The 1,153,433-nt window shown below is 35.9% G+C and overlaps 1 protein-coding gene, 1 long non-coding RNA gene, 2 other non-coding genes and 1 pseudogene across 20 annotated transcripts; all 5 read right to left on the reverse strand.

Moving 5' to 3' along the window:
• Positions 1-35,799: 35,799 nt before the first annotated feature.
• On the reverse strand, positions 35,800-847,767 carry ADGRL3 (adhesion G protein-coupled receptor L3). Of its 17 annotated transcripts, XM_045993732.1 has the most exons (29): positions 847,212-847,767; positions 673,907-673,975; positions 547,163-547,393; positions 528,034-528,237; positions 458,513-458,726; positions 374,913-375,022; positions 321,974-321,988; positions 319,026-319,826; positions 270,530-270,610; positions 193,688-193,990; positions 191,514-191,617; positions 182,208-182,393; positions 179,165-179,203; positions 160,392-160,575; positions 159,344-159,466; positions 153,309-153,517; positions 152,422-152,598; positions 130,612-130,821; positions 127,107-127,327; positions 112,753-112,819; positions 110,937-111,028; positions 85,494-85,520; positions 82,762-82,930; positions 74,623-74,748; positions 68,553-68,649; positions 50,483-50,611; positions 45,856-45,907; positions 43,894-43,983; positions 35,800-40,279 (listed from the first exon to the last, which is right to left on the reverse strand). In XM_045993732.1, the coding sequence occupies exons 3-28, from the start codon at positions 547,215-547,217 to the stop codon at positions 43,923-43,925; spliced, it is 4,056 nt and encodes a 1,351-aa protein (XP_045849688.1). In that variant the 5' UTR covers positions 547,218-547,393; positions 673,907-673,975; positions 847,212-847,767; the 3' UTR covers positions 35,800-40,279; positions 43,894-43,922. The 17 variants fall into 17 exon arrangements, with proteins under 17 accessions (XP_045849688.1, XP_045849706.1, XP_045849714.1 ...); XM_045993750.1 differs by lacking the exon at positions 50,483-50,611 and having other exon boundaries at positions 45,890-45,907; XM_045993758.1 differs by lacking the exons at positions 45,856-45,907; positions 50,483-50,611 and having other exon boundaries at positions 847,212-847,766.
• On the reverse strand, positions 92,652-92,757 carry LOC123937776. Its single transcript, XR_006817571.1, has one exon. It is a non-coding gene; the product is annotated as a U6 spliceosomal RNA (small nuclear RNA).
• On the reverse strand, positions 380,036-395,892 carry LOC123933977. Its single transcript, XR_006816717.1, has 3 exons — positions 395,763-395,892; positions 390,782-390,786; positions 380,036-380,048 (listed from the first exon to the last, which is right to left on the reverse strand). It is a non-coding gene; the product is annotated as an uncharacterized LOC123933977 (long non-coding RNA).
• Positions 847,768-1,129,178: 281,411 nt separating the features above from the next.
• Positions 1,129,179-1,129,297, reverse strand: LOC123937719 (annotated as a pseudogene).
• A 3,649-nt stretch (positions 1,129,298-1,132,946) lies between these two features.
• On the reverse strand, positions 1,132,947-1,133,080 carry LOC123937728. The gene has a single exon (XR_006817530.1). It is a non-coding gene; the product is annotated as a U4 spliceosomal RNA (small nuclear RNA).
• Positions 1,133,081-1,153,433: the final 20,353 nt, after the last annotated feature.

Raw genomic sequence — 1,153,433 nt, forward strand, 5'->3', positions numbered from 1 at the left:
ATTTTTAACTTTTAGTTTCTGGACTGTTTCCCACAATAAAATAAGGGCTCTTTCTATTGTATTAAAGATTTTTAAAAACTATCCTAAGACCTAATACATATTAATTCATTAGTGATTATAATCACATTGTTGTTAGATTCTCATAAATAACATGCCCAATTATAACTAGTGTATGATTCTGTTTCAAAGAAGAGAAGTACAAAAATGTTCTGGATGTGCATAGTCGAGTACTAGAGACTTGAACTTAGAAGTTAGCAGACATGAATTTCAGCTGCAGATTTACTCCTTAGAGTTTAACCTTGAACAAGCAATTTAACCTCTCTTGATTCTCTTATCTATAAAATGTGGAGTTTGCCCTATCAGCCACCTTTCTTTTCTAAGATTCTATGAGTCTGTGATTCAATTTGCTCCTCAAGCTTGTTGGTGACACTGATTTTTTCCATATAAAAAGTTGTATTTTGCCCTGTCCTGAACATACTGCTTATAGTTTGATTCTAAACAGAAATCCATCCTTTGTCCTATTAACAATTGCTTTGGTCTGCTGGGAACTCTGATGTAGTAACAGGCAGAGACATTTTTAGTGACCCAGTAGAGCCAAAATTTGGTAGAGGCAGTGGTGAAGCATTTATTGGGTGCTTAGCATCTATCGGGTTCTTTTTCATATCATCTATTTAATGCTTGCAATAACCCTCCCAAAAAAGTATATCCTCCTAATTTAATAGGGATTTTTAAGTTAATAAGTGGCGAATATTGTTATCCCAAATCTTTGCCTTTTCCGCAATTCCATATTATACGATATAAAAGTAATAATAGCTTCTGTATGCCAAACACTGTAGAAGCTTTTATTTTCTAAAGATGGTTACTCAATATACCTACCCCATCCCATATGTTCTTGAAATGTGACTCAAGATCTTCCTACCAAAATGTGGGGTTCCATTGTATCTGGGCAGGGGATTGTGGATGCTTTAAATCTTTACGTAACAAAGTATGGTGGGATGATTTTATGTTACTTCTGAGGGTAGGTTTCCTAAGAGATGCAGCTGACCCTGGATACCCTCTCAGGACACCTGTTCTCGCAACCCACTCACCATGCTGTAAGGAAGCTCAAACTCATCCGCACACAAGGAGGCTCATGTTCAGGAGGTATTGTGGCCCCCTGGGAGCAGTTAGCATCAAATCTAGATGTATAAATTGATGATTTCCTCAATAATTTCAGTTTCCATCTTCAGCCGAGACTAAGGATATTCAGAACAGATACAAACCATCCCTAATGTGCTTCTGGACCCACAGAACCCACAAACATGACTGTTTTGCCCCATTAAGTTTTGGAATAATTTGTTCGGAAGCCCCAGCAACTGGCGTAAGTATGTTTCATACAGAAGAGCTTAAAACTTTTCCACTTTACAGAAGTGAAAACAGACCCAGAGATTGTATGACTCACTGTGAACCACACGGTTAGTATATAAAGATATTGAAATTAAAAATCAGGCTGTGCCCCCAGCCCAATACTCCTGCCCTAGTTGCTATCTTGTATTATCTCCTAACAGAATCCCAATTTGGAAGTTGTTGAACTTCATGAATATTCACCAGTGCATAGTATACGCCAGATTTTAATATGACATTACATTTGTGATATTTGATAAATTCAAGGCCGTTCTGTATATGTAATCTGGTACATCAAAAAACAAACAAAAGCAAATAATAAGATTTTAGGAAACCACATTATTTCTAGGTCATTTATATTCTGTATCCATTTTATCAGTTTCATTGACTTTAAGGTATATTTTTACTTTGGGAAGCATAGAATTTTGTTTCATTCTGTTTTTTGAGAGCTTTAGCTTTCACAAGCAATACAGCAATTAATACATTAAGGTAGCAATGCAATGTTATACTTCAAGTATGCTGAATAGTTTGACTACATCAAAATTGGTTTCAAATAAGACTTTGGAAGTGGTTGAGGTTGGTTGCTTATCCAAAAACCATTTTATCTTCAATTTGCTCTCAGAAATCTGATTTTATTTGACATTCACAGCCCCCTCCTTGCTGTTTTTAAAAGTAAGTAAAATGAACTTTGCTAAAAGTTTTTGTTTCCAGGAAAAAGATTCTTTAAAAGAAGTAATATGGCAGGAGGAAGAACGTCTCAAGTAACATTCTAAAGTAAAACTTAAAATTCACTGGTAGAAAAAATATATATAATGTCCTGTATTTATTTCATTCTAACCCAAAGAACTATTACAAAAAAGTCCTTAATCTTTTTTTATTGCTATGACTTGTTACTATCTTCCCTGTACTTTAAGGGTAGTTTATCATGAACAGTTTTCCTTTTTAAAATAGTCGTCGAAAAACTAAAAATTGTACTTTGTTCTGATTATTTCTTTTTAAATATTCACCCATAATATGTCTTTTGTATTTCCTCTCTGAAATCAGACAGTTTTTCAGTTTTTTTTTAACCATCAGTGGAAATAGGTCAATAATTTCACTGTGAAATTAAATGTTGACCTTCCTGTCTTTAAATGTAAAAAAATACAAATGCTGGCATATAGACTCTCTAAATCCTCTCTGTGTCTTTACAAGTATAATACACAGTTCTATTTTTTTTAAGAGGAGAATATTTTCAGAGTAAATCAAGTATTTTGATTGGTGTAAGATATTTGAGACAAGTTTTAAGAGGCTATGCCTTTTAGTAGTAATTGAATAAATTCAAGTGCCAGCTAACTTCCTGAGAAATTTTTTGTCACTGATAGAATCTGGCTCACAATGAATGAAATGGCAGGCGTTTTTAAACCAAACATATGTTTCTAATAACACTCTTGTGCAGTATTTTCAATGTAGATGAGATGCTCTGGTGACATCATCCTTTAAATTCTCTTTAGGTAAACCAGATGGTTGAATGTGTAGGCAGTAAGAATGCTGTTAAACTGTCCAGAGAGAATAGTTTAATAATCTCAAAGAATGTCACTAATACCCAACATGTGTATTTTTAAATGGGTATTTATATTGGAAAAAACTGATGTCCCAAATCTGTTTCAGACAATGCTCAGTTAAACTAAATGATAAACCTTGCAGGATTTTTTAAAGAAAAGAAACAAACAAAAAAAATCTTAAAATCCGTAAGATACAAGATTTCTGTATGGCAGCTAGCAATTTTGTTACCATACTATAAAACTAATAACATTAAAATTTATACCATACTACAAATAAATAGCTGTAATTTTTTCATGTCTAAAAATGGAAAGAGGGTTCCATGCGTGGCTCAGTGGGTTAAGCCTCTGCCTTCTGCTCAGGTCATGATCTCAGGGTCCTGGGATCAAGCCCCACATCGGGCTCTCTGCTTGGCAGGGAGTCTGCTTCCCCCCTCTCTCTGCTTGCCTCTCTGCCTACTTGTGATCTATCTCTCTCTGTCAAATAAATAAAAATCTTTAAAAAAATAAAAATGAAAAGAAAAGAGAATCCTGAAGAAGTTTGGAATTGAAACGAACAAGAAAAGAGAAAATGGGGAAGGAGAAGCAAAACTCAAGATTCTCTTTCCACAAGAAAGTTAGAGACTAGATATTTGACAAATAAATCTTGTCTCCATGGTTTTCTTATGCAGTCCACATACACAATGTCATGGGATGAGATTTGAGTCTTATGATGATAGAATAAGTCTAGTTGAGGTTGGAACTCAAGGAATCAACATAAAATGAGTTGATCCAATGAGAAAGAAAAGTAAAAGTAAATTCTAAATTTGATACTTGAGATTTTTATCAATGCAATTGCATTGTATTTAATGGTTTGCCCATACGACCCTACCCAATGAGCTTCCTCCTACCCTGAAACTTAAAATACTGAAAGGAATTTAAGCAGAGGGAAATAGATGAAGCTAGAAGAGTTTTGGTAAAGAAAGTGCATCCTTTCCTTGTAAATGGTAAAAGGAAATTAACAGCATTTTAATTACACAGTCAATGTTAAAATAAGTTTGAATTCATAATTCCAAAATTTGGGCTACACTTTACTTCCATGAGGATGTCATAAATCACTACTTAATCTTACATAAAATATATAATATGACAATTAAAATTTCAGGTGAACAGTATATGCTTAGATTCTGAAAACTACCCAGTATATTAGAATGCCATTATTTACCAGTCCTTAAGTGTCTTCAATTCCATAATAACATAAAGTTTTATGGCATCTCACTGCATTACCTTGAGGGAAGAAAAAAAAAATACAGTGCAGCTCAAATTACCTTGATCTTAGAAGGAGAAATGACTTTCCTGATGGCGATTCTGGAAGAAAACAACTGAGCATGTCTCTCGACAACTTCTGTGATTTTATTTTTGCTGTAGGAGGCACATATTCTTGTCTGTTTGCTGTCTTATTCATAAAGGCTGGGGAGGAGCTTTACTTTGTCCACTCTGTGATAGTGCAATTCTCCCATTAATGGGTGAGTTAGTTTAAAATAGCGATTAAATATTGACAAGACAAATTATGCTTATATCTAAATTTATCTTTTCCAATTAGTCATGAGAGAAATGAGGTTGACATTTTGCCCCTTGTCTGACCTCTATCTCCCAGTTGGTTCCAAACCTGAGAACAGAATAAAATTTGAGAAAAGAATAAAGAATTCAATGTGTTTTATGCAAGCTATACTCTACCTCTATTTTTCATCTTATGAAATATATGAAAAAAAAGAATCAAAATATTGAATCGGAATAATATTCCACCTAACTCCGTGTCTTATAGAGATATTAAAGGATATTTGCAAAGTTATTTAAAATCAATTTTTAAGAGATCAAGGATTGCCTTTATGATTATAGGAAGGCATCAATTTACCACAAAACTTCTAACCTGGATGTTCTGACTTCTAAAATGTTACATGAATTATCTGTGGCAAATCTAATATTGAATCAGGAAATCAGGAAGCTACAGTTCTATTTATGGAAGGAGTGTAGCAAAAAATATATAAACATCACCAAACAATGTCTTCCATGTTTTTCTCTTTTCTCTGCTTACCTGTTTCTGCCTAGTACAGAAGCAATGGTATATGATTACATGAAGTCAAACTAAACAAAGAATCAAGTTAAAACTCCCAGTGGAATTTATAATCAAATAGAAACAACATACACTATTCTGATGTTCCCATTCAAGAAAGAGACCTAATGGCAATAAATATCTAACCTAAACCAGCCATACTTGGCTCAGTAAAAACAGACTTACCAAAGAACACTTCTTTTTGTAAGATGATAGACACAGTAAAACTATTTCTAAAACTGACATGAGAAAATTTGCTGTCAGGAACGAAATAAATTTAAGTAAGGGTGAGCATATAATAGGGGAAATAATTTTGATAATAATTAATCCTCAAGATGTTAACCTCATGCCAGGATATGTACATTTTCTCTTTTAATCCCCAAAGCTCAATAAGGGTATTGTAATTATTATGTCCACTTTACAGACAGAGAAGTGAGGCTTAGGGAGTTGATGTAAGTAACCCAAACATATGCACCTCGTAAAACGTTGAATCCAAATTCAAATCCAAGGCAGTCCAACTCCATATCCCAACTCAAGTTAAAATGTATACCATGGTGATAAAAATAAAGAAGAAAGAAAAAGGGGAAGGAAGGAAAGAAGTAAGGCAGGCAGGCAAGCGTAACTAAAAACAATTACATTTGCAAAAGCTCTGTTATGGTAGGTCACAATTTTAGCATAGCCAAATACAAACCAGAAAATCTGTGTAAATTATTTAGAGAAGTTCCTGGCATGTAAAAAGCCTTAACAATGCCTGGCTACTAATGTTTTACTCTGTAAAATATGCTTACATAAAAATTTAGGTGTATTTTACCTAAAAGCTGAGGATTTCCATTATCAGACTTTCATCAGGATTACCTGGATTACTTGTTTCCATTTGAGTTGTCCAATCAGCTCTTATTTTTTGTTAGTAAATATAAATGTGTCATATTAATAAAATTTAGAAATACATTGTCAATGGATATATTATGCTATCGTTCATACATAAAATTGGAAATATTGACCCAAAGTATTAAGATCTGAACCTTAAATTGTTTGATTTTTCCACTAGTAGGAATGAATTTGTAGTGATCTACAATTCTCAAGATTCCCTTTATATCATAATTAAATAATATATAAAAATTATATACAAAAACAGTTCATAGGGATTCTGCTTGGATATAAAGGGTTAACTCAAGAAACTAAAAGATTATTTCTAGTTAGGAGTAAAGTGTACCTTGAAATAAAACCAATTTTCATGTACCTGGTCCTGACTTTTTAACAGACTAGAACCATGTTTTTAATTTTTAATGTGCAGACAAATCACCTGAGAATATATTAAATGCAAATCCTGATTCATAAAGGATAGGAGAGGTGTGAGATCCTAATTTCTAACAATTTCCCTGGTAATACCAGGGTTGTTGGTCTATTGACCCCATTTGAATGGCAAGGGATTAGAGAATGTAGCCACTGAACACATATGAGAAACCCTTAATAAATTGTCTTCCAGTATGTCTTTTCTGGGAATATTTCCCTTCGTTTCCCTCAATACTGGTACACTGGCAGTCATCATGATCTTACTCCGATTGTCATTCACACCTGGGGGGTATGCCCTGCACTTGACCAGTCAGCTGCTTTCAAACGGTGAAAGCTGACACCTGGAGAAAGTCAATTTAGTAATTCTCAATGACCTCGTGACTTGACATAAATTTCAGACCAAGTGCTTGTGGTCATTTTCTACCTAGGGGACAAGGAAAGAGAAAAACAGTTTTGTAATGAAGGAGAAAAATAAAGCACAATATACAGAGAGGAAAAAGACATGAGAGGCACCAAGAGAGTAATTTAATGGATTTTTTAGTGTGTTCACATTCAAATTCTATTCCCGAGGCCCAAGTATATTGCTGCCCTAATAAATTACCTTTTTGCTCAACCTGAGTGGGTTTCTATTTCATACAACCTAAGGAGTGCTAACTTTACACTCTGAAATGTAATGTACTTTATCTTTCTACATCTAAAAGCACATGAGCTTGGGATCCATAATCACAGTCTCATTGATGCAAAGTGCTAGGAAGCAGGCACAAGTATGTATATAATAATTTATATTATACACATGGACATTATTGTAATGAATTTTCGCATCAAATATTTTATTTCACTACATCTGTTACTTTAGAATTTGGTTCGAAATAAATAAACATAGCACTCATTAGACTTACAGATGTGCAATGATAGAAAAATCTATTAAATTATATATATGAGTGACTATTATATTCCATAAGCTAAACAAACTGCCTTTTAAAAATGTATGCGATTCTCCTTTCAAAAGCTCAATAGTTAATTACAAGGATGAAAAATCGTACATTAAATACATATGTTGATTGCTAACAAAGGCACCAGAGTGGTATTTTCCTTTAGATAAAGGTATTTTAAATTACTCTAGTGCTTACATATTATTCACAGTATCTATTCATATTTAACTGCTTAAAAGTTTAGCCTTATTAAGCAAAATGTTTACAAATAAGCAATTGCCATAAAAACATCTCCAGTTCGGGGCTTTGGCCAAATCAACTTCCTGTAAGCTTTTAATGATGAATTCTGTAACTGAATAGCCAATAAGCCCATCTAACCTTAGATCATACACTGAATCCACACATTTGTAGCAATCAGATCATTTCAGTAACACAGGTGTTATAAAGCTATCACAGAAACTAGGATCTAAAGGAAATATCAAACTTGCTTTTCCCCAAATATTTATATTCAATGCTATGTAAGCTCAAACTATGGTTGTTAATCCTAAGCATGACCAATTACATTGTTTGAATAAATCACCAACATGAAATTCCAGGAGCAAATCTATAGAATTGTCTTTGTGAAGTAGTAACTCAGACTTGTCCTCTGGTCAATTTACAGCCAAAATTCACACTGTACAGTTAACACATAAAAACTTGTCATAAATTTACAGTAAAGTTTTTGGAGATTGCTAGGACTTCCAGGGATCTGGAAGAGGCAAAGAAAATCTTCTCTAGAAGAGCAAAGCTTTATCCTGGACTCAAATAACCCCCATGAATAAATTCGCTTTAAAATATGAGCAGCACTAATAAAAATAAATCAAAAAGTACTCAAAATATTATGCATAAGAACAATATACAAATATATATACCTACATATATATGTAGCAGATATCAGACAGTGGATTTACATAATAGCTAACAGAAATAGATCATAAATTCATCATATATTCACATTATTAGAATAAAAAGTAATTATGCTGGCTATAATTAAGGAAACAAAACACTAGTTTGTATCCATCCTCAAGGAACTGGAAATAATAAAAACCAAGGAGTTCTGAAAGAAAACATATTTAAAAATTCATATTTTAATTTTTAAAAATATATGAAAATTGAAATTAAAATCTCAGTGAATGGTTAAACCATCAGATTAGACACAACAAAGAGAGTTAGTAGAATGAAAGATAGAAGAAGCTACACAGAGTGCAGGAGAGAGAAGAAACATGTAGAGTCTATGAGGAAGTTGAAGATGAAATTAACTGAGAAAGTCTAAAATAGTTCTATTTGGTGATCTAGCTAGACAGAAGGACATTAATTGGTAAAAATTTTCACAGCTGAAAATATTCTATAACTAACGTACAATGTCAAACAAAAGATTCAAGAAATATTAGGTCACGTTTGTAGAACAAATTTCATAAAAATCCATACACGGGAACAACTTAATGAAACCATGGAACATCAAATAAAAAGAATAATAAAATGAGATAGAGAAAAGGACAGGTTATTTTCTAAGGAATAAAAGATAGTTAACTTTTTAAAAAAGATTTTTATTTATAAATTTGATAGCGAGAGACACAGCGAGAGAGGGAACACAAGCATGGGGAGCAGGAGAGGGACATGCAGGTTCCTTGCTGAGCAGGGAGCCCAATGTGGGCCTTGATCCCAGGACTCTGGGATCATGACCTGAGCCAAAGGCAGATGCTTAACAACTGATCCAACCAGGGACCTGATAGTTAACTTTTTAACAATAAAAACTGAATCCAGAAGATAGGAGAATTCTCTCAAATTTTCAAGAAAAAAAAATCATGCCAAATATTACAGACAATTGAAAAGAGGAAATCCTCTAAACTCATTCTACTACTCCTGGATATATCTGACATTAAAATCAGAAAAAAATGCTGTAAGAAAGTAAAATTACAGAAGCTCTTCACTCAACGTAGATGCAATATCCTAAACAAAATAGCACATTGAATCTAAACGTATTTTTCAAAATAATGTATCTTGGCCAAAATGGTATCCCGGTTATAGGAGAATAGGTAATTATCTTTCACTTCATACATGTAATTTAACCCATTAACAGATTAAGAAGGGGGAAAACATAATCATCTATGTAAGGTTGAAAAAAAATGTTTAATAAAATCTGATACCCATATTAGGAAATAGGGATAGAATAGACTGTCTTTACTCTTATGAAGAGGTTAAACCTAAAGTAAATATCATCCTGAAAGGGGAAACATAGGAATTCTCTTATAATCTACTACTTTTTTTTTTATCTTTTAAACAAATTTTATGTGCACAGTACAGTATTATTTTATTTTTTAGTGTTCCAAAATTCATTGTTTATGCACCACACCCAGTGCTCCACAGTACAGTATTATTAACTAAATGTACATTTGTTTTTTTTAAAGTATAAGAACAGGAACATTATCTTTTTTAACATTAGATTCTCTGTATATTTGATGAAACATAGTAAGAACTTGATAGGTTATTTGATGAGTGAATAATAAATATTGCTTACATAGCTTATATTTATATAAATTATAAAGGATGGGTCACTGTCCATAATACATAGGAATGAAAGTCACTGAAATTATGAGAAGTATCCCTGAAATCAAACTTGTGATGACATTGAAAATCATAGAGAATCAGAAGACCTCATATTGATTAGAAATCACTAAAACTACTTTTATGCAACGTTGTATTAGTAATCTTTGCAAGTATAAGACAAGACAAAATTGAATATAAAGATGCAAAGTAGAAATTATATTATAATTTATATAGAAAATCAAAAAATTGATTGACAACATGTAAATTTAATATTTAATTAAATAGTAATATGAAATTTATATCAGTTGTATTTCTGATTACTAGTAACAAACAACCTTAAAATGTAGTTAAACAGTTTTTCACAATTTACAATATTATCAAAGACTATGAAGAATCTTTAAAAATGTTCAAGATTGCTTTGGGGAAATTTTTTAAGGTTTTATTAAAAGACACCTAAATATATGGAGTGGTGAACCATGCTCTTGGCTGGAAAAACTGATATTTAAAAATAGTATATTTTCTGATCATGATCATGCCCATTACAATTCCAATATGTAACACGGTAAGACGACTCAAATTTTATATGGAAGAGTAAAGGGCCAATAGTAGCCAGAGAACAGGGAGAAATGAATTGCCCACCAGGTCACCAGGAATTATTACAGTGTAAACTGGCACAAGGAAAAGAAAATGGCAACCGAAATAGAAAACTCAGAAACTTACTCACACGTGTTGATATATGACAGAGGTGACATTTCAGATCGGTTGGGAAAGAAGAATGTTTGGGGGGAAAAGTGTCTATCCATATGGAAAAAAGATTAAATTGAAGCCACTTCACCCCATATAGAAAGTGCAAAGAAATAAAGATGTAAATGTCAGAAATGCAATGTTTTAAATGTCTAGTAGAAAAACCTATCTGAAATGGTTTTTTTTTTTTTATTTAGGGATATGGAAAAGTTTCTTAAAATTATATTAAAAAAAAAAACTTGACCATAGATAAGAAGATGCAAAATTGGACTAGATCACAATTGAGAACTGTTATTAAAGCAAAAGCTGTATTAAAGTGAGAAATATAAGATGGAAAAATATTTACGACATACAGAAACAAAATATTGAGATGCCTAAAAAACCTTCCACAAATCAATATGAAAACCTTTTAATGATAAAAGAAATGATCAAAGGGGATAAAGAAACTTTTCCAAGAAAAATCCATATGACTAAATAAGAACATCAGTAGTGACCAGGGAAATGCAAAATAAGTCCATGGTGAAATACCATTTTATACACACTTAATAACAAAGATTGAAATGAATGACTCTTTCAAGAGGCAGAGATAGAAACAAATCCAGGTTTGGTAAAAGGCCAGATGTTTATTTAATTTCTCTAAGAAAAAGAAATAAAGAATAATACCAAAGTAGGTGCAAAATTTAATATTTATTTAGAATGAGAGAAGAAATCATAACAAATTACAAGTTTTAAAAATCTGATAAATACCATAAACACCAGAAACAAAAACAAATCTTTTAAAAAATTTCCTTTTGGACACACCTACATAATAGTATTTCCCTAAATCTTGAGGCTGCATACTTTTTTAGGGCCCCATAATAATAATTTTGGAAACTTTTCAGTAAAGAGAAAAGAAAGATATTTCCAATATTTTAAATGTGATTGAAATTTGTTTTTAATATCTGGAGTGTAGGAAATGTTTCAGCTTTATGAGTTATTGTTAATAATATGTCAATTTATTGAGGATTTCTATCAAAATTAGGAAAACTAAGTTTGGTTCATACGTGAGCTATAAAATTTCAGGGCATTTAAAATTTTTTTGTGCAGAGAAATATATTAAAGACTATTCATTAACCAAATTATTATTGGTAGACTCAATGTATGGTATATTTATCGGTGTTAGCATTGTGAGTGACATTAGCAGGGAAACCTTTTTTTTTTTTTTTTTAATAAACCGTGCCATTTGGAACTTACAGGACAAGATAGATCAGATATTCTAAGATGTGCTCCCTTATGTTGAGAAACATACAACAGGAGACTGAACACAACGAGGGGCTTCTTTGTAGCATGCCTGCAGATTTGTGCCCTACAAAACTCAGGAGGTCGAATCGATTCTACTGTGTAAGACAATATTTTTTAAAGTGCGTATTTATAATTGTACATGTGCGTTACAGAGTCTACACCTGACAAGAGAGAGCTTCTATTCCGACCGAGCATCAAGAAGAACAACAACAAAGACAAAAAAGTGGGAGAATCAAATCCTCGGCTGACAATTTTAAACCTCTTTGATTAGAAGAATTTTCCACAGACAAATTCCTGCATTCATACTTTTCAAAATTTCTTTCTCGTCCACTTCACACACGTCTGTGGTGCCAGGTGCCGTAGGGAAAGGTCATATGGCAGCTTAGCTTTAGGAGCTGAAGTTCTGTCCCCTGATGCCAGGCGAATCAGCGCTGCTCACGCTCGGAGGGCTTCTGGGAGGCATCCCTACACCGATGTGACAAACAAGAATTAAATATTCAGGAAAGTGACTCCATAAATCCTGTAAACATATCTCTCTACACCTGAAATGTTTATCCTCTCCTCCAAACCCCCAGTGTTCCATGATCATTCTATTGCCATTCATCGGGGGAGCAAACGCAATCCATAGTCAAAAGAGAGGGAACACAGCGATACATAACTTCCTTTCAATAGATGTTCACTTGATAAAGTAACTTGAATGACTAACTGAAGGGTCACAGTCACGGCACAGAAAACAGACTGACTTGGTGGTCAGGAAGTTCCCTTGGACCGGCAAAGAAGCCTGAGTATTGTGTTAAACTGTTTAGGATTTGTTTGTTGTTGTTTTTTTAAAAGATTTTAATTTTTTGATACCTTTATTTGAGAGAGAGAGTGAAAGAGAGAACATGAGAGCAGGGTGAGGGGCAGAGGGAGAAGCGGACCCCTCACAAAGCAGGGAGTCTGAGAGGGGACTCGATTCTGGGACTCCTGATCAGGAGCTGAGCCAAAGGCAGATGCTTTATCAACCGAGCAACCCAGGCACCCTGAACTCTTTAGCTTTATTAGGTAAATTTGTTTCCAATAAAACATTTTAAAGTTGTGTTTTTTTTTTCATCTCATTACTCAATGAATGCAAAAGTAACCTGCAACAACGATCTGCTTGTGGCAGGTTTTACTCCTCCTGCGAGTTCAAAAGACTGGGTTATCTAGGAGATGCCTGACAGAAATGGGAATTAGTACCAGAGTTGCACAGAGAGCTTCATTATGGAACTACTTTCCACCATCTAATCTCTTTTACCTGTCACTAGGCTGTGTGCACGAGATCATCTGAAACCATTTTTAAAAATTATTTTATTTTAATTAAGGCTGGTCCCTTAGTGAAGTGAGTATGTCCTTCATGCTGCAAAGTGACCTCCTGCCAAAAGCATTTCATTCAGCTGAGAGTAAGGACATCTGACAAGTCTTCCTCCTGAAGGTAGAGCTCATGTAGCCTGGCATGAGCACCACAAATTCAGTTCTGTTAAAAGTAATGAAGTAGGAATGTCAGTACAGTTCTTTGCAAATGGCTTGTGTCTGTTCGGGTGTTTTCACAGTTCAGGGTAATAGCTGCTGCAGGCTTATAAAATTCTTGTGCAGCAAAGCCTCACTGCATGATGCTTTGGCTTTTCTTTTCTTTTCTTTCTTTCCTTTTTTTTTAAACACCAAAAGTCTTACCCGGAAGATAATTTTCATCTCAAATTAGTCATTAGTAATGAAATAGAGAACATCCCGTTTACAAGATTGAAAAATAGACTTAAAAAAAATCAGAATGTTTTGTTTACAATGTAATGGTGACAGTCAGGGCGTTGGAGATAGGCCAGCTGGTTTTTACTAGTTGTATGACTTGGGGCAAGTTACTTAGATTCTCAAATACAACACAAGGGAAAAAGAATCACGTAACTCGTAAGATTCTGCTAGTACCCTTATGTGAATACTGAGCTAAAACACAGAAAACATTTAGTCTGGCATCAGCCCTATTGGTGTTTAGTAAATGTTAGCTATTATCAGTAATAATAAAAATATTACTAAAAATAGTAAAAAGAAAATGTTGGCAGAATTTTATTCCATGCATATCTAGATTTAATTTTATTGATAATGATTTACAAATGTTTCTTTTCATCTATGACTCTGTGCTATCTAGATGAGCCAAGGTTGCAGAATCAGTACAGAGAGTTGTGGGCAGACTTCTCAATGATCTATAATGATTCCTCCCTCCTGTTACTCATGTCCTTTTATGATCCCCTCTACCTGTGTGTGGGATGAACCTAATCTGTTTCTAATTGAGTGTAGCAAAGGGGACGGTACTACCATGACTAGATTAAAATCTGACTGCCATTGCTAACACACCTTCTACTTGTCTTCATCCTCGTTTGCTCTCATGAAGCAAGCTGCCGTGTTGTGAATTATACTAGAGAGAAGTCCAAGTGGCAAGGAATTGAGGACAGCCTTTGATCAACAGCCAGTGAAAAACTGAGCAACAACTTGGTGAGCAAACTTGGAAGTGGAGCCTTACTCAGTTGAACCTTACGATGACTATGGTCTTGGCTTGACATCTTCATTGACTGCAACTTGAAACGGAACACCTAGCCTAGCCTCACTTGGATAGCCGACCGACTGAAACAGCAAGATAATAAATATTGTTGTTTTAAGCCACTGAATTTCAGAGTCGTATTTTATGTAGCTATATATAACATAAGGAGAAAGGACTTAAAAACTGAGCCATGTTTTCCAATAATTCAAATAATCTTTAAAAGAGAATTGGGGAACATGAGTTAAGAGTTTTACATATAAACTCCAAAAACAACTGTTTTGTAAAAGAGATTACACCTACACTGTTTTTTTAATATATAAACCTTGTTTCTGTTCCTTGTTAAGTATTTTTCTTCCATAAAAATGAATCCAAACAAAAATTATTTCCGAAACTGTCTCTGTGCTCAGCTGATGTATTTATGATATTAAAAATGACTACTTCTATAGGTTTAAAAGGCTTTATAAAGATTTATATACGGTATTCTGTGGAAAATTGGCAATAAAAAAGGATAACCATAGGATGTAGGCAATAAGCTCTCAAGTCCAGAAACAAAGTAATTTATCCTTGTAGCCATAGCAGTAAGCACAGAATCTGGCACACACAACATAGCGCACATTTGTTTTTCTTGCTGAATGAAAACAACTGGATTTTTTTAAAGAACTATGTAAATAGAACATAAATTTTGGAGCCAGCAGATTTTATTCCAAATGCTGCCTCTGTTCACCCCATTATTTGACCTCAGAAGTCAGTTTTTTCCTTAGAAAGTGATAATTACACGTAAATTTCATCTGAGAGAAGGAAAAAGTTAAGAAAACGTGCCAAGAGAGACATAGTTCTTATAGATAGTAAAATGTATTGTAAAGATAATCTTATAAATGGATGTTAACAGAAAAAAGCAATCTCATTTCTTAACAGGTTAAAATAATAAATGAATACAAACAACCTGTTATAAAGATGTTTAAAGGATAGAAAGCATTATTTCATAGGAAAACATACATGATTTGCCTAATACAACCATGAAAAGAGCTTAAATTACCTCTTCCTTCTCAAATTCATCCGTGAAAAGCAACATAAAACAGTGTTGTACAACTGCTCATTCTTGGACTGCCAAAGAACAAAGCTAATGATGATATCTAATGTTAGCCATGTTGTCAGAAAGTGAACTTTCATATACTGTATGTAAGAAAACAGTGAAGTAGACTTTATTTTTTTAATATTTTATTTATTTGACAGAGAGAAATCACAACTAGGCAGAGAGGCAGGCAGAGAAAGGAGGAAGCAGGCTCCCCGCAGAGCAGAGAGTCCGATGCGGGGCTTGATCCCAGGACCCTGGGATCATACCCGAGCCAAAGGCAGAGGCTTAACCCACTGAGCCACCCAGGCGCCCCTGCGGTAGACTTTATTAAGGGAAATTTGCCACTGTCTATTGAAATTAAAATTCTACACACCCACTATTCTAGAAAATACTGAAAAGATGGTTGTGGTGCCATAATATTGGATCTTAAAAAGTAAGATGCAAAACCAAGACCTCACAAGACCTTTTACTCTAGGCAACTATAGTAAAAATAATGACAAAGTATCTCCATGAGCTCCAAAATACAAGAAGATGGAGATAAACCACCAACAACCATAAAACTGCATTGTATAGCATTTATAGGAGGAACAGGAATGAAGGAACTGGGCATCTGAGTGACCTAAAAGAAAAACCCCAAAATTCCAACACAGTCTCACCAGGAGGCTCAACAGTGGAATGTAGAAAAGCTTTTTGTACAACCCAGTTCCTGGTACATGAGTTTCCTGGCAAGGTCTCATAGGATGAACAGTCTGGTTCTGTGAGCACTCAAAACTAATCAGTGAAAACTTCCATCCTGGGCAAAGTTCCACAAGAGAAAGTTATTGGGAATAGGATCCCAGGTGAGCAAGACAGAGATAATTTAGGCAGAAAAAGAAGGTCCAGATAAAGACATGACCCGGAGAGTTAAGAAAGTATAAAATCATATATTTTAGCACTTCAGTAAAACAAGAAGGAGCCCCAGAACTATGAAGCTAGAAAAGATGTTATGGGGGTGCCTGGGTGACTCAATTGGTTAAGCTGCCAACTCTTGATTTCAGCTCAGGTTGTGATCTCAGGGTTCTAGGATCAAGGCTCACCTCTGACTCTGCACTCAGCAGGGAGTCTGCTTGAAGATTCTCTCTCTCCCTCTCCCTCGGCCCCTCCTCCTGCTTTCTCTCTCTTTAAGATAAATAAATAAATCTCTTTTTTAAAAAAAAAAGCTAGGAAAAGAAAAAAGAAAAGTTGCTCTGACCTACCTCTCCTTTCTAACAGTTTAGGAAAACCGAATTCACATAGGAAACAGACTACAGAAGGTCACTAATTTGAAACCCATACAAAGTTTTTGGAAGTAACAAAAGAATGTGGAGCAGAAACTCTCCTACAGATACGAAACCAGGCCAGAAATGGTCAAAAGAGATGAGAATTACTAACTAAAAGTTTCAAATGAATTAAGAAAATAATAAATAAAAGAAATTACAGAAGAACAATATAGATGAGAATTTTAAAAGTTCAAACAAGATGAGTGAACTCAGAAAAAATTACAAATAAAAGAAAAATAATAAATTCCATAATAAAAATAACTATAAAAAACAGGTAAGCTAATAAACTTGGACAATCTTAAAAGAAATATAAAGAAAAGGATAATTGTAAAAACAGGAAAAATGAGGAAAGCAATAAGAAACTTTGAGGGGAAGACAGATTTAAAAAATGTGAAAATAAGCTCCAGTATAATATATCTTTAACAGCAATCTCTGAAGGAAAAAAACCACTAAAATGAAATAGAGGGAAAATTAACTCCAATATATGTAAAATAGACGTCCCCAAACAAGAATACCAATGCCAAGAAACCGGAAAAGCATTAAAAATTATATTTCAGGAAAACCATCATTAAATGCAAACAATATTGAGAAGGTATGCATACTGGAAAACATGACCCAGAATTGCCAACATTGAGGACATATTTTAATAATTCTATAGATACTTGAAGAAAAAGAGGAAAAAAAATTAAGTCAAAAAATATGAAGTTATTTATGAGGAAAAGAAAATCAGAATGTCATCAGATTTTCAATAACAGCATTTTATACCAAAACACAAAAGGATAACGTAATTATCATATTTTACACATTCCAAAAGCATATGTGAGGGGCACCAGGGTGGCTCAGTGGTTTAAAGCCTCTGCTTTTGGCTCAGGTCCTGGTCCCAGGGTTCTGGGACTGAGCCCTGCTGTGCAGGGAGCCTGCTTCCCCCTCTCTCTCTCTGCCTGCCTCTCTGCCTACTTGTGATCTCTCTCTGTCAAATAAATAAAATCTTAAAAAAAAAAAAAAAGCATATGTGAGTCAATGATTTCTTTTAGCCAAACTCTTTCAAGAATTTCTGACTTTGGTCATAAACTTTTTTTTTCCCAGTGTTCCAAAATTCATTGTTTATGCACCATACGCAGTGCTCCATGCAATATGTGCCCTCCATAACACTCACCACGAGGCTCACCCAACCCCTCACAACCTTCAAAACCCTCAGTTTGTTTCTCAGAGTCCACAGTCTCTCATGGTTCATCTTCCCCTCCAATTTTGCCCAATTCACTTTTTCTTTCCTTTTCCTAACCCCATGTTATTCCTTATGCTTAATAAGTATTTTAATTTTAAGGAGTACAAATGGTATCCCAGTTATGTTTAAGTTAAAATAGTCATGATCTCTTAGAAATACATATTGAAATTTGTATGGACAAAATGACATGATTTTTTTCATAAAAAGGAATGCAAATCATAAAGATGATTTCCTCCAAAATGAAATTGGAAGGGAGGAGATGGATAATTATATAAATGAAACAACACCGACAATTTTCCATAATGTTTGCTTCAAGCATTATGTGGATGGTAAGTATATGGTGTGGTTATATTTATCTACTTCAGTATATGTTAAAAATGTTCTATAGTAACTTAAAAATGCATGTAATTTTGACTTGGTAATTATACTTCTAGAAGTTTATCTACAGATATGCTAACATAAGTGTAAAGAACATATGTAGCAAGGACATCAGAAAGCTAGAATTAACTTAAATTGGAGGTTGAACCTGGTTGAAAAGCCTACTGGTATTAAAATAATATATATATATATATATATGCATATACGTATACATATATACGTATATGCATATATATATATAACATAGGATATTAAAGATGTTAAAGATATATATATATATATACACATATATATATAGCATAGGAAGCTGTCTATGGACTACTTATGTTAAAAAAAGTTATTTGCACAAAATTATTCCTCATAAGTAACACATTAAATCTGTGTATATAAATGAATCAGTGAAAATATATAATTATAAAAAATGTGTATGTATGTGTGTGTATATATATATATATATGCATGAAAACATATGTGTACATGTCTGTGAATATACACAGGTTGGCATATTCCCAGAAGGTTTTTAGAATAGTACGTATCAAATTGATACCAGTGGCAAACTTTATAAAATGCTAGTTTTAAAATATTTTTTAAAGATTTTATTTATTTATTTGAGAGACAGAGATCACAAGTAGGCAGAAAGGTGGGCAGAGAGAGAGAGAGAGCCCGATGCGGGACTCAATTCCAGGACGCTGAGATCACAACCTGAGCCGAAGGCAGAGGAGTAACCCACTGAGCCACCCAGGCACCCCAGCAATTTTTTTTTTTTTAATTTGTTTATTTGACAGACAGAGATCACAGATAGGCAGAGAGGCAGCCAGAGAGAGAGGAAGGGAAGCAGGTTCCCTGCTGAGCAGAAAGCCTGATGCGGGGCTCGATCCCAGGACCTTGGAATCATGACCTGAGCCGAAGGCAGAGGCTTTGACCCACTGAGCCACCCAGGCGCCCCCGCCCCAGCAATTTTTAAAGTTGTTATTATTGCTTCTCTATTCATCCACGCATTCATTCAACATGTATTTATTCTGCGCTTGCTCTGTGGCAGGTGCTATTCCAGGTACTGGGAATAATGAATAACACAGACATCCACCACTATCCTCTTTAAAATAGAGCCCAGAGAGACAGAGAAGATGCCAGATAAATAAGAGAAAATATTATGTGATAAGAAAAATTAAACAAAGAGAGTGGGGAGGAGGGATTGCTGGATTTGTGGACTGGCTAGCACCAAGCCTCACTGAGGTAGAGTGAGAAGGGACTCCGGGGCTTTGCAGGGAAGGAGCATTGCAACAGAGGCAGCAGCCGTTGCAAGGTCCAGTGGCAGGAGCACAGAGAAGTGGGGCTAAAGGACAGGGTGAGGGAAAAGAAGTAGTAGCACAAAGAACACAGAGGGAACTGCATGCAGTTCATTATGTGGGGCCTTGTGGGTCTTTGCAGAGACTTACCTTTGGATGCTGAGTGAGATGGAAGAGGCCATCAGATGTCTTTCGTGTTTTTGCAACACTAGCTTTGGGGATTTTTCTTATGTGGTTACGTTGTGGTGATTTAAGCTTGTATTGTTTCCACATGAAAATATTTATAACAAAGACATCTGCAGCTGTCTTTATACAATTTGGAAGTCTAACCATTTTCTAGAAAAGGAAAGCATTAGCCTGCCTGCCAATTGGCAGTCATCTCTTTAAGAACCGATCAAATCAAACCTTAAGTCATTTTTTAAATATTATGTGTTTACCTTTAACAATCGTCACCATTTTTTCCTTGGAGCCACTTGCTAAAACTAGTTTCACCTGCCACAACATCTAATTATACTCTTCCTGTTTGCTCCTTTTAATTCTAAGTAACAGAGGTGTGCGCATGTGAACAAAATGATGGAGAATGTAGAGACATCAAAAATGTCTCTCTAAGCAATTTGGTAATTGGTAAAATTGTGATTTTACCAATTTTACCAAGTGAATTTACCAATCAATATTTATCATCTATGAGTGATATACCGTGTGTCCTGTGTTACTTGAAAAGAGAGTTATGCCTTACTAAAGTCTTAGGGCAAATGACATGGCCTTATCAAGAGAAATGTTAAATAACAAATGTGGCCATCCACCCCCTAATAGGATCCTACAGCACTTTTTTAAATATATTTTATTTATTCGACAGAGAGAAATCACAACTAGGCAGAGAGAGAGGAGGAAGCAGGCTCCCCGCGGAGCAGAGAGCCTGATGTGGGGCTCAATCCCAGGACCCTGAGATCATGACTTGAGCCTAAGTAAGAGGCTTTAACCCACTGAGCCACCCAGGCGCCCCTCCTACAGCATTTTTAAATGTGTGTCACCATTATGGCCTTTGCTAAGCCTTGTCTGGGGCTGGTTTCTAGCTGAGTTTGGTGAAGTGTGTGGTATAGACAGATTTTCTACACGAGTCAAGAAAGAAAAGAAAGATTTGTGTTGCTACCAGGTTTTAATTGAAGCACACTTTAGTATCTTTTGACTAACTACTTGATTGCTGTAAGGGCCTGGTTGGCCAGAGGGAGCCATTTTGCTGTGGGCTTGGGTTGACCCTGCCCCTCCCAGAGGAACTTGCTTGCACTCCCCAGATATAGGGGCGGGCCAGGCCGGATGGAGACATCCAATCAGTGGGGCGCACATATATTTACTGTGGTGAATTGGAATTCAATTGGCCGGCCGTAGTGCTGACCGAGCGTGACTGTGCAGCTTTCCCTGTGTGTTGCAGTTTCATTGGCCACCTGTGTGTGGGTGGGGTTCAACCACCTCTATAAAGGTTAGTCTGTGACGGAGAGGAGTAGTAGTGTAGGAATGATAGCGTTGGGGTCGTTGGGAGCGTCGGAGCTTCAGGATCCTGGGGAGCGGCATCGTGGGGAGCAGCATGGTAGGGGAAGCATAGTCATCGGGAACAGCCTCGCCGGGAGCATTGTGAGCGTTGCCGGGGAGCCGCCTCGCCAGCCAGGGAGCAGCGCTGCCGGAGCATCATCATCGGGAAGCAGCCTCGCCATCATCGGGAAGCAGCCTCGCCATCATCAGGAAGCAGCCTCGTTGGGGAGCAGTGCCGCCAGGAGTGTGTCGTTGGATGGGGGAGCCATGGGGTAGTGGGAGTCGTCGGGTAGGGGGAGTCATGGGGGAATCGTTGAGTAAGGGAAGTAGTCGGGTTGGTGTCCTGGTGGTCGTTGCCTCTTTGTAAGAAATGGCCCTGACCGGTCAGTTTGATTTTCGATGCTTGGCGCGAAATAAAGCTTTGCTTGACGTTCGCTTTGTGTCGGTCTTGTTCCTTTGATCATGGACCCTAACGATTGCCATTTTCCTAATGATTACAACCTTGAAAGCAAACTCTTCTGCTAACTGTGGGCTAGTAATGAAAAATCATGCTGTGCTCCTAAAATGATAGCTGAGACTTCCCCACAATAATACATAATCCATGAGGGGTTTGAAATTGTCCTATCTCTGGTAGTCTACGATGAGACCTTGATGTAAAGCTGCAGTTTAATGCTGAAACGTAAAGCCCTGTCGCTTTCATGTTTGGGGGGGGAAACAAATGGATGACTGGCTTGTACCTGGGGTGTCTGCCACTCTCTCGTTCATCATCTTCAGAAGTACCCCACTTTATTTCCAAATATTTCTTAGATGGGCAAGACCCAAAATGCCAAAACAAAAAACAAAAAAAGAACAAAAACAAAAACAAAACAACAGCAAATAAACAATCTCAGCTAATTTTATTAATCTGCCTGTTTTTGCCTTTTAAAAAATGACATTAATAACCTCTTCCCACTTGGGCCAAAATTTCAAGGGACTTACTGCCCTATCAGTTAGGAATTATGGCTAGCTACACGTACAGAGGAGTCTGTAATTATAATTTATTACAATAAGTTATAATTTATTACAGACTTACAGGAGTCTGTAAGATAATTTATTTTTGCTCAGGTTAAAAACATGGGTCTGAAGATAGGCAATTCAGGGTTGTACAGAAGTCCACAGAAGCAGGGACTTATCCTCCAGCAGCCTCTGTTTTGCCATTTGTAGCGTGTTGCTTTCTCTTTCAAGGTGACCCAACGGTCCAAGGTGCCTGCTAGAAGTCTAACCATTATAGTTAAATTCCAACAAGAATGAAGAGGTAAGGCAAGAAGGGTAAAATACTCACTGAGAAGCTAAGGCAGCCCCTTTAAAGAAATTTCCTAGAAGCAGTATCACTGATTTCTGCCTGTATCTTACTGATGACCTCTAGTTATTAGAATGGATGGGTAATGGAGACTTTTAGCTGGGCACATTGCAACTTTACTAGACTGTCAAGGTTTTGTGAGTAATAGTTACAGTACTTTAAATATAAACATTGCATGCATGTCAGGCACAAACATGTATCATGAGTCCTAAGTGCTTTTCATAGATGACCTTGTTTAGTTTTCATGACAACCCCATGAAGTAGATAAAGTTATTACTCAATGTGGCAGATGTGGAAACTGAGGCACTGAGGGATTAAGTAACTTGCTTACAGTCAGATGTGAGCCAAGATTTGAAGCTTGGCTTTCTGGTTCTGAAGTGTGTACTCCTAACCACAAAGGCAGAGGATGTTAATCTTTTTTTTTTTTTTTTAAAAGGGCCAGATGCTAAATATGTTAGGCTTGTCAGCCCTAAGGTCTTTCTGCAGCTAGTTAACTCCCCCTTGTAACTTAAAAACAGCCATGGCTTCCACAAAAGGAGTGGGTGTGGCTGTGTTTCAGTAAAAGCTGCTGGCCAGTGGCGCCTGGGTGGCTCAATGGGTTAAGCCTCTGCCCTCAGCTCAGGTCATGATCCAGGTCCTGGGACTGAGTCCCGCATCGGGCTCTCTGATAGGCAGGGAGCCTGCTTCCCCCTCTCTCTGCCTGCCTCTCTGCCTACTTGTGATCTTTCTTTCTCTCAAATAAATAAATAAAATTAAAAAAAAAAAAAAGAGCTGCTGGCCATACTCTGTGCATCCCCAGTAAATATCCATCCTGCCTCTCCAAGAAGGACAATGATGGGGTAGGTACCCTGCAATTGTTTGTTCACCAAAAAGCGAGTGTACTCTGTCTTCAATATCTGATGTATAAAATAGAGCATGATTGAAATCCTGCTGATCGAGAACTAAGTTCAGAAATCAATGGCTCATGGACTTGGTGATGGATGTCTAATATACATTCTAACTTGATTTCCTTCTTTATAGCCTATCATTTATCCTCCTAATAAATATTCAGTTTATGCTTTCTTTGAGGAGATCACAATGAAGGTTACCATATTAAAGCGTTTGTGAATTTTGTGGTTAAGAAACATGTTCAAATTTGTTGAATCTAGTCTTCCTGAATTTACCGGCCTACAGAGAGCCCCCTACCCACACCTGCTTCCCCTACACACACACACACACACACACAAATATAAAAATATAATGTCTCAAAAGGGAAGATTATCAGAATCTCATGGGAAACATTGACCTAAATCTTGGTAACTTCCTTATTTTTCGTTGCTGTGGAAATGTCATCATGATAGAGATCATTTTGAAGGCTCTGTGACTTCTTCTAAACTCTTTAAATAAGAGGTATAATATAAACATCAATTTACTGGGGAACCACTAACCTTTGACATCAAGAGATTATTTTTTTTTTCCTTTTCTTTTGAAGAACTACAAAATGGAAGTAGTTATCCGTAGGCTTTATCTCTAGTCCTTGGTGTCTCAGTTTTCAACACAGTAAACACTCTGCCAAGCTATGGTAGATTTGGGGAGAGAAAATAACCTTAGCAGGATGTGTTCAAAACAAAACAAAACAAAAAACACACCTATTATTTGCTAGCAACCCTCCACATTCTTCCATTTTTCTATGTTACTTTTCTTCCCCAAACCTGCTTATTGTAGCTTGGAGTTCAAGTTAAAGTGCTAAGTGGATCACTAACAGGTGTATTACAAAGGAGATCGGATGATAGCAGCTGAATTAAATGCAGGTCCGATTATCCATCCTCTCACTTGAAAACACAAAAAAACAAACACATACTGGATGCCTACTATGGGCAAGACATTGTTCTGGACATAAGGTTAAATGTTCGTGAAATAATTGGAAATAATTATTTGGCTAAGCTGTTTCCATCTAGCAGCAGTTATGTATTTATTAGTCCACTGACTCTAAGGGTAGACTGTAACTTAATATGGAGTAGTAAATAAATATCTAATGGGATAATTAAATCTCAATAGGGGCATAATTGCCAAATAGCATACGAAAACTGGAGCTTTCAGAGTTTCAGCTCGCTGAATCAAAAAGGTTTTATTATGTGGAGAGACAGCTTATATTCTCTCTCTAAAGAATGGTCTTTGTAGCACCTATTTTCTGGAACCATCACGTCAGGATTTATTTGTAGCACAACATGTTTAGTTACAATAGTCTTTCGAGAGTTATAATCCTTTTAAGTGCTCCCTTCTTTTTTATTAAAAGCGCTTTCAGACACTTTGGGCCTGAGACTATGTATATAAGCCCCAAATGTGATTGAATCCTCTGTATTTTGGGTTGTTCTTGAAGTTGATATTCCTCTAAGAAGAGTGAAAGTATATGTTGTATTTTGTATGTTGTTAGCATTTATGTAGGATGATGAGGAAGGGTTGATCATCCAATCGCCTTAAAAAACTTTAGTGTCCTTAAATTATGCAACTGTTCTAACATAAACCCTCTACACACAGACAAAAGAATAGCCCTTTTTTAGCAATCGAGTTTCACAATTCCAAAATCCAGGCTTTTAAATCTAGCAAACCTTCAACAAAGCATTACCATTCAACTGAATTTTGTTTTTAAGCTTGGAAAAATTTAATTGTATCTGTAATTAAATCACCATTAGTCTTTAATTATTCTAATTAAAGATTTGTATCATTTCCTTATGATGGTCTCCCCTGTAGCTTGTTTTAAGTTAAATCTACTGGAAATAATAAGTAATTTCTTCTGATGTATGTCCAAGTCTCTGCGTCTCAGATTTGGAACACTTCAAGCTACATTTTGAATGAGACCATTCAATTAGTTTTCATTTTTGTCTACGGAAATGTTGGAAATGCTTCAAAAGAAAATTCAAAATTTAATGCACTTCTACTTTGTTTATTCACAAAAATCTTAACCATTTCCTCTTAGAATAAAACTGAAGATACTAATAAATAAAACACAACTCTACATACATATGGCTTATTGAGCAAAAGAGGTAGAATTGTAATTAGTTTTCACTTCTGACATTCTTTGGGTAGAGCTGAAAACTCTATGGCATTACGTGAGAGGTTGGAGCTTCTCCTTGACTCACGAACGTGGAGGACCCCAGAATACATTGCACGCGTATTCCTCCTCAAATTTCTGTGAAATGGGGGAGATGAAATGCTTAGACTTGTTTTTGTTTGCTAGAAATATATATATACACACATATATACGTATATATATACACACATATATAATATATATACACATACATATATACATATATATATATAATTATCTATTTTTAAAATTTTTTATTAACATATAATGTATTATTTGCCCCAGGGGTATGTGTGTGTGTGTATTTTGGAAAATAAGATTAGCAATCCATATTCAAAAAAATGCTTGGGTACAAAGTGTACCTTTGGAAAAAATCCGCACATCGTTATCGGAAAGATAACTGGTGGCAGCAGTATTTTAAAGGAACTGTTCTTTGATTTAGATGTATGCATTGTGGTGGCATGTATCCCTCAGCTCTAAGCCTTCGGGCTTGGTGAGAATAACAGCTTTTCTGGCTATCTCTTGCTAATCCTGGATTAAACTTAATAGCATTTTCATTTCTACCCTTTTTTCAGGAAGAGTTTTCATCAAAACCAATTTAATTAGCTTTTCAAGGACACATAAGTATTTAGAAAAAATAGTATTTCTCTGCTTGAAATTTTCAAACTTACAGAGTAAAATTCAGGATGCCGGTAAAAGGGAAGAGTCCACAGAAAAACGAAACATTCAGTTCTGCTTTTCAGATGTTTATAGTTAAATCTTACTAAGGAGAAGATAGAAATTAATTGTAACTGATAGAAATGTATAGCTGTGTAAATATGACTGAATTGTGAGATTAATAGTTGATTTTGATTAACATGACACCGATGAGATAGGAATGGAATTGTGTAAAGGTAGATAGAGGTCATTTGGATGCGTAGCATGAAAGAGAGACGTTTACAAGGCTCACATCTCAGATGGACCGGCCAAGCTATAGCACTGTAAGGACTGATGCTAACACAGGTGTGCTTGTCCAGCTTCCCCCTCACGTCCACTTCTGGTCGACTTCGCTGCCCTCGCTGGAGATAGAAACAGCAACTTAGGCTGTGCAAATCATAGGTACTCAATCCCCCAGGCAAAAACAGGTCCAGAGTAAGAAACAAGAAATCAGTCATGGTGAATCTGAATCCTTCCTTGGATAATTCTACCCAGAGCTGTTTTATATGTCCAAGGAGCTATTTGATTGAAAATCCAAAGCTGCTACCAAACATGACTCTGTCCACAAGAGACTGGGCTGTCATTACAATAAGAACAGGGAATGATTCTTAAGCATTTACTCTATGTCGGGCACTGTTCTAAGCACTCTAGTAACTTGTGATTTTAACTCTATTATTCCAACAGCCCTATTCAGTAGACTTTATTATTATCCATATTTTGTAGAGAAGGGAATTGAGATACCGAGCGGAACTTGCCCCAGATCACAAGACTAGAAAATGGTGGAAGGAAGCTTTCAAGTCAGGCAGTCCACATTCAAAGTCTGGGCACTCAACCACCATAAAATACTAACTTTCCCTGGGGGAGAAAAAAAAAATCAAGTTGGCACATAAGGAAAACAAGGAAAAACAGAAAAATAAGAAATAGAAAGTCTTGTGTTTTGTTTAAAGATTTTATTTATTTGTCAGAGAGAGAGAAAGAAAGAGCACACAAGCAAGGGAAACTGCAGAGGGAGAGGGAGAAGTAGTCTCTCCACGGCACAGGGAGCTGGATGTGGGGCTCGATCCCCCTTATCTCAGGATGCTGGCATCAAGACCTGAGCGGAAGGCAGCTGATTAACTGACTGAGCCACCCAGATGCCCCAGAAAAAGTCTTTGTGTTCATTGTTCTGTCCAATTGTGTTTAGTGTCACTGTCCAATCAGCGCTTGCCTCACCTTTTCCCTCTCTGATTAGGTGAATCAGTAAATAGCATTAAAGGTATTTTTATTCTGTATTTTTATTTGGTTAGCTTAAGTAAATTTGAATTATATTTCTTTACTTAAAACCAAAGGATCTTAAAAAATACCCTAGTATTTTTTAGTAGTAAGAGGGACATCTGAGTGGCTCAATTGCTTGAGTGTCCAGCTCTTAGGTTCAGCTCAGGTCATGATCTCAGGGTCCTGAGATCCAGTGCAGTCAGGCCCCGCACTCAGTGGGGAGTCTGCTTGAGAGTCTCACTCTCTCCCTCTGTCACTCCTCCTTCTTGAGCTCTCTCTCTCTCTCTCTCAAATAAATAAATAAAGCTTTAAAAAAATATCTCGTAACAGAAGAGAAATGATGTCACATGTCAGGCAGATATATTGCAACAGGAGGACTCAGCCAGTACATTATGAAAAAAAAATGTAGTCAAATGAGCTCTCTGGGATATTCTAATCTAAGAATTAGCTCATAGTGTGAATGAGCTGTGATATCGAACAATCCAATCACATGTTCTCTTTTGTCCTCAGTTTACTTACCTGTGAAGTAAAGGGATTGAACTAAATGATTTCAAAGGATGTTTCAGATCCATAATTCCGTGTCTTTACACTGCACAGAAAGAAACAAACGGCTTAGAAAGAAGGGAAACCGAAGAGAGGACTGACTGATGAGTAAATCTCAAGGCTGAGTAGGAGACGATACTGATTGATGGAGCTGAGAAACGACCTTTGCAAAACACAGAAGCAAGAGGGGTTAGGTAAGGTTAAGATTCAATATACGAGGAAGACTAAGAATGATGTTGCTATGTAGGAAAGATTATAAAAGCGAAAAGAGATTCCATATTTCAATGAGACTGGATGGAATTTAGCCTGAATCTGAGGGAGACCAGTCAGGGATTGGTTGGCTGGAGGTGATGACCGGCCAGAGCTGAGGAGAGTTCAGGTATTGCTTTGTGATATGGGAAGGAAAGTCATTCTAAACTTGGCCCGGTAGGTTATACAAAGCAAACATGTGAAAGGAGTGGAATGAATGATATAATTTTTGTGCTTCCCTTGTAAACTGTTTTCTATCATTGCATTACTGAAACAGCTGTCTTTAAAAAGGAGGTGGGTGGGGCGCCTGGGTGGCTCAGCGGGTTAAAGCCTCTGCCTTCAGCTCAGGTCATGATCCCAGGGTCCTGGGATCGAGCCCCGCGTCGGGCTCTCTGCTTGGCTGGGAGCCTGCTTCCTCCTCTCTCTCTCTCTGCCTGCCTCTCTGCCTACTTGTAATCTCTATCTGTCAAATAAATAAATCTTTAAAAAAAAAAAAAATAAAAAAAAATAAAAAGGAGGTGGGTGGGAGATTGGCAAAATAGGTGAAAGGGTTTCAGAAGTACATACTTTCAGGGGCACCTGAGTGGCTCAGTGGGTTAAGCCTCTGCTTTCAGCTCAGGTCATGATCTTGGGGTCCTGGGATCGAGCCCCGCATCGGGCTCTCTGCTCAGTGGGGAGTCTGCTTCCCCCTCTCCCGCTGCCTGCCTCTCTGCTTACTCGTGATCTCTCTCTGTCAAATAAATAAATAAAATCTTAAGAAAAAAAAAGAAGTACAAACTTCGAGTTATAAAATAAATATATCATAGGGATGAAAAGTACACCATAGGGAATATAGTCAATAAGATTGTACCAGTGTTGTGTGGTGACAGCACTTACCCTGGTGAGCAGTGAGAAATGTATTGAATTGTCAAATCACTAGGTTGCAAACCTGAAACTAATGTAACATTGTATGCCAGCTATACTTCAATAATAACCTTTTTTTTTTTGAAGATTTTATTTATTTGACAGAGAGAGATCACAAGTAGGCGGAGAGGCAGGCAGGTGGGGGAGGGGTGGGAAGCAGGCTCCCCACTAAGCAGAGAGCCCTATGTGGGGCTCGATCCCAGGACTCTGAGATCATGACCTGAGCCGAAGGCAAAGGCTTAACCCACTGAGCCACCCAGGCGCCCCAATAATAACGTGTTTTTGTTTTTTTTTTTTAAAGGAGTTAGGGCTCTAGATTCTTCTAAAATATGAGTATCAGATATTTGTATTTACAACTTCTGAATCAGGGGTGACATATAAATTGCACATGAATTGATCAATCATTTCCTTCTGTGGTCTTTTTCGGTGATGGTAACAGACTTACATGATCCATCATGGAATTTTTTCTTACTGATTTTGGATAAAGCCTACTGAAGACCGCGCTCCAAACAGGCATTACCACTTGATATATTGTCACCAGAGTAAAAACTTGTACGGCACTCCATCTCTCTACACATGAAAGCTATGTGTTAAGTAGCTAGGTAATGAAGATATATTAATTCTGTGTAGGACTGCTAACCATTGAAGAAGACTAGAGGGTATGACAGCCCACCAGGGGTGCTTATTCTCTCTAATGAATTGTTACAAGTTTCTCTCTTACCTTTCATGGAGTCCTCTATGTTCTTCCTATTTAGAGAAACTTTCAGGTATCGAGGTTAATTGTTTATTAAAACTTGAAAAGAACAATGTGAATTGGGTAGCCTATAGAAGTTAAAGTTAAGTTGGGAATCAGATTGAAGAACTTGAGTTATTATTTATTACTCATGTTGAATAATAATTAAAAACGAATATCTTTCATCAACTTATAACTGCACTCTCTGGAATTATAGGCAATTCACTTTAACAAGAAGTAGACTTTCAGATAGCTGTGACATTGCCAAAAACCATGTAGATATATGGCCTGATGATAGTCAAATGCCCAGAGAAAGCATGAAGAAGATTTGTTCCCTGTAAACAATTCCTAATACATGTCTGTGAATTTTGGCTGATGTAAAATTAATAAGTGACATTTTAATACCATGATAATATTTATGGACTCTGAAATTGGTGATAGGAACCACAGATTTTGAATAATATTTTTCCATGAGTTAAGTAATGAAAAATATTGTTAATAATCTAGTTGAATAATATATGAACAGTATACTATCCATCTTTATAAATTGGGAGGAAAACCATAATTAGGTGATTAACTAGACTCAACCGAGGTAAAGAAGTTTTCTATTTTGGTCTCTCCCATACATCTCCTGCTGAAAAACAAAGTTGTATCATATTTAAACATGATTAATGCAAATACCTATCCAATATATTTTAAATGGTTAACTCTGCAATTTTTTGCTCAAACTGCACATTAAATCTCCTGTGGGTTTTTAAAATTAACTTATTCCTGGGCCCCATCCCCCAGGAGATTTTGATTTAACTGGTCTAGAGTGAGGCATGGGCTTTTTTTTTTTTTTTTTTTTTTAATATGCTCTAGGTGCTTCTAATTGAAGCCAAGGCTGGGAAATGCTGGACTGTTTTGTTGACTCTCATAGTAACACATAAAAACAGCAGGATAAGTTAATATTCTCTCTTTAAAATAAGTGGCTGGGCATTGGGGTGGCTCAACCGGTTGAGCGTCTGCCTCAGTTCAAGTCGTGATCCCAGGGTCCTGGTCAGTGATGGGGGCCTGCTTCTCTCTCTCCCTCTGACATTCTCCCGGCTTGTGCACATGTGAGTGTGTGTGCACACATGTACACACACTCATGCACACACGCATGCACGTTTTCTCTCTCTGTCAAATAAATAAATAAAACCTTTTAAAAATAAAAAGTGACTAAAATGTTACACTGAATTAGTGTGTAATTCAAATTAGTGTGTAATTCAAATGTTACATTGAATTAGTGTGCAATTCAAATCACAGGGATTTGAATTAGTTTTGACTCCTCAATTTAGCTACTACGGCAATTTAAATTTTTTTTTTGCAACTTGAATTTTTAAAACCAAACATTATTAGCTATTATTTTTAACCTTTTAAGCAATTTATAAACTACATAAACAATTACATTAGAAATTTTAGATAATAGAAAAATAGCATGTAATACTTAAAAATTTAAAACAAAAGAGCTTTAAAGGAAGGTTCATATTCTTTATTCAGTTTCTCTTCTTTTTTTTTTTAAGATTTTATTTATTATTTGACAGAGACATACAGTGAGAGAGGGAACACAAGCAGGGAGACCTGGAGAGGGAGAAGCAGGCTTCCTGTTGAGCGGGAAGCCGGATGCGGGGCTCGATCCTAGGACCCTGGGATCATGACCTGAGCTGAAGGCAGATGCTTAATGACTGAGCCACCCAAGTACCCCTAGTTAATGTATCTTCTTAGTGTTTTTTTCAGCATTAACAGAATCAATGGAACTGTTTTCCTCAGTTACAATGAAATGGTGGCAATTACCACAGTGCTAGAAAGTTCCTAAGAATGTGAGAAATTATTAGCTTTAAGACATATCAAGTGCAAGACAAGAAGCTTATAATTTAATTCACTGTACCTTTCTTCCCTCCGTATTTAAAAATAACTGTTAATTCTGGAATATGACTTCACTGGTAGGATTAACAGTATTTATATGAAACATAAAGTGCTTATTTTCATATCTTATATATGCAAAGTCATGAATATCAAAATAAAAGTAATAGGTTTAGTGAGATGATTTTACCATTTGGATATATAAAGAGAATTATCTTGGAGATTCAGACATAAGTCTTGTTTTTAGAGAATTCTGATTATCCAAAAGATCATGTTCATTGTAAGGATTTATCTAATAAAAGTATGCAGGCATTTGTGTTTAATACCATGGTGTGTTTTTACTTTAACACACAATCACCAGTATAGACAAGATCTTTTATTTCTATTTATATATAAAATCTTCGGAGCCTGTTAATATTCTTGATACTTTTGGATCAGATGTTAATATTTTCTGATGCTGTGACTGGGAATAAATCCTGGATGAAGCATTTTAGGTTTAAGTAGAGAAAAGTGAGCTGACTTCCGTCTCATTAAATAGTATACTGAGACAAGATTCTTTACTGTCAACAAACTTTTTAGTATTGCAATGAAACAAATAATTATAACAGTTATATTTAGAAATGGATCTATCTATAAAATTCAAAATAATACAACTTTCTGGGCATTCTTTAATTTTTCATTTTTTGTCATATCTACCCGTGTGATTATATCCCATTTTACATACAAATAGAAGATTGGCAAGTATCTCTAACTGCAATAATTAGATTTTTACATACTCAAAAATTATTTTAAATTTCTCTAATAAATATTTCTAGTGTGTTACATATAAATCTTAATGAGGAAAACTCACTTTCTTAAAATCTTTCATATAGGCAATTAATACACATATATATGTTTTTTACATACACAAGCAATTACACATAGACACCAATACAGAAACACAGTCTCCTGCTTTCCCATGTTTTAGACCTAAAATGATGGAGTAAAACAGTCACGCATCAGCTTCAGATCTACCCTTCCATCACCAAACTTGAGAATCCACTCTGTATATATTTTCCAAAATATTAATAGATTTATTTTTTGTAAAATCGAAGACTTTCTGGATTGTCCTGAGACAAAGAGAACTTCTGTTAATCCTTTCCTATAATATAGTCCCAATGTGCCCCAAAATAACCAGCTAGAGGCAAAAAAAACCGTAAGTAAGGCATAATGTGTTTCCAAAGAAGAGACAGAGGCAGTGTAAAAGTTTTGGTACTGGGAGTGGCCATGCAGACAGGTGTGAACTTGTTTGAAATTGAGACCCCAGACCTACTTCCAGGCTAACACAAATCAAACTTTGCCTCTTAATAAGATTCTTGTATTATTCATAGGCACTTGATAAATGAGAAACACAGTTGTTGAGAATAGATTCTTTGTCTCCGGTTGCTGAAGCCGAATGGACAGTTGAGATTAGAACATAGAAAGCTGGGGCGCCTGGGTGGCTCAGTGGTTTAAAGCCTCTGCCTTGGGCTCAGGTCATGATCTCAGGGTCCTGGGATCAAGCCCCGCATCGGGTTCTCTGCTCAGTGGGGAGCCTGTTTCTCCCTCTCTCTCTGCCTGCCTCTCTGCCTACTTGTGACCTCTCTCTCTGTCAAATAAATAAATAAAATATATATTAAAAAAAAAAAAGAAGAACATAGAAAGCTATACTAACATGAAGGGATTCAATGGTTTAACCTTAAAGCAGGATTCATTTCATTAATTGTTCTTCCTCCACCTACGGATTGGAAACAAATTTAGCGGAAATCCTGTTACAATTGTATTACTTTATCATGAGCTATAAAGTTTTAAATTAATATTGGAGGAGTCACACCTCCACCATTTCGCTGACATAAAATACTCAGGAAAAAAGCCCAAACTCAATTGTAAGAAAAATATTTTGGGTAGTGTTTCACAAACTGAGTTCCATGGGTTGGTAGTGCTCAATGTTTCCTCCTTATGTTCCTTGAGAATTTCAGGACCAGATACATTTTTTAAAAGATTTATCTATTTATTTTAGAGAGAGAGAAAGAGCACATGTGTGTACGAGCAGGGTAGTGGGGAGGGAGATGGAGAGAGAGAGAGAGAGATTGAGAATCAGACTGCCCACTGAGGAGCCCAACACAGGGCTGGATTCCACAACCAGGAAATTATGATCTGATCCAAAACCAAGAATTAGCCACTCAACCATATGAGCCACCCAAGCGCCCCAGAGCCAGATAATTTTAAGAAACAGTGCAATATATACTACTCTTGAAGTTTTGCAGTGTATTCTCTGAAATTCCACAATAAAAAAACAAAAACAAAACAAAAACCTATGGGACTTTGTTTAATCTGGCATCTCTCAGATATAATTAACCTTAGAACCATTTTTTTCCATCAAATGAGACCTGTTCAATGCTGATTATAAAATGCTGTACTTAATTGCTAGATGTTCAGTTGGTAAAACTGTTGTGTAAAGATTAAATATTGAGAAATTGCCTACATGAAGACCAAGAAACTTGCGGTTATTATGCTGCTTTGATAATGGGATGAAATAGCCCTAGAGATCAGAGAGGAACTTAAACTAGAATTTGATTTAGAAGTATACTACTATTCTCTATCCATTATATGTTTTGGTGGGGGTGGAGGAATAATAATACAAACAACAAGACACACACATGCACATAGTTTATTTAATACTAAGTCAGAATCTGTTTCAGAATTTTCTAAATAGGGGTTTCATGTGTGCCAAGTATATCATATATATATTATACATTTATATATAATATTTTTATATATATTTCACATACAAAATAGATACTATATTTACTTTAGAGATGAGGAACCTATTCTTAGAAAAATAATTTGTTCAAAGATTTAAATTGGCGAAACCTCAATCTCTCAACTGCCTTGTTAAAAGGATTTTAAATACTTTGAATGTCTTAAAAGTGGGCACCATATTTTTTCAAAATTCCCTTGGCTGTCTGTTACCCACCCCCCTTCTTATTTAAATGAAAAAGGGTGGGTTAATTTTTTTTTAACTAGTCATTTAGTTGATGCAATATAACATTGTTAGTAATAAAAATGGACTCTAGACTGTGAGATTTTAGTTCAAAATTCACCAGCTCTATGACTGTAAAATCCGAATTTAAATTTCCTCAGTGAAGTGAGCATGAAAAAAGTCCATTTCACCGTATTATTAGAAAGACTAAATGAGGCTATTCAAAGTGCCAGGTACATCCTGCGCACTCAGAATGTACGATTCCTCTTGATGTCCTTGACAAATAATTCCTATGAAAATGTGTTTTCAATATTACAAAGGAGAAGTGTCTGAACTGGATTTTTCCAGCTGATGTATGTGTTCGTTTTTGTGATGCGAAGAGTTAGTCAAAAAAATAATTGGAGTCTCTGACACTACGAAATGGTGATTCTATAGTGTCTATCATTGTGATCCCCACTGTATACTAGTATTGATTACGCCCTTTATTTAAAAGAAGAAAGACATTTCCCAGCACAGAACTCCATAATCTCCTTCGCAACAGAAGTTCACCAGTGACTGACTGTCCTTACCTCTATCCACCAGTCCCCCATTTCGAGATGGGGAAGAAATAAGATTAGGTGACAGATAAGACTACATTTGAGTATATCTCAGTATTAGCAAACTTTAAGAGAAAATGGTAAGTTCTTATTTTAACTTCTTATCCTTCTGGAAAGAGCAAATCACCTTCTGGTTACCTTGGATGGCAGCAGTTCTCTGAAGACATTAAAAAAATAAAAAGCCCTTGCATTTTACTTATAATGTGTGAAGAAAAGGGGGGTAGGGTATGGGGATAGCAAGGAACTCTATTAGGAGTGTATGTGTCAATAATCCTGTAGTACGAAAAACTGTCCCCAAACCAAAGTTCTAGCACTCCCATATAATAAAAGTAAGTACATCACTTATTGTTTACTGACATTTTTTATTGAGGTTTGTAGCTCATGATTTTACATGTGATTGTACAGAGCATTTAAGAAAAAAAAAAAAAAGGTTGGAAAGGTTGTACAAGGGAAAAAACCCAATAGATAGAAATCTGGGAGGTGTATATGATAAGATTAATTCCACGTGTAAATATAGGAGAATGGTAAGAGACCAGAGCCTGCAATAGCTATATTCTTGTTCCTAAAAGGAGAAATTGTTCCTATTGATGAGAAATAACTTAATCAGTTATTTTTAAAAATAAACTATCATTTTTAAAAAAGATAAATCTGGAATTAGATTTAATGCTTGGCAAGTGGGAAAACAGTATGGAAAAACTTCCCAGATTATCCTTCTACTTCCAATACATTCACAGAAGCCAAATGAAAGGACATCAAGCTGACTCTACCGCTGTTGATTCTGTAGTCATAGGCAAGGATTATTGTCAGAACATACAAAGACTTGTTTATCAATGAACACATTCTGATGGTCGACAGCTGTTTCAAGACATATCCTCTTTTATTACTTAGGATGGTAAAGGAAATCTTTATTCTGCAATGAGGCATGGAAACCAACTCTAAGTGTTTTTCCTCATCTCTCTTGATTCATGATGTTATCCAAAACATAAGACATTGTGACAGCTTGAAATTCAGGGCATTAAAAATGCTCTAGAAGACTAGGCAGTGATCAGCCTAAGAAGACACTGGGTTCTAGTCACTGTATCCTGAGTTCCATCCCCAAAGACCTCTGCCTACTGTTCAAGAGTTGATGACATTCATGAGTTTTGCCAAACGTTTTTCGAAGTCAACCGAGCCATTTCATTTCAAAGCCAGGATCATTTTGTCAGTTTTGCCTTCAGATGAATCAGGGAATTTTTAACCTTTAAAAAGCTATTTTAGGTAGGGAACTTAAATACATTTCCTTGCCAATGTAGAGTGAAATTCTGCATTCCTGGGCCATTGAGAAAAACTTAACTCTTTTAAAATTTAAAATCCTCCAATATTGGACCAACTGTAAATCTTTAATAACCTTAGATCACGGAGTGGAACATTCTCATTTCAAAATTATTCGTTCTGAATGGCAATGTTAATCTAAATTAGATTCTTAGAAGTCGGCTTTCCTTTCCTCTTCTTTCAAGCTCTTTCCTTTAGCATTCTAGAATGAAAGAAGCAGTGGGAATACTTTTAGACACATTTGGATTATGGAGTACTTTGATAACATGTCATACAACTGTCTGCAGAATTTTACGAATTGACTATAATAATTGAAGAGAGAGAGGACGTGAGAGTAATATTTTCAGCTGTGTAATTATTTGTTCAGTCTCAATGTAATATTCATAGATATAATAAATTATCCTGTAGTACGAATATTGCTTGGTTATGAATTATCTTGCACAATGTGCATAATTCCAATTTAATATTAATTTTATGTTTATTAGAAAGATTCATAATAAAGCTCTAAAAGGTACAAAGCTACTAGTAGCATTAACTGTGTCGGCATACAATAGAGAAAGCAGATTGGAGAGTGAAAGTGAATTGAGGCAAAAATACTTATATTTAAGAAACATTTATAAAATATTGATATTTCCTTGAGACAAGGTGTGGCTAGACAAGGAATACCTACAGAGTGTGAAAAGTGTTTAGAGTTTCCTGGGGAATCAGCAGGATAAAATTATAATATGGTACTTCAATTTTTGCTTTAATACATCAATTGCATTTGGTATACTGTGTAAGATTTTTGCCACTCTGAACGATTTCATTATTTTTTCCTGGAATTTTTTTCTCTGTAACTCTAATTTATGTCCTGCTACCTCACCGTAAGTCTGCCAACTTGGTTCTGCCCCTTTTCTATTCATACTGTGATTCAAAAGACTTGGTTATCCCAATAGGGTTTTTTTCCCATGCATAGTCATCCTTGACTTCTTCATATAAGTCAAAGTTCTCCTTTCACATGCCTTCTTAAAAAATCATAGTTTGCATTTACTTTGAAATGCTCTAATGGGACATAAATGAGAAAAATTTGTGCGTCATACTACTAAGAGAGAGGAAGAAAAATCAAAACATAGCTGAAATGAAGACATTAGAATAATAACTTAAGGGTCCTGGATGTTAAAGACATGTTGACTTGTCAGTTTTTTGAAAGAGGGTATAGCAATAACTTTATTGAAAATGAAATAGGCAAAACCATAATGACTACCTGTTTCATTGCAAAAATCACAAAGTTATTTCCTCTGCAAGCTGTAAATAAAAGGAACCAAAATATGTAAGTGTGTGTATAGGTGAAAGTTAAAGATTGATTTCACTTTCGAAGCAAAGGGTAAGTAGAAGTAATGAGGTTAATTAGCAAATCGGAGAGATTCTTCTGATGGCCTAAGCAGGAAAGAAGCAGCTGCCATCACTTGTAAATTAGAAATGAAAATTTAGGTATTTATCAAGATTTTTCAGATGGTTTAAAAAGGATATATTTGCTAATTCCAAAACTGAATTTATGGTAGGGCTTCACATCAAATCTATTTTATGATCTCCAGGAAGCTTTCCACGTAGAATATTCTTTTGCACCAAAAGGCTTCCATAAGCTAATTTGTAATGTTGCTGCTTCACTCTTGTGCTTCCACGTTCCTAATTTATTAATGTGCAGAAAGCTAACATAAGATACACTTAAAAGTATTTTTAGAAATGCATAGTAATTATTTATGCGGTTAAGTTATAATCGTGAATTAGTAAACATGAGCTAATTAAATCTTAATATGTTGGTACTACAGTATGCTAGGAAGATCATACACACTGTTATTTTATGTCACGTACTTCTGTTAGAGAAGAAAAGACATTAATGTCAACATTTTTAGAATTGCTCAAAAGCAAATTAGGGTTTGAGTTTGTATAGCTCTTTCTCTCTAATCAGAATTGACACAGTAGTTCTAGAGTGTTTTGTTTTGTTTATTTTTTTCTAAAAACGTCTCAAGCAGTAGCACCTTGGTACAGGACTAATGAACAGCTTCTCAAAACAAATTATTCTTTCACTAATAGATGATTACTGATTAGTCTGGAGTTGATCTTTAGACAACCCAGAAACTATTTTTCCATTCCCTTTTGGTCTCTATAATTCAGAAAGTAAATTTGTAAGTTTTTAATGTCATTTTTTTGAAGTGAGCAATCCAGTCACTTGATTTGAACATGTGTGGGGGAAAAAGCTGAAGATAGTGCCTAAAATTACATCTATGGGTTCTATATGAATATTACTAATTCTCATAGATGTTTATCTCCATTAGCATGAAAAGTTTCATCATACCAACTAAGTTAAAACAAATTTAAAAAAACACTTAATTTTAAAGAACCTTTATCAATATGTTGACATTTTTAGGTTCATGGGAATTTTAAAAATATAGATCATAAACTACACTTTTAATTTAGAGTCTTTTGTAAATTTGTTTGACAGGAAGTTAAGGGTATTTCCATTATCTGCACTTGATCAATACAGGTTCCCGATTATTTTCATTTCAATGTAATTGTTATCACGCAAATTCATTTTTGTCATTATAATTATTTTAGCATAGCAATTTATTATTCAATTTTAGTATTTTTAACTTTAGTAGAGTGGAACCAGAGGGACACTCAAAAAAACCCAAGGGAAATCAAATCTATTTCTCCTTCACAAAACTTAGATTTCCCCATAAATATCATCAGTTAAGAGCATGGGCTGTGCAACAACCCAATCGTCTGTGAATCAGCTAAACATGAGGTCTATTAGCTAGTGTCCTGATAAAGTAACAAGAAATAGACCTCAAAAAGAAAAGAAAAAAAAAAAGTTCAAGAGTAAAATATTATGAAAACATTATTTTACGAGGAAATAATTATTGGCGTGTTTCATTGGCATAACTTTTACTTGCAGCTATTGAAATAATGTGCTATGTATGTACAGTATGTCTGTTTGGTGAAAATTTACCTTACAGAAAATCAGATAAACTTCAGAAATAGTCAGATAAAGGGGGGCATGAATGGCACAGGGTATTAAAATAGAGTCAACCAAAGGTGCTAAAAAAAACAAGAAAAACTTTAAAATTATTAATTTATCAATAGCTACACAAAGGAATACATGGGGGAAAAGTCAAGTTCAGGAATTCAACCCTTGCTAGTGTAAGACGGACTAAATGAATACATGTTAGATATACACACATTTCTTTTGAAATGTATACATAATTAATTCCTTTACCATTTCGTTTTATTATAGTCACATAAAACTTGGGGGGAACAATCTCTTTCTGTAAAAGTCTTTGGGATCTTAAGTCTTTCTGAAAGCACATCAGTTATGATGGATTCAAATTCAAAAATCTCATCCTTTCTTCTCGATGCAAGAGCGTCAGTAGTTACTGACAGTAAGAAATGGCCTTCTGCACCCGTTTGTGTATTCAAGTGATCTTCTTCAGCTTGGTCTATGTAAAGCTGGGGAGGCTACCTGTTTCCAATTTCCCTGTAATGAAACATAAAAGATAATGCGCAGGGAGGTAGCGATATCTGAAAATCAGAATTGGCAGCATCAGCAAGCTGAGTTGAGGTAGTTTCCCCATTGTTCTGTGAAACTAGTTTCTTACTGACAGCTGCCTTCGCACAGATTTCTGCTGAACTGGCAAAACAAGCATAAATGCTCATAATCCACAGACCGACGTCTGTGTTTCTGAAGTGACCTTCAACTTGTCTAAACGGTTCTTTCATTACCAAACATATTCTATGCAACAGATAGGCTAACCACCGGTCAGGTGCTAATATTGCCAATAGTGTGGTATGAAGAAACCTAATTACCATTAAAGCTTGAGGTTCTCCTGCAACTTAGGAAAAATCTGGAGACTTAAAAAATACTATGTTAAGTGACCAGAAAAGTATGATGAATAAGATACTCTGAGGTGATATTAAGGTTAGGATGTACTCTGGCCCAGCACAGAATTTTTTTTTTTCATATATTTTTAAAACTGTATATAGATTACTGGCTACTTTGTAAACTACTTCTTCTCATCTTAATTTAAAAATTAATTTATACATGGGTGTTGTTTAGATTTGGGGGGAAAAAAGAAAAAAAAAGAAATCACCAAAACATACACCAGGAAATTATAATTTGGCAAATTCATTCTGGCTTTGCTCTAGAAGGGACTCCGTGCTTAGACACTGCTGGAAAAGGTTCTTCAGTAACTGAAGATCTAGAAAGTTTCTTTGAAAGGACTTTTTTCCATATATGGAACAAAAATTAGCATAAAAATAGCTTATCTTTATAAAATGGATAATCACTTTGCCATTATTCTGGCATTTTTTAGCCAATTGAGTGGCTTTGAATTTCAAACATCGAAATGGGACTTTCAAGGAAAGAAAATACATGGTGTGCCCTCTCCTCTAATTCAATACTTAAATCTCTGATTGAAGCTGGTTTTTATAGTAGGCATGGTGACTCCAGCCGGTTTATAAAATAAGCACATAGTAACATATATTAACCTGCTTTAAAGTAATTTATACATCTTATTTCATCCAACATAAACATGCCCATCCCATTTTTCTGATTTACTTTGTCTGAAAAAATGGTATAATTTTGTGCTTAGGTTATCCGTCTAGGCAGATTTGATTTCTTTTGCATGGCTCATTTGGGCCATAGAGGATTAGCAAAGTATATATAATGAAAACAGAAGGAAAGACGAGAAAAATGAAGAGTAGTTAATCATATAGTACATACAGCAAAACAATATCTTCTAAATCTCAATCAGTTGTTTATTGGTTGGCAAACAAGTTTCACTTTTACAACAAATATTAGTAATGAGGTCATCCAACTTTGAGACCATACAAAATGGATCATAAATTTAAAAAAAAATTATATGTGCTGCTAATTTACCTCTTGTATTCCTACATTACTTAAAATCCTGTCAAATAAATAAATTTTCCTGTTAATAAACAGAAGAGCTTTAAAAAAATCACTTCAAAATAACTTGACCTTTCGATTCTTACTACAAGGGAGTGAATTTCCTTTAAAAATTGATAGTGCAGGTGCCCACTTGGGGATCGGACTGAGCATTCAGCACTTAAACGCCTATGGGATACCGTTTTGTTTTTTGTTTTTTTTTTTTTCACATGCAGAAGCCCCACTAGTTCTATTGACACCTCTTGACTTCTAGAATCATAGCTACTGTCTCGGTGATGAACTGCTTGCCAAATATGCTTTGCATTACAACAAATGTGCACTGTAAACAGAAAAGTTCGTCCTGCTCTAATTTGCAAAAATGCTCTTGGAAATACTCTGACTGAATAAAGATATATAGTGAGGGAAGGAAGTCTAATTTTATTTATTTTATTTTTTTTTTGTAAAAAATAATTTGTTTGTATTACTAGAAAATGATTCTTATAAAGTGATAGTTTCATTTATTTATTTATTTATTTTTTTGCCAGGTGAAATTTTAAAGGAAAAAAAAGCAAAAAGCAATAAAAAAAAAAGAAAGAAAGAAAGAAAAAAATAAAGAAAGAGAAACAAGAAAAGAAAAAGAGAGAACAAGGAAAAGAAAATGAAGGAAGAAAGAAAAGAAAGAAGAAAGGAAGGAAACTTTGCTCTCTTACTGGTAGACAAACTTGCAAGACCAGCACGAAAGAAAAAGAAAATATCTCTTTTTTTCCACTACATTAACAGGACTCAAATTCTGGAGGAACAGAAAGCTGACTATATGTGCAATGCTAGTATCTGTACATTACATAGAAATTGTTCAATTTTTTTTCTGCCATTAGTTTTATCATCAGTTAATACAGCAAATCATAAAATATGCATTTAGCATATAATTCTAGAATTCCCCTCCATTTCATTATTTTGTTGTTTTATTTTGTATTCCACAGCTATTCCTGCTGTGGTGAATTCAGGTTGTGAGTGACTGAAAACCACTATGTGATACAGTTTTGCTTTGTTTTTATGTTTGTTTGTGCAGCACTCCAATCTAGATGCAGCATTGTTACTGATTTCAAACAACCATTCTGGCCTTTTAAAAATCAGGTCCTTGTTATTATAGTAACAGAGCATCAGAGATGTTAGAACAAACACAACAGAATTCAACAAGGCCACAATGAGCGCCATCTTCTTCGTATCTCGTTCATTAACATAATGAAGTCTCCATCCGAGGGGGAAAGACAGGAAAGGAGAGGGCACAGGGGAATTTCAGCAGTTATCTTTCTCCCCTGGGCTGACCTATAAATCCCAGTTAAAAAAAAAAAAAAAAAAAGTCTGAAAGTCTGTGTTTGTCTTTCAAGAACAGCATAAAGATTTAGGAGTACACACATTATTACCACTGCTTATATCAACTCAGAACAGTCAACCGGGTGTTAGCAGTTTCGTTGGTTTCAATTTCTGTGTCATCTTCTATAGACTAGTGACCAAATGAGCTGGTCCTTTTGAACTGCCCTCTGGAGGGGTCCCATCTTTGTTTGGAGGAACTATGAATCCATCACTGCTCCCGCGCCCCAGCTGGTAGTAGGTGTGCAGCTGATGGACGTGGTTTCTGGAGCCTAGGTTTGGCATGCTTTTGTAGTAAACGTCTTCGGCATCACCACATTTGGCCGGTGGGGGTTCGGTCTGGGTGCTGGTGGGAACGCTCTCTGCGGCGGGCACACCAGCCAGTGCTGGCATGCTGGTGTACAGAGAGTCCCTGTGGGGTGACTGGAGATCTTCTGTGTGCTCGTTGGTTAGCAAAGGGAAAAAGCTCTCACTGTGGTCTTGGGGGAGCCGCCTTCTGGTGTGATGGTGTGGCTGGTGGTTCTCTGCAGAGTAAACTCTTGGGGGGAGCAAAGGAGCATCAGATTCCTCGTGAATGAGTTCCAGGCCCAAACTCTCCTCATGGTTAAAGGAGGTGGCGTCATCCAGGACAATGGCATCATCTTCACTCCCGCTGCCAAGGTTATTCACCAGCTTGTTCATCAGATTCCTGTTCTGTTCGCTGGAGCGCTCGTGGTTGTTCAGGTAAGACGGGATATAGTTGGAAGTGAGTTCCTTCAGAATCTTTTTTTCTAGGGCGGTCTCGTTGTGGTTATAGCCACGGTCTATGATTTGCACACAGTTGCTCAGGTACTCACCACTGGCAATGCTGTAACTATTGCCATGGTTACCATTCAGTGGTAGAGTATCCATGACACTTGTATCCCTGGCATTGTTCAGAAGCCCCTCTGAAAAAGATTACAGAACACTATGACATTTACATCCAATGGGCCTCAGAACACACACACACAAACACAAAAGAAAAACATTCGACTATGAAGTATGTATAAATTGCTAGCATGTTTAAATAATGTTTGGAAGTAAACAAAAAATACTATTAAGTCTATATGTACATATTATATATACACTTGGACAATCGATAGAAACCTTAGAAATGGATAGGTATCTAAAAATAATCTTTAAAATAATAATTTTTAAAAACCTATCAATTTGCAATTTCCACACAAACATTGCCTGATATTATCTGAAGCATATCTGGTTATAACTTAGAAAAAAAAAAAAAAGCCCACAAAATTTTGGTGTAATCACTCGTTGCTTTCAATTTATACACATCAAAGTCAATTCAATAATTCATTACCTTTAATTTTACATGGCTTAACATTAAAATAGGTAGAATATTAACATAATTCATGTGTGGTGCTTTGAATATACTGGCCAAAAGTAAACGAATCAGGCACTTTCTAACAATTTGATATATAATTTTGTAAGATTCAAATTAATTCCTACACACAAAACCACAAAAGGATTATGTTAAATTTGTCAGTCTGATGTAGTCATGAAATAATGCTTAGTCAAATGAGTGGCACATCAAAATAATTTGCAATAGGAACTTTCAAAACAAAACTAGTCGGATTTACTTTCTAAATTTTTTTCTACCTATAAACCCATTAGTGATTGTTTAGGGTCAGTAGGTAAGACTACAAGAAAATGTGTAAAGACACAGGGATATGATTCCTAAAAACATAGTGTTGGTATTAAAGATTCCATGCCATAATGAATGATGACTTTGTGTGCATATACTAAACTTTGAATTTAAAGGAGATTAAACATTTTATTCTGGGAAGAAATAGTTGCAGTGAAATAAAATTTAACCACATGCTTCTTCAAGGTTTTTGCATTCTCTCGAATAAACAGAAATCCAAGAATCTATAATAGTTCCAAAGTCAGTTCAAATGCAACCACGAAAGAAAAGAAAACACAAACATTTAACCAATACTCGTAAATAAGAAAGGATATTTCTTTACAGAACAATTAATATAAGAATTCTATTAAACTTCTCAATACACTACTGACTTGTGAAAATACAGCATTCATTCTATATCTGTGATGCAGTTATGTTTATCAAAACTGAACTCGTTCATGGCTGGTTTAAATAAAGTGTGGACTTTATTTTATATGGACTTCTGATGCATACTCTGTACTCAAGTAACAGTTCCCCCAAACAGGAATGCATAAAATATTCATTAAAAAGCAGCCATCACAGACATAGGGTGAAGCGATTTATTTTCATGTTATAAGATATCTTGTAGACAAATCCACAATGTTAAGAAAAATAAAAGTAAATGCTCTTTAAAGGGCCATATGTGATGGGTGATTGCTGCTGTGGAGGGCGCTATGGTATGCTGGATGGTTATGGTTGAGTGACCGATGCATTGAAACGTGTGTATTATTTCTGTTGTCAATGCATTGGGTACAGGTGGGAAACAGCCACAGTAAAATAAAGTGGGTATGTTGCATGTGATATACATTTGTATGATGGAATGTACTAATAAAAATGAAAAGTTTATGCATTACTTAGCAAAAATAAATGCTTCATTTAAAAACAATTTAACTCACACAAACATTACATGAGACTTAAAAACTATGTTGATCATGTGACACAGTAAAAGAATCAGACAACAAAAGCGTCTAATCTCTATTAACATAAATTTATATAAGTCGATTCATAGGCTCTTTAGTTTTTAAATTGTGAGATGAACTGTTTTTAATAACTACATCATCTATATGTGATGCAATAAAAGTGAACTAAAAAAAATTACATTTGATATGCAATGTTTAGCTTTACTCCCATACTTGTCTCTCTGTAGGGCTCTAAACGACAGCATGAAGAAAAGGAAAGAAAAAACAACAAGTAAGCTTACAGCGACAGTAGAAGAAACATGAGTAAAAAGCAAATTGATGATATGCAGAAAAAAGAGTCAAAGGAAATAATTTCCACTGCCCCAAAATTCATGAGTCTGTGTTACATGGTTTATCATAATTAAAAATACTGAAATGTTAGTCAGAAAATAAGAAACCCCTCTTAACGCATGCTAATAAAATGAGTCTTTAATAAGCGTTCGTACAGTTTATAAATGCCAAACAAAAACACATTTATTTTAAAGTTAAGATTATTACACCAACCGAGGACAGTAAAGATTTGAGTGCAAGCCATGACAATTCCCATAACTATAGTTCAATAATCCGTATATTTATGTGTATGTTTATCTGAACATACCTGCTTCTAAGGAATGTTATTTAACTTTAAAATTTTTCAGTGAAATTGTATCAAATCTTTAGCTTGTATACAGAGGAAAAAAAAAACACAGTTGTAGGTTTCCATAATTGTGTGTTTTTCCTTTATATATCTTTTCTCTTCAGGTAAAAAGGTTATCTTCCCCCCATTGTACCTATACAAATGCTTCTTATCATTTGTGAATAATACTGATCAGAACTGTCATTTCTGGAACTCTTATTCAAAAGTTGTGTAACTATGGAGAAAGAAAAAGGTTAAATCCAACCATTATTCGACAACGTGAGGGGAAGAAAAATACCACCATCAACACCAGATTTTCTTCTGGATTGTTGCACAATCATTTGCAATCAAACAATTTTAGAGTTAATCCTTTAAAAAACAATCCTAGCAAAATTATTTTTAAAAAACACTCAGACTTTAATCAGGTCATAAAGGACAGCTCTTGCTGAATTTGTTTACAGGAAGGTTAAATCATCACAAACATAAAAACCAGGAAGCTCATTGGGCTAGCTCATTTCAGGAGATCCCCGCTGATTATTCATTAACCATTGCTTTAGAGATACGGTTTTTGGACTTAGAAGTTGATTTGTTTCTCATAAAGACCAACAATATTTCAAAATGGAGAGGAAAGTTCTTTTAAAGTTTCCAAATAACTTTAGAAAAATAACTTGAATTGAAGAGCCAAACCAGTATATTAACAGATGGAAATCGTTTGTAAGCTCATCACGGCTCCTTCCCTTAATGACAGAATTTTAGAACCGGAAAGCCCATGAGAGATGACTGAAGTTCAGCCCCTGCTTTTCAGGGATGAAGAAACTGCAGCCAAGACAGGCTGAGCCCCATCTAACCCCACCCTGCTAATAGTGGCAGAACTGAGATGGGAAAGGAAATCTCACAGATTTCCTCTGTGCGCCGCCATCTATGACCTCTTCATATCTGCCTTAGGCTTTGAAGCCATAACAGAATATTTATTTATATATTTTATAATATAATCTTGTAATCTTACCGACTATAATATATTCTTCATTATATCCTGTCCTAAGGGTATGTCTTTCTTTAAGTTGGAGGATAGAATTAAATTACTTTAAAATGTAAATTATTTTGTAAAATCATGACTTCCTCTCTATTTTATGTCTTGTTGACAGGTTAATCTATAGCGAGATTTATCTTACAAAAATTGAATTCTCTAGCACTGACAAGATGATAATGGTCCAGAAATACTATGCATGAAGTTTTAAATATTTCCACAGACAGACTCTGAATCCAATATAATAAAAGTATATTACTCATCTTTATTCCTAACTCTATATGCTTCAGTAACTCTATAAACACATCTCTACATATTTTAAGTAAAGGCATTACAAACAAATATGGATACTTTAAATCTGAATGCTTCTTTGCTTGCTTGGATGGCACTGTTGTAACTGAATTAAGAGAACCCACAGAACAGAACCAAGTGGTAATTCAACATAAACCACTCCAGTACATACCGAGCCACCTATATTTCATGTAAGATTTCCCCTTGCCAGTAAGAATATTAAGTGCATTCATCTGAAAGCATAAGATTAGTAGCAACATGACAATCACTAAGATATATTTTTGGTCAGTGGTAAAAAGAATTACTTTAAGCACTACTATAGTTTAACATCTTAAAAAATTTTAACAGATAAAACAGTTAAACAATTTCACTTCTGACTCTGAAAAACATGAATAAAGTTACTTACTTTTATTCTTAAGAACAAAGTCAGTAGACTTTATTTAATTTACTGACCAAACACAATAAATCCATTCCGAGGAATCCTTTGTGTATTTATCGATAATCTTAAGAGCAGTATTCAGTAATAAATTTCACAGGAATAAAACTTTTTATACCTATATGGTATTATTTTAAATGTGTGTTGAGAAAACTTCACTTTCATAGTGTTTATAGTAGTGTTCCATCCTTAGAAAAATCCCCTAATTTATGATATCGGTAAAAATAAAATACGAAGGCAGATATTGAATAGGGGAAAACATAGATTAATAATTATTAGTTGTTCATTACACAAGGCATTAGAAATTATGTCTGATAAAAAAACTGAAGAAAAGGTTATTTAAATTTTTATTTGTTTTTTAACAATATTAAATAAGTTAAACAATTATTATGGTTTTTTAACAACTCTTTGCATAAAGTGAATGTAGACTAGATTTAATATGCAGATACGATTGAAATCTTCACTTAACATTACTGAAAACTTACTGATACGTCAGTACATTGTAAAATGTTTATAATGACACAATTATCTGTCACTTAGCTTAATTAAAAAAAAAAAAAACACAAGCGTTCAAAAGTCTGCAAAATTGTTCTGTCGAGCCACATTTATTGTGTCGTGAAATGTACAGTTCATTGAGTGCCACAGTGAAACAGGGACATTGACAAAGGAGAGACGACTCCGAAGGGGAACCACGAAGAAGGACCCAGAAACTGTCTCATATTGATGGCACTAGGGAAATGGAGGACCAAAACAAGCCAGATGAGCTGCTTTCAAAGTATTTAAGAGGACTGACACAGAGAGCAGAAGAACACTTTGCTCGTCTTTGCTCTAGAGGGCAAATCAAAGCGTCCTGCCCAGAGGCAAATTTCAGCTCACTGGAAGGAAAAAATATATGTAACAAACAGAGCATTTCAACCACTGAAAGTCTGAAATCCTGAAGTGAGAAGGGTCCCATCAGGGCAAACGGGCTGACAGATTGTCAGCCCCGTGGTGAAGAGGGTCCGTGAGCTCTGTTCCTTCTTTTGATTCTAAGACAGGCAGGCCTTATGGAACTTGATAAATCAAAAGTGCCCTTAATTACCTCATCTTAGTGAAAAACAGTTTGACCAATTCCTGAAGTCATTTCTGGGTTACTGACTTCAGTACTTTTGAAATAATTTAGAATCATCCTACGTATCTGGCAAGGTGTCACGTGGGCAACTCAGAAGGTTTTAGACACCTGTGGCCGTGGTGTAACACACACACTTGCATGGAACGGCCATCCACTCCGACTTTTACTCACTCGCGACCCTCGTATTGCACCTCTGACTGAGAAGGAAGAGAAAGCACAAAGATGCCCACCGAGAATAACAGGGATTTTATTCAAAATTGCCTGGGAAAGCTAAATACGGCTAATCTATCACATCCAACTTCAAAGAACCACTTAAGCCTCTTTGTTACAGTGAGTTTTCTTTCAAATATAATATTACATAATTGGATCCCTAACTAGGGCTTTTCCTTTAGGAAACTTTTATTTGAATAGTTCTTTCCTTGTGGTCTCTTCCATAGGATATGGATATTTTTAATTTCTTGTGCTTCAATACATTTTTTTATTCTTAGAAAAGGTAGAGCCATGTCCAAACACTTATAATAGAAGTGGTTTTAAAGAGATTTGTGGTTATTTATTTGACATGCAATGAAATTTCTTTATCATTTAAAGCTGGAGGATATTCAGAAGAACCATATCCCAAAGCCTTGTTTTTCACACATAGCCACAGTAGGGGGAAAAAAAAATCACGACCTTCCTGAGCCAGCTCACTTTGGTAATGGCAAGTTAGTGTGGAACCTGACTTGCTATGGTTCAGTTCAGTAGCAAACTGAATGATTCTTTTCGCCACGGCTTAGTTCCATTGAATTTTCCATGGAGTTGGCCCAAGTGCTTTCAGCAATACCCATGCCTTGCGCCTAGAGTGTGCATCATGGATTAATAATGTAAGCTCATTTTCTTGGTCTTATAACACTGAGACTCTTGAATTGAGTCCTCCTTTATCTTACTTACCTTAAGCAAATGTCTCATTTCTCAAAATAAATACATAGGTATTTAATATAGAAATCAATCAACAACAAGAAAAGCACCGAAACACATCACAATACATTTTGTAACGTTACAGAGAAACAAACACAGATTGATGAATCAAGCATTTGTTTATCAGAAGGAAGGGATCCAGCTGTTACTAAGGAAAACCTAAGGAAAATGGAAAATAAAAGCACCAAGAGGGGTGGAAGACAAAAGGAGTCTGTGTGTCTGCTTCCAAAAGAAAGAAAGGCAGGTGGAAGGAAAGAAAAATAGAATGTGGCCATAAAAGCTACATAAAATGGGACTCTCACTTGAAAAAATTAAGATAAACTCCAGCACACCTTGTGCGTTGTACATGCTGACAGAAGGGTTGTTACAGACCGCCGGTTCCCCAAGCAATGTATTATAGGGATTGTTAGTACCATGCGGACGAAGCAGAGCATTGCTTATAAGATGATTAGCCATGGCTCCTGGAGCAGCCCCATAGAAAGACAGAGAAAAAAAAAAAGGTCAATCAGGCAAATGTGTTTGAAAAAAAGAAAGGAAACATTTAGAATGACAACAGTTGATACAGTCCTGATTACAGGCAGGCAGCTAATTAGACTCAAAAATATATGCCACTAAAGAACACATGTTTCCGATAATGCACATATCCGAGAGTCAGTGGGAAAGAAAATGGTTTACAATGTTGATTAAGCCACATTTAGGGTGTTCTCTTTCCCAAAGTGTAAGCAAGAATTTATTCCCATGCCTGCTAAAAATTTAAAAAAAAAATTAAAATTAAAAAAAGCAAAATACAGTCTTCCATACAAACAAAACAAAACAAAAGCTGGAAAAAAAATTAAAGCACAGAAAGAAAAGCCGAAATAAACAAAACATTCCCTCAGTCACAGAAACCACTGGGTTGTTCTCAATGAAAATAAAAAAAAGAATAAAAGGCAACATTTACGATAAAACACTTATTTGGAGAGCAGTTGTTGACACAACAGAAGAATTTGACATTCCTCAAAATTCTATGGAAAGGAATTCCTTAAGTTGAAATAAAATAATACATAATCACTCTTATTAGTACACCGTAGTAAGCATACTAATTAGGTGAATTTACAAATCTGATAAAATAATCATATGATATTATTTTAAAATATTTTTTAAAAATATGCACTCTGTAATATCCAGCACATATATAATTCCATTTTCCATTTTCCAACTGGTTGTTTGGACTTTGGCACAGCAAAGTGGCAGAGTAAAATTATTTCATCTCTTTGTGAATAGAGCTACTTAGTTCCAAACATATCATCAGTATGAGCCGCAACCTCCCACTTTCCAAAACTGCTTAACCAAAAAAACCCAAAAGATCACAGTCACAGTTTTATTAAATATAATTAGGTCATGTATAAAATGAAGGCAGAATGCATGTTTATGTTAGTTGATAAAGAAAATGTGACTGAGGACAGGAAAATGTACATATGTATGGAATGGATAGTCGGGTTGAACACAAATATAAGGTTACTTTAATATACACATTGAGAATGAAAATATAATCTATAGACCAGGAGAAAATATTTGCAAACAAATGGACACACATTTTGCAATTCAACAAAAGATTAGTATCTGGAATACTGAAAGAACTCTCAAAAGTCAACAGTAAAACAACAATAAAAAAAACTCCAAAACAGAAAACAAACAAACAAAAAACCCCAATCCAATTAGAGAATGGGCCAAAGACATAAACAGACTTTTCATAGCAGAGCATAAACAGATGACAAACAGGCCCATGAAAAGAATTGCTATTAGCTATAGGGGAAATACAGTTTAAAACAACAATATGATATCACTAGACACTGGAAATTTCAGTGGTGACAAAATTAAATGCTGGCAAGGATGAAAAGAAAGTGCATCATCCACACTTTGCTGGGGGAATGTAAGAGAGTACAGCTATTCTGGAAAATAGTTTGGCAGTTACTTATAGAACTAACCATGCAGTTATGGTACCACCCGGCAATTGTACTCTTGGACACTCATCCCAGATGAAATGGAAACTCATGTTCCCATAAAAACCTATGGGAATAGGTGGATGGGAACATCGTGGATGTTCATGCAGCTCTGTTTATAATAGTTGCAACAGGAAACAGCCCAAATAGCTTTCAGCTGGTGAATGGTTTAACAATCTGTGGCCTGTCCTTACGATGGAATACTACTCAGCCATAAAAAGGAACGAGTACTGATACGCATAACAAACTGGATGAATTGCTGGATAATGAGAGAGTAAAAAAGACAATCCAAAAGGTTATGTACTAAATGATTCTATATATATGGGAATTATTTATTTATAATATATATTTATAATTTATTTATATATAAATTTTATTAAACATTAAATATTAAGTATTTTTAATATAGATACCATTCTTGAAATGACAAAATTATAGAAACGGGGAAGAGATTAGTGGTTGACAGAGTTAAACATCAAGGGGGAGGGAAGGGGATGTGGCCATATGGTTATAAACAGGCAACATGAGGCTTCCTTGTGGTTATGGAGCGACTCTGTGTCTGGACTACGGTGCTGTAAACACCACCTACTCTGGTGATAGAATTGCATTGAACTAAACACACACACACACGCACACACAAATACAACTAAGTATAAGTAATATGAAGACATCTGAACAAGATTGCTAGATACTGATCAATATCTTTGCTGTGATTTTGTAGTATAGTTTTACGAAGATATTATTGAGTACAAGGTACACAATTGCTTCATTATTTCATATAACAGCAAACGGATCCAGGATTATCTCAAAATAATAAGTAATCTATATTGAGTGAATGAAACAAAAACGTTTAGTAACTTGTAGAAAATGTAAAGGGTGCCTGGGTGGCTCAGTGGGTTAAGCTTCTGCCTTCAGCTCAGGTCATGATCCCAGCATCCTGGGATCGAGCCCCGCATCGGGCTCTCTGCTCAGCGGGGAGCCTGCTTCCCCCTTTCTCTCTGCCTGCCTCTCTGTCTACTTGTGATCTCTCTCTCTCTCTCTCTGTGTTAAATAAATAAATAAAATCTTAAAAAAAAAATTTAAAAAATGGAGAAAAGTCTTGGCTATAATAGTTTTTATTTTTTTTTCAAAATCAAAGCTCTTGTGCAAAAAAAAAAAATCAAAGCTCTTTGTGATACAGTAAATTATAAATAATGCATACTTTATCTCATTTTTAATTTTTTAAAAATAAGTTCTATGCCCAACATGGGGCTTGAAATCATGACCCCAAGATCAAGAGCTGTATGCTTTACTGAGCCAGCCAGGTGGTCCAAATAACACATACTGTAACCTCAAAAATGGGTAAGTGAACACCTCTAGATTTACAGGACAATATAGCTTCTCAGATCTCTAGAGCTGGATTGATTCCTTTAGGAAATAAGCCATGTGCCTGTATTCTATATAACCTGCAAAGAATTAGCACAGAATTTTTCACTTATTAAATGAGAATTTGCTGAAATTGTACAATATATACATTCAAATGGTTTTAACACAGTTGAGATGGAAGATCTTTACTTTATCATACAGTGGGTCATTCAGACTATTACTTTCCACTGATAAATACATAGAATACTAGCAGAAAACCTACAAAGACTTGGCTACAGTGTCTTTCAGGTAAGAAATGAATACTGTAAATCTTAAGCATGTGTATCGTTGATGTTACACAAATTTAAAATTGTTAGAGAAAAAAGGAAAGTTCGTCTTCCAATACAAATAATTACTCTCTAAAATTATTCTAAGAGTTTCAATAGAAAATGAAACGTGCAAACAACTTAAAATGAACTAGGGTAAAAACCTTAGAAATATAAAATTGCTCAAAATCATTACATTCCTTCACAGATCAAGTAAGGGTTAGACCTTTATGGCTGGGCTTATATCTGTATTTCTATACATTTTCTTTCATGACTACATATGACTTAATTTGAACTAAATAAAAACCAAATAAGCTACAAAGATTGCCTCCTACTCCCCTCCTTGCTTCATATAGATTCCAAAAGAAAATATTCTTTTGTCCTGTCTGTATATGTATTCTTTTCTATACCAGTGTAAAAGAATACACTCTTTAGTGCTTTGGGATAAGGAAATAGGGGAGTTGGAAAGAACCAATCATAAGCAAAAAGCAGGTGAATCAATAATCTGTGTTTAGCATTGTTTATAAAAAAATAAAAAATATAAGGACATAAAAATGGAGTTCTGTAATTGAATTCTAATGAAGCTATCAAAATTGTGATAGAAAATCCATCTGGCTCTTGCTTTCCTAGCATAAAGTTCTCTTCCAGTTTTTTAAAGTATTTTATAGTTTTTGATTGTACATGAAGACACCTTTATTAATCAAACTACTAACGTAGGAAGACTGAGTTTTTTAATCAATTCCTGCTAATCTGGAAAGGCCAGCAACTATCAAAGAAATGCGATTGGTACACAGCCATGCTGTGACACAATCTTGATTAAATGGAACAACGCTCAGTCCCAGCCACATGGCTTTGGTTGGTGGCTTCCTCAAATCGGGGCACAATCCAGATCAGATAGTGATCTTACAGCCAAATGTGTGACATGCAGTTATAATTAGAGATCCACCTGCCTTTAAATCTACAACCACACAAACACTTATAAAAACAGTCTAAAACTTTCCAACAAAATACGCTTTTTTATCATTGGTATTAAGGGTCTTTTTCCTGATAGAAAGTGAATCAGTTATGCATCAGGTTTATGGACTTGCTAGTTTGAAAGAATAAGGGATATGTCTGAGTAACCAATCAGTTATCTATCATTTGATTCCCCTAGTGTAAGAAGGCGATCCTTTTTCCATGGACATTCAAAGCTTGCAAGAGGTCATTTTTCCTGTTGCCATTCCAATCAAGTGCAACAAGGCATTATCACATAGTTCCTACCGTCCCCACTGACAGTCACATCAATGGTACCACCTTTGAAAGGTGGCCCTTACCGTGTCAGAAACACTGGCTTTTGCCAATGCCTAGAACTCGGAAGTGAAAACTTGTATAGAACCTGTCTTCTTGGGTCTTTAGTGTGCGGAGTTACTTTTGTCCTTCCCTATAGCTGCACTGCGTTTCACTTGTCTGTGCTGAAGCCTATGCTGTTTGCTGCTGGCTGTTTCCTCAATTTACTCAGGTCACTTTGAATTCTGATACTGTTTTCCAAGGTTCTGTTCATCCTGTCTCTTCCTCTTCCCTCCGACTAACTCCTGATTTAACTTCCTTTCTAATAGCTGTGAAATGGCGGCAGGCGTCCAAGAAGATCAGTGTTTACAGACCATCTGTCACTGTTTCTCAGCTGAAAGTTAAGCTTACTGGTTAGTCAGGCTGAAGACACAAAAAGGCTGATGTGGCGGGGTTGAGGAAAAGATAGTTACAACACTGCGTATGGGAAAAGAACGTTTCTGTGCAAATTTCACTGGAATGTAAGCCCCAGGAAAGCAAGTAACATATGGGGTTTTATTACTATCCTTATACCAAGTGTCTAGAATAGTTCCTGGGGCTCAGGAATATTTGTTATTTAATGAAAAAAAAAAATGTGAACTAGGGGTGCCTGGGTGGCTCAGTGGGTTAAAGCCTCTGCCTTGGGATCGGGTCATGATCCCAGGGTCCTGGGATGGAGCCTCACATCGGGCTCTCTGCTCAGCAGGGAGCCTGCTTCCCCCTCTCTCTCTGCCTGCCTCTCTGCCTACTTGTGATCTCTCTCTGTCAAATAAATAAATAAAATCTTAAAAAAAAAATGTGAACTCTATGGCAACCTTCATGTATCAAACTAAAGCAAGTCATTTTATCAATTATGAGCAGTCTTATAATTTGAACAAATTTCTTAGGAGCATCAATCGTCCAATCCCTATGAGATTTCTTCCTTTCCTTCTAACACTGTACCAGGTCCTATACTATTGAAATTTTAAAGCAGAAATAGACACTCATATAATTATTTGGAAATTCAAAATGCTACCTGCTAACTGCAGATAATATGATAAGACGGGGAAAACAGCTTGGCACAGCCTGCTGAAAAGAGCTCAAAGTAAAAAATCTCTAAGTGACTATGTAAGAATAACTTCTCCTTAATTATCTGATTCACTAAATCCTGGCTACATTCAAAACTGCTCCTTTTCCATCCCAAACAAGGGTTCGCTCTTTAAGAAAACCATGGAAAAGGAATTAAATTGAATTTCAATATACGCGAATCATCGATAAAGCTGTCCACAGAAAGCCTAACACAAGATCTTTTCTGGTGAAAACAGGACACAAAGCATAAAGGGCTTTCATACTCCAGCCTGAAAAACTCTGGAAAGTTTTTCTGACGATTATTTGAAAGTCGGATCCTAAAGCCACTAAAAAACACTAAATGTAAAATCACAGATCTTTTAAGAAGAGTCTTTTTTCTTTTTTACTTAGTTTCTATCTGAAGATGGAAAAGTTTTTGAATGAGTGCAATTTGAATGGAATAATAACGAGTACACTCTTTTCAAATGCATAGTTTTACCACGAAACTGTTGTATTTCTTTCCTTATGAAAATAAAATAGGTGTTTTGACACGGGGAGGCCTTGAACGACAGGATTGTCTAGGTTGGTTCAGTGTGATACGTGTAATTGAGGCCTGGAAATTGAACGTAGAGCGGCAGGCTCTGAAACTGTGAAGTAAAAAATGGATCTGAAAAAGAGATGACGGTTGAATCCCACGTGAATCCATATTATATCATTCAGAAACCTAATTCAAACAACGTCTCTTCTTGACAGCGGGCTAACAAAAGTACACTGAAAAGCTCTTAAAATAACTTGAGTTGTGGGGCGCCTGCGTGGTTCAGTGGGTTAAAGCCTCTGCCTTCAGCTCAGGTCATGATCCCAGGGTCCTGGGATCGAGCCCCGCATCAGGCTCTCTGCTCAGCAGGGAGCTTGCTTCCTCCTCTCTCTCTGCCTGCCTCTCTGCCTACTTGTGATCTCTTGTCTGTCAAATAAATAAATAAAATCTTAAAAAAAAATTAAAAAAAATAACTTGAGTTGTCACTCTGCTCTGCCCCTCACACTTTTTAAAATTTTTTTAATGTGCTTTCATTCTTATTTGTTCTTATGGGGGAAGCCAAGTTGTCTAGTTCTAGACCTTGGTGTTCTAATGAACCAGCTGAATACACCATTCTTGAGAGTTGCATACCAACATTACTAATTTTTAAATTCTTGTTATTTATGAATATCTAGGATGGTAAATGTTCATTTCATTCCAATGGAACAGTTTTACCTGGAAAGGTCTTTCTTCTTTAATATACCTTGTCCTCCATTCTGTTCCCTCATGGTTCTCTCTCCCTTGAGATGACATATTTTGCTTTTAAGAAGTCGTTTCCAAGACATATATTGACTAATGCATATAAATCGGAGCTCTGTAGAAAGCAGAGTTACTACTGGATGAGACCACTCTGCTTCGGTCTTCAGAACTTGATTTGGCCCGTAATGGAGACTTTTCATACAAGTAAAGAATAGTTTCACTGAAGATGGCATTTTTCATGAAATTATAATACTAACTTTGGTATTAAGCAAGGGATCTTTTACCAAAAGATGGTATATATTGAGCTGTGAGACTCTTAAAATTGAATGTAAAACTGTATGTTTGTGTGGTTAGTTATGCGTGCACACATGACTGCATTTCTTTCTTGTGAAAGTGTCCCATGACTTTGATTTCCTTTACAAAGAGCTAAAAAAACTGGATAGAGAAAAAAAAAATAAGAAAACTGGAAAAAGTGAATCAGAAGTACCCCAAATACATCTTATGAATATAAGAATCACCTGATGGGCTGCTGTATAATGTAATAGAGAAAGGTTATAACTTAGAATTTAGAAGTAAGATTTTAATATTATTTAATCTATTACCATCATTTACTGCATAAAGAAACATTTATAGGCCCAGAGACATTGATAATTTATTCAAGGTCACACCTGACTCTGGTAGTTTTATTCAAACACATTTCAATCAGCGATTTTCAAACGTTGTTTAGCATCCTCTCCCGAAAATACGTTTCAGTGAAATTTTATCAGGAGCCTTATAGGAGTGCATTACTTCTCTCTCCTCCGCTTTTCTATAATGCTCAATTATTTAATTTCCATATTCATGTATTCACTAATATTACATAAACAAACAAAAATGAAAGTTAATCAACAAAGAGACTTCCAGAACTCTGGAGAACTGATTCAGTAGGTATTATCTATTGTAAGCATTTTTTCTTTGTCTGCGTAACAATACAATATCAACATCACACACAATCTACCAGAAACAGTGCAAAAATGATCAAGTTCAATTTTAAAGGGCTACTTTATAAAACAGCAACAGCCATTTGAATCAAGACTAAGTTGTTTATAATAATGAACAAAACTAAAAGAATCTACATGCTATCCTTAAAAATAATATAAAAATCACAGAAAATATAATTTTATAATTTGTACTTTTTTATTCAAATAATTAATGAAGTTATGAAGTGTCAAAGAATACTTTATTGAAAGGCAAGAACCCTTTCAACATTTTTTTCTAAAGTCATAAATTGAAGAGCTGACATCTTGATTTATCACACTGTGCACTTTTAATAGCCAACAAGTTTGCTATTAAATTTTAATCAACCTGCCCTATTAAATTTCTCTCAAATGGTTCAGAGATTCTTCAGCTTTTTTAATAGCAAATTCATTCACTGGGAATCTATTAATATGGACTTCAACGACATGTTTTCTTCAAAGTACAGATTGGGTTATTGTTAGTTCAAAATGAAATTAAATGTTTTGAATGCAGAGGTGTTGTCTCTGTTTCAATAGATAAGCTCAGAGTTTTAGATATGGGAACCCTATAAATTATCTCTATTCCCCTTTATTTTGCACTAATTGGCTTAATATCTGTCTTCTTGTTCAGACACATGAGTTTTTCTTCAATAAATACTTAGAAGTCAAATTACTGGGCCATACATTCTACATTTCAATTCAGAATATATTGCCAAAATTCTGTCAAATGTATTTGCACCAATTCACACTTCCATTAGCAGTATAAATCTCTCAGATTCTTACCAGGACTTAGTATTGTAAGCTTCACATTTTGCCAATCTGATCAGAGTATACAATGATATCTCATATTACTGTTAAACTTTGTATTTCCCTGGTTAACAAAAAGATGTGGTAATTTTTCATGTCTATTAGCCATAAGGGTTTCCTATTTTGTGAATTGCCTGTTCTTATCTTTTGCCGATATATATTGATTTGTAGACATTCTTTATACAACATGGCATAACATTTTCTTTGTGCTATACTGTTTACACCTTCCCCCAATATCTTACTGTTATGAGTACAGTTTACATTTTGAGGCAAGAAATTTACCTTTTTCTTATAATTTATAATCTGTGTTTTGTTTTTAAGAACTCCTCCTTTAACCTAAAGTCTAAAGTTTATATATATATATACATATATATATAAATAAAAGCTCTAAAGTTTTATTTTTTGTATTATATATTTTGTGTATTTTATATCATATATTACATTATATAGTGTAATTATATCTAATAATTTTACATAACTAACTGAAAGCAAAACCGCTTAGACATCTTTGGTTTTCTGACTGCTCAAGCCAATAGCGGCAAAATTAAAACTCAGAATTCTTGGTGAATCTTTACTGCACAATGGTGTAAGTGGTTAATCGGCAGTTGACATGATGAACATATACCATTCAGACATTCATCTCTAAAACTCATCCTTTGTGGCCAAAGGCATGTATTTCTGTTTGCTATTAACTTGGGACTTGTTGAATTCATCTGGACATTTTTGAATACATTTCGTAGTACTACAAACAAAAAATACTAAGCCTAAAGATAACGAGCCAAGTTTGCTTAACCACAGGCAAAACAGCAGTAAATTACAGTTCTTTTCAGTAAGTCAAAGGCATTTCGCAAAAGAATATTTGTCTTTGCCATTCACACTATAGCTACTTAATTAATTTTCTCTACGTTGGATTATCTCTTGATATGTTAATGGTATGTAGTCTGTCCCACAGCTATATGTGTTTGTAAATCACACATTCTGTGTGCATTTTCACTTAATAAAACACACCGCAGAAAAAAAGAAGGGAAGGAAAGCATAACATAATTACTTAAAAATATGAAATGCTTTACCATCGTGAAGGAAACATGACTTTTTGTATAACGCTCTGCCCTACATTGGCATACTTTCCTATATTGAGCAAATTATATAGCTTACGTGCAGAAGGCCTATCCTGGCTAAAACTTGAATATTAAATTTGGAACTGATATTTTAAAAGATACATCTGAGAAAAATAAAGTAAAACAAAGTATCTATGAATAAGAGATTCTTGATAACATTCAGAGAAGGCCTGTTTTATCATATAATCATGATCAGTTCTGCTTTTTCTGCTTAGCCTGAGTCTCTTTCAAGAAACTTACATTGTTTCTACTTTTCTACAACAAGATTAACTATCTTCCTTCAATCTGTGTATCCTCTCCAATCTTTCTTAATTCTCCAGTGGTTTTTCTGGGGTTGTAAATTATGTTCTATGAACGTGATGAGTTACTTGTCTTAGTTTTTGAAGCACCCGCATTCCTTATAATGATAAATTATGAAGAAAGTCTATTATGAAAATCATAGGAGAACCTATCACATAAACACTTTTAAATGGCATGCAGTATATAAGGTTGAGCTATATAAAGTGCATGCTTCTGTATGCAATGTAATTCAATAAACTAGAAGCTACTTTAATTGGATACTGCACAATTATTGGTAATGACAATTCAAGTATCTTTTTTTTCTAATGAGGACTCTTTTGCCTAACCATATATCCCTCTTCCATGATTTAATTTTTCATGTAATTGAATTAATTTCTATTTATTTTCAAAGTAGCAGATACAAATTAATACAATTTATTTCTTAGAAAAAAATAATTTGAACAAGTATTTGTTAGTTAACTTAGTATTTGTTAGTTAACAAGAATTTGTTAGTTAACTTTGGATGCTATGTACTTCATTTATATCATCACAAGCTTTAGGTTTACAGTACAGTAGGAACATTTTTCCAGATGAGAGGTACAGTCAGGCTTGTTTTTAAATTTTAATTATAAGACATTTGGTACTTTTTCTTAAAATTGGAATTAGCACATAAAAATAGTAAATTTAATTTATAGCATTCTCAGTGTCTATTTGAAGTTAATGCGAACAGATTTTCTACTGGTTCTAGGCACTTTTACATTGTTCTGACAGAGGACAATATCAAATTCAACAGTACAACTATCTGGGCAAAGTTTTACCTTTGGTTGGTGCTATGCTGAGTTATTATAGGCAGAAGCTATTTACCTGATTTTTAAACACAATCTTTGCTCTGACCAAAATGTTCATTCTTTCACTGAAACATAAGAAATTAAAGGTAAAAGATTCTAACAATAAAATACCTTGAGACCTTCCAGCAAAGAAAAGAAGAATGATTATAAAAATCTTGCAACCTAAGTCCTAAAATCGGGCAACAATGTATAGCAAATCAGCATATTCCGTATCAAATCATTCTGTAAAACATTACCAATCCATCTTTCTCTATGTTCACAGTGTTTTAAAGCTTTTCTTTCCCTAAATGAATAGGATGAATCCACACTAAAGAAAAAAGCACAAAATAAAGTAGAAGGAAATGAATAGTATGTGAAGGAAATTAAGAAATAAAGATGTTAATACTTGTGGTATTAAGTGTATCATATTTCCATGGGAAGGGAGAAAAATATCCTTATTCTAATCTTAGCCAGGTTCATGAAAAACTGTCCTCATAAGAAAAGAGTGAACATTTTTGTTTTCCTGAGTAGGGCTGTGCAGTCAGAAAGATCTTGTTTAGAATCTAGACTTCATCCTTTATTAGCCATTCCACTTGGACAAGTAACCCAAAAACCCAGCTTCTTCATGGATATAAGATAATGGATGAATAATGAATAGTGTACAATAGACAAAATCGTAAGTATACCCACTAAAGGAGAAATCCCAAAGCGTTCAAATACTTTAAAGAGCCACATTGTGTTCTAGTAGAGAAAAGAATAAGAGGGATTTCTGAAGACAAGTTGAGTATGTATATTTAGTTCTTAGAAATAGATATGTTTTTTAAAAAAGTACATCCCCAGCAACTTATATGAAATAATAGTAATATTTCAAAAATAAGTGGGAATGTTTTATATCACTATATTTAGAAATCAGTAAGGTAACTCACTGCAGCTTGTTTGATTTATAATAAGGAGATAAGAGATACCACTAACTATATATAAGGCAGTAAGATAATAAACTATAATAATAAGGAATCTACATAGAGAATTCTCTTTGTGAAGGTATCTATAAAAGCTATAATAATAGTAATAGTAGTAAAGTACAAACCATTTTTACTATTGTGTAGTTGGCTGTGAGAGGTTGGATGATTTAAAGGAGTCATATCAAAGAGACAAAGTTAAAAGCAAAGCATAAGAAGGACTCACTGGGCAAGCATTTTGGAAGTTTTATTTTTCAATTCCTGCCAGCAATTTATAGCAAGAACATTTGCCCCTGATTGCCTAGAAATCAATATTTAATATATTTCATTTTGTAATAGAGAATTCTTCTAAAAATTATTTGGTCTCCTTGAATTAGGAATCAAGATATTAATAGCATTGTTTAATTATCTATTTGGCATAGCATTTCACTTTTAAAATCTGTACCTATTTTGCTTTTGTGTTATTAAACTGATTTTCCTAACACAGAAGATATCCTTATCTCATTGTACATGCAAATTTCACAAATAGCTGTCAGATTATAGTAGGATTCGGTTAATATTTATAAACAACTTTATAACCCTTCAGAACAGTAAGACTTTTCAGAAATATGACATATTTTATGCATATAAAGCCATATTATATTTAATGAGATTAATAAAGTGCAGCGTATGAGTATGAAGGTTTCACCCTTTTAAGCTTTAATATATAGAAGTCATTAATTGCAGCAAAACATCCCTTACAATTTTTCATTTGCATTTTTCTTTAAAAACACAAAAGCAAAATATGTCGAGTAGCTTGAATATTAATGAGATGACAGGTGATTTATTGTGAAGTTTCTTCTGTCTTGGTGACCACCTTCTGGGAAAGACAGTACGGGCTCTGAGAAGACAGGAGTTTAAAATGGGCATGAGTCACATCCTTGCTCTGCTACGTAACTGGTTATTTAGCAGGGCTGTCTGAGTTGCACTAGTGTTCTCTGAGCTTCTGAAGGGCAGGATAGGGCTTGGAGGGAAGAGAAGGCAGTGTTTGCTTATATCATTATCTAAGGTAAGGAGAAGAAATATTTTACCTTTATTACTTCAATGCTAAAATACGGTTACAAATCAAAGGTGGAATGTACAACTAGGCAGATATAATGCGCATTTAATTTCTAATTTAGAAGAGACAATTCAGTTTTATTAGTTTATCTCTTTTTGTTAGCCTCAAGGGTAGCAGCATTTTAGGTAAATTATTTTTTCTTTTACTTGGCATTCAGGTAACTACTTTATTCCTCTCAACTATTAATAGAAAATAAAAAGGAAAGAAAACCTTCAGTAGTGAATGATGAATTTTAATATCTAATTATCTGAGAGCACTGGCAAGGATCAGTTTTCATTTGTTAGAAGATGTAAGTGAACTTTTGAACAAAATAATGATAAGAGGACGTATCATTTGCAGGCACTATAGTAAGGAACTAATGTATATAAACTCACTCAGTCCTCTCAAGGTCCCTGTGAAGTGCTCTCTGTATCCCCATTGCATAGACACTGAGCATATAGAAAACTTACCAAAAGTCACAGAGTTAAAATTCCATTCTCAAAACTACTATGAGTAAATCACCAATTTGCAAAGTTTATCTGGTGATGCCTTTCCCCTTTTTATCAACAATGTTCCTAATGGGGGAGGCCATCTTTCGGTACATTATTGTGCCAGTGAGAGCCAAGATTTACCCTTAAAATTATGAAAAGATTGCCGTAAGCCATCATAATTGTACTGATTACATAAATATACGGAGAATGCATGTGCAGACTAATACGAATGTGAACCTGGAAAGGAGAACACATCGACTTTAATGAATATGACTGCACATCTACAGAAGAGACAGTCTTCATGCACACAACACTTAGATTTGGCTTAAATAAATATAGCTTTACTGGTCAGACCCCCTTGTATAAAAATCTACATCACATTAACTTCTATGGGAGGTTGATGAAATGCAGAATGGGAGATAGGGGGAAATAAAAATCCACTGTGCTAGCCAAGCTATTGTTTCAGAAGAAGAAATGCTTTTTTGCTAATTCTGCTGCTAAGATGGGTCACATTTTTGTAATAACGCTACAGTTGGGGAGGAGGTTGGGTGGAACAATTTTCATAATTCATACATCGTATTGGTAGCAGCTACCTAGCAAAGCTTGATTTTAAACTGAAATTTCTGGTGTCAATTCAGTTAATTAAATAAAAAGAAAATGAGCAATGCATTTACATTAGTCACGATGAGATAAAACCTAATAAAATCCAATTTCAGAAAATATTCCAATTTCTATATAGATCTATAAAAGGAACAGAAATGTTTAACCATTAACAGAACTACCAGAGAAATTTCTCAGCAAATGCTTCACTTTGGGATCAAACTCAAGTTTCAGAGGCATTGATAATCTAAACTATTCAGGATGAGGTTTGGCCAGCAGAGGTTGTGAGATGGGGATAAAAGTGGGAAAGATTATGTTAGCTGCAAATTGTTCCTACCACTATTGGGAAGTTAGAGCTACTAGAAATTTGGGTAAGGGTTCTAAAAATCTGGGAGAAGCTTGGGGGAATTGGGGCCTGACTTCTAGTTATGTGCAAATAGTAAATATTTAAATGAGCCAATGAATAAACCTCCCTGTGGGGTTTGTAAAAACTTGAGTTTGGATAAGAGTTAATCCTCCTTATAACTTCCTATAATTGACTATCACATTAATGCTCTTGAAAATCTCCTTCTGGTTATGAAAGTGGCATCAGGGAAGTTAACGTGATCATAGTCCTTGGGTACTGGCCTCAAAGAAGTGTTAATTTACTTGGGTGAGTAGCGTTGTAGTAAATAAGTCAGAAGGGGAAAAATTATCTTACAATGTATAGGGAACATTTGGAAACACCTTCATGAATATAGATATTCAAAGGACAAATGGAATGGAATGTGTAATGGAACGTTTTAAAGAGATGAGGTGACCAAATAACAAAATCCCAAAGAGAATATGTAAGAATGATTACACGAATCAATAATTATCCATAAATCTTCTAAGGTTTTGCCTGATTCCAAGGAATAAAATCCCAACAGTAATCAAGTTTACCACACTGGGAAATCTAGATAGGTAATCTGATACATGGGTTGTAACAAGTTGGTTCTACGATAGAATATTAAAGATGGTTTGAAAAAATAAAAACCATTGAGAAGGAGTTCTGTACTGTATGGTAGATGCTTTCTTCTTAATGGATCCCAAAGATGAGAATGATGAATTTTTGTTTGGAAGAATAGATGTTAAGACATACAAAATTGTAAAATAATTATTCTTTTGATGAACTAAGCAGTGTTATGAATAGGAAAGAAAACCTAAAGTAGACTTAAGACTAATTTTTAGACAACTTCTTATAGTTTTTGAAGGCCAAAACTAAAGACAAAAATAAGAGATTTAATAGATCTTAGAGAGAAAGGAAAATGGGGTTTAAATGAACAAAAAATTGCTAGCTGTGAGAAACTGAGAATGAATGGGAAGTTAGAATATATGAAGATGCCAAGATGTAGTGCCTAGAATTTTTATTTTAATAATAGGGAATAGTCTTTTGACTAAACAGAGGTGAATAATTATGTTGCCGAGGTGACTGAAGTGTTTATCTGGAAAGGTGAATCTTGGATTTCACCTACCTAAATATGATACACACGCCTGAATGCAGGGAAGATAGGACCCTGGGAAATAAGACAAGATTAAAGAAGGAGGTTAAAGACTATCTTCAGAGATATAATATGAAGAAATAAAATTTTAAAGTACTCCACGCATCTGAGATAAAAAATAATGAGATGAGAATAAAATGAGGAGTTTCTGACTTGGGGGAACAGGGAATTAATATGGGAAATCAAGAAGATCACTGTGATGTCTACCACCATTAAAGTCACTGAGTGAAAGGAAGAATACCTATCCTAAAGGAAAAGATCACTGCCTGGACACACTTCAAATCATAAATTTAATTTAACCCCCTCCCCAAAGTTAACATTAGAGTAACTTATTGGATGTCAAGAAATTTTATACCCTCCTTCAAGAGTAACTTTAAGAAATGCTTTCAAAACTAAAGACTTGAAAACCAGATTTAAACAGGTGATCAGTCAATATAAATATTATTATTTTCTTTAAATATATTTCAAATGGACCAGTCATCCATATATCACATATTCCAAGCTGATGAAATTCTTGAGAAGGAACTAAAAAGGGCACTGCATGTTATATGTGATTGACCTCAAAATCAAGGTCACAAAATATGTCCATTTAAAACAATTTTTAGTAAAATCACATACCTTACAAATTTCACATAAATTTGCATCATAATGCTAGACAACATAATAATTTTACATGTTTATGTTTTAAGGAATAATAATTTTACATATTTTAACTATCTTCGCAGTAGGCTAATAAATAGTGCATCATTAAAATCACAAGATCTCATCTTTTCTTTAAGCAACAATTGTTCTATGGTTGCTGTGTTTATTAGATACGATATACTCCTAATAATAAATCCTATTCATAAGGGCAGTTTTCTATCTAGGAACATACTGTAAACTTTCCATCTGTGGAATTAGACAATAAACAAAATCTGTCACTATGAAAGCAATAAGTTCCTGAACTTTGGCGGCATTTTTAAGTAATTCGTTCTCAATGACTTGGAAAGTATGTCCGAAGTTAGAGTATTCATATTTAAAAAAATTTTCACAGACTAACCATTCAAACTAAACTTGAAAAAGAGAAGGATATTTCAATGGTAATATGAAAATAAAAAGACTGATACTGAAACAAAATATAAAAATGTGGGTGTTTTGAAGTATTTTCTTCGTATTTGGAGGAATATTTGCACTCACTGTTCCTATATTGGGCAAAAATGATATAGGAAATTTAATATTATCACTAGGTTATAATTATTACATCACTGTCCCAAATAACATATGAAAATCAATTAAGATTATATAACATGGGTCCCTATATCAAATTCAGCTTGGACACTATCTGTCCTAATTTGTTTTATGTAAATAAGATGCAAATCACTTGAGTAAAAGTAGTTAAGAGCACCAGCATCTGAATTTTTCTGAATCATAAGCTGTGATTGTTAAATTATTTGTTTTAAGTAGTATTTAATGTAATAAAAAGCTGACAGAAACAGGTTTAAGTTGAACTAATAATCTTGGTTTGGGGATAGGGAAAAAAACAATGTTGATCATAAAACTAACTACTGAATATATGCATCAAAAATATTTCTTGGGACAGTGTGATTGGAATAAGCTCATGCAAACACCATCTTTACAGATAAAACTATATCATAAGTATTCCTCAGTAACATCTGTAGGGTACCCTAACTCTATACAAATATAGCATCTACCCATTTTTATTGTAATCAACCTAATTCTAATCTCCCCACTCCCCCCTCAACACCCCACACACATACACTAAAAAAGAGGGAGGGAAGTGGAGGGTGGGAAGGAGAAAGACAAACGAAAGAATTAAAAAAAAAAAAAAGATCAACCACAAACCAAACAGTAGATTAAAGGAAATTCATTTTAAGAATCGAAATGATGCCCTGGGAACATGATAACCAGAAGCACATAAACACACAAAAATCATAACATATATGTATATATATTCTTTTTCCTCCTAGATCTTTAAATATGCTGGGTAAGTTTTGTAGATACTAAGATTAGATGTGATTTTTACCCCAAATTTTGTCTCAAGTACGTATTAGACAGTATATTTTTACTTCCACAAAGACTACAAAATCGCTCTATACCTGGGACAATGTGCGACTCTATGATGCTTAGCAGACTATATAGCCATGTAATTACCCATTTTCACTGCTTCCAATGAGGCCTGACAGCTCACCAGTTTATTACAGTGGCAGATGACTAGAAAAAGAAAGTTCTCGTTTTCTAAATTTTTTCAGAAAAGATTTCCTGAAAACTCAGGATTGAAAAAAAAAGGCTTATGAATAATGGAACACACTGCTACAGTCAACCAAGTTTTATAACCTTGCGATATTCCTATCACATGGAACAAGGTCCAGAAGTTGCAAAAAAAGCAATGCATTTAAGAACTTCTTAAAGTAATCACCAAAGTAATAAATATGAAAAATCATTTCTAATTACCTCTGTTGAGTGACGCTGAACTGTTTATATCTCCAGTAATGAAGGAAGACTCTGACTGCTTTCGGACCGTGTCATTCCACATTCTACGAATTCGGCTCTGGATGGGGAAAAGGGAAAAAGGGAAATGAACTCACCAGGCAGTAAATTTTCACACAAATCATTCTTTCTCTTTCTGTAATGGTTATATGAGACCTTTGTTTCTGGCATCTGGCAACTATATAACTTCTACATGCTTGCAGTACAGTAGCACGAGATCATCTGAAACTAAATTAGTGATAATAATTGGTTCTCATTAAGTGTATTCCTAAATGCTTATACCAAAAATAATTGTAACTATGAAAAGGCAATAAATGTAATGTACTATACCAATTTAAACATGTTGAAGATATACAGACGTGTACTCTAGATGGTTAGAATTTAATAATTTTAGTTTCCAAAGTGAAACAAATTATTTTCATTGTAACTTTTATGGGAATGGGGTATTTAAATATGTATTAAATTGTCAGTTTTATTAACAAAAGATTTACTTTAAGAATTCAAAAACTTGCAAGAAAGAAAAAGTTTGGTAAGAAAAGAACAGAGTATTATTAAAATGCTACTAAACTTAACATCTTCCATATATTTTGTGAGACCAGTGTAATTTTATAGGTTACATATGATTTTGACTTTTCTTTCTTTTGAAGGAAATAAAGGAAGACAATTCACCCTTATTCATTTCTTCACAGTAAGTAGTTTTATCAAGAACCAAAAATTCTTACATCATTATTTATATTCTCAGTTTCCTAAGTGTCAGATAACTGAAGAAAGCGGTGTAATATTTTTCCATTGGGGGGAGGAGATTTTTTTTTTCTGGCTTATTGTTCTGCCATTTTATTGCGTTAGGAATCAAAAAAGTATTAAGAATCCTGTGAGGAGGAAAACAACCTATCTTCAGCTTTTCCAAGGATGAGATAATTTTAAGAACTGTTACTATGGGTAATGGTACTGGTAAAACCAAGCTCACAAATAGATTATGTTCCAAATATATTTGAACTCCTTGAATAATAGGAGTATTTAATCTTAAAATACTAGACAATTTGTTTTGTAAATCTTGGGATATGTTTATTCTTCAGAAATATTGTCTATATTGTTTTTTTAGGTTAGCAACTACACACAGAGACACACTCCCTCAAACATACAGAACAAAACTAATAAAAGAATTAGAGGAGCTCCTGGCTGGGTGCCTTCTCAGTGAGGAGAACATGTGACTCTTGATCTCCTGGTCATAAATTCAAGCCCCACGTTGGGTGTGGAGCCTATTTAAAATACAGAAATAAAATAAAAGAGATTAAAATTTTTAAAAAATTAAAACAATAAGAAATTATAGATTCTGAACACTTTAGAAATGTTTCTCTCAAAAATACTTCAAAGCTTCAAACTGAAATACTGGAAACAATTCTCTCACATTTGTTTAATTAATTAATCAACTAGTTAATTAAAAATATTAAATGCTCTCTACTGCATGCCAGAAGCTACTCTAGGAGATACAAAAAGAAAAGACAAACAAAAAATATCTTTGTCTTCATGGAGTTACTAGATTAGTTAAGTGATAGATGCAACAAATTATCACAAAAACAAATGCCAAAGTAAACAATATGCCTACAAAGCTCCACAGAACCATTAATTATTATAACTGAAAACTATGAACGCAAATGATGTCAATGGTAGGATGGATATACAGAACAATATACAACAATAATAAAAAGCAACATAGCCCCCTGCAGCAACATAGATGCCTGAGGAAAGAAAGAAAATAGAAGAGAATAGGTACTGGGTGATTTCATGTGCATAAGTATCAAACACATGCCAAACAAAATGTACTGTTAAAACTTAAGATGGCGGTTAATTTAGAGGTGGATGATGGAGAAAGGTTCAAATCTTTCTTTCTTTTTTTTTTTTTTTAAGATTTTATTTATTTATTTGACAGACAGAGATCACAAGTAGGCAGAGAGGCAGGCAGAGAGAGAGAGGAGGAAGCAGGCTCCCTGCTGAGCAGAGAGCCCGATGCGGGGCTGGATCCCAGGATCCTGGGATCATGACCTGAGCCGAAGGCAGAGGCTTTAACCTACTGAGCCACTCAGGCGCCCCGCTTCAAAAAGATTCTAAGGTACTCCCAACATTCTATTATTTGACCCAGGGAGGGGTAATAAATCAATGTGCATATACCTGTATTTTGTGTACTTTTGTTAATGTTTGTTATATTACATAATTTAAAAAAAGTTTAAGTGCACATAAGGAGGGGAAATATCCTTGACTAGGAAGTCTGTGAGACTACCTTGAAGAAGTGACATCTTAACGGATTTGATGGAACTATGATTGTTGTTAGGTGACATTTCCATGAGCTTCCCCCTACCTCCTCTTCTATGAGTCTCCCCAACCTGGGCTAGCCACACTGGTTCTCTTGCCATTCCTTTCCAAGTCGATCACATTTCTGCCTCAGGCTTAGTTCAATTGTCTCTTCTGCCTGAAGTGTTCTTCCCCCAGATACATGTATGAATAACTCCATCTCTTTACATTTTTGCTGAAATATTTTCTCCTTAAAGAGACCTAACTTGTCCTGCTGTTCCACCCACCTAACCCTGCTGTTTTCCTCCCGTAGTCACTATTATCTTAAACAACCTGACTTATAATTATAATGCATTTATTTCTTGTATTTATATATAATATCCAGTATTTAATGTCTAATGTCTGTATGAAATTTGAGGTTCCGGAAAAACAGAAATTTTGTATTTTTTGTTTATTGATGTATCACACACTGAAATAATACTTGGTATAAGATAAATATGTATGTATACCAAAATATATATTTTATATGTAAAACATGCATGTTATATGTAAAATTTTTACACTTCAATTAATTCTTTCTAGGTTCTAGGCTCTATACTATGTAATTTTTCATGTATTCATTCACTGAAATCTCACAAGAACTCCTTGAGGCAAGTACTCTTATTCATTAGAAAACTGATGTTCAGAAGTTAATTATCATAGTCAATGTCACAGACTTAATAAGTGACAAAACCAACATTTGAATCCACTCAACTGGCTCCTGACATAGGAGCTTAACAACTCACTAAACTATCTCAAATAATAGTTGAATAGAAAAAGGAGAAAAGATAAAATATTGTAGCAGAGAAAAAGTATACATTATGCAGCTCAGAGTCAACCCTTTAATGTTCCTGGGATGAACTGGGATGATGTGGGGGTAAAAAAGGGAAGCCACAGAAGACTAAATACAGTAATATAACACTTCAAAAAAAGATTTAAAAAGTGACAGTAAACATCTTTTTTTGGAGGTGAGAAATTATTAGAACTTGTCAAAGAAATGAAGAATGGAAGTTTTCTGGTTGCACGCACAGGAAGTGATTAGGGAGAGGTTTCAAGAAGGAAAAATACATGGAAAATGTTCAGTTCCTGAGTTGGATGTTCACTTCACAGGTGTTCATTTTACTACTCTACTTCATAACTTAATGGATGTTACATATATTATTTTACGTTTCAAATATCATATGATAAATGTAAATACATCTACAGAGTCAATAAAACAAGTAAAAAATAAAGAAAGGTTGAAGTGGAAAGGGTAATACTTTAGTTCATAGTTTTTATAAACACGCATAAACACAAACGAATCCTACACATGTCTGTGAATATCTCTTTGTTGATTATGATTATGACCAAGCTTCAGTAAGTGATTATTAGCACCAGGAAGCAGGTATGGGGAAGCCACTGGTAGAGAGGATTTTCACGTGTTAGTCTTCCCAATCACGCTCGTCCACTATCTACATGGAAGCCACATGATCTTTATTAAATGTGGATGATCTGCGGACACTTCCTTTTCTAAATCATCCCAACTGGGTTTCTAAAGTAATCAAAATAAACTCTGAATTTGCATACTCTTACAAACCATTATTGGTCCATCTCTGGCCTTCTCCTGTGACTTCCTCTTCAATTGATTATCACCCAATTTAACCAATGACATTGTTTCCATTCCTGAGTTTGCAAGTCCTCCTCTACTAAGGGCTTTGCATTAGAGTTCTCTCACCTGGAATTCTCTTCTCCTGAATATCCTTCCTGTCATTCATTCCCAAAAGTCTTTTTCCAGCACTTAATCCAGGTAACCAGCTACCTTGGCTTTCTGTATCAAATCGCTACATTTGGATTTCTACCAACTTTCATAATTTGATATTTTCTGTTGGCTTGCTGATAAATTTTCTGTCTTCCACATTTAGAACGAAAGCTCCAGATCACAGGAGAAGTTGACTTTTTATAACTACCTCCAGAGTTTAGAAGCCTGCCTTTATAGAGAATATTCAATATTTCTTAGTAAAAAATAAAGAATATAGAGATTGTTATTTTACAAGTTCTCTGATGTGGAAAAGGCATTCATGATCCCAAAATTTTACCTTAATATCAGTGAGTATTTTAGACTATGTAAGGTCATAATTAATATGAAGTACATTGATTATTTTGACCTAAACAGACTGGATTTAAGTAACTATTAACTTTACGTAGGATAGGATTTTCATGGTTAATCAGAATTGGTATTATATTAAGCATAAGAAAACAATGTAAGGGTTTTTCTTTGGAAGGCTAGAATTGTAATATGAGAACTATAAAAGCGAAGAAAAAACATGATACAGCTTTAAAATATATATCTGAAATTATATTCGGTAATAATGACACTATGAAGTGATGGCTGCTTCAATTTACTTAATTTACTTATTTACAATTTACTTATAATTTGTCTTCAGTGTGAATATGTTATCTCAATCTTTCTAACGACATAAGAAATAAGTATCATTACCATCATTTTACAGATGAAAAAACTGAGGGTCAATAATATAGGTAAATTGTTTTGTTTCCCGGCTGGTACATGCCAAGGCTAGAATTCAAACCAAGAGCTATCCACACAGCAAGCTTGTGATTATTCTATTAACTTGCATTGCCCTATCTTTTAGCTTACCAGTATTGCTAAATATTACACAAGTTTGTTGTAACATAATACATAAACTTCCAAATAGTATAGTTTCATGAATGGCTTTTGTCAAATGACTATGGGATGGTGGTTGATGACCTCAGCTATGTGAAAGCATGAAGGAACTAATCAAGCTGGATGACACATAGGATCTCAGCAATTTCAATTTAAAAGCTGTGGAAAAGATTATAGGGGCACCTTGGTGGCTCAGTCAGTTAAGCCTCTGCCTGTGGCTCAGGTCACGATCCCAGAGTCCTGAGATGGAGCCCGCATCAGTCTCCCTGACCCGTGGGAAGCCTGCTTCTCCTTCTCCCACTCCCCACGCTTGTGTTCCCTCTCTCACTCTCTCTCTCTCTCTCTGTCACATAAATAAATAAAGTCTTTAAAAAAAAAAAAGCTGTGGAAAAGATTATTACAAAAAGGAAGTAAGGATGATCAGTCTGAAAATAAAGGTGTGGAATCTAAGGGCCTCACACTAGAAGCGTCATCTGGGCATACCCTACAATTAGGTGATACTTCAAATTTCTAATTGGCCAATTTAGTAGTCCTACACTCAGAAACCTCAGCCCACATACATTGGTACATCTGTTCCCCTCATTTGCAACTCTGTAACTCAGTAAGTTACAGAAATAACAAATAAAATTCAACTATTAATAGTTGTCCATTATATGTAGGTATAAGTTTCATTTTCAGTATGTGATAGTTACTACATTGGCTACAAGAGGTAATTTCCTTAAAAATCCTATATATGAAATACTACTTTCTTATAATTTTGGGGTAAAATGCCAAATTCCTTTTGTCACTTTCTGTATTCATTCAACTAGGAATAATCTGAAGTCATTAATTATTATGCAAACTGAGACCCCAGATTTCATAATTTTGTTACAAAGTGGCTTTTGAACTATTTGTCATAATCATTCCTATTTGAGACACTGAAAGAACAACAACAAATGTGGGGGGTTAAACACTTGGGATACAAACTACTTCCGATCAAGGAAGGACAGCAACTCATGACAGAATACAATAAGCGATATTTCATTTTAACGAACAAATATTTACCTGTGAGCCTGTGGAGTAGCGTCCAGGAGTTCGAGAACCAGATGTTTTCCCTGAGCCAATGGAACTCTCTGTACTTTTGCCACTACAACAATGTGTTCGCAGGCATTTCCCATACTCTTTTCGTACCTAGCCAATTAAATATTAACTTCTGTTAGCACGTAATTCATTTCCGCTGGGAACTATGGTATAAAAATGAATGTGAGTTTCATTTTTAGATCATTAATACAATTATTTCTTTGCCCTACAGATACAAGAAAGTCTGTTCAGCATATATTTTACAATATAAAAGAATATCCAAGCCACCAATCTTGAAATTTCACGTAAATGGAACCTTATAAAACAGGCACATATGCACACACACATGCAATTATGCTATAACGCTACTACCTCTTAGTTCAAAAACCAGAAAGTTAAGACTCTTTAAGACACTATTTTTAGCCTCATAAATTTGGTCTGATGTGGCCCCTTGGTGCAACTGTTCTTTGAATTGAGGTCTAGTGAGAAAGCCACAGAGAGAAGAGGGGTTGGAGAAAGGGAGGGGAAAGGGGGAGAGAGAGGAAGAGAAAAGAGAAAAAGAATGTTTAAACACAGAAAAAAAGGAATGTGTTGGGTTAAATTTCCTTTAAATCTATATTTCTCTGAAGTTTATTTCCCCTAAAAGAGGTCAAATTTATAACTTTAGAATATAAAATCCAAACTATTTTTAAATTTATTCAATCATAATAATTCTATTCAATAATCACAGATTGCTTTTCTTTATTAAATTCTTAATCCTGCTTGTAGTATAAAATCATGGGAAAAAAGGAGATAAACATTTTTTTTTTTTTTTTTTTTTTAGTCAACGTTTCCAAGCAGGATAACATATCAACAATGTCTGGGAAAAATTTTATCATGTTTAAAAATTTTGTTACTATCTCTTTAATCAAACAAGACATACAAAAATAAACAGTAACTGCTATTGGAAGTTACTGGAATCATACTTCCACTATGTACAACAACAAAAATAATCCCCAACTATGTCTTCCTCAACTATAAACACATTCTGGGACATTTTATTGGTTATGCATTCTAAATTTATGTTCATTATGAAATAACACTGTATATATAATTATTCTTGGGGCGCCTGGGTGGCTCAGTGGGTTAAGCCTCTGCCTTCCGCTCAGGTCACAGTCTCAGAGTCCTGGGATCGAGCCCTGCATCAGGCTCTCCGCTCAGCAGGAAGCCTGCTTCCCCCCCACCCCACCCTTCTCCCTGCCTCTCTGCCTACTTGGGATCTCTCTCTCTGTCAAATATATAAATAAAATCTTAAAAAAAAAGACTTTCTAATTACTTTTTAATTATTCTTCTCTCTTTACATATTGAATTCACATGAGTTCATCCTTTCCACAATTTGTGACAATGTAATATCCCAATGTAATTTTATTTATTTTTTAATAATTTTATTTAAAGCAAAGTTATAGATATATGCTTTTTTGAGAGACATATTTAGAATCAAAAGCAAAAACGTTAGTGTGAATGATACATTAATATTAGCATTCAAAACTAAACTACCATATCTTAATATTAGAGGGTTTGTTCTACCAAAGATATAGCAGAATTGGAGACAGAATACATTCAGGTTTGCTTGAAGAATTCACAGATATGAAATGCTTATTCTGCGATAGGAACAACAATCTACCAAAGCATGAAGGAGGCATGCCTGGTGGCAATAAGAAGGGGGAACCCGGAAGGCTTCCCAGAAGGTTGGAATCTGTCAGGTTAGAATATGAAGTTGAAAGTAAGGCTAGATGAGAGAGACAAAGGCATTCTCGGTATTGCACACACGGTGAGCAACTTTTGAGGACGTGCTCTGATCTGGAACTCCAGCATTACATTCGTTAATATATTTTAAATTAGAGTGATATGTTTTCCAACCAATCTCTTCTATGGCACGTTTATGAATAATTAGAAATATTAGTTTTATTCAGTGTTTAAAAGCCAATTCACATTTTGTTTATATTTTAGAAGATTTTATTTATTTGACAGAGATCACAAGTAGGCAGAGAGAGAGAGAGGAGGAAGCGGGTTCTCTGTTGAGCAGAGAGCCTGATGCGGGACTCGATCCCAGGACCCTGAGATCATGACCTGAGCTGAAGGCAGAGGCTTAACCACTGAGCCACCCAGGCACCCTTTTGTTTATATTTTAAAAGAAATAAGTTGATACCCGCTTGTGTGTGTGTCTAATAGATATGTGAGGCCGGAAGTATGGAGTGAAGAAGCTTCTCATTTTTATTTGCTATTTCCTAGGAATTATGCTAGGTCCCTCCCTCAAAATGACTCTAGGAAATAATCGTTAACTACATTTTACAGATAAGAACACTGAAAAGCTCAAGCAATGAAAATAAACTGAAAGATTGAAAAGATTAAGCACTATGTCCTATATGAAAAAAATCCACATCTTATAGGTGCTCTATGGTCAGAAAGCTCTTTATAAGAGGCTGCATTTCTAAAATTAATATGTTAACATTATTATTAAAGTAATCTATTAAATTATCCCTTTCTCTGTATCTGGAAAAAATAGGGACAAATGCTTTAATTAGAATTTGAGAAAGCTAAAAATTATCTCTACCCAAAGGTGAGCACTATCAATTACAGTTTAATATTAGTCCTGAATTGATGAAGTATTTCCAAGAACCAAAATGCTGATTATAACCTATGTCCCACTTTGTTTTTCCTAATGTCCCCAAGAGCATATTTTCTTCTTAGAAAAGAAAGTGTTTTTTAATGAAGTGATTTAAACCTAAACAAATATTTTAAAGGGAGAGATAGAGAAAAAGAAAAAGAGAACCACTCTCATTCCTGTTACAAAGGCAGCAATATTGTATAAGCCACAGGAATTCCTCATGGACTATTTTCATTTTCCAACAAAGGTTAAATGTTCTGAACTGGTTATATAAATGACCAGCAAACCAAGACATATAGTGATGCCAAGTTCCATATTCAGGTGTATTACTTTCTGAATCTTTACTGACTTTATTTTTCTTAAGAAAAAAAGGATATAACATGGACTGTATCTCTGAACATATCAAATAAAAGTTATTTGATCATTCAGTCATTTGCATATTCTAATACACTATTTCACATGATACTCCATCCTACCAAAACCAGATATGGTATCTTATTGTTTTAATATTGTTCTAGAATATAGAAGATGGGAAAAAAACTGTACCTTGTCAATGGAATATTTCTTTTATACTCTCAGATCAGAAATAATTATGATACCCTCTGAGGTTTATAATTGAGTGCATAACAAAAGAAAAAGTGATAAATTTAATGTCACCAGTAGAAATACTGGTATTGGTTATATCATGCAATCCACACTCAGAATAGGACTGATAACACAGAGTTGGATTTTTATTAATGAGTTGAATCAATCGACAAATACCCCTACAAGGCAAAATATCTCAAAATGGAGTATTTCATATTTCTCTAATCAAAACATATAAGCAACTACGTCAGCATGGGCACATTACAGAAATTCAATCAGATGGCTTAAGGAAAACTTCTTAAGAGAATTAAGATTGTTAAAATGTGCATACTCCCCAAAACCATCTATAGATTCAATGCAGTTTCTCAAATTTCAATGGTAGTTTTCACATATACAGAAAAAACAACCTTAGAATTTGTACAGAACTACACACACGCACACACACACACACACACACACACACACACACCCCAAAGGTCAAAGTAATCCTGAGAAAACAAAGCTGTAGGCATTATACTTTTTGCTTTCAAACTATACTATAAAGCCGCAGTAATTAAAACGGTACGGTATTGTTATACAAATAGACACATAGACCAAGAGAACAGAATTAGCCCCAACATAAATGCTTACATTTACTGTCAACTAATGTTTGACAAGGGAGCCAAGAATATTTGATAGGAAAAGGACAATCTCTCCAATAAATAGTTTTGGGAAAACCAGATAACTACATGCAAAAGGATGAAATTGAACTCTGTCTTTACACTACTCACAAAATTTAACTCAAAATGAATTAAGGACTGAAACATTTGACCAGAAGGCATAAAACTCCTAAAAGAAAACATAAGAGAAAAGTTCCTAGACAGGTCTTAGCAATGACTTTTGGACATAACATCAAAAACAAAAGCAACAGAAGCAAAAATTAGTAAGTCGGATTACATCAAAATAAAAAGCTTGTGCATAGCAAAATAAATAACAAAATGAAAAGGCAATCTACAGAATTGAAGAAAACATTTGCAAATCATATTTCTGTAAGGGGTTCACATCCAAAATATATAAAGAACTCATATAACTCAATAGCAAAAAAACCAAAACAATCTAATTACAAATGGACAGAGGAAATGAACAGACATTTTTCTTAAGAAAACATAAAAATGACCATCATAAAAAGATGCTCAACAGCACAGAGCAGGGAAATACAAACCAGTACCACGATGAGATACCACTTCACATCTGACAGAATGGCTATCATCAAGACGACGAGAAAAAAAGTAAAGAAAACAAGAGATAACAAATATTGGTGAGGATGTGGAGAGAAGAGAGCCCTTGTGCCCCGTTGATGGGAATGTAAATTGGTAGAGCTATTATGTGAAACAGTATGGGATTTCCTCATAAAATTAAAAACAGAACTACCATGTGATCCAGAAATCTCACTTCTAGGTATACAGCCCCAGGAAATGAAATCAAGAGGTATCTGCACTCCCATGTTGACTGAAGCATTACTCAATAGCCAAGACATAGAAACAACCCAAGTGTCCATCAATGGGTGGATACAATAAGAAAATGTGGTACATACATACAATGGAATATTGTTCAGCCATGAAAGGAGGAAATCCAGCCCTTTTCGACAACATGGATGAAACGAGGGCATTATGCTAAGTGAAATAAGTCAGATAGAAAAAGACAAATACTGTATGATATCACTCATTGGGCAAAGAGCTATACTCATAGAACCAGAATAGAATGGTGGTTACCCAAGACTGGGAGTAAAGGAAATGGGAGGATACTGGCTAAAGGGTACAAACTGCCAGCTATAAGAACAGCAAGTTCTGAGGTACTAATGTACAGGAGGATAATTGTAGTAAACAAAACCGTATTATATATTTGAAAGTTGCTAAGAGAGATCTTAAATGTTCTCACCACAAAAAAAGAAATGATAACCATGAGTTGATGGAAGTATTAGCTAATATTATGGTGGTAATCATTTTATAATAAATGTGTATCAAATTAACACACTGTAGGCCATAAACTTGTACAATATTATATATCACTTATATCTCAATTTTAATAAAGAAATAAAAGAAAAATCTCCTAAGACATTTCTGCAATGTTAAACAAAATTATCTCTTTGCATGTTTTGTAAGGATAAAGGTAAACAATTCCATGTTTTCTGTATTTTCAAATATTGGCCATGTTCTTGACATCCAATAAAAATGCCACTAAAATTAGAAAACTCTAAACATAAGATGAATGAAAGAATAATATGCTTATTATTCATTATTATAAATCATAAAAGTAAGCTTCTAAAGCAGGGATTGTTAAATTTTTTCATGAAGGGGCTGATAGTCAATATTCAGGCTGTGTCAGCCAAGAGGCAACTAAGGATGTTATTTATGTACTTAATTTTAAATTTTAAATGTAACCACTTGAAAATACAAAAACCATTCTTGGCTGGCTGACTGTAAAAATCAAAGGCAGCTAGACATATTTGACCCATGACCTGTTGTTTGCTGAAGTCTGTTCTAATGAATCACAAAATTGAGCTTGATGACATGTATTTAAAAAAAATTTTCACGTATGTTAAATATACTAAAAAGTCAAGACTTGGTTTTAGATCCTGAGGTTTAATATCTTTTCCTGTATACCAAAAGCAATCCCTAGTTATACCAGCCATGTATGTTTTTAAGATAAGAAAAATAAAAATAATTATTGGGAAAACCTAAAAGATATGGCTAATAGAAATACTCAAATCAAAATAATTAACACATAAAATACAAAAAATATTTTTTGCTTTAAAGAAAATTTCTATATAACATTAAAATTTTAAATTTTGTTAGCCCAAATTTCTAGCTAATGAATAAAATAAAGGCAATAGGTAAATCTGGTTCACTATACTTGAAGATGTTAAAATTGCTTAATGGCCCACTAGTCCCTTATTTATACAGACAAATGCTACTTTTTCCCTTAATCTCCAATTTCGCTCTCATCTTTTTATATAGATTTCTTGTGACAACCAGTTATGTCTTTCTTCTATCAAAATCTGGAAGATTTTTTCCCCAAATGCGTAGTCTCCGTGACTTCTCTGAAAAGTGTTACAATATTGGCTGCTGTCTAGTTTTGGACATTTTCTCCTATCTTTAATTCAGTATATTATCTTGATCCTGATTTTGTTCCTTGGACACTTCTTTTTCCATTTCTATTTCTAATCATTATTCACATGTCCTACTCTTGACATCCCTCAAGTGTGGTAGACTGCTAGCTGTTTATAACACCTAATTCCTCATCTTCCCGAGGTAAAAAAGCTAGACTATGTTTTCTAGTCTTCCTTGCAGTTTAGGTGGTACCATTGATAGTGTCCTATCTGATGGAAGGTGAGTAGAAGTGACGTAAGCTTCTTTCAGACCTTGTACACAAGATCCTCTCTTTCTTGGACTGCCTGCGTCAATACTCAAGGTGACTATGGAAATCATATACAGAGTTTGGCTGAGACCTCATCAGTCTGTATCCTTCCATGATATACCACCATCAGTTGGGCCATAAGTAAAAAAAAAAAAAAAAAAAAAAAGTATTTTGTGGTTAAGCAACTGCAGTTTTGGGGGGGGTGTGCACTAAATATTTGGGAAGGTCCATCCATTGTAAATATAACCTCTTTTCTAAACTAATTCTAATTCAATAGGTTAGAATCCATCCATTCCCTTATAACCTCTTTACTTTTCTGTAACCTACATTTATAGGCCTCAGTCACCATTACTATTCTGGCCTTATTTATGATTATGTCAACACATTTTTTATATCTACCACTATATACAACTGAAACGGAACACAACCGACTCATCTGGACAAGTGGATACCCGTCTCAAGTATTGTTTTAGGTCCTATGAGTCTCTCAAATCAAAACTCACAGACATAGATATTTTTACTCTTTATTTTTATTTATTTATTTATTTTGGTTTCCCAAAGAAAAATTTTAAGTGTTGTTTCTCTCTTAGAAGAAATTTTCACATTTTGACATTTCATTTTCAGAGCCACCTCTCAATATCTCATAATTATTTTTATTACCTCTATGTTACACATGAAGAAACTGGGGCATGAGCAGGTTAATTAACTTGCCCAAAGTCATATAAGCTTTTAAATAGAGAAACTAGTATTTAGACCCAGACAGTCTTGGTTCAGGGGTCTATGTGATTGGAACTCTAATGACCATATTTTTAATAGAGTTAAAAATTATAAGATGAGAAACTCAATCTTGAAATTTCTAAAAAAATGCAATGAAAGCATTTAGTGGCTAAAATTAGCTTTGAAAATGAATATTTAGGTCCTTGTAAATGTGAAAAATCACAAAAATAGACCAGCATGAAAAATTAAATATTGCATCCTAGTCATCGAACTCATAGATTTTATAAAAGATGCTTTTAAAGATAAGTACAGAGACCATTACTAAGTATGTCATCATTCATTTAAAAACCATAAATGTTATCATAAAATGATAAAAATTCATATTTTCCAGTACATATGAAGTGTTTTTTAAAGAAAAAGAGAAAAATATATATTTCCTATGCATATATATATACATATCTCCACCCCACAGCTCCATGTCTTAGAAATGCTATTTCTAATACATAAATTCCATGTGTCTGTCAATAAAAATATTAAAGACTATAAGGTCAAGCCTACAAGAGTATAATTTTTGTTTATCCAAATCAGAAAATACTCTGATTTTTTTTTTTTTGCTGTTAAACACATTCACCAACTATTTTCCTTCTGTTTTGTGTGTTTTGTCCCTATTGTAAAGATAAAATTAATGAAGTGATATATTTATTTCTTAGAGACTAAAACATCAAGAATGATTTATGTTATCGTTGCTTTCCTATTTGGAATAGAGAATTTTTGCTTACCTTCTTTTGTAGGACACAATGGAAAATGAATATAAACATTCCCTGTAGAGAATTGAATATAGTGAAGAGATACGCCATGATGACTGTGCTTTCATTAATATACATGAGTCCGAAGGCCCAGGTCAATCCTAATAGGCAGAGAAGAGCTATTGCACCTATAACCCATGACCTGTAGAGAGAAAAGAAAATTAAGGGTTATCAAATGATTGGTCTTTAATTAGCACAATCATATCATATCAACAATACTGACACTGAAAAAAATGTTACGGTAAGTTTTATTGACAGAAAATGTAGGACAGGTGGTATAAGTAACTTTAAGATTTTAATGGGGACTACAAGTTTTCAAACTTGAGGAGAGATACATGAATGAGAATGTTATGAACACAGAAATTCATTTAAGCAAAAGCAGATTTGTACTATTAAATTATTCATGTATTTGCAGCACATATGCAAATGATATGGAGATGTAATTATGGTGAATGGCAAGGGGGAAAAGTCTATAAAACTATGTTAGTTTCCACTGGCTTCATTGTTATGATAACATTTGTTTGATTGGACTCTCTCCATTAGTGCTTCATCTGATACACTTTTACCCCATTTTTCCAAATTTCCTCTTTTTCCATAAAAATTTTAGTGCTTGGCACTGACAAAAAAAAAAAGAGCTTGGATTCGAAGGAACAAGTATATGGAATATATGTATGAATTTTTAAAAGTTCTATTTGTCTGATTCTATAGTTATGTAAAACAAGTGTGATACAGTGGATGGAAAAAACTGTTCCACTCTAGATCACAATCCGTGTTGTCTCGGCCTTCGGATTGCTGTCTTCTAGGTTAAGTTGGACTAGACTTTTGAAAATCAGGCAACTGGCAGCTTTGCTGAAAAGAAGCTTAAAAGCTCAGGGCACCTTCATCACTTGGAAGGGTCTGTAAACTTGAGGGAGAAAATGAAGCTGAGAATGGGATGGAGTGGTATGAACAAAGGAGGCTAGAATGGAAGACGATTCTCACTCTCCATTCCCTTAGTTTCCTCCAGCTGCCATTCACAATAGTAATCAACGGGCGACAAAAGTCCATATATTTGTGGCCGTGTGTTCTGTATTGACTATCAACATAAAATGAATCTTTCCAATAAATGGGAATCCAACAAGTGAAAAAGGAATCTTTCTAAGTATATAGGAGAAGAGGACCAAACCAGGCTAGATCTCTATATATTCATGAACCCACCCTTTCCTTTCCCAGCACACCTTCCTTGAAAGAGTAAATATTTCTTTTCAGCAGACCATACTCCGCCACTTGCATTGTCTAAGGAAGAAATATTTATGGGGATTGAAACTTCGCAAAATGAAGGGGTTAAAAGAAACCACACACGTATTCACCAAATCCAAAGCTGGGTTGCGTAAAGTTTTCAGAGAGCACTATGTCTTAACAAACATATGGTCCCAAAGTAGTCAATTAGTATTAAATTCTTATTAAAATTCATCATGGCTATTCACTGTTTTTCTTCTACAACCATCAGCTATTATATTGCCTATTCAAATATCCCCTAAATTTAACATGTTCAATTTCAAAACATTAATGTTGTTGAACGAAGAATCCCTAAAGGAGGCTTGTCATTGTATGTGGCATGTTTGCTTATATGAATCAGAAAATATCTTAGATATTAATATTTTTCTATAACTTAACTGAAAAATATGGGAACTCTCAAGATAAAGCTCTCAGCTTCTTACAGGCATTGGAAAAAGGAAAAATGGAAAGAATACCATTAAATCAAGGCAAAATTGCTATTTGAATTTAGAAATAAAATGATAGAATAAAATACTCAAGTCAGCTAGCATCCACTGGAAAACACGTGATGGGCCCAAGAGTCAATGATATAAAAACTACAATGAGCCCAATTTCTAAAGAAAAAATATATAAGCAAGAGCATGAAGAAGTAAGTGAAATGTCATTGGAGAAAATGAAAACAAAGGACTCTTCACCAGAAGAACAAACTGAAAGTCTAGAGTAAGGTCACCTACAGGTTGCCCCAATCTTAAGTTTATTGTGGCAGGACACATAATTTTAAAACGTATAAAAGAAAAAAGCTCAAATATCAACATTTGAGTTTATTCTTATTAGATTCGTACAGACTTGTAGCTTTGTTTTAGAAATTTAAAAGATGTATTCATAAACAGGTCATTAATCAAGTGACGTGTCAAAATTGAAAGGTAATTTTCCATATATCAAATTGAATTTGTGAAGGAGACTTTTTTCCCCCCCTTTTTGAATATTTAAAATAGAAATTCATTAATATCCACTGCAATTGGGTAGCTTCGTACTCCTAGGGTCCTTTGGAAGATACACGGCTAAGTCACGAAATAATTTTGGATGAGCGATGTCCAAACAAACAACGGAAATGACCACATATGAAGCACAGAGGAACACATCACAATGAAAGGAGAGGGCTATTCAAAGCGAAGCAAGTCTGTACCACATGAGGTTGCTAGAGTGTGGCACTGATTTCAGGTGATACCCAATTAAAAGGGGTGAAGCAGAATTTGTTTTTGGCAATCCACCTGCAGCATATTTATTCTGCATACGAGTTGTATGCCTGATTATTTTCCTGCCCAGTTTGCTCTTCTGCCTCAATGTGAATGACTGAAGCTCTAATGATTTTTCAGTACTGATCTGACAGCTGGTTCATGGGACCACACTGATAAATGGAATTTATCAGCCATTCAGGTCATTCTTACTTGATGAAGGGTCTGTTATCCTCATAGCTAAAGAATGCATAGACATAAAGACAAGAACACCAACATTAGCATTTTATGACAAAGATTGCATATGAAAAATATTCTCCTGGTCCCCAAAGGCCTCTGTACCCCACCTCCCTAAAAGGCATCATAACCTTCCCTTTTTATTCAGAAGGTAAATCCTAAAATGACCATGAGAACTCACATAACAAGAAATAAAATCAATTTTACAATACTGCAATATCCCTTATGAGGCTAAAAAATTCCATTTTTTCATCACGTGCTCATATTACTTGTGACTTGACAGAGACATTTATTTCTTAGAGATCGCATTTCTCCAGAGAATGAGAAATCTTACGAGCAATCTGGAAAAGGCTTGGGGGCATACTTAAAATGACAGATTTCATGTCACCTAAAGGTATCCTTATTCTGTAATATTAGTAGGTAAGATTACTTAATTATGGACAGTACGTTTCTAAGTAATTTTAACTTGCAGATGATTGACCTGAGTTAAATCTGAACACTATAGCCCTCTGAAAATAATCGATCCTGACTACTTTAAAATTCTTTCTGTTAGTGTACTACGAAAAAAATCTGAATAATATTTTGTAGTAATAGAAGCAAACATAACAGCATCTGTTCATTATCACTTACATTAACTAATTTATTTTGTAGAACAGAAAGGAAGGGAAACTGTTCTTTTCTCTTCTCTCTTGCTAGGGGCAAAAGTTTCTAATATTACACATACACAAATAGAGCTCCTAGACCCCAAATGTGATGCATTTTTGAATAAAGAGAACTGCTGAAGAGAAACCTCACTCTACAAAATGATGAAAGAGTAAAGAATGGAGGGAGAGCCTGGGATTTAAAACAGTTGGCCTGGAATTCACATCCTAGATCAGCCACTTAACTAGCTAAAGGCAACAAGTTAGTTAACCCGTAGATACGTCAGCTCATACAACTATGAAGTGGTGATAATTATATGTAGGTTTCTTGTCATAATGAAATTATATATTATGTATAAAGTGCTTAGAACAGTGCCTGACATGTTTTATGTACAGTAAAGATTATATTGTTATTATTAGACTATTTAAAGCAAGAGTAAAGTTGCCCTGAAAAGACAGAATCTCTCACCCGAAGAATAAACCACTAAATAATAGATGTTGAGTAGTTAAATTCATTTGAGGACATTTCAGGAGCAATATTATGCAGCAAAATAAATGTGGCAGAAATAGGCTTGTAAATGGAGCAGGGAATGACTAACTGTGCTGTCTAATATGGTGGCTACTGGCCTGTGGATTTATTTAAATTTAAATTCTTTAAAATGAAATAAAGTTTAAAATTCAGTTCCTTAGTCACACCAGTCACATTGCAAGCACTCAAAAGCTTCAGTAGTTGCCATATTGGACAGTGTAGTTCTAGAACATTTCTGTGTTCACAGAAAGTTCTACTGGACATCGCTGGACTAGGACATTCAAAGAGGGTTTTAAGCCAGAAAATGGAATTTCAAGTGATATTTAAATAATGCCATGGATGTGTGAAAGGTAAACAGAGGAGAATTTCTAAGAATTGCTCATATATAACAGTTGCGAAGTGTTCCTAGAAAGAAAATCTTGTACTTACATCAATATTGAAAAGTTATAGAACATCAAAGAATGATATTTATTTCATCATATGCATTCCCATTGCATCAGTCTATTCCATCTGTTACTCCAAGTTCATGACTGGAAAACCATTTCTACCTTAATTTGTATATAGTAGGATATCAAGTAAAGAAAGTTCCAAAGGGTAGCCTATAGGAACATGTCCAAGCATGCTGTACAAAATTGTACCGAGCTATCTAAATGTTTTAAAAAAGAAAATACAAAACTTGTACTGTAATCGCTGGAATGAGATGTTTTGCCATTAATGTGAAATAGCAAGAAAAGGGCACAATTCAGCAGTTTTTGTGGGCAGTTGTGGGAAAACGCCAGTTGTTCCACTCAACGGCAAAGACTGTAATTCCAGCCTCACTTACAGTTAGCTATAGCCATGCGTTTAAGTAGTGTCCACTGGGACGTGAACAGAAGTGAATTGTGACATTTCTGGGTCTTGCCAATTAAAGGACTGGAATAGGGCTCCTCTTGACTATTTTTTTCCTTCCCCTTTGTTAGGAGAAAATGACAACAGAGCCTCAGACCCAGAAATGGAAGCTGCTTTTGATGTGGAGTCACGGTATTAGATTAAAACAAAGTTTATATAAGCAATTTAAGCTACTATATTTTAAAGTATTTTCTTTAACAGTGGCTTAGCCTGTGCAATAATTAGGAAAGCATGTAATATGTCTCTTAGCTATAAGAATTACCAGTTCATATTTAATACTGAAATCCATGACAAAGAACCACTCATTAATTTTGTTCCCAGAATATCATACATAATATATAATAATTCAGATTCTAAGGATCACTGAAGATTACCTATAATATGGCAGTGCCTTCCATCATTTTGTCAGATCTTCTGTTGGCTTAGAGAATCTAGTTTTATAAAGTCTCTCCACTAAATTCAAGTTAAATTGATAGTAATGTTGTCAGCAGTTATGGTGGCAAAGTGATTTGTTATTGATTCATTTAAAAAATATATCTATAGAACTAGTCTCAAAGCTGCATAATTTTCATTCTGATTTGCCAAAGAAAGTCTATTGAAACAAAATCTCATCCCAGGTTCTATGAGTAAAACGATTTCACTGCAGTTATTTTAAGATTTTATTAAAATATGGACACAAAGGTCTAAGATGCTCTGGGCAGATCTTAATGGGAAGTTTCAGGTTATCTTGTAAGTGGTGACTTTCTGAAAATGAAGTAAAATACCCTGTAAGTACAATTTTTAAGGAACAAATTAAAAACAGGAACCTTGTTTCTTTAGCAAATAGTTTCCTTTTGTCAAACATTTAATCTTATTTTATTCGACTAACATAAAATTCAAAGTTTTAAATATTAATATCAAAATTATCTTAAAAAGTGATCATTAGAATCAAGATTAAGAATTTTAGGAGTCTCTGCTTAGATTGATAATAATTATGCATATATTTATATATTCTATAACAGTTTCAAAGCACACAAAAGGACTATTAAAATCCAGTCCCATGGAAACTTAGCTCAAAATACATCTTCAAGAGGATAGGTTTGTTAGCCAAACCATTAACTTATACATACTAATAATACTGTGATATAAAGATTCATAATTCATAATAAGTATATCAGTATAACAGATGATGAATGGATAGAAACAACATGAATGAATCAAGTTAGCTATAGGATATTCTTTCTCTATTTCAAGAGTTCAAAATAGAATTGTTCTGGACATAATTTTTGATGGAAATATCTAAAATTCAAGATATAAAGAAGATAAGTTGAATAATATAAAACTTTCCCTTCTATTATATTTACACATAGAATTTTTTTAAAGCAGGGGGATAGGTAAGGTTTGGTGTGAAGGAAGATGGGGTGATGTAAGGCATATATATATAATATCCAAACCCAAAGATGTATTCATTAAGTCACAGCATGTTCAGGAAAATGAATGGCTTGAGCAGAAGTGTAGATCCCATCAACATTTATCCCATTCATCCTACCAATATGAATGTATTCTGCGATCCTCTGGAATTGTTGGGTAGTTAGCTAATTATTGTTGATAACTGAACCGTATGTCTAACAGTGAGAAAGAGCTATCACAGTGTACATAGATATACTGATTAGTACCCCGATATTTCCAGGTTCCGTATGTAGCTGAATTTACTTTCCCTGGTATAAAACTAATTCTAACAAAGGAATAAAGACATTTCCTCTTGAATTTGGTATAAAACTAATTCTATCAAAAGGAATAAAGACATTTCCCCTTGATTTGGTCTGGGCTACCATAGGAATGATAAGGTATTAATGTCAGTGAATTTCTGAAGGTAAAATGTATTCTTCGTTCTTCATAGAAGAAAAAAAACCAGTAATAATAAATACTTCAGCATCTGTAGCTAGGCTTTCCTTATTGTCGCTTAATCGGTTCTCAACTGAGGATGGACAGGTTGTAGTTCCTCAGGTTGTATAAGAAGCTGACGGCAACGCAAACTAACGGACTTCACCTAGAAGTGATCTTTGAGACGCTACTTTGCCAAACTCCCAATCCAGGGAGCCCAAAGCAAAAAAGCAGAATTGGAAGGACAAGGCCTTTTAAGACTACGATGTTCACAGAATAAATGAAATATGGAGAGAGGAAGAAAAGCAACACCTCTACTTGCGCTAATTCCCCAGCAGCAAATGTTAGCGGGCAGTGGGGGAAGAATGTTTTAAATGTCATATGTTATTCACATTTTTAAATTGGTCAGACACTTAAAAACCACAATAACCTGGCCATAGCAACACCTAAGACAACATTAAAAGATCTGCGACCCAATGGTTAAAGAATATTTAAGACAGCATAACTCGGAGTAGTGATCAGAGAAAGAGCTAAGTATTTCCTATCTATACCTCACTGTGTTAAAAATGCTTAATCAATTTGTAACACTCAGGATAAAAATCATGACTGTTTTCTGTTTCTTTCAAATGTATTTTGTATTAGTGGGACTATACTATCCTAGAATTGCATTCAATTCTCTCTCTTAACTGCTATAGGAAAATTAAAGAAAAGTCATCTAGAATATAATGCAACATTTCTGAGTAAAATATGAATAATGTTTCATTACGGTCATACGTTTAAGTCACTAAGTATTAAAGATATAAAAATTCTTACAAAAATATGAACGTCATATAACATAAATATAGAAATTATCAACAGTAGAGAAGATGATTATATTTCAACTGTGGATTTTATTGCTATTAAAGTATTACTACTAAAAGCTATATTGGTGCACTTTGTTCATATAATATTTATTAGGAAAATAATGAAATGAACCAAATAAATAAAATAAGTAGCTCAGAATATGTCATGAACATTTTCATTCCCATGCCTCAATGTCCCTATAATAATATTGCAGACTTGCGAGCATCCACCAATATTAAATTTTTTTTTTAAAGATTTTATTTTATTTATTTATTTATTTGACAGAGAGAGAGATCACAAGTAGGCAGAGAGGCAGGCAGAGAGAGAGGAGGAAGCAGGCTCCCTGCGGAGCAGAGAGCCCGATGCGGGGCTCGATCCCAGGACCCTGAGATCATGACCTGAGCCGAAGGCAGCGGCTTAATCCACTGAGCCACCCAGGCGCCCCCCAATATTAAATTTTTAACCACAGATTTCACATTGCTGATGAATTGGGTAAGTCTGAAATGAAATAGAACTGAGTATAATAAATCAGGATCAATAAATATGAAATCAATGACTGATAAAACTTTAATTATATTATCTTCACAACTCAATGTTATGCAAATTTTTGTAACTCAATATAATGTGGCCAAAAATTAATTTCTATATGAAAGAAATTAAGGATATCCATTATGAGAATGAAAAATGAACTATTATATTATACATAGACAGCTACAATCTTATTACAATTTAGTATCTCCAACTACCAGATTTATAAAAATGACTTGGTAGGTTTCGTGCAAATAAGATCTCAAATTCTGGAATCCTACGTTGAAAGCAAATAATATCACCCTATGATAATTTATTAATTTTAATGTATGAACGATAGTCTAGGTTTTCCCCACAATCCAAGAGCAGAGTATTCCTATGAATAGGTGTTAAGCAATAAAGCAGTTACATTAATTAATATGTTAAAATTTTTTAGCATTTCTGGACCCCTAAAGTAATCTCTCTTGGGCTATTTTTTTTTAGGTTTACTTATATTCTTTTAGCAATCTCGGCACCCAATGTGGGATCTGAACTCACAATCCTGAGATCAAGAGTTGCATTCTTTTCTAACTGAGCCAGCCACGCACCCCTCTCTTAGGCTCTTCTGATATCTTAGGACGCATCTTGCTAACAGATGCACAAAATAAATTGAGATAAAGCAAAGATGCTCACAGACACAAGAAAAACCTATGGTGACTTGATGCTGAGATGCTGAGTACAGTTCCCAAGGAAGGAGCCTGACAGCACTACTGCTGTTGCTCAGGATGTGCCCTGCTTCCACAACAGTTCCCTGCAAAACAAATGCTGAATGCTATTTTTGCTTTTTACCCTTTTTTTTTTTTCCCCATAAAGGCAAATATCCTCTTCAGGTTTTTTTTTTAGTTAACGAAAACAGCTACCAGCGTAGGCCTTTTGTAAAAGTCAAGTGGCTTAGTGAAAACTTCTGAAAAGTGAGGGATATCTATATATCATAGTAACTGAAAGCCTGGATTTGTGAATCAGCTTGCCTGCGTTTGAAGGCCAGCTGAGTCTTTTACTAACTTATCAACCTTCCACTAATTATTTAACCTCACTTATCCTCACATTCCTTAGCTGTGAAATGGGGATACACACAGAACTTCATTTCATAGGGCTGTTGTGTATATTAAATAAAAGGGCTTGGCACTAGTTAACACACACACAAAAATGCAAATATACAAATTTTTAATATACAAAAATACTACTATAAATAACTGCTGTTATAATTACTATTGTATACTGACCTTCTGCCCTCAAAAAATGGGCCAAAGGGAAAAAATTACAAACACAGTGCTACATTAGGGCTCCTTTTAAGTGTTTTGGAAGTTCATATTTGAGTAGAAATCCAAAGGGGATGAGGGCATCACTGGCTCTTTGGAACTGACCCTTAATTTTACCTTTAAAAAAGCCTCAGTTTATACAACGTTTTATTTAAATATTTCTTTGGGCTTAGTAAATACTATGAATTTTTATATTTTCAATTGAAATGGAGTGTATCTGGATTCCCAATGAACATTAATGTAGAAACCCAGAGTTCTCTGAATTACATAAGAAAGTTAAATTTAGTTTGTAAGTATGTTGTATCCTCAGTGTCAAAAAGTGCAGTAAGGAATGGCAGTCTCACTAAATGAAATCATTTGTATTAAAAGACATAAAATCATGTGTGAAGTGTTCATGAAAAGTCACTAAGAGATATATGTTCTAAAATTGGACTTCATTAATACTTTTTATGATTTTTTGAAAATTTTAAACCTTGAATAGGAAAGAGGAAATAAATGATAGTTATATAAAAAGAAATTTTTCTTTCATTTCTTTTTTCATTTTTTTAATATGGAATGTTTCATGAATTTGTATGTCATACTTGCGCAGGCATCCTGTTAATCTTCTCTGTATCTTTCCAATTTTAGGCTATGTGCGCTGAAGTGAGCACTGTATTTCTATTTAATACTTTTTTTCTTGTAATCAGTGAAAACTGTGACTCTCATCAGTAATATCTCAAGATCCGTAAAATATGAGCAACAAGTTGAAATCTGTTCTTTACTGATACTTATAATGAAAACCACAATGTTTCCTGCTTTACTATCTGAGGGCCAGTGTTTTTTAGATTCACACAGAGTCTTAGAATTTACTGTTTCTTTAGAACATGTGACTATGGGGCTGACCAAATTTGGTCATTGCAATGCAAGGAGATGAAATTCTTTAAAGAGTATACTACATACTTTCAGAATTTCTTTTCTTAACTTAGAAGATGCACAAACTTTTAAGTAAAATAACTTGGGGAATTAATAACTTTTCTGTATTCTTCCCAAATGTGTTTTGACAGGTTGAATTGCTGTTACACTCTTTCTCATACCATATGGTATCATCACCTCTTGTTTCAACAACTTGTAATAGAAACATTCATCATACCCCTTCTGTGAATAAACACCTTATTATAAACTGCTTGTAAGAACAACTAAAACATTAAAAAAAAAAAAAAAGCACAACCGAGAATTTAAAACATGTCTGTACTTACTAAAGATTCCAATAAATGGAACCAAGGGAGGCACTGAAATACAATAGAAAGCAGACAAGTTTCATTTAATTGTGGACAAGTAAGGTAACCTTCATAAGCTCTGGTTTGCTCACCACCACAATGAGTAAAATAACCTCACTAGGATCTTTACAGAGTGAAATGAAACCAAGTAAAGAATAGTCTATAGTTTCTATGTTATCAGTTAGAATTATTATTGAAAAACACGCTGAATTCTTGAATTTTTCATCCATATGGAACAGTAAAAGCCCATTGGTAAAGAATCTGAAGAAGTTGACCCAAAGTGCACAAGAGCAAGCTACTTCCACAGTGAGCAAGGCTAATTCATGATCCAAGATCTCTACCACTTTCTACTTTTAAAAAGATGTTATTGTTTCCAATTAAATTTGTTACTAGGAATCTAATCTTCTTAAAATTATGTGAATGAGAAAAATATTAAGCAATATAATAAATAAATCCAATTTTATAGATTTATAAAAAGCTCCAAATAGCAAAGTAAGAAATCTTAACTTGATCACATTTTAGGCCAAAGGGCAGCCTCAGTAAAGTACTAAAAATCAACATCAATCAGAATGTATTCTCTGATGATAATGAAATTAAGTTAGAAATCAATAACTAATGCAAAACCCATATATACAATTATCCATCTGTTGCTATATCCAAAATAGCTTCAAGCCCCCCAAAACATTTTACAAACAAGTTCTATCTAATAGTCAAGTAACAAATAATTTTTTTCTCATACAGGTTAGGCCTGAAGAGAAGAAAGGAAGGAAAACTTTGAGACTACTATAACTTAGCAGGTAAGGAGAGTTTAGGTGAGTAAAAAACAAATTGTAAGAACATTTTACTCAAGAACTTACATAAAAATCCTAAAGAAGCTATTAAATAGAAACATCTGATTTGTGCATCAACATCATGATCTACTAAGATTTCCTTCAGGATTGTAAGGAATCTATTAAAAGAATTTTAAGAAACAATTCTGAAAAAAATATGTGAAAGAGTAACAAAAGCTTGTGAGTCGCTCAGGCAATTTTGAAAGACACAATCAAAATGGGAAGACTCACTCTACCAGATATTACACAAGTTCTGGTAACAACATGGTACTGGTAGCGGAACAAAGTGTATGTCCTCGGAATAGAAGCGAGAGTACAGGAACAACATTTTGATACAGTTTAATGTGGCACCACAAATCTGGTGGAAAAAGATGGGATATTTAGCAACTGATGTTGGAAATCTGACTCATTAGGTAAAGAATTCAAAATGGTTTTTTTTAAAATTATTTATTTCTTATTTTTTTTATAAACATATAATGTATTTTTATCCCCAGGGGTACAGGTCTGTGAATCGCCAGGTTTACACACTTCACAGCACTCACCATAGCACATACCCTCCCCAATGTCCATAACCCCCTCCCCCTCTCCCAACCCCACCTCCCCCCCAGCAACCCTCAGTTTGTTTTGTGAGCAAAGACCTCAAATGTACACAATGTAGAGTAAAAATTAATGGTTTAAATATATGTATTTCCTTGTAACAAAGGCAAAATTAATAGAGAAATGATAGATTGGGTGTAGACATACAATGGCGGAAGCATTCAAATTGTATATCACCAAGTAAAGGATAAAGTGTACAGGAAACTAATTGGAAAAATAGGAAAACATTAAACATTTGTAAAAAATAGAAAATCTAGTAGGAACAAATGGGCATAAATAGTTTACTAATAGGGTTCCTCTGAATATTACTGAAGAGGTTGACTATGTGCTATTTCATTATATTAAACTAATGAAAGTTACTGAATGGAAGATCTGGCAATTTTAGAAGCCTTTGTATAGCTAATCGGACAGAATGTGGTAAATTCAAACACGGCAGAAAAATCAGAACTAGAAAGACAATGATGGTTACAAGGAAAATATGCCATGTTTTACTTACATTTTGGTATAAGTAGTATATTACGATCCAATAATGTCAATACTTTTGCTGATAAATTATTACCTTCTATGCTCATGGCTTGTTTTGTCAATCTCATAATTAAGCAGTTTTAAATTATAACCTTACACTATCCATCTCAGTTCTGGAATAGAGAGGACTTTTCTATTAGCACATTGAAGGATCTGATTGAAAATATCAACTTCCACAGAAAACATTCCATAGTATTCTAAAATGCATACTCAGTGCATGAAGAGCACATTTATAAACATTTCAGGGACTCTGATGACAGACCTTATTTAAAATACATAATTGTATGTAGTGGAAAAATCCAACAACAATTGGGACTCAGCCAAGAGAAAATTAGATTAGGAAATTTTCATGTGTGGACTGAGCAGCTCAAGACACAATATTCGACTATACTGTCTGCACATTTTAATTACAAATTCAATGATTTAATGCATAATCCTTTATTTAAAGTAACTACGACTTCTATGCTTTCGCCACTTTTTAAAATGAGCTAAAGGAAAAAAAAAAAAAGGTTTTAAAATACGGTAACACTCCTGTAAGAAAGCACTCCTGGAAAATAAGAAAATGAAAAAAGGTGAAGTCTGAAAGAGTGCTATCTTCTTCCCTCACTGTGTTTTTACTTGAATGAAAGATATACCCCTGGAATGAGGGGATACTGAAATGCATCCAGTGTATACTGATAAGATTTTCAGTCAAACTGTGTTGTGTATAACCCCTGTGGTGAGTAATTTGCCAATCAGTGGCCACCTATGTATTACCTTTAATCATAGAGCATTTTAGTCTCCTTTTATTAATTGGAATATATGTAAGTATATTTGTCTCAGTATTTTCTAGAATTTGTCTCAGTATTTTCTAGAATTTGTCTCAGCATTTTCTAGAATTTGGGAATGTGTCTCAGTATTTTCTAGAATTTGGGGAGAATATGAATTTATCTAGGGCAAGTGGAAGTAGTATTGTCACCCGTCAAGGGGACAATATTGCTTAAGATGGTAAGTGACGGCAAAAAGATATTAAGTAGTGAATTTGTACAACAAAAAATGGTTACAGGTTTATTCCTTCTGTTCATTTTGACTTTTGGGGGGGATATATCTCTTCATTCAATCCAACTTTCTACCATTTTCCTTCCTCCCCGCAAATTCCATATCCTGTCCCTTGAAAGTCACAGTCAAATAACCACAAATTCCCCTCTACAGTAAACTTCACCTCTGGGTGTTTCTTGTCATCTCCATGCTTTAAAAAGAAATTCTCCCCATTAGCAGTACTTTCCACACAAACTCAAATACTGGTTCTCTCACAACCCAGAGGCAGTAGAAGTGCTATGGCCAGACCATGACTTCTCCTGCCAAAATCCCCAGCGTCTTTGAGGTGCCTGCCATCAGCCGTTCACTATCACTCCAGACCTCCTATTTTTCTGTCTTCACAGTTTTACTATACATCACTCCATTCATGATCATTCTTCTCTGCTGCCAACCTGGATCCTATGACTTCTTATTTTCTTGTACCCCCTTTCACCTTTAATGATTCTAACAAAACAAACAAACAAACAAAAACCAATGCTTGATAGGTGGGCATTGCTAGAAAAAACAAAACGGAAAACAGAACACCAAACAAAAACCAATACAAAACCAGGATTACTTAAAACATGCTAAATTTGTGACAAATTTCTTTCTTTTCCTTTCTTTCTTCCCCCCTCCCTCCTTCCTTCCCTCCCTTTCTTTTTTTCCTTCCTTCCTTCTTCCATTCTTTTTTAGAAATAGAGAGCAAGCATGGGGTGGGGGTGGGGTGGGATGGGAGGGGTTTGGGGCAGAGGGAGAGAATCTCAAGCAGGCTCCATGCGCAGAGCCAACCAAGGCCTACTTGGAGCTTGATCTCAGGACCCTGAGATCACGACCTAAGCCAAAAGCAAGAGCCAGATGCTTAACCAACTGAGCCACCCTGGCGCCTCGACAATAAATTTCTAATGGCGCTTAACAATGTCTGACAAGCCATCGATACTTCCCTAGCACCTATCCGTTTTCATTCTCCAAAAGGAATAGTTCACATCTTCCTTCAACCTCAACGTTGCCTCTCATCCTAACCTCTTAGCTGCATGATGTCACCTATTTCCTTGGAAACATAGAAGTAATCTGACAGTTGCAAACACATGGGGCACTGTCCAGACCTCGCAATCTCTTGTACAGCTCCTGAATTCAACCTCCAGCTGCTGCATGCTTAGCTGCTAAAGGCTTACCCCCTGTGACCTACAGATGATTGTCCTTGGGCACTAGAGATATTATCCCCACGCAGCCAGCAGTGCCTGGGAGTTTGCATTCCATTCTCACCCCGCGGCAAGTCTGTGGTCAGTTACTAACAGGTGTGAAGTTATGCAATCCCAGCTCCTTTGCCTCAAGGTTGGAAATTTCCAAAGTGTAACTTACACTCTAGAGCTCCCTTTGGGATCAGAGTCGGTCAGACTTCACCCAAAATGACAACCTTGCATGCTTCTTCCTCTTACCTACACTGCTTCCCCTTACTTTCTTACTGATCTCTTCTGAAAGCACTTCCTTCATAAATTACTTGGGCTGAATCCTTGGCTTAGAATCCACCCCTGGGAGAACTCTACCAAGAATACCGACAGAAATGTTCTCATCTTTCCCAAACCAAATCTATCAGCTATCTTCAACAGTCTACACACATTTCTTCCCTCCTCTTATAATGAAAGAATTGCCTTTGCTCGTACAAAGCCAATGTATCTGCTCATCCTGATACTTCTCAAAAACTGTGTTCCTGTTCATTACTGTTCTCTCTGGTGCTTCATCAATGTCTCCTTCTCTATTGACTTATTTTCATCAGGAAACACCTTTTAGTGTTCCTTACTTTTACGAAATAAAAAAAAAATCTTCTTCCTAGATCTCAGAGATTCTCCAAGAATCTTGTGTTAACATTTACTGAAAAATTCATCAAGAATTTTCTATACTAGTAATCTACACTTGCTCACTTCTCATTTTCTTTTTCTTTTTTTTTTTTTTTAAGATTTTTTTACTCACTTGATAGAGAGATCACAAGTAGGCAGAGAGGCAGGCAGAGAGAGAGGGGGAAGCAGGCTCCCTGCTGAGCAGGGAGCCCAACAGGGGGGCTCGATCCCAGGTCCCTGAGATCATGACCTGAGCTGAAGGCAGAGCCTTAACCCACTGAGCCACCCAGGTGCCCCTCACTTCTCATTTTCTTAAAAGCTACTCTATTTAGTCATTCTTTCCCCATAACTCCACAATGTCCCTGTCATTGACAAATCCATTGTTAACTTTTTTGCCTCTTATCATACTTGACCACTCAGATTAACTACTCCCTTCTATTCTTGGTTTCCATGACATAATGTTATTACATTTACCCGGTTGACTAAACTTTCTGAGTCACCTTTACCAGAACAACATTCTTCTTGGGTGGTTTTATTCAGAAATTCACCTTAAATTCCAGGAACTCTGAAAACTCTATCCCTGATCCTGACAAGACTTCGGTGCCATTAAAACTTCTGACAAGTACATTTTGCTAGCATGATTTTATAGCTCATAGCTCATAATATGAAAATCACAGGTTTTTAAAGATGGGGCCCTTGGTGATCATGTAATCCAATCAATATCTAGATTTAAAAAGTTTCAAGAGTATGTACTCAACCAAAAAGTACGTTTACTGAAAAGAAAATCACCTCTTTTAAAATTAAACACCATTTATTTATAGATGTGTAATGTGATATGACAAAGGCTGTATGGTTAAGGAAAGGGACCCTCAAGTCAGACAGTCTGCTCAAATCCTAGTTTTGGCACTAACTAGCTGTGAGGTCTTGAGCTGAATTAATTACCTTCTGAGAAACTTAGAAGGTTTACTGCAAAGATTTAATTGATGCATGAAAAGGACTTAGAGTTGTGTTTACCATATACTAAATGTCAACAAAGTAACTATTTGTCTTATTATTTTGCACATAATTTCAAATAGACTCAACACATAAAATCTCAAAATGCTATGTAACCAAGTGTAACAATTACAGTGGATTTAGGAGCAGAACCAGGGGGTATTGGTTTTTATTTCAGAATCCATGACTGAGAGTATGTGACTCAAAATACAGTACAGTATTTAACTTAATATTACCCACAACATTTTAGTATAAACATTTCCAAGAAGACTTTGAAACTTGGGTTGATTCAGATTCGGAGGCTAAAAGTCTTTCAGCCCAATATTATTTATTCAGTTTCCCACAACAGATTTTCAAAATCAGTAAGTTTTGGTCAAGCTTCATACAAATTTATATCCATATATATAATCACTTTTTAAATAAAATTATAATTTAAAAGAATTTGTGTCATTTTAAAGAAATCTCTATTAGAAAAAAATGTATTTCCAGTTGGTCCTGATAACAGTAACCAGGCAAACTCTTAAAAGCCCGAAGATTATGATACCAGTGAGATTTCTTGTGTGCTTTGTTCAGGCTTTGGAAGTATTTGTATCTTCCATGTAATATCTCAAAGAATTATGACTTAAATAATCACTGGGTAAAATTGGCTTATGTATTGAAAAAAAAAGATCTACTTGGAAGTAATCAAAAAGTGATTCAAATGCTTTTATTTACATTTGGAATGTACAATTCCTTGTATAATTTTTATAATCTGAAACTACATTAAAATAAACATATTAAGAGTGAATGAACTCATGTTTGTGAGTTTTACCCATAACACATAAGAGTTAATTTTGCAACATAAAATTAAACAAGATACTGCTGAATGTATGTACTGGTTTTTAAACATTTATTCAGATGTTTAAAATTCAAGGAAAATAAATAGCAATTACACTTTTAAATGAACAAAAAATATAAAACAGAATAGGTTTAAAATTTTTTATCCCCAAATTTTAACTAGAGTCTCACATTAATTTTTAAATGATATATGTAAAACAATTTACAACACTAGAATGAGCTCTTCCTCACAATTTGGAGACAAATGAATTACAGTAATTAAAGGTTCTCATTTTCATAAGATTTGATTAAATTTTCATTTTGCATCTATATACACAGTAGCATATTAATAACAGAAAATTAGACTTGATTTTTTGAAACTTTTCCAGAGGTTAGAAATATAGGATGACTCTCAAAGATGACACTCTTAGACTGTTCTGTCACTAATATGTCTATGGACATAATGTAGGGCAAGCCACTTTCAAGTAAAATTTTTTATAAGGTACTATAATATTCGTCATAAACTCAAAGATAGCTGTGGCATCACAAAAAGCAAATATTTTTTCTTTGTTCCTGTGGCAGAGTTTCAGAAATCCTTCAAATCTCTTGAGTGATATCAGCGTCTTTGGGATGCTAATGAATGATGCTGGCAGGTAGAGGGCATAGAGAAGGGAAGAGAGATGGTGATCAGAATGGAGAAGTCTGAGAAAAAGCCATGATTATAGGGTTGGAACCTTCATCCCTTCTCCCACCTACAAGTCCACCCCCACTAAGGGGTAGGGACCCAAAGACTGACTTCTATCACTATTGGCCAATGATTTAATCAATCACACTTTTGAAAGGAAGCCTCCCCTAAAACCCTCACGAATGCTGCCCTTCAGGGAGCATCTGGGCTGGTGAACCCTTTGGAGGGCGGAGGGTAGAACTCAGAGAGGCCATGGAAGCTCTGCACCACTGCCTCCTCAGTCCCTCACCTTTCCCCATCTCTTCCATTTGGTTTTTCCCAAGTTGTATCCTGTACAGGAAAGCTACAACTTTAAGTAGGGCACTTCCCTGAGTTCTGTGAGTTGTTCTGGTGAATCACGGAATCTGAGGGGTGGTTGCAAGAACCCCTGAATTTGCAGTCAACCGGACAAAACTGTGGGTAGCCTGGCATCTGAGTAGGAAGCAGGGTTATGCAACTGAGCCCTCAACCTGCAGAGTTTATTCCGACTGGAGGACTTAGTGTCAAAATTGAATTTAATTGCTAGATACTTAGTTGGTGTTGGAGAATGGGTTGGGGCGTGGAAAAAAACATGTAACTAGTGTCAGAAGTGCTCTCTGAAAATAACATACGAGTGCACAAAAAAGAACATTTTCAATTATACATAATTTTGCCACTAAAAGGTGACCATTATTCATTTTTTAGTATATTTCCATTTAGTCTTTTTTCCTGCATACATAATCAGTTATTTCTGAGAAATAAGAATGTTCATTTTATATCCCAGGAGGTATATTAGCACGCAGCTCTCCTATAAAGTATGCTTAATAAATTTTATGATATATAGCTTTGTATTTTATTTCCAGGAAGAAATAGCTAAAGAGAGGATTGTTTCTAAGGTATCAAAATGCACACCTTGCTATTACTTAGAGGAATTTTTGCTTAGGTAATTTTTATTGATGATTAATTCTTCTCTAAACTATATAACCTATTTATTTTGCTTCTTAGATCCATGAAATTACACATAAAATTTACTAAATATGTATAAAATGTGAAATATTTTAACTTATTAATAAAGTATTGGGACATTTACATTTTATAGAAAGTATATATAATGTAAATCTTATACATACATGTAGGTATGGATAGATTTTATAATTAGAATATTAAGTTTATAACTAGTATATATAAATACATATATTAATTATATATCAATACATCGATGTATAAAGTATATATTTATAAATATAAATAAAATATGCAATCATATATTAATCTTCATATTATATATAAAGGGGGAAGTGGAGGATTAAAATAATCTTATAATAATGTTATATTTTTCGAAGTTATATAACTTTCTTTCCAGGTAGACAAATGCTTCTAAGCACAATGAATACTTGCTACTTATGAGTCATGATAATTTATCCCATTACTTTAAAAGAAAACATCTGCTGGTCAATATATTGACAGAACTCAGTCATAATTTCATCATATAAAGGAAAAAATTTTTTCTATGCTCCTTTTTTTTTTTTAAGATTTTGTTTATTTATTTCATAGGGAGAGACACAGCAAGAGAGGGAACACAAACAGGGGGAGCGGGAGAGGGAGAAGCAGGCTTCCTGCTGAGCAGGGAGCCCGATGCGGTGCTCAATGCAGGGCTTGATTCCAGGACCCTGGGAAAGGCAGACGCTTAACGGCTGAGCCACCCAGGTGCCCCTGTATACCTCTTCTTACATAAGACCAACCTTCACTTGTATACTAGATCCCATCCTCCCTTGCCTACTCAAATGTAGAAACCACCCAATTTTCCCCTCTTGCCAGCATCAACTACTTTTTCAATCTTACCAGATTAAAAAGAAGAGGTTATAACTTCTGTCATCCTTAAATTAACCAATCAATAAAATAAAACCCAAACTCCCACGCAGTCCAGTGGTCAAGTTTAAGTTCCCATCTAAACTGAAAGGCTCGATTCACCTAGTTTCCAGGATCTCTAGCCTTCTTGCTATCTCACTGGCTGCTCTTTCTAAATCTATTTTGTAGGTTCTGCATTTCCAATACGTCTAAATGTTCAAGCGACCCAGGGTTACAGCCAATGGTCTTCTTATTGTATGTTTTTACTCTCGATCTTTTTACTTTACACAGCATCACGGATTTAAACTATAACCCACCTTTAATTGACTTTCCTATGATTACAGCTAGTACCACACTCCTAGGTTCAAGGAGTGGCCAAGGGGCAGCTGTTTGTTGAAGGCGCAGATGGAACTTAAGTCTTTACGGATATCATGGAGCTACCAAACCAACTCTGGAACCACATACCCCTGGATTTTTTGTCTCTTGTGTCATGAGGCCATCATATTGGTTCAGTATTTGATCGTCACACCAGGAGCTATCCTAACAGAAACATATATTCTGGTGACTAGTGAGGGAAACCAGTCTGGCTGAAATATCACTATCTCATTTTTTTGTCCTCTCTATATACTACTTTTACATTTTACTATTGTTATTTTCCTTAATCATCTCACTCTGCTTAATATTTAAAGGAAATGTATCACTGTGACAAATAAAAAACAGGATTATTTGACATTATGGAAAGTAATAAATATACATAAGATGAAATTAATACTAAGAGCAAATAAAATATAGGGATGCCTGGGTGGCTCAGTTGGTTAAGTGTCTGCCTTGCCTCAGGTCACGATCTTGGGATCCTGGGATCGAGGCCCCTGGTCAGTGGGGAGTCTGCTTTTCCCTCTGCCTCTGCCCCCTTGTACTCTCTCTCTCAAGTGAATAAGTAAAATCTCTAAAAATATATATATTAAAAATAAAAATAAAATAAAATATAAAAAACATTGCATGCAAAAATAAAATAAAACAAATGTATACACTGATGACTCCAAATTCAAATCTCCAGAATTCATCATTCTAACTGCCTACTCAACATCTACATTAAGATGTTTACTAAGTCTCTCAAAATTATGTTGTCAAAAAAGTGCTTTTTATACAGTTTTCTACATCTTAGTAATAACAACTCACATTTCCAGTACCCTAAGCCAAAAACTTTGAAATCACAATCCACTCCTTCTTCTGATACTCTATATAAAACAAATTCGCAAATTCTATATAAGTTCTATCTTCAAAATAAATCCAAAATTTTAGTACTTCTCACTTATCAAATACATTAATGAATAATTAAAGAATAAAATCAAAGTTCATATATTAAAAATTAAATATGTGAATAATATGGAACATAAATATTATTTACTCATAATTATTCTCAGATTTCTACCAGTTTTTGAAAACCTGCACCTAAGCATTTTTAGGGAAGAATGAGTCTAGTGACTTCAGAAATGTTGGTTTCATAAAAAAAATAAATCCCACTTACCAAGCTTTCTTAAAGTCTGACTGCACATTACACATTGGATATAAAGGATATGTGAGTCCGAGTTATACATAAAAAACAAAGGAGCTGTTAACTTTTACGTTTTTATTATAAAGAAGAATTATTTTTCCCTTAGATAGTCTTTCAGGGTTTCTCATCCTTAGACTGCACTGCAATGGACTCTCCTAAATTTGATATAAAACTAATTATACCAGGGAAAAATGAAACTATTATTTAATCTCAAGGTAAAATGCAGAACAGTTCCAGTGCGCCTATGACAGTCATGCTCAAACTGTTTTTCTCAAATGTCAGCTCCCAGAGTATAAACTATGCCAAATACAGTGATGCATGAAACTCCTGGCTCCTGGAAAATCATACAGGGATTTAAATGCATTTTAATGAAAAACCTTAAAAAAAGGGGGGGGCCAACACTTACATTTCAGAAAACTTAAGAGTTTTCTAAGTTCTATAAGTGTATAAGAGTATAGCCTAAAATGCGTGATAAAATGAGACTGGCAACAACATTTGCAGAATGCACATCTTTGTGAATCCGTGGCTGAAATTAATTATCCAAATAAGTAACTGTTAAATGCTTTCACTGTTGAAATTAAGTTAATCAGTAAGGAACTACCTACTACCTGCTTCCGTAACTTGTCTGAAGCAAATCTAGTGATCTTATAGCATCACACGGAACTCAAAACAGTGTTGTTTGGTCTTCAAAGACACCTGGATCATTTATGATAATGTCACTGTACATTTCCAGTGATCTTTAAGTATACACCAAGGAAATGGAGGAAGACTGGGAGAAACTAAATAACAGACAGATGACATTCCTTTCAAAATTTTCTCGAACACTATTTTATTTTACTTCAGTGAATAAATAAATCAGTTACTAGTTCTACTCTTTCTACTGCTAGAGTGTTTCTGGTATATATGAGCATTAAGAAGTTTATCTGATAAAGAAAGGTTTAGTAAAACACATCTTTAGTATAGTATGTTGACCCAGTAATCTTTTCACAAGAGAGGTGACAGTTTTTAAATACAACATCACTAAATATTTAATATAATTAGAAATGTGTAAAATTTAAATTTGAACTTAGTAGTTTTGGTGGTGAAAGGTAAACTATGAGTGAAATCAATTGCTTGGAGATATAAGCTATTCTTTTTTAAGTCTGCATGGACTATTGTGCTATATTGACCTTTCATTTAAAAAACTTAAATCAATATTTCAAAAATTTTATAGTGCCAGCTAATATTTTGAGAAAAATGAGAAAGTATATTTTCCTAAAAACTCATCCAGAAACTCTGAAGTGGATCAATATTTTTACTATGCACAACTCAGAACTAGATTAACTATTCTCATAAAGGTTCAAACTCTTTTTAGGATATGGCTCTGACTACAGTAGAAAGACGATGCCATCTGAAAAGGAGGTTCTCTCCTGCTTGTGCCCTTTCTCCCTAGCTACATATACAGATATACATCCGTCTTAATATACTAATATAAAGAACAAAAATTGAAGGTTAAAGTATTCTTGTGATATTGCTGCATTTTTCAAGATTATTTCAATTTGGCCTTCTGCTTTCAATCTTTAGAACCTTACCACCTTTAATCCATAAATAATGTAATACTAGTAATAATGTAATAAGGTAACATCAAACTGATCATAATTTTGACTTATGTGTTTCTACCGATACCTAGAAACATAGTTCCCAAAGTAAAAGTTACCTTTAAGAACAGAGTGAGTTATTGTGGATGTTGGTAAAGTACAGCATTTTTCTATTCATCCCTAAACTTTCTTAGATTTCTTTATGTATGGCAGGTGTCCAAACTCACGAAGCATACTTCTTTTTCTTTTCTTCAGAACTAACTACAGAATTTGTTACTTATTAATTAAATAAGCATTTCCCTCCTAGAGCCAATTCTTTCATAACAGAATAAGCTTGGCTTAAAAATACATACATACATATTTATATATATATAATTTATATACTTATAAATATACATATATATATTCTTAATAACACCCCATGGTAAACAAAGCCAGTCAAATTCTAATGGGATTTTGATATGAGATTGAGCAAATTTCACCATGGGAAGCGCAAAGAACTAAAGGCAGCAGTGTATTTTCACACAGTAGCTCAAAATAATCAAACCGTCCTGTATGGGCACAATTTTTGTGATGTATGTATTACACATATATTTAATTATCTCAAAACTCTACAAAGTAGATACAATTATCCCAGTTCCGTGGAGACAGACTGAGAGCCATGATGAAACTTACAAGGTAATATAATAATTATTAGATGGAACAGAAATTCAAACCCAAGTGTCTGGCACTGAAATCATTACTCCTCTCTACTGCTATGCCTTCTTTTAGCAATTAGAGCACTGGGAAGAATGAAGCAAAGTGAAACTCTTTCTTTAAACCACCTGACAATACGTTTGCCATCAAACCGAAGTTAAAAGAGAGAGACCAGAAATCAGAAAACATGTCTAAGCCAAAATCAGAAGTCCAGATGCAGAGTTCTGTGCATGGGAAGGGAGCTAAAGGAGAGACACAGTCTGCCTAAGCAGACTCCCTGTCTCTCCCTATAGGCATCAATTTTCTTTCTTAGCCCTAAAAGCCTATACCATTACTTTTCACTCTTTTAAGTAACTGTGATGCTATTAAACCAGTAATAGAAGAAATAGTTGATAACTATGCAAGCAGTAGTACACTTTTATTGTGAAAGTAAGTCAAGAGTGCTTTAAATGTACCTCAAGAATTAAAGTTTTACATGTCAAAATACCTCAGCAATAATATAAGTTGATTCAATAACGGCTTTATTCCTATTTACCTATATATGTATATATTTAAAATTAGTTTTGATTTTTGTTATGATTACTGTAAGCTCTAATTTCAACTCGTCAGAAACTCAACCAGAAAATTCAAATGAGTGGAATTACTTTTTTCCCCACATAAAATTACATATTTTGATGAAAAAGAGACAAAGACAAGTAAGGAAAGAGCAAATAGAATTGTACTTTTAAAATTTAATTATGTTTTTGGGAATCTGAGAATGGCATACCTCATTTCCTTGGTAATCATGTTACCTATACTAATTCCCTCTATTACTATTTGTTCTGGAGTATATCATTAATATAGTAATGAGCCATAAAAATGAAAGTCCTAAACTAACACACACACACACACACACACACACACACAATGTGTTTATTTTAATGATCATGAAGCAAATTTTGAATTAAAACATAATTAAATTATTTTTAAAATAATAATTAATTAGGGTAAATTGGGAGCCAGCCAGGTGTAGTGTTTGGGAAAAGAAAGTCAGTAGAGAAACAAGAGAGATAAAAACTGAAGCAAGTGAGCCCATCTAGAATGGCCAGAGGAGTAAATGGCTTAACAAGAGGCCAAGGAAAGAAAGGGGCAACTAGGCCTGGAAGGCTTAGTAGGGTAGGGTAGGAGGTCTGGACTTCTGTGTGAGAGTAGCAGGAAGCCACTGAAGAGTTTTAGCCAAGGGAGTTGCACGATGGGATTTACGTGGTTTAAGAGAACACTCTAGCTGATGGAAGTAGGGGCAAGAATCAATAATGGGGAAAGAAGTTACAAGACCACTGCAGTGTTTCTGCAGAAGTTGATGGTGGCTTAAAAAAATGGTGGCAATGAATATGGGGAGAAGGAAACACATTTTAGATAAAGGAGAGATCTTTGTGTGAAAGAACCTGTATAATAGAGGCAGTAAATATTTGATAAATGAGAGAATGAATTGTTTTAGAAAGACACTGACTTCCAAAAGTCCTTGTATGCTGGGTTTTTTCCTCAATAAACCGAACAAGGTGGCCCATTTTATTCAGCATTTTACAAAAAATGGAAAAAACAAAAACAGGAAAACATTAACTTTTATGCCCTTTCCCATGTACTAAAAAAAGATTTTCCAGATAAATGATGCTTATGTCTTCAAATAAATACTCTCACACCGCCCGTAACATTTAAAAATACATATAAAAAGATCCTTATTTTTTTAGATAAAAAGGATGCCAGATTTTGTGTGTTTTCCCTAATATTCAAAATCATTATTATCTTTCTTAAATTCTTCTTTCCTCACCAATTAAGCCCTGCTGGTTTCTTTACAAGTACTTCCTAAATAGTTAATATGTTTTCCATAAAATGAAATGCCCTTCAGCCTCTAGGAAGTTTTAAGGAATATTTTCTTGAGATTTCTTTCTTATTTTCACTCCTCAACATGTCCCTATATCCTGCAGATGACCACCTTCGCACCTACTTCGCAGAGGACAGTAGGCAGAAATTCTTCATTTACTGCCCTGCCCTGGTTCCTCCAACATAACTTACATCACACCTATTGTTTATTTCACCCAGTCTCGGTGGAAAAGAGTCCTCCTACCCAGCTTCTCTTACCTTGGTAGGAAAGTGTCCTTCATGTAATTTAATAGAGTGGAATGGTTGACCACAGTTCTGGATCTCTACAATCTCCACCCTACAATTCCTCAGTTCACAGTTACAACAATCATTCCCTCTCCTGTGCTTCTAATCTCTCTACAACTGGTTCTTCCTCACCAGCATGTCCGTATTCAGGTTCCTTTCATTTCAAAACCACCCTTTCTAACAACTACTTAATTTCTCTTAAAAAAAAAAAATCGTCAAAGGCTGTATATATTCCTTTATGGGTATTTCATTATTATACCCATTTTATTTCATTGTTATTTTTTAAGAACAGTTAATACCTTTATTTATTTTTAAGTAAGCTCTGCGCCCAGTGTGGGACCTGAACTCACAACTCTGAGGTCAAGAGTCACATTCTACTGACTGAGCCAGCCAGGTACCCCATTATTGTACCCATTTTGAAGAGGACAGAAAGGCTCAGCAAGTTTAAATAAACTTCCCCACAGCTATATAAACTATAAAGCAGTTTGGACAGAATTTAAATCAAGATGTTCTCAAAGGCTTCACTTTGTTTTGTAATGTAAAGCTTAATTCCATCCATGTCATTACATGTAACTATTGCTTTTTATGTGTTTGTTTTTTTAAACAATAACAGTAAAGATTTGAACCATACCACTTAAAGAAATGTATATGAATAAATACAGAACAAACTGATCTTTTAAGATGTGACTGTACTAAGTACAAGAACTTTTATCCCCTGATTTTTAACATTATAAAATTATGCATTAATTTGTATTATTATGTATTATGTATTAACAATATACAATTAAATATCAAAGTGTTTACTTCCGATAGTACTTTAAAAACACAGCATAAATGGTAATAAAGTATAACTTGCATTTGGCTTTATACTATAATACAGTAGATACAAAGATGTAATTTACACCAAAGGGAGTAAAAGTATGATAACTTTTAGGCAAAATGTATTTTATAATGCCTATTTATTTATTTATTTATTTATCCAAATACAGTCCAAGGAACTAATACTACAGTTGAGAAGGGCAGTCTAATTGTACATGATTCAACAAAATAATGACTATCACCTCAACTAAGTAACATCGAGAACTACAGAAGTCTACGACTACTCACAGTAGATAATTTGTTTGCTCCCTTGCATTATTTTTTCTAATTTCTTAGCTACCCTTTTCAATTAAGTTAGATGATTCCTTCAACAAAATTAACTACTTCGTGTCAGTACACTTTTGTCACTAAAGTCTTTAATTGCCTTGCTTGATTCTATAAACATTCATCAAGGGCCTACTATCGGCAAGGAACTCTGTCAGGAGCTAAATGTAGAAGGATGGAAAATGGGTGACACAGCTGTTATCTGACGTAGTTCAGGAAGATGTTCAAAAGTCACAGGTGACCTCATGAACCTTCTGAAAGTACATTCGTTTAAATAAAAACCTTTAACCAAATTAATACATAGCACAGGCAAATTATATACACAGTACAATTCAATATATAATATATTAATGACTAATGTACATCCCCACAGGACTATCTTTCTCAAATGTCACAGCCTCTGAAGGAACATGATAAAATCTTTGGTTATACTGAGGAATGATTTTTCTTTTCAGAAAATGTAAATTAGCTTCTTTTTGTGTATATACAAAAGTGCCACTAGTGTGGAAAGGAATGTGAATATTTTCATATCTGTGTATGGCAAGGGCTTTCTGAACACAGAAAAACAGAAGTTGGGTTAAAGGACAAACCTTGGAAATTGAAAGATGGCTGAAAAGATAGTGAGAGACTTTTGGAGTGATTTACTTCCCAGGAGGGAAACGTTAACATTTCAAAGGGGGCTAAAGCCTGGAGCCATATATTTATATACCATAGGATTTTTCAACAGGGAGTTGTGTTTTCTCTTCCTCTCTCAGAAGGAGAGGAGGGCAGCTGTATAAGAGCTTCTCTACAAACGCCTCGATCAATAATCTCAGGGTTCCTCTGCTGTGGTGGAAAATCTCCCTTTTAGTACTTGCAGGTGCCACTATCTGTCTCTCTTCACAGCTCCTGGTGGGGAGGGGGATGGAGCGTTGGGAACAGGCATGGTTATTGCTCCAAGAAACAACAGTCTGCCCAGATACAGAAACTATGTATTTGCTTTCAGGGCAAAATACGTTAAGTGTACATACTAAAAACTTATCATGTTGCACATCAGAGTTTAGGGGAAAAAGTTTTTTTGAAGACACAGCTTCATTATACTGATTTTTCAGGCAGATCAAGTCATCTCAACAGTCAATAAATGATCTTATTCAGCAAAGACAACACATTGATCCTCTTCATTTTGTCACAAGATTTCAGTGGAATTAAAAGTCAGGATGATTTAGAGCACCAAAGTTAGGCTGGCTAAAGAAAACAAAAAGAAAAATCACTTACTTGATATTATCAAGGCAGCCCGATTCAGGTTTCAGAATGGCAGTATGATGAAACATTTTATATAGAGCAATCCCAAGGAAGATGACATTAAGCTGGAATGGAAAAAGTACTATTATGGAGCATAACCGGAATATAAGAAAAAAAGGAAGTCTATTCTCCGTAACAGATGAGTTGTTCTGGGAAATTAGCTCTCACTATACTTAAAAAGGAACTTGATCATAGATGATTGCCTGATATTTTAGTGAAGGCAAAAAGCCACTGTAGGGAATTGGGATACCAATGAATTACAAAGCACTATTATGCCAAAATACATATAAATACAAAATCAGCAGCAGTTGGAATGATGCTGTGGAAATCATAAAGCAACTCAAAGCCAAGTGTATGTTTAAAAAAATATATACAGGTGTGTTACTATTTCTACCATCTGACATGGCCCCCAATTTGTTGTTTAGGGATATGCTTTGAAATGCTATGTTACAAATCATAAATACTAAAGCAATATAGTTTTGAATAGCTAGATCAAAAGGATTATAAAATAGTGGTTAATTCTAATGCTACAACAAACTAGGATTAAAATCCAGGAAACCTTCAGTGATACTGTCTTATCACTAGAAGCAGAGAGGGCACAGGACTTAAAACAAAGAGGTCCAGCATGAATTCCATATATCACGTGTGTGTAAACTATATAGAAAACCACATATTCAATTGCACTTGTGACCTGGTTTGTTTTTATGTTCCAAAATTTAGGATTGGTAGAGACTAAGTATATCTAATTATAAGCCCTACTTAATAATACAGTTCTACAATCCTTTATCAAATTCCAAAAGTCTGAAAAGCAAAAGTTTTAAAAAATTCACCAAGTGGCCAAAAAAGCTAACTTTAACTAAAGCCATTTGATGGGAAAACCTGATTTGTACTGACATAAGACTTTTCTGTCTTTATTCTGCTTGCTCCTACTTTTCCAATTTTTTTTCTGTTGAATTATTACTGTGTTTGGTTTCAGAGTCCTACCTAGTTCCTACTGGGAGTATTGGTAGATGTGTTTGATTTTGGGCAACTGCTTATTCTCTATAAGGAATATTATATAATATGCAATACATGTACCATATTACTTTTCTAAAGTCTGAAAACTTTCTGAATTCTAAAATATACCTGCTTCAAGGGACTTCAGATAGTGAATTGTAGATCTATATTTTATTCAAATTCAAGAGGCCATTTTATTTTAAAAAATGGAGAACAATTTTGTATTGTAAAATCATGAGTACATAAGTAATAATACCAAAAATAGAATCTAAACTAGGATAAGTAATTCATATGTGAAATTGAGACATTATGCATCTAAAAATTCAGAAGAAAGTATGATTCCAGAATGCTTGCTTAACCATTTGTGCCATTCTCAAGTGAAATTCTTTTGGATGTTAAAGTTTTTGAGATGTTTATAAAAAACAAAACTGGAAGAAATAGTGAGGTATAGGACTGCATTTCCAATTTCCAATTCCATTCATAATTCAAATTATTCAAATTTAAAGAAAGGAAATAAATCATTGTGAAACTTGAAGTCATTGCTGTTCAAAAACCTACAAAACGAAATGGCTTTTGTGAGGTCGGGCTCTTTTCTTCTCCAACATTTTTGATTAAGTATTTTATAATATGAAAGTAGACTATACTGAGTGTCTAACTGCTTGAGTTATGGAAGGTCAGATAAGTAGATGATTTCCCCCCAGATAATCTATGTAAATCAAGCATAGTCCGTGCAAGCATCATGGAAGTTTTAGTTCTTGACCTGGGAAACACACAGTTAATGAGGAGTTCTCACCATTATTATCAAGGTCGCTGGTCCTATAAAGCTCCAAATGAAGTAGGTGTCAAGTCGGAGCCAACATCTGCAAGGAAACACAAGGGAGAGGAGGCATTCAAGGACTGGCTGTGGGACATACATCAAGAGTGAGCGAGTGACAGAGAAGAATGGGAACCGCAAAGCATTCCACTGGGAGACAGGAAATATTACATTGCTTGTTCATTTAAATGCTGAATTATGTGCCCAATTTCTGACAGCACTATTGATGGAGTAAGATAATTACCCCCAGAGGAAGCAGGGGGAAAATGGCACTAGGCCTATTTGCTAAGGCCTTTTGTGTCTGTCATAGAAACCTTAGGGAAAAAAAAGGAAAAGAAAGAGAGAAAAAGCCATACACATAGCCATTAAATCGAGTAGCTTTAAGCTATCCTTTTCTCTCCAATTATGGTGCTACATAACCTGTCTATCAGCTGTCAGGCAAAGTGACATTTTCCTGTCAAGAAGATCTGAGGAAATTCAGTCCGAAGAAGAAATAAATTTGGTATCAGAAGACTGAGGTTTAATTAGGTTGGGCAGCCAACCTTTGAGAGCTCTTGTCTTAAAAAAGCGCATTGTTACTAACAGTGCTCCCGGGGTTGCAAATGGTCCTTAGCATCCCGCGAAGTTGATTCATGACCCAAAAGTAAATTATTAATCACTTAATTTCAGTTACATTTAATACTCCCCCAATTCTTAAAGCCTCTGGGAAATTACATTTTCATTCTTCAGGATGACAGGAAGACAAAATGGAAGTGACTAGTTATGAGAAAGATTAATGTAAATTTTGAACAAATTACATTTGATGTTAAAAATCATATCTTGAATTATTTGCCATTTTGCTAGATTTGAGGGATAATTAAAAAAAGAAAAGAAAAAGAAAACATCTCCAGTGGAAAATATTCAAGAGTGGTTTGCTAAGTGCTACTGCTTGATTACTATGAAAATGTTATTCAAACCTCAGGATTAATGGAATACCAGAGAAACCACGAAGAAAGGCACTTATCAATGTCCATCAGTAGAGGAATGGGTCAATAAAGTGTTTTCTCTTCATATGATGAAATGTTGTAAAACAGTTAAAAGGGAAGAGGTGGGGGGCGTCTGGGTGGCTCAGTGGGTTAAAGCCTCTGCCTTCGGCTCAGGTCATGATCCCAGGGTCCTGGGATCGAACCCCGCATCGGGCTCTCTGCTTGGCAGGGAGCCTGCTTCCTCCTCTCTCTCTCTCTGCCTGCCTCTCTCCCTACTTGTGATCTCTATCTGTGAAATAAATAAATAAAATCGTTAAAAAAAAAAAAAAAGGGAAGAGGTGGATCTTTATGTTTCAATGAGTAGACCATGATAACGAATTTTAGTGAAAAAGTAACATGAAGAAGCTATGCCATATACCGTGTGCCATATTACCTTTGAACACATAGTTGACCCTTGAACCACATGGGTTTGAATGGTTCGGGCCCACTTGTATGTGAATTTTTTCCCCAATAAATACAGTCCAGTACTGTAAGTGTATTTTCTCTTCATTAGGATTTTCTTTTCTTTCCTTTTTTTTTTTTTTTTCTTAAGATTTGGGGCACCTGGGTGGCTCAGTCAGTTAAGCATTAGGACTCTTGATTTCAACTTAGGTCATGATCTCAGGGTCTTGGAATCGAGCCCCGCATCAGGCTCCCTGCTCAGTGGGAAGTCTTCTTCTCCCTCACCCACTTCAGCTCTGTTCCCTCTCTCGCTGTCTCTCTCTCTCCCTGTCAAATAAATAAAAATCTTAAAAAAAAAAAAAAGAAAGATTTGATTTTCTTATTTGAGAGAGAGAGCAGAGAGAAAGAGCGAGCACGAGAGGCTAGGCAGAGGAAGAGGGAGAAGCAGGGCTCCATCTCAAGACCCTGGGATTACTACCTAAGCCAAAGGCAAATGCTTAACGGGCTGAGCCACTTAGGCGCCCCAGGTTTCCTTAATAATAGTTTGTCTTCTCTAGCTTACTCTATTGTAAGGACATGGTATATATTACATATAATATACAAAATATATGCTAATCGACTGCTGATGTTATTGGTGAGGCTTCTGTCTGATCAATTGTAAGCTATTAGTAGTCAAGTTTTGGGGGGCATCAAAAGTTAAATGCAGATTGTGGACGGCATGGGGGTCAGGATTCACAGCTGTTCAAGCTGTATATTTAAAATAATACATTTTTAACAGATATACATATGTAATTTTTTTTAATTGAAAGGGAAAAAAAAATCAAACTCATGTTAGTGGTTCCCTCTCACATGAGAGTAGGACAATAAGCCGACCAAAGGGCTTAACCATATGTTTTATTTTAATAATTACTGAAAGCAACACGCCAAAATGGCAATAGCCTAACATCTGAGCGATAGAGGCAGTGATGTTTATTATGTTTTTTTTTTTTTTTACTTTCCCATGACTTAGGTTTTTTTTTTTTTTTAAGTTAAAACCTGGATTCCTAGGGGCGCCTGGGTGGCTCAGTGGGTTAAAGCCGCTGCCTTCGGCTCAGGTCATGATCTCAGGGTCCTGGGATCGAGTCCCGCATCGGGCTCTCTGCTCAGCGGAGAGCCTGCTTCCTCCTCTCTCTCTGCCTGCCTCTCTTGTGATTTCTCTCTGTCAAATAAATAAATAAAATCTTTAAAAACAAACAAACAAACAAACAAACAAAAAACCTGGATTCCTAGGCAAAACAAAAATAACCATATACCAAAGAAAACAATTTTAAAACAACAAAATCTTTCTTCTACTAAGGTAAGTAAATGTAAACTAATTTCAATAGAAATATAGTATTTGTACTCCAAAAAGTAACTGATTACTAGTCCACATTTTTTACATAGATAATTTCTCTCTATTCAAGATACATGTAATAATCCTATTTGAAGAAATCCATACTTAAACTATTAGCTATGAGTTCAAGGATTTATCTTCTTATTGGTCAGTTGTTCTAAAAATGTGGTCATGGAAAATGGAAGTATGGTACTGTCAATAAGGAGAAACAAATTAGAAAATTCAAGTTTGAAATAGGAACATTATGTTCATGCTGACCATAGGCTAGTTATCACCCTAGTAAAGTTGTAGGCATGTGTGGAGGGGGAAGACCAGAGCCGGGGAAATGTTTATACGTCTCTCTTATTCTCAACAAAGATGATATTTTCCCTCAAGATAAGAACAATAAAAGACAAAGCCTGGACATTTCACCAGATTAAACACACATGCACACATGTGCCGGCACACACATACACATTCACACACATTCCAAGAATGTTGCTGAAATTATAACATGATACAATAACAATAATAAATTTTAAAATGACTGTTACCAGTATAGCTCCTGTTCCTTGTAGGTCAAACGGGTTTTTGAGAGCTAATCTGAGACGTAAAACATATTTTCAGCAAATTCTTTTAAAAGGAAAATGTGCCTCAAGAATTTCTGAAAAATGTTATTCTACAGGTTAAGGGGTTCTTATACAAATAATTTAAATTATATTATTACAGAGTGCCTTAGACTAGGTAGGGGATTTTAAAAATGTTAAAAAATCTCACCAAATGTGTTGTTAAAATAAAATAACGTTATTAAATTTTAGCCTTACAAAGCTTTACTTTTTTGAGAACAGTTTCAGCAAAGGCTTAATTGGAAATAAACATGCTTTTGGCACCGTGATCTTTAAATGTGAAACTGAAATTACTTTAGAAGTTATTATTTTTTTATTTTTAAGAAAACACTTCAATATCTATTTGGTATAATAGATTTAAGTTCCCTTTGGGCCTGAACGGTGTAAGAGGCAATATGAAACACTTAAAATGTATTGAGTAAATCATCCCTTCATGAGAGCTGCCTGGGCTTGACTACCTTCTGGAAGGCAGTGTGGCAAAACTCCCTTTTCTAATTCGATTGCCATATGGCCATACCTGCTGTTGTTTTTGGCCACATGCTGGCTTTCTCAGAGCTTTCTACAGTTTCTCTCTTTCCCAGTAACTACCTTAAAAGTTTGTGTGATTCTTGCCCTGGGTTCCCTGTGCCAGTAAAGAAGAGAGTTATGTGGGGTATTTATCACATGCACAGGTCTATATATCCCACGACATGGTATTCTAGAAGTCTAGGCCGTTCAATGTCACTTGGATATAGTGAAAATGTGCTGGTTAAGAGGAGACAAATGTTAGAGGAACAACTTATCACACTAAGCCCAATAAAGTCCAGCTTGCAAATGGCCAAGTAGACTTGCTATTGCGAATATAATTTATCTGAAAATTGCCTTTTCCACTAAGCAACATTTAATTTGTGAAATCATTAATTTTAATAGACCATTCGTGTTAATTTTTAAGCTATGTCAATTTCTTTTTTTTTAAATGAAATTCAGTCATATGAATGTAAGTTATGAAGTATGTTTATAGCTGTACTGTAACAAAAGAGATGACTTGCTGTTGAAAACAAGTATATCCTAGGGTTACTACATGCTTATTTGAAGTAATACTGAAAAATCATAAAAGACCAGATATATTTTGGAGTCCAAAGGAGTACTTGTCACATATCATACACCTTGACCTTTTTTTTCCTCACTTGCCTAAACACAAAGATGTCACAAAAATTATTTCTGGAGCATTTTCTTTTTCAAATTGTAAAAGCAACATATATTGTTATATATTTGATGAAGCCTTATGACATTAATACAAGCTTATAGATTTAATATGCAAAAGAAATGGTGCTAATCCATAAGGATTCCAGAATTATTGTCTTCCAAAATCTAAGAAACATTATTGCAAATTAAATAATAACATGCTGATATCTGGATCAGTCTTCCTCAAAAATGTCTGTTACCAATCCAGCAAGTACCACTTTCATGTTTACTCAGAAAAGAGAAAAATAAAATAATGAAACAACTTAATTTCTCAAAACAGGACAAGTGAAAACCATACTTCCAAAGCTTATTCTTTCCTCCTCTTAAACTACTCACCACTTTATTTTCATCAGTCACTTTAAAAATGTATGATTCTGTATTTAGAAAAATGGTAAAGCCAGTTATCCAACATATATAAATGTCACCTAAAACCTATTTTTTTAAAAAATTATTATTTATTTATTTATTTGACAGAGAGATCACAAGTAGGCATAGAGGCAGGCAGAGAGAGAGGGGGAAGCAGGCTTCCCGCCGAGCAGAGAGCCCGATGCAGGACTCGATCCCAGGACCCTGAGATCATGACCTGAGCCGAATGCAGTGGCTTAACCCACTGAGCCACCCAGGCGCCCCTAAAACCTATGTTTTATAATGATTTTAGATAATAGTAACATTACCAGAGTGTAGTTTCTTATTCCAATTAGCATGTTAAACATAGTGCAATTAAAATGCTTCGGGACATTGTGTTTTTGTCGCCTGTTTAATTCACTCATCAAAGTAGACATCTGACTACTCACCAGTTTTGTGAAATAACATAAGCTAACAATGGTGTTTGCTTATTTTCTATAGGACCCTACACTGCAGGCTGAACCATCCGTGGTGAGTATTAAATGTAGTCAGTAAACAATCTTTGGCTACTATTAGACCATACAATTTACAAGGCTTACTTATATCAGGTTGTTTATGAGAATTTGCATAATACATAATTTTTTTCCTCTGTAACATATGCAGATCTCTTTATATTTCTACTATATATATCTGGGAAAATTGAGAGAGAAAAGAAGGAATAAAGAATTGGGGCAGGGGCACCTGGGTGGCTCAGTGGGTTAAGCCTCTGCCTTCAGCTCAGGTCATGATCTCAGGGTCCTGGGATCCAGCCCCCATCGGGCTCTCTGCTCAGCGGGGAGCCTGCTTCCTCCTCTCTCTCTGCCTGCCTCTCTGCTTACTCGTGATCTCTTTCTGTTAAATAAATCTTTAAAAAAAAAAGAAAAAGAAAAAAAAAGAATTGGGGCAAAAAAAAAAGGGGGGGGTAGTGGGGCACCTGGGTGGCTCAGTGGGTTAAAGCCCCTGCCTTTGGCTCAGGTCATGATCCCAGGGTCCTGGGATCGAGTCCCACATCGGGCTCTCTGCTCAGCGGGGAGCCTGCTTCCCTTCCCCTCTCTCTGCCTGCCTCTCTGCCTGCTTGTAATCTCTGTCTGTCAAATAAATAAATAAAATCTTAAAAAAAAAAAAAGGGAGAGAGGGGGAAAGGGGACAAATATATACTTCAAGCCTAGTAATTCCCGTTCTAAGCTTACTGCGTACATAATATGTCTGTTAGGCTCTTTTAGTGCCATTTTCATCACAGCATACTCATGCATCTAATCTTGAAATACTTTGCAAGCAAGTACATGAACTGGAAAAATACTGGCAGAGCAATGCAGGAATGGAGTGTGACCAGTGGTAGTTAAGACTAGCATTTGTGGTTTAGCTACGGTTTGGATCTTGGAATTCAAAACTAGATCTCATACATAAAATGCAGGTTATGTTGTCTTCATGTCCCTAACATGTTATTTTTTTAAAAAATAAGTTTTTCATTATTTCTTTAGCAAAATACATCTTACATTTTTATGGTGAACTACAAAGGTTAGAAAAGCACTATCTCTTTTAATTTATTAGCACTAAATGCTAGACTAAGTCCCACATTGCTTAAAGTAATAGGGGCAGCAGCATAAGAATTGTAATTACTACTCTATAAATGGATGCTTTTAATACAATTTATTTTACAACTAATGTTGCTAATCATAAAGTTTGTATTCCTTCATTTGGATCAGCCAAATAAGATTAACCCGTAATAATAATAGTTCTAATTTAACATGCATATATATGCCAGATACTTTACATATATGCTTACTTAAATATATATACACACAGATGCACACACAGACACATGTGGGTATGTATTTACTCATATATACAAAAACACATATTTTCAAACTTTGTAATAGTTTTGGAAGGTGTTTACATAATAACTGCCACATTATAGATTGGAAAATGAAACTCAGGAATACTAAGTGACTTGCCCATAGCCATACGACTAATAATTAGTTGAGCCAAATTTTATCCTAGTTTACCTGACTCCAAAGTCCCTGGCGCTATTATGTGTCTCTCAAAGAAAACAAAGATATGCGTTATAGAATAAATAAAAGTTCTATTTTTGTTGACACTCATAAATTCTCAATGAGTAGATGAGAAATTTACATGCTGTACAGAAAGCATGCATTGTTGAAATATGGCTCAAGTAAAAATAATTGATCTTTTAAATATAAAGTCATCTCTTCATAAGTTAGTAAAAATTTTAGTATTTTTAAGCAGCTTTATTGCAATTAACTTATATACTATAAGCCATCCATTTAAATATACAATTCAATGTTTTTTAGTCTATTTAAGCGTTGTAAAATTAATCACTGTAACTGAATTTTAGAATATTTTCATGGCGTCCAAACAAAACCTTGTACCCACCAAAAGTCACTCCTCACTGTCTCTATCAAATTCATTCCCAATGGCTTCCCTAACCCCTTCCCAGTCCTAGCGACAACTATAATTTTCTCTCTAAAGGTTTACCTGTTCTGGACGTTTTATATAAATGGGATCATACAATGTACAGCATTTTATGACTGGATTCTTTCATTTAACATGATGTTTTTATGATGTGATCATCTTGTAGCATGCATCAATACTTCATTTTCATTTCTAAATACTATTCTATCATACAGACAGACTGCATTTTGTTTATATCTTTTCATCAAATGTTGGACATAATAACATGCATATACAAGTTCTTGAATGAATCTGGATTTTCATTTTTCTTGGGTAAATACCTAGAAGTGGAATTACTGGGTCATGTAATAACTATGGCTAGCATTTTGAAGATCTGTCAAACTGTTTCCCAAAGTAGCTAGCTACACCATTTTACATTGCCAGTAGCAATATCTGCAGATTCTTTTTTTTTTTTTAAAAGATTTTTTTTTTTAATTTATTTGACAGAGAGAGATCACAAGTAGATAGAGAGGCAGAGAGAGAGAGAGGGAAGCAGGCTCCCTGTTGAGCAGAGAGCCCGATGTGGGACTCGATCCCAGGACCCCGAGATCATGACCTGAGCCGAAGGCAGCGGCTTAACCCACTGAGCCACCCAGGCGCCCCAATATCTGCGGATTCTAATTCATACACATCTTCATCAACATATGTTAGTATCTGTCTTTTTTTATCATAACATTCCAGTGGGTGGAGTTATGGTACAACTTGATACAACTCTATATGTGGAAGTTATCATATTTCTAAGAACTTAAGACCAACATCCGACTTCAGGGCCAAAATTTAATCACATTCTGTACATAACAGGACAGCAATCCAGATGTTCTCTTCAATAGTTCTGGAAGAGCCAACTCCTCAAAAGAAAAGATTATGCTCAACCCTCAATTCTTATGTATTATGATAATTTTATGCCCAGTCATACGGTTCCCAGGTGATGAAATGAAGACACAACAAGCCATCAATCTCTAATACACATGCCCATAAATCCTGCTCTTGGTCTTCAATAAAATAACATATAGACACACAGTATTCCCCACACACGTGGTGAATAATCTTCTTGATATATGTTAATGAAAAATACTTCTTCATCATCTATCCTATTTCCCATTGGCCAACCCAAAATCAAGATAATAATATGTTCAGTAAGGTGGATGCTTCATGTCAATGAAATGTTACAAGTGGGAATATTTTACAACATATAATAATATGCTTGGAGAACTACTCCAAATTAATATATAACCTCCTGTGAGTGGGTTGAAGTGTTTCGAAATGGTGAAACATATTAAGTAGACATGCTGTGCATATAACTTGCAGATACTACTAAGTTCAATGTGTTTTGTTTGTTTGTTTCAGTAAACTCTACCTCCGATGTGGGGCTGGAACTCCTGGCCCCAAAATCAAGAATCCCATGCTCTAGTGACTAAGCCAGCCCGGTGCCCCCATCAAGTTCAATGTTCTTTGGCTAGGTTCCTTCTTGAATAATACTAAAAACTGACATTTAAAAAAATCAATAATCACTTTCCTACTCAAATAATTACATTGGTTGAATAATGAAGTGAAAATAAGAAATTGGGGGGGGTGGCTTTTAACTAGCACAGGAGATACTACCTCTTTTAGAGTTGTTCTTAAACTAGTGAGCTAGGGAGACAAATATAAGACTTAATAGATGATTTATAATTATTTTCAGACCATAAAATTTGATTTCAATTATTTTTAAGACCTCGGTTATGCTTCTAGTACTCAAGGATGTTCTGATTCATTATAAATGTTTATGACCTAATTGACATCTTTTGGAAACCCCTTACAAAGTTTCAAGCCCGTATTTTAAGTCTTGGGCTATCCCTGGGCTTCATTCCTTTCCAAAGCCCTCCCTCCTCCTGGAACTGGCTCCTAATCTTTTCCAATTTACCCATCACATTAACCACTCCTTTTCCCATTGTATACTTGGATTATAAGGGAAGTGTTATAAACTATAAATGTGATTTTCTCTTTAAAAAAAAATTAACTGTTAAAATGGTTTGCACCTTTTTTTGGGAATAGTGAGGTAATTAAAGTTTACATGAACTAATTAGTTTCAGGTCATAAAATGAAAGTACCTAGCATAGAATTTCTAAATCAGCCATGTTTAAATTTTGTTAAGTCAATGCCAGCCTTTATCTTCTGACAGTATCATTTACTGAATGGCTTCACTGAATGTGCATGTGAATAAGAGTATAAGAGAGACTAAGGGAAGATACAAAACCAGAGGTAAAATTGAATAAATGCCCATTATTAACAGTGCAATTTAGAACTGTGGCCCACTAGCTGAAAGCTTTTTCTTTTTCTTTTATTAAATGATTGTACTGGTCTTCTGATCTAATTTTTTAAATGTCCAATTATTGTGACTAAATGTAATTCTAAATACATTCTCGAGATAATGTCAGTAAAGATGAAAAGATTTGATTAAACAACATCAGAAAATAATAATAAATTCTCTTATAAGCATTGCAAATTGATGGCAAACTAAGCAACTTCTCAAAATCAAATTATGTGTGCTTTGTGTGTATGTGTTTTGTACATAATAATCAGTTCAACAACCCTAAAACTTCACAGAAAAACACATCATAATCCATCAGCCAGATGGAATATGATAGTTACCACTATCTGCATCAAAGTAACAGTTATTTAACCTACAAAACTAATTTTATTTCTAATTTTATCTGATACTACCACTGATATGATTCTCTACTTTTTAGAATTGTAAGCTATTATTATCACTATTGTTAAAGTTTTCAGCAATAAGACCTCATTGTCCGTATAATAAAATATAATTAAATACATTAAGAGGAGAGAAAAGGGAAGAATGTTTATTATTATTTGGAGTACTATAATATATATTCAATGGCTTTATTCTAGATGTACTCTTACGTGGTTGAAACTGAAGTAAAAATTTAATAATAACAAAGTTCCAAATATAAATGAAATAGATTTCTAAGACATAAAAATTCATTGTATTGAGCTTAATACGAATTTACAGAAAAAAGCTGAAAGTATGTGTCTGCATTCTGGCTAATTCCAGTTTATTTAAGACTGTGGACTTTATATATTCGTATTTAAAACAATGAATATAGGGGCGCCTGGGTGGCTCAGTGGGTTAAATCCTCTGCCTTCGGCTAGGGTCATGATCCCAGGGTCCTGGGATCAAACCCCACATCGGGCTCCCTGCTGAGCCCGCTTCCCCCTCTCTCTCTGCCTGCCTCTCTGCCTACTTGTGATCTCTGTCTGTCAAATAAATAAATAAAATCTTAAAAAAAAAAAAGATAAACGTAGCACATAAGAAGGTAACATTGGCAAATAAAAAAACAATTTGAGATAGATTTACATGAGAAAAAGTCATGAGATGAACAGGGAGTCAGGAATGTCATCTGAAGTTCAAATAAAAGCAGTCGACAATACTAACAGAAACTGGACCAACAAAGATTTGATAATAAGGAACAAGATATATAATTCTATATGCAGAAATCCTTCGAGTTGTGGAAAAATTCACTGTTTATATTTTTCTTTGAGAAACTATCTTGATTAAACTCCTGATAGAAAACATGATCTGTTCATTTCAGCTTCTCAAGTAAATGCAAAAATGCCTGAGTAATGTTTCTTTCTCCACACCTGCTTCTTCAATGGGCAAAATAGACCCTGGATTGGATGCATTCCCAATTGGTAGAAGTTAAACATTTTTTCCATGTATTCTGGAAGGTTTCTCTGCAGACGATTTATTTAAAATGTACAAATGAGACACTAAACACTTTGTGCCTGCCTGAGATAGAATTTTAAAGCAATTTTCTGTTTTCTTTTCTCTCCCTCTTTCATCTATCCTCCCTTTTCTCTATATCGGCTTTGCTGCTCTTTGTGTTGGGAAAAATCATAATTGTGGAACTGAACTATTATGAAGGCTTATTTTAAATCAGTGCTTGGGAAGTAAATTAGCCTCTATTCCCACACAGTAATAATGTCAGTAAATTAGAGTTTCCAGTTATGGTGCAGGAAATTAAAGCAAGGATGGCCAAAGCTTGAACAGTCACAAGAGAGTTACGTATTATTGATTCTAAGGCAAGATAGATTCGTACTACCAAGAAAATGACATCTGTCTCAAAATAAATGGTTAAAACACAAAGCAAACAAGTTTGAGTCAGTTTAGTGACAGGAAAATTTGCAAATATCTAAAAAGAAATAAAACACGTAAAAGTAGAAGCAATTCAGGGGCTGCAAGAGAGCAAAATGAAATTACTTAAGAACAATATTTGAATACTAGTAGGTCACAAATAGCTGTATCACTCAATTTTAATATCTTAGAGGGGATATACATTAATTAAAACGTAAAATCCTATGACATAAGGAGAATGACGGCTAGTGGGTTTCTGTTTAAGGTATAAAAATGTTTTAAAATGAGACGGTGGTGATGCGTGCAGAATACTGTGCATGTACTAAAAACTACAGCAGCATACACTTTAAAAGAGTAAATTTTATGGTACGTGAATTACATCAATACAGGTGTTATTTAAAAAAAAAATCTGATCTACCCAATTTCCCTTCACCTAAGAGGTCTTTGGAGGCAAGCTCTTTTAATGCTTTTATCTAATCCTAATTTGTTCCGTAGTTGTCACTGGGATCCACACAATGAACTCAGATTTGACCACATTTCATAAAGGTTGGATTAAAAAACAATTACTATTAGTTATGTTTAGACAAATGGCCTTTTACAGCCTTGCACTCAAGAGAGAAAAATTCAACAGAAGTGAGATGGTTGGGGCGCCTGGGTGGCTCAGTGGGTTAAAGCCTCTGCCTTCGGCTCAGGTCATGATCCCAGGGTCCTGGGATTGAGCCCCACATCCAGCTCTCTTCTCAGCAGGGAGCCTGCTTCCCTTCCTCTCTCTCTGCCTGCCTCTCTGCCTACCTGTGATCTCTGTCTGTCAAAGAAATAAATAAAATCTTAAAAAAAGAAAAAGAAGTGAGATGGTCTTCTTTCAACTGTGTTGATGGTGCCTTTTAACCGACACATATTCTACTTTATGCTCCCAATAATGCTTCTGCTTGTCCTCCCTCCTCATGAATCCTCTCTTAGGGAAAGTGAGCTGCTTGATTGCCAGCATATTCAGGCTGCTGATGGCTGGTGGAAAGTCATGAAATTTGGCTTATTAACTTCTGTACAAATTGATCTTATCTAACCTCATCTGAGCCTTCAGTGCTGCTTGGAAATCTTTTTATTAATGTCTAATGGCTCCTTAGCACATTTTCCATAGTGCTCATTTCAAGACTTTTCAAATTTCCTGTCCTCTCAACGTGACCTCACCTGTTCACTTAGCAAGTCTGCTTCTTCGACCTGATGGGAAAGTTGTTCCACGTTGAAATTCATCTTATCTGTTTTTTCCTTCACACTCATCTTAGAAGAGAGGGGTCATTTTACTTTTCCAAAACATTCCTAGTGTAGGGGAAATAAATCTGGTCTTTTTTATCACACATCTGCCACTATCTAGCTCTATAACCATGGGCAAGGCAATTAATTTACCTGGTCCTTGATTATTTTCATTTGTAAAATTAATGTCTTGGATGAGGTGCATTGCAAAGCCAACTCCTGTATTAAATCAAGGTTTTCTTAATCTTATGTATAATCTTATGCCTTTCTAACCCTGTAGGACCTTCCCCTTTCATTTAGCCTCTCTATATATTAAATACAAATAAGGCACAGACATGTTCCCTCTATTAATCTCCTCCTACGAAATGCATTCTTGCCACCCCTAGACATTCTTTGGACTTCATTTTGAAAAATTCTTCTTCATTTCTGTAAACACAAGTTCATCTTTTCACTATTTTTCAAACATTTTCAGACTACAGGTAACACTCTAAGACTCTACTTTCTTGCTATTGACGTATCTCTTCAAACCTTCCAGTCTGGCTTCTGCGTCCAGCATTGTCAAAATAATTGTTGCAAAGGACAAATAATTTTTCCTCAGTGCTTATCCTCTTGAACTATCTTTGCTATGGAACACCACAGCTGGTGTTCTGAAACACCATCTTGAAACGATCTTCTCATTCTCTTTTAAGGCTTCTCACTCTCTTTAAGGTTCTTTTAAAGGCTCTCATTCTCTTTTAAGGCTTTTGTCTTTATTTTTATTTTCCCACCTCAAACTATGTCCTAAATGAGGGTATTCTTTGGAGCTCTCTCTTGGTCTTCTTTCTGATCTTTTTCTTTTGAAACTTTCATTCATTCTCAGGATGCCAACCGTTACACTGATGTGGATTACAAACATATTTTTCACTGAATTCCTTTCCAGGACATGTATGTCTCACCAATTTGAGTGGATACCGAAAATAACATTCATCACTACAACCCAATACCCACCTAGGGAAAAAAAAAAGGGGAAAAGTAACAAGCTGCTCCTGCTCCTATTGTTTCTCTTTCTGTTAATGATATAAATTTCTATCCGGTGACTAGAACTGACAGGTCAGGAAGAAGAGAAGCCATTAATATCGGGGACTGTGCTGTCCTCTGAATACACATCTTCTGACATAGCTAGTTCTTCATTTGACAAATGTCCCAGTGCTCTGAAAGATATTAAAGCGTCCATCTTCGTATAATTACTCAAGGCTCTGATGTAGCTGTGGGAAAATTAAGCTGTTTTAAACAGCATCCTACTGAATCTCGGGATTTTTTTTTTCTCTTTCTGTATCATAACAAAAGTACAACCTTGAATTGAATTATCCCCATTTGCTTCCCCAGTTCTATCATTTATTGCTGTGAGGTGACATAGAGACGTTGGCTTCCAAGAAAATCCAAAGCATGTATTTCAACTAGATTTCCAAAGAAGGGGGGGGGGGGGGGGGAAGAAATGATAAACTCACACTTTATCTGTTCCGTAACTCCTGTAGTCTACCGCTGCTGACACAGCCACGATGAGCGCGGGCATCCCGTAGCCGACCAGGTAGAAGTATTTCCTCCGTGAGTGCTCGCTCTCGAAAACCTCCACCAGCATGATGTAGAGCTGCACTCCCTCCAGGAACATCCAGGTGAAGGCGGCCAGGAAGAAGAAATGTAAGAGGGCAGCGAAAACGGCACAGGCAATCTAGGGAAGGGAACAAAGCGCTCGAGTAAGAACGGAACGAAATCTACCATAGTATCAACATAAACATTTAGCAATACTGCGGTAACACAAGAGGTCTGCAAAATAATCATCTAGGCAAGATTCTGAAAATTCCGATGTTAAAACGGAACCTTCCGTTTTAATAACTGATCCTTCATAACCACATTTAACATTTTTTGTAATAATGGCTTACAGACATTATGACAGCGTAGGATGATAATAAGGAAATGTTATTAAATAATTTAGGAAAAACTTCTAATAAGAGCCTATTATTGATAATTATTACTGAGATTAGTCTAAAGTTTTAAAAACATCTCATGCATTATTTTTCTTGACTATGATCATGTGTATTCTATCACTAAGTTCTCCAATTGTAAATGAAAAAGAAACATTAAAACCAAGGAGAATAAAAGCTCTTAAAGTTAAAAAGTATAATAATTACAGTATTTTGTGATGGGATCATTACTTTGCTATTATTATTTGCTGGTTTATTTCTTCTCTGCCTGGTTTCAGGAAGGATTTAAAGTGATATTGGGAAGTTCATGCTGCAAAGTGTAAAAGTAGGTGTGGTTAAAATAAAATAAAATGTTCCAGAGTGCTTTCTTTCTCTCATTTTCCTGTTATTATAAGAAATGTTGGGCTAGACAAGCTTGGTCAAAAAAGACAGCTGGTCCTTATTTTGGCATGTACTCTAAGGCACTACAAGTTTCATCTGAACATGTATTGTTTTTTTACGTCAGTTCTGAAACTTTCACTCCTTGGGGAAGTGGAGGTCTTTATTTTTTATTTAAGAAATCCTAAGGGTGCATGGGTGGAGCAGTCAGGTCTCTGACTCTTGGTTTCGGCTCAGGTCGTGGTCTTGGGGGTCATGGGATCAATCTGGTGAGGCTCCACGCTAACCATGGAGTCTGCTTGGGATTCTCTTTCCCTCTCCCTCTTCCTCTACCTGCCCCCCTCTTTCTCTTTCTCTCTCTCAAATAAATAAATACGTCTTAAGAAAGAAAGAAATTCTAACTAAAATCTGTATCTCCTACTAGAAAAGGGCAAAACATTTATAGACATTATCAGATTATAATGGATTCAATGATGAGTATATGATCTTTGAGAAAGAGACAAAGGGCAGGTCAGTTTCATTGAGTCAGAGAGATGACATTGAAGGGAGATGAGGATGTCTCGTATCAGCAGGCTAGAGAAAAAGACAGCCTAATCACCACCCAAGAGTCAGGAAGAGGACACCTATCCAGGAACAAGAAGACAAACTGAGCTAAGACGCACTCTACTCCGACTTTTCGCAACAATCTTTGCTTTCTATGCTACTTGTCAGAAGTTAGTTTTGTACAGTATACAACATGTGGTGAAGTTTATCATACCATATGTACATCAAAAAACAAAAGAATAAGGTTTCTAAATGAAAAGAAATCACACAACATTTGAATTGCAGGTTAACAAGAGAATGAAATGATTTCTTCTTGGAAAATAACATAGTTTTCCATTCCTTGCTTTTTAGAGTTAGAACCTCAACTATTAATTTTTGTTATCAGAAGACTTTACTTTTTTGGGAAAAGAAATGTACTCTTTGATTGCTTATTCATATGTATGCATTTATGGGAAAAGCTGTCACATTTGTATATGATAACCAATTAAAAGTATAATCACCATAATTGTACCCTTTACAGCCATTAATCATGAATGTGTAATCACCAACATGAATCCAACTGCATTTTTATTGTAAAGTACTCCATACTTATGGACACATACCAGAGAACAGCATTAAGTGAATGAATTATTTATTATGCCTACACATCTTCTAAAAACCATAAGTTTTCTTTCCAATTACAGTTTTGATCACGAGACCAAATGTACTGTGAATCATAAGTAAATAGAATGGGCCTCACAAAAAGTGTAAGTAGGCATAGAGTCTGTTGAATAATTAGATACTGTTATTTGTATTTTCTGTTTGGTTTTACCAAAAGTTGGCTAGTGCCACTCCTTTCCCCCTCCTTTCTTTCCCTACTTCCTTCCTTTCCTCCTCTTCCTTATTTTCTCACATGACTAAATATAGTTTGTAATAAAGTACATTATAATATATATATTATGTATATGGATGTATATATATGTATATATATATTATATATATTATGTAATAAAGTACATAATAAAGTAACAAAGACATTAAAGATGTCAATAGAACTTGTGCAAATACAATGTGTCAAACAAAATTTGGGAAGAGTTCATAAATTCTGAAATGTCCTATAGTCTGAACTATTTTCTAAATATGTCAATTAGAAAAACTCATTTTAGGGGCGCCTGGGTGGCTCAGTGGATTAAGCCTCTGCCTTCGGCTCAGGTCATGATCCCAGGGTCCTGGGATCGAGCCCCGCATCGGGCTCTCTGCTCCGCAGGGAGCCTGCTTCCTCCTCTCTCCCTGCCTGCCTCTCTGCCTACTTGTGATTTCTCTCTGTCAAATAAATAAAATATTAAAAAAAAAAAAAAGAAAAACTCATTTTAGACACGAAGTTTTAAATATGATATAAGCTTGTTTTGTTTTGTTTTAAAGTATATGATAGGGCCTCCTACCTTGCTAAGTCAGAAAAGCCTGCAACTCTTGATTTTGGGGTCGTGGGTTTGAGCCCCACTTTGGGTATAGAGGTTACTAAAAAAAATTAACTTTAAAAAAAGTTTGTGATAAACTTTGAAAAATAACAATTATATCTATTAGGAAAGATACTCTTCTATTCCCCAAATGATTTTACTGAAATTTCCCCCCATATTCTACTCTGATAAGAACAAAGCAAAACATGGGACACCTGGGTGGCTCAGTTGGTTAAGCATCTGCCTTTGGCTCAGTCATGATCCGCAGGCTTCTTCAATAGAGCCCTACATTGGGTTCCCTGCTCAGTGGGAAGCCTGCTACTCCCACTCCCTCTGCTGCTCTCTCTCTCAAATAAATAAATAAAATCTTAAAACATAAAGAAGTGAAACAAAACAAAAACACACACACACAAACTGATGAGGAGAAATAATTCTTGAGAAAGGCAAGGTTATGAACAGAATTTCTCGAGAAATGTACAGGCATACGTCCTAACATTTGTTGCTTCTTTACAACAATGGAGTAAAAAAAGGAGGGGGGGCACTGAACCAGATCTGAAAATTTGTAACTATTGTAGACAACTGGAAGAGAGGTTCCATTCAAACGAGAATATTTTGAGTACTAGAAAGCTGGAAAATGGAGACATTCTTTCCTAATATCAGTGTAGGTTGCTTACGGGTTGGTCAGTTCGGTTGATCCCGATCAGGAAGAGAAGTTCAGCTACAAAAAGGCTGATGCAGAGGTTCTTGTGGATGGTATTGCGGTCACTCTGGAGCCCGCGGAAAAAGCAAAATGTGAAGATGCAAATCAGGAGACAAACAAGAGACAGCAAAATTCCAACCCACGTGATCACATCCAGAAGAAGGTCATGGACCGCATCACTGTGCTGGAAAGACAACAGAAAAGCCGTAAGTTGCAATTATGCATAACAACTTAGGAAGTCTTGCGAGGACCTGGATTCACGATGCATGGTTTCATAATGTACTAAGCACACACAGTGAATAAGATAACTTAATTATTTGGGTTTTCTAGTCCACAGGTAAAGCATTTAATATTCTTTGTGAGGTGTTGATCGGTTTGATATTAGGGATGACAACAGCGTTTGCACTTCTCTTGGTTACATGTATTTTCAGGATACAAATAGTTGAAGCAAGTCAACATAATTCTGGCCTATGATTTCAGGGAAAAGCTGTATTTTTTCAACTCATATCACTTTTGTAAGGGTTTTTTTTTTTTTTTTTTTAACACCCCCACTAGGGAATAGCTATTTAAAAAACTAAGTTATACACTTAGGAAAGTGGTGTTTCAACTGAAATGCTTTCTAAATCACCAAGGGACTTTTTAATAAAAAAAGTACAATTCTTCTGTCATTTAAGCTCTTTATCAAGATTTCCAAGTTTGAGTTCATAAAAGTATGCATTTTTGTAAAGATTCCCAGTTAATTCTGCTGAACAGCCACATGCACATACCATTTATTGAGTGGAAGATCTAAAAGAATGAGGATATTCACTGGATTTATATTCATATTGAATGGCTTAAGGAGATCAAGAAGTTTGATCCTTAAAGGTTTTGCATGAAAAGAGCCTGTTATATACAGATGGAAAATAAGCATTCAGTATTACTATCCCCAATAGCAGCATAAAACAGGGCTAAGAAAAAGAAGAAATTCATAAAAAGCTTCTGTACTAAAACTACATTTTGAGGTGGCGGGGGGGGGTTCTATTAAAATAGTCCTGTGGGATCCATTCCTTTATTGTTCCTTGTTCTGTGTACTATCTCATTTCTGTCCTTCTTCTAAGATTCCAAGCTCTATTCCCTCTCCATGGTAGTTTGTCTCCCCAAACCCACTTCTGTGAAGCATTAGAATTTAGGGTGGCCTGACATATCAGTATGCCAAGATGTTGGAGCAGAGTTGAGAAACTGTCTATGACCATCAATGCTTCTTTTCTTTGTAGTTGCTTAAAAAGGCCTGAAGACCCAATTTCCATAAGTAGGGGAACAATTAAAGAGTTGATTTATAGACATGATATTTTGAAGAGTAATAGAAAATCAGCGTTCTGGACACAAACATGGATACTTCTCATAACCTAAGCCCTGCATTGGGCTCTCTGCCTGCCTCTTTCTGTCAAATAAATTAAAAAACTAAAATCCTTAAAAAATAAAAAAAATTAAAATGTAAGTGACAAAAGAATCTATCCGGTATAATGCTACTTATACAAAATTAAAAAAAAAAATTACATTGATATTTATGGATATATACTGAAGTAGTTAAAGTGTGGTATCAGCATGGGGAATTTTTTGTTGAAAACAAAACAATACGTTTCTAATTGACATCTTTTTCAACTGTGTAGATCATAACACCGATTTTTATTTTAAGATTGAAGTCATTACATGTAGTTGTCTTCCACACTGCTAGGTCCCTTCAAAACTACTAAATAACCAGGTTTTCTGGTGTTGTTTGTTTTTATTCAAACTTCATACTTTTCTGTTATATACAAACCTCATACAAAGATTACTTTGAATATGGAAATTCTCCCAAGCCAGGCACTAGGCTATAACCTAAATCACAGCTCTTCTCAGGTCACCAGATAAGACTTCACAGTTATTTGATAAAGAACTCTGCTAGAACACTGTCAGTGAAACAGTTCTGAAATATTCCTGCATAACTCTAGATATATTTCCCGGAAGGAGCTCAAATCATGAAAGAAAACTACATGAAATTTTGCTATAACTGCTTTGTTCTCCAGGGGACACTACTAAGTAGTGTTGGGTCTCAGATAGCTTAAATTACTTTTACTGTTTGAGAGTGGAGAGTGGTTAGTGCTACCTAGCTCCCTGAACAGAGGGCTATTTGCTCTTTTCTTTGACTCAAAGGAAAGATGCTGTGATTGAGTATCAAGCACCAATGTTCAGCACAGCAGTCTTCTGTAATGGGAAAAATGGCAGGTATAATACATTCTCAAATGTATCCTAAAGACCTAAAACACTAACAAAAAAAAAAAAAAAAAAGAGGGAGAGAGAGAGAGAAAAGAAAAGAATGAAGAAACCAAAAAACTCCTGCCTTTGTCTGGGTAGTTACATTATTAGAAATGTATTTACTTTTAGTCAGTACCTTCATAAGTCCTTCAAAAACCCCATGCAGAGTCATTAAGAGAAGAATACCAGATGTCAAAACATCAGTACATTACACTCAAAGACAGAACAAAAAAGTCTAGTGATTAATTCACTTTTCAGGTATTACTGTCTAGCTCAGAAAACATCAACACCAACCACCTTGTGTATACTATCCTGAGATAGCGGCACCCTTCAAATACAACTCACCACTTACATTTCATAAATAAGATGAAAGAAAAAGAACAACAAATATTAAATGCCAATAAGAGCTTTGAGAATAGCCCTCTTTATAACAGTGCGCCGTAACAGAACTTCCAGGAGTCCAAGCCATGAAAAAAACAAAAACAAAAGCAAAAAACAAAAAACAAAACCCAACCAAACAAACAAATGCCTTCAAGAGGATGGTCAGTTGAATAAAATGCTTAGGTATTATTGTACAATGTGATAAATATTCTTATTTCCATAGTTGTACATTTCTAAGTACTATATTACTCAATCAACTATAATATGTACTATATACCACTGTGTGCCTTATTAATTTTATATCTTATTAATGTTATATCCCAGCACCTAGTACTGGGCTTGACACAAAAAAATGCCTAGGAAATACTTGCTTTTGAGTGATGGTACTAATGCCCTCTGCCTAGAACTTAGTCTTAGAGCTGAATTCTCTATGTCAGTAGAGCTTTGCATCCATTTAATCTCCACTGGATGTTTAAAAAGTTATCAAATATTACATGTCCAAAATTGAGCCCCTCATCATACCCTGTTTCTCTCTCCACCACCCCCAAAAACTTCTCTTCCCTCTGTTTTCCCATTTCAGTAAACAAAGACTTCATTCTTTGAAGTATTCTTGCCCCAAACTTAGGAGTCATATTGATTCTTATGTTATACCAAAATCTATCAGGAAATCTTGGAGGCCCTGCCTTCTAAATCTGGCAGCTGCTCATCACCTCAACTACACCGAATTGGTTGGAGCCGCCCCTTTTTTAAATAGCCTCCTAACTGATCTTCCCACTTTGACCCTCGTCCCCTGTCCCTCTATGTTCAACAAGATAGAGAAATAAATTCTTTTTATATATGACTCATTGAGGAAAGACGTCCAATGTTTTCCACTTCAAAGAAAGTAAAAAAACACTCTTCCCCTATGATCCTCTGCCTTGTTTTTTAAATTCTACACATCACTGAGATAATATGGTAATTGTCTTTCTCTGATTGACTTAGGATCATAGAGGAAGACAGGAAAAAAGAAACAAGAGGAAACCAGAGAGGGAGACAAACCCTAAGAGACTATTAATCTTGGGAAACAAACTGAGGGTTGATTGAGGTGATGGGGGAGGGTGGATAGGGTTGCTGGGTGATGGACACTAAGGAGGGTATGTGTTTTAACTAGCACTGGGTATTACATAAGAGTGATGAATCACAGATCTGTAACCCTGAAACAAATAATATATTATATGTTAATAAAAAAAGAAAAAGAAAGTAAAAACCAAAATCTTTGAAGGGTCTACAAGGCATTATAACTTCTGCATATCTGTGACATCATTTCTTATTCTCCCCTTCATTCAGTTCATCCCACCTAGTTGGCCTGCTCCATTCTTTGAATATGCCAAAGATGTTCCAGTCTCAAAGGATTTGTCTTCGATGTTCCTTTGGCCTGGAATATTCTTCCAAAAGATAGCTGCATGGCTTACCTGCTACCTTCCTTCAGTCCCTCATTCAAATGTCACCTTTTCACAGAGGTAATTTAAAATTTCAAACACCTTTTCCCTATTCTTTTTTTTTTTCCTGTTACTTTCCCTGCATTATTTTTCTCATCAGTACTTGTCTACTCTATATATAATTTTGTTAATATTACTTGTTGATTGTCTGTATCCCCAACTAGGAAATACATTCCAAGAGAATGAGTTATTTTATCTCTTCTGATCGCCAATGTATCTGCAGGTCCTATAAAACTGTCTACCAGAGTGGATGCACAATTAACGTGTTGGCTAAATAAAGGAATCTCTCTTAAATTATCCCTACCTTCTCGAATGGATTTAAATTATAAACTAAAAGTTATAGCATGCTGTCCATTACACAATTTTGGGGACTCTTGGGTTCTTAAACTACCTGCTCTAAAATCTTAAGTAAAAGATAAAATTAGAGTTGGAGAATAAGAAGGTTGTAACATCATAATATCTTAAGATACGTTGAAATGTCAAGGTACTAAGCAACTACGACAATGGAGACCAAACTATGCTTGGAGGAAGACTGTAGGAGTCAATTACAGAGTCTGTTTTTTTTTTTTTTTTTTTTTTTTTAATATTTTATTTATTTGACAGAGAGAAACCACAACTAGGCAGAGAGGCAGGCAGAGAGAGAGGAGGAAGCAGGCTCCCTGCAGAGCAGAGAGCCCGACGGGGGGCTCGATCCCAGGACCCTGAGACCATGACCCGAGCCGAAGGCAGAGGCCTCAACCCACTGAGCCACCCAGGCGCCCTGAAGGCATGGATTTAACCTTATCAGTCCAATGTCACAATTGTTATCTTGCATAAGCTACTTAACCTTTTGAATATCAAAAGCCTCATACACACAGAGATAAAATAAGGCTTCAGATCTTGTGATAATTAAAATAATACATATGAAAGCAAAAAAAGAAAGATAACATATATGAAAGTGAGAAAGTCTATGCTCTTTTTTGTTTGTTTGAGAAATGTGGGATCTTTTACATAATTCTTACACAAGGTCAACGTTTCTTATAATCTGAAAACAGGGGTGCTTGGGTGGCTCAGTTGGTTAAACATCTGCCTTTGGTCAGGTCATGATCTCGGGGTCCTGGGATGGAGCCCCATGTTGGGTTCCTTGCTCAGCGAGTGGTCTGTTTCTACCTCTCCTTTGGCCCCTCCCCATTGTGCTCTCTCTCTCTGTCAAATAAATAAATAAAATCTTAAGGAAAAACCTGAAAACAGTCTTGATTATTTTCTTGTTTGGCAGCAACTTTCATATAAATAATCAAAAGTCTGTACGAATGATAAGGGATGGATCAGAAAAATAAGAACTGTAACAAAAATAAATGTTAATGTTATGTTAATTAAGGACACAAAACATTATTCCAACCAACTGATGAATTACCTAAATTCACTTTGTAACATTGTCAATTTAGTTTATGTTATTAATAATATGTGTGTTACTGATGAATTAAGGTCACAAAATTCCCACATCATTCAAAGGGAGAAGATTTTTTTTTTTTTAAAGATTTTATTTTATCTATTTATTTGACAGAGAGAGATCACAAGTAGACAGAGAGGCAGGTAGAGAGAGAGAGAGGGAAGCAGGCCTCCCACTGAGCAGAGAGCCCGATGTGGGACTCGATCCCAGGACCCTGAGACCATGACCCGAGCCGAAGGCAGCGGCCTACCCACTGAGCCACGCAGGCGCCCCCAAAGGGAGAAGATTTTTAACTTAGAATTTGAATTCTACATTCATTACTATACAAATGTGTTTATGACTTTCGAATGATAAAAGACAAAGGGGATCAATTTCACCTTTATATTCTTCTTCAAGTTATAACGAAAAGATAAAGTAGCAACATAAGATACACACCTAATATTTCCCCCAGAGTCTGTACCATTCATAGACGAGTATAATTTGTTGGAAAGAATGTTTACAAACTCATAAAAAAATTTTTTAAATACAAAAAATCAAAACCTTCAAGGAGATTAACTTCTAAAGAGAAGATGGTGAGGCAGGAGAGAAAATTTTCAGGCAGAAAGACAGAGTGATTCCCAGAATGATATTCCAGAAATAAGATATTTTTGGGAAATGGAATGATTCTATCCTCTCTACAAAGACATTTTTATTAAAACAATACTTGTTTTTCAGGCTTTCCAGGAGGTTTCTATTCATACTGGAAATGCCAAATGTTTTGTAAAACCTGTGGAAAATTTCTGATTTTCCCTTTTACATTTGTCTGTGTGAATTTGCTTTGTCCTATCACTATGGATAGCTTGCTGAGTAACTCAAATACCACAACAGGGTGAGTGTCACATTTGGGAAAGAAAAATGCCTTAGACAATGATGTTTTGTGAAAGCTACTCTGTCAATGTAAAATAACCAAATATACAAGTAGGTACATTTAATACCCAAATTTACAGAAAAGGGAAATGTGATTTTTGTCTTATGATTTTAAAATAATTCAATCTGAATACACTAAGACCTTCTGTGGAAATCCTGATGTTTCTAACATTATTGTCCAAAAGATAAATCAACAAACAAGATGGAGAAACAGATTTTGAAATGGTTTTCACTTTAACTGCATAAGTGTTTCCAGATGGACACAAACTATATGAATTAGTTTTGGAAGTTTTTAGAAATTTTAATTTAATTTCTAATTTTTAGAAAGTTGCATTTTCCAAACACTATTTGAAAATCACCCTACAGTACTTATTAACTGTGGGCCAGTAATTATCAATAACGTGTTTTACTTTCTGCATAATAATGTGTACATTTAAATGTTCAGATTTGTTAAAGCATAATAACATGATATTTAAATTGCCTCTTAAACATATCTCGCTCCGAAATATTTGTAACATAGCTAAAATAAGTTTTCTTTCTTTCTTTTTTGCAAAGATATGAGCACTTGTCTTCCTACTAATGTACCATATAAATCAATAGGATTACAAAAGACCATTTTCTGATAAAAGTTGCATAAACTCTGTAAATCAGTTCCTAGCACAGCTCTAACTCTTGGGAAACAAGTCATCAGACACAAAATTCACTCTGCAAATGCTTGAGAAAATAAAGGGCTCAATGGAGTCAGGAAATCAGGATTTCCGTTATAAAACGGGATGAAGGTCAAAGTTGAGTAACCCAGCGAGAAGAGCAATATAACTGCATTTCATAGAAATTTTACAGTAAATTAACGAAAAAACTCAGCAACAATATTCAAGTTTGTATTACATTGAACAAAATCAATCTAAACATTCTCAGCTCTCAATTGCTAAGAGAGAAACACTAGCAAGTAAGAGGACACAAAAGATCCATAACGAACTGTCCTTTGGATTTAATAGAACTTATTCAGCACATCTCCTTGGTTTCAAAAACATAGTATAGCACACTCTAAGTTATTTGAAAGTTTCTTGCTTTGAGTCAAAAAACAAAATACGGGGTGCCTGAGTGGCTCAGTCAGTTAAGTGTCTGACTCTTCATTTTGGCTCAGGTCATCATCTCAGGGCTATGGGATCAAACCCCCCTTCCCTGTAGGGCTGTGTGCTGGGCATGGATTAAGATTCTCTCTCTCCCTCTGTCCCTCTCCCTTTCTCTCTCCCTTTCTAAAAATAAAAATTAATAATAATAATAAATAAATAAAGTCTCACCATATTTAGTGAGCCAAACTTACAGCTATCATAAAGAAGGAAACAGAAAAGAAAATAGTAGAGAATATAGGAAATAAGTCGCTTACTGGAGCTGAGAGTTAAACAGAGTAACAGGTTATAAAGGGTAGATTAAAGCTGATAAACCAAAAATGTATTAGTGATCAGTTAGACTGTTTTAAAGGAAATTAAATGATTGCGCAGTAAGAAGATTTTAGAAGTGTCTGGGGTAACGGTACAGAATGAGGCCAGGCAGACAGAAAATTCCATCCTCAGTGTTTCTGTGTTAAGTAAGGTAATGATGATGATAATAGCTAAAATAGCACTTAAAGGTTTCGTATTCTGTTGAAAGGGCTTACTTACTTTATTAGGACACCGAATCATACAAAACATTATGATGTGACGTTATTATCATCTCTAGTTTATAGACGAAGAAACTGAAACACAGAAAATAAGTGATCGACCCCCACATGATTCACTAGTATGCAGTATGGATAAGCTTGGTGGGAGTGACTGTCTAGGTTTGCTCAGGACGACCCTAATTTTAGTCCTATGTTTTTGAATCCTTGGAAAGCCCTCCCCAAGACATAAAAGGGTTCCAGCCATCAGACATGCTTCAGAAGTTTGGAAGAAAAGCACAAATCTGTACGACAGCCTAAAAATCAGAGGTCAGAAGCTGTACTATCTGCAGTGTTGACTGGACGCAGTATTGATCACCTGCTTTCTTGAGTGACTCTTGCTGTTTTCACCCTGACTCGTGACGTTGGCATCCGTGGTTTGCACTTCCCACATTGCTGCGTCCCCCCGAGCGAGACAGTGGTAGTGCTTGCGATCGTGTCTTCCTCTATGACTTTAGGTTAACCTTGTCTTTGTATCAAGACAGCACTACTTCAATTTTGAACATTGTAAATATTGTGACCGTGTTTCTAACAATTCATTGGTGAAACTGAGAACGACCATAACATAACAGTATGCCAATACCCAAAAAGACAGCGTAATAAAGACACATGGAAGAATACATAAAGCCAGATTAGAGAGGTAACCAAGGCAGGGCATTCTGAACCATATGCAGCAATGGATTTGGGACCACACAGACACAGGAAAGAGAACATTTATGAATGTGCCTAAGGAGGCTGAATCTCACAAGTTTGGAAAGAGACAGGTAAGTTTTTATAAAATCAAAAGATTTTTTAAAAATCTCCCCCTCCCATTCCACCTGCCTCAGAAAAGACATCATTACTCAGTTGAAATTAACAGTCATTAAAGGCACTGACATATACCATAAGAATAAACATTCATTGTTGTTTTGTTTTCTTAATATCTCTATGTACCTAAGGAAAGTTACTTTCCTATATGCATATTCAACAAACAGTGCAAATGTAAATTTTGGGAAATTCCTTTCAGCCTATAAGATTTTAGAAAAGAAAAGAAAAAAAAAAAAAAAAAACAGTTCTTGCCTACTAAATGTCCTGTATACCTTGTACACAAGGCAGTTAAAAGGAGACGTAGTTTGCTCGCCTGTGATAATGAAGTTTTATAATGAAACTTTTGGGTCACTTTTCAGTTTCCTCAAAATGTGCATTTTTAAAATAAGTTTCTAAAGGTAAGGAGACAGTCTCCTGAGACATGTCTTACAAGATAGATATCACTGCTCCTGGCCATAGAGATGCTAGAATACAGGTCTTCTATAAAATTTTATTTTCAAAGTGTGGGATAAAAAGAATGTCTTTCCCTAATTTTGAAATATGTGACAGATGAGAATGAAGAAAAAACAAATTTTTATGTTATTTCTCCAAAACTGATGAACTCTGAAAAAGCTATAAGGAATCTAGAAAAGGTAAACTGATTTCATCTGAGTTGCATGAAGTTCTGTGTGGATTAGGCCAAAATCTCATACAGAAAAAAACCATGACTTATTCTGGGGGGATTTAAGACTATTTTCAGAGAAAATGTCACCACTGAAGGGCAATCAAGTTAAATAGGACTTTCTCACTCCTTGATTAAAACGGTAACTTATTTGGAATCCAATCTTGAAATCATAAAGTGAAATTACCTCAGTGCTTTAAAACCATTATCTTTGATAGTGTTTTACCTTATGCTAACAACCAGTGTGCTTGGAAATGTTTAAAAATGATGAATATTTTGGACACGGACAGCCTATATGATGAATTCACAGATGCGAAGGAGCTGACTAATGAACAGCTAGTCTACCTGTGAAGCCTCTAGATACCAAGTGGAGGGACATATTTGGAGAGATGGGAACTAATTCCTGCAAGTCTAAGAACCCATTAGGTGATGCCATTAAGTAAGATCCTTTGTATTCTATGCTCAACATTTTTTTAAGGTTTTATTTTTATGTAATCTCTACACCCAGCGTGGGGCTTGAACTCACAACCAAGAGATCAAGAGTTGCATGCTCTACCAATTCAGCCAGCCAGGCACCCCTCAGCTCAACATTTTTGTTGAGAAGATATTTCGTTTGAAGTCATTACATTGGATTAACACTAGGAATCTATGTAATGTGGGCTTTGTAAGAGCAGAACCAAAGGGCAAAGAGAATTTTACTTTTGATTACTTTTAATTCTCTACAAAAGATTAGAAAAAGACAGAAAGAAACATGTCATAGCTATTTCTATTAAATATGAATCATATTTGTTTAATTATTATACTTTTTGAGGTCTCACATTTATATATCTTAAAAATATGCAATGATATAGCTCCTAAATTAAATATCTAGTAAAAAATTTGCAGTATTAGAGGACAGAAAGACACATTTAGAAAATATTTTTAGAGTTTTCACACAATAGCCCTACTATTAATTAGTATTAAGCACTACTAATTGTCACAGTTAAGTAGTAATAATACATATGCATGTCATTACTTATTAAATATTAAGTATATTTTTGATCTGGTAGTGCTGTTTTTCAGTAAGCTCTCTAAAAAGTTGATCACTTTACTTGTAGCCAAATAGTCTATGTTCTTCACAACCTCCCCAACAGTAGAGAGAACCACACATTCTTCCTGTGTCTCCTTTTATGAATCAATTACACTAAGCTCCTTAGAAATGGACAGAACAAGGCTTGCCTGGGTAAAAATTTCTTAATATCCTTTGACTCTAATGATTACATCCAGCAGTTTTATTAAAACAAAGTTTGCCGGCAATTATTCAGAAAAATTCCTCAATCTCATACAAAATGGCTAACTTCTCCTAAGATTATTTCCGTTAAAACACACACACACACACACACACACACACACGCATATGCATACACTTTTTTTTTTTTTTAAAGATTTTATTTATTTATTTGACAGATAGAGATCACAAGTAGGGAGAGAGGCAGGCAGAGAGAGAGAGAGAGAGAAAGAGGAGGAAGCAGGCTCCCCGCCAAGCAGAGAGCCCGACGCGGGACTCGATCCCAGGACCCCGAGATCATGACCTGAGCTGAAGGCAGCAGCTTAAACCACTGAGCCACCCAGGCGCCCCTGCATACACTTTTTGAAAGTTCTTCTTAAAGGGGTTAGGTGATTTGGAAAGGTGTAGCAAAGCTGAAGTTTAGTGAAATGAAATATTGGAACTGCCAGGCTTGAATCACCCAGATATGTTTATATCTATCTCTCTCTCTATATATATATATCGATAGATATCATATATCATATACATATATATGTGTATATATATACAAGGAAATTACTCTATGAGAATAATATATATTATTCTCTTTCTATATATATATCATATATAGATATATGCCCAAATATTTAATATATATAATATATATTTTATATATATACACATATAAAAGGAAAATATATAACATATTATTCTCATAGAGTAATTTCCTTTGTCATGGAAGCAAAGATAAAATTTCCACAATAACGAAAGATTTAAAATAGGAACAAATTAACATAGATTGAAAAGAGAAAATAATTTTGTATAACTAGATCATCAAAACCATAAAACTAGAAATTGCACCTAGCCCAAAATATCTAGCAAAAGTCTGGTAGATTCATTCTAAGAATTTTCACTGGATGCCTATTCTGCTTCAGGTACTAAATAAAACAGAATGTAAATATAAACAGACACATACACACACACACATGCATACGCATATCTCATTTTCATTTCATTATTCCATTTCCTTTGATTTTCTTAACAAAAGCAATTTCAGGAAAAAGAAAAAGGGGATGGTTAGTGGGCTCTCTTTTTTCCATTTTCATGAATAAATTTATTGCATTTTAAACAGAATAGGGGTCTTCCAGATAATAACCGTGGGTACAATTACCTCACATGTCTAGAGAAAATAACTTGAGCTAACATTAAATTTTATAAAATTAACATCATATAAGCTCTATGAATTGGTTATTTAAATCAGCAAACAACCAACCAGAGAAAACTTTTAAATAGTGATGCTGACACTGTAAGGATACACACAGTAAACTGGCAATCCTTTGAATTGCAGAGACAGGAAAATGGTTTAGTTCAGCCATATTTCTGTTCAAATGCTTTTAAAATCTTATTTATACAAGTAGGCTTTGTGCGCTACCTTAGAAAGTTATATAAATAACTATTCGGAAAATCTAGCCTAATTCCTCAAGAATGCAGTAGCTCTTTAGGCTTATCAATTTACTACACAATGGAATAAAACAGTCTAGGAAAAAAAGAATCACTAAATAGCCTCGATGTTAAAACAAAAACAAAAACAAAAACAAAAACAAAAGCAAGAAAAAGCAAAAAACCACACACACTCAAATTTTGTGATCCGGAGTAAGTACAGTTAGTCAACATATCAACTAGCTCTTATTAAGAACAGTATGAGCAATTAAGGATATTTTTAGAACATTCAGATGGAAAAGGTTTCATGCTTGTTTTCTTTTGTTTAGTTGGTTGATAACACTTTCTGAAGCATGGGTAAATTGGGTAAGTAGAGCTATTATATTTAAATTAATGGAAAAAAAATCATTCCTTCAGTTAGTCAATGCTAAGAATGACTCTCACTAATGAAGAAGAAATGCAGTCAATAAAAAAGTTATGTATTGATTGTATTAGTGTTGATATATGATTGTACTTAAAATTGAATTGGGTAGTGCTGATATTGCAGGAATTTAATGTTCTCATAACCAACATTTTGAAGGGCTGTAAAACTACATGTAGGTATGATAACATCTTGCAGTCAATCTATTATTTTGGCAATTTCATTGTGGGAAAAATCTCTGTCACTTCAGAAAGTAAGACAAAGCTCTAACCTGAACTCTTCTCCTTTTTAGGGAAAACTTAGCTGTATAGAAGTAGATAAAAATCACTATACTTTATTAGAAACAAAATTAAATATTTGGGCCTTAATAGTTAACTACCCCCAGAACCAAGAGGTCAAGGGCTTTAAGGACAGGTAAGCAGACTGTGAATTTAAAAAATATATTTTCAGAAAACTTTATAATTCTCAAAATGATTTTAATACATTTTGTTATTCAATCCCTGAAGTAAGTCTGAGATGATGTTAGAAAAAAATTATTAGTCTTATTTTGCTGATTTAATAATAAGAACTGGGTATTCTAATGATTTGCCTGAGAACAAGAAGTAATTTTCTGAAGAACTGGAATCAGGACCCTAAGTATCCTGATTTTTAGTTCTTATTGCAACCTTTCTTCAGATTATAAATGGGCAAATAAGTTATGATAATAATATGTGTTGTGGTTGTGGATTAAATGAGATACTGTATGTACACATTAAAGACATGACATTCATTCTTACTATTACGGGACAAGCCAGGCCCTTCTGAGAGGTGAAGTTCTCACTTAATCTCCACTCCTTGGAATCTCTATATAAACTTGATTACTTATTCCTTACAAAATCATTCAAATAGAATTGTAGAGGAATCTCCAGCTGCTATTTTTAGCCAAGCTTATTTACTGAAGATGATAATGAACCTAAAAATTGTTAAGTGTAAGGACCCAAGCTGTGTATGAGAAGATCACAGGTTTCTTTTTGCTTGAAAATTCCACTACAACCCAGAAATAAAAACAATCAGAGGGTATTATTAATACTCTTCAAAACATAAAATTTACTGAAAAAGTGCACTGTAAAACCATAAAAACCCAGTCTTATTTCATGCTCCTTTAACCCTGTCACTTTCATTTTGCTTAAACTGTTATGTGCCTTCATCTAGAGCGTATTTCTTGACCCTGCAAGGTGAAGACTCGTTCCTGTGTGTTTCCACAGCATCCCCTACCACAACGGTAAGACAGTTCTCACAAAGTACTGATTTTGCTGACTACCTGTCTGTGCTACTAATTAGACCCTGAGATTTACCTATTACAAAGACAACAGTCAACTATTTGAGAAACAAAGGGTAGACTAAACAAATTTCAATTTTAAAAATGAGATGAATAAAAAAAAGTTTTCAAATATGTTTCCACAGATTCTTTTAATCACAAAAAGTTCAATGTCCTGTTCAATATTCCAATCAGGGGCCTCTTGATCCAGTGGGAAGGATACAGTATCTCCCACACAGATTTCTTGCCAAAAGTGTTTAATTTGAATCTAAATATGAGAAAACAATCAGAAAGGTTGAAACTGTGGAATATTCTAACAGGACAAATGGCCTGGACTATAACAAATGTCATTTTCATGAAAGACAGAAATGAGTAAGAAAACTTCCACATGAAAGAAGGCTAAAGAGATGCAGCAACTAAAGGCAATGTGTGGCTCTTGGCTGGGTACTGCATGGAAAATCAAAGACTATAAAGGACATTATTTGAATTATTGGAAAAATTTGTGTATGGATTCTGTACATTCTGTACATTTAATCCATGTTAAATCTCCTGTGTGTGCTAATAGTAGGGAGAGAATATCTGTGTTCTTAAAACATGTTTGCTGGAAGATTTAGGAATTAAATATTATAAAGTTAGCAATTTACTTTTGGAAAATCAAATAATACAGCTAAATACATATGCGCATACACAGAAAAGTGACAGTCAAATGTATCAAAAATTCAAATGTAAATTCAGAAAAATGGACATATGAGTGTTTACTATACTGTTCTTTCAATTTTTTGATAAAAGTTCTGTAAAAAGAGGGGCGCCTGGGTGGCTCAGTGGATTAAGCCGCTGCCTTCGGCTCAGGTCATGATCTCAGGGTCCTGGGATTGAGCCCCGCATCGGGCTCTCTGCTCCGCAGAGAGCCTGCTTCCTCCTCTCTCTCTGCCTGCCTCTCTGCCTCCCTCTCTGCCTACTTGTGATCTCTCTCTCTCTGTCAAATAAATAAATAAAATCTTTAAAAAAAAAAAGTTCTGTAAAAAGTAGACGAAATCAGTGCTAAAAATTTTTAATGGCTTATTTTTTCTTCAGATCCATAATTTCAGCTGTTTTCTCTCTATAAATAGCTAATTTGGGATATATCTTCCCCTTTCACAAACTTAAGAGCTCTGACCAGAACTAGCTGCCAATTCCTCTCAAATGCATATGAAAAAAGTATCCTCCTTGCTATCCCTAGGTAAGCTACCTTTCCTCTCTTCCTCCCTGTCCTGTACAGAGAGAGAGGGAAGATAGATAGAACTTTCTCTTTCTTCTTCTATAATAATTTCCCCATATTATAGCAACTTGATCAGAAGTCAAACATAAAACACTGTAGGCAACTGGTGATTCAATATAGATTAGGGGGAAGTGATATGGAGTCAGCATTCTTCATTTCTTGTTATTTATTCAAAAGAGCATTAGAGTTGAGGTCATGTGGTGCTCCAAGAGCCATGGTGTTGGGAAGAAAATTCTCCTTTCACACTCACTCATATTTTGAAATATCTCCTCAGCTTAGTGCTCACAAGTAATATGAAATAGGAAATATTCTCTCTGACTTAGGAAATTAAAAGTTGTGTGTTTGCAACCTTTTAATACAGGGGGAGGGGTGTGGATCAGTGAGGAAGGTAGTGTTATCATTCTTTTATTAACCAAAAGAGGTATGTTGCTTCTTGGTAGCCTGGACAAAAATGTAACCAACTCTAGAAAATCACAACTTGTTATAGGCTTAGATCTAGGTATGCTGAACTCCAGAATAAACACAGTAACTGATTTCAAATAACTTAGAATTCAGAGGAACTAAAAGAGACATAAAGATAAGCTATCTTGCAAAATATATATTTCTCAGTATAAAAACGGATCTACACTTAAAGAAGTATACATATCATTTAGGGCCTAGGCATGGCTGAAGTTTCCCTCTTAATAAATCTATTTCAAACTGGTAGATGTACAACACTTAATATATTACATATGTAGCACATGCTCAAAGCTCTGCTATGGCTTTCCACTGTACTTTGAGTAAAACCCACACCCAAAGTCATTCTGATGGCCTACGGTCCTTCCAATCTAGACCCCTTTGACTTTTCCACGAATGCACTTTCTCTCTAATGCTTTCCACTCCAACCATACTGTTCTTGAAGTTCCTCAGACACATCAGAATCCCCCTGGTTTTAACAAAATCTTACATGCTTGACCATTTTTGGAACCATTTTCTTTTTGTAAAATATTCCATATTAGGAGGGTATTCAATTTGCCAGTTTCTACTATCTTTCCCTAAATAAGTACTTAAAGTACTATACGCTAGTTACAATTTTTAATCTCTAGCTCTCCCTCAATCCCAACACGCTATATATGGTAAAATTTAAAAAATAATAAGCATAAAAATTTGACAATGGAAGTGTATAACCTTAGGCATCATACACTAAACATTTTATTTTTTATTAATAAAATCATTGCTTAAACTCAAAATGACTTTTTGGAATTTAAAGAATAAAAAATATTATTTTTCAAAAATAAGTACTTTCCTTCATGAGCAACTGCAGAATCTGGCAACATGAAACTACTTATTTTCGTCCAGCCTAGAAAAAGTTTAGCTATAAAATATTTGACACACAGAATCTATGGTATGACATTAAAATTTTCTAAATTGTCACTGTCTGGAATCAATACTAAATAAAGAAATAAACACAATGATTTCAAACAGCAAAATCAATGTTTATACCTGGACTGGAGTGAATTTGGGGTGGGGACAATAAGATAAATTAAATTAAGAAAAAAAAAACACAGAAAGGGAGAGATGCAAGCATCAAACTAAGGGAAGTGAAGCCATCTAAAAATAATAAAGGGGCACCTGGGTGAGTCAGTCAGAAAGGATAAGCCCTCAGCCTTCCCCTGCTCATGCTCTCTCAAATAAACAAATAAATCTTAAAAAAAAAAAAAAAAAATCAATGTCACGTTGAACTAACAGGAGAAAGTTATTATTATTATTTTTTAATTATCTCCCAAAGAATTACAATTTGAGTAGAGGAAAGAGATATAAACTGTCAACTCTTTTCTAAAGCATTTGTTATAATGCTTTACAAAATCACAGTAGAAATGTTAATCACTTGGTTTGAAACTTACACTCCTATAAACTAAAATACTCCTCCCACAAAGGATGTTCACAAAAACAATCACTAGTAAGAGAAGACATAGACAATTGAATTTGATGTATTTAATATTTTGCTGAACAACAGACAAATCAAACTGTAGGTGATTCACAATAATGGAAAGGTTTTAAAATACCATAAATACTATATCAGTTTAGTATAAATTACCTAAATTTCTGTAATGATTACTTGAAAAATATATGTTTTATTTGTTTATTTGTGAGACAGAGAGTGTAGGGTCCTGAGCAGGGGGAGGGGCAGAGGGAGATGGGGAGAGAGAGAAATCCCAAGCAGACTTCCTGCCCGGCGTGGAGTCCAAGGTGGGGCTCAATCCCAGGACTCTAGGTCATGACCTGAGCGGAAATCAAGAGTCCGATGCTTAATGGACTGAGCTACCCAGACACCCCTGGAATGATTACTTTTGTGTCTAAAAGAGAAGACAATCAGATGTCTCCTTAGACAACACAAGTACAGCAAAGTCAGAAATAGTTAACCAGCAAAATTGCCACTTCAGGTAGAAGCATCCCCTTTCTTCTTTAACCTCCCTAAGAGGACCTAGCTATTGTTGAAAAGTAAACCATAGGCCCAAAATGGCATTACTCAGGCCAAGTCACCAAAGGTATCAAGCCCCTATATTGGGCTTAATACCTAACCTAATTGTAGTTTCAACCTCCCTTAGAAATGTAAATCTTACCGAACCAGTCAGGAATCTTCTGATAAACACCAATGAGGTAATCTGTCACATGGGTCCTCTCCATTCCCCCAGAGATGAGGTAATTCCACCTAACAAGACCCCCTATATTTCCCACAAGGGAAGATGACCTTGACTGAAACAATCCTTTCCTCAGTTTTGCTAATACATTACTTCCTTGTCCTACCCTCTCCTATAAAAACCTTCCATATTTGTACAAATCGGCGGAGTTCCCCTCTACTTGTTAGATGGGACACTGCCTGATTCATGAATCCCTTAATAAAGCTAATTAGATCTTCAAACTTACTCAGTTGAATTTTTCTTCTTTAAAATTATGAAATCTCTCTTACCATCCCATTCAAAAATCAGTCTTCACCCTTCTCTCCCTTGATAAATTATGAATTCCCCAAGGTCAGGAAACGGTTTTGCCTTATTTATTCCTCACAGTATTTTGTGGGGGTGCGGTAATCTGAAATTTTAAATAAAGTGGACAGGGTGAGCCTCTTTGAGAAGGTGACAGTGAAGCTGAGACTTAAAGGGGATGAGGACGTAGGCTGTGGTGGCTATTCGGGGAGGGGGGTAGGAGGAGGGGCACTCTCAGGTCTAATACCGGATGTGTTTGTGGAAAGGCACGGTGGACTGTCATAGCTGAAGCCAAGTGTGCTAGAGGAAGAGTACTAGGGAAGGACATCGAAAGATGTGAAAAAGGCCAAGATATGGCCCGTTTCTTGTCTCTTATTGAGACAAGGAGTCAGTTCAAACTGGATCAAAGATATGAAGTACCCGATTTGCATTTTAAAGGGATTACAGAGCTGATTTTTGAGAAGGAATAAGACTGGTGAGAAGGTCTGACTCACAGTTGCAGAGCAGCCCTCTGGCAACTCTACTGAGTATAAACTTAGAAGGGGCACGGAGAGAAGCAGAGAGACCAACTAAGGGGCTGTAACTAGAAAGTGAAGGCCAGATAACAGGGGCCAGAACCTAGACGGTAGTGATGAAGATGCTGAGAATTTGTCAGATCCTGGGTCTTGCAGCATATGCTCCTGGGACTGGGTGTGCAGTACGAGCAAAAAGAAACAAATCAAAAATGGTGCGGGGCTTTGGGCGTGCTGGAAGGGCAGAGCAGCCCTTTAGGAAGAAGTGTCAGGTGGGAGCATACCAGAAGTGTAGTTCTAGAATTGAGGCACTTATTAGAAGTCTAAGAGGATATGACCAGTCAGCAGTTGAGTCTGTGATTCTGGAGTTAAAAAATGGAGAGAGGGGCACCTGGGTGGCTCAGTGGGTTAAAGCCTCTGCATTTGGCTCAGGTCATGATCCCAGGGTCCTGGGATCGAGCCCCGCATTGGGTTCTCTGCTCAGCGGGGAGCCCGCTTCCTCCTCTCTCTCTGCCTGCCTCTCTGCCTACTTGTGGTCTCTGTCAAATAAATAAAAATTTAAAAAAAAAAAAGGAGACAGAAAATCTGGGAATCATGAGATGCTAAGAGCCGCACGGCTATATGAGATCACGTAGGGACAAAGAACAGATAATGCCTATTGTAGATCTAATTACACTTGGGGCCAGAGCAACAATGAGAGGTCATGGTGATGAGGAGGAAGGGGAAGCTAAGAGGGATCAGGGGCCCAGGAAGGAAAGAAACAGGACGGAGGAGTATACCCAAGGCAAAGTGAAGAAAGTGTTGCAAGAATGCGGTCAGTTCTCGGGGCACCTGGGTGGCTCAGTGGGTTAAAGCCTCCGCCTTCAGCTCAGGTCATGATCCCAGGGTCCTGGGATCAAGCCCCGCATCGGGCTCTCTGATCAGCAGCGAGCCTGCTTCCTCCTCTCTCTCTGCCTGCCTCTCTGCCTACTTGTGATCTCTCTCTGTCAAATAAATAAATAAAATCTTAAAAAAAGAAAAGAATGCAGTCAGTGCAAATTCTCCACACATTGCCTTCCTAAATACATTCTGCATGTCCTTCAGAATGGGACATTCTTTTGATAAGCCCCTTCTGACCAACCCCACCTTATTAGATGATCCTCCCCTGTATTGCAGAATCACCGTGTAGGTCTCAATGTCAACACTCAAAAAGGCTGATGAAAGAACGAAGGAAGTGCTCAGTGAACGGCAGAGAAGCACAGATGACCGGTGAGGACGGCGCATACGGGGTACAGGCAGAGCCTAGAACAACGACCGACACATCAGGGTACCATGGCTAATTGGCAACAGCAGTGAGATTATTCAGCTAACTCCTCTCACTCTCCTTCCAGGCTCATCAAGCCCAACTATCCAATATTATCTCGTTTCCTTCATACATCTTCCTGTGCAGTTAGAAAGCGACAACTAGCAAACAATAAATATCTATTCCGACGGGTGGCTGGATTTCTCACTGTGCACAAATAGATTGGTGTTCTGTTTTAGGAATTAGTCTCATGCAAGTTTGGTTAGTGTGTTTCTTTCTGGACCAGTGGTGGTGTTCAGTCTGTTTGTTTTCTGTTTCTCAAGTGCCAAAACCATGCTGTGAGATCCAAATGCAGCTGACTGGCAACTGCGGACGTCTACGGTACAGAAAACCAGGACATCCATTCTGTGTGACTGACCGCTACAGGGAAATACTGATTTGCATTTATTTTGTCTCTTGTCGACATGTAATAATGGTCATAGCCGGAATTCTTATATAATGGATCGAGGAGAGGGTGCTATACCATGCCTGCAGCAAAAAAGGATATTTTGTTGTTTCAAATATGGTCCACTTTTCCAACTTTGAATTTATTCCCTAAATGGAAAAATAGAATCCTAGAAGCCACACTAACACATTCCAGGTTGAAACCTAACATTTGTTAGTATAGCTAGTCTTGCTAAACTACATCAATTTGTAATGCTCTGACCAAATAGGGTATGTGGTCCTTTAAAGACCAAAATGTAAACTATGCTAATACAGCTAAGGTAATTTACTTGTAAGGTGCTAACAGGGTTGGGATTGAGTCTCCCTCTGGGATGCCTATACCATATCCAAAGCCAAAAGTGTCAAGGAAAATTTTGGATGAAATTATTTGGAAAAATGACACCGAGTAGATAAAACCTGCGCCACAGTCTTCACTTTTGAAAACATGTTGGAGAGTAATCCTTCCTCTCTTTTTATTGACATCAGGGAGATGAGAACAGAATTTGCAAGTGTATAATTTCTTGTTACTAATCCATCAGTTTCTATAAACAAGCTAATAAGCTCTTTGTATTTTTTTTTATATCTTTTGTATTTTTATGTCCTAAATATATCTGAAATCTAAATCCCCTTCATGCCCTTCCCCACCCATGGCAGCCAGAGTCATGCCAGGAGGACACTGAGGCAGCCAAATTAGCTGTGTGTCTGACTTTGGAAACCCTATCGCCTGGATTTTTCCTTAGCATGAGTTTTCTTGAATGGAGAAAACCCATTACATTATATTAGCGTTTGCTATACCCTTTGCATTACAGGCATTGTTAATCGTGCTAATTAATAGCTACTTTCCAAGAGTCAGTTTGGCAGTATTTAATGTCAGACCTGGTTCTTGACCCCACTGCACTGGCCTTCAGTCCTGGTGTCCTACTTTGATTTGGTCACATGGTCTCCTTTAGTCATATGAACTAAGAACAGTGGAGACTAAGGGGAATTTTTATAAGTACAATTTTATTTTATAAGTGAACTGCAATTTTATAAACTATATTGCTAATAGAACAAAAAAACAAACAAACAAACAAAAAACCTTTCTTTGAATCATCCGGGAAGATACGGGTTGAACTCCAGAGAATTTCTGAACAAAATTAATAAGAAAGTGGAAAACCTTTGAAGTAAGACGGGACTGTGGGCTTAGGACTTCTTGCAGTGATATCCTGACCATATGCTTCGCTACCTTTACTTTATGGCATATATCTTACCTTAACTTCCACATGAGCCATCAGAACTGCAAAATTGGTCAGGTGATTACAAGAGCATGTAGTATGTGTCTTATTGGTTGTCAAAAGCCGGCAGCCTTGTGTTGACCAATAACCTGTCATTGTGCGCTTGGAATAGCTCCAAAAGGAACAGTTAGGGTTGAAATTCTCCTCGGACTGCTACAGAGGAGGAAAAAACAAAATCAATAAAGCCAATAACTCCTTTACGATCACGTACAATAGGCAGGCATTTTCTTTACATCTAACACACCTCATACTCTGGTCCAACTTTTGTGGAGATGTACACCACTGTTTTCAGATTAAGTAGGCTTCATTAAGCCTAGGCAAATTTGAATATATAGTGTTGTTTATTTCCTCCAATTAGAGGTAAGTTTGCCTTTTAAAAAATTAATATTATTGGAATACTAGTATCAATGTCTCAGAATGACTTTAACTAATTTCAAAGTAACATACATTATAAAGAATTTAATTACTCTAAACAATTTCTGAAAAGACGGCCTTTAGAAATCTTTGCTCACTTTATAATACAATCTTTGTACATACCTAAAAATATATCTAAGCACAAAGACATAATTACTTGTGACATCATATGTGAAGCCATGTCCAATTCCACTAAATATGTTAACTCTTTTTAATTATGGAGACACATTTAGAAATCCATCTTCAAATATTTTTATCAGAAGCTTTTATATATTCAAGAGTTATTCTCCTCCCTCATCTTAGGAAAGAAAAATCACCACTATCGTTTTATAGATAATGAATTGCTATCTGTCAAATAATAGGAAAAATTAAAGGAAAATTAGTTCACGTTCGTGCTGTAACAGATATAGACAATGTGGACAACTGAACTTATCATGGCATTTTCTTACCTTAATATGTTTAACAGTGAACACCACAGGATCAGCTAAATAAACCTTATTGCTGAACTCTTTGTTTATTGCTGCTGTAATAACAGGGGAATTGACGATAACAGAATGATTGGTGGACATAGCCTCTGTTCCCAACTTCATGCTGGCATTCTCCGTGGACAAATAAGGACCCAAGTTGTTGTATAGGACAAAGGCCACTCTGATCTCTCCTGAAAAAATGTAAATGTGAATTATAAATTGGGAAGAAACTCTGATTACTTTGTACATTCCACCAAATTTATATACTTCTAATTAAATTATAATCAAAGCCATACAGTATACATTCACAACAAAATTAAGCATTCATTTTAACCAAAGTGCCTAGATATTCATGAGAAAAGGAATGTCAAATGATACTGAAAAACAATCTATCAGTATTTTATTTTATTTTTTTAAAGATTTTATTTATTTAATTGACAGAGAGAGAGATCACAAGTAGGCAGAGAGGCAGACAGAGAGGGGGCAGCAGGCTCCCTGCTGAGCAGAGAGACCGATGTGGGGCTCGATCCCAGGACCCTGAGATCATGACCTGAGCTGAAGGCAGAGGCTCAACCCACTGAACCACTCAGGTGCCTCCAATCTATCAGTATTTTAAAAAGTGAATGAATCGCTCTACTCAAAACTTAAAGACTTAGGGGTGCCTGGGTGGCTCAGTGGGTTAGAGCCTGTCTTCAGCTCAGGTCATGATCCCAGGGTCCTGGGATCCAGCCTGGATCCGGCTCTCTGCTCAGCAGGGAACCTGCTCCCCACCCCACCCCACCTCTGCCTCTCTGGCTACTTGTGATCTCTGTCTGTCAAATAAATAAAATCTTAAAAAACAAAACAAAAAAACCCCACAAACTTAAGGACTTGAAGACAAATCATAGACCTAAACATAAAAACCAGAACCATAAAATTTCTAGAACAAAATAGAGGATCTTTGTGATCTTGAAGTAGGCAAGGATGACTTGGATAAGATCTGAAAGACATTAACCATAAAAGAAAGAAAGAAAGAAAGGTAAACTACACTTTATCAAAATTTAAAATGTGTCTATCAAAATATTATATCAACAATATTATTTATTGTTAATAATATATCATACTTTGTATAATATATTACATATATTTTGTATATTATATTTTGATATAAAATTATAATATAAATATTATATTAACAATAATATATATTAGACTCCTGACTATATATAGGGTTTCTGCTAATCAACAAAAAGTGAATAAATAAGACATGAAAATGGCAAAAGACATAAACATATACTTCAGAAAAAAATACATGAAAGGCTAATAGAAACATGAAAAATTATCACCATCATTAGTAATTATGGAAATAAAAATGAAAAATCACACCGAGATACCATCTCATAACCACCAGAATTTCTAAAATCAAAATGACTGGTCACGCTATTATTATAAAGATGAGGAACAGCTACAGCTCCTGCACACTGCAGGTGGAAATGAGAAGTAGTTCAACTATTTGGAGAAATGGTGATTTTTTTTCTGTGAATTTGAACATATCTACCCTTCCTAGATAACCTAAAATATAAATCTATAAAGGAAAAAAAAACTTGTATAAGATGAATAGCAACCTTATAATATCTGCCAAATGGAAACTACTAAAAAATCTATCAGCAGACAAATGAATTATGGCATACGATATAATGGAATCGACCATGCATCAATAAAGAACAACTGATAGAACAAAGAAGAAACTACTATTAGAGCGTGATGACAGAATGCCCAAAATACTGTGTTTGGTTAAAGAACACAGACAGAAAAGAGCACATACTATATGATTCCAGCTGAGTGAAGTCTAAGAACAGGTGAAATTTGTCTATACAGGTCATAATGAGAGTAGTTTCATCAGATGGGGAGAGGGGGTAAGAAGACTGGAAACGGGTAACAATTTCCGAGCAATAGAAGAGATTTATATCTTACTTTAGGTAATATTACAGAGGAATGTGTAACTGTCGGATTCATCAAGCTACGTTCTTAAGGGATATGCATTTTATTTTATGTGAATTATATTTCAATTGCAGTGAAAACAACCATAACAAGGACTCAAAATCCTTATCTGTTTTTGAACACAATTACCATGTTCTTCAAAAGTCACTTTCTCCATATATCCTTCCACCTTATTTTTTCTCTTATGACTATCTCCCACCTGCAATCTTCTGTAAAATTAACCTTCTTTTAACATGGGGAAGAAGGGCAGAGGGAGAGGGAGGAGCAGATCCCAGTGGAGCAGGAAGTCCAATGCGGGGCTCCATCCCAGGTCCTGGGATCATGACCTGAGCTGAAGGTACTTGTTTAAGTGACTGAGCCACGCAGGTGAGATGTTTTTGATTATATCATTTTCTTTCTTAAAATACATCAATCCCTATGTCTTACTTCCAGTGTGAATTCACATCGGCTCTGTCCTGATAGCTGCTGTCCAGATAGGCACTGTCCTGACTATCACAGAAGTCTCAATCCTTATCCCTGAATCTTAGAGGCAAGTGGGAATAAGAACAAGGAAATTTTAATAGATTTCTTTTGAGGAGGGAGGGGACGGTCCAACATCTAAACTTTGCTCCCATGTTTGGAAAATTCCCAATTATTGGGGATTTATAGACACAAGATGGATGCACATTGGCTTTCCCAGCCTGTTTTGCAAAGAAGTTGCTCTGGACACCAGAGCTCGATGCCTCCCATCATCTGCACTCGTCTCTGACTTCAGATGAGGAGCTAGTGACACAAGGAAGCGGGAGGTGATGCAGCAGCCGCCGCCTTCACCTACACCTCCCTCGTGGCAGCCGTGACATCGCAAGCAATGACGCTGTGTGATGCCACGGGCTGCTGCCAGCTCCTAGCTCTTGCTGGTTTTCTGGGCCCAGTTCTCCAGCCTTCTCATTGATCCTATGTATCTCAGATCCCGTATCCTTTCCGTAATTTAGCAACGAGATCATAAGAGCTACATAAAGGAAAGGGACATTCTGAAATTTCCAATCCACATCTGTTAACATGTACTCAGCAAAGAACAGTAATTCACTAAATATTTCTTATCTGTTACAACACAGCATTTAATTTTAGTGCTTTTCTCTAGATTTGGTATGAAAATACTAAGTTTTGGAAGGTTACACTTCAGAAGAACATCTCCCCCCCCTTGTTGACAGTAACAATTTTAACTGGTTGATAGCCAGTTGATAATTCCTACCAATTTCCACCTCCAGGACAGTGTCATGTTGATATCCCCCCTTGTTTTATCAATGCATTCAGTCATGTATAATTGTTACAGATTCTGCACTCCAAAATTAATGCTTAAATGTGATCTAACACACACACACACAACTTTAGAAAATAAAATAAATGAGTATAAAACAAAATATGATTAATATAACCATATTTTCATTGCCAATAGCTTTATATCTGAAAGTTCATACACTTATTTGAGAAATTCTTAAGAGAGTTTATCCATGTGCCAGGTACAAGTGTTACATACAACAGGGGACAAGTAAGAGATCCCTGCTCTCATGAGCTTACCACTTAGAGGGAAAGTTGGATAATAAGCAGCAACTTAAAAAAAAATAATAATAATATTTCATATGATGTTAAGTGAATAATCCCCATGAGGAAGCAACAGTATAAAATGGCTAATGGGAAAAGAGCAATTAGGAAAGAATGGTGTACCTTCAGGGAGACAGAGAAAAACTTCCCTTCCTGAAGCGGTAAGATTTATACTGAACAGTAAATGATAAGAGAAGCCTCTATGTAAAGAAATGTAAAAACTACATTCCAGGAAGAAAACAAAATGCAAAAATCTGACACAGAAACACTCTTGGTATATTCAAGACTAGATCAGAGAGAATCCTTGTGCATTGCTGGTAGGAATGTAAACTGGCACACCACTGTGGAGAACACTGGAGGTGCCCCCCAAAATTAAAAATAGAACTTCCATATCCTCCAGTAATTCCACTTCTGGGTTTTTATCTGAAGGAAATAAACACACTCACTCAAAAAGATCTCTGTACCCCATGTTCATTGTAGCATTATTCAAAAGAGTTAAGATATGTAAACAACCTTAGTGTCCCCTGATAAGGGAATGGATAAAGAAAATGGAATATTACTCAGCCATTAACAAAGAATGATATCTTATTCTTTATGAAAACATGAATGGACCTTGAGGGCATTATGCTAAGTGAAATATGTCAAACAGGGAAAGATAAGTATTGTATATTCTCACTTATATATGGAATCCTAAAAAAAAAAAATAAATAAGACAAATTAAATTCATAGATACAGAGAACAGACTGGTGGCTGCCCCTGGCAGGGGGCGGTGGATAGGCAAAATGGGTGACAAAGGTCAGTAAGTACAAACTTCCAGTTATAAAATAAATGTCATGGGGATGTAATATATGGCATAGTGACTGTAAGTTAATAATACTGTATTATATATTTTGAAAGTTGCTGAGGAGTTCACTCTTAAAAGGTCTCATCACATGAAAAAAATAAAACTGTATGTGGTGATCAGTGTGAACTAGACTTCCTGTGGTGATGATTTTACAATATATACAAATATCGAATCATTATATTGTACTCCTGAAACTAATATAAAGTCCTACGTCACTTCTAGCTCAATAAAAAAGAAAAAGGATCAAGACTGGACTGTCTGAATCATAGAAAGCAAGCTAAAGACAGACAGGAAGTGAGGCAGGTGAGGCAGCAAAGAAGTGGACAAGCACTTGGTGGCCTAGTAAAATCCTCTGATTTTGTTCTGAATGCAACCGGAAGCAAACTGGTCAGATTTACGTTTCCGGAAGATCCTTGTCAACTGGATATTCTGTCCGGAGGCAGGAAGAGTGGAGAGAGGGAAGGCAGCTGGAAAGCTAATGCAGAAATCTGATTTTGCTTCATAGAAAATCTTATTGTAGCCTCAAAATTCATATAGTCAAATTAGCAATATAATGACTTATAAGGTCACTTACACGATTTCCAACCTTAAAAGAATTCTGTTCTGTTGACAACAGCCATAATTTGTTTTGTCTTGGTATTATTCAACGGGTTTTTCTTTCTTTAAAACTATGCACCCTGCACGATGAAATGCCACCTCTGAGTTGGTTGCTACAGCCTGAGGCCATCTTCCCATCATCTAACAGGTCAAAGGTCTCCTTTAGTTGGCAAAAAGTAAAAATTTAATAAATTTAAAAATTTAATACTAGGGACACCTGGGTGGCTCAGTCAGCTAAGTGTTTGTCTTTAGTTCAGGTCATGATCCTAGGGTCCTGGGATGGAGTCCCACATCGGGCTCCTTACTCGACAGAGAACCTGGTTCTCCCTCTGCCTCCTGCCCCCCTGCTTGTGCTGTCTCTGTCTCTCTCTCTCTCTCTGACAAATAAATAAATAAAATCTTTAAAGAAAATTGATACAGTGACAACTTGAGACATATTTTCTCTATGATTTTATTTAATTCTCATTATATTCAGTGAATTTAAACTAGTATCAAACTGACCTATATTGACCAGTACCATTCCCCCAACTCATCTTCTCACATTTTAAATTTTCTGTATGCTTTTCAAAAGAAACTACAGAAACACTTTCAAAACTAGTGAATAAGGGAAAAAAACACAACTTTAAAATTAGAAGTAAAATTTCCATTAAAAATTTTAGAAACTAAATCTGTCAATGCAATAAGTTACTCCTTTCAAGAAAAAAAGTCAGATATCTGGATTTTGTTGTTCATTAATTCCTCTCAGATTCAAGTTTCTGATTGTATGGCAACTGAAAAGGAACAGAACAATTTCCAAATCTGACTGGGAATTTTATAGAACAAATATATTTTGTTCAAACAAACCAATGTTGTTGGTGCGTAAGATAGGAAAGAGGAGGAAGAAGAGAGATAGAATAGTTGAGTGAAAGAGAGCTTTTGGATAGCAGATCTAAACCCCCAAGCCAAGAAATGATGACGATGAGAAATTGATGACGAGTTCAATCTCACCACGTTTAACAAAAAAACTCTAACCTACCGTTTCGACCATTTTGTTTTAAAGTATTTGCGGAGAGCTGGATAGTGCTTCCGTGACCCATGTTTTCCGGAAATTTTAGGTCTTCTAAGTTTCCTTCCGTGCTCAGCCTTGCAACCTCCAATTCTGTTAATGGCAAAGAGTTATGAGCGCTCATTGAGAAATACACTAAAGCTAAGATGATTTCCCAAATTACTGAAATATATCTGAAATCAAAATACTGGAACTAATGTTCTAATAATTTATAGTAGTCAAAATGAATAGTAGTTCAATGTTTTATTTCAAAAGTATTTCTTTAGTACTTTATCTTTAAAATAAGACAAAAACTATTCAACAGGTAAATAAGAACACAAATATATCAATTATAAAGCCTAAAATTTAAAATCAGTTTCAAATCCTTATCCTTTGTCATTTACTATATCTTCAAAATATTAGCTTTCTTTTGTGAATTAAGTAAAAGTCTCTTTATGATCTAGAGCTGCACTACTGTATCAATATTGATCGATCTTTAAATCTAATAAGTTTGAAACAGCTTTATCAAATCTTCTGAAATAAAGCTGTCAGTTACATCCTTACGCACAACAAAAATAGATTTATACTCCTTATGAGCCAATAACACAATTACAAAAAAACACTGTCTTATCACCTTCACTTAAATGAGTGATTTTTTAATAATACATAATTCAGAGACATTCTTATTATAACTGACGTGACCCATAGGCACTGTTAGGAGGAGAAGTTTTAAACAGTGCAAGGCAGACATGGATACACACAGACATAAAAAACTAATTAGCTAACTAAAGGACCTGTGAGTGATCTCAGGCTAATATATCCAATATTGGGATATCCTAAGGAGGGTAACACACATGCTTACGGGGAATGACTCTTTTAAGCCAATGGCAGAAATATAAATATATAGAAAAAAAAAATCACTTATCTCCACTGAAGTAAATTCACTCATAATACCTGCACTACCACAGAATTTTTTTTTTCTTTCTCTCTTCTGCTGTCCAAGGGTCTCTGGTCCTTCTGTATAACAAAGGCCACTTACGAATATTGTCTGTGTTCTCCCTGACAATGTCAGTCTTCAAAAGGTTATCGGCCAGGACAAAAGCACTTTCCTCCACAGTGTCAAGCAACATGGTCGCTGCCCGTAGCTGATCGCTTGTAGTCAGGTCTCTCCACGCATTTGAGGCTTGTGGCTGGAGAAGGTTGTTAACTGTCTCGACCATCGCCTACAAGAGGATGAACAAAATGACAGAGGTCTCTAGTGAACTCACAGAGCTGTCAGAAATCCAGGTGTACATGTAGCTCAGCAAGCAAGGATCAGCGGTGTGCATGAGTTCAGTATTGTCCTAGCCTCCCCTGTGACTTGCTGCAGCAGAAGCATTCATTATTGTGTTCTTTTAAAGCCCTAGCTGAGACCGCAAGGCAAGAGAAAAACCAGCTTTTGTTTTGAAGGAGAACAAATAGATCCATGCTTGCTTCTTAGAATCAATAGCAAAGGCTTCAATAAGACTATAATCACATAATTAAATTATTTGGCTGTGGAACTGCTGGCAAGTAATTTAAGCCAACACTTTTATCATATCAACCACAAAAAATCATTTTTCCCCCCTACATATCACCATAAACCTAAATGCTGAATGTAGCAGAGGTTAAAGGGTTGACGACAGACAGGACAATACAAGAATTTGTCGCCTATAAGTTGAGGACTCACTGAGCAAACCAACTTTTTTTCTTAGCCAGCTGGTAAAATGTCAGAATGGGAGAAATATCAAAGCATACACACTCCCAGGGGCTTGGGCTATGTTATGTGTGAAGAAAAACCTTCTTCATGCTGTTTAGTATTAGGGAAGGGAATAAACAGTTGGAACTTGCTACCTGTGGCCCTCAGGTGTTTTCCTTTAAAAAAAATCAGCAGTAGGTACACAAAGAGATAAAAAGCCACAGTACTCATTGCTTCCTCCAAAAGAATCATCTCCCTAGTTACAATTTATATATTTCCTGTGGTTAGCTTTATGCTCTAGGTTACAAACAAAACAAAACAAAACAAAAAACGGTTCTCCCAATAAGATCTTCTTAAGGTTTCATTCAAACACAGAATTGCAAAATAGAAAAAATATAACACCTGCAGTTTGAAAGTGATCATCCCTGAATCTGTTGATTATGAGATATGCACCCAATCGAGAAAAAATTTGAATAAACAGCCAACACAGGCAATTTCTACGCAGTGCTTGGGTGTTTTAAAACAAGCCTCATCTTATTGACACGTTGGCAGAAGGATTAGGAGAGATTGAAGAAATACCCATTGCACTGCCGTGTTTTCTTCTGGCTGGTGTTTTCATAGTAACCGACTCATAACTGTTAAAAATTCAGCTTCATAATGAAACACCTTGGCTGCCAATTAACACCAGCTTCAAAAACTAATCTGCCTTTTGATAAGAGTTGTTTTTTCTGGATATTTTTCCCAGCTAATCCAAGTTCTGGCCCAAAATCAACATCACTGGACTTTCATGTAAACTAGTCCTACTTGCAACTTGAGTACTTTGCATCATTTAAAAACAAACAACAAACAAAAAAACACCAAAAAAAATTCTCATGGGTTTGATAACTGGGCGTTTTCACATAGCGTGCTAAGTTCTGCCATGTGTTCTGAGTTTAAAGCATGACCTAGAAGCCAGACAAAAGCATTGCCATTCACAACAAAATGACTTGCTTTCCAGGAAGTTCTCTATAGGGATAATGCCAAGAGGATATGCCAAAAAGGAGTTGCCACATAGGAAACAAATGAACAAAAACAAGTTTAGGTATTTTCAGAAGCCAGAGAACATCGACCTCCAGAGTGCAAAGAAGTATTCTTTCCGTGATTAGATGATGCTCTGAATTCATTAGAAATGCTCTGAAAATCCCACACACAACAGAAATTATGCCTGTTCTTTAAGGAGCAGCCATTGTAAGATTAGTGAAGAATCTTACACCGAGTAAGTCTTATCTCAGGAAAAATTTTATTGGGGATAATGCAACATTTCTGCTCTGCCCTTTATTGTTTTCATTTTTTTTAAAATTTAAGAAATGCAAAAGGAGGGAAAAAGGAAAAAGAAAAAGAAACAACTGGGGTGCCTGGGTGGCTCAGTTGGTTAAGCAACTGCCTTGGGCTCAGGTCATGATCCTGCAGTCCCGGGATAGAGTTCCGCATCAGGCTTCCTGCTTGGCAAGGAGCCTGCTTCTCCCTCTGACCCTCCCCCTTCTCATGCTCTCTCTTTCTCTCATTTTCTCTCTCTCTCTTTCAAATAAATAAAATAAAAAATAAAAAAGAAAGAAAGAAAAAGAAATAACTATGGTCAACTCTGAGAATGTTCTAAATAGCCACCTGTTTACAATAGACTGCATTAGGTAAAATACCGTGTTTGAATTGGTAACTAACGAATCAAAGGCACCCCTTATTAAATTATCTTAGTTTTGCCTACGAAAATGTATGTAGTACAATATTTTCATAGTTATAAATTTTAAGTACATTTATGACAATTCCATCTTCCCAAATAAATCAGGATCTTTATTTTTTTTAAATATTTTATTTATTTATTTGACAGAGAGAGAGAGGTCACAACTAGGCAGAGAGGCAGGCAGAGAGAGAGGGAGAAACAGGCTCCCCACTGAGCAGAGAGCCCGATGTGGGGCTCGATCCCAGGACCCTGAGATCATGACCTGAGTCGAAGGCAGAGGCTTAAACCACTGAACCACCCAGGCGCCCATAAATCAGATCCTTAAAGAAGTTTTCTATTAAAGCCCAAATGATTTCAAAGCTTATTATAGAAATGGCAGACATAATATTTGGTCCTAAAACTTTGGACGGGTTAGGCACAAATCTAATATTTATTTATTCTTCTTTAAAAAGCACGTATTGGGGCACCTGGGTGGCTCAGTGGGTTAAAGCCTCTGCCTTTGGCTCAGGTCACGATCCCAGGGTCCTGGGATCGAGCCCCACATTGGGCTCTCTGCTCAGCAGGGAGCCTGCTTCCTCCTCTCTCTCTGCCTGCCTCTCTGTCTGACTTGTGATCTCTGTCTGTGAAATAAATAAATAAAATCTTAAAAAAAAAATAGGTTTAAAAAGCACGTGTTGTGGGGTGCCTGGATGGCTCAGTATTTGAGCGTCTGCCTTCAGCTCAGGTCATAATCCCAGGGTCCCGGGATCAAGCCCCGCAACAAGCTCCCTGCTCTTTGGGGGAGGCTACTTCTCCCTCCCCCTCTGACTGCTGCTCCCCCTACTGTGTCAAATAACTAAATAAAATCTTAAAAAAAAAAAAAAAAAGGCATGTGCTGTGATTGCTTAAGTATCAACATAAGGAAATTTCAACACATGGAATTCTGTTGTGCGAAAACCAGAATATGGAATTGGGAATCCCATCTGCTGAGCTCGTACCTGGACTGTGCCACTTACTAGCTGTATGATGTTGTGCAAGTTACTAACTTGTCTGCAGTTTATCCACAAATCAGAGACGACAGGATAACCGTTTTGTACTGCATGGTGATACAAATGCATTTATGTTGGCTGGCTCATAACACATGTTCAAGGTGTAACCTTACATGGACTTTCATTGGATAGCTAAGTCCAGCTTGGGAGGAAGAGAGGTCTTCACTGACGGAAGCATAGGTTATACCTGATAATTACAAAATATCTGCTCTGAAGTGAGATCCCAAAGGATTAACTTCTACAATGTAACCTTCATGAATCAACCTGTTTTACAACTTAACTACTAAAGACTATATCACCTGAAGCTTTGAGGAATAGGCCAGGACAGGAACATGTGTATTAAATAATTCATAATGTGTATTTTAGAAGTTTGAACAGCATGGTTAAGTCAGTCTAATAGCTTTATAATTAATGCAGTTTGTTTAAACTTTCTAGTGTTTGTTGACATGTCCCTGTAACCAGCTTAATGAAGGCCAATTACTCACACCCTTCAATGACAAAAGACTGTATTTTGTTTTCCTTGTACATTTTTGCATTTGTAAGTTTTACCCACAAATGCTGACACTGTATCATCATATGTATGATATGTGTGGTTTTGTTTTTGTTTTGTCAAACTAGTTATTTGCATTGCTTTCATTAGTTCAACAACATCTCTTTAAAAACAGGTTGATTTTCATTTTATTTGGTTACAAGAACATGAGCTTAACTATGCTTGGAACCAAAGTTGAACAGGGAAGGTACAATGAATTTGATTAAAGTGAGGTGTGGAGACATCATTTAGTGTCCAAAAGCTCTCACTGACTTCTCTGTTTCTGCTATAAATAATTTTCCGATCTAAAATTTACATGATAAAGTTGAAAGAAAATACACTTGACCCAGCATTTGTCATAAAGACAAGACTTGATCCACGAGAACAAAAAAAAAGAAAAGAAATCATCTAATGGTTTTGATGTGTACAAAATGAAATAATCTAAAATTCTGAAAATAAATTTAATCAACAATGTCCTTGTCAGAAACTAAATGTTAACTCACTTTTTTTTCTTTTCCAAATCACTAGAAACTGAATAGGAGATGGCACTGGAAATTTGCATTCTCGTTGTCACTAAATTTCAGTGTGTCTTTGGACATATTTATGTTTTTTAACAAATCAACAAAGTGGGAGCTACATGAGAAAATAAGGTTCATTATGTTTCAAATTGAGACAGTTAGGGCTTTTCTGCTATTACGTGTCACTCTTCTCATTATATAGTTTATGGCTAGACTTTAAAGTGACTTCTGACTGTTTCTAAAAATCAAATATAAGTTAGAAAGTGTAAAATTCACTTAGATTCCTAGTAGGATCATGAGCATACTATATCCTTCGGGACATATATTTGCAGGACCCAACATTATTAGATCTTCTTATCATAAAACTCAGATCTTAGGCAAATTCATTTGACTAGTTTTACTTGTAGCATTTAATTATAGTATATTTGTTAAAGGATGTTATAAAATGTATTCTCATACTATTTCAAAAAGGAGGATTTACTTATTTGCTATGACTATTGTGAAAATTTGGGGGAGGGCAGCTATATATATCTCTCTAGGAACAACTTTTGTCATTATTCCAAGGGATGTTCTTGTGAAATATCCAGGATCAGCAATGAGAGTCCTATCAATGGCACTTCTTACCCAGGTGAGCAGTAAATCTTAAACTTAAGTAAGCAAAGTCATCTGGAGAACTTAGTTACCCCTCTTTCCTCATTTGAAAACCTCCCAACTAAAGCCTCAAATAGAATGAATGCTTGTGAAAAGATATGTAACGTTAAGGGGTGCAGGGGTGACTCAGTTGGTTAAGTGTCTGTCTTGGGCTGAGGTCGTGATATCAAGGTTTTGGGATTGAGTCCCGTTTGACAATGGGCTCGTTGCTCAGCAGGGAGCCTGCTTCTCCCATTCCCTCTGTCTGTTCCCCCTGCTTGTGCTCTCTGTCAAATAAATTAATTGATTTTAAAAAAAGATATGTAACTTTACCGCTGTTCCATTTTTCTGAAAATAGGCTAATCATAAGCTCATTCAGGTTTTAGCTCAGGTACAAAGAAGTCTTCAATTTTCAGTAAAGCTAGGGAGAATCCCTCCACCCTTAAATCTGTTAACTCTTCTGTTTTCTTTGTATCATGAGTCATTATCTAAAGTATCTGAAATATGTATTTATCTACATGGCTATTTCAGAACTCTCATTCAAGAAAAGGTATGCTTCATGAGGCCAGCAACTCTGTGTCATTTATAAGTGCCCAAAACTCTGCCCAACACATCATAAGTGTTCAATGAACGACTGCTTTCTAATGAAGATTCATACTTCAGTGAGTCTTCTCCATTTTCATACCAGTAGGGGAAAAAAAATCTCTGAAATTCTTGGTTTTATGAGAGCAAAGAATATGTAAGTACAAATGGGGGGAAAAAAACCTCCAAAAAACAAACAAACAAAAACCTAGTAACTGGTCAATATTAACTGAATCCTTATCATTTAGAGATTCAGCGCCATAACGGGTTCCCATTTTAGTACTTAGTCACCTTGAATAGAACTATCCATACTCATGGTCTGGCTTTCTAACGAGATTATGATGTTCTTAGGGGAAAGACCATGTTCACTGGTGTCTTCCAAGGGTAAATTTTAGTGCCTGTGAGACATTTTAGACACTCGAAATGCTCAGTAAGCAAAGATAACCTACTTTTACTAACAAATCATTAATGATCTTATATGTAATAAGAAAATGAAAACACCTTTTAGTTTTACAGCTTTTTGCCATGTCTCCCAAGAGGGGCTCTAAGAGAATGAAGTGCTCAGGTATCACAGGGTTTGGAGGGAAGACAGGCTGAATGAGAGGGAATTAAGAAGACAATCAGAGTTCAAAAGGAGAAAAGCAGAACCACAGGCTATTGTAGTAAATGCAAACCACAAGGCATAACAACAATATAGTCTACAAAAAGCTTTCCAAAATGTTTTTAAGTGTACCAAAGCTCACTTTCAATGTAATTCGATGAGGTCCTATTAAGTATGTATGATAATGCAAAAACTAGGGAAGTCAATGTTGGAGGAGGTGAGGAAAGAGAGGAAAACATAAAGTCAGCTTTCAATTTGTCTACACTCCAAAGCAGAAGGTAAAACAAAATGGAGCTAAGAGCTCACAGCATATGGGACAAAAAGTAATGAATTCTTATAGAGGAAGATCAAGAAAAGATCCCAGAAGGTGCATGATTTTGAGTTAGACACTAAAAGATGAATAAAGTTGCCTCACCTATAATGAAGAGACTTGAGGCTAAAGGGCATAGTAAGCAAGTTAATGACTACAACAAAACAAAGCCGGTACTAAGGCGAGGAATGTTCTGGGTTTGGGATGAGGAGAGTGTATGGTGCATGGAAAAAGAATGTTAAAGGATGGTATAGTGGGAGAAATGGTAAGGAGCAGTTAGATCTTCAGGATGATAGAAGTTCGGGCTTTACTGCATAGAAAATATTCAGCCAGTAAATATTTTAAAACAAAGCAGTTATATATTTAGATATGTTTAGAGTAAGAGTATGAAAATGCCCCCCCCCCAACAAAACAGAATGGAAAATGAATCCTATATTAAGCTCATTCAGTATTTTTTAAAAGTTCTTTTGTGTTACAATAAAGCAGACATTTATAAATACACAAATTATCATTAGGCAGCCCATTAGAAAGTTAAGAGCAATTATTTCCTCTCACTGGATGAATTCATGGTAATAAATTGCTGACATTCTTTTGGAAAACTCTCCAGTGATATAAAATTTTATTTTACTCTTTACTTCTACATCATTTTTTTGATGTGTTCTCCTGAATGCAATATTTCTTCATCAATACGTACTGTAATCATTATGCTGAACGTGGCTATTTAATTCTTACATATTATATATGTAATTATGTTTAAATATTCTTTCTTTATGTGTAAACCTCAAGATATGCAAAGAGAAATAAGTTTTCTGTTCTCTGCTCCCATCCCCTGCTTTCTGATTATATATATGTATATATATATGTATGTGTGTGTGTGTGCAATATTATATTACACATAATTACATATATAGTATAGCTTCTATTAGTTTATAATTTGAAAAAATAAAGCTTTAATTCTTCATTTTTGACTTCTTGATATGAAGATTATCAGTTGAAAATAAAAGAAAATGGAGTAAAAGTTTAAAATCATTACTGAATAGGGCACATTGTAGTCTAATCTACACTTATATATTGATTCAAATGAAAATTTTAAAGGTCGAACGTTAGAGAAGTCTTCAAAACAGTTTTGAACTTGCAGGTTTTTTATTAGAAGTCAAGTTGAGTGACTGATATTTACACATCTGATCAATAACCTAAGGTTCTTTCTATAATCACTGTCATTTAATATTACTAAACATATAAAAACTACTAATCTCTGAACTCCCTTTTCTATTGCAGTGAAGTGTTGGCATTTTCAAATCTTAATTAAAATTAGATTATATAACACAACTGACCTTAATATAGTGATAAGAGCCCTTAACAGTAGAACAAGATGAACCTTAAATTTCACAGAAAAGATTCTGCCTCTTTAAGAGATCCCTTGTTGCTTAAAAATGTCCTGCTTTTAGCAAACTGTAATTTATTGTAGAATTTAAAAAATCTCATTTAGAATTAACTGATTGAATGCTGTCAAATAAATCTATATTGTGTTACAGGAATTAAATAGAGCTATAAACTTGACTTAAACTTCTGGCTAACTCAGTATTTATTCAACAAATATTAATGAAGTACTTTCAACTGGGATGCTGCAAGAAAGACAGATGTTCCCCGTCCTTAAGAGTAATGACAATATAGTGACACCAGATTATTAAACAAGTAGAAACATGGCAAGCGTTCTAATAGTGGAAACACAGGGTTCAAGCACTGTATCGACGAGGCTCCATGAAGTAGAATTCCAAGCTTAAATTCAACTTTGGCCAAACAAGCAAAATACAGAGCATGTGCATATAGACATGGACGGGAAACAGAACAAACACCTCCCAGGAACTGAAAAGGATTCCTTCCTATGGCAGAGCAGTGTACAATGGGTTCAGTGGCAAGATAGTGAGTGAAGACTAGTTTCCAAAGAAGTTTGCAAACCATGTTTCATATGTACAATTCTTCTTAAAAACCGTAAGAAGTCACTGAAAAACTTAAAGTAGAGAAGTGATATACATTGCAATGGTTAATATGCATGGAATATTGGAGCCCCTGGGTGGTGCAGTCAGTTAAGCACCTGACTCCTGGTTCAGGCTCAGGTCATGACTTTAGGGTTGTGAGATCGAGCCCCACAGCAGGCTCTGCACTGAGATGGAGTCTGCTTAAGATTCTCTCTTCCTTTCCCTCTGCCCCTCCTGCTTGTGTGCGCTCTCTCTCTCAAATAAATAAACATTTAAAAATATATGTATTGAGTATGTACTCAACTCTCATCTGAATGCTTTATTCATCAAGTCCTTTAATTTTGACAGTAACTAAATGAGGTGGAAATGAATATCCTCATCTTGCAGGGAGAAAACTAAGAAAAAGTGAAGTAACTTGCTAAAGGTTAATTAACAGACTTAGGGCAGAACCAGGGTTCAAATCTGTACATTCTGACTCTGGGGATGAAGAAAAGTTGGGATTCCACAGGCAATTTAAAAAATTTGTTGATTAAAGTCAGTTGGTAAGGAAAACAAACGCAGTGCACAGAATTTGAGTGCAGGCAACAAGGTGCACTCATTTAAAGTGGAAATAAAGAGAAGCAAATTTTTGTTCATTAAAAGATAGAGGGGGACGCCTGGGTGGCTCAGTTGGTTAAGCGGCTGCCTTCGGCTCAGGTCATGATCCCAGCGTCCTGGGATCGAGTCCCACCTCGGGCTCCTTGCTCAGCAGGGAGCCTGCTTCTCCCTCTGCCTCTGCCTGCCACTCTGTCTGCCAGTGCTTGCTCGCTCGCTCTCTCTCCCTCTCTCTCTGACAAATAAATAAATAAAATCTTAAAAAAAAAAAAAGATAGAAGGTGCCTATTTTGAATGCAAGGTACTTGAATGGAATCAATTTAAAAGGTCTACAGAAGCCTGGTAAGGAAGGAAAAACCTTCCCTCTACTCCACCTGCTTAGGATATATACTGATTTAATTCCAGGACCTGAGAATTAAACCATCAGATAAACAGAAAAAAAGCATTAAACTTTTATTTAATATTTTTAGCCAAGTTTATAGCTCTATTTAATTCCTGCAACACAATATAGATTTATTTGACAGCATTCAATCATTTAATTCTAAATTTAATAAATTTAATATTATGTGCATATAGGAACTTATAGAGGAAAAACAAAGGCTTAAAGAAGCAGTTAGGACTGCAAGTTTATATAATTTTTTTTTTAAATTTTATTTATTTCTTTGACAGAGATCACAAGTAGGCAGAGAGGCAGGCAGAGAGAGAGAGGAGGAAGCAGGCTCCCCGCTGAGCAAAGAGCCCGATCCGGGGCTAGATCCCAGGACCCTGGGATCATGACCTGAGCCGAAGGCAGAGGCTTTAACCCACTGAGCCACCCAGGTGCCCCTATGTAATTTTTTAAACAAAAGAACAACACATTTGGGAAGAAGTGACAAGATAAAGGAAAAGGATTTAAGCTTTCAGGAACGGTAAACTATAGGAAAGTAACTGGGAAATATATAGGGGAAACTAATGGAAGATAATGTTAATTTCATATGTCTGTTGCTTTTAGCTTAAAATAATGAATATGGCAAAGTGGCATATTTGGAGCATGTTCCTACCCCCTCAGCAGCACCTTACTCAAACATCTGTTCTTGACATAGGTTTCGGCACAATGAGGTTAAATAAGATGCAAGCTATTGGCATGTCTGAAATTACCCAGAGAAACCTGTAGAAGAAGAACCCAGAAACACTAATGATCGGGGAGGAAATGTAGAAAGAATAACCAACATCTGAGATGAAGAAAACAGAGCCAGAAGAGTGTGGTATCACAGAGGGTTAGGGAGGAGGGTTACCACCGGTTTCGCAAAATGAACTCGAATGTAAAAATATCCAAAATACCCTTCTTCTTGAAATGATAATGACTCTAGATATTTTTTTCTGAGAACTGGCAGAATGGTTGTGAAACAAAGAGAGAGAAAAAAAAACCACACAGAGAAGCTGTTCTTGAGGGACGATCGTTACAGTTTTATGAATTTTTACTTTGAAGTAGGACATATAAATATATAAAATTATGTATATTAGTGAAAAAGAAAACCTAAAAAAGTATATGCTTGTAAACAGTATTGTTTAGAAGTATATAAACTAAAACCTGAGAGTCTGTTTATGGGACAACAGCAGCAACCTCACCCAAACAAGAAATCACTTCAAGAGTTTGTCGTGGATCCCTCCAGACATGGAAATATTCACATATACATGCCAACAAATGTGACCGTATATATAATCATATCATGATTATATGTGATATATCATCTTATCATGATATCACGTATAATCATGCTGTTATCTGTTGGTTTGTGCTTGCCTGTTTGCTTTCTCCTCTAACACAGCGCACCTGCCTTTCTAAACCAACTCAAGATCTACCTCGTTCCTTCTGCGGCTGAGGGAGTACTCCATTATTTGGTATGGCAGTTTATCCAGCCCATGTCCTACTAAAAGACTTAAGTTGTTTTGTTGATGTAAACCATGATACGAAGCTACCTTGCGATTCTTGCTTACTTAAACTTATTTATTCCTTTCTGAGGAGGAATGCTGCCCCACTCTGTGGTTCTACCACAAGCGACTCCCAAAGTCCTCATTGGAAGCAGAGAGAACCATAGAGAACAATACTGTTCTATGGTTTATAATAAGATCTATGAAAAAAATATTGTAAAAACATGGATAAAGATAAACATAGTCTTCTCTGGCAGTATATTTAAGAGGCTGATAATAGTGATTGCTTTGGAGGAAAGCTGAATGCCTGGGGAGAGAGAGTGACGGCGCTCTACAACTCCAGGAGGCACGTTCCAACTAGATCCCGCTGTGAGCGGCATGTCCCCGTTGCAAGGCACAGCCATGGCAAGTGGGCAAGACATTTTTATTATTCTTACTTTTTGAATTTTAAACGATGTGCCTATATTAGCTTTTAAAAAGCAACAACTACTACTACTTAAAAAGAAGAAAAATGCTATCTGAAAATAGTTTGAAATAACTTTTTTTTAAAAGATTTTATTTAATTTTTTGACAGACAGAGATCACAAGTAGGCAGAGAGAGAGAAGGCAACAGTCTCCCCGCTGAGCAGAAAGCCTGATGCAGGGATTGATTCCAGGACCCTGGGATCGTGACCTGAGCCGAAGGCAGGGGCTTTAACCCACTGAGCACCCCTTGAAATAACCTTTTTAACAAAACGATTGCCCAAGACCATAACTAACAGAATCATCAAAAGAAAATTTTAATTGGTAGGGTTCAAAAGTAACCCTATATGGTTTTAAATCTATGGTAGGTTATTATATCAAAACTAGATGAAGATATCAATATGTACCATCACATGAGGAAAAAGTAGTATTTTTGGTTGCCTCTAAAAATCCTAGCTGCCCAATAACACTCCTTGACTTAGACACAGAATCAATGGACACTGCCCACCTATGCATCTTCTGGAACATTCTAAAAAGAGATGAATCTTTTAGTTACTTGTCCTTCTCCTTCTTCAGTGTAGAGATTAGCATGAAGAGATGACTGGAGTCTAAGCCATCGTCTCATGCTGAGGATGGAAGTCCATGTGTTAAAGATAATAGAATAGAAAAACAGAGGAAGCCTTGGTTTCTGGAGTGGAATTTTCATGCTAATCCTGGACTAACTACATTGTCTGCATTTCTTTTTCATGCATGTGAATAAAGCCCTGGTTTGTTTAAGCTACCTAGTTAAGTTTTCATTACTACTAGCTGTATAAAATTCGTACATTAGATAAGGAAAATATGAAAATTATAACTCTGTTGGGAGCAGTACTAAAAAAATCATTTGTTTGGTTCCAAGTCATCAGGCAACTGCTTTGCTATAAATTACACCTTAAAACTTTCATTTCTTTTCTGACCTGCCCGAGAAAAGGTAATGATAATTTCAGAAAGTAGGATTTTAAATCTGCAATGCTATTTTTAATATCTTTTTCCTTCTGGTTTGCTTATGTGATCATGAAGATACTAAAGAAATAAAGTAAATTGATGTGTATTCTTTTTGTGTTTGCACAGATATAATATCCATTTATATTCCATGTACTCAAAAACCTTTCTGCAGGTAAACCCTTCAGAAAGCAAGGATGCATTAGAAATGGTTTTAAATGAACAATTTTAAAGTTAGGTAATGACCCAGGCTCTGATTAAAAAATTACAAGCGAGGATGCAGCTTGGTGAAGAGAAGTGGGAAAATATTTTTGTTTTAGATGAAAATATTTTATTTAAAAACAGAAGGGTTTTTTTTAACCCTCATAAGAATTACTCCCTGAAGCATTCATAAACCATGTATATACAAAGAGCAGCTGGAACATTTTGTTTATTAATGGGAAACGTGCAAAATGGAAGAGTCGGAAATGACTCTGGAAAGCAGCCCTCACCGCTTGACCTGACACGTTCACCACAGGAATTCTGAGAGATTCCCAGAATGATGTTCTTTGCACGTCAGAGTAGGAACTCCATCATCAACATCTGCCATCGTCCTGCAGAGGTTTTTTAATTATTTGGGTTCTAAAAGAGAACTGACCTGTCCAAGTTAAATAATGACCTGTATAAGTTACCCTGCATACGTGACATACGGTTTTACTGTCTTCTGATTCAATGATGGCTTTGTAACAGCATTTCAGGACTACAACTTACCGGACAGAATTCTTAGGACTTCTTTATCTAAAGAAAACTACTCTGGTTTTGTAGATGGAAGTCACTTTCTTTGATCTCAATGTCTTTTAGCAATAGGTTCAGGGCACCCGAAACACGCAGGGTGCAGATTTATATTTTCTCTCTTACTGACACAAATCAAGTGCAGATTTATCAAGCTGTGAAATATATTAAGTTCACAGGGTTTTAACAAAGGGTTACGAAACCTCAAGAACCTGCTGTGATTCAAACTACTTTCAGATGTCCTTTTAATTATATTAAATGAAAGTTTGGGTTGGCTTTGATGCTTATGGGCAAACATCGAAATCTCTTGAAAGATCTGCTAAAAGTACTCCCTGTTGCTGTAGTTAATATACTACATTGTATGCACACCACTACCCAATTTATTCTAGCCACTTTAACAAGGATATCCAGCCTGACAGGCCACACAGAATAGTATCACAAGTCAGGCAAAGCACAAATCATTAGAGGACTCCGAAAGTTGTTTGACAAGCACCACGGAGCTCTTTGTCATACAGCCAATTAAGTGACCAAACAAGGAACTTGAAAATACTCATTAATTTCTTCCTAGCAGTATAAATGGAGGTTAGAATCCTTCGTGTCTTATGCACCAAAGGCAGACAAGTAAAACAGGCATAATTCAATTTGCTCTTTGTCAAAGGTGCGAGTAGGAACTTGGGTTCACAGAAAGTCTGCATTAAAGGCCCAAAAATGAAAGGAAGAGGTAAAATGTTTAGACAGTCCATACCATAATATAGCTATATGGGCTCTGGGATTTTTCTTTTTTAATTAAGCAAAAGTTGACATTATGTTTCCTCATTGAAATGCTGCATCAGCATTTCTGAGCAGAGCCAGCTGCCCTGGGCACGACTTCCTCGTCTGTGAAACACGACCCTCGGCAGACTCCCGAATGCTTCCTTGTTCCTTCAGGCTGCTCTTTGGCTTTCATTGCTTTCTCTTCTCCCTGACTCCTTTGAGTTGGATCCTGTCCTGGGGCTCAGGCCTAGATTCTTCTCTCTCCTTTCCCTACACGCATTCCCCTGGCATCACGCACATCTGCTGCAAATGCCACTGGGAGTCCACGGTTGCCAAACGACTCTTTCTAGCCTGACCTCTGAGCTGAACTTCATGCTTGTACATCCGACTGCACACATAACACCTGCATTGCCCAGGGATAGGGATCGCAAAGCGGACAAGCCCCGGAGTTGAAGCCCTTGTTGTGCGTGTCCCAACTTGGTTGGAGACAGACCATCCCAATCGTGACTTCATCCTTCCGGTTGCTCCTGTAAAACGCTTTCTGTCATGTTTGACTCCCCTTCCTCTGACATTTCACATCCAACCTCTAGCAAGTCCTGTTTGTTACACTTACAAGAAAAAAAAAATCCTGAACCTGAGTAATTATGTCAGCATCTCACACTCCTATTCTGTTTGTCCGTTATTGTCCTTGGTCGCCCTGGGTTTCAGCCCTTCGTTTTCCTGCAATAACCTACGCTTCACTTTTTAAAACAGATTAGTTCATGTCATCACTCTGATCAGAAACCGAGTGGCTTACGGTGTCTCTGGGAATAAACGCCAGTGTCCTTGCAACGCTCTATCAGATCTGGGCCCTTGCCATCCCGCAGATGCACGCCCTGTGACCCTCTTCTCTTTTACACCACACCAGCTGCACTGGGCTTCTGGAACACCAGCACGGGCTTATTTCTACTTCAGGAACTGTCTCTCTGCTAGAGTGTTTTTTCCTGCATAGCTGCATACTTCACTATCACTCAGTGATGCATTTCTTGCTTTCTTTTTCTTAGTATTTATCATAATCTCATATGCCATATTTTTTGGATACTTATGGTATTATTTATATTCTGCCCCTGGAGCATTTACCTTAGGAGGGAGAGCAGGTTTTTGCCTATTATGTGCATTTGTTGTATTCCCAGTGTTGATAAGGCTATTGGGCCCCTGTGCTCAACTATTAATTCCTGAATGTGTCTGTTGTTAACTACTACGTGGTGTTTTTTCATAGGTGAAGAGAGATACTATTTTTTCAGGCTGATGCCTAGGATAGAGATCTCTAGTGGATAATTAAGGTAAAACAAACAAACTAAATTAGTAAATAAGCAGTGCAGAAATCACAGTTCCAAACTAAAATAAACAGATGGCTTGTTTCAATTACTTTGTAAGCTTTTTAAAAAAAATTTTTTTAAAGATTTTTAAAATTTATTTCCTGCTAATGAGAACTACTTAAAAAGTGAGGGAAAAAATGTAAATCTAAGTTCTGGTAACATTTATAGAACATGAAAGCAGTTGTTCTTCAGTGGTTTGAGGTCGTACTCTCCTCCCAGAGTCTCATGAAAACCATGCATCTCTTTTTGGAGCCACATGACTTTGCACTGGTTCCTGGACTTCCTGCCTTGTCCCCTGCCTTGTCCCCTGCCCGCTGCCCCCACTCCATGACTGGAGCTGAGGACTTCCCAATTCACCTGTACTAGAATGGCTATTATCGAAAAAGACAGAGCATAACAGTGTTACCGAGGATGCGAAGGAACTAAACCCTTCATGCACTGTTGGCTGGAAATGCAAAATGATGCAGTCACTCTGGAAACTATTTTGATAGATCTCCTTTAACAGAGAGTTACAGTATTTTCTAATTGCTTCCCCCCCCCCGTTAATAAGATAATTTTTTGATCACAGAGTTCTCTGAAAGGCCCTCAAAGCAAATTATGTGTGTATTTGCGCTTAATCAACGGTACAAAAATGATTACTGTATAGTCATTTGAACTCAATCTCAAACAAAAAGGAAAGGAAAAAAGCTAGTTTATACTATCCCTGAAATATAGTAAAATAAATCAATAAACGTAAACCAGAAGATATATCCCAACTCCTAACTCCAAATAATGAAGTCAGTTCTATAACAGCGATATCCTAGGGATTTGGAGCATGAGATTCTGAGTCAGGAAGTCCTAGCTTTGAATTCAGGACCCCCTCAATTACTGTTGTATGATCTTGTGAAAGTCTTTTAATTCCTCCAGACCCCTTTTTCTCTACTTTAAGTTAAAAATAGCCATAATTATATCATAGGATTGTTGTGGATATTAAATAATAATTTATGCAAACTGTCTCCCACAGTGATGGCTACATTATTACTGCCTAATAACTGCATTTATTCTTAATAATAAGTCATTGTTGATGGTGGGAAAGCACTGGAGGCACGTTAGAATAGCAGTATTAGTGCTATGGGTGCTAATGTGTGAACTTGGGCCAGTCATCTCATCTCTCCAGCTAACTCATGTTCATCCTTAAAGTACCTTCTATTTCTACGTGGTAGTTATTTAATATACCTGTAAAACACAAACCTTACTTGTCTTCTCTGGCATGCAGTGTAACACTCTCTTCTTAAATGAAGGTATTTGTTTTGCTTGACATGGTAATTTTTTTTTTACTATGACTCATATCAGTTTCTATCTTTTGATAGTAAACTAAGATTTTAGTGTAATCTAAATTAAAACTAAACGAAAAAAAATTGGACCCAATTGTTTGTTTTTCGTTAAAATTTTAGAGGTGCAGGCACAATGAGTAGTGTGTATCAGGGGATTCACATATCATTTAAAAAACGCAATCAACTCTTGTTCACCTACATAGATCAGTTAACAGTTATCATGGCTGGTAGATGATGGTCCAGATTTTACTATGCTTCTTTGGTGAAAGAAACAAATGTAGGAAGTACGAAATAAACAAATGTAGGAAAGATGGAGCGAGACACTTCATAGAATAGACAGTTCAATTAAAAGCTAAATGAATTCGATGGTCAAAAATCAAACCTCTATGAATCATTATGTGTACCAATGGAAAGGCCACATATTTTTTAGAATCTCATGATTCCTACATAATTATATTTTTTCAAATTTAATACATAAAGCACTTCCAGTATCTTTTAGACCAAGTTGATAAATAGCTCAGAATGTGCTCCAAACATAGAAAACATTAGGGACATTAAGGTAAGTCTTTAAAATTCTAATAGACTAAAGTTTAAAGTATTATTCACCCTAGAATTTCATAGAGTAATAAGCTACATTACAACGAATAGAAGTAATGCCATGTCTTAGTGAGCAGAGCATTTCTGCTTCACAAATACTCTGTTTGTATCTGGTCTTATCAGATGTTTAGTCAATAGCTGAAACATTTATTCACAGACAGTCAATTATAACACCAGGAAATCAGCCATTGAATAAACTGTGCTATTAATTTTCCATCAGAGATTCATGTTTGAATGACCATGCATTTCATAGATTTAAATACCGAAAGGCTAATTATCTTCAAGGCCCCATTAAGGGGACAGCATAGATTGTAATCAAAAACAACCCACATATTGCTCAAAAATGATCTTCAGCCTTCATTGTTGAAGAATACTTCAACATTTGTACCTACTGTACATACCAAGAGGATAGGTTTTCATTATATATACATATTTATGTATATACACAAATACGTAATTCCCAAAAGACTTAGGAGAAAACAAAACAAAAACAATGGAATATTTCCTATACACAAAGATTCATTAATTTATAGAGTAAAATGTATATTATCTAATATCTGATGTAAATTATTCTCCCTCTTCTTTTTTAAAACCCAAGGCCCCTCTCTCATTTCTTAGCTCAGGATGATATTTAAGCCTCAACTGCCTGACTGCCCTTGAGTCTCATATCTTTAGGGGACTCCTGTACATATGGAATTAAATTTGTTTCCCTCCTGTTAATCTGTCTTATGTCAATTTAAACACTAGACCAGCCAAAGAACCTAGTGAGGAAAAGGGAAAATTTTTTCCACCTTTACACTACCTTCCTGCATTTCTGCCTTATAAAAATAACCATAAAAGTTGTTTCTGGGATTCTTTTCACACAGAACCCATAAACATAGGAATGGTTTCTACCCTGCTTAGAAACAAATTGCAACATGTTAACTGGAGAAAAATTACATTTATTATCAGGACTAAAATGTAGACAGTGAGTGGGAAAGTAATAAGAGAGTCCCAGCATGGGTTGAACATTTTGGTACAGAAGCATGATATTCCAAGTATTCTGGACTATTCTTTGACTTACAGGATTTTGATTCAATGTCATTTCTGAATGATTTGCTATTCACTATTAACTGACCCAATGTATTAACAAAATGTTTTCCTACACACCTCTATGAAGAAATGAGAGATTTACATATTACACCCAACTCACCTTTTAGTTGTGATCAAAACTGTCACATACCAAGTCGCCCCTCCTTGTTGGTCTGTGTTCGTTTTGCATGACAGAGCATGCACGCTGCCAAATTTATTTTCAGCACATATCCTTGCAACACGTCTCTTTCTTCCCACCCTCCATGCCCTCCCTGAAATCCCTTTAGCTCAACAGGGTACATTATCATTGATCTATCTGATGCCCATACATGGTACCACCAACAGAGACAATTCAACAACTTAACACATTTATAAAAACGCAGAAAGTACCTGGACATAGGCTCTGCAAGAGCGCTCTCTTTTCTGAAGCTGAATCCATTAAGACAGCAGATTAAACACAGAATAGAAAAAATAAGTTAGTGACAGAAGAAAACAAGAAAAATAAAAAGAACACATCTACACAAAACACCTTATTTTGTTGTGCACTACTTTCTAGAAGAGAATGAAAGCTAAAGCAGCAGCAAAATGTGAGCAACGGCTTGAAAACTAGTTGCCAGCACCCTTTCAGAGCAACCCAAGTGAAAATGGATGGTATAAAGTTGTTAATGATGGGAGGAAATCGTGGAATAAATTTGGTAGACATTAGTAAATACCATTATCCTTCAGTTGTTTGAAATGATTCATTGCACATCGGGTTAGTTGTTACTTCATGAGCCACAAATGAAGACATAGGAAGTTAAGTACATTATATAAAAAATTTGGAACCCACATTGTTTGTGGTTTCAAGATTATATAGATGGTTAATATGCACCACAAACCATGTTCAAACACAAGAAATTTTGTTTATCGGAAAAAGAGAAGTGCCCATTCATTATGATTATTTGGTTCCAAGGGAAAAATACGAACAGATAAGTAACTTCTGATTAGAAGAATGTGATTAATCTTTTGATTTATCACTGCTTTTATGTCTTGAATAATTCCTTTTCACAGTTTTGACCAAAAAAACACAAAAAACAACAACAAAAAAAACCTTGTACATTTTAGAAATTTCTTTGGGATAAGAAGCCTGTTTCTGTTATTTGTTTGCAAACAGCGTGATGTTTTTGTGGGCAAAACAACTCATATTCAATCCCAAACATTTTTTTGTTTTTCTGGTGATAAAATAAATAAGTAATAAGTTTAATTGCCCTGTTTGAATAAATGACACAAAATTTCATGGGTTGTGATTTTCTTTCTCTTCCCCATTTTTTTTTTTCCTTCAGTAGCCTTGATTGTTGAAGGAGAAAATTACGCAGGTTTAAGAAGCAGTTACTCTGATGCCTTTTGTGCGGCTAATACTCTCCCAACTTTAATTCATGCAGTCTTCAACGAGCATAGAGCAGTTACTCCTCTAAAGAATTAAGTGAGGAATGAGTGCAAGTAAATTGCCAACGCTGTCATTTGGATCATTGACTCGCATCTTGGTTTTGCAGGACTCTAAACCCTTCGGAATTTCAATGTGGAGTTCAATTGATTTGTACCAAGTTGACTTCTGCAAATCTGATGGGTTATAACTGCTTTAGGAAACAGTGGGAACCGCAGGAAATGAGAGCAAGCCAGCGAGCATGTGAATAACCTTTGCCCTCCCATCTCCTTACCCCATCATGCAAATTAACATATGACAGACCACATTATATAAACAATTGAAAAGAGCCAAATGGGAAACAAAAGAAAGCATTAAAAAGCTTCACAAATGGAAATTTGCCCATTATGTAGTTATTTGATATTCAGAGTAGGCAAGCTGATTAGCTATAGCCAGTTAGAATGTGACATTAATCGCCAGCTTTACCTGATATTGTCAGACATCAACACCATTTTTAAATAAAGATACAAAGTATTGCTATAACAAGTTATGTTATGGATATGTAACATTAATAGAAATTATTACTTCCAGTACATTAGGATAACAATAGCTGGCAGCAATATTCGTTAATAGCATCCAGTCAGCCTGGGTAATAACACATTGAAATCACAGCATGTCCAGATTACATAGGCAGCTGTGGATTACATTTTATCAGGGACTTGGTTGTGATTCTATCAGGGGCGTAAGTGACAAAAATAACTCCTTTATGCTCAGCATGAAAAAAAAAAACTTTAATAATAATTTAGATCTACTAGATAAAACTGAATCTGTTTTCTGAGGATGAAATTGCAGGAAAAACTGTATTTGGCAGATAAAATGTCAGGCTTTCCTGTATCAAACCATCATTATTTGAAAAATTTCTTCCGTCTTGCTCAGTGAGACTCTTAGTCTAATGAGACACGAAAAAAACCTTAACATATTAAAAGACCACTCTCAAAAGTCATTTTTCATTCTAAAGGGGAACGTTCATTTAGTGAATTCCTTAGAGGACTTGTCTGTTACTGCCAAATTCTTGCTTTTTAAAGTAGAAGGACTATTATGACATTCAAGGCCTTAAAATTCAGTTTCAGAAACTGATCACTTCTGCTACACAAAAACCTTTCAGGGAACACATGTCATTTGATGTAGCAATCCTAGTATCTTTTCATCATGGAGTCGATTTGCCATGTGACCTTATAAGGAATAAATTATATTCCTTAAAAATATGAAAAATATTCTTTACATATTTATGTAAATAAATTGCTTATATAGTGGATAGGTTATATACGGTAAACACAAAATGGTTATATATGTTTATATCATATATAAGTATGTATTGTATACTTATAAGCATAGATAAGAATATAAAAATGTATCTTCTCTGAAATTTAAAAAAATGAATTATTTTCATTACTTACAATTCAAATTTGCTGCAATACAATTAAACCTATGTTAACATAGTGAAGTAAAATCTAAGTAACTTAAATATCAAAAGGAAATATAAATTAAAATCTAATTACTTGTCCTATGAGTTTTTAAGGGTAATATTAATTAGATTAAATTATTTCACTTTTAAACATCTTTAATGAATTGCTAATATTCTTTCTCTTTGTTGCCATTGTCTAAACTTCTACTTATTGGTTAGACATTTATTTTAATTATTTTGATATAAAAGTTCAAAAGGAAAAAAAAAGAAACAAAAAAAATCTAATTTACTCATATTGATCTTGCCAGAATTTAGCATTCAAAACAGTAAACACCAAAGAAAATAGAATTGTAAATTCAAAAACTATAAGGACAGAGATTATCACTTATTGTGTCTTTAGATTAGAGGCCAAATAGGGTCACCATTATAATAAAAGAATGAAGCCTTTGAATATAACTAGTGATGCTCTTTAGAATGATCTGATTTTATAGAAAGAGAAAAATGAACGAGAGCAGTTTCCCTGATTTTACTACAGCTTTAAAGATACATATATGCAATGTCCTTACCTTGTTCAAACTCCGCGCGGCACTGTCTTTTCCACCTGGGGTCAAGTTCCGGAGTTGTACATCTAGGAGGCCTACCAGCTGGTCCATGGCGCGGACTGAGTAGGTGATGTCTCCAGCATTCAAATGATTTCTTGTTTGTTCAGCCAGCTCTCTAGCAATGTTGGCAGCTGTCTCTCCAGATTTCAACTGCAGTTTTGAAAATGGAATAAAAAGGAAAGAGATCTTCATTAAGTGACTTCATTGGTCTCTGTGAACAATTGATTTTGCATATGAATTACAATCACCAAGCCAAGAAATAGTTATTAAACTCTATCTTCCCCTGGAGTATGTTCCCTGAGTTTTCCTATTAATCCATTTTTTTCCTACAGTACTGAAACTTACAGCTTTAAGAAGCTCCTCCCTGAGGAATCTTACTTCTAAAAATTGTTCTCACCTTAATTATCCATGTGAGTGGTCAAATCTAAGGTTTGCCCTATGATTTCTCTGTGAGTTTTTTTTTTTATGATTTTTTATTTATTTGACAGACAGAGATCACAAGTAGGCAGAAAGGCAGGCCAAGAGAGAGCAGGGGTGGGGGTGGGGGGAAGCAGGCACCCTGCTGAGCAGAGAGCCTGATGCAGGGCTCAATCCCAGGACCCTGGGATCAGGTCCTGAGCCGAAGGCAGAGGCTTTAACCCACTGAGCCACCCAGGCGCCCTCTGTGATTTTTAAATCCAATACTGGTGAATTTGTGTTGTGACTCCGCAGCCATATTCTAAGTTCTCAGAGGCAAGCACAGATTTTCCATTGTGCTTAAATTAGTATTTAGTATACAAAGGACACTAACTGGCTGCTAAGCTCTGTGAAAATTTTATCGTAAATACAATCCCTGGTTTTCAAAGGGTCTTCATTTCCTTATTAACCAAATAAGAGATTTTGATCCCATTGAACTAGGTAGCAAATAATTGCTGTTTCTAGCATCATCCTTTTTAGAAGCTACATGCTAATTTTTCAAGTATGTTCTATAAGAACATATCAAATTGGGGTGCCTGGGTGCCTCAGTCGTTAGGTGTCTGCCTTCTGCTCCGGCCAGGATCCCAGGGTTCTGAGATTGAGCCCCGCATTGGGCTGCCTCCTCCGCGGGAAGCCTGCTTCTCCCTCTCGCACTTCCCCTTTTCTGGCTATGTTTCTCTCTGTCAAATAAATAAATAAAATCTTAAAAAAAAAAAAAAAAGAACGTATCAAATTGTCAACACTCCAAAGATATTAAAAAAGACAAAGACTAACAGTCCATGCTCATAAATTTGATAGCTTTGGGTAATGAGAGGATAGGGATATTTTACCCTATAATAACGTAAATATATAACAGTGTTATCGTTAGGAAACTTTTTTTTTCTTCCTTTTTTTTTTCTTTTTTTACAGCACAGTCCAATATAAAATTTAGTGTCACACAGAGAAAAGTCCTTTCTGTGAGGCTATCTTCCTAATGTGTTCGAGCATGACTAAGACTCTTAGTCACGAAGGTTATCAGTATCTTCTAATGGATACTTAAGAAATGTTTTTAGCGGAATTGAATGCTAAAAAACAAATAAATTAGGGCTATCAGAAAGCTAAATCATTAATAATCTCATCCTCAAGTATACAGAAAATCCAAAATAAGAGAAAAAAAAAAACAGTAGTAAGAAAATGTTGGCAAGGATTTGTGGAAATGTCTATCACTGTCAGAAACTACTATTGGGCATATACCTGTATAACCCTCACGTGGAACAATTTACGAGTGTCCATTAAATTTTGAAATGTGAAGACTATAAAATTGAGCGATTTTTGTTATCAATTTCAACCATGAGAATAAAATAATCCCACAGATGTAAAAAAGAAACATTCAAACATGTTCATTCTAGCTTGGTTATAATAGAAAACAAAATGGATTATGAATTAAAGAAAACTGCTCATATATATACATACCATGGAATATTGTACAACAGCTTAAATGTATAAAGGAGATCAATATTGTTAACATCAATTTTCAACATGCTCTGTTGAGTTAAAATAAATGCAAGTATAAAAAGTATTTATATATGCTAATATCTATTGGCATGGTATTCATGAAATAAAAATGCAAAGCAATAGTAGCATATGAAAAAGAAGTACAATACATAAAGCATGATATTTTATGTGTTTATTTTATATATATTTAAGCACAAAGAACGAAGTTTGAAAGATGGGAATCAAAGGAAAAATCTTTTCTATAATGTTTAGATATTATAAGAAGAATATGTTAAAGTATTTACTATATAATCAGTACTTTTTAGAAATACTTAGAGTAGAAAACACCTGCACTAACTATAATAAATTTGTAAAATATGGTCAAAGACTATATACCTAAGATACCTAAAAACCAAATGGAATACATTACAGGGGTCAAGGGTAAGTACGTAACAAATTCAATGTAGATCAAAGGAGCATTCATGGTCCACTGACAGGTCATGAACACTTTTTTTTTTTTAAAGAGGTGCTATGGAAAAGCACACTTTTTTTTTTTTTAAGATTTTATTTATTTATTTGAGAAAGAGAGAATGACACAGAGAGAAAAAGCATGAGAAGGGGGAGGGTCGGAGGGATAAGCAGACTCCGTGCCAAGCAGGGGGCCTGTTTTGGGACTCAATCCTGGGACTCCAGGATCACGACCTGAACCGAAAGCAGTTGCTTAACCAACTGAGTCACCCAGGCGCCCTCATGAAAGTACTTTTAAGTGGTCACCAAGTGAGCGACACAAATGTGATTATAATCCATACATTTTAATTTTACATACAGTTTAAGGCTGCTTACTGGTCATCTAATAACCAATGAATGATTTATAAAATTTGGTATTCACTAATTAAATTAGTGAGATGCTAGTATTCATTAAGTATTTAAATTCAGCACTCCATTCAGTAAGTCTAAACACATGAAAGAAGCGCTTGGTAAGTTTGAAAAACTCTTCCTGTGTATATGAATATCCAGTAGCTAGAATGCCTATAATTTTCCAAGGGAATGTTCTTTTAATCAATTTATGATTTTAGCGTGCTGGCATCTGTTGTAGTTTCCAGCTATGCTTTTTTTTTTTTTAAGATTATTTATTTATTTTATAGAGAGAGACAGCAAGAGAGGGAACACAAGCAGGGTAAGTGGGATAGGGAGAAGCAGGCTTCCCAAGGAGCAGCGAACCCAAATGTGGGGCTCATCCCAGGACTCCAGGATCATGACCTGAGCCGAGGGCAGACGCTTAATGACTGAGCCACCCAGGTGCTCTCCATCTATGTTATTCTTATAATAATGAATATATTTATAGAATTTTATGGTTTTACTTTGTTAATCATTGTGTTGTATAATTGTTCTATAACCTTCATTTTGTTGTTATATTGTTTTCTTCTACGTCTTTATTACCATGTATTTTTTCCTTTACTTTTCTTTTTTAATTTTTTAAAAAGATTTTATTTATTTGACAGAGAGAAAGCAAGAGAGCACAAGCAGGGGGAGCAGCAGAGGGAGAGGGACAAGCAGGCTCCCTGCTGAGCAGGGCGCAGGATGGCTGGTGGGGCTCAATTCCAGGATCCTGGAGTTATGATCTGAGCCAAAGGCAGAAGTTTAACCAACTGAGCCACTCAGGCGCCCTTAACACGTGAATTTCTAATAGCACTGGGCTAAAGTCTGAGGCTCCAATACTGAATAAAAATGTACCCCTCCCCAAAAGGAGCTTACATTTTAGCAACAAAAAGGGTTTGCAATAAATTAACTAAAGTATTATTTAATTTTAATTTTGTTGATGCAATACAGAACCCAAGTTTAAGGGCATTTTCCCCTAGTGTCTGAAGTTAGGTAATAATTTGGGAAGTGCTTTTCCAGGGAATAATGTTGAATATGAGATGGAATGGAAAGGGAATTGGGTTGGGAGGTAGGGGGAGGCCCCCAGGCAGAGAGGACACTTTTAGGAGGGAGGGGCACGGGCCCTAGGGGAACTGCACAAAGCGGGCTTTAAGTCAGATTTAGGCAGCTGGAGAGGTGAGTATGGGGCAGATTAAGCAGTCCCCTTCAGAAGTCATGATGAAGATTTTGGGACCGCACTAAGAGCAAGGGAAGGTGCTAAGAGCCCAAACAGGAGTGGTCTCATCAGAGTTGTATTTGAAATCAACTCAGGAGAAGGGACTGGAAAGTTCTGGAGTGGATGAAAGGGACCTTGCTAAGAGGCTCCTGCAGCAGAAGCTGTGCTGGATTAGGATAGCAGCAGTGAAAAGGGGCCTGATTTGGGAGAGATTTATAAGTACAGCGACAGGCCTACTGTCTGATTGGCTGTGGGAGGGGAAGGACAGAGAGGGACTCAAAGGTGGTAGGTACCATTAACTGTTTCTCCAACAGCCATTGTGACCTCAACATTCCTAGCTCAAAGTCTGCCTTTCCAGACCAGGCTTTCTCTGACCGTTCCCCGCCCCCCCCGCCCCGTGGCATCCAGAGGCTACTCTATTGCCTTTCTAATTGCTCTTTTTCTCTCACCACAGCAGTCGGACCACAATGATCTTACTTCTCTACAACAGATACACTTGAATCTGTGTTGAAATAACGTTACTCTGCATATCCTGGCTTACAGACTTAATGAACATGTCTGTTCTCTAACATTTCTTGCACTAAATTCTACTAACCTTCTTTCTCAGAAATAAGCACATGCACACTGAGAAATCTTACAAGTTCTATGAGGATTAGTAAATTAATGCCTGTATTGAAATGGCAGGATTATTTCCAGGACTTGAAGAGGGGGGAGGGGAACCCTGCAGCTTTAAAGATAATAATTATGACAGAGATGGATACTATTTACATTTCAAATTTTGACACATGTGAAAACAATTTTCTTTGAAATGTTTTGACATTGTATGAGATTATTACATCAAACATTAATTGGGTGCCAAAACAATTCATGAAGGAGTTTTTCATAGTGTTTAAGTTCATAGCTATCATTTCTTTGAAAGATCTACTTATGTTATTTTGCTATAAATCAGAGTCAAGAAGGAATATAAACAATTAAACGGTTCTATCTCGCAACTGCAAGTCAGTTAAATAAGGCTGAAGTCCTAGAAAGCCTACCAATCTCTGAAAAATTAAGAAGCAATTTGCTTTCATTCCATATTAGCTCTGCGGAGATTAAAAGAAGGGAGAAATTAAAGTCTGGGTGATAGGATTCAACCTAGTCTTCCCCAGCAGAAAATGGGCTTATTTTATACTGTAAAATCCCAACAATTCTGGATCTTCACGTCTTTAGAAAATGCAGGAAGAACTCTACTTATCTCAAAATTGGTCAGTAGCTTGTGAACAAACAAAAGACAAGACTCTTCAGTTTGCTAGAAATAGAAAGACTGTTTTGCGGTGACAGTTCACGCATTTCTTTTCCATATAATAGTTGAACCAGGTAATGAAGTAGGAAGCATAACTCACTTATTCTTATGCAAAGAAACAGGGAAGCTATTCAAAACTGTAATTTCAAAGATCTTTAAATTGCAAAAGACTGGAGGGATTTTAAAGTGCAATAAGCTCTTTAAAGGTATGCAGCGTAGAAAATATAAACTCCTTTTTGAAAATCTGGTGTAATCTAGAGATCAAGCTAAAGCTGGAGACTATATTTTAGTAAGCAGTAATTAAGGTGAGAAAATAGGATATTTTGCTGTTTATGACTGAAGAGCCAAAGCTCTAAACTAAGTTCGCGGGCTTTTTCAAGAAGACCAATCTGTCTTTCTACCCATCCATTTATCTTTGAACCTGACTTTCCTTCTAACCATCCACCCATCCACCCATCCATCCATCCACCCATCCATCCATCCATCCATCCATCCATCCATCCATCTATCCACCCATCCAGCCATGCAACTACCTACCAATTTTTCTCTCTACCTCCTCCCTCTCTATTGTTACTGGGGCAAAGGCTCCTTTGTGTATAACTTTTGCTTTTTTCTTTCTGTACAAATTATGCTTTTTATTAAATCTCATCCTTATGAAACTATTCTGGCTAGTTTGTAATAAATCTCTTCGTGAAATTCTGACTTTAGAGGCTTACATTTTCTCTAATAAAATGTAACCTGCTCTTCATCACCACACAAAATTTAATCTATAATTTCACCAGTATGTAAGTGGCCTGAATTCATTTGTGAATCAGAAGCCATCAAGATTCTGTGCCTGTTTTCTTCCTCCCTCCTGGCCTGATGGCAGGGAGGGGAGTAGGGAGGCATTACTTGTTTCTTATTAACAAACATGAAAATGTAATTTGCTTCTTCAAACTAAAGTAAGCATCCCGATCCATTTATTTGTGTATACTTGCTGTCTACTGGTGCCAAACACACAGTGGGTGGACAGTATTACTCAAAATGAAAAGAATGACCCTCCCCATGGTATATTGATGCAGAGACTGTGATCAGGGATATGCTTTCCTCGAAAGCCCTCAGCAATGCCCCAGGAAAAACTATGAAGTCATAAAGGAGGCACCTCCCATTCCAGGATGCGTTCACGTTCACTCATCGAACTCTGGAGGAGGGGAAACTGAATACACTGTTTACAGAAAATCACTCCCTCCTTTCTTTTCTCACCTATGCTTTCAGAGGGCGTAAAAAGTGTTCTTTCATTTCAAAATTTTAAGTTCACAGGACAATGGAAGGAGTGAATCGTGAAAGATAGCCATTTTACTTTAATTTTTCAATGTGACCAAAAACAATCTACCAGAAAAAGAGGGGAAGTTCAGAGCAGAGCAGTGGGGATGGGGCATGGAGAAGGAAGAAGTGGGGGGCGGCAGTCCAAGGAGAAAGGAGAAGAGGATGGGAAAAGGAGGAGGAATAAGAGAAGGGGAGTGCAAAGCAGAGAATTACACTTTCTAATTCTTGATTCAAGGTCACTTTCCATCCTCCTCCATCCTGCTCTCTGCTTTACATGGTGAACTTGGAATGTTATTCAGAGCCTCCCCCCACCCTTCTCTGGCTTCCACTGGGTTTGTTCAATGGAAAGGGTGGGCAAGTGGATGGAAGGAGGAGGGAGAGTGAGGTCAGGGTATTTAATCCTTTACATTGCTCTGAAAAGTTGCCTGGGGCTAGGCTGAGTCTCTCCTCTGTAGGTCAACTTCCTTCTCAAAGACATTCACTTCCAATTTTTAGTCACTCCTTTGATCCAGTAACCACAGGCCTGGGCTTGGGAACAGTTTCACCTGTTAGTAGCGCTGGGTTCCTGCTCAATCCCTCCCAGCTCAGCTTTGCTCCCCCAAGAACATTGTAAACAAACCCTTTTCTGCGAATGTTCCATCCATTTATTGTTGGGACTCTGGTACTGACAGAGAAAATGAGCAAAGTTATGGATTCTATGAAAGATGCTTTGGAGAGAAGGGAGATAATTTGGACAAATCATTCTGTGAATACTGCATGCAAATTCTCTCTTGGAGGTTTACAATGTTACTATTTCAAGGTTTTAGAGTTTTGTGGTAAAGAAACCAACTCGACTAGCATTTCTATTCAATGAATAGCATAAATATTTGGAGGTATGGAGGACACACCTGGTGAAAGTGTGAACAAAAGTAAGAGAGACTACGGAAGTAAGTAAAAAGTCAGTCAGTCAGAAACTGGGCACAGTTTAACCAGTCTTGTGGCCACGCACGATGTCTTGATAAAGGTAGACCCAGCCAAAACCCCAGCTCCAACACTGACCTTGGGCTAGTTAAATAATCTGATTCAGGGTGCTCTAAAGCTTCCTGTTATAATTTTGAAGATTTTATAAACTTATAAGAAATGAAACTAAGGCATTCTTATACATTCCAACTGCCTAAATGCTATAATCTCAAAATAATTATAATATTACATAATTTTACAGACACTATAGGATTAAACAAAAATGCTCTGGAATAATGGAACATATTTGTTATATTAAAAAAAACAAAACCAGCCATCCATCAATCAAATGGGCAACAGCTGTCTGCTCTTTGCAAAGAATTATCTCTTTTGTCATAAGATTAGGAGGTCTGCAGAGGAAAGAAAAAGAATTAAGCATCATTATCAGTTAAAGTCACCCAGTAATTCCTGCAATAAAATAGCCTAACTATATTCAGGAATTATCATGAAAACACTCAGCTTTCTAGGTGAATTATTACTGAATTAATATTACCCCCTGGGCTAAGTATGCAGGGAGTATTTTTTTAAAAGTTGCTAATGTAAGAAGATACGCTACTGATCTCTTAATCTGATCACATCCAGTAAGAGTTATTTGCCCTGGGGTCTGAGCTACATTGTAATAAAATCAAAGGACATAAAAACTGTGGCAGGAACAGTGCTGAAATTGGAGAAGCATCATTATGAATAGCAACAAGTATGGAGATGCATATGTAAGAGGGTAACTAGAGTCAATATAACCACTGTTCTTCCATGATTTAGGGTAAATAGATAGTTATGGCTCATCTGCTAAATGATCTACTGGGTAGATATTTATGAATTATTATACAGTATATTATTGAGGATCAGTCTGGTTAAAAACAAATAGAGAAAAGAGCAAATGGCACAGACAGGCTTTTAGTAAGGCCATCAATTGTAATATTTCTCAGGAAAAATCTCTTTCAGAAATTCCTCAGCCTAGCTAATGTGCCATAGAAGGACTCTTCATTTTAGGAGTGCATAAATCCACACAAATTGCTATAATAAGGATTCATCCCATAGCCCTTTTGGCGTAAATGCACATCTGGTCTCTGTTTGTAATGAAATCAATTCAAAGCCCCACAGTGCATTAATAATAAAAATGCTCAACATATTGCAACCAAATAAGCCCTGAAAATTTGAGTCTGCAAGATTCTGTCACACATATGTATACTTTTAACACTGATAAATGATTAGGTTACAGAACATTCATCAAATAGCCTAAGATTCCCAGGTAGACTTTTTCTGCTAATTATTATTTCCAAAGGAAAACCCATGTCATGTATGCTGGAAGCTCTTGCCAGCTTGATTTATAATGGCTCTAGGACTTTTATATCTGGAGTTCACAATATCATAAAAATTTTATTAATAATAAAATTATTATAAGCAGTACTGCTTAGCTTGAGGAAGTTCACAGATTTGCCCTTTAAGAACAACAAAATTCTAAATTAGCGTATAGCATATCAAAGGTTATCACTAAATCTTAAAGAGAATTAAAAATTATCTTTATTAATTAAAAAAATTAGAATTATCTCTTTTGCATTAATTAAAAAAAAAATCTTAACTGTTTTATTTGCCAACAGCTATAATCCCTAACAGAAGATCTAGGTTTGGGAAAACCTTCCTGGTCAGTCACTTGATTTACCTTTTGTGTTATATGGTTGACCCAAGGAGAAGAACAGTTGCTAAGATCTGGTCCTTGGGGATCCCAGATTCCATCAGGAGCCAGGCAGAGATAAGTTGATACTCCTAAAATAATGAGAAAAAGAGGTCTGCTTTAAATATTCAAACCATCTTGCTGACAAAGACTTTATATCCTTGTTATGTTTAAATATGAACAAAGACAAAATTGAAATCATTAAACTATGATGATGTTTATTAAAACACCACACACAGCGTCTGGCAAACAACAGACATTGGAGAAATGCGACAGAACAAACAAAATCATTCAGTATTTTTAAAGCACTTGCTGGCAACTACACCAGGTACAGAAAACAACTGCATAAATTCCAGAGATGTGGCATCTGGCTCCATGTGTGAGTTTTCAGAGGCAAGGCAGCAGCTGAGTCTTAAAGGAACCAAGTTTGCAGGTTTTCCGGGAAAACAAGGTAGGAAAGGGCATTCTAGGTGCAGAAAAAAAATATGTTGTCCTTGGGAAACTTCAAATGTTTTAAATTGAGGTCTACTGTATAGGGGAGTTGTGTTTAATGGACTTGGAAAGGCAGGCAAAGTCAGATCATAACTCCCTTGTCTGCCACCTGTGGGTTCTGGAAAAAATCAATGAACATTAAGCAGAGGAGAGAAATGAGCTGATTAAGGTTTTAGAAAGATAACTGTGGCAACAGCATGGAGGATGAATCTGAGGGGAGATGTGAAGCTTTGGGGGAAGCTATTACAATAATTCAAGTGACAGCCTGTGTGTGTCTGAACAGGACTGCCACGAGGGGACAGAGAAAAGGTGGAAATAAGGTTGTAGTATAGGGACGTTCACCTGGGAGGGCTCCAGAAGGTTTGGTTTCCTTTAAAGCTCTCTCCCAACAATAACGACATATTTCTGTAGTGCTGCTCTGTACCTTTCAAATAAAGGATTTCATTCGCCTACACAACAAACATCTGAAGCGGGGGTGGGGTGTTATTATTTCTCTCTTAGAAATGAAGGAACTGAGGCCCAGAAGGAAGGGGACAGTGCTAAGAGACGAGGTTTCAAACTGTTGGAATCAAACTGACTTCAGCACCACAGAAAACTTTAGAACTAAACATTGCACCGTTTCATAAAGGGAAGAAAGACTTCGGAATATTTTTAAACACGTTGCTGAAAAAAGAAATTAAATGTGCACTTTTATAAAAGCCAATATTCTTTTTGGTCTTTCTACCACTTCACATACTACTGGATTCAGAATAGGTCCACATTGGAACTGTTCTAAGACAAACCTATTTAAAGTACCCAAATCAATAACACCCAAAGACATAATGCCGACTGCCTGTATAGTGACATCTATCGTACATTTGATTTACATATTTTATGGGATAAGGCAAATTTTATTTAGTGTACCAAATACTAGTTTTATGAAGGTAAGTATAGTAACAATAAGAAAACTAGGCTATTTCTGGCATAAAAATTGTAAATAGTAATGTGGTTAACACTTGGGGATATCATAAATCATCACATCAGTAAAAAAAAAAAAAGGGGGTGGGGAGAAGGAAGAACTATTTAGTTCTCAGCTATCTCCTAGAGAAAACAATGGATCTTGCTCATGCTGAGTAATGGGAGATTGGCTCCTTCCTATGTGAAGAGCCCTTGGCTATTAAAGGACAGCTACAACGGCTTATCAAAAGGATAGTCAAACTTTCTCTTTTGTGAAGTTTTAGGTAGTTTTGATGATCATCTTCGAATGGAGACGTCCTCCACCTCCTTTTCTGCTCTCAGCATTTGCCATTTGGTAACAAGCATGAGAATTGGCTCCCAGAAATCCAGTGATTTGCTTGGAGATACGGCAGAAACGGGCTGGCCTGCTGGAGCAGCTGGGACATCCACAGCCTCACTGTAACTTCCCCCGTGGCCCTCACACCAAGGGCAAAAACTACTGGCCTCATGTGTATATGCACCAGATCCTCCCTGGTGACTTCTCCAGACTGTATTTTCAAACTCTGAAAACACACTGCTTTAAACCGTAACTCGGCTGAGTTCAGAATTCAGTCAAGTGAAGTTGCAAAAATATGCAGTAACAAACAAACAAAAAACTAAAGGAAAAAAAACTGCAAGAAAAGCAAGCCAACCTAACAAAAGACCTTCAGCTTAGCTCTGCAAAACAGACGTACCAATCGTTCCTGCAGGGCAAGGCTGCTTGGCCATCTGTCCTTGACGGGTCTTAAACCACATGATTTCTCGAGCTTCCACAGCCTCACAGCTCTCTTCCAGAGCTGGGATTTGGGACGAGGCTGATGGCAGATGTGTGGTCATGTCATCCAGCACCTCCACAGCTGGAGACGGGGTGCTGGTACTCCGGTTTCGTCTTCCGGACACGGAGGGGGTGGTACTCCTGCCTGGGCTCCAAGTCGTCGTCCGCAGGGTGGTGCTGGTGGTGGTGCTTCCCATGCCAAGAGGTCCTGTAGTAGACATTTCTGAAATAAAATTCAAAAGAAAACACCTACATTGCTTGTCATCATCTCAAGGTGTCCTAACGCTTTAGGAACCATTTTTATTTGACAGTTCAAAGAGCCTTCAACATGGAAAAAAATAAGCAGGTACCAAGATACCCGACAGTGTCATGACAGCCACCTGACCAAGGCCAAACACTGGCTTGTTCATGCTTCTGTTCAACTCAAATCACAGAAAACACAACTACAGCACAGCCCAACTCTTCAGTAAGCTTCCTCATGCTGCACCCCTTCTTAACCTGGAGCACTCACTTTGAATATTCAAACTTACGTAGACTGGGAGAGAGCTAATGTAACAGTATTTTCACATTAAGTATCACACGAATTTCTAAAGATGAAGTAATTAGGGGAGAGGGATCAGGGGGAAAAAAGGGCATCAAGATTTAAAGTGCTCTCAAGCTAAAAAGTAAAGAACCATTCTGAGTATGGACTCTTTAACATAAATTAGAGTAGATTGATGATCTACCTGACGCTCTTAGAATTGACTCATTTTAACAACTTTCAAACGTGACATTTAGTAGTATAAAGTATAAGTGGTTGTCAATTTAGTTGTCTCATAAATTATTTTCTAACTAGATTTCTTAAAATGGGGAAATGTATTCCAAATCCCATATAAAACTGATAAGGTGACTTGACCAGATATTAATAGGTTATTAAGCCCAGAAGGTTCTGGAATGTTCTAACAATACCATGGAAATGACCACCACAGAGAAGCATCTTCCTGGGGAAAATATATTTATATTTCCATCATAGGAAGGCAAGAATATGCCAGTCCTCCACATACATACATTGCATTCCTAACTGTAAGTTTAGAAACTCCTCTTAACCTCATTTACTGGCAATAACCCCAGGGGCACTGGCTCTAGCCAGATTCGAAATAGCTTGGGTTTATGGAGCACGGGGAGTCCTGTGCTCAGCCTCCAGCTATCTGTCATTCATCGTCGGCTTTCTTTAACATGTCATCAACTTGATTCTGCTGCCCCAGAAGGGGTGCCACCTCCATCTTCTGTGGTGGGCATGTAAAAATCTTCCAAAACCAAGAGAGATGGCAGTAGGAAGGGGGTATGTATTTTCTGAACATTCAATCACTGAACTTGTAGCATTTTCTGAAGTAATGCTATTTTTCTAGCTGTGTCTTTACTTGTTCTCTTTCCTCTTCCTTTCTTCTAAGCTTTCCTCCTTTCTCTTGGGTTCTCTACGTGAATGTGAGGTTCATAACCTCATTGATGCCAAGTTCATGAAGGAAGAAATGGTATCTTTTTCTGCCCTTCTTCCATTGATACCACATCTCCCCAAATCTCACTGATTCTGCCTCATTTCTCTATTTATCTCTATTCCCTATCTTCACTAGACACACTCCCCCCCCCCCGACCAGCATCAATGGATGAGTATGGCAGCCTTTTAACATTTTTGCCAGGAAAAACAATACCAGAACAAAATGGTATTACTGGGATTTCAATAACAATGTTTGCAAAAATCAAAATTCAGAATTCATAAAAATTGACACTAACGTTTAACACAGCTCAAATATAAAATTTAGCAACAAAAGTAAAGTTGAATTTCTAAAATTATAAATAGAAATGCATCTAATATCATCATTTTTGCATTTGAATTTGCTGAAATCTCTCAAAAAGAAAAAACACAATGAATACTAATAACTTGAAATTAAATATTATTTAATATTAAATTAATTAAAAATAAGGTAATATTAAAATTAAACACTCTTGTTCTTATTAATATTAAGTATCAGCCTTAAAAACAGTGGTGTCATTGCTGGGGTTCAAGCACATTTTTTGTGCAAAGTTTTCTGGCCGATGGAAAAACTCTTCTCCACTGTATACCACTTGATAGACTAGTAAGGCAATAGTTAAAAGCTGACTCCAAGCATTTTCTCTGGCTCCTTCAATTTAAATAATCCCATCTCTCATTTGTAGTTTCTTCAGAATTATATAGATACTGAAGAATGCTTTCTAAATGAATGCACTTTTCTTCATTTAGATATTTTAATTAGCATACAATGCTCTGGGAGGGAAGAGACTTGTTTTGCAAACATTTTTGCTCTGATAAACTGCATAATCCCACATGCAGTGAGAAGACTGACTGGCCTATTGTCTCAATCACACAAATCATACACAAGGAGCAAAGACACACTGTCACAAGAGGCTTGTTTGCTGTGACTCTGGCCTTGCCAACTTTGAATAAATTTGTCTTTTAGCATAGATTTAATGTATTTATCTTTGTGCTCTATAATGATCCACATTTCAGATTTTTAAAGACTACAGTATTACACCAAAATGTATTTAACAATACTACCACATAATGGAAATCAATTTTCATTATTTTTCTCTAAAATTACCCTATTGAAACAATTCTCTACCTTTTGCCAGAAGCATCTTGTAGGGTATAAATTGGAATGTGTTACTCTACAGATTAAAATCCCTTAAATCACTTCTGTCTGCCTTCCAAACAAAGACTGGACTCCTTTTCTTTGACCTAAAGCCCTTCACAAGTTTATTTCTCTAGCTCATTTGTAATGCTTCATCTTTCAGCTCTACTATTAAACCATACAAAATTACCAGTAATTTCCTAACAGTACCCTGTTCTTTCTGCCCCAGGGCTTTTGCACATGCTTCAGTGTTCCTGATCCCATTTCCACCTGGCTAATTTCTGTTTAGCCTTTGGGAATTGCTTGGATGCCATCTCCACCAAGGAACCTTTTCAAATTTACCAAGAGGGGTTACATACTAATATGTTTTGTTCATGATTATTTCCTCAGCTTTTAGCCTTGTATCTGACCTACAGTAAATTAGCTCCCAGTCAAAATAGATGAACATCAGGGGTAGGTCAAGGGAGCAAGGGAGGGTCCAGTTGTGAAATATCACAAAAAAAAGAAAAAGAGAAATAGAGGGAAATAGCAAATGACATAGTTAAGGCTCCTTGTAGTTGATAGGCTAACAAAGTTATTTTAAAAATTCATTTTACACTATTTTTTAAAAAAAGATTTTATTTATCCATCTGACAGAGAGAGACACAGTGAGTTAGGGAACACAAGTGGGGGAGTGGGAGAGGGAGAAGCAGGCCTCCTGCAGAGTTGCCCAATACAGGGCTCGATCCCAGGACCCTGGGATTATGACCTGAGCTGAACGCAGACGTTTAACCAACTGAGCCACCCAGCCATTCCCATTTTACACTACCGTTAAGAAAACTACCAGATAACTCAAAACAAAAAGAAGCAGGGAGAACACAAAGTCTCCTCTTCCCCAAAATAATCTTATGGCAGAACATGCATGTTTAAATTGAATATGCTCTTCTGAGCAATGATACTGATAAAAGAGTTTTTTTTTAAAGTCTGCATTGTTATGTATTACATTGCAAGGACTTAGTTTAATACAGACATACTAATGTTAAGGATCAGAACTTATTTCTTTGGAATTGTGCTGTGGAGTGGCGTCTACAAGCAGGGCAATTTCATTCCATTTGACCTTTAGCAAAATAAAAAGTCAAATTTATCCTCCATCCCTTCTATGCCATATACCGCTATGTAAGACTCCCAAGAGTTCAGCTCAATGCCAGCTTTTGGCAGAATAAGTACTAGTGATATATACATTTTGTTGCCAGTGCCCAAGAAAGAACTTGCCTTATTGATAGATACTGGTAAAGAAGATGTAGATTCACTGAAGAGTCATAGCAACACACTTTGGCCAAATTCCAGCCCATATCACACGCCATAGGAGTTGGCTTTCTCTATCTTTCAGGAAGGGAGAAATGATATGACACTTTTTCCAGTGTATTCTCTTATTGAGTCTAACTAACCATGATACAGCTAGTTTAATAAAACTTATGTTATTAAGTGCCTCATGTGGTTGTGGTTGTATATTAGGGAAAGGTTAAAAGAATGTTAAAGAAAATACATTTGAGTGACTATTTACATAACACTTTATCAAAATTGTGTAATTTTCCTTACTATTCTGTCATTGTTACTATGATCACCGTGCTTAGTATTTTCATAAAAGCAACTAAACAAAACTCCATATTAATATTTTCCCTCATAATTAACTTATTTCTAGAGGAAAATTTCAATTCTCCTGTCCCCTGGCTTATTTCATCCTTGTATTTTGGTTTATTTTGTTGAATTTATTTTTCCTTCAATCTGCCTTGAAAAGAATAAATATTATTTTGAATATTATTACAAGTTATAGTTTGTGGACTATACTAATGGAAAACAGTGAAAATAACCAATATTTGTATAATGCTTTCCTTTTTTCCATGTCTTTATCTTTATTATTGAACTGAATTCACTGTCAAGTAATTGTAACTATGAATTTCTAATTTTACAAATGAGAAAACATAGGCTCAAATGGTAAGTGAATCATAATCATATATACAGAAAGTAAATCGGTGTCCCCCAATTCCATATTCCATGTTTCTATAATAAGCTATCAAAAATGACATTCTGAATTACCTCACGCATTCTACAACTGAGTCTTCCACATGCTTAAGAAGGGACTGAAGAATACAATTCTAATAAGACATTACTAGGCTTGATCACAAAACATATGTATTTTGGGGGAGGGACATTGTTAATTTTTTTCCCCCAAGGTCATATGTTGAAGCCCTAACCCACCTATAACTCTATTTGGAGTTGAAGCATTTATAAAGATAATTAAGGTTCAATGAGGTCCCAAGACAGGGTCCTGATCCAATAGCACTGTTGTCCTTAAATGAAGAGGGAGAGTTGGCAGGGATGCATGCTCAGACAGTGAAGGCCATGTGAGGACACAGCGAGAAGGCGGCCATCTCTACGCCACGGAGTGAGACCTGAGGAGGTCTCACCAACCTTACCAGCACCTTGGTCTTGGACTTTTAGTTGCCCAAACGGAGGAAATGAATTTCTGTTGTTTAAGTTACCTCGTCTGTGGTATTTTATTGTGGCAGCCCTAGCACACTAATACAGGCATCTTCTAAAAAACTGTGAAATTTAAAAACAGAATATAAAACTTCACAACAGAAGACCTGTTTACCTTCTACTCATAAACTGCATGGACTTTCTTCTTGATTCTCCTTCATTGTTTTCCTTTCTTCTCTAAAGTATGTATCTCCCCTCATGGTTTTCCCTTGACTAAACTTCTGTGTTAACTTCATTCCAACATATGATATTTGGGCTGACTACAGAAACATTTCCTTCTCCCTACTTGCTAAGTATTTATTTAAATCCAAGGTCAGTTACTGAAGAAATCTTCCCAAGGGCTTGATAGAGGAAATAAGAAACCTAAAACTGTACTAACTCTGCAAGTGACTTTTGGTATTTGCGCAGTGCTCCGGGTAGAAGACAGAAATTCTGCCTGATCCCCATGGATATCAGCTGGTCGCAGCAGATTTGATTTCGCCTACTTTTTAAAAAGAAACATTAATTTTACCTGTCAGGAAATTACCCAGTTCTTTCAGAATTCATTCATAATATTTGGCTTTATGGCTTCTTAAGATAGTCAAATTCCACAATCTGACTATCTTAAGAAGCCATGTGAAGGCATATTTATTTTTGTAACTTAATCCATTTATACTTTCTGATCTTCTCATAGCATATCATGCTTATTGCAAGTAGAGGAAAACATCTGTTCTAATTAAACATGAATTTGTAATGATCTTATTATATAAAATAATGAGCTAAAATGGAGAATTTGGGGACATCTTATTAAAATACCTGCTACATATTTAGTCCTATCATGCCAGGAACTGTGCTGCATGTTTCATATTTGCTCTAATTTAATGCTCCTAACAATCTTTAAGCAGATATATTTACCTTCACTTCAGAGATGAAAGAAGTCAAATCAAGTAATTCTCCGAAGCTCACGTAACTGCTGAGCGATAGAACCAGGATTTCCAACCAAGTCCATCAAAATCCCTCCCGTTCCATTAGGACTATGGGTAGCGGTAAAACTTTAGACAAAACTTAAGGATGGAAACACATACGTAAAAAGTCTTCATGCATTTGGAAATTAGTTTGTCCCAAACACAGCTCACATGTACCTTTATTGGTATTGCTGTGGTTTACTGAACACTTTTATGGATCCGACACTATTCTGAGCACTTTACAGGAATCGGCCTATTTAATTCTGACAACAAATCTGTTAGGAGGTACTATTAATTACTTTCATCTTATGGATGGTGAAGCTGAAGCACCAAGAGATTCAGTAATTCTACAAAGGTTAAATGTTTACAGGTACAAGAACAGAAAAATAACCGAGGCACGGTTACAGAGACCTCACTCTTAAGCATACTAACTGGAAGGGGACTCTGAGAACCTTATCTTGACCCACAAGAAAGCAGCCTGCCCACTGCTGTTAAGGACAGAAGAAGTCATTGCCTTTAAGCTAATTTTGCTTATGGCATTTCTAATTCTCCTAAAGTAAAAACTGTAGAATCCACAAACCTTAATACGTTGTTCAGCATCTAAGTGGACAATCAACCAGCAGCAAACAATACTGTGAGGTATTAGCTGGCTTGCTTTGAGCATATATCATAGACCAGGCAGTGTGGTAATGCTTTACCTGCATAACTGAGGTACAGAGAAGTTACATAAATTTCCTAGCTTCACACAGTCCATAAGTGGTAAAGTCAGCATTTAAATATAGATAGTCTGGGGTGCCTGGGTGGTTTAATCAGTTGAGCTTCTGCCTTCGACTCAGGTCATGATCCCAGAGTCCTGGGATCTTGCCCTGCGTCAGGGTCCCTGCTCCGTGGGGCATCTACTTCTCCCTCTGCCTGCTGCTCCCCCTACTTGTATGCTCTGTCAAATAAGTAAATAAAATCTTTTAAAAAAACAAATAAAAATAAATACAGAGAGTTTGACTCTAAAACCCATGTGTATCCATATCATCCCACAGAGGTCTGAAATCTTTTTGTTTTTTTAAACTATAAAGTATGGCATATATGTTGTGCCTATAAGAGCATTCGGTTCTAGGAATTACAAGATGAATTTGTTGTATCCATATTTATTAATCAACTATCATGTAACAGGAGTTGTATTGGGGAATAATATGTTGGGTATAGTTATCATGTTCCTTGTTGTCATGAAGCCCTCTCTAACAAGCTTTATAGAAAAACCTACTGAAGAAGATAGGAAATAGAAAGAAGAAAATACACTATATTTTTCATTCAGTATACGTTTACTGATGTTTGTCTTACACATTGTACTGGGTGTCAAGGATTCAGAGGTGAAGCAGAGAGTACTGACCTCAACAAGGTTTTAATACACTGTTTTGTTGAATGTACAATATCATCAATTATCCTTTGTGCTGCTAACAAAAAAAAAATGAAATACCTGCTAACTAAACTCTGACATGTCTTTAATTGTTAGGTGCATTCTAACTTATGAAATGTTAAAAGATGAAACAATAAGAATCTTAGAGTTGGTAAAACATTATAACAGCAGAAATGTCTTCTTATAACACAATGAGATAAATAATCACTCAAAAGGGATCTGACTTTGGGGCACTTTGGTGGCTCAGTGGGGTAAACACCTGACTCTTGATTTTTGGCTTAGGCCATGATCTCAGGGTCATGAGATCGAGCCCCATGTCTGGCTTCCTGCTGTGTAGAGCCTGCTTAAGATTCTCTCTCACCTGCGGGGCGCCTGGGTGGCTCAGTGGGTTAAATTCTCTGCCTTCAGCTCAGGTCATGATCCCAGAGTCCTGGGATTGAGCCCCGCATCGGGCTCTCTGTTGTGCAGGGAGCCTGCTTCCCCCTCTCTCTCTGCCTGCCTCTCTGCCTACTTGTGATCTCTGTCTGTTAAATAAATAAATAGAATCTTAAAAAAAAAAAGATTCTCTCTCACCCTCTCCCTTTGCCCCTCCCCCATTTATAAACAAACAAATAAATAAACTAATTAATTAAATAAGATGAAAGAGATGTGACTTTGAACAAATTATGATACCTCTCTGTGCCTTAGTTTTGTTTTTTTTTTTAAATACGTGGAGATAATAACATATATACTTATTTGAGGGAAAAAAAGGCAGTATGAATTTAAAGTACTTAGCAAAGCAAATGACAGAGAATAATACATTAATAAGTGTTTATTATCAGTGATAATATTGTTATTTATTTCTTGCTCCAACCAAAAATTACTGATTGCTTACTATGTGCCAATGGCTATTCTGAATGCTGGGATGCAGCAGTGAACAATAAAAATGACAAAAATTAAAAATCTCTGCCCTCATAAAGCTTTCATTTTAGTAAGAGAGATAAATAAGACAAAAATTAAAATATACAGAATATTAGATATTTAAAAGTGCTAAGGATACAAAGAACAAGGAAAGCAGAAGAAAGTAACAGAAAGTGCTGGGTGAGGGCCATTGAAGTGGGGGCGCCTGGGTGGCTCAGTGGGTTAAGCCTCTGCCTTTGGCTCAGGTCATGATCTCAGGGTCCTGGGATCGAGCCCCGCATCGGGCTCTCTGCTCAGCGGGGAGCCTGCTTCCCTCTCTCTCTGCCTGCCTCTCTGACTACTTGTGATCTCTCTCTCTGTCAAATAAATAAATAAAATCTTTAAAAAAAAAAAAAAAGAAAAAGGAAAAAAAAAAAGTGGCAGAGTGAGTGATGGGGCTACCTGGGCAGCCTCTCAGACCGAGGAGCCAGCATCCACAAAGGCCCGGGCACAGCGAGGTGGCCAGGGTAGCTGGAGCAATGTGTGTGAGGGAAAACCACTGTGAAATGAGATTAGAGAGACGGCAGAGACTGTAGCACACGGGACTTTACAGTTACGGTGAGACTTCGGTATCTATCTGGTGTGGGAAGTCACTGGAAGGTTCTGAGCAGAGCAGTGACATGATCTAATTCAGGTTTCCTTGGGTTGTTGTGGTTAACCGTGGCTGAATGGGGACGCCTGGGTGGCTCAGTCAGTGGAGCGTCTGCCTTTGGGTCAGATCATGATCCCGGACTCCCAAGATCCAGTCCTGCATTGGGCTCCCTGCTCAGTGGGGAGTCTGCTTCTCCCTCTCTCTCTCAAATAAATAAATAAAAACTTGGGAAAAAAAAGTGGCTGAACGGACAAAGAGCAGAATTAGAAAGAACAAATGCCTAATTGGCCAGACATCAGAGGTGTGTGGTATGGGTTTTGAGAGAGGAGGTGATGACTTTTCTCACTGACACAGAGTAGGTCTTCGATAATCGTCGACTGAATTGAACTGTTTGTCCCTTCACTTAAACAAAAGGAGACTTGGTCCTTCTCACATAAATTCTCATCCAACTCCATTCAATTATTATTATTTATTTAAATTTGAAACAACCACAGAAATATATTGATTTAAAACTGTATGAAAATATTCCTGAGGACTCCTGAGTTATAATCAACAGAAGCATATTGGTCTTCTCATTAGTGTTAACATTTCTAGAAGTTTTAATTTATGAGACTATTAAGTAAACTCTGGTCATGAGGAAACCATGCAAACAAACAAAGTAGGGAGGTAAGTTCAAGTGGATTTGAGTTTCCTGATTTCTCAACAACCAGTAAGACATTCAAGGAGGGGAAGGAGTTGAATTGGTGTTAGGAATCAGAATAATTCCTTACTTCTGGTCTCAATATTGTGTTTTATTCCCTTAGATTTGACATCATTGTTATCCAGTTACTGGAGTTATTGCCTAATATTTGCTGTGACATATGTTTTATTATTAACTTGTGAACTGTAGTTTACCTATGAAGATAAAGTGATACTGAAATATAAGGTTCCTACATGATTTATTTATAAGTAGAAAGCTAAAATAAATTCAAGAAAAATAAAATTATCCTCTGTTTGGAAATGAAACACTCAAGTGAAGAGTGAAGAATGAAGAAGAGCTCATCATTTAAGCTTCAAGTTCTTTTTTAAAGAAATGCAATTTTAGTAACTTTGATCTATTGCAGGTACTTGAAAAATATATATGTGCTTGTCCTTGTTATATCTGCACAAGTTTCTAAGAATCTGATAAAATGTAAGGCTCTATTTTAGGACAGCTACTGGTCTTGGTTATTTGCTTTGTTGTTTATGTTCAGAGTCTGGAAAAAAGGGTATTATATGACTTTTTAAGTACTTCAGAATATTTCTTTTAAACCAGCCCCCACCGCCCAAAATCTTTAGCATTGATTTTTCATCGAATAAATCTAAGAGTGACATGAACTGGAGCTCCAATTAGCTGCTAGAATGGGATGACTGGGTTGTACAAAACATGGTCCCTTTCTCCTCAAGGAGTTTATAGGATGGGCAGTCTAATTTTCCCATAGGTTGTAGAAAGTTAAAGAGTGGCTCTTCAGGGTGACTGGGTGGCTCAGTGGGTTAAGCCTCTGCCTTCAGCTCAGCTCATGATCCCAGGGTGCTGGGATGGAGCCCCAAAAGGGGCGCTCTGCTCAGCAGGGAGCCAGCTTCCCCCTCTCTGCCTGCCTCTCTGCTTACTTGTGATCTCTCTTTCTCCGTCAAATAAATAAATAAATAAATAAATCTTAAAAAAAAAAAAGAGTGGCTCTTTACTGTGCTCATCAACTCTCACACTGGTGAGTCACTAAGCAATTCATTTATTCAGGTAATTTAAATAATAAAAAGGAAAACAGCTGTAAAATTGACATATAAGTGATTCTTAATTTCAAACCCAACTACAACATATCGTATGGTCTTCTGAAGGACTTAACAATAAAGATTATAGACTTGAAACATAAATTAAGTCTGTCTGCCAAAATCACAAACTCTACCACTGTTCCCAAGTACAGGGAAATTTGACATTTCACTTTGTTTCCCTATAAATATACTTCTTGGGATACATTAAGTACTTAACCATGCATGTTGGGTGAGTGAGAATAAATATGCTTTATTCTGAAAAGTGTTTTCAGAAGATCTATGTATACTACTGTATCTCAATTAACATTGACATTTTGGATTAAATAATTTAATCACCTACTCCAGATTACATTTTGTAAGATTTGACATACAACAGTTTCAAATTTTTACTTACACAATATTCAGAAGTCAAAATACAAGTATCAGAAATTACAGACCTAGACTCTCAAGACACTTAAATATTTAAATAGATGCCATTAATTTATGATTACTTCCCTTTAAAATAATTTTTTAAAAAGGAAACAGACCCACAATAAAGTCACTTGGGGTTAAGCCCCCCCCCCATCAGCAAACCAACACATAATACTTAACTCAGTTGTAGTTTCAGCCTTTTCCAGGAATGTAAACTTTAACCAGTTACCTGGTCAACACTAGCGAGTAATCTGCCTGATGGACCTTTCTTTTCCCCATAAGAAGGTGACCTTGCCGAAAACAATCCACTCTTTGCTAGAAATTTCCTTTTCCTGCTCCCTTCTAGCTACAAAAATTTTCCATTTTCTATAGCTCCTAGCAGTCCCTTTCAACTTGCTAATAGGATGCTGCCCGACTCATGAATCATTGAATAAAGCCAGTTAGGTTTTCAAATTAACTCAGTAGAATTTTGGTTTTTTACAAAGGAAAGGGTTGAAATACCACACACAAAAAAAGGTTTACAAAGGAAATGTTGAACTGAGGATTAGGTGATTGAGTGATTAGGCCGAGGTATTTTCCGTTACAGACTCAGGAATAGAATTCAGGGCATCTAAGGCAAATGTTTTCAACTAGTCCTCATGTTGAGAATTTGGTAGCTTCTTCTCACTCATTTATGCACCGAACAACTTGCTTTCTTTGACCTATCATGCCAACCATGCCTACCCATCACATTCCAAATTAATGGAGTAATATAGAAAAACCTCCCCCATTTTGTTTTCTCCTGGCTATTATTATGATCATTTTTAAAAAACATTCTTTTCTTTTTTTTTTAAGATTTTATTTATTTGTCAGAGAGAGAGAGCGAGAGAGACAGCGTACAAGCCAGGTGAACAGCAGGCAGAGGGAGAAGCAGGCTCCTCGCTGAACAAGGAGTCCAATGTGGGGCTCTAACCCATGATCTCCAACCCTGCGATCATGACCTGAGCTGAAGGCAGCTGTTTAACTGACTGAGTCATCCAGGCTTCCATTATTATTAATTTTTAAGAGGATGAAGTCATGTACTCCATAGGTAGTGATAAGTACATGAGAGAAGCAAATTTCTTGGGGACAATCTGCCCAGAGTATAATGATTTCCAGGTTTCTCTACTAAAAACAAAAGAAAACATACACATATACACATCTATATGTACAAATACGTGCACATCACAATATATTCCAAACTGGGGAAAATAAGTAAATAAAATGGATACTGGTACCTGCTGGGCTTCTCTACTTCAAAAGAATTATGTTCATTTTCAGAGACTTATAAAGAAACCTCAAAAGCTTCATGGAAGTACATTTACTGTATTATTAATAAAATAAAAGGCAGTGAGGTATCCTGGGGAAAGTATTGATTTTAGTTTCAAATATTAGATTATCATCTACCAGCTATTTGGCTTTGGGCAAATTAATCTTCCAGAAATTCAAAATTTTCTTATCTTTAATAATGTGGATTCCTATTATTTACTTCAGTAATACTGACATACAATAGACATTCAGTAATAATATAACATTATTATAATCAAATTCAGGTTATTCCAAGATGCCCTCAACTTTCTTTCAGGAGAATTATAAACAGCCATCTAACTTACAAAGGTGAAGTAGTTTTTGCATTTCTATAACAAGAGCAGAAGGTAGGCCGGCCTGAAATAAAATTATAAAGTGTATCTTTTTCACCTCAATCTCTGGAGGACATTTAAAACTCCAGGAGTACTTTACCGCCCACTTTATCCAATCCAGCTTTGGAAAAGAAAGTGATATTGTTAGTTGCAGTCTCATGGGAAATAATATTTTTAAGGAAAAATAATGTGAATAAGGAAAAAAATATTTCTTCGAAATCATTTGCCTGCTCTGTGGTGGTATTTCAAATTTTGAGATGATAGGATTGAGAGCATACAGGATATTTCAAAACTTTTTTTCAAAAAAATATTCCATATTTAGCGTTGAAAGTAAAATGGGGGGACAGATAGGAAAGAAAAGGGCCATTTTAAATCAGTATTGAAATACGTAATATGAATAAAATCACGCTATTATGGATTGAAAATTGTAGATGGTCCACATAATTTAGGAGTCCATAAGTGATTCTGCCCGTAGCCTGATCTCTTGGAAGCACAACCTGATCTTCACGTAGAAAAGTGTCAAAAATTTGTATAACACTTGTAGGCCAAGCTTTAGACTCATTTTGGTAGCCCAAAGGCCCCTTGAAGACAAATTATTGCTGTTTTGCTCGGCAATAATCCTCAGTGACTTGAACAGCATGTGACACAGAGGAGGGGCTCAATTAATAGTTATTCAGCAAATGAACTCTCACATCAACTGCCTTGATTCACTGCAAAAATATTCATAATAGGACTTGCAAATTTGATCACTGATGCACTGAGAATATTGCTTTCCTTATTCTTCACCACTGTTCCCATTCTTTAAAAAGCCTGTTCTATTATCATAGCCTTAAAAAATAAACTTTTCATGTTAAAATAAGTATAGACTCACAGGAAGTTGCAAAAATAGTAGAAAGAGCCCCTCCCTCAGCTTCCCTCAATGGAGAGATCTTATATAACTCCAGTAGAATATCGAGCCAGGAAATGGGCATTGGTACATGACTGCATCCGTTTGACTACAAACTTTATTTTCTTTCCACTCGCATTCATTTACAGGTGTGTGCTTATGTTCTATGAGATTTTATCTCAGGTATAGATTTGTATAACCACTGCCACATTCAAGATGCAGGACTGTTCCATCACATGAAAGAACTGCCTTGTGCCATCTCTAGTGTTCATGCCCTCCCATCCGCCTATAGCTATCTTCTGGCAACCGCTTATCTATTCTCCGTCTCTAGAGTTTCATCCTTCCAAGAATGTTATATAAATAGAATCACAGGCATGACACCTTTTGAGATGGACTTTTTTCACTAAGCATAATGCTCTTTAGGACCACCCAGGTAGTTGTAGCCATCAGTAGTTAAGTCATCTCCCTGCATCATCAAATGAGTACCTATAATCTATCTTTCACTTTGTACCATCGGGATCTTTGAGAACTGCAGATCTGATGTTGTTGTTCTTTAAAAGCTCCCAACTGATTTACTATAAAGTCAAAATCCTTAAACATGGCATAAAAAAGCCCACTAATTCTCATCCTGCTTACCTCTCCAGTCACCACTTAAGCCTCCCTGCCTTTGCTTTCTATCTTCTCACCATCCTGGATTCTTTCCTGCGTGCCCAGAAAGGCCCCTTCTCATCTTCGAGGATGTGAGTGTGTCTTTCTGGAACATTCTTCTCAATCTCAACTATTCTTCCCCCTTGTGTCCCATTCCCTGTACTTGGCTAAATCCCTAATCCCTTTGATACCTGGGATTTATAGAGATTGTAAGCAGAAATGGGAACCAATTAATGAAAATTGTTATTTTGGATTACTGGTACTTGTGCTCAATATATGTTTATTACTTTTAGGATACAAATTCAGAAAAAGAACTTGGGCATCCATTCTTTCTGGGACTGGCCATTTATTACACCCCTAGTTAGACAGAGTCACATGAAGGGACATCTGCCTACGCGTATTAGCTCCTGCACATTCTAGTTGTGAAACTTTGGACAAATCTCTAAACCAGATGAACACTAGGTCTTTTTAAAAAAATTGGGTACAGCAGACTTATGAATGATAATGAAGTATTTCACATCCCATAAAGCTCCTGGCACATAATAGGTGCTTGATAAATACTTTGTGTATTTGTGAATATCCATATAAGATATGCAAATTGTGAAAACATACAAGGAAATTATATGAAGAAAACAAAAAATCTGTTTGACTGTATATTTTCCATGTCCTCTACAAGTCACGCATTATAAATACAAATGACATAAAATAGAAATTCTGAATTCTATGAAAGTGAAAAATTCACTTGGTATCTACCATAATGCAATTTTAACAGTCATCACATATGTATTAAACATCACAGACTATGTCTTGTAGTATATCTAATAGATCAAATGGTATCTGAAAAGAATTATAGTTATTTGCACTTTTTAAGAGGACACAAATGGAAAAAAAGATACAATGTGATCATAAAACCCTAATTCATTAATATTTTGCTTTACTGCTTAATAATGAATCTCTTTAATATTATAGCCTTTGTGGTACTGCACTCTCACTGCTAAAATTAATTTCCAACAATGTGGAAATTAATCTGGTTTATATTAAAGGCAAAGGGAAACATAGTTGCATATCAAAGAATATGGATTCAGCACATACTTAAAGTAAACAGAAGAAGTTCCCCAGAAGGTATCTAGTAAATAAAATTTATTATATAACAAGACGAATTTATTATAACAAACAAATTTAATTTATGGTAACAGATTCAATGCCTATTTTTGTGTTATATAATTCACAGTACTTTCAGTTATTAGTCATTCAATTTATCCTACTTACAATTATATGTATACATATATATATTTTTTAAAGATTTAATTTATTTATTTATTTGACAGACAGATCACAAATAGGCAGAGAGGCAGGCAGAGAGAGAGGAGGAAGCAGGCTCCCCGCTGAGCAGAGAGCCTGATGTGGGGCTCGATCCCAGGACCCTGAGATCATGACCTGAGCCAAAAGCAGGGGCTTTAACCCAATGAGTCACCCAGGCGCCCCACAATTATATATTTTAAATGTAGAAGAATCTTCACCTATCACTATCAGTGATGGACCCAAGACAGCCATTCTGCTCCCCAAGCCTCCTACCACCAACCACCAAATAATGTGAAAATTCTTAATACAGAGAAAGAAAATGAAAGAGAGGTGAGCAAGTTAACAGTGTCAAAATATAGCTCTTTGGAACGAGAGGACCAAATAAAGCTACCTAATTCTATGGGTTGACTATAGACAGAGCACTTTGACGTTACTGCAAATATTCTACACAAATGAAAAAGAAGTCACTAGATGATAGTCACTACGTGACAGTCATCTGCAGTCTCCCTTCTATTTCTCTAATGGGTATATTTTACCAGCAAGTATTTTATATTTAGCTAGTTAACTTTTAATGAATAGCAACATTTTTAAGATGCAAAAATAAATAGAAGATAACTTCCCTCTGGCAGACAGACTCCTAGGTGGCCCCCACGATCCCTAACCACTGGTGTTCACACGTTTGTGCAATTCCTTACTCTTGAGTGTGGGTGAGATCTGTACTTGGTTCTACCATGTAGAATATGGCAAAGGTGGCGGAACTATGTCATCAGGTGCATGATCTACATTACACATTTTGTCTGTCTTATGAAAAGCTTTACCATTCTGGCTCTGAAGAGGTAAGCCGCCATGTTGTGAGCTGACTACAGAGAGGTCACAGGCCAAGGAGCTGAGAACAAAAGTTAGCGAGAAATGGAGGCCCAAAGAATATAATGTTGCCCACAACCACGTGAGTTTGGAAATGGATTCCACCAGTCCAGAATTCAAATGAGAACGCATCCCTGGAGACACGATAATTGCAGTCTTATAGAAGAACCACCCAGGGTAGGCCTGGACTCCTGACCACAGAATATTTGAGATAATACATGTGTCTGTTTAGGTTACTAAGTTTATAGGAGCATTGTTATACACCAGTAGATAATACCAGTCCGAACTCTTTTCTCAGTGTTTGTGAATCAGAATGCAAACTTTAGGATATGATTTGGCTTTGTTTCTTTATTTAGAGCAGGAATTCCCAATCTTGGTACTATTGACATTTGAGGACACACAATTCTTTGTTGTGTGGCTTTATGGGGTGTCATCCTGTGTACTATAGAATACTTAGCAACACCTTTGGCCATTAGATGCACTAGATGCTGGTAATACTCACTACCCACAGTTGTGACAAGCAAAAATATCTCTAGAAGTTGCCAAATGTCCCTTTGGGACAAAGTTACCTCTGTTTGAGAACTCCTGGTGTAGAGGAGTTTCTTCAGTTACCTCTAAGCTGTGTTTATTCAATAAGAGGGCTACTGCATGCTGATAATGGCTTTAGGATAATTTAAATATATATTAATCTGAACATGAAATGGCTCCATGGTTGCTTTTCAACTTTAAAATGGCTCAAAGCCTGTAAATAAAAGAACATTGGATGACTTTCAAAAACACAGATTCTGCTTTTTCAACTTCTAGTAATTCCATGCTTCTAAGACACACTTCTACAAATCACACATTAATATTTTAAAAATTGCTTTTATTCTGTGCTTTTACTTAATGAGAACATGCACACAGCCACATAACAGGAATCCAACGAGAAACGCAAAACACGAAGCATCCCAACGGTGTGCTTGAATGTGGTCCAGAATGGGGGTAGTTAATGAGAGAAAGAGAAATCACGGCAGCTTCATGTTTTCTGATTTCAGAGAGGACGTGGCACAGACTGAATTCTGCCAGCCTCTTGTTTGTTACATTACACCTGCCTCCCAAAGATGTTCAAATGCCTCCAGAGTCCAGCGGCTTTCTGAGCGAGAAACCCGAGAATGGAACTTCTTGCTTCATTGCCACTCCAGTCAATGATCACAAATGAGTAGCTCTCACATAAGCATACCTCATAGATGTGTTCTCAAGTTAAACATTTAAGGAAGAAATCAAGAAAAACAAACAAACCTGCTCTCTGAAGCGAGTTTCTATCTTCCCCTTCCATTTAATATACAGTTGGATTCACATCATTAACATGCAAATCATACTGCACTACAGTGCATTTTAAACAAAGAACTGAAAGCAGGGCTTGTAATTTCCTTATGGGTTGATAAATAGATTTCGCTTTAAGAGCGTATAATAAACTGTGACCATTTGCTTATGTTTTTGGGGGCTGAATAATAATTTCAAAACTAAGCCAAGAGAATTACTACTTTTCTCACCTTGCTTAGGGTCACTGGTTAAGTAACCCCAATTTTAGTGTGAAAATCTAAAGACTGTGGTAACCAACTTAAATCGGAAAAATACTGTTTTTGTTGTCGTTTTTTTTTTTTGTTTGTTTTTTTTTTTTTTTTTTTTTCCGGGAGACAAAATGTTTTATCTTATCTGAATTTCTATTATTTTTTAAATAAAGTCAACTTTTTAAAAATAAAGTTAAAAGACTAGAAACCAACTTGCAAATGGATTAAATGAATGTCTGATTTAAGCCATAGGGAAAGAAGTCCAAATTAAAATAATAAATACACAAGTGTAAATCATGTTACACGTTATATGTCTTTAGTGTTACCTGTACTTTTAAGTACATGATAATATAAACTATTATGGATAGGGTAGGAGGGAATTTTCAGAGACACCCTCTTACTTGAAAGACAGGGATTGAGGGAGAGAAAGAGGAATGGTAGATGGGGGGTTGTGGGGTAGAGAGAGAGAGAGAGAAAGAAATTTTTAAAAAGCAGACCAGAGCACACTTAGTTAAAACTCCCACAAAAAAACTAGAACGAAACAAAACAAAACAAAACAAAACAAAAAAGGCCCACCACTGCCTGCCTCTGAGAACACGATACAACTAAAATGATAATCACATTCCCCTTCTCACCTTCCTTCCATGGTTCTCTCCTGTTTATAGCATGTAAGATTAAATTCCTTAATGTGTCTGTAATAGATCTTTTGTAGCAATGGCTTCTCCTTCCTTCTACAGCCTTATTTATCACCACACCCCATTAGCTATCCTCCAGTCCATCTATTTAAGAACTATTTGTCGTATCCAAACACACAGGCTGTCTGAGATGTGGGTATATCCGTCATTTCCTTTATGTGAACAAATATATACTGAATATCTAGTACGCATCAGGCATTTTCTAGGGACTAGAGATAAAGCAACAAAATCAACAAACAAAAATTCTTCCATTCATGAGGAGGCAAATAATAAACAAGATACGTAAGTAAAATATGTGTATGTTAGACAGTAATACACGCAAAGGAGAAAATTTTGAAATTGAGGTTGGTGATCAAAGCAGACCTAACTGAAAGGTGACATTGGAAGGCAATGAAGCAGTGAGTCACACAGAGAACAAGGAAAGAGCATTTGATACAGAGGGAGTAGCGAGTAAAAGGATTTGCCTCTCTGCATCCTTCTTTCTTTAAATTAAAAAAAAAAAATAGCTTTATTGAGATACCATCCATGTACCACATAACTCAGCCACTTAAACCATTCAACAACTGGTTTTTAGTGTATTCGTTGAAGTTCTCAATCTACTTGAGAATAATTTCATTGCTCGAAAAAGAAACCCCATACCCATTAGAAGTCACTCCCCATTTTCCCCCATGCCACAGCTTTAGAAACAACTCATCTGCATTCAGTCTATATAGATATGCCTGTTCCAGACATTTCATAGAAATGGAATCACACAATATATGTCCTTTTGCGATTGGCTTACTTCATTAGCATGTTTTCAAGGTCCATCCATGTTGAAGCATAAATCATTGTTCATTGTTTTCATTGGTTAGTGAATAATATTCTGTTTATGACTATATACCACATTTTATTCATCCACTCATCTGTTGGTGGACATTTGGGTTGTTTCTACTTTTTTCGATTACAAATAAATGCTGCCATGAACACTTCTGTACACTTTCTCATGGGGATATATGTAACAATTTTCTTGGTTATATACCTAAAAGTGGAATTGCTGGAGCATACGGTAGCTCTGTTTAATCATTTGAAGAACTGTCAGACTGTTTTCCAAAATGGATATACCATTTTATAATCCCACCAGAAGTGCATGAGTGCTCCAACTTCTCCATATCCTTGCCAACACTTAGAGTTATCTTTTTGAATATAGTCTATCAAATGGTTATAAATTGGTATTTCATTATAATTTTGATTTGTATTTCCTTGATGGCTAATGATGTTGACCATCTTTGTGTATTCTTGGACATCTGTATTTCATTTTTACAGAATGTCTCTTTAGATTCTATACCTAATTTTTAATTCGGTTAATTGTTTTTTATTATAGAGTGATACAGATTCTTTATAAATTCTGAATACAAATCTCTTACCAGTCATATAATTTGCAAATAATTTCTCCAATTCTGTGGGTTGTCTTTTCACTTTCTTGACAGTACCCTTTGAACGACAATTTTTTTTTCATTTTGGTGAAGCCCAGTTGATCTATTTTTCTGTGTTGTTTGTGCTTTTGTTGTCATAGCTAAGAAATCATTGCCTAATTCAAGTTTATGAAGACTTATTCTTTTTTTTTATGAAGAATTATTCTTATGTTTTCTTCTAACAGTTTTACAGGGTTAGCTCTTAAAAAAAATATTCTGCCAAATTCTTTTCTTTACATTTTGATTCTTCATTGCATACAGTTTGCTCCAAGTTAATGAGTTTGTGGTTGTCATACATGTTTTATCTAGACAGACTATAATGAAACTAATTTGGTTTATGTTTACTGGATTAAAACTGTGACTTACATAGGTCCTGGAAATTATTTCTAAATTATTTTAGTTGGAATTAAGAGTGATCCCACCTCTTAGTTTCTTTACAGAGAAAGTTAATTATTAAAAAAAATATGAATTTTACTAACTAATTTAAATTGGTCAGTTTATTTTATTTACCTACATGTTCCTCGGGGAATTTCACTGTTGTTCCCACATACTTTCAACAAAATGAATTGTTATGGGGACTAAATGTCATGGTATATATGAGAAACTATATCTAGCATACCAACTGACAGACAACCTTGCATACAGTAGACATTCAGTAAATGTGAGATATTACTATTATTTTATTTTAAAAAATAAGAATCACAACACCTATCTCTTGGTGTTATTATAATTAAAATGTGGGTCTTTTCTTCCTCCCTCCTTTCCTTCCTTTCTTCACTCCATCCTTTCTTCTTCTTCTTCTTTTTTTGTTCCCCCTTTCTTTTCAGACTGCGGAGCTACACAACGTTGCTCCAGTCATCAAAATAGCATGACATGTCAAGAGACAGTGGTGACTAAACTGGCTTGGACCAAAACCCAAGTGCCACCAACACACCAGACACAGTATCTCTGTACCTTGCAAAGCAAGACAATAGCTTGCTCCCAACAATAGCTGGGTGGAAGCTTCTGATTTGCCCTGTGCCCATTCCTTCTTCAGGTCATGTGTTATCTTAGTGAGGGCTTTTCTTGGCACATTATCTATAACTGTCACACGACCTGTCTCTCTTCCTTTCTGGCATTTCCCTATAGCTGTTATCATCACTTAATGTGTTTTAAGATCCATTTTGAGTTCATTTTTGTGATTCGTAAGGTACGAGTCCAACTTCATTCACTGGCATATGGATATCCGATTGTCCTTCCATGGTTTGTTGAGAAGACTATTATCTTTTTCCAGCTGAACTGCCTTATCCTTCAATTCTTATGTCTGGTGCACACCGATTCATCATTCAAAGCAACTCAAGTTCCATTCATGCTGTCAACAATTATAGAATTGTGCAATTTTAAATCTCAAATCAGTGCAATTAGTTTCCCAAGAACAGGAACTATGGAGTTTTTGGTTTGTTTTTCTTTCCTTTTTGAATGTCTCAGTGCCTGCTACATAACTGGCTCTTAGTAATGCTGGGTAAGTTAAAGAAGGACATTTCAGATGGATCCCAAATGTTGGTAGTATTCTGATGACTAATGGTACCAATGAAAGGCATTTAAATTTAGGTGCAAAGTTACAAAAAAGTGGGTTGAAGTGATACTTTCCAGTATCTTGAAGGATTTTAATTGCCTGCTAAATTAGAAAGATTCTGTTGAGGCTTATGAGCAGAGAATGAAGTTCTGTTTTAAGAAAATTACTTGGCTACAGAATGTAGGATATGAGGGGAAAAAAAAAAAAAGAAAGAAGAGGTAGAAACAAGAATAAGGTGATTATAATAAACAATAGAGTTAAAATGTAGACAGGTCACAATGGCACCGGTAATGAAAAAGGTAATTCACATTTTAAAATGCATTCCTATTATTAGTTCATTATTGAAACAAAGATATCAAACAGGGAATTGGAAATTCACAACTAGAGCTCAGAATAAGTTGTGTTAGATGTGCAGATCTGGTAATTCTCTATTCAAACATGCTAGCGCTACATGTGAGGACAGATGAAGCTAATGAGGAGAGAAGAAGAGAAGGAGGGAGGGAAAAAGAAATCTCTTGGTGTTTAAAAGAGAACTGGAATTTAAGATTTCCTGAAACCTGAAGGGAAAGAAAAAGCCAGAAGAAAGTGAGAAGAGCTAGAGAATCTTACTGAAAGTCTTAATCACTCAATTGCTTTCATATTTCTAGGACATTTAAAAATCAAAGACATATTTGATTTGTTGGTAAATAAAAGAAAATGTATACATGTTTCCCTGGGAAGATATATGGTTTTTTCTTTCTTTTTCCTTTTATAAGATTTTATTTATTTATTTTAGAGAAAGAGAGAGGAAGAATACAAGTGGAGGGGGGATGTGTGACGAGAGAGAGGGAGAGGGATAAGCAGACTCAGCAGGAGTGTGGAGCCTCATACAGGTCCTGAAACCCTCATCCTGAGATTATGGCCTGAGCTGAAACCAAGATTCAGATATTCCACCAACTGAGCCACCCAGGGGCTCCAACATACATGTTTCAATTCACAGTTTTTGTTACTTGTGCCTATTTCATACATTAGCTAAGATGGATTTTCTCTAAGTAAATAGGATTAAAATAGGATATTAAAATGAAGCAAAGAGGAATCAGGGCTATATAATAAACGACAACATACAAAGAATGGAAAAAAATTATAACCCTTTCTCTTTAGAGTTCCACTTACGGGAATATAAGAGAATTTTATGAAAGATATCCATAAATTTATATAAAGTGCTGTATATTTGTACTGCATATTATGGGGAGCAGATGAAAAGAATACAAATATGTAGTTTGAAAGTGGCTGAAGTGGCCTATTGATTATTGCCTCTTTCAAAAATGCAAAATATGCGGTGATAAATATAGAAGCTACACAGACATATCTGAGAGTTCATTTAAAATCTAAGAGGAAAAAGAAAAAACAGTACAAGACCCAACAGTATATGCCATAGTATTGTAAACATGTAAATACATGTTAAAAGGTATAATTTGCATTTCTGGATTGAATTATATAGATATGCTAAATAAGCAACAGACGAAAAACTCTGCATAGGCTATCTCATATTCTTTGATTTTATCTCAAACTCTTCTATTGGGAAAAAATATGTGGATATATTTATGGATATAACTTTATATAGCAATGTTATCAGGCATATTGCATTTGTCACACCGTTTCTATAACTTACTTATAGCATGTCAATTATCACTTAATATCCTATATAGTGAATCAGAAAACTATACAGCATCAAAAATGTCAATCTTACTCCTACATATTATGCTGACCTAAATAAAGGACTGTCAATTCATGTAAACCTACATTTTACCAAAGTCACTTAAGATGTAAAAATAATTTTACAAGGTTTTCTGCTGCATCCGCTTATAAAATATGTTCAATTACATTCTTTTTTGGTAATATGGTACATACGCATATGAATAAATAATTGTCGTTAAAAATGCACAATGGCAACATTTCAATTAAATGACATTTCCCATAGACAAGAAAAGGTATAAATTCACCTTTATCACAAAAGCAAAACTCATTACCTCTTATCACGTACTCCAAATGTATTTAGTAAAACTCTAACATAAGAGTTAAAGGACTTAAGAAAGAAAAAAAACAAAAAAATAAAAAACACTGCTCTTTGTCACTAGAACAACTTCAAGTAACAAACCCAAACTCTTTTCTCATCTGTTATTATAAACGTGTAGTAGTTCAATGTGCTGCTTGAAAGAGTGGGTACTAGGGAGCCTAGGTGGCTTAGTTAGGTCAAGGCTCTGACGCTTGATTTCAGCTCAGGTCTTGATCTCAGGGTCCTGAGATAACATTCAGCCCAGAATCTGCTGGAGATTCTCTCTCTCCCTCTCCTGCCACCAGTCCCATACGTGGTTGTGCACTCTCTCTCTCTCTAAATAAAATGTCTTTAAAAAAAAAAAGACTCTACATCATTAATGCATAAATCAAGTTGCATTTTATAGCACGTATTTTAAAGAATATATACACTGGGGCGCCTGGGTGGCTCAGTGGGTTGGGTCTCTGTCTTAGGCTCAGGTCATGATCCCAAGATCCTGGGATGGTGCTCCGCATCAGGCTCTCTGCTCAGCAGGGAGCCTGCTTCCCCCTCTTTCTCTGCCTGCCTCTCTGCCTACTTGTGATCTCTGTCTGTCAAATAAATAAATAAAATCTTAAAAAAAAAAGAACATATACACTATTTGATCTTAGACTCCACTATCTCCTCCTTAAAATCAACTTCACTTAAATTCATTTGTTTGATAATGTTTGGGGGAGGGGGAATAATTACGTATCCTTTCGAAAGGCAATGCTAGTAACTAGCAAAAACAATTACCTAGGAATATTGCAGGGAATGGAAGCAAAGCCTGTCTGAGTCCTAAGGTAGCTCTTCTCCACTCAACTGGGTGAAATTTGCTCTTGTTTTATCCCTTACTACCTTTCTAAATTCCTGCTCCAATTTTATCTGCCTGGATATCTTCTCGCAGGCTTACCTTCTCTAACTCCTGTCTCTCTGCTGCTCGTAAGTCCTTTTTTGGTAATATGGTACATAGTCATATGAATATATTTATTTGCTCCTCTTTCCCTTTTAAGGTTAATTCTTTAACTTGCTATTGAGTGGTAATGAGTAGCTCAAGACATTATTTCCATTTAGATGCAGGTTTCTGTTTGGTTTAATCTAACCAGTAATCATGCAAATATTCCTTAGCATATCTGTTAAAGGAAATAGATATGGGCTAATATATTATTCCCTTTTCTAGTTTTTTTTTTTTTTCCTCAGGGTCTCAGGACCCTTAGATCATGACCTGAGTTGAAGGCAGAGGCTTAACCCACTGAGCCACCCAGGCACCCCTAGTTTTTTTAATCTTAAAAAACAAAACAAAACAAAGTAAAAAAAGTTTTGAAGACCACCTGCATAAGAATGTTCAATGTTGTGATCAAAAGAAGCTTGTAACGAAGTCAGTGTAATCTCTGCAGTGCCTATAGCTGACTCTAAGAGCACAGACAGCTAAATGCCTTCAGCTACAAAAGAGCAGGAGTTTTTCTTTTGTTTAATTTTGTTATTTAACAACTACTCCGGAGGATTGACCAATGTGACACTACCTTTAATCCCTAAAATAGAATTACAACAGAACTGAGAAAATAATCTTCCCTCAAAGAGGGCTTGAGGGCACGCTCAGGGGAGACAGCAGGTTAGTTCAGGACAGAATGTAAAAGGAGTCTTCAGTGAAAGGACTGAGTATAGGGAGTTCCCGAATTAGGAAGCTTCAGAAGGCATTCTGAAACCTGAGTGCTTTCTTGACTCGCTGTTGATAAGAGAATGGAGTAGCTTTGAGCTGATACCAAAGGCCTCTGACTTTGTCCTTATGTGGAGCGCAGGCATGCTTGGTCAGGACAGGCTGCCCAGCCCCAGGGCAGACAAATGGGATGTCATTAAAGGCCGCAGGCAATCCTGAGAAGTTCAGCACACTGCTGGTAGCTTGTACCCATGGTGTGAACGTGAAGAACATAGTGCAACAGCGTGAAACACACCACCATCAAGACAAAGGAACCAGAGGGTTCTGACATTGGTTCCCCTGGTTTAAACCTAATGAGAGAGGGTTCATGGGAGATCTGTATATGTGCTCCAGAGTTCGGGGACAAAACAGAGAAAGAAAGGCCAAGACGCACCAAGAATCAGCCATAATTCTACGTTAAAGATGAAAACCAGGCTCCATGAGTTTCTCTGGGACCAAAAAGGGAAGGGGCTGTCCTGGAAGTGAAGTGTGACTTTTTTGGAGGTGGTAAGTGCTATCTAGATTCCCAGGCGCATAAAGAGGAAGTGTAAGTGGCCATCCAGTGGGAACAGGCATCATTCATTTTCCCAGGAAGTACAGTCAGGTATTTTCCACTGGGACCATTTGGCTTTCAAAAAATCTGCCCAAACCAGAGATTCACTTTATGTGTCTTCCTAAGAGAGACCTATTTTGGTAAGATCTTTCCTGGGCCTTAGCTCTCCTCTCCTCCTCCCCTCCCACACTTAAGCATTTAGGAACCGACAGTGGGGGTGGGGGAGATGAGTGGAAGCATTAAGTGAACAAAATGGAGAGAGAGCCTCTAAGCGCCATTTTACATGGCAAGCTGCCACCTGAGGCACCGAGGAAAGCGGCACATTCTGAAGAAATTTTTACTGCAAATGAAGTTCAGAAATGTTGCTACATATGAAATTATACATTAAAATTTTTAAAAACTGTATTATTCTTGGAGCTAAAAGTTATGATCAGGGAGCAAAGGTAGCTACAAGGAAAGGGAAAGCATATGGCAGGATTAAAATAAAGGTGTTGTACGACTGAACTTGGGATCCTGATTCAATGTGGTGATTACAGTCCATTTGATGATTCTGGTAGAATGAAATGCTGAGCCACAGCCTTTCAGACATCCATGGTGTTTTAAAAATCCTGTCCCGGGTACTATGAGTTGATAGGAGATGAAAGCCTGATAATTTTTTGAAGCTACTGAGACCTAATATTTAGTTGTTTCTTTCTTTCTCCTTCCTTCCTTCCTTCCTTCCTTCCTTCCTTCCTTCCTTCCTTCCCTCCCTCCCTCCCTTCCTTCTTTCCTTCCTTCCTTAACGTAGCTTTGATTGTAGGATGGGGATGGGAAGCAATTGTTAATTTCTTATATTTATTAGTCAACCAACATATCTCAGATACTCTGGTCCAGAGAAAACTAACTATAAAAATAAAGATCCATAGTATCAGTTATATGTCAAAAAGCAAAACAGAACAAAAATCACATCAAGAAATAATCACTATAAAAAGAAATGTTAATATTAGTGCCTTGACCAATCTTCCGCTACGTGAAATTTCTTTTAAATAGCTAAAATGTGTTAGCGAATTTATTATTTATTTTCTTTAAGAAAAAAAAAAGGGGGGGGAGAGAGAGGTTCTTTATATACAGTCTAGTTCAGCGGGTCTCAGTAGGAAGAATGGTGTCTCTTAAGGGATATTTGGCAATATTTAAAGATATTTTTGGTTCTAAGAACTGGGAGGGAGGGATGATATCCAGTGGATAGAGGGCAACGCTATCCCACAATATTCAAGATCGCCCCTTAGAACAAAGAATTATCCTGCCTCATGTTAAAATGCCCAGTGGGTGCCTACCTAGAGCACTGAGATTGAGAAATCCTGAAGTAGGCAAGAGGGAGGAAAAAATAGGCATATGCTTTTTGGACTAAGTTTTGCCATCAGATAAAATGTTTGTATGCGTACACATGTGTGTGTGTTCTTTCAAGGATATTTGACAAGTTGAAGTGGAAAATGTCCTTTCAGCAAAAAAACTACCCTACATTAGTACAACTAATAAAAACTAATAACTAATTCCCACTTTCCTCTCTGTATTGAGCATGTGTCATCTTTGCTTTCCTCTTCTGGGGTAAGTATCGCAATTTTGCTTTGAGAAACTATCCAGTCTCATGTGCGTACAAATGTACAGGGTGCCATAGAAGATGCCCTCTCCTTCCCTGGTCCAGAGGTGGGTCTGCGAGTCAAGCTAGACCCAACTAGATGTTCTGGAAATCTAAATCTTGGGTGAAGCAATATCAGAGTACAAGATACACTAAGGCCTTGAAGAAAAAAATAATAATAATTCAATTCTATTTTGTTTTGTTTTCCCTTGGATGGTTTCAAGTTTCTCATTTAAAATGTTCACTTAATTCTTTTTTTTTTTTTAAGATTTTATTTATTTGACAGACAGAGATCACAAGTAGGCAGAGAGGCAGGCAGAGAGAGAGGAAGAAGCAGGCTCCCGCTGAGCAGAGCGCCCAATGAAGGGCTTGATCCCAGGACCCTGAGATCATGACCTGAGCCAAAGGCAGAGGCTTTAACCCACTGAGCCACCCAGGTGCCCCTCACTTAATTCTTTAGACCAAAAATTGTTTTCATAGTTTCTGCCTTGTTTAAATCAACCCCATTCAGTGAAAAAAGGTAAAATGCTTAGCAAATTAGAAGCATTTATACATATTAGTATCTTCTATATTCTTTTTTTTCTTTTTAAATATCTTCTATATTCTATACTAACAATCTAAAAATCACTAATTTCTGCACCGTTTTTTAGATATTTGGGTCATTCTGGATCAAAGTAACAGTCACGGGACAGTGATGTCTGCTAAACAAAGCCACAAAAATCAATTAAATGACATATTATATTCTATGCTTCTGACTACTGCATTTTAGTTTGACATTTTCACAATTTAATGTTTTTCCAGTCGGTTGTTTTTATATGTCTTTGTGACACTATTCACAGAACCCTCTCAGTTCAGTAAATGGAACACACTTTTTTCCCAGTCAGTTCAACATCAGATTCAAAAGAATCTTACTTAAAGATTTTATTTTTTGTTCCAGGTTCTGCTGGTGACCTTAGCTTTATTTAGTGCCTCATCAGTATAACATTATTCTAACCACAAAGAAAGGGAATCGTAGATCAGAATTCCAACCTTCTAAAGCCAGGATTATTAGAGTTTCTGCATGTGTCTTGGGTAGGGACTGATGGTCACAACAACATCTAAAAGCTTGGCTTTCTGGTAAGCTCGGTTTAACATAAGAATCTGATACTCTGATTTGAAAATGTTCAAATCAGGCAAGGTAAAGAAGAACCAGGATTTTATGTTGGACATGCCAATATTTACTGAGACTCATGAAAGCCCTTTTGCACTGAAGAGAAAACTAGTTAGTTTGCCTTCTTGCTCCGATAGCTTGAATTTAGTGGGGAAATCATTATTGGCTTAAAGAAGTTATCTGTATAGATCAATTTCTTAATACCTCATGCCAATTTACTGATGAACTAGAATACATGACAATTATGAGTAAATTGATTTGAAAACAAGATCTAAACTTATTGTTAAGTTTTTAAAATTAAGGATTGAGACTTTTCAAGGTTTTAATGACAATCTATTATTTATATGAAATAGACTTTGTAATAAAGTATGTCTATATGCCAACACTCCTTTCGCTCTCTTGAGGAGCTAGAAGTTCAGAAAAATCTACGCTGACCAAACCTTCACACGGATAATTGCAATATAGTGTTTCATTCCTAACACCTGTTAGAGCATAATTAAAATAATTTAGAGGTAAAAACTAGTCTTTTCTAAAAGGATGCCACATAAAAATCAAATGTTTTTGAAAGGCTGCATGTATGATTTCAGTGGTTTCAAACTGTGTCCTCGTGCTGTCAGTGAAGTTTTGTGTCTTTGTTGCAAATAATAAATTACTGCCCTGAAGTTACAAAGTCTCTTCTTTCCTCCTACAACTAATGTGATATATTTGCAAGACTTGCATTAAGTAATGTTTGAAAACAAAGCAATTTTCTGTGTACTACTTATGTGTGTGTTTGTGTGTATGCTGCTACTGACATAAAATATCTACCTTACCTCACTTCCCTAAAAGGGGGGGCGGGTAGAATTACTAAGAATGATATATCCAGACACTGCGCAGTAGAATGGTTCCTTGTCAATAACGTATTGGTCTGTGTTAGTGAGTTCAGGATATGATGTATACTGCAGGATGCCAGAATGGGAAAGGGTCATAGTGTTCATCTGGTTCAACTTGCCCTTCTCAGAGAGGAGTTCACAATACTTAAGGGTCAAAGCTGGACTGAAAAATACCAGTTTCTGAAATCCAAGTCCTGTGTTGTTTGTTTTGTTTTGTTTTGATTTGCCAATGCCACCGTTTCCCCAATCTACTGAATCAGGATCATTTTGGTGGTAAGATCTAGGAAGCTGAAGAAGCCTGATATAAACCCACCCCCACCCCCACAAAGTGGCTTGGATACACTCCTGGGGTGAGGACTGCGAACCCAGTAGTTGTGTTGCAGCAATGCCTCTTAAACTTTAGCAAACATAAGGACTGCCTGGAGAGCTTGTTTAAACAGTTTCCTGGGTCACCAACCAATGCTTCTGATGTAGTCAGTCTGGCATCCAGTATGTGAGTTGGTAGTTCTAACAAGCTCCCAGGGGAGCCTACTGCAACTGGTCTGGGGGTCACACGCTGGAATCACACTGCTGTGAAGAGCAAGGCTCTTAGCAGGGGCAAAGACTTGAAGCCATGCTTTCTCCAAGGTAGTGTTGGCAGCGGTGATTCGCATGACACCAAGGGCCATGGGTGAGGGGACATCAGTAGGCTTTGTTTTTACCCACAGCCAGATTCCTCGACATCCTATCATAGGCCAGTCTCCTTTTTTAACCCACATCTGACAATGCCACCAACTGTAGTAAAAAGTGGGTCAGGCCAGCTGAAACATGCAAACGCCTGTGGGTTGGCCGGTCCAGACTCTGGCCTGACATCGTTACAGCTCTGCTCCATGGTTTCCAACTTCGGTGCAGACTGTATTTTGAGCAACAGTATTTTCTTCCCAGGACTCTTTTGAATATGATCTTGCCATAGAGAAGATAAAACTGGGGTTTCCCAGTTTTAAAACTGACAGGGTTTTATCACGGTAACTCCCCAGGTCCTGGGGAAACCAAGAGGGTTGGCCACTCTATTAGGCCATTTCCCCATCAAAAGTCTAATTCAGTTTAAGTCTAATTCAGTTCCCTTGAATCTTAGCTGTCTGTCCTTCTGCCTTGCACCAACAAAATGATCCTGAAGTCATGTTACACCACTTGCAAGCCAAGGTCAGGAAAGCGTATCTGGCTTCTATTTTCTCTCGGCACACCTGTTGTCTAGAGGCTTTATGTGGGGCACTCTCTTTCAGAAAGCAAAACCATGCTGGGAGAAATCAGTTCCACAAGGAAACACTACGTGTGAATAGATTCTCCAGCTGTCAGCTTTCAGTGGGTTTGGCCTGCAAGTAACCAAGTTCCAGCAGTAGACAAGTGACTGAGGAAGCTTCTAGATGGCTCCACCCCAGTCATTCAAGCCATCTCTAGGGTTCAAGTCTTCTCAGACAAGACCACAAATGCTATAGAGGCACATGCAAACCTATTCTACCATGCCCTGCGTGAGGTGCTGACCCCAGAATTCATGAGCAGAATAAAACAATAGTCTGTGCTACTATCTTTGGGGTAGTTTATTTTGTACCAATAGGTAACCACAATCCCATCCAGTCCAAAAGGTATCATCCTCGTTTCTATTTAGACTTGATTCTGTGAAGACTGTTGCCCAAGCCTGTAGCCTCTGTTGCATTTAATCTTCCATCCTTTTGATTCCTTGATTTAATGCAATTCAGTGCTCTAGTCTTTCAGAATTCTGTTCTAAACATTAAAAGCACTAACTATTCACTAGACGATACCCTAAATCAATAAAGTATATTATTTTCTGTCATCCCCCCAACACCTGTTGATGCCACTAGCCCCATGTCACAGACACCCAAGCGAAGATCTTACAGGCACTGGATTCTGAATTTAAATATATGCCTCATTCCAAAGTCTTTGATTTTAACAATCCTCTTAACAGTCACCTTTCCCCAGTTCTTTCCTAGTTACCCTGAAACTGATTTTCTTAATTGGACCTATGATTTTTTTTTAAATGAGCAGACATAATTGCCCTTCTACACTTCCTATTTCAAAACTGTGTTTTCTGGTACAAAGCGGCACCCCACATGCTCACTACACTAGGAAACAGATTTTAATATTTCAGATGTAGAAATGCTTTCCAATTGGATACAATGTGATGAGTGATTTAACACAGTAATATCTGGCAGATTGACTCAGGGAAGAAAGCAAAGGCTAGACCAAAGTTCTCATCTTGGCTCTGTCACTTCCTATTGTGGGATAAGTTACTTTATACCTGGTGAGACTCAGTTTTCTTCTATGTAACAGAAGGATGATGATGATGATGATGATGACGACGATGATGATAGTCATAACAACGACCTTGTGATTTTGTGATGATCATCAAATGAGAAGACACATAGTGGCCCAAAGAGTCATGTTGCCACATGTCATGGGCCCTCCTGGCAGTTATTATATTGCAAGAAGGAGCTCTGAGAGACCACTGCACTGGAATGGAGCACTGCAGTGGCAACTCTTAGCCCTGCACCCTGGGGAAGAACCGCAGATGGAGCAGAGAGGATGAGAAGACTTGTGTGATGCTGGCATCGACAAACGGGCCCAGATATTGGCATCCGCACACTCTATGGACGCCAGTGTCATAAAAGTCTCTGCTCCACCCAGATTCAGAGAGATAAAAGGATTAGTTGGCAGCTGCTGTTACCCTGTCTCTGCTTGTGGGCAAATTTGTTCCTTTTCCGATCAGTAAAGCAAATAATTCCACATTGCATTCCAACTCCGATAATTGGATTCTGGACAATGCCAGTAAGTAAAGGGGTCTAAGTGTATCTCCATATTGTTCAGGAGCAAGAAAAAAGAAAGGAGGATAGAATGGGACTGTTCTTCCGGTTAGCTGTCCCAAACTAGATGCAGAGAAGGAAGGGCGCGCGCACACACACACACACACACACACACACACACACACACACAAAATATGCACACATACCAGACCACATCACACACATACCACAACACACACACACCACATCCACTACACCAGCCCATCTACCCCACTTTCATGTTTCTTAACTTTGAGCCACATGTTAGAAGGTACCTAGTTTTACAAATTAAATGCCCTGCCAACCCCATCCTACTGATTCAAAACTCTCTGCAAGCAATTCTGAAGTATACCCAGTAGCTAGAAGCTTTGTTTCAAAAGCCAGGAACAGAGATATGCATCTGTATTTCTATTTTTTAAGATAATTATAAGGATTTCCACTTTGAAAAAATCCATTAGCTTTTAGGATAGTGTTATTAACATAAAAGCAAATGAGACCATATTTCTCTAATTCAGACAAGCATCAGAAAAAGATAATGTCATTTATTTCTTTAACATAAATAATCAGGCACTAACTTGCCTCCCTTAAAATTGGTTTCAGTGATAAGATAACTGGCTGTCTTTAGGGGATGCCTCTTTACTGAAAATAATGCCACTTTCATACTACATACTGTAGAAACAGATGATTATCATAGATCACTAGTCACAGTTACGTCCCAGCATTCAATCAGAACTAAATTATAATATTTTCTAATAGTGTTTTTAAGTTTTTTCACCTTTGAATTTCTTCTCTGCATTAGGTTACTGGTGTTTCTGTCATGCTTTTCAACAACTTAAACTTTGAAAAGAGAAAAATAGTATTGAGGAAATATAGAGTTTGGTTTACTAAGACTTTATGATTAGGGACTTAATAACTTTGAAACGTCAAAAAACTATGAAAAACAAAAACATTTAACACTATCACTGGTTTGATATGCACGTTATTGCCAAGATTATAAGAGTTTTATTTTGTTTCCTTTTTCCTGCTTATCTATTAGGTAGAAGAACAAAAACAAAACAAAATAGCTCACAACTTCAGGTATTAAATCCAACAATTCTAACTACTCACAATCCATCCCTTAGACATCTTTCAAATGTCTCTATAGCAGATGGTACACAAAGCACTGACAAATGCATGAAAGAATGAACCCAGAAGTGCTGGCAGTATATTTTATATAGTTAATATATAAATATATATTAATTTATATATAATATATTTATATATAACACATATAGTTATATATATATATAGTTAATATATTTATACAGTAATGATTGTGGGATTATCCATTACAAAATGGATTTTCTTTTACTTTGGAAATCTCTTGTATTGATTCTTACCCCTTAGAGGCTGGGGATTCCTTAGCCATATCGCAGAGAGACTCGTTTCCTCATCAATCCACGGTGAGATGGTATTCACAACCATCACTGGAGATGTGTCCTTAAATGCTGATAACAAAACTGTTCCTTTTTCTAGGCCATACTTCTTTGTTGTTTTTTAAGATTTTATTTATTTATTCGAGAGAGAGAGTGAGAGAGCATGAGTGGGGAGGAGAGGGGAAAGCAGGCTTCCGGATGAGCAGGGAGCCCGATGCGGGACTTGATCCCAGGACCCTGAGACTGTGACCTGAGCTGAAGACAGATGTTTAATGGACTGAGCCCCCCAGGTCTCCCTAGGCCATACTTCTTTGTTGCTCAATGGTCAGCCAATGAAGGACCCTGGGTCAAATCTGCCATTGCCTGTTTTTGTACAGTCCATGAGTGCAGAATACATTGTTTGGTTTTCATATTTTAATAACTGGGAAAAAAAGAATACTTCAAGACATGTGAAAATGATGTGAAATTCAAATTTTAGTGTTCATAAAGTTAGAGTGGAATGTGGCCCAACTCATTTGTTTACATATTTCCAGGGCTGCTTCCCAGCTACAAAAACAGAACTGAGTAACTGCGATAGAGACCTTATATATAGCCTACAATGACTAAAATATTTACCATCTGGTTCTTTACAGTAAAAGTTTGCCAACTGCTGCTCTAGATCATTTTATTTACTGCCCTTTGGGCATGTTACCCCTGCGTCCCATAGGAAGCTCAAATTCAATATGCTGAAGCGTTTTTTCTCTTTTCTTTTTTACTGTGTTGTGTTAGTCACCATCCAGTACAACATTAGTTTTTGATGTAGTACTGAAACTTAATTATCTTCCCTCACAAACCAAAGTCTGTGCCTTTCAATAATGAAGTCATTTATGACATCTATCCTCTTACCACTACCATGGACCAAGTTCCGAGTGATTCTGTCTCATCGAACTGTCTCACATTTGCCTTCCTCTCTATCATTATTTTAACACCTTAATTCAGACTTCTCAAGAGGATATTAAAACAGTCATTTAACACTTTCTCAGCTGTCTACAATCTTATCCCCCTCTAAGGTTTTCTTCAATCTTCCTGTCCCATCACACTTAAGGGCTGTTGTAACGATACTACTAGATATATTATTCCATCATAGTGGAGGAAATTAGTAGTGTTTGAGTGGTAGGGAAATAAAATATAGCCCCAAGACATTCTGATAGGCAAATGACCCTCATTGTCCTTGATAAACAGCTGCTAGGAAGACTTGATCACATTATTACTTTATTTAAAACTCTAGCCAGGTACATAATCTCCATTATGTTTGAGTATGTATTTCCAGGAATCATTCTCTCTCTCTCTCCTTTTTAAAGATTTCATTTATTTATTTGACACAGAGAGAAATCACAAGTAGGCAGAGAGGCGGGGGAGGGGGGAGCAGACTCCCTGCTGAGCAGAAAGCCAGATGCGGGGTCCATCCCAGGACCCTAGAATCATGACCTGAACTGAAGGCAGAGGCTTAACCCACTGAGCCACCCAGGCACCCCTCCAGGATTTTCTCTCATAGAACCTTTTCTCTTAGAGAATCTCTACTTTCAGCATGACTGAGAAATCTCAAACATTAACAGTTGCCTAAATTTGACATGCAGCTTTAAAACTCTGTCTACCCAACTCTATTGGCAAACATACCTACCCACTGGAAAAACCTGTTCACAAAGCCATTTCCAGTTTCCCTCTCCTCTGGAATTGATGACTCCCTTCAATGCTCTCAATGGATCTAGAAAGTATTTTACTTAATTGCCGTTATTGATTATATGCTCATTGTCCTTTACTAGATTCGAACCTTTTTTTTTTTGTTAGATTTTTATTTATTTATTTGACAGACAGAGATCATAAGCAGGCAGAGAGAGAGAGGGAAGCAGGCTCCCCGCTGAGCAGAGAGCCCGACGCGGGGCTTGATCCCAGGACCCTGAGATCATGACCTGAGCTGAAGGCAGAGGCTTTAACACACTGAGCCACCTAGGTGCCCCAGATTCGAACCTTCTTGACATCAGGGACTAACTCTGTATCCCCAGAACCTAGCAATTGGTAGGCATTTGAGAGATGTTGGCTGAGAAAATAAAGCAATTACATTTACCGTCTTTCAGATGACAACTTCTTCATTGAGAGCTCACAACCCTCATAGAAATTCTTCAAATTTCTTAAAATGGGTTATTCAATGTGGGCCAGTTATGCATTTTATTGGTAACAAGTTGCTGATATCTAAATCTGTCACGATATTTTCAGTAGTCTCAAGAAATTTTTTAAAAGTGAAAAATAATCTTTATCAATATTCCTTACTGATAGTTCTATATTCTTTATTCATGGACAGTTCACTCATGAACAGTGTCTTTTAAATCAGGACGCTTATTTATTGGAAGCAAGCAACTACCATATGCTTTTCAGTCTTTTTCTGGATTTGAATGGTTCCAGAAAATATTCTTCCATACAAAAATTGAGTCAGTTCTATAAATTTGAGACTTTGGTTTGGTAATTTTACTTATTTTCGTTTTAATTAACTTTTTACTTTACAATAAAAAAAAACGGGGATCTAGTTTATTACATAAATGTTGTAAAGATAACTTTGCAACTGGATTCCTTTATGCATAGCACTCAGTTTCCCTATTTTTAACATCTTATACTACTATTGTACACTTGTCCCAACCAATAAACCATGTATGCTGGAGACGTTAACTGGACTGTGGTATCAGTGGTATACAGATGTTTATCCTTATGTGGTGCACCTGAAACTGATATAATGTAATACATCAATTATACTTTAAAAAACTCCTACCAATATTAATAAATTATTATTAAATAAACTCCACTGTTCATTCAGATTTCATTAGCTTTTCTCTAATGTCTTTTTTGTATTTGAGGATCCCATCCAGGAAATCAAATTACATTACTTGTCCTATCTCCTTAGCTTCCTCTGGATTGTGACACTTTTTTACCCTTTCTTTGTTCTTAAAGATGTTAACAATGATCAATGTTAACATTATTGATAATCATTTCACAGTAAGTGTCTATACTATTCATGTGTACTATCGGTGATAATGTTAGGATTGATCATCTGACTGAGGTAGAGTTTCCCAAGCTTTTCCTCTGTAAACTTACTTTTTGGTTGTTTCTCCCCCCCTTCTTACATTTTGTGTTCTTTGGTAGCAAGTTATTAGGTGTAACCACACTAGAGATGTGACAAGCCCCATATCACTGAAGAGGTAGTATCCATCATTAATTTATTTCTTCAATGGTTTATCTGTATCAGTATGGATATACAGATATTTATTTTACACTATGATGTGATCTACTGTTACATTGTTACTGTTACATTGTTACTGTTACTGTTACATTACTTAATCTGTTGCACAAATTGTTTCCGTTTGGCCATGGAAGCTGTTTGGGGTTGGTTGCTCTCCTCTCTTTGACATATTCCCATTATTTTCTTTTTTGAGCACTCCCTTTCTTTCTGGTGTTACAAGATTCTCCAGGCTCATTTTCGTATTTCCTGCCGCAGCCCCAGACTCAGACATTTTTCCAAGGAGTCTTGTTCCCTTTTCTGGAGAATTCTATTAGAAACCAAGACTTGGGTGTTGGACGGTTTCTTTTGTTTTTGATTTTGGCTTCAATTTTGTGAGGAGGGTATTGGTCAGTCAAATTTCAGGATGCCCTCCGCTACAAGTCCATCACTTCTAATGAACAGGAATACAATGTTCACACCCATACGTATCTCTACAAATGAGGAGGCAGAAAGTGCCAGATGTGCTGGCTTATACCTATGCAGATGTAGAAGATTTCTCAGAAAATAGACCAAGCCATGTCTAAAAATGATAACTATATTGCATCAACATCCATAACTACTCAAAAAGTTAGATACCCTTTCGTTGTCAAGCAACAGATCTCTAAGTACAGGCTACAGAAGAGGCTACAAATAAAGCCAGTTATGTTCATTATAGGTCAGACTTTCCACATCTGGATCTACTTTGTTGAGCTTTACAAATAAACTTGCCCCTTATGACTATGACTGAGGATCCTGGAAAATAAGAATAAATCTCAAATATTAGGAAGTGTATATAAACATTAATTTAAGGAATGCAAATCATATGAAGAGAAACTGACCCAGTAGGCAGGTCAGAGGCAAGGGACACAAACATGGTTCTTTAGTGTTTCTAGGAGAGAAAAGTTTTCTAACATAATTAAAGTAATATCCTTATTCTGAGATTATGAATTTTATTATCCCCAAAGTGTCTAATATAGGGTTTAATAGATTCTTCTTATGAAATGATGCCAGTAATGGTTTTATATAAGTACATATATAATGATATAATATAATATAATATAATTAATATGATATAATGTATGTATTTCATGTCCTTATTTGGCAAAAGTAGAAAAGTCTCAATCTTGTGTTTCTCATCCATTTTTTAGGTATTCTTTTTTCTTTTTTTTAAGTAGGGGCATGGAGCCCAATGTGGAGCTCGAACGAATTAATAACCCTGAGATCAAGAGTAAGCATGCTTAACCAACTGAGCCACCCAGGTGTCCCCACATACTCATGTTTTTATTTGGTTAAGTTTTACTAGTACAAGAAGTCTCCTTTAGGGACCCTAGGGCAGCAATTGTTAGGATAGTTCGGGTGAGTTGTGCCAAGGATAAGAACAGATTAAGAAACAAGGCTGGAGCATAGAGCTGGATTAAAAAAAAATCTGGCAATATTTATCACTGAAAAGCAAAGCATTTATCCCATTTCTTGAAGTTAGTTAAAAACAGGCAAATCTCAGCGAGGACTATCAATGGGTGTGCTCTTCCCGGACGGTGAAGAACCGCTCCCCGCCACAAGAAGGGGCAGTTGTGACTTTAGTGAGGGTGGGGACCTAACAGAAAAGCTGTGAAGGTGGTTAAGAGTATTCTTGTTCAATTTTTGCATTAAAAATCATTGCCACTGGGGCACCTGGGTGGTTCAGTGGGTTAAAGCCTCTGCCTTCGGCTCAGGTCGTGATCTCAGGGTCCTGGGATCAAGCCCCGCATCGGGCTCTCTGCTCAGCAGGGAGCCTGCTTCCTCCTCTCTCTCTGCCTGCCTCTCTGTCTGCTTGTGATCTCTGTCTGTCAAGTAAATAAATAAAATCTTTAAAAAAAAAATAAAAATCATTGCCATTTTAATGAAAGAATAACTCATTGTTTCGTAGATATTAGACTGTACACATATGACATCTGTGTTAGTCCAACCTGGCTTATTGCTTTTGTTTGCTTCACTCATCTTGTGAAAACCTCTTGAGGGCATTAATATTTGTTAAATAAATATTAAAAACTTTAAGGCAAGGGATTCCCATAAATTCACTTATTAGCTTTGCAATTTGGGACAAGTTATTATACTCTCTGGGCTTCAGTTATGCTTTGCCTGTAAAACGGGGACAAAGAGTGCCTACCAGATAAAGCTGTTTTAAGAATATGAACACAGTACATTAAAAAAAAGTGCATACAGTGGTACCTGGCATCTGATGCATGTTTAATACATATTAGTAACACAAGTTGGCAATCCTAGCAGTAGTGTTAGGCTCAGGAACAGAGGAATAAATGGGTTATGATTATAAAAATTTCCTAAACTGTTAGTTAACAAAGCAAATTCTGTTTCACTATCACAAACCTAACGAGTCAGAATCTCTGAGATGGGAACTGGAATCTGTATACCTGGTAATTCTTCTGCACATTAAAACACGAAAACCACCAAGTCCTTAAATAGATACTGGTTACATTTATTCTACATGTTTACATTTCTTTAAAAAAATATTAATTGCGGGGCGCCTGGGTGGCTCAGTGGATTAAGCCGCTGCCTTCAGCTCGGGTCATGATCTCAGGGTCCTGGGATCGAGCCCCGCATCGGGCTCTCTGCTCCGCAGGGAGCCTGCTTCCCTTCCTCTCTCTCTGCCTGCCTCTCTGCCTACTTGTGATCTCTCTCTCTGTCAAATGAATAAAATAAAAAATCTTTAAAAAAAATATTAATTGCTTGAGGCAGTCTGCGAGAACTAGATTATCACAATTTGCCCCTGCGAACCCAGACTATAGACTATAGACACTGCGCTTGTTAAGTGCCGAGAAGGATAAGGTGCTGACAGGGACGTACTTCTCAGGCGCAAAGTAAAGTTTCTCCTACAGCCGATAGCCGGTGAGGATTATGAGAGGGGAGGGAGACATGTTTTTAAAAAAAGTAAGGAGTTGAGTTCTAAAACTAGATTCTTTTGTGGGAAAGAAAAAAAAATACCTACCTGGTAATTCCAAACATTTTGAGACTTGGCTCAAAGATTTTCCATATTTAATTTTACATATTCTAACTCAATGCACTAAACAGACTAAATAAACTATGACATCTGTATGCCAAAAAGAGGTTTTTTTTTTTTAATTTTTTATTTAATTTTTTATTTATTTGACAGACAGATCACAAGTAGTCAGAGAGGCAGGCAGAGAGAGAGAGGGAAGCAGGCTCCCCGCGGAGCAGAGAGCCCGATGCGGGGCTCGATCCCAGGACCCTGGGATCATGACCTGAGCCGAAAGCAGAGGGTTTAACCCACTGAGCCACCCAGGCGCCCCAAGAAGTTTTTGTAATGATACTAAGGGACACGTCAGTGCAGTATCTATGCTGACTAAGCACAGGGTAGAGAAGCAGAGTTTAGAAAGACAAACTTCCATTTCTTTTTCATCTCAAAAAACGAAAAAAAATGTTCTAACAAGTAAATGGAAACAATAACACGGCCACCCTCAAATTTGTTATTTTCCATCCTGGAAGCCTCCCAGTATGTAAACTTTAAGATCTAAACTCCAAATTGCTTTGGAAAACTTAAACGCTAACAACATATATTTTAGCTACGACCTTCTTTTCTACATAAACACATACATTACTCCATCGGTTCTGGGCCAACTAAAAGCTATACTCATCTTTTTTTTCTAGGTATATGGCAAAACAAATCTTTACTATATTGTATGTTGACAATGTTGCTGGAGATTTAAAAGGTAAATCTATCACATCCCTTATTTTCTGTCAAAAACACATAAATTGTTTCACATGTCATTGAAGAGATTTATTCTGTATCTCAAAAACAACAGCAAAAAATGTTTGAAATATAATTTCAGAGAACACCAGTCTAGAATGATATTCTTTTTTTTTAAGATGTCTCTCTCTAAGAGAGAGAGACCTAGCATGAGCAGGGATAGGGGTAGAGAGAGTGAAGACTCCCCAAGGAGCAGGAAGTCCTATGTGGGGCTTGATCTCAGAAACCTGAGATCATGACCTGAAAGCCAATATCAAGAGTCAGATGCTTAATCAACTGAGCCACCCAGGTGCCCCTAGAGTGATATTCTTATGACAATTTCTACCAGAGTTAATCTGTATAACCGTCCCCCAGAAATAACACTCAAATGCATTGAATCAAGAACCTGAGTTTGTTATTCACTTTATAAGTACTTAATAAATGCTCTTGAAATGAATATATATCCCCTTCTGAGTTATACATCTCACTTAAGTTACTACTAAAGATTTCCATAATTTCTCTGCATAATATGACTTTTAGATAAATCACCATATTTAAAAAGAAACAGATAAAAGACTTGGATATTAAAGTAATATATGTGATAAAAATAGCAGATAAAGAAGAGAGAGTTACATCTTTTGGAATAATAGATATGAAACATTTAATTCAAATTTCCTTTTTTGTGTTGAATGGTTAAAAGTATCATTGATTCACTTTTTAATTCACTTTCATTATTAAGAAATGTGCCTTTTCTTTTCAGTAAGGTAATGCCATTGGGGATGATGATTCCATTTGAGGATGGAATTTTCAATAGTACCATATCTTGATAGTAAGTGATTTACAATTTTGATTTATCTGAAGTTATTTTTTGTCTTTTCTGCTTTGTTGTACTATATTTAAATTTCTACTTAACTACAACCCTTTGTAACATGGAAGAATTTTAATGCTGCTATAAAGAAGTAAGAGTCCTGCCCAAACAGATTATCCATTTTAAGTATAATATGCTGAAAAAGAAAAACAATGTGTCTTGAGAGATTCCAGAGAAATAGTGTTGCTACATTGACATCTCCTCTGTCACTAACAATATGATCTTCCTTCATAGTATGAACATCTTTGGCCTTGAACAAAATTAAGCAAAAGGGATCTAACATGGATCAGGGCTCTTGACCTAGTTACTAAAGTTACTGAAGTTTAGGAAGCCTGATAACAACCCATTCTAGTCTTTTTATTTCACTGATGATAAGTATGTATGAAGTGCCATAATAGTATTCAAAACTAGAACAAGAAACTTAATTATTAAAATTTTCTAGGATTCAGTATCTATACAGGAAAAATGGAAGAAAAAAGGTAACTCCGAGCTATTGTGAGTATAAAAGGAGATAATGAACATAAGCGCCTGGCCGAGTGTTTGTCCTTCATAAATACTAGCAAATGTGAACTGACCGCCACAATGTTCTGAGTTGAAGAATTCCTCTACTCATCGTTTTCATCAAGGTCTGCATTAGATAACAGTACGTATATCTACTAGGAGTTACGGATTCTCACGCCCACAACAGGAGAAAGCAAGAAAACAAAATAATGCTGAAAATCTGCCCGAATATGCTATATTATGCCATACGACTCAAGTGAATATTTTTAAGTCAGTCTGTTTTGCAAAAGCATTGTTTACATGTGATGTGTTTATACTTAAAATACCCAAGGCAATGTTTACTGGAATATGAAAATATTTTAAGCTGTCCTCAAATTAGGAATAAACTAAATGTGTTTGGTTAAGTTGATTGCATTTTCTCTTTGTAAGAAACGAAGTCGCAGCTGGCATTTAGATATTAAATGAATGTAATATATATAAGACAGCATTGGAAATTTAACCTAAAGAGAATTAAAATCAGAGACAAGAAACAGAAAATACAGAACTATCTCTACAAGCTACATACAACTTCCATATAAAATGGATAAAAAGATCCTCCAAGAGTGTGGCAGAGAGACTGTTTCATGGGGTTAAAGAAGAGTTGATAAGCCAGCTTGTGCCCAGTGAATGAAGAGGGAGGCCGTTTGAACCGCGTCCCACGAAAATTATATAAAACATCACTATCATCACAGAAAAGGACAAAGCACATCGGAATCTATCTTAATGACACGGAGAGTTTCAGCACTCAGTGAAGCCGGGTAATAAAGGGAACAGACAGCATTTAGAAGTTTGTGCCCTAAGGAAGCAATTCATTGGTAATGAAATCCTTAAAAAAAAAAAAAAAATCATTAGATTTAAAGTGAAATCTGAGCATCTCTATGAACAGACTGGGCTTTTACAAATTGCAGCAAGGGCCCTAATAAAGAAACTGACATCCCACGATAGGTTATTATGAGAGATGAAAAAATATTAAAAAGAGAAAATAATCAATAGAATGTATAGCAGACCAAAAAAAAAAAAAAAAAAAAATCCAGACTGGTTTAAATTGAATAATTCTTTTAAAAACAGTGGATAAGACATTTCACTAGAAGAAAACCGGTTATTACTATCATTAACTTCACTGTGTATTGCCAAAAGCATAACTTATTAAAATGCTTATACTGTACTTCCTCTTTATGCAAGCTGATTCAGTAATTATGAACTCCTTAGTTCCGAAAGTTTGTTTCATTCCAAAGTTTTAGTTCCATAAAGCATGTCTTTAAATAGTGGTATGGACAGAGATGTAAATGCTGGCGGTCTCTTCACTGCCTTCTGCCATGATTCAGATACCTGTGATATCAGTAGCATGTCTCAGAAAATCCTCAGTGTATTTTAACTTTTATTATTTGTTTATAGGAGGATTGCTAGAACAGATAGTAGCCAAAGGATGCTAAATTAAGCCTTTCAGCAAGTTTGGTCATTTAATTAATTTCTCCTTGCTTGAGGTAATACTATTAAAATTATCAACTTAGAAGTAGGAACTACTATTATCTCATTACCAAAACTAGATTATAATTTACAGGTTTGAATTGAAGATATATGGTGCTGTGGGTTGAAATAAGTCTTCGAAAAAGAGTTTGGTTAAAGTCATAAAGCTGGTACCTATGAGTGTGGCCTTCCTTGAAAATAGCATCCTGTCACATCCAATCAAGTTAAGATGAGGTCAGGTCATACGGAGTTGCGTGGACTCTAAATCCAGTATGAGTAGGGTCCAGAGACAGACTCGCACAGAGGGAAGACAGCCATGTGAAGACAGAGGCAGAGGCTGGAATCATGCTGACACAAGTCATGGAACTCCTGAGGCTACCAGAAGCTTGAAGAAGCTAGGAGGGATCTCTCCCTAAAGACTCTGGAGAGATCATGGTCCAGCTGACATCTTGATTTTTTTTTAAAGATTTTTATTTATTTACTTGACATTTATTAGACAGATCACAAGTAGGCAGAGAGGTAGGCAGAGAGAGAGGAGGAAGCAGGATCCCTGCTGAGCAGAGAGCCCAATGCGGGGCTGCATCCCAGGACCCTGGGATCATGACCTGAGCTGAAGGCAGAGGCTGTAACCCACTGAGCCACCCAGGCGCCCTGACATCTTGATTTTGAACTTCTAGCCTCCAGAGCTTTGGAGAGAATAAATTTCTATTGTTTAAAGCCATTAAAATATGTACTGATTTGTGATAGCAGCTCTAGGAAACTAATACACATGGTTTCAGAATTTGAAGAGTCAGTATAACTCAATGCCAAAAGTAAGACTGTTTTATATGATAAAATTTTAGATACATGATTTAATGAAAACATTATGTTTTTCATTCATATATATATAGACATATATGCATATATCTATATATGTCTACATATAAATAGACATATACATATATATAGATAGATCTCTCTCTCTCTCTCTCTCTCTATATATATATATATCTTTTTCATTTAATGAAAATTCCCACCTGGGGACTTTTTTTTTTAAAGATTTTATTTTTAGTAATCTCTATATCTAATGTGGGACTTGAACCCACAACTCTGAAAGCAAGAGTTACATGCTTCACAGACTGAGCCAGCCAAGCACCTCCCGACTTGGGACTTTAAGCAACAGAGTTTGATGGTAAAAATTTAACGATTCTTCACAAAAAAAGTGTAATATCTACTTTCATGTCACACACATACACACAAGTTCCCCTTAAAGTGGCAAACATGTTCAAAAACTTTATTTATTTACTTATTTATTTCCTTTTTTAAAGATCTTTTATTTAAAGATTTTTATTTATTAGACAGAGAGAGGGAACAAGCAGGAGGAGTGGGAGAGGCAGAAGCAGGCTTCCTGCAGAGCAGGGAGCCGATGCGGGACTCGATCCTAGGACCCCAGGACCATGACCCGAGTTGAAGGCAGACACTTAACAACTGAGCCACTCAGGTGCCCCTCAAACATTTTTTTTTTTTTAAATGGCTCTACAGAGTTGGTAACAATTTGGGGAAAGCCCTGCTCTCCCATATACTGTTGCTTAGATTACACTGGTATAATATTGTCTGTGAATATTTAAAAAGATATTTAAACATTTTGTTATCTTTTAGATATTTCTTTATCCTTTAGATATTTAGATATTCTGTTATCCTTTAGATATTTACTTAAGATTTTAGTTTAAGGACACAATCGCAGATAGTCACAAAAAATATAGTCATGCAGTTTGCAAGAATATTCATGGCAGTACTGTTTAGAATAGGAACTAATTGCTGTTATCCCAAGTGTCTCCTAATATTAGATTGGTGGAATACATATCTTACACCCATACAAATGAAATATTACACCAGCATTAATAATACTATAGAAAAATATTTATTGATGTGGACAGTTTTTTCATGACCTATTTTGAAATTAATAAAATAGATTGCAAAACAAATTGTACACCAGTTTTCCTTGTATAAATAGAACAGGAAGTTAGGTGGCTATGAAATAAGATGATAATATCCGTAACCTCTGGGAAGTGGGTAGATTAGTAATTTTTAATTTTATTCTTTTTTTGTTTTTAAATATGCTCTACATGAGCGTGTATACATTTTTAATGAAACATTAAGACTTTATGTAAATCTAAAATTTCACAACTAAAGAAAAAAGGATTAAAAAATGTTAGGTCATTCAATCCTATGAAAACCTACTGAGCAGTGTACATAAACAGAATAGTTCTGGTAGAGGCAACTGCTGGCCAGAATTGGTCGAAAGGCCATGTTGTAGACATCTACATTGTTCCAGCTTAAATATGTTACTAGATCCCTCTAATCTCTTCTGATCTTCCCCCAAACTGTCACACTTCCCACAGAAGCCATTGATTTCTGTCACGAAGCGTTAATAATACTACTGAGCAAATTCTGGTACTACTAAATAGAGCACAGTGGAGAGATCATTGTTAATAGAAGAGAAAAAGTCAATGAGAGATCTGACCAATGGTCATGAAGAATCTCTATTTCCCGATACAAGAGACTGCCCGAAAAAGAAGAGCTTGCGAGGGGGCCTTCCAAGAGATTTTATGCCTCAAAGAAAATTAAAATGTAAGGAAATGAATGATCAAAATGCAAAATTAAAATAAAACATTTATCGTACATATGAGAATGTATTTGATAACTGCAACTACCCACATAAAACTTTAAAAATGAATATAAACAGGAAACCTGGCTTGCTTTTTTTTGAAACCTGGCCTGCTTAAGAAAAATGCCTTCCTTCATTGCTACTCTCATTCATTCCTTTTTTCCTCTCCTAATATTTAGTAGGTTGCTACTCTATGACCATCAGTCTAGACACACAAATGCCCTGCAGGAACAAACAGTTCAGTTGTTTTGGGCTGACTTGTAAACTACAACTGCTCAGTGTGTGGTTAAGTGTTAAAGAGAGATAAATACACGGTAGCATAGGAAGGGAAAGAGGAAGCTGGTCAGAGAAGAGAAAGAAAACCGTGCCAAAGCAGTGAATGCAGTTTGAGTCTGTCGGAAAAACACAAACAAGAGAAGGGGGGTTACAAAAAGGCAAAGACAGTTGGAATAGGAAGGAAGAGTACCCCGATGGCAATATTTACAACAGCAGCTGAAACTATGAAACAGTGAGTTTATTGCCAGCATTCACTTATAGTCAGTCTTTTCTAGTTTATCGAGGAAAAAAAATTAATGCACAGACTTAATTTTTTTTTCTCAAACATCTGTTGACTGCTAACTTTTGTTTTATCGACAGCGATTGCAATCAGTAAAACTAGCATAGGAAAATAAAGGAAACAAAGATGGAACAGAAAACACAAAATCTAATTCTCACATTTTGTATGCATTTTGAGAGTCAGAGAGCCTCATAAATATGACATAGGTACCACCCATTTGTGAAACTATTATTGTATCTTATGCTAGAATAGAAAAGATGAAGTTTAGCTGTTAGTAAAAGAAAATCCAGCTTAACAAATGGCTAATTCAAGAGGTCATTTTATTTCTCTCTCAACTGGAAACAGGTTTTTGGGCCCATATGGAAGCAGGCATCTTCTATCCTGTTCCGTGATTTCTTTGATACATAAGGGTCTACTTTGTGATCTATAATGGCTCCTCTAGTACACGGCAACCAGCCCGCAGGAAGAATAAAGAAGGGAAGGAGAATGACACTTTTATTCAAGAACACTTCCAGGAAGTTGCACACATCATCTCCATTTATGTATTATTGGTTCAGACATACTTTAGCTGCAAGAGAAAATCTCTTTATTCCCAGTAGTCAGTAGTCCAGCTACAAATGAAGTCTCCATTATCACAGAAGAAAGGGCAAATGGATACTGCGGGCATCAAGGTGTCTTAGCTACACAGATTTTGCATATCTATAACTTTATATCATCTATAAATTAAGAAATGACATCTACTTGACCCACTTTCTAAAACTGAAGGAAATTATACAATTTTATGGCATGAAAAGTGAATGGGTCTCTCTGTCTCTATCCTATCACACCCTCCCACCGAGACCCACACTTTGAAAGATTTACTCCCCTGGTTCTCTTTATTCCCCTTTTCCATTTAAACCACTCAATACTTGTAGAGAGGAGGTAATAATTATACGAATTATAAGCTGCTCTTTTTCTTTTCTTGCACATATTTCCTCAAAGCCTGCTACTGAAAGCTGTGTATAATAGTCCTTACAAAACCAGTGCCGGAACACCTGTTTCCAATTTCCAATGTATCAACTAAACGTGCAGGGCAGACTACATGCGTGCATGATGAGAAGCCTCCACTTAACTGATCTTCTCAAGAAAATTATACTGAAGTCATCAGCCACTGGAAACAACAAATGATGCATCCTCATACAAAACACAAGCTGCTTTCAAGTGGAGTTTATATGGATTCATCCTCTAGCCTCAGGATTATGATAAAATTGATGGATTTTATTCATCTGAAATCAATACATTAATAAGGTTTTGGTTTTCTAAATGATATGGTACATTTCTTTAAAACCACGAACACCTGAGAAGATGTCTCTTTGGCCAGATGCTTTTTTCTCCCACGGGAGGATGACTCACAGTCACAACTGTCTTTGTATGTAACCAAGCGCAAAAGAACACCCAGCTCACTGGCCATTTCCTTTTTTTTTTTTTTTTTTTTTGGTAAAGATTTTATTTATTTATTTGACAGAGAGAGAGATCACAAGTAGGCAGAGAGGCAGGCAGAGAGAGAGAGGAGGAAGCAGGTTCCCCATCGAGCACAGAGCCTGATGCAGGTCTTGATCCCAGGACCCTGGATCATGACCTGAGCTGAAGGCAGAGGCTTTAACCCACTGAACCACCCAGGCGCCCCATCACTGGCCATTTTGATAACCTAGTCACCTAAACCTAACCTCTGAATCCACCAGGGCAGAATGAAGGCTTTATAGCCTTTAAACATAGGCCTTTATTTTTCTAAACAGTAGATACCTGTAGGTCAAAAAAATCCGTTAGATAAGAACAGAATATAAACTTGATTACAGACTTAACTAGGTAGAAAAATCCACAGGAAACAAAAAAAGTGTGTGGGGTGGAGGAAATAACAAAAACTCAGCTAAAATATGGTTTTCTTAGCCATCTGCAAACATTTACCTCAGCTCTCTCCCATGAATAATACTTTAATGTATATAATTTATTTTCACATTTCTCTGTAAGATATTGCTTTTGGTATTTAAAGGTCTCAGCCGTACAGTGTTTTATTCACTAGTACCTTTTTTACATCTCTGTATTATGAAATTCTGTCATACATAGAAAAACAGATTTAAATTTGGCTTTGGGAGTTTGCCATTTCATAAAATTTTCCCTTGGGAGTTTCAGCTAATTAAACAAATGATTGCAAAATACCCACAGTGTCAACTTTGCTGGCTCTTACAATGGGCTAAAGCCAAATTCCAGTCATCTATCTCTACGCATGCTGGCCTCTGCCCACCACCGCAACCCCCACTCTAAATACTTACTATGGTAACAACATGTGCTAAGAGTAAAGTTTAGGCAACAAGGAATTCAAAAATTTTAAGAAAACACCAGACAGGTACACATGATTTCAGTATTCATATAGGCATTCAGCAATGGAAATCATTTTCTCTTCATGATAATTTATTTTACTCTGCACAAACATTTTTCTCCCATTCTACAATTTTGAAATTATCTCATGGGTTAAATTATTGCATGGACGTGTTCCTTCTCCTCAAAGACACTGTGTCCTTCTTGTATGGCATATTCTTTGAAACAGCTCTGTTTTGCCTTTAAAGGGAGGCAAAATATGCTACCCCAAAATGTGCCACTTTGGCATTTGGATTATTTTGAGCTTAAGTCAATCAAGACCTAGCAGACTCAAGAGAAAATTTGCCTCCCTTTAACTACCTAAAAGAATTTTTAATTTTTTTAAAGTTTATTTATTTATTTGAGAGAGAGCGAGCAAAAATCTGTGAGCACAAGTAGGGGTAGGGGAAGAGGCAGAGGGAGAAGCAGACTCCCTGCAGAGCAGGACCCTATGATCATGACCTGAGCCCAACGTAGATGCTTAACCACTGAAGCAACCAGGCACCCCTAAAAGAATTTAGATATGGGGTCTGCCCAGAAGGAAGGCTAATACCAGAGATAAGATCTTATCTGAAAGACCTTTCTGTTTGGCAAGACAAACATCTAATTACCAAACATCAGCTCTTCTCATCACCTTTGAATTACCCCCTGCCCTTTGAAGCCCCAGGTCCCTATCTTTTCCATAGCTCAAGATGGCATCTAAGCCTCAACTGACTGACCTGTCATTGAGTTACATATCTTTGGGGGTCTCTGTATATATAAAATTAGATTTATTTTTCTTTTGTCAATCTGCCTTACATCAAATTAATGATTAGACCATCCAATAAATACAGAAGGGAAGGGAAGAAAGGAAAATGTTTCTGCCCCTATACCTTCTTTAATTTCTTTTTCTCATTTCCATTCTCAAAATCTCAATCAACTCTGTGGTGCTGACATCAAGTTTTGGATCAATTATAATAAGCAGTTAGCTGAAAAGGTATGGAAAATAGACACTTCAAAAAGAAATTTCTTTAATGACACAGGCTCCTGTGATCTTGACTTGAAAATCACCTGAGTATATTTGTAAGGCCTAAGGATGTATATGGAAATTTAAGAAACTACATAATTTATATGCAAATACGTAAGCTTTCCAGCATACTGGAAAGCCCTGGTGGAGATGAACAATTTTTAGTTATGCCTAAGGATTTTCATACTTGAATTTTCAAACGTTTAAGGTTTGAACTGGTATTTTTATTGTTGTCATGGTTGCTTTTGTTTCGGCAAAATGAGAGAGAAAAAAAGAAAACTCCTAGAGGAGGCAAGGTAAGAGGTGAAGAGAGATGTGGGGTGGGGCAGGAGGCTGGCTAATGGCTTGCCTTTCAGGAGAGCGTGAGGTATTTGACTTCTAAAAACCTATCCAATGTAAATTTTTAGTTTACACTGATGAAGTACATCTGGAATTTAGTTATTACTCTCCCGAGAGAGTAGAGGAAGTTCAAGGAGGGAAATCTTTATTAGACTTGGAATAGAAAAAGGGAAGGAGAGAGGGAGGGAAGCAATTCTAAAAGACAAAATCTATCCAGAAGCAGCAGCAATTCTTTGAACGCTTTCCTTCCAAATTCAGATGCAAGTTCATGAACGTGGACTGTTTCCCAAATTAAATGACTCATTCTTTTAGGGAAAGATTCTCATTTCAGGAGGGGACAGCAGGTAACTTTAAGCAAACAACAGCAAACACCTTTAATATAACCTCCCAAAGGCTCTAGCACAGTAACTAGTAAGATAACACTAGAAAAGAGAGGAGTGAAAATACAGAAGTTCGGTCATATTTGGTCAGATAAAGGAAGGCCATACATAGAGATGTTGATTGATCTAGAAGAGTGAGCTCACACTTAGACTCCCAAAAGGGTACGCTCAAAATGTGTTATTACCAGTCACAACTGGTAGAGCTTCCTTTCCCTAATTTGTTAAAAAGCAAGACAACAGGCCCCCAATAAATTTGCTTTTGCTAAGCCCTCCATCACTAAACCAAGACTTAATTACGGTTTTGGCTCTCCCAGAAGTGAAATCTTAAACCAGTGAAGCAGGAATTGCCTGGTCAGTACTAGGTAGGTAATCGGTCTGATAGACCCTTGTCATACCCTGCAAGGAAAGTCACTTTGCGATAATCAACCCACTTTTTTGCCCAATAAAGTAGTACCCTCCCCTTATCTGTGGTTTCTGTTTGTGCAGGGTTGGATATTCGCCCCTCCCACACCGGTCAGCTGCGGGAAGCAGATGATCCTCCTTCTGACACAAGTATCTGAAAGTCAGCAGAAGCCAAACACTAAGTCATCATGCCCATGTCATTCACCTCACTTTACCTTATCACTTAGGTATTTTATTATCTCACACCGTCACAAGTTGGGTGCATAAAGTACAGTAAGATATTTTGAAAGAGAGACCACATATAAACAACTTATTACAGTATGTTGTGATTGTTCTATTTTATTATTAGTTGCTGTTAATCTCTTACTGTGTCTAATTTATAAATTAAAGTTTATCACAGGGATGTATAGATAGGAAAAAAATAGTGTATGTAGTGGTTAGCACCATCCACCATTTTAGGTACCTACTGGGAGAACTACAGTTTCATTTCCTTGTTCCTTCTCCCTTCTGTTTGTAGAAGTCCGTCATTTTGTACAGCCCCTTGACACTCCTTTCTATCTGCTAGATTAGATGCTGTCTGATTTAAACTGGATAAACTCGAATAAACTCCATTTTTTAAATAATGCCTCAGTTTATCTTTTAACATATGAAAACAGAATTTTATATCACTTCATGTGTATTTGTGAAAATTCAATGACATCAACTAGTGAAAGGTTAATTCCTTTCAATAAAAAAGGTAACAACATTCTATGGCATTACATGAAAACCTAGATTTGCTATTCTCTTGCAGATTGTAATTTTTCACATGTTTTATCTTCAGAACCTATACTGAATCAAAAGCAACCAACCAATTTAAAAAAACCTGACAAACTATGGCAATTAAAAAGAAAAAAAATTACGTGAATAATTTTTCTCATTATTTAACTCAATAATCACAATTTAACTACTAACTTTATAGTGATATAAAAACAAAGAATATTATGGATGCCAAGATACATTTTAAAGCTACCACCAAAAGTATGATAATTTTTAATACTCTAGCACACACTCTTCCTGCTCCGTTCCCCTACTACATCCTACCACCAAGTTTCTTTAACAGAAGATCACTCTCCCAATACAACTCCTTATGTTAAGTGATAGTGAAGGTTACTTTTGTGTTAGTCTCATTGGGATTCAACTCAGATATTTTAGAAGACTGTTACCATGTGCTTTAGGCACTTAGACATAGAAATGAACGCTAGTTAATTTATAGAGAGAGCCATTTATTATTCATTAGATTGAACCAACCCTCATCTCTTCTATAATAAAATATAACAAAGGGAAAAGTTAAATGCATCAGCATCTTCAGACTTATTCTTAAAGATGAAGGACAGAAACCTTTTTTCACTTTCAACCAGAGAAGTCATAGTTTTTCTTGTGAAAAAATTTCATTCCTTAATAGAGCTGATGATTCTTCAACTTTTATACTGTGAGATGTTAGATATGTATTTACATATTAGATATCTTTACCTATAGTTAACAAATTAAGTACGTTCTGCATGTTCAAATGCAGTTCTAATTTACTTCATATAAGCAAAAATCAAAGTTTCAACAAATAGAAGAATGGTCTTGAATTTACTTGCTTGACAATCTTACATTAAACAGAATCCTCAGTAAGACCTATGCTTAACTGCCATGAAAAAGCCTATAAAAATTTCCTGTTTATTTCTGTTTCCTTTTTTATAGAACTAGGTTCGTATTGCTCCTGGTAAGTAATTTTAAACCACTGTAAACACACACTTAAAATAGCTCTGCATTTTTCAGAAACTATTCACAAGGTTCCTTGATTTTAAATTTGATATTTATCTTTATATATAATCAGATGGTCAGAGTGGTTTATGAACACTTCTTTCCCCCTCTGATGAAATTCAGAAAGTGTAACTATTACTAAATATCATCGCAATGTGGTTCACATTTAGCTTCAGCTTGGGATCGGGTAATGTGACCCACAGTAATGAGAGCTTGATGGGAAAAAAACTTTATCAACAACAATAAACAACACATTCCTTAAGCTTACTCCAAAGTGCATATAAGAACATCATGACAAATCGAATTCAACTCACGTCATTTAACCTTGAATAACAATGCAATGCCATCCCCCCAAACCCCACCACTGAGAAACAAGGCCTATTGTGGGTGATCTTTGCTGTCTAGAAAACTACCATGATTTTTATTTTGTAAGTTGTTTCCTAAGAGATACTAGTATTTTCCTGCTTTTGTCCTATCTTTTACTCACTATAAAAACAGTATTACTGTTTAGAATCTTTTTCAGAATCCTAGATCTAGCACTTAATAGCTGCATAAACCTGGATGAGCGACCTCATCTTCTCTAAGACTCTGCTTCTTATTTCTATAATGAGGATAATGATACCTCCCGTCCCAAGTGTTCATGAGAATTAGAAATAACCAAATGAAGCACCAAACAGTGTACTAGACTTAAAATTGACATTCAGTCAGTGGTGACCTTTCTTGTTCTTATTTTATTCGCTAATGACATTTCTAATGATATTTCCTAAGTCCTGGATTTCAGTTTCTCTTTTATTATTCCGCATTACTCCTATAGTTACAGTTGGATAGGAGCTGAGTAAAAGTCACATTTTAAATTACATGTTTATAAAGGCAAAGATTTCACATGACAGAATAAATGGAAATCACTACCAATTTTTTATCTTAATCGAGAACATATTAAAAAGTTCCACAGAAGTAAATTTATTTCATGATAAATAGTCATTTAAAAATGAAATGTTAATAAGTGCTATAATAAGCATTCATGAATAACATTGTTATTCAAGGAAAAATATTAGCATAAGGAAGACATTTGGGTTTTCCATTTCTCTTGACTTGAATTATTGGTACTTCAGATTCATATAGTCTTAGAAATGATCAATGTTTTGAATATCACACATTCAGATCTGTTTGGTAAAAGGAACAAGAGACTAAGTTTCATTTAATCATGTAACACTGTCTACTCTAAATCACACAAGAAAAAAGAAAAACTCCAGTGGATTTTATAAAGGAAAGAATGCACTTGGATTGTTTCCACTTCTACTTGGCTCTATGATTTTGATGATGCTAAAGCCAAAATTATTTGTGTAGCAGATATAATTTGAACAGTACATACAACAATGAGTTTACATAGCTTGATAGGAATCCTACTACAGCACATTTTTCTCAGAGACCATAGGATTTTGAAACTTTAATGTAATGAATAGTTTTTCTACTGTAGAAAATGAACAGAGATTAAGTCATTTAATCTATATGAAACTTAAAAAAGGGAACAAATAGAAACAGTAAAAATTCTCAAAAAAATTACAACATTTTTCTTTAGATTAGATATTCTTCAATTTCTGCATATAAATGTATTATTCCCAAATTCCCAGCAGTTAAATGGATCTGATTTAATAATGGTTCTAATTACACCCAAGAGGAAAAGAAAGCTGCTTACATTTTGGAATTATTCCATTTCTTGCTGAAGTGAAAGCAATTCACATTTAGTTGCCTTATAGCTTAAAATAGATGGTATATCTCAAAGTTTTCTACTAAATTCATCAAACATCCTATTGGATGATTAGTGTTCAAGGTAAGATATCTAAATATCATTATTTATAGTCTTTTCATTGTGACCATACACACCCTAACTCAATTACAGTTGACTCTTGGACAGCACAATTCTGAAATGCATAGGTCTACTTCTTCACAGCTTTTTTTTTTTTTTTTTTTGATTCGGTACAGTAGTGTAAATGTATTTTCCTTATGATTTTCTTAGTCACATTTTCTTTTCTCTAGCTTACCTTATTGTAAGATGATATAAAATACATATAACAGAAAATGTAAGTGAACTGATTGTTTATATTATGGGTAAGGTTTCTAGTCAACAGTAAGTGATCAGTAGTGAAGTGTTAGGGGAGTCAAAAGTTATATTCTCAACTGTATGGAGGGCTGGTGGCCCTAACCCCCATGTTATTCAAGAGTCAACTGCATAATTAGACCACAGGCTTCCTCCATATTGCTACTGCAAATGATTGCTATGGTATTTTCCACTCTGTACTGTTTCATAAAAAACATTTTTTTTAAAAGATTTTATTTATTTATCTGACAGAAAGAGAGATCACAAGTAGGCAGAGAGGCAGGCAGAGAGAGAGGCAGAAGCAGGCTCCCTGTGGAGCAGAGAGCCCGATGCGGGGCTCGATCCCAGGACCCTGAGATCATGACCCGAGCCGAAGGCAGCTGCTTAATCCACTGAGCCACCCAGGCGCCCCCATAAAAAACATTTTTTAAAGATTTTTTTCTCTTATTGACATTTTCTATTCTCTTATTAAACAGTTAAAATATTAAAAAATATCTGTGCTTTGTCCCTTAGCAGGGGTGAAGCCCAGTTTCAGTTTCCTTGATAACTGATACTACTACATGGTTTTTTAATAACCAAAAATATAGGTAGAAAAAAAAGACAGTGTGCACCATTGCACATTTTTAGGATGAACCAAGTGCCCTTGCAAGAATTATGCTAGTTTTTAAACATAAAGTATTAGTGTAGCCCATAATTTCCCTACCACTTATTCAACATGATATATGCTTCTATTCTCAATTCAGCCTTGGCATAACCAGTAAAAATAAAATGAATTTGAGGATAAGGGTACAAATAAATGCATATTTTTTCTTTTAGTTTCTAGATGGTAATATTCCTTAATAGTTTTTACTTTGCACACCAGAATGCTCAAGATCTTGCCTATAGACACTGCAGAAACTACATGTGGCTCTGCATCAAGCTGATGATCAGCAAGGTCAGAAAAACAATGATTCTGGACCAGCCAAGTGACTTAAAAACAGGCTCTCCAATAAGGGTCCCGATGACCAAGCTAGATATTCGATGTGGAAGATCCAATGAAGCCATGAGATATAAATGGGAGAAAGGAGAGTAAATTACCAGAAATCCCTGCTTGCCGAGTATCAGACTGGTAGTTTAGTAAAGGCACTGAGGTCTAGTCAGTGTCTAGGGCTTGAATTGGCTCAGGGCTCTCCGACGTGAGGCTTGCTCTGCAGGTTTTAGAATATTTTGCTAGCCAAATGAGACTTGCTGCCAGCTCCCCTCTGATTCTGGTTACACTTGCCCAAGGTTTCAGATCTCTAAGAGGCAGTCTTGATCAGTTAATCTCGGGAGCTTGAATCTCTAAAGAGTCTCAGCCAGAGTCACTTGAAGTCACCTTAGTCTGACTTTTCACCAAATAAATCTGAACAATATTTTTGGGGTTGTCATTAAAAGATCATCTGCTCCAACCTGAGTATCTTAATGAGACCTCCAGTCATTCAAGTCAATGGGATAGTCTAGAGACTAATGTGTCTCTTGACCACTGGTTTCTATAGAGAAGAAATCTGAGGCCGTCAGGTCCATGCTAATTACAAATTTATTAGTGCAGTGAGACTTTGCAATTGAATTCTTCCACAGTACTAGAGCTTTCAAATTCTTTAGGATATTAGGAATATACTCACTGTTATCTATCTCACCTAGCATCTTTCCCTTATTTCTCCTTGATGACACTTTTGTCAGTTGTGTAAGACAAACATTCCAAAATGCTCAATGACTTCCTTAAGCTTCTAACTCCAAGAAAGAAGTCAGTCTTCTGACATGTTGTTTCCAGTGCAAGTGGCACCATTTACCACACTGAACACCAGAACTGAGTGACAGACAACCAGGTCAGTAATAGCATGATACGGGCACAACCTTCTTTTTCGTAGCTCTAGCCTTTCAGATGGTAAAAAACAATCCAACTATGGTGTTAGTAGTAATGTAGATTCACTTTCATGCCACCTAAATCTTTTATTAGTCCATTAATATTCCCCTGCCTGTAACATACAGTTTTTTTTTCCTAATCTGGCAGGTCCAATAGTTTTATTAATTATTTAAGAGTCTTTGAGAGTCCCCTCCCCCAAACTATAGTTGGTCTCGCCACCACTCTCATAGCACTTGAAACATCTCTAAATGGAACTTTTTCATAGATAATAATTTCAGTCAGAAATCTTCACAAGAACAGCTTTGAAACTCTAAGAGTGATCTTGAAAACAGACATAATGAAGTCCTGACTGTATGTTCTCAAGTTCAAAAAAAAGAACCAGAAGATTCTGAAGATGACAGCAGAGAACACTGGTTTTAAAATCCTACAAAGTAGTAGTTCCTTGGTTCTCTTTTTATTTCCCTCAGCTTCCCTCTCATAAATCTCAGCTTTTCTTTTCTTTTCACTTTCTCTCCTGTACATATCACCCCGTTGACTGTGCCACGGTTGAATATACACTTATTTATGCTCTCCAATGAAGAAGTATTTTTGAACTGTGGTAAAGAACATATATGAAATTTACTCTAAACCAAATTTTAAATATATAATACAAATTGCTCACTATATGTACATTGTTGTACAACAGATCTCTAGGGAGAAGTCTTGTTTTGTCCCCCCCCCCCCCCAAAAAGCATTGTCACTTTACCTCTATCAAACTAGAGTTCCTTGGTAAAGGAAACAAACAAAAAAAATGCACTGTTATTTTGGACAGATGTGTGCATTAACATGTGAAATTTTATGCCATATGTGGTTCACATTGACCCTTTTCCCAAATTTGATAAATATAAACAAAATGTTTTATATTTTAAAATCCCCAAAGGATATCAAATTATTTAAACGTGTTGGAAAAAGAGCCCAGTATTAAGAGAAGGAAATTTACAGTAAAAGTGACATGAATGGACCATTCATTTGTATGGCCACTAATTCCATAGGGCAACTGATCATAAATTAAGTGCCTGACATTCAGTAATAGATGATTATATCTGACATAATGAAGTTATAATGGAAGGTGTTCGCACACTGCTTGACTATTAAGTGCCCATTTATTGTCCCTGCACCAGGTGTGATACTGATAGGTTATACAAATCATCCAGAAGAAATGTCAAAATAGGCTCCTTTGCTGATAAAGCACCACACATGTTTATTAATATAGCAGCTTGTCTTAGAACTGGCCCATCTGCTCATTTAAAACAAATCTTTTTCCTATAAATATTTCAAAGTTAAGAGCATGACCACTCATAATAGTTTCAGAGTAGTAGGGATGGAAAGGGAAGGGAACAGAAAGGAAAACAGCCAGACCTTTAATAAAATATTGTGCTCTTCCTTTTACCTTAGGTACGTTGAACAGAAGAAGGGGTAGGGAGGTAGCTTTTAATGTGGCATTTGCTTTAGATTAGTGCTGCATGAGTGTAGGCCATTGAAAATGGTCCAGGCTCCAGCTGCTGCTGGTGCCAGGTGGGAAATGGCAAATTTCACCCATGTTTTCAAAGTACACATTTCAATAAAGTGCAAAATGAAGTACTCAATTAAGAAATTCTCCAGAGCAGTGGTTCATATGCATTAAACTCACCAGAAAATATTTTAGCTGGTAGATTTTATAAAGAAAAATAATACCACAAATTTTTCTTGGGGGCAGTGATTTTACAACACTGAAAATTCATTTCTAAACCCATTTTCTCGAAGATACCCTGTCACATTTTTATATAACAGGAAAAAAAAAAAAAGGAAGCAAAATTTCAATGTTTACCTCCCGTTCTCCTTTTTTAACTTTAAGAAATCACAAGTACAAGGCTACGATAATCTCCATCTGGTATTCCTGGTGTTATACGCTTGCCGAGCAGCCTGTATGTTCTGTGTTCTATCTTCAAGAATGGTTTTATCTAACCAACAACGAAGTATGCCCTGAGGCGCCCCTCTCAAATGAACACACACATTTGAAATGAAGAAGTACAATTGTTCAAAATAGTGAAACACAGGAAAGGCATGGACCATTTGGTAACCACAGGTGGTTTTCACTCTATAGCCTTGGCTTCATTTATTCATTCATTAAAGCCTAAATAAAGTCTGGCAGGCATGCCTTTCAGGTTCCAGGAAAGAACTTTATCAGACTCAGTATCACATAAATCCACTAGTCATACTTTTCTAAATAAATTACATCTTGTGATAACTAACCACCTGCTGACCAAAGGGCCAATTCAATTACTTGTAAAAGGCTAAAGGTCTCAGATACCCTTGAAATTATTATTTTTTTTCATCTCCCACAGACTGAAAGGAAACAATTTCCAATCATATTTCATGCGACACATATTTTCCAAAAATTAATAATAGGTGACCTTTAGTTCAGACATGAACTAAATCATGCTTACAAAACACTATCAACATCCATCCAGTTGTCCAAATTAGTAATCCAATAATTACCTCTCATTGCTCTCTCATATCCAGTCACCAATCTCATGGCTTTTTTGTTTTGTTTTGTTTTGTTTTTTATTTATTTGACAGAGAGAAATCAGAAGTAGGCAGAGAGGCAGGCAGAGAGAGAGAGAGAGGAGGAAGCAGGCTCCCTGCCGAGCAGAGAGCCTGATGCGGGACTCGATCCCAGGACCCTGAGATCATGACTTGAGCTGAAGGCAGAGGCTTTAACCCACTGAGCCACCCAGGCGCCCCACCAATCTCATGTTTTAACTACAATAGCTATGGATCCATCATATTTCTTTTACTTCCCTTGCTATTGTCTTTTAGTTTATACTTTCAAGAAACCTTTCTTGAAATAACCTACTAATTCTCTCTGCTCCTAATCCATTTCAATCCACATTTCGATGCAAAATAGTTGCATTAATGCCTTCTATGCCTGAAGTCCTTTGTAGTTCCCCGATGTCCATAGGTACGACACTTAGAATGGCTAGGTTTAGTCCACAGAGGTCTATTACAGTCTGAGCTACAAGCCCTTTTCTCAGTTTCTTTTTTCTCAATCCCTACCATATCAATGGTGGACAGACACTGAAGCCTTGTCCAGTTCCAAAGGCAGTACAGACTAACCTCACCAAAAGATGAACAGCCTCACAATCACCAGCCAAGAATCTCAAACAATGCCTATTTTAACAGAATCAATATTCTGCGTGTACCTTGAGAATCTGATCCTTAAAGGTTGAGCAAATGCAGTCCTTTCACTGGTTATGTGTCAGGAAATGCTCTTCCTCCCTGCAGGCACTGTCACCCCTCCCCTGGGCACTGAGTGGAGTCTAGGCTCATGTTCCCTCAGCGCCTGCTTCCAAAAGGCTCAGCACTCGTTCCCACAGCGGTCTGAATTTGCCTGTTTCCAAATCCGTCAGCTACTTCTGAATCAGAGATGAGAAATCACACATTACCCAGGAGCTAGTAATGTGGAAAATGGAAGAGACAGAGGGAAGAGAATTTACAGAGCATTTAAGTAGCAAGAGAGAATTCTGTAAATGAAATTTTAAGGAAAGGCCATACCTAGATGATTGGATTTACCTCTCTCTAAGCCATTCTCCACCTTGAGTCATCTTTTAAAAATCAAAATCAGATTAAGTAGTATTCTGCTGTAAAAACCCTTTAGGGGCTTTTAAACCTTCATATCTCTTAAATCCCAACTCCCTTCATGGCCTACTAGGATAACATAGACTCTTTGCTTGACCAAACTTTGATTAGGCTCCTGAAACTTCCCTTAGGACCATCTGTACACTTGTGTAAAAGCCAGTTATAGCAAGGAGCCCTACCTACTAAGTTATTTTATTTTTTTTAAATTTTATTTATTTATTTGACAGGCAGAGATCACAAGTAGGCAGAGAGGCAGGCAGAGAGAGAGGAAGGGAAGCAGGCTCCCCGCTGAGCAGAGAGCCCGATGTGGGGCTCGATCCCAGGACCCTGGGATCATGATTTGAGCCGAAGGCAGAGGCTTTAACCCACTGAGCCACCCAGGCGCCCCTACTAAGTTATTTTAGCCAGAACCCCCCACACTCCATATCTGATTGCCCTCTATAGCTGATCAGGTTTCTTATCCTCTACCACCCCCTCAGTGATGTCTGATCACTCTAGCTTGTCCTTAGCGAGAATCCCATCAAGTTAATTCTAGAATCCCCCTGACATTTTCTCTTTGTAACTTTCCATCCGGTGACCTTCCACCCTGTTCCTTGGCTATCCAGTCTCCCTTATCCATGCTATGCTTGGAGTTGATGCCCATTCTGTACTGAGGTCTCTTTTCCCCTATTGCAAAGGCTCTGGGGGAAAAAAAAATCTGTTTTACTGTTTCAACACTTGTCCATCTCTGTTTTTAACTTGAAAAAAAAAAAAAAAAGTAGGGTGCATGATCTGCATCTTATATAAGTACTCTGCCTATATCCTTAGTTCCTATCTCAGTTTGTTCCAGAAAGTATCATGTCCATTTATGTGATTTTAAAATCATTTTATCATTTTTTGTATTTTATTTTATTCATCATGATAAGTCTATCTTTCTTCCTCATCCCTTATTTCACTGATCCCCTCACCACCCTCCCATCTGGTGACTATCATTTTGTTTTCTATACTTAAGAGTCTGTTTCTTGGGGTGCCTGGGTGGCTCAGTCAGTTAAGTGGCTGCTTTCAGCTTAGGTCATGATCTCCAGATCCTAGAATGGAACCCAACATTGGGCTTCTCAGCAAGCAGTCAACCTCTCTCTCTCTCTTCCTTTGCCCTTCCCCATCACTCATTCTCTCTCTCTCTCTCACTCTCTCAAATAAACAAAATCTAAGAAAAAAATGTTTCTTGGCTTGTCTCTCTCTCCTTTTTCTCCTTTGCTCACTTGATTTGTTTCTTAAGTTCCATGAAGATTGAGATCATATGGTACTTGTCTTTTTCTGACTGACTTATTCCCTTAGGACTATACTCTAGTATCCATTTTACTGCAAATGGAAATTTTGTATTCTTTTTTATGGCTGAATAATATTCTCATAATATATATAAAAATATAATGGGAATGATAAAAGTAAAAAGGGAATACATATATATTCCCACAAAAGTGCAAGAGAGTTCCTTTTTCTCCACAACCTTGCCAATACTTGTTTCTGTGTCTTTTATTTTAGTCAGTCTGACAGGCGTGGGGTGATACATCATTGTAGTTTTAGTTTGCATTTCCCTGATGTTAAGTGATGTTGAGCATCTTTTCATGTGCCTGTTGGATATCTGCATGTCTTCTTTGGAGAAATGTCTATTCATGTCTTCTGCCAATTTTTTAATTGAATTATTTGAAAAGAGAGAGAAACAAAATAAACAAAATCACTAATGAAAGAGGAAAAATAACAACCAAGATCACAGAAATAGAAACAATTGTAACAGAATGCTATGAAAACCTACATGCCAACAAATTGTACAATAGAGATGAAATGGTTACATTTATAGAAACATAAACTACCAAAATAAAAGCAGGAAGAATAGAAAATATGCACAGACTGATTACCAACAATGAAATTGAAACAGTAATCCAAAAATTCCCAAAAAACAACGGTCTAGGAATGGACAGATTTACAGGCAAATGTTACCAAACATGTGAAGAAGAGTTAAAGATTTTATTTATTTATTTCTTTATTTATTTATTTGAGAGAGCATTAGCTTGGCAGAAAGGAGAAAATGGAGAGGGAGAAGCAGGCTCCTTGTTGAACAGGTAGCCTGATGTGGGGCTCAATCCTAGGACCCTGGGATCATGACCTGAGCCTAAGACAGATGCTTAACTGAACCACTCTTTTTGTTTTGTTTCTTTAAAGATTTTAAAAAAAAAATTTGTATTTAAAGAAGAGTTAATACTTATTTCCTCAAACTATTCCAAAAAAAAAATACAAGAGGAAGGAAAACTTCCAAATTCATTTGTTCTATGAAGTCACATCACCTTGATACAAAGCCAGATAAAGACAATACAAAAAAAGAGAACTACAGGCCAATATTTCTTGTGAACATGGACGCAAAAGTCTTCAACAAAATATTAGCAAACCGAATCCAACAATGCATTAAAAAAAAAAAAAAAAGATAAACCATGATCAATGGGGATTTATTCCGAGGATGCAAAGGTGGTTTAATATTCACAAAACGGTCAACATGATTATGTCACATCAGTAAGAAAAAGGACAAAAACCATATGATCATTGTCAAAAAACATTTGACAAAGTACATCTATTCATGATAAAAACCCTTTGCAAAGTAGGTCTAGAGGGAACATATCTCAACATAATAATGGCCTTATGTGAAAAACCCACAGCCAACATCATAGCCAATGGTAAAAAAACTGAGAGATTTTCCCCTATTATCAGAAGCAAAACAAGGATGTCCACTCTCACCACATTTAGTCAACATAGTACTAGAAGGCATAGCCAAAGCAATTAGATAATATAAAAAAATAAGAAGCATCCAAATTAATAAGGAAGAAGTAAAACTCTCACTATTTGCAGATAACATAATGCTATACATGGAAAATCCTGAGACGCCACCAAAAAAGTACTAGAACTGATAAATGAATTCACTAAAGTCATGGGATGTAAAATTACATACAGAAATCTGTTGGATTTCCTATATGCTAATAATGAAGCAGCATAAATTGAAATTAAGGAAAGAATCCCAGGGGTGCCTTGGTGGCTCAGTAGGTTAAGCATCCAACTCTTGCTTTCAGCTCATGTCACGATCTCAGGGTTGTGAGATTGAGCCCCACACCAGGTTCCATACTCTGCACTGCGTGTGTTTAGGATACTCTCTCCCTCTTCTTTTGTCCCTCCCCCACCTCAAAATAAATACATAAATTTTAAAAAGAAAAGAAAAAGAAAACAATCCCATTTACAATTGTACCAAATCAATAAAATAACTAGGAATGAACTTAACCAATGATGTAAAGGGCCTATAGTCTAAAAACTATAAAACATTGATGAAATGTCAAGACAGTACAAAGAAATGGAAAGACATTTCATGCTCATGGGATAGAAGAATGAATATTGTTAAAATGTATATACTACTCAAAGCAATCTACAGATTTATTATAATCCTTATCACAATACCAAAAGCATTTTTCACAGAACTAGAACAAATAATCCTAAAATTTGTATGGAACTACAGAAAACCTAGCCTAGAAAAAATAGCCAAAGCAATCTTGAAAATGAAAAACAAAACTGGAGGCATCACAATTCCAGATATTTAGTTATATTACAAGGTGGTAGTAATTAAAACAATATGATAATGACATGAAAACAAATGCACAGATCAATGAGGTAGAACAGAAAACCCAGAAATAAACCTATGAATATATGGTTGATTAATCTTTGACAAAGGAGGAATGAATGTACAATGGAAAAAAGACAGTCTCTTCAACAAATGATGTTGGGAGAACTGGACAGCTACATGTAAAACAATGAAATTGGACCAACTTCTTTCACCATACACAAAAATAAACTCAAAATGGATTAAAGACCTAAATATGAGACCTGAAACTGTAAAAATCCTTGAAGAGAGCATAGGCAGTAATCTTTTTGACATAGGCTGTAGCAACATTTTTCTAGATAGGTGTGCTGAGACAAAGACAACAAAAGCAAAAATAAACTCCTGGAACTATATCAAAATAAAAAGTTCCTGCACAGTGAAAGAAACAATCAATAAAACTAAAAGGCAACCTACTGAATGAAAGAAGATATTTTCAAATGGCATATCTGATAAAGGGTTAGTATCCAGAATATATAAAGAACAGATACAACTCAGTATGCAACTCACCTTCATTCTTCAGAGTTCAGCTCAATAATCATATTCCTAGAGTGGCTTTTCTTTCTCTCTCTTTTTTTTTTTAAGATTTTTATTTATTTGAAAGAGAGATAGCAAGAGAGAGCACAAGCAGGGAAGAGAGGGAGAAGTAGCTTTCCTGAAAGCAGGAAGCCCAGCATGGGGCTTGATCTCAGGACCCTGAGATCATCATCTGAGCCAAAAGGCACATGCTTACCCAGCTGAGCCATCAAGGTTCCCCTAGAGTGGTTATTTTTGACCATCCACCTTATATCTCTCCTTTACCTCAACCCACAACCCATTCATAATCTTATTTCTGTAATATATAATTGATCTATTGTTGACTTTCTCCAATACAAGGTAAAACCCATGAGGATAAACATCTTTCCTTTCTTGTGTATCACTGCATTACCAGTCCCCTGTAAAGTACATGGCAAATAGTTGGCATTCAGTATAGTACTGTCACAGCAAAATTAATTTTACTTAAATTCAACAATATACATTCAGAAAGCATTTGGGAAAAAATTTCATTTGGCATTTCAATCAATGAGCACATGGCCATGAGTGAAAGGAGGATAGGGACACTTTCTTCAGTTCTTCATTTCCCTATGCTGTTCATCAAATAGGTATCACCGCAGACAAGAGGGGTTTTAGGTATTAAACTCACTGTTGGTTATACTGTATTTTGTGGATAGTTTAGAGGATTTCTGAAGGTGGGCTTTGTTTTTGTTTTTGTTTTTTGACCTTGCTCACTAACTTCAGAATCTAACCCATGCATAAGATAAGATGCAATCACTTGGAAAATACATATTGAACACTGAACACTGACTGAACGTTAGTCTTTTAGAAGAGCACTGAAAACAAGTTGATCTATAGATTTTTGTTTGATATATGTTTGAAATTAAATGCATAGACACAGAAAAAAACTGGTTATTTTTAATGTAATACTGTATTACAATTAAGCTGGTAAGATTTAAGGAGGATAAGAACATTGTAAACTCTCTTGAGGACTTACTGATCTTAGCATGTACAAGCTACACTGAGTCTTAGACTGGAACAATAAAGATGGCTGCTATATTATACTAAGCAATATTTACATAGCATTTTATACGGTAAGAAAGCGCTTTCACATATAATATCATATTTAGTATTTGTTATTTAAACAAATTTGGGAAATAGGTTGTTGTTGTGGTGGCGATGAGATTTTTCCGTGATCATATAGTTAGTTACCTGGGGTGGAGTTAGCAGATTAAATGCAAGCATTAGTATTTAAACCCATACTTTCGTGTGATTCCATCTAGGAGAATGTGATGCCAAATTTAACAGGAGCACCTGCTTCAGTGAGGGAAATTGTTTTTCCTGGATTCTTAAGAACTGGAAGTAACTGGGGTGCCTGGATGGCTGTCAGTTAGAGAGGCTGTTTTCAGCACAGGTCATGGTCTCGGGATCCTGGGATCGAGTCCCGCATTGAGCTCCTTGTTCAATGGGGAGTCTGCATCCCCCTCTCCCACTAACCCTGGTTGTGTTCTCTCTGTCAAATAAATGGGTAAAATCTTAAAAAAAAAAAAAAAAGAAAGAAAGAAATAACGAACTAGAAGTAATTGCTAGACCCAGAGATACAGCTAACAAAGAAAAAAGTGCTTCTCATTACACACTGAGGGAGCTGAGTGCTTCTTAGTGTGAAGGTAATACCATTTGGGGTGTTACAGGATGAATAATTGCCAAAGTCAATGTTTCCCCTAGAGAAGAATACGCTTTTTAGCCACTGAGGAAACAAGATCCTCATTCACCAATAGTGATGTGTAAGGGAATGTTATGTTGGTAATAGTCCCAACCCTTTCTGTCCTTACTGTCAGGCATATAAACGTATCTTTAGAGAAAAGAGATGTTGGGCCCCTGGATGGCTCAGTGGGTTAAAGCCTCTGCCTTCGGTTCAGGTCATGATCCCAGGATCCTGGGATCGAGCCCCGCATTGGGCTCTCTGCTCAGCAGGGAGCCTGCTTCCTCCTCTCTCTCTCTGCCTGCCTCTCTGCCTACTTGTGATCTCTCTCTGTCAAATAAATAAATAAAATCTTAAAAAAAAAAAGAGAAATCTTTATCTAATCTTAGGCAATTGACTTTAAGAGTAAAATATACTCTAAAATTTAAGGATTTATTCTATATAAATTTTATCATGCTGTCTTTTAAAGCAATTATGAAGTAAGAATAATCACATTAAAGATACTCTTGAGAGGCATGGGTGTGTGCGTGAGCGCACATGTGTGTGAGTACAACGAAGAATTAGAACTTTCCAGCTGTGACTATTCAGTAGGTGGGGATAAGGGTGATTATTCCATTTGGAAGTCAAAACCTCCTCCGTCACCCCACCCCAGGCTTTGGTAGTCGCAGTCAACACATTTATCAGCATGAGCTGTCTCCTCCAGGCAACAAGTTAATTAATTTTTAGTATACTGGTACAAAATTATTTTCTGGTGATTACATAAATAATAACAATTTGTGGGAGAGAATATTGAAAACTACAGAAATGGGATATTTTATCACAATGCCTGACTTCTTTTTTTATGGTATGATTTTCCATACTTCTTTCGAGAGAAACAATAAGATATTTTATGAGAAGAGTAAAAAGTAATAGTGTAACAGTACAACGAAGGTATTCTATTTTATGGAAGAAGACAATGGACACACACAAAACTTATTGGTCACTGTGTAGTAAATAGTAAAGTGTTCACACTATTTGTGCCCTATTGTTTTCTAAGGTGACTAATAGAGATGGTGAGGAATTTTCTTTAAAATACTATACTATAGGGGCGCCTGGGTGGCTCAGTGGGTTGGGGCCTCTGCCTTCGGCTCGGGTCGTGGTCCCGTGGTACTGGGATCGAGCTCCGCAGCAGGCTCTCTGCTCAGCGGGGAGTCTGCTTCCTCCTCTCTCTCTCTGCCTGCCCCTCTACCTACTTATGATCTGTGAAATAAATAAAAATAAAATCTTTTAAAAAAAATAAATAAAATAAAATACTATACTATAAAAGAAATAAAATACTATACTATGGATAGTTAGATCTCCCAACCCCTTGTTGATAATATATTTCATTAATAATTACATGCTATAGTATATTTTTTAGAAATTAAATCATGATTCCTACTGTATAAATGAAAAAGTGACAAAGTAGAATTTTTTACAGATTTCTGGGTTTGAATCCTGGGTCCAATGTGTAATACTTAATCTGACCTTTATGAAGTTAAAGAAACTTTCTATGGCTCAATTTTTTCATTCACAAAATTATAATAATAATACCTACTTCATGGGATTCAGGAAATTAATTAAATTAATAATCCATATCATGTACTTCAAATAGAACCAGGCACAAATGTTAATTATAAATACTGAATGTTCATACCATGTCCACTCAAAAGTAAGGTGTTTACTGGAATATTCAGAAGAATATTATAATTGGTTTTCTACCATAATTGGGAGAAAGAGGATCATGTGGGTAAATTTCAGTTTGATTGTATGATTTAAAGATAAATATTAACTATTATAATTTTTATTACTATTATTATTAACCACCAATAGCTGGCCATAAAAATTTGTGGCATTCAAAAAATGCTAAATATTTTCTCTCTGAACAAGATAAAGCAGATACACTCCCATCTTTCCAAATACAAATCAAAGCCAAGAAAAACAAAGCGTAGTCAGCCCTGGAACTTAAAGGAACAATCTTAGGAGAGCTGGGCCAGTGAGCAGTCTCTGGAGGGCAGAGGTTGCTGGGTGGGGGATGGGTGGGGAGGTGTGAAGTTCAAAGAACTGAACCCTGGTCAGAGCTGCTTCCACCCATCCCACTTCCAGAGATTTTCCCTTGCCTTGAGCAACAGGCTCCACTGTGGAAATGTCATACTCATGTCAAGGATCATCTACCATTAGCCACCCTGAACCTGAAAGAGGTTGTTCAGATCACAACAGTATCAAGTCCCTATTTAATGTCCTCTAAGTACTAAGAATATAATTCCGTGAGCCAATGTGGAAGTAGAATTCAAACAAACTCTATCTTCCTTCTCATTCAGGTTCATTGAGAGGCTACCAGGACAAGATGACCAAGCACCTACTGTAAAAAACTACCGGGTCAAGCTACTTTCTGAAATAATTCTTCTCAACATATGAATTATATACCACAAGGGACCTGGAGGATTCTGCTGCATTGTTTCAAGTGCGAAATGTTGGCTTTTAAACAATGACTTTTATTTGTAAATTATAATATAATTTCATACTTATCCCTAACAATACTGAATAAAAAATATATTTTACCATTAAGTTTAGAACTTAATTCCAATTAAATCCAACCCAATTTCATGTCTTACTATAGTATGCCTGATGTTAGAAATACAATGATGATGACCAGTAAGTCTCAACGAAAAAGTGGTAGGATCCTTGTAAAATGAAATGAGATAATGCATATAAAATAGTTTTTCCTGTATCTGACACAAGATATGTACTTAATTAATGGGAATGATATTTACCATTAATATTAACAAGTTCTATCTTGCAGGTGTTCTCAGTATACTTTAAACACAGTAAAAAAATGTTTGGCATTTAAAAGTGTAGAAAAAGCATGTTTATTTAACATGGTCAAAGCAATCTGTTATATGCAAGTTTCATTTTTATTCCCTTGGGTTAAGGGTGGATAAAACTAGGAAATTATGTTCTACCATATAATGTCTGCTAATAAGATAAGTTAGAAAAATACTGCCATAGATTACTAAAAAATAGGCCTAGAGACTCCTCAATAACAATGCCAGATGTCTTGTTCTTATTTTATTTTAATCAATTTCAAATGTTTTTACATTCCACTCGATAGTGTCATGTGCTAATGTCTCTAATTTGTGATGCTAAATCTTTGGCTACAGCCTATTTTTAATATAGACACACCAGGCAGGACCATCTGTTTATTTTGAACTTTAAAAAATATTTTCAATGTGGATTTGCTGAATGTAATTCAATTTGCACATGAAACTTAATGCCTGGCATTATTCTAGTTCATTGATTATGTGCCAATGGAACCATATTTATATTACTCAGTTTATTATAGCAAATAAAAAAAGACCTAAAAAAATAGATGTAATTTTTCAAATGTGCCCCAATATTTTAGCTTTTTTTACACCTGAGTATAAATTGTAACTGTTAACAAATTAGCAAATGCATAAATTAGTATTTAGCATTAGACTTCTAATTAAATGTAAGATCTTACCTAAAGAAAGATTATACAAAATAAATACAAACTGTTTTCACCAGCGTTATTACTAGTGGTTTACTACATTGGAAGGTGAAGAGTATCAGTAACTGTTAAACTTTTTATACAGCGGAACATCATAAATATCATTTTTAGTAATATAAATGGAGGACAGTCTTCAGAAGAGAATTTTTTTTGTGGGTTATTGACAGGAATTTATTTAACTTGAATTACTAGTGATGTTATGAAGGATTCCTAGGTTGGGTTCTATAATTGCTAAGGCTGTCACAAAATTATACAGGAAAAGAATGAAGCAAAACAACTTCAGAAACAAAACTATAAAGTCTCAACTCAAGGATATGCCTCAACTGATACACTGGAGTCTCAAATAATATATACTTCTGCTTAGGATTCTGATTCAGCTCCCAACGCAAATTCCTACTCAAGCACCTTCACTGAGTCAGTCTTCCTGTGATATAGACATAACACTGGGGGAGGGGTTTTGCATTTGAGTAGTTCGGAGACAAAATAAAGGTCAGGGAGAAAATATAGTTGGTGAGAACACACGACCTGCTAAGAAGTCCAATGTGCTTACTTACATATCTGCTACAAAACTACCAAAAACTAGTTTTTCATTTCCCAATTATAATATATGTATATGTATATGTATATGTATATGGGAAATATGTCTCAAAAGCATGTAACATATTTGTATACAGAAATATATAATCAATCCCATTAAACTAACTAGAAAATTATAACAAACTTGTTTTCATAATGAAAGGTTTAAAAATACTGTTGGTTCTAGATGAGGGTATTTTTTTTTAAAGTTCTGATTAATGAGACATATGGCAAGAAAAATTACTATAATGGTGAATGCTGATTCAGGATCTTATTTTTATTAAGTAGTTTATAGTGAGGGCTGTGACTATTTTTCTATTTATAGTGGCAGCTCTGGTTAATTACCTTGTAATGTATTGTGACATTAATGCAGTAGTAAACTATTGGAATTTATACCCCTATTCAGTAATAAAATCTGTAAATTGAAGAATGCATATAAAGCTATCACAGGCATAAATTATGTAACCAAATGCCATGTATGATCACATTAGATTTAAAGAACAGAATCTCTCAAATTTACTCATCAGTGGGTAAGTTCCACAGAATTTGTAAACTGCTGCTACTTTGAAATGCAAATTACAAATTTTATTCAAGGCTATTTGGTAAACTGATACTACATTTTCTATATGGTTACTAAGAGCATGCTGGTCTAGAATTAAAATGCACAGTACTAAAGAAGAAACATGTTATGACAAACAAATGCATCAATGTCATATGTTTTCCCTGAAAAAAGGATAGAAAATGAAAGAAGTCAAGACAATTGAAAGGAGGGAGAATAGTGACATGTGGATTAAGATCAAAATGATTCACAGGTGATAAAGAATTTGAGGAGGCAAAAAAAAGAGAGCAAATGTGACAAAAAATGTGATTTTTTGGAAATATGCTTGCTTAATTGTTTTTCAGAATTGAGTTTTACAACACAATTCCAAAGTTACCAATAATTAGTTCACTATCTCAAATACTCAAAGGATAATCACTGTACATATATGTATGTATATATATGTGTGTGTATGTATGTTTAAATATATATAAAAGTACCAACTTTTAATCCAAAATATTTCAGATTAGAACAGAATAAAATGGTAAAACATCTGAAGCAATCTGATGTGTTGCTGTATGTTAGATAGTTAAATATTTTCTATTGATAAGTTCCCTGTGCTAATATTGGTAACTATATTGATTACATTTTAAATGTCGTTGTTTTGTATTGCTACTTGGAGGACTGTCAGAAAATTAAATATGATTTTCCCATTAAAGTACAGGTCTATAAAATGCATAAGGAATTAATGTGTAAAGCAATAATTCCTAAAACATTAACACGCATGGAGACTAGTAGAAATTAGTACAGAAAGAGAAAGTAAGAAAATACATATATAGAGACATAGTAATATCTAAACACATATTTCATATTCTCTATATATATATAATTACAAGAGAAAAAGAAAAAGGAAAGCTGAAATGGTTAGCTAATGTTAATTTTTAGGGAGTTCAAAGTATATTGTTCTATGTCTCACAAAAAACAATAATTGGAGCTAGAATTCCATTTTATTTAAAGAACCTGATGTATTATTTTATAAATTCATATAAAAATATAACATACATGAGAAATTCTCTCTCTGTTTATAGATATAGACATATGTGATGTTCGTTTATACAATTTGACTGCATGTAAGTATAAGCAGCAGTATTCAGTATAATTATAAATAGCAAATGAAGATCGAGGGAGACGGTTGAAAGGAAATACTCAGTGGTTGCAAAGTAATGCTATTATTATGCCAACTCTATCCCATTTCCAATATTTGTTTTTAATGAAATATTAAATTGTTATAAGAAAAAAAAGCAAAAGATTTTTTTTTTCAATGTTATGGTGGTTTATATAAACCTCTTTACCTTTATTTAACTGTTCCCTGAATATTTCAGAATTGTGGCACATGGGCTAGTAACTATAACTGTAATTGCATTAATCACAGAGCACTTAAGAAGAGCTCCGGGTCAATGTATGCAGAGGGATGCTATGAGAACTAGAAGCTACCAAGACAATCATTCTAAAGTAGAGAGTACTATCTGAAGCCGATATCAAGCAGAGATGACTGCTGGATTCTAGTAATTCATTCTTTATCAGGTCAATACCATCACTCTTTTGACCAAGATAATATCATTTTACAGTGGAGCTCTTAATAATGCCTATTTACCTTCTAACTCTTCAGGATCTTGTTATGTTACATATGTGCCAGGAACTTGGCATTTATTGTCTTAATTATCCTAATAAACTTATTGGGGTGACATTATTATCCTTGATCTATAGAGGACAGAGAGAAGCTGCCCAAGATCATACATGTCTGCCTGGCTTCAAAGTCCAATTTCCTTCCCTGTGGCACAAGAGTGAGTCCCAAAGTAGGGAGGGATAGCCACATTGTATATAGGGCCTACCAGATGTGGGATTCTACTCTGTATTACTCTTAATCCTCACAAAGATACTGTGAAGTTCTTATTTCTGATCTTCTGTGTACTGGTTGGGGAAACTCATGGTAAAATAGGTCTGGAACTCCCAGGTTTAAGTTAATTGGCTCTAAATTCCTTTATTATCAGCCAATTTTTGTCTCACTTCATTTTACCCTTTTTCTGACTTGCTATGGTAGTTCAAAATGACCCAATTCCTCTTTTTTCTGTATCCATAGTCCTTTGGATTGTGGTCCCTCAGTCTAGCATTAAGAATCGTTTTCTCCCTTTTTAAGACTTGCTTTGATCAATGAGACATAGCAAACAGGATATAAGCAGAGTCTTGAAAAATATTTGAACTCTGGGACTTGTCTACCTATTGTTGGGAATCCTGTCACAATAGGAATGAGCCTGTGCTAGACTGAAGATGTGCCTCAAACGACCATCATCCCAGATGACATTAAGGTGGCTACTAAGCATGTGGACTGAGTTTCCTCCACTGCAAAATCAACGGGCTTGCTAGCTACTGAACATCTAACTTCAGCCAAGTCAGCACACATAAACTCAACCAACTCTAAGAGTTATAATAAATGTTTTTTGTTATAAGCCACTAACATTCAAAGTATATTGTTACACTACCTTACTACCTGTGACCTGACAGCACTCTTCTCAAATCAGTCCAAGATGATGTCAGAAAAAATGAATTATATTAAAGTCACCTATGTGCATAAACAGACCTCCATCTTGGATAAGAACAATATTATACCAAGGATTAAATGTCTAAAAACCAAACCTCAATTTAAAATTCATCTATTCCTCATGATAAGGGTATGTCATAAGCATCTAAGCAGCTGATAGATACAGAAATCTTAGAGACATTTCTGTTCCTTCTCCCTATTATCGTTTCAGGCAAATGCCATGTCTCTTTAAATATTTCTTAGGCCTAGAGTCCTGGATGGCTCAGAGGGTTGGGAGCCAACCTTGATTTTGGCCAGGGTCATGATCTTGGGGTTGAGGGACTGAGCCCCAGGTCAGGCTCAATGAGCTCAGTGCATAGTCTGCTTGAGAGTCGCTCTCCCTCTCCTTCTGCCTGCCCCCATGCTCACACACAATCTCTAAATAAATAAATAAATAAATAAAATCTTTAAGAAAATATTTCTCAGATCCTGCCATTGTAGTAGACATACTTCAAACTAACTAAACAAATAAATTCTTAAAAAAAAAAAAATTTCTCAGACCTTGCCATTTTTAGTGGACATACTTTATGCTAATTTCCCAGTCATCATTTACCTAGATTATTGAAACAGCCTCCTTCTGTTAATCTTTCCTCATCTATACTGACATCAGAGATATTTTGTTCTTATATCAAGAACATAATGTTATAATGAAAAACCTCACTAACTTAGAAAAACATTTTTTTTTAAGATTTATTTATTTATTTGAGAGAGAGAGAGGTGGGGGAGGGGCAGCACGAGAGGAAGAGAGGAACTTAATCAGACTCCATGCTGACTGTAGAGCCCCACCTAGGGCTCCATTCTAAGGATGACCTTAGCCAAAACCAAAAGCTGGTCACTTAACCAACTGCGCCACCCATGTGCCCCTAGAAAAACAATTTTTAAAAAATTAAAATATTTCATGATCTTTTTTTCCCTCCTAGGGTAAAATACAAACTTCTTTCCATGTGATAGAGAATCCTTCCCAATCTGCCTCATTACGTCTTGTCAGTCTCATCCTCTAGAACTGCTCTCACTTTCCTGTGTACCCCGCACATTTCCTTAAAAATGTCACAACTTTCACAGATCCGTGTTTTGGGTCATTCTGCTTCCATTTCGTGGATTTCACTGTTATCCCTGTTTCCCTTGCATCTTGAAAAAGGAGGCTGCATCCTTCAGAACCTAGGTTGTCACCTTTACTTTGTGTTACTTAGAAACCACTGTATGAGTTCCTACTATGTGCCAAGCATAGACCAGTGGCTGGAGGAGAAAGGGAAATATGCAGTGTCTCAACCATAATACCTGAGGCAAGCACAGGGGCCATTTGGAGAACAGACACATATTCTCTCCTCCACAGTGCGTAGATAGGGAAGCCTTTACAGAAGAACTGAAGATAAAGCTGAGCCTTCAAACATTGGTAGAAACCCGCCGGAGGAGGAAATAGCATCTACAGAAAACATGCTTATAGGAGGCAGACTAATGACTTCTATTGTATCAAGGGATTAATACTCTTGAAGGTATTAGAAAATATCCTGCATCACTTAACTCTTTAAAAAATAGCCTTAGAATTATTTGGTATTTATAAAAATAAAAAAGAAAACATGTCTATGTCACATGAGCTTTGAACATTAAAATACATTTTGAAAATAATAAGTATTTCTTTAAAAGTGGAAAGACAGGGGCGCCTGGGTGGCTCAGTGGTTTAGGCCACTGCCTTCGGCTCAGGTCATGATCTCAGGGTCCTGGGATCGAGTCCCGCATCGGGCTCTCTGCTCGGTGGGGAGCCTGCTTCCCTCTCACTCTCTCTGCTTGCCTCTCTGCCTACTTGTGATCTCTCTCTGTCAAATAAATAAATAAAATCTTAAAAAAAAAAAGTGGAAAGACAAATTCTGTAGATTACAGAAAAATAAATGTTACTTTTAATTTTTGTTTTGTATGACTAGTTATTTTAAAAGAATCTTTAAACAGATGGCATCAATTTAAAGTAATTTTAATTTATATATTTTTTAAAACCAAATGATCATATTAATACTGAAAAGACTTTAAAAATGAAATATAAAATATCACTTTGAAAGGAAATAAATCTGTCAGTATGCCTTAGGTTAAGATATATTAATTTATTTTTAAAAAGATAGAAGAAAATTATAATTAAAAAGTAATGGTTACCTGCTAATCTCTGAATCTAAATTGGTTTTCAACTAGTTCTCTACTAGTCGAATCATTATCTATCCCTGTTTCTTATTTTGTTTACAAATACTTCTCAGAATAGTATTTCATATTTTAGGTTATAAATAAGATTTTCTCTTTCTGTTATCAGATTCCTTGTAATCTATGCCCCCTCCCCATTTTTAAATAGGAACTGCCCTATAAAATATATATTTATAACTATCTGTAATTGAATTGTCTCCATCAAAAAAAATGAATAGAGTTTCTTTTTCTTTAAGTAATAATGAGGTAACTGTAATAATAATCAACTCACCTCTAACAGGAGGTCTTTCTAGCTCCGAGTCAAGGTGAATTGGTGGAGAGATGTAGGACACCTGTCCGTGATGCGCCTGCCCTGTGGACCCAAAAATAAATGTTAAGCAGACATTATAATTATGTCTCTTTACACTTTTTTGTTTGTTTTTAATGATGCAATATTATCTTTCTTCACAGTGAATTAATTTTCATTATATCACGTCGACAGATCTATTCAAACACAGGAGTGTTATGCATCATCCAAACATCAAGCAATTAAATCAGTCCTTCTTAAACTATTCTTTTATTATTACATTACACATTTATTGTGGAATGACACTTTTCAAAGTGCAGTGAAAATGATTTACAAGAAAGATAAAATGGAAGGAAAAAAGACAGAAACAACACAAGTCCACATTTTTTTACTGTCAGATTAAATCGACAAGTACTCTCTCAATTTGTGGTGTTTCTAAACACTTATTCTCAATTTATACACTTATTTCATTGTCCCAGACCAGTAATATGCAGTGGGCAGACTGTCATCAATGTCAAATAAACACACAAGTAGCAGTTACTTAGATAACTTTATAACTCTGGTTAGTTTTTTTTTTAGTTTTTAGAATTTATTTCTATTATTTGAATAGAAAGCTACTCCTACCTGCTTAGTGAATTTTATGGAAGAACAATAACTAGCCAGGATATAAAAAGTAGGTAGATGAATTCATTTTCTATTCCTTGCAAGCCATGCTACCAGCTCACACACTATTTGTAACAGAATTTCTGTTTTATGAGTGAAGGTGTTGATTTGGAGGCCAAGACACTGCTTGGAAAAACTGCTAGGTTAAGAACAAACAAACAACTTTCTTATGTTCAAAGTAGCTATGCTTTGTATACTGATGATTCAGTAAGTCATTAGAATTTCGAGACAAGAAGGCATAGTCACAGAGTCAGTTCAATTTCTAAAACTACTTTTTAAAACTATTTCTTAAAAAAAGGTTTGGGTAGAAGCAGATGACTCAACCAATTTCTTTCTACAACGGGAATATGCAGTTCTATTTTACACATTTACTATAGCAATATACAGGGTTGTTAATCTCTTTTCCTAAACAAGGAAAGTTAATGATACATAGATTATGATAACAGCTAGAGTAACCTTCCCGTTTCAAGTAATATTCGACTTGTAATAAACTCTGCCGATTCCTCTTATGAGGCACATTTCAAATAATTAATATGGCTCCCTGTTGATCGTAGCTGCTGTTGCTCCCAGCATTTTTCTAGCTAACAGCAGACACAGTGGAGACGTTGTAATATAGAGAGCCCCTCATAATGGTAACTAAGAATATTGTGCATTCACTGGCCATGTTTCAGTGGAACACTAAAAGCACTATTATAAAAGAAGTAAGACAGTGAGTGTGCACTTGTAGCAGTCCATGTGTAATGCAGCTTATTAAAAACTTTAGATTATCTTAATTATGAAAACGCCTAATGTTTACCTATGTTACAGACTTGATTGCAAAGTCATTTTTTGTTTTCAAGGTCCTGCGTTATTACCAATGAACTGGTTTGAAACGCTACCGATTACGTAAATGAAAATAAAAATCTTCGACTTTATATTGGTTCAGAATAATCTCGGCATATGTAGTAATATCGAGCTCATGTCTAATCAAGGATCATGACTTTTACCACATATAATAATTAACATGCATTCAAAGCAACAAGCAGAGGAGACTGTAACTTGCTCAAGCACATGCAGCTGGTAAACAGCAAGGCCAGGGGCATTTTGACTCCAAATGTGAAGTGTTTTCAAGTATATCAGACTACTTTTCTCAAAGAAGATCTCCATATACTAACCCCAGGGGGGAAAAAAAAGTGTATGGATTTTAGTGATTAAACTCTGACAAGTAACTGCTTGTGGAACTTTCACCCCTACATCTGGCTTGAAGTAAAAAGTCCCTTTAAATGTCACATTTGCCTCTGTTCTTGGGATAAGCACGTAACTTCAAGAGCGTTCAGTAGAGATACTTCAGGGAGCATGAGATCACAGTGTGTATGTCCCTAAGGGGGACGGGAGATAATCAAAGAGGCAGCAGAATGGGATGAGGATACTGACAGTCGAGTCCTGAACTTGGTTTGTCAAAATGTCCATTCTCCCTCCAGCGAGAACTCCAGCAAACTGCAGGATGAGGGGTGGCCGGGAGAGATCCTGTAACAGGAGTTGGCAGACTCTCGGTCTTAGAGAATGTCAGAAATGCAGTGACAGATTTCAATTTGCTGAGATTTCCGATCCACAGAATAAAAACTAGAAATCATGGAGGCTGCTGTTGATTAACGACATTAATCAAATACATTAAAAAAAAAAGTCAGCTTCATTTTAGATCAGTGGTACTTACACATTTGTCTCCACAAAAACGCATAAGAGATAATAAAACCTATTCTAATCTGTGGTTAACTAAGGCAATGAATCTCAGGGAGATAATTGCTCTTCATCGGGGACAGCATTATAGAACATGGAGAGTTATAGTTTGAAGAAAACCCCAGTGACTATCAAATATCCACCCCCCTCATTAAGAATTACTGCAAGATAATAGTAATAATAACAAGCTGTGGCTAAAACCATAAATAACTTCCATGTATAATTCTTCTAGACTTTATGATGTATAATACGCATCCAAAAATGAGATCATTTCAAAAAGAGCTTAGGAAGATACGAAGTGTGGCAAATGCATACGTTTTTATTTTATTTTTAAATTTTTATATATTTTTAAAATTCATGAGAAAGAGAGTTGGTGGGGGGAGGGGCAGAGAGAGAAGGAGAGAAAGAATCTCCAGCAGACTCCTTGCTGAACGTGAAGCCTTAAGCAGGGCTCTTATCTTATCTCATGACCCTGAGATTGTTACATGAGCCAAAATACAAGAGACAAATGCTCAATGGACTGAGCCACCAAACACCGTCTGTTTTCAAAGATTTGACTAGAATACTTTTAGATAGGGAACATACCTGGTCTCTCATTTATCACTTCCTTTACCATGCTCTCCTGTCTTACACTAGCCTTTCCTAGTCCTTAACAGGACCAAGAAGAGAAGTTTTATACACCCAAGTGTGAAATGTGCTGCTCCATTTTTTTCCCTTACTTTTCCAAGTTAAAAAGATACAGATTTGTTTATTTATTTCTCCTGAATTTTATTTTATTTTTTACTGGATTTTCTTTTTCTTTTTTCTTTTTCTTTTTCAAGATTTTATTTATTTATTTGAGAGAGAGAGCAAGAAAGAGAACAGAATGAGAGAGAGAAGGTATGAGCTGGGGGGGAAGGACAGAGGGAGAAGCAGACTCTCCGCTGAGCAGGGAGCCTGATGTGGGGCTCAATCATGACCGAGCTAAAGGCAGGCACTTACCTGACTGAGCCACTCAGGTGCCCCTTTTCTCTGGATTTTTAAGCCAAAAAATCATACTGACATTTTGATTAGAATCACATTAATTCTTTAAATTAATTTGGAAGATAAGAATTTAAAATATTTTGTCTTCATTTTCTTTTAAATGGATCTCTATTGTTTGTTGTTAAATAAGTTGGAATAATTAATTTTTAAATTGTTTATATTTTGGTTATAAGAATATTTCATTATTTACGTATTCTATTTTCCTGATTTAAATGAAATTTTAACTCTCTTGATAACTTTCATTGAACTTTTTTGATGGTTATTATTGGAATTATTAGTTACCGACTTATCTCTCTTAGCACCTTAGAGCTAAATACAATGACTGATACTAAAGTTTAGTTATTTTCTGTGATCTTTTTTTTTTTAAAGATTTTATTTATTTATTACAGTGAGAGAGGGAACGCAAGCAGGAGGAGTGGAAGAGGGATAAGTGGGCTTCCCCGCAGAGCAGGGAGCCTGATGTGGGACTCGATCCTAGGGCTCTGGGATAATGACCTGGGCCGAAGGCAGATGCATAACAACTGAGCCACTCCAGTGTCCCTGTGATGTTTATTTCTTATATGAAATATATTCCCAAGTTAAGAATCATCTATATACTCTTTTATTTAATTATTTTGTGGTATAGAATTTAAATTTTAAAAATTAATTTTATAGGACATGAAATTTAGAGGACAGAGTTTCCTGCTGATGTTATTCACCTGTCATTTTACCTTAAGTTTCTACAAAGTATTTACCAGAGGAATAAACAACACTGAATGATGGGTTTCATTAAAGAATTAAAAGAGAGAAAAAAAATGCTTCATGGTTTATTGTTAAAGGTTTATTGTTAAGGAGTCAAGGAAAACAATGATAGTTGGGTAGCTTATAAGATTTCATTCATTTTAGTCTAGGGAAGATGATAACATTTGTGTGAAGATGTATTTAAGTGATAAATTTATGCAATAAATCTACATTGATATATAATTTGCACACCGAACAATTCATTCATTTAAAACATAGTGTTTTCAGTATATTCACAAAGTTATGCAACCTGCATCATAATCAATTTGAGACCATTTCATTGCTACAAAAAGAAAGCCCAAGCCCGTTATCAGTCTCTCTTCATTTCCTCCCAACTCATCCCTGTCTTAGACAACCACTCGTTTACTTTCCATCTCTCTATATCTGCCTATTCTGAATATTTCATATAAATGAATTACACAAATATGTGGTCTTTTGCGATCAGCATTGTTGATTCAATATAGGTTTTCAAGGTTCACCCATATGGTAGAATAAATCAGCACTTCATTCCTTTTTGTCGTCAAATAATATTCCATTGTATAGACATTCTACGTTTTATTTAATCATTCAGCAGGTCATGGACATTTGGGTCATTTCCACTTTTCCATTATGAATAATACTGTTATGAACCTATGTGCACGAATTTTTATGTGGACATGTTTGCATTTTTCTTGAATATATATATACCCAGGAGTGGAACTGGTAGGTCATATAGTAAATCTATATGTAAATTTTTGAAGTCTGATTTCTGAAGGGGCTGTACCCTTCTACTTCTCATTAGTAATGCATGAGGGTTCCAATATCATGGAAATGTTTTTCAGGTTTTTTTTTTCCCTATTTATTTATTTATATATTTATTTGTTTAGGGTGGTAGTGTAGTTAAGTCAGAGCTAATTGTACTTGATATTAAGATAATTGTAAAACCTGGGAAGTCACTAATCTCCCCAAGTGGATATAGAAAGATAAAACAGTATTTGAATCAGAAGTTGTACAGTACACCCACATTGTGAAAGTAAGGGAAAAAACGACCCAGCCTAAAGAAAAAAAAAAAAAAGAGTAGCTTACATCAAACATTGAAACATTGTAAAATGAAAATGTGGGGGGGTGCCTGGGTGGCTCAGTGTGTTAAAGCCTCTGTCTTCGGCTCAGGTCATGATCCCAGGATCCTTGGGATCGAGCCCCGCATTGGGCTCTTTGCCTGTCTCTCTGCCTACTTGTGATCTGTCAAATAAATAAATAAAATCTTAAAAAAAAAATGTGTGGACTATCCAGTGTCGGGTATGCCGAAGATATAGAAATTTTAAAGGTGGTGGTCAACAGAATTCAGCACTATAGCAAACACCCTAAGACTGTTAAGTATTCTGGAAAATACATTATGAAATGTATTATGTATTATATGTATTATAAATGTATTATGAAATGTATTATGAGATGAAAATACATTACTTTTTTTTTAATCTTCCATATCTTCTTCGACTTTCATCTAATTTCTATTTTATTGAAGAACCTGCACAGTTTCTATTAAAGGTAAAATACAGGAAAGACTTGACTAGCATTAGGTTCAAGAAAATTTTTTTTTTTCTTTCCAATGTCAATACTTTACCTGCACAACAGAGCACAGAAATACTTTAGAAACACAGAATTTGTAGGGAGAAAGGCATTTGATAGCATATAGTCCCCAATCCACGTTTTAGAATGAGGAAACACATCTTGAGAAATCTGTGACTTTCAAAAGTCAAATCAAGGTGATAGTTGTCAAGCTGGGTATCAGGGATGGTAAGAAAGGGGATGCTTTACAACTAGCCTGCAGAAAACTAACACTCCTCGTTCTCTCTTAACTCTGAAGCCTTCTTTCGTAGGCCATAATTTTCAAGGTGTGTGGGACCTAATCTTTCAGGTGTGTTGGGAGGTTAAAAAGCTTGAGAACTATTTATATATAAAATACATACCTTTTTCCCCCATAAGGTTATGCCTAAAAACTGAAGGCAGTTTGTCATAACAGATAATATCATGCCCTGGGAACAGAACTATATGTGTGGATATCTGGAGTCTGCCACTCTTTTTACCATACAACCATTAGTCATATAACTAATTAGCCAGCAGCCATCAAGTTGTTTAACTTCTATGTGCTTCAATTTCCTCATTTGTATAATGGAGATTATAATAACACTTACCTCATAGGGGTGTATTGAAGGTTAAATGAACTTACGCATATATAGTAATTAGAACTGTACTTGTTACACAGTAAAGTACTTAGAATTTTTAGTTATTATTATTATTATTACAAGTTCATTATTTAATTCATTGATTCATCAACCAGTAATAGTTGAGTACCTAATACAGGACAAGTACCTTTCAAGCTACTTGGCATATATCACACAACAAAATAAATAATAATGCGCAATCTTAGGTAAGGGGAGACAGACTGTAAGAAATTAACAAAGTCAATAGGTCAATAATATTGCATGTACAAGATGAGAAGGGCAATGGAAATAAATTAAAACAGGCTAAAAGGGATCGAGAGTGGAAGGGCAGGTTGCAATTTTAAACAGGATGATCATGGAAGCCTCATATCATTTCCATGAATAGCATTTGAAGATTCAAGAGAAAACAAGAGATAATATCTGACTTTGATAGGAAACTAAAAAGATTAAAGTACAGGTAAGAATGCAAATCTTTTAATAATTAAGAATGAAAGAACTGAATGTGCTGTATCAGATGCTTTTTCCTCATGCATTTATTTCACATTTTACACATATTCATAGACATATTAATGCCATTACCAATCACCAATGAGTAAAAGAAGACAGAAATAAAATGAGATAATCGGGAAATGAACACAAGTTTCCTCCTAAAGCAAAAACACATTTACTACTGTAAAGTCCCCATTGGTTTCTCCAGTTACACCATCTTTCAGTTCAAATTTCTCTCATTTTCTATATAGTGCTGTAAACAAGTTTAATAGTTTATGGCCCTCTAGGCAGATTTCATGCCTTTCTTTTGTTTGCTTGCTTTAAACTTTCAACTGTTGATCTTGATTATTTCCTCTGGAGGTTTGACATTTCTCTTCCTTAAAAACAATAAAATGGATTTCACATTTTTGCTCCTGGGGTTTTAAAGAATTTTATCATTTTCCTTTTACAACGTTTAGGATGATAGCAAGTTACATCTCTGAACCTCATTTTCCTACCTCAATAATGATTTCATGTAGCATGTGGGAACCTATACTAAACTACATTTAAGAATGGCGTATGGAATTTTTCTAAGTTTTTCAAATACTCTGAAAGCAGCTAAGCCTCCTTTCTCAGAGAAAAAAAATAAAGTTTAATTTCTTGTGGAAAATAATCTCAGCTACTGATAAAAAAATATCAGAGGTCAATATGTTGTTTGTGCTGTTGGAAAACTGGGTGTGCCTAGCATTATACCGTCTTTTTTTTTTGTCTTCAAATCCCAGTCTGGCTATAACCATCTGGCATTTATAAAGTCAGCTTTCAGGTAAAGATGTAAACACCAATTGAAAGTAATCATCAAAGAAAAGAGCTATAAAGTTGCCAATTTGATACATATCTTTTCACTCTGGCTTCCTTTTCCCCTTTCATAGTATTACTCATACTAATTTTCAGTGAATTTAGTCAAATACGAGGTAGCAAAGAAACAACTACATACTTGACTTATTGAAGATAAAAGTCACTGATGGTGGCACAAAGGTCACTGATGGCCTTTTCTCCGGTGGATATTACTAGCACGCAGAAAACGGAGTAATTTGAAGCAAAAGTAACTTTCCTGTTCGTGTGTATATGTGTGCCTTTCACTCAGCAAATAAGTTTTCAGTATTCACTCCCTTTAGTGGCCCATCTTCACAACACCACATAAACAAGATAAGATGCTCCCTCCACAAAGAGATTCCAGTTTAGATGCAAGATTAAACAGCCACAGTGAAGAATAATATGTATTTTGACAGTGATGAGAGAGAAGAGCATGACAGCAGCATCTAACTGAGGGAAGAAAAGTACCTAGAGAAAACAAGTGGTAGTCTAGGAAAAGCCAATGGCGGGGATAGGAAACAGAAGGAACATTACGAGTGGATGTTTATAGGTCATATGACTTAAAAGGATAGAAGACAGGGAACCACAGGTAGAAGGCAGACAAAGAAAAATATTATTACAAAAATAATAAAAACTTTCAGAAATGTACCCCCCAAAGGGCACCTCATTAGCCCAGTAGGTTAAGTGTGGACTCATGGTCTTTGGCTCAGTTCATGATCTCGGCCTCATGAGACTGAGTCCCATGTCAGGCTCTGAGCTCAGCATGGAGCCTGCTTGAGATTCTCTTTCCCTCCCAATTCTCCTCCCTTTCATTCTCTCCCGCTCTCAATAAATAAGTAAATAAAAAGAAAAGAAATGTACTCCCCCAACAGAATAAATAATTCATGCCTATTACCCAGCTTTAGCAACGGTCAAGTCAGAGCCTATACTATCTCATCTCTCTCCTTCAGTGTCCTCTAAATCTAAACCCAGAATGTTTTGAAGCAAATTCTAGACAATGTAATTTCACTTGTAATTATTAGAGTGTGTATTGATGAAATATAAGGGCTGTTAAAAAACCTGTAATATCATTATGATACCTAAATATTAAGAAGCTATATCATAAAAAAATCAATTTAATGTCAAATTCAGAAAAGCAATCATCTGCAAGAAATCAACAAGTCTTAAAGAAATGAATACTGTTAGCCTGCAAAACATCCCATTCGTTCTGGTGTGGAAATTGTGTGGGACTGAGGAATGCTTTATACTTATGATGAATTTCAGGTACTCACAGATATAAAGGGGAATGTATTTTATAAAACCAGACAAATACACTTCTCTCTTGCCCAAGCATGAAAAAATGATTTGGTATTTAAATGACAAACATTGAATTCTAGAGGCACCACTTCAAAAATTATTCCATGAAGTCTCAAAAACCTATTGTAACAAGCATTCCAACGACAAACTAAAAAAAAAAAAGAAAAAGAAATCAGGGCATTTATCTTCTCTTAATTTCTACTTTTTTATAATCCTCTAAAAATAAATAGGAAAGAACACACTAAAAAAAAAAAGGTCATGTTAATAAAAATAGTTATTTTCTAAGAGCCTAATACTAAGAAGCACTATGTGAGGTAAATATTGTTTCCCATTTTTAAAGTGTGAAATCTAAAGCTCAGTAAGGTTAAATGTATTTTCAAAGGTTACACAATAGTGTGTGTGGGAATCAGGTTTCAAAGCCGGAGACCATGTTCTTACTCTATAGCTCACTGCCTTCACATCCTATAAATATACCAACGGGGGTGGAGAGAGAAGGCAAATATACTATAATTTCTGAAACATTAGAAATTTTTAGTTCCCTATTTTCAGACTACCTAAAATTAAGTGTTTATATTACTAAAGGGCTAAATCATAGAACAGTCAGGATTATAAAATTACTTTTTTCAGACAATGAGTAAAACATTACATTCTACTTAACAGGAGGGACTTACATTCTACTTAACAAATGGCCTTCTCCTGGCTTTTTTTTTTTTTTTTAAATGGATGCCTTAAAAAAGGGCTGGGGTTCAGTAAAACAGATCTCTTTGAATCACTGTGACTTCCAGAACCTGAAAAAAAGATTTGAAGCAGACTTCAACCCCCTTCCCTCCAAAATACTCACACACAACTTTCCTAATTTTTATCACCATGTGAGCGCACGTTCACATATAGTAGAGTAAGAAGAAAACCTTTTCCTATCCAAGCACCTAATATTCAGGTCTACAAAATTAAGGATATGAGTGTTCAGGGTGGGGAGCTGTGACAAGCTGGATTAGAAAAGTCAGATTTTGAGTAATATAGGCAAACCTCATCAGCAGAACTGTGATGTTAGCGTGAACTAAGGGATCGATAATTCCAGCTGGTTGATTAATGAAGGACATACAAAAGGCTGTCTGTTCCTAAGCCTGCTTCACTGCCAGAACAATTCTCATTTAATTGAGTATCTGAATTAAAGTCACTTCCAATATGTTGCTTACAACCTGTATTGGGTAGCGTAAGGTCCCCCAAAGATGCCCACTTCCTAAATCTCAGAATCTGCGACTGCTCTATTATGTGGCAGAAGTGATTCTGCAGATGTGATTAAGGTTGAGATGGGAGATTACCCTAGCTAACTGTGTTAGTTCTTGAACGTGGCAAAGGGCGGCAGAGGATTAAGAGTTTTACAACGCAAGAAAGATAGGTCAAGCCATGGACGACTTAGAAGAAAGAGGATGTGGACCAGAAAAAAGGAATGATGGTTCCTTCTAGAAGCTTAAGCAGTCAAGGATGTTTCCCAGAGTCTACAGAAAGAACTGATTTAACCTGGTGAGACTCATGTTTAAATTTGTTCTAGAAAAATGTTAAGATAATAAATTTGGTAAAGATTCAAAGTTTGTAGTAATTTGTTCCAATGTACAACTTAAGAACTGGTATTTACTTTAACTCTAAAAAAATCCTATTATTCAATGTACTAATTATTTGAATAGATATTATATGTACATGATACATATTCAACAAAATGGTAGCATCTAACCTACCTAACGACTTCCCATAGGCGAAATCTCTTTACAGCACTTTGTATATCTTTCTGGAGTTATTCTCTACCTTTATCACACACACACACACACACACACACACACACACACAATGATTTTATATATATACTTATTTATTTGAATTGTTGCCCCTGTTAAAGCACACTGATGTTCTGCATTTTTGTCAAGCTTGATCTAAAAGGTATTTTAAAGATTCAATTGTTTAGACACAATTTGCTAATGCATATAGAGCCCTACACTGCATTAAGAATGCACCAATGGCATAGAGTACATGACATTTTTTAATAAGAAACAGAACATTTCATAAGCCAATTTAGTAACTTAATGACTGCAACTAAATGATAAGCGTAAAATACAACCGATAATGATGAGATGGTTAATCAGACAAAACAAAAAATCAAAGTGATGGAATGGCTTCTTTAGAAATTACCTAACCCAACTGCTGTAATTTACAGAGGAGGAAACAGGCCGTGATAAGATACAGGACACAACTAAGGTCACCCTCTATTTAAGAGCAGAGATTGATACAGGATAATAGCCATACAACTCAGCTATGGGCTCTGTCCTCTACACTATACTGTACTGTCTCTTTATCCTTTTATTTCTTTCATTTTTTTTTTAATTAAGACTTTTTTTTTTTAAACGCTACAGTTTCAAATTCACAGCAAAATTAAGAGGAAGGTACAGTGATTTGGCATATATCCCCAGCCTCCCTGTACACATAGCCATCATCAGCAACCCCCTTAAGATTGATAAATTTGTTACAACGATGAACCCACATTGACAGGTCATCATTGCCCAAAGTCCATAGCTTACATTGAGTTCATTTTTAGTGTGGGACATCCTATGGGTTTGCACGAAGGAGTAATGACATATGTCCATCATTATGGTCTCATTCGGAGTATTTTCACTGCCCTAAAAATGCTCTGTGCTACACCCGTTCATCCCTCCTCCTCCTCCTTCCTTCATCTTTTTGCTTTTACAATAGTAAAGAGGAAAAGTGTAGAAACTTGCTAGGCTAACAAAATGGGCCTAGACGTGTTGCAAATAGGAAAATAAAATTTTATATAAAATAAGTCAATCCACTATCTTGAAATTATCTAGGTCATAGATTTACTGTGAGAATCTTATAAATATCTGTGTGACTGAGACTAGATATTCGATAAATACTTATTATTTCTTTTTGGTCTCTAAGGAAGACAAAAGTAACCTTGATAACCAAGAAATAAAATCTTGGGTCACTCAGGAAAGGCTGGTGAAGGAATAAGCAGGAGGAGGATGTTGGCACTTGGTAAGACTGAAGTCGTTTGTTATGTTTACTCTCCTGATTCTCTTGTAATATTTAGAAATATGATTCACCATATTACAAAGTGTTACTGAAGAGAGAAAAAAAGATGAAGTGTTTCTGTGGTATTTTACATATGGCAAAATTTACATTAAAGGGCACAGTCTACGAATTTCTTGAACCTATATTTTTACTTATATTCAATTTACCTATCAAACCATTTCAAAAGAAGATACCAATTATTTTCTCTTTTTCAATATGCAGCCTAGATATCAAATTCCGGGAAAACAAAAAAAGTGAAATAGGTTTCAGATTCATTTTCTTTGTTATGAAAATTTATATGACGGTTAAAATGTGTGTTCTCCAGAAATTGTGTCCTACATGGAAAAATGTACATGGCAAGCATGTGTGTACACATATAATTATATTTATATTCATATACATATGCACAAATGCCTTGGCCACTATCAAATTATTCTAGGATTTCTTAAACTTGTTTTAACATCTGCTATAATTTTATAAGTTATGAAACTGAAACATCCTTTCAGTTTTCTTATTTGCTTTAATTGGAAGAGTCATCTAAATGTACACATTTAGTGAAGACTTTGAGAGGGCAATTCAGGTATACAGTTCTATGAGGGGGCCACCTGGGAGGCTCAGTCAGTTAAGCAACTGGCTCTTGATTTCAGCTCTGGTCATGATGTCTGGGTCCTGAGATTGAGCCCTGAGTTCAGATCTGCTCTCAGTGGAGACTGCTTAAGATTCTCTCCTTCCCTCTCCTTCCGCCCCTCCCCCTGCTCATGCTCTCTTTCTCTCTAAAAATAAATAAATAAGTACAATCTTAAAAGCAAACAAACAAAACAAAACAACAAAAAGCCTCTATGAGGATTGGAGGCATATGAGGTACAGTTTCTATGTCTTCTCTGTCACCCTGGGACCCACTCAAATGTTTTGGACATTGTAAGAATCCAGGGTATTCCTGGTGAAATGTCACATTAATGATATGAAAAAAATTAAGATGACTATTAAAGTTGCTATACTTCAAATCACACACAAAGCAAAGAGTAAATCTCTGGGAAGTTTTCTTTCAAAACTGGAGACAAATTCACAGTGCAACCAATTTTGTTTAATTGAGAAATGTTACAAATTTAATAAATACATTAACTCTCTCAGCCAGTTCATTTATTTTATTTCTTAAAGATTATTTATTTGTTTATTTGAGAGAAAGAGAGAGAGAGATCACAAGCAGGCAGAGAGGCACGCAGAGAGGGGGGAAGCAGGCTCCCCACCCAGCACAGAGCCCGACATGGGGCTTGATCCCAGGACCCTGAGTCCATAACCCAAGCCGAAAGCAGAGACTCAACCCACTGAGCCACCCAGGCACCCCAGCGGGTTTGTTTCTAACAGAAAACATTCATGGCAGTTTTTGAAAAGGTCTTTGCCAAAGGAGACACATACCAATTCCCCAAATATAAATTTTGGTTCAATGTATTTACGTAAAGTATCTCTTTTCGGAAATACTCTTTTATCAAGCATTTAAAGAAGAATTGATATCTATTCTACAAAATATCCACTAATGTACTTTCATTGATTTTATTTTCTCCAATAAAATTATTATGCAGATGGCAATGATGTCTTTATGATGAACTGGGAAAAACCTGGATAAACTGACACCATATTTCAATTATTTATCTGTATTTAAGAGAACTGAAAATAGTTGATGCTATTAAAGGAAAGACTGAATTTCTGTATTCAGGAGGAAGGTTATGGTGCCTGAAAAGTGATATTAAAATTACTTCAAAGGAAAACTAACAGGTGAAAATTTGCTTCTAGAACCACTGAAGCAAGCAGCAAGAGAAAAAATATAGACCAGGGTATTTACAACAAAGAAATTCATTCCCTAGAGTACAGAGCTGGGAATCTGGCCTGCTGTGTTTATGTTTTTAAAGTTCTGCTTCAAAGACTATCCCAGCATGCTAAGAAAAACAAAAAATGTTAAATTTTCCTGTCCTCCCTGCTGATAGATCAGAAAACATCAAGTAACACTAACTCAAAAAGAGGAATGGTAACACATGCTAAAGGTATGTGAAACAAGGCTTATAAGTGGATAGCAACAAAATGGTAACACTTCCTCTGTAGAACCGCCCCCCCTCCCCCCGCCCCGGTCCAAGGAAGGGTCGGAGATAGAAAGAGTAGCAGCAGCCTGGATTTGACGGAATAACTGTTATAAATGGAGAAGTATGATGATACAGATCTCAGATTAAAGCTGCTCACCAAAGGCTACTCTCAAATGATGCCCGTCAGGCATTTTTTCTCTTAGCTCCTAAATCAGTAAAGCTTAGAGAAGGCAAATTTAAAGGAGGATTACAATGAGTTGGGGGAAATGGGAGGGGGAGACAAACCATGAGAGACTGTGGACTCTGAGAAACAAACTGAGGGTTTTGGAGGGGAGGGGAGTGGGCGTTGGGTGAGCCTGGTGGTGGGTATTAAGGAGAACACGTATTGCATGGAGCACTGGGTGTGGCATATAAACAATGAATTTTGGAACACTAAAAAAAAATAAAACATTAAAAAAAATGATACCTGTGAATACCAGTCATAGCAAATTAAATGTGCCTCAACTTACTTCGGAGAAGACTAGAAAAATTCAAATATATTCATAGGTTCGGTGTTCAAATTTCTTTATATGTATAATGATATGATGAGGCAAGATAATGAAAGATCTGAGGAGGTTTTTACAAGAATATATGTAAGGTTTGTGAAATTAACTGTTCTTCTAAAGAAAAGAGACAGGGATACACTTACTTTCCCCCACAGTTAGGTCAGAATCTGTCCTTCCTTTTTATGAATCCATGATATCTGGGAGAAAAATCTCCCAAAAGGCAGCCCAGCAGGCCCTGCTAGCATGGTCAGTTAGTTGATTGAGATCAATATGGCCCCAAACACCTGAATTCAGAAAACTCTACACGGAAGTATTGCACGCACGGGCTCACAAACACGAGGTCAGAATGACCCAAGCATAATGAGACCAGATTAGCACACAGAGAAATAAAAGGATATGGATATTCTCTGAGGATGATGACAGTAAAATTTACCACCTAATTCTTTTTTTTTTTTTTATTTGTTTATTTGACAGACAGAGATCACAGATAGGCAGAGAGGCAGCCAGAGAGAGAGGAAGGGAAGCAGGCTCCCTGCTGAGCAGAAAGCCGGATGCGGGGCTCGATCCCAGGACCCTGGGATCATGACCCGAGCCGAAGGCAGAGGCTTTAACCCACTGAGCCACCCAGGCGCCCCACCACCTAATTCTTTTTAATAAACTCAAAAATACATCATTGTATAGAACGAAACTGCCTGTAGTGAAATTTTGACAACTCCCCTCTGTGTGCTAAAACGCTGTCAGCTGAAAAATCTGAACTCTTTGCAAAAATTGTTCATTTTTGACAGATTTATCCAACTTTTATGTTTGCAGTCTTAATCATAGGAATTTGAAAAATCAGAATTTAACTTTACACTCAAAGAACTGGAAGCGCTATTAGCGTAATTTAGAGGTGCTAAGTATTTATAGTAGAGTGATCTATAAAAGCCAAAAACTGGTGAAAATATTTATTAAGCAAAGTACTGAGTTTGATTGATTTTAAGATGCTGTATATGTATATTTATACACAGACACACAGGCTGTTTGTTTCATTCCTTGGCTCCCTGTTACTAAGTGGATAAGAAGGTTGGTCTTTCCTGGACCGGACAAGGTTTAGCTGAGATAGACACGTTTTGCTAACTGTAATCAAAGTCATATATGCCAGGACACATGGGTGTCAGTGGTGGAGCCGTGTCGTGTCATAGTTAAGAATACAGGTTTTAGGGGCGCCTGGATGGCTCAGTGGGTTAAAGCCTCTGCCATGGCTCAGGTCATGATCCCAGGGTCCTGGGATCGAGCCCCGCATTGGGCTCTCTGCTCAGCAGGGAGCCTGCCTCCTCCTTTCTCTCTCTCTGCCTGCCTCTCTGCCTACTTGTGATCTCTGTCTGTCAAATAAATAAATAAAATCTTAAAAAAAAAAATACAGGTTTTAGAGACACAAGACCTGTGCATCCTCATTGCAGCTGTTATATTGCTTACAGTGATGCCCTTCGTCATGTTCATCTAACATTGTTAGTTCCTTCGTCTCTAAAAAGCAAACAATAATAATCCTATTTCACAGCATTCTGGTGAGGGTTTTCAAAAAAATAAATAAATAAATAAAAGCCATACATATGAAGCAGACTGCCTGCCACATAAGCACCTAATTGTTGAAATATCATCATTGCCCTTGCTTATATCATCACTATCTCACACTTACTTCTTCCGACACAAACAAGACTACATCAACACAGCTAATCAAATCCCTCTCAACACAGGGTTCGTTGGGTTGGTGGTGGGGAGATGGTATTTGGAGACGATATTCTTAGCTGAGGATCAAAGCACTGTTTTTAACTGGAACCGGTTGGTTAACCTCTTGGAGGTTCCATTGCTCCATCCATAACCTAGGAACTGTAAAAGGGATTTCACAGAACAAAGGCACAGTCAGAGTATGGTCCATAGGCCAAATTTGGCTCCCGCCGGATTTTGGATGACCTATGTTCTAAAACTTTTTCTCAGTTTTTAAAAGATTAGAGGAAGAAACATGAGCAGAAGGAGGAGAAACAGAGGAGGGAGAGGAGAAGGAGGAGGAAGATCACCAGCCGTAGCAGCAGCACCAGAGAACAGGTGTAACCTACAAAATCTGAACTATTTACTATCTGGGCTTTTACAGAAAATGTTTGCTAATCCCGGTCCTTGAATTACTGTGAATGCTAAAGGAGCCAATATATGAAATATACCAAGTGGAGGCCTGGGTATCATTGTATGCTCTTGCCGGTAACATTCTAAAACTTCACCTGAGCAGTAAATGAAGCAGTGATCCTTCTTGTGCACCTTTCACTGCTACTGCGGAAATAGCTGATGTTCTAAACTCGTTAGAAGGAACCTCTCAACAGGATCCCTTCTCTGGTTAAAGAAGTACGCTAAATAAGGCAGAGGCAGATGCACCATATTATCTTTGGCAGGAATTATTTGGCAAAGATAGTTTAGACCATTTTGTTTCACGCAGCTGCATTTAATGGAAGTGAGTCCTACGTCAAAGACCTCCATTCTGAGGCGCGCACGGGCGCGCACACACACGCGCACACACACACACACACACAGAGTAAGTATTATGGGTGCTGCTTTGTGTGTACCATTGTTCACTCAGTGCTATCATAGGGGAAGGTCACATACTACAGGACTCCAAAATGAGAAAAATTTCCAATGTGATTTGGTATGATTTTAGCTCTGAGAAATTTTTAAACCTACTAATAGTTGACTGTCTCTGTTCTTATTTTATTATTGATAGTATAACATAACTAACAAGTGGGGGTTCGTTGCTTCAGAAAATGCATGCTCCAGATTTTGTCCATAAGATACAAGGGTAGAAATGAAACAGAGTGTGCAGAACAGAGATTGAGATATACTTTCTATTCATTGTTTGATCTTCTTAACCCTCAATTTGCCAAATGTAATAGAAGAATATGCCTCCCTGTATTAATACAGAGGGGGTGATCCACTGACTTCTCTAAAGTCATAAAGAAGTCCACAAGAGGTAGGCATAAAAATAAAAGAGCTAACAAGAATGACAACACATTCTTTACTTAACTAATGATGTCATGGCTCCTGATAATGCAAGATGAACATGAAAGAGAAATTTAATCTTGTTAAAGAATTGAGAATTCAAGTACACGGTAGTCAAAAGTCATCTAAAAAGGAATATGTATTCATGTTTTTTTAACTACATGGACATTTGGTTAAACATGGAGACTTTTTCTTGATTTATCAATTGGTTTATGTAAAGATAAAGCTGTTTTAAGATTATGTGAAAATGAGGAGAATGATAATGTTGAGGATATTTGTTGAATATTTAACTCTGCTAAATTCTGTTAAGTATTTTATAATCTCATCTTGATCCTCACAATAAATCAGAGGTAGTTGCTATTATTATCCCTGCTTAGCCAGTGAGGAAACAGTCTCAGTTGAAACCATGTTTGTTTGTTTGCCCCACATACTCTACCTCAAATCTGTGGCAATTTCAGAGAAGGTAAGACCCCTCAAATTAATACTAAGGACTTTGATTTAGAAATAGCCTTTGAAGGCTACTTAATTTCCATATTCATCTAAAATTAAATAATTATTTTGAAACATTAGTCATGTGTCATAAAGTCTGAATATCCTTCTTAGATGCCAGAGTTTTAACCCAAATTCTGATTTTCTTATGCTATAAATTTACATTGCTTAATTTCTCTGTGGATGCAAAGCTATCAGAGAACTGAAAGAAGGAAAGTATCACCAAATTTTGTTTGAATTGGTTATGTAAAGAAAAAAAACAAACAAAACATAAGGGCAGCTCAGTGGCTAAGTTGGTTGAGAGTCTGCCTTTGGCTCAGGTCATGGTCTTCGAGTCCCCGGATGGCACCTCCTATCAGCCCAGTGCTCAGCAAGTAGCCTGCTTCTTCCTCTGCCCCTCTCCCTGCTCATGCGCTCTCTCTCTCCCCACCGCCCAAATAATTAAATAAAAACTTAAAAAAAAAAAAAAAAAAAAGCAAAAGCTTCCGAGGTCTCTTTAATTCTTTGGAGAAGCAAAGAGGTGTTATGCTTGAGAAGCAAAGGTAGAACCAGCTTAAGAGAAGAAAAAACAAAAATGAAGGCTGTAAATAGTGAACTTGAAAAAGTCTAAAGAAAAGGGAAAACCAGCTCTACCACGAAATCATATTGTTTAATTACAAAACCTAAAACATAAAAGAGGCAAAAACTGCTCTTTTTTTTTTTTCTGTTTTGTGTTAGACATCTGTTCCTATTTGTTAGAATGAGACCCATTAATTTTAAACTATTCTAAGGAAAAATTTAAAATCATATGTGGCAAATAACTAATAATAAAACTAAACCACAACAAAACTACACTAACACAGCTAACTTAAACAACAATACTAAACACAACCACAAATACAAAAAAAGGAGAGACATTTAGATCTAGCATGAAAAAACTGAGGTAAAGGAAATCAGTACTGTTCCATGATTAATTTTATTATTAGAATCGGTAACTCTTATTAATTCATCAGCAAATATTTATTAAAGGCATATAATATGCTAAGCTAATGATTGTATAGCCTCATCTCCCTCAGAATCACCTTCAGGGCATTTTCGAATTTTATGAGCTCTGACTTCAGTTTCTAATTTGATCCCTTTATCTTTAATCCAGGGAGAGACAATCTTTCCATCTCTACCAAGAACTATTCTGATAACGAGGCACAGACAATGATGACAGGAGGAAGTCCCTCAAATACCTTGGGGTGGAAAAAAACTGTGAAGAAAGTCTGATGAGGATTCAGCATGATTATGGCATAAGACCCAGCCTTAAAAGATCCCTTCTGATGGGAGAAACAGGCAGGTATCCAGACAGTACATTTACAATGTGTTAAGTGCCGAAAGAGGTAAAACAGCAACAAAAATAGGAAACAAGCATCTCTGTTTTGGGAGAAATCATCACGGAAGAGATAAGGCTCCAGATGGCTGTGAAGAAATGTGACCATATGATTCTCCCAACACCTACATTCAGACTTCCTGCTTGATAGCTCCCCTTTTCCTTCTCAAGTGTCCCAACTTGGATGCTAAATCTTCACTGCAATTTTTTTTTTTTTTTTTTTTTTTTTTTTTTTGAGAGAGAGACCATGCAGGCTCACAGGATGCTTGGGTGGGGAGGGGGCAGAGGGAGAGTATCTTAAGCAAGCTCCATGCCCAGCAGAGTCGAATATGAGACTCGATCCCAGAACACTGAGATCATGACTTGAGCTGAAATCAAGAGTGAGGCTCTTTACCAACTGAACCACCTAGGTGCCCGTCGTCACTCCAATCTTTAAAGGTCCAGAGGAGGGGCACCTGGGTGGCTCAGTGGGTTAAAGCCTCGGCCTTTGGCTCTGGTCATGATCTCAGGGTCCAGGATCGAGCCCCGCATTTGGCTCTCTGCTCAGCAAGGAGCCTGCTTCCCCCCTCTCTCTCTGCCTGCCTCTGCCTACTTGTGATCTCTGTCTGTCAAATAAATAAATAAAATCTTTAAAAAAAAAAAAAAAAGGTCCAGAGGAGTTTGCTTCCTGAGTGAGGAGAGGCAGCATCAAGGTAGCATCCTGTGGGGAGGTTCATTTGCATGAAAAACCAGCGGGACCCAACAGTTGAATGTGTTGGGGTGCACACTGCTAGGAGTAAGGAGTGGGATAGGAGATAAGAGATGCAAGCAGGATAAGGTTATCTTTGTATTTTCCAACATAGTTGCAGAGTAATTGTTTGGGGGGTGTGAAATAAAATAAATAAATAAATAAATAAATAACCATTTTTCAAAAATGAGTAGTTCCTTTGGTTTGCTCTCTGAATCTTCCAAGAAACAACAGAAGCTCTCATGAATAGTTAAAAAAGTTCTCCTTTGAAGAGGGTAGTTGATAAATTGGACAGGTGACTTGTCCTGTTCTTTACATAGTTTGTTTTCAAAATTTGCATAATACATGTGCCCTCCAGCCATCATTAAACAGAGATGAGTTCAAATGAGTTCCTCAAGGTCACATATGAACCAAAGGGATGAAACTCAAGAATTCTAGTCAGTAGCCACTCCCTAATCATTCTTTTTTTTTTTAATATTTTATTTATTTAACAGAGAGAAATCACAACTAGGCAGAAAGGCAGGCAGAGAGAGAGGAGGAAGCAGGCTCCCTACAGAGCAGAGAGCCCGATGTGGGGCTCGATCCCAGGACCCTGAGATCATGACCTGAGCCGAAGGCAGAGGCTTTAACCCACTGAGCCACCCAGGCGCCCCTCCCTAATCATTCTTGATCTGTTCTTTTTAAAATCTAGGGTGAACTCTGATTTTTTTTTTCATTTTTTAAGAGAATAGTTATTATTGTTTCTATTTGATTCAGAGAAAAACCCAAGGAATAGCTCTTTGATTTCTCCTCAGTGTCCTGAGATAAAACTATTCATGTAAAATGCATTTATTGCACAGGAATTTTTTGAGCTGCTTAGTCATGTAAAGAGGTTAAGAGATAAGAAGTTATTTATGTGGAAGTAATTGTGAAAGCAACAGCAATAAGTGACTTGCTTAGAATAATTTGCAGTTAAGATCTATGCTCAAAATGGTCATTAGTTCACAAGCAAACATGACAGAAAATTGAAGGAGCCATCACCTCATGTTACCTCCTCTGGGCTCTGCGATTTACAAATGAGCAAGTGCCTCTTACAGCTCTGCTACCTTATTCTTTAAGTCAGTCAATCATTGCGAAGTATATTTGAGTTCCTCTTCACGAAGAATATCTCCACAGGCAAAGTGAACAACCACTTGTCATTCCTTTCCAGGAAGCTTTTATTTGTTGCAAATTGGGAGAAACAGACAACCAGAAATGAATCATGGCTACTCAGATGAGCATTATCTCCTAAACCGAATCCATGGGAAAACATCATAGTCATTATTTAAGAAGAGACAGGTGTTCTCTTTTTAGAATAATTGGTTTAAAAACCAACCAATTTAGTCTTTTCAGAAAGTATTACAAGCAGAAATTTCCTTCCTGTTTTGAATACGTTAGTAAAGGACATCACAAAGGTATAAATGCCTAAGTAGAAAAAATACTAAGGACGTAATAGTGCAATAATTCATCCACTTACTTCCTTATCTTGTGAAGGTACCCCCTTGTGAATTACCCCCTGACTCACGTTCAGGTTTCAGTGACCTCCCTTTCCCCCCAAATTTATAACTAAAGGGAACGGTGAAATGACATTTTGTGTGAGAATCGTCAACTAAACTAGGTCACATGTTCAAGACTCTTTTAACTACAAAAATCAATATGATCTTGCTGGTTCTCTTAAGGCAACATAACCTTATCAAGTATGACTGTATCTGTAAGTTACGACATCATGAAGATGACACCAAGCATCCGTTTTTGTAAAACAGATTTCCTATGATTCAGTATGCGGATCATAGAATATATTAGGAACTTATTCTACCTTCTCGAGCTCTTTAATGTATTTAAAATCTATTTTTAAATTTAAACTTAATGTTCTTTATAGACATTAGATAAATAGAATGCTTTCTCATTTATAGTATAAAACTAGGTGAAATTGTGACTGCACATGTTTATGCTGTAGACTTTGTGTTAAGGTCATATTTCTTATGATAGATTCTTAGAGTTTATCATAAAACAATAGTGAGGGGCACCTGGGTGGCTCAGTTGGTTAAGCAATTGCTTTTGGCTCAGGTCATGATCCCAGAGTCCTGAGATCGAGCCCCACATCGGGCTCCTTGATCAGCGGGGAGCCTGCTTCTCCCTCTCCCTCTCCTTGCTACTCTGCCTGCTTGTGCTTTCTCTGTCAAAAACAAACAAACAAACAAACAAACAATAGGGAGTCAAGAAAATAAACTATAGGATTTAAATTATTGTTCTGAGTTTAGGAACTATCTGGTAGCTGTAGGCAGGACAAACTGAGAGTGAAAAGGAAGGTGGAGAAGACTATCTGAGATTAGAAGGAGTTAAATAAATTGTTGCAAGAGGATAGGGAGTGATGTTGGGAGCCTCAAACAGCTCTCCTGCTTTTCATCCTCCAGATACTTAAAGGAAACACACTTCCATTGGAAACAGTGACACATAACAGTCATTCTCAACAAGTGAAACTTTGGATACGTATTCAGGATATTACAATAACTTAATCCCTCTCCCCACCCCACCTGAACAGAGAATCAGCCTGTGGAACTAATGGGAGTAGAAAAGGAGATTCCAAGATGAAGTCACTAAAAATAAATAAATCTTGCTTATTAGAATTTGAAGTGAATGGATCCAAGTGAGATGTTATGACTGTGTCAACACTGTTCTACTTTCTGTTTTCGATTATTTTAAATGATGTGACAAATGCATTATTTCAGAGTAATCAGAGTACTTTATGATCACATAAACAGATGTACAGCCAACTATTGTCACAGGAGCTGTGTGATAGTCCCAAAGTTTAATTTGAATTGTAGATGTTTATAACGAATACATGTTCTAAGTCATGGGTACTTAATTTTCCACAAAGTCATAGCAAAAAAAAGAAAGAAAGAAAAACCAATCTATTTGTTTTGAAATGGAGTATTTAAATATGAAAAATGTAGGACAGGTCCAAACCTACAATCATAATGACCTGGAGTGACTAAGAAAAAGTTAAAAGTTAAATTAAGTCACCTTTGCCAAAGAAAAAAGTGTCATGTAAAGATTTTAGAGAGGATCGTTCGAAAATGATTAAAATGTGTCTTAAATGTGTTAGTGTTTAAACATTCTCATTTAGATGGAAAATTCAGCTATTCAGGATGACTCATTTTCTGAGGGATTCAAATAGGAAAACTTTCATTCTATTTTTAATAATAGGTGCTGAGAAAAGGGCATGGTTCATTCATGCATTTGCAATTTACATTGTACATTCCGGTGTTAATTATGCAACACTTTTTCAGTATCTTTTTGAAACCTTTAGCAATTGAGTTACATAATGTATGTTCTAGTGTATGAACATACTTTGGAAAAATGAAACTAATTAAAAATTAATTACATCTTTCTGGTAGTGAAGACTTATTTCATTCCTTAGAGAATTCTTTGAAAGTGGACTATCAGTCATTTTTATTATGAAGTGCCAATTAAATACTTAAAGTTCAAACTTGTCAATTAAAAAAAAGCTTAGTATGCTATTATTTAACAACTATATCTCATGCATAATTAGAAAAGTTAAACAAACAATAATACATTTTAAATTATGAAGAAGTAAATAAAGTTTTAAATGAGTAAAATTCTTGTATATAATTGCCCACATATTTGATAAACCTTAGAAAAGAATCTGAGATCCTCCTTTAGCAAACCACAAAGCAATTGCTTTCCTCAGCAAATCTGAAAATTAATTGATCTGTTTTTAAGTATGTCATATAAAGCCCGCATAGGACACTTCTAATCTCTGAATTTCTTCTTTTGTTAATAAAGACCAACTTATATCTATATTTTACCTGTATTATTTAGCACAAATTGTGCCCAGAAAATATATACTTTTCATTCCAATAATAGATTTGTTTGAAGTTTAAGTTATAATTATTTTAACAAAAAATATTCTGAAAATAAGTGAAAAAGTGAACAGTACAAATAACATAGCTTCAATTCATGTGTTTATGCCATAAATGCATACATTTCTCTAATATCATGGCTCTTATATTGATTTATTCAAATGTTTCCTATTCTCTACTTAAATTTTCAAAGTGAAGAACTGAGTTCATCTAAGATCCCATATTTAGAATGAATTTAAGTTTTAAAATAAGGAACAAATATTATTTGTGTGTGTGTATATATGCACACACACTTATGTATGGAGGAAACATAGTTTGATATTTCATATAAAGAAGTCACAGTTTGGAAAATTCTAGTTGGTTTTCTTTTTTTTTTTTTTTTTAATTTATTTATTTTGAGAAGTGGGGGAGAGGGTGAGAAACTCAAGCAGACTCCATGCTGAGCATGGAACCCAATGTGGGGCTGGATCCCATGACCCTCAGATCATGATCTGAGCCAAAATCCAGAGTAAGATTCTCAAGTGACTGAGCCACCCAGGCATCTCTCTAGTTGGTTTTCTTAACCTTAAACTCATCATGACTCAATAGAAGGATACAGATGCTTAAACTTTAATTTATTCTTTTTCTATATTAAAATGGTTTCGTATTCTATTCAAAGTCAGATGTAGATTAAAATCTTGGCTCCTAGACTTATTAGCTATGTGATCATGGAGATATAGTTAAACCTTTGCAACTCCCATTTTATTTGTAAAATGAGAAAAATAAACAGTTTAATTGTAAAATGGGAAAAATAAAAACTCACAGTTAATTGAAAGGCTCAATAAATTTTACTGGTTACTGTGGATAATAGTCAAACCACCTTTATTATGATTGCATTATATCTCTATGTTCTGCCTAGTATGAGAATGGAAAGAAAAGAAAAAGAAGATAAGAAGTCTTGGGAACCACATCATAAAGATACATGGTTGAATAGGAAGGATGTTCAGACTGGAAAGGAAAAGACGAAAAAGGGACAATTATTAAATTTGTGATGGGCTATTATATATTTTTTAAACTGTTGATTTACTGCATCCGGGTCCAAAGGGAGGTGGGGTGGGAAGAACTTATTATGCTGGAACAGTAAAATCAATTCTCAACAGCAGAATCCAATCTCAAAAACAGAACCCATGTCATACAAAGAAGAAAGAGGATAACCACAGAAATTACACAGGTATTTCAGTATAGAGAGAAAAGATGGATACAATAACATCTCATTATTTTTTCAACTCAAGCATTTATTAATTAATTGATGTATATATATATATATACATATATATATAATTACATATAAATTTTATTTATGTTTATTTATAATAGTACACACACACACAATTTTTTTTTAAATCCTGTTCTCATTTATAGAAACAGATCCTTACTGTCACAATTATGACCAGATATCAGGTTATACAGTATATATTTTCAGGGTCATTACTTACTTCCCTTTATTTTCTTATTTTTCTTATTCTTTTTCAGTTTTAACTTAAGTGTTCTCATTCTATTTTATGTACCAATATAAGCCATCTTAATTTTTTCTGGATTTTTTTGAAACTATTCTATGTCTTGATTGTGGTGGTGAATTTATGACTGCATTTTCCAAAATTGGCAGAAACCTATGCTTTTTTTTTTTTTGCTATATATATTCTTCAATTAAAAAAAAGAAAATATTTTTGAAATAAGGTACAGTCCTAATAAAAGTAGAAAATAATATATCTCATTAGAAATTTTGGCAATTTATAATTTTAGAATTCTTGTAAACTGTAGGAAAAATAGAATTATTTTTAATGGGTTTGTTTTGGATATTAAATTCCACTGGATTGTTATTTCCCTTCACAGGCATAAACTAATACTGAGATTACCCCCAAACATTATTTATGGTGTTACTTCATAATATTATAAAGACCATACGATGAGATTTTCAAAAAACACAGTGTTAGATATGATCTGGTGAAGAATTATTTAATTCAAATTCAGTCACAGTCATTTTTTTTTAACCCATGAGTATACTTCTACATTTATTAAATGCTGGAATATTTGAAAAATAATGTAAGGGTAGCTGGAAATTTTGACAAAATTCTAGGATGTCCAATAATGCCTGGATAGCATATGTAATTAGTGGAAAACAATAATTTATCTTATATGACATATTAATTAAAGAGAAATGATACCTTCCATTGTGATGTTAAGAGTTATTCAGAAATTTTGTCATGTATGGCATATAACAGCAACTCCTCCTGTCTTTTTCCCTTGCTTCTCACAAGCTCCTAGGGCACAGCTAGTACAGGAAATTAAGAACTGTTAATAAATTTATTTTAATTAATGACTGTTCCAGATTGCTCTTTATCTTTTATATATTGGTGAATGCCATCAGTATTAGCATCACTCTCTGTAGCATTTTCTTTTTTTAATAATAAAGAATCTCTTAAGTAATCAGGATAAGATTTCATGAAAATATAATTTTTATTATTGTTACTGTAAAATGAGTTTTTGAATGTAAAATATTTGTTTTTATTAATAAATTAATCAGCCTATTTTGGATGGATATCTTATTAGAATTGTGATATAAGAATTATTTTGGGGTACCACATGAAGAATACCCTTGTATATTTTAAAAAAGGGGAATGGCTCTCAAAATCTAACCCATCAACTAAGAAATTATATTACAATAAATATGTGAAAGCATAGTGGGCAAACATTAGAATATTTCTTTTTTTTTTTTCCCCTGATCAAAAACTCATTTAGGGGGCACCTGGGTGGCTCAGTAGGTTAAGCCTTTGCCTTTGGCTCAGGTCATGATCCCAGGGTCCTGGGATTGAGCCCCGCATCACATCTGGCTCTCTGCTCAGCAGGGAGCCTGCTTCCCCCTCTCTCTCTGCCTACTTGTGATCTCTGTCAAATTAATAAATAAAATCTTAAAAAAAAAAAAACCAACCTCATTTAGGGTAAAAAAAAAAATCCTATTGGTTTATAAGGTCATCTGTGGGAAAACGAACAAACAAAAAAACTACAGTTTTTAAAATTCATTCTTTATACTATCCAATATGATGTCCTCTTCAGGTAGGCAATTGGTTAAAAAGTAAAAACAAACAAAAGCTATGGGTTATGTAGTACAGTGTTGGCTAATGGCAATAATAACTAAAGTAAGGGTGCCTTACCACATACCTTACATCTTTTTTGTTTTAAATTTCCCTTGGTCTCTCACACCTTTTTTTTTTTTTTTTTTTTGGTGTCTGAAGTCCACATTTATTTTCTCTTTGTCTACATGTGAATCACAGAAGAGTCTGCTGACCATGATGCTGGGCTACTGTTCCTTTTCTTTCTTTTTCCCTCTTTTTTCCACATGTACATTTGCAACCAATTCCCGACTGAGTCTCTTGGGAAGTGCTGATTTGAGATCCAGCTGATGAGTCCTGCCTGCATTATTAGAGTATGAAGATAGGTACTTGGTCAAGATGGTTCCCCGAAAATGAGCTTTGCTTAAAAGCTGCCCACAAAACTGTCTAGTTCAAGGATGACCCCAAGGTCATGTCAGGAATGTTAGTTAGATAAAATCTGCAACAGTCTTTTGGCCAAAAAATGCACTAAGACTCCCTCTGGTTAAGATTTCTCTGCAGCATGACCAGCGCTGCCCCCACAGCTGCATCCACATCCTGCCCAAAGGACACTGGGAAGGGGAAAGCCCTCTGTACCTCCTGCCTTAGCACCTCATTCCTGGACAGAGCATTCCCACTGCCAATCACCCGTTTCACCATTTTGAGTATTATTTCATCATTTTATGAATGCTTTTCCTATTCTTTCTCCATTTGGTTTATTCATTTAAAGTCTGTGCCCTGGGGCACCTGGATGGCTCAGTCATTTAAGCCCAGGTCAAGTATCTGTCTCAGGTCCTGATCCCAGGTCTGGGATTGAGCTCTAGGTGCATTTGGGCTCCCTGCTCAGAGGTAGCCTACAAGCCTGCTTCTCACTCTCCCTCTGCCCTTCCTCCCTGATTGTGCTCTCTCTCTTTCAAAACAAATAACAAAAAGCCAAAAAAAAAAAAAAAGTCTGTGTCCTGAAGCAGACTACATCCATTTTCGGTTAAGAATCGCACTTCTGTGTATGCCAAATCCAGACACAGCACCCACCAAATAACCTCACTCAAAACAGAATGACCTAATCCATGAATGAATGTTAGAACTTAGGAAAACGAATAAGAGAACTATTTACTGAATGCTAAAAACTGTTGACTGATCACATTCCAAACCTTACACATTTCTAATAAGGAGGAAGAGGTGTTTTTCGAAAACAGCAACCAAAACAAAAATGAATGACTTTCTACTAGCCTTAATGCAGATATGTATCAGCGGAGACACCAAACCAACAATGCTACAGATGAAGCTATAAATATTACCCAGCTAGTCTATCTAACTATGTAACTCGCCTAGGTATATAGCCTTCAAGTTTATGATGGAAAACTTCCATTGCCCAATTACATAACACTACACACTGAGCCACGGTGTCAGCAGATATTTCTGGATTATTTATGGATGTTCTAAGAATATTGTAGGTATAACACACTGGGGCAGGGTGGGGGAGGGGGTCAACTCCCTTTTAAGGAAGTATTTTTTTAAAATACCATTTCAAAATCTCCAGTGTTTCTTCAGGACCAGGTTTTATTCTGAAAATGCTACATTAAATTAATGTTAGCAAGAGAAATTTCACTAAAATCATTAAGAATAATCAAGCACTATGAGAAGGATGAAGTCACTGCAGTATGACAGTTACCATAAGAAACCTCTGATCGCGTTAGTAGTAGCGCTGCTACTACTGAGATTTTATTTGGTTGAGAGAAAGAGAGAAAAAGAGAGACCAGGAAAATTACTTGAATTTATTCTGAAAATCTCTGGCAGAAGAGTTCCTGGAACAGATGCCACGACTTCTGGTTCCCACTGTAAGTCAGCTCTATTATCAGTCAACAGGAAGTCATGACTCAATGTGGCATGAACTCAGATTTCAAAGCATTATTAAGAATATAATTTGTTTCCATGTTAGGAGTTGTTAATACTTCTGAAATGTACTTAGATCTTTAAAACACTGTCACTTACTTCATGTGAAATATGTCAAGCGGCGGAGTTTTTGAGGCTGTGAACATTCTGCATCATTCTAGAAATGACCAACATATAGGAAGGAGGAGAGCATCGTAGAACTAGAACTGGATGAATTATTTTTAAAAAATTAAATTATATTTTATAAAAGAATTTGATTTGTCCTCACCCTATGGTTTCTAACCACTTGCTAATGCTCCCTGTAGGAAGAATGAAGTAGGAATTTTTTCTCAACCACAGACTTCTCTTCAGATACTTGAAGATACCTCTTTCTTTTCCTCCTAAACCCTCTTATTCATCAATAATCTTACTCTCCATCTACTTAGCTCTCTAGCCAGTTGCAGTTAACACTTGTATGTCACCGTGTTCCATTCATTGTTTTAAGTATTTTAGAACCACTAACTAACTCTCCTTAACAAGGCTGAGATGAAGGCACTATTACTATTCCCATTTTATACATGAGGTTGCTGAGGCAAGACAGGCCAGGTAACTTGCCCAAAGTCCCACAATTAGTAAGTGAAGAAGCCATTTTCAAACCCAGCCAACCAGATTTCATAGACTTTAGCTAAATATCCTATTCCTTCTACCCTTCATCAAATGAATCATAGTCCCCAGAATACACAATAGTGTACTCTGTCAGACAAACTCCCACATGTTGGCATTGCTCTTAAAATCTGGCGCCCAAAAGTCCTAAAACAAATTCTTAGGAAACGGTCTGACCAAATGGGAAAAGCATGAAATTTTATCTTTTATTCTAGATGCATTATTATTATCATCCTCATCGTCATCCATATCATCAACACAGTTGAAGACTGCATTCATGTTCCCCACCTCGTAAACAAACTACTGATACAAATTTAATCTGTGATTCTCCAAATCCCACAAGCTTGTGACTGACTGACTGGCTGACTGACGGCGGGGCCTGACTATATGAGTCATTGCATCCCCAGTATATTGTGCAGTGACTGGCAAAGAGTGAGTCAACTAATATGGATTTACTGGCTGAAAATGACTAAAGTTCTTCCCCCCCTCATCGTCCCATGAACAACTATCTGGCAGAGTCTTCTTATTTTGGAATTATATAGTAAACAAACCTAAACAGAGGACTTTACATTTATCTGTGTTAGATTTCATCTTTTTCACCTTAGGTCCTTGGTAACATCTGCCCATACCCATTTGATTCCTGATTTTATAATCTGGTCTATTAGTATATTGTTCCCCTGTAACCTGTCATCCAGCAACACAAATTGTCACATCTCCTATATCTTCATCAACGTTATTGGTTTAAAACACTCAGCAGGAGAGGGTCAGTGACAAAGCTTGTCAACATGCCCAGAAGACCACCTTCTAGGCGGATTGATCAATCTTGTAAGATTTATTTTTATTGAGATTTAATTATATTAATTTGGCATGTTTTATTTAAAAAATAATATTGCACAATTTGGTTACATGCCGTGACTGGACTTTGTTCCAGAGTGTTGGCTCCCTAACTTAATTACAAGTTTCTCACCTATGGGGCTGGGGCTCTTGCTTTATCTCCCACAGCACTCAGGAAAGCATTTTGCACATTTAGACACTCACTGAATGATGAACAAATGAAATAAAATATGTTGAGCATGGTCATGACTCATCTAACAAGGAATCCTCATTGACAGGCTTTATATACAATTTCCTGGAACCATCGATTTTTAAAATATCACCTATAGCCAATTGAATTTCTCTTGGCGTTAATAACTTCTGGTACTTCTCATTCATATGAGACTCAAAGATATAAGACATTTATAAATAAGAAAAAAATGCCTTTCTCTGATTAAAAGTTCAGAACCTCTTCAGTCTATGGGAGTATTTAATCACCCATTCAGTTTGGCCTGGAGAGGAGACATGGTTGATGGTGGCAGAAAAAATAAATGAATGAAAGAATGAATGAATGAATGAATGAATAAAGTAAAGCAACATCACCTGCCTCGATCATAATGAATTCACAAAATAAGTCCATAGTGTCGGCTAAGTGACTAATGACAAGCAATATAAGTTTAACCTCTACTTGGCCCTCAGGCAAAATTGATGCTGTATTAACATACTCCAACATTAGCATTTTCATATCATTTATTATCAAATACTACATGACACAGTAATGCCTAACCAATGTCAGTGAATTTCTGATAATACCAGGTCTGGTCAATGGAGCCTGGGAATACTTCTCTTATCAAAATCCAGAATTCTTAAGTGGGCTTATGATGCATCAAAGTCACTTAGAGGAAAATATCAGCGGTAACTATGGGATTCTTTCCAATTATGGATTTCCTGGTGCTTGAATTAAGATTGTTTTGGCTCTAAAATGAAGCAGACTAACGCACTCAGACTATGTCTATCAATATTTCTGGACTGGAGAGCTCATACAATTCTAGGATTCTTGGTAAGCTGTCTGACTTCTTTACTGGCAGAGTGTTCGATCAGAGTGAATTTGTTATTAAAAGATAATTGCTTATTTTTTTGTTAAAGTAATCTTCCATTTTCCACCCATGTAGTAGCTTTGTGTTATGGGAAAAGTAAAACAACAGGGGAATTACAGTCACTGTCCTCATAGGTGAATGAGTATAGGTTTATCTGCACTATTCTTTGGAAACTGAAAGCAAAGGAGTCTAATGTGATTTTTCTTGTAATCTGACCATTTTTCTCATTTGTCTGGGGCTTATTATGTTTATCTGTGGATGACTACTGTAATATTTTTAGCACTACTTATTAAAACTCATCTCTTGAAGTCTTGCTCAATATTGCTAATTAACTTCTTCATTACCAGAAGCACACTGCTAAGCCACACTACTGTCATAAAATGTTTTAAATGAATAAACAAAATCATGTACTATAAACAATGATACAGCTGCTCATTGTTTATACAGCTCAGCAAATAATAGCCAAGTGCTACAGACTGAATCAGTGAGTATTATTCCTTCTCATTAATGGAAGAAGAAAGGAATTTAGTATAAGCTGTGCATGTCAAATAATGGGGCTCTTACAAATTTAGGAGGCAGTCAGCATTACATCTCTGCCTACAGTACTCATTTTCATCGGTACTCTGCCAAAGGGTAACTCTGCCCTCCTCTTCCAGTTCCAAGCAGTATATAATCAGTCCACTTGAAGGCTAAAAAGAATTGCTTCAGAATTTAAAAGGATCAATTCCATCGCATATTCACTCTAATTCATTTAAGATCTTGAGTACAGAGCTAGATAGACACAAAATTAAGAATTCGGTATTTGTTAACAGTGAATTATGTAAAATTTTTAGCCTTATTATGTAAATTAAGGAAATCTAAAAGGCCTCCAAATTATCTCAGAGAGAATATATTTAGAATCTCAAATAAGTAATCATGATCGTATTAGTAAAACAAGAAACCGATCCATCTTTTAGATTTTCCTTTTTCTGATAGTTTAGAAATGCCAAAAAAACTTGAAAGGTTTGTGTGAGGCTTTACATTGTTTTGTTACTTTTACTATTTCATACTCTCTTATCAGCAGGAATACCTTACACTGTAATCAGAATACAGTTTAAACCAATAAATCAAGCTTCATTCAATGAGAACGAATGACTGCATTTTCGGGTCTAAATGGGGGGCAAGAGTTGGTGTAAAATTAATAGAATTAAAGGAAATGAAAAAAATACCCTTACAAAAACAACTACTCACCACAGTTGCTAAGCCAAATATTTCTAGGTTAACTCTAGTGATACATACAAAAAATAGGTGAAGGAAAATTTAACATAAAGGAAGTTTCTCTTAAAAATGGTTACTTCAGGGTGCCTGGGTGGCTCAGTGTGTTAAAGCCTCTGCCTTCAGCTCAGGTCATGATTCCAGGGTCCTGGGATCAAGTCCCGCATTGGGCTCTCTGCTCAGTGGAGAGCCTGCTTCCTCCCTGCTCTCTCTGTCTGACTGCCTCTCTGCCTACTTGTGATCTCTGTCAAATAAATAAATAAAATCTTTTAAAAAAATAATGGTTACTTCACTTAGTGAGACAGCACCTCCATGCACAATTTCAATTTAAAAATGAAAAAAAGAGATATAAAATCTGAGTCTCCTTTAAGCATGTCAATGGATTTAATTTAATTCAATGGATTCACATTTGAAAACATGCTTTTGGGGCGCCTGGGAGGCTCAGTGGGTTGAAGCCTCTGCCTTCGGCTCAGGTCATGATCCCAGGGTCCTGGGATCGAGCCCTGCATCAGGCTCTCTGCTCGGCGGGAAATCTGCTTCCCCCTCTCTCTCTGCCTGCCTCTCTGCCTTCTTGTGATCTCTGTCTGTCAAATAAATAAATAAAATCTTTAAAAAAAAAAAAAGAAAAGAAAACGTGCTTTTGAATTTTATGATCCTATAGGGTCAAGGTTACCAGATGTTTCTGCCTTAAAGGACAACACAAAGAGCAGCAGGGGGCTGGACCAAACAAAGTTTACACATCAGCCTGATTTAGGATGGGAAGGTTCTCTGCACTCGCCCAGATCTCAGCTGGCAAAGCTGAGTGCTGTCCATATTTAGGAAAGCCAGTGGGAATGGACAGAAGAAACCATCATGTGCCACAGACTAAGTATTAGTACATGTGGCAACTTAGAAACATAAATGAAAGATTCAGAATTCTACCTGCCCCTACTTTTGAGTATGAAAGAAACCTTTGCCCTAAATTAAAATCTGAGGTTCTGTTCATGGCGAGGATGGGATTCTCCTGGTTATTGCATTCCTTCAAGTGTAGTGACAGGTCTCATTTGTTTTCCTACTCATTTTCCACCTTTTTTGTTTTGTTTTGTCTTCCCAACACGGGAACAGACCATGAGTGGTGGCAAAGCACAGCAAGATTGCCTAGTCTTATTTCTCTTCTCACTGTGCTAATTTATTCCAGCTTTTCAAGGTGAAGATGAATGGCACCTTGCTTTGCCAAGACAAGCTTGCGAGGGGACATGTCCATCCTGCGCCAGACTGCTGTTCTTTTCTGTCAACCACACAGGTAGTAATTCTATGAGGACACAAGACAGGGTCATTTAATATAACAAAGTGATACATTTTGCTTCCAGAGCAGCCTTAGCCCGGAGAGGGGACAGTTAGTATATACTACTCCCCAGATTCTTAATGCATTAAGACAATATTTGAGCTAAGATATAAATCTTATTTAAACATTAGAGAATCTAGAGTGGTGATTCTTTTCCAAACCCAAAATCAACTGTAAAAAATACTATCCCTGGGCCTCAACTAATATACTGAAAACATCTTAGGGATGACCAGATGGGAAACAGACAGGAAATCTGTATTTTAACATATTTCCTCAGTAGTGAGTTATAGAGCTTCTTTGCAGTAGCTGTTAAATAGGAGAGGGGAAACATTTATTTAAAGGTGGTCAACAAAATAGTCACAGAAATTCTAAAAACAAAACAAAGAAAAACAGTTTAAGGTTTTTATTATATTCTGTAGTACATATACTAGTGTTGTAGGGATTATGGTATACAGCAATTTTCAAATTTAGCAGGTTATTAAAAATGATTAGTAGTATCCATCCCCATCGTATCTGATTTAATCTGGGATGGAACCTGAGAATTTGCATCTGTACCAAGTTCCTTGGTACACTTTGACCACACTTTGAGCTCTATTATCCCATATAACTTAGGCATAAGTTATTTGCAGTCAATTTGCATACACTGAAGTTTTATTACATGAAGAAATATAAAAAGAGGCTTCCAAAATATTTAAACCCACTGATCACTAAAACAAAGTTATTTGCCTCCTAAAATAATTACACAAAATTGTGATAAAACATTCTAATACATCCTGCATGAATGATTTTTAATATTTACCATGAAAATGAACATTAGTGCTTCTCTCTCATCAAAAATATTCATCGAATATCTTATTTTAAAGGCTAATCATCAAAGTACAATGACCACACTTAACTACTTTTTCCTAAGAAATATAAACATGAACATAAAAAGGACCACACTTAACTACTTTTTCCTAAGAAATATAAACATGAACATAAAAAGGATATGTGTGTAAATAAAAAAAAATTAACTTTTATTGTCAAAGCTAAAAGTTTAATTTCTGATTAGAATAGTTGACGCTCTTTTCATTCATATTCAATGTTGTCATATTTAAGCTATTAAAAAGAAACAACAGACTCAAATTAGAGTTACTTGTGCTAAACCCACATCACCAAACCAAGGTTTAATACTTAACCTAATTCCAGTTTTAGTCTGGAATTTTCTAGCCAGCACCAATGAGGTAATCTACCACATAGACCCTCTCCAACTCCCAAAGAGGATGAGGTAATCTGTTCTTTCCTTAATGATCCCCCCTTCCTGCCTATAAAGTCTTACATTTTTTCTTAAAAATTTTATTGACTTATGTAATGGGGGGAGGGAAAGAATGGGAGGAAGAGGGACAAGCAGACTTTCACTAAGTGCAGAGTCCAATGTGGGGCTCGATTCCAGGACCCTGAGATCATGACCTAAACTGAAATCAAGAGTTGGAAGCTCAGTCCTCTAGGCCACCCAGGGGCCTCTACAGCCTTACACTTTGTACAGCTCCTTAGAGCTCCTTTCTACTTGTTAGGTGGCTTGCTGCCTGATTCATGAATTGTTTAATAAAACCGAATAAATCCTAAAATTTTACTTGAGTTATTCAACAAAACTTATGGTTTTCTTTTTATGTTTTTAGCTTTTCAATGTTCACCCTTATAGGCAACTGGTGAAAACTTATGGTTTGAACTGTTTTAAGTCAAAGTCGATAGAGTCCCACTAGACTAAATAATGTAATGAAACACTGGCACTATTTCTAAGTTCTCTGTAGTGAAAGATCAATCTATTCAGTTATTCCATATGTCTGTATGAGAGTAGATTCAATCTGTGTTACACACTTTTGTAGGGCTCTGTAACCAAGGAGTAGAAGCAAAGTCTCTAGGAATGCCCAATACTTTTAAGAACTACACATTTTTCTTTCCTAACAACAAAAAACACAAAAAAGCCAAAAAACTAAAAATAGAGTAAGTCTTCTCTCACAGTTTTATTCTGAGTAAGACTTTGGCATTTTCTTCTTTGTGGGTCCTAGTAACTAGTTAGTTACTGTCCTGACAGTTAGAAGGCCTTCTCATATTCCATCACAGAATTCTATCTAGATTATTCATATTCTATCCATGTGGAGTATTAGCTCAATTTTTAGAAATGTATTTCACTACTTCAAAGACCATACATACTCACTAAAGAAATTTGGTAAAATCACCCAAAACTCAAATCTGAACAATTAAGAGCTTAACTTCTATTAAAATTTTGAATTACCTGCCTGTTAAAATATACACTACTACTATCACTACTAAAATACTTATCCTCATAAATTTTTAAAAGCTTTTTATAGAAATCTTCAAATATAAATAAAAGTAGATAAAATGTATAAATTTTGTTTCATTTCATTTCAGGAAATTTCATTTCAACCTGCTTAAAAAAAAAACACAAAACTTTAGCAATACATAATGAACATTTCTCATATCATTAAATATTCTTATACCCTATAACTTTTTTTAGTTGTACTCTTGAAACATGTAATAAATGATCTAAAAGAATATATTTATTGTTGAGGGGAAAAGTTCTCACAGAAAGATTTATCCACACAGAAATAACTATGCAACTCTCTTCGTTAATACAGAAAAGTTGTATATCACAGATACATTTACTTGACATGAATTCAAATAGTTGTGTAATTAAAACACTATAAAATTATACTTTGTAAATGTACTTTTTGGGATATAGAATATACATTGCACATAATATATCCTACTATCTCAGCACTCTATAGGGATAAATATTTTAAAAACTCACTACATTTTATAAACTAGTAAAGGAGTTTCAAAAATCATTTGATTATGTTTTAATTTTTACTTTGATACTTGAGATTCTGACCCCAATATACAATACACTTCCACTAGATGAATATTTTTTATATTCCTTATGTGAAGTTTGTCCTGAAAGTCAACATTTTAAGGCATATATCTTTTCTGATTGGCTTATCTTTTTCATTAAATCTGAGAACTAAAACCCCCACCTTCATTCATATATAAATCTTCTTGTTCACCATTAGGTTTAGACAATTACAGCTTTCCCTGCTTACAAAACTGGGTACTTGAACTTTGTTGTGGTATGTTAAATTTCTAACTCTGGAACATGATCAGCCAAATCAGTAGTCCCATTCATCGACGGGCGTACTCTGCCATGTTCCCGAAAGCTTAAAAAGTATGAGTATACTAAAAACTATCATAAGAATCCAGAATACATGGCAACTTAGTAGATTCACATTCAGGAGAAAATTCAGTTAAGGTGGCATAAAAATAATTTTTGAGCAATTAAATTCTCAAGAATTGTTTAATATGTTCAATAGCTGAAACACATTGTAGTTAATATGGGTCACACTCAATTAAAATTCCAGAATAACATTTTAATTTTCTGACAAGAGAGGGCTTCTTTTACTAAAAACATAATGATTTCCTGGAAAGAGGTAAAGGTTGTTGGTGCTCTGGGAAGCTGTAGTCCTGGCTTCTGAGTTTTAAAGACACGTGGGGCTATATTCTTAGAAAGGGGGAATGCCACTTCAAGATTTTTTCTGATTTACCTTTTCACAGCTACCAATAGTTGATTTGATATATTACTTTCTTTCTTTTTTTTGTTTTTTAAAGATTTTATTTATTCATTTGAGAGAGAGACAAAGAGAGCACAAGCAGAAGGAGGGACAGAGGGAGAGGGAAAAGCAGACTCCCCACTGAGCTGGGAGCCTGATGTGGGGCTCGATCCCAGGACACTGAAGTCATGACCTGGCCTGAAGTCAGACGCTTAACCGCCTGAGCCATCCAGGCACCCCTGATATATTACTTTCTAAGGGATAGTGATCGTATACTGTTTTTCTCTACCATCCACACTGACTGGGGTTTTTAAAATCTCTGGCGCCAGCCAGGGGGTTGTCTCGTTCATATCTTCTCTTCCAGCTGCTTCTTATTCACGGGTGCAACTGTACACAAGCTGCTCCGTCTTCCTTTCCTACCACCCTGCAATCTTCCACCCACTGTGGAAGGGCACTCCACTTGCACGTTATCTTATATATAACTAATAATGCCCTTGTACAAGCCTCTCTTCATATAAACGTGAGTTTCTCTAGGGAGGAAACCTACAAGTAGATATGCTGGTTTACAAAATAGGTCTATCACGTAGATAAGGCTATTCTCAGATACTGCCAAGACGGTTATGTTAATTCGCATTCACACCATCAAGGTATAAGCCTTCCACACTGTGCCCTTAATTTTATCTTTACCCACTTAAGGCAATTAAACCAATCTTGGAAAATGACTTTTTAACATTTTTAAATACATGCTTTTTCATCACCTTCCCTTGAAAAAAGAGAACTCATTCATTTCTTGTCCGTTTATTTTTACGGAACAAAACATATTTATTTCCCTTTTCTCTTGTCCCTAACTCCTTTCTTCCTTCATTTTGCTATTCCAACATGTTGCCAATCTTGCCATTAGACTTTAATGTAGAAGTTGTGCGAGCAAAACATCTGAATTACCAAAAAAAAAATATATATATATAAACTAGAAGTAAATTTAATGACGAGCCCCACACCATATCCATGCGCCATAACATCATATTCTACTTTATGCTTGTGTGCATTATAATTTTTCCTATTGTAAATAGAAAATGCTGTGACTTCATGATTCAGTCAAATACAGTCAAACACACCTGAGTTTCTCTGAAACTCACATTGACATCACAGGTTTCTGTGGGCAAGCGACTCAGTTTCTTGGCCTTAGTTTCCTCATCTGTCTCCATAGCATTTTTTTAAGGGTGAAAGTGTGTGTGAAACCTGGTACCATTGGGAGGAGATGGGGGTGCTCTACAGTACCAGGTGCTGTTTGCTTGTCCTTACTCTAACTCAAGGTTGATGCGTCCTTGCTGCCTTTCATTTCTACTTCAGTTTAGGGCTTTCCTTATGTTCTAGTACATCTACATTGCCTTCCTGTCTTCCTTGCTCCTCGGCTGTGGTAACTGCATTCCTTTCATTCACGGATAAATGCCAACCAACGAATTCCTTTTAATCACTGACGAATCAGAAAGCCCGACAGACTAGGATTCTAAGTGTAACTCGTCTGGACTGTTTGCACTCTCGACCTTCTCTACTCTTGATTTCTTCACCTGGAGGATAACATTTTCTTTGCATGATATTTGTAAGGGTTAAATTTGATAATCCATGTAAATGGCAAGAAAAGAGAAAATTCAGTAAGTAGTAGGTGATACTACTATTTTTTGACAACTCCCTTTCTGTTTCTTTTATAGTTATTCTCACTATTTTTTTTTTAAGATTTATTTATTTATTTGAGAGAGAGAGAGACAGAGCGAGAGCATGTGCACCAGTAGGAAGGGCAGAGGGAGAAGGAGAGAGACTCTCAAGCAGACTATACACTAAGCATGGAGACCGGCTTGGGGCTCGATCTCATGACCCTGAGATCACGACCTGGGTGAAAACCTCGAGTCAGGACTAAACCAACTAGGCAATCCATGGTGCCCCGGTTTTCGCTGTTCTGTAAGCTCGGTGAGGATAGGGTCAATACCGGCCCTGCTCATAATTATAGCCATAGAGCATCCCACAGTGCCTGGCCTTAGCTGTACTTAAAAGACAAGGTTACAGGATGCCTGGGTGGTTCAGTCGGTTAAGCCTCTGCCTCTGGCTCAGTTCATGGTCACAGGGTCCTGGGATCGAGCCCCACATCAGGCTCCCTGCTCAGCGGGGAGTCTGTTTCTCCCCCTCTGTCCTGCTCCCCCTGCTTTGCTTGCTCTCCCCCCACCCCCATGTCAAATAAATAAATAAAATCTTAAAAAGTAAATAAATAAAAGACATGGTTACTGAGGGAAGGAAGGGAGGAAAAGGGAAGCAGAGAAGGGAGACGGGAGAAAAGGAAGGAAGAAAGGAGTGAGGGAAGGAAGGAAGAAGGGGGGGGAACCAGTCAATTACTGGGCTTCTGACTTAAAGCCAATTTGACTTTCTGCTTCTGCTTTCTACAGCAATTTTGATTATGTGCCTGAATGTCACTTTTAATCTTTGGCTTTTTCTTAGTATTTCCAATTCCACTTTCAAGCTTCCTCTCACTAAACCATCACTACTTACATCTCTTGGTGGACTCCTCTATAAAATATAAACGTCTAAATTTTTAGTTTAATATGTGAATTTGTAGCTATATAGCAATATTAGCATAGATTTTGGGAAAGTTTACTGTTTTTTAAAGATCACAGTCCATTTTATATTTCTTATTGAATAGGATATTTCTAAGTAAAATGCCATTTTCTTTTTTTTTCCCAAAGGCAGAAGTTTCTTCAAAGACATTTCTTATATTTAAAAAAATTATCATGAGAGATCATTCTAAATCACGAAATCAACAAATACCTATCAATTCACTCCTTTTTGTATATTTTTGGTAGAATCATTTTTTCTTACATCATTTTTAAAAATCTAAAAGCTAAAAAGCTAAAAGCTAAAATATTTCAGTCATTAGACGTTTCAGAAACAAAGGACTGGATAATTTTAATTTGTATCTTAACTGGGGTAAGCGGACGCAAAAAGTTTGACCATGAATTCTACTATTGAAGAGCATAAAGAGAAACAGGCAGAGTTCTTATTTAAGCAGATAAAAAGGAAATGTCCTCCACTTGTTTTTAAGGAAATCTGATAGGTCTCTCCCCAAAAACTGTCTAACACAGATTTTACCTGTCACTTATGTATCTGAAATTATTTGGTCATGAATCATTGCAATTTGAGAATTTAGCTTCCTGATGGAAAAGTACTTAAGAGGGAAATACCTTTGTCCTTAAAGTCATACTTTGGATTGCCAACCCTATTCTAAGCTACTTGACCACTATTTAAAACTTGAAGGGCAAAACAAAACAAAACACAAAGAAATAAAGCAAATGTCAGGTTTTGCTATATAATACAATCAATTCTCATTATCCGTGCTAATGTGGACAGACACAGAGTATTCCGAAGTGGAACCTTTTAGATAATCAGAAATCTCATTTTAGTCATTTTGGCCACTATTGCCAACCCTGAGGAGAGGTGCTAATAATGAGCAGCAAAACCATTTCAGTTCCACCTGCCTGCCCTCTGGTGGACGTGCTAATGAGCAGGGAAATGGCTATGGAAAGGACAGCTGGTGTGAGTGGGAAGCTTATTCACAAGTAAGTCATATTTTGTGACTCTGTGTTGCACGTAAAAATGATTTTGATTACATTTCTAATAATTACACATTTATCAGGGACATCACTCTGTAGGGAAAAAAAAACCAAAAAGTTAAATCATTTGTGAACCTCTTTATCCTTTGCATTTTGTCTCCTACATGTCAGATGAATGGCTAACACTGGGCTTGGCTCTAAAAAGGCAGGTCGATCTTTGCTCTGTCCAGACCTGTGATTTGATATTTAGAGCCTGAAGAGCAGAAGGTGTCATTCTGAAGAGGTTTAACCTTCAATTATGATGAAGGGAAAATATAAGAAAGGTAAAAACAAACAGAGGAGACATCAGCTGATGTTGAGCGGCCGTGCACTAGCGAGGCCGCATTTTGCAAGTTTTGGCTGGGCTCCCTGAAAAATCACCAGCAGCAACTCCCCTCTGGTGGCAGCTGGCACTCCAGGCAGTGAAGCCGCACCGGGAGGAAGACGGGGGCTCCTCTGCACATAGGGAAACAGCTGATGCACAAAAATACAGACCGGGATGAAATTAGCAACAAGTAGCTGACTATTTTTTTCTCTTTGTAAAGTTCACTCAGTTACTAGGACAGATGTAAATTCAACCCTAGAGACAATGTGGTCTCTCAAGTGGAACTGGGAAGCAATCCTCACCCATAGGCTCAGGGACAACCCTGATTTAAGATCCCGTTCCTTGCAGGCTCTATCCTGCGAGTAGGGTGCACCATCTTTAACTAAACCGCTCGGAAGCAGATTCAGCTACCTATAAAACACGTGACAGTTTCAAAATGTTCAGGATTCTCTGCCCAGCACTCACATTACTCAGCTGTCAAAGTAGAGGGCTCAGATATATGATGTGAAAATTACATTTTAACGAGGTGTCATGTGTGTTTAAAGTTCTTATTCATCACTACATAGTCACAGCCTGTACTGGAGACACAAATGCACTTAATTAGCATATTATAAGGACAGAAGGTTCACCTTATCTGCATTGTTAAACTGTGATGTGTAGGCTTTTTGTTGTAGTTTTTAGGTTCTGTTATCTTCAGCATATAAGGAAGGACACATTTACATAATCTCAAACGGCTTTCAAGAAAATATGGATTGTGTTCAGGAAGCAGAGGAACAGTTGTAAGAGACAGTAACTGCCTGTCTTCATTGTTTTGTTGTTCATCCTGATTGCTTGATGCGTTTCATTAAATCGCAACCCATAGATTTTTAGATCTGTTAGACATGTTAACTTTAAGAAATTTTTGGAAGTGGGCTTCTCTGACTATTCTTATCACCAACCTAAATCTACTTTCTCCTTCAGTAGCAGATCCTGGAAAACTGGGTATACTTGACAAGGAATGTTTAGATTGTTCTATAGACAGTTGAGAAGCAAACCAGAAGAGTCCAAGAAAATAGCTCACATACCAGTGCCATTTATTAATGAATAACAGACTCAGCATAAGGCAGTTTGAGACAAAGAACTGAAGGGTGAAAAGTCAGTCCGTAACCCGTAATAGCTAAGGGGACGTGAGGCAACTGACTGGTTAACACCAGATGTAGCGGATATAAAGTAGTTCTAGAATTACAATGCCAACCTAAGAATCACTCAAATAACATGTGAAAGAGCCAAGTATTATTTGGAGGGTTTTAACATCTATCTTACAAAAGCCAGCTAATGGCAATGATGAAAATATAGTTCATGGGGCACAGGGGTGGCTCAGTTGCTTAAGCATCTGCCGTTGGCTCAGGTTATGGTTCCAGAGTCCCGGGATCAAGCTCCGCGTTGGGCTCCCTGCTCAGTGGAGAACCTGCTTCTCCTTCTCCCTCTGCTGCTCCCCTTGCTGTTGCTCACCCTCTCTCCCACTATCTCTCTCTGTCGAATAAATGAATAAAATCTTTAAAAAAAAATACAGTTCATATCATATTTTATAAGATAGGATAAAGGCTCGGTTAAAAGTACATTTGAAAAAAAAATTCTAGATCTGGTAGTTCTAGGTATGGTTTTCTGGTCAGAAAAAAAGAGAAGTGCTTTTACATTTACTTTATACTAAGATGCTAACGCTTGCAAGCATTTTGGATACAGGTGTCTCAAACTGAATCCGCTGTTCTGCAGACAAAATGTGTTTTCAAAAGAATACGATTATTATTCATTTCTGAACATAAAATACATTCCGTTTTTTCAGACTTGAAGAAAATCCTAAAATTCGTCAACTGAAAAATTTGAGAATATGCTCTGAATGTAAAATTCATTGAACAGTTGCTCACTTTCTTCCCTATTATAAGACTACCCAGTCCAACGTCTTCTAATTACTTCTGAAAGAAAGCACATTGGGTGTTAATGTGCTTTGGCACGTCTCCCTAACACCTGCTAAACTTGTTTACGGTTACCAAAGCTCTTTACAATCTGGGTGAGGAAGAGAAGAAGCTGGATGTAGGGGTTGGGGTTGGGGAACAGCTTCCATGAATCCTAAAACTTCCAGAGTAGGAAGTGTGAGGTCAACAGTGACGGGGACTACCTGAGAGGCATACGTGTCATCTTCATAAAACAAAACTTAGGACTAATACTCTTATTCTCATAACATTCTGGATATCAATATATATAATCCATTCTTTGATGGATTAAATCGTCCAACAAATCTTGAAGAGCACCCACTATATATTAGCACCCCACAGGGACCTGTAAGCAAAAATGGCTGAAACAATATCAACAAGATTATTTCTATGTGAATCAAAATCTCATTTAGTTCTGGAGCAAAAGCTTTTTATAAACTGGAAATTCTTTGCATTTGTATGTTCTTTACCATGTGAGATAGAACTATATTATTAAAAACTGTTTTTGCACAATTTGCAAACATAAATTATTATGTGACTAGCAATACTGCATAAATACAGATTCATTTTCCATTACTTTCATGCTGGAAAACTACAGAAAACGCTGGCAAACTTCCACTTAATGTAATGCAAAGTATATGATGACAGTTCCGAAAATGTTTTTAGACAAAAATGAGAACAAATTTTAAGCTTTTTAAAACTGGGCCCAGAAGCGCAGGCCCATTAAAGCATGTCAAGGAGAAACTTCACTTAAAATTAACAATGAACATTTGGAAAACAAGTTTAAAAAATCATATTAATATTAATTGATTTATATGGCTATTGTTGAAAACAACCTGTTTCACAGACTGTACCATTCCCAGGACAATTTCCTTTGAAAAAGAATATTAACCAATGTCCTATAGCTGAGCCAACCCAACAAAGGCAGGGCAATTAGCAGTTTGAAAATGGGTGTTGGGAAAAGTAAGGGACTGAAGTTAAATGATTTCTGAAACTACTTTTAGGAGACACTGTTTTCCTTGTTATTCTTCTTAAAGTTCACCATTTCAAAAGTTAAAATGGATGCTTGTTAAGAAGAGAAAATATGTCTGATTTCATGGTTGAAGAACAGACACAACTTTTTAGAGCACAAATCTACGGTAATCTTATCGTGAGAACTGCAGATTAGATTTGCATCTAGAGAGTGCCTGGCGTATGGGGAGACTGAGATCACTTCCAGCAAATGAACGAATCTAGAGGCACAGCCTCCGTAAACACTTGCCGTGACCAATGCCATAGGAGGGAACGTGAATCTGGAGTTGGGATGCCCTTCAATAGCTGTGGGGTATTTGAGTCAGACGAGCTATGGTGTCTTAGGTTCCTCATCTAGAAACTGTGGATGAGAACAACTTTTGCTGGGTTGGTATGTGGCTATCTGGTTAAATTTGTTATCCCTTCCGCAAATATCATCTCATTAAAATTTAACATTTTCGGAGATCAGGGTTATTTTTTCCATTTTGTAGTTGAGAAAACCAAGACCAAGCAATGGAGGCAGAACTCAAACCCAAGCCCTACGGACTCCCAGGCTCACATTCAGAGCTGCATGCTACCTGTATGTACGCTTCCCCAAAGGATTTTTACGTGTGCAAGAGAAACAGACTTGCCCCCGAACTTCCAGCTCCCAGATCCTTTAATGGGTCGAAAAGTGATACTCAGTACAAATATGACACAGATACCCCTTTGCATGAGAACTTCAGAAGTGTCAGTTTTCATTGATGAGAACGTTAAAATCAGAGCCAAAGAGCTTGCTTCCAACAGGTGGCACAGCAAATACACTTTAGACCTACAGACTCAGAATTAGCCTTTTTGACCTTAACATATTTAGAGTAAGTTGTTTCTGTACATAAACACATGAGAAGACCCCTAATAAGAATTCACTAAAGGCAATTTCTTTGAAAAATGTCAACCTAATTTACTGAGGAAAAACATCCAGCTGAAACTGTTTGCGAGGAGTAAGATGAACGGCCTCTATTAACGCTAATTGAAATTCTCATATCCACACGTACAATGCAGAAAATTTACTTCTACACTTACTCTCCCTGCCTAGAAACTGCAGTAAGTCCACACCAAAATGCTGGCTTTTAAATCTGAGCACTAATGCATGAAAATCGATCATTTTTCTTATGATTATATTTACAAATTTACAAATTACAGATGGAATCTTACTCTTTACACAACAGACAAGGTCTTCCTTGTTATTTAAAGGAGGAAAATCTGAATCTCCTGGCAAAGTTAGGAATTTGTTTCAAAAGCTGAACTTTCCCATTTCTCAGTGTTTGCCACTTTAATAACATCCTTTCAACAAACACGAATGCTAGTATATTTAGGCAAGATGGTTTAATATTTTAACTCCCATAAATAAACAAATACATAAAATTAAATGAGTGGCATACTTTTCCTTATGTCCACAATGACCGGTCCTATAAATATATTCACATACGTAAGGTTACTAATATCTACTGGAAATATCTTTGTATCAAGTTTCTAAATACTTGGGACCATGGTATGGTCCTGTTCTCTCAGGATAATTTAAAAAACTAAACTCAGAATTTGCATCAATTCATCAAGTCAAGCCCTGGAATGTTAATTAACCTTAACTTATTTATTATTAGAGATAAAAATAATGTATAATATTTTCAATAAATAAAACTTGAAACATGTTACTCTCTCTTCTTCACCGATTAACAACAAAAGATGAGTTGTTACCTGCAGGCAATTAGAAATTATGTCCTATTGCAATTAAAAAATTCGAAGAAGTGTGGGGGGTTGGGAGGGCCTGGTGGTGGGTATTAAGGAGGGCATGTATTGCATGGAGCACTGGGTGTGGTACATAAACAATAAACAATGAATCTTGGAACACTGAAAAAATAAAATTAAATTAAAAAAAAAAGTCAGAAGAGGCTAAGAATCACACATAAACAGAGTTTTCATGGACAAAATATAAATTTTAGTTTAGGAATATCACAGTTATGGAAAAAAAAAGTCTTCCCAGAATACTCCAGGTAGTTGATTCTTGCTTAGGTTTTGAATTGATGGGTGTATCAAATTGAAAAAGCTTACCTGTAGAGTGGTGAGTCAGGTACTACACTTGAGCTAGGAGAGTTTTTGAGGATTTCATAAGGAGAAGTAGCTCTTGCTGCTGTTGCGGACTTAGGCATAATATTAGCATCGCTGGCCATAAAGAATTACTGACACTCTGACTAAGGCATCTTGGAGATTAGAGAAAATGCCAACTAATTTCTCATTCTATCAGAGTAAGAAGTGGAAAGCTATTCCCTCATTCATTCAACAAAAAGTTACTGAGCCTTTATTTTATATATGCCATATATTATACTGGTGTCCATATGGAACTTAGAATCTAGTTGTGTAAGAAGATGCGTGTGTAATGAACGAAGTTAGGAATCAGAACAGAATGGTAGTACACGCAGGGTAAGAACAGGGCAGAAAACAAGTTATATTAACATGTGAGTACTGAAAGACACACAGTGTCATCTCTGAATTGCTATATTACCATCAAAATTCAAACACCTGTATCTTAGTTTTCCATTACACTTTATCATGAAGAAAAGCATTACTGCTAGTTAAAATAATCGAACCTCTAAACTTAGAGAATTCTATTCAGTTATGTAAACAAAAATTTAAAATAATAAAGCAATTCATGACTATCTGTAAATAACATTAAAAGGAAATGGTATGTTCTAGAGAGGAAAAAGACAATTTTAACAAATTGAGGCGGGGGCACCTGAGTGGCTCAGTGGGTTAAGAGCCTGCCTTCAGCTGAGGCCATGATTCCAGGGTGCTGGGAATCAAGCCCCACATCAGGCTGGGAAGTCGGCTTCTCCCTCTGCTCCCCCTACCCCACTTGTGTGCTCTCTCTCTCTCAAATAAATAAATACAATATTTTTAAAAACAGAATTGGAATTAAAGATGATCTCTGGTTTACTTAAAGCACTGTTTTGCACTGTTTTTTCTTATAAAATTGAGGTCTATTTTTTTATTGTTGTTTATTGGTTATAAATATTTTTCTGTATGTATCAATTAGGTATACTCATATATACACTCAAACCGACAAGGTTCCCAATAGGGGTGATCGTATGTGACACTCTCTGCAAAGTGAACATATTGTCCCAGGGATCCTAAAGTATTATATCAAGGCAGCCCTTGACATTTTTCCAAGTGCAGAGCACTTCTGAGGGCATGTCACAATTAATTAGACAGGATGGCATTCTATTTTAGTAAAGGTTTTGTGTACTTCACTACACAAAGAACTAACCAGCTGATAATAAAAATGCCCTTCAAAGAAGGGCTTAAGATTGGAGACTAGCTGCACAAGGGAGAAAAAGTTTCTTACAGTTTTTTGTTCTTAGAGCTTAAAGTGCTTAATGACAACATTTTGTAGACGAAAAGATAATGAACAGTTTTCAGCTACACAGGCCAAAAGGAAGACAATGAAGGAAGTCTAATCATATAATAAAAGAACTTATCAAAAACAAACTGCAAACTTCTCCCCCTCCAGTATCATCAAAAAGCCAAACTTACCTGATCTACCATCCAGAGGTCCAAAATCCAAGGAGTATTTCACGACGTGATAGTTATTCCATACGTAAAGAAGGTTGTCCCTGGGGTTGTAATCCACAGCTGCTATGTACTGGTATGAATTGGGAAAGGGGACATCCACCAAACTATCCTTACTTTGGTCCGTGTTGTAAATGTAGTCAATCTTATTCCCTGTGGCCTCATTGTCATCATCCTCGTAGACAGATTTGACCACATACAGAATACCGCAAATCATAAACGCGTTGGAAGCGGATCTTTTATCGTACGCGGTATCCCATGTCCCTTCAATCCGTAGGGTATAAGGGTTCAATTGGCTAATGACAATTTTACCATTATTTTGTTCTGTTGCATAGATCACCCAGAGTCCATTTTCATCCACTGCCAGGTCTATGTCAGATTTGCCTCCCCATCGGTAAGGGGAGGTATCATGGTAATTGGCGTTTGCTATGATTGCCTCTCCACTCTTTATCCTAGTCCGCAAATCAAACTTTACTATGTTCCTGGTGCGCTCTTTGTTGAAAAACAGAGCTCCGTCATACACTACAAACCCTGTGCCATCCACCCTGTGAGGGAGCTTGTAGGTTGTAGTAGGTCTTCCGGCGATGAAGTCGTCCTTGGAGGAGTACTCAGTGAGGGTGTCGGTTCTGTAGGGCGTCCAGGGCATATAATAAATCTTGTCAGACGCCTGCAGAGGGTCTTTGCACCATGCCCCAGATTGGTGGTCTGATTCAAACAAGTGTTCACTCTGGTACACTCCTTTCAGTAGTCCAGGACAAAGAAAAACTGTTGGAAGGGAAAGAGTTAAAGTAATAAACATATTAATTTTAATATTTTGTTAGAGATTTTTCTTTTTCATCAAATGGAATGTAACTCTAACAAGATATACCCACCACCACTTAATTCTTTCGTTGCGTTCTTCTGAGTACACCTATTAATTCTGACTTTTGCTCAAAATCATTTTGATTTCATTTGCTGGAAAATGTGGCCTCTCTAGGAGTACTTGTGTTTTCCTTTGATTTTTACCTTTGTAAACATGTGATATTATATTTTTGGATATATATATATATATATATACAGGTGTGATATATATCTATGTATTCTATAGACATAAAATAAATACAAATGTTTTTACATAATATTTTATGTATCTTATTTGAAATTAAATATATATATATTGTTTTCACTCTGATGTTAGCCCCTCAATAACTTATCATTAAGAAATAAATAGAAATCCAATACTAATTAAGTATAATAATAAAGGAAAAGAAAAGCCCTATAATACGGGCCACTGAATCTTCTAGCAAAAAAATAAAACAAAACCAAAAACCTCTTAAAGCTACTATAGCACACACAGAGCATGCAACCCACACAATTAAAAATGGGTGATGGATGGATACTGGGAGGAAAAAGAGAAAGGAAGAAAAGAAAGGAAAGAAGGAATAAGGAAAGAAGAAAGGTGAAAGGTTACAGAGAAAAGAACCCAAGATCTAGATTTTAATCAGTTAAAAATGTCCTGTTAAATACAGTAGTATTGGAACTTAAAAACATGTACCTTTTACTGTTACATGAGAAGAACATTAAAAAACAAGATTACTTGCTACAATATTTTGCTGCTCATACTTCAGATTGAAAATGGGCAGGAATTATCTGATTCACTTCATTTTTAGTATGATTCAGTAGCGTACTGTGTGACTAGTGGTAAGCAACCCTGGCCAGCTTGTAATGCAGGGGCTATAAAGCAATGTTTCCCAAAGAGTGGTCCTTGAAGCACCTGTTTCAAGTGGTATAACTAGACTTACACAGAAAGAAAACAGGGATCGTCAGCCGTGTTTAAGAAATAGTATATTAAATAGAATTGTGGCAGAGATTCTAATAGCTTTGGTTGTATCAGTGAATTTCCTAGGCAGGAGTGAGGAAGATGAACAAATTTCACAATCTAATTTAATCATGGACCCTTTTCTACAGAGCCTGTTTAAAGTGTAGTGTTCCGTTGAACCTGCTATGGGAAACACCGCTCTAGTATTTTTGCAAAGCAAATACACTGAAAAATAATCATGCAGTCCAATGTTATATTTGAAATGATTAGAAGGGTACTGGGTGAAGAAATTAAGAAATCATAAGGAATTCGGATGTTGAACCATATTTTAATGATTAAAGTATTATTCTCTTAATATTAGTCATTAGTTCTTTAACAGCAACTATAAGCCTCGATCCAATGGAAAATGAGCTAAGATAAAACTCAGCTAGGATGTGCAGGTTATTAAAAAGGAGAGTGCATTATTAAAATGTCTGAAGTTTTACTTTTGTAGAAATGAAAAGTTCAAGGGCCAGGCTGACCACCAAAATCTTCCATAGCAAGGAGAGAGGGCTTTCATCAATTTGTACTCAATAATAAAATTGATGACTAGAAGAATTTCTAATATGATGGCTATAATTATAAAGAATGGAGAGGCATTGTTGTCAAAATTGTATATAAACATTAAGTTGGTTAATAATGAGCCCATGATTACTAAAGTAATTTATTAGAAGGTATTTCAGAAAACTGTCTCCTCTTTTCCCCCAACAGTTAAAAATTAATGGAATGGGGAGACCACACCAGAGCTATGGAAAATTATCTAGTATGGAAATAAAAACAAATTTAAAGCAGTCATATCCACCACCATTTACTGGATTTTCTAACTACTTATTTAAAAGTAAAGAGGAAGAAAATGCACAGTTGAAAATTTTACATGATTAAACTGTTTTAGGATAAAAGGATCAAACCAGCACTGGTCATCACAACAGATTAAAGTGAAGTTGAGCAGCAGAAGTAGTAAATAAATTTTCATAAAATAGATAAGAATTAATACAAAATTATTTTAACTACATGTTAAACTGTTAAATAACTTAGCCTATAAATAGCATATAATTTATGAAAGGTATTTAATTACCTTTTTGTTCCACTTCTATTGGAGAGAGAGAAGTACAGAGAGAAAGGAGAAAAGAGAATAGATTAATGGTACGGTATTGGCCAAGCACTTTTTATTCACCTCTTCCAAACTGAAAGTAAATAATTTATTTCACTCATACTTGCTTTTCGAACATAGGTTTTATTCTTAAACATTACCCTAGTAAAATATTTTTTTAAAAAAGCAATCATATTATAAACTTAAAAACACAGTACAGACTTAGCAAACATAAGGTAAAAGTTATTCAAGCTAAGATTGAAAAAAACATACAATTTCAAACTATAGGTATAGGACATACAATACTCAATAAGAACACCAATATTTCCCTTCTAAAGTTAGGAAGGTAATTATACACATATAGCTTTCAAATAGTTTGACTAGTCTCATTTACAAAATATTATAGTTTATAACACTATTTAACATAATAGTCTTGATTTTTACCCATCTCAAGGATTCAGAAGAAATTACTCTGAACTCGTTTCCTAAGGCCTAAGATTTCCCATGTCAGCCTTAATGAGAAGTAAACCTCATGAGGCTACACTTTAATAGGGAATGTGCTCATCCTGAGTAAATGGATTCAGAATCTTTATAGAAGAAACTTCTCTCCCTCCCACTTTCCGATATTTGATATTGTGGAAAAATATCTTTCTGAAAAATCCATTATCAGAAAGGTTGACATAAATAATGAGTCACCTATTCTGGCCTTTTCTGAAATTTTTAACAGAGTCAACATACCTTTGTAAGAATAAATTGAAATCCTCAGCCATGTTATGGCTATGCATGTCTCAAATTAGATTCCATTTTTATTTTTAAGATATGGATCAATACAAGTCAGGAAAAATTCTGGGAAATTGTAACATATCCATGTATCTCACCAAGCAGCATCTTGTTTCTCTTACAAGCATTTGTCTCATCAGAGACAATTTGCCTAAATCATAAAAAAGAACAGGGACCAACAAAAAACAAGGGGAAGAGCTGGAGGAAAATGGGTTCGTAACACAAACTTAAAAATTACAGATTGCAGTTGATATAAATCTAAAAAAAATTTCAATGGAGTAGATGAACTGAAATATTACTGCACAATAAATAAAACTCTAGGGAAGTTTCAAAATAAGGGAGAAATACTGTTGGTAATTATATTTGGGTGAGATTTTTTTTGTGCTTTGATCTAAGCTCTTGTGTCTTCTGTTGTCAAAATCACACTCATTTCTCTCCACCGACTTCTTGAAAGTCCACTATTACATGTGTTCAAAGATCAAACTAGCCTACATCAGACTTCATGCTTGGGGCACCTGGGGGGCTCAGTAGTTGAGCCACGACTCTTGATTTCAGCTAGGGTCATGATCCCAGCGTCCCAAGACTGAGGCCCATGTCCTCGGGCTCCATGCTCCATGGGAAGTCTGCTTGAGACTCTCTCGCTCTCCCCCTGCCCCTCCCTCTCACTCAATCTCTCTCTCTAAAATAAATAAATCTCAAAAAAAAAAAAAAAAAAAGAAGTTATGCTCAAGAAGTTGCAAATGGGTTATTTTTTAAAAGATGTCTCATCTCATTAATATACAAATCTTATTTTAATAGTATTTCTAGGATTCTTAACAACTCTATTTATACTGTTGTAATGGATCATCTTTTTCAGTCTTTATCGAGCAACTGCAGTATTCACTGGATTATATGCCTCATTGCAGGTCAGTTAAATGCTTTACTCAGGAGATGCACTTCATTTTGTGACTAGAATATCAAGATCTGAATACTCACAGTCTGAGTTCAGACTGACAACTAAAAGAAGCAGAAGAAACCACCTGAAGAAATTATTTAATTGGGGTACCTGGGTGGTTCGGTGGGTTAAAGCCTCTGCCTTCGGCTCAAGTCATGATCCCAGGGTCCTGGGATCAAGCCCCGCATCTGGCTCTCTGCTCAGCAGGGAGCCTGCCTCCCCGCAGCCACGCCTGCCTCTCTGCCTACTTGTGATCTGTCTGTCAAATAAATAAATAAAATCTTAAAATATATATATATATTTAATCAATGGTCTCGAAAGTTTGGACTCCAGACACATTACAGTGAAAGTGGAGATTGAGAGTGGGAAGTCACAGGGAAGGGAAGGGAAGCTGAGATTTTTCAGCAACTAGACTATAAAAATATAGATAGAACTAATTTTGTTCCTTGAAATACTTCTAAATATATATCCTTTTGAGAATTGTACACAGAGGATTTGTAGTCTTTTTTTTTTTTTTAAGATTATTTATTTGTTTGACAGAGAGAGAGAGAAAGCACAAGCAGGAGTAGTGGCAGGAAGAGGGAGAGGGAGAGGAAGAAGCAGGCTTTCTGCTGACTGGGTACCCTGAACCGGGACTCGATCTCAGGGCCCTGAGATCATGACCTGAGCCGAAGGCAGATGCTTAACTGAACTACCCAGGTGCCCCTTGTATTCTGAAGCATAAAGTACATACACACACCACTTAAGTTTTGTTTCACATAATACTCATTGTCTTATTTATTTTTTTTTAAGATTTTATTTATTTATTTGATAGAGAGAAATCACAGGTAGGCAGAAAGGCTGGCAGAGAGAGAGAGAGAAGTAGGCTCCCCACTGAGCAGAGAGCCCGATGCGGGGCTCGATCCCAGGACCCTGAGATCATGACCTGAGCCGAAGGCAGAGACTTAACCTACTGAACCACCCAGGAGCCCCTCATTGTCTTCTTCTAAAGCACAGTTATCCTAACTTCTTGGGGACTCGTATTTCTTCAACAAACACTTAATGAGGAAGACAGGATTGTGATACAAAGCATTGATAATGATATTTATTATTCTGTAGATACCGTCTTACTTTTTAATCGATATTGTTTTTTCAAAGAACTTTTCCATCCATTTTCTCAATCGTCATTAGGTAAGATTTTACTTTTAATTCTCTGGTCTTCGTTTAATTTGAGATAAACTGGCATCAGTCACAGCATAAGTAAAGCTTGCTTCTCTTACTTGTGGGTTATTCAAAATGAAGATTTATTAGGCAGTTTCACAATGGAGAAAATTATTATGTTCTTGCCTATGTCATGACTGGCTGTAGCTCATTTATCATTTATTTGCTATTTTCAAGACTCAAGTAAAACAATCCTATAATTTAAGTGGAAACAAGCACACACAAATCATATTCCCGTAACAAAAACTGGAAAGGCAAACATAATTTGTCACTGAAAAGCTTAGTAATATTTAGGATTAGCCAGTCACTGTCATCATCTAATTCTGATTCTAGAAGCTTCTTTCTCCTGGGGGGGGGGGGGAATACTCACACAAACAAATTGTATGGATACAAGTTAACACCATTGCCACTAAATGCTTCATAAACTCATAGTGCCCGGCACATAATACTCAGTGAACAGCTACTGAATTAATACATTATCCAAATCGAGGTGATTAATATTTTAAGCATGTAGCAAAAACAAAAGATGGTAAGAGAATCTGGATTTGCTGTACACAGTCATACATACATGATATTATCTGTATAATGTCTTCATCTATTTTAATGGATGTGGTGGAAAGTACAATTTATGAGCAGTATGTATCTCCCTATTAAGTGTAAAACTGGAGGGAAAAAAAGGAAAATAAGAGAAACTGTATGGATAGTCTTGAGGATTATATTGGCAAGAAAAAAGTGTTGCTATAAAACAGTCTGCCATGATCTAAAAACACAGACCAAAAAACTCCCTTTTCTCCTCTCTGTAATGAGATCATAAATAAATGAATTGTACGATGCCATGTGTGTGCTCAGCCTCCTTCAGTACCTCCTGTCTTTTGATCTGGTCCAACATCCTGAATTCTGGCATTAGAGCTGTCATTGTTCATTTCCAATTCTCTCTGGAACTAGTTACTCTCTTTTTCGCTCTTCACTTTTAATCCCCGAACTATTTTTATGGTCCATTCAGCCTCTGCAAATACGTTTATATATTTCCTTAAAGTGATTTCATTGTTGTCCTTTGTCAAACTTAATGTCATAAGCTATATCCTGTGGTTAGAGTAAATGACAAATTCAAAGTAAGGGTAATTTTATTCTGTATATAAGGCAGAAACAGGAAAAAAAAAAGACTAGTAAAATTTCCCTTCATTTCCCAACAGTTCATAAAAGAGATATAATATATAGCCAATAGCCATATTATTGTTTAGAAAAATAAGATGTTATTAGTTCTACCCATATCTGTACTATATGCAGCACTTTAGAATTGCATATTTTAATTAGAAAAGGTATGGATGAGAGAGCATATGCATGCATTGCCAGGCTCTTCCAAATTACGTTGCAAATTACAGAGAAATAAAATTGTTGTGTGCTAAAAACTGTTAGAACTAAATTGTCATAACTAAGAACTATAAAATTGTGTCGAATTCTAATGTAGCTTAAATTTTCTTTTCTCTTAAATTGTAAGTCATACCACACATTTTCCATGTTATATAATCCAATGATGCCTCTGTATTTCTGAAATATAAATAAAAGACACAGGGAACGTAAGATGCTTATAGAACATGAAATAATGTAAAAATAGCTATTTTTATCATTGAAATTTGGTAGTATTTTAAAGAGTATTATTTTCTTGGTTACATCTGGCTTGGACTATTAAAATACATTTGGACCACACTTGTCACTAGCCAGCCGGGCAGTGAAGGAGACAACAAAAAGGCGAACTAATTAAGTAATAAAAAAATCAGTCTTGGATGAAAATTTGCTGGTGTATCATCCATAAAAAAGGCATCTATAAGTGGATCATCAAAACTTTACAATAAGGGGCACCTGGGTGGCTCAGTGGGTTAAGCCGCTGCCTTCGGCTCGGGTCATGATCTCAGGGTCCTGGGATCGAGCCCCACATCAGGCTCTCTGTTCAGCGGGGAGTCTGCTTCACCCCTCTCTGTCTCTTCCTGCCTCTCTGCCTACTTGTGATCTCTCTCTTTGTCAAATAAATAAATAAAATCTTTAAAAAACAAAACAAAACAAAAAAAACTTTACAATAATACTGTCACTTGTGTAGCACTTGGTAACTTAACAAAATGTTCTCACTTGAATCACTCGATTTAATTCTTCAAACACTGTGATGTGGTATTTATTATTCCTGTATCAGAGATGAGTCAACCAACACCCAAGGTTAAGGGATTTGACCAAGCACAATACTGGTAGATGGCAGAGTCTGTCATTTATCTAACATACACCCGCTCTTACAACGTACACCCGCTCTTACAACATGCAAACTCCGTGAAACTGTTGCCTTCTTGCTCTCCATTTCCCTTCTGTCAACAAATCCAGTGCACTTTAGAGAGACAAAGAACACAAATGGAATCTTCCTGAGGGCAGCCACTCTGTTACAAGAATGAACATTCACTAAGCATGCACTAAGTAGGTACGGTGTGCTACAAAGTGCACTGAAGCTTTGCATACAATCTAACTTAATCATCTCACTGCAACCTTATGAAGTAGATATTCTCCTTGTCTTTTCAAGTGAGGAAATAGGTACAAAGAAGCATTGCTCTTTTGGTTAGTGAGTGGTAGAGTTGGAATTCAAAAACAAGTTTTGATCTTATTCATTATTGCATCTCTAATGCTCAGCACATAGAAAAAGCTCAATTAATATTTCTTATGCCTCCATGCAATGATGAACTGCACTATAGTATTTTCAGAGAATGAGCCTGGATGCCATATTCTTCAGTGCTATTAACCCTGAGACTAGAGATACAGAGCATCTCTCCAGAGAAGATAAAATACTAAAAAAAACAATGGTTCCTCATTTCTTGGCCAAGGAAACAAGGTATTTCTTATCACCAGAAACAAACCTGCGCTGCATTCCTCATATCCTGTTAATTCTCATTATTCTGATACAGAGAACATTCTCTTTTTCTACTTCACATACACCAAGAAAATACAGAAGCACTTGAGTAAATAGAAATGAAAAGATCTGTGAAGTTCATTAATTTTTTTGGTATACTGCATATCAAAAATTCTGACAGACATCTGTCTCTTTCTGTAAATAAGTTGCTAATCCTTTATTTAATGAAAGACAGGGGTAATCTCTGCAGCTCAGCTTCTGTATTATGTTTTTCAAATAATACCTGTGCATCAGTGAATAAAAGTGCTGCTCAAGCACCTTGTGTTACAATGGCTTTATATATTGTGCTTCCAAAATTATTGCCTTCTAATGAATTTCATTCTGGAGTGTGTAGATTGAAAATGTCAATAATTCAGAAGATGCTTTCACTGGCCACATTCTAATTTAAACATTTAAATACAGTGTCTATAGGTGATGCAGAAACTGAGGCTACCTTTCCATCCTTCTGATGGATCCGTAAAATCTTTAGGTTAGTTTAACCTTTAAAAGAAAATGGTATTATTAGTAGACTCTGGGGATATATGAAGTCATGATCCCAGGGTCCTGGGATGAAACCCAAAGTTAGGTTCCTTGCTCAGTGGGGAGCCTGCTTCTCCCTCTGCCTGCTGCTCTCCCTGTTTGTGCTCTCTCTCTCTTTCTCTCTGATAAATAAAAACTTAAAAAAAAGAGTTTTGAACAACAACAAAAAAACAAAACAAAAGGAGAGTTCCTTCAGAGTGTATAAGACTGTGCTATATACATAAAAATATACATATAGTATATTAGGCCCATGGAATGTATTTGTTACTTACAAGGCTCTTAGAGCTGTGAAAACAGTGAAAACAGAGAATAGTAACCATAATAACTAACAATTCTGGAACATGTACTCTGTGAATGGTTATGTGGATAATTTTATTTAATCCTCAAAGAAACTATGAATTTGGTGGTAGTATCATGAGCATGGGACAGAGGAGGAACTGAGTTCTGCCTTTGGGAAACTTACAGTCTAATAATTAGCAATTTTCAGTATAATTATTTACCAATAACAAGCTATTTTTAAATGCTTTCAGAGGAACCTATGTAAAGAGATTAAAAATAGACAAGAATAGAAGGGAATAGCAGAGAGAGGAAATCATTAAGAGAAGTCAAAGTTAAAAACACCAGCTACAGCACTTTGACTAAAATCAAATTCTTATGGAAAATGTAACCCATTTGTTCCTGAGAAATTAATTTTTGACTGATCCCAATTACCAGATTCTACACATCCACTGCTTATGCAATAAATAGGATAACTCAAAGTTAATCTAATCTAATCCTAGATTCAGTAAATATTTAATAATTACAGCAGTTTGGGACTGAATTTTATTTTAGATGTCATTTAGTCTCAGCCAATATTTTACAAATAAAAAAAAAGTGAAGGCAAAGCATTAGATATTAGTCCCAAATCACAATTTGCTTTTTAATTCTTAATAGTACTAAAACAAATTATGGAAAATATACTATTTTTGATTCATTTAACAAATTTATATATTGTGAGTACAGGAATGAATGTTCTCATTTTCTGATGAGAAACATCAAAAGCTACAAGAAATCAAGTCACTTTTTTTTTTTAAATTTTTACTTGATAGACAGAGATGACGAGTAGGCAGAGAGGCAAGCAGAGAGAGAGAGGGAAGCAGGCTCCTCGTCAAGCATGGAGCCCGATGTGGGTCCTGGGATCATGACCCAAGCGGAAGGCAGAGGCTTTAATCCACTGAGCCACCCAGGCGCCTCCAATTTTTTTTTTTTTTGACCAAACATTGTTCCTTCAGTCTTATAAGAGCTCTTACTTCTGAATTAATTAAACATGGAATTGGAAGTTTCTATCATCATATGGTGCAAGAGAATGAGATGACAAAACGCACAGAGTCATTCAATAAGGGGGAAAAAACCCAGTGCACACGAAAAACATCCTGAGTAAATAGAAATGAAAATATCTGTGAAGTGAGGGGTAATTTAAGAATATGGAGCTACCACATACTTCGGTACTTTGTAGAGGTACTCCAAATACCCCATCCAATTTGAGACTGGATTCACTAGCCAAAAAGCAGAAAAGATTTTGTATTACATAATATCATGGTTAATAAAAAAACAAGATAAATAATGCAAATAGGATTCCTAGAACTAAAAACAAAACAAAAAAACTTAATCTCGTAATTCATCAGCAAAAACGTACACACCCGTATGTCCTATACACGTTAACTGAACCTCTTGAAAGTAGATTTAAGATTCTTACCCATTTGTTTTATTGGTGTTTGATAAAATCAAGATGCTAATATTGATTCACCTGAATAAATTCCAAGTTTCCAGAATCGTTACTATAAATTTCCGTAAGTGTGTTTCTTATAATATTTTTCCAATTTTATGTCTTATTAATCCTATGGGCTAATCACGTTCTTCATAATGGTTTATTTATTTTTACTTCATATAGTCCACACTTATATTTAGTTTTCAACTTTTCTCACTCCGCTGCCCCTGTTAAGAATGTCTCATATCTCCTACTATTTTTAGTTAAGCCAAACTATCTCTCAGTTCTAAATTTTTCCATCATAAATCCCGCTTTACTTACCAGTCCCATATTGAATAAACATATAATTTCAACTTATTTGTGTGTGTGTGGGGGGGGGGGTTTCAGTAATGTTCTAGGGTGGGGACTGGCAAATTTTTCTAAAAAGGGCCAAAAAGTAAGTAAGTTAAGATTTGTGAGCCACATACAAGCTGCATTGCATAGCTGTTGTCCTCACACTCTTCTTCTTCTTTTTTTAACATCCCTGAAAACATGTAAAAGATACTCTTAACTCATGGGCTAGTAGAGAAACAACCCACTGGATGTCTATCCCATGGCCATTGTTTGCCAATTACCTATTCTAGTTTACCCCACTTATACTGTCTCACTATTCTGCTCGGCACTTGATATTTTTACCTTCTCTTTATCTTTCTTCTGAAGGTTTTTGATATATATGAAGGTTTTTGAAGGCAGAGAACCCAAGATCATTCGCCCAGGCATTACTGGGTTCTATCTCATTTTCTTGTTTTAACTGCTGGTCAGTAAATGTTGGTACTGACATGTTTTCAAAATCACAGGCAAATGTCTCCAAATATAAACTTGGTGTGGTTTGCTCAATGATATGAACAGAGGAGAAGAGGACAAACCTTACAGACAGTAAAGAATGTAGCTCATTTCTGCTAAGCAGGAACACAAAATCTTCCTGAGGGACTACATCTTATCTCTCGATAGTGGAGTCCATTATCTTTCTCACTATCTACTCCTGGAATGGCACATTGCAAAATATTTATTTTACAATCAATTGCTAATGAAGGTTCTGTCATCTCCGTGAAATTTCTCCTGAACACTGAAACAGGCTATTTTTAGTCTAGTTTACTTAACTTTGATAGTAGGTCAGGGTTTTTTTTGGCCAAATACTTAATCTATTTCATCTTATTTAATCCTCAGAACAACCCTTTTGAGATTATTGTCACCATTCTAACAGATGGGGAGAATGAATATAGAGGTCATTAGCACTGAGTAGAGCTGGTATTTGAACTTCTGAGCCTACAGTCTTATTAGCCCCTTGCTTTGCTCTCTGGCAAACAAGAAAAGTGATTATGACAAAAATAATGAGGATGACTAATAATAATTGAGTACTTGCTCATGACCAGTTTATGGTTTTAATAATTTATAGGTATTATCCACTTACCAATTATATTACCACTATAAAGTAGGTAGCATTATTAATTCAATATTAGAAAGAAAGAAGCTATGATACAGACAGGTTCGATAAACAGTAAGTGACAAACCAGGCTCCAATGACAGCACCAAGTGCTACCCCAATGTTTACAGCAGCCATGCCCACAACAGTCAAACTATGGAACGAGTCCGGACATCCATCGGCAGATGAATGGATAAAGGAGATGTGGTATGGACATACAGTAGAACATACAAAGTGAGGCAAACGTGATAACAACTACACTACGGAAACTGAACGTACAATGGTATACAATGGAACAGTACTCAGCCAACAAAAAATGAAATCTCACCATTGGCTACAACATGGATGGAAGTAGAGGGTATTATGCTACGCAAAATAAGTCACTCAGGGAAAGATAATTATCATATGATCTCTCTGATATGTGGAATTTAAGAAACAAAATAGAGGATCATAGGGGAAAGGAGGGAAAAATAAAAGAAAACGAAACCAGAGAGGGAGATAAACCATAAAAGACTCTTTAAAAAAAAAAAGTTATTTATTTATTTGACAGAGAGAGATCACAAGTAGGCAGAGAGGCAGGCAGGAGGCTCCCCGCTGAGCAGAGAGCCAGACACCGGTCTTGATCCCACGACCTTGGGATCATGAGCCGAAGGCAGAGGCTTAACCCACTGAGCCACCCAGGCGCCCCCATAAGAGACTCTTTATCAAAGGAAATAAACTGAGGGTTGCTGGAGGGGAAGGGGTGGTAGGGATGGAGTAACGGGATGATGGAATGAGCACTGGGTGTTATATAACACTGATGAATCACTGACCTCTACCTCTGAAACCAATAATATATTATATGTTAATTTAATTTAAATAAAAATAAACAACAAAAGAACCCAAGTGCCGAACCACTATCTTTCAAGTGCAAGTTACTTGTACTATTATCTCTGAGGACTTTCATTGACTGAGGGAGGAGGCAGTTCTCTGTGAGCTCTTTCTAAATGCCAGCCCCACTTTATCCTGTAAGTTACATTTAACGGGTACAGAAAATGATTTGATGGCCTGCTGTTAGTGACAATATCTGATTTTGATTTCAACAAAGATACAAAAAGTCTTTTAAAATTAGTGTTAATACCAATAATAACTCATATGGAAAAAACTTAATACACTGATTTTTTTGGCTAAAGAACCCCTTTTCAGAACCATCTACTTAAGATGTGTTTTCTGACAGGAGATTTTCTTGGGGACACCCTTCAGGGCAGGGTCAGATTCCAGACACACAAGGCACACGGTGGTCTCCTGTAAGACCAGGAGCCAGCATCTGACTGAAATCTGTAATGTCTGCAGAAGGGAAAGAAATGTAGGGGTAGAAGGATTAAATATGCCCCCAAAGGAAGGTGGTATACAGAAAACTATTTGCCACTTTTTTTTTCCCTAATGAAGGAAGAAAACATGTTTTATGAATTATGGAGTTTAGAGCAAACTTCAGAAGTAGCAGTTATTTTCCTGACAGTTTCCTGTTTTTTCTTTAACTCTCCAGGGTCCATTGCAGTGTGTCTGTGACCATCCTGTATCAAGATCCCCCTGGCCCAGCCAAATACAGTTTCTGCTTACTCCCCACTCCCAGCTGAAAGCGCTTATAACGGGGTCTAGTTCTGCAGCGTTATAATCTTTGACACAGGAACTGCGTGCTCCTAAGAAAGGGAGCAGACGCTCCGCTGTCATCTGTTTTTTTTTTTTTTAATATTTTATTTATTTGACAGAGAGAATTCACAACTAGGCAGAGAGGCAGGCAGAGAGAGAGGAGGAAGCAGGCTCCCCGCGGAGCAGAGAGCTCTATGCGGGGTTCGATCCCAGGACCCTGGGATCATGACCTGAGCCGAAGGCAGAGGCTTTAACCCACTGAGCCACCCAGGCGCCCCTGTCATCTGTTTTCCTGATGGATTTATGCTCTTCCTTGGAGAGACAGTGACAGAAGGAATAAATACTCAAGTGACCGTTGTGCATTAGCTAGGTCAAAGTTGAGAAAAGAAATGAGCAGAGAGCCCTTCAAATGTATGTAATGTGGTGTAACACCCAAAGCGCACACATTAAATCTAAAATTAAATTAAAACAAATAAACAACAAAGTATGCTTTCCCTCCTGTTCTTTATAACACTCAACCAACATCTGTTCAGTAATTCACTGAATGCACTTTTTGTTTATTTTAGTGAAATGTGTGAAATTAGAGGAAAAGCAAGTTTGAGGGAATGAAACAAGTGATTACATTATTCTTGTCTCGACTGCACTGTGGCAACATACCTTACTGCCTATTTAAATCTTTTTTTTTTTTTTAAAGATTTTATTTATGTATTTGACAGAGAGAGATCACAACTAGGCAGAGAGGTAGGCAGAGAGGCAGGCAGAGAGAGAGTGAGAGGAAAGCAGGCTCCCTGTGGAGCAGGGAGCAGAGAGCCCGATGCGGGACTCGATCCCAGGCCCCTGAGATCATGACCTGAGCCGAAGGCAGTGGCTTAAACCACTGAGCCACCCAGGCGCCCCCTTACTGCCTATTTAAACGAACCAGCCCCCAACGGTTTGTTTTCCCTTGAAAGCTTTCTGTAGAGGAACCATAAAAATGAACTTGCGGGGGTTAGAGCACCGAGGAAGGAAATATCATGGCATAATATTATTAGGTGTATTTTTCTTTTTTTTACTTTTTAATGAAATAAACTTCCTTGTAGACAAAGCAAAACAAAACAAAAAGTTGGTATCTACTCAAGTATAAGTTGGTATTCATTAAACTTTTGTTATGTATAGCTGCAACACTAATTATTATTATTTTTTAAGATTTTATTTATTTGACAGAGAGAGATCACCAGTAGGCAGAGAGGCAGGCAGAGAGAGGGGGAAGCAGGCTCCCTGCTGAGCAGAGAGCCCGATACAGGGCTCGATCCCAGGACCGTAAGATCATGACCTGAGCTGAAGGCAGAGGCTTAACCCACTGAGCCACCCAGGTGCCCCAACACCAATTATTATATAAGTATTATTATTACATCTACCACATGAGGTGATTATTTTTAAAAATACAACACTAAACACCAGATAAATTTCAAATGGAAACTCTATCTCCTCAGGAAACCTCATCCCGTGACACACTCTGTTCATCTATTAGAAAGTTAGGCATCTATATTCAAGCGCTCTCTCCATTTTATTCACTGCTGTGTCCCACCATTTGGGATAGTACCTGGAATAGAGAAACTACTCAATAAGTAGTTTAAATTTATTACATCAGGACAAGGGGCCTCTTCCCTTTGATGCTCTTGAATAACTGGTATAAGTTTACTCATATTACCAAAGGCAAAATAAAAGGAAACACAATTAAAAATAAAATGTAGATAAGGGTTGCATAATTGTTGGACTGCAGGAAATATTTTCTAAATATTTGGTTTAATTAATAAATCCATTTGAGTTTTGGCTTAATATCTAATTACTCAAACAAAACAAAACTACTCTGTTCCATCATGTTACATTGTACAATAATGAACACTGAAAACAAAATAGCTTGTAGTTTGGGGCATTTTCAGATATGACCGAATAAACGCATAATTTGAACCAAGAGCAGTTATAGCAACAACAGCCAACAGTTTTTGAATGTTTACTGTGTGGAAATACTATTAACTCGTTGAACTACCCAAACTTCTCCTTAAGGTAAGTATATCATCACCGTTTTACAGATGAAGAAAGTGTGGGGTAGAAAAATCCAGTTCACAAATCTTAAGGTCACAAGTCCAGTAAGAAACAGAACGAGGATTTGAAAAAAGACAATCTGGATGCAAGGTTTATGCTCACTGGATGGTCTCTGCATCATCCCCCAAGAAATTACGGACAATTTTTCTTATCCAGAAAATGAAGTAACACAACAGTCTGATGCCTGATTTCAAATGTCAATAAAGTGTGAAAAATATATTTGATGTATGATATCTTGAATGAAATCTCAACTTGTGAGTTTGGGCTGACTTGCCACTTCTCTACAAACTGTATGAGCTCAGAATCTGGTGTCTACTTTTAACAAGTGACACGCGCAGTTGGGCACCGAGTGGGGAGGAAAGTTTGACATTTCTTAGATTCCTTAGGTTGGTATTTTTAAATTCCAAACAACGGGATCGTAACCTCCAAGTCTTCTCACTCTTTACATGTGTAACAAGGATTCATCAGATCACGGTGAGGCTCTAGGCTCTACTGTGCCTACCAGTTTTAAAGAGGAGAGATGTGTGATAGAAAATTATAAACTCTACACAACGAAAGTAAGGATCAAATGCTTATACTGCCAAAGGAAGAACAGAGTACAAAATTCTGCTGTGTAGCATCCTGTGGGAATGTGTTTTCCTTTTTCTTGAAATCAAACGTAATTTCTTCTGCCCCTGAAGAACTGTTGTCTTCATCTCATGTCTCAGTTAAGTTTATGCATTTGGAGGAGCCAGCCGTCTAATGAATCTTCCCCCTCAGCTTGGTGAACTATGTATTGTCTACTTGAATCCAGGCCCATTAAATTCTTGCAAAGTGTTTGCTGCATTATACATATTATTGGTCCTGTCACTGAACAGGCCCTCTTTCTGTTTTATAGCTAATGTAGCATTTCTCTGTGGCATCAATAGATTAAAACATTTACTACCAGAAAAAGTATGTGGAAATGGAGCAAGCTCATTTTGCTACAAGCTAACTCAATAAATCTGTCTAGTTTACTGATGTTCACGTTCATTTAAAATTGGTACGTATTTATCTTGCAAACTTCAAGAAGGCAGAGAGATAAATTGTTTTTCTGTTTTCGCTTCTGGCAGTAGTGCTACTCGGTTAATGTTAATAAATGGCAGTTTAATAGGACCAGATCTCTATTTCTGATATGTATTTGGGAATATTTAGAAAAGGGCCAATCAAGGGTATATTAAGACTTCAAAAGCTATCTTCTATCGTTTTGACAGCCATATGACTGCTTCACTATAGAAAGAAGCAAGATAGCTTAATTGTTTTAATTTTATGATGTTAGTTTCATGCCTTTCTTAAAGTTACCCCCCAACATAAGTCATTAACAAACTTAGTTTATTTGCATTTGGACAAAAAAAAAAATTAAAGGAAATTTAGTCATCATTTTTAAACGGATAATGGAGGAATAAACAAAGTATTTGGAATAGTCAGTACTTCTCCGGGCAGTATTGTAGAGGGAAAGATTTTTTTATTTTCTTTTTATTTTACTTTAAGGACAAACTCACTCTTGCTTTTTCAGTCTCTTACCTCCCACGGAAAACAGTTACACATACGGCTTCTGTAATCGGTCCTCTACAGTCCTTTTGACCAATTAGTCAAGCATGCAACAGCTAGACTAGGTACATGGGATACGACAATCTGTCCTCTCCCATTTCTATGTGACAATCATTTTATCCCTGGTTATGAAAATACAATCAAAGGAACATACTGATATCTAGTAAGTCAGATCATGTACACAAATGTAAAATAGCTATTGTATATCTTTTACACACGTATGTCAAATCCAAAATATCTCAGTAAATATATGTCAGAATTTTTATTTATGACACATTTTATTTTCCCTCTGAAAAGCTGTGTGTGAATGAATGACTTGCTTTCCTTTTTATATATATATTTTTGCACATGAACATCTATTGTTACACAAGAAAAAGCATCTCTTTTGGATGAAACATGATGATTCTCTTCTATCTGTGCCCTCGTACATACCACTAATTTAATTCGAACTTTCCTAGGGTACCTGGGTGGCTCAGTTGGTTAAGCTTCTGCTTTTAGCTCAGGTAATAATCCCAGGGTCCTGGGATCAAGCCCTGCATGGGGCTGCCTGCTCAGCAGGGACTCTGCTTTGCTCTCTTCCCCTACTCCTCTCTGCCCCGATCATGGATCATGCTCTCTCTCTCTTTCTTTCTCAAATAAATAAATAAAATCTTACAAAAACTATTGACTTTCACAGTCTCCAATACATTCATCTAAAATCGGGTAAAATCCCTCCTCCTCTATGAAGTTTTTCACAACTTCCTATGTGAACCACAGCTTTCAGGAAAGTCTGCTTTTTTTTTTTTTTTTTTTTAAAGGTAAGTCTGCTTTTGAAAGATAAGATTTCGGAAGAAAGGTTTGCTGAAATTGATCACTTTGTGAGATCTGGAGTAAGACATCACTCTAATTAGTAAGCTAACAAGAAACGCAGTAATCAGTAAAATGCCAAAAAGGAGCAGATTCTTATAATATCGGCCAACTGTTTCAAACATGTAAATGTTACTTCACCAACAAGATGACAGTTGCTTTTCAAGAAGGTAGATGATATGTTAAATGTTAAAAGAGGTGGTAAGATGATTACCATTTTGTCAAATCAGATTTACAAAAGGCTGTGTGACATTTTCTTTTCTTTTTTTTTTTGGGTTGTGTGATATTTTCATAATAACACTAATAATTAAAGGATTGGTAAATACTCATTGATTTGTCTACATGTCTTGAGTTATTCAAACATAATAAATTCAAATGTTCCTATATGGTATAGAGTTCTAATTTGGGCTCCCCAGAAAGCAGAAGCCAAGATAAAGGACTTTGATGCAGGTAGTTTATTTGGGAGGTGATCCTAGAAAACAAGTGTTAATAATGGAACAGGGAGAGAGATACAGAAAAGGAAGAAAAGGTACAATATGTGTTATTATTGAAGTTGTCACTGATGGCAAGGAGGACCAAATTGTGCGAAGATCTCTGCGAAACGTAAAGCTAGGGTAATGATGCACAGACCTTTCTTTCCCAGTGGACTCCCCAGTACACAAGCAGATGGCTGGTTGCTAGCCGAGCAGACTACTGGCCTTGGGGAATTATGGGAGAATGCTAAAAGACAAATAGGAGGCATTTGAGATGAGAATTGGGTAGTGAAGGTATGCCTGAGTGCCAGCAAAATAGCTCAGTTTGGGTCTGGCTGAAATCAGAGTTGAGCCAAAGGTATACTATGCATGCCAGAGGCGTCCACTAATAGTGTGTGTGCACGCACGTGCGCATGTGCACAGGCATGCACTGATATGCAAACAAAACAGCACCTACCTTAATCTTGAACTTCTATTTTTTTCATAGTGCCCCGTTTTATATTTATTTAATATTGCTTCAATTTGGGATACCACAAAAATGTTATTTTTTCACAAAAATGTTATTAATCTCATTTTTTAACATAGCAGTTTTTCTTCACTTTTCCTCCCATTAAAAAAAAAAAATACTATTACAATACTACTACCTTATTTTTCTGACATCCTTTCCAGTTACCTGCAGTTCAGAAGGTAAAGTTCAGAAAAGGATTGTAGCTAAAGGTCTAAAATGTACACATCCCACAGAACTACTGTTGCAGGCAGAGAGAGAGGAAAACAGAACTTGTTGTGGCTGATTCTGTCTATTCTTACGTCAGACTTGGGAATGGAGAAAGAGGAAGATAAATCACTTGGGTCATGAGTCTTGAGTTCACAAGCAGCTATGGCTCCACTGACGAGTGGGCTTCAGCAGAAGTTATAATTCTTTCCTACTACTTTATGCTATGATAGCGGTCAGCTAAATTTAGCCCTGGGATAGCCCTTCTTATGTTGGTAAGAGAAAATGTGTTTAAATAGACCTCCATCATAAACCTCCATCATAAGAAATTATTAGAATACTTCCTACATAAAAACCATTGCTCTTTTTCTAGTCTTGCTTCTTGGCCTTTTAAAATACAGAACAGACCAGTTAGTTAACATACAGTGTAACACTAGCAGAATTCTTGAATAAAGAGTATGAAAGAGATAGGAATGTTTGCAATTTTAGCTCATATATTTTCATTTGCTAACTCATGTATGGAAAAAGGAGCCCTTGTAACTTTTAAGATTAAGAGAACATAATTTAAACCTAGAAGTAGATCAAGGTCAATTAATCTACACAGTAAATTAGCAAGCATCCTGAAATATCTATAAGCAATTTAAAGGCAACAGAATGCATGTTTTGGTGAACACTGGGTACACAAAAAATACTTGCTGATTTATTGACTTAATGAACATAATGATGACTTAATACAAACTAATTTTTAGATGGATGAAGAACATACCAAAAAAAAAAAAAACAGTATATTCAGTCCTCATCCTAGAAGCATAATTAACTCCAAAATATTTCCTCATTGGAGGGAATAACCAAAAATAACAATTAACTACTGATATAATTAATATAAAGTGACACTAGGTATATGAATGTAAAAGCAGTCTTCTGAATCAAGTTAGTGATATGATAAAATGCATTCATATTTACATACTTAAATAATAATAAAATCTTATCATTACATGTATACATAATTACTTTTTAATGTGGAGGGTACTTAGAAATAGTTGCAATATCAGTCCTCATAATTTTCCATGTAATCTGGGTGTTAGACAACTCAGATACCCAGGTTTAACTGATAGACAATCTTCAAAGCATATGACAGTCCTTTTTGTCACAAAGGACGATTTTAATTTTAAAACAACACATTTCAAAGCAGAAATATGAACAAACGTGTACACAGAGTGCTATACCAAGAGACAAAAAGAACTAAAAACACAGAAAAGAACGAGACATCATTTGCCTTCATGCAGATGGCAGCTGTCTCTTGAATTTAAATAGGAGACAAGTAAGCTCACATAATGTTATCAGCTACACAACAGTATGGACCATGAAGGAGATGAGAATATGCCTCCTTACATATGGCACCTTGATATAGTAAATATTTTAAGCTGAAGGATTGTGAGAAACAGTAGGTATAAGGACTCTCTAACCTTCCCTTTCTTACCTAAAGCAAGTCGGTCATAAGACCATTTTGCCAAGAGGGGTCCTCCCTGTACCCAGAAGAAAGGAACACCCTTATTTCTTCAGAAAGAGGGATGCTGAGAAGAATCCAAAACAAAAGGCCTAAATTTCCCCCAGTTTATTACCCTTCACTCATACCCTTTTATCCTATCCTTTTTTCCTACAACCTTCTGCTCTTTGTCAAAACTAGCATAAAAGCTCTCAGGTTTAATAGTTCATAGGGTCTTCATTTCCTTATAAAGATTCCTATGCCATATAGAACTTATATTAAGTTCACATCCTCTTTCTCTTTTTAATCTAACTTTTGCTAATGCAGCATGTAGGGCTTCAGACAGGAAAACTATGAGGATAGTAGGAAAAATAATTTCTTCCTCTCCCTAGATAACTACGAGTAAAAACTTGCGAGAATTCAGGTATACTGTAGTGAAATACACACTTTAATGTTTTTAAATTCCATTTACTTAAGTGATTGATTACTATATACTTGGCATTGTGTTAAACATTTTACATAGAGCTTCTCATTTATTCATTTTGCAGTTATCCTCATGTTAGCTAATGAGGGATCTGAGGCTCGTGAACAGAATGGTCTAAAGACACATAGCTCATAATTGACAGGCTTGGAATTCCAACCCAGATTTGTAAGGTTTTAAAACCTCTAACTAAAACGATATACTGCTATTTATGGATGTAACACAGTAAGGAATCAAATGAAAATGTTTAATACAATTTTATTTGCAATGATTCCTCAAACTGTCAAAAATGTTTTTCCCTGATACCGTTCAAAGCCAGTGGTAGTCTGATTGAGTTACTTAAACAGTGGTACCTATTAAAGATTTCATTTATTTATTTGACAGACAGAGATCACAAGCAGGAAGAGAGGCAGGCAGAGAGAGAGAGAGGAGGAAGCAGGCTCCCCGCCAAGTAGAGAGCCCGATGCGGGGCTCGATCCCAGGACCCTGGGATCATGACCTGAGCGAAAGGCAGAGGCTTTAACCCACTGAGCCACCCAGGTGCCCCAACAGTGGTATCTATTAGTTTTACAACTCTATCATTATAGCAAAATATCTGAAGCATATGTTTTGAGGCGGCACTGTTAAGCTCACAAGATGCCTTGTTGCCAAATGGATCCTGACTTTAGTAACACACAAAAAGAACTGAGAGAAGCACCAGCAAATGTTGCATACTCTTCACGCAGAAGGAACTCGACACTGCAAACAAAATATCCGTAACTGGTACAGTGAAATACCATCTCCCAATAAAATGACAACAGACAAGCAATATTTGGTTTCACTACGAATACAGACAATCATGCTGCAATATGTGTTTTAGGAAAAAGCAATCTGTGATCGATGAGGCTGTATTAAGAAAAGTATATGCCTAATTAGGTCATTAAAGTATTGAGATTGGGCTTTACCTAGGAATAATGTCCACCTTTTGGTAACATTTCTAGACAGTTTATAAAACTCTGTTTAATTCATGATATACCACAACTCCTTCATATATTGTGCTGTCGGATTTTGATCAATATGCAGAATTTATCATTAATACAACTGCAAAGCATAATGTCTCCTGCATGGAGTGTTAAATTAAGTGGAACCACATGGTAACATGTGGGGTACAACTTACTCAAAGGATAGCCACTGCCCAAACAAAACAAGATAAAATAAACAAAAACCCACATTAGTAATACTTACTTGAAATGTATGAACCTTGGCAATCATGTAAATGTCATAGGTCTGCAAATAGTTATGTTGAGAGGGCAACACACTAAGCGAGTTATACATACAGCCCTGTATTTGTGAATGATCTTTAATGTATTCAAGAGAACCACCAAGATTCTGGTATTTGGATGTGTTTTAAACGCACATGGGTACATACAAGTTCACAACCATTGATGTATAGTGTAAGCATAATCTACAACACCCTCACTCAGTATCTTCCTTTTGGAATTAGACCTCTTGGGTTTCCACCTGGGCAGACAAATCGATGGGTCAACCATCCAAGACAAAGGCAAGAGCTCCCGTGGCCAGGTACCTGGAATACTACAGGTTACAGTCTCCAGAAAAGTAAAGGGATGTTGTGAAGAGACCAAAGAAGGGTAGGGCAGACCCATCAATAAATTTAAGGTTGTTTTGAAGTTCAAGACTGGATCAATGGCCACTTCCCACCACTGACCCATGGCTTTCCTTTCTGTAAATATCACCTATTGCTTCTGAACGAAGTCATTAAAAATATTTCTTTTGTAAATACAGAATTTCACAAAGGCTTTAACTCCAAAGCCTAGGGAAACCTACCACCCAGCCACTTCAGAACTGCATTCATTCATTCATTCATTCATTCATTCACTGAGGAGGGAGAGAAAAAGAGACAGAATATGATGGAGGAGGGGCAGAGGGAGAGACAGAATCTCAAAGAGGTTCCACACTCAGTGTGGTTCCCAACAGGGGCTCAATCCCAGGACCAGGAGATCACGACCTGAGCTGGTATCAAGAGTCTGATGCTCAACCAACTGAGCCACCCAGCCGCCCCAGAACTGCTTTCAATGTCATTGCTTAGATACTTGGATAAGATGAAGAACCCATCTCATTTGTAAATATCTAGAAGAGTAGCCTCTACTAACCAAGGGCAGTTTAGGAAGCAATAAGCATGTTTTCTAGGTTAATTATTTCAAAGCTTCAACCACAGCAAAACCCACTTGGCTATCGTAAAATCTTATGCTTCTTTGAGTAATTGTTGCCTGGGAGATAGCAAGCCCACATCCTGATAAAAGTCACTGGGACTCAGAAGTCACTCTAGGAAGTTAGATGCATTCACCTACTTAAATTCTATAGTATCATGTGTAACCCTCTCTGCCCAAGTATTAGTAGCTCGAATAAAGCAGTAATTTGATTAAAATCATTAACAATGCCTATACTAATCATTACTGGCAGAATTAAAATTGATCTATGAAAAATAATTTATTCAACAAATAGTTCATTGGATGGTATATTTTACTTGGCAGAATAGTGTAGCAGTTGAGAGAACAGGTTTGAGTCACATCATTTCAAATGAGTTCAAATCCTGCTGCTACCATGGCACAGCTATATATACCTCTGTGAGTTTTCTGTGCTTGGTTTCCTTGTTGTTAAAAAAAGATAAAGTATAATAAATTTCTACCTGTCCAGCTTATTTTCGTAATAAACGGGGCCTAATACAGAGTAAACATTTGGTAACTACAAGTATTACTCTTACTATTATTGTTTTTTTTTTAAATAAAGATATGATTTCTAATCATTGCATATGGAGAAAATTAAATACATGGGCCAATTAGATAACATTTAAATATGAAATCAAGTACCATGTCAAAGATGAATTGGGCTAAAATGAGGTAAAAATAATAGGCTAAATTTAAGAATGTGCTACAAATGGTGAGAAGGATATAATATCAAGATCAATTATAATTCTTTGAAATGGTCTAGGGATAAAGTAGGGCTTAAAGTGAAGATTTAAGAATTGTTAAGAATGGAATAGTAATTCTTTAACTTTGATCAATTTTCATTTGTAACTGAAAAAATATAAGTAAAAAAATTCATCATGTATTTCTTTGACGCCTTACTGAATTTTCCTATTTCTACTTAAAAATACATCCAAGAAATTCTGAATTTTCAACTTGGAAACTTTGCATTAAAAAAATCTGAGATCTTGGGGCACCTGGGTGGCTCAGTGGGTTAAGCCGCTGCCTTCGGCTCAGGTCATGATCTCGGGGTCCTGGGTCAAGCCCCCCATTGGGCTCCCTTCTCAGCAGGGAGCCTGCTTCCCCCTCTCTCTCTCTGCCTGCCTCTCTGCCTACTTGTGATCTCTGTCTGTCAAATAAATAAATAAAATCTTAAAAAAAAAAATCTGAGATCTTAAGGGTTTAAATAAGCAGTAACTTAAAAACAAAACAAGACAAAACCAGTATCCTTAAAACTGTTTTAAGCCTCCTGTAAAAATAAGAATAATCAAAGCTTTCTTCCTAGTGATATAGAAAAAAACACAAAAACAACAAACGTCCAGCAGCTGCAATTAAAGAAAAGCATTTGAAAGGTATGATTTATGACTTTGATACATTACTTTACCTAGAATGAGACAATTTATTATAGCTCTAAATCCCTCTACATCCCAAATGACACTTATTGTTGGCAAAGAGGCCACCCTCTCCCAGTGCCAGCGTAAATTCACATGATATTTTTTATGAATAAACATGAAAATGTCAGCAATACTAAACAAAAGGGAAATGGCAAATTTGGAAATAAGCCAGTAACTGTGCCAAATGACCCATGAAACTGGAATTTCAGAAGGGAGTGTCTGAAATTTGGGTAAGCGGAAAGCCACATTCTGAAGAAATATTACACATTATGGCCGCAAAAGAAGGGAAAGAATAAAAGACAGGGTGACCGACCCACACCGAGTTTGAAACAGAGTAATACACGCAGTGACACTGTGAGTTAAGCCCTCCACAGTGCCTCCAACAGGGTTCTGGGAGGCTTGAAGCAGTTATGTGGGCACATATGGGCCTCACCTCAGGGGGTCTCAGAACAGTGGCTGATCCTACATACCACAGAGTACATGCCAGGCTACATAAGAAGAGAGAGAAACACGTGAAACTCTGGGGTTGTCATTTCCTTTCCATAATTATTTTCCATTTTCTTAAAAAGATTCTCACATGCTGCAAAGAATTTCGAAGATCTGATCAGACAACTAAAAACGTCCATGTGCTTGAGCAAAGTGAAACGAATATAGCCTGAAGAAAATTGTGGTCAAGCCAATACCTTTAAAATAAGTTGAAAAGATAGTAAAATTAATACCTTAAAAGAAATGAATAAACTGACACTTTTTTTTTAAAATCAAAATTCTCCCTTTGTATTTTATCTTTCTTTGCAAGTATGAGCACTCACAGAAGGGTACATCCTATGGAAATGTTTACTGAGTGGCAAGGAGAGAGGCTGATACTTTATTTTTTTCAATCAATCTTCGATTCGCTGTGATATCAAATAACAAAGCCTGGGCTAACTTGACCTTCTTTAGCAATTACAATTTTTATGTTCCCATTAAAATCCTTCAGCCAGTGATAGTGTTGTCCCGTGAAGCATTGTTAATTAGAATTTAAAGAGTCTTACACACTAGGTCTTCTACAGGGCATAGGAGCTCCCCCAGAGAAAGAGTATCCCACTCCGCACTTTCAAAGCAAGGGATTATGGGCCCGTGAGGTCAGCGGACCCTCTCCTAGGTCACAGATACTTGTCCTCATCTCTTCTCCGTCCTGGCTTCCAAACACACATTTCTTTGTATAAAGGAAAATGGTTAAAATAAACATCAAAGCAAACAATAGAAGAAATATACCATAAAGCAGCATCATATGGCATGGTGGAGGAAGGGGACAGAGATTCTCTGGTGACAGGGTTTGGTCTTTATTGACACCCATTTTTCTCTTTCGTCTGCCTCTCTGAGTCACTGCCCAGCAAGACCGTCCTAATTTGCTCTCCCTAACAATAGAAATAGCAGTCTTAATGCCTACCTCTTTAATAAGTCGATCCATTTTCCCTAATACTAGATGCTATACTTGGCACGTTAACTTCAAATTCATATTGTTTTTGTTTTCAGATGTTGGATGGACATATTTCATCTGGATTGGCGTCTCCCACACACTGGGTATACAGAAATAATTAAATACTAAGTTCCCAGCGTAACCCTTTCACTCCTTAAGCTTAGTAACTGAAAGGAACTTTTGTATTGTTTTTGCATTTATTCAACAATGTACAGTTCCCCAGAGCATTTTCACACTAGGGTTGTAAACGGATCATGTTTCTTAGTCAAGATTAGTGTACGGAAAAAAGAACACCAACATTTGTTAAAAATTTACTTCGTATAAGGTACATTCTGAGCATTTCTTTCTTTCTTCTTTTCTTTTTTAAAGATTTTTATTTATTTACTTGACAGAGAAAGAGAGAGCACAAGTGGGAAGAGAGGCAGGCAGAGAGAGAGGTGGAAAGAGGCTCCACACCCAACAGAGAGCCCGATGTGGGGCTTGATCCCCAGCACCCTGAGATGATGACCTGAGCTGAAGACAGAGACTTAACCCACTGAGCCACCCAGGCGCCCCTGAGCTTTTCAATTTATCTAGTTCTTCAACAATTATATAAGGTAGAAACTATCATTATCCCCAAGCTACAAATCAGGAAACTGAGGCGCAGGGGATTTGAGTAAATTACTCAAAATCTCTCAGCCACTAAGTAAAACTACTTCATGAAATAATAAAACACAAAGGAAAGTTGTGGGTAACAAGACAGACAAATGACTTTTGTACAAAGGGAGGAAATATATGTCTAGAGAAATATATTAGTGATGTTGAGTTAAGGCACAAGCAAGATTCTAGCATGAATGCAGAGATGGCTTCTAAGTACCTAAAAATGAAAATGGAATCATTTACAAAGCGCATCTAATTAGTACCACTTTCTTTATAGACAGAAAATCAGAAAACTAAGGAATAAATAGTTTACTGGATTCCAAACATCTTTGGCAAAGTTCACCCTGATATATAAGTGGAAAGAATGTAGGAATAAAAGCAAACAAACAACAGATGAACAGGGTGATTCATTTACGAGGACTCAAAGCTATCCCCAAAGATCTGGACACAATCACTGTAGTCAAACAGATTCCGGGGTAAGTTAAGGTTGCACAATGAGTTCTTGTGGCTTTCAGCAAACCTCTGTCCTTCATACTGATCACTTTATTATTAATATTCAGTTGATGAAATCAAAGTTATTAAAGTAAAATCTGTTCACACAAAACTAGGAGCACTAATAAAAAGGAATTCAGAATGAATATTTGAAAAAGTTCTTTAAATAACAGGCAAGAATAAAGGGCTGATAGTAATAAAATGTAAATGCAAATTTTACTTAAAAAATGTTTCGTTCATGTTTAAAAGTTGTATAATTACTGGGAGAATTTTAAAAATTCATATAAATTGGATACAATTGACTGAAATTCAAAGGGAACATGACCTCTGATCATGTTGTCAAAAGAGAGAAAACACACAGTGCCCTAGGAAAGGCAACTGAAGTACTATTTTCTGAGCAACATATCTTGAGAGCACTATCCATCAAGATGGACTAGTCCAAAGATTGAGAATGGAAAGGTGGGGTCCAGAAACCATGAACAAATAAACCAGCGCAATGAGCAGGAAAAATCAGTCAGGGCCTGGTCACCCTTTATACATCCCAAGTCCCCTCTACAGTGGGCTCTGTAAGTGACCTGGCTCAGAGCAATGGAACACACAGTCAATAAACTACTGGCCTCACCCTTTGGTTCTAAGACTACAATTCCTGCGTCATGAGTTTTCTTCATTTGTTTATCCCCAATCCTCATGCTCAGACTTAAACTATTCTTTTCTCTCCTATCACTCTCCTTTTAACATTCCTCACATCTTAATAACTCAAGGGCTTCTCTCTTTTACAATCCTTATCTTATCATAACTAATCACAATTCTTTTGTTAAAAATATGTTCAAATCCATATTCTCTAGGTTAATTTATTTTTTAAGCTCACTCTAAGTTACCATGAAGTTAATAATTTCCTTTAATTATTTCCCCATGCTAATTTGTGCTAAATGTACTAATTTGTATTGTGGTTCTAGAAGATGAGGGAAAAGAGGGTAGTGATAGCTTATTATTTTGTGTCTTACAAACGTATTTAATGATGGACACTCTTCTCCCAGGGCCGCTCAAATATATTGCAGAGATGTTCCGTAGAAAGTACTTTGAGAAAGGCTGCTCTACAGAATTCTGTAAGGTAATTTGCTTCTTTCTCTTTAAACTTCTTTCCCCTAGAATCTAGGTTCTTCCCTAGATTCTGGGTTAACTGCTTTAAACTCTGACATACCTTCTCCACATACATCTCCGTGTGTTTTCCTTCACCAGCCCTTAGTTCATTGTCTACCTTTTTTTCTTCTTTGGTTAGTTTCAGATATTTCTACCACTCTCAGTATTTCACTGGTACCTTTATACCAATGATTTCTGAATGTCCACTTCTTCCTGAGGGGCAGCATAGTGACGTGGTTCAGCATACGGACTCCGAAGGAGTTCAAATCTCAAGTCTACTTAGCAGCTGTATGACCTTGGGTTTTAGTAGTCTTTGTTCAACCAGTTTTGAAAATTAAATTAGGTTTCAGGTAAAAATGGATCAAATACTTATTATTAGCCATTATTTTTCTTTCTATTCTGACCCTTCAGGCTGTCATCCCTGTTGAGCCCTGCAGACTTCACTGGCACCTCAAACTTAAGGTATTTAAGACTTACTTTCAACCTCAAATCACTGAACTCTACAAATCAACATTTCTTGATTTGTCTATTGTAAATAATGGTATGTCCACTTCACAACGCAATCACCACAGCTCAAAACTCAGTTCTTGACTTTTACCACACTCGAGACTGTTAGTTTCTGCAAAATTTTCTTTTTTTTTTTTTTAAAGATTTTATTTATTTATTTGACAGACAGAGATCACAAGTAGGGAGAGAGGCAGGCAGAGAGAGAGAGAGAGAGGAGGAAGCAGGCTCCCTGCCAAGCAGAGAGCCCGATGCGGGGCTCAATCCCAGGACTCTGGGATCATGACCTGAGCGAAAGGCAGAGGCTTTAACCCACTGAGCCACCCAGGCGCCCCTCTGCAAAATTTTCTTTACCGCCTCACCCCAATCTCATTCCTTTTTGTGACTATCATTGGCACCCTGGTTCAGGTGGAATTATGCAGCAACTAGACTGTGGCATTCACGTAACTCAATTACTTACGATTCTTTCCTCAATCTAAGGCATCTGAATGCAACTGTCATTGTCTTCTCTAAAATTATTCCGGCAATACTTTTGTGTCCTTTAAACTGATATTTAAGGGAAGATTTGTCCTCTCTTCAATCAAAACTTGATATTTTATTTTAGACTATTCTGTAATGTAAAATCTACTTGGGTTCTCTAGTCAGATTAGGTTTCCTCTTTCATATTCCCATTTAGAGGCACTTGTGGCATTATGTGTAATATTCCAGTGTTTCATGCAATTATTTATTCTTCCCATAGACCACGAGCACTCTGAATATAGAAACCATGTCTTATTCATATCCATATGCTCTTTTTTCCCCTTGAATTCCAGTGTAGTTACCACAGAGTGATATATTAGTTTCTGGTGTACAATACAGTGATTCAACCACTCCATATATTAGTTAGTGCTCATCAAGATAATTTCATTTTTAATTTTTTTAAAAGATTTTATTTATTTATTTGTCTCTTGAGAGCGATAGACAGAGCACAAGCAAGGGAAGCAGCAGCAGAGGGAGAGGCAGGTTCCCTGCTGAGCAAGGAACCTGAGGATGGCAGGCTCCATCCCAGGGCCCTGGGATCATGACCTGAGCTGAAGGCAGAGGCTTAACTGACTGAGCCACTTAGGCGTCCCAAGATAAGTACTTCTACGCCTCATCACCTACTTCCCCTTTTACTTTTAAATATTTTTTTATTTATTTAAGAGAGAGAACGAGAACGAGCCAGGACAGGGGCCAATGGACGGGCAGAGAGAGAATCCTCAAGCCAGCTCTCCACTGAGTGTGGAGCCTGCTTCCGGACTTGATCTCATGACCTGAGCCAAAATCAAGAGTCAGTGCCTGACCAGCTGAGCAACTCAGGCACCCCACCTCGTTCCTCCTAAGTCACTTTCCACAGTGTTTGGGAAATACCTGACATAATATTTGTGAATTTATTTATGTACATTCCATGATTGGACTCATATATAACCCCTTTCTTTCTCAATGGCTGCTTCCCCCTCAAGTACTGGTTTTCTTTTCAGAACTCCTACAATTTCGTATCAAGCCATCATGCCATAATCTGAGCACTTTCCTATCAGATTGTAACTTCTTGTAAACATGATTTATTCATAATACTTTCAAATTAAGCAATTTTCAAGTAGCTCCTGAATGAAACAGCATATTTTATTAGAAAAGTCAATACATTCAACATTACTTATTCCTATATAATTGAGTTGCTTTCTAGAAGGGATTATTATCTGTTTAGGACCCATTTAGCATGAAAGCAAAAACAACCAATTTACAATGTTAAAAATAAAAGTCTTCATGGATTTTCCCTGTTCACACTCTTAAATCCTCTATTTCCCAATTCTACTGAGAATAATTTTTTTTAAACGCCAAACCATCCTTAAGCCCTTCAATAAACTGATACCAAGTCTAAAACCCATTCTCTGGCCCACAGGCCCTGTAAGGATCTGAATCAATCCTGTGTCTTCCTCTCTAACCTCACCTGGTTCTATTTTGTTTCCTGCTGCACCCCATGCATAGCATACCACAGGACATGGAGTAAGCAGTTAATAAATAATTCCTAAAAAATGACAAAGCAAATTAATTATTAGAGTTGATTAGGAAAAAAAAAATCTAAAAAACCATATATTCATTTGCACTGCGTCTGATACTCAACTTACTCAGTCCAGTTTTTTCCTCATATTTAAATGCTCATTACAGCGTATCAGAGTGCCCTTTTAAAATCACTTTTGGAAAACTCAGCTTTTGTCCTCTGGCCTATTTTTCCATCTGTAAAAGTGAAGGAATCCTTCTCAGCTCGTGGCTACCTCGTAAGGAGGTAATGCTGCAAACATTAACAAGCTCGCATTTGGAGTGCTCAAGACTTCCTCAGATAAAAGATGTTACCAAGTATAAAATATTATTACCATTTCTGATAGGATTACATTCTGATTGGGAAAGTATAAATGGGAGTCCCTGGAGGAAAAAGCACACTAATGGTTTAAGTGAGATGCTGAAGCCTCTAGATAAACTAATTTAAGTCAAAGCTCCAGAGTTAAAAAGAAAGTAATTTTTACTGGATTAAATAATGCCACCCATCGCACAAGAACACTCTGCCATTTACATAAAACATAATTTTAAAGTGGATTTTCTGGAAGTCTAGGCAATATGCAATTATCTCAGTTTATAAGCAGGGGCTGGAATCAAAGATCGAAATATACCGTGAGTGAATGAGGAATCACTCACGAGAATGATTCTGTCATACTCAATCATACATTTTTCCCAAGATAAACTCACACACTACAAAAACTTATATAAATGATGTATTTAATGTGTAATTAGTAAAAAGTTAAAAGTAAGTATTTGAGAATGTCACAAGTTCTCTTTTCCACTCAGTAAGGTCAGTGACCTACCGTTTTTTCCCTTTGGGCCTCAGCTTTTCACCCAATGCCTAGCATATAGCACTGGAGCTCAAAAAGTATTTTTTTTTAAATAAATCATACAGTTCACAATCATTAATACTATATAACAACATAGAGCAAGTCAGTTTGGTCCTAATGCATCAAAGGAAGAGTCAAAAACCCAACAGAGGAAGCTAAGGTGAGCAATATTCTTTTCTATGAATCCCAATTTTTTTTTAAGGATTTTATTTATTTGACAGAGATCACAAGTAGGCAGAGAGACAGGTAGAGAGAGAGAGGAAGAAGCAAGCTCCCCACTGAGCACAGAGCCCGATGCAGGGCTCGATCCCCGGACCCTGAGATCATGACATGAGCTGAAGGCAGAGGCTTAACCCACTGAGCCACCCAGGTGCCCCATGAATCCCAATTTTTAATTGTGGGAAGCATCTTGAACAGCAATTACTTATTTTAAGCATTTCTCTGTACCTGAGAGATCATGATACAGATCAGAATGATCTGCTACAGTCCAGTGACCTCTCCTGGGCAGCATGTGACAGAAATGCCTCTGTGGTTATGCAGTAAATGTAACAAGCTAATTTCAGATGAGTAAGTGGGATTCCATGCTAATAGCATAGGCCCTCTGAAGAAGAAGTGGTACAGAACTTTTGGACCTACCTTGTGGGTTTCCAAAGAGGGCACTGGCTCAAGTTCAAAGACACAACAAAGTCCTCTAAGGATAACCAAACTATGCTACAATTATTAAGCCAGCTCCTGGAGAACTGAGAAATGGACAGAAATCCAGGTGATACAGTTTCTTGCAAACACCTTTGCCTCTTCTACAGGTTCACTGAACTTTTGGATGTTACTCTTTATTCTTACTCATTTTCAAATAATGTCAAATATGTCTAATTTGTAACCTTATTGAGGCAGATTTTTAAAATCCACTTCATTATATTATTTCTATCTTAAATCTTCACTGATTTTCACTTTTGAAGATTTCTTTCTCCTTGTATAGAATCTGGAAATATATCTATATTTTATATAGATATAGATTTTATATATCAAACATTGTCATAGTTACTTGTAAATTTGCATTACCTCACCTATTTGATGATAAGTTTTTAAGGATATTGAAGTTTGTTTGTACTTAATCTTCAGTTGGTCATTTAATCAATAGTACTAAGTATCTACTATGGATTGAGCAATGTGATACATAATGGGATATGAACATGGACAAGAAATATGTAGTTCCTAGAAACATGGGACTTGGGGGATATATCACTTGTCACTCATATAGAAGGCATTTAATAAATATTTATAGGGACGCCTGGGTGGCTCAGTGGGTTAAGCCGCTGCCTTCGGCTCGGGTCATGATCCCAGGGTCCTGGGATCGAGTCCCGCATGGTCTCCTTGCTCGGCAGGGAGCCTGCTTCTCTCTCCACCTCTGCCTGCCTGTGTGCTCTCTCTCTCTCTCCTTCTCTCTGACAAATAAATAAAATAAAAAAAAAATTAAAAAAAAATAATAAATAAATAAATATTTATAGATGGTATAGAAGAAAACTTTTCTTCTGTCGTAGGTGGAATTTTAGAATATAGCATCAGTTACAATTATAATTAAAATATAACCTAACTGAAAAAAATATATATAAACTAACTGGACACATATCGTACATAATTAACTTAATAAGTCATCACTTGAATCCATCGTAATAACGGTTAAAAAGAAATAAAATAGATAATTAAAACCACAGTTAACCTACTATTTTCTTATGGAAGAAAATTACCATGAAGGTAAAGTATCACCTGTAGGTGACTGGTAAAATTCACAGATAGTCAAAACCTTGTGGTAGGAAGCAAACTGCTTTCTGGAATAGTGTATTCCCTCTGACTCTGTGGCTTCAAATCAGATGTTGATTAGAAATAATTTTAATCAAGAAATTCAACCCTCAGGGCGCCTGGGTGGCTCAGTTGTTAAGCGTCTGACTTGGGCTCAGGTCATGATCCCGGGGTCCTGGGATATAGCCCCGCATCGGGCTCCCTGCTTGGTGGAAAGCCTGCTTCTCCCTCTCCCACTCCCTCTGCTTGTGTTCCCTCTCTGTCAAACAAATAAATAAAATCTTAAAAAAAAAAAAAGAAAAGAAAAGAAAAAGAGAGAGATTCAACCCTCAAAAATTTATCACCAAACATTTTGCTAGGGTTTCCTCTATCATAGTTATTTGTTATAAATGTAGTTAATAACTGTATTCAGTGACTATTTGCTACACTAGAAAGAAAACAACTTAAGGACAAGACAAGAATCTCTTCCATCTTACTCATTTTTCCATGAAGATTCCTTTGCATGCTACTTATATTAATTTTATACAAGATTCAACTGTTGTGCAAATTTTGTAATTTTTGGAGTAAACAAAAAATATGCTTGTTGAGTAAATAAAATATTCACACCTCAAATGTGGCCAAGTTTTTCATAAATTAAATTTCTATTTGTTTCCTCTTTGTACATGTATTCAGCACCTTAAGAAAGCAATTGTAAATTTTTCAGGAAGGAAGGGCAGAAAAATGAGATGATTATACAATAGGTGCCTGGATTACAAATAAAATGCTGTTTTGAAGTCATTTTCATTTGCCTGCTTCAGAAATAATCTTGAGAATTATATTATATATATTGCTCCATATTAGAAGAAACAGAGTACTACAGATTTTCAAAAGCCAGTTAGAAAATGAATATCATATGCAAAGCCTGCAGATGTATTTCAAACTTTTAGCATTAGAAGATGACTAGAAATTATTAACTACCTTGACAAAGAACCTGGACTCCCTGATACTCTCCAAAATAGACTCACAGTATATCTGTTCCATATATCTTGACCAAATTTCACAAGATGCTATTTAATATCAAGCTGAAGAAAGCTGACACGACCAGTCTTTTCTTGCCAAATATTGGAAAATTTAATTAAATAGACATTTGACTTCAAGAAGGCAATGTTGAAAACTAAATAAACTTTATCCTTTTAACCTTATTGACTGGCCAGAGTAACATGAAAACATCAATACCTCATCTGCAATGAGAACTCATATTGGATGAACTTTGTCTCTGTCAGGGATGTGATTACTAATGGAGGTGGTGGAGCCGGACTTAAAATCAAATTACTCTGGTGTGACAGCTTAATCTCAGACTTAACATAATCTTTATTCCACCAATTCGAAATTTCTTGGTGATTTAATAATACTGAATTTAAGGGTCGAGCATCATAAGCTTTGGGTATGCCAGTTAGAATTCAAGCGTGCTGCCTTCGGCTCAGGTCATGATCTCAGGGTCCTGGGATCGAGCCCCACGTCGGGCTCTCTGCTCTGTAGGGAGCCTGCTTCCTCCTCTCTCTCTGCCTGCCTCTCTGCCTACTTGTGCTCTCTCTCTCTGTCAAATAAATAAAATAAAATCTTTAAAAAAAAAAAAAAAAGAATTCAAGCGTGCTAAATTTTGGTTTGTCTAAAACACACATTTAAAAAAATAGAATAAATTTTGGTTGGACCAAAGTTATCCCCATGCTTTGAAGCTTTAGAAGAGTGAACAGGACAGCTTAAAGTTTCGTCTGGTTACTTCACGTAGGAAACTTAAATAAATGGTGTTTAATAGTGAGTGAAAGCGCGACAACAGAATGGCATAAAACAAAAGGATACACTTTGTGTTATTAACAATTATTGCTTTTCTCTTCACAAAAGTGGAGATCCTACAAAGCCAGGAAGAAAACAACAACAAAAACTGTCCTTAACTTTGAGTACTTCAGGTCATGGATTTCGGCATTTTCCCCTGAGTTCTAAATTCCACACAGGGAAGCTTTATGAACAATGAAATTATATGATAGTTTATGGACATGAAGGGATTGCTATGAAGGAATAATGATTTTCAAGATAAAAATTCACATTTTTTCCATGACTAGTCAAGAACACACCAGAACTACCTACTGCATATTTACTGAAGGAGTAGAATCATTGGATTTGTCAAAGTATAAAAACTCAACAAAGTATAATAATTGCAATATGAGACTGAACTGGAGAATGGCTCTTCAAAATTTAAAGACATTTTGACACGATCAATGAGAGAGTCAGAAAGAAAGACTGAATGACTCATGGTCTGGTAGAAGGTATATAAAACTCCAACAACCAGGAGTGTGATTGTATAGCTGTTTATATGGAGTTTGAAAACTAGAGAGGAGTGAAAGAAAGTACAGAAAAGAGGGAAAGAAATTAGTGCCAAAAAGAAATAAAAAGAAAAATGAGAGAATGCAATTTGATTATTATGTAGAAGATAATTTCACGCAAGTCAGAGGAAGTGTTTAGTAAAGGAGGAGCGATAAATGGTCACAATTACTGCAGAGATATTAAGATGACTTCTGTGAAAATCAAGCTTGACTCAAAAGGAAGTTTCAGATGATTTTTTGAAAAAATATTATCAGTAAAATCATGGAGGAAAAAGATTGTGAAGAGGTGATCATTAAAGTAGATCATTAGGGTAAAAAGTAGAAGCAAAACTATCAGCTTTGCTGCCAGGACAGAAATTAGTGTAACAGTCCTTCCTTTTTGAGTAGTTCGATGTAGTAGATTCTGTATCATCCATTGCTTTTGTAGAAATAAATGTGCATTTCTTTCATTAGTTTTGGAATGTCCTCGTTGACACTTGTATAATAAATACTCTCTTGATATCATTTTCAGCTTTTATCACTAGATACTGAACGTGATTAGAATGTCTTTGAAGGTTTTTTTCATTTTTATTTGCCTTACATGATTATTTTGAGTGGTCATAGTCAGATCTTTGCAGCTTTCAGGGGGAACATAGTTCTCAAAATCATTCACTGTTTTTTTCTAATCTCCCTTGTGATTTTAATCTAAGCATCCCCCCTGTTTCTCCTACATAAATCCTTATTGGTAGATAAAACAGTATAATTTGGTTGGCATTTTCTTCATGATTATGGGAGCATCATTCTTTTGTCTCCATGGCTACTTGTGTGATACAGCATATACATCTATTGAAGAAAATAATCACTTTCTAGGGGAGGGAGGTAGAAAAGTATATTCTAAACTTGGTTGAGTTTGTGGTCTTGTCTTAACTTTTGTGTTGGCCCTAACTGAAGCATGCCAGTATGTGTTCTCAAGAGTTTTTTGTTAAGTATTGTATGAAAGTTTACAGAATGAAGGAAGTTCATCTACATTTGAATCTGTAAGCAAGGAATTTTCTTTTTTTTTTTTTTTCTCCTCTAATAGGGATTTCCATTAAGTTGCTGCACTGCCTGTGACAGATGTCATTCAAGATATTCCCACAGTTTACTGAATGAAAACTTTCCCAACCAACTGATTGTACAGATACATAAAACACGTCCCTCAAACATCAGCAAACGCTAAAAACAGTCAATGGTATTGGGTCAGTCACTTTGCTGGAAAGTGAAAGGTCACAGTCTCTATCCCTCTCAGATTTTCTCCAGAGCTTGTGCTGTGGTCAGCAGAAAAGTTCTCTTGTGTCAAGCTGCAAGTGCCTCACTGCTGAGGAAGATAAAGCAGATGATTCTAGCAGATCAAGCAAGATAATCTTACCAGTAAAGATAAAGATTTCAACATCATTCACCTTCTGACATAATGAAGCAAAAAAAAAAAAAAAATCCACCAGTAGGGGAATGACTGAATACATTGTCTCTACCTTAAACCATGAACTACTTAAAAGCCCTTAAAAAGAATTAAATAAAAGTATGCCATCTGACTTACGGGAAACTTCGTAAGACATTGTATAGCGTAGTCATACAGTGAGAAAAGCAAGATGTGTATAATACGATCCTGTTTTTGTAAATATGCACATATAGACATATTTAAATCAATATTCATATAAAAGTCTCCAAAGGACGTCTGAGTACAAAGAGGACTGTGAAGAATGCACACTACACACACACACACATACACACATGTATATATACATACATACACACAGGTATGTGTGTGTCTGTGTGTGTGTATATATATTTTTTTATTTATTTATTTTTCCACATAAAATTGTATGTGTGTATGTATACACACTTGAAGCAATACCTAAAACAATGGTCACGGCAATGTTAGTTGAATTTATCTCCAGTGGTAGAAACATAAGTATTTACTTTCATCTTCATTTTATTATTAGCTTACTTATTATCTATGTAACCAGAAAAAAAAAAAAAAACATTTTATTGTAGAGGAAAAAGGCAAGTGTTTTGGTTTCAATTTAATTTATAGTCTAAAATCAGCCATGGATGACCCATTTTCTCCTAGATACTATATGAGCATTCTGTGATCACTGATACTCAATAATCAGGTATACTTCATCATTAAGAAACAGAAAACAGACATTTCTGCAAACACAACATACAGATGGCCAAAAGACACAGGAAAAGATGTCCAACATCATTTACCATCAGAAAAATAGAAACCAAAACCACAAGGAGATATCACCTTACATCTATTACAGTGACTAAAATCAACAACACAAGAAACAACAAGTGTTGGCAAGGATGTGGAGAAAAAAGAACACTCATGCACTATCAATGAGAATGCAAACTCGTGCAGCCACCATAGAAAACCATATGGAGGGTCTTCAAAAAATCAAAAATCAAGCTACCCTACAAGGCAATGATCACACTACTGGGTATTTATCCACAGAATAAAAAAAAAACACTAATTCAAAGGGATACGTGCATCCCTATGTTGATAACAGCATAATTTGCAAGAGCCAAGATATGGAAGCAGCTCAAGTGTTCATTGATTAATGAATGAATGAATAAAAAGTGATATATCAAAAAAAATGAAATTGTGCCATTTACAACGAAATTGATGGAGCTAGAAAGTATTATGCTAAGTGAAACAAGCCAGTCGGAGAAAGACAAATACCATCTGATTTCACTCATATGTGGAATTTAAGAAACAAAACAAAGGAACAAAGTGAAAAGAGAGAGAAATCAAGAAACAGACTCTTAACTATAGAGAAAAAACAGATGTTATGGGGGGATAGGGATGGTGAAATAGAAAATGGGGATTAAGGAGGGCACCTGTTGTGATGAGCACCAGGAATTGCTGAATCACTATATTGTACACCTGAATCTAATAAAACACTGTACGTAAAAAATAAGTAGTTTCATATGTGTTCTGTACAGAATTGAACTTTTAAAAATAAACATCTGTACTTAATTAAGAAAAACCTGAAAAATGTCCTCCCCTGAGAGGTCCCTGCCCTAATCCTCAGAATCTGTTAATATTTTACCTTTCATGGCAAAAAACAAAACAAACAAACAAAAAAACCCAAAAAACAAACAAAAAACCCCAATAACAAAAACAAAAAAAACACACAAAAAAACAAACACACACACACACACAAAACACAAAACACCAAAAAAACACTTTTTTTTCCTCCAAATGTGATTAATTTAAGGATTTTGAGATGAGATGATCCTGAATCATCCAGGTGGACCCAATCTAATCCCAAGGGTCCTTATGAAAGGGAGACAAGAGTGTGGACATCAGAGATGTAAGGACAGAAGCAGAGGCAGAATGCTGTGCTTTGAGGTTGGAAGAGGCCACATGCCATAGAATGCCAGTGGCTTTTGAAGATGGAAAAGACAAAGCAACAGATTCTCCCCTGACATCTTCAAAAGGGAAGAAACCCTGTCAGTATCCTGGTTTTAGACTACTGGCCTCTGTACCTATAAGAGAACACACTCGTACAGTTTTAAGCCACCATGTTTGTGGGAATTCAGTACAGTAGCAGTAGAAAACTAATATAAAAGCTCAACTATTAACAGCAACAGAATATTATAAATAATACTCAATTCCGAACAATTACAGAATAAGCGATACGGATCATTCCACTCACCCACTGGAGTTTCTCTCCCTCCTTCTTTTAACACTAGGTTCCTCACAACGATTCCTACCTCTTAATGAAAAATCCTTTAAAGTCAGGCGAACTTCATGCCTGATTCTACTTTTGAGGCATCAGGATAAAGGGCAGTAAAATACTTTAAAAGAGATCTAGTTAGTCTTGTCAGTTCTCAGACGGGAAGTTATTTTTAATGCCTTCTTTTGTATAATGAGAAGAACACAAAAATATCAGAATCAAAGGGAAACCCTTGTTTTCAAATTCCTACTCTACCCCTTCCGGTCCACCTATCAGGCATGGGAACTTGAACAAGCTAAGCTACTTAATTTATATTCCTAGGTTCCCTGTTTTTAAAATGGGAATTGTATCATCTAAACAAATTGCTATGAGAATAAAATAATACTTAACACAAAGTAGTGAAGTACTGGCACTTGGTACTTGGTCAGTGAACAATACCTACACTCAGGAAAAAGCTCTTCTTTTTTTCTAGCAATTTTTCTTTCATTTTTGATTATGACAAAGAGGAAAAAAATCAAGTTGAGGAGTTACTGTCTATTTTTATTAAACACCTCAAGATTTTCTTTTTCAATCAGTTGTTTCCTGGGCCGTCAGCTTTGAAGTCACTCCTGTTTCCACTCCAATCAGAGAATGAGCTGCTAAATGTTTAATGATTAATTTGCATCAAAGAGTTACCTAGCAACTGCCACTAACATAAAATTAGATCAGAGTCTGTAAAAGTCTATAATCTACTAAAAGAATTCAAAGATAGATGAATTTGAGTCAATGCCAGAATTCTAACTCTTAAAAACACATCCAGATAGAATATCTCAAAAGCTTAAATGGGGAATATACAGTACGTTTTATATCTTGGTATTCACAGTTTTATGTTATAGTGTTTTCAACAATAAGCTAAATACTCTATCCATTAAAATAGAAGACATTAAAATAATAGCAAACTTATTAAGAACTAATTATGTGCTAGAAATTATTTTAATTCTGTTGTGTATATCATTCAAGTCAAAATAATCTTACATTGAAGGAATAAATCATATTTCAAAAGCATTAGATTAATTTGGAAATTTTTAATAAATAATTAGATTCTTCATTCCTAATATCCAACACAGAATTAAAAATAGGTCCTGACCTTCCACTATGTAGGTGAAATAAGATGGCGACCATGGTCTTCCTATGTTGTTATTTTTTTTTCTTTTTTTTCACTTATTTTTTGAGAGACAGAGAGACAGAGATAGGGGCAGAGATAGCGAGAGAGAGCAGGAGTGGGGAGCCCTGGCAAAGCTCTACCCTAGAACCCCAGGATTATGACCTAAGCCAAAGGCAGACACATAACCCACTGAGCCACCCATGTGCCCCTCTACCTTGGTTCTTATCAACTCTGGATCTTCAACATTTTTGGAACCTATGATAAATGGAGTTTTTAGTGAACAGCTCCTACTTGTGTTCAAGATACTGCCTGGGGATAAAAATAAGGTATTTCAACATTTTAGAAAATAGCATCTGATTCTCACAAGGAGCAGCAGCTGGTAAGATTCAATCAAGTAATATAACTCATCATAAACTCTTGAATTTTGTATTAGAATCAGTGCTAATCAAAAACTGAGGGGCAAGTATTAATAAATGACTGAGGATTGCTGAGCCCTAAAGAAAGTGAATAGCATATGTTTCTTGCTTTACTCTTATCACTCATTCCTAAAAAGAGTAACACACACCATTTGTTGCAGGCAGACAATCATAATTGATGAGACCTGACCATGTTGTTTGAACCCATTTAATAAGAGCATTAGAAAGTGCATGATAAAGTAGGAATGAGGAATTCTTAGAGGTTTGCCTATTAATATCCCCAATAATATTCCTTTACTCAGCAGGCTTTTGGTTTTGTTTTTCTTTCTGTTTTGGGTGGGGTTTTTTTTGTTGTTGTTGTTTTTTATTTTTTTGTTTTTTTTGAATTACACTTGATTAGTTATCTCTTGGCAAGCAATAGATCAGGACAGGACCAAAATACTGCCATAAAAAGTTTCTATTAGACTCTGATACACATAAGCAGCCAGTTATCAGTTCTCTTGGCACTTGAACAATCAGAATGAATCCAAAAGAAAAAAAAATAGAAGCTTTGTTGTAGGAATGAATGCATTTTTGTTTCCAACAAATTTGAATATGAACTTCCTTCTGAGCCTTTCCTCTTATCTTGATGAACTTAACATCAATGAGTTCTCTAAGAGGTCAAGAGAATAGGAAGGGAAACAAGTCAAGGAAAATCATAGTAACGGAAATTTTATGTTAGGCTTTTTGGGAGAGATTGATTTTTCTCTCTATAATTCCATTAGTTGTGTGTATGTGTGTGTCTTTTAACTACAGTTTTTGGCATCTATGAAATTTCAATGTTATTGAGCACTGAACTTATTTCAAGCTGTTCTCAAAATGGAGACAAGAAAAGATTTGTCACAGAAATTTGGATGTCTATTTGAAGGATTCCAAAAAGCGAAATTGTTAGCGTGTGGTGATTTACTATATAGTGAACATAAAAGCAAATTGCATAGCCCACTTTCTCTAAAAATGTTCACTTATGGAATTTCTTGAGGCAATTTTGAAATAAATTTATGAGAAAGGACTTACAGCTTGAAATCTAGCACTATGCACAAAAAGACTGATCTCTCATATACGGAGAAAGCTCAGTTTTTTGATATCTCAATATGCCATCATTAATTGTGTTAATTATGGGCCATACTGAAGGCAAACAAAGACAAAATAATAAAGCTGTCACCTTAGGACCATTTTGAATTCTAAAATTTTTCTGAAAGAATTTGAATTAAAATGAGGCACTGGGCTAGAATGCCAAATTTCAGTTAAAGAGTATATATTTAGATCTTTTATATTTTGGAGAGTACATTTTATTTTTTTTTTATTTATTTTTTTTTAAAGATTTTATTTATTTATTTGACAGATAGAGATCACAAGTAGAGAGGCAGGCAGAGAGAGAGAGAGGAGGAAGCAGGCTCCCCGCCAAGGAGCCCGATGCGGGGCTCGATCCCGGACCCTGGGATCATGACCTGAGCGAAAGGCAGAGGCTTTAACCCACTGAGCCACCCAGGCGCCCCTGGAGAGTACATTTTAATCACTCCTTACATCTCTAAGCTATAGAAAGAATACTCTGAAAATTTTAAAAAGAGATAGAGAAAGAGAGTAGCATGATGGAAAGAGAATTTGATTGACAATTACGAGTCAGTAAGTTCTAACTGCATAATCATTGACAATTTTACCTATTCTGAGTCTCAATTTCTTCACCTATTAAAAAATTAAAGATGGATTTAGGTTGCTTTAAATTTAAATTTCACTGTTATTTCCTAGAAACAGTGTGTGAAGACTCATAAAATAGAGGCTTAACCAATATTTGTTGAATGAAATAGAACATGGTCAGGGTCCACCTGGAGACACTTGAGTAATTGATCTCTCTTTTTTTTTTTTTAAGATTTTTATTTATTTATTTATTTGACAGAAAGAGATCACAAGTAGGCAGAGCGGCAGGAAGAGAGAGAGAGGAGGAAGCAGGCTCCCCGCTGAGCAGAGAGCCCGATGTGGGGCTTGATCCCAGGACCCTGAGATCTCGACCCGAGCCGAAGGCAGAGGCTTTAACCCACTGAGCCACCCAGGCGCCCCTAATTGATACCTCTTTACCTCTTGCTGTCTATGAGAAGAAATAGGACTGGAAATAAATTAATTGGTAGTAAAAAAAGCTAACACCAGTGAGAAAAGCATGAAAATAAAAGATACAATGCCCAACCTCCAAGGCAAGCTTGGTGTGATTCATACAATTTCCAGTACCAGCAGTAAAATCCAAAGGGGCGCAGAGCCTGAAATTCAGGTGACAAAAGAACTCACAGAAACCCAGTGGGCTGAGTGTGGACTCCGAAAAGAGTGTCTGACGTAGCTTAGTCATCACATTGGGATTAAGAAGAGTAACCCCATACGAGAGAATTAGTTTAAGAGCTAAATCACACAGCAGATGCCCTTGTATCTGAGAAGGACTCAAATTTCAGATGTAATCTGAAATGAAAGATGGAGAACTGAGATAGAAGTCTTGTAAAATTGCGCCAATATGGGGCGCCTGGGTGGCTCAGTGGTTTAAGCCTCTGCCTTCGGCTCAGGTCATGATCCCAGGGTCCTGGGATCGAGTCCCGCGTCGGGCTCTCTGCTTGGCGGGGAGCCTGCTTCCTCCTCTCTCTCTCTCTCTCTCTCTGCTTGCCTCTCTGCCTACTTGTGATCTCTCTCTGTCAAGTAAATAAATAAAATCTTAAAAAAAAAAATTGCACCAGTAGTCAAAAGAACTGGAGAAAGTTATAACTCTAGGATGTGAGGGGTCTCCCCAAATCCTGGGATAAGTTACCAGCATTACATAATTCCAAGCCCCGTGGATGATGGCCCTGAAAACAGGTGAGAGGCGATATGTAGATTCAGTCAAACAGCAATGATATACAGAGCATTTCCAAAGTGGTCATCACTGTACTAGACTTTTAGCATATATTTCTTTTTAATTTTCACAGAAAGTCTGTGAGTTGATTATCATCCCTATTTTCTACGTGCAGAGTCTCATTCACAGAGTTGTATACAACTTCTCGAGAACTTAGCTAGTAATTGGCAAAGTCAGAATGTCAATTTCCAGGCTCTCACTCTTAAGCACTGTTACATTCTCCAAAGCTTGAGAGAACCAGGAAACGTGAGGACAAGGAAAATGTGATCGAAACTGACAAAGAGCATAGGTAATAAGTCTTTGCCATAGAAGGTGTACGTAGGAACAGCCACTTCTTTCTCTGTATCATGTACTATTCTATGACTCATTGATTTCTGTTCTAATTGAAGTTGGAAAGCAATTAGCATAGAGAGAAGATAATACATTTATAAAATATATTAGTAAGAACTAAATGGTACTGAGTTTCCTTCTAGGCTTTGATTCTAACTTGATGTGATTACTTGAAGGATGATAAATGATGAGGAGATTATGGGTTCTTAGAAGTTAAGAGCTAGTCATATTTATGTTATTGGGGGTATCTGAACACTGCAATATTTTAAAGATAACTAGATATTCACTAAATGTTGGTAAAAGAAAATTAAATTAATACATACAGAGCAGATTGGGAAGTCCATATATATGGATTAAATTCAGGTATTACAAGTCAGTTATTGTGAGAAATTCCTGTATAAAAATATAAGAAAATTTATAGGGAAACTCAATACATTTATTCATGCTATTTATGTAGCTCATATATTCATAATCAGCTCCTTATTTACTCATTTTTTTTCTTTTGCTGCCTCACATAAATAGGTAAGTGTAATACAGTAAAATTAATTTTACTAAATCCTAACTTGCCTTGGGATTGCCTATGGTAGGATACATTTATAAAGAGAATTGACATGACTTCTATCTATAATGACATGCTGCACTTCCTACATCTCGCCTGTCTATTACAGAAGGTTTATATGTTTATTTTTAAAAATATGATAAAAAATATGATAACCTTTATTTAGAAATGTAGAGGTTTCAAACAACACTTAGGTCAGAAGTCCAAAATGGGTTTTAAGGGCTGAAGTTAAGAGTTGTGTTCATTCTGGAGGCTCTAGGGGGAAAAAAAAGAATTCCTTGTTCCCGAGGCGCGTGGGTGGCTCAGTGGGTTAAAAACTCTGCCTTTGGCTCAGGTCATGATCCCAGGGTCCTGGGATCGAGCCCCCATCGGGCTCTCTGCTCAGTGGGGAGCCTGCTTCCCCCCCTCTCTCTGCCTGCCTCTCTGCCTACTTGTGATCTCTGTCACATTAAAAAAAATAAATAAATAAATAAAAATAAATCTTTAAAAAAAAATCCCTTGTTTCCTCCAGCTTCATAGAGGCTGCCTGCATTCCTTGACTGATGGCCCTTTCCCGATCTTCGTCTGTCTCACTGTAGCCTCCCTTTCTGTTGTCATATATCCTATTTCCAACATTGGCCTGCTCTTAGAAGGACATTTGCAATTACCTTCCATTTACTTGGATAATCCAGTATGATCTCCTCAACTCCAGATCTTAAATGTAATCATATCTACAAAGTCCCTTTTGTCACTTAAGGTAAAAACTCACAGGTTCTAGATATGGATCTTTTGGGGAGCATCATTATGGAGTCTGCCAGATAAGAACTTAATTGTTTAAAAGTCTGTGGGATTTATAGAAGGGTTTTGAAAAAATTTTAAGCAAATAAAAAATTATCTAGCATTCACATGAACTGTGATATCCTTCCATTTGAGAAATTCCTCAACAATAAAATGAAAATATTAAAATTTACATATATTTACTCTTTATCCCTTACTCATTTTAATGAAATGTTAAATTATAACATTTGAATGGAGATCTTTCTAAGCCAATTGATTCAATTTTTCTAGTTTCATAAATTAATGATTAAGATACAAAAAATTAAGACTCATAGTATTTTGATTTTACATTTATTTAGGAAAATTCATCTGGACAATTAGCTCCATAGGTCTTATACATCACGTTTGCCATAAGATCTTTTTTAGCAATAAACACTTCGGAAAATAACCTCACTTTCAAATGTTTTCACTAGTTTGCTCCCCATATACAGTGTATTTTATTTTTTAATTTAAAAAAAAATTAACTTTTCCTTACTGAATGTGCACGCACAAGCCAGTAGTTGAGGGAGGGACAGAGAGGGATTAACTGTGTGCTGAGTGCGGAGCCCAATGTGCGGCTCAATTCCACAGCTCTGAGATCATGCCCTGAGCAGGAATCAGTCAGAAGGTCAAGCAACTGAGCCACCTAGGGGCCCCCTTATAGGCAATATATTTTAAAAACAAAACGTTATATTCTATGTCTTTTTTAATCCTGCATGTTTATGATGTTCAGTTAGAGCACATTGTAAACATTTCTTTGAATTAAGTTTAAGTGCCCAAACTCTATAGTTTTATTATTTCAAATAAAGCAAATGATCATAGTTAAGTTAGCCTCTCAAACTTTATTTATGTCTAAAACAACACTGTACTTCCTAAACCAAATCTTTTCCTAACACTGGTAATCCAATTAATTTGTTTAATACTCTCAATTCATCTTTTCCCCTTACAATTAGCATCTGTGCATACATTTACTTATTATTCATCTACCAGAAGTATATACAGAGCTTATCTAAATATTTTTTAAAAGATTTTACTTATTTATTTGACAGACAGAGATCACAAGTAGGCAGAGAGTCAGGCAGAGAGAGAGAGGGGAAGAAGGCTCCTTGCTGAGCAAAGAGCCCAATGCGGGGCTCGATCCCAGGACCCTGAGATCATGACCTGAGCGGAAGGCAGAGGCTTTAACCCACTGAGCCACCCAGGTGCCCCCAGAGTTTATCTAAATATTTATACCGCCTGATGTTTGACTTATTTGATGCAAGTTTACCTTTATATTACTATAGAATCATGCAGTATTTTTTACACTATATATTTTAAAGAGAACTCCAGTTTATTCAATTTCATTTTGCAAACATATTCTGATTTTTTTTTTTTTTTTTTTTTTGAGAGAGAGAGAGCACAAGCATGTGGAGCAGCAGACAGAGAGGGAGAAGCAGGCTCTCCAAGCAGTGAGCCCAATGTGGGGCTTGATCCCAGGACCCCGGGATTATGACCTGTGCTGAAGGCAGACGCTTAACCAATTAAGCCACCCAGGTGCCCCTGTGTTTTGATTCTTAATAAATCTTAGAACCTTCAGAGAATTCACTGCTTCATTAACAAGGGTATTAGCAGTACTCTTCGCTGGCTTGTTTCTCTCCAAGTCACTCCCCTCATCTTGACTTGTAGTCACATTAACTTTCAATCAGTCTGAGAACAGGCTGACCTCTTCCCCACCTTGGAGGGGGGGTACTTCTCTTTGCCTGGGAAGTTTTTTCCCTAGACTCTTTGCCTACTGTATTCTTCACGTTTTTCACAGCACCTTAGGCGAGCTGGACCTTTCACTGTTCGCTATCATGCAATTGTGCTTATTTTCTTCTTGCATTTTATTGCAATCTTTAATGATTATAAGTTTTGGTTCATGTGATATTGCCTTATCCTCCAAGTCTCCCAGCTTTATAGAGCCCATATCTATTTTTTCCCCAGCACCTAATATAGGGACTGACCCATATTAGGCACCAAAAACCTTCTATTGGTAGAATTTATTGTTAGTATACTAACTCTATCTTTTGAAAATTAGTAACAATTTAGGAGTGTTTTTTTTTCCATTTTATTTATTTTTTCAGTGTAACAGTATTCATTCTTTTTGCACAACACCCAGTGCTCCATGCAAAACGTGCCCTCCCCATTACCCACCACCTGTTCCCCCAACCTCCCAGCCCTGACCCTTCAAAACCCTCAGGTTGTTTTTCAGAGTCCATAGTCTCTTATGGTTCGCCTCCCCTTCCAAATTTTTTTTTTTTAATAAACATATAATGTATTTTTATCCCCAGGGGTACAGGTCTGTGAATCGCCAGGTTTACACACTTCACAGCACTCACGATAGCACTTTGTTTTTACATCTATTAGAATTGATTAGATCAAAAAAAAAAAAAGAATTGATTAGATCCAAACAAAGATCCAAACAAGAGTTGCAAAGTTAAGTATCTTCAGAAGCCATTTTAAATAATTATAGTGAACCAGGTACAATATGATAAGTCCTGGATAATATAGCTATTGGAGAAAAATATAGCTATTTAAAGGAGACACTCCCCACTCAGTTCTGGTCTATCATTGCCTAAGGAAATGTAGGCTCCAGATTTTATGTTAAATTTGTCTTTCCAGTTTTTTATTGTCTTTTCTGTGCTCTATACTGGGATAAAGGAATCACAGTCTACAGGGAGGTCACAATTTCTACCTGCCAATTGGCATGTTCATCTCCCCTGTCACTCTTATATTCTGTATTTTATGGAAACATCAGTCTGTTTGGTTTCACATTCACCGTACAGTTTCTTATCTTACACTGTCCCATCTGTTACAAATGATTGTCCTTCTCACTGGAATCTATTCATTCTTTAAGACTCCATTCAAGAGTCATTTCCTATAGAAAACAGTCCCTGAAGACACCCATCCTCAACCCCATACTAGCCACTAGGGATGGGTGTGCATTCTCTGTACACCGCTCATGTGAAATGCTCCATTGCTTTGCTGAACTAAAAACACTATAACTTCGGGGACCGAGCCCCACTTGATTAATTTCTTTGAGGGCAGAATCTTTTTGCATAGTTCTACATGCTAACGCGTGTAGCAGACTCTGGTACATAATAGATGTTGAGTGATGACAGGTAAATGGGATGTCTTGAAAGCAAATGGCATCATTTAGCTGAAAATAATTCCCATACAATTTTTTCCATAGGAAAAGGTATGAGAGAGTTTAGGATTATGACCTCCAAGAAAGTATGGTCAATCTATACTTCTCGTTTTCTAACAACTTTTATAAATATATAATACTTCGGGCATATTAGCAAACTTCATTAGGTAATCACTGATTCATTTACAAAGTATTTATGGATTATCTGTCACATATAAGGTACTGTGAAATAAAGAAAAAATGTTTGAGAGAGAAAAGAAAGAAACTGCAGTGGGAGAGCAAAAGGAGAAAAGAAAGGGGCACCTGGGTGGCTCAGTCGGTTAAGCACTGGACTCTCGGTCATGGCTGAGGACCCTGAGACCCTGAGACTGAGCTGATTCATGTCAGAGTCCACACCAAGTGTGGAACCTGCTAAAGATTCTCTCTCTCCCCTGCATTCTTTCTTTTAATAGAAAGGAAGGAAGAAAGAAAGAAAGAGGAAGAATTTGATTACTTTTGTGATAAATATTATTCTAAAAGAGAATTTTTTTTTTCTAAAAGAGAATTTAAATAACTGATCCTGCTCTTAGAAAAGGACCAGTATTTAAGGGCCAATACTCGCTATGTTACTTGGAGCCTCAGGGAAGAATACTAGGAAAAACTGGTTGCTGGTAGCATTCTTGAGGAATACAATCACCAAACAACTTGAAGGAACTAAAATTCATATACTCTGTATTTTTACCATAGATCTTCCATTTGAATTAATAAGGTCTTGTTTTAGACAAGTTTCTTGAGTTTAATCATTCTATCTAGGGACAGAATACTTTGGGAGGAGCCATTTTGACTAATATTTTTTTTTCTCTAACCATCTAATACATGTTTCTTGAATGTCTCCTATATGTCAGAAACTGAAAAATGTACTGAGGCAGTAGCAATCAACCTATATCTTAACATTTCTGTGCCATCTCAAAAATGAAACCTATGCGCTAATTTTGGCGCTTGTGTTTTAAAATATGTAAGTATTTTTTACATAATAAGAACCAAAGAATGCATATATTAAAATATGAACTCATTTGAACATTAGTAGCAAAAATATATTTAGTTATTTATAACTAACTAAATAAACACTTGTCTGTTTTAAATGTTGAAGTGTAATGCTTATTCTTAGAGTAAAAAAAAAGACAAAAGCTAACACATTATGTAATTGTTTATAAATATTAATTTTCCAGTAATACTCATTTTGCATGTTTTTCCATAGACAATCACACGTAACTTCAGTTGCCTGATGTGAAGGGTAAGAAAATCTGTAAGTGCTATAACCGAAGATCGGTTAAACCACTCATTTCTAGTAGCTCTCCAAACTGCGAGCTCCCTCTCTCCATTTCTTAAGAAAATCCACTGCAAGAAAAGGTTGCTAGAGTAAGTAATATGTGGTTTGTATTTCTAAAAGGAAGAAACAAAGAACTGAAGAGAAAAGCAGGGTTGTGAGAAAAGACAAGCACTTTCTGAGTGTAATGTGCGTGAAATTGTATGCCTTGGAAGAATGACAAATTGTCAGCAGGATACAAAGTAAAGATTCTTTGCTCAGAAATAATCTACATTGGTGGTTAGTTGTTTTATTGTTTTCCTCCTGACACAAATCTTCCATGTAAACCAGCTAAATGAAGGAAACTCTACCTGAGGATGCCACGATTTCAATCCCCAATCAGGCCAGAAGGAATGGAAATGTGGCACAAAGAAGCAAGGTAGAGAGCAAAACTGTGGCATTGATAAACGCTGAGGTTTAACCTCTGAATATCTGGGTCATCTCCCAGGAGGAAAAAAACAACAACAAAACACTCAGGAGGAGGAAAATCAAACTCAAAAGTAAATGCGAAGGCTATAAAAGTCACACTGGAACTAAGGTGTGACAGGAACAGAGAAACGTATTGATTCATCTGTCCCAAATTTGGTCACAAACAGGATATCTGTGAACCCAAACAAGAAAATACAGGCAGAAGAGAGAAGCTGAGATTTAGGAAAAAATAAATATAACTTCAGCAATTCAGAGAAGTTGACAAGACACTCAAAGAAAGTGGCTTCACTTTTTCTCACTTTTGTTTTTAATCACTATTTTTTAAAACTTTCTTTCCTATGAGCATCTTAAAAAAAAGAAAGAAAGAAAAAAGTCATACTGTTTGATTCAGGTTAAGGTTCTTCTAAAACTGTCATTGTTTAACCATGTACCTATTAACTGACGCCAAAACCTCTGCAAAAAATTATTGCAAGGTTAAAAAAAATATTGCAAGCTTATCTCAGATATTTTAACTCCACATTTCTGATGTGAAACAAAGAATTTTGCTGAATTTTTATGTCTATCACCTCTATTATGCTAACGTATTATTAGTATTAATATGTTTTCCCACATATTTTATCTATATTTTGATACTCTCATTTTTTCTATTATTTTTCCATGGGAAAGTATCACCTTAAAAATATTACCAAGGGAACACACACACAGAGTCCATATAAAGAAAAAATATTAATAATAGTATTTTTCCCACATTTCAATATTAAGAGGAAAACATTCATAAAGATCAAATATATCACTTATACATAATGAAGTTTCTTGTCTTAAATTAAAAATGAAAATGGGTATTACAGAACTGTGTAACAAATAGAACCTAACATAATTTGTTTATTGAGGTGTTCAATTAGAAAAATTTAAAATACTAACAATGAATCCTAAGTCTGAAGTTTACCTTCTAATAACACATTAGGGATATTTCAATAAATATATTACATACAAGGATTTCTCTTATAATATGCGTGATTTAAAGAACTTCTGAAGTTACTACTTAGCTAAGAGTCTCATTCCAAATTGTGGGCACAACTTTTATAGCTGAACTACTTTTTCTCATTATGCTTTCTTAGGTGATTGGGAAAATAAAAGTTTGCAGTGAACCAGCTGCTTTAAGAAAGGCATAAAAACCTCTTCAAAGTTAAGTAGCAAAAGAACTAACAAAAAGGGTCCAGCTGGAGGCCTGGCTGGCTCAGATGGTTACGTGTCTGCCTTAGGCTCAGGTCATGATCCCAAGGTCCTGGGATTGAGTCCTGCATCAGGCTCCTTGCTCAGCAGGGAGCCTGTTTCTCTCTCTCTTCCTCTCCCTCTGGCAAATAAATAAATAAAACCTTAAGAAAAAAGGGGGGGGCACCTGGGTGGCTCAGTGGGTTAAGCCTCTGCCTTCAGCTCAGGTCATGATCTCAGGGTCCTGGGATCGAGTCCCGCATCAGGCTTTCTGCTTGGCAGGAGCTACTTCCTCCTCTCTCTCTCTCTCTGCTTGTCTTTCTGCCTACTTGTGATCTCTGTCTGTTAAATAAATAAATAAAATCTTAAAAAAAAAAAAAAAAAGGATTCAGGCCCTTGAAGCATTTGCTTCCACCATGTGCCATAACTGCAGTGATGAAAATTTTAAGAGTTAAACAAGATTGGATAACTCATGAAAATACAGAGGGGAAAATCTCTGGGGAGAATTATCGCTGTGTCCTTTACAGGTATTAGAGACAGGCTCAAATCTTGGCTATGTCATTATCCAGCTACTCTGTATATTACACGAAACATTAACTTATCCCACTGAGCTTCAGTCAGAATAGTGATACTCATACCTAACAGGAAGGATATAATGAAAATTTAAAAAAATAATATATACAAATATTTAACCCATGTGGTAAATAAGATGTAGTAAGTGCCAATAAATGGAGGCCATTTTAAATAGGTGATTTTTTTTTTTTTAACAGCACTGGAAAAGTCTGCATTTTATGCTAGAGATAAGAAAAAGAACTTAGTGTTGATCTAAATCAATTTACTACAGATCAGGGAATGTCTATAAAGTGAGACCCAGAAAAATTTAATAGTTCACCTTTGCTTAAGGACCCATGCTTTTTTGTTAAGTAACCAGACCATATTCTGAACACAGGCTTCCTGATCTCTGGTGGTTTTTTCCCAGTAAACCAATCTACCTTTCAAAAAAGTCACTATACTTCACTTCATGGTTTATACTTCCTTTGTAATTTTTTTCTTTTAATGTTAAATTTGTTATTTAACATTAAAAGAAATCATGTTAAATTTACTAAATGAATTCCCAATTACACATTACACTTTCAACTGAAACATACTGAAGATATTCAAACAAGTGCAATCATGCTAACCCATATAATGTAAACCAGTACGTTAACAGGCAAGTGGCTGCATTTTAATTTAATATTTAATAAAATATCAGATGAATATTTTAACATAATGGATAGACATCTAAGGTGATCCATAGATTTTAAGGATTACCAGAAACCTATATATATAGGATATGCAGAAATCAAATAATTTGTCTCTGAAAATTTGTAAAAGAGAAAGGAAATAATGTGGTAAACCATACTCCTTTTATGCAAAAGGGTATGTACAAATTCTTATTTATATTGAAATTATTTAAGTAGATGATTTTTCAAAATAAGTTGGCTAGAGGATTTTGGAGTAGCTGTCCTCAAAGAAATTCTGAAGAAATACAGAAAATTGAAGAGACAGCTGTGAAATTCTTTAATATTTAAAAATTGTGAAAAAATCTAGCTTGACATTTTCTACTTCAGCCTTCATGTTTCAAAAATATGACTGAAACTTTCCTCAAACTGTCTTTAAAAATTAGATATTCCTTATGGTGAATTTTTATAAAATGCCTTTGGAAACAGCTATTCTAGAGAATTCACAAAGATCTTATTATATGATCTAAATATAATTGTCAAAGTTCCAAAAGGCAAATATTATTACCTTAAAATATCACTAATGAACAATAACTGGTCAGTAAGAGCTTTATCTTTCCATAGAAGGATCCCTAGAGATAACAGTGTACAAGAATCATAACTCCAGTTGAGATTTCAATAGAACCCATATGCTTGGGATTTCTGTTATAACAAGGAAAATTAGCTTCTAAGACTTCACCAGATAAACTTTCTCTAATGAATCACACAATAAATAAAACAGAAATGAAATTTTCTCTTGACTGCTTTCATTATTACTTTAAAATTTCAATTCATTTCTTGCTGGCCAAATTGCTCTCTATTATTAGATTATGAACACTTACAGTTTATGAGCAATGAGCTGCTTCTTAAATAAGCAGAAATGAGGCGAGCGTGGAACTATCTCTTGGCACAGCTACGCTGGCTGATCCCCAGATAGTTCACTTCAGAGATGTCAAAGGAAGTTGGAACCTGGGATTTATGGGTGATCCCCAGTGTTTTCTACTCTTGGGATGAACTGAATATGTCATGTGAGAATGTAGGATTTCCTGAGTGATCTTCACTAAGGAATCCCATGAATAATAAATAGATCAAAAATATTTCTATGAAATGGTGATTCTTCCTTTGGGTAGCAAAGTCAGAAAAATGCTCCAGTTTTGATTGTTTGATTCTTCATTATTCCTGAAGAAAAAAATATGTGGTGGGCATATGCCATATCTGACTGAAAAGTTGCAAAGAAAACTTCTTGAGGCTGTAAGAGATAAATTCTGAAGAATGCTTTAGTTCATGTAATTTTTGTGTTTTCTTTTCAGTTTGTTCCTTCCGGATGAAGATATTTCTCATCCTCAAAATGTTGACAGCACTTGTAGATTAGACATAACTGCTTCTATTAAACTTGAAGTGTATCAATTTCTATGCCACTAAAACTATATAACATTAACATCATATAATGTTATATATAGCATTGTATAATATAAATATTTACATGATATAATAATATGTAAGTATATTATTCATTTTCACTTTCTATTTGCTTGGACCTAGAAGGATACAGTATTGGCATGTCATTCATTTCAACTTTTTCCTAAAAATTTTATACTCTTTCATTAAGAAAACTTTTAGAATGAGTATTGATATTCAGAAATGTACAGTCAAAATGGATGCTGCCGCCTCCTGCGGGCCACATCTAATTATTCCAATGGTGGGCGGATATATGATCCTGAAAAATTCGAATTAGCCAGTCTTTAAAAAAAAAATGTAAAACAAATGTGATAATTCTTATGCTTTCATAGAGAATACTTTGTCAATGCATGCAAAACAAAGCTTAGCATCTTTTCCCAAGAACAGCACAGGAATATACATACTGTAAGGGACACATTCGTACTGCACTTCCAGGTACTTATAGGTTCCTGGACACGGGTCTGGAAACACATCGGGACCTGCCACCACCGCACACTGCGTTCTGTTATTGCACCTGAAGTCAAGAGAAGAGAAATAATCAATTTACGGGAAGTTACATCATTATGAACACCAGTACTAATTTTATTTCGGTCCTTGTTACAAAGATGTTACACAAGGTTTTGGTCAATTTAGAATTTTAGACCTTTGAAGGAAATATCTGTAGGACACTTAAAAAAACGAGAAATAAAAATCAGTTCATCCCGTTTACTCCTACTAACAAATTTAGTATTTCAGGGAAAATGGTATGATTTTGAGTTAGAAGTTAAATCCTGCTTAAGCAACACTAACTGGTCCGTAGGATATTGCCAATGTGAACACAGGTAAGGACTGTTTGGCAGGAATCACTAACTGCCATTATTTTTAAAAAATTGAGAAAATATGACTACAGAGTTTTATTAGAAATTATAAAATAAATACACCAATTATCACGATATCCATTTTAAAGGCAGTGAAAATACGATGTGGAAAAGCTTTTAGCCAAACTTAAAAAAAAAAATCAATAAAAATTTAATATTTAATATTAAAATACATGTAAATTTTATTTTATATAAATATATTACTAACACTGTAAGTAAAACTATTTTTAAGAATTGATGCTCATGTTCCTTTGTTCAGATAAATAATTACACTAACCTCACAGATTGCTGTCCACCAATGCCAATCTCCTATAATTTAAAATAATTTTAAATCTCCAAAGAGAATAATCAAAAACCACTGCTGAAGTAGAGATATACACTATGCATTTTTTTGTGGCAATTGGTTTAAACAAATCTGGGCTGTGCAGACTTAATCATGGGTAAATATACATATAATGAAACTGATTCTTATTTTGAAAAAGACACCCAAGTTCAGAATGGATTTGCTAAGGTCAATTTTACTCAGAAATTATCTAGATTTGATAATTTATTGATAGGTAGATATTTCTATAGAAAAATAATGTTTTTTTCCAACTATAATATTGGCACTAATTGTATAGGATGAGACATTCTATAGTTATCCTGTTTTATGTGCTTGTTTATTCATACGGTCCCTAATGGCTAGTATTTTCCATTATACCTTCTTGAAGCAATGCTTCACCCTCTGATATGACCATATACTTCTGTATCCTTCTTTGATACTGGCAGGATAAAGAGCATCGAGGGCAGACTTTAGTTTGATTTACTATGAAAAAGCTTTGTGTTTACTAGAGGCTACCATTTGTTGGCCTTAACGAAGATGTTATTTAGCCCCTAAATTAAAATTGATTCATTAGTGAATGTTGTAAGCTGAAAAATATATTCTGTACAATCAGTGGAAGATTAATAAAAGTCAATATTCCATACTTATCAGGCAATTTAGCATAACAGTTGATGTTGAGGATCAACATGTCCCCAAAGTTCTCTTGTGTGGATTTAACGTCTGAGGGTGATTATCAGACAGCCGTGTAATAACATCAGCGTCAACTTGGTGGTTCTCACGCATATGCTGTAAGGAGGCACCTTGCCATGTTAGTGTATTCAGACTTTGAAAAAATAGCAGGACTTCCTTTTTACAAAGAAAACTTTTTGAAGGTGATGTCTCGGGATAAAATACATGTTTCTTTGCAGTGAGGACATAAGATTTTCACATCATGCCTTGGAAAAAAAAACCCTCATAAATCAATCTCAGGTATTTATAAAATGAGAAGATATAAAAACCTAGAGTTATTTCTTCCTCATCTTTTCTTCATCAAAGAAAAATATCAGGAATACTTTTGAAGTAGAAAGAATTAACAAAAGAAGTATACATCACAAAATTTAGTAAAATGTACATATTTTGTAAAAGTAGTATTTCTGATCTGCAGTCATTAAGTCAGGGCAAATTTGAAATATATATATTACATATATATGTGTGTTTTGCTTTCTTTCTTCATCAACTTGTTTTCTACCCTATTATTAACATTTTATTCTAATTGCTACAGCTCAGATAATAAAATTCATTTAGAAGTTATGTGTATTCTTATAATATTCTGATATAGAAAAGCAACTAACACATCTTTTATTATTTAAACAGTCAATGTTTTATATCAACAGACAGATCACTAGCAATTTATGAGTTAAGTGTAAAGGTTAAAATTTACAATTATCAAAGTGTTTGCACAGAAAGTGGTCTTGAATCAGAGACATCAAATGGTTATGTCCACATAGACTAGATTAAAAAATAATATATGACCACTATACTAATTCACCTATCCACTTATCTAGATATGTGCACCAACCAGTTTACATATTACATATTATTTTTTACAAAAATATTGTTTTGCATATATAAGAAAATTAGCAGATCATTTGCTGTAAACATTAGACACCTTTGTGAGTCCCAAATATCTTACTCAATGTTAACCAAAAATAACTCAAAAAAGCCTTTCAGTTAAAGGCTTTAATTGAAAATTTAAATATATGGGATAATATATGTGAGAAGGTATATAAACCAAAACATGCTAATATATTTGCAGTCATTATCATCATTGTTCTGCATTGAACAGCAAGACTTTAAAACATTAACTTTTCAAAGTAATTCTATATTTTACAAATAATTATATTAAATGTTCTTTATAAGTTAAGATTCTTAAAAATCAGGGAGAAAGGTAGATGATCTCTAGAATATTATTCTTGTATATGATACATTCTAATATTGATTGTTTAAAGACTACATTCCAAAAACAGAAGTTTAATGGTTCTATCTTTTCTTTAACTTCAATCACTGTAAATAAAAATGAAATGAACTATACTTCTGATGAAAGTTTATTGAACAGTGAACAATATACACAAGTAAGAGTACTTTTATATACTTTTATAGTGATGTCAAAATAGTTAAATTCATTCTAAAATACTATAGATGATAAATGTGAAATAAAATAACCAAATGTTCTCAGGTGCCTTAAACTCAAAATTTTTCATTGTTTACTTTTAATATAAATATAAATTTAAAAATGATTTTCAGTATCCTTGATATTAAAGATACTTTTAAAACCCATAATAAAGGATGAGAAAAGACTGCAATAATATGGTCAAATGCATCGTAATCCACTAATATTCACAGAGAAAACCTCATAATCTTATGAAAGTGTTAAGGCTTATTTACAGTGATAGAAGTTTCAATATTCTTTCAACAGAAACTTGATTCAATAAAAAAGAAATCCACTCCAACAACAGACAATTCTGAGGAGAAATGGCTGATGGGGGTCAAAAGTTACCACTTTCAGTTATAAAATAATAAAGTCATGGGATGCAATGTACAGCTTGGTGATTATAGTCAATAATCTTTATTGTACATTTGAATGCTGCTAAGGGTAGACAGTAATGCATGTAGACAGGTGGCACTCACAAATACCAAACACTATTCTCAGTGAAATCTCTTGGAATTTGAATTTTCACTTATATAACGAGGGAACCAGTTATTTTATTCCTTTAAACCAGTTACTTTATCCCTTCACAAGGTTAATGTGCTTATAAAAATGCATTAGAAAAAATGTAAAATATCATATATATGCACAAAATACACTTTTGGTTGTCATAGTTAGCATGGTTACCAATATGAACATTTTTTTTCAGGATACGTTAAAAATACTTCATTTCAAAAGACTGTTCCTTTTAAGAGGAACTTTCAATACCAAAGAAGTAGCAGCCAGGAAGGCTCTCTTGGGGTTTAGGCTAGATAATAAAATAAATAATAATAAATTAAAGATAAATAAAATAATAAATAAAATAAATAATAATAAAAGAAAGGAGATTCACATTAAAAAAAAAAAAAAACTATAAGCCAAGTCATCAGCTATATGCAAACTACTTTACCTGGGGCACCCTAAGTCCAAAACTTATGGTTACAATGTCCTAAATCTGTGTAACCCTTCGCACTTAGAAAGCATATTCATATATATCCTACCTGTCACTTCTTTTATGAGATGAATATTACTACCTCCAATTTCACAGAAGAGGGAATAGGTGTGAAGATGTTAAATGACTTTTCAGACTCGCACAAATCAAATGGTAGTCACTGGATTCCAGAACAGTGACCTAAAAACCATTGTATTGCTATCTTCTGAAATGTATGAATGTCTAAATGTATGAATGTCTTCATACATTTCATGGTCATTCTGGAGAACTGATTTAATTCACTCTGCTAGGTGCTTAGGGGTACTATGATGATCTGATGAGGCAGAGATCAGGTATAAAATATCCAAGTGGCCCAGGATTCCTTCAGTCATGATGTGGATCAGCCATTCCAAGGAGACTCTGAATTTAAATTAATATTACACGACCGGGCACCCTCAATCCGAACGGGTATGTAACAACTGGAAAGATCAATCTCTGAGCATAAAGAAGGAAAGGAACAATGAATATTTATGCAGATGTTTCCAAAAGAAATAAACCAAAAACATGTCCTTTTAACTCAACCCATATATAAGCCTTCAACTCACATCTAATTGCCCTCCACTGATCAGGTTTATTTAATAAATGTTACTTAGTATGTTGAATGCTATTGATTATTATGAGCACTAATTTTAAAGCAAAATTATTTATTTTTTTAATGTCTTATGATGACTGCCAGGGAAGATATACGTAATCAGAGGATTAGTAATATGATACAGAATCATTTACTGCTTACTAATTCATTGCAATATGGTTCAGAGCAGCATAGGAACAAAGTTAGGTGTGATATTGAAAAAATCACCTTTGGACAAAAAAGCTCCACTATTTGCCACCACACAGAGCAACATATAGTGAAAATGATATTGCTACGTTTATGTGCGTATCAAGTATTCATTTAAGTTCTTCTTACATATAAAATAATCAGCCACTTTTCTGCTCAATACAATAAGGTGATCTTTGTTTTAACTTCCATTATCCAGATAAAAATCATCAGCTATTATCTCACGTTTGGTTACAAATATTTACAGGTTAGGCATATAAACATGACCCTCAACTACATTTTTAAAACTTCTCATATGATAGATATATAAGGATGGTATGAGTTTGCTTCCACGGTCTAGTAATTTAATAGGGTACCATTTAAGTTTACTATTGTTTTATTTATGTGCTGGGAGTCTAATCCACAGGGGTTCTCCATCAATAAAGGTTTCCACCTCATACTCTTATGACACTCTAAAATCAGTGTGTACAAACAAGCATTTCCAGGAATGTTAAGAAATTTTCACATGATGCTGCAGCCATGTAAGTGTTAAATGTGTAAAACTCCATTGAAAATCACCGCAATGACAAGATAGGAGAGTGTGAAAACAAAACAAAACAAAAATGCTCTATGAGTGTCTTTTTGTTAGCAAATTAGTCATTGCAGTATCGCTTTTCACATGGCATGTACGTGAAGAAACACATATACTTAGAGCCAAGTATTTCACAGCATTTAATGTATGAGAAATTAGTGTTTGAATCATATCAAACACTATTCTCTGAGAGGAAAATGTTTCAAAGGTATCTGTTTATGCAAAAACAAACAAACAAACCAAAAATGGCCATCATAATACTTTGCTGTTTAAAATCTAAAAGCAGTTTAGGTAATCAGAGTAACTGATTTTCATGATAAAATATAGCCACATTAAAAAGAAAAAAAAGCAGTGTTTTAGGACTCCTGGGTGTCTCAGTCAGATAAGCACCCAACTCCTAATTTGGGCTCAGACCATGATCTCAGGGTCCTGGAGCCTGCTTCAGATTCTCTCCTTCCCCCTCCTCTACCCTGCTCTCCTCCCCTCCCTCTCTCTATTGGGGAAAAAAAAAAAAAAAGGCAGTTATTTGTTCAGGGTCAATCAACAGAACTTTTTTATACTTTCCTTATTTTTCACTGCCTGTCACTCAGAGACCTGCTGCTCTGGAGTTCGTTTCAGACTTAGAAGCCTGAGAAGGAGAAGGCAACTCTGTCATGGCACATATATATGTGGAAGATGTTTCATGGCAAACACACACACACACACACACACAAAACATGTGTATATGTGTGTGTATAAATATATATAATACACACAACAAATATATAGTCATACATACATATATATGACATATATGTCATAAATCATCTACATCTTATTCAAGGGGTAAGGGAACTAAGTAATCAGAGAAAAAAAATCATGATCATTAAAAAAAAAATTCAGGGTGCCTGGGTGGCTTACTCTTAAGTTCCTGACTCTTAATTTCAGCTCAGGTTATAATCTTAGGGTTGTGTGATGGGCCCTGCACCAGGCTCCCCGCTGGATACGGAGCCTTCTTAAGATTCTGTCTCCCTCTGCCCCTCTTCTCCACTCTCTCTCCCTCTACAAAAAAGAAAAAAAAATCATTTTTATATTGTAGCTATACATCTAAGTATTCGCAAAGGATTTTGCCGATGTTGCCTACTTTTAATTTAAGTGGCAATTTAGTAAGAGGAACAAAAGTGATAAGGTGTTTTCACTTTTGAAAAAAATTACTGTATATCAAACTAAAATTAATGTGAGACTTTACAGAACACATTGTGACATGTATGAAAATTACATTCTATGTTTCACAAGGTAATTGTCTAACCTCAAGTCTCTTTTTCTACATTCTTTTTTTTTTTAAGATTTTATTTATTTATTTGTCAGTCAGAGAGAGAGAGAGCACACAACCAGGGAGAGTGGCAGGCAGGGGGGAGAAGCTCCCTGCTTAATGGGGAGCCCAATGTGGGATTCGATACCAGGACCCTGGGATGATGACCTGAGCTGAAGGTAGATGCTTAAGCGACTTAGCCACCCAGGCGTCCCTTTTCTACATTCTTTTACATGTAATTTCACAAACATTTCTTTATATTAGAAAAATGTAATTTGACAGAAGCAAGTAAAAACTTGACCAAAATGATTAGTGAGGAGTGCAGAAACTAAGATGCTGTTCTACTTTTCTTGCTGCTTCTGGGACAAATTTAGCAGCTTAAAATAATGCAAATCTATTCTCTTACAGGTCTGGACATCAGAAATCCAAAATGAATCTTACATGGCTACAACCGAGGTATTGGCAACGTTTGGTGCCATGTGGAGAGTCTGCAAAGAATCTGTTTCCTTGCATTTTTCCCATTTCTGGAGGTTGTCCCCTCATTCTTTGGCTTGGGTCCCACATCACAGTAACCATTTTTCACTTTGACATGACATCACTTTCTTCTTTGATCTGTTTGCTTCACTATAAAGACCCTTGTCATTATATTTAAGGCCACCTCAGTAATCCAGGATAATCTGCTCATCTCAGGAGCCTTAATTTCGGCACGTATGTAAAGTTCCTTTAACTATATAAAGTAACATTCTTAAATTATAAGGATTAGATGTGAGAAACTAAGCTATATTTACCCAACAAATAAAGGTAAACTTTTAAAGCATTTTACAGAAACTGGAATATAGTTTCACTTTGGACCTACATAAACCTTATAAAATATGAAATATCAAATATTAAGAAATTATTAATGAAATGCAGTGATACATATTAAATTGAATTTATGTTTCTGTGTTATTAATATCACTCTATAAATAAATTAAAAATGACTATTTCATGTTTATGGACTGAAATAATTTTATTTTGACAAAACCCAATTTAAAAGAGTAATTCTCTAATGCACTAAAAAGATATTACTTCCTTATGATTTAAACATTTCCAGTGGCAACTTAAAAACATTAGAAATCTTTTCAGATTCCCTTACTACAATATAAATTTACAAATTTTATGAAACTTTGAATTTTTCAAATCAATTGAATAATACTCTAAAATATAGAAATATATTCCAAAATGTGGTAATCTTGCAAGGAAGTCCAATTTCCCAACAGTCCAAATATCTCTGGGTAATATTTGATAGAACAAATTATCATAATCAGCAGTCAACATCCATAGAATATTTATGGAGCCCATTCCAAAAATAAAATGATTAGCTATGTCAGACACATGAATACAATTCATAGAAGCATACGTCCAAAATAAATGGAAATGTGGTTTTAAAATTAACATATTCATAAACACTGCTTGGAAAAACATTTCAGTCCTGAGTTCTGTACCAATGATTTCTAAGCTGCAATCTTCTAGTAGTTGAATGCTGTAACAATGGGAATGCTATAACAATGTAAAATTTTAAAGAAACTTCTCATTTAAAAATAACAAGCATTGCATCTATACTGGTTTATTACCTCCTACATATGGCAGCATTTCAGAGCTGAACATTCTTTACCTGCAATGTATGGTTAACAAAATAGATCAGTATGTGTCTGCATTAGTTACCTGAAAGTATAGCAAATAGAGGCATTGTTCGTTTTCTCCTAAATAAGAAGGAGCAATATTTTATATGCATATATATTATATGCATGCTTTTCTTAAATGAAAACAATGTCCACTTACTGAGAGCTAGTGAGGATATTGATATATCCATTTTCCAGGATGACTTGTGTTATTCTACTCTTTTTTTTTTTCCTTTTAAGTCAGAGACAGACTTACTTCATTATCCTCCCTCAAATTGTTGCAAGGCATTCTTTTCTTTCATGAGCTACAAAAATGTCTTGTCTGCATGACTGGGCTAAGATGAGGAATGTTACACTGAGCCATTTAGTTAAATCTTTTTTTTTTTCCCTTTTCAATATGTGGCATTTCCAAATCAACCTATTTATACATGAAAAATCAAAATAAAATAAAAGCTTCAGAAAGAACTCAAAGAAAAAGGAATTTTTCTAACACTGGATACTGAAGTCAGTTAACATGAAAGCCTGTAGAAGGAACAACAAGATGAGCAGGGAAAAATGCCTTTGGCTTCCTCACATGTGCTTTTAATAAAGTCCTAAACGAAAGCAGATGAAAACCTGTGTGTGTATAAGTATGCACACACACATGCATGCATACGTTATACACAACATTTATATATTAAAGATAAGGTTTCCAAAGCAGGAACACATAGCAGAGGTAAATGATGTTTTCCGTCTAACTGTGCCCTCATACATGTTTTTTTATATATTGCATAAAAATAATTTTAGTTGTCTTCATACATTGTAAGTATAGTGTAACAGACATGGTACACAATAACTAGGAAAGGAAGTCCACATATGCCAGTGACTAGTGACTAAAGACCAATCATTTTCATGTGTTCCTCTCCTCTTCTTTGATGTTTCATCTCTCATTCCTGGTACCAGGGCTTATTAGACTGACTCCGTTATATTAATTCCAGTTTTGACCTCAGATGAAGACACATGTCAAGCATATACCCTACTTGCTTTGATTTATAGTGTCACCAGAAAGCAATAAATATAAGAGAAAAGCTATGACATTTCTTTGTATCAGAATGCTTCATCTGGGAAAAAAAAAAAACAGCAAACATAAATAAAAGTGGTTTAAAAATAAGGATTGCAATGTCTCACATATTAAAAATTGGAAGGTTGGTTTGTTACAAGTTGATTAATTCAGAGATTTTTAAAAAGTCATGATCGTGGCTTCAATACTATGAAATTCTCTTGGATTTTGTCATACGGTCCTAAACTGTATCTGTTTAAGTATTACACAAAGATGATACAAACCAGAAAAAGCAAAGTCCTATCTTGTATATCATTTCAATAGTAAGGATGTTCTACATATAAGCCATTCAGCAGAAAATCCTTAGAGAACATTAGTCAAAAGAAGCCAATGTCTATGCCTATGTCAACATGCCTATGCTTAAAACAATTGTGCAAGGGGAATGGTACCCACATGACTAATTTTGCCCCGTGAAAGTTCACCACCATAGGTCCAGAGAGATACCTAGTCCTCTGAAGGACCTCACTCCTTACAGGAAAATGAACAAATTAGAGTTTTGTTGGTGAGAAAGAAGGGAAGGGTGGTTAGAGAATGGATCTGATAGGTGAACAATAGTATCCATCATATCATTCTCTTTAAGTTTCCTTCTCTAGTGCAAAACACCTCATATTTAAGACATTATAAAGTTCGTAGCACAGTTACTAAAAAAAGAGATATAAAAAAGTACTTTCTCTTTCAAATTTAAATACAGGATTTTACTTTGAAAGTATATAATATAAGCATTTTAATGTAGAGTCTGGTTAAATACATTAAAATGCATCCTTATTATGGGATGCTAGACAGTAATTAAAAATGATGAGGCCAGCATTACTCTGATACCAAAACCAGATAAAGACACCACAAAAAAAAAAAAAAAAAGAGAGAGAGAGAAAACTATAGGCCAATATTTCTAATGAGCATAGATGCAAAGATCCTCAACAATGTACTATCAAACCAAAACCTACAAAATATTTTAAAAAATTATTCAAGTGGGATTTATTACTGGGTTGCAAAGGCGGTTCAATATTCTCAAATCGATGTGATACCATATTAATAAAAGAAAGGATAAGAACCTTTTAATAGATGCAGAAAAAGCATCTGACAAAGTACAACATCCATGCATGATAAAAACCCTCCAAAAAAAAGGTTTTGAGGGAACATACAAGATAATAAAGGCCTTATATGAAAAACCCACAGCTAATATCATCCTCAATGAGGGAAAAACTGAGAGCTTTTCCTCTTTAGTCAAGAAAAAGATAAGGATGTCCACTCTCACCACATTTAACTGACATAGTACTAGAAGTCTTAGCCACAGCAATCAGAAAACAAAAAGAAATAAAAGACATCCAAATTGGCAAGGAAGATGTCAAACTTTCACTATTCACCGATAACACAATACTATATAGAGAAAACCTGAAACATTCCAACAAAAAGCTGTTAGAACTGATAAACAAATTCAGTAAAGTCATAAGATATAAAACCAATGTACAGAATTGTGTTGCATTTCTATACACCAATAATGAAGCAGCAGAAAGACAATTTAAGGAATCCATCCCATTTACAATCGCATCACAAACAAGGTACCTAGGAATCAACAAAACAAAAGAAGTGAAAAACTTGTACTCTGAAAACTATAAAATAATGGTGATAGAAATTAAAGATAACACAAAGAAATGGAAAGACATTCCATGCTAATGGATTGGAAGAAAAATACTGTTAAAATGTCTGTATTACCCAAAGCTATCTACATATATAATGTAACCAGTATCAAAATACTAATAGCATTTTTCACAGACCTAGAACAAACAATCTTGAAATGTGCATGGAACCAAAAAAGATCCCAAATAGCCAAAACAATCTTGAAAAAGAAAAGCAAAGCTTGACACATCACAATTTTGGACTTCAAGTTATATTACAAAGCTGTAGTAATCAAAACAGCATGGACCGGCAAAAACATAGACATAGATTAAAAAAATAGATAGACATAGATCAATGGACCAGAATAGAAAACCCAGAAATAAGTCCACAATTACATGGTCGATTAACCTTTGACAATGGAGGGGAAAATATCCAATATTTTTTGGGAAAAAGAATGTCTCTTCATCAAATGGTGTTGGGAAAACTGGACAACAACATGCAAAAGAATGGAACTGGACTACTTTTTACACAACTCACAAAAATAAATTCAAAATGGATTTAAGACCTAAATGTGAGAAATGAAACCATAAAAACCCTAGAAGAGAGTACAGGCAGAACTTCTTCGACATCGGCCATAGCGACTTCTTTCCAGATAGGTCTTCTGAGGGAAGGGGAAAAGCATAATAAACTATTGGGACTACATCAAAATAAAAAGCTCCTCAGAGAGAAGGAAATAATCAACAAAACTAAAAGGCAACCTATGGAATGGGAGAAGACAATTGCAAATGACATATCTGTTAAAGGATTAGTATGCGAAATATAAAAAGAACCTATAAAGCTCAACACCAAAAAACTAAATAATCCAATTAAAAAATGGGCAAAAGACATGAATAGATGTCTTTCCAAAGATACAAAGATGGCTAGCAGACCTATAAAAATATGCTCAACATCGCTCATCCTCACAGAAATGCAAATCAAAACCACAATAAGATATCAGATCATACCTATCAGAATGGCTAAAACCAACAACACAAGAAACAACAGGTGGAGAAGAAAGAACACTCTTGCACTGTTGGTGGGAATATAAACTGGTACAGCCACTCTGGAAAACAGTATGGTTTCCTCAAAAAGCTAAAAACAGAAATACCCTACATTCCAGGAATTGCACTATTAAGTATTTACCCAAAGAATACAAAAATACTAATCCAAAGGGTACATGCACCCTGATGTTTACAGTAGCATTATCTACAAAAGACAAGATATGGAAACAGCCCAAGCATCCATCAACCAATGAGTGAATAAAGGAGATGTGTGTGTGTATATATATATATATATATACACATACACATACATATACATACACACACACACACACATACATACATACATACATAATGGGACATTACTTAGCCAAATACCATATGATTTCACTCATATGTGGAATTTAAGAAACAAAATAAATGGGCAAAGGTAAAAAAAGAGAGAGAGGCAAACAAAGAAACAGACTCTTAATCACAGAGAACAAACTGATGGTTACCAGAGGGGAGGTGGGGTAGGATAGATTAAATAGGTGATAGGGATTAAAGAGTGCACTTGTGATGAGCACCAGGTGATGGATGGATGAATCACTATATTGTACATGTGAAACTAATATAATATTTTATCTTAACTAACTGGACTTCAAATACTTAAAAAAAATAAGAATTAACTCTTCCTTTATTAGCCTGAAAAAACCTCCACAGTAAAATTTAAAATGAAAAATATTTAAAAAACAGTTTTATAACTATATGCATGTATTAATGTATAGAATAGCTCTGAAGGATTTGTAGCAACAGTGATTATCACGGAAATATAGGATAATTGTGACTTTTCAGTCCTTAATATTTTTTCTCCTTTTTATTTTTATTTATTTATTTTTTAAATAGGCTCCACACCTAGCATGGAGCCCAACAGGGGCTCAAACTCATTACCCTGAGATCAAGACCTGAGCTGAGATCAAGAGTCAGACACAACAGGTGGTGGGTAATAGGGAGGGCACGTTTTGCATGGAGCACTGGGTGTTGTGCAAAAACAATGAATACTGTTACGCTGAAAAAAATAAATAAATGTATAAAAAAAAAAAAGAGTCAGACACAACCAATTAGGCGACCCAGGTGCCCCATTACCTTTTTAAAATAGAGTGAACATTTGTTGTTTCATGATCATTCCAAAGAATATTTAAAATTTAAAGAGAATGAAAACTCTTTCCGGATTATCCATATTGACTACTTAATATTCTTACAGCCTTTTAACTCTTCTAAAATTTTACAGAGTAACATCTACACAATGCAGCTTTCATAGAAGTTATTTTTTTTTTTGTAAGTTTCCCCCAAAGTTTCTCCTATATTTACTGCACATCTCTCTGTCTTCAAAACACTATAATTATTTTTGGTATTGAGGTGAGATATAGCCTTTTTCTAGAGAAAATGAACAGGTGTAAGCCCACCACACAACTCTGGCACAATGGAAACCAACCTGCCAAATATCCAGAGAGCTAGTACGTTTCACCCACAACTGGATAAACTCTGCTACAGTTTGCTAATGGCCTTAAAACGATCACAGTGTTGCTCCATCTTAGAATAACTGATGACAACTTATGACATTTTATCACGAAGATAGATAATGTCTTCAGGAGTGTTTTACATTTGTCTTTGTCAGAGTTGTAGACCTATTCCATAACTTAGAGAAATAAATTCAAGGGGGTTATCATATTCAACGCCACACAGTGAATTACCTGGGACATATGGCCCATAATTTATGCATGGTTGAGAAAGCCACCAACAATTTAAGGTTTGTGGTGAAAGAGAAAAGGGGGAAAAGTCTGTTATCACAACTATTTTTAAAGCGAATGAGCAACAGTTAGGTAAATTGTAATTGTACTTATTTTCTTGATTGCCATTTCCAATGATTGACAATTGGCAGCTGAAACAGATTCAGATGATATTATAAACTTGTTTTGGGAATTACCAATAGCAGAAATAATAAAATATAGAAGCAGATTTCTTATAGGCTGTCTATATTAAATGCAAAAAACGCAGATTTGCATATTGCTTAGAGATATGGACACAAATAGGATTGGGATCCCCCCAAGCAGAGATAGTAAGGAGAAGGAGCACACCACAGGTAGCCAGGCTCAAGACTACTAGAAGCCTTTGACTCCATAGATACATTTTATTTTATTTTATTTTTTAAGATTTTATTTATTTATTTGTCAGAGAAAGAGGCAGGCAGAGGGAGAAGCAGGCTTCCCACTGAGCAAGTAGCTTGATATAGGACTCCATCCCAGGACCCTCAGATCATGACCTGAACCAAAGGCAGACACTTAACTGACTGAGCCTCCCAGGCATCCCTGATATATTTTATTTTCAAGTTGGGTAACATGTACCCATCTGTTTATTACATTATTTATATTCTGTATTATCATTGATATTTTCAGTGTAGTTTGAAAAAATGAAAAAAAATAGAATAGGTATTTAATGAATATTTCATACGGTTTGAAATTTAAGTGAAAGAACTTTGCATTACTGAACCAAGACAAGATAAAACAATTTTATGTTTTATTAGTTTCCTTTATGGTTATGGAGCCACAAATATGAAATATAAATAAAATATGTAATGGAATGCCTAATGCCCCAGTCTAGAAGAGTTTATAATGAAATACACATAATCATTACTTTCTGCCTTAAACTTGAGAGCTAAAATCAATATCAATATTATTCAATAGTCATTACATTGTTCATTAAGGATTGTTTCCTTTAGAGAAAGAAGGTTTCATAAATATTTCTCATAACTAACAAACACACAATAAAAACTAAAGGGGTGCCTGGGTGGCTCAGTCGATTAACACGTGACTCTTGACTTGAGCTCAGGTCATGATCTCACGGTCTTGGGATCGAGCCTTGGATCCTGTGCTGGGTCTTGCTCTGTGCTCGGTGGGTAGTCTGCTTGGCACTCTCACTCTCTCTCTCTCTCTCCCTCTTGCTCTGCTCTTCCCCCCACCACTCACGTTGTCTCTCTAAAATAAGTAAATCTTTAAAAAAAGGAAAAAATGAAGTTTTGTTTTGTTTTTTTATAAATACGTACTATGTGCCTATTATGTACTAGATCCTTCCTTATTCATATTATTCTAGCACCTAAACTAGGAGAATGCTTGGCTAGAACCTATCTTTTCAAAAACACAGTACTTCTTTGTTTTTTTTTTTAAAGAAAATAGAGTCCCTCTTTTTTAAAGAAAAATACAATTCTACTACAGAATAGTAGTTGCAGTTTCACTTATTTATTTCTAATTTAAAAAGTCTGTAATGAGGGGTGCCTGGGTGGCTCAGTCTGTTGAGCAAACAACTCTTGGTTTCCGCTCAGGTCATGATGTGGGGACGGGGACGGGGTCGGGGACGGGGTGGGGGTGAGGGCTTATGAGACCTGGCTGGGTCAGGCTCCAGGCTCAGCAGGGAATCTCCTGGAGAGTCTCTCTCTCCCTCTCCATCTGCCTCTCCTACCACTGGAGCACTTGCTCTCTCTCTCTCAAAATAAATAAATAAATATTTAAAAAAGAAAAGAAAGAAAAAGTCTGTAAGGGAAGCGATCATTTTATTCTTACTATTGTTATATGGATTTATATTGTATTATCCACAACGGATTATATACACATTTTGGAAAAGATGCAAAATATACATAGTATCTAGGTGATTGACGATGCTTGAAATGTGAAATAATTTCAAGATCCTTAAAAAGGTAAGAAACCATTAGTGATATAGGAAGTACCTTAGAATTAAACTCAGAACCTACATTTGAACAAGACTATTATGAAAAACAACACAAGATACACAGTCTCTCAGGATCTCAATTTCTGTTTATCTGTAGGTATGATCTGTGATAATTTTGAAGCTTAAAAGCAATAACATATAGGACAATACAGCATAGAACCTGAGATGGTGTAGGTACTCAATAAATGTTGGGTTACTGAATTGAAGAGATATGACAATTAATAATTAAAAATAGTAAGAATTAAGTAATTTTAAAAAGTAAAATAAGTTTTCTGCAAAAAAAAGAAAGCCTCTCTTAGGTCATTCATTTGGAATTCCAAGTAAAATAAAACCTCACAGGAGTACGTAAAGCATACTACCTCCAAACTTCATGGTTTCACTTTTGACCAACTGGATTCAATTTAGAAATGTTAGTTCAGGAGAAAGAAGCCACTTTGCACTCGGCACCTCAGTTTTCTTCCTTCAAACCAGATGGCCATTAACTAAAATTATTAATATATGGCGGTCTGTACATCACTATGCTATTAGATTTCATTCATGAATGGCTTCATTAAAATACTCTTGATTAACAGAGACAAAAATAGAAAACCATTTAGTTTGGGAGAACTGTGCTCCACTTTAAAACCATGTTCATGGGGTGCCTGGGTGGCTCAGTGGGTTAAAGCCTCTGCCTTCGGCTCAGGTCATGATCCCAGGGTCCTGGGATCGAGCCCCGCATCGGGTTCTCTGCTCAGCAGGGAGCCTGCTTCCTCCTCTCTCTCTCTCTGCCTGCCTCTCTGCCTACTTGAAATCTGTCTGTCAAATAAATAAATAAAATCTTTATAAAAAAAATAAAAATAAAAAAAAAATAAAACCATGTTCATTTTAAAAAATACACAGTATTTTTTACTTCCCAGGACTGTAGATCTATCCTTGAAGACAGATAAGGATTAAGAAGTAGCTGTTGATTTTTAGTAGTTAAGGAATGGAATATATGCAGGTATAGTCAGAGAAAGTAAGATTAAAATTACACATAAATATGCTTTACTTTAAGATTCTGAATCAGAAGTCCATTTCTAATGTAATAAGTATGCACGCAAAGCACTTATCCTTTTGAGTTTTAGTTTACTCCTGTGTAAAACAGCTGTAACAGGACCTCATCTCCCTACATCAAAGGTACAATAGGTGGTCAACAGTGAGGGGAATGTAAATATTTTATAATTACAAAGTATAGTACCTTCAACAGAGGTTTCATTGATGCACACTTACACAGAGAAAGACATGTAAAGCCTCTTGTATTTATCAAGAATATCATTCTACTGGTCTGAAATTTTAGATGCCAGCATCTACAGCATAATCTCTGGCATTTGATAAGGTGTTTGACAGATTCATTCAACCACGCTTCCTGAATCTTTCTTCCTCCTCCGTCACAACATCCAATCAACCCTGAGCTCTGTGATGCCTCCCCACCTCATCTCCAGGCTCCCCTCCTAACCAGCTTCAATACTGCTTCTGTAGTTAGCCTTTTCTCATAATGAGAAATTTCACTTGATTTTCATGACCCTTCATTCATCTCCTCCAGGTTAAAATCCAAACATGACCTATCAGGCTTTCCATAAGTAGCCTCTACTTTCTGATTAAATTAAGTCTCTGGTGATTCTAGAATGGAAAATGCAAAACAGAAATACCTGAAAATGAATCCGTAAGCTATAACTTCTTTCATTTGTATTTTATAGATAAGCAATAAGAAATTAAGTAATTTCCCCAAGGCTGCATGAACAGTGAGGACCTGGGAGAAGAACTAAATTCTCTTTGTTCCTGAGTTAAGGTATTCCTGCTTCCTTTCTCCTTGTAGCTATGGGAATATAAAAATCAGATTGTTAAGCATCATGTGACATTATCAATCTTTGTAATCTTCTGTATTACAAGACTTGCTTTATTGAATAGTGAACAATGATTTGTTCATTTAACTGACATGTAGGAAAAGCCTACTATGTGCCGTGGGCTGGAGGAGACATGATACATGCTCTAAAGAGCTAGAAATCTATTAGAAGAGATACACGCCCCAACAGGTTATTAACCTATGATGAATTAAGTGCAATGACAGATATATGTATGCACAGGTATATCACAGTGACATAGGGTGACATAAAGTCACTGTTATGGGTTGATTTGTGTCCCCCAAAAGGACATATTTTGGGGTGCCTGGGTGGCTCAGCGAGTTAAGTGCCCAACTCTTGATTTCTACTCAGATCACGACCTCAGAGAGGATGAAACTCCACTCCACATTGGGAGTGGAGCCTGCATGGGATTCTCTTTCTCCCTTTCCCTCTGTGCCCGCCACCTCCCAGCACTCCCACACTCTACCTCTCTCTGAAAAAAAGAAGAGGTATATTTAAGCGCTCACCCCCAGTATCTCACAACATGACCTTATTTAGAATCAGCCTTGTCGCGGATGTAATTTGGGAAGGTGAGGTCAGGATGAAGCAGGTGGGTCTTGAATCCAATAGGATAGTGTCTTTCTGGGAAGAGGGAAATATGGAGACAGGTAGAGACATGCAGGGGAACACAAAATTACAACAGAGGCAGAGATTAGATAACGAACCTGCAAGCCCAGGAGAACCAAAGAATGATGGCCACCACCAGAAGCCAGGAAGAGACAAGCAATAATTCTATTGTCTCAATATTCTATGCTGTCTCAAAGGCAGCATATCCCAACTGCTCTCTCAGTATTCCTGGCTTTCAGAACTATGAGAGAATATATTGTCATTTTAAGCAGCCTGGTTTGTGGTTCTCTGTTTCAGCAGCCCTAGAAAACTAACACAGAGTCCACAGAGTCCTAATCTGGACAGAAGATAGGGTATTATGGCAGGTTTCAGGGAGGAGGAAACACCAGAACTGAGTGTTAAAAGATGAATAACAGTTGCCTTGGGGCAGTTAATAAGAGACTAGAAAAGGCACTTCAGATAAGTAAAGAGAAAGGGAATTGAAACAGCATGGCAGCGTAAAGATCTAGAAGATATTTGGTGCTCTTGGATTAGAAGGCACAGGCCAAGAAAAGAAATGTTAGAGAAGGGACCAGAGGCTCAAATACAGAGATCTTGTATAAGATGTTCGCAAACGAGAGTGGCTAACATGCATTGATGGCTTCCCTGCGCTCAGCACTGTGCAAAGTGTGTTAGCACGCTATTGCACGTAATATTTGCGATGCCTCTACATGTGTAAGTGAGAAAACTGAGGCTTTGAAACATTATGTAATGTTTTTGTATGTATTTATGTATGTATGTAATTGATGCAAAGGCTGTACATCTGGTTTTTCAGTGAGTCTAGACTTGATCTATTCAGTTAAGTGGAATCATGGAATGTGTTATACGCAAGAAAGTAATAAACTCTCATTGCTTTTGATATAGGTTCATCTGTCGTTTCTGTAGAAAACGAATCTGTGGACTGTAGGATCTATAGGGATCATCACCCACAAGGATCTCATAACAGAGGGAGAGGAAATGGGAGAATTAAAGAAATATTTAAGGTTAATGGAATCGGAAGGTCTTGATAATTGGTGGGCATGTCAGGAACTGAAAGGAGGCAGGAGCCAAGGAAAGCCCTGGAAATTGAACGGCTGGCGGGGTGACCCATAAAGACAGAGGATACACAAGGGGGCAGAAGGTACAGTAGATGTGCTTGAGGAAAATAACAAAGGCGATACTGGCTCCGTGTGGATATGTACACAACAGGGGCTCCCAAGGGCTGTGGATAAACTTCCAGGGTCCCTCAGCAAGAATTGCTCCTTGGCTAGACTGTGCTATAATGTGACGGAGTGGCAGATGGCAGCACTCCGTTCAACAGACTCCTGTCCCTTCCTCTACAATGTTCACTGTTGTCCGCACAGAGATTAAGAAAGAAACCCAAGTCTCAGATGTCAAAACAAATAACAGGTCTTTTGGTTTTCTAGTAGACAGACTGAAATACTTAGCGCTTTCCAATGCACCACACACACATTTATATAATCGGATTTTGTTGGTGGTGGTGTTTTCCCAAAGAAAGAAACATTTCCAAATTAGCCAGAAAGACTCAAATTTCTGAGAAAAGCAATTAGGAGAAATGGTTTAAGTAATCAACTACAGAATAAGGAAAAAAAAGAGAGAGAGAGAGAGAGCGATAACCTTGTTTCTTGAGTCTTGGTGCTAAATGGGAATTTTTATACTACATGTTAGAGAACTGAATCTCTAGGGAGAACAATACCTATGTGAATAAAATTCCCATACTGTCAGTTATTGATTGGAGTTAGCATCAGTTAGCAATATATTTTTGAACAAATGCAATTTTGAACATTTATTTACCTAAGGCGTATATAAATGTCTGTATATTTAGCTCTTGAGGGTTGTGAAGTTTGAGTGTTTTGCAGAGAGGATAGACAGTCCCTAAAGGCAGGGAAGAAGGTGGCTGTTTCTTCCTGCAGCACTCCCTACGGTCTAATTATAGAGCCACACGATACCTGCGTCAGCTTGAGGGAAAGCCACACTCTTGGTTTCTTAGCTGGAAGCAAGTTACATAAAAATGATGGAGAGAAAATGGAGAAGCCTAAAAGGAAAGTACAAGAATGGACAGGAGCAAAGGAGAAAAACAAAAACAAAAACAAAAACAAAAAACCACATATGCTTTTTATTGGTTACCACATTTCAAGCATTTTATTATTTTTTAAAAGATTTTATTTATTTATTTGACGGAGAGAGAACACAAGCAGAGGAAGCAGGAGAGGGAGAAGCAGAATCTCCACTGACCAGGGAGCCCCGTGTGGGGCTTGATCACAGAACCCTGGGATCCTGACCTGAGCCGGAGGCAGATGCTTACCGACTGAGCCACCCAGATGCCCTCATATCAAGCATTTTATTTATTTTTTATTTTTTTAATTTTATTTATTTATTTATTTATTTATTTATTTTTTCTCATTAAACTTTGTTTTAATGGGTCTCAAAATTCTGTGACAGATTTTTGGTCAAGTTGTCTCCATTAAAAAGTACTGATTTTAAAAACTAATAACTTAAAACTGCCACACACACACAAAAAACAAATGGTCCACAAAACATTCTCCTTTCCTTCTGAAGGTTTTATGATGCATTGTTATCATTAACCAGTCTTTTACTATTAAACTTAAAGGGCCAATTGACACAAACAGTTCTGAGACCGTTCTTTTAAAGATTTTTTTTTAAGATTTTTTTTTTAAGATTTTTTTTAAAGATTTGACAGGCAGAGATCACAAGTAGGCAGAGAGTCAGGCAAATAGAGAGGTGGAAGCAGGCTCCCTGCTGAGCAGAGAGCCCCATGCGGGGCTCCATCCCAGGACCCTGGGATCATAACCTGAGCTGAAAGCAGAGGCTTTAACCCACTGAGCCACCCAGGTGCCCCCATATCAAGCATTTTAAACCACTTGATACATAAACAAATTTTACAAATAAAAAGTATCAAAAGACATTTGGCAAGTGTATGCAAACTACAGGATTTGTTTTCTGTTTTTAGGAAGGGAAAAGAATACTGGAAGACTGCCATTAATAGTACGCCAACTTAGAAACCCAGTGGAAGTTTGGCAAAGACAGAAAAGAGATGGGGATAAAAATTTAGTAGCAGCAATGGCTAACTGGATCTGAAATGTCTGAATGCTCACGAACTAGCGGTCAGGCAGCAAGTGTGGCAGTTCACACTGGGTGAGAAGGTGAATAAAACTAGGAATTTTATTGTTTCAACTCTCTACATAGTACAGTGACTTTTCTTGACCTCATTGTAGAACTACTCTGGAAAAGTCGCATACAACTACTACATCTCAACTTGACAAAATCTACAAAATGGTAAGGCAAAACTGTGAAAAGCCTTTTCTCGACTTGCATTTTACCTGGCAGCTAAAGAACTCACTTATAAGTCATTTCTAACATGCAGATTACAAATTCAGATTCCAAAATTAAGGGATATAAGTTTCAGTGAATCTTTATCCTAGCTTTAAGGTCTTATTGAGTTGTTTTCATGCTCCAAATGAAAAAAAATGTACCAGAGTACATTTTTTATGTTTCATCCAATTCATACTATTGAAAGTTTTCTTTCCAGCTTGCAAATGGTCACAATATAAGTTTAATTTCATATAGAAAAGTAAACTAATGATGCATGCTAACCTTTTTCTTAAAGATTTTATTTATTTGACACAGAGAGATCGCAAGTAGGCAGAGAAGCAAGCAGAGACTGGGAAGCCGGCTCCCCACTGAGCAGAGAGCCCAATGGGGGGCTCAATCCTAAGACCCTGAGTTCATGACCTGAGCTGAAGGCAGTCTTAAACCACTGAGCCACACAGGTGCCCCCATATTAACCTTTTAAGAACATTTTAAGATGCTGTCTTACAGTTATATGTATGAGTGATGGCACCAAAGAAAGCATTAGGAACATCCATAAAATTTTATCATTGTCAGCCAAAAGATGAAAAGTGTGCTTCACTAAAATAATGAATGCCCCTATGGCAATAAAGTGACATTAAATGCTTTATTTCAACATCAAAAACGTGATTTTAAAAAATGCACTGGGGTGCATGGGTGGTACAGTCCATTAAACAAGTCAACGCTAGGTTTCAGCTCAGGTCCTGATCTCAGGGTAGTGAGATCAAGTACGACATCAGGCTCTGTGTTCAGCATGGAGTCTGCTTCAGATTCTCTTTCCCTCTGTCCCTCCCAGTTGCACGCACACATTCTATTTACCTATCTCTTTCTTCCTAAAATAAATAAATAAATAAATATTTTTTTAAAAAATGCATCATGGGCGCCTGGGTGGCTCAGTGGGTTAAAGCCTCTGCCTTCAGCTCAGATCATGATCTCAGGGTCCTGGGATCTAGTCCCACATCAGGCTCTCTGCTCAGCAGGGAGCCTGCTTCCCCCTCTCTCTCTGGCTGCCTCTCTGCCTACTTGTGATCTCTGTCAAATAAATAAATAAAATCTTTAAAAAAAAAATGCATCAAAGCCACTGAAGAAAACCAATCAGATGGGTCTAAGTGAAATACTGATCTTGAATTTCAACTTCAACAGGGAAGCAGGTAGCCTTTTTTTTCCCTTTAATATCGGTGTTCAAAATATATTCCAAATATATCTAGAATATCTAGTAAACCACAGGAAATACCTGTTTTTGCTAAAAGTCTAAAACTATGATAATGTTAATTGTTTTTTGTTTTTTTTTTTTAATTCAAATCAACTACATATTTAGATTTCCATAAGAAGTAAAGTAAATGTTATTTAGGAACTTGACTCATTTGGAGCTCTAATTTTCCATTTTATACCACAATTTACCTTAATAGTCAGCATATAGAAATCACTGATTAAGAAAGTTTTTGAGTGAATCTGTCAATCTAGAGAAAAATGAAGGTCTCAGTTGCTAACCACAACCACAATCTTGAGTCAAAAATGCTAATTAGGAAAGACAGACATTTGCATAAAAGCAACACAAACTTTATTTAATTTCTTCCTAATGTAAAGGCATTTTTACAGATGTTTTCCTATTTTTTTAATTTGATTTAATTTTATTTATCTTAGTTAATACTGACTTGATTCAAGAGTAAGCACAAGGAAACACATTACTATTACATGCAATTATAAAGGATTTGCTAATGAAGATTTTATGTATATACAATTGCTTTTTTAAAATTACATGACAGAGGAAAGAAGGTATCCCTGCATAAGTTAAAAACATCTGCTTAAAAGTTAGGCAAACCTGAAAAGAAATGCCAGGTCAACCAACATCAGCTTTTATAGTTTATACAAGTTACTTAATGTCTCTAAGCCTCAAACTCCTTATCCATGTTATGAAAATTGTACCCACACTTCAGAGGGTTCCTGTGTGAATTAAAAGAGGCAAGGCACTTTGTATGTATAAGTACAATACTGCTCACTTTTAAAAAGACACTTTCTTTTAGGTATCAATGGTGTTGGTGACAAGAGCCATACAACAAATAATAGTGAAAGCCAGCTCGTTTAGAAAGATCATGGTTTTTGAAGAACAACAACCTTAAAACACTGTTACCTTTCCATTTGTCTCTATATACTCATATATACAACAATAAAGAATAAAGTTTTCTTCAAAGTAGACTCAAGTCTTATTCTATATAATGCAAATTTTATAATCATTTCTATTTCAAGAAATAATAGAACATGACATGGAACAGAATTCTAAGTACAAAGGTGTTAAAATCATTTTTAATATTTAATTTGCAAGTCACTAATTTATCTTATAGCATATTAACAATTTTATATATTCATCTGAAAATATGTAAAACTCAGCTCATAGATAATAATAAGAGAATCAAACTGAATACACAAATCATGTAATATTTGTGTTTAGACAAATTTTATAGTGATTTTGAGAAATTTTTGTTGCTAAGAAACAGTTCAAATATAAGTTATTTTCTGATAAAAAAGTCACATTGGTTACAAAATTTTTTATTTTCAAGGATTTTTAAAAAAAGGTCTGTTGAATGTTTCAAATTTCTAAATTAACTAATTACCAAGATGTACTTAAGAGGAGAAATTCAAAAATTTACCATTGCTTCAGGAAATCCTAAGTGTATGGAATTAGCACATTACTGAAATTTCCCTGCACAACTTTCCATTGTAATTGAATGTAGGTGACATCTGTTTGTTCACCCAGCACCTATCCCTGCAAGAGCTTCTAGGTTTTGCTGTAGAATCACTTGCTCTTATTCTCCACCCATCTGGGCATGCCAACCACACCTAATTCAACTCCCTGGTCACAGTAATTGGTCAATTATGTCCAAACTTGGAATTTTTGCTGAAAAACTGGAAAAGAAGATTGCTAAGAACCTAAAACTCAGATTAAAAGGTTGAGCAACATCAGCTTAGTGCTGCTGCCTGCCAATATAATACACTAATGCTTTAAGATGATGCCCAGCACAAAGGACAAGAGAAGTGGAGAAAGACAGACTTCTGGTGCATCACCAGAGCACCTGGATGTAGACAGACCAGGGGTCAATTAAACCAGGGGCTTCTCAGTTAAAGGAGTATTGTCTTGGTGAGCCATTTTAAGTCAGGCTTGAGCATCCTGCAATCCAGTCTTCTACAGCTGAGTTTCCTTCAGGCCTGATTACATCTTATGATTGCACAAAGAAAGCCTTCACAGACAAACAAATAAATGTTGCATTACAGCAGGCCTAATTTGGAATGAGGGCTTTTTCTTGTTGTCCCCTGTTTTATTTAATCAGATAAAAATCCAAATCCAAGGGGCGCCTGGGTGGCTCAGTGGGTTAAAGCCGCTGCCTTCGGCTCAGGTCATGGTCCCAGGGTCCTGGGATCGAGTCCCGCATCGGGCTCTCTGCTCAGCATGGAGCCTGCTTTCTCCTCTCTCTCTCTGCCTGCCTCTCTGTCTACTTGTGATCTCTCTCTCTCTCTCTGTCAAATAAATAAATAATAAAATCTTTAAAAAAAAAAAATCCAAATCCAAAATCCAAAGAACCCTCTATTTTGATTTCAAGAACAATAGCTCTCTTTAACTTTCAGACTGGGTTAAAAAAATTAAATAAGGTGAAATTTGATCATTATTAAAATCTTCTGCATTCAATAGTTAAAAAACACAAAAAATCCCCAATTTAATTACATAGTTGTGCATTCCAAGCGTATGTTGGTGTCTAAAAGAAAAAAAAAAAAAAACAGAAACAAACAAAAACCAAACACACAAAAGAACAAAAAACAAGACAAAACAAACAAACAAACAAAAAACAGCTCCAAAATTTTGCAATATTCTGATAGGCCATCCCATAGATGCTTGGCAAAACATAGAAAATAAATTGTTTTCTCTTATAAATTTTCCAGTTTTGTTAGAGGATAGTAAAGAAATTATTAATTAATATGCATATACCAACTTTGTTAGAAAGATTGGTTAAAATAAATAAATATATACATAATCCAATTACCTCTTCTTTGGCTTAATAAACATTTCAAAAATTTTTTAAATAAAATTTTATTTTTAATACTCAAAAATCATCTTAAAAAGTAATTTACTTTAAAAAATATTATTCAGTGAATGCTTTAGCACTTCCCACAAGAAATACTAGTCTCTCTATGAAGAGTTTTCATTCCAAATCTTAAAAGCATTACCACTTGAAATGTATTTTCACAAGTGCCATTGTTGGATAAGGCTTTTATATAGAAGAAGTCCTCCCATAAAGCAACTAAAAACACAGAAATGTAAGTAATTTAGTGATTTCTTTTCTTTACTGATTTAGAAAAACACTATAAATATATTTAGTGATATTTTAGTGATTTAGGAAACAGTATAAAGGCTTTATATTCCCTACGCACATTTATTAGTTTTCATCACTCCATTTGCATTGTTTGGGGATTGCAATTACCCTTGTAATATGATCCAAAAAAGATCTGCTTTCTAATGGACCATTAATGATTTGCTAAGATTTCTAACCTCGTTCTCATATGGAAAGTGTCTCCATAAGCTAAACCCTTTCCTCCCAACATTTTAAAACTATCAAATTAGTAGAAAAAAAAAATTCACTCTGTCCAAGAATCACAATGATGTGTTGATCATATTATTTAAATCTCTTTGTCCTTCCATTGATCCCTGGCTGTATTTGTCTATTAGTCCTTTTTGTTTTTCTTAAGCAGGCAATCAAGAAGATATTCAAAAGATAACTTTTCTAAAGTTATTTATTATTCATTGTCCAAAATATGCATGGATTTTGCCAGCTCACTCTTACCTCATATGTAAATGTAGGAACCATATTAACTTTCATTATTTTAATAGTTTATTTTAATCATTTTATGCACTGTGATTAAGGTAAAAGATGATCTCTGTCGTGACCTTGTAGTCAAACAGTCAAGCTTTCTTTTTCAATTCATGATCACCTACGTCACAGTATTAAAAAACATGTAAAAAACAAAACAAAACAACAACAGAAAAATCTGAAAACATATTAAAAAGAAAATACAGGGGCGCCTGGGTGGCTCAGTGGGTTAAAGCCTCTGCCTTCGGCTCAGGTCATGATCTCAGGGTCCTGGGATCGAGCCCCGCATCGGGCTCTCTGCTCAGTGGGGAGCCTGCTTCCCCCTCTCTCTCTGCCTACTTGTAATCTCTCTCTGTCAAATAAATAAAATTCTAAAAAAAAAAAAAAAGAAAATACAAAAAAAATTACCAAAACATGAAGATTAGTATTCACAGCTTTTTAAACAAAAACTGTGGCAAAACATAAAATTGAAATTTAAGTTTTAGCAATATATCATTACAAAAAATATACAATGGGAATATGATTGCATACTGAACCAGACAAAACCCTTGAAAGCCTTATATATGCTTCTTTTTTCAAAATTACTTTTTAAAAGATTTTATTTATTTATTTGAAGGGGTGGGGAGAGAGAGAGAGAGTGAACTGATGGAGAGGGAGGGGCAGACTCCCTGCCAAGCAGGAAGCCCAATACAAGGCTTGATCCCAGGACTCTGGGATCATGACCTCCGCCCAAGGCAGACACTTAACCAACTGAGCCACCCAGGTGTCCCCTTACATATGCTTCTATTCGATCCATTTTTTTTTTCTAATGTCACAAAGTATGTACTGACAATAATTACAATCTACTTTAAACTTTGATTAATTCTCTCTCGAATACTTACTACTTTTTAAGAAGTAGATTGTAAAAGTAATAAGTATTCGAGAGAGAATTAAAGTTTAATTTTGATTATACTTTATATAATGGTATTTTATTTTATTGATTATCCTGCTTGATAAATCATTGTACATACTGACAACATAAGACATAAGACAACATTTACTATTGTGCAAGACTAAAATTAAAAGCCGATATCTCTCTTGGTAGTTAATTGTCCTACATTGCTTTTCTGCTTTCACTCTGTTAGCTGATTACAATATATACAAGTGTTAACTGGGTAACAATACTCTTACAATCAGACAATGGATTACAGTCCTAACTCCAAGTCCCCACTCGGGAAATGGTCACAGTGAAGGCTGGACAAGACTAGATCAGTAAATCTTTGTCACTTCCAGTGTAATGAGAATCACGATTCCCTCCTAAAATATGAAAGGCACTGTAACAGGAAAGCAAACTGAGTTATAAACTCATATCCATAAATACACACACACACATACAATCAATATTTTGCCACACTAATAATCTGCATAGAAGCTACAGCATGGGTGCTTGGTTCTGGTCCCGACATAGCTCCTCACGGGTTAAAGAATAGTATGATTGATAAAAAAATTTCTCTTCTACAAAAACAGGATTGGATTCTTTCTAAACCTTTCGTATTAAACAACCAAAGATATAAAATGTTAAGATAATCAATCTTTAGGATTACCCCCAAAAATGTTCTGTGTTTTTCTAAGTGTTAAAAAATATAAATTTAAAAAGCATAGATCTTTAAAATAGAGAGTTGTGACAAAAGGCTAAACCCTTCCACAAAGTATATAAATTAACTATAAATCTAGCAAAAGAAATAAAAGACCTCTAGAAAATAAAGGATAATATAAAAGGCAAAGCAAGTTTCAACCTATAAATTTACTGGGGACTGAAGGCATAAAAGTAAAAGATAAACATATTCTGAACATAAAGAGAAAACTACAGCCTTAAATTTTTTATTTGGCAAATTTAGATGTTGCTGCTACTAAGGATGAATTAATTATAGACTTGCATCTTATTAATAAAATACTGAATACTAGAGGGATACATATCTTGTTACTATATTATAAAAATTCATGAACTCATTTTTTTCATTAATAAATGATGGTGCAACCACATATAACTATTAAAAAGAATAAAATAGCACTATATTTATTAACATGCACTTCCAAAATATATTTTAACACCAAGTATTTAATTGCAGAGCAATATAATATATACAGTAAGAGCCCCTTTTCTTATATATAGTTAATATATGTAGCATTAAAATATGACTGTTAAAGTGGTTAGTTTTAAGAAGTAGGATCTGGCACTGGGGAACATTATTTCTATCATTTAAAGAAGAGCTTAAAAAAGGCAAAGACAACATGTAGAATACTGGAAAGGGAAGACTGAAGTCATAGATAACTGTTCTGAAGTCATAGATAACTGTTCTTATCACGTCCCTAGTATTTTAAGGTGTAAAACTATTTAAAAAATTACCAGATCCATTATGCCTCCATTTTCTCATCAGTAAAATTGGAACAATATCTAAACGACTGGATTAGATGAGAAGTAATTGAAATGATATATGTAAGGTGCTTAACAGTACCTGGCACTTCACAGCTATGAAATGAATGACAGTTTGCTCATTTCCCTCCCTTGTTCATTAGTGGAAGGCAATAATGTTTCATATTGTAGACTGGTCTTTCTACCCTAATTAGAGAATAGAAACACAGCTTATTAGACATTTAGATTCACAGACTTAGAAGATTATTCAGTACAGGAACATTTTTTTTTTTTAACTTTAAACAAAAAACAAAAAATTTCTAATACAAAACAATTACCTGTGACTGATAAGAATGACAATGGAGACAAATCCTTAGTTAATTTAGTGTGTGATTTCAACACAGCTGAACAGAAAAGCACTCATTAAGTGTTGTTTTCAACTGAAAAATATATTCAGATTTCATTCCTGAAGTATTAAAAGCCATTAATCCTAGATTAAATATAATAGATTTAAAACTTCTGCTCTGCAAAAGATGATGTCAAGAGAATGAGAAGAGTCTACAGACTTGAAGAAATTTGCAAACAGCACATCTGATAAAAACTATTATCCAAAATATACAAAGAACTATTAAAATGAAATGACAAGAAAACAACACAATTAAAGAAAGGATCAAAGACCTCTGGTGTGACACCTCAGCAGAGAAGATCTACAGATGGCAAATAAGCATATGAGAAGATGTTCTCCATCATATATTATGGAGGAATGCATATTAAAAGAAGATACTACTACATAGCTATTGGAATGCCCAAAATGTGGATGCTGACAACACTAAATGGTAACAGGGATTTGGAGCAATAGGAACTCTCGTACATTGCTGGTGGGAATGTAAAATAGTACAACTACTTTGGGAGACAGTTTGGTGGCTTCTTAAAAAAACTAAATATCCTCCCCCCAGCAACCCCCAGTGGGGTTGGGAGAGGGGGAGGGGTTATGGACATTGGGGAGGGTATGTGCTATCGTGAGTGCTGTGAAGTGTGTAAACCTGGCGAGTCACAGACCTGTACCCCTGGGGATAAAAATACATTATATGTTTATAAAAAAAAAAAATTGGAAGCGGAGGCGAACCATAAGAGACTATGGACTCTGAAAAACAACCTGAGGGTTTTGAAGGGTCAGGGGTGGGAGGTTGGGGGAACAGGTGGTGGGTAATAGGGAGGGCACGTTTTGCATGGAGCACTGGGTGTTGTGCAAAAACAATGAATACTGTTACGCTGAAAAAATAAATTAAAAAAAAACAAAAAACAAAAAACTAAATATCCTCTTACCATAAAATTAAGCAATTGTATTCCCTGGTATTTCCCCAAAGGAGATAAAAACTCATATCAACAGGAAAGTCTGTAAACAGATCTGTATAGCAGCTTTAATCATAACTGCTAAGGCTTAGAAGTAACCAAGGTGGTCTTCAATAGGTGAATGGCTAAATAAACCATGTACATCCAGACAACAGATGTTATTCAGCTCTTAAAAAAAAAAAAGCTATCAAGCAAGGAGAAGACATGGAAAAACTTCACATTTGAAAGAAGACAATCTAAAAAGATTATACACTGTATGATTCCAACTAGCTAGCATTTTGGGGAAGGTAAAACTATGGATATAATTTAGAAAAAAAAGATCAGTAATTGTGAAGGTGGGGGCATGTGGGGCAGCTGCAGGGCTGAACAGGCAGCACACAGTGGATTTTCAGGGAGGTGAAAATATTTGTATATGTCATTCCGATTTTAGTATGTGTGCTGTCAGTGCAAGCACCGTTCTGTACAATATTCTAATGAGGGACATATTTCATTATACTTCTTGTACAAATCCATGTAACACCAAAAGTGAACACTTAAGTACACGGTGGATTTGGGGTGATTGGGATGTGTCAAAGTTTTGTGGTAAAAAAAATATATGCTTCTGGTGAATAACCGGAAAGGCTATACATGTGTAGGGGCAGGGAGTAGAGGCAAATATGTATCTTCTCTTCAATTTCAGTATAAACCTAAAACTTTTAAAACATAATCTCAAAAATTTTGAAAGATGTATCATTTAATTCAAAACATTGAGTATTTGAAGAAAATTAAACAGAATCTCATTCTCTCAAATTCTACTTAATTCACAAACATAAATTTATCATAGAAAAACAAAACTTTTTTTTGTTTAAAAGAAAATAAAGAGCCCGTCCAAGAAAAACTCAAGAATAACAATTTATCCTATTGATTAGTATGTATAAAGAATGTTTAAAAATGGTCTTTTTTTTCTAAGTATTAAGTGGTAGAAACCAATAAAACTTTCTAAATAAAGTTTTCCACACAAATACCTGAGTGCTAAATATATAGCAAGTCCTGAGCCGGGACCACTATTACTGATAGACAGACAGACAGACAGATATATAGATACATCAATAGATAGCGGTTTTTACACTCAGAATTATTCCACGGAGAAAGGATGGATATGGACAAAAAAATCAAAAAGGATGATGGAAAAATGTCACAAATATAAGGTCACATGGAGAATAAACAGCTGTTTGCTCACAAATTCCCACACAATGCCCTAAAAAGGCTATTGGGGCTAACTATATATAGAGGAACCTTCTTGAGTGGGGGCAGGGCATATTAACCTCACTTCAGTCTACTGGAGGGAAAATTCGCCTCCACTGGAGGCTGTCAGTGGTAGGATCATCTGTTATATAACTTAATCTCAAAAGATCACATCTGCTAAAAACATCGTATTAGTATTTAACTAATTAACTATTTAACTAATTAAATAGTTAACTGTTTACCTTTTTTCTTGCTTTGTCCTATTAAAAATAAAGGTATATTCAATCATTTCCTCTTGCCATATTCTGCTGCTGAGCAGCTCTGGCTCCTAGCAGCATGATCTAATCTGATTATTTGATCACAGAGCTTTAAATGATTCTGAGTAGTTAGTCTGCTAAAAGCAAAAAGAGGTGTTAACTATTCTAACCCCTGTTGCTTGGGGAGGTAAGGATATTATACTCTGAACCACTCCCTAGATTCCATCTGTCAGCAGGAAAGTCAGAATTTCTTTCTTCAGACGAATGCCATTCTCCTTTAATGAGTCTGATTCCTGGTTAGACTGAGATACAGATGGTCTCCATTGTTTTTCCATGTAATCTGTAACATGAAGGACTAAGGAGAAATCTAGATAGACATGAAAATTATTTGAAAAAATGATCAATATTAATTAGAATTTAATACGGGCTATAGCACTGAAGTTTAAAAATTAGGGTTATGAATGCATAATTCTGAATGAAAAATATGTGTGGACTCATTCTCTTTAATTTTACCCACTACTGAGACTACAATTTTAAAATCCTTTTTAATGAGATTTTATGACCTCTCTGCTACTTCGGTTTATACTTGCTTCGGTAAAGTCTTCAGCCGGAGATTATATTATATTTTATTAATTGAGTAAAATAAATTCCCCTAATGAATCAGTCCTATTTTAGATGATAAACCTACTTTCCAGAGAGAGATTTTAATTTATATTCATCCTTTCCTATGTTGAGTTGCAAATGTAACTCTTGGATGTCCTTTTTGAAATCTCACCAGGATGTAAGTTTTGATAACCAATTACAGAACACAGCAGTAATGTTTAATTCTATTTTGGGAGATAGTTCTTCTAATTAAAAAAAAGTACGATCATTTTGTTATTAGGATATTAAATTATTCACATAATACATTAAAAACTTCATTCCAAAGTCTTATCCTTCTCTTAAGAATGTTGCAAAGACCTAAAAATTTCTTAATAATCATCACATCTATCTGATAGCCTTGTCTAGGGCAAGGGGGATGGCAAAAATACAGTTTAAACATGGGTTTTCTACTTTAGAGTATAAAGATACTTTGAGTTGGGATTCTGTCTACTTCTGAACCTAGTGCATATACACAGGAAAAAGGCTCAGCCTTGTCTTTGGTTTCTTGGTAGCTTTCATTGAAGGGCATGTAAGTGCAATGGGACCGGCTTAGGCCAAACGGTCAATTCAACAGGTCACTGAGCCTTATGCCCCGGATGCCTAAAGAGAACTACTTTAAATAAATGAGACAGAAGAGCAAGCAAATTGAGTGAAGATGAAGGGGAGGAAATAAATTTACATACTACTAAGCATTTAGTGGAAGAAATTTACTGAAGCGAGTCAGAGTCGAAATATTGTTACTTAAGATTTGTCTTGGCCACTGATCACCTCGCTGATTTTGGATAAAGGAACATATGAGTAGTTCCATTCCCTTTATAAATTAAAGATAATCATGCTGGGCCTTTCCTGTTTAACTCAGAGTAATTTTGAAGTCTGAATAAAATACTTTAATGTGTAGAATACTTTGTAAACTAAAACTCAGAGTATAAACATTAATACTATTTATAGGAGTTGGATACTACTAGATTAAAACATAGTACATCTCAGTCACTAATGATAAACAAACAAACAAACAAACAAAACCAAAAAGATTGTATTCCAGAATAAGGAATGTGAGTGTATTTTTTTAATTCCAATTTATTTTCCAAGTTGCATGAATAAAATGAAAAGATCTTAAATATATTTCAGTTGGTTTTACAGATGCCTAGATTCATCTAACCCAAACCACTACATCATTACACCAATTCCCTCACATGCCTTCCCACTGAATCTCCACTTGGCTGGCACCAAAATCAAAACAAAAAACAAAACAAAACAAACAAAAAAATCATCTGATTTCCATTATCAAGAAATCATAAAATACATACTTTGTGGTGTCTGGTTTATTTCACTCGACTATGATGATTTTGAGAGTGTTCATTTTGTGGCATGTATCAAAAGTTTGTTCTTTATTTGTGAGTAATCTCATATTGTAGGAACAGGCCACAGTTTATCCCTTCTCCAATAGATGAACATCTACAGGCTATTTCCTGTTTGGGGCTATTATCCGTAAAGCTAGTGTAAATATCTTGTGAAGTACTTTTGTGGATATCTGTTTTCATTTTTCATAAATATTGAAGATTGGAATTACTGGTCATTAAGTCAATGTATATTAATTTTTACAAGAAAACGGCAAAAGGCTTATCCAGTCTGACAATTTCTGTCTTTTAATAGGACCATTGGGTCCCTCTATTATTAATATATATTCCATGCATTCATCATAATATTTGGATTGAATACTATCTAGGTGTTTGAGTTCATTTCATCCAATCCATATTTTGCTTCCCTGTTCCTCTTTTCTGCCTTGTCATGGGCATGGGTAAATGTAGTATTTTCAGTATTCCCTGTTATCTTCTACTGACTTTTTATTTGCACCTGGGTTAGTTTGCTAGGACTGCGGTAACAAAATACTAAAACTGGGTGGCTTAAACAACAGAAATGAAAGGTCTTACAGATCTACAGGCTCTAAGTCCTAGAGGAAGGTGTCCATAAAATTGGTTTCTTCTGACTGTTGTGAAGGAGTTATCTGTTCTGCGCCTTTCGCCTGGCTTCTGGTGATTTGCTGACAATCACTGGTGTTCCCTGGCTTGGTGAAACATCATCCTGATCTCTGCCTTACCTACACATGGCATTTTCCCTGTGTTTGTGTTTCAATTTCTCCTTCACATAAGGCTACCAGTCACACAGAATTAGGGTCCCACTGTACCCCAGCATGACCTCGCCTTAATTAATCACATCTGCAATGATGCTATTTCCAAAGTCACCTCCTGAGGTGTTGGAGTTAGGACTTAAACATATGAATTCGGGGGAAAGGGACAGAATTCAACTTAGAATAATGCCTCTCAGGCACCTGGGTGGCTCAGTGGGTTAAGCCTCTGCCTTCAGCTCAGGTCATGGTCTCAGATTTTAAGATTTTAAAATCTTAAAAAAAAAAATGCCTCTCTGTGTTGACTATAGTTATTGCTTAAAATATTACTATATGCATTTTTAACTTATTGCATCCTACTTTCAAGAAATAATTAATGTCTTAAGAAACATAAAGATCTTACAATAGTATATTCCTAATTATCTCTTACCCATCCTTTGTGTTCTTATTAACATGTGTTTTTTTTTTAAAGATTTTATTTATTTATTTGACAGACAGAGATCACAAGCAGGCAGGGAGACGGAGAAGCAGGCTCCCTGCTGAGCAGAGAGCCCAATGAGGGACTCGATCCCAGGACCCTGGGATCATGACCTGAGCCTAAGACAGAGGCTTTAACCCACTGAGCCACCCAGGTGCCCTTATTAAATGTTTTACTTTTGTATGTGCTATAAATATATCATGGTGTTATTATTTTTCCTTAATCAGAGGATGCCTTTAAAAAGATTAATAATATGTATGTATTTTATTATGTAAACATATGAGTACACATTATATAGAAATATTCCTACATATGCTTCTCTATAATTTCATAGATATTCATCTATAAGTTCCTCTTTATATTTATTGACATATGAGTTTTTGAGGTGTTCTTCACCTGAAACATTACCAGATACATATACGGTGTTATTTGCTGAATACTGAAGAATCTTTTTTTTTTTCTTTTTTTAAGCATAGCTTGTAAGGGAGAACTGTTAGAGATAAATTTGGCTTTTTTTTTTTTTAATTTAGGAAAATGTCTTCATTTCACTTTCTTTTTTGAGAAATATTTTTTGCGGGATATTAATTGTAAGGTTGACGGACATATCTGTTCCATATTCTCATGGCTTCTACTGCATCTCATGAGAAACCAATGATCATTCATATCACTTGTTATATTTAATGTGTCCTTTTCCTCTGGTTGCACTCCCAAGTTTTCTTTATATTTGATTTTAGAGTTTCATTAAGACAGGCCAATGTATGTTTTTCTTTGTATTTATACTGTTTTAAGTTCTCTGGCTTTTTGATCTGTGGGTTAATGTTTTTCATGAATTTTGGAAAATTATTAGTTATTCAAGTTTTTTTTTTTTTTTTCCATTCTCTTTATCTACTCCTCTTGGGAGTCCAATTAAAAATAGTCCCACAAAAATCAGTTACTCTGTTATTTTTCTCCCTATGTTTCAAGTTAGAAAATTTCTACTGCCTATGTTTATCCAGATTCACTGACATTTCCTTTCAAGTGTTAGATTACTGGTAAGCCCATGAAAATAATTATTCATGTCCAATGCAGTATTTTTCATTTTTGGTATTTACATTTGATTCTTTTTCACAGTTTCTGTATCTCTGCTGAAGTTCCCCATCTTTTCATATACGCTATCCATCTTCCTAAAATAAGTCCTTAATACATATATTATAGGTATTTTAAAAATCCTATCTAGTAACAGCATCATCCTCACCATGTCTGGACCTGATTCTAAAGACTCTTTTTTCTGTTGGCCATGCATCACATTTTCTTGTGTTTGTGTGTGTGTTGCAATTTTCTTCTTATAACATTGTATGCTAAAGAACAATATGGACTGAAGTAAACAACATTTAGACGGAAAAGGGCACATCTCTTGTTTGGACTGGTTGTTAGTACAGCTGGTGGAGTCAACCTAGTGTATAGCTTAAATAGATGTTAGGAGTTCAACTTGTCACCTCAAAGTTCATATACTGAAGTCCTAAACCCTAGTATTGAAAATAGGGTCTTTACCTTTAAAGAGGTAATCAAGGTTATATGATATATTAGGGTGTGGACCTTAATCCAGTATGACTACTGTCCTTATGGAAAAGGAAATCTAAGGGGCGCCTGAGTGGCTCAGTGGGTTAAAGCCTCTGCCTTCGGCTCGGGTCATGATCCCAGGGTCCTGGGATCGAGCCCCGCATCGGGCTCTCTGCTCCACAGGGAGCCTGCTTCCTCCTCTCTCTCTGCCTGCCTCTCTGCCTAGTTGTGATTTCTCTCTGTCAAATAAACAAAATATTTAAAAAAAGAAAAAAAAAGAAAAGGAAATCTAAACACATAAACACACAAAAGGAAGACCATGTGAACACAGAGAGTGAACAGTGCCATCTACAAGCCAAGGCAAAAGACCTCAGAAGGAATCAGCTCTCAGGATGCCTGGGTGGCTCAGTTAGTTACACATCTGCCTTTGGCTCAGGTCATGATCCCAGGGTCCTGGGATCGAGCTCTGCCTGGGCTCCCCGCTCAGGGGGAGCCTGCTTCTCCCTCTCCTCCTCACTCCTGCTTGTGCTCTCTCTAATAAATAAATAAAATCTTTAAAAAAAGAAGAAGGAGGAGGAGGAGACGACAATTCAACTCTGCTGACATCCTGACCTATGACTTGTAGCATCTAAAATCATGAGAAATAAATTTCTGTTATTTAAGCCACTCCGTTTCTAGTTGCTTGTTATGGCATAGCTCAAACTAATACAATGGGATTGGGCTCTGTTATCATTTTAATTAAATTCAGTTCACCACTGGCTTAAAGGAGGAGAGCAAAATTAGCACATTTTCTTTGGCAGGACTTGGAGTCTAAGTGCCTATTTTCTTAGTTGTTGTACTTTGTCTTCAGAAGCCTCAGCGATGTATCTCAGCTCTGTATCTCTGATACAGAGATGTATCTCTGGCCCACCCTGGGAATCCAGGGCTATGTCTGATACTTGAACAAGGGCCCAGGGTGCCTGTGGGGGTTCTCACAGTTCTCCTCTCTGCCTTCAGTGCACGGGCAGGCACTTCTGCTCCATCTTCAGACTTCAACAGACTCTGTGCATCTGCGACTTCTTCTCTCACCACGTCTACACCCTCCCCTGATGGAAGACACACACGGACTCACACAGTGGAGAGCCCTGCCGGTCCTCTCCCAGCTTTCCCATTGCCCTCAGCCACTACCAGGCTGCGTGGGAAGTCTTAGCTCTTCTAGCCCTCCCCCACCACATGCCCCCACCACCGGAAGCTCCATCTCTGAGCCTCAGATGGGGGCCATCCCTCTGCTACTTGTTCAACGCAAAACCCAGGCTGCAGAGTGTTCATGCTCCGCACTCTGGCCACTTACTGTGCTGCTCCCCAGATGCACTTCTGGGTTTTCCTGCTCTCTCTGATCTCTTTCATGAGCTCTTGGTGACGACGACGGATGGAGAAGAGCAAGTCAAGATTCTCCTTGCATCTTCCACTTCTAGGAATTCTAAACTCCTAAACCATCCCACATTCAGCATTTAAAATGTTCAAGTTCAGCTGTGCTTTTTTTTTTTTAAATCTTTTTAAACTGCATCTATAGTGACTTTCCCCTCCCACATCTCAAAAATGAAAGCAGCCATGGGTACTGTATATCCTAGGAGAGGTTCGTCAAATCTTAGATTTTAATTTATTCCACTGCTTTGGGTCTGACTCTTTGATGAGCTAAAATAGATGATTTTGTTGTTTATTCAGCTTGTTTTTATGGCTAGGTTGGGAAGGGCATTCTCTTGCAACATTCTCCATCCTAAATAGAAACAGCAGCCTCACCACATTTATTTTTAATTACCCTTTCTCATTTCCCCATTTCTCTCCCTTTTCATTTTTCTCTGTGTGTTTTGATGTTCCATTGTCTCATGGTGTTTGGAATTTACATCCCATTATTTTTTTTTTCACAGCTCAAATGACCAAGTGTTCACTAAGTAAACATACTGTATTGAGGGCATTACACAGATTATGCCATTTAATTTTCAAAACAACTCTACAGGGAAAATACTTACTGCTGCCCCCTTTACAGGTAAGAAAAATGGGTTTTCAGTAACTTGGGCAAGGTTACAGAGCTTAAAAGGGGTGCATTTAAACCCAGGTGGTCGGACATTATAAGGAACTCTTGACCAGTACACCATTTTTACTTCTCAGAACACTAGGATCTGTTTCTTTTCTGTGTCGTTAGAAGATGTGAAATCCTATGCTAATAGAATATTGCAACTCAGACGTTATTTGCAATTAGCATTAATATTGAGATTTTGTTCATTTTATTTATTTTTTCCACTTTATTCATTATAAAGAGACACACAAAAGATAAACGTAGAAGTGTGCATGAAACAGATGTTAAGCCTGAGTGTGTATGTCAAACGATACCCACCCTATGAAACTCAAGACCGCAGTATCTATCCAGTTTTATTAAGTTACTACTTCAGGAATAGAGGAATAAGAACTTTGGAGTCCTAGCTCCAAAAATTACTATTTGTATGAGAACACAATATAATTGACTCTTCAATATGCAATTTGTTCCTACCTTACATGGAATAATAATGTCTATAATCTTACCGAGTTCCTGCAAGGACTAAATAAAATAATACATGTGAAGGTACATCTGAAAACCTGTAAGTCACTTATCAAATGTAAAATGTGAACATCACTGTTACTACTGGGAAGCTCCAAACTTTAAAAGTTATCAATGTTATTTCCTTAAAAAAAGTAATGAGCCTTTTAAAATTATCAATAACATGGACTCGTATATAGTACATCAAGGACACCCAATAAATGGTATGTCAACTAAGGTGAAAACATTCTGGAAAACCACAAAGGTCATTTACCTCAGCCAATAATAACAATGTATTGATAATTTATATTTACACCTTAAAGGAAAGTAATAAGAACTATGTGCAATTATCCTCGGCAAGAGAAATAAAATAAGCATGAGAACAGAGAAGTTGTTTGGGGGTAATGAGGCTCTGAAAAGGGAGACAATAATTAGCTTCCTGATATAAAACATCAAGGACCAGTATCTAGATCATTTTTATCATGGACTTAACAGGCATGACACCAGACTGTACATCTAAAGGCTGAACAAAGACTCTTTCTAAGCTTCTGGGCAAAGAGAAAAAAAAAATTAAAGTGGAAAGAGCAACGCAGAGGGCAGTTCCCTCATTGATTTTTAAACAATATATGCTTTGATGATGACTACTGCTTCCTTTCATTAACTTAAAAGAACAAGCAAATACTCATGGAGATTTAAAGACTCAATAACATAGTCTCACTCTTCATGTGACTTTCATAATATTTATGTAGACATTTTATTTAATGTATAAAAATTATTATAGCCTTAAAATTTCTAGTACACAAAAATAAATGTTTTTCTGGGCAGGAATTTAAAACTGGGAAACTTTCCTAGTGTTATCATTTTAAATAAAATAATATATAGATATAAGCAAATAAAAATTAAGGAATCCATGCCCAAAATTAATATGGTTTGACTTATCTTAACTATTAGCAATTATTATCTGTGACTTTATATGTGGTTTAAGAAGCTATCTAGATATTTTGCTTCAGAGTTCCCTCCTAGACACCTCTGTAGCACATGTATACATAAGAGGTTTTAGTTTATTCTTTTCACAATTAACTTAAGCTTATTTTAAAAGTAACTAGCAAATGTTCTGTTTTAGCAAATAATTTGATTTTAATTAAACTCAGTTTTTCTTCCTCCGGGTAGTTAGTCTAGTCCACAGAAGTTAAGTGGCCCTTTCTTTATGCCAACTTCATACTGCTACTTCATAATTATTATTTCAATGCAACATGCAGAATGTAGAAACTCAGACAGACAATAAACAAAGAGAAAGCAGTAAAAAATCCCTTCTAATGGTCTACCTCAGTGTTTTCCAAACATTGATTAACAGAATAAGAGTCTCATGAGATACTAATAGATATTCCATGATAAAAGGATTCATTGGTCAAATGCTTTTAAAAAATGCTGGAATAATCAACATTAAGCAGGTTTCTTTATTATAGAACTTCTCAAAGCACTAACGTACACCCTGAGTCTCCAAGGGGTGATATAGTATGTAGCATTATCAAATTTATTTGACCTTAGAAATCTTTATTTTTTTTTCCAGAACACTCATTAATATCTCAGTGGATATGACAATTCCACAAAGCCGAATTTAGAAAGTGCTGAGGCAGATGAAATCAGAATTAGGGAGAGACCAATGGAAATAGTGAGAAGAATGCAAATTCATTAAGCATGGTAAAGCAACAACAAGAAAAACCTCCGAGAATGTTGTAGAAAAGAAAAAAAAGAGAGAGAAAATGACTAGTCAAAGAAAACTGTCACACAATGTAGTTGGGAGTTGGAAAAAAAAATGGAATTATTCATTTAAACTGAGATTCTCATAGCTATGCCTGATATCCATTACTTCAACTATTTAATCATGCAATAAATATTTATTTAGTAATCAGAATTATGTAGACTAGGAAGGGGCCTCATGAAGGAAAAGACTGTCTGTCATCCTTTCTCAGTAACCTACAGTTTAATGATCAAACTACAATGCCCTCTAAACAATAATGTAATTAGACGTCTTTCAGGGTGTCTGCCTACAACATCTTTGAGAACTACTGTCTGCGTCCTGTTCATAAAAAGGCTCCATAATTAAATATGCACCTCACATGTATTCATGTATCCACTTTGTGGCTAAGATTTGCAATCTAACCCAAATGTTCTTTCCTGGGTATTTGGCTAGTTATCCTCGAATGGTTTCTTAAACTACAGACATGTAGACATGATTTCTATGTGACTTTTAGCTATGTACACGCAGTGGCTCTAAAAAACATGTAACAGTGAAAAAGTAGAGTGGAGAGAGAGAGAGAGAGAAAGTACAAGGAGAAAAGAGAAACAGAAAGTGGAGAGAATAGGAAAGACATGTAGCTCCTGGGTCCCTCATGTCTTTTATAAGTCTTTGTTATAGAACAAAGTGAAGTCTGTTGACAACACAGTATACACTTCAATTTTTTTTTCTTTTTTATCAATACATTCTTTACTGAGATCCTATTATCCGCAATAAAAAGACCTATGATTCAAACAGAATGTCATGCACAAGAGTACATTACTTTACATTTAGGCAACAATATATTAGGAAGGTTAAGGTATCCCTGAAATATTACATGTGTATAAACATATTATAAGAATTTAATAGTCAATTCAGTTCAGAAAACTGTTTCAATCTATATAGTACAGTGAAAACCATGAAAAGTACAATACCTTTGAAGTATTGATTTCACAGGAGTAGCATTTCACATTTAAACAAGGTAGGTATGCAAAATACACAGATGAAGATATCTGTCATGTTGCTCTCACTCTGGGGTGTTCAAATGGCAGTACTTACTGGGAGGCATACACCCAAAGATTGGCAGGAATTCTGTCAACAACTGAGTATAGTAATTGGTGGGAAATCCAGACTGTTTAGACGGGATTGATTAGAATGAGTGTCTACAGAATATCATGCCAACACATGGATACAATTAGGACACATGTTCAGTGCAAGTGACTCTGATTCTAGAAGTCTGTATTGTGATTTTTTTTTAATAAATCCAAATTATTTGGACTTTTTTAAAAAAACGGAAGGAAAACATGTAGTACAACTTCAGATACTAAAAATGGAAGGCTCTGAATAAAGATGAAACATGTGTGTGTTAAAATTCAGATACAAGTCCATAAAGTAAGAAGGGGGGGCAGAAATAACTAATCTCATTACATTGGCACGGAGACATACATTTATCCCTACCACTTTCTAATCATATCAGCATCCATTGTTTATGAATGTTACAAGTTGTCCCTTCAGAAAATGAAAATGAATCTTTTTGTTTTTTTTTCTCCATAGTAGTTTTAAGGCAAAAAGGTTCCTAAAGAGAGTCTCCACTGTATATGGTAAGTTGCACTCATTCTCACCCTGTTGATCTGCAAATCATATCATTCTCACCATAGTCTCACTCTTCTTCTCAGCATTGATTTGTTAGTTGAGTGAGGTCGCAAGATCTCACATTGCAGAGACTCAGAGGCTCTCAAGCAGGCAAGGCTGTATTTGCTTTGTAGGAAGAGGTGCTATGTAAACAGAAAGTATCACTACCATGCCATGGTGGCACTTGTTCTCCAGGGGTTTTATATACCATCCAAAAGAGCAACAACTAATTTTCTTTTCTTTAATACCAAGTTTCTTAAACAGAACTGTCCCTAAACTACATTTTGAAGTAGGAAACATTGAGTTTAGGCAAAACACTTCCCAAGTTTTCTATAGACATCTCTTTGAGAAATAAATACTGCCCCCCAAACTTCAACAACAATAAGAAGAACAACAAAATAGAAAGGATGCTCTGGGAGAGAAAAGAAACACCAGTCTCTAAGGCTTGGAGCCATATCCAAACTTTCCAATTAGGCAGGATAAGATGTCAAACTGTGATTTAAACTCTTACCCTTCATTTATAATTAAAGTTATCATCAGTGAGATGTACAATGTTAAATGAAATTGCTTAATGAACTCAGTTGTGAGTAAAACACATTATAGATACTCAATAGTCCCCCAAGAACTCCTCTACTTTTTCAAAGAATCTGAAACGTGCATTATCTCCATCCTACTACTCATTAAGTCATTGCCTTAGCAGCAGTAGTTTGGGACAGGAAGCCTCATCAGATTGGCATTGCAGGGTCCTAGCTAAGAGCAGACAGAGTGTGGGATCACCTCTGCTGAGATTGGTATTCAGAGGGCACCTGGGTGGCTCAGTGGGGTAAGCCTCTGCCTTCGGCTCAAGTCATGATCTAAGGGTCCTTGGATCGAGCCCCGCATCGGGCTCTCTGCTCGGCAGGGAGCAGTCTCTGCCTGCCTCTCTACCTGCTTGTCATCTCTCTCTGTGTCAAATAAATACATAAAATCTAAAGAAAAAAAAAAAAGATTTGTATTCAGATTTCAGCACTTGATGCGTGTGTGATTACTGAGTTTTTTAACCGCTCTGTGCTAGTGTTCTCATAATGTAATATGAGACAATAAGAGTACTCAAATTTAAGAACTGCTATAGAATTAAGTAAATTGATAGCAAGCCTCACACCAGCCATACTATGTGAGTATTAGCTGCAATTTTTGCCATTATTATATCATTATTATAACATATACCTCTTCCTACTATATCATCACGTTAACTACAAAAAGAGCTACGATGTAATATGCAGCAGTTTGGTCCAAGTCAGCGACTCAGGTTCGCTCCCAACATCATATCCTTGTTTCCACATTTCCTTTCTTCTCTTTAATCCTTATCCCACCCAATCACAAAATATATGACAGTGACTCAAAGATAATCATCAAAATAATGTGTTCATATTTAAAAACACACTTTAATGCAAAAAAGGTGTAAATGAGTGTGGCTGTCCATGGTACATATATACAATGGAGTACTACGCAGCCATCCAAAGAAATGAGATCTTGCCGTTTCCAATGACATGGATGGAACTAGAGGGTATTACGCTGAGTAAAATAAGTCAACTAGAGAAAGACAATTATCATATGATCTCCCTGATATGAAGAATTTGAGAGATAATGTGGAGGGCTTGGGGGTTAAGGAAGGAAAAAATGAAACAAGATGGGATCAGGAGGGAGAAAAACCATAAGAGACTCTTAATCTCACAAAACAAACTGAGGGGGTGGGGGGGTGGGGGGGTAGGGAGAGGGTGGCTGGGTGATGGACACTGGAGAGGCTAAGTGTTATGGTGAGTGCTGTGAAATGTGTAAGCCTGATGATTCACCGACCTGTACCCCTGGGGCTAATAATACTATACATTAATAAAAAATAAAAAAATAAATTTAAAAAAAAGCTCTGAAGGAAAATATGTGAACATTTCAGAAAAAGAGGGTTTTTATTTTTCACAAGCTGTAAGTAGAAAATAAGGCAGTAAGATCACATAAAGATGGAAAATTCTATGGTATAGCAGAATTGTAATACCTCTTGATATGTGAAGCAAAGGATGAAAAAATTATAAAAATTAATCAGAAGCAACACAGCGTAGAAGGTTTCTCTAATTTATTTGAGAAAGAACACTATCTGGATTAAAATCATGAACTGATGCAGCGTATTATAATTTTAGGTGGTCAACTATATTGTACACATTTACTTTAAGAAAGGACAAGATGTCAAAAGGAAATACGGTTGTGCACTATCTCTGCCAGATACATGGCAAGGTGGATAGGATATTTCATTTAACTTGTATTCCAATTACATATTTGATATTATTATTTCCATTTTAGAGATTAAGATAGTAAAAATCGGGAAGATTAGAATAAGGTAATTTCACTGATAAAAATTCTTATGTAACTTAGGTGTGTATCACTTTAAAACCTGGGTTCTTTCATCAGACCAAATTACTTCTAGCATTTTCTTTCACAGAAGTGTAATAGAAAGTGGATTTAAAAAGTAGGTGATTCATAAGCATAAATAATAAAACATGTCTTTAGCCATAAAATATAATTTTCAATTCATGATTAATTATATCGTTGTTACTCTTTTTTTTTTTTTAAGATTTTATTTATTTATTTGACAGTTAGAGATCACAAGTAGGGAGAGAGGCAGGCAGAGAGAGAGAGAGGAGGAAGCAGGCTCTCTGCCAAGCAGAGAGCCCGATGCAGGGCTCGATCCCAGGACCCTGGGATCATGACCTGAGCGAAAGGCAGAGGCTTTAACCCACTGAGCCACCCAGGCACCCCTTGTTGTTACTCTTGAGCCCTCCTGAGGAAGAAGAAATTTTACCACTTCAGCCTTGCCAGAGGGTAGAAAATACTAACAGGATAATACAACAGAGATCAAAAGAGGAAAAAAAACCTTAAAAGTTTGAAGAGAATGCAAGTAGCATATAGTCAATGACTCCAATCTGTTTCTTACCAAGCTTTTATGTTTGAAGTAATATGCTGAATTATGAATTATATATAAATACAAACCAAACTGACTGATAAGTGGTTTAATCCAAATACGTAGATATTTAGAGAAAAGAAAAGGGAGCTCAAGACACATAGAGAAGAATTTACTCTGCATAAAGCATTCATTTAATCACGCTCACAGTAATATTTCTGAATAAAATAAATCATTAAATCATATAAAAATAAATCAGTTCTTTGATTATAACAGACTTTAGGGTGAAAAATAACTATCTCTATCCATAGTTCTCTTATTAGATATAAAGCTCAAATAAAAGACCATGTAAACATATACTCTAAACTGTAAAATGCTGGGAAAATATAATTTAATGGAATTTAACTACAAATACTTGGATTTCTACTTAATAAATAATTAACACACTTTCAGAACCAATTGATCCTTGTTTGATGGTATATAGCAAAAATAATAGAGCATAGAGCCAAAGAAAATACTGTCAATCAAAGCAGTATCTTTCCTTTATTTGTTTAGTGTAAAAAAGAAATAATTTTAATGATATGCCTTAGGGTGCCCATAGCCACGCCCTTATTTAGCTTTATTCTGCTTTCTAGTAACTTGTACCTTTTCTGTGAAGTCTCCCTCACCACACCCACATTAAACCGCATGATTTACCAGTGTGCTCTCCTACAACCTGTGTTGATCCCACTCAAGTTCTCAGCTTTGTATTATGCATCTTTATATACCTGCCTGACTTCCCGCTGAGACTACAAGGTCTGTGAGAAAATCTATTCAAATTAAAGAGTAGAAAACATCTAGGTTAGGGTTGATATATATAGATAAAGCATTTTTTAATAAAAAATTTAAGTTAATATTGTAACTTAATATATAGACACCTATATATTAATTTATATACATAGAGACTTTATTCCATTTAGCACCTAAGATTACTATCCAAAAAGGGCAAAAAATTAGCATAAGAGTACATGAAGTTTGTAAACTAAGTCAATGTACTTTTTGTAACAAATACTATCAATCCTGCTTATGATTTTTTAACAAGGACTTTTCCAAACACCTTATATGTATAGCAACCTGGCTACCCCACCCAAAACATATTTTTTATAGTTTGTTTATTGATTTATCTCAGCACATGAACACTACTTGGCACATATCATGTACTAAATAAATACTTGTTAAATTAATGGATGAGAAACAATACTTTATATCTTAATGTAATTACATCCAAGTTCAAAATTCTGGTGGCACTGTTTCATTTTCTACATATCATTTTCAACATTTAAGTCTCTCTTGGGATCTTTATCAGCATCTAAGAAATTTTCCACGATAATTTCTACTTTTCTATTCAAAAATAATAAGCTGTGCATACTTCAAAAAGAATTCAAATATGTCCCATTTGCATTTTTTAGAAGACAAAAATTTATCTCTAAAGTATCTGAAAAGGGTTACATTAATGATACATATTATCTAATACTACAGTATAATTTTAAAAAGATGTCTTATAAGTTTTTAAAATGTATTTCTTAACTACATATAATAAAATATGTAAGCTGCTTTTGAGGTACCTTAACTATTAGATAAAATTAAGTTGTTCTAGTTAATCTTGTCATGATAATGATTTTTCTTCACATCAAATGCTTAAAGACATCTCATATCCATTATATTCAGAACATACGTAGAATGTTATCTGGCATGGATTAAGTCAGTCTTTCTCAACTAGAGTTTTGCAAGATAATTAAACCTTCTGTAAAATGACTTGACTGGCTATCTTCTCAAATTTTTCCAAGTAATTTACAAAATAAGTTTCAGTATAGATACACAGGAAAATAGTAATTCATTATACACAACAAATGCCTTAAGAGGCATTCAGGATTTAATTTCTCCAAGGAACCCAGGACGGGAAGAACTTGAGTAGGTACTCAATAAATATTTGCTGAATACATCTTCTGTCAGAACCTAATCTATTTTTTTTCTTCTTTACTATTATATATTGAGCAATATTAAGCCAAAATAAACAACAAACAACAACAACAAAACAGGAGTTACCCTGAACATATCTCATGGCCTCATATCCTATATCCTGTCCATTCCTACTTTCCAACTGCTTATCACCCTTCCCTCAGACTCTAATAATCAATAAGAGCTGTTTTCTAACTTTAATCTGGATATCCACTCTGGATAGCCTCCCATCAGACTCTGCTCTGAAGCCAGACCTTTCTAAAACGCAGCCACTCAACAGATTATTTTGCACCACTGCTTGGATCCAGTCAACAGATCTTTAAGATTTTAGGTTTATACCAAGATGCTATAATGTGGCCAGTAAGACCTTACATGATCTGATGCATTGCTGTATCCCTAATCTCACTGTGCATTCATTCACCACCATGCATTCTGAACTCCAATCACATACTGTAAAAGGAGTCTTTAAGTTCCTCCAAAGAGCCTTTGGTCTTACTGTTTCCTCTTCTTCAAACATTATTCCTATGTGACCTCCACACATCTCCTGATCCTTCTCCTGTAATTTCAGCTCATGACTCTTTAAGGGTGGTTTCCCATACATGACCCCATCCCCCAGACTAGCTACGATTCCTTTGTTAAACAGAACAGTGCTCATGTCCTTCAAAGCACTTATATCAGACTAATAATATACCTGTCAGGGTTATTATTTGCGGTTTGTCTTCTTCAATAAAGACCATGTTCTCTCTATCAGCAAGCGTAGTGCCTAACACATATCAGGAGCACAGTAAATCTCTGCTAAAAGGATTAAGATGAGGGACCAGATGAATAGCCATTAAGGGCAAACACAGGTAAGATGAGAGACTATCCGTTCCTGAAAGATGAATGTGTATTAGCTCTGAAGAACTCCCCTAAGTATTTCTAAAAGGATTACATCCTAAAGTTCAAATCTCATAAAAGAAGATAATACAGTACTTTGTATTGCTGATTCATTTAGACTAAAAATGTCTTTAAAATATGGGGTTATGACCACACAGATCTGCTTGAACACAATCCCTTTTCTTTTTTATTTCTTAAAGTTACCTTTTGTCTTCTGTTTGGTCCACTTTTGAAAGAGCCAAAGCACACTGATTGGAATGGTCTTTTGGAAAATCAGGACATCACTGCGTAAGGACTGGTTTTATCAAGAAGATGTGAATGGATGGATACACTGAGTCAGGGAAGAACAACTTAGGACCTTGGGTTGGAGAGGAAGATGTGTGGCAAAGACAAAATGGAACTGCAGATTAGGGTCCTAGGTTTGAAGAGGGTGAGACTAGGTCATTGTTTCAAACTGCAAATGCTACTCTAGGCCACGGTGTGGAAAAGAGCATTGTTTTGTTAAACAGGCAAAGAATTTCAAGTTAGTTTTTTAAAATGCTTACCTGTTTACCAGCCTATAAATATGACCATGGTAAGATCTAAACAATTTTTTTTCAATCTTTTTTTGTTGTTGTTGTTCTTCCAAGATAAAAGAACTAAACAATGGGTTTTCCCAAATTTTACTCAAGTCTTCTTGAGAAGAACGGCATCATCATAGCTACTTTATAAGACTAAACGTGCCATTGTGGAAGAGGAAAAAGAGTTCTACAATTAGAGTCGGCTCCTGCAAATGACCAGGTAGATTTCAGTGCACTGTTTCCAAGCTATATGACTCTGGGAAATGTTTTAAATTCTCTTTGGTCCAGTTTTTTTGTTTTTTAATGCAAGCAGAAATTTTATCTACCTAATTGTTCTGAGGATTAAATGAGATAACCCACGTAAAGTGCACACCAGAATGCCTAGTACACAAGAGACTTAACAAATGTTAACTATTCCTTTTCTTCTCCACCACTACCACCACGACCATCAGATCATCATCATCATCTAACACCATCAGATCATGATGATGATGATGTTATTTTCATTATCATTACCCCACAACATGTATAAAATGATACCTTAACAGATCAGCCTGAATTTGTGAAAAAAGCTTTGGGGAAATGGACGGCAACGGTGAGAATGTTAAGATAGGAGTTCTCTGTAATGCGAAAACATTAGATGGACTACTTTCTTTCTTTTTTAATCTAACAGCCATAATACCAGTATCAATTTCGGTTAGGATTAATATTAACTTATTTTAACAGTATATCTCCAATCTGAATATAGGAGGATGGACAGAATGTTTTCAAATGAAATGAAGACGTGGCTCGCTGATGTCAGGAAAACAATTGTATATAATTTTCCTTTAAAAACCATCTTTTTATTTTGCAAAGTCTAAAAGAGAGATACAGTCCCAAAATCGTCTTTATTTTGCAAACATGCCTCAACCTTGGTTCTCTAAACTCTCAGAAAACATAGAAAGCAACATCATTTTGATTTAAATTGTACCAACAGAGGCCACAGACATGTAGGGAGCCTCTTGATGAATAAGTACTGTGATCTAATTGTCTGACTAAATTTTGCTTACAATTATAGACATAGATGAAAACAGCAATTTCTTCTGCCCTTAGTCTTCACTTAATGAATTCTGGAGGTAAAGATTAATTGGCCTTTTCCCCCTTTTAAGATGAGAAAGGAAGGTCTAATTTTTTTTTTAATTTTAAACTTCACAGCAAAAATTAAAACCACAAACAAAACCCTAAAAACTGCCTTGTTGTACTCAGATTAATTAGTTCTGCTATCCTGGCTACAGTAAGTAAAAGGAAAATTAGCTGTTTCAAAGAAATAAGTAAGCACACTGAGCAAAAAGGGTAATAATGGTTATACTGGGAATGGTTAATACACTTACACAGATTTTTATTAATGTTAAGAGTGTAATATTTGTTAAACTTGAAGGAAGAGGAACAAAGTATTAATATAAATGATAAAATCCCAACATTAAAAAAATTCGATGAAAGATAAATCAAAATTAGTAATTTTTTTCCACTAAGATTTTACTAATTTATCATGAAAGTACTTTCAAAATTATAAACACTAACGTTTCTAGAGATCCTCCTGCATCTTGAGGTCCACAGGGGAAAAGGGGGAGGAGTGTAACATCTTTCTTAAGAAATTGTCAGTTATTATTCTGTGTTTATCAGCATTGCTATTGTTTAATTCCAGACAAGAATTTAATCTGTGATAATTTCATTATAACTTCCAGGTTTCAACTGATCCCTGTTATTAAAATAAGTTATATAATAGAGAAGGGATATAGGTAAAGATGAAGCTAAAACAAAGTAAGAAAACGTGGGAAAAGATAAAAAAACATTAATCAAAATTAAATCAAGCCTTAAGAGTATTCATTATACTACATTACACGATACACAACAGTAGGAAATAATTCAGCTAAACTCTTTCTTTGTCTACTACTGCAAAAAAGGATGAGAGAAAGAGAAGAAAAGGCATACAAGAGACATTTGTGTAGAATCAAGTACCTGGGCTTCTCTGAGAGTCTTTATTAAATAATTAAATTAATTATATTAAATAATTTTAATATAAATATTAAATAATTTTGTGTTAATATTATTGTCCTCCTTCAGAAGGACCTAGTACTAACAATCCCTTAGACCTTTAAATATAGTTGGTTTTAGGTTTTCTACGATGTCACTTTAGAACTGAAATTTCTCAGGGATGCTCAATTAGTTACTACTCACCCATCTACTTATCAGCTTCCCAAATTGACTATCGTTTCCTTTACCATTCTTCCCACTGCTGTAGAATTTATGTCTTAAAAAAAATCTCTTTACTCATTTTAGTATGGGTTTCAGAAGGTAGAAAAATTAGTTTTATGAGTTAAATATGTTAAATTTATTGGGAAATGTTCTTGTCCATGATTTTTTTATATTGTTTAAGAATCCCCAACTATTTTAAGAAAAAAGCTTAAAGCCAACATTATTTTATTTATATATATGTAAAATTGTTATTTATTAAATAAAGTTTATATATAAATACAAGTATTTATATAGATATTTGCATATAAAAAATCCTGAATCATATAAGAAAAACTTCTAAGTATTTTTCATTTATACCTTTACTCTGCTCTACTCTTCCTATTGGTAAAACTCCACCAAAAACTTGAGACAGACAAAATTTTAAGTATTTGTTCTTACTAGGATGGGTAGCAACATGTTTGCTTCATAAGCAGCAACCTCCAAAAATTAGATTTGCCTTCTTCCAAATGTAAAGTCCTTTGGTAGGATATGTTTCTACTGAGACAGTTGGTTTAGTCTGAGTAAAGAAAGAAAACTGTGAGCTAAGCTTCTGCCCCTGGAATTTCCAGCTGTGAACCATAGTGGCTACAGGCAGCTCTGTTCCCAAGGTCACCCTGGAGGCCATAAGCCAAGGTGAGCAACATTGTGAGTTTCAATCACTAGCTAGGAGTACCTCAGACACTAGGGAAAAACTGGATTAAAAATATTGTAAAGGCTGCTCTCAATCTAAAAGCATGACAAAAAAATAAATTGACAACGCATTCTACAAAAGCCTGGTTATAAAGCTATCAAACAAAAACAGAATATTTCCAAAACATGTGTGTGGAGTAGTACAGAAACGTAATTTAGTAGCACAGAAAAAATAATTTCCTGGGGTGCCTGGGTGGCTCAGTGGTTAAGCTTCTGTCTTTGGCTCAGGGCACCATCCCTGGGTCCTGGGAAGAAGCCCTGCATCAGGCTCCCTGGAGCCTGCTTCTCCCTCTCCAACTCCTCCTGCTTGTGTTCCCTCTCTCTCGCTGTGTCTCTCTCTGTCAAATAAATAAATAAAAAGTTTTTTAAAAAATGAATTCCAGGGGCACCTGGGTGGCTCAGTGGGTTAAAGTCTCTGCCTTTGGCTCGGGTCATGAACCCAGGGTCCTGGGATCGAGCCCCGCATCAGGCTCTCTGCTCAGTAGGGAGCCTGCTTCCTCCTCTCTCTCTCTGCCTGCTTCTCTGCCTGCTTGTCATCTCTGTCAAATAAATAAATAAAATCTTAAAAAAAAAAAAAGATTCCCAGATTTCCTTTCAAAGAAAATAATTATTTTCTTACCTGTAATTTTTTATTTTTTTTTAATGGAAAGAGTACTTGGGGTCATTTGTTTATGGAAGATTATAATAAGAAGGCTAAGTAGAAAGAATAAAGTGTATCTGAGAGGAAGTTAATGTATTCAATTAGTAGTAACAAAAACAAGTAGATAGACGGTCCCTTCTTATTGTAATTTATAACTAATAATTGGCTCCAAGGCAAACTGGCATGTGCCTTTCAAGGTGAAAGCAATACAATAAAGGAAGAAAAAAGAAGAAATATCATAAAACTTTATAAAGCCTACTGGGTTCCTGATAGATTATAGAGATGGCCAGAGACTTTTCCTATCCTTATTAAGTGATCTTTTTGCCAGTTGGATTGTAACTATTTACCTTAAGAAGGTGGAGTTTCTTTCTCCATAAATTGTCTCTGGAATTGGCAATACAAGTTGCTTTGGCTAATGATTCATTTAAAAAACAACAACGACATGTGACTCAGGCAGAAATTTGAAAAGCGCTTGTACATTGGGCTTTGCTCTGGCCCGTAGCTCTTTGGAGCTTTAAAACCACTGTATAAAGAAGAGATTAAGAAACCCTAAATGATCCCTCTAGTAACCAAACTAATCACTCTGCCAACCACTAGATACAAGAGTGAGGCCACTCTAGGCAATCAAGCCCCGGCCTACCAGCGCCAGATCAGACGAGAAGAGCCACACAGCTAATCAACAGAACTGCGAGTCTGGTAAATGTTCATTGTTTTAAGACCCCACATTTTGGGGTGATTTGTTAAGTAGGAACAACAGACATGGTAATTGTATCCACTATCGTAGTTTGAGAGTGTGTGGGAGCCTCATGCAGGGCTTGATCTCATGATCCAGAGATCATGACCTGCACCAAAATCCAGAGGTGATTGCTTGACCAACTGAGAGACCCAGGTGTCGCAAAAAATGCTCTACTGTTTAAATATAAAGTTATATAATTCAAAGTATTTTTTAAAAGCCCATCTTAATGAACAATAGGGACCATCTACTTTTTGTTGTCAAATCCCTTAGGAATCAAAATTAATTGATTCTATCTACATAAATGTGGCCCTACAAGTCTAGGTTTTCGTGAAATGTACATAAGAAATATTTCATGTGTCTTAATGATTTTATTTTAGGAAGGAATCAGAAACTATGGGATCATGTCTAAATATTAAAAATCCATCCAAATTAATATTTTATCTAATTTTAGATACCAACATAAATGAATACAATTTATTTACAATATAAAAGCTTATTCTTTACATCAGTCACATTGTATAGTATGGCGAACAGAATAGAAAATCACAAATTAGTATGAGAAATCCAGCCTTCCCTAATTCCAGGAATCAATTGAAATTATAAAGGAAATCTTGTCAGTGTGGGACATTGTAGTCAATAGTTGGAAAGAGACAATTTATCCAACTGGTAAAATAGCACTGTTTTTAAAAGAGAAAGAAATCTTCTACCAATCAAGCTGTTTCTGAAAAACAAGACCTCTCTTGTGGTTTCTGTATTGCTTATAATTCTACATGACATCTTTTAAGGACAGCAAAATTTAAATTCCTTTCTCTTGATTACTGAACTGAAAATCAATCTCCAGTAGTGATGAAATTGTTTTGCTCACTGCACTATTCAATAGCTTTCACTCTCAAAATAAAAATATAAATGGCCTCAAATTATACTTTAAAATGTTAATTGTGTAAGTTTTAGGCATCTACAAGGCCCATTTCGTATTTTCAGTAACATACTGCTTTTAAAAACTTTTATTTCTAATAATGTTTTAGTATTCAATGCATCCCTAAGTCACAATTATTATGTAACTACTAATCATTCTGATCAAATAACTTATTCAAGTCCACGTTTGCTTTTCCTACCATTTATATCGTCAACCTCTTGAAATAATTATCTTTTGGAGGGTTTTTCTCTCAGTATCTAATTCCCTCGTAATTTTCAATGTGATCTTTACTCTATTTCCAATGTCCTTCCTATGAGTCAATAAAATAGCCAGTTTTATTGAAACATATATCCTCAGACTCTCTGAGCTGCAAATTTCTCCCACCCATTATTTTCTATAGGAAAAAGTCAGTTCTGTATATTAAGGTGTCTCTAAAAAGTTTTGAATAAATTCTGCCTTGATTTCATGTAATTATGAAGAAGAAACAGTAGACTTATAAATTGAAATATGTATGTATTTGAGGTTCTTTTTAGTGTGTTTATGTATTTTCAATAAAGAAAACCTATGAAAACAGGAGTCATACATTCACAACAGCAACAAAGTGAGTCACTAAATTGTATGAGACTCTTTATTAATACCACCATTGCTCTTAGCTACAGCACTCATAATTTATTATCTCCCATCATTTCTCTCATGTTAGGGGCAGTCACTGTATATAAGTAATTAGCTTCTCTCCTGTGCATCTAGAATGGTATTCCTATGGGTTACACTCAGGAGAATTGCCAAGACGTACTCAAATAATTTTCTACAGGGTTTAATTTTCCCAGAGAAACCCAGTTGAGAAATTCAGCCTAAACATTAGTCCTACTAAAAATTCAAAAGAATGCCATATAAAATTTGGCAGGTGACAGTGGGCAGGAGGAGGGAATATAGATGGCCCATGGTCATGGTATTTGTAAAATACCATATAATATGTCTCCCATTTTCTAGATGCTCAATGCACATGAACATACTGAATTTGCTAGTAAGTTCTATGATAGTAATTACTATAAGAGTATAAGAATAACAATAGTACAACGATAAACCTGTTTATCTTTGCTAAACGTAGTATTTCCAAAACATGGCCGATCATGCATCCTTTTTCACACACTCTTCATGGACATCCCCTAAAACCAATGTTTGATTGAACAGACTTTGGAAACTACTGGAGGGCTAAAATATCAATCTTCTACCTTGCCACACTGTCTCTCTCCATCTTCTTGCCATAGGAATCATTTTTAAAAACCCAAGCCTATTCAAGTTATACTCCCTTGCTTAAAATTCTTTGGCAGCTTCTTATCATCTAGAGAATAAAATAAAAATGTATTCTCTAATCTGGAATTCAAAATGATAATTTGCTCCTTTTTCTTTTCCCATCATAGTCTTCTGCTATTCTGTCACATAACACATACACGACTCCAACCGGAATATACAAATTCTTTCTCACATCTTTGCTCCTTTTTCCTCTCTGTCTAACCAACCAGCACATCCCTATTCATATTTCGAAATTCAGTTTAAATAGTACCTCTTGCTCAGAGCTTTCCCTCGACATCGCAAGGCTGTCCCCTCTTTGTTCCCACAGAGCCTTCCACATTACTAATTTAAGTGTTTTTTAGTTGCTTTCAACTCCCTCTAGCTTGCATACCCCTGAAAGGCAGGACATAAGCTTTAATTAATCTTTTTATACCTGATATCTAGCACCATGTCAGACACATTAAAGATAATTTAATTATTATTACAAGCTTACAGCAGTCATAATTCAAGATAACAATAGATTTCTTAAAACTTTATGCATATGCATACATCATATTAATTTTTGTTTCCTTTAAAACTGCATCTTTTTTCTTATCATTCTCCTATAAATGAATAGCTTCCTTTTCATAATAAAACTTTTATAAAACTTTTTCTATATTCTGACATGGCTTATAGAAAGTTGCCTACTTTGGTTTCAGTGAGGAAAGAAGAGCAACATTGTACATTCCTTCTTATCCACATCATTCAAACTTTTTTTGGGGGTGGGGGGCAGAAAGACAGGTCCCTGCCCTCACAGAGCTGATATTCTAGATGAGTGAGATGAAATTAACAAAAAAAAATTATTTAAATAGATTATACTGACCGGTAGTCATGTCTAAATTAGACCAGGAGAAGGAAACGGAAGGAAAAGTGTGTCTGATGATGTATTTGGGGTGTACGGATTGCTATTTTATTTTATTTTTTTTAAAGATTTTATTTATTTATTTGACAGATCACAAGTAGACAGAGAGGCAGGCAGAGAGAGAGAGAGGGAAGCAGGCTCGCCACTGAGCAGAGAGCCCGATGCGGGACTCAATCCCAGGACCCTGAGATCATGACCTGAGCCAAAGGCAGCGGCTTAACCCACTGAGCCACCCAGGCGCCTGGGATTGCTATTTTAGAGAAGTTAAAGAAGAATTCTTTTATGAATTGAGTTTAAACAGAGACTAAGTTAAGTGAGCATTATGCCGTGTATGGTATATCCGTTCTTGGCACCCTGGATTTGCTTTCTCTATTAGACTTCACAGATTTACCTTAATTCTCTTAGCAACAGGGCAATTACTATGCCAAAAGGTGCTTCGAACCCAGTGTGGCTTGTTGAAACTATTACAAACTCGCCTTTCTAGTTTAGTCATCGGGATCCCAATTGATTGCTCACATCCTGCCGAGAAAGTTTCGCAGTAGGGAGATGAAGGGCACACAGAGAAGTAGTGACCTTAAGCATCAGCTGGCGCATAGCAGACAACAGCGGTTGCTTAATAAGATCAATCACTTTCTGAACTGCATGCTCCAAAGTTTGGAAAGAGATCCTCCTGAGGTTTGCCACTTGGGATAAATTCAATTTTTTCGAGATCACTCTCAGTGTAAGCATGCATAATGCTATTAGTGAGAGTCGTGTATTAGGTAGCACCCTGGCAGCCTCAGAGTTCTCTAGCGACAACTTTCAACTTCTGTGCTGGTTGGTGACTGAATATTGCAAATAGAGCCAGCAATAGTATCTTTTCACTTTGAAATATTGTCTTGAGCTCTAGGGATTTTATTTCCTTTGAAAAAATACTACTTTTTTTTTTTTCAACTCTATTACAGAGTAATCATTTTCCATATAACACCCTTAATAATTTCGGACGAATCTACACTGATGCTTTTGATACATACCACTTGGGAATTTAATGCACGCCTCCTTCACAGCTGGAATCTTGTACAGTACAATCTCAACAGTACCTATCACCTTCTTCATTTTATACGTGATATACTCCTACAACTGCATCTCAGTTTATCTATTTGATTTAACACCGTACTATTGTTATTGCCATTAGATCTATGACTGCAACTTGTAAATAGGAACTTCTCTTGACCAATTTTTAAAAACAATCAACAGTTCTTGGAAAACATCAGAGACAATTTTCAGATGAACACAGAATGTCCTTAAATATATCATTCTTTGTAGCAAAATAATCAAAACAAGAAACATAGAAAAATAAAAATTATGTTCTCATTTACATTTTCTTCAAACTTTCCTCCAACCAACATAAAGAACAAATAATGAAGGAACATATCTAGTGCCATAAACAACAAGTGGCTGTTATTTGGTGAAAATGGGGGGGAGCACAGTAAGAGATGACAGGGGTTGGGGGTTAACGTCATATTGAATCTTAAAGGCCATGCTAAGGCACAAAATATGATTATTTAAAATTTTTTAAAGATTTTGTTTATTTATTTGACAGAGATCACAAGTAGGCAGAGAGGCAGGCAAGGGGTGGGGGAAGCAGGTTCCCCCCTGAGCAGAGAGCCCGATGCAGGGGCTCGATCCCAGGACCCCAGGATCATGACCCCAGGGGAAGGCAGAGACTTTAACCCACTGAGCCACCCAGGCGCCCCTGATTATTTAATTTTAAGAGGGAATCTCCTTTAACATTTTTCGTTAAGTTACTTCAGCTCTATTATGATAGGGATCATCATAGCATATCATTTCATATCCATATCCTATACAGTGATTTAGAATGATTGAGGAAAAAAAAGAAAGAAAAGAAACAAATAAATACATCCTAAGATTTAAAGAAGCTTTAGACTTTCTTCTTCTCTTTCTCCCTTGAAGTAGGACAGCAGCTCCCAGTCGGGTCCTGGGGTTTACACCTACGAAAACCTAAGGTGAGGCCAATCTTACGTTCAGACTGCCTGACGTGACCAGCACACCACCTCACATTTCAGACATCCATGTAGAACAATAAATAATTTAGCAGAGCTCAGAGTAGTGACGTCTATAAACGGCCTGTTACTTTGCATACTAGGTTGCAAAAGCCTAAATCCGTAACCTTTTTGTAGACAGCAACATAATCCATTTCCCAATCATAAAAAAGAAACAGGTGCTTGTAGCTAAGGGCTTTTTAAAAGTACTGTTATTTTTTAATTCTCTCTCAAGGTGTACTGCAGTGTCTACCAAAGGTTATTGAAAATAAGGAGAAGATCACTGTCATAGGTGAACTCTTTAGAAACTGGTTAAAAAACTTCACATTTTATATATACCATATAAATAAAGGTATATATTTTCAGGACAAAACAAAAGAATGGCCATAATTCTTTTCACTACCAGAGACTGGGGTGACTTTGCCTATTGTTCCTGGTTAGCAATGACTCTTCTTGCAGGCTGAATCACTTGGAGAGTTCTCAGACGGGAAGAGAGAAAGATTCTTACCAGGAAATGCTTTATTTGATAAAATTCTCAATAACCACATGGCTAAAATACAAAACAATATGAAAGTCATGCCAAGCAATATGCTTTATTTGCTTTCGTTTCTGAAGTTTCTAAGTACTATTGTGTGCTTAAAATGGCCATATTTCAATCTGAAGAGAATAAAGGGACTTTTTTCTTTCCACTTATAAATTAGTATGAACATTTTCCAACAGAAAAATTAAGTAAACCTTTTTTCCTCTTTTCGACTTTTATTCTTTTTAAATGATCAACTTTCCATTCTGTAATATGCTAAGTGAATAGAAAATGTATATGTTTATACTAAAACACTAAGATAGATGAGATATTGGTTACTAAGACTCTATTCCATTAAATTTACACATACAAATTAAAAACTAGAATATCTAGGGGCTCCTGGGTGGCTCAGTGGGTTGAAGCCTCTGCCTTCAGCTCAGGTCATGATCCCAGGGTCCTGGGATCAAGCCCCGCATCAAGCTCTCTGCTCAGCGGGGAGCCTCCTTCCTCCTCTCTCTGTCTCTGCCTGCCTCTCTGCCTACTTGTCTGTCAAATAAATAAATAAAATCTTTTAAAAAAAATAGAATATCTAATCATGCATATATGGTATTAATTCTAAATGTAAAAAAAGGTATTCATTGAAGATATTTTTCCCTTCAGCAGCCCACCTCACCTCCCTAGAAGTACTACTCTGATGGCTTGTTAATACTCATCTTTTTTTTGTTGTTGTTAATACTCATCTTTTAAAAGGACTTTCACTATCAAATTAAATTTACCATAGTTACTATGATAGAAACACCAGTAGCTCAACAAAAGTTTGTATTCTTTGCTCCAGAGTGTGGGAAGTGGCCACCCAAAGAAGATGTAAACCTGTAGAGAACCTTTAGCAAGTGTGGCTACGTGACCAGTTCTTGCCAGACAACTGTGATTGGAAGGGATGGGTGACCTTTCCAAGGTCAGGGTTTGCAAGAGTTGTAAGTGATCCTCTGACTCTAGTCCATGTCCTCTGTCTCTCTGCCAATAGGCAGGGGACTCCCAGGGCTTGGGAAAATGGGAATCCCAAGTTAGAAGAATCTTAGTCACTCTGATAACCATATGAAAGAAAATGACCTGCCAAAGCATCAATGGGTAAGTCTTCTAGGGACAAGAAATATACTTCTGGGTGTTAAGCCACTAACACTCCAGGGTTTATTTATAAAAGTATCTTGTCTCTCCCTGATAAAGAATGGTTCTGCATATATTGGTATTTTAACATAACAAGCTTGAAGGGAACAAAAACAAAAAGAATAATTTCCCTATGCATACGAATATTAGAAGATTTTGATAAGTAGTTGTCGTTTTTTAGTCAAATTGTTAATGCCAATTATGTGCAGATAGTCTTTACCTCACTATCTTTTTAATATTTATTTATACTTTTTATTGATGTATAATTAATATACAGTGTTATTTAGTTTCAGGTGCACAACATAATGACCCAATAGTTCTATACATTACTCTATACATAATCATTGTTTTTTTGACCTCTAGGAAATGAATTTTTAATCTAGAAGAATTTCTAAAAAGACTTTCTCTTTCAATGTATTAACATAAACATAATCTTTGGTTTACCAGGTTAAAAATATTTTTCCCCCTTTTCTTGCCACCAACAAGCAGATAACATTGCTAGAAGAATAAACGGAACATGTGCATGTTTGCCTCTATCCTTGCTAAAAATCAATGAAAAGTATAATATGCTCTAGGAACCTGACCATCTCACTATAATCTCTGAGAAGTTATTTTGAAACGACTTCCCTTTAACAAATATTTAGACCAGGATTATTCTTTTAGTCTGCTAGATCATTTGTATTACCAAAAGATTAGGCTCTATGTATCCAAAGTTGGAAGTAATTTCTCTCTGTCCATCACGTCCTTTAGAGATGAGTCCTGATGTAAGAAGGTGACCTATCATGTCTAAATTTGAAATTACACATCTTCTAAACTGTAGTTTGCTGACTTACCCTTGGGCAATTTTTGGAAATAGGACCCATTAGATATGAAGAAACAATGCTATACTCACATAAGATTAGAATTAAGAATGGCTTTCAGGGGCGCCTGGGTGGCTCAGTGGGTTAAGCCTCTGCCTTCAGCTCAGGACATGATCTCAGGGTCCTGGGATGGAGTCCCGCATCGCATCGGGCTCTCTGCTCGGCAGGGAGCCTGCTTCCTCCTCTCTTTCTCTGCCTGCCTCTCTGCCTACTTGTGATTTCTGTCAATAAATAAATAAAATCTTTAAAAAAACAAAAAGAATGGCTTTGAGGAATATGCTGCCTGACTCAAAGAAAAGTACTAAATTAGTCAATAAATCTATATATTAAATGTTTGCGTCATAGATTCATTTGCATTAAAAATGGAATCGTTTTCCTTTATGACAGAGGCTTATGTATCACTTCCCTTATTTTAACATGAAATGCTCATAAAAATATAATGAGTTCTGGTAGCTAGAATTCATACAATGTTTTAGTTAGTCCAGTACTCTCCTGGGACACTGTGATCTTAACCTTACTGCTAACTAACACTGCCCACCCTCACTTTCAAAAGCACCTCTGTTTAGACAAAAATACATATCATCCTACATAGAACACATCTTTGGTAACTATTATATACTTGTTTCATTTCAATTTCTTTTTCAGGGGGAAAAGTTTATTGAAAGTAGCAAAAGAAATCATGGGTAATTTATGCCCATTTTATTCTGTATATGAAAACCAACTACTCACAGGCCATTTTTAAAATTCAGATCAGAAGCTGGAGGGTCCTAATTTGATAAATTTGTTATCACAGTGTTACACATTTGAAAATAACATGGGGCATGCCCAAGGGAAGAAAGGATTAAGACATAACAAATATTAGGCGAAGCTAGGTTGCATAATCAGGATTGTATATATAAATAGAGGAAAGAAATTCGGGAGAAAAATTCTAAAATATTCAAACACTTCTAGAGAAATTGAACTAAATGAAACAATTCTTTAAAACTGAATTACAAATATTTTGTCTTTTCCCCATGAACTAAGTTTACTTCTTTAATTTTAAGAGCTCAGCTATTAAATATTAATAACCATGAAAATTAATCAGGCACATTCTAACTCATAAATGACTTTATGAAACCTAATAAAGGCTTCAAAATCGTCTTTAGGGTGTAGTCCAAAATAGTATATACAGCATATTGTACCTTGCTTATTAATTATGTATTTGCACATGTCTGCAGAGCTAGAATTTATTATTTCAGAAGGTGAGGAATAAACGTGAGTCTAGATTTCTCTGGGAATACCGATGAGTAAATTTTAATTAATCTCAACATTAAACAATTTGGAACTCAGATATCTTTTTCCAAGTAAAATTGGCAAATGGACTAACCAATATGAAAATGTTGGCAATGATCTCCCTGCCTTATCCCTGCTGTGACTTCCTCTATGCAGTTAATAGCTTCACAGTTGATAAGGCTTATCTACATAAACACAAACAAATAAGCATCATCATACACTGCAAGAGAATGCTAAACTGTAAAATACCAAAAGAAACAATTTTAACACACACACACACACAAATGCATGCGTACACATACACACACACACACAATTATTTGTTTTACTTTACTCTTAAGCAAGAAATTCCAAATAAGTTTACAGATAGACAGTGAATAGTAATTTTCCCAAAAAGATAATAACCTTGTTTCAAGAACACTGCCACATGATTGAGCTGCCTGGATGCCACTCGCAATATCCTCACTTGTATTTCTAATCTAAGCCATACCTTTATGCTGTTGTATATATCAATCATTTAGACCGTTCTCAATTAATAGTACAAATAAAAGGCACAATAAATTCCCTACACCTATGACCTTATAGTGCTTCCTATAAAAGACTTACGCCCATAAAAATAAAGCAGACACATGTTTAAAAGATGAAACTAATGGTTGAAAAGTTCACCTCTTTCTCACTTATATAGTCTTCTTGTTCACAGGAGGTAAAGTATGTGAAAAAGCCAGCAAAAGAGTCCGATAAAGAAAAGAATAGCTAAGCAACAAATCTGAGGTGTTTGGTACCTGAGTAATTTCATTATATTTTGAAATTTGCAGTTATATTTCTATGTTTCTCAACTACGAAAATCAAAGATAATTTGTTTTGCTTCGTGTGATCTACTTAAGCAGCATCTTCTCAAATTACAAATAAGTGAGGGCATACCATTTCTAATGACATCATGTCTAAGCAAAACAATTCCTAATAGACCTATAATAATTTATTATTTTACTATCTGGCACCGACCGAATGGAATTATGAGAACCTCGTTTTGACCTGACTCCAGCATGTGTAGCACAGTTAACATCCAGATGCCCCTTAGTTCCCCCTTTCACAAACACGACCCCAAATGACCTTGGATCGGAACTGCATGCTATGATTTTCAAAGTCAACTGAAACAAACTCTGGATATTGTCTGTCAGACTTGAGAGATCATTTATACTAATTAAGATGCCTGAATGGTTGACCTACACTTTAAGTAAAAATTTAAGTAAAGCTCCATTCACTGACATCTTAAATAATCATTCAAACTAATTCATATTTTTTATCCTCAGATTCAGAGAGAGAACAATAAAATACAAGATCAATCTCGTCTTCAAATATAATTTGTTTGAACTAGAATGTATTTTTTTAATGATTCAAATTTGGGGAGCTCCGGGGGGGGGTGCAGTGGGATAAGCCTCCCACTCTTGCTTTTCGCTTAAGTCATGAATTCAGGGTCCTGAGATGGAGCCTCAGTGTTGGGCTCTGTGCTCTGCACAGAGTCAGCTTGAGATTCTCTCTCTCTCCGCCCCTCCTCTTACCCCACTCACATTCTCTCTCTAAAATAAATAAATAAATCTTTTTAAAAATAAATGATGCAAATTTAGAAATTTGGAAGATTTTCAAAAAACCCTATTTCTGGCTGCTTGTTAATAATAATAATAATAATAATTCTAACTGCATATAGGTTGCATCCCGACACAGCAAACATTCTAGATAGTGCACTTATCTTTAGTTTAACAGAGTTCTTATCATTATTCCCCCTAAACCATCAGAATTTGTCTTTATACCTCAATATGTAAATAAAAAAACATCAATTAAATGAGCTTCAAAATGCCTTTTTTTTTCACTTCTGCATTTCTAATATTTGCCTCAGCTTTTTTATTGTTTTGGGATTTTGGTGTTTTCTTTTTCAGTTTATTTATAATACGGTTTTTCTATTTCTCTCTACAACATTTCACATGAAGTTAACGGGAACAATGTGCTATTAAAAGGAACAACGAAAGAACTAATAGCGACTTTAAGTGGTTTGTGTTTGTCGTGCTCAAGAAAGCCATGACGACTGGATCAGAAGGAGCAAGATTCGGAGTACGAAGAGACAAGATCAAAAAGGCAAAGCTGAGGTGGAGCTGTGCCCACCTCCATTGTGGGAGGTGGGCAATAGAGGCAGACTGATCCAAATGTAGGCTATCTAGGTATTTAATCCCTTTCCAGGAAGGTTTAGTCTCCGGTGCTAGAACCACCATCTGTTCTCCTAAGACAGAAGCTTGGGATCGATCTTTTCCTTTATTCTTTCTCTCACCCCGTGCTTCCAATTAACGATGGATTTCTCTCGACTCAGTCTACCTTTCTCCATTCATTCCACAACTGTCCCAGGTGCATCTCTCATCTGGACAACTTGCTACATGTTCTAACTGGTCTTCAGGCCTCCATTCTTTTTCCCCTTCAAAACTATCCTCATTATACACTTGGACACAAATTTTCCTAACACAGGATTTTATTTTACTTCTTCACTTAAAATCCCTTCAGTGGGCCCTCTTCATGGTTATTGTTATGGATGGACCCGTATTCCTCCAAATTCATGCTGAGGCCCTAACCTCCAATGTATCTGGATTCGGATACAGAGTCTTTGAAGAAGAAATTAAGATCAAATGACGTCATAGAGTACAGCCCTAATCCAAGAGCACTAGTGTCCTTCTAAGAAAAGGAAGAGACACCCGGGATGCTTGTGCACAGTTATAAGGACATGTGAGGACACACAGAGGCCTTAGGAGAAAGCAAAACTCCCAACGATTTGATCTTGGACTTCTCACATCCAGAACCTTGAGAAAATAAATTTTTGTCCATTAAGCCACCTAGTCATAGTATTTTGCTATGGCAGCCCTACCCAGTGATTACAGTCATTATAAAATCCAATACTCTGAACAGGATAGTCAAAGCCATTATTCTGCCTCTACACTCCTCATCTTTTACTTTCCTCTGATTTCTCCTTTAACTTCCCATATCACTGATCTATATGTGCACAATCCCATACTTCTACCCATGTCCACTCTAACCCTTAGGCTCTGATGCCATTCTCCTATGCACTGTAAGACTTCATAGATTTCATCCCCTGTGTTTCCCAGTCTACCTCAGGCTACATTAGGACCCTTGCCTTTTAGGCCTTCAGCTATCCACCGCACTCTCACTGCACACCTGTTTATACAATTTCCCCATTAAGCATCCTTGTAGGGAGGAACTCTCAGTCATGTTCAAGTTCCTGGCCTTTAGCCTGATTCCTGGCCCAGCAGCACTCGTGGAAGCTTCTCCAGTAACAGCTTATCTCTGTGGTTAATTTGAGCCTGTCTGTGCTATCAACCTGGACTTGCTCGGCATCAGCTTTCAATGCTCATTTCACATACAAAAGCTTTTAATAAAAGCCTACTGCAATACAGAAATCCTGGATATTTGTGGGGTGTTTGACAAATGAAAACTGAACTTCTTTTATTGAAGTGATTTTATGGAAAAAGCAAAACAGAGAGGCTTTTGGGTTTTCTTTTACTTTTAGTTTGAAATCAAGGATCTTAAACTACTCATAATTTAATTGTACTTCTGGACTATAAGTAGAAGTACTTGTACATCATACTGTCTCCCTAGAATGTGGAATTATTAATGAGAGTGCACTTTCTTGCGCTTGTAATGACCGATTCAAGTGGAGTTGCCCAGTGCTTCTAAGAAGTATGCCACATAATGCAGTCATTATTATTGCAGACACTTACTTGCTACTGGAATTTCTTTCCTTTTTTTTTTTTTTAAGATTTTATTTATCTGTTTGACAGAGACAGAGATCACAAGTAGGCAGAGAGAGAGGAGGAAGCAGGCTTCCTGCTGAGCAGAGAGCCCAATGCAGGGCTTGATCCCAGGACCGTGAGATCATGACCTGAGCCAAAGGCAGAGGCTTAACCCACTGAGCCACCCAGGCGCCTCTTGCTATTGGTATTCCTGATGAAATGTCAAGTTCTCTCTCACAAAACATATCAATGGTCTTCTTTACTCAAATGCATATCCATAAAACGTTAAAAAAGATTTTTCAAAGATCCAAATTCTGCAAAAAATTACTTACTCTTTTTCTTGACTTTTCTTTTTTTTCCCCCCTCCACTTTGAAGGATACTTCATTCCTAATTATGTTTTACAATCAAAGCGAGTTGCCATAGAGAACAAAAGCAAGAGTTACAGGGGCACCTGGGTGGCTCAGTGGGTTAAGCCTCAGCCTTCAGCTCAGGTCATGATCTCAGGGTTCTGGGATCAAGCCCCACATTGGGCTCTCTGCTCGGTGGGGAGCCTACTCCCCCCCCCCCCACTGCCTTTCTGCCTACTTGTGATCTCTCTCTATCAAATAAATAAATAAAATCTTGTGGGGAAAAAAAAGAGCAAGAGTCACAAAGTTAAGGCACAAAAATAAGAGGAAAGTCAAGACAAAATTCTATTCAGGTGGTAGAAGGAACTGAATTCCCCCCCTCCCACCAAAACTGTAGTTTCTTGTCCCAATATTCTGTGAACATCTGATTACTCAAGTAACAGATGATCCAAGTAATGTGAGTTTGGTTTGGCATGCATCACTTTACCTTTTTGGTAACATATAAACTCTACAGGTTGTTTAGTTCAGCCTGACATCAAAGTGAATTAATATTTCTTACAGAGGAAATGGCAAATGGTGAAGGGTGACAAGGCACAAGCAAAAGACTAGCTCTTGTGAACACTCATTCCAGGCCAGCTGCACACAGGCAAAAGGAAGTTGCCCATCTGGCCTCACCCTATACACACCAACCTTTTCTATCCTCTCCTCAGGGTGAAGAAGACTCCACTACCTTTCTACCGCTCTAGCTTCTAAATAACAAGGCTAACAACTTGGGTCTACTATCTAACTCTCTCCTTCCTTGTCTTTTCATAGTAAGATAAGTTTAAAGTCTTCCCCCCAAAATGGAATAATTAATTTCCATTTTAGTGCATGGTAGTTACTTCTGACAATGAATATTTTCTAATTCTTTTGTAGATTAATAGACCTCATGTGTTTATAATATACTTTTTTTTATTCATACTGAAATGGAAAATAGTTTTAAAGTGTTTGGTTACTGCTAAAAGCAATATGTACATTTTTTTTTCTGTTAGAAATGAATCATACCATGTTCTGTGTGATAACTAACAATTGTTCATTTGCTATGTGTAAACAAACAAAAGATGTTAGGACTCTGTAAAATTGCAGCCATTACTTTTATAGTAGAACATATGGAATTGTTTTATCGAGTTTCAAAGTGCAATTTGAGCGAGAGGAAGGGGAAAAAAGGATCATTTGAGATTTTACATTGCTTTAAGACTTTTTTGTGTGCTCGCACATAATACACAATATTAAAAGAGCTGGAAAAAATCAGCATAGAATTCATGGTTATTTCCTTCCACGGGCAAACTGTGATGGTACTTCTCTTTTTACTTTTTTGAACATTTTATTCAAAGAGAAAATACCATTGATTAAAAAATTAAGTAATTTCAAAAGCCGTGATTGTTATAAAGGCTGGTCCAGGATCACAGATCCAACTTCTTTCATTACCTTGACCTCGACAACCTGGAATGGAGGGCAGGTGCAATGGCAGGGAGGCATCTGGGTCTGGGATCAGATGTGCCTGAGCACACTCACGGGGGAGCACTAGCCAACCCTTCCAGGTTAGTTTTCACAGCCCAGTTTTGGAAAGACAGGGAGAATTTGCAAAGGACTGAGACTCAAACCTAACAAAATTAAAATTTGAATTCAAATTTAAGTAGTGCCAAACACCACTTCTTTCATGCAGAATCTCTGTCAGATCATGTGGCATCAGGTGTTCTAGCTCTAATTGCCCAAAGATTGAAACTGAGGCACCGGTTTTCTTTCTTTCGAAATTGAAGCACCGCCATGTGGGAAAAATGTTTGTCTTCTCTGGTTTGGTTTGGTTTTGTCAGGGCTTTGGTACTACAGAGACTTCAAAAATTCTGAGATTCTGGAAAGAACCTAGATGTCCATCAACAGATGAATGGATAAAGAAGATGTGGTATATATACACAATGGAATATTATGCAGCCATCAAAAAACACAAAATCTTGCCATTTGCGACGATGTGGATGGAACAAGAGGGTATTATGCTTAGCGAAATAAGTCAATCGGAGAAAGACAACTGTCATATGATCTCCCTGATATGAGGAAGTGGAGAGGCAAAATGGGGGGTTTGGGGGGTAGGAAAAGAATAAATGAAACAAGATGGGATCAAGAGGGAGACAAACCATAAGAGACTCTTAATCTCACAAAACAAACTGAGGGTTGCTGGGGGGAGGGCGGTCGGGAGAGTGGGGTGGGGTTATGGACACTTGGGAGGGTATGTGCTATGGTGAGTGCTGTGAAGTGTGTAAACCTGGCGATTCACATACCTATACCCCTGGAGCTAACAATATATTATATGTTTATTAAAATATTAAAAAAAGGGGCGCCTGGGTGGCTCAGTGGATTAAGCCTCTGCCTTCGGCTCAGGTCATGATCTCAGGGTCCTGGGATCGAGCCCCGCATCAGGCTCTCTGCTCCATGGGGAGCCTGCTTCCTCCTCTCTCTCTGCCTGCCTCTCTGCCTACTTGTGATCTCTCTCTGTCAAATAAATAAATAAAATCTTTAAAAAAAAAATATTAAAAAAAATTACAAAAAAATTCTGAGACTGAGTCTTCAATTGGCATTGTTATTTGTAGTAAAAGGCAAACCATTCTGTGATATTCGGCATGAAGAGTAGGGGATGGAGAGATTTCACTATCTCCCCAGCATCTCTTTATCTCTTTTTCTGTCAGGAATATACAAATTTACTTTTGGTAAGCATTCCTCTCGCATTTGTAGGAATGTGCTTTACCTGGGATTAGAATCATCCTTAGCCATTAATGCCATTGAACTAACTGAATGCCAGAAGGGAAAAAAGGCGAAAACAAACAAACAAACAAATAAGCAAGAGGAAAGGGAGTTAGTAAGCTTAGAGTTCCAAAAAGCCGCTGTTCCTGCTATGTTGTTTTTTTCTTTCCGAAAATATTCTAAATGCTGACAGATGAGCACATTATTCCAAAATCTATGAGTACATGTAAAAGAACATTTAAATACTTTGTGTTCTAGTCTTACGGAGGAGGGTCTTCACAAGGCAAGAAAAATTCTGATCCTACTGAGGTTTTGTGGCTTCTTAGCCTACACAGTGTCCAGCTGTGCTAGAAAATGTGTGGTAATGTATACTTGGAAAGAATCCTGAAATTTTCTAAACTCCGAGATTGGATTGTCCAAGAAGCATTTCCTATTAAGAGTACTTCTTGTCATTTTCACTGGTGGCAAACTCTGTATTCAAACCCTTCTCCCTCTGACACTTAATAGTTTCTATTCCACAGTTTCCCCTGCTGGGTTTAAAAATGCAGCTGGTTTCCCACTGTGCTGGTTATTTCATTAAGAGGAAAACGTTGAAGTGGTGACATTGCCTATAATCTCTCTTAAAATTCTCTGTTAATTACGAATGTAAACAGCATGTGGGTGACTGTTCCTTATGTGGTCTATCAAGATGTCTTCAACATTGGCAGAATGAAACGATACTGGAGACAAAATTCACAAGGATAAGACCCTTTCCTCTAAAAATCTAGGAAGATTATCATTTGACCTTTCCTACTCAAAATCTTTTCTCCATAGAATAGAGAAAATCTACAAAATTTGATTATTCAATACCAAACCTAAAGGAATGATCTGTGGAAACATTCCTAAGCCACATCCTTAAGTGACATTTTCATAGCTCAAAATTCAGCCTTTTGCTTCGGTGTAGATGAACTCCTAAGCAGAAAGCAAACACTTTGAAGAAATGGTAATAGCACTGGTTATATGTGTAATATACAGTATTATGCCTAGCATGGTAATTTCTATTGATGGGTAAACCCTTTTGTGATCTTTCACATAAAATACCACATTATCTTTGGATGAGGGAATGGAGAGTTTTGATTATCTTCCCAGCAACTATTTCTCTCATTTTATCAAGAACATACAGCAGTACCTTTGGTGAGCATTCTTTCTTCATTTTTAGGCATGTGCTTTGCCTGAGATTGGAATCATTCTTAGGTCCAAAGATAATTTTAAAGTAAGAAAGTGATGGCATTCTTACTTAGGGCTATAAAGCCTAAGGAGCCGGGTAGAAAAAAGAGACTGTACATACTACAGAAATGAGACCTAAGGTTTCAGAAGTTAAAGAAATGAAAGCCTCCCCCACCCAGCCAAAAAAAAAAAAAAAAAAGAACCCAAAAACCAAAAAATACACTCCAAGTTTCAAAGGTAAACTTGATGTGTATTAAAGGTTTTCCCAGAACCAGAGCTCTTTACCCAGAAATAAAATCTCTCATATGGGGGAAGGGGCAGAAGGAGAAGGAGAGAAAACCTCAAGCAGAGTCCCTGCTGAACATGGAGTCTGACACAGGGCTCGATCCCATGACCCTGAGATCACATCCTGAGCTCAAGTCAAGAGTGGGACTCTTAAAAAATTAATTAATTAATTAATTAAAATAAAAAGAGTGGGACTCTTGTGGCACCTGGGTGGCTCAGTGGTTCTAGTCTCTGCCTTTGGCTCAGGTCATGATCCCAGGGTCCTGGGATCGAGCCCCACATCGGGCTCACTGCTCAGCAGGGAACCTGCTTCCTCCTCTCTCTCTGCCTGCCTCTCTGCCTACTTGTGATCTCTGTCAAATAAACAAAATCTTTAAAAAAAGGGGAAAAAAAAGTGGAAGCCTTACCTGACAGAGCCACCAAGGTACCCCACAAATAAAAATATTTTTAAATAAAAGAATAACATAAATGGATAATAAATATATCCTTTATTTCTTAATAAATGAGAGAAAAAGTAAAACTGAAAACTTGAACCATCAGGTAATATTTAATTAACTATCAGATCCCTGGGTAAATATATATAGTATTTTCCTTGAAATTAATCTGCATCCTAGAAATCACATCATAAATACCCTATACACTTATATCTCAGAAGTTAGGTTTCTTCTGTTTGTCTGTGTGTGCGCGTGTGTGTACACGTATGTCGGCAGTGCTGACATTCTACTTTCAGAGCTGCCCCTCTCAGGATATGTTGAGTTCATGCTATCACCATCAAAACAACATTTCCTTCATTCACTTTCTGTAAGAAATTGTGATGCAGCCGACTGAAAAATCTAGGAGTGAAGATTTATGGTGCAGCTTCTTTTTATCATTTGCTGCTGACATGCTTTTATAATGCAATTACAGCTATCCCATACGCATCCAGCTGCATCACTTCAAGAATGATCTTCTCCTTTGAGTGCACTAATGTGTAACATTGTAGATATGTGTTTCTACCTCACAACTTTCCCTGAGACACATTTTCTGCTAGTTTGCAAGAGGCTCATATCCCACTCTAATATCCATGTGGGCTTGCCATGCTTTTATTAATTTATTCCTTTCCACTTCCATAACTTTCAGTGAAATACTGTAATACACATAATGTTTGTTGTTATAGTTGTAGAATTTTTTTTTATTATGTCACAGCAGGGAAATGCTATTGGAGGAAATAATTAAATGTAAAGTCATTTGAAGGACTCTACAATTTCTTTAGAACTCAAGCTGGAAAGTAATTCAGAATTCTAACTCCTCAGGCAAGGATGATCTACTTGAATTCCTTGGAAAGGTGAAGGGCCTTTTATTATGATAAATTTTGCAGAGACTAATTTGTGAAAAAGAAGTACATTTTTTCTGACTCTAATTTCCAAAATACCTACAGAGAAATAAGTCTCACATTCTAGAAGGTTGTCAGTGATCAAACTGGTCATAGGTATTTTTATACCGTAATGAGAAGAAAAAAAAAATATTTCTGGTTTGTTTAGAGAAAAACAGAAAAATTTTGTATATAAGCTAAAAATGTATAGATATAAGATATATCAGAAACACATAGGTCATATATATCACATTCAATGATGTTGCCTATAGCCAGGCTTTGGTGGGCTTTATGGGTATAATTCTGAAAATAAAGCAAAAACACCTATTATCATGAAACAAGTCAATGTTACTAAATTAGGAGATAATATTGGAAGACTACTTTTCATAATAAGATGCTCATATTAGTAGAGGACTGTCATGAACCTTTTACATATCATGAGTATAGTATATTTGAGAAATGAATTCAAGTCTTCAGAAGTATATTAATTAAATGTAAAATGTCCTGAGTTGTTGAGGTGATCAGTGGTAAAGTTTGGGAACATCAAAGTGCTTCTGAATAAATCAACAATGTAAATAATTCTAGCTGAAAAGATTCTCTTCAGTTAAATATCGTCTCACATTCAAACCTATAGTCATCCAGTTTCCTCCTTTTGTAATACCCCTGTCTTTTTTACTGCTTCTAAAGTATGTGTTCTTCTTTTTATATTGCGGTATTCCTGCAGACTTCTTTTCTTTTCCAAGCATTTACTTTCTCAATACACTAATAAGTCTAAGAAACAGCTCCAAATGTTTATTTCCGTAAGGCTGATAGAACCAACAGTTATGGGTACAAGTATTTGGAAAGACTTCAAGTCTTTTCAAGCCAAAACACACATACGTGTATCTATCTATTGAAATCAGCCCATATGCATGAAAAACATATTTTGCTTCTGCTACTTAGTAAACCTAATTACAAATAAATATCATTTACGTATCTTTCTGATGTACATGTGATAAAGTAAATATCTAATTTTATGGAAACCAGCACCAATCAATGTTCTTTTTCATTTAACAAATATTAGGATAATAGTTATTCCCCAACAACTTGGGAAATAACATTTCTCACAGAATTAAAGTACTTTCATATCAGCAGATAATGGGAAGATTCAAAATGAATTACACAGAATGATTTTCTAACTATACTTGGTATACTTGGTAGCATTTTTTTTCATATTTGGCTGTATTTGGTAATATTTTTAATAACAAAGAAACAATGAATCAACTAAAGCTTATGGCTAGTAGAATATTCATGGAGAAAAATTTAGCAATGCTTTTAGCACAATTGAATTTTTATAAAATATGAAAAATTTAAAAACACCCAAACAAGAATAGACTCATACAATAAAACAAAGTTACTATAATGCAGTACAAATAAAGATCCACTTTCATCTATCTAACTTATTAGCAAAAGCTTTCTGAACATTTATGCCATCTAAAATCTCATTATATAAAACATTAGAAATCTTAAAGCATTCTTTACTTATATTCAAGTATAATGAAGAAAGGCTGGCATGATACATTTTCTCATTTACAATATTTCAAAGTACTCATGTGATGTATTTAGTTTCTAACTCATGAGTCTTCCCTGTTCCATAGTTTACATATTGACATCCATTTTATTTTATTTTCATATGCCATGTAAATTTCAACTTATTCCTCATCATAACAGATGTTTGTTTTTATTTTTACTGAAGTATTGCTATAGATAACTGTGTTGCCACAAAGTCCAAAATGTTAAAAGCAAAATCTTATTTCATAGGTTTTTTTTTGAACTAAATATTTCTTCACAAGTACTCAAGTGTTTTTGCCTGAAAATTTATCCTAAAGCAGAAAATAAATAAATGCCATGTCATTGAATAAGTTCCATGCCATGTTTTCATTATTTGTATGTGAAAAAGATAGGCAAACACTAATAGTGCATGTATGGGGGGATGAACCTGTACACGCACACAGACATATAGACACATGTAAATTTTCTTTTCAGTAACAGGGACTGGTTCATACTTGTTTTATAACTCAGTCTCTTTTATAAGAAAAAAAGTGCACATTTTAGACAGAGCACACAAGGCAATGGATTGCAATAGTTATCATGGATTTTAGAGCTGGACTGCGTAGGTTAACATTTCAGCTTTGGAGATACCATGTAACTTTTGGATGTTAATTAAACTCTGTGTGCCTTAATTCCACCACGACTGAAGAATGACAACAGCATCCATTACACAGGAGTAAGGGAAGAATTAAATGTGTTAATTCATATAAAGTGCTTAGAGCATTGTCTGGCTTATAGGAAGTTCTCAAAAAAATCTTGCTCATAAATAGTTAGAGCTGAAATATTTATTATTAGTTATACAATCAGCTCTATCCTAGCAATGCTTGTTTTTCCAAGAAGCATTAAATTACCTAAACCACTTTATAAACACAATTGATTCAAATAAAAAAGAAGCTGAGAGTCTCGAGACCTTCAGATTCACAATAATTAAATTATTTCTACCAAAAACTTCAATAATAAAAATTTGCATCTGGCTATAATTGGATATGGATAAAACCTGAGTCAAACCAATCCAATATTTGGTTGGATGTTTGCATGAGAAAAAATGAGTTTCTTTTCTCACCTTCATGATATGATCAAGAGCATAGTTCTTAAGCATTTTAAATACCTTATCATTTTATCACCCTTGCTATAATGAATAAAGTCTTAAATTTCTCAAATAAGAGAATGTACTGACTTAAAATAAATTCTTCAGCAAATAAATTCCTATGTGTTTTAACTACCGCATTTGTACAATGGGAGTGATAACAACAGGTATTGCTTAGTGTTATGGGGAGGAATTAATGAACTAATGAAAGGTGAATTCTTTACCAGAGTTTATGGCAAATAAGAAGCACACAACAAATGTAAATACGTATTATTATTACCAATAACAACAATATATTTCCTATTTATATAAGCATTATTATACCCTGAATATTAAAACTACAGCTAGAGGTAAAATGCCTAAATAATCAGCAGACAAGGAAAGGATATTTTCCTAAAAATGTAACTCAATGGCTATACTGATCAATTTTGTAAGGAATTACAAATTCCTTACAAATTAATTTTTTTTAATTTTTACAAAATTAATAATTTTGTAAAATTACTAAAACTTTACTCTTCTTTAACCAACAAATGATTAGTTGAATTATATATATATTACGTATGGATTTGAATCTTGCTTTTTCCGATGTAATAAGAAATGAAAAAATCTTTCTGATAACAAAAATTATTTTAAATATTTAAAAATTTTTTTTAAGTTTTAAATATTTTTAAAATGTGTCTGAGAAGGAAAAAAAAAAGGTTCAAAAAAAAAAAAATCATGGGCTTTGTACCCAAAAGGAGCAGTCACATTTACACCATCATATAGCAAGTAATTTTAGGTGAATTTCTTAAACACCATGTACCTCAGCCTCCTCATTAGTAAAATGAAACATAAAAGGCAGTAAAAATATTTTGAGATCCACACCCCAGTAGCCTTAGCAATCTTTAAAATCACTGTAATGACAGGGCAACTGAGGTATTACTTTGAATGTCTGTTAAATCTCATCAGAACTTACATTCTTCCAGAGTCCTATGGTATCCAATTAAAACAGTGACAGAATTGATGTTCATAACCTGCTTCATCCCTTTCCATATGAATTTAAGCTATACTGAAGTTGATTACTACAGTGTTTTTATCCTATATAGATAAAGAGAAAATTTTATCTCCCCTTTTCAGAAAATTCTCTCTTTCCTTGGTTTTATCTTTTAAACATTTTCCACAAGACGTCAAGTTCTACAGACTGACCACAAAGTGTAAAAGTACCTAAAAAACTGGAGATGGGGAAACAACTAATGTGATCATCCACTATAAATGAAAAAAAAAGTGATTCTTAGATTTTATAAATCAAATGAGCTTAAGGGATACAGTCAACAATACTGTAATGACTTCGTATGGTGACAGATGGTAAGTACACTTATTGTGGTGAGCATTTCATAACATATATACTTGTTGAAGCACCTTGTTGTATACCTGAAGCTAATATAATATTGTATGTCAACGATACTTGAAAGAAAATAATAATTCACTCATGAAAAAAACTCTAGACGATTTTAAAACAAACTCAGTATTATGCAACGTAAAAGAACAAAGACAAACATAACTAATGTTCAGCCATAAGCAGAAATGAAAAAAATATATTTGCTAAAACATCAATTCTCCTTCCCTTTTGTCTCATGACCTCTTTAACTCTTAATATAAATAAGATTCTCAAAGACTATCAGTTTATGTGAGTTATATTATTATGCACCATGTCAGAAATTAAAACTAAGAAATTTTTAAAAGTGCATTATTTCTACTGTCTTGATCTCTGCTAAGAAGGCATCAGATTTACCTACCATTGCTTTTGTACAATCAGTGGCTATATCTAATACAATAAAAAAGGCAAGCAATAAATTAGAATTATTATGAAAATAGTTTTGACCTTGTGGAATCCCTGGAAAAAACTCAGGAACTTCAAATTTCCATGAACCATACTTTGAGAACGGCTGCATGAAGAGTTAATATTCCCCAAGGTCTGGAAAAGACAGCCAACACGATTCCCTTTAGCTTTTATCCTAACCTATCCTGAAATATTTTAATCACTTACTAAATTCTTAAGTTTCAAAGCACACATACGTAACATAATTTCATTCAAACTTAAATGAATAGCAAGCAATACTGCAAGCATTTCAGTAAGACTTTATCAAATATGTTCTCAGAATTGAAATGGGCTGATATGTTAACAAAGAGGTAAATGTCTTCCAGACAGGAAATTCCCAGCTTCTCCATATTCTCTACATTTCAGATTTTGATAATGGGATTTATCTTCCTTCCTTCCTTCGTTTCGTTTCCTTTTCTCCTTAATAAACTTGCACACAAAGAGTAATTCTTAAGGCAAAGACTTATATATTATAGTTTCTATGCCCATCTGTTCTTTTTGCTGCATAGAACAAGCATTCAATGGAAAAATACCTGATATGAGAGATTATTTTTGATCTGTTATAATTCATAAGAGAAATGCAAAATATAACAATTCTGTTAAAGGAATGAAGGAGAATACTCAAATTGAAAAACTCATGTATATATACATATAAATATGTATATATATATGCACAGTTACTGCAGAACACTTATTCAGTTATGTACACACAGAAACTGCCACTGACATTTCTTCTTCGACAGCTATTGTAAGAATTCTTAACCTCACCGGGATTGAATACAACAAAAACCAAGATCTTTTTGTCAGCTGTAAAATCCCCTGTAGTGGTAGTGATATAAACTGAAATCTAACTTTTCAAGAAGGGTGAGAAACAACTTTCTTTCTGCTTTCTTCCCTTCCTCACTCCCTCCCCCACTCTCTTTTTTCCCATGTTCCCACTGTGACTAAGGACATATGACAATGTAACCTTGATAAAATGCTGGTAGAAGATTAAAAGTAAAACTCAGATCACTCATTTAAGTAGAAAAAAAATCATCTTACGTTACATATTTAACATCTCTACTCAACAGAAAACTCTAAAGAGAGTATTTGTTAAATGTCTAGATTATGATCTTTGATTCCAAAAGAATTCAAGACGCAAGAAACATATTTATATCCATGTTTCCAGAAATAACTGCTTTTTCTTTGATAGTGTACCCACTGAAATGCCCACTAAATCTAATCTGATTTTAAAAATTCACTTTTGGGTGCCTGGGTGGCTCAATGGGTTAAGCCTCTGCCTTCGGCTCAGGTCATGATCCCAGGGTCCTGGGATCGAGCCCCACATCGGGCTCCCTGCTCAGCAGGAAGCCTGATCCCTGCCCCCCCCACCTCTCTGCCTACTTGTGATCTCTGTCTGTCAAATAAATAAATAAAATCTTTTTTAAAAATTCAATTTTTAGCTTAAAACAATGCATTAGGAATAGGCTTATAGACAGAAAATGGATTTATTATTGTGTGGCGTGGGAAGGAGATGGGGATGTTATCAGTAATGGGCATCAGGATCTTAAAGTGGTGATGGAAATATTTTAAAACTGATTTATGGTGATGTTGCATCACTTGGTAAACTGGCAAATTTACTTAAAATATCATTATACTTCAAGTGAGTGGATTATACGATATATATGTCATATGATATATAAAATATGATATACGATACATGATATATAAAAATGTCTCAATAATATTATATATAAAAATGAATGTAATGAATGAGAGAAGCCAGACACCAAAAAACATACGCTATATGAATTCATATATTAAACTGTAAAATGGGCAAAACAAGGTATTAGAAGCTCAACAGCAGTAAAACTTGGGGCAGGGGTAAAGTATGGCTGGTGCAGAGTTTAAAGGAATACCTTTGAGATGCTGTTAACGTTCTAAGTCTTAACCTGAGCTTGGTTTGTGAAAATCCATTGAGTTATGTATATTTATGATATGTGCAATTTTCCATATGTATATTATACCTCAATAAATGTATACTATATACACAAATATTTTTCACAAATGCCTTTTCAATTTGAATAATAGAAGCAATTCTACATAAAGTAATACTGTTATACCACATATGTAAAATATATGTCCAAAAAGATGGCATGAGGAAGTCATATGATACTCAAACTTCCCACATTTTTTTTTATTTTCATTTTATTTATTTTTTTCAGTGTAACAGTATTCATTCTTTTTGCACAACACCCAGTGCTCCATGCAAAACATGCCCTCCCCATTACCCACCACCTGTTCCCCCAACCTCCCACCCCTGACCCTTCAAAACCCTCAGGTTGCCCCAACCTCCCACCCCTGACCCTTCAAAACCCTCAGGTTGTTTTTCAGAGTCCATAGTCTCTTATGGTTCGCCTCCCCTCCCCAATGTCCATAGCCCGCTCCCCCTCTCCCAATCCCACCTCCCCCCAGCAACCCCCAGTTTGTTTTGTAAGATTAAGAGTCATTTATGGTTTGTCTCCCTCCCAATCCCATCTTGTTTCATTTACTCTTCTCCTATCCCCCTACCCCCCCATGTTAGCAAACTCAACACCCAAAGAACAAACAATCCAATCAAGAAATGGGCAGAGGACATGAACAGACATTTCTGCAAAGAAGACATCCAGATGGCCAACAGACACATGAAAAAGTGCTCCACGTCACTCAGCATCAGGGAAATACAAATCAAAACCACAATGAGATATCACCTCACACCAGTCAGAATGGCTAAAATTAACAAGTCAGGAAATGACAGATGCTGGCGAGGATGTGGAGAAAGGGGAACCCTCCTCCACTGTTGGTGGGAATGCAAGCTGGTGCAACCACTCTGGAAAACAGCATGGAGGTTCCTCAAAATGTTGAAAATAGAACTACCCTATGACCCAGCAATTGCACTACTGGGTATTTACCCTAAAGATACAAACATAGTGATCCGAAGGGGCACGTGTACCCGAATGTTTATAGCAGCAATGTCTACAATAGCCAGACTATGGAAAGAACCTAGATGTCCATCAACAGATGAATGGATAAAGAAGATGTGGTATATATACACAATGGAATACTATGCAGCCATCAAAAGAAATGAAATCATGCCATTTGCGACGACGTGGATGGAACTAGAGCGTATCATGCTTAGTGAAATAAGTCAATCGGAGAAAGACAACTATCATATGATCTCCCTGATATGAGGACATGGAGAAACTTCCCACATTTTGATGGAGTTTTTGTCCAACTACTAAGAAGAACTCCAACAGGACTCTGTATTGACGATGGGGATAGCATGAAGCGAGTTTATCATCAATTTATCGAGGTTTCTTAACAGCATGTGAACTCGGTCTGTGGGGAGGTTGTTGGGGTGCTGGCCTCAGGAAGTGCCACCTTTCAAAGAGGAGTTGGAGAGACTAGATAGTGCAGAGAAGGCACCAATAAGCTTTGGAAGCCATGGCAGGATAGGTTGGGTGAGGAGTCACTGAAGGGAATCTGTCCCCTCATGCTCTTTTTGGTGCCTTCTATGCCTAATATATCTTATCTATCTAATATGCTATAAATCTAATATCACTTTGGTCTCTTCTGGTTCCACCAATGCTGCCATCCTTCAAGGACCAGCTGAACCTTCCCTCTCCAGTGAACACTCTTTAAAATAATCTGGCCAAAAAGAGCTTTCCTCCTTTTTTTCAACTCCTCAACAAACATAAATGATGTAAAAATAAAACACTGAACAAATAATCTAGCTGTTTGTGTATTATCTGCCAAAAAGCTATAGGTGTGTGGGCAGGAACCATGCCTGCCTTATTCATCCACCAAACTCCAAAGTTGTCATGGGCACTGCATGTTACAGAATTTCAAGTGTTGGTGGAGTTAAAAATGGAAATATTTCCATTAATAGCTGAAGAGAACGCGAAACCTCAGCTGCATTCAAAATGTAAAATTTTTGCACTTATCAGTTGCCAACAGTCATTTTTCGCATTTAGGTTCTAAAGCTATATGTACCATTTTTCAAATCTCTGAAACGTGTAAATGTAAAACAGAAAGAAACAAAAATCACTCAGATAATAGAATTAAGATTTTAAGTGGCATGACACCATCAGAGAGCACATTTAGTTACTTATTTACACACCGTTAAACATCAGAAGGTAGTTTTAGGTAAAATCAACAGAAGGTCTGCCCTCTAGAAGCCTGCAATTTACTTTAGACAAGGCATCTCTGGGGTGTGATAATACGGGTTCATTAATGTTTAGCTGCCATAAAGAAGGATGCAGACGGTAACAAGTGAGTGAGAACAGAAGTTCTGAGAAGGATAAGGAAATGTGTTCTGACATTTTAATAAGTCTTCTAGTAGGATAACGAAAGAAGAGGAAAAGCACAGAACTTCCGGAGGGGATGAGGGCAAAATGGCGACAGGACACACTTGGATTTGAGAAAACGAGGTGTCATCCACAAGACAGTGAAGAGTCTGGTTCCTCTAGAGAACATTTCAGTCGGCAAAGTTCTACTGGGGAAAAATATGGACATTACGTGCCATACCCTTTTGATGCGCGTCCCCAATTTCTTATACAAAACTAACTTTTTATTATACAGTTTTATTTATGTATTTGTTCAATGTGTATTCAAAGATCTACATGAAAACTATTTCATGTCTATCCTGGCCTATGACACATCTAATTTATGAGGCTGAAGTGAGTTACGAAGGTTGTTTAACAAGGTTATATAAGGATACACAAAAACATTTTGTATTTTGTAATATAATTTTCCGATCCAGAGACACACTTAAAAAAGTGTAGACCCTGATACAATGTATTTCTAGAACTTTAAATGAGTGAAAACAGTAACTATCTAAATACCTCTTAGAAAAGTTTCCCCGTTATAATCTAAATTCAAATGGGTCATTGAAGCTCTCCGTAGTTATTATTATGATACATCCACATCATAATTAGAAATTATTAGCATTATTTAACATGCTGTCACTGAAAACAGTGAAAGTTCATTAACTATAAAGCAGCTGAAGCAGACATGGCCATCTCATCTCTTGGGAACTTACAAGATGGAACCTGATTTCTTCTAAGAGTCAAAAGCATTTAATTAGGGCAAGTATAAATGTAGTATATTTAGCAGTCCAAATACAACCAAGGAATTCGCCTCCATGCAGAAGTAACCACAGTTATTTGAGCTGACAACTCTTACTTGAGAAACCACCAGGGGGCTTCCACAAATGATTCACTCAGGGTGCTTAAAGCAATTTTATTCTTCAGATTTGTCACTTTACAGACACATCCCATATAATTCAGCAGCTTGAGAGGATCCATTGTAACTATTTTCTGCAATAATTATAAGATTAAGGGCTTATTTTGGGAGACATTAATAATATCAATAAAAGGATTAAAACAATTTCAATGAAAATCATAAAGAGATTAAAGAGCCACTGAAGTTAATGCTTCTGCCACATTTAAAATGAAAAGCTAATCACAGAAAAGCAGAATTTCCTCCTCAACCCACATCTCAAATGGATTCAAAGAATCTATTTTTTTGTTTGTTGGGTCCGGCAGAAATAAATAAAATAAAATAACCATTTAATCTTACTGCTCATTCATACTCTGCGTGGAAAACCACTCAGGACAGACACCGTTATAACACCTACACATGATAAGTTAATTAGATTTCTTTTAGGCATAACATCAGAGAATTTAACCATAGTTGGAGGCATGTCAAATGTGTAACAGGAAGAGACACAAAATGAGATATAACAATGAAAGAGACACACAAGAAGAACCAAATGCAACCAAACTTCTATCACATGGAATCCCCAATTTAAAAACCCTATTTCTCATTAGTATTCACCTTAGCATAAGTTAGTGTTTCAGAAATAGACAAAAAAAGCCCTCAGATTTGCCCAGAGAGACCATTATCCTTCAAGTATACTACAGATGTTTTGATCATCAAAAACCAGGCATGTTATAATTTATAGTAATAATTTATACAATTATTTGTAAAAAATAAGATACTATCAATATATAAATCACACACAAAGATACATATCAGAATTTAAGGTATCAGAATTTTAGACGAAAAGCTAAAAATAATGCAGGCTTTCTCAAGCACAAGAAAGATAAGCCTTGAGAACAATTGTTTTTGTTTTATATACTTGAGTTTGTTTTTTACATATGCCATGATTTCCCCTATATTTTAAGAACTCTTTAAATAATAGAAGAAAATAATTGGCTAAATAAAAATCCTATTGAAAAAAACAATTCACTAAATAAGTAATTTATTCATTATTTTAACATTACTTTGTGAGCATATTTAGTCAGAAAGTATGAATGCTTATAGTAAATGAATGACTTTACTAATTTCTAAGAAATCATAGTAATACTGAACAAATATCTAAGATATATATATATATAATATTTAGCTAATTTATCAAGAAATCTTAGTATAATTTAAACCTTGCATAGTATGGATTCCCATCGACAAGTTTTGCTAGAATTGAAGACTTTCTTTTCCTTATCCAGTGATATTATATGATAACTTAATTTATATTATTTGAATATGGTAATATTTTGAATAGCTTAAATGAATTACACTATATACTAGATAACAAAATAATACTTTTTCATTGTTTTTCAAGGCCAAATAATCACTAATCAATAGCTCTTTATTACATTTTGATAAATGGTTATGAAAATTATCTATTAACTTTAATTTTTTTTCATACACTGACAGAAAATATTTATTAGCAGTAAAATAATTTTTCTGTAATTTCTGGAGAAAATTACAAAAGTCTGTTTTGGAAACTGTGAAAAATAAATTTCGTTTCTTAGCTATTGAGCCCAGTTCTAGGGAAGTCAGAGTATATCATGAAACTTAATAATAATCTAATAAATTTTAATAATTTCCAAATGCCATTTGCAATCTCTAATGCTAGCATTTTAGTGATATGGGAAACCGTTAACTTGAAAAAGTAGCTCAAATTATTTTAAAATATATAATGCTATTTGTGTTCTTACCTATGCTCAGTATGTCACACAGACTCATGGTTAAGAATTTATACTAAATGCACACACAAAAAAAGAATATTAGAAGTATCATACCTTTGAGACATAATCTTATAGGCATCTGGCAGATAGCATCGTATGTTCTCCATCTGAGCAGGGTCAGAGTCACAAATTTTGTCATCAGTCCTTCCATAGTTGGCACTTTCTATCATGATGACATCTGTTCCTGGACAGCGGAGCTCTATGGGGTAGCTCTCACAGGAGAGCTCTCGGCGGACCACAGCCATCGGAATTGGGGCACGGCTGAAAGCTACCGGAAGGAGGAGGAAGAAATATTAAGTCATCTTTATTACATACAAAGGAAAAGTACATGTGTTTGCTTTTCCAGTGTTTGGGATAAACTAATACCAAAAAATAAACCAGTGCAATTCACAATTTTAATTAAAATAGAATATTTTTCACTTTAGTAACTTTACAAGATTTTTTAAAATCTCAGAGTAATAGCTATTTCATAAAACCTTACCTAACACAGTTTTCTTATAAATAAAAGGAAAAGAACACTCAGATTTTCTAAAACTTTGGCTGGTATATGAGGCAAAGTCTATGTAGAAATATTATCAAGTGCATAGAGATTCTCGGGAAAACCTCAGGGGTTTTGTGTGTGCCTTGTTTCATTTTGTTTTATGGAAGCTATTACCAAAAATTGCATTTTTAAAAAAAGATTTTATTTATTTATTTGACAGAGAGAGAGGGAGACAGAGAGAAAGCACAAGCAGGTGAACACCAGAGGGATAGGGAGACGCAGCCTCCCCACTGAGCAGGGGGCCCCATGCAGGGTGCCATCCCAGGACACTGGGATCATGACAGGAGCCGAAGGTAGATGCTTAACCACTGAGTCATCCAACAAAATCACATTTTTGTTGAATTTATATAATCGTAAGGATTCTATTTCCATTTTAAAATATGGTTTCATTTTTCAGTAATAATTAACATAATCAGTATACTTTATAATGTAATTACACTGATAATAAGAGTTCTTTAGGAAAATAGAGATTTATATGGAGAAAAATTAAATTTTCCTTCAGCTCTCTCCACACACTCTCCCCCACTATCAAGAGATAACCAGTTAGCATTGTGGTGACCTTCTTATTAGAATTTTCTATAGAAAAATAAATAGAAATTATATATTTCTTCCTACACTTCTTTATAGTTTATTCAGGTAGTATTACACTACACATGTGGTTTGATACCTTGATTTATTTTATTTATTCCTTTAATGAACATGTCTTTTCATTTCTGTACTGTAGTCCTCATTTCTAATGGCTGCCTTTTATATACCTATAAACCTTATATAATATATCTTATGTTGATGAACATTTGGGAATGTCCATGTGTTTTTGTCATAGTACTGTAAGGAAGTATAAAAATATTTGTGTACCATAACTAAAATATTTTAGAAAACCAAACATATTTTATAGTGTATTTTTATAAATGAAACTGATGGACCAAAGGGAAAATATATTTCAAGCTTGGCAAAAATCAACAACTAGATATCTAAAAAACTTAATAAACAGGTATAGTTCTACCAAAGCACTTCTCATTTCAAAACAACATATTGCCAATTCCCTTAAATTTTGCCAATGTAGTAGACAAATAGTGGTACAATATCCTTCTTAAAAATTTTTCAGTATTCTGGGGCGCCTGGGTGGCTCAGTGGGTTAAGCCACTGCCTTCGGCTCAGGTCATGATCTCAGGGTCCTGGGATCGAGCCCCGCATCGGGCTCTCTGCTCAGCAGGGAGCCTGCTTCCCTCTCTCTCTCTCTGCCTGCCTCTCTGTCTGCTTGTGATCTCTGTCTGTCAAATAAATAAATTTAAAAAAAAATCTAAAAAAAAATTTTTTCAGTATTCTATTTGTACAATGGAATATACTTTCATGTTCATCAACCTTTCAAATTCCTTTTATTTATCAATTGCTTGCTTACATGGTTCACTATTGTAAAAGTTCTTTGTTTAACAAGAAATTTTTTAAAAAATTGGTACTTTATATTTGTGGCAAATATGCTCTTTTAGTTTGTTGATTTTAGATGTTTGCTGAACATATATATATATATATATATATATATATATATATATATCATTTTTACACAGGGAATTACCCATCATTTCATGTCAAATTTATGTTTCCCACTCCAAGACTGTGAACATAATCAGTAGGAAGAAAGTCAAATGTTTAATTGTAAAAACTCAAGTTTTCTTTTAAAGGTGTAAAATTGAAATTCTAACTTATGTTTTCCAATCATCTACTAAGAAGATTTCCATATACTAGGAATAGTTATAGAGATACATACATGAAAGCTATAAATATGTATTAATATTTGATTAGCTCACTAATGTGTATATATATAAAATATGTATTTAAATAAATATATGCAACTTTTCTTGTAACTTTTTTTACAAAGCATAAAATGTGAAAATAAAAGAAGGGAGGAGAGAAACAATGAAGTGAAAATAGAGTGGAGGTTGAAAGAAATTGTGTTGCTATAAATATTTTCACTTGAAACTTAACATAAATATTGATTTGGGGGGCGCCTGGGTGCCTCAGTTGGTTAAGCTCACCTTGGGCTCAGGTCACGATACGGGAGTCCTGGAATCGAGCCCCATCTTGGGTCCCTGCTCAGTGGGAGTCGGCTTCTCCCTCTCCCTCTACCCCTGCTCATGCTCTCTAGCTCACTTTCTTTCTCAAAAAATAAATAACCTTTAAAAAATAAATTGATTTGGTTTGTGAAACCATACGATTATTTCAAAATTGATAATGGTATTAGTTTTCACCTCATTTGTTCAATGTTTCGGAAAAGCTACAACTGTACCATACACTGCATGCATAACTTCTAAGCAGGTCCCTTAAGAGTTCAGGAATAGCACATTCAAGTAATTCCATTCTGGATGTTATTCAACATCTTGTTTGATCTGTCTCTCTCTCTCTCACATACACACATATATAGAAGAATTCATCGCATCCATATCATTCATCAGAGAGTTAACATAATTAGAGGTTGGTTGTAACATTATATTTAGTTTGCTCTTGAGTCAACATTTTGACAGGGTATTCCCACAATAGAGACACATCAAATTTCTGAAATATTCATTTATATTTTTGTTAAAATAAAATAAAATATCCTTATTTATCTATCATTTTGAAATTAGATGGTTGTTTAAACATGAAGTTATTTTTAATAATGAGGTTTCTAAAAAAAAGTGAGATTTCAGTTTTCAAGGATAAAGATATTTTCATTAATATATTTAGTATTTTAAGTAATGGAATCACTGAATAATAACAGTATTCCAATTTGGGGATCCAGTTTCATGACTTAGGTATGGAATTACAGAGGTTATTTATTTCATTTGGTTTTTATTTTTATTTTTTTTGTTTTTTATTTTTTTATTTTTTTTAATTTTTGGTTTTAATAAAAGGTTTTCAAAATCAGAATTTTCCAGGACATTTTTTAACATTTGCTAAAAGACAATTTGTTTCTTAACTTTGGTATAACTATTTTAAAAATAACATTGAAAGTGCTTCCAAACATTGAATTGATCTGGCTATATTTTAACTTAAACAATTAAGTTAAATTAAGTTAAAAAACGAGTTAATTTAAGAAAACAAAACAAGCAAATCATACACTTGCAGCATTTGTTTGACTAAGCGGACAATTTGCTTAATTAAATGCATCAGTCAAGTTTTGTCAAAACGTATACATAGGGAAAGCTTTATTCTGGTTCTTAACTGTCAAAAATATGATTTAGAACCAGACACTAGACAGTTGCAAAGCCAACTAAAATGTAGAGGCCAAAATTTTCCATGTATCTCTTTTGACCCTGTAAGAATTACATGAAAGTTATGTATCTGGCAATTTTTACAGAGAGCCTGAGTTGATTTGTAGATGCTTTCTTCCATTTAACATATAATTGCATTTGTATCAGTAAGCCAGTGATAAATTGCACTCCTAAATGATGGATGTTTTGTTTAAAGGAATGTATTACTGGAAACTGTAACATTATCTAATTAGCTATTTAAATTTTTTAATTATATTGCTAAATGCTTTAATCAGCGACCAAAATCCAATGGAAAAAATATGCTTAAGTTAAAAGTTTTTTTTTTGTTTTGTTCTTTTAACCATTCAGTTATGGTGCTAACAATGGAGAGATTTTGCTGAGTAGAGAAAAAATCCAAGACATGGGAAATGTTAGCAATACAAATGCAGGACAGTCCATAGAATTGTCTATTACATATTGTATTTGGGTAATACTGCCTTGGGCTTTGGGAAGCAGCTGTGAGAAAATAATTTGGGGCAAAGAAGGCATATTCTTGAACTCACTTATTTTTTTTTAAGATTTTATTTATTCATTTGACAGAGATCACAAACAGGCAGAGAGGCAGGCAAAGAGAGAGGAGGAAGCAGGCTCCCTGCCAAGCAGAGAGACCGATGTGGGGCTCGATCCCAGGACCCTGGGATAATGCCCTGAGCTGAAGGCAGAGGCTTTAACCCACTGAGCCACGCAGGGGCCCTTGAACTTACTTTTATACCATGAGTTAATCTGCTATAACAAGGAACAGAGTATTAACATTAGATGTATCATGGATATTAGCTGAATAAATTGGAAAAACCTTCTGATGTAAAATCTGATAACCGGGTAGGATGCCGCACTGGGGAACTATCCACTGTCCATGGGACCAAGGAGGCTTGGATGAAATGAAGCTTCTCTACGACGGACAGGCAGAACCTCACAAACACCCCAGTTCCACGGCAAGCACACATCTACCGAAGAGTCTCCTGACCAGGGATTAAATGACACTGCTCTTGCTCACCTGTGTCAGCACAAGTCACTTCCATGTTTTCTTTTCTGAGGCCTCAGCCAGTGGGCAGTGAAAACCTCTTCTCCACCTCCTTGGGGCTCTCTGCTCTACTGGTAAGCGGCTTGGTGACATTTGACTCAAAATGCCTGAAGTCCTTGGTGAATTGTGGATGATAACAACAAAGGCACGAGTCTCGGGAGGTGAGGTGTGGGTGGAGGCAGGGGTTAAATGCTGGTGACCAAGCCCAAGCCACATGCCCAAGGACAAGGCTCAGAGACTTGCTAGGATAACCCTAGGGCACTGGAGGGGAGCTTACAAAGAAGGGAGTGGCAGTTGGGATACTGATTTTAAGACAAAGGATATCAATAAGAATAACAGTAAACTCAGACACAGAGGCAAGGAGCTACACTCAGTGGGTTGAGAGCATAACACTGTAGAATGTATTCCATTTTAAACATGTTGAGTTTAAGGAGTCAGGATAAACACTGAACACTTAAAAATGTATAACTGTTGAGGCACCTGGGGGGCCCAGACGGTTAAGCTTGGGACTCTTGGTTTGGGCTCAGGTTGTGATCTCAGGGTGGTGACATGGAGCCCTGAGTGTGGCTCCCTGCTCTGCATAGAGTCGGCTTGAGTTTCTCTCTCCCTTTCCCTTTGCCCCTCCAGCAGAGTGCCTGTGCTCTCTTTCCATCCCTCCCCCACCCCATTCTCTCCCTCTCTCTCAAATAAATAAATAGATCTTCAACTCTCAGTTGGACTCAGGAGTAGAATACAGACTAAAGCCATGGGAAGGGCATGAAGTCGTGCAGGGAGCATCATTAGAGAGGAGAATGAATGCAGAAGTCGGAATATCAGTGGACACTGAAGAAATGTTGGAGAAGCGCGTTGCGGAGTCACACAGAGAGGGGCTCTGTGTATCTCTTCAAGGAAGAGATAAACTGAGTAAACTAACTAACCTGACTACCATTTACCACGGCTTTGAGGGTATGGAAACTTAACTACAGGACAGAGGAATCAAGCAGGTGTGTGCACACACGTGTACCTGTGCACCTATCTCCTTGGGCCAAGCCTTCAATGCCCTGTTCAAACCTCATTTTTCCATGAGTTACTCCACATATTCAAAAATATACTCACAAAATAAAGCCTGTAGCCTAATTTCCATTTAACAGAGACTGAAATCTTCAGCCTGCTCTATATGTTTATTTGTTGTGAATACAAAAATAATAGCAAAACAGATTATATTTGTGTTTATTTACCATTCCTTTACCTTCATACTTTAACCCAAAGCCTGTGTATTTAAGTAAAACTAAATTCACTAAAAGATTTTTTTTTTAAAGAATGTAAAATAGAAGACAAATTTAGCAGTAAGGACAAAATAATTGCTTTAAATGAACAGTGACAGGGAACATTTTTGATCTATATTTAGGAACAAAAAAAAATTGCACGACTTGGTGATTGGCTGAACATGAATGGTAAAAGGGAGGGTAGTAAAAATAAGCATAAGCAACTGGCTATAGTTTCATGAAAAAAAAATCTTGTAAGAAGTTGAATACAGGTTAATAACTCAGAAAAGAGATCTTTATAAATTTGGGAACTAGAGCAATAAATAAGATAGTAGATAAGTAGGTAAGATAACCTAGGGAGGGAGGATAGGTTTTATTAAAGAGCTTCCTATGGCAGTTTTCAAGTATGCTCACTCTTCTTTGTAAGTCCTCCATTTTGCTTTCCCCTTGAACGTGGGCTTTACTTAGGTACTCACTTCTAATGGACATACTGTGATAGTAATGAGTGTATGTGATTTCCAAGTGTTGTTCATTAACAAGATATTGGAGCTTCAGTGTCCCTCTTGATAACTCATTCTATGCAAAGCCAACCACCAGGGAACACTGGACCAGCCCAACGAAGAGATCCAGGTAAAGAACTGAGCCCTCTTCTGACAGACAAGTAAGGAACCTTGGCAGCTGATGCTCCAAACACCAGAAAGCCTTCCTTTCAGTAACCACAAAACTTTGAGATCCTGAGCCAGAATCAACTACTTAAACTACTCCCAAATTCTTAACCTAAAAGAAACCATGGGAGATAATAAACACTTACTGTTTCAAGCCACTGGAGAAATGTTCAAAGGGTGGACTGTGAAACTTGTACACGGATACTAAAGAATTACCAAATCAATAAAAGAAAAATATTATAAATGACCTACACAGAAAGTCTAATATTACCATCCCTTTGGTCAAATATCACTTAAGCCACCAGATTTTATACATATACACATATGTGTACATATATAATTTTATTTTATTACATATCATTTAATTTATATATAAATAGGTATAAATACAGTCTTCAGCACTGAAAAATGATTACTAATAGATGCTAAAAACATTTTTTTCTGCATGCAAATAATCATAAGAGGAGAAAAAAGGCTTTTTTGAAAACTTTAAAATGAAAAGGAAAGAGATCGAGTTTCCTATAAGAAAGAAGTAGAATTATTTGTGAATCAAAGCCAACGATTTTATTTTTTATTTTTTTAAATATTTTCAGTAGCCTTTTTTCTTTCTTTTTTTTTTTTTTTTTGGTTAAGATTTTTGTTTATTTATTTGACAGAGAGAGAGACAGTGAGAGAGCGAACACAAGCAGGGGTTCGGGGGTAGGAGAGGGAGAAGCAGGCTTCCCTCTGAACAAGGAGTCCCACACAAGGATCCATCCCAGGATCCTGGGATCATGACCTGAGCCGAAGGTAGACGCCTAATGACTGAGCCACCCAGGAGCCTCAAAGGCAATCATTTTAAGGGCATTTCTTAATTACAAAGAGGGACACACAATCAGGAAGTGGGCTAGTTTCTACTTATTGCTAATGACTTTAAAAAATACTTCATTACTGGGGCACCTGGGTGGCTCAGTGGGTTACAGCCTCTGCCTTCGGATCAGGTCATGATCCCAGGGTCATGTGATCGAGCCCCGCATCAGGCTCTCTGCTTGGCAGGGAGCGTGCTTCCTCCTCTCTTTCTGCCTGCCTCTCTGCCTGCTTGTGATCTCTCTGTCAAATAAATTTTAAAAATCTTAAAAAAAAAAAATACTTCATTACTTAAATGCTGCCAAAAAGCATATATTCCCAATTTTGAGTTTCAACAAAGCCTATGACATAATTTTCTTAAATGTTTTTTTTTTCTGTGTCATTTTACATGCCAGCACATTTATCCAAGTTTTAAAAAGTGTGCTCTGAAAATCAAGTCCAAAATATTTGGCAGGAAAAATAATATTTAAAACCTAATGAAATATCAACCTATCATCTACTTTCTTCAAAAGTACATCTGCTATCAGTAAACCTCTAATACACTGAATTTCAACATCTCTATTTCAGCAAAAAACATATATAATTTAAATATTATAGTATTGAATAAAGTGTAACACAGTGATAGATAAAACTGATACCCTAAATGAATAACCAAAGGCAATTATGTTCTGAGGGCAAAAAACAAAGCAAAATAAAATAAAACAAAAAAAAAATTTTAAAAACCTAAAAAACATGAAATTTAAAATTTCTGAAATTAGAGGGAAAAAAGTACTAATGAGTGGAATATTAAAAAACAATGCTGAGCTATACTTTTGACTTACAGAGCTTCAGCATGAAGGTAACATTAATCTTACTTTTTGAAGTTATCTATACAAAAATGGTGGCCTTCAAGAGAAATTCTCCACTCAGAGAATGTATAAAAAATGAGGCAAGTATTTGGATAAAAGAATTTCTGTCTCCTTGTTATCACTTTTCAACATTCATATGTCAATAAAATTATATTCCACAGTATCTTTCAATGATGTTTATGAGGGGTAAAATTTCTAAAACTGTGTCAATTTCCACTTTTCACAATTATCTGGTTTGTTTTCTATATGTCAAAAACTCAAACCTGGCTGTTCAAAATATTCTTAGAGATAAAGATGATCAAAAATTCAGTAAATACAATCATAAAATGCAAAGAAATGAGGAAGATATGCTAATACAATTTTCAATATATATTGATCATCTACAGTGTGGCCACTGGGAGTTATTAAACATAAGCCATGGGTGTTGTTTGAATTTTCCCACCACACTGGAGATTATCTCAGACCTAGGTGTTATTCTTTTCAGAATGAGATTTCAAAATCTGGCAGAAGGATCTTCAATGTTATCACATAAAATCAAGAAGATGTAAAAATTCATGCATGTGATGATCAATTTTATGTGTCAATTTGACTGGGCTAGCGGACGCCCAAGTAACTGGTAAAATATTTCTGGGTATGTCTGTGAGGGTGTTTCTGGAAAAGAGCATTTGATTCAGTACACTAAGAAAGAAGATCACCGGGGCACCTGGGTTGTCAGTGGGTTAAAGCCTCTGCCTTCCGCTCAGGTCATGATCCCAGGGTCCTTAGATAGAGCCCCACATAGGGCTCTCTGCTCAGCAGGGAGCATCCTTCCTCCTCTCTCTCTCTGCCTGCTTCTCTGCCTACTTGTGGTCTCTGTCTGTCAAATAAATAGTAAAATCTTTAAAAAAGAAAAGAAAGAAAGAAAGATCACCCTCCAATTTAGGTGGGTGTCATCCAATCTTCTGAGGGCTCGAAGAGAACAAAAAGGCAGAAGTATGAATTTTCTCTAAGCTTGAACTGGTATATCCACCTTCCGTAGCCCTCTGATGGTGCTTCTGTTTCTCAAGAAACTGGACATGGACTAGGACTGACAACAGTGGCTCTCCAGATCTCAGGCCTCTGAACTCAGACTGAGACTAATACAACTGCCTCCCCAGATTATCAGGCCTTCGAGTTTTGATTGGAACTATGCCATTGGCTTTTCTATGCTTCCAGCTTGCAAACAGCAAATCGTTGGACTTCTCAGCCTCCATAGTTACATGAGTCAATCCCTCATAATAAAATCTCTTTATATTAATATACAAATATAACTTTTTACATATACATATATATGTCTCTATATATGGATCCGTATGTATATCCAAAAAATAGATATTTGATACATAAAATTCATGGTTTTAGAAATTAAATTCCTCATCAATATAGTTCAGCACAATCTGGAGAACACTGATTAATAATGTGACTGTTGCTAAGGCCCCAAAAATCAAGAGATGGTATCCATCATTACTAAAAACAAATGGTTATAGGACATTGACAATAAGATAAGAAGAGTGAAAGTCTGGAGAAGGGTAGGGCAGATGGGATGATGATTCAGAGCAAAAGTACTGAGAATCTTCCTAAGTGTCTCCATGGGACTTCAGAAGCTTATAGTTAAGAGAATGTGCATGCTATGCAAGGCTTAAAACATTATGAAGCACAGTGAATTACACAGAACAGATTAAAAAATGATGGAGTGATAAACATGTGCTTGGGTGCTTAAAAAAGATTTTTTGAAGGCAGCAAACTTGAGCTGGCTATTAAGCATGAAACAAATGTGAATACGGGAGAAAAAAATGGTAAAATATTCCAGGTAAAAATTCTGAGCAAACAAAGATACATTTAGAGTTCTGAGGGAGGCTCCCAAAGACATATCTGCATTTCCATGTTCATTGCAGCATTAATCTTAATAACCAACACATGGAAACTATCTACACATTTATCGATGGGTAAATGGATAAAGAAGATGTGGCATATATATGTATACACACACACACATTTCATTATATATATTATATATTTCATTATATATAATGAAATATTATTCAGTCATGTGAAAGAAGGAAATTCTGCCATTTATGTACAACATGGGTGGATCTTGAATGTATTGTGCTAAGTGAAATGAGACAGGAAAGGAAAAAAATACTGTATGATATCACTTAGATGTGGGATCTAAAAGAGCCAAACTCAGGAGAATAGTGGTTGCTAGGAGATGGGGTGAAAAATGGCAGGATGTTGGTCAAAGGATATAAACATTCAATCATAAGATGAGTAACTTCTGGGGATCTGGGCATCTAGTGTATAAAAGAGTGATTATAGTTAACAATACTGTATTATATACTTAAAAGTTGCTAAGAGAGTAGATCTTAAATGCTCTCACCACAAAAATAAGTGGCAATTACGTGAGGTGATGGAGAGGTCAAACCCTATTGTAGTAATCATTTTACAATGCATGAATGCATCAAATCATCACACTGTACACCTTAAACTTACACAATATTATATGTCAATTAAATATCAATAAAGCTGGGGAAAAAAGATATATCCACAAGAGAATCAGGAGCAGATGGCAGACAGAACTAAGTATTAGTCAAATCAGAAATATCATTACAATCAGATTCAGCATATAGCCCAAATTATATAGGACAGTATAAGATTACAACATAATAACATAATAATATTAATAAAATTAATCTTAAAAAGCATTAGCCAATAGATTGTTTGAACAGTGAAAGATATTAGATAGTAGGAAGGAAGATAAAAGAGTCTGGAATTAATGAGCAAGATACTGTAATAAGCTGTTTAGGGTGAGATGATGATGATAATTGCTAACATTTATGGAATGCTTTCCATGTGCTGGTGCTTTAAAAGTACCATTTTCTTTCACACCCAAACAATAAAAGCTTGGCAATATTATCATTCCCATCTAGAATACCAGGAAACTGCAGCTGAGCCAAAAAAGAATGGGAGGCATGAACAAGAAAGTTATGTCGGTAAGAAATGCAACGACCCTTCTTGTGTGTCACACAGAGCAAACAAAGAAAGAGTGCTTGTCTTGGGAAATGCATAAGGTATTATTAGACTATCACACTAACAATAATATAATCTTATAGATTGTCATTCCATTGTGACATTAAATCTAATTCCTGATTATGAAATGTAAGTTAAATATTCCATTTCTTATGCCTTGCAAGGTCATTTTGCTTTGTTTTTAAATAGCATAAAATATTATTCCTATTCTGACAATTTTAAGAAGTTCTTTCCTAACACTTTGATATTATATCACAAAGCTTAATACGAGAATTTTCTTTGTGTAAAAATCTACTGCAATAAGAGGGAAAATCACTAATTTTAAAATGTGACATTAACATTCAAGTGTAGCAATTTTACTTATATTGCAGTGTATAAATATGTAATGTTCTTTGTTTCAAATCAACAAATTTAAAGTTTATGTTATTCTTATGGTACAACCAAGAAAACCTATAGTCCTACAGATACTTTTCTTCTCTCTCTCTCTTTTTTTTTTTTTTTTTTTTTTGGATTTTATTTTTACTTATTTGTCAGAGAGAGAGAGTACACAAGCAGGGGGAGGCAGGCAGAGGGCACAGCATCTCCCCACTAAGCAAGGAGCCAGATGTGGGTCTTGATCACAAAACCCTGGGATTATGACCTGAGCCAAAGGTAGAGACTTAAGTGACTTGAGCCACACAGTGGTCCCTACCGTCCTACAGATTCTAATAGAAGAAACACATGGGAAATCTAGTGAAGAATAAACATAAGTTTTGAATACACAGTGGTGTCACAGATTAAAACTAAACAAAATTTAATTTTAAAGGAACTAAATTGTTAAACAGTGAATAAATGCTCTACTGCACAGCACACACCACTCAGAAATACAGGAGCAGCCTCACCTACATCCCTTTCCTCCTCCCCACCCCACCACACCACACACAGTATTCACTGGAAAGGATAAAGAGCTTTCCGTAGCTTATCATTTTTGTTTGTTTGTTTTATCCTAAAGAGGAGTAATACTAAGACATTTCTTTCTAACTCAGTAGCACAAATCCTCTGCAGAAGAGACTTTTAATAACCTCTTCGGTAATCTTCAAATCTGAAGAAACATACAACAGTGTTTATAAATCCTTTATCCACAAGCTCTACAACAGCATTAACATATATACTAACCCGATCAGTGTGGGACTGATGTATTTTCGATGTATTTCACCGGCACGTAGAACAATACATGAAGCCATAAGGAGCCGGACCAAATCCATCATCTCCACACTGTTACATTTGCTAGGCAAAGTTCCCTCTCTGTTCAACATTCATTCCACTGGAATGTATTTGTTAGGAGTATTTGTAAATTGACTATGCTGCTTACAAAATGAAATGCTTATCCTTTATTTTATTCCAAGTGAAAACTTTTATTAGCCATGTTTTCAACCAAATACATTTTCAGTAAGAAGCTGACTAACACTAAATACTAACAGTAAATCCTGGCTTGAAGACTGGGGATCTTTAAATATTTAGTCATATAAGTAAATGAGGAAATGTACTAACCAACCAAATCCCTCAACCTATGAAAGCCCAGATCTTTGCCAAATACTTGAAATGTGGTATAGGAAGAGTAGCCTGCTAATATTTTTCTTTTTTCCCATAAAACACTGATGACAATTTTCCATCCAAAGCAGAAAAAAATAATGAGAATGAGAAAAAGTCTAGCCAAATGAAAATATAAATGCTAGGCAAAACAAACAAACAAAACAAAAACAAATCAAAAAACAGCACCCATTGGATAATTCTGGACACTAACAAGATCCACTGAGTCACAAAAAGTGAAATCTGTTGGGTTACTTCAAAAATGAACTCTCACCTACCACCCTTAGCTTTGAGATGAAGCCACCAGTAGAATTCTGAATACACAGATTTTTACCTTCTTTTTGACAACAATAAGAAACAATACTAATAGGGACACCTGGGTGGCTCAGTTGGTTAAGCGACTGAATTCAGCTCAGGTCATGATCCTGGAGTCCCAGGATGGAGTCCCACATCAGGCTCTCTGCTCGCCAGGGAGTCTGTTTCTCCCGCTGACCTCTCTCCTCTCATGCTCTCCCTCTCATTCTTTCTCTCTCTCTCAAATAAATAAATAAAATCTTTAAAAAAAACACACACAACAATACAAATATACTGAAAGGCAGAAAAGCAGCTCACACACTTAACATCCTAAAACCTTATAAACTGAATTCCAAACCACATTAAAAAAAAAAATAATCACAGGAAATAGGTGATAAAATCTAGACCAAGGATTTTTTGTATATGTTAGAAAACTGTCATGAAATGCCATAGGGCATATAGAGTACTCTAGTGTATTTGTCCATCTCAAGCACAAAATAAACCAGTGAGGTTTGTAAAACACATTGTCCCACTTCCAAAAAAAAATAATAGAAAGTATTTATAGAATTCATTTACAGGGACAGAAGGCAAGTTTCTTGAAATCGGTTAAAATCAAAGTTACAATCAATCATTTACCCCAATGCTTCCTCAAATACCTAAACAAATAAATTGTGAAATAAACAGGAATTTTCAAGGCTGTGGTTGAGAAACACATCTTTTGTCATGCTTCAATGGTCAATATCAATTCTCCACATCACTTCATTTATTCATTCAACAAATACATATTTACAAATAAAATTGAAGTGCCAGACATTGGTCCAGGTTGTGGGTATTCAATGGTCAATAAAATATTGATTCATGACCTTATGGAATTTACAGTACAGATGAGGGCAAGGGATAAACATTAAAAACAAATGAACACATCATTAAATAATCCCCAATAACCATGAGAAGTATGATGGGGGGGGAGAAAAACCAAAAGAGAATAGCAGTTTCACCATCTTGAGCAACATGTCTATCTCTGGTGTACCCAAGAAAGTTGAGATTGTCCAAAATGATATTAACAAGAGTATTTTTAAAATTACTAAAATATAAATTTAAAATCTCATAATGTTCTATGTTACTGAAAATAAATTATTTCAATAAGTCTTGTTCAAATTCTTCTCTTCTTTCCTTATTTTATGTTTGTTCATTGTGAGAAATATACTCTTGAATTCCCATCCCCTATTTCTTCCATCCCTCTACCCAGTTCCCCTCTGGTAACCACCACGTTGTTGTCTAGAGTTAAGAGTCTGTTTGGTGGTTTATTTCCCCCCCCCCCCTTCCTTGCTTGTTTGTTTTTAATTTCACATGAGTGAGATCATATAGTATTCGTTTTTGTCTTAGTTTGCTCAGCATTATACTCTCTAACTCTATCCATATTGATACAAATTATTAATGGCTAAATAATATTCCATCACATATATATTATATATATTATGTATATCATGTACCAAGAAGTGATATATATCATATACCAAGATACATATATAGATATCTATATCTATATATGTATATCATGTATCAAGAAGTGATATATATATATATATATCACTTCTTCTTTATCCATTCCATCTATAGATGGACACTTAGGCTACTTCCATAGTCTGGCTATTGTAAATAATGCTTCAATAAAAATAGGGGTGAATGTATAACTTTGAATTAGTGTTTTTATATAATCTGGGTAAATATCCAACAGTTTGATTCCTGGATTGTATTTTTCACAGTGGCTACCTGACTCTGCATTGTCTTTATTCCTTTCTCTTTATTCTTTGCATATCTATCATTGCTTTTTGATTTGTGGTTACCATTAGGTTTTTACAACATCTTTTGTATATAGCAATGTATGTGAAGTTAATGATTGCTTAATTTTTTTTTTAAAGATTTTATTTATTTATTTGACAGAGAGAGAGATCACAAGTAGGCAGAGAGGCAGGCAGAGAGAGAGGAGGAAGCAGGCTCCCCGCGGAGCAGAGAGCCCGACGCGGGGCTCGATCCCAGGACCCTGAGATCATGACCTGAGCCGAAGGCAGCGGCTTAATCCACTGAGCCACCCAGGCGCCCCATGATTGCTTAATTTTAAACCCATTCTTTCCTCCTCTCCCCTGCAACGTTTTAGGAATAAGGTGTTATATTTTACATCCTTTTGTTTTATGAATCCCTTGGCTGATTTTTGTAGAAATATTTATTTTTACTCGTGTTTTTTTTGTTTGTTTTTTACTTTTCATACTCTCTCTTATGGTCTTTCCTTTCCACGCAGGGAGTCCCCTTTAATATTTCTTGCAGGGCTTGTTTAAGGGTTATGAACTCCTTCTGTTTTTTTGTTTGTTTGAGAAACTCTTTCTCTCTCCTTCTATCCAGTCTTGCTGGATAGAGTATTCTTGGATGGAAGATTTTTTTCCCTTTCAGAACTTTGAATATATCATGCCACTGCCTTCTGGCATGCAAAGTTTCTCCTGAAAAATCTGTTGATAACCTTCTGTGGTTTCCCTTGTATGTTTCTTGCTGTTTTATTTTTTTTTCTTTATCACTACTTTTTGCCATTTTGTTTACCATGTACCTTGGTGTGGACCTCCTTAGGTAAATTTTTTTAGAGATCTCTGTGCTTCCTGGATGTGGATATCTATTTCCTCCCCCAGTTCAGCTATTATGACTTCAAATGAATATTCTGCCCACTTACCTCTCCTTCTGAGATCTCTGTGATGTGAATATTATTATGCTTGCTCAAACGCTAAGTAGAAGAAGCTGAAAATGTACTATCACCAACAGATATTGACTTGAATCAATACATAGTTGAAGGAGAGAGCAGAAAAGATGATTACATTAAAATGACTTTCTGCAAGTCATACCAAAAAAGGATGAATGAAGAGATAAATTTGCATTTATTTTCCTACTTCAAAGCATCACTTTTTAAGAACATTTAAGCAAACATGATGAAAAGAATATGCTCATTTGTAACCAGAAGATTTTCAGATATTTGATTTAATTGGCATAGAATATAATAAATATTCCTGGGAAAGTGGATATAAAAGATGTAATCTTTAATAAATAATATAGAAGTTTTCTAATATTAATAATAAATTTTACTGAGGTAGTCTAATACAAATTTGCTACTCTTTCTATTTCTAAAAGAGTTTATGTGAGCAAATATATTTTGTAGATGTTAATAAGTCTCCAAATTATTATTTCAGGATTGTAAGGTAAAATATAAGTTATACTTAATGAATCATTTTAATGCCTAAAAATCTGCCTAACTCCAAGAAATAAATCCATCATTAGAAATACATAATTCTAAAATTAAAATTTAAGTTGATACATCTTCCTGTCAACCATATTGGATTCACTAAACTTAATTTTAATTATATCCTCCTAATCAACTATTTTTGAATTCATTTATCACGTGGATATCCTCTACTATTACCAAAATCCTTGTTTCATGTTGACTGTTGTTGCTATATTTCCTTAATCTTTAAACAGGATACTGTTCTTAATATTTGTTCTTAATATATAATTATTAATTTTTATATTACATCTTTATACTATTTCTATATTATATCATATATACTATATATTATGTATTATATATGTAATACAATATATAATATATCCTATTTCTATTTATAATAAGAATTATATTAATTGACTTATATTAATTATAATTATATTAATTAAAAACATAATCCTGTTTAAAGAATAAGGAAATATATCAGTAATAGTATACATTAAACAAAGACTGTTATTTATTTATTGTGTAGGATTATTTTTTTCAAATGTGAGACCAGATTCTGATGGATCCCAATACCTACCACTATGCTTAGCATGCAGTTGGTGTTCAATTTTTATTGAATAAACATTTTTACATCTGTAATGTTTAGTACTAATAAATAACTGTAACATTGGTCCTATGAGTTCACTCAAAAGACCCATAAATCTTATTTCAGAGATACGCTAAGAATTTGACATACTAAAAAATCCTAATTTTTGCAAAAGATGATCATTTACATAAAGATGCTTGGAGATTCCATTTACCAAAAGCATTTCTTTATTTGGGTGGTCTTAAAGATGAGATCATATCACAGAATGGGACCTTGAAAACACATGGAAATTTCACACTGGTAATAATTATAAATCTTTGCTGTAATTGCCCATGATATAAATTAATGCTGTACCATTTATGGGGAAAATGGATTGTGACATAAGTAAGGTATTTATTAATCACAAGTTGCTGCTATATTACCCAATTTATAGTATTTTGAGATACCATGTTGTCATAAATACCACCAGTTAAATGGTTTAAATTTCCTAAGATTATATAATGTGTCTATCAAAATATGTATTAAAGATATGCTCATCTGTAGTCTCTAAGATAATTCATACTGTCCCATAAATTGCTCTTTTAAAAAATATATGCACATTTAAAATCATGTTTCCTTTCTTATATTACAACATCTGAATAAACAAAGAATTTTAACTTCTAAGCTTAAGGTCAGACTGAGCTATATAAATTGATTCACAAAACAAAATGAAGACCATGAGAGATGAATAAATTGTGATTTTCAGTGAAGCAAAAAGTGACTCAAGGAAGAACAACTGCACAGACAGGATTTACTAAGAACGGAAGTTTCTTCTGTACTTACGGTCCTACGAGCAGTTTTAGTAATACGAGCAGTTTTAGTATGGAAACTGTAAGCCCACTGGAATTATGTTTGCACATTTTAAAAAAAGTGATGAATTGCATGATTACAGTGTTTTGTATGGTTTATGGTCTTGTTTACCATAACATTAAATCTCTTAAAGCAAATTTTGCCAAGAAAAGGGATTTAAAAGAAGCCAATACAATTTCTGTAAACTCTAACAAATATTATTAAAATCATCAAAAACACTCAAACAGTTCATTTTGGGAAAAATCATCTGATGTGAACCTCTTATTATTTGTAAGTTAATACCATTTATTTATCTATCTACTCAACCATTCATTCAACAAACAGCTGTTGAGTTTTATTATATGCCAAGAAAGAAGCTTTATTCTCTGGGAGATGAATATGAATATAATGAATATAAATGTTATGGTTCTTATCCAAAAGCTATTTATTCATGAGCAACTTTCTCAAACTTTTTAACTAGTAGCTTTCTTCTGTATTAAATGAGGATAATAATTTGAAACTGCTTCACAGGAATTAAATCAATTGTCAAGCAGTGTCAGGTGCATAATAAGTGCTTGATCAAAGTTGCATATCCAGTGTGTTTAGATCCTGCTAGAGTTTTAAGTGTATATCAGAAATACATACAAAATCATTCCTAGTAGATGGAATGGAGCAAAGGCATGAAGAGACATCTGGGGTTCCTAACAGCATCTAATAAAACAACTCTCTACCTCCATGTTGCCCAAAACATCCAGGTTCCTTTGGTCAGAGCTCTCTAATTGCCTTGATGTCTGCAAATGGAGTTTCTTATCTCTGTGTTCTTCAGTTTAAAATCTGCAATGATAAAGACTAAAAATGACCACTAATTTTAGAGCTCTAGAGTGTATGTTTGTGTCCCCCCAAAATACTTGGGTTGAAATGTAATCCCCAATATGATGGCATTTGGAGCAACAGCCTCTGGAAGGTGATAGGTTATGAGGGCAGAACCTTCATGAATGGGATTAGTGTCCTAATAAAAAAGAGCCCAGAAAGATTCCTCCTCATTTCAGCATGTAAGAATATAGTAAAAAGATGACTATCTATGAACCAGAAAGCAGTCCTCTCATCATCAGTCAACAAATCTGTCAGCACCTTGAGCTTGGACTTGCCAGCTTACACATTGTGAGAAATAAATTTCTCTTGTTTATAAATCACCCAGTCTATGGCATATCTGTTATAGCAGCCCAAGGGGTCTAAGACATTTAATTAATGCCTTTGCTTTACATTATAGTGGGACTGATATAGACTATGAGAATTTCTTTGTTAGAATTTTGACTTCGTTTTTCAGTATATAATCATTGTATAATTTCTCTCTCTCTCTTTTTTTAAAAGATTTTATGTATTTATTTGACAGAGATCACAAGTAGACAGAGAGGCAAGCAGGCAGTGTGGGGGGTGGGGGGACAGACTCCCCACCAAGCAGATAGCCAGATGCAGGGCTCGATCCCAGGACCCCGAGATCATGACCCAAGCCGAAGGCAGAGGCTTAACCCACTGAGCCACCCAGGTGCCTCTCATTATGTAATTTCTTACTTCCTTATAGCCTCAGACATGAAGAGAAGCACTTATTTCACAATGCCTTTCATCTACTGATCAAGAACTGATTCTATACCACAAGGGTGAAAGAAAACGTGAATTTGGATCTGCTAAAGACAAAGAATACATTCAGTTACAAATTAACAGCATGATTTGAAGAAAATGTAGAAGGGATAGGTTAAAGAGTATATGGTGTATACTTTTAGAAATTAACACCATTATTATTTTACTTCATTTATTCGCCTGTTTGTTTGAGCATGTCTTGCTAGAGAAGTCTTAAATGTTTATAGGTATTGGGTGTGGGGCCATGCCAAAAGATTAAAAATGAAAGGAGATAAGATTATGCACTGAAAGAGAAGAAAGATCTCAAATAAAGTCAGATAATACACTGATGATATAATTGGGTAGATTAAAAGATAAGTGAATAAGGGAAAACATAAGATGCCATAATAAGTGGGGAAACCACAATAAAACAAATTGATAATTAGACTTAATTGACTTCCTGCCCTGACAAGAATGGTATACCGAAGACATCAATGTATTCCGTAGAAAGCTCAGGAAGGGGCTAAGGAGAAGCAATCTAGCTGGATATTTAGATGACGTTAGACAGAGGCCCCTATCCTTAAACTTTTTTTTTTTAAGATTTTATTTATTTATTTGACAGACAGAGATCACAGGTAGGCAGAGAGGCAGGCAGAGAGGAGGAAGCAGGCTCTCAGGAGAGCAGAGAGCCTGATAAGGGGCTCGATCCCAAGACCCTGAGATCATGACCTAAGCCGAAGGCAGAGGCTTTAACCCACTGAGCCACCCAGGTGCCCCCCCATCCTTAAACTTTAATATATTTTTTCTTCCTAATAACTAGCTACTTACTCCAGTAGTACTACAAATTAAATTATGACTTCAACAGTCTGAAAATTGTGGATACTGTTTATTTTTCCCACTTATGAATCTATTTGTTGAAATATGTTTGGCAGTTATATATATCTAGGGTTATTTGGGGGATGGGATGATGAAGATTAGGTTTTCTACGGCCCCTAAAACATCCCTTGACACTAAACTTGCTAAACTGATTTAGAAACAAGCTATACCAGTTACACTTGGATTTTAATATTTACTCTACCACTGAACTAACTGTATGACCTTGACAGATTATTTAACATCTCTAAGCTTTAGTTCCCTCATCTGGAAAATTACAGAGTGCATGAACTTAAGGTTCATTTAAAGTTGTAAAATTAGTTGAGTTTTTATTCTATAATTTTTGGGTTCTTGTCTTACATTTTTTACTAATTGCATAGCATTTGGCAAGCCCCTTCTCTGTTTCGGGCATCTATTTCCTTATCATTAAACATGGGAAATAAAGTAAATGATTAATAATGTTCTTTAAGCTTAGAGTCCAAGTTGAATAGGTGATTGATGATACCATATGGGCAGGTCCATGTTATATGAATTATGATGTTATATTTTTGTTGAGCAAGTAGATCAGCTTTCATTAGAGGAAAAAAAACCTTTTTCAAAAAAATTATAACAATCAAAGGAAATAAAATGGGCACAACTGCATTGCTAATGACACTAAAATTGTATAAATTTTACACTAAATTATCAAAAAAATCCTTTAAATAAAGTTAAATTTCCTTGCATAAACTATCAAAATTCCATGTTACATTTCACGCTTAATTTTATTTATTAATCCTACCTATCTTATCTTCACTAGACACATTAAAACTACTGAGACCTATGCCAAAGCATATCTTGTAAATCTCCTCTAATATACCACAGATACCAAGAAAAAAGTACCTTCAAATAGCAATCATAGCGCTACTAGAAAAAAAGAAAATCATATATACTTCTTTCCTCAAATTCAACTTTTCTCTTCTGTTATGTGCTGAATTGGGAGTCTGGATAAAATTCCGGTATTAATGTACTAAAACCCAGGATCTCAGAGTGTGACCTTTTATGGAGACAGAATCTTTACAAAGATAACCAAGTTGAAATGAGATTATTAGGAGGGGGCCTAATCCAATATGGCTGATGTCATTAGAAGAGGAAATCTGGACACAGAGACAAGCATAGAGGGAAGAGTACATAAAGAAACAGGGAGGGGTGCCAGGGTGGCTGAGTGGGTTAAGCCTCTGCCTTTGGCTCAGGTCATGATCTCAAGGTCCTGGGATCGAGCCCGCATTGGGCTCTCTACTCGGCAGGGAGGCTGCTCTCCCCCCTCTGCATTCCTCTCTGCCTACTTGTGATCTCTGTCTGTCAAATGAATAAGTAAAATATTTAAAAAGAAAAAAAAGAAACAGGGAGAAGAGAACCATCTATAAGCCAAGAAGAAAGGACTAGAGCAGCTCCAGGACTAGAGCAGCTCCTTTAGTAAAAGACATTAGAAGAAATCATCCCTGTGAACACCTTGATCTCAGCCTTGTGGCCTCTGGAACTGTGGGAAAATAAATTGGTGTTGTTTAAGCCACCATGCTGCCGCGCCTTGTTACAGCAGCCCTAACAAACTAATACAATGTTCTCTGGCAAATCCTCTCATCTTCCTTTTCCTAGAATCAATACACTTTTAGACTTCTTCCCTCAAAACTATGAATTGGAAATCATAAATCTCAAGAAAACAGTTTATAATTCCATATAAAATCAACAAATAGGGGAAAAGCAGTTTCATTCTAGCAGTATTACAGCTAATATTAAAAGACCTCCTATCAAAGTACACTGAAGAAATGACATGAATAAACTGATATATCCAATTTCCATTGATTTGGCTTTATGTTTTAGTTCCAACTTATTGTCAGTCAAGAAAGATTTATTATCCCCTATCATCATCAATAATGCCAAAATAATATGTGATTCAATATAAATTAAAAATAAACTTTAAGTCTACTTAAAATACTAATACAGAGCTAAAGTCACCTTATGAGTAATAAATTTACTCAGGCAAGCCTGAGTTTAGAATTAGGCAAACCACAGGAGAGATAGCATGATAAGAATTAACACTATGCCATATATATGGAATAGTGCATATATATTTATATATACACACATATACGTGTATATATGTATATATGCATATATAGATATATATCTCACTAAATGAGATCTTCCAGTTAAAAATAATTTCTAAAGTCAACCTCAGAATTAAAATAATAATTCATATATATGGAATTTTAATGAAATTTACAAGTTATAATTTATAAGTCTCCCTGAAATAGGACAACAGTGTGTTTCATAATAGAGAGAAACATGTGCAGAGAATATTTGCATTCTCTACAACAGCTTGATCAGTATTTATTTAGCCGAAGGCTATGGAAATTTCAGGTATTCAAAAATTCAGCTAGAGTTAAGTCAAATATACTGAAAAGACTTTTGTCTTTCCTTCATCCCCAGACTCCTTAATCACCTGGTTTTTGTTTGATTATTTGTTGGGGGTTTTGGTTTTGTTTTTTTTTTTTAATGTGTTAAGGGACCATTTTTTTTTTTTAAGGTCTATACTTTAAATTTATTTATTTTTTCAGCATAACAGTATTCATTGTTTTTGCACAACACCCAGTGCTCCATGCAAAACGTGCCCTCCCTATTACCCACCACCTGTTCCCCCAACATCCCACCCCCGACCCTTCAAAACCCTCAGGTTGTTTTTCAGAGTCCATAGTCTCTTATGGTTCGCCTCCCCTTCCAGTTTTTTTTTTTTTAATAAACATATAATGTATTTTTATCTCCAGGGGTACAGGTCTGTGAATCGCCAGGTTTACACACTTCACAGCACTCACGATAGCACATACCCTCCCCAATGCCCATAACCCCCTCCCCCTCTCCCAACCCCACCTCCCCCCAGCAACCCCCAGTTTGTTTTGTGAGATTAAAGATTTTATTTATTTGACATAGAGAGAGATCACACGTAGGCAGAGAGACAGCAGAGAGAGAGGGTGAAGCAGGCTCCCTGCGAAACAGCTTGATGTGAAGCTTGATCCCAGGACTCTGAGATCATGACCTGAGCCTAAGGCAGAGGCTTAAGTCTCTGAGCCACCCAGGCGCCCGCTGAACTGTCTGTTTTTTAAAAAGCAGTAAATTACTCATTTTTCTTCCTGGAGAAGAGGTGTTAGGAAACGCAATGTACCTAGAGTTAAATGAGATACATGTTGAAATAATTGCAACTCGATAATTAGAAGGCCTAACATCTTCCAAACATGCATTACTTTCTCAACAATTTTCCCAAACCAGACAATTGGAAATGGAATGGAATGTGTTCTTTCAAAGTTATGTTCAAATGGCATTGTTAAATAATGGAATATAAGCAGAATTAGTTTCTCTTTTATTTACTTCCATTGAAGTTATTCAACATACATCTTAATAGGAATGAGTCTTGAATGGCAGAACTAATTTTCCCTGGATGGGAAAAAATTTGATGTAAGAGCTCACAGTAAGTACTTACCAGTATTAATAATAAAGCACACTCATGCTCTTTAAGCACCTTGAGGGAAAGTTAAAATAAAAGGTACTGTGTTTATTTATCTTTATGAGAGTATATCTTTCTCCACAGTCCAGATACTTTTCTTAAGTTATCAGCAACCCAAGTTACCATGACATTTTACCTTGAAGAAAACTGCTCCAACCTTAAATACACCTTAATTAAATCTTGATTCTAGTGACAATGAAGATGAAGCTGTGACTTATCTCTTTCCCACTGTGTTATTACCACAGTAAGGAGATCCATATATAGTAGCCCCTATGCAGTGTGGGAGCTGGTATGGAATCAGCCAGATGGAGATAAAAAACATCTGTGGGTTGCTATATAGGGGCAGATTATTTCTCATGTCTTAACAACAACAAAAAATAATAATAAACAAATTCAATGGAATTTGGAGTACTGAGTAAATTCATCAGTACTGTGTTTCTCTAGTGATTTCCAAAGGCAGGTATTCACCAAAGTTCTGTTAGGTACTCAGACTATACCAATATTTCCCAAAAGACAAATCCAATCATCACAACAGTTTTAGGACAGAATAATCTGACTCTTGGAAATTTAGATTCTTTTGGTGATTTAGAGGTCAAATACAGTCAGTCCGATTACTGTTAGTTTTTACAATTTCTACCTTGAAATTTGGGGTAAGATGTTATATTCCAAGTGATTTCTAGAGAGACAAAAGATAATAACTATTATATTTATTATTCATGATCTCATAAAACAAACAAGTATTTACTGCAAATGACAAGCTAGTCACCATGCTCAGCACCTGATATTTGAAATGACAAGACAAAGACACATCCAGCATTTCTTCCCAGTTTGGAGTTCTATTTTGCTTCCAGACAAATAGGCTCAGTGCCATACTAGAACTGTGCTCCACAGTAGGCCATTAGCCAGGGGAAGGAGTCATAGCCCAGGAGGGCTTCTTTAGGAAGTAATGAGTCTTGAAGCTGAATCTTTAAAGATAATTAAAAATTTGTCATGTGAATCAGAGGGGGATGGTTAAGGATCAAAGAGAAAGAAGAAAATTCCATGTTGAGTGCGTAGGCATGAATGAATATGGCATGCCCAGGGAGCAGTAAGTGCACTAAGGATCATATTCTATTCCTTCAAAACTAATTTTTGTTCTATAAAACATGCATAACTCCAGACTAAAAAAAAAAAAAAAAAAACCACGATTGTGCTTGTGCATAAATACCTTATTATTTCCTCTTTAGGTCACCGAATTATGTCCACAAATGTGGACATAAGCAAATTGAGAAGAAAGGCACAAATATTTTACTCATGCTTTCCTTGTTTCCTACATTTTTAGTCACACTTTCATCCCCTTATGGTACTGCCAGAAAAAAAAGTAACACATAACAAATATGTCCACACACTAAGTACAAAATATTATAAAGCATGAACATTTGTGCTGGAAAAACCTACTGCCAATGTGTCAGACGTACGACTATTAGTGTACAAGTAAGAGCCAAATCCAGCCTAATCATACCGAATGCCATGGTGGTTGCGATCCAACCTTCTATGTTTAAACTTTTTTATTTTCTAATTTTTATTTAAGTATCTAGCCAGGCCATAAACAAAAGCAGCTTATATTGGCAAAGGGAGGGCAACTGACAGAGGACATTCAAGTCATCACGCAAAAATTGAGGGGGACTGAGAAAGATTTTATAGCCATTGACTCATGGACTACAAGTAGATTGCTTATTATTCAGGAATAACACCTGGAATTTTATGGAGTAACAAAGTGACAGTGGTTAGAGATGATGGTGGTCATGATGATGATCATGAAGGAGCTTCCTCTGCGCCAAACACAGCACAACGCACTGTGCAAAGTACCTCATTTATTCTTTAAATAGCACAATTATGAGATGATACTATTAATGGCTAACTACGATTAAGCCCTTATTTTTCACCAGCACCCGTACTAAGTACTGTTCTTGTTTAATCCTCAATGCAATCATCATGACACATAGTACGCTTCTTTCATTCTTATGATAACTTAAAGGGTATATTATAATCTACATTTACCAATGGGAAAAGAAGACCCAGAAAGTTTCAAGTCAGACACTACAAAACTTTAAAAGAGATTTGGATATGTCAAACACATTCCTTGTGGCCTAGAAAAAGGTACCCATTTCTGACAGAAGCTTAATAGGATCCCTCTTTAAAATAAAATGGTCCCATGATAGGAATCCTATAACATTTACTGAAAAACAGGGAGCTCGGGGCGCCTGGGTGGCTCAGTGGGTTAAAGCCTCTGCCTTCCGCTCAGGTCATGATATCAGGGTCCTGGGATTGAGCCCCGCATCGGGATCTCTGCTCAGCAGGGAGCCTGCTTCCTCCACTCTCTGCCTGCCTCTCTGCCTACTTGTGATCTCTGTCTGTCAAATAAATAAATAAAATCTTTAAAAAGAAAAAAAAAAAGAAAGAAAAACAGGGAGCTCTATCTTAGCTCCTTATTTATCATAATCACCACTATCACCATCCCTAAAAGACAGAACCAAGAGCAATCTTATGGGTTAAGGCCAACCAAAGGGCTAAATGTCAATTTCAAGGTACTATCTTATCTTACTTAACCTCAAAAATCAGCATCCAATGTACACTAGGAAAGTCCACAAGGAAAGGAACCAGAAACACATAAGAAAAATGATTAAAAAGTATTTCAATTCTCCCAAAACCTCCATTCAACTTTACTGTTCTCAGATTTTGTAACCAGAAAAGTCAAGATATTGTTATGGGACAGAATATAAATCAATAACCAAGAATTTTGAACTAACTCAAGAAGGGTACTAAAATGCATGATATACACTGACATTCCCAAAACTTGCAATAAAAAAAAATCATATTTCACAAGCCACCATATAAAGATTGCTGTTTTTAGAGGCACCTGGGTGGCTCAGAGGATTAAGCCTCTGCCTTCTGCTCAGGTCATGATCTCAGGGTCCTGGGATCTAGCCCCGCATTGGGCTCTCTGCTCAGCAGGGAGCCTGTCTCCCCCCCCCCCCCCCCCCCCCCCGCCTCCGCCTGCCTACTTCTGATCTCTCTCTCTGTATCAAATAAATAAAATCTTAAAAAAAAAAAAAGATTGCTGTTTTTAACCCATAAGGCCCACGTGAAGTTTTGAGATAAAGATCTCTATTATATCAATTGCTTTATAAATATTCCATCAAGGTAACCTGTAATTCCCCCTCATAAAAAAAACTGCTGGAATTCATCATAGTTCCTTAATAAATTTTGCATAATAATGGAAAAAAACACTAAACATTAAACAAACAAACCTGAAAAACTGATCAATCATTTAAGGTAAAACAGCCAAAGTATATACTTTTATATTAAATAAACCACACCCTTTGAGAAATTTCTAAGGTTAGATTTTGAGTGCTCTTATGAAATCCAACTCTAGCGACCTAAAGCACTTTAGCATTACAGAGTGAAAGTCAGACGGTCAGCTTACTGGAGAATTTTACATTAGTGATGACTTATAAAATGCCACTGTAAAGAAACTCCACCCATTGGAACAGTCATTGCCATCACTAAAATGCCCAGTTCTGTGGAGGGTACACATAGATAGTAAATGGATTATCGACTTTTACTGCCTTATTTTTAACAAAACCACATAGTGAGTCTATGGTCCCCAGCAATTCCTGGTGCCTGACATCTGTGACTCAATGACATTTTTGGAATAAAAACAACTGCACCATACATCCACTAAGGACGCATAATGGATATTTGTTTTATATTATATATGTGTATGAGTGTCTGGGCTATTTAAGAGTGAATATTCTAGAGTGTTTCTGTGTTAGGTATCATTTTAATCTGACAGCAAATTAAAAATCACTAAGGCAAAATGCTTTAATTTAGGTCATACTCACTATTGGATTATGACTAATAATTGATATTTATTTATTTAACACAGAGAGAGAGAGAGAGAGAACACAAGCAAGGGGAGGGGCAGAGGAAGAGGGAGAAGCAGACTCCCTGCTGATCAAGAAGGCCAACACAGGGCTGTGATCCCAGGATCCCCGGATCATGACCTGAGCCAAAGGCAGACACTTAACCAACTGAGCCATCCAGGAGCCCCATGACTAACGATTTTTAAGAACAAAATGTTGATAAGCCTTTCACCAGAAAAGACCTGAATTTAGGGACTGATCTCTTCTCTCCTCCTCCTTTTTTTTTTTTTTTAAGATTTTATTTATTTATTTGACAGACAGAGATCATAAGTAGGCAGAGAGGCAGGTGCGGTGGGGCTGCGGTGGTGGGGCTGCGGGTTGGCAGGTTCCCTGCTGAGCAGAGAATCTGATGCAGGGCTTGATCCCAGAACCCCAAGATCATGACCTGAGCTGAAGGCAGAAGCTTTAACCCACTGAGCCACCCAGATCCCTTAGAAATGCCTTAATCACCCCAACAGTAATGGACCATAGAGTGCTTTAAATACCAGTTATTGGACATACTTTTAAAACTCAAGGGATTCAACAAAAAAATTCCTATTTTGGCCACTCTTAAAAAAATATAAAGACCTAGCATTACTTGGGCCCAAGTTACTACACTGTAAAAACTGAAGGTGAGCAATGACTGCCCTCAAACCGGCATGGCAGGCCTTCACCTCAGCCTGAAATCCTCTGCACTGAGGTTCACCTACCTATTGCCCTTTATATCATCTTAACCTCCAGCCACTTTCAACACTTAGCTTTACTCCTCTATGTTATCTCCTAGGCTCGTTTAGCAAAATCTTCTATTTCAAAGTAAGGAAGGCCCTTCCCCACTACAGTAGATGCTCTATACAGAAGGCAGGGGGTTCCTTAAAATAGGAAAGTCAAATCCTGTTCTGGCTCTGCCCAAAGCCCTCCCATTGTCCTCAGACCCAAAGCCCTTACTTCACCTCAACTAATCCCCCAACACACAATCCCTCCTACGTCCAAAAATCTCCCACTCACTAGTGCCCAGCTCTTTGCTCAGTCTGTGTTAGTTACACCAATCTCCTTGTTGTTCCCCCAATACATTCCCATCTCACAGTCTTTTTGCACTTCCTGTTTCTTTTGCCTAGAATGTTCTTTCCTGAGATGTCATGACTCAGAAATCACTCTTTCACTGAGGTATCCTCTGAATATATGCTATATACTTAGCAACATCGCCACATACCAGCAATCCCTCTCTCCTTCCATATTTTTCTCCATAGTACTTAGGGAGATAGGATTACCATATTTTAAAACCATATTTTCAATTTCCCCGCCTCTCTCTGCTGAGCACTCCCCAAGAACACCTTCTCCTGTGAGCAGAATACTCACTCTGTTGCTCACCCCACCCCAACTCCAGTGTTCTCTGCATCTAGAACACGGCCTGGAGCACAGTGGTACTCAGTGTTTACTGAAAAAAAGGTAGAATGTATAGTCTTGAGTTTATTACCTTTTTAATCACTTCATATGTTGTTTGCATTCACCAAGAAAAAGATGCCTGCTACCTTTCAGCTGGGAAATAATGAGGTAAAATTTATTAAAATTAATACACATTGGTAGACACTTCTTGTACTGGACATTTAATGACATTCTAAAGTAAATGAAGGACATTGGACTATGTCACCCCAAAATATGCCTCACTGGCATAAGAATTATTTGGCGCTGAAGGTAATTAAGAAACAGCAAACACAGGAGGAGCTCTCTGCCCTCCTACTTTCTACATAAAAGCAGGGAATAAATTTCTCTTTTGTAAAGGAAATTTACATCTGTAAAGGAAATTTCCATTTGTAAAGCTGTCCTCCTCTTCCTTACCAGGAATAAGAGTACTCTGGAAACAACTCTTATCACCTGAGATGACAGGAATCTGCATAATAAACCATATAAAGGACCCTCCTTACCTACATTCCTAGTCACTTCTCCCAACTACTCCTGCCCCAGAAGACTGAAGGTCCTTTTTTTCTATCGAAGGTATCTTTCCATAGTTTTTCATGCTTTGTTAAAATGGTATATAGGCCCCCGGTCTAATTTATTCCTTGAGATTTTCACTTCATTTCTGTTATACACCCACGTGCATATGAAATCAACCTTTTATACCGCTAATCTATCTTTTGTCAGTTGAATTCAGAGGCTCCAACCTCTGAATCTAAGAGAGCAAAGTTTGTCTTCCCTATACTGACGGAAATTTAAATCAGCATGGCCACTAACACTTTTTTAAACATTTAGATACAAAATCAATTTTTATCTCTTTCCCTTTGTGTCTCCCCCTGGCCCTCTCCCTATCTCTCTCTCTCTCTCTCTTACACACACACACACACACACACACAATTGATGGTTAGGAAATAGGTTGTAGAAAATATCAACATAAATGAGAAAAACCAAACAGCTAAATTTAGGAGAGAGATTTTATAAATTGAAGTGAAGCATAATTTGTCCCCCCAATATACGTTTCTATGGCATAAGGATTATTTTAGGCTCATTATTTTTAAGAAACTACAGATTCAGAAAAAGCTCTTAACCTCCCCCTCAATTGCCTAAATTTACATTGGAAAGGGGGCCTGTACTAGAGAGCTATTACCAGAAATACCTTCCAACCTAAGACTCCAAAGGCATAACAGGGTAACCTTTGTTTCCAAACATCTTGTTCCCCTTTCCTGTTAATGACCTTCCACCCTTTGGTGTCCCCTAGACCCTTACCCTTTCCTTAGCTCAACATATTATTTAAGCTTCAATTACCTAGCTACACTTTGGGTCCCTTATGTGTATGGGGCTTCCGCACGTGTAAAATTTGTTTTTCCCTTGTTCACCTGTCTTATATCAAATTAATTAGACCAGCCAATGACCCTGAAAGGGAAGAAAGGAACATTTTTCAGCCTCTACAGTAGGTGACCATGAAGGGACTCTGAGGCTACTGCAGCTGTGACAGCCTTGGACGTGGGACACAAAGCTGACAGATGGTAAGAATTCTTACCAGAGCGATCTCCTGGATCTCTGCCTCCAGGGTCCAGTGGAAGTGAGAATCCTATACACCCGCCCCCTAACCTTTTTTCTTTTCTAACTGAAGTTAGTAGGAAAAAAAAAAAAAGGGAAGTAGTTTCTTTTTCATTTCTTTTTTTTTTTTTAAGATTTTAAAAAAGATTTTAGTTTTTTATTTGACAGAAAGACAGCAAAAGAAGGAACACAAGCAGGGGGAGTAGGACAGGGAGAGGCAGGCTCCCCACTGAACAGGGAGCCCAATGCAGGACTTGATCCCAGGACCCTGGGATCATGACCTGAGCCTCAGACAGACTCTTAAGGACCTGGCCACCCACGTGGCCTGGGAAGTAGTTTCTTGGGTACAGCAATTCTGATAAAAGATTTGTTTTGAAGACTCTTGTTTTTATTGATCCTTTTCATCCCTGAGATGGTCAGTGTTTGCTTTGTCTCTGTTTGTTGTTTTGTCTATCCTAAGAAGGAAAGTCATAGGGTAGACCTGAGGCAAAAGCATCCCTATATGCTTGTTGGGGGAGTTGGGTTCACCAGACCAGCACCAGTGTAGATAAACATGGCTGGGGGTTACTATGCAAATGACATAAAGGCTGTTGGTGAGGGACATCTTGAAAGCCAAAGGCACAGAACTGGTAGGCACAGGTTGAGCCCTTAGAAGCTATACGGCACTAGCCACCTAATTCAAAGACTCATGTTAAGATAAACTGGTCATGAAATGAGTTAGACTGACACTAGGTCATCCACCAGCCTCAAGAAAATGGTCCATGCAGTGAGGTACTCTGTAAGACACTGCATAATCCCCCAACCAGCAGAACTATTAGTTTGGCTCCAAGAGACCCAAACCCTAGCTAAAGCTCTTAATGTGCATAAATAAATAAATAAGAAAGAATGGGTGCGGTTTTCCTTTTTATCTTATTCTATAGAGAGAGAGCTTGGCCTTGTGCCCAGTAAGAATATTCTCTCTGGTCTCCACTAGCCTGAAGGTGCATGCCCTTTGCTTGTATCCTGGGGACCCCTTAAGTAGAAGGAGTTCCTGAGATAAGAAGTTGCAAGTAGCACCCTCTCTCTTTATCCAAAGGTGCCAGGTCTTAGGGGAATCTGTCATCAGGGATCCCAGTACATAAGGGCCTTCTGCCATTTCAACCTTTGTTGTTTGTTAGTGCTGGAATCCACTAGCACCTGCCTGGTCTTCCAGATCAGCAGGTCTGTGATTAGAGGCATCTCACATTCTCACGGGAGACCAAAGACATCATTTTCATTATACAATTCTTAACACCGAGGACAATGAACGTCTTTGGCTTCTTAAGCTAATTCTGAGAATGAACTTTCTGAATCTTGTTGTCAACTGGATCTTTTGCACTCTCCGTTAAGGATACATCTTACATGCAGGGTCAAGCCATAAAAAGGCTTATTGGTTTGAGTCACTACTCAGATTAGTGTAAGACCCTTCTCATCAATGTTCAGATAATGGATACTTTGAATTGACTCATTTAAAAGAAAACAATTTCTATTGGTACCTACATAAAGACCCAATTAAAAAGAAAACACAGGAATATAACGGCAAGCCTTTGGGACTCCCTTAACAAGATGAAAGAACAGAAATTAGACTTGAAACAAAAATTAATGTTGACATCCAATGTATAAAATCCCCTTTCTTAAAATCTAGCCTCAAATCCCTGTTCTAGCTTCCTTTATCTTACAAGATTTACAAAGAGCACTCCAGCCTGATATCCAAGCCTAGGATAAACAGGCTACTCAAACAAACGCTGACTGCCAGGAATTGAATTCGACAGACACACCTGGGATAGGCAGTAAAGTTCACCTTGCTATTTCTTAGGACTCCGGCTCTCCAGGACTCTATAATCATGCTCTACCAACTTCAGTCTTCCTTTCTATGTAATGTCTTTTGCAGATATACCCTAGATGCCCCACCCGAAAAACTCATGTCCCTTGGACAACAGCAAATTTTTTTAAATTATAAAGCCAGTTAACCTCGACATTCAGAAGATCCTACCAATTTAAAGAGGAATTAGCATCAGATGGAAAACTGAGTTAATAAAAAATCTTAATGTCTTCTCCAGAATCATTACTAAAAAATTTAGTTATCAAAATAGGTAACCTTAATTTATTCCATCTGCCAGAAACACAGTTTGGATCTAACTGTTCTTTTATAAAGTAGTGAGTTCTGCATTACTATAACTGTCTCTGCGCTAAAATTTTACAATAGAAGTTATAATATCTGTTGGTATCTCTTTGTAAGTTTATGTGTGTCTATGTATGTTACAGATCTGTGATATTTCTCTACCTCTGGATGGTATTGCCAAAATTAATTTCTAAAGAGCTCTATTTAATTGACTTAAAATTAAGCACTTAAAAATTCCTTATTTCTGGAGTTCTCAAAAATATAACAGAAATTAATCCAAATGTTTTTCAGGTTCATGTGGTCTGGAAAAGTATTTGGTATTAAAGCTAGTTTAAGTTCATTGGTATAATCAAAACAAGCCTCTAGAGTTATCAACATTGAACATAATACACACATACAACTTTTTTTCTGTTTGGGTTTATTAGTCAAATAAGTTCACGTTTTATCTCCTACAAAATTTGTCAGCAAGAAAAACAGCTTAGGATGATAGCTGACTTTGTCTAATGTCTCATGAAGGTTTTGTGAGTCATCGATACAGTTCTTGGGTGTAAGTAATTTAGGTAGATATAAGTGGGAGAAGAATTTTGTGAACTTTTTAGTACAATTATATTTTATGGGATGCATACTTAAAAAGAGCTTCCAAACTAGTTTTTGGTAACTTACAATGTTTGAGTTTTGCTAAATGAAATGAGAGAAATACATCAAATATGTAGATTATTTGTAAATAAGATAAAAGTGAAATATCAATTACTGAACATAAATATATCTACTTCAGGCTTTCTTTTCACAGAAAAATGAAAAACATTTGTGCATATTAGTAAACATACCTTATTCCACATTAAAAGATTATACTATGATGAAATACATGTTTCTAGAAATTGTGAAATATATTAATGAATTTGCCAGGCAAAAGAAGCTGGTATAATGGTCTATAATTGCTGACTTTTTAGTTTTGCTAAAAATTAAGGCTTCTAAGGGTTAATACTCTAATTAATGTAACTAATTAAAACTACTGGAAATAATAAGGGAAGCAACTCTGTATGCAAGGAAACTAGGATGCCTTTGGGTTAGAAAAAAAAGATATGGGATAAGGAAATGTCTTTTTGTTAAAAGAAAAGGAACTAAATTTGTCCTAAAGTAAAACTGGTTATTTCAAAATGGAAAAGGCAAGAATGAAGCACAAAATAAGATAGAAAGTCAGGAAGAGAAAAACAGGGAGAATCTTATCTTGTATAGTCAAGCTGGCTATAATTGAATGAGTTTATTATAAGAGTTATATAAAATTAAGCTTTAAAAATTAGAAGTATATTTATGTAAAACTAAAACAATTTTCTTTTAACTGCTAAAAGGACAAAGATTTCCTGTACTGTTGATCTGCTCTTGATATTAAGATATTGTGAGAGGTTTTCCTTTACTTCTTAAGTAATCTTTCTAGAAAGCAATGATTGTTTCTTATAAAAATAATTTCCTATTGTCTTAATCAGGTCTCTGATTATTTAAGAAAATTGAGTCTCCTCAGTATTAAAAGAGCGAAGAATTGCTTACAACTATGTAACTTTTTGTATTTGCTACTGAGATCGTTTATAATCACTTTGGTTAATTACATAATTAATCATGGTTTCATAATGATCTGTGAACTTTATTGAGACAAGAGCCCCAACTTTTTGATATTTTTGATGTGCTTCCCCCAAATTAAATTCTAAATAAAGTCTTTTGGACCTGAAACTAACATTAGGATTTTCCAGAGCATCCCTGAAATACCTCAAAAGATTTGTTCTCTCTGTTTATAAGAAGATATGGTACTCTAATCAGGCTTACTCGATATATTAAATTATGGGGGAGGCATTGTCAGATAAGTGATGCTCAACCTTTTTAGGTTATATTTGTATGACTATTTGTTACTAATGCAAGGCTTTTAAAAGATTTATGAAAGTCCTGGAAATCTGATGAGTCTTGGTTTAATGTTATGGTTGTAATTCAAGTTATTGCTTTAAAATGTTGTATGTCACAGAAATAAGCAAAGTTCATTGTCAAATGTATTAAAATGAACATTCATCAGATCTTTAATCAAGACAACTCTTAAGTTTTTTGTCATTTCCAGTTGTTGTTTTACTCTGATGCTTTTGCAATACTGTTTTATCTTTTCAAGGAAAGAAATCCGAGTACAGGTTTCTGATAAACTAAGATCATAGCATTGAACTGGGTAGGAATTTTAAAATTCACTAATGTAAAAACTGGTTTCATAAATCTGCTAACAATACATCAAGATCAGGAAGAATTAATTACATGGGACTGAATAAATTAATGATGATTATAATTTTTTATGACTTTCTATTTGAAACATTTTGCTGATTCTTTCATGTTTATTTTCCAGATTTAAGGAAACTTTCTCTCTTTAGCTACCTATAACTTCAGAGCAAATATTTGTGAACAAGAATGAAACAATTTGGGGTGCCTGGAGGATTGTCCAACTCTTGCTTCAGCTCAGATCCTGTTCTCAAAGGTCCTGGGATCAAGCCCAAAGTCAGGCTCTGAGTTCAGCGGGGAGTCTGCTTTAAAGGTTCTCACCCTCTGCCCCTTCTCCTACTCATGCTCTCTCTCTAAAATAAATGAATGAATCTGTAAAAAAAAAAAAAAAAAAAGGAAGAAAGAAAAAAGAAAAAGAAGAGAAACATTTTTTCTCCTTACTGGATCCCACCAGAATTTGAAAACCTATAGCTCAATAGCTCAAATGTGGGCAATCTCTGGGCCTTGGGCTGTGTGGTCACTGAGAAAGGTCACCAGCAGAATTCAAACTGCAAACCAGGAAAATCTATCACATTACCACTGCCTGCTGTCATTCCATCTTAAGATACTTTGAGCCTGACATTTATAAATATTCTTGACAGGCAACTCTCAGGATTCAGACGGTGGATTTATAATCGGCTCCCACCATTAAACCTTTGTTGTTCTTTTGTTTCTATTGAAATGTCTTATATTAACTGCTTGACTATATAAGCCTAATTTTGGAAGCCCACCTGCAAGGCCATCTCCCAAAATGAGAAACAAAATGTTTCATTGTACTGACCTATTCTCAAGACCAAAATTAGTTCAGTGGGATATGGAGCAATTTACCAATTTAGCTTCTGGCTTATGAAACTCCTTATTTGACGTTTCAAAGGTGGGACCAAAGGGAAGTGAATGTTTTCATCCCAATATATGTCTCTTTGGCATACAAATTATTTCAGACTCATTACTTTTAAGGAACTACAGATATAGAAAAAGCTCTTTACCACCCCCTCAACTGCCTAAATTTATATTGGAAAGGGGGACTGAACCAGGAAGAGAGCTATTTATTACCAGAGACTGCATGTCAACCTTTGTTTTCCAAACATCTCCTCTAGAAGGGAAGAAGGGAAATTTTTTCTGCCCCTTGGAAGCAAATAGGATCAAACTTTTAAAATGTAAAAAAAAAGGACGTCTAATTTAGAATTAAAATCTATAGCTAATAGGACTTTGAGATTCTTATTAAAGACCTATCGTTCCAAACTGGGAAGGCTAAAAGTATATCTTAATAATCTTATGAATTAATGAGGATTACAATGAATTCCTAAGATTGACGAAATCAACTTTTTCTTTCCTTTGAACGGCTTTCACTCAAGAACATTCTCCTCAGCCCTCCATCAAGTAGAGGCATTGCCCTAGCACTAATTTAAAGAAAATTCTGCATAGCATTGATATGCAAATTCTGATTGCTTCAGCTCAAATACCCTTCATTTGCATAAGCTAATTTAAAAATGGGCTGTTAACTCTACTTTGAGCTTGAAAATCTGAAAACCCAAAGATGTCAATTGTAAAAGTTAATTGAGAAGTTTAGAAAAATTTTCCCAAGTCTACAAAACATCCTGTTGCCTAGCCACTGATGAAGGAAGTACTTCCACTGGTGAGATGTTTAGAACAATAGGCTAAGCACTTGCAAGAAAAATGTCCAGTAAATTAGAATTATTGCAATTTCCTTTTATGCCCACAATTGTTCTTCATACCTAAATAATCATTCTTTTTATTATATTGTGAGGTCAGCCAATAACCAGTAAGTCCATATAGGGAGAAAAAAAGTTAAATAGTGGTTCAAAATCACAGTACCAATCAGTTGGTGCAATCAATTGGAGAGGATAAATCTATTTTAATGCTAAATAATTTACACTGTTTAGTTTACTTTATTTAGCATTCTGGGAAGTATTGTATGCTTATGGGAGCATAATTAACCTTTACTTTATCCAGCTAAAAAATCTCTCTTTTTCTTTCTCCTCTGCCTAAAAATCTGTTGCTCCATTTCTTCCTATTGCATTGAAAACTAAGTTATGCTTATTTTTATTATTCTTTTTGCCCTGGGTCATATATTTCAAGTAGAGAAATTCTTATGTTCATAGACATGCTTTCTCTGGGTACAGAATTTCAAAATAAAGGAGAATGGAAACACAGGACCAACAGCTGTTTTGCCTTTGTGGTAAAACATTAATGTAAATTTTGATTAAGAGAAACCTGTCCAGGCAACTTGATAACATATACAAATATGAAATATGCACCCATAACCTATGCCAATTTCTAAATGACTGGGTGCAGCCTATAATTTAAATAGCACAGGTGCAATAAGCCAAAGACCTTAAACAAGCATTATAATTGTCCCCAGCAAGACCCCACTAACCCTATTCCATCTCTAAAGGAAGGTTAACAATAGGAAGATCTCCCACTGGTTTAGACCAGTTTGAGCTTGACCACCAACTCACACCTCATAGATGGACCAAGGACTGTCCCATGGTTATCTCTATCTCATTATAATGTTAAAAATCTCCACCTATGTGGGAACACAAACCTCATTAACATAACACACTATGCATGTATAGATATGTTTCTTGAGTACACATAGGCGACCTTATGGCCACCTATATACTATGACCAAACTCCCCTTTCTGAATATTCATCCTAATACTAAACATAAGGAGCCCACTCACTTCTTTTCAGAGACTTATGACTTTGGAAATTATTCCCCATGATCTCCTTATTTGCTTCAAAGTTTCTTTTGTGTGACTACTTCACCTAGTATAGTCCCTACCTGTAACTCACCAAGGAGTGAACTCACCTTAGTTAAATAACAAAATTACTTAATAGCTTGTTTTCCCCTACTAGGCAAAGATTGATATAAATAGGTGATAGACAGACTGATCAATCGATCGATCTATCAATATAGATAGAGATAGAGATCTCTATCTATCTCTATCTTTGTTTCCCAGAGCTTGGCCTGGCTTTGGGCACCTTGCACGCTTCAAGGGTTCAGAATGAGCTCCTTCAAAATGTGCCAGTTTGGCATGTGGATGATTTTAAGCTGAAAATAAGTACCAAGAGACTCAGAAATTCTGAGTTTTTTACCTGCTGCTTAACTGTCTCTAAGGTTTAAGTAGAAGGCCTGATCCAGAAAGGGAGCTATCACCAGAGATAGCTACAGAGAGTTGGCTACATGTGTTGAACTGCAGGAAGCTGAGAAGCACATATTTATTCAAATTCCACTCTGTGTCCCATTGTGTCTGCATGGCATGACAAATATTTGTTAACCAAACATTTGTTCTTCCCATCTACCTGTGAATTGCCTTCTCTTCCTTTGAAACCCCAGACTCCTAACTAATTCCTTCTCCTTAGTGCAGGGTGGCATATAAGCCTCAATTGTCTGACTGTCTTAGTCTCTCATGTCTTTGTAGAATGTCTATATATAGACAATTAAATTTGCTTTTCTCCTCTTAATCTGTTTTAGGTCAAATTAATTAATAAACCCGACAAAAGAAACTAGAAGGGTAAAATGTTTTCCTTTCCCATAGACTCTTCATAAACATATATGGAAATAGATAGGGTTTGAAGATAGGACACAATATGAAGAAGAAATGAAAAAGTGGAAGAAGCTTGACAGAGAAGTAATCTAGGGAAGAATGAATACAAGATTTAATACGATATTTTCGGTCTTGATATAACAGAGGCACAGGCCTTTTACAGATAAAAAAGGAAAATATGATTCAGTTTGGTAGGACTACCCTGTGATGCAAAGTTTAGCAATCTTTTAAAGATTTCCTTTTTTTAAAATTTTCTTTGTTTTTGTTTTCTTCTCTTTTTTAATAAAGAATATTTTTAGATTAAAAAAGTCTGAAACAAATATTTATAACTGATTACCTAAACTACAGATTAGAAAGTTAAAAAAAAAAAGCAATATGTAATAACTCTGAGAGACAAGATTATAATGAATCTTTGTTACCATAGTAGCTGTTCAACCATTTTGACTGAATAGACTAACGAGTGAATGATGTTCATGTTACTAAGCTGCTGCTCCTGTCCTTATTCTGTCTATTGCCTAGATAATCACTTATCCCATATGTATAATCAATATGTATCTTAAACATTTAAATAATTACCTCCAAAATTCATGGTGTTAAATAAATTTAATCCATCTAACAAAGGTGGTGGTCACATTTCTCCCTTAGAGGACTGGTAACTTTCAGAATATTGTACCCCCAAATATGTCCCTTTGGCATAATGGTGGTTTGGGGTGGATTATTTTGAGAAATAGAAGATACAGAAGAAGCTCTTAGAGCAGAGAAGTTCTTCTTTTGTAAGGGGTATTTATATTTGTAAAGAATATCTTCATTTACCAGGATGAGATGGGTGATTAAATAACAAGAGAATCTTAATTCAAATCTTCGTTAACAAATTTTACTTTTGTTTATCTTATTTTTCTTGGTAAACTCTTACAACTTTCACACTTTATTTTGTATTTAGCAGAGAATGGTATTTTATTTATTTATTTTTTTTAAAGATATTATTTATTTATTTATTTGACAGAGAGAAAGAGATCACAAGTAGACAGAGAGGCAGGCAGAGAGAGAGGAGGAAGCAGGCTCCCTGCGGAGCTGGATCCCAGGACCCTGAGATCATGACCAGAGCCAAAGGCAGCGGCTTAATCCACTGAGCCACCCAGGCGCCCCGAGAATGGTATTTTAGGTGGTGGTTTAGGCCACCACAAAGAACTGCTCATGTTTCCCTGTGATCTCCCATGTGTATATGTGACAAACATGTTAATAAACTTCTTTTTGTCTTTCCCTTGTTCATGTCTTTTATTATTGTGGGGTGGTCTCAGCCTATCACTCAGAAGGGTAGAAGGAAAATTATTTTTTCAGTTGTACATCTATATGTATAATTAGATTAATTTCAAAGTTATATAATAATATATAATATGTGGGTGAATAAGTACGTATACCTATATAAATGTATATGCAATGTATTTATAGCATAGATGTAAAAGGTACAGACCACACATTTATAATATGTAGGTCCATGTAATATTTCTATAAATTCAGCATTTTCAGAATATTACAAACTATGTTCTTTCTGTGATGGCCAACACAGTTTTTAAAAAAAAACAAAACATGTCCTGAAATGTTACTTGCTCACTTACTCATTTAATTATATCATTGTTCCTCTCAGTGATTCCTTATAGTAATTCAGACATGAGCATATTTGTTTGAGATGAATACATACTATAAATTATACAATACATATCTGTACATATTCCCCTAAAATTAGAGATTACCAACTCCAAAGGGTGAGAAAAGACCTCGTTTATTTTAGCAAAAGGAGTCACATCCAATTCTTTATATAACAAATTTTATACAATGCACTCACCTCTTGTATAAATGCTAACCTCCCCTGAACACAATGCTATGGCTTTTCTCAGTTATCACAGTGTCTTCAGTCTCCTCTAGAACTATAACTCCTCATTTTGATATATGATGAAAGTAAAATAAAGAAAAGGGAAATGACCCAAACACTTAATATTAAGATATCCATAGTGTCCATATAAACACAAATTTTGAAGAATTATTGTATAGTTACAGTTACACTTGTCTCAAGGTCTGGCACTGGAGAAATACAGCCTCAGAATCCTGAGTTTAATGGAAAAGGATTATGCATAGTGGATCAGGTGTGTTAGCTGTAAACTAGTAACAGTTAAGTTCATATGAGAAAAGGACAGCATAGCTACAAAGTGATTACTATCTTCTAAGTAAAAATTTACAAGTGTCTTAGTCACTCACACACACACAAGCTGACAAGAGAACTGAAAATCCTGTGGCTAGCTCAATTTATAATGTAAATAGTGAAATATTTAGGAATTACCTGGATTTATAGTCTCATTATTTAACAGGGTAACTACTTAGTTGGCCAGCTCCCTAGATTAATGGCCTATAAATTAATAAATATATCATGGCTCTGAAACTAAGCATTAGCCAACCTCTCAAAATCAATTAGCCTCACAAGTAGGAATACATCTGGAAACACATTTATATTCCTTCCTTTGTTGTCCCTTGACTACTGAAAGTATCACTGATTTACCACTCACCATAACAAAGTATCTAAAAAATGTTGTCTGTTGTCCCATAAAATGAATCAATGAAGATTATAGGACAGTGAAGTAATCTGTATTCCCATAATATTTTATTGTTATATCCAAACAGAACTTAGACACATGCAAGCACACATCTGTGAATTACTGTACAATAAGGGCACAGCTCCTTGTAGGAAGCTACACAAATTTCAAAATTATCTTTTCTAAGAGAGGTGAATTAATTTATTATACTGACTCTGTCACTATTACGATAGTCTTTATCAGCACCCACCTGTTATGATCTCATCCTAGAAACCACAAAAGGAAAAAAAAATCTAATTCCATGAATCTACCTAACTTCTGGACCTCAACTGAATCCCATAGGAAATTATTCTGATCAAAAAATGTTGTTTGCAAAAATGAAGATACTGTGTAAATAAGAGAAAATATTCATATACTTAAAGTCCAGGAATAGTTTCTAGTGCAGTGGATTTCTCCCACAACAAATGCACTAGTTTCTGCAGACCAAGTCAGGATAAACCTTCAAATGGTTTATTTCATGGTCTTTCTGTATTTTGTCAGAAAGGTAAATGATTTTATTTCTTCCTCTGCTATTTTGATATGATGAAATTATACTCTAAAATTACTCTCAAGTCAAAACAATATTAGTTTTGACACAGATTGCCCTATTTGAGTATTTTAAATGTAATTTGTAAAGCAAACACCAATCTTTAAATGTAAACGTCTATGATAAAAAAAAAAGAAGGAAAAAAACACAGATAACTGCATTTAAATATAAAAATTTATTGCCAATTTTAAATTTTTATCACTATATTGCTGGAAGAAAATATAATTTAGCAACTTCTTAAATGGCCATATATGTATTAATAATCCAATTCAGAATATATCTAGTTTCAATTATATTAATAAGTTAGAAATATTCCTTAGTGTTTAACAAATGCTAAATATTATTTAAAGTCCTGTAAAACAGCAGTGATTAAGCCAGACAACACATAATCCCAAATCTCATAGTCTCTTAAATTTTAGAGGGACAGGGGTAAAATCTGAGAGCCAGATAACAAATAACAACAATAAATTATAATACTACTAATAAGTATATCTGGTCTCCTGTAGTGAATTAAAATAGAAGGATATGATAAAGAGCGACTAGTTTATTTTTTGTCAGTAAAGGTCTCTGAAAAGGTAACAAACTGAGGACTGCAGAGGAAATACTGTGAGATATGCCCTCTGCCCAGACTATTCTTCCTCATCACTTTTGCATGATACCCATGGGTATCTCATGAGGAAGAACAATCTGGGCAGATGGCATATCTCATGCAAAGGCCTTAAAGTGAGAATAAACTTTGCTAAAAACAGAAAAAAATAAAATAAAAACAGTGTGGCTGGAGCTTAAAAAGGGCAGGATAGTGGTGTGCTGATAAATGTTTAGCAGTTGCTTTCTAGTCATCTACATCTGTCTATATAAAAACATACATTAAGATTATTATATATTTTACTGATAAAAAGATGTCCAGCACACAATTTGCAAACAATAAAAAATATACAATACCCTTTGCTGTCAATTCTGAATCGCTAAATGGTTCTCACAGCATTGCTGCCATTGACTTCTACTGCACGCTTGTATCTGTAGCCAAACTAAAGTTGTAACTGATGAATGAGTATAGTTCCAGAGCAATATTGATTGATTTGTTTATTTTAATAAGAGAGATGAAAATAAAAAAACAAAGGCATATGTTAGAACTTCCCTAGTAGGTCAATGATGTAACTTCTTTTCTCTATTGCACAATGGTCTCCAAATACTAGAATATATCCTCAATTCTTACACTCTTCAAAATGTAACAGGCTACGGGGTGCCTGGGGGCTCAGTGGGTTAAAGCCTCTGCCTTCAGCTCAGGTAATGATTCCAGGGTCCTGGGATGGAGCCCCACATAGGGCTATCTGCCCAGCAGGGAGCCTGCTTCCTCCTCTCTCTCTGCTTGCCTCTCTGCCTACTTGTGATCTCTGTCTGTCAAATAAATAAATTAATTAAAATCTTAAAGAAAATATCCTTTTAAAAAAAAAACGTAACAGGCTAGACACAACACGCTATTAAGTTTACCCTGTATTGGTAAAGTTTTCTCCAGCACTGTCTTATATCTAGACAATTATCAGAACATGAAATAAACCCTGACTTATAATGTTTATCAATGTCCATGTCATAAATACTCTTGCAGAGTTAATTTCAAGCTGTCAATATGACTTCACTATATATAAAGTTGGAGGAAGATGTGCAAGAGCAAATCATTATATAATATTTCCATCACACACATATAATATACATGAAAAAAAAACAGAAGAGCACAGATAATAGAAAAATGTAGTGAAAAGATTAGAAAGTCATGTGCTTTGAGAATTTACTGCACTTGCTTGTAATGCAATTTATATAATTGTAGGATTACATACTTGCAGTACTAGGTTTTAACAACTGGCATGAAAAATATCCAAAAATTTAACAATTGGTTCTCACAAGTAATTGCAAGTTGACTCTTGCAAACGGGTTCAGCATGGATATAGTGATATAAATGAGGCTACATATGTAAACTGGGACATAGCTGGTAAGGGCTTTATAATCCAACATAGGGAGTTGTTGTTTTTTGTTTTTTTTTTAAAGATTTTATTTATTTATTTGACAGAGAGCAGAGAGCCCGATGTGGGGCTCGATCCCAGGACCCTGAGATCATGACCTAAGCCGAAGGCAGAGGCTTAATCCACTGAGCCACCCAGGCGCCCCAACATAGGGAGTTTTTATTTCATTGAAAGAATTTTAAAAAATCATTGGAAGGTTAAAAATCAAGGGAGATATAATGACTTAATTTGTGTTTTAAAATGTTTACTTTTGGGGTGCCTGGGTGGCTCAGTACATTAGGTACCAACTCTTGGTTTCAGCTCAAGTCATAATCTCAGGGTCCTGGGATCCTGCCCCACATGGGGCTCCACACTCAACATAGAATCTGCTCGTCCCTCCCCCTCCACCTTTTCCCCTCTTCCTCTGCACAACCCCCCCCCCCATCAAGCACATGTTCTCTCTCTCTCTCTCTTTCTCTCAAATAAATAAATGAATGAATATCTTTTTTTTTTTAAGATTTTATTCGTTTATTTGACAGACAGAGATCACAGAGGGCAGAGAGGCAGGCAGAGAGAGAGGGAGAAGCAGGCTCCCCACTGAGCAAAAAACCTGATGTGGGGCTTGATCCCAGCACCCTGGGATCATGACCTGATCTGAAGGCAGAGGCTTTAACCCACTGAGCCACCGAGGTGCCCCAATAAATGAATATCTTAAAATAAATGTTTGTATTCAGTGTTCTGGAGAATTGACTTCAGGAGTCTGAGAATACAGACGGAGAACAGAGAAAGATCAAAGTCAGTGTAAAAAGACTAAGTGAGAGATAAGAAGGGCTTCAAAAAGAATATACTCATCGCCATGATGTTCTGAAGGTAGATGGGCTGGCAACTGATGGACTGAGATGCAACCAGAACCAACTTTAGACTAGATTAAGAAGATCCACATATCACATTCATAGTTACTCTTTTACTCCTTTTTAGGTCATAAAAAAGTTTTTTGAAATCTCCATAACCAAGGATAATACAGAGACAGACACAGGCAGCAGTGAACTGTTCCACACAGCACAAGAAGAGAGTCTGAGAACCAGCTGTTGGGATAGGGTTGAGGGGTAGAAGGTGAAGATAGATTAAACATTCATAGACTCTACAGCAGAAAATCAGAGGACAGAGTGGCTGTTTTTGTTTAACATCATCTTTCTCCAGTCACCTGGAGTCAACATCTAAGCAGACTTCCCTCTCTCCCCAAACTGCTTGGAAAAGCCTAGAACTGCCTGGAAATCCTGATTTGGAAAAATGAGATATGGAGGAGAAGCACTAACCACCCTTTCTCCGAAGAGTTTGATTATTTCAGTCCTGCCTCAGGGTGAATCCTGAGCTGAACCCAGCCAGCTTCCTGTCTTTTCCTACCAACCCCAACAGCACTACCTTCAGGTTTACCATGGTTGGCCCTACAAGGAGGGGAAGTCCTTTAGCCTCTGGATTTCAGGTTAATGACCTCAGAAATCACAGTGGTAAGCCTGATATATAACTTTTCACTGTGACACATGATATGCAGGATTCCATTTAAACTACTATGCTAGGACCCACAAATGTTCAAGGCAACGTGAAAAGAAAAGGTAAAAGAAATAGAAAAATTCAAGATGACTTCTTGGTTTTTAAAGGAATATTAGTATGATTCCCTTATGAACTTCACACAAATCTATCTCAATTCAATAAATTTCCAGTCAATGTCCAATCATAAATTTTGGGAAGAATTTGACAATCAGCTTTAATTTTGTTGTTGTCGTTGTCAGAGAAAGACATCGCCCATGAGTTGGTGGAGAGGGGCAGAGGGAGAGCAACAGAATCTTAAGCAGGCTCCATGCCAAGTACGGAGTCCAAGGTAGGGCTCGATCTGGGAACCCTGAGATCCTGACCTGAGCAGAAATCAAGAGTTGGTCGCTTAAATGACTGAGCCACCCTGGTGCCCCTATTTTAAAATACTTTAAGCCAATTGTGAAAAAGAAGAATAAAAAGAACTTGTCCCTGCAGGTATGAAGCAATACTGCAGAGTCATAGTGGTATACTGGATTAGATACAGGCTAATGAACCAGTGAAGCAGAACAAAAAGTCTATTAGTATATGGGAATTTGTCATAGAAGAGTAACAGCACAAACCACTCGAGAGAGCTTACATTATTTGATAATGTGTATTCCAAAAAATGATTCACTTCATCTAAAGAGTGTTCTTTCTAACTTACATAAAAACCTTCAAGCAAATGTATTTGAATTCCAAGTATAATTCTAAGTGTGAAAGGTAAACTATTTATGTTACTAGGTGAGGAATGATTTCTGAAATGCCTACAAATCATAAACCAAAGGGGGAAAATGGAATATTTTGACCATACCTGATTGAAAGATTTCTGTCCAAATATATCTAAAGGCTCAAGAGAGAGGAAGAAAATAGTTGTACAATTGAAAAAAAGCAAAAGCTTACTACCAGCAGTTCTTACAACCTAGGGGGGAGAAAACAAGCTGAGAGAAAAGTAGGTAATGACTGTAAAGCATCATTTTATGGAAGAAACTATCCAAATTTTTAAATATACTCCTTCAGTATGTTTAAGGAGTATGTTCAATCTCACTAGCAATCAGAGAAATGCAAACTAAAACAATGAGATAGTGTTTAATATCTATCAGGGAGACAAAACCCAGAAAGCTGGCTTCTACTATCAGGCTTCAGAATACAAAAGGAAGCTCTCCTGACCTCTTTGTTTGGAGTGGAAATCGTTGTATCCACCCTGAATAGTAATCTCTCAGTGCTTAGTGAAGTTACCTATGTGTATAAACTTTTACCTCTCCCTTAACTGCCTAAAATAACTTAGATGGAGGGTCTGGCCCAGAAGGAAAGATATTACCAGAGATTTTTTTTTTTTTTTTAATCTGAAAGACTTATCTGCGTGTCACTGCAAACAACTGATTACCAAATATCTGCTCTTCTTATCTGTTGTGAATTTCCCTCCTCCCTTTGGAAGCCCAGGCCAATATCCTATCCCTAACCTCAGGATGGCATATAACCCTCAATTGCCTGAATGCCTTTGGGTCTCATATTTTTATTGGCCTCTCACAGATACAAAATTAAATTTGTTTTTTTTCTCTTATTAATCTTTTTACTCATTTAATTATTAGATGCCAAAGAACCTAGAAGGGGAAAAGGGAAAATTTTTTCAACCCTACCACCAGCATTATTGATAAGAGTTCAAGAATAGCACAGAGTAAAAGAATAAACAGAAGAGATGGAAAACACAATACTGTCAGAAAACATTTTGTTTTCTTTTCTTTGTAAGGATACATGCATATTTAAGTAAACTTTGAAAGTATGACTGGAAGGATACACATTAGATACACTAGAGTGGGGAAAGAAAAGATCCTTGGAACATATGTATTAGTTTTCTATTGCTGCATTAACAAATGACCATTTATTAAGTGGCTTACAACACCACAAATTGTATTATATTATGGTTCTGTGAATGAGAAGTCCAGTGTGATTCTCACTGGGCTTTTTTCTCCACTCTCTAGCGGTAAAATTCTAGCTTCTAGAGGCTCCCTTCCTTCATCTTCAAAGCCAGCAAAGGTTGCATCTCTTCGTGCTTCCTTCCCTATCCCTCTGACTCCTACCTTCTACTTCCACTTTTTTTAGTTGTTGAAATATAATGAATGTACACTGTTAAAGATTAGTTTCCGGTGTACAACATGATTCAACCCTTCTGTGCATTCCTCAGTGCTCCTCACGGTAAGCGTAGTCACTATGTGTCACCATACAGTGTAATTACAATCTTATTAACTATATTTCCTATGCTGTATTTTTCATCTCTGTGACTTATTTTATAACGGCAAGTTGGAACCCTTAATTCCCTTCATCTGTTTTACCCATCCCTCCCACCCACCTCCCCTCCAGCAACTACCAGTTTGTTCTCCACATGTATGAGTCTATTCATTTGCATCTTTCTTTGTTACATTTTTTTTTAGATTCCACATATAAGTGAAATCATATGGGATTTGTCTCTCTCTGTCTGACTTATTTCATTTAGCATTACACTCAACCAATCTACCCATGTTGTTGCAAATGGCAAGATCTCATTTTTTTTAAGGGCTGAGTAATAATCCACTGTGTGTGCATAATCCATTGTGTGTGCATATGTTCACGCACACACGTATGTCACTCTTGTATCCATCTATCAACTGAGGGACAGTTAGTTGTTTCCATATTTTGGTTATTACAAATAATGATGCAATAAACACAGGGATGCATCTCTCTTTTCAAATTTGGATTTTTTGGATTTTTTGTTTTGGGAAGCAAATATCCAGTAGTGAAATTATTAGATCATATGATAGTTCTATTTTTAATTTTTTGAGGAACTTCATACTGTTTTCCACAGTGGCTGCACAAATTCACAGTCCTACCAACACTGTACAGGGATTCCCATTTCTCTGCCTCCTTGCCAACACTTATTTATTATCTTTTAGATTCTATCCTTTCTGATAAATATAAAGTGATGTTTCATTGTGGTTTTGATTGCAGTTCCCTAATGATGAGTGATGTTGAGTATTGTTTCACATATCTATTGGCCACCCATGTATCTTCTTTGGAATAAATGCACATTTTAATTGCATTATTATTGAGTTTCTTTGCTGTTGAGTTATGTATTCTTTACCTATTTTGAATATTACCTTCTTCTTTGACATGTAATTGTAAATATCTTCTCCCATTCAGTAGGTTGCTTTTTATTTTGTTAATGATCTCCTTCACTGAGCAAGTTTTTTTTTGGTTGTTTTTTTTTTTTTTATTTTGGGGTAGTGCCAATAGTTAATTTTTGCTTTTGTTTCCCTTGCTGGAGGAGACATATCTAGAAAAACATAAATGTGCATCTCATTGGCCTTTCTTCCATTTACTTCTGACTCCTTTTGCCTCCTCCTACTTCACTTTTAAGGATCCTTGAGATTCCATTAAACCCACCTAAATTATAATTCAGAGTACTCTTTCTACCTTTGGGATCTTAACTTAATCAATACCTGCAAATTCCTTTTGTCATGTAAGGGAAAATATTGCACAGGTTCCAAAAGTGGAATATGGACATCTTTGGGTGGCCATTATCCTGCGTACCACAGGGAAAGATAAAAATAAGTAAAAATAAAGACTAAACAAGTTAGGAAGAGTGATGATAATAAATATGACACCCAATGAAGAAAGAGATAAACTGAATCCTGTGTGCTTGGGGTGCTAAAATAGAGGAAAGAGGAAAAAGGGGAGGGGGGATGGGGAGTTGTCAGCTGTGCTAAATGATGCTGAGAAGTCAATTAAGATAAGGACAGAGGAAACTATCACTGGATCCGGCAAAATGAAAACATTTGGTGAATTAATAAAAGCAGTCTTAGTGTAGTGGTAGCAAAGAATGCAGGATTAAAATGGATTGAGGGGAGAAGATGAAATGAGGAAATGATGAGAAAACAATGTCACTTCTATAATATGTGGTTTTATTACACAAAAATCTAGTAAAAATGAAATGCCACAAAATAAAACGCACATGAAAGTAAATTATTCTGTTCCTTAACGGAGTATCATGAAAGGCAACTACTGTAAGCACTTTCAAAGAGTATGTTTTTGAAATTTTAGTTGAAAAAAAGAAAGATAAACATTATAGTATAATCACAATTACATCAAAAGAAATAGATGCATAGAAAAAAGCCTAGAAAATAAGTAAAAAGTCTTCAGAGTGGTTCTCTTTAGCAGGATGATAGATGATGTTTCAATTTTTCCCTGTTTTTCCAGTATTCCATTATGAACATGATTTTTTTCACTTTCCAGAAATGATGTAAATTCTTAGACATACTAAGATTCTTCAAAATTGTTTTTGCTTGAACTAAAAAGAAACTGTAAATACTGCACTTCGAACTGTGTGTGTGTTCACAATAACCAAACTATAAAACTTGATTCGAAATGCAACTAGGATTCATAACTGGGGTCAGCCCGTTAACTATAGAGAAGTTAACTGAAACTTATGGGTCACAAGTTCCTCATTTGTAAGTAAGTGGATAGTAGATATCTCAAATGCTCCTACTAGCTTAAACATTTATGAGAATATTCAGATTCAAATGACAGTATTTTCATGTAGTCATCTTTTATATATATTTTTTATATATCATTCATATAAAAATATGTATAATTTACTTGTATCAAAAATTATCAGAAGATGGGGTGCCTGGGTGGCTCAGTTGGTTAATGCCTCTGCCTTCAGCTCAGGTCATGATCCCAGGGTTCTGGGATCGAGCCCCACATCGGGCTCTCTGCTCGGCAGGGAGCCTGTTTCTCCCTCTCCCTCTGCCTGCCTCTCTGCCTACTTGTGATCTCTGTCAAATAAATAAATAAAATCTTAAAAAAAAAAAAAACATATTCTTAAAAAATATATATCACAAGAAAAAGGTGAACTCTCTTGGACTGCTTCTAGTTATCAGAGTTGTCAAAGTTTGGATGACCATGTCAACAAATACAGTCACAGGTATGGCTAGACTAAAACATTTAATGTAATTTCAGAAACTGAACCACCTCTGCTACTGAACTACTGGTGTATATACATGAAGGCTCAACATATCCATGTGCCCAGTTGGTTGTCTTTCTTCAAAGACTGTCTGCTTTGATAAGAGAGAAAGGAAAGCCACACTTGTAGCCACAACGGAACTTGGATAATCACCTAGATCTGTTAGCAGAGTTCTCTCTGGAAATGTACAGAACTGCTCTCCAGATAATCCAGCTGAAGAGCACTCACATTTCATAACTTCTGGCTTCCCAATGACAGTTTTCCTGTCATGATGACTTTGGAGGTTAGCTATGAGATGGGAGCAAACCAACTTTAAGAACTGATCAATACTTCATTTCCAACCCTTTCTCTAATTATATTTCCTGAGACACATGAGCTTTGAAGGATATAAAAATGGCAGCCTTGTGGGCATGGGATTATAGAAAGAACCAGTAGAAACTCTGGCTAAAAGAGTAACTACATGTGACTTGCCAAGCTGTCAGGGGGGGAAAAAAAATAGCATCTACCAGAAAACAGCATCTGCTCTACCCCTGCCCTCACTAAGAGCCAGCTGTTTTCAACTTTTTTTTTGTTTTTTTTTTTGTTTTTTTTTTAAGAGTTTATTTATTTGACAGAGAGATCACAAGTAGGCAGAGAGGCAGGCAGAGAGAGAGGAGGAAGCAGGCTCCCTGCAGAGCAGAGAGCCCGATGAGGGGCTCGATCCCAGGACCCTGAGATCATGACCTGAGCCGAAGGCAGCGGCTTAATCCACTGAGCCACCCAGGCGCCCCGAGCCAGCTGTTTTCAGTTATTCTCACCTGCTGGCCAGGTTCTCTCAGGATGAACTCTTGCCAGGGGTGAAACAAATCCAGACAGTTGAGACTGAGCAATCAAGCTACATCAGTCCTTTCTGTGCTTCTGAGGTCATGAACTCCTTCTGCCCATCTTGCCCTGGACCTTTGGTTTCCTATGGCTCGCCAGGATGCCAGCAGTTTCTGTGAACTGTAGAATGCCCCTCTTACTCTGTCTCCAATAATAACATCCTCCTGGTTTCTGTTTATCAAGCCTTTGGGTCATTATCTCCCCAGCTCAGTCCATCTGATCCTAATTATATTATGACTAAAGGTATGTGGCAATTTTTATTTGTTTGTTTGTTTTCTTTTTGGAAACAATTCCTATATCAAATTTAGCCTTTGAAAGAAGTCTAGTGAAATTAACGTTGTATATTGTAACTTCTTTTCTACATCCACGGATGCCCCTTACTGTCAGTAATTAGCAATGGTAGATTTCCAGTATGCGCACATTTCATCTTTATCTAAAGTTTTCCTTGAAAATATCAAAGCATTAAGCTCTAATGAATCTTTAGACACAATGAATTCACCTTGACAAGTGTGCTGTATGCATCAATCTTTTCTCTTGAGAGTCTGCTATATTTAATCCAGCTTTAAGAATGTGTTTAATAATTCGAATGTCTGAAACATATGGAAATCTTAGATGCCTTGAAGAAAGTCTATTGTATTTCACTCAGTATTGGTGTTTTGTTTTTTTTTTAAAGATTTTATTTATTTACTTGGCAGAGAGAGAGATCACAAGTAGGCAGAGAGGCAGGCAGAGAGAGAGGAGGAAGCAGGCTCCCTGCAGAGCAGAGAGCCCGATGCGGGGCTCGATCCCAGGACCCCGAGATCATGACCTGAGCCGAAGGCAGTGGCTTAATCCACTGAGCCACCCAGGCGCCCCAGTATTGGTGTTTTAAAATGTGGTAGAGAAATAAAGATTTCAGACTTTGTGGTACATTTCCTGAGTTCAAATCTCAATTCTGCCATGAGTATGGACAAGTCATTTAATTTCTTTCTGCCTCAATTTCAACATAATTGTGCCTGCATTATAGGTTGGTTACAAAGATTAAATAAGTTAATACACGTACATGGTTTAGAAAAATACCTGGCACGCAGTATATTTTTAATAAATGAGCTACTACTATTGTTGTTGTTGATATTTATCTGTATCTTTATTTCTTTGATAAAAGTATCAACAATAGTTTCAAATTCATCATTAACTATTTTTTCAAGGAAACTTATTGGACATTTGAATGCAGAGCAATGCTTTAGAAATCATAGTATTAAAAAATTCATGCATATGGACATTGCAAAATATAGAAAATAGATAACCTAACCATGTAACATTAGACATGGCAAACAAATAAATACTAGCATTGTGGCAGAGATGGTAACCCCAGAGGCAAAGGAAGAGCCCTCCAAAATCTACTTAGATATTCAAGAGTTCTTTTGGTCCCTGAAGCTAGTAACAGTGAAACTAGCAAAGACAGATAAAATAAAGACAGAGGATACAGAAGCTCTTAGAGAGATTACAGTCCCAGTAATTATAGTTTCCCAAGAAATTTACATATCATCCAAGTCTAACCTAGTCCGGATGAGAACTCAGAAACACACAGGGCACAGGAGCTATTTGGATCATACGGTTTTAAAGAAAATAAGTTAGAACCAGGACTCTTGCCTTATCTAGAGATCGTATTTGGCATGTCACGATAACTGCTTATGTCTGAGATCTTAGATTGAAACTACTACGGCTGCATGTTTGAAAGCTTCGTCATATATGCATTTTACTGACAAGACTCCCCAAAGACTACTAAATTTAACTCTGAGTCTTAATTGGCCAGAAAAGTCCTTATCAATAATAACAAATTCTATCAACCTTCCTAGAGGTTTGCTTAGTCTTTGTTTTATGACAGATGGCTTTTCTCTAATTAAGACTCCTTTCAGAATACAGAGATTATGCACTACACCTTGAGAAAGCAAATCCCTTTTCTCCTAAGAGCCCCATTTTCTTAATATCCAAAGGAACTGAGGCAAAGAAGCTGAACATAATCCAGTCCTCCTTTTCCAGCTGAGCTTTCATTTCATACTTCACTACAGTTTCTCTAATCCCCACTTTCTCTTTGGGTTGCAGTGTATGGCGAGCCCACAGCATGTTTAAAATCCCTGCTGATCCGTTGAGACGCTACACAGTGCATGACAGGGCTTGGCAAGCATGTGCATTGAGATCTTTTTTTAAAATTTTTTTTTTAAACATCTAAATAAAACAGAGCCTGCGTTACCATCAGTTTTACTCTGTTCTGGAGGCCACTAAATCTTCTTGTTACTCCCAGGAGCGCCCCTTCATCGAACAGACAGGTCCTAATTGGGATGTGACCAAACAGCTGGATTACAGTGAAGCATTACCCAACCGGCAGAATTCCTTACCACACACATCCACATCCACAGCATCCTGTAGAAACAAGACTTACAAATGAATGCTTAAAGACTCATTTCTCACTCTGACCCCTGGGGTCAATGATGTCAGAGAAAGTCTTTCTGAAAAGAGCTCTAGAGTGGGAGTGAACAATCAGGACCAACAGTAATGAGCAGCTCTTGAAGGTCACAGCTGTTGAGCATCTAATTGTAACTTGAAAAGCTGAGTCCCAAGTTATTAATGATCTCGCTGATAAACTTTTTTTTCTTCCCCACTTCAAGTCACAGAAGCTCTTGCTCTAACTTGGAAGATAAAGCAAAGAGCTGCTCTAGCTATAAATGCAAGACTTTTCCTGTCCAGAGGCAGCTGCGCAGATTTGACTGCCTTCCTTCCTCACACACTCAGTGCACACCGGTGACCTTCATATAAATTGAGGCACGCCTCCTGATTCTAAGATCTCTCCTAAGGAAAGAGACCATCAACTCTGCCAAATATTTTGTTTTAGCTTGTTAGCTACTCAGTATTATAAAACAGACTGGATGAAATCAAATAAGTGATTTACTCAGAAAGCCAAAATGATCCTTTCCTTACTTTATATGCATGTGGCAGAAAACACAACACCTTCATTTGGAACACATACGCTATGTTTTTTTTTTTAAGTTGGGTTATGGGAGGTGGAAATAATACTTCCACAGACCAGTAAAAATTATATTGGAGGATAGAAAGAACTGTCTGCTTTTCTCAAAAAATCACTAAGGACAAAGTAATACAGACATGAGGACACAGAAGGTGTACCATTAAAAAATTAGGAAACACATCACACATGAGAATTCCATGCCAGAAAGCATCCCATATCCCTCAAGGATGATTTAAATCAGGTTTGCTCCCCTTCTAGCTTCATTTGGTCTACTGATTTATAATTTCATCCCAAGCAGGGGTTAAATCTTCACGTTTCTCCTATTCATCCAGACAGTCATTTATTTATACACTGTAGGTTCACAGTAAATGCTCGCTGAATGAAGGAAATGAAATGCTTTAATTATAATGTCCTTCCAACTGGAGGGCTGTTCACTGCTCTCACCACAGCAAGCCAAGAAGGTTCTTGAATGAACCCCTGAGGCTGTCACAGAATGATGCAAGGCACTCACCTTTCCTCCCTCACCTCCCCAAATCCCCCAGCAACCCTAAGGGAATTACTGAGCAGCTTCCACCAAGCCCAGAAGCAAACAACTGAAATCAGAACTGAACTCTGTTAGTAAGACCTAAGTTAGACTAGGAGAGAAACTTGGCTCCTGTAGGGTAGGGACCGGGGCAAAGCATCTCATGAGATTTTACTGAGATTCAGGTCTATGAAAGAACGTGGGTGCAAACACACATCCTCCTTGTCTATCCTTTTTCTTTCCTTGTATTGCTTAATAGGTTCCTCAGTGATATGCCATATAAGCATAATAATATCTTGTCAGCTGCCCCTGCTTTCATAGGTGGTGGTCTACAGATCACAAGTATTTTGCATTTGAATTTTAATTCATATATCATTAAAGAAACATTTATTGAGCAAATATCATGAGCCACAGATAATATTAAGAACCCTAGCAAGTACATGGTAAATAAAAAACAGTGCCCTATCTCAAGACTCTTATGATCAAGGAGGAAAGTTGTATATACACAAAACTATATATGATAGTGCAATAAGTCCCTTAATACATTTTATTATCAAATGTTGCCTTCTACACTTATACAAGAATGCACAGATCAATACATCTATCTCCATCATTCTTGCTTCTCCATTCACCTATAAAAATGAAGACGTTTCCACCAAGCCCAAGTCATTTAATCACTTATCAAATCTCTTGATATTTTCCCATTACCGCAGCAGGTTGATGGTACCTTTTCCCTCAGTAGTGTCCGATCACCTAAGCAGGGGTGTGGGAAGACTTGAATAATGAATGGAGAGATCCCCATTCCCTTCAAACTAGAATAACAACCTACATGCAAAATTCCAAAAGACAAAATCTGTATCTCCACGGTCTGTGTTCACCAAACTCAATGCCAAGGCATGGAATTTTCTAGCCATGACAAATACTGAAATAAATAGTGCCTCATTAAAATGAGGGGTGCCTGGGTGGCTCAGTGGGTTAAGCCTCTGCCTTCGGCTCAGGTCAGGATCCCAGAGTCCTGGGATGGAGCCTTGCATCTGGCTCTCTGCACAGCAGGGGGTCTGCCCCCCCCAACCCACCCCTCTTCTGCCTGCCTCTCTGCCTACTTGTGATCTCTGTCTGTCAAATAAATAAATAAAATCTTTAAAATGAAACAATTCATATATCCATATAATCTGAGAAGACTGTTTTGTTTTGTTTTGTTTTTATTTTTGTTTTGTTTTGTTTTGTTTTTGAGGATGGGGCAAAACTAGTTACTATATATATATTTTTTTACAGTTAATCTTGAAAGGCCCAGGGAACAACTAATCAGCAAAAACAGTCAGAAATGCTATCCAAATTCTCCTCACTTCCTTTCTACATTTACACTAACCCTTCTGGAACAATTCATACATTTATGTGATTTTTTTCTCTCTGTAGGTGATATCCAAATCTGCTGCTAAAGATCTAATCTACTTTAATTCCCATTATTTTCAAAATTCCTACAGAATGGGCTCATGAACACCTAGAAATTTATCATATTGAAAACTAAAATCATTACTTTCCTCAGAAACCAGTATTCCTTGCCAACTAGTTAATTCAATGTACAGATAAGGAATATAAGCATAGGTTGAACTCATAGCCATAAAATATTCTTAAAACCACATATAATGATTTCAAAGCCTTTTATTTAATATACTCCCTTTTTAAAGAAATAATGAAAGTGCTTTTAGTTTTTCAATTTTAAAGTCTATGGTCACAATGTCTCAAATATTTTGCCCCAAGTATAAATTAAAAGTGTAATTTTGCACATTTCAAAGTAGTTAATGCCTGCATTTATATTCAACTTGCATTTAGATCCATTTTTAAATGGAAAAATGCACTTGTCTTCAGGGTTGTAGTAGACTCAAGAAGGAAAAAGCTTCATACTTCTTTTCCATAATATCAAAGAATTTTTGATTTGGCAAGGGCTTTACATATAGTAGCCAACCCATTAATTTTATGGATGGGATATTATACAAATTACTTCAATTTACATAGTTCTACAAGTAGCAGATGGTAGATTAATACTAAGGTGACTATATACATTATCACCCAAATCGGGCCACTTTTGAGAATGAAAGAGGACACTATCAGGGATTCCTGCAGGATAACAGGTCTCTCTGGGAAAACCAGGACATATGGTCAGCCTAACTATAACACATGCACCATGTATTTGCCATTTTAATTGAGAACAGTCAATCTGCCATAGAGACAAGAAACAAACAGGACAGATAAAACTTATGTGTTACACATACATAATATATAGGCAGGTAATTTGGGAGGCAGAGGCAGAATCATAAAATGTATCAAGAATAGACAGTAAGTAACTCACAGACATAGAATTAATGGAACAGAAGTCTATTACACATCAGTAACAAGAAAAGAACAAATAAGAGTGTTACTTAGAATAGGAAGGGAAGACCGTAAGCCTTAAATATTCATAAATCCCAGATCACGTCACCTCCAGAGTAACAGTTACTCATCCCTAAATCCTCCTCCCTTAAGGACATCCATTATGGTCCCTCTCTGACCCATGGAGTCTCTGCTTAAAAAACAGATATAAGCCATAGCAGCACAATACATTAAACAGTGAACTACGGCTGTGATCAGGTACACACATACCTGTGTCTCTCCAACAAAGGAAGCCAGTGCTACCTTCAGACCCCTTCAGCTACTGAGCTTCCTTGCTTATCCGTCTTTGTAACCACACAATCTGGAAAGTCACTGATGAGGCAGAAAGTAAATTAGGATATTGCAACACTGTATAAAACAGAATTAATATGTGATCCTCCTCCAGTCCATCCCTTGGAGCTCTGTGCTAATTGTGTACATCTACACTATAGCTTTCTCCTTGGCTTCCCACTACAGAAAAAAACCACCTGATTCCAGAATCTTGTCATCTTGGTCTGTGAGCCTTTCACTCCCATGACCTTATTATAACTTCTCTAGGAGTTTATATAAGTTCCCACACAACAGAACATATCTCAAAAATCTCATTAATTCATTTACTCATTCAACAAACATGAATACCTTTCACAGAGCATGCTCAGTTTTGGGTACTTAGAATATAAAGATGAAAGGCACAGTGTCTACTATTAAACAGAGTCCAAAGAAGAAAACAGAGAAGTCAACAGACGAGGTATAATAGTGCTGTCATACCTTAGCTGCCAGGGATCAAGGAAGCCTTCCCACAGGAAGTGACACCAGACAATAAAGAACAGATTAAAAGAGAGAAGAGAAAAATACACTCACTGACACATTACCTACCGATGCTATAACATTTTTTAAGTAAATGATACAGATTAACTCATTTAATACCACAACTCTATGAATTATTATGGTTATTACTCCTATTCGAAAGATACAGAGAGGCTTGGAGAGGTCAGACATTTGGGAAGTAATGGAGTCTGGATTGAACACAGGACATTCTGGTCCAAGAAACAATCCTCTTTATCACTAAATTACACTGCCTCTTACCCCAAATACCAAGAACTAAAATATGACTGGGAGTCAGAAAGGCAAAAAAGGGAGAGAAGGGCATGGCCACAAGAGAACCCAAAGCAACAGAGTTAGACGTGGCATGGGTATAAGGAGTAACTGTAAGAGATGAAGCCATTAAATTGGGAAGGGCCCAGAAAATGAAATTACTACAGCTCTTACCAAAATACTTATAATGTCCCATGTCATATGGCCGCATAATTCAAAGTTTGTATCACAATCTTGTACGAGGAAAACAAGTAAATACCTTATGTAGCATGAAAAAAATCAAAACAAGTCTTATCGTTTTCGATTAATAATAACATTTTAGATTTATAGTTACATCTTATAAACATTTTACATTCTCTGAACTACAACACAACACAAATAAAGATTTTAACAGAGTATATATATAATCTAAAGTAGAGTTCTATCCATGGGCTACTTAACCATTTCTACTTTGTTTAAATTTCACACATGTAATTATTATCTACAACCCTATAGATAGGCACTTGTGTATATGTGTATGACAATACTATGTTGTAGTAGACATTTATTTTAAAATAGTAAACAGATTTGTTTAACAGGAGAAATAAAATATAGGTAAGAAATAAACCAGCAAAATACATATTTTCATAAGCTGTTCAAATAATTCTGCTAGACTCTCTTCCCATTATAAATAATCAAATTATTTTTCATTTTCTATAAGTAATTACATTATTTAATATGGGCAAACCAAATTTATAAATATCAGATGAACAAAATAGTATGTATATTTTTCCAGATGTGAAAGTGTGGGATTAAATTACTTTTACAAGATCAACAGTTTCGAAGAAAATTGAGAAGCCAATCTTTTTGAATTCCTAAGATTTTAAAAAGTAAAAGTCTAAGTGCATTTACTTTTTAACATAGAAATAAAGAAGGATATAAGTATTTTTGTGTCTAAGCAAATGCTTTGGAAATAATGTTAATTTTTTTTATATTTTAAGCCTAGTTTTGATAAACATGACAAATAATTTTAACAAATAATTTTAAATAATTTTAACGTATAATTCTTTTTTTTTTAAATTTTATTTATTTATTTGACAGAGAGAGATCACAAGTAGGCCAGAGAGGCAGAGAGAGAGGAGGAATCAGGCTCCCTGCTGAGCAGAGAGCCCAGATGCTAGGCTCCATCCCAGGACCCTGAGATCATGACCTGGGCTGAAGGCAGAGGCTTAACCCACTGAGCCACCCAGGCGCCCCCGTAGTATAATTTTTAAATTCTAAAATGATTTAAGTATTTCAACAAGTCTTCACCTTCTTTTTTTGACTACAGACTACATATAAATATATTTAAATTCATTCAGTTAAAACTCATTACAATATATAATATTTAGTTTAATTATTAATTTATAAGTCTGATCCAAAAAGATTTTAGTGTTTTTCTTTTAATCTCCAGCAGTATTAAACATCCCAGAAATAAAATGTTTTAAATTTGTACTACATACTTTTAAAATGTGTTCACTCCAGCACTTCTTTAGCCTGATGTATTATAATTAACTAATGATCAAAAAGGAACAGGGAAAAGCAATCCCTAAATAGGAGAAAATTACTAAACTTAGTCATACTTCCTTGATTCCATCGTATATACTCATAAACCTCATCCCCTATTATTTGCTCTATTTATACATAAGGCATTTAAGAAAGATCATGGCATCAATAATTTATCACTGAGAATCAAAAACACTTTCATTTTCTCATCCATTTAGCTCATGCTCTGTCATCATTTTGTATATATGAACTTTCTGTGGATTAGCATTAGCAAAGGCTGCCAGAGGGGCAAAGCATAAAAAAGGTTTGGGACTTCCTCTATCTTACCAATGTGTCGACCCATGATTTGATCACCTTCAACAACTTATAATTTTCTCTTCCCTAAATGTAGGTGTATCCCCAGGATCTCTCATTGCCTCTTATCTTCTCTGCTTTGGATAATCTCACCCACACGGCCTTCATTATCACTTTTATGTTGAAAACTCCTAACTTTATCACTAGCAATAACTTTTCCCTTGATATTTAGATTCATATCGTAGAGTTTGCCTGACCTTTACACTTCTAACCCAGTATTTTGAAGACCAAACTCACCATTTTTCCCTGAAAACCAAAGCTTCCTCTTGACATCCTAATTCTGTGAATGGTACCAACCCAGCCACCGAGGCATCTTTGATTCCCTATTCCTCACTTCCTACGTCCAATTACCCAGTAACCAAGCTCTGCAGATTCAGTCTCTGTGTGTCTCTCACACTGTTCATCTTCTCTCCCTCCCCATTGCTAGCTCCCCAGTTCAGACACTCATTACCTTCTGCCCTACGGCATCAACCTAACTGATCTACTTTCAAGTCCCACTCTACCCTCAAGTTCCCCACATCATCCTGATAGTTTCTACACTGCAACTCTGATCAAGAGCTTCTAAAGAATTCCAGCTGCAGACAAAATTATGTACAAAGTCTCACCTGGACATTTAAGACCCCCTACAAGACGGTTACAACCTACCCTTCAAACTTCCTGCCCCACTACTTCTTTCCTCATGCCTATATATTGCTGGTTAAACTAGACTCTTCACTATTTGATGAAAATGACAGAATTCTCTCCAACTAAAATTTTGTTCACATAATTCAAGACTCTGGAGGACCCCCAGCACCTCCCACCTATGCTTGCAAAGGATCCTAGGGATTTTCAGGAGTTAATTAAAATACCACATTATCTAAGAATGCTTTACCCATTCTCCCTTCTATCCCATCCCCATGGCACACCAGGAATGCCATCTCCTCCTTCTTTAAAACACGACAGCACTTGTGGGACACTGCGTTTCACCAAATGATAGTCAGACGCTTACTGGTATACTTCAGTCTCCGACAACAGACTACAAATCTGGGAGGAAAGGAAATGCCTTACAGAGTGTTCTATGTACATTACAGGCACAAAGTATGTGAATTAAACTAACTTGAGTTATTTTCTCTTTTAAACACTTATGTTTAGTTACCCAAGCTATCAACTCATAATGTGGCCAAAATATAAAGACAGTATTTTAGAATATTACTTTGTCTCTTCTTCAACCCAAACAGAAATATGAACAAGTACTAAATAAATTCACTGAAAATTCTCCATGGATCTTTCATTTCATATCTCTGGTATAATTATTACCAAAAAAAAGAGCCAGTAAAAAAAGGGGTAGGGGTAAATAGTGGTAGATAACACTTACTGGTCTCAAGGACTATATGTTTATCATATTTAATATATTTATATATGATACCTAATCATTACAACAACGCATGTACTTTTATCATCACACTATACAGAATAGATAATTTTTTTTTTCAAACATAAGTCCTTGAACTTGGTTAAAACCACTAACCAAAAGTGAAGGTGGGACTAGACCTAAATATTTCTGACCACAAAGCTCAGATAATAATGGTGATTCATAGTACTATTCTCTCTGAATCATTAAAAGCAAAATGGTGAAAATTTAATGATATGTCTAATAACCAAGAAAAAGAAATTGCTTCTCAGGTAGTCAATAGCGAGGGAAAGAAATCATAGTGAGGGGAAAGTCATCAATTTAATGAACTATATATATAAAAGAGAAAAAGAATAGAGTGCCTGACCAAGTTTCTGTATTTCTAGACTGGAGACTGTATGACAAATGCAGAATCTAAAAACATAGACATAAGCCAATCTATGAGAGTATAAAGTTTTATACACAGCACCTGTCCTGTCCTCACCTTTCATCTTAATTTAGGGTCAAGGCTTCTATAAATACAGTGGAAGTTTCCTTTGTATCTGGGATACACTGCAGATCTCTTTTGCTATATACATTAAGTTGAAAGGAAACAGAAGAAAAAGGAAAGGATTTACTAATAATTGACTAATTTATTCTGAGAAGTATCTGTCATGATAGTGTCAAATGTGCTCCTCTGGGACACATATACAATTATTAACGCATGGCAGATACTAAAGTAATGAGTTAATGAAATAACTTGCAATACATTCCTAATTAAATCAAAGGAACATTTTTTTTTGCCTAAATGTCAGTTTAGCTTCTAGTTCCCATTATTCATATTGTTTGTAATAAGAAAAATAAAATATATATAATTTATAATTTATAAAAATTATATAAAATATAATTTCCATAAGCCTTTTGAGAAGCTACTCATATCCTTCTCAGACGAAAAAGGGGAAATGATTTAATTTACAGTTTATGTCAAAAGAAACAAAAGAATTTATCATATTTCCCTATTAATTGTTTAAGGCCAAACTCACTAACACATTTATTTTCAACTGGATTCATCATTAAGGTATTAATACCATTTGGGAAAGAAACAAGCTCCTATAGAAATGCTTTGAAATCATGTTCAGGGCTGGAAGGTTTATTTTTTTTTAACCTTTGTGTTTTACCTATTTCTGTAGAGACCCATTACCCTTTTTCCCACATCAACGTATAATATGGCCCTAGATGTACATAAGAATTCTAAAGAGTAATGAGCAAATAATGTGTTTTGAATGTTAATTAGACCTAACTTTTTGTCTACCTTGGCAAACCTCACTGTAAGACAAAAGTGAACAGGGTCTCTTTTCTGAAATAATACTATAGTAATATAAGACAAGAAGCTAACACAGCACTTTGAAGACCACGTTATACTGTTCTCTTGCAGTAACAATTACATCCAGAAGACTGAGCTTGTAAAACAGAGGTTTTTCCATTGCTATAGCAATATTAATCTGTCCTTCTGTGACAAGTTCCTTCATGTCCATATCGCCCTATGAACGCCTTGTCTTTACCTACATGTGCCAGACTATAATGTAGTAACAAAATTAGAATGAGCCTTTCCAAAAAATATGGGAGTAGGGGGAATAAAAAGATGAGAACATGCCAGAAGGATAACTTATCAGAGTCAATATAAGTAACATTAATAAAAACAGTAAGAGTAACACAGTCTCAGATTTTCTAATGATCATCAGTTATAGCAAAGGCAAATATAAAAACCAGACAGAAGTGAAGAGAAATTGTTCACTATATGCCCATGCTTAAGAAAGGTAACTGCTCTTTCAAGAATAGGGCTTGGGGGCACCTGGGTGGCTCAGTGGGTTAAGCCTCTGCCTTTGGCTCAGGTCATGATCTCAGGGTCCTGGGATGGAGCCCCACATCTCTGCTCAGCAGGGAGCCTGCTTCCCCCTCTCTCTCTCTGCCTGCCTCTCTGCCTACTTGTAATCTCTGTCAAATAAATAAATAAATAAATAAAATCTTAAAAAAAAAAAAAAAAGAATAGGGCTTGGGATGGGTGAATACAAAGGAAAATCAATACAATTCAACCCTACATCGAATTTTTAGCTAAGCTGAAGAGGACTCAGGTAGCATAGGACATTCCAACTGGCAAAGATAATATCATTTGCAAAGATACAGAAAGGGGCACGGTTTGTTTGGTAAGCTGACAGAACTTCCATGAGGCTGAAGAGTAAGACATATGTGGCAATGTCGTCTGAGGAAAGGGAAAATGTGTTGCCTACTAATCGTATTTACCAGATGTATATGCTCTGGCCTGTAGGTTTTTAAGCATCTCACATTTACCACTCCCTGTTCCTCATTTATTCCAATGGCCACTGGTTTACCCTATCATGTTGGTTGAGTTCATGGTATATGAAAGAATTGACTCCATTCCCAAATCATTTTGTTCAACAAGTAACCCAGCGAAAGGGTTTTTGCCACCCTTTCCCTGCCTCTATCAGTTTGTTACAATACCGTTACCTCTACCGTTAGGTGAGCTCTTCAGCTATGGTCTTAGATTCGTGACGTTAAAAATGCTTATTTTTTTAGTACAGTTTTGATTTTCTAGACTCCTACCCACTCAGAATATTATACATCTCTTTAAGAAATAGTATCCCTTTACAATGTCATCAAAGGATAGGCGAGTCTCATAATCAGTTTTAATTAGGCAAGAGTATAAATCAAGATTCATTTCTGAGGTACTCTCAAAAGACACATGGAGATTATCTTTTGTTATTATTTTATTAAATGATGTGTCATGTTATGCTGTTAATAAGTACAAATATGAGCAAATTAGTGTCCGGTATTCTTCCAAATTTTGACATGGAACATTGTACTAAGAACTGAATGAATGTCAAATATATCTAAGCTGCAGATCAACTGTCCGAACTGTTCAACCTGTTTCCCTGCACAGTACTGAGAAGTACTTACTGCAAATGCACATCTATAATAAGAATTCTGTTTCCGTTGTCTCCCGGGAACACAAGAGAGCTCAAAGTCAGATCTAATCTTGGCTCCACTCTAACCCTGCTAGGCATCACTGGGAGGTAGAAGGATTGAATAAAAATCCTAGGAGATGCTCTTTTGTTACAGAGTATCTTATCATACCTAAGACAAAATAGAACGCCTCACAAAGAACGGTAATTTTTTTTTCTTTTTGATGAGAATAACTTATGATCAACAAATAGCTTTTTTAATTATCTTTTTTTCAGATTTGTATATTGTATTTAAGTTATGAGCTCTTAATTAGGGGCCAAAAAGTTATGTTTCTATTGAAAGGAATGTGTTGAAGAAGTTACTTATACGTGTTTGATTAATAACACCATCATTCCATACCAACATTCTCTCTTTCATCTTGTCTTTCTTACCTCAGTAAGTGGTACAGTCACTCATCATGCTTTCTTTTAAGCTAGAAACCTCTTTGTCCTCTGAGTTTTCTTTTGGCCTAGTCACATATCCCATGAATCTCTAACTCCTGCCAGTTGATCCTCATTATTACTAATGTCACTCACTCTTTGAGACGGGGCTAGCATCATTTCTTACTTGACTCAATAGAATAACCTGCCTATCTCCAGTCTTGAAGTCTCTAGTTCATTGTTAATACAGGCAGCAGGTCAGTCTTTGCTTAATGCCTGTAAAATTAATTTAATTGTTCCTTCACTCCCATCAGCAAAAGTCTCAACTTTACTAACATCGTATCGTGCCATCCTGATCAGATCGTTATTTAATCACTTCTCCATATAATTTCTGCTCCTACATTTAGAACTCCCTCTCGAACATACACAGACCATATCTTATGTTTATCATACTTTTACAAACAAGGTTTTGGCCTCTTTGGTTATAGGGTAGATATCCCCTAGCAAGCACCTGCCACACTGTACTCTCCTATTGTGTCCCAGTGCTCACTGAGAGATCAAAGTTTGAGTTTCCTGTCTGTGTCTTCCTAGGACTCAGTCCAGTGCATTGAGATTTATGCCCAATCCAGTGTTGTTGAAGAAATAACTAAGGGCAAGAGTGAACTATGGAACATCCGGTATTTTATAATTTAGATCAATTTTACTTTTGTTTAAAGTAACAAAACAAATCAAATAGTTTTCTTCTTATAATTATCATAAAAGCATTCCCATTTATATACAAAAAACCCAAGAATGGGAAAAAATGAGAAAAAACAATGATGGCAGAGTTTGATTTGATTCTCCCAAAGGATGGATAGAATACACAACTTCCTTGTAAAAGCATTTTGGCTCTTACAAAGGTAAGCTTTAAAATGAGCACAGGGTAGTGTATTTTATGACTTGCCAAGATTTAAAGCTTTCGCTGCATTCTGAGAGAACACCTCTATGAACTCTGCACACTCCATGTGTGGCCTGCAGGAGAGTTATTTGTAGATCATCTCAATGAACTTATGCATCTGCAGGAGAATCACAATTAAACCAAGGAAAATCCTGATCAAAAACACATTTACAGGGGCGCCTGGGTGGCTCAGTGGGTTAAAGCCTCTGCCTTCAGCTCAGGTCATGATCCCAGGGTTCTGGGATCGAGCCCCGCATTGGGCTCTCTGCTCTGCGGACAGCCTGCTTCCTCCTCTCTCTCTCTGCCTGCCTCTCTGCCTACTTGTGATCTCTGTCTGTTAAATAAATAAATAAATAAATAAGTAAATAAATAAATAAATACCACATTTACATTCCTTTGGCTTCAAGGGAAAGTCTTGAGATCTAGTCATTAACTGGGCAATCTGCCCTCAGACTTCCTTCTGCCTTAATGTGCGAAGGAGAAACATGTCTTCTGAGAACAATGTTTTTAAACTCTTTATGCTTTGCTGCTCTACTGTGAAGTCCTAATTCCTGTGAATCCAAACACTCATTAACTCTTAAGAACGGTTATTAGCTATCCTGAGTCAAATGAAGACAAAATTTAAAAAAGGACAAAGTTTAATTTCAAACCAATAAAAAGATTTTTTTTTTTTTAATGTTGTTAGGATTGCTTTTGTTGGGTTTCTCCTCAGTTGTCTGGCTATCTATAGGACAAATACAGAGGTTAACATTTTTAAAAGGAGCATCAATTTGATTTTTCAATTAAAATTACATTAATATGTCTTTATATTGATTTCTGAGTTTTCTGTATCTTAGATTATCTTGCTTCTGTAGCAAACAGTTGTTTTTATTTTAAGAAAGGTGGAGGAAAGAAGAAGGGGAGGGAGCCAGAGTTCACTGGACATCATCTTGTTTGCATTCTTTCCTGTCTTTTGAACTTGAAGAGCTCAAAGTAATGTGGTATTTTCCCTTTCACTTTCATTTTTAATACGTGTCCAAGCATTCCAGCTGTATGTATCATCTTCTGTATCAGGAAAGATAATGCCCCTGTAATATTTACTTTTTTTTCTTCTTTATTTTTTTCTTTAGGGAGTACTAGAAGATGACCTTCAGATGCTCTTTACCTCACTGGTAAAATTATTTTTGCACCAAAGCAACTTTCAAAAAATATTGTCTCCTTATAACAGATTAACAAGATTCTGCAGGCTCCTTTTAAAATCACATGACATTTACCTCAGTCTCCACTTAGGAGATCACATACCTATGCTTTCTTTTCTGTCTAAAGCAAAATATAATGAAATTTTCCTATTTGTAAGTTGAGAGAAAAGCATGATTTAGAACCCATTACTGTACTGAAAAGTTGTCACATACATGGCAAAAAGTAAAAGCTAGTGACATAGAAAAATCTTATTAAGCTATAAATGTTGGGGAGCATTTAAATTCAGCCAACTTCTTAGCAAAAGTTCTATAGGCAAAGTATTCTGACTGATATTCTGATTTTTTTTCCCCCTCAAAACTGAGTTGCCAGCAGATGTGCGTATGCGTGTGTGCGTGTGTGTGTGAATGTTAGCTGCTGGCTTGAATATTTATAACATTTACTCAAAAATTAAACTTCGTTTTTTAATTTCTTCCTCAGGAGTACTAGAAACTGCGATGCATGTACATGCATTGAAGGAAGTTATATAATATTAATTTTGTATTATTATTTTATAATATAAATCAAAAGCCAACATCATAAGGAAAATTTTCAACTGTTGAAGCACATGCTGTGAACAATATGACTGCATCCAATATAGACACTTCTGGTTTGAAATGATACTACAAAACAAAGAGCAGGAGGAAAAAAAAAAAAGAATTTCTTAAAGAATGTTTACTATACACTTTCCCTGAATTTGCTGAACACACTAGAAACAACTGCACACACTTCTGTGGAAGTATATGCACTCCCCATCACTAATCATCAACACCAAGGAAGGAATGCGAATCTGGATGGAAAGATTCTAGGCCATAGACTGAACTAAGTGACTGAGCAGACAGAGTCACCATGAGGGCCAAGTCACTCTCACACTTCCTCTTTTTATGTAGCTGCAGGAATTGAAAAGGTAGGTTTAACTCTTACATGTCAGAATTGAAAAATCCATTTCAGATGGGTTTACGATATTTTTCTCTTGGTCCCTGAACTGAAAACCAAGTTTTCCAGTTTATTTTACCAGGGAATACGGTTATGGGGTTAAGAAGATAAGCTCGGAGCTATTTCATGTTCCTTTGCCAGTATTTCTTGTATGAATATCCCCCTGAAGAAATTATGGAGTAGGAGAGGTGACGCTGTATTAGGAAAAGACTCAATAGTTATAGTTCCCCAAGTCAAATGCTTCCCAGCTGTTTTCATGTAGTTTACAAATAAAACTATTAATATGGTATATAATATAATATAAATGTATTTCATATATGTAATATATATGAAAAATATATATGAAATATATACATATTGTATTCATATAAACTTATCGATTTGTTTAAATATTATCAAAGAATATTAACATAAAAATATATCACATATATAAAGAAAATATATATTACATATCACATTATACTTATTATATTATATCCCTATAGGAAATAAGAGGGATAGGAGTGCTTGTATGGAGGTTAGTGAGAAAAATTATATTGCCTAAGTACTAGACAAATTATTGGGGAAAAGAATAGTATTGAATTTTTGCAAGTATTCTATTTCTCACTAGAGCTTCAAGAGATAGATGTCATTCACTGCATTTGCCAGGTGCAAAGACAATATTATAAAGCACTGTCAACATTTTCATAAGAAAATTATGTTGCTTCTCTATCACTTTTCTATCAGATTTTATGCTTTAAATGACTATACACAATTCCCAACCAAGATGTTTTCATCCTACGCTCCTCAAAAACTTGGTAGTTTCCATTGATGATATTTTTTTCTTCCCCAAACACGCAGATGATCAGAAATGTTAAAATTTCTGTTAAAATAGCATCGCATTTTACAATAGTTGAAATGGCCACTAAAAGTAATTTGAAATTTCCTGCGATACTGCAGAGATATTTCAAACCCATTCAGAAATTTGAAGTCAAACATTTTGGCATCATGAGGAGGCTCTAATGCAGAACAAGCATGCAGGGTTCAGCGACTTGCTGGGAGGCCGCTAAATGCAGACAGACATCAGCCTCAGTGAGCGGATGCTGAAGGCAACAAATGAGAAGACACATTTGGGGCACTGCCTGGGGCAGAGCCTTCCAGGAGTCCCTGCCCAGCCACCCCCAACCCCCTCTCCCCACCGCTGGCCGCACCTTGGGCTGCACTCTGGACTCCTTGGGCACCTGGACCACGACCTCCTCTGGTAGCTCCACGGGGCCCTTGTCCACGATGAGTCGTGGCCCGCTCTGCGGCTGGTTGCTGAAGGAGATGTCTGGGTGGGAGAGCGCCTCCAGGGCTGCGCTCAGCGTGTCGCAGTGGAGCAGGAAGGGCTGGATGTCGCTCACTGTGCTTGCCACCTGCGGGGACCGCAGGGCGCACCATCAGACTCCGCTCAGCTCAGGCCCGCTGCAGAGGAGCCCAGTTAGAGGCTATTCCCGAGGCTGCTCTCTGCCACAGGCCCTAGTCCCTGGACTCCAGCCACCCCAGGCCCCACTCAGATAACCCTGGAGCTGAGGAAAACACATCCCCTGTTCCCGAGTGTCGTGCGGATTGTGTATTTCTGTCCTAGCTAAACACTACCTCAACCTAATCCTTAGCAATAATTGGAAAATTAGACATAATTACTGAAAACAGAGAAAGTACTTGAAAAAATATAAATTTTATATTTTATAGATTCACAGCATTCTGCTATAAAATTATAGCCATTAAATTCTCTAAGTATAAATAAAAATGTTACTTAGTTCAGTAAGTATTTACGCACAAAAAGCTTGATAAGGTAATGGGTGCCAAAAGTTTCAGAGAGGTGCTTGTTTATTTACTTATTTATTTTATTAGTTTTGTTTTGTTTGTTATGTTGTTACATTTACATGGATTGTTTTATATTTATATGTTTCAGGTCATTTAACATTTTTGAAAGATACTGTATTAAGATCTGTGATGAACATTAGGGTGAAAAGGATATACATACATTTTTGCCATTTAAATACACAGTGATTTTACTGACAAATGGTACATATTACATAAATGAATAAATATGGAAGACCAAGACAATAATGAAAAAATAAAATTGTACACATATGATTTTTTTAATAATTCACAAAACAGTCATACATTATATGCTGTGAAAAACAGAGCTATTTAAGTACAGGTTTTTTTGTTTTTTTTAATTTTCTGGTGCATTGATACCCGAGATACACATTTTTCTACACTAACTGCAGCTAGTTTTATAAACAGGAATGGTAATGAAAATGTTCCTACTACCAGAAAGAAACAGACTTTACAAGGAAAAAGACTTTGCTTTACACAATTATTTTTAACATACTATAACATGCATAGTTAAAAACACATTAAAAATGCTATCTGACCACCATTCAGAACTCAGGAGAGAAACTAGGAAATTCAATAAAACAAGAGAATTTTATGATCATCTTTCTAACACTCTAAGTTTATACAGTGGTGCTATAATTTCTTACATGTAAAATTTGCAAATTAAGACTGAAATACATGTTCTCTCCCAAATCACAAGAAACTAACCCTTATAGAAAACAAAAATATTAAGAAATTTGTCCAACAATCCATCTTCAATGAAAAAAAAAAAAAGTTTAGAATAGAACTAGCCAGTCTACAACATAACTAAGTCTAACATTGTTCTGAAACATCATTTTTATTTCTACTCACGATAGTGACTGAATATTAAAATATCCGGGCAAAAAGTAATCTCTGCAGTTTTGCTAGATTGTGTAAATGAAAAAGGTGTCAAAGAAGGAAACAAGTTTTAAGACCAAAATGTTGTGAAAATCAAAGTATCTAAAAAAATCATCTCCTTTGTTTAACTCCAATGCTGTCTTTTCTGAACTTCTGACTTCTAAAATATCCCTCCCCTCATTGCCCAAAATATGACTACTTTTTAATTATTTTTATATGATACATACAGGTATGTTTCCCCTAACATCTTTACAAACTATACTATGGTAAGAAATTAGCAAAAGATGATAAAGCTGTATTTTCCTATAAGCTTCAGTTATAATAGAGTTGAAAGTTTTCACCCTCAGCCACGTCAATGTCTAAGGACACTTGGAGTGATGGAGCATGAACTTATTTGTTCATTCAACAAATATTTATTGAGTTAACATTGTGTGCTAATTCTTTTTCTTGGTGGTGGAGATTTTGTTGAGCAAAACAGACCACATGTCTACTTGAATGAATCATCTATTCTGTCTATAGGACAGAATACACTAACAGATAAGCAATTTTTTAAAAAGTTTAGAAATATAACTAATCTACAGAAAGTTTAAATAGGGTAATATGTAAGGGAACCCTGTTTCAGGTTTTATGGAAGACTTTTGTTTGGGAGTAAAAATTTAATGTGAGATCTCAATGAGATTGGAAGTTGCTAGCCGTTAAAAAAAAAGAAAGAAAGAAAGAAAGAAAGAAAAGAAAAGTCAAGTCAGGAGTAAAGGGCATTCCAGGCTGCTGCAATTTCTCAGGTTGGAACTACCTCAGGTCTAGTCAAGAAAAAGCCCAACGTTGGCACCTGGATGGCTGTCATCAAGAATCTGCCTTCGGCTCAAGTCAAGATCCCAAGGTCCTGGAATCAAGCCCTGCATCGGGCTTCCTGGCTCAGCAAGAAGCTTGCTTCTCCCTCTCTCCCTTGTGTTCCCTCTCTTGCTGTTTCTCTCCCTGTCAAATAAATAATAAACAAATCTTAAAAAAGAAAGAAAGGAAGGAAGGAAGGACGGAATGAAGGAAGGAACAGCACAATGGCCAATGAATCTATATGTAGTAGGCTGGGAGAATAATGTTCTGGAATGAGATCAAAGAGCTAAGCTACAGCCAGAGCATGAGCTCATACTGAATGAAGTTCCTGAGAAGGAAGCACAGGGCAGGACAGGGAAACAGACCTGGGAATAGTGACCTCTCCTAAACCAGAGATTATTTTGGGAAAGGTCAATTTCTAGAGTAAGTAAAGAATGACAAAGGATTTTAAGTGCATACAAGAAGGAATCACCATGAGCTGCAAAGTGTAATATTTTCTGTATTAAAAGAAAGAATCTATGCTTACACAAGAAGTAAGAACAAACTCACAAAAAAGCAAGATCCAGAGACCTAGAAGAAACAGGTTTGGATTGGAAAATAGAATGATTTCACAGCGCAAGATGGAGGAATACAAATATGTCAGAAAGTTTGGTAGACTTTGTTAAATTGAAGGAAATTAGACTTTCATTTGTTCTGTGAAACTGGAGACTCTTACACATCTACAGATTGGAGGCTCCTTTAACTTCTCTACAAAAGGAACCCAGTGTCGGCAATCCGTGGCAGCCGCAGTGGACTGGCTATTACACTGCCATATGGACAAGGGCCATCAGAACAGACCCTGAATCTGGACTTCTGTTTTTAAAATATTGGATATGCTACACTTAAAATACTGTATGACTTTGGGAGAAATATTTATTTGAGTTATAAATATAAATCTCATTTGTCTTCCTGAAGCTATTACAAAAATAAGTTTTCAAGATAAACATCACGGTTTTAAGTCTGGTATTCCATTAGAGGCTCAGAATCGGAGGTCTGGAAAGAATCATGAGACTCACACGCTAGCTAATAGCCCCGAGGGGCCCGAGGGCATACCCGCTAAAAAACTTGGAAACAAAATTTGCATGTAAGAGGCACTGATCAGAAGCTCAGTCTGTCCTTGGGCAGAAAATTCCATCTGAGGCAGTAAATTCTTCCTCATGTGAAGAAAGGTGGATCTATATAGATCTATGTCTATACCTCGGCATATCTTGTCTGAAATCTACACAAATAGGCTGAATAAATTCTGTTACCAGAAAGTACTTATCTTCCAGTATATTTGAGGAGAGCCTTCACGTCCTAAATGTCTCTTTTCCTCTCCAGATTAATAAGGAGAAAGATAATTTAGAAGCACAAACCCCCCCCCACCTTACTCCTCTCCCTTCTCCATTTGAGGTCACGTTCTCAAACTCTGTTGTATAGATTAGAAGATATCTCAGAGGTCATTCTGGTTTGGGGGCAAGAGGTAATGAATGATAAGGCCACCATATCTTGCCCTTCTTTCTTTCTAACCTTCAGAAAGAGAGACATTTTATCTTATTTCCTTTAAGAAGTACACATCTCATTAAGACTTTATATTTTTAAAAAAAGAGAGATTCACTAATAGTTTACAAGTTCAAATTGCTTTCATCATAAATAAATAATATTTAATACTCATCATTAGTAATATGAGTCATTGCCGTATCCAAATTGTCTACATAATCAGTGCATACTCGGGTTTTTCACTATGTAAACACTTTGATTCTGCTTTCCCTAGTGGGAAGCATGAAATATGAAAATTAATATTTCATAATTTACTGAAATGATCAAAATATTTCCCCATGTTTATGTTAGTCTCCAAACATCAAAAGCCATCATAGCACCAAAGTTCCTAAATAATAGTCTGGGGTGAACTTAAGGCAAGAATTAAGAAAAGGAAAAAATAATGAGCACATAAGATGTAAAGTCCATATGATGCCAGTACCAGAGTTTTCATCTTATCTGTGGAGCTTAAAATTGAAATAAATATCAAAAAAAATCATATTTTTAATGGTATATAGTTTGAGATCAAGATTTGTAAATAATAAAAATACTAAGTAAACATTATTTTTTTCATTTCAACTGTTACTCTTTTCTTATTCTCCTTTGATTAATAGCTATGTAATTTAGCCAATTATTCAGCTTCTTCCTCCAAATACCTATTGATCATAATATTAAGTATGGGATCTCGACAAAACCATGGGTTATAATGCTATTTATAAGGTGAGAGAAAGGCCAACAACAATACACCACCAAAGAGTATTTGTCAGAACTACAAGTGATTTAAGTTTCAAACACTAAGGATGCTCCTCACAAGTCATTTGTCTCTGTGTTTGGGAGCAATATTTTAACATATTTTTAAAACCAGTAGCTAATTATGAACATTTATTGAGTTTGAAAAGTACTACAATTACAATGATGTAGTTCACCTTTGTACTAACCCTAACCCACTATTCAATTTTACCTTTTACTATTACCTGTAGGTTAACATAAACACATAACTTTTTTTTTCCTTTAAATGAAACTTTAAAAATTTTACTTGTTTTGTCTTGTAATATTCTAGCACATTCTTCTATATGTTGTTTAGGTGGGTTTATTTATCATTTCAATCATAGGTCTGTGAAATAAGGCAGATAATCAGAAGTCATTAAAATGCCTTTGGAAGAAGCCACCATGAAATGTTTATGAGATTTTTGAGTTTCTCTTCTATGAACTATTTCAAATGTCACTGCATCATTAGATTGACAGCTCTAAATCTATTTTTTTTCACCTTAATATTCTGATATTATTATCTATGACTCACTGGATATGAGTATTCATAGAGCTATTGTGTTCAGCTAACTGTAAAGTGCTGTATAAATGCTAGAAATTATCCTGAAATACTTATATGGATGATTGATAAGGGATGTCTAATCCCACTTCAGCGTAATATACATACATCAGGAGAGAAAAAGGTAGAGAGAAGGAGAAATAAGAAAGTGGGGGAGGGAGGAATTAGCAAAGAAGAGAGGGAAGAGAGAGAGGTAGAGACAGACAAGCAGACTCTTGCTTCTGCTTCTTTTCTCGTCAGTAAAGGCATTTTTCCAACTCGACTTCCTTATGCGTACTGAAAGGCGCTACCTGTTCCCCACTACCCTCATTTTGGCCATATAAGCAGATTACTTCTTTCCTGATTTCTCCCTAAGGTGTATGTGGCAGGTGTATCATTTCTTTTTTTTTTTTTTTAAGATTTTATTTATTTATTTGACAGAGAGAGATCACAAGTAGGTAGAGACGCAGGCAGAGAGAGAAGAGGAAGCAGGCTCCCCGCGGAGCAGAGAGCCCGATGCGGGGCTCGATCCCAGGACCTTGAGATCATGACCTGAGCCGAAGGCAGCGGCTTAATCCACTGAGCCACCCAGGCGCCCCAGGTGTATCATTTCTTTGTCCGCTGGGTAGTAAGCTCTAACAATAGTCATAAAGTTTCAATGCAAGCACCTGACAAGGAATCCACCAGGTAGAGATTACAACATGGAAGTTCTAACACAGAAAAATCTGTTTCATTCTGGTTCTCAAAAGAAAATAGTTCCGTAGTGATAAATGACCCACTTGTGTCTGATGAATCAACCTTCATAGCATACATGGATATTACTCAATGTAACTCAAAGTACTTCTTCTCTAAACTGAATTGTTTCCTGAAGCACTGGTATGCTCTCTGAGGGTAAGCAATTTCCCTTCAAACTGGGTTCCGTACTCTTCTTCTCTACCACATAGCTTGTTACAGTAAAATAAAACATATTACGGCTAAACTGTTACCAGGTGACTGAACAATCAAGATATAAAAACTGTATGATATTCTGAGACTAATGGAAGAGTCAGAGATTGGTTATGAATAAAGCTAAAGGGGAACTTAATCCCTATTTGTTAAAAAATAAAAGAAAGAGCACTTAAAGAATGCTTTTTAATTGGCTTTCAAGTCTGGCATTTTTCGTGTCCTAAAAGTAGAGGGAAAAATTGTGGTTCATTCATTGTAATAGTTGCCTAGATAGTAATACTGTGATGTAAATATCTCGGACATTTGTTAAAATGAGTGAAGTTTCTGTTGTTATAAATTTATTTTTAAAAATTTAGAAGACATTATTTTCACTCAAATTCAATAAAATGTATATTATATATCTTATTCATCAGAATGTTTTTTTCTTTTCTAATCTAATCAAAAAATATCTGCTTTTGGGGCGCCTGGGTGGCTCAGCGGTTTAAGCCTCTGCCTTCGGCTCAAGTCATGATCTCGGGGTCCTGGGATCGAGCCCCGCATCGGGCTCTCTGCTCAGTGGGGAGCCTGTTTCTCCCTCTCTCTCTGCCTGCCTCTCTGCCTACTCGTGACCTCTCTCTCTGTCAAATAAATAAATAAAATATTTTTTAAAAAATATCTGCTTTCTTTTTTTTAAAGATTTTATTTATTTGACAGACAGAGATCACAAGCAGGCAGAGAGGCAGGCAGAGAGAGCGGAAGGGAAGTAGATCCCTGCTGAGCAGAGAGACCGATGCGGGGATCAATCCCTCGACCTTGCGATCATGACCTGAGACAAAGGCAGAGGCTTCAAACCACTGAGCCACCCACACGCCCCTCTGCTTTTATTTTTTAAAAAAATATAAAGTAAACAGATTTTTTTTTAAAAGATTTTATTTACTTGAGAGAGAGAGAGCATGAGGTGGGAGGGTCAGAGGGAAAAGCAGACTCTCTGCTGAGCAGGGAACCCGAAGCAAGACTCAAACCTGGGACTCCAGAATCATGACCTGAGCTGAAGTCAATCGCTTAACCAACTGAGCCACCCAGGTGCCCTAAATTAAACAGATTTAAATTCATGGTAACAAGAATAAACCTCTGGAATTTATTATTTGGAAAATACTGATTTTCTTTTAATTTCCTTCCCTCTACTTTCCTGTTAAAGTATACTAAAATGTTAATAGCATGGAAGCTATGCTTTTAGAGTGCTATAAAGTAAATAATTCTTTAAGAATCTTTACATTACAATAGTAATGTTGCCCTTTTCCTTAAGCCCTTTTCCTTAGGTGCCTTTTTCCTAATCCTAATCCTTAATCAATTATACCTGATATGTGGGAAAAAAACACTGAAAACCCTATATATTTTGACAGAAATCTATCTCGTTAGTTAGTTCTATCTTAAGTTAATCATAACTGGCATCTCTGAAGATGGTTGAGGAGAATGAAAAGTTTTTATCTACTTTTTTCTGGAAGGAAGGGATTTTACCTTCACCACCACCTCCTCAAAACACACACAAAATGAATGTCTAAATGCTGATTAAGAAGAAAGCAGATACATTAACAAGTGAACGTGTTAAAAGGATCTATTATATCATATTGGTTATGTGTACATAGAGTATGGTTATTACTGGACACCTACGTTTAAATATCGACATGGTGGTTTTTATCTGGGTGCACAGGCACGAGATCCAACCTGTCTCCTAACAGTAACCGGTAACCTATAAGACCTGAAGGCCATCACAGCTATTCCCACTGTCCTGAGCTACTGTAACTAATCTAAAAGGCTTCCTTTTAAGCAAATGTGCAGCATTTCCCGAAGAAAGAACATCATACCAGCCTATTGCTTTGAATTTTACATCCTATCTGTCTTGATTATTAAATATGGTGCCCTTAGGCTTGCATGGTTTCACCAACTTCTCAAAAGGAAGGATCATTGCTAAACAGTTGCCACCATTGTTGATTTGTAACAAGAGCTCCAGAATAGAATAGTCTTGATCTAATTCAGGTCCTGTCTATGATTACTACTTTGGTGTGATCTCCAACAGCTTGGAGAGAAGCAGTAATGTGTGAAAGCCAACTGTTCCTTCTTTTTATAAATACAGAGGGCTGTTTTTGTTTTTTGTTTGGGGGGATTTTGGGGGGCGGTCATCTACATGATCTAATCATATCTGGATCTTTTTCCTCATGTCGTCTGTTATTCTCTACTTCAACCATAAAAATAATGTGTAACGTCATCTGAGTGCAGGGGAGAAAAAAATGAATCACTGTGAAATGCTATTTTGGTTTTGCCTATTATTTTTACCTTTGCATTTAATCAAAATAATGATTTCTCTGATTTAGTTCAATATATTTATCCCTTTTAACTTAGTATTAAACCAATAATACCAAAGTGAGAGTATATCTGTCACTCACTATTCAATTTCTTTAAGCCTTGGATGAATAGTGAAGACAGGAAATTTTATTGGGCTGATAGTCTAATTAAAAGCAACAGGCCTTCCCTCTGAATAGCTTTTCAACACTCTTCAACATTTTTTTAAATGCTGATCTAAGCTTAAGATGTTCATTAGTAACTCGTTAAAGACTTAGTTACAGTCCAGTGGGTGAATTCTGAATATAATGATAGAATGTGTGTATAAATGTGCAGGCTCATAATTAGAGAAACTGTCACATTTGGGGATTAAGAACACACAATGCAGTCTTTGAAAAACACTATGGAAAGTAAGTGACCCCAAGATGGTGTTGTACTTCAAATTTTGCTTACTATCCAGGTTTTTTTTAGTTCTAATTCCAAAAGGTATGTTTTAATGACCACATTCTCTCAGAATTAAATGTGTGAGGCTTTGTGTTAAGGACTTTCTATACATTATTTTATTTGATCCTCATACTACAACAAAGTAGGCCTAATTAGCCCTTTAATGAGTAAGGAAACTGTGAATCAAATTAGTTAAGGTCATGTTCCTTGAAGTAACAGAAATGGAATAAGACTCTGAGGTCTGAAATATTCCACTTCATTCAATAGGGGCAGGCAAATTAGGATTCTCAAAGCAGCTTAGATTGGGGTATACTGTAAACTTCAGTTTCTGGTCTTCCTGTAAATATTACTTTCTAAATATTTGACATTTTCCTCCATTCATCGTTCCTTAAAGCTGTAGGAACTGTTTAATATCGGCATTTATGAATCATGAATTATCTTTATTTAGCATTCTGCTAGTCTTTTCTTCTCAAACAGTAAAACTTCAGATAAGCACAGTGTGCTGAAATAATTCAAAGTTTCTAGGATTCTTGCCATATGAAACCTCAGGTTTTCTTCTGTTTCTCGTCTTTGCTTGTTTGCTTGTTTGTTTGTTTGTTTGTTTGTTTAAAGCAATGAGTGGATCCAGGGAGTGCCATGCTGGCTCAATCAGTAGAGCATCTGACTCTTGATCTTGGGGTTGTGAGTTCCAGCCCACACTGCGTGTAAGACTGCTTTAAAAAAAAATAAAGCTTTAAAAAAATACTAAACCTGTGATGTGAGTCCAAAGGTCACTATTATATATTATATAGATTTAATAGACATAATGAATCATATAACTATCTTGAGATGAAGTAAAAGAGGCAACCAGTAGTTTGGAGAACATATTAGAGAAAACTAATATATGGAAACAAAATGAAAGACTCAGTATTTATAATATAATTTGAGCAAAACCACAAAAATATATAAATAAGAGGAGTTCCAAAATCTGCAAGGACAAGAATTTGGACTAGAACAAAAATAGAAATACTTTTGGTCATCATGATTAAAGCTTAATGTTCTTTATCATGTTCTTAGGGAAGAGTAATTGGATACAACCAGAAAAATCCAATTAATTACCGTGATGTTTTGTATATAAGTCACTACTATACGATTCACATATCAGAGGAAATTTCAATCACTTTCAATTACTAGTTTTTGTCATAATAAAAACCTGATTTAATGACCTACTGAAATTAAATATGGTAAGTAAAAGGGAAGGAGGCATGAGGCTAGATAAATGGCACAGGATTTCAAAGTGAATGTAAAGCAGATGGGATTTAAGTGAGTAAATCCAGGCAAAAAGCTTTTCTTAGAATATGCAGTTAAAAAAACTCTTAACTCTATTTATATCCTAACAATATTCTCTAGCCTTTTCTAATAAGAGATAGTTCTGTAAAGAACACTCAGAACTTAATAATAAGCAACTTTTAATTATTAAGAAATGATTGAATATTTATCCAGTAAGGTATACAAATGCCCAAGGAGCACATGAAAAGAAGCTCAATATCATTATGCATTAAGGAAATGCAAACCAAAACCACAATGAGATACTACTTCACCTCCACTAGGATGACAAAGTGAAAAAGACAAGCAATAATAAGTGTGGGTGAGGATGTGGAGAAATGAGAAGCTTCACATTGCTGTCTGGAATGTTTCACTGTGAAACCACTCTGGAAAACAGTTTAGCAGTTGTTAAAAATGCAAACCATACAATTATGTGACTCAACAATTTCATTTCTATGTGTACACCCAAGAGAAGTAAAATCCCATCCGTGCAAAAACTTGTACATGAATTTTCACAACCGCGTTATGCAGAATAGCCAAAAAGTAGGAATAATCCAAATTCCTACCAACGGATAAACACAACGTTGTATGTTCAGAAAAAGGAATATTATTTGGCAATAAAAAATACCAAGTACTATTACATGCTATGATGAGGTTAAATTTTCAAAATATTCTGTTAAGTGAAATAGAGTCACAAAAGATCAAAAATTATATGATGATTCTATGGATACAAAAGGTCCAGAATAGCAAATCCACAGAAACATAAAGTAGATTAGTGATTTTCAGGGACTGGGGAAGGGGGAAATGAGGTGTGACCACCAACTGGTATGAGGTTTCCTTTTGGAGGACTGATAATAGACTAAAGTTGGTTATGTTGATGGTTGCACAACTATACATACACTCAAATCCCATGAAATATGTACTTTAAATGAGTGACTTGTTGGTATGTTAAATGTATCGCAATAAAATTGTAAAAAAATCCCTCCATTTATATATTTAAAAATATATATTAGTGCTTTAAATCCCGTTTTATTTAAAAGCTACATGGTATCTTTTATAAATATCTTCCTTTATCACATGAGGACTACACCTTTCAGACCCCTTTATAAATATAGTTATGAGACACAGTTTTAATTAATGGAAATGGCAGCAGAAATGATTTTAATTACTTCCAAACATATCCATAGAAATTTCCCACTAGGGTCTCCACAGTGCTCCTTCTCCCTTCCTGAAGACTGAAATGGCAATGCCCCTCAAAAATGACTTTGGAAGTTTCATGCCATTACACTAGATCTATGTATAACCATGATAGCAAAAGGAAGACATCCATCACTATTTCCCACCGTACACAAATACCCTGATCAGAAGCACCCACCTGCCTTGGCATGCTTGGTGATCAAGGAAACGTTCTCTGGAAGCCATTATCAATTTAGGAATATACTATGATTGCAGCTTACTTTACACTTCATTTGATATACTGCTCAAAAATGGACATTAGAGGGGCACCTGGGTGGCTCAGTGGGTTAAAGCCTCTGCCTTCAGCCCAGGTCATGATCCCAGGGTCCTGGGATCAAGCCCCACATCGGGCTTTCTGCTCAGTGGGGAGCCTGCTTCTCCCTCTCTCTCTGCCTGCCTCTCTGCCCTCTGTGATCTCTGTCTGTCAAAGACATGGATAAAATCTTTAAAAAAAAAAAAAAAAAAAAAAGGACATTAGAGTAAATAACACAACGAGGTCTTCCTCCAGAATTTTTATAGTGTATAATTTGAAATACACACACACACACACACACACACACACACACACACTGTTGATGTGATCTCTACTTAACTACTTCTGAGGTATCATTCATATCACATTGTAACATAGACATATAACCTGCACTGCTACTTCACAGATCTCATTTTTACAGCTGCCCAATTTGCCTAATTTTGAGATTTTTATACTTAGTTAATTTATATGTATAATTTATGATTTATGATCAGTTGGATAAGTCACTTCCTAGTACTTCTTTCATTTATACTAGCTTTTTTATTTAATATCCAATACATATATTTAAAATAATTCTGTTGAATTTCTACAGAAAAAAGCTAATGTGGATACTCTGAATTCAGTTGTGTAAAAATCTATTAAAAATAATTTGGAAATATTTGTGCATGTTGCTGTACTCAGTCTTTTCATCTATGAACACAGTATATTGCATTGTCTTCTTTTAGAACACCCAGGAAAAAGTTTTAGACTTTTTCCTCATAAAAGTTCTATATATTTCCTCCCATATTTCTTAAGTAACTCATACATTTCATTGCTGTTTTGACTCAATCATGTATATGTGTGAATTGTACATCAGAACACAAAATATTCTTTTTTTAGAACACAAAATATTCTTAATTCTGAGAAAGTGTATCTGTCTTGAATTTTCTGAATACATCATTATGCCCTTGCAAATAATACCTCAATGTGAATAATTGTTCATTATTATAGTAGCCTAAACTTGCAGAATTTCAAACAATATATATGTATTAATAGCAAGCAAGCAAGGGTGCATCGATAATTTATTAATATTCATTTAAGATAGTTACTAATCTAAAAATTTTTTTTAACTTTCTATTTCTCAAGAGATTTTCATCTAGAGGTACAAAAATAAAGTGAAATTTTATATGTAACTGTGTTCCTTTATAGTTCTATTGGTAATGGCAATATATCAATGACTTTCTCTGTTGAGTTATCAATATATGGGTTAGGTAAACAATAGTTTCTTCATATGATCCAATGCTATAATTTTTAAAAAATTTAAATAGAGTACACAAATGTCTACACTTTAAGGTTAAGTCAAAATGAAAGACAAATTTTGTTTCTAACATTATTCCATTTTGTAAAAAAATATATACATATACATGACTGCAAGAAAAATGTAATAAGCATTAATATTAATTATGTCATTGGGTCATGGGATTATTGGATTTTTCCTTTCTGATTTAAATTTGTATGAGGAGAGTTACTTTGAGAATAAAGTGGGAACACTGATAATGACAAACAGATATATGCGGCTACGTACTTGTATTTTACCAGTAAGATACAACCTTGACCTTAGGACATCCAAATCACCACAAACTATGTGTAGGTTAAATAAACATAGAAAGTTTACCAAATGTCATCATGAGACCCTATTTTGTATAAGGATGTGTATCCCTTACTTGTGTAAGTAAAGCTAGCATGTTTTTCTGGCAAATCCCTAAGTAGTCTAGTTTATTTGATCAAATCCTTCATTTAAGACAGATTTTTTTGATAGGGACACAAATTTCTGTATTTAAAAAAACTAATTCTGCCAAGATGACAATAAAAGGGAAATATAGAAATAAAGCAAAAATGTAATTATTGATAAAATGTAAGGTATTTGTTTTCAATTTATCAATTAAAAACTCAAAAAAGTAGAGAATGAATGAACCTATTTTTCAACAGGGTCTTATTCTGAACTATCAAAATAGATCATAATACAATATATTGTCTCCTATTTATTACATAACAAATCAATGAGACTTTCAACTGTTGCATTTCAGTGTTTTGAGTGGTCATTTAAGAACCACTTAGCAATGAGAATGGAGGAAGTAAATGAACGAAAAACACATTATGGCAGCTTATATGAAATTAAACATGTGAGAACACTTATTCTTACATTGAGAATGAATGTAAATAGTGATGCAAAGAAGAGGAAAATAATTAGACGCTTCTATGTTACGTAATCCATTGTTTTTTCAATTCACTCTATATCAAGCATACAATTATCCTATTGCAGTCCTCGTCTATTCCAAGGCCAAGAAATATAAACAATAAGATAGGATCCTAAAATAGTCAGACATAAAATCCGAAAATAAGAAAAAGCTATTTTGCTCTCAAAGTATGTATAGGTTACTCATAAAGTATCAGTACAATAAAATTCACCTATAACACATTTTGCAAGTGCAAAGGCAAAAGAAAGTTCTTCTCCAATTGCTAACCTGCATACCGAGTGTGTAAGGGAAATTTTCTGAACATATTCTTACAAAGGAAAAGCTATCAGCCATGCATATTTATGGTTTATATTGTGATATTAGAGATTATGGTTAACTTACAAAATAATGTATTTTCAAATTCAGAACCAGGTGGGTAATACTGTTGGATGTGTTCACAGTAGCCTCAAATATCATGACCATGACAAAGATTTTTTTTGTATAACATATTTGACCATAAACATAGTGATATTACTGGGAGTATTACAAATTATCTAGGCTGACAAACATGAACATTCCAAAGATGATTAATTTCTAAAACTAACAAAGTTAAGCAGAGCTTAGAAGTCAAGCTGACTTTTTCACAATCAATAAAACATGACTTCATAAAGAGAATTATATAGTAAGATGCTATGCAGTGAAATGCACTTTTCTATTTTCTCAAGCTTCACATTTTATTAGAAGTTTAAAAAATGTGTATTATTTTAAATCACCGATACATTAAATGGTATTGGAACTGTGAAAATTAGATTAATAATAAAATGCAAATTACACAAAAACATATAATACTAAATATATATGGATATGATTAGCAGTTTTGTCCCTGCTAATGGCTGTTTATTATAATCAACTCTTAAACATAATAAAAAGCAGGTTAGCCTATAAAGTCCACAAATATATAAAAACACATGCAACTTTAAAAAATAAACTTGCAGGGAAAAAAAGTATGCATATGGTTTTATAGAAGAATTTTTAAAACCCCATTTTTTAATCCAAAAGTATAAAATATATTATTCCCCTTTACCCACAGTAAGTTCTAATTATCCTGTTTTCTATCTCTTCAACTGTGACACACTTTGTAAGTACAATTTAAATAAGAGGAGATATAGTTAAGATATCTGAGCACCCCAACCACCTTCGCAACCCCAACTCATTGTGGCTTGGGTACCAGATCTCCTAGCCCATATATCACACTGGACATTGGTATTCCTTTACTGACAATCACAATGAGCCCAAGTGCCTAGGTTATTATTGGATTATTGTTCTCCAATTCCCTTCTTTTCCCTTGGTCCCAACCATATCAATAGAACAAAAAAAAAATCCTTTATCTTCATGCAACACTACATTAGTTAACAGCAAAAAACCGGCCATCTGCTTTAGTGGTTTCTTTTTACTTCTGCCAGGTCTCGTTGCTTTATAGATAAGGGTTTTATGGCTGTACAGGAAGGGGGCACAGTCATGGAAAACAGAAAAAGAGAAATACGGAGGTACACAGAGACATAAAATATGGACAGATAAACATAGAACCAGAGACACTTCCAAACTTAAAAGTTGTGTATATATACATATATGGTGTGGATGTACTGATTTTGTTTTCCTAGATCAAACACTGGCCAGACTTTCTAGGAAAATATGGAGATTATTCAACTAATGTAAACGTGATTCAGGATTAATTCTTTTTTTTTTTTTTTTTTAAAGATTTTATTTATTTATTTGACAGAGAGAGATCACAAGTAGATAGAGAGGCAGACAGAGAGAGAGAGAGGGAAGCAGGCTTCCCGCTGAGCAGAGAGCCCGATGCGGGACTCGATCCCAGGACCCTGAGATCATGACCCGAGCCGAAGGCAGCGGCTCAACACACTGAGCCACCCAGGCGCCCCAGGATTAATTCTTTAGCTTAGTTTCTAATTTTGCCCATGTGAAAATCATGAACAAAATCCGTCTCTGACAAGTACATTAGCAGTCATATACTATGACCACTGTCAACTGTAAACTTGCATTGCCGACAGTTATAACTCTATTATTATATAGAGAGAATTATGCACTAAGCCTTCATACATACTGGCTTCATAATAATTTTGAACAGAAACTAGTATCAAGAATTTACTGGAAAAAAAAACTTCAATGCTGAGGTTCAAGTAGAAAAAAATTTATTTCAATTCTCACAGTAAGAATCCAGGGAAGTAGCCATTTTCCCTATCTAATGCTCAGAGGGTCAGCTCCATTTCCAGGTAATTAGGGGGTGGGCAAATAAAATACAAGGAAGATTTACAAAATGCCAAACACTGTGTTAGAAGTTATACATATATATTATTCTATCTACTTCTTCAAATAACTCTGCATGGAATAAATGTTCATTCTTACAGATAAAAAGTAGGTTTATAAAATTTTAAGTTACTGTTAGCTCCTTGAGGGATGAATTAAAATCTTTTGTTTACTACCATATCTTGAGCAGCTAGCACAGTTCTCTGGCTCACACTGGGTGATAATGGGTATCTGTTAACTAGTTTACCAAGTAACATGGTTACAGAACTAGTAAGGTGGCAGGGCTGAAATTTTATCTCAAGTCTGTAAGACATCAAAACCTCATCTGTCTGTGCTCAGAATACAGGAGAAAAGCAGGTGATCTGCATTTCTGTTTCACCTTCTCCCAAACAGCCAGCAGAGTTGAAATGGGATTCTCTGCAAGGAAGAATGGCTTTGATAGTCATTGCTTATCTATGGGCAGTAAGACCAGAGCTCAAGAAGCCAGGTCCTTCATTTAAATCTCCTCTGGGTCTCTGTGTTAACTTCAGTCAAGTTCCTTTACCGCTCATTATCTCAATGTTTTTATAATAAAAAGTGATAACCATAGTAATAGTAAATAATATTAAACCCATGAGAACGTTGTAGGATTAATTATACCAATACATCTGAAGTTTATGGCCACAAAAATCAGTGGTCATCATTATTATTTGCTCTGGAGAAAAGAGCAATTCAAGTCATCCCCAGATAAGTTAATTCTCTATGATCAGGGACGCAAATGAAGAGGGACATCTCAACAACAGAAGGCAAGGAGATACTACCGGGGATGTGTTTTGGAAAGAGCATGTCCTTCTGTAACCGTGACATCAGTTTAACTCAGTTGTCTATGAAGTTTCAAGTTATGTGGTATCCTTTAAGACAAGATTGTTAGGGACTCTTAAAAAAAAAAAAAAAAAAAGTCTATCATGTAAGATCAGCACTGATCAGGGGTACATACATTCCTTTAGTTATGAGCAAGCTGGGTCCCCAAAGGCTGTTCATATGAAGCGCTCTATTTATAAGTCCAAAGTGGTATCACAAAGGCAGTAGAGAAGGCCTTCTATAGAAGACAGGCAAAATGGACTTGTAATTTTTTGATGCGAAGTTTTAAAATTCCTACTCAATGTAACAAGGATAAAGTTTATAAATAGAAAGCTGCAATATGGTTCAAAGTCAAGATAAGGTAAAGTAGCTCACATACAACAGAAAAGATTACTCTAGCCCAAAATATTTTTTTATATGCCAGGCCAAATTTCATGTTTTTCTAAGAGGAGTTTTTAAACACTTCCCAGAATTCCTTGGAGAGAGAGAGAGAGGGGTGTGTGTGTGTGTGTGTGCGCGCGCGTGTGTGTGTGTATGGGGGTTTCTGATTATCAAAAACAAATGAAACAGCTCTCATGATTACCTAATTTCTGGCTGTTATAATTTATTAGAGTAAAGTAAACTAGAGAAGCAGATAGTACAATGAAGGAAATTAGCTTGTTCAAACACTGAATCTTTGTCATGCACTGTGCTAGATTCTCAACGTACGCTATTTATTTAATCCTCAAAATAACCTTATGAGTGAGGCATCTTTATAACATCAAAACCTAATTAGAATAATCTTTAGATATACAGATAATTAGAAAAACACTTGTTTAAAGGGACATAATTTTTTTTATTGTCGCTTACCACAAAATGTTATATGTACTCAAGTACATGAAAGTAAGTGCTCCATCACTATATGAATTAAGGAAACACTCTGAATTTTTTTTTTTTTTACAAATTTACATCATTTAAAACTGGATGGTTGAATTGCTTTACTTTAATTTCTTTAAAGAAGAAGTACCTTATATTGTAGTGAATACTTAGAAAAAATGTGTTAAATCAGGAAAACTTTAGAAGAAAACATCAAAAGACACAGAAGGTATTTTATCCAGTTTTTATAAAGACAGCAGAATGTAATTCACATTGAAATAAGAGTATGGGCCAAATTCGAAATTGTATCGGTGATAAACTACAATAGATTTTTGTAGTCAATTAAAAAACCAAAAGTGAGTTAAAGAGGCTAAAATCTGGTCTCAGGTACTTGCTACATCCTAATATTCTGAGACCTCCAAAGCAGTGCCAAAGAGAGCTGTGTCCCTTTCTTTGGCATCATTACCATTAATGTATGAGGTAGTGACTATATTATACCATTTTCATCTAAGTGCAAAACCAAAGATGATTAGTAGAAAACTTTAAATTGTCAGTAAGAAATATAAATGTAGACTTTGCCAGTTGTTAGAAAGATTCAGTGAATATTATACTAAGTTGTACATAATTTTATTTATAATTATTTTTTATAAAATTTGTAAAGATATATCATTTAACTATCATATTTGTGTTATCAATACTGCAATGTCTAAATGAACAAAGTATACGGTTTTTTATGAGTTGATTAGCATGTTTCAGTAAAATGACCTTTCAGCATATGTTCATATCACTTTGGCTTTTTTTTTTGCACTAAAATGTATATATATGAAAAAAAATTCTTATTTAAATGAGCAGTTTACTTTGTATTCTGTGTATTAAAGATGGAAAAGAGTAGCCAACCCTGAAAGCGCTTAAAAATAACAAAGAATTGGCTACGCTCACGTTTCAAAATCTACTTTCAGGAATCAAACTCAAGGTTGTATTTACTGCAGCTGATGGTACATATTACGGCCTTTTAAATTTAACTGACTTCTATGAATATATCATAGGCAAAAGCTGCTAAAGCACTGAGCAGATTTAGAAGAAAGGACCTAGTGCAAATAGTGACAACATAAAGCTTCACACAAAAATCTAATTAAAGGTCTTACCTTGAACGACTGGTGCGGCAAGCACCATGAAGACCAGTAGCTGTGATGGCCACATGGTTGTGGACCGGGGCGTGAGAGCGTCTCAAAAGTGAGTGTTCCCAACGTGAAATGAAACAAGTGTCTTTCCGGTTCCTCTTCTGTATTCCAAGACCGATGATTTAAAAAAAAAAAAAAAAAAAACCCACAAAAAAAATTTCTCAAAAACAAACACCAATATCCCAAATTTGAATCCTGCAAACAAGGAAAAAAGAATGGGTTATCAAATACAAGTTTTCTCATCTGAATTCCTTGATGATGATGATTGATTTGCTGACTAGCACATCTGTACAACCTTCCTCCCTTGTTCATATTAATTTACACAAGCATCATATAAAAAAATGATTAAGTAACCTGAAGGACAATATTTATGCATGTACCACATAGAGTTTATTTCTCAACCCACAAACGGAATGAAACAAATAATTCAGTCTCACTGAAAAAATTAATATAAATATGCTATATCAATTTGGATAATAATAAATTAGTAATTGATTTGTATAATTTGTAAATGTGTATAAATAGAGTTGGGCCTTCCTTTGTATACACACTTCTCACAAATACAATTTTTACTAACATTAGAACAGTAAAAATAAAAAATTCATTCATTACCATTATTCTAAGTTTAAAACAAACAAAAAGTTAAATTGTATGAGTCTTACTTTCATCCCAACCCCCAATATTCAATTCAGAAATTATTCTATGTTTTAACTATATTACTTTTCAAAGCATCTTTTAAGTTAATCTATGAAGATCCTAGATTTATGTTAATTAATTATGCTCAAACATAGCCAAATCATTCAAAAGGGGTTTATTGAGTGCCTAGTGAAATACAGAGCACTGGGCTAGGAACACAAATAAATACAATACTGAATAAAACAAGCAAACTGTTCTCCAAGATATTATAATTTACGTTGAGGAATGTTGCTCAAACGTTTAAAATATATATATAAGACATTTAAAAATTTAGCCTTAAGAAACTTTCTTTCCTGAACCTAGATGTCCAGCAACAGATAAACGGATAAAGAGGAGGTGGTGTATACACACACACACACACACAAACACACACACACACACACACACACACACACACACCCCACAATGGAATATTATACAGCCATCAAAAGAAATGAAATTTCGCCATTTGCAACAAAGTGGATGGAACTAGAGGGTATTATGCTGAGCAAAATAAGTCCATCAGAGAAAGACAAATATCATATGATCTCCCTGATATGAGGAACTTGAGAGGCAGAGTGGAGGGTTTGTGGGGTAGGGAAGGAAAAAATGAAACAAGATGGGATCAGGAGAGAGATAAACCATAAGAGACTCTTAATCTCAGAAAACAAACTGAGGGTTGCTGGGGGGAGGGAAGTAGGGGGCACAACGGGCAAAAGGGAGTGGGAGATACAGGCCTCCAGGGATGCAATGAGTAAGTCACAGGGATAAAAGGTACAGTACAGGGAATATAGTCAAGTGTACTGTAATAGTGTTGTATGGTGACGAATGGTGGCTGCACCAATGGTCAGCATAGCCTAACATAGAGACATTCAAGTCCAGGTCTAGGTATGCACACTGTCCTTGAGAATTCTACAGCTGAACAATGCACACTAAAATAATGTGAGGTTTCATAAAGAAGAATTTTCAGTGTTTCTCATGTTTCAAATATATTACTCATGACACTAATTTCCAATAATAAATCAACATACTAATGCTTTAAAAATTATTCTTCAAAGAGGGCATTTCTAATTTTTATCAAAGATTCCCACAATATGGCAAACGTTTTGCCAGTTACCCTGTTAAACTTGGAAGGAATATATTCTAGTGTAGTCCTTGATTGGGTACACGGGTTTATATGTCCTCAAACAAAACTACCAAACTTCGTTGCTCTTCAAATATTCAAATTTAAAAAGTGAAGTTGATTAAAGTATCCTAATTTACATTATTAATATTTAAGACTAATTATGAAAGTGTGTGATTTGACTGAAGATTCACTAGAAGTTAAAAAAAAATCACAACATGGAAAGATATTCTACAAGTATTTTACGTAACTAAAGCCTTTTCTCATAAACTACACAGAAAATCCCTTATTTGTTAGATTTAGACTAACCTGCACTCACATCTAATACATTATACTGTGAAAATATTTGAACTTTTTTTATTGCTGAAACAAAAGTTCTATTAAATTTAGGGGTACCTGGGTGGTTGTAGTTGGTTAAGCAACTGCCTTTGGCTCAGTCAATGATCCCAGGGTCCTGTGATCAAGCCCCACATCAAGCTCCATATGGAGCCCCATATGGGGCTCTAGGCTCAGCGGAGAGCCTGCTTCTCCCTCTCCCTCTACCTGCTGCTCGCCTTGTTTGTGCTCCCTCTCTCTTTCTCTATCTCTCAAAAAATAAATAAAATCTTAAAAAAAAATAAACTTAAAACACTGATTTTATTTTGGGGAAACTCTCACCTTAAATTTTAGTGTCATAATTTGTATTTCCAGTTTAAGTTTCTGATATACCCATTTTAAATCATATTTGAAAGATTTCACTTTTATTGTATATTTGCTTCCTTTCTACACTCCACATAGATATTAGTATTACAATCTGAATCCTATTCATCTTGAAATTATTACTTTCATTTGAGCTATTAATCACATTTCTGTAAAATAATTTACTCTCAATCTATTTCCAAGGAAAATGGCATTGTATCATTATACCTTTCCCCTCATAATAATCTAGACAAGATACTAAATCCTTTTTGTAATATTTGTACATTTCCCCAAGTAATATATGGTCACTTATTGCAAATTTTGTTAACTACAAACTTTACTCCATATGAACTTTATAAATTTCAATTAATCTATGTTTTCTTTTGCCTATTCACTTCTTTCTGTCATATAGGACTCTCTGAGAGGTTAATTTTTGTATGTGTTTGGCACATACCAGATGTATAAAATGCCATGTGACTATTAATGATTAATTGGTTTATGCTCCTACAACCCCATTGCTAAATATAATACAGGAGTTTCCTATTTAACATAATTTACTCCTTTCATTCCATGTAGGGAAATCATAGCTATTAAAACAAGGGGAAAAAATAAAAAAAGAAAAACGACCTTATATTAAAATGTTTATAAATATCACTGGAGTGTTATCTGTATTCTTCCACAGTTGGTACATGGATTTGGACATTTGAATTATTTGAAGTTATATTCATTAACAAATCAAATATTTATCACAATCATTCTTCAGAAATTATCTTTTTATTGATATAAAATTACATATGGAAACTTACAAAAAGTAATATAAATATAAAGAAGATTAATCTAGCTATTTTATCATCTGTCACTACCTCAACAAGTAACGATCTGTCACAGAGCATCTGGGTAATCTGATTTACATGCACATAGCTCACTATGTTTATAAATAAGAGCTATCCACTGTTGCGGAGAACGGGGGATCCTCCTACACTGCTGGTGGGAATACAAGCTGATGAAGCCACTCTGGAAATTAGTGTGGATGTTCCTCAACAAGTTGAAAACAGAGCTACCTATGACCCAGCAATTGCACTACTAGGTATTTACCCTAAAGATACAAATGCAGTGATCAGAAGGGGCACATGCACCCCCAATGTTTATAGCAGCAATGTCCACAATAGCCAAACTATGAAAAGAGCCTAGATGTCCATCGACAGATGAATGGATAAAGAAGGTTTATAAATACACAATGGAATATTATGCAGCCATCAAAAATTGCAATCTTGGGGCATTTGGGTGGCTCAGTCATTAAGTGTCTGCCTTTGGCTTGGGTCATGATCCCAGGATCCTGGGATCCAACCCTGCACTGGGCTCCCTGTTCAGAGGGAAGCCTGCTTCTCCCTCTCCCACTCCCACTGCTTGTGTTCCCTCTCTGCTATGTCTCTCTCTGTCAAATAAATAAATAAAATCTTTTAAAAAAATGAAATCTTGCCATTTAAAATGACATGGTTGGAACTAGAGGGTATTATGCTAAGTGAAATAAGTCAATCAGAGAAAGACAATTATCATATGATCTCTCTGATAGGTGGAATTTAAGAAATAAGGCAGAGGATCATAGAGGAAGAGAGGAATAAATGAAACAAGATGAAACCATCTGAGAGGGAGATAAACCATAAGAGACTCTAAATCTCAGGAAACAAACTGAGGGTTGCTGGAATGGAGCAGTGTGGGAGGAAGGGGTGGCTGAGTTACAGACACTGGGGAGGGTATGTGCTATGGTGAGTGCTGTGAATTGTGTGAGACTGATGAATGGCAGACCTGTACCCCTGAAACTAATAATACATTATATGTTAATAAAAAAAAAGAGCCATCCATTGTAACCAAAAAGAGCCAAGTGTTTTGGATAAATATTAATTTAATAAGACTGGAAATTATATTTCACCTAAAGTATTTAGTCATGCATAGATGCTTAGATGAGAGGCTTTAACACCCCTTATTCAAATTTGAAATCCCAAGATTTCAATGATTTACTAGTATTGCATAATCATAAGCAGATATACAGCAATGCTTCATAGTCTATGTCCTATGAAATGACAGATGACCTTTTCTCTCAAAAGTGCCTTTCCAAAAGCAGTTCTACATGGAAGACTTTCTGATATGGATGGAAACTCCATGAAACTGTTAACTCTTAAGGAAAAGAAGCAGGGTAGCAAGATGAGACGGCAGACTATGACACAGCTCCCCCCATCACAATCCTACAACATATTGAAATATTTGGTGTGATCATCACTGGATAGATGCAAAAAGAATTTTATAGGAGTTTAGACTGAGTATAATACATAATTTTAAAAAAAGTCAGGTGTAATTGACAGTTTCTGAAACCTCTATGCATTGTGTTTCTTTTAAAGTTTTCTTGGTGTTTGCTGAAAGGATTATCTATTATCTTTTAACGAAGAGGGTACATATGAGTATACTATTAGCTTTGGTCCTATTGATCATATTGTTATTTATTTATTTATTTATTTACTTATTTTTAAAGATTTTATTTATTTGGCAGATAGAGATCACAAGAGGCAGAGAGGCAGGCAGAGAGAGAGGACGGGAAGCAGGCCCCTGCTGAGCCACGCAGGAACCCCCATATTAGTTTTTTAAAAATTAAACACTTTGTCTTAACATTTTGACTCAGAAAACAAAAGCACTGCTATAAAGTTAAGGATTTTCTGTCTTTATTTATGAACTCAAAAGCCATTATACTACTACATTACTAATAAAAAAGTACTTAACCAGGAAGTGGGTCAGGTGGTTGGGTTAAATAGGATATGGGATTAAGGAACACACTGGTTGTGATGAGCACTGGGTGACATAGAGAAGTGTTACCTTAACTACACTGTACACTGAAACTAATGTAACACTGTAAACTAACTGGAATTTAAATACAAACTTAAAAAAACCTGAGGCACTTTGGTGGCTCAGTCAGTTAAGCGTCTTACTTTTAATTTAGGCTCGGGTCATGAACTCAGGGTCCTAGGATCCAACCCTGAGTTGGGCTTTCCACTCTGACCCTCCTCCTGCTCTTTCTCTCTCTCCTCCACTCAAACAAATTTCAAAAAAACTTTAAAAAAAAATTTAAAGGGGCGCCTGGGTGGCTCAGTCGTTAAGTGTCTGCCTTTAGCTCAGGTTGTGATCACAGGGTCCTGGGATCGAGTCCTACATCGGGTTCCCTGCTCAGTGGAGACTCTGCTTCTCCCTCTCCCACTCCCCCTGCTTGTTTTCCCTCTCTTGCTATCTTTCTTTCTGTGTCAAATAAATAAACAAAATCATTTTTTTTAATTTAAAAAGAAAAACAAAATTAAAAGTTTACATAGATTAAAACCAAAACAGAACAAAAGAAAAGACTCGGAAATACTCAAAACAAACAAACGAACAAACAAACAAACAATGATAGCTATGCAGGTGAATCACATACCCTACTGGTATTTGACTGGTCCTACTATGTTTCATAGAGGGCCCTGTGTTCTTAGCCACCCTACAGCACTTGCAGAATCTTGAATACGCTGTCTTTTCTCATCTTTGAGCCTCCTTTCTCTTTCATATAACTTTACTCATTCTTCAAACTGCAATTAAACATCTTTTCCTGGAAAACTTCCCTTTCTTCTTCCTTTATACTCTGACTGCCTAACACTGGGCCAAGCACTAGGTATCCAATAAATTTTAAAACAATCAATAAATGATATAGGGATCAATACTAGTGTTGACAAAATTCTCTTCCTTTCTGTTGGAGAAAGGCACTGGGAAGAGACATAGTTTCACAGACAAGGAACAAAGGGAAGACATGAGGAATTTTAAATTCTTATACATGAATTCACTTTTAGAATCACATAAAAAATGAGTTTCTAATAAAAAAAAACTGGAACAAGGTGAATATTCAACTACATATCTACAATTGTGTGTGAGGGACTAAATTAAGTATTTAGAGTAGCAATAAGGAGCAGAATAATTTAGTAATAATACTTTCTTAAATAGTGCTAGATCCCTTTGGAGACTCAGGAGACAGAATCATAATCATCTTATGCAATTTATTTTTTTTAAATATTGAATTCAATCTACTTACACATGTATTTCTTTGGCAATGTGTACCAAGAGATCTTCAGTGACTGCAAACAAGGTAAACTATTTTTGATCGTAGAAGATACGCCATATATATAACATACATATGTATATGTGTATGTTATACATATGGCATATTTTTGCATTGTAGAAAGGAGAAGAAGAAAAGAACAGGAAGAGAACAATGCAGAGGAAGGACAGAGAAGGAGAAGAGATAAAATGAGAAATACAAATAATAAAATATAAATCCAAATGTCATAAAGAAGAGAGTTTAAAAAAATAGAGGAAATAATCAAGCTTGGAAGATCTGGAAGACCTGCAAGAAGAGTATGGTCATTGTGCTAGAATGTGAAGAAATGAGAAAAATGAGTAAGATTTCACTAGTAGGGACTGAAGGATGAATGTTCTGGGTTAAGAGCTGATATGAAAAAAGTTAAATATGATTTTGTAATACTTAAAGGCAAAAATCCCGTAAATACATAAAATTCACTGCATGCACTGTCTTTTAAGAATGAGTAAATATTTGGGGGAGCCCGGGTGGTTCAGTTGGTTAATTATGGGGTCTTGCGATCAAGCCCCACATCAGGCTTCCTGCTCAGAAGTGAGTTTGTTTCTTCCTCTCCCTCTGCTTGTTTATGCTTCTCTCTCAAATAAATACAATCTTTAAAAAAAAGACAGAATCATATTTATAGTGAATATGTTCCAAAATTTTTTATAATCCTCTATATTGCTCCTAAACACTCGAACATTTTGTTCTGAATTTAATTTTTGTAAATGATCTCTGGTTTGAAATAAAGAGCCTGAGTTAATAGAGGTATTAACCGAAATAGATATTACATGAATCATTAAATTAATGAACTACTATTTAGAGAGTACCTATGATGATACCACACAAAGATAATGCAGTCTCCATTTTCAAACTTGCCTAGGACTGCTTAGTGGCTAACATGCTATTTGAGATCAAACGCTGATTCCAGAGGATCACAATGCTTTTAGATACAATGGTACTCTCATATATTTGGCGATGCATTACTACCAAATAACAAACTATAACTGTATTATTTATCTTTATAGATGTATATTTTATACCATTGAAGTCAAATACAACCTGGAAGAAAGTTCATGCACACTCTGTATGTATATGGCTTGACTTAGAACTGGATGTGGCCATATTTTTTAATCCTTTACGACTGCATTAAAAAAAAAAAAATCTAAGCTCCTGTCTTCAAATATTAAATACTACATAAGTCAGAGCCATAAGATGCAAAAAGAATAGAAGGTACAACTTCAACTTTGGAGTGAGAAAAAGTGCTAAGTCTTCCCTCTTCAAACTATGAGCTGTATGGCCACAGGCAGATTACTTCAATCTTCTATACCCTAATGTTCACATCTGAAATTAATCCATATTCCGCCAGGTGGTTACAAGGCTTAAATAAAGGAAATTTTATTTTATACACACACACATACACACACACACACACATATATAATCTATAAAGATTCTTGGCAAGAGTCAACATTCAACAAGGGGGAAACAATCTTTCTTTTCATTTAATAAAAGGTTTTAAATGCAAAAGCAGGGTTATAAATGGTAAATGAGATTACATTTGGAGGTGAATAGTACAGAACCTTTGATACAAGTTTGTGAGTGCTTAAGCAGGAAAGCGGATAGGATGAGAAAGTATACTAGAAACACTGCTTTTACATTAAATGGATAGGGTTATATAGAAGAAAATGGAGGGGACAGAAAAAATACCTTAGGCTAATGGTGTCAATGACAATATTTGCCAGAGTTAGTATGGTGGGAGTCTGCAGTGACCGACAAGTGAAGAATTGTGATTTAAAATATAGATTATTTGAAGAAAGTTAAGACAATGATTTTTCAAATTGTAGAAATACCACAGGTACGTGTTTTTCGAGGCAGGGAGGAAAACTAAATCAGGATGGGAAATAGAAGGAAAAAACAGAGAAGGGGCAGAGAAGATACAGGAAAAAAATTAATACAACTGGAAGTAGGAATTGCAGTTTAGAAATAAAACTTCATTTTCCTACTACTTTTAGTCAAGCCATTCCTCCCTCATTTCTTCCCCATCTCTTCCACAAGTTTCAAAGAGGTCAGAGCACAGAAAGACTTGCTTGTATTCAATTTTTTGTTTTAAATGTTACTTGCTATTACTACACTTTCCAAGCAAGGAAATGCTAAATCTCAAAACTCAAAAACGAGAAAATGACTTTTCTCACTGCTTAAGTAAAACACCTATCTCCTTATAATTATATTTCAAACATAGTTTGATGCTATGTTAGAAAACAAGTAATCTAGGAAGGTAATTTTAATAAGAAAGTTCTCCAGAGTAAAAGTCCCATGTAATTGTCTTTCAGATAATGTTATAATCTAGTAAGTGTCTATTAATGTTTAGGAACAAATTTGGATTTAATGAACATGGCTATTTTTGGCTTTAGGGCAGCATATCATTTAACCATGAAACAGATTGATGTTTTACACAGAATCATTTTCTTGAGAAGTGTCCTTGAGTTAACCTCTTCCATGAGATCCTACAAAGAATTTGACTGAAGTCTGTTACCAACAGGCTCCAAATAAGAGAATATTTGTTTCCACTGATGTGTGCAATTGGAAATAAAATAAGTTTGAAAATAAGGTAAGTTAAAATAAGACATTAAAGCAACTAGTTTGGAAAACAACTGCTTTAAGTGAGATCAAATCCAAAAGTAGATCTTATACTCTTTCCGTGTATCCGATTTGTAAAATAGATCCTTTACTTCACTTTTCAAGAATAAAATCACGGTTGACCCTTGCACAAAGCAGGGGTTGGGGGCAATGATTCTGTGCAAACAGAAATTCAGATATAACTTTGGATCCCTCAAAACTTCACTACTAGTAGCCTTACCAATAACATAGTTAACACATATTTTTGTATGCTGTATGTACCATACACTGTATTCTTACAAAAAAACTAGAAAAAAAGAAAATATTAAGAAAATCATAAGGAAGAGAAAATATATTTACAATATTACACCGTATTTATTGGAGAAAAAAATTCACACTTAAGTGGACCCAGGGTAGTTCAAGCTTATATTGTTAAAAAGTCATCTATACTCATACAAATCTCAACTTTTTATATTCAATATTAACTGTTAAAACATGTCTGAATGAAAAAAAGTATGAATGAACATGGCTATTATTTAAAAGAATATTCAAAAAATCAACAACCTTTACAATATGTCATTTATGATTAGAATCAAGAATTGATTTTTATGTTTCCAAGAGAAGCTGAAACCAGGAAGGGCAAACAAACTATACTTAAAATATTCAGAATATAAAAAGCACCTACTTCAAAGTAGATAATTCTATTTCTAATAGGAGCATGAGAATCTTTTCCAAAACCTACAGTGCAGCAGGCAAAACAGTCCTGCTCATAACAATAAACACATACTGAGCCCTTATGTATTAGGCACTGTCCTAAGAGCTCTCCACATATTAACTCATTTCACTGATTTTAAATATAAACACTATTGTTTTCCTATAGAAACTCTAAAGAAAGGGCCTATTATCATACCTACTTAACCAATGAGGAAACTCAGGGACCAAGAAGTTAAAGAGCTGGCTGAGGTCATATAGCTGAAAATGAACAAGCCCAGATTTACATCTGAACAGTCTAGAACTATGGCTTGGGCTTCATTCATGTGATCCTGCCATGTCTTATCATGTCTACTGATCACGGATTCTACAGTAGACCTACTATAAGCCCCGTGTTGGTGTCCTCTCAGACTCCACACGTTGAATCCTAATGCCCAAAGTGATAGTATTTGTAGGGGGAGACTCTGGTAAATAATTATGTCACAAAATGGAACCCTTAGGAATGGGATTAGTACCTTTATAAAAGAAACCCCAGAGAGGTTTCCAGCCCCCTCCATGATGTAAGGTTACGGAGAGGACCCAGATGTCAATAACCCAGAAGGTGAGCTATCACCATGCCGGCACCCTGATCTCGGGCTTCCACTCTCCAGAACTGTGAGAAATAAACTTCTGTCCTTTGTTAGACTATGGTATTTTTGCTATAGATTCCTGTGCTAACACAACCCTGTATGTAAATGTAAGGCGCTTTTAGTTATGCAAGATTAGTGTTTAATTTCATTCACCTCATTCATTTTATTCATCTCATTCATGAGATGGAGACCTAGGATACATTCAAACTTCAGATGGAGAGAATCATGCAAGCAACAGAAACTCTTCATTATCTTCACTGTTAAATAATTCCTACCTAGCACCACGTATGTCTTTGGTACATTTGAATAGATACCAATGACCATTTCATTCATGCCTTTGTGGATGAGTAAGGGGTTGAGACCACAGACTATATTAGGTGACTAACCCAGAAATGATGATCTGGGAGGTTCTTAGGTGCCAAGCAAGTGCTTCTTAAATTATATAAAAAGCTGAAAATAATCAGGGAAAAATAAATAAATATCTCCCAAATAAAATGTTGAAGATTTCAAAAACTGTCAATCTCATTCCAGTCAGCATGACTATTAAATTCATTTAATTATATTTTTCCCAAAAGGGAAACTGAGTGTTACTGGGGGGGAGGGTGGGAAACACCACCACCAACAAAACACCAGATGTATCTTCAAATCGTTTGTGACTTTGTTAGAATTATTTGTGACTATGTCATACTTACTTTAATGTCCAGAATCAAATCAACAGGGGCACCTGGGCTGTTGGTTAAGCTTCTGACTCTTGATTTTTGGCTCAGGTCATGATCTCAGTGTCCTGGGATCTAGCCCCATGTTGGGCTTCATGCTCAGTGGGGATTCAGCTTGGGATTCCCTTTCTATCTCACTTTGACCCACCCCCTCCTCAAATAAATAATAAATCGTAAAAATAAAGAATCAAATCAACAAGTGAACAATCAAGTTAATCTTAAATGTTTCTAATATTTGTTGGATTTTTATTATCTACAGAGGTTTTATGATTGAGCTAGATAAGTACTGTCTTACGTAGTTTTCTTTTTGGCAATTTTATAACTGAAATCACCTGAGTACTTAAAGATTGAAAACCATGATAATATACTCTATCTAGTGTAAATCTGTGTTATAATTAAAGTTCCAGGGTTTTTGTTTTTTTTTTAAGATTTTATTTATTTATTTGACAGAGAGAGATCACAAGTAGGCAGAGAGGCAGCCAGAGAGAGAGGAAGGGAAGCAAAGCAGGCTCCCGGCTGAGCAGAGAGCCAGATGTGGGGCTCGATCCCAGGACCCTGGGATCATGACCTGAGCTGAAAGCAGAGGCTTTAACCCACTGAGCCACCCAGGTGCCCCAAGTTCCAGGGTTTGATTTAAACCAACAAAATCACATTTTTTCCTGTAACAATCTAAAACATATCATCAGTGCAAATAGCACTAAAGTTGAGATTGGTTAAGAAGTTCTATCCATAGCTGAGAATAGTGAACTTTATTATTTATTATTTTATTATTTTTTATTTTTTTATTCATTTGACAGAAAGAAACAAAGCAAAAGAGGGAACACAAGCATTGGAGTGGTAGAGAGAGAAGCAGGCTTCCAGCCAAGCAGGGAGCCCGATGTGGGGTTCAATCCTAGGACCCTGGGATCATGACCTGAGCCGAAGGCAGATGCTTAACGACTGAGCCATCCAGGTGCCCAGAACAAAGAACTTTAAACATCATATTTGATGACCAGAATCATATCAAGCCACATCAAACAATTCAGGAGCCTGAACTAGAAAACATCTCATTTCTTAACACCATCTCTCTAAAAATAATGCCCTTTACAAAGAAACTGACTTTAAAAATAAAGCGAGGGGCGCCTGGGTGGCTCAGTGGGTTAAAGCCTCTGTCTTCAGCTCAGGTCATGATCCCAGGTCCTGGGATCGAGCCCCGCATCGGGCTCTCTGCTTGGAAGTGAGCCTGCTTCCTCCTCACTCTTTGCCTGCTTCTCTGTCTACTTGTGATCTCTGTCTGTCAAATAAAAAAATGAAAAAATAAAAAAATAAAGTCTAGAATAGAGAAGCTATAAGAAATGAGGTAGTAATGTCAAATTCATTCTGTTCCAATTCATTCAGACACATAAGGAAAAATACACATCTACTTACACTTTCTTTGAAGATTTTCCAAAACCAACAGGAATGTAGGGGGAGTTAAATCTCATTATGAGCTAAATGAATGTATCAGAGTCTCACCATGGCTTAGTTATCACAACTGGTCATTTCCATTCATCTCTTTCATATAAACATTTTGACTGTGAACCCGATATTCACACTGCTAAAAATTTCTGTATGTCTCAGGGTGCCTGGGTGGCTCAGTGAGTTAAACCTCAGCCTTCTGCTCGGGTCATTATCTCAGGGGCCTAAGATCCAGCCGCACATCCGGCTCTCTGCTCAGCAGGGAACCTGCTTCCCCCTCTCTGACGCCTCTCTACCTACTTGTGATCTCTCTCTCTCTGTCAAATAAATAAAATCTTTAAAACAAAGTTTTTTTTTTTGTTTTGTTTTTTTATTTATTTTTTCAGCGTAACAGTATTCATTCTTTTTGCACAACACCCAGTGCTCCATGCAAAACGTGCCCTCCCCATTACCCACCACCTGTTCCCCCAACCTCCCACCCCTGATCCTTCAAAACCCTCAGGTTGTTTTTCAGAGTCCATAGTCTCTTATGGTTCGCCTCCCCTCCCCAATGTCCATAGCCCGCTCCCCCTCTCCCAATCCCACCTCCCCCCAGCAACCCCCAGTTTGTTTTGTGAGATTAAGAGTCATTTATGGTTTGTCTCCCTCCCAATCCCATCTTGTTTCATTTATTCTTCTCCTATCCCCCTACCCCCCCCATGTTGCTTCTCCACGTCCTCATATCAGGGAGATCATATGATAGTTGTCTTTCTCCGATTGACTTATTTCACTAAGCATGATACGCTCTAGTTCCATCCACGTCGTCGCAAATGGCAAGATTTCATTTCTTTTGATGGCTGCATAGTATTCCATTGTGTATATATACCACATCTTCTGTATCCATTCATCTGTTGATGGACATCTAGGTTCTTTCCATAGTCTGGCTATTGTAGACATTGCTGCTATGAACATTCGGGTACACGTGCCCCTTCGGATCACTATGTTTGTATCTTTAGGGTAAATACCCAGTAGTGCAATTGCTGGGTCATAGGGTAGTTCTATTTTCAACATTTTGAGGAACCTCCATGCTGTTTTCCAGAGTGGTTGGACCAGCTTGCATTCCCACCAACAGTGGAGGAGGGTTCCCCTTTCTCCACATCCTCTCCAGCATCTGTCCAAAACTGCTAGAACTTGTACAGGAAATCAGTAAATTGTCAGGATATAAAATCAATGCACAGAAATCAGTTGCATTTCTGTACACCAACAACAAGACTGAAGAAAGAGAAATTAAGGAGTCAATCCCATTCACAATTGTACCCAAAACTATAAGATACCTAGGAATAAACCTAACCAAAGAGACTAAGAATCTATACACAGAAAATTATAAAGTACTCATGAAAGAAATTGAGGAAGACACAAAAAAAGGAAAAATGTTCCATGCTCCTGGATTGGAAGAATAAATATTGTGAAAATGTCTATGCTACCTAAAGCAATCTACACATTTAATGCAATCCCTATCAAAATACCATCCATTTTTTTCAAAGAAATGGAACAAATAATCCTAAAATTTATATGGAACCAGAAAAGACCTCGAATAGCCAAAGGAATATTGAAGAACAAAGCCAAAGTTGGTGGCATCACAATTCCGGACTTCAAGCTCTATTACAAAGCTGTCATCATCAAGACAGCATGGTACTGGCACAAAAACAGACACATAGATCAGTGGAACAGAATAGAGAGCCCAGAAATCGACCCTCAACTCTATGGCCAACTCATCTTCGACAAAGCAGGAAAGAATGTCCAATGGAAAAAAGACAGCCTCTTCAATAAATGGTGCTGGGAAAATTGGACAGCCACATGCAGAAAAATGAAATTGGACCACTTCCTTACACCACACACGAAAATAGACTCCAAATGGATGAAGGACCTCAATGTGAGAAAGGAATCCATCAAAATCCTTGAGGAGAATGCAGGCAGCAACCTCTTCGACCTCAGCCGCAGCAACATCTTCCTAGGAACAACGGCAAAGGCAAGGGAAGCAAGGGCAAAAATGAACTATTGGGATTTCATCAAGATCAAAAGCTTTTGCACAGCAAAGGAAACAGTTAACAAAACCAAAAGACAGCTGACAGAATGGGAGAAGATATTTGCAAACGACATATCAGATAAAGGGCTAGTATCCAAAATCTATAAGGAACTTAGCAAACTCAACACCCAAAGAACAAACAATCCAATCAAGAAATGGGCAGAGGACATGAACAGACATTTCTGCAAAGAAGACATCCAGATGGCCAACAGACACATGAAAAAGTGCTCCACGTCACTCGGCATCAGGGAAATACAAATCAAAACCACAATGAGATATCACCTCACACCAGTCAGAATGGCTAAAATTAACAAGTCAGGAAATAAAACAAAGTTTTTTAAAAATTTCCATAAGCCTCCTTTTCAAAAGCAATTTAAACAATATTAAAGGAAAAAATACAATACTGGAAAATTCTAAAAAATTGTTATCAGGGCACTTGGGTGGCTCAATTGGTTAAAGCCTCTGCCCTCAGCTCAGGTCATGATCTCAGGGTTCTGGGATTGAGCCCCAAATCGGGCTCTCTGCTTAGCGGTAAGCCTGCTTCCTTCTCTCTCCCTCTCTGCCAGCCTCCCTGCCTACTTGTGATCTCTGTCAGGTAAATAAATAAAATCTTTAAAAAAATAATGTGTATCTGATAAGGTCTAAAAAGAATTCTTTTAGAACCTTCTTAAATAAAAAAGATATATATGTTTTAAATAATTTTCTTGAGATTATGAAAGAATCTCCTTTGTGATCCATAAAGTATTCCAAAAAGCTTTTCCATATTTCATTCCTTGTAGTTACTATATCAGTAGCAACCAAGCAGGAGAAAAAATACAGATGTTTTGAAATTATCTCATCTCAGTAGGGTATACCTGGATAGGTCTCAAATTAAACATTTTCCATAATGACCCATTATGGAGTATCAGTGCCTAAAATACTCAAAAGGAGTCAGGGACCATTATTATCAAGGGAGAGCTTCTAAGGTTGTAGCATATGATGCAATATTTCTGCTGTAACTTTAGCCTGACTGGAAGTTTATTTAAACATGTATTTATTGTTTTAAAATCAGTAGATACCACAGTAAGATTCAGCACGACCCCAAGACACAGATTAAAAATATGACTGCATCAAATAGACTCTAAATGGATGAAGGACCTCAATGTGAGAAAGGAATCCATCAAAATCCTGGAGGAGAACGCAGGCAGCAACCTCTTCGACCTCAGCCGCAGCAACATCTTCCTAAGAACATCGCCAAAGGCAAGGGAAGCAAGGGCAAAAATGAACTATTGGGATTTCAGCAAGATCAAAAGCTTTTGCACAGCAAAGGAAACAGTTAACAAAAACAAAAGACAACTGACAGAATGGGAGAAGATATTTGCAAACGACATTTCAGATAATGGGCTAGTATCCAAAATCTATAAGGAACTTAGCAAACTCAACACCCAAAGAACAAACAATCCAATCAAGAAATGGGCAGAGGACATGAACAGACATTTCTGCAAAGAAGACATCCAGATGGCCAACAGACACATAAAAAAGTGCTCCACATCACTCGGCATAAGGGAAATACAAATCAAAACCACAATGAGATATCACCTCACACCAGTCAGAATGGCTAAAATTAACAAGTCAGGAAATGACAGATGCTGGCGAGGATGCGGAGAAAGGGGAACCCTCCTACACTGTTGGTGGGAATGCAAGCTGGTGCAACCACTCTGGAAAACAGCATGGACTTTCCTCAAAATGTTGAAAATAGAACTACCCTATGACCCAGCAATTGCACTACTGGGTATTTAAAGATACAAACGTAGTTATCCAAAGGGGCACGTGCACCCGAATGTTTATAGCAGCAATGTCTACAATAGCCAAACTATGGAAAGAATCTAGATGTCCATCAACAGATGAATGGATACAGAAGATGTGGTATAAATACACAATGGAATACTATGCAGCCATCAAAAGAAATGAAATCTTGCCATTTGCAATGACATGGATGGAACTAGAGGGTATCATGCTTAGTGAAATACGTCAATCGGAGAAAGACAACTATCATATGATCTCCCTGATATGAGGACGTGGAGATGCAACATGGGGGGTTAGGAGGATAGGAGAAGAATAAATGAAACAAGATGGGATTGGGAGGGAGACAAACCATAAGTGACTCTTAATCTCACAAAACAAACTGAGGGTTCCTGGGGGGAGGGGGGTGGTGAGAGGGGGATGGGGGTTATGGACATTGGGGAGGGTATGTGCTATGGTGAGTGCTGTGAAGTGTGTAAACCTGGCGATTCACAGACCTGTACCCCTGGGGATAAAAATACATTATATGTTTATAAAAAAATAAGAAATAAAAAATTAAAAAATAAATAAATAAAATAAAAAATTAAAAAATGACTGCATCAGTTCATTTTTATAGTAATGCTTTGATAATTAGCATTTATAGGTAGCTACCAGCTTGTGAAATAGGCCCTTTTACAAAAGTTAACATTAAGATTGCTACTTAAATCCCAAAATGTATTCTTTGTGGTAAAGAAAAAAAAAATACTAAAGTAAATATAATATTTAAAGTATAATGCATATAATTTAGTAGAAATAATCATAACAGCTGTTCTTTAGGGGTTCTTAGTAGTGTTAATCCACTTACATCATTTTACATGTATTATTTCATTCTAAGTATTTTATCCTAATTATGAGATGGAGATACTGGCAATCTAGCTTTCAGGAAAAAAAAAAAAAGCATATTTTCAAAAACAACAACAAAAAAGTCTATTTTCCCATTAAGAATACCCCTCCTCAACTTCCAGAGCTTTAATTGGCTGGCAAAATAGCAAACAGGGTGTAAAGAAATCAGAATGAAACTATCCTTTTTTCCATTCATCTTCTGTTTGTTCTATCACTGTAGAATTTGACATGGAATGGAATTAGGAAAAACTAAAAAGCATCAAATTAGGTGTGGGGAAAGTAAGTAAAAGATGCTGTGGAAAGAAAAAAAGAGAAAGAAAAAAGAGAAAGAGGTCTTATTTAGATTCTATAATTAAAGAATTTAATAACAGAATATGTATTTATTAATATACATATTTGCTCAATTGTATATATGAAATAGGTGTTACATAAACATATATGCAACTATATAAAATAGCATATACTTCTTATTATACCATTTATTCATATTTTTATCCAGTACATATTGCAACTCAAAATTATTGTGATTTTAATAAACTAGCAAAAGAGAATGCCTATGAATACATTAAAAGCTATCATGAGTCAACTGTTATACCTCAGTGAACCATCTGTTTATCTGCTATACTCAATAATGGTGAAAATAAATGGCACCTCAAATTAAATAATGTCCAGCACTTGTCATTTAGAAAATTACACTAACTCTTAAAAATATATACATAAATATTTTCTGATGTAGCAAGATAATAAAACTCATCAAATATAGTGACTTAACTAAGACAATTATTGTTATTCTTCCTTATATTTACTGTGCAAATAAAACTTGGTTCTTACTAGGTCATTTTAGTAAGAATGAAAAAAGCATGAAATTCTTTAATTTGATTAAATCACATCATTGAGTTTATCATTATGTATTATTTAGATCGCTGACAGTTTTATAACTTGAGACCCTAGGTGTCTAAAATAAATGACTGCTCATTACCATAGCCAGTATAATACTAGAGGCGTGTTAGGCACAATTTCATTCTATACGCAAATAAAAATTGGTATATGTAAAAAAATTTGGTAAAAAACAAAAAGCCTTGGTTAAACTGAAGACCAATACAGAAGAAACTGAAGAATGTGGAAGCAAATGAAGAGCTAACCACAAAAACTGGCATACTGGGGCGCCTGGGTGGCTCAGTGGGTTAAGCCTCTGCCTTCAGCTCAGGTCATGAACTCAGGGTCCTGGGATCAAGTCCCACATCAGGCTCTCTGCTCAGCGGGGAGCCTGCTTCCCTCTCACTCTCTCTGCCTGCCTCTCTGCCTATGTGATCTCTCTCTGTCAAATAAATACATAAAATCTTAAAAAAAAAAAAACACAACTGGCATACTTAGCATCCTTAGACTTCTTAATGCTGCATCCTCTGACTTTCTGCACTTGCCAAAGTGTTCAAAACCTAAGAACTTCAATGAAATCATCTCACTGATTTAAACAAGAGAGTGTTTTATAGGATGACTTTTTAAAAAATTTCCCATTAGGTAATAAGATATGTTATATAATTATCCCCAAGTTATATTTAAATAAATTTAGGCCACATAGCAACCCACACTAAATAAAGACTTTACACTAAAATGCAGAAGGAATGAAAACTTGAAAAAGAGATGCATAAAAGTGACTGTCCAGAATCATTTTAATAAAGACTGTTTCAGATAAAAGCCTGTGAGACACTTTTTTTCACAAAATTTTATTCTCTTAATTAAGATATCTAAAATGACTGAATGACTTCTATTTATTTAAAGATACCACTGTTTTGACCCCCACAAAAAGGCATTTTTTTTTTCCTCTTTGGTAAAAATATCTTTGAGTTATGCGATTTAAAATCACATTGAAGTTTCAGTACATGAATCAATTCTTTGTTCAGTCCTTTCTCTGCAGAATGGTGATTTCACAAGGACAATTCAGGAGCACCTAGGTTCTAAAGTAACAAACATTGGCAAATGGTACAAAAAAGATATATAGTGTCATTGTTTAACACTTGGATTTAGCTAGAAATAAAGTAGGGAACACAGATTGACTGTGCTGGAAAATCCATCAAAAACAGCAAAGCTGGAAGAATATTCTACGTATGATATCTAGATCATTTTTAACTAACATTTTATTTAAATATTCTCATCATTTATATCACAGTGATAGCAGATAAAGAGCCAAAATAGATAACTACCTATCATGAAAAATGCTGAAACATCCTTAGGTTAAAAACATTTCTTCATTGGATACTTGTGTTTTGTACAATTTTTTTAAGAATTAAAAATTATGTGAATTAGAATCATCAAAATTCTTTTTTTAACCTGCTTTAGAATCAGTGCATATCTGCTTTCTGGTTTTGTTTTTTCTACCATGTCTATGATTCTATTCTTTTTTTTTTTTTTTAAGATTCTATTTATTTATTTGACAGACAGAGATCACAAGTAGGCAGAGAGGCAGGCAGAGAGAGAGGGGGGAGCAGGCTCCCTGCTGAGCAGAGAGCCCAATGCAGGGCTCAATCCCAGGACCCTGAGATCATGACCTGAGCCGAAGGCAGAGGTTTTAACCCACTGAGCCACCCAGACGCCCTTCTATGATTCTATTCTTACTATGAACAAGACATAGTTAAAAGCGACCTTCAGATTATTTTCACGTTGCATTTTAGGCATTGATTTTTTAGCAACTTAAAGAAATAAGATGATCCCTGAAATATGCCAGAACAGGTGGCTCAGTGGATTAGGCCGCTGCCTTCGGCTCAGGTCATGATCTCAGGGTCCTGGGATTGAGCCCCGCATCGGGCTCTCTGCTCCGCGGGGAGCCTGCTTCCTCCTCTCTCTCTGCCTGCCTGTCTGTCTCCTTGTGATCTCTCTCTGTGTCAAATAAATAAATAAAATCTTTAAAAAAAAAAAAAAAAAAAAAAAAAGAAGAAAACACAGCCTTGTCTTAGCATAGAAATTTTTTTAATGCTATGCATGAGGATGACAGATTTTAAACACAGAGTGTAACTCCTATAGTTCTGATACTCTAAAAACGTTTGAAAAAAGGAAAGGCCATTACTTTTCTTTGTGAAAACATAAGACATTTAGTTACTAAAGTAGTGGTCTCCTGATAAGTGTCCTTCTTTCTCTTTCCTCTATATTTAGTTTTTCATCTTTAATAAAAATGTGTATTTCAATATGTGACATTCAAATAAAGCACGGATAAAAACAATGTGTTTCACACTTGCCCATGGTATTAATAAAAGTACCTAATTAATGTATAAAGTCCCAATATGGCTAACATAAAGTTTTCCATGAATTAATTTTATTTAATGGCCTTTCATTATCTTGTCATGACTTTTTATTTTTTTTAATCCTAACAAACTATATCAGTTTTGTCCACATGAAGAACATGTACATTTTTGGTGAGTCTTGTTGGATTTTTAAAGTTGGATCTTTTAAACTCATTTAAAGTTCCACATACCCAGGTGCCTGGGTGGCTCAGTCGATAAGTGTCTGCCTTCGGCTCAGGTTATGATCCCAGAGTCCTGGGATCAAGCCCCACATTAGGCTCCCTGCTCAGTGGGAAGCCTGCTTTCCCTCTCCTACTCTCCCTGCTTGTGTTCCTGCTCTCGCTGTCTCTCCCTCTCTCGCTCTTTCTCTCTCTTTCAAATAAATAAATAAAATCTTTTGAAAAATAAAAATGAAGTTCCAAGTTCCATCTTCCTCAAACTCTTCATTAGACCTACAGAGGCTGAGAAAACCAAGGTTTATATCCTAGCATCATTCATCAAGACATGACGCTATTATAGAGAGTCACCGTATCTTTCTCTTGCCTCCGTCTTGTTATATTTTTATTGTATTCATTGCACAAATAAAACCTTGTTACGACTATGTCATTTTAGTCAAAATGAAAAAATGCAAAAAATTATTTAATTTGATTAAGCACATCATTGAGCTTATCATTACATATTAATTAGGCCATTGACAATTCTATCATTTGAGACCTACGCGTCTAGAATAAATGAGTGCTCATTACCACAGCCAGGATAATACTAGAGGTGTGTTAGGCACATTTTCACTTTATAATTATATAAAAATATCAATATTCACCATTATAAACTGTTCACTAATTAAGTCAATGTGTTTCATTCATTATGATTTAAAATTAATAATTCTATATACCTCAAGGAACTAGAAAAAAGACCAAATGAAGCCCAAAGTTAACAGAAGGCAGAAAAGAGCAGAAATAAATAGAGACTAAAAACAAAGTAGAAAAGACCAATGAAACCAAGAGCTGGTTCTCTGAAAAGACAAACAAATTTGACAAACCTTTACCTAGACTCACCACAAAGAAAAGAAGGCTTGAGTAAATAAAATCAGAAATGAAAGTGGAGACATTATAACATACCACAGAAATACAAAGAATCATAAAAGACCTTAGGGACAATTATATGCAAACAAATCCGACAACCTAAGAAGAAATGAATAAATTTCTAGAAATATGCAACCTTCCAAGACTGAATCATGAAAAAATAGAAAATTAGAAAAGGCCAATTTCTACTAAAGAGACAGAATCAATAATTTTAAAAACTCCCTACAAATGAAAGTCCACAAGCAGTTTTCACTGATGAATCATACCACACAAAGAACATTGATACCAACACTTTTCAAACACTTTCAAATATCAGACAAGGAGGGAATACATGTAAACTCATTTTATGAGGCCAACATTACCCTGATACCAAAACTAGACATCACAAGAAAAGAAAATTGCAGGCCATTATCCCTGATGAACACAGATGCGAAAATTCTCAATGAAATATTAGGGAACCGAAGTCAACAATACATTAAAAGAATCATATGCCATGGTCAAGTGGAGTTTATCCCAGGAGTAAAACAGGGATAAAACAAGATGGCTCAACATATGCATATCAATCAGCACAATACACCACACTAATAAAATGATGATCATATTTTCATCTCATTAGATACAGAAAAAGCATTTGACAAAAATCAGCATCCATTTATGATAAAAAAAAATTCAATAAAGTGAGTTCACTGGGAATGTATACCAACATAATAAAGGCTGTACATGGCAAGCTCACAGTTAACATCATACTCAATGGTGAAAAGCTAAAAGCTTTTCTCCTAAGATCAGGAACAACACAAAGATGTCCATTCTCACTACTTTTTTTCAGCATAGTATTGGAAGCCCTAGCCAGAGCAATTAAGCAAGAAAAATAGAGACAGATGATAGACAGATAGATAGATGCCATCCAAATTAGAAAGGAAGAAGTAAAACTGTCACTATTTGCAAATGGTATCACACACTATATAGAAAACCCTAAACATTCCACCAAAAAAATGTTAGAACAAATGCATTCAGTAAAGTTGCAGAAAACAAAACTGATATACAAAAATATTTTGCATCTTGCAGTACTGTACACTAATAATGATCAGAAAGAGAAATTAGGAAAGCAATCCCATTTACAATTACATGAAAAGAAAAAATAATAATAAAAAAAACTCCTAGGAATAAATTTAACCAAGGAGGCAAAAGGCCTGTAAACTGAAAACTACAAGACAGTGATGAAAGAAATTAGAGAAGACACAAATAAATGTAAAGATATCTGTGCTCATGGATTAGGAGAATTAATTTTGTTAAAATGTCCATATTACCAAAACAATCTACATATTCAATGCAATTTCCGTAAACATCCCTATGGCATTTTTCACAGAGCTAGAATACACAATTCTAAAACTTATACGGAATCGTAAAAGATTTCAAATAGCCAAAACAATCTTGAGAAAGAGGACAAAGGCTGAAGTCATCACTCTCCCTGATAGCAACCTCTATTTCAAAGCTATAATGCTCAAAATAGTATAGTATTGGCATAAAAGGAACACATATATTAAAGGAACAAAGTAGACAGCCCATGCATATATGATAAGCCCATGCCCATTAATTTGTGACAAAGAAGCCCAAAATATAAAATGGAAAAGGGACAGTCTCTTTAATAAGTGGTACTGGGAAAACAGACGTCAACATGCAAATGAATGAAACAGGATCACTATCTTATAGTATATGCAGAAGTTAACTCAGAATGATTTAAATAAAGACTTGAATGAAAAAATTGTAACCATAAAAATCCTAGAAGAAACCAAAGGTGGTAAGCTCCTTGGCATCAATCTTCATGATGATTATTTGAGATCTGACACCAAAAGCAAAAATAAACAAGTAGGACTACATCATCCTAAAAACCTGCAAAACAAATTAAACTATCAAGAAACGAAAGGGCAACATACTGGGTGGGAAAACATATTTACAAATCATATATCTGATAAGGAGTATCCAAAATACAAAGGACTCATAACTCAACAGCAAGAAACCCAAAGGACCCAAATCAAAAACGCGCAGAAGATCTGAATAGACATTTCCCCCCTCCACAGGAAACTTACCAATGGTCAATAAGTACATGGAAAGATGTATGACATCACTAATCATCAGGGAAATGCAAATCAAAGCCACAATGAGATATCACCTCACACCTGTCAGAATGGCTATTACCACAGGACAAGAAATAAGTGTGGAGAATACAGAACCTTTGTGCACTACCGGTGGGAAAGTAAACAGGTATAAACACTATGGAAGTTCTTCAAAAAATTAAAAATAGAACTACCATATGATCCAGAAATTCCACTTCTAGGCATTTATTCAAAGAGAATTAAAACACTATCTCAAAAACATATACGTACCCCCATGTTCATTGTGTTATTTACAATATTCAAGGTATGGAAACAACTTAAGTATCCATGGATGGATGAATGGATAAAGAAAATTTGACATGTATAATAGACTACGATTCAGCCATAAAAAAAGAACAAATTTCTTGTTATTTCCAACAACATGGATAAACTTTGAGGCCATCATTGCTAAGTAAAATTAGTTAGACAGAGAAAGACAAATACTGTATGATCTAAATTATATATGGAATTAAAAAAAATTCAAAGACACAGTAAATAAATCAGTTGTTCCCAAAGGCAGGGGGAAGGGGTAGATAAAACAGACATAGCAAATCAAAAGGTACAAACTTCCAGTTATAAAATAAATAAGTCATGGGGATGTAATGTACAGCATGGCCACTACCGTTAGTAATAATTACGCTGTGTCTTTCATCATAAGAAAAAAATCTGTAACTACATACGGTAATGACTACTAACCAGAATGAACTGTGGTGAGCATTTCACAATATATGCAAATATCAAATCATTATGTTCTACACCTAAAACTCACACAATTATATGTCAATTATGTCAATTATAGCTCAATAAAAAAATTCTGTATCCTCGGAATGTAACAATGTTAATTTAAAAAACAGAAGGGTGACTGACTGGCTCAGTTGAAAGAGCATGCAACTCTTGATCTCAAGGTTTTAAGTTCAAGCCCTACATTGGTTATAGGAATTACATAAATAAATAAAGGGAAATTTAAAAAATAAATTTAAAAAGGAGAAATAATATCATTAAAATATGATTATGGATTACACATTTTAAAATATCATGTAAATACTGTATGTTCATTACAACTCTGGTGTACATATGTCCAGTGAATTTACAATATATTTTTACCCCTCAGCTGTCCTTTATCACCTGAATGTAGACTTGTGTCATGGTGTTAAACTTCTTTACATTTACTTAGAGTAAAAAATATTTTTAGAAATGTTTTCAAAGAACAGCTCCCTTTATGAAACACTCCTATCAGAGAGGGTGATACCCTACATTTTATATTGTTACAAATTCAAGAAATGTCTTATGGCCCAAGTATATTTGATTCCAAGGAACTCCATAGGAAGTTAGGTAGGTAATATAACTAAGTATTTTTTAGTATATGCCCTTCCACCTTGAAGTATGTATGCATGTGTTCCACATACATACATAAAGTTTATATACATCCAAATTTCTTACCATAAAATCCTCTCCAAATATGTTAATTTTCTACCATGGGTAGTTGCTTTATACTCAGGGATTATTTGCTTATTAATATTAATTTTCTTCTAACAGAAAGGAAAACTTGGATCTGGTTGGGAACTTAGTGTGAAAAAAAAGAACTGGGAAATAGAATGCCAAAAAGGCCCCTCTTGACAATTCTGTCTAGAGCTGACCAGCTAATAACCCAAATCTAAAGTAAAAGGAAGAGAAAAACAGGAAATCCATCAGTTCAGATGTCTATATATCAAACCACAAAAATATGTTAAAAACTTCTTGTATGACCTATGCTACATAAAGTTTTTTAGAGACTACCTACAAATTTTTTTTCACCATGGAAACATATTATTGGAAATAAAATGTGCTTTTATTTCACATAAACATAAATTAAACATGCACATACACATGCACATTTAAAATTTTGATAGTAAGGGATATATTATTACAAGTCAAAAGTTAAGGGCAAATTTGCTAAACACTGCCAGGAAATATCAAACTATAAAATATCTTCCTCATCTAGATCCAAGAAATAGATTTAACATAATAATCTTTACCTGAAACAGAAAGAGTCAAATCGTCCCATACTGGATTCCCAATTTTTAAATTCAGATATGAAAGCCTATAGCAGAGGCCAAAAAGAAATGTGCCTGACAGTCTGGAGAACATCATTGTTCCCAGCGATTAAAACAGTTAATGTAATGAAAAAGTTTCTTTAAATTCTAAGGAGCATTAAAAAATACATTTCAGACATCATTAAACTGAAAACATCCATTAGCTACTCTCAGACATGACCCCACTATGTTTCCTTTTCTTTTTCTTTTCTCTTTGCTTTGTTGACTCACAGTGTTCAGCCAAGAAAGCAAAGGTTCACTAACACTATTACCAGAATCACCCTGTTATCAATGCGGATGCTTTTATACAAACACATATCTCAAAGCGAGCTTGTGTATTTTAGAATTAAACAGAAGATACACAATCGCCTAAAAAGAAATGTTAGCATTCATCCTTGTAGCACAGAGTCCATAAAAATTACTCTGACATAGATCAACTTTTTATTAGCTTTGGGAGATTCTGTTCCAAATGAAGTGATTATTATTCTATGTTCTATTCTTCAAACAAATTTATAAGGAAATAAAAATGAAACATGTGACTCTTGAGATATTTTATGGAGAAATTAACTAAAATAGTTTAATATATATAAAAGTACAGAGTTCATATTTGTGTAATTACAGTATATTAGAACTTTAGGAAAACTGTTAAAATCATCCACTTTGGATGATTTCAGGTTTGTTTTTTTTTTAATGGAGAAATGTAACCCATTAAACTTCAAAAATTAATTTTTTTCATGAATTCTCTAGTAAAAATATATTTTATGCCAAAATAATTAAAGCTTCTTAAAATAATAAAGATGAAGAAGAATCATAATATTATGGCAGAATTCACTGACTCCAAACCCAAAAAACACTCCAAGACATATTTTCAATTATATACAGCCTCTCAAATTTTTAAAACAAGTAAGGAGGAGATAATGTTATATCCTACTTCCCTAAACTCTCTGTATCCTTTCCCTACACAAATTTCTTACTACTGGGATACACTGTCAAACGTCCTAAGCTGAAGAAGATGTAAACTACAGGTGGGAAGTAACTTTCTGTTTACAAGGAACTAAAGGGTTGAGTTCAAAATTCTTGATTCCACACATTGTTTTACCTAGCACTTTCACCCAGAGAATTTACTGTGTACAGCTTTACTAAAAAAAAAAAAAAAAACTCTTATAATTTGACTCTTCTTTTTTTATAATTTTTGATGTGAATCCTTGCTTTTTTAAGTGAAGTATCACTATTTTTAAAAAGTAAATATTACTAAGGCTTAATAATAAGACAGAAATAATCACTACCCTAAAGCTTGACCATATTGCCAGATAAAAAATGCTGGTCGTGAATATCTCATTAATTTCTTCAATGTAGTTGATTTTTGTGGTTTTACAGTATTTGTATGAGGCCCAAACTATAGTTGAAATTAGATATCCTGAACAAAAAACTAGTAAAAAGCAACAAAATATAGATGTTTAAAAGTTACGTATCAAGGGGCGCCTGGGTGGCTCAGTGGGTTAAAGGCTCTGCCTTCGGCTCAGGTCATGATCCCAGGGTCCTGGGATTGAGCCCCACATCGGGCTCTCTGCTCAGCGGGGAGCCTGCTTCCTCCTCTTTCTCTGCCTGCCTCTCTGCCTACTTGTGATCTCTGTCTCAAATAAATTAATAAAATCTTAAAAAAAAAAAAAAGTTACGTATCACACATAGTTGCGTCTGAATAATGCTTTTTCAAACCAGAAAGAGTAAGATTTGGTCAATATATTTTCATTTATTTCTGTATATGTCTTTAGAGTTTTTACGTGAAGTACGTTCAAGTTCTTTGTTTATGTGGGAAGTAGGAGGTGGGATAGAAAAGCCCTACCAGTAACAGTCACCCTTCTAAACTACTGATGTGCAAGAACAGTTACTGAATAATCAATTATGTTAACAAAGTGTAGAAAGAATACTTAATTTAGGAAGTTATTAGCCATAAGATAGAATAGACTGGCTACCGTGCAACAGAAAATTTTACTCATAAATACAATGATAAATATGACGAGTCTTATGAATCAAACTAAGCACAGCCCAAGAAAGGATTCAAGGGACAACATGGATTATAACACTTCTAATTCACACACATTTTTTACTAAAATACTTGTGTACTATCATGAACTTCTTGAAATTAAATGTCACCATTATTTTTTACCAGTATGTGATCTGTAGATTTGCTTCACAATGAATAAGATGATGTCTATAGATTTCAACACCAAATGCACATAGTCTATAAACCTACTCAATAGCATTTAGAAGTTTCATTTATCCCTGATTTAATATTCTTGAATTTGAAGTTTAAATCACTGAAATAATATCAAAGCTCCTGAGGAATCTCTACAGTTGTAGCATTTAACACAAGATCTTGGCAGGTATTTTGACAAAACAAAGAAAATGTAAGATATATTTTATGAATATTAATCAAGACCTATTCTTGGTAGTCATGATTCATCACCATTTCAAAAAATCAGAGTGGCTTTGCTAACATTTCCCAAATCTACCTTTACAATATACCTTTATAGAAAATATCTTACCACGAGCACCAACTGTTCCTTATATACTTCAAGAAAGATGTAGTACCACAGGGACTAAGTGGGACTGACAGAAAAGAAACTATAAATCTTTGTCACTTTCAGGAATGGGCTCTGAATTCAACCACAATGAAGCATTTTTGTTCTCTGTCAGCTGGAGTAACAGTAGTTTTGTCAATGGTATTCCAAACTGTTTCATCTTCTTCAGGTTCTAATCAAATATGCTTAAAATTTCATGACTGAAACAAATGCTTTTTTTTTTTACACAGAGAATGAAGGTATGCTATGACATGGGGCATTTAATAAAGACTACTACAGAACAGAACGTGATAAGCTAGAATTTCCAGAAAATTCCCTAGCTTGTGAAAACTCTGTTCAGAATGTTCATTTAGAGCACAGTGTGAAGATATTTATTTTACATTTTCCCTCCACATTCTAAAATAGTTTGTTACATTAGTCTAAAATAGTTTAATTGATTGTTATGAGGGGTACACGTTCCTTAGTGAGAGATTAATCATTTTAAATTAAAAACATAACTTTATGTAATTGGGCAATAGTGATTTAATGAGAGTTGGGCAGTAATTTATATTAATTTAAGCAGCAACCAAATCTTGTGGGAGAAAATGATTTATCTTTGGAAGAGATACAGTACATTTGGATAAATAGGTAAAATATAAAATAACACTAAGGTGAAATGCATTTATGCCTTTGATACTAAAGAGGTAATTCCTTAGGGCTAAAGCTTTGAGATACAGAGGTCTTTTCCTATTAATAAAGTCTATCATGGTACTGATGAAATTAGCATATTCATTCTTGTTCAGGGTGAAAAAAAATCATGAAAAGGAACACAACAAGGACACTTCTCATTGTGGGGGTGTATTTTGCTATTTGAACTATTCTCACTGTTCCTTCTTGTTAGACAAATGAGTATTTTAACAGTTCCCCCTCAAAAAAAAAAAAAAAACCAAGATTTTAAGGAAACAATAGTGTACCACTTTGGTTCAATGATTTTAGCAACTAATAATACTCTATAAATACCTGTATTCAACAAATAATGTAAATAAAGAAATTATCTCAGTGTTTTAAAAAGGCTATTTATCATAAAACCCAGTGAAACTTGTTTGTTTACACATACTTAACTCTGAGAAACTCATATGGTAGGGAGGCAGAAGAAAGCCTCCCTCACAAAAGACACAAACTGAGTTTGTTAACTATACTGAAATAAAAATTCTAAAAAAATTCAAACTGAATTTTTTCCACCATCCTTCACAAAAGGTGACAGGACCTTTTTCACTTCTTTTATTTTCCTTATTTAGAAGTCATTCATATAAGACACTTGTAACTAAATGCCAAGACATTTCAAGTATTTCTGTGTTCTTTTGTACACTACATTCTTATTATATACCAAAACTTCTTTTTGTAAAATATTCTGTCAGCTGACTCTTTGGTAAAAGTAGATTTGGCCATAAGCTCACTGATCATCTATATTAATCCATTTATTAAGCTCTTCTGATCAGAAAATAAACCCCAATCCATGAATTTTTTCACTACAAAGGTTTTTTCTTCAGAATTCCTCAAAATGCCCATTTAAAAGTCTATCACAGGCTCAAGAATACTTTATTACTCTCATTTGTTCACATGGGTATATCTCCTTCTGGACAATAAGGCCCAAAAGCACAAGGTTATGTTTTATTCATTTTTATGATCCCATCAAACAAGCACAAGGCTTCACATCTAATTGAAGGTCAATAAATATCTGCCTCACTAAACTGTAACAAAACAAGCCCATGATTAATGTTCCAGATAACAGAGAAATTAGAGATGGTTAGATCCAAGAGAAAATGCCTGAAAATCTTTTTTTCCTAAATAAAACCAGTTAATAATAAGGGTTCGTGGGTATTAAGCTCTAAGCATGTCTTAAGCCGTTATAATCAATAAATACGTTTTGGTTTGTCTTTGTTGTTCTTGTTTTTCTTCATTTATTTTTTGTGCAATCTGGAATTACACCACTTTACATATGGAAAGCTAAGCCATAAAAACTTTCAGAAACTTCAGCAGGTACATGCCACCAAAACAGATAAAAAGTGCTGGAGCTTAAGAGTCATTTATGGTTTGTCTCCCTCCCAATCCCATCTGGTTTCATTTATTCTTCTCCTATCCCCCTACCCCCCCATGTTGCTTCTCCATGTCCTCATATCAGGGAGATCATATGATAGTTGTCTTTCTCCGATTGACTTATTTCACTAAGCATGATACACTCTAGTTCCATCCACGTCGTCGCAAATGGCAAGATTTCATTTCTTTTGATGGCTGCATAGTATTCCATTGTGTATATATACCACATCTTCTTGATCCATTCATCTGTTGATGGACATCTAGGTTCTTTCCATAGTCTGGCTATTGTAGACATTGCTGCTATAAACATTCGGGTACACGTGGGGGTTGCTGGGGGGAGGTGGGATTGGGAGAGGGGGTGCGGGCTATGGACATTGGGGAGGGGAGGCGAACCATAAGAGACTATGGACTCTGAAAAACAACCTGAGGGTTTTGAAGGGTCAGGGGTGGGAGGTTGGGGGAACAGGTGGTGGGTGATGGGGAGGGCACGTTTTGCATGGAGCACTGGGTGTTGTGCAAAAAGAATGAATACTGTTACGCTGAAAAAGAAATAAATAAATAAAAAGGGGAAAAAAGAATAATGCAAAAAAAAAAAAAAAAAAGTGCTGGAGCCAGGGATTCAGTCAGGGCAGGCTCCATCTAAAGACGGCTGTGAACCTATATTCTCTGCCTCCATTGACAAAAGGAGCAAATCTGCTTCCACTGGCCAGAGCCTTGCCTTGTTTCCCTGGCTCTACGCACTATACAAAGCACCCAGGTACAAAGATGAATAAAACCGAGGCTTATTTAATATCCCTGCTCGCTCTCTTTCTCAGAAATATATGGAAGTCTCTCATGCTTTAAAAAATAAAAAATAAAACACACACACACCCTCAAACACACATGAAGTATCTTTTTCCTTTCACTACCCAAATTCTCACCTCAGCAACCAAAAATGTTGTCTCCGTTACCTCACAGCCACTTCCGTCTCTAATTACTTTCAGTCAAGGTTCTGTCTCCTTCACTCACTGAAAATTCTCTCAAAAAAATCCCCTATTGGCCTTGTTATAATTGTCAAATCCAATAGCCTCTAAATCGTTTTCAATCAACTTAATTCAATTATATCACTGATGACAGTTACACCCGATAAGGTTCCTTGGCTCTTAAAATATAACCAGATGCAAAGAATATAATGACATCAACATCAAATAATAAAGAAATCTAGGCATAATTGAGCCCAGTACCTCTATGGACAAATGGGAAACCTATGGCCAAAAGTACAAGAGAAATAATTTCTCTCAAGGTCTTATCTTGAGTTAGCCATGGTTAAAATTTAGAGAAATCTCCCCCAAATCTATCAATACTTACCTGAATATAGATTCTTCTTTCTACTTCTACCAAATCTACATCTGAGGCTTTTAATATCTGTAGTGAGGAGCCTGAAAGGGAGTCCCAGTGATGCTTGCCTGCAGGTGTTCACAAGCTTGTGTAATCCATTCCCCTTGAGGGTGGAATGGACGTATTCACTCACCTCTAACGAAAAGTATATGGCAGAAATGATAGGATGTCACTTCCAAGATTAGATGACAAAACGCTTGCGGCTTCCAATTGAGGTTCTATTTTGTAAGGCTCACTTTGGAGCTACTCAGCCGCCATGTCATGATGCAGCCCCAGACAGTGGCCCACAGAGGTAAGCCTAGAAATGGATTCTCCACCAGCTGAGCCTTCAGCTAAGATTACAGACCTGGCCAACAGCCTGACTGCAACCTCATTAGAAATACAGAATTAGAAAATGAAAGAAGATGGGATTGGGTGGGAGACAAACCATAAGTGACTCTTAATCTCACAAAACAAACTGAGGGTTGCTGGGGGGAGGCGGGTAGAGAGAGGGTGGTTGGGTTATGGACATTGGGGACGGTATGTGCTATGCTGAGTGCTGTGAAGTGTGTAAACCTGGTGGTTCACAGACCTGTACCCCTGGGGCTAAAAATACATTATTTGTTTATAAAAAATAAGAAGTAAATAAAAAAATTAAAAAAAAAGAAATACAGAATTAGAGGCACGCTGTTTAACACTTAACACTAAGATTCATGACTCAGATAAGTTATCAGATGACACTTGTTTTATGATGATAGTTTTAGGGGTGCTTGGTTGGCTTAGTCGGTTGGCATCTGCCCAATCAGTATCCCAGGGTCCTGAGATCGAGTCCCACATCAGGCTCGCTGCCCAGTGGAGTGTCTGCTTCTCCCTCTCTCTCTGCCTGCTTCTCCCCTTGCTTACACTCTCTCTGTCAAACAAATAAATAAAATCTTTAAGAAAAAGATGATAGTTTTAAGGATTTTTCCCTGCAATATTTTTTTTTCCATTTTATCCTGAAGCCAACTAATATATCTTATCCTGAAGTTACCGCGATTGTTTAAGGACCTTCCTCAGCCCAAAGCATTTTGCATTGTTCTACTCCTTCATCCTTCCAAAACCATCACAGGGACCATATGTTTCTATTAATCAGCATCCCATAAGCAATGTCTTAAATATTAACAGCAATCCAAGGATATGCTAAAAACACTGAAGTTAGTACTCAAAGTGAACCACAATTTTCCATTTTGTGCTAACAGGTTTACTGCTTCTCAAATAAATCTAGAGATTTCCTTTTGTTGTTTGTGATCATGACATTTGAAACCTTAAGGTAGGTATCGAAATCTTACAAAAATGTTCGGAATTAGCAAAAATGCTATCATTAATGCTTATATTCACTACTTCTGCAATTCCAAAAGTCACTGTTATCTAAATACTTTTGTCAATCAGATAAGAACGGCCCAGTTTTATTGGTTCTACTGTCATTTTCAATTATTTCTTAAGTGTTTTAATACGGTGCTATTTAAACTAAAGTGTGCCTATTCTGGAAACATAGAAAGACCCACTATAGGCATGGGATCCCAGACAATTTTAAGGTAATCAGTTTTAGGATCCAAAAATTCAACATATTCTCTTTAAAAATGAATCTGCCTAAGGAACTATCTGGTATCAAGATTTTCCTCCCCAGTCCCTTTTTAAAAATCACTTTTTTCCTAACTATATGAAAGACTTTCTTCTTAACTGTCTAGAATCTTACTATGATATATTGTCTAAAAAGCAAAAACCAAACAACATGACTAGAAGGGGAAAGCTGAATTTAAATTAGCCATATCTGATTAGTGTATGTAATCAATAATGAAAAATAAAGCATTCAGCTGTTAGAAAGCATACCCACTGCTACGGTTTTTGTGTATTTTTGTTTTGTTTTTGTCTTTTACAAAAAAGACAGAATAAAATTAAAGCTTATTAGGAGTACAATGAGGAAAAAACATACTGTCTCCTTTTCCTTGCTAGTCACACACAGTTAGGAGCATTGGAATTACACTTGACTTTCAAACAAATCATCCATAACTATACCTTAAATGAATTGCTATAATACAGATTCTCTTGACCCTTGAATTTTGTCTAATATTCTCATGCTGTAAACCATAAATGGTCGATAATGGATAACACACAGAACTTAGAAGATTCACACGGTCAAATCTATTTATCTCTTTTTTCTATCCCAGTCAACCTCAAAAGAGTCAGTAAGAATATTTTACAAGTGATAAAACATTACCACAAAGTTAAAACTGCAACTCCGACCTTGGTTCTAAAGAGAAATCCAAGAGGCTGTGAGAGCTTACAAACAGAAGTCATTACTGAGTCAGCAAAATCTTCCCCATACTAAACACCTACTATGTGCAAAGGTTAATTTATTTAATCCGCATAATAATGTTTACTATCATCTCTTTTACCGATACGGAAAGAGAAGTACAGAACAATTAAATAATTTCCCAAGAGGGCATCACTGTTCACAAAGTCACACAGAGGCAAAAAAAAGAGATTCAACCCAGGCAAGGTGACTCCAGGGTCTGAACACTAAACCACAAAGCAATACTGTCCTTCTAAGATCTGAAAGTTGAGTAGGAGTCCATTAGGTGTAATAGCGGCCAGACCTCCCATTAAGGACAGAAAAAATTCCAACGCTCTAATGCTTCCTAGAGTTAGTACAGAGTAATATGACATAGCCCAGCCAAGTTCAGCATATAGTCCAGAACTCTGAGTCTGGCTCAAGAGATACAAAGTAGAAAGAGCTTAATTAGCAACCTGCCTTTTTTTTTTTTTTTTTAATTTTACTTCTTACTTGAGAAATGGGAACAATATCAATACAAAAAGGTGGTTGGGTTGATAGTCAATGACTCAAGTAGGGAAGTTTGCCCTTTTTTTCACTGGTTGAGTCTGCAGTGTAGGCTGTGTTAAACAACATTCACTCTATGCCAGTAACAAAGCCTTTATTACTAAGTCCATTAACTAAGAAACAATGACTTCTCACAATGGCTAATCATGATCCTAGTCCCATTTCCAGCCTCTATTGCAAATTTCTCCCTGTTCTTTCCACTATTTCCAGCATGTAGATTCATAAGACACTATATTGTTTTGGACAAGGGGAAGGAATTTTAAACTCAGTTGAGGTTTAACGTTTTGATAAAGTGAAAATTTATCTAAAATGCTAATCATCTTGCAAATCACTGAATATTTAGGACACTTTGAAAAAGACTTAGAGAAAAATGGGTCCTTTCAGGGGGACTTGACAAAAGCAGACCTGTTGAAAAGCGATCCCTCACTAGCCACCCAGCGCTGGTTTCCCAGCTGCACCTCGTAATGATTCACCAGAGCCAAAAATTCAGAAAAACAACGCTGAAGCTGAGCTACCTGGTATTTATAAGGCTGGCAATAAAACACAAACATGGTTTCACAAAACGTTACCTGACCCTTGCTTAAGGGATGGTGGCAGCTACATGGGTAGGGGTTCAGGAGAAGTGATGGAAGAAATTATGCCAGTGGTAACTGTGTTTCAACAATGGTTTTTACTTTGTTTTACTTCCTTTTACATTTAATTCCTTTGCAGCACCTGTTGCAATAGGCACTGCAATGATTTAGAGAGCTCTTAGCCTGAAGTGATTTTTCTAACTGTAAAGACTTCAGAGGAAAGCCTGTTAGAGCCTGGCTATTTATTGCTTCCCTAGAACACAAGCAAAGGACAGCAATGCAGAACTTAAGTTCATATATGTCAAATTGCTTAAAATTAAATTCTTGTACATCACACATAGCAGAGGACTATTACATGTGGCCTTTTACAAAGAATTATTTTATAGGGATGACAAAAGATGTTCAAAGAAAAAAAGGCATAATTTGACAGAGGAGGGGCTTTTGCATCAATATTCAATGCTGTCACTTTAAAGTTTCCTCAAGACGTTAACCAATCATCATTAAAATCTGACAATATATTGAAGGGCATACAGAATTATAATGAAACTGTCAAAATATTTACAAGGAAAAATATCAGCTATTAATGAAAAACATCATTAATGAGGAGAAAAATCAATGTGATTATCATTTTAATCATTTGCCAAGAAAGAATCTGAGTCCCACTAAAACTCCTAAATCAGTTTCTCTAATAAGGAATTACAGTTGACCCCTGACAAAATATAGGTTTGAAATGCATAGGTCCACTCAAATACAATGTTCTTCAATAAACACTGTACAGTACTATAAATGTATTTTCTCTTCCTTTTGATTTTCTTAATATTTCTTTTCTCCAGCTTACTTTATTTTAAGAATATATAACATTATAAGAGTATTTCTTACAAAAAGTATTTCTTACTTTATTCTAGGAATATGTAATATATAATACACAGAACACAGCAAATATGTGTTATTCAACTCTTTGTTATCAGTATGGCTTTTGGTCAACAGTAGGCTATTTGTCATTTAGTTTCTGGGGAGTCAAAAGTTATACTTAGATTTTTGTGCAGGGGACTGGCTACATTAACCCTATATTGCTAAAGAGTCAACTGTACTTAGAAATATTTCCATCGTACCTAATATTTAATAGAAGCATAAAAAATCAAGGGCTTGCTATTCTTCAACAATAAAGGATTAAATTTTATTTTTTTTTATTTCAATTGTTTAAGTACTACATACCTGAAATAGGAAATCAAATGTCTTGGAAACTAATCTTTCCAAAGGACACATGTACAAGTTCTCGAACTATAATAAAACAGCAAACTTAGTTGTATCCATATCAAGACTTGTAAACTAGACAAAAGAATTAGAAATCAAGTGTTCACTAACATTTAGTACCACAAAAAGCTGGAAGATAAAAAAGTCAATACTTTCAGTAATATTACTTTAGTTCTTGATATCAGCAAGTCTTGATTCTCAGACAAAAATTTACACAAGATCATAAAATAGTATTTTGAAAACCAGAGGATATTTTTTATTTCATAAAAATATTCCCAAGTGATAATTTTTGAAATAATTAAATATGTCATCTTGAAACAAATATTCAATGGGATTCATTTTAGATATTTCAAAAATTAAAAAGATAGGTAATCAGATCAAGAGAAGTTAATGCCAAAAACTTTAATAAAACGGTTTTAAATATGTCACCAGGTCCCTAAACTTGGGTAATCTCAATGCCCTAAGAAGATCTACCTCATCACCCCCACCCTAAGAACTGTATAGAATTTCAACTTTTATATAAAAGTGCCATCTGTCAGATAAAAAAAATCAATAAATAAAAAGTGTATTTATATAGTTCATAACTTCACTTAGGAGACTGACACATAATATAAATGTAGAGTCTAATTTTTCCCAAACTCTAATATATTTAGAAGACCTATGGTTCAGTAAAACAAGAGGATATAGATTAACAATAAATATTACAGAATGTGTATTTTAGAGGAATATTTGTACTCCTTATTGTGATTATGACAAAAATTATGCTGTTTATCCTTTCAAAGAATTTAGAATGTGTCTTCACTGTTTACATTATGTTTAGCAACTATATTGAAGTAAATAATTACTGACGGCTAGAATTTAGAGGACAAAATGACACCAATCATGTCTGCACAATTGAATAGCTCTGTAATGGGTTTTTTGTTCCCTTGTTTCTAAAGCTCTAGCTTCCTCCCATAAAAGAGGTATTTTGACCACTTAAATTATTCCAAAGTTCTCTATTCCAAATATTATCATTTGCTTCATACTAGTTTATTGACTACTACTCGGTAAATCACATCTAAGGTAGCCACCTCTCCTTTCTCCAAATTATCCCCACGATGCAGAATAACAAGTAGTCTCTGCTCCGGACACCGGGGTCTTCTCCATGTCCCCTTTAAGCTATTATCTGAGATATCATGGTATACTTGCCTTAACCAGTGTCTAATCCATTCTTTCTCTGACAAAACACTATTAGGTAATAAGAAAAATTGTCTGCAATGATTAAAATATTCTTCCCTCATGTACATATCAACTAAGTGATTGAAAAGAAAAAACAGACATGCAGCCATAGTCATGAATGGAGAAGAGCATATATGTGGATGGAGATATATTTTTTTTTTCAAAGCTTTAAAAATTAAAAATATACATGAGAGAATAAGAATTAATCAGTGGGTTTTTTTGATGGAAAAGAGAAATCGTTGAAGGAAAACAGAATCTGCAAAGTGTACAAATGGGATAATGAAGTGTCAAATAATTAGGAAGTGATTTAGCTATATTAACACAAACTGTGATGAGGAAACTAGAGATCACTTCCACTCCAAAGTGTTTCAACTTTAAATAAGAGTTTCTTTCGGGGCGCCTGGGTGGCTCAGTGGTTTGGGCCACTGCCTTCGGCTCGGGTCGTGGTCTCGGGGTCCTGGGATCGAGTCCCGCGTCGGGCTCTCTGCTCGGCGGGGAGCCTGCTTCCCTCTCACTCTCTCTGCTTGCCTCTCTGCCTACTTGTGATCTCTCTCTGTCAAATAAATAAATAAAATCTTAAAAAAAAAAAAAAGTTTCTTTCATTGACACAGGTTTTAAAAGAAACTGCTCTCCACAGGGCCCCTGGGTGGCTCAGTGGGTTAAAGCCTCTGCCTTCGGCTCAGGTCATGATCCCAGAGTCCTGGGATCGAGCCCCGCATCGGGCTCTATGTTCGGCGGCAAGCCTGCTTCCTCCTCTCTCTCTCTGCCTACTTGTGATCTCTGTCTGTCAAATAAATAAATAAATAAATCTTTAAAAAAAAAGGAAAAGAAAAAAGAAACTGTTCTCCAACTATATCTGCTTCAATCCTCACTTTATAGCTATGTGTCCACACCTGAAATCAATCAAATATCTCATTAATTTGGTAACTCGTTCATTCAACAGGTATTTAAAGAGTAGCAAACACTGGATTTCTTTAACGATACGTATGTTAAGCACCAAAATGCTTTTTTTTAAATTAATTAATTTATTTATTTTTAAAGATTTTATTTTTAAGTAATCGCCAACATGGGGATTACTTAAGTAAGTCCCCAACATGGAACTCGAACTCACAACCCTGAGATCAAAAGTCACATGCTCTACTGACTGAGCCACAGAGATGCCTCTGAAATTCTTTAAATGTATAGTCTACAGTACTACAAAAATAATTTCAAGAGTAGAGAATGGAAGTGAAATCTCACAGTAATATATTCAAGGATTTGAGGCAGCTATGGAAGCTTTGACACTGATAGACGAGAGATTAAAACAAAATATACCTAAGATAAAATACATGGCCCCATTAACACTTTCATGTTTGCATCTCTATTATAAGCATTAAAAATTTACTATTATAATTATTTATTTTTATAACTTCCTTCTCCTTGACTTGGAACCCCTCCAGACTGTCTTTTTCATTTCTGCATCCCCAGGACCTAAACCAAAGCTCGGTATAGTGGGTAATTATCATAAGTTTCGATGAATAAATCAATTCATACGTACAGTTTTAAAATAGTTTCTTTTAATATGTGTGCTTTCTATTTTTTATGCATCGTGGTATGTTCCTTAAACATACTTTTTTTTCATTCCGTCATTACATTAGTTTTACAATTTAAATACTGGCACCCATTCTTTATTAAAGTGAACACCAAGGATCAGAAAGACACAAGGAGCTTGTCTCAAATCCCCAAAGCCGACACTCAAGCTGGGATATGGTTGATTTAAAATTTGTTTTCTTAAATAATAATAATTTTTTCCAAACTATTATTGGTTTAATCAGACTCTTATTGGTTTAATAAACCCAAGGAGCCATCATTCATTCCACAAATACCTATTCAATGTCTACTTTGTACAAGACACTCTAAGTCTGGGACAGAGCAGAAAACAAAACACATCTTATGAAACTCACCATCTCTTGAGGATATTTAATTCTCTAAGTAGTACTGAGTCCAATCTTTGGCAATTTAATAGCATGAATGATATAATGTAAAATGCACTCCTACATAATCTAATTTATGTATGCCCCTGCTCCACCAAATTATACCAACTATATAGACCAACTCTAACTTCTACAATGGAAATTTATACAGTAGACCTTTTGTCATTGATACCCATATGAAATACCAATGATGTAAGATGTTATGGGATTTTTAAAAACTATCTTTCAAATAAAAAATAATATGGTGAGTTGAAATACATTTTACATCAATTTTAGAGATGACAAATTTCCCCAAAGCTTTGTTTTCGGATACTGGTTAATGTATGAGATGACCTAGAAATAAGACTAAAATGAATCAGCTAATAGAAATTACTTCAACTTAAAAATCCTTCAGGTTTTCACATGAAAAATGATTTTGCATATTTTATTATATTTTGATTATATAACAAAAGCATGTATCTCATGTAAAATTCGTGTATATTCTTTTATCATTCTAGAGCCAGCCCAAGAAACTGAAATAAGGTACAGTGTTATTTTCCACAATCAGGTTGGACAAACTTACTAATAGAAAAAAAAATTTTGGGCAAAATCATTTAGAAGTTAGAAATAATTCATATTGAAATAATTACTGTTTTTTTTAACATTTAATTTTAAAATTATAGGAAATATAAATAGAGGGGTACCTGGCTAGCTCAGCTGATAGAATATGTGACTTTTGATCTCAAGATTGTGAATTCAAGCCCTACACTGGGCCTAGAGCTTACTTTAAAAAAAGAAAGAAAGAAAGAAATATACATAGAAAGCATAATATTTGCTTTTCTTTTAATAAAATACAATAAACATTTGTCTAGTTTTTTTTATAAAATGGGCAACCATATGTCTTTGCAATTGTATTTCAATTATATTTAAACATAATTCTATGTATTGTGTTAGATCCGAGTAGTTTGCTTGTGAGAAAAAGTGGCTATTTGTACATTGTATTTAGACTACTGAAGAACATCTCAAAATTATTTTTTTAAGCTTTTATTTATTTTATTTGAGCGAGAGAGAGGGCACAAGCAGGGAGGAAGGACAGAGGGAGAGGGAGAAGCAGGCTCCCCACTGAGCAGGGAGCCCATCATAGGGCTCAATCCCTGGCCTCTGAGATCCTGACCTAAGCCAAAGGCAGATGCTTAACCAACTGAGCCACCAAGGTGCCCCTTGAACATTTCAAAATTAAATCAGACAAATATTACTATTAAATAAAATATATCTGAAATCTTGGCAAATTCTTGTATTTTTTATTGGCATATGTCAATGCTTATAAAGTAGACATATTTACAGATAACTTTTTAATTGATATTTTATTGATATAAAAAACTTTAAAATGTAGCATTAAATTGTATAAAGTAATCCAAATATTTAAAATTTATTTAAATGTATTTTCCCAAATCAGTTGACCCCAACAATTTATAAAGGATATTTCTGAAGGACACCCCAGAGCCTTTTCATTTAGCTTAAGATTTAAAACATATGGATATCAGAAGAACAGTTACATTTTTCTGTAAACTAATATGCCGACGGTACTTCCTGAAACATTCACCAGTTATATACAAATAAACTGGTGTCTGCATTAGAGAAGATAGTAAAGCATGTATGTGCTTCAAACATGAAAGTTTTCTAGAGGACACATAAATAATAAATGTTCTATATAAAATGTAAGGCCATTTTAAATCAAGGAGTCAAAAAAGACTACCTTCCATATCAGTTACATGCAATACATATTCCTGGTCCTAATATTAAAATGTATATTCAATAATACAGACTCTTTAGGAATTATATTATCAGTTACATGTTACTATAAAGTAATAGAAATAGATTTTAAATGTTCTGATTTTACAACTTTAGTTAACATGTTTCCAAAAGTCTAAAATAAATGTAAAAAGCACTACAGAGATGTCTGAAATAAATGGATATTTTTAAATATCAAATAAAGAGTGAAAACCAAAGGTTAAATGTAAGGAATTAAATTTAAAAATGAGAATATGAAAGTGTCTTGGCAGAGAAAGTGAACCTGATTGAGCTTGTTCCAACTAACAGTTTTGCTTACTTATATTCCCTGGACACGCCTTAATGACTCATCTCAATTTTACCCTTTTGCTATATGTCCATGCACTCCTTATCCTAACATGCGAAACTTAAGCATAAACTATAAAACTTGTTTTGAAAACACACATTTGTTCCAATACAATGGATGTTTCTGGAAAACTATTAGAGCATAATGAAACTTCTGCATTTGCTTATATGAGATTTTGTAGGCAAGAAACATTAAGTAAGCCATGGGTCTGCACACCTATGCAGAATCGGCAGGTGGCCTGTTTTTATAAACAAAGCTTTATTGGAAGACAGCCATGCCATTTCTTCTATGTATTGTCCAAGACTGCATCATGGCTTCAAAATTAGAGGTAACTAAACCAGACCATCTCCTGGCCCTTTAGGAAAATGACTGTACTCAACTGACCCAAGCTGCAGAGGGATACACGAGGTGCCCACATATCTTCCAATGTCTAGTTGTGACTTCAGTTTACTAGGTATGAGTGAGGGCCATCTACAGCAGGTGCTGGGACTTTCCTTCCAATTTTAGAGAACCCTCAGACCCCCTCCTTCCTCACATAACTCACAAGCTGACACCCACCTCCACAATAAATTGGAAGTCTTTTTCAAGGTAAAGTCCTATATTTATTATATTTATCATGTTGCTATCTTTTTTCTTTTCAAAATGAAGTTTTTGACTGTTGTGCCCCTAAACTAGAATCTGTCAGATTAAATCAAAACATGCAGGATGCTGGTGAAATGTGAATTTCAGACGAACAATATACTCTTTTTCAGTATGTGTGTGTCCTGAATATTACAGGTCATTGTACACTCCCTTTTCTCCTCCCCTTTAAGCATACCTAGGAACAAGGGAAATTAAGAGGGGCTGTAACTATTCCTTTGTCATATGTTTTCTGCATTCACTTTACTTTTAAACCGTTTCACCTTTGTAAGAATATGAGCTCTATAATAACAAGCTTTTTTTTTTTCTACTGAACACCCCAAAAGAGGGAAAAAGCAAGCATTTGAGCAGTGGACCATTTAAACGGCTCTGATTAGACCCAAATGTGACTAATTTTTCAACCCTTGGGTGTAGGAATTGTGCCCTTGATCTTTGGTACAAGAAGCAAGTACTGTACAATGATTATTATACTCTGAAAAATGGCTGTTTCTTCTGGGTGCACACTGGCTAGGTTGACTGGCCCTATAAACTCAGCCAAGTCTAAAATAAAACTCAACATTATCTTCTCTTTTTTTTAGCCTTTTTTTTTTTCCTCTAAAATACTCAGCTCTCTTACTTCCTTCTGTTAAGTAGCATTTAAGGAATAGTTTATTAAGGGACAGTAACACTGTCCTCATATCCCTTGCTAATTATGTTTTAGCCCTATGAAAAGGGCTAAACAACCCAAAGCATGGAGGGGAATTGTTGCTCAGTCTCCTCTAGTTTGAGTTAGTGTTTCCACACTAACACTTTCTTTTCTTTTCACAGGCCCCCTTTTCTCAAAGCCTCAATCCTTCTTATACACCTTACTCAGGAAACATTGTGATAAGCTTCCTTACATAAAACATAAGTTCTGTAGGTTTCGTGTTATTATCCTTCCCATGAAATCTGTGTTGTAACAAAGCCAAGAAATGATCTTACTGAAGACTTTGCTCATCAGCAAAGAAAGTGGTTAGAGGATCCAAGGGCTTTCTGGTATCCTTAAGATCACAACAGGTAAACAGTAACTCACTGTCTTATTTTTAAGTTCAGCCCAAATTAGAAACACTTGATGACAGCATATTTCTTCCTATCTCCACGTATGCATTCAGTGGAGATAAACTGTTTCCTAAAAGAGCTATTAAAACAAAAGGTCAAGTATAAGTTTTACAAGAAGATGCCATTTAATCTATGAATACTATTTTTTTTAATGTATCTCAGTCAAAAAAAATACTTAGGCATTTATGGTGTTTTTGTTTGTTTGATTTTTTAATTACTTTTTTGATTTGCTTAAATTGGGAAAAGGCAGTTTTACTGAGAAGATGAGTAACAAAAAAATACAGGATGCAATTATGAGTTAACTCACAACGGAAAAAAGACATAGAGCTAGAACTGGTTGTAATTTTGAGGTTTATCATTGATCAAGCTGGGTCTCATTTACTACAGCACAGTGTTTATACACATCCATTCAATAAGGTAGCTACTAAAATTTGTGCTAGTGTTTTAGAAAAATGAAATATTTCAGGTTCTCATCACTTTTTAAACCATTACTGGCTCTTAAGATAAGTGCCTAAAAATTCAGTGTCGTGAATAACAATGGATTTAAAATTTAAGAATAAAATGAATACTTAACACTCTACATGACCAATTTATAAAGATAATTCATATATACTAGAACATGAGCTATGGTGAACTAAAATTCATTTTTGGCTGTGATTTATATAATTTCTAGAATGTGAAGAAAATAATCTACACTTTAAATTTTGGTGTTATTTTTAATATTCTACAGAACTCCTAAAAACATATCACCATCAATTATGTGATAAAACAGAAACATGTTTTTGAAAAAAAATGCTTTATTGGTAATATTTTAAATGTATTAAATCCCTTAAAATAAAATGTGATAAATAGGAATTAGAAAAATAAATAGATTTCAAATTATGAAATTCTAGTGTCATGTAAATCACATTGCAATTTCACTATTTCTTTTTTTATTTTTTTAACTTTTTTTTTTAAAGATTTTATTTATTTATTTGACAGAGAGAGACACAGCGAGAGAGGGAACACAAGCCGGGGGAGTGGGAGAGGGAGAAGCAGGCTTCTGGTTGAGCAGAGAGCCTGATATAGGGCTTGATCCCAGGACCCTGAGATCATGACCCCAGCCAAAGGCAAATGCTTAACGACTGAGCCACCCAGCCACTCCTCAATTTCACTATTTCAAAAACAAAATATCTAGAGAATGTTTGGGGATAACAAAGTTCTAAAAAGGAAATAAACATAAGCCCTCATAATTTAAAATATATTTCCAATATAATTTAAAAATAATTTCAGTCAGTAATATGCAGTAACCTAAACAATTTGTTCTGCATAATTTGATGAGGTAAAATCACTTTCCTAGCAAGATGGCACCGGACTGTCTTATTTAAAAGTTGGAATAAATTGGTATCCAAGATCAAATTTCAGGAATTCTCCTGTTTCTAGTCTTATTACATTCCCTAATTCATTTCTTTTTCTTTCTTTCTTTTTTTTTTTTATTTGACAGAGAGAGATCACAAGTAGGCAGAGAGGCAGGCAGAGAGAGAGAGGAGGAAGCAGGCTCCCTGCCGAGCAGAGAGCCCGATGCGGGACTCGATCCCAGGACCCTGAGATCATGACCAGAGCCGAAGGCAGAGGCTTAAACCACTAAGCCACCCAGGCGCCCCTCCCTAATTCATTTCTTTTAAGACAAATCACTATCTGGATTTGTTAGACAGGAGTATTATTAGATCGGGTTCTAATCTTAAACAGATTCATAAATCATGCATCTAGTACATATTTAGTATATAAAGAATTGTCGGGGCGCCTGGGTGGCTCAGTGGAGCCATGACCGGCTCCGGTCATGATCTCAGGGTCCTGGGATCGAGTCCCGCATCGGGCTCTCTGCTCAGCAGGGAGCCTGCTTCCCTCTCTCTCTCTCTCTCTCTCTGCCAGCCTCTCCATCTACTTGTGATCTCTCTCTGTCAAATAAATAAATAAAATCTTTAAAAACAAACAAAAAAAAAAGAATTGTCACTGGAAGTGGTATTTCTAGTCTTAAAATTATATTAATTCTTCTGAACAAAAATTACTAATAAAGGTTTTATTCATTACTTTATAAATAAATCTCCTTGATTATCAAGCAAAATAATTCTTTCAGCTCAGAAAAAAAACAAGGAAAAACTGAATTATTATAAGTAAACTAAATTGTTTCATCATATTTTTATGAATTAAACACTTTTATGTCTATGTACATATCTAGTTAGTTCTTTTCACTTCCAAAGAAGATGATACAAATCAAAAGGAAGTAGTCCAAAACTGTAGTGCAAAGTAGACTATTATGATAAAAATAAGACTACTCTCACATGCTCTCAATTTTTAGAGAATTACTGTCTACAAACATATTAATGACAAAGCCATCTTGACACATTTTTGACAAAAAAGTTCTTCATTATATCTTAAGACTTTGGAAGAGACTAAATTCTGTATTTGTAAGAGACCTTAAAAATCAGTGGTTGGGGGCGCCTGGGTGGCTCAGTGGGTTAAGCCTCTGCCTTTGGCTCGGGTCATGATCTCAGGGTCCTGGGATCGAGCCCCGCATCGGGCTCTCTGCTCAGTGGGGAGCCTTCTTCCCTCCCCCCTCTCTGCCTACTTGTGAGCTCTCTCTCTGTCAAATTATAAAAAAAAAAAAAAATCAGTGGTTGTAGGGTTATAGCACCTGGGTGGCTCATTGGGTTAAAGCCTCTGCCTTTGGTTCAGGTCATGATCCCAGAGTCCTGGGATCGAGCCCCACATAGGGCTCTTGGCTCAGCGGGAGCCTGCTTCCTCCTCTCTCTGCCTGTCTCTCTGCCTACTTGTGATCTCTGCCTGTCAAATAAATAAAATCTTAAAAAAAAAATCAGTAGTTGCTTATTTATTTTTGGAGATTAGAAATTAGAGGGAAAATATCTGCATGCACACACACACATTATATATATACATATAGGATTTGGGGGGTTTTTTGTGGGTTTTTTTTTACATTTTATTTATTTATTTGAGAGAGAAAGAGAGCACAGTGAGGTGGAAGGGAAGAGGAAGAGGGAGAAGCAGACCCCCCCCCCACCGCCCCCGCTGAGCAGGGAGCCCAGGACCCTGGACAAAATGACCTGAGCCAAACACAGACACTTAATTGACTGAGACACCCAGGCATCCGTATATACACATGATTTTATACAGAAACTCAAGGCCTTCAGGAGTAGCTAAGAAATTCCAACCTTGTCCAATCTAATCATTTTATAAGTCAGTAAAGTAAGAAATGTTAAATGACTTTGCTATAATTCACACACATAGTAGCAGACCTTAAAAGGGAACACACATGAATCTTAATAGTCAGTTCAGGACTTATTCTAGAATAATATACTGAATCTGATCAGTCACAAAGAACAAGAAACAAGTCAGAAGGGATTAAAAATGTAAATTAAAACCCCATTAATTTGATTAAATTCCCATTATGCAACACTATGTAATTTGCATTTTAACAGAGATTTTCAAACTAATCTACTGCAGAACATGACTGCTACATGATTTCAACTGAAAATTCTGCTACCAAAGTTGTATTCACAGGAAAGAACCTAATGGATATAATTTTCTGAATTTTAAAAAATCTGTCAAATATTTCCTTAATTTTGGAGATGATATGTGATTTAATAAAAATCAGTTTTTATTATTTCATGTTTAATGATCAATTTCCCATAATCTTCCAAGCTAAGCAGAGTAAATACCAAGAGACAAACATAAATATTTGAGAATGACTACACACAATCCTGTGAAGTAACTTTTTAAACTACTAAATTGCGACGCCTGGGTGGCTCAGTTGGTTAAGCGTCTGCCTTCAGCTCAGGTCATGATCCCAGGGTCCTGGGATGGGTCTCACATCAGGATTCCTGCTCAGCAGGGAGCCTGCTTCTCCCTCCACCTGCCACTCCCTCTGCTGCTTGTGCTCTGTCTCTCAATCTCTCTATGTCTCAAATAAAAATAAAATATTTAAAATAATAAACTACTAAATTACTCTAAATCTGGAAAAATATTAAGTTGGGAAATTTTATATTTTCAAACTGATTTAATCAAGGGGCATTATTTTTGCTTTTTTTTTTTTAAGCAATGGAAACAGTCACTGAATCACATTCTAAAAACAGTTAAGAGTAAGAAGAGGACTTCATAATACATTAATTTAAGTAAAAGACACAAACTGCACGTGTATTCCAGTCCATAAAGACTACAATCAGAAAGGAAACCATAGGTACATATTTTTTCAAAAGACTAAAAAGAAGTATATATCAAAATAGTAAATGATATTTACTGATAGGAAAACATCACAAAGAAATTTAGAAGAGAGACTGAGTTATAGAACACCCGAAATTTAATCATATAATTAATTTCTATGACTAAAGTTTAACCAATAACTGGAAAGTCATTTCCCATCTTCTCCTTCTGATCATTTCTTATGCATACTTCCAGACCTATCTCAACATACCTCATTACAAAACGCCAATTTACCTCTTCTAAAAACCAAAGATATCCCTACAAAATTTCATCTGAACCATATATCATTTAGATTGTCCTCACTTGTTCCCAAAACTTCAGGGGCTGAGTTTTACTTTACATGTGACCCACCTAAATTACACAGCCAAGACAGAGCAGGTAAGGAATAAAGCCTGTTTAAATAACTCAGTCATTAAGCACCATTCATGATTGTTTTATAATACTTTATTCAACTATCTCCTTTATTATTTAATAATGTAAATAATTAATAGACAATTTGGTAGAGATCAAATGAATGAAACATATATATCTCCTAGTACCCATATGACAATGGTTTTTTGTTGTTGTTGTTTTTGTGGAACAAATAACTAAACATATATCTCTACCTTGTTAGAGATCAATAGTATTTTATATCTAATTTTGAAGTAACAGGTTTATTTCACTTCAAATATCTCAATGATACAAAAGAATATGCTTCTTTAAATAGTGTAGGGTATTATCTGGAATTTTTTTTTTCTTAATTCAGAATCAAGTGAAGAACAGAATGAAGTAGGACGGAATAGAACACAGTAAAATGGGATGGGATGGGAAGGAAAAGGGTAGGGCAAAGCAGAATAGAATAGCTGTAGACTATTAACATATAAAAATGTGATTTATTATACTTATAAATACTTAATCATCTACTTCTCACCATTCAAATATAAATTCCAAGAGAACAATGTCATCTGTTTTGTTTTGTTTTCCACACCTACAATTTCAGGACCTGGCACATGGCTGATGATCAGGAAATGTGGTAATAAATGGATGAATTATTTAGAACTTATACCCTCAGGATCCAGCCTCAAGATATAGCTAAACTCTCACATATTCTAACTTTTTCTAGTTATAAGTTTCCAAATCAATAACCATTGTCATAGGAAAATATTTTCAACTATGGAAATATTCCAAAATTATGATTAATATTCTTTTTTCACATGTAGTAATGCTGCTTAGTTGCTTTCCCCACTGCTTTGTCTACTTCTCTGGCCTTCGTGAGATCTTCTTCCTGCTTCAGGAGTCATCATTAATTAGGAAATAATCTCTTTGAAGTGTTTCAAAGCTAAAAATCATCTTCCCCATGCCACCTCTATTTTTTATTATACTTAGGTATGCAAAAAGGAGAACCCACTAAAAATTTAGCATAAGATTATAGAGTGGGGAGCGTCTGGCTCGCTCAGTTTGTAGAGTATAAAACTCTTGATCTTGGGGTTGTGAGTTGGAGCCCCATGTAGGATATAGAGATGACTTAAAAATGAGTTCTTAGAACAAAATTATAAAGTGGTTTTTTGAGAGTTTGTTGTTTGGGGTTTTTGTTAGTTCTTTGCTTTTTCTTTAACAGGTAAAATATATTATTAGTCACATAATGAAATTTTTCATCTTTAATCTGTAATGCAACTGTTACTGAGAAAGGATTTCTAGTGTGAAAGGCATTCATGCATCCTGATAAAGTCAACACTAAACAAAAGAAATTCCAAAGACAAATACTCCTCTCATTTTAAGATTAAGAAAAAAATATCGTTCATCCTGTCATAGCTTGTATTTGTAGGATTGTCTAGTATGTGTTTTTGAAAAAAGTATCTGTTTATGAGTTATATACACAAGTTAAAGATTATGTATGCATATGTATATTCATATGTATACACAAACACACATATACTTGCCCAGAAGCAAAAAGCTACGACTCTGTTCAGCCAAATTGATTCTGACGACATGCAAAATAAGGTATTCTAAATCTCTGAATAAGCTCACTATTGTAATGTTTGATTTATTCATATTAACTATCTAGGGTTATAAATCAGTCTGTTCACACTCCAGTACACTATACTAATATATCATACTTTTCACCAAAAAAACTCATCCTGTTTGCATACAGTCTCACTGTTGTGTTTTAAAAATAAATCTTTATTTTGAAGTAAATTTAAAATGCACTTGTAAGTTATCTGAATATTATCCTAAAAAAAAAGGTACAAATGAAAAACAACTCAAGCAAAAAGGAAGGAAGGAAGGAAGGACAAAAGCACTTATTTTTGCTAAAGGTATCTTTTCTCTCTCTCTCTCTCTCTCTATCTCTCTCTCTCTGTGAAACTAGTATTCAGAAAGCATATAAGTACAGATTTTCTTAACTCCCTGTCCAAAGCTACTAAGTTAAGGTAAACCCTAGTCACGGCAGTTGTTTAATTAAAACGCCATGGTTTTCAGAGCTTCAGGAACAACTGTATTCAAGGACAGGCAACCGTGGTATCTGAAGCTTTCCTTTCTGGCAGGCCCTTTGTTAAGCACTTTACATACATGTTAACTGATTTAATATTCAAAACAACCTTACAGTGTAAGAACTCTTAGTATCCCTAATCTGGTTGTAATAAACTGAGGAATAGAGACTATAAATGACTTGCCCAAGACCACTCAGCAAACGGGTGGTAGAACAAGGATCTAAAACCTGCCTGGTCCATGTGCATTCTCTTTAATAACACGACCTTTTACTTCTCTATTATAAATGTTTCTTACAAATTGAATGCGCGTTTAAACTACATTGTCTTGCATATTCATCTCCTTCTCAGGAATACTTATTTCAATTGTTCTTTACAGCAAATTGCTATTTAAATTATTATGTCTAGACATGGATTTTGAGGTCTTTTCATGCCCAAGTACTTTCTTTTCCTGAAAAAAAATATTGTAATAATGGATTTTTCACTAATCCAAGCTTCAAAATGTTTTAGGTCTACATATGAGCTGCTATTCTAAAATTATCTATAAATTGCAAGAAGAAAGCTGTTATCATCTTAAGAGCATTTTTAAATCCCAGAAGGAACTTTCTCAAGAATTCTTTATTAATGCCAAATCACAGAATTGTTGATTAAAACATTCTACTAAAAACCGTGAGCATTAACAACTTTGCATTCCCCCATCAAAATGAGAGCTAGTGCGGCGCCTGGGTGGCTCAGTGGGTTAAGCTGCTGCCTTCTGCTCAGGTCATGATCTCAGGGTCCTGGGATCGAGTCCCGCATTGGGCTCTCTGCTCAGCAGGGGGCCTGCTTCCCTCTCTCTCTCTGCCTGCCTCTCTGCCTACTTGTGATCTCCTTCCGTCAAGTAAATAAATAAAAAATCTTTAAAAAAAAAAAAATGAGAGCTAGCGTGGTGTTATATATACAAAATTAAAGAAAATGGACAGCTCAGAAAAAACGCAGTAGCAAACGCATTCCTTTGTTTTCAGGTGAAGCAATGGACAAAAGCAAGCCTTTTGTGAGGTGACTGACAGTTGCCTCTCTGCCCACAGCACCAGCTCAAGAGGCTGCCATTCACAACCACAACTGGGTGAACGTGGAGAGCCCAAGTGGAATAAAGCCACCTAAATATGATCCTCCAAACAGGTCAGTTTATTTATGTTTCAGAATCAAATTTTAAAACATACTTTTTATTTTTCTATTTTATTAGAATGATCATTCTAGAAATTGGAATTTATGACCACTCAGAGAAAATAGCCTTTGTCTTTATCTAGTCTGAAACTCTCCTCCAAAAAAATCTGATAATACTACTACTCCAATCACAAATATTTTCTTTATATCTAGCAACATTTCTGCCCTGCAGGTGAAGAACAGAGGAAGAAAAGATTGAAGATCAAAATCTACAAGTAAACATCATTTATTTGGATTCACAGTAAAATATGTGGTACACACCTATTTTGTAATTTAAATGATAAGTATAAATGAATATTACATCCTGAATCTTAAAGAATTTTAGGGAAAGTTTATTTTGTAAAACAACACTAATAAATAAGCAATTAAACAGAAATCTAAATTACAGATTATAGAATAAAATGATTTAATTTTATCTGGTCTTGAAAATTTAGGAAATGTGCAAGGTCTTATCACTTACATTTAAAATATCTGGTTTGCATAACAAATTCACACTTGAAAATAATACAATGTTCATGTAAATATTTAAATATGTGGGTTTAATTGGGAAAAATTTAATTTAGGAGGAAGATGTTATATACAGAGACCTTACCCTACACATGTATATAAAGGTTACCTGTATACTATTAGTATATCACACACTCTTTAGATTTAAATTTACAATAATGAAAATTAACATTGTTCATTTTTTAAAAATTCATTAGCCAAACATATAGTGATAGCTTACCACACGTTCAGTACAGAGAAAATAAATATTCATATTGCAGAAAAGGCATCTATATAATTTTTAAAGATAAAAAACTACCATAAATTTGAAAATAAAAATAAATCCAAGATAAATAAAAACAAAAGTCTGTATATACAACAGTCACTACCTATCTGCAGAAAAAATTCTTGTACCTTGTTTTAGTTTTTCCTTTACAAGTTCTACATAAGAATCTTATTACTCATTAATAACTAATTTTATAGTAATTTCTACCAAGATCATCTAGGCAATTTTTCTTATCTAAAACTAAGAATACTGCAATGGCCCTAAAGAATATTGCCAGAAAAAAAGAATAAGAACATGAGAAAGGGTAGGAAAACTGAGGCAAGAAAAATATTTTAAAATGAGGATAATACAATTAAAGGGTATTGCAATTTACAATGTGGAGAGAACATGGAAAAGTCACTGGTATTAACAGAATGAATAGGAAAGTTTTAAAAACACATTTATTTATAATTATAGATACAGATATAAATGACACAGACATAGATCTTTCACAGTTTTGCTACACCTTTGGAAAAATCCTAAGCAGTATTCAATATAATAGAAGTCATTTCTCTGTAACAAATCTAAAAATAAAATAATATAAGGGCATCTGGGTGGCTCAGTTGGTTTAGCATCCAGATCTTGGTTTCTGCTCAGGTCATGATTTCAGGGTCATGGGGTCCAGTCCTGAGTCAGGCTCTGCACTCACCATGGAATCTGTCTGGTGTGCCTCTTCCTCTGTTCCTCCCTCTGCTTGCATTCTCTCCCTCCCTCTCTCTCTCTCTCAAATAAATAAGTAAAATCTTTAAAAAAATAAAATGGTACAATCAGCTTGACTGTATTTTTAGTTCTGTTAACTTTACTCTTCAAGTTTTTACTTTTTAGTTACCTCATAAGCCGCTATCAACATAAACTGATCTTCACTTACATAAATCACTTAGCTCTTAAAATTTTTCAATTTACAATTAAGTGAAATTGCTAGGAATGAGGAAGATACAAGTCTGGTTTGGAATCACACTTATCTTAGTATGAAAGGTGAAACTACTTACTTCATCAACCACATGGGAAATAGGGAACATTCTTAGCAAAACTCAATGAAGTTCACGGAGTCAAAAATGAGTAAAATATAAATGTAGACATCAAACAACTTATGTAATTTTGAAATACTGCCTATCTGGATTACCCACGCTATTTCAATTAAAACTAACAAATAAACAATGACAGCGATTTGAAAGCAATTTAAGTAAATATAGATACAAATATATAGATATTTTGATATATATATATAGACATCTATACATCCATATCTATTTTTACTCGTATCTATACTATATCTACATGTATATACAGTGTATATGTGCAGGTACTTATACAAATTTTAGATATAATTCCTAGTGTTACAATCTTTTACAATGTTTTTTTAAATAAAATGAAGCATTTAATGGAGGCTAACAGAAGTCCCTCAATCACTATGGTAGATGTAAAACTATGTCTTTATATAAAAGAAGTGGACAATAATCATAAAATAAAAATTGATGTGTACCTTTGAGTTCAAATCAATTTTCAATTATCTGCACAAACATGAAGTAGTAGATAAAACCAACATGGCTTTGTAAAGTATAAATACTTCAAATCAATTTAATTTCCCCTTGTGATAAACTTAGAGTCAATGTAGATAAGAAGAAAGGAACATATTTAATCTGCGCGTTTCAGCAATCTTTTAAGATTTTTGTCGATATGGCATCCAGTACGAACTAAAATGGTAATTCTGTGACTCAACAGGCCAATATTCAACTGTCTAAAAGTTGTATGACAATATGAAATAATCCAAGTCGATAGTTACCCATAGGAATCAATCTAAGGGCTATAAAACATAAACATATGTATAAACATCTTGAATAATGGGATTGAGAATACGATAATCTAGTAGACCTCTGTCCTACATTGAGACTCCCCAAATGGCCCTTCACCATTCTTTCTCTGTAAAAATTTATCTTACACATCGCTTTTTAACCTGCGATATATTTTCTTATAATCTACCCCTCCAATCCTTTTAAACTTCATACTACCTACAAAATCAATGTAGTTACCACCTACGATGTCCTCAGACTATTATTCAAAACCTTTCACAACCTACTTCCACCTTACCTGGCCTTACTCGGAAGGTTCTGACATTGCTCTTCCCAGATCGTTCACTATTGACCTAGTCTCTTCTTTTCTACAGATCCTTCTCATTCTTTGAACTACAACAGCACTATAGGCTTTATCACTTAGTTATAGCTTAGTATATAATTTCTAATGTACGCATGTCTCTCTGAGCTATCAAAAAATTAATAGGAAACTTATAATGAATATCTCCTGTCATCTATACAACAGAATTTTAAAACTAAGGAAAATGATAATAATAAACCCCTTATAAATTGCCATGCTATTTTATATGCTGACATTTTTGCTTCAGGTATTTTGTGAAATAAGAGTGGTCTCGCTTGCCTATTCCATTTCTAAAGACAGCGCATTATGAAATTTCACATGCCGCAAATGCTCCAAATCTCAAAATGGACTGTGGACATAGCACACTCATTAGACCCCTGCCTACAATGAGAATACAGGATTAGATTTACATGTTTTGTGCCTTAAAACCCTGTCAGTGGTTTATAAGATGTCAAGGATGTTCAAACACTAAGCAAGGTACAATTAAAAGAGTCTCAAACATTATCTGCACAAGTTCAAAAAGGAAAACAGTTTGTTTCCCTCTTCCAGAAAGCAACAAAAACTGAGATAATATCTGCAAAATTTGGAATATTGTCCTAACTGTGACCAATGTTGTAGGTCAGATTCCCTGGAAAGCAGACTCTGAGTCTGAGATATATTTGCATGAGGGTTCCTGGGAACAACACAAAAAAGGGAGTAAGGGAAGGAGCTGCAGGAAGGAAAGGCTGAACTATGATAAGTATACAGAGGCCTCAGCCTATTTCCCAGGAGACTGCAAGGAAAGATGGTTCTTTAGGGCTGTCATGCAGTGAAGCATTAAAGGGTCTGGGTACCATAGTATTGACCACTCGTTGGAGAAAAACTTCCCTAGGACAGAGATATATCCTTGAGCAAGGCACCTCCTTGCCTGAGAGAAATTCCTACAGAGAGATTCAACTATTAGCCTAAAGCAGCCACACCCCAGACAAATGGAGTGACCAGTACTGAGAGGGACATCTGGACAATGTATACAACATCCATTACTATTAGTGACTTCTTTTGTGTAGTGTAGGCAGAAGGCAAGGGATTTGAAAATAAAGTAATATAAAATCAGAGCTCAGTATATATTAACCTTAGTCTATTGGAGGTCTTTAGCGGGTGTGCTTGCTACCATAACTTCCCAGTGACTTCAGGGAAACTGAGCCCTATTCTTGTTTCACTGAGATCAGAAAAGACTGAGGAGGGCTGCTAACTAATTGATGTGGTGTCCAGAATATTTCCAGATTAGGCAATGTGTTGGGCTACCCCAAACACATAAACTATGGATACATACAGAGAGAGTCTGAAGATTACATTTGGGCTTCCAGAAGACGTAATGCAAGCCTCAATCAATCAGATGTTATTTTCTGAAACTTTCTCTCCTTTGGTGAGGAACTTGAGCTCAAAGTTTGAATGTCCATTTATACTAGAAAATATTGCTCATCCTTCCACCATGTAAGCAAACGGCTTTGAGTTTTTCTTTTAGGTTTTAATCTACTAGGTAAGTAAACTCTTTTATTTACCATGGTAGTATCTGAACTAGTCTATCTATCAATCTGGAAATTGTTGAATCTATTGACATTCAACAAAGTGTTTGTACATCTTTGGTGATATTTTTTTCATTATGTGTAAGCTTATAAAATCCTTCACCATTCAGAGGTAAGTAATATTTGGTCCATTTTTTTATTAAAATATACCTTTTATACTTAAATCTTTAAACCTTTTATAATTTATTAGTCATATGGTCTGAAAGAGGTTGAATACATTTTTATAGAAATACCTAACAAATTAACAGAGGAATAGTACTTAAATACTTCAATCTCCTTTTTATATAATTGAGTCAACTATTTTATCATATATTCATTCAGATCATGTAAAAATCTACTAGGGCCCCCTTCTGACCTATCTATTCTATTCTAACGATTTTCTTGTACTCAACTGGGTGGCTCAGTGGATTAAGCCGCTGCCTTCGGCTGCCTTCGGCTCAGGTCGTGATCTTAGGGTCCTGGGATCGAGCCCGCGTCGGGCTCTCTGCTCCGCAGGGAGCCTGCTTCCTCCTCTCTTTCTCTCTGCCTGCCTCTCTGCCTACTTGTGATCTCTCTCTCTGTCAAATAAATAAATAAAATCTTTAAAAAAAAAAAGACTGAAACAAATTAGATAATGAATGTGACAGTCAACAAACAATAAGTGCTCACTAAGTTTTGCACTAAATTTCTTTTCAAATATTTATATTTCCAGATAAAATTTTAAATAATCTTGTCAAACTTTTACACTATCATAATTGTATAGTTCTATAAGTATACCTGTGTAAGCTTGTTAACACTTTTTTTTTTTACCAGATCACTTTATTAACCTAGATTTCAATAACAAACAAATGCATTTGAAACAAGCTGAGAGAACAAAAACTAGTAAGGGAAAATAGAAATCATTGCCAAATAGCTTAAACCAAAATGTATACATAATTGTATTACATATAAATGGACTGTATGTCAATTACAAAACTTATTTATTCGAAGAATAAGTAGATCCAAAAAAGTCATATGCTTTGCCCCAAATCACACAACTTCTTAGATGCCCAGTATGGACAATGAACTCTGTTTTTTGTTTGATTGTTTATTTATTTTTCATAACACTCTGTTGGATGTAACATTATCTAATTTGACTTTAGTTCCTACTCACATTACAAATTATCATCATCTAAAGAATAGGACCATGTATTTCTTTGCTTAATTGGGGGAGAGGGTTACCTAATTTTTAGCTGACTAAATAAGGACTCCAGAAACCAACCAAAACTAAAATGTTCATATTCAACACCTTCACTGAATACAATTAATACCAGTCCATGGCAAACTTAGTAATTGTATTAGAAAATGTAAAGTCTTAGAAGAAAAAGGACACAATCGTGTTTTTCTAGGAAAGTCTGTTAGAAAAAGCAATGTGATATCTTACTAACCTGAAATAATTGACAATTATCTTATTTAGTTTTTTTTTTTATAGCTTTGGTCAGTAATAAAGTCTGCTGGGCTTAGGAAGAAAAGTCCAAAGGCTTAAATGTAAAACTAAACTAATACTTATGTAGTCTCACCTGTGGAATATGTGATATATATTTAATCAAAGGTTGCACTGAATAGAATATTTATGTTTTTAATAGGCTATAATTTTAAACAATCTTTAATTGATTAATTAAAATTAATTAGTTACTATATATATTTAAAAATATTCATTTTGATATAGCTTTACAAAATATCTGAAAATTTAAGACCACAAAATAGTCTTGCACTGATAAAATATACATCATTTTAAATTACTAATTGATGATGGTGAAGATAATGATAATGCAATAATTTCCTTTGAAAGAATGAATCCCTGGGGCAGTTTCTTGTCACACATTAATCCATTTGTTATCTAAAACTCTCAAAACTCCCAAATTAACATTAAATTGAATATAATATTATAATTGAAAAATGTACATATTGCTCTCATATTACTATGGGAAATGGAAATAAAATATTAAAATAAGCACTGATTTGAATTTGGAGATGAAAGACTAAATAGCTTATGAAAGAAATAATTAAAAATAATTATAAGAACAAATACAATATAATATATAATATATACAATATACAATGTATATCATATATAATATATACAATATACGATGTATACAAATATATACAATAAATATATATAATATACAATATATATAAAATATACAATAGTTCACATTTTGCCAGCAGCATTCTTATTTCTTTATGTGCTTTATGATATTTAAACCTCACAAAAATATATATGGTACCCACAATTATCACCCTTGTTTTGATTTAAAGAAACTAAGGCACAAAGTAAATACATGACCACCAAGTAGTGAGTCAGAATAAGAACTTCAGCAATGGTATATAAAAAGGCTGGAATATCAATATATTTACAACTAAGGTAAAGGAAGCTATGGGATTGCTACACCTTCTAGAAAGCTTGAACTTAAAAAAAACCATGTTTTCATATTTAACTAAATTCATTGCTTCTCTTATATATAAAGCAACCATATATGAATTATTTCTATTTTCTAACAAGTACAGTATCACTCATTAACCCCTTATAATCTGACTTTTTCCTTTAACACTCTGCCCAGAGCTTTATCATTATTTGTGTGAATATCTTATTAATCTAAAGCAATATAGAGAAATAGGTGATCTTAGCCTTAACTCTAGGTTTGAGTTACAACAATGAATTCTAGTCATGATTAAGAATGCACAGTCCATCTTTATTTGTTTAATAAAAAGAAAATAATGAAATGTATAGGAAGAGTTTGTTCTGAATAATTAAAAGATGAGTGTGAGGGTGGGCAGTACTCTTGTGAAAGTGTTTCTATAGAATAATTCTAACTACCACTGAATAACTAACTCTAGGACATAATACAACTGTGATAGAGAATTCGCTTATATTACCTAATGCTTATTGTCACTTTTACACTAGATGAATGTCAGACCCAGATATTTAGAGCTACTATTAGCCCATAGGTTAACTTTATGCAAATTTATTCAAAAAAGACTCCCTATCCGTGAACATTCATCCCCATATTACAGTACATGCCTTGGGAAGTGAAAGCAGAGTCTAGATCTCAGGTTTCATTGTCTCCTTGATTTGTACAGTAAACAACCTTTACATCTGTATATGACAATCTTCTAAATATTAGAAAGCAGTGCACATGAAAATGTCCAAAAATATCATGTCATTAAATATTTTGTTTCTAAGTTTTAAAATTATACTATTATGAGAAAAATCAAATAGAACACCAGTAGAGAAAAAGAGAAAAGCTCAAAAGTAATATTATTCTAAGGGTCCCTAGGTGGCTCAGTCAGTTAAGGATCTGTCTTTAGCCCAGGTCATGATGCCAGGGTCCTGGGATCAAGCTGCTCAGCAGTCTGCTTCTCCCTCTCCCTCTCCTGCTCCCCCTGCTTGTGCTCTCTCTCTCTCTCTGTCAAATAAATAAATGAAAATCTTTTTTAAAAAATAGTATTATTCCATAAACTTTCAAACTTTCCAATCTTTATTTTCTGTTTCATTTTAGGGAAAGTAGAGGCAACATATCCATCCATACTTCATCATTCTTAGCAAAATCTATACTCTATAGATTGTACATGCCTGTAGTCAAAACTCCGAAAGACTTAAAGCAGATTATTTTTTCCCTAATGTACATATAAATGTACATTATTTTCTGGTCTGAAATATTCAAACAATATCATCCCAAATTCTCAAAGTGATTTATTAAGATTTCTTACTACATATTTATCAAGATGAGCTAAAAATCTAACTCTAATAAAAAAAAACTAAGTGACAAAGTGAATACTTCAATTTATTATGTGATCAGTTAGCTCATAAACCCCAACTATGCTCAGCAATTAGCAAAAGAGAGTTACTGCCCAATTTCAACTTCCCTACATACAACCTCCACTGCCATTTTTGTCCTTTAAGACAGCTAATGATACATATTTGAATCAAATTTCAACCTAATTACTTAAAGCCCACAGGATGTACTGTGCAACACTGACCAAATGATTCATATGCTGAGAAGTGCACCAAGCACTTTAGATACATTTGTCATTCAAACCTCACAGGAATCTATGAAGTACTCTTAATGTCTTCATTCCACAAGTAAGGACAGAAATTGAGGCACTTAAGGGGGTAAAATAACTTGCCCTAAATTTCCCTGACAGGCTCACAGTTACCAATTGTCTACTTAGAATTTTCTATTTCACCAAGTATTTTATCTCTCATCATTGTTCCTATGTCTACTTCTCCTCAATAGTTATTTTAGTTCTTGAAATAGCAAATACTTTGCTAGCAAATACATTTTCTTGTTGTTGCTCTTCTAGCCTAGGCTTACAAGAAGTTAAATGCACACCTAGCTATTTACAACTGAGAAAGAAGCACGGGAAGGTTTTATCAGACGCCATTACTGATTTCAACCCCCATGTACTGCAGCTCCATGCACACCACTGAGCGAAATTCCGGGGATTTAACAAAAACAATACGGCCCCCACCTATACAGGCAATAAATCTCCGACTTTCAATGTGCTCATCTACATTTCTTTCAACTGTCCTAGACAGGACATGCAGAATACATCTCTGCCCATGGGCTGCTGTGCCGGCATCAAGCAATCAAGCATGGGAGGCCAGGGCCTAGGTTTCCTTGCAAGATGCAGAACCTAAAACATGAAAGGAAATCCCACATGGGAAGTATCATGTTTTAAAGATTTGTCAGTTCTCAATCCTCTCTCTCAGGTTCAAGAAACCTAATCAAAAATGTTTGTTGTAAAAATCCAGGGGCTACAAAGGAAAGAAAATGATAAGACCTGGTTCATGACTCGGTTATAACCACCATACATAGACTGTGACAATACAGGTCACACTGGGGTTGGTCGAAAGCGAATAATGGATTATAAAAAAAAAAAAGGTGCAGGTTGAGTGAATTGAGAAATAGTGACACAAAAGGATATCTATATTGTAAGATCAAATCATAAAAGTAAATGATAAAAAGAACGGAAGAATCCCCAGAAAGTAAGATCTTATGCCAAGAACAACCTCTCTAGAATTTATTAGAAGATTAGGGAAGAGATAAACATCAAAGATCCAGGCACAACGGAGTGACTGAACAAAATGCAAGTTGAAGCAAAGTGAATTCAGGTCACGTAACGAGACAAATACCGTTCATCGAATCTGGTGTCTTTTGAGGCTGGAAGAGGTACCATTGGCCAATCCAAGAGTCTGAACAAGGAGACAAAGCTAGAAACTCAAGAAGTGACAGGTTTGGAGGATGGTATCAAAGGCCTATGACCATAGACAAAGCTCCATTATTTCTAAAAGCTGCTCATCGGAAGGAATTAATCACATTAAGCTAATACATCAAGTAAGGAACAGTACAAATATACCCTCATAAATTGGATGACATTGCATGCCAAATGTTTTGATATTAAATGCATAAGAACTGATTTGATATTGTGAATAAGGACTGCTTTTTTATGTCAGCAATTTTGGTCTTTGCTGATACTACATAGTAAGAATTCCTGTCATTTTCATCTAATACCATACGCTGATTCAGGCATCAGAATCAAATATATTTGCAGTATATTTAAAGTGATAACCACTGAAAATGAAACCATCTAAATCCTGTGTTAGTGAATTAATGAGATTTTCATATAAATCTCACATAACTTACAGTGAAATTTGTCCCTGAACCCACCATCACTTTCACTGAATAACAATAAAAAGCTCTGATATTCGAAGTTAGTTATGGTTTATCTCCATCCTATTCTTCCTTTGAAAAACTGATATATGATTTTTCAGTGAGACGGAGAGAGAGTATAAGAGGAATAAAGAGAATATAGAGAGTCAAATTTGTTGTAAATTTGTCTATTACTCCCACACCACTGGTCTAGAGCAAAGGACAACCATGATCACAAGTGTATGTAACGTATGATCAGTGATATCTTCAAATTTAGAGAAACAGAAAGAAATTAAATGTTGGCTATTTTATTTACTAACTTTATTTGGATATTCATAAGGGTTTCTTATATAATAAACATTAAAAAATGAGCAGTGATAATAAATAATGTCTTTGTTAATAATAAAGTGACAGGGCTCCACTTGCTTTGAAAGAAAAAAAATCCATTAAATCTTAATAAGATTAAAAAACAAGTACTGAAATATTGTTTAGAGCATGAGTTCCTGTAAATCCTCATTTAACATTTAAAAATAGAGCATTTATAAAGAATGAAGCTATGTATGCTGCAATGGGATTTGGAAAATTACTTCATTTGCTGGTAAGCAGACTGTGTTGCAAAAAACAAAGACGAAGTGGCCTTTGGTTGAGGAAGCCATATGACTTCATGGATACAACACTGGGTGACTTTGGCAAGAAAAGGATCAGAACCAGTACACTAGCGTTAGAACAAAATGGTTTTGTATCTGAGTCTTTGAACTTCTTTTTAAAAATCCTATACAGTCAGTCCCTTTTATTTTTTATTTATTTATTTATTTTTTTTTTAATTTGACAGAGAGAAATCACAACTAGGCAGAGAGAGAGAGGAGGAAGCAGGATCCCTGCGGAGCAGAGCGCCCGATGTGGGGCTCGATCCCAGGACCCTGGGATCATGACCTGAGCCGAAGGCAGAGGCTTTAACTCACTGAGCCACCCAGGCGCCCCCCCTTTTACCTTTTCAAGACACATTATATTAAACATAACTTAGGACAAAAATGAATTCAAATAAAAAACTGTCCCACACCAGTGAGTGTCTTGAGCAAGAATCTTCTACATTTCCACTTTTTCTAGAAATTAAAGACACAAACAAACAAAAAAATTCCATGCTTGGGATTGGAGAGCTGAAATAGATGATTACGTTGTGTTTGTTAAGTATAAATTATCAAGATGCATAATCGTGTTTTGACTTCAAGGAACCTAGATATACCTAAGAATTTAATAAACTTGAGAACAATTCATTATGCTTGTTTCCTCTCCCCAATTCTCCTGCTTTCTTCATTTTTTTAAAGATTTATTTATGGGGCACTTGGGTGGCTGGGTCATTAAGCATCTGCCTTCAGCTCAGGTCATGATCTCGGGGTCCTGGGATCAAGTCCCACATCGGGCTCCCTACTCAGTGGAGAGCCTACTTCTCCCTCTCCCTCTGTTGCTCCCCCTGCTTGTGCTGTCTCTCTCTCTGTGTCAAATAAACAAACAAAATTTTTAAAACGACAACAAAAAAATTTAAAAAATTAAAATAAAAATAATAAAGATTTATTTACTTATTTGTTTTAGAGAGGCGATGGGGCAGGGGGAGACTGGGTCTTAAGTTCAGCACGGAGCCCGGCACGGGGCTCAATCTTATGACCCTAAGGATCAAGACCTGAGCCAAAACCCAAAAATCAGCCCCCTAACTGTCTGTGCCACCCAGGAGCCCCATACCCTGCTTTCTTTATTAAATTAGCACTCTCAGCCACCCAGTGTTTGAGACAAACGTCTAAGTCACTCTTACCTTTAGAACCACATTCGATTAAGTATGATTTTCTTTTCCTTCTCACACAGGCCTCCTTCCATTATTATTCCCTCCCTGACTCGAAGCTTGATATTCTCTCCTAGGTTACTGCATATAGTTCCTCAACGATTTTGCTGCCAGTTCTGCCTCTCCATTCTAAGATTTACAGTGCCATAAATATGATCATGTCATCTCTCTGCTTAAATGGCTCTCTTTTACCTATTCCAGACTACTTTTAAGCCTGACCTCTCATCATTTTCTCCCACACAACTGATACCCCAGCCTCCACCCACTCTTCCCCTAGCACAACAGAGTCATTTCTCCAAAAATCATCTAACACTCTGCCCTTTACCTGTAATATATTCCCTATACCCAGATTTATGCTTTAAAATTCAACTCAGATGTAACTTGCCCATGCAAATAACCAACTCTCCCATTTCCCAAATGTTGAATTGGAACTAACGTTTTAGTTACCATCAAAGTATTTTTACTTGCTAATGCCTGGGGTTCTATTTTAAATACAACCAGGGGCCTTATTTATCTCTCAGGCATGCAATATAATATACATACTAACGCTCCAAATATTGTCTCAAACTCAAAATAATTGAGTTAATATGTTTTCCTGAAATGAGTAATATTTGATAAGGAATAAAATAAAGTATTTGTAGTTTTAATGAAGACAGCTATATGATCCCTAGAATTCAAATTGTACCCTTAGTTGAATCTATTATTCATAATTTTCAATGGGTAACATAAAAATCTTCTCAATTTTTAAACAAGAGTATTACGAACAACAGTTTGAACCATACTATCTAGTCAAAAGTGATAACTATAGAAAAAGCATATTCAACCAGTATAATCAGAATCAGAATCACTACGATTCCAGCAAATATATAGTAAATAGTAACTAGTAAATAAATAAATAGTACTTCATGTGAACTAGGAACTTTAAGATTACAACTTAGTAGCCAAGATTCAAATTTAGATGAAGCTTGTTCAATTCAGTAAGTATTTAGTGAACATTTATAATGGGAAAGAGAAAGATGAATCAAGTATGGTCCACTCATTCATGGAAGAGATTATTTTCTACAGGGAAAAGCTATCTAAACAGAATGAGGGACAGGTTGAATTCAGAAAGGCAGTTAGAAAGACTGGTAGGAAGGATAGGACATTCGAGGAAGATAAAAGAACCATGAGCAAGGACTTGGACTTATTAAAAAGTAATGAAAAGTTGTCTAGCTGATTTAAGTTTATGATTTGTGAAGGAGATTTCCAGATGTAACCAATACTTGTTGGCATGCAATTATGGTGACAGTGAATGCGAAGATGGCAAGTGTGTCCTCTAATTCTTTTTGTAAAATGTGTAGGCAATGAAGATTGTTAGAGTATAAAAAAAATCTTTACAATAATTTCAGAAAGATTATTCAGCAGTAACATGTAAGAGTAATTTGTAGGGCTATTTGCAGGCCTTAGAATATGCTGAATAGTAATGCTATATAAAAGAAATTTATGTATCTGAGGGATGCTTTAGACATAGAAAAATGAAGGAAATCAGGAAACAGGATAAAAATCAACATCATGTGCCTCCTGTTTGTAGATAACAATTGAAAGAGAGAATAGGGATAAAAGGAATGTTGTAAATCCAGATATTTTAGAAGGATAATGAGAATATTAACTAAAAAGAATACGAGGTAAATATTGGTGGGAAGACACTGAAATTTCTAGGTATTTTAAGGCAGAGGCATTGATCCGGCACTTGGAGATATAGAATGGAAGTCGGAAGAAAGGGATGGGATCATAGATATCAATTTGAGAATTATCTGTAAAAAGAAAACAACAGGTATTGGCGAGGATATGGAGAAAAGGGAACCCTCTTGCACTGCTGATGGAAATGTAACCTAGTGTAGCCGCCCTGGAAAACAGTATGGAGATTCCTCAAAAAGTTAAAAATAGAGCTACCCTACAACCCAATAACTGCACTACTAGGTATTTATCCAAAGGATACAAACATAGTGATTGGAACGGACACATGAACCCCAATGTTTACAGCAGCAGTGTCCACAACAGCCAAATATGGAAAAAGTCCAAATTTCCATCAACACATGAATGGATAAAGAAGATATATACAACAGAATATTACTCAGCCATCAAAAATGAAATCTTATCATTTACTATAACACAGATGGAACTAGAAGGTATTATGCCAAGCAAAATAAGTCCATCAAATACCGGATTTCACTCACATGTGGAATTTAAGAAACAAAACAAAGGAACATAAGGGAAGGGAAAGAAAAATAAAATAAGACAAAAACAGAGAGGGAGGCAAATCATAAGAGACTCAACTCTAGGAAACAAACTGAAGGTTGCTGGAGGGGAGTTAGGTGGGGGGATGGGGTAACTGGTTGATAAGCATTAGAAGGGCATTAAAAGTAATGAGCACTGGGTATTGTATGCAAATGAAGTATTAAAAATAATTTAAGTTCAAGAACCATAGACTTTATATTAGAAAAAGTAAAGGACAGATACATCATGGATAAGAATAGCTGAAAAGACAATAATTCTAGTGCATATGACAGATAGACATGTTAAATATGTGTGTATGTCTATGTGTGTGTATCCACGTACGTTATGCAAGGGTAGAAGAGATGACAAAATAAGAAAGGGGTTAAGGGTAAAGGATGAGTGTAGGAGAAACGGTAAAGGCAGAATAATTTTCTGAAATTTTTACTTCTAAGGGTCATTTTTTCAAGATAAATAAGGAAGCTGTTTAAAATAAAAATTCATCCAACTTATTTATATCTGTTTCCTTAGCAAGAAAAACGTCACTCCGATTTGTAAGAGTCATTCTCAAGCGTTACTTGACACTAGAACTTGACAGAAGTAGAAGCTAAGAATACATTGTTGCTCTTACCAAACACTGTCTCTCAAGCTCCGGACTATTTTACTCTTTCAATAATTTCTAAGTATAGTGACGTCAGAGTTAATACATATCAGTCAGATTTACAGAGAAACTTCCTGATCACAGATGCAGTCCAGATCAGAAAATTTTAGTTGAACAGAATATTACAAAATTTTCGCAAGCACTTTGATTTTGCTATGTAATTTTTAGCTCAATACCATTCTTTTGATTTAAAATCCAGTGACTGAGAGTTACTAACTCTAACCCCATCTTGGGGTATTAACATTCCATGTGTTTGCTTCGTTGATTAATTCAACTAATATTTACTATGTTCCTGGTACTATGCTGAGGACATAGTTGTGAAGACAAAGAAGTAAGCTATGGAGCCTAGCCTACATATCAAATAGACAAAAATGAACATAATAGAGAGATAGACAGACAGATAATAGACTCCTTTCTAATAAGACTTAGTACTATGAAGGAAATTAAATAGATTAATGTGAAAGTGACAGAGTGATTCCAATACCTACAGACAGTTTTATATTTTCATATGCATTTTAGCATGCAAATTTCTAAAGAGGATATTAAAATATTCATAACTTCTTTCCACTCTGTGATATTCATATTTATCACCTCACTGGGAGCATATTAGCCTTATCATTCCATCAAAAAATGCCTGCAGAAAGACAATGGGCAACACAATGTTGGGTATAAGGACTTTTCAGAAGTACAAAATATGTTTGCCAGTCCCTGTGGAGTTTTCCAGGTAGCTAGGGAAAACAAGTTACATAGGCCTAAGAAGTCAATCTTGGAAATCTGTTAACAATTCCGTATATAAATGCATGTCACAGAAATTCCAAGAAAAGTGTCCTTAATGGCCAGCGGAGAAGAGTGGGATACGAGGTGGACCCTGAATGAGGGCAAGTGCTGGCAAGGGAGGGAGGAGGATGACGAAAGTCCCAGGCGTTATGCAGTTTAAAAGTGGAAGAGAGGGACACCTGGGTGGCTCAGTCACTTAAGCATCTGCCTTCAGCTCTGGTCATGATCCCAGGACCCTAGGATCGAGCACTGCATCGGGATTCTTGCTTGGCAGAGAGCCCACTGCTGCCCCTGCTTGTGCACTCTCCTCTCTCAGACAAATAAATAAATAAAATTATATTTTTTTAAAGTGGAAGAGAAAATTTACAAGAATTAGAAGGTAACAACTTTAACAGAAGCTCAAATGGCAGTGGCAATAGGAAAGCACACATATAAAACAGTTACCAACTTAATAGATAAGACAACATGTCTGATGAGAAGAGTAGGTTAGAGTACAGGAAAAAGGAGCTGTCAAATTTATTACCAGCAATAGGAAAACACTTATGGCTTTATTGCCAATAACACTTTGCGATATTAAAGACTACTATTGAGTAAACTAAACAATCACAAAGAGACAATGGATATTTTTTAGGATGTCTCTCACACTTTTAACTTGTCCCATTTTTTTTAAATATTTTATTTATTTGACAGAGAGAAATCACAACTAGGTAGAGAGGCAGGCAGAGAGAGAGGAGGAAGCAGGCTCCCCGCGAAGCAGAGAGCCCGGTGTGGGGCTCGATCCCAGAACCCTGGGATCATGACCAGAGCGGAAGGCAGAGGCTTTAACCCACTGAGCCATCCAGGCGCCCCTAACTTGTCCCATTTTTTAAAACATTCAATATGTTGCATGTTTTATATGAGAGTATACTCACCTTTTCAGATCCTTGGGAAAATATTAATTATAACGTACCGAAATTTTAGTCTGGGATCAGTGATGTACTGGCCATTACGTTCTTTACCTCTACCTTGATGTTTCTATATTTATATGTAACAGTATTTTTATAAAACCATCTGTTTTCGGATTTTTACGTTCCTATCAAAATTATTTGGTCCAGTATTACTTGTGATCTTCAGATATTTATAGGTTTAAAAGAAATGAACAGGAAGGGGCTTAAGAGGATGGTGAAATAAGAAATTTCAAGAATCATACATTTTTTTCTATTATTCTATATATGCTAATCAATTCCTGTCTCCAGCCTACATCTCTCTCTTCAGTGCCAAGTATTACATATTTAAATAATTTTTTTCTACAGTCTCTGTAGATGGGCAATGGCTATGGATCCCAACCTGTATTTCATAGACGGTATTAATTTTCTCATCTATAAATCTTACCACTAGAGTTTTCAAAAAAAAAAGAACCTAAACAGTTAGAGGGAAACTGCTCTATTTCTCTATTTTAACTTTGGGGAACATGATACTGTTTCACACCACTGGGTCTTTGAACATATTCTCTCTACCAGGAATGAACAGCCACCAAACCTAGGTCCCATCATCCCCTACAACTTGCTTCTTTGTGAACACTGGGACAGTTCATTGTTCTATATATTCAGCAACATCCCTTGTACATACCATGTTATAAGTATGTACTTAGGAAGTTTTAAGGAACTTAGCACATTTTCTCATAACTATCTATAAGTCACTCTTCCCAAATCAACCATGATCAGCTGAACCACACGCTCATTGAAAGAAGACCCTGCTCAGCTAGATGTGCATCTCCAGTATGAATACAGGAAACAGAGCAACATCAGTAATGGGTTCATGGACTGCATAAGCAAACAAACACACAAGAATCAGAATAGGTTTATCCATAGGAGAAGTGATCTTGACACACTGTAGTCCATTTAGGGTGGGCTGCTGATCAAATTCCATGTCTATCAACTTTTATTCCATAAATAAAATTTGGAAATACTTTAAAGAGAAGCAAAAAATGATTTAGAGTTGTCACCTTTAATTCTTCCAACAAACAAATTCTAAAGCTGCTAAGATCAAGAAGCTAAAGAAGATCTACTAACCAGTATTGACAAGAGTATTACACTATACTTGAGCAACTCACTTTTGAAATCATAAAATTAACGCAGTACCCATCAATGCTTACTCTTGATCACATGGCAAAATGAAACTAATTCTTTTTGTCCTTTCATATTAATGGAGTTATTCAGAGTACCCCAGGTCTCTAAACATTTAAATACTAATTAAGTTTTTAAAATAAATACCAAATTTATAAAAAAGTATTTATTATGCAAGCTTCAAATTTATGTATATTTTCTTTTCTTAATTTACATAAATCTTGTATCAGGAACTAATTTACTTTTTCTACATATTTTTAAATATGCTAGAATATATAAAATTGTTTTTGTATTTTAAGAAAAGTAAGATTAAAAATCACTCGAGAATAGAGACAGAAGAAAGGTGATTAGTAGAGACAAGAAAACAGACTAGAACTAGAAAGGGTGAAAATGGTCATAAAATGAGACACTCTCTCATTTTGTCTCAAACTGACAGACTGTATCTATTATAAGTTTCTAAAAAAATAACTGCAGCTCTCTCACCTGACTTACATCAACATGCAATTATTAAAACAGTATGTATATTCATCAACATATATGGAAAACCTTGGAATATAAGTTTACATATTACCAGAAAAGCAAATGCACATGAACAAATACACACATAACACATATATGTACATAACACTCAATTATCTTGTCCTTATTAAAACTGAGGCACTTGGGGATGCCTGAGTGGCTCAGTCAGTTAAGTGTCTGCCTTAAGCTCAGATCATAATCCCAGGTCCTAGGATCGAGCCCTGCATCAGGCTCCCTGATCAGCTGGGAGCCTGCTTCTCCCTCTCCCTCTTCCTGCCACTCCCCCTGCTGATGCTCTCTTTCACTCTGTGAACTAAATAAATCAAATCTTAAAAAAAAAATTGAGGCACTCATAAAGAAGAACAAATACTATGAAGCTGGTATAGATCCCTATCCATGTGTAAGCTGACACAAAGTGCATTTTTTAAATATGAGAATATCATAAATGCAAGTGAGAATATTTTCAAATACTTCTTGAACTTCTCTCCCATCTAATCTTGCCTAAGATTGAATTTTTTTGATCTAGCAAAGATATTTCCTATATTCTATGTAAGCAACAATGTTTTACAACCTCTTTAAAAAATAAATGATCCAAGAATAGACTCTTAACATTTTACAATATACAAACTGCTGACAGGCATATAAGACAACAGTTTAGACATCAGAATAGCCTGCAAAGGGAAATCTGTAATACACAGGCAATGCTCTTGGTTGGGTAAGCATGGACAGGAATATTAAAGGTCCCAGTGTTCCTAAGGATTTTAATATGAATCCTGAAATATTCCTAGAACTATTGGATGAAGTCAAATATTAAAAGTTACTATCTTGAGATCTTTAAGATTTTGTAATGATGACTAGTATAAAAGTGACAACTAATAAACAAAACCGACACAATGAAGATTAATATCCCAGTGATAACATTAATTTGGATGCCCCAAAATAACTAACTATTCTTCTTATTCCCCCCAGTTAGCTATTTCTAATTCAAAAGCTCCAAGCATGGAACTGATTAGATTTGTTTTAACTTGTGGGATGATTTCACAGGCTATTTTATAGAGAATGGACTCTAAGAAGACAACAGAAGAAGTGGAAGACCAGACAAGAGGCTGAAACAGCTGTCCAGGTGAGAGATAAACATTGTGGATTATACATTGATCAGAGGAGATGGTCAGAAGGAATTAGACTAATACATATTTTAGAATGAGACAGTATACAAACAATAGAATACGACAAAATAACTTGTCGAGTCTATATGTAGAAACCTGAACTAACCTATCTATTTTCACATTGAAAATGGGCACATTTGCATTCATCAAGAAATATACCAGTGTGGAAAACTTAAGATATTTATGAAGAATTCATAAATGTTGGAGTTGAAATTTAAGCAGAGGATTACAATGGGACCTCTACTTTTTACTCTCTATATTTACTATTATCTTTCCTTCTTACTAGTGAGCCTGAACTCCTTTTGAAATGATGAAAAATACTTCAATCATGAAAAAAAACTAAATAAATGGCAAAGTCAAAGATTCAATATTAATTTTATAGACTATAACCTCCATAAGAAAACAGTTCTATTTGTACAAAGGATATCAAATTTAAATGGTCAAATCCTAAAAATAAACCAAAATATGATAATAATCACATATAACTATAGTATTGCTGATAAAATATTTTCAAGATATATAGCAAAGCAAAATGGTTCAGACATTCAAAAATGTGGGTTAGCGGTAGCCAGGTGGCTCAATCGGTTGAGCCTCAGCCTCTTGATTTTGACTCAGGTTATAATCTCAGGGTCATAGGATCAAACCCTGTATTGTCAGGCTCCACAATCAATCCGCTTGAGATTCTTTCCCTCTGCCCCTCCCCCCTGCTTGTATATGCTCGCTCTCTCTCTCTCTCTCTCTCTCTCTCTCTCAAGTAAATAAAACAACTTTAAAATCAATTAAACAGGGCACCTGGGTGGCTCAGTGGGTTAAAGCCTCTGCCTTTGGCTCAGGTCATGATCCCAGGGTCCTGGGATCAAGCCCCATATAGGGCTCTCTGCTCAGCAGGGAACCTGCTTCCCTTCCTCTCTCTCTGCCTGCCTCTTTGCCTAATTGTGATCTCTGTCTGTCAAATAAATAAATAAAATCTTCTTAAAAATTAAAATTAAAATTAAATTAAAAAATAAAAATAAAAACAATGAAACAATTTTTAAAACAACTAAAAATAAAAATGTAGCCTACGTTTTTACTTCAAGATCATCGATAATAAATGGAATTATGAATTCTATGTTCTACAATTTAATGTTTGAAAACATCTCATAGAAACTAACTGATATTTTTAAAGCTCAGTGGCCATACTACCATATGAATCAGTCTTATAAAAGTGAATTATAATTCATTAATATTTGAAAATATTTTCAAAGCCCATTTGGTTTCAAAAATTAGTGTGATGATATGTATCTCTTTTATAAGTCTCAATTTTTACAATTTTTATCAGTTAAATCAAGCTGGATGTTTTAAAAATCAGCTCTAACCAAAAACTCTGAAACTGGCATAGCTGAAGAACTTTAATTTTGAACTTACTCAATGAATAAAAAGCATTACTGCATTCATTAAATGCAGTAGTATAAAGTACTCTTCTTGATTTGAAATTGTTATATCCCAAATTTGAAAACAGTTATAAATAGCAGGATTCAGGATAATCATTAAGGTTTTATTGACAGTTTTATAGAAAAAACTATGCTATATGTGTCCATTATCTATTCTGACTTCAGAAACAAAGAATTAAAAATCAAAATACCATTTCATTTTATTACTATTAGAATACATGTAATTTCATAGTTCGACAACATATTTGGAATTAAAGAAATATACACACATTGTACTTGCAACACTGCTTTAAGTCATGACTCTTTCTGTCAAAACTTATCATAGTGTCAAAGTTCCAGAAAGATTTCAATAAAAAATGTCATTTGAATTTACCACAAATAATCTTAGGGTCAATCAGTACAGGATTTGCCAGCAAATCTTCGAACCACTGCCGTGGCCGACATCATTATCAAGGTATCGTTTATCAGTGATTATAGAAGAAGCGCCTCCAGGACACTCCAATCAACCCATTCATTCCACAAATGTCTTCTGTTACCTACTGTGAGCCAGATACTGATCTATCACTTGAAAAATGACAAGAATCCAAACTTATCTAATCCCTGCCCTTAAGCAGCTGACATTCTAGTAAGGTGACTGAATCAGAAAACTAGGTGGCATGTACAAAGTCAATGGTATTTAGGAATAAAATGAGCATTGGATTCATCTGAGACATATGGGTGGGAGAATGATTAATAGGACCTAATGAAGGAGTGGCTTCTGGGGGAAGACAGAGATATCAAGAATAATTCAAAAGTTGTTGCCATGATGAAAGCCTTATTTAATGATATACGGCAGTCTGGTAAATAGAACAGCGATGGAAGGCAGAGACAGATTTTAAAAATTCTTTTTAAAATATTAACTTTGAGAAGCCTAGGAGATATCCAAGTTGAGACGTCAAGTAGGCAGCTGGATTTAGGAGTCTGGGGCTATGAAGAAAAGTCTGTGAATTTGTGAGTTAGTCGCATAACGTTGGTATTTACAGAACAAGAATGTTAAGAGGTGAAGTAGGATAGAAAACCGAAAAAGTGAGCTCAGTATTTACTAACGTAACAGGTAAAGGAGGAAAATCACATGGCTTTGCCTTCAACTGAAAAATAAATATAGGAGACATAATTTGGTTCATTATATTAAAAAAAGGAGGAGAATTCAATACTTTGGATACTACTGAGACTTAAGGAAGATGAGTCTGGAAATTACCCATCGTACTTGGCAACACAGAGAGAAGAGGTGACCTGACGGAGTAATTAAAAAATATGCACAGTCATGAAACTAGAAATTATCAAAAGCCATGCCTCTGTAAACATTTCACCACCTAATACAATATTGAAACATCTTATACAATGTGTATATATTGATATATTTAACAAACGTTTATTAAATTCCTCCTAAGTGATGAGAAATCTATTGTGGGCTGACAAATGAGAGGGGAATAATGCACGTAATGCAGTCTTTGTAAATAACAAGCCCAGATCAAAATGATACAAATACACAGGAGATACTGACTAGCAGTATAGATGGAATAGGGGAGTCATTAGAATGCAGAAAAATAATCATTTCACTTCTCTGTTCCATAGTTTGCTTGAGGACTTCTACTTCTAAATGTTAAAACAGACCTTATAAGACTACTGGTTTATAGTGTATCCTTATGCTGAACTTTAAGAAACTAGTAACTGTATGCCTACCCCAGAAACAACAAAAACACCTAATTTAAGTAAGAAAAGTATCATAATTAATGAGACACTTGCAACACTAATTTAGGATTAAGAAGAGTAACCTACTTGTTACTTATCAGGTTTCTCTTGCCTTTTAAAAGTTAAAGCCTCCCTTGCACTCTTATTTCCATAACAGATATGAAATCCATTAAAAATAATTGAGCACAGAAGAAATATTTCATGGCAAAACAGTCACGACCAAGTGTTAAATACTTAAAAGAGTCAAAGTTTTTGTCTTTAGAATTATGACAAATAAAAATGTATGATACTCACAGAATCATAAATGTGGCAGCACAATTTCAATTATATCTTGAAATAATCCAGTATCAAGAACTTAGTCTGACACTAATTCTTCAGGGGAAAAATCGATTGATTTACATACATCAAACAAAGCAACTGATTCTACAAAAGGCTCCAAGAAAGCCCAGTAGGTTCACTTTCCTATTACTAATGATTAAAAAATAATAGCAAATATTCAACTTACTCTGTGCTAGAACCTTTCTAAACACTCAACCTATATTTACTCAATCACCATAACAAAACTATGAAGTAATAACTTTTATCTTTTTTTTACTTACAAGGAAACTAAAGCAGAAACAAATTAACTTATCCATAGTCACTTAGACAGAAAGTATTATTGAGATTATTATATTTTATTAAGGGTTTAAGTTATTTTTTTAAACATTATAAGACTCTATTAGACAAGTATATTATAAGGTATTACTGACATCAATATTATGACTTCAAATGCCTTCTGGCCTGAAGAAGATTTAATATTACTCTGTCCTTTCAGATTTTCTTGCTTTCGTCTTATTCCAGTTATATTTTTTTTTTAAGATTTCATTTATTTATTTGGCAGAGAGAGATCACAAGTTCGTAGAGAGGCAGGCAGAGAGAGAGAGAGAGAGAGGGAAGCAGGCTCCCTGCTGAGCAGAGAGCCCGATGCGGGACTCAATCCCAGGACCCTGAGATCATGACCTGAGCCGAAAGCAGCGGCTTAACCCACTGAGCCACCCAGGCGCCCTATTCCAGTCATTTTGATACAATGATTTTACAACAGGAATCTGTCATATTCCAGCTCATTCTGTTGATATTTAGACTTGCTCTCTGTGTAATACACAAAACTCAAGAACAGTTTGATGTCGATGGAACTTGTTAGAACTGGTAGCAAACCAGTCCAGTTAGCTAAGACAAAGCACCATGAAAAACAGCTGTCCTCTATCTCAGTAGGCCATCTTCTGTTGAGTGTTTGGTCTCTGAGGAGACAACCACTTCCCCTAACAAAGGAAGGGACATCTACTATCCAGTGAGAGCAGCCAGTGTGGGGAAGGGGGACAGATGCTGATGCCAGATGGCCCTCACGTCTCTTGGTCTTGTTTCAGAGAGGGATTGTTTAAAGCACCTTAAAGATCCTATTTCACGGTCCATACAATTTACCTCAGATTCCTCACCAAGACAGACTGTTTAAAACTAAATGGACAGAAACTATGCAGAGGCTACATCCCATCCACCTCTTTTCTTTGGTTACTAGTGATGATGATAATGATTACAATGATAAGTAATTTAAAATTAGAGGGCCAGTTTATCTTACACAGACACTTCAAACTTTGGGAAAAGGCCAGGACTTATGGGAGGAGAATGGATACAAGCAATCAATGATTATTTGAACACGAAAGACACTGAGTTTGAAACAACTGTTTAAGACTCATTATTATTTTAACAGCACCTGGAGACTTTGCTGAGCTCCTGGTTTTAATGTTGTCCCTAAAGCTCTGCTATCCTTAGTATCAAAATCCTCAGTGAAATACGTTCTGATCCCAACATATCAGACATGGAGTGCATTCACAAGAAAAATCTTAATATGCAAAGTGAGTTAGTGTTAGGTACAATTTCTTAATTCTGTATTATCTACGGGACACTGAGAAATACCACCTTTATAAGGAATGAACAAAGAACGAAATTAAGTATATAAATTTCTCAAGTTGTATTTATTTTCATATCTTAGTTTTACGGACTGCGGGTTTTAAGTACAAGCAATGTTAAAATGTACATTTCAGTAGGAATAAAATAACTTGGCTAAAAGAATGAGAAATAGGAATAAATTTTCATTTGAATTCAATATTGTTAATGCAAGTTACATGTACAAAGTCTTAGTCTCCCTGCAGAGGTTGTACTCTAAATTGAAATGTCATTGGTATACTTTTATAAATCAGAAGTGCTAGTTCATGTATATTTTATTCTCTGTACCAATCCTTTTAGGACATAATTAAATGCAAACAAACAGAAAAGAACTAACCCGAATCAATGTGTCCTTCTGAATGACATATCCTTCATACCTATGAAGCCATCTCATCAACAATACTATTGCACTCATGCTCATAAATTTGAAAAGGTTGGTTGATTCCGTTCCAATCCCATTTACATTTAGAACTATGTAGCCATATAACTTATTTTTCTATTAATTTATAAAATGCTTCAGTTATGATGAAAGGCAAAATTACCTGTTTGTTTCCAAAGATAAGTTAATATTTTGATTATCTTTCTATCTCACTGCTGAGATAGCTTTTGAATATAAACTGACATGGCAGACAGATTTTGTTGTGTTTCAAAAGACAAAGTGTTCAGTTAGGATACTCCAAAGCTGTCGATGGGATCATCTTTCACTAAAGCCACTTAAGCCAATATATGGATAAAATGATTCATCACTTCAGCTCTACAAGCCATTATTTCTAATTAAAAACTGACCCATAAATACCTATTTTATTGTGACGTCCGTGTGGTAAATAAATTCAAGTGATCAGTAAAACACTCACCGAGGAAATTACCTTAAAAAAATATACTTCATTTCCAAGTGTATCTTCCTAATTAAAATGCATATTTCTAATTCATATTTTTGAACTGTAAATTATGATAACTTGAGTCTCTGAATATCCAATACTTAGGCAAGGTTATTGCCCTAATTTCTTAAATAATACTGCCTACAAAATAGTAGCTGTTTTTAACTATTTATTGGCCTTTTATAAGTGTGTGCATGAGAATTTACAGAGCAACCTCTTATGTTTAAAAATAAAAGCAATAACCTGATGAAACTTCAAAATCACTTTCCCCAACTTCAAACAGTAGTGGTGAGGATAAAATCCACCTAAATTACATTTATTGTAAAATTATCTGGGAATATACTACAAAATATATGATACATGAAACCACATAATGATTACCATTAGTCCCCAAGACCTTCTCTCCCCACCAGTTTACTTAACATATGCTTCATACATCTTCACCTTTAACTTTTCGGTTTGTTTTCTACCCATACTTCCTTTTTTTGGAGAGACAACACGACACAATGGAAAACAAAAAGAAGGATTATGTTTCTTTAGATACAGATGGGTCTTTACACCGCCATTTACTAGAAGTACCTCATGAGCAGCACAATTTCCTTCCTTAAGTCTCAATTTAAAATTGTCAAGGTCCAATTCCCTTTATTTCCTATGCTCCCAAATAAATTCCTACGCAATATGTTGTATATTACCACATCTCCATATGCAAATGGGAACCACATGTTCATAGAGCCGTGCCTTTTCAGATCTAACTTTTATAACTTATGGCATTAATGCCCCCCCTTTTTTTTTCTTAAAGATTTACTTATTTATTTGAGAGAGAGAGAGCAGGGTGAGAGGGAGGGGCAGTGGGAGAGAGAGAACCCTGAAGCAGACTCCTCATTAGGATGGAGCCTTACCCAGGGCTCCATCCCAGGATCCCAAAATCTTGACCTGAGTGGAAATCAAGAATTGGCTGCTTAACTGACAGAGTCACCCAGGTGCCCTTGTTGTTTCTCGAAAACTTCTCTTCAGTACTATTTTTCTGCACCATTGTCCTCCCCTTCCATGTCCGCTTCTTTTTGTTTGTTTTTAAGATTTTATTTATTTGACAGACAGAGATCACAAGTAGGCAGAGAGAGAGGAGGAAGCAGGCTCCTCACCAAGCAGAGAGCCCAATGCATGGCTCGATCCCAGGACCCTGGGATCATGACTTGAGCCAAAGGCAGAGGATTTAACCCACTGAGCCACCCAGGTGCCCCGTGCGTCCCTTTCTAAATCCCTATTTAATATTAATTCTTCTCAGCTTCCTTCACTGACACCTCATTCTCTATTACATCTTTAAATGGAAGTGTTCGTCAGAGTCCCATTTTTAAACATGTCCTTACTCTACCATCCTTTTTTGGCTTATGGCTACTGTATACATATTATGCCCAACTCTTATCTCAAGTTAACCTTGGCATTGCTTCGAAGTTCCAAAACAATGCATTATCAACTGCATCAGGAACAACAAACACAACCAAGATTTTCAGGAAAATTGAAACATCCTACAACCATTAATTGCCCCTTCCTAGTAACCTCAACTCTTACATCCCCTGTGATTTTAATCTATTAAAATTGTATCACTGGTCTTCCAGTCTGCCATGTTATAAATTCTGTTATAATGTTGGAGACCTCCTTCTACTACATTCTACATACTACATGAATACTTTTAAAGCAATTCCAAAATACCCCTTAATGCCATCCCCTTCCTTTTACTTCTATCATTCCACAAGTTGAAAGTTCTTGTGAATTCATTTGGCTCTTCTCTTCCACACCAATGCCAGACAGGACTATTTGAAATGGTCTCTCCCTATACATTTTTCAAGTCTCATATAACTTCACATTAGTATAGCATTCAGTAACTCCCAAAATTCAACCTCAATCTATCTTCCAGATAATCTCTCACTAATCTTCTCCAAACTGGATTCGCATTCCCTGAAATGTCATGAACATTCATGGCCTCCCACTTTGCCCACACTATTCCGAGTCTCATCCCCAATTCTTCTCTCTCTACCCAACAGAATTTAGCAATTTTGTTTCTTGACTGAAAAGATCACTGCCTTTCTGGTTATTGCTTCTCAACTCCAACATCCATCTCCTCAGAACACGCAACACCACAGAAATACTATGAAAGCCAAATAAGTAAAATTGTAAAATTTAGGGAGTAACCAATTCAGACAACCTACAGGTTGTGTCATCTCAAAACTCCAACCAGTTCTCAATTTTAAAAAGTTTTAACCCCTCATACCAAAATTAATGACAAAACTCATAAAATGTAGTCCCCTTAGAAATATCTCTTCATCATATTAAGGCTAAAAATTAATTTGTTTTACCTATATTTTTCTTAAAATTTTTGAAAAGAGTTAGTTTTTCTGCTATCTGCTAAACTTACATTTTATGGGCAAACTAAGATAGCAACCCATAATTTCTACTTATCTGTTCTTAGGTATACACACATACACACACACACACACACACACACACACACACTTATATGCATAATTCATATATTAAGAATATATAAACTCCTAAAACAATTCATGAAGAATATCACATGACCAAAAATTTTATGCAAGTGAAAAGTGTGTTGACATATTGCTATTAATTAATAAGACAGTAGGATATCCCCACCACACCTTATTAAGCTTAACAATAACAATGAATTAGATATTCTAAAGCATTTAAGTTGGCATCAAGTATTTATTTGCATATGCTACCTAAAAATAACTTGGACTAATTTTGTTTTCTTTTTTTCATGTTTACAGAAAATATCTAGGAAACCTTAGTATACACTATAACCAAATATAAAAGTAAGATGCTCCATAATACTTCCATTTTATCCTGTGTTTATGCATAAACATGATATGTTTGGGAATATGTTAGTATATATTGATAAGCATAGTAATGACATATGTTTGTCACAATCTTTGCTGAAAATACATGGTGAAGAATCAAATAAACTAGAAATTAAAAAAACTTTTTATTTAGAAAAAGCCAAATATCTAAAATGTTTTAAGGAAGACATTTTGAAGATTTTCTAGTATATCCTTGTACAAGTTATCAAAGTTATATAAATTAAGGGATGTGTGAATTAGGTGAAGGGCATTAAGAGTACATTTATCTTGATGAGCATTGAGTACTATATGATATTGTTGTATCACTGTATTAAACACCCAAAACTATTACAACATCGTAAGTTAACACTGTAAGTTAACTACACTGGAATTAAAATTTTTTAAAAGTTACACAAATTAAAAGAAAAGTCAGGAAAAGATTCTCAAACATGGTAGTACCTCATTGGGACTTTGAAGGATAAATAAATATTTTGAAGACCAAGACAGATGATGGAATGAAGTAATGATGATTTGAAAAAAATTCACATCTAATTATAAAACTGTGAATGGTATTGAGCCATGAATACACAAGAGATACTCACTCAGCAAAAAGTTATGCTTTTGTTTTCTGGAAAATAGACACTAAAGTTAGTACCATCAAGGTACTCTGACTCATGAGTATCAATCATATTTGTGGAACTATTTCGCATCAAATGACTTTACTAAAGCTCCTAATATTTAGTTATTTGATACTGCAGATAATAATATCTGTATAAATTAATTTTATTCAATTGGTAAAGTTAATAAAGGCATAAATTAAATCATGCTGAAATCGTAAGGTAAATTTTCCTACTTGTATTCAGCATCACGACGTACAGAAATGTTTTTCATGAGTTCTCTGCATACAAGATAGGAAGCATATGCAGGTCAAATGAGGAAAGCACTAGAGCAATAATAAAGTGCCATAGAAATATAATGATTCTTCTTGTTGATACTATTATTAGACTCTAGTGTTTTTCACATGCATTTTCATTTGATCCTCACAGCAATTGCGTTAATTTGTTAGTTACACGGCATTTGCCAGTTTTACAGAAAACTGATAACAGACAAGTATTTTGCCCCAGGTTACACAGTACTTAAGAGACAAAGCTAAAACTTGAATCTAGGTCTTCCTATAGCATTCTAAAATAACTAAAGTGGGATTTCTATCTGGTGTGCACATTTCTTTGAGACAGGGGATTAAAAAAAGGAACGATTTAAAGAATGAAGTTCTAATTCACCTTACCAACTAAGTGGCTATATTGACCTTGGATAAGATTAATCTGTGCTTTTGTTTTGTTTTCTATAAAAATGAGACTCTGAACTAATCACTAAACTTTTGTCCAGTGGAAATATTTTATTATTCTAGGATTTTCCATGATAGAAATATCTATGAAGAAACACTAACCAATGTTATTTAGGGAAGCCAAAATGTTTTAAGAGTACTAGTTAGTAAATCTAATGCACGTTCATATAGTAAAGCTCCCTAATGTAAAAGAGATCATGGAAGAAAAAAATGACGAGAATAGAAATGGGGTCCTTAAAGTTTTTGACTGTGAAGTCACACCAAACCAGATTAAAGTTGTAAAAAAAAGAAAATATTGTTTAAAATATTTAAATATATCTTACTTCTTCGAAAATACAAAAATACAGTCATAATGACTAAAAATCTACAAGCATTTATCATAAATGAATTGTACCTACACTTAACACAGTAATTATTATCTAAGCTATGAATTTTGAGAATATAAAGCCAAGGAAAAGCATAATATCACATCTTCAATCAAGGAAACTATTGCAATGTGTGACATAGGATTTCTATTCATAGTCACTAAAATGTAAGAATATCTGAATTAAATTAATATACTTTTGCCTCCTATAAATTATAGCACCTTTAAATCTTACTTTATACTACCTATATATCCAATTGAGTATCTGTGCCTAAACTCCCCTCAGAAGCAGGACTATTCACCACAGTTTTTAACAAAATTAAGGACTGAGCCATATTACTTTCATTAACAGAAATTAATGTGAATAGAACATTTTACTGGAAAAGGAACCAAACAAAGATTGGGCCTTATTAATTTTCTGAACAGAATGTTGTTTCTCTATTCAAATGATCTGTTTTAATTCAAAGTGTTTCTTTCACAGAATTTTTTCAATCTGTATCATTTTATCAAAGAATAAAGCACTTAGCAAGACCAAAAAAAAAAAAAAAAAAAAAGTGTCAATAAGAACACTGTCAGAAGAATAAAGCCCTGGAAGACCATAAGGATCAGACACAGATGACTCCAAACAAAATTTGATCTAAATTTGCTGCCTTTTTGGAAACAAAAGACGTTTCGACGTTCAGAGCTCCAAGCATGTTCAGCTGCAGAATATCAACAACCGCTATGGCAGAGACTGCTGGGTGATCACCCAATATCCGTTCTCTCTTTCCTCCCTACTGACATAACGCCACTTCTAGCACAGTCCTGTTCTCAACTTAAAAAGAAATTACACTGAGGTGCCTGGGTGGCTCAGTTGTTTGAGCCCCTGCCTTCCGCTCAGGTCCTGACCCCAGGGTCTCAGGATGGAGTTCTGCATGGGCTTCCCAGCTCCGCAGGGAGTGTGCTCCTCCCTTTGACCTTCTCCCCTCTCATGCTCTCTCTTACTCTCTCTCTCTAATAATAAATCAAATCTTTAAAAAAAATTACACTTCCATTATTTCAGATATGGAAGGATACAAAGCATTATTTTTTCTAATGAATTACAAGTTCTTGAGTGTAATTTCTCAATAATCTCCAAAAGGAATGGCAGTCCTCGATGAAAGGTGCCTTTTGCCTTTGTCCTTCCCCTTTTCCAGCCAGAAGTTGGGGACTGGCATTACAATGACCATTTGCAAATATGAGAATGAAGGTCACATATAAAGACAAAAGAAAAGCTCAGTCCTATGAAACCATACCAGCCTACATACCCTGTGTCTGATGACTCATTTTAGGAGAATAAAAAAATCTTATCTTTAAGCAATTTGGACCAAACTCCACAGCTAATTTAAACACGTGCCTAAAATGTGTCTCTTATTAAAAAAACAACTAATAAATGTTCTTGAAAGCCTTCACCGCACTACCATCAACATACAATCAACGTGATCCTGTTTGACCTGTTACTTCAGCAGTGAAGAATTTCCCCCAAAATGATCTCCCTCATCAAAGTTCATAATCCATATGCTTCATTTATGGAGTACACCCAACTTAAGCACAAAATTGGATGCTCCATTTTTTTTTTTAAGATTTTATTTATTTGACAGACAGATCGCAAGCAGGCAGAGAGGCAGGCAGAGAGTGAGGGGGAAAGCAGGCCCCCCGCTGAGCAGAGAACTCCATTCCAGGGCGCTGAAACCATGACCCAAGCCTAAGGCAGAGGCTTAACCCACTGAGCCACCCAGGTGCCCCTGGATGCTGCATTATATTTATATACACTTTCTCTAAAGTGGGGGGGGGGGGGGGAAAGGAATTTGTCTTAACTATTTTTTAAGGTTTTATTTATTTATTTGAGAGAGAGAGCATGAGCCAGGGTAGGGGGGAATGCTCCGCACTGAACAATGAGCCCAGTGTGGGGCCAATCCCAAAACCCTGGGATCATGACCTAAGTTGAAGACAGAATTTTAACCAAGACACCCAGGTGTCCCTGGCTTAACTATTTTTAAACATCTTTTATCGCTTTAATTAACATTAAAGGGCAATTTTCTAAACTTTCTTAAATATAACCATACAGAAAACAATTAAGCCAAACAAAAGGATTATTTTATTTCTTGTTTTTATAAAGATTTTATTTATTTATTTGAAAGAGAGCACGTGCATGTTAGAGGGAGAGGAGGGACTGAGCTATCCAGGTTCCTCAAGAGGATTATTTTTTAAAGTAGCACTTTACAGACTATCCATACTGAAAGACGTCTTTTAATGTCATCTATCATAAACCAATTATTTCATAAAATATACCCCTCTTAGCAAAACAAGTCTACTGATCATATAACTGGATGTTAAAACAAGAAAGTTGCTATAAAAGTTTTCCCAAGAAAGTTCACCTGGAAATCAGCAGTTAGCACATTGGTATAGATCCACAGCCTACACATTGTTAGCACTTTTCTAACTCATTTATATTAAGCTTCAAACACGTAGGTAAAAGTATTTTTCTAAATATTATCAGTACACCCTCTGACCCAATTTAGTGTCCAATCATCCTCTTTTCTTTACCACAAATTGGAATTGAATTTGATGAATTTGGTGAGTTTCTGATGTACTTATTTCTTATTTTTGGAAATAAGAAGGCTCAATGGCTTTTTGAAAGACATTTAAATGTTATTTAGTTTATCCTAATAGAAAAAGAAATACTAAAAACACTCAAAGTTTTAGCTTTTACTAAAAATCAACTCAATTTTAATTTCTTTTCATATATTTTCAACCAAGATTGATAGACACATCACTACGATGGTTGTAAAAATATACTAACAATAATTTCAAGTTAACACTTTATAATATTTCACATTTTTTTACCTATTCTAAAATTGAGCACACAGAAAAAAATGACTGAAAAATGTTCTTTTTAATAATCTCAAATCATAGTCTGTAGTAACCTAAACTTCTTAACAATGGGCTTTGATGAATTCTGATGGGTGTTTAAACCACAGGAAACAGCTGAAGGAAAGAAAGAGCTTTCACAGGCAAGACTACCAATAAATTCTACAGTGCTTTATTGGAAGAATAAATTGGTGTCAGAACCTGGCAAACATGTCCTCATCTAGATTCTCTACTTTAGGCAACATCATGCCATATTATTAAAATGTATTTCCCTGGCTCTCTTGGGGTTCCTGGGTTGCTCAATTGGTTAAACATCTGCCTTTGGCTAGGTCATGATCCCAGAGTCCCAGGATGGAACCCCATGTTGGGCTCCCTGCTCAGTTGGGAGTCTGCTTCTCCTTTAACCTTTGCCACTTCTCCCTGCTCCATTTCTCTCTCACTCACTTAACTCTTTCTCAAATAAATAAAAGCTTTAAAAAATAAAATAAACAAAATATATGTTCCCGGCTCTCTCAAGTGATTATCTGGAAAGCTAAAGATACATGTTATATTGAAAAGGAAACATGGCACTTTAGTTTACATAAACTGCTTTTTTTTTTCTTTTTTTATGAGAAGAAAGAAGAGGAGAAAAGAAGAGGAGTAAGTTGTTGTTGGTAAAAAGAAATAACGACAAAGAATATAAGAAAATGAGATAGACAAATAACGGTCAAATTTATTTGTTACTGTTATTTATTAGAAACTTATTATCTTTCTAAAACTAGCATCTCCACCTTAGGAAAACAATGATATGCATGATAATACAACCTTAACATTGTTGTGACATTCATGTAATAAATTTCTAAATTTGGAGCTTCCATGACTATTAAATGTTCTGCAAAAATTGTTAGGGATACACTACATTGGACAAAAATGTTGTCTATTCTCAATTACTCTCTAGCTCTTCTTTATCAAAATAAAGAACAACAAAATCCTCCTAAAATAAAAAAGATTCAAGGAAATAAGGCATTTATTTATAAATAAATAACATGTTCAATAATGAATTATCAATATATGAAAGGCAAGCTACTATGATTGTGAATTTCTTGGTATATGACTTTTAGCAAATCAATTTCTCCAGTTTTATTGAGATATAATTCACATAATTTTGTATTAGAGTGTACAATATAATGTTTTGATATATGAATGTACTGGAAAATGATTACAATAAGTTTAGTTTTAATAAGCCTAGTTTTAAAGTTTCTTGTCCTTTTTTTTAAAGATTTACTTTATTTATTTGAGAGAGAGAAGAGAACAGGCAGGAGGCACAGAGGGAGAGGGAGAAAGAAACACAAGCAGACTCTGTGTGGAGCACGGAGCCCAGCGTGGGGCTCAATCCCAGGACCCTGAGATCAGACTTGAGCAGAAACCAAGAGCTGAAAGCTTAATTGTACCATCCAGGTACCCCAGTTTCTTGTCTTAATTTATTCAACACCATTCCTATTAAAAATACATAAAATATTTTCTAACATCAAATCAAAAACTAGGAAATATCTGTAAATAAAAATATAGCACTTTTCCATTCAGATACAATTTAGAAGCAAGCTTAGAATATTGGTCCATAAATTTCAATTTTTAGAACAACCAGAAAGCTATAATATAAATTAAGTAATTATTGTCTTTACTTAGGATTGCCATAAAAGGTTGGAGGTTTTAAGCTGAGATTGTAATGTAAACATAAAAACTTTATTATCATTAATTTGATGACAAAAACTGGAAAATCTCATCAAATTTTTAATCATAATTTAACAAAATTTTGTGTTTTACAAAAAACTAAGTGAAAATTATTTTTATAATATATGACAAATATCAATTCCTTTCACAACCAGAGAAAAAACAGCCAAAAAAAAAAAAGAAATATAATCTTTCATTTAATGTGTCCTTGAAAGAGACAAGTAACTCCCATATTTTGTTTCCTCTCCTGTCTTTTCCTTCGTGTAACTGCAAAAATACTGGTTAATCGATGACCAAAGAATTAAGCAAAATAACAAGCATAATAATACAACAGTTGGAAATATTCATTTGGATCATGTAACTTTAAATAACTCTTACCTCTTTACCAGAGGAGAAAAGATTCAAGCAAATAAAATTCTTCTCTAGGAAGAAGAGTGGTATATACTTAAAATATAAAAGAATAAAGAAAACGGATGATCAGCTCCAATGCTCAAAATAATGAGCATGCATCGAATAGGAAAAAGAATATCCTTGACAGTTTCTGTTTAAATTACATGCAAGGGACAATGTATCTTATATTTGTGAAGCATTTTTTCACTGAAGAGTTTAGGAAACTTTACAGATTTTAACTAGGCCCAACCAGAGGCAGGTGGAAGCCTCTGTTATACTATTATTCCCCTTTCTCCAGGTCAGTTAACTCCTGGGCACCTGTTTCTATGCAACACTTTCTGCCCTTCAGAATGATCCATGATAGCTGAAGAGTGACATCTGATACAATTTCCTGACTCGTTTCCCACGGGGGTGATGCATTCAAGTCACAACAATAGGGTTTAACTTAATATTGAAAACAGGAATTCTGGACGTAACCATTCATAATAACTGCAGGAAAATCACACACAGCTATCAATTATGTAGAAATTATTTGAAAATGCGTAAGTTTAATAAATCGGTCCTAAATCAGTAAGATCCAGGATATACCCCGTCAATGTTTGACTCTTGTTTGGCTTGCTATTCTAGGGTACCAAAACCCAATACAAGGTAAAGAATAAAGTAGAAGAGGGAAAGGAAGGTTACATATAGTCTCATATTAAAAAAAGAAAAACCAAGTAATTACTCACCCTTCAACATACTCATCATTAATTAAGTTGTAAATAAATAAAGGGAGAATATGTTTTCTTTTCATTTGCCATTAACACTCTAAAGAGTTAACTCGTCAAATGAATTAATTAGTCTGGATCATTAAAGAAGAGAAAATACTCCCAATTCAGAAGAGGAATGAGATAATGAAATAAAATTAAAACCATATAAAGGTTATGTAAAAGTTAATGCAAAAATAATGGCAAAGTTATGGGTTGGTAATATGGAAGTATCTATTAAATATAAAATTCCATACTTATCTAGCTTTCATATATAAATGCTTCTTATCAATGGAGCATATAACTTTAATAATTTTTCTTTAATAGTAAGAATTAGTAATAACCCATTTTCTCTCCTTAATCCTGCATCTACATATATTAGTATACATATTCAAATTGATATTTTCTGAGGTCACAATGGTATTTGGAATTGCCCTTGTTAAAAACAAGATAAAGAGAACACTGATCTAAGAAAGAAGGTATATATGTATTTTTTTTTTTCTATTCTCTAGCTAAGTAAAACTAAAAATCCTGGACATTATACATAAAAACAAACGCAAGAAGACTATGAAGAGTGGAGAGAGTAAGTTAGACCGTCTAGAGACTTCAAGATTCAAGGAACAAAGAGGTGGTGAGTTCCCTGCGTTTTGTTTGTTTGCTTGCTTGTTTGGACTTCTATAACCCAGACTTGGAACACAAGAAGCTGACAACCTCAAAACACAAAGTATAGACCAAAAAATAGTCCAACTAAAGCTTGCTCTAGAAAAAGAGGCGGCACAGTAATTCAGAAACCACTCTACCACCGGCAAACAGCACAAAAAACACTGTAGCCTCACCCGCATCCCTGCCACCAAAGGTCAAAGAAAGCCTATAGCTGTACCTCCACTCGGTTATGACAACGCACCACAATGCCCCCCACCCAACAATGGTGGTATCAGAGAAGGCTCAGTGAAAAGTTGGACTTTCATCCCCTCTAAGCAATAAGAATTCTCCAACTAACTCCATGTTATTTGTAAGATTACATGGATAACCTGGATACACACCGAAACAACAGTAATGAAGCACCCCTTAACAGGGTAGTTTGAGCAGACGCCAAGACAGACAGACCTTTACCACTGCCCACAAGTAAAGAGACTCCCCTGCCCTGTGGTGTCACTATAGGCCACACAGAGGGTGGTCACAAAACATCATAAACCCTCCTACAATCAGGGAGTTATTGGTAGAGGACAAGTGAGAACTAGAAGTCCCAGCCACGTCCCAACAGTAACAAGGAGCTCCCTTTCAGGTTTTAAAGTAGTTAAATACGAAATCTGGACTTCTATTTCTACAGTAGCATGACAAGGCAGTACACAACTTCCCCAGTTGCGGCAGTGCCCCCCCCCCCAAAAAAAAAAACTCGGCTAAAACAGAAGTTTTAAATAAAATCCACAGGGTCACAACATAATACACAAAAAGTCCATGTTTCATAAAAATTCATCTATCACTTGAATAACCAGTAAGATCACAAACTGAATAAAAAAAAGAATAATGTCAATACTGAGATGACAGAGATGTTGGAATTATCTGATTTTAAAACAACTGTCATAAAAATGTTCCAATGAATAAAAGAAATAAGCAAGGATACAGAGAAACTCAACAATGTCATCAGTCGACATACTGACATTGTAGAACACTCCACTCCAAAACAGCAGAAAATACTTTCTAAAAGAAGACAATATCCTGGAATATAAAATAAATGCCAGCAAATTAAAACAACAGAAATCATGCACTGTGTGCTTTCTGACTTAATGGAATTACAGTAAAATATTTGAATACTTTGGAGACTAAACAACACACTTCTAAGTAATATAAAGGGAAAATAGGAAGTCTCAATTTTAAAAAAAAAAGAACATATCAAAATTTATAGAACACACCTAAAACAGTACTAAGAGGGAAATTTGGAATATTGAATGCATATTAGAAAAAAGGAAGAATGTCAAATGGGTAATCTAACCTCTGCCCTCAGCAACATAGGGGGGGAAAAAAAAGAACAAAGTAAACCCAAAATAAGCAGAGGAAGATGTAATATAAATAAGAGCAGCAACCAATGAAATTAAAGACAAAGAAGGAAAATACAGAAAAATCAATGAAAGGAAAAGCTTCTTCTTTGATAGAACCAATATAATTGAAACCTTTAACAAGACGGAAAAGGAAAAAACAAAGGCATAAATGACCAATATTAAGACTCAAACAGGGCATATCCTTAAAGACTCTACATACCTTCATAGGATAATAAAGATATGCTACAAATAACTCTTAACCACTTAGATGAAGTAGACCAATCCCTCAAAAAACAAATTAACACAACTCACCCAACACCCTTTGAATAGCTCTGTAACTACGAAATAAATTGAATTTGTAAGTTAAAACCTACCAAAATATGAATCTCCAATCCTGAATGGTTTTGTTGGAGATTAGAGAAGAATTAATGATTAGAGAAGAATTAACATTAATTCTATACAATCTCTTCCAAGAAATACAAGAGGAGGAAACACGTCCTAATTCATCTTATAAAGCAAATACTACCATGTTAGGAAAACCAAATACACATAACGCCACTCATGAACATGTACATGAAAATCCTCAACAAAATATTACTGAATACTAGAGAGGTAGATAGATATATAGATAAATAATACAGGGGGACCAGGAGGGTTTCATTCCATAGATACAATATGGGTTCAATATTCAAAAGCAATCAATCAACTAAGGCAGAATAAAGAAGGAAAATCACATGATCAGGTTGATCGAAGCTGAAAAATGATTTTCCACAGTCCTCCGCCCGTTCTTGATAAAAACTGACAGGAAAAAAATAGGCATTAAGAGATAGTCCCAACTGGATAAGAGGCATCTAAACGAAATGACAGTTAAAATACTTAGTTGTGAAAGAATAAATGATTTCCTCCCAAGGTCAGGAATGAGGCATGGATGCCCTCTCTCATTAGTCTTGTATTGTTATAATAATAAAGCCTGGGTGCTATTGGGACAGAAGCTCTTTATTATGATGTATTCCCAATAGCCAAGTTTTGCTTTTGTTTCCCTCGCCTCAGGAGACATATCTAGTAAGAAGTTGCTATGGCCAATGTCAAAGAGGTTATTGCCTGTGTTCTCCTCCAGGATCTTAGTGCTTACCTGTCTCATATTTAGGTCTTCCATATATTTTGAATCCACTATTGTGTATGGTGTAAGAAAGTGGTCCAGTTTCATTCTTTTGCATGTTGCTGTCCAGTTTTCCTGACACCATTTGTATTTCCTCCACTGGATATTCTTTCCTGTTTTGTTGAAGATTAATGGACCATAAAGGTGTCTTTTAAAAGACATCAAAACCAAAGTAAGATACCACCTTATACCAATCAGAATGGCAAGAATTAACAAGGCAAGAAACAACAAATGTTGGAGAGGATGTGGAGAAAGAGGAACCCTTTTACACTGGGTTTTCTATTCTATTCCATTGATCTATGTATCTATTTTTGTGCCAGTCCCATGATATCTTGATCACCACAGCTTTGGAATATCACTTGAAGACCAGAACTGTGACGTCTCCATCTTCACTTCCCCTTCTCAAAGTTTCTCTGTTATTCGGGGTCTTTAGTGGTTCTGTACAAATTTTAGGATTTTTAGTTCTAGCTTTGTGAGAAATGCTGGTGGCCTGTTGAAAGGGATCACATTAAATGTGTAGGTTGCTGTGGGTAGTACAGACATTTTAACAATATCTGTTCTTCCAACCCATGAGCATGGGATATTTTTCCATTTCTTTGTACCATCTTAGTCTCCATCCTAAGTGTTCTGTAGTATTCAGAGTACAGATCCTGTACCTCTTTGATTAGGTTTACTCGCAAGGATATTACAGTTTTGGGTGCAATTGTAAATGGGCACAATTCCTTGACTTCTCTTTCTCCTGCTTCTTTATTGGTGTATGGAAATGTAATAGATTTCGGTACACTGATTTTATCTCTGGAAATTGTACTAAATTCATCATCAGGGAAATACAAAAAAGAAGCTACAATGAGATATCACCTCAAACCTCTCAGAATGGCTAAAATGAACAACACAAGAAACAACAGGTGTTGGCAAGGATGTGGAGAAAGGGAAACCCTCTTAACACTACTGATGGGAATGCAAACTGGTGCACGAACTCTGAAAAACAGTATGGAGATTCCTTAAAAAGGTAAAAAGAGAACTACTCTATGATCCAGCAATTCTACCGCTAGGTATTTACCCAAAGAGTACAAAAGTACAAATTCAAAGGGATACACACACCCCAATGTTTGTAGCAGCATTATCTACAATAGCTGTATTACAGAAACAGCCCAAGCACCCATCAACTTGATAATTCAATCAAGAAATGGGCAGAAGACATGAAAAGACACTTCTCCAATGAAGACATACAAATAGGTAACAGACACATGAAAAAATGTTCATCATCATTAACCATCAGGGAAAATCAAATCAAAACCAAAGTAAGATACCACCTTACACCAATCAGAATGGCAAGAATTAACAAGGCCAGAAACAACAAGTGCTGGAGAGGATGTGGAGAAAGGGGAACCCTTTTACACTGTTGGGAATGCAAGCTGGTGCAGCCACTTTGGAAAACAGTATGGAGCTTCCTCAAAAAAATTAAAAATAGAGCTACACTATGACTTTGCAATTGCACTACTGGGTATTTACCCCAAATACTCAGATTTAGTGAAAAGAAGGGACACATGCACCTCAGTGTTCATAGGAGCAATGTCCACAACAGCCGAACTGTGGAAAGAACTGAGATGCCCTTCAACAGATTAATGGATAAAGAAGATGTGGCCATATATACAATGGAATATTACTCAGCCATCAGAAAGACGAATATCCAACTTTTGCATCAGCATGGATGGGACTGGAAAAGATTATGCTGAGTGAAATAAATCAAGCAGAGAAAGTCAATTATCATATGGTTTCACTTACTTGTAGAACATAAGTAATGGCATGGAGGACATTAGGAGAAGGAAGGGAAAAATGAAGGGGGACAGGAATCAGAGGGGGAGATGAACCATGAGAGACTGTGGACTCTGAGAAACAAACTGAGGCTTTTAGAGGGGAGGGGGTTGAGGGGATGGGTTGGCCTGGTAATGGGTATTAAGGAGGGCATATATTGCGTGAAGCACTGAGTGTTATACGTAAGCAATGAATCTTGGAACACTACATCAAAAACTAACAATGTACTGTATGGTGACTAACATAACAATAAAAATTAAATAATAATAATAATACATGAGAATATGTTACTTAGGAATACTATACGATATTTCATTGTTTTACTACTTTACAAAAGATTATCAGACCTCAGGCTCATATCAGAGTTTGCAATTTGTAACATAATTTAATAGAGTATTTTTCAAATGAATCTCTTTGATAAATATTTTATGTACCCCTTAAACTGTATAGACAGTTTTTCCCAAGATACTAAAGAAAATATGGTTCAAAATACCACAAAGCTGGTTATCAAAGCTTAGCTGCAACAATACATTAATAACTATACATAATAATATCATAAAATAAATATATATATATATATATATTTAGTTTTTGATGTAGTGTTCAATGATTCATTAGTTGTGTATAACACCCAGTGCTCATCAGATCAGGTTCCCTCCTTAATCCTTGTCGTCCAATTACCCCAGCCCCCCAGTCCCACCTTTCTGCAATCCTCAATTTATTTCCCCAGAGTCCTTTTAAATCATTTTCCTTAAAAATTCAAGACATTTGGAAGACTTCATTTGAGATTAACAAACAAATAAACAGACCACCTTAAAGAACATCTAACCTTTCACCTTAATATCTTTAGAATGAAAAGAATATAAAAGCCCACCAATCATCAGGGAAATGCAAATCAAAACAAAAATGAGGTCTCACTTCACTCTGGTCCAAAGGATTATTAAAAAAAGATAAGAAATAACTCGTGTTGGTGAGGATGCCGAGAAAAGAGAGTCTCCTGCTTGGTTAGTGGAAAAGTCAATTAATCCAGCCACTGTAAAAAGTAGAATGGAGTTTCCGCAAGAAAATTAAAAACAGAACTAGTATATGATCCAGCAATTCTACATCTGGGTATTAAGAAAATGAAAACGTCAATTCAAAAATCTGTATGTACCCCCATGTTCAAATGTAACATTATTTAGAGATTCAGTTTAGTTAAACAATTATTCATTCTGGCCTTATGTACTGGATTTGAATATCCCCTCCAGTTCATTCTACATTTAATGCTGTTTCAGTTCCTGTTTGAGGTCGGTGTAAAGCAAAGTACTTTCAGGGAGCATGCAACCTCTTTTGGGGAATCAACAAAAGTCAATCAAATTTACTAAGAAAGCATTATAAAATGAAAAATCACTAAAGATGATATAAGCACAAGCTCTCCAATTTATAAAGGTAATGAATTATTCCCTCTGTTTAAAATGTTATCACGGGACGCCTGGGTGGCTCAGTGGATTAAGAGTCTGCCTTTGACTCAGGTCATGATCCCAGAGTCCTGGGATCCCCGCTCAGCAGAGAGCCTACTTCTCCCTCTGCCTGCTGCTCTCCCTGCTTCTGCTCTCTCTGTCTGTCTCTCTCTCTCTGACAAGTAAATAAATAAAATCATAATAATAAAAAAGAATGTCATCCCTAGCCTTCAAGCACCTTTTAAAATTTATTCCATGGTAGGCAAGCTTTTCAAGAGATATAACACTTCACTAAATATCTAAGTTGAGTCAGATACCCACAATGGTGTTTCCAGAACACCCCTCTTTTCCTGGGCAGTACACCATGAACTAAAACTACTGGGCTACTTGTCTGGGTCTTTGACCAAACACTGAGCTTTTTGAGACAAGAGACCATAGTACCTAGTCTAGATTTGAGATTTGAAGGTGACATATTACCCAGATCTCAACTCATATTTACTAAAACGAATGAATAAGGCTTCCCACATGCGGAACATTTAATCTAAAAATAAGAAAAGTTTAAATGTCTTTATTACATTTAAATCCTTTTAAAAACTGATTTTCATCTTAGAAGAGAATTATCATTTCATTAGTTGATTTTTTTAAAATGATTTCATTGGTATTATCACTAATTTTGAAAGTGTTTAAGAAATCTCTCAAGTCTCCCAAGTATTTCCTGACATCTAGTAAGTAATATATAAGCAGTCATCCCAACAGCTCAGTTTAAGATGTGCTTGACATTTCTGACAGGTCACAGATACGCAGAAAACAAAATTTAACAATAAGGTAAAGAGAACTGATCATTTTTCCATCAAAAGATAAAGATGGAAATATTAGCCAAAATTCAATGTTAAAGTACAACAATATCATTAATGATTCGAACCTAGAAGTTAAATATTGCTCTAAGGTATTAGCACAGATCATATCACATTTGAAATAACCAGTTATCCATATAAAAGGCAACAAAAATTTGGCAGGCTAAGAGAAAACCCTGCTTATTCTGTTACAGCATAATCTCTACACAGAAAGGAGGGTTGGCAAATTATTGGTACTTGTCTCCTGATAGGATGTCCTGAGAAGACCACCACATCACTTCTGTAATCCTGCCAAAATAATGCATGACATAAATCCAATTATGAGAAAACAGAAAACTCAAATTGAGGGGCATTCTGTAAAATAACTATATAATTCACAAGTGTCAATGTGATGAGAGGCAAAGAAAGACTGAGAAATCATTTTTTAAAAAACCAAAGAGGCATGATTACTGAATGTAATGCATGCTTAGGGATTTTCTTTTGTATGATGGACATTAGTGGGACAATCGACAACATCAGAATATGCTTATTATTAACATAACCAGCTTAAAGGGCATGCAACCCGTGCAGCTACAGGAGTTCTATGCTCAAAAGAATCAACATTCACGGAGAAATGCTCTTCGGTCATCACCTTGAAATTCTTTTATTTGTTTGCTTGTTTGACACAGAGAGAGAGAGAGCACACCCTGAAGGAGCAGTGGGCAGAGGGAGAGGGAGAAGCAGGCTCCCCACCAGGCAGGAGCCCAGTTGCCATACTCGATCCCAGGACCCCTGGAATCATGACCTGAGCTGGAGGCAGACGCTGAACCACTGAGCCACCCAAGCGCCCCCATCTTGAAATTCTTAATAAATTATCTTTGCATTTTTGTTCTGTAAGTGAAGCATGATATAACAACACAGTATGCATATCCACTGTGCTAAAAAACTTTGGTCATTTTTTAGCAACTTTTTGCAACAGGTAAAATGTTAATATTTGGAGGAATATAACTTAAAAATATACAGGAATTCTTTGTATAATTCTTGCAATATGTCCAATAAAAAGAAGGAAAAATCCTATTCTATCTAGCCCACTTCTCAATACTGCTTGTTTTTTAACCTGTGCTTACAGAAGTACAAATACAAAGCTATGAAGGGACCTGGGTGGCTCCGTCCATTGAGCATCTGCTTTTGGCTCAAGTCATGATTCCAGAAGTCCCAGGATCAAGCCCCGAATTAGGCTCCCTTCTCAGCAGAGAGCCTGCTTCTCCCTCTGCCCCTCACCCAGTTCATGCTCTCTCTCCCTCTCTGAAATAAAATCTTTTAAGAAAAACAAATAAAGTTATGAAAAGATGTTATTTTGAAACTTCCAACACCAATTCTTTTAAAGTAATGAATAACTGGAAACAAAAAACTACAGACTTCCAATTTTTCTTCCCTTACATTTGCCAGAATGATGATTTAAGCAGTTTTATTTCACAAAAAGGACATTAACAATTATGTATATCTGTCCTCATGTACAAAAATGTAAGTATATGCTATCTCTACCTACATCTTTCATTCTGTGATCCTAAATTAAGCTCTGAACTAAGTTTTAATTTTATAAAAGGCTGATTTTAAATAGTTCATTTAAAATATAAAGTTTACACTTTTTAAAAAGACATTATTAACTTTAAAGATCAAATCACTTTTTATTTTAATAAAAAACATAAAAATCAGTGCAATTGTTTTTTTTTTTTTGTTTTTTGTTTTTTTTGTGTGTGTTTCCACCTGGGGACAGGCCTGCTCAGGATTTTTTTTTTTTTTTTCCATTTTATTTATTTTTTCAGCGTAACAGTATTCATTCTTTTTGCACAACACCCAGTGCTCCATGCAAAACGTGCCCTCCCCATTACCCACCACCTGTTCCCCCAACCTCCCACCCCTGATCCTTCAAAACCCTCAGGTTGTTTTTCAGAGTCCATAGTCTCTTATGGTTCGCCTCTCCTCCCCAATGTCCATAGCCCGCTCCCCCTCTCCCAATCCCACCTCCCCCCAGCAACCCCCAGTTTGTTTTGTGAGATTAAGAGTCATTTATGGTTTGAAACAAGATGGGATTGGGAGGGAGTGCAATTGTTTTTAAAGCTCCAATTAAAATATGAATCCATACCTATAAATCATTTAAAAAAGAAAAGATAACCTTGGATTTTCTGGTTCAAATTTTGGTTGAAAGGGGCTTATAGCATATATATATGCTATTACTAAGGGGCTTATAGCATATATATATGATATTACTAAGAAGAATAAAAATTGAAATAATTTTGTTTATAACTGAAACATTTAGACCTCTACACATTTTTTTAGGATGCCTTTCTTTTTGTTCATTTGGACTAGAGTTTTGGGGTTGTGAGTTAATTAAGCCTATAACAATGTCTTATCTTTATACATACTTGAAAAGAAAGTAAGTGTTATGTATTCAGCATGATAAATATGAAAAGGAAAAGCCTGGGATGAGACAGATACAGTTATAAAAGTTTTTAACAAAATGGTAATTTTTAGTGCCTTCTGTTTTCTCAAAAGCATATCTTTGCTTTTATTAAAAGATAACAGGAAAAGCAATTAATAAATCAGGCAGAGCCAGGCTATGGCAGAAAATGTCAGTATCAGAATTCCACAGTTGAAATCATTATGCTTATGACACGTTAAAAGTCAAGAAGACAAATACAGGAAACTGCGTTATTTAGACTTTAGGTCAATATATGTAAGCTGAGAGATCCACACATTTTATTACTGATTCTTTTAAATTAATCTATAATAACTTCAGAAGTCTCATAAATAAGCTTAATAGCATGTTAGATTTAGCAAGAAGCAATACACTTTGGCATCATCGAAAATTGGTGTTTTTTTATAGAGCTAAAAAAAATCACATTATCACAAAATTTAGATTACATACTAGTTTTAAGAATTGTAAAATGCATCATTACTGAACCTTTTTACTTTACTATATAAATAAAATAATCAACACTAAAATCAATTTCCAATTTAAATACTGGTAAGTAAAGGAATTTTCACAAGGCTTAAAACCAAAAACCAGGCTTCAGTCCAAAGTCAGTCCTCCATACCAGCAAAAGCTGGAAAATAGATGTGGAACTTCTGGTAACCTACTCTCATAAGTGAGGAATGATCACATTAATCTCTGCACAGTCTGCAACCAGGCAAGTCTTTACAAGCAGCAGAGCGGGGGGGGGGGGGGGGATGGACAGCAGCTAATACCCCCCGCCCCCCATGGGTTGCAAATATCCAGGTGCAGGGTCAGTAGTTTAACACAGCCTTCTCCTTGGCCAACAGGGGCCCAATAATAGAAGTAAGGGACAAGCTAATAAGCTTGGCACATTTGGAATTCATTGAAGGCAAAGAGAAGGGAAAACCTCCATAAAAAGAAAGCATACAGGATAATGTAATAGTCAATTTAATGTGCTCTTTTAAGAAACCCTTGCTAGATATTATATTTTGTGAAATGTCTCTGAGAATCATAGATCTGTTTTACAAATAGTGCTGGCCCCTTCCTTGTACCCTGGTAATACCTTTTTTTTTCCTTTCCTTCTCCCTCCTTCCCTTGTCCTATCATCTTTTTCAAAATATGATGGCAATTCACTATCATGTGCATTTCATGGTTATTTTTCCAGGTACATTCCTTATAGATATAGTTATAGTTATGGGAAACTAATGCACAATTTTGAGTCTGTGATTAACCAAAAAATCCCTTTATTTTTTCACTCATTCTCTAATGAATTTATTCATTCAGTTATAGTATTTAACATTTATACTTGAGAATGCAAGTCAAAGGCAAAAGAATTTTTATAGCTTTAAAACAGGCATTCGTGAAATTAATGGTAAAATATGTACATTACATATGAGCTAATCCAGCCTCCTTCATCTCTTGGGATGTGAATCTCTATTGCCTTTTCCCAACCCTTCAAGATGTTCTATAATGATGACAGAGAAACTGTTGTAATAGAGTTTGGAAGGTAAAACAAGATACAATGTAAACTAAAAACTGGTTTACACAGCTGCCAGTTTCTTTTGTTTCTTGTGGACAAATCTATGACACTGTCAAAACGTTAGGAATAAAGAAAAACTGTGGGAACCTCAAAGGAGGTTTCAGGGCTTCATAAAATATAAAGAAAGGAAATAAAAGGATTAATGACTATATTTATTGCATTATACTTTCAGACTTTGTCCAAATCTTAAAGGGCTGGGACTATTCTCTCATTATGGATCTGAGCAAAGAAAAATTAATATGTGTAAAAGTAATGACATATCTACTTCTCCAATATCAAAGCAAGTTATTTTTTTAATATTTTATTTATTTGACAGAGAGAAATCACAAGCAGGCAGAGAGGCAGGCAGAGAGAGAGGAGGAAGCAGGCTCCCCGCGGAGCAGAGAGCCCGATGCGGGGCTCCATCCCAGGACCCTGGGACCATGACCCGAGCCAAAGGCAGAGGCTTTAACCCACTGAGCCACCCAGGTGCCCCAAAGCAAGTTATTTTTTAAGGATATTATTATTGTATAATTTTTAACGCAAGTTTTTCCATGTGGCTCTAATCTTGGCTTTTAGTTGGAAAAAATATTACCTCAAATTATTTACATCACGAACAATGCAAAATTATAACAAAGTATTATAAGGTTTTATTTTATCAGATTTCGGCACTGAATATAAACTTTGTCACTGAAACCAAAGTAGAGAGTCCTGCTGAACTACCTATATAATTACTTGCCTAGCAATGCACTGCCATAGGAAGAAAATAAAACCTGTACAAATCAGACTAACGTAATCACATCCATAACATTCCATTTTGTTATTTTAAAGCTGAGTCATAATACGAAACCTTGTGCTCTATTCTATGACAGTTGGTTCCATGAAATGATTTGTGGCATACAGCATACTGTTATTAGCTAAAGGAAATACCAATGACATCATTTAGCCATTATAGGAGATAAGCTCACCTATTAAAGAACAATACTAACAGTGTTTTATATTTTTATTAACCTGGCATGTCAAATAAATTGCACAGAATATTTTCTTCTATGAACACACTGTGTGGAGTTAAAATATCTGAACTACACTTGCCTCTCCAAATTGTAATATTGCAAAGGTTTGACAATTCGAGTGACCTACGATAGCCACATTATCTATCCTGTTGAATTTTAGTAAATAAGAAAATTTAAATGAGAAAGGAAAAAAAAAGTAATACAAATCTGGAAATAACTTTTTTTTTTAGTAAAGAATGTTATCTATTAACACAGATATATTAGAATTAGCAAAGTTTAAAAAAATAATAATCTGTATGTTCACCAGAGAAAGATATCTTAATAAAATGTTGCCTCATTTATTTCCCTTATAGTATAGATCATCTTTAAAATGAACTAGTAATTCACAGGAGCAACATGCAGTCCTTCATTAAATACCACAAGAATCAAGTCATTGGACCAAAATATGAAACTTAGCCATTCAAGTTACTCTCACAGGTAGGGTCGAATATTACACAACGACCGTAGCAGCACAGGTGGGAGCTATATTGTGCAATGTCTGTTCTCAGCCTTGCATTCAAAGCTTGGCTCTCCCGCATGGTAGCTGTGTGGCCATCCATAAATTATTCCTACTCAGTTTTCTCACCTATGCTATGAAGAACAAATAGGATTTGTTCTTGCAGAGTTAGTACAAAAATTAAACAACGTAATATAGATGTAGATAACAGGTGTCCAGGGCCTTCTCAATAAATGTTACTTATTTTCATTATGAATGTTTTTACCATTTCAGTGAATTAATGGATAAACAGGATTGTCTGTTCCTGGTAATATTCTTAATTCTTCTCAAATACATTTTGCTGAACTAAATACAATATAATGTAACCCTAAGTCACATCTGGCAAGAGTATTTCTGGTAGGCTTAGCATTATAGTGACAACCAGATGTTGAATTATACAGATCAAAATGCATTCTTTTTCTCCTGCGGCTGACCACTACACTGAGCAATGTTAATTATTTAGAAAGCTTAGCATTCGCAATGTGAAAAATATGGTTTGCCTTTAATACAAAGAAGGCTCTAAACACAAGAATTTAGCCAAGTTAGGGTCAAATTTAAATCTTATTTTGCATTCCTGAATAAAAAAATCTCTGTCTTATAGTATTAATATTTACCCATAATTTTAAGTTACATATATATGTTTTTATTTCAAGATTATGGGAGATCGGAATCAACCAAAATGAATGAAATGTACTGGATTGCAATCTGTTATTCAGTTCAACTTAATGGAATGTCCTCATGCCATAGGAATGCTTCAGTCACTCTTAACAAAAGTTTTTATTGTCATCACAAATCTCAAATTAAAGCATCCCTTTGAATATTATTATAGAAATTTACCTATGCTACATTCTAACTAATACAATTATGACTCGGTGCTTCACAGATAGTACCTCCTATAGAACTGTGCCCTTTACGTAAGAAATGTGAATTGTTACTATTATATCGGGTACAATTAAGACTGAGTTCCTAACACACATGGAAAAGTTTGTCAAAGCCCATGAAATTCTACATTTCTTTTCCTAAAGGAATCATTTATTCTCTATAAAATCATGATGTTTTTTTAATCTGCCAATATTTTTCTATTCTCCAAAATGAGCAAGAGGCAGTGGTTCCAAAGACGCCTGACATTTAGGTTGCCTCTTCAGTTAATTCCATTTCTTTTCAAAGGGATAGTAGCTACTATGAAAACTTCCCAAGATCAGGTCTAGGAAAGGGCTTAGTAAAGACCTTCTGGTCAAGTAGAGGGCATGGTAAGTGCACTCACCACACCTTTATTTAATTTCAACTGTATCTATACATCCCATCATTTTCTATGGTACTTTCATTAATATTGCAAATATTTTTAGACATTCTTTTGACTATGAGGATACTAGTAACATACTAGAGTTCTAAAAAGATAAAAAATTTTATTTAATTCATTCTTTTATCATGATTCTGATACTTTTGAGTTATTAAAAACATGAGATTTTTCCCTTTGATATTAACAAGATATCTTATACAAAGGACAAAGTAAACATGGCATTCATATGAACTAAAATACATACAGTATGAAGATTGTTATTTTTCATTCAGAGTGGCAATACAAAATTGATGGATTGAAAAATGTTTCCACTTCTTAACAACAACACTCCATTGAGGCATCCTCAATATTAATAAATATTAAAGCTATTTTTAATGTCTTAAAAAGATTTTATTTATTTGAGAGAGAGAGTCAGGGAGGGGGTGGGCTGAGGGAGAGTCAGACTATGGACTGAGCAGGGAGCCCTAAGCAGGGAGCCCTATGTGGGGCTCGATCCCAGGAAGCCAGGATCACGATCTGAGCCGAAGGCAGACGCTTAACCGACTAAGCCACCCAGACACCCCTGAAGTCATTTTTAATTTTTTGAGGAACCTCCATATTGTTTTCCACAGTAATTGTACCAATTTATATTCCCATCAATAGTGAATGAGGATTCCTTTTTCTCTACATCCTTACCAACTCTTGCTATTTCTTGTCTCTTTTTTATTCTTTTTCCTTTTTAAAGTAATCTCTATGCCCAATGTGAGACTCAAACTTATGACCCCAACTTCAAGTGTTGCATTCTCTACCAACTAAGCCAGCCAGGTGCCCCTATTTCCGGTCTTTTTGATTCTCACCCTTCTCACAGGTGGGAGGTGATAGCCCACTGTGGTTTTGGTTTGCATTTACCTGATGATGAGTGATGCTGAGCATCCTTGCAGGTGTTCATTGGCCATCTGGAGGTGTTCTTTGGGAAAATATCTATTTAGGTCCTCTGCTCGGTTTTTAGTCATATTGTTTGAGGGGTTAGACTGTATAAATTCTTAATATTTTTGGATATTAACTCCTGATTGGGTATATCATTTGCAAATATTTTCTCCCATTCAGTAGGTTGCCTATTCACTTTGTTATGGTTTCTATCACTATGTAGAAGGTTTTTATTCTGATGTAGCCCCAACAGTTTACTTTTTTTTTTTAAAGATTTTATTTACTTACTTGACAGACAGAGATCACAAGTAGGCAGAGAGGCAGGCAGAGAGAGAGGAGAAAGCAGGCTCCCCGCTGAGCAGAGAGCCCGATGCGGGGCTCGATCCCAGGACCCTGGGATCATGACCTGAGCTGAAGGCAGAGGCCTTAACCCACTGAGCCACTCCGGCGCCCCCACAACAGTTTACTTTTGCTTTTGTTTCTCTTGATTTGAGACATATTTAGAAAATAGTTGCTACAGCTAGTGTCTAAGAAATGACTGCCTATTTCCTCGGATAGGAGTTCTATGGTTTCAGATCTCACATTCAGATCCTTAATCCATTTTGAGTTTATTTCATGTAAGGTGAAAGACAGTGGTCTACTTTCATTCTTTTCCATGTCGTTGTCCAGTTTCTTACAACCTGTGTGATTACCTTGAAATCTGAAATTGTGATATCTCTAGCTTTGTTCTTCTTAAGATTGCTTTGACTATTTTGTCTTTTGTGATTCCATATAAATATCAGGATTAGTTGTTCTAGTTCTATCAAAAATGCTGTTAGTATTATCACAGGGATTGCTCTGAATCTGTAGATTGCCTTGGGCAGTATAGATATTTTAACAATATTAATTTTTCTAATCTATGAACATGGAATATCTTTCTATTTCTTTGTATCATCTTCAATTTCTTCTGTCAGTGTTTTATAGTTTTCAGAGTACTTTCAGGTCTTTCACTATGTCATTCAGTAATTCCACTACTATGGAAGATACCCAAAGAAAATGAAACACTAATTTGAAAAGATATATGAACCCTTGTATTTACCGCAACATTATTAATAATTGGCAACATACAGAAGTAGTCCAGGTTTCCACCAGTAGATGTATAGATAAATAGATAAAGAAGATGTGGGGTATGTTAGTATGTAAATGGACTATTACTCAGCCATTTAAAAAAAAATGAGATCTTACAATTTGTAGCAGCCTAAATGGACCTACAGGGTATTATGCTAAGTGAAGTAAGACACAGAGAGACAAATACCATATAATTTTACTAATATGTGGAATCTAAAAAACAAAAACAGGGCACCTGGGGGTCTCAGTCATTAAGTGTCTGCCTTCAGCTCAGGTCCCGATCCCAAAATCCTGGGATCGAGCCCCATATCAGGCTGCCTGCTCCTTGGAAAGCCTGCTTCTCCCTCTCCCACTCCCCTGGTTGTGGTCCCTGTCTCGCTGTCTCTCTCTCTCTCTGTCAAATAAATGAATAAAATTTTAAAATAAAATAAAACAGAAACAAATAAGTAGAATCAGACCTATAAATATAGAGAACAAATTAATGATTAGTGGGGTGAGGCGGATGGGCAAAATGGGTGAAGGGGAGTAGGAGACAGAGGCGTCCAGTTATGGAATGAGTAGGTCACCAGAATAAAAAGTACAGCACAGAAAATATAGTCAATGATACAGTGATAGCGTTGTATGGTGAGCGATGATAGCTATACTGGTGGTGAGCACAGCGAAATATATACCATTTCTTAATCCCTGGGTTGTATACATGAAACTAATGTAACATCATGTGTCAATTAGACTCAAATTTTTAAAAGAGAAATAAAAAGTATTCTTCCAATCTATGGAAACAAAAAGATCAGTGGTTTCAAGAGGTGGGTTGGGGGGGAGAGATGAGAAGTGGCGCTCAGAGAATTTTTCGGGATAGTGAAATTATCTGTATGATATTATACGTCATTGTACTTTTGTTGAAACCCACATAATGTACAACACCAAGAGTGAACCCTAAGATAAGCTATGGACTTTGGGTAATTATAATGTGTCAATATAGGTTCATCCTTGTATTAGGTAAAAGCTAGGCATGAGCAGTGGAAGGAATACCCAGAGGCAGAGGCCCAAGTCCTTGAAGGGAAAATTAAAACACAAGCTGGGGGGCACCTGGGTGGCTCAGTGGGTTAAACCTCTGCCTTGGGCTCAAGTCATGATCTCAGGGTCCTGGGATCGAGCCCCGCATCGGTCTCTCTACTCAGCAGGGACCCTGCTTTACCCTCTCTCTGCCTGCCTCTCTGCCTACTTGTGATCTCTCTGTCAAATAAATAAATAGAATATTTTTAAAAATTAAAAATAAAAGAAACACAAGCTGGAAGCCAGGACGGTGATAAATAAGTTACATGTTAAAAGCCCAAGGGCACAACAACCTGACCTTATGGCTTCTAAGACCTTGGGTCTGACAGATCAAGAGCGACAGGTGCAGAACATACACTCTCCTCTTCCACATTTGCTTCAGGGTAACATCTAGACTCACTATAATGCGAATGCATTGTGGGTATCTTACCCCCACCTCCTTAGAGAAAGGCTGCCATGACAGTTATAGTAGAAACCTTGGAGGGTCAAAGACTCCCCTTCCCAAGCTGTGGGAGGAATCTCCCAAAGGACTGGAAATAGCAATCATTAGAGACCACCCCATTATAGAGCGCTGCTCTTCCCGGGCCAAAGATATCCAATAATACCCTGTTCCAAAACAACCCAGGGCCAACTGCATCTCCACCAACCTGCCAGCTCTTCCACCTTCAGAACGTACTTTCACTTTAATAAACTGCTTTGTGCTTGCAACTTTCCTTCTGGTTGTCTTTATTTCAGTGCGGGTCCCCCCCCCCCCCCCCATAAATCTTCTCATGGGAAATCCGAAGACCCAGACCTCCCTTCACACAAGGCAGACTCTCCCACTGGTAACACTTGGTTAAAATTATGTATATACCACTCCGGTGGTGGCATATTTGCAACAGGGAGGCTACTATGTATGCGGCGGGGACTGGGGTATATGGGAAATCTCTGTCTTCCTTTCAATTTTGTTGTAAATTGCTAAAACTGCTAAAAAAAACTGCTCTGAAAAAAAAAATGAAGTCTTCAATAAAAAGTAGAGGGGAGATATATATATGTGTATATATATATATATACACACATATATATACATCCCAGGATAAATAAGTATTAAATATGGTTCTAAACTTTCTCAGGTAAGCTGTTTCAAAATCAATTAAAGTTTATAGACTGTGGACTCATTCCTATATTTCTACAGACCAAAAAGAAAATAAGTTGCAATTGTAAAAGTGCAAGGTACCATTCCCCCTCACAGTAACGGAACTGTTGGGAGGACTACGGAAACATGCTCCCTACAATGACAGAGGACTTTTTTTTTACAAACCGCTTCTTTTTTATAGGACACTTCTAGTCTCCAGAGAGGACTTCTATGAATGTATCAGGCTAAGTTAGTTTTTTTTTTTTAATGCATTATATATATATTCTTTATTAATATAATGTTCTCAAAAATATTATTCCTTTCCTCAAAGATCTTATTTCAGTTTACAATTACACATTAATTCCTGTCTCTATCAATACAGTATAAACAGCAAAGTAGCAGAAACTTTCTGATTAATAAATATATCTATATATAGTAACTAGAACAAAACCTGGTAGAGAGTAGGTGTTGTGGACTGAATTGTGTTCTAAAATTCACAAATGGAAGCCCTAACCCCCCATGTGACTGTATTTGGAGATGGGGCCTTTACAGAAGTAAATAACATTAAATAGGGCCATAGGGATAAAGCCCCAATCCAACAAGATTAGTGTCCGTATAAAAGAAAAACCAGAGAGTTCACTCCCGCTATTACTCTCTCCATACACATGTATGGAGGAAAGGCCATGTGAGGACATAGTAAGAAGGCAGTCATCTGCGAGCCAGGAAGAGAGGTGTCACCAGCAACCAAACGGGCACCTTGAGATGGGACTTCTAGCCCCTAAGACTGTGAGAAAATAAATTTTTCTTTGTTTCAGCAACCCAGAGTGTTCTTTTGTTACGGCAGCCTAACCAAGCTAATACAGTAGGCAACCAAAAGGATGTGAATGAATGAATACAAGAAAGGAGGGGGCCTCTTTCCCCTCAATTCACTTTTCGTAACAAAGAACAGTAGCATTTAATATAACTTTCTGGCATTTGCCAGCCTTTATTCTTTCTGCTAACGGGAAAAAAATGACTTCTGTAACCGATGAGTTCTAGGGAAGGAACATGACATAGCCAGCTCTTTCCTGTTCCCTCTCTCATCTGTGGGCAGCTGGGCGCACACGAGAGCCACAGATACTGGTGTGTTATACTGGACCATAAATCTGACACTGGTATCGCCCTACATGGAGAGGAATATATGTATCCTGATGAGTGTGAAACTGCTTAATTCTGGGATGCAACATTAGGGAGCACGGCAGCCATCTGTGTAAGCTACGTTCTCCAACCACTTCATTAACATTTCGACCTCTCTAAATTCTTGTCTGGCTTTCAATTTGCTTAAAACTCACATGCCAAAAAAAAAAAAAAATGCCCTTAATTGGACCTCTGAAATCTGCATAGGTGAAGTTACAATTGTTTTAAAATAAAATGGATCATCAAATATTCAAATGACCAATGGAAACTGTATAGAATTTTAAAATGTAATTTTGAATGCATAATGTTTAGTATTTAAGTATAATTTTTATCATGCAGGTAGACAACATACTTTGAATGCTGATAAATAACTTCGTCTCCAAAAACACATAGAAAGATAAAAATATTTAAAAAAAACAGGGTTTAAGAAATGACAACCCAAGAGACTAATCTGCCACACCATTTTTATATGTCCCACAAGCTAAGAATATTTTTTTTACATTTTGTAATAGTTGGAAAAAATCAAAACAAGAATATTTTTTGACATTTTTAAGTTATATGAACTGCAAATCTCAGTGACCATTGAAATTTTATTTTTCAAGATATATATTTTTTTAATTTATTTCTTTGACAGACAAAGAGAGTGAGAACAGGAGCACAAACAGGGGGAGCAGTAGGGAGAAGCAGGTTTCCTACTGAGCAAGGAGTCCTACATGGGGCTTGATCCCAAGACCCAGGGATCATGATCTGAGCTGAAGGCATATGCTTAACCGACTGAGCCACCCAGACGCCCCTCCACTGAACTTTTATTGGAACCCAACTAAGTTCATTTTTTAGCATCCTTACTATAGCTGCCTCTGTACTACAACAGCAGAGTTCAGCAGTTAGCCTGGAAATGGCATGTCCTGCAAAGCCTAAAATCTTTACTACCTGGCCCTTCATAGAGATAGTTCACTAACCTCTGCAACAGACAAATGGTCTATAAAATTACGCTTGATTTTAAAGTCTGACCCACTGGCATTCATCCATGACTAAGTATTAACAGAAGAATACTTCATCTATGTTATCTTATTTGAATATATGTTACAAGTTACTGAACTACTTCATAAGAAACATTAGTCTGATCAGCATTTTCTATACTTAGAAATGAAAATGTAGAAAAATCTTTGTCCTTACTTTACTAACTCTCAGCAAAAATGTCACTAGCTCCTATGCTCCTTGAAACGTGTAAACTCACATAATGACAAACTTAGCATAACTAAGCCCATAATAGATGCTCAATAAAGCACCAATATAATGTGTGAAAAATTTATCTCAGAGGCCTCTTCTATTCCTACGGCACAAATATTCCTCACTCAACATGAGTGTGTGTGTGTGGGGTGGGGGGAGATTTCTATGCAACACTGGCTTTCCAATATGTACTAAATATTACATTTCTAGCAAAAGTGAGACAGGAATGTATTATCCCCATTCTTGAGTAAAATGTACTCTTCACAAAATGTTCTCCACACACATTTTTACCTTCAGTGATCAGTTTTCAACTACCTTTTACCATTACAATCATTTTATGTTCCAGTGTACTACATGCCTTGAATTAGTCTCATTTCTTGCTGTGATTCTTTTCATGACGATAAAAATGAACTTAATAAAAATGAAGCTTTAAACAGCTATCTTAACCCTAATATTCAAAATAAAAGATCAAAACAAAAACCCAGAACTACAACTCTACATATTTAAAAAGTTTTTCAGTAAAAAAAAAAAAAAAAAAATCTCTCCCACATGAATTACCATGAGTTTCCTGAAGTCAGATTCTGCAGATCTTTTAAAAATGAAAATAAATTGAATACATTAAAAAATGCAAAAGGTGCTATAAAAATAATCATTCAAAACCTAATGAAAATACATCAGCCACATGAGAGTTACAACAGACCTTTCAGTGTACTGCACAAGCACGTGACATACTATTAAGCAGATATAATTAAGGACAAGGGAGCTGGACTTTTTTTTTTTTTTTTTTTGGTAACTTTAGCTGCACATATGGAGCATTTTGTTTCACTTCTGGTTTACTTTCTATTAATCAAAGACCCCCACTGTAATGCCTTCACACAGGGTTCAGTGTTGTAGTTACCATGGAAACCATAATTCTGAATGTCCTAACTTGTGTGATTAAAATTTAACACAAAGTAACATTGATAGTCTCCCTCATTTCCACTACCACCAATATCCAATTCTAATTAGCAGCACAATAACTGGTTTGGAGGGAATAAAGAGCTCTGACTACTATAGCCTCACATTGCCAGTCATTCACAGGGAATCTCATGGACAATATATAGTGATGGTTCTCTTTTACAAAATGCTAGCTTTAAACAGAGGAATTATTTCTACTTGACATTCCACGCTCCTCTAAAAAATAAAATATATCATTTTCTCCTGACATAAGAATTTTTAAAATTTATATTTAACGTGCCTGTTCAACTGCAACAAAAGCTTTTTATAATGGTCTAATATACTAAGACAATAAAAAAACGATATGACATTTTAATTCCCCAAATCTACTTGGAACAATTATACTCATTTCTATAATTGTTACAATGGTCTCTTCAACCAATCTATCTAGAATCAACCCTTCTAGATATATTAATCATTAAGCTTCGACATATGCAAAACCTTTCTATTTAACTGACACTTAAAAATCCAACGGGATCTTTTCCCTTTTCGTTCTTTTTTTTATGAGTACACTAATAGAAGCTGATAAACTCAGTACTCCATTAAAAAAATATATGCTCTCTTGTTGATTATTTTGATTTGCAGAAAATTATATTGTCTCGGGGGCATCTTTGCTCTGATCATGTGCTCTGGTTCTCATCGCCTATGCTTATAACTAAGTATAAATTTATTGCATTAGTCAACACAACATCTTAAATTTGGAAATTATACTCTGTCATTATGATCCAGCTTCTTGTCTCACTTATCATATATAAGAACAAACATGAATGACATTCCTCCCCACTCCTAAAATCCCAAAGGGAAGATTTACGTTTACACAGCAGGAGGAAAGATTTTAAATATTGAACATTTAGAGTCTGGAGGATATCTCAGTCATTAAGTCCAATGCTCTCAAATTTTAAAGTAGAAATTGAGGCCCAATGAAGTTAAATGATATCCTTAATATATCCAGTAATAGAGCCAGTACTAGTTGGGTTAAAGTACTCATTTAGCATTTTTATTCATTCACTACACAAGAGTGACATTTCTATTATTAGCTGGCAGCCTTTTTCTACTTTTAATTATAAACCTAAATACCTTAAAAATATAAAGCATATGTAGTATTTATAAAATAGTTATTGAAAATTAATGAAATTAACCCAAAAAATGAACTAGGGGTATATTAATAATTTTGTTATACATTATTGTCTAATATTGATATATATCACTTAAATATTTGATTTTATATTGGAAATAAGCTGCTTTTACAATTACATCATAAGCCACATAATGCACTTTCAAAGTCATTGTTAAACTAGTCAGCAGTGCCCTAATATTAGTTCCTAATATGAAAAATATCTTAAAAATCTTATCTATTCATTAGCCTCACATAGTCCATTTAATGCTATTTATTTATTAGTAAAGATCTGGCTATTAAGTAAGCAATTTTTACTTCAAATATCACTTTCACATTTGAATAAATAATAATTTTAGTAATGTCTGAATATGGACAATTTCTATTTCCGTATACTTTCTACGTACAAGTAAAGGATTGTCCTCTCCTATAAATGGTCCATTCAGAACTTTTATTTCTCATTAGAATATGTGAATAAATTCAAGTTGCCCTAGTATAAGTTATTCTTTCCTTTTCCGCAAAAAAGAATGAAGGCGAGAAAAAGACTGGTGCAGGAAATGTGCAGAGGGGGACAGTTATGGAAGGAAAAAAGAACAAGAGGAGAAAAGAGGTTTCCTTTATTTATATGTTCTCTATATCAACTCTGATACAGTTATTTAAATAAGTACTTTAAAGATCCCTTGAATAAGTCAGTTCATATTTCAGGAGTAAACCAAGTAAGGCAAACATGTAAAATTTACTTTAAAAAAAAAAAAAGCATTCTGTATTAGGGGCTCCCTAAATAGAGCTGGAGAATAAGATGTACGGAGTAAGCTAAAAAGATAGAGTGATCAGTCAGAAAAGGCATAGTAAAGATTTTATTTTTCTATGTAATCGTGAATCACATTAATATTGATAGACAGGATTATCATAAATTAAACTTGCTAAACAAGCCTGGATGAAGACTTTAAATATGAAATTCTTTACTGTGCTTGAAATATTAAAAGACGAGAAAAAAGATAAAGTAATCTTAATTTAACAATTACATTATTCAGGTTGAGTTATGGTGCAATTTACTGTCAATATATTTATTGGCTAATAATTCTCACTCCATGATTATTTAATAAATGGTCTACTAAAATGGGTATATTCAATCAATCAAAATCCAAAACTCAAAGCTAAAATCCTCACTGTTTCTTTACAGTTTCAAGCGCTGTTTCTGCATTAATAAACTACATCAACTATTCCTTGATTTTAATGGCAAGACACATCAACACAGGGCATTGACAAATTTTCAGAACTGTAGTTTCTGTAAAACATTGTTCAATGATTTTTTTTTTCTCAAGGTAAAATACATCAAAACTAATATCGTGCTGTTATTTCATCAGTCAGGCTATTGGATGTGACAAAGACTTCTACAATATTATGAAGAGTGGTTTACTCCAGAAATTTCAAGAGAGCATCTACTTACAAAGTCCAGATTTTCTTCCCTGTTCAAATGTGGTGGTTCCCTGTTCATGGTGTGGTGATCGTGCTCCACTGACTAATTCCTTAATCCTATAGTTCATTTCTACAACTACACACTCAAAACATCTGTGCAGTAAATTACAGACAAGAAGCAGAATCTTATAAACTTAAAAGTTTCTTCTTTGAAAAAAAAAGGATTTTTAAAAGAGATTCAATATACCACTGTGGAGCCTACAAAGATCAATTACTATTTTCAAAATTTTTATGGGAGATTTAGCAGCTCCTAAGGTTATTCAGATTTTCCCAAGATAGGTACTTATATGTAGCGCTAAGAATATACAAGAAACAAAACAGGACTCATCTCAACCAGCATCGGAAACACTGCCACTCTAGCTCTGTAGTACAAAAGAGGGAGGAAAGTTGGTGAGGACATAGATATGAGCTAACTAGAAATTGAGAGGGAGAAAAATGTTGTGAAAAACATAATTCTCTGGAGCATTAAGGTGGTCTCTAGGGGTTTTAAAAATCAGGACGTCCAGAGAGCATGTGCTTTCACATTTTCATATCCTCACATTTGCCCCACTGCCCTTTTGGATATCTTTTTGACTATGGGTATCTAATGCCAGCCAGATCACAGCAATTGGAGGGTCACTCTGCATTAGTTACATCTGTCCTATTCCTTAATGTCTTTTGCAATTTTTTTTGAAATTCAAAAACTTTTGTGAAAAGACAGCAAAAGTCTTATTGGCAGGGGGGGGGGGGAACAGAGGCTATATTAATATGCAACAAAGAAAGGCCTGTAATTGAAAAGTCCTAACTTTATCTAATTTTGTAATAATTGCTACATGATGATGTACTGATGCCATGACATTTCCTATATAAATAAACTAAAGGGTCGCCCAGGTGACTCAGTCAGTTAAGCGTCTGCCTTGGGCTCAGTTCATGATCCCAGGGTCCTGGGATTAAGTCCCACATTGGGCTCCTTGCTCAGCGGGGAGCCTGCCTCTCCCTCTGACTACTGCTTCTCTTGCTTGTATGCATACGGACATGTACTCTCTCTCTGTGTCAAATAAATAAATAAAATCTTTAAAAAATAAAAAAAATTAAAAATTAAAAAAGACTAGAAACTGCAACATTATTATGTATTATTTCAGAATTCTAACATTATATTGAAAATTAATAATGAAATATAAATCTTTATTCTACTAAATCGATTTTCCATTCCTCTCAGTAGTAACAGTAATAGTATCTTCCTTACTATATTAATAAATGATTAAATAAATTACATGAACATTCGTTCCATAGTGCATAGGACATAATAGATATCTAATGATATGAATTTGAATGTGATGAGTATCCAAAAAATAATCAAAGTACTATCCAAATATATGTTATTGGGGTCAACTTATACATTAATTTATTAATGGGGAAATATGGGGGTTTATAGGAGATTTATAATAAGTTCATTATACGTTAATGTAACAACAACAAAGGTTTCCCTCTTGGATGAGTGATTTTGCATGTGACAGAAAAGGCAGTGACTGGGAAAGCCCGAAGCGTGCTGGTGACAATTGGTATTTACCCAACTACATGTTGTCAGAGATCAAAGTGCTTCAAATGATAAAATACTCAAAAACTCAGTTCAAATCCGTCAAGTCAGCAATAATTTTCCAATGTAAGTCAAAACAGGAATCTCTCCTTCCAGAGTAACATAACAAATGTGTTCTGTGTGACCTGATATATTTGTATTCCCATAAAAGCTTGAACATACTAAATTTTGGTTGATGTAGGACATTATCAAGGATAGTAAATTAAAATCTTTAATATCATTATTGACAGAAATGGGCCAACATTAAAATTGTATTTGTATTCTAAATATATTAAACATGAAGAGATATAAATAAACATATGAAAAATCTAATGTTATTTTATTAATCTTAAACCTTGTTAAAATGTCACTTTCTGCTACAGCTAAGGTTAAAAGAATTTTGTTACCGGATATCATATATGTACAGGAAACATGTCAAGTATTTGGGTGAAATGCACAATGTGGATAACACTTGACAAATAAACCTTTTCCCTTTTAGCTAACCAGGCTACAATAAATGTAGATACGTATTTGAAATACGTATCTCAATTCAGATGTGGTCTTCAATCCATGGTGAATAGTTTGCTGGAAACTCCATTAGTTCATTATCCCTTGTTTATATTAACATAAGCAAAGTGTGAGCTCTCAGAAAATGGAATAAAAAAACCTATTAGTGTTATTCTTCCTGAACAGTTGAATTATTCTCCTACATATCAATATTTTCCAAATTTTATTCAGTATTAAGTTTTTGCTTCGTATTTTAAGTAAAGTCCACACCAGTCAAAACAGCTTCAGCTATTTTACCATTCCTTATCTATTTCAAATGGGTTGTATTGATACTTTTAAAATCAAAGCTTTAATTTCTTGTGGTATTTTGCTGAATGGACTTAACAACCTGTTGTAATCATCATATTTTTTTCTACTTATTGTATATGATTAGCTTAAAAGTATGTTTTCCTGTGGCCAAGAAATAGTCCAGTACAGTGGAGCAAACTTACCAGAAATGATCTGTACAACCTTCTGACCAAGGATAATTTTTCAGAAGTTTTATACTCAAGCAAAGGTTTTATAATACACTTCCTCTGCTCTTTTATTATTAGCAATTCTTTTCAAAGGCGGTAGCAGAGAGAATTACTGTTACAATATTTACTAATAAATATATAGTGATAAGAAGCATTATTTTCTTTGGATATTTATATAAGCTGAGAATAAATTTCAAACTCTCATTTTTCAAATATTTATCACTAGATTATCCATAGGCAGATAACTGAAAAATACTGCTAATTCATTGCATTTAATCAGGAATGAAATTAAATTGAAATGAAAAAGAAATCTATTAAAGCCTTTATGTGTGAAAGAGTTAATAACACCAATGATTTCTCTACTCATGGCTGAGAACTCTGTGACACAATGTAACAAAAAGTGTTTGTCTACAAAATTCAGTTTCTTCAAATTTACAACAGAGAGTTTATACAATTATACATGCATCACCACCAAGTTTTATAAAAATCTAGCCATTCAGAATTTTTGGCAACAAAGCCAGCAAACAACTGCTTGCTTCCATTACACTTGTAAGAGTCAATTTAAGAAGTTACTCCCCAGGAATTAAATTTTGTGGATAAACACTTTTAGCTAATTGCATTATTGTCCTCAGAACATTGAAGACAGCACTAAGCCAAACCAAGAAATCCAATTTATTTGTCTCTTTTTTTTTCCTTAAGCAATTAAATTCTCTCCCACTAACACATTTTAGGACACAAGAAAAAAATACATATACTATATATTACATGGATTGGAAAGATATAAAAGAAAGTTTTATTTAAGTATAAAATGTATGTTTTAAAGAAGGAAAAAAATGTGGTCCCCCTGGGCTGAATAAATCCTCTATGTATATATTTCAAAGGTTTATATGAAAGTGCAGTGAAGAGAGCTCATCATTTGAACTTTCATCAGTGCTGAGACCTCCGCTCTTTGGCAACAGTTTACAGAACGCTGTAGCTGTCCGTTGTAGCCTCCATGCAATGTGTTTTTTATCTGATTGTTTTTCTTCACCTTTAAAGCATCTCCCACACTTCCAAAACCTACTGCTCTTTCAAACAACAGTATCCCAATAATATTTTACAATTAGGTCTCTACAAAATACATAATATTGTAAAAAGGATCTCTTCCTATATCCTTCGATTTCCTCTTAAGTATCTTTACCTAATATTCTGTCACTCTGGAAAATTGCAATCCTCCCAAACAGAAGATTCCTTTGTGTCTAATGAGTACTCTGGCATTGTCATGACCATTCTCATAGAATGCCCATTCTCTGTTTTCAGTAATAAAATCCTCTCACATGCAACCAGTTCTGCAAAGCTTTCCCAAGGCCTTTTATTCAGAATTAATTACTTCCTCTTCTCATGCTTCACTATAGTACTTAGCATATCGTAATGTAGCTAGTTATACATGTTTCTGTATCGCCAGCTAGACTTCTGATTTTCTTTAGGTGAGGAAGGTATTATCACTCAAGAACACAGCAGAGTCTTATACACTCCAGATACTAATATAATACATACTAAATGACTTTAAAAAGAAATTAAAATTAATGTGTTTTAATCTTCATTCTTCTTCAAGATTTATGACATTCCTTAGCCTTGGAAATATGTTACCTCATGAAGTAGTAGTTATTCTGCACTAAGCATATGCAACCAAGGATGGTATTTTTAATATCAGTCTCCCCTTCTTTTGAGTATTTAAGCTTTATTTCAGAAAATACATATTTACTGAAAACTGAGATTGAGAATTTATTATGAAGCTTATGTTTCATAATTAAGTGAGGCAATAATTAAATTTCTATTGACTTTTTTAGAAATTCAAGAAAAAATTTCAAACATAATTCTCAACACAGTCATGTAATTCTAAAAAATAAGAATATGAATTACATTTACTCATATTTACTTAATATAAAACAAAATCCAGAATTTTTCAAATCATTAAAATTTTGAAAAACAGGAAGATTAATAATTCTATAATATTCAAGCTTTCTGGAACACTTATTGGAATTTTTTTCAAGACACCAAATCTAGGGACACCTGGGTGCCTCAATCAGTTAAACAACTGTTTTCGGCTCAGGTTATGATCTCAGGATCCTGGGATCAAGCTCTGTGTCCAGCTCCCCACTCAGCTTGGAGTCTGATTCTCCCTCTCCCTCTGCCTCTCCCCCTGCTCATGCTCTCTCTCTCTCTCTCTCTCTCAAATAAATAAATAAATAAAATCTTTAAACACAAACATACACACATACACTGTAACTGTTTTTTTTAATTGCACATACTTTTTAAAGTTTTTAAAAATGTACTTATCCTTGCCTCCTGACAAATTATATTAAACACACACACAAACTTTTTCTTCTCAATGATCCAAGAGCATCACAGAATTGCAGCATCCTATTTTTTTTTTAAAGCAAGAAGGTCCTTTATGGATAATCTAGTGCTGCCTTCACTAATTGGGCAAATGAGAATACTACAATCCAGAGAGATTATATGATGTTCCCTGGGTCTCACAGCAAGTTAATGGCAAGACCAGGCCTACAGTAAAGGTAACCTGATCCAGAGATCTTCCTAATAAGAACCACAATTGTAAAATGTATATAATTCAAAGGCTCTAGATACATACAGAAACTATGTATGCGCTGGCATATACTAATCCAGCCTGCTATATTTACTAAAATTTTGATAAATGACTTTTAGTGGTTATGTGATCTCCACCCTTAATATATAATGTCAAAAATCATAGTTAGTTTTTAGTATTTCTATTCTTGTATAATTTCATACTACTAATCTGCTGGGTCTTCAATGCCAGATGACAAATTTGTTATTACTTATTATAAACTATATTATCATGAGGCTCATTTCTTTCTTTTTATTTTTTTAAGGATTTTATTTATTTATTTGACAGAGAGAGAGAGAGAGACCACACACAGGCAGAGAGGCAGGCAGAGAGAAAGGGGGAAGCAGGCTCCCTGCCGAGCAGAGAGCCCAACATGGAGCTCGAACCTAGGACCCCGAGATCATGACCTGAGCCGAAGGCAGAGGCCCAACCCACTAAGCAACCCAGGCACTCTGAGGGTCATTTCTATGTAAAAAGCACATACGCTTTAGTTAGAATAAAACAGCTGAATATTGTATCCAGTGCAGAAACAGTTAAGCTTTAGTTTTTTGGGGGTTAGTTGCTTTAGGGTAATTTACTAAAGAAAACAAGACCCACTCCTAAAGAAAAATGAAAAATATCATGGAAGGAAAAACCTTAAAAGCAGCATTTTCCACTTAGATGATATAATTTTCCCTACGTAAATTCAGACCAGCAAAAACATGTCCTGACATAGACTAGTATCAAAAAAATTAATAACTTAGTACTTGAAGAAGACAGATTTCTGCAAAACATCAATTTAAGTAATAACGGTAGCACTTAAAATAGAAATAAGATAGAAACAGGAACAAATTCCAATACGACAAATGAAAACACAGGAATAATTTTAAAATCGTGTGTATGCACTTAACCAGGTGACCCAGCAATCCAACTCTTAGGTATTTACCTCAGAGAAACGAAAATTTCTGTACACACATACAACTTATGAATGTTTATAGTAACATTATTTTCATCAAAAACTAGAAACAATCCAAATGTGGATAAATGAACTGTGAGACATCCATACAGCAGAATACTGCCCAGCCATAAAGAAGAAACAAATTATTGATACACTCAAAAAACAAGGATGAATCTCAAAGACATATGAAAAGTGAAAGAAGTCAGTCTTAAAAGACTACTCACTGTATGACTCATTTACATGACATTCCAAAAAAGCTAAAAATATGGACTGAAGTATTATGGAATAAAGAAGAGATTAGCAGTTGCTAGGAGTTACGGGCAGAAGCAAGGAACGACTACAAAGGGAGAGCACAAGAAAATTTTTAGGTTATAAAACTATTTTGTACCCGACTTACAGTGATGAAAACACAATTCTGTACAAGTCTTAACTCTCAGAGAATTGCACACAGAATACAAAACAAACAAAATCCTATAAGCATAGATAGGTAGAAAATTATACAGACAGATAAATAATAGACGTGGTTGCATATGTATATACATTCATTAAAATTCCTCAAATATTTGCAATGGCTAATATTAAATACATGTGCTCAGTAAAGTTTTAAATGCATATGTCCAATTTAAAAAGTCACAAATCATTCTCCAGAAAGAAAAAAAAGGAAATAGCCAATAATGAGATGTTTTTTTAGCTTTTAGCCATGGCACCAAATCCCAATCTATAAATATTTATAGCGTAGAGCTGATTTCTCTCTTTCAATACAGCATCCCTGATTCGGGCAGAAATGAGCAATCTTTTTTGAACCACCATAATATGTTTTTCATCACCATGTATTAAAGGCAGCAGTGAACAGATTTAAATGAAAATCTGGTAAAGTACAGTACAAGGATCAGGACACAAGATTCTATCCAGGCCACTCCTAATTCAGGGTTTATTCATAAAAAATAAGAAACAACAGAACATAAACATGAACATCACAACCTTCTCAGAGATCTGACTGGGCTAGTACTTTTCACGTATCGACGCTATTCAAGGTTAACTACAGAAGCAAAAAGCTGCAGATTCATCCATGCCGCTCATTCTCACCTCGTCTTTTTGTTTTATCTTGAAAGTACCAAATTAAAGAACATGTGCAGGTATTTTCAAGATGAAAAAACTGAAGAGCTCTGTTTCCAAAGTGATGGTGGTCACTGCCTTGTTCGCCACAGCAGGAAAAGGAACGATCTTTGAAAAAGGCAGAGACTACCAAAGAAGGACAGGCGATGAAGAATGAACTTGTTTTTTTCTGATCACCAGTCTCTCGTATCACACAATATATGTATAATCACTTTAAATGCTCAAAGTTTGAAAATTTTGTTTGCATTGCTTTTTCTTTAGTTTAAGGAATTCAACACTGTCCTGAAATATAAATGTTTTAGGTTTAGGTTGATGGGTGAAGTAAGTGATAACATGTTACTTTATACAGAAATTGAAATTTATAATAATAATCAAAGATAAATAATTTTTAATTCATAATTGTTTTTCTGCCTTACGTAGGTTTTAATTTCCTAAATGGAAAGCTTTTATCAGACATTTAAAATACAACATTTAAAAATGATTAAAGGAAGAAGATCAGGACACAAGTAAACTGACAGCTCATAAAAGTAGAAGCCGAAAGTAAATTTTAACAAAACATATCAAAAACCTTTAAAAAAAAGTCATAAACTAGTACTTAGTAATTCTACTACTGAAAATCTATTCAAGGGAATAATCACTTATATACAAAAAATGTATAAAAATATGTATCTCAGTAGAATTTATGATAGACAAAATGTAGTAAGATGACAGTAAAAAGGCAGTTAATACGTTCTTATCCTCATATACGTGTATATCTATTTGTTTATTTAAAAGATAACTATGAATATACACTAAAATGCTGACCATGGTTTCCTCTGGGTGTGGGACTATGGGTAATATTAATATTCTCTCTTTGCAAAACTTTCTAAATTTTCTATAATGAGTATCCATCAATTTTACAATATAAAATCTAATTAACATTTTTAAATTATTAAAATTTGAATATTTTCAAGATATAAAAATTTTAACAAAAACGTTTAGTGAATAAAGCTATGTTTACCAAAAATACGAATCCAAAGATATTAAGGTACCTGTTATAACTCATTTAGCCTTTGAAAAATTCTATTAAAAAAGGTTTGGAGCCCCTGAGTGGTTCAGTCAATTACGTGTGTGCCTTTGGCTCAGGTCATGATCCAAGAGTCCTAGGATCAGGTTCCACATCTGCCCCTCACCCCGCTCATGTTCACACTCTCTCTCTCACTCTCGCTCTCCAATGAATAAATAAAATTTTTTTTAAAAAAGTTTTTGTTTTCATTTTTGGTGAAAAAATACTACCTGTTTTTTTGTATATACTCCATTTTGTGTTTACCGCTTCATGGCCCCTTCTAGAGTTTAAGTATTGGCTGACAACCTTTGCTTTGCTCAACGGACTGGCAGCTATCATTTGAATGCCAGACTTATCTTTATGCAAATTTCCAAAGGTCACCATTTATGCATGTAAATTCTGAAGGGCACTAACTCTACAGCTGACAGATTCTGACAGCCACTATATCTCCAAGAATGGAATAAGCAGGGATGACTGTCTGAATAATTAATGTGCTTTTACTCTGCCCATGGCCACTTTTTACATCCTACAGTTTCTGACTGGTTTTGCAATTAATTAGAAAATTTAATTTCATAGCAAACCAAAACTTTCTTTTTAATGTCTATAAACAAATGGAAAAATGAGACAATTAATGACCCTCGGTTAGCGGTGTTACACGAGTGGAGATCACTCTTATCTAGAGATAAAAATTAGTATCTAACTATGAATGTTATTCCTGTAAAAAAAAACCATTAATTATTACTATTGTTTAAAAAACACACAAAGAAAGAACACTGCTCTGTAAAGCTTAGTAAATTGTGCCGCCAGCCACTGCGTAGTCACTTCCAACCTGAGTCTCATCCCACTGAGACTTGAACCCTCACTACCGAAATGCAGTCACTAAGACCTGTCAATTTACCTTCTAAATAGTCTCAAGGGTATTACTACCACTCAGTCCCCAGGACTGCTACCTTAAACCAAGTCTTCATCACCTGACCTAAGCTATTGCAAATATTTCCCGGAAAGTTCTCATGCCTGTAACTGCGGGTACCCACATTGTCTCTCCACCTTTCTAATACCCAAACCGTTCTAATACCGAGGTCTGTTGTCCAATATAAAGACACTTAAAAATAGAAACTAAAAGGATGTTATAAAGAGAAAATACTTAGACTCTATTTACTAATGAGAAGAGACAATGAACAAAATTGTGTGTACTATGATAATATTTCTGGAGAAAAATAAAGCAGGAGGGGAATGCAGAGGGGTACTCCCAGGCAATTTCAATTTTAAATAGGATGTTGAGGGAAGGCTGCCATGAGAAGAGGATATTTAAAGCCTATTTAAGAGGATATTTAAAGGAACTAAGCATGGGGAGAATGGTGATTGGGTGAGGAACCAATACGCCAAAGATCCCAAGAACAGTGACCTAGCGTGTTCAGCAAATGGCAATGAAGTCAAATGGCTGGAATGCAGAGGACACTGAAAATGGAACAGAGTTCTGAGTACTCTGCATAAAATGATGCAGCAAGGAAAAGTGAAGGCTGTTGTAATTCCTTAGGCAAAAGGGGATTGTGACATGGACCCAGGTAACAGACAAGAAGGTGTTCGTAAGTGGTCAGATGGTATGTGCTGATGGATGTGCAATGTGTACAAAAGAAAATTCAAGATTCACTCCAAGGATTTATGTCCAAGGAATTGGAAGAATGGAGCTATTAAGCAAAAGTTTTCTGAGAGTGATGCTTTTTTTTTTTTTTAAGATTTTATTCATTTATTTGACAGACAGATCACACGTAGGCAGAGAGGCAGGCAGAGAGAGAGGAGGAATCAGGCTCCCCACTGAGCAGAGAGTGTGATGCGGGGCTTGATCCCAGGACCCTGGGATCATGACCTGAGCTGAAGGCAGAGGCTTTAACCCACGGAGCCACCCAGGCGCCCCTGAAAGTGATGCTTCTGAAAGTCATCTTATTACATATTATTTAATTTATTTTTAATTATTTTGAAAACTTTGATTTGACCTTTTGTGGTTAAATCCTTTCAAAGAGGTGCACCTGGGTGGCTCAGTCAATTAAGCATCCAACTCTTGATTACAACTCTTGATTACAACTTGAGTCATGATCTCAGGGTGGTGAGATCGAGCGCCACATTGGGCACCACGCTCAGCATGGAGTCTGCTTGAGATTCTCTCCTTTCCCCCTCGGCCCCTCCCCCAGCTTGTACATTCTCTTTCTCTCTCTGTGTCAAATAAATAAATAAATAATTTTTTACTGGATGGATAAAATATTTTTTATTGGATGGATATTTTAATGGATAAAAATCCATTCAGAGGTCATTTACTATGGAAACTATATTTTCTCCAGTACATCCTTCCTTTGAGGTTCAAAAAATTACGGTTTATTTTATAAGCACTTAGTGTTTACAAGTGCTTAGATATACCTAGCTCTATTTTAAATGATAGACAGTATATACTGTTATTAACCCCATATTAAAAAAATAAGGAAATTGAAGTCCAGAGAGGATAAGCAACACCTCCAAGGTCATACGTAGTGTCTGTCTCTAAAATTTATTTCTTTGCTTTGCTTTCTCTCAGGACTGGTTTTTTATTTCATTACTAAAATAGAATGAAGCCAGAGATTCTTCCAGCTGTAATGGTAGGAAGTGGAAACTACAGAAGGGCACAGAGAAATTTCAGGGTGACAGATATATTCTCTATCTTGACTTCAGTGGTCCTTACATAGCCTTATGTGTTTGTCAAGACAGAATTGTACATTTAAAAGAGTGATTTTACTATATATGAATTATTCATAAATAATCTTGATTTAATGGGGCACTTGGGTGGCTCAGTTGGTTGAACGACTGCCTTCAGCTCAGGTCATGATCCCGGAGCCCCGAGATCAAGTCCCACATCAGGCTCCCAGCTCCATGGGGAGTCTGCTTCTCCCTCTCACCTTCTCCCCTCTCATGTTCTCTCTCTCTCTCAAATAAATAAATCTTTTTAAAAATCTTGATTTAAGAAAATCTAGCAAATATAAATTGTCATAAAGTGATCATAAATTGATGTGGAAATACAAAAACTTTGAAGTGAATCTTTCAGGGGTACCTGGTGGCTCAGTAGGTTAAGCATCTGCCTTCAGCTCAGGTCATTAACCCAGTGTCCTGGGATTCAGCCCTACATTAGGCTCCCTGCTGAGAATGGAGTCTGCTTCTCCCTTTCCCACTCCCCCTGCTTGTGCTCTTTCTCTGTCAAATAAATAAATAAGATCTTAAAGAAAAATAAAGGGAATCTTTCATGCAACATAGTTTGTTTGAATACATTTTGGATAAAAGCAATATTTTTAATATCATCTTCCAATAGTATTTACTGAGAAAGTAATACATTTTTATTATTGCCATATAATTTTTCATGTGTGATTTCAGTCATTTTGCACACCGCAGAAAGTTCTGGGCTTTCTCCATTGATTTTATTCCTCCTCTCCAAGAAATCTCAAATAAGGTTTCTAAACATCTATCAGTGAAAATCAGTAAATGACTAGATTGAACAAGATTTTAAACGCTGCTGAAAAACCTGGCTGTTTGTGTTCCAGGGGTTATTAAATCTTGTATTCACGTTGTTGTGTCTACCATTAACTTACAGTCGAGACAAAATTTGTTCTTAGGACAAGTTTAATCACTAGTAAGAGACCAATCCCTGTTTTATGGTGTTCTTGATTATTTTAGTATTTAGCTATCCATAAAAAATCTAAATAGATTATTAAAGTTTATTTTAAATAATTAATTTTTTAAAAATCCCATAATACAAGTAGAGAAAATATCTGCTCTGCCATTTTTTGTTATTTTTTATTTATTTTCTTTTTTTGAGAGAGGAAGAGTGCAAGCAGGTGGGGGAGAAGCGGAGGAAGAGGGAGAGAATCTTAAACTGACTGTGCTGAGCACAGAGCCCGACGTAGGACTCAATCTCATGACTCTGAGAACATGACCTGAGCCAAAATCAACAATCAGGTGATTAAGCAACTGAGCCACCCAGGAGCCCCACCACTTTTTGTTATTATTGTTGTTATTTATTTGGGCCTGTAGTAATCAAATACTCTTCAATTTGTAATCTTTATTTCACACTTCTAAAATCAATTGTCTAGATATGAGTAGTCTAGTTAAAAACTGACATTAATTCAGTTAATTCACTTGCCCAAACTCATGTAATATCAGTACACTAAAATACTCTTAAAAATAGTCACTCCCATAAAAATGCTGTGAGATATGACCTGACTTCCCTTACGGTGGCTATAATTGAAGTAACAATAACTTTTGGCAAGGATAGGGTGAAATCTGAACACATGGCTGGTGAAAATGTGAAATGGTGCAGCCCCTTTGGAAAGTAGTTGGTTAGTTCCTCAAAAAGTAAAACATTTAGTTGCCATATATTCTACCACCAGTATATATCCAAGAGAAATGAATATATATGCTTATTTAAAAACTTGTATACAAATGTTCATAGCAGCCATTATTCATAATAGACAAAAAGTATTAAAAAAAAAACCAACGTCCATCAATTAATAAATGGATAAACAAAACATGGTATGTCCATCTAACAGAATATTATTCAGACACAGAAAGAAATGATGTTCTGATTCACAGAACAAGGGTAAAACTTGACAACATTATGAAGAGGGTAGGTACAAAAGGCCACATATTGTATGATTCCATTTTTTATGATAAATCCATAGAAGCTGAAAGTATATTAGCTGTAGGCAGAGAATAGGGTAAAGAGGTCAAAGTGAGTAACTGCGCATGGGTACAATCTAGATTAAAATATTCCAGATTAGACAGTATCAACAGTTACACAACCTGGTGAATATGCTAAAAAATACTTAATTGTATAATTTTTAAAAGAGTGAATTAATGGTATATAAATTATATCACAATTAAAAAACAATGAAACAAACACTGTTAATCATTTAACACTGTAAAACCGCCCATGAATCCTCTAGAAACTTCATAGTTGGGTGCCTGTGGCAGTTGTGATGTTACTTATAAGGTCTTAGTTCTTTCTTATAGTTTGCAATGAAAAGGAGTATCAAGGAAAGGTTCTGAAATGTTCTCACAACCCTATAAATACCCTGAAGCACTCTGAGATGTCTTGGCTGGAAAATTAAGCTCTAGTCCGGCAAACATGATACTTACATTGGCGGCTCCAAACCTACTTTTCCAGACTCATCTCCTAACACTGTCTCACTGCATGAGTAATCCTTTAGCAACATTAGAAATATCAGTCTTTCGATGGCCATTCCTTGTTCCTTTGTGTACTCTTTCATAAGCTCTTCTGTTGGCTTGGAATGCATGACCTCACCTTCTCTACCTCAACAACCCCTCAGTGAATTCAAAACTTCTGTGAAGATTTCAAGGGCCTCCAACTAAAGTGACTTGCTCCCACTTTTGTTTCCTTAATAGTTTGCCAGTGACTCTTATAAAATGTATATAGTAACTTCTATAGAGTTTCAGATCTTTCCTACCAGCATTTAACTTCTCCAGAGCAAGCATATGTAAGACTTGCACAGCTGAATTTTTTGAAAAAGATTACTGAATCAGCCTTTTGTTAAATTTGTTAATTTAACTAATTTATATCACTATGTACCAAAAACCCATTTCATATTCAACATTGTAAAAGAATATCTGCAAAGTTTATATGTTAATGTATAGATATGTTAGTAAGTACAAATAAAGTAGATTCAACCATATCTGCCATGAGAAAAAGGAAATAATGCTTGACCATGTGAATGAATGTGCTGAAGAAAGCAGTGGCAAAGAAATTAAGGCAAAAATATCTAAAAGAAGAAATATCAACTGGAAATTTTGGTGCCTACAAAGGTGAGTGCAATATTTTATAGTCTTTTTATATTCTTAAATCACTCGGTACTATTCGAGTAAAAGGTACAGAATCTTTGAAAATAGACTTTTAATAATTTATAATATATACCACAATATAAACAACTCAAAATAAGTGAACATGATTTAATGTGGATAAGTATTTCTGCTTTTAAGCTGTATATTTATAATAATTTGTATTCTAGATAGTACTAGATAGTATGATAATTTTTATTCTAGATAATACAAAGTCACTTTACAGAAATTATGGTAACTTCAAGAAGAAAGGAAATTCCAATTTTACTATTGGTTGATTAATATAAAGGTCTACTTGCCTTCAAATGATTTGCTGAAAAAGATGCAAATAATTTATGTTATTAATATATGTAATATAAATTATTTTTCATAACACATTTATTGTTCATCTAGCTAGAGAATACCTCCTTAAGTGGAATTTTGTATATTTTTGGAAAATAAAATTGATAATTCTTGGGGACAAATAAACAAATCTAAATATCTAAATTTATTTGTCCCAAGAAATGTCAAATTTGTTTTCCCCAAAATATACAAAATTCCATTTAAGTAACTCATTAAACAATTTTCAATATGATCCTCATAAAAACATACATTAACTTCAATGAAAACATATTAAATACACTTTGAAATACCAACAATTATGATTGGCAAAAATTATCTAAAAGTTACCTTAATTTGCTCTTCAGTTGCTAAAAGTCCATGTTCTTTTCCTCCGATTTACTGAACATTTAAACATTTCTGTAAAAAAAAAAAAAAATACATCAGATGATGAGAAAAAGTAATACTCTATAGTTATACTTTTAGGACTATTTGTGTATACTTACGTATGTTTTATTATTGGTCAAGTGCCTTTTTTCTCACAATACTTGAGGTATAGCAGCAGAATCATGGTATAAAAAATGAAATTCTATTTACTTCTGAAACATTTTCTTCAATTATCTAATTTACTGTATTATTTACTGAAAATAATTAATGAATTTGGTAGATGTGGGAATTTAAATAATTTCCTAATTTAAAAAAGATGCAAGGGACACCTGGGTGGTTCATCCAGTTAAGCAACTGACTCTTGGTTTCAGTTCAGGTCATGATCTCAGGTCCTGGGATCAAGCCCCAGGGCAGGCTCCATCTCAGTGGAGACTGCTTGAGACTGTCTCCCTCTCCCTCATATAAATAAATCTTAAAAAAAAAAAAAAAAAAGAAAGAAAAGAAAAGGTAAGTGTCTATTGCAAGAAACCAGAGAATTTCTTAGAACTCATAGAACTTATTTTTTTTTAAGATTTTATTTATTTATTTGAGGGAGAGACAGTGAGAGAGAACATGAGAGAGGAGAAGGTGAGAAGGAGAAAGACTCCTGGTGGAACTGGGAGCCCGATGAGGGACCCCATCCAGTACTCTGGGATCATGACCCAAGCCAAAAGCAGTCACTTGACCAACTGGGCCACCCAGGCACCCTCATAGAACTTATTTTTAAAACTTACATCTTCCTTTATTTATTTTTTAAAGTATTTATTTATTTATTTTGGAGACAGAGTGAGGGAAAAAGAGAGCACACACATGAGCAGGGGAAGGGGCAGAGGGTGAGGGAGAGTATCCTCAAGCAGACTCTTTGCTGAGGGTGAGACCGGCCTCCTGACTCTGGGCTCAATCCCAGGACCCTGAGATCATGTCCTGAGCCAAAACCAAGAATCCAACACTCAATGGACTGTGCCACCCAGGCACCCCCACAAAAGATACTTCTAGTAAGATCCTGGGATGTCTTTAATCTACTTGTACCATCAGAACTGCTGGGAGGAAAAAAAAAAATTGAGGAACACCTTAATATATATCTTGCCACTAATTATATATACAAATACATGCTTTGTGAACTCATGTGCATAGAGACCATGATTACAATAATTTAAACAAATTCAGATAATAGGAAAAAAATAATAGGAAGGAATAAACAAAAAAGAGTTTACTTAAGGTATATTTATAGGGATGATATTAGTCTTCATTTCCTTTAAATTACCATATATTTTCTATTTTTTTCTTATTAAATTAATATCTACATGACAGACATTTTACCAAGAAGGAAAACAAAACAAAACCAAAAAAAAAAAAAGAGTAATGTCCTTCAAAGAATTTTCTTTGGGATTTCAATGTCTTCTGTTGGTTCTGCACTTGTCATATCAAGTTTTGAACTTTGTAATGTGTCCATTTAAGTGCTTTTTATGAGCACCAGCTTCATTAGTTAATTACTATGCTACTTAGCATTTATTAAATTAGTAGTAGTAGTAAGCTCTTAGCAAAAGGTTAAGTAATCGTATATGTGCCAAAACAATGACTAAATCCAGTGTCTATTCTATAATCTTGTCTCCAAATGGATAAGGAATTAGATATATACAGAACTTCATTAACATAAAATTAAAATTAAATTTGCCTTTAATAGAATCCCTATTGATTACCATCAGATATATATGAAAACAAACTAGTATAAAAATATTCACTAATAAAAGCATTGTATTTTGTGGTGCCTGGGTGGCTCAGTGGGTTAAAGCCTCTGCCTTCGGCTCAGGTCCTGATCCCATGGTCCTGGGATTGAGCCCCACATCGGGCTGCTCAGCGAGGAGCCTGTTTCCCCCCCCACTCTCTCTCTCTCTGCCTGCCTCTCTGCCTACTTGTGATCTCTGTCTGTCAAATAAATGAATAAAATCTTTTTTAAAAAAGGCACTATGTTTTGTTTGAGGATTTTAAACTATATTTTTCCCAGTAAGTACCCACCCATATTTGCCCAGTTAGTGAGGTTTTGTACAATAAGAGCAATCCATTCTATATTTGAATGATATGCTTGACAACTTGAACAGGCAACTGAGAGCAATTTTTTAGGCAATTTCTTGGCTGTACACATAAGGTATTGTTTCCTGGTTTTTGAAGAATAAGCCCATTCGATCTTATGAATATTTTACATGTCTGAAAATCATAGGTAATGATAGCACACACTCCCCTAGAATTATCTTCACCTGGTACATTTTGTTTCTCCCAATTAGGAAATAAATTCTGAAATCCAAGCATGATATAGTCCACAAAGTTCTCCCTAACAGCACCAAACTGACTCCACCACAGACAGAACCAATCCTAGATTCCCTGATGCTCGCATATCCCGTTTATATTCTTCTATTTGGCTGAACCCGTACGCTCTAACGTGAACTGCTTCAGAACAGGGACTGTGACTACTTCCATTGGTATTACCACTCCCTAAAGAACCAAGCACTTAACATGGCCTCAAAAATGTTGACTGGGTAAACAAAACATTTTCTTTCTAGTTTAAAAAAAAAAATTGTAAGAAATTATTGGAAACTGTATTGGCATCACATAAATTGAGACGAGGAACAAAAATGCACCATTATATGTCTTTGAGTTTGTTTGCATAACCATCTTTCTGGGTCCATTTTTCTCTTTGTTCAGAAGATCACAGAATCCCCAATTTACAATCTGGCTATTCAGTGTCTCAGTGATTTATCCAATTACTGCCCCTCCAGGCACTTTAGAGCTAGAAGACAACTCAGCAGAACAAGTTTACGCAGGGTCACAGCTTCCTAAGGGGAAGGAGACCAGGTCAGAGATAAATCACAGGAAAGGAAGGGGGGATGAACACATGGATAAAGAGAACTGAAAACCAAAGAGAAGGGAAGAAAAGGTCATCATATCAAGTGATGCTCTTCTATCAGCATAAAGTGGTAGCCTGAATTTCCAGTCCAATTAGTAAACTTGCTCTAAAAGGGATTCTTAAAAGGAGCTAGTAGAATAGTTACTTGAACAATTTGACCACTTCAAAGGAAGCGCTAAGAAAGGACAGAAAATTTACGGTGTTTGTATCTTCATATTTTTAGCACCATTCGAAAGTGACACAGAAAGAAATTTACTAGGAGTTATTGCAATTCCCTCTACGCTTTACAAATCAGATGGAAATACCTGATACTACATTGCTTTAATTACAAATTAAAAGCTAAATTAATCCACCCTTTAGAAAAAACCTTGTAAACAAGCAGATATGTAAGACAGCAAAAATGGACAATAAAATTATAAGATTTCATTGACCAACATAAAAAGGAATACATAATAAAGATAAATGTTCAAAACAAATTTTCCAGTCACAAGATAGCAAGTTTAAAATAGTAGAGCAACATCCATTCATTCATCAAATATTTACTCTGTGCCCAGGCATAGTTCTAGGTGCTATGGATTCGGAAGTGAACTAAACAGACAAAAATCACATTCACAGGGAGTTCATCTTTTACCTTCTGGTTGAGGGGTGAGAACAGAATGAAAGCAAAAGAAACTGACTATTATTCAGACACTTTTTGTATTGTTTTAAAATTTTAAATACTTCATATTTTTGAACATTTCATATTCCTATTTAACCTTAATTTTTTTTAAGGTTTTAAGGACTTTATATTCTCACTTTACCTTTATAAAATTCCCCTGAGATTAGCATGAACATTACCTTGTTTATCTTACAAATAAATATCCTGGGACATTGAGTGGCAAAGTCAGAATGTGAATACAAGTAATCCAAATTCAGTCTATACCCTCCAGCTTCTGAAAAAGCATTATATTGGCGATCACTGTCTATATTTGAAAAGAGGATGTTTATTATGAAAAACATTATGCTTCTATAAGTGAATTCTTTTGGAAATAATCATCTCAGAATTTCATAACTCTGATTACTATTTAAAGGTACCTTGGTGTTCTAATTTTTAAATGAGATTCCAGGAAATTAAAGTAAAAATTAATCTGGAATTACAATGAAAATATATTTCATTGTCTTCGTCTGTGAGGCATTGGTTATGTTACATCTCCTACTAAACTTTCCAGTAAAGGTTCAAGAAGCAATGAAGAATTCATGTGTACAAACATACTTTAAAATGATCATTCTGAGGGCACTTGGGTAGCTCAGTCAGTTCAGTGTCTCCTTTCAGCTCAGGTCGTGATACCAGGAGTCTCACACAGGGCCCCTTGCTCACCCAGGAGCCTGCTGCTCCCCCTACTTGTGTGTTGTCTCTGACAAATACATAAAAACCTTTAAAAAAATAAATAAGAGGTGCCTGGGTGGCTCAGTTGTTAAGTGTCTGCCTTCAGCTCAGGTCATGATCCCAGAGTCTTGGAATCAAGCCCCACATTAGGCTCCCTGCTCAGCCGGAAGCCTGCTTCTCCCTCTCCCACTCCATCTGCTTGTGTTCCCTCTCTCACTGTGTCCATCTCTGTCAAATAAATAAATAAAAATCCTCCAGAAAAAATAAAACAAAATAAAGATCATTTTAGTGTCAGTTAAAAGAAGTTTCTCAACCTAAGATGACTGTTATGTATTCTTAAAAGATAAGTGAAAACTGAGATTTTTAAAAACTACAGTGAATTAGTGAACTATTTCGAAGGTAATACAATTTTTTGGTCTATGAGAGTCCTTAAATCATTTTTAGAACTAAACAGTTAAATACTAGGTGCCACAATTTTATTACTGTAAAAAGAAGTATATCGCCGCCTTCCATCTATCATTTCCAATTACTTGGAAGTTAAATAAGAAAATATGAGTCAAAACACAATAGGTAGACACAATAACAGCATTTAGGACATTCCACCTCCACATCTTCAACTAGGTCTTCCAATGCTGTCTCCGGAGTTATGCTGTTCACATCCTTTTTCCAACCACCCCCTCTCAGTTTCTCAATCCACCAGTTATCTTCAAATACCTTTTGCTTTTACTCCCTATCAATAACCATCATCATGTACCACCAACATTACTTTCTTAGTAGACTGTTCAAATTTGTTTTTCATTTTACAGGTGAGAAAGGTGCAACTAATAAAGATTATCAGTTATCAGGCGAAGGCACTAAGAGAAGATCCCAAGGCATTTTACACTTAGTCTGGCTTCCTGGCACTTCCGGTTGTCACCACTGGCCCCACACTTGGTTCACTGCAAGCTGTAGCAACAGCCCCTTCTTATTGGTGTAGCACCATTTTATCCCACGCCTGTCTACCTAGCAAACAGCTGCCAGAGTAACCTGAGACTTCTTTTTCCCCATGATGATTTCTGCCCATTAATCCACAAAACAGCATGCTGTTTTTTTACAGGGTCTGGCTTTTCATGATCCTCTATAGGATGAATACATTATTTCCTATCACGAAGACTTGTTGACACTACTCCACCAGACAGAATTTCCACATCAGCCAGTCTAGGTTATTGACTGGCTCCTGAGACAGATTATTCCAGATAGAGTGGCTTGTTAGTGCATCAAGAACTGTACTGTGCCGTTCTCTACAATTAAACATTGAATATTATTCTAATGTTATGCTAAGGTCTTATTCTCCAGTGAAATTAGCCTCAACACTTTAGGTACAAACAGGTCTATAAACTTCTGGTGCATTTTAAATGAAGAGTACAAAGTTTAGTCCTCAAGCTGCCACATTTCCCCATGTGATCATTTTCAGCCCCCAAGAATGTAAGCCATTGTATAAAGGAGGGTATCTCAGGTGCAATTTTATATCAATGTAAAACTGGACAAAATTGACAATAACAACTGTTTCAGGACTATGGAAACTGACTAGTCATCCAATAAATTAAGTGTTTATGCCAAAAAATTATTTCTGCCTGGAAATTCTACTATCTCTCCCCACAACCTCCAGCTAGACTCTTAGGTCATAATATAAACCTTAATGAATTTAAAAGAAGCAAAATCATAAAAGTAGATTATATGACCAAAACAAAATGAAATTTATATTTTAAATCCCCACGCATTTGGAAATTAAAAAAAAAAAAACAAAACCTTTATAAATATCACATATATCAAAGATATCAGAAGATAAATTATTCAACTGAGGAAAACTAAAGCAGAGCATATCATGGTTTATGCAGCTAAAGCAGTGCTTAAAAGTAAATTTATAGCCTTAAACACATAAGAAGAAAAGTAAGAAAAGAGCAAACTAAGCAAAAAGAAGGGAAGAATGAAAGGAATAAAATGTGTGACCAGAAAATCAATTGTAAAATGAAGAAAACATTCCCACTACTTATTCTGTTATTAAAAATCCCTTATCTTTTCTATCCCTTAGTATTTTTATCTTTAACATGATTATTAGAATAAACGAGTCATAACCCTCCTTCACTGAAAAATATAATTGGTGTTCTTTGGACTAGCCTACAGATCTATAAATGATATTTTAAAAATATATACTACAGGGCGCCTGGGTGGCTCAGTGCGTTAAGCCGCTGCCTTCGGCTCAGGTCATGATCTCAGGATCCTGGGATCGAGTCCCGCATCGGGCTCTCTGCTCAGCGGAGAGCCTGCTTCCCTTCCTCTCTCTCTGCCTGCCTCTTTTGTGATTTCTCTCTGTCAAATAAATAAAAATCTTAAAAAAAATATATATATATATATACTACATAGACAACTCATAGTTTATTAATGGGGGAAAAGACTGTAGATAACCCAAACACAACATAATCTTGAAAACTTAATCAATATATTATACACAACATTTTCACTTATGAAAGACTGAACCTCTTACATTTTGTTTTGAAGAAGTCATAATTAACGGAAGATAGGAAAAAAATTATTATGGTGAGAGTCTGCCGGCTTGCATACAGAGGAGAGCAGAAAACAGCATAGAATATATTGGACAGGACAGGATAAAGTAGGGTAAGACAGGAAAGGAAAGCAAAGGGAAGGGAAAAAGAAGAACCCTTAATTAGCGTCTACTTATATCATCCACTGAGTAATATCAAGTATTAGAGCAATATATACAAAGACCTTGCCTTCATAGAGAAGAGTTTCTATTCACTAAAATCAAAATAAAAGATTAGGCCTTTTACTTATTTCCTTTCATTTGTAATTCAATTACACAGAGATTGTTTCTTCCTCACAGAAAGGAAAATGTCCTAATGAATCAGTTCATCAGAAGTCGATGGCATACATAACCCTAAAACTCTCATCCCAGCAGATATGTGCTAAGGTTGTGTACTGGAATGGTATTTCTTCCGTGGATTTGTTTCTGCTATATTCCTTCAAGGTATAAACATCCTAAAAGGCAAAGACATTATTCTCTCCCAGGTATCCAAAACTAACACAAAACTTTCATATCCACAAACACCGCTTTTTCTGAGTTTAGCCCAGGACTGAATCAACCAACACTTTAGCTTATTCTTGGGTAAGGACTATGCAGCCTGCTGCTCTAACCTTAAGGACTCTTGGGTTTTCAGGAAGGTTTATTTCCTCAGCAATGTACCTTTTTTCTTTCTCTGCTTGAGAAACAGCTTTCTAGTTACCAATATAAAAAGCAATCATTCAATTTAATCTGTTCATTTACCCCCTCAAAAGTGCCTATAATTACATATATTTGCATCCTAATTATAGTTTCCAAATTTTACAATATAGAAGTTACCAAACTATTTATAATAAAATACCTATATTCTATACTTTTAAATAATCATTTATTGTTAGAACGCACTGAAAACCACCCCATTACTTATATCTTTTTCTGTTTCATTTCATTTTCAAAATTTAACAAGGAACTTTAAAAATGCCTAGAAACAAAAAAGTTCTGATATATGAAAAGATCTTTTCCTTTTAACATTATCCTCTCCTTAATTTTCAGAATTTTTAGTTCACAAAAACATACTTTAACTTTATGTCCATTCTAGTCAACAGTGTAATCTCAAACTATTATACATAGTGAAAATAGCCTAAGAATAAGTTATTGTGCCAATGCATACTACCAAGTATTTTCTAAAGACTCATGACTGGATATTTATGTTTATGCAATTTCTGTCAGTTCTAGAAAAATGATTTTTATCTCCCATGTCTATGAGACCAAATTGTCAGCTGATATCAATTCATGGAAAATCCAGTATGCCGGAATCCTAAGTTTTACTAAGGATGAGAACCTGGTGTCTAATGAAGTATTCTCAAAGTTTAAAAGAGTTTGGATTGCCCAGCCAGATGCTGAATCTCAGATAAGCTTCTTCCAAAAATCCTCGTTCTTCTGGTCATTAAAAAAAAAAAAAAAAAAAAAAAAATCAATAAATGCATTCTAACCAAAGTTTAAAAAGCTTCTGACAAATTGCCTCTGCCAAAGTCCTCTGGGCTTTCCAACTGTGCAGGGTACAGGGTGTGGGATCAAAAAGCAGAAAGAAGGAAGTAAAGAAAGGATTCTGAGCAAGTGAAAAAAAAAAAATTAGGTAGAGAACTAGAAGTGATCAGCTGACATATCAAATATCAGATTTCTACTACATCGCTACTCTGCTTTCTCCTTTTTTCTGTCCCATTCTTACATTGCCTATAGTTCATTACATGAAGTTTTATTTCCCCACTTTGTGTAAGATTTCAAGCAGAAAATCTTCAATACTGACATCTTTTAAATGGTATGCTTTACATTACACAGTAATAACTACCTTACCTGAGACTCCACCATCTGGAAATCAGAGCAATTTAACATACAGTCCTAAATCAGAAAATATATTTAAAAGAAAAAAAAAAATCTCACACTATGATAAAACCCAATGAACTTAACTGACAGAGAGACCTTCTTCATTCAAGACTTGTTCTTTATGTACTCCAGTATTCTAACAATGAGAAATCAGAAGCAGAGGCAGCATACAGACAAATACCCACCACAATTACCAAAAGCTCTGAGGAAAACTGAAAAGTACATCAAAGGAACTATGGAAAGAGTTTTTACCAAACTATCAAACATCTGGAGTTTTGCCACTTTTAACTGGGTGGATATTTCCCTCAATTTTTCAGAAATGTTTCTGCACCCAAAGAACCCCCCACCCAAACAAGACTCGCTATTACTCACGTACAATTCAAAATAAACATAAATTAATAAGGTCAAATTTATGGGTATTATACAGACAATTAAAAGTTAACAGCGTTAAAGTATAAGGATATTTGATTAAGTATAAGGATATGTGTCTGTCTGCATGTATTTTACCCACCCCATTTAAGGACATTACTTTTAAGTATATTTATTTTATTTGTATATATTATATGTATAAAAACATGAGAATATAAATACATATTTTAAGTTATTTAGAGATCACATACCCATGAGGGGGAAAATCCATATTACTCCTTCCAAACAGTGTCCACTAGAATTTTTTTAATTAGTTGTTTCTTTGGTGGGGGTGGGGGGTGGCGGAGGATACTTCTTCATTGGCCTTTTAAAAATAATAACTACTGGGGAGCCTGGGTGGCTCAGTCAGTTGAGCATCCAATTTTTGTTTTTGGCTCAAGTTATGATCTCGGGGTCATGGGATCCGGCCCCAGTCAGGCTTCAAAGACCAAAGAGGTTTAAAAACTTGGCTGAAATAATCTTTCAGGCCCCAAAATTGATTTTTTTCTTCTGATGTTTGGTAAAATCCTTACTAATAGGCAACAGCTTTTTTTTTTTAAGATTTTATTTATTTAACAGAGAGAGACATGGTGAAAGAGGGAACACAAGCAGGGGGAGTGGGAGAAGGAGAACCAGGCTTCTGAATCCGGCTGAGCAGGGAGCCAGACATGGAGTTTGATCCCACAACCCTGGGTTCATGACCTGAGCTGAACACAGACGCTTAAAGACTGAGCCACGCAGGAACCCCAGGCAACAGCTTCTAAATTCTATACTTCAACTTTAACATTTATTTGATAAAATGTATGAAAATTTGAAATACATTTATATGTATTAAGATCCCAAGTTAAAAAAAAAAAAAAAACTATAGCTATTTTCATTCAATAATCAATCCAGCAAAGAAAGCCACAGTAAACCTGGAACTGGGCTAGCTAACAGCCACCAAACTGAATTAAACATTATTACTGCTCCCAGAACACTCACAGCCAATTGTAGAAATTCTTAATAATGTACAGCACTCTTGGTTTGAAAACATTTAATTACCAACATTAGGGATAAGAATAATAATAGGAACAATAACACAACAGCAATAAGCTTAAGAGGTCAACTAACGTAACCAAAAGCACAATTTAGATTACAATCTGGACAAACTGTGTTAACAGCACAATGAAGTGCAAAGGCAAATATACTAAAAATATTACCTAAATATTAAATAGCAAATAAAAATAAAATCTTTCTCTACTTCACTGCAGGCAAAGAAAGTCAAATGCCACTTGATCCAATTAAGCCAATTTAGGATACACAACTACTTAAAAGCCTGAGCCATACTAAGTGATGAAGGCAAAATGGATTGAGTCCAAATCTGCTTTATTTGTTTAGATGCTATTTATTATGGCTATATTTTATTATAGGGTAGTAAAAAAAAAATTACAAGGCAACATCCTGTTATTTTCCACTGGGAAAAATGATACAGATGCACTATTAAAACTCAGCTCAGACAGCAACATGTCAGGCTGCACAAAGCTTGAGCCTTTACAATGTGTCAATACACATTGGTGTTTATGTGGCTGATGGTAAAAACTAGCCTAATTATTGCCAGTTAAATGTTCCATAAAATTGTGACTTCATACAAATCTAGAAACTCTGACTCTATACATATTGGAAGGGAAAGTGTTGTTAAAAAAAAAAAAAACACAACAACTAAGCCCTGTTCTTTCTTTGTGAAGAATAAAATGTCTTCTTTCTCCCCCTAAAACCACTACTCTATTTCCAGGGTAGCTAGCATATCACGAAATCATATCACCAAATTGTAAACTGTGAGCCCTATTTCAAATCAGTTATCTAATAAGTAGCCTAATTTGTTGAGAACATGAATGAGCTTCACAAAAGAATTAAGAACAAAGGAGAGAGGGAGAGGGGGAGAGAAGACATGGGGGACAGGGAGGAGACACATGGAGAGAGGGAGACAGAGAGGGAGTAACCAAGATACAGTCTCTTAACTATTAAGAACAAACTGTTGATTACCAGCGGGGAGCGTGAAATGGATGGATAAAACAGGTGATGGGGATTAAGGAGTGCACTTGTCCTGATAAGCACCTGGTGCTGTATGGAAGTGTTGAATCCCTCTGTTGTATACCTGAAACTAAAATAACACTGTACGCTAACTATACTGGAATTTAAAAGAAAATTTCAAAAAGAAAGAAAATTACATTATCATCAATTTCAAAAAGATTAGCTGCTTTTCTTTTTGAAAATTTTATTTATTTGTTTGAGAGAGAGGAAGAGTGAGAGAAGAGCCAGAGAGAGAGAGAGAGAATGAGGACAAGCTGGGCGGGGGCGCAGGCAGGGAGTGAGAGAAGCAGGGAGCCCAACAAGGACAATGTAGGGCTCAATCCCAAGATGCTGGGATCACGACCTGAGGTGAAAGCAGACGCTTAAGCGGCTGAACCACCCAGGTGCCTCAAGATAATTGCTTTTCTAATAAGCTCTATAAATACTACCTTTCCTCCTTTCATCATTATTCTCATCAATCTACATTCACTGTGTAGTGAAAATGTTGCATTATACAGAATTCTAACTATACAAAATAGAAAATACTCATTTTTTCTCTGTTACTTGAGAGCAAGACAGAAGATAAGGAAAATTAGTTTTTTGGTTAGTATTTGCCACTTCAAAGGACACCAACTGGCGTTCCACAGTTCTATCCATTTTAGGCAAGAAAATACCATGCTGCATAACTTGAGTGCTCGGAACTACTTTCAGTTTTGAAGCACAAGCAGCTTTAGATTAACTGCCATAAAGCATCTTCTCAAAACTTCTGTTGATCCAAAAGCTGAGAGTTCCTGACATAAAAGGCACCCCTGCCAAGTACTCCTGGACCACGTGAAAATGTGAGCACAGACGACACCAAGGAGGGTACACTTTCCTTGTCTCCAATACGTGGATATGATTCTTTTTGAGGTATTTTAGCTCAAATGATCTTGAACCATCAAATAGCCTGTGTTTGTGGAGTCTCCTCTATGCCTATCCATTTCCCAAAGTATTAGTCCCTTCCACAGCTCTGCAGAGCTAAAGCAAATTAGGTTTTACAGCTAAAAAAAAGTCAGTTATATTTGTGAGTGGTAGATGGCATTAAAGATTTCTCAGGGCGCCTGGGTGGTTCAATGGTTTAAAGCCTCTGCCTTCGGCTCAGGTCATGATCCCAGTGTCCTTGGGATCGAGCCCCACTTTGGGCTCTCTGCTCAGCGAGGAGTCTATTTCCTCCTCTCTCTCTCTGCCTGTCTCTCTGCCTACTTGATCTCTCTCTGTCAAATAAATAAATAAAATCTTTAAAAAAAAAAAAAAGATTTCTTTTGGCATGGTGATCTCCAAAGTCCAGTGGTCAAGTAAACTCAGTAATAGAATCTGTGTTTTTTGTTTTTTGTTTTGCTTCATTTCATCTTCGTTTCTGTTCAGAACAGCCAACTTTGGTTCGGAAGATGCCTGGGCAGTACCATCTGCATGACAGTCATAATGTCATAATCATGTTTTATGGCTTGAACATAATGATATTAGCCAATAATACCCATCTCATCTTTCATTCCCTTTACCAGATAAGCATTGGGGGGGGGGGGGGGTTGGGGGAGAACCATTTAGAGATTTCCTAGTGCTTAATGTTCCCTCTAGAAATTCAACCTAAAGCTAAAAGTAAGATTTTTTCATAATCGCTCTAACAGTTTTAAAAACATGGGAGCAGGATTATTCTTTATTTCATCTGTTATAATATCATGAACAACACTGCTATTCAAATCTTGATGATGGCATTAAGATATGGTTACTGTTGAAGAGAAAAGACTATTGCAAGTCCCATTACACTAACTTGACGGTTTATTACGGAATTTTGGTGATCGCTCCAACGCCATGTCCTCACCTGTAAATCTAACCCGTTTGTAGACAAGGTCACCCGCATTTAGAACATCCCTCTCCAGTTCTCTATCTGTGTTACTGGCTTCATGCGTTCATTCATTCACCCCACAACATTGATTTGAAATCTCCTCTGCTCTAGACACTGCAATATTCTGTGTGTTATAAAAAACTACAACAGGAGAATCCTGCTTCCTAAGAAACGTAATACCCTGTGGAAACGGAGCTGCATAAATAAATCGTCAAAAAACATGAGGTATACACTATTTAAAAAAAGAACTGATAGCTGTGGAGATGCACAACAGGTTTTTATGCAAAACAAACAACATTAATCTTGCCTTGTACATTCATTATTTCACATTCATGCATGAACCACCACATGATAATCCCATGGAAGACAGGAAATACGATTACGGAGTGGTTTGACCGGTAGCCAAATTAATTTTATCACTGATTATCCACGTAATACATAAAATGTATGTGTAATAACAATAACTAACGCATAAAGCCTGGCTATGCTGACAACACACTCGACCTCGGACTCTGCAGCTTGAACCTGGAGTGTTTGTGCCTCAATTTGCTCACGTATAAAATAGAGACTGTGAGCTATTTGAAGGTGTTATTAAGATTAAAAGAAGTCATCCATGTGAAAACCTAGAACTGTCTTTAGCACACCATAGGCACAATTTTTTTTAACCTATCAAGGCCAAAAAAGTTACAAGTGACATTTTACATGCATGTACTTTAAAAATATTTATGTATAAATTATATGACATGAGTACCATTCCACAGGTGATGAATCTGCTGCACAAAAAATGTAAAACATTCTCAACACAAGAGAGCTATTACATGGCAGAGTCGTAAGAAAAAAATGTATCTACAATGTTCACAAAGGACAGAATAAATGACACACATATTGGGCATCATAACTGACAGGCTCACGATTCTAGCCATTTTAAGAGATAAGTGAGTATCACTGCCAGAAAAATACTGGCAAACAGCAAAATTTTTTCAAATATTAAAAAAACTCTAAATAGCTAAATATTATTAGCTTTTGATTCAATTGATTTTTTTTTAAAAATTGAGGTCCGGGGCGCCTGGGTGGCTCAGTGGTTTAAGCTGCTGCCTTCAGCTCAGGTCATGGTCTCGGGGTCCTGGGATCGAGTCCCGCATCGGGCTCTCTGCTTGGCAGGGACCCTGCTTCCTCCTCTCTCTCTCTCTCTGCCTGCCTCTCTCCCTGCCTCTCTCCCTACTTGTGATCTCTATCTGTCAAATAAATAAATAAAATCTTTAAAAAAAAAAAAAATTGAGGTCCTTGTCTCAGGAATCCTGACAAAACGAAGTGTAGGTATCAGTGCATTTTTTTAGTAATAAACCAAAAATAATATGTAACCACTTCTGATGGTATTTTGTACTACACCCATCATAAAATTGTTTCAAGGAAGTTTAATCCTTACATTTTTTTGGAGTAAATATACAATTTAGATGTAAAGTTTAGATATTTAAAATTTAGTTGTAAAAATTCATGGCATTTTAGATGAAAGTATTTACTTGTTTTGTTTCTTACCAAGTTTATAATAATCATTTAATTAACTTTGTTAGTTATGTTAATGCTAGTAACTTTTCCTATAGCCTTAAGAAGCATAATTACAATAATTTTTAACAATACAACTTCAAGGGGCGCCTGGGTGGTCATTCAGTTAACATATGTCTTCAGCTCAGGTCATGATCCCAGGGTCCTGGGATCTAGTCCCTGCTCAGCGGGGAGCCTGCTTCTCCCTTTCCTTCTGCCTGCTCCTCCCCCTGCTTATGCTCTCTCTCTCTTCTGTCAAATAAATAAAAATAAAATTTCAAAAACACAGTTCTTGTTTCCACAATTGAAACAGAAAATTCCCCTCCTAGGAGTAGGAAGCCAGTACAACTCTAAGCGTACTACTAGATTTATATGATGATTATTATCACAGTAATCTCATCTAAAACTAATGTTAGGTAGGACGAATGCTACTAACACCAACAAACTCTTACACAGAAAAGCTACTACCCTAGTAATACAGGCACTCAAAATAAAGTTCTAAATAAGATCCATCAAATTCCTCAAGCTAAAGAGTTCTATCAATAATCCAGAATTTAAATTCAGGGGGAAAGATGGTTAAGGGCTCGTCACAAGGTATTGGTGTCAAATATTATGCTCTGAATTGAAATATACAAGGATATAAGGATGAGGTTTTCATCAATAAATGGCTATACAAAGCTTTGGGAAATAGTAACGGTATACACTGAGATATCTTATAACAGAGGTATCTAGGAAATAATCATTTTTGTACATAGATTTATCTCATATACTGACATAACTATAAATATTTTCAAATAGCCACTTGTATCATAAAAGAAAATACAACATTCCTCAGAGAGTGTTTCTACTTCAGCTCACACACAGTTAAGTTTGTGATTCCTTAAACTGTTTCTGGATCTCTTCCTTCAATTTTATGACTGATTATGTAGGTTTCATAACTGATGCTATCTCTAACAAAAAAGAAACCACTCCGTGGTATTCTTAATTACATATATATATTTGGGGGGGGGGCTAATTTTCAATTTACAGAAATCTATCATGGTTTCCTATATACCCATGCTTCTCTTCCTGCCAGTCCATACTGGTCACCATGCCCAGAGTACCGGTCCTAAAGTAAAGGTACATTCACAATAAAAGTCCATTGGAACATGTTATATGCAGTAGCTATTTTTCCACATCTAATACCCAAATCCCTCTTAGAGCTTAATTTATAGAGCCTTCACAAAAGTTTTTTTTTTAAAAACTACCATGTGAAGATAATTTAATAATTTTAAGACTTTGTTTGATGGAGAGAGAGAGAGAAAGAGTGAGATCTTGAGCAAGGGGAAGGGTAGAAGGAAAAGCAGACTCCCTGCTGGGCTGGGAGCATGGCTGGGGACTTCATCTCAGGACCCCAGCATCATGACCCGAGCCGATGGCAGATACGTAAATCCCTGAGCTACCCAGGCACCCAGAGATAATTTTGTTAATATCACAACCTCATATTTAGTAACTCTTCACTTGTAGGACATTTACAGTTTGGGCCAAAGGCCATTTCTTAATTTCTTTTGTTCTGTTTTTGGTAGGTATAAAAACTATTTGGTCCAAGCCCTCTACCATATACTTAGAGTTTGCCATTGCCCTTCTTTCTTTCAGATAAATAATCTCAGTTTCTTTAGGAATTTCACATATATCATCTTTTCTAATAATTTTGATCACTTTTAAGATGCCTACCTCTAATAAGTAGCGTTTATATCAGATTAAATATTACAGCTGAAGGAACTAAGGTAGCAAGTTATGTGGCTATCTCTAGCAAGAATGTTCCAGACAGAGGGGAACAAATGCAAAGGCCATCAGGCAAGAAGTGAAAAGGATTTTAAATACCAGCAAGGAGGCTAACAAGCTATAGAAGAGAGAGGGGGGAAGTGACAGACGGCAGCAGACAGCTAACAAGAGGCTAAATCCTTATTTTGGTACAACTTTGTAGGCTATTATTCATACCGTCTTTAATTACACGGGATAGAAAGCCACTGGAAAATCCTGGGCAGGGTAAAATTTATGACATGTTCTAAAAGGATGACTCTGGTTGTAATGTTGGGAAGAGTTTATGGGGAGAGATGGACCAGTTAGAAAGACAGGATAATAATCCAGGTGAGTGAGGAAGGATTTCTGTTGGAAGGTGGTAGAGTCAGAAGTGACAAGTGGTGAAATTTTCAGAGTATGCAAGGCACATCCAACAGGATTTACTTTCGAACTGGACAGGAGGTGTGAGAGAGAAAGAAGTTAATGTTTCTACATTTGCAGCTGAAAGGAGTTGCCATTTTTGAGGCTATAAAAGCTTCAGAAAACATGTTAGGTGTCTGAGGGGGCAGTAGAAGATTGGCTTTGGACATAGTAAGTTGGAGGTTTCTATTACAAAACCTAGTGGAGATGTTTGAGAAAGTAGCTACATACTGGAGTTGTCGTATGTGTTTGGGCTAGAGATAAAAACTTGGGAGTAATCAACATTTGGATAATATTTAATGCCAAATAAGAAGGTACCACCAAGGGAAAGAATATAGGTAGAAAAGAGAAAAGTAGCAAAGATGGAGTTCTGGGCATCTCTGAGATGGGGGCATGCTAGAGAGAAACTACTGAGGAAAACGAAGGGAGATACCAGAAAAATAAATGAAAATGAGGAAAGTGGGGTGCCCGAAAGAAAGCTGTAAAAAAGGGTTTCAAGGAGAAGAGACGACCTGTATCAAAGGCTACTGAAAAGATCAAGTAACGATGAGAAGACTAAGATCTGATCTCTTGATTTCACAGCATGAACACTGAAAAGAACAATTTTAACAGGATGATCAGGATTAACGCTTGAGGGTTAAAAGAAGATGGAAGGGGGGAAATTTGGTCAGAACTTTTCATCCTCATACCTCTGTATAAGCTGAGTAAATTGCCCTTAATTAAACAGCCCAGTTCTAAGGTCTGCACCTTAACCACTGGCAATACTGTAGTCTTCTTTACCTTCATACATAAGCGATTGCTTCTGACATAGGTTAGAGCAGAGTTTTTTCACAGAAATGCTCCAATTTGTATATATTGAATATTCTCTCCTTGAGTTCTTGATTTTTGCCTTTCTTCCCAAACAGATCAAGGTGTTTATTATTGTTTTAGATAACTTTCATGGGTCTGAAAACAGTCATATTTATATATTTTTATCAAGAGGCTCCCCAGTTATTAAAGCCAAACAGCTACCCAAAAATGTGGCTTTTGATGCCTAATGGAAACCATCCCCAATATGAAAAGTGTAAAATAGTCTTAAAAATACTTACAATACAATGTAAACTAAAGAAAGCAGGAAGCCAAGGTAGGTATATATAACATTATAATTGTTTTAAAACAATATAAAAATGGTAAAATAAAATATATTAAATATTTTTAAAATTTGGTGACCTCATAAATAAAAAGTTCTTATTCTCTTCTTTTCTGTATTCCTTAACAGACATACATTAACATTATAATGGAAAAACACCAACATGCCATCCTATGTTATCATTTAATATAACAAAAAATTTGATTGCATTATTTAACGCTAATTATACAGCAATTTATGCCCTTAAAAAAGTTTTCTTATTCCATATTTTAATGAACCTCATATACAAACTAAAATACATAGTGATCTTTAATAAGCACTTTAATACATCTGTCTTATAAAATCAGAAAACGTAATCATTTAGTAAAAGTAGACAATGGGTCACTGCTTTTCCCAGATCAACATGATAAAATAAGCTTTAAAATTCTCTAATGGCAATGGATAATGAACTGAATTTGTAATGACAACATTTAAAATTAATGTCACTTGATTAACTAATTCAATCATCTTTGCACATAAAATGACCAACATTTTACTGACAAAAAAAAAATCCAAAACACTGTATTTTGTCAGTATATTGTACCACTGAGTTGTCAAATACCAAGGAGTAAGTTGAGATATAACCTCAAAGTGTTCATTGAGGAAAAAATACAAGATATCTCAACTGGTTGTGTCAAACAGAAAAAAACAACCTTTTCAGAGCAGGACTTAGCAGACATGCTATTTTAACTGATTATTTTTTTATACTTATCTTTTTCCTGCTTATGATAAATAATAAAATGCATTTGCAGCAAGTTTTGTTTATGAAGAGAAATTGTAAGGAAAATTTTAATGTTTGTTTTTAATCTAAAATGAGTCCAAGCAAAGAAAATTAAGAAGCAAAAACTGAAGAAGCTATTTAATATAATGACCTTGTCGAATATTCCATGGAATGAATTGTGTTTGCTTCACTAGAGTACTACAAAGTGCTTACAAAAATGAAATAAAAACCATGATCAGTATTACGGAAATGAGAAAAGCTATTGTCGATGATCATTAGTTACATAACTATTTTTTTTCCTCTTTAAGGAAAAATAATTTTTGGATGCTTCCTCTTAATATGTGGAATCATTTTTATTGCATTAACAGAAACAATGTTCCATTTCACTACTGAAGTACCAAAAGACAGTGCATTTGAAGTAGCCTGAGTGTTCTGAAAAGAATTCTATGTAATGTATTTCTTAAGGCTTAGATGCACGTTCTTCTACTATCACTTTTTTGAAATGCAGAAATCTATAACCTTAACTAGACACCAATGAGAATACCAGTAGGTAAGTATTAGGAGTAGGGGCAAAGCTTTTGTATTCTTAAATTTTTAGAAAACAGAAAACGAATTTCTCATGAATAAAAGCAACAAAATTGTGGCCAAATTTATATAATTTCCTCTATCCACTGGTCATAAATATCACATTCCATATGTAAGGAACTAGTGTTTTAAGTTTTCCTGTAGAAATAGCATCCACACATATATTTGTATGGACTAAATAATAAATTATTACATAATCATTACTACTAAATCTTAATAAAAGAAACCAAATTAACTAATACAATTGTTATTATTCCTACTAAATCTTAAACTAATAAAAGGAACCAAGTTAACTATTGGATTCAGGGTGACACTTCGGAACATGAATGTTATCATAAACATTGTACCTGCAGCCAAAAGACCACACTTGAAACAATTCATTCTTCAAACATCTAACCAACATTTACTGAAAAACTGCCTTTTCTTCTCTGCTAGATACACAGCTCCCACAGGAAGGCTGACATGGCTGTGCTGGGAAGTGAAAAGGTCAGCAACTACATACCACATACGCATATGTATCCTGAGGAAAAAGTGGGGTCCATGTCTGCTGGGACTGCTGAGGTAGATTTTGTCGAAATAGACAGGGCCGCAAAAGGCTGTCACAGACTCTCCACAGATTAAAAATATCCAATTTAATTTTCAAATCACCAGTATTAGATAAATGAGTAAAATGGAGGTTTTCATATTTTGATAGGTACCTTCACCTGAGAACTTAGAAAATGCTTTTAAACCATGTACATAGAACAGGAAGCAGCTCAATTTCTGTGGCGTGAATAATGCAGTAATGTAATTTAAGGATTGAAAAATTATTTTAAAAGATAGGCTATGAGAGTTTTGAGAGTAAAATACTGTTTCTGAGAGGAAGAGTTTTTAGAAGAGGCTTAAAGTAAAATTAGCAGAAGAATACTAACAGCAATCAATTATAATACTAATACAATGCTCACAGTTGTGGAGTCTGCTTACAGCTGATGAAACTATTTTACTTGATTGAGCCTTACAGCATTTCTGAGCAGTAAAAAGATTTCATTTAACCGAAGTTTAAGATGAGAATGTCAGAATTTAGTTCCATCTCAACGAATATCATCCATCAGGCAATTAAAGAATTGGAATTAGAAAAGAGGTCTCTATACTCTTATTTTCATAAAATAAATCTAGTCTTTATATGTCTACTTGTAAGTTAAAGTGCCAAGGGCAAATTATTCTGATCCACTGACCTTAAACATTCCGATCAATTCAGATTGTGGCTGAAGGAAAAGTTGAAACCAGAGACTGACCTGCTCTAGTAAGTATAAGCTGAAAGGAGGAAAGAGGCCATAAAACTATACCACTGTTCCAACCAAGGCAGAACAGAGACTCAAGGTGAACACGAAGCTTTTTAAAGAGTCTTAGCAAGGTCATGCTGATAAATTGAAATGAATAAGGCTTGGAAGTACTAATAAATCATGCTAATTTCTTCCAAACCCACTGTCTTGGCCTCTCTGAACCCAGAGGTAATGGGCAGATCATTCACATTCCTGATTAATAATTTTGAAAATTTTATATATCTCACAATAGCTTATTGAGTCAGAGTTCAAAGTCTGTATTCTATTTGGGTCACTACAGCATTAAAAAAAAAAGTCTTATCATCTCTCGGTAATAGAGGACTTGATAGGAAGTACATAATACATGCCACTGTGTTCCATTTCCCAAATAAACAACCTCAACCATTAAAATTTCTTCTCAAATAAACCCTTCCTTTATTCCTATAATTATTTGTATTGCCCTTAATATAATTTTGCCTTAAATAATTTTGTTCCTGTAAGTCCATTTTATATTATAATGTAATATACTTAGACTTCCAGGTATTGGAAATAAACTATCTGACAGAAGCAACATAGTTTAGTGATTAAGAGCATGAGCAATGCAGCTAGACTGCCAAGGATTCAATCCCTGATCCTCCAATCACTGGTTGTGAGACCTAAGGGAAGCCACGTAACTTCTCTATACCTCAATGTGTTCCCCTATGAAAAGGGAATTTATCATTGTCTATACCACAGGGTGTTTGAGAGGATTAAGAGGTAACACGTGTCAGTCACTTAGCAAAACCACCACCACCTAAGATCTTCTCCTGCTCCTCTCTCAGCTTCAGCTAGTTCGTCAATATACCACAGCCACTGATTAGCACTTGGAACTACGCATTTTATTCAGACTTCTTTGCTGATCTAATCAGAAATACTTTTCAATGTTTTCCCTTCTTTCAGTACAACTAATACATCTCAAATCAGTATCACAACAGTTGGACATTTCTACCTATAACTTAAATTTTGTAAGTCTCACTAATTATATCCAGTGATGCTGCCTATCTATTCCTTCTTTGCCTATTACCTTTCTATAAATTTGATTTCACAACCTAAATAAAAACATTAAGATGATGTGTGGGAAAACAAAATAGCCTGCTTCCCTTTTTTGTCCTCAAATTATGACAACTGAGAAAATTATACACAATTGATTACAAAATGTATAGGTAAATAATATACACATTTAAAAGAAAATAGTTTGGAAAAATAAGGCTAACTATTAAGATAAAAGGAATAAAAATTGAGAACAAAGTACTGGCCACTTTACATATTTTATCCATATGTGTACAAATATCTAAATAACTAAATAGGCTTTTTACCACGTTTTCCATGGAAACAATTCATAACAAACTTAAAACGCATTAAAAATAGAAATGATGTAAAATGGCAGAGTATATAATGTATTTATATATGTATGTGTATATAACTATAAACACATATCGTATACACGCAGGTATATATGCACACATATAAGGTATAAATATATATGCACAGACTTATTTACTTCCTTATTCATCACAGCACACAACTAAATAGTAACTTGGACCATCTGGACCACTTTGCACAGAACAGCAGCAACGTCTCCTTCTGGCAAGTCTTAGGGCTTATCTCCCTTAGCTAATAGCGCTAAACCCAAAAGATTCCTCTCGGGATTTTTGAACCAGAGGTCAAAATAATGGAGAGACTCAGTTCTTTTCCTTTCACGTTGAGCTACAAGTCTGGGAACTACCAAGCACTGAAAACTTTCAATTCATACAGATCACTCAAATCACTAGGTGCCCGAATGCACAAAAGTAGTAATTAGGAATAACAGAAAGAGCACTGCATCATTGCTCTTAATTTTATAATTTTGACAGGACAGTTATTATGAAGATCCAGATTTCCCTAAGTGAAAAGAAAATCCTCCATCAGAATATTTTGGAAGAAGCATACCTTTTTATAAAAATTATACCCTCTACTACATAATTACTCTTCAGTATAGAATTCAAAATCCTAAAAGAACCATGATAGTCTATTAACTTAACTGAAAACATAACACATATGGGTTCATGCTCCAAGGATGTCAGCCCCTCAGATAATTTTCTCGTAATTGGTATTGGCATTGTGCTTGAACTTGTTTCCCTGCTTCCAACCTGAACCCCTTGTGAAACATTCTCCACCACACCTGGCCCATATATCTACAGTACTCAATATGTATCTGTCAAACGGACAAACTTTTTAAATAACTAAATATATCCTAACCTATTGACAACGCCAGAAACTGTCCTGGTTCTGAGTGATTACTCAAAAAATATTTATAGAATAAATGTGAAGAAGTAGTGAATGTTAACATTTTCAATGGCCAACTCACAGATAAACAGAATCAAGGTGTAGTGTGAAAATACCACCTATGAAATATTGGTTCATTCATTTACTGATTCATTTAACAAATATTGACTATAGATAAGGTACATTTTTATGAGCTGTGGAGAAATATCACAAAAACCAAAGCACTACTGACCCCACAGTTTAATGGAAAATAACAATATCTGACATTTTTTGAGTGCTTACTCCATATACAGGTACTAGTATTTGGTAAGCATCATTTCCTTTGATCTTCATTACAACCTATAAATCAAGTACTAATATTACGCCATTTAACAGATGTTAAAAGAAGTAAGCAGTTACACCCTTTGTGTGATCCAGCTAGGAGTATAGGCTTGATCAAAGTTGATAAAGGGACATTATATTTTATAATATGGTGAGTCTTATACAGAGAAAAAATAGAGAATTGTGGTGTATCATTTTAGGAAGAAGAGATTTATGGTTAAAATAACCATAGATTATTATTCTGTTACTTTTTTAAAAATTTTACTTATTTTATTTGACAGAGAGAGAGAGTGAGATCACAAGTAGGCAGAGAGGCAGGCGGGGGGGGGGGGGGCGGGAAGCAGGCTCCCTGCTGAGCAGAGAGCCCGATGTGGGGCTTGATCCCAGGACGGTGAGATCACAACCTGAGCCGAAGACAGAGGCTTAACCCACTGAGCCACCCAGGTGCCCCTCTCTTACATTTTCTGTAATCACTGAAAGAAAAACAATAACCAATACTTAACTACCTTTAAAGTAGAAACATATCATAAATAGTTCTCAGCCAAATGAGAACATTTTAAAACTGCTGTTGTTTTCTGTTATTCAGAGAATACCTTTTATTTTTTTAAGATTTTATTTATTTGACAGAGAAAGACACAGTGAGATAAGACACAGGAGGAGTGTGAGAGGGAAAAGCAGACTCTCCACTGAGCAGGGAGTCCCATGTGAGAGCCCCATGTGGAACTCGATCCCAAGACCCTGGGATCATGACCTGAGCTGAAGGCAGACGCTTACGGACTGAGCCACCCAGGCACCCCAGAAAATACTTTTTGAATGTTAAAAATTGTGCAGGGGGGCACCTGGGTGGCTCAGCGGGTTAAGCCTCTGCCTTCGGCTCAGGTCATGATCTCAGGGTTCTGGGATCGAGCCCCGCATCGGGCTCTCTGCTTAGCAGGGAGCCTGCTTCCCCCTGTCTCTCTGCCTACTTGTGATCTCTCTCTCTCTCTCTCTGTAGAAAATGAATAAAATCTTAAAAAAAAAAAAAATTGTGCAGGAAAGGAATCCACATATTGATGGACCACATATCGAAATACCAAGATAAAAGTTTATTATCAAGATTTACTACTTCATAAGATTCAAATGTTCTGTTATATTTAAAGATGGTACTGTTATTTTACATGGTAACTAGGAATATCAAAAAAATTGTATTTACTTATCATTCGACCATAACCAGTCCTTATAGAAATAAGATAAATACTTCAAGATACTTAAACATACATGTCTTAAATAGGCAGACTCCCAACCCCTTCACCTTCCCTTCACAATTCTTTTCTGAAATTATACTAAATAAAAACTTGGTTAAAATAATTGGGGGGGTTGGGTTTCTTTTCTTTTTTTTTTTTTTTTACTTTTTATGTCCAGAAATCTTTATTTTCATTTGTAGTATTACTTTGCCACAACTGCAGATTTCCACATTTCTTAAGACAAATTTAGCTAGCTGGTGCAGTAGGAGACAAAGGAATAATTTATTTAAAAAATTAACCACTGAATATTAAAAGGCAGATTTATTAGATTGTCAGGGCTTCCAGTTTATGAAACAATGTCTAATAAAATGGCAGTCGTGATTTATTAAGGTTTTAAAACTCATTATTATATCTAACATATTTTATACCTTTGACTAGTCCTTTTCTCACATTTAAGCTTTCTGTATCATAGAAATTTATTTTCGCTCATTAAATAACCTTAATTCTGTCTTGTAAAAGTTTAATTTGAGAATTATGCGTCCACGTTCCAAAGAATGTAAGTTTTGTTAATGTATTTTAAGAACATACATTTATTCTAGCAGTAGTATCAGGATACTCATTTGAATATGCCATGTTTTTTTTTTATTTTTTTCCCACAGCTCTGCTTTGTAATAATAAAGAATATTTATTATGTGGTCTCACTGAAGTACCCAGGGAAGAATAATTACAGAATGTTAAAAGAGCAAGCTGTGACTTTTTTAAATAAAAAAGAAAAAGATTAACAAATATATTTTTTCTTTTTTTTAAAGGAGACATAGCTTCTTCTTCTTTTTTTTTTATTTTATTTATTTATTTGACAGGCAGAGATCATAAGTAGGCGGGGGTGGGGGGAGCAGGCTCCCTGCTGAGCAGAGAGCCTGATGCAGGGATCGATCCCAGGACTCTGGAATCATGACCTGAGCTGAAGACAGAGGCTCTACCCCACTGAACCACCCAGGCTCCCCTTAACAAATATTTTCAAACATATTCAAAAATTACCCTCCTGGTAATTTCAATTTATGTGACATAAATATATGTAAAATGAAGAATCAGCTATATAGGAAAATAACCATATTATGATCATTTTGATTAAAAACATTAAAATGTGAATATGGGAATAAAAGGTGTCTTATCTCTGGGTTTTCAGGTTTGATTTGATTTGACTTCTTCTTGGTAGCCATGTTTTCTATTTTTTTAAGTATTTGCTTGTATTACATGTTTAGAAAAAGTGCTAAGATTATCTAAAAGTGTTCTCTGGTAGTTCTATGTATTTTTGCTAAGGATTTACTTATTTATTTTAGAGAGAGATAAAATGAGGGAGGGGCGGGGCAGAGGGAGAGAGATCTCAAGGGGACTCCCCACAACCCGATGCGGAGCTCCATCTCAGGTCTCTCAGATCATGGCCTGAGCCGAAATTAAGAGTCAGAAGCTCAACCAACTGAGCCACCCAGGTATCCCTTCTCTGGTGGTTTTAGATGATGAGGAATCATTAGCAGTCAGCTTGTCTATCTTTAAAAAATGATGGACAAGAAATAATCCACTGGGGTAGAATAATTCACTGACGAAGTCTGTTTTGAGAAATGAGAATTAAAAATCTAAATCTAACCTGTTTTGATAGAGAATAAAGATATAAATTTTCTAACAGTATTTTTAACAAGTACCTGAATCTGACTTTTCACCATGGCAAAATAAATGCAATTTCATCATACATGAGATGAACAAAATAAAGGTTCATTGGGGCGGGGGGAGATTCCATTGATCAAACTGGTAAATTCCTTCACTTTTGATTCTGGTTTTGAGCACAGTGCAAAATTTCAACATTTTTTTCTCACAGAATATGCAAGATCTTTGTGTATCTAACTTAATAAAAAGCAAACGCCTGTGATAGGTCCTTTTAGTTGAATGAAGTCGTTACTTTCACTAGGACTTCAAGTATGAATCAAGAGGTTTAAACACAAGCATACTTTGCATTGGCTCTCTTTATTTTTGGTGACGTCAGGCACCATACTGCAGGACTTTTGGTTCAAAACACCATTCTGAGTGTTGAGTTATACACTGAAAAAGAGAATGGTGTATTAATAACACAATGGGCTCTACTATTTTGATAATAAGTGATACCTGCTGGCCTAAAAGAGCTAATGTACCTTCCTATAGCTATAGGAAATGACACAGTCACCAGAGGGGATCAAATACAATATACCTTCCTATTTGGTGGCAAAGAACTATAAAAGAACTATACCTCTTTTTTTTTCCTTACAAAACTGGAAGTTTTCACTTAGATATAATGAAAGGCACATGAAGAATTTATAAACAATTTTCCTCATTATCAATTAGAGAAGTTTCACAGATCACTGGAAAGGCTTAAAGTTTCTAGTACACTCACATATGTAATTTTCGGTGCTCTGAATGTTGCATTAACTCACAAATATCCTGGACAATTATAGGAAGACACAAAATAGTAAGAGCACGGATCGTGGCATCTATGGACACATATACAAAGTTGCAATGCCCTCAAGTATTTCTTCTCTTCCTTAGGTTAAACAGTCTTTCAATATTTTTTTTTAAAGATTTTATTTATTTGAGAGATAGAGATCACAAGTAGGGAGAGAGGCAGGCAGAGAGAGAGAGAGGAGGAAGCAGGCTCCCTGCCAAGCAGAGAGCCCGATGCCGGGCTCGATCCCAGGACCCTGGGATCATGACCTGAGCGAAAGGCAGAGGCTTTAACCCACTGAGCCACCCGGCGCCCCAGTCTTTCAATATTTTTTAATATAACGGGGTCTGGAACTTCGTCACCATCATAATTTTTCCTAATTAGGACCTCTAAGAATGGCTGTTTTTCTTAAATTTCTTTCTGTTCAATACTACGCATAACTGCTTTATTCTGGATAAGATTAATTTTCATTAATGACACCACCACAATGTCAAACTGTGGTAAGGTAACTGAAACCTCAAACTTGCAAAGTGATGCCCACGGTTAAAATGACTTTGGTTGTTTCCTTATGCAAACCTGCCATTTCTGACAGAGCATCTATACTAGTGAACTTCTCTCATTTGTAAATATCCATGTCAGCTGCTACTCTAAGTTCCTGGCTGGCACAGGAGCATCTGAGTCTCACATGCAGTAAGCCCTCGATCAGGTTTGCCAAATGAATAACCCCCCCAACCCCCGTCTTCTCTACCTGAGCAGCTCCTAAACCACTTCATCCCAATGTAGTAATTCCTCAGATGATCTCTTGATTTGAAGAAATCAGATGCCATAAACCTCTTCTTCAATCCATGCAAATTTTATAGCATTTGGAATTTATTTCTGAAATGTAATATTTTGCTACCAAGTCAGTGTCCTCAGTAAATAAGGAGAAATTACATTTGATGTTGTTCTTCAAATCATTAAAACATGATGAACAATTTATAGGAGGACAAAAGAGACAGAAAACTATAATATGTCACAGAAAACTTCCTGCCAGAAAGCATCAATAATGACAATCCCCTAGGTAGAGTTCCTGAATCTATTAATATACACAATTGCCCTTGTCTTTAGACCACAGTTTTTATCCCTGCTCATGTAACAAACAGAGAGAGATTTTTGTCCTGCTATCAACATGGGTTTTTTGTTTGACTTAGAAATGTTTCCTATAAAACAAAAATCAATAAATTAAATGATAACTCAATCAACATCACAGTCAATAAAACAATTAATTTTTAGAAATAACAAAATATGTAATTATTTAATCATAACAGTTATCAAAATTAAACATAATTTAATTGCTTATTCAGAGTCATTAATTATGTAGAGTTGAAAAATTACACTATTGAAGCAATCATTTAATCATTAGAGCTAGAAAAATGTCTAAGTACTAATTCATTATTTCTGCTATGCTCTTGGGAAATTATATCCCATATTTATAATAAAACTAACATAATTATTTTAAAATGCAGAGCTAATAACATTGGCATGAATCTTTAATATGCTAACTTAATATATGAAAAAAGGTCAAATTTATAAATATTTTCTCAAAAAATAAATTTAAGACCATTAAGTAAGCAAATAAAAGAAAGGATGTATACAATTTATAGAGCTCTGATTTAAATGGAGTACACTTGGCTAACTTAATTAAAATCTAAATCTCTTTATTCCTTAATGATCAGAAAAGGCTCAACTATTATTCTCACCAATTTCATGTTGCTTTAACTTGTAAAAGAAACTTTAAAGAAATGCTTTATAGCTCTGACTTTTATGATGCCAGGAAAGACCTAAATTTGAAAACTCTCTTCAAGGGAACAGTAGACAGAAGTGGGACTTTTGGCTGACCTTTTAGGGGACATTATTCAAGGATTCATATGATGCAGAATTACAATTAGTTTCTGACAGTGACTTTTGTTAATCAAGTTTGCATTTCCTTTGAACTTTACAATCCTGTACTTGCGTGCATCTGTTTAACTTGTACTTACTCAAGCAACCTATCAGAATCACTAAATTATGCAAAGCAACTATTGGCAATTCTTACATATACATGCATTTCAAAAAAAAAAAAAAGTATCTACTTTTTCATTTAAGTGACTTTGAAGGAAGGTCTTAAAGAAACCCTTCATTCTCCCTGAGTGATGACTATGGAATAAGGGATTACTTGCCATGCTGTAGTTAATAAATCATAGGAATTGTTTTTTCTCTCTCTGATATAGCATATAAAATACTGCTGATCTCAAAAGAATACTTCTTAAAGAAGGACCACTGTCAAGGCACTATTTTATTTGTGGGTGATATGTAGCATAAATCCATCTCATTGAATTATGAAGATACTGAAATGTATCTATCCCAGATATTCTTGGTGAATGAACAAGCACATAAAGTGAATTACATACAAAATCATGAAATTAAAGATCAAAATTAAATAATGCCAAAGATAATTTGGCCTGGAGTTTTCCAAAGTGTGTTTTACTGAACCCAAAGTTCTACAGATACGAATTAAGTGTATGATGCTCTGGAGTCAAATAGGTTGAGAAATGCTAGAATAAACAAAGGTAAATTGTTTTTTCTCCCTATAGGAAATCTCAGACTTTAAGATGTTATTATGCACTGTAAAAGCGTAAGAGAAAATAATATGCTGTGTTTGCCAAACTCATTTGACTGTGGGATTCTTTTTTTATGTAACAACTGAGTCTAGCATCTATTATATTTTAGAAAATGATGATCTAGTCCAAACATTACAATTTATATCGCCAAGATTAATGAAGCAACTTGACGAGGTTGTATCACTAGTCAGCACAAGAGCAAGGACTAGAACCTGAGCGGGCCAGGATGCTTTCAACACATCACGTTTGACACAGGGTAAGACATCTTGTTGGGCTGGTGAGATGGAGGGAGAAGGAACAAAGCTTCTGATCTTATTTGTAAGATTATAATGAAAATTATGACCTGAGATCTAACATGGATAAGAAAGAAAATCAGTGCATTCAAAGTATACTATGAGGGTTTCTGAGAAAGCTGGAAGCATAGAAGACCATAAGCAGAGAGGTATGTCTGAAGTTTGTGGTTTTGAAAGCTTAAGTATCTGGTGATGATAAGATATAGGATATTCAAAGTCAATCGGAGAAAGACAACTATCATATGATCTCCCTGATATGAGGATATGGAGATGCAACATGGGGGGTTAGGGGGATAGGAGAAGAATAAATGAAACAAGATGGGATTGGGAGGGAGACAAACCATAAATGACTCTTAATCTCACAAAACAAACTGGGGGTTGCTGGGGGGAGGTGGGGTTGGGAGAGGGGGTGGGGTTATGGACATTGAGGAGGGTATGTGCTATGGTGAGTGCTGTGAAGTGTGTAAACCTGGTGATTCACAGACCTGTACCCCTGGGGATAAAAATACATTATATGTTTATTAAAAAAAAAAAAAAGATATAGGATATTCATGGCAGAGGGGAAAAGTAGTAAGAAATGGTTAAGCCTTGGGCGCCTGGGTGGCTCAGTGGGTTAAGCCACTGCCTTCGGCTCAGGTCATGATCCCAGGGTCCTGGGATCGAGGCCCGCATCGGGCTCTCGCTCAGCGGGGAGCCTGCTTCCCCCTCTCTCTCTCTGCCTGCCTCTCTGCCTACTTGTGATCTGTCTGTCAAATAAATAAATAAAATCTTTAAAAAAAAAAAAAAAGAAATGGTTAAGCCTTAAAACTGAGAGATGTTAAAGCCACAGCTGTTGGAAGTCACTGGAAGCAAGGCTAAGGATTTGGTGAGACTTACCCTTGAATGTTCCCTGAGTGAGAAAATAACAAGGAGATCAATCTTGTCAGCAATAAGAGAGGGGAAAGGTGGGAAAGCCCAGCAACAAGAATCTCAGAAGAGCACTGCTTGGGGGGGGGGGGGGGGAGAAGATAAATAAGAAAGAGAAAATGGCAGCCAAAGAAGACAGTGACCACTTTTCCCACCCTGAGCTATGCCGGGTGTGTGAGGAATAGATGTGCAAGGCAACATATTCTCCTCATGGCTCACCCAGAAATAAACAAGTTAGAGAGGATATTCTATGTCTATATGGCATTTCTCTGGAGAGAGCGCCTAAGTTTTCATTATCACCAGTAAATATTTATATAATTCAATGGTTTATCCTTGGTTATCCTGACAATGCAAGTAAAACTACACAGTAAGTCAAAGAGTCGTGCACTAATATATTTGAGCAACTGACCGGCTCCAACGTTTGACCCAAATTTTAACTTTAAGTCAAAACTATAAGTTCCTACAGCAAATAAGAAATAATACTCTGGGACTTGAAGAAGTGAGATGCATTGTAGTCCTTCAAGCATAATAAAAACCCTTCACTTGGGGTCCCTGGGTGGCTCAGTCGTTAGGCATCATCTGTTGGATCAAGTCCAACACTGGGTTCCTTGCTCAGCGAGAAGCCTGCTTCTCCTTCTCCCACTCATGCTGCTGTTCCCTCTCTTGCTCTCTCTTGGTCAAATAAGTATATAAAATCTTAAAAAAACAAAAAAACAAAAAAAAAAACATCTTCAGCAGCAGCAGCAGTGTGGCAATGTTGTAGTAGGCACATTTAATCCTACAGTAGGGAATGCAATTGGTACAATCTAGGTGGGAAATAATTTGGCAAAGGGCATCAATCCATTATAATATGGATTAATCCAATATTTATTTAACTTCTATTTATGCCCAATATTTATGCCCTAGGAGACTACAGGGAAAGCCTGATTTGAAAGATGCTTCTTACTTTATTACTTATGATTGCCAAAAATGGATACATATAAAGTATCAAAATAAAGACATATAGTTAAAATATCATAGTAGTACTATATAAAAGCAGATAATACAGAATGTATTTAGTATACAGAAAGTATACTAATGTATACAGAATATACCTTGACATTATACTGGGGATTTGAAAAAAGAATAAAGTTGTACAGAAAGAGACAGAATGACAATGCCCATCCCATTCTCTCTGCCCTCGGAAAGTGAGACAAAGCAATTAGAAATCACTAATTGCTGTAACAAAGAGAAGCATGGAAGATATGGTAGGAAAAAGGAAGATCAGAAAGGAGTCACTGAGAAGGTGAGGTTTCGGACTGGACTTCCAAATGAGAATTAATTGAGCTAGTCGGGCTACCCTCTGGTGAACAGCAAGCAAGCAGTCAGATGTGAGTAGAACAGAATTATTCCCTAGAGCAGAACGTCCAGTTTAGTCTGAATCTGAGCGATGACGGCTCTGATGCATGTCCTATTCAAAATACAAGCCTAATCACCACATCACAGGTGTCTAAATAAAGCACTATGTCCTCAGATGGAGCAGGTTTTGAAGCCCAGGACAGGCAGTTAGATATCCCACCCAAGCTCACACTCCTCTTTCCGTGGCAACCAGAGCCAGTTGAAAAAAATAAAAGTATCCTAAACAGGGATTCCAATAATGTCACTTTTCAGTTATTTTGACCAAACCGTCTTCCTCTATCTGCTCTAAGAGTTACTGCCAGAGTACTTCCTCTGAGAAGAAGCCAGCTGGCAGAAACTGGCTCCAAAAAACCCTGAGCTTCACAAATCCAAGGACCAAGAAATCTGAGATTGTCCCCCTGGGCTCCACCATCATGCAGAACCAATTCCAAACTATAGAACCATCCCTGCCAATTTATACTAACATACAAAGGGAGAGACACATTAGATATAAGACTATTTAAATATCTGTGTAGCTATATGTTGTTACTAAAACAAATCCAAAAGAAAAAAAATATTTTAAAAATGTAGTGTAAAAGGAATTTCGTATTCCCACTAATATTTAAAATACATACAAAACGTCTTCCATGGTATAAATGATTATCAAATGGGTGCGAGTTAGTAATAACGAATTTTACCTCTGGGAGTTAAGATGCCATAACTAATTATCAAAAGTAAAGGGAGGCTAGAAGCTGTGTATTCCATGTCCGGATCAAATAAACCAAGTCCATTGCTAACGCACTCGTTATTCTGTATACATGTTCCTCAGTTGTTGAAATGCAAGATGGTGGCATGGGTGTTTACTTAAATATTTCTCAGATCTCCTTTCGTATAAAAGAAACTAACCTAAGTGTGTTGCTGAGTCTAACAAACATCTAAATAAAACTGTGCTGATATCCACAATCAACACATCCGTAGACTGTCCACGTTTCTTTGACACTCCAGATCACCTAATTAAACATTTACGGAAGTTTAGTACATATGAGGGATTGTGATAAGGGCTTGTGTGCATGTGTTTTCATCAAGTCCCAAAATAAATATCTGTGAGTTAGGACTACTCTTGTAATTGTTCAATAAGAAGTGCCGAGAAGTGAAATATCCTGAGCAAAAACTAGGAAAGAGTGATTTTGGATCAGTCACTGTCAGAGTCAATCTCATGGGCAAGTATTTAAATACTATATTGATGTGCTTATGAAGAGAATTTTAGAGTCTCCATCAGTACTCATTAATGAGAGCAATGTCATGGATTAGGAATTATTGCGTATGTGTGAAATATGGAGTGATCATGAGTCAAGTTTGCTGGCATGTAGAAAGTGTTACTTGATAAGATCTAACATAAACTACACTTTTATAATACTGTTAACATTCTTTGGGTTTACCTAAAATTTCTAAGACAACAATAATGCACAGTCATATAAAATGTTCATTTATAATTTATACACTGACTTCGACTTAATAGTTACTCAATGTGTTTTGACAGAGGGAAAATATATGGTGCTATCTGCATAATTTTTTAGAATGCCTACAAAAACTGAGTATGTTAAAGTGTTCTTCTGGTGATCAAATTCCAGAAATACATAATTAAATCAGCTCAGTTGATGAGCAGAGCCATATAGAGAATGATACATTGACAGCATTAGATGCCACACTTGACCTTTCTCTATGAGCCTCACTATGGTTTCTGAGCTTCTTAATGAAAATCAAAATGCCTACTTCACATACATTTCTTTGTGCCACAAGCATACCTGATAAATCCAATCAATCTCTTTTCTGTCTCGCACGCATACACACATACAGTGAATCGTAGGCACACTAAATGTTAAGAACCACCTACAAACATAAGGAACAGAAAGACAAGATTCTTTCATTCTGCATATTTATGGAAGTCCTTGAAATACTCAAAAGATGTATTAAAACTCAATATTAGGGGACAGCTGGCTGGTTCAGTCAGTGGGGCATATGACTCTTGATCTGGGGGTTGTGAGTTCAAGCTCCATGTTGGGCACAGAGCTTACGAAAAAAATTAAATATTAGCTCGTGATATAACAAGTATTTTTTTTCTTTTAATTATAGTAGCTAAAAGACCTAGGATCTGCCTTGGATCCAACTACATTTATGAGAATATCAGCAGACATTGTTGTCGTGTGTGTGTGTATGTGTATGTGTGTGTGTCTTTATATAAGGGTATATATAGGAGTTTACACAGGCCAATGCTCTGCTTCAACAACCAAGGTACAATAGTATAAATAAACTTACGTGTCTCAAAAAGCCAAAGAATCACCAAGGAAGCACTGACTCTCATGGTCACACATTAAGTCCATCCGTTAAATGAGAAAACACATGCGAAGCAAAGAACTAAGCAAGTGCTCAATACTTAAATGTGATATTTCAGTTTATATTGATTTCTCACAAAAAGAATGAAGTATCATTTCTATCTAAGTCAAAATTTCAACAAAACTAAACAGAAAAGAGGAAGAGAGTACCAAGACCTTCTCAAAGCCTCTGCAAATTTCTCATCCCTAGGATGGGCTGGGAAAGACAAAAGGTAGAGGCACAGCATTTCCTTAGTTTGCTGTATTATCCTGACTGCTTTTCTTCACAACTCAGGGTTTTGATTCTGTCTCTAAACTAAGGGGTGAGGGTGTGGAGGGAAAGAAAACAAACTCCTGTTTGATTTGTGATTGTCACTTATCTGCTGAAGATTCTTTCTTCTTCTTTTTTTTTTTTTTTTTTTTGGTTCTCAAAAGCACCTCAGACACCCACAGACAAGAGAGAATAAACCAGAGACTCAAAGGAGGTAACCATAAAAAGGTCAAAAGCGCATCTTTCTTTGAGAAGACAGTTCCGGGTTAAGAATTCTACAGGACTGCTGTGGACAAAGCAGGAGCTTACAAGGATCAGAGAGGCACTTCTAAAGCACAAGCCAAGAATAATCAATGTGGCCACCTGCCAGGTAAGGTAACAGCAAGAAAACAAAGGCCAATTCACCCACACCTCCACAGGTAGAAAATTAGCCTCAAATGTAGCCCACTTTAGCCTAAGAAATGAATCAGGTTTTAAAACTAGAAACTTCCCTCCTCCTCAAACACACCACATTATGTAAGTATGGAACAGAGTGGTAACTGCAAGTATCTGCCTCCCCATTTCCAGAAAATCCCGTCTTCAAAGCTGGTTGGTTTTTTGTTTTGTTTTGGTTTTTTGCTTTCTTTTTTTTTTTTTTTTTAAGGGATTATAAGAAGACTAAGAAATACAAAGGATGCCTTTGTGGCTCAGCACACTGTTTATACCCAGATATCATGAAGCTTTGCATTCAAACCCCAGTCGTAATGGAGTTCCACAGTAGAATGGGTACAGTGAATGCAACCACCATGAATGTTGGCAGATTATTATACAAAGGGCAGTTATCCCACAGAGAGGGCTGGCAGGTTGACAGGGGACCAACAAACGAATAAACTGAAAGGCATAATGAGTCCGATTTCCACCCTAATACACACACTCACACACACACACACACACACACACACACTTTCTCTCTCTCTCCCTCTCTCTCTCCCTCCCTCCCTCTTTCTCTCTCTGAGGAAAACAAGCCACCAAAATAACCTTCTATCCTCCATACTCCTTACATTGCTTTTAGAGGGGAAAACTGCAAACAGACAGACCTTCTAAAGCAGCGCAGTCCTATCTGGAGAACGAAAATACAAGAAAGGAACAGAAGCTCAGCTTCACAGACCTTGCAGGGCTGCACAGACTCCTCTGGATCCCACAACATGGGCATGTTGGAAAGTGTTTTCAATCCATATGGAGTACGGATAACAAACGAATCATTCCTCAGGTCCAACTCATTTTAGAAATGGAAAAGGAAAACAGCCATCCCAAAGCCTTTGCTCACAAAAGAATTTTCAGAAAGATTCGAGGGGGAGCTTGTTTTTGGATTTGACTGCCCATAAGAAAACTGTAGCTTGCGGAGTCTCACACTGATCTAAATACTATTTACAGTATTTTTATTTTTAAGGTATACAATGTGACGTGTACATTGTGGAATGATTTTCACAGTTAAGTTAATTAAAACATTCATTTGTAGTATTTTAAAAGCAATTTCAGTGTTGTCTATATTATGCATTTTATATATTACAATTAAGTTCTACCTCTTATATACTCTATTTTTATTAATCAATATGATCTTTGTTCTCTATCCAACATGTTTTCCATACACACACACACACACACACACACACACACACATACATATATATATCCTTGGTTTCCTTATTAATAATCTTACAATAAATAAAATTCTAATTATCAGTGAAAAGCATTTAATCACAGTTTATGTTAGATATTTAGATGTTAGCAATAGTTCATCGAAAACTTTTTTACTTTCACGCAATCACAATAATACACCAGTTGCAATACAAAAATCACTTGAGAGTTTGAAATAGAGTTTATAGGAATGAAGAAATGGTTCTCAAATCCTGAAATCCGGGAATCGGATGTAGTTATATACACAGGAGTGGATCTTTTTGATTCGTGCTTCATGCACAATTTTGTCTCACGCATTGTCCTAGAAATATGTAAACTGTAGGAACTCTGACTCATATTTGAACATTCACTCCTATCAGCTAGTCGTTGCCCCAACGGCTGCAGCTGTCAAATCTCTTACTTTTTTGCTGGGTAAATTGCTCTAAGTAAAAAAGAAACTGACATCCCACTCTTAAAAAATGAAGCTTTTGACATTTCAGGATGTTAATAGATGGGTAAACTGTATAACAGGAACATCAGTCCTGAAAGAGAACTTGACCTGAATACCCATACATTGCACTCATGCATTTATAATGTGCACCAGGAGATGAACGAGCAAAGATGAAGTAGAACCATTTTTCAAGATTCATGCTGTTATTTCTCTTTGTACAGGGATAATCTTAAATAGTAAGGATATTTCTTTAAAGCTGAATAATTTCAAGAATAAAACAGAATGAAAAAGTATCAATGCCTTAAGCACTGCTTTTTAGATAACCCCCAGCTACATGAGACAAGCCCATCCTTATAACCCGGATACAAATTCTCCATGAAGCTGCTGAAAGGTCTTCTCTTCAAACAAAACATAGGTAACTGATTATTAACTCAACATTTTATTGATTTTTTTTTTTTTATTTATTTGACAGAGAGAGATACAAGTAGGCAGAGAGGCAGGCAGAGACAGTGAGAGGGAAGCAGGCTCCCTGCCGAGCAGAGAGCCGGATGCGGGACTCGATCCCAGGACCCTGAGATCATGACCTGAGCCGAAGGCAGCGGCCCAAACCACTGAGCCATAAACTAGTTCTACTTTAACCAAGTTTTTCTAAGTAAAAAGAAATGATATATTTTTCATAAAAAAACTTGCAAATGTGCTTTCCAAAACGAAGCCTTATTAAATTCATGTGGATTATAGTCATTCTTTTTTGTTTAATGAGGAAGCAAATATTTTGCCTTCCATATAAATTTGGGAAATTTTATGCAATATCATGATAGAATACAACTCAAGACTAGATTTTGTCCCCATTTAACCTATTAGGATGACAAATCTCTTTCTAAATCCAATTTGATGAACAGAAAAATCCTACAAAAGCTGTCTCACAAATCTAACTCAACTGAATTCAAAAAGACATATTTCATGGCCTCGTCAAGGAGTTTTTAAAAAATATGTAGAGGATAAAATTGTAGTCATGTTTGTTCTTCTTAACCAAAATAAAAGATTAACATGGTCAAACCCATAGAGACATCTGCAGAAGGTTTCCCAGAATCCCAAAATATGGCTAGAGAAACCCTGCTTCTAAGATACATTTTCTAGATCTGTTTGAGGAAGAGGACATTTAGTGACAGTGACCACCATTTTTTTTCCTTTGAGAGTGTTAGGTATTTAGTTTTAAAATGCTTCCTTTTACTTTCATTTTATGCCAAAATGTACCCTTTTAAACTTTGCTACACATAATTAATATCCTTCAACACGGAATATTTTTCTCAGAGTATCTTTACTGATTACACCAGAGAGCGGCGGGCAATTTACAAAAAGTTCTAAGGGTAGACCTTCTCTCCCTCCTTCGCAATGTTCCAGAAAATCTGTTCTAACCCTCAGATGAAAAAATACATTTAAGTTATCTGCAAACAACGCAAAAGATATCTTATGTATTTTTTGCAAATGAAATTTTATATTGTTTCAGCAATACTAAGGCCAGTAAGTTCAATAAAATTGGAAGTTTATATAAGAACATATCCAGAATAAACAACATATAAGTGACAGTCTCAAATAAAATTGAGGCACCTTCTAAAGCAGTACATTCCCAGGATATTATACTGTATATTTTATGATGTTTTACCTATAACCTGAACAACAGAACACTAAATAAAGTAGAATCCCATTAGTTCATAATTATAAGAATTGAAAAGTTTCAGAGTTCAAACCATGTCCCCTGAGTCATTACAGTGCTATGTGGTAAAGCCTTACAGAACAGAGATAATTTAGCATAAAGATAGAGTTCTCTCAGCAATATTAGTGTGTAGATACCAAAGTTAAAATTTCCCAATGTACTCTTTTTCATTTACAAAAAAGTCCAAAGATAAAGAAGTTTCAGTAAGTGTGTTCATGTGCTTAGGACTTGGACTCAAACAAACCACTATTATCTGTGGTTTATTGGTAAGGAGACAGCTTTTTAAGTCAAGATAGCCATATGCACTTGCCTCATTTCCCCACAACAAAGGAAATAAATCTCCTCATTTTACTTCTTTGTAAAGTGTACCATTTATCACATAGGTGAGAAGATCACCCATTAATGGAATACGGATTCTCACCATGCCAGCAACCTAATTGTCAAAGCCATCAAAGACAATAAATTCCTTAACCTTGATCTAACATATAATAGTGAGTTTTTTCCAAGAAAAAAATCCACAAAATGTGAGATGACAGCTTTATTTTCATTGAGGTTTAGTTTATGCATTTTTCAATTAAAATTAATTACATAGAAGTAGAATATTTTAATAGAATTAAGGAATAATTCAATTTTCCTTACTATCATTTATGAATATATATGTTTATTTATAAGCTAAAAGCAAGCTCAGATACATATCATAACAGCAAAGAGCACTTCACTAATTTAAGTGATATTTCCACTTCTTCTGTCAAACTCTAACCATTTACTTATTTGAACTAATGTTCCATAGTTCATTTTGGTCATTAACATTGATCAGCAAAGGAGCCTATATTTCACAGACACATTAAAACCTTAATTATCGACAAACCCCAACTAATTTAAACTCTATTTTTATTGTACACAGTTTTTAAGAGAAAGAGATAAATCACAAGAAAATACATTTTAAATTATTATTCTTAAAACACTGTTACCCAGAGTAGGTCCTGGACTCAGGAGATATGTCATATAATTTCATTCATAACCCACAATTATAATTAGAAACACCATATTTCAAAAAATGATCCTGAGGCACTGTAAGATCTCCTATCAAGAGGATATATCATTTCTATAATGCTCTATTTAAAGATTAATGTGCTAAAGCATTTTAGAAATATTTGTAATACAAATGAAAAATTGAGGTAACTAGTTCACACTTCATAAATTTGAAGCTCCTTTAAATCAGAATACTTAATTATCCAAAAATTCCACTTGTCCGTGATTTCTTATATTTTTGAATTTTAACTATTTGCGTTCTTAATAGAGGCACAGACCCACTAAAGCTTTTCTGTTTGAGGTTTAATCCATACATACATAGCTTGTTCGCTTTTTCTTTTTTTTTTTTCTTTCCAAGTTTTAAATTAAATTCCACTTAGTTAACACATAGTATAATATTAGTTTCAGGTATGGAATTTAGTGATTCTTCACTTACATATAATACCTGGTGCTGTTTCTTATTAAGTCAATTATGATGATAGTTCAAAATAGAAATAGAAGTCACTAATAAATATCCAAGTGTTCACAACTATTCGTGGGTGTTCATTTCTATTCCTACTTTACTTGCGAAGTACACGTGATTATCTTCTACTTTGATTAAATTGCTTATGCAAAGCAAATGGCTTTTTTTTTTTTGAATGAAGCCTTTGCAGAGAGTAAATTTTAACAAAAATTTAGCCTTATTAAGCAAAAAATGTGTCCACTGCCAAACCTGACCATAGATTTAGCAATTCATGATAGATTTAAAGCTATATAAATATCTCTTCTGTGAAAAACACATATACTAAGATTTTGCAAGTTTCATTTCAATGAAAAGAATGCCAAGACATACTCCAATGTCTGGATACTTAGAACTGGTACAAGGACAGCTTGCTCCAAAATCACTCTCAAGGTTTTTACCTTGGTGAATATCATCAATAATAGTTCAAACATTCGCTAAACTCCAGTTACAGTGAAAATATATATTTTTTTATCTACTGAAATAAACATAGTCCCTTATCTTTTTTTTTTAAGATTTTATTTATTTATTTGACAGAGAGATCACAAGTAGGAAGAGCAGCAGGCAGAGAGAGAGGGAAGCAGGCTCCCCGCTGAGCAGAGAGCCCAATGTGGGACTCAACCCACTGAGCCACCCAGGCGCCCCATAGTCCCTTATCTTTAGGAAGATTACAGACTAGAAGGGCAACAAGAACAGAAAACTGAAATAGGATACACTAGTAAATGTCTTAAAAGCAAAATGAACAGGGTACTCTGGAATGTCAGAGGAAGAACGCTTACCCCTGCACCTCTGGCTTTAGGGAAGGCTTCCAGGAGGAGAATGTACCTGAACCGAATAATAAAAGTAGGTTAGATCTACAGAGATATTAAAAAAAAAAAAAATAGGAGAAAGGAATGAGCCCCAAGAGAGTGGCAGAAAAGAGCGTAAAACCGGGTTCTTTTGATAGTTCACTGTTCACAGAATGTAAGTGTGAGGAAGAAAGTAATCAAAGAAATATCCTGACAGGAAAAAAAAAACAAATCACAGGAACAGATTATGACATACGATCTATAACACCATGAAGACTTTGGACAGTCTCTTAGCAAACATGTGCCTAGTATTGAAACTATGGGTAAGACGGTAAAGGGTGGTAAAAGCTACTGTCCCGATGAAATGTCTGCTCTTTTGTCGCTATGATTCTAGGAAGGTTTCAGTAGATGAAATGAGAGACTAAAACTTCAAGGCCTTGTATATTTTTCTAGACAGCAGCATAACACAGTAAGTAGAAATGTCCCTCTACCCTCATGTATAGCACAAGGAAAAACAGTGTTTCTCATTGGGGGCACCAGTGGAAAATGTGGAAGAAAATTATTAGTTCTAGGAGCCTGAAGTAGGCAGTGCAAAATGTTTTAACATTCCTGTGTCCCAATCACTAAATGCCAGTGGCAACACTCAGTCAATGTGACAAATGAAAATGTTCTTGCATGTTTTCAAATGCTCCAGGGGTGGTACCATTCTAGTTAAGAATCATTGGCCTGGATGGCAAATACCCATTAAATATGTCTTTTTCCCAATTAGAAGCCATGTTTACAGAGCACAGGGTCTGTATGACTTCAATAGAAATATAGAATATAATGAGGGACATGATAGGTTTTAAGTTTTGACAGAACTTAATTCACATTTCAGTTCTAGCCTATAAGAACAGCATGATGAAACTTCAGTTCATTTCGCTGAACTTCAGATTCTCCATACATAAAAACAGACAATATCTACCTCATACGGTTGAAATGATGAATAAATAAAGAGCACATGTAATTTCCTAATAAATAATAGATGCTCAATATGCAATTGTAGAAATTACAGTTCCAACTGCCTTCTTTCACAGCAGATGAAACGAAACCACATTTTCGAAGAGACTTGGCCCAATCCCAGAGAACAGGGAATGTGCTCACCTTTTTATAACAATACCATGAAAGACACTTAAAGTTCATGTTCCTGTTTTCTAAGTCAGGAAAGAAAAGACTGATTTGAAATTATATGCTTTCAAGTTAGAAAAATGACTAAACTCTGTGAGCAATTATATACATTTTTGTATATTTATTTGCAGTTTATAGCTAGTGATGTTAAACACTTATTTATAGTGAAGGTTAGTCTTAGCCTTATTTAGAATGTATATTCCTCAAATCTAAAATTTAATAATGTTTAATAATGAGTTCAATAAAAAATGTTAATGTCTGTATAGTGGTACCACCATAAATAGGACAGAAGGTCTACATGGTAAAATAATTCATACTCGATGATAGACAAAGTATTAATAATCCAAATATTGAGAAAAAAATTCCTACAAATTGAGCCAAAGTGACCATAGAAAAATTTATCTATGAAAATTTAAATAGGGGAACCTGACTGGCTAAGTCTGTAGAGGATGAAACTTTGATCTTGGTGTCATGAGTTCAAGTCTCACGCTGGGCCTAGAACTCACTTTTTAAAAAAGGAATTAAAGGAAACTTAAATAGGAAAAGAAAAAAAAAAAACACCCTGGGAAGTATATATAAAACATTTTTAACTTCCCTTTTAAATAAATTTTATGGTAACATAATTTTTTCTGGGTATGATACAGGTTCAAAGCTGAAAAACCGACCACCAAGCACTGTTGGTGTAAACATTACAGGTGCTATCAGAAAGAGTGTCTACTGGACAACTTTTCCAATAACTGTATTGGTAGGACATGTTAAAATTTACAATATGCACCTTCTATCTTGAAATTTTACATATAGGTATTTATCCCAGCATTGTAATCAGACAAGCACAAAAATATATGCAGAAGCACTCTCCCCATCACCATTGTCTCTCTTTAGAAAGCCCACACACATACCACCTGCACTGTTCCTGCTAAGTGCTCAAGCTATGGTCCTTCTCCCCTCCTCAAACCCAGCTGATTAGAAAAGCAGGAGCCACTTGACCCATGCCAACCACATACTGTTTCTCTCTTCGGAATTTGGAAATAGAAGACAAAACTTTAATCAACCTCAAATTGTGAGAACACGTAATAGTGGAACAGTCATTTTCCATTAAATAACACTGATGAAAGACTGCCAGCAGGTGCCAGAGAAGCTAAAACAATGGAAAGTGCCCAAAGTGACCCCAATTTATTTCTTGTTGATTCCAGGCCCTAAAGGAGGTCCAACTTCCCACATATTTCTTAGGTGCATCTAGACCTTGATAAGATATCCCTATGTACACAGACAGCTTAAATCACTATCTCATGACATAAAACAATGAGTAAGTCATAATTGTTCCTCTACTTTTGTTTATGACATTAGAAAACTGTAAACAACTCTGTTTGCCCACCATTAGAAAATCAGTTAAATACCTGAATCTTGTACAGCCATAAAAAGAGAGCCAGACATATACACATTTGTCTTAGAAAATGGTCATGACTTACTGCTGAGAAAAAGAAAAGCAGTTTATAGAACGCCATCAATTCAGTATTTGTGCACAGAGAGATATTCGGAAGAATAGTGACCTAAATTTAACAAAATTCATTTTTGTAGAAATGTCAAGTGACTTTATTCTTTTCTAGAATTTTCTGTATTGTTGGCTTTTCATTGAACATCTATCCTCTTTTATAGAAATCAGGAAAAAAATCAAATGTCTACTTTTAAAACAAATTGGAATAGAAGCAAGAAAAAAAGAAAGAAAAGAACAAGTAAAAGCTCAGTGAAACATCAAAGGACCGCTTTTCATTTCAAACAAAGGATGGTTTGATCCCTATAGGAAGGAAACTCTGACATTACTATCAGCTTTCAAGACTAGCTACGAGCAATGATACCATATGGTTAAAATTTGAGTTTCCATTAGCCAGCTCAACAGGTATCTTTTTTTCAAGCATGTAACTTGTTTTATTTTATAAAGTTATTTGAAACCACAACAGGAAGACATGCAAGAGGAGTTATTTTACTTAAATGTTAAGGGGTGTAGCTTTTAAATTTGAATCCTGTCCTGTAGCTGTTCAGAAGCAAGGGGGAAAGAGAAATCAATACACACCAGTCCTTCATCTCTGCTCAATTTAGCTCTTTTGGTGAGCAAAGAATTCTTTATGGCAAACATCCAAAGCATCCCAATTTCAGGCAGCTTGACAGCCCTTTCAACCAGATTAGTCCTAACAGAGATAGTAATCAAACCCCCACTATGAATTTCATTCATATCATCAGAGCGGGACTGATCAGGGAGCAGGTCAATCACTGCACCGTATTGGCTGGAGATCAATTTTCAGCTTGAGAGACTATGGAGAACAGTACACAATAAAGCAGGAAGAGGACCAGGAGATTTCTATAGTGTAAGAAACCAAACCAAGAGAGACCCTCTTAATACTAAGAGAGGTTGAAAACACAATTCAGCAAAACTTAGGATGCTTCTTACTTGGACCCTGCTAACCAGAAAGTATTAAACAAGAAGTATGATATCATCATTCTTAAACGATCAAAAACTTGTTTTTGATTGGCTTTTTTTTTTTAAGATTTTATTTATTTATTTGACACAGAGAGAGATCACAAGTAGGCAAAGAAGCAGGCAGAGAGAGAGGAAGAAGCAGGCTCCCTGCTGAGCAGACAGCGGGATGCGGGGCTTGATCCCAGGACCCTGAGGTCATGACCTGAGCCGAAGGCAGAGGCTTATTAACTCACTGAGCTATCCAGGTGCCCCTTGATTGGCTTTTATAGTCACAAGATTCTATAACTAAATAACACTATCCAAAAACAATATATAATTGTAGTCAATATCTAACAAATTAGCTTTATAGTAAGTCTGAACTTTTCTAAATCCAGCTTTTAAAAAGATGCAATGAAAAAGCACTTGAATGGGAAAACATGTACTTGTATTAAAATAGAAAAAGAAAATAAGCTAGGAGTCACCTCACAAGATATATTTATGTTCTTTGCCTCAACCAGCAAAATGAAGAAAAAAGATGAGTAAAATTCAATGTGTAGCTTAGGCTAGATAGAATGTTATTGAAGACCTGGATATACTTAGTTTAAAAATAAGGACAATGGTGGGGCACCTGGGTGGCTCGGTGGGTTAAGGCCTCTGCCTTCAGCTCAAGTCATGATCCCAGTGTCCTAGGATTGAGCCCCGCATCGGGCTCTCTGCTCAGTGGAGAGCCTGCTTCCCTTCCTCTCTCTCTCTGCCTGCTTGTGATCTCTGTCTGTCAGATAAATGAAATCTTAAAAAAAAAAAAAAAAAAAAAAAAAAAGGGCAATGGAGACAAAGAGGGAAATTCTAAGAATATTCCTAACATATGACATTACATTAATGAATCCATTGGGTGCTCTCATTTTGTTCTGCAGTGACTTCTTTTCGGAATCACAGAAAGGAGTAAAATGAAGTCAAAATAAAGCACAGCATCCCTGTCTTGTTTGAAGTAAAATGTATAGTTTAGTTCATCCAACACCACTATTTTCAATGTTAAGAGGTAATGTATTAGATTAAGCTCTGTGTAACAACTCACATAACCCTATATCAAATAAATATGCTTACAACTATCTAACATATATTTATACTGTGGACAATAAAAACTTTATTTTAGCATCTATGATAGCCAAAACTGCTCAAACATTAGGGGGTACATTTCAGCACGGCATGAGCTGATTTAGCCCAGTGATTCCCATTAACGCCAATGAGAGCTACACCGTCCAATCTTCACACACACAGCATTGAAAACTTAGCAAAGTATCAGAGCAAAAGTTCCCCAAAAGAAAGGAAATTTTAAATTTTCCAACACAAATCTAATTTTTTTCAATGTAACGTTCACTCACCATTCTTAAAATCGTAATATAAACTGGTTTCGCTCCCTTAACACTAGTCGCTTTATCTTCAAAGCAAAAATGAAATAGTTTAGTGGCAAATTTTAATACTAACAGCTCTCTCCCTCATTAACCTCATAAAAAGAAACCCTTTAAAATATTTTATTTTTGGGGGTGCCTGGGTGGCTCAGTGGGTTAAAGCCTCTGCCTTCGGCTCAGGTCATGATCCCAGGGTACTGGGATCGAGCCCCGCATCGGGTTCTCTGCTCAGCAGGGAGCCTGCTTCCTCCTCTCTCTCTCTGCCTGCCTCTCTGCCTACTTGAAATCTGTCTGTCAAATAAATAAATAAAATCTTTAAAAAAAAAAAAATAAATAAAATATTTTATTTTTTTATTTTATTTTTTATCTTTTTACCCCTTAAAATATTTTAAAGATTTCATTGAAATTGGGGAATGAATGAAATTGGGGAAGGATATAGATATGATTGTCAAGGTTACCCTCACATAACGGATGCACCGAATTTTCAGCTGCATGCCATTAAATATCTGAATTATAAAACTTTAAAAAAAATTGGGGAATGAATGAAAAAGATTTACTGAAAAGGTACGCCCGAGTGGCTCAGTCAGTTAAGCATCTGCATTTGGCTCAGGTCCTGATCCCAGAGTCCTGGGATCGAATCCTGCTCAGCAGGGAGGCTCCTTCTCTCTCTGCCTGGCGCTTCTTGTGCTTTCTCTCTGTATCTCTCTCTGACAAATAAATAAATAAAATCCTTTTCTTAAAAAAAGGATTTCATTGAAAAATTTTGTTGTTAGATGGCTTAATAAGTCCTTTGCTTACCAAAATATGCTACTTTAACTATAGAGCTATTGACTCTGGATAACCTTTAGTGTAAGAAGTGTATTAAATGTTTTTGCATCTTCTTTCTTCAACTTTCTGTTTTACATATTTTCCAAAATTTGGGATCATATAAACTTAAATTACTCTTTAAATTTAGATCTTACTGTATAAAATATGAAAGTAGTTTGGCAAAAAAATACCATTTGGGGACAATACCAATACTCATAAAATTTTCAGACTAGATATAGTCTAATAGCAAACTTGGAATTCATATATATAGATAGATAGATCCATCTGTGTGTGTGTGTGTGTGTGTGTGTATACACACACACATATATAGGTATATATGTTCTTATATATATATACATATATCTTCTATAATAGTTTTACCATTGCTTAAATAGTAATAAGTACTTTCTTGAAAATATCTAATAAAACATAGCAAATGACCAAATACCTCCTTCTGTGTCTCAGACAACATTTAAACAAAGTGAATGTATCACTAAATATTTAGTTCCTTACTAAAGAGACTGGCAAATGCATCCTCTTAAACCCAAGGCGTGGCAAATGGTCACTACTCAAAAAATGCTTATTGTAAGATCTCATTATATATGTAACAATTTTTAGATTAACAAAATGTACTTCTTTCAATGACAAAAATTTTCCATGTACATGAAAATTAAGGAGAAAGAGGTACAAGTAAATTGTAATTGCAAAAACTGACTTCATGCTTATAGAGATTCAAAATTAAATTTCCTCATTAAAAAACCATTTATAGAAGTCTATTTTCTATAATAATTAAACAAGCAACAAATGTTTATTTTCTTAAACTAGTTTCTAATATTTAAGTGCTCACTTGAGACTTCAGTATAAATCACAGATTTCCTAGAATCTCCACTGACATGCAGACAAAGGAATCTCTCTTATTACTTCCGTGTGGATTCCAATAGGTATATATGGTTCTTCTGTGTGATAATGCATAGAATGTGGCAAAAAGGCTTCAAATTCCTCTGAAAACAGCACATATTAACAGCATACAAACACCAGAAACATCTCATTCAAGACAGTGAGTAACCTACAAACCAAGGTGACAGGTTTCATTTGGATTAAGAGTATTTATGTTGGAATGAACCACACTTGGTTTCTTCTCCCAGCTGAGGCTCCTGCTTTCTCTTCACTTGTACAACCATAAGCAAACAATTTAACTCTCTAGGTTCCAGTTTCTCATTCCTCTATGGAAGTTATACTTTTTCTTAATTTCCTATAGGGAAGATATACTTTTCAATGTAATAGTTTTTAGCATTCCTAAAGGGACAAAATTCCTTGCAATATGGAAGTAATTAATATTTTCTTCCACTCACTGCCCCCTTCTCTTCCTATATCACAGTAGTTCAAAATTAACTTCTTATATAAGTAACTTATTAAATACAGTTATACTCCTCTAATTTATTTCACGTATCTACTAACAAAAAAAAAAATACTACCATAAATTTACCAAGAAAAATAAAGAAATATATTAGCAAAAAAAAGGAAAAAAGTCCAGAATATAAAATGCATAAGGGCAGGATTTTTACCATTTTTCCTCATCCTCCAAACCTAGAACTAGTATTGGAACATGGTAATCAAATACCTATTTAAAAAATGAATAAATAAACAAATAGGAAGAAAAGCCAGTTAAGTAAATAAGAATTCACATACTACGTTCAAAGTGATATTTTCTGGGGCGCCTGGGTGGCTCAGTGGGTTAAGCCGCTGCCTTCGGCTCAGGTCATGATCTCGGGGTCCTGGGATCGAGTCCCGCATCGGGCTCTCTGCTCAGCAGGGAGCCTGCTTCCCTCTCTCTCTCTCTGCCCAGCAGGGAGCCTGCTTCCTTCTCTCTCTCTCTGCCTGCCTCTCTGTCTACTTGTGATCTCTCTCTGTCAAATAAATAAATAAAATATTTTTTAAAAAAAAGTGATATTTTCTGTTGAGTTACTAAAAAAGTTCTTTCTGCTCACATTTTAATAGTACTTCTGCCTTAGTATACAAGCATATGTTAATATCAAAACATTGCTCTACAACATAAATAAAAACAGTACAAAATCTGTTACGAATTTTGTATATACTATTTTTAAGGAATGCATTCAGTGAAATCATCTGTAAAATCAGAGCTCCACACAATAAAAACTCTACTCAAACTTTCAGAATTTAACATTCTATTTCATGTATGATTTAATGGATTACATTACCCAGGTGCTTGGTTAAAATTTAGCTTCTCCCTAACTATGCCAATGAAAGTACTAAATTCACAGTATTTATCACATTACAGGTATTGTGAGAGTTAAGATAGAAAAATGCAAAGATGTTTAATATGCAGCCATTGCTGTCAAAAATCTTAAATCTAAAAACATGAATATCAGTGTTTTACAAGTATTTTCAAATTCAATATAAAGAAGACATGATCTGTGCTGCTTCCATACTTGCCTGTTGAACTGCCAGTTCCTAATAGGTGAATTATTTGGCAGATTACTCTCATTTCCAACAATAAAAATTACAAACACAAATCTATGTCTGAAGTTGATTTTATAATCTAATCTGTGTTTGATTCTCATTCTCTACTGAGACGATTTAATGTTTAATTATAGAGCTATATATTCTTAAAAATAATAGCCTAGCTCTCTATGTCTTTTTCTAAAACTCGCCTCCTCCTTCAAAGCAGGAGAAAGTCGAGGGGCACCTGGGTGGCTCAGTGGGTTAAAGCCTCTGCCTTCAGCTCAGGTCATGATCCCAGGGTCCTGAGACGGAGCCCCACATCAGGCTCTCTGCTCAGCGGGAAGCCTGTTTCCTCCTCTCTCTCTCTCTGCCTGCCTCTCTGCCTACTTGTGATCTCTATCTGTCAAATAAATAAATAAAATCTTAAAAAAAAAAAAAGGCAGGAGAAAGTCGAGACACAATCAACTCCTCCTTCAAACACTCTTATTTTAAAATACTCATTAACCTTTCTGCTAACAGTTTATCTATTCCCGTTTCCAGGCATGAAGTATCTTTTATTTAGCAGGTACATGTGTATATATAGAATATGTTGCAATGTTTCCAAATTGCAAGGTAATATAAAATAAAGTGAGTTATCCTGGGTAGCACAAAACCTTAAAGGAAAGTTGTGTAAAAAACTGATTGTTATTACATTACTTTTTTATTACAATTTACATTACTTTTAATTCTCTTAAACAACATTAGCTGAAACCTGTAATCAAAAAGTAAGAGACAAATGAATAGAATTCTTGATATGTGCTAATCACTCTTCTAGGTGCTTTACAAGTATCAACTCCGTCTTCTCAAAACGATTAGTTCAAGTTATAAATGAGAACCTGGGGCAACATGAAGTCACCTACCAGAGGAGCTGGGTTAACAGGGGACAGGGCTGGGCTGCCAGCTCTGGTGCTTTCATTTAAAGGTCACACTATTTACCATATTTTATTCACAATAATTACCATATACTTCTTTGACCACAAAGATCAGTTACTGAGGTAGGCAGAAGAATCCACGTCCCCTCCCCACTGCCCACCCAAGATGTCCAAGTCCTAAACCCCAGAGCTTGTAAATATCTCATGCTACACGGCAAAGAGAAATGAAGGTTGCAAATGGATTTAAGGATGCTCATCGGCAGATCTTTACATGAAGAGATTGGCAGGATTATCTCAGTGGACCTGTGTAATCACAAGAGACCTTATAAAAAGAAGATACTGGTAGATGAGAGGGAACTAGGACAAAAGTCCTACAAGAAGAACTTAGCTTTGAAGCCAGTGGAGTGAAACCAGGAGCCAGGGAATGCAAACAGACTAGAAACTGAAAAACACAGGAAATAGAATTTCTCCTAGAACCTCCAAAAGGAGGTCGGGTCAGTCCTGCCAACATCTTGGCTTTAGGCCAGTTAGAACCATTTCAAACTTCTGATCTCCAGACTCTAAGGTAATAACTATGTTATTTTATTTTATTTTTTTTTATAATTTTTTTTTAAAGATTTTATTTATTTGACAGAGAGAGAGAGAGAGAGATCACAAGTAGGCAGAGAGGCAGGCAGAGAGAGAGGGGGACGCAGGCTCCCCGCTGAGCAGAGAGCCCGATGCGGGGCTAGATCCCAGGACCCTGAGATCATGACCTGAGCCGAAAGCAGCAGCTTAACCCACTGAGCCACCCAGGCGCCCCATAACTATGTTATTTTAAGCCACTAAATTTGTAGTAATTTGTTGCAGCAGTGTAACGGTTAATTTTATGTTAGCGCAATAGTAGACTACAATGACCAACTGCTTGCCAAATACTATTCTAAATGTTGCTGCAAAGGTGTTTTGGTTTTTTTGGGGGGGAGGGTTGTTTTGTTTTGTTTTGTTTTGTTTTAGATGTGATTAACATTTATAATCCGTTGACTTAATTTAAGTGGATTACCCTTCATAATATGGGTGGACCTCACCCAATAAATTGAAGGCCTATAGAACAAAAAGATTTCACAAGGAATAAAGAATTTTACCGTTAGGCTGCAACACAAATTCTACTGAGTAACGAGCCTTCAGACTCAAGACGGCAGCATCAACTCTTATTTGACTCTCCATTTTGAGCCCATTCCTTAGTATCAACCTCCCTTTCTCTTTGTGTGCATGTGTGTGTATAACTTATTACTAGTAACTTACTACTAGTTCTATTTGTTACTACTATCCCTCAGCTATATTAGTATACTGGAAAACGTGTCTTGGGCTGCCATAATACAATACCACATACTGGGTGGCTTAAACAGAAATGTATTTTTCACAATGCCAGAAGCTAGGAAATCAAAGATCGAGGTCCTGGCCAATTTAGTCCCTGGCTTACAACAGCTGCCTTCTCACTGTATCGTCACATGGAAAAGAGAGCTCTGGTGTCTAGTCTCACTTCTTATGAGGGCATTTATCCTACTGGATGAGGGCCCCACACTTAGGACCTCATTAATCTTTATTTCTTCTTCACAGAACCTATCTCCAAATGCAATCACATTGAGATTAGGGCTTCAACATATGAGCTGAAGAGAGGGGACCAAATTCAGTATATAGTAAGGGAGAAACAGTTCACCAAAGCACATGCACATATTTTAGTTCTTTTATATTTAAAATTTAAGAAAGTTATACTGACACGAGCCCCTTACACTGTGCAATTGTTCAGGATCTGTGGTTTATCACTTAATGATATCGCTTAATGATCTTTAATTTAATTATTTATATAGCATTTGGTAGTTTACAAAGCACTTTCAAGCACATTACAAAAGCTTTTTAATAGTTACTCCTATTTTATGTATGATCAAAAAATTTTTTTTTTGAGATTTTATTTATTTATTTGACAGAGATCACAAGTAGGCAGAGCAGGAGGCAGAGAGAAAGGGAGAAGCAGGCTCCCCGCTGAGCAGAGAGCCTGATGCAGGGCTTGATCCCAGGACCCTGAGATCATGACCTGAGCCGAAGGCAGAGGCTTAACACTGAGCCACTGAGGAGCCCCTGTATGATCAAATTTGAACTCAGTGGAACACACGAATTATCAATATAGGAGTCTCACTAACAGCAAACTGGGATTGGGTCTACATCCTTTGATTGTAAATGTTATAGACTGCATACTCAGGACTGCTCATCAACCGCAATTCGAGGTGACAAGGGGAGGAATTTCTAAACCAACAAAATACAATAAAGCCAATTTTCAAGAATTAGTCGGACATCCCCACCCTTTTCTTAGCTCTGTAAATATAAACATGTAAATATACCAAGATTCTGAACAGAATAAAAGACAAAGGAAAAATTTAATATCTTGGAAATGTAGGACAGAAAGTACTACTGATGTGCAGATTTTTGTCAAATTACTCCGTGATTTTTTTTCCAAGTGGTTGTAGAAAGGACCCAAATTTTCTTTTCCAATAATGAAACAAAAGTGAAAGATTGTGTTTTTCTTGACTGGTGTTTTCAAGTTTCCAAAAATACCACATTTCAATATAAAATTTTGTTTACATTTTTCACCAAAAAATAACCTTGAAAGGAAGTATAAGTTAGTACTTCAGGGCTTGTTTTAAAACCAGGTTTTAAATTAATTAATTATACCACATCCCAGATGTCATCTGGACAAGTTATTTAACATCTTCAAGTTTCCATTTTAACTAAAATGATCATAATATGCAAGACTGTTATAAGAATCAAATTAGAGAATTATTTATAGGACTTGCCAAATATCTGATAGCTAATAATTGCTAAATAAATATGAGATTTTACTAGCCTTGTGACTGTAGACATAATAATCCTATTTAAAATATTTTAAATTCTCTGGGTAATAAATTTGCCAACGAAAAAACACAGAAAATTTAACTGAAGGAGTTTTCATATTTGCACAATCTTAGAGCTGTTGTAACTGGGCTAACGTGGTGCATACTACAATCATAGCGTATTCCGTGTTACAAAGCTATTATCCTGATGAGGGTCCCTGATGACACTTATCTAAAGACTATGCAGAGTGTCTTTGCCATTCTGTGAACTAGCATGAGCGAGCTCCCCGGAACAGTGACAAGACCGCAGCGGACACTGTGTGTGTTGTGAATTCTTCTGAAAAGGAGTGATGACTCAAATCATGAGAACTATAATGATGTGACACCACTTCATGAGTCACAAACTTTTCCAAGCATTACCTCATTGATCCTCTAAACAATCTTGACCTAACAGCAAGGCAAATACTATGGCCCTTTGGCTGCCAGGTAACTGGAATTCTGAAATGCTAAGTTTGGTCCATTAGCAAAACCAGAGCCAAAATCTGTATCTTGAGTCTCTTTGTCTAGTGTTGCTTGTAATAATCTTCTTTCAAAGTTAAGCAGATTGACGTTGAAAAAAATTCATTTATTTTCAATAACATCCTATTTATTTTCTTTCTATAATGCACAAAAATAATAGCGCTCCCTTTGAGTTTTTACATCAGGGTGGAGAAGAGTAAAAAAGATTTTCAGAAGATATTTTTCTATTAAAACTGTTAGTGTGACAGGCTGGAAACCTGATACAGTCCCTGGATACAGTATCTATAAGAAAACAAAATGCAATCTTCACTTTGCCTTTCTTTCTCCAATCAAAAAATCTAACTAGGAAACAAGCTACTTCGCTCTCTACTAATCTGCATTCACATTTCACAATTCATACTTACTGTGCCCTTCAAAAAAAGTACCAAACCCAGTGCATAAAGAAAAGCCTACTAATGTCTCCCTTATGCAAGAAGAAAAAAACAAGTTAATAGCTTTTGATGTAGAGAGATCCATTTCCAGCCCTCCTATAAACCCCTTAAGGATCCTGGAAGTACATAATGAATGTACTCTAACCGCTCTTTGAATAATGACATGGCAAAAGCCTTTGCGAGGTTCCTATTAATCTTTGGGTCAAAAGTGCCTTCAATCTACCAGGGTACTGGCAAATGGTTCCACCACAAATCTGCTATATATTTTAAAAAGTTAAAATAATCGCTACTTCTTTAGCAGTACCAGCAGGTTATATAGTAGTCGGCCGATCCTCTCCTGGATTTAGTTCTAAGAACTATACTAACGTGCTTCAGAAACATACATTGCCATTCCTGCCTCACAGTTGATAACAAAGCAATCACACCACCAAAAAGTGATCACAGTTTTCGGAGCTGTAAGGGAACTGAGAACAGAGCTTTCATTTCTATAAGTTTAGGGTTTATTTTACACCATTCCAGATAATAAAATACCCCCAAAAGTTAAGTCTGAGTGGAAGTTTAAAAGATAAACCCTTAAGAAAAAAAAGTACAACAAATCAATTTACACTGTTAAATTTTTGTATTATCAGGAACTTAACTACTACTTATCTTTAACAAAATTCATCTTGAGTAAGAGGCATTAGGAAAATGGCCTAAAATTGTTTACTTCCCTTTCCATACTTCAAAAGGAGGGAAGGAAAGGGGACAAGGGGGGTGGGCACCGCATTATATATTAGACACTTGATATATTCACAAAAAATGTACTCAAATATTTAAAATCCCAAGGTATGGTGCACCTGGGTGGCTCAGTGGGTTAAAGCCTCTGCCTTCGGCTCAGGTCATGATCCTAGGGTCCTGGGATCAAGCCCCGCATCGGGCTCTCTGCTCAGCAGGGAGCCTGCTTTCCCCTCTCTCTCTGCCTGCCTCTCTGCCTACTTGTGATCTCTGTCTATCAAATAAATGAATAAAATCTTTAAAAAAAAATAAAATCCCAAGGTAGTAAACAGTCTTAAAAACATCAAAATAAATAGAACTGAATGGAATAATTCCAAATCATTTCCCGAATCAAACCAGTTTTTTTTTATAGCTCGCTAGTACAATTCTAGAAACTTACTATTATCTTTCACCTGAAAACCTGCAAAAACCTTGCAACTGATCTCCTACCTTTCACTATTACCTCCAACTCACCCCCAGTGACCAGAATGATCTTTTACAAGGTAAATGAGATCCATCATTCTTTCTTCCTGTAACTATCTAAACTGATTTACAAGTAGAAGAAAATCTAAATTTCTTACTGTGGCATTTTAGGATCCTACATAATTCAGACCTAGCATATCTTTCTAACTTTCTGTTTTATCCCACTTGGCCTGCCATACTAAATGCCAACCAAACTGGCCGTTTCTGCCTTTGAAATAAGCCACATTTGTTTCAAGGCTCTTGCATTTGCCACTCCCCCAGCAGCTCAAGAGGAGTCCTCTTTGTTATCATTTGGGCCTCATCCCAAATCTTACTCCCTAACGGAGCCTATGTGAGCATTCCCAGATCACTCTACATTTCTTTACCTTGTACTATTTTAATTATATTTAGCATTATCTGAAATCATTCTATTCAATAAGTTATTTATAATTTTTCTCATAGTCTATCCCCTTACCCACATAAAATTAAATTTCATGAGAGCAGGGATAAATTTTCATTTTCTTTTTTTTTTTTTTTTAAGATTTTATCTATTTATTTGACAGAGAGACACAGCAAGAGAGGGAACACAAGCAAGGAGAGTGGGAGAGGGTGAAGCAGGCTTCCCAAGGAGCAGGGAGCCCAATGCGGGGCTCGATCCCAGGACCTGGGATCATGATCTGAGCTGAAGGCAGACACTTAACGACTGAGCCACACAGGTGCCTAAATTTTCATTTTCTGTTATATCTCAGTACCTCAGTTCTGGTGCATAATAGATACTCTCAATAAATATCTACAAAAGAGAGACTATAAAGCATGTGAATTCAGAAGTATATTTTTATACATGACACATAACTAGAAAATAGGGAGAAATTAGACAAATTTTTTCTAGAAGTTCATTTCACATTTAACATTCTAAGAAGTGCTGTCATCCTGAGAATTCATTACTAAGACTGAAAGCAATTTGAAAATGGTTTTATGGCATTTTAGAAAACAACAGTCAAAGCCCCATAAAAGCCAATCAAGTCTGGCTCCTGCTGTATCTCTTGGTCCCTAGTCTTCTTTCATGATTTCCAGAAGTTGCTGGTAAGAGGAAGAGTCCTATTAAATTTATGTAGCCAAGACTTAAAAGCAAGCCCATCCTGGTTCCCTGTCTCTTCAGGCCCTCCTTTAAGATTACTTGTACTTTTTTTTTCAAGGTTTATACTGAATTACTTTCTTTAACTTATCTTTTTTATTTTAATTCCAGTACAGTTAATAGTGTATTATATTAGTTTCAGGTTTGCAATATAATGATTCAACAATTACACACATTACTTGGTATGTATCATAATTGAACTACACTTTTACCACTGCCTTTGGACAATGCTTAGTCTCCTTAATACCATGGAAGAAAGCTTTATACAGAGCCCTGGCCTAATATCCTGATGCTCCCCACAGGGGAATTTGTGGCTAGTTTAGGTTGTACGTCAGACCTTTCACTCAATTCCTGTGGGTGGTTTGGGGTGACCTATAGAGCAGTTATGACTTCTGTGTCTTGGAATTGATGTAAAGAATCAAAGACTGTCCAGAGTCAACAGTGGGCCAGATATCAAATCAGAAGCAAGGGTGTGGGACAAGGCACCAGTGAGTTATCTTAGTTAAGAACTGAGCAATTCCTCCTCTGGAGAAGGCAGGCTTGATTCTTATCAGTCTCAAAAAGTGTTATCTCTGCTTTGAACACTTTTCCCTATCCACAGCATTCTCCAGGCCTCTCTCACAACTTTCACTATCCCCTACTCTTCAAATCTCAGCTTCAAGATCCCTTCCTTGATACCCCAGGTCATATCAAGCTCTCATGTATGTGTTCACACTTAAAAACAGTAATTACAAGTTCTTATTGCAGTAGTTACCTCATTAGTATCCAATGACTGAATTAATGAGTGAGGAAGATAACTAGATAATGCATTCCATTTCCAACAAAGTGTAAAAAACGGGCAGGCTAAGCAGAATTTAACCATCATACTACTGACATTTGAGAATGGGTATTTCTTGGCCACGGGAGGCTGTCCCGTGCATTCCAAAATGTGCAGAACCATCCCTGAGCACTTCTCACTGGGTTCCAATAGTACACATTGACCGCCCCCCCACCTCAATGGTAACAACCAAGAAATGTTTCCAGACATCATCAAATGGCTCCTGGAAAGCAAAACTACCCCCCAGTTGACAACCACTGGGCTTGAATAAATGGACTGGAATCTGCAGCAAAATTAATAGTTTCCAAGGAGCTAACACTATGGGAAAGGGCTCACCTCCATCAAGTGGGAAAGGTAAAGTGCCCAAGAGATGACGACATGGCAAAAGGTGGGCACACTCAGAAATGTACTAGGTAGGTTCCTGCTCAATAAAGAAAAAGACAAGTTTGTCTGTTACAGTAAAGTGAAATAACAGGTGTATTTAAATCATGTTTAACTAATCCACTCTACTTTTAGAGAAGTTTCAGGGCCACAAAAAAAATTAATCAGAAAGTATGGAGTTCCCTTATAAACTACTTTACTCCATCTCCCTGAACGTACAGTTTTCCCTATTAGCACATCTTGTATTCGTGTGATGTATTTGTTACAGTCAACAAATATTAACTGAAGGCCATAGTTACCTTGAGGGTTCACTCTGTGTACTGTGCATTCTATGGGTTTTAACTAATTTATGGAGAGATACATCAATATTATAGCGTACTACAAGATAGTTTCACTGCCCTAAAATCTGTCTGTGTTCCTACTGTCCATCCTTCTCCCATTCTCATGAGTCCCTGGCAACCACTGATCTTTTTACTATATCTCAAGTTTTCCCTTTCCAAAAATATTGCAGAGTTGGACTCTTTCTGTCTCCAAGTACTACAGCAAGAGGAGGTGCTGCCATCTCCACCCACGGGCAAGGGACAGTCTGTGCAACAGCTCCAGCTTCCTGATCAAGGGGAACAAGCAGATATACAGCACTGAACCCAAGAACCTGCAGGTTTGCAGTTTCTGCCCTACAATGTGATTCACTGCAAGGCTATGGGCATGGCACCAGTAACCAGAAAGCAGAAGTGTAGTGGTAGTCATGAAGCAGACAACTGGCCAGCAGAAACCGGTCACCTCCCACCAGTGCACTACCATCAATAAGAATGTCCGGACTCCACTTCGCAGAATCAGGCACATGATCCACAAGAACAACTACCACCCAGATCTGCGTACGGCTGCCATTCACAGCACCAACACCATCCTGAGCAGTCAGAAGCCTATGATGGTGAAGAGGAAACTACTGCCGCCACCAAGAGCTCCTGAACACTTGCCCCCTACCTCCGAGACAAAAAAGACATTAACCACCCTCCCCCCCAAAAATTACATAGTTGAAATTACAGCATGTGGAATCAGACTATCTTTTCCACCAAGAAATATGCAGGTAAGATTCTTCCATGTCTTTTAATGTGCTGATAGCTCCTTTCTTTTTATCTGTGAATAATACACGATTGTCTGGATATAACAATTTATTCATCCATGAACCTATCTTCCAAGTTTGGGCAATTATGAATGAAGCTTCTATAAACTTTCATGTGCAGATTTTTGTGTAGATGTATGTTTTCAACATTTGGACAAATACCAAAGAGCAAGACTTCTAAATCATATGTAAGAGTATTTTTTTTTAAGATTTTATTTATTTATTTGACAGAGAGAGAGATCACAAGTAGGCAGAGAGGCAGGCAGAGAAAGAGTGGGAAGCAGGCTCCCTGCTGAGCAGAGAGCCCGATGACGGGCTCGATCCCAGGACTTTGAGATCATGACCTGAGCTGAAGGCAGAGGCTCAACCCACTGAGCCAACCAGGTGCCCCCATATGTAAGAGTATTATTTAAAAACAAAGCAAAAGAAACAAAAACAAAAACCAAAACCTGCCATACTGGAGCACCTGGCTGGCTTAGTTGGAAGAACATACAATTCTTAATCTTTGTGTCATGAGTTTGAGCCCCAGGTTAGGTGCAGAGATTATTAAAAATAAATAAATAAAACTTTTAGAAAGATAAACACCTTAAAAACAGAAACAAAACTGCCGCACTGTCTTCCAAAGTCGTTGTATCATTATACATTCTCATCACCAATGAATGACAGTTCCTGTGGCTCCATATTCTCACCAACACTGGATGGTGTCGGTGTTTTGGATTTTAGCCATTCTAATAAGTGTGTAGCGGAATCTTGCTCATCATACACACTCAATAAGTGTGTAGCGGAATCTTGCTCATCCAACGACCAATGGTGCTGTGCATATTTCCCTATGCTTCTTTGCCATCTCCATCATCTTTCTTAGTAAGTTGCCTGTTTGCCAAAACTTTATCCTATATTGTCTTCTAGGAGTTTTATAGTTTTGAGCTACATTAGGTATTTCATTTATTTATTAATTTTTGTGAAAAAATTAAGGTGTGTTCCTAGCTTCGTATGTTTTACATGTGGATATCCAGGTATTGCAATACCATCTGTTGAAAAGACTCTTTTCTTCACTGAGTTGCCTTTGCTCCTTAGTGGACTCTGAGTTGATCAGATTTGTGAGGGTCTACTTCTGAACTCTTTCTCTGCTCCATTTTCTTTTAACAAAAAAAAATTATCTATTCTTTCACCAATACCATATTGCCTTAATTACTATTGCTTTACAGTGAATCTTGAAGTCTGATGGTGTCATTTTTTCAACTTTGTCCTCCTCTAAATTTTTAATAATGGCTTATGAACACTAAGACACCTGAAGTATCTAGGTGTGTATAACATGATTTGTAAGTCCCCTGAAGGCAAAAACATAGGTTTTGTTAAATGAGTTGATAGGAGCACTAACTATGGGTATAAACATTATACCTCACATTATAAAATGTGGGCAGACCTTGCCCTCAAACGAAGTTCTGGTCATCTAGCTCTTTCATACTACCACAACATTAAAAGCCATAATTCTAGAAGGAATAATGATATGATAAAATGGGAGTAACCTCGGTCTACAAATCATGATTTAGAAAAGAACCCAAGAAAATCACCTGACATGCACTGGATATAAGCAATAAAAATCTTTACTGTATTAGAACTTTGATTTGTAACTGCAATACAGCCTATATTATCCTGAATTTCACCCTAGGAATAGTAGGTTGTTTTCTGTTTTTTTGTTTGTTTGTTTTATAGGCATCATTCAACAGTCAGGATAAGAAGCTCGAAAGCAGAAGACATACCTAAAGTTGAAATTTGGCACAAAGGAGAATGTCCTTGCTTAAGATCTCGATATCCTTTCTGCCTTCTCTATCAGAATAATATAAGACATCTAAGCTATTAACTATTCATCTGAAGTCACAACCTAGACCAGAATATACCCATTCCACTCTTTCTAACTCCTGTAGAACATGCATAATTTATTTACAGGCATTAAATTTGTAGGGTCCACAAGCACTCAGCCTGAGGTGATTCAATTATCTTCCCCTGAAGTGGGACAAGTAAAAAGCAGCAGATGAAAGACAAGGGAACAAAGGAAATCTAAAAAAAAATAAGCTGATCTTAGAGGGCACGGAAAAAGCGTTTCTTAGAAAGTAGTAATTGTAATGAGGATGCTCACCATTTTCACATGCTATCTTTATTCCAAAAAAGCTCAAAGGATTTTGGATTTGATCTTGCAATTTCAATACATGTGTGACTGCTTGAGAAAACTAATAATTCTCACAAGATACTCTCTTTGAAGGCACCAAAGTGGAAGATATAATTATATGTCCTGATGGATTGATCACTTGACTACACCCTGGAATAACCCATGCCCTTGGCAAAGAACGAAAAATCGGTATTCGTCACAGAGGGAAAACAGATTCTTCATTTGAGCAGCCATTGTATAAAGTCAGGAGAGACAGCAAAACTATTTGTACATATATCAGAACCCCGTACTGTAAGTATGGTTTACTAAGAGCCTAAGCATTCTATTCTTCCAGAAACCTGGACATTTAATAAATAATCTCTGAAGGGTTAATCAGAATCAGAGTTGGTCCGGTTTATATATGTATATTTATTAGGTTTTATCCAGAAGAAAGTCCCTACTTTTCTAGAAGGTCTCAGAACCTGCAAATGATCTTAGAAACTGGGCAGTGAGACTACCCAGAATGTTTTCTAGACCTTAACCTTCCCATGACTTTTTGAAATTTGACAAGCAGAAGACCCTTTGACAGTATATGGCGTCCATATCTAATGTTTAAAGGTTAAACAGCATATATACATTCAGCAGACAATTTGTGCCAATGCCAAAAAATAATAACTCAGATACTAAAGCGAGTTCTTGATATATGTAAAGTTGCTCGCAAAGGAGAAAAACAGATAAATTAGCATAATTCCTTCTTTCCTCAATATCCTTGGCAGCAAAGAACAAAACCCCCCACTGGTAAAAAGCTGCTCCATCTGCCATCATATTGCAAGAACAGCTTGCTTTCTTGGAAAGATGATTTATGGGACAACCAAATCATATCTTTCATTTTGGGGGGTGGAAGACTGTGTTCTGTGGAGAACATCCATCTATTGTTAGGCCCATTGGCAAATATGCCTAAAAAGCTATACTCTGAACTAATGAAATTACCAGCAATCGACCTTCCCCTTCCTTCCAACCTCTTTAAAGCATGAGGTTGTTATTCTTATCTAAAGACACTGATATATATACGTGATTTACTGAGAAAGATGTACACATAAGGACAAGATTTTTTTTAGTATGATAAATGATCACTGCTACAGAGCAATATGGAAGTATTATGGTGGAAGGATCTTGCTAATTTTCACATATAGACAATGAGTACATCAGATGCTAGCAACATTCCTCAGTAGTGATTCTTCTGTATTTTAATCTGTAGATGCAAAAAAAAAAAAAAAAAAAAAGGGTGGGAGAGTTAATTGATTCGACTCGTGTGCCCAGTATAAAACTGTGGCAGAGCCAAATTGGGGTATGAGATGTGACCTGAGATACTGAATCACATGGTAGACCAAACTGTCTCTTAATTCACTGAATTCAAGTAGGACTCCAGAAAAGTAACTGACAGATATGAGTTCCTTTCTGCCTCCACATTTTCTCCCCTCTGGAAAATCAATGAGAAATGAGCAACATTTAAAGCTTTGCATTTCCATGACTCAAAATAAATTCTGATCTCTTAAAATTTACTTTGGAGACACATAATTTGAAGTATTCTTTTGTCGAAATGCAGCAAAAGTATGAGTATTTTACCCTTTTATAAAGAAAAGAAACATAAAATATAAAGTCAAAATAATATTCTCTTCCATTACATTATCTTTTTAAATTAAGATAGTAAACTGTAATACTCATATCATCCACTCAGTAATGTTCATTGTGCAAATTCCCCCTTCCCTGGCTTCACGACCTTCAGAATTATAATTTAATGATGAAAGGAAGGTTTCAGAGACCCTTTTAAAACAAGGCAAATCTTCAGAACTATTATCCCATTTGGTTTTACATATGCATTTTAATTTTTCTACTTTATGACTCCATTAATCTCTCATTTTCAACAGCCTCCATTTTTAATTAAAGTACATGTTTTTCAGACCCTATTTTTATTGCTGACTGATGCCTTCACTAATGGTTTTTATTTTATTGTGTGTCTCAAATGCAGTTATGGTGCCAGGCTGAATTAACACACTAGCAGCAGTCTTAAGTGAATGAACAGGTTAAGCATAGTAAGTATCCACTATGGAAGTGTTAAAAACCCTAAAAATAGGAGGGATGCCTGGGTGGCTCAGTGGGTTAAAGCCTCTGCTTCGGCTCAGGTCATGATCTCAGGGTCCTGGGATCGAGCCCCACATCAGGCTCTCTGCTCAGTGGGGAGTCTGCTTCCCCCTCTCTCTCTCTCTCTACCTGCCTCTCTGCCTACTTGTGATCTCTGTCTGTCAAATAAATGAATAAAATCTTTAAAAAAAAAACAAACCTAAAATATAAATACACAAACACCTTAAGGTCACTCAAACTGAAACCTCAAGATACATGAAAGCCATGAGCAGTAATGGACATAGATGCGCCGCTTTCTCTCTCCTTCCACTCTCTCCTTCCACCTTCCCAGGCAGTGCTCTTGTTCCGCCATAACCCTTCACACTTAGGAGCATTGTCAGAGAGGAGATCCTGTTCATTCTACCTCAAAGGACTGGACAAATTAGTACAAGGCTAGTTTTCAGCGAATCATCATCAGTCAAAGCAGCGTGCATATGCCAGGGTCCTATCCCTTTTTCTGGACCCTTTCCTTTTTTCACAGACCTGCATGCTTGTAAGTATCTTTTTCTTCCCACTACAAATTCATTAGAACAAGTCTTATACTTGCTTTCTTCATGGGAGATCTAAATTCTCCAACTTCTCTCTCCACAAAGAGGTAGGTGAGAGTATTTGAGGAGGATGGAGTTGGAAACCTTGCTTTCTCGTTGAAGCTCCATTCTTCAAATTAGCTTTGATAATTCTAAAAATAACAGTTTGATCTTAATTTCCAGTTGATTCAGGAATAAAACAGAAGGGTGTGATTAATTTGTACTAAACACCCAACCCATGGGATAAAAAATTACATTTTTAATCATCTCGTGTCTGGACTATAGAACTCACTTTTCAGTAAAATATGCTTTATACCTTAATTGTGTGTGTACCTAAATTTTTAAAAATATTATGTTTATACACAAAACATATCCTTTCAACTGTATTGTTTCCATACTTTTGGAAACACCTATATTGTATGCATTCTTTCATATATTATCATTAATTGATATCTATAATTCATGAACTTACTTGTCACAGAATGAGTAACTCATCAAGAATAGTTTTCAGTTAAAATAAAAATCAGTAACACGAAAACATTAAAATAAAACAAGTGAAATAGTTTTATAACAAGCACAGTTCTTTTTTTTTTTTTTTAAGATTTTACTTATTTATTTATGATGGAGAGCGCACAGGTGCATGAATGGAGGGAGGAGTCAAGGGACACTCGGGGCAGGGTGGGGGGGAGAATCTCAAACTCCATACCAAGCGTGGAGCCAGGTGCAGGGCTGATCCCATGCCCCAAAGATCATGACCTGAGCTGAAACCAAGATGGGATGCTCAACCAACTGAGTCACCACGGTATCCCTAAAAAGAATAGTCTTTAAAGTTGAAGACCCCTGTTTAAATTCCAGCTCCAAGATTCATTTGATATGTGAATTTATGCAAGTTTCTTAATATCTCTAATCCCGTTTCCTGATCTGTGAAATATGAATGAAAATACTACCTCATAAATTTGAATGTAGGTTGGAAAAAATATCTCAGAATGGTGTCAGGCAATTAATAAATGATCAAGACAGTTTAAACACTGTCATCACCCTGTGGTAATCTTATCATAAATAACCAATTTTCATTCTTATATTCATCTTCAAAAGGTACATTCACAGGCTCATAGAAAAATAATCTTTAACTCCATGATTTTGGTTTTTTCATTCTCACCGTGCCTACTTATTATTTGACATCAGGAAACCTGCCTTTTCATTATGAACCTCAGTCCCTGCATCCAGAAAATGGTTTTAGAAATGATAGAATTTTTGCACACAGGGATTCAATACTGGGTATGTAGTGGTTAGCACAGAATAAGTGTTAAACAAATATGACTTACTTTCCCTCCGTCACTTGACCAAAAGAATGAGTTCATTTTTTCTTCCTTATAGCAAGATATCACCAAAGGTTGCTGTAGCCTTTGGGCTTCATCTGCTGAAAAGCAAGAATTCCTATGCCCTTTCAAATAAAGCTCTAGAAAATGGTTAGACAAGGGAATGGGGAAATGACTGGAAAGGGGCACTTAGGGAACGTTCTGGAGTGATGAGAATGTTCTAAATCTTGTTTTAGGGGGTGGCTACCCAGTCGTATATAACTCTCAAAAATGACTGAGGGGCGCCTGGGTGGCTCAGTGGGTTAAGCCTCTCTGCCTTCGGCTCAGGTCATGATCTCAGGGTTCTGGGATAGAGCCCCACATCGGGCTCTCCACTCAGCGGGGAGCCTGCTTCCCCCGGCCCTCTGCCTCTCTGACTATTTGTGATCCCTCTCTCTGTCAAATAAATAAATAAAATCTTTTTAAAAAATAACTAAGGAGAACTCTTATGAGGTGTACATATTAGTCTGCATCAATTGAGTCTCAATGTTTTTAAGCCCAGGCTAATCTGAGAGTTAGAAAAACAGAAGGCTTTAAGGAAAGATACTATCTTCTTTTTATGAATCATTATTATTAAATAATTATAGAAAAAAAGAAGTTTGAGGGGCGCCTGGGTGGCTCAGTAGGTTAAGTGTCTGCCTTCAGCTCAGGTCATGATCTCAGGGTCCTGGGATCCAGCCCCGCACAAGGCTTCTGCTCAGTGGGGAGCCTGCTTCTCCCTCACCCTCTTCCGCTTCCACTACTTGTGTGTGCGCGCTCTCTCGCTCTCTCTCTCTCTCTCCATTAAATAAATAAATAAAATCTTGTTTAAAAAAAAAGAAAGAAAGTTTGAAATAGTAGGTTAACATTTAAAAACTAGTAAAGATCACATGGAAACCTACATGCCCTACTTCTCTTTAAAAATCAGAAGATCTGGTAAGAATGAATCCGCATTTCCTCAAGTAACAGTCGGTAAAAGTGAATAAAAGCTAACAATTTAGAAAGAGTTTGCCACAGACCCTACCAACCCTAGGGTTTCCTACAGCAACTGCCCATACTTATAAAAACAGAAGCCTCACTGATATTGTAATCCATTTTACAATACCATATGTAACATAGTTTTTGGTACTTCAAACTGAAACTCTCCTCAGAAGAGGTAAAAGTTGCTTACATAAGTTTTAGACCAAATATGTCCTACTAATATGTCTAATTTTAATATGTCCTACTGCCCAAAGCCCAGATGTAGACTAAAACTCACTTTTCAAAAGGAAGATACTCACAACTGTAATATAACAAAAGCATATCTTACTTATTACAGACCTAAGGTAGCTGAAAAAATCATGTACAAAATCTTTTGTTTCAAAGAATTAAGTGCTTTAAATTATTCCTACAAATGGATTATTCAAGGTACATGGCTTAAAATTGGTAAGAAACACTGTTTTGTTTTGTTTTTTTATTTTGAACAATACAGTCTTGTCTTCATAATTTAATAATCCGATCTTATCTCATAATTTAATGAGTTATAAATATGACCCAGAACTCTTTCTTTGCCTAAACTTGAGCAACAGCATCCAGAGACTCAGGATTCTAAAACAGGAAACACCAGTGTGTTGCACTGTCAAAAGTGATTCACTCCTAGGACTGGTACATCACTTGAGGCGACGCTTATCTTAAGAGGAGAAAAACCTCCCTGTCAAAGGTCCATAATGCTCTAGGATCTCAGTAAGCACTCACTATATTAGTAATACTCATTTATGAGATTTGAATCAATGAGAAGACACCCAGGAGAAATCACACCAAGGCCCTTTGGAGCTAGCTCAAACAGACACAACCAGAACCACAGAAACATGTTATCATTATTATAAGAACGCCACACATATACACACAACACACACAATTAACTTTCAAAATAAAAACCTGAAATTATAATAAGCAAAATAATAAAGGAATAATAAACATACAGATGCTAAAAAATACTCATATTCTATAAAATAGAATGAGAATGCACAAAATAAAAAACCTCAGACAATAAGCTTAAAAAAGACTATTTTTTTTAAGGGCCTCCTCAGTGCTTATTGCCATTCAAGAGTTGGTTTTTCAATGGCATAACCTAAAGGCGGAGTGCGGGATTCAGTCACTTTATTCAATAATACAAACATGTTGGAAGCCTCATGACCTGAGGTGAACAGAGAGAATTCTGTCTCAGTAGTACAGTGGGTATTCTCTTGAGAGCTGCACAACAATTGGATTAAAATCAAATGCATTTCCCTACAAAATGAGAAATAAGGATTGAATCAATTACCTGAAGGCAAACCCAATCCCACAATGAAGTCTTTCCACTCCGAATGCAGCAGAATAACAAGGCAGGCGGGCCACGGCCCAGATATTCGACAGTTATCAGCAGCGGCTACACAAACAACACTGTAGCTCTCATTTACCTGGGGAGACTGTCACATCTGTGCACAGCAGCCACAGCTGCTTCCCAAGGCAGAGAAGGAACCTGCTCACACCCGTGAAGAAACAACCTATCGGTTATCATTGGCTGGTACTGAACATGATGACTTGTGACTAGAGCAAAGATTTCGTGTTGTGTCTAAGTACATTTCTTCAAATTGTGATTTCCTCAAGGTTTAATATATCTCTTTTTTTTTTTTGGTTAGATGCATATTTTAATGAAACCACCCCAACCTGGTGTGCATTCTTTGGTATTTATTAAATGAAATGGGGAAATCAAAGTAGATGAGGTAGTCTGTAGAACCATTCATAAAATTTACCACTCGGTGTAAGAACATGGAATCACTTACTTTAAGCCCCTGATAAAGAAAACTATATTAAGTTTAAAAATCCCACTTTTCAGACACATTGCTGCCACCTGAAATGTAAAATGAATATACATCAAATCAATTGGTCTTTATAAAACTCCAAGCAATCAATCAAAGAAAATGACAGATTTAGTCCTCAAACAGTTCTTTCCCAGAAACAGTTATCTGCTGTAACAACTTTCAGGTGAAAACCAGAGATAGGACCATTTAATATTAAGTTTGCTAGGGAGGCAAAAAAGACTGGATCAATTCAAAGCTATCAGTATCATCTTATTAATTGTCAATATTTAGGTTACGTCTTCATGAGAAGGACACCATTCTAAGCACTTCGCATGCTCTAAATTATTACTCTCTAAAACAAACTATAAGGGAGACACTTACTATCCCCAATTTACAGATGAGGAAACTGAGTAACAGGAAGACAAGGTGACTTTTTCTCCTAAGACTACACAGAGTCAAGGCTGAAACTGGGTTTTCAGAGAAGGCATTCCCTCTCTCAGGCTCTGACAATCTACTGCACAGCTAGCATCTAAGCTACTCTCCCAAAAAGCAAATGTTTGGTGTGTGGGACTCCATAATGAAAAGTATAAACCTGGATGGTCACACGAGTTGATATTATAAATTAACTTCATTTTAAAAGTTTATAAGAATTTAGGGGCGCCTGGGTGGCTCAGTGGGTTAAAGCCTCTGCCTTCGGCTCAGGTCATGATCCCAGGGTCCTGGGATCAATTCCCACATCGGGCTCTCTGCTCAGCAGAGAGTCTGCTTCCTCCTCTCTCTCTGCCTGCCTCTCTGCCTACTATCTCTGTCTGTCAAATAAATAAATAAAATCTTAAAAAAAAAAGAATTTATACATACTAAAGAATGCAATTCCTTTTACAAATCACCTTAAAAACGTGGATGCAACATAGCAAACTTTCCATTACCTTAAAAAGAGATATACTGGAACCCCTCCTTGAATTTAGCACTTCTATTAGAATTCATTCCCAGATTCATTAATCATTAATGTTTGGGAGGTACCGATGAGAGCCATCGCCTATTTTATAGTACATTGTTTTCTCTGGGGAGTGGATTTCATTTTTTTGAAAAGTCAAAATATATTTTGAGCCAAGCCATGTGAGTAAAGTGATAGAAAGAGATAGTTCATATAGTTTTTGGCAAAAAGTAGTATTTACATTCCTATCCATTACTGTTTATAAAGACAGATCCAGCAAGAAGTTTCAAAAATGGTTCAGCAACATCCTCACCACGAGAATGTATACAGTTTTCCAAAATGACTACTTTAAAAGAGTGCCTTATTTGCATTAAGTGCACTAATTCTCGAAGTTTGGTTTTTAAAATCATATTACTTTGTTGTTCTATCTCATAATCTAAAATAAATACAGCATCAGGATGTAGGTTTGTGGTATTTCAAAAATATGAATACGCATGATGATATATTTGAACAGTTTTCAACCTGGATCATAAAAAATTCACAAAACATTAGGGGTAACATTAAATCTTAAAAATATCTGTGACTGAAGGAATTCTTTTCAGGACATAACAAAAACTTTAGAAAAAGAGAGAACGTGAAAGCTTGTCCAAAAAGAAGCAAACAAAGATCAGTTCCACAAATTGTTCCAATGTTAATAAAAATCCCCAGATACCTATTTGTTAGATGAAAACACCCAAGGACAAGACAGATCTTGAAATACCTACTTGGAAGTATCCACCAACAAGTAGCCTTCCCGTTATTATTTTTAGCACTGTGCAAATTCTCACTCTCCCAACAAATGAGTGGTTCTAACACACTCCCCTCATCTTACTGTACCTTCGTTTCCTTCCCTGTCAGCACCCTTGTAATAAAATCCTCCTATTTTAGGAAAAAACGATTCATCCAATCTGGTCTCAGGCACAGTCTTCTGCCAATTGTTTCCTCTCAATTTACGTCTCCAGTAATATCATGCACTGTTGATTCTCAAGAATCTCAGAGAAAATTCCTTTCGGCTACAGATTATGATATAATTTTTATCATGTAATCTAAAACTCAAGTAGACAATTATTCTCCAGTGTTTAATAAATACCTTCAAACTAATTTCTAGGCATTTATTTCTTGCCTTTGTCAATCTTGATCTGTATGTTTCTGAAAGTCAAATTCTGGACTTTTCTTTTAAACAAAACAAAACACACATACACACAAACACATACCCAGCCTCTAGCGATAAGCATGAAATGAATTTATTATGGGACTATCTGCTGAACTAGTCATAGGTAACATTTTTTTATATTTTCCTTATTGTTTTTTTTTTTATTATTTCAGGTTTGTCCTCATCAATGGACAAATTGAGATTTGTTCTTACTCCTAATATTCAAAGAAATCTCGCTTTCTCTCCTAAAATTGCTTATTTAGCTATTTCACCACTAGGGGAGTAAAATGAGATGAAGCAACAAAAAGAGTTATCTGTTGGCCCTTTTGGGGGGAAAGAGAAATTTTTACACCAGTTAAGATGGTTGCAAGTGAATTTAAAATATTGACACAAGATTGGCAGCTGCTCACATTCTGCCTGAAAGGTTTACTACTGGCAGGAACTCCCAGCAGCTGCTTGTTTGAAACGTGAGAAAACATTTGGACAGTTAGGATAGCCTGATTTTCCCCTTAAAATCTGTTTGGCAAAACTTCCTGGCAGTTAATATGATCCTGTGAAAGGCTTTAAAAAAAAAAAAAAAAGAAGTGTTCACATCTCATCACAAAACTTGCTTTGCGAGTGTAGACGCTATTTTAAAAAGCCGTATTTTAAACTTAAAATCTTTTCATTGCTAACTAATATTTTTCCTGCAGCCAATACTAATGTAAAATGGATGGCAGGACCTGTTTTTATAATAAAATGATTAGATGATCCATAATGGAAATCTTTAAGAGATTACCTGTATCCTCCACGAAAGTTAATTTTCTTGTTCCAATTTGAGATTAGAACAGAGACCGTGATGTACAGATTCATCAACAAATACAAAAATCTTTATTAAGAAACTCTTCTAACAATGCCATTGATTTAGAGAACTCACTCTTGAGCATTAAGGCAAGAACAGTCCAAACAGCTTAACTTCATTCTGCCACAGTCACATGGTAAAAACTAGCATGTACTCTGCATAAAATAACCACCACCCAGGTAATCTGTGCGCTCAACTTTTATAATAATTTTCTGAGCGTTTCCTTTCCTTAATGGGTGTTCCTCTCTCACTTTCACTGGTTTCCTCTCAACCACTTTCAAGTATGTCTTGGCCTCTGCAATGCTACCCCTTTTCTAAGGCAAGGCAATCTGAGGATATTGATTTATGATGGCTATGTAATTTACATATTCTGCAATTTTCCTGTATGATTTATTCAAAAAATAGATTGTACATTAAGCTTGGCATTCATTAAGCTGGCCCATTCCAGTTTCATATTAATCCTGTATCAGATATGTTTAGAAGTTCTATGCATTTAGAGCACCTACAGTCATTTTGGCAGATTTTAAAGTACATGCAAAAATCACAATAACCCTTTAGAAACATTCGCACTGAAACATTGAATGAAGGCCAGGACACCGGTAAGATGGAATTCCATGAAGATAAAATACTGGCATTGTATGTGGGAATGAATTACTCAGTGAACATGACTCTTAGGAAATTGATAAATTTCAACTATGTTTTTTTCTTTCATTAACATAAACAGAAGAACTCTGTATGGTCTATCCATTATTAATACATGCAAGGTAAACATATTCTTAAATCTATAAAAAATCCACTTTTCAGCATTCTGCTATGTTTGTCTGAAAAAAGAAACCTGGATCACAATATCTGATGATAAATAAGACAACCGAAAATTTGAAAGTTAATAATAACAATAAAGGATACTATACACATTTTCTACGATAAGTGTAATATTATTGGTAACCTTCTAAGAAATCATCTCTATTATTTTGGATTTGCTCGTGAACAGTGAACTGTTCATTATTAAGCCTTTGCCAATAATTGAGAAAATACCAAACATAAACCTTTAAGGAGAGTTATGCAGATTCCTAACAATAGCCTTCATGCACTTCAAAGAAAAAGAAAAATGATCTTCAGGTTACCTCACACATGCATCTTTTTTCATCTACCCAAAACTGAATTTAAATTCCTATAAAGCTCCTCATTTGTTCAAGTCCACACTCCAAAAGTAAAGATCTTTTCAAAGATGTAAAGTGTTAGGCAGAAGGTGGCATCATTGTGCACAGATTGATGCCTCTAATTCCATATGTGACTTAAAAGCAAATTGCCAGCAAACTCACAACCTGAGTCAGCATTTCATCTCATTTCCTTCATTTTTAGAATAAGAAGGAAATTAAGTGAAGATGCAGACAAAAACATGGTCTTTCATTTAGGGCATCAGTAGAAAAGAACTAATGAGAACCTGACAGACCACAAATGAGTTCTATGAAAGTGTCCCTGACACAGCCTCATGATGACATTGTACAAGTTAATATTTATACGTATGCTTTGACTGGAATACATACATAGAATGTTATTCCACGTTCTCCACACCATGGAACACCAAGAGAGAGGGAGAAAAAGAGGGAAAGTGCATCACGTGGGAGATGGATGGAGGGACCACTCAAGTTGTAATTTAAAATTTAATCACAAATATATTGTATCACACATTCAAAAGCAGGTTATATGTTCAATATGGTAATGGACTTATTGTCTCTAATGCAAAAAAATGGCCTTGTGCTCTTTCTGTGCATTAAAATTATTTCAAAATTTATAATTATTCAAATTGTCACAGATTTTTGATTGCCCACTCAGTGAACTACAGAAACAAAAGCCGACGTCTGATTAAGTTATGGTAGCCTGCAATAAATCATTTGAAGTCATTTATTTTGAAATGGAACCCTTTATAACCTTTTCTATTTTTAAAACATATCAATCTAATCAGTTTAATTTAATTTTCAACGCAGATATTGCTTTTCCCTCCCTGTCAAAATATACAATGGGATTTCTACTAAATATAAGTGATTAATTTTTAACTACAGAAGCAAAGAACTCTGCTATTTAAGGATTTAATTTTATTATTATTTTTAATGTAGCCATGTCCTGATGGTTATTATTTGCTGAATGAATTGAAGTGAGGCTCCCTGGGCAGCTGCTGACATAATGACTGATTGTGTGCAGAGCTGAGAATGTGAATGATAAATTTTGAAAGGCTCTGGAATTTGTGAATAACAAAAGTAGCTACAGTTCCTAAAATCTAACCATTTGTTCTTGGCAACAAAAGAAGACTCAAAGGCTTTTGTTTAATGAAATGATTCAAAAACAGGATACACTGGAATTAAGGGTTATCTGTCCCAGCACAATTCAGCAAGCAGCTTGTGCCCAAGTAGATGGATCACAAATGTAGGCTGGTTAACATGATATAAATGAAATTAATCTGATTCTATTCCCTCTTAATATTATTATGATAGTCTCACGACAGCTTTCTTAATATCTTCACGCTTTTTGCAAGGAAAAAAAAAATAGCACATAAAAATAGGAACGAACCATTAAATAACTTTTGCGTGGACAGGTAAATGATTAATTCAAGAATATTAAATAATTAAATCATACACTCAAATTAGTTTTTAACCAAAGTGTCATAAATTGTTAAAAAGATTTTTTTTTTTGTTAAAAAGATTTTTTAGAAAGAACTGAAGTCCTTGCCTATAATCACATACTAGCTACGTAAGCTGAAGGTGCTGATTCTTAGACATCAGTATCCTTGCATATAACATGATGATTTGGAGAATTATACAAGATTCTCCAAGTAAAACACAAAACAGAAGGCCTGGCAAATGGTAAGTATATTAATATTGGTTTCTGGTGTTGGAGGGATGGAGGTCATAATGGTAAAAGTGCCATGCCAGAGCGTATCGTTTTTAACCCTCCTAAGAGTCTCCTGAGATAATTAAAACAAACCCTGGGGGGGCGCCTGGGTGGCTCAGTGGGTTAAGCCTCTGCCTTCAGCTCAGGTCATGATCTCAGGGTCCTAGGATCCAGCCAGCATTGGGCTCTCTGCTCCATGGGGAGCCTGCTTCCCCCTCTCTCTCTGCCTGCTGCTCTGCCTATTTGTGATCTCTCTCTCTGTCAAATAAATAAATAAAATCTTTGGCGGGGGGGGGGGGGGGGGGGGAAACAACCCTGGAAGGGTAGCAGAACACACCACAGTAAAACATGACTGTAGGAGTTTAGGACATCTCACTCCAAAACACACTGCTTTGGAATACTGATTATTTGGAGCTGTAGGCACATGACAAACAGCAAATGCAGAGAGAGGCTTCCTCTGACCGGCAGTTATCTACCTCAACACAGATTCTCCAGAAGGAACGCGTCGTCCCCTCCCCTCCCAGAGCGTTGCATCAACTGGGGAAGACTGACCATTATCGTAAGACAAACTTTGTCACAAACTATCACACCTCCCATCTATTCTTCTACCAACAAATTTACCAAATAAATTTAATTATTTAAATAATTAAATAATTATTTAATATTCTTGAATTAATCATTTACCTGTCCACACAAAAGTTATTTAATGGTTCGTTAAAAATCATTTAGTCTCCTCTGTCAGGGAGGAAGATTTTCCTCTACCTATGGTCATTCTAGCTGGATTTAGAATTAAATTGACATGAGACAGATTAATAGGAGAAAATCAAATGTAATAGATATATGTAAGGGGGAGATTCCAAAGACAAGGAGACAACATGAAGCTTATATGAGCTAAGTAGAGGGGCTGAGTCTGAGGATACAAAGGAGAGAAAGACAATTAGCATAAAAGTAAAAAGAGATGTTTGGAAAAATAAGGTTGCCCTCCTGCGCAGGTAAGTTCCTAGGTAAAGAGGAGTGGTTAATAGCTCTCTTCCTGGCACAGGCTCTCCTTCCCAATGTAAATTTAGGCAGTTGAGGGGGAGGCAGAGAGCTTTTCTTGAATCTGCTGGGTTTTGATTACTTTTAACTCAAAATAATCTTTATGTCAAAGTGGCCCATTTTAGGGCAATCTGCCCAGACCTCTTCACGTTAAGAGGCCTGCATCCCTCTAACCTCTACTCAGATGGTATTGAAGACTGAATTGGGCACCTCAGAAAGGTTCTCATTTTTCCCTGCATATCTCCAATGTATAAACGAAGTATATGTCTTGATAAACTTCTGTTTTTCTCTTCTTTTCTGTCTTTTATTACATGAGTCTCAGCTAAGAACTCAGAAGGGCAAAGGAAAAAGTATTTCCTCCCTTACACCCCACATCAGAAATGAGAAAATGGGGTAATCCAAGGTAAATAATAATAATAATGTGGAAATTTAGTGAGTTTTGTGACACTCAAAAGCCCACCTTTACCCCCCCGCCCCAGGATACCCTGTATCTTCAATTAAAGGGCTATGACACAAGTGAAAAATAGAAGGGAAAAAAATCTTTTGTTTGGAATAAAAACCTTAACCTTAAAGTTTTATAAAAATTCAAGGTAAAAATGAATGATGTGCCAAATCTTTATCATCATTATGAATAAATTAGAAATTAACTTAAGTACTTCTGTTTTTCCACAGTTTTTCCAAGTACATATAAAATTTCCATTCCAGGGACAAAGGCTTAAAATATGCAATTTAGCATATATTATATAAGGCACAGGGCCAAACTGATAAATTGATTAGGTAGAAGCATAGGCAATTCAATTAAAGGAAGACCCAAAAAAGCACTCCCTTTTGCAAAAAACATCGCTGGGATATCTTCAGTAATGGTTTTCAGTGTAGCTACTCAGAGATCAAAATTATCCATTTTAGCTAGGAAATAAAACAGCTTTAAAAAATAAGCCGTCAGCTATGCAATCAAAAAGTACAACAGATAATATCAGATTCAAAACGAGGGTCAATAATTATGAATAAGAAACTAATAATAATTTGGATAATAGTGCAATTCTCAATTACAGTGTCACACAATGATCTACTGTTTTGATGTTGCTTAGAGTATGTAGGGAGAATGCCAACTACTATAAAAGTGATATTACCTTTTTGAAATTACTTGGTGATAGTTTTCAAATAGTATGAGTATGCTAAATATACCATAGCAATGTATATGTAATTGCATATATATAATTAAAGTAACTTTAAAGTAATGAGTCAAAGAATAGACATAGAAATTATATATTTGAGCACTGCTCAAATTTCACAAAGTAATATTTTATAGACATAATTCAACAAGTTTTGCTTTGTGAAAAGCAAGCTACTTACTTTCAAAAATAAAGGTACACAAAATGATATCTTATAATGATAATATATTTTGGAAATATGAGTCTTCATTTCCAAATGAAGTGTCAAATAAAGACTTCTGCTAATTGTACTTTCTCAAAGGCACTATTTTGATATGAAGTAATCATGGTTTTCTGTAAAAGAAGACCAAATAAATCCCTTAATTCTAATCTAGTATGCATCATCTTTACTGACGGTGGATTTTAAATCCTTAAGCAATTTATCTATCAAAATATAAAGCAAGGCACTAACTTCCAACTGCTGATTTTTATTTCATATATCTGCTGAATTTACAAATTTGCTGAAAGGCACACCAGGGCATCAAAAACTCCCTCCAGGCTAGGTTTGCAGGAATTTACCAGGAAAGAGCAGTTGAGTTTGCCTTTGTTCCCAGCCCCAGACTGAACAGTTAACCTGAGAGATTTGTAAAGGAAGTAAAGAGTCACTTTACCTTCTGTTTCATTTCCTGTGACTCTCAACCTGTCGTGTTCTGGTTCTGTTCTTTCACTGCTGCACTCTGACACAAGTATACCTCATCACATAGTTTGCAGAAGTAACAGAAAAAAAAACCACACATTATTCAACTAGCTTTGCTTTTGAAACTTGCTGAAGTATGAAAATAGAGGTAGCAGAATCATAACAATTATTAACTTGATGTTCAGTTACAAAAATTTCAGTACTTTTATTATTGGCTATGTGTTTATGAAGTCTGCATTTTATTAATAAAAAATTAATCAAATACGAGTGTGTGTGTGTATATATATATATATATGTACTCTTACATATGTTTATTGTTTATTTATTTAATTTGAAAAACCACAGAAAGGGCCTGGATTGAGACTTAAGTAGCAATGATATTAGACACTGCCTGATTACACCAAATACTAGCTCCACAGAAAAGGAAAGATGACTAAGAGAGTTAATGGCATACATCGTCCTATAGTCATTTTAAATTTTATAGTCTTAAGACACCTTTCATTAAAGGGCAGAATACTATTTTATATGCAATTTTATGAACCATATTTCAACAAATATAAGATCCTCCTTATTATAAGGTACAACATTTTATGTATCATCAAGGAAAACAGTATGTTGACAATTAAACTGATAGCCAATTTATTATGATGCATCCAATTTCAGATATGCTAAAATACAAATATAATATAGGTCTTGAAATGGATAAATTAGAGTATGTTCCAGGCACTGTGCAAAACTCTTAAGCTCATTACCTATTTTATTCTTAAAAACCACAAGAGCGCTTTTCATACCTACAAAGTGCAGAAACTGGTGGAAAGAAGTTTAGTTACTTGCTCTAGTAACCTGACTAGGAAGGTCAGAGCTAGGAGTTAAAATTCATCCCACATTGGGTGACCCCTCCCCAATGCTTACTTCTTGTTAGATCTGAACTTCTTGGGACCTCTGGGTGGCTCAGTGGGTTAAAGACTCTGCCTTCAGCTCAGGTCAGGATCCCAAGGTCCTGGAATCGAGCCCCTCATCGGGCTCTCTGCTCAGTGAGAAGCCTGCGTCCCTTCCTCTCTCTCTGCCTGCCTCTCTGCCTACTTGTAATCTCTGTCAAATAAATAAATAAAATGTTTTTTTTTTTAATCTGAACTTTTTTTTTCTTTTTTCTAAAGTTTTTACTTATTTATTTGACTGAGAGACAGAGAACAAGCAGGGGAAGGGACAGGCAGGGGAAGAAGGAGAAGCAGGCTCCCAATTCAGGGAAGCAGCCAATTCAGGGCTGGATCCCAGGACCCTGGGATCCTGACCTGAGCCAAAGGCAGATGCTTAACCACATAACCGACAGAGCCACCCAGTCGCCCCTAGATCTGAATTATTAATAGACTTGAAATTAGATCCACTTATTAAAAAGTTAGTAATATTTGGGATGAATAGAATATTTCTCTATTCACTTTCTTCAAGGATTATCGATCAATATAACATTAATCAGAACATTCTTATTAGAATCTAATAATTACTGATTAACAAATAATTGGGATATGGAACACATAGGTAAGGTGTTTGTTAACATTATATAACATAAAATATTAACATATTATATATTATTAACATCTCTAATGTATAATACTATATTCAGCACAACTGCGGATATCCTAACAAGTAAAATAACTCAGTAAGTCTGGATTCTGAGTACCTCAGCTCTTTATATACTTCATTTACAGGGAAAGGTACGGTTTTAACATCCCTATTTAGAAATGGAAATAAATCCATTTTAGAAATGTCTGAGCAACTGCTTTAAATCATATGCTTTGCAGGTGAAATCAAGAAGGCTTTTATTCAACATATTTAATACACACCTAGCAGAAATCATGTTTTACGCAGACCCCTTTCAAAGTGCTGTGGTACTAATGGTTTAAAGGACAAAAGAGAAAAGGGAACACAACTGTTCTCTCCACTCTAGTTATCTGAGTCTTCCTTCTGATGAGTCTGCTCCATGGCTCTTTTCCCCTCAATATAACCAGCACTACGGCTTGACTTTGGTATCTTCTACTTCCCCAAACCTCCAGCTGCTACACAATGTGTCTCAGCAGCTCCTCAACTCCATTTCCTGTTCACGGCTGCTCTGCTGAGGCAAGTGTTCAGCTTCTGATAATAAGCTACATAGACGGGATCGAGACAGAGGAAGCCAAAAAAGTGGCTCACCCGACTAGCCTGTGAAGTCCTGCGTACCGTTCTACAGGAGCCTTGAGTTAGACGGGTGATCTCAGGGAATTACAGGTCAGAAGATACAGTCAGGCCATTTAGGTACACATTTTGCTAAAATGCTTCTTGGTTTGTTGGTTAAGAAGGTTCTATTTGCCTTCCCAGTGGTACCATCTGAAGACAGTGGACCCTTTTGAGAATAGGCATTAAAGAGAATAGGCAAAAGCCTTCAAAACTCTCCACCTCTGTAAACTAGATGTTTTCCTGCCTTCCAGCTACCTTCCGGGTTTCGGGACTTTCTCTTTGACTTGATCTCTAACTTTGGTGCCGACAAAGGGAAGCCCCCAGGTGGACCTTCTGTCATTTGTGCTACTCACCCCAACACCGCCACGCACTAGATGTACAGCATAGTCATGAATGGACTATGTTACAGGCAACCTTGAAATTCACAGTTTATAGTTTTTAATGTTCAAATTATGGATACACACTGACACAAACACACAGAGGCACGTTTTTATATAAACAAAAGATAATTGCAAACATGTGCATGCCTGCTATCTAGTTAAACAATAATCTAATTCCCAAGTATTAGTGGTTAGCGGTGCCTTCCAGATAAGCCACAGTGAAATGCCACTAGTCCTATAACTACAGCCTCAAACTCCCGGAGACTATTTTACATTATTGTATTTTTTGTCATCAAATTTAGAAGACTTTTTCACTGAAATAAACAAATGACTTCTTCCCAGGATGATACTGTATACTTTGGCATGATGAAAAATGAGTGTATTTCAGTAAGCTTTAAGGTTATTTTAATTATGAAGAGATTTTGACCTCCATGTAAATTATACCTGTTTATTTACTGACTTCATGCTAACTTCAGTACTAACTATGACTCTACTCTTCTCACCCAACCAAACTTTATACCAGTCAACAGACACTAAGGAAAACCGCTCCCAAGTCATCTACTCTTCTCTAATAGGTACAATATTTGCTCCTCCCCTTTGAGTTGCAGGATTTAAATATTAATGGTAATTAGAACTGTCTCTATTTTTTCCCCCCACATCAGAGCTTAAAATTGATGCTTTCAACAAGGAAAAACAGTCTGTTAAGGATTTTAATATTAACATTTATTATTATTTATTATTATTATTATTAATATTTAAGGATTTAAATATTAATGGTAATTAGAACTGTCTCTATTTTTTCCCCCCACATCAGAGCTTAAAATTGATGCTTTCAACAAGGAAAAACAGTCTGTTAAGGATTTTATTTATTTATTTATTTCAGAGGGGGAGGGGGCACAGTAGGAGGGAGAAGGACAAGCAGACTGAGCCTGGAGCCCAAGCAGGCTTGATCTCAGGACCCTGAGATCATGACCTGAGCCAAAATTGAGTTGGCTGTCTAACCGACTGTGTCACCCAGGTGCCCTAGTCTATTTTCAACTAGCAAAAACTATCATAGTACAAAACATAAAAAACTACCATAAAAAATGCAGATTTGATGTGAAAGAAACAAAGTCTTCTCCTAAATAATTTGAAAATGGTCATGATATTATTCTCATTATGTCTCCATTTTCAATTCCTGTCTCAATAGTAGTCATTTTTTTTTTACATATACTGAAAGTGGTATTAGGATACTGAGGCATCTTCCATGAGAAGATTATTGTTTGGCCTCAGTATTAAACTACTCATTCATTTTCTCAAATACACACACACACACACACATTTATTAATTCAGATGAAATTCAAGGTCTTTCAAATTCAAAATAAATAAAGCACAGTTCCTATTTACAAAGAAATAAAATGGCATGGGCAATGATTTTTATTTCACCAATTTCTAACTTCTTTCATCAAGATCAGTATTTTCCTAGTGACCATAAGTGACTTAAAGGAAAAGTAGCAGTCCATTCTTAAAAAATCAAGCATTCACATTTTTTAAAGCTCATTCATTTATTAAACTTTTCATTTATAATATGTAATATTTATAATATGTTTTATTATTTATATATAGAAATATAACTTCTGGAGCTAAAACCATCCCACAAAGTTACAATGAGGGAAACATGAAATTAATCAATGGTCAACCTGGTCAAGGCCCAGTTCACTGTAAATAAAATCACATACAAGAATTAAAAATAACATGCAGTCCTATATTCCCTAACATTGTGTATGTGTATGTGTGTGCATAAACAGATAAAGACATAAAGAAAGAGACAAAATATATCAATACATTAAACTTTCAACTATGACAATGCTCTATAACTAGAATCCTGAATTACATAATTAACTATTTAAATTTGTATTAGCCAAACTAACTGCATGTTCTAATAACATATGAATGATAACTCCAAGAGGCCACTTATGCTAATTTAATCTCAGATAAACTTGGTACAAACTTGGGTACATAGAAACGTGGCAATAATCAGGGGTGCCTGGCTGGCTCAGTCAGTTAAGTGACTGACTTGATTTCAGCTCAGGTCATAATCTCAGGCTCATGGGATCAAGACCCATGTCAGGCTTCACACTCGGTGAGGAGTCTGCTTGAGATTATCTTTCTCATCTGCCCTTCCCCCAACACGTACACGTTCTCTCACTCTGTCAAATAGTAAATAAATATTTTTTAAAATATGGTAATAATCAATATAATTTGATAATCATATACAATTATGAAGCCTAATGAGTGTTCAAATCTTTTTATAAGTAGATCTACTACTTAATGGACATGTGAAGACCCACAACGGTTTGGTAATTACAAGGGAGGTATATTTTGTTTATTTTCCATTTATCAAAATATAATTTTAAGTATCACTTCTATAAGCTTTACAAATTAAGCAATAATGACAGGAGATAACAGTTACTAAGTGCTTACCATATTTTAAGTACTATGCTAAGTGCTTACATGGATAATTTCATTTAATCTTCATAACGACCATTTTAGAGAAAAGTAACCTAAGGAACAAAGAGCTAAATTAAGTGAACCAGGGTCATGAGCTCATAAGTGGTTAGCTGAGTTATTAGCCCAGACATTCTAGCTTCAGTACCCTATTACTATTTCCTAACATTATATTGAGATTATGTAATTTGCCTTTATTCTTTTTTTTTCTTTTTAATTCATCTAATTTGAACAAAAACAACAGTCATGGAAAGAATCTTTGGTATATCATTATCTAAATATTTACCTTATTTGAAAAAACTGATTTAGAAGTTCTGATTCCAATAGCATGAGAAAAAAAAATTATGTTAGAACTTATCTCTAAATGGATACCGTGCCATAATATAAATTTTGGCTATGTGATAAAGATAATTATTGCCATAATGCATATCCCTATAATTTACTATCCAGCATGTTAAGTCTTCTAATGTTTGAAGCAACCAACAAAACAAAATTATCTATGTCATAATTACTTAAGTCTGACACAATGGTAAGTATCTTAATAGACACAAAGTGAGAAAAAGAGAAACATGGCGTGAAATGTAAGTAAACATTTCTTTGAGAAGATGTTAATATTTCTATGGGTGAAAATACATCTGTAGTATTTCTTGCTAATATACTACACCAATCATGTAATTTAAATAAAGATAGGGGTGTCCATTTAAGCCCATGAAAGGAGAAAAGCTTAAAAAGTAGGAAATGAAAGAAAAATACGATGAGATCATTTTAAATCACTAGAATTCCTCAGTTGGGCTAATCATAGAAACTTACATTTCCATAATAAGTGAGAGTATGTACACATCTCTAGGTATATATGATTTTCTAGGAGTGTATGTATACATATATAAGTATAATTTTACTTTAACTTTTGCATTACTTATTAATTTTGACCCAGCCTGTTTTCACTATCAGTGAATTGGTTGAAGAAACATGCAAGTGTAACAATTTTAACATAATCAGCTTTTATTATACAAAATATTTTTATCAAAATGGCACTCTTCTAAAAATTCAGAACCATTGGAAAAGTACAAGATCTAAACTTGAAAATGTGGGTCTCAATACTAAGTCTTCAGTACAGGCCTGGACCCTTGCTTCCACACCTCTAACAACAAAAGGAGCTGTCTCTTACTTACTTTCAACACTAGCAGGAGAGACTGGCCACCCAGCTATTCTCTGTCACATTCTACAGGGCACAGTCCCTACAATAGGTATTGGGAATCCTGGTATTTATTTGTCTATCCTACAGATAGGAATCATTACATATCCTCGTTCTAGCTAATGATTTAGAAAGGGAGTTTGCTGGGTGAATTCAGAAGAATATTTGTTCAATCCACCATATTCTTGTCTTTTTCTTTTTTAAGATTTTATTTATTTATTTGATAGAGAAAGAGGTCACAAGTAGGCAGAGAGGCAGGCAGAGAGAGGGGGACTCGATCCCAGGACCCTGAGATCATGACCTGAGCCTAAGGCAGAGGCTTAAGTACTATGCTAAGTGCTTACACTGAGCCACCCAGGCACCCCCATATTCTTGTCTTTGAATGCTGTTATGTCAGGACAAGTATCCAAAAACCATCTTATTACCTAGAGTTAACAAAACTACACACCAAAGATGTTGAAAAGAGATGGACCCTTGATGATCAGTTCCAAGGCCAAACCATCAGAGTAACCCCTTATTTTGCAATTCTTAATAAGTAAGCAGGTGTTCTTTTCTTTCTGGCCACTGCTAGCTTGGTTTCCTGGTGCGTAGAGCAAAAGCTCCTAAATGTGTCAATCAAAGAGAAGTATTTATTTGGTGAAATAAGGGTAACTTTGGGACCAAGATAAAAAAAATGTCCTTTGGTGAGGGGAGGAACATTGCACTAAAAAGCATAGGGCAAGGTTTTCTCCCAGCATGCATTATCTTTTCTAAATAGCACCCCACATTTCTTACCAGTGGGAAATTTGTCTCACACCCATCTAGGCATCCGACAATTAATATGTGCTACCCTCACAGTCATACAAATGGATTAGGGTATGTATACTCTCCAAATCAAGCCAGTCTGAGCAAATGGAATTAATCCTGAGATATTTATAAAACACTGTGGAAAGCCGACTTTTCTCTTTCTTATCAGAATTTTAAAGAAAAAGCATATGATGAATTTACATAAGAATTTACGACCATCCACAAAATTTATCCGGATATACAAAAGAGGGAGAAATTCATGTCAGACTGAATTATTATATTTAACTATTTGCATAGTTTCCCAATTCACTGGGTGATCATATATAGTTCACCAATTTGCCTTAATTATATGGATAACATCTTGAAGTATCAGACTGCATTTATCTTCTCTCATTTAATGACTTCTGTCACCATCCAAATGTTCTAAGATATTCTAGAAAAGAACTTTTAATTTTACTTCCAAAAGAAAAAGACTGCCACAAACGTTCTTTAAAAATCTCAGTGCCAATGCCAACTAGCTTTCATGACAAAGTGAAAATCTTAATTGTTGGGGTGGGGGGGGAACACTAAACAAGTGACTCCATACTCTCACCAAAAAACAAACCTCACTGTTTTCAGAGGATGACATGAATTTGGCATTACAATCCATATGAAATATTCTATGGGTTCAAATATCTATGCCAAAAAGATAAATCAAGTTTCAAATAATGGTATTTTAAAAAATACACTATATATCCTCATGCCAAGAACTGTGAAATGGCTGACCACAAAGAGGATTAATTTTACAGCAGAATAAATCAAAGTATTCTAATATATTTAAGATCTCATTTCATTTTTTAAAGGATTCTGAGGGAACTGAACACTCTTCAGCAGTTCTCCTACGCATGAGTTGGAGAAAAAAAGAAACAGGACAAAGGAAAATAAAGCAAAAGCCTAAGTCAAAGCTGTCAAGTAAAAGCAAGTGAATTTTTAAAAATTTCCTAAGACGGACTAGCCTCCTCTCTAGTCTTCTTCGGTACTATATTAAATGAATCCGAGTTAACTGGAATGCAGAGAGAGCACCAAAAGAACAAAGCATTTCACAAAATCCTTAATAATTTTTCACATAATGCCAGGTTCCCAATTGGGTTCCTTTAAGTCCCTAACTAAAGCAATAGGTTAAAAGTGAGGTTAGAAAACGCACGGGTTTCCTTTTTTACAATAATGAATGACTGTCCTGCTTCACCACCCCTGGACCACAGAGTTTACCAAGTGGCACAGAACAGCACTGAACAAGACACTAACATTGGAATTTGCAAAGTGTGGCTGTGGAACAATGCTGCTCAGCGAAAACTTAAATACATGAGGATTGAGTCAATGGATCCATCAGCAATCTGAGTGCAGAGTCAAGAGAACTGAGAAAAAGTACAGATAAATATTATATATTCTAGAAAATATGTTTTCTCAAGATTAAAAAAATAATGTTCTGGTCAACAAGAAACAAATTATAAGAAACAGACACGTCTAGCCCTTAGTCTATATATATATATGACTTAAAAACTCAGCAGTATCCCTGAGAACTAAAACAATACATATCTTCTCTCCCTTTTGTTGACAAATGTTCTATATTTTTACTTAGATAAATCAATATTTTTTTTTTTTAAAGAAAAGGTTGATTTTATCAGTGTGGGTGCTAAAACCTTCTGTTATAATGTGGTCTTGTTATGTGTGGCATCCAGTTGGATAAAGCATTTTACCAAACAATGCCAGGGTCATATTTCTTTCTTTCTCTTATAAGATTAACTAATTCTTCTTTCATTGCCAGAAACAATACCCAACTCCCTATAGTCAAACATCTCACAAATACATATTTTGGATAGTAACATCATTGTTATTATAGAAAGATTAAATAAAGGATAAAGTACACAAAAAATAAAGAGAAGAGGGGAAGGATAGTTTAAATGAGATGAAAAAGGGGAGGAAGAGAGGAAAGGAAGGAAAAGGAAGCATGAACAATATCTTCGCTAATTCACATATGCTAATACTTCTCCCCATTTGATATCCCACCCCACCCCACTGTAATATAACACAATTTCACCATCTGTTTCTATGCTTTAAGGAAAATGCAATTCTTTCAAGGCGAATTCTTCCATTGCACAATACAATAAATGAATGTACCAATGCTAAAATTTTAGCTACATCTCTCCCAGTTATCTAGACAGCCAAACTTTAATTAAGAGTAACCCGTAATGGATTTCTAAAATTTCCATAGCAATTAAACCAAAATATTTTTTTAATATAAACTTCCAATTTCTTTAGTAGTCAAAAACTGATGAATAACTCTTTAAACTCTGCATACTTTCAGACGGATAAGAGAGACATCTCTGGATCCGTCATTCCCACATAGCTCAAAAATGGTATGCAATGAGATGCCTTGGAAAAGAGGAGGCATTAAGCTTTCATTTAAATTTGCCATACAATTTTCCGTACTTATGAGTGTAGACTTTGGCCCTTTTAGGTTAGGTGAGGTTAATAAAGAGCAAGCAACTGCCCATTCTTCCTTATGGAAGACTTACAAGCAGTGGAATAACCTGATGCAGACACATCAGAAGGGAAGTAAATAGTCTCAGTGATTAAGGACGTTGGTTATACCTTTTAAATGAGTTAGTACTCTGTACGTGTGTTATAATATTATGGGGAGTTGATCCTTCCGGAGAACGTTCTGTGACAGTAAAATATTACTTGTTCAAGCAGGTGCTTGCAGGAGATGTAGAGTTTAAGTCTGTAAGCATCATCTCACACTAACTGAGAGGCCACAGAAAGAGACACTGAAATAGGTTATTTTATCGATGATAAACAATCCACAACGTATTGTGTTCAATTATATACTGGGGACAACGCCCCAGTCTTGTGACTGTGGATGCAAACAGGTATGGTTATGGAGCTGGGAGACTAAAGGGAGGGAGATGCTCTGGAGGACAGACCTGAACCCTATCAATCACAATATCAGGAGATATTCAGGACTCTGAGCATGTCCCTCTCAAAAGCCGACCAGAATTTAGAGGCAGTGAGGTGCTAGAAGTACTCCAGTTGGTAGAGACTAAGTTGTCCCAGGTATTTAGAAAGAGGTAAGACTCTAGAAGTCCCTGAGGACAAATGCAAGCCTTTGAGATTGAAGATTTCTTTAACATTGGTAAATTACCAGGTGTTTCTTTTTCCTTTTGTTTTTGTTGTTGTTTTTTCTTTATCTTACCAGTAAAGTCTGAACCATTAGGGTCTGATCTCTACTGCACTTTAGAGAATTGAAGAAAGAATGCTACCATTTTTGGAAGTTAGTTGCAAGCAGACAGAGCAGCATCTCTCATTTCCTAGGCCACGGAGGGACAGTATTTGTGATCAGCGGAGCTGAGGGTACAAGCCAGGGCAAGTCTCACAAAAGGCATTAGTGCCTGAGGCAGCTAATGCAAAAAGGAAAAGGAGAAAGAGGGAAAAAAAAAAAAAAAAAAAAAGTAAAGAAAGAAAAGTTGGAATTGAAGAACCTGAAATTTTTCAGTTCTTCTGGGCAATTTCTGTGAAAGTTAAGTTTTAGCTATCAAGTCAATGGTAGGTGCGGTTATCATAGGTGCAAAAGCCAATCTGTTTCAATATGTTCAAGTGAGTTTGTCACTTGACTTGCAAAGAAAACATGAAAGCAAAGGTAACAGAAAAGAATACTTATAAAATTATATTAGGCATTGTGTGATGTAATTACTGGCGGCCTCACTGAAGACCCTTACCAACTGTGATCAGCTCCTTAGCTAAATAACCTTCTACTCTGATTCCTTAATACTTGTTCCTTTGACGCAGTAACATATTACTAAGGAAGAACTGTGTAAATTTTAAAAAGTAGCTGGACCATGATTAAAAAAGACTTGACCTCAAGTATGTAAATTTATGTTTTAGAGTAAGAGGAAGTTCTTCATATTTGAAATCTTTCAATGAATAGCAATCACTCTGGGTCTGCCCAGTAATCATGAATAAATGAAATAACTACTAGTGCTCAGCTCTGGGCAGTAGGTTTCAATTATTTGTTAAATTTAAATTTTGTGTCTAGTGATTAATATCAAATCACAATTACTACTGAATTTCAGATTATTATTGTATCAATGTTGTTTATTGTAAATCTGTTACCAATACTCACCCACAATAAACAGTTCAAGGCAATGTAAGTTAGATAAAAAGATTATAAGTACAGGAACTAAAAAAGAATTTACTATGTAAATATAAAAAAGTGTCGGAATCTCTGTAATGTACCCACAAACTACCAAAAAATTATTCAAAAAACTCAAAGTGTTAGGAATTCAAAAGCATTATGAATCTAACTTCCTGATTCCCAAAGCCAAAGTCCACTACACTGTACTATCATGTGCAAAAGACCTTGGTGTAAACCTATCTTACCTGACTATTAAAATGATTACCAATCAATTTAATAACCAAATGTGGATTTTAAATGTGATGTAAAATCTCATTATACAGTCCAGATTTCGATCTTGTGAAAGTAGCCAGTTTAAAATTATGAGACTTACTTTTTTTAATCCTCTTTAACTGAAAAATTCTATTACCAGCTGCCAGTACTTCAGAAACATCATAAAGGCAGATAAATGGCATTCTTTACAGAATACTCAAGAAGTCTGCTACTTATAACTTTAAGATATGCAAATTATTCCCAAGCCTTATCTCAATGAATAAGGGAGACTTTATTTTGTGATACTTTATTTTTTTTTATAAAATTCCATATTCTCGGGGCGCCTGTGTGGCTCAGTGGATTAAGCCGCTGCCTTCGGCTCGGGTCATGATCTCAGGGTCCTGGGATCGAGCCCTGCATCGGGCTCTCTGCTCTGCGGGGAGCCTGCTTCCTCCTCTCTCTCTGCCTGCCTCTCTACCTACTTGTGATCTCTCTCTCTGTCAAATAAATAAATAAAATCTTTAAAAAAAATAAAAAAATAATAAAATTCCATATTCTCAAGGCAAGCAAAAGCAGCAGCTGCCCACCCTAAAGTCCAGATAACAAAAGGAAAAGTTTATATTTTTCAATGAATGTGGTTCCCAAAGTTAGAAGACACAGGATCTAAGGGCCAAATGCCCTTCCAGCATGGACAAACAAAATGGGTAATCCGGAAGACATGGTCACATAGGTTATTCTACAAAGATGATATTAACAATAACTGAACAGATTTTCTAAACCTTGGGGGGAAAAGCACTTTTCTAATCTAATACTTTCTTTAAATTTTTCCCCCCAAATCAATGCTAAGGTTTTGTCATTTAAAAGAAAGGAATGTTGTACAAAAGAACTGTAACCAGATAAAGAACCAAGGTTTAGTCAAAGTCAGTCAAGGTGCCCAGATCTAAAAATGAAATTACTATGCCCCCATTCTCTCTTGCCTTTGCTTCCCTGGCCTTAAAGGCATTTAGAAGGAATTAAAGGGAAGGGGTACTTCAATCTAAAGACCCTGAAGTCTAAATTCTGCCTTCTTTTCCACACCTGTTTGTAACTTAATGCTTCAACCAGGAATCAAGTCCCCATAGATAAGCTTGATGACTAACAGTTTTTACTGCATGTATATCCTCTTAAAATATTTAGCTCTTCATTAGAATAACAATTTTGTGGGCAAGAAACACTATTCTTGAGGTGTGAAAAGGTTAGGTCAGAGAAATGTCAGATTTATTTAAAAAATGGAAGTTTATAGGTGAAAAGCTTAAAAATAGCAGAAATGGATATAGCTAAAAACCTAGTCTTGAATATCATTATCTTACTGGTCTTTGGAATAGTAACTCCATTTAGGCAACGTAACTCAAATTATCAAATTATCCTATCTGATTTGTACAAAAACTGAAAATAGCTTTATTGCTTTGTCAGATTAAAAAAAGTAGTATTTGTTAATTTTTTAAATTAAAATGAAAAAATATCAAAAATTACTAGAAGACTGAATATATTTTTATATACAATATTCCAGACCTTTCTACCTTATATCTATCAGTATGTTTTATTATAAAAGTAGGTCATGTTGTGTGACTCATCTTTCTTATTCAGTAAAATATTACAGCTATTTCCCAGGTCAATAAATGTAAAGTTTATATCAATGTTTCAAATGTTGCAAAGCGTTTCACTAAGTGGATATATCATAGTACATTTAATTAATCTCTTTTTGTGAATCATATAAATTGATTCTGTTATCTTGCTATTAAAATATATACATCTTTATATGGACTTCTGTGGTTATCCATTTCCTTTTAAAAAGGTGTAGGGTATCATTCTGATCATTACACAGTGACAACTTTTTAATTTAGAAATCCAATCTACTCTGAAATAATTTTCTCAGGAAAAATAATCTCAGATAATAAAAAACTGTAACCTGGAGGGGGATTTTCATTTAACTCTATCCCATATTTAATCCCTTTTAATGTTCCCCAAATGACAAGGTATATTTCAGGGCAACACAGTGTATTAGGGACAGTAAACAACACCTTATACAAAAACATCTTTTACTTCCATTAATTTATTCATTTCCCTAAAAAAAAAAAAAAAATACTTTAAACTGATTTTAGAGAGCAATATGTCCACTGGGTTTATATCTCCTCTAATAGTGTCAGCCTATCCTGGGGTGATGATACCACAACATATTATTTTTCCAATATATTTTATACTTTTCAGAGGCCCCTTCCATGTATTACTACATTTAATGCTGAAACGTTCATCACCTTCTCGTGATTACAATACACAACTATCCTTCTTTTCCAGATAAGAAAACTTGGCTTAGGCCATAATCACATGTTTATTAAGAACCAATATAAGTACAACACATTTGACAATAATCTACTAAATCCAACTGCTTTTGTCATGGAGCAAGGATAGAGAGTAGGAGTGGGAGTACTAAAATAAAAAAACAGATGGAAAAAGTGGGGGGGAAAATACCCAGTGGGGAAAACCTATAAAATTCTCAAACTGAAAAATTAAGCCCACAAACAAACTTGGTAGAGCCAAATATAGGAGATTATTACTCATGTACACACAGAATTATAGATGTGACCTTAGATACCATAAATCCAGCCTTACACAGATGAGAGGCTATCTCTAATGTTTCAGTCGTGAACTTTAATGTCTTTTACTTAAAGATGCTTTCCTTGATCTCCCACTCAACCTTCTCTCCTGTTAATTTTTTTTGCATAAGATGCTCAGTAAATGCATTATGAATGGATGAATGGGAAGACAGTCAGCTGGCTGCTATGAGAAAATGAATCTTGTGCAGGGAAACAAACATTGTCACCTAATAAACACAAAACAAAATAACATTCAGAGGGGCAACTGGGTAGTTCAGTGGGTTAAAAGCCTCTGCCTTCTGCTCAGGTCATGATCTCGGGGTCCTGGGATCAAGTCCGGCACTGGGCTCTCTGCTCAGTGGGGAGCTTGGTTCCTCCTCTCTCTCTGCCTACTTATGATCTCTCTTTCTCTGTCGAATAAATAAATAAAATCTTAAAAAAAAAAAAATACCATTCAGAAATGTCAACGACTGGTTGTCAACTGGTTTTTGGTAAAGCAGTTTAGTTACATACAAGTAAACTAAATTTCAGAACTGACACCTTTTTGACTTCAAGACCCAGTGCAAATAGATCTCTATTTTAAAAGGAGCTGCCCCTAAGCTGATATATTATAACTTCGATTATCAAGTAATGCAGTATCCTTTTTGAAACCAGTCTAGACAGACACAATCTGCTGGAGTCTGAAATATTTTCCTTTTATGATCATGAACAGACTTGGAGCAATAACATGTTTAAGGCACTAAATTGTAGCCACATAAGAACTTCATTATTAAAGGAGTTTTGTTCAGTGTGAATTAAGAATTGGCATGTCTATATGCAAAACATACAAAACCTGTGGAATAAACCAGGCTTTGATACAACAATGGGCTCTTATTTGCTCCTTTTTATATATGTGCCTAAAACCATTTCCTACTAATAAAACGTTTCTTTTTTTTCCCTTTGAAATATCACAGCAATGTATCCTAGGATATTCTGCAACTGATATCATTTTTTTATTTTCAACCCTTAAGACTACCAGAAATTCCATAAGTTATGTTTAATAATCTTAGAAAAGCCAAAATTCCATTTGTTACTAGCTCGTTAATTATCTTTGCTTAGAACTCCAGAGTTTTGATCTGAGGAAAAAATTCCCTTGGGGTAAAAAAAAATACTTTGAATTTTAGCTCCATGTTGGAGGGTAAGAAAAAGGGCAGATGAAAGAGACCATCTTTTCAGAATATAATCATGATTCATGCCATAATAAGCAGCCAAACCTGGCTACAAAAGTTGGAAAAAAAAAAAAAAAAGTGGAAGGATCAGCTGTGTCTCAGTGGAACAATTTCAAGTATAAAGATCCAGGGAAAACATTACCCAGTTTTACTTTAATCTGTTCTCTTAATTTCCTGACCAGCCCTTTGGAAATTGTTGACTGCTCACAGTCACAGAGCTTTACAACTGAGAATTTACCCAGCAGGTAGAAATACTTGGCCGGCTTCCTCGGGGATTAGGCCTTTACTGCTTCTTCTATACATATGAAGATGTATCTTTCCTCTGCTCAAGTGTGCCCTCCTAGTATCTGCACTACTTGGCCTAATGTGAACAATAGCATCACTTATTTTTATAGTGCAGTAGAACTTATAATACATTTTGACATGTATAAATGTCTTTGATCTTCACAACAGACTTTGCCGGTACACAGGATAGCTATGATTATCCCATTTTTATAAATGAGAGAGGTGGATTTCACAAAGGTGAACTAAATTGTTCTGAAAAACACAGCTGTCAAGGTGTGGCTCTGGGACTGGGATTAAGATCTTGAGACTCCTCCTCAAACATTCTCTCCACTAAATCCCTGTGATTTTAGATTCTGGATTCTTGTCAGTTCTACGCCAGTGTTGACTCTTTATCTAAGTAACTGAAACTCTGACCAAAAAATTGTATTTAAAGTAAATAAATGTACCACAATTTAATGAGAAGGGAAAACCAGCACTAACATGGGTGTTTGGCTACCTGGATCATGCCCTACGCTGGGTACTATATATGTTACCTGCATTCATCAAAATAAAGTCATAGCAACCACTTACTAAAGTCCTTTAACCCATGTGCAATTATAGGATTCATATACATGACTATAGTGCATGTAATTGGGTCATGCCTCTATTATCATATACAAATGTGGAACTTGAGGCTCAAAAGGTCAAATGACTTATTTTCATAAGTATGAGGAATTGAAATCAAGTCACTGGCCCTTTTAATATTTAAGGGAATATAATGCATGTAATATAAACTCCACGCACAGGTAGCCATAAACCATCCAAAAACACTTGCTGCAAGTCCAGTCATTATTTCTAAAAGTAAATACATAAAACCTGAAGGATTTATTTTTCTAATAACTACGTAAGAAAGAAATGAAAATTTAAACTTGTTTAATATTTCAGTTCCCACTTTCTTTCATAATCATTAATTACCTGATTCTCACAAAATATCCATTATGTATACTGGGTATTTTCTTAATTTTATAGATGAAGTTTATAATAATTTAAGAAAGCCATATAATAGGTCTAAGATTTCAGTTAAAGTTAAAATCTTTTAGAAAAAAAGTATCAAAATGTATTTTTCCCCCTTTCATTTTAGCTGTGTTCTTGACAATGTACCAACTTGCAAAAAAAATGGGGGGGGGGGTGTCTAAATATAGAAAACAGGCAAACCGGCATAAAATGAAGCTCAGTTATACATTACCAACTAAGATGACTAGAATGAATTAGAAATGAACAGCAGGAATACCAAAATCTGTAATACAGAACGATTCTTTAAACAAATCTGTGTAAACCCCACTAGAGAACAAAATACTTTACAGCCCAGAAAGCTCGAAAGGAAGAATAAATACAATCAAAATCTGTAATACAATCATGACTACTGGGAATAGACATTCACTAACTCCACATACAGCAGAATTGAGTGCTGTCCTTTTAAGTTAGAAAGAGGTAAATGTATAGCACACGAAAAAGATAATTCTCTATACTAGAAGGATTACACATATGAACCCAAGAATTGTATAGACCAAAAACATAAATGGCTTAAAAACATGGATGACATGCCTTTAATGGGGTTAAGTCAGGGTTAAGCTGTAGAGTTATGGTAGGGAAAGAGCCCTCTCTATTGTAGACAGCAACATTCTGAAGATGTTGAAAAATACATATATATCCTTTCTGCCCAGCAGCATGAACTTTATTTAAATAGATTGCTTTGCTGAATAGGATAATCAACTTCTTTTGTCTAACAGTCTTTGCCCCCAGGTAACTACTCCTCATTTTGCCAGGATAATTCTCCCATCTTTCTGCTTCTGGCCCACACGCTTATTATCATGAACTCTGATGCCAGCTTATTGTCTTTTCCTTAACATCTGTCTTTGACTTGCCATACAGTCTTGGATCTAATGCTTTAAAAAATAAAGGGTCACAAATGCCTACTTCTTTCATCTTTATTTAGTGTTCTGCTTCTATTTTTAAGAGACTAAATGGACTCAGCATGGTCTCCCCTGAGGCCAACAGACATCACTTTTATTTTAGATATGTAAGTAACCAAAGGCCCTGTCTGATCTGTCTAGACTTGGGTAACACTCAAGGGTCTGCAGGAACCAGGCAGGTTATGTAAATAAGTCAAGTGGGCTGGGCAGAAACAATGTGAAGTAGTGAGAGCTCTGGTACACTAAAAAAAAAATGCATGCTCCTTCTAAAACAATCTACTACAAACTTTGCAGATTGGTTAGATCATGCAGGACATGCTGAGATTCCTGGAGAAAAGAGAAGAAGCAGAGACCCAGTGCTTTCCTTAGGATAACACAGTGACCGGTAGTATGACACTTACCCCCATGAAATCCCACATGCATATCCCATTGAAATAGATGCAAGTATCCTTCAGCTACCATATTAACTAGATGCTCCTGAAGACATAGTGATTACTAAAAGATATTTTTCTGTTGTTACTGAAGAAGGCATTAGGGCAGGTATAAAAATGCACAAGACAGGCACTGCTCAAAGTTGATGAAACGTTCAGATTCCTCCCCTCAGATAAACCTTAATAGCATAATGGAGGAGAGAGCTAATCAGATAGTACAAAGGAGTGAAGTGCAGTACAGCAGGCGATAGTGAAGCAAAGACTAACTACTTCGTCCCAGCTATCCCGACAAGATTTACGGTCTGGGAACAGTACCGAGGGTTGACTCTACCCTCTTTATAAAGTCTGAGGCAGTCACTGCCCTCAGTAGCCATTCTAGACCAATGCTCTCCAGGAAGGAGAGGTAAGCCCAGAAAAAGAAAGCGACCTGCCCCAAATCACAAAACTAGTTAGCACAAAGCCAGGAAGAGACTCCTAACCTGTTCTTGATTGACCAGCACTCTAATTCTGATGGCCAAAGAAACATTTATAGAAGATACGTTATATATCCTAAACATGCTGTTTTTAAAACATTCATTCAACACACTTACTGAAGAGTTCTAGGCTAGATACCAGGGGGAACAAGTTGTTAAACACAGCATAAACTGCCCTGCCCTCACAGAAATCCAGTGTCATGGGGAATTGGGCGTTGGCAACATGGGGCCAACATAGTTTCAAGTTCATGACATATTCTTCTTTTCTTGTCTTCCACTAATGGGATACAATTTGGAAATCCTCAATTTCATACTGGAGATGGCAGTCTCTCCCACGGTTTATATAATAATGTTAACATTTATCATTTTTATATTTGCTCATTAAAGTGTTAGGGATTCTTCATGTTGAAAGGTAGGAAAAAAACCACTCGTGCCAGGACTTTGTCATCAAATACTTCTCAGACTTCCACACTTCAGCTAACTTTTTCTTGCCAAAGCTTTTCAAATTGCAGCAGCTTCTGCCTCTAATACTGCTACATATGCACTTAAGATTTCTTGACTCGTTGCTCATTTTTTAAGTTGCAATGTAGATTCACCTACAAGATGAAGGTCATTTTAGCCTCCTTTATTATAACCAAGATGGCAGAAGATGATAGATTATTTATCGAAAAAGTCAGAATTCTTGCAATTTTTCTAACCATTCACATTTACTATAACAATTTCTTTTAAAATGACATTCCTTATGCCTATGAGCAGATATCTTTGTGGGGATCAGGATCTCTTTAAATGCTTATTCAAATGTTTTTTAGGTAAAAAACAAAGTGCCATTAAGTGTTACAACACAAATTCCACTGGGGGGGGGTGCAGATGTTAGTTAAAATGTTAAAATGTGCCCTAAGACCTCTAAATGTGTTTATAATACATAGAATTAGTGAATTTGAACTAGTGTAGCAGGCATTTCCTTCTCATGTGCCACACGCTGGAGGGTGGAGCCTGGGTCATAAACAAAAATTTTACCACAGCTTTGGTAAAACTACACTTCCATTCTCTAGGGCAATTCTCTTTCTTTTTTTTCTTTTGTCTTTTAACACTAGCTAAAAATACAGATGGAAATAATTCAATGGCACAAAATATGTCACAAGGCCTTTCTATGCAAGCCTACATTTTGCAGCAAGCACAGGATCTCCGCAGAACTCTGAAGAAATGACTGTCCGTGGGCACATCCCCGGTAAGACTGGCCGCTATGCCCCACTCACACGGAGTCCAAACCAGTCAGCTAGCTTGCGCCATATTCCGGACAGCGCACCTTAGCAGTGATGTGTCTCCACCAACTGCAAAAAGGCAATATTCCAAACATTCTCCTTCAAATACTCGGTAAAAGAGAGCTTCAGACTCATGATAATCATCTTAAAAACATTTATTTTCCTTTCCAAATCAAATAAATTCAACACAGTAAACAAAAATCTGGTCCTGAGTGAGTCAACATTTGCCTTTACTCCCTTAAAAACAACAGCAACAACGAAAATAATAACTAAACTAACATTCATGCCAAAAATTGTATTAAGCATTCACATGCACCATCTAATTCTAACCCAAAGCAACATAAAACAACAGTAACAACAATTAGATGTAATCATTACTCCTTGCTTACTGAGAATACCAAGACTTAAAAGAGTATAAGTAACTTACCCAAAGTCATATAGCTAGCAAGTAGAAGGAAGCAAATCCAGACAGTCTGACCTTAGAAGTTCCAGGATAATATACATCACTCCAGAATACCACATAATAGTTTAAAGGAGATTTTATTTATCCTCAACTTACTATCTAGGTGGAAAATACTTTACCCACCAATCTGAATGCTCTTCAATGGGCACACACAATCTTGATAACTTTTATTTTAGGTCAAGATTCCTTTTCATAAATATCAAAATAAATTCAGTATTATTGAAAAATCAAAATCATTCAAGACTTACTTTTCATCCTAAATATTTCAGACATCAATGAAACAGCAGAACTAGTGCTACTTTTAGTTGGCCTCATGTCATGGAATCCTTGCAAAGGCCACGACAATATTCTCACTAGCAGTACGCCCTGCTTTATCAGAGGAAATGTTAGAATAGAGCACTTCCACTTAATGAAAACCATGACGGCATTTTTTCTTTCCTTTAAAAATCATGCTCAAAAAGTAAAACCCTACAGTCTTCATTATATAGAAAATACAGGGCTTGCACAGATACTTGATTTTTGTGAACTGAAACATTAACCTTACTAATAAACTACCTTTAATTTCATTTGAAAAATTAAGCATTTACCCTCTCTCCACCTTTCTGAGATTCACTTCCTATGCTTCTTTCTAAAACATATAGTTTCGGAACACACTTCGTGTTTCTGAATGTAAATTGTTTTCGTCAAAATTTTAAGTTCGTCCCTAAAATCCAACACAAAGACACACAAAAATTTAAAACTCAGTATCTCAAAACACAGCTTGTTATAAATTCTATAAAAGCTCTGCTTTAGCAAAACACAAATCACAAATTTATATGAGAAAGTAAAATGTTTCAGTGTCCTATGAGACACCATCACTTAGAGAAATTAATGTTCTAAATAATTCCCAAGTATTCAAATTACACTGAATTGACTATGAATTCATTCTGTTATCTGAATAACTCACAAAGATCAAGCACTTAAAAAGAAATGTATTTTCACCTCTAATGGTAAATTTAATACATACTGAAGGGCTCTTTGTTAAACGGACACATCATTTTCTTCTCTCTCGGTTTGCATTAAACAACACACAGATGAACAATAAGAATCTAGAATTAGATAGAACTATATATCACCCATTCATTCTCTAATGAGAATGAACATCTATGAAAAGGAAACCCTTCTACCGTTTAGCTCAAACAGAAGAGAGGTTCATGACATCTAAAAAATCTACCTCTTCCAATGATAAGTGACGTTTTCCTCTGTCCCAGTTCTGAGAAAGGTCACTTACACATTAATTCTGGGCTGGCCATGAATGCTGCTTCTGAATAATGTGAAGCCCAAAAGCAATGAATACTCTTCCGTAAATTAGTGAGCTCTGGGATGCAGCTGCCTTCTGCAGAGATCAGAAAAGAAGTAGGCTTCTCTGTTTCCTTATCCATTTCAGCCTTCAGTGATTTATTTTTTTTCCCTTAAATCCCACAAAATCAATCTTATAAACACTTACTTCACACTGATGTGTACATAAAAGCTCTATATACATAATGTAGATTTCATTTTGCAAATTCTTCCCATTTATTTTAAGATCTGAAATACTAAAGAAACTTAACACTACTCTTATTCTGAGCCACCAAAAGCTCTAGAGTAATTATACTTCCTAATGCCACTGTATAAACTCATGTGAGATGAGATGTTTGAAAAACTGGGTAGCATTTGATTCTATCAAATCTTGAAGGGCAAGGGCTTTAGACATTCAATCCAATACAGTCATGAAGATTTACAACAAATAGAAATTTCACATTTCATTTGACCTTCTTCCTAAGGGCATTTGAGTTTATAGTCCTAACTTAAACTTTGAAGACCTGGATTTGAATTCTGGTTCCACTACTTCTTAGTTGTACTCCCTGAGCCTTAATTGCAGAGAAAGAGAACACTAATACATATTTTTGGCATTTTCTAAGAGAAGGTCTCTTACATTCCTCTCATGTAAGACACATTCAAGTACTGCTTTTCTGTTGTTTCCTTTAGCCACAGATTTCCTCCATTTATTATGAGACAGTTTTCTAAGAATGAATGTACCAGACAAATATTATCATTTCCCATATTCATAGTGTAAAAAGAATCTGGAAACCACAAGAATCAGGTCTTTCAAAATTAAGTGTTGACATAACTATGGTCAATGAAGGAACTGATGAGGAAAGTCGTAGAAAGAAAATGAGGTGTTTCTGACAAAGCATGGACTGCATATTTAAGGAAACACTTTCTTACTATAGTAGCTACTATGAAAAGCAGGTGTTTTGGACATTCTGCATTCTTGGCAGTTCTTAGCATTTCATCTGCTTATTGGCAGCAATAATAAAAACATGCTTCTGGTAACATTAATTTCCTGACAACCTCTCCAACCACCTTTGGGCTGTGTACTTCTTTCCTCTGATGCAGTGTTACATGCAAATCTAACCCACTATAATTACCACCCCACTAAGATGCTTACTTAAGACCTTCATGCTTAGCCAGATATATACTTCCCAGAATATCTAATCTCAGATAAACAGATTTTTTTTCCTTATTAAGAACATTAACTGAAAAGTAATACAAATAATATGATTCTGGTATGGGAAATATTGGTGCCGAACATGTAAAATTCTCTCGAATTCCCACCCTCTATAGAATTGGATCAGTCATGCAACAACATTCTGTGAGTACTTGAACCTTTAAGGTTCCCCTTCATGAAAACAAAGACGTAAGTAGGGTCCCTGCACTCAGGAGCCTACAATTTTAAGTTTAGGCTTAGAGTTCTGTTGTTTCTGGGCCTCTAACATTTAACTTTTAGATATTCTGACCTTTAAATGTGATTGTTGTTGCAAGCTCCAGAGGTCTAAATTATTTGCACTCTTAACAGTTCTCAGCAAATTAGGATCTGAAAACAAACTGCTTTATGTAAACAAACTTTAAACAATTACCGTGTCTTATAAACAGGAACCAATCTCTTTGACATGATATTTTGAAAAGAAACCTGCAAGCTGGAGAAACTGGTTTTTCTGGCAACAATTTGATATGTAACTTGGGTATGCAACTCTAATTTCTTTGGGTCTCAGTTTCTCCATCTGTAAAACAAGGGAGTAGAGCTAAATGATTTGTAAAAGTTCTTGCCAGCTCTCAAACCGATTATCTCATTTAAATCTTTTACTCAGATGAATTAAATGGCAGGTTAATAAATCATCTATTATATTAAATGGGATGATCTGAGTCAGGCTTTGCCAAAGAATGGCAAAGACTTGCATTTTGGTTTCATTTTTAAAAGAATTTGGCTTTGGCCAAATTTAGAGCTAGTCGAATCTGATAGCTTGTTCTGCAAATGACATTATTACTTGAATAGAGCATTAGGCCATATTTGGAAAGTGCTTGAAGTAGCAAAGCAAAATAGATTTTATTATGGCTTTATTTAATGCCATGCTTCAGAAAAATCACAAATCGGTTTCATTAAATTTAAACACAGATACATTTAAAACTTGGCAAAGGTGACTATGATAATGAAGAATGATTATTTCTCTACCTATCTAGTACAACCAGTCTGTACACTACCATGATAAGATTTAATCTATTCAAGCTGGAAACAAATGGGCTCTGTACAGAGTTCAAGTGCATGTAGTTAAATTTCTCAAAATCAGACCTATTGTTCTCAAATTCTCTTAGAAATCTCTTCTTAAAAGAGCACACACAAGAGAACCAGGGGGACAATGTAAAATGCACTAATAAAGAGTATGTGCCATTAAAAAGGGAGAAAAAGAAAAGAATGTCTGAATTCTCATTCCACCTTGCTGTTCTAATTAATATTAGTCATACAGCAGACACTGCATCTACCAGCCAAAAGTTTATAATGAACAGAGAGACTTACTGCAGAGTCTCTTATCAGTGTAGCTCCCTTAGGGCCACAAATATTGATCCTTTTCATTGAATAAATACTAAAGTAACAACAGGAATCCATTATGTCTGACCTAACAAGAATTTTTAATTGAACAAGTTACTATCTGAATGCCCAGGAAACAGTGGATAGACTCTCACTTACCATTCACTTCTTAAAGCTCTAACTATAAAGGGCAAATAATTAATGAGTTGACAAAATTATTCATTTTCCCAAGGGTACTCTCCAATCTCTGAGAAAATGTCCTTAGTCTTAGAGAATTAATGCAGTTTTTGCCATCTGAAAAACTAAATCATGTATTTGCTATAGTGTAGTAGCAGGGTTTCTCGAAAAATTATCTTGCCCAATTAATAAATGATATATTAGAGGTTTAACATTTAATTTTACATAAGGTCTTTTTTTCCAAATATGTGTCATATTTAAATATGTCACACACAACAGGAATAAAATGAAAAGAAAGGATGTTTCTTTCTTTTAAGAGTATATTATGCTCTTAAAAGGTACGCTAGCAACTCAATGTTAAATTTTCCATAGGGCATTTCCATATGAAATTAAGATACATAAGTATTTTCCTCAAACCTTCCTCAAAGTATGGCTGAGTCGAATACATTCTTAGACACTTTATTAGACCCCAGAATAAAACCCAATTGATAGGGTGCCTGAGTGGCTCAGTGGATTAAGCCTCTGCCTTCACCTCAGGTCCTGGGATCAAGTCCCACATCAGGCTCTCTGCTTAGCAGTGAGCCTGCTTCCCCCCTCTCTCTCTGCCTACTTGTGTTCTCTCTGTATGTGTTAAATAAATGAACAAAATCTTTTTATTTTTTTATTTTTTTTAAAGATTTTATTCATTTATTTGACAGAGAGAGAGATCACAAGTAGGCAGAGAGGCAGGCAGAGAGAGAGGAGGAAGCAGGCTCCCTGCAGAGCAGAGAGCCCGATGCGGGGCTCGATCCCAGGACCCTGAGATCATGACCTGAGCCGAAGGCAGCGGCTCAATCCACTGAGCCACCCAGGCGCCCCTAAATGAACAAAATCTTAAAAAAAAAACTGATAGTAAGAAGATGTAGATTTAGTAAGATTAGTCAGCAAGTAAAAGGGATAACTATTCTTGAGATGAAGTTCTACATTCTGCATCTTCATTGAGGGAAAAAAATGAATTCATGAGAGAAAAACTGCAATTATACAAAATTGTAATATCAGGCATGTGTCTTTTACATTAAGAAGCTGACCTTGCCCACTCAAAATGCAAATAACTTTCAAAAGAACAAAGCAACATTAATCAAGATATACTTTTTCCCCCCTAAAACTACCTATACTTATTTTTTTTCATTTTGATCAGTCAATAAGATGGATTCATAACAATAGCAAAATAAATTTTATGGACTATCTGAAAACGGAATCCATATGTTTTGGAAAATCAATCATATATTTACATGGGATTATTAAAAAAGGCATGTTGGCCAACCTGATAATTATATATATTTAGGAATTTTAAAATCAGTTATCACATTTTCCTGGCCAAGATTTTGGACTAAGATTATATTCACGTACTTCCACAAAACTTAATTGATTAGGATTTTATGTATCAGAGCATCTCGACATTCCTGTGGAGGTGCATGTGTACTACATACTTCATAATTACAATACTTCAATCAAATTGTTGGAATAAAAAAGTGAAAGTAACTCAAAGAGTCCATGGCCTATTCCAATCTGAGACAGATAACAGCTTCTCTGAAATAGATACAGAGACTCAGCCCATCCATGAACTCACAGTTTTTGCGTGCCCGTACAGAGAGACAGAGAAAAGAAGGTACTTCTGTTTTTCTTTTTTTTTCCCTGAAGTATAGCTGACACACAATGTTAGTTACAGGTACACAGGTGCTTCTTATAAAACCGTGATATTAAGGGAGGGAGGGCATCTTTACTTACCAAGTTAGCAACAGCTCACTGTGATCTTTCTAGTTTGGGCTGAAATGTGGATGATAGCTTTTAGGCAAGCTAAAACCAAAAAAAGTATAAGGAAATGGATACTCTGGGTGAAAACGAATCCAGCTTGGGCTTCCTCAACTCTCCAGGGCTAATGTGGCAGTGGAAAATGGGATGAGGGTACCTGCAGGTTGGCCAATCTCTGAAATCAATGGTGGTATAGTGGTGTTACAAGTACTCTCTCCGTGTAGCTCTTATAAATGAGTAAGCCTGATGATTCACAGACCTGTACCCCTGGGGCAAATAATACATTATACATTAATAAAAATAATTTTTTAAAAAATTTTTTAAAAACATATAAATCATTTTGGGGGAGGGGACAGAGAATTTTATTCATGTTAAGTTGCAGCTGTGACCCTTGTGGAAAATAAGAAAATGTTGATTGATGCCTCATAAATATCACATGCCAGTAATTTATTATATGAGATATTCACTTTGCTTTTATAAAAGTTATTATAAATACATTCCAACAGAGTTGAAAAGCTTAGTTTTCCAACTAGAATTATAGCTGCTTTCATTGATGCAATTTACGTATGTCTGCTTAAATCTTTTTTTTTAAAGATTTTATTTATTTATTTGACAGAGATCACAGGTAGGCAGAGAGGCAGGCAGACAGAGAGGAAGGGAAGCAGGCTTCCTGCTGAGCAGAGAGCCCAATGCAGGGCTCGATCCCAGGACTCTGGGATCATGATCTGAGCCGAAGGCAGAGGCTTTAACCCACTGAGCCACCCAGGCGCCCTCTGCTTAAATCTTTTAAACATACTTTAAAATACAGCATTTAATGCACCAAAATTACTATTAGTCTCAGTATTATAATACTTACAGAAAATATAATACATCAAAATTAGAATATTCACAAAACTATTAAATACTAAGTATCGCTACTAATACTGAACTACTAACTACTAAAATACTAATACTATAGACTAAATACTACTACTAATACTAAAAAAATATTAAAATTCATTGATTAGCAATAATTCTGCACATTTCCATTACTGAAAATACAATGCTAAACACTAACTCTCCACTACCTTACTATCATAATGTCCTTATGAATTTATTGTCAAAATACAAAGGCACCAATATTAATTCATGGTTTACTTTACTTACTGGACTATCACAATTTGGATCCAAATGATTTTTGAGTCAGGCATAACATTTTTTGGAATGATGAGATTTTTGTTACATATAAACTATTTTCATTCTATAAGGATATGCATTAAATTCTAAATAACTATATTAGAAAAAGTACTTCCTGAAAATTATTATCCCTATATATTTATAAGTCTGTAAAAACATATGTATATACCATAAATCTCAATACGGGATCCAATACAGACCATTCCTCATCCACAAATTCTATCAAAAAATATAAAATGCTTAGTGAATCAAACCAATATATGAAAAATCTCTTTTTCCAAGAGAAATAATGTTAAAATTGAACAGCATGTTTAAAAGTCTAGAATCCCTACTCTCTAAAAGTCTCCCCAAATAAAAAAGTCAGCTCTTCATTCTGCCTTATGAATATGTATGAGCACAATTTAATCTTTCTAAAGTATCCCTAAATACATTTAAAAGGTAACATAGTAGTGACACATGGTAAAAGCCTAGAAAATAGAGCTCTGTCTTAAGTAGTCCCAAGCCTGGAAGACCATGAAGGTCTTTAGATATAGTCGTGCAGGACAGGATGGCTAGAAGAGGCCTGAGGAGGTGGCCCAGAGAACCTCTCTAAAAATAAAATTACTGTTAGACTCACTACAAAAATAAAAATAAAAATCTAACCTGAGATGGTACAAGTTACTGTTGAGTCTATCAAACTGTAACTGCCTGAATAAATTCTATTACCATATCAAGATTTAAAGATGTAAAATCTAAAAGTTAATATATTAGAATTCCTCCTTAATTGTACACCACTGCAGATAATTTTTCCAAAATATTCATGCGCATTGAAGTGTGTGTTTTTTTCTAAGGACAAAGGAATAGATGAATTCCGAAACTCACACTTTGAAGATCATTATTTTTTTTAAGTTAGTCTCTTAACTTGGAATGAAATTGTACTGAAGGTCAAAAATCTTAGATTGAAGCTAATTTTTCACATTATCTTACTGTGTGTACCAGGACCTCCCACTTACTGGAACTCACTGACCTCCACGGTATGTTATATTGCTTTTATCCAAAAGCCAGCTTGATTCAGCACTTTTCGTCATGTTCAAGGCTAGTAAATTTCAAAACCTGTCCATTTTAGCCAATTATCTCTTTTTCCTCCCCTAACAAAACTCCTTATGTTACACTTTTTTATCTTATATTACTTAGAGCTTTTGCCCACAGAGATTAGAAGTTGTTTCCAATACAAGGTGTATCTGCGACATTTTTCTGCCACTATTCAAAGCCACCTTATTAACTGTTCCCCTTTTGTTTAAGCCTTGGGAGGGAAGACAGGCAACAACTAATGCTATCATGGAGTAGACACAAAACCTAGAAGATACAGTCTAGAATGGTCAAATGCATGCCAGCCCTGCCATGGAACCACAGAAAAGTCAGTCAGTCAAAAGGACCTGGGAAATAACCTTTTGAATAGTGAACATGATGAAGAAAGATCATCAGCAGATGATGAAGCTTCACTTCTTAAAACCCAGTATCTGGGGCACCTGGGTAGCTCAGTGGGTTAAGCCTGGCTCAGGTCATAATCTCAGGGTTGTGAGACCTTGTCCCATGTAGGAATCCTAAGTCAGCATGGAGTCTGCTGAAGATTTCTCTCTCTCCCCCTCCCCCGACTTGCACTAAATAAATAAATAGATCTTTAGGGGGAAAAAAGAGTATTTGTAGCAATGCCAAAAATGGTTTTTATCAAGTTGTTCTTTGTTAGATTCTAAGTTCCCAGAAATGCAAAAGTATTATTCAAGTTGATGTAATTAATAAAAACATGCTCAAATGTTCTGTACGTAAAGATAATACCTACTACTGATCATTAAAATGAGCATGCTTTGAAGAGATTATCATTTTTCTTCCCACCTTTCCCCAGTAGAGGGAGATGGTTGTGAAATCCCACTAATACTTTTCTGCCTCTTACTAGTATGATCAACAAAATTACCAATGATGTGGCTGTAGTCATAAAACATAAGATGTCCTTTTTTGACATGTTTACTGGGACCTATGACCTTGGCTTTCCTAACTTGTATTGGTATTTAAGTCAAAGGCTCTGTGTTTTGTTTTGTTTTGTTTTTAAGAAACTTTTTGTTTCCCCCAGACACAGTATATACTTTCAGTACAATGAATTTTTTTCCTCTCCTATTCTGAAGGACACAAAAGATAAAACAACAAAATTTCAGTCCTGGCAGTACTGGCCATAGGTCAATTATATTGTTCTGATAATTCTCCATTTCATTAGGTAAAAGTATGTTTAACCGAGTGTCCAGTGTCTTCCAATCACAACATTTATCATTATGGATTTCTAATTTGACATAAAGGAAGCAAATCCTTGTGTAATTCACACTGATTTTGCTTTTGTTGAATACATACAACAGTGAATTTTTTTTTTTTTAAGAAAGGAAGAAAGGGAAGGAGAGAGGATCAAAATTTTGATGTGATTTAGAAAGAGAGAACATCCTTCATACTCGTATTATGTGCCCCAAACATATTTTATAGTGTCTTTCCAAATTGATAATCATTCTGAGCAAAATCTGAATCCAGATAACATGGTCCTTTGCTACATTTGCCCATTTGGAGTTCTGTGTGTAGACGGTAATTTAAGGAAAAGGTTAATTAACGCAGCTGTGGCCTACATGGAACATTTTCTAGGTTAAGACGATTTCAATTCAGTTCCCTTAGACATCAGTTGACTGGAATTCTTGGCTTTCTCCCAGGCAGTTTCTTAAAAAGGTTACCAGCTTAATTGAATGAAATCAGTGTCTGCAACCATGAACAATTATCTATAGAGCAATACTTGTTATTAGACTGAGTAAAATCAAAGTTAGAAACCAACCACAATTATTTATGGAGCAGTAATTCTCAATATCGGCCACTTTGATTCCATCTGTAACTATTATGGAAACTTCCTGAAATCTACTTGTTTATTCTTCCATGCAGATAATCCAAGAGGCCCACCAACAGGTCTATCTCAAAATAATTTTCATGTATTTCAAAGAAAGTCAAAATTAACCTGAATCGAATGAGAAAAGTCTACATTAAATGGTTAAATAAACACAGCTTATTTTATCCACAACTGTGAAGCTCTCTGCATTTCGCCCGCTGTTAGCCAGTCACTTCCACTTTATGGGATGTTTTCTCCTCGCTATTTCAGTAGTTATGTCTCCCTGGCCCTGGGAACTTTTTTGATTCATTTGAGAAAATGATGCCCACAGTTTTGATGGACAGAACCTGAAATGACCAAGTAGCATAGTTATAATCACGTTGCACTGAATGCCTCATTAGATGACTAGCAGCACCTCACACACCATTTAAGGCTTTTTCCGGCACCTCACAGTAGACAGACACTCCACTCAAATGGGAGAAACTTACAAGTATTTACTCTTCTTGCAAAATGAAGAGCTAGAATCAAACTTAAAAATTCACAGAGATCAGACTTTTTCATGGTCTTTTTTAATGTATCAAATATAAAGGCAACTGCTTTGTCATTTATATTCAACTACAGCTAATATTAAAAGGACTAAACCCCAATCACCAGTTCACTATTCCTTAGGAATATCCTGATTTTTTTTTTTTAATGCCAAAGTAAATTAATACATTATTTTAAATTCCTTCTTTCTGGGAAAATTAAGGGTATCTTAACTACAAAACTCAATCTCTATTAAAAAGCATTTTACAGGGGTGCTTGGGTGGCTCAATGGGTTAAAGCCTCTGCCTTCTGCTCAGGTCATGATCCTAGGGTCCTGGGATGGAGCCCCGCATCAGGCTTTCTGCTCAGCAGGGAGCCGGCTTATCCCCCCTCCCTGGCCTGCCTCTCTGCCTACTTGTTGTGATCTATGTCAAATAAAAAATAAAAATAAAAGTGTTTTACATATTGTAAATCTCGTTCCAAGTATTACATTTAATAATGTTAACAAGTTTATTTTATGTTTAGAAAATAATACAGCATAAAGGAAACGGAGAATGTACTGTTTCTGCAATGATTTTACATTTGCCTTATTAATTTAGCTATTAATTATCTTCCTAATGACTAAATATACCAAGATTCCATTAGACATTTTTCAGATATCTCAAATGTGAAAATTTCTCCTGTGTACTGGAGTCTAAACTCATCTAAATCTGCACAGTTCCTAATACATCTGAGCTCCATTTTGTAAATCTCTGGCACTATCACCGAGATGGGAGGTACTGGTACTTTGTCCAGAAATATTTTAAAAGACATATCCTGGGGTGTCTGCCTTCAGCTCAGATCATGATTCCAGGGTCCTGGACCCACATGGAGCCCCACATTGGGCTCTCTGCTCAGCGGGGAGCCTGCTTCTCTCTCTCCCACTCCCCCTGCTTGTCGTCTCTCTTGCTCTCTGTCAAATAAATAAAATAAAATCTTTAAAAAACAAAAAAAGTGGTGACAGTCAGTGTATCACAGGACAAAATAATGAACTAGTTCCTCGTTATTCAAAATAAAGAAGGTGAGGTGTCTGTGGTTCCTGGTGAATGGGGGCATTGTATAAAGTAGGACAAAACTAGGGGAGACAGTCCTCAACTTCTATTTCCTTCTCTTTTCTCAATCAAGGGAAATAATATTTATTTCAATATTTCTTAATATTGACTATGATAGAACAAATATTAAGAGGAAACTAGGGCCCAAAATAAAGGTCATGGGAGGACACCAAGGAAGAGATTTTTAAATAAGTTCAGGTGCCGGTTAGTTAAAGATCTGAAAGGAGTGATTACTAATACTCTGTTCAGAGAATGTGAAAGCAAAATTTGCCCAAATTTTTTTCAAGACAGTGGAGTCTAGAAGTGACGCCATTGTGAGGTTAACATTTCTTCCTGGTAAAACTGAAGCAGCTATAAAATAGAATTAGCACTTAGAGAGGAAAGGGGTGATTTCCTGAGAAGGTGACCCCAAACTGAATTTACTTTCTAATTTTGAAAGAGTTACTGTTATCAGGCAGAATTTAGATACTCAGCGTATAGAATTTCATAAAAGGTTTTTATTAAAAAATAAGACACATAATACATAGGTATGAAAAATGTATAATTATGTAGTCATAGATGGCTAAATGACCATGCAACATAGGTGGTTATGAAATGACCATAGATTTCCCAGAACCTACGGTACCGTTAAAAAAATAAAGCAATTTTGATAAGTGTTACATATTAAAGATGACCCTTATAGAGAAGTCTTCAACATGCAATAATGTTGAAAGCAGAAACTTGTAACCATGGCTTACTTGGCCTTTCCCGGATCTCCGTTTTTCCTCTTCAGTCTCCACTTTCCTTCTCTGTCTCCCTTCAACGTCTAACATCTAACCCCACAGAATTCAGCTGCTTTAAAGAACAATCTTCTCTTAGCTTTGGACCCTCATATATGTTGTTTCCTTCTGCCTCAAAGACTTTCCTCCTCACATTTGCATGGCAAATCATAGCGCCTTTCAGAACTCAATTTATATGTTTCTTCTTTTCAAAGGAGATACTCTCTTTGACCTTCCTGGTTGGTTCCAAAGTCCTTGTAAATGCTACACTGAAACACTGTATTATGCCTTGTATCATATTTTACTGTGATTCCTTAATCACAATTACATGTCTCTTCTATTCAGTACTATGCTTTAAACTACCTCTTGAAGAAACAAATATAACTGATTTGTAGTCCCCCAACACATACACACACACAGTGGTTGATTTCAAAATAGCAATCATCTAAATTCTTGGAAACACCTTGGCAAATTGACTTTTTTCTCTTAATACAGATGAAGAAACTAGATTTAGTTGCACAGGATGACAAAGGTCATAAAACACATCTCTCAAAACAAGTCATAGTTCAATCTTGTGGTGTCGAGGTGTAGTTTATGACAGAAACTGAGAAGCACTTTTCATTTACCTTATTTAATTCTCACAGCCACCCTGAAAACACATTTGTGGATGAAAAAAAAAATGAGACTTGGTGATACTCAATAATGTTTCCAAAATCAGAAAGGCAGTAAATATCAAAAATAAGAGTCAAAGCTGCATTATCTACACCAAAACCTTTGTTCTTACCATTACGCTCTACTCCTGACATAAATTATACTACACTACACTGTCTCTAGTCATTTCATTATTTATTAACACGTAGATCAAGCAATGCCCAGGGGAAAAAACAGACAGAAATGTACGCTTGTGGTTCTTCCTATAAACAGCTGTTGGCTAAATCCTTTGATAGGAGATATCAAAATCAGTTCATTTGGCCTTTCATCTGTCTCTCATCCATATAGTATAAAAGAACCAAACCATTATTAGGTTCCAAATACTAATCAACTATTTCACATCTTCACAGGTTTAATATTCAATGAAACCATCTTCAAATATTTGAGTCATTCTCCTCTCTTAGGACTGTGACCTTATTAATATCTATTAATAGCTAATATCAAGTAGGAACATATCTAGTATGTTCATCATGTGTTTTGACATTTAATCATACACATCTCATAAACACCAATGAAATTTGAAGTTCCTTGATTGTAAGACCCATTTTCTACTTCTTTAGGAATCCTTGAAGCCTCTAGCACAGTTAGATACCAAGTACTTATTCAAATGTTTCCTAAATTGAATCATACAGTAATGATTTTTGAAACCATAGAAAAGAGAGAATCTAATATGTCACCGGCATAGATCTTGGCAACCTATTTGCGTCTGCATTGATTTGCATCACTTTATAATAGAATCACATAGATTTCCAATGAAAGTGAGTATTTTAGAATATAAACATGTTCAAAGGGGAAAAAAGTAGAGGAGTAAGATATAAAAAGCCAACACTGTCATTTTCCTCCTTTCTCTCACACATCAGTGAGAGATGAGGACTACCTCGCAGCTAGTGAGACTTCATGCAACACGAACATTGTGGGGATAAACCTGTAAAGATCCTAGGCTGTGAGGAAAATTGCTCTGGTTGCTTACATTTAGGAAAAAGACTGAACAATCCTGAGTAGTGATGGTCTTCTATTAAATCGTCATGCCATTTGTCTTAGTTAAAGAATAATTAAATACGGGAGCGCCTGGGTGGTTCAGTGGGTTAAGCATCTGATGAGGTTTTTTTGTTTGTTTGTTTTGTTTTTTTGTTTTTGATCTTATTTATTTGAGAGTGAGAAAGCACAAGCAGGGAGAGAGGCAGAGGGAGAGGGAGAAGCAGGTTTCAGGGAGCCCGACGCAGGTCTTGATTCCAGGAGCCTGGGATCATGACCTGAGCTGAAGGCAGACACTTAACCTGACTGAGCCACCCAAGTTCCCAAGCACCTGGCTCTTGATTTCAGATCTGGTCATGATCTGGTCAATGGTATCAACCTCCTTTGGGCTCCACACTCGGTGGAGAGTCTGCTTCTCTCTCTTTCTCTCTCCCTCTTCCTCTGCCCCTCCTCCAACTCAGGTTTGCTCACTTTCTCTTTCTGTCTCAGATAAATAAATGAATCTTAAAAAAATAACTAAATATGGTGACAAGGAAAAGAATGCTCGTCAAAGAATTTTTTGGAATAGCTCATGAATTAGTTTTGAGATAAGCTCAACTGATTGAGAGACATGCCTGATCCAGACCTAAGCACCTTACGTGCATGAGGTTATTTAATGTAACATAATCAGAAGACAGTACTATTTGCATGGTCCTTATATACAGGCATGGAGAGCGGGAGATAAAGTAACACCCTCAAAGTCACACATTCTAGAGAAATTGATCAAAAACTTGACCCCAAGTCCCTATGAACTACATACGCCACATGCTTACACAACCCAGGAGGTCCTGATAGGTCCTAAACATTTCAAGAGCTAAATGTAGACGGGATTCTGATATAGATGGAAAAGTCATCATCAGTACCAAAACTGTGGTGTCTTAAAAGAGCTAAGTGTATCTTCAATTGGGGATTTTCTGATGTTGTAATATGGAGGAGGTCTTTTTTTACTGGTATCCAGACTATAATTTATCAAGGGATCTGATCCATGGGTCCATTCAACACTAAGAAGTAAGATCCCCTGGATTACTAGTATTGAGTGTTGACGAGGTAGAAATGTCAATACCCAGGCAAAGTTTATAAAAATGCAGTAGTCCTGGGGGGATGAGGGGAGCTGATAACTAAAATAAACACTCTGGGGGACTCTAACTTGCTCCTACTCACACACCTCTTCTTACTCTCAGAGAAGGAACAAGCAGCTGGGACAACATGCACCTTTCCCCACAAATTGCTGCGCCTTCTGCCCCAAAGTGCATGTGTACATGTATACACACACACACACACACACACACACACACACACACACACCCTCTACCTTGATTAAGGAAAATGGACTCCAAAACAGCATCAAGTAAAATAATCTTTTATAAGTTCATATGAACTAACTACAGAAAACAGTGATAACATAAGTATTGATTTTTGCTTCAAGACTATTAACTGTATCTCATATATACCAAAATATTATCAATAATGTGATTTTTTAGTTGATTTTCAATACTTAGCTCCATCTTTCAAAAATGGAACCCAGAATATACATTTAAAGTGTTCCTGAACGACCTTATTTAATGGTCTAATTTAAGTTCAAAGAACTGTAACTTTTTTTAATGCATACCTCATCTATAAATGTAAGCCCACATAATATAAACTTGCTACCAAAGGATCATAATGGCTTTTAAAATAACAATAATAAGCAGTACTAATTAGAAACCATGAATAAATACTAAAACTATGTTTTGAGTAACCGTCTTTTTTCTTCTTTCTAAAATTTGGAAGCAAATAGAATTCTTTTATTTCTTCCAACAGAGTTAAAAATTGGACCAAGATCAGTTTCTTGACATTGTGATCTATCACAGACTACAGTGATATTATTCATAGGAGGGCAAATGTGTCAGGGATAGACTTGGGAATATGGATCTAATAGAAATGTTACATTTCAATTCTGAGAAATTCAAGATATTGGAAAGGGAAGTAAAAGCACTGAATACATTTTACAATGAAACTGACTCTAAGAGCTATGGGCAAGATTTGTCACAGGTTTGTGTAAAGTATATTAAGCATTTTTCAGTATGCTTTTTGTTCAGCTGAGAAATACTGTTTCAAAATTTTCATATTTAAATTCTTGCTAAAGTTTGGTTTTATATGAGTGTGTATGTGTATGTATAAAAAACCTCAAGCATAAAAAATAAGAAAGTAATCCCAAAAATGTTAAGATTTTTTTAAATTTTTTTTAAGATTTTTATTTATTTGACAGGCAGAGATCACAAGTAGGCAGAGAGGCAGACAGAGAGACAGGAAGGGAAGCAGGCTCCCTGCTGAGCAGAGAGCCTGATGCGGGGCTCGACCCCAGGACCCTGAGATCAGGACCCAAGCCAAAGGCAGAGGCTTTAACCCACTGAGCCACCCAGGCACCCTAATGTTAAGATTTTTAATAGGAAAAATATCAGATTTAGTTTTTCAAAGGCACAGATTCTTTTTCCATAAATACAAATGACAGAATATGACTACAGATCATCAAATGCACCATAAAATTTCACTAGCTTTGCACTTCAAAAATGTGATTTTATCCTGGATGTCCTGAGTCATCCTCAGGGGTTATAAACCCAGTTTGTTCCCAGAATCATACTTGATGGAAGGTAAAAATTAACATAAAGTGAATCACTGGCAAAGTAAGAATGTGCTTCCAGTGTTTGATTTGGTCTTCATTAACTCACAGTAATTCTTCCCACAAAACAAATAAACAAACAAACAAAGCTAACCTTTGGAGATTTATATTGAGAGATAAAAATGATGTTCCTGAAAAAATGTCAAGTCCTTTTACCAGGCTCATGCCCAGAAAGAAAAACATGTTGGTAATTATTGGTATCACCAGTCCAGAGAAAACTCAGAGTTTTTGTGAAATCTACTCCACTGTGCAGAAAAAATAACTTCCAATTTACTTTTAAATTCTCTCCCAGTTAAATTCCAAATAAGCGATGCAATAATTTAAAGCAATACACAAATAATCAAGAGCAAGGAAGGAAAAGGCATACATTTTGAGATTAATGGCATAAAAATAACAGATAATTAAAAGGATGATTAGAAGATAGCCAAACAGCTAGTGTTCATTGTGTCTAGAATTCTGTCAAAGAGAATTACCACTTAACTGAAAAGAGCAGATGAAACACTGGTCAGAAGGAAAAGGGAAGCTGGAGAAAATGTTGAGAAACACTCACTTGCTGGAAAAGTATTCCAATCTCCTGTACCACCTGACCAAGGACCAGTTGTTTTTTTGTTTGTTTGTTTGTTTTGTTTTGTTTGTAGAACTTGCAAAATATATCCAACAACTGCAGTAATCTTTGAAGGAACTTAAAAGATTGGAGCAGGGCCAGAAGACTACAGGTTGACCGACAAATGCATTTTCGGTTTGCAAGAGAGAATAGTAAATTCTTCAAAATATCGATAGAAGGGTTTTACATTATTCTTTAAAAAGATTCCATAACAACTTATTAGGAATTGATTTGTGTGGTGCTAGAAAAGGATTATTGTGTATCAGGGCCTACTGGGGCTATACTAACCATGAGCGATCCGGTATGAAGTAATGAGAAACAGACAGCAGAGCTCAGTGGTTACAAGTGAGAGCTTTGTTTTCAACCTGCCAGGACTAATTGACTCCCCCCCCATGTGATCTGGGCAAGAAATTTCCACTCCCTAAATCGTGGCTTCTCCTCTGTAAAACAGTAATAACAGCCCCTCTTCATAACATTGTTGTGAAGAAATAAATGCATTTAATAGATCCCCAGGACCACATAAGACAATAATGCGCATCTCCCTCCGAGTAAATAATCAAAAATGGCATCTCTCACTATAACATCATCCTTTCAGAACCTATCAGACATGTAGAGCAGGGAAATGCCGCAGAGATAGTTTAACTGGTTTCAACAAGGCGTCAGGCAAGATCACTCATGACAGTCGTGTCCACACATTGGAAAATAGACAAAATCAAACTGACGTTCGAAAGAGGAACCCGAAAACCATTTCATAAAAGTACAGGCTGAATCATCTCAGGGTCTGTAGAGCACCCGTCTACACAGACTGTAACTTCTGTGCCATAAGAGCTCCTTCAGAACAGAAGCTCTTTTCTTGAGATTTTTCTACTTTAAAATTTCACAGAAGGGAGCAAGTCTGTGTTCAAGAACCACGGGCTATCTACCCCAACTGCCAACAACAAATGAATTCAGCAGTCAGGTAAGGTCACCCTAATACCAGCAGCCCACAGCACTGTTCTTCTTTTTTTTTTTTCAAAGATTTATTTATTTGACAGAGAGATTACAAGTAGGCAGAGAGGCAGACAGAGAGAGAGAGGAGGAAGCAGGCTCCCAGCCAAGCAGAGAGCCCGATGCGGGGCTTGATCCCTGGACCCTGGGATGATGACCTGAGCCGAAGGCAGAGGCTTTAACCCACTGAGCCACCCAGGCGCCCCCACAGCACTGTTCTTTAACCCTACTGTGTGGTCACTGTATTTACGTTATACTTTTAATTTATTTGTGTACATTATCCATCCCTTTCTTCACATGAACGTAAAAAGCGCAAAAGTGTTAAAAGCGGTAAGGAGAGGTGTGTTAGGACAGTAGTGAAGAGATAGTAGGAAGGGAATTACTGCGTGCCTGGGGGGCTCAGCAGGTTAAGTGTCTACCTTCTGCTCAGGATTCCGGAGTCCCAGGATGGAGTCCCACATCAGGTCCTCTGCTCAGCAGGGAGCCTGCTTCGCCCTCGGACCCTCCCCCTCTCATGCTTTCTCTCTCTCTCACAAATAAATAAATAAAATCTTAAAAAGTGTATAAAAATCTTAAAAAGAAGGGAGCTATTAGTGCTGAAATGTGCACTAAGTCAAACACAGTGATGACTCTGAAAGATAATGAATAAATCCGAAAACAGGTAAAACATTCTGGGCTGATCCATGAGAAAGAAAAGTGACAGGCAGAAAGGAAGAAATTTGAGTCTGCAGATAAGCAGAGGGTCAGCCTCTATCTCTCATGGATGCCTGTGAATCTGATGTTGGTTCAGGAGACAGAGAGTCCTTCGTTCCGAAATACAATAAGCGTGGTAACTACCTCTGAGGAACTTTTGTCAAAATCCAGGGATAATTACAGTTACCAGGCAAGTTCACATGGGTACAACATAGCAGTGAGGAGTGGAGATCCCCCGAGGGGAGGACTGTTTGGAGAGCGATTTAGATAGAGCACAGTATCCAACATCATGAAGCTGAATAGAATGCCGGGCTGTAAAGTGATGGTTTTAAGAACTAGTAGATTTGGCCTTACAAAGTTGCATCACTTTGACTCCTTTCTTCTTCTTCGTAAAATTTTAAAATAATTTTAAACACTCAAAAAAAAAGAGTATTTAACAATAAATACTCTTGCAGTATTTGCAGAAACCCAGGGGTTTCTGGTTTCTCGAAAACTAATCTGAAAATCTGGCCACATTTATGCAATATATGCCTGACTTATTAAGGATTTCTACTTGGCCCTTGGAAGCTTCTGAACTTAAGATCCCAGATTTCAAACTTCTAAAGAACTGGACCACATTTCTACATGATGGGAGGGAACCCTTCTCACACATTCAGACTAAACCCAGAGATTTTGAATGGGAATAGAAATATAACTGGACAGAAAAAAGGCACAATGAGGTTGAGATGTGGCTGAAACAGGAAAAGGTAACAGCAGAAAGCTTCCCTTTCTGAACCATTAATACGGATAATGCTACTTGATGGTGCAGCACTTTGATCAGCTTAAGACATGTTTACACTTGTAATTAAGCAAAGGTAAAAAATAAAACTGGAGGCTTTCCTTTAGAGAAACAATCAGGGTCACAGAATCCTAAGGACTGAGGGCTACAAAAGCTTTCGGAGATCATCTGGTTCAATTTAAGGATGAACTAATTTACACGTAAAATTTCAAAGCATTAGAAACACTTCATTATTAAGTACATAGTTATTCTAGCAGTGAACTCAGTAATTTATAAGTTTACAAAAAGACTGTGACTATATTCTAAGTCGTGCATACATACGTATATGAGTGAAACTGAACATATAAACAAAGTTGTGTGCGTGTCACAAACTAGGCCCCTCTCAGCTCCCTCAGCTCTCACCCCTGTGACCCAGGCAGGATGCTTTAATGAATACCCAAGGGGGACCAGCAGCCCAACATATTCCCTGGACTATTTGGAAATCAGACAACAGTCCCTCTTGGAGTTCAGTCTTTGGTTCAAAGATTTTCCTCTTTTTTCCCAGCAAAGAGAATAATGTTCACCACTAGAGTAAGAAAACACTGGTTACCCGCCTCCAATAAATACACAAGCCAACACCCTAGAGACAATCAAGGAGGCTGGTAATGAATGTCCTATTTATAGTGCAAATACAAAAGTAAATTACCGAATAATAAATGCTGAATCTTTGGAATTTGGAGTAGCCAGCTTAAAGGAAAAAAAAAAAAAAAAGTCTTGTGCATGAGTCAGAATCATTAACATAATGTTGCCGTGTCTGCAAATTTCTGGCAGGTTAATTTTTGATAGCTGGGGAACAGCAGAGCTTCCAACCAATTTTCTAAATCATCTTTAGGCAAACATCCAGGAGCAATCACCTGTAGACTCATGCCTAAAGGCCCAGGTATGTTTTGAGAAAACAGTCAGATTCCTGAATGACTTACAAAGTTAACTGTCAGGGCTCCTCATATAACTGGCTTAGACTGAGAATAAATAACTAAAAAAATAATCACGACACACTTCAAACTCTTGTGTCCTCACTTCACTCAGAGAAGAAAAGGTGTATTTACCCTGGCTATTCAAGTAATTTTTAGAGTCCTACATTTAATGCAAGTGGCTCCTGATATGAGGTCACTATATATAAATGAAAGCAGGCTTGATAATAAGCAGAAGAGAGTATGGTCATTAAGGTTTCCTTCTTGCTTTTAATAAGTTTAGGGTGGTATCATTAATCACTGGGTGCTGTAATCCCAGGTTTTGAAATAAGCTTTCAGGACTCCATTTAATTTGAGACAACTGAAATACAAATGAGAAGTGATTCAAAATATAACAATCTGACCAGGTGAGCTATTAGAACTAAGTTTGATGATATACTGTTGCTTCCAAATAGGTAACTGATCGGTTTGGAAAATTAATGAGATATTCACATCTGAAATGTAAATGCAAGTACAGACCTTGGGAAAAAGAATGTTCATTCACTGTCATTAAAAAATCTGAGTCACTAATTTGTTGACAATGGATTTTGACCTTTAAAACAAATTCATCAGTCACGGGATGCCTGGGTGGCTCGGTCAGTTAAGTGTCTGCGTTCATTTCCCGTCATGATCCCAGGGTCCCAGAGTCCCACGTCCAGCTCCCTGCTCAGCAGGAAGCCTGCTCCTCCCTCTGATTTTGCTCTCGCTCTCTCCCTCTCTGACAAATAAATAAAATCTTTTTAAAAAAAAATTCATCAGTCACTTTTGTTTTTCAAATCTTTTGACAAAATATTACAGTAATAATCTTAATGGTACTCTACTGGTAAATATTATATTGATATGAATTATTTAATTCCCATTATTCCCATGGCATTTTAAAAGGGGTTTACAAGCTTTATTTTTATAATTTAATGAACATTTATATTGGATATACTTGGTACTTGTTCTAAGTGTTTTAGTATTAGGCAATTCAATCTTCATAAAAAACTCAGAAAAACTTCTATATATATGTCAGCCTGAGAACTACAGTGACTTAAACTTTTTAAAAGGAATATTTATCCTTGTGTTGAGAGTGTAAAGATCCAAGATTAAAAGCTAAGATTACATTTACAGTGATTTTAGGCCTTTGATGAAACATTAAACTGCTTATTAGAGGGTGATTGATTAGAGTTACATGACTTTTGAGAATAATTCACAGAAAAACTGTTTTCAAACAAAATCATATTTATTGGGGCACCTAGATGGCTCAGTGGGTTGAAGCCTCTGCCTTCGGCTCAGGTCATGATCCCAGGGTCCTGGGATCGAGCCCCGCATCGGGCTCTCTGCTCAGCAGGGAGCCTGCTTCACCACCCCCCCCCCCCGCCTGCCTCTCTGCCTACTTGTGATCTCTGTCTGTCAAATAAATTTTAAAAATCTTTTTTAAAAAATCCTATTTATTCCTTGTCACCTTTCATTCTTCTACAAGGAACTGTAAGGCACTGGAGATGGCCCCGAGGTCTTTGACACTCCCTCCATTGACACATAGAGTTTATGTCCCCTTCCCTTGAATCTGGGAGGGCTTGTGAATGCTTCAACTAACAGAATGCCGGAATGCGGCAGGAGTGACACGATGTGCCTGCTGAAGGGAGGTCAGAAAATGCCATGCAGCTTCCCCGTGGTTGCTTGGAACACTCCAACTCTGAATGTTCCCCCTCCAAACACAGCTGTCATGCTGGGAGAGGTCCAAGCCACATGGAGAGGCCATGTATAGGTTCTCTAGTCAACAGTCCAGCTGGACGCAGCCTTCAAGTCACCACAGCCCAGAAAGCGGACTTGTGAGAGAAGGAGCCTCCCGATGATCGACGCCTCAGAACTGAGACACCCAAGGCCTCAGAACCTTCCCCACTGAGGCCTTAGACAACTGTGAAGCAGAGATAATGCTGTCACCTTCATGCCCTGTCAGAATTCTGACCACAAAATTTGTGACCATAATAAAACGGCTGCCGTTTTATGACTTTTAGATTTGGGATAGTTCGTTATGTAGCGATAGATAAATGGGCTATTACCCTAGTTAAATTAGCTGGCTCTCTAAGCCTACTTCCAGAAGAGTAAAAGTAGTCGTGCAAATAGTAGTACAAACAGTAGTACAAACAAAACAAACAAACAAAACAGTACAAAGAGTAATACAAACTCTCCCTCCCAGACCTATAAAACAAGTATAATAAGCATTCCCATGTCTACAGATGAGGAAACTCAATCTTTGAGAGCATAAGTAATCTCCCCAAAGAACCAGAACTAGCAAATACCAGAACAAGTATGTACCTGGAGTTGCTGGGAAAGCTTAGTTATTAGTAAAGCCCTGCTCATTTGAGAGATGTAAAAGGGCTGTTCCTTTCATGAAAGTTCATATCAAAAATGCTTAATGTAAAGGACAATAATGTATAATCTCACAGTCCTTTTACTACAATGAAAAGAAGGTATTAATGTAGGTATCACTAAACTATTTCATTTTGAGTATTTACTTGGAGTAGCTCAAATTTGAATAATCTACAATTCTTAGAATTCAAGAGAAGAAAACAAGGAAGTTAGCATCTCAGTCTTGCAGAAGTCATCAGTATAAAATTTTAAGGGTTCCTTAAAGCCTGTCAGCTAAGGCCCTTGCTATACCTCTTCATATAAAAGGCAACAAGCACCACAAGAACATAATTTCCTTTAAAGATCTAGGGAGAAGGGGCGCCTGGGTGGCTCAGTGGGTTAAGGCCTCTGCCTTCGGCTCAGGTCATGATCCCCGTGTCCTGGGATCGAGCCCCACATCGGGCTCTCTGCTCAGCAGGGGGCCTGCTTCCTCCTCTCTCTGCCTGCCTCTCTGCCTACTTGTGATCTCTGTCTGTCAAATAAATAAATAAAATCTTTAAAAAAAGATCTAGGGAGAATAAAATTCTCACAATCGTATTATCTAAAAAGTAAGGAGGATCTCAGAGATCAGCCAATCCAATCCTTCCTTTGAAAAGGAGAACAGAAAAAAAAAAAAAAAGAAAGAAAGAAAGAAAAGGAGAACAGGCAGGCGACTTGTCCAAGGCTGTCCTTTTCTGAGCCCCACACGGAGCCCTTTAGGTAGATTGTTTCCGTGAACTCAGTAGTTTCCAAAATTTCAGAATAATCACTGCTGTGGCTAATCCTTTTCCACTTCAGAGTGACTAATCCCCAATTCTCACAAACAGAGAGCATGAAGACAGAAGTGCCCATGTTGTAGAAGGCATTACAGAACAGAGACAACACAAGGAGACACCAATTACAAACAAAGCACGTATTAGTCTCAAGAGTGAAATAATTCACAAGTTAGTGTGGACATCCTATCGTAAGTGTCCATAAAGCCTCGAGACTTCCTACTGGTTTAATGTTACAATAATGATAAGGGAAATGAGAATTAGAAAAGCAACCCCAGTGTTATTTACTGTGCTTCAGGACAAAGTATCATTCATACAGTGTGCCCCTTAACCCTCATACAAACACCAGGGAGCAGTCAGTTTTTCTCATGTACAGATGAGGAGACTGAAAATTGGAGAGGTAACCATCACGTAGATGAGGCTACATCATGTATAGCTGCACATAATGTCCATTTTCTTCTTTTCCCTTCATTTCATTGAATGGGGCAATGCTCCCTATTAAAGACTTAGGCTTCCCAACTACCCTTTCAGCTATGTCCTGCCATGTGATTAAGTTCAGGCTAATGATATATTTAAGTGTTATATGGCATTCCCTGGAAGGCTGCAGATTCAGCTGGAAAAATGCATTCCTTTTGTCTTCCCTGCTTGGCTTCCTTCTGTCCTGCAACGTTCCACGTAGATGAGATGGCTAGGGCTTTCAGAAGCCATCTTGTAACATGTGGTGATGCCGAAAAAAAAACCAGAGCCCAAGTGTTGAAGGAGGCAGGCGCCTTCTCTCCAAAGATTATGAAGGCAACATAGAGTCATGCATTGCCTACGGATAAACTTCTTTTCCAATACAGAGAAATAAACTTCCTAATATGTGGATATTTTGATAAATGCCATGAGACACAGCTAATCCTTACTAATACATTACTTTTACAGAAAAATGTTGCCAAATAAAATGTAGAAAACTCCTTTAAAAAAAAATCAATGTACACATAATAGTCTACTTTACTGTATTCATCTTACAAAGGACTTATACTTCAAGACCCAGTGTACAAATTTAAAGATAGACACTGAAGACCATAATTGTCTAAACTGCATAATTCTGTTTGGATCATATTGCAGGCAGGGAGGTGGGATGAGGAAAGGAGCTTAGCAAGAAAAAGACAGCTTAAGGAAGAATCAGAAATGCTAAAGTTAGTTGACTCTAAGCTTTATGCTGTGCACGTAGAATACAACCAAGCAAGAAATTCTACCTATTATTTACGCAGTGACAGATAAAGGAAAATGAGGTGTAGCTCGATAAACAAGCTCTCTCCTAAAGCAGATTTAGACACTACTCATTCCCTTCTTTTCAGTCTAGAAGCCTGTTTAACTAGAACTGTAAAATAAATTCCAGCACTCAGAACATTTCAAGGAGGAATAATTTTCAAAACCAGCTCAGGCTTTATTTTTCTTCACTTTGAAATTGATTAGATGTGCTGGTAAAAGAAAAATCGTCAGTGTCGCAAAGAAAAGAGAGTATTTTAGACCAATATAAGATAGCTAATTTTAGAAGCTCTAGCTATTAACCATTTCAGCATATCTGTCATCAACTCACAAACAAACCATGTCAGATTAGGTTTTACTGCAAATCACATTATACCGAAAGATAAAACAATCAATATTTCAATATCAACCCAGTATTTGCTGTGTAGTAAACGGATTATAAAATAGCAGTGAAATGTGTTTTTTAAAGAACTTTAAATAAACAATAAATGGACTAAGACAGTAGAAATAAAACTACTGATGAGCTGCTTAGTAAGTAATGGAAATCAAACTCAATCCTTGGAAAGAAATGTTACATGAATAGTAATTTAATTTAACTTTTCAATTTAGAGCAAGCCTAGTCATATGTAACTTTCTGAAATGAAGCATTTCAACAACTCACCATGGGTGTCCTTTAGAAGATGATCTGAAAATCTATAAGAATGACAAAAAAAAAATTACTCTACAGTAGCACTTGCTCTAACTGCTAAAGAAGCAAAGATAAGTAAATGAGAATGTTTGGATTCAGTGAGTCAACACTGCCTTTCACTGGTACAGCATTTTGTCCCTTTAAAACTTTCAGTGGCGGGGCGCCTGGGTGGCTCAGTGGATTAAGCCGCTGCCTTCGGCTCAGGTCATGATCTCAGGGTCCTGGGATCGAGCCCCACATCGGGCTCTCTGCTCCGCGGGGAGCCTGCTTCCTCCTCTCTCTCTGCCTGCCTCTCTGCCTACTTGTGATCTCTTTCTCTGTCAAATAAATAAATAAAATCTTTAAAAAAAAAAAAAACTTTCAGTGGTATTCAAACTAAGTCACTGTATTCTCTTTGCAGTGGGGCCATGTTTGGAATAAATAGATTAGCCCTAAAACATAAACTAACTTTGTTGTGAACGGTTTCATGTTTCTTTAAAGCATTACTAATAAACAATATTCAAATCAGTTTCATTGTTATTAACTGTGTGAGCAGGGAAACATAATCATGGGAACAGGGTCAGCATGCAATACATAATTTTCAAATGAATCATGAGTCAGTGAATGATGCACTGGTTTATGTTCCACAAGATCTGGATATTCCGGCACTGCTCATAATTGGCTGAATGGCATCGGTTAATTCATTTAAGAGGGATACAATGGTATGGCAAGAAGATATGCCAAGAAGTTTTACAGTCAGTTCTGGGTTCATATCTTAAGTAGCCAGGCAATACTGGAAAGGCATTTTTTTTTTATGCCTGAACTTCAATTTTGTTAACTGTAAAAATAAGTTAATAATGTATAATATATAACTTCCATGGTCACTATAATCCATAGTTCCTCATTTTGCTACTGACAAACATTCGTTCCTGATCTACCAATGACAGTTTTCATTATTATTATTATTATTATTATTAATTGACATCTTTGAGTATCATTTTATTATGTAAGAAACTGCAAGGAATTTGGGAGAATGCAATCAGCTTTTTTTTTTTTTTTAATTATTTTACACAGAGAGAGGGATCACAAGTAGACAGAGGGGCAGACAGAGAGAGAGAGGGGAAAGCAGGCTTCCCGCCGAGTAGAGAGCCTGATGAGGCGCTCGATCCCAGGACCCTGAGATCTTGACCTGAGCCGAAGGCAGAGGCTTAACCACTGAGCCACACAGGCGCCCCTACAATCAGCTTTTTAATGCAAAAATATATTAAAATATAAAACTTCACAGAATGTGATAGCAGAATTACTATTCTGTTATTCAACTAGAAGCACCTGAAACTGACTGAAATTTGCCAGAAAAGAGTCAATACTTAAATACCATTCTGAGGCAGAGAAACAGACAACTGTGATTCATGGCAGTAGTTGGGAACTATGGTGGAAAATAAGCCCTTTGAAATATTTCTAACTCCCATCACAAACTGCAGATAAGGTACTTAAAACCTACTCAAGTTTTACAATTTGTATTATAAAGAAGTGAATGCCCATGAACTTTCCAGAATACAGCTAAACATTTTATGGAGTTTAGAGCACACAAATTGCCATATACATTTTGGTTTGCCTTATGGAATACAGTATATAGGTAAGATTTCTACTTAGGAAAGTACCCCTTGAACTGAAATAGAATACAGTGAATTTGTGTGTTGTATTCACCTCTATCCCCAGGATGTAGCTCAGTGTCAGGAACTCAATAAATACATATTACATTATTAGCCAAATAAATGTAGGTGAAATTAGAAGTGATTACTTTTCATCATGCTTTGAAATGCAAAGTGCTCGTAATAGAGATGCCTGAAACTAAGCCACATAGTAGAAAATGTTTTTAAAATCTCAATCTCACATTGTTATATTATCATACATGGTATGTGCATGAAAAATAACCTATTAGTAGCAGCATTCATCTTGTCTTGCCTTATATATTGTAAATTAAGTACCTTTCCAATAAGCATATGATAAAATTTGATACCACACAATAGGTTATCCTAGCCATGCACTCATCCCAATTCTGATCCATTACCAAATATAAGTAAAAATAATAAATTTAAAACTAAAAAATAATTAAAACCTCATTTTGGTTAAAATGTATTTTTAAAAAAGAAAAAAGGTATTGGCGTATGTCTATTCTTCTGAGTGTGGTGCAGTTTCATTTGTTCTGGACAGAACAAAATTAAAATAATTACATGAAAAAAATAAGACACATGAAAACAAGTGAAATTTTTAGCAGACCAGGACATCTTCAAAGCCAATACTGTTAAGTTCCAATGTACACACATATTTAAGTGTATGGCAAAACTAAACGACTTTGGTTGGGCATATGCAAATAATCAGGTCCTGAAGGTTTGCAGATTTTTCATAAAATAATACTCTTCAAGACTCCCAAATGTGCAGCAATATAGCAGTGACTAAACTCACCCCTGATGCCTGATATAAGTTCTGTGAGGCGCCATCTAGCTTCCCCCAGACTAGTCCCACTATTAATCATCTTACAGAAAACTCTTTCCTGATCACCTGTTAGAAGATAGATAGCAGCTGGGCTACTTTATGTAATAAGGGACTTGGGTTTTCAAGGTGGTGACGGAAAAGAACCAGAAGCTTGGCAGCTGTGAACCAGTGGCCCCACCCTTTCACCATGTAACAAAAATCAGCTGTTGCTTCAACAGCTGGCAGGTGGCTGAGGAAAATGAGATCTGAAAAGAGTTGTAGATTTTATGTAGAATGGAGCCTGGTGAGGAGGTAACCGAGTAGCAAAGAGAAGAGGTAAGAGAGGAATCACAGAGATGAATGTTCATTAAGTAATATTTTAACAAAAAAGAGCCAGAGAAATCTAATACATGTGGTAGCATATCTCCGCTAACAAACTGTGGCAGGAACTACTCATGGGTATCATGGGAGCCTAGAACCTGAGAAACTGCTTACCAAAAAAGGGGGGTCCATTGGGGGACTCAGTCTGTTAAGCGTGGACTTGGTTTTGGCTCAGGTGGTGATCTCCACATGGGAAAAAGAAGCCCCGCTTTGGACTCCAAGCTGAGGAGAGAGACTTCTTCCCCTCCCTCTCCCTCTGTCCCTCCCCAACTCAAACACACACAAAGTGCGTGCCTGCTCTCTCTAAAATAATCAATCAATCAATCAACCAATCACCAACTGGTAAATGCCTGATGGTATTTTATTGCCCTAGCTGAAAGTACGAAAACTAGATTATATTTTGAACTATTTTTTCACCTTTCAAGCTGTTTATCACTTAATGCTATTACTATGTAGTGGTGCTTTTTTTTTTTAAGATTTTATTTACTTATTTGACGAAGAGCAACACAGAGAGAGAGGGAACATAAACAGGGGGAGTAAGAGAGGGAGAAGCAGGCTTCTCGCTGAGCAGGGAGCCCGATGTGGGGCTCGACCCCAGAACTCTGTGATCATGACCTGGGCCAAAGGCAGATGCTTACGACTGAGCCACCCAGGCGCCCCATTTTGCTTTTTTTTTTTTTTTTTTATTTTTATTTACTTATTTGACAGAGAGAGAGAGCACAGCAGGGGGAGTGGATGGCAGAGGGAGAGGGAGAAGCAAGCTCCCTGCTGAGCAAAGAGCCCGATGCGGGCGGGACTCAATCCCAGGACCCTGAGATCATGACCTGAGCGGAAGGCAGATGCTTAACAGATGGAGCCACCCAGCTGCCCCCATAGTGATGGGGTGCATTTAAAATAAAGTATGATTTGCTTTAAATATAAATTTAAAGTTATATCTTAAAAATATTAATTTAAGATTATACGTTAAACATATTAAACCAACTGGGTGGCTCCGTTGGTTGAGCACCTGACTTGATTTGGTGTAGGGTCCTGATCTCTGGGCTTGGATCTCCAGGGTCATAGGATCCACCCGCTGGGGTTCAGGGCCCAGTGTGGAGTCTGCTTGAGGTTCTCTCTTGGTCTCCCTCTGCCTCTCCCCCTGTTCACACATATGCTCTCTCGAAAATAAATAAAATCTAAAAATTAATTCAAATTTGATAATTATCAACGGGAAGATATTTGTGACAAACATTAAGCTACCGACTCTGGCTTCTCCAGCAGACTGAATTTTGAGACGGATCACAAGCTCTCAGGCATTTATTTACCCAGCAAATCTACACTGGTAATGTGACCCAGTACGTGGCACATGGTTGACAACAGTTAATGAGGCATGGACACGGCCTCTATTAAATGCATGTGGGAGAGAAAGGCATAAACACCAACGACACCACTCCTTGTGATATGCTGAAAAGTGACCAAAAACACAAAAACTTGCTCTGCTGGCAACCAGATATGGGAAGACGGGCAGGAGGAAGTGGCAGGAGGAAGACGGGCAGGAGGAATTGGCAGGAGGAAGACGGGCTTCTTAAACTGAGCTAACATTCCAGCTGGTCTTGAGGGATGACTCGGGTTTACCTGAGAAGGAAATTTTTACAAAGGTATTTCTGAAAAGAACAGCACATGCAAATACGAGAGCATGATAGATGGGAGAGGGAGCTGGCTGGGAGACGGTGAAAGGATTTGCTGAGCAGTACTCAAGCTTCTGCTGAGACTACAAACCTTACATGTGTAATAGCACTGATCCACAAGTCTATTTGATTTTCTTCAGCTGTCCTTGACAGTCTGGCAAGGAAAGCAGATGTAAGGACAGCAAAACCGAATGTGCTTCAGACAGAGGAGGATGAGAAGGAAAGAACGTCCAGGATGCTGTCTCGCGTTGGTGGTATAGTGGTTAGCATAGCTGCCTTCCAGGATGCTGTCTCTGCTGTAACCCACTCACTGGTCTGCAGCCCAATTCACACCAGTATCTGGGGAGAATGGGGGTGGGGCGAGGGGAGATGATGGAGAGTTCCCTCTTTTACCAAACCCTTCACGTCTCTCTACACAGATCTTTCATTTAGAAAAAAAAAAAGAAAGAAAGAAAGAAAGAAAGAACACTGAGTATATGGAATAAGCAAAGATGAAATAAAAGTCATCCAGTGAAGCCATTAACAGTGTTAAGTGCAAATATTTAGGTGAATATTAATCTGGCCGCCGACTTCTCCAGACACTGTACAATATTCCTAGTATCACTCCATGTCCACCAGAGTCCATACATTCTACCAAGTTCCGGACTGTGTTTTTATGGAGGCTGATTCCATCTGTGTGTTTCCAATTATCAACTCAGGATACATCCATTCCATAGCAAGAAAACCAAGAATGGGTTTTATTTGGCTCTATTTTATGAGTTTATTTTGTTATGGCACAATAACCCTAAAAGACTAAATGCTAGTTTTATTTTCCCACTTTTAGAGATTTAAACTCACATAATATAAGAGAACATTCTGTTCATATTCTTACCTATGCATACATCTATTGAAAGAGAAACATCAGTTTTATGTTTATTTATCACGTGTATAGTTATTTAGGCCTCATCAAGAAAGAAAACCAGGTTCTGCAACTCTTCCACAATACTATCTAAGGAATTTTTATTTCTATTCTATCAAATGAGCATTTATACCAAGAAAACATTTTTATAAGGAAAATATTCCCCAGAGAGAGGACGACCTGAAATACAAGTCTAATTCCCAATATGTTTGCCGATCAGTAACACAGAATCCCTCCCCCTTCCATCATATTTACTACTGCATAAATCAGTATAACTGGAGTCAGCTAATAAACTTTCACAGCCAAAGGTCTTACACTGAAGTCCATAACCCACAAATATCTGTTCTATAAAATATGACAGATCGGGAAATTTAGGTAGATCTGGATAGCAACAAACAATCCTAACCTTTGAGTTCTATCAATAATCTGTACTTAAAGTTGCCAATTCAAATTTACCTTCGCTACAGAAAAAAATTTTTAAAAAGTCCAAGGCTAGTATTTCATTAAAATATTTTAGTAGTAAAGTAAAACCGAATTTAAATCAATCTTAATAGTGTGGTTAGCTTTATTAGATTGCACAGTGAAATAATGTCCTTTAACTTATTTTATGATAATGTTATTAAAATCAACCTTGGGTTTCATTCACAAATCAGACATAATAGCCTTTTAATATTATTTGCCAAAGATTTCTACTAATACAAACATGATTTCCTCTAAAGATCCTTGAAAGAAGAGGAACTAGAATGGAAATTTAATACTTTTCCTTCCAAACTAAATGATGCCTTTCAACAAAAGCCAATATTAGAAGTAAAAAGGCCTTTTTAAAATATTGTAAACATGTATCATTTAAAACGTAAGCCAGTTTCGATTAAGATATATACTGTTAGGAGGAATCCCAATGCTCGCGCAGAAAATTCTACTCCCAAGAGAAAAACACATTAGACAATCTCTTCATTACTTGGTCACTGCTGCCCATGAGAGAAGCACAAATGACATGTAGGGCAGCCCTCAAGGTGTCAATGCATCTACTTTCTTCAACTTAGCAAGAGAAAGGTGTAAAAAGCCACTCACTATCTGTCCACGATCTGGTCTCTCTTCTCTCTCGGTGTGGGCAAGCTTAATTCTAGGGGGAAAGTATTTGGAAAACCATTTGTTGTAGATCCAAACTACGGTTTCTAATTGAGATCCACCAATAATAAGGGAAATAGCTGCATCTCTACATACGCTTGTTCATTTCCCAATTGGTTTGAAATTCAACTCCTACACCAAACACACAGTGGGGTCACGGTGTTCTTACCAATTGAGTTTCTGCAATTATAATCATCTTTGAATGTTCATTTCTTATATCATCTATTTCAGGGATCATTTAACGGATTCCCTGGTTGAAATGACATGTTTCTCCTCGATGTTCTCATGGCACCTTGCATTTCATTATAGCACTTGCCCCATTTCCTCACTAGCTTACAAATAAACTCCTTAAACCCGAAGACAATTCATTACTGGTAGGCCCTTTAAATAGTGCCTTGCACAGAGCTGTTTGATAATTGTCTGTTAAATTAAATTCCAAAAGTCATATATTCCTTAACGTTAAAATATTAAAATTAAATTAAAATTAAACAATGTGTCTATGAAGTATGAAGAGAATGACAGTCTGCAAAAATGAAATCATCACATGCATTCTATTTACCCAACAAATAAGAATACATTCCTAAACAGTTCAGGGGAAACTGTTAGCCAACAGCCTTCAGGCAATGATAACTTGTGCACTGGGAATTTCTATGTATTTTCTGCACTGCTAGTTCTAATGTTCATGAAAAATGCATGCAACTGTTTCACTGGAAAGCTCCTCACTGATAAACCCAGGTCCTGGTTATTCTTGGGATTTCACATTAATCCCAATTTTATGCCTACATATAGATAAGAGATTTAACATTTAAAATAATGCAAATGCCCTTTGTTTCAAATATAAATCAACATAGGAGATAACCGAATAAAGGAAAATTGCACAGGCACTCTCATAGCTATGCGCAGGCTTCCTTCTGGCAATTAACAATCCTATTTGTTCAAAAAACACTGAAGCAAAAATTCATCAGTTTGAAGAACAGTCATTTACTTCATTTAAGAAATATTTAGTGAACACCAACGACATGCCCGGTCCTCTGAGGGACTGGAGGTGTAGCAGTGCATCATAAGAGACACAATCCTCATCCTCACTGAGGTTATAACTGCTGCAAATAGTTAGATATTAAACAGGTAATCAAGCAAATAAAATCATGACTGAATGTTGCTCAGGAAAAGTGGGGGTGAGGTAAGACGGATGAGCAAGGAGTGACATGACTAGATATATTATGAACTATAAAGACTACTTCTCTCTAATAGCACACTGCTAAGCAAAATAAGAGAATATAAAATTCACACTACACTAAGAGTAAATGGGATATATAATTTGTATTTTTGTGTTCACAATTTTAAACAGTCTATACATTCTGCGGTAACGCTGTGATAAATAAATTGATGCTTACTAAAATCTCAGAAACGTCCAGGTTAAGAATGAACAGGGATGGAAGACAGGACAGTCAGGTAAATTCTATAGATTCTGTTGATAAATAACTGACAAATCTTATGAAAATCAAATATGAAAAACATAATTAAACATATTTTTCTTTATAATACCCTTCCTAAAAATTAGAAAAGCAATCTCTTCTAAAAGTATTTCCAAGCCACTTGTAGATTAATCTGGCTAAAATTGGTATTGATAAAATTAGTTTTAATATATTGATGCCTAATTCAGGAATCTACCTGATGTCCAAGGTCCAGACAATGTACTAATGCTATACCTGTCATTCAGGATCTCCTGGAATCTATTTTAAACCACACAGCCTCTTCCAAAACCTTTACCCTAAACATTTATAAAACTATCACAAACCTCTTGGTCAACTCTATCGAACCAGTCTACCTCTTTATTCATCTCATCCCTAAATTATTTCTATCATTTAAAGCCCAACACAAGCTATATGAGCTCCATTAACAATTTATCAGACTATGCCTAGAAATTATTAAAGATTTATACTCTCACTATAAATCTTACCATATATGATTGTTGTGGGTGTCTGTATCTAAAGATACAGTTTTTTTTTTCTTTTAAATATAACAACGTAATTTGTATGATTTAAATGAAATTATGAACATAAAGACCAAATAGTTAAGTGCTCAATAAGTATTATATATTATGCATAAGTATTAATACTTATCATACCTATCGTTAGTTTCAACAAAACCTTTCACTAATTCATTCAACAAGTATTTGTCAAGCAGGTACTATGCATAAAGCTGTAATGAACAAGATAAATTGGATTTATCTCTCATGAAACTTATATTAAACAAGTAAAAGCACAAACCAAAAAAAAAAAAAAAAAACATTTTGGCATACATTAAGAAGAAATGAGCATTTATGGAAATGCTGCTGGTGGCTCAGGATTATATCCCGATCAAAATATCTGTATATAGCTCCATAGATCTATTGAACATTCCTAAAATTTACTAATAAAATATATAGTAAACACAGAAAACTGCCACCTATTCAACAAAATCTTTCAGCACTAAAAGAATTTTTAAAATTTATAAAGACATTTATATCTATTTTAAATATGTTCAAGTAAACTCTATTTGAGAGATGAACTTTTCTTTATATTAAACTTTTGGAACAGAAGGTCCTGCTTGGAGATAAGAAAAGGAAATCTTGGAAGATCAGTTGGGGAAACACCCAAATTAATTAGGTCTGAAAACTAAAACTAAAGTGATTGCCAAATATTGAAGATAGCCTTGCCATATTCTGATATTCCACTAAAAACATAAGAAAGGAAACAGACTTCAGTTTATACATGTAAAAATTTGTTCTCAAGAATGAATCTCTTCAGTATTTTCTAATTTTAAAGGAACACCTCTCCTACTTCAATGTCATATTTTGTTTTACCTATTTTCAATAGAAGTGATGCCCTGAAACTCCTACTTTTTCTTCATGTTAAAATTTCATTACCTTCAAGCACCACTTAAACTCTCATAAAGTATTCTATCTTGCTGCTGCTGCTTCTTCCTCTTTTGCTTCGTTTTTTTTCCTGTAAATCTACTTTGACTTATTTGTTACTCCTCTGTGTTTGTATTTAAGTGGGGAGGCAGCAAACAGTGGGGAGAGAGATACAGACCATCAATTATTCTGCTCACTTAGAGTTTAAGTGTTCTGTTGATGTCTCCTGGGAGAGAGTAACATCCATAGTAACAAATGTAAATGCACTTACTGTAGGGCTATCTTAAATACCTCCACTAGTTGAAAGAAAGGAAGAAAGGAAAAGAGGGAGAAAGGAAGGCAGGAAGGGAGAGAGAGAGAGAAAGAAAGAAAGAGAGAGGAAGGAATGAAAGGAGGGAAGGAAGGATCTGTATGGGACTGTGTTTCTCTGGGCGCTAGAATCAGCAATACTTTTCTCTTCAAATGCCACTGGCTAAAGTTTCATCATTTGAAGACTGATATATATTAAGCTGTCAGCCACATGTTTACAGCGCTTTAAAATATGACTACATTCTCTTCCTTCAACCTAAAAATGTAGCCCAAGATTGTATATGCAGACAATCTGCCTTGAATTTATATGAATGTTTCATCATTCATGCTTTGATGTTTCCCCTCCTACCATTTGTTGTTGAAACCATTTATACCAAAAACCAGAACAACAACAAAAAAGCTACTCCTTGGTACAAGTTGTAAAAAGAACACCTCAATCTATCCACAATGCCTACATAAAGAGGAGCTAGAATAGATACAGGTAACAGGACAGGGCTTTCTGGAGAGGAGGTAGAGGCCGACATGCTGGTCACAGATAATACAAAAAGCCTGCCTGCCTGGAATAAGAGGACATATTTATTTTAAGGGAATTTAGTTACTCTATAGGTCTTTAATTATTTTCTTTGCTAAGCTTAACTAAGCTAAAGTAAATCATTGTTCTATATTTTAAATGTAGGTCATAATGAGAATGAATATTACTTAAGATACATAGTAGGTTTCTTAAAAACAGTGATAGTTACTCAGTATTAACATGCCCTATGTGTTTTATATAAAATACCAGTATTAATCTTCATGATAATTCTATTACAGTTCTCATATTATAGATAAGGACACTGAGAAATGAACTGTCAAATAATATGTCCTATGAAGTGGCATAGAAAGAATCTGAATCTAGGTTTCCCCAAACCCAAACCCTAATTCTTAACCCCTTCAACTCTAGGTCTACAGTTGGGGCTCAATCCATTTTAAGCTGATTCTTAAAACAGCTTTGAAAATAGAATGGGTGTTACTGATAGAAGTACAATCTGGAAACCAAGACTCAAGACTTTTACCGGTAACTATGCATGTGTGTATGTACGTACATACAATATAAATAAGAATTTACCTTCTCACAAAATCGTGTTTCAGTTCTTCTATAAAATATTTAGATAAACCTCGAAAACAATCCTAGTATACACAGAGAGTATAAGGGAATTGGAAATATTTTGCTTTTACGTGAATCTTCAATTTGTTGAAATGTTTTTGGTGACATAGTGATTGAGTATATCAATAATCTGTAGCTTCTCCCATAAAGAAGATCTAAAGAGGCAATGTAAAGAAAACATGGGAGCTCTGTTTGCTGCAGGACTCGGTCTGTGCTCTTGTACTATAAGAACAAATGCTAATTACTGTTCAGCCCTAATGCTAATCTCAGCATCTGCTAATTAAAAGATCACATCTTCTGCAAAGTCAGCATTACCATTCAAATGAAAACATTAATCAGTTTGAAAAATTCAAAATCAATCAGCTGAAAGGAGAAAGTTGTAGGCCTTCACACAAACTCAGGGTGCAAAAGAGCTGGTGTCCATTTCCACACCTCAGCAACAGACTGACATTGTTACAAAAGTTATTCAGAAATGTATTTCATTTTGTTTCCTTACTTCACCCTAACCATTCCACTACGAACTTGTTTTCATATGCAATATCACAGTATTATCTGGCTCTAAAGAGATCTTGTTTTACATTTAATGCACTAGAGATATGATTACTGACCAGATTTTTAAAATAGATGTTGCAGAGTTTTCAAAAAGCTAATGCAACTTAGTAAGATATTTCCAGAATACTAATAACTGCAGAAAAGCTCAGTTGCTTTAATTATTTTACAGCTGTTTTTTCAAGCTAAACTCAGGGTCTTTTTGATGATCTTTATCAATATTCAGAACATCTAAAGGGCAGACTGAGGTTATACTTCAGGTCAAAAAAAAAAAAAAAAAACCAGTATGTTTCTCAGCTTTACTCACGAAGTTGTCATACACAAAAAAAACTTCTAGATTTCATGCATGGTGATCTCTTGCATCTCGTTAGGTGTTTTTCCCCATGTCAAACGATAGACATTGTTGGGGAACATTTTCTTTCAGCAGAGCAAAATGCAGCTAACCTAGCTCAGTTAAGCCAAAGAATATTTAAACAGCCCATCCCGCAGAACTAAAACTTGTGATATATGTACAGATAAGAAATGGCAATTAGGGGCGCCTGGGTGGCTCAGTGGGTTAAAGCCTCTGCCTTCAGCTCTGGTCATGATCTCAGGGTCCTGGGATGGAGCCTCTCCTTGGGCTCTCTGCTCAGCGGGGAGCCTGCTTCCTCCTCTCTCTCTGGCTGCCTCTCTGCCTACTTGTGATCTCTGTCTGTCAAATAAATAAATAAAATCTTAAAAAAAAAAAAAGAAAGAAAGAAATGGCAATGTATATAAAACGTTTAAGTAATACCTTCAATTTTTTCTAAATTTGAAAAATTTAATATACATAAAATTCCCAGCGGCCCAAATGAATATATACTTGGAAAATGGAAAGACTACTAATATTTTCAGAATCTTATTGTTCATGAATTAAGAGAAAACACTTTAAGGTGATTTCTTATTAAGTCATGAACACAATAAAATAAATATAAAACTATTTAATGAATTAAATCTAAAACTTAGATGGAACACAACTGTTAATGAGTGAAGTTTCTTTTTCATTTTGAAAAATAAAGAATTATATGTAAATTCACATGTAGAGCCAAAGATATTAATGTCATAATATCTGACATAGAAAGTCAAATTCATAGTCTTGTTTATCTAAAAAGATAGGATGAACACAGCCTTGGACAGATTTATAATAATGATTTCATCAAGCAGACAAAGAGTTTTGATATATACCACACTAAGGAAACTGAGCTCTAATTCAGTTTATTGAATTATGAAATAAAGAATACTTTTTCCATAGCAACTCCACGTGACAATTGTAATTCAAAGGAATTATTACTAGAATTTATCATGTTTTTCTTAAACTTATTAAGACAGACAACATGAACCTATATATCTTACACTGATCTCTACCAGCAAAGGCTAAAAATCACTAAAAATAGTTATCATAATATTGATAGATCCTGATCAAAACTTTTTCATATGTATAACCTCTAAAAATCTTTATTAGAGTAACATTCATGGGGTGCCTGGTGGTCCAGTCGGTTAAATGTCTGCCTTTGGCTCAGGTCATGATCCCTGAGTCGTGGGATCTAGCCCTGAGTCAGGCTTCCTGCTCCTTGGGGTGTCTGCTTTTCCCTCTCCCTCTGCCTGCCGGTTCCCTTTGCTTGAGCTCTCGCTCTCTCTCTCTCTACCCTCTCACCCCCTGCTCTCTCTTTTCCCCCACCCCCTGCTCTCTCCAATAAACAAACTAAATCTTTAAAAAATAAAATAAAAAACAGAATAACATTCATATGTAGCTAAAGACTGTTTTCATATAACACCAAAAAAAAAAAACGAGTAAGAACAGCTCTGAATGTGTAAATTTTTATCTCCATGATGCACAGAGTAGAAAAATGGCTGATGGGTTCATCAAAGTAAAAGCTTCAGGGTGTCTCCTCACTGACGCATGCTAGAGAAGATTCACTCTCACAAGCATAGATGCACTGATGAAGGCTGCACATCCAGGGAAAAAAAAATCTCTCAAGAGCAGAATCATTACTTCCAAGCCCATAGAGACAGATAATACATAAACGGACGGTCAACTTATTAATTTACAAGGAGAAATAACCTTCGTGGGGATCAGGATACTAGAGGTCTCATCCATCAGTCCCATCCCCTCCCTAAAGGGAGACTTCAGGGGAAGTCAAACAAGGAATCAGAGCAAGAGGAATCAATTGACTCAAGTATTTAAAGACGTCCATAGATAGTCAAGTTGTCTATCTCACAAAAGTGACAGTCTTAGCAGTGGGCACAGAATTCCTTTTCTATATATTCATGATTAACCAGCAACTCTCCCAAGTGACACACTATTTCATCAGATCTAGTAAAACTTCAACCCAGTCCTAGCAAAGAGCTTCAGGCCAGGGAGCAATTCAGTCACTTTGAGATTGCTTTATACACCTAAACTTCATTCATTCTGTGCTCATCTCACTATCTGAGGAATTTTACTTGCTTCTTTCTAAATTCTGTGAGCAACACTTGGTCCATACGCTCTAACACACTGCACTATCATTCAGGACTATAAACACTATACTTGTAAAGCTTTATACAATCTGACATTGCTAGAAAAGATTTGGTCATTTAAAAATAAGCCAAACCATAGGCTTGGCTTGCCAATTAAGATACAGAGATCAAGGGGCGCCTGGGTGGCTCAGTGGGTTAAGCCGCTGCCTTCGGCTCAGGTCATGATCTTAGAGTCCTGGGATCGAGCCCCGCATCGGGCTCTCTGCTCGGCGGGGAGCGTGCTTCCCTCTCTCTCTCTCTCTCTCTCTCTGCCTGCCTCTCTGCCTACTTGTGATCTCTCTCTGTCAAATAAATAAATAAATAAATAAAAAGATACAGAGATCAACTAGTTCAATACTTTTTCAATATCACAAACAAAAGTTGAATACTTTCATTTAATGCGTATCTACTAAGTGCAAACTTCAAGTCAGAAAGACACATTTTGGGAGTGAGGATTTGGAGGCTGAACGGACCTAACATCTACTCCATGCTTATTGCCACCAGGCACCTGACTAAATAAATGAGGACACAGTGTCTCATGTATTCCCCACAGCCCTAAGGTAGGTACTTTTACCTCCACATGCAGAGAAGCAGGCTGAGCACCGCCCCCCCATCTCTTCTGGGACCTTTTTTTGCTGTTAGTTCTTCTTTTGTTCACGTTTCCACTTTTGACTTCTGAACTCATTCTAGCCTCTTAAATCTTCACAGTGCAAGGGAGCAAGACGACAAACAAGTAAAAACCAACCCTCACGAATGTCTATAATTCTCCTTTGGACACTGCCAAAATCGTCTCTTTTCCTTCCCAACCAATGGAGAAGTACTTTAAACCTGCTTGTTCTTACTCAACCCTCATTCGGTCACCAGCCCACGGCAATCACCTTGCAGCCACCACGACCTTTCACGAAAACTACTCTGGGAAAGGCACTAATTACATCTGAACACCTGAACAAGAACTTCTGAAACATTCCTCCCTTTGCTTCCATTTTTTTTTTTTTTTTTTTTTTTTGACAGACAGAGATCACAGGCAGGCAGAGAGGCAGCCAGAGAGAGAGGAAGGGAAGCAGGCTCCCCGCCCAGCAGAAAGCCCGACGCGGGGCCCGATCCCAGGACCCCGAGATCACGACCCGCGCCGAAGGCAGAGGCCCCAACCCACTGAGCCACCCATGTGTGCCTTTGGCTCAGGTCATGATCCCAGGGTCCTGGGATCAAGCCCCACATCGGGCTCCTGGCTCTGCGAGAAGCCTGCTTCTCCCTCTCCCACTCCCCCTGCTTGTGTTCCCTCTCTCGCTGTCTCTCTGTCAAAGAAGTAAATAAATCCTTTGCTTCCATTTTTAAAGAATTTATTTACTTCTTTGACAGAGAGATAGCGAGAGAGGGAACACAAGCAGGGGGAGTGGGAGAGGGAGAAGCAGGCTTCTCGCAGAGCCAGGAGCCCGATGTGGGGCTTGATCCCAGGACCCTGGGATCATGACCTGAGCCAAAGGCACACACTTGAGGGAGCCACCCTTTGCTTCCATTTTTAAACTGAACTCTTTGTCCTCCCAGCTCTTTTGACCAGTCCTTCTTGTTTCCCTTTGCTACTTTCTATCCTGCAATGTTAGAATTCCCCATGGCTTTATCCTGGGCCATATTCTATGTCCACGCCTTATATATTAAATTCTTCTGAGTAATTTAATCCACAATCTTGGCCTCAACCTCCACTCAAAGATGCCAAAATCTGTATCTTTAGCCCAAATTCTCCTCTTAGCTTCAGAACTTTATATCCAGCCCATACCGAAGTGTAAGGGAAAGAAATGTCCTACACTGAATACAATACCCTCCCACTAATTTTTCATAAAATGACACCACCCTTCTCTTTATCCCTCAAGTAGTCAATATGTAAATGAACCCAGTCTTCTGCTTTACTGTCCGCCTCTAATTCAATCATCACTTCCCAAATATTTTACTTCCTTAGGTCATCCTACAACAGTACCCTTTCTCACCATTCCCATAGCTCCGGCTTCATTAAATCCCTAGTATTTTTCCAAGAAGGATCTAACTAGCCTCCCTTCTAGGATGAAAAGCTCTCCACCCATATTCTACCCCCACTAACTGCAGGAAAATCCAAACTTCTTATCAGAGCCTCAAGGCCCAGGATTAGGTCCATACCTACTACCTCTCCAGCTTTAATGCTCAGAATTCTTTCTGACTCCCCCCACAAAACCACACCAAAACATACACACACCAAATATTCCAAAGTTCATACTCTTTATGCCACAGCATACAGCACAATTTTCACGTCAGTGCCACATGGATCCAACACCTAATGCAGTCTTAGGAAACCAAATTCAGGCACCTTCTTTGTCGAAAGTCCTGACCCCAGTACGTTTTAAAGTCAGAGTATAATTACTGATATTGCCGAGTTATCTTCCCAGTTAAATGTCAACAGATAATTCTCACTTTGGCAGTTTAGAATGGGCCAAACCACAATTTCCGCCACAATAAGAATTTAGAGCAAAGTGTATTACACTATTCTTCCCTGTCACAAATTAGGAAGCTTTTTTTTTTTTGGCTTTTTTTTTAATTTATTTATTTTTTTCAGCGTAACAGTATTCATTGTTTTTGCACCACACCCAGTGCTCCATGCAAAACGTGCCCTCCCTATTACCCACCACCTGGTTCCCCCAACCTCCCACCCCCGCCCCTTCAAAACCCTCTACATCCACTATTAAGAGGGCTCATACTTCGCCATACTGGGATTTTTGAATTACTTAGTAGTTTGGGCTCACCAAAATAATAAATCGCTACACTAACAACAGAGTGGTACTGTAACTTAGGCTGGAATGCTGAATATGTGGCTATTTAGCTCAGAGTTATTAGCAAATAGTTCTGACATTCTATAACTTCCAGGGTCTTTCTTAAAGAAGAAATTTAAACCTGACGCTGAGCCTTGAAGGCAAGCCTTTGAATTCACTCAGATAACATTGTACTTTTGCATGCAACTAGAGACTAAAACTGGTACGGATGCATTTAAAAAATTTTTGGTAACTATTATACAAACAGATTTTAAGATATAATAAACTAAAATAAGATATAGTACCATAAAACTAAAATAAGATATAATAAAACTAAGGAAATTTTAATTTTCAAAAGGAAAAATCTTTTCTTCTCAAAGAGATTATTCTCCTTGTGTAAAGGGGATAAAATTCTTAACCCAAGTAGGTCATTTATATCTAACACCCTCATTCTATGAGTAAAAGTCGAATGTTCCTTATTAGTAAATTAAGGTTTCCCTAACAGAGGCCTTGAAATTCAACTATTTACCTACAGAGTTGGGTTCCTCTCTATACCTATGGACTATATGTCACAATGCCCAAAAGGTAGATTATGGGTGATAAGTTTTCATTTCCTTATTCACTTTTTTTTTTTTTTTTTAAGAAGGAGGAAAGGCAGGAGTGGATGGGGCAGAGGGAAACGGAGAAAGAGAATCTTATACAGGCTCCAGGTCCAGCATGGAGCCTGACACAGGGCTTGATCTCACAACTCAGAGATCATAACCTGAGCCAAAATCAAGAGTCTGATGCTTAACCAACTAAGCCACCCAGGCGCCTCCATTTTCTAATTTCTACACAATTAAAAGCTATAAAGAAATCTGGATTAAACTTTCTTCTATATTTTGACATCCTTCAAGTCTTTGTTCAAATGTCACCTTCGCAATGAAGACTACAGTGACCTTCTAATTAGTGTGATAACCTGCCATCCACACCCTCCGTCTGCCACTCCAATGCCCTCATCCTGCCCGCTTCTTTTTTCTATAGTACCTATTACTTTCTAAGGGCAATATAATTTACTCACGCATTAAGTTCACTATGCATTTTATATATTTATACAAATATAAATATAAATATTCTCTCCTCTACAAAAGTGTTTCATGAGGATAAGGATCTTTGTCTGTTGTCCATTTATGATCCCAAGTAACCAGACCAATGCCTGGTTCTGAATAGGTACTCGAAGGCATAATTGTTGAATGCTGAATACATAATTTAAAGTCACCTATTTTTCTCTTATTCACTGGTTAATAAGCATTACAGAGGTCTACGATGAAAGCGAGACTTGTAACCTTGGAACATTCCCATGGTCAGCACCACGGGAACTACCCTCATATATCTTCTCATATATTGTTGGGACTACCCCCAGAACTCTCAATATCCTTTCTCCAGGGATCATGAGCTCTATTTCAATAGCTTCCTGCCTGCCACAACAGAGAGATCGCTGCCATGGAGGCTACTCAACCGAGTCAGAGATAGTGGTTTTCATGCTGACTTCATTATTGTAGTTTGTCCCTCTGTGAGTATGCTGGTAAGTACTTTAACCTTTCAACAACTTCAACTTCTTAGTCTAGAAAATGAAGTATTTGAACGATAAATGTAGTATTTTGTCTGGGTCAAATATATTGTATTTTTTTAGCAATATAGTCTGGGAAGAACAGCTAGCACATTGTGCAACTAAAGGAAAGAAAGAAGAGAAACATGTCAAAGTAGTATATAGTATAAAGGGAGGGGAGTGCTTACATACAACCTAACCATTCCAGGGCGCCTGGGTGGCTCAGTCAATTAAGCATCTCCCTTCAGCTCTGGTCATGATCCCGGGGTCCTGGGGTGGAGCCCCTCATCAGGCTCCCTGCTCAGCAGGGAGTCTACCTCTCCCTGTCCCTCTGCAACCCCCTCCACCGCTCATGTGTTCTCTCTCTGTCTCTCAAATAAATAAATAAAAACTTTTAAAAATAAAACCCTAACCATTTAAATAGAAGCACATGTGTTGAGTCACTTAAAAACTAAGCTTAATACCTTCAATACAAAGTATTACTATTATATTATTGGGGAATATCTACATTTTCATTAATACATTGAAATAAACAGAATAATGGCTTTCTCATGATCATTTTAATACTAGTTGTAAAATAAGTCAATCTGTTTTGAAAGTCTACAATAATAAACACTCAAGCACATAATTCTACAACAGAGCAACATGCAGAAGTACTGAGGCATCATCACTACCCACACTCAAGCTGACAGCGAGGCAACATCATCATCTTGACAGCTTTGGGTAAATCACGGAGCTGATGACAGGCACACACAGCACAGCCTCCTTGGGCTATGTTCTGCTAAAGCCCTGATGAAAGCTGAGGGCCAGTCTCTTAACGCAATATTTTGTATTTTTTGGTATTTTTTTGTATTTTTACCTATAAAAATAACTAAGTACCTGAAAGCAGATTTTTCAAGAGCCAGGCACAGTTCCAAACACAGTTCCAAACACTTCCAAACACCATAAGCCGCTTAATCCTTGTAACAGCCTTGTAACAGCCCTGCGAGGCAAGTGCCATCATCAGCCCAGTTTAAAGATGAATAAACTGGGGCACCTGGGTGGCTCAGTGGGTTAAGCCGCTGCCTTCAGCTCAGGTCATGATCTCGGGGTCCTGGGATCGAGTCCCGCATTGGGCTCTCTGCTCAGTGGAGAGCCTGCTTCCCTTCCTCTCTCTCTGCCTGCCTCTCTGTGATTTCTCTCTGTCAAATAAATAAAAATCTTTAAAAAAAAAAAAAAAAAGATTTTAAAGATGAATAAACTTCATTTTCCAAAGCGACACTCCTAGTAACTGGTAGGACTGGAATTCAGACCCAAGCAAACAGAATCGACGTTCTCTCTCTCTAAATCTAGATTCAGAATATATAATGCAGTGTAATAATGGATACAAAATAATTGATCACTTACTCTATTACAAGCCTGATTCCTGAGCTTCGCCCACAGCATCATGTTGAATTCTGACACCAGTCCTGGGTGGAAGACACCACCATTCTAGCCTCTGCTTTCGGGTGAGCAAACTGGGGCTCTGGGCGGGTAAGCACTTAAACAAGGTCGTATCTTTGCAATCTTCCCACCTATCTGTCTAGCACTGCTTCTCTCAAACACTGTTGCCTTCATTTCCTTATTCCAAGCTAATGACCTCACTCCGGCGTTGTAATAGTATGGCACAGCTGTGAGTATCTCCTCAGTGTTACGTGTTCGAATACACTCCAGACAGGTACTAAAAATTACAACGCGATGTCTCGCGCTACAGATGTCTTTGATTAATTTATATTTATCAGTCACCATGGGCCAGGCAGTGAGAGCCAGAGAAGAAAATGAAGAACACAGATACTACCTGTGGAAAAAAAGCAAGTAGGGAGTTACAGAAAGCCCTGAGAAGTGGCCGTGGCCAAGCAGGTGCAGTTGGGAAGGAAAAGTGGAGAAGGACAACCTTATTCAGATTTGGGGAGGCAATGTCTCATCGGAGCCCTAAATAATAAGGCTACAATAGCCAGGGGAAGAGGGAAGGAGGGGAGATGAGTGCAAAGTTCCTGAAGAAAGAAAAGGATAAAGGCCTTCCATTGTGAGACCGGGTCGCTGGGTTTTTGTTTCAACGCCTCCCAACAGCCTCCACAGGTTATTTCCCCGTGTGATTCACTCAGCTGGTGGCCTCTTCCTTCTTCAAACCCTCTCACCTGGAGTCACGGGATGTCTTCCAACTTCAGTTTCTGCCCCACCCTATTGACAGACAAGCGGGCCAGCAGAACAACAGCTTCCATCCACCCACTGGAGTCTCGCAGATTCTGTTTTATTGCCACAAACTGCATGTCTGGGTCCAACCCTATACACTGCTGTGACCAGCTCCTCCCAGTTATCTATCAAACGTCACTGTGTGAGGCCATTCCACACAGCTGGGCTTCTGCCTCAGTTTCCCTGTCTAGCACAATAACAAATGTATGGCCTGGATGGCCGCATGGGACAAAATCCTGTCTCACCGGGCTGAAGCCTCCCGGTCCTTATCAGCACTTCTCCCCAGGAGGCTATCAGGACTCTTTTACCTAAGACTAAAATATTTGAGACTGATCTGCAAGTTTGATAAGCCTCGATTTATTATTAGGCTTATCAAGATACAAACTCCTAATTCGTACACAGGAAATATTTTGTTGAACGGATAAGTAAATCTGTACTACCATAAAACTCCCATGTGACAGGTGGTTGGGATAAACAGTAATATGCATTTTTGGTAAACATACCATGCAAATAAAAGAAACACGCTCCGGATGAAAAGGTTTAAATGGATTGGGAAAAAAATATCTCTCATTACAGTCTCTTAATAACAAAGGCAATAAACCCCACATTACAAATTCAGAAGTGATAGAGAAAGGCTGCAACATTAGTAATACATACAATATTTGAGAATTCTACGAAGGACCGTTTCAGTCTAATCAAAGGGGGATTAATTTTAATGATCTAAAAGAACTCAGATCCGATACAGTAACAATGCTAACAATAGTAGAATGGCTACACATGGAAAACTCACTGTGTGCCAGGCACCGTGAAGGGCTCTGTAGACAGGACAGGTGACTTACCATCCATCTCCCTTTTCCTAAGTAGCAGAATCTTCATTTTATCCAGGGCAGGAAAGAGCTTGTTTAAAAATCACTTGCTTCCCCCAGACATTCTTCAGGGGAGGTGGCCCTTGACACTCCGCTGATGAAAGACAGATAAGCGGACTGAATACTTTCCAGGAAAGTCTTCCTTTCCCAATATGGTTCCAAACGCTCCCAGCCACGTTCTGTGCTCCCTCCCATGGCTGATAGGAATGCCTGGAATGTGAGCGGCTAAAACTGAAGTATCCAAGGTGGGACCACCACGCGGACACATGTGATCCAGGAGCGACATTATGAGGCTCATGGACCAGGAGGAAACAAAGTTTCGAGTCCCACCATCATCATGAACCTGGGGCACTCATTTTGGACTGCTCACCTCCGGATTTATGGTGGCATGAAAAAATAAATAAGGCTCTATTTGGCTAAATCTCTTTAAGCATATTCGCATGCATTTTTTCACTTGGGTTTTTTTTTCTTGGTAGGATTTAGCAATATTTTTATTCCAGGAGCCTTGTAAAATAGAAATGTTTCTTTGGTAGTACTTTTACTACTACAGCAATAAGGGGAAAATTTATCAAAGTCAACATTGTATAGCTTCCCTCTTGTCTCACTGTCGTAACAACCCTAAAGCATTCTCATCTCTCTACTTTTCCTTATTCATATGGTTGCCTGATTATCTGCCCATTCTTGCCCATATTTTGATAAAGCATTTACATATATGATAATCTCTAAATTCACTTAAAAGTAAACTAATCTTTTCTATATCTAAAATGAAAACAGCAGGGGTGCCCGGATGGCTCAGTGGGTTAAGCCTCTGCCTTTGGCTCAGGTCATGATCCCAGGGTCCTGGGATCAAGCCCTCCATTGGGCTCCCTGCTCAGCAGGGAGCCTGCTTCCCCCTCTCTCTCTGCCTGCCTCTCTACATACTTGTAATCTCTCTCTGTGTCAAATAAATAAATAAAATCTTTTAAAAATACAATAAAATGAAAACAGCAAATATACACCAAAATTGAATGATGCAAGTTTTAATAATGTAACTTCTAATTACCCAGCAATGATACTTCTACTAATTCATCTTTAATATTCAAAATATCATCATATAGTATACCGTAATTTAAATCCTTAAATGATGTCTTCTTTAAAGATTATAATAATAGGGGTGCCTGGGTGGCTCAGTAGGTTAAGCCTCCACCTTCAGCTCGGGTCCTGGTCTCGGGGTCCTGAGATCAAGCCCCACGTCGGGCTCTCTGCTCAGCGGGGAGCCTTCTTTCCTCTCTCTCTCTGCCTGCCCCTCTGCCTACTTGTGATCTCTGTCTGTCAAATAAATAAATAAAATCTTTTTTAAAAAATTTAAAATTAAAAATTAAAAAAAATATATTATAATAATGAATATTAAATCCTTATCATAGACCAAACACTGTACTGTATGCTTTAGATACATTATCTCATTAACATTGTTGATGGAAGTGCTATTTAGCATCCTGATTTTCACCAGATTCTGGAACATGCCATTGTCACATGGCGAGTAATTACTAACGTCAAGTCCTAAATTCAGGGTATTCTAACATACAGACATCATTAAGTCCTTATAGCTAGAAACACTTAAAGATCAGACACTGAAAGTGCATTTTAGATTCTGGTTTATAAAGTCATTTGATGTTAGCCCGGCTTTTATTCATGCACTTACAAAATTAAAATTATTCCATATATGGTTGAAAGAAAAAAGTTATTTTATTTATTTATTTATATTTACTTCTTTTAAAGATTTTATCCATCTATTTGACAGAGAGAGAGAGAGAGAGCACAAGCAAGGTGCAGCAGGCAGAGGGAGAGGGAGAAGCAGGCTCCCAGCCAAGCACAGTGCCCGATGTGGGACTCGATGTGAGGCTCAATCCCAGGATTCTGGGATCATGACCTGAGCCGAAGGCAGACGGCCAATCCACGGAGCTACCCAGGAGCCCTGACAAAAAGCAGCATTTCCAGTGTTAATCTGAAGACCAAGAAGTATAACAAAATACAGACTGAACAAATCTCTGATTAGCCAACATTTGAAGTTTTCTTGAAACGATCTTATGAAGCCTAGACATGGCTACCAGAGAAATTACTTTCATTGCCTTGTTATTTGAAAGATTTACTTCAATACAATTCACGTGGCACAAGCCATTTTATAACTATGCATTATTCATAAACAGATAAATAAGGCTTCAGTAAGCACAAAAGCAAAGACACAAACCCATGAAATGCTGAGCATACTGGGCGGACAGCTGGGAGTATAATATGACCCGGTGAGAGTGAGGGATGTACCAATCACGTCGTATGGCAATAGGATGGCTCGGGCCAAGGCCTACAGGCTAGAAGATAACAGGAGAAGTTCCTAAATCCCTTGCTTTTCTTTTTAGTCACAATCTCCCTCGAGTCCTGTTTTAGTCTGGAACATTTACATTTTACCACTTACTGTCTTCTCCTATGAGAACGGTGGTTATTACAACTGATGAGACTGATAAAGTGTATACCTTTTACAGTATTACAGTTCTAATCATCAAACTAGAATACTTAACTTGATTCTATATCCAAAACCACTTGGAAATACAGAATTCATCGTACTTTGGAAAGACCACCTACATGGGGATGCAAACAAATGCCAACATCATTAATATTTAATGATTTCCTAAAATAGTCATGATATGGGCTTCCCTGTTATCAGAAACTTCACTTTAGGCCACTTTTTAATGTAGGGAAGACCTACATTAGCATGGCCTTCCTTTTCTCATTTGCTAGCATCCGAATATGTACTTCAGGATAAGACAAAAGGAATGCCATTCTCAGAAAACCAAGGATTGAACGAGGCCGGTGGAAGCCTTGTCATGATTCTCTGAAAAAAAGTAAATAAAAACAAAAACTGCCAATCCTACATAGCTCCAACTATAAGCTACTCCACACTTAAACACATCCCCAGTCCATTAGTGGAAAAACTGGCGAAATCTGAACAAGATCTGCATCTCAGAATTTAGCGAATGGTATTGTACGAATGTTCATTTCTTGAGTCTGTTGGGGCTGCTGCACCAAAATACCAGAGACTGGGGAACAGATAAGCAATGAACATGTAGGTCTCACAGTTCCGGAGGCTGAAAGTCTGAGATCACGGCATTGCAGGTTCGGTGTCTGGTCAGCCTTCCTTGTTCATAGTCCTCATGAGGCAGAAGGGACTAGGAACCTTTGTGGGGCCTCTGTGATAAGCACACTAAACCCATTCACGAGGGACACCTTCACATCCTAACCACCTTCCAAAGACTCCACCTCCTAAGACCATCACATTGGGCATTAGTTTTTCAACGCAGGAATTTTCGGGGGTCACATTCAGACCATAGCAGTTATGTAAATTTTAACATTAAGGACAGCCGACTAAGGGGTATGTGGGAACTCTCTGCACTATTTTTACAACTTTTCTCTATGTTGCAAATCAATCTAAAAAAAAAATGTTTAAGAAGCCCTCATTTCTTTTAACATAAAATTTTAGAGTAGCTTGCTGAGCAGTCCAGATGTCACAGAACATCAAATGATGACCATTTCAAGTATTCAAAGCTTTAGAATATCAGCATATCAGAGCTTCTACGGACTGTGTTTAACAATTACAGCTTATTAACCTTTGATTTTTGACAAAAGAATGGTTTTACAAAGATAGATTCATGAATAAAAAATGAAATTCTAAGTGCTACATTTGAACTTGAGAAGAAAAACACTGTATTTCATAAGTTATAAAATTCCAAGGCTCCTCAGGTAAGGAAAGAATGAAAAAACTGATCATTCTTTTCCACTCTGATTATAATATAATTCTTAGAGATAAGAAACACTTTACGGAAAATGTGTTGCCAGAAGAAAAGGCAAACATTCCTCAAGTCATGTTTTGCAGACATCTTTGGGAAGGCAAAACAAAACTTAACCCTTTCATTCATCCAGTCTGCATTATAAAGCACATATTCTGTGCTAGGTATTGTAATTAATGTTAAGCTCCAGAAAACAAAATTTAAAATAAAAAGATTTTATGATCATTTAGATATGGAACTTACTCCCAAAGCACAGGTGAGTAAAAATAATCTAGTTCTAAATATCTAAAAAAGGTCAAATATGATTTCCCAGTAGGATATCTCTTCTGTTTCTCCTTCAAGGAGAGTTTAAGTATCTTGATTTATGAAGATAATGAGGTTCTACTTTCATACACCTCCTTTTTTTTCTTTTATTTTAGGGATAATAGAGACAAGAGTTGGATTTTGTAGAGTATCCATTTTCTACCAGGTTTTTTGTTTGTTTTCTTTTAGCTTGGGTTTTGTTTTTCTTTTTTTTTTTTTAAGATTTTATTTATTTATTTGATTGGGGGGGAATCACAAGTAGGCAGAGAGGCAGGCAGAGAGATGAAGGAGGAAGCAGGCTCCCCGCTGAGCAACGAGCCCGATGTGGGGCTAGATCCCAGGACCCTGAGATCATGACCTGAGCCGAAGGAATAAGCTTAACCCACTGAGCCACCCAGGTGCCCCTGGGTTTTGTTTTTCTAAGCTAACACCTAAACATCTCCAGGGTGGGGAGAAAGTACAACTTTATGCCACGTTCCGCCCTGAGCTGCCCCCCTCAAGTAGTCTGCCCCGCAATCTAAAGTTGAAGCAGAAAATCTCACAGGGTTTTCACATCTCCACCTTTCCATAAAGTAAGGCCAATACACAAAGGTCAAACGCACTCTGCTTTCTATTCGAGAGATTATTCACCTCAGGAGTGGCATTTGTGTGTCTCCTAAGGTCCAAGACCTAAAAAGAGTCTCATAAAATGGATGTTGTTCTGCTACACACTTCACATCAAAATCTCAGTTCTGCTATAAAAGACCCTAAAGTTAAAATAATCAGGCATGCAAGGAAAACAGGAGAGTTGCGACATTGTGGAAAGCGACGAGACACGTCAACGACAACAAAAAGAAAAAGGTCTTTCTCCTCTCCACCACTTCAAAATGAAATGATTTATTTGCTATTACAAATTCTAAAGATTGTCGAGTTACAGCGAAAATGAACTCATGGTGTTTTCTTTTAAAGAAGTAGTCATTAATCTCAACCAATTGGATAACTACAGATTCTCAGACAGTCCTCACAAAGCTAGGAGAAAGGCTTGTGCTAATGTCTGATGGGAAGCATGATAATTGTAATTGGGTTTAGAAATGTTAATGTTTATGGTAATATTTAAGCTGAAAAGAAACAATAGAGAAATAAATCTAAACTTGGCAAAAGTGACTAACCTGTAATGCCAAGATGAGTCATCATAAATTCTAAATGGTAATTCTTGGCGAGACAAGGATTAGGGGTGGAGAGCGCTCGGAGTGGCTATTACTACAAAATGAGAACATGAGAGTTTGTATAAAAGGAATTCAGAGAACAAGAAGGTAGAAAGCAGTGATGGAAAAAATATTGAGGGAGACTAGGGAAATATTCACTGGAATATTCCCGGTGACCATGGGCCAGGAAAGAAAACAGATACGAAAACAAATCCAAAGAACGTGATGAACTAGGTTGTCACTGAAAGATCGGTCTGGCTGTTGATAAGGCTCAGAGGAAAAAACCTTGCTGCTCTAAGAATGAAGAATTCTTAGCTCCAGAATTAAACTGGGGATCTCTAAGAATTCTTAGTTAGCTCCAGAATTAAACTGGAGATCACTAAAAGAGCAGATGGAAGTAAAAACAGAAATGCCTACTAAACAGATGCCTGTCAAAACATAATAATAATCTATACCCTACTAAGACAAGTAACAAGGTGGCGTTTGTAATTACCTATACAGACAAATCTTTACTAGGATGACTGATTTTCACACATCTTGCAAAGTGACTCCTATTACTTGATAGTTAAAGGACCTTAAGTTAAGCCTCTAGGACAGCACTGAGGCTGAAGAGGATGAGGCAGAAAGGACACTGTCTCTGTTAGTATAGAGATATGAAAGGGAGACATGGCAAGGCCATACACTGACCCAACAGCTATATAAAACTGTTTCTAAAATTCTCAGTCTGGGGCGCCTAGATGGCTCGTTTGGTAAAGCATCTGCCTTGGCTCAGGTCATGATCCCAAGGTCGTAAGGCTCTCTACTCAGTGCCTGCTTCTCCCTCTCCATCTGCCTGCCACTCTCCCTGATGTGCACTCTCTCACTCTCTCTTGCTCTTTCTGTCAATTAATTAAATCTTTTTTTAAAAAAAAATTAAAAGTGAATAAAATTCTCAGACTTCCATAACCCCTTAACTATGGGCCCACAAACTCTAGGAAGGTGGGTTTGGTTGAGAGCTAACTAGTCCATAGTACCATCCAGAAAATAGCATGTGTCACAAGTCCATACCTAAGGAACATGGTTATTCCCACTCCCCGGGATCACTGGAGTACCCTTCCACTCCACCAGGCAGCTGCACTGAGAGCAACAGAGTGCAAATTGTTAAATTCCAGGGAAGAGCTCAAACCTTGGGATCAAATGATAAAATTGATTCTTTTCTCCCCTCCCTTTGTCAACGGCTAAAATGCAAAGCAGAGTGTGGCTTAGAAGTGACAGGACCAGAGAACAGGGAAGGGAGGCACTCTTCCCTCTGTTCTCCAAAACGTTTGGAGGATCATGCAGGAAAGGATGGCTGGTGTTAATACGCAGAAGGTGAAGTTTAATGAAAAGGAGGACCCTCCCCTGTTGTATACAGATGGTTTGAAGGCATCAGAAATCATTACGTGTCACATCTAATCAGAGAAGGCAGTGAGATGGTGCTCCCAGGCCCCCAGAGCCCACCATCCCCTACTCAGGTGTCCTACCAAAGGATTCCTAAATGACTATGAGCCTAAGACAGCCCAGAAGTTGGCCAGACTGCTGATCCTGGACCAGGTCTGTAGAGGATTCAAGGATGTTCCTTCAAACGAGTAACTGCAGGTTCATTTCTGCATGTCTAAGTGAACACTATGAATTGTTAACCTCTACTCTGCATTTTAAACACCACCACTCCCTAGACATACACTTCTGTTCTGGCCTTAAAAAAAAAAAAACCTAAGGTTTGGGGCGCCTGGCTGGCTCAGTCAGTAGAGCATGCAACTCTTGATCTCAGGGTCGTGAATTCAAGGCCCATGTTGGGCATAGAGCTTACTTTTTTAAAAATAAGGTTTATAACACAACTTTCCTTTGTTCCCTCCAGAGAAAATCTGAAAGGCCCAGTCCATTTTCTTCTCCTTCAGCTAAAGAAAGTATGAACACACAATGTTTTAATAAGAAATAATAAACCTGGGGCACCTGGGTGGCTCAGTGGGTTAAAGCCTCTGCCTTTGGCTCAGGTCATGATCTCAGGGTCCTGGGATAGAGTCGGGCTTTCTGCTCAGTGGGGAGGCTGCTCCCTCCTCTCTCTCTCTCTCTTTCTCTCTGCCTCCTTATGATCTGTCTGTCAAATAAATAAATAAAAATCTTAAAAAAAGGAAAGAAAGAAACAATAAACCTATGCTTTGGAAACTTTCAATTTACGGACCAAAGTCAACCCACATATTTAAAGTTTCTGACCACTCCTATATCAAAATTGTAATTTTCTTTTGAGATTTTATATATTTATTTGAGAGAGACAGAAGATATCGAGGGAAGTCATGAGTGGGGAGGAGAGAGAGAAGCAGACTTGCGCCGAGCAGGGAGTCCAACACGGGACTGAAACCCGGGACTCTGAGATCACAACCCGAGCCAAAGGCAGACGCGTAACTGACTGAGCCACCCAGGTGTCCCTGTAAGAAGTTTTAAAAGAATAAAAAAGTGGCTCCCACATTCATGTAACATACATTTGAATATCAACAAACACCCAAATAAAAGCATATAAACACCTTTTAGATATTTGAAAGTCCACCCCAAAAATTATAGCTATGGAAAATAGACAATAAAGTATTTTAAAAACTGGAAGAAAGAGTAATAATAAAGAAAGTTATTAGTATGAACTTCTCAATTCTGACTTTGAGACCCTACTCAGGTATACACAAAGATTATTTCTGGAAATAAAAATTAAAGTATGATTTTTAAAAATTATCCCCAAAATAAGTTCTCATTTACCAATATAAAAATTTTACGAGTACAAAAGGTATTGACTTTTTGTACTCATTACAAATTTGTACCATTAAGCAATACATCAAGAAATTAAAATGAGAGGTTAACAAGTATAGACACTTACCTAGTACTCTGTGAACTTGGATTTCGGCATGTAATTATCTGGCAACCCCTCACGAATCATACATTTAAAGTGTAGAATCTACTAGTACTTTACCCTTGGAAGCTGATCACTTGCTTTCTAAATTATGGTTTCTATTGTGCTTCACAAATCAAAGGGGAGGCAGACAGAAACTGGCCAAGGTAAGAATGACAAGTTAACTCCAAATGACTTGCCTCTTTTGCCCAGACAATCCCTAAGTCACAAACACTCTGACACACACCCTCAACACCATAGGAAGAAAATTAAAATCAAATATGGGCTGTTACCCCACAGTGTGTGGGCAAAACACCCACAATGTTGACATATAAATCTTAAACACAAGTAGGCATTTGACTGACACCACCACTCACCAATCTGGTTCTACACCTACATTCAAAACCACCCCGTTCCAGGAGAAGAGTATTGTTTTATTCCTCATTCAAGACACTGAAACAAGAAGACCAATGAGAAGCCCATAAAAGGACAATTTCACATCACTGTCTTTTCACTGCTCACACTGTAGGTAGTATCTACAGCTGTGGAGAGAGCCCATCAAATATGCTTTCTACTCTTTTCTCAAACTTCCATAATAAAAGCAAGAGGAGACAAAACCATACCTATGATCTCCCCCTCCTTCCTTAGCATTCTAATTTCTCTCTAAAGACAATTTTGTGAAATGCCTCCAACCAACTTTCCATCTACGGATGAAGAAGAATGCTTTCAAAACTTGCTCTCTGGGGGCACCTGGGTGGCTCAGCGGATTAAGCCTTTGCCTTCAGCTCAGGTCATGATCTCAGAGTCCTGGGATCGAGCCCCACATCAGGCTTTCTGCTCAGCGGGGAGCCTGCTACCCCTCTCTCACTGCCTGCCTCTGCCTACTTGTGATCTCTCTCTCTCTGTCAAATAAATAAATAAAATCTAAAAAAAAAACAACTTGCTCTCTGAAGAGGACATGAATAAAACTGAGATGAGGGAGAGAACATGACTTCACAAATCAAAAAAAATTCTGAGACTCATCCTTCAGAATTATTCTTAGAGGTGGAAATAAAATTCCAAATTCGATCTTCATTTTCCGTATTTCCTCAATAAATGGCCTGGAGAAACATCCACATAAACTGGAGCAATCAATTAGCTCTGGTAATTATTACAGCTCATAGTGGTTTTCTAGTATACCAGCAATTTTCTCTACAAGCTTTCCAGACATATGACAAAAATCAACAATTGGGACCATAATACCAAACATCTTACTATAGCCCCTTGTATATAGGCCCTTAAGATAGAATATAAATTTAAATTTAAAACTTCCATCAGTATAGAAAAGTGATGCTGTTGAGATTGTCTTATGAGACAAATTATTCACTTTCTGGTCTGTTTTCCTTTCCACCTTTCCTGACTACACAACAGGAAGACTAGAATATGTAAACTCACTCCTTACCACTTTGGTCCCTGAACCTATCATGATATCCTGACATTCTTCTCCCTGGCATTTCTAATGGAGCTTGAAATTAACTTTTTCTTTTTTTTTTTTTGCTTTCTGCCTTATTTTATTTTGTTTTGTTAGTCTGCATTTTGTTTTCCTTTAAGTGTTTTACTTTATGCTCCATTTTCTAAGAAGTCAGCAAAGCTCTGAAAGGAGTTTATCTTAACTAATGCTATAGAACAAAAGAGGAAATATATAAAATATTAATATTTAAATTTCTCTCATGTATTATATCAGACTTTTTTAAAAAGTGAAGACAGAGGTGTAGGTTTGGGAGAAGGGGGGAAAAAAAAAAACCTTGATAATATGGCAGTATTATGTTTGGAGAATAAATTACATCATAGTGTCCTAACAAGTAGCCTCAAGATGACACAAGATTAACGCAAACCTACGTGGACATAGAATCTAAATGAAAAGTAGACTCTAACTCAGTGCCTCCAGAAGGATAAAAAGAAGTAAAATTCATAAAAATAAAAAACCTAAAAGACTTCTCTGCAATTATAGTTATGATGGAATTGGCACAGCATGGTTTTAACCACATAGAAGATTAATATTTATATTCAACAAATGTAGCTAGAAAAATGTTATTATATCGCCTCCTTTTCTCGCTAGGAGCATGCTGATTGAAATGGATTCATTTATCTAAGCTGACAGCCAGACAAAACTATATTGTGAATATTTTTTATCTCTGATTAAATAAGAACTTAGCAACATCTGGTTTGCTACAATTACCTTATATTATTCAAAATATGGTTTTTTAAAATATGTTTAGCTTTGTCACACTGTGCTTAACAGTTCTTTTTAATGCAGCATTCAGAAAAAAACGAAAACAATTTAATTAGGGAAGAAAGTATTAAGTCAAAAAACTCCCAGAAAAATCGCATATTCACTTTTAGAGCCGTTAGGATTATAACGAAAATCGGGTATTTGATTACCCAGAACAAGAACTTAAGGGTTTTCATGTTCTTGCAAAAAGTCCTTTCAGCTGTCAACAGAGGTTTAAAATTGTATCTCCTCTAGATAGTATAATTAGAGAACAGAGAATATCCTATATTGAAAGAGGAGTTCTTCAAGACGTTTCAAATATTGATATCATACTACAAGCCTACCTGTGAAGAGCAGGTTCTCACAGGCCAAGGGATAAAGGGCACCAACTCCTAGTTCATGCACATCTGTAAATGCTTTTAGAATACCTGCTTTCAAAATATTTCTGAAAACTATATTGTTTTAATTATGCATGGCAATTGCATACTTTTTTCTTAAAGGTGCCAATAAAGTTGCTGAGCGCTATTTAATTATAATCCTTCATTGTTTTATATGTGTTTCTAAAACGATTCCAGTCAACATGACAGTTTGTTCGACCTAAAGGACTCTGAGCACATACCCTATCCTTTGAAATAGTTCTTTCTTTGTGACAATAATACTATTTTCTTTGATTGTCGCTTTTAAAATGAGTAATCTTCTTCAAGTTGCAAATATAGTTGATTTAGGGGGAAATGTACAGTGCGGAAAATTTGCCTGCCCTGAAACACTATGTAGACGAACTTTATTTCATAGACTCTCTATATTAAGTATATATGCCCACAGAAAGTACGGAAGTAAGTAATAAAGGCATTTCTGGCATTCTTATCTGATAGTGTCTACGAGTGTTCGGGCTTCTGTTTGTATCTCATAAATTGCTAGATGATCATTACCTTCAGAATAACTCAGAGATAGAAAAAGATAATATGGTATACATGAAGCAACATGACAAAATGATTCCAAAGGGAAAACCGTGAAAATTGCAGTCAACAGATAAGAAATACGATGTCAATCTCACAAAAAGTTTGTGAGCAAAGGAAAGAGATGGCTTGACGCAGGTGCTCCACTCTTCTTGCTATGTAAGGCAAGGGTGATGATAGCACCTATTTTTTTTCCATCTGACCCTCATATATAATAACCACACCTCATGACGGTGCTCTATATTATATGAACTACTTTAATTCTCACAATCCCGCTATAAAATAGATATCATTAGCCCAGTGAGCTGGAGAGGAAACCAAGGCACAGAAAAGGACCCTAAGTCACACTGCTGTTACACAGTAATTCCAAGGCTCAGGATGAAGTTCATCTGCCTCTAACACCCATGTTCTAATCACGAAATCTCACAGACACGGCCAAGTTTTTAGAGTCTATGCTATTTTTTTTTAAGTTACACAAGGTGCATTTCATGTATGATGCTTTATCTAACACACTACACCATCTTTTAAAAAAAAAATCAACCTATCAACATAAAACACAAACCTCATTTACATACTCGAGTACCCCAGATTATGAAAAACTAAGAGCAGCCCCAGCCTTCAGTGAATTTATATTTTCAGCAAGAGGTAAAGCAAGCAGAGGTAAAAAGCAAGAAGAGGAATAATGAAAAGCCATGGCACAATATGTCATAAATGCCATAAAAGAGATATAACAAAAGGGCTACAGAGAATTAGAAGACAGGACTCAGGGAAAAATAAAATATTGAAATTATTAATGAAAAAATCATAAAAGCCAAAGTGCCTTAGAAGTTCTTAAATAATATACAATTAACGTTTTGGCCTTTGTCACTAAGATTAGCATACCACTTTAGTGTTGCAGGAAACATGTACAATGTCTTTTAACATATTGTTAAAATGGGAATTCCTTTGGGGGCACCTCCATGGCTCAGTGGGTTAGGCATTTAGGAGTCTGCCTTTGGCTCAGGTCATGATCCGGGACTCCCAGGATCAAGCTCTGAATTAAGCTCTTTGCTCAGTGGGAAATCTGTTTCTCCCTCCCACTCCCCCTACAACTCCTTTCTCTCTCTCTCTCTCTCTCTCTCGCTCACTCTCTCAAATAAATGTATAAAATCTTTCAAAGAAAGATATAGTAACTTCTTTGAATGACTTCAGTAATGAGGATTTATAAACACTGTTTTGACCAAAATGTAAGAAACTTTGTGGTTTAAATCCTTGTAACTAAACTAAATGTAGTTCCAACATATGACTTTTACTTAGCATTTGAAATACAAATATATAAAAATTCTAATTATATTATACATCTCTAAAGAAGAAATTTTAACATTCAGGTAAAAATACATCTGACTTAACAACTGCATAGAGTATTTTACATAATAGTACATCAACAGGTAGAGCAGTAAAAATGAGTACGAAGTTCAGGTAAGGTCATTTAACCAATGATTACCATCACTTAGATCCCCTGTGTCCTTACAATCAAATTAAAGTACAGAATATTAGAGACAAAAGGGATATTATTTAATGTAAACCTCTTCTTTATATATGACTGACACCAGAAAGAGGCAGGCTCTGTCCTACACCTCCCAGCTGCACAGCAGAAGCGTGGATTCTCTCATAACTGGTCTCTCCACATTCGTTTCTTGATTCCTCCTTCAATTATGTCTACACAGAGGAGCCAACATGCTCTTGTAAAATGAAAACCCGATATTGTTATTACCCTGCTTAAAATCTTTAAGCCTTCCCATTGCTCCTATGAAAAAGTCCAAAATGCTTAACCTCAAACAAACAAACAAAAACAACCACCATTACAAATGCAGGGTTCCTACTTCTAGCCAGATTTCATGCCACTTCCTCTCTCAATCCTTATGTTCCTGCTATTAGATCTTCTCTGAATCCCTCACAAGACCAATATCTTTCTTCTTCTAGGGACTGAAACAGCAGGTTCTCTTCTTAGGGAAGTCTATTTGGTTGGTCAGCTCTTACATATACTCCAGGGCTCAGTAGAAAAGAAAACCTCTCGTCTAAAGTGCCTGAGATCCCTTAGCCTAATATCCTCATAATATTCAGTATTTTCCTTCTTTTTCATCTCTATCAAAACTGTATTTCATTTTATTGTACAAGAAGCACTCAACAAACACTGATAAATGGAGGAAAAAGATTAATGACTCTGAATTTCCTATCTTCTTACTATAGTATTTCTCCTCTGTTAAAAATTTTATTTACCTAACATAATTTTCTTAAACCACACTTATCATTTTGCTCAGACTCTTAAACTAATATCATCTATTTTTTTAAACATGCTTTACCATCACTTTATTAATACTAAATGATTTGTTCTAAATAACAAGAAAATCAGCTTTCTCTTCAAACACTGTAGGAAGTCTCCAAAATTTACATGATAGCTAACTTCTAGAAATGAAGAAATGATACACAAAGTCTACTGTCTTTACTAAATGATAATACCGCATTTCCCTTAACAAATGTTTGCCAGACTGATATTTTACTGCTCTTCTTTGACAAAGAAATAGTGATAACTATAGCACTGCCAAACTTTGGTACTGGTATTCCTCTTTTTTTTTTTTTTTTTGAAAGATTTTTAATTATTTGACACACACAGAGAGAAATCACAAGTGGGCAGAGAGGCAGGCAGAGAGAGAGGAGGAAGCAGGCTCCCCGCTGAGCAGAGAGCCCGACGCGGGACTCGATCCGTGAGATCATGACCTGAGCCGAAGGCATAGGCTCAACCCACTGAGCCACCCAGGCACCCCGGTACTGGTATTCCTAAAGCTAGTTCCTTCACTTCTACAGAGTTCCTCAGGAACAAAAGATACTGGACATTTCATAGGCCAATGGGTATGGGGAACACTGAATGAGGACGAACAGAAACCAACCTTCTAGAGTAAAACCACCTCACCGTCACAAAGACACAGATCTACATTTCCAAAACTGAACTAAAAAGAGTCTTGGTTTCAGTATTTGTATAGCTCTCAAGTATTCTCATCTCAAATCTACAGTGCCTGAGCATTCTTTATGGTTAATAGATAGTTTATTGTCCTGAAATTTAATATTACAGGCAGACAACTGATACTAAAATGTTCTCTATATTAACTCACTTTCTCTGAAAAGTGAAAAATTCCAGTGTGTTGTCCCTATTGCCAAGTCAAAGCAACTATGCTCAATTTTCTTCCCTTTATTCAGCTCTATTAACCTCCTACACTGGAACATGCTTGGGTTTGTGATGAGCTCTTCTGATGACAGAAAGTGAAGGGAGCAGTGAACCAGCATATTCCCTTGGGTGCCTGGTCAACCTTCCTATCTCGGTTCAAATGTCAATTGCTATGGGAAGTCTTTCCAGATCCCACTCACCCTCCAACACAGACAAGGTCTGAACGTGTTGCCATAACTCTCTCTCTTACCATCCTGGACTTGACCTTTGTCTCACTTACCACAATTTCAGCTAAATAATTAATAATAGATGCACTGCTTAATGCCTCTTTATTTCCACGATTTTGCAAGTGCTATGAAGTCAGAGGCTCCTTCTGCCACATTATGCTCCACATATATACCAGGATCCTGCGGACATCTGGTGTCAACAACTACATATAGTGCATAAACAAAATTAATGCCTTAATGAAGCTGGTCTTCTGAAAACTGCAGAAAACATCAGAATAATTTAGAGACCCACTTAGGAGATCCCAACCTCAACGACAAATGAAAAAATTAACACAAACAATGAAAGCCATCCATGGGCTAAACGTTTTATATATATATCATCTTATTTAACCTTCACAATAACTCTTAAAGGTAAGTGTGTTTATCCCCATTTTAAACCTGAGGAAACCAAGGTATAGAGAACTTAAGTAACTTTTACAAGGTTCTAAAGAGAGGGGGGCTTGGAAATCATGCATTTCTGACTCTCAAGCTTATTCTCTCTCTTTGCTTCTCATTAACATACATTTTATTACTATATTTTGTATTCTCCTCCATGTGTATTTATTACTTTTAGTAAAGATCATTTGTTTAATATAGAACTTAATGTACATTAATACTTAAATCCTAACATGATGTATAATAATTTTATGTAAATAAATTCAGTTAAAAAAATAAATTCAGTTTAAAAAAAGGAGAAAAAAGGGGAACATTGATTATTCAATATTCAATGTGTACACTTCTGCTTTATAAATTAAGAGATATTGAAATTGCCTTAGTAGTAAAACCTTAAAAGAAAAAAAATTAAAAAAAAAAAAAAGAAAGAAATTGCCTTAGTAGAAGATAATAGTGCCTTGGGCCCAGAGCTCTGGATGTGGAATTTATCTGATACATAAACATAAGGGGAAGAAAGCTGATATAAGAAACTGTATTGAATCCCATATATCAAATCTTAATATGATTTATTGCTAATAATTACTATCCTTAATATAGAGAAATATAAAAAGAGAAATATGAGAGAAACATATTAGAGTCCTTAATATTTTTAAAGAATGTAAAATACTTCCATTATGTACATTTCTTATTAAGCATTCACAAATAGAATGTCTAACCTATTTTATGGTTTCAACATATACTATTACCACATGTAATCTTGTGCCTTAGCACTTTAAAAAGAATGTAACTTGAAAATTCTTTTTAAAAATACCTATTACGTTTTCTTGAAATATCAACTTGCTACTACAAGTATTCTATACTAATGAGCTCTACCATTTTCTTTTACCTCACGGATGTTTTTAGAGTAAGAATCCCCAGTCCTATCCACAATTTACAAATGAAACAGACCTAAAGAAGTTGTAAGACCAGTGTGATCAGCTACGCAGTGACACCACCATGCCTAAAATCAAAAGTGAGAACACTCAAGTACAAGACTGAGAAATCCTTAACAAAAGGCAGCATATGTTATAAACCAGCCGTGTCACTTTGGACATGTCACTTCAGGTCTTGAGAACTTAATTTTTACTTTATTGTGATAAGAATACTGAACATGAGATCTACCCCCTTAATAGGTTTTTAATTGTACAGTACAATATTGTCACTACGGTTAACAATATCACACAGCAGATGGCTAGAAATTCCTCATATAACTAAAATCTTATACCTGCTAATTAGCAAACAGGGAGCTGTTAATCAACAACAATTTAATATTTATTTTGAGGAAACAAAGTGTGCTAGAGTGTGCCTTTTAAGATTCCTTCTATGCCTTTATTATTTCATATGCAGCTACAGAGCAATTTTCAATGGTACTTGAACTTATTTTGCAACAGTAACTTTAAACACTGCTTTCATGTTCAATTGTTTCTTCTAGGTCCATAAAGCACACTTATGCAGTTATATACTCATTTATTAATCAAGCTTTAAACTCTGTCCTATAAATATGTTCTGGTGTAGATTTAAAGAAAATATAGAAAGCAAAGTAAGAACTGGTTACCAATCTGACTGCTAGGAATATACCTTACATTTCTATCTTTATGACTGGAACCGGAAGTCACAAAATGATAAAGTACAATTGTTGTTTTTTAAAGATTTTATTTATTTATTTGACAGAGAGAGAAACAGAAAGAGAGGGAATATAAGCAGAAGGAGTGGCAGGCTCCCCAGGACCCTGGGATCATGACCGGAGCTGAAAGGCAGATGCTTAAGGACTGCGCCACGGGTGCCCCAGAACTGTTAGTCCTTTTGACCAAAGAAAGGACTACCGAAATCAAACTCAAGAGGTATTGCCATCACTATAAAAATTATAAAAAGTTACAATATACACCTGCTGTTTTCTTCTTCCATTCTACAGAGAGCTACTGAACACCTCATAATTTATCGTTCATTTTTGTTCTTATGGGCAGATCTTTAATTGAACTTATAACAAACAAAACTTGAGTTCATGTTTGCTAATTATGAGCCACAATGTGCTGCTTAGTTACTTTTCTTTACTGACCTCTTTCTCCTGTTTATAAACAAACTTCATTTATTTTAAATATGTTTCCTGATAAAATTTACCTCCACTTTTCATACTTAAATTTTTAAGAAACCCAAACGAAGCCTTCCACATTTCCTGTTCCATATGGGTTTGGTAGAGACCTTTCTTAAGATGATGTTTTTTGTTTTTGTTTTTTAAGATTTTATTTATTTATTTAACAGACAGAGATCACAGGTAGGGAGAGAGGCAGCCAAGAGAGGAAGGGAAGCGGGCTCCCTGCTGAGCAGAGAGCCTGATGCCAGGCTCGATCCCAGGACGCTGGGATCATGACCTGAGCCGAAGGCAGAGGCTTTAACCCACTGAGCCTCCCAGGCGCCCCGTTAAGATGATGTTTTCGATGAACTTGTGAGAGAAGAGACCTATTCAGAGCAGAGAACAAAACTAAGAAAGTTTAAAGGGACATAAACTGGATGGTGAACTTTTCAATTCTTCATAAATCAGTTTCATTGTATGGTTTTGTTTTAACATTACGTTAAATTCAAAGACATCAGGCACAGTCCCTTATTTAAATGTTAATAGCCAGTAAATTTCATTTTTTATTACTATTTTATTGACCTCAGCTTTTACACTTTGATATATATGAGTTAGTAATTCCTAAAAACTACTAACGGTGAGTTATTAACTTTACTAAGTATATAATAACCAAAAGTTAGTAATGACTAATTATCCATAACCAAGAGTTAAAAATTCTCAAGAAAGAATTTCCAGCAAGTTAGGGGGACCACTTATGCTCAGACAACAACGATGCGTGTGGATCATGGTAACCAAGCAGTAAAAGTCAAATGGTATTTATTTACTTTGTCCTAGTAATTGTACTTCAAGGAATCTGTGCTACAGAAATCACCAGAACATGAGACAAACTTAACATTACTTATCCTAGAAAAATATGACAACCCACATGGATAAGGAAATGTTTAAGTAAATCATAATGTGTCAATCTACGAAACATTGTACAATATTTAAAATGATGCTTTCAAAAAATTGAACAACATTGGGAAATTTAGGGAGAATTACACAAACTGTATATATATAGTTTAACCTTAATTCTACTAAAACAAACACACGTACACATAAAATACAGATAACATACAGAAAATGTGGATAATCAAGTTAAAATATGGTGAAATAATGTCTGTGAACGCTGAAATGTACCACTATGATATACAGGGTGATTTCTATTTTGACTTTATGCATCTCTATATTTCACAAGTATTCAACATGAGCAAGTACTATAATCAAAAAAAAAAAAAACCCAACTTTTTAAAAGACGTTTGTTCAGAGTTTAGAATGAGCTGCACTGGGAGGGATGAGTGGTAATCAAAATGCAGATACTCAGGCACCCAAGGAGGATTAAAAGAGCTTACATACACGATGAACACTGGGTAAGAGCAACAATTCCAGAACAACACCTACCAAGCTGAGAGAGAGTAAGCAGGAAGGAAGCTAACATAGTGAGATTACTAAACCAAGGGAGACAGACCACCACACCATCCTCTGATAAAGATACATAGTCCCTCACACCAATAATTCATTCATTTGTAATACAGTAGGTTAATTTCTCATTTACAAACCTAATGCTTTCTTTCATACCTCATTACTTTTGTGTTGTTGCTCTATCTCAACACTCCCTATATTTAAGGAAAAAAAACACATACACACCACTGCAATCTCACTATCATCCAATATTCAAAAAAGGTCGCATGGAAAAATGTCTGTTCAGAGGCTCTAAGCAAATTTCATTTTGAACCCTACTGTCTGCAGCCCAGCAGGCTATTTCACCAAGATACGATCACACATTTAATCAAATGCACCAAAGAAAGAAATACTCACAAAGTTTGCTTAATAATATCAATTCAGAAAAATACAATGTTGACAGACTACTAATTTTTAGTGCTCTTTCTTCTTCAAGGATATGCAACAATGAGGAAGGTACATGGGAGTTCTTCTAATTAAGTTTTATATTAACCTTTAAAAATTCTCCCAAATTGGGGCACCTGGGTGGCTCAGTGGGTTAAAGCCTCTGCCTTTGGCTCAGGTCATGATCCCAGGGTCCTGGGATCAGCCCCGCATCAGGCTTGCTTCCAACTCTCTCTCTCTGCCTGCGTCTCTGCCTACTTCTGATCTCTGCCTATCAAATAAATAAATAAAATCTTTAAAAAAAAAATTCTCCCAAATTATCTTTGTATGTTACTATTTATATTCAGTTGGTACTAAAAAATGAAGTCAATACTTCCCATTTTGAATACAAAAATAAATAACAGTACATTAAGGAGGTTTCCCAAAGTCTACAAAAAATACTTCTAAAGCATCATTTTATTTGAGCTGGTCAAGTGTCAGCATTAAACACTACCCAAACTCTAGTTTTAATAATAATGGATCCATTATTTTGAATAATGCCTATCATGTGGATAACATTATTATTGGACAGGTTGAAATATATTTTCATTGGATCCTTTAGACAGCTAATAAATTATATGAAATGTCCTATTTGATGTGTTTTTGAATATTCTGCCTCTAAACATAAGGTTTACTTGACTAAATATAGTAGCATGCCTTAATGAGTACACTCACAAGTGTGAAACAGGTGTCTCTAATGGATGGATTCACATCTGCAAACCCACCCTTCTGCTTTTGCTTATATTTGCATTTCTTTTACAATGTATTTATTCGCATGCCATAAGTTTTTGTTTCTTTAGTTCCTTCCGGGATAATTTTTTTCTCGTGCAACCTCTACATGTGGTTTAGAAACTTTGTTCCTTTTCAGTAAGAACCCTCATAATGTGACTGGTAGAGCTAATTCGTAAGTTAATTTAACCATGAACTCTTGTGTCCAATGGCACATCTTGGGAGCTCTATTTACCTGATTATGTTCAATGTCTAAATAATTTACATTTAAACCTACACTTACATTTAAGATCAGTGTTCCTCTGCATTTTTTAAGCATATGTAGCAATAATTCAGCACTCTATCTGCCACCAAACCTATGTCCAGTCCCCCGTTTGGAACTGTACAATGACAACTCTACAATCAGATGACGGAACGGCATATGTTGCTTAAGTAAAGTAACATCTTTCAAATGTTTGGTGGCTCTACAGATATGCATAGCCTTGACAGCTCAGGCAGTTTCACAGGTGTTCTTGAACCTAAAGATTTGAATCCCTTGATTTGCATGTGTTTGTTGGGCCAAGTAAGTAGGGAAGCATTTTCCAAAATCACCTTGGTCACATACAGGAAGAGAATAAAACCCATTTTTAACGGTTTTCCTAGCCGATTCTCCTAATGTCTGATCTGTCTCAGCTAACAAAGGAGCACCACAGTGAACTTTCCGGTTTTCACTGCCTTTTAATTGAGTCTTTCCTTCTTCAAGCTAACTAGGTGTCTGTCCACAAAGGATCTACAATATCGCTACTGACTCCACTAAGCTGGAGAGAGTAGACTGATCTACAGCCGGGTACGAAAAATTCAGACTGTGGTCAAAGGGAAAGGATCCAGTAGGCAAAGAGAAGGAAAGGTGGTAACTGGGGTAGGGGCATTCATCTGGAGAGAATCCTAGTAGTATTCAGGTGTATTCAGGGTACTATTTTTTTTTTCCGATGCCTAAGTAAAGATTCTTTAGGTAAGAAACGTAATAACCTCCCAATAAATTAACCATTTTAGCCTAAAGCTAGTTGGAGGTATCTTTGCAATTAAAAGAGATAATGAATACATTCATTTTACTAAATCTTGTAAGTTGAATTTAGGTCCATAAGATAATTGAAATGTTATAAAATATGCAGCATTTTGGAATGACTTAATAATATTTAACTGTCACACATAAAAATTCTTGAAAATTAAAATGAAATTTCACTGAAAATACCTATAACTCAAAAAATGATTGTGCATTATTTTAAAAGAAAACGGTTGCCTAAGCTGTTCTTCTGAAGTCAACTACAGTTAATAATATGATTAAAACTCAACAGACAAATTCAGCTGAACAAGTAAAGCCAATATGAAGAAGAAATCTATAGACATGTTAACTGAAAACTTGTCTCAATAGACTCTCTGTCCACTCCTTGAAGTCATGATCAGTATTCTGAGTCAAGGTTCAAACAACCACCATCAGCCATTGACAGACAAATCAAGAACACTGAAAATTGGAAAAAACAGAAGACATAAATACAAACCAGTTGAGCCTTCCATTCTTGCCAGAAAGAAAATCTCATACAAAAAGATGACCATCTGTCAGGACCATTTACTCTCAACCAAAAGTATTTGGAAGAGTTTTGAGGAGAGGAAAAGGGGGGAAAAATACCAAAGCAAAACAAAACAAAATAGGAGACTGTTGAAAAACGTCTTACAGGGTCAGCTGTCAATGGAATGCATTTTAGTATTCAGGTTACCCACCCAAGCAGAACATCAAAAACTGGGCTTGAGTCTCTCCCCTATTCTCAGGCTCGGGCTACTGTGGAGCCACTGGGGCTGTCTTGAATAGTAACACACTCTGCCTCTGCGGGATGCATAAACACCAACACAAGCTGATCAAACAGAAGGGGGTGTCCGTTCTACTTGGCTTTCCTTTTCTCGAGTCATACTTTAAAACGCTTAATTCTGGTACAATTTAGCAACTCAGCTGTCCAAGGTGCAGCTTATTTTTTCATTCATCTTTACCACCTACTTTGTTGTCGTACAGTCTTTCTGCTTTAATATAAAGGCTGGATAATTATAGGTATAAGTCACCCATCTTAATAACTTCTTTTATGGGCAATCATCCTTGACATACAGATGCTAATTCTAAAATTTGGGCTTATTTATGACCCTTTCAATACTTCGGGTCTTTAAAGCAATTTGGGGATTTGAATTTTAAGGGTTCGACTACATTTAAGGCAATCTTACGAGGACTTGAACTTTAGGATTATAAATCTTCTAAAAGCATAGAAATCCTTAAATCGTGAATGTTTATGATGACTTGATTTGGTCACAACACCGCAGGAAATTCTGATGCAGTTAAAGCTTAAAGAGCTGCTGATGCCATGTGAAAAGATGATCAGGAGTTTAATTTAAAATGTCTTAAGTTAAATTGCTACTTTTATAAGTGATTTAAAGGCAATCTTCAGACACAGCACTTGGAGGCTGTCAAAAATATTTTCCTGTCAGGATTATATGATTTTTGGTGGGGAATTAGTAGCAGAGCATAACATTTTAAGATTAGGATGAAAAACTCAAAAATAAGTACTTAACAAAGGTTAAAAAAGAGAGGGAAAGAACATGGGAAAGACAAAAAGACACATGAAACCTTTCTCAACTGCTCATGAAAATGCTATTGATTTTCATAGCTCATCAAGACCTCTTCAATTAAGAAAATGATATTTGATTTAGCTAAATTTTCTTACTGATGGTACTTAAGGACATTTCTAATAATACTGTAACTAATAGTAATAGGGACCATTCATTAAATGCTCACTCTATCAGGCATTTTTCTATTTCCTTCCTATTCCCCTCCCCAAACCAGCCATGTAGCTTTTATTACTTTTATTTTGCAGCTTGAGAGGACAGTTAGGAGGTTGTGGAGGTGGGACTGTATTCAAGTGCCTCCCGTTCCAAAGGCCATTTCTGAGAAGTTCATAATAAGGGACAGTGCCCATAGATGGAGTATAATTTAGTTTCTACAATACTTGATCAGTATGAACCACAGTGGAGATGAGAAGTACTGCAATACTAATTTCATACTGGTAGGTCTAGGTCAGAAATTACACTAGCCATGGAATATCTTCCCCCAAGATGGATATAATTTATAAATAATATATCTCTGAAGTTCTCACATAGATGTCAAAGCGCCATTTAGAAGTATTACTGTTCATCAGTTAAACATGAGCATCTAGTAAAACTAATCTCTCTGTGGAGCCTCCCTAACTCATTAGGCACATTACCGCTCACAAACAAACCGAACTACACTGTATAATTACCCCAAAGATCCTTTTCACTGAAAATAGCCTGTGGTGCTTGGATCGTGATTAATAGACTAAGAGTGCAATGAGTCGTCTTGATATCACTTCAGAAAAGTGATTTCCTCCCTAATAATTCCCAAGATACATAAATATTCAATTAGGGTCTTTGAAATCTAGTTTTAATTGGGCATTCATTCTCTACCCAACTTTAAACTTAGCCCAAACTAAGAAAGGTATTTTCTTAGTTTTTACAATTGGAAAAAAAAAAAAAAATCCCACAACTCTTGATGGGTTTTAAAGTGGGAGGGTAAAATCAAGCCAAGATTATCTTTTATATGAAACTTTCAAATTTAACAGCATTTTAAGGCATACTGTAAGGCAATGAGGTGAAACATAATTGCTTTCTGAATCACATGGGAAGTTGATTAAAGTTTCCTGGGACCCTCCTGAGACTTAGTAAAAATAATAATAATGACAGTAGCAAATAGTTCATCTCTATTATTATGTGCCCAGAACTGTTTTAAGCATTTTGCATGTCTTTTCCCTTTAAATCTTTACAAAAATCTATGAATTAAGAACAACTATATGTCCATTAAAATACATCAGGAAATTGAGGCATCGAGAAATCCAGTATCTCACCCAAAGTCAAATAATTTATCAAACCTAGGCAAACACACCACAAAGTCTCTTCTCTTCATCACCACACCATTCTGTGTCTCCAGATATGAGAATATCAAGACCTGGGGCCCAGATTTTAAATATTTCCAGTAGCTCCTCTGCTATTGTCAGCAAATCAGGATGGAGACCTGCATTTTTAAAGTTTCTATTTCGGTAACTGGGAACCAACAAAAAACTAAAAACAAGCTTTCTACATTGGAAAAAGAATACTGAAAATGTCAAGTAATAAAATATCCAACCTACTTGTGTCTTTTTAAAGTGTGAACGGTCTTATTTTCTTATCCTAGATGACTCCTTATATGGTCAGATGGGGTAACAAGGAGTAAGTACAAGAGACAGATCTTGGAAAAGTCAATACCAGTGGTTCTCAGACTCTCTGGTCCCAGGACCCTTTCACATGCTTAAAAAATGATGACATAAAGCAACTTTTTAATATGTTGGTTATAGCTATCAATATTTTTTTTTCCAAAGATTTTATTTATTTATTTGACAGAGAGAGATCACAAGTAGGCAGAGAGGCAGGCAGAGAGAGTGAGAGGGAAGCAGGCTCCCTTCAGAGCAGAGAGCCCGATGCGGGACTCGATGCCAGGACCCTGAGATCATGACCTGAGCCGAAGGCAGCAGCTTAAACCACTGAGCCACCCAGGCGCCCCTATAGCTATCAATATTTATGAACTAATAGTTAAACTGGGAAAATTTTAAGATACAAGAATATACAAGCACACATGCCATACGCCATCAGGGCAATGATGTCATCACAGTCACATGCCTTCTGGAAAACTGCAAGGTACACTTCTATAGGTATGAAAGTAAAAGACAAATAACAACGTAACATTGTTACAAAAATGTTTTCTTTTTACACATTCTCTGAAAGGGTCTCAGGGACCCACACATTTCCCCTGAACTCATTTTGAGAAGAGAGAACTACCTGCTTCACAAAATAACTGACCCACAAGTTTAGCCAAAAAGAAATAATCGATTGGGAGATTTAATTTTCCATCTCAGAAATAATTTTCACAATAAACAGAATTACCACCAACATCATTCCATTTAGATTCTTGAATAATAAGGACCAAATGTTAACTTCTTCTGGTATGTATACGTAATCACTCTTATGAAGAAATTCATTAATATTAAACTAAATTTTTGTTTTCACTGTCAATAAGACATAAGACATAAATTATTAAGATCTCTAGACTGTTATGATCAAATATAAGAACTCTCCCTCTTCACCCACTCCCTAAAACAAATGGAGAATTCCAATTAATTCTGAGTACGATGGTTAATTCTTTTACATATTTGTTAGTACATAAGCACACTTCACAATTCTAAGAAAAATGTCATACCTGATTACTTATGCAGTAGTAGAATTAATTTTATTGGGCCACAAAAATACTCAGACAGAATGACATCAAAAGGTTTTGGGAGGGTAGATGCACACCTTAGGACTCATCAATGCTCCCTAGAGGCATGCTCACATTACTTTCTCACACTGGCCAAGAAATAGCAATACCAAAATCACAATGAATTAAAAAAGGGGATTTTTCTCCCCACTTATCAACGACAACAATACACACACACACAACACACACAAATGGAGATAACAAAAGGAAAATGTTAGGGGGACTTTACTCATGGTTGAATCTTTTAACTTATATTTTATTATAAAATAGTCTATAAAGAAATTCATTTGCATAAAAAACAAGACACAAATGCAATAATAGTCGAAGTGTAAATATGTCCTTGAAAGCAAACAAAGGCTAAACTACAATATACCCTCAGTCTTTAGGGTTTCTCCCTAGGTGAGCAAATCCATATTTGAATGTAATGCAAATCTAAGAAATCCAAGGGAAAATAGCCATTTGCAAAACTTAAGGAAAGATCACCTCCCTCTAATTCCAACTGCTCTAGCCATCCACACCATGCTAAATTTAGGTTGCACAGCATTTCTCAAAAATTGCTCTTTGTTCTTAAATACAAAAATCAATCGGTTTTCCTTGCTGATTTCTGGGCAAAAATGCCCCACTTCTAATAGGAACTGTCACTCCTACTTGGCAGTCCTTTTCAAAGTTTCAACCAGTGGTTAAAGTGGTCCAAATGAAATCTGAAATAGAACTGAGTTTAGCATTATATTATTCGACTATCTTCAATCCGTTTGCTTTTATAACATTTTTAAATCTCTTGTTTAGGATTTGCTAGGCTGTATCTCACCAAAGAATTAAAGGTAAATCAAGACCATAAAAAAAATTTGTCTCTCTTAATTACTAGAAACAATGCCAGCCACAGTAGCTGGAGCCAGCACATCTCATACTTGCTATTATTCCCCGTGGAAAGGAATATTTAAATCTCCAAACTGTAAGAAGATCATTAAGAAAACCTTCCATTCACATTTTTGAGGAGAGCTCTCAATCTGAAGGATAATCACACCAAGCCACTTAAAATGAGACATCAAAAGCATTTAACCATCAGGCAAATCACATGCTGATTTATCACTCTTCAGGCCAGGGATGCCCGATTCAGTCTAACAGGTCTAAGAAATATTTGCATATTTCACATAAACCTTTATATTAATCACTCCTCCCTCCGAGTTTATAGAAATAGTCCAGACAACCATATACACCAATGGAGCAGGTTATTGAATATTTAGAGATACAGAAGTGCTATGGAATGGCATTCAAGCACTCTGACACATTCACCTTCAGCTAAAGACAGCACAATACGCTGACAGACACAGTTCTAATGACATCAGGACCTGTGGAATGTATGACTGCTAGGAAACACATGCTGCTAGGAAACAAAGAACAGATCTGATCAAATCTTCTAATGTAAGGACTGGGAATCATTGTGGTTATATCTTCTAAAATGAGAGGACAAGTGTTCTTTAATCTTCAGAAATATTTACAAATGTAGAGATTGTACCACATATCCTCTAGAAATGAAACAAATATATGAAGCTAGATTCTCATAAATTAAATCACAATTCTCTAAGTGTTCTATTAAGAAGACAGCCACTACCAATAGTGCATAAAAATATAACTTAATCAAAGTCAAGCATCAACGATTCTGTATTCCTTTTTTTTTTTTTTTTTTTTCAGCTTAAGCTTTTTCAAGAAGTCAAGATCTTAAAAAAAGATCTGGAAATTATATTACCTAGAAAATCAGTACCATTTTACATTACAGTGCTATACTTGTAAAAACAAAATAGAACATAGTCATTTGCACCAAACACCGAAGCAGTCAGAGATAATCTACAACTAAGGAATTTAATAGCTTTTAATTACTGAAACTGAAAAAGCAGTTTAGCTTTTTAACTTTTTAAGAACTGTTTATCTTTCTACATTATTTAACCCTTGCTTTGATTACAAAACAAAACAAAAAAAAAGAGAGAGAAACAAAGTTGAGAGCTATTTCAACACAAATATCCTTTTAGCTCCTACACAAATTACTTGAAAACCTCTTGGTGCTGCTATCAAAGAACTGATAATTCTCTCTCTAATCCACATACAGACAAACTGGTCACCAGAACTCCAGGTCATTCAGTACCATTACAGACTGAAAAACATATCAGGGAAATCTGGCTAAATTCTGTTTAATCTCATAGGGAAATGAAGAACGTTTTCCAAGGGAAAAATTACTAAAGAAGTGTTCTATGTAGATTCTACAATGACATTCTTTAACTAGTGGCCATAGCCCTGATGATACTAAATTAGCAGACCGCCTATTTACTTCAGAGCAAAACACAGAAAGCATTTTTTCCTTCCTGCCAGAGTCTACGCGTCTCCTCATTTCCCCAGCAGCTGGCTGGAAGGATGTAAAATCAGAGGTGCAAGAAGGCTTATACTTCCCAGTGAGTAATCCACCCAGGAAAGTAAACACAACAGACACCACCAGGTTGGGCTCTAAAGGAGAGTGTGGCAGGGATGCTTACACCGTTGTTTACAATGTGCTCCAACTACCGCAGGCAGGATCACACACAGGGAGGAGACACCCAGAGGTGGCTCTCACACCTAGAGTTCGCCCAATTGCTATGATATCTCTGGGCCATAAATAAAGCAGCCCCCGTTTCTATCAGAGTCAGGGAAGTGACCGGAGAATTCCAGAGACCAGAGGTTATGATGGCTTGACTCGTTTGGTGTAATCTGGTCTAGAGATGACTGTTCTATCCCTCGGTCCTCATCAGGGCCAATCTGGGGTGCGTCGAGCGCTGCACCAGAGACACGCGCCGCACTCATCTCGCGGAAGTGCTCCTCACTGGGGAGAGGTGACAGTGTAAGGCTTCCTCGCAGCCCTTATGGGGCCCCGCGGCCTCCTCAAACCAGATTTTCTAGTTAAGCGGATCCCAGGCGATTCCGATAAGCAAGCTCTCAGCTCAAGTAGCATCAGCTCTACCATCTCCACAAATCCCTCCCGGCCATCCCCGGAGCGCGCAGGAACGCGCACACACTGTCACGCACACGCCGACCGCACAGTCAATTGACCCTGGTAGCAGAGGTCGCCCCCACCCCTACACCTACACCCACCCATCTATGGCTAGGGGGCTGGCACGCTTTAGCCCCTGAGCTCCGACGGGGGACCAGTGACGGGGGCGCGGTGGCACTGACGCTCCGCTGCAGCCCGAGCGTCCCCTTCTCCCGTTGGAAGCTCCCGGGCGCCTGCCCTCCTACCTGTAACCCAGTCGACCGCGGACACCAACGCTCTTCCTACCCCGCCCTGGCATCCCAGCTGCCCGGATTCGTGCAACACCGTCCCCCGCCCCGTGCCCACTCCCAACACCGCGCCGCCCCGGGCCACCCACGAAAGTAGCAGCATCCTCCAACCAAAACCGCCTAACAAAGCCTGGGCAAGCAGCTCTTAACCAAACTGCCGTGAAGGGGACACCACGGGCGGGGTGCGGAGAGGCAGCACGGCTATACGACTCCGGGGCGCGACCTGGGCAAATGCGGCCCCTGCGGATGCTCCAGGCAGGCGTCTGGGAAGGATCGCGGTGAGCTCGCCGCCCCTCGGTCCCCATCAGCCCAGAGACCAGCTCTCACCCGGTCCCTGTCAGCTATTCAGCCCGCTCCCGCCTCCAGCGGCACCAGCTCGGGCCGATGGAGAGAAGGCGCCCCCTGGTCTGTTTTCAGCCCCCGCCAAGCGAGGACACTGGGGTGAGAGAGGAGGGAAAATTCCCGGGGTGGAAATTCCAGTTTCTATTCCCAGCGTGTTGGACTGTGAATGCGCCGGCTCTGCTCTCCCCTCCATCCCTCTCGGCCGCCAAATCGCCCAATTGCTGGAAAAACCTCGCACCCGTGCCAAACCCCAGTGCCCACCAGCCAGGAGGCTCCCTTCCCACCCCGCATCACGATCGGATGAGTGTGTATGCAGGCGAGTGTGTGAGGGCGAGTGTGAGTGGGTAGGTGGGTGCGCGTGAAGCCCGCACCCCCTGAGCTGCCCGCCCCGCGGACGCCACCGCCTGCGCGGGGCCAGGGCCACCACTATTAGCAAGAGTGAGAAGAATAAATTACCTTTCGTAACCGCCGGTCCCTGAGATCGTCCCATCAGTTGCTCAACAACCTGCAGCCGGGGGCAGCGTCCACAATCCAGCCATGGAGCCCGGGGCAAGAGACCGGCCGGCCCCGGAGAAGGCGCCCCACCACACGCGGCCAAGGAGGATACCAAAGCGCAGAGAAGGCAGCAGGAGGGTGGAGAAACAACAACAAAAAGTCTCTCCTTCCCCCTTTCTTCCACTACACAGCCATGGAGAAAGGGCAAGGGGAAAACAAGAAGAAAAGAACCAAATGCGTGTCTTCCTTGACGTTTCTCTCGCTCCAAACACGCCGAGGGGGTCGAAACGGAGCAAAGAGAGAGTGGGTTCAAATGTCTCTCCCAGTCCACAGTTGCACAACTTCAGAGTCAGGCTCCGTCTCCAGCAGCAGCCGAGAGACCCGAGCGGCAGCTATTAACATGCGGCAGTCATAGCTGAGGCTGCTTCTCCTGCTGCTGCTGCCGCTGCTGCCGCTGCCGCCGCCGCTTGAGAAAAGACGCTGCTGAAGAGACCAAAAATCTTCCACCATCCCCCAGCCGATCTTTACATCCAGTTCTCCCACCCCACCCCCTTCTCTTTCTTTTTCTTCTTCTTCCTCGTCCTCCCCTTTCCGCTTGGGAAAGGGAGCAATGGAATAGGCAGGGGGAGCCGCGAGAGCCCGGGGTGGCTGCTTCTCCGCCAAACCCGCCTCCTTCTCCCGAGGTTCTCCCCCGGCGGAGGGTCTCCTCTCGCGCCCGCAGCCCGCGCCGAGAGCCGGAGCGAGGGCCACGCAAACTCCTTCCCGGGTGCACGGTGGGGGCGCGCGGGTGGAGCGGGCGCCCGGCCGCTGAGGGCTGCGTCCCGGGGGTCGCGGAGCCCGGAGCCCGCGGGGTGGCCGATTAGCTGGCCGGCCAGGCCGGGCAGCCGAGGGCATGTGGGAGCTTCATCGCGCGGCCCCGAGCTCCGCGCCGCCGCCGCCGCCGCCTCTTCGGTTCTTTCTCTTCTTCGACTCTCCGAGAGCGAGCAAGGCTCTGGCGCTCTCCACACACGCACACTCACACACGCGCACACACGAGCGAGCTCCTGCCAAAGCAAACCGTGCAGTCAGCGCGCGCGCACACCCGGAGAAAGAGGACGGAGGCAAAAAAGAGAAGAAAGAAAGGGGAGGGGGCGAGTCACAGGCGGCGGCAGCGGCAGCTGTCGAAGCGGAGGCAGCGAGCAGTCCGGGGAAAAGCAGCGGCGGCGGCGCCCACCCGGACCCGCGGCAGCATCTGCATCCCCGCTCTTGGGAACTGGGGCGAGAGGTACTGGGCGAGCAGGCGACCCGGCGACGCGCCGAGAGCCGGTCGGAGCGCGGGCGCGCGGGGGCCGTGCAGCCTGCGCGCGGAGGACGCAGCCGGGGCCCGAGCCGAGGCCAGAATGAGCCGCGGGCTGGCGAGCGCCAGGAGCGCCGAGAGCCGGGGAGGGGGCTCGCGCGGGGGGGCGGGGAGGGGGTGAGGGTGGCAGGTAAAACCCGGATCTGGAGTGCACTCGGGCTCCGCCGCGCGGACTCCACCTAGCTGCTCGGCGAACGCTTGGAGGTGGGAATGAGAGGGCTGCTACGGGAGGCTTCCCTTTCAGGGTTTGTTGAACAAAGGGTACCTCTCTCTCCTCCCGGCTTTGAGGCACGCTTCTCCCTCAGTCTCTCTCTCTCTCTCTCTCTCTCTCTCTCTCTTTCCGTCTCTCTGTCTCTCTTCCTTCTCCTCCCTTCCTCTCTCCCTTCTTCTTTTCCTCCACTCCACCCCAGGTAAGTAAGTAAACGTCAGACTGGAAGTCCTGCCAGTGTCTCTTTTTCTAGGTGCAGATTAGTCCATATTTTCATTATGCAGGTACCGAGTCCCGGTGTGTTTTCTGCCTTTGGTCCATTTTATGTTTCTTCAAACTTAGCTCAACGTGCAAGTTCATGAAGACTTTAAAGTATCCTGTTATACAGACAGGGATTTAATGAATTTATTTCATAATCAGTAAAAATTATCATAATGGATATAGAATAGTGCCAGTTCCAAAGCAATGCCTTCTGATGGAGGGGAAAGTGCTCAAGTTAACTGAGTGACCTTGGTCAATTACTGAGCCCCTTCGTGCTTTCTTTGTAAATGAGAGACAGGGTTACCCATGTAATTTATAAGGTCTCTTCCTGCTCTAAAATTTCATGATCTGAAAAGACTAAGGTGTTATTTTCTGTATCAGTAAATTCGAGTTAAAATTATGAGAGAAACTAAGATTTATTATATGCCTTCAACAAGCACATTATATCCAAATTGTATTTGGATGCATATATTCAGGATGATCTAATGCCCTTCCAGAGCCCTTTGGGAGGTGTAATCAATCCCAACACATCTGAAAAACCTAAAACCTCATTAGAATTAACAGACCCTACCCAATACAAGGGATTATCAATATCTCATTCATTCTTCAATGCTCAGTTGTAGTGCCAAATGCTCCAGAAAGCCTTTTCTCACCAACCCCAATCAAAATAATCACCCCTTTTATTATAGTCCCATAGCACTTTGATGGTATATCTACAATAGCACCTATTTCATTCCTTTTTCTTATTCTTTTAAAATAAGGAGTTGCTTGTCTTTATAGCTCCTCAGATTATGATCTTTCTTAAATGCCAATTCCAAATTTTAATCATCTGTATAACATAAGATTACTATGTATCCACAGTACACTGTTATTAAAAAAAAAAATAGGAGGTGGATTTCCTGATATTTCTGAATTCTGACCAACCAGATGTTCACACACTTAAATTAAGCTACTCAAAGTTGCCTAATATAAGACATCCATAAACTCCCCTGAGTACCTAAAGAAAATGTAAACTGACATCTGAAATCATTTGTTACTTAAAGAATTTTCGAAATAGATTCTAGCTAATTGTGACAAAAGGAGGTAAAATGGGAACTACCCAATTCATCTCCCAAATGTATATATGTAGAAAAGAAATAAAATAATAAAATGTGAAATGAACGATGCTGTATGGATATTAAATGTTATTAGGGATAACAGCAGACATAAATAAATAGTACCCACAGACCAATTTTTAGAATAAGTCTTATCATATCTTGACAGGTCTGGAAGGATATGGGAGAGGAATTCAAATTAATTTCAAAATGAAAATTAATATATCAAAATATAAAATATACTAACTGAAAAATATGCATATTAATTTAAACAAGTAATTAAATATGAGACATAGGAACTGAAAAGTAAGCATATTAAGTTAAATAATTAATTGAAAGTATTCACTGAAGAATTGACTACAAATAAAGTTACAAACCAAAAAATGAGAAGAACCAAAAAAGGAAAAAGTAAGTAAAAAATAACTTTTTTTTTCTTTTTTTTTTTTAAAGATTTTATTTATTTATTTGACAGAGAGATGACAAGTAGGCAGAGAGGCAGGCAGAGTGAGGGGGTGAAGCAGGCTCGCTGCCGAGCAGAGAGCCTGATGTGGGGCTTGATCCCGGAACCCCGGGATCATGACCTGAGCCGAAGGCAGAGGAGTAAAAAATAACTCATAGCTATTTAAGAAAAGCAGGGAAAGGAAGAGAATAGGTTAATTATTTAAACAATTAAATCAAGTGTCAATGTAGCAGCTTTTACAGCAGCAACTGTATTTTGGGCTCAAACACCATGCTTCCAAATCCTTTTTAATCTGATAGGCATAGTCTTTTATATTTAAGATATAAAGCATCCTATTCTATTGCCAGGAAATCCATGAGTCTTGCCAATATTTTTCTAAGATGAACCTTCTAGAAAAATAAAATCAAGTAAATTTTGTGCCTTTTTTGCTATACAACTATATTTAACACCTTCTCAGGGACAAGATAGCATCACAGATGATGTTTGAGCAATGATGCTATTATACAGGGTAGAGCTGTGTGCGAGAGTGGTTTTTGAAAAGGATGGCGTGGTTGGCTTTAGCTCTATTAAGCTTAAAAAAAAAATCAGTATTTACCATGTGGAAAAGAAATCCCCAAATAAGCTGAATATCCAATTAAACAGGATAATTAATATGAAAATATTTTAATAGCTAGTAAAATTCTGTGACCAAATGACCCTTTCAAATTATTAAATACACTAAGATCTCCAACAGCATGAAAGTTAGGAAAAGAATATGAATAAAATGTTCACAGAATAGGTAAATACAAATAAATAACCAATAAATGTAAGCAAGGATGCTCTGCTTCACACACACACACACACACACACACACACAAAATCACACGCACATAAAAATATACCCAATTACAAGATCTATCATGTTTCATGTTCTGCCCAGGAGATTAGCTGAAAAGTAACAGTGCCCTACAACTAAACTCTTAAAAATAAAAGTACATTGAGACAGGCTTACTGCTGGGCTAATAACATACATTGACACATTTTTCTGGAAAGAAAGTTGAAGATCTGTGTCAACTGACTTTTAAAATATGTATGTCATTAATCCAGTATTTCTATTTACAGATACCACTTCTGCGGAAGTAAACAGAGGTATGGACAAGGACTTTATACAATGCTACACATCTCAGTCATAACTGTTATGTAAGGGGAGTGAGTATGTAAGGTATGTATGTATTCAGCGGGATCGTGTTTCTTCATGCTCTGTTAAAGACCCCTTATCAGATTGGCCTGTAGTTATTTAGTTGGTAGGAAAAAATGTTGGTTAAAGCAAAAAATACTTTTAAAAATGATCCATATATTTTATTTTAGCGAGGATTCATTTTTGCTGCAAGCAACAGAAACACAAAATAATAGCAACCTAAACAAAATAGAGATTTATTACTTTTTCTAGTGAAACATCTAGCATTTGGTGACCCAGGACTATTATGGCCCCCCAAAGCACCATCGGTGTAAGACACCTGTATCTTCTTGCTTGGCCACCTATGACCCTTATTTCCCATTTCAGTTTTAGCAATCATGCTACATTGCAGAAGCAAAGAAGAAAAGGAGGAAGGTAAAGACATACACCAAGGACATTTTCCTAAAGTCGCACACACCATTCTCCATTCACTGCATCCTCAGAAATGATGAGATGGTAACACTTCGCTGCAAGGTTAGTGGGAAACACGGACTCTTCCAGGCAATCCTGTGTCCAGCTAAAAATCAGATTCTTTGATTATTTAACATTTCCTTGGCCTATAATTTAACAGTGTGCTCCACCGTGAACTGAGCTTTGCATACACTAGATTTTCAGTGACCAAAGGAGGAGCTAATGCGGACACTAGACAATGCCACCTTCACGTGAAATGACCTTGCAGTTCAACCAGAGGTAAACTTTCAAAAAATTTCAAAATGACTGAGCTTTTGCCATCAAGAAAAATACTCTCTAATACCTGATCAAATATCAGCAGACAGTTAATATCTTAAAGGCTACTGGGCCTAGACAGACTGACAGATCAAGGTAATCAGGGTTAAATTACATCTGCAAAGCAGGTAGCAAATCATAGAACTCAGATTCCTAGCATGCCATGGCGTGATCAGAATTCTAAGGGGTCTGAGTTTCACTAGAATAATGATTCAAATTTATAATATATAGACCATCAACATATTTGATTGCCCTATGGGATCGCTTAAACCTATGAAGTGCCTGGAGATACTCTCTGTTCCCTGGAATATACATCAAAGGCCCATTTTAAAGGGCTGTAAAATCTTACCCAGTTATATTGCCCTGCTAATATGATATCTATTCCTGCCTCAAGCAATTCACCCTTATACTTTTCCAATCCAAAAGAGAATCTGTGTAGTGCTCGCTTCGGCAGCACATATACAAAAGAGAATCTGTGTATTTTCTACATTCTAAACGACCTGGAAGCTTATCTATAGATAAAGATAAGGTAAATGTAGATCTAGATATTTTTTTAAAACAACTTCTCCTAATCAAGTGGTTAACTTTTTCCACATCCTGACTTATTTTCTTCCCAATGGAAGAGACTCCTTAAAACTTTGTGTCATGGGTGCTTGGGTGGCTCAGTGGGTTAAAGCCTCTGCCTTCAGCTCAGGTCATGATCCCAGGGTCCTAGGATCCAGTCCCACATTGGGCTCTCTGCTCAGCAGGGAGCCTGCTTCTCTGTCTCTCTCTACCTGTCTCTCTGCCTACTTGCAATCTCTGTCTGTCAAATAAATAAATAAAATCTTAAAAAAAAAAAAAACTTTGTGTCATAATTTCTCTGTTGCTTACATACATGCATTTCAGTTCTGGAGGACTCTGAAAGGAACAAGCTTCTCTTTCTTCTTCTCTTTATTTATTTATATTTTGTAACTTTCCCCACTACCTTGCCTTAGACCCAACAATTAAATTATCTTTCGTAATTGCAAATTAGGTTCAACATCAAAAGCTTTCAGCTACTTACTACAAATGTTAGCAATAGAACACTGGCTCTCAGAGAAGTATTCAGCACTCACACAAACATAGTTACCTTAAAAGCATCACATCACAGTGTCTGGATTCTAGTTTCTAGATTATAGAAATATGAGAGTATTCAAAAACCCAGTACTGCTTTCTTATAAAGACAAATATGCTTGTGCTTTATAAATGAAAATATCATGGTCAACCAAAGATAGTAATGACTGTCATGATCTGAAAAGGAAGGAAATAGACTTTTGGTTCCTTTGTAAAACATGCCCACTCCATTGAGCTCTGCTCATCATCTTTCTCCTATAAGATTGTAGGAGACACCAAGAGTAGATATAGACCTTACTCATAATTACTCCCCTTTCTCTGAGAATGTTTCTTACAGATGTGGGAAGTGGTTTGGTACCTAGCCCTTCGCCATGGTGGATTGGTCCAGGCAAGGGCAACTGACCCGAGCTTGGCTAATCAGCATCATTCTCTAGGATTTTTTAAGACTATATGATGCAAAGAGTTTCAATATATTCCTCTTGGTGGAGGAGGCTCAGTAGTTAGCCATGGCCACGTTTTCTGCTGTGCGGTGCTACCTAAATCGGACTTAAAGCAATAATTTCCTGAAGAACGTGGACAGATTGATAAAAAATAGTTAGCCTTAATCAGAATTTCTTTTTTCTTTTGCATCTATTTATAAACTCCCAAATAAGATGTACACAAAGGGAAAATTCTGTATGGACATGTTGTTGTAGTGCTAATTTGCAATCTGTGTTGTGGTGATACCTAGGAAATTAGGTTCCCCCTTAATATCGTCTACTAGATTATCTGGAAAGCTGAGCTTATAGAAGGCATATTGCATTTTTCTTCTGGGAATGTTGGTCACATTATTTTTGCAGTACTCCCAGTTAGATGATTTTCTCATTTCTGGTATCTGCTTCAATCATATACCTCACCTCTTTTCGTATTAAAGCAAAATGAAAAGTGGTAGGAAAAATAATGGTTATTGCCTACTTGGAAATACAGTGTTCAGGCCCATAGTAGATATTCAATAAATGTTTGGCAAATGAAATAATTCAAGACAAGTGTTATATAATATATATCATCAAATATACAAGATATATCTATTAAATTCTGTCAGATCAATATATCTATCATTCAATCGAGATTATGTTTTAATAGAATTTATACATCTAAATGAGAGCTATCAAATTCAAATTAGTCACTTTGACTAGGGTAGGCAGCTATTGCTCAAAAGAAATTGAACTCTTGAGATAATTTTATACTATAGCATGCTTTGGAATAGCCTTATTATTAGCAAATCTCTTGCTTTTAAAGTACATTTGATATTTTTGTTGTTGCTGGCGTAATGATTTAGGTCAAATGAAAAAAAAATCACTGGCATTAAAGGCCTATAATAGAGCTTGGAAATCAACTAATTAGTTATCAAGCCAGGGGATAACATTTTTTTTTGTTCAGAATAAAGTACTAATTTTTTTCTGTGGATTAATTTTAGACTATAACTTCTTTAAAGCAATGATCATCATATTCCATGGCCGGAGTAATCCTCTGAAGAAACCAGCAACAGAGGTATTATGCCCACTTTATGAATAATGATACTAAGATTCAGACAGTATAGTAACTTTCTCAAGGCTAAACATTCGGTAGAGTATACCATTTAGACAGATTTATCTTACTAACCCTCTGCCTACATCAGAAGAGACCCTAAAAGCAAGTTTCCACAAAGAGAACCTTCCTCCTCAGCTACAGTTCATTGGATGAGGGAGGGACGGAGATAAGTTGCTTGGTTCACAAGCTGATCAAGTCTTCTTTCTAGGGAAATTGGAATTGGGATTGAGAGGTTCATTGTTCTCTGAGGGTTTTGGAGGGGAGGGGAGTGGGGGCTTATTAGGTGAGCCTGGTGGTGGGTATTAAGGAGGGCATGTATTGCATGGAGCACTGGGTGTGGAGCATAAACAATGAATTTTGAAACACTGAAAAATTAACTTAAATTAAATTAAAGGGCTCAGAGTGGCTCAGAGGGTTAAAGCCTCTGCCTTCAGCTCAGGTCATGATCCCAGGGTCCTGGGATAGAGCCCCGCATTGGGCTCTCTGCTCAGCGGGGAGCCTGCTTCCCCTCTTTCTCTCTGCCTGCCTCTCTGCATACTTGTGATCTCTGTCTGTCAAATAAATTAAAAAAAAAATCTTGAATTAAAAAAAATTAAATTAAAAAAGGGAGAGAGAGTGAGTCATTGTGTTTTTCTCTGAATAGGCCATGTGGGTGATCATGCTGTGGTGTGGCCCTTTCTCCCTGCCAAATTAATTCAAGAATCAGAGGTGGTTCACTCTTGAGGAGAGACATGGACTGTTCCATCACCAGTTAAGCTTGCTTTTAGCCACCCAGTAGAAGTGAGGAGAAGACTAAGTAAGTTGCAGAAAGAAGCATAAAACACGTGCAGAGAAAGGAGTGTAGATAAACTGTAGCAAGAGATTTTGAATGGCTTTCTGGAACCTGGTGCTGTTTCTTTCCTGATACCCGGCTGCATTTCTGTACTTAATTGGAAAACAGTCCTTGTGGTGTTATAGTACATTCTTCTTCTTTTTTTTTTTTTTAAAGATTTTTTTATTTGTTTATTTGACAGATCACAGGTAGGCAGAGAGGCAGGCAGAGAGAGAGAGGAGGAGGCAGGCTCCCCTCTGCGTTGAGCAGAGAGCCAGATGTGGGGCTTGATCCCAGGACCCCGGGATCATGACCTGAGCCGAAGGCAGAGGCTTTAACCACTGAGCCACCCAGGCGCCCCTACATTCTTCTTTTTGATGAAGCCCACGCAACTTTGTGGTCGTTATCAGTGGGTTTTGTCTGGTCATTTCTCTCTTCGCACTTCTGGAAATAGTGTACCTCTTCCTTGGTGTCCTTTACCTTCACTTTGTATAGTGGTAATGATCTGCCCATTTTGGTACCCAGCTCACACAGGGAAGGCACATGATCTGGGCCAAACCAAACACTGTAACCGGCTCTCCCCGAGTGATTTGTTACAGATGGCCACGTGACTTAAGCCTCGCTAGTTAGAATACTTCCCTGCGATTTTTTTTTTTTATATGAACAGTGGAATAGAGAAATTTTCCCTCCTTCTCTGGTGTGTTTTTAAATTGGGATGGTATAAATCTGAAGCTTGCTTTTATGTAGTTGTTTATTTACTTATCTATTTATATTATCCAAAGCTCTCTTTCTCTCTCTCAGGGATTTAACAATTATAAAAATAGAATAATAATTTTCTTCTAATTTATCTCACAAATGAAGAGATGGAATGTATACATGCCAATAACTTGGTATATTCTTACCTTAAGTTATTTACTATTAGATTTAAATAAGCTAGATTAGTTATACTATGTGACACATTATGAAATAAAGTTCCAAATCAATACTGTGCAGCTTACACTACAATGTGCCTACTGTGTCTCTGATTCTCTAGTAGTTAAGATAATCCTGGAACAGGACTGTAACGTGGAGAGTGGGGAGGCTGGTGATCTATAAGCCTTTAACACAAGGCTTTTGAAGTTGTACTGGGCAGACCATGGGTAACAAAGGAGAAGAGTGACTTCTTAGTAACTTATTTACGGGCTTGCATGATCTTTATCATGTCCACTCAGATACTGTTCAACGAACTCAGTCATGTGGCCACACCCACTATAAAGGAGTTGGCAAATACGCTCTAGCTTTGGGTCCACGAAGAAAATGATGTAACTTTACAAACAACTATGCAGTTCATGTCATATACTCTTCGTGATCTGAAACAACAACAACAAAACAACTGTGGAAAAATATGCAGAATTAGGTAGCTCAATCACTGCCACATAACTGAAGTAATATTTAGGCCATATGACATAATATAAAGAGACCAACACATGGATTCAGAAGACTTTCTTCTGGGGCGCCTGGGTGGCTCAGTGGGTTAAGCCGCTGCCTTCGGCTCGGGTCATGATCTCAGGGTCCTGGGATTGAGTCCTGCATCGGGCTCTCTGCTCAGCAGGGAGCCTGCTTCCCTCTCTCTCTCTCTCTGCCTGCCTCTCTATCTACTTGTGATCTCTCTCTGTCAAATAAATAAATAAAATCTTTAAAAAAAAAAAAAAGAAGACTTTCTTCTCAGTCTTGTCCTTACCACTGATGCACTCTGTATTGGGCAAAGTCTCTTGATATTTCTAGCCTTTATTTTCAACTATCAGTAAAACTGGCATGCTTAATTATCTGTATATCCGTCCTACCTGTATTAGTTTATTGTGGCTACCAAATTAAGTGTCTTATAAACTTAGAGTCCTGTCAAAGGGAAGATCCTTGCTAGGACACACACACACGCTCACACACCTACACTATTTACACAACCAGAATTCCATGTGTTATACTCTAATTCCTATGTTTCCCCATGCTATTTGAATCTTTCCTCTATAAATGTAATAACCTCTTTCGGGGATGCTATGAAACACCTCGTATTTTTCTTCTCTCTAGGACAAAAATATTTGTTTCCACAGCTGGAGGAATGTAGACTGCTCATAGATGAGTCCCTCAAGGATTTTCCTCTCCCTGCTGAAGGGAGATGTCTTATTCAAGATCACATTCCCTCCCCAGAGATCAATCCATATTTAGTACCTTCACAGGAATACTTACAATAGGTCCATTTCCTCCAGATTCCAAAGAACCATCCCAAGTTCAGTGAGCCTCGCTGGATTGCCTGAGGGCGCTCCTGCTGTTCCGTTTTTCCCTCTACCCAATTCTGAGTTTCTCGTCCCCCCCACCTCTGCATGCCCACACTGTATTGTTCCTGAGAGCACTCTGGATGCATTTGCTGTTTGCAATCTTCTGTCTGCAGTCTGCTTCCCAGGACACTGGACAGGCTCCTCGTGCCTATCCTTAACCTTGCCATGTTCATTCTCCACACTCAGTCAGAAAGAGGCTGCGAGAACTAAGTGATCATATCAGTCTCCTAGATTTCTATAACAAAGTACCACAAAATGGGTGGCTTAAAACAACAGAAATCAGTAGTATTACAGTTCTGCTAAGAGTTAGTTGGAACTCAAGGTGTCAGCAGAGCTGTGCTCCCTCTGAGCCTCTGGCTCGAATCCTTCGTGGCCTCTTCCGAGCTTCGGACGGTGGCTGCCCATCCTTGCCATTCCTCAGTGTGCAGCTACACTACTCCAAATGCAGCCTCTGTCATCATACGGCGTTCTCCCTGTCCCTCTGTCTTCCTATCATTTTTTCCTTTCCTTGTAAAGACTCTGATCATACTAGATCGGGTGATAGTGACCTCACCTTCATTTGATCACATCTTCAAAGTCCTCATTTCCAAACAAGATAATATTCACCGGTACCGGAGGTTACAACACCAACATAACTTTTGAGGGTACACAATTCAGCCCATAACAGTGACCCTGCCCCAGATCCTCCTCTGGCTCTCTCTGCCTTTCAGAGTCAACCGGAAGTGGCTGGCAAAGCACCGTCTGTACGTTCTGGCCTCTGAAGCCTGCACAGCCTGATCTTCCACTCCTCTCCCCAGAGATCACTTTGCTGCAGCCATAATAGCCTCTTTATTGCTTCCTCACTTGCCAGACACACCCCCATCTCAGGGCTCTGCATCTGCTTATCTTTTTACTTAGAATGTTCTTCACCTAGACATCTCTGCATAGCTCTTTACCCAACTTACTTCTAATTTGTGCACAAATTCTCAGTGATGCTTTCTCTCTATACTTAAAATTATATACAACCTTACATGATTTTTATTATTACATACAACTTCATCACCTCCCTTTTTTCCCAGCCGTAGAACTTCTCACCTTCTAATATACCATGTAATTTACTTATTCATTGTGTTTATTAGTCTGCAGCATGACTTCAGTGGTCTCAAGGCATTTTTGCCTCAATGAACCCCTTCCACCACACACACGCACACAAAAATATTTAAAATTATATTTTATGGCTGCTTTGTTATAAAGAAAAATATAACCCAGGATGAATGCATTATTACAATATTCACATTTATTTCTGATTTTAAAGATTTTATTTTTATTATTTATTTGGCAGAAAGAGAGAGCAAGAGGGAAGACAAGCAGGGGCAGTTGAAGAGGGAGAAGCAGGCTTCTCACTGAGCAGGAAGCCTGATGCAGGGATCGATCCCAGGACCCTGGGATCATGACTTGAGCAGAAGGTAGATGCTTAATGACTAAGCCACTGAGGCACCCTTTTTTTCTGGTTTTAAAAGTAATTAAAATTCAAGCATTTTTATGAGTCCCTAGGAGAATTGTGGGCCTTAGGCCCTATGTGTAATGGATAACATGGCCCTGACCTTATAACTGTCTCTCCATCAGAATGTAGACTTTTAGAGAATGAGGACTTTTGCCTGTTTTACTCATTGATATTTCCCCCAACAAGTAAAACAGGGCCTGGCATGTAGCAATGCTCAATAAATATTTGCTGAATATACGAGTAGCTAAAAATATCATTTTGATTTTCCATTAGAATTAGTTTTCCATTCCCTTAGTGAAATAGGTTTGTGTGGCCCAACCTAGAATGTGCTGTTATTTCCACTTCAATACTGAAAACTTCAAGAATAATTCTTTAAGAGGCCAACCAATCTTTGAATTCGCCATAGGACTCCAACCTGACACAACTCTTGGGAGCCATGGGAAGCTGCAGGAATTACTCCCCTGTTTCCCTTCTGGGTGTGTTGTAAACCTCTGTGCTCTATCAGGAAGTTATTACAAATATTATGAGAAACACTTTTTTGAACTTAAAAAAAACTTTCTTAAACAATTATAAGAAAAAATTTTGCTAGTACCTTGAAATAAACCATAATATTGACATATCTTCTAAGTAACAAAATAAGTCAGGAAAATGCTTAAAATCATTTTATAAAACTAAACTAGTGTGGTTGCCATATTACAGAGATTTGTTTTAATGAAAAAAAAAAAAAAAAAAAAAAAACCTCCATGAAAACTGGTGGGTCTCAGGTGGTAGAGCAAAGATAAGAGAATGACTAAATTTGATTTGTATTTATTAGAAAAGGAGAGATCAGACCTTCAATTTGATTTGGGAAAACCAAAGTTAAACTTGCAGGGGTATAAATATTGCTTATTTTGTACTGAAGAATCTTGGTACTTATGAATTTCTTAGGATAAAATGTGACCATTAACACCCTTTTGAGAGGAAATGTTATTTCATGGGAGGCAAAAATTACAGAGCTGCATACATTTATTAATATGCAGAATATTCAAATTTACAGCTGATGAGGAACTTTCACGGTTATTTCCTTACCCTTTTTGGAACTACTGTGAAATTTCCCATTTGTTCTACTTTCAGCAAGTCTCATGTGTTTTCCTTAGAACTTGACTAATACTCAATATTTGGTTATATATGTCTGTCTGCCCTTAAACTGTTGGGGAAGTATGTACAATTTATTTTAGTACACCTATCACCCAGCATGATGTTTTTCATATTGAATAGATATTCAGTGAATGAACTGTTGAATGTGAAACAATTTGAAAACTATAGACTCAGGGTGATTTTCTTAAGGTTGTTTTCATATATAAATATTCAGAAAATTCTTTCCTTTGACGGTTTCTTTTTTTACTACCTGACATCTGTGTATTTCATTTACCTGTTCAAAATATGGATTCCCAGCCCTGTCAGAGCATAGCAGAGGATAGACCCGTTATTTATTTAATTGCTTGCCTAGGAATTTGCTGGGGACTTGATCTCAATAACAACAACAACTTAGAGATACAGGAATTATTTACTTCATGTTATAAATTTAAAAGGCCAAGGCTGAATAATTGGCTCAAGGTCAAACAGCCGGTAAGTTAAGAGAGAAATTCGGTCCTAAACCTGACTAATGCCAAAACTTACATTCTTTCTCACATGAACAGGAGATCAACTCTAGAAAGTAATATGACATTTAGGAATGGAGCAATCTTTTAGGGCAAGATATTGAGAGGTAACAGTGAATTTTTATAAAGTAGCTTAAATTTTAATTCAGTAGCCACTACATTAAAATAAGAAACTTAGGGGTGCCTGAGTAGCTCAGTCAGTCAAGTGTCTGACTTTGGTTCAGGTCATGATCCCAGGGGCCTGGGATCCAGCCCCACATTGGGCTCCCTGTCAGTGTGGAGTCTGCTTCTTCCTCTCTCTCTACCTCTACCCCTACTCATGATCTCTCTCACACAGGAGTACTCTCTCTCTCTCAAGTAAATACTTAAAATCTTTAAAAAAATAAAAATTTTAGGGGCGCCTGGATGGCTCAGTCATTAAGCGTCTGCCTTCAGCTCAGGTCATGATCCCAGGGTCCCCGGATCAAGCCCCACATCAGACTCCCTGCTCAGCGGGGAGCCTGCTTCTCCCTCTCCTTCTTCCCCTGCTTGTGTTCCATCTCTCGTTGTCGCTCTCCCTGTCAAATAAATAAATAAAATCTTCAAAAAAATAAAAAATAAGAATTTTAAATAATAATGATCTTTCGGGGAGACCTATATGAAAATAATGAATACATTGCCAGGGAAAATGTAGACATTTATAGCAGCAGATATTGGTCCATGGAATTTTAGATCATTTTTACATCTGTGTTTTGTCATGTCCAGGTCAATTATGAAAAAGATTCTACCACTTTTATATTCTTTGTGCTTCTTTACCTTTTGTGATTATTTATTTCTGCCTGTCTCCTTTAGTATTATAAGTCTCATCTACCCTTGCACTGCTGATTTTTTTCTATCTTATTCCTATGAATTCATTACTCACCCAAAGTTTCTTTTTATCTTCATTTTTTGTCCTCCTGAAAGAACGTATTACAATACTATCTGTGTGATTCAAAGATGTCCCAATGTAGACCCATGCAATGTTTCTTCTCAGATTTCAGAGCTAGGAAAATATCTCTTTCCTGATAATTTGCTTTTCTACTTTATTAGCTATTGAGAGTGATGTATCCTATTATATTTCCCTTTTGCTTTGAATGCCTGAAAGATAAGCATTTGGTTTTGTGCACAATAGCAGTAGTTTCCCTAGACTTCGTTGTCTGGGATGATTATTGTTCCCGTCATTATTTGTCTGTTGTCATTGTTTAAATGATGTTACGGTTTTGTTATGTGTGACCTTAATTTGTAAGAGACCGCTCTTTCTTTTTGAAGGTAGGTAATAAAAAAAAAGAAAGAAAGAAAGAAAAAGATGAGAAAGAGACTAAAAGAGAAAGAGAAGGGACAAAATTAAACATTTCATCAATTTAGCATCAAGTCTGGTTCTGCCTTGTCTTCTTCAGTTTAAGTTAGCAATTCCTGTCTTGCTTCGTGTGCAACTCGAAATAGCGGGCACAACGGATGTACTCTTTGGTGCTTGACCCGTGTTCATCTCTTGTTTCCTCTAGGAACGGAGCACGTCTTTATTTGGACAAAGTTTCTCTACAGCCTGTCTTTTTCCCAGATTGGATCCCTCCTTCTGAATGCCAGATCTACACAGGGCGTCTTGTTACCCTTGGCCAGAGAACCCCAGTTCTGAATATGAGCCTCTCTGTCCATCTGTCTGTTGCTATGTGTATGTCTGCACACACACCTGTATGTACACACATACAATGTACACACACATGCATGTTAATGGTATTAAGGAAGTCTAGCAGAAGTGCTGGTGGGCATTTATATTGATGCTAACCACTCATCTGGGCTGTTTCTATTCTCTGTCCCATTAGTTGGTTTCCTTTTCCCCTACTATTTGCCGATCAAGACATTTACAACACAGCATCTCTGTCTGCTTTAAGATTCATGCTCATCACTGCCAGCTTTAACACATAGCAGGTATTGCTTTTGTTGTTGTATAAGCTGGTTTCATTTTATTTTATTATTATTATTTTTTAAGATTTTATTTCTTTATTTGACAGACAGAGATCCCAAGTAGGCAGAGAGGCAGGCAGAGAGAGAGAGGAGAAAGCAGGCTCCCTGCCGAGCAGAGAGCCCGATGCCAGGCTCGATCCCAGGACCCGGAGATCATGACCTGAGCCGAAGGCAGAGGCTTTAACCCACCGAGTCACCGAGGCGCCCCTCTGGTTTCATTTTAAATTCTTTTATCTCTCTACAAAGTTAGGAAGAAATTTTGCTTTATAGCTCTTTAGTTTGGTTTTCAATTTGATGCTATGTTGATAACAGATTAGGTCAGCCTATATACATGTACATACATATGTTTTTGTGTATATATTTATATTCTACCTTATCAAATAAAAAGGGCATTCGTTTCTACAAATTAGCTATGCCCCTAACACATCATCCTTCTCCAGTTCAATTCATCAGAACTTTCCTGGGTTCTCTACTATGTACAAGGCACTATACGAGCTACATAATAACAAATATGGGTAAGACATGAAGTCTATTAATGGAGTCAGTCTATGCTGGAGACAAAAATACCCATAATATAAGTAGAGAGAGATATAGATCTGGACAGGGATTCAAATTTTGTGGCTGAAATGTTTCCTAGTGTTTCCTAGTAGTTGGGGGTAGACCTAGGACTCATGTGAGTTTCAGAGCACAAGTTGTCACTGTGACCCTTTTTCCCTTCTTGGTGGTAGCGGTAGTAGTGAATTTTTTCAGGCAAAATCTTGAATTCAACACAAGTATGCTGCTGTGGTGCATATGAACCTGAGTAAGCTACTTAGCCACTCTATAGCTTATTTACTTACTAATAGTATATAGTCACATGTATTTATTAAATGAATGGATACCTATAATGTATGTGTCTGGCACAAAGTTAATCTAGGGGATAGAGTGGTATAGAAGACAGACAAGTTTCAGTTTCATGAAGATGAAATTTTGAAAAACAACCATGCTGGCTAAACTATAGTAATGTAGAATCGTATCTATAATATATAGCATATTTTAGCAATATTTTATGTAAATATTTTTGCATATTTGAAAGATTATTTAATTCAGTATATTCTATATATTTATTTTTATTTATAGGTAATAAAAAGTGAATTTTTTCTTACATCGACCAGAAATCAAGGTGGCGAAGATCTTATAGTCACAAAGTGTTACATGTATTATATGTATTTAATGTTTTATCTCAAGGTACAGAATACAATGTAGTAAGTGTATTTGGGAACGTTCATTCAATGCAAAGATGTTACAGTTATTATAAATGCTGCTTGATTTGACATTTCACTGATTCTTGAATCTGGCAGTTGAGATGAATACCAGAGTTTTTAATATGTTATGACCTACGTTTTAAATCACCTTCTGGCTCCTCTATTATTCTCTGAACTTAATAAAGACATTATGCCCATGTGTTTTCCAGATCTCATAAAGCGTAAGGAGCTGTAACCTAAGGTGCTGGAGGAAAGAGTCAGTAGATACCTCAGAAGGGCACCTTTCATCTTGACCACACAGCATGAGATGTTAACACAGATCTATGCTCTTCTCCAGCAGCTGGACCCAGGGTAACTTCTGAGAAATGCTGACCTCTGGACTGACTTTATGCAGAGATGAAAGAAATGTGTGTACATTTTAAAAGCATGATTAAAGATTTGTCAGACTTTCTACTATTCCTTCATCATTTATCCAAATCCATGAGTGTGACAGAGTGTGTCATTAGAAGGCTTTTGTTAAAAAGTAATCACGTGAAATATGCATAATGATGTGTTAAGAAGTTTCCCAAAAAAGGTGTAATGAAGTTTCAGACTAGTAACTTTTAGATCATTTTGCTCAGTGAGAAAACGGGTGTTTCTGAATGTAGATACCTTGGACCTCAGTTTGCTTCTCTGTAACACAGAGGCAATAATAGAGGATCCTGTGAAAATTAAGTTAATATGTATGGAGAGCTTAGAAAAATACTCAACAATAGAAAGCGCCCTCTCTCTTTCTCTCTCTCTGTATCTATCTGCTATTATTCCTAAATTATTTAAAACTAGACTACCCAAGTAATTATAAAATGCTCATGATAGGTCTCGGGGTTATATTATTGCAGGTGATTTTTATATTTTTTTCTTACTATCCTGTATTTTCTACATTTTCTACGATCTATGTGAATTCTACTAATATAATAGCAATATTATTGAAAAAAGTATTTTAGGGACGCTGGGTGGCTTAGTGGGTTAAGGCCTCTGCCTTCAGCTCAGGTCATGATCCTAGGGTCCTGGGATTGAGCCCCGCATCAGGCTCTCTGCTCAGCAGGGAGCCTGCTTCCCTTCCTTTCTCTCTGGCTGCCTCTCTGCCTACCTGTGATCTCTGTCTGTCAAATAAATAAATAAATAAATAAAATCTTAAAAAAAAAAGTATTTTAAAAAGTTAATGGAAAAGATGATCCTATTAGAAATATCAGATGTATTATCATGGAGAGGTCTAGGGATAGCCAAGCACAATTTATATAGTCTATGAATGAAAACGTGAAATAAACGAAAGGAAAATTCCTGATTTACCAGTTTTGTGCTTTGGGAGGTGGGAGGCAGGAACTGCGCCCAGCCAAAGGGAAAGTACAAGAAGAAATCCAAGTAAGCCTGTGTTACTTCTTCTTTTTTCACCAGTGAGGTAGTCTACATCAGAATCCCAGTTTTGGAAAGAATGTTGTCCTTACTGTTTATCAATCGGATATTTCATTATTTATCTATTATTGTATAACAAATTACCCCAAAACACAGAGACTAAAAAAAACAAATATGTATTACGTCACATTTCCTGTAGGTCAGGAATCTGGGCTCAGGTTCTCCAGGTCCTCTGTCTCACACTCTGTCATGGGGGAGCAATAATGGTATTGAGCGGAGTGGAGGTCATCCCAAGGCTTAACTGAGGTAGGATCTTCCTCCAAGCTACTCATGTGTCTGGGCAGGACTTAGGTCCTTGCCAGCTGTTGACTAGAAGTTATCAGTTCCTTACCATTAGGGTCTCTCCATAAGACCCTTACAGGACAGTCACTTTTTTCCTTCTTGAGTAAAGGATCATGGACATGCACAAAAAGCAATGGAAGAGAGGAGAGAGAGAGAAAAATGTAGTCTTAGTCTATTGGTAACCTAATTTCAGAAGTGATATCTTTACGCTTTTTCCATACTTTTTTTTTTTTAAGATTATGTTTATTTATTTGACAGAGATCACAAGTAGGCAGACAGGCTGGTGGCAGGTGTGGGGGGGAGGAATAGGCTCCCTACTGAGCAGAGACACCCCCCCCCCATGTGGGACTCGATCCCAGGACCCTGGGATCATGACCTGAGCCAAAGGCAGCAGCTTAACTCACTGAGCCACCCAGGCACCCTAGCTTTTTCCATACTTTTTATTAGAAGAGAGTCACAATTTCTAATCCTACACTCAGAGGGGATTATGCAAGGATATGATCCCAAAAAGAGGGATCACTGGGGACATTTTAGAGACTGCAACCACAGATGTCCTGAAGGATGCTTGTTAAGCTACATTTATTGATTCTAAACACATACATCCTTCTTATCCTCTTGATTTCTGTGATAGTTATATATATATATATATATATATATATATATATCCAGATATGAAGTTAAGTCATCAAATTATAGAGTTGAATGAAAGCATCTTAGAGAGTGTTTGTTCATTCTATGACCACGTTCCTTATTTTGCAGATATAAAATCTCAGACAGGAAAAAGGTAAATAACTTCATCTAAATCATACTGCTGGTTACTAGTTACCTACAATGCAAGAACTAATATATGTTTCTTCATTTATGGTTTATGAAGAAATTGAGAAAGATACTATACAAATAATGTTAATTTTATAATTTTATATTTTATATGGTCACTGTGTTAGGCCACTGAAATTTTGGCATTTATCTCTGAGACAGCTCGTGTGACTAGTACTAATACATAAATTACCATTAGAAGTGAATAGGAGTGGGGTACCTGCATATCTCAGTCAATTAAGCATCTGCCTTTGGCTCAACTCATCATCCTAGGGTCCTGGGATCCGGCCCTGAATTGGGCTCTCTGTTCAGTGCAGAGTTTGCTTCTCTTCTCCTTCTGCCTGCCACTCTGCCTGCTTGCGCTCTCTCTCTCCCTCTCTGTCAAATAAATAAATAAATAAAATCTTTAGGAAAAAAAATCAGAGAGGGAGATAAACCATGAGAGACTGTGGACTCTGAGGGTTTTGGAGGGGAGCGGGAGGTGGGGTGAGCCTGGTGGTGGGTATTATGAAGGGCACGTATTGCAAGGAGCACTGGGTGTGGTACTTAAACAATGAATTTTGGAACACTGAAAAAAAATTAAATTAAAAAAAAAAAGTGAGTTGGAGCTATAAGAGCAACAACAACAAAAGCCTAAAAGACATATCTTGCCTTAGTAAGAAATCAGTGAATGGCAAACAAATTTGTGTCAGAGGCTAGAAAGATTGAGACCCAAGATATATGGTAACAAAATATTTGGCAATACCAGCTGCAAATCCTGGAAGGCAAATTATGCATACCAAATTTGCATAAGTGAATGAATGGGCAAAGCCTCCGCCCTACCTATTTTATGTTGAGTGAAAAATGAAATTCCATTTTGTTAAGCCTTTGAAAAATTTAGGTTCATTTGTTATTGCAGGTAGTGCCACCTAAACTAATACAGTCTTCTATGTAAACATCAATCTGTTGCTTTGGTCTTAATTTTTTTATTTGCCAAGCACTTTCTTCCTACTAATTACCTGAATTTTACAGTGTTTTTATCCAAAATTATTTTAAATACACTAGAGATTAGAAATAAAGGCTACTCTTTAGCACTCGATTTTTGCCAGGTACTGTGCTAAAATATTTAAATTATTTGACTGACACTTCACAGTGCGACCCATGACAGATATACAACGCTTATTCCCATTTTACAGATGGGAAAATTAAGGTTGTGAGAATTGGTTCAATTATAGCTGTTATATGAAAATGGTTAGTAACTTAGGACTGTGGCACAGGATTAAAGATGAGTTTGATGATATTCAAACTAGTGAATATGGGTGATATTGTTTGAGAAATTATGTTGTATGGGAGAGAAATAAAACAAAACAAAAAATAAAGAGGAGACAAGGGAAAAGAGCCTGGTACAGTATTAGAGAAATAGCTAACTTTAAAGCATGGGTGGAGTAAAAGGAAGCTGTCAAATGAGAGTGATCAAGGAGTCTGAAAGGCAGAAAAAAAAATAGAAGAGTATGCTTTCATGAAAACAAGGAAAGTGAAGGTTTCAAAGAGGGAGTGAGTAATCAAGAGTGTTAAATGTTGCAGAAAGGGGGCACCTGGGTGGCTCAGTGGGTTGAAGCCTCTGCCTTCGGCTCAGGTCATGATCCCAGGGTCCTGGGATCGAACCCCGCATCGGGCTCTCTGCTTGGCGGGGAGCCTGCTTCCTCCTCTCTCTCTCTCTCTGCCTGCCTCTCTGCCTACTTGTGATCTCTGTCTGTCAAATAAATAAATAAAATCTTTAAAAAAAATCTTAAAAAAATGTTGCAGAAAAGAATTATTGGTGAAAACCTTACCTTGGCAAGAGCAGTATAAACAATGGAGGTGAGTCACACCTGTGCAAAGAGCTGTAAGTGGAGGTGAGGAAATGAAGATGGTAAGTAGATGGGAAGGAAGGGACATATGTTGGGAAGTGTTGGGAAGTGTTGGGAAATAATAGTATGGAAGGAGAGGCTGATGATGTAGCATACATAATTTGTACATAATTGAGCAAACATGAGGGTCTTCTGAGAAACCCAAAAGAATGGAATCCAGTATGTGGGGCAAAGGCTTATATTTTAATCTGAGGAAAGGCGAAAAGGATAGAAAGTGATGCAAGGAAGTAAGTAGAATTATTTTAGGTAGGGAAGTTAAGAAAATTTTTCACTGGTGTGTTCCATTTTCTGTCCAAAGAAGGCTGGCTTTAGCAGGCTGAGAATGAACATAGTTCAAGTTTGGAGAGAGTGGTCATGATTTTGATTATAGTCAAAAACTGGAAAGAAAACTGTTAGTAAAATACAGACATAGTAATACAGTCTGCAGCTTGGAGGATCCAAATGAGGTTGAAAGTCGAATACACAGAGATCAAAAGCACTAGAATTTTGAATACCCTTTGATCTAGTGTGTTTGGATTAGAAATTTATCCTAAATAATTAAGTATTGATGTACCCAAGATATAACCATGAGGATATCCATGGCAGAATTTAGGATAATGAAAAACTGAAACTAACTTAAATGCTTATTGGTAAAATTATGGTACATTTGTAAGTAGAATCTCATGAAGCCATTAAGAATTGTGTTTTAGAATACTTAACCACCTAGAAATATGTTTATGTCTAATGAAAAATGGAGGCTGTCGAAAAGAACATGCAGTATGGGTCCCTTTTTAATAAAAGTGAAAGAATTAATGCATATAAATATGACACAAAGTCTTAAATGTGGTGACTCCTACAGGACGGAATTACAAGTGACATATTTCCATTTGTTCTTGCTTATATTTATACTTCCATTATAAGTATTTATAATATTTATCATTAAAAGTACCTTATTTTTTAGAGGATTTATTAAATATTTATTGAGCACCTAAAATATGATTCCTGACATAGTACAGATACCCTAAACTATTGTTCTGAGGAATATAATTCCATGTGCTGTTAATAGGTATCTATAGGGGGGAAATCCTTACAAGGGTTTGAAAAATTTTGTTTTAATTAAAATTTCACATGTATGACATAATGGTAAGGGCACAAAGAACTTTTAATATACTAATTTTCATTGGGAATCTTTCCTAATTTTAATTAACAGTGAATCCTTTTTACATGAAATACATATCAACAGTCCTTAAAACTGGTATTTCTTCTACCACTTCAATAAATATTCTGTTAGCATAAATGTTCTTATGGCCACAGATGGTCTCTATATTGGGTGCCTTATAGTCAGGACACTGATGAGTAAGCGCAGGTACGTGAAATTTTGCGGGCTGATAAAGATTGTCACTTTGTTAGAAATCTATCTTTAAGAATGCACTATTCAGTGTATAGAGTTTGGTTTTCCTCATTTCAGAGATATCATTTTTTTTTCTTAAATTTATTTATTTTTTTCAGCGTAACAGTATTCATTGTTTTTGCACAACACCCAGTGCTCCATGCAACACGTGCCCTCCCTATTACCCACCACCTGGTTCCCCCAACCTCCCACCCCCGCCCCTTCAAAACCCCCAGGTTGTTTCTCAGAGTCCATAGTCTCTCATGGTTCGCCTCCCCTTCCAATTTCCCCCAACTTCCTCCTTCAGCACATTTTTTAAATGTTAGATATATGCTCCATTTTTACAATAAAGCTAGAAAAAAAAAAAGAAAATCTTATTCAAATCATTAGGAAGAGAAAATACATTTATAATACTGTATTATATATGTTGAAAAAGATCTTTATATAATTGGACCCATGCAGTTCAAACCCATGTTGTTCAAGGGTCAACTGTATTTTGATATTCTACAGTTTACAAAATTATAAAAATAGGTCAAAGACAATGAAAAGTGTAAATCGCATATAGAGTCTGATAACTGAGAAGGGTATGCTCTACACAATACATAGTTTTCTATTAAAGACAGTAATCTTTCTGGTGCATTCCAAAGTCTTTCACAATTTTCCCTGACAGTCTCTCTTTACCTTAAAATTGTGATAATCACAAAGAAAGATTTTATTGATTACAAAATAAGGCTGGTCTCACTAGGTTTGACCTTATTATTTATATATGTGCAATAAAAATTTAATATACCATATAGCCCTTCTTAAACTTTTTACAAATCAAGAGCCATATAATATTTAACAATAACAAACACCACAAGGTTAACTTCTTTTTGGAAGTTTTCATAAGTAAACTCAGGTTTGACTTACAAAAGCTTTTATTATTTACTATCCCAAGGTGAGGAAATGAAGCCCAAGATATTTCCTCCACTATATTTCACTTGAAGTAGCTCTAAATTTGGGTGATTTTTTTCTTGCTTCTCACAGTACTCCAAATATTCTAATTTTCTTGATCTACTGGGAAGTAGCCTTCCTTACAACCTATGAGGCTGGACCCTGCAAATCAGGTATCCTGCAGGTATCCTGAGGGAAGGTTTTGTATGCATTGTCCTCATAATAAAACTAGGCTTTGTTTCTCAAAAGCAGCTTGTCTGTTTGATTAAATAAGCATTGTTCTCAAATAGGACACTAAAGACATGTTTATATAATCATTTTGTTCTTCTAAAGTCTGATAAAAAGATAGACTTCCTTATCAAACCTATGTAAATAACTCTATTGCCATAAAAAGTACAGAGAAGTAGTAAGAGTTTATGAATTTAGTGACCAATGAGAATTAGGTATCATTGAAAATATTTCATTTCACTTTACAAAAATAGGATTTTACTCAGTCGTTCTGGGTTTCTGGTAGCTTAGCAAGAAGAAAAAGAACTTTTTTTTTTTTTTAAAGATTTTATTTATCTATTTGACAGAGAGAGAGATCACAAGCAGACAGAGAGGCAGAGCAGAGAGAGAGGGGAAGCAGCCCCCCTGCTGAGCAGAGAGCCCGATGTGGGGCTCGATCCCAGGACCCCGGGATCATGACCTGAGCCGAGGGCAGAGGCTTAACCCACTGAGTCACCCAGGCGCCCCGAAAAAGAACTTTTTTATATATTCGTGAAATAGAACAATATCCCCCACTTAAAATTACATTAAAATTCCCTCATCAGTTCATACGGTCCTAGAAATTCTGACTTAGTGCACTGGTAGAGTCTAACAGTGGTCTGAATAATGGTGGGTCAGAAGCGTATATCCAACATTCTCTTCACTGAAGTGCCAGTAGTTTGAAGTACCTAGTATAGTCCTTTTCCACAAGGTTTTGAGACTGTCCTTTATTGTTGAAGGAGACTGATCTTTCCTTTGTTTTGGGTTGTTTTTTTTTTTTTTTAGATTTTTAAAATTTATTTATTTGACAGAGAGAAGGGTCACAAGGAGGCAGAGAGGCAGGCAGAGGGGCGGGGGAGCAGGCTCCCCGCTGAGCAGAGCTCTATCGCAGGACCCTGAGATCATCACCCGAGCTGAAGGCATTGGCTTAACCCACTGAGCCACCCAAGCACCCCTCCTTTGTTTTTTAAAGAAGTCACTGACTGTTTTTTAAAAAATGGTCTATTTTTTTATAGAAGAAAAGAATCTTGAGGCCTAGCATATAATGAGACTGAAACATAGCATATATAACAAAAATACACAAAAAATATCAAACTCTGGAGTAGGGCTTATGACATCTACCTTTTTATAAATCTGATGGGTATCATTGTTTGAGAACTACTGGCCTAGAAGATGGTAGACTCAAATGAAAGAAGTAAGGTAGTGGCTATGAACATTTCAAGTAATAACTGAAATTATGAGTGATAGCATGTTACTGTTATTGACTAAAATTATTAGATAAAGCACTACCAGGTCTCTGGAAAAAATATATAGAAATACAGGAAACCTTGAAAATACTGTTTTATGAGAATTTTTTTTAAGATTATTTATTTATTTATTTGACAGTGAGAGAGAGAGAGATCACATGTAGGCAGACAGGCAGGCAGAGAGAGAGAGAGGGAAGCAGGCTCCCTGCCGAGCAGAGAGCCAGATATGGGACTCGATCCCAGGACCCTGAGATCATGACCTGAGCTGAAGGCAGCGGCTTAACCCACTGAGCCACCCAGGCGCCCCTGTTTTATGAGAATTTTGATCAAGATTTTCCCTAAGGTATAAACTAGTGAAAGAAAGGGTATTAACAAACACTCAAAGACTTCCCCATCAAGTGTGAAATTTCTGGAATATTTACATTAACAATATTTTATCACTATCAATTTAACCCGAGGAAGGCTGAGTGTCTCTTCTGATTTGACAGTTCTTCCCTATCTATCAAACAAATGTAATTAGATACTTGTAACATCTTTTTTTAAGAAGTGAAGGAAAAAATATTTATGATTTTCCAGGAGCCCTCTGATATAGCCTGATAGTTTCAGGTATAACCTGAAATTTTAATCTTATTTTTTATATAAGATCTAATTTTTGACAGGTAGAAATAAAGTTTTCTGAAGAGATTTGGACATTTGGTTTCGATAGGATCATAAGTAACTGAGAAACAGTACTTTGGTTAAGCAGTTAATTAAAGGTTAGTAAAGCACTAAAAAAAAGTACATAATAGGATTGTTAAGAACCTTCGTTCTTTGTTAAGTGATGACTTTATTTTTTGTTCTTTTAAAAATTTATTATTATATTTTTAGGGGGAGAGGGGCATAGGGAGAAGGAAAGAGAGAATCTTAGGCAGGCTCCATGCCTAGTGTAGAACCCAATAGGGGGCTTGATCTCATGACCCTGAGATCATGACCTGATCTCAGAGTGGATGCCTAACTGACTGGGCCACCCAGGTGCCCTTTTAGTTTTCTGTTCTTTTCCCTCCTTTAAATAATCAGGGCTATAATAATGTTAATATAAAGCACAGAATTTATTCTGACATAACACAGAATTTTACAATGCAGGCAGATTACGCAGAGGGTGAAGAATTACTTTTCGTATCGTATGTGAAGGTATTAATAAGAAAACCAAGGAAACAAGCCAATCAGGATTGAACAAACTGCTAACATTTTAATATATTTCATAGTTTCTCTTCAGACTCAAGTATTATAATCCAAGATAAATTCACATACAAGTTTTGTTCTTTATTATACTTTTCAGATTTTAGAAGTGACACCTTACTTTAGGATAGCACTTAGGGACTCCACCAGGTAAGAACAGATTTATTTATTTTTATTTTAGAGAGAGAGAGAGAGAGAATACCCAGGGGGTGGGGCAGAGGGAGAGGGAGAGAGAGTCCTAAGCAGAGTCTGCCCTGAAATTGAAGTCAGACGCAGGGCTTGATTGTGGGACCCTGAGATCATGACCTGAGCCAAAAACCAAGAGTCAGATGCCCAACTGACTGTGCCACCCAGATACCCCTCATCATTACTCTCTTCAGATAAATTTAAAAAAATCATCATGTTTGGGGCGCTGGGTGGCTCAGTGGGTTAAAGCCTCTGTCTTCGGCTCGGGTCGTGATCTCAGGGTCCTGGGATGGAGCCCCACGTCGGGCTCTCTGCTAGGTGGGGAGCCTGCTTCCCTCTCTCTCTCTGCCTGCCTCTCTGCGTATTTATGATCTCTGTCTGTCAAATAAATAAATAAAATCTTTAAAAAAAAATCATCATGTTTTTGGGGTGCCAGCGTGGCTCAGTCAGTTAGGTGTCTGACTTTAGCTCAGGTCATGATTCCAGGGTCCTTGGATTGAGCCTGTATCCAGTTCCGCATGGGGCTCCCTGCTAGCGGGGAGTCTGCCTCTCCCCCTCCATTTGCCTCTCCCCCAGTTTCTGCTCTCTTTCATTTTCTCTCTCTTGAATAAATAAAATCTTTGAAAGAAAATCAGCTTTTATTTCTAGTATAGTAAATATTGCTAACCACACACAAATATAAGTTCTTGGGGATCCCTAATAATTCCTAAAAATGTGAAGGCATGCGAAGACCAGAATGTTTGAGAACTCCTGGTTTGGACAAATTATTTTTTCTTAAAAAAAAAAATGAAAAAGTTGTTTTCTTATTATATTTTGTGATCTCAACTACTCATATAAATTATAACTTTTTTTTTAAAAGATTTTATTTATTTATTTGACAGAGAGAGAAATCACAAGTAAGCAGAGTGGAGGCAGGCAGACAGAGGGGGGAAGCAGGCTCCCCGCTGAGCAGGGAGCCAATGCGGGGCTCGATCCCAGGACCCTGAGATCATGACCTGAGCCAAAGGCAGAGGCCCAACCCACTGAGCCACCCAGGCACCCCTATAAATTATAACTTTTAACAAAAGTAACTAACATCTATTTCACAGAGAAAACCAGGTGGGTTGGAAAGTAAATAATAACTGTCTTACACAAGTATTTTAACAGATCAGCAAAATTTGTGAAAATAAATATATAATAAAGTTTTTGATCATCATACATCCCTTTTACACTTTCTTGAAGTGGCAAAAATGAACATTCATTAGCATCACCCCAAGATATGGCCTCTGTATAGCACAGAAAATTAAGTAAAATATATAAACTCTAAGTTTTGAGTAATAATCAATGGTTTCGATGTTTCAATATTCTATTTTACATATTAATTAGGTATCTAATGGTTATTCATTAATTCATTCAATTCAATATTAGTCCAAAGTTTTAAGATTTTGGAAACTATCTTCAAATTGACATACTACAAAATATAACTACTTTTGAAATCAAAAGTTTCAGAACAACGATTCAATTTAATTGAATACAAATTTATATTTTAATAATTTAAACATTATGTAGGAATAAAGTTAACTTCATCAGTAAAAAAGTAAAATTTGATTAAGAAAGGCAAGTCCTGGGACGTCTGGGTGGCTCAGTTGTTAAGCGTCTGCCTTTGGCTCAGGTCATGATCCCAGGATCCTGGGATCAAGCCCTCACCAGGCTCCGTGCTCAGTGAGAAGCCTGCTTCTCCCTCTCCTACTCCCCCTACTTGTGTGCCCGCTCTCTCTCTATCAAATAAATAAATAAGAAATCTTTAAAAAAAAAAAAGAAAGAAAAAAGAAAAGCAAGCCCAAGTAGAATAAAATGTATGCTTGCATTATATTTAAAATAGAGAAAACTTGAAAAACATGTCAGAGAAAAACATAGTTTGTTTTTATTAAGCCAAAATTGTTAAACTGGTCTTGCTTGCCAAAGATTTACATTAAGTTTACCAAATTCACATACTTTAGGCATACCTTAAGTATATGAACTTGGATTCTTAAAAGATTTCTGAGTTACTTTTTGTAAGAAGACTTTTTTTAAGTCAAGTACATTTAAAATATTAGAAGTTAAATCTTCTTACTCTCTAGGAATTTTAGGAATAATGTGTATATTCACTTATATCTATTAACCAATTAGAGCATATGAAAATTAAAAGTTGAGAGTTTAATAATAAAGATACTTTAATATAATTATAGCTAATATTAAATTAATTGCTAATATTAAGATTAGTTGCTAGTATTAAGATTAATATTCTAATTACTTATGAAATATCTGATTTATTTATCAGAACACTAGTATAGTAACATATATATGTAGATATTGTTATCTTCATTTTATAGGTGAGGACACCAGGACACATAGAAATTAAGTGTCATACAGTAAGGAAGCAATTGAGCCAAGATTAAGGTAGCTATTTTAAGGTCACACATTCAGTAATTGTGAAGCTGGAATTTCACCTTGGGTTTGTGTGATATCCAAAGTTCATGCTCTTTCTTCTTCCTCCTGTTCTTTCCTAATGCTTTAAAAGACAAACAACTCAAGTCATGTACTTACAAAAGTATAATAGGAAGCCAAGTATGATAGGACCCGAAAGTGTTATAAGTTGCTATTGGATGGAGTTCAGAGGAGGACGGGGCTGATTTGGCTAACTTTAATGGTGGCATTGACCTTTTAACTCAATCTCAGTGAGCCCGATTTAGCACAGTAACACATGTCTTACATTAGTTCAATAAGTGCATTCATGATGTTCCCTAGAAGTTCTGTAACTCTTTTGTAAGGATCCTAAGTATGGAAAATGAACTCTAACTAGGAGATAAAGACCCAGAGAAAAATACAGGTATCCCCCACTCCCTGAAAATTTGAGCTACACACTTACGTGTGTACAAAAGACCTACATTATTAGTACCTGTTTCCACGAAATGAAGAAGTTGAAGAGAATTTTCACTTTTACAAAATGAGGTGAAAAGGGAAAATAATGTTCAGTGTTTGCTTCACAGTGAGCTGTTATCAAGGCTGCATGAACCCCAAGCAGCAAGAAAGGCCCTGCCAAGCTCCTTCCCTGGGAACGACACTCCACATCTCAGCATCAAGCCCCATAGCTTTGAGCTGTTTCTGTGAGCATCTGTGCTTTATCTTGATTGATTTTGTTTATCCAGTCTTAAGGTATCAGAAAAGCCTAAGAGAGGTTATTTTTTGGCTCTAGGAATGCTCAAAAAATTTCTATGTAGATTAACGGTAATTGCTTCTTTGCTTTACGCCATTTTGGTCTATAAAAGATTTCATAGGAACATTCTACTTTCAGATGGCCAGGAAACCTGTAACGTCACATACAACTCAAATTATGCAAAAAAAAAAAAAAAAGAGGAAAATGAGGTTTTGCCATGAAAGACAAAAGGAGGACAGGCAGTTGTGATGGAAGAGGCTGGAAGAGGCTGGAAAAGGTAAGTATGCTTACATGTGCAACACATTATCTAATTTTCATGAGCAAGGGGAGGAAACAAAATACCTTCTAACGTTATGAGAAAATACAGAGGCTTCCTTCATCTAAGACTAAACTGTGTTCCCGGTAAAAGTGTCTTGAGTGCCTAAGCTAAAGTCCTATCCAGGACAAGAGCTGGCAGGTCTCTCCATGAAAGCCACTGCTGAGACACTCATCACAACACTTGTGTATCAGCAAGATGAGAAATGTTCACTGTGGGATTTGATTCCAAGAGGGAGAGCATGGCTGAATTTTAGCTTTAGTCATTTTGCACATACTTCAGATCTACTGTTTGCTAATATTGTTTTCTCTTAATTAACTCTTTTGAACCATTGCATAGACACTTGCCAGTCAAGGGTCAGGCCACCTAGGAGTACCTGTCACCAACTGAATGCCTACTAAGGACCAAGAGCTTTAAGGAAAGAAAAATGTGTGTGTGTGTGTGTGTGTGTGTGTGTACAGGATTACCTACACGGATACAACTTCATGGATGAAGAAACTCAGATTAAAATTAATTAATTAACGTGTGTGTGTGTGTGTATACAGGATTACCTACACGGATACAACTTCATGGATAAAGAAACTCAGATTAAAATTAATTAATTAACGTGTGTGTGTGTGTGTGTGTGTACAGGATTACCTACATGGATACAACTTCATGGATAAAGAAACTCAGATTAAAATTAATTAATTAACATTTAATTTCCAAAAGCTAAAAAGGGGCAGGAGTAGGATTGGAACAAAGATCTGTCAATTCCAAAGCTCATTCTCTGCATAAAACTGAATGGAAGGAAATAACTTTTTTCTCTGCAAGTGTTGAACAGGGGCTCAGGCCAACCAAAATGTCATTTCTTTCTTCGCCTTGCCAACTGCAAAGTAAAGTAGACTGCAAGCCCCAGGCACCTCAGACATGAGTTACACAAACCATAAACCATATTTAATCATGATAAATGTGGTTAATATATTTCTTGGATATTCTCTCATTTATTTAGTGTTTATTAGTCATTCTTCAATCTAGCAATTAGAATCTGGGAAGCTGGAAACCTCAATACAATTGGCTTTGCTAAGTCATTTTTAGCCTCCACCTGTAATACACAGTTTAAGATCTAGTTCAGAATAAAAACCATTCACATACCAATATGAAATTTTATACGGACCAACCTTGAAATAAATACATGTGTTGAATTATTGAAAGGGTCCAAAATTCAGAAAAGGTAATTCACATTGACGTCTAAAGCTCAGATCTTAAATGTTTTACAGGTTTGTTTCATTTTAATGACTACTAAAAAAGGAAGCATTGGCAGAAAGAGTTCATTTTACTCCATTTCAGGATACTTGTCTGTAATATTCAGTAATAGGTGTAAAATGAGAAAAATATTGGCTTGTTTTAAGGGTAAGGGCTTATACTTCATATATATGAACAAATCTATAGTCTATTTCATAATAATTTACTATAACCCCACATATTACTAGCTTATATTTGTTATTATAGTTTCCAAAATGATTTTATATTTGATTTCAACTTTATTACTGTGATAGCTTTTACAATTTTATGTAAAATAGGTTTCAAAACCTTGTGGGATATAGTTAACTATAATCGCAGAAAATATTTTGTTTTTTGAGAAAAATAAAATTATGATCTTCTGATCGCTAAGTGTTAATTTTTCTTAACCATAAAAAGGAATTTTGATTAATATTTTATTTTTCTTTGAGCTTTAATAAATTTATATCTGCAGTAATCATATTAGCTAATATCCATTATTAGTATTAATCTCAAAAATTGTGCTTTTACTCATAAAAAACAATTTTTCAGAAGAAAGTCAATACCATTCTGCATAAATAAAATATTCTGAAGTACAAATGAAAAAAAAGGAAAGGTTTAGTGTATGCTTGTTCTAGTATTCCTAAACATTTTAGCTAGCTCACGTTTAGAAAAAAAATCCTCACTGTTGTATTTAAGAAGAAAAAAAACCAATTAGTATATGAGTGGAATCAATACCTCATGGTAAATGAATATCAGAGTTTCTCTGGATCAAGTAGAGTATGACTTTTGTGTAACTGCTTATTTACTGTTAAGCATTTTCTGAGTTCCCTTATCACCAAATTATGACAATCTTTTCAGCTTCTCACATTTCTGAGGGAAATCACATTAAAGACATTTCATACGGGACACTAGTGACAAGGCCTTATGAATTTGAAGTGCAGAAATTAAGAGTGTCTTTCAGAATAACTTTTGAATTTCTTTTTATCACTGGATGTCCTCAGAGACATTAGTTTTTGACTTACAGGACTTCCTCCTAAACTTCGGCAATCTGTGAATTTCTGTGCCTCCAGAATCCCAGTACTTCAGTGTTAAAGGTTGGGTATTCTCTTGGTTAATTAATATTTTATTTTATTCTTCATAGTTGAAGAACAAATATTTAAACTCTTCTCAAATGTATAGCTGGACACTAATAATCTAAATAACAACTGCTGTTAACTGTGGATCCTCTTGCCATGAAGAATTTGGAAATTGGTTCTTAAGTGTCATTTTGTAATGTCCATGTTACACTTTTTAGCTAAAAGTGACAGTCAAGCTGAGTAATGATTATTTGGTTTCTCTACTTCATTTCTGATAACTCTGACATGAATGTCCTCATCAGTAACAGAAGACTTTAATGCTTTAATTATCGCATATTTTCAGTTTATAATGTCTATATGCTAATATTTTATCAAAACTCTAATGAAATTCTTCACTTTATTTTTTTGCAACTATTTTCAAGAACATTTTCATAACAGTTACTTTGAAGCTTTCTGCTAAGTAACTAACATTTGGATTACTAGAGGACCTTTTTTCCTATTGTTTACTGCTTTTCTGTTGTTTTCAACCACAAGGTCCCGACTTGGCATGACCAGTTATGTTTGACTGAATGACAGATATTGTAGAGATTCCAGATGATGGTGTCATCATTCCCTGGTGAAGGTCTACCCTTTCCATTAGTTAAAGACAGTGGCTCATTAATCCATCAGAGATTTTACTGCATAGAGCCTGATTGTAGCCCTGGTAAAAACAAGCCTCTTCTCATCTCTTTTCTTCTCTCTTTCCTTTCCTTTTCCTTTTTATTTCCTTTCCTTCCATTTCTGTTCCTTTCCTTTCCTCTCCTCCCCGCTTTCCTCCCCTCCCCTCCCCTTCCTTCCTCTCCAGTCTTTTCTTTTTCTCTCCTTTCCTCTTCTTTCTTTCCTCTCCTCTCCTTTCCTTTTCTTTCTTCCCTTCTTTCCTTCCTAAGACCAGCCAGTTTCTGATCCACCCCTGTCCATTCAGGATTTTCAACTGAGAGTTCAATCAGTTTTCTTGGACCTTACTTCTGTCTTAACTTACCTGTCAGAAAAATCTGATCAGCTTTTCGGAGGTATTTCACTTAAGTTTTTAGTCTCCTATTTCATACAGAGACTGGCCACATATTTGAAGCGTCCAGAAGTTTCCACAAAAAAAGCTTTTTTTTGGTTTCTTCTTGCAATGGTCCTTCATCAGTATAAATGCCAGATTCCAGCCTTCTATCTTTGCTTCAGATTTCCGCACAACAGATTACCACAAATTTAGCAGCTTAAACACAGTACCTGCTTACTAGGTAATATTTCTGTAGGTCAAATGTTTGAGCATGGCATGACCAAGTTTTCTGCTCATGGTTTTACCAGGCTGACATCACGGAGTCAGCTGGATTGCATGATGTCTGGAAGGTTGACTAAGGAACAATCACCTTTCATCCAGGTGATTGGCAGAATCTAGTTCCTTGCAGTTGTAAGACTGAGGTCCTCATGTTTTGACCATATGCTAGCCAGGGATAACTCTTAGCTCTTAGGGACTGCCTGCTATGCCCTGCTGGCCCCTCCATTTTCAAACCCTGCGAAGGAGAATCTTCCTCATTACCTCTCATATCTGGAATCTCTCACAAGGAACAGCCCAGTCCTCTTTAAGTTCTCACCTGATTAGATCAGGTCCATCAAGGATAATCTCCCTTTCCTAAAGTCAACTTTGCCATTTAGCATAACCTAATCATGGGAGTGCCATTTAAGGTCTCTCACACTCATGACTGTCAAATGCTGGGGAAAAATGACTGTAGTAGTAAACGCACCTTTTCGAGGTTCTCTCTTTGGAGTTTTAGCCCCTGTGATTCTCATTGCCCAAACTCTGAGCTTTCCATTTTGTCCAGATTTTCTGGTTGTTCTAAGTGGAGCATTGTAAGCTGCTCCATTCCACTTGAAATCAGACATCCTTATGAAGTCTTTAAAATCCTTGAGTTACAAATTTCTAATTACAATGCTTATGTGAGCCATGACTTAATTTTTTTAAAAAAGATTTTATTTATTTGACAGAGAGAGAGATCACAAGTAGGTAGAGAGGCAGGCAGAAAGAGAGGGGGAAGCAAGCTCCCTACTGAGCAGAGAGCCCGATGTGGGGCTCGATCCCAGGACCCTGAGATCATGACCTGAGCTGAAGGCAGAGGCTTCTGCTTTCCACTGGGCCACCCAGGTGCCCCCTTAATTCTTTATATAATCTCAGAGTTCACTAAACAAAAAGTGATTTCACAAAAATGGTATTTTTTGATTCCTTGGCTTGGTAACTTGCTCTGTAAGACTCATCATATCAGAACACTGTGTTTTGTTTTGTTTTTTAATATGAATTTGTGTATCGTCCTTATGCAGGGGACATGCCTAATCTCATTATCAGAATACTGGTTTTGTTCAATATGGTTGCCTTGGGTTTTAGTCCATTTATATTTATATAGTTTGTAATATTTTTAATAAATATTTATAATTAGATACATACATAAAATGATGTTGGGATTTTGAGACTCCGGGATTTTGAAAAATGTTCAGTTTCAGCAAATTAAATCGAAGCATCTATTAATAATAAAAATATTTCTAATTGTATTTAGAAAGAAGGCAACTATTTAAAAAAAAGATGAGGACACACTGGGATAAATGAATTCCCCGAACAAACTCAGTCAATAGGATAATTAATGTATTTTTAGAAAACATGTGCAAAATTCTGCAGCTATTCTGCACTAAGAAAACATTAATTCTCACATTCCTCTAGATTTTGAGGGAGAAAATTTTAGTATTGCTATGTAACCTATAACATATATCAACTAGAAAATTAGAATCCCGGGAGTTTATTTTAAAGTTTTTAAGTAACAAGGTCTCACCAAATTGACACATTATTTCACTCCAAAATTCATATCACTAATCTGAGAAGAAATTGAAAAAAAGAATAATTTAAAAAATTAAATTCCTTATCTAGCTCATTTGAATTAGGTACATTATGTATAAGTTTCTGATCTTTTTATATTGCATTTAGCTATTCATATAAAATATGCCAAATGCTTATGTGCAGCTGAGCAAATAAAAATAATCAGTACAGGGGCGCCTGGGTGGCTCAGTGGGTTAAAGCCTCTGCCTTTGGCTCAGGTCATGATCCCAGTGTCCTGGGATCGAGCCCCGCATCAGGCTCTCTGCTCAGCAGCGAGCCTGCTTCCACCTCTCTCTCTCTGCCTACTTGTAATCTCTGCCGGTCAAATAAATAATAAATAAAATCTTAAAAAAAAAATCAGTACGTTATTATTTAATGCTGATAGTCCTTGAACACACTACAGAAGCAACACTTACACACATGAAAAAAAAATTTGAAGATGTTTTATGAGTTTAATTGTAAAGCATTTAACAGATAATGCTATAAGCTGGTATATGTGAAAAATGTCCATATTCTCATATTCTCAATTCATGGTATTACAAATCATGGTATAAAAATAGTATTTATTAAGTACCACTTGCACATAGTACTCTAAGTATTTTCAGCAGCACATTCTTAAGATTGAATGATATTTTCTTAGCTTCAGATCTCAAAAAAGATTTCATTTAGAATTTTGCTTTACAGAGCTTCTAAATTTGTTTTTATGGGTGATCTTTGTAATGTAAAAAAATCTTAAAATTATCCAATCCGTTCCCCTTCACCCCCCAAAACAGATCTTTACAGAAATGAGAGCCTTTCTGTGCTTTTAGTAAAAATGTAATAAGAACTACTCATGAACACAGATCATACTTTAAATTTATTTGAGAAAAAAAGTATAGTTATTATGTTTTGTAAAAGTAAGAACACATTTGAAAGAATTGGCAAATGATCATTTAGATGACAGGCTGTGTTTAAAAGGAAATGTTAGCATTCACATGCCTATATATATATATATATATATATATATATATACCCACACAAACACATAATGACAAAGATAAGGAAAATATTGATGAATAATAAAAATGTCTCCTATTCACAATTAATATGTGTTTGTACTGCAATAATCATCTTTAGGCTCTCCTTTGTGTTATTCTTTTTTTTTTTTTAAGATTTTGTTTATTTATTTGACAGACAGAGATCACAAGTAGGCAGAGAGAGAGAGAGGAGGAAGCAGGCTCCCCGCTGAGCAGAGAGCCCGATGGAGGGCTCGATCCCAGGACCCTGAGATCACGACCTGAGCCGAAGGCAGAGGTGTAACCCACTGAGCCACCCAGGCGCCCCTCCTTTGTGTTTTTCTTAACTTCATGGGATTCTTCAATATTGCAAGGACCAGAGAATACAATAGTTTATTATATTTGCTCTCTTTGGAGTTGTAGAATATAATGGGCTGAGAGCATGAGCTGTCAACACATTAAATGTTTTCTTATTTGTCTTTACCTGAAAAGTCTTTACCTGGCAGAGCTGTGAAGATTCCAGTACACTGAAGCAAAGCAACTGGCCCCAGGTATGAGCATGCATTCTCAAAATGTAGCCCAAAGCAATTACTATTTTTTTTTAAAGATTTTATTTATTTATTTGACAGAGAGAGATCACAAGTAAACAGAGAGGCAGGCAGAGAGAGAGAGAGGGAAGCAGGCTCGCCGCTGAGCAGAGAGCCCGATGCGGGACTCGATCCCAGGACCCTGAGATCATGACCTGAGCCGAAGGCAGCGGCTTAACCCACTGAGCCACCCAGGCGCCCCAGCAATTACTATTTAACTGAAAGTTTCAGTAAATGAAAAATTTAGGAAAATAGCTTCAGTTCAAATTTAAAACTATCCCATGCATTGGACAGTGAGGTTTATATCTTTATAATAGAAATACTAAGAAAAGTTTATATTCAAAACTGTTTTAGGTATCTCGCTACAATAATGCCAGGAAACTGAATGTATTTCTGAGCATCTGAGGGTCTTTGTAAATGGTCCCACTTTCCTTGGCACTAAGTGGTAGAGTCCCCAGTGCTTCCTACTACTTTACGTAATCCCAATTTTCATTGCTGTGCTTACATTAGTTCATTTAATACATTGTTTTGAGACTGAATTCCAATATTTCTGAATTCTCAATAGCTCTAAGGGTAGAAGTTATAAATTTGTGGTGGCAGACTCTTCCTTGTTTCTGGAAGCTAACACATTTAAGAATCTTCAGAGTTGTTCGCAAGTAAGGTAAATACCAAAAATATAGTCCATTTTTCTATAGGAACAAACAAATTGAGAATAATCCAAAAGAAAATATTTCAGGGATGCCAAATATAATCTGTTTCATAATGGAATTGCTTTAGGGAAGGATATCTTTGGATAGATAATTAATATATTATCTGAGGTCTCGATTAGATGTGGATTCCAGGCACTTAGGAAAGAGAGAATTGAAGAAGGAGAGTTAAGCTTAAGACCCGAGCTCTAGGACCATGGTGACAAATCTGGGCAAAGTGGACGGGCAACCATGAGGCACATGCAGTAAGGGGTGATCTTTCAGAATTAAAGAATAATTTTGAGTTTTGTTTTTATTAATATGTTATTTCTAAACTCTTATAATGTTCGATTCAAAAGTCTGATGAGTGGTAATTTAAAGAATAAAGGGGGAGGTTGTATTTTGTAGTGGACGTGAGTCTGAGAGACCCACAAATTTTTGGAGTGATAGGTATCCACTGGCCAAAGAAGATAAGCAGTAAATATCAGAAATACTGATGGAAGGGACTAGATGCCTTGTAGTCAAGGTACAGGCTCCAGATGAATAATATTTGAATTTAAGATTAGGATGAAGGGTGAGATTAAAATTTTAGATAGCATAATCACAGTAGGTTCTGCAGGAAGCAAGTAACTTAGTAAAGTCTTGAACGAGGGAAGAGAGCAAGTACAGGAATGTCTGGGGGAAGGAACATTTGATACAGAGGAAACAGCATGTGCAAAGGCCCTGACATGGGAATATGCCTCTTGTATTTGAAAAATTAGAGTGATTTAAAGCATGAGTGATTGCCTGTAGTGATTCAAGGGAGAAGTCAGAGAGGTCTTCAGAGTCTTAAAGATTCTTGTGAAGATTCTGTCTTTTACAGTGAGAAGACTGGGAAGCTAAAACTAAAGAATAACTAGAATGGATATTGGGAAAAACAACAACAACAATAACAACACTCTAGCTGCTCTAGCTGCTGCTCTGAGAGTTAGGGCAGAATCACAAAGACCACCTAAGGATGTGAGGATGTGAGAAAAACAGATTCAAACTTTTTTTTTTTTTTTTTTTTTTGACTGAGCAACCAGAAGAACAAAGGTGCCATTTACTGAGATAAGGAAGCTTGAGAGAGAAGCAGGTGGTCACACAAGGCAAGAGGGAGAGGAGTCTACTAGCAAACTGGTTTTGAATCTTGTAAGTTTGAGACCAAGTAAAGATAACAAAAAGACAGTTGTATGGACAACTTTGGAGTTCAAGAAAGAAAAACCCTATATTGGATATAATATAAATTTTTAATATTCCATTACCTACCTTAGTCTTATGAGAAAATTTTTAGCCCAGTGGCAGATGTTCAGATATGGATGGGTGTAGAAACACTTTAAATGCAGAAATATTACCTTGGAGTGACACACTATAGAAGTTCTTAGCAAAATGTAAGCAGATCCATAGAGAAGTGCTGACCGAAAAGAACAAGATGACGCGGTCCGTGTTTTAGGAGGCCACGTTTCAACATTGATTTGTAGTTATGTGTTTACAGGTCTCACTCTACCATTAGATTGGAAGTCTTTAAAGAGTGAAGTCAATTTGTTATTTTATGCTTTTTGTTTCCAATACAGTGCCTTTACATTGTAGCTACCCAATATCTATTTATTGAATAAATAATTGAGTACAGCTTTTCCTGTATCCATAAACTAGGATATTAAGCTGATGAATATTTCCAGTTGGATGTCCTATAGTCAACCCAAATATAATATGTTCAAAACGGGATTGATTTCCTTATCCTGAAAATCTGTCTTTTATCCTGGATTTTTAGTGTCAATTAGGAATATAACTTTGCAAGAAGATGTATTGAAACAGAATTTTCCAACCCCAACTTTCTTACTCAAGTCTTATGTTGCAATGCCCTGTGTCCTATTAGTTCAATCTCTGAAGTCTTTGTAATTAGTTCTATTCACAGCTCTACTCCCCATGTTGTACCCTATATGCTTTTCTACTTTTGCTCATTTCCCCCCCCTACATTCCCCCACCCCCCCAATACCACAACTGATTATAATCCTTGAAGTCCCACCTTAAACCCACTTGTGGCAAACATTTGTCCTTACTGGCTCAGTCAGCATAATTTTTCTCCCTCTCCATGAGCACAGTGTAGTTCTCCAGCCTAGCTGGTGTTGTAGAAGGGAAATTGACACATTTATTTCACATTAGCTTGTGGTTTTCTCATCTTTGCGCTCCAACACTTAGCCCATTGCCTTTCATAAAGAAGACACTTAGTAAATAATTGTTGAGTTGATTGAGTGTGTATGGATCTTGTTCTACTGATTCTTTGACATCGTAATTCTTTTCGTGAAGTAATTGCCACTCATCAAAAGTCATTCTCTTTGATATGTTTGCTTTTCACTTATAGGAAGCCTTATTATTCAGTAGCAGGATACATTTAAAAGACACATTTAAAAACAATATTTTCCGGGGCACCTGGGTGGCTCAGTGGGTTAAAGCCTCTGCCTTCGGCTCAGGTCATGATCCCAGCGTCCTGGGATCGAGCCCTGCATCGGGCTCTCAGCTCAGTGGAGAGCCTGCTTCCCTTCCTCTATCTCTCTGCCTGCCTCTCTGCCTACTTGTGATCTCTGTCTGTCAAATAAATAAATAAAATCTTAAAAAAAAATAAAATAAAAACAATATTTTCCACGTTGAAAAAAAATGTTTGATCATTTAGTATAAATTACTTTCTCACTTGTGAAAGGTCTGATTGGAGAGGATTTCTGTTGGGCTGGTGCATATTATTAATATGCACCAGCATTTTAAAATGTTATAGAAAAATGCTAGTCCTTTGCATTCTAAAGATTTTGTGGCATGCTCTCTGTCTGACAGAGGAAACATGGTACTTTAAATGTTTATTTAAGCGTAGTTAACAGATATTTTGATAATGCATTAGAAATGGAACTGTGCACATAAATATTTCACTGTGCATTGATGATATCTATCACCCTTTTAGAGCATAATAGGCAAATAAGCTGTCAAGATATTCTTGAGAGAAGACAAAATTGAGTCTATTGTTTGTCCAGATAAGTGGATAGTCATTGTACCACCTCAAAAATGAGGATTTATAGCTATATGTTTACAAATTAGAGGAAAAGTTATCGAAAAATAATTTGATTTGTCAACACTAACACAGAAAGCAAGAGAATGCTTGAAGTGGCATGCTGAAAGCAGGTCAACCAAAAATCTTTAGGTTGCAGTGAAATTCTATAAATGGTCCTGTAGGCTATGAATCATTTTCACTCCTGTGAAAGAATTACTATTCTGAATAAAGGATCTAATGCAGCACTTACCTATTGACTATGTGTTTTATATGATAAAAGTGTTATAAACTTTGTGAATCCTAGAACTCCAGGTCCCATCATATTCATGATCACATTCAAATAGGTGTGCAGGCACCGAAATCTAGTGATATTTCTGATACTTAAATTCTGAAACTCTTTTCTTTTCTCTCCAATTCATTATTGCTTTGGAGTCTGTCTTTGTCTAAAATGAGTACCTTAAAGGATAGCTGAATGTAAATAAATAATAATAAATGACCTTTTTCAATATCACCTAATCAATGCAGATCTTTCTTCTTGTTTTATTTTCCAGTCTCTAGTTACTTTTATTATGTAAGTAATCTTCATGTCTCATAAAACGTCTTTTCCTACTCTATTTTTCTTTCTCTTGGCTTATTATATGATTCTGTATCCTAATATTCTGACAAAGACACACTTTGTAAAGAAGAAGAGGGCAAGGAGAAACTAACTAGAGAAACAGTACATTCTCTCCAGTTAACAAGGCACAAAGGCTAGGAAATTTACAAGTTAATATTTTCACCCTTTTAACAAATTTATCCTGGTCAGTCTTCACAGAAGCCTTCAAAGGCAAATCCAATATTTAAATGGGACTTTCAGATGATCCTTTTATTCACAATCTATCCTGCACTGACGCCCTTTCTTTTCACTCTTTTACTAGGGGTAGAGGAGAGGGCTTGGTGAGTGTTGTGTAAATTTAGCTGGAAAACTCCAGAAACACTACCAAGCAGAGCCCTACTGGGTTCATCCCAGTCCTGCCACTCTACCTCTAGGCTAGGGGAAGGAGACTTTTAATTTATTTCCCTCACTTTTCAGGTCTCACTGGACAGAAGTTTGAGAAGGCAATTTTGTTTACTTTATAACAATATTAATAGTTGTTAACCACTGAAAGATCTTCTTTGCCAAAACTACCCCAGCTGAGTTCTGAAGGGATATCCAAGTGAACATGGTGATTATTCTTAAGGCCATTCCTAGCCGGTATCTAATGGAGTCCAGTGATTAAGATCAGGAAACTTGTTCATTTCAGTCAACTGGGATCTTTTGTCCTTCGAAGCCAGAGACAAACATAGTCTGTTTGCTCTATCAGATTCATTCCAGAATCTCGGTTTGAATTTCTTCAGTTGATCTGATTTCCTGATAGCTTCTAATTTGTCCTCATTTTCCTCTTTAGCTCTGATTTGTTTCATTAACAGTGAAATTCTGGGAGATTTTTGAGGAGCCATGAATTCCAAAAGGGCTTAGGAATTCTTTCCTCTTTGACACTTCCATTTTCACTTACTTCTGAGCCTCCATGTCCTGTTCTATTGTCCCTTGTGGAACTGTCAGAGTTAATATAGCCTGTATATGACAGAGAATATATTTCCCCTAGTTTTAATGTACATTTATGAACAGAGGTGTCTTCTAGTCTGTTATATTCTTATTCTAGTGAAGTGGTTGGCAAACTTTTTCTATAAAAAGCCAGAGAGTATATATTTTAGGCTTTGCAGGCCACATGTGGTCTCTGTTCTAGCTTCTCGCCTGTGGCCTTGTAATATGAAGGTAGCCTTAGGTAATGCATAAATGAATGAGTGTGACTGTGTCACAATAAAACTTTACTGTGGACACTGGAATTTGAATTTCATATAATTTTTACATGTCACCAAACATAATTCTTGTTTTGGTATTTTTCCTTGGTCACTTAAAAAATTAAAAACCATTCTTGTGAGTGGTTTAAAAAAAAGTAAAGAAAACATGTAGCAGGCCCCTGGGCCCTAGCTGCCTACCCCTGTTCTACTATAGTTTAGTTAGTCTCTTTGTAGTATTTTTTTACAGCTTTAATTCCCATGGTAAGGTTTTAAAATGAATTAAAAATGGTGGCTTTTCTCTGCCTGTAATTTTATACATTTCTATTCACTGTCTGTAGTAATTCCAGTTATGATTCAGCATCTAACTGACTTGGTAAAATATTATTCCTTGCCTGTTTTCTAAGTTCTTTATGCAAATAACTTGCACAAAAATTTCAAGATTTCTTTTAATTCTAAGTCCTCTGTGAGCATACCTCTCTCCCACCTGCCCCAAGATTTGGTCTTATCCACAGGGAGATAGGAAGAAGCCACTCACTTATCCATGCAAAGTGAACTTGGAACTCTTCTTACTTCTGATAAGGATTCCAGTTTCTTAGGAAACTGATTGTGGAGATATATATCTCCACTGATTTATATATATCCACTGATTTGTGGCTCATATATTCACTACTTTTTAAAAAGATTCTGTTTATGTATCAGAGAGAGAGAGAGAGTGAGCACACAAGCAGGGGGAGTGGCAAATAAAGGGAGAAGCAGGCTCCTTGCATCCCAGGACCCTGGGATCATGACCTGAGCAGAAGGCAGGCGCTTAACTGACTGAACCACCCAGGTGTTCCTCATATTTTCACTCCTAAATAGATATTTTTCTCAACTTTGCTCCCAAACTTCATTGCATTGTCATCTTCATAATGGTTCTTTGACTTAATAATTTAGATAAACTTGATTGTATCCTCATTCTGAATCCTTAGTAGTACTGATTTTTATCCCAGGATTATTTTGAAATCTTGGATGCACCCTCTAAATGTGTATTTTTTTTTTTTTTAAATCCTGGACCCATGTGTCCACAGAATTTGTGTTTGAATGGTAAAACTCTGTCTAATGAAAACTTAATAGGTAGCCAGGATCCCTTTTTACTCTGGGTTTCGGTTATCTTCACCACCCAAACATGAAAAATATCCCTCTTTCGTCAGGCTACTTTAGCCCTGTGGCTTTTCCCCTGCCCCATTTTCCTCAGGTTTATTACATTTACCTACTTGGCCTATCTTGCTAAGTTTTTCTTCTCCAATTTCTCATATCTTCCTCCGCACAGTATCAGATTCTGCAGCCCAAAAGAACTAAATTATACAAGGTGAGGTGTTTGGTGGGGAGAAGGGAAAGGAGCAGAGAATGTTATTGGTGATGGATATGTACACGAGCATATGCATATGTACAAGATTCTAGGAGCATCTGTACATTATTAATCTTTGAATTTACTACCTTGTCAAGAACTGAAGTGCGAACCCAATAGTTTCTTTCAAATAATAATATCAGGTATATCTGTTTCCATTCTTCAATTATATTTTCTTCCAAATGATCATCTTTGACTTTAGGGGATATTTTTAGAAATTATCTCTTACCTCTCAGCTCAGAGGTATGTACTCTTGTTCAAGTGAATAACTTGTTTATTTGCTATCAAAATACAAGCAGTAAGATGATGGATTTATTTACTGCTTTAAGGTTTTCTTTTTCCATTTAGAGCAAGAACATCATGTGAATACACTCGAAGAAACATTGAAATATTTGTATTTTCCTTTTAAAATGGAAGAACGGCTGATTAATAAATAGGATGAAATTAAAGTGAATATTCATCAAATATCAAATGAAATAGAAGGTTATGACATCGATGTGTCTGGAAAGTCTCTGACAAATTGTCTGCATTGTTAATCTAAACCTCACAACACTTAGCTCACACACAATTTCTTCTCACACCTGATATAAATGTCTAGAACAACTTTATGGTGTTAAATATTAATGGTCTGTATACACCAGCATTTCATCCCATAAAATTTGTATTTTAAACTAGTGTGTCCATCCTTTAAACTAATATTTCAATATAGATGATTTTAATGAGACCACAAAATTTTTCAAGATAGGTCCTAGGTAATTTTTCAATCATTCTCTCTGCAGACATCTCATGGGCAAATAGTATTCAGTATTCATATATTCTCTCCCTGTCCATCTTACCCTGGGGCTCCTGTACCATCTTGAGTCACAAGCCCTTTCTTCCACAGCAGTCAATCCATCCCTAGCCCGTAACACCGCTTGTTGGTCTGCAGAATGAACTGTCAGACAAGTTTTCCTAGTGTCCTTCTTACATCTCAGCAAGTACAACATATGGTTATTTTCCACCTTTGCTTAATGTCTTCTAGGCAAACATGTTCTTGAGCTTGCAGATTGGCAGGATGAAGTGAGAAACAGCGGCCAAAGCAGCTGCAAATCCATCTTTCCTATTCAGCGGTTCTTTCTTTTCTAGGTATTCTTTCCTTTTGGTCAGGATGACTTTATTAGGTGGGTGCTCTTTAATCCCTACTTCCAAGTGAGGAAAAATGATGCTCAAAGGGATGATGTTTCTGGTCCAGTGTAATGTAATAATAGGTGAAGAATATTGGAAAACTTTGCTATAATTACAATCTTGCTCCATATCACAGGCTGAACTCATGTATTAACTTGATTCATGAACTTGCCCTAGTTCCTTAACTTTCTAATTTTCCAGTTACTGATTTGTTAAGTAAAGATAACAATATCTTTCCTCCTCACTTCACACAGGACCAAAATGACTCCAAAATGATGCTATGTAAACATCTGTCAAATATAAAATATTTGCACATGTGATCACTTAAGCCTCTCTTCCTTATTCTCTACGCTTTCTTCACTTTTGACTTTATCCCCAGAACACACTATTTTTATTTCTGTCTTAAACAGAGAGAGAAATACAATTTCTTATACATATCAAAGAAAAAAAAGTCTTACATTTTGAATTTGAAATCATAGGAAATAATCTCTAGGGCCCTTTAAAATACCAAGAAATCTCAGAAGACTTTCTATTTTTCTAAATTAAAGATGATTTTATACCAAATACCAGGAACATGAACTTTCCTTTGAAAAATTGGAAATAATCTGAATTATTTAACTGAATAATTGCTGGTCTTCTATGGGATCTGGAACTAGAGATATATTTATTAATATGTCTATGTTATCAACTTATTTATCATCTTAGGAAATGCACATACAGACACAATTACAAATTAATAAAATGAATGTTAAAATTGAGTGCTGTGTTTACCAATGAAATAGATCCATTCAGTCCCGAGTATTTAGTATGGAATTTGGAGAATATGATGAAAGGAAATGGAAGGTGAAGATTTAAGTGTTGGGAGGAAGAATGGAGAATATATATATATATTTTTTTTTAATTTTTTTTCATTTATTTATTTGACAGAAAGAGAGATCACAAGTAGGCAGAGAGGCAGGCAGAGAGAGAGGAGGAAGCAGGCTCCTTGCTGAGCAGAGAGCCGGATATGGGGCTTGATCCCAGGACCCTGAGATCATGACCTGAGCTGAAGGCAGAGGCTTTAACCCACTGAGCCACCCAGGTGCCCCGGAGAATATATATATATTTTTAAAGGTGACTTGTGACTTGTTCAAAGTAACATGGCAAAAAAGAAATTGAATGAATGAATAAGTAATTGAATGTTCTACGCTGATCAAGTTAAATTATACTTTTTATTATTTTAAAAACTGTTTATTTGGGATTTTATGTCATTGAAAAGTGAGACAGTTTAATTCAAGGACCCATAAGTTTCAAGCAAGCTATCAGATGACTTCCTGCTGTTATAGGGATATTTGAAGAAAAACTTCAACGTTCATGTTTTCGGGAACTTTGTCGTTGAGTTCAAATCTGGTTATTTTCCAGGCCTAAGATGTTTCTGTTGGCTCTTCTGGGTCTGGTCCAGTTTCAGGGTGTGGGTGCACACTGGGCAGATGGTGACTTCAACCCCCAGTTTAATATACCAATTTTAAGGACTGACAAGTAGTCAGTTGACCTTGAAGTTTTTGAATGTAGATTAGGTTGGGTAGAGAAGACGAGTCCATGCTAACTCATTCGCCTACTCACATTATTCTTTCGTCTGACATGGATAAAGCCCTTTATGAGAGTAGCAGTATTGCTCAATTTTTAGTTTTATTTCATGTCAGTACATGCTGTCGTCATAGTGGGAATTTTCACATTAGGAATGAGCAGTCATTTATAGTCCATAGAGAAGACATTGGTAGGCACAATGGCCTCTTTCCCCTTTACTTGCTGTTTATATTGTTAAAGAGAATTCATTATTATTTGAGGCTTTTGCCTTTCCCTCAGATAGCACAGGTGAGTGCATGTCGTCCAGCTCTGGCCAGTCACCTTATATCCTTTCCTTCTGGCTATATTGATCAGTCAGGAGAAGACAGATATGCTCCTATTGGCTGGGAAAATCAAAGTCTTCTCAGGACACATTTTCTTGAGCTACTTGTAAAGAGACTTTTTTTTTTTTTTTTCTTTTTGGTGCCTAACATAATACATAAGTTCAAGCCATTCTAGGCCATTTTTGCTACAAGTAGAGAGTCTGAGCATAAAGCCAATAGAAAGGGAAGCAGAGACAACAGATAGAGATAGGAGAGAGAGAGAGAAATAGAGAAAGAGGAAATACTGGATCTAGCCAAGTATACTCAGCTTTCACTTCTCTAACTATTTCTTACCGTTTCATTTAGTTTAAGCTGGATTTCATTCATTGCAAGATTTTGACAGATACAACACCTAAAACATGCTTTGATATGAAAACAGGACAACTAACTCACTTCTTTTTCCTTTCCTGGAAATTATGAGGAAGCGTCATTCTTCTGACATTTAAAAATCTTAGAAAAGAAAATTAAAAAAGAAAGGTATGTTTTTACCTTTGGTCTTTATGTTTGCATTTTGAATCAAGAGAATTTCAAAATATATTTGAGAAAATATATTTGAAAAAAGTGTAATGGATTTTAATCAGAGCACTGAGTTATATTTGGCACCCAATTCTACAGGGGTTTTCTCATGTTTTTGAATTTTATTAAATTCTGATCAGCCATTATGATTAGTGTTGGGATTAGAAGTTAATAAGTGAAATAGTTAAGCATGGAAAAGAACAGCTGTGCCTTAAAAATAAGTGTAGTTATGCAAATATTGAATTAAATAACACTTCAAAAAATTCCTTGAGAATTATGAAAGACTCAAGAATTAGGAAGAAGCATTATATATTGCTTTAGGTCTGCATGAGCTATGTACATTTTATTTTACAGGGGGGATGATGGGCATCAGAAAGAGGGAAAATGAGTCATCTGTGTGGCTCAGTCAGTTAAATATCTGCCTTCGGCTCAGGTTGTGATCCCAGGGTCCTAGGAAGGAGTTCTGTATTGGGCTCCCTGCTCAGTGGGGAGTCTGCTTCTCCCTCTATTCCTCCCCGCTGCTCATGATCTCTCTCTCTCTCTTTCTCTCTCAAATACATAAATGAAATCTTAAAAAAAAAAAAAAAAAGAAAGAAAGAAAAGAAAGAGGAAAAATGGAGTTGAAAAAGCCCTGGAAACTAAGTAAAGGAGAATAGGCTTACTATCACTGTTTTGAAGGTCAAAGTTGCCCCCATGGTTTTCTGGGATCAGAGACATATGGAAATCAGTGGATGGAATAGTGGGGACCTTGGATCTTGCAAAACCTAGAAGGCCAAAATCGAGACATGGATGAAGCCAGCACCTATACAAAGGAGAAACTGAGTACTAAGGGAAAAAAAGAGGCAAAATCCACCACAAAAAAATAATTTTGTTATGCTGCTTTTCTAAGATGTAATTATACCAGGGTCTGGGACCTTAAAATCTGCTGCTGTTTAAATAAAATCTTTCTATAATTGCTATATAAATTGAGGGAGCCAAGAAATGTACCCATATATGCAGAGCAAAGCATAAAGATTGGGACAGATATGGATGAACCTTACTTGGCGAAGAAGGAAGGTATCTCACTAATCACATTGATAGACAAGAAAATAAATGAAATAGTCTTGCTATAGGGATCTGTTTCACCGAAGTGGAAAATTCATTCAGCATAATTCAACACATGGCTTGGTAAACTTTTTCTGTAGAGAGCCATACAGTAATTATTTTAGGGTTTGTAGGTCATATGATACATGTTCCAACTACTCACATCTAACTTTGTAGTGCAAAACCAGTGAGGGAATGGCTGTGGCTGTGTTTCAGTCAAACTTTATTGACAAAAATATCACTTTCGTCTGTGAACGCCAATAGAACAGATGAAAGTATGCACGAGTGGTATTATGGCGGTAAGGACTAATGCCCTGATGGGAAGTGTTTGCTGATTTCCGTGTTATAAATATCACTGCCGCTATGGTTAGTTTCAAACTACCAATGGTTTGAAATCCAACTTGCAAAATTCCCGAAAAATCAAACATCAACACTTGGGAGCCCATACAAGACAACTGAAGGATAAAAAAAAACAATGTCTTACTTGCACAGAAATAAAGGAACTGTTGTCCAAACCCTTGGTTTTAAAGATTCTGCAATCTTTCATTACTTTCCTTCCTTCCATGTTGCTCTGTCTCTGCCCTTCAGATCTGCTTCCTGGAGTCACATTCCCAAAAAAATCAGGTACATGCAAACCTTTGGCTTGGGCACCGCTCAACCTACAAAACACTTTATATTCTTCATACTCTTATTTATTTAAAGGCTTACTTTCTTACATTTCCCTCATATGAGTAATACAATTTTGAATAAACACCTATAATTGTCAATGGGTTATTTGGGAAAAATAGAAACCCAGAGATCAGTTGGTGAATTTCTATTATGATTTATAATAGAAATTACTACATAAAATGAGGTATTCACACTCAAAGGAAACACATTACAAAAGAGAGTATGTTTAGGGAAAGACCATAGAGTGGGCTGAAAGGGAACATAATTATGAAACAAAGAAATGATGAGAAACAGGCTTGGGTTCATTTAGGGATGTATAAAAACTCTAGATCCAACTACTCGTTATTAGACCATTTTCATAATGAACCTGTTCCAAAAAAGTCAAAGTGGATATCCAGTTGGTGCTAAATGAGTTTAGAAATAAAACAAAGCTGCAAAAGACTTCTTTTATCCTCCGTCAAATTAGAAAAACCAAGTAGGTCTTTGTTCTTGTAATAGTCTATTTGCTTAAATACATAGACAAGTGGCGGGGGAATCATTTAAATGTTTGCAGGCAGTCAACCGCATTAAAGAAGCACAAGAAAACAGGCTGAACTCTGAAGTCAAACTGCCAACTTTATTCTAATTAATAACCCTAAATTGTGTAACTATTAATGGATTGCTTACATTGGGGAGATATGAATGTTGAGGTTAGAGGCTGAAATAAAATAAAATCATCACCATACACAAAGTTTTTGGTAATCCATGTAGTGGTAAATTGAGATTTTTCATCTTTTGAGATTTAAAATGTTCTATGATATGAATAGTATGTGACAACCACAATGCTTTTATTTCATAATTATGTTACAGTCTTAACTTTACATTTGTTTATCCCTCACTAATCTGTCATAGAATCACTCTGTCATCCATCTAGTCCGAAATTTCCCTCCTTAAGAGCTGCTTATAAATTCAAGATATGAGAAAGTGTGTATGTTCTACGAAAGATCATTATTTAGTCTTTTAAAAATACATGGATTCCTGAGCATTTACGGTAACAAGATTTAGTTCCTATTCTCTAGGAACTTACAGTCTCTATCTTTGCTATGTTTTGCTTTCATGGGAGGACATTGCTTTGAACTTTACTGAGATAAGAAAAGGCTATCATAAAGCAGATTAGAAATTTCAACTGAAATGGTAATAATTTCTGCCTTAGTCCATTTGGGCTGATACAGAAAATACCATGACTGGGGGGCTTATAAACAACAAACATTTATTTCTTATAGTTCTGAAGACTGGGAAGTCCAAGACCATGGTGCCCGCAGACTGGTATCTAATGAGAGCCTGCTTGCTCGTTGGTGGGTTCATTTCACCGTAACCTCATCTGAAGGAGCGGTGAGGGAGCTTTCTTGGCCTCTTTCATAAGAGCACTAATCCCATTCATGAGGGCTCTGCCTTCATGACATAATCACCTCCCAAAGTCCCCATCTTCTAATAACATCCTTTCTGGGTTAGAATTTTGGGGGAGTGGGGGCACCAACATTCTGTCTACAGCAATTTCTAAGTGCAAATAATTCATCAGGTCCACCACCCTTCTCCCTCCATTGGATACCCTGTTTTATTAGCATGCCTGGCCCACAGTGAAAATTAATAAATACATTTTAAATGAATTTTTAAAAGATTTATTTATTTATTTATTTTAGAGAGTGAGCATGGAGGGGGCGGTGGGCAGGAGCCGAGGGAGTCCCAGGCCTAGAAGAGAACTTTCTTCATGGCTCTCAGAAGAAAAAAACTTTCTGTTAATACCTTCACCTCAGACTTCAGCCTCCAGAACTGTGAGAAGAAAATTTCCGTTGTTTAGGTCACCCAGTCTGTGGTGCTTTGTTATGGCGGCTCTAAGAAACCAGTTCATCACCTCGTAAACAGACCTCTCTGACCCTGCGCTGTTGCATCATTAAATATGTTTTGTATTTATTTTCTTTTTCCCACCACTAGAACGGAAATTCCATGAAGGCAGGGAGTTTTTCTTTCATCTATTGATGTTTTTCTCACAGCTTTGAACAATGTTGAAGACATACATACATGCATACATGTATAAATATGAATTTTTATTAATGCAGAGTCTTTTAGGGTAGATACTAGGAACCAGGTGAAGAATAAAGGTCACTGTGTAACTCTGGGTAAATCAACTCAATTTATTACAATCTTAATTATCTCATATATAAAAATAAAATGTCTGGATCCCCTTAAAGTATAGAGGATGCCATTATTCTGTGAAGGAATGAATACTCAGCTTTCACCTTTTCAGTACTAGAAACACATTTAGTCTTTGTGCTTTTGGCACCTTTTAGTGAAGTTCCTTGGATCCAAGTATCTTGTTTCTTCTACCTTTCTGTGAAGAACATAAGGGATACTTGTGTTTCTTCTTGTTTTTAGAAATTTACCACTGACTCTTCTGCATTGTGACTTGGAAGTGAAATAAATATGTGTATGTTTGACTTTATTTTCAAAATTAATATTAGGAGGGAAATTCTTGTTAATTCTGGTAGAAATTTAATTTTTCATGAAGAAAAATTTTAAATTGTTTATGGAAAGGAATGACTATTAATGAAATTTTAGTTTCATAAAATTACATAACTTCTTAGGTGGATTCATTGGAGTTCTTTTCTCCCTTGTATTCTGTGAATTAACTAGTTAACAGATAACTGTTCAAGTTTATCTAACCTTTATTTTGGAAGCAGTTACAACTTGCATTGCAAGATTAGTTCAAATTTTATTATTCATTTTATCCTTGACCTCAGTGGTTAAAACTATTAACTAAAGTAATGCTAATTGTGGTGGCGTTTTTTGATTTAGACACTTGTCCACTAGGAATTGGACCAAGACCAATTCATTTCATTCTGGCTACTGAAAAGACATCAAGCTGTAATGATTTTTGGTCACTGTTCAAGAGATTACATTAATATAAAGGGCACATAGGGTAAAACTCAATCATAAATACCACTGTTACATTTACGGGGGAAATAATGTGGAAACTATAAACATATTTTAATATTTTGCAACTGAATAGGAAATATCTTTATATATTTTATCTGATATATTATCATTTTCATCAGATGAAAATGATAGTGTATATGAAATCTGTATTAAAAACTAAGAAAGATAGTATTTGCTTGATTCAACAAATATTTGATTGCTTAGAATTCCTAAGGTACTATAGAAAGAATACATAAGGTCCCAAGTGAGTAAGACATGATTGTAGCCCTCAGGAGATTTATGGTTTAGTAAAAGTAATGAGATTAGTAAATAGATAATAGTCTACGGCCATACCACCCTGAACGCGCCCGATCTCGTCTGATCTCGGAAGCTAAGCAGGGTCGGGCCTGGTTAGTACTTGGATGGGAGTAAATAGATAATAAATGCATGTTTAAGATAATTCATAACATTGAGTGAGTACTCATCATGTACCAGGCAGTCTTTTAAGAGCTTTATATACATATATGAATGAAAACTTTCTTCTCAGAGAGAAAGAGAGAGAGTGCAATGGCAGAAGGAGAATGAGAGAGAGAATCTTTTTTTTTTTTTTTAAAGATTTTTATTTATTTATTTGACAGAGAGAGATCACAAGTAGATAGAGAGGCAAGCAGAGAAAGAGAGGAGGAAGCAGGCTCACCGTCGAGCAAAGACCCCGATGCGGGGCTTGATCCCAGGACCCTGAGATCATGACCTGAGCTGAAGGCAGAGGTTTTAACCCACTGAGCCACTCAGGTGCCCCGAGAGAGAGAATCTTAAGCAGGCTCCATGCACGTCTAGCACAGAACCGAAGCAGGGCTTGATCTTGACTGGGAGATGGTGACATGTGCTGAAATTAAGAGTTGCATGCTTCACCAACTGAGCCACCCAGACACCCCACCAATCAAACATGGTAACCATACTTCAAGGTGAGTACTGTTTTATTGATGAATAAACTAAGTCACAGAGAGTTAAAAAAGCTTTTAAAGGTCAAGAAGTGAATAAGTAAACACGTTGACATTTGAACTTGTGGTGTTGGCTTCTGAATTGTACCATTAACTTATTTTGCCTTCAAGATAAAAATTTTTTAAAAGATTATATTTATCTATTTGAGAGAGAGAGATAGAGAGAGAGCGAGCATGAGTGGGGTTGGGAAGTAGGTAAAGGGAGAGGGCAAAGCAGACTCCCCCCTTAGCAGGGAGCCCCATGTGGGGCTCTATCTAAGAACCCTGGGATCATGACCTGAGTCAAGGCAGACAATTAACCAACTGAACCACCCAGGTGCCCCCAGGATATATTTTTAAAAAGCAATATAAAAACAAAACAAAAGTCCTACAGACTTGTTTAATGACTCACACATGGCAGAAATCCCAACTATGTTGGAGGAACTTATAGGGTGTCTTGGGAAAGTTGGAATGGACCTCAAAGCATCTGGATATCTGGAACTCTAGAATGAGGTATATCATCTCCAGACAGACAGACAGGCTAGTTTGTCACCAAATCTTCTTCCTGTGCATAGAATTACACTACCTTTCTCATCCTTCCTTGTAGATAAGTATAACCAGGTGACCGAATTTTAGTCAAAGGAAGATTTACTGTATATACATTGGGATGTATAGAATATACAGTGTGATGTATACTATATATATGTGTGTGTGTGTGTGTGTGTGTATACAGTATAGAAATGTTATAAAGTCTACAGAGTTCTAGGTCAGGCCTAAAAAACCACCCATTTATGATTTATTTTTCTTGCTCTTCTTGCTATAGATAGTTTGTGGCTCTCAGAAGCCAAATGATGGAGATCAGAGATCACATTCACAATATGGAAGAATCCTAGATCCCCAAATCACAACTTGAAGGAGAGCCAGCCACTGATTAGAAAAACCCATTTTTAGGTATTTTTCAATGAGAAATAAATGTTTACTATTGTAAGTTACTGGAATTTTGACATCCGTAGGCTACAGCAGTAAGCTTACCTTCACTAACATAAGGAATATAAGACACAGAGTGTCATGAGGCTAGATAAAATTTGCTTCTTCCAGTGGATGAAAAGTGTAGTGTTAGTTCTAAAGTAAATATGAAAGGTTAAATTTGCCCACACCAAAACCGTCTTTGGAATTCCCTATAAATTTGATACATACAACACAGTACAATATAAAATATAGTATACATAGTTGACTTCATACAAAGATATAGAAAATTATGTCAATTCTTTTCACTCTTGCATTGTTAATGTTTGGTGAGCGTTAATTAATTATTCAACTTCTTCCTTTAGGATATTGATGAACCCGTTACCACTCATTTGTCTCGCCACCTGAATCACACATTCCATTCCTTTTTAATGGAAAAGAAACATGTTCTTTCTAAAGTGTTTGGTAATATGTATTGGCTATTTCAGCCTTGGTTTTTACCACTGCTGTCAGAAAACTTTCTATGTTGATTTCATGGAATTGAGAGGCAGTTTAATATCTTTGAAATAAAATAGGCTTTATTGGGAGAGGACTTGAGTTTGAATCCTGGCTCTAGCATTGTTCAAGTTGTGCTGTGGATCTTGGGTAATGAACTTTAATTTCCTGAACCTTTGCTTTCCAATTATTGAACTGGAGATAAAAATACATACATTGTAAGATTGTTCAGAGATAGGCTTGCCTGGGTGTCTCAGTTGGTTAAGCATCTGCCTTTGGCTCATGTTACGATGTCAGGGACCTGGGACTTGCCCCTGAGTCAGGCTCCCGGCTCAGCAGGGAGATTGTTTCTTCCTCTCCCTCTGCTTGCTTGTGTTCTCTCTTGCTATCTCTCGTTCTCTCTCTGTTAAATAAATAAATAAATAAATAAATAAAATCTTAAGAAAAAATGATTGCTCAGAGATAGAAATATACACATTATAAGATAGTTCTGAATATATGTATATTAATAATATTTATTGAGTACTTACTATACTACATCTTCTAAAACAATTGCTCTATCCTAAGTTTATAATATTTTCCATGTTTCTGTGTTTTATTAAACCTTTTTGCTTTTGATTTGTATATGTCACACATTCTGTTCAGTGTTTATAGAATTCCCAGCTCAGGGATAGACAATGTTTTGGTTTATTTTCTTCTCTCTCTCTCTTTTCTTTCTTTTTTTTCCTCTTCCCTAATCTACCATTTACCATTATGCTTACTTATAGCATATTCTTTTTTTTTTTTTAAAGATGTATTTATTTATCTCAGGGGGGAAGGGCAGAGGAAGATGGAGACAAGCAGACTCCCTGCAGAACAGGAAGCCTGATGTGGGGCTTGATCCCAGGATCCCAAGATCATGACCTGAGCTGACGTCAGAAGTCAGATGCTCAACCAACAGAGCCATCCAAGCTCCCCCTTTTAGCACATTCTTAATTCTATTTACTCCACTTCTTTAAGGTTCATTATTTATATTAAAAAGATATTTTTAAGTTGCTATATAAATTACTAAATTTTAAAAGTTTTATACTTATGGCAACCTTAATAACTAGTTCAGGAAGATGCTACTCTTCACTTAAGAGTGAATGACTTGCCTGATGTTCCACATTATTTAGTGACAGAGCTAGGACCAAAATACCAATTAATAGTTACTGAGCACTTACAAGTTGTGTAACACTGTTCATATATTAACCAATATCATGCTCATAAAAATTCTATGAGCTAAGTATTATTATTATAATCAAATCATACATGAGAAAAAGGAGGCAAAAAGAGGTCTGAGTTGTTTACTCTGGTGACGTAACTACTGTTTGGTTTGGAATTTGAACGCAAATATATGTATGTCTAAATCATGCTACTATGTTGATTTTCACTGGAGTGTATACAGTATTTGGTGTTGTGGCTAAAACATCATATCAGTGAAAGACATTGTTATTGAACTATTCAGCAATCTGAGAAGGTCAACATAACTAAATCATCTTGCTATTATATAACTCAGAGGAAAGTTTAGCTAGGAAGACTAGTAGGTAAATGTGTTGGCATTGGAAATCATAAATGTCATGTTTTGCATCTACGTGCTTAAATACCAAACATTATTATTGCCTAAATTTTTAAAACCTCAAGTTAAAAAACAATGAAAAATGTACAAATGAAAAAAATTTCAATTCTAGGATTGAAGCTGAAAGTTAAAAAAAAAGGTAAAATAAAATCCCAATTGTGCATTTATTGGAAAATGTTGTTTTTTACTAGGTCATGGGATGAATTTTAGCTTTTAGGAAAAATATGAAAGTAAAAGCAAAAATAGGTTATTTCAATCATTAAAAATCGAATGTGATAATTTTTTGTTTTATACTGAATGTTTATATTATGAGGATCTGTAAGTATATGCTATATGTCAGTTTGATGAGATTATTTTAGACAGCTATATGCATTATCTGTTGGTAGGCAGGAACATTTTTTTCAGTAACACTATCGCCACCCTTTCTAGCTTTGGCTGAAGTCTGAAATGTATCAGAAAACACACTATCACTGTTTCACATTTATTCTTCCTAAGTGATATCCACATAAAATGAACTCATTTAAGGAGTTAAAGTTTATCATTTTCTAACTGACATTGTGGTCTCAACCTAGGGATTGAGAATGAGGCCGTGCTTCTTCTCCTTCTCATGTAGTTATGAGAAACATGAATTTTGCAGCTGGAATTCAGCTGACAAATTTGGTTGTGAGCCAACCATAGTCATAGTTCTGTAAAAAGACAGCAATAGGTATGGTTACAGAACTAATTATGTTGATATGAGTGTGTTATTTTTTAAAAGGTGGTCTTTGTAATTCTTTGTATATGATTTATAACACATTTATTTCTTTCCATTTATTTTGACATGTGTATGAAATAATCCTGTATTTTATATAATGTATTCAAATTAAATTCACTTTTATACTTATACATATTTTTATCCTACAATCTCATACTAACATTTGTTACCTAAAACTTTAATTTCCAATATCTTGCCATCTACCTAGGGAGATGATTAATTGTGGGTCAGTGGAGAATACTTAAAGAGAGATGGGGTAGCTTTTTGCTTCAATCAATTTTAATTGAAATATTTACTATTTATTATGAAAGTGCTAGGATTAGAAGTGACTCCAAAAATTTATATGGATTGTGCTTACTGGTGAGAAAATGAGATTAGAAGACTCGTAATGACACTTTTTGGGATATTAATTGTGTTATTTACTTAGATTATAAATTGACGGGGTGGGAATGGGGAGGAGTGAGAGAGTTATAGAGGAGGCTACAAACCCAGCTAGTCATGGGCTCCACCACAAATCATAAAAACGATATAGATACTTTTTTTTCTCTTTTCTTTAATCAGTTGGTGGACGAGATGCACACAACAATCCTAAACCTGTAAATTCATAAAATTGTAAACTGAATGCCTAAATTAGTATGAGTGAATGATTGGTTCTCACTGGTGAATTACAACAGGTGTCATAAAAAAAAGTTATATTTGGGGGCACCTGGGTCACTCAGTTGGTTAAGTACCCAACTCTTGATTTCAGCTCAGGTCACGATATCGGGGTCATGAGATTGAGCATGTGTTGGGAGCACGTGTGGCAGCTGCTTAAGATTCTCTCTCTCCCTCTCCCTCTGCCCCTGCCTCCCCTCTCTCTAATATATATATTTATACATATATACATATATGTATATGAACTGAGTCTTGAAGGTTAAATAAGACTTCGAAAGTTGGAAAGGAGGAGGAAAGATCTTCCACACACAGGCAATAGAATGACCAGGGACATAGAGGCATGGCAGCATATGATTGTACAACAGTGAGTGACCTTTTATAACTAAAGATGGATACACAAGGAGAGGTGGAAGACAAAGCAAAACTTGGGATAGATTTCATTTTGAAAGCCTTAAATGCCACTCTGTTATGAATATTTATTTTTGGTCTGCCCATCACATTGCTCTCCATTTAACACAAACACCTTTTTTGGGGAGGTGGGGCTATGTGTGTTCGGAGATTATCTTGCAAGAGGCACGCATGATCAGACCTAAAGATAGACATTTTTTGGGAATGTGCAGGTTTTGAGTAACTTGTGCCTGCTGAGTTAACCATTTGCTGCCCACAGGTAATGCCAAAAATAGTAGAGAATCACCAGCATCTAAAATGCTAGAGTCTATCAGCAGGGGCAGGGGGTGGTGAAGTTTGAGGCAGACTACTGAAGTTACCATAAGGAATCATGAACTTGAAACCAGGAGCACATAGTGCAATTAGGCAGGCTGGTGGGGTTGGAGAAGGATGTGGGTTCTGAATCATTTCTTAGCTGTCATCTATGATTTGCTTTTGTGAGCTTACAGTGATAAGACACAAAGACAGATTAATAGGATTCAAGCTCCCAAATAAGTCAAGAATAAAACTGAAATAACCAGAGAAGAAAAACTAAACATTTAAAATTTTGCTCCCTCCTCCTCCTCTCTGAAGTAGTTGACTCTTGCTTACTTCCACCTCCCATGATTCCAAATTACCCCAAAAGGAGAATAGGATGCCCAGAGCTAGGTCAAATACTTTTTTTTTTTTTCTTTAAGGCAAGGTCAAAGTCTGACCTTAAGGTGGCAGGATCTGTGGGTGCTGTATACATAATGCATTGAGTCTTATCTTTAGCAGTCTTTTGCAGCATTTGACAAATGGGGTAGAATATGAAACTCTATATTTTAAACCTTAACGGAAAGGAAGTTATATTTTTTTCAAAGAACAAATTTTTCTGGTGGATGGTTAGAGAAACATTAGCTATATAAGTAAAAAGGAGCTATTGTTTCCATAGGCCAAAAGAGAACGCCAAAGGAGGGACAGATAGTAAATACCCGCTACTTCATGCTTTTGCATAGGTTTGTCCCCCTTTCCTCTCCACGAGCTCACATCAAGTTCTCTTTTGTTATACTCTCATTCAACACCAACATTCCCTTTCCGACCCTTAAGTCCTAGCCAGGGCCCTTACTCCTCACTTGTCTTGATTTCTCATCCAAATGACGAAACCTTAGCAGCCCCCCAGATAGTGTTTACTCTTCTTTATCATATTTTCAAAAGCACCAAATTCATCAACTGCACAGGTATAGGTTCTGTTTCTTTTATTTTTATCTTGAGAGAGAGAGAGAGAGAGAGAGTGAGTGCATGCACAGGGGGGGTCTGGGTAGAGAAAGAGGGAGGGAGAACCTTAAGCAGACTCCACGCTCAGCTCAGTGGGGAGTGGACTCGATTTCACGACCCTGAGATCATGACCTGAGCTGAAACCAAGAGTGGGTTGTTCAAGCTCCTGAGTCTCCCAGGTGCCCCCAGATTCTGTTTCTTGTGAATGAATGCTCCAAGTGGTTGGTTAGATATAGATCTCAGAAAATTGGCAGTAGGGACTCTAACTGGATATGTTTCTTTTGGAGTGGCTCTCTTTTCTAATGTGACTAATAAGGCACCTAATACATAGTTGAGGCTCAGTAAATGTTTATTGTTGTTAATCAAGGCCAATGACTTCTTAAGTAGCTATGGAATTGAACATCCAATAGAGAAAAATACAGGAATTGTCTAACCATCCTCAGTGGAGAAATGAACCAGCTGCAGCACAAGTATGAAATACACAAGAACAAAATAAAAATATTATTTTGAGATTTATTTGGAAAATAGCTATTTCCCAAGGCCTTGCAGACTGTGGACCAGATTTTATCCTTGTGTAATTCTGTGTGACAGCTCTCTAATCTGCAGTGATTAAAACATAGTATTTCTTGTTTTTTTTTTTTTTTTTAAGATTATTTATTTATTTATTTGACAGATAGAGATCACAAGTAGGGAGAGAGGCAGGCAGAGAGAGAGAGAGAGAGAGAGAGGAGGAAGCAGGCTCCCCGCCAAGCAGAGAGCCCGACGCGGGACTCGATCCCAGGACCCCGAGATCATGACCTGAGCTGAAGGCAGCAGCTTAAACCACTGAGCCACCCAGGCGCCCACTTGTTGTTTTTTTTTTTTAAGACTTTATTTATTTATTTGACAGAGAGATTGAGCGCACAAGTAGGCAGAGCTGAGAGGAGAGGGAGAGAAGCAGGCTCTCTGCCGAGCAGGGAGCCTGATGCGGGGCTTGATCCCAGGACCCTGGGACCTGAGGCATGCCGCCCAAATGACTGAGCCACCCAGGTGCCCCAAAACATAGTATATCAAGACATGCCTTTGTTATTTTATTATTTATAAGAGTAGCTTTCATTGTTAAAACTTTGCAACCTTCCCAACCTTTGCAATACCTTCCCAAAGTAGTGAAGTTCAGTATGTGAATCAGTATATTCCCATCAATTTATAAGTGTAATGATTGATGGATTTTGAAGATCTGTATTATATTAAAGAAATGGACAGATAATAAGAAGTATAAATTGAAATAAATATTAATTTATTTGTTTCTTTTTTTTTCTTTTTTTTTTTTTAAAGATTCTATTTTTATTTATTTGACAGACAGAGATCACAGGTAGGCAGAGAGGCAGACAGAGAGAGAGGAAGGGAAGCAGGCTCCCTGCTGAGCAGAGAGCCCCATGCGGGGCTCGATCCCAGGACCCTGGGATCATGACCTGAGCTGAAGGCAGAGGCTTTAACCCACTGAGCCACCCAGGTGCCCCGATTTGTTTCTTTTTTTTTAAAGATTTTATTTATTTATTTGACAGACAGAGATCACAAGTAAGCAGAGAGGCAGGTGGGGGGTGGGGGAGCAGGCTCTCCACTGAGCAGAGAGCCCGATGCAGGGCTTGATTCCAGGACTCTGGGATCATGACCTGAGCCGAAGGCAGAGGCTTTAACCCTCTGAACCACCCAGGCGCCCTAATTTCTTTGTTTCCTTTAAAAATTTCATTTATTTATTTGGCAAAGAGAGACACAGCAGAGAGGGACCACAAGCAAGGGGAGTGGGAGAGGGAGAAGCAGGCTTCCCACTGAGTAAGGAGTCCAATGTGGGGCTCAATCCCAGGACTCTGGGATAATGACCTGAGCTGAAGGCACCTGCTTAATGGCTGAGCCACCCAGGTGACCCTATTTTTTTTCTAATCCTTGAATTTTTAAAAACATACATCTGTAATAGATAGGAATCTAAATCTACTTCGGAAATTTTCTCCTTTACGTTTCTTACAGTTAGAGCTTAAAATGGTCATTCAAACCATCCAACAACCAATAAAATACCATAAATTCAAGTGGGAGTGTAGAACCTTCTTTATCACTTTCTAGATGTGACAGCTCTAGCTAGCTGCAATAATTTTGTTTGGTGTTGACACTCCATCAATTTTCTATTTGAAAGGTCCAGCTAACAAGACGATCTCTTAATTGATATAAAGTTTTGCATTTTCCATCATAAACCTGTATTTACGGAGTTGTTCTTTATTGTAAATTACTATACTCATGACCTTAACCCATTTATAAACCCATTTATAAAGATGAATCAAAAACCATTTGAAAGATTTTTTTTTTTTTTAAAGTAAGACCTAGGCCCAGCATGGGGACTGAACTCACGACCCTGAGATCAAGAGTCACATGCTCCACTGACTGATCCCTGAAAGACCTTCATAACTCTGTCCATACTTTTGTCTCCAAAAACTTGAATAGAGAAAACAAGTTCACAAATGAGGGAATGATTCTTAGGCGAAATCTTGTCCCTCATGGTTATAGCAATATCCATTTGTATTTTAAAAAATAATTTAATACGCTGTGGAAAAAAAAAAAAAGCCTGTTTGTTGTCTCACTATTCAAAGTGAGAAATGGATTAGCAATTAACATATGGCAACTCTCTGATGCCTTAATAAATGGGAAGGAGCTTTTGCTCAAAGCTGTTGGAGCTCTTTCACAAATTAATTGACCCTAACAGGTGGATATACTGTGCCCCATGTTCCAAAGGAGGAAACAAGTATAGCCAGCTTAAAATAAATTTTAAAGTTGTAGAACATATCTAAAAAATAAGTACTTCTGAGAGGTGAATTTGGGGACAGCTTTACATTTTCTTGTCCTAGTCTGGTAACAGAAGGCATCATTTCTATCGTTTCATTCTGACCTCATATATTATAGAATTAGTTTTGTCTTCAGTTCCAAGCCTGTGAGAGGAAGTCTAAGCTATATTTTCATTGTTACTTTAATAAATTCTTCATCATTATATTAAGATTTTTTTTTCCTTTGATGACTCTTGTTTGTACCTATGCAACATTCCACGTTTAAAGGCCACATACTATATGTATTTTATTTATGTGACATTCTGGAAAAGACAAAGCTCTAGTGAGGAGAACAGATCAGTGTTTGCCAGGGGTTGGGACAAGCTGAAATTACAAATAACAGCCTAGGGAGTTTCTTGGGCAGTGATGGAACTATCTTGAAGCCTGATCATTACAGTGGTTGCATGAACCTATACAATTGTATAATTTCTTGAACTAAACATCCCAAAAGATCAACTATACTGAGGTAAACTTATAGAATTTAAAAAAAAAGTTTAAAATGATGATTTTATTTTTTGTATTGTCTTAATTTTTGTTCTTACTTTAAATGGCAGAATGATATTTAAATGGTTTATACGGATTGCTGACAAAGCTATTTTCAGATTTATAAACTCTTGAATCTTTTCATCTTATTGATGATTAAAAGAATACCGTGAAATCTTTTTGTAATATAGTCATCAAGAAATCAGAGCAAGAGATTGCCTTAGAGTTGAAGTTCTTTTATTATCTTTAATTTTTTTTTTTTTTTAGATTTTGAGAGAGAAAATGAGAGAGAGAGAGAAGGCACACAGCCACATAAGCCAGAGGAGGAGCCCAGGAGAAGAGAGAAACCCAAGCAGACTCCATGCTCAGCACAAAGCACAATGAGGGGCTCAGTTCCACAACCCTGAGATCATGACCTGAGCAGAAATCCACAAGTCAGACACTTAACTAACTGAGCCGTCCAGGTGCCCCTTTTATCTTTACCTTTTAAACTTCTCTGGTAAAATGAATGATAAACTTGTTTCTGTTAAATTTGTCTCAGGATTAAAGTGTTACATTAAAATTTTAGCGTATTTTGCCACTAATTTTCCATATTTTTGTCAGCCTGGTGCATAGAATGGTCTTATATTTTTAAGTTATATTTTGATTAAATATCATAGCTCCATATTTTCAAATCTGAATCAAGTATTTATATAATAGTGCAGCAAGTTTATAAGCAATAAAAATTATGCCAGAAAAGTAAGAAGGTTAATGTCAATCCTTTCACTGGCTATGAATCTCAAAGTGTGCTGATTACAAGTTCTAATTGAACGGGGTAATTCAGCACTTCTTTCTGTCTGCCTGCAGAATGTCCCTAAAAACCTGTCTCTCCCTTGAATAGTTTTGATAAACAATTAAATATTTATACTGTAAATTATACCATGCTGAAATTAGATAATTTTTCAGTAATAAATGGCAACACCAATGATGTCCAGGGTTTTAATCACTTTTTGGCCTTAGAATTTTTCTACTTACATTAAAAGATGAAGATTTCCTTCATCATTTGACATTTGTCAACTTTCACCCTCAGATACTCAGTTTCTTACACACTCATAATGAAAGAAAAAAAACTGGTTTGGATACATTTTTTTTTTTAATATATGAGGTTGCCCAAAGAATCGAAAACAAAGGAAAATAAATGTAACTTCTGAAATTTGCTGAGCATTCAGTTTAAATATAAATTTCAGGACTTACATTGGGTTGGGATAAAATTAGGTTTGTCAGCCAGTATTCCCCTTTTCTCTCTCTATTTCTCTCTCATTGATTTGTTTGCTTATTCACTTAAACTGTAGTTTACACTGTTCAGGGACCCAGAATATCCTGGGATGATGGTTTTTACTAATTCCATACCTTTTGAAGTTGCAAGTAGAGATTCTCTTGTTGATGTTGGTGCAGGATCATCCCCAGAGGAAGGGGAGTAAGTGAAAGCAAAGGATTCAATGGGAAGAATTTGTGGGAGTGGAATGATTTCAGAGACTCTACTTCCCCTTTAGACCTCTCTGGTCCACTCACTGTTTACAGTAAAATTATTTTAAATTTAAATATGTGTTTATGTGAAGTGAGTTTTAATTACAGAAGGTTTTCCAACATGGTATATAGTGTGGAATTTTTTTTTCCCTCAAGGATCTTCCAGGTGTATCATTTGTCAAATGCACTCGTAATTAATTGTGTGGAGTTGAATTTTAATTTCTACAATTTTAGATTGTTGAGAGAGTCAGCAGGGCCAGTCATTTAAAAAACAAAATGTGTAACCATGTATAGTAGGCAGAATTCCAAGATGGCCCTGTGGATTTCATCCCCTCCTTTTGAATGCGGGTAGGACCTGTAAATATGATGGAATATCGTTCCTGTGATTATGTGACCTTATATAGAGAAAGGAATTCTGCAGATACAAGTAAACTCCTTAATAAGTTGACTTTGAATTAATGAAAAGGGAGATTTTCCTCAGTGGTTCTGATATAATCAGCTGGGCCCTTAAAAGAAAACAATCCAATAGTAGATCCTGCTGTCCTTGAAGAAAAAAACTATCATGTTATGAACTGCCTTCCGGGCTGGAGGAGACTGACAAGTTCCTAAAGATGGCCTCTTTGAGAGTGTTCCTAATCTCCAGCAAGCAAGATAATGGAGACTAGAGTCCCTATAGCCTCCAGGGGTTTGGGAGAGGACCCTGATCCTAGAATGAGACTGCAATTCCTTGCTGCCATCTTGATTTCACCTTGGGGATACTGAACACAGGAATAAACCCACACTTAGATTCCTAACCCAAGGGAAATGTGAGATAAAAAATTTGTATGGCTCTAAATAGCTAAATTTGGAAGAATTTGTTATATAGCAGTAGAACACTAACATTATAAATGGGTGACTTTTAAAAAGGTATACCCAATGAAAATAAACTTTCATGAAATAATACTTATAAAAATTAGTATTCATTATTATTAATAAGTTACTTTTTTAGAAACATTACAATACCTGGACACTCTGATCATGCAGGAGACGTTCAAATTTCTAGACAAATGGTGAAATTTCTGGTAGGCCAGATCATTAGGCAGAGTTTTCAGTGGCAAAGGGGTAATTTTTCATGGAATTAGAAATTCCCTCATCATTAAAAAGTACAAAATGAAGTTGCTACCTTAGTCAGTACATAGATTTTGCTTCTCTAATGAAGTTAAACTATCAATTCTCAAAATATGATTTGGCTTTTAAATGCCAAATCATTACCCTCACCATGTCCATTAATTAACCACCTTATTTTATAGGAAATGGTTGACTAAGTTTTAAGGTTTATTTACATGAGATAGTGCTGTGTATGTTTTTGATATGTATGGGCACAAATAACCAGAGGTAAGCCCTAATATTCTGGTCATGAAATCTTTAAAGTGAAATTGCTTGATATAGATGAAACAAAATAGTAAATAAATATGAGCCATAATGCAAGTTCAAAATCAGCTAGCTGAGATGATTTTTAATTTTCTTTTTTTATTAGAAGATACATATTTTATGAAGTTCCAGTATGTCTTCAAATTATTGCTTAAAGTAGTCATCCTTGAATACTTCCTCTAAGTGCTTCATTAATGATAGATCTACCACCTGTCTCCTCAGCCGTAAGTAACAAGAAAGGTGATTTTTTTTTTTTAAGATTTTATTTATTTCTTTGACAGAGAGGGAGATCACAAGTAGACAGAGAGGCAGGCAGAGAGAGAGAGGAGGAAGGAGGCTCCCCGCGGAGCAGAGAGCCCTATGCGGGGCTCGATCCCAGGACCCTGAGATCATGACCCGAGCCGAAGGCAGCGGCTCAATCCACAGCCACCCAGGCGCCTGACCTTGCTATACCACATCTTCTACTTTTATTAGAGTCACAAGCATATATTTAAACGTGGGTCATTTAGAATTGTCCTCTGTGGTAGACTGTTTTATTATTCCTAATCATGCTCTCCCTTCTCTAATGAAGAACCGTATCTCTTCTCTCGCATCTACTTGCTATGCTTCTGATTAGGAAAATACACTTTCTGACCACTTGGTCTCGGCCATCTGGCTTGTGGGAACCAATGGAATTGGAGCAAAAGAGATCTTGTTACACTTAAGCCAGCAGCTGTAGACTGTTGCCAGCTGCTGGGACCTCTTCTTTGATGTTCCGTGAGAACACATCCCAGGAGGAGCTCCGCCTTCAGTGTAATCTGAAAATGACAAAACTTGTGGGGAGCAGAAGGGTAGCCTCGCAGCCAGAACCGAGCTGCAACCGACCAGCAGCCATTCACATAGAGCATTTTGTTGTTTTGTAAGATTTGATCATTGTTTCCTCCACAAAACTGAACACTGTAGTCCGAAATTTCATTTTCTCTGAGATGAAAATATGACCATTTCATTTCTCTGATTAGCACTTTGGTAGTTCTTTATTGCCTGCAGACTAAAGACCCACATCTCCACTGGTCTGGAAGGTCTTGAATGTTTGGGCCCCTGCCAGATTTTTTTTGAGTCCCAAATTTTTTTTTTAAACCGTTTCTAGAATTCACCATATGTTCTTTCTATGTCAGGAATTCTTTCCCTACCCTCCTTTTCACCCATTGCCTCTGACAGCAGGAACAACATATGCAAAGATCTTATGATTATATGTAACTACATATACGATTTAATCATTAGTGCCTCTTTTCCTACTTTACTTTCTAACCAAGATAATAGGGATTGTATTGTTTGTTCAATATTTTATCCACAGTACCTATCACAGCGCTAGAACATAGAAGTCTAATAAATATATGTTGAATGAAGCAGAAAATGAAATCAATTCTTTTGATCTACCATCTTTACCCAAGAGACATCACACATTTTCAGAATTCGAGCTATGTTTTCTTAACTTTTAAAAAGTTTATTTCCAAAGACTCAGAACATAATGTTTCTATAAGAAATATGCTTTTAAATATCACTGGAATATTTATGAACTCAAACGTGTAACTAGCGTATTGCTTATCCCTCTTTAATAATTATTTCTCATGGAGGAAAGATTCATTTTCACTTTCCTTAGTGCCTAAGACTAGTTGAATGGTTTTCTGTTGCCATAGTAACACTACTCAGTTTTTACAGAGGTTTTCCTCATATTTTAAACATTATATTATTTCATTAAAGAAACTTAAGAATGTTGAGGCAAATAATATTGTCTGTTCTTCATGGCTAAAGTACACATAATTTCTTATGCTTTCTGCATATATTTAAATTTGACTTTTAAATTATACTTATTTTAATGTAACTCCATTCCCTTTTGTGTTTTGCACTTTATATGTTCCAATTTAGAGAGTCAATCTTTATTCTTTCTTAAGTTTATTTTTCTCAGTATGTGTTTTTAATAAAAAAGCATTGCTTTCATCCATCAATCTTAAGGTTTAGCTATTCACACCTGAAAAGAAACATGGCATAATATAAGGCAGGTTGAGAATAGGTCAGAAGGCAATTCTGTAGGGCATACTCAGAATTCCATTATACTAATCAAAGATTGAAGGGCATATAGCTAAGGTGTTAACTGGAATATGGTTTGATACAATAAACATGAAGTTGTAATACCTTGGTAAATATGAACCAAGATGGAAGGATGAATATTTTCTTTTCTGACTCCTAAGCAGATATAACTAGTCTTATTTTTAAGAGATAATAGATATAACATGAACAAAGAGAAAAAGTTGGGAAGGAAACATAAATAACTTGGATATAGCTGTAGTAGATCTTTCCACAAGATGGTATTCCACAGCGGTCTTTTTACTAATTATTAAAATTCATTGATCTACCCTAACAAGAAGTTTGGAATAAACTCATAACATGTGCTTTACATGTTATGTAGCAGATTTTCTGTGCTTCAATTTTTCTTCTGATGGTTAAACCTTTTCTCTGACTTTTGAATCAATATATTGGGACTTCCTTGGCGCCTGGATGGCTCAGTGGGTTAAGCTTCTGCCTTCGGCTCAGGTCATGATCTCAGGGTCCTGGGATCAAGCCCCATGATCATCAGGCTCTTTGCTCAGCAGGGAGCCTGCTTCCCCCTTTCTCTCTGCCTGTGTCTCTGCATACTTGTGATCTCTGTCTGTCAAATAAATAAATAAAATCTTAAAAATATATATATATTTATATATATATAGGGACTTCCTAGAGAGGCAGCTATGAGAATTTGGCTGAGGCCAACCATGAGTTGGTGACTTAAGGGCCAAATTTTCATACTTAGTGATGTTTGTTAGATGATTGAGTACTATGGTTCAAACCAAATGTAAAATTTCTCCTTTCACAAATACTACTAGGATTCTTATCTGGCCTTTGTATTTTTATACTCTAGAATGAATGAATTTTTGAGACTTTCTTGGAAGTAAAGGGACTAAAAAATAGAGTTTGGGTAAAGGGATGGAAGAAGAAAACAATAAAATAAGAGAAGAAAGTCAGCAAATTGTTTTATTTTATTGGAATATTGAAAGAAGTTTATTTTTTAGAAATGAAAAAAGAGAAAGAAAGGAAGAAAGAAAGAAAAAAGAATGAATGAAAGAAAAAATGAAGGAAAGAAATAGGGAAAGAAAGGAAAAGTTTTCAGTTAGTTCAGGCTTCCAAGGACACAAATTCATCATTTGAGTATACAAATTTAGATTTTGCAGAGAAAAAAAAGTGTTAACGCTGTACTGATGGAACTCATACACTGTGATAGATGATATCACAATCATTCTCTATTTTGAGAGGCATTTGTATTAGGAAATCTTTTTTTGTTCCCTGCAATTAGTGCTTTGTGTACCCTAATTAACTTAATGCCCATCAATTATTGAGTATTGTTCACAGCCTGAAAAATACATTTCAGTAAATTGTGCATATGAACGGCAGATTATGAAGTAATTCTTTCTAACCTCATTGTCTTGGCTTGAATACTGTTGATGGTGATGATAATAAAGTAATAATAACTTATTTTGTGCATAGTATATACCAGGTAGAGTGCCTTTTCATCTTAACAAATCGATAGGGTAAATACTCAGCTCCACTTTTGCAGCTGTGGAGACTGGGGCACAAACAAGTTATTTAACCTTTCATAAAGATCATAGATACTATAAAAAGCACTTTGGGGATCTGAGCAAGTTATTTTTGGGGATTTCCTATGCTTTTGCTATTATGTTCACCCCCCCCCCCACTTCTTTAAATGCAAAATTAATAGATGTATATAGAGAAAATGGTAGAGAAACCAATAGTTACCTATCTAAAGCATAGTGATTTTGGAACTCTAAAAATGGTTTCTTTTAATTGTAAGATAGTAATAGGTAATTGTTTTTATGGTGTTTCTTCTTTGGAATTTAATGTAGAACCAAGAGGTCAATGTTATCCATTCAATTATTTATTTATTTATTTATTTATTTTTTTTAAGATTTTATTTATTTATTTGACAGAGAGAGAGATCACAAGTAGGCAGAGAGGCAGGCAGAGAGAGAGGAGGAAGCAGTCTCCCCGCAGAGCAGAGAGCCCGATGCGGGGCTCGATCCCAGGACCCTGAGATCATGACCCGAGCCGAAGGCAGCGGCCCAATCCACTGAGCCACCCAGGCGCCCGTTATTATGTGTTGAGCATTATTTTAGGTCATGATGTTAGCAAGTCATTTTGCTCAGCCTATTAGGTCCCAACAGTTAAAACCAGCAATAGACAAGACCACTTATCTCATGCCCTAACTGAAACCCATTATTCTTCTTTCCTATCACACTTTCTTGAGGCATTGAGGAAAACATTTGCAATGATGAGAACACTCCAACCTCCAGTCCAGAAAAGCCCTGGTAGCAACAGAATGACTTGAAGACAACACCCAACATATCCCCTTCCGTGCGCATGATCCTGAGCAGAACACATACCATGGACTCCCACTCTTGATCATGGGCTCCCTGCCTGCTCTCTTGTATCCCCACCCTGAAACACTCTCCATAAAACGTAGGTGTCCATGTTGCTGGTAGATAGGTCAGTTGTTAAAGCTTGAGCCTGCCACCATCCCAGGCTGCCAGCCCCTGAAATAAATTTCCCCTTTTCTCTTTTCCAAATCCTCCTCTCGAGTTATTGGCTTCTCCTGCGATGAGTTTATCCAACATTGTTGGCAAACCCAGCCAGGAGCTATGCTTTCAATTTGTCCAGCCCCCTTGGGATTCTCCAGGTCTGAGCAGCTGGCCCTGAGCCCTGAGCAGAGTACCACGGCTTACCTCTTCCTTTCTCCAGTTAGCAGCTGGGATAGATCATTCGCTAACAATGGAACAGAAAAAATTGCAAAATAGCTCACTTCAACAAAAAAGATTACTTTGCATAAACTTTATCCTTCAATGACTGTGTGAGAATGGGGGGCAGGTTAACTTCATTTTATATGAGGAGACTGGGGAACAAATAATGTTCTTCTGAATCAAAATGGCAAAACACGCCCTTGAAAAATATTACATTTGGGATTAATAGCAATATACACGAAATACGAAATCAGTTGGCCACTACAGACATCTGCAGATTAGAAGATGTTGTTTTCTAGTGTACAGATCATGTAGTTTATGGGTCCATATAGTTAGAAGTAGAGTAGGAGACCAAAAGCCTTCTAATTTGCTGGTTTGGATGACCTACTAAGGGAAAGGGCTGGCTAAATTAAGTTCCATTTTATTAATGAGGCAGCCTTGTCTAGCTGTGGAGAATTCGAGTTTTGGAGATACACACATAAGTGTGTATGTGTGTGTGTGTGTGCATATGTACATATACTATTTACAACACATGTGTCTTCAGGAATCTTACTAAATCTCTCTGAGCTCTACATCCAAAGAGATACTAAAGGTGTGATAGTAATACTTAATATTTAAAGGGCCAGCCATATAGGGAATTTTCAGTCATGTTAATTCTATTCTTCCCAGCTCCCCGCACTACTTGTTTGATCTATGATATATCTAGATTTTATGTCAGAATGTCTATTTTTTTCCTCCTCCCTCAAATTTTAGATCTCAAAAGGAATGGCTTGAATCTTTTGCAAAACATTTCAGTAGTATATTTATATGTATGGTTATCATGGAAAACATGAAATGTCTATGTCAGCATTATACCAGTTTGGTTTCTATCTCATACACTATTCTTGAAATCTTCAATAAAATCAATTTGTTTCACCCTATTAGATGGGAAAGAGGAGGAGAAATGCTTAAGTCTTATGTGGAACTGACAGAAAGAAAAACAAATGTAGAGAGAGAGAGAGAGAGAGAGATCTACATGTTGACCAGAAGAAATCTCCATTAGAAATGTGACTGGAAGTTTTTGAGACTGAATTTCAGGAAGAAAAAAATTGCAGAGGAAAGAGCAGAGAAAACTCCTAAAATATCAATACATGAAACAGATAAGAACTTATTTAGGGAAAGTGGGCAATTAGTTACTTAAGCAGAAACCTAGACCATGAACTGTGAAGTAACTTATTTCAAAACAATGTGCTATTTTCTGTCCTGTGGTTGAATGCAGACCAGTTGAACGCAGAGAGATGTTTCTGAACAAACGTCCTGGTGTTCAACACTGACATTACACCTTTGTAGAAGTCACGGAAGGTATTTAGGTGAAAGGTTAATGAAGCTGCCCTGGTTTTCAACATGAATCTTGCCGTTTATTGGAATATTATGTTAATACCTGATTTGACTGTTTTCAATAAATTAGGTGAATCATATCTATAATTTCCTTAATAAAAAATTTCACTTGGGGGGCGCCTAGGTGGCTCAGTGGTTTAGGCCATTGCCTTCGGCTCAGGTCGTGATCTCAGGGTCCTGGGATCGAGTCCCACATCAGGCTCTCTGCTCGGCGGGGAGCCTGCTTCCCTCTCGCTCTCTCTGCCTGCCTCTCTGCCTACTTGTGATCTCTCTCTGTCAAATAAATAAATAAAATCTTTAAAAAAAAAATTTCACTTGGGGCGCCTGCGTGGCTCAGTGGGTTAAGCCTCTGCCTTCAGCTCAGGTGGTGATCTCAGGGTCCTGGGATTGAGTCCCGCATCGGGCTGTCTGCTAGGCAGGGAGCCTGCTTCCTCCTCTCTCTCTCTCTCTGCCTGCCTCTCTGCCTACTTGTGATCTCTCTCTATCAAATAAATAAAATCTTAAAAAAAAATTCACTTGCTTGAATGTTGTGACTATATGATTTTTTAAAATTTTCAGTCAAAAATTTGCAGGCAGCTAACTGAATCTACCAAAACATCAATATGTAACATTTAAACCACGAATCTTTGAATTCAGAGAAAACACGATTTCTGGATTACTGATAGCTCGTATCATGACAGATTTCTACATGGAATATCCAGATGAAATTGGGAAGACAACCAAACTTGTCTGAGGGAAGAAAAAAATGCAAAGGTACTTCTGTGTTCTGAGTTGCTTAAAACTTTAAAATTCTTAAATGTTTATCTCTATCCCCAAATTTCAGGAGTACTTTTGTTCGGCCGTGTAAAGACACAACTGTGCTGGGCGTAGATTAGATACCATTACCCATTCTGGAAATCCGTTATACCGGGTATATTTTCTTGATGCTCATGCGTAACTTCCATTAGTGTTAATGAGAGTTGCACTCATGCATGGAGTAGAAAATAGATCCATTATCTCTAAAGGGCAGTTCCTTTTTAATACATTGCTCAAGTTTCATTACATGTTTCCCTTTTGTTTGTAGTATAGAGACTCATCTCTTCATTTACAGGAGGGGATACATAACTATGGAATGAATCTCTTTTGTTGGAGGTTCCTTCAGACAGTTTTTAGGCGGCGAGAATGGAAATATTATCTTTTCAAGTTTCTGTTCTTATAAAGCTGTTATTATCCTTGATCCACATAAAATGATACAATAGTTTAGATTTATATCAAACAATCATTCCAGCACTGAATCAATTGTTGATATTTGCAATCATTTACAAGCCTACAAGAAATAATTTCCCCAGCAATTTAGTTTGAGTACAAGGGAAAAGGAAGTTGTCAGTGAAAACTTAGGTATATTTCTATAGTGTTGTGTCAAGTAGTAGAGTCCCAAGTAAAATATTTTGGATCTTTTTCACATAGGCTAAGAGTCTTTAAAGAAAAGAGTAAAGGTAAGGAATGGGTATTTTTTTTGGACAATTGTTACGTGGGTGGTTGTAAATAATGCTAGGAAATAATCCTAAGGAATATTACCAGGTATTTCCTGCGTTCTACTTCTGTATGGATTTCCTCTTAGAAATTCCCTTATCATTGGTGTGGGTGATGAAATGACCTAGTTTTCAATGAGCGAATTCTTTATTGATACAAACAATAACATGTTTCTCCTTTTCTGTCTCATGTACTAAACCAAAATATATTGAGTCAATAAAGTACCGCCTATGCATAAAACATCCCTTCTACATTATTTGTTAAAATACATTAATAAAAGCACAGTGTTTATTAATGTTGTCAAAGCTTTGTATATTAATTAATAATACATATTATTAATATATTAATATATTAAAATATTATTACCTATTGATATATAATATATTAATACATATCAATATATAATTAGTATATATTAATACACATTAATATATTATCAATATATAATTAGTATTATATATTATTAATATATAAATAGTATTAATACATATTAATTAATATATAAATAGTATTAATATATAAATAGTATTACCATTTATACAGAGTGACAGAGAGAAAAAAAAGATTATTTTTTCCCCTTCTACCTTGGTGGCTAAAAATACCTCAATTCTAAAGCCATCCGAAAAAAGTAAATGCAATGATTTTTTTCTTATGCTAAATTACTTGGCCAAAATATCTTTAATAATTGCCAACGTTACCAATAATTGTTAATTACCAATAATGAGTGATAAAGAAGTGACCCTGTCCCATCTGGTAGCTGTTCCGTAATGGAAATTAGGTTTGTAGCAATGACCAAATTTTTTAGTACAAATTACTGTCACCCTCTCCTTTCCTCTTTACACTTAGGTCTATGAGCACTCTATGAAGAGTCTTTGCCGCCATACTCTCCGGATGATTTTTCTAGATCCTGTCTCCTGTCTTCTCCTTTAAACTCATCCCCCCTGCTTTTTTTTTTTTTCCTTATTTTTCTCCTGTCCTTTAACGCTTTAATTTTCTCTTTCAAAATGTTTGTGACCATCTGAGTGGCTTTTGCTAGATTGCTGCCATTGGATCATTAGCAATGTTGGCATTTCTCACACTGTTTTTTATGCCGTTATGCCCTACATCACTGTGTGCATGTATCACAGAATTTCCAAGATTTTCCCGTTGCTGTATTTCATCCCCGGGGGGCTCTGTGTATCTCCTAATCTCTATCTCCCTTTCTCTCTCATCCCATAAAATTCTTAGAATGTGCTCTCTGGGGTTCTGATTTTAGTGGAGTACATCAACGTCCAGTATCAGATACTACATTGTCTAGCCTCTCTTGCAACAGTGATTATCATGCAACTAACTTTAACCAATGTGATATAAATGGATCTGTTACATGGGACTTCCAGTCCCATGTTGAAGTTGAAGTTGAAGTCCCATGTTGAAGAGAACTAACACGATTGAAAGAGTTCCCTTCACAAGAGACTGACTTTTCTTCTTCCAGCTTGAATGGAAACATATTTGCAGGATTTGGTCTCATCTAGTATTAGGTGAACTTGAGAATGAGAAACCTGTGGCAGGAGAGCAGAGTGTAAATATGCAAACTTGAATCTCTAATGATATTTTGATTCTCTCTCTCCAGACTGTTTTACATGAGCTATGCATAAGCTTTCATAATTTTGGTTTATATATGGTTTTCTCTGTCATGTGCAGGGGAAACTGACTGAGACACGTCCTAAACCTGCTTCTTCAGTCTTCCTTCTATCAGTACATAGCAAATGTAATCTAGTGGCTTAGACCCAAACCCTTGAAGACTTCCCTAATTCTTTTTCTCAAGCCTTCTGCAAATATATCAAAAGTCCTCCAGCCTCTACCATCAAAATGTATCCAGAGTCTGACTACTTCTTACCATCCCTATTCTATTATCATGATTTAAGCAACACGTAGGTTGGCTAATATATCTTTTCTAAGAACATTTGGTTTTGTTGGTTTTCTCTGTTGTTTCTCTTTTCTTTTAAATTTTATTGATTTCTGTGTCTTTATTATCTCATTCCTTCCCCCTTGCTTTATGTTTAACTCTTCTTCATCCAGTTCCTGAAGGTGAAAACAATAGGGAAGAAAAATAATTTTCCTTCTGCACTTCTGAGTTCTTAGCTGAGATTTCCATAATAAAAGATTAACGCAACAAAAACAAACAGAAATTTTTAACATGTATTCTTTATATATACGAGGAAGATAACCAGGAAAAAATGAGTCATCCACAGATCTATGTTAGAATTCAGGTATAAGGACAAGGGAGGAGGAGGATGAAGTTCTCTACAGGAGAAGAAATGATTTTGAGGAAAGATGAATGGGCCCTTAGAAGAACAGCTGGGAAGTATGATAATTTGTGACAAAGTTTGTCTGGGTGTGTTTTCAACTTCTAGTCTCCTCTCCTGTGATAAGTCAATCTTCCCTGGTTGATAAAACTCCAAGGGAGGGGATTTATGACAATTGAGTTCGTTTTGGAGGATTGGTCTTTAGGCAGATAAAGGGAGTTCAGAGAAAGCTTTTCCATGCATTTGCTGGTTTTCAGATGCTTACGGCTCAAAATAATCCGTATGCCAAAGAGGTATATTTTAGGACGGTATATTCTGCTACCTTTCACAACTTAGTTTACAGATTTGATATCTTCTTTTCTAATATGAATATTTATGGCATAATTTTTATTCTAAGTATACTGCTTTAACTGCTATCCTCAAACTTTGATGTGTTGTATTTTCATTTACATTTAATTCAGGGACTTTAATGTCCCTGAAGCATCCTGTTTATTTAGAATATGCTATTTACCCTCCAAATATTTGGGGATTTTCCAAATATATTTGTGTTATTTATTTCTAATTTATGTCTATTATGGTGGTTCTTATTCCAGATAAATGGAATAAGCATAGTTCACCCTGTCTTCCCTACTTATTACACTTTATATAAAACTTGGACATAATGAATGAAGCAACAATTTGAGGACTCCGAAAGGAAAATAATAGCAAACGTTTTTTTTAGTGATTCAGGACTGGTAGTAAGTTGTCACTGACGTGACAATGAAACCAAAACCATGAAATCTTGGTCAGTTCTCGAAGCCTGTATAGTCCATGAGGTTGACTGCCAGATAAAATAAAAATTTTAGCATTATCCATAATATTTAAATAAGACTCCAAATACCATAATACAATGTTCAAAATGTTCAGAGTAAAATTCAAAATTATTCAACATATGAAGAACCAGGAAAACCCCAACTCACATGGAAAAGATGATCCACGGACCCCAATGCCAAAAAGTTGGAACTTTCTAAAAACACATTAAATTAGCTCTGAAAAAACCAGTGGAAAGATATGTGACTTTTTATTGTTGGTGTTATTCTTGATCCCTTGTTCTGGGTTGAATAGTATCTCCTAAAATTCACATCCACCTAGAGCCTGAAAATGTGACCTTATTTGTAAATAAGTTCTTTGTAGATGCATTCAAGTTGTGATGAAGTCATACTAGATTACTTTGGATGCAAAAACGAATGACTATTGTCCTTTTAAGAGGAAATTTGGCAACAGACACAGACAGGTGGTGAATAAGCCATGGGAAGGCAGAGGCAGAGATTGGATTGAAGCCAAGGAATGCCAAGCACTGGCAGTAACCATCAAAGAAGAGGAAAGGAAGAATTCTGTTCTAGAGACTTCCAAGGAAGCATGGCCCTGCCAACAACTTGATTTCAGGTAATTAGCCTCCTGAACTGTAAACGAATACATTTCTCTTTTTTTAAGCCACTAAGTTTGTGGTACTTTGTTACTATAGCCTTAAAAACTAATACACTGAGTAAAGTGATAGCTGCTAAATTTCTCCACTGTAAGGTTACTGTACTTCCGTTGTTACAGGCAAGTCACTAAATTCAGCCTAGACTCAAGGGGAAGGGAACTAAACGTGACTGTCTGCAAGGAGAAGTAGCAGTGCATTTGAGAACACATGGTTAAAAAAAAACCTTAACAAGTTTTAATAAATAATTTTGGGGAAATATTTTGAAGCTTGGCAAGCATTCTTTTTTTTTTTTTTAAGATTTTATTTATTTATTTGAGAGAGGGAGAGAGCATAGGTAGGGTGAGTGTCAAAGGGAGAAGCAGACCCCCACTGAGCAGGGAGCCCGATGTGGCATTGGATGCTGGGACTCCTCCTGGCACTCCGGTATCATGGCCTGAGCCAAAGGCAGATGCTTCATGACTGAGCCACCCAGGCACCCACGTATTCTTTCTCTTAAAGGTTTTACTTACTAGTTTTAGCATTCATTGCTGACTTGGCCGCGTACAGTCCATTCCTTCTACGTTTAGTCATTGGGATTTTCTGTGAAGAGATTTGTTCCTTCTCCCCATTTATTTATTTATTTAGTGTGGGTGTATGAACATTTATTATATTTTTTGGGTTTATAATTCAGTATGATCTTTATTTATTGTATTGCAGAAATTGTTCCAGGTTTGGCTATTGGGAATTTGTTCTGTTCCACTTCTGTGTCCCTTTGACAAGGTCCTTTCCTTGAGGCTTTTCTTACTTTCTTATACTCTAAGATGCTCTCAGATCATCTTGTATTTTCTCAGTTTCAGCATTACAGCAAGTCGTTTCTTCAGGAGTTACAATTCTTTTTGGAATTAGGTATTTAGAAAGATCTGGGTGTGAGGTGTGTTTGTTGTTACTGGATGCCAGTTTTTACATTCTTAGCTGACAAAGCTAGAAAATACCTGTATGTTTGTATGGATATGCACATCTACATTAATGAATCTACTTGTATATATATATATATTAACATAAACAAAAATTCATACTGATATTTCTGAAACCCAGCTAGTACCATAAGATTCATTCAAGCTTTTCTTCCTTGCTTATTTGTAACTTCTTTCTCTGACGTGAGAAATGATGTCCCACTGTGTACAATTTATTTAATTGTGTGTTCAACCTTATGTACATGTAAAGTGGTTTTTTAGAAAAAAAGATTTTATTATTTATTTATATATTATCTCTGCTGAGCAGAGAGCCCAATGTGGGGCTCGATCCCAGGACCCTGAGACCATGACCTGAAGGCAGAGGCTTAACCCACTGAGCCACCCAGGTGCCCCAACACATGAAGTAGTTTTAGAATTGCTTATCCAAATCCCTACAACGGACCAATATGCCAACAAGACATCAGTGGTTATATACAGCTCTTGTTGTCCTTGGCCTTAATATCTAATCAAAACATTGTTTTAAAGTTATTTATGTTGACTTTTTTTCTTATCCCCTTTAGTGAGATTATGCCATGCATTTGTAATCTGACAAAGGTTTTTTTGGGGTCACATATTCTATATTTTGTCATATAGTCTATTCTGTGATTTCCTGACATCTTGGCTTATTTTTTAATATTTGCAAACTGGGAAGTTCAGTCTTCGTTGTGAATAATTCTGTGTGTCGAACAAAGGCATATAGTCCTGTATCTAACATCACAGTACTATGTAAAAAAACCCCATCATTGTAGAATTCTTTTCTGCAGACTCTTTTTAAAGACAACTTCTCCTTCTATTACTAACTTCTAGTACCTGTTCTCTATCCCTTTTTTAATTATTTATTTATTTTTTAATCAAAACTTTCTAACTTATTTATTTTTTCAGCGTAACAGTATTCATTGTTTTTGCACAACACCCAGTGCTCCATGCAAAATGTGCCCTCCCTATTACCCACCACCTGTTCCCCCAACCTCCCACCCCTGACCCTTCAAAACCCTCAGGTTGTTTTTCAGAGTCCATAGTCTCTTATGGTTCGCCTCCCCTTCCATTTTTTTTTTTTTATAAACATATAATGTGTTTTTATCCCCAGGGGTACAGGTCTGTGAATCGCCAGGTTTACACACTTCACAGCACTCACGATAGCACATACCCTCCCCAATGTCCATAACCCCCTCCCCCTCTCCCAACCCCACCTACCCCCAGCAATCCCCAAAATCTTGTTTTGTGAGATTAAGAGTCATTTATGGTTTGTCTCCTTCCCAATCCCATCTTGTTTCATTTATTCTTCTCCTATCCCCCTAACCCCCCATGTTGCTTCTCCATGTCCTCATATCAGGGAGATCATATGATAGTTGTCTTTCTCCGGTTGACTTATTTTACTAAGCCTGATACGCTCTAGTTCCATCCACGTCGTCGCAAATGGCAGGATTTCATTTCTTTTGATGGCTGCATAGTATTCCATTGTGTATATATACCACACCTTCTTTATCCATTCATCTGTTGATGGACATCTAGGTTCTTTCCATAGTTTGGCTATTGTAGACATTGCTGCTATAAACATTCGGGTACACGTGCCCCTTCGGATCACTACGTTTGTATCCCTGAAGTTTTACCTTTTCCAGCATGATCATATGGTAACTCTATATTCAGTCTTCTGTGCAATTGACTGTTTTCCAAAGTGATCATGCCATTGTATATACTAACCAGCAGTGTTTGTGGATTCCGATTTCTCCACATCCTCACCAATGTTTTTATTGTCTGTTATTTTGATTATGGTCATCCTAGTGGGTGTGAAGTGCTTCTCTTTTTAGTTTCGATTTGCATTTTCCTAATGACAAATGAGATTGAATCCCTTTTCATGTGTATATTGGACATTTATAGATCTTCTTTGAATAAGTGTTTTTTTCAATTCCTTTGCTCAATTCTTAAATTGGGTGGATTTTTTTTTTTTTTTTTTATTTGACAGAGAGAAATCACAACTAGGCAGAGAGGCAGGCAGAGAGAGAGGAGGAAGCAGGCTCCCAGCTGAGCAGTGAGCCGGATGCGGGGCTCGATCCCAGGATACTGGGATCATGACCTGAGCCGAAGGCAGAGGCTTTAACCCACTGAGCCACCCAGGCGCCCCAATTGGGTGGATTTTTTATTGTTGAATTGTAATAGTTTTTTATACGTTCTGGGTAGTAGACCGTTGTCATACATGTAATTTGCAAAGGTTTTCTCCTATTCCATGGGTCTTTTCACTTTTTTGATAGTATCCTTTGCAGCATGAAAGTTTAAAATTGTGATGAAATGCAATTCATTTTTTTTTTTTTTATGGTTTTGCTGTCATAGCTTAGAATATCATGACTTGGTCCAAGGTGACAAAGATTTACACCTATGTTTTCTCTTAAGAGTTTTATAATTTTAGCTCGTACATTTAGGTATGACCCCTTTTGAGTTAATTTTTGTTTATGATGTGAAATATAAGTTCAATTTCATTCTTTTGAATGTGGCTCTGCAATTGTCCCAGCACAATTTGTTGAAGAAACTGTCCTTTCTTCTTTGAATTGTCTTGTAGAAAACCAATTTACCATAAATGTAAGGGTTTATTTCTGAATTATCAATTTCATTTCATTAACATATATATGAATACTTATGCTAATACTACAAGGTATTGTTTACTGTGGCTTTTTAGTAAGTTTGGAAGTCAAGAGGTGGAAAAACTCCAACATTGCGCGCACGCTCTCTCTCTCTCTCTCTCTCTGTATATATATATTTGGTTATTCTGGGTCCTTTGCATTTCCTTATGAATTTCTACAAAAAAGTCAGTTGGAGTTTCATAAAGATTTGTTGCCTCCATGGATCAATTTTGGGATCTATTTCTTTTTAAGCCATTTTCCCTACCTAGTTTATCCACAGGCTGATGTTATTTAAATTCATTACAATGTCATTACATAGGAATGAAAGGAGACAAATTAGGGGGTAATAAAGATGAAAAAAATGGTAGTTTATGAGGCATGGTGAGAGGGGTGGTTAGGAATATACTTTCAGCTGACTGCTCTAGAGTGGTTATTCCCAGATACTTAAGGATCACTGTTCTCACCCTGAAAAATGGTTATCTTTGCTTGAAACTAAATGAAAAGTCTAAAGGACTTTTAAAGAAATCATGCTTGTCTTACATTTTAGTGTATGATGGTCTTTAAAAATAACAGTATTTTGAAATGTCATATTTTAATATCAGGATGTTTGCCAACTCTGTTAATTCATAAGTCATTTTCTCTATTTTATTTAGTTGCCTAAAAGCTTCAAATTTTAGAATATTCTTTAATGAACTTCCAATATCAGTCAAGATTCTCAGTTATAAGAAAGAGAAGTAACTGGATGATTGAAAAAGAGAATGGATTCATTAAAAAGATACTGACTAGATCATCACCTCTCTAGGAGGGCTAAAAAATTACGGCAGAAGCTTCCATTGTGACCCCACTAGTCACGTACACTAATTGTAGCCTATACCACAGGAGATTTTCAGAGAGCCCTGGTAATCACATTCTGAGAATATGAGCCTGCCACCATATTTTAGTGTTAAAAGCTGGCGCTTATAATGGAAATTTTCTTAAAGCTCCAATTTAGTTTAAAGCTGTGATCATTCAATTAAATTAGACAAATGTGCATTGACCACCCACTATGAGCACTTGGCTAGGCTCCGATCGTGAGCCTTGCTATGTTTGACTTGGCTTGCAAACAACTTAGCCATGTTAAATGTGTTTCTTTGCCTACCAGGGAACGAGTAAGGGGAACTCTCCAGCTCTGTTGGGTTTTGATGCTAAACAGCACATCCCGAGAGCCCTGCTGCACCTGATGTATACACAGAGCGCAGGAACAAGAATAATTACAATCAGGCTTCTGCTGGCTGTGCTTAAGATCAACGAGTCAGCAGAGTGCCAATCAGTGCATTTCTGCAGAAGCTTGTGCTAGGAGCTTCCCTTTCCTCACAGCAAGATGGCCCTTTTGTGGGAAACAAACAACCCTTGCGTGCTTTTCCACTATGTAGTGCCCCCACTTCAAAAAAAAAAAAAAAAAACGCAACAAATTGAGAGTGCAAAAGTGGCTGCCTGTGGTATAAATATAAGGAATGTCTTCAAGATGTTCCACTTTAGAGTTCTTTGTGGCAAGGAGGCAAACCACCTGAAGCAGCAGAACGATCGAACCTTATGAACTTGTTGATGTCCTACGGGAACGACCTTAGCCAAGAAGCATCTGACATGTTGAGTATCAGATGCAAAATGTGTTGTGGTTCATAAGCCTACTTTTATGTCTGTCAAAATAAGAAAGGTTCTGTCGGGAGCATAAACTGTCTTAGTCACGGGAACACCCAACGTCTGAGAGAGTGGAAATGGTTTATTTTTAAACGATATGCTTAGGTAATAGAGTCCGGGCTAGCCCCAGAATGGTTTCAGGCTCTGAATTGAGTTTTCACATCTCAGATGGGAATATTATTTCTTAGTTTCTACCATACCAACAATTTTTACATATGGCTTATATAAGGAGGTTTGTGTTAACCAAACCTGAAGGTGTTGTCTTTATTCAGTAAGGGCATTCTTTCTTGGACTGGCATTTTTCACATCCCATTGCTTATGCATGTTGCACTTTATTTCATATATCTAATTTATCTTTAATATATAGATATGCTTCTTCTTATTTACATTGAACAAAACATGCAAAAAAATTGACAAATACATTACTTTAAATTTTCCAAGTACACTGAGAGAAGGAATCTTCCATCCCCGAGAATTTCCTCCATCTAATTCAGTTCTGGCACAGGGATCTACCATGTAGGATGCCTTTAGATTTAAAGAGTGGCAAGGGGCGCCTGGGTGGCTCAGTGAGTTAAAGCCTCTGCCTTCGGCTCAGGTCATGATCCCAGAGTCCTGGGATCGAGTCCCGCATCGGGCTCTCTGCTCCGCAGGGAGCCTGCTTCCTCCTCTCTCTCTGCCTTCTTCTCTGCCTAGTTGTGGTTTCTCTCTGTCAAATAAATAAAATATTAAAAAAAAATAAAATAAAGAGTGGCAACTGACTCCCTAGATCTTTCCATTGCTAAGAGGAAATAGACAGTGGGTCTAATAGTGTGTTTCTGGAAACAATTGTAAGACAATCTGACTTTTTTCCCCCCTCCTTGTTCTTCTACTAAGGGAAGAGTAAATTGGGCATAAAATATTCGTATTTCTTTGGGAAAGAGTTTCACAACACAACAAGTCTTGAGAGGGGACACAAAAATGACCTAACAACCTTGAAAGTGTTCTTTCAAAGTCTTTTACAAAATGAAGCATTATTTTTTAAATGGAAAGCCTTTTTCTTGCTTGATAGCTTTGATTTTCCAATATTGTATATGATTGCCTGCCTTAGTGTACAAATTTCAAAATGCATTTTATTTTTCTCCAAGAACATTTGCTTCATGTTTTAACCTTTGTTTCATTTCTAGTCAGGATATTAGCATTTTTGGACATTTAAGGTGTTTAGAATTTATAGATTTTTATCTACCTTGATATAACTTTATTGATGATAAGATATAGGAGTATTTCTTTTTAATTAAATAAATTAGAAGTATAAAGTTATTTCAAATGCATCATAAGTTCCTCAGTTTTATGACTTTTAACTATTACTATTCTTTTAAAGTTATATGTTGTTGAAATTTATTTATTATAGATACAAAATTTTTATCAACACAAAGAACTAAAATCCTAAGATATTATTATTTTGATTTGAGTACCCATAACTTTAAGCCTTCTTTATCCTTAAATGAAAATGGAATCTTTCTGATATGCTAGATAATCTGTCTTGATCAAATGCTTTGAACCTAAATTCCAGAAGGATGCACGGAACATGCATCATTGAACTATGGTAATTTGAGAATTTTCTGCATTCCCAAATATAACAATTACGAAGGTAATAAAAAGGATAGTTTAGAATGATCCGTGTTTGAATCTGGTTAGAGTTTGCATGACATAGTATTCTAACTGGAAGCTACCTCCGGAAGAGCTATGGATAGTGAGCAAAAGAGAATGCGATGCCAGATGTGACTAGTGTTATAGTCGGGAGACAGGCCTCCAATCCCGTAGCACTGGAAAGCCTTTAAATATCTTATGTTTGGGGATAAAATGATCTGATGAGTATTTTTAAAAAGATTGCTCTGGGGGCGCCTGGGTGGCTCAGTGGGTTAAAGCCTCTGCCTTCGGCTCAGGTCATGATCCCAGGATCCTGGGATCGAGCCCCGCATCGGGCTCTCTGCTCAGCAGGGAGCCTGCTTCCTCCTCCCTCTCTCTGCCTGCCTCTATGCCTACTTGTGATTTCTGTCTGTCAAATAAATGAATAAAATCTTAAAAAAAAAAAAAAAAAAAAAAGATTGCTCTGAAGTTGTACGGAGATACAACAAGCGGATGGCCGTGTGGGTGAGGAAATTAGTCTGTTGCAGTCTTTCAGGTAGGAGATGGCAACAGCTGGGACAAAGGTGGTGGCCGTGGATATGGAGAGAAGTAAATAGATTCCTAGGTATGTAGGCTATACTTAGGGAGTTTGCAGTCTACCTTTTTAACTGTGTCCGGGCACACACTGATGTTGATTTTTTTCTTTTCATGAAATAACTCTCTGTTTATCTGGACTGAAGTTTAGTCCTCTTTCTTCTTGAAAGCAAGCAAATCTCACCCATTCTTTTTTTATTGCATATTTTTACTCCCATAATGAAATTCAGAAAGTTGATAGATATAACTAGATAATTGTTGCTTGTCAAGTAGTCATTAAAAGTGTTTTCGGAGCAAATAAATAAAATACATTTTAGATAGTACTCTTCTTAATGATTTTGACATCTGTGGGTGGGTCCTGTATTTAAAAGTAGCTCCTTTTTCTCTGCTTGCCAAACACATTTACATTCCCAACTCTCAATAAAAAATGGGCCTCCACACAGCACTCGTGAAGATTCTTTCCCCATTCTTGTTCGAACACTTTTGTTCTCTTACTACCCAGAAAGGAATGGGAGAGGGGGCAGACAATGTAGGTGAGATTACAGCAGGAGGAATACTAACTTTCCATTCCTTTCCTTTCTTTCTTTCTTTTTTTACTTTTTCTTTTTCTTTCTTTTTTTTTTAACAGGAATTCCTTCCTTCCTGGCAGTATCTGCAATTAAACATTTCTACCAAGCTATTTTTTTTTTTAAAGATTTTATTTATTTATTTGACAGACAGAGATCACAAGTAGGCAGAGAGGCAGGCAGAGAGAGAGGAGGAAGCAGGCTCCCTGCTGAGCAGAGAGCCCGATGTGGGGCTTGATCCCAGGACCCTGGGATCATGACCTGAGCCGAAGGCAGAGGCTTTAACCCACTGAGCCACCCAGGCGCCCCGTCTACCAAGCTATTGAAAATGAACACACCATTATTTTTACCCCAGTGTGGAGAATCCTGAGTTCCAGGACTATACTGTCTGAATTTATTCAATGAGTTCAATACAGCATTTTCCAGGTTCTCCTTGATTTTTCTCCTTAGAAATCCTCCTTTATCCTGTAATTTGAACCATGCAATCATTTGTGTATGCTTCATTTCTATCTACCGAAAGGCTGGGCTGAGTTATTTCCTACTTTATGGTCAGTGTTTAGAAAATTCTTTCCCTGTTTGAGTCCTCAATCTATCACTCATTTCCACTTAGAAGCTATTTGAATAATAGAGTTTTTTGAAATCTGATTTGGTGTTTTCCCCTTGCATCATCCACCAGCGTTTCTAGTTAATAATCTTTTCTGAAACTCAAGCCTTTAGCGCCAGCTTCAAGCGGCATATCCTCTTTTGTTTCTATTTTATGCCATCAGTATTTGTAATAACATGGGAAAAATAACAATTGGCATCCAAATCTGTCTTAGGAAAGAATCAGTATTTATTTGGAAAAAGCCAAGTAAACATTTGTGACTAGAATAGGACTCTGAATTTGCAGGATATGAGTGAGACTGTTTTGCTAATTAGAGGGTAAAGGATTTGTTAGTTGCTCCAGAAAAGGCATAGCGGAGACAGGACGGACGAGCAAAAGTGGGAAAGAGGAATCCGTGAGCTGCTGCAAAGTCATGGTTGTGAACCCAGGCATATAACCACTGCTTATGACCCCAACTTCGTTTCAGTACCCCCGCCCCCCCAAAAACAACAGAAAACCACAAATGAATAGCAAACAAACAGAGGAACAAAAACAGTAAACACAGGAATCTGAGACACAGCCTTGGGTGAATGTAGTTATTGGCAAGTGGTTTTGTAGTTAAATGTGAAGAAGCAGGGAAATGGGACAAGGAAGGTAACAAGGCAATAGAAGGTGAATTGGTGAGTCTGTTCTTGCTATGGAATCCGCCCCAGTGCGGGCCCTCTTAGAAATGCTGAAGAGAGTCCCACTGGAGGGCGAGTTTGATAGGGTGGCTGGGACACCCAGGAAGCCAGTTCTCCCTTTATTTAGGGTTGCTTTGGCCTCCTTCCCAGGCCGCACTGGGTAGAATTGTGTTTGTGGGCAGCAGAGCAAGCTCCTGATGCAAGATTATGGATCCCATCTCACACCTGCCCTCTCCTACAAGCCTACTGAAACCATGCAGAGACCGAATTGTGTCCAGAGTGTCTCAAGACATGGCTGACACTTTCAAGAATGCAATGTGGTGGAGGCAGAGAAAACCATGACCAAATAAGTTGCAGGAACTAGTAGAAATTCTTGGGAAGGTTTTAAATGGTGATAGGCGAAGAGGCTGAAGTTCAGATCCAGATCTGTCCACAGCTTTGACAGGCAGGAGATCTTGACTTTAATCAATGAGTCCTGCAATTCTCAAAGCTAAGTGTCCCATGCATGAACCGTAAAAGGAATAGAAATGATTTAAACAGCTTAAAAAGAAAAGGGACCTTAATATTTCATTTTATTTAAATATTCAAGGCATGGGTTAATTTTTTAAGCTTTTCTCCAAAATCTCTGCCTCTCTGTCTCCAATTGGAAGACACAGGGGTTGTACGGCCCTGGGGTTTGCCTATTTAAAATGACCAGCTGCTACCAAGCTCAAGTACACCTTACTGAAATAATCTCCATCAAACCAGGGTTTTTTTTTCTTCTTTCCTTTCCATCATTTTTCTCCCTCTTTCTTCCTTCTCCTCTTCTTCTTCTCCTTCCTCTTCCTCCCCCCCCCCGATTGTTAGAGGTTGGAAATCAATTCAAAATATTAAATAGTTCTGTTGCTCTCCCTTTGACAGACAACTGAAACACACCAAGGGAGTGATGCGACTGTACCACTTATGCTCTCGGGGTTTTATTTGATTTTCTAAACATACACACATGTGTGTTTGAACAAATTTTGCACCCAGTATAAGCATCCTCAAACTTTTAATCCTTGAGGATTGCCAGAACATATCTAAAGGAGTCTCCAGTCAGTTATCATTAGTTCTTAGTCATAGAAGTTTTCAATTCAGACTGATCTGGAGAAAAGTTTTATATATATATATAATTATATGTTATTTTCTTTCTTTCTTTATGGTGGAAGAGGAAGCTATAGTCCTACATCTTTTTCTTCCTTTGATTGATACATGATTTAGCTATCTTTTTCATGTCTTGTGACACCAGAGACTGAAGCCTTTGTGAAGAACCCATATCCATCATCTTTCTTTTAAGAATTTTTCTCCAACTCTAGTCTGTGTCATTGTCTTTTTTGAAACTCTACTAAGTTTGCTGAAGGGCATCTTGGCTCTTTCCAGTTTGGTGAGAGCCAAGATGTTCTTCAACAGATGAATGGATAAAGAAAATATGGTCCATATATGCAATGGAATATTATGCAGCCATCAGAAAGGATGAATACCCAACTTTTGTAAAAACATGGATGGGACCGGAGGAGATTATGCTGAGTGAAATAAGTCAAGCAGAGAGAGTCAGTTATCATATGGTTTCACTTTCTTGTGGAGCATGAGGAATAACATGGAGGACATTAGGAGAAGGAAAGGAAAAGTGAATTGGGGTAAATCAGAGGGGGAGAGGAAGCATGACAGACAATGGGCTCTGAGAAACAAACTGAGGGTTTTGGGGGGATGGGGGGATGGTGAGCCTGGTGGTGGGTATTAAGGAAGGCACATATTGCATGGAGAACTGGGTGTAGTGCATAAACAATAAATCTTGGAACACTGAAAAAAATAAAATGAAATTAAGATATTAAATAAATAAGTAAGTAAATAAATAAAAATAGTAGGAAAAAGTCTACTAAGTCTGCAATCTTTATCACTCATGTTTATGGCCTTGTTAGCTAAAGCTTCATATAGACTAATGTAGACTGTCTTATTTAAACCTTCTTATAGGGGCACCTGGGTAACTCAGTTATTAAGTCTCTGCCTTTGACTTGGGTCATGATCCCAGGGTTCTGGGATCGAGCCTCACATCGGGCCCTCTGTGCTCAGGGGAGAGCCTGCTCCTTCCTCTGCCTCTGCTGCTCCCCCTGCTTGTGCTCTCTCTCTGGCTCACTGTCTCTCTGTCAAATAAATAAGAAAAATCTTAAAAAAAAATTGCTGCTTTTAGAATTTAAAACTTCCTTTCTTTTTTTCCTCCTATTTTATCCAGTACCTAGTCCAGCACTGGGCTCAAAAATTGTTCAACAGACATCTATCAGAATAAATTCCAACAATATCTGAACACAGAGAGAAAAACTTTTCAGAAAACAGAAACTTTTTTCCTCACTTGACATTTCATCACTGTTAGAAGTGCACGCATTTCCCATCTCTCTCAAACACAAAACTTAGCCTTTGCTTCTTCATTTTTTCCCCTGCACTGATTTTAGTTAAATTCGAATTCTTTATTCTTCTTAGCACCTGAGTCTAAATAATATCATAGAGGAAATTGAAAACTGATTTCTCCTGTATTATCTTCTAAAGTTCCCTTTTTTTGTAGTTGTAATATGATAGAATATATTCTCTTTATTTGACCAGATCTCCATTTTTCTTAAAATCCTGTAATTTCTTCTTATTAACATCTGTATTAAATATGAATTTGGAACAATTGAATTTTCAGTCTTCTTATTGCTCCTTTTTCTTGTCTTTTTTTTCTTTTACTATTAGTCTGGTAACTTTGAGCCAAACAAAATGGCTAGTAAGATCTTCTGGTATGTGTGTGCAAACCTCTTTCCTAGATCCCAGAATATCTACTTATTTTCAATGAAAAATTTAATTATTGCAGATGAGAACACCAAAGGTTGCATGACCACTGTAGGTTCTTTCAGTAAATTGCATGAGAAGTCACATTATAAACTAAGTCACTTATTAATTTATAAACTAAGTCACTTATTAATTTGCCATAAGAAAGTCTTGTCAGAGAAATCATAAATACTCTAAAATCCTTTTGATCGCACATTCTTTTCCCATTGCCGAACCACAGGGGAAGCAGTTCATAATCAGAAGGCTGCTTGGCAAGTGTGGAATTAGAACAAGTAGCTCGAGATGACTCAAATATTACACGGGATGAAGTTAAAATTGCTACGGCGCAACTCTTTACACTTGCAAGGTTTTCTAACTGTGTTCTGAAATCTTGATAGGTAGAAGCTGTAAAAACTGTCATATAAAAAGCTACAGGCAGCTTCTTTAATGGGTAAAGACTTGAAGACTCCTTTGGAGCTGATTGTTCCTTTGCTCTGGGAAAACCTGCTCAATGGGGCCTTTAGTTGCACGAATTTAAAGCAAGAATCACTTATGAATTATGTATTGTTCTTGAAGAAAAATGTGATGTAATTGTTTACCTGAATGAAAACATTTTGGGCTGTGAAGCTAAGGGTGCTGTTTGCTAATGTAGGATTCTGCCTCTGCTTGTGGAAGTTAGTGAACCTCTCCCAGCCTCAGTCTTCTCCTCAGTGAAAGGGGGATAATAATATTTGGGAAGATTAATTAAAGCAATACAAGTAACCTTATTTGAATGGGGTCTCACATCTAGTTAATTATGTAATATTAGGGATGACGTTTCTGAGAGTATAATTGTTTTTTAAGATTTTATTTATTTGAGAGAGAGAGAGAGAGAGTACAGGGGGAGGGGGAGAAAGAGAGAGACTCTGAAGCAGACTCCCAGGTGAGCATGGACATCAACGTGGAGCTTGATCTCATGACTGTGAGATCATGACCTGAGCTGAAACCAAGAGTTGGACGCTTAATTGACTGAGCCACCCAGGCGCCCCTATATTTGTTTCATTGTACTGAGACTGTACTTTACCACTAAATGGATTTTTGTTCTCCTTGGAGGTAAGGGTACTTTGTTTTGAAAGAAGATGGCAGAATGAACTGCAAGTCTGCTCCTTGCTTGTTGCAGCAGGACCAGCTATAAAGTGCAGGGCTGCGAGTGCAACACGGAAATGGCTGTTGATTCTTACACATAGTGAACCCAATTAGTTATAGCAATTTACACTATTGTGCTCTGCCATTTATGCCTGTTCCTGGAAGGAGGTGTTTTTTGTTTTTTCTTTTAATTAACTTTCTCATTCACAACCACCTTTTTTTTTTTTTTAAAGATTATTTATTATTTGGGGCGCCTGGGTGGCTCAGTGGTTTAAGCCTCTGCCTTTGGCTCAGGTCATGATCTCAGGGTCCTGGAATCGAGCCCCGCATCGGGCTCTCTGCTCAGTGGGGAGCCTGTTTCTCCCTCTCTCTCTGCCTGCCTCTCTGCCTACTTGTGACCTCTCTCTCTGTCAAATAAATAAATAAAATATTTAAAAAAAAAAGATTATTTATTATTTATTTGGCAGACAGAGATCACAAGTAGGCAGAGAGGCAGGCAGAGAGAGAAGAGGAAGCAGGCTCCCTGCTGAGCAGAGAGCCAGATGCGGGGCTCGATCCCAGGACCCTGAGATCATGACCTGAGCTGAAGGTAGAGGCTTTAACCCACTGAGCCACCCAGGCGCCCCTCATTCACAGCTATCTTGAGTACAGGAAGATTCTGGGGGCAGAAAGTTAGAAAGTAAACTTTTAAGTGAGGTGGAAGGGAAATTGTTCTTTGCTCTGGCCAAAGGACTCTTTGGGTGTATAGCCATGGAAGGGGGTTGCATCCTCCTGTGTGGTAGGGAAGGGGTATAAATCAGTCACTATCCCATAAAATTTGGCTGGAGTGGGGCCAAGGCCTATTGCAATGTGTGCAGTAATGCTGCCTGTTAAAATTCATTCTCCCTTTTCCCATTGAAATGGAAACGTTGGACAAATAGTTGGTCAAGTACACTACATTCTCCACCTTTCTTCGCAGTTAGATATTGCCAAGTGACAGAGTTGTCACTGATGGACTGTGAACAGAAGTGTGTTCCATTTGTGGGCCTGGCCTATAAGCCGCCTGAGCATTTTGCTATGCTCTTTTCTCCTTCTGCCTAACTAGTGTGACAACAAGCAGAGAGATCTTGGAACGCCTATGTGTTGAAAATGGCAGAGTCGCCATCCGACTAATCTCTGAACGACTGCATGGAGAAAAGCCAGAGTTGGCCTGGAACCCCCACTCTGACTTTTATGTGAAAAGGACATATTTCTTAAACCACTAAATTTTTGGTGTTTGTTTCATTCAACCAATTTGCCTATTGTAGCCAATCCAGAAATTAATGTTTGGGCAGTGGTGCCACAGGCTAAAAAGTTGGAGAAATATATGATATCATGGCAAAAACGTTGACATTTATTAAAACCACCTCCAACTACAACTTGGAATACAGACCACATGCTCATATAGTTTTAGGTGTAGTAGTTGGAAAAAGCCAGAATGTTTATACATGTTGGCTGCTATTCATTGCTTCAGTAAGGTATTATAAGAATTGCTGGTTTGTGCACAGAGATTGAGAGGAGAGAGAGAATTCACAGATGAAAAGCCTCACAGGGTTGGAGAAGCTAGCTGCTTCTGAAATCCAAACAAGAAATACGATTTAAAATGGCTTCAAATGCCATAAAAAGTATAAGTTACTTTGGGGTACTTAGCCTTGCAGCAAACATCATCTGAATAATGATATCTTCTCGCCCAACTACTTTCAATGTCCTTAAGGTAGTTGTCATTAACACACACACACACACACACACACACACACACACACACACTGCAGGCAAGTTAAACAACAACAACAACAACAACAACAACAGACTGGTGATTTATATCTAAGAAATTATTTTGGGTATGGCCACAGACACTTGGAAGGGACAGGGAATTAACAGATCAAAAATCGACTTAGTTTTTGAGGGACTTGTACTACCAAGGAAATCTGAAGCCTTACCTGAGCTTTTTTGACTCTCTGATCTGTAAGGAGGACATATTCACAATGCTTTCAGCATTCATCACAGATGTGCCATGGAGGGGGGCAGAGAAGAAGGAACCTCTCGGAAGGCATATCCAGGAGCCTCCGAGGCTCATGATTAAGGAATGCATGTATATTCTCCCAGATAGCCGAAACATGTCTCATCTGGGGATCCCCTCTATTACCAGGACAAGGATTTACACAACGCCAGCTCAGCAGGAGTGCATTGTTGTAACGGACTATGATTGCTAAATTCCCTAGTCTTCTCTTTTAAAAAAAAAAAAAAAAAAAATATATATATATATATATATATATATATATATATATAAGCTTTTTTTTTTGAGCAGTTTTAGGTTTACAGAAAAATTGAGCGAAAAGTATAGATATTTCCTATGTCCCCCTTCACCCCAACCCCGTCCTCATCCCAGCCTGCCCTGTTATTAACATCTTCCATTATTATGGTACATTTGTTACAATTGATGAGCCAATATTGATACGTTACTAACTAAATTTCATAGTGTTCATTAGGGCTCATGTTGTACATTCAATGGATTTTGACGAATATATAATGACGTACCACCACCAGTTTAATAACACACAGAATAGTTTCACTGCCCTAAAAATTCCTGTTCTCCACCTACCTATTCATCTCTCCCTTCTCTTTCAGCCTTTCCCCCACCATTGTCCAGCCCTAGCCCCTGGTAACTAATCTTTTTACTGTCACAGGTTTTGCCTTTTCCAGAATGTCATATAGTTGTAGTCATATGTCATGTAGCATTTTCGGAATTTTTTTTTTCCACTTAGCAATCTATGTTTAAGATTTTTCTGTGTCTTTTCAGGGCTTGATAACTCCTTTTAAAAAATTACTGAGTAATGCCCCATTTATAGATGTACCGGTTTGTTTAGCCATTCACCTACTGAAAATCATTTTGGTTGCTTCCAGGTTTTGGCAATTATGAATTATTCACGTGCAGGTTTTTATGTGGACATAAGTTTTCGGCTCACTTGGGTAAATACCAAGGATCATGATTGCTGGATCATGTGGTGAGAATATGTTCAGTTTTGTACGAAACTGCCAAACTGGTCTTCCAAAGTGGATTTACTACTTTGCATTCTTACCAGTAATGAAGAGAGTTTCTGTTTCTCTACCTATTTTCTTTCTTAACAGGTATTTTTGTCAGGGCTGTCCTGCTTCATCAATGTGTATTGACTGGGCTTAGGGTAGATAACCTTTATTGTACTTCTCTGTACTACAAAAACAAACAAACCAAAACCCATTCAGTCCTGGTGGGGAAACTTCACATTCCAGAGATGCTGGACCTTGGAGTGGAGGCAGCACATTGTCTTCTTGGAGAAGAGAAAGAGTCTATTTTATCTGTGTACAGATATTTGATATCAGAGAAGTAAGATTGTCCTGGAGATGACTATTTGGCCCTTATAACCCGCTCCCCTTTTTTCCATTGTAATTGAAGTGCTGAACATATGGTTAGTGAGCTACACGTTTCCCAACTACCCTTGCATTTACATGTAGTCATGGAAGTATGCTCTTCCCGTTGGTTCCACTGTTCTAGATGAGCAGGAATAATGCGGGTCACTACGGGTGCAGGCTCTGAAAACTCCCAGACATGCCCACTTATGCTCTTTCTCACTTTTCTTTGGGCTGGAATGGTGATAATCAAAGGTGACCAGAAGAACATTGGAAACCATATTATTAAGTGGCCAAACTCTGTGAGTGTTTGTGCCTGAATAACAGCATTGTGAACTACTCTGCTGACCTAAACTTTCCCCTCTGGACCGTTATGTGAATGAGTAATGAACTTCTATTATATTGGAGCTAGGCTTGGTCCTTTTTGTGACAATAGTTGTACCTTTTCTAATTAATGCATACAATATAATAGTTGTACCTTTTCTAATTAATACACACACATCATGTGAAGTGCACTATTTTCATCCTGTCCTAAGCTCTCAGAATGCTGCTTAACTTTTAAAAAAATAATGGCCATGAGCTAGGAGGTCATGAGCTCACTCTATATTGTTTTTCTCAGTGGGGTGAGAGGCAATGTAAGATAGAAGTAAAGAAATTTACATCTAGTTGTTTCTTTACTACCTGTGCCTGCCTATATTTAAATGTCAGATTTTGTTAACTTGGGAAAACCGTTTTTAACTTTCAAACTTTACTTTACTTATCTGAATACCCATTTTATAGATATGTTGTAGAAATGAATTAAAATAAATCATGTGAAATATTTAGCACAGAAATTTGACACTCAGGTACTCAGGAAACATTAGCTATTAGCTAGATCTTAATTCTGTGAAGTTTGAGCTTATACTCAACATTTTGTGGAGAGCCTGGTGTTTAAAATAAAATAAACAAAAAAATGTTTCTGCTATCCTCACAGCCCCCAGCTGAAATACCTTTTGACTTTAGCCAGAGTGATAGTGAGAAAATGAGGAATTATAAAAGACAAGGGTTTTGTTTGATTTCCTGAGGGAATAGCTAATTTCTCCAAATAAAGTAAAATAATAGCACCTCCCACAGGGCAGAGAGTTTGTAGAGAGAATGGCTGAACTTCTCTATACCCGAAAATCCAGCAGTCAGGGCAGATGCCAGAAACAGCAGTAAGGGGGTAACACAATGAATTGTAAACGTGTACAAAGAGTTTAGCAACTGGCAGCCACTTGAAAACTGCAGTGAGCATGTGTTGCATGGAAGTTATTGGCAGATTAAGTTCAGAAATCCAGCAGCAGCTGAAGCACTGAAGACAATAAATAGCTTAAATTGGCAACCAACACTTTTAGCAAACACTTATATATACATAATGAGAACAATACAAAAGAGTGTGAAGGAGGGCGAACAGGGGGGTGGCTGGGCTCCTTAAGGAGGTCATAAAGCCCGAATGTATGGATTAACTAGACTATGCATCACTGTCAAGGGTCCCTGCAAATCCCTACAACTACACCAAGGAAGAAAATAGAAGAGCAGAGAAGTGAAGTACAATAAATCAAGTCTTACTTTCAAAAAGAGGATGGTGAAAAAATTGGCTACAAGAAATTTTCCAACTTCCTAGGTAAAGGGGAATTGATGGTCAAATCCAAAAGCAAACACATTCTTTCCTATACTCTCAGTAAAATTCCCCTTTGTTATAATTCCCAAATTCCCAAATCATAATTCTCACAGGGAATTATTCTACTTTTAAAACAATGCAGCGTTTGGGCACTAACAAACGTGTGGCTGTTTTAATAAAGTGCGATCAGTGATGAATTATATTGAGTTGAATCCATCACTTTCTAACCTATAAAGAAGAAGGAGGAGGTAGGCTTAAACAGTCAAAGTTGAGTTTGAATTCTTCTCTGCTATCCTGCCAATCAAAGGGTGTCAAATGTATGAAATTTAAGTGCAGAAAAAAAATCTGTAGGTGAATAACTCAAAGAGGCAAGGATGCAATTCTTCTTAGATTATTATCTAATAAATGAAGCTTCCAGGCTGAGCAGGCTGACTGCCCACTCTACCTCACCTTGGCCACAGTCCTTGCTTTTGAGCTCACCTTCTATGCTCATACTATTTTTTTTTTTTTTTTTTGGTAATGGTTTTCATTTTTTTTTTTTTTTTACTTCTTTTACAAAAACTTTGCTCATTCCTCAGAGCCGAGATTAAATCTTCTGACCTCCCTCCTGTTGTTGAACTTGTGTAGCGTATAGTTTTTTGAACCACAGAATTTAACACTTTATTTTATGGCCCTTTAATCCTTTCATATATGTAAATCATATTTTGCCAATAAGATGATATATTTTTTGAGTAAAGGGCACAGGTCTTTCAGGCACATGCTAGACATTTAATAAATATTTATTGATTGTTTAATATGCTTCCTAATGCACACAAGTTACTCTTAGGAAGTAATTATACAGTGGATGAGTCTGGCTAAAAAAAAAAAAAACAAAAAGATAGAGAAGGAGGTTGAACCAAGAACTGGATAAAAACAAAGCTTACGTTAATGGTAGCAAATGACATGATTAACACCTTTTCTGGCAGCCTTGCAGCTTGAATTTGATAAAGGAAAGTAATTTCTCCAAAGAACCAAAAGCTAAATTGAGTGATTGAATTTAACTCCATAGTGTAAGGCTCTGTTAGTAGATTTTTAAAAAGATGACATTTGAGTGTATTTTAAGTGCAATACATCAATCTGCCATTGAGCTAATGAACTTCAAGTTAAAAATCACTGAGGAGTTTGGTATAGATGACTCCTTCAAGTATCCTTAGGGAAGCAAGATGTGTAGGTAATTGAATGAAAATCTATCCTGACTGACCCCAATGACAACAATGTCCAACTCACATTACAAATCACCTGTAGACTTTAATGGACTATTTTTTAATTGCTTTAAAAGTGTTGCAAATGGCAAGATTTCATTTCTTTTGATGGCTGCATAGTATTCCATTGTGTATATATACCACATCTTCTTGATCCATTCATCTGTTGATGGACATCTAGGTTCTTTCCATAATCTGGCTATTGTAGACATTGCTGCTATAAACATTCGGGTACACGTGCCCCTTCGGATCACTATGTTTGTATCTTTAGGGTAAATACCCAGTAGTGCAATTGCTGGGTCATAGGGTAGTTCTATTTTAAACATTTTGAGGAACCTCCATGCTGTTTTCCAGAGTGGTTGCACCAGCTTGCATTCCCACCAACAGTGGAGGAGGGTTCCCCTTTCTCCACATCCTCTCCAGCATCTGTCATTTCCTGACTTGTTCATTTTAGCCATTCTGACTGGTGTGAGGTGATATCTCATTGTGGTTTTGATTTGTATTTCCCTGATGGCGAGTGACGTGGAGCACTTTTTCATGTGTCTGTTGGCCATCTGGATGTCTTCTTTGCAGAAATGTCTGTTCATGTCCTCTGCCCATTTCTTGATTGGATTGTTTGTTCTTTGGGTGTTGAGTTTGCTAAGTTCCTTATAGATTTTGGATACTAGCCCTTTATCTGATATGTCGTTTGCAAATATCTTCTCCCATTCTGTCAGTTGTCTTTTGGTTTTGTTAACTGTTTCCTTTGCTGTGCAAAAGTGTTAATGGTGACTACAAGGGAGCAGAGTTTTTCTTATTTGCTTATTCCTCATCAATAAAATAAATTTTGAGTGGGGTTTCTGTTTTTTTTTTTTTTTTTTTCATTTGTCACTGGCAGTTTGCTATTAGCTTTATTTAGTTGCTCTAGTTTACATTTCGTCGGAGGAGAAAAGAAAAGCACATTTGGTTGTCTTGTACTTTGCTAATCTCTCTGTCTTTATGAATGCCTTGAGATTATGGGATCAGATTTGTTCAACCATAAAATGTGGGAATAAATGAGTAATTGGTGACTGCAAACTAATAAAAAGGAAAATAAAATAGAGAAACACCTTTTCCTGTGAGTTCTTGTAGGCCTGCATCCAAGTTTGTAGCTCAATTAAAAATATGATTTTCTGTTTTTCTAAAGGGAAACATAAATGTTTAAAGACTCTTACACAAATAGTATATTATGAAGGAGTCCTAAAATAAATGCATTTTTAAGAAATGGTAAAGAATACATGCAATCAAGCATTAAAATATGTAATAATATAAACAAAAACAGAACCAATAGCTAGAATATTTAAATTAAGGCTTGGCCAGATGTGTTCTTTGAGTACATCATCACAATTACTTGGATGCCTGGAGTGTGGGTTCCTAGATCACACCCCAGATCTACTGAATCAGAATTTCTGAAAGTGAATCACAAAAATCTATTTTGTAAAATGGTATCTCTGATGATTCTTGTAGATGAAAGAATTAGAAAACTATAACATCCACTTAATTCTTGACTTTCAAAAATATGTCTAGAAAGATAATAGTGTCGACTCCTGACTGCAGTGTTGAAGGAGGGCAAACTTTTTAAATTATACATTTCTGCATTGTCTTTCCCCCAAATTCGGCATCCTTTTGTTGTAAAGAGAATCTATGCAATTGATGGTTTCTGATGGTTTATTATGAGTTGCATTTTGTCTGGGGCTTCTCACCTCCAATTCGTATCTTCTGCTTCAAAGCTCTTATTGGGGAAATTGTTGTGTTGCTTAGGCTGCCATAACAGAATACCACAGATTAAGTGGCTTAAACGTGGGGAATTTATTTTCTCAACAATTCTGGAGGGTAGAAGTCACAAATTAAGGTCTGGCGGCATCAGTTTCTGGTGAGAGCTCTCTTCCTGGTTTGCAGACATTGGATTCTTTCCTCTGAGCTGAGAGAGAGAGAGAGACTATGAGCTCTCTCCTATCACTTCTTAAAAGGACACTAATCCTATCAGATCAGGGCCCGATTTTTATGACTTCATTTAAGCTTTATTACATCTATACCCCAGGAGTACAGTAAGCCATGCTGGCTGTTAGGGCTTCACCCTCTGAATTATGGAGGGACACAAATATTTCGTCTATAACAAAGATGGTCTTATGTATCTGAGGAAAACATAGTGAGGGAAGAATAAAGTGATCTTTGTCAAATCCTTGAAGATAAGTGAAGGATCAAAATGTAGAGACCAAACGCCAAAGTTTAAGGGGTGGAAATAAGGTAATAGAAATAAAATAGAACAAGGATAAAGAACTGGGAGGAACAGGATTAGAATGGAAAGAATCCAGAAAGATGACCATAAGCAACAATGGACACTCCCTTTGGAGGCTAACTATCTGATAGCCGACTTAAATTTCCAAGTTAAAGACCCAAGAGTCAGAGATGATTGTAAGTTTGTTAACTTTTTTTATGATTTTACTTTCTAAATTACAAGATAAAAATGATATATATCCATTTCTATTAAGAAAAAAAGTGCTGCTTAGTTTAGTATGAATACTATGAATTTGACATTGAAATTCCAAGTTGTTGATTCTAAACATTTCTGAATAAAAACCAGTCTGTTAACAAGAGAAATAGAAACAGTGTAAGTCAGAAACATCACTAGTACAAATATGGAATAATCTTGGTATATTTAGGGACAGAAACTAAATGGCTAAACTTAGTTCATCTAGGAAGAAAAATCTCTAGTGGGAAAAATGTAGAGAAAACAGACATCTTGAATTTTCTATTTTTTAACCTACCACTTTCTCTCTTCCTCTGGATGTAGGTTTATGTGATAGAAAAGATCTTGTTGACTTAGAACAAGGACAGATTTTGTTATATATGGGGGCTTGTGCCCATATATATATATATGTCTGCCTCTCCCATTCCCGCTTAGCTGCAAACTTCCCTGCCCTTGAAGTGAAGAGGCATCCGTGCTTGTTGCTGAACTCATGTTAGCAAATACCAGGGACACTTGATCTCACCAATGTGACAGAGCTAGAAATAGTTTTGATGTTATTCAGTCAGGATTTGATAGGCCTAAAATGAATTTCTTGTATCTACATGTCTACTCAGTTTATACTTTCCATATAGATCTCAATAGTTTGCTCAATTGTGCCTTCATGGACTGGTAACTACTAATTTTCTCCAGGGGTTAACTTTTTCCTGAACTGCATACCACTATAAAAGAACTCCAACTCCTTGATTACCATTTGGTATTGCCATAGCATAAGTTATGTCTTGTTCCTGGTATAGTCATTTCCTGTTTGGTATCTTCTACATGACTCCATTGGCTGATATCAGGATTCTATTATACACCTGATTTCAAGTCACGCCAACTTCTTAGACCTTTGCTCTGTATTCACACTTGCCTGGTTGGAGTTCCTCGATTAGGGCTAGTAAAACAAACAATGGTGTCTTTGGGCACAATTCTTTGTTCAGAGGGCCCTCCTTCAGAGTGCTGCCCTACAGAAATGTCAATTGTTTTCAATTACCTCTTTTTTATGGTCCTAGTTTCCTCCTTTTGCCCACTGGCCATGCTTCTTTTTCATTATGCTTGCTTTGAGGCCAAGTTCACGCAACATGCCGTTGTAAGAAATTTTGAGTTATAGTTATCAGTACTTGATAAAAAGCACCTGGTTCCATAGGAAGAATATATGTTTTTGAATCATAGACAAACAAGTAAAATTAGTGCCTCTAAGAAGTTTCCAGGGCTAAGCAACCTCCCATCATTGGTGGGATGAGATTGTCTGATATGAACTCAGAAGGAAAAAAAAAAAAAGATATCTTTAGGGAACCTAAACATCAGAAAAATATCTTTCCTCTTGGACTAGTGTGTTGGGGGAATGATGGACCTGATGCTCATGGTTATTCCTTTTGAGAGGCCGACACAAACCTGTATTTACCCACTTCATGAGTGGTTTTTGTTGTTTTATGCTATAGAAGAACTTTTAAGAATGGAATGGTTTGTGCTCATTCTTGACTCTGCATTTTTTCACTGGATACCTGCAATAAAAGAAAGCAAGTCATGAATATAATTTGTATGATTCTTTTATAACATTCTATTAGCATTGTTGTAATGCCATTTTTCTTGGTTACAGATGTAACAACAGCATTTCTTACTTTATGTCTACCTACACTTTGACCAACAGTCTCTTGTTTTTACTAAATAATCCCAGTAAGTTTATATAATTTTACATATTCAGCTTGAAACAACACCATGGTAGCTTCCCTTATTTGTGAAACCAAATATATCCTCATGTGCTTCTATGCACCTTTGCATGTAGCTTCCTGTTACTACAATGCAACAATTTGTATGAAATTCATTCCTCTTTTTCCCTTCCTCTTCTCCTTTTTTAACCTGTCTTATTTGTTGACCATGCATGCTTTTTTAAAAAAAAAAAGATTTTATTTATTTATTTCACAAAAAGAGAAACAACAAGAGAGGGAACACAAGCAGGGGGAGTGGGAGAGGGAGAAGCAGGCTTTCTGCCAAGCAGGGAGCCTGATGTGGGGCTCCATCCCAGGACCCTGGGATCATGACCTGAGCCAAGGGCAGATGCTTAATGACTGAGCCACCCAGTCACCCCGACCTTGCATACTTTGACCTACTGTGTGGACCATTTTCCCTTTGCATTTATCACAAGGAGCCATTTTCAATTAAACTTCTCAGGACCTAGACTTTCCTTCCTTACTTTTCTTACTGTAACTGGTAGTTCAACAGCTGGTCTGTCTCATTTTCCTTAAATTAGTTTCATAAAGCTTTCCAGCAGAAAACTGGAAAGAAAATTAGTTAGGTGCTTTATGTGTCACTGCCTTCTAAATTATAAAATCCATTAATTTTATTTACAAGTGAAAAAAAAAATGAGCCTCGAGAGTTTAAGTGACTTCTCCAAGGCCAAATCACTAGCAAATGATAAAATCGGATGTAAAGAAGGCTCTTTTGATTTTAAATCCAATCTTTTTCAGTGATACTGTGCATTAATAGACAAATATTATCTCACGGGCTCTTTCATTCATGGGTAAGTAAAAATATGAATTTGTAAGCACTCATTGATTTTTTAGGTGGTCATCTTATATAGCTGCTCTACTCATTGAAGGGTGGGAGCAAAACCTCAGGACTGTCAGCCATAACTATCTTCAACTCCATCATGATTCTTCTTTGCTGAGGTCTTGATCTAATTAAATTGTCCTTACTCTGTTAAAGTATGCTTAGAGGGCATTTGATGAGGTTTAGTTGAAGAAGAGAAGAAAACAAGGGACTGATTATCTGACCTAACAGCATAACAGATTTTTTGGTTGTTGCTGACACAAAATTTGAAAGTTAAACCATTTCTAGAAAAGAGCAAGAGACATTATAATGTGACGTAAAAGGAATCCTGCCAGGAAAAGAATCTCTTTATATATAAATCTAGAATTTAACTTAAATCTAGAACTTAAAATCTAGAACAAACAATACTTTGAATTTTAAATTTCTCTTGTTTTTTACTGTAATTTTTACAAAGTAAAGTACTACTGGGAAAATTAAAAAAAACTATTTATTTATATATTTGATTACAGTACAAGTACAGATAAAAGTGTTCAGCCAACACCAGAATCTCAGAGGAATTATTTTTTTGAATATATATTTATTTTTTCATTAAATAAAAAGTTTCCGTGAAAACCTGAACATAACTATAGATGTATACAGTTTATTAAGCCAACATTTTTTATGGGACTAAGTTATGAGCTGGGCTTAGTTCTGGACAGATTTTAAGGTTTTTAAATGCTTAGGTGTGTTATGCTGCTAGTGGCTCATGTAAAATAAACACAATATTATGGTTAGTGGTGATGATTGTTACTGAAACTGCTTCATCTTCAGATTGGAAACTTTGGAGAAGTAATCTAATCTTCCTGTTCTTTAGATGTCTTAAATTTGTCATGCATGCCTTTTTTTTTTTTTTTTTTTAAGATTTATTTATTTATTTATTTGGCGGGCAGAAGTAGAGGGAGAGAGAAAATCTCAAGTGGACTCTGTGCTGAGCATGGAGCCCGACATGGGGCTCAATCTCATGACCCTGAGCCAAAATGAAGAGTCAGACACCCAGTCGACTAAGCCACCAGGTGTCCCATACACCACCTTAGCAATATATATATATATCTTTCTGAAATTGCTATTACACTCATTGTTTTCTCATAGCCACTTTTAACTCATATTCATTCTCTACTCACTAACTTGATCACAGCAATAACTTTTTTTTAAAAAAATATTTTATTTATTTGACAGAGAGAAATCACAACTAGGCAGAGAGGCAGGCAGAGAGAGAGGAGGAAGCAGGCTCCCCGCGGAGCAGAGAGCCCGATGCGGGGCTTGATCCCAGGATCGAGATCATGACCTGAGCCGAAGGCAGAGGCTTTAACCCACTGAGCCACCCAGGCGCCCCACATTAATAACTTTCTAAGTGATGTCCCTTCTTCCAGTCTCTCTTCTTCAAACCTTTCATATTGTTGTCAGCTTAAGCATGCTAACATGTCATTTTCTTCATGTCACTCCATTAAAATAATCAATAATTTATAATGAGTTTAGGCATCTATAAAAAAAAACCCAGGCAGTAATATTGAAAAGTGGGCTGTGAAGTTCAGGAAGGAGAATTGTCAAAGAGATAATTAAGGGTTATACAGAGTCAGAAGAGAATCAATATCAAAGAGGTGAGTGTGAAAATAGAAATTAGAAAATTAAACTGAGAAGGAATGGCTATAGAATCATGGCTTGCAAAATTTCATCATGGCTTGTAATGAGAAATACATTTTATATTTTGGCCAGGTATACAAATGTACAATAACCCATCTACACACACACACACACACATACACACACACCCCCTGAAACAAATGTCACCAAACAATACTTACTATAATCAGTGTGATGCATCTGATGTTTTCAAGTCAATTCTCTTATATTTTTTAAAAAACCCTACAAATTTGTGGTGGTAACCCACTAATTGAGTTCACAAGTGAATCTTGACCTGTACTTTGGAAAATATTCCTACAGAAGAAAGTAGCTCCAAGTGTACCATTAAGACCTGAGAGGAAAGAGTTTTAAGGAGTTTTAAGAATTTTAAGGAGATTAATCTAAGGAGTCAAAGCCAGCAGAGAGATTAAGATAATGGTTAAAAGACCTCAGTTGGATTTAACAAACATAAAATAATAATGAAGGGGTGACTGTTGCAATGCTGATGTCAGTGATCAAATGTGGAATAAAACCAGATTGGGAAGGGCTTAGAAATAATCAGGTGAGGATGGCTGTATCCCTAAAAGAAAATTGAAAAAGTCTTGGGGATACTGTTTACCTTCACTTTACTGAAAGAAGTAGGTTCACAGAGGAGAAGAAATTAACCACCTTTGCACAGGTTGTGGTAAAAGAACCAGCATTCAAACCAAGCTAGCTTTGAATTCCAAGCTTTCCCCATCATATCACAAGATGGCGTGACGGATGAAGATCATGGTGGGATTGATTCTTTGCCCAATATCATGTCCTCCATTCATGTTTCTGTGTTCATGCAGCCACAGCCTCCTTCTGAGCATCTATTAGTGGCATAGTTGTTGTAGTCATTAGACAGTTTTCAGATACTGTCTTTTATCACAATTAGTTTACGTCTTATATGCCCCACTAGGTTTTAAGTTGCATTTCAGCAGAAATAGTGTCCCACTCTTGAACTTTTTTGGTGATTGTGGTCAGGGACTGGTTATGGTGTGTCGGTCCATCACTCCCAGGACTTAGAATAAGTCAAAATATATTAGATAATATTAGATCTACATTTAGAATATATTAGAATATATTAGATAAACATTTGGTTTATCTAATAAACAATAATAATAAACCAGAAGTGGTTTAATAATGGTTCTAATAAACACTTCTGGTTTGTTGAATAAGTAAAAACATTAGATGCTGCCATTCTTTGAAAAGACTGTTGCTTTAGAAATCAACATATATTGGTTATTTTATAACTAGAATGATTGGCTACAAGCTACATGACTGATAAATAACAGTAAACTCTTCACTAGTCTTCCTATTTTTTTTTTCATGGATTTTGTAGACATGTAGTCTCTTTGAAAATCTTTTCAAAGCAACATTATCTTTTCTCTTTTGTTTCTGAAAGTACCTCTAACTCACCTTAGTTGAGTAGAAGCAGTAATTTTTCTTTTTAATGAGCCAAATGATACTCTATTGTCCTGCTTTCCTACCTTCACCATTCTTTCCTCTCAATTGGAGAAAATCTGTTCTAAGAACCTAACACCTCAGAAAATGCCTCTTATAAATATCCTGACAATTACAGCAATTTTTCATTTTGTGTATGTGAAAAACCCAGTGATAATTAGATATACTAAACCTGCAGCTTTATTTGTTTCTTTTAGTATTGTGTTTTACTTTAGTGTTTTTATAGGAGCTGCAAAGTTTTATAGACTAAATGTGTCCTAACACTTGACGTTCTGAATTAATTTGTCTGCAATTAAAACATTTCTTTTTTTTAAAAAAAATATTTTATTTATTTATTTGACAGACAGAGATCACAAGTAGGCAGAGAGGCAGGCAGAGAGAGAGAGAGGAGGAAGCAGGCTCCCTGCTGAGCAGAGCGTCCGATGCGGGGCTCGATCCCAGTACCCTGAGATCATGACCTGAGCCGAAGACAGAGGCTTTAACCCACTGAGCCACCCAGGAGCCCCTAAAACATTTCTTATTCTACGAATTTTGTGATCTAGCTCCATTCAGCCAAGTTAGTATGGTTTCCTAAACAAAGATCCAGTGTATCTTTTACTTTGTTAACTCTCTTCCTATGAAATTGCCTTTTTGAAAGTATGGGAAGAAAACTGTTGGAGACCATACTTTTGTTGAGAAGCCACATCCGTGAAGTGAGGGTAGTATTTGGCTTTCAAATAATTCTTTCTCAGGAATTTTGTATCCTATCGATATTGGAGGTATTTCTTATCTTTGAATAAAAAGTGGAGATTTCTGCACTAGCCAGAGAGTCCATAGGGCATTGCTCTGGGTTCCCATTGAGGCGAAAAGGGGAACTTTCACCAGGGCTGGAGTCTCTGATGTGCTGCAGACGAAGGACGAGGATGTCCTCCAATTCCTTACAGCAGGAACTCAGGTGTCAAATTCCAAGTGGAAGAGCGTATTTTTTTTTTTTTTTTAAGATATTACTTGGGGCGCCTGGGTGGCTTAGTGGGTTAAAGCCTCTGTCTTCGGCTCAGGTCATGATCCCAGATCCTGGGATCGAGCCCCGCATCGGGCTCTCTGCTCAGCAGGGAGCCTGCTTCCTCCTCTCTCTCTCTGCCTGCCTCTCTGCCTACTTGTGATCTCTGTCTGTCAAATAAATAAATAAAATCTTAAAAAAAATACAAGATATTACTTATTTACTGAGAGAGCGCGAGAGAGTACAAGTGGGGAGGGGGGGAGAAGCAGGCTCGGCCCTGAGCAGCGAGGTCGAGGAGGGGCGCGATCCCAGCACCCCGAGATCCTGACCCGAGCCTCACCTCAGCTGAAGGCAGATGCTTAACTGACTGAGCCTCCCAGGCGCCCGGAACAGGATATTCACGAAAGGGAAAATGACGGCATCTGCGTTATTGATCTGAGGAGAACCTGGGAGGAGCTCCCGATAGCTCCTGCTGTTGTTACCTGTAGAAACCTGGCTGAGGTCAGGGTCATATCCTCCAGGACCACCGGCCAGGGAGCTGTGCTTAACTTTGCCGCCACTGCTGGAGCCACTCCTGTCGCGGGCCACTTCCTTCCTCGACTCTTCACTCAGGAGAGCCCGGCAGCTTTCCGTGGTGACGGCTGATGCCAGCGCGGACTACCAGGATCACAGAGGTTCTATGTTTACCGGCCTACTCTGGCTCTGCTTAACACAGGCTCTTCTCCGCAGGATGTGGATGGACACTGGGGTCTCTCGCAGGAAAAAGAGAGTCCCCTCAGCAGGCCTGATGAGGTGGCTGCCGGGCGGGAATCCCCGCGCATGCGCAGCGCCATGTCCCATGACCACCCTCGGGAGGTTGTGCTTGGGTTTTCCTTCTACAGAGATCCTGGAAAGGTTGACAAGGGAGAGCAGACCCCTGCTGACAAGGCTGTGACCAGGGAGGAATTCTGGGGTGACTGGACTGCTCCAGCTCGTGAATTTACTGCTACTCAACCCAAAGTCGCTGATGCATCTGAAGGCCTGCAGTTCCCCCTGAGACTACTCACCGTTTCTTGGAGGAAGCCTGGAGCGCTCTGTTCACCCCTGAGATCGCTCTGCAGACCCCAGCGCTCCGGCCACTGCCGGGGTAGGAACAACCACCGAATTGTCCTAAGCTATTCTTTCACGTACCTGTAAACACAAAAACGGTAACTAAGGTGGCAGGAAACAAACTTAAAAAAAAAAAAAAAGGAAAAACCACTTATTAAGTGCCTGCTCTATGCTATTTACTAGGCTAGGACCTTTACACTAAGTATATCTCTAAAATTTAATGCATTTCCTCAGTATAATACTTATATAGAAAAATGTATTTATTTATTTTTAAAATATATATTTTTTTTATTTGAGAGAAAAAGAGAGAGAGAGAACACAAGAGGGGGAGTGGTGGAGGGAGAGGGGGAAGCAGGCTCCCACTGAGCAGGGAGCCCCATCCTGGTCTCAGTCCCAGGTCCCTGGGATCATGACCTTAGCTGGAGACAGATGCTTTACCAACTAAGCCATTCAGGCGCCCCTATATGGAAAAAATTTAAACTATAAACTGTATTAAGTGAAAAATATCTTCTTTAGCCCCAATTTCCCAGCCACATTTTTGATTTCTTAAAGTTATCTTCATTTTCTTGAGCGTTCCTTCAGAAATTGTATGTGTTAGATATAAAATTGGGTCTTTTTCACTACAAAGTTTTTGTTCTTTCCATAAATTGGGTCTCTCCAAAATATTATTTAATGTATTTGTTTTGCATATCTTAGCATCAACACTAAGGAAGAAAAATATGGGCTAATGTTAATATCTTTCAGTTGAATTTTTGTCTGGGATTGGAAATTGCTTAGCCAATGCAGATTCTGCAAGCAGTGGAAAGTGCATATATTTTGGTATGCTGTACGGACTAGGCTGAGCTAGCTGTTGGCCCATTTGTTGGGACTCTAGAAAAAGTTGTTTGAATTCTTAGAACTTCAGTTTCCTTTACTGTAACTGCAGTATGATTGCCCCCAGGGTAGGAGGATTATCTCTGGGTCAAATGTCCCAGGTTATGGGACTCTTGGCTCCTATCACTTTTTGCCACTGGGAAAATTACTTAACCTTTCTATGTCTTAAATTATTTATCCCTTTTATAGGGATACAAGTCACTATGTTACAGATTTGTTGAAAAATAAATGACAAAATACATGTGCTCTGCTGACTTACAGTATCAAATGTTCTCTGATAATTTTTACTTTGTGTTGATTAAATTAGATAATACCTGCTAAATACTTGGCACATAGTTAATAGACATCAAAATTCCCTCTTTTTCCTGTAAATCAGTAATGAGTTGCTTTATAAATCAAAAGCTGTGGGATTTTACATTGGGGATTGATAAAGTTCCATTTATTTTTTGTATGTGAAGTTAAGACAACAGGAAATTGATTTAATGAAAAGTTTAGATTAGATAACCCTTTCTTATTCATTGTTTCATGAAAAAGGTAGCCATGATGCCATTAGAGTTTAATGGTTATCCAGCTTGATCTTTGGCCATGAAATATTTGTTTTATTGCATATACATGGGGAAGAGTGGAAGGGGGAGAATATTTTCTTACACAGATTATGGAAGGAGATGTACTATATAGTCAAATAGTCAATATACATAGAATGGTGACAAATGGATTATTTTAGTTGTACCCCTTAGGGAAAGAAATGTTTTGTTTAGACAAAACCTTCCATAAGCTTCTGGGTGGGGAGCAGAGAGCCATAATTGAGGCTTGTAAGGTTCAGGAAAAAAGACTGCAGAATACTCAGCGATAGGGGTTGAGGGAAGAGGAACACAACTAGATTTTTAAAATTTCAGTTGCAGGAAAGTTAAGGGAAGTTTTTTGAAAAACATTTGATTTTATGTGGTTTGTGTTTGTGTAGCATAACCTGTCTTCAGGAAAATCTAATGCACAAAGTAATTTGGTGGAAGTCCAGGAAAACAAATAAATTCTATGTGGATTTGTGCTGCATGCATAGGACACATATGAGAGAAATGATGAAATGGTTTCCACACTGAATTATTTTAATATGCAGAGAGATGGAGATGACCATGAAAACCATCCATCCTTACTATGCATTCAAATCTGGGGTAGGATGGGTTCTAACAATCAGTGGAATAGAAATTTGCATCTGTAATTTGGGTATTAAGAGGAAGGGAGATCCCAACTGATATCTGGGTTATTGTTAGTGACAAAAATACTTCTAAATGCCTACAGTATTGGTTTTATTACTCCCACAACAAATTTGTGGCATAAAACAATATAAATTTATTAACTTACTTATCTGTAAGTCAGAAATTTGACCTGGGTCTTATTGGGCTAAAACAGGGATGGGCAGGGCTGTGGCCCTTTCTGAAAACTCTAGGGAGAGTCTGTTTCCTTGTCTTTTCCAGCTTCTAGAGGCCACCCACGTTCCTTGGCTAGTGGCATCCTTCCAACATCTTCAGAGCCAGCAATAATGAGTAGAATCCTTTTTATACCTCAACTCTAAGACCCTCTTGCCATAGTCCTCTTCTCTGACTAGTGCTAGAAATAGTTCTTAACTTTTAAGCACTTATGTGATTATGGGCCCACTTAGATAATCCTAAATGATCTCCCATTTCCAGATACTTAATCTAGCCACCTCTGCAAGGTCTCTTTTGCCATGTAAGCTAACATATTCACAGATTTCTGAGATGAGGACAGGAACATTTGGTGTGTGTGTGTGTGTGTGCGTGTGTGTGTGTGTGTGTGTGTCAGATTTTGCCTACTACATATACAAAAGCTGAAATAGAGAATGAGTATATCATGTACTTAATATTACTATATACTTTAGGGAGAACCTTGATGTTTATTTTAATGATACTTTAATACCATAAGTATGAAAACTATAACGATTACTCTGTCAATGATGATACCTCTGCAACAAACCTGTTAAAGTCTGTTTTCCCAACTATCAGGCAATGCTGCCCTTTCTCCTCAAGCAATTGTGTTATTGTACATGATACACCTTCAGTATGGAGAAAGAATAGAAACATTATGGGGAGTTCTCTTTTTTATGGAGCTCTCACTGAGGTGTATTCAGTTCAATGAATTAAAACACTGCACATGGTTTCCCACAGTGGTACTTTTACAAATGGTGATTAGGTGCTGAAATACCATTAATATTATACTTCAACTAAATTCTAGGTAAAATATGGTTACATGGGCTTGCTTGCCTAGAAGCATTATTTTTTCCAGGAAAAACTGTGCAGTTTCTTTACAACTACATTATAAACAAACACAAGTTTCTTGTCAGTTCACAATGCCCTGCATTTATAGTCCCTGTTCGTGTGTGAAAAGGGAGACATGCACAGGAGCTAGGGCAGTGCAGGATAATGGGACTAGTCCTTGCGTGGGAGACTGCTACCCCGACTTCCCGTTCTACTGTGGATAGCTGTGGGAGGAAATTGGACCAGATAATACCCAGGATCTTCTAGGTGGGGCACTCTGTGCTTCCACTTCACTTCTTTACTAGCAGAAATCAGAAGTAGTTTTTAACTCTATGATGTAGTAAAAACCTTAGGCTTCATGAACAGCTGTTGTTGCAAACGGGTCTGTCTTCAAGATAACTGTTAGGCTGTAGCTCCTCCACAGATCACCAGACTTCTATCTTACACTTAAAAAGCCCCACCATCTTCATGCCATGATCTCTGGATACCAGGAATTTCTTTTTTTTCTTTTTTTTTAAAATATTTTATTTATTTATTTGACAGAGAGAGATCATAAGTAGACAGAGAGGCAGGCAGAGAGAGAGAGAGGGAAGCAGGCTCCCTGCTGAGCAGAGAGCCCAATGCGGGACTTGATCCCAGGACCCTGAGATCATGACCTGAGCTGAAGGCAGAGACTTAACCCACCGAGCCACCCAGGCACCCTGGATACCAGGAATTTCAAGCACATCTAAGGCCAAGTGTATGATTATGTAATGTATTTTTTTTTTCTTAAAGTAGAACTTAGGCTCTTGATTGTATTGAGAAACATGGCTATTAAGAATTGAATAATTAAGACTAAATGAAAAAATTGACCTATCGTATCATTTGACAAGCAGTTTGGAATATTTCCCATGTGACAACTACAATATTTTGGCTAGCCAATAAATAGACACAACCTCTGTTCTTGTGAATTGTTTATATTAATGGAGTAGGAAATGGAAAAAAATTAAAAATTAAAACATCTAGTATGTAAGAAGGTGGTAAGTGCTCAGAGATAACAACACAAAACAGCAAGATAAGGGAGTTAAGATTTCAGTGAGTGTCACAATTTAAAATAGCGGGGTGGATCAGCCTTCATAGGAAAGATTAGTTCTGAGTAAAGACTTGAAAATGTAAAGGAGTAGCACATGGATATCTGGAAGATTGTTCCAGGCAGAGAAAATAGCTGCTGCATGGGTCTGAGATGGGAGCATGTCTGGTGCTTTCTAGAATTTGGAAGCGGTGTGTCTCAAGTGACAAAACAGGATAATAGGAAATGTGGTCATAACCATATCATGTAGAGGTTTGTTGGTTGTTGTTAAGAATTTGATTTATACTCCACATGAAAAGCTAATAATTCAGTTTTCCGGAGCAGAAGAAAGACAAGATCTGATTTCCTTGTCATCATGCTTATCCTGGCAGCTGTGTTGAGAATGGACTTTTGAAAGCGAAGGATGAAGCAGAAAAAACAGTTAGGAAGCTGTTGTAGTAACAACAGTAAGAGAAGATAGGGGCTTGGATCAGGGTGGTAAAGTGGAGATGGTGAAGAGTGGTCAGATTCTTTTTTTTTTTTTTTTAAGATTTTGTTTATTTATCTGATAGAGATCACAAGTAGGCAGAGTCAGGCAGTGGGGGTGGGGGGGGGCAGGCTCCCTGCTGAGCAGAGAGCCCCATGTGGGACTCGATCCCAGGACCTTGAGATCATGACCTGAGCCCAAGACAGAGGCTTTATTTAACCCACTGAGCCACTCAGGTGCCCCAAGTGGTCAGACTCTTGATATATATTTGAAGACAGAGCTAGTAGGATTTCCTGGCTTATGTATTGTTTTGTGATAGAGAAAGTGAGAAGTCAAGAATGACTCTGAAATTTTTGGCCCAATCAACTCAAAGGATGGAGTCCAAAAGACTGGAATTCAGCTCGGAAAAATTAAGTTCAGAATGTCAAGTAGGTAGTAAGAAATATGATTTGGAATTCAGACTTATCTCTGGTATCAAGATACGAATTTTGGAATCATTGGCAAGCAGAAGATATGGAAAGCCACAGGACTAGATATAAATCACCAAAGGAATAAGGGGGTGGGGAGAGAGAGAGAGAAGACCAAGGACTGAATCCTGGAACACTCCAATGTCAAGAGGTTGGAAATTGTAGAAAGATAAATAAAAAGACCAGAAAGGAGAAGTATGTGACAGCCAGAGGAAAACCAAGAGACTCTGATGGAAACCAGAAGGATGAAAGTATATCAGGAGGAGGGATTTTTCAAATTTGTTTGGTAGATAACTAACATCAGGACTTAGACCAATGGACAAGCAGTGTAGAAATGATTGGTTACTTTAATAAAAACAGCTTCAATGGAGGGGTTAAGTGGTTTAAGATAGAATGGGAGGGAAGGAATTGGAGAACATGAATACTGACAACAATTTCAGGGAATTTCAATGCCCAGAGAGGTAGCAAAACAGGTTGAAGTGGGGTAAAGAGACTGTTTTTTTTTTTTTTTTAAAGATTTTATTTATTATTTATTTGACAGACAGAAATCACAAGCAGGCAGAGAGAGAGGAGGAAGCAGGCTCCCCGCTGGGATCACGACCTGAGCCGGAGGCAGACTGAGCCACCCAGGCGCCCCAAAAGACTGTTTTTTGAAGGGGAAAATAACAGCATGTCCATGTGCACATGAAAAGGATCCAGTTGAGGGGAGAAATTTATAATTTTGGATAGAGAGGGGAGAATTGCTAAAATATTGTCTTTAGGTAGGTAAAAGAGATGTGAGCTACTGTACAAGTGAGAGATTGATTTAAATTAGGGGTTCAGGGACTAGATCTGGAGCAGTGCTGTGTGAACAGAGAATATGAGCTATACATGTAATTTACTTCTTTTCCAGTAGCCACATTTTAAAAATAAACAGATGAATTAATAATATATTTATTTGTCTAATATACTCAAAATATTATCGATTCAACATGTAACAACATAAAACATAAAACAAAAATTATCGAGTAATTTCATATTCTTTATATAAGATCTTCAAAATCCTGTATTTTATATAATGGGAATTTTATTTTATTTTTTTAAAAGATTTTATTTATTTATTTGACACAGAGAGAGAGAGAGATCACAAGTAGGCAGAGAGGCAGAGGGAGAGGGAGAAGCAGGTTTCCTGCTGAGCAAAGAGCCCGATGCGGGGCTGGATCCCAGGACTCGGAGATCATGACCTAAGCTTAAGGCAGAGGCTTAACCCACTGAGCCACCCAGGCACCCTTGTAATGAACATTTTAATGTGATCACTAAATTTTTATCACAAATACTTAACTGCTTTTTAAATTTCAAAAAATGTACTGTATGAAAGTATACACACACACACACACACAAGTGTTTCAGACATAACTAAAATCGCCAATAACTGAACTGAATAATTTTAAATGTAAATTTAAAGAAATTTCATGTAAATTATTGGGTAAATTAAGTTATTTAATTTTTCAGTTATACTAGCCACATTCAAGTGCTCAGTGGCCACATGTGACTAGTGGCTAAATTAGGCAGCTTTACAGTCTCAGGCAGGGTGGCAGGCCTTGAAACAAATATTGGCAGATATTGAAATGAATGCTCATAGGTAGGTAGATATGGTGAGCTGGTCTTAGGAATTTTCTTTTGAGTGTCCCAATTTTCTAAGTAAAGTTGGAAGCAATATCTTCAGCCTGGGATAAATGTACTAGTCTGAACCATATCAGGAAATAGAATCTAACTCAGTTTAAGAATCTTACTAATGTGTTGGAAAGATTCAGGAAATCACAAAGGAAACAAACACCATCAGAAGGCTGTTTCACTCCTAGGCCTGAAGGGGAAAGGGAAGGAAACAGTGGTAAGCAGAGGCACTGTCCTGAAGTTGTAGATTTAGAAGAATGAAGCAAATGGTATAACCACAGTCTGCAGCAGAAAAGGCAGCAGGAAGGAGCTACCATGACACTCCTTTCTTTGGCACTTTGAAATCCTGCTGAAAACTGCCACTGGCAAACTGGGTCAGTTTATAGGGTCAATTCTCAGAGGGCAGAGCAGAGAGGGGTAGAGCATGTGTCCTGGGGTAAGAGCAAATGGAGACCCTGGCAGTTTTGGAGAGAAAGCGTAGGTTTGAGGAGAGGAAAGTTGTGCAGTAGTCATCTAGGAAAATGAGTGAGTTCATGAACTGGAAAAATATAAAGATTATATTGGTGTCTTAATATTTTTTGCACTTCCCTATCGACAAATATTTGTTAAATGCCTACTGCGTACAGTGGTAGAACACCTTGAACTTCTAAGCCATGGGGAAGAGAATTAAATAGAGAAAGCTCTTCTTTACCCTACTAGTGGGTGATATGGGCAATAATCAGGTGAACAAATAAAAGACAACCCTAGATAGTGATGCATTCCATTTAGACAGTTACAGTATTTGACTAGGGATTGAGGCTACCTCAGATTGTCAGGAAGGACTTCTTTTAGCAAGTTACATCTGAACTTGTATGTGAATAATGTGAAAGAAGCAACCATGTGAAGACCCGGGGAAGAATATTTTTGACACATTAAGTGCCGGAGGCCCCGAGACAGGAAAACTCGGATGTCTTGGTGAGAAAAGAGTAACAGTGTGGCTAGACGGGAGGTACTGAATTAGAGAAGTGCCGTGCAACATGAGATTGGAGAGATCAGATGGCCTGTGAAGATCTTTTTGTTGTTAAATGTGAAGACTTTGAAGGTTTCGGCAGAAAAATGATACAATCTGGTTTACTTTTCAGTAAGTTTACTCTGGCAACTGTATGGCCGACCGACCAAATAAGACAAAATTAGAAGCAAAAGACCAGAGAGGGGGGCTGTTGCAGAAGTCCAGGTGAGTGGCCAGGGTGAGAGTGCTAACAGCTGAGCTGCTCACGCACTGTTAGATGTGGAATATATTTTTGGGCAGAGTTGACAGGACTTTCGAGCTCTACTTCTTTCCCTCCCTCCCTTTTTTCCTTTCTTCCACCAATGCTGAATGGCAGGGTGTTAGTACTTGGGATCCTGAGATAACTGTGGTGAATTTCCTGACCCTTAGCAGGCTGTGGTGGGAAGGGCCGTAGAAGGGAGTGACAGTGCAAGTGCTGGCTTGTACACGAGAAGGTGTGCCCGACGGGAGATGCAGTAGGATATGTACACCCAGATGGGAGAGTGAGAATTCTACCGGGGTGGACATCCATGAGGGAGGGATCTGGAAACTTTACAGAAAAGGTAATGCTTGAGCTGAATTTTGAAAGAGGAGTAGGTGTTTGTTTGCTAGGCAAACAAAGAGGGAAAGAAGATTCCTGCCAGAAGCAGCAGTGTCTGCAAAGGCAAGGCAGTGTGAAATAGCCTGGCATTTTTGAAGAACTGCAAGTCATGCAGTTTTGTATGGTTTGAGGTTGAGAAGAGTGGGTGGATGAGTGGGAGAAGGAAATGAGAGGCTTGATAAGAAGTGTAGCTGGAAAGGTAGGCTGGTGCTTGGACACTGAATGTCATATGCGGTCTGATAAAGAGTTTGGGCTTTGTTCCTTAGGCAAATGAGAGTCTTCAAAGGGATATGTAAATAAGGAATCTCTTGATCAGGTTTGATTTTTTAGAAATGGCAAAATGTTAGCAGCATGGAGAATGGATTAGTAAGAAGGTAAGACAAGGGGTAAATAGATTTTTAAAAAATTAGTAACTTGGGGCTCCTGGATGGTTTAGCCGTTAAGCATCTGCCTTCGACTCAGGTCATGATTCCAGGTCCTGGGATAGAGGCCAGCATCAGGCTCCTTGCTGAGTGGGAGGCCTGCTTTTCCCTCTCCCCCTCCCCCTGCTTGTGTTCCCTCTCTTGTTGTGTCTCTCTCTGTCAAATAAATAAATAAAATCTTAAAAAAAAGATAGTAATTTTGTTTTAAAACCAATTGTTATTAGTTATTAATTGCTTATAATAATTCACAAAATTCATTTATTATTGTTTTCTTCTATCACATATTCATATAGTTCTAATTAAAATCAGAGAAACTTATTTTTTGTATCCACATGTAGTATTGTTATTGGGATTGGAAAACGTCCAATTCATTTCATAATTTTCAGAGAATTTGTGAAGCTGCATGTTGGGACCTGTCAGCAAGATTGTCTCTAGGGTCCCTTTGACATTCTGTGAGCTTATAACTAGAACCAACATATAGCTCTTGCTCCCTTTGTGGATATTAGAGAGTGTTCTAGTTAAAATAGCATCTATGCTGATATTATCAACTAAAACCTTAGTAAGTTAGTTTTCAATGAGCCAAATGTGCTTAGAAGCTGCAGCAACCGAACTTCAATCATGGTTGGCAGGGTTTAGATATGAGTCATGCGAACACCACATAGAGATACGTGTATTGCGTAATGATGCCATCACTGAAAATGAGAGAAAATTGGCTCAAGGTTATTGTATCCTTAGGAAGGCCAGCAGCATAATACTGTTACAGCAACTACTGTCTTACATTTGTATAGAATTTCCTAGTTTGCAAGTTACCTTCACAAATAATTCAGTAAACCCCATATTAAGCAAAACAACCATAAGGTATCATTTTATCATCTGTGTTTTTATGACACCAGGTTCTTTCTTCTTTGGTAAATATCAAGTGACAGGACAAGATCAGTGCAAACAATTTGGTCCTAGAACAGAATCTGTGAGCATTGAAACCATAATGTTCAAAATTCTGATAAGCTGGACAAGGCATATATGAAAGATGGAATACAGCAGAATATCTGAACACCTGCTTTGTTTTCAGTTCAATTGGGACAGTTTCAGGAAAGGCAGTAGAAAATGCTGGTAAAATTCTGAGTTGCACCATCTTAAACCACAAGACACAGCTCTAGGTAACTCAGAAAAAGAAAATTGGCCAGTGGGTGTCAAGATTGTATCGGCTCTATTGGTAGATGAAACCAACCTTGAGTCTAGAAGGCAGCTTCCCCAGGGATGGTGGAGGCATTCACCAAATAGGATTAGTTTTACTTATCCATAGGATGGAAAGAGCTGTTCGACTTATCATCTTCTGTCTTTCTCCTACACAAAGATTTTGGTTCTTCTTTAAGACCCAGGACAAATGCCATCATTTCCATAAGGCCCAGTTCAATCTAACACGAAGAAATAATTTCTCCTTTCTCATGATAGGCTCTTCTAAATGTTAAGTGAATACAGCGGTGTCATCTTGAAAAAGATAAATATACCTGCTCAGATTTTCTTCTGACTTTATATTCATATATGTATAGGGCATTTAAATCTGAAGATGGACTTACTAATTTGAAATATATTAAACTTTTTCTTTCTCTCTTTCTGGTTCCATTTCAGTTCCATTTCTTCTTTTAAATTTCCCTTTTTCCTAAGAACTGTCATCAGACAGCTATCATATTCAGATGCTTTGGTGAAGATTTTTATTTCCATTTGCATTCTCTGGTCAATTTTGAGATGGGTGTCTGCTTTGCTGTGATTAGTATGGAAAGGAAGCAGCTGTGAGTAGGGAGGCGCTGGCAATGAGGGTTTTTGCTTTTCATTTTTTTGCTGTTGGTAGAAATTGTCTAAATAACAGGTGTCTATCATCATAAGTGTGAGAACATGTTATTTTTATCACCGTGAGGGCCAGATTCAGCCTCTAGGTACTCATCTGAACTCAGAGAGAAGTCAGCTGCGCTGAGTCCCTGAGAGTAGGTTTCACCTATATGATTCTGTGTTCTGACCTTCAATTGCTTCCATATGTAAAACTTCCACTCCTTAAGCATTTCTATAAACCTTTGCCAAAAATCTCATGAATATAAACATACCATCCATTGGCTATGACATAATATAAAACTTTTCTTCACAACAAAAACAGACTATTGGCACTTAACACCTACAATTATAAGTAGCAGATAACGTAATTTCAGTCATTCTGGAAAACACAAACCCTTTGTCACTATTCTCCCACGCAGCCCTGAAAATGTCTCACGATGGTTTGAAACACTTTTGCATTCTGCAGTTATCTCTGAAAGCATTTTTATGCTGGTGGTAACACACCATTAGCAACATGCAAGATACTAAAACCTTTTCTTATTAATTATTTTAATATAAAGTGACTAATTATGTGGAATGGGAAATCCTAGTGCATGAATGCACAGAAAAGCACAGAGCTGTGCTCCATGAGTGATTCTGCTCTGCACACTCAGAGTTCAGATGGCATAGCAAATTATTCTCCTTCCAATCATTTAGGTCATCAGAACCCACTCGCTGTGAGTACATAGCCTTTTAATTTAGCAGTGCAGCTTTTCTACCTAAAACAGCATGAGCCAAGCAAAGTGTGAGTATAGGAAAAACACAATGTGCTGATTGCTATAGTCCCTTTGACATGTTTTGCTGAGCCATGATATAAAAGAGGAAAGGTATATGACTACAAGGTACCATTGGGCAAGTGTAGAGATGAGTTTCAAAAGTGATATATTATCAGTCTGAACTTACTGAAGAGAGTATAGATAGATACATATTTTATCATTGCTGGTAGCTAATTCCAGGAGAAATTAATGTTTTTCATTTAGGTTTTAGATTACTTGTTGCTGATGGCCCATTTTTTCATCTGTGTATAACCAGCCACCTTTATTCTTAGCAGTGCTATGCTCATGGCAGGCATTTAATAAATGTTTTATTTGATTTGAAAGGGTTATCTAAAAATTAGTTCTCCAGTTAATTGTATGTCTTCTATTTTTAGTAGTTACTGAGAGCACAGAATGGTATCTTATGTATTCGATTTGCACATCTTATCCAAGTGCTTTGCACATAGTAGGCATTTAACAAATATTTTCAAATTGAATTTTATTGGATTAAAATGAAAGGAGTCTTGTTTCTAATAGCATTAGTTTGACAAGTACTTTAGTATGCATTAGTTTTTAATTATTTTTTGCTTTTTTCAACAAGCCCCATTGCTTGACTGGGATTTAGAGTTGAACTTGGTTCTTTTCTGTACCTCCTCCTACAACCCAATATAAAACAAATTCTGTTTGCTCTACTACTAAAATATGGCCTGAATTTTTCTCCAGCCCAGTTACTACTACCCTAGTCTGAGCCACCTAGACACTCTTCTTAAGAATTCCAGCAGTCTCCCCACTGGCCCCTGTTTCTGTACTCCTGTACCCCAGCAGTCTATTTCTCACACAGCAGTGAAATTATCTTTAAAGGGGCACCTGGGTGGCTCAGTGGGTTAAAGCCTCTGCCTTTGGCTCACATCATGATCCTGGGGTCCTAGGATTGAGACCCACATCTGGCTCTCTGCTCTGCGGGGAGCCTGCTTCCTCCTCTCTCTCTCTGCCTGCCTCTCTGCCTACTTGTGATCTCTGTCTGTCAAATAAATAAAATCTTTAAAAAAAAAATCACTCTTCAGCATACCACTCTCCACCAACTTCTGCTTTAACTTAGACTCAAACCTGACCTCTTTAACAAGGCCTGAGCAGCATTCCATCATTTGGCCCCCACCCCCCTTCTCCCTGATTGATTTTCTTCTCACCTTACCGCTTCCATCACTGTATCATGGTTACATCAGTCTGCATTCTACTCTTCAGATCTCCTAAGTTTGTTCGTACTTGAGGGCCTTGGAATTTGCTCTTCCTTGTGCATAGAATGTTCCTCCTTCAGATCTGTGCATGGCTAGATCCTTGGAGAAATTCAGGTCTTGGCTCAAAGATCAGCTCCTCAAAGTGGCCTTGACTGCCCTCCTATAGGAAGTGTCATCACATCATGTGCTCACTATATTGTCACCATGTTTCATTTTCTTCATAGCATCCATTACCATCTGATAGTCAGTATTTTGATTGTTCATTGTATTTTCCTTTCAACTAGAATTTAAATGTCATGGAAGCAAAGACTTCGTTGGTCCTTTTTATACTGGCACGTAAAAATATGAAGAAATAATTTGTTGAATGAATGAATGAATGAATGAATGTGTAAACATGCATATTTACAAGGCAGGTTGTAAGTTTAGTAAGGAAATGTAATGAAAGCACACTATTTGCAATGATTTGCTTTAAATAGAACTCCCTGTTAAAGTTCATGGATTTAAAGACTTAATCCTCAGCTGTTTTCTTTTGATGTGCTGGGAATTATCCTATTGATCAAGACTTCCAAAATATAGTTCTGAAGACTTTTATATATTCTGAGATACATAGAAAAGATTCAAGAGATGTGGCTTTGAGTTTTGATATGTTCAGTCCTATTTTCCAACCTAGAAAAAAGGACTGACACCTCCCACTTTCTAATTTGTTTTTTAAAAGATTTTATTTATTTGACACAGAGAGAGTGAGAGCACAAAGAGTGGGAGTAGGAGAGGGAGAAGCAGTCTCTCCACTAAGCAGGGAGCCTGGTGAGGGGTTTGATCACAGGACCCTGGAAAGGCAGATGCTTAACTGACTGAGCCACCCAGGTGCCCCTCTAATTTGGTTTAATGTTTTAAAATATTTTAGTGTATAATCTGGATTTCAAACTGGAGACTATATGAATACATATACATATATACTGAAATATGTGTGGTATACATAGTTTGTCCATGACACCTATTATAGGATTATTAGATAGTTGCTATAGTACCTACAGAGTAGGATCTGAAATTAAATTATCCTTATTAACATGAAGAACTGGTCAGAAACAAATAAGTTGAAACTCAGTGAGAAAAAGTTTAGGACAGTATGTTTTGGAATTAAATGAATTACGTTTTTTTTTTTTTAAACCCATTTAATTACCTAAAGTCATTATAAAATATTTTGTGCTAGATCTATGTATTATGGTAGATAGTTGCATGCATAATATGGTTTTAGTTTAAATATTTTTAAAGATCAAGAAAATATTAAAATATTTTATTTTACAGAACAAGAAAATATTCTACATGCCGGTGGTATATTATACTATTATGCTATACATACTATATACTATACTCCTATGGGGAGATACTATATCTCCCCATCCCAGTATCTCTATATTGCATGCCATATTGTCTGAAATTGCACCATTGCAGAATCACATTACATTTGGTTTAAGTCTTATTATTCTAAGGTCTCCTTTGAAAACACAACTACTGTGGGGTTGGGAGAGGGGGAGGGGTTATGGACATTGGGGAGGGTATGTGCTATCGTGAGTGCTGTGAAGTGTGTAAACCTGGCGATTCACAGACCTGTACCCCTGGGGATAAAAATACATTATGTGTTTATAAAAAAAAAAATTGGAAGGGGAGGCGAACCATAAGAGACTATGGACTCTGAAAAACAACCTGAGGGTTTTGAAGGGTCAGGGGTGGGAGGTTGGGGGAACAGGTGGTGGGTAATAGGGAGGGCACGTTTTGCATGGAGCACTGGGTATTGTGCAAAAACAATGAATACTGTTACGCTGAAAAAAATTAATAAATTAAAAAAAATGCGGAGAAAACACAACTACTTTGTTTTTCCAAAGTAGTTTATCAGAGCTCTGGGATCCTCATCTCAAATTTTGAGGATGGTAGAAAGAGAGCCCAAGAGCCAGGTGATATTGCTATGGAAGGTAGTGCCAGGATGGTGGGCCACCTGTGGAAGTACTGCTTAAAAACTGCCTGGAGGGGTGGGCATCACTGGGATGGAAAAGGGTGTGGAAAAGATTGGTAGGCAGCTGCTGCAGCCAAATTCACTACCTTGCAATTGTGCCTTAGGCAGGGCCTGTCATCACATTCCTTTTGGTGCTAAGCCCAGATCTGTAGGGACTGATTAATACTGAATACCTTATGGTTCTTACAGTTTATGATCCTACTATCATGTTCCCTTTCTTAACTATAGTCCTACACTGGTGTCCCATTGTCATCTTATCTACTCTGATTCCTGATCCTTTTTCTCTCTACTTGTACATCTGGTCCTATCCCACCTTGTAATTGGGCAGCCTTTTTATCTGAGGCACAAGAATTTCTTCTCTTTTATATTTTCTTCAATGAAAAGACCTGAATATATGATTCTGTCAGTATAAGCTCTGCTTATAATAAATTGAACTGCCAACCTGAATGAAACATACATCCATATAAGAACTTAGAGATCGGAATTTGAAAGTGTGCAGTAATATATTCGACCAGCTTTTGAGTACCTGGGATTGGCATCAGGGACAAAGGAGATTACAGAAAAAACAATGGATGCAGGAATAAACAGTGAGGAGCTACAGACAGACCATGTAAGGTATATGATAAGAGAAACCCAAGCAGGTGGTGAGTGAAGAAAGGGCAAGAGACTTTGCTTACCTTCATCCATTTCCCATCAAAAAACAAAGGCCAAAACACAAAAATAAAAAGATTAAAGTGGGGACAGAGATAAAGTGGGGACACTTTTTTCCTTAGAAAAAAGTGAATTTGATATGCAGAAGTAAACTCTTCCCTGGCTTCATTGTTTCCCTTCTACCAACTCCACATTATTTACTTCTTCCAAATTAATCTTCCTATATCACAACTATGATTATATCTCTCACTTGCTTAAAGCAGACACACACACACACACCCATAGACATACACACACACACCCCGACACATGCAGCCACACACACACACACACACACACACACACACACACACACACTAGCATTTTGCTGAATAATCTCCTTTCCCTGGCTCTCAATATCCTTTACTTTGTTACTTCATTGGATGGTCCTGGCCTAAATCGTGAAACTTCTCTACTTGTTCTTCTCAGATTGTTAACTGGGAACCCATCATGTGGAAATGTCTTCATATTCGTCATTGCAGGACCAGTGCTAAACCCAGTGTCTGGCCCACAATTGAGTAAGTGTACTCAACCCTTTACTGCCTCCGAGCTTCTGCTCCTTCGGTTCTCGGTTTGGAATGCTTTCTCCCACTTAGCTGTGGATACCATAATTACATCAACATTTCCAGCACCATTTCAGTTACTTTTTCATGATTCCACCCAAGTGAATGAATCCATTTTCTTTAATCATTTCTGTATCAACTAAAAATATTTTTAGTATCCACTTCCATATTCCGTCTTATGTTACAGTTTTCTATATTGCTGTCTCTCTGCCTAGGGGACTGTAAACTTCTCAAAGATAAAGTCGGTCTCTTACTTTTGGCATCTAATATAGTTTTTTATACAGAGAGATGTGCCCAGTATTTCTTACAATGAACCAGTGAATTGACCGATAAGGAAATGGGGGAGAAGAGGCTCTCAGTTAAAATAAAATACTGTGTTCTGAACCTGAGTTTTAAAAAACTGCATTTGTTTTTCTATCAACCAGTAATTCATGCTTCTAAAGAGATAAATATGTTTCTGAGAACTCTGCTATTTATTTGTACAGAATTAGGAATTTAGGATGATTGTCATATCTTCTAAAATAAAAGACTGTGATTCATCTCTTAGCTGTCTTCCTGGGATAAAATATCCTTCCTATTAAAGATAAAACAGTATAAAACTATCAGTCTTGAATTGAGCCAAAAAGTTAACTAAAAAAGGCACTGGAGAGATACTACTCAGTTTAATAGATATGAAAATATATTTCACACGGTTTTGTAAATTTGTGGAATACTATGTAATTTGTTAAAAAATGTAGGACTTTTAACATTAATTACAGTCCAGGAGCACCAAAATGGATTGTCAAAAAAAAAAAAATGCAAATGCCATACAGAGACAGAGCACTCTTCTAGAACACTGACAGAATTGTTCTTTTAAGATACACAGAACCAATTTGTGCTGCCACCATCTTGTCAAGACAAGACAGAAGTCCTCCTCCTCAGGGTGTGTTTTTGTTTTCCTCCACACTGGTGTTTCTATATACCACTATTTCCCAATGTTTCTCAGTCTGTGAAACATCTGTGACCTTGCCAGGATGGTAGGGAGACTGGATTTCGATAAAGCAAAACTGAGGGAGAAAGGAGATGATACCTGGCAACTGCAAAGATTTGCAAGAATAAACATATGTATATTTATATACATGGGACATCCTCCCTTCTCACTCCATGGTGGTTATCACCACTTCATTGAGTATATTCATCCTCCACCTTCTTGGTTTAAAAGAAAAGACAAAGACTAGTGTGAAAATCCAAAATGTCAGTAAAACAAAAATGACCTGATATAGTTCTTGGGAGAGAGTAGTCTGTGACAATATTAGTCACATATATAATAAAAAACCAAAGAATCTCCTAACATATAACAAAAATAACTGAGTGCTTGCTATTATTAATTATAAAACTTTAAAAAAATTAACTTGTAAGAATTCTAAGTGATAGTTTTAGAAAATAAATGTGATGGAAAGTCTTCTCAAATGAAAAAAATTTTCTTAAAAAAGAGCAGATGGGGGCCTTTGGGTGGCTAAGGGGTTAAAGCCTCTGTCTTTGGCTCAGGTCATGGTCCCAGGGTCCCAGGGTCCTGGGATTGAGCCCCGCATCGGGCTCTCTGCTCAGCAGGGAGCCTGCTTCCCCATCTCTCTCTCTCTGCCTGCCTCTCTGCCTATTTTTGATCTCTGTCTCTCAAATAAACAAATAAAATCCTTTAAAAAAAAGTTAAAAAAAAAGTTGAGAGAAAAACAAAATAAAAAATTCTCAAACTAAGACCGATTTTGCAGCGAGTGTTCTTAAAATCCTAACTTTGGGCATGTTTATTAATATCATTTGTGAACATAACTATTTCATATCTCAACATTTTCTTTCCTTTATCGATAATAAAATCTTTGTAATGGAAGAATGGAATCTTGTAAAGCACTTCCAAGTTCTTTAGAAAAACAAAATGGTGTGTGACATTTAGGAGGCTCTAAATTTTGACTGAACATATTTTATTTATTTATTTTATTTTGCTATTTAATTCCAGTATAGTTAACACACAGTGTTATATTAGTTTCAGGTATATAATATACTGATTCAAGAATTCTATACATTACTCAGTACTCATCATGATAAATATACTCTTATACCCTTCAACTCTTTCACCTGTCGCCCTCCCCTCTGGTAACCACCAGTCTCTTCTCTATAATTAAGAGTCTGATTTCTGGTTTGTCTCTTTTTCCTTTTTTTGTTTGTTCTGTTTTTTAAATTCCACATACACGTGAAATCATGATGTATTTGCCTTTCTCTGACGGACTTATTTCACTTAGCAGTATACCTTCTAGAGATATCCGTGTTGTTCCAAATAGCAAGATTACATTCTTTTTTTGTGGCTGAGTAATATTGCACAGTGTGTGTGTATGTGGGTATGTATAATGTTGCTGTTGGCCATCGCGACAAGTGTGAGGTGATATCTCACTGTGGTTTTAATTTGCTTTTCCCTGGGGGCACCTGGGTGGCTCAGTGGGTTAATCCTCTGCCTTTGGCTCAGGTCATGATCCCAGGGTCCTGGGATCAAGCCCCACTTTGGGCTCCCTGCTCAGCAGGAAACCTGCTTCCCCCTCTCTCTCTGCCTGCCTCTTTGCCTGCTTATGACCTCTCTCTCTCTCTGTGTCAAATAAATTAAAAAAAAAAAAAATCTTGCTTTTCCCTGATGATGAGTGTTATTAGCATCGTTTCATATGTCTGCTGGCCTTCCATATGTCTTCTTTGGAGAAATGACTGTTCATGTCTTTTGCCCATTTTTAATTGGATTATTTGGTTTTTTGGCATTGGGTTGTGTAAGTTCTTTATATATTTTGGATACTAACCCTTTATCGGCTATGCCATTTGCAAATCATCTTCTCCCATTCAGTAGGCTGTCTTTTAGTTTTGTTGGCTGCTTCCCTTTCTGTACAGAAGCTTGTTATTTTGATATACTCCCAGTAGTCTATTTTTGCTTTTGTTTCCCTTGCCTCAGGAGACACATCTAGAAAGATTTTGCCACGGCCAATGTCAGAGAAATTACTGCCTGTTCTCTCTTCTAGGGTTTTCATGGTTTCAGGTCTCACATTTAGGACCTTGATCCATTTTGAGCATATTTTTGTGTATGGTGTAAAAAAGTGGCCCAGTTTCATTCTTTTGTGTGTAGCTGTCCAGTGTCCCTGACACCGTTTGTTGAAGAGACTGTCTTTTTCCCATTGCATATTCTTGCCTCCTTTACCAAAGATTAATTGACCATATACGTAATTGTAGGTTTATTTCTGGGCTCTCTATCCTGTTCGATTCACCTATGTGTCTATTTTTGTGCCAGTACCGTACGGTTTTGATTACCACAACTTTGTAGTAGTTTTGAAATCTGGGATTGTGATACCTGCGGTTTTGTTCTTCTGTTTCAAGATTGCTTTGGCTAGTTGAGGTCTTTGGTGGCTTCATGCAAATTTCAGGACTCCCTCTTCTAGTTCTGTGAAAAATGCTCTTGATATTTTGATAGGGATTGCATTAAAACTGTAGATTTCTTTGGGTAGTAGAGACACTTTAACAATATTTGTTCTTCTAATCCCTGAGCATGGAATATCTTGCCATTTGTCTGTGTCATCTTCAACTTTTTCATCAGCGTTTTATAATTTTCAGAGTACATGTCTTTCACCTCCTTGGATAAGTTCATCCATAGGTATTTTATTCTTTTTAGTGCAATTGTAAATGGGACTGTTTTCTTAATTTCCCTTTCTGCTGCTTCATTATTAGTGTGTAGAAATGCAACAGATTTCTGCATATTGGTTTTGTATCCTGTGACCTTACTGAATCCACTTATCAGTTCTCGTAGTTTTTTGGTGGAGTCTTTCAGGTTTTTGATGTATACTATCATGTCATCTGCAAATAGTGAAAGTTTAACTTGTCCCTTACTGATTCGGATACCTTTTAGTGCTTTTTCTTGTCTGAGTGTTGTGCTAGGACTTCCAGTACTAAGTTGAATTAAAGTGATGAGAATGAACATCAGGAACCTTGTCTTGTTCCTGACTTAGTGGAAAATCTCTCAGGTTTCTACCATTAAGTATGATGTTACGTATACATTTTTCATATATGAACTTTATGTTGCAGTATGTTCTCTCTAAACCTATTTAGTTGAGGGTTTTTATCCTACATGGATGTTGTACTTTGTCACATGCTTTTTCCACATCTATTGAAATTGTCTTACAGTTTTTATTGTTTCTCATGTTGATGTGACGTATCATGTTGATTGATTTGCCAATATTCAATCACCCTTGCATCCCCGAAATAAATTCTACTTCATTGTGGTGAATTATTTTTTAAAATATATTATTGTATTCAGTTTGCTAATATTTTGTTGATGATTTTTGCATCTATGTTCATCAGAGATATTGTCCTATAGCTCTCGTTTTTTGTAGTGTCTTTATCTGGTTGTGGTAACAAGGTAATGCAGGCCTCACAGAATGAAATTGGAAGTTCTTTTTCCTCTTCTCTTTTTTGAATAATTTGAGAAGAATAGGTATTAACTCTTGTTTTTTTAAAGTTTGTTTTTTTAAAAAATTTATTTGACAGAGAGAGACACGGTGAGAGAGGGAACACAAGCAGGGGGAGTGGGAGAGGGAGAAGCAGGCTTCCCACCGATCAGGGAACTGGATGCAGGACTTCATCCCAGGATTCTGGGATCATGACCTGAGCCAAAAGCAGATGCGTAATTGGCTGAGCCAGCCAAGTGCCCCTTGTTGGAAGTTTTTTGATTAGTGTTTCAATTTCATTGCTTGCAATTGGTCTGCTGAAATGTTTTATTTCTTCCTGATTCAGTCTGGGAAAATTATATGTTTGTAGGAATGTATCCATTTCATCCAGGTTGTCCATGTAATTTTTCATATTTTCTTATAGAAATTTATATTTCTGTGGTGTTGTTATTCTCTTTCAGTTCTGATTTTATTTGAGACCTCTTTTTTTTTAATGAGTCTGGCTAAAGATTTATCAGTTTTGTTGATCTTTCAAAAAGCCAATTATTAATTATTAACAAATTATTATTTGTTTTTAGTTTCTATTTCATTTATTTCTGCTCTAATCTTTATTATTTCCTTCCGTCTACTAAATTTGGGTTTTGTTTGTTCTCTTTCTAGCTCTTTTAGTGTAAGGTTAGGAAGTTTATCTGAGATTTTTCTTACTTTTTGAGGTAAGCCTGTATTTCTATAAACCATCCTCTTAGAACAGGTTTTGCTGGATGAAAGATTTTGGAACACTGTGTTCTCATTTTCATTCATCTTCATGTATTTTTTATAATTTCCTTTTTGATATCTTGGTGGGCCCATTCATTGCTTAGCAGCATGTTATTTAACCTTCATTCGTTGTGTTCCTTCCTGATTTTTTTTCTTGTAATTGATTTCTAGTTTCATAGGTTTGTGATTTTAAAAAGATGGATGGTATGACTTCAATATTTTTTAATTTGCTGAGGCTTGTTTTGTGACCTAACATATCATCTATCCTGGAGAATATTCCATATGCACTTGAAAAGAATGTGCATTCTGCTGTTTCAAGATGGAATGTTCTGAGTATATCTGTTATATCTGTCTGGTCAAGTGTGTCATTCCATTGTGTCTTTTTTGATTTTTATTTTGGATGATCTATCCATTGATGTGAGTGGGGTGTTAAAGTTCCCTATTATTATATTACTCTGTTACTTCTTTTATGTTTGTTATTAGAGGCTTTATATATTTCAGTGCCACCATGTCGGGTGCATTATCATTTAGGATTGTTATATTTTCTTGTTGCATTGCTCCTTTTATGATTATGGAGTGTCCTTCTTTGTCTCATCTTATAATTTTTGTTTTAAAGTCTATATTTTCTGATGTAAGTGTTGCTACCCCAACTTTTTTTTCATTTCCATTTGCATGAGAAATGCTTTTCTATCCCTTCACTGTCAATCTGCATGTGTAATAGGTCTGAAATGAGTTGTAGGCAGAAAATAGATTTCTTTTTTTTAAAATCCACTGTCATCATGTGTCTTTAGACTGGAGCATTTAGTCCAATTCTATTCAAAGTAATTATTGATAAGTGTGTATGTATTGCCATTTTGTTACTTCTTTTATTGCTTTTGTGGTTCTTTTCTGTTACTTTCTTTTGCCCTTTTCTCTCAGTTTGCTGGCTTTTTTTAGTACTATCCTGGATTCCTTTCTCTTCATTTTTTAAATTTATTTTATTTTATTTTATTTTATTATTATTATTATTATTATTATTATTTTTGCCTTTCTATTACTGGTTTTTGATTTGTGGTTACCATTAGGCTTATATATAACATGTTATGCAAATATCAGTCTATATTAAGTTGATGGCCGCTTAAGTTTGAACTTATTCCTATTCCTCCTCCACCGCACATTTTAAGTATATGGTGTCATATTTTATATCCTTTTATTTTGTGAATCCCTTGACTTATTTTCATAGATATACTTAATTTTACTGCTTTTATATTTCTTACATTTCTTCCTCTTACTTCTAGTCTTTTCCTTTCCACTCAAAAAGTCCCCTTTAACATTTGTTGTAGACTGGTTTAGTAGTCATGAATTTCTTTAACTTTTGTTTGTTTGGTAAACTCTCTCATTTTATGGGAAATCCATAACTCCTATTTTGAGAGATAACCTCCTACATAGAGTATTCTTGGTTGAGGTTTGTTTGTTTGTTTCTTTGTTTGTTTTTCCTCAGAGCACTTTTAACATATCATGTCAAGCCTTTCTGGCCTACAAAGTTTCTGCTGAGCAGTCAACTGATGGCCTTATGGGGTTTCCCCTTGAGTGAACACATTTTGAAAGTTCTTCGCATCTAAATATTTTCTCAAAGTTTGGTAGTTAATAATTGAAGAGGCAGTGACTATTTGCTTCTTGCCTTTATGATTTTTTAAAGTACACTAATTACAGTTTATTCCAAAATAATTTTGTTGTGTGAAGTTGCTGGATACATTCTATGTCAGGAAAGTTTTCAGTATATTCCTCATCTACTTCCTTATCCAGCAGTGGACATATAGACATTGAGGTATTAATAATAAAATATTTTCACTTTATTTATGAATTGGTGGGCCTTTTAAAACACAAATATTTGTGTGCCCCCCCCCCCCCTTTTTTTAACCATATAGGACTGTTTGAATACATGGTATTTACTGGCTCTGAGTTCAAGCCACAAAATGCATTTGGATTAGAACCTCCTTTTCTAAGTCAATTCTTGCTCATTCTCTTTTCAACAATTCCAGAAAGAATAAGTCACTTGCTCCAGGTTACACAGTTCTGTTTTCAGAGTCCAGTCCACAATCTGTGTCCATTGACTTCTAATCCAGGACTGTTTTGACTACATCATTTTGCCTCCTGGTTTGTAAAAGAGGATATATGCTATTCTCTGGTGAAAGACTCTCAATACTAAATATTTCTTCAGAGAAATTTCAGGTTCTTAAAATTAAACTTTGCCAGTAAAATCTTAAGTTCTTTCTCCTCTTTTGCCAATATTTGTTTTCTTGGCAAGATTTGTGTTTTTATCAAAAATGTCTGAAAATTTCGTTCTGTTTGAACTATGTAAAAAGGATCTAAGTTGTGCACTTTCAGCTTGCAAGAAAAAAAAAGATAGGCTAATAGTACTTCAGATGTTGGGGCAAGTCAGATACCAAGGTGAATGATGAACCAGATCTTTTGGAAAACATTTCGGGGCGGGGGCGGGGGAATTCACAGAGATTAGTGCCCTACGGTCTATTGACCATCACCTTCAAGGGCAGCAAATGGATGTACCAATGCCAAGAATCAAACTTAAAGGTTTTGTATTTATTAAATATCTTGATTAGGAAATCATTTGTCCTTCCCATGTCCTGCATCATCAGGAGCTGGGATGCAATTGTAGCATCAACAAATGGTGGTGGGGCAAGAAGCAGATTCTTCTTTGCTATAATCACGGAGGATGCATTCCAAGATTCCTGCTACCTGTTTTTTGGAGCAAGTGAATAGACCAGGGGCCTGGTAGACCATCTCCACATTCTACTAAGACAGGGGGGTTAAACACTTTGCTGTAGCCAATTTCCATGGTATTCTAGGAGTCCTGCCTGAAGGTAAACAAGTAGTTTACTTCTCACCTCTCATTCAAGTAAGAAAAACTGAAATTAGTATCTGAGGTTACTAAACTAGGTCTCATGAAAGTACAGCCTTATTTAAGCAGAGCAGAGAGTCTAGAGATGGGAGGACACATCTAATGGTTATCCTCAACTTTGGTGTTCACAATGACTCAGTCAATTATGTGACTCAGCTTATTTGTGTGTTTGGAATATAAACCTGAGAGAAAGGAGAATTTTTCTTTTTTAAGATTATCCTGATGACCTTTCCATATCCTTAAATATTCCTTATCAAGATTATAAGGGATAAGTAAAGGTGACTGTTAGACTAATAATTTTGATTTGTCTAAAGGATTATTTCCATATGAGTTCATTCCTATCTCTTAGAAAGTATTTTTTTTGTGTTTAAAATAACTGTCTCTTCAAGATCACCAGAATCACCAAAATCTACCCCAAGTCACAATTTAATTAATTTTAGCTTACACATGGCTGAAGGCATAGGTATTTAGATCGCTCAAATCTACACAGCCAGCTATGTCTTTGAGTAGTTACTGATCATGACATCAGGTCCTGGTAATATCATCCATTTTATGCATTTTCATGATTAATGTAGATTACAATTATTCATATTGAGAAGTTTGTATTATACACTTCTGATGTCAAACGGTAAATCCTAAAGTATTAGGTTTTTATTACTATCATAACAAATTACAACAGACTTATAAGTTTAAAGCAACACAAATTTATTTTCATGTAGTTCTATAGTCCAGGATCCTAATATGGGTCTCACTAGGCCAAAATCAAGGTGTTGACAGGGTCGTGTTACTTATTGGAGGCTTTGGGGAGAAAATGTTCCCTTGCTTGTTCCACTTGTTCCCAGAATTCAGTTCCTTGCAACTGTAGAATTGAGATCACCATTTTCTTGCTGGCTGTCAGCAGAAGGCCATTGTCACCTTCTAGAATTCTGTATTCCTTGGTTCTTCCTTTCTCCATCTTCAAAGCCAGGATGGTTGGTTGAGTTCCCTTCTTCAAATATCTCCTCCATCTTTTATCTCATCTTTCTGAGCCAGAAAAGGTTACTTTTAAGGACTTAATTAGACTGAGTCCACCTGCCTTAGTCCAGGGTATTTACATCTGTAAAATCCTTTTTGCGATGTAAAGTAACATACTCATAGGATCCAGCCATTGTTCTGACTACCTCTGGTGGTAACAGAAGATCGAAGGAGACCCAGACTATGCCCTCAGGGACTTTCGGTTAGTGTGAGTCCAATGCTCCCTAAACTCATAAGTAACATTAATCAATTAGTAAGATATTTAAGAAATTTATGATGAGATCTGTAGGTTACAGTACCCACATAGCCCCTCAGTATCAGAATACTTGAGAAGATGCTGAAGGAGCTATGATATATTTTCATGATAGGTTTGAGTGAATATTCTAAAAAGAAATTCTAGCCTGGTAAACCTATATTCTCAATCCATTCCCCAGTCCTTAATGGGAAATAATTTGTATCTCTCTTTCCCTCTCTCTCCCATATTCTCATAGTCTAATATGTGAATTTGGACCCAATATGTTTGAGAGTAAGATGCTCTTACACATAAGGCACTCCATTCATAATCCTTTGAATTACATCTCTCTCCTCTACCCAGGACAGATATAGAAATGGGATTTGGTAAAAACAGATGCTGATAAAACTGTACTGAAAATATACTACTTTCTACCCTCAGTTACTGCCTTTGGTAGTTACACATGTTTTCTCACTCTCCTTCTGCCAAACATATTTTGATTTCTAATCATAATTTAGCTTTTAGTTTCTTTTAATGTGGATGACACGTTTACCCATGGTCGTTCAAAGCAGGAGTGTGTTCTCAGGATAAAATTAAAGGCTGCATTTCTCCCACCCACCTCCTTGTTTTAGTAATATTATGTTGCTAGTTCCTTGAGCACTGTGTTTTTTTTTTTTTAAGATTTTATTTATTCATTTGACAGACAGAGATCACAAGTAGGCAGAGAAGCAGGCAGAGAGAGGAGGAAGCAGGCTCCCTGCTGAGCAGAGAGCCCGATGGACCCTGGGATCATGACCCCAGCTGAAGGCAGAGGCTTTAACCTACTGAGCCACCCAGGCGACCTGAGCACTGTGTTTTAAATAAAATAGAATGAAGATCTTTTCTGAACATGCATTTTGTAGACTTTAATGAGCTTTATCATTAGTCAGATCTAGTATCCATTTTCCTTGGGAAACACTGCATAAATATTCCAACTTTTCTTGGGTTGGCCTTTCTAAACTCAATGCAGACCATTTCCCCTGGGTTAACATATTCTTCTCTCAGTTTTACACATGGAAATTAGTTTAGTTATTCTCCCTGGAGACTCTTTCCTGGTCACTTGCATCAGAATTTGTTTCTCCCAGTGTGTGACCCATTCTTTTACAGATTATTTCTCAGGATGGGTTACTTCTACATCCCATTAAGCCCAGTGAGTACTTATATAACTATTAAATTATGAACATGGAATGATTAATTCAGCCTTATCCTATCTGTGAATACAGCAGTCTCTATTAGGCCTGACAATTCTCATGTCCTTGAAATAACATTCTCTCTCCATCTTCTGCCATTTCCTTTTTATTTTTAACCATTTCTTTCTCTAGAAAAAAATAAGACAAAAAAAAAAAACTAGTCTTTTGTATGGCAGAAGACTCATTCATTGATGGATTATCTGACTCCACAAGGTTAGTTATGGCTAAATAAAATGATAAGAAATATTATTTTTGATAAGGAATTAACAAATAACATGGTAAATGTATCTTCGGTATTGGCAATATTTAAAACTGATGTTTTTAGAGAATGGGCAAGCTATTTGTCCAGATATTCTCACCTAATACTATTTCTCATTTTGATTAGACCTATAATTCCAACAGAAGTTTTAGAAATTACTTATCTGGAACACATATTCAAGGTGAATCTTGTTCAGTGGACAAAATCAGCAAAGTTTTAGTTATTGAACAACGACACCTTGTTATAATCACTGGCTCTTTGAGATCCAATCAATATTAGTGCATTAGGTGGCTATATCATATAAAGACAAAATAAAATTAGACAAATGCCCTCAACTTTTTCGCTCAGTTCTGAGCTCTTTAAAATTTGATTCTAAATATATATTTGAAAATTAGCTTCTTTTCTAATAATATCTAATGGTATCCACAAGCAATATTTTTAATGAATTATTATGAATAAAGGAGGCTGCAGTATCTTCAGTGCATGAGCACTGCCGGAGACACTTTTTGGCCAATAGGTACCAGAGTCTAATCAGTTTCAGGCAACAAATTGTGGATGATTCTGGCACTATGGAGAGGAAAGGAGGCATCTAAGATGCTAAATAACTTTATGAACAAGGAGCCCAGAAATATAAAATCCTGATGCCCATCCCCAGGAAGAAAGGGAATGAAACCAAAATTTTCTAATTTAATTTTTCCCTATATTCCAAAGCAAAGAATCTCAGTAACTTGAACTGGATTACTAGAATACTTCTTTTTGCTAAGATACATGTTTTCAACCAATGTAGGAAATAAGGCCTGCTTTAATTTTTATCCCTTTCCCTGATCCTCTCCATACAAATGGGTCTCAGATATTTCCACATTTCACTGAGTAGAGGAAAGACACAAATCAATTTATGTCCATTCTGTGGGAGTAGGCCTCTTTTAAGACTAGATTTGGCTGTATCAATGGGGTGTCTGGGTTACTTAGTCAGTTAGGCCTCTGCTTTCAGCTCAGGTCATGATCCTGGGGCCCTGGGTTCCAGCTGTGAGATGGCTCCCTGCTCAGAGGGGAGTCTACTTCTCCCTCCCTCTCTGCCTCTATCTCCTCTCATGCTCCTGCTCTTTCTCTCTCTCAAATAAATAACTAAAATATATTTTTTTAAAAAGGCCTAGATTTGGTTTCATACAAATAAGGTATAAAATAACATTGGTTTAAGTAATGTAAAACCTTACTTCTCTCTCAAAATTAAAGACAGGATGTAGGCAATTTTTTTTTTATTTTTTTTTTAAAGATTATTTATTTATTTATTTATTTGACAGAGAGAGATCATAAGTAGGCAGAGAGGCAGACAGAGAGAGTGAGAGAGAAGTAGGCTCCCCGCTGAGCAGAGAGCCCAATGTGGGACTCGATCCCATGACCCTGAGATCATGACCTGAACCGAAGGCAGCAGCTTAAACCATTTAGCCACCCGGGCGCCCCAGGATGTAGGCAATTTTAAAGGTTGATTTGATGGTTCCACAGGTAGCAAGGTCCCTGTCTCCTACTTAACATTTGGCTTTACCAGCCACAACATAATGGTCTCCATTCCAAGGTTGCCTCATAGAAAGATGGCTGTCGGAGATCCAACAATCATATCTCCATTACAGAAGTAGGAAAGGGGGAGGGTGTGAAGTGTCTTTAGCCAGGCATCTTAGAAATCTCACAAGAAATTGTCAATGACACAAGAAAAAGCACTAAAAGGCATCCAAATCAGTAAGGGACAAGTTAAACTTTCACTATTTGCAGATGACATGATAGTATACATCAAAAACCTGAAAGACTCCACCAAAAAACTACGAGAACTGATAAGTGGATTCAGTAAGGTCACAGGATACAAAACCAATATGCAGAAATCTGTTGCATTTCTACACACTAATAATGAAGCAGCAGAAAGGGAAATTAAGAAAACAGTCCCATTTACAATTGCACTAAAAAGAATAAAATACCTATGGATGAACTTATCCAAGGAGGTGAAAGACATGTACTCTGAAAATTATAAAACGCTGATGAAAAAGTTGAAGATGACACAGACAAATGGCAAGATATTCCATGCTCAGGGATTAGAAGAACAAATATTGTTAAAGTGTCTCTACTACCCAAAGAAATCTACAGTTTTAATGCAATCCCTATCAAAATATCAAGAGCATTTTTCACAGAACTAGAAGAGGGAGTCCTGAAATTTGCATGAAGCCACCAAAGACCTCAACTAGCCAAAGCAATCTTGAAACAGAAGAACAAAACCGCAGGTATCACAATCCCAGATTTCAAAACTACTACAAAGTTGTGGTAATCAAAACCGTACGGTACTGGCACAAAAATAGACACATAGGTGAATCGAACAGGATAGAGAGCCCAGAAATAAACCTACAATTACGTATATGGTCAATTAATCTTTGGTAAAGGAGGCAAGAATATGCAATGGGAAAAAGACAGTCTCTTCAACAAACGGTGTCAGGGACACTGGACAGCTACACACAAAAGAATGAAACTGGGCCACTTTTTTACACCATACACAAAAATATGCTCAAAATGGATCAAGGTCCTAAATGTGAGACCTGAAACCATGAAAACCCTAGAAGAGAGAACAGGCAGTAATTTCTCTGACATTGGCCGTGGCAAAATCTTTCTAGATGTGTCTCCTGAGGCAAGGGAAACAAAAGCAAAAATAGACTACTGGGAGTATATCAAAATAACAAGCTTCTGTACAGAAAGGGAAGCAGCCAACAAAACTAAAAGACAGCCTACTGAATGGGAGAAGATGATTTGCAAATGGCATAGCCGATAAAGGGTTAGTATCCAAAATATATAAAGAACTTACACAACCCAATGCCAAAAAACCAAATAATCCAATTAAAAATGGGCAAAAGACATGAACAGTCATTTCTCCAAAGAAGACATATGGAAGGCCAGCAGACATATGAAATGATGCTAATAACACTCATCATCAGGGAAAAGCAGATTAAAACCACAGTGAGATATCACCTCACACTTGTCGAGATGGCCAACATCAACATCATACATACCCACACACACACACGGTGGAATATTACTCAGCCACAAAAAAGAATGTAATCTATTGCTGTTTGGAACAACATGGATGTCTCTAGAAGGCATACTGCTAAGTGAAATAAGTCCGTCAGAGAAAGGCAAATACGTTATGATTTCACGCGTATGTGGAATTTAAAAAACAGAACAAACAAAAAAAGGAAAAAGAGACAAACCAGAAATCAGACTCTTAATTATAGAGGAGAGACTGATGGTTACCAGAGGGGAGGGCGACAGGTGAAAGAGTTGAAGGGTATAAGAGTATATTTATCATGATGAGTACTGAGTAATGTATAGAATTCTTCAATCAGTGTATTGTGCTCCTGAAACTAATAAAATGTTGTATGTTAACTATGATGGAATTTAAATTTTAAAACATCTCACATAGCACTCAAGCTTAGGTATTAGTTGTCAGCACAGAGTCACAATGACGTACTTGGTCCTAGGGATGCAAGAAAGTTAAACTTTAAGCTCCACACTGCCAATAAAATTTTAGACTCTTCCATGCCTAAAACATTAGATTTTTCTCTTAACTATTTTGAAGTTATTTAGGAAGCCTAGAGAATTCTATGGCATTTTTTAAAGTTAAATCGATGCTAATAAAATGTATAGATTTGATTTTCACCATTTCAGCCATTAAAAAAAAATCTAAGGCAAGGCAGTACAGAGATGTACTACAGTACAGAGATGGAAACAATATAATTTGTGGTTTAGCAGCTGACAGACACACAAAAATTTCTCCCAAACCAGAAAACAAAACAAAACCCAACAAAAATCGTCACACTTTTTTTTGGTTTGTTTTATTTCTTATACTGGTGTATTTATTTTATGTATTTTAAAAAATGATGGTGGTTTGTTTTTATTATCTTAGCTATGTATACAAATTAAGCAATGTTAAGCTTTTGACAGTTACCTGAATAGTATTTATTAACAAACATGTCTTTTACTGTTTGTCAACTACTCTCCTAAAAGCTTTACAGATAATGACAGTGTGAATCCTTGTAGCTACCCTACATGATGAATACTAATGTTTTCCTTAATTAGTAGGTGAAGAAACTGAGGCAGAGTAACAATAAATAACTTGTTCAATGTTGTACAAGTTTTGCTGTTATTTGAACTTAGAAGTGTGGCTGTGAAATGTGTGCTCAATACCACACTGCTACATGTTCTCCAGAAATACATACTGTATTTCTGAAGTACCAAACTTACCTTAAGAACATACTGTTACTCTTGTAATTAAGCACAGCAATTATTATTTGGTAGTACAGATATAGAAACTCCAGGAAGGATAAGTGAAAAGTTTGCCCTTATCTGATTATGTCAATTCGAGTTGTAAATAGAACTCAGGTTTTCAGACTTCAAACAAATGTTAAAATAGCAGGAACCATCTCATCTATTTGCGGACAGAAATATTCATGACGTCTCTCTACAGAAAAATACATTCTGATATTTTCAGTGAGTTGAGAGATGAAATGTAGGTCTAAAATATTAACATTATTTTCTTTCCTTTATAGCCTTAATAATTTTTGATTCATAAGAATATTGTATGTCATGAGGTTAAAACCAAAGATTCATAGGAGAAACTATGTTTGTTTTGTTGTTTACCAAAATATTCTATTTGTTCATTTGAAAACAAATTATTGGAAGTCTTATACCTAACATCATCTAAAAATGAATTATGTCTATTTTCCAGAAGTATTTGAATCTATTACTTGATTTACTATTACTTATTTACTTTACGCTTTAATGTTTACTAAAGATTATATATATTCAGATATCTATATATCTATATCTATATCTATATCTATATATCTGTGAAGAATAGGTAGGTGGATCTATATGGTGATGGCAAATCTAACATTTGAAAAGCAGAGAAAAAAAAACCCAACAATTTTAAGCCTGTTGGATCCTATCAACCTTAAGCATGATTCAAACATTTTAGATCTTCATAGAGACAATTATGAAATGAAAATGTTTATAAAGAATATGTAGCATGTGTTTTACAACCTTTGCATTTTGTTTTCGGGAGCTTCTGAATCATTGCAGCTGTTTATATTCTGCATCTGTTATAAAATCAAATAAAAATGATAAAAATGTAGTTCATAAGAATACAATGAAAAAAAAAAGCCAAACCAACCCAGGAGAGTTGGAAATGTATTTGTTTTAGAAAGGAAATGAAACAATAATGAAGTACATTGAGGGGAAACCTTATTTGCAGTCTCCAGAAAGGCCTAGTGGCATGGCATTACTTTGGCGAATTCATGGAGGTTCAGGGTATAAACTCAGTCTTCACTGGGCTTCTGACCAGACTTGGGGAGGCAGATAAGACCATTAGATTTAGAAGACACTGGAGTATATAAAATATCCGCCATAGTACATATACTGTTTTGGCTTAAGCTGAAGCATTATTTCCTTTTGGGATTTAGGTACATCTAGAAATACCAGACAGACAGACTGAGCAGGTGGAGCTTCCAGAAACTTATTTGTATGACAGAGAAGCCTTCTAGGAAAAAAACACCTCTTAAGAGATGAGGGAGTTAGCTTCAGTTCTCAAATATAAGTAATGATTCTGAGAAGAATCATGTGTTTGTCACACAAATTAATCCTCATCCAAACTTCCGTGAACTCATGTCCAAATCCTAAGTCAAAAGAGCTCTGAGTAAATAATGGAAAACGTTGGGGACCATGGCCATGCTGTGTAAGTTCTCCCTTAAGAGAGTGTGACACAAAAAGGAAAAAACATTCTCTCCCATGTAGCCAAAGAACCTAACAGAGCTTTCACTTCTTAAGATCTCCCATGATTCAACAATATTGGAAGTGGGAGCAGGAATACATGACAGAAAAATTAATTATTCCCTAAAAAGTGATGGCATATCATGAGGAGGGAGCTGTGTTTGGTTGAGGTGATTGTATAGGATCTGGAGGGGAGAGGTGGAAGTATTCACAGACGGGGCTGTTCCCTGCGGAAGTGGTGATATATCAAAAGCAGGAGCATTGCCTAGAAGAAGCAATGCCTAGAAGAAGAGTTTGTACCAGGCAGAAATGGATGAATTGTTGGAAAGCAGTTTTTTTCTAACTACCAGAAGCAGTGAGGGTGGAGGGTAATGGATGCTTTTGGTATTTCTTTCAGCTCCTGTTGACTGGTTTAGAAACTTATTCCCTAATTGCTCTAAGTGTTATCTCATTCGATCTCACGGATGGTCACTTACCTTAGAATTGCCAAACATATTCCATATTGTTCCTAATATGCAGTTGCAGATGAGCAGTAACTCATGATCACGGTCAATTACCACCAGTACGGTAACTCTTTTCTTTGCTTTCTGGAAACAAATTTTCCATCTGGGGCACCTCAACTTCTTACTCTTGGTTTCCAGACCCACGTATTCTAATTACTGGGGACACATCACCACACAACTGCCATTAGTTGAAAGTACATACTGTGTTCTGAAGAGTGGCACCCCATCGTCTCTTTGTGAAGAGATTAATAGCCTGAGGCAACTGTCTGTACAGACACATGAGCAGTGTCATATTTCTTAGTTTATGATCAGTGGCTTGGAAAGAGCAAGATTGGAAGATTTGGGACAAGAAGGTCTAGAGAAACAACATGTGGATAGACCCAAAGTAGGCCGAAAGTGTGAGGCTCTTTGTATTACATCCTAATGCCTACCAGAGAGAATCCATTGCAGAAGAGGCACCAAAACCAGGTGAACGAAGTGTCTCAGTTAGTAGCTATCAGTCAGATTCTGTCCTTGACCTTCTTAGTGCTAGTACCCTGTGGTGGCAGTGAAGGATGCTATGCATGGGCCTGACAGCACTGGCTCCCTCTCATCAAGCCTGAACATTCAGCCCGTCCATAACAAAAAACATTGAACGCACAGTACGGCACCATTCTTTGAGGAGACAAACTAGTGACTTGGAGTCAAATGGTTTATATCAATTTCTACACATTATGAAAAGGAAAGTATTTCTGATTGAGATTTATATGTGATCTAGATACAGATGTACTTTTTCCCCTTCCGTTCCTCCCTCCACAGCATGAAGGGCTCGTGGTATCTGATCCAACAATGCAGGATTTTGTAGAATATTGCCTTGGACTGAGAGACTGACATTATAGAAAATGTTGTTGTGATGAACTCTGTCCATTGAATCCACAAAGCACACTATCCAAAAGCTGCTGGCTAACAGAATCAGTTTGGTGTTGAATCGCAGAGATGCTTGGGTGCTGTCCTGGGAGACATCTTAAACTGATAGCCATTAACTAATGACTAACACTGTATGGAGCTGTGTATCCAATAGTTAGAATACATTGGTGCAGGAAATAAGAGTGGCTTACCTTTTGTCCTCCTGACCTATTTAGGAATTTGAGATTCTCATCTTTGCAACTTCAGGCTTTATAGATCTTGAGATTCTGATTTGCAAAAGGAGTCACTTCGCTAGAGGACACAGGTTTTCACCAGATTTAAACCTAAAGATGTGGTCTCTGTATACTATAAGTCAGTAGACTAGTAAACAAAGAAATGTTTGTTTTTTTCTATGTTACTTCTAACATCCCAGCAGGGATAATTGGTCCTAATCATGAGGAGGCATAGTTGCTGCTATACACTGGGACATCTCTATAGCTACAACTGAAAATGGTCATAGCTGTAACAGTAACCATGGTCTGGGAAAGGCATGATAACCAAGGGCTCAAAGCCCTCAGGCATTGTAGTCAGGGTCATCTTACAAGGCAAACAAGAAAGTCTGACAATCAGAAACAGAAAATGATCAAGAAAACCTAGAAATGATGAGAGAAGAGGAAGATGATTTGGTTGTGGGTTTAGGACCAGATACTGCTGCAGGTGAGGCAGTTCATCCCACCAGCCTTTCTCTTGTAAGTTTTCCCAGAAAATGAGATTAACCATAATCCTAGAGAAGCTGTCCTCAGATGAAATACATTTAATGTGACAGACAAGCGGATCTAAGTTACATAAGAAATGGGATTTTTTGGCACCTCACCTGCATTCCTTTGCCATCATATACACCCATCTTCCTGCTGCTCCGAGTGTTGGCTAAAAACAACTCATTGCTCTTCCATTCTCCCCAAAATTGTTTTTGGCCAAACAGAAGATACCTCTCCCTACTTCCTGCAAGTAGACCTTGGCCAATGACTTCAACATGAGTGTTCAAAAGGGCATCTTCTTGCCTTAAGGTGGGGGCTACCTTTATGGTGCAATTTAAATTTCAGAACTTCATTTTAGAATCAGAAGGAAGCTGGTCACCAGCTGAGACACATCCTTTCTTAGCTTCCCTCTTACCCTCTGATCAGTCCTGCTTCTTTCGTCCCACTCCTCGTAAAAGCACCATCCCAAAATACCACTCAAAGAAGGATCCTCAACTCAGGTTCTGCTTCTGTGGAACACATTTTATTTTTATTTTTAAAGATTTTTATTTATTTGACAGAGATCACAAGTAGGCAGAGAGGCAGGCAGAGAGAGAGGAAGGGAAGCAGGCTCCCTGCTGAGCAGAGAGCCCGATGCGGGGCTCGATGCGGGGCTGTATCCCAGGACCCTGAGATCATGACCTGAGCCGAAGGCAGAGGCTTTAACCCACTGAGCCACCCAGGCGCCCCTGTGGAACACATTTTAAAGCAGGGTGAAATGTCTTCTCAAATTTCAGCAGGAAGGAAGTAGTGACCATAGTCATGACTGGGGCAAATTAAAGCAAATAATTTATAAATGGTGTGGTCACATGGTTACTGAAGAGAATTAGAATTGCTCATGAACACTTGAAGATAGCTATTGAGACATTCTCAATGTAATTGGAAAAAATTCTGTCGGCTCAGTGGGTTAAGCCGCTGCCTTCGGCTCAGGTCATGATCTCGGGGTCCTGGGATCAAGCCCCACATCGGGCTCTTTGCTCAGCAGCGAGCCTGCTTCCCTCTCTCTCTCTCTGCCTGCCTGTCTGTCTACTTGTGATCTCTCTCTGTCAAATAAATAAATAAAATCTTTAAAAAAAAAAAAAAGAATTGGAGAAACTGCAAGTCAGAACAAGAATGAGTAAAATTTATTGCTACTGTGTCTCTCTTTTATTTATTTATTTTTTTAAAGATTTTATTTATTTATTTGACAGAGAGAGATCACAAGTAGACAGAGAGGCAGGCAGAGAGAGAGAGGGGGAAGCAGGCTCGCTGCTGAGCAGAGAGTCCGATGCAGGACTCGATCCCAGGATCCTGAGATCATGACCTGAGCCGAAGGCAGCGGCTTAACCCACTGAGCCACCCAGGCGCCCTGTGTCTCTCTTTTATACACTGGACTGAGAAACATGTTACATTACCATAGGAAACCAGCATTTCCAGTCACTAAATTGCTTGTTGTCTTCATGTCTTGTTTGTGACAAGTCATTGTGGCACTGGAAAAATGGATCATTATACATGGACTCAGAGCTGATAGACTACATGATTTGAGGTATGTTCTTTGGGCGTGGTGACCACTGATGAGTGGTGCTTACCCTGTTTTATGATTTACCTGCATAGTATTTTAAACATTGCAAAATTGAGCCTTATTTGGCATAATTTTCCTATCTTCTGCTATTAATTTCCTCTTCATCAAATCTTCTAAATATTTTGACTTCCATTTTATAAAAAAAAAGATTTTATTTATTTATTTGACAAAGAGAGAGATACAGGGAGAGAAGGAACACAAGCAGGGGGAGTGGGAGAGGGAAAAGCAGGATTCCCGCTGAGCAGGGGGCCCAGTGTGGGGCTCCATCCCAGGACCCTGGGATCATGACCAGAGCTGAAGGCAGATGCTTAACAACTGATCCACTCCGGTATCCCATGATTTCCACTTTTTGAACTTGGAAATCACAATCTAGCTTCCCTGAGATACTACTTAGCTCTGCTTAAGTTTTTTAATGTTCCTATACATATCAGTCATATACAGATAGTTCCTAGATTTAATTTCACCAAAGCGACTGACATTTGTTTTATATAGATTTTATTGCTTGAGATCTTAGAGTATTTTTAATTCTTTCAATTTCCAGTTCAAGGGTACATCTATTTTTTTTTTCTCAACTAGTACTCATCACTTTAAAAAACTGGGCAGAGCTGAAGTAAAAAAAAAAAAGAAAGAAAGAAAGAACCTGAATATCAACTATTAGCAAAATACCAGTGCGTTTTATCTTAGAAGAAAACTGATCACAAGGATTTTCAAGGCTGTTAGTCTGTCTTCGTGCTTTCAGGCTAGTACTAAACCTGAGTTGAGAGCAGAGGATTTAATCTCTTTTTAGTTTATCTTTAAACTGAAAATGATTCCTTTATATTTTAAGATTAATCTAGAAGCTAAAGATACCACAATTCTCTCATAAATCACTATCATTTCATAACTATATAGCAATCAGAAGATCCTTAACACCTAAAACAGCTTGAATAAACTTCCATTTATCATCAGAGAGTTGATGTCTATCAGTTAGGACCTATACACTGCCGAATCTAGGCATATCAGTCATTTTCGGATTCATAAATACTCCCAGATTTGCTGTCAAAGTCACTGTGACTCCATCACTAGAGATTTGTTTATTTGGCTTAGGGCTTTGCTTCTCTGTGATTTGATTTAGCAACCTGGATGTTGGGTATCTAGGCTGAATTGGTTTGCATCCTTATCTGGGACTATTTTTGCACAGGGGAAAAATGGTATTTTTCTTCTGGCCTCATTCTTCTTTCTTTCTTTCTAAGACTTTAAATCAGAACAAATACGATAAGAATAAGATTCCTAAGGACAGTTTTCCCTATCTACAACATAAGACCAGTCTAATATTTCCCAAACTGTGTTCTGTGGCGATGTTAATAAATGATATGGTTTTCTTTGAATAGATGTCACTGTGGCTACTTTACACCACAGCAAGAATTACGATGCAATAGAAACTTTGAAAAAATGTTAACAGAAAAGAAACTTGTTTCTTTGTTTAAACTTTATAAAAATAATTTTTGGTGGCACATTGTTTAACCTTATTCAAGCCACTAATATTGGGACTGCTAGTTCAGAAATATGGTTTAGTATTTAGTATTTAGTAAAAGCAAGGGATTTTGTAAAATCAGTGTCACACTTTGTCACACCTTGTTCTCTCCTCTTTAGTTCCTGTGATCCATGGGCATGTGAATCATGCAGCTTCCTCACCTAGGGACTTCCAACCTGAATGTGATCACTGTGGTTTTCTGTGCTAATTTTTTTTCAAGAGTATTTTTTTATTATAAAATTAAAATATATTCACCATTAAGAATACAGAGGTTAGTTATATTGATTGATGTATCAGAGATCAATCTTTTTTTTTTTTTTAAGATTTTATTTATTTATTTGAGAGAGCACATGAGCAGGGTAAAGGGCAGAGGGAGAATCAGACTCCCTGCTCAGCAGGGAGTCTGATGTGGTACTCAATCCTGGGACTCCAGGATTATGACCTGAGCCAAAGGCAGATGCTTAACTAACTGATCCACCCAGGCGCCTTAAAGATCAATCTCAGTTACAAGTTCCAGAAATGCAACTCAAACTTGCTTATGCAAAGGTTTTCATCAGGCGGTGAAATTGGAAGGAGCCTGGGTGGCTCAGTTGTTCAGGCATCTGCCTTTGGCTCAGGTCAGGATCCCAGGATCCAGGGATCAGCCCTGCATTGGGCTCCCTGCTCAGTGGGGAGCCTGTTTCTTCCTCTCTCTCTCTCTCTCTCTCTGCCCCTCCCCCTGCTCATTTTCTCTCTCTTTCTCTGTGTCAAATAAATAAAATCTTAAAAAAAAAAAAAAAGGAAAGAAAGAAAAGAAATTGGAAGGTCATAGGCTCAAAGAAATAGCTTCAAGATTGAGAAGAATTCTGGGGATATCAGACTTCAGAGCCAGAGGCCTGATCCAATCCAGGCTTCTTCCAGCCTCCTCTCATCTGGGATTTCTTCTGCTTGGCTTCATTTTCCCTTACATCAGACAGCTTTTTCCCATGTGGAGTGAAAGGCAATGCCTTCTAGTGGCCACCAATTCACATTTTTTCAAACTCCATGGCCTCAAATGAAGAATCCTTTCCTCTTGCTTCAAACAAAAAACTCAGGGCAGGAATCTTTTTGGACTAATCATATAATCAGCTTGAACTAGTCACTGTGGACAAGTGAACTGATAAAATGACTCTAGATCTGGATTATATGCCTACCTTTTAAACCTGGAAGGTGAGTTATTGAATCCCTTTGAATTGAAGAACTAGTTCACCAAAAAACACGGGGAAAAGGGGAAAAGAGGAGTTCCTAAAAAGGCAAAAATAAAAATACTATATTTCATTCTTTGATGGACACAAAGAGTGTCTGTTTTGCCAATATATAAACTTGAAAACAATGTCCATACTTAAGAGAGTGACTGGAAACACATTTACTTTCTTTCATCAGAGCACTATCTGAAATCTTGTTCAGTTACTGCATTTAGAATCTGTGAATTAGGGATGCCTGGGTGGTTCAGTCGGTTAATGTCTGCCCTCGGCTCAGGTCATGATCCCAGGGTCCTGAGATCAAACCCCACATCCGCCAGCCTGCTCTGCAGGGAACGTGCTTCTCCCTCTCCCTCTGCCTGCCATCCCACCTGCTTGTGCTCTCTCTCTGTCAAATAAATAAATAAAATCTTTTTTTTTTAAAAAAAGTAGAATCTCTGGATTATATTCATTTTCCTCAATCAGGTTTATATGTACCACTTTATGATCTGGCCATTTTGGGCTAACTGATAAATAAAACCATAAAAGAAACACAGTAAGGCCTCTCTTCTAGAAACAGGGAAAATGGAATTAACATGCAGAGGAATACAACATGCATTTCCTATAAATGAAATGGTTGGAGCCCCCATCACCTACCGTCCTCCATGATGACTCTTCAAAGGGGTATTGGGAAGATTCCCATCTGTGGATAATACTACTTTGGAAGTTCTCTTTCCTATTTACATGAGTTTGGGAAATCTTGGAATTGCTTTAGGGACTAAACAGACATAGGGTTTTTGATAGCCAGGCCTGGGTGGCAAATACTTAAATAACTGGTTGGATGTCAGACAACTAGTTTTTTTTTTTGTTTTTGTTTTTGTTTTTGTTTTTTTTTTACCTCTGCACTAACTTCCTAGGTATTTTCATAGATTTAAGGACACTTATGAAGCTCAGTAAATATATTACTCCTCACATCTTCCTGTTTATCAGACTTGCATTCCCAACTCCTCTTTCGGAGAAAGACAACTATCATATGATCTCCCTGATATGAGGACATGGAGAAGCAACATGGGGGGGTAGGGGGATAGGAGAAGAATAAATGAAACAAGATGGGATTGGGAGGGAGACAAACCATAAATGACTCCTCTTTGGAAGTTTTAATTCAGTGAGGCCAAACCAGTGGGTCTTCTCATGTCTTACTGTCTGGCTCTATGATTCACCCATATTCTCAGGCCAAACACTCCTATAAGTCATAGATTAATGCACAAATCCAAGATTTTTCCTGAATCTGCGTATTTATCACCATTCCACAGCTATCATCCTGATTCAAGCCAACATAATATCTTGCATTGACTACATGGTTCATACACAGAAGCTTTATAAGTCAGCTTACACCTTTCTTCCCAACTCAGCACTCCTCCCGTAAGTTCACTAATAGCAGCCAGAGTAGATTTTATTTTAGAAGTGTACGTCAGATCAAGGAAACCTGTCTGCTCAAACAATCCTAGTGTTTATTTTAAAATCAAATTTAAATCCTCGCCGTATCCTGCAAGGCCCTCTCTGTCTTAGCCATGACCATCTATGAAGTCTCATTCCGTAATGGGCTCCACCTTGTCTGTCCATTCTGACCACACTGGTTTTCCTGCTGTTCGCCAAACACTTTAAGCTCATAATGCCTCAGGGCTTTTATATTGCTGTTTCCTCAGCTTAATTTTTCTATCCCCAGATGTGAACATGACTTTCCTCATTTCTTTCAAATTGCCCCTCAAATGTCACCTCCTATGCCTTTTGTTATTTTTTCTTCATAAGGCTTATATTTACCTGGTATTATATATTATTTGTGAATTTTCTATCACCCCACTAAAATGCTAGAATGTGATCTCTCTCACTATAAGGCTTTCTTTGTTTTGTTCATTGCTATTTTCTAGAATGGTAGTTGGAATATTTATCTTTTTCTTTATATGTATGCATATATATATAATTATATATATGCAATTATGTACTATATTGGATGTATATATGATTATTATTTTTTTTAATGAACTTTTTTTTTTTAAGATTTTATTTATTTATTTGACAGAGAGAGATCACAAGCAGGCAGAGAGGCAGGCAGAGAGAGAGAGGAGGAAGCAGGCTCCCCGCGGAGCAGAGAGCCCAATGCGGGGCTCGATCCCAGGACCCTGAGATCATGACCTGAGCCGAAGGCAGCGGCTTAATCCACTGAGCCACCCAGGCGCCCCTATATGATTATTTTTATGGTTAGTAACCAGTGTCTAACTCATGATCATTTATTGTTGACTTGTATTTTTGGTTTTTGTTCTTTAGCAACAGCTAGCATAGGCTCTGGTTTTTTTTTTTAATTTTTTATTAATTTTTTATTTTTTTTATAAACATATAATGTATTTTTATTCCCAGGGGTACAGGTCTGTGAATCGCCAGGTTTACACACTTCACAGCACTCACCATAGCACATACCCTCCCCAATGTCCATAACCCCCCTCCACTTCTCCCAACCACCGCCCCCCCCCCCCCCCGCGCCACCCTCAGTTTGTTTTGTGAGATTAAGAGTCACTTATGGTTTGTCTCCCTCCCAATCCCATCTTGTTTCATTTATTCTTCTCCTACCCCCCTAACCCCCCATGTTGCATCTCCACGTCCTCATATCAGGGAGATCATATGATAGTTGTCTTTCTCCGATTGACTTATTTCACTAAGCATGATACCCTCTAGTTCCATCCACTTTGTTGCAAATGGCAAGATTTCATTTCTTTTGATGGCTGCATAGTATTCCATTGTGTATATATACCACTCTTCTTTATCCATTCATCTGTTGATGGACATCTAGGTTCTTTCCATAGTTTGGCTATTGTAGACATTGCTGCTATAAACATTTGGGTGCACGTGCCCCTTCAGATCACTATGTTTGTATCTTTAGGGTAAATACCCAGTAGTGCAATGCCTGGGTCATAGGGCAGTTCTATTTTCAACATTTTGAGGAAAGTCCGTGCTGTTTTCCAGAGTGGTTGCACCAGCTTGCATTCCCACCAACAGTGTAGGAGGGTTCCCCTTTCTCTGCATCCTTGACAGCATCTGTCATTTCCTGACTTGTTAATTTTAGCCATTCTGACTGGTGTGAGGTGATATCTCATTGTGGTTTTGATTTGTATTTCCCTGATTAGGCTCTGTTTTTAGTCTTACTTCTGAGTCTAATAATAAGTGTCAAGAACTGTTTTAAATGTCTTAACAATGTAATAGTTCTTTCTTCTATCTCAGGAAACTTCTAGTGTAGATAAAATAGTATTATCCCATTTTAGAGAAGGGAAGTGAGGCATCAAAGCATTCACTTACTTTCCCAATTTACATGCTAAAAAGAAGCAGAACTAGAATTCAGCTGATTTCTTTTGGCTCTCTAGTCAGTACACAGGAATACTTACATGACACAGTCCCGCATGGGCCTTGACTTCTTCCTGAGAGCGCTGTGAGTTATGAGTCTAAGGTTATGAGTCTAAGGGAACATCCCAGGATGCATTTCAGGAAGACTTTGTTAGGGGACTTGTGCAGGGGGCTGGCGGGGCCTTCAGACTGACTTTGTGCAGGGCCTTCAGAATTTTTGACTTTCCTGGTACCGTCTTGGCATGAGGAGGGGACCACCTCAGTTCCATGCAATCGTTCCGACACTGGTTGCTTCCACGCTTAGCCTAGAAGAGACAATTCATTCCTTCATAACTCAAGGAAAATAACTAGTGAGAAGCCCAGTCTTCAATGTAAGAGACTGTAAAGTGTATTTAGCTGCATACAGGTAAAGGAAACACATTTTATTTTTAAATTTATTTTTATTAAAAAGAATAAAGATTTTATTTATTTATTTGACAGAGACAGAGAGAGCACAAGCAGGGGGAGTGGCAGACAGAGGGAGAGGAAGAAGCAGACTCCCCACTGAGCAGGGAGCATGATGAAGATCTCCATCCTAGGACCCTGGCATCGTGACCTGAACTGAAGGCAGACATTTAGCGACCGAGCCACCCAGGCATCCCAAGGAAACATGTTAAAAAAAAAAAAAAAATCCAGGGGTGCCTGGGTGGCTCAGTTGATTAAGCTTCTGCCTTCAGCTCAAGTCATGATCCCAGAGTCCTGTGATAGAGCCCTGAGATGGGTTCCCTGCTCAGTGGGGACGCTGCTTGTCCCAATCCTTCTGCCCCTGCCCCCCATTCATGCTTTCTCCCTCTCTCTCTAAAATAAATAAATAAATAAATAAAATCTTAAAAAAAATCTAACCAGCATTTCCTAGTAGAACTTCCTTTAATAATGAAAATTTTCTATTGTACTGTCTAATATGGTAGGCATTAAGCTATATATAGCTATTTAGCACTTAAAATGTAGTGTGACAGAGAAAATGAATATTTCATTTTATTTAATTTTAATGAATTTAAATGTAAATAATGAGAATGATAGCTTTCATATGGAGAATGCAGGCCACTTGCATAAGGCAATAGGATATATGTACATGGATGTTTACTGGGCATTAGTGGCAATAATAAAAATTTGGAGGCAAACAAATAGTCAGTTTGGGAATTTGTGATATGACCCCCTCAGCAAATTGTTAAAATATTAGGTGTTGAATATTAGTGCTTAGGTTCTGAGCCTCTGGAGGCTAGAAATTTAAGAGGCTTAGTAGAAAATATCAGAATATCAGAGTAGGTTGGCTCTTTAAGACCTTGGTTAGGTACTACAAAAAGCACCATTTTTTTTCATCTAAGGCAATAGTTCTCAAAGTGTGGTCTCAAACCCGAAGCATCAGCCTTGCTTGGGACCTTGTTGGAAGAGGAAATTCTCTAACATCACCCCAGGCCTACTGAATTAGAAATTTTAGGGGTGTGGCCAGGCACACTGTGTTTAATAAGCCAGCTCTTCTGGTATATGGACACATGCTAACATTTGAGGACCACTGATATAAGGCAATAGTTCTCAACTCTAGCTGTTCATTAGAATTACCAAGGGAACTCCAAAAAAAAAAAAAAAAAAAGGGTTGCCATGGCTCATCCTCAGAGATTTTTATTTAATTGTTGTGTGGTAGGGCCAAGTATTTTTAAAAGTCCCCTGGGTGATTCAAATGTACAAACAGAATTGAGAACCAAAACTGAAGTGACCCAAACTACAAACAGAAAAGAAAACAGATTGCAATTTTATTACAAAAGACTTTTTCTACCTGTGGTTCACAGCACAAAGCTGCTGGTGAGTGAGAAATAAATCTTGATAGTGTCAATCCATTAATATGGTGAGGTGTTTAGTTATAACACTTGGTCCAACTTGATTAGTGCATTGCCCTACAAAAATGTTAGGAATTGTGATATCGCATTCTTTTTTTTTTTAAGATTTTATTTATTTGACAGATGGAGATCACAAGTAGGCAGAGAAGCAGGCAGAGAGAGAGGAAGGGAAGCAGGCTCCCTGCTGAGCAGAGAGCCCAATGCGGGGCTCAATCCCAGGACCCTGGGATCATGACCTGAGCCGAAGGCAGAGGCTGTAACCCACTGAGCCACCCAGGCGCCCCAGTGATATCGCATTCTTAAGTACCAGTAATTTTTCTTCAAAATACTGCAAACATTAATTAATTCATTCTTATTGTCTTTTATTTTTGTATAGTAGATGCTTGCATGCAATTTCATTTTTATTTCTTTGTAGGTAACTTTTTTCTTCATATTTGTAGGAAATGTTTTTATTCATTAAAATATTCATTTTTGTATATGTATGCATTTGTTTTTCTTGATACTTGGTGAACCTTTTAAATATTTAACTTAATGTTAGTTTTTAGCTTAAGAATGTTTCTGTCTATTATTTCTTCGATTATTACCTTAAATCTGTTTGCTTTATTCTATCATGAATTCTTAAAGATCCTTTTTTCCTCCTCTATAGACTGAATTTTCTGGATCTAGTTCCTATTTCTTTCATCATTGTTTATCAGTCTACTCAGACTGCCGTAACAAAATACCACAGGCTGGTGGTTTAAAAACAATTTTTTTTTTTTTTCCTCACAGTTCTGGAGGCTTGTCCAAGATCAAGGTTCTGGCAGATTTGGTTTCTGACTTGGGCTCTTTTCCTGATCTAAACTAAAAGTGATGTAAAGTTCACTTTTTTCAATATGCTTGTAACCTGCAGTTTATTTTCAAAAGCAAATTTCATAATCTCTCCCTTTTTCCCCCCAAACATTTGACTGGATTGTTGGGTTTCTTAGAGCAAGGACTTTAGGCTTGTTTTAATCAGGTTAACTGGTTTTAATTGGTTGTTTATCATGAATGATGACTTCCCTCCAAAGATAAGCTAAACTATCTTGAAATCTGAATTAATCAATTTATTTTTACTTTTTAAACAAATTTCAACCTCGTTTAATCTCAGTAGTCATATATCGAGTAGTTATTAAATACAGAAATATAAGAACCAAATTATTTAAACATTACTAAGGAAAGTGCATTGTGTTTTAATATCATTCAAATTGCAAAATAACATCAGTTAGAACAAGCTAGTCTGTGCTGTGGTAACAGGTAATCTAAACCTCTTAATGGCCTGAAATAGCTAAGGTTTGTTTCTTGCTTAGGCTTCCTGTTTATTTCTGGATAGCTAGGACGTACCATCCAAATCTTCCTTACTTTACGCCCCGGTTGCTTAACAGTGGTGCTGTTGACATTTTGATTTGGATTTTTTTTTAAAGATTTTATTTATTTATTTGACATAAATCACAAGTAGGCAGAGAGGCAGGCAGAGAGAGAGGAAGGGAAGCAGGCTCCCCGCTGAGCTGAGAGCCCCATGCGGGGCTTGATCCCAGGACCCTGAGATCATGACCTGAGCCGAAGGCAGAGGCTTAACCCACTGAGCCACCCAGGCGCCCTGAGTTGGATAATTTTTTATTACCCCAGAGAGATGTTAGGATTGTCCTATGTATTGCAGAATATTTCGTGCAGACCTGGCTTCTATTTACTAGATGCAGGTAACTAGATATCTACTCTCCAACTTGTGCCACCCAAAGAGATATCTTTAGACATTGCCAAATACCCCAAAGGTGGCACAAGTCGTGCTTGAGAACCACTGTTCCCAAAGCCCTGCTGTCGGTACAGAGGGAAAGAGCCGATGGAGAGTTGCACATTGGTTCTTCAGACTTCTGCCTGAAGGAGTTCACTGCATTTCTGCTTACACTGGTTGGCCAGACATGGCCATGTTTAACTTCCATGGAGGGACGTACAAATCTACCATGGTCTCATGAGGAGAATAAGAAATATTAAGGGGCCAGAATTTATGACTATCACAGCTGGACATTTTGATGGGGGAAATGAATATTTTTTCTTTTAAAAAAAAAGTATATTTTTGACAATGATCATTGAATTTAATTATTAATAGTTTCAGTATACACAAATATTTGTATACATATACATATATACACACATACACACATAGATGTAAAGTATATCAGCTATTTGCCATATCTTTGAGAATATATGAGAAAATAATTACTAAAACACTAATGATGATATAGTTGTAAGATCAAAATTAATAACGAAATACCACATCATCCTCAGCCTTTTTGGTTGTGTTTACCATGCAAGGAACTGTCCTAAGGCCCAAGATGTACAGAAAGAAAAAAGAAAAGAACACACATTTTTTGAGCATTGTGCAAAACAACTTTCATATATAGTATATTATTTAATGCCCCAATAATCTTTTGAGGAAATATCATTACAAACCTTGTATCAGTTTGAGTCTGTGATCACATTTATTCAAGTGGTAAGAAACAGACTCTGGTTTCAGATTCTGGAGGCCTCTACTACACTTTATGCTCTCTTTATCTTATATATCTTGGATTCTCAGTCTCCACAACCAAAGAGCTCACAGTTTATTTAGATATGACATACAAAAGTATCTAGCAACAAAATATTTAGAGGAGTTATTTATTTTACTTAAAGTTATATTAGAAGCTGGAAGAATTTCTTACCTCTTAAAGTTAGGGAGAGTATTAAATGTCTTTCAGTAAAATTATCAATCTTAAAAATGCAGAAGCGGGGCACCTGAGTGGCTCAGTGGGTTAAGCCTCTGCCTTCGACTCAGGTCATGATCTCAGGGTCCTGCGATTGAGCCCCGCATCGTGCTCTCTGCTCAGCTGCGAGCCTGCTTCCTCCTCTCTCTCTGCCTGCCTCTCTGCCTAGTTGTGATCTCTCTCTGTCAAGTAAATAAATAAAATCTTTAGGAAAAAAATACAGATGCACTATATAATTATAATTTATAACCTAAATTTCTGATTACTTAAATTAAATGTATAATGTTTAAACTTATAAAAATATAAGATATAATCATTCTGCCTAGTGTCTTTTTTTATGGTTTGATATATTTTAAACCAAAGCAAACTTATAGGAATACCACAGAAGACATACAATGTTAAAAACACGTAGGACAACTAAGTTGGAAAAATGTAGTGAATGGTTGGAATCTACTGTATGATAAAAATGCTATAAATACCATTTAGTTGCCACCAATAAGCAATTTACTTATTTTCAAAAAATTCCAATGCTGGCATTATTCAGAAAAAATTAACACTTTTATTTACAACTGTTGTAAAGTTGAAATGCTAAAACTTGTTCATCAGAATATTTTGGCTTACATTAATGTTTACGTTCCCACATTTATATTAATTAAAAATTCACACACAAATGAAAATGGATAAACTGTCAATATCTGATTTCTGCCTCCTATTTTACAACTTGCAATCATATATATTTGGGTATTTTGACTCCATGGGGAAAGGTATCTAATATTCAGAACTACTATAACAGGAAGAAGAGAAAAATGTTTTCGAGAACTTGATTAATCATGGAGTATAACAGTCTCTCATTAGAAGGGCCTCTCCTGACAGGTGCAGAAAAAGGAACCAAGACACTCTAGTAGCACTACAGCTGTCATCTGGGAATATTTTAGGGTCAAATATATCCCGGAGAGTTTGACATGCTAGTAACTCATTTGCAAGCATCATTTCAGAGACTGGTTTGTCCACTCAAATTGACCTCAGAGCCAACTTTGGAAGACACTTTGGTGGTTCCTCAAAAAGTTAAACATAGAATTACCATATGACATAGCCATTCCACTCTTTGTATATACTAAAAAAAAAAAAAAAATTGAAAACAGGTCCATACAAAAATTTGAATTTAAATATTCGTAGCATCATCACTCATGACAGTCAAAAAGTAGAAACAGCACAATGTTTATAAAGTAATTTATGAATAAAAAATGTGATATATCAATGCAATGCAGTATTATTTGTTATTTAGCCATAAAAAGGATTTAATCATTCTTTTCTGTCATGTTTACATTTTACTGAACATGGATTAAAAAACTTGGAAAAAAGTCTGGATGCAGGGTGCTTGGGTGGTCCAGTCGTTAGGCATCTGCCTTTGGCTCAGGTCATGAGCCCACGGTCCTGGGATAGAGAGCCCTGCACCGGGTCACCTGCTCAGTGGGAAACCTGCTTTTCCATCTCCCACTCCCCCTGCTTGTGTTCGCTCTCTTGCTGTCTCTCTCTCTGTCAATTAAATAAATAAATAAAATCTTAAAAAAAAAAAAAGTCTGGATGCTTTCTCTTACTTTTGATACTTAGAAGTGTTCTTAGTACAAATGTTCATTAGTTAGGGGTTTTTTTGTTGCTAATAATTGAAATTTGCTCATTTAAATAAAAGAGTAGTTTGTTGAAATACACAGAGAAGCTCTCAAAATTGACAGAAAAATCTGAACATCCAAGCTTTTGGCAGGAGAGAAATTAGGACAGCATCAAGTATCAGTAAAATCTCCTCAGGTCACTTTTCTTTGAAGCAGTTTCGATTGTTTTCTTTTTCCTCCCAAACAAAAAGTGTCACATGTGATGGAAGTAACATATGAGTACAGAAGCATAGAACAAAGAGAGGATTCATTAGTTTCCTAGTAAAACATGTCCAACTGTGCAGATAGTGGTGACCTTTGTAGCTTGTTATGATAAAATGCGAATGACCTTGATACAGCATCAATATTGGTGCCATCTTATGTGCAATTCCTTACAAAATCAGCTTAGGTCTTCCTCAACATCTCCTCGTATTGCTGTATGTGACTTCATTATTAGTTTTTATCTGGATCAGTTGGGGCATGGAATGATTTTGATTTTGTTTCTTGTTCAGCAATGTCTTGGTCCTGAAAGTCTTATGAGAAGACATGGTAAAGAATGGAGTGAACCGCTCTTATCTAGATGGTCGAAAAAAGGCCATTCATTTTTTGTGTTTGTTTCCTTGTTGTTGTTTTTTGAACTCATGTCATTCTGCTCAAGATACAAACACTCAAGAGAGAGATTTTGGTTGGCCTGTTTTAGGTCATATGCCAGTCCTTGGCTGTCCTACCTAAATTATATGAAAGAAGGTAGAGTAATTTCCCAAGAGATATTCAGGGAGCTGTACTCCAGGAATGTGTCAGGTGACAGAATTTCCTCTGAATTGGCATTATTCCATATATACTTTATGTCATTTCTGAGGTCATCTAACACCAGCACTAGTCACTAATAAAAATTTATCAGGAAAGGTATAATTTCACTGGTAGGGAAAGTGAATCATGCCTTTCTCTCATTTCACTTTAGGTTCCTAAGTGTCCACAGTTGGGCAGGGAACTTACCATTCTCCAAGACTTAGGGAAAGGGAGGAGCAGATAGTTTAGGGTAATTGGTTCAGATGGGAGTGATCCCTGCTATGACATAAAAATAAAACAAAAATAAAGCAAAACACATTGCAGAGCACTAGAACACAAATTATAATTGTTTATAAATTTATTTCATAAATATTTATCTCACATATAATTTGATGTACTTTTTGTTTTCCCATATACGTAGGGAATTTTGTTCTGCTACCAGGTAGTGATACTACTTCACTAAAGAAGGAGGGACCAAGACTTTCTTACTTTAACATTTAGTTCTTTAATAACATTGTAAAAAATTGATGATTTTGAGGGCTCATGAGTTTTAGATGATAAGTTATTACTTTTTAAAATCCATATCTGCTCTTCTGGAGATCAGGAACTTTTGGATGTAAAAAGAAATTCAAAGATTTTAATTATTTTTATATAATCTGCTTTTATTTATGCTTATCTACGTTTTCAACTTTTTCTTTTTTTTAAGATTTTTTAAAAAATTTATTTGAGAGAGAAAGAGGGAGAGTATGGAGGGAGAGTAAGAGGAACAAGCAGACTCCCCGCTGAGCGGAGAGACTGACATGGGCATCGGTCCCAGGACCCTGAGATCATGATCTGAGCCAAAGACAGACACCCAATTGACTGAGCCACCCAGGTGCTCCTCAACTTTTTCTTAAAAGTTATTTGGAAATCTCTAGGAAATGACAATTTCCCAAATACTCTTTATATATATTAGTAGGACTATAATTTATAAAATTTATTTTATGGAATCTGGTGATTTATTGCTTTATATTTTCTTTTATTGTTTATTTCTTCCTTCATGCAAACTTATAGGGGGCAGAAGAAATTCCACACAATTCTCCAATATTTAAAAAAATATTTTAAGTCTTAATAGTTATACATAACTGTATGTGGTATCTTATGTAATCCTCTAATGAGGTAGATAATACTACCATATCTATTTACAGATGAGGAATTAGGGGCTTACAAAGCAGCCTTTATTATGCATGTAGTAAATAAAAGTGTCAAATTTCAAATACAGAAAGTTTGACTCCAGGGTCTAGTTTTTTTTTTTTTTTTAAATTGTGAATACTACTGATTTAAAATGATTCTAAACATACACTAGACACTTGATAAATGCCTATTGAGTTGAATGGAATGGTTTTTTGTGCTCAACAATTAGAATATTTTTAACTCAACAATTTCTATCACTTTGTATAGAGATGAGTTTGCAAGCCCAATGGTAAATCAAGTTTATTTATCTACATCAGTCAATATCTTTCTAAAAGGAAAGCACCCTTTCCTGAGAAGAGCAGCAGTCAGCAGCAATGATTTTTCAATAATATTTTAAAAGGAAATACTTTATTATTAAGAAAATGAATATTTTCTCACTTGGAACTGCAGAAGCCAGATCACATTCCCTAGCCGCAGCAGGTGGTTCCCAGAGTCACTGACAGTCAGTAAGCTTCTAGAAGAGCAAACAACAGTGGGCCTCCCAAGTTTCAGGGTTTCTCAGCAGTGGAAAAAGAATCCATTCCTTCAAGTACTTAGGGGGTAAAACTAAATCCAGTACTTAACCAGTTTTCCAGTCTCCAGGTTTCCACCTGACAATGAAAAACAAACACCACTACAAGCAAGCATAAAGAAAGAGCAGCAGTAAGACTGAAGAGGGTAGGGAAAATGAATTGTTTGGGAAAGGGCATGTGAGAAAAACAAACAAACAAATAAACATACAAACAGGTACTCAGAGTAACAGGCTCTGGAAGAAGTATTTGAACCCATGTTCACATAAAAAAGAAATATCAGTTATCATATAAAAGGTCTATTGCAGGGCAGAGACTGTAAAGTTTTGTATTCTCTCTTGTTTTAAATAGCCTCATATTATTTTCAGTTATATTTACAGATGCAACATCTATTTTAAAATTGTGATAAATGACATGAAATAGTTTTTTTTTAAACCTTGTAGTAGAACCCAAATGTGTTACCCTCACAGTAGCCTAATACATTAATATCTGCACTATATTTCTTAGGCCCTACTTTTGAAGAATGGGCGTAGGCTTCAGGATGAACAATGTTTCCCAACATCTCCCCAATTTCATCATTTTAACTAAAATCTACATTTCTGCTATTGTCCATTTGTAGATATTTCAGGCATTAGATACACCTTGTAAAATCCTAAATTGAATTGAACTATGCATCATTTGAGAAAGTTCTTTCAAACATTGTAATTCATGTTGCTTTGAGGTTATTTAAAGATACCAGGGTAATGGTAAGGAGACAGAAGGCACACTAGTAATTTAAAAAGAATTATTAATTTGTAAAATGGGAGTAGCTACTAAGAAGGGGTAAAGTGAATCCTAGAGAATATTGGGGTAACAAATGTAAGGTTGTGGATACTCAAGAAGAGAACAAATTTGCAAGAGATACTACCAGGGCTGAAATTCACTCTTTATAGGCAGGATGTGGCTGTAGAATACTGCGTGGAGGAGGTTTGCTGAGGGGTCATTGGCCAAGGTTGGTGAAGAGGAAAACACCCACTGGAGATCCAGGGAAATTCTCTAGGTCACATCCATTTTGATTCTGCCAACATATTCCAGGAAGCAACTGGCTACACTGGTGATGAGACTATCTGGAAAGGTTTTCATTGGAGTGTTAGAGAAACTCAGGAAGATACTGTGCACTGGTATACTTGTGAGGCTTTCTAGGAAGCTGTTTCTGGGATGCTGTGAAAAGAGTTTGGTGATGCTGTGAAAAGAGGTGCTGCACACCTCAGGTTTTCCACTGAATCCCAAGTAGGTTCTTACAAATCCACAGATGACCCAGATATTGCAGTTGGCTGACAAGACACTTCTCAGTTTGGGATGATGCATGAGTAAAGAGAACTTAAACAGAAAATAACAGTCTTACTAGGATGAAGAGAGATACAGGTTGGAAATTGGATCTGCCAGATGACTGAAAATTGACAATGAAATTACTGTGACCTCTTTCCTTTCTATCTTATAATAATTAAGAAAGTATCACACCATCTGTGCTAATTATCAAAATTCATCCTTCTTTGCCCTGCCTTATGATGCTGGAACGGCATCTTGCAAAATTTTTTCTTTGCCAGCTGGCCCAATATTAGACCTTGTCACTAAAGGGATCTTATAAGACATTGTAGGAAGAAAAGCTTCACTTATGGCTCCTTATGCTTTTTTTTGCTGTAATAGTCTATAGCCAGTAGGTATCTTACTGCGGGTGGCCCGGTGACACATAACTTTGAGTAGAAAAAAGCCCAGGATGACAGCTAAACACTAGGACTAAGAGAAAAATCAAAATAGAGCCACCTTAATAAAGATAATGACTCGGATCATATAAAATCAAGGTAATAAGCTAGTAATTTGACTGTGGTTAAAATATTACAAATTTCAGCAATAACACACATATTCAAGAAGCTTAGCCAAACTCAAGTAGGATAAATACAAAGAAAGGTACATATAGGAATGTCATCTTTAGAAGACCAAAGATGTCAAAAAACAATGGAAAGTAGAAGACTAAAGGACATATTACTTACAGAGGAACAGTAAGAAGAATCATATTGGACTGGTCATTCAAAGAAAACAGAAGCCAGAAGATAATCAAATGACATCTTTAAAGTACTAAGATTTGAAAAAATAAAAAACAAACATAAAACTATGTAATTAGAATTTTACGTCCAGTGAAATTGTCTTTCAGAAGTAAAGTCAAAATAAAGTCATTCAAGATAAATTAAATATGAGGATTAGAAACAGATTCCAAAGAATGTTGTGAAAATTTATTATCAGAAAAGAGATATGTCAGGAAAAAAATTGACCTAGAGAAGAGAATAGTGTTACAACAGATAAATATAAAAACTATCTTCAAATGATTTTAGACTCTTTAAAATGTCATTCAGTTATGTAAAAATAACAATAGACTATTATGGGGCTTTTAACATATGTAGAAATAAAATATGAAAATATGAGCCAAAGAATGGGAGAAGAAAATGGAAATATAATGTTGTAAGATCTTACACTAGAACACTATTAGAACCCTAGAATATCACTAAAAACAAGCAAAGCAAAGCAAAGCAAAGCAAAACAAAACAAAAAAGAAGTATTACTAGCAAGAGAATGGTGGAGATAAAATGAAACCTAAGTCCTCAGTTTATCCAAATGAAGGTATGAAGGCAAAGCATAAAAAGAGCAAAGTTCAGAAGGGATAAATAGAAAAGAAATATTAGGATGGTAAATTGAAATCCACATATATATATATATGTATATATATCATATATACATTATTTACATCACATATGTAGATCTTTAAAACCAATTAAGAGGCAGAAATTGTCAGATAGAATTAAAAAAAAAAGCAAAATTCAACTGCTACCTATAGGAAACTCACTTGTACATATAAAGTCATAGATAAAATGAAAAGGAAAATATTGAATGAATGTAAATGATAGAAAAAGACATGCAAAAAGAGTCTGGAGTGTTCATATTAATATTGGACAAAGTAGATTAGGACATGGAATTTCACCAAGGACAAAGGGGGATATTTCAGAATGATAAGGAAATCAATTCATCAAGAAAATCCTAAATGAATATGTATAGAAAAGTACCTGTACACTGAAAATATGAAGTACAGTTGAGAAAAATTAAGGAAAAGCTAACTAAACAAAGAGATACCCCATGTTCATGGACTAGAAGACTCAATATTATTAATATGTCAATTGTATGAAAATTGATCTATGGATTCAAAGCAATCTTATTCAACATAAAAGCAAAATTTCTTGTAGAAATGGAAAATTCATGCTAGACTTCATATGAGAATACAAAAGATCTAGACTTTGTCAAATGAATATTGAAGAAAAACCATTTGGAGGACTTAAACTACATAATTTTAAGATTAATTCTAAAATGTTAGTCATCTAAGCTGTTTGGCATTGCTGTAAGGATACAATAGATCAATGGAAAGGGATAAATCCACACAATAAACTCATACAGGAATTCAGTAAAGTGTTAGGATATAAAATCAATGCACAGCAATCAGTTGCACCAACAACAAGACAGAAGAAAGAGAGATTAAGGAGTCGACCCCATTTACAGTTGCACCCAAAACCGTAAGATACCTAGGAATGAACCTAACCAAAGAGGGAAAGAATTTGTACTCAGAAATCTATAAAGTACTCATGAAAGAAATTGAGGAAAACACAGAGAAATGGAAAAATGTTCCATGCTCATGCTCATGGATTGGAAGAACAAATATTGCAAAAATGTCTATGCTACCCAGAACACTCCATACATTTAATGCAATCTCTATCAAAAATCATCAACTTTTTTCACAGAAATGGAACAAATAATTCTAAAATTTGTAGGAAACTAGAAAAGACCTTGAATAGCTAGAGAAATGTTGAAAAAGAAAAGCAAAGCTGGTGACATCATAATTTCGGACTTAAGCTCTATTACACAACACTGTAATGAACAAGACAGTATGGTACTGGCACAAAAACAGACACATAGATCAATGGAACAGAATACAGAATCCAGAAATAGACCCTCAACTCTGTGGTCAACTAATCTTTGAAAGCAGGAAAGAATGTCCAATGGAAAAAAGACAGTCTCTTCAACAAACAGTGTTAGGAAAATTGGACAACCACACACAGAAGAATGAAACTGGACCATTTCCTTACACCACACCAAAAATAGATTCAAAATGGATGAAAGACCTCAATGTGAGACAGGAATACATCAAAATCCTTGAGGAGAACACAGGCAGCAATCTCTTCATCCTCAGCTGCGATAGCTTCTTCCTGGACATATCTCCAAAGACAAGGGAAGCAAGGGCAAAAATGAACTATTGGGACTTCATCCAAATAAAAATTTGCACAGCAAATGAAACAATACAATCAAAGACAACCAACAGAATGGGAAAAGATATTTGCAAATATCAGATAAAGGGCCAGTATCCGAAGTCTATAAAGAACTTCTCAAACTCAACACCCAAAGAACAAATAATCCAATCAAGAAATGGGCAGGAGACATGAACAGACATTTCTGCAAAGAAGACATCCAAATGGCCAAAATACACATGAAAAAGTGCTCCACATCACTCAGCATCAGGGAAATACAAATCAAAACCACAGTGAGATACCATTTCACAGCAGCCAGAATGGCTAAAATTAACCAGTCAGGAAACAACAGGTATTGGTGAGGATGCAGAGAAAGGGGAACCCTCCTACACTGTTGGTGGGAATTCAAGCTGATAAGTCACTCTGGAAAACAATGTGGAGATCCCTCAAAAGGTTGAAAACAGAGCTACCCTATGACCCAGCCATTGCACTACTGGGAATTTACCACAAAGATACAAATACACCCAAAGGGGCACATGTACTGCAATGTTTACAGCAGTGATGTCCACAGTAGCCGAACTATGAAAAGAGCTCAAATGTCCATCGACAGATGAATGGATAAAGAAGATGTAGTGTGTGTGTGTGTGTGTGTGTATTTACATACACCCCAGAATATTAGGCAGCCATGAGAAACTTGAAATCTTGCCATTTGGTATGATGTGGATGGAAGTAGAGGATATTATTATGCTGAGTGAGATAAGCCAATTAGAGAAAGGCAGTTATCATAAGATCTCACTGATATGTGGAATTTAAAGAACAAGGCAGAGGATTAGAGGGGAAGAGAAGAAAAAAATGAAACAAGATCAAACCAGAGAGGGAGACACAGCATAAGAGGCTCTTAATCTCAGGAAAGAAATTGAGGGTTGCTGGAGTGGAGGAGGGTGAGAGGGATGGGGTGGTTGAGTGATGGACATTGGGGAGTATATGTGCTATGGTGAGAGCTGTGAATTGTGTAAGACTGATGAATTGCAGACCTGTAGCCCTAAAACAAATAATACATTTTATGTTAATATAAACACATCCACACATATAGAGTTAATTGATTTTTGAGAAATATGCTAATTCAATAAGGAAGGATAATGTTTTCTCAAAACCATATTTTAATGAAAGACTCCAAATTCTAAAAAAGTCGAAAATATAAAGCAGACCAGTCAGTGATTGTCAGAGCCCAAATTGGGGGCAGTGCTTTGACTGAAGGGAGTGAAGGGAGAAGAACACAAGGTAGCTTTTTGGGATCATGGAAATGTTCTCTATCATGATTGTGGTGACTGTTGCATAAACATATATTTGACCAAAGTAATTGAATTGTACCCTTAATACTGTGAATTTTTAAATTTTAAAAAGTTACTGCATATAACTATATTCATATAATGTAAAATTCACTGCATTATGTAATAAAGGATAAAAATCTTATGGACACTATAGTAGATGGAAAAAACCAAAACAAAATAGATTTGATAAAATTTACCATTTGTTGATCGTAATTGCAGTAATTGAGTAGAATAGAATGTCCCCAATCTGATAAAAGGCATCTATGATCATTTACAGTAATGCACTCTAAGATCAAGAATAAGGACGGATATAACAATGTTATATTCAACATTGTTTTGAAAGTCCTAGTAGTGCAATAATTCAAAAAATAAATGAAGAGCATAATGATTGAATGTAGCATCTTCCGATGATATAAAGTCACTTTATAAAAAAAAGAATTGCTTTTTTTTCTTTTTTTTTTTTCGAAGATTTTATTTATTTATTTGACAGACAGAGATCACAAGCAGGCAGAGAGAGAGGAAGGGAAGCAGCCTCCCTGCTGAGCAGAGAGCCCGATGCGGGGCTTGATCAATGTGAGATGCGGGGCTTATATTACTTAATTCTAAGAAGTATTTAATTTAATTTATTTTTTATTTAAATTCAATTAATTAGCATATAGTGTATTAGTTTCAGAGGTAGAGTTCAGTGATTCATAAGCTGTATATAACATATAGTGCTCATTACTTCACGTGCCCTCCTTAATGCTCATCACCATTTTACTCCACACCACCCCCTCATTAACCTTCAGTTTGTTTCCTGTGGTTAAGGGTCTCTTATGTTTTGTTTCCAGATCTGATTTCATCTTGTTTCATTTGTTCCTCCCTTTCTCTATGCTCCTCTGTTTTGTTTCTTAAATTCCACATATGATTGAGATCATATGGTAATTGTCTTTCTCTGATTGACTTACTTCGCTTAGCATAATACCCTTTATTTCTATCCATGCTAAGATGTATTTTAAAGCTCCAATAATTAGGAGAGTGTGATATTGGCATTAGCACAGGGAAATACATCAATGGAATACAATAAAAATATAGAAATAGATCCACAATATATGATCAAATTATTTTAAACAAATGTGCTTATGCAATGGAAAGAGGAAAGGCTTTTAAACAAGTATTCTGAAACAACTGGATAACTTTGGGGGAAAAATGTATTTCGCTTTTTTGAATACCATTCCCCAAAATTAATTCATGACAGATCACAGAACTAATCATATTAAGTTATCTAGGCCTTAGATTAGGCAAATACTTCTTAGATAGGAAAATAAAAAGTTTGCTTAATCAAAATCAGAACCTTTTACCTATCAAAAGATACCTTTCCAAAAAAAAAAAAATTCAAGTAATTGTGAAACATTCACAATGCATACATCTAATAAAGGGGTTTCATGAATGACATATAAAGAGCTTTTAAAAATCAATAATAAAAACACATCAATAAAAGAATGGGAAAAAGGGAAAAAGTCTTGAGCAGTTAAAAGAAAGTATAAAAATGGCCAATAAGAAACAAAAAGGTACATAACATGATTTGTCATTGGGGAATTATTAAATAAAGCACAATGAGAAAATGCTTCACATTTTTCTAGATTGTTAAAATTTAAAGGCTGACAATAACAAATGTTTATGAAAGTATTGAGCACCTGTGATGATCATATATTTCTGGGACCTGTGAAATTGTACAACTCCTTAGAAAGCTGTGTGGTAGTTTCTTACAAAGTTAAACATTTACTGTGACTCAGCAATTTTACTGTTAGTTATTTATCCAGGAGAATGATAGTGTTGGTTCTCGCAAACAGTGTAGACAAAAATGTTAATAGCAGCTTTTATTCATGACGGTCTTAGGCTTGAAATAACTCAAATGTCCTTGAACAAAAGAATGAATTAACAACTTAAATCTATCATACAAAGGAATACTTCTCAATAAAAAAGAAAAATTTTGATTCTAGACTGGATCCTTAGGAGGGAAAGAGCACATAGAAGATATAGTTGAGGCATAAAAACAGACACATAGACCAGTGGAACAGAGTGGAGAGCCCAGATATGGACCCTCAACTCTATGGTCAAATAATCTTCGACAAAACAGGAAAAAATATTCAATGGAAAAAAGACAGTCTCTTCAATAAATGGTGCTGGGAAAACTGGACAGCGATATGTAGAAGAATGAAACTCGACCATTCTCTTACACCGTTCACAAAGATAAACTCGAAATGGATAAAAGACCTCAACGTGAGACAGGAATCTATCAGAATCCTAGAGGAGAACATAGGCAGTAACCTCTTCGATATCAGCCACAGCAACTTCTTTCAAGATAAGTCTCCAAAGGCCAAGGAAACAAAAGCAAAAATGAACTTTTGGGACTTCATCAAGATCAAAAGCTTCTGCACAGCAAAGGAAACAGTCAACAAAACAAAGAGGCAACCCACGGAATGGGAGAAGATATTTGTAAATGACAGTACAGACAAAAGGTTGATATCCAGGATCTACAAAGAACTTCTCAAACTCAACACACACAAAACAGATAATCATATCAAAAAATGGGCAGAAGATATGAATAGACACTTCTCCAACGAAGACATACAAATGGCTATCAGACACATGAAAAAATGTTCATCATCACTAGCCATCAGGGAGATTCAAATTAAAGACAGGAGACAACGTGTGTTGGAGAGGATGTGGAGAAAGGGGAACCCTCTTACACTGTTGGTGGGAATGCAAGTTAGTGCAGCCACTTTGGAGAACAGTGTGGAGATTCCTGAAGAAATTAAAAATAGAGCTTCCCTATGACCCTGCAATTGCACTGCTGGGTATTTACCCCAAAGATACAGATGTAGTGAAAAGAAGGGCCATTTGTACCCCAATGTTTATTGCAGCAATGGCTACGGTCGCCAAACTGTGGAAAGAACCAAGATGCCCTTCAACGGATGAATGGATAAGGAAGATGTGGTCCATATACACGATGGAGTATTATGCCTCCATCAGAAAGGACGAATACCCAACTTTTGTAGCAACATGGACAGGACTGGAAGAAATTATGCTGAGCGAAATAAGTCAAGCAGAGAGAGTCAAGTATCATATGGTCTCACTTATTTGTGGAGCATAACAAATAACATGGAGGACATGGGGAGATGGAGAGGAGAGGGAGTTGATGGAAACTGGAAGGGGAGATGAACCATGAGAGACTATGGACTCTGAAAAACAACCAGAGGGTTATGAAGGGGCGGCGGGAGGGGGTAGGGTGGGGTGGGAGGTTGAGGAACCAGGTGGTGGGTAATAGGGAGGGCACATACTGCATGGAGCACTGGGTGTGATGCCAAAACAATGAACACTGTTATGCTGTAAATAAGCAAATAAAAATAAATAAATTAATTAAAAAAAAAGAAATAAAAAAAAAAAGAAGATATAGTTGAGAGTACATAATTGACAAAATTAGAATATGGGTAGTTTAATTAAAGAATCTTATTGATGTTAAATTTGTTGAATACAATATGATTTTATGGAGAATATTTAATTGTACATAGCCCACTGAGTATGGAACCATGACGTATGTAACTTCTCAAATGTTTGAGAATGATTTTATATGTTATATAAAGTGTAAGTATGGAGATGTTTATATGTGCATACATCTGTATGTGTATGTGTATACAGCTGACCCTTGAATAACACAGGTTTGAACTGTGTGGGTCCAGTTATATACATGAATATTTTTACCGTGCAGCATTGTAAATGCATTTTCTCTTCATTATGATTTTCTTACTAATAATTTTCTTTTCTCTATCTCCTTATTTTGTTGGAAGAATACAGTATGTAATATACAGTATACTAACTATGTGTTGGTTGTTTTTATTTTTAGTAAGGCTCCTGTTCCACAGTAGGCTATTTGTAGTTCAGTTTTTCGAGACTCAAAGTTATATTTGGATTTTTGACTTTGCGAAGGATTGGCGCCTCCTAACCCCCATGGTGTTCATGAACCAAACTTATATAAGAGGGAGAGTGTATACATACATAAAAGAAATAGGTAAATGCTGTCAACAGGTGAATCCAGATAAGAGATATAGAGTTTTTAAAATGTTATTACTCTAATTCTTGTAAATTTTCTATAAATTTGGAATTGTTTCCAAATAAAATTTGTTCAAAAAAATAAGTACTGAGAAATACAGGGATGTAGGTCAACATATTATTTTTAGCGAAAGAGGTAAAACACAAAAGTGTACTTACTGTATGATTCTGTTTAGATGATGTTTTATAATAGATAAAGCCAATCCATAATGTTAGAAATCAGAATTATGGTTGCCTGGGCAGGGAGTAGGGAGTGATTTCATTATTGATTGGAAAGGAAACAGGGGACCCTTCAGGGGAGAAGGGAATAGTTTTATACCTTGATTTTTTTGTTAGTACTTGAGTTACACGGACATGTGTTAAAACTCATGGGACTGTATTAGGAATTGTGCATTTTACTCCATGTTGAAGATATTTCAGTAAAATTAATTATAAAAAGTGCATTTATAAATTGCCATTCTGTGAAGCAAAATCAGGTTGCCTTTTGACTTTCACTGTAGGGTCAGTATTGAAAATGTGCGTTCTGGGCCTAATAGTAACATCATTCGCCAGCATAGCTTGTGACTAATTATTTTGTTGTTTTATACTGACTCTTTTATTGTTTTATCCTTTGTCCATCAGGAGAGTCTGTGTATCTGAACATATAATTCACAAAAAATGCAATTAGGTTTCCAGCACTATGTTGGGTAAATTAGCAATTGCACTATGTTAAAAAAGAAAAAGAGAAATTTCCATGTAAATAGTCTGACCATGGCCAATTTCTAGCTACCAATGTGATGTCACTAAAAAAAGACAGAATTAGGAAGTGATCATCGATAATTAGCTGTGGGATAGCTTCAGCACACCACTAGGTTTAACTATATACACTCAGCATCTACATATCTAAAAACGTTTTTCATAACACATGGCAAGATCCAAAACAGTCGGTAGAAAATCATGCATGCTATTTGGCCCTTTTGATACCATTGATTGATTATTGGTGATTATATATCCTATTTTGATTCTTTGCTGTTTCAGTGACTTTTCTTTTTCAGCTGAATGTCAGTTTCTTTTCCTCTGTAAATCTTGTACCAGAAATCTGAGTAAGGGTCATTTAGGTCCATGACTAGCTGAATAAGCATTGGATACTGCTGATGTTGATTCTTTTTTACCGGTGGCATTAGGAGATGTTTGCAGACAATGACATTGTCAGAATACCTATCCTTTACTGCAGGTGTTGCCCTGAAAAGTCTTGATTTTGTGTCATCTCTGATTAAGGAGGACCTGTGCTCTTCTCCTCAGCACACGAGGCAGTTCTTCTTCTAGTGGATTTCAAACTGCAGGCTTCTATGAAAAATGTGTGGAAAGGACAGCCTTCCCCCATCTATTCTCCTCTTTCTTTCCCCTGGTTTGTCTCACTTTTAAATTAAAAAAAAAAAAAAAAAAAAGCATAGACATTGATCTTAAGTCAATGGAAAAGTTTGGAGTTTTTAATAAGACTAGTTTATATATATATTGATGGACAAACCCTAAAGGCATCCATTATTGTAAACAAGAATTTTGCCAATTCGTCATCTGATTGGCAACTTCACTTTATATATCTTTCCTTACTGTAGGTTTTTTAAAAACCCAAGTAATTTTTAAAAGCTCATTAGGTTCCTGCTAATGTTTCCTGCATGCTTATTTTGAGGTAGTATCTTTCCCCCTTATTATGGTCATTGTGTCTGCACTGTTCTACAATATTGTAAAAAAAAAAACAAACAAAAACAAAAACACAAAAAAACAGCCAGCTATTTTATGCTGTCTGCATATACTCTGTCCCACTCCCAGTTTTTAAACAATGAATATAATTCAATTTAATTTAGATTCTTGAATTTTTGTATTTTGTAGTTTATGATTGTGACTCAGAAGACAAAATAATACAAGGCAAAAATAACCCTGATTTATCCCAAGGAAAAATTGTAGACACACATAAAATTTAATTTTATGAAAGTTCATCTCAGTGTTTATATTTGTGAAATTTCCAACTAATCTAAAAGTAAAAAAATTGGTAAACTATATAAAATTATTCATATTGTATAAAAGTTTTAAAACTGTAAATATGAAAAGGAAGGGCATAGAGGAATATTTAAAGACATGGGAATATTATGATACTAAGTGACAGGTCAGGCTACCTATTTATAGGTTATGATTTCACTTTTATTTAAAATGCATGCAAAGAGAGAAAGAGGCAAACCAAGAAACAGGCTCTTAACTATAGAGAATAAATTGATGGTTACCAGAAAGGAGGTGGATGGGAGGATGGGTGAGATAGGTGACGGGATTAAGGAATGCACTTATTGCAATGAACACTGAGTGATGTGTGAAAATGTTGAACTACTATATTGTACACCTGAAACTAATATAACACTGTATATTAACTAACTAGTATTTGAATAAAAACTTAAAAAAACAAACAAAAAATGCGTGCAAAAAACATTCAGTGATCCTCACTGGGTGGTAAGATTATGGTAAATTTTTTACTTTTTCTTTGCGCTTTTCTACACTTGATAAACATTTTAATATAAACATATTTTTCTACTAAGGAGAAAGTTAACTAGATGAAATAATTTGTGTGACAGGATAATAGAAACTAAATACAAATTTAATTATTTGAGCTTTTTCTTCTTTTTCATTAGTGAAGAAATATGTAGTCATTTTGTCCTTAGTGTTTTTCTGTCATTACTGCTATGATAATAAGCGTTTTTCTTCTTTTATTAAGAAAGAACTACTTATGCAAGTTACTTTATATAAGTGAGAGTTTATTGTAAAGCTTAAGTTTATCAGACTATTAGGAAAATATGAACTATTAGCTCCCAGACAAAGCTGGAACTTTGAACTTTGAACTGTAGAAAATCCAAGGACTCATGGAGGAAAAGCAAGATCTCGAATGAGTGTAATTAAGACTTCAAAACAGCACTGGGGTTTCTTCAGGAGGAGCTTCTTTCCTTCTTTCCAATATTCTCCTCCTCTCCCTTTCCCCTTTTTCCTTCTTCCCTCCATCCCGTCCTTTCATCTTTTCATCATTCCTTTCTTAGATATTTTGGATTCCTACAGCGTTCTAATTGTTGGGGTTCAAGGCAAGTTCTCTCTCTACATTCTCTTGGGCTCTTAACCAGTAGACAAATAAAAGAATTATAAGTAGTAAATAAATAGATTAGACTAGACTAGACTAGGATAGCAGGTAGTGATAAGTGCTAAAAAGAAAATAAAACTAGATGATGGGTTAGTAACTAGCTGAGGGGTTGCAAAGTAAGATGAGAATGCCTTAGACTGGGCGATTAGGAAAGTCCTTTCAGAAGAGCTGATATTTGAAGAAAAGATCTAGAGACCAAACATTCTACGTACAGGTGCTTAGTGAGCAGGAGGCAAGTGTGGTACAATGTGAGCTGGAGAGTAGAAACTGGTAGATCACATGGGACCTTACATTTTATTCTCAGTAAAATGGGAAGATCTTGGAGGATTTCAAGCAAGCATTCAAGGGATAGGATGCATAATTTAGAAGACTATATTGGCAGTTGTATGAGGAATGGATGGATTTCAGTGAGCAAGGATAACAATAGCATAGCTAAAATTCGGGTGCTATTGCAGAACTCCAACAGGCATATATCTTCTCCCTTGTCATTGAGTAGCTAGCTTCTATCTTTCATCTAATTATTATCTCATTTATTCCCCTTATTTCTGTTCTCCATTTGCTTTTGACTCAGCTTTTGTCCCATTTTCTGCACTCAACTTTTTGGTGCCTCTTAGCTTCTGTGTCCTCATGAATTTGGTTCTCTGATTGCTCATTCCCAGATTCAACTTCCCTGCCAGTAGGGGCCAATATACCTTTTTAATCTTTTGTGTGTAACTGTTCAGCTTTAGGTCCCTCCACCAATTGCTCAGCTCTCTCCAGCTAATATGCCAGAGAAGGTCAGCTTAATTAAGCTTATCTTACTATATGAGGCAACATCATGTGTTGCTGGTGAGCCTATAGATTATTGCTGAACTTGAATTAAGTATCTGTTTGTATTTCAGGCATAAGGGAGTTAAGACAAGTTGTACAAGTCATGACTATCTAGAGCTACCCCCTCATCAGGAGCTGTGAATAGAATGGTTTCACTTAAATGGAACCATGGGGGTGTTGGATATCAGAACTGACATGCTGGTATAGCTGTGTGTCATTTTTCTTTTGGTTGATTGGTGGATAATTCTAAGAAATCCAATTAATCAGAAGAATTGTGAATAAAAGAGACATGCTACCTGGGAATAAAAGGAAATAGGTAGTAGAATTGTGTGTGTGTGTGCATGCATGTGCACACTTGTGTCTGTGTGTGTGTTTCCAGTTACTAAGCCATACTTCAGCAGAAAGGCATGCATTGTGGTTTTGGAAATCTGAAATGGTAGGCATAGAATCAAAAACAGTATTCAGTTTAGAAAACTTTATGTTCTCTCAATTTGCTGGAGGACAAACTATTGAATAACCGACTTGGTTGAAAATATGTTTGAAATTTTGGGTCCATGAAGATTGAAAAACAATTTTGGTAAATTTACAGATTCAACTAAAGTTAATACTAATAATGCCTGTAAATGTCAAAAGTCTTGAAAAGATCTTTCAGGTTTGTGTTACACCTAGTGCTGTTTTTTAAACAGATTAACCAGTGAGGATGAAATGTGATATAATAGTCATTCAACCTCAATTTTATTTTACTTATTTTTATTTTTTAAAATTCATAAAGTGTTATATTAGTTTCAGGTATACAATATAATGAGTCAACAATTTTATGCATTAGTCAGTGCTTATCGTGGTAAGTGTAGTCTTAATCCGTTTCGCATAGTTTACCCATCCCCCCACCCTCTCACCTCTGGCAACCACCAGTTTGTTCTCTCTATATATTTAAGAGAAGGAAAATAAGATAAAAACAGAGAGCGAGGCAAACCATAAGAGACTCTCAGCTATAGGGAACAAACAGAGTTGCTTGAAGGGAGGTGGGTGAGGGGATGGGGTAATTGGGTGAAGGGCATTAAGAAGGGCACTTGATGTAATGAACACTGGGTGTTATATGCAACTGAAGAATCATAAACTCTACCCTGAAACCAGTAATACACTCTATGTTAATTAACTTGAATTTAATTTAAAAAATTAAAAAATTTAAAAGAATAAAAATTTTTAAAAAAGTATTTTTGTCTCTTTTTTCTTTTCTTTTTTTTGGTTTGTTTAGTGAATTCCACATATGAGTGAAATAATATTGTATTGTCTTTCTCAGACTGACTTCCCTTTGCATTATGCCTTCTAGATATACCCATGTTGCAAATGGCAAGATCTTACTCTTTTTTATGGCCGAGTAATATTCCTGTGTGTGTGTGTGTGTGTGTGTGTGTGTGTGTGTGTGTACACACTTCTTCTTTATCCATTCATCTCTCAATAGACACTTGAGTTGCTTCTTTATCTTGGCAATTGTGAACAATGGTGCAATAAGCAGAGGGGTTCCTATATCTTTTTGAAATCTGTATTTTCATTTTCTTTGGGTAAATATCCAACAGTGGTATTATGAATCACATGGTAATTCTATTTTTAAGTTTTTGAGGAAACTCCATACTCTTTTCCACAGAGGCTTCACAGTTTGCATTTCCACCAACAGTGCACGAGGATTCCTTTTTCTTCATATCCTTGCCAAAACTTGTTATTTCTTGTGTTTTTTATTTTAGGCAATCTTTTTTTTTTTTTTTAAAGATTTTATTTTTTTATTTGACAAAGAAAGACACAGCGAGAGAGGGAACACAAACAGAGGGGTGGGAGAGGAAGAAGCAGGCTTCCAGCCAAGCAGGGAGCCCAATGTGGGGCTTGACCCTGGGGTCATGACCCGAGTGAAGGCAGACATTTAATGACTGAGCCACCTGAGTGCCCGACTTCAGGCCTTCTGACAGGTATAAGGTGATATCTCATTGTGATTTTGATTTGCATTTTCCTGAAGATTGGTGATGTTGAGCATCTTTTCATGTGTCTATTAAGCTGTATGTCTTCTTTGTAAAAATACTCATATCTTCTGCCAATTTTTAAAATTGGAATACTTGTTATTTTGGTGTTGGGTTGTGTAACTTCTTTGTATAATTTGGCTATTAACCCCTTATCAAATATATCATTTGCAAATATCTTCTGCCATTTAGTAGGTTGTCTCTGTTTTGTTGATGGTATCCTTCGCTGTGCAAAAGATTTTATTTTTGTGTAGTCCCAATAGTTTAATTTTGCATTGTTTCCCTTGCCAGAGAAGACATATCCAGGTAAATGGCTAATGTCAGAGATTACTGCCTATGATTTCTTCCAGGAATTTTATGGTTTCAAATTTCACATTTTGATGTCAATAGGTATCCTTATCTTGTTCCTGATTTTAGGGAAAAAGCTCTGAGTGTTTCACCATTGAGTTTGATGTTCACTGTGGCCCTAATTATATTGAGGAATGTTTGCTAAACCTAATCATTGAGAATTTTTATCATGAATGGATGTACTTTATCAAATATTTTTTCTTGTATCTACTGAAATGATCATATATACTTATATGTATATATATGTATATATATATATACTTTTATGTATATATATGTATATATATATATATATACTTTTTTTTTTTAAAGATTTTGTTTGTTTCTCAGAGAGAGAGTGAGACAGTACTCTAAAGGAGGGGGAGTGGCAGGCAGAGAGAGAAGCAGGTTCCCTGCTGAGCAAGGAGCCTGATGTGGAGCTTAATCCCTGGACCCTGGGATCATGACCTGAGCTGAAGGCAGACACTTAACAGACTGAATCACCCAGGCATCCCTGATCATATGGTTTTAATCCTTTCTCTTGTTAATGTGATGTATCACATCAATTGATTTGTGAATATTGAACCACCTTTGCATTCTTAAAATAAATCCTACTTGATCATGGTGAATGATTTTTAAAAATGTATTGTTGGATTCAGTTTGCTAGTATTTTGTTGAAGGTTTTAAGATCTATGTTCATCAGATAACAGTTTGTATTTTTCTTTTTTTGTAGTGTCTGGTTTGGGGATGAGAGTAATGCTGGCCTCTGATCTGGAAGCTTTTCTTTCTCTTCTTTTTTTGGAATATTTTGAGAATAGGCATTAATTCTCCTTTAAGTGTTATTTACCTGTGAAGAATTCACCTGTGAAACTCTCTAGTTGGACTTAGTTGGCAGTTTTTTTGTTTTTGTTTTTTTTTTTTGATTACTGATTCAATTTCATGGCTAGTAATTGATCTGTTCAAATTTTCTATTCTTCTTGACTCAGTTGTGGGAGATTATATGTCTAGGAATTTATCCATTAATTCTAGGTTGTCCCATTTGTTGACATATTTTTTTTAATAATATTCTCTTATAATCCTTTGTATGTCTGTGATGTTGATTATTATTTCTTCTCTTTCATTTCTGATTATATTTATTTGAGTGCTGTCACTCTCTCTTTCTCTCCCTCTAAGAGTCTTGTTAAAGGTTTGTCAGTTGTGTTGATGTTTTCAAAGAATCAGTTCCTGATTTCATTGATCTGTTCAAATTTTTTTAAGTCTCACTTATTTCTGCTTTAAACTTTATTATTTCCTATTTTCTACTGGATTTGGGTTTTGTTTGTTCTTTTTTAGGTATAAGTTTAGGTTGTTTATTTGAGATTTTTCTTGTTTCTTGAGGTAGGCCTGCATTGCTATGATCTTATGTCTTAGAATACCTTTTGTTGTATCACAAAGATTTGGACCATTGTGTTTTCATTTTCATTTGTGCTCATATACTTTTTGTTTTCCTCTTTAATTTTATGGTTGATCCATTCATTGTTAGGATCATGTTATTTAACCTCCAGGTATTAGTGTCCTTTCCAGATTTTTTTCTTGTGGTTGATTTCTAGTTTTATACTATTGTGGCTGGAAAAGATGCATGACATGACTTCAATATTTTTGAATTTGCTGGGATTTGTTTTGAGGCCCAACATGTGATCTTTTTTGGAAAATGTTCTATACACACTTGAAAAGAATGTGTATTCTGTTTTAGGATGAATTGTTCTGAATATATCTGTTGGATCCATCTGATACGATGTTTCATTCAAAGCTAGTGTTTCTTTGTTGATTTTTTTGTTTGATCGATCCATTGATGTCAGTGTGGTATTAAAGTTTCCTACTATTATTGTATTGCTATCAACAACTTCCTTTATATTTGTTATTAGCTGGTTTATGTATTTAAGTGTTCCTATGTTGAGTGCATAGGTATTTACAATTGTTTTATCTTGTTGGATTTTTCCTTTATGATTATGTAATATCCTTTTTCCTTTCTTGTTATAGTCTCTGTTTAAAGTCTATTTATCCAATGTAAGTATTACTACCCTGGCTTTCTTTTCATTTCCATTTGCAGATAAATGTTTTTCCATCACTTCATTTTCAATCTGCATGTGTCTTTAGGTCTAAAATGAATCTCTTGTAGGCAACATATAGATAGGTCCTGCTTTTTTATCCAGCCCATCACCCTATGTCTTTTGATAGCTGTGTTTATTTCATTTACAGTCAAAGTAATTATTGATAGGTATGTACTTATTGCCATTTTGTGATTTATTTTATTTTTTTTCAGTTCTCTGTTTCTTCTCTTGCCCTTTCCCCTTGTGGTTTGATGGTTTTCTTTAATGTTATGCTTGGATGCTTTTCTCTTTATTTTTAAATATCTACTACTGGGTTTTGTTTTTTGGTTACCATTAGGTTTATCTATTACTTTCTGTGCATATAGCAGTCTATATAAAGTTGATGGTCGCTTTAGTTTGAACCTATTCTTCTTTTTTTTTTTTTTAAAGATTTTATTTATTTATTTGACAGAGAGAGATCACAAGTAGGCAGAAAGGCAGGCAGAGAGAGAGAGAGAGAGGGCGGGGAAGTAGCCTCCCCGCAAAGCAGAGAGCCTGATACATGGTTTGATCCCAGGACCCTGAGATTATGACCTGAGCTGAAGGCAGAGGCTTAATCCATTGAGCCACCTAGGTGCCCCTAGTTTCAACCTATTCTTAAAGCACTAATTTTTACTCCCCTCCCACATTTTGTGTATATAATATTTTATATCATTTTATTTTGTGAATTGCTTGACTGATTTTATAGATATAATTAATTTTACTGCTTTTGTGCTTTAACCTCCATACTGATTTTATAAATGATTAATATACTACTTTTATTGTATTTGTATGTACCTGTGAATTTGTTTTTTCCTTTTCTAATTTCTTACTCCTGATTGTGGCCTTTCCTTTCCATTCAAAGATTTTCCTTTAACATTTCTTATAAGGCTGGTTTAGTAATGATGAATTTCTTTAACTTTTGTTTGTCTGAGAAATTGTTTATTTCTCCTCTTCAGTATGATAGCCTTGCTGGATAGCATATTCTTAGTTGCAGGGTATTTTTCCTCTCAGCTCTTTTAATATATCAGCCACTCCTTTCTGGCATACAAAGCTTCTCCTAAAAAAAAATCAGCTGCTAGATATTTTGGGTTTCCATTGTATGTAACTGTTTTCTCTTGACACTTTAACAATTATCTCTGTATTACTACTTTTTGCCATTTGCCATTTTCAGTATTACTTGTCTTGGTGTGGGCCTCTTTTCTTTTTTTTTTTTTTTGGTCTTTCTTTTTGTTTTTGCAGGCTCTTTGTGGCTCTTGGGTCTGGATTTCTGTTTCCTTCCCTAGATTAAGGAAGCTTTTAGCTATTTCTTGAAATAAATTTTCTGTCTTCCTTTCTCTCTCTTCTTCTTCTGGGATCATTATAATGTGAATATTATTATGCTTGATTGATGTAGGCTGGCTGGGTCTGATGACCTAGAGGGGCATCTTGCAGGACCAACCAAGAGGGTTGGTCCTTGACTTCGTGCAGAATAGAAATCAAATGTGAGCTGGTAGGAAGTGAGAGCAGTTTATTGATATAGAGGGAGTGCAAATACAGACAAGAGCATCTGGGAAACTCAGAAAGGGAAAGAAGAATGAGTCCCATTTTTGCTTTGAGTCTGGGGTTTTCATTGAGTTTGGTTGTCTGATGTATATGTCCTCTCAGATTACCAGGAACTGATTAAAACAAGGAAGGGTGCTCAAGTATCCTCTGTATCTCTTATGCCTTGGAGCCAGGGGTCTTGGCATCAAGGTGTCTGGAGTCATTGGTCTTGGAAAATGTACATGACAGCCTTACTCAATCACTCCTTAGATGTTTTCTATTGTGCCGGAAGACTTCAAAGAAATTATCAACACCTTGACCTTTACAGGGAGGAAATACATTATCAGAACTATAAGACATGTGTAGAGTGGGGGTGTAGGTCCTAGAGGGAATAGAAGCTGGAAAAGGAAAAAACAAAACAAAACAGTGTTTTTCATGGGGTTTCTTCAGTTTCCCTGTCTAATGATGATGTTGCTAAAATCCCCTTAATCTATTGTAATTTTTATTATTCCTTTTTTTTCTTTTTGCTTTTCTTCTTCATTGCTTTCCATTAACTCTGTTTTCTAGCTCACTGAACCATTTTTCTGCTTCTTCTAGTCTACTGTTGATCCCCAGTAGTGTATTTTTAAAATTTCAGTTATTGAGTTTTTCATGTCAGGTTGGTTCTCTGCCATTCTTTTCTCAAGTCTAGCAAGTATCTTTGTGACCAGTACGTTGAATTCTCTCAAGGTAATTGTATATTTCATTTCATTTAGCTCTTTTGTTGTGATTTTCTCCTGTTCCTTCATTTGGGATATATTGCTCTTTCTCTTCATCTGTCTAACTTTCTGAATCAGTTTCTGTGTATTAGGAAGTCAGCTATGTCTCCGATCTTTGAAGTAGTTGCTTTATAAAGAAGAGGTCTTGTAGTGCCCTGTAGTACAAAGTACCATGCTCATCAGAACCTGGTGCTTGCCTAGTGTCTTCTGGGTGTGTGGCATGCATCCTGCTATGGTTGAGCCATGTTTGCCTTCAGTCCAGTCATTTGCCTGTTGTGGGCAGGGTTTAGTTCTTGTGCCCTTAAGAGCCCAGTCTGGGCTCTTAAAAATGTCTGCCTTCAACCTGTTTGCCAGAACTGCAGTTGCACTAAATTGCAGGGTACTCTTCCTGCGTTGTCCCTTGAGAGATTTTTCACTGGTGGGTGGGGCCAGCAGCCAGGCAGACGTCTTCCCCCAGTCTGTCTGTTGCGGTTATCATGACCCTGGACTACACAGCTCTCTTTTTGTGGAGCCCCCTGTGAGATTTTTGTTGGTTAGATCATATGTCTCCCCCAGCTTTGTGCTAGAGATGCAGTAGAAATCATGTATGTGCTGATTTCCCCCTTTTCCCAGGGCAAGAGTCACTTTGGAATGGTACTGGCTACTGTTGGATTTGCTTGAAGAATGATAGACATGTGATGGTGCTTTGCTGGGACTCTCACAGAGCAGGGTGGGTTGGGTGAAGGAAGTCTGCAGGAGAACTGGGATTGGGGTACATGGTGTTAGCAAGCTAAATGGGCAAGTGTTCCTACAGTGTCTGTATATCTAGGCTAGGCTAGGCTGGTGCCCACCAGCTCTTTTGTTCTTAGAGAAGTTTCCTAAAGATATGCCACTTCTGTGCAAGTTCTGTGATGAGTAAATAAATCTTCCCATATACCCCAGGCTCTTTTTAAACTGGTAACTTTTATGCTGTATCTTGCTGGGGTTGTTTTTACTGCTGTCTCTTTCAGGGCAGGGACTCACTTTCCCATTGCCCTAGGGCTCTTCTGTGTTGAGGCCACTGATTTTAAAAGTTCCTGGTGTTAAGCTCCAATGGTTGTAAAAACTCAGGAGGTTAAGCCCCTCTGATTTTCAGACCCCAATAGTATAGCAACTTGTTTTCCCAGGATATGTCCTCTGTATCTGGGGTGTCTGATGTGGGATCTGTTCCTCTCCTTCTTTGTGCTTGTGGTATCCCTCTCATTTGTGATTAGTCTTGCTGGATAGTTTGGTTCCAGAGTGGGACTCCACCTTTCCTACTGTTTTTAATGTGGCCACATCTGTATGATTAATTATGGAAAGTCTGCTAGACTTTGGTTTCTTTCCTACGTTAGTTACACTGATGTGGCTGTTACCTAGGTGTATTTGTGGGATGAAGTGAGCTTAGGATACTTCTACTCCACCATGTTCCCAGGCTCCTCAAACTACACTTTAGATAGGTCTCTGTATCAGTTCAGTGTATTGTTCTGTGAAATATAATTGAATGATTCTGATCATTTAAGTTTTTTTCATATCATTGGAATTTCTCACTTAGAGTGTGTATTCCTAAGTATATGTAATGAAAATGAAACAGTTTATTTTCTGATAAATACATAGATAAAAGAAGGCAAAATGATAGATTGTTTTTAGAAGTTTTGGTAATTTGTTTAATGCAGTATTTGGTAACAAATCTTGCAACTTATTTCTGAAAGCAATTTGGCTGAGAAGATTTTTATCTTACTTTGAGCCCAATACACAATGGAAGAATCTCCTACAAATAGAAGAAAGTATAACTCTTAACTCACTTATTATTTTCTATTTCTTAGCCAAGATCTACAATGTATTCTCAACAACCAGCATTTTGCCTAAGAGAAAAAGCATTGTGTCATCCATATTAATTACACATCTTGTGTCTGGCAGTAATGTCACTATTGGTACTTGCCAAAGCTGTGAGTCTCTTTTCAAGGATATTCCTTGGGTTATGTTCAATGTTATGCATGATAGGATCAGAATTGGGACACAAGAATTTTTGGCAACATTTGAAAATTTCATACAGATAAAAGGAAAAGAATTAAGTTATAAGTGTTTGCCTACTTTGCTCTGTTGGGCTGATTGGAATAATGGGTAAAAAGTATTGATTGAAATCTACAACGGCTAAGTTGATCTACATAACATATGGCTGAGTGTGGATCAGTGCAGAGAGAGTGTATAACAAATAAAAGCAAATGCAGAAGCATCAGAGGTTATTTTAAGAGGAAAGATTTTTGGAAATCAAATATAGTGTCAGAGAGAGAAGATAATTTCTGAGCAAGCCATTGTGGATATTTGGGAACAGAAAATAGCAAAGACAAATTATAGAGCATATTGCTCTGTGTCATGCCATTTCATGCATCTCCCTTTGTCCTTCAGTAACTTGAGTAAGAATATATTTCAGAGCATTTGGAATGTGGGACTTCTATCTTTTGAATGTGATAGTTAATGGAAAATTGCCACAAAATAGAAAGAAGAAGTCAAGGCCTAGCTGTATTCAAGTTAGTTAGGAAAAAAACACCAGTCCTGGAATACACCTCAGTTGTCTATCCTCATTGTCTCAGAGAGACACGTGAACCCAGAGAAGTTTAAATAATTTTCCCGAGGTCATATATCTACTAGGGGAAATCCAGTACTAGAATCCAAGTATTCTTGCTCATATTTTAGCATCTATACATAATCTCAGTCAATGCTACACAGTTTCATGGTGTTAATATATTCAGTTTATAACTGGGTGTCATTAAATAAATTGATAATAGATATGAGAAAACAAATTTAAGTCAGTGTTTGTGAATGAGAAAATAATAATAGTAGTAATCTTTTGCCAGTTGCTTTCAACAAAACTTAACAGTGACAAAAGAACAGTGCACTATCAAGATATCATCAAGCAATTTTCATATAACTACCCCACTGGGGAATTTTACTGTTGGTTTAAGTAGTGGCATTGTTGGTGCCTTGACTCACTATCTTTATATTTCATAACTATCCATCAGTTATCAACATTTATTGAACATCAATAGGATACTTATTTATATAACACAAAATCAGTGTATTTTTTATTTATGAATTTATATAAAAATAAACAATAGCAACCGACAACATTCCAGGTGCTATTCTATAAATTCTATATATGTTAACGAGTTAGCCCTCATAATAATATATGATGTATATATATTTAACGTATATACTTTTACCCAAATACATAACCCGTGTTTTACAGATAGGCGTTTAAGCAATAGAATCTATTTATTTTTTATTTTAGTAAAAAACATAACAGGAAGTCTACCCACTTAATAAATTTTTAAGTGCACAGTATAGTAAACTATGTGTGCATTGTTGTGCAGCAGATCTCTAGAACATTTTTCATCTTGCTGGGATGAAATTTTCTGCTTATTCAATAGCCATTCCCCATTTCCATATACCTCCTACCGCTGCTCCTGGCAAGAACCATTCTACTTTCCACTTCTATGAGTTTGATGACTTTAGACACTTAATATAAATGGAATCATGCAGTATTTATCCATTATTTACCAGCTTATTGCAAACTCAAAATTCATCCATTTTGTACCTAATGAAAGCATTTCCTCCCCTTTTAAAGGATGAATAATTTCGATTGTATATATACACTACATTTTCTTATCCAGTCCTCTGTTGACGGGCAGTTAGATTGTTTCTACCTTTTGGCTATTGTGAATAATTCTACAATGAAAAGTGAGGGCAAATATCTCATAGAAAATCTATTTTCAGTTCTTTTAGATAAATACCTGGAAGTGGGATTGTTGGGTCATATACTGATTCTACTCTTAATTTTTTGAGGAACCTCCACACTGTTTTCCATTATAGATGTACCATTTTATATTCCCATCAGCAGTGTACAAATATTCTAAATTCCCTGCATCCTTGACAACATTCATTATTATTATTTTTTAAATGATATCTGTCTTAACAGATATGAGGGTGACATCAGATTGTAATTTTAATTTGCATTTCCCTGATGATTAGTAATGTTGAACACCTGTTAGCCATTTGTATTTCTTCTTGTTCTCTTTGGTCTCATTGTTCTGTTGTTCTTGTTCTATTCCTCCCTCTTCTCCTCCCCTCCACCCCCATCTTCTCCTCCTTCTTCTTCTGGTGGAGTTATAGGAATTCCTTATACATCTTAGATATTAACCCTTTATCAGATATAAGGTTTACAAATATTTTCTCCTACTCTATAGGTTGCTTTTCATTCTATTGTTTCCTTTGCTGTGTATAAGATTTCTAGTTTGATGTAGTCCCATTTGTCAATGCTTGGTTTTTGTTGTTGTTGTTGTTTGTTTTTTCTTTTCTTTTTTCTTTTTTTTTAACCCATGCCTTTGGTATCTATCATATCTAATAACTCATTGCCCAAAATCAATATCATGGAGATCGTCTTCCTTTCTTGTGGGAGTTTTATAGTTTTTGGTGTTATATTTAAGTTTTTAATAAAAGTTTAAAAAACTTACTAAAAATAAGTTTAAATTTAAAACTAAAATTTAAAACTTAAATTTAAACTTAAAAGTTTAAATAAAAACTTGCTGCACAAGTTTTTTTGGATTGATTTTGTGTGCAATAAAAATATCTGGTTTCATTCTTTTGCATGTGGATGTCCAGTGTTTCTGACTTCATTTGTTAGAGACTATTCTTTCCTGTTGTGTTGTCTTTGCCACTCTTGCTGAAGATCATTTGACCGTTTATGTATGGGTTTATTGCTAAGCTCTCTACTCTATTCCATTGATCTATATGCCTGTTTTTATGAATGTATTATACTTTTTTGATTACCATATCTTTGCAATATGTTTTGAAATGAGGAAGTATGTGGTCTCTAGCTATGTTCCTCTTTTTCAAGATTGCTTTGCTTATTTGGGATCCTTTATAATTACATGTGAATTTTAGCATTGTTTTTTATTTTTGTGAAAAATGCCATTGTGATAATGATAGAGATTGCAATGAATATGTAGATCATATTGGGTAGTATGAATATTTTAATAATATTAAATCTTCTAGTCCACAAACACAGGATGTCTTTCATTTATTTATGTCTACTTTAATTTCTTTAAGCAATGATTTGTAGTTTTTAGTGTATGAATCATTTGTCTCCTTTTTAAAGTTTGTACCTAAGAATTTTATTCTTTTTTATACTACTGTGAATGTGATTTTAAAAAATTCCTCTTAAGATTATTAGTTATTTGAGCACAGACTTGCAACTAATCTTTGTATGATGATTTTGTTTCATGCCACTTTGATAAATATGATTGTTAGTTCTAATAGTGTGTGTATGTGTGTGTGTGTGTGTGTGTGTGTGTGTAATCTTCAACGTTTTCTACATGTAAGATAATGTCCTTTGCAAACATAATTTTACATCTTCCTTTCAAATTTAGGTGCCTTTTATTATTTTTTCTTACCTAATTTCTATGACTAGCAATTCCAGTACTATGCTGAATAGAAGTAGTGAAAGTGGTCATCCTTGTCTTGTTCCTCATTTTATAAAAAGCTTGCATCTTTTCACTGAGCTGAGTGATATTAGCTGTGGCTTGCATATAATGGCCTTTATTTGTTGATATAATCTTTTATTCCTAGTTGAGACTTTTTATCATGAAAAGTTGTTAAATTTTGTTAAATACTTTTTCTCTATCTATTGCGGTGATCATACGATTTTTGTCTTTCATTCTATTAATCTAATGTATCACATTTATTGATTTTCATGTGTTGAATAATTCTTGCATTCTAGGGATAAATCGTAGTCAGTCATGGTTTATGATGTTTATAATGCTCTTTTTTAAAAATTAACATATAATGTATTATTTGTTTCAGGGGTACAAGTCTGTGAATCATCAGTCTCACACAATTCACAGCACTCACCATAGCACATACTTTCCCCAATGTCCATCACCCAACCACCCCATCCCTCCCACCACCCTCCCCTTCAGCAACCCTCAGTTTGTTTCCTGAGATTAAGAGTCTCTTATGGTTTGTCTCCCTCTCTGGTTTCATCTTGTTTCATTTTTCCCTCCCTTCCCCTATAACCCTCTGTCTTAATGTGTTGTTGAATTCAATTCGGTAATATTTTGTTGAAGATTTTTGTACCTATATTTATTAAGAATATTGGCTAGTAGTTTTCTTATAGTATCCTTTCCTGGATTTGGTATTAGGGGAATGCTAGCCTTAAAAGTTGGTTCAAATGTGTTCCCTTCTATTAAAATTTTTGGAAGAATTTTGGAGGATTGCAAATAATTCTTTAAAAGCTTGGGAGAACTCTTTAGTGAAGCAATCAGACAGTCCCTGGGCTTTTCTATGTTGGAGGCTTTTGATTACTAATTCAATCTTGTTATCAGTTATTGGTCTGTTCAGATTTTCTGTTTCTTTGTGATTCAGCCTTTGTAGGTGAAATATTTCTAGATATTTTCGATTTCTTCTAGTTACCCGGTTTGTGGGCATGTAGTTGTCCTACTATTCTCATTATTCCTTTCATTTCTGTGGTATCATTAGTAATGTCTCCTCTTTCATTTCTGATTTTATTTATTGGAATCTTCTGTCATTTTTTTCTTAGTCTGGCTAACGTTTTATCACTTTTGTTGATCTTAAAAGAATAACTCAGTTTCTTTGATCTTTTTTTCTTTTGATTTTGTCATATATTTTGTTTATTTCTCCTCCAGTTTTTATTATTTCCTGCTTTTTGGTAACTTTGGACTTGCTTTGTTCTTTTTTTCCTATTCTTTAAGAGACAAATTTATATTTTTTTAAATAAATACTTTATATTATAATATTTAATATATAAAATACATAATATAGTTAATAAATGATTATATTAAAATAATTATTGTATATAACTATATATTACATTTTATATTAATTGCTATCTATAATTTTATATAATTATATTTCACATTATATTAAGATATAATTAATATAATAATTTAAATATATGATGTTTATATTATAAACCTAAAGTGTCAGTAATTATATGTTTCCTCATTCCATAACACAAAGAAAGAAAATCAATGCATTTTCAATTAGTATGACATAATACTTTCTTATTCCCTGGAAGTGTTACCTTATATTTACTGAAAGAGTTGTATTTTTGATGTAGATTTTTCATATCATACACACACATACCCACACACACACACACACACAGTAAAACAAACATTTAAATGAAATTAATTGTTTGGTTATCTCTAAAATGTCTTTTCGTTCAGATTCTTGTGAATCATGTTTTAGCTCAGTCATTGAGGTGTGCATTTTTCTACACAGTATTGACTTCTGTGGCTTGAATAGAATTGGTCATGCAGTAGTTATCAAACAGACCTCCACTTTTATGTCCAAAACAGCTGTCAAACATTCTGTAAGTTTTCATTTTGCTCATTTTGATGTTAGTACAAGGGCTGGCAATGAAACAATGCCATTGACCACTGCCTGGTCAACAGAAATTATGAGACACTATTTGATTTTAGAAATGTTAAGATGTGAAAAAATGTAGGTCTTAAAATCAGTGACATATGTTAGTTGAAAAGCTTTCCCTAGAGGATATGATTAATATATCAAGACCAACCTGAAAAGAATTGTTAATGGATTTAACATTATGTCACAAGAGTGTGCTCTCAGCCCTACCCTGTTCAAAATAATCATTAATATTCTAGATGACATGAATATCAAAATTACTCCTTACATGAAACTGAAGTGAGTAGTCAATAAAATGGTCTTTATTACCTAATAAAGAACACAATTGAACAGGGAAAATGTAGTAGGAATTTATCGTGGCACTGTGTGCACTGCTGCCTCTGCTCAAAGGGAAATTTCCCACTTATTCAATTTAATCTCCTTTGGTGAAGGGGCAAGATCTTCCCTTCAAACCCTCAATCCAGCAGGGAGTATCCAGGTTCAAAGCTTTATTTGGGAATAGGTGGGGAGAGGTCTGGTGGCAGATTGTCCAGTACATTTGGTCAGCAGATTGTCAACAAGTGATAAAATGGTGGACAGAATCTATGCCAAAGAATATATTCCAGGCCTTTTTTTTGACTCACAGAAAACTGAAACTCTTTTTAAAAATCTTTTTTAACAACATTTTCTTGTCTATACTCTCTTAAGTTCTCAATGTTGATGGAGTTGAAGACTCATCCAAATGGTTCTTCATCACCTACTTTGATATTTATATTTAGTTTGACCTCCCACTTTGATATTTGACACTTTTCATTTTAGAGTCTCAGCTGCAGCTTCCATTTTAGCATTCTGTCGCAAAGGTACATTTAAGATGCTACACTAAATCATAGATTTTTAGTGACCCATCTAGAAAGATTACTGAGTACACTATCAGAAACTTAAGCCTCTGAGCTTGAACGTACAACAAATTCTTTATGTTAGAACTTTTTAAAGTTTTTTTTGTTTTATCAAAATACGCACAGTAAATGAAAATTACTTATGTGATACATTCTCACATCCTAGTAACAATGTAATTTAAGCATCCGAATCATAAATGTAATGCTTTTGCACTTATTTGAAAGAACATGTTAACATTGAGGTAAGAGAAAAATATACGAATGTAGATACTCTTTGTATGAGTAAGAAATGCTTTGAGTGAGAAGTTCTTGCACTAGAAAACTGCAAATAGCAAAAATTTTGTTTTTATAGCTTTCTGAATGACACCTTACTTGCAATATGACTTAAAAGTACTAACGGTAAAAAAAAAAAAAAAAAAAAAAAAAAAAAAGTACTAACGGTAACAAGTGTTGTGATTCCTTGTTGAGAACTCCTATGTAGTCTTCAGGAAGTTGTTATTATTATTATTATTATTAAAGTATAGTTAAAACACAATGTTACAGTAATTTCAGGTGTACAACATATTTGAGGAAATTGTGATCCACTGAAAATTAGTGAAACTGAGATCTCTTTCAGTTGTAAGATAATTTATTGCTACATATAGGATGAGAGTTATGGTTAATTGCAAAACATGTAAAACATGCATTTTAGTTGAGTTATATGGATACACAATAAAATATTTAAAAATCAAAGCAATGTTTACATGCAATTTTTAGTGTTTATAACTCAATGTAATTATTGGTTTTGAAAGAAGAAAAAAATCTACAAGAAATTGTAATAAAGTTTTCGATCTATAGCTTTGATATTTTATGTTTAGTTTGCTTAGGTAAAAATCTTGAGCTTTTAAAATTATTTATTATTATTATTATTATTTTTAATTAATTAATTAATTATTAATAAACATATAATGTATTTTTATCCCCAGGGGTACAGGTCTGTGAATCGCCAGGTTTACACACTTCACAGCACTCACCATAGCACATACCCTCCCCAATGTCCATAACCTCACTCCCCCTCTCACAACCCCACCTCCCCCCAGCAATCCTCAGTTTGTTTTGTGAGTTAAGAATCACTTATGGTTTGTCTCCCTCCCAATCCCATCTTGTTTCATTTATTCTTCTCCTATCCCCCTAACCCCCCATGTTGCATCTCCATGTCCTCATATCAGGGAGATCATATGATAGTTGTCTTTCTCCAATTGACTTATTTCACTAAGCATGATACCCTCTAGTTCCATCCACGTCGTTGCAAAATGGCAAGATTTCATTTCTTTTGATGGCTGCATAGTATTCCATTGTGTATATATACCACATCTTCTGTATCCATTCATCTGTTGATGGACATCTAGGTTCTTTCCATAGTTTGGCTATTGTAGACATTGCTGCTATAAACATTTGGGTGCACGTGCCCCTTCAGATCACTATGTTTGTATCTTTAGGGTAAATACCCAGTAGTGCAATGCCTGGGTCATAGGGCAGTTCTATTTTCAACATTTTGAGGAAAGTCCGTGCTGTTTTCCAGAGTGGTTGCACCAGCTTGCATTCCCACCAACAGTGTAGGAGGGTTCCCCTTACTCCACATCCTCGCCAGCATCTGTCATTTCCTGATTTGTTAATTTTAGCCATTCCGACTGGTGTGAGGTGGTATCTCATTGTGGTTTTGATTTGTATTTCCCTGATGCCAAGTGATGTGGAGCACTTTTTCATGTGTCTATTGGCCATCTGGATGTCTTCTTTGCAGAAATGTCTGTTCATGTCCTCTGCCCATTTCTTGATTGGATTATTTGTTCTTTGGGTGTTGAGTTTGCTAAGTTCCTTTTAGATTTTGGACACTAGCCCTTTATCTGATAAGTCGTTTGCAAATATCTTCTCCCATTCTGTCAGTTGTCTTTTGGTTTTGTTAACTGTTTCCTTTGCTGTGCAAAAGCTTTTGATCTTGATGAAATCCCAGTAGTTCATTTTTGCCCTTGCTTCCCTTGCCTTTGGCGATGTTCCTAGGAAGATGTTGCTGCGGCTGAGATCGAAGAGGTTGGTGCCTGTGTTCTCCTCAAGGATTTTGATGGATTCCTTTCTCACATTGAGGTCCTTCATCCATTTGGAGTCTATTTTCATGTGTGGTGTAAGGAAGTGGTCCAATTTGATTTTTCTGCATGTGGCTGTCCAATTTTCCCAGCACCATCTATTGAAGAGGCTGTCTTTTTTCCACTGGACATTCTTTCCTGCTTTGTCGAAGATTAGTTGACCATAGAGTTGTGGGTCTATTTCTGGGCTCTCTATTCTGTTCCATTGATCTATGTGTCTGTTTTTGTGCCAGTACCACGCTGTCTTGATGATGACAGCTTTGTAATAGAGCTTGAAGTCCGGAATTGTGATGCCACCAACTTTGGCTTTCTTTTTCAATATTCCTTTGGCTCTTTGAGGTCTTTTCTGGTTCCATATAAACTTTAGGATTATTTGTTCTATTTCTTTGAAAAAAATGGATGGTATTTTGATAGGGACTGCATTAAATGTGTAGATTGCTTTAGGCAGCATGGACATTTTCACAATATTTATTCTTCCAATCCAGGAGCATGGAACATTTTTCCATTTCTTTGTGTCTTCCTCAATTTCTTTCATGAGTACTTTATAGTTTTCTGCGTATAGATTCTTAGCCTCTTTGGTTAGGTTTATTCCTAGGTATCTTATAGTTTTGGGTGCAATTGTAAATGGGATTGACCCTTTAATTTCTCTTTCTTCTGTCTTATTGTTGGTGTAGAGAAATGCAACTGATTTCTGTGCATTGATTTTATATCCTGACACTTTACAGAATTCCTGTACAAGTTCTAGCAGTTTTGGAGTGGAGTCTTTTGGGTTTTCCACATATAGTATCATATCATCTGCGAAGAGTGATAGTTTGACTTCTTCTTTGCCAATTTGGATGCCTTTAATTTCTTTTTGTTGTCTGATTGCTGAGGCTAGGACTTCTAGTACTATGTTGAATAGCAGTGGTGATAATGGACATCCCTGCCGTGTTCCTGACCTTAATGGAAAAGCTTTCAGTTTTTCTCCATTGAGAATGATATTTATGGTGGGTTTTTCATAGATGCCTTTGGTAATATTGAGGTATGTGCCTTCTATCCCTACACTTTGAAGAGTTTTGATCAGGAAGGGATGCTTTACTTTGTCAAATGCTTTTTCAGCATCTATTGAGAGTGTCATATGGTTCTTGTTCTTTCTTTTATGAATGTGTTGTATCCCATTGATTGATTTGCAGATGTTGAACCAAACTTGCAGCCCTGGAATAAATCCCACTTGGTCGTGGTGAATAATCCTTTTAATGTACTGTTGGATCCTATCGGCTAGTATTTTGGTGAGAATTTTTGCATCTGTGTTCATCAAGGATGGTGGTCTGTAGTTCTCTTTTTTGGTGGGATCCTTGTCTGGTTTTGGGATCAAGGTGATGCTGGCCTCATACAATGAGTTTGGAAGTTTTCCTTCCATTTCTATTTTTTGGAACAGTTTCAGGAGAATAGGAATTAGTTCTTCTTTAAATGTTTAGTTGAATTCCCCTGGGAAGCTGTCTGGTCCTGGGCTTTTGTTTGTTTGGAGATTTTTGATGACTGTTTCAATCTCCTTACTGGTTATGGGCCTGTTCAGGTTTTCTATTTCTTCCTGGTTCAGTTGTGGTAGTTTATATGTCTCTAGGAATGCATCCATTTCTTCCAGATTGTCAAATTTGTTGGCATAGACTTGCTCATAGTATGTTCTTATAATTGTCGGTACTTCTTTGGTGTTAGTTGTGATCTCTCCTCTTTCATTCATGATTTTATTGATTTGGGTCCTTTCTATTTTCTTTTTGATAAGTCTGGCCAGGGGTTTATCAATCTTATTAATGCCTTCAAAGAACCTTCTCCTAGTTTTGTTTTTTTTTGTTTTTTTTTTTTGGTTTCTATTTCATTGATTTCTGCTCTGATCTTTATGATTTCTGTTCTGCTGGGTTAGGGTTTCTCTCTTGTTCTTTCTCTAGCTCCTTTAGGTGTAGGGTTAGGTTGTGTACTTGAGACCTTTCTTGTTTCTTGAGAAAGGCTTGTACCGCTATATATTTTCCTCTCAGGACTGCCTTTGCTGTGTCCCACAGATTTTGAACCGTTGTTTTTTCATTATCATTTCATATCATATTATTCATTTCCATGAATTTTTTCAATTCTTCTATAATTTCCTGGTTGACCCATTCATTCTTTAGAAGGATGCTGTTTAGTCTCCATGTATTTGGTTTCTTTCCAAATTTCCTCTTGTGATTGAGTTCTAGCTTCAGAGCATTGTGGTCTGAAAATATGCAGGGAATGATCCCATTCTTTTGATACTGGTTGAGACCTGATTTAGGACCCAGGATGTGATCTATTCTGGAGAATGTTCCATGTGCACTAGAGAAGAATGTGTATTCTGTTGCTTTGGGATGAAATGTTCTGAATAGATCTGTGATGTCCATCTGGTCCAGTGTGTCATTTAAGGCCTTTATTTCCTTGTTGATCTTTTGCTTGGATGATCTGTCCATTTCAGTGAGGGTAGTGTTAAAGTCCCCTACTATTATTGTATTATTATTGATGTGTTTCTTTGATTTTGTTATTAATTGGTTTATATAGTTGGCTGCTCCCATGTTAGGGGCATAGATATTTAAAATTGTTAGATCTTCTTGTTGGACAGACCCTTTGAGTAGGATATAGTGTCCTTCCTCATCTCTTATTATAGTCTTTGGCTTAAAATCTAATTGATCTGATATAAGGATTGCCACCCCAGCTTTCTTCTGATGCCCATTAGCATGGTAAATTGTTTTCCACCATCTCACTTTAAATCTGGAGGTGTCTTTGCGTCTAAAATGAGTTTCTTATAGGCCACATAATGATGATTTTTTTTTAAAGATTTATTTATTTGACAGATAGAGATTACAAGTAGGCAGAGAGGCAGGCAGAGAGAGAGAGAGGAGGAAGCAGGCTCCTGCTAAGCAGAGAGCTCAATGCGGGGCTCGATCCCAGGATCCTGGGATCATGACTTGAGCTGAAGGCAGAGGCTTTAACCCACTGAGCCACCCAGGTGCCCTGATGGGTTTTGTTTTTTTATCCATTCTGATACCCTGTGTCTTTTGATTGGGGCATTTAGCCCATTAACATTCAGGGTAACTATTGAGAGATATGAATTTAGTGCCATTGTATTGCCTGTAAGGTGACTGTTACTGTATATTGTCTCTGTACCTTTCTGATCTACTACTTTTAGCCTCTCTCTTTGCTTAGAGGACCCCTTTCAATATTTCCTGTAGAGCTGGTTTGGTGTTTGCAAATTCTTTTAGTTTTTGTTTGTCCTGGAAGCTTTTTATCTCTCCTTCTATTTTCAATGATAGCCTAGCTGGATATAGTATTCTTGGCTGCATGTTTTTCTCATTTAGTGCTCTGAATATATCATGCCAGCTCTTTCTGGCCTGCCAGGTCTCTGTGGATAAGTCTGCTGCCAATCTAATATTTTTACCATCATATGTTATAGAGTTCTTTTCCCGGGCTGCTTTCAGGATTTTCTCTTTGTCACTAAGACTTGTAAAGTTTACTATTAGGTGACGGGGTGTGGACCTATTCTTGTTGATTTTGAGGGGGATTCTCTGCACCTCCTGGATTTTGATGCTTGTTCCCTTTGCCATATTAGGGAAATTCTCTCCAATAATTCTCTCCAATATTCCTTCTGCTCCCCTCTCTCTTTCTTCTTCAGGAATCCCAATTATTCTAATGTTGTTTCGTCTTATGGTGTCACTTATCTCTCGAATTCTCCCCTCATGGTCCAGTAGCTGTTTGTCCCTCTTTTGCTCAGCTTCTTTATTCTCTGTCATTTGGTCTTCTAGATCACTAATTCTTTCTTCTGCCTCATTTATCCTAGCAGTGAGAGCCTCCATTTTTGATTGCACCTCATTAATAGCTTTTTTGATTTCAACTTCGTTAGATTTTAATTCTTTTATTTCTCTAGATAGGGCTTTTATTTCTCCAGAGAGGGTTTCTCTAATATCTTCCATGCCTTTTTCGAGCCCAGCTAGAACCTTCAGAATCGTCATTCTGAACTCTAGATCTGACATATTACCAATGTCTGTATTGATTAGGTCCCTAGCCTTTGGTACTGCCTCTTGTTCTTTTTTTTGTGGTGAATTTTTCTGCCTTGTCATTTTGTCCAGATAAGAGTATATGAAGGAGTAAGTAAATACTAATAGTGTGGCAAAGACCCCAGAAAAATGCGCTTTAACCAAATCAGAAGAGACCCCAATTCACGGGGGGGATAATGGGGATAAAAAGAGGTTCAGAATAAAATAGAAAAAATTAAAAAAGAAAACAAATAAATAATATAAAAAAGAAAGAAAAAATATATATGTTAGATAAACTAGTCAAAAGACGTTAAAAAAGAAAAGGGTAAAAACTTTTTTTTTTTTTTTTTTTTTTTTTTGAAGAGATCACAAGCAGGCAGAGAGGAAGGCAGAGAGAGAGAGAGGAGGAAGCAGGCTCCCTGCTGAGCAGAGAGCCCCATGCGGGGCTTGATCCCAGGTCCCTGAGACCATGACCTGAGCCAAAGGCAGAGGCTTAACGCACTGAGCCACCCAGGTGCCCCAAGGGTAAAAGTTTTAAAAATTTAGCAGAAGAAGAAAAAAGAAAGAAAAAAAATTGAAAAAAAAAAGTAAATTAACCGCAAGACTACAGAATCATGGGGAGAAAGCCATGAGTTCTGTGCTTTGCTTTCCCTCCTCTGGAATTCCACTGCTCTCCTAGGTATTGAATATGCTTTCCTTGGTAGATGAACTTCGTCCTGGCTGGATTTTTTGTTGATCTTCTGGGGGAGGGGCCTGTTGTAGTGATTCTCAAGTGTCTTTGCCCGAGGCGGAATTACACCGCCTTTACCGGGGGCCGGACTAAGTAATCTGCTCGGGTTAGCTTTCGGGAGCTTTTGTTCCCTGAACGCTTTCCGTAGAGTTCCGGAGGACGGGAATGAAAGTGACGGCCTCCCAGTCTCCGGCCCAGAGTAGCTGAGAGCCCAGGGTCCCACTCCTCAGTGCGCCCCCAGAGAACAGCGCCCAATCACTCCCGCATCCCCGGTCTCCAGCCGCGCTCCGAGCTCACCCAACCTGCAACCGGTTCAAGGTAACCCCGAGCTGAGAGCTCAGTCCTCGGCTCTGTCTCTGTAGCTGGCTTTTCCATTCTAATACCTGTGAGTTCTACGACACTCCCACACCCCTGATCCTTCTGTGACCCTGCGGGACCTCGGGCCACGGTGTCCCCACGTGGGCTTCACCCCGGTTTAGCCTCTGGAGCAATGTCCCTCAGTGGAACAGACTTTTAAAAGTCCTGATTTTGTGCTCCATTGCTCCGCCGCTTGCCGGGAGCCGGCCCCTCCCCCCGCGGTCTATCTTCCCGTCGTTTTGGATTCACTTCTCCGCCAGTCCTACCTTTCAGAAAGTGGTTGATTTTCTGTTTCTAGAATTGCTGTTCTTCTCTGCGATCTCCCGTTGGATTTGTAGGTGTTTGCAATGTTTAGATAAGCTATCGAGCTGATCTCCTGCTACCTGATGTAGTCTCAGGCTGCTACTTCTCCGCCATCTTGACTCCTCCCCTCTATTTTTTTTTTAATTACGTAATCGCTACACCCAACATGGGCTCAAAGTCACAACCCTGAGTCAAAAGTTGCTTGTTCTAAAGGCTGAGCCAGGCTGTGCCCCAAAACACTTTCCCCTTCTTCTAAGAAGGGGAATTCAATTATAACATACACTTTCCCCTTCTGTTATAATTGAATTTGCTTCTTTACTTCTGAAAACTTCTAATTAAGAAATATTACCTGCTCCATTTTGATTGATGCAACTCCTCTTATATGTTGAGAGTCCTTTAAGTACATTAGTTATTTGTAATTCCATCTAGAAGATAATAGATAAGGAAAACAATCAGCAAATTGAAGATCTGTTCTTTAAACACCTATTATTAAACTATCTCTTTCAGTGTTTTACATTTTCATAGAAAATTTTGCGTGCTAAATTTCCATCTTTAATAGTTTCTTGTGTCACAGAGTAGCATCCTTATGTTTTTACCAGGTAATTGGAATGAGATATGATGTTACTTCAACAATATGGTGTTTTTTTTGTTTGTTTGTTTGTTTCTATCTGATTTTGATAAGTCTTAACCATGCCTGCAACATTAGAATAACCTAGAAAGTCTTTGGGAAAGAGTATTATATCTCAATATCAGAGATTCTGATTCTTTTGATTGGGGACAGGGCCAGGTATTACACCATTGTTATTTATATAGTTATAATCACTATTATACTATATATACATGCACATAGATATATAAATATATTTATAATATATCAATATATTATTGTTTATTATGAAACCAATATGTATATTTCACTAACTTCTGGCCCAGAGTCATATTGTGAATGAAGTACAAAACATTTCTTAATCAGATATGAGTTAAATTGAAAACATAGTGTTAAAAATAGCCAAGTTAAGAATAAAAAAATTAAAAATTTTGATATTTACAGGTGCTGTAGTTTGAATATGGCATTGTTTTAGGTGCATGAACTCTTGCTTCCCTGACTAAAGGGTCATTTTGCTATTCTAGCCAGTGAGATTTGAAAAAGTTCAAGGTGGACCTAACCTTGGATTCAATTCTTTATGGAAAATACTTTCATTATGATTCTGTTATGATATATTGTTACACTCTCTAGGAGATATTAAATAATATTTAAGTTTCAAAACAAATATTAATCTGCATCTTTGGTCTTTGCGTGATGATAATGACTTGCATCCTGTTCTCAAGAAGTGGCCAGGAATATCCTGTCCTTATATAAACCAATACCAGCCAGGACCTAATTTTAGGGTAGGATCTGAGTGATAAAAGTCAGCAAAAGACACATTATTTTTCAATTTTTAAGAAAGATTTTATTTATTATTTTGAGAATGAGAGAGAGCCAAGGGAGGGACAGAAAGAGAGGGAGCAAGAGAATCTCAAGCTGAGCATGCACCCCTATGCAGGGCTTCATCTCACAACTATGAGATTATGACCTGAGCTGAAATCAAGAGTTGGATGCCTAACTGACCGAGCTATCCAGGTGCTCCATGATACATTATTTTTTAATATTACTTTTTCTTATTGTATTACTAGTGTAAATAATTTCATTTTCTCTATTCTTGCTTTTTTTTTAGTTATTTACTGCCAATGACTTCTGTTTGCAGAGATGGGATTTATCACTTTTTGTTCATTATTCTGTATGTGAGTGAAGTTTAAAATGGGAGAATGTTTTCAGTTCAGCAAGCCTTAATTGAATACCCATTATAAACAATGCATAGAATTGTCTCCATGAGGATTAGAAAGTTAATAAGACAAACACTTTGTCCTCAAATATTTTGTAATGATAGGAGATACAACTCAATATTAACATGCACAGTTTAGAATGCTGGGAGTACTATAATAGAGACATGATATAATTAATATTAACTTGTAAATAACCGTTCTAGTCTTATATTTTCAAAACTATTAGAGCATGAAGTTTTTGCTCTAAAAAATGATTGTCATCATAGGTGGATTTTACTAGGCAGAACAGAATATGATTATAGTTCTCTCATAAAAGATACTCAAGCCAATTATATAAATGTGTCCCCAAAATTAGAGTATTTTGACAGTTTTTTTGAGATTTGTTTTTACACATGAAGACATATAAAATGTAAATTTTGCAGGAGATATTCTTTTGATATTGTAATTTTAGGCTTGGAATGTTGACAGATAAGAGACAAACTTTCTAAGTTAAAAAAAGTCATTTTAATGAAACACAAAGAAAGTTAGTTTTGCCTATTGTAGTTATGGTTGGAGTCCCATATCCCAGTGACCCACCTGAGATTACATGCATTAACAGTGAAATTTCCAGTACATTTCTGGCTTCCTACCTCAGTGGCAGGGATTCTTTTCCTCTTTGCCTGAAGTCTTTCTCTTGTTATGGTGCAAACTTGTTATATAGCTTATGGCAACCAAGAAGGGTGAGATCACAAATGTTCTCATAGGAAACTTTTGCCCAATGGGGAGAGTGGTCTTAAAGGAAAGCCTCAGTCTCCTTTTCTCAGGTGGAATGATTCTGATGCATATTTCATGTCATCTAAGTGTACCCAAAGGACTAGAACTCTATAGAAGTAAACTGCTTATTGATGCTCTATGATTTGGGTTTTTTTCCTTTTCTTTGTCCATTTTTAAAATTTGTGCTTCTAAGATCACTATTTAAAATCATCCCCTTGTGTAAGCATTTGTTTTGGAGGCTAGCAAAACAAAGACATCTCTCAATATTTATTCTTACCTACTCTGTTACCGAATAGAAGCCTTGAGTTTGGGCCATGCTATGGCTTTTCACAATAAAGGCTGGATTTCCCTGCTCTTTTTTCAGCCATATATGATCATGTAACCAATCTTTGTTAAATAGAATACGGATAGAAATTTTTGTTGCACCTTCTAGGTTGTGCCCTTAAATAATAGGGATGCCTTGTCATTTTTCCTTTTCTCTCATCATAGGAGCTAAGCTTTCTTGACCATGCAGAGGAAGGCTTACTACTTTTGCAAATTTGGGAATGACAACCGAAGCCTAGATACCACGTCTCATAGAGCTTCTGTAGCAGAGTATAATGAATGCTTGTATTTAGGCTATTACTTAAAAGAGAAACAGGCTTCTCTCTTATTTCTCTATCTCTCTGTTACAGCAGCCCAAATTTTATTGAAATTATATTATCTACAAAGATTAAATATAAATGCATGGGATTGTATCTAAGAGTATAATTATAAGCCTAGTGGAAATATTTTTTTTTCTTTAGTAACATATATCACACCTAGATAGAAATAAGTCTAAGACAGAATTCTCTAAGAGATGATGCTCACCTCATTTTAACACTCTAAATGTGTGAATTTTAATTGAAATTGTCAGGTAGAATTGTATCACTTCAGGAACTACTTAGAACAATACTTGAAACAATTCTTTAACTTAAGTAGTTATAAATGACATGGAAGTAGGAAAATAGAATTGAATCCTCTCTGGAATGAGGACATTATACATTTTATGATGCATTAGCTTAAGCATTCAAATATTCAACAATAAAAAGAGTTTGTTGGTTGTGATATGAACTTCTAGTTCTTCCCAACTAAGGACTTTGTAATGATGAAGTTACTGAGAAATCATATGCATTTCTTTTTCAAGAAATACTTGCCCAGGGGCACCTGGGTGGCTCAGTGGGTTAAGCCTCTGCCTTCCGCTCAGGTCATGATCTCAGGTCCTGGGATCAAGCCCCGCATCAGGTTCTCTGCTCAACAGGGAGCCTGCTTCCTCCTCTCTCTCTGCCTGCCTCTCTGCCTACTTACGATCTCTCTGTCAAATAAATAAATAAAATCTTAAAAAAAAAAAAAAGAAATACTTGCCCACTTAACAAATCTCTCTCTCTCTATATATATTTTAAAGCTTTCATTTATTTATTTGACAGAGAGAGAGAGAGAGCGCACAAACAGGGGGAGTGGCAGCAGAGGCAGAGGGAGATTCAGGCTCGCTACTGAGCAAGGAGCCCGATGTGCAGTTCCATCCCAGGACCCTGGGATCATGACCTGAGCTGAAGGCATGCACTTAACAGACTAAGCCACCCAGGCAACCCTTCAAATCTGTCTTAAAAAAAAAAAAAAATCTCCAGGCATTTGATGAACACCAGAAAACGGGAAGCAGGGAATTCATCAGCAGCGCTGAAAGTTCTTTGTGAACTGGCCATGCAGTTGTTTTAGGATTATTATTTTCAGTTTTCAGGATATTTTTTGTCTCAAATAGTATTTTAAAAATTTTAATTAATTTTTATTAATTTTTATTATTATGTTCAATTAGCCAGCTTGTGGTAGTATTTTGTTTCAAGCATTGAGTTTTTATCAAACATTTTCCATGGATATTTTTCCCTGTGATATTTCCTGAAAAGTATCTGTGATTATTTAACTTAGAAATGGCTTCTTCTCTCTGTAATTTGCTGTTCCACATTTGTGTTGGTCTTATTTTCTGTTTCCTGTGTGTTCTTGGATAGATCAGGAGCACTATATTTAGTCACTCACTCACTCATTCATTTATTCACCAATTTAAGCCCAATAATAAGCAATATCCCTTTCCATTTGGGGATCTAAGTGAAGGCATGCTTTCCTTGGAAGCATCATGACATTGCCTTGATTGTCCTGAGCAGTCACCTTGTGGCATCGGCTGGGGTGGCAATTTTTGTGACCATCCCATTGCCATAAATTGGATTTCATTTGGTCTTATATTCCTCCCTTTGGTTATATTTTCACTGTAATCACATACTATCAGTATTATCTACAAAAACATTAGGTTTCTCTTACGATAATGTGAAGCTGAACTTCCTTATTTGCTCTGGATATAGTTTCCAATTTGTTATTAATGACTAATTTTCACCTTGACATGTTTGAGATTTCTAGTTTTGCCTGTTCATTTAAAAGGTAATTGTTTTGGTCCTTCTAAATAAGGTGAAGAAGAAAAATACAGAAATTTTGCTAGAACAAGGCTGTGGAGAATCCACAGAGCCATTAATGGAGAGAAAGTTTATGTTCTGAAAAGGTCAGTGACTTATATTGGTTGAGATTATTTTGAACCCTGGTTTTCTTTATGGTCATGTGCTCCTGAATACATTATTGTTAATCTTTTTGTTAACCTAATGAATTATTCCATATATAATACTTATGCTTAAATAGTGTCATAAGGGTCAAAGTAAAAGGTTTTTTATTAACAGAAATGTGCAAACTAAAATACAAAATGAAAAGCAAATTATTCTGTTTCCTTTTGGCTTCTTCACTGATTTCAGTGAAGAGACAACATCAAAAGTTTAGTGCAATCTAAATTCATCTCTTACAAAAACAACTGCGTCTCCTGTTTGAATTTAATGTAAGATGGACATCCTGAATCCATCCCAAAGTATTTTAGGATTACAAATACTGTAGTTTTAAAATCATGGCTTATACTACATATGAAAGACATTTGGCTTAAATGATTTATTCATCATTTCCTCATTATGGTCTTCTACAGTCTGATATAAGGAAGTGGGTATTTGTTAAGTCATACAGGAATGAAGGACATGATAAACATTCCTATTCTGTTCTTTATGCTACTTGTAATACTATTCAGTGAGGAGATTCTGGAGTACATGAGGCAAAAGAAATTTCATCTTTTAATACATTTAGATCACATTTCAAACTGCCAGAAGTGGTTCGGCATCTTTTTTCCACAGCCTGGCAAATTAGGCTATTTTAACGTGATAAAATATAGTCTTGATGAAAACTTTTATTTTTAGTTTGGTATCTTATAAAAGAGGCTTACAAAATCACTGTGTCTGTGTATGTGAGTGTCTGTCTACCCCCATATGCTGTCATAGACAGTTGGCATTGCCTTGGCAGCTTTACAGGATCAAATTGCTGCATTCAGTATTCAGTGAAAGCAAACCAGCACTGCCTCTTCTCCCCATCTGTAAATGAGAGAAAATCAATCTCTGTAGGTTTGAGTCTTTTGTTGTAGTCAGATAGTTATAAAAATTATAATAAGCTCCTTTGGGGAAGGGAAATGTTCATTTGATTTTGTAATAACAGAGCCTTGCCAGTACCTGGCTCATGGAAGGTTCTCAATGAATCTTTTTTAATCAATGGATTTTTAAAAAAGAGAAATTGTATCATTGCTTCTGGATTGTTTCAGAAGTTTTAAAAAGCACAGTAAACTACCGGGTGATGAGAATAGCTTCAGAGTGGAGGTGAGTAACTCACAGGAGGCTTTTGTAAGATCTCACTTCTGTGAAGATCATTCTGCTTTCCTTCTTCCTTCCAGATCTCCTATGAATACCTCTCATTGGTGTGAATTAACCCAGAGATTCTGGGAAGTGTAGTTCCCAGGCTTTCAGCTCCTGTGGTACAAGAGAGCATAGAAGTGGGGGACCCTTGCCGAGTTGCCAAAAGATAATCCAGCACAGCTTTTTAGGCCCAACTCTTATGTAAGTTACCTGAAAATGGCTGTATGCCAGGCATCAAGTAGAATTCCATATGACTGGTCAAGAACTTGTGCTTATACAAGGACTAATTGCATACAGGTTTCAAAATGACCTCATGTGAATGTTTTACTCTAAGATTTAAAATGATACCAGTATAAACAAGCAATTCCTGTGTGTGTCCTTTTGAGATTTTTCCTGTGGATTGAGTTGTCACTTTGAAGGATCTTTGTAAATAAGGGCTAGTTATGGGAAAATCTTGGGAATATTCCTTATAGGTGCTAAGATTCTCTGATACCTCGAAGTTATAATTTTTTTCTTTTAGGGAAATCAGAGTGGACTGACTACTGATCTTAGTAAGTTAAAGTATCTTTTGCTTATACAAAAAATTGTAATGTCTTTCCATTTTATCCTAAAGATTTATCTTTATTTTGAAATCATTTTTGCCAATTTTTAGAATGTTTCTACTAAAAACTGGGATAAATGAATGAATGAATTCTCAGGGCAACAATATTAATTAAGTAATGAAAATTAAAAATATATTTTTGAGGGACACCTGGGTGGTTCAGTCAGTTAAGTGTCTGCCTTTGGCTGAGGTCATGATCCTGGCATCCTGGGATGAAGCCTGCTTTGTGTTGGTGTCCTTACTCAGTGTGGAGCCTTTTTCTTCTCCTTCTGCCACCCCCCCTGCTTGGGTTCTCTCTCTTTCTGAAATTAATAAATAATTTTTTAAAAAAACTATATTTGTGATTGATCTAAATGTCACATGACATGTTCTATTTTTAAGAACAAATTTTAAACATTTAATTTGTACATAATTCTGCATGAAATTTTGAATTTTTCCAAAGCTCTTTTGTGCACAGCATGTTAAAATCCAGCACTGATTCTGGGCACCTGGGTGGCTCAATGGGTTAAGCCGCTGCCTTCACCTCAGGTCATGATCTCAGGGTCCTGGGATCGAGTCCCGCATCGGGCTCTCTGCTCAGCAGGGAGCCTGCTTCCCTCTCTCTCTCTCTGCCTGCCTCTCTGCCTACTTGTGATCTCTCTCTGTCAAATAAATAAATAAAATCTTTAAAACAAACAAACAAACAAAAAAACCCAGCACTGATTCTAAATTGGAGGTAAATTAGGAAGTTTGCTTTCATTTCTTGGTAGTGATGAATGGAGTGTTTCCATATCTTTGAAAATCAGTCCCTCCTGTGCTACCATGGCTACCTTTGGTTTATATTTAACTGCAAAGATAATATTGGAAGTGATTCCATGAATTTTTCAATGGGTAGTCTCAAATCTAATTCAAGGTATACTGAGAATAAATTTTGGCCCACTTGAGCACATGTGAAAGATTTTGCTGCCTGTTAGGTACATACTTGACTCATCCTTAACTCATACAATGATGCATGTTCCCGACACATCACACCAGCCTCCTACATCTTTCCATCCCACAAACACACTACTAACTCCACATGGCAAAACACCCACCACTCCTCAGGCCATCAGGATCACTATAATGTATTTTCACAGAGATATGCAAGAAAGAACACACACAGCTCTCCCACACAGCTCGGAACAATCATGCAGAGTGAAGCACAATCTATTCTGGTTTCATATTCCCATTTTCCAAAGGTGAGTAGGCAGATACAAAGAGAATGATGCTGTAATAATCTTCATGGTCATAAAAAATCTTTATTCAGCAAATGTATTCCTAGGGTTATTCAGTCTTTAAAACTAACTCTTAGTTGACAGGGATCAATTCATCCACTGTTTTTTAAATAAATGTCAGGTCTTTTTGGCATAAATTCTTCTCCATAACCATCAGTCTCCTCCTTGTAAAGGTTCCCAATCTAAATGGTCAAAAAAAAAAAAAACTACTTCTTCATTCAAATTCCAGCAAGCCTTATTATTGCTACATTTGAATCCCTATTAAAATGAAAACAGGATCAAGACAATAAGCTGGGGCACATCCAAGTCAGGACGCTTCATAGATAACAGAAACAAGAAGGTAATTGTTAAATGTGGGAAGATGTCCTTTAGGCATTCAGGTATTTACAGGCTACCTCAGTTTCAGCATTGATATTTCATGCGTGCTTTGCAGTAATAAGCTGAGAGCCGGGAGACCTGGTTTCTCGCCTCAGATCTGCTGCTTAGCGCTTGTGTGGCCAGGGACAAATGATCACATTTCTTAGTCTCTATTGTCTCCTAAGTAAAACTTGGTATCCAGATTTATATGATGATATATAAATGTAGTGTAGCTCAACTAGAAAGCATGTACACATTTTTATTAGATATATCTCTCAAGGAAAAATTGGGAGGAAAATGTAGGGAGAGCTATAACATTTATTGAACATCTATAATCATCTTATGTAATCTTTAAAACCATCAGAGAGGCCTCTTCCCTCCTGCCCCTCATTACTTACTGGAAATCAGAGTCCAGAAAGTAAGAATACTGTGTATAATGTTCCCAAAATAGTAAATGGTGTAACTAAAAGCTCAATCTATTATACTAAACTAACTGGAATTATCCTTCTCTGACAAGATAGTATATTAATTATGTGTGACTTATTTATCAAATTTTAGGAGTTATTTAAGTATTTAAGGAAATCTTTACTAGTAAATTTTATCCTAATAAATGTAGTGTTTTGTCCTTGTAAAATAATCTTTTATAATTGTTTGAATTCTATTTTTATTTTTAATTAAAAAATTTTTTTTTAAAAATAAAGATTTATTTGAGAGAGAGAGAATTGAGAGAGAGGGAGGGGCAGAGGAAGTAAGAGAGAATCCTCAAGCAGACTCTCTGCTGAGCACAATGCCTGTTGCAAGACTTAATCCCATGACCCTGAAATCATGACCTGAGTCAAAATCGAGTTGGGTCCTTAACCAACTGAGCTACCCAGGCACCCAGAATGTTTGGATTTTAAAATTTAAAAAAAATCTATGCTAAATTATAGACCAGTGGACATTTTTGTATGTGCATATTTGTACACATATCTGGTTCCTTATTATCTATCTGGGATTTATTTTATTGTGTGAAGTGAAGTGAGGATATACTTGGAATGTTTCCCTAACTGGAAGCCCATTTTTTCAACATTATTTGTTTCTTAGCCTCTTCTTTTTATTGATCTGTGGTACTTCATTAATAATATGTTAATTTTTTTTACTATTTATAATAGAGGATGCTTCTAGAGAATATATATCCTTATAATGTTTTTTGCCATAATGTTACTCTGTTTTCATAATTATAATTTAAAAATATGTTTTAATAGTTCATGGTAGAGTTCTTTTTTTCTAGAATTCTCTTATCTTTATGAATATTTCTCACTTTTGTTAGTCTCACTTCGTTCTTTAGATACACTGAAAGATAAACACACACATACCCCAACACATGTTTTAAAAGAAAAATCACTTGTGTTTTCATTGCAAGAATATTACATTTATTAATATATCTGACAAGAATTGGTATCTTTACATTATTTAATCTTATCATCTAGGAATATGATATATGTCATATATCCCAACCTTTAAAAAAAACTTTTGGTTATTACAAGTTATGGGCAACAGAAGCTATGATAAGTAGAAACTATAAGGAAGTTAGGTTCAAAATAATAGGAAGAATAGAAGCATTGCTAGAAGGTAGCTGGGTCAATTAAGTACAAAAACTGGAGAAATAAGTAGGGGAATCAACAGTGAGAACTCAGGAGCATCCTTAGTCATCTACATGAGTCCAGCTTCCAATAATGCTTGCTTACAATTTCAGTAGTATCCTAAAAGGTATCCTCTGCTCTTGGAAGCCTGGCTCTGGGCTGTTCCTATTTTGTTCTTACATTCTAGCTTCTTTTTTAAATTAATGCTTATCTTCTGGTGTAGCCTCATCGTGTTTTTTTTCTTTCTTCCTTCCTTTTTAAAAAATCAAATATAATTAATATACAGCATTAGTTTAAGGTGTACAATATGTTGATTCAACAATTCCATACATCACCCAGTGCTCATCACAAGTGTACTCTTTAATCCCCATTGCCTATTTCAGCCATCCCCTGCCCACCTCCCCTCTGGTAACCATTAGTTTGTTCTGAGTTTTTTGAATCTCTGAGTTAAGAATCTTTTTTTGTTTGTCTCCTTTTGCTTTGTTCTTTTTTTTATTTAATAAATTTTGTGTAAAATTGAAGTCATATGGTATTTCTCTTTCTATGACTAACTTTCTTCACTTAGCATTATATGCTCTTGGTCCATGCATGTTATCACGAATTTCATTCTTTTTTTAGTCACATATTCCATTGTATTTATATACTACTTTTCTTTTCTTTTTTTTTTAAGATTTTATTTATTTATTTGACAGAGATCACAACTAGGCAGAGAGGCAGGCAGAGAGAGTGAGGGAAGCAGGCTCCCTGCTGAGCAAAGAGCTTGATGCAGGGCTAGATTCCCAGGACCCTGGGATCATGACCTGAGCCAAAGGCAGAGAGTTTAATCCATTGAGCCACCCAGGTGCCCCTATATACTCCTTTTCTTATCCATTTATCTATGGATGGACACTTCAGTTGCTTCCATATACCAGCTATTGGATATAATGCTGCAATAAACATAGGGGTGCATATATCTTTTTGAAATTTATATTTTCATTTTCTTTGGGTAAATACCCAGGAGTGGCCTTACTGGATCATATGGTAATTTTATTTGCATTTTTTTAAGGAACTTCCATACTGTTTGCCACAGTGGCTGACCCAGTTTACATTCCCATCAACAGTGAGGGAGGATTCCCTTTTTGTCCAGATCCTTGCCAACATTTATTTCTTGTGTTTTTGATTTTAGACACTTTGACAGGTGTGCTATGATAGCTCATTGTGGTTTTGATTTGCATTTCCCTGATGATTAGTGGTGTTGAGCATCTTTTCATATGTTTGTTAACTATTTGTATGTCTTCTTTGGGAAAATGTCTATTCATGTCCTTTGCTCATTTTTAATTGGATTATTTGTTTTTCTGTGTGTATTGAGTTAAGTTCTTCATATTTTGAATATTAATTGTTTATAAGATATATCATTTGCAAATATCTCCTCCCATTCATTAGGTTGCTCGTTGATGGTTTTCTTCACTGCGCAAATCCTTTTTATTTTAGTGTAGTCCCAATAGTTTAATTTTGCTTTTGTCTCCCCTCTTAGAAAACATATATCTAGGCAAAAAAAAAAAAAAAAAGAAAAGTTTCTATGGTTGATCTCAAAGAAATTATTGCCTGTGTTTTCTTTTAGGAATTTTATGGTTTCAGGTCTCACATTTAGGTTTTTAACCTATTTTTTTTCTTTAATCCATTTTGAGTTTATTTTTATGTATGATGAAGAAAGTGGTCCAGTTTCACTCTTTTTCATGTTGCTGTCCAGTGTTCCCAAAACCATTTGTTGAAGAAACTATTCATCATGTCTCTTTTCTCTGTAATTTAAAAAGTTTTAAAAGATAATAATTACTTATTCTTTTAATGCATTACTAAATTTGACTTGCTAATATTTTGTTTTGAAATTATGCATCACATTCATAAGTGAGATATGATTACTTTTGTTTGTATCATAGAGGAGAACTCTTTGCTAATGCCTTGATTCTTGTCACCTCAGTACTCCATAAGCACTGAGAGTGAATTTTACAAAAAGAGTGATACATACAACTTTACAATTGATGAACGCTTAGAACATATGAGTTTTCCCTCTACCCTCTAAATATCAAAGCAAGGAAAACGTTTTAGAATTAGAGTTAAAAAAAAGTGTTGCATTTACCAAATGTATCCTGATTTATTTATTTATTTATTTATTTACTTACTTACTTACTGTTTTTTGAAGTAAATTTTTATGTCCAACCTGGGGCTTGAACTCATGACTCTGAGATCAGGAGTCTCATGCTCTACTGACTGAGCCAGCTGAGTGCCTCAATTTCTTTGTTTCTTTGTTTCTTTTTTCTTTCTTTTAGCTCTACCCTCAATGTGGGGCTCAAACTCATGACCCCAATATCAAGAGTACATGCTCTCCTGACTGGATCAGCTAGGCACCCCTATCCCACAGATTTAAAGCAAGATGCTGCAGCCACTTTGGAAAACAGTCAGAGATTCATCAGAATATTAAAAAGAGCTACCCTATGACCCAACAATTGCACTACTGGGTATTTACCCCAAAGATACTGATGTAGTGAAAAGAAAGCCATATGTACCCCAATGTTTATAGCAGCAAGACCCACAGTAGACAAACTGGAAAGAGCCAAGATGCCCTTCAATAGATGAATGGATAAAGAAGATATGGTCAATATATGCAATGGAATATTACACAGCCATCAGAAAGGATGAATACCCAACTTTTGCATCAACTTGGATGGGACTGGAGGAGATTCTGCTGAGTGAAATAAGTCAAGCAGATAAAGTCAATTATCATATGGTTTCACTTACTTGTGGAACATAAGGAATAACAGAGGACATTAGGAGAAGGAAAGGAAAAGTGAATTGGGGAAAATCAGAGAGGGAGACGAACCATCAGAGACTGTGGACTCTGAGAAACAGGCTGAAGGTTTTAGAGGAGAGGGGAGTGGGGGATGGGTAGGCCTGGTGGTGGGTATTAAGGAGGGCATGTATTTTATGAGTACTGGGTGTTGTACATAAACAATGAATCCTGGAACACTGCATCAAAAACTAATGATGTAAAACAAACAAACAACAACAACAACAACAAAACAAAACAAAAACTAATGATGTATTTTGTGGTGACTAACATAACACAATTAAAATAAAATAAAATAAGCCACCAAAAAAAAATAAAGCAATGTTTTATCCTGGTTATCAGTGGCTTACCATTAATTAAATTCTACAATGTAAATAGAACTATATATCTGCTGACTAGACAGTGACAAAACCAGAATATTTATCAGTATATTTGTTGAACACCTATTAATTTTTTAAAAAAGACTTTATTTATTTGTTTGACAGAGAGATCACAAGTAGACAAAGAGGCAGGCAGAGGGGGAGGGGGAAGCAGGCCCCCTGATGAGCAGAGAGCCTGATGCAGGGCTAAATCCCAGGACTCTGAGATCATAACCTGAGCTAAAGGCAGAGGCTTAACCCACTGAGCCACCCAGGCACCCCTCACCTATTAAATATTTTAGAACTGGGCTAAATACTAAGTATTCAAAGATTTATATGACTTGTCACTTATTCTTACAGATGTACAAATTCTGGAAATGTAGAGAATATATACATCATTTATTATAATTCAGTTTGAAAAGTCATATAATAAAACTATGTACAGGATGCTCTGGATTGATGGGGAAGTACACTAAGTACTTTACTCTTCGTTGTGCCAGGTCCTGTGGCAAGTTGTAATAAAAAACAGAACACTTTTGTGGCTGGAGTAACTGCACCAGTTCAATAAAGTTCATTTGTCACCAAACATTTATGTAACCAGGGGTAAGTTATTTAACCTTTGTGCCCCAGTTTTCCTGTGTATAAAAAGGAAATAAAAAAAATACAGTCCTCCTAGGATTGTTCTGAAAACTAAATTACTTAATAATTAAAATGGATCCCTGCATATAGCAGGCATAATGTATTAGCCTCTATTATGAAGAAGAAAAAGAAGAAAAACAGAAGTGGAAGGGAGAAGAAGGAGAAAAATGAGGAAATAGGAGGAGAAGGAAGAGAAGAAGAAGAGGAAGGAGGAGGAGAAGGAGGAGAAGTAGCAGCTATTAGTGAAGGAGAGAAATAGTCAGAATCCAAGCAATCCAAGTAGCAGGGAATACGTTGTATGAATAGTACCCAATGAGTATATGCTGTTAGATGTGGGACAGGGATCAGCAAAGGCTTCCCAGAGACAGTGACTTCTAACCCGAATCCTCCAGGAGGAATTGATAAACACCTGGTAAACTTGGCAAATTTGGGAGGAAAGGTCACCGTAGAATGAAGTAGAAAATTCTGTAACTTCCCAGAGGCAAGATAATGCATGACTGGAGCACAGAATGTGTGGCTAACTTCTTAAAAGAACTGATGCTGGTTGATCTAAGTGGGAACATGATCAAGAAGCATCTTCGATAGGACTCTTGCTATTTGCAGTTGGAAGAAAAACTAGTACAGAACGACTTAAAAGAAAAATTTTAAATTCTTACAACTGAAAAGTCCAGAGTGAAGATGATGGAGTTCAAACAATGTCCTCAGGATCTTCTTTTTCTCTGTCTTTCCACTCTGTCTTTTTCTCCAACCATTGATTCTCTCTGAATGAAAAGACTTACCTCTTATAGTTTCCAATATAGCAGAAAAAACAATTATTTTGTCTTTCTCACTTATGAGGCATTGGCAAAGTAGTGTCTGAAGACCAAATCAATTCTGAATTCTTTTAATGTAAGACCAGGGTTACGGACTGATTTGTGTCCCCCATCTCCCAAATTCCTATGTTGAAATCTTAACCCTCAATGCAGTGGTACTAGGAGGTGCACCCTTTGAATGGTTAGGTTTTAAGCTCTCATGAATGGGATTAATGCTTACTAAAGAGACCCCAGAAAGCTTTCTTGCCCTTTCACCCATGTGAGGATAAAACAAAAAAATGACTGTCTACAACTTAAAATAGGGCTTTCCTGAGACCCTGACCATGTTTGCACCCTGATCCTGGACTTGTAGTCACCAGAATTCTGAGAAATAGATTTCTGTTGTTCATAAACCACCCAGTCTGTGGTGCTTTGTTATAGTAGCCTGAACTAAGACAGCCAGTAAGCTAAGAATGCTTTGTGTACTTTTAAAAGTTTGTGAACAAACAAACAAAACCAAAAATGTACATGTAACTGAGACAGTATGTGGCTGGATCCTCAAAGCCTAGCAACTCCCCTTCTTCAGTGAAAGTCCTGTGATTATTGTAGAGCCTGACAGAATTGTCTTGAGTCATGGGCCTGTCACTGTCTAGTATCATTGTGTTTATATTGGTCAGGTTTATGTTTCATGCCCACCCATGGAAATAAAAATGGAACCAGCTTCTCTGAAGCACCTGGAATGAGAGTTGAAGAGGTATAGTTGCTCTGAGAAAGAATAGAAGATCTTCTGAGGCCATAAAATAATCAATGTCCAATACAACCTTGCAAATCATTTTAAGAGAATGTACTCTCTCTTGAGGGCATCAGGTTGCCACTGAAGGGTTTTTTTGTTTGTTTGTTTGTTTGTTTGTTTGTTTTATGGTGTGGACTGGCATGCTTATATTTGTAATTTCAAAATTTTAAGCTGTTGTTTCCTGCAAATTTCTCTGCCCCTTAGCACTTGCAGAATTCTTTCCCCTGCAACTCAAGGGTCTTTTCCCTTAGCACATTGCTCTGATGATGAGTATAACTAACGGGTTCTGGAAGCACAGAGACTAGGACTCAAAAGAAGCTTCTGGCCAAAGTTCCAGACATAAAGATTTAGATGCATGCTAGCAGAGCAAATTTTTCCACCTCAGGAAACTAGGAAAATTCCAACTGAGAATGGAGGAAGAAGACTTGACAGCTGAAAAAGAAGGAATGGCATTTAATCCTGGAAGAGGGATGGGTGGAGTGAGGTGCTATGAATAAGTAGAAACGTTTCTTTTAGAGAATGGCTTCTCAAACTTTAATATACATATATGTCACCTGGTTTATTGTTTAAATGCTTATTTTTATTTAATATGGTTGGGATGAACCTTGGGAAAGTATATTTCTTCCAAGATACCAGGGGAGAAATTTTCAATGGTCCATGGATACCCCCCTTTGAATAGTAAGGGTACAAAGTACTAGGGAGCTTCACAAAAGTTTGTTCAATGCCTAACTCTTCTTGTAACTGTCTAGTAAGAATTAAAATCTGTATTGGTCAGTTCATTGGCCATCAATTTAAAGTGACATTTGCCTCACAGCTTTTACTTCCCCTCAACTCCATTATCCCATTGCATGCAAAGAATCCAGAAAGAGATGGCCCTTGCAATTTTAATTGAATCCTCTATTAGAGCAGAAAATAGAGGTTTGAACAATTTGGTGGTGGTAGATTAATGAAAGGAAAGCGTTGCTACATGTTCACTATAGGGCTAGATGTAATCAGTTCAAAATTTTTCTCTGAACTGGGATAGCAGTAAACATACAACCCCTATAACACTGCAATACCAGTATGGGCGATGAATTGAAACAAGAGGCAAGACAAGAAATAAATATACAGGATGCTAGAATATTCTAGAGGAGAAATGATAGGGTTCTAAATTGAGATGGAGACAAACAGTTGAGATAGATAAGAGATCTGGAGAGATATTGTCAGTAGAACTGATGGAATTTAGTCCTTAATTTCACATGGGGCACGGAGGAGAGGAAGGAATCTTGAATATCTTAGGCTTAGAATTTGGAAAAAAGGAAGGGTGAGATTTATGCAGACAGAGAAGCAGAGTTAGTGATAATTACAAGGACCCATCCAAAACCCAGTTAAATAAGTTACTGGAGTGGTATGGTAATGAGAGATGGGAATATATGGGCAGAGAATAGAGAATAAAGTTAGCCTTTAAAAGTAGGTGGAGGATGGGGCACCTGTATGGCTCAGTCAGTTAAGTGTTTACGTGTCTGCCTTCAGCTCAGGTCATGATCCTGAGGTCCTGAGATTGAGTCCTGCATTGGGCTCCTTGCTCATTGGGGAGCCTGCTTCTCCCTCTCCCTCTGCTGCTCCCTCTGCTTCTCCCTCTGCTTGTGGTCTCTCTCTCTCTGTCAAATAAATATATAAAATCTTAAAAAAAAAAAAACGGTGGAGGTAAAATCTCAGAGGATTTTTGAACGCTAAAGAAAGACTGGCAAATTGTTCTGAAGATTAAGGGAAACCATTCCAGAATTTAAGCAGAGGAGTGACATAATTAGTATGGAATTTAGGAAGAGAGAAGGGGAGCCATCTTTTATCAATGCATTTTATGTAACAGAGTTTATATTAATTATCTTGTTTCAGCATGAAGAGTAAATGGCATTGGACTTGTAATAAGGTGATGGTGAACTGCTGCAATTTTAAGCACGAGAGATATGGCTCCATTCCTAAAACACAAGAAAGCTTTTCTTTGAGAAATGCACCCTTTTTAGTATTCATTTCAAGCTGGACTACATAGATAAGTATGAGTGTATTACCTTTAATGCAATTACCTGTGGCCACCATGCATCCACATTAGTGTTTTGTTGGGGTTGGGGAGGGGTGATGAGTACAAAGACTTCTGTGTATCTGTCACTAATACACTCCAAAATTTCTGGGAAATCTATAGTGCTCCTATCAATACATTTATCCACATTAGGTCATGTCACTTTTTAAAATTGTAAATCTCTCTCTTAGAGGTCTTTACTGGAATATAGATAGTTTTGAGACTTCCCTTTGCTTTAATTTTGGGAATTCCTTTTTCTCTAGTGTTGAATTTCCTGATTTCTATATACCATCTTTTCCTCTTTTGGTTTATTCCTAATGAAGCAGACTCCTTAGTAGGTTCATGATAAATGGTGCATGAGAATTAATAACTTTTTAGATATTGCATGTCTAAAGTATTTTTTATTCTATACTGCCAATGACTAATAATTTGGGTGGATAAAGGATTTTATATTGCAAATATTTTCTCCTCAAGAATATTGGAGATACTATTCCATTGTCCTTTGTCTCTAGTGTTGCTGTTAATATGTTGTATATCATTCTGATACTAGATATTTCATGTGACATTGTTTTTATTTTTATTACTGGAATCTGTTTGGATGTTCTATGTCATCCTGAAACTTGTGCAATATGATTTTTTGAGAATATATTTTCATTTATTTAACTGGCTTTGGATGGGTCCTTTTCATCTGGGAACATTTTTTCCTCATTTGAGGAAATGTTCTTATATTATTTCCTTCCTAAATTTCTTTTTAATTTTTTTATTTTTTTCCTAAAAATTATAATAATATTTATTCTTTCGTCATATTTTCTGGAAGATTTCCTTTCTTTTCAAACTTCCTATTGATTTTTTAAAATTTCTTCTAATACAATTTTAGTTTCTAAGATATCTTTATTCTGCTCTAAATATTCATTATTTATCATTTCTTATTATTGTTTCTTGAAGACAAGTTTTCGTTCATCTCTCTGAAGATATATTTTTTATTTATTTATTTTTATTTATTTATTTATTTTTTTTCCATTTTATTTATTTTTTCAGCGTAACAGTATTCATTCTTTTTGCACAACACCCAGTGCTCCATGCAAAACGTGCCCTCCCCATTACCCACCACCTGTTCCCCCAACCTCCCACCCTTGACCCTTCAAAACCCTCAGGTTGCCCCAACCTCCCACCCCTGACCCTTCAAAACCCTCAGGTTGTTTTTCAGAGTCCATAGTCTCTTATGGTTCGCCTCCCCTCCCCAATGTCCATAGCCCGCTCCCCCTCTCCCAATCCCACCTCCCCCCAGGAACCCCCAGTTTGTTTTGTGAGATTAAGAGTCATTTATGGTTTGTCTCCCTCCCAATCCCATCTTGTTTCATTTATTCTTCTCCTATCCCCCTACCCCCCCATGTTGCTTCTCCATGTCCTCATATCAGGGAGATCATATGATAGTTGTCTTTCTCCGATTGACTTATTTCACTAAGCATGATACGCTCTAGTTCCTTTGTAAGTTTTTCTTTTGAAGTTTTCTTTTGCTTCCTGTTGTTGCTGTTTCTTCTGATTGATTTTATAAGACATTGCTATGCTTTTTTTTTTCTGAATTTTTATACGAGGTTTTTCAAATGTCTGGAAATACTTGTTTTTTTAGGCAGAATTCTAAGATGCCCCCCCCCCCCCAAATTCTTGCCTCTGTTATATATGCCTTGCATAAAGCTACACCTTCGGCTGTGGTGGGACCTATGAATATGATGGGATCGTCACTCCTTTGCTTAGTATATATAGTCACATACCACATTATCTTGTGTCACAAAAGACTCCAGTTTCACAAAGTAGAGAAAGATTTTTCTGTTGGCCTTGAAAAGGCAAACTTCCCCGTTGTAAAAAGGACCACATGGCTAGAATCTGAGGTTGGTCTCAAGTAGATAAGAATGGTCTTTAGCCAAGTTAGTAAGAAAACAAGACCTTTAGTTGTACAACCATAAGAAATTGAATTTTGCCAACCTCCTAGATGATCTTGGTAATGAGTTCTTCCTTAATAAAGTAGATAAGGATACAGCCTGGCTGACCTCTTGATTTCAGTCTTTTGAGATACTGAGCAGAGAACTCAGTGCCTGCCTAGAAATCTTCTGACCTAGAGAACTGTGAGCTAATAAATTAATGTTATTTTAAGCTACTGAATTTGTGATAATATCGTACGTAAAAATAGAATACTAATATATCTGATATCATGCTTTGTCTTTTTCTATTTAAGAAACACCACAAAGTAGGGGCATCTGGGTGGCTCAGTCAGTTAAGTAATAGACTCTTGATTTTAGCTCAGAACATCATCTCAGGGTCATGGGATGGGGCCGTGTGTCGGGCTCCTGGCTCAGCATGGAATCTGCTTGTCCCTCTGTTTCTCCCAAGCCCCTGGCTTGTGTGTTCTGTCTTTCAAACAAACAAACAAACAAACAAACAAATAAAATCTTTTATTTTATTTTATTTTTTTTTTTTTAAAGATTTTATTTATTTATTTGACAGAGAGAGAGATCACAAGTAGACAGGCAGGCAGAGAGAGAGAGAGAGAGAGAGAGAAGCAGGCTCGTTGCTGAGCAGAGAGCCCGATGCGGGGCTCGATCCCAGGACCCTGAGATCATGACCCGAGCCGAAGGCAGCGGCTTAACCCACTGAGCCACCCAGGCGCCCCAATAAAATCTTTTAAAAAAATGAAGAAACACCATAAAATAGATTAGAAGCTCTGAGTACATAAGCCAGGTTTAATTATTGTCACTTAATTCATGTCTGGTCAAACTTTATATCCTGAGATTGACCTTTCTTTATATCATCTTTTAAAAATAGCACCCTTGGGGTGCCTGGGTGGTACAGTTGGTTGAGTATCTGACTCTTGGTTTCCATTCAGGTCATGATCTCATGGTCATGGGATTAAGCCCTGTATGGGGCTCCACACTCAGCATGGAGTCTACTAGAGATTCTCTCTCCATCTCCCTCACCCCCCTGTTTATGCTCTGTCTCTAAAATAAATAAAGAAATAAAAAAAGTCTTAAAAAAATAGTAGCCATAATGCTGTCTCTTTACATTTCCTAAATTAGCTGAAAACAATCATCTATACATCCAAAAAGCTTAACTAACTTGAAGTATGATAAATGCAAAGATAATCATACCTAGATACATATCCAAGATACTGAAAGTAAAAAAAAAATCTTGAAAGCAGTAAGGGAAAAATGATTCATATATATGTAAACAAATCCCAATAAAATGAACAGCTAACTTTTCCTCTGAAACAATGGAGGCCAGAAGGCAGTGACTCAAAATATTCAACCTATTCAAAATGATGAAAGTTAAAAGTAAAACAAAAGTTTCAACCAAGAATCTTATATTTAGGGGAGCCTGGGTGGCTCAGTACATTAAAGTCTCTGCCTTTGGCTCAGGTCATGATCCTAGGGTCCTGGGATTGAGCCCCGCATCGGGCTCTCTGTTCAGTAGGGAGCCTGCCTCCCCCTCTCTCTCTGCCTGCCTCTCTGCCTACTTGTGATCTCTGTCACATAAATAAATAAAATCTTAAAAAAAAAAAGAATCTTATATTTAACAAGATTCCCTCTCAAAAATTAAGGTAAAATAAAGACATTCTCAGATAAGCAAAACTGAGAGAATTTGTTGCTAGCATTCCACCTTACAAAAATACTAAAGAAAGTACTTTGGGCTAAAAGCAAGTGACACCTTACAGTAATTCAAATCCACATACATACACAACTGTCAGTAGAAGCAATTATGTGGGTAATTACATATGACAGTAAAATTGCATATTTATTTTCCTTTTTTAAAAACTAAAAGCACTTGCATAAAACAATATACATATATATATATTATATTGTTGAGCTTATAGGATATAGAAATGTAATGTATTTATCAAAACCAGTACAAAGGAGGTGGGTGGGAACAAAACTTTATATTAACAAGGAAAGGATACCAGGTGGTAGTTGGAATGCACAGAGAAAAAAAAAATGAAGAGAATTAATAACCACAAATAGGAAGAACACTATACAAACTCAAAAATAAGTATTTGGAGCTTTTCTTCTTTTTTCCCTTATCTTTAAAAGATATGATTATACAATATAATAATTATACTAATGTATTATAGGGTCTATAACATATATGTATATAATATGTATAACAATAAGAGCACAAAAATGGGAGAGAAGGCAGCTCTGTATGAATAAAATTGATATATTTCACTGGAATCAAGTTAGTTTAAATCTGAATTAGATTTTGGGAGTTAAGATATATAAAGCTCCAGAGCAATCACTAAGAAAATAATTTTTAAAATATAATTAAAATTATTAAAAGAATAAAAATATTATGGAAAGTACCTACTTAATATTGAGAAGGCAGTGAAGGAGAGACAAAAATGATATGAATCACATAGTGAACAAAATGTAAAATGGCAGATATAAATCTATATTCACAATCACATTAAATATGAATGAATTAAATAATCAAGTCAGTATCAAATTGCATAAAAAACCCCAGGACTCGAATCTATGCTGTCTATAGGAGATACACTTTAGAGTGAAAGATATAAATAGGTTGAAAATAAAAGGAAAATAAAAGGACTTATCATGCAAGTAGCAACTATAAGCAAGATGAAGCAGCCAGCCATACTACAATCAGACAAAAAGACTTAAATAAATTAATATAGGAAAAACCTTTAAAGAGGTTGAGTAAATATGACTGTTTTCCTGAAGAGCCAAAATGTAGTAACCGAAGGACTTTTTCTGGGGCTGATTGCTTATTCCAGAGAGGAATACCCAATTCAAGGTAAGGGAGGTATTGGTTTGATGGTAGTGTGATTTAAGCTAACTATTCTGGGACTATTCTGGGAATTTGAGGGGTAGGTGGGCCTGAGGGGTACTTAACTATTTCAGATGTGAGTGTTTCATCTCATTTTTCAAGATAGCATCTTCTTCCACCCTAAGCTGTGCCCATGTGCTCAAGACTTAATTTTTTTCAGATTTAATCTCTCTAAAACTGGGATCCTCTGGTAGTTTGAGACAGAATAATTACCTAAGTGAGAAATGTAGGGAAAGGGATTTAAGGGGGAAATATTAAGGGTTTCTACTTAAAAATATATTTTAAATTATTATTATTTTTTAGCCCTTACCCACATATTGGCCTTAATCTTTTCAGGGCTTTCCAACAGGAATTTCCTTTTTCCTAGCTGTCATACCAATGACATCCATCTGCTTTTTATTTTCTAAATATTTACTTCTTTTATATATTATTTCTTCCTCTCCTCTTTGTCTTCTTGGGTTTATGCTTTCCACCCCTGTCTACTTTAATTTTAGTGGGATTTTATAAAGAACAAAGATAAATGTAATTATTTAATCTACTGTGTTTGATCTTAAAGTATGGCCCCTTGAAAATAGTTCAACAAAGTAAAAATAATACAAGTTCACTTAAACAGATTTTGGTTTAATATTGAGTCAATCTTACACTGTTGGTTGTAAAAAACAGGTTACATATTTTCTCTGAACCACTATTTTCTCAATGGGAAAACATACATAATAATACTTACCTCATAGGTATTACATGAGAAAATATATATATATATACACACATATATATATACACACACATATATACATGGTGCTTTCATGGCTTTTTTTTTGTGGCTGTAATCATCATCGTCATCATCATCATCCTCACCATCACCATCATCATTATCATCATCCTGGGTTCAAATAAAACCAATATGGTATGAGTGTCTTAGATCAGTGTTGAAACTCTTTAGTTACTTAATAATTTAATATTATTATTTGATTTGAATTAGATTCTTCAAATAACAAGGGCTGGGACGCCTGCGTGGCTCAGTTGGTTAAGCAGCTGCCTTCGACTCAGGTCATGATCCCAGGTGGGATTGAGTCCCACATTGGGCTCCTTGCTCAGCGGGGAGCCTGCTTCTCCCTCTGCCTCTGCCACCACTCTGTCTGCCCGTGTTCACTCTCTCTGACAAATAAATAAATAAAATCTTTAAAAAAACCCACAAAACAAAACAAACAAACAAACAAAAAAACAAGGGCCAATACATTTCAAGCTATTGTTCTGCCTTCTTGGTAAGAAAAAAATTGCTTTGAAGAGAATGTGGTTCACAGTTTTGAGTTCATTAAATCTGAAGTAGAGATGAGAAAGCTGAATTCAGTTTTGAACATTAGGGTGGACTGAGGTGCTAGTGGCCACATAGTTATAGTGCCATAATAAGAATTTAAGTCCTTAGAAATATGAGATTTGTGAGATGTGATTAATTATATATGATGCTAGAGGAAGAATTTAAGATACATAGGGTTTTTGGGTTCATTTTTCAGCTCATTGCATTTAAAAATTTTTCATTTTCCTCTTCTTTGTCTTTTTAAATATAATGGCTTTATGGCCATAAGTCTTCCTTGATTAATACTACTTGCTTGTATTCATGGGTTGTGTTGTCTTAAGTAATGAATAATTCATTCATAAAATAAAAAGCACATTCTAATCATTCCAAATGAATCACATGAGTGTCAAATAGAAAGTTAAATAACTCCTTGACATTCTTATGAACCAGTAGCACCAGCATAGAATCTGATTGCTTGAAATTATAAGAATCAAGAATTAAAAAAAATAAATAAAATCTTCAGGGATCAGGAGAAAAAGTGCAAATATCTGTCATAAATAATAAAAACTCACTAATATTTAATGTGTACATCAATGTATTTTAAAATTTGATTAGTATCAAAAGCAAAATACCTTTTATTTGTACATATTTTCTGAACAAGAGCCTTCCAGTCTTCATAAATGTTGAATCTGTATTTAGAGAATTTTATTCAGACAAAATAACTTTTAAATAGAAAACTATCCCATTAATTAAATTTTTTTTTTTAGAATGGCTGCTTTGCACACATTTCCTGCTACAAGATGTAGAATTGTTGTGTTTTAATACTGATTAATAAATTGCCCATGTATTTTATAAACATCCCCAAGGAAGGTAGTTTATAAAATAATAAAATTTGTTGAAGCACAAATATTTATTACTGATCCAGTAAGATTTTATGTACCCTGTAAATACAATATTATATATTTTATGCTTCCTCTATCTTTGGTGCAATATACATTGTTTTTTCTCCATGAAGTTAATTTCACAACCAGTAGATATCTCTGAACAATATTTTGTTACAGTTTCATGAGTACTGTAAGTTTACAGAGTCATTATTTTTTTCGCTAGGTAGTGATAAGGAACCAGATAATCTGAACCCACATTATTTATATTTTGAACTCCTACTTGATATCTAAACTATAATTATCTTTTACTTACTTAGATCTATCATATTTATGTATTTCTCTTCACCACTTAACTTTGAAGTATATCATTAGCTAATCTAACAGCTTATCATCATGGACATCATGGACAGCAAAGTCAAGTTCAGAACAGGGTGCATTTACTTAAATAACAAAATGAAGGGAAACCTGTTTTAGTTCCTGGTTTTGCATGGTTAGGTGGACAAAAGTAACTTTCCAGTCCTCCCAATTGCTTGCAAACTCAACATTATGTAATTCAAGTATGCATCAATATTTGGTAACTATATGTATATATGTACACAGGTATATTTGTATATTCACTGTAACATAATAAACCTGTTAAAATAAACAGAATTAGTTTTATGAGGAACAGGGTTACCCAGTAAAAGAAGCTGAGTAAGGGATTAAGATTTTCAAATTCTTTTGTTTTTATTAGTTTCAAAGGTAGAATTTAGTGATTCATGAATTGCTTATAACACCCAGTAGTCAGTAAATCAAGTGCCCTCCTTAATGTCCATCACCCAATTATCCCTTCCCCCTACTACTCTCCTCCAGCAACCCTCAGTTTGTTTCCTAGAGTTCAGTGTCTCTTATGGTTTGCCTCCCTCTCTGTTTTCATCTTATTTTATTTTTCCTTCCATTCCCTAATGTTCATCTGTTTTGTTTCTTAAATTCCACATATGAGTGAAGTCATATGGTATTTGGCTCTTTTTGACTGACTTATTTCACTTAACATGATACCCTCTAGTTCCATCCATGTCATTGCAAATGCAAAGATTTCTTTTTTGATGGCTGCATAGTATTCATATTCATATATATATATATATATATATATATATATATGTTGTGTATATATATATACACACAACTTCTTTATCCATTCATCTGTTGATGCACATCTTGGCTCTTTCCAGAGTTTGACTATTTTGGACATTGCTGCTATAAACATTGGAGTCCATGTACCCCTTTGAATGACTATGTTTGTATCTTTTGGATAAATACCTGGTAGTGCAATTGCTGGTCATAGTGAATGGCTATTTTTCACTTTTTGGGGAACCTCCATACTGTTTTCCATAGTGGCAGCACCAATTTGCATTCCCACCAACAGCGTAAGAGGGTTCCACTTTCTCTGTCCTTTTCAAAATCTGTTTTTTTTCCTGACTTGTTAATTTTAGCCATTCTGACTGGTGTGAGGTAGTATCTCATCATGGTTTTGATTTTTATTTCCCTGATGCCACATGACATTGAACATTTTTTTATGTGTTTGTTAGCTGTTTATATGTCTTCTTTGGAGAAATGTCTGTTCATGTCTTTTGCCCATTTCTTTACTGGGTTTTTTGTTTTTTGGGGTGTTGAGTTTGTTAAATTCTTTTTTAAAAAAAAGATATTTATTTATTTGAAAGAGAGAATGCACACACTAATGAGAGAGAGCAAGAGCAGGAAGTAGGGGCAGAAGGAGAAGGAGAAACAGAATTGAGCAGGGATCCAGATGTCGGGCTTCATCCCAGGATCCTGAGATCATGACCTGAGCTGAAGGCAGCCACTTAACCAACTAAGCCACCAAGGTGCCCCTTGATAAGTTCTTTATAGATTTTGGATACTAGCCCTTTGTCTGATGTGACATTTGCAAATATCTTCTCCCATTCTGTAGGTTGCGTTTTAGTTTTGTTGACTGTTTCCTTTGGTGGGCAAAAGCTTTTAATCTTGATGAAATCTCAATAGTTCATTTTTGCTTTTGTTTCTCTTGCTTTTGTAGATGTGTCTAGCAAGTGGTTGCTGTAGCCGGGGTCAAAGAAATTGCTGCCTGTATTGAGATTTTTAAAGTCACTTGCTAATTCTGTCACTGATATGCTTTGGGAACTTACAAAAATAACTCATTCTCTATATTTTTGCTCTAAAGTAGAGATTGTCTCAACTCAACTAATGGTTTTTTGAGAGAGAATAATGAATAAAAGGGAATGAGAAGTGAATGGCCAATGGCTGCTATGGAACCACTTCATAGCCTTGAGATTAGAAGTGAAAGAGTACTTAACTTTATGCATTTATACATATTTGGGTTATTGGGTCTTTAGGTCTTTTTTTTGTTGTTGCTGTTGTTGTTTGTTTGTTTTAAGATTTTTTATTTATTTTAGAGGGAGAGAGAGAGAGAGCACACAGGGAAAGGGGCAAAAGGAGAGGGAGAGAGAGAGAATCCTCAAGCAGACTCCCTGCTAAGTGCAGAGCCCGATGCAAGGCTAGATGCGGCCTGATGTGGGGCTTCATCCCAGGGCTCTGAGACCACGATCTGATTCCATGACCTGAGCTGAAATCAAGAGCTGTCTACTTAACCAACTGAGCCACCCAGGCACCCCCTTATTAGATCTTTAAAGTCAAGTCTTGGTTGTAAACGCAGAAGGAAACTGTTCCTGAGCCCTCTTGGTTTTAGTGGAAAGAACATCAGTACTAGGATTCAATGTACTGAGTTCCAGCCCAAGCAATACCAGGGTCAAATGATACTTCTCAGGGAACGTATTTTCTCAGTTGAAAAGATAATCATCCTTCTTACTCAGATGGTTATTGTGAGGATCACAGTACTTCAAAGGCCAGGAAATCTGTTTGGAGAATATGAAGTGTTACATAAATGTGAGATGATATGTTTCTAAAGGTATTTCAGAATAAAATATACCATAGGTTAATGGTTGGGGATATTCAGAAAACTGTGATGACTTTCACTTCAAGAATGATCATACTTTAAAATTTTTTGGAGATGAAATTATTTTCTTTCTGCTAGGATCCTAACAATAGTTTTTAATGCTCAAACCATAATTTGGTAAACTTCTATATCACTGCTCAGTCACTATTCTTTCTTTAAAAAGTGATCTGTACATATATTTTTTTTCTTTCTCAGTATTCATACAATCTTCCTTTTTTACCAACCATAATTTATCTTCCCCAATTCAAAGAAAACTATTCTATAGTCACAAAGAACTGTTTAGTAACCAAAATTGAAGACTTCTTTTCACTTCTTGTTCTCATTATACTATCTATAGTATTTGAACATTCCCTGTTTTCTGAAATTGTTATTCATTTGCGTTCTTTAAAATGTTCTATGCTATGGGTACAGAGGACAGATTGGTGATTGCCAGAGGGAAGGTTAGGAGTGGGCAGAATGGGAGAAGGGAGTCAAATGTTAAAAATTTCCCATTATAAAACAAGTAAGTTATAGGAATGTAATGTGATACATACTGTGTTACAGTATGACAGCTGTAGTTAGTAATACTGTATGCATGTTTGAAAATTGTTAACAGAGTAAATCTTAAAAGTTCTCATCATAAGAAAAAATATTCTGTAACTATGTACAATGACAGATGTAAAATAGACTTACTGTGGTGAGCATTTTGCAATATATGTATATATATATATGGACACATATATATGGATTATAGATATGGATATATATAGATAGATATAGATAGATATCAAATTATTATGTTTTACACCTGAAGGTAATATAATGTTGTTTGTCAATTATACATCAATTTAAAAAAACTGATCTTAATTAAAAAAAAAAAAACAAAAACCTATGCTAGTATGTCAGTGAATTACCTCTCAAATCTTTCTTTCTTTTGTGTATCTACTCCCTTCCTCATGAAGAACAGTTAATACTCAAGATCTTTCATCTTTTTGCATTTTTTCTTCTTGTACTCATTTTTCTTATGTTCTTGAATTTTTCAACTGCCTATTCAAATAAATTTAAATGCCAATTTTATCTCTATCCCCAATTTCTACCTCTTCTCCGCTATTACTTCCTATTATTCCCTTAGATTCCTTTCAAATTGGAAAAAATTACCACTGCATTATCAAAATGTTTAGTGTTTTTCATCTCTGCTATTTGGGCCATTCTCTGCTGTTAGTTTCAGCTATTTCTCTATCTTTACATGGTAAAATGCTAAAAATTCAATGGTTGCATATATTCTATGGTTTCTAAAACATTTTACCAGTTAAATTATAAAGACTGGAACTTTGTAATTAAGTAAAAGTATATTGAATTTTAAATAAAGTAATTGTGTTATTAAAATTATAAAAAAATCACTGTAGGTAAAGCTGTCATCATCAAGACAGCATGGTACTGGCACAAAAACAGACACATAGATCAGTGGAAGAGAATAGAGAGCCTAGAAATCGACCCTCAACTCTATGGCCAACTCATCTTCGACAAAGCAGGAAAGAATGTCCAATGGAAAAAAGACAGCCTCTTCAATAAATGGTGCTGGGAAAATTGGACAGCCACATGCAGAAAAATGAAATTGGACCACTTCCTTACACCACACACGAAAATAGACTCCAAATGGATGAAGGACCTCAATGTGAGAAAGGAATCCATCAAAATCCTTGAGGAGAATGCAGGCAGCAACCTCTTCGACCTCAGCCGCAGCAACATCTTCCTAGGAACAACGGCAAAGGCAAGGGAAGCAAGGGCAAAAATGAACTATTGGGATTTCATCAAGATCAAAAGCTTTTGCACAGCAAAGGAAACAGTTAACAAAACCAAAAGACAGCTGACAGAATGGGAGAAGATATTTGCAAACGACATATCAGATAAAGGGCTAGTATCCAAAATCTATAAGGAACTTAGCAAACTCAACACCCAAAGAACAAACAATCCAATCAAGAAATGGGCAGAGGACATGAACAGACATTTCTGCAAAGAAGACATCCAGATGGCCAACAGACACATGAAAAAGTGCTCCACATCACTCGGCATCAGGGAAATACAAATCAAAACCACAATGAGATATCACCTCACACCAGTCAGGATGGCTAAAATTAACAAGTCAGGAAATGACAGATGCTGGAGAGGATGTGGAGAAAGGGGAACCCTCCTCCACTGTTGGTGGGAATGCAAGCTTGTCCAACCACTCTGGAAAACAGCATGGAGGTTCCTCAAAATGTTGAAAATAGAACTACCCTATGACCCAGCAATTGCACTACTGGGTATTTACCCTAAAGATACAAACATAGTGATCCGAAGGGGCACGTGTACCCGAATGTTTATAGCAGCAATGTCTACAATAGCCAGACTATGGAAAGAACCTAGATGTCCATCAACAGATGAATGGATCAAGAAGATGTGGTATATATACACAATGGAATACTATGCAGCCATCAAAAGAAATGAAATCTTGCCATTTGCGACGACGTGGATGGAACTAGAGCGTATCATGCTTAGTGAAATAAGTCAATCGGAGAAAGACAACTATCATATGATCTCCCTGATATGAGGACATGGAGAAGCAACATGGGGGGGTAGGGGGATAGGAGAAGAATAAATGAAACAAGATGGGATTGGGAGGGAGACAAACCATAAATGACTCTTAATCTCACAAAACAAACTGGGGGTTGCTGGGGGGAGGTGGGATTGGGAGAGGGGGAGCGGGCTATGGACATTGGGGAGGAGAGGCGAACCATAAGAGACTATGGACTCTGAAAAACAACCTGAGGGTTTTGAAGGGTCAGGGGTGGGAGGTTGGGGGAACAGGTGGTGGGTAATGGGGAGGGCACGTTTTGCATGGAGCACTGGGTGTTGTGCAAAAAGAATGAATACTGTTACGCTGAAAAAATAAATAAAATGGAAAAAAAAATCACTGTAGGTTGAAAGTTTGTATTCAGTTTTGCTTAGTTTTTATGAAATGTATTCAATCTCAGTGAGATAGTTGGTATCTATTTCTACTTTTAATGGGGGGGATGGTTGTGGAGGGAGTTATATGGAGAGTAAAGACTTAATCCAGACGTGTAGGGCATTGTGGTTTTTTTATCCAGTTTCTTAATGAAGGAGAGAGATTTATGTTCTTTTTATTCAAAAATACTGAATGAATGCTTAAAGAATATGTAAAATTTTACCAGGGATTTTCGAGAATACAAAAAATCAGATCTAATTTTTATGTCAAAGAAGTTAAGGTTTTGGTGTAAATGTACATGAGAGAAGATATGTAAAAATATTTGTAATACTAGATAGAGTGAAATAAGTGCTTTAAGAGAGGGAGAGTTTAAGTGCTATGCAGATTTTATGATATGCAATAAAATATATGTGGCTTGGTGTTTATACTCATAGGCAAACTGCAATTTTTATTTTTCCTAGATGTCTGAAATTTTTCATAAAAAGAAACTGCATAGTGTAGTGGCTAGGTTCTGAGCCAGACTGCTTAGGTTAGACCTATAATCAGTTATTCATTAGTTGTATGCTCTTTCCAACTTAATTAACATCTCTCTGTGCCCCAGTTTCCTCATCTGTAAATAAAAACAGTACATATTTCACATGATATTATAAGATTTAAATTCGACAAATTGAATAACTTAGATTTGTTTGTAAAATATTCCAAACAGTGTCTGCATCATAGTAAGTGTAAGTACATGAAAGCACAATGTCTTAATACTATTTTGTTTTTACTTGGCTGAGGTTTAAAATGACCATAATTTGAACTTCATTTTTACTTACTTCCAAAATGTTAGGGTACTCCATCTAAAAATCTGACAGTAGGCATTGATAAACATTTTGATCATAGAAACAGACAAGTATTGGGCAAATTTCATCCAAACTTACAGATTAGAAACATCTTATCAATAAAATTTACATATTATGTATGATGCAGTTCTTTTGTTTTTTAAAAGGCATAATTCAAGCAAAAAGAATTTTAATTTTAAAAATCACAAGAAGGAAAAATTTCCATTTTTCCCGTGTTTGTCCTAAAGTATGGTACCTGGCTTATATAGAAGTCTCCAGAGACAGGTTAAGGATATTATTTGTATGTATGTATATCCAATTTTGCTCTGGGCTCTTTCAACTTTAATGGATATTAACAGTTCAAAATGTTTGCTTATAATTTCCCAGCTCTTCTTTTTAAAAACTTTTGATCATATGGAGAGGGTGGTTGGGTTATGGACATTGGGGAGGGTATGTGATATGGTGAGTGCTGTGAAATGTGTAAACCTGATGATTCACAGACCTGTATCCCTGGGGCAAATAATACATTATATGTTAATAAAAATAATTAATAAAAAATTTAAAAAAACTTTTGACCATACTGGAATCTGCATTTTTTAATTACCCATATCTCTGCCTCACGGATTCCTGTTTAATAATGTTTAAAATGCAGTGGAAGTTTGCTTGCGACAACCAAGTTGAAATGTGCAAGTCTACAGTTACATTTAAAAGCTGAATTTCATCTTTCTGTTTTAATAACTATTTCTCAGAACTTCTTTATTATTCTGTATTTCTGTAGTTTGAGATTAAAGTTGTAGCATCCTTTATGTTGGGATACAAACATAAAAGAGGAAAATGTTGGTAACAATGCATACATAATTCCTTCCTCAGTTATAGATAATTTGAATTTGAGAATTTGTTGTGTTTGATATGTTGTCATTATTAACATTTGAAAATTAAAAAAGGATTTGAGGGGTGCCTGGGTGGCTCAGTGGGTTAAAGCCTCTGCCTTCGGTTCAGGTCATGATCCCAGGGTCCTGAGATCAAGCCCCGCATAGGGCTCTCTGCTCAGCAGGGAGCCTGCTTCCTCTTTCTCTCTCTGCCTGCCTCTCCGCCTACTTGTGATCTCTGTCAAATAAAAAAAAAAAAAAAAGGATTTGAGATTAAAAGCTTTAGACACAAAGGTCGCTCCATGGTTGTTAAAAAAAATTCCTAAGCATACATGATGTAATAATAAATGTGTTTAAATAGAGATAGGATAAATTTCACAGTAGCCTTCCAGTTACACAGAGGAATATTTGTCAAATATTTTGGCCCAGAGTGATCTTTTAATAATAATATTATTATTATTAACTTTTCTTTTTTTAAGATTTTATTTTAAGATTTTATTTATTTATTTGACAGACAGAGATCATAAGTAGGCAGAGAGGCAGGCAGAGAGGGGGAAGCAGGCTCCCTGCCAAGCAGAGAGCCTGATGTGGGGCTCAATCCCAGGACTCTGGGATCATGACCTGAGCCGAAGGCAGGGGCTTTAACCCACTGTGCCGCCCAGGCGCCCCTATTATTATTAACTTTTCAATTAAAGAAATATAATAATAAGCTAGCTGAGAGTATTCAAGTGGACACTTAAGATAAATCAATAAAATACTTTAACATTTCATTTACATAAATGAGAGGAGCTTAGTAAAATAATATGGTGATTCGGAGGAAATAATATACTAGAGCCTTTTGCAAAGCCAAATTCCAATTCCAATGTTTGTTTCAACTCTTTTCATTCGTAATAGTTGTTTCTTAAGGGAATGTTTTTATGAGTATTTCTTGTGGGATTTCTTGTCTATTTGCTTCATTGTGGGATTCATTAATAAAATGTAATATCTATTTTTATACATATATTTACATATAATTTTGTTATGTGAAAACATAACATATAAATTATCATTATATAGTATAAAGGTGAAATGTATACATCTAATTTTATGAAAAATGCGATATGGGATCTATATGAATAGTCATTTGTTATTTTAAGTTTATTTATTTTTTAAATTCTCAAAAATAAGTCAGAATAAGAGCTTAAGAACATGTTTAAAAGGAAGAATGGCTGAATCCTATGAGTGTGGAACTATAGACCATTAAAACCCATACAAACAAAGGTGAATATGATCCCACCTTGGGACAGAGTTAACTGAAAACTGGTGTTGGCTGCAGGAAGAAGAAAGGTGCAAAGTAAGGTTACTCTGAGAAAACCATAGTAAAACAAATATTTGAACACTTGGAATAATCAGAGGAGGGACCCGCTAGGTGCTGCCAATGGTGATATATGTATGAAGTGGAAAAAATTAGAAATACTCAAATACCTTTAATGCCCAATACAGATAAGTATCCAGAAGAATAAGTAGAAAGCATTAGAGGCGATAATTAACTGTAACATGGCTCTAAAATGTTAAGACTTGCAATCGGAGAAAGACAATTATCATATGATCTCCCTGATATGAGGACATGGAGAAGCAACATGGGGGGTTAGGGGGATAGGAGAAGAATAAATGAAACAAGATGGGATTGGGCGGGAGACAAACCATAAATGACTCTTAATCTCACAAAACAAACTGGGGGTTGCTGGGTGGAGGTGGGGTTGGGAGAGGGGGAGGGGGTTATGGACATTGGGGAGGGTATGTGCTATCCTGAGTGCTGTGAAGTGTGTAAACCTGGCGATTCATAGACCTGTACCCCTGGGGATAAAAATACATTATATGTTCATTAAAAAAAAAAAAAAATTGGAGGGGAGGCGAACCATAAGAGACTGTGGACTCTGAAAAACAACCTGAGGGTTTTGAAGGGTCAGGGGTGGGAGGTTGGGGGAACAGGTGGTGGGTAATAGGGAGGGCACGTTTTGCATGGAGCACTGGGTGTTGTGCAAAAACAATGAATACTGTTACGCTGAAAAAATAAATAAATTAAAATGTTAAGACTTGAAATGTCTTTGGGATAGTCTTAGCTGATTTTTTTTTTTAAGATTTTATTTATTGATTTGACAGACAGAGATCATAAGTAGGCAGAGAGGCAGGCAGAGAGAGAGAGGGGAAGCAGGCTTCCTGCCGAGCAGAGAGCCCGATGTGGGGCTCGATCCCAGGACCCTGAGATCATTACCTGAGCCACTGAGCCACCGAGGAACCCCGTCTCAGCTGATTTTTAACTTTTTGTCCATTTCTTTATACAAAATGATAAAGAAGGCCAATACTCTCACTTACCCCTTCCTCTCACTCCCCCCACTCTTATCAAAAGTATTTTCTAGCTATTGCTTGGATTAATTTATTCTCAAAAATATAAATTATTAATATATCATATTATGTATATGGCTGTTTAGTTTTTCCATTTGTTATGCTGACCCTGGGCTTAGTGATTTCTCTGTCTTTCCTCAACCTAGAATTCCTCAACCTAGAGTTTCCTCAACCTAGAATTCTGATCCCCAATTTAGAGGCATTGACTATCTTTATTGGGTTAAGTCAGTCCTCATTCATATTCTGCATTTTATCCATCTATAAAATGGGTTGCTTGCCAAATTACAATACCAAACAAATGTGGATTTTTTTTTGGTAAAAATATCTTTATTTTAATCATTTGTGAGGGAAATAATGAAACATTGGCATACTAGGGAAATCAGAACATTTCTAGTTTACAATGCGGAATTACATAATTTATGTGAAGCTGGTTAAAGAATAAATTGCAGTGTAGGAAGTGTTCGACTATGATAACCAGATCAATCAATTCTCATCTCAGCTTACTATGCCTTGAAATGTTCTTGTCAGCCTGCTCAAACTACCAAAATTATTAAGAGACAGAAATGCTCTTGTTCATGCAAATTATACTGTAATTTCATTTTGCCTACTTTTATGACTGAGAGAATGGTATATTTTATGCTTAAACACAGGTGCACCACAAAACTAGTCTCGCAAATGCATAGATAATGTTTAATCACATTTTGAAATGTCTAATACCTATTTTGTTTAAATATGAAACTCTTATTTACTACTGAGCATTGTTCTTAAAGGTATTTCTTGCTTTGATTTAATTCAGATATTTCTTCCTTACTATTTGCTTATCCACTTATTACATATAGATTCTTGAATTCTTTAATTTTATATGTACATTTATTTAAATACATTTAAGAGGCACCTGGGTGGCTCAGTCACTTGGGTGACTGACTCCTGATTTTGGCTCATGTTGTGATCTCAGGCTCAAGCTCTGTGTCAGGCTCTGAGCTCAACAGAAAGTCTGTTTCAGGATTCTCTCTTCCTTTTTCTCTCCCCCACTCTGTCCTTCCCCCTGTGCATTACTGTGCTCTCTCTCTCTCTCTGTCATATAAATAAATCTTTAAAAAATAAATACATTTAAATGCATACATTTATTTTAAAAACTCTCATCTTTATTTTTTTCCCCTTACATTCTAAAAGTGAAATGCATTCAGAGGTGGATGAAACTAAAATATAATAAGCCCATGAGAAGTTATTGGTGGTTAGGGATGAATAATCATTGAAGTATGTTCTACTTGAGAGGTGACACAGGAATTTTGTTTTTCAAAATTGGTTGGGATTTTCTAATGAAATCAAGTAGCAAATAGGATCATAATTTTGTCTGCTATGTTTCAGTGCCACTGATTTTAGTTGTTGATTGAAACAGAGATTATAGAATGCCTTTTAAACCATATTTAAGAAGTTGATGAGGATGCAGAGAAAGGGGAACCTTCTTGCACTGATGGTGGGAGTGCAAACTGGTCCTCTGGAAAATAGTACAGAGGTTCCTCAAAAATATAAAAAAGTAGAACTACCCTATGATCCAGCAATTGTACTAATAGGTATTTACCCAAAGAATACAAAAATACTCATTTGAAAGGACACATGTACCCTGATGTTTACGGTAGCATTATCAATAATAGCCAAATTATGGAAATAACCCAAGTGTTCATCAACTGATGAATGGATAAAGAAGATGTGCAGTGTGTGTGTGTGTGTGTGTGTGTATAATACGTGTGTGTGTGTGTGTATAAAATCTATAATGGCATATTATTTGCTATCAAAAAGAATGAAATCTTATCATCTTATCATTTGCAACAATGTGGATAGAGCTAGAGAATATTATGCTAAACGAAGAAAGTCAATCTGAGAAAGACAAATACCATATGATTTCACTCATGTGAATTTAAGAAACAAAACATGTACATAAGGGGGAAAAAGAGAGGCAAATCATAAAACAGACTTTTAACTATAGAGAACAAGCTGAGGTTATTGGAGAGGAGGTGAGCAGGGGAATGGAGTAAATGGGTGATGGGCATTAAGAAGGGCACTTACGATAAGCACCAGGTGTTGTATGTAAGTGATGAATCACTAAATTCTACAACTGAAATTAATATTACACTGTACTTAACTAACTGTAACTTAAATAAAAACTTGAAAAAGAAAAAAAATCCATGTTTGTTTTAATAGTCTTCCTTGAATTTAAATCCTTTGTCATACTGTAAGCATTTAAGGATTTACCGTATTTTATTTTATTTTTTAAAAAATTTTATTTATTTATTTGACAGACAGAGATCACAAGTAGGCAGAGAGGCAGGCAGAGAGAGAGGGGGGAAGCAGGCTCCCTGCCGAGCAGAGAGCCCCATGCGGGGCTCGATCCCAGAACCCTGGGATCACGACCTGAGCTGAAGGCAGAGGCTTTAACCCACTGAGCCACCCAGGTGCCCCAGATTTACCATATTTTCAATCAATATCTTTGTTTTCTAAAGCACCTTCATAGGGGTTCCTCGCTGGGTCAGTCATTAGAATATGTGATTCTTGATCTCAAGGTTGTAAGTTTGAACCTCATATCAGTTGTGGAGCCTACTCAACAAAATAAATAAATAAAATAAAGCATCTTCATAAAAGCTTTTCAAATATTTCTCAAATGTTCACATGCACTTAAAGTTATATCAGATGATACCCATTTTTTATATATAAGGAAGAGATAGAAAGATTGTGCACCTTATCCTTAGTTATAAATTTGAAGTAATCTGAATAAAGTTAACTCAAGAAAACAATTTTTAAAAGAATATATTATTTAATAAGCAAAACAATTATTGTTATCTTCCGTGCCTTTGTTGTATGTTAATAAAATGAACTCCATGTTTTGAAATGAAGCTAAACTGAAGATAGTTAGCTATACAGTTCTTGGAGTGGGAAAAAAAGTGTTTTCCCTCAATTAGAGATTCTAAAGCTCAGTGTCAGGAGGATCAGGTTTACATTTGTAAAGAATTAGATGTGAAACCATAAGATATGTTCTCATTGTTTCACGTGGACGTTTTTAATGTCTCAGGATCTGTGAAATCTGTTATTCAGGAAAAGCCATATGATGCTGCCACAAATAAGTCTAAAGTGCTGCTAACTGGGACTACGTATTGTATCATCTCAGCCCAATTCATTTACAATAAAATAATACAATCCAAGTAAAGCCCTGGTGTCTATTTACCACAGCTGGTATGATTGTAATTTATTTATATCAATGAAATTATAAGAGACTCAGCAATTATATCACAGGTATTAATAGAAGATTACATTGCCTTAGAACTAATGAGCCAACAGTATCAATATTTTGGGATGGGTAGAGCAATAGGAAAGAATAGCAGATATTAGTTTACTGGGCTTTTATATGCTTTTATTCAATAGACATTTACAAAATTTCTATAGTTCTTATTTTAAAAAAGCTTGAATAAGCCCTGGATTTAAGGAGGTCAGAGTCCATAGGGGTAGGGGTCTCTAAACAAAGAGTTATCTTCTAGGTGGACATGATTGTGGGGTAAATAAATTCCACATTGTGTAGTCAGAGTAGGTTGTGATAACATTGGTGCTAAGAGTAATAGGAGTGTGAGAGGAGCTGCCATTTTGGGTATATGGGGTATGTGTAAAGGCACAGAGATAGAAGTTACCCTCTTTTACAAGATTATGTGAAGTAACTGAAAGAAGCTAGAGTCTGTATAAAGAGCGAGCACTCTACGAGTGGAATTTGTAAGTGGGGGTGACAGTGAAGGGGTAGATGAGTCTGAAAAGATAGTTCAGAGACTGTAAATATATTTGAATGCAAGTTGTTTGGACTTGTAAGAAATGAAATCTGTAGAAGGTCCAACAGGGAAGTGACATGATCACAACTAGATTTTAGTGTGTTGAATATGGTGCCAGAGTGGAGGTGTAGGAGATGGATAGCTAGCAGACGGGGGGAGAAAGGAGTGAGACTCAATAGGAGGCTTTGGAAATACTAAATGTGAGAGATTAAACAGGTTTGGTGTAAGGACGTTATAGTTGGAACAGAGAAATAAACCATAAGGTGACAAGGAACAGAAAAAAGAATTTGTAATGTTTCAGTATATTGGATAAATATCGTATTTTCAATTTACCAATCAATTACATTTGTCTTATATACATGTACCTTTGTCTAAAATTTATTGTGTTCCTCTGTTGTTAGATTGACAAAGCTTTTGTAATAAAATAGGCTCTTAGATGGGCTCAGATGAAGAGGATTTAGCATAACCAGATTGAATGGCATAAGAATATAGTTTCATGGATTATGCCTTAAGGTAGTTATTAAATTGCTCACATTTTCTAGAGGTTTCTCTACATTTTAGATAACCTAGAACATTAGTCCAAATTCTAGTCCCAAATTCTTGGGGCTGGAAATTACTATTTTACATGGATTGAAATAACAAAATTATAATTGTCTATATGTTTTTGGTGAATATTTTGCCCTGCTGTTATTAATTTGGCAAAATGTGAAATTCTTTAGCAAAGAATGAATTTGGCTTTTGACAATAAGAAATTATAGATGATAACTAACTGCTTGACAGAGATGCAAGATATGGATCCCCGCCTTGCCCACTCTGTGCTGGCATCAGAATCACATTTGACCTACCTGGCACAGAAGTTTCTAGTCACATTCGGTATGGATTATGGCACACTGAGCTGCTTCTCAACATGTTCATGCAGCCAGAAGATCTCAGGAGGGATTCCCTGGGGAGGATGTTGTAATCTCTTACTGGATGCTTTTTTCCTCCTCCTTTCTTCTTTTCTTTGCTTTGAAGAGCTGGACAAGAAAGGTATCCATGCTGAAAGCTGAGCAAACCTGGAGGGCAAGTGCTGACATTCATGAGATCAGAGTCACTCTTGCAAGAGCTAAACAGCAGGGTAAACAGTTTGCCATAGCTTTAATAAATGAGAGTAATAGAAATGGTATCAGATCGGTTAATCTGCACACTTTTCATTTTCATACACAGCTAGTAGTCACTGAGCTCTCTTTATCACACAATTATTTTTTTTTTCCCAATTCCCTTTGCTCTTTCTCTCACTTAACTCCTCAGTCTGTATAAACCAAAGGCAACATTCTAAAATGTGATGTGATTATTGGGAACATTTTGTTGATAAAAGATGCTCACACAACAGGAGGAAATTAAGTTGTACTGACATTTCTCCATAGAAAGTGGAAATCTCTGCAGCTGACAGACCACACAGTGGAATTTTCATTTAGCAAACTCTCTACGACTGTGAGAACTTCCTGGTAATAGCAGATACTGCAACTTCAGACATATAGATTTAAATGAATAAATGGCATGCTGAATATGCTCTGGTGCAGAATTCTAGCTTTCTAGGGAGTGTCCAGTGTCCTACATAATAAATCACAGGAAAGGATTAAAAATAAATTAAGACAATGCTATACTTCTCTTTTATTTTTACAGTAAGAGCCTTTGAAATGTAGAGAAAAGATTATTTCTTACTTTACATTTTCAGCCAACTCTCTCTAAGAAACCTGGATAAACACTACATGTTTGAGAAAAGCATTCAAAAATAACATGTTTTAATTTATGAACATATAAATTTCATCCAAAGCTAGGATTGAGTTAAAAATCTAAGTTTGAGTCAGCAGGGAAGTACCCCTCATGATGCTAGATCTGTTTCTGTCCACACTTGGATGTTTTAAAGAGTTCCAGATATGTGGAAATACTACCTTTGCTTTAAATTAGAGAATGAAGTCTTTTCTAAGCTGGCCCTTTATGTATTACAGTGATACAGTCTGAACCTATCACAAGTCATCACATGGAAATGTCCTTTACATTTTACTAAATTTTAAAATTTACTATTTTACTAAATTTGATAAAGTCTTTAATGCCATGGGTAGACTAGATGTCTCATTATAGCATCTGATGTAATTTAGTAAAATAACATTTTTTTTCCTCCTGTAACACGGTAAGATTCAGGTAAAATATTTTTCTATGACTTTGTTAACTAGTTAATGTTTATCAAAGATGAGAAAAGTAAAAAAAATAACTACATTGAGATTTCTCTCAACTTTATGGCATTTTCATATATCTGAGGTGATATTTTGATTATATTATTTTGATTTTCTTTCTTGACTTTCTGTTTCTGTTGACTTTAGTCTATCTAAATTGAAGTTTCTGTTGGTTTCAGATGGTGGATAGATAGGATCAGGAATTTTATGGCAGTATGCAAAGATTAAGATTGAATTAATGTTTAATTTCTGAACTGCCCCTCCATTGTTTTTCCAAAAGGTAATAAGTTTGAAAGAAGACCTTGGAGTTATTTTCTAAGTTTTTTAAATGTACCAATGCTTATACATCAATTGCACAGACTTCTGAAATTTTTCCTTAAGTGTAGAGGGCACAACTTCCACCTTTATGAATAGTCCTCATTGGCTTGGTAACTGTGGTAGGAAGATAGATATAAAAGCAGTAGACAAATAGCTCAAAGCTTGTCCATTTTGGTCCCAAGGAATTTCGAGAAATAAAGGGTGAGAAAGATAAGTAAAGGAGTGAAGAATCTCCCATTTTCAGATTTTGGCTTGGACAGGAGAAGATGTGCTATATAAATTGAAGGAATTACCAAAGCTAGGAACAATTACCTAGATGCATCTCTGGAACTCTGGGAGGAGATGCTAAGTTCTGTAACTCAACATTGTTTGCCTGAAGGAGAATGTGGTTTAGCTTTCCCAGTTGGTTCAAGTGACTGTGAGGTGTGGGTAGGATGCTTGTACATTCCCCTGCTGGGAACTTTTGAGGTGATGTGACCCTACTGCAGTGATTAGAAGTTTAGCTATGGGTTGCCTATTCCAGGTTCTGGATGGAACATGTAGGAGAGATATAAGGAGATTGCCAGTATTGTCAGGGACTGAGGTGAAGTCTTGTATGCTTGATAGAGCCTTGCAGAGCCCTGACTATGAATTACAGTGGGGAATCCAGCAGGAGGAACACTGGCCAGACAGGTAAGAGATCTCCTCCGAGAGTAGAGGAGCCAAAGGACAAAGGGCATTCTAGCACCCTTCCTATTCTGAAGTCATAAGAATAAAGTAAGCCCCCTGATATACCCATACTGCACTTTGAGAAAGAAAAGAGTAAAACGGCAAGGATGTAAGGATGGAACATCTACCTGAAAAGCCTGAGCAGTCCAAAAAAACAAAAATGAACAAAGAAAAAAAACCCCAAACTATAAAACAAACAAACAAACCACCACCACCACCACCACCAAACACACACAAAAAACCCCAAACCCACAAAACTTTAAAACAGTTCTGTGAGGGGTTTGGATTTTTAAGTATAAAAATCAGAAGTAAATGAAATACTGTTATTTGATGAGAATGGTTTTATTCTATGTGGGATAATCTGTGGTAGAAGGTTAGGTCAGATTTAAAGAATAAAGGAGCAATGTTTTTCTCTATACTTTTGAATATTGTGGGAGAAAATGTAACCATCCTCCATGTTTATATGATGTCTGTACTCATTTGCATCTTATAACCACAGCAAAATATTAATAGCATATGACAAACATCATAATAATTGGGAACCTCTCCTTTAAAACAAGGACAGCCTCTTAGTGTATGAGGGTTCTATCACTTTAGAACAAAATTATCACAAATTTAGCAGCTTAAACAACATACATTTATTAGCTCATAGTTTTGTAAGTCAGAAGCCTGGGCAAACTTAACTGGGTTCTTTACTTGCTCTTCCAAGGCAGAAATTGAATTGTCAGATGATCTGAGCTCTTACCTGAGTGCTCTGGGGAAGAATCCATTTCAAGCTCTTCCAGATCATTGGCAGAATCCAGTTCCTTACAGACTGTAGGTCTAAGGTTCCCCATTTTCTTGCTGGCTGTCCCCTGGGATTACTCTCTATTCCTTGAAGTGACCTGAAATTTTTTTCCCCATGTGGCACCCTCCATCTTGAGACCAGTGTTGGAATGTCAGGTCTTTCTTATGCTTTGAATCTCTGATTTCCTCTTCTGTTACTAAAGAAAACTTATAATGTGATTAGATTTGGTGGATTCACTAGAATCATCTCCCTTTGGATTAACTAAATTCAGTTGATCAGTAACCTTCATTAAATCTCCAAAATCACTTTTGTTGTGCAACCTAACATAAGCAAAGGCATTATATACCATCAAATTTCCAATCTCAGTCCTTTGGATTAGGGAGGGAAATCATGGGGGTAGGAAGTGGGGCAAGGAGGACCATTTAAGGGTTACTCCTACCTTTATGAGTTTTATTGTGTACCTTTTCATATTACAGTAGACCCTAATAATAAAGTACTGTTGACAAAGGAGAATAAATACTGCTGTTGGTAATAGCCATGATTCAATTATTAAATATTAATAGTCAGTATGATTAAGGATCCATAAATGTATGTATTGGTTATCATGAAAAAACGTTTATTGAATATTATAAACTCTGCTATGTGGTGAGGGCATGCCCAGGCAAATTGGACTCAATGACTTTCCTTATAAAGCCTACACACTAAAAGGGAAGACAGATATATAGGTAGTTGATTACAGCACTATCGATAAAGATTATCATATATAGGCATGCAACAAGTGCTATAGAAAGATAGAATCCTGTGAAGTCAGTGGAGAATTCATCAAGAAACATTGAGAAAATCATATTTCTTATCTGCTCAAAGCTTAGAACTTTCTCCCTAACAATAAAATAACACAGGTTTATTATGGAAAACTGGAAAATATAAAAAGGAATAGAATAATAATAACATACAGTCCAACCATTTATCTTTACATTGTTGACATATTTCCTTATCATATTTCATATGCATATTTTATAGTTAAGGCTAAGGTTGTAGTTAAGGGTATACTTTATATACATTTTAGCACACCTCTTTTATATACAGTGCACTAACATTTTTCTGCATCTGATGAATTTTATAAATATTAGTTTCAATTATTTAGTAATATTTTGTCATATGGAAGGACCAAATTTTAATTAACCATTCTACTTTTTGGATATTTTAGTTATTTCTGATATTCTGTAACTATAAAAAGCTTGAAGTCACTGTTTCTTCACATTGTGGTTATGGAATTAATTCTAGAGAGAACTGTGAGTATTCATAGGGTAAAATGAAAATCCAACTTTACATATGTTGAAAATAATTACAAGTAATTATAAGTATAATGGTTAAAATCAGTGCCATTAATTTAATTTCTTACATGCAGGACTATACATCTAAAATAGCCAAATAACTTCTTTAACTGAAACAATTAAATTTTGAAGGTAGTGAAATAATAGTCTTCAAAATTGTTTGTTTTCCCCACTTCTGTGATTGTGTTAGTTTTCTCCAGAGAAACAGAACCAATATGTATATAAAGTATGTAGTATATTACGTATATTACAATATATGTAATATATTACAATATATGTTATATGCTTATATAACATATCCCTCTCTATATAAGATATATTATACATGTATGTAAATGAGAGAAAGGTAGGGGGTAGATATTTTAAGGAATTGGCTCAAGTTTTTGTGGAGACTAGCCAAGTCCAAAATCTGCAGGGCAGGCCCATAGGCTGGACACCGAAGGAAGACTTGCAGTTTAAATCTGAAGGCAGGGGCGCCTGGGTGGCTCAGTGGGTTAAAGCCTCTGCCTTTCGCTCAGGTCATGATCCCACGAGCCCCGCATCGGGCTCTCTGCTTGGCGGGGAGCCTGCTTCCTCCTCTCTCTCTCTCTCTGCCTGCCTCTCTCCCTACTTGTGATCTCCATCTGTCAAATAAATAAATAAAATCTTTAAAAAAAAATAAATCTGAAGGCAGTCTGCTGGAAGAAGTCCCTCTCTTTCGTGATGGAGTTAGTTTTTTTCTTAAGATCTTTAACTTATTGGATGAGGCCTACTTACGTTATAAAGGATGTAAAGTCTACTGATTTAAATTCTAATCCCATTCAAAAAATGCCTTCACAGAAATATCTAGAATAAAATATTTAGATACTGAGACCTAGCCAAGTGGAAAACATAACACTAACCATCTGGGGTGCCTGGGTGACTCAGTAGGTTAGGCATCTGCCTTCAGCGCAGGTCATGATCACCAGGTCCTGAGATGAAGCCCTGCATGGGGGTCTGTGCTCAGGCTGAAGTTTGCTTGGGATTCTCTCCCTTTCCCTCCCCCCACCACCCACCACAACTCTCCCTGCACTCTTTCTCTAAAATAAATAAATAAAATCTAAAACAAAACAAAACAAAACAACTAACCTTCACACAGAATAATTATGAAGAGTCACTGGCAAAAATATGGCTGTTCGAGGTTTGCATGTGGGTTCTCTGTGTTCTCTGAATTGAATACACTTAAGATTTCCATTCTAAGAGACATAGTGACATGAGAAAAAGTCTGAGAAATAGTCAAACAATGGAGAGAGCCCAAGTGTCCATTGATTGATGACTGGGTAAAGAAGAGGTGGTATATATAATGGAATATTATTCAACCATCAAAAAGAATGAAATCCTGCCATTTGCAATGGCATGGATGGAGCTAGGATGTATTATGTTACATGAAATAAGTTGGTCAGAAAGACAAATACCATATGATTTCACTCATGTGGAATTTAAGAAAGAAAACATGAACATATGGAAAGGGGGAAAAGAAAAAAGAAGAGTGGGTAACAAGCAATAAGTGACTCTTTTAAGATTTTCTTTATTTATTTGAGAGAGAGAAAGAAAGAGCATGAGTGGAGGGGAGGGGCAGAGGGAGAAGCAGATTGTGTATCGAACAGGGAGCCTGATGTGGGGCTTAGTCCCAGGACACTGGGATCATGACCTGAGCTGAAGGCAGACAGTTAACCAACTGAGCCACTCAGGTGTCCAGCCATAAGTGACTCTTAATTATAGAAAACAAAACGGAGGTTTGATGCGGGTGGAAATGGGCTAGATGGGTGATGGGAATTAAAGAGGGCAGTTGTGATGAGCACTGGGTGTTTTATGTAAGTGATGAATCACTGAATTCTACTCCAAAAATGAGTATTGCACTGTAGGTTAACTAATAAAATTTAAATTAAAAAAGTACAAAAAAAAAGTTTGAGAAAAAGTTATCAGTACAGAGCTAATACTAATAAATGGTACCTGCAAGTGTTCTTAAGGGATAAAAAAATTTCTGCTTGTAACTGTCCTAGTAGGGAGATGAAGTATTATTTACTACTTTGAGGAACATCTTTACAATGTCTATTGATGGTATAAAGTTAATATTAATAAATTAAAATGTGAATTAGACAATATTTAAAGGAAACACAGTGTTCAAATTTTAGATGCATACAATTGCCCAAATAGGAGTAATTGAAAAAAAAACTGACTAGCCTAAAATGCTTTTCAGCGTACAAACCATAGGGGAATTTTCTTTTATGAATAACTAGGGAAACACTGTAATTAATATGTTTCTATATGTAAATTATTTGAGAAGCTCTTGAAAATAGGTCTTTGACTTGCTTATTTAAAATAAATCCCTAGCTATTTTGTCTATACCATACATTTATAGACTCTGAAAAGGATTGGCTAGATGAACTAAGGTAAACTTCAGTTTAAATCCCTTTTAAATTATTGAAAATTCCAAGGGATTGCAAGTTAATAAAATTTATCATGCTTATTTTAATCTTTGGAATGTATATATTTTTCCCCACAGTAGAATTCTGTGGTTTATTATTTTTTTTGGTCAAATAACTCTTATAACAAATATAGTAGCAGGGATATTATTGGTAGTTTAAAAAAATACATTAGGAAAAAAGCATGTAAATTTGTACAAAATTTTAGTCTTATGTATAGGAATATGTTTTAATGGGAATAACAGTGCTTGCTTTGGGAAAGAGGCCATTTAAAATGGACCTCATGTAATATTTAGCAGTATTAATTGAAATAGTTCATCGGTAAGTATCCCTGAAATGAAATGAAATACAGGTTTCAGTTCCTACAAGGGATAATAAACTAAGAAAATCATGGAATGAACTTAAAAAATCAGTAATGGAATTACTGGTTTTCTGACCTAACCAAGAACCTTCACTTTGATCACAGCTTTTTAGTCCTATGATTAACAAGGTAATCCTAGATTGAATGGCCTTTATCTAAGTAAGATAATGAAGTGTTGGAATATAGAATGCATATCCTATTGGCCATGTATGTAATAGGTCTTGCACCTCAATTCTAAATAATACTGAAGGGAACTTGTTTGAATTAAGAATTATTTATGAATAGGGATTTAAAACCTACCATTCTCTTAATTTAGCATTATGACTACTCATTTTGAAATTCTAAAACTGTAAATGAATAATATATCAGACGTTAATCCTGAATATTATTATTTCTCTTTAATTGCTTTGGGTTTACATTTCAGAAAAATGTTAATACTTTTCCAAGTGAAACCAAGAGGAAACTAGCATTTATTTTTATTCTCTTTTTTTTTTTTCCAAATTACAAGTGTTTTTCTGACCTTTAAATACTAATGAAGGGAAATAAAATGAGCATAAAATATTTGCCTTAATTGTTTTGTGTTTTGTTATTTCATTACGATTCTTCTCAACAGCTTAATTATTCCCAATGTCGTTGTAGGGGGGAAATATCAAGTGGGCTACTGAAGGGACATTGGGGGTTTCAAAACAATTTCTGAAAGCAAAAGAGGATCATACAGGCAGCCCCCTTTTATTAATATTGGTAACTTGACTGAATTACCCATAATGCAGCAGAGTTACTATTTTTATACCAATGTCTTGGGGAAAGAGGAGTCTGTTTTCACACCATTCCTATAATGGATAAGAACCACTCTTTCTGAAGCTAGTGGTTTCTCTGGGGCAATTGTGATTCAGCAAAATATACACTACTTTTTAAGATTATTTTACTCTAAATGATCAATATCATTTTCAAGGACCAGGGAGATCACAGAAATGAGTTCTTTATCTCCACTATTTTTTATATACACATTTGCAAATAAAATCTTAAAAATTATCTCCGCCTTCTGAATCCTGGATTTTAAGTAATACAAAGATATTTACTTAGGTAATTATTCTGTGATGACTTTAAAAAATACTTTTCTTTTACAAAGTGAGGAAATACATACACTATTTTACATATGTAGTACACATCTGGTGGAACATGGAGTGATAGGAAGTGACTATCCACACATCAACTATAATCTCTTCATTTGTTTTAGCCAAGGATATAAGAATGAACAGAGGTAAGATGACTACACACAGGAAACAAGAATGAAACATGTTAGTGTGGCTTTCCCTTGTCTTTTAGCATTTACAGGGTACAGAGATGATTTCTCTGTAGGAGGGGTTCTACCAGATTGAGAAGGAAGTCAAAAGCTTTCCTCTTTCCTTATATTCTCAAACTTAAACTAGCATTCATGAAGAAAGTATACCAACTTCAGACCCCTATTTAACAACAGCAGCAACAATAATAAATACGGTATACATAAAGGTACAAATACAAATACTAATCTTACTAGTGATAATGGTAACAGTTTACATTTACCAGATTCCAGGCACTGTTTTTTCGGTTGTATAATATTACCTGATATAACCGTGAAAACAGTTTTAATAGATGAATAAGTATTATTACTGTTATTTTAGAAATAACTATGATTACTATTCTCATTTGATGTGTGGAAAAAGGAGGCACTGAGAGTTTAAGTAATCTGCACACAGTAATTAGATTAAGTTGCTGGTTGGAAATACTGGACTTTTAAAATCCATGAGTTAACTTCAGTATGCCCTATGAACATTTGATTTTGTAGCCCGGAGAGAGACGCATCTCATTACAAATTCTCCTTTCAGTTGCAGCATCCCTGTTTTTCTTCTACTTTCTTTTCAACTGTAGCCCCTTCTCTCACCTTAATCTCCAACACATTTTCTTTCTATTGTTTGCTTTTTTCATATAATGTAAGTGATCTGTACAAAATGATATTCATAATAACTTATTGTGGTGGCCGATTTTATGTGTCAACTTGATTAGGGCCATGGTACACAGATATTTCGTTCTGTGTCTGTGAAGGTATTTTTGGGGTAGGGGGGATAGAATGAACATTTACAGCTTTGTAAATGTAGACTTTGAATAAAGTACTATTTTGTTATACTTTTTTTAAAAAAATATTTTATTTATTTATTTGACAGAGAGATCACAAGTAGATAGAGAGGCAGGCAGAGAGAGAGAGAGGGAAGCAGGCCCCCTGCCGAGCAGAGAGCCCGATGCGGGACTCGATCCCAGGACCCTGAGATCGTGACCTGAGCCGAAGGCAGCGGCTTAACCCACTGAGCCACCCAGGCGCCCTGTTATACTTTTTTTTTAACTTTATAGAAATTTATCATACTTGTATATAGTTTTTATTTTATTTTAAGATTTTATTTATTTATTTAAAAGAGAGAGGGATAGTGCCAGCAGGAACACAAACAGGGGGAGTGGGAGAGGGAGAAGCAGGCTTTCCACGGAGCAGGGATTCTGATGTGGGGATTGATTATGACTTGAGCTGAAGGCCTAATGACTGAGCCACCCAGGCACCCCTAGTTTTAGTTTTTTAAAACATTTTTAAACCCCAAATTATTCCTTAATAGTTCATCTATGCTGTTGAATGTAGCTGTGGTTTATTAAAACTGCTCTACAGTATGCCACTGTATTACTATAATATTGTAATTTTAAATTTTTTCTCTTGGTTATGGACATTTACTTTGTACCCAATGTTTTGAGTACTTATATAATCCCTCTTGTACATGTATCTCAGTATACATGTGAATGAGTTTCTTGGAATATATCTCGGAATGAAAGTATTGAGTAGAAGTGTATGTGAATGCTCCATTTTTCCAGAAAATACCACCTTGCATTTCATGAGTAACATATAGGTGTTTCCATTGATTTACATCCTTTCCTTAAATTTTGCCAATCAAGCTGATATGAAGTAAGATCTTTTTGTCTTTTACTTATGATATGTAGGGATTCTTTATTCTTGGGACTATATTTTTGTCCGTTATGTGTTACAAGTGTCTTTTCCCACATTATGGCTCATTTTTTTCCACATTCTTTGATGTATTTTTGACAAACTGAATTTAAGTCATGTTAATATTTTGTGTGTGTTTGTGTGAGGAGGTCATATTTAAAAACCGATTTCCTTATCCCAAATTAGAATGATACATTCTATGGGTTTATGTATAAACATTCTGGTTTTTTTTTCTACACTTAATTTTTTAATCCATCTGAATTTTTTTTTTTTTTTTTGAGAGAGAGAGAGAGAGAGAGAGAGAGAGAGGAGAGGCTGGGAGGGAGAGAATCTTAAGCAGGCTCCACACCCAGTGCAGAGCCCAACTCAGGGCTCGATCTCATAACCCTGACATCATGACCTGAGCAGAAATCAAGAGGTGGATGTTGACTGACTGAGCCATCCAGGTGCCCCTAATCCTTTTGAAATTGATTTCAAATAAGTGTGAGGTAGAAATCCTTTTTTCCTAAATGAGTTCACCAGTTATGCTGACAACATTTATTGACATCTCTTCTCCCTTCTCTCCTTACTTCTTTCCCCACAGTCTGGATACTGTGTTTGAGAATATATCCCCATTTCAAGCTCTCTAAACTTTTGCATTGCTTGGTTTTTATCTCTTGGCACAAATTTTACATGTCCAAACACCATAGCTTTCTGATGGTTTTGATACCCGGAAAGAGAAATCCCCTCATTTTATTTTTCTATCTTTGTCTCAATTATTCTTTCTTTTTTTATACTTCCACAAAAACTTCAGGATCTGCCTTTGAAATTCTTGTCAGAATTTGATTGAATTGAGGTGCCTGAGTCATGCAGTTGATTGAACACCTGACTCTTGGTTTTGACTCAGGTCATGATCTCAGGGTTTTGAGATGGAGCCCTGCTTTGGGCTCTGCACTCCCCATGGAATCTGCTTGGAATTTCTCTCTCTCTGCCCCTACACCCATGCTCTCTTTCTTTCTAAAATAAGTAAATAAATCTTTTTGAAAAAAGAATTTGATTGACTTGATTTTGTAGATTAATTTGGTGCACTTTACGTCTTTCCCCCAATTGAATGTTTTCCCCCATAAACACAAGATATTTCTCCATAGGTCTTTAATGTCTGTCAACACATGTTATATTTTTTTTGTATGGGTCTTACACACCTTCTTTTGGACATATTCCTAGATACCTCATCAGTTGCTAATATACAATGTATATTTTAAAATGATTATGTGTTCCTGATATATAGAAATGCAATTGATTTTTAAAATATCAGTCTCCTAGCTATCTAACTTGTCAAATTCTATGCTTATTTCCAATAATTAGATTCCAGAGTCTTGAATTTTCCATGTAGACAGTTAAGTCATCACATTAGATGACTCTTTACTTTCCAATTTTAAGTCTTTATTTTTCTTGCTTTAATGTTAAGAACATTTAGTACAATTTAAAATAGAAAAAGACGTCACCATACACAACATATCCAGAATCTGACGTTGTCTCAATTGCCCACTACCAGTCTTGCCTAAGACATCTTTATTTCTTGTGAGGATTACTTTAATGGCTTCCTAACAGTTTGCCCTTACCTTGCTCCTACTCTGTTACCTACATTTTATCCTCCATAACACAGCCAAATGGTTTTACAACTCTCTAATGTTTTATAACTCTCCACGTTTAATATAGAGTAAAAAACTGAGTCATTACAAGACATACAATGCTCTGTAAGATCACCCTTTCCTTAATCCCCTTCCCCTCATCTTATCTCCATTTCCCTTGTTTTCACTGCTTGCAGCAGACACTGTTAATTCCCTACCACATACCACATAGACTTACCTCCTATTTCACTCACAACTATGGTGATGGGTATTTCAAATGCCCACTAGTACCATCTTACGTCAAATACTTGTATGTTCTAACCCTAGTTTCTCTGCCCATAGACTAACTGTAGCAGCCAGAAGATTGCTGAGTCCACTGCAGGGCAGCCCAGAAGTGCTGGGTATATGATGCTTCAACTTCATCCCTTAACCTGTGGAGGATAGAAATCAGTGGATAATTATTCTTGCTTCCATCTCTCTTGCTGAGGAAGTCTAAGATGGCATGTACATGCATCCATACCTAGTCCTCAGTAGAACTGAGATTCATCAACTCACCTTTTATTAGCCATTTTTTCTCTGCCTTATATTCCTCCCATCCTTTTGCATGCTCCTCAGGATCACCTCTCAAATAAACTATGAGTATCCAAATCCTTGATAAGGGATTAGTATGAGGGAAACTCAGTCTAGAATACTGCCTTGGCCATGCTGGCCTCTTTGCTACTTCTTAAACAGAGAGGCATGTTACTGCCTTACCCCAGTTTCACGGTCAGGAATTCTCCTTTGGATACTTGTTTGATTTCCTTCAAAGCTTTCAAATGATTCCTAAATACTTTCTTCATAATGAAGCTTAGCATGAATACCTACTTATTCTTTAAAGTTTTAATTTAAATTCCAGTTAGTTAACATATAGTGTAATACTAACTTCAGGGGTAAATTTAGTAATTCAGCACTTCAGTACAATACCTAGTGTTACTCATAAATGCCCTCCTTAATCCCTATCACCTATTTATCCCATCCCCACCACCACTCTGGTAACCATCAGCTACCAGAACACTCTATAGTTAAGAGTCTTTTCCTTGGTTTGCCTCTGTCTCTCTTTTACCTTTGCTCACTTGTTTTGTTTCTTAAATTCCACGTATGAATGAAATCATATGGTATTTGTCGTTTTCTGACTTACTTCCCTTAGCATAATACTCTCTAGCTCCATCCACTTCCTTGCAAAAGGCAGATTTCATTCTTTTTTTATGGCTGATTATATTGTGTATCGACGTAGTATATTTATATATACCACTTCTTCTTCTTTTTTAATTAACATGTATTATTTGTCTCAGGGGTCCAGGTCTGTGAATCATCAGTCTTACACACTTCACAGCACTCACCATAGCACATAGCCTCCCCAATGTCCATAATCCAGCCACCTTAATCCACACCCACCACTTGCCCCCAACAACCCTCAGTTTGTTTCCTGAGATTAAGGGTCTGTTGTGGTTTGTCTCCCTCCCTGGTCCCATCTTGTTTCATCTTTTCCTCCCTTCCTCCCATGGCCCCCTGCCCTGCCTCTAAAATTCCTCATATCAGAGAGATCATATGATAACTGCCTTTCTCTGATTGATTTATTTTGCTTATTTCCATCCATGTCATTGCAAATGGAAAGATTTCATTTTTTTTTGATGACCATGTAGTATTCCGCTGGATATATATACCACATCTTCTTTACCCATTCAACTCTTGATGAATATCTAGCCACTTTCCATAGTTTGGCTGGTATAAACATTCTGGTGCACGTGCCCCTTTGGATCACTACATTTGAGTATCTTTAGGGTAAATACCCAGTAGTGAATTGCTGGGATGTAGGGTAGCTCTATTTTCAAATTTTTGAGGAAGCGCCATACTGTTTTCCAGAGTGGCTGTACCAGCTTGCATTCCCACCAACAGTATAGGAGGGTTCCCCTTTCTGCGCATCCTCACCTACACTTGTCGTTTCCTGACTGGTTAATTTTAGCCATTCTGACTGGTGTGAGGTGGTATCTCATTGTGGTTTTGATTTGTATTTCCCTGATGTCAAGTGATATGGAGCACTTTTTCATGTGTCTTTTGGCCATCTGGGTGTCTTCTTTGCAGAAGTGTCTGTCCATATCTTCTTCCCATTTCTTGATTGGATTACTAGTTCTCTGGGTGTTGAGTTTGAGAAGTTCTTTTGGCTATTGGCCCTTTATCTGATATGTCGTTTGCAAATATCTTTTCCCATTCTGTTGGTTGTCTTTTGGTTTTGTTGAATGTTTCCTTTGCCGTCCAAAAGGTTTTTATACTGATAAAGTCCCAGTAGTTCATTTTCACCCTTACTTCCCTTGCCTTTGGTGATGTTTCTAGGAAGAAGTTGCTGCGGCTGAGCTCGAAGAGGTTGCTGCCTGTGTTCTTCTCAAGTATTTTGAGATACCTGTCTCACATTGAGGTCTTTCATCCATTTTGAGTCTATTTTTGTGTGTGGTGTAAGGAAATGGTCCAGTTTCATTTTTCTGCATGTTGCTGTCCAATTTTCCTAACACTGTTTGTTGAAGAGACCATCTTTTTTCCATTGGACATTCTTTCCTGCTTTGTCAAAGATTAGTTGACCATAGAGTTGAGGGTCTATTTCTGGGCTCTCTATTCTGTTCCCTTGATCTATGTGTCTGTTTTTGTGCCATACCATACTGTCTTAATGATTATAGTTTTGTAATAGAGTTTAAAGTCTGGAATTGTGATGCCATCAACTTTCTTTCTCAACATTCCTCTGGCTATTTGGGGTCTTTTCTGGTTCCACATAAATTTAAGGATTATTTGTTGCATTTCTATGAAAAAAGTTGATGATATTTTGATAGGGATAGCATTAAATGTGTAGATTGCTCTAGATAGCATAGAAATTTTCATAATATGTATTCTTCCAACCCATGAACATGGAACTTTTTTCCATTTCTCTGTGTCTTCCTCAATTTCTTTCATGAGTACTTTACAGTTTTCTGAGAACAGATTCTTTGCCTCTTTGGTTAGGTTTATTCCTAGATATCTTATGGTTTTGGGTGCAACTGTAATTGGGGATGACTCCTTAATTTCTCTTTCTTCTGTCTTATTGTTGGTGTATAGAAATGCAAAGATTTCTGTGCATTGACTTTATATCATGACACTTTAATGAATTCCTGTATGAGTTATAGCAGATTTGGAGCGGAGTCTCTTGGGTTTTCCACATAAAGTATCATATCATCTGCAAAGAGTGAGAGTTTGACTTCTTCTTTGCTGATTTGAATGCCTTTTATTTCTTTTTGTTGTCTGATTGCTGAGGCTAAAACTTCTAGCACTGTGTTGAATAGCAGTGGTGATAGTGGACAGCCCTGCCATGTTCCTGACCTTAAGGGAAAAGCCCTCAGTTTTTCTTTATTGAGAATAATATTCACTGTGGACTTTTTAATAGGTGGCTTTGATGATATTAAGGTATGTACTCTCTATCCCTACTCTGTGAAGAGTTTTGATCTAGAAAAGATGCTATGCTTTGTCAAATGCTTTTTAGCATCTATTGAGAGTATCATATGGTTCTTGTTCTTTCTTTTCTTAATGTATTATATCACATTGATTAATATGTGGATGTTGAACTAACCTTGGAGCCTAGGAATAAATCCTGTTGGTCATGGGGTGAATAATCGTTTTGATGTACTGTTGGATCCTGTTGGCTAGTATTTTGGTGAGAATTTTTGCATCCATATTCATCAGGGATTTTGGTCTCTAATTCTTTTTGATGGGGTCTTTGTCTCATTTTGAGATCAAGGTCATGCTGGCCTCTTAAAATGAGTTTGGAAGTTTTACTTCCATTTCTATTTTTTGGAAGAGTTTTAGGAGAATAGGTATTAATTCTTCTTTAAATGTTTGGTAGAATTGCCCCGGGAAGCCGTCCGGCCCTGGGCTCGTGTTCGTTGGGAGATTTCTGATGACTGCTTCAATCTCCTTCCTGGTTATGGGTCTGTTCAGGTTTTCTATTTCTTCCTGGTTCAGTTTTAGTAGTTTATATGTCTGTAGGATGCATCCATTTCTTCCAGATTGTCAGGTTTGTTGGTGTATAGTTGCTCATAATATGATCTTATAATTGTTTGTATTTCTTTGGTGTTGGTTGTGATCTCTTCTCTCTCATTCATGATTTTATTAATTGGGATCCTTTCTCTTTTCTTTTTGATAAGTCTGGCCAGAGGTTTATCAATCTTATTAATTCTTTCAAAGAACCAGCTCCTGGTTTCCTTGATTTGGTCTACTGTTCTTTTGGTTTCTATTTCATTAATTTCTGCTCTGATCTTTATGATTTCTCTTCTCCTGCTGGATTTAGGCTTTATTTGCTATTCTTTCTCTAGCTCCTTTAGGTGTAGAGTTAGGTTGTGTATTTGAGACCTTTCTTGTTTCTTGAGAAAGACTTGTATTGCCATATACTTTCCTTTCAGGACTGCCTGCTACATCCCAAAGATTTTGAATGGTTGTGTTTTCATTATCATTTGTTTCCATAAATTTTTTCAATTCTTCTTTAATTTCCCAATTGACCCATTCATTATTTAGTAGGATGCTCCTTAGCCTCCATGCATTTGAGTTCTTTCTAACTTTCCTCTTGTGATTGAGTTCTAGCTTCAGAGTACTGTGGTCTGAAAATATGCAGGGAATGATCCCAATCTTTTGGTACCAGTTGAGACCTGTTTTGTGACCCAGGATGTGATCTGGTCTAGAGGATGGTCCCTGTGCACTCAAGATAAATGTGTATTCTATTGCTTTGGGATGGAATGTTCTGAATATATCTGTTGATTTCCATCTGGTCCAGTCTGTCATTTAAAGCCTTTATTTCCTTGTTGATCTTTGGCTTAGATGATCTTTCCATTTCAGTGAGGGGGATGTTGAAGTCCCTTACTGTTAATTGTATTATTGCTGATGTGTTTTTTTTATTTTGTTATTAATTGGTTTATATAATTTGCTGCTCCCATGTTAGGGCCATAGATACTTAAAATTATTAGATCTTCTTGTTGGATAGACCCTTTAAGTATGATAGTGTCCTTCCTCATTTCTTATTATAGTGTGTGGGTTAAAATCTAATTTATCTGGTATAAAGATTGCTACCCCCACTTTCTTTTCTTTTTTTTTTTTTTAAAGATTTTATTTATTTATTTGACAGAGAGAAATCACAAGAGAGGCAGGCAGAGAGAGAGGAAGGGAAGCAGGCTCTCTGCTGAGCAGAGAGCCAGATGCGGGACTCGATCCCAGGACCCTGAGATCATGACCCGAGCTGAAGGCAGTGGCTTAACCCACTGAGCCACCCAGGCGCCCCCCCCACTTTCTTTTGATGTCCACCTGCATGGTAAATTGTTTTCCGCACCCTCACTTTAAATATGGAGGTGTCTTTGGGTCTAAAATGAGTTTCTTGCAGACAGCATATCGATGGGTCTTGTTGTTGTTGTTGTTTTTATCCATTCTGATACTCTGTGTCTTTTGATTGGGGTATTTATCCCATTTTCATTCAGGGTATCTATTGAAAGATACGAATTTAGTGCCATTGTATTGCCTGTAAGTTGACTGTTACTGTATATTGTCTCTGTTCCTTTGTGGTCTGTTTTGGTCTCTCTGCTTACAGAACCCCTTTCAATATTTTCTGTAGGGCTGGTTTGGTGTTTGCAAATTCTTTTAGTTTTTGTTTCTCCTGGAAGCTTTTTTCCTCTCCTATTTTCAATGACAGCTAAGCGGGATATAGTATTCTTGACTGCATATTTTTCTGATTTAGTGCTCTGAATATACCATGCCAGTGCTTTCTGGCCTGCTAGGTCTCTGTGGATAGGTCTGCTGCCAATCTAATATTTCTACCATTGTATGTTACAGACCTTTTGTCCCTCGCTGCTTTTAGGATTTTCTCTTTGTCACTGGGACCTGTAAGTTAACTATTAGATGATGGATTGTTGACCTATTTTATTTTTATTGATTTTAAGGGGAGTTCTCTTTGCCGCCTAGATTTTGATGCTTGTTTCTTTCCCTAAATTAGGTAAGTTTTCTTCTATAATTTATTCCAATACACCTTCTGCCCCTCTATCTTTCTTCTTTTTTGTGATCCCAATTACTCTAATATTGTTTCATCTTATGGTATCACTTATCTCTCAAATTCTCCCCTCGTGGTCCAGTAGTTATCTCTCTTTTTCTCTGGTTCTTTATTCTCCATCATTTGGTCTTCTATATCACTAATTCTCTCTTCTGCCTTATTTTTCCTAGTAGTAATAGCCTCCATTTTTAATTGCATAGCTTTTTGATTGAATAGCTTTTTGGATTTTGACTTGGTTAGATTTAGGTTCTTTTTTTTTTTTTTTAAATTTCTTCAGAAAGGAATTTTATTTCTCCAGAAAGGGATTCTCTAGTATCTTCTATGCTTTTTTCAAGCCCAGCTAGCATCTTTGTAATTGTCATTCTGAACTCTAGTTCTGGCATCTTACTACTGTCCATATTGATCAGCTCCCTAGCCTTTGGTACTGCCTCTTGTTCTTTTTGTTGTTGTTGTTGTTGTGAGTTTTTCTACCTTGTAGTTTTATCCAGATAGGGATCAATGAATGAGAAAACAAAATACTAAAAGGGTAGCCACGATCCCAGAAAAATATACACTAACCAAATCAGAAGAGACCTGAAACCAGGGGGAGAAGAAAGGAGAGAGAAAAAAAGAAATATATATATATATATATACACACATATATATATGATATATATATACACATAACATACATATATATGATTATTATGTATATATAAAATCATATATATATGAGGGGCACCTGGGTGGCTCAGTGGGTTAAGCCTCTGCCTTCGGCTCAGGTCATGGTCTCAGGGTCCTGGGATCGAGCCCCATATCGGGCTCTCTGCTGAGCAGGGAGCCTGCTCCCCACCCCCCCCACCCCTCCTGCCTCTCTGCCTACTTGTTATCTCTGTCTGTTAAATAAATGAGGAATATTTAAGAAAAAAATCATATATGTATATGATTAGACTGGTGAATAGAACAGAGCCACACACTTTTATTTTGGTTTGTTTGAAGAAACTGCTTCCCAAAATTTTAAGGAAAGAAAAACTTATATGTATACAAAAAATAAGGTTAAATACAATGAAGGGATAGAATATGACTATATTAATGAAAAATTTAAAAGATTTAAAAAAAAACATTGATAATATAGAATAGTTAAAAAGGTTAAAATAGGAAGGAGGAAAACTAAAAAAAATAGAATAAGAAAAAAATAAAATTTAAAACTTTTAACTTTGAAAGACTAAATCATGGGAGAAAGTCATGAATTCTATATGCTGCATTCTGCTAGCTCTGGAATTCCACAGTTCTCATTGATCAGTGAACTTGGTCTTGGCTCAATGTTCTTGCTGATCTTCTGGGGGAGCCTGTTGCAGTGATTCTCAAATGTCTGCCTAAAGTGGAATTGCATCATCCTAGTCAGGGGTCAGGATGCACTATTACTTAGTACAACTTTGGAGGACCAGAGTGAAAATGGTGGCCTCCCAATCTCTGGGCTGGAGGAGCTGAGAGCTCAGGATGCCACTCCTCAGTGCACCCTCAGAGTAAAGGAGTCAATCACTCCTGTCTTCCTGGTCTCCGGCCATGCTCTGTGCTCACTCAGCCTGTGACTGAGCATTTCTGTCTCTGGCATACAGCCCCATTTTAAGTCTCCAAACCCAGCAGAATCCTGCAGCGTGCTCCTGCACTGCTCCTCCCAGAGGAGGAGGGGGTTCTCCCCAGGTCTGCCCCTTGTGAGGGGGTCCCTGCTTGAAGAGCAGTGACCTGAATACGCCCTGGATCACAGTTTAAGGTAATTTTGAGCTGAGATCCTACTCCTTGGCTATGTCTCTGCAGTTGGCTTCCCAGGTCCAATACTTGAGAGCTCTGGTGCACTCAGGCACCCCTCTCTTTTTGTGTCCCCGTGGGTCCCGAGACCATGCTGTCCCAGCAATGGCTCTGCTCCCCGCTTAGCCTCTGGAGTGATGTCTCTCATTGAAGCAGACTTCTAAAAGTTCCGATTTTGTGCTCCACTGTTATATCACTTGCCAGTATCTGGTCCCTCCCCCTGTAGTCTATCTTCCCATATATTACCTCGGATTCACTTCTTCACACCTCCTACCTTCCAGAAAGTTGTCACTTTTCTGTTGCTAGAATTGCTGCTCTTCTTTTCTTTGATCTCCTCTTGAGTTTGTAGGTGTTCAGAATGGTTTGATAACTAGCTGAATTCCTGGGACCCAGCGATATTTAGGTCTCCTACTTCTCCTCCATTTTGCTCCTCCTCTATAGCACTTCTTTATCCGTGAATCAGTTGATGGATGCTTTGGCTGTTTCCATGATCTGGCTGTTGTAAGTAATGCTGCTATAAACATTGTGATGTATGTATCCCTTTGAATTAGTATTTTTGTATTCTTTGAGTAAATATCTGGTAGTACAATTGTGGGATCATAGGGTAGGTTTATTTTTAACTTTGTGAGGGATCTCTATACTGTTTCCCTGAGTGGCTGCACCAGTTTGCATTCCTACCAACAGTGCAAATGGTTTCCCCTTTCTCCACATCCTTGCCAACACTTGTTATATCTTGTGTTTTGACTTTAGCCATTCTGGCATCTATGAGGTGATATCTCATTGTACTGTTTTGTATTTCCCTCATGATCAGTGATGATGAGCATCTTTTCATGTGTCTGCCATCTGTATGTCTTCTTTGGATAAATATTAATTCATGTCTTCTGCCCATTTTTAACGTGGATTATTTGTCTTTTGGGTGTTGAGTTTTTTAAGTTCCTTATATATTTTGGATACTAACCTTTTATCAGATATGTTTGAAAATATCTTCTCCCATTCCGTAGATTGTCTTTTAATTTTGTTGATTGTTTCTTTTGTTGTATAGAAGCTTTTTATTCTCATGAAGTTCCAGTACTGCATTTTTGCTTTTGTTTCCTTTGCCTCAAGTGACATATCTAGTAAGAAGTTGCTACAGCCGATGTCAAAGATGTTGCTATCTGTGTTCCCCTCTAGGATTTTCATGGTTTCATGTCTCACATTTAGGGCACAATGATCTATTTAATGCTACAAGCTGTATCACACATCATCCTTCCACCATGTACTCCTATTTTTCTTTAATCTGCTCTACTTTTCTTCTTTTTAAGTCATAGTTCAGGTTGTAACATTTATCATATTTATTTAATATTTATAAATCTTTACCATATTTTCAAATTCTCTCATCTATGTAGTTATTAATTGTACATACTGTTTGTTTTCTAGTATCTGTTATGAGAATATAAGTTACTTGAGATTGGAAATATTCATATTTTGTTCACTTATATATCACAAGTGCCTTGAAGAGTCCCTGGTATGGGTTTAATCAAATGTTTTTAGTAAGCAAATGAATGGCTAGATGAATCAGTGGATATCTTTGACTTGTTTGTGATATTAAACTAAAAGATTTTAGTGTTTTTCCATTGAGACTATTTGCTGCAAGGCTTTGATAACAAATCTTTATCAGCTTAAAGAAATTAATTTCTAGCTATGTTTTGAATCAATTTGGTCTGTGTCTGTTTTTCTTTACTGTTCTTTTCTGACTTTGCTTTTACAAAATTAATGGAGAATGTCACATTTTTCCCCTTCTGGAAGACTTTTTATAATGATGGAAAGACCTATTTATTAAAGTTTGATATAATTCTCCCACAAAACTATATGATCCTAGAGGGTATATCTGTGTGTGTGTGTGTGTGTGTGTGTGTGTATGCATATATTTAACTATTGCTTCAGAGCCTATAATTGTTAGAGGATAATATAGTCTTAAGTCAGGTTTGATGTTTTAATTATATAAGAATCTAGTAACTGCATGTAAATATTCAAATGAATGACATAAAATTGTTGATCTCATTTTATTTTCTTTGTTTTCTCTGCTGCATCTGTATCTATATACTCTTATTTTCCTTATGTTGTTTATTGGTGACGTTTCTTCTATTTTCTTCATCAGACTTTCTCAATTTTGCCCATTGTATTATTCTTTCCATTATCAAGATTTGGCTTTAGCTCTGCTTTTAGATCTTTTATTTCTGTTCTTACCTTTATTATCTTCCTCTTTCTGCTTTCTTTGCATATAGTCTGTTCTTTCTCTAACATCTCAACTTGAATATTTATTTCATTGATTTTATATATCTTTCTTTAGGAATATAACCACTTAAGACCATAAATTGGTACTGATTTCATTAAATTCTGCAAGTCTACTCCTCCAACTCTCTCAAGAGTACTAGCAAATATTTTATTTTTAGAACTTCAAAATAGTTATAACCAATCCTACTATATGTTATAGTATACTATATATACTATATGCTATATGACAAAGAGGTTGAATAACTTGTAATCTTAACTCTAAACTCATGAAGCTCGTATTTTAGTGAGAAACAGATACATAAAACAGAAAATTTATAATCTAGTGGCAAAGGCACAACACAGGGCATTAAAGGTAGTAATGGGAGCACAGTTAAAAGTTAATATCTTTTTCAAAGGAAGCAGTAGAAAATATAAACAAATATTGTTATTGAGGAGCTCTTCTTAGTACTTCAAATGTGGTTATTAAAGTGGAAAACAAATTGTAGTTTTTTTTAAAAAAAATTTATCATGCTGTTAGTCACCATACAATACATCATTAGTTTTTGATGTAGTGTCCCAAGATTCATTATTTATGTAATAACACCTAGTGCTCCATGTAATACATACCCTCCTTCATACCCACCACCAAGCTCAATCGTCTCCCCACACGGCCTCCCCTCTAAAACTCTCAGTTTGTTTCTTGGAGTTCACAGTCTCTCATGGTTGGTTTCCCCTCCAATTTCCCCTGCTTCACTTTTGCTTTCCTTCTCCTAATGTCCTCCATGTCATTCCTTATGCTTCACAAGTAAGTGAAATCATATAATTGACTTTCTCTGCTTGAATTAAAATTGCTGTTTTTGCACCATATTGAATTTTGATGGTCAGGGGAAGAAGGAATTCTATTTGGGCTTTTGTTCTTTTGGATGAAGCATACCCACATTAGGAATGCCCTCTTGCTTTATTTAGTAGTTTACCTATTCAAAGATTTAGTAGTTTACCTATCTGAGAACCATCTTCTCAGATACACCCAGAATAATGTTTGACCAGATGTTTGGGTAACCTGTGGCCCAGTCAAGTTGACACATAAAATTAACCATCACACTAACCTTATTTCATAATGGTTATAGAATGTGATTTTTATGACAAGTTTTGAAATTTGTTGAGAACATATTTATGGCCAGTTTATCACCTTATTTTATGTGAATTTGAGAAAACATGTATTCTCTAACTATTGGGTACAGAGTTTAAATATGTGTGTACATGCACACATGTGTGGTATGTTTATATATAATTAAATATGACTTTGAACATGGTATTCATTTTAGCAAATAGAAAACTTTGAGTCATTTTCTTTTTAAAAATTCAGTGTGGCTAGGAGTTTCAGAGCTCAAACCAACAAAAATGACAATAGATTCCTGTACTTCTCAATTATGTACTGCACGTTTATAAATCAAATTTTTTTATTTAAAACCAAATTATCTACCTTTCCTCATTCATTCAACATTTTATTCACAATATTTTCTGCATGATCTTTTTCTCAGTCAAGTGTCCTTTCTGGTTTCTTAAAGCCTGAATAAAAGACATAAAAGAGGAAAAAGAGACATATTCTCTATTATCTGCAATTATAGCTATTCTCTGAGGCAAAGAATACAGAATGGCCAGGATGACAGGATGGAAAGCATTAGGAAAGAGGAAATAAAGGAAAACATGAATCCCAGAATACTTTTTAGAAATTACTAAATTAGAGGCACCTGGGTGGCTCAGTCAGTTAAGCCTCCCACTCTTGATTTCATTTCAGGTCATGATCTCAGGGTTTTGGAATTGGGTCCCATGTCGGGGGGGTCCATGCTCAGCAGGAAGTCTGCTTGAGATTCTCCCTCTCCTTCTACCCTCTCCTCCCACTTGCTCTTGCTCTCTAAAATAAATACATAAGTAAATCTTTTAAAAAATCACGAAATTAGATAGAATTTTCCCTACAACTAAAATAAATCATTCATTCCTAGACTCAGTATGTTCCTTCTGAATGCAAGTATACCTTCATACACTCACATCTTTTTCAGATTCGTTGTGCATGTCAAAATAAGTCAGAGTTTACTTATATTCATTTAGTCCTTGTAAGTCTGAGAGTGTAAAATAAATTACTGGGAAAGTGTCTGAAGGCAGTCTGATGTAAAGTCCCCTGATGTTATTAATAACATGATCCATACTAATTTTAGAACATAAACATACATAAGTAAATGAAACTTATAATGCTCTGGCCATTCTGAGTCTAATACTTAAGTGGGTGTCTTACTATTGCCTCAGTTGCCTCCTTCAGTTTCAGACTGAGACTTACCATCAAAATGTTTTGACCCTAGGCCATACTGAACAATTCCAATTTTTTCATGAGAGCATTACTGATTCATGTTTCTCAGACAGCTTAATCATACTATCTATGATTTTATCTTTCCTTTTGGAGTCTCTGGTAGATATATAGGCTTTGTTATTTGTTAAAAACAAGAGAGAGTAAAACCACACACACACACACACACACACACACACACACACACAGATACATATACATATGTATTCCAACTATGACAAATAGCTACTGGAAAAGAATTTGTTCTTCAGCAACATTTTTCGTATTCTGTCTGCCTAATTTTAGTCATATAAAATGTTATAATTAACCAATTTATATCTTAGAATGCAAATAAGAATTGTTTTGCATGCTTTCCACAGATTTCCTAGCATTCCTTTTCCCCATGTTTCTGTTTGTGGAGGGTGCCCTTTTGTTTGCTTTTGCTTTCAATAACTTGAGGCATTTACAGAGGAATGCCTTTGCATTTTGGAGGCCTTTTTGCTAAAAACATCTGGATGATACTTCTTAAGTAATAACCACTGGGGTTTGGAGTCCATAAACCTCAGACCTCTTGTCCTGGCTTGAAACAACTCAAGGACAACTTGTACTCCAGAATATCTCTGCAGGGATAGGCTGAAGCTACCTACCATTCTGGCACTTGGGTTCAGATTATCTGTTTACTCTTACTTTTCTTGCTTCCCCTACCACTTTAATGGTTTTCTCAAAGGCATTTTCTTATAAATCATTTGCATATAGATCCTCAAATCAACATCTGCTTCTGGGAACTTGGCATAAAGATATTTAACCTTAAAAATCACAAGTAAAATATGTCTCTTACCTCATCTTTAACATGATGGCAAATATACTTGAGTTTACTCTTTAGACTCTTAACGGTTTTGACTGAGGCTTTATTCTTGCAATACACATAGTAACACAATTTTATGGCTTGCATTTCATTGACAGTTTATCAAGTTGTATTCCTAATTTGCAGATGATTCAAAAGCCATTGCATTTGAAAGTCCCATTATATCTATAGAGATATAAAAAAAAATAGACTTGAGAGTACCAGAAATTACTAAGAATTCTCTGGTATATACTTCAGAGTGTACAGTCACTTGTTCCCATTGAGTTCTATGTAAGAATATGAAATTCCTTGACTTCATTGCTATTTTCAGAATTCTGGGACTGTTGAAATACATGGAGAGTCTTACTAACATTAATGCAGCTAGACAAGTCATTGAGAAAAGCTACAAAAAATAAATATTGTATTTTCCTTTAGAAAACTTTCTGGGTAGTATATAGCCAGGGAGATGGTTCTCTTGAAAAAAGGCAAGCAATTAGCCATTTGATATTGACAAAACTCAAATATTTGTGGTGGATCAATGTTGGGGGTTTCCTAGGAGAAGAGTGTACTGCTGGGAAAAACCCAACAGTTAAAGAGGGTTTTTCAAATGACCAAACCATAAAGAAATAAAATAGAAATTACACACCTAGAAATCATTCAACTGCTGTCACAGAATACAGGGGACCGAGAAGAACAGAAAGTGAGAAACAAAGAACCAGGAACAATCAAACGAAATGGAAGCTTTTGAAAGTGCTTGGGCAGATAGAAAAGATAATTCATTTTAATCTATCATGTGGTCATAGCACTATATTATGTGCAACGAACCTAAGTTATGTAATTCAAAAATACTGTTTTATCAAAATCAGTTTTTTAAATTATAAAACCTAAATTCCATTTTCCCCTCTAAACATGTAGGCAATACTTAACTTCTTTTTATCCAGGTCATAAAAAAGTCCTAGTAAATTATAAACATTCAAGATTGTATAAGTCATGTTTTAATATTATATAGATCTACAAGTTAATTAAAAAACAAATAAATAATAAATTTAAAAATCTACTGGGTAAAAAAGAAAATTATATTTATAAATATATATATATATTTATATATATAAAATTATAATTATAAATATGAGTCAAGCTTTTCTCCATTGTAAAGCATTCAAAACTAGATAGATGCATAATTTAATAAGAAAGATAATATGACTTCATATCAAGATGTTTGTGGATAAATATGATTTTTTTGTTTTGGGTAAAATTAAATATATAGAGTTATATATATATGACTTATTTTATATATAAATATATATTATTATATATAATATATATATTTCTCATATATATATGAGAAACTTATTTTCAAACAATTGAATATATTCTGGTCACATTTATGTTGATATAGTAAGCAGAATTACCCAGTAACCCTAGTCCTTGTGTAACATCTTCCCTATGAATGTCTTCCCTATGAACCTGTGAATCTGAGATACCACTTTCCTGATTATTGTGTATTGTACAGTAAAAAGCTTTTCTGATTGGACCTAACCTAATCAAATAAATTTTTTAAAAGCTGACTTTTCTCTGGCAAGTAGCAGACAAAGAATTTGGAAAGAAACATCCCTCCTAACCCTGAGGACATGAACTGCCAGGTGTTGAACTGCTTAAGAGGGTTACGTGTCAAGGAACAATGTGTGGCCTCTAAGACCTCAGAGCAACCCACAGCACAGCCAACAAGAAAGCAAGGACCTCAGTCCCAAAGCTGAAAGGAGATGAATTCTGCCAAAACCCAGGTGAGCTTGGAGACAGGTATTTACTGAGTCAAAATGGGAACACAGGTTAGCTGACACTTTGATTTCAGCTTTGGAGGCCCTGAACATAGGACCCAGCTAACAGTCTTAACTCACAGAAACCATGAGATAATAATAAGTCCGTGTTGCTTTAAGTTGTTACATACATAGTAATTTGCTTCACAAAGACTGAAAACTTAGTTGGATAAATGGGGTTTTCTTTACATTCTTTGCCAAGACTTTAATAAATTCTACTTTTGCTTCTTTTGAATTCATCATGTAACATGGTTAGGCCTTAAAGCAGGGGTAAGAAGGAGTTTTACTTTCTTTACCTTTACCTGGATTGTACACAAAATAAAATGTTCATTATTCATCAAAATATTTTAGTAGGTATTTTAGTATATTTCTTTTTTTTTTTTTAGATTTTATTTATTGATTTGATAGACAGAGATCCCAAGTAGGCAGAGAGGCAGGCAGAGAGAGAGAGGGAAGCAGGGTCCCCACTGAGCAGAGAGCCCGACACGGGGCTTGATCCCAGGACCCTGAGATCAATGACCTGAGCCGAAGGCAGAGGCTTTAACCCACTGAGCCACCCAGGCACCCCAGTATTTTAGTATATTTCTTGACATAGGAATATGTTCCCAATATATTGTTAATCAAAGAAAAATAGGTTCTAAATATATTCAGTGCTTGACTTCTTTATATCCTAGATATGTGTTTATATGATTAAAAGCATATATGCATTCATACACTATATGCACAGATGATACTTTGCAAATTAAATACCAAAATGTCAATGGAAATTATTGCTGGTAGGCACAACTGTGGTGATTTATATTTTCTTATTTTCTATAGTAAATATTGTATAATTTAAAGATATATACATAAGAAGTTAATAAAATGCTGTCCTACCAGAATTTTTAGATTTAATATGAGATCCTAAAACTTTAGTTTTATTTTTTCTCTTTTCAAAAAATGTCATCATTATTTTCACTGAACTCTAAAAACATTTGTAATATGTTTGTATTAGAATTCTTCAGAGAAATAGATTCAATAGGAGATAAATAGCTATATGGCTCACACGACTCTGGAAGCCAGGAATCCTATAATCTGCTGTCTTCAGTGAGTACAAGGAGAGTTGGTAGTATCATTTAATCTGGGTTTCAAGTCTGAGAACCAGGGGGCAGGTGATGTAGGTCCCAGAGTCTGAAGACCAGAGCCACGAGCTCCAGGATCTGAAGGCAGGAAAAGATGGAGATCAACAACTCAAGAAGAGAGAAAGAAAATTCGCACTTCCTTTGCTTTTTTTGTTTATTCAGCCTTTAACAGATTAAATGATGCCCACCCATGTTTGTGAGAGCAGATCTCTTCACTAAGCCTATTGAATCAAAGGCTAATTTCTTCCACAAATACCTCATAAACACACCCAGAAGTAATGTTTTAGCAACTATCCAGGCATCCCTCAGCCCAGTCAAACTGACACAAAATTAACCATCACAATCTGTCTAATATATCATAATGATATAAGTAGAGGTCACCCTCGAACCACATATTGAACAGAAAGGCCACAACAAGAGTCCCCTGGTAGATCTGTCATATACAAATCAATATCAAGGATGTATTAATGCCTCAACAATGTCCTTATAAGCACTGGGACAACAGTGAAGCAATGTGTCCTTGTCTGGTTGACATTAGAATACTGTTTATGCACAGTACACATTTCTTTGTACTGTATTTACATAGCTTAATGGGGTTTTGAAAGGTCAGAATAAGAGCTGTGGACATTTGGAACTGTGAATTACATACGAAGGCGTTGTTGAATTCTTAATTATATTATTAAAAGCTTTACACAAGTCTAGTTTCTATCAAAGAATAGATTTATCTTGGTATACATTTAAAACTTGTATTTTCACTTATTTTTCAGACCTCTGTATCCAATAAAAAATTACTGTGTACCAGCTTCACATAAAATAAAAACCTGTTCTTCCTGCACTATTCTGTTTTTCTGTAGTATATTTGACTTTTTCTTTCTCTAACTGGTGAATACCAAGAAATATCACTGGAGCAAGATGAATGTGTTTTCTGAAAGTATTCTGGGAAAACTTTGGAAATGTAATACTAACTGAATAAAGACACTGATTAGTTTAAATTGTTTTTCCATTACTTTTTTAAGTTTCCCATATGCATTTTTAAATAATCCCAGAAGGAAGCCATAGAAACAATCGAAGTTCCAAGTGACTTTAAGAAAAATGACTATGCCAATGGGAATTCTGCAGAGTTTGCAACAACAAAAGAAGTGAAATTTCTCCAATCACAGTGACTTTATTCTCTTATATCTTTCCTGTTGGAGCACATGTGAGACTCGAGTTTCCTACTTTCAAGTGAAACTACATTTTTTCTCTCCTAGGAAAAGTTTGTTCTTTATCTAGGAATCTCATGAATTAGAGGAAAATAGGTAAATAAGTCAGAAAGAAAGAGGTCTTACCAAGTGAGCAATTTCTTTGAAATTTTAATGGAAAATGAATGAAAGGCAAATTGAATTTTCAAAACTATTTTAAGTTTTAGTAAGTTTTCCCTGACTGCCTTTTTGAGAATAAATATAAGATATTTGGGTAACCTTAGGCTGATCATTAGGCCAAAAATGTTACTTTAGTTCAAAAACGAAATATGAATGAACAGAAATTATTTGATGATAACAATAATAAGATAAACCATACCATGGTAAAAAGATAGCTAATATATAGGATGAAAGAACAGAGTTCAAAAGGCTTTTGGCAGGCTAAATTGAATGGACCAAAATTTACTGTGTATAAATGTACAACTTTGTACAAAGGTTTAATAATATATCTACAAGGTAAAGACAGGGAGATCTGATTGGCCAAAGTTCATATGAATGAGGATTGAGTTTTTGTATTTTTCTTTTGCCCTGCTAGAGCAATAACACTACTGTCTACCCAAGTTTATGTCAGCTTTAACTACCTTAATACTAATATTAATACTATGTCGATAGTCCTTAAAAGAAGTGGGAAAATTGATCTTCAAGTATCTGCCCCAGTTATATCACATCTGACCCTTTGTATGAAGTTTTGAAGAGTTGCAGTTTACAAATAGGAAGATACAAGGGATAGTGAGGACTCTCTAACTTAAGACATATGAAAAGTGGTTTAATGAAATTCACTTCTTTGGGAAGGAAAGATAATATGAAAGTTGTATTATTATGGCACCATAGTTGGCTTGAAAAGCTGTGCAACCAGCCTTCTTGGGTGTGATCCAGTGCCGCTGGACAAGTTATTTTAACCTTTGTTAGATTTCTGCAATATCCTTCTTCTCTTTTCCCACATCTGCACAACAGCATTGGCAGCTGGGCTTAATTTTTAGGATCGTTGTTAGCATTCATTAAAAGATACACACTAGGAATAATAGAACCTTTCCTGGAATATTGTGCTCAGTAAATTTTGGTTATTATCATTGTTCTTGTCCTTATATTACTAAATATTTGCAAAGAAGTTTGTGTGGAAGCGGAGTCAAGAACTGTGACTGATTTCATAGGGTAGAACTATTAAAGGTGGGTTAGGCTTAAAGTGAGGAAGATTAACTCAATATAAGAACTTGGAAAAAGAGTTAGCATGGTCTTCCTAAATGAGATAATGAATTCCTATTCCTACGTGTTTTTTTTTTTCTTAAAGATTTTATTTATTTATTTGACAGAGAGAGAGATCACGAGTAGGCAGAGAGGCAGGCAGAGAGAGAGGGGGAAAGCAGGCAATATGCCGAGCAGAGAGCCTGATGTGGGGCTTGATCCCAGGACCCTGAGATCTTGACCTGAGTCTAAGGCAGAGGCTTTAACCCACTGAGCCACCCAGGTACCCCTCCTACGTGGTTTTTAAAAACAGGCACCAAGGGTCATATATAAGGGAATCCTAGAGTGAATAGGAGATTCAAGGAGATAATCTCTATAGTTCATGTCCACCCCTGAAGATCCTGCATTTCCAAAATGTTTTAGAAAAATATTTCCTGCTTGAGAAAATAAATATTTACAATATAAGTTATATTTTGTTTATCAGTTATACTTTAATAATGCTGGGAGAAAAATAAAATATAACTATCATAATTTATAGAAACTAAAATAATGCATATGGCATCTTAAATATGCTCTTATTTATTATTAAGAAGCTGTTAAGTTTGTATTTTATGTTAATTAGTGTTGCTGTAAAGTGATTCTGAGCCATGGCCAAAAGCAAAGCATTGATGACATTGATAAAGCAACCTTTCAAATTTTGTTGCAGCGAGTCTGAGTGAGGAGATTAGTTGACAAAGAGGAAATTTTAATTCTCTCTTCTTTGGTGCTTTGAGAAATCATGCTTCTGAGTGTAAGAATCCTCATATGGCAAAAGATGATTAACTATTGACTTTCCCAAGTTCTTTGAAAAAAAATAATCATATATTCAGTGATTACTCACAGGTTGACTTTGCTATGTGGATATTTTCAGATAGTTCCCTTTAACGTTAAAGGCATTTTTCTTCACTTATGCAAACTCACCAACTTTCCCAATGGAGTTATCAAGTAGAAAGATATTAATTTGCAGGTACACCATAAACAGAATATATTTTAGCCTGAATTCGAGGGAAGAGTTCTGTTTGTAATAATGAAGTCTTGAGTCTGTAAACATAGTGAAGGGGCAAAGTAATGAGAGCATATGCTGTATGATTTGTATGTGCAAGTAGCACCATGATGTGTGTGTGCATGTGTGATTTGTGTGTGCAAGTTGCACATGATGTGTGCATGTGCACACACACATACACAGCCCAGACACACACACACAAATTGCCTATGTGTAGCCAGAGAGGACCTCTGAATGATATTAATTGACTCCGTATATAGCATTTCTTAAAAGTTACTATAAAGAGTCTCATTACTCCTAATTTGAGTTAAATTCAAATGGATTCATTTATGGAGAATTTTAAAATTCTTTGTAATCTCAAATTTTGTTTTTCTTCCACCTCTATGGCATAGGAGGCAGCTATCAGGCACCATTGCAATGAAATGAAACAAATAGATTATTTTACCACAAAAACTAAAAATTTTTGTAGACAAAAAATAAAAAGAACTTAGTGTAGATGTAGTTGTATTTTAATTTACATGTTGACTTAGATGAGCTTTTTTCTTTAAAGAAATGAAGATGAAACCAGTGGCTTGGCACCACACACATTACAACCAATAAAAAGAAAATGAGCTAACTCCCTCAAAGGGGCATTACCCTTTTTCTGATTGAGCTCTGTATAATGCTGTGCTCTGTGGAAATTTTAATAGTGTCACACAGTGAAGCAAGCTAAGGGACCATAAAACCTCGCACCTTATCTGTGCTTGAACAGTAACCTAGCATTGATCTTTTTGTACTGCTATGCTAACTGCAAGTACAATTATGAGATTGAACCTAATTTACCATGTGGATCTACCAAAGTAGAATGCCAGCCAAAATCAAGTTCATATTCTGCATGCATTCTGGACTAACGCATTTGACATTTACATTTGAACAAGTATTTACCATCATACTTCTGAGGTCTACGTTGTCAAACATAACAAAATTTTAGAAGCTCATATGAAAATTACTTATATATTGAATTATCTTTGCATTGTTTCTGCCCTCACAGATCCGTGCATTTTTCTCTGAGATGTGTTACAATGTGGGCAGATGTTTAATTTGGGATGATTTCCAGTTGTTATTTTTTTAAAACTCATTTTCAGAGTCCTCTTCATTTTATAAAAATACACCAGCAGAAGTGAAGATGCAATTTGGGTTAAAAAAAAAAAGACATATTCAAATAATTCTTATTTTGAGGTAGAAGAAAGAATAGATATTACAAATATAGTGGAAGCTTGCCTGCAAGTAAGATTTTAAATGTAAGACATATTTATTAGCAATTAGTCTTATTTACACATAAACATTGTTTAAATAAATTTTCAGTTTTTAGTTTGATAAAATTAGACTGAAAAAAACAAACAAAAACACAAAACTGTTGAAAGGCCAGAGAGAATTCAATGAGGTCAATTACTATAAGTGTTTGAAAATTTAATTCAAAAAGGAATTTAAATAATTATATTCTTTAGTAATAACTGAATTATATTAACAGTTCAGAAAAGTAAAACTCAGAAAAAAAGGTATGCAATAAAAATATTAGAAAAGGCAAAGAAATACTCAATTTAGTCAAAGCAGTCTATCTCTCTAAGTAAAGAATGACTACAAAATATTAACTTCTATGACTTGGAACATACCAGGTTAACGAAGATGTTACCTTACTAAGGAGAATTAGTACTGCTCTTCATTTTTCAACCATTCACTTAGTCATGCACTCATTCTTCAATCAACAAGTCATCATGGGATGGTTAATATAAGTAATCTACCATATAGTTTGGAAAAAAAAAAAGGCGGGGGCCACAAAATTTTCTGTAGTATATCCATACTCCCCTATAATTTGTAGCTTTTCTCTATATATGTTGGAGTCTCTTTCTCCATTCCTTGAATCTAAGTTGGCATTGTTACTTTTGTGGGATGAGAGATGTGGCAGAAGATCCACTGTGCCAACTCTAAGAATAAGCCTCCAGATGCCGTACACTCAAGTACCTCCCTGGAAAACTTGTCCAACTACCACCAGCATGAAGCTGAGCAAAACTTGCCAGGTGGTAAGATTTCCATGGCCCTAACTACTTCATCTTCCATGCAACAGTCAGCCAACCCTCACAAGCACAGCTACCTCATTGACTGCAGACTTGTGAATGAGCCCAACTGAAATAAAAGGAACTGCCTAGCAGTGCCTGGCCCTAGGTGACCCAAAGAACAGTGAACTAAAGTTGATTTGAAGTCACTGATTTTCTGAGAGGTTTGCTTTATAGCAAAAACGAACTGATAGTTAATATACTCTTTTTAAAAAATGATGTATATATAAATCATTTGATAATTTTACTTTTGCAGCTAGAGCTTACACATTGGCCTTACTGAAATGTTTTTACTTTCTGCAAGTAGAATTATGAATTTAGAAATTGGAAAATAGATATTTTAGCTCATTTTCTTCTTTGGATTAAATTTAATACAGCCAAAGCACTACTTCCCTCAGGAATTTGTCACTGTTTTCTCACCTCAGGAAGGGGTTTTCCTTATATAATGGGACAAAATTCACCATCTCAAACTGTAACTGCGAGCACAGCATGTGCTATTCAACAATTCTGGAAAAAACAAAGCCATTGTTTTTTATTTCTAGCTTATGAGATCAAGGAATATTTATCTCTTTATGTGCTCTCTTTTATTCTTTAATTAAAAATAGAGTTAAAATTTTTTGCCATCTGTTTCTTTTTGTTTCTTTTTTAGCTTCATTTTAAAAAAATTTTTATTTTTGGGGCGCCTGGGTGGCTCAGTGGGTTAAGCCTCTGCCTTCAGCTCAGGTCATGATCTCAGGGTCCTGGGATCGAGCCCCATATCGGGCTCTCTGCTTGGCAGGGAGCCTGCTTCCTCCCCTCTCTGGCTGCTGCTCTGCCTACTTGTAATCTCTCTCTCTCTCTCTCTCTCTGTAAAAAATAAAAAAAAAATAAAAAAAAAATTATTTTTATTTTTTTCAGTGTTCCAAATTCTTTTTTTCATTTTTTAGCTTCATTTAAAAAATTTTTTTATTTTTATTTTTTCAGTGTTCCAAAATTGTTTAAGCACCACACCCAGTGCTCCATGCAATACGTGCCCTGCCTAATACCCATAACCAGACTCACCCTACCCCCCACTCCCCCCAAAACCCTCAGTTCTTTTTTTAACAATAAAAGCATATGCCAAGTTATTACTCTGACTCATTTACTTTACTCAATGAGATGTTGAAAATTTTCTCCTGCAGCTCTTTCAAAAATTATTTAATTCCATTTCCAAATTGCATGTTGGGAAAATCTTTATGTATGTGAGAAAACGAAATTTAGAATAACAAGGCAAAATACTGAAAGATAGATGAACTATAATATATTAAATAAGTTTCACATAATATATTCTCATTATCAGCCAGTAATGTTAATGAGTACTGTTTTAAATTCATCAACACTATTACAAGAATAGTTTACAGCAGAAGTTATAAAATAGTCAGCTGAGATGTACTTGAATTTACTAAATTTCAGAAGGGTATAGTTATCATATTTTTATATAAGCAATCCAAAATTATAAATGAGTAGTTGATTTGCTTTTATTATAATCAATATTTCTTATAATTCATGGTTTTATTCAATGATCTTTATAGTGTTACTATACATATTCAATTAGTAATGTTAATTCCCTTGTGAGATATTCTGGGGTTAATATAATTTTATAACTCTTATTGTTGTTATTAATTTAACTCTACATTATCCTTGAGTGATGACAGACAATAGGGATATTTTCACCTGATGGCATTCTCTTGAAATTCTATTAAATTTATATTCTCTTAAAATATTTTAAAAATGATAATGGTGGGGGAAACTTAATGACAGTGAAAGCTGGTGTTTTTGTGTAAAAATGGGGATGTACACATGCATCTATGAAATGAAGAATTGAACAAATTAAGTGGAAGTAATAATCTTTCTCTTTATAGAGATATAGGTGAGATTTATTTCATTTATTGATAGATGAACTAATTATAGTTTGATAAATTGAGATCTTTCCACACTTTAAAAAATATCTTAGAAAGTCTCTGATTTTAGCTTTTTATGCAGTGTCTTAGTCATCAGACTCATTTTGGGATAGACAATTTATAATATCTTATTTAGCACATTGTTCTGTGTATTTAAGTATCATGGGAAAAAAGATCTTTCTAATTAGCCAAGTTTACGAAGACTCTTTACTCTTTGATTTGGGTTCAATTTTTATGGATGTTGTGAGCCGTGTATTCCATATTTATATTTCAAAATCATAAGAAAGACACATGAACACACATCATCTTGAGTTATTCAGCCGATTCTCAAAATTTTGAATGGATGGGAGTTTCGAAAGGCTTCTTTGCATACCAAGTGGAGAAATATAAAACATCTGAAAGATATTTTTCATGGAAAAGGAGAATGAAAAAATGGTGAAAAAGTGAATAAAGAGCTAGTTCTAGGACATTTTAAAATCAAACGATAGCATTATAGGATATTATAAAATTAAATAATACCATTGATCTTTTAAAAAAATCAATGTATTTATTTAATTACTTATTTATGAGTTCAAACTCAAAGTGGTTACTTGATATAACAAAATTTGGAGTTTTATCTTTAATGAGTCTTGCTACTAGGCACTAAGAATAATTTTTACTTAATATTTTATACAAAGATTTGCAGTGTTGATTTTTCTTGGTGCTTGAAGAAAAATGCAATTTTTCTTAAAGTTGCTCAGATGTATTTTTTTTTTTTGAGATAAGATATCTTGAAAAGAAAATTTGCATGATGGTCTTGGAATAGTAGGTGTCTTCAAAAACAACTCTCTTAGCTAGAAATTAAACATAATTTAAAACAAATTTTGTGTTCAGGACTAATTTACATTGTTATTCATTTTACAATGATATGATAATCTTTAATAGTATAATTGCTGATTTAGATATTCAAGAACCAAGTGTTCTAGCACACGTTTACTCCAAAACAGTTTCCATTAGTTAAGTGTAACGTCAAAAAGCCACAAACATTTTATAAAATACACTAAGGAGATTTAAAAAATTCATAGGCCAGAGTTGGGCAGTATATAGTTGAACTTCAAACAACTTGGGAGTTAGGGGTACCAACCTCCTACGCAGCCAAAATTCCAAGTATAACTTTTGACTTCCCCAAAACGTAACTACTAAGAGCCTCCTGGTTACTGTATTCTTACAATAAAGTAAGCTCGAGAAAAAATAATGTTATTAAGAAAATCGTAAGGAAGAGAAAATACATTTTTGGTCTTGTATTGAAAGAAATCCATGTATGAGTGGATTCATACTGTTCAAACCTATGTTCAAGGGTCAACTGCATATTAATTTTAGATAATTTCCAGTGAATTCTATAAAACACCTAGGCATATCCTTTGTCTCTTTTTCAGTGTCTTTTCTTAATTTTTTAAAATTAAAATTAAAAGAAGAAAATTTGATTGGATTTTTTAAAGAAACTAATGTTGGATATATGTGACTAATACTCTTTTGGGCAAAAGTCCATGAATTCAAAAGACTAGTATCTGTAGTGCAATGACTCTTTACCCGGGACAGTGCCAGGCAGTTGGTAATATGTGACATTTATGATGTGGTTCAATGGATGAAGAATAAGAGATAAAAAGAGAGATATAGGGATTTATGTTACTGCCTGATCTTCATTTTCAAGTCATTTCTTTGAAATTTATCTCTCCTTTTGTGTTGATATCTCCAAATCATTCCTGCAGAAACAAACTCTAGTCACGATTAATAACCTTAAAAAAAGGTTAATCATTAAAGTCTGCCTTAATTTCAGATTTTATTACCTTGTTACCATTTTTTATCTGTGTAAATATAATGAAAATTATTAATGGTAGCTTTGGTGAATATTTTTGTAATAATAAGATTAATATTATGTAACAGTAATGTTGACAATAATAATGGTTTCAGGCAGAAAATATGGTCTTTGAATGACAAAAGATTGTAATTGTAAGTAAAACAATTTTGAAGCAAATCTCTTTGACAGACTCCTGTTTTTCTGCTTTCTAATATCTATTCCGAAGCCTATTCTGTAATGCCACCTGTACTCGTTTGCAAATATTCAGGCTAAGATCACATGTTTTGTTGTCACAAACAGGGTAATAGCTTGCACCTGGACTCAAAGGAAAAAAAATCACCAAGAAGACCTTGCAGGAAAGGATTTCAGCCTATGAGGGGGTGGCTTGTGTACTTTCCCCTTGTCAGTCCTGTTATTTATGCCTCCTCAGGGTGGGAGAGATAAATTCTCCATAGTTACCCAGCCAAGACTTAAAAAGTAAAGAAATTTCATTTTTTGCCTTTCAGTCTGCCTACTGGAATTTATCAGACTCAGTGGCTTGGCAACACAAACACACACACACACACGCGCGCGCACACACAACCAATGACAATAAAGGTGCTTGCTCAATGTAGTTTAACTTAAGATCCAAGGCCTTTAGAAATATGTATGGTAAATATGAAACCAAATCAGAAATGTTTCTTTTAATGGCTGTGAGTCACTGTGTGTTCTTTTTTTTGTTGTTTCCCCCCTTGCATGTTTCAGAGTAGAAATGCAATTATCCAGGTGATTGGTCTGTGGGAGGAATGTTTTAGGCAGGAATGGATGTTTGACCAAAAAACTCCAAGGGGCTCAAAAGCAGGGGGAGCAAAACAATTTCCATGATATTTTCACTTTCCAAGTTGTTATGGAATGTGCTTGTGTTATTGCAGCTTCTGGAGTCCAATAAGCTCACTAATAATTTTAGTCATCTCTGAATAGCTCAAGTGGGAGCAGTTGTTTCTCACAAATTCCCAAGTAAAATTCTGTACTTATGAGCTATTCCATTCTGGGTACACATCAGGAGTTACAAGTGCTGGGTTTTTGCAGAGAATTGGTTATTCTTAGAAGAAATAGTGAAGGTGTGGGACGCCTGGGTGGCTCAGTGGGCTAAGGCCTCTGCCTTTGGCTCAGGTCATGATCCCAGGGTCCTGGGATCGAGCCCCATATTGAGCTCCATATCGGGCTCTCTGCTCAGCAGGGAGCCTGCTTCCTTCCCCTCTCTCTCTCTGCCTGCCTCTCTGCCTACTTGTGATCTCTCTCTGTCAAATAAATAAATAAAATCTTAAAAAAAAAAAAGAAAGAAACAGTGAAGGTATAGGTGAGAGCTTACCCAAAGAGGATTAAAAGCCAACTTCCCAGATACCTTTTCTATTATCCTTTGTTATACAGCTGATTTGGTACCAGAAATTGGGGGAAAAAAGAAACAACTTATAAAATTAGCAGACTTGATTGCATTGTCTGGCATCCAAGCTAGGGGGAAGCAGGGGAGGTGTGGGAAAGGAAACAAATAGAAATACTATTTTACCAAAAAAGACAAAATTGACATACCAGAAGAAAAATTCCAATAATTTAGAGATTATACATTAACATGCTTGAAATTGCATGAATACTTCTAAAATATTGCTCTTCATAATTTGTAGATTATATTGCTCTTTGTATTTTATTTGAAAAAGTAATATTATGCCAGTTTTCCTCTATAACATTTGTAACTGCAGTGAATTATGATAGACCATGGAGTAGCATTGATTAATCCATGCTTAAGGGTCCGATTCTGCTTTCGATATTCTAGGACCAAATGGAGTATACAGATGGTACAGAATGAAGCAGGCTTCAATTACTGATTAGAGCTATCAACAGGGAGATCACATCCTCCTCACCTTATAGTGCCTATTCTGAACTGAATTCTTTATAAATTCATATACACTAAAACAGCACCTAGTTGGATGAGACTGGTTTATTATATTCTCTTCTTCCTCAGAATTCAAAGTTTGCTATTCATATTGTCTGATATATCCTGCTCAAAGCTATAATGGAGTTACTGACATTAAATTATTTGAACAAATTATATTTTAAAGAATATATTTTGCCCTCATCACCTTATTGTTAATAAATCATAGGGATCCCTGCATACTTGATATCGACCCTCAGCATAACACCATAATAGATGACCAATTAAATGTTTAAATGAATTATCACACATTTTGGGGGACTTACAGTGTTCACAGCATTATATCAATATAGAGTATATAGTGAAAGCATTATGTTTTAAATTCCAAATGGTAATCAGTGAAATTTCCATAAAATATCCAGATTCCTTTGTAAAAATATTATTTATTTATTGTTTTTTTTATTATGTTCAGTTAACCACGGTATAGTACATCATTAGAAATATCCAGATCCTTAAATTATTTGTGGTGGCTTCATGTAAGGCATAATCATTCTTCTGGATGGGCTCTCAGGAACCATGGAATTCAGAATGCAAAACTTTAATATAAATTTTATGAATGAGTAGATTAATTCATGGTCAAGTTATTTATTATTATATCTATAAAGTGAGGTTGATTCCAATGGAATGTGTAAAATGTTTGTTGTATGCACACACATATTATTATTAATGCTCTGAATAATGATTTCAAAATACTTGAATATTATTATTTAGACTTGATGTATGTATCTACCACTCCTTGTTGTATGATATCAGCCTGTTCACATATTTATATTACCTACCAGGTAATATAAGGCATTTTTATTTGCAAACCTGCAAAGCTACTTAAGATGTCAAAATATGAAATAAGGAAAGACATATTAAAAACTCAAAATATTACAGCATGAAATTCCTCATAAGCCATTTTTTGTTCATACAGTATTCCTATAGCCTGTAATTTCTGGGGCATCACAATTAGTTTATTTTGAAAGAGAGAGACTTTTGATAATAAAAAATATTAGTTGCCTTGCAGCTTAAAATTCAGTCCATTTGAATGAGCCATCTGGCCTAATTAAGTGTTGGAGGATAAAAGTCAATTTTAAAATCATGTGTATCCTAACAAATCGTGATATTGATACCTGTTTAAATATTTGGGAAGAATTTTATAATTCCCATTGGATGTCTTAAAGATTTCCAACAACATGCTGCTGCAGCCAAAATGAATATAGCAGATCTTATTCATTGTTTTGGAGTTAGGTATATAGAAGCTTCCTTACATTTTTCTGGGTTATCCTTAGATTAATGAGATGTATCGATAATTTTAAATTTATGTCATATGGCTTATTGGTTGTGTTGCTTTAGTCAACTTGTATTACCTCAGTGAACATCAGTTTACTCTTCTAGAAAGAAAGAAGTATGAGCATAAAGTGAATATATACACTGCGTGTGGCATGTAGGAAGCACTTCATGTGCTGGGTCTGTGATTGTACTCTAATTAGAACAGACATTGGAAAACAATGGCACATAATCAAAGCAACAGATAAATCACAAGACTTTGTCATTTGTTTTGGCATGTATTATGTGATTGTCTAGTTGTTCTCCATATATGTTCTTCTATTCTCATTTTACTTTGAATAGTATCACCATTGTTTTGCCTTCTCTGAATAAGTACCAGCAGATGATAGGAAAGTGGTATTCTGGGTGCCGTAGTGCTATGGCTATTAATCACTATTAAATGATTCCATGGACTCCTCATATCTGAGTCATAAAGTATAAGTTATATGTTCTTGTCCATCCATATTACCAAATGACACTAAGATGATGTTAAAGTGGTCCACTGTAGTTTCACACCATCTGCACCTGTGTTACGGCATTGCCCACCTGAAGGGAACAATGAGGAAAACATAAATCTTAGTACTCAGCTCTGCATACGATGAATGGTAACTACACTGTGAAAATGATGATGTAAAGAAATAAAGTGATCAAAAATTCCATCATCTGTTCCATGACTAGAGTAAATTCCATACCTTTCTCCTCTCATTGTATCAGTTATTATATTTTAGAGATGGTTTTCCAAACCCTGTAAAATGTATTGGTTATAGGCAAAGAAATGTGACCTCATTGTATATAATTTTGTTCAAGAGGCTCCTGGGTGGTGCAATTGGTTAAGTGTCTGACTCTTGGTTTTTTTTGTCTCAGGTCCCATTCTGGTTGTGAGATGGAGCCCAACGTTGGGCTCCACGCTTTATGCAGAGTCTGGAGTTCTTTCTCCCTCTGTCCCTCCTGCTTGTGCTCAATCTCTCTCAATCTCTCTCTCTCTCTCTCTCAAATAAATCTTTACAATTTTGTTCAATTAAAATGTATGATCTGGTTCAAGATGTTTAATTCTCAGTGTTTTACTCTATTTTGAAAAGGACTGCAGAATATTCTAGGTTTGACCTGACAATAATATACTTTCTTATGAGAAATGAGAATGTTTGTGGTTTCCTTTCTACTTCAGCCTTGGCATAAGGTATGAAAAATAATTGTTTCTACTTTTTATTGGCATCTGTTGTATGACATTAAGATCAACTGCCTTTTTTTTTTTTTTCCTTTTTCTTGTTCATGGTGTTTTTTAAGGTTTTCCTTTGGCACTCAGGTCAACCATCTGATTTTGCAGCTCTGTGCCTGTGGGTGGACATCTGGAATAGTTGGCTTAAAAAAATTCATACTTGTTTCTAGTTTTGGTAGAGACATAGTTCTCAAAGGTTATTTCCTTAGATTATCTGTCGCAGTAAATTGGTTTCATTCCAGTAGAATATCTTCCATTGCTCTTGTTTTCAAAGCCCTCCAGTCTCTTGTGTAAGATTTTGATTCCTATCCAGTTCTTGCAGCTGTAGGTTAGTAATAGGATTATATTTGAGTTGAATATCCTCAGTTTTATTTCTATCCTTTTAGTTTTTGCAGACTTTTTATAAATAATTTAGGAAATAGTTTCTCCTTATGCTGAGCATTATTTGATGAGTCCATAATACAAAATGATTTGAGTTCTAGATTGATGTTAATTTGGGGTCTGAAGAATGTTTGATTTGGCATAATAATGAGATTTAGTAAGCCAGTTGGATTTTTTAAATCTTGTGCTAAGTCTTTGGATTTCCTCTGTAGGTTGCTTGAAAGACCATGTCCGTTACACGCAGTTACCTTCCTGAATGGTCTCCCTACTAATGTCGACAAAAAACAAAGATATCATCCTTTGAGGATTTGAAAATAAGTAAGCTAAGAGAGTCAGTGTAGAAAAATGACAGCAGAGTAAGGATAGGCCCTTGGTACTACTGATCCAGTAAGAGGGAAGTGCCGTTTTGAGAAAGCCATAAACAAGGAGGCTTACAAGAAAAAAGAGAAAAATTTGAAATTATTATAGTTTATTGTGTTTCTTTTGTGTTTTAAAATATGGATTAATCATCATTCTAGAATATTCTAAATTATTAGGAAACTATTATTTCCCAAATACCTTGAAATGAGATTTTTTCTTTTAAAATATATTAGCTACATTTGACCGCATCAGAAATAAAAATGTAAATACTTCTCACAAAGCAGTGCCTGAATACATGCTGATTTATCAATTGCTCTGCCTTGAATTGCCTGAAGCAAAGCTGATCCTGCATAAAAGGAACAAATGTTCTCCTGTTGACATGGTAAGTTAACTTTCTTGAACAGCTATCATGATTTGCACTCATTATCTTCTATGGAGCTTACATTGTGCTAAATTCTTGAATGTGATTTGTAGTACACTATTCGTTCTCCTTCGGTTTACTCTCTACAGGTGAAAGTTCAGTGTTCCACATTCTGTCTACATTATCATTATCTACTACATTATCATTCTTTTACAAATTAAATAAACTATTTCTATTGTTTAAAAAGCATTTTTGCCCTTTCAGTATATACTTCAAAATAACAGCAATGCAACCTTCCATATACCACCAGGAAATTCCAGTCACAGGTCAGCAGTGTAGATATTATATGTACATAGCTTTAAATCAGAGTTCTTTTCTTTTCTTTCTTTTTTTTTTTTTTAAAGATTTTATTTATTTATTTGACAAACAGAGATCACAAATAGGCAGAGAGGCAGAGAGAGAGAGAGAGGAAGGGAAGCAGGCTCCCCGCTGAGCAGAGAGTCCCATGTGGGCTCGATGCCGGCTCGATGCCGGCTCGATGCGGGCTCGATGCGGGCTCGATGCGGGGCTCCATCCCAGACCCCTGGGATCATGACCTGATCCAAAGGCCCTCAGAGGCTTTAACCCACTGAGCCATGTAGGCGCCCCTAAATCAGAGTTCTTATAATGATTTCAAGACTTCTTAGGTGTCTTAGGTGATAAGAATCAGCATTTATGTATTGCATCACTATCTTTTCAGACTTAACTAGAGAAATAATACCAAAAATCCTTCTTTTAAATTTTATTTCATTTTACTAAATTTTATTTCATTTTTATAAATTAAATGGATATTTCTAACATTCATTGTTGGGAGTAAACAATTTATAAATGTGGAATTCTCAAGTATGTATCATATGCCTAATTAGGGCATTCCTTTCCCTCAGATGTTTCTTCTTGAATATACAAAAAAATAAAAATCTCAGAATCTACTAGATAATTCTGATGATAACACCACCAACCACTTAAGAGAGGAAGAGATAAAAATTAATTAAAATTTTATTAGAACAGTAATTCTGTGAATGCTTAATTGATTGCTGTTGTAATACCCCTAGGGGATGTTTGATTATTTTGAGATGGAATAAGATTTCCAACCTCAACAAGAAAAGGTAATTTAAATTCAATTTAAAATATACAGCATTAACCACTGTTTTTGAAATCAAACATCTATAAATTTCAATGTGAATTCAGAATTTAAATTAAAAATCTATGATAATCTGTATAATCCTAGGTACCAAATTGCAAGGAAAATCACCGTTTACTCTCGCTTGTTGAATAAATGAATGGTTGGCACTTAAGGTGAAAACTTTAATTCTCAGAAAGATTCCATAATGTTGAATCCCATTTTCTTGTAAAGTTGGATAATAAATTAGCATTTGTAAATTTATAGGCGTGTTTAAAAAATAAAATCTAAAAATAATTTGGTAGAAGGATTCAGCAAAAAAAAAATGTAAAAATAATTTGGTAAAAAGGTTCAGTTGAAATAAAACATGAAACTTATTAGTCACCCACTTTGTGGGTATAGGTGACAAACGGACAGTTTTGCCAGTTTATAAAAATGATCTAACCAACGCTTCAGGGCAAAGTTGTGGACTAAAGATCCAGAATGGAAACACTAAGTGTATGAAGTAGTTGCAAAAGAAATGTCTTATGAATCAAAATAATTTACTCTAACTCAAAATTTAATGATATTTCCCATATCTGATTTTTAGGAATGCCTTTACTTTTGATGGTGACAAACATTTAAGTTGGCTTATTTTTAGACTTACCAGCATTAGAAGAAGAAAAAAAATTGTGCCTTAGTTTAGTTTTGTTGTTGTTGTTGTTTGTTTTGTTTGTTTGTTTGTTTTCTTCAAATTGTGACGTATGTGGGTGATTTTACCTCTCATAAATGTCTTTCTCACAACTCTGGTCCCACCTGCTCTTCTACTAATTTAAGGCTAAAGTAGTGGGCCCTGCCAACTTCAATGAGCTGTGTGTTGTTTTAAGTTACTACCTTTGGGGGCCCCTGGGTGGCTCAGTTGATTGGGCGACTTTGGCTGCCTTTGGCTCAGGTCATGATCCCAGGGTCCTGAGACCCAGCCCTGAAGCCCGCTTCTCCGTATCTCTCTGTCTACAGCTCCTCTTGCTTGTGTGCTTTGTCTCTCTCTCTCTCTCTGTCAAGTAAATAAATAAAAAATCTATAAAAAAAGTTGCTGCCTTTGATATGATTTGTTATGTAACTGCTTTTTTAAATATAAATTTTATTACTATTTAGGTATGGCAAGACCAAAAGAGGATTGTCATTGAAAACATTGTTTAAGTCAAGCAGAGAGTCAATTATCATATGGTTTCACTTACTTATGGAACATAAGGAATAACAAGGAGGCCATTGAGAAATGGAAAGGAGAGGTGAATTGGGGGAAATCGGAGGGGGAGACAAACCATCAGAGACTGGACTCTGAGAAACAAACTGAGGGTTTTGGAGGGGAGGTGGGTAGGGAGTTGGGTGAGCCTGGTGGTGGGTATTAAGGAGGGCACATATTGCATGGAGCACTGGGTGTGGTGCATAAACAATGAATCTTGGAACACTGAAAAAAAATAAAATTACAAAAAAAATTATTGTTATATGCAATTTCCAAAAGGAAGGGGCCCACCATACCACAGAAAGGCACATAGAGAAGCAGCAGGGTCTATCTGGAGGCAGAGGGAACGAGGAGAAAATGTGGGCAAGAGACTTTATTGTGGTTCCACTGAAAGGAGTGTGTAGCATAAGCAGGGGTAAGATTGGCTTGTTTGAATAATTTCAGTGGACTCTGGAACAGTGGTGCAGTCATTAATTGTCTGGTATCTGGTCCTGGGGTGATAAGAGCCCAGGAATAGTGGCTCTGGTAGCAAGTAAGGGCATGAGATTGCTTGATTTGCATTTAAAAGGTACACTCAAGAGTGTCTTTAGGCATTGACTGGCTCTGAGAGGGTCAGTTCCTCCAGGGACAGCAAGGCCCCAGATGTCAAAGCATAAAAATACAGAAAATAAAAAGTTATGATAAATAGAGTAGTAATAGATAACTAGAATACACCCCCCCCCCACACACACACATGGAGCTTTTTAAACCAGAATTATTGATGTAAGGATATCTCCGCCTTACTTAGGACTGTGGGACTGGCAAAAGCTGGAAGAACAAAAGACAAAAAGCCTGATAGTATTTGAGTTGGCTGTTGATGATAGCTTAAAGGAAAGTGAGTACAATGTTATTGGAAGCTGGAGACCAGGAAAAACTTGTGTAGTTGCAGTTGCCTGCATAAATGTGGAAAATAGAAAATATAACTAATGAACAGAATACCTAGCTAAGAAAATTTCCGGGCAGAGTGAAAAAGTTACTTCTTGGCTTCTTTGCATTACTTATTGTAAAGTTCAAGGGTAAAAAGATAAACTTAGAAGGAATACAAATGAGCAAGTATTTGTTGAATTTGAAAATAAACTTGTTCCCCATTCCCAGATCTCCTGATGGAAGCAATACTAAATTAATTCATGGTCAAATTACCAATTTTAGATCTGTAAAATGGGGTTAGCATGTCTGGAAATGAATTACATGTTATTTATACATATATGTATCTATATCATTTATATATATGTGTGTGTGTGTGTGTGTATCCTCTCTGTCACACACACACACACACACAAATGTTAACTCATTTAATATCTAAAATAATCCTATGAAGTAAAGATTATTATTAGTCTCATTTTAAAATTGAGGAAACTGATACATAGAAAATTTACACACATAGTAAATTAATCATTTTACTCAAAGTCACAGTGGATAAGTAGGGAATCCAGGCAGTTTAATTTCATCTATACTCTCAACCATTACAGTATGATACATATAAAGCGAATCTTTATATTGAATCAGAAGGTGCTAAGTAAACATACTAGACTGAACTACATTTTTAATCCTTAAAAATGGCAATTTTGTGTTTCAGTCAATAACAGCTGAGGTATCATTTGAGCAAGAAGAAGAGTAAATAACTTCATTTTCTGTGAATGAGAAGTCACAGTGAGAATAAGAAGAAAATACACGAGCTATAGGATAGTAGATTCTCTAATGCCCAGTGACAGTTGTGCCTTCAAAGGGTGATGGGAAGAGTGATTCTTAGTGTCTGGACTTTCTAATTAATTTAATGATCCCTGAATGGGCAATGAGAGGAGGCAGCATGGATCATAATAGATATGTAAATGCAGCCACAAGGATTCAGCCTACTGCAGAGGCAAAGACTCCTGTCATGCTTTACAATTAGAGACACATCCTTAGTCAGCTAGTCTGGGAACTGATTGATGAACTGGAAGCAAATCCCTAAACAGGTAGCTATTTCTTGGTAAGATGTTCTTAGTTCAGCAGGAGATAACAGCACCAAAAGCATTCAACTTTGTATTTTTTGGTTGACAACACAGTTTTTCATTTTACTTGGATTTTGACATGGGATACATATATTTTTTCAGATGTTAGGCAGAGAACACTTCCTGCTCTCTCCCCTGAGATAAATAACTTACCTGGAAACTATATTCTAATGGAGGGAAAGTTTGGGTGTCTGTCCTTCTGGAATCACCTTCTGGCTTTCTCATTTTTTGGAACAATGTGACCTTGGTCAAAACTCCTATTTTCTAGCAATAATCGCGCCTCGGATAAACCTCATTGGCTACGATACTGCCACTGCGCAAAGCTTGAAACTCCTATTTTCTATGTGTTAGTGTTCTCAGTTAAATTTGTTTACTTGATTTTGAACTACCATGTAACTGATCATGTGATTAGGTGATAGAGATATGTCATTGACTTTGATATTGTCCCTGCACTTGAGGAGAATTAATAGGGGACCAAGAAAATCTAAACAGATTTTCAGCCTCTATGTTTCAAAAAAAAGTCTCAAAAAATATATGAAATAACAAAAAAGATTTTTTTTGAAAACATGTAACTGTCATGGTATTATGAAAAATGAAGTGTGGCTATAGTAATAATAATATTTATTGAGCACCTACTCTGGATAAGCTCCTAGAAGGTCTCATCTTGGCTTTAAAGTGCCATTTGCTGCAAACTTTTCTCTATATAGCGGCATCTATCATTTTTCCATGGACCCCATGTTATTAGCCAAAATTCTCAGAGATAATACTGCTATGGAACAAGAGGCATAGGTGGAATTTAGAATTATTAACATAGCATAAATAATTAATGTTTACTCTGATGAGAATAAAGTGAGGAAATGGATTTTGCATAAGAGATTTAGAGTAAACTTTGTTAGTGTGATGAGAAAGATGAATTAGGCAAAATATATAGTTATATATTTATATGCTATTAGAATAAATGCCTACATATGTACCTTATTAATGTATTTGTAGATTGAAAATGTGTTCATATTTTATTTTAGGTTTCAATCTATTTGTAATCAAGATGTTTAAGAGATTTTATTACACAAGCTCAAATATATCTGATTCAACATTTAAAAATAATAATAATAATAATAAAAAGATTGAGGGAAACCAAGGAAAAAACCAGAATCTCAAAGACAAGCAAGGAAATTCAGCTTGTAAATAGAATAGAGAAAAACAATATGTGCCAAAGGCATATAAAGGAGTAAAGGAGATTGACTCAGAAAATGAGTCCAGTGTTTAAGGAGCATGAAATGAAAAACAATATACAGTATGCTGTTGTAATGTTTTAAAGCATTATGGATTTTATATTGGTGTTCATGGCACTATCTAATCTGTCTAGAAACTTATTTTGACATTGTCTTGTACTCAGAATGCACAGCAAAGATTTTTCTACCTCAAGTCGTCAGAATCAGGCTCAGAAATAGACGTCATGTTTTATCAGATCTAAGCTATGATGAAGTTTTTGGGTGATGTGTAATGGGAGCTAAACAATTGTGAATTTCATTCATCAGAAAACAAAACATAGACATGTTTGTGCAAAATATATTCATTGCCACATGCTTAGTTGGAATGTCTCAGTTGACTTTCTGAGATTTAGGATGCAATAAAAGTGAATTAGTGATGACATCTCGCACCTTCCTAAGTTAAACATAACTCTCTATAAGCCTTTTTTAAGAGTGAAAACTATTTATTCATCAACGTTTTTGTGTGTGTGTGTGATAAATTTAATGATAGCCAACTACTGCCTACCATTTGCCAGTTTCATTTTAGGGGGAAGGTGGTTAAGAAATCCTGGAAATTTATTCTGAATATCTTTTGCTGCATTTAAAAAAATGGGACCAGCTCATTATAAAGCCTCATTTAACATTGTGAGAGCCAAAAAACTTACTTTACATTCTTTGAAAACATAATTTAATTCAGCTTCAGTTTTATGGATTTATCTGTAATGAGACTCTACCAATTAATTATAATATAAATAATTCAATTTAAAAATTACTATCAAGCTTTTGTGGTATAATTCTACAAAAAGCAAATTAATGCATTTTAGACCAAAGTTATCACTATTTATTTGTTTATTCTAAAAGTGGTTATACTGATGGCTTTCTAAGGATAGAAATATCAAGGAAGAAAAAAATATTTTATCTTATAAAAAATGGGCTAATCCTCAGTGATACTTCTATCTGTTAAATGGCTTCTGAGATATTATATGTTTGTATATAAAATAGTTTATGTTCAAACTTGATGTTAGTTAGAATGATATATATTTTAAATGGTAACACATTGTAAAGTTAAATAGATTTTTCCCCACATATATAGCCTCATGCTCAAACTTGTCTACAAAAATTGTGTGCCTCAGTTTTCATGGTTCAAAGTGAAAGGCACAGATTTTTTTAAGTGTGAACCAATATTGGCAATAAATATATATTGTGGTTTTACAATGTAGTAAAAAGACTTACATTTCCAAAAATGTACTAATAATTATTATGCATTCAGAAACCAAGATATTGATCTTTTGATCAATTTTAAGTCTATTATTCAGAATAATTTATAAATAAATATTCAAAATAACCAGTGGTCTCTCAATAAGGGCTTAGTAACCTTAATTCTACTTATTGAGATTTTATTATCTTATTGTCTTTAAGGGAGGCAAGACAAAATGCTCAAAAGTATATGGGATCTGGGCAATGTATACATTGGAATGAGATGTTAGAGTTCTTGTCTTGGTTCTTGATCTTTCACACATTGACTGGGAACTCATAGACAAATTATGACTACCTTCTTATTTATATCGACCTGACATGTCACAAAAGTATAAATAATAAAATAATACATATGAAATACCTTTTAAATGGGCAAAGATTAAAGGTATGAAAATGCAATGGAATATGACTAACACTCTATCAAAAGATTTCACTTTTTGACTGGCATTTCCTGAATTATTGAACAGAAATTTGGGAATATTTGATTGCATAGCTGTAACCAGTGTAAGAAGGCAATTTTTTGTTGCAATCTCTGTGCCCTTCTACAGATCCATGTTCCCCTTCTTCCAATGTGATTTCATTCAGTGCAACAAATTCAAACATAATCTTCATGCTGGTGATGCTCTAATTTATATCTTCAGGCCAAATCTCTCAATTTGACCCTCAAATTGGTGTCTTCAGGCCATACCTGTCCACTTCCCATTCTCTTACACATTTTATTTTTTTTCACATTTTAATTTTTTCATGAAACTTACAAAACTCATAGTTATTGTATTTTTGTGTATTTGTTTTTGTTTTGATCTACCTCACGGTAATATAAATACTTTGAGCTAACTTGGTTCATAATAAGCAATCACTGTCAGTATAGACTTTTCAGAGTTACCAAGGCAAAAACTCTTCTGTTTCTCTTACACACTTCTGTCCTCCAAATCCTTCACTCACGGAGTATTATTCTCTATGTGAATACATAATACCAACAACCAGCCACATAATTACATTGGTTAGAAATCTAGGCCCTTGCCTTTCCCTCTCTTCTCATATCCCAGTCCATCAACAAGTCTACCAATTTCATCTTCAGGATGTTTCCTACAGAGCACTACTATTTCCTTATTCTAAGAAACTGTCATCTTTCACCTCGGTTATGTCAGTTTTCTAACTTGCCTCATTTACCCCTACCCTTACTAAAATTCATCAGTACAATATCAAGAGTGATTTTTATTAAACATAAATCTAATCATGTTATCCCATGTGTAAACATCTTCAATATTTTGCAATGCACTAAGAATAAAAATATTCCAAAATAATAATGATAATCTACAAAATCCCGTTTGTTGTGTGAATACTCATTCTCCTTCCATCCCTTACTGTTGTTCTCTTTCTTGAGGACTGGGCCCAATCAAGCTGGACTTTTCTCCATGTCTGGGATATGCCATTCTCTGTTCTGCATGCATCTTTCCTTCTACCTGGAGGATTTTTCCTTCTCTCTCCAAATGATGAGTCTATCTCATCCTTAATATGAATGTTTCAGGGTAATCTTTAATTAGCAATAATCGCTCCTCAGATAAACCTCATTGGCTATGACAGTGCCACTGCGCAAAGCTAAGGAAATCTTTAAATTAAGCACCTGGTCCTCATGCTCTTTCATGTTTCATTCATAAAACTTACAAAAGTAATAGCGTTTTTGTTTGCTTGTTTTTGTTTTTGTCTATCTTCCTCACTGTAATGTAAAGTCTTTCAAACTAGAGACCGTCCTGATGCAGTTCATTTGGCTCCTGGTAAATAATCACTAATTATTATGGAGTACATGAATTCCTAAATTCCTTTAGTCTTATAATGTATCCTACCCAAAAAGCATATCAAACAAGCCCCTAGTAGACTTTGTAATTAAAAAAGAACTTTGGGCAGTCCAATTAAAGTGTGGTGCTAATATTTAGATGTCATATATTCTAGTATTAATATAAGTCAAAATTCCCTTTGTTATAAGAAAAATCACTCAGTTCTAAATAGCAAAAAAAAAAGACATTTATTGTTTCATATAATAAGATAAACCAGTGATTAATTTAATTCTGATATGCCTGGACTCTGGGGATCAAAGAGCATTAGGACTCCATTTTCCTCCTCACCTGTTGGACATGCTTGACTGCCATTATGAGATAAAAATTTTCTGATTTCCCAAGACTGACATTCTGGAGAAACAAAACAAAACAAAGCAAAACACAGCTTATTGAATATCTTAGGTAGACTGGCTCAAGGAGGATGATGATTGATCTGCATTGGCTATACTCTTGTTTTGGCCTATAACATAGCATTGGCTATACACCTGTTTTGAGCCTATAACCTTCCCAAAGAATATTCTCTTCTCTGAGCCTTAGGTCATGTACTCATTTGTAAGGGCAAGGTACAGAAAACGGTAGCCCTTAAAAGAGTAGGAGTGCTATTAGATGAAAACAAAGGTATGCTAAAAATAAAGGGCAAATTATATTTCTCCTACCTATTTCTTGCCAAAATTATATTTCTCCTACCTATTTCTTGCTGTTTCATTTTTAATTAAGGCTTTGCTAAATGAATAATTTAATTCTTTAACAGTTTTGACAAATGTACTTTAATAGATAATTTTTGTTATCCCGCTCATGTACATTTTGCCTGCAATGTTCAAATCATAATATGCAGGTAATGGCTATTCTGTTGACAAGTTTGAATTAACCTCTTCATCTTTTATATACAAGAGACAACTATAAAAATGCTCAACCTCAAATTTATTATTTAAGCAATGCATAGGGTTTGGCCCACAGTACTCCTGGAGTATCTTCACATCCAGAAATACCAGGGAAAAATTAAATTTTAACCTTTTCCAAATACTTTTGAATGCAAAAGAAAATTGAAGACAGACTCAACTCAGTTGGAGTTAAATGATTACATCTATAAGTAGAAATAATACACTGACCTTTGATAGATTAGATTTCCCAGAAGCTTATAGATAGATATTAGTATTTAATTATAAAAAATGTAGTAAAGATTAAGAGTATATTAAAGTGGAAAAGTCTTTCTCATACATATGTATTTTCTATTATGGTCAGTTGTGTTTTCAAAAAGCATCAAAATGAGAAATGACAGTTATAAAGAATAGAAAAATCTATTTTCATCATTTTAGTCCTTTCAGTGAGAATGTGCTAAAACAGATTTTGCTGAGGGCTCTAACATCCATCCCTGAACAGAAATAATACATTTGAGGACTTCTGTATAGTTTTTTTGATATTTAAAAGTGGTCTTTTTGAAATTTTGTTTCTAAGTAGATATTATTTACAGTTTGTGGCACACAATGAATTCAATCTATAAATCAGCCTCCAAGAACACAAATCTTGTTGGCTGCCTTGTTAGTAAATCAGCTCATCTAAATAATCCCGAGTCTCAGACAATGATGCAGGCTCTGCACTTAGAAATTTAGCCATTGCCTCACTGTGAACTTGATCTTCTGATGTTTTAATGGATTGAGGTCCTATTTCTGATGGTTCAGTTTATACGTGGGCATAAACTATTTTGAGTATATCAGAGCTGAGAGCTAAAAGCTGATGGTGTTCATGTTTGGAGTCAAACTGTCTGTCCTTTAGACTAAGTGGGGCAGGGTAAAATGGACATCTAAAGAGTTTCATTATGTGTGCAATTAACTGCATTAAATAATATCATATATATGAGAGACAAAATAAAAGAAAGTAACACTAAAGTAATGGATAGCCCATATGGCAAGGGGTGGGGTAAATGATAAAATTCCAGGAGCTTCCCTTATCTCTTAAAGTCCACTACCATTATTGTTTGTTTGTTTATTTATTTATTTATCGTGTGTGTGTGTGTGTGTGTGTGTGTGTGTGTGTGTGTGTATTAAAACAAAATTAATGTTATTACTTCAAGGCATAAAATCAACTTCCAAGAACATGGAGTCTGATGTTTGAAGCTTTAATTCTTTAATTCTACTTTCTTCCTAGTGTCTGGAATTGTTTGGCAATAAATTGTATTCTGTCCTGCTTCAATTACTAGTCTTTTCAGATCTGACTGCACTTAATTACTCAAGACATGATCTGCTAAAAGCTACATCTGGAAACAATGTCACTCTCTTTGTTTGGCATTTAAAAGTTGGACTTATGTTAAATGAATACTTTTAACCACAAAGCTTTGGGGAAAAAATAGCATTGCCAGATACTTTCTATGTATTTAAACTGTATTTGTATTTATCTATTCAGTATTTGTTTTCTAAACTGCCTAGGTGTCTCTCTATCTTTATCTTGTTTTTAATGGATGTATCTAACCAGAATTTCCAAGATGATTTCCCTTCTGGTATTAAAAAAAGCAGATTTGGTCTTTTCTATTCCTCAATTTCATATTCTGAGCATAGTATGCAAGATAGTGAACTTAGCCTTTGGTATGTCAAAGGCAATAGAGGGTGTTCCCATTTGAAAGTGATTTTAATTTTAGAAATATCACAGGAACTCTTTAGAATTTCTCTTATTGAAATTATATGCTTCTGTTAGTCCATAATTATTTGGCCTCTTCACAGAGTATCTGGTGAACATAGTTCATAACACAGGGAACACATCAGTTGGGCAGAACCCGTAATATTTTGGATCTTAGATTTGCTTTACACTGTAAAGATGCCTCAGCTTTTTTTTTTTTTGTGCTTGGGCTTTAAAAGGTTACTGTGGTAACTAACGTTTTTGCTTTGCTTGTTTGGGGGTGAATCATTCCAAAAGGTAGCAGTGATACTAAATTAATGACACATTTAGTTAAAGATGTATTTTTAGAAACTAAGGGTAATCTATATACTAGTGAAAGAAAATAAAATTTAATTAAAAAGTAAGATAATCTCTGGGACCCCTGGATGGCTCAGTCCATTAAACGTCTGACTCTTGGCTTTGGTTCTGGTCATGATCTCAGGATTGTGAGATCAAGCCCCAGTTGGGGCTCCACACTCAGTGTGGAGTCTGCTTGAGATGTCCTCCCTCTCCCTCTCTTCTGTCCCTCCCCTTGTTTGCACGTGGTCCCTCTCTCTAACACATAAATAGATAAAATCTTAAAAGTTATTCTCTATTGCCTTTTCCCCCTAATAGTGTTATTTCTGATATAGTTTTCCATGATATAATAGGAGACATGATTGTGTTTTTTATTTCACCATGATTTTAAATATTTTTGGTTATAACAAGTAATCTAGTTTTAGCAGAAATCCCTGTTTTTAAAAAGTCATTTCTCTAAGCTTTAAGTAATTTGACAAGGTCAGCCTTATGTCATAGCTTATTAAATTGACTGAGGCTAGAAAGACATGCGAATAAAATACCTTAAAACCCAATTCATTTCTGCTATTTGACTTAAAGGTGTAGTTAAACTTGTTGATTAAAAGGCAAAGTAAAATCAGAGAAGTCTGAATGACACTAATCAGAAGCTCAGCCATTTTGTATTCTTGATAGTAAGCTAATTATCAAATAAAGATGACTAAAGAATTGGCACTGTGTGTCACTTTGGCACCGAAATTAATGCTGTATTTGGCAGAAGTCAGATGCTCATTGTCCACTGAAGAAGATGATTAGTTTATGTTTTCAGAATCTACTAGCTGCATGGCTAGACATTGCAGGGTAAATTGTTTATATTGCTAATTATATCAATAGAGTATTGCATTATATCAGTCTATCCATTTGGGAATATTTGTTTTGATGGTAATGTATGCATTATACAGCTGAATCAATTTAAAATCAACACTGTGCCGCAGTGTAGATTGTATAAACTGTATTACCTTAATAGAGCACATAGTGATGAAAAATAATTTAAGATTGAATGGTCAACAGAGGTCTTCTCTTCAAGTGCAACACTTCTGAGCCTTAGTGAAATTATTCGTGGTTGAGAGATGAAAGGACGAATGTCCTGATATCTGTGTTTCCATTACAATTATGCTGCAATCGAAAGCATTTTCTATACAGCTTGTAAAACTTATTATTAAAGAAAAACCACTTGTTCAGGTAATGTTTTATTGATAGTGAGGTGACACTCAGAAGAATACATTAGAGTTAGTTTCCCAAGTTTTCTCTTAAGTCTGGTATATATCTGCAGTATTCTCACGCTGTCATGAAGAGAATACAATGGCATTATGCTTCTAAAATATGAGAATACCATGTAATAAATCCTTCTTGCACTTACATGTTGTAACAATGAGGCAACAAATTAATTTTGATCTAAGAAAGTGGTAAGAACTTGAAAACTTCTTGCTTCTGGTGGCTAAAAAGTAATGGAGATAATCTTACGTACCTAGGTTTAATGACCTGGATCAAGCAAGGGTTGCACACAGCACTAGATTCAAAGTAGACGGTTAATTCTTCTAAATGAGAAGGAAAATATGATGCCACCAGATACAGAGAATTTGAGGATATAGAGATGTGGACTCAACAGTGTGACTAGAAACTGCATATTCTCACTTTTGCAATTGTTATTGAGATTTAACTGTATAACTGATTTCTGGTCCTCTGTATGCCTTTGATTGGAATGAAGCACAAGGAAGAAAAGGGAATATGCTTCTATATAACTCACCATACCAACATCAAATGTTGACTACATTTACTTTTGTAATGAATTTAAAGTGGAACAAGTATTCAGATACTTTTAGAAATTTTCTAAACAACATAATAGAAATAATGTTAGCAAGTAGTTAAGAAAGATATTTGGTAAGCATGTCTCCATGATGTCTCTACAAGAGCTATATTGGTAATTTAATTTTTTTTCTAGATTGTTACAACATCACACCATTGCTATGGTGCAAGACATTAAAGGTGTACTAAATCTGAAGTAAAATTATGTCATGAGGCTACTTCAAAAAATCTTTTCATCAGTCTTTTCTTTATTTCCATGTCTTTCAAATAGAAAGGAAATTATATTTTGATCTAATAACACATCTCGTACCATATGGAAAAAAATGACTGTTTAATAGCAAAAAAAGCATAGTCAACCCATATAAAAATGTACTAGAACCATACATTCAGTTTTCCAAAACTAGTCAGTGCATGCAAATATTTATTTCTTCTTCTATTACTAGTAGTCCCTTCAGATTTCTAATTTCAACTGGCTTAAGAATTTTCTTAACATATTTCTGAGCTACTCTCAACATCCATTTTTTTTTCTGTGTCTCATTGCCTTTGGAAGAAATGAATCTACTTTCAGCATGTTTTCTTCTGCTTTCGGATGGAGAAAAGGGGGATAACTCATCCCATGCTATCTCCCTGTTCCATTACCCAGTTGCCTTTGGTTTCTCAAGAGGCAACTGTGGCTCTCAAAGGCTTATTGCTGCTTTATTTATCTGTAAAACCTTTTATTCTCTATCTCAGTGCCCTTTGTAGTCCCCATTTCATTTTCTGCCTTTGCTTCTGCATCGTTTTTGTGTGTTCTTTAAATCAAACAGGCTGTTTCTGCAAGGTTAATATCCTATGTACTTTTTTTTTTTTTTGGTCTTTGATCATTTTCTGCGTTTCCATGGTCCTTCATATGGCTCATTTACAACTTCACATAAAAGTTTATTTCTTTGAATTCCCTGAAATCAACCCATGAATACTTTATGTTTTCTCCTTGGCTTTATCCCACTTACAACTCCGTTTTTCAATGTATTTCCTTTAGCAGAACACACATTTATCCCACTGTGCCTTTTTCCTCCTGGGGTTTGTTTGGCTGCTCTTTAAGGACCTTCAGTAAGATTTTTGTTTTGGAACCAACAGATCCACATTCCATTCAGAATGAAGGCTCTTCAGCTGTTTTATTTTATCTCAAACCTATTTCTTCTGGGGCAGCAACAAACATTTCAAAATGACTTTTACTTCTTCCCTACCACAGAGTAAACAGATCTCAGGAAGGGATGAGATCTCTCATTTTATGTACTCTCTCCTGCTTCCTGTCATGTAACGGATACTAGAGCAATGATGAAAAAATGTGTTTTCACCCAGCTGTGTACAGCTCATGAAAATAATGCAGATGCTTTTACAAAGCTATTGCCGACACTTTTAGGCGCACTGTGGTACACTGGAAAAAGTATTTCTCTAGAGAACATTGTAGACCAACACATGCTAATAATCTTTTTCAACTAAATGAACTGAGAGGTTTTGTTCAGTTCTCTTTCATTAAGAACAGAGGATGAATCAACTGAATTGTAGCTGTAATAATTTGGATTTAGACTTCCAGAAAGCCATACGATTCTAACCATAAGGGTGTGAGGTTATAGGCTGCATCATACAAAGATATGGGAGAAGTACTGACACGGGTGATTTTTAAAAGCAAGGAAGGTAAATGCTTTTGGAAAGTATGGAACGTCTTAATGTAGGGGAATGGACTATATCTCTTTTGGGAATTCTATTGTCCCTTCCAGCGCTATAATTTTTTTGATTTATTTGGATAAAAGTTTTCTTGATGGTGAGCCAGAAATTCTGTGTGTAAATTTCACTCCTGGGATTATGTTCCAGCTGCAGGATGCTGAGTTTATGCTCCTGTCAAAACACTTAAATTTCTGGAGAGTAACTTATGGACTAAGAGAATCTAACCAATGGAGTCATTAGTTTTTCCTCACTTCATTTAGCCAATATCTCTATTTAACTGTTTTTCAATCCTGGTCAAAATATATTCCTCTTAAAAATTTCACATTGGTACTTACTTCCACATTTGCAAATATTTAGACATATTTTGGGTATCAGTTTGGATTTTGTGTTTTCTTCTTTGTTATTTTCTGGGCTAAAAGTTCAAATTTCTTTTATTTTTCCTTTATTTACTAACTTAAAAATTTACAGATAGTTTTGGATATTAGAAACACCTGTCTTTCAATAAATTTGTGAGTTTCTAGCATTGCCTTTTGATGCAGCCATATATAAAAGCAGCCTTTATTTTGGTAATTTATTTTAATAGAAGCATGGATGCGTTTATGTTTCTAAATGTTATTAATGAATAAATGAGTTCAAAATGATGAGGGAACAAAAGGCTGGCTGAAGACAAAGCAAAAGCTGACACCCTCCCAGCCCCGCTCCTGGGTGGGACGTATGTGACATTCTTTAGGAATCTCACCCATCTTAATGTTAATACCTTGCTAGAGGGCAAAATGACCTTGGCAATGGCAAGGTCTCCCCTATCTGGTATCTTTGTAGGCCCTCTTTAGCATATGAAAGTTCTATTGAAACCTCCCTTTTCCTTACTTCCCCCCAACTCCGAGGTACATAACCTGCCACCCCTCACAACCCCGGGGCAGCAGCTCTTCCTGTCCATGGGTCCTGTCCCCGTGCTTTATTTAATAAACCACCATTTTGCACCAAAGATGTCTCAAGAATTCTTTCTTGGTCATCGGCTCCGGACCTCACCCCACCGAACCCCACCTATATTCTAGAACTTCATCAAAAGTATTGTTTTTAATTTCATTCTTTAATTTTTTTATTTAAATTCAATTAGCCAACATATAGTACATTATTATTTTTTGGTGTAATGTTCAACATCCAGTGCTCATAAAAGCAATATCCCTTTATATATTGACCATGTATAGCAAAATTCTGGAAGAACATACTAGGGAGTATTCTTAATGGCTACCATTGGGTTATGTAACTAGGGGTCATGCGAAGGAAATAGGGAAGATAGAGAATGTTTATTTAACATTATATGCTCCTTTGTATTACATCTAACCATGAGTAAATATTGGCTCTGTAATTTTTTTTGGCTTTGTAATCTTATAAACTTATTTTGTATTGCTATAACACAAGACCAGCTTCAGTCACCATCGTGTCAGCAACTAATTTGCCATAGATGATTATAAGGCTCCTTTCCCACCAACATCAACCAGACAAAAAGATAAATTGTTGAAGCATTTGTTTCTCTTTCCCTCATCTTAGGAACGAATTAAAAGCAGAATCAAATCCCAGGCATATTCCAGAATTCCTTCTAAATAAGGCATATTAAGAAAACCAGTCTATTACTATAAATTTTCTTTCTTATCTTTCAGAAGAATTAGCATATAAGACCAACCCTGGTGGATGAATAAACCCCTTATTTTTGTTTGTTTATTAAAACTCATGGCAGAGACGAAGGCAGATGCTAGCTCTTAATTCGGTGTGCTTGCCACATTGGTGTGCTTGCCACGTTCCATGTGGTTGCTGCTGTCCTTTTCCCCTCCAGATCTGCGTGTGACTGTTGAATTGAAGAATGGGGGTTATCTCTCCTCCCCGTCTGTCAACACTCTAGGAAGGCTGGATAAAAGAAGTTGAGTTCTGAGTATCCGACAGGTAAAATAAGGTGATGATGGGTCTCAGACAAGGTCAAATATACTTCATTCTTGCTTGAATTTTAGCTGCAACAAATTCTTTATTGCAGCAGTAGGAAGGAGGCCATGGATATCTTGCTATATAACTTATTACTTCTCCTTAGAAGTGACCTCCACCCCTAAACTCCTGGCCTTCCTTAGAGATTTGTAACTAAATCCAGTTGTATTTTCCTTCACTACAAAGGCCTTTCCTGTTAGTTTGTCCCTAGTTCCCAAATACACCACTCTGCTCAGTTTCACTCCTAACAGGAATGTGAAATTTCCTCTGCTTTAGTCATCACTGTGACTGTGAGGGAGGGTCTTGGCTTTAGATATTATACAGGCTTGTATATTATACCATGTCCCTTTCCCCAGCCTTGTCCTATGAGATTGGAAGATTTGAATGAAAGTTGGATACTTCACACTAGTTTTAAGATCAAATACTTGATTAATCAATCTTCCTTAAGACAGTAAGTTCAGAGAAAAAAAGCTAACCTCAGAAGAAAATTAAATTGTTGAGAAAAAAAATTAAACTTCTTTCAGAATTATGGGTGGTGTTTACAATATGAACAATCAATTCCCTTTTCCTCAAAACTATAAATTAAAAATCCTGTTTTAAAGGCATACCGATATCACCACATTAAATAAAAACAATTATCTTTACATTGACCGCTGGATGAAAAAAGCTCCTTTTCCCCCATCTTGTTTTCAGACCCATTTCTTTCCCAAACCACAAATTTCTAAGAAAATACTCTTCTTTATGAAACACTGTTTAATAATGACCTAACATTTGCTTAATAGGCAGAATCAGGGTTTTAACAGTTTACTTAGAGAAAAACATGAATGTACAGATAAAAATAGATGAAATCAGGTCTCAAAAATGTGAGTGGATATGGTAGCAGTTGCAGACTTGCAGGCTGAGGCAGAGCAGGACTTTCTCTTTTTAATTGCTCTTTACCTACGATTTGCTGTTATTTAACTGATTTCATATAGCCACAGAAAGGAAAAAATGCTTACATTAGAGAAAAGTAGGATGTTGTAGTTTTAAAATACAATTAATGTAGAAGTATTCTGCTCTGTTTCATTGGGAAGGAAATGGATATATATAAAGTGACCAAAAAGAGTTCATTTGGGGTGTGGAAGAATTAGTGATAAATGTTAATCAGTGAAGGTCTGCCAAGGTAGAAAAGTGATATAGTCTGGTGCTGAGGACATAAAGAGTTTGGAAGAGAGTTGCAATGAAGTATAATTTGCACCCCTCTGTTTTTTTTCAATCTCATTTGTAACTAAACTTTTGGTTGTTATAATAACCTCTTAATTGCCTTGCTTGTTTCAATCTTGCCAGCGTATATTTTATTTTCCAGAGTGATCTTTTTAAACAGTCAGTCAAACATGTCACCCCACTTAATTAAAGGCTTCTTATTGAGTATAGAATAAACCTGTTTACCATGAGACTATAAGTCTTGTAAGGATCCCTACCTACTTCCCCTTCCAGTCAGACTGCTTTGTCACTCTTCCCCGGGCTCCTTTGCTGCAGGAATAGCTGTTTTCTTTTATTTACGTATTAGTTTTTATTGAGCTGTAATTGACATATAACATTACATTAGTTTCAGTGTACAACATAATGATTTGATATTTATTTATGTTGTGAAACAATCACCACAATAAGTCTAGAAAACATCTGTGGCAATGCATTATTACTAGCTTTTTTATCTTGTGATGATAACTTTTAAGATCCACTATCTTTACAACTTTTCAGTGTGCAATACGGTGTTACTAACTATAGTCACCGGGTTGTATATTACCTTCTCAAAGTTAATGTCTCCACCTGCATTTATAACTCTAACAAGACATCGCCCCATGACTTACTTATTTTACAACCGGAAGTTCATACTTTTTGTTGCCCTTCACCCATTTCTCTCAAATTCCTCCCCCCAATGAACTCTGGCAACCACCAGTCTGTTCTTTGGTTCAGTGAGCCTTTTTTTTTTTTTTTTTTTTAATCAAAAACACTTTTTAAAAAGTCTACATACAGGGGCGCCTGGGTGGCTCAGTGGATTGGGCCGCTGCCTTCGGCTCAGGTCATGATCTCGGGGTCCTGGGATCGGGCCCCGCGTCGGGCTCTCTGCTCCGCGGGGAGCCTGCTTCCTCCTCTCTCTCTGTCTGCCTACTTGTAATCTCTCTGTCAAATAAATAAATAAAATCTTTAAAAAAAAAAAAAAAAAAAAAAAAAAAAAAAAAAAAGTCTACATACAGGTGAGATCATGTGGTATTTGTCCTTCTCTCTTGGAGTTGTTTCATTAGTATAATGCCCTTAGGGTTTATCCATGTTGTCAAGAATGGTGATATTTCATTCTGTTTTTATGGCTCAGTAGTAATCCAAATAATATTCGCATTTTTCTTAATCCATTCGTCCATCAATGGACACCTAAGTTGTTTCCATATCTTGATTATTGTAACTAATGCTGCAGTGAACATGGAAGCAAATACATTTTTGAGTTAGTGTTTTCATTTTTTCAGATAAATATTCACAAGTGGAATAGCAGGATGATATGGTAGTTCCATTTTTTAATTTTTTGAGCAACCTCCATACTGTTTCCCATAATGGCTGCACCAAGTTTCAATCCCACTAGTAGTTCACAAGGGTTCTCTTTTCTCTATAACTTTGCCAACCTGTCTTTTTGTATTTTCTAATAGCCATTTAATGATTATGAGGTGATGTCTCATTGTGATTTTGATTTGCAATTCCTGGTAATTGGTGATGTTGAGCACCTTTTCATGTACCTGTTCTTCATCTGTATGTCTTCTTTGGAAAAATATCTATTCAGATCCTCTGCCCATTTTTTATTTGGATATTTTTTGTTATTGAGTTAAAAAAATTTTAAATATTTTGGATATTAACATCTTATCAGATATATGACTTGCATATTTTCTCCTATTTGGTAGGTTGCCTTTTCATTCTGTAGACGTTTTCTTTTGCTGTGACGAAGCTTTATAGTTTGATGTAGTCCCACTTGTTTTACTTTTGTTACCCTTGCTTTTTGCATCAAATCCAAAAAATCATTACCAAGACTGATGTTAGGAGTTTTGCTTGGGTTTTCTTCTAAAAATTTTTATAGTTGAAGGTCTCACTTTCAAGTCTTTATTCCATTTTGAGTTCATTTTTGTGTGTGGTGTAAGATAATGGTCCAGTTTCATTTTCTTTTGCCTGTGGCTGTCCAGTTTTCCCAACACCACACAGACTCAAGACACTGTCCTTTTCCCATTATAGTTTCTTGGCTTTTTTGTCATAAACGAATGGACCATAGATGTGTGGATTTACTTCTGGGTTCCCTATGTTGTTCCATGGATCTATGCATCTATTTTTATGACAATACCGTACTATTTTGACACTATAGCTTTGTACTGTAGCTTGAAATCAGGGTGCATGATTCCTCCAGGTTGGTTCTTCTTTTTCACGGTTGCTTTAGTTATTTTGGGTCTTTTATAGTTCCATACAGATTTTAGAATTATTTGTTCCAATTTCTGTGAAAAATGCCATTGGAATTTTGATAGGGATTTCACTGAATCTATAGATTTCATTTGGTAGTATGGACATTTTAACAATTTTATTTCTTCCAATCCATGAGCATGGACTATCTTTCTATTTGTTTGTGTCATCTTCAATTTCTCTCATCAATGTTTTATACTTTTCAGAGTACAGGTCTTTCACCTCCTTGGTTAAATTTATTCTTAGGTAGTTTATTTTTTTTGATGCAACTATAAAAGGAGTGTTTTCTTAATTTCTCCTTCTGCTGCTTCCTGTTGGTATATAGAAATGCAACAGATTTTGTATATTGATTTTGTATCTGGTTGCTGTTTTAAAAGCTTTACTATCTGCCTTAGCTTCTTTACATTAGCTTTCTTGCTGCCTGAATGCTCATGTGCATCTTTTTATCATTCAGGCTTCAGCTTAGATGTTATCTTCTCAGAAAGTGTCTTTTCATCCTTAGACTAATGTAGTGTCCCATCCCCATTTGCTTTCTAGCACAGCATCTTGTTTTATGTTTTTCAAACATGTCTTGTATCTGAACTGTTTTTTTGCATTGTGATTTTATGCAATCCATTTTATGTTTATTGTCTGTCTTCTACAACTAGAATGTCAGAATGTAAGCTCTGTGATGGTATGCATCTTCTCTGCCGTATTTACTATGGTTGGAACAATACCTGACACCTAGCAGGTGCTCAGTACTTGTTGAATAAATGAAGTGAAATTCCATGATGACTCAATATTTCTTCCAAGGGTGACTTTTCACCATAATCATACTCCCTTTATAAAGTATCTGCTAAAACATAGGACTCTCTGGGGAAAATCAACATATGATTGGGGTCTTCTCCTATTTATGATTTTAAGTGGATAAAACAAGCACTGATAAATATAAAGGAATGACTTAAGAAAAAGAAATAGAGTATATCAAAACATTATGTTGTACACTTTTAATATATAGAATTTTCATTTGTCAGTTATACCTGAATAGAGATGGGAGAAAAAAGAAAAAGAGACAGATCTTTGTTTTAGAGTTTAGTAAAAAAATAAACAAAAAGTTATTTGTTAATCGATGTGAATCAAAGGAGGAATACTTGTAAGATTGTGAAAAAAATGTTTAAGTAGAATAGAAAGATTGGGGAACTGGCATGATCCGAGGGCTAAGAAATTTTTATGTGCGTGTTTGCCTGGTGGGTATTAAGGTGGGCATGTATTGCCTGGAGCAATGGGTGTGGTATGTAAATAATGAATCTTGGAACCATGAAAAAATAAAATTAAATTAAGAAAAAAAAAGAATAAATAGTTAAAGAAGACCTAAAATGTAAGTTAATGCATAGATACATTTGGATTAAACAAAAAATTCAGGATGAAAGAAAGAGGCCTTTCTGGACTAATATATAAATGCAAGTTATGGTATTAAACAGTTGGCATATTTTGAAATTTCATTATCAGTGTGAACTGTTCTATATGAAAACAGTTATAAATTGTGTTTTTTAGTTGTCTATTTAAGTTTTCATTTAATATGCATTTGTGTATTAACTCTACTATGACTACCCTCAATAATTATAAATAATGCTTTCTGTTATTGAATGAGTAATAATTCATTAATACTGAATGAACAAGAAATGAATAAGAGAATGACGTAAGTGAGACAACACTGTGGGAATCAAGGTTGAGAGTAAGTTGGAATTCATAAGGTCAGAGAGGAGACGTGTGAGAATACAGCAATAGGCTCATCTTGAATTATATTCATTGAGAAAACAGGGGACTACTATATCATTCTCATTGTCTGCATACAGTGTTAGAACAAAGTGGAATAAAGTTAATGTCTTCAAGGGAGAGAAATCTGTCATTTTCCTGAGTGCAAAACTGCATCCATAACTCTAACAGGACATCTTACAACTTGAAACATATGGCCAACAAGCTCTGGCACATGGCTGAAAGTAATCTGAGTGAGCAGGCAACTTTCACCTTTCTGATGAAAGTAACCATAACTCCTGGAGTTGATGTAATTTTGTGATTTAGGGGACTAATCTCAATCATACTTGGACATCCTGCTGCTTTTCCAAAAGCACTATGCAAATTGCTCAGTACTGTTTGTTCGGAGGGTTTTTTTTCTTTTCAAATTGGACTCAAGTTGAATACAGCGCAATGTTACTTTAATTTTTGCCTGCAAGTAATACATTTGTATGGGCTTAGAAAAAAATAGTTTGTGAGAGTATACTACTGTGAATCCCAGTTCAATTTGAGAGGAAGTGGAGAAGGCATTGGTGATGTATTTAGGCTGTGAGTAATGCATTCCTCCATATTACAAAAATAACATAGAATTTTAGTTCATATCTGGGAAGATTATTAGTCATTTGTGAATGGAAAAAGAAAATAATATTAACTCTTTTTAAGATTTATTTATTTGAGAGAGAAGGCGAGTGAGCATGAGCATGAGGAGCAGAAGCGAGTGGAAAAGAGAATCTGAAGCAGACTTTGCACTGGGCAAGGAGCCCAGCATGAGGTTCGATCTAACGACCCTTAGATCATGACCTGATCTGAAACCAAGTCAGTCACTTAACCTACTGCACCATCCAGGCGCCCCTATGTTAATTTTCTAAAAGTGCTTTTTTTATGGTAGAAATATTTCATTAATATTACTGGTAAAATATTTCATTTTTTAAAAATTTCTGTAAACATGTAGAATAAAAATTTAAAAATTATTGATATTTCTAAGGAATTTTTTTAATATTTAAAAAATCAGGACAAGCAAACTGCCTTGAAAAATGTAGGACTTGGACAACTCATTGACATCCGCAGACTTGCTGCTCTTTTATTTTTGTTGGTGTTCTTCATTATTTCCTATTAAAATGTCTATTAAAATACGTATTTAATAGCCACCTATTAAGATTATCAAGAAACACTTAGTGGCACATTTGCAACACTTTATTATAATTTTGTGAGATTGATGGGTATTTTGCTCTAGACTTTTATTAACAGCTTATACAATATGAAAAATATCTTTTTTTTTTTTTTTAAATTGCATGTGTCATAGCTTTTAAGACCAGTTGCCTTAATGGACCACCAGAATGAAAGCTGGAGATAATGTTCAATGGACTAGCAGCCTGAAAGTGTTGCCAAGTCAAATTTGAGTAGGATGTGGTCTGTTAAAAGGTGGCATTAAAGCGGAAAGGGGATGGGATGCACTGGATTATGAATGCTCAGCTCCAACTGGGAGGGGCAGTTGGAAATTTCAAGCTAAAACGTAAACTGAGAACTACTGACAAGTTATAAGATTCCAATACTGGGTAGCACAAGAATCTAGGTTTGGAATTATAATTTTTATAGTATACATGTATATATAAAAATATGTATATATATAAATCATAAAATTATAAAAATTTATGCATTAAATAATTTTATATACAATTAAAAGATAGCTAGTAGGGGCACCTGAGTGGCTCAGTTGGTTAAGCAACTACCTTCAGCTCAGGTCATGATCCCAGAGTCCCAGGATTGAGTCCCACATCGGGCTCCCAGCTCCAAGGGGAGTCTTCTTCTCCCTCTGACCTTCTCCCCTCTCATGTTCTCTCTCACTGTCTCTCTCTCAAATAAATAAATAAAACCTTAAAAAAAAAAAGAAAAAAGTTAAAAAAAAGATAGCTAGTAAACTAGTACTAAAAGAAATCTATAAATGCCTTAATGTACCTGGTTCCAAAATATTAATCTTTCTAGGATATTTGATTTGTTACTTCTAATTTTAAATAATTAGGGATGAACCATCCAGCAGGAGTTGGCATCACAGACAAGGAAGCCCCAGATGGAACTCTCCTGAATCAGAGAATGGAGTCCTTCAGTTCCTTCCTTCCTCCCCCTCTCTAGTCACCCACCCACCCAACCTTCCTTTGGCTATGTTATTTTTATTTTTAATTTTATTTATTTATTTAAATTATTTTTTTGAGAGGGAAGGAGTACATAAGTGGGTGAAGGGGCAGAGGGAGAAGGAAAGAATCTCAAGCAGACTCCCCACTGAGCACAGAGCACAGCATAGGGCTTGATCTCAGAACCTTGAGATTATGACCTAAGCCAAAACCAAGAGTCTGATATTCAACCAACTGAGCCACCCAGGTTCCCCGGCTACATTTTTTTTTTTTTTTTTTTTTTAACAAGCTGGAGGAAAAAGAGTTTGAGATAGAGTAGACCGTAAGATGGTTCTGAGAAGAAACAAGCTAATGGCTGGCAGAAGCTGTTATTCTTCGTATTAGTTTTTTTTTTTTTTATTGTTGTTATAACAAATTACCATAAATTTAGTGACTTAAAATAACAAGTTTATTATCTTATAGTTCTGATGGTCAGAGTCCAAAATGGGTCTTTTGGGGCTAAAACAAAAGTGTCTACAGAATTGAATTCTCGCAGAGACTTTAGAGGAAAATATATTCCTTGCTTTTTTGAGCTTCTGGAAGCTATCTACATTCCTTGGCTTGTGACCACATCACTTTCATCTATGATTCCATCCTCACATTTCCTTTCAAAACTCTGCCTCCTGCCTCCCTGTTATAAGGACTCTTATGTTTCCATTGGGTCTACCTGGATAAATCAGGATATTCTCTCCTTTTCAAGATCCTTAACTTAGCATAGCAAAGTCCCTCTTGCTATGTTAGGTAACATATTCGTAGTTTCAAGGGATTAAGATATTATGAATCTTTGGGTAGAGTGTGTGGATGTGTTTGTGTGTATTATGCTTACCATATCCCTTTCCCCAATTTTGTAGAGTTTCTTTTTTGTCTGTAATTTCCAATTATTGAGTTATATTATGCAAAACTAAGATGTGAACAGATTAAGATTTTTCTGATTTCCTGCCATTTGGAAATTTTTAATTCACAAATATGAGTCACTGTTACTTGCTTGGCAGATTTTAAGTGCAAGACCAAAAGGATAAATAAGTCATCAATATTTATTGAATGAATTCTCTGACACCATCCAATGAGAAATTTCAAAGTAGAAGTTAGATATATACAAAAACTTAAAGTTATAATAATAACAGGTAATAATATGTTTATTTTAGAATATTAAGACATTAATAATAACATATGTTTATCTTAGAATATCAAGACATAATAATAACATATAATATGTTTATTTTAGAATATCAAGACATTAAATAATATATAACTTTACTTATGAAAATAATACAGAGAACCTTAATAAATTAATTTGCATGGTAATCACATAGGACAATATTAACAAAGGTCTAAAGCTTCAAAGAGAATTTTATTATTAAAGAACTTGACTGATGCTAAAATACTTGCTTGTTTCATGTATATTTCTTACATGATAAGTAAGTAATATCATCTGACCTACTTTCTCTGCAGGGTATTAGCCCTGAACTCTTTGTATTTAAGGTCTATGTGAGAAACCTTTTTTCTCATGTTTATGCTTCTTTTTTTACCCCCTCTTTCTCCTTCCCATCCTTTTTTGGGTCCAAATTCTACGCTCTTGATTTAAGATCTTCAAGTTTAAGACTTATCTTTATGGTTTCAGTGAGCATAGATGAATGCATCTAAATCTGGAAGGCCAAAAGTAATATTAGGAGTTCTCATATTTCTTTCCAAGAATACTTGTATTAGCAGATTTACCCCATTTCAGGCATCGAGTGTATTGTCAAGGGGCAGGAAGTGGTCTGTGGAGCAAGCTGAAATTCAAGTGTCTACAGCAATACCATTTCAGTCAGGAGGTGCCAAAAAGCAGAAAGAATAAGGAAAACATAGGCAATATTGGATGTGAGGAAGTAAAGCTACATCATTTGTAACTCAGTTTCCCAATAAAAAGCAGGAAGAAAGAATAATGTAGCTGTCCATCACCCACTTGAAACACCAGTTAAACTCAGAGAAGGGCGGGCAATAAGATTACTTACCAGAAGTGCCTATATCTGCAAGGAACCATGATGTCTTTCTAAAGCTGAATGAGTAGACAAACTGGTAAAGCCATACAATGGAATATTATTCAGTGATAAAAGGAAACGAGTCACAAAAAAAGCCACTAAAAGACACAGAGGAAGTTTACATGCATATTTGCTTAGGGAAAGAGGCCAGTCTAACAAGGCTAACTACTGTTACGATTCTAACTGCCTGCCATTGTGAAAAAGGCAAAATTATAGATCCAGTAAAAAGCTCAGTGATTGCCAGAGGTTTGGAGGAAGGAAGGAGAAGGAGGGAGCAGAAAGGTGCAGCAGGGTGATTTTTAGGGCTGAGGCTATTCTGTATGATACTGTAATAGTAGATAAATAACATCATGCTTTTGTCAAAACCCACAGAACTACAACACAAAGACTGAATCCTAAGGTAGTCTGTGGACTTCAGTTAAAAACACTGTATCAGGGGCGCCTGGGTGGCTCAGTGGTTTAAGCCGCTGCCTTCGGCTCAGGTCATGATCTCAGGGTCCTGGGATCGGGTCCCGCATTGGGCTCTCTGCTCGGCAGGGAGCCTGCTTCCCTCTCACTCTCTCTGCCTGCCTCTCTGCCTACTTGTGATCTCTGTCTGTCAAATAAATAAATAAAATCTTAAAAAAAAAACACTGTATCAATACTGGTTAGTCAACTGTAACAACACACCCATTGCATATAGATTGGAATTCTCTGAATAGAAAAGAAGGTTCATAAATTTGTAGTCCTGCTAGTTGAAAGTAATGTTCTAATCACAGAGGCTAGTGGTCAACTAGAGTGATACAGAGATTTTTGGAGTCTACCAAAAGGGTGAGTTTCCAGGTACAAAGCATCATAATAGAGACTGTTTTCTAGTCTTAATGAGATATCACTCCGATTTTTGTCACTGCACTTTGGAACATCTCTTCACAGATTATATGATGGGAAATCATTTCTTTGTCCTTCATGAATCTCTTAAAGCAAAGAGCATATTCCATGAAATAGAGGCACACCCCTTTGACTTCTACTGGAAGTCTACACTTCAGGATGTTTTATTAAAGTATTTGAGATCCCTGTAATTCACCAGTTGTAGCCCAACTCAGCCCATATTTACCCCCTTTGAGCCAAATTCTTATGGGAACAGTCCTTAGATTACTTAAAATAACTTTATTTTGGAGACACTACTGATTGTCATTAATTCATTTGTGAATCCTCTGCTACGGATGAAATTAGAGAACACTTCATTGTTAGAAAATATGGCTAAATTAGCTAAGAGGAGAACATTGTCATCAGGGTGTCTAAATATTTGTGTGATTCTGTGCTCTCTGAGTTAAATAGCCTATAAAAGTTAAAATAAAAGTTTTATATAAAAGCTACATTATACTAAGGGTGTATACAATGTAAAAAATCAGACTGAATTTCTGAATTTCTTGTTTAGCACATTTAAATCTGTAAATATGGTGAAGATTTCTCTTGGGAATTAATTTTTCTTGATTTTTATAGAAAATTAATTGCATATTTATCTGAAGTCAAGATTAATAGCATCTTTTCTTTAGTCTTGTACATAAATATTTTTAACTAGCCTTTAAAATTACAAGATTGTAAATGCTGCTCAAAACAAAATTATTATTTCAGAGAGGCCTATGACAAAAAATAAAGATTTTTCTCTTAAATCCTCTATTCTCCAGTCACACTTCCCAAAATATTTTTTATATAATGATTTCTAGTGTAGCTTTCCAGAATTATCTATGAATATACATGCCATTATATAAATATATAATAAATATATAATATACATATAGATTATATAATGCATACTTTAAAAATATTAAAAATCACACACACACATTCTGACATCACCACATGTAATGCTTCACCAATTATTTATATATAGGGTGAGTGTGTATGTTTTTGTGGTTCAGGAATATGCTTCTAGAGAAAAATTCAGACTTTCCTTCAATTATTGAAATGTACTTCTAATGATGATCACTTGATACAGCAAACAGCTTTGTTCGGAGTCATATAGTTCATATCTTGAGAACACAGTAGGAGTTACTATAGATCATTAAGTTTCAACAGTGGATTTCCCGAGCCTATGTCAGTCTTGCAAGACTTGGCCTCCTAAGTTTACTGTAATCTTGGAGTGTTCTGAACATGACGCCATACTTCAAAAGTCTACATCTGGCTGTTGGCCAAATAATGTAATCTTAGTTTGACTGTCGGTGGAAAATATTC

The sequence above is a fragment of the Meles meles genome, chromosome 2, assembly GCF_922984935.1.
Source record: "Meles meles chromosome 2, mMelMel3.1 paternal haplotype, whole genome shotgun sequence".
Taxonomy (NCBI): domain Eukaryota; kingdom Metazoa; phylum Chordata; class Mammalia; order Carnivora; family Mustelidae; genus Meles; species Meles meles.

Coding starts and splice junctions, on each gene's coding strand:
- ADGRL3 (XM_045993784.1), bottom strand. CDS start 547,217: ATGTGGCCATCACAGCTACTGGTCTTCATGGTGCTTGCCGCACCAGTC. Junction 270,611..319,025: donor ACCTCTGGATGGTAGATCAG/GTAAGTTTGGCT, acceptor TTGGGTCCACAG/GGCAGGCGCATCACGGACAG. Junction 179,204..182,207: donor CCGCGCGGAGTTTGAACAAG/GTAAGGACATTG, acceptor TAATGGATTCAG/CTTCAGAAAAGAGAGCGCTC.